General features: G+C 43.0%; 10 protein-coding genes, 4 long non-coding RNA genes and 2 pseudogenes across 36 annotated transcripts in view; 6 read left to right on the top strand and 10 right to left on the bottom strand.

Annotated features, from left to right (window-relative positions):
- The window catches only part of PLEKHH1 (pleckstrin homology, MyTH4 and FERM domain containing H1), a 47,686-nt gene extending 7,755 nt beyond the window's left edge, over positions 1-39,931 (top strand). For both annotated transcript variants that reach the window (XM_027569044.2, XM_027569045.2), the window contains exons 2-29: positions 1-25; positions 12,465-12,527; positions 13,382-13,531; positions 15,777-15,860; positions 17,313-17,394; positions 17,490-18,250; positions 21,423-21,501; positions 22,166-22,257; positions 23,825-23,975; positions 24,173-24,315; positions 25,207-25,317; positions 26,228-26,314; positions 26,653-26,814; positions 27,763-27,843; positions 28,208-28,390; positions 28,844-28,952; positions 29,758-29,870; positions 30,456-30,632; positions 30,943-31,040; positions 31,517-31,694; positions 32,239-32,394; positions 33,478-33,578; positions 34,293-34,434; positions 35,532-35,674; positions 35,805-35,934; positions 37,638-37,724; positions 38,033-38,179; positions 39,148-39,931. The exon at positions 1-25 is cut by the window's left edge and continues 134 nt beyond it. In XM_027569044.2, coding sequence (XP_027424845.2) covers positions 1-25; positions 12,465-12,527; positions 13,382-13,531; positions 15,777-15,860; positions 17,313-17,394; positions 17,490-18,250; positions 21,423-21,501; positions 22,166-22,257; positions 23,825-23,975; positions 24,173-24,315; positions 25,207-25,317; positions 26,228-26,314; positions 26,653-26,814; positions 27,763-27,843; positions 28,208-28,390; positions 28,844-28,952; positions 29,758-29,870; positions 30,456-30,632; positions 30,943-31,040; positions 31,517-31,694; positions 32,239-32,394; positions 33,478-33,578; positions 34,293-34,434; positions 35,532-35,674; positions 35,805-35,934; positions 37,638-37,724; positions 38,033-38,179; positions 39,148-39,309 — 3,997 coding nt within the window. In that variant the 3' untranslated portion in view covers positions 39,310-39,931. The remainder of the gene's footprint in view (positions 26-12,464; positions 12,528-13,381; positions 13,532-15,776; positions 15,861-17,312; positions 17,395-17,489; positions 18,251-21,422; positions 21,502-22,165; positions 22,258-23,824; positions 23,976-24,172; positions 24,316-25,206; positions 25,318-26,227; positions 26,315-26,652; positions 26,815-27,762; positions 27,844-28,207; positions 28,391-28,843; positions 28,953-29,757; positions 29,871-30,455; positions 30,633-30,942; positions 31,041-31,516; positions 31,695-32,238; positions 32,395-33,477; positions 33,579-34,292; positions 34,435-35,531; positions 35,675-35,804; positions 35,935-37,637; positions 37,725-38,032; positions 38,180-39,147) is intronic.
- Positions 39,932-40,400: 469 nt separating this feature from the next.
- On the bottom strand, positions 40,401-48,373 carry PIGH (phosphatidylinositol glycan anchor biosynthesis class H). 3 transcript variants are annotated; one of them, XM_027569062.2, is made up of 4 exons: positions 48,107-48,373; positions 44,058-44,267; positions 43,504-43,587; positions 40,401-41,957 (listed from the first exon to the last, which is right to left on the bottom strand). In XM_027569062.2, the coding sequence occupies exons 1-4, from the start codon at positions 48,284-48,286 to the stop codon at positions 41,865-41,867; spliced, it is 567 nt and encodes a 188-aa protein (XP_027424863.1). In that variant the 5' UTR covers positions 48,287-48,373; the 3' UTR covers positions 40,401-41,864. The 3 variants fall into 3 exon arrangements, with proteins under 3 accessions (XP_027424863.1, XP_027424864.1, XP_027424865.1); XM_027569063.1 differs by having other exon boundaries at positions 43,504-43,584; XM_027569064.1 differs by having other exon boundaries at positions 43,504-43,551.
- Positions 48,374-50,973: 2,600 nt separating this feature from the next.
- Positions 50,974-127,139, bottom strand: VTI1B (vesicle transport through interaction with t-SNAREs 1B). Of its 4 annotated transcripts, none has more exons than XM_027569058.2 (6): positions 125,510-127,134; positions 107,396-107,454; positions 105,528-105,719; positions 102,971-103,144; positions 101,394-101,455; positions 90,668-90,803 (listed from the first exon to the last, which is right to left on the bottom strand). In XM_027569058.2, exons 1-6 carry the CDS (start codon positions 125,622-125,624, stop codon positions 90,707-90,709), a joined length of 699 nt encoding a protein of 232 aa, XP_027424859.1. In that variant the 5' UTR covers positions 125,625-127,134; the 3' UTR covers positions 90,668-90,706. The 4 variants fall into 4 exon arrangements, with proteins under 4 accessions (XP_027424860.1, XP_027424861.1, XP_027424859.1 ...); XM_027569057.2 differs by lacking the exon at positions 90,668-90,803 and adding an exon at positions 99,869-100,186 and having other exon boundaries at positions 125,510-127,103; XM_027569059.2 differs by lacking the exons at positions 90,668-90,803; positions 101,394-101,455 and adding an exon at positions 50,974-51,147 and having other exon boundaries at positions 125,510-127,139.
- LOC113908716 (60S ribosomal protein L6-like) lies at positions 55,345-56,263 on the bottom strand. Its single transcript, XM_035727885.1, has one exon. The coding sequence runs from the start codon at positions 56,247-56,249 to the stop codon at positions 55,383-55,385; it is 867 nt and encodes a 288-aa protein (XP_035583778.1). The 5' UTR covers positions 56,250-56,263; the 3' UTR covers positions 55,345-55,382.
- On the top strand, positions 64,604-99,904 carry ARG2 (arginase 2). 5 transcript variants are annotated; one of them, XM_027569049.2, is made up of 8 exons: positions 64,604-65,172; positions 67,280-67,352; positions 91,693-91,870; positions 94,729-94,888; positions 95,812-95,906; positions 96,083-96,187; positions 97,177-97,313; positions 99,443-99,904. In XM_027569049.2, the coding sequence occupies exons 2-8, from the start codon at positions 67,331-67,333 to the stop codon at positions 99,646-99,648; spliced, it is 903 nt and encodes a 300-aa protein (XP_027424850.1). In that variant the 5' UTR covers positions 64,604-65,172; positions 67,280-67,330; the 3' UTR covers positions 99,649-99,904. The 5 variants fall into 5 exon arrangements, with proteins under 5 accessions (XP_027424850.1, XP_027424851.1, XP_027424849.1 ...); XM_027569050.1 differs by lacking the exon at positions 64,604-65,172 and adding an exon at positions 66,132-66,363 and having other exon boundaries at positions 97,180-97,313; XM_027569048.1 differs by lacking the exon at positions 64,604-65,172 and adding an exon at positions 66,135-66,363.
- Positions 127,140-127,359: 220 nt separating the features above from the next.
- Positions 127,360-144,274, bottom strand: RDH11 (retinol dehydrogenase 11). 3 transcript variants are annotated; one of them, XM_027569054.2, is made up of 7 exons: positions 143,966-144,274; positions 141,347-141,465; positions 140,835-140,990; positions 139,408-139,512; positions 138,655-138,864; positions 135,156-135,345; positions 127,360-129,120 (listed from the first exon to the last, which is right to left on the bottom strand). In XM_027569054.2, the coding sequence occupies exons 1-7, from the start codon at positions 143,968-143,970 to the stop codon at positions 129,018-129,020; spliced, it is 888 nt and encodes a 295-aa protein (XP_027424855.1). In that variant the 5' UTR covers positions 143,971-144,274; the 3' UTR covers positions 127,360-129,017. The 3 variants fall into 3 exon arrangements, with proteins under 3 accessions (XP_027424855.1, XP_027424854.1, XP_027424856.1); XM_027569053.1 differs by lacking the exon at positions 143,966-144,274 and adding an exon at positions 143,528-143,954; XM_027569055.1 differs by lacking the exons at positions 139,408-139,512; positions 143,966-144,274 and adding an exon at positions 143,528-143,954.
- A 21,799-nt stretch (positions 144,275-166,073) lies between these two features.
- On the top strand, positions 166,074-175,272 carry RDH12 (retinol dehydrogenase 12). Its single transcript, XM_027571300.2, has 7 exons — positions 166,074-166,275; positions 167,900-168,018; positions 168,516-168,671; positions 169,326-169,430; positions 170,491-170,700; positions 171,953-172,142; positions 174,399-175,272. Exons 1-7 carry the CDS (start codon positions 166,208-166,210, stop codon positions 174,499-174,501), a joined length of 951 nt encoding a protein of 316 aa, XP_027427101.1. The 5' UTR covers positions 166,074-166,207; the 3' UTR covers positions 174,502-175,272.
- Positions 175,273-185,147: 9,875 nt separating this feature from the next.
- On the bottom strand, positions 185,148-185,875 carry LOC113908632 (annotated as a pseudogene).
- A 6,198-nt stretch (positions 185,876-192,073) lies between these two features.
- On the bottom strand, positions 192,074-254,952 carry ZFYVE26 (zinc finger FYVE-type containing 26). 3 transcript variants are annotated; one of them, XM_027568932.2, is made up of 42 exons: positions 254,865-254,952; positions 254,101-254,377; positions 252,583-252,661; positions 248,173-248,262; positions 246,319-246,841; positions 245,594-245,724; positions 244,828-244,992; positions 244,590-244,678; positions 243,521-243,684; positions 238,915-239,118; positions 237,015-237,626; positions 236,689-236,775; positions 235,290-235,358; positions 234,226-234,377; positions 231,914-232,115; positions 230,671-230,934; positions 228,777-228,896; positions 228,520-228,684; positions 227,779-227,997; positions 226,651-226,753; positions 225,057-225,802; positions 223,215-223,411; positions 222,086-222,190; positions 220,357-220,479; positions 219,791-219,967; positions 218,133-218,379; positions 217,290-217,409; positions 215,133-215,296; positions 213,956-214,092; positions 212,050-212,081; positions 211,275-211,411; positions 209,954-210,174; positions 206,676-206,823; positions 206,206-206,415; positions 205,505-205,723; positions 200,986-201,183; positions 200,084-200,283; positions 198,895-199,036; positions 198,540-198,599; positions 197,144-197,326; positions 196,513-196,557; positions 192,074-194,124 (listed from the first exon to the last, which is right to left on the bottom strand). In XM_027568932.2, the coding sequence occupies exons 2-42, from the start codon at positions 254,292-254,294 to the stop codon at positions 193,921-193,923; spliced, it is 7,647 nt and encodes a 2,548-aa protein (XP_027424733.1). In that variant the 5' UTR covers positions 254,295-254,377; positions 254,865-254,952; the 3' UTR covers positions 192,074-193,920. The 3 variants fall into 3 exon arrangements, with proteins under 3 accessions (XP_027424733.1, XP_027424734.1, XP_027424735.1); XM_027568934.2 differs by lacking the exon at positions 192,074-194,124 and adding an exon at positions 194,145-195,701; XM_027568933.2 differs by lacking the exon at positions 254,865-254,952 and having other exon boundaries at positions 193,921-194,124; positions 217,290-217,391; positions 254,101-254,294.
- Positions 254,953-256,356: 1,404 nt separating this feature from the next.
- RAD51B (RAD51 paralog B) lies at positions 256,357-892,301 on the top strand. Of its 6 annotated transcripts, none has more exons than XR_003515555.2 (13): positions 256,357-256,417; positions 259,642-259,752; positions 261,023-261,136; positions 267,594-267,710; positions 286,414-286,550; positions 297,114-297,233; positions 298,289-298,472; positions 669,478-669,574; positions 772,784-772,887; positions 814,257-814,335; positions 849,977-850,033; positions 891,832-892,030; positions 892,145-892,301. XR_003515555.2 is itself a non-coding variant. In XM_027568936.2 (13 exons), the coding sequence occupies exons 2-12, from the start codon at positions 259,669-259,671 to the stop codon at positions 891,897-891,899; spliced, it is 1,161 nt and encodes a 386-aa protein (XP_027424737.1). In that variant the 5' UTR covers positions 256,357-256,417; positions 259,642-259,668; the 3' UTR covers positions 891,900-891,941; positions 892,145-892,301. The 6 variants fall into 6 exon arrangements, 5 of the variants coding, with proteins under 5 accessions (XP_027424737.1, XP_027424736.1, XP_027424738.1 ...); XM_027568936.2 differs by having other exon boundaries at positions 891,832-891,941; XM_027568935.2 differs by having other exon boundaries at positions 891,832-892,301.
- LOC113908637 lies at positions 262,178-314,215 on the bottom strand. Of its 2 annotated transcripts, none has more exons than XR_004820118.1 (5): positions 314,014-314,215; positions 312,655-312,789; positions 310,513-310,560; positions 262,681-262,982; positions 262,178-262,276 (listed from the first exon to the last, which is right to left on the bottom strand). It is a non-coding gene; the product is annotated as an uncharacterized LOC113908637 (long non-coding RNA). The 2 variants fall into 2 exon arrangements; XR_003515560.1 differs by lacking the exon at positions 312,655-312,789 and adding an exon at positions 268,461-268,626.
- On the top strand, positions 319,398-320,934 carry LOC113908634 (annotated as a pseudogene). The gene has a single exon (XR_003515556.1). The product of XR_003515556.1 is annotated as a heterogeneous nuclear ribonucleoprotein A3-like (transcript).
- On the bottom strand, positions 691,660-699,162 carry LOC113908636. Its single transcript, XR_003515559.2, has 3 exons — positions 699,026-699,162; positions 697,970-698,102; positions 691,660-691,801 (listed from the first exon to the last, which is right to left on the bottom strand). It is a non-coding gene; the product is annotated as an uncharacterized LOC113908636 (long non-coding RNA).
- Positions 892,302-963,437: 71,136 nt separating the features above from the next.
- LOC113908635 lies at positions 963,438-972,347 on the bottom strand. Of its 2 annotated transcripts, XR_003515558.2 has the most exons (4): positions 972,157-972,347; positions 971,607-971,886; positions 969,357-969,442; positions 963,438-966,673 (listed from the first exon to the last, which is right to left on the bottom strand). It is a non-coding gene; the product is annotated as an uncharacterized LOC113908635 (long non-coding RNA). The 2 variants fall into 2 exon arrangements; XR_003515557.2 differs by lacking the exons at positions 971,607-971,886; positions 972,157-972,347 and adding an exon at positions 969,860-970,139.
- A 143,608-nt stretch (positions 972,348-1,115,955) lies between these two features.
- Positions 1,115,956-1,121,719, bottom strand: ZFP36L1 (ZFP36 ring finger protein like 1). The gene is made up of 2 exons (XM_027569831.2): positions 1,121,172-1,121,719; positions 1,115,956-1,118,767 (listed from the first exon to the last, which is right to left on the bottom strand). The coding sequence occupies exons 1-2, from the start codon at positions 1,121,226-1,121,228 to the stop codon at positions 1,117,808-1,117,810; spliced, it is 1,017 nt and encodes a 338-aa protein (XP_027425632.1). The 5' UTR covers positions 1,121,229-1,121,719; the 3' UTR covers positions 1,115,956-1,117,807.
- Positions 1,121,720-1,121,855: 136 nt separating this feature from the next.
- Positions 1,121,856-1,124,034, top strand: LOC118357053. The gene is made up of 2 exons (XR_004820122.1): positions 1,121,856-1,123,387; positions 1,123,839-1,124,034. It is a non-coding gene; the product is annotated as an uncharacterized LOC118357053 (long non-coding RNA).
- Positions 1,124,035-1,153,433: the final 29,399 nt, after the last annotated feature.

Here is a 1,153,433-nt window from a genome sequence, read left to right as displayed (position 1 = left end):
GATCAGGGAGCTGCTGGCTGACAAGGTGAGGCCTGGGGAGCTAACCAACTTCCCTGCAGAGGTCAATGTCAGACAGGGCCAGAGTGAGAGAGGGAAGGTGAACTTTCTGCTGCTGTTTTTTTTTTTGGGGGGGGGTATTAATTTTTAATCCAAGTATATTTGACCTATAACATTATATAATTTAAGGTATACCACACATTAATTTGATGCATTTATATATTATAATATAGTTGCCTTTGTAGTGATAATTAGCACTTCTATCCCATTACGTAGTTGTCATTTTTTTTTTCAAGATTTTATATATTTATTTGACAGATAGAAACATAGCAAGAGAGGGAACACAAGCAGGGGGAGTGGGAGAGGGAGAAGCAGGCTTCCCGCAGAGCAGGGAGCCCGATGCGGGGCTCAATCCCAGGGCCCCGGGACCATGACCCGAGCTGAAGGCAGACGCTTAACGACTGAGCTACCTAGGCGCCCCTCGCAGTTGTCATTTCTTTTTAGTGGTTGGAATAATGAAGTTCCTGTTTCCTAGCAAATTTGATAATTATAATGCAGCGTTATCGTCTATATTCACCATACGGTGTATTAGATCCTTAGGGCTTATTTACTACTCATTGCAGGAAGGTGAACTTTTAATAAGATACTTTCCACACATGCAAAATGAAACCCAGAGTGTTTTTTTTTATTTTTAAGTCCAAAATCAAAGCAGCTTACTAAGCTGTCATCCTGCATTCTTTCCTGCTCCAGAGAAATGATAGAAACCTTCTTGGTCCTCCGTTACCTCTTGGGTCAACTGTAGCTGCAGTGGGGTTTCTATTATTCCCTTAATATTTCTTTTTCAGTGTGGGGAAGGAAGATGTTTTAGGGGAGAAGAGGGGAAATCCCCACCCTGCTGTCACCGTCTATTAAGTATAGGAGCCTATGGAAGGCAACCTGGTTTCCTGATGATAAGGACACAGGTTTTGGAGCCGACTAGCTCTACCACTTACTGGCTGTGTGACCCTGGCGAGTCCCCTCACCTCTAAGGCAGGTGCACAAATGTCTGCCTTTCAGTTATTTTGAGAATTATGTCAGGTCACATATATAAAGGTTCTGGCATGGAATAGGTCTTAAATGGGAATGATTATTATCTTGATAGGCTTGGATGGGCTGGTCTGCGAAACTGACCACCATTTGTAATGTTTCTCTGGGAAGATGCATTCTAAACAGCTGACTTTCAGAAGCATTTTTGAAGCATAACCTATCTGGAGAGTAGAGACCTATACTAAATATATATATATCATTTGAATCAACTCTTTTCTTTCTAGTTTTGTTTACATCATCCATCTGCTTACCCAACCCTTCTTTCATAGGACAAAAGTAAAATACAGTCCACTCCTCTCCAAGTAATGTGAAAGTCTGGTTAGTAAAGCCTGAAGAAATGGCCTGTTTTATTGATAGCCCCACAACCTAGAGTCTAGGAAGACAAGTTATTGGCATTACCTCTGCATTTCTACTGCCGAGTTCAGGCCCTGGACCAGCCTGAACTAGAACTTGTGAACTTTGGGTCTGTTGGCATTGCTGTCTCCTAGTTCAGGCTTTGCAAAACAGAGACCGGCAGGGTTCCTGTGGCTGTGGTTCAGGTACTAAGAGAAAGGGCAGAATTAGGCTACCTCAGGAAAAGGAAAGCAGGCCTTAGATAGTGGTTCTCAAAGGGTGGTCCTGGGGCCACCCATGCCAGAAACCTGGAGTACTTATTAAGCATGTACATTCCTGGGCCCCACCCCAGTCCTCCTGGTCCAAGTCTCTTGGGGGTGCCACTCATAATCTGCATATTTAACAGGCTCCCAGAAATTAGTTTTGTACACTGTAAAGTTTGAGAACCTTGCCTTAGGATATGTTACTGGGGGAGGGGTGGGAGGGAAGGAAGGATAAGTAAGGGTCTTCCAGCATGTTTTAAAAGACATCTCAGAGGAAAGTGACTTCTGTTCCTAGTGATCAGAGACACAAAATAACCTTTAAAAAAAAAGACCTCTATGAAACACCTAGAAATACTGGATTAAATATTTAAAATATCCTTCTCAGTGCAGAGCCATGCACTGAAGAAAATAGGAGGAGTCCTCGGGGTAAAACGAAGAGGAAAAACCTAAGTGGTACTCAACTCAAGCAGCTCAGTGGGACGGGCTGTGTGACTGGCCTCTCTGTAGTGATGAGAGGTTTGAGTTTTAATCTGTGGAGACAGAGATGAGGTCTGGCCCATTGGAAGCTGGAGCTGAAACTGAAACTTTCCTGTAAAGTCAGGACTATCAAAGTACTTTACCGTGAATAAAAAGGTAGACGAGGAAAAGAAAATCATCTACCAACACAGGGAGATGACAGAACAGCTTCTCATGCTTAGCCAAGGCTCTGGGCAGAAAAAACAAAGGAAAGCCAAGAAAAGTACTCCCTAAGAGTCTGATGATGGTATTGGTTTAGCATTAGAATTTATACTATTTGTGTGGTTCGGGAACCCTAAGTTGTGGGCCAGTGATACCTCTCAGAGACCTTGTAGGAATAGACATAGAACCTCTCTGGAGAAATAAGATCTCAACCCAGATCACATGGAATCCTCACATTATCCCATAGTAAACCCATAGTAAAGATGAATATATGATCCAAAATGACTAAATGCTTGAGAGAATGATCTGTCCTGAGTTAGAGTCCACATACACAACTAGATCCCACAAGAACTTCAAATAACTGTTGGCAAGACACCGTAAAATAAATGAGTTCAAAATTATTGAAGAGGTAATGAAGTAATTGAACATGTGAGACAAGAACAAGACACTATTCAAAAAGATCAGGTAGACTGGAAAAAGAACCAAATAGAACTGCTAGAAGCAAAACATGTCTTCATTGAAATTAAATGTTCAACAGATAGATTAAACATCGGATGAGGCACCATCGAGACGAGCTTAATGAGTGGAAAGATGGAAGATGGGCCTGGGGAAACCGTCCCCTTTGCAGCACAGAGAGAGAAAGGCCCAGAGGCTGAGACGTGGACACTAGGATGACAAGATCCTATAAGGTCCGCGAAGTGGAGGACAGGATGAAGGAGAGACATTACTCAGAGAAACGGTTTAAAAATTCCCAAACTTCATGAAAGTTGGGAAGCCTCACATTTGCGAAGCAGAGTGAATCTAGGCAGTATACATTTCTTGAAAAATCTGTGCTGACCGTATGAGCTAGATTATGGTTTGGCTGCCATAAGAAAGAACCCAAACACACAATGGCTTAAAACCGGCAGTTGTTTATTTCCTTCTCACGTAACCTCCCAGACATGAGCGGTGTGTCGTCCTAGCGTGATGGCAGCTGCGTGGTTGAAGAGGGCTCCCGTGATGGCCACATTCACCCTTCCCTTTACCCGTATGACCCGGCGGTTCCATTCATTGCTTCTTCTCATATCCCATTGACCAAAACTTATTCTCGCGGTTGTTCCCAGCTGCAGGGAAGATTGGAAAGTGTGGTCTTTATTCTGGATAACGATGTGCTCGGTTAAAAGTTGGAGGCTTTGATTTGTGTGAGAGAGAAGGAGAGAACAGATACTGGGGAACAAGTAGCAGTCTTAAGCCTGGAATTTAAGTCTAGAATAATGATAATAAATAGAAATAGAGTATGTAACTTTCAGATCAGTAGAGTAGGGAAATGGAATAAAATCTATGAAATCTAGACCAGGAAGAAAAACAAGAATATTAAAAAAAAAAAAAAAAAAGGAGTAAATAGAAGGCACAAAATGCAATGGTAGAAATAAATCCAAATGTATCAGTCACAGGAGACATACATAAAAATGTCTTGTCACATACAAGAATGTAGCATTGCTATATGAAAAATTGGAAATATCCTAAATGTTTATCAACAGGGAAGTGGATAAACATGCTGACTGTATTTGGACAATGGAATACTACATTGCAGGTAAAAATGAATCGGGTGAGCTACATGTATAAATCTCAAACACCATGGGCGCCTGGGTGGCTCAGTTGGTTAAGCGACTGCCTTCGGCTCAGGTCATGATCCTGGAGTCCCGGGGTCGAGTCCCGCGTCAGGCTCCCTGCTCGGCGGGGAGTCTGCTTCTCCCTCTGACCCTCCCCCATCTTGTGTTCTCTCTCTCTTAAAAAAAAAAAATTCAAAAAATCTCAAACACCAGCGCTGAACAAAAAAGATCAGGACGACATATAGAGAACAATATGGTTTATATAAAGTTTAAAACCTACAGGACGGTCCATCTGTCGATTAGGGGTATAAGCAAATGAGGTAAAATGTAAACACAACCAAGTGTGGGGTAGATGCTAGAAGTGAAATTGTGGAGTAGACTGGGGCCTCCGCCTCTTTAGTGGCCCATTTCTTAAAAGATGTCGGAAGCAGAGAGGACAGAAATTAAGATTTGGTAAAGCTCACTGGTGGGTACATGTTTTAAGATATTCTCTATGTGTTTTCTGAAATATTTCATAATAAAAAGTGTCTTAAAGTGCCTTCCTCCCCTATTTCCCAGGGTCCTTAAACACATCAATAAATACACCTCCTCTCTCCACAGCCTCTTGGGTCTAAGTAGGTTGAACTTTTGTAGGATCGGCCCTGTCTTCTCTTCCAGCCTGCCTTTGATTGCCATGTAGCTGGAATGCCCTCCCATAAAAAGGTTGGGTGCTCAGAGTGTGACTTGGGTAATGAAAGGGGAAGCCAAAAAAAAAGGGGGGGAAGCATGTAGACGTAGGGCAGAATAGACTGGGGTGCAGAGGGAAGAGGGGAGAGAATGAAATCTTGACTAGGGATCACAGGCTTGGAAGAATTAAGGAAGCGTACCAGGACATTAGCCCAACATAGACCTCTTGGCAGGAAACTTTAAAAGCCATAAACACCATGTTGCTCAATGTCAGGGCTGCTCCTGTCACCTGCAATCATCCCCAAACCCACAGGACAGGTTCAGCAGTTCACTTAGAGATTTTCCCCAGTACATGAAGGTGAGTTTCAGATCACGGGAAGAGATGACTCAGGTTTCTCAGGAGAGCTCATGCTGGGGCCAAGCCCAGGTCCTGTCTCTGTTGCTGCTCCTAGAGCTTACTAGTTAATCATCACCAGTACCCTCCTACACCGGGTGAGCCAGGTCAGCTGGGTCCCTCTGAGCAGCCCTGTCGCTCGGCCGCTGGCCCGTGCGGATTGCACCATCCAGATGACTGATGGCCACTCACTCACTGCTGGCTGTGTTGCAGGGCCGGCCAAGCCTGGGTGCTTCCCAGGGGAACGGCCCTTCCTGGGATCAGATACTACCCATGGGCTTCGCAGGCTTGGAAACATGCCCTTCCTCCTTCCGCACCCGACAGCCTGCTCCTATCCACCTCCCTCTTGCAGAACTGCCATTCTAGGCACGGAATGATCTGTGCTAAAAAGCAGATTTTTCTAAAAGAAAAGATGTCAAGGTTACCACATAATCCCTTGCCTAAGGGGAGGGAGGGGTGGGGAGAGGAAACAGTATTAGACCTTTTTCTGCTGGTTCACCTCACCAGGCCTGGTGTGCCGTTGCCATGGACACCCAGACTGTGGAGCCAGGTGAATTGTGGGTGCACTTTCTGTCCAGGACAGGAGTTGAGGGAATGGCTGATGCCGTAGAGTTCACATCTTGCTCTGCTTCCTGGGAGCCGTCCCCCCCCCCCAACCCCCACCCCCACCCCCAGCCGGCTCTCTTCTTTGCTGTGCTGAAGAAGTCACAAAGGCTGTTCAGATCAATTCAAAACTTGATACTGTTCTAGGAGGCTCTATAGATGGTATGAAAGTCCCTTGGATTTTTTTTCATTCTTGCTAAACTTGTGCTTCAGTTATCCCATCAGGAAAGTGGGAGTGTAGTAACTGTCCGCAGATGAGCTCTCCACAGTAGGAATGACCATGATGAATACATGGCATCAGTATTAGAACTAATTTTATTTATTTACTCTCTATCTGCTTCCAAAAGGGATTTGAGTGGATTTATTGAAAAGAAGAAGTAATGTAATGAAACATCCCTCATTTTTTAGCTTGAATATTTTTCACCGAAGCAGCTTTTTCCCAAGACCCATTCCAGTAGGACTGTGTGCATTTCCTCTTTTCTGGAAATTTCTTACTAGTTCTACAAAGCAAGATTTTGAAATGCAATAACTCAGTTTTACATTTATATACCAAAAATGTGTAGTTCAAGACTTTTTTTTTTTTTTTGAACACATAAATGGTTCAGTTCAGGCCCCTTAAACAAAAGAACAATGACTGTCGCTCCTCCCCCCTCAGACCATGCAGTGTACAGAGGCGGTGGTTCTCTGTAGGCATCAGCTTCTCAGCATATGGATAGAACACAGAGGCCAGAAAAACATATCCTTACATACCTCAGAATTTACAAAAAGGCCTGGTACTGGGAAAGGAGACTACAAGGGCTGTCAGGACTAGTTGGAAATATGTTGAAGTCTGCATACAGTCATCACAGAATTGGCCTTGGCTGACAGATACAGTTTGCTTTGGGAGCAGATACCTTCTAGAACTTTTATTCACTGTGTATGATCCTCTGTGTGTATGTGTAGAGGGAGGGAGAGGGAGAGGCTTTTTATACTCCTAGCTACCTATTTTTAATAGGGTCCACTGTAGTATTTTTCTGGAACCTTAGTATTGATAGAGCTCTGTAACCCTGTGAAGCCATTCGAGGAGCTCTGTGCTGATACGGGCTTGGCCCCACAATGTATCCCAGAAGCTTTGCTCTGCTTTGCATCCTGTGGCCAGGCTAGTGTTTTTCAGAGAGTGGTCTGTGGGCCTCCCACATCAGGATCACCTGAGATTTTTCTTTCCAAGCACATTCGTGGGTCCGTGCCTCAGGCTTGCTAATTAAAACCCTCTGTGGGCAAGGCCCAGGAATCTGCCTTGAGTAAGCTCCATGTGGGGCCTTACACCCCTGACAGTGAGATCTACAGGCACAAACTCTGTCCATGGCCTTGCCTCAGCCTCATTCAGCTGTCCTTCTAGTGGATATCTTAAGCCCAGTGTGCCCCAGAGGAGCAGGGGAACCCACAGAGAAGACTCGGAGCCCTTTCTCTCCTGCCTTTTCTGTAGTCAGGCACCAGGGCAGCCCCACGGTGCTGTTGTATTTTAAATATTTGGGACTAAACATAGGATTTGAATTTAAACAAAAGATCTAGTAAACAAGGAAAAAGTCAAAAGCCACCGTCTTTAAGAACGGAGTTAGAACCATGTAATAGCTAAAACTGGGGGTTGCTACTCAGACGCTTGCAGGTAACTTACATAAGTGAGACAGGTGGGTTCTGGAAAGGATTCAAGGGAACGTGCTGGAGCTAGGGGAGGAAGCCAGTTATTGCCGTGAGAAAGTGGAACCCTAGCATGTCCAGATCTTCTGAGTTTTCAAGGGAAGCTGGAAACCAGGGATTGTGTGTGGAATCTCAGTTTTTACGTGACACGTGAGAGTTGGATGTGAGAGGCGCAGTGGCTAACAGCGCAGTAGACTCTGGAGCCAGCCCTCCTGAGTGGGAACCCTGGCTCTGCCTCTTAGCCAAGGGGCCTGTTAGCGACGTGACCCAACCCCTGCGCATCAGTTTCCTGACCTACACAGCAGCACTAATAGTAGTACGTGCTCCTTCCCATTGGGATGAAGATTAAATGAGTCGACATGTGTCAAGTGCTTAAGCCAGTGCCAGACACACAGCCAGTGGCCTCGTTTAGTTCTGTCTGTGTCAGCTAAATGCCCCCAACACGGTGGGTCATACAAGACGCTCTGTAGGCGAGAGTTGGCAGCCTCAGGCTTGAAGCCATTCTTGCTCTAGGTGGATCATAAGTGGGACAGCCATATAATTTATCATCTAACCCAGGACACTCCGGAGGGAGAAAAGAAGGCTCAGTTGGTAATTATTGTGGGACAACAGGGGAACACCAGAATGTCCGAGGGAAACTGGTCTCCCTGGTCCTCCGTGTCATCTCTATGAAAACCAACAAGGAACTTACTGTCAGCTTCTCCATAAGAGCCGTGTTGTGTACCTGAGCTCTACGCAAGGCACCTCGTGTGAATCTTCCCGGCAGCCCTAGGCGGTGGAGACCCATTATCTTCTTTTCCTGGTGAGGACACTGAGGCACAGCAGTTAAGGAACCTACCGAAGGCCACACAGTGGCAGAGCCAGTCAGGTTCAAGCCTTAGTGCTTCCCTGTACCAGAGCAGTGGTAGGAATGTGGAGCCCCCTTTTCCAAGGACGGCTGAGCCCCAGCAGTTGCAGCCCTCGGCTCAGGCCACCGCTCCGCTCGTGGGACTGTGCCGGGAGCGCACGGGAGGGCCCACTGCAGCTGCTGCCCTGGGGCTGCCATTTCACAGCATGGTGAGCGTAACAAGGAGCTGTGCACGCGGGGATTAAGCATTAGGTTGGCGCCAAGCACACGTCGTCAGGTCGCTTGTGGCCAGTGCCAGGGCCCCTGATTTATGAGTCTCGTGTGCCGGTCACAGCTGGTGAGAGTGGATCCGCCTCAGAGCCACCTGCCTGAACCCAACACCTCCTTGGCTGGTGCATCACCCCAGGCCCACGTACTAAAAGGACAGCTGAGGACACGGCCCTAGGGAACCCGCTGAGAGGAGAAATAGAACCCAGATGAGGGGTGGCCCCGTATGCAAGTGTAAAGGACAGTCTGCCATCGTGAAAAGTATTGATCCTGACATTAAATGAAGTTCGAAAACTCTAAAAATGACATTCCAGCGCAGACACACCTGGAGTACTCCCAGGGCAGTGGAGAAAATGCACGTTCGTGAAAACAGAGGGGAAGATGGTGTTAAAAATACTCTTTTCAAACAAGGATGGCAGGACGTTGGTAAATGTTGGACAGTAGTGATGGATACGTGGATGGTCATTAGACTCTTCGCAAAAACGTTCCAGATGTTTCAAATGTTTTCAGTGTTCAGAAATTAGTTTTAGAGGAAAAACAAATACTCCAGCATAAAGGTGAATACAAAATGCTTTGAGTTTTGAGTGTCCCTGCCGGGCAGGTAAGAACAGCTAGAGAGTCGGCAGCAATACGGGGACCTAGCGGCTGCCAGCCCAGGCTGGGAGGAGACCCCAGGCTCTGGAAGGTGCCTTCTGTTCCATTTGCTTTAGTGATAGCGTACTTTATTATTTTTTTAAATTAGCATATAATGTATTATTAGTTTCAGAGGTACAGGTCTGTGATTCATCAGTCTTATATCATACCCAGTGCTCATTACAACATATACCCTCCCCGGTGTCCATCACCCAGTTACCCCATCCCTCTACCCCGCTCCCCTCCAGCAACCCTCAGTTTGTTTCCTGAGATTAAGAGTCTCTTATGGTTTGTCTCCCTTTCTGATTTCATCTTGTTTTATTTTTTCCTCTCTTCCCCTATGATCCTCTGCCTTGTTTTTTAAATTCCACATATGACTGAGATCATATGATAATTGTCTTTCTCTGATTGACTTATTTCACGTAGCATAATACCATGTAGTTCCATCCATGTCATTGCAAACGGCAAGATTTCATTTTTTGATGGCTGCAGAATATTCCTGTGTGTGTGTGTGTGTGTGTGTGTGTGTGTGTGTGTGTGTGTGTGTACCACACCTTCTTTATCCATTCATCTGTCAATGACATCTGGGCTCTTTCCATAGTTTGACTATTGTGGACACTGTTGGATAGGGTACTTTAAAGGGATGTCTAGTAGTAAAATCTCAAGGAGAAAAAATGCTCACTGTGTTGTCAATAACAGAGTGATTTCCGGCCCTGAGCAATGTCATTGACTGCTCTTGACCCAAGTAGAAATGCCCAGCTGGGCGGTAAGACTCAAATACAATTCTCTTCTTCACTCTGGTTTCTCCATCCATAAAATAGGAAGACAAGTTTCTCTATCAAAGGAGTTTGAAAATATCAGACAGTTGTTACAGAAGGTTATGAATATGAGTGATCATTTCCTATGGAAATCCCATGTCTTCTGAGCTACAGAGCAGATGTTGGATCTGAATGGCCCAGCTGAAGGATAATCTAGGGAAACCTGTCAGGAATCCAAAGCCTCCCTATTCAATATTTCATTGTATTTTTATTTATTTTATTTTATTTTTTTAAGTAAACTCTATACCCAGCATGGGCCTCAAAACTCATGATCCCACGATCAAGAGTCAGATGCTATCCCGACTGAACCAGCCAGGTCCCCCCATTGTATTCTTTAAAAAATTAAATGCTTCCGGGGCGCCTGGGTGGTGCCGTTGGTTAAGCACACAACTCTTGGTTTCGGCTAAGGTCATGTTGTCAGGGTCGGGAGACGAAGCCCCACGCTGGGCTCTGCGCTGAGCGAGGGGTGTGTTTGAGCTTCTCTCTCTCTCTGCCCTGCTCGTGATCCCTCTCTCTTTCTCTCAAATAAATACATCTTATTAAAAAAATGTAAATGCTCCCAGCAACTGTATTAGAGATGTTTCTAAGGTGGGCCAAAACTTCAACTCTGGCTAGCTTAAGCAAATGGAATTAATTTGGAGGATCCTGGGCCAACTCATGGAACTGGAAGAATGACCTAACAACCATGACTTGGTGAAGTTTATGCATGATCTCCCATGCAGCCCCCTGGTTCTTGTCTCTGGTCTCGATCCCAGATGTCAGATTCCTGGGGACAGAGAACCTGATTGGCCCAGTCAGGTCTGGTGCCTAAGGGGGATGTGTTATATAGTACTAACCTGGCCACTGAGGGCCACCGCTATGTGTCATCCTACACCCCCCCCCCCCAACTAAGTAGAATTCTTGTTGCTCTGGGCAGCTACCCCTATAACCGTAATATCAGCTATGCTATGCTGCCTCTTCCCTGTAGCTGTTTGAAGGTCAGGGGATTCCTGTAACACAGGCTCCAGGATGGTTTGATTTGGGGAAGGCCATCTGGCTTTAACTGATGCCTGTGTCCGGCTGGCACCAAACCACCCTCGGCAGGCTTGGGTCGAGAGGTTCGATCATGATAATGAAACCCGGGAGAGGAAGGAAAGAAGAGCTGCAGGCACCCTTGGCCTGAGCACATGAATGTCCCTCAGCAGTGGTCCTGTACACTGGGAGCCCCACAGGCCTTTCTGTCCCATGGGCTGTAAATCTTGAGTTTTACTTGGGATCCTCAGATCCTTTCGTAGGGAATGTGTGCTGAAAGCATCTGCATCTCCCCAGCCCCAAGAAGAAGGAAAAACGTGGGTGAGGAAAGGCTGCCCCAGGTTCTTGAACATGAACTCTTCCTGGGGAACCCTCCTTTCACAACCCAGCACCGGGCTGGGGCGCTCTTTCTCCTGCATCCTCGAATCAAGAAGGGGAGGCAGAATTGCAGTTGAGCAGATGAGAGATTGGGAAAGAGAAGGGATTCATTGCTCCGTTCCCTGGTAAGTATCAAGCCAGGGTCCAGGCCAAAGAGAGAAGGTTGAGTAGCTGGAGAAAAGGCCAGATCTGCAGGGATGAGGTGGGCGAGGCCAGACTGGAGCTGGGAAGGTGAGACCCGTCCAGCCTCACGGAGGACGAGGCTAGGCTAGTATGCCTCTAGTGTATGTTTAATGCATACATGTTGCCTTGGGGCAAGGCAGGGTGGGGAGGGAAGCAGGTGAGTGCCTGGGCCATAGCACATGGAAGCAGGTGGCTCCTGACAGGAGAGTTGGATGTGTGACTGCTTCCGCAGAGCCTCGGTGTGATGATGTGCACGGGGCCCTGACCAGGGGAGGATGGGAGCTGCAATCCAGCCCGCACTCCTCACCGGGACCTTGTGAAGCTGCAGAAGTGTCGTGTGGGCTCGTGAGCATCCCCTTAGCCTTCAGCTTAGAGCTGGTCCCTGATGAGCCTCTGTGTGTAAGAACATTGGTCCCTTTGCTTGGCCAGTTGGCATAAAATTCCAGAATTGCCGAGCTCCTCAGGCCTGAATGACACATCTCTACTGGTAGCAAGACAGAATTTTTAAAAATGTGTGCTGAACCTCTCTGTTTAAAATTAAAGAAATCAAATAAGGTGATACCTGTTAATGCCATTTAGAGTCAGAGATGTCTGTGATAAGGGATAAATATTTGTCCCCAGCCAGTGAGCTGTCCTTGGGTGTGAAGGAACATTCTCTTACTGCTGACATGGCGGCTCATGTGGGAGTGTGTTTCATGCCAGGCACGTGGCGAGCAGTGGCAGGGCCCTGCCTGTGACCCGGTGCTGAGGAGGCTGAGGGCTGAGGGCAGCATTGACTCATGAAGAACGTCCCTGCTACCTGCCTAGGTACCCCATGCATGGGAGAGAGGACAGCAGCTCTAGGCTCACCTGCCCCCTAAATGGGATGAGGGAGAGTTGCCATGAAAATCTTTGCCCTGACACTCTTGAGCCACTTTGAGTCGAGCAGTTTAGGCTGGCCTGTGTGGAGCGCCTGCACAATTTGCTCACGTTGCCCTGAGGCCATGGTCGTAGTAGGGGCATGCCACCTACATTTGTCCTTTCTCTCTGGTTGAGCAGATGCAGGAGCTGGAGCAGAGGCTGCTGGAGGCAGAGCAGAGGGCCGAGAACGCGGAGACCCAGGTAACCGGGGCAGGGGATGGGCGGCACTGTGCAGCAGAAACAGCTGTTGGCCTTCCCTGATCCTTCCCAGGGACATACACAGACGTACTCATCACCCTCATCAGCTTCTCATGGGGACGTGGAAAACCAGCAGTCACGTGTCAGTTCTTCTGAACAAATTAGTTCAGGTGCACGGAGCTCTCTTTGGGCACAAAGGGGTCTTTGGGGAAGGGTTAGTGCGTGAGCAGGTGGCTGGATTAGTCCAAATAGGCCAAGTTATGCTAAGGTAACAGGTCTCAGCAGCTTATCCCATTCAGTTCTCAGTCGTGGTGCCTCTCCATTGAGGGTTAGCTGGGGATTCTGCTTCCCACAATGGAGCTCTCCATCTTCTGCCTGGACCCTCTGGAACAGGCAGCCTCCTTGGTTGCCATGGCAGGGAGAGAGCTCTTAAATACCTCAGCCCAGAAATGATGAGGCCCTCCACTCGGACCCATTGACTGGAGTGAAGTCCATGGCCATCTAGCTACGAGGGGACGGGGGCAGAGCGAGAAGCATGGGGACATTCAGTGAGCAGCAGATATCTCTGCCACAGCGAGGTTGAAGCAGTTTCCCTCCGGGCTGTTTGTCCTGCCCAGCTTGCCCTGTTGGGGCCCCCAGAGTGAGATGGCCTAGTACCCGACCGTTTCTTCCTTGTCAAGTCCTTAGTTTGCCCAGATGAGGCTTGATAGATGGTCATGGAATTAATTGACTCCACCTGTTCTGGGTGAGGGCTCTGCCTGGGAATCGTGGGCTGGGGCATCAGGAAGGGTCCCAGGGCGGGTTAGTGGCCATTTCACACACACGTGCCAACCCTGTGTGGCGATGGTACTTTTAAGGTGGGTGTGATGGAGGAGAAGGTGAAACTGTCCAATCTGAAGAATGTGGACTCAGCATGCAGCCTGCACCGGAAGTACCGAGAACTGCTGAAAGCCATGCAGGGCAAAGATGAGCTCATCGGCCAGCTGCAGGCACAGCTGGAGAAGCAGGTAAGGGCTGACATGCTCAGCACCATTGCCCCCTGCGACTGAACAGAGCCCCTCTGCTTGAGCCTGCAACTGTTCTTTCACATGGAGATTTAACTGTTAGAAGGTATGTTAGGAGCCAGGCAGGGGATGTAGTGAGAAGAGGACCGGGGAGGCAGACTGATCTGCGTTTGAATCCCCTCCCCCCCACGAGCACCTGCTGTTCTCTGACTGTGGGCAAGTGAGTCACGGATTCTCATTTACACAGCTGTAAGGTAAGGGTCATAATACACCCTGGGGCTGTCCAGAGAGTGAACTCAGGTAGTCTATGTATAGTATCAGACATGAGGTGGTGTTTGGTCAGGAGAGCCTGACCTCCTCCACCCTGGCCTTGGGCCCTGCCAGCGTAGTATTGGAGCGGCACGGAGCTGGACCGTGAGCCTCGGTCAGCTGGTTGGCCAGAGTTTCTCAGTGAACGCGAGTAGGCAGACACGTGGGTGCCCAGGAGAGGCCGTACCCAGCGTTCCAGCTTCGTTAGCCCCTTTGCTCCGTAGAGGGCACCTGAAACATCACTTTGCCAGTTCCCTGTGCCCGGCCTCCTCCCCTTTACAATCCCATTAACTTCACCCCGATGCTGTCCCTTCCCTCTGCCCTCGGCCTCACCTCCCCACTTATCCCCTGGCGCCCGAGCACCATCATTTCCCATAAACCACCTCACAGTGTGGCCAGATGACTTTTCATTTTCTGCACGTGAATTCGCCCTGAGGCGACAGCTGGCCCTAGGAGTATTTCCCCACCATCATGGGCAAACTTGGAATCATCCATCGGCATTCTCTGAACATACCCATCGTGCGATGTGCCTTGGCATGCTCTGGGGCACCCAGCCTGTGTTTCTGAAACATCATGGGAAAATACGATGTCCTCCCGTGATATCTCTCATCAGTTATTCATTGACTTTGGAGATACCTTTACCTCCTTTTTTCAGGGGTTCACGGAAGTGGCCGCATCTGGGGATTCATGGGCAAAATGATTCCTGCTAAAGCTTAGATCAGAAAAAAATCGTTTTCCAATAATAAAAGGTCAGCATGGAAAGAATGCTGTTCTGCAAGTCAGTAGACCTGGCTTTAGTTGCACCTGTGCTCCCCACCCTGACAGAGGCAAGTCACGTCACCCTCTGGGCCTCCGTTTCTGCATCCACAGACAGACGTATCAGACGAGGTCAGGGGTTGGCAGACTTGTTCGGTAAAGGGCCAGAGAGTACATACTTTCGGCTCTGCGGGCCGTGTGGCCTCTGTCGCAACTCTTCAGCTCTGCCGCTGCATCAGGAAAGTAGCCCTAGATGATACATGAGTAAATGCCTGGCTGTGGTCCAGTACAGCTTTATTTATAAAAAGAGGTGGGGTGGGGGAGAGGAACCAGGTAGGAGCCTGGATGGTGGCCAGTTTGCAAACCCCTTCAGCTGGTTGTCCTTAAGGTCCTTCCAGTATTCCCTGTGAACATTTCTTGTGTATCAAAGGACAGCATTCCACTTACATTTTTTTTATTTAGCCTAGCCCTGATTTGTGGACACTTAGGTTATGTCCAGTTGTGCGTTTTTGGCTTAATCAAATAATGTTGCAACTAATGATTCCTAACTAGTGGGTTTGTCAGGTCAGTGGTATATACATCTAAAACGTTGACAGATATTACCAAATTGCTGCCCCAAAAGGCTTTGCCAGTTTCTAGAAGAGGGGTTGTTGTCAACAGCCTTGACAATTTGGGATAATATCAAACTTTTAAATTGTGTTAGTCTGATAGAGGAAACGATGTCTGACTTTTATGCGCATTTTTAAAATTACAATTAGGTTGAACAGCTTTTCATGGGTTTCTTTCCCTTTATTTCTCTTTCTGTTGACTTCCTGTTCATGTTCTTTTTGCATGTATTTATTGGTTTGTTCATTTCAAATTAGCCGTCTTTATGTAAGTCCTCTGTGTTGTAAATCATCCCCCAGTTGGTCTTTTGATTTTAGGAGAACTTTTGTTTGTCATAGAGTAGTATCTAGTGGTGGTATAGATTCATTAGTCTTTTTCTTCATGGCTTGGGGGTATGTATCATGCTGAGGAAGGCTTTTCCCACTTTAAGAATATTTTTTTAAATTCATAAGTGAGTTTCTTTTTTTCCACCCACCCCCCTCCCAGTTGCTTGATATTCCTTCTCAGGGTTTCCCGCCTCCAGTCATTCACTCCACTGGTGACCACTCTGATGAACTAAGCCCTCCCTTTCTTGCAGAAGCAGATGAGAGCTGAAGAAGCAAAAGTTGTCCAGGAAAAAGCTGCAAAGATCAAAGAATGGGTGACCCTGAAGTTAGCGGAGGTGAGTGGAAAACTCATCTCAGGAAGCCTGGAGTGGACATGCGAGGGGGCGACCCTCTGTCCCCCAGCATTTTCCTTCCTCCTGTCTGCGGGGCCTTGACTGACCTTCCTTGTGTTAACCATCTGTCCTTCACTCAGCTTCAACAATGAGCCTCGTCGCTTCACTTTTCCCTTCCTCCTGTCGCCCGAGAGTCCCTGATCAGCTTTGTGTTCGGGGAGGCGCCCCGTCAGTCTCCCCCGAGAGAACACACACCCTGCACCCACCCTCTGCACTCGCCCTTTGTCTTCTGTGTTCTTCTCAACTGGTCTCCGTGGTGGTGGTCAAATACATGTGTTTTTTCCCCATTTTTACTGTACAGTTCAGTGGCATTAAGTACATTCACAATGTCGTGCAGCCACCACCACTGTTTCCAAAACTTTCGTCACCGCAGACAGCAGCTCTGTGCCCAGGACTCACTAAGTCCCCGATCTCCCGTCCCCTGGCCTCCGAGAGCTGCCGTCCTGTTTCCCCGTCTAGTTTTACGGCCTCACTTAGGAAAGCTTGGGGCTAGAAGCTGCCGTGCTATTAGCAACAAGAAACAAAAAGCAACCTCTTTCTAAACAAAAGGGGAGGGAATTGAAGTTTGGAAAAGAACAAACATCAACTTCTTTTCCTCTATCCCGACACAAGTGGTTCACGCCTGCACGGGGTATTGGCTCTTTTTGCCTCCCCGTCTCCTGTCACCTACTAGACTATGAGCTCTTGGGGTGCAGAGCTCATACCTGGTTTGTCTCCATATTTGCTGAAAGGTGCTCAAAAAAGTGGGTTGGATTTCCTTCAGAAGAAAATACTGCAACCATGCACAAGGGTGTCGTAGACAGTGTGTTGAGTTAAAGAAGCCAGACCCAGAAGTACGTACTGTATAATTCCATTGATACCAAAATGGGTACAACTGAGCCACTGTGTGCAGGGATGCATGCCTGGATGATAAAACCCGGAAAGCAAGGAAGTGAGTCTGGTACACTTAGAAGAGTGGTTGCCTTCTGGGGGAGGGAGAAGCATGTGACTGGGAAAGGGCGAGCCCGGGGTTGTCGGCAGTGCCGGCAAATTCCTATTTCTTGACCTGGGTGGTGGTCACATGAGCGTTCACTTCAGAGTCATTTGCCAAGCTCTTCGTTGATGTGGTATGCAGTTTCCTGGGTATGAATTCTAGTTCACAGTTAAAAAAAAATGGTATTTTAGAAAAGAAGGTGCCAGGGCTGCCAAATGGAATTCTATCCCAACCGAAACTGGTTAGCACAAAGGAAAGGGGGTAGGTCAGGGCTCCCTGGGAGGGTCAGCCCTGGATTGCCGGGGCACCAAGTGTTCTTTTTCAAAGATTTGCTCTTTAAAAAGGATTTTAATCTTGTTTTGAATTATATGCCTGAACCTGTCGGCTAAGTATTCTAAATCTTTATTTTCCTTTTTGCCCAGCTTGAGATGGAGAATCAGCACCTGAAGAGCAGTAATCAGCACCTGGTGGAGCAGGTGGGAGCCCTCCAAGATGCTCTAGAAGGTAAGCAGGACAGGCTGTGCGCGCGCGCACGTGTGTCAGGGTGTGCGCTGAATTGAGGGGACTCTCACTATGCCTGTTCTTCCCCCCAACCACAGCTCTTCAGATGGCACCTTCGGGGAAGCTGCTGGTGGCCGCCCAGGAAACCCCAGAGCAAGATTCTGCCCCTTCAGGGCCAGGGGCACAGCCAGTAGGGCAGGACAGTGGTCCCCAGGCCCGGGGTGCCCTGAAGGCCTCTCTGCCTGCACCTTCCCCAGGTGCTCTGCAGAGCAAGGACTCTGGTCCTAAAGCAGGAATTTCCCTGGAGGATTCTAGTTCCATCGTGGTCCATCCTGGGGAAATAGCAGAGGCCAAGACCCTTCCACCTCATCTGGGAAGGGAGGGCTCTCCCCGCCGGCTGTGCATGAAGCCTCGCACCCACAGACATGGTTCGGCTTCCTGGGGGGAGGGCCTGGTCACTGCTCAGGGAGGGACACTCCCTGGGACAAAGAACTCTGCCAGGGAAGGTAGCTCGGGCTGCAGCCTCACACTACCAAAGGTGCGGGTCTCCAGCAACCCCCAGGACAGCATCCAGTTTGTCAAGCGGCACCACAGCCAGCCCCAGGTGGGCCCTGGGCACTTCAACCACGTGGTGAGCATCGAGATTGGGACCCTCTCAGCCCTCCACCCCTTCAGCCTTCCTGAGACCAAGGCCCGAGCCGAGCTCCGGGAGGAAGCAGAGAACGTGGAGATGGAGGAGCCAGCCCCAGCGGGGAAGAAGGAGGAGAGAGAGAGCCCGAAGGCCCCCAGAGCTGAGCTGGAGGAAGTGGATTTGGGCAGCAAACCCCCCACACCCCCCCTGCACCGGTTTCCATCCTGGGTAAGAGGCACTTTGTTTGCTGGGCGAGGGGGCAGGGGGCAGAGCGGCTCAGGGAGCGCAGACTCACGCGGAGCGCGCCAGGAGGCTCTGGGCCGCGTGGCCGACTAGCCGGGACTTGGAGTGATTGCGCGGTGGCTGGCTCTCCTTTCGTGAGCATGCGCCACCTACCAAGCTGGGCGCTTGGTGCACATTTTCTCATCTAATCTTCTGGACTCTGAGGTGGTGCAGTGCGCTGGTATGGAGCCCAGGTCTCCGAATCAAACCACTGGGGTCGAACTGCTAATTGTGTGACCCTGAGCATGTTACTCCACCTGTGAGCCCCGGTTCCCCATCCGTGACGTAGGGATGACAGTATGTGATCGGGTCGTTGCGAGGATGGAGCGAGCGAGCAGGCAGGGAGTGCCTGCAGCCGTGGTTCACAGAATCAGAAAGGGCTGGCTGTCGTTACCTGCAAGCTTTCACATCCTTATTGTAATACTGGATGAAGGATGTGATGGCCGGTGGCACTGCCTCAGAATCAGGGGTCTGGGTGGGGACACCGAGGAAACAAGACCAGCCGTGCGTCAGTCTTTGCAGAGCCCGGTGATGGCTACGCGAGGTCATTCTTTAGTCTCTTCATTCCGCTTTTGTCTTTTTGGCATTTTCTGTGATAATGGGGGGTGGGTGGGCCTGGATAAGGCTGCACAGGTCAGTGTGGAGGCTGAGATGAGATTCGGGGTGTGGAACGTGTAGCTCAGGGCCCAGCATGAGCGCAGGACCCCGCGTCTGTGCGAGCCGAGAGGTGCTGTCCCCACAGACTTGCGTCCTTGCCGGCACTCATGGAGCAGCTCGTGAGGGGCCGGGCTTTCGAGGTGGGCCTCGCTGCCTCCAGACCCAGCTCTAACCTTCTGGCTGCACTGCCTCTTGGGGGACATCAGAGAGCAGATGTCCCTTCTTCCTCGTGCTCAGATCCCCGGATGCTGCTGTGGTGGGAGACGTCTGAGTGTCCGGCTTCTGGCAGCACAGGGAGTGGGGTCCTTGGGGGGCGTACTTCAGGGCGACACTGCCTTTCATTTTCCAGCAGCACCTTGCAGGGGCTCCATTTGCAATGCTGGCGGCCCAGGGAGCCTCAGCGCCGCAAGCGCATGGGCCACGTCCTTAGCAGTGCTTGCTGACCAGCCCTGATGGCCGTAAGGGGGCCCGATGGCTGGAGACACAGCCACGCCTGGGAGCGGGGCCGGGGGGGCAGGGAGGCCTAGCAGGTCTCCCCGGGCCAGTCTTCAGGCCTTATGCTGCTGCCCTGTCCCTGAAGCTCTGGGGTCATGGGAATGCCACATGAGATGCTGCCTTCCAGAGAACAAGGGTGAGGTGGAAGGCAGAGAAGGGCAGAGAAGGAGCAAAGGGGCAGGCGGGGCAGCAGTGGAGAGGATGTCGGCAAGGAGGGAAGGGCCAGGCCAGGCTGGACCACCGTCAGAACCATCCCTCTTCTCTTTCATTGTAACTACAAACGCTCTAGAATCCTAAGGCAGAGGTGGGCAGTGAGGGAGCATTCGGGTGAGGGATGTGACAGGAGGCCTCAGCAGGTGGTACCAGAGACAAGCGCGGCTCACTTCTGCCATTTGGCCAAAGTAGAGCCATCCACCATGATGCCTCCGAGGAGTTCTTGTTTTCTGCCTGTACGTGTTGAGTGTGGGTTGAGGGGAGGGGGAGAGAGACCCAGGGGAAAAGGGAGTGAATAAATACAGAAGATGCTTCGGACGACACTTTCCCTATGTGACATCGGCTGAGCCGTGGGGGTGAAGGTGTGAAGGGTGTTGGGTCTTCCCAGAGGCCCTCCCTGCTCTCATCTGGGGCCCGGGACCCAGCAATCGGCCATACCAGCTAAGGGGGAGTTGTCTCCTCTTCACAATCCTCATTGCAACTTGCTCCTAAAAAAACTCCGATAGGTGTCCACCCTCTCTTCTCAGGTGGGCCCATCTGAGGGGAAATCAAGACTGGGAATGGAGAGAAGTCAGAGGGAATCAGGTATACTGATCTGCCAGTTCAGAGCGTACAGAGCCCTTTTTCCGTTGATCCTCAAAGCAACCTTGTGAGTTGGGCAGTGGATAACTTTTGTGAAACACTCCCACATCTGTTTTACCTAAATCCCTCAGGCTCGCTTGCGTGTCCTCTGTGAAGTTAGAGGCCTGACCGTGGTGAATTCCATGATCGGCACTAGCAGGAGTAATCCCCTCCTGGGACCCCCCTTCCTCGCTGCTCCTCTCTCTCTTACCTCCCAGCATTCTGCTCAGCTCAGGGGAGGTCCCACCCAGCCCTCCTTCCCCCACGTACCCAGAGCTGCTGCTCCCCTCGGGGGGGCACCCCAGTAGCACCCCACAGCCCTTCCAGCCCCCACCCCCCAGCCCCACTGCCTCCCTCAGCCAGCCAGGCCCACCTGCCCTAGTCCTTTTGCGACTCCCCTGTCCCCTGAGGGGGTCTTTTTTCCCCCTTTACCTTGAGTGGAGAAAAGAGATGGGGAAAGTACCTGCGGGGCCTCTGGGTTGTTTGATCAAACCCATTAGAAAAGCTCCCTAGGCCTGTGGGCCTGCTTCAGACCCAGGAATCCCAAGGGGTCAGGGAGGAGTTGAGGATGGGGTTCCATCCATGTGTCTTCTACAGCAGGGTTCAGGGTCCTGGGTGAGCTTAGGCAGGCTTTGCCGGTTGGGCCTAACCATGAATGTCATGTTACTGTAGGTAAAAACTGTGTCCCAGTTTCCAAACAACAGGCTTACAAAAGGGCGTGCCCTTGCCACGGGGCTCCCACTTCCTCATTATCAGCACCCCAGCTTCGAGGGGTGAGAGCCTGAGACCCAGGGCTTCTAAAATGGGTACGATTCAGAGAAACAGGTCACTGACCCCGTCCTCTTGAACTTCCTTGCCCCAAGGGAAGGGTGGAGGCAAGCAAAGGAATGCCTATCTGTTGGATGCTGATTATGTTCCAGGTGTCAGATGTTCACTGACAGGTGAGCATGACCCCCACGTTAGCGCTGAGGAAAAGGAGGCTCAGATGGAACTTGCCTAGGATTACCCTACCAGTAATTGGCCAAGGCTGGATGTGGACCTGCGTCCACAGCCATCCTTTTCCCTCCACACTCAGGAGGGGCTGGGCTAGGCTCTGAGCTGGACTCTGACCCTCTGGGACCTTCCATTCCAGGAGAGCCGGATCTATGCTGTGGCCATGGCTGGCATGAGGCTCTCGGATGCATCTCCCAGAACTAATGCCACCTGCTGCGGTGAGTCCCAAGTGAGCCCCATGTGCCGGACAGGGTGGGCATGCAGGGAGAAGACTCTTAGCAACACCCAGGGCCAGTGTCACCCAGCACCCCGTTCTCTCCCCCAAACAGGTGAGGTTCAGTGAAATCACACAGCCCGGCTACCTAGGAGGGAAAAGGAAGCTGTGCATGTTTAGCTCATCATTTATAGGGTGGGCGTGGCCTTGAAGAGGATTGTAGCCAATTACAGAGCTGGAAGGGACCTTAGAGGCGGGGCCCTCCAGCTCAGCCTCCCACCTGCACTGGCTTCTCTTCTGTAGTGCCCAGTAGGGGTGGGGGGGAGAGCTCCCCAGTGGAGAGCTCCACAGTGCCTTGATTTAGATGAGCTCCCTGAAGGAACCGCTTCCCTACCCTCTGGCTCCTGAGTCAGCTGGCCAGCCACTGAATCCCCCGTGATGTGAGCTCCAGAGTCTCACGGTTCGTAATTCACCTTCACAAGAGTGGGACTGAAGAAGTCCCTGGCCCCCATCCTAAGGACAGCCACCCCACTTGTTGCCTGGAGTGCTCTTTCAGGGAACACTGCGGGGATCTCCTCCTCGGTCTGCCCAGGTGTCTGCCTCCCACAGACCCTTGAGTGAGTTATGGCACCTGAGTTAATCTCATCCCTCTTCCCCACCCCCTCCAGCTTCAAGCCCTGCTGCCCTTGCGTCCCCTGGGCCTTTCTCTGGCCTTGTCTACAAGAATGTCACCGTGCCTGTCTACACAGCCCTGAAGGGGGTAAGAAGCTGCTGTCTGAGGTGGGGGTGTTCCACCCAGGAGGCCCCTTGTCCGTGTAGTGGCTCAAGTGGGGCTCTAGGGTCAGGCTTCTGCACACACAGGACTCCGGGCAGGGAGCTCAGCTACCATTTATATGTAATTTTACTTTTAGTATTTATTAGATTTTTATTATAAAAATTGTATGTTTACAAAAATTTGAATCCATATGATCATGGGCAAAGTGAAAAGTTAAATGTTAGACCTACCCCTGCTTCACCTGTCTTCCCCATCTTTTTATGTGTCTGTCCCAGGAGGACTCCTTCCAGAGTATTTCATACATGTTCAAACACATATTCCCATGTATACTCTCTTAATATCTCTGCGTATTTTTCTTTGGGTATAGTTGGCACACAATATTACATTAGTTTCATATCTCTATTTTTTAACAAAAATCAGCTATAACTGCAACATAACGTTTGCATACATATTTTTGTCTCCTTTTGTTACCGGTTTTTGAGGTCAAAACAGTAATACTTTGTAAAACTTTTTATAGAAGAATCAAAAAGCCAAAAGTGAAATTTTCTTTCACATTGCTTTTCCCTAATTTCTAACCCCAGAGGCAACTATCATTCATGGTTTGGTGTTTATTCTGTGAGGCTCTCTGATGCATTTACCAGTGTACTGACAGGTATTGTCTGTGTCCGTGTCCCTGTCTCTCTCGCACACACACAGACACACACACACACACCCACGCACATGCACACAACGAGGATCATAACATACATGTCCTCTCACCCCTTGCTTGTTTGCACGACCGTGAGTCCGATCTCCCGGCTGCACCTTCGTGCACAGCTCCGCTTCCTCTTATAGGGCCATCCGGTACCCGTTAGTGTGGATGCCCCATAACTACTCTAACCCGCCCTCCACTGGTGGACAGTTTAGGTCCTATCTCTTGTTTTTCTCTACAGTCAGTGTTGTGATGAACATCATTGCGCAAACACATCTCTGTGCACTTAAGTATCATGTATGTGTATTTCCAGAGGACAGAGTTCTAGAGGGGAAATTTATGGGCGAATGATAGGCATATCGTAAATTTTGTTAGGTAGTGCCAAGTTACCTTCTAAAAGCCTTTATCACGCTACAGAGTATCTTTTTCCCCACACTTTCACTAACGTTGAGATAGTCTTTTTAAATATTTGCCAACTGAGATGGCCTGTTTCCTTATCCGCATACTGCGTTTAAAGCGCCGGTCTCGGGCTTGGCCCGCGGGGCATTCTGGCCCCCTAGTGGCAGGAGGAAGGGTCACAGCAGCTGAGTACTCAGCCTGGATGGGGCAGGTCCTTTGGGGACCAGGGAGGATGGCGTGTGCGGGGCAGGAGGCCTAAGGAGAAGCATGGAGGTGAGGACACGAGAGTAAGGTGGAGACGGAACGGTTGTCTGGAGTGTCCCAGGCAGGTGATGGCACCCATGTGCCCCGACAGGCCATGTTGGCCACACCCTGGGCCCCAGGAGCAGGAGTACAAGTGCCCACGGGAAGGGCTGTGTTCTGCAAGGTGAGCTGCAGCGGGGGAGGGCGCCTGTCTTACAGAGAGCCACGCAGATCAGCACCGTGCCTTTTGTGGACGAATCCTCTGGGTCCGATGATGACCGCAGCTCTCAGGCGAGTTTCCGAACTTCAGTCCCCTGCTCTGAGTCCAGGAAGACCAGCGGACTGGGCAGCCCCCGGGCCATCAAGAGAGGTACAGGGGAGGGAGCAGGAGGGTGCAGGGCAGCAAGTGTCCAACCTCCTCCTCCCATGGGCGGGCTTATCCAGGGCCCCCTGCTTGTTCTCTGCCCATGAACCTCAGCTCCAGACTCAGAGGTCCCGGGGTCGGTGAGGAAGGCTCCTGCGGCTCCCGGGCTGGGACCCAGGCCTTGACTCCTCCTCCCTTGGCAGGCGTCTCCATGTCCTCGCTGAGCTCGGAAGGTGACTACGCCATCCCCCCGGACGCCTGCTCGCTGGACAGCGACTACTCCGAGCCAGAGCACAAACTGCAGCGGACCTCCTCCTACTCCACCGAGGGGCCGGGGCTGGGCGGGGTGAGCCAGGAGGGATGCGAGCAGGCCTCCAGCAGAGGCTGCCTGCCTGGAGCCCTCAGCCTGAGACGGGTGGGGGGGGGGGGTCCTGGGGCATGGTGAAGGCAGGGGCAGGGGGGCCGTGACAGGTGTGAGGCGCCAGGGAGTGGGCTGGGGGACGGGCAGGTCCCAAGTCCGGTACACACAGACCCTGTGAGGAAGGAGAGGGCACCCAGTGAGCTCCTCATTGAGCCGGGAGTAGCCAGTGGGCTTTCCCACGGTGGCCCACCGGCCCCATGCGTTCCCATGTGTTCTCACCCTGGAATGCCGAGAGCGGACATTTCTGGGGTTCTTACAGAGCACCACACACCGTGCTCAGTGCTCAGTACTCCTCATGCCTTGTCTCACGCGTCCTCACCATCCTCTCAGGATGAGGACCCCATTTTCTGGATAAGAAGCCCAAGGCTCAGAGCTGTGCTGCAAACCCACATCCCTCATTTCCCAGCCCTCTGCCCCACCCTGGCTGATGTGCCCCTTCTTCCCCAAACCTCCCCCTCCCTTCCTGCTGCCTACCATGGCCTTTTCCTCCCCTTGGCGTGGCTTTGAAGGGAAGCTGACTTTTTCTTCCAAGGCCATTTCAGTCTGGCTCTTTGGGACGCCCTCCCTGACCAGCTTCTCCCTTATGCAGCCCCTGACGGGGCTACCTTGCTTTATGCTAATTGTGTCTGAACCCTTAGCAGGGCATGGTGCCCTGAAAATACATCTAGTAGCTTCTCAAGAATTTGTTTTTAATTGACGACAAAGCAGTAACTCAACGGGGCCATTTTGGCTTGTATGACATCTACAAACCCCAAGTGACTCCCCCTTTCTGTCCACTCCTCTCCCTCCCCCCGCCATACCCTCTCACCCCTGCAGGAGTCATTGGAGAAGTCAGGCTACCTGCTAAAACTGGGGAGCCGGGTGAAGACGTGGAAGAGGCGCTGGTTTGTCCTGAGACAGGGACAGATTATGTACTACAAGTCCCCGGTGAGACCCTCCTCCCCCAGGACAGTAGTCAAAAGGACCCCAGCCCAAACTCAGAACTCTTCAGCAGGGGCTAGAAGAAGGGTCGGTGGGGCCCCCGGCCAGAGGGCAGAGGGCAGAGGTCTGGCAGGTGGGGAGAGGCAGCCTGGCTGGGCACCGGGGGCTTTGAGTCTCACATGGGACCATGAGGCTGGTCACTGGTTCTTGGAGTGAAATCAGGCACAGAGCAGTGAAAGGCAGTTCTAGATGAGTTGGCTTGGTGATTCCTTCTTACTTCAGAAGTTCCTTTCTTTGAATTCCTGGTCCCGTAAAAGAATTGTTCCCAGGTTGCCCTCACATCATCTGGGTTGCTCTAACAGAGAGCCCACCACCTCCTCTACCTCCTTCCTGTACAGTTTGGAATTAGGGAGCCTTGGATGTTGAGATCTAGTTTGGCAGGACCTCCTTGGGGAACCAACATTCATGGTAGAAAGAAAGCAAAAAGGCCATGTGTCTGGATTCCGGGCCCGAATCACTCAATGAGTGGGCATGCTCTGGCTGATAAGTAAGGTGTGTGGGCACACTGGGAAGGGGAATGGTGATGTGTATGCCACTTATTTGCCACACTTGGTGTAAAGGATGGAGTAGAAAGAATTTAAAGGCTTTATAGCTCAGTAATAACATGGTGGCTTCTGATCCAATTTTAAAGGCTCGATCTATACTTTTTGAGGCCTGGGTCAGACGGACCCATGTCTCTAATCGTTGCTCCATTTAGCTAGAACCAGGATCCAGAACAAGTTACCCACCATACCATAGCCCAGGAAAGCTTGGGAATCACCTTCCCCTTTGCCTGTGGCCTGGAGTAAGATCTGAGGGAGAATGATGTGCTCTGGGAAGGCTCCTACCATGTTCCTCCCCATTCCTGTCTTTACAGAGTGATGTCATCCGGAAACCTCAGGGTCAAGTGGAACTGAATTCCCGTTGCCAAATTGTTCGAGGGGAAGGTGCACAGACATTCCAGGTGGGCGGGCTCCTAGCAGCCAGTGGTTTGGACAAAGAGGTGCTGGGTTTGGATAGGACTATGATGGAGCAAAGTTGGGGCAAAATGAGCATGTGTTAGAGACATGTGGACGTGACCCTAATTTGTGAGTACCTGGAGGGAAGAAGAGACTGAATGTGCGAGACAGAGTGAAGGTAGCAGAGACGGGGAGAAGAGAACAAGGGAAAGAAGGGAGGGGGTCCCAGGGTGGGGAGAGGGAAGGCCCGGTGGGTTCAGGGATCTGTGCCAACCTCGGAGCCCGGTCCCTGGCATGCCATCCTGCCGTCTCCCCGCCCCCGCCCCCAATCCCTCCTCCACAGCTTATCTCTGAGAAGAAAACCTATTACCTGACGGCGGACTCACCGGGCCTGCTAGAGGAGTGGATCCGAGTACTGCAGAGCCTGCTGAAGGTCCAGGCTGTGGGGCCTCCAGCCCCGCCGCGGGGTGGCACCAAACCCACTGTGAAGGGCTGGCTGACCAAGGTAGGAGAGGGGCTGGTGAGGAGGAACGCGGGCCTCCCGAGAGGCCGGGGAGCCAGGTGCCCGAGTGCGGCGCTCCTTACAGCCCGTCTGCAGGACTTGGCTCATGGGACTAGCGGGTGGGCCTCAAACACGGTCTGACCACTCAGGGTGTCAGTGAATGAACACAGAGATCAGGGTTGTGAGCACCACAGCTGTTGTCAGGACAGGAGGGAAAGGACCTATTTTGAGGTTATTAGGAGTTATTAGGAGTTGCTGCCCACGCCCACCTGCGCCCACCGTGCCTCAGTATGAATAGTGGGAAGCCGCGAGGTAGGCGAGGTAGGTGTGGCCACTCAAAGATGTCCAATGCCAGGCCATGCCAAACACCTAAAGGTGTTTGAGTTAGGACTCTTCTGGCTATAAGGAGCAGAGAAGTACTTGTTATCCTCAAGAAAATGGAAGTAAACAAGGAAGCACATGAACTAGGCCAGAACGCCATGAGGAAGCAAGGCCACTTGTGTGAGCCAGCTCGGTGCTCTTGGCTCTCTCTCTGCCTCCGTTTTCAGTCTGTGCTCGAGTCAGTCTCCTCCACCTTTTGTGCACCTGCTGTGCCCTCATGATTTACATTTGTCCGGGGGCTTTAGCCCCCCATGCATGGCCCTGCACCCCCTCCTCAGCATCCTTACAGCTATGTCCGTATTCCCTGGGACAGGACATCGATTGGCCTGGTTAATCTTTTAATGGCGTGTGGTGCAAGGATGGATGGGGTGTCACAGGGTACACACCACGGACTCTCCATGTGAAAGGGCCGGTCCTGTTAGTAGGGCATCTGGGTGGCATCTCCACTAAGGACCTGAGTTTGACCAGGGGTTCTGAGACCTGACTTCCTCTGGCTTCTCTTTGGCAGTCCTGGATTTACTTCTGGGATTACCTGGTTCTAATCACTTGGTCTTAATTTCTGTCTTATAGGTAAAACATGGCCATTCCAAGCTGGTCTGGTGTGCTCTTGTTGGGAGAACCTTCTACTACTATCGAAGTCATGAGGACAAGGTACTTCCTGGCTTCCTGACAGCACCCACACTCTACTTTCCCCAGACCACATTCCTGTGGCTCCATGTCCTTGATGGAAGGCCCCGGCTTTTCCACTGACCCCACCTCAGGCAACCACAACTGTACAGAGCTGGCTGGGTCCCTGTAGCCTGAATGGCCAGTGTGCATGGCCCACAGATTCTACCTGTGGGGTCTGTCTGTGCTTCTTCAGGCAAGCCTCAGCCAGGGAGCTGTAGGTAACCCCCTCATTCCATGACCCGACCACATCCATGATTCCCAGCCCAACAGGGCTTGAGGGTTCAGAGAGAGGAGACTGCCCTGCTCCCTGCTGGCTCTCCCATTCACGGAAGGCTCCTGCCCACAGCGACCCCTGGGCCATCTGCCTGTGCGGGATGCGCGCATAGAGGAAGTAGATCGATCCTGTGACTCAGACGAGGACTACGAGGCTGGAGGAAGCCGGCGGTTGCTCTCCTCCCACTGCACCCTGGCGATCCACCCCCCAGAGCACAGCCCCACCTACCTCCTCATTGGCACCAAGCACGAAAAGGTAAGCGAGGGGGCTGGGCCTCCACGGCCGAGCTCGGTCCTGTGATTCCCATCTTCCCTTCCTTCCTTCCCAACCTCCCCAAATTCAAGTTTCTTTCCTTCCTGGACATTTTGGCAACTAGCATTCCCTGATTGGGACTATTCCTTATAGTGAATTCCCTCCCAGGGACCAGTGTCTCTCCACTGGGACCATGAGATAGCGCCTCAAGCTTAGCAACTTGGGTTCATGTTGCGTGATCCCAAGTCTTTCCTCTTAGAGACTGGTGGCCTTGACTTGTGCCAACCAGACTAGCCTAGGCTAGTCTTTCCTCTTAGAGACTGGTGGCCTTGACTTGTGCCAACCAGACTAGCCTAGGCTCACCCTGGGCTTGGCCCCTTCAAGGAAACTTCTCTGGAGCCCTCGTCTCCATTTTTCCCACTCCAGTCTCGGCCGATGGCTTCCATCCCCTTCTAGGACACGTGGCTGTACCACCTCACAGTGGCTGCAGGGGGCAGCAGTGCTCGGGTCGGCACTACCTATGAGCAGCTCATTGGAAAACTCATGGACGGGGAGGGAGACCCAGGTAAGGCAAGGGTGGCCATCCCTGCGTGGGTTGGAGGGTGGTGGCTGGGTAAAAGTTGGTCAAAAACCCAAAGAAAGCATTTCTGTACCCCGAAGCTGTTTTAAAACTGTCTAAGCCATAGAAAGAAGGACATTCCCATCCAAGCTCCAGAGCCCCTGTTTCTGGTGAAGATACTGAGGTGACCAGACTGTATCTGGGGGCATTGATTTGGGAACAGACTTTCCAGTGACCCAGGTCAACGTTTTACTTTGCTCACTGTGGGTTTGCCTGCTGGGCCAAGGGCTGAGGAAAGAAGGTAGCTGGTGCATAGTAAGAGTTTAACTCAAGAATGAAGCCTACATTGGGATTAGACCAACCCAAGCCTGGGGTGTTACGAGGTCTTTGTTTCGCTTCTGATCCTCAGGACCCTGAGGAACTAATGGCACACGCCATACACCCCTTCCCTGCTCCTCCGAGACTTATTGACGTCAGGCTGGTGTGCGCTCTCCATCCAGCCCCGACCCTGCAGGGAGGGGCCGCCCCTGCACACACATGCTTGCACTCAGATACCCACAAGCACACGTACTCACCCCTGTTGCCTCCCTGCGAGCAAAGCAGTAGCCACCTTCCTGTGAGCCTCGCTTGTGAGCCCGCTAGAGGCAGGGGTACAGCTGCGTGCCCCACACTCTGTGGATATAAACCCAGCACGACTCGTGTGTCCGGACAGTCCGTCATTGTTTTCCTCACAGATCCACAGGGGGTGGGGGTGGGAGGCAAGTCCCCTCACCAGTAACTGCTTCCGCTCCCGGTGCTGTGCTTTGGGCAGACTCTCCTCTCTGGAGGCACCCCATGCTGTGTTACAGCAAAGACGGGCTGTACACCTCCCTCACCACCCTGCCCTCGGAGGCCCTGCAGACGGAGGCTCTCAAGCTCTTCAAGGTAAAACGGGAACAGAGCGCAGGCCCACCAACAGGTGCCCCCTCGCAGTGGGCCAGGCTCTCCCCGGAGCAATTTGCCCACCGTGGTGATGCCGGGGTGGAACCCGTGCAGGTAGGGGTAGCTCACAGAGGGATCTGAGTGGAAGGGAAAGAGTCCCCCCACCCCCGGGTCCTCGCCTCAGCCCGTTACGGTGGGGAGGCGTTCACGGCTTCCTGGGGAAGAGCCAGTGAGACTCCCCCTTGAGAAACTCCCCTCCTCCTGGAGTGAACAGCAGGAAAGGCCAGGTTTAGGTTGCTTCTGAACCTGAGAGAGTCTGACCTACTTTGTGTCCATCTGAATATTGTCTTTAAAAAAATGGATGTCTTGCTTATGTAATGGACACATTTAAAGAAGGCAGGATGCTATCCCAAAGTAGCGGGCACAAGACGCCGCGGGCAGTGGCAGTGCTCCCTCTTAGAAGGTGAACCGGAGCCTCCCTGGGGGGATGGCCCTGGGGGGACAGTGGCCCGGTCTGCCCACTGTCAACCAAGGATACTAACCGAGGGGCTGTGGGTCTGCCCGTGCCCACCATCCTTGCCCGGCCAGTCCTGCCAGCTCTTCATCAACGTGCCTGTGGAAGCAGCCTCGGTGGACTACCACGTGTCTCTGGCCCAGACGGCCCTGCAGGTCTGCCTGGTTCACCCCGAGCTGCAGAGCGAGATCTACTGCCAGCTCATGAAGCAGACCAGCTGCCGCCCGCCTCAGAAGTGCTCCCTCATACAGGTGAGTAGCCCCGGGGCAAGCAGCCGACCAGAGCCATGGGCAGGGGCTGCGGGGGTGGGGGGGCAGGAAGGTGGACAGAGGGGGCTGGGCAGGCACCCTCTAAGCATGGTAGCCCGTGGGCTGCCTCCATACGGCTGTGCCTGGTCTGATCGTGTGATGGATGAAGCCTGACCAGGTTGGCCATCCTGGCGGCCACAGAGGGTTGGGGGGGAGCCCTGGTTTGGCGAGTGCTACAGGCTCCGTAGCTCAGGGCTGTGAGGGAGGTGCTGCAGAGCCGGCACCCGCCCCATGCTGCCTGTGCCCCCCGCAGTGCTGGCAGCTCCTGGCTCTGTGCACCCCACTCTTCCTGCCTCAGCACCACTTCCTCTGGTACGTCAAACAGCAGCTCCAGCGCCACGCGGACCCCAGGTGCGTGAGCATCCTTTCCTGCTGCCCGTGCATGGGGAAGCGGGCCCGGGGGGCGGGGGGGGGGACCGGGAGGGACCAGGCCGCCCTGTCCCTGAGGTTGGCACGGCAGTCGCAGAGACTTGCTCGTCGCTGTGTACACGAGTGGGCGCGTGGAGGTCTGGCCGTGCCTGGGCGGCTCTGCACCCTAGTCCGTGTACGCATGCATGCCTTGTGGGTGTCCCCAGATCATTCCTACATTTTCATGGTTTGTGGCCCCGTTCTTCTGGCTTCTGGAGAAAATATCTGTGCGAGCTGCCTGCAACAGATAGACCCATAAAGACAGATGAACACCACAGACCAGAGCATTCGGGGCTTTTCTCACCGCCAGCCCCGCTGCAGATGGGGTCTCGGCTGGGTCAGGGTCAGTGGCCAAGAGGTCAGAGTAGCAGGGATGAGTGGATTCTCTGGGATCTTCTTTCTTCCCCCCGTCTCTTTAGAAATGAAATTGGCCAGTATGCCGCCTACTGCCAACGGGCCGTGGAGCGGACGCTGCAGACTGGGGAGCGGGAGGCCAGACCATCCCGCATGGAAGTGGTGTCCATTCTGCTGCGCAACCCCTTCCACCACTCCTCGCCCTTCAGCATCCCTGTGCATTTCGCCAATGGGACTTACCAGGTGAGGAGGCCGTGCTGGCTTCCCTGTCCTCGGTCCTCTCCTGTCCCTAGCCCAGAGAACACCTTCGGGCCAGGTGGGTGCTAAACCTCCTTAGGCTTGGCAGATTCTCAATAGGCAGAGCAGCAGAAGGGCGGGCCTGGGATTTGGAGGTGGGGGTGGGACTGTGAACTCGGTGTGGAGGGAGAAAGGAGCTTGAATTGCAAAAGTGCTTCACTGTTTGGCACGTGGGAAGGAGATCTTTCAAAGCCGCAGTGTGAACAGGGAAGCTGAGACATTGACCAAGAAAGTGGTGGGACCAAAGGCCTCCAAAAGCGTGGCGGCGAAGGGGCAGCAGAGCTGCTGACTCCAGCTTACAGCGGGCGGGCTTGTCCCTGAAGCATGCACCCTCTGCACGTGACTAGAGAAACCAGCTTCCTTCGGCTTTTGCATTTGCCCTTGCTCCTTGCAGCCAAGCCTTCCCACCTTCCAGACTCACAGCCCTCCACTAGCCCTAATAAGCTCCTCTCCAGAAGTTTTCTCTGGGACTAACCCCTCTCTCGTGTAGGTGGTCGGTTTTGATGGCTCCTCCACAGTTGATGAGTTCCTCCAGCATCTGAACCAAGAGACAGGCATGAGGAAGTCCTCCCACTCTGGCTTTGCCCTCTTCACAGACGATCCTTCCGGGAGAGACCTGGAACACTGCCTGCAGGGGAGCATCAAGGTGATGGCCTCCCCACTGAGTCAACTGAGCCCCTCCTGGGATACCTCCAGGCTTCAGGGTTTGGATGGTGGGGAAAGAGCCGCTCTAGCGGGTGCCTTCCTATTCCACAGACTGTTAGGTTGGGAGCCCAAGGTGCTCCCCTGGCCAGAATCTGTGTCATCCGAAAACCTACCTGTACAGGCAGAGAAAGGTGGTTTTTGCCCTTGTCTCTGGAGAGAATATCCCCATATCCCTCACCCCCGCCCTTGAGGGGCTGTGTGGTATCCAGGGGAAAAGCTGCTTCTCAGCTTGGTGTAGGAAGGACAGGGAGGCTCTTGCCCCTATACACACACAGAGGTAGACGGCCGTCCCCCTGGACTCGCTGATGTGTGCTGTGCACTGCACCTCATTCTTGCCCTGGGTGCCGGGGCCTCTGCCGTGCTTACAGGTTCAACCACATTTTAAGCAGGTAGATCTCTGTGGCGCGTCTACAAGCAAAAGGCCCTTGAAGGGGATTTAAGACCTATCTTGTCTTGTGGTCTGGGATTAGTGCCATGGGGGATGTTAAGTGTTTGTGGGAATGTGTTGTAGTGTTGATGAGTATGAGGGTTTTGGTTCCGTGTCTGTTCTTCTTATGGAAACAGGACAAAGCCTCCTCCAGTCCTTTACTGTTCCTGGAACCACTGTGCGCGTGTCCTCTTTGTAAATGTCTGGGTGTCTGTAAGGCTTGGTTACACAGTAGGCCTCCAGGTGTACTTGTTGAAGAGAATAGTGGTCAGTGGAAGGGAAATGGAGCTGGTAATAGGAGGCCACGGTTTTTGACGGAGGCCTTCCTAGCCGCCGGGGAGGCCCCCTCAGGTGTCAAGGCCAGTGGGGGACAGCATCCCAGGCTTTCTGCTCATGCCATGCCCAGGGCTCTACCGCTCTGTCTGGGGGGTCATTGTAAGACACCTCTGGTCCCAGGCGCATGAGGCCTGCACGGCAGCCTCCTGATGGAGGACAGTCACTCGACTCTGCCCTGCTGCTCTCCCTGGGTCCTGCCCCTGGTGGGACCTGTACCCCTCGTCAGGGCCTTTTCTGACTGTCCTCTCCTGCCTGTTTCAGATCTGTGATGCCATCTCCAAGTGGGAGCAAGCCCTGAAGGAGCTGCACTCTGGCAAGGCCGAGGGTGGCACACGTGTTGTGAAGCTGATGTACAAGAACAGGTCCCGAGCGCCGGCCAAGGGGGAGGGGGAGGGGGGCACTCATCACTCGTACCCTTGGGCCTGTGCCAGACAGACAGCGCGTCCACAGACGGTGCTGTGTTGTGGGCAGTAGGTGGTGGCCCAGTCTGGCTCTGGTGATCCTTGGTGAGACCCTGGGCAGCTCAGGCTCTCGGTCCCTGAACTGCATGTACACACACACACACCCCTGCCAGGAAAACGGACCACCCTTGTGGGGTGGCTGCACAGGTTCCGTTAGAAGAGTGAAATTTTGTATGAGCGCTAGATATTCAAGGCTCAAGAATAAATAGCTCCAGCAAATATAGAAGTAGATACCATGATTTTTTGTCCATTTGGATAAGAAAATCCCATCCCAGGTCTGTCTCCAGGCACATGATTTCCAGTATTCTCTTGGCATCTTGAACTCATCCTGTTCCCTGAGAAGCTGTGGCTCCGGAGCAGACCCCCTCAGCAGACCCAGCAGGGCAGTGGTGCGGTCAGGTGTACCCCGGGCCGTTGTTGCTATGAGCGCTTACGGCCCTGGGTCGGCCCTGGGTCGTGCTTAAATTTTTCTGGAGGCAACAGAAAATAGGCTCACAGATGGTATAAAAAGTGTAGTTTCTTTCTTTGGAAATCAAGATAAACAGTTGCCAAGATGACCTCATCCATTTGGGATCCCAGCTGAGTCTTGGCTGCTTCTCGCCATCTTCCCTGCAGGCTGTACTTTCGGAGTCAGGTCAGAGGGGAGACGGAGCGGGAGCGGCTGCTGCTGGCCTCCCAGACTAGCGGGGAGGTAGTGGCAGGGAGGTTTCCTGTCAACAAGGAGCTGGCTCTTGAGATGGCTGCCCTGATGGCCCAGGTAAGGTTCTGTTCAGGAACTGGGAAGATCAGGGCACCATCTTTGGCCTCACAGGGGGGCACGTAGCACACAGCCTGAAACAGGAGACCGCAGGCCCTGCGGTGCCCGAGGGGAGGGTGGCCTGGCTCTCTCTGGCTGTGGAGGGAAGCTGACTCCTCACCATCACAGCCCTTCACTGCAGGTAGAGATTACATGCAGAACTCTGGACGTGGAATCCAGAGCCCTGCCCTTGAGCACTGGCCACCTTCCCACCGTGAGATCTTGGCGAAGTCACTGCGGTGGTCTCTGCGTTAGTTTCCTTCTCTATATACCAAAAAAAAAATGCCTCCCTGCCCTCCCCCACGGGGTTGTACTATGTACTTTAGTGTGCTACTGAAATGGTGTATATCCCGTAACAGACTTGGACTTCCACTCTCTCCCTATTACCTTTAGGAGGCTTTCTTGCCAGAGGTATCTGGGATGCCCTCGGGGTTCCCATGAGAGAGGAGGGTCTGAATGTACATGCTGGAGAGGAAGGGGAAATAATAGCTGACCTTTATAATAATAAACATTTGCTGAATACTCCATAGAGGGTCCTCTGCTAAGTATTTTATACGTATTATCCCAGTTAGTTCTTATCCCCACATGAGGAAATGGAAGCCCAGAGAATTTAAATAACTTGCTCAGGGTTACAAGGCCAGCAGATGGCAGAGCTGGGATCTGAGCCGGGTGTGTGATTCCAAAGGCCACATTTGGAACACTGCAATACTCTAGGATCTATAGCATCTTCAGTCCTGGATCTCATGTTTGGATTAGAAGCCAGAGATCCATAGTTTTCCCTTGCCTGCCACTAATGAACTGTGTGTTTGGATAAGGCACTTAACCCCCGCTGTAAAAGGAGAGTGGATGTAAATAATAATTGAGGACCATAAGGTGGTTTCTCTAGTGTCTGTGAAACTTGAGATGAAGGGTCTGTTCACAGGAAGTGTTTTCACATCCATCCACACCCCATCAATGAAGTGATGAAGTGATGGTTTATTTCACCTCTCCAGCAGCCCCAGCCCCACCCCACCCACCTCCGGATTCTTGACTGCTTCTTCCATGTGCTTGCAACCCAGGTAGAATATGGGGACTTAGAGAGGCCCAGCCCACTAGGCCCTGGGAGCACACCCCCTGCCAAGGTTCAGCATCACCTCCAGCAGGTCCTGGACAGGTTCTACCCGAGGCGCTACAGACATGGGGCACCCCCTGAACAGCTGAGGTAGGCTGCAAGGTCTTGGAGGGAGTTGCTGTGGGGAGGCAGGGGCTGTAGGGTGGGAGATGGCCTCAGAGCTGCAATGAAAACCTGTTGGCATCTCACTGGCCCATTTCTCTCCATCCATCCAAACCAGGCACCTGGTAGATCTGCTGACCACAAAGTGGGCAGCCCTGCAAGGCTGCTCCCCTCCTGAGTGCATCCGCATCTACCTGACAGTGGCCCGGAAATGGCCTTTCTTTGGTGCTAAGCTCTTTGCTGCTCAGGTAAGTGCTGATGGTTTCCGGGGGAAGGAGTGATTACCACACCCTCAGGAACGTGCCCTAAATTTCTCCTCAAGCTACTACTCTCCACATCTGTTCCTGTTTGAGCCAGTCCAGGCTGCAGGGCCTGCCTGCATGCTAGCAACCACCAGAGGGTGCTATTTCTCCACCCATTTCTGGCCTCCACTTTCCATGGTCCAGAGCAGAGTTATGATCACTGCTTTTGGGCCAGGATGATTTCTGGATGACCTTCATCTTTTTTTTTTTTTTTTTTTTTTAAGGTTTTCAGTTATTTATCTGTCAGAGAGAGAGTGCGTGCACAAGCAGGGGGAGCAGCAGGCAGAGGGAGAAGCAGGCTCCCTACAGAGCAAGGAGCCCGATACAGGACTCAATAGGATCCCTGGGATCATGACCTGACCTGAAGGCAGGCAGAAGCTTAACCGAATGAGCCACCCAGGCGTCCTTTAATCTTTCCTTTTTGACTTCTCAGTGCTACCCCTAAAGAAAAAATATAGGACCAACTAATTTACACACAAGGGTTCAAACTTGACATGACAACCACCTCAAGAATACTTTCATTTTTAAAAAAGTGTAAAAGAACAATATATACCCTAAACAAATCTCTACTGACTTAGCATGGCCACAGGGGCCTCTTAACTACTCAGGCAACAGTTAATTTCACCTGCATGAAGCCCAGGTGGCCAGCAGTAATTTCAGCTGGAACTTTTCTTGGCCAGGTGTCTGGTGTGCATAACTTTATTCATAATCAGAGTATCATGTCCTCAAAGCTGGATCATGATCCTATTCACTGATGGTATAGACAGTGGACATTCACTCATTCATTCAGGAAAGAATTGCCGAGCTACTAGGTCTCAGGCACTGTTTGAGATTGCAAGAGATGAGCTAATCAGATACCATCCTGGCCTTAGTGGAGCTTCCCGTGTAGTAGGGGAGATACATGTTAATCAGATAATCATACCTATTCTTTAAATAACACATGTAAGTTATTTTACAAGCTATCATAAGTGCTTAAGAAAGGAGAAGTATTGGAGTGTTATAAAGGCATATACCAGGGTACCCTGGGACCCTCTCAGTCTGGGAGGTTGGGAAAAGCTTCTGAAAATGAGGACATGTCCATCCCCCTCCCCGGTCTTTTGGGTAGGAGAGCTAGGAAATCTGGATTGCCCTATTGCAGGTGTGGCAGTGAAAATTAGTCATACCAGGAATTGTTTACCAAATAGCCACTTTCCTCACTAGTAGAGCCTAAAGCCCAAAGGATTGCATTCTTGCTTTCCTGTTTCTTTCTCAGCCCGTAGGAAATTGGCTGAACCAAGATGCACTTCAGCGGGGAGAGCCTGTGGGTTTTATGCTGTCCGTTTGTGAGCACTAGAACGCAGCCCGTTCTCTGTGCCTATGACCAAGCAGCTGGGGCTGGCCTTGTTCTGCAGCAGAGCTTCCTAACCAGTGTACTGTGGGTCCCCTCCCCTCTCGAGGTGGTAATTAGGTGGCCAGAGCCCCAAAGCCAGATGTCTTCTGTTTACTTCAGCATGCTGTACAAATACCATCTTTCATGTTTTCCAATACAAGACAAAGGTTGGAAATCACTGCCTAGCAGATTCCTGGATGTGCCTTCTTCCTCCGAAAGCTCTTATGGTGGAACATCCCTAGCTGTGGATATGTCTGATGGGATTTTCCTGTTTCCCCAGCCTGCACAGATATCTTCCAAGGAGAGCACTCTGGTGTGGATTGCTGTGAATGAGGATGGTGTCAGCATCCTGGACCACAACACTATGGTACGAAAGAATAAGGGCTGGCTCTCTGACCCTTCCTTCTCCTGAACAGTGCCTTTTCTTCTCCTCTGTAGACTCAAACGCCTGAGCTAAGTGACCATGGTTTCCCTACCCACCCCACCCAAGCCTTGCTGTCCTCTACTCTAGACACAGCTTATCGACATTTAAGATGTAGATCTCTACATTAGGACCACTTCCAGGTTCTCCCTTTCTGGTTAAGGCTTCCCGTGCCTGGCAGAGACAGTGGGTGCTGGTTCGGCTCAGGAGGCAGCTGGGAAGTCTCCCCAGAACTGACTGGCTTCTTCTTGCAGCAAGTGCACATCACTTACCCCTACTCTTCAGTAATGACCTTTGGCGGCTGCCGGGATGACTTCATGCTTGTGATTAGATCCATTCCAGACCAGAGCTCTGCGAAAGGCCACATTGAGAAGTTGCTCTTCCGGATGGCTGCTCCCAAGGTGGGTCTGACAGCTGCTAAACCATGTTACTTGGATCTCTCTGGTCTGAGGAGGGCTTGAAGTGAAGGGAGGAAGCTGGGTTATGACTGGACTTGAGAAGAGCCCTGCCCCAGGTAAAACTTTGGTCTTGTCTATAATCAGTCCTCCAAAGGGTTCAGGTCAGGTTGTAGCTCAGTAGCCGCTGCCAAGCTGGCGGGTGAGGGGCCGGCTGGGAGGGCACACGCTCTGGTCCAGGTGCTCCCGTGGTGCTATCAGCCCCTGCAGCCCGGGGCCGCACAGGCTGGAGGTGGATGCCCACTTGCTCCCCACTTGCTCCCCACTTGCTCCTCTTGCAGCCGACCCAGGGGCCAGGGCGGCCAGCTTCCTCCTCCGCGCACTCTCTTCTCCTGCCTTCTGCCAGCACCGTCCCCAAGCGGGACAGTTTGCATGTGCTCCCCCTTCCTTAAGGTCTTAAAGTCCATCCCAGAGACCTCTTCTGCTTTAAGGCCCTGTATCCTGGCTCAGTGCAGGAGATGCGAACTAGCAGAAACAACAAAGACTCCAAAACCCAAGTTCTGATTTAGTTCCTGACTCCCTTCTGAGAGTAAGTGGAAACCCTGCTGTTTCAATCCTAAAATTGGGAGTTTCCCCGACCTCCTCCTTTTAATACCACCCCTGCCAAAGGAGAGGATATAGACACTTCCTCCAGGGAGGCCTGCTTCCCTGGCTTGGAGAGGAGCAGAGCAGAATATCGCCTCTCCTATTCTCAGGAGGGTACTCTGTGTCAGTGGCCCTTCGGACCAGCAGGCACCCATTTCCCTGGGCCCCTGAACCTTACAGAAATGATCCCGACATTTTCTCCCAGGTATTTTTACGAGGTAAGAAACCGAAGCCCAGGAAGTTTATGCACCCAGTGTAGCAGCTAGTATGTGAGAAAGCCAGGATTCAAACCAAGGCCAGTTCAATTCCTTTGTTTCTGTTGTCTCAAGATTGCAGAGGTTACGTTCATCATGGCCAGCTACATGAACCACTGCTCTGCAGCTGTGAAGCCCCCCACCAACCCACCTGCTGCCCACCAGCTATGGGAACTGGACGGACAGCAGTTCTTTGCTTCTGTTCCCTGTGCTGCCAGAGGGCCAACGTTGCTGTGAATGTTTCTCCTACCCCTTCCCCGCCCCCGGCTCCGAACCTGGTGCCTCTGGGATCAGAGATCTGTATCCTGGGGTATGATCTACTGTGATGGGCCTGACAGCCCTCCCCCAACCCCACCCTGTTTGCTCTATGAAATGCATTTCAGTGTCCATGAAACTTTTACTCTCTAGGTGCCTTATGTTTCAGGGCCCAACTTTTAAAAATCCAGACCGAGTATAGAAACCACTTTTTTTCACCAGAATACTGAGCTCTGGATGCTGCCCGATTCTAGACACAGACTGGAATGGTCCACTGTTACTGGTTACTGAGGGCATCGGTGCTGTAAATCAAGGCTTTCTGCACTGATACTCTCAGGGAAGGCTAGTATCTTTTATATTGTACATGGTCCTTATGTGGGGATTTATACTTGAAGTTTTCCCAACATCCCTGAACAAGATAGGAATAAAATTTCCAATTCACCTGAACTGTGACAAAAGCCTGGAACTCCCTAAAACTGGACTTCCGTTCCCGGATGGGAAAGGTATTGACAGGGCTGGAGAAAAAGGAGTAAGACTCACCTTTCCCTTCCCCACTGCAAATGAGTAGGCATTTGCAGTGCCCCTCTGGGGCAGCAGCTCCTGTCCTTACAGGACAAGGAAAAGGCACTATCCCTGCTGAGGTTGAAGCTGTTCTCCCTCACACTGGACTGTCAGCCCAACTGGGTACAAGCAAGGGCAGGGGGTAAGTCCAACATGACCTCATTTTAATGACTATAGACAGGGCTCAGTGAAGGCTGTGCTTCCTACTGTAGAATGGGTGGTCGTCACTTGTTTCCTTGTTCTTTGAAAGACCAAGCAAATGCACTCGTTTCTGCTGCTTTGTGAGGCCACGAAAGATGAGTCAGAAACAGAATCCAGTCTTGCTCCTCAAGACTTCTGGCGAACTTCCGCTGGGAATTAGTCCAAAGGCAAAAGGCACATAGGCTAAGAGCATCCTGGTGATACAAATATCCCCCCATCCCCAACTAAGACCTTATGTTGAGTGTGGAGATGATCTTTGTCTCCACCCTCCCCTAACAGAAAAACAGACGAAAGAGTTCATTATACTCTGATTTTCCAGCATTGGAGAAACTGAGTTTTATTTCATAACTCTAAGGCAGTCTGAGCATTTGTCAATAACATGCTGAAAACTGTATGGGTTTAGCAGTAGCATTTAAGAACCAAGCCTTTGACTTCAACAAAGTGTGTGTGTGTTGCACACCGCAAAAACTTCAAGGCTGGAACTAGTTTATCTGAACACCTCAGCTGCTGTAGGCTTCCCCTCTCTCACCCTTTAAACTGACAAGCATGATAAAAAAAAAGCAGCACATGAGAGTGTCTTTTTTAAATGAACTTGACTTTGCAAGGCTGGAAATTTTACAGCCATCTCCCATTTCTGCTGCTGCCTTTCCCCCAGAATTTGGGAACTAGCTGAGACATTTCTACCTCGAACAAGTCAAACATCACATGTACCACAGGCTCCGAATAACCCCTACTGGGCTGGTGTAAAAGGCAGGAATTACAGCTCTAGTTTGTAATACCCTTAGTGTCTCTGAAGCCCATGAGGATAATATTTTCTACCTGGGAGTTAAAAAAAAAAAAATTAGGATCCCAAGGAAAAAGCAAGCAAGGATGGAGCTGTGTTCACACTGAATTTATGGGTCAAGCTATTTGCCCCACCCTATCTCCTTCCCAGCCCTTCAGGAATCCTCCCATAGTTTATTAATTTTACACAGAAGAAACTGCCTTATAATCAAAGGCTTCTACAGTTTGTGTGTTTATCCTTCTTTAACATGTCTGGAAACCAAAGTTGAATTTCTGTCCAGCCTTTCGTGTCGCCCCTCTTGGCAAAAGATGTTTTTGAAACCATAGACAATGCTGAGTTAACAGTAGAGTATTAATGTGCTTGACATCCATGGCTGAAATGCCATGTTCGTGCTGTCAATAAAAAGCAGCTGTCTGTGAACCAGGAAATTACTGTGTATGTTTTGGAAGGAGATCGGTTTATTAAGACAGTCATCATAAATTAACCCTGTACAGAACACAGGAGCTAGGTGGACAGAGACTAGTCTTTTGTAGGACACTTCTTCCTACTCACCAGAACCTGAAGGGCTTGACTTTTATACAGGGGTACTGCATAGTTGGAAATTATGTTTCTTAAGAGATCTGATGTCAGTTTCCCATTGCCTTGCACCACAAATCTCTACAAAGTGTAAACCTGAATGTGCTTAGGAATTTCACAAAGTGCTCTTTGTCAACGTTACTTTTGACATATCGCTTAAGGTCTCCCCTCAATTGATAAAGTAGGCAAAACCTTACAAGGGGATCACTAAAATAGACATAAATACTTTGCTCAACATCACACAATGAGTTAGGTTCCCAGTCACCTGCTCTATGGCTCTGAGATCCACTGCATCCATACTGGTTCCTAGGACTGTGTCCACCTGATGGTTTAGAATACAGAAAATAAACCAGCCACTATGGCTTAGGAGTCATCTCCCATGGAAGACAATACTGGCCTTCTGAAATGCTGGGACTCATGGACTTGCTGATGTGGCTTTCTGGTGTGCCAGGATCTCCTGGCAGCTCCTGTACACTTCAATCAAGCAGTCCAGGCGGGGCTTGGCACTCTGAATTCCAAAGGGAAGAAATGCAGAGTCAAGATGAACATAAGAGAGAGCTCAGCAGTGCTGCATCCATGTGCAACCTCAATCTCTCCCCGCAGCAGGGGGTCTAAATGGCTCAGGTGTGAGCTCAGAGAGGCAGAAGTTCAGGCCACACAGCACCTTACTGGCTAAGAAAGCAAGAGGAATAACACAAGACAGACCCTCTTGGAAATGTCACAAGCTGTGAAATAGTCTGCAAGGACAAGAAGGGCAATTTAATATGTAAATATCGAAAAGTATTTTGTACAATGAAATGTGATACAACCAAAATTAAAAGAAAAGTCACAGAATGGGAAAAATATATGTGGGAAGCATATTTAATAAAAGTTCATTATCCAAAATATGTAAGTTGTTACAAATGCATAAGCAATATCTAGATTCTACTTGACTAACAGAGGAGATGGACAGTTTAAAACAAAGGAAACACAGATAGGTAATTCAAGGAAACATGGAAAATCTCTTTGTTATTTAAGGAGCAATTTAGTAACTTTAAATTCCTTTACCTAGGGGCGCCTGGGTGGCTCAGTTGGTTAAGCAACTGCCTTCGGCTCGGGTCATGATCCTGGAGTCCCGGGATCGAGTCCCGCATCAGGCTCCCTGCTCGGCGGGGAGTCTGCTTCTCCCTCTGACCCCCTTCCCTCTCGTGCTTTCTATCTCTCATTCTCTCTCTCTCTCAAATAAATAAATAAAATCTTTAAAAAAAAAAAAATTCCTTTACCTACATACTAAAGGAAACAACTAAACCTGCTGTTTTAGCCAAGACTGTAGAAAAACAAGTACAAATTCCAAAAAGTATGGTAAAGTTGTCCAATCTCTGGAGCCAAATCTCAAACTGTAAAAATCTATGAAATTGTTCATCAACATTAATAAAATAATTTTGAACGGTAATGCAAAAGAGTTTTAGCTTAGCAGCCTTATTGTGAGAAAAGGAAGGGCAGTAAGGCACAGTTAACTATATAAACACTTTATATACTTATAATCCTGTTTGTGTAAGTATCTTTTGTAAGAGCAAGACAAAAAAGTAACCTGGAGATGATTTCAAAAGCTAGCAGTAGAGTGGCTAAATAAACGATACTCAACACGATAATACAACTATTTAAAAGGATAAGTATAATGGACTCTGTAGATGCATGAAAATATGTATATTAGATTTAAAAAGCAAGGCATAAATTGGGTATAACAGTATGTGTAGATCAATGACATCAATGTAAAATCTTATACTGGCAGACTAACAAAGTAGATGAATGGTGATTTATAAGCAGAAATTGCTATTTTTTTCTCTAAAGTTTGGATAAATTTGTAGTATTTCTGAAAGCCTGTATTTGCTTCAGAAAGAAACTTCTGAAATCACTAATTCTCACTAAAAATAGCTGTCAGGTGTCCTCAAATAATCTTGACAAGAAGAGTTTACATTCCTACTGAACATTAGTAGCAGGAGAAATGCAGAGAACGGGGAAAGGTAACAGATTTTTTTTGGAGAAAAAACTTTAGACAACTGTTCTGTGCTCACCTGGAAGACAGGTACTACTTGGGATATCCCATGTGGTTCCATTGGATCCTTCAATAAAATGCAAAGGTAGTAAATCACCTTCTGCTGTAAGAAAATAAACCAAATAGAGCCCTAAGTGAAACTTTTGTTTTCTTTTTCTTCAAGGGAAGGCTAAAAACTTTTTTATAAATGGTTATCTCTTAGTAGAACACTTGATTGCTTTTGAAGTGAGGGAAAAGTATATTCTCATTCTTTAAATGAAAAACAATGAAACGTCAGCAGCAACAAGAAGATGATTTTGAAGCTGGGCTAAAAAATAAAGTCAAAATGCTAACTTACGATCTATGAAAGCCTGCTAAATCTCTATAAAAATAAAGGAATGTATCTTTCCAATATAAGTTTCACTTTAATGGTTTATGGACATGCCATCCAAAAAGGAAACACTACAATACTGGAACAGAATCTTCAAGTTTAATTCTGTAACATCAAGGTATTAAGACTCAGTTTAGATCCAGGGAAAGGCATGGGCTATCTCCTCCAGAGAAACCTGTAATACTTACTACTTAACTACTTACCATGTAAATAGCCTCATTGATGACCACATCCTTCACCTTGCCCATCTCGATGAAGGTAGTGCTTTCTTTGCCTGAGGCATAGGATGAAGTCATCTGGATGCCAAGGGAGTCAATGATTAACAGAGTCTCCTGATCAATCTTGACAAAATGGAGGTAACCAAGCAGGCCTAAGAGGGTGATGAAGATGGCAGCAGAGAGTATCATGCTGTTCTGAAGAGAGAGCCAGACACAGGCGGTAAGGTCACCAAATGGTCCTCCGCACAGATCTCTGCTATTTAACTGGTCCACTCTAGGCAGCGTGGAAAAAAGCCTGTGTTCTACTGTGAGTTGAAAAGATGGAAGGAACATGCATGGAGGAAGGGGAAATCACTTTTATTTCAACTCTGTAATGCTATGAAAGCATATGATGAAATACAACCAGACAACAAACGGGTAGGTGTGGGAGGAGAACCTCCATCACCAAAATAGTATCTACCATCACACCACTCTCAGAGGTTTTTCTTCCAAAACTGAAACTTAAGGACTCAGATCTTTTCCTCTCATGCTCCATCAGCAGAATATACACTGCAAAATCAGACAGCAAAATAATAAAATGCTTAGCACAGTGTAGCAGATAGTACTCAACAGCTACTCCTCCTTCCTAATAGAACTTGGAATCATGATTGGTTTAGAAATGAACACATAACTCTGGCCAATGGGATGTGAGGGGAAGTCTGCTGAAGGGGCCTCTGAAAAATGGAAGTCATCTTAAAAAGAGATCTAAGGAAGAAAAGGTCCCTTCCTCTTGGGGTTTGATGCCTGGAACTACTATGGAACTACGCTACTCTGCCAGACCATGCAGAATGCCAGGCCGAGGACGAGTACACGAGGTGGAGGTGCAGTAACATGAAAAGAATCAAAAGGCCCTGAAGAGCCTCTTATGCCCTCAAGACCTACCTCCTGACTCCTTTTGTTAAATAATAAAGATCATATCATTTGGAGCTCTTTTAGTTCTTTTGGGTTGTGACTAACTGATGTGTTAAGGCTGAGTAGCTGAAATGACTAACTTACATGTTAAGGGCTCAAAAGGTATTTATTCCTTTGATTCTAAGACACATTTACAATCTTTTAACATTTCTGAAGTTGGATGTGTTTTTCTATGGATGTATTTTCTTTTTATGTGCCATTATTATTTTTTTTTTGCCCCAAAAAGCTATTATTTAGAAGGATAGAAAAAAAATCACTGATGACCTAGAAACAAAACAGATTCAGTAATTTATGAATGTCATTCCTTGATGGCAGGAAGTATCTATTCTTTATTACTGACAAGATGCCCTCTTTGACCTAACTCTAATCACACTCTTCTAAACCATCATCCGTGGTGTCCATCCTTGTTGGGCCTGCATTGCCCAGCAAGCTGTACCAAGAATCTTGCTAAGTCAGTTTAGAGAGAACCCTTGGCATCTGATCACCTTGGCCTGCCTTTATCAAGAATTATGTCAAGTTAGCCAGAATCCCCCTTTACCCCTGATGTTTCCTTTTAGTCATTTTTCATCCACTGACCGCCCCCCCGCACCCCCCCCCCCCGTGCTCTTTGGCTATAAATTCCCACTTGTCCTTGCTGTATTCAGAATTGGGCCCAATTCTGCACTGAGATCACTCTTTTCTCCTACTGCAATAGTTTCTGAATAAAATCTGTTTTTACTGCTTTAACTACTGACCGCCCCTGGTGTTCTTTGAAAATACTTTTCTACTTCGTTCTACCTAACACAACAGTAAGTGTTGGATCAAGAGTCTGTATGGGCCTGTGATCTATTTTTATCTGGTCCACCCTGAGCTAACAATGGTTTTTACACTTAAAAGAGTTGTTTAAAAAAGAAAGAAAAAGGAACAGGACTATGAGACAGAGACCTGTAAAGCCTAAAATATGTACTATTTGGACTTTTAAAGATAAAGTTTGCTGACCTCTGTGCTAGGTAATTACTTGTTGATTAATGAATGGAGAATGGAAAAATCTATGTGCTCAGTCTCTGATGATCCAGAAATATCTACTTTGAGTTAATTAAATGCCTAGTATCTAGTACAGTGTCTGGTTCATAGTCTGAACTGAATAAGCATTATGGAAGAATAAAGAGAAATAAAATTCAGTCCTGGCCCTTACAGATGTGTAAGAGGCAAAATTAATACATACAAAGTATTTTTGGAGAATACTATGAAACTGACTGTAAGTGCCTAAGAAAGGATTAAAAGAGAAAGAGCAAGAAAGAGACATCAAAGCACACAGGATATCCCATGAAGACTTCCAAGGAAGAAGGATTTCACTGGTACAGAAGAGGTGGTGGTTACTGACGGATATACTTAGTTGAGAAAAGGAAGGGGGAAAAGCATTCCAGATTGGAATAAATATGGCAATAACCTGCAATTTTAATAGAACTGTGAATTCAAAAACCAGAAGGAAAGAAGGGATAAAGAACAGTAAAAGTGAGGGGATTTCATTCATATCAGCTTTTTAATAAGGTAATCCCTGCCCAAAACTTCATTACCACCTGCATTCCTCATACTTCATTTTTCTGTCTGAAATTCTAACAATTCAATATTCATTGGGGCTGAAATTAAGCCACATGTTTTTATGAATTCCTTCATTTCTTCTCACTCCTGAGAGTCATTACTCTAACAAAATAGTTTTGAACACAAAGACATGAAACTTTGGTACACAGAGCCCTCACACACGTTGCAGTGGAGTTTAAGGAAGATAAGGTTACTGAGTCGTGGACGCTTGATGGAGGTAAGTGGGACATGCCAGGACGAGACAGTACAAAAAGGAGCTGGCATAAAAACAAACTTCTATTTAAAAATTTTGCCTAAGCAAACCCTCCCCTAAGAGGAGAGAGTATAGTGGAAAAGAAAGGGTTTCAGAGTCAGACAGCCCTGGGTTGGAAGCCCAAGTATGCCGTTTACTAGCTTTGTGACTTTGGGTAAGTTATTACTCTTTCTAAGCCTTAGTTTTCTTCTAAGGTTAAAGTAAGGCACTTGGGGCATTTAATTAGGATCTGTTCCCTCCCCCTCACAGGGCCACATGGCCAGAACGCAGGCTAGTATTAAACTCAACTACATTATAAATTAAATGTTTTTAGGGGGAAGGAGGAGGACTGTCCTGGCAACTTAACCATTTCAACTGACTTTTGAACAAACTTTTAGACAGTTTGGTACAAATTATGGCAGTCTTAATTCTGCATGTATCTACACCAAATTTCCATGCTTTGATGGTAAAAACGCCAATGAATGCATTAAATGAAAAGATCCAAATTATAGAAATAAATAGCCCTAGCTCTGGTCGGATCACTCCTGGAATAATAATATTCAATTTAGAGCACTACATATGAAACTAAACTCATCCTGAAAAGGACAATTAGGATGACTCCTTTTATTTGAGGGCTGTCACAAAGCTACTGCACGTGACCCTCACAATACTGTGACGCTGGCATGGCAGAGAGCACTTCCATCTTAGACGTGTGAAAACCGAGGCTCAGAAAATAGGAATGAGCCTGGAAAGTGAGCACAGAAACAACTTATCTCCAAAACTTCCCAATTCTTTAGAAAGTACTTGAGGTTGGGGAAAGGGGGGGGGGCGATTGCCTTGAAAAACATTAGGAAGAACTATCAAGCTCTTGCTGTGGAGGCAAAGGCCGTTTCTGTAAGACTACAGAAGGTACTGTCAGCAGTGATTCCTCTGAGGAGTGGAAGTGGTGGATGAGGACGATCCACTTACTAGTTCTCTGAACTCTTGGGGCTGAATTACTGTGAGCGTGTACTACGTGGAGCACAGGCAAGTTAAAGCCTTAGGCTGTTGTTACAGGGCTAAATGTACGCTGGGTGGAACCGCAGAGCACCACCCACGAGAGGGATAAAGTACAGGTGTAAAAACTTCACAGCTGTCCAGCGGCGGAACCAGCTAGTTCCCGCCCTCCGACTCAACAACAGGAGGTCCGGGCTCGACCCTCTGACTCCAAAGACCCTTCCAAACCCCAGCCCCCGACTCGGATCGCGGGAAGGGGCCGACTGGCCATTACCTCGCAGAGGGTGAAGAGTCCGTAGGCCGCTAGCCACACGGTGCAGGTGACAGCGGTGAGCGAGCGCAACGAAAGCCGAGGGCAGCTGAGGCAGAACTCCCGGCAGGACGGGGAGTAGTAGCGGCGCTGCAGGGCCAGGCGGCCACCGCAAATATCCGAGAAGCTCCGCTCGTCCTCCATGGCCGGGTCGCCTTCTCCCCGCCGGGCCGCGCCGCTCTAGTCCGCCCGCCAGCGTCCTCTCGCCGGCTCTGGACCCACTTCCGGGGAGCGGCGTCGGCCTCACCTCACCTCGCCCCGCCCCGCCCCACGCTCCGCGCAGCCGCAGTTCCGCGTCGAGAGTTGTGGCTCGGGTCGCCGGGCTTGTTTTCCGCTCCCTGGCTCGTCCGGGTTTCTGCCATCGTCCGACTACTCCAGAGCCTCGCAGGGGGCTAACTCAGCCGGCCGATTAAAACCGCTGTTAACGCGCTTTCGCTCGGCAAACCGGTTTCTATTTCTAAGCCAGAGTACGCCCCGAGGAGACAGTCCACAGGTATACGCTCATTCCATTCATTCATTCATTCATTCATTCATTCATTCCTGGGCCAGGTAGTTCTAGGTGCTGAGGATACAGCGCTGACCAATATTGAAGGTCTCTGCCTTCAAGTAGCGTAGTTCCTAGTAAGAGAACAAATGGAAATAACTTCAGAGAGTGCTGCTGGCAATAATATGACGGGCAGGGATGGCTTGGGGACTTGCAATAGGGCCGTCAGGAAAGTCTCTCAGGACACTGGAGCTGCACGGATGAGGAGCCAGACTGGTCTGGGAGAGCTCTGGAGGAGGAATTTGCCAGGCTGGAGGACCAGGAAAGGCAAAGTCCCTGAGGCTGGAACAAGGTTGACTTACTGGAGGAGTCAAGAGGCTGACACTGCATTTGGAAGTTGGGGAGGTAGGTGCGGGGCTCAGATCCTAGAGGGTCTTGTAGGGCCTGCTAAGAAGTTTGGATCTCATTGGCTGGGAGTTCTCTCTTCCCAACCGCTGCGTGGAGCACTGAGTAGACAGATGAGTCCTGGCTAGGAGGTTAGTAAGAGAGGAAGATGCATAGGGTGTGGATAATAAAATTACTAAACTCATGAGTAATAGCCTGCGGGTTCTGCTTCTTTTTTTTTTTTCCTTTGGATGTGGCTCAAGAGTGGATTGTGGCCTGTTAGAGTTATGGTGCTTCAGCCCTGAGGCAGCATCATGTATTAAAGAATTGATCCCTCTGTCTATAAAGATAAATGGCATAACAGTCTCAGCAGCTTTAAGTCTTTCTGATGAAAGTCAGGTTCCATTTTTCCATCTTCATCCAGGATTTTGTTTCCTTTTTTTCCCCTACAGGATAGTCTTCAAGTATTGCTGTTTTTCCAATTTTATTTCTATACCCTGAATTTTACCAAGCAATACTGTAAATAACACGTGATGTCTTTTAAAATTACAAAAGTGATGTTTGCTTACTGTGGAAAATTTGAAAAATACAGAAAAGAAGAAAAATTTAAGCCACCCATATTTCCACCACTCAGAGAAACACTGTCTATGTTTTGGGGGAACCTCCAGTCCTAGAGTTCTTAACCTGAACTCCATGGATAAAATCAGAAGTTTATCTTTAGTTTCATTAACTTCTAACTGAAATTTAACCTTTTTTTTTTTTTTTTGGTTATGAATGCAGGCAGCAAACCAATTACTTTAGCAATACTTGTCACTCTGATAGAAACCACAAATATTTTCATTTCACAATAACTGTTATGTCAAAATGTCATTTCCATTCATCACTACTTCAAAATTGCAGTAATTATTAGACCTCCCCTTCTATATCTTATTAATCTGTCAATAGAGACACATACAATACATATTAAAAATATTTTGATAACTATTTTAATTCATTTGTTTTTTAAATCCTATGTATTGTATTCATTTTAAAAAACATTATAGTGATAAAGTTTGCCAGACTTACAGAGGGTCTGTGGCACAAAAAAGATTAAGAATCTGTGTGGGTTCAGAAGGTTCACAACTGTAGATCACTGAAAGAAAAAAAGGTACCTAATGTACTTAATTTGAATGATTAGGGATAAATAGTGTGGTAATGTAATTCCAAAATCCTTATAACTTCTTTGCTCTGTCAGATCACAATGTCATCTTAACTCTGTTCTGCATTTGAGACCTCAGGAGAAATTGAAACCTGTGTATTTGCCATTTAGCTAGATGCCATCTGGGACATAAAGTGATAAATTCTCATGACCATGACCGAATAAAAAGAGCAACGAGGGAGGGGCATCTGGCTGGCTCAGTTGGAAGAGTATGTGACTCTTGGGTGCAGAGATTACTAAAAGAAAATAAATAAGCTTTAAAATAAGAGCAAGTAGTGTTGATTTAGCTCTAAATGTTGGATTTCAGGGGCCCCTGGGTGGCTCAGTTGGTTAAGCGACTGGCTTCAGCTCAGGTCATGATCCCAGGGTCCTGGGATCGAGCCCCGCATCAGGCTCCCTGCCTGGCGGGAAGCCTGCTTCTCCCTCTCCCACTCCCCCTGCTTGTGTTCCCTCTCTCGCTGTCTCTCTCTGTCCATTAAATAAATTAAATAAATAAATAAATAAATAAATAAATAAATAAATAAATAAAGTTGGATTTCAAAGTATTAATAAGCCTCAGCAAAGAAGGGCAGCTGATAAAAAGAACTTAGACTTACCAATTAACAAGTTTCTCTAAGAAAGTTTACTATCTTTTTGCAGGGTCACAATACCCTAATGAATTCCATTGTAGAGAAGCAAAGAAAGGAAGCTTGAGAAACATGTGTACTCTGTATTTGTCAAGATACCCTGTTATCTTAAAAACAAAACAAAAACGCAATTTCAGAGGCTGAACACAAGTGTTTATTTATTACCTCTCTGTTCCATGTGGATGCTCGTGGTCAGATAACTTAGAATTTCTGCCAAGAGGTAATTTGGAGACCCAGACTTCTTCCAGATAGTGGCTGCATGATCCCTTGGGACCTCGTCATGCTTCTCTCCATTGGATCCTCTGTATGTGGCCTACAGGTGAAGGGCAAGAATGGAGGATCATGCATGGGAGGATTTTATGGCCAAGCCTTTCACCCTCAACCCACTGGTCAGAATTTATTGACTTGTCTATACCAAACTTCAAAGGAAGCTGGGAAACATGGTTTATCAGTATGCCCAGAGGGGAGAGAGAAATGATTTGGTAAGAACAACTACTAGCCAGTCTTGGCTACACTTTCCAAAGAGTACTGGCTACAAGAAACAGAAAATAGATTTGAGTGAATTGAGCATTATGGTCACAGTACACAGAACTAATCTGACTAACTTTTAGTAAGATGGGTACTTATTTCTACTAGTGAAGTTATTCTTGGAATCTGAGTATCTATGAACCTGAATAGTAAGTAAAAAAAAATCTGATCGAGGTGCCTGGGTGGCTCAGTCGGTTAAGCAGCCGACTCTTGATTTTGACTCCGGTCATGAACTTGGGGTCCTGGGATTGAGCCCTGCATTGGGCTCCACGCTAAGTGGGGAGTCTGCTTGAGATTCTCTCTCCCTCTCCCTCTGCCCTTCCCACTTGTGCTCTCTCTAAAATAAATAAATCTTTTTAAAAAATAAAATAAAATAAAGAAATCTTTAAAAAAAATCTGATCAAACAATTCAGTTAACTTTTTATTTTTATGGCCCATGCTGGGTTCTTAAAACCCTTCTATAGAACCTTCTTTTTTAGTATTTGCTTGCACTTAAGGATTGAGTAGTTGTTCTAAGAATACTGTCTCATACTGTAGTTTTTATTGATTATTTTATGATAAAGCATTAATGATTGCTGCTATTATGTCAACTGAGAGTAGGTCTCCTTCTCCTTAGGACCACTTACCAATTGGGGAGAAAAAGCAAAGGCCCATATAAGTAAAAAATTCCAAATAAATAGGGTTAATAAAAGGATAAGTATTGTCCATTATATCTCAATTTTATAAAAAGCCAATGAAAAGAACTTATAAAACTTGTTGCAGTTTAATAAAGTTGATTGAGAAAATAATTTCCTTTGCATTAAAAAAAAAGATAAGTGTAACACATTTCATCTTTCTAGTTGGGGTATATCACCTTCCTGGTGTGTGGATGTGTTCACCAACCTGGAAGCTCTCCAGACCTCATGCTTTGGGGATTTTCATGGAGGTTTCATCATGTAGGCACAATGGATCATTAACCCCCTTTCCAGCACCTCTCCCCTCTCTGGAAAGTGGGGGATGCGTTTGAAAATCCCAAGCTTCTAATCATGTCTTGGTCTTTCTGGTGAGCAGCCCCCACCCAGGAACCCACCAAGAATCACCTCATTAGAACAAAAGACCCTGCTGTCATCCAGGAAATTCCAAGGGATTTAGGAACTCTGTGTCAAGAACCAGGGTCAAAGACCAAACACTAGAACAAAAGATGCTCCAGTGTTCTTAGGAAATTACAAGGGTTTGAGAAGCCCTGTGCCAGGAACTGGGGGCAGAGACAAATGTACCTATTTTCTATGATCTCACAACAACTTATCACAGTCTACTGATTTCAGTGATTTACTGGTTCAAGTGAAGTGTAGAAACCTTAACCTCTGTTTACCCTCCCCCATTTATAATTGCCTAATATTTCCTCAGATTCATTGAGAACCCCATCAGACAGTGACCTAATTTTCATTTCAACCATGAAACATAATTTAGGAAACTCAAGAGGAGAAAGAAAGTCTATTAGTTTACTCATATTTTCGCTCTTTTCATTGTTTTTTCTTCCTTCTTAATGTTCCAAGATTCCTTCTTTTGTCATTTGTTTTCTGCTCAGAGAACTTCCTTTATCCATTCTTTCAAGATAGGTCTGCTGGTGATTTATTTAGTTTTCTCTTAGTTTTCTCTCATCTGAGATTGTCTTGAGTTCCCCTTCATTTGTGGAGGATATTTTCCCTGGATATAGAATTCTTGGTTGACAGTTTTCTTTCTTTCTTTTTTTTTTTTTTAAGATTTTATTTCTTTGAGAGAGAGAGAGAGAGAAACAGCATGAGAGGGGAGAGGGTCAGAGGGAGAAGCAGGCTCCCCGCTAAGCCGGAAGCCCGATGTGGGACTCGATCCCAGGATTCTGGGATCATGACCTGAGCTGAAGGCAGTTGCTTAACCAACTGAGCCACCCAGGCACCCAGTTGACAGTTTTCTTTCAGCACTTGGAAAATATTGTGCCACTTTCTTCTGGTCTCCATGGTTTCTGATGGTAAATCTCTGTCATTTGAATTATTCTTCTCCTATAAGTAAGGTGTTGTTTCTCCATAAATGCTTTCCAGATTTTTTCTTTGTTTTTATCTTTCAGAAGTTTGACTATGATATATCTTGGCATGAGTTTCTTTGGGTTTATCCTATTTGCATTTGCTCAGCTTCTTGAATCTGTAAGTTTTATGTCTTGCCAAATTTGGGAAATTTTCAGCCATTATTTCTTCAGGTGTTTTATTCAGCTTCACCCTCTCCTTGTGAGACTTAGATGATATGATTGTTAGATTTTTGTTGTTGTTGTTGTTATAGTCTCAGAGTCCCTAAAGTTCAGTTCTTTTTTTTCCTTTCAGTCTGTTTTCTCTCTGTTAGTCAGACTGGGTAATTTCTGTTGTTCTGTCTTCTAGTTCACTGATTATTTCCTGTGTCTTCACCATTCTGTTGTTAGCCCATACCTTGAGTTTTTTATTTTAGTTATATTTCTCAGGTCTAGAATTTCCATTTGGTTCTTCTTGTATTTTATTCCTTACTGAGACTTTCAACTTCATCATTTGTTTGAAGTGTGTTTGTATTTACTTGTTGCTTTAAAATCCTTATTAGAAAATTCTAACATCTATGTCATCTCAGTATTGGCATCTGTTGATTGTCTCTTGTCATTCAAGTTGAGATTTTTCTAGTTTGTGGTATGATGAGTGATTTTCAGTTGAAACCTGGGCATTTTAAATATTATGAGATTTGGGATCTTATTTAATCTTCTAACAGGCTTCCACTGACACTGCTCCAGTGGAGGAAAAGGGACACTAACACATTATTGCTAGGTAGAGGTGGAAGTCCCAAGTTCTCCACTTGGCCTCCAATGACACCTGGTGGGGAGGTGTTCCTTGTAATTTCTGGATGGGTGTGGAAGTCCAAGTTGCCCTTCGTGTACTCCACTGACACCATGGGGTGGCACTGGGGGAAGCTGTTACTACTCAGCCCAGTGGCAGGGGTGGAGCTCCTCTTTACAACCTGGTGAGGTATAAGTCTAGGTTCCCCAGCTGGCAGGAGTAGGGAGGGGGTACTTTTTTTTTTTTTTTTCTGGTAATGCTTGGCTGCAGTAGACTAGATAATGTCTAAAAGTTTTCTGTTTTGCTAGTTTGTGCCTTACTTTGTTCTTTGGCTAGAGAAGGCAGGTTTCTATAGAGCATTTCCTGGTTGCCATTTACTCCAGCACCCAGTCTGGAATATATGAGGCAAAAGAAAACCTGGGGAACACACTTCTGTGTCATAGTGAGACTCTCTAGTCAGTCTGCCTCCTCTCCACCTTTCAGAGTCTTTGTTTCATATAAAATGTCCAAGGATATTATTAATTAATTTATTTATTTAAATATTTTTATTTATTTGATAGAGCACAAGCAGGGCAAACAGGGGAAGGAGAAGCAGGTGCCCTGCTGAGCAGGGAGCCTGATGTGGGGCTCAATCTCAGGACCCTGGGATCATGATCCGAGCTGAAGGCAGCTGCTTAACCAACTGAGCCATCCAGGCACTGTGGATTTTTTTTTTTTTAAGATTTTATTCATTTATTTGAGAGAGAGAGGGAATTGAGAAAGAGAGCATGAAAAGGGGGAGGGGCAGAGGAGAGGCCAACTCCCCGTCAAGCAGGGAGCCCAATGCAGGGCTCAATCCCAGGACCCTGAGATCATGACCTGAACTGAAGGCAGATGCTTAACGGACTGAGCCACTCAAGCACCCCAAAAATGTCCAAGGATTTTAGCTGTTCTCAGTGGGAAAGATAGGGAAGGGTATGCCTACCCCATCTTTTAGAAGTGGAATTTTCCTTATCAGTCCATTTAAAACAATTTTTTATTTAGGTGTTATCATCCGTGCAGTAAAATGCACTCTATGCCTTATGTTTTCATACTCTTAATGGTGTCTTGGTGAAGAGAGGTTTTAATTTTAATGTAGTCTAATTTATCAATCTTTTCTTTTATGGTTAATGTTGTTTTATTTTTATTATTTTTTTAATGGATCAGTTATTTAATTACGTTCTTTGTAAGAAATTTAGAACACCAATCTGTGAGGGTAAACTCCATTTGTGAGAGAAAACACAGAGCGGAGGTAGCCCTGAAGCTGAGGAACGGCTTTGATTTTTGGCAGAATTTGCGAGTCCACAGCTTTCTGATCAACCTTGCGCTGCTCTGTAATCTCGTATTTCTCTTTCTCGGTGTCGAAGATCTCACCCTCCTGGTGTCTGGGCTTACGCAGCTTCTTCTTCTTGAAGTAAGCATCAGTGAGATGTTTGGGGATTTTCACACTGCTGATATCAATTTTGGTAGAAGTAGCAATGACGAATTTCTGGTGTGTTCTACGCAGAGGAACTCGATTGAGGGACAGAGGTCCAGTCACAAGTAGCAAGCCACTGCTCAGTTGCTTCAGGAAAACTACCCTCTTGCCTCTGTGGCGCCCAGTGAGGATGATCAAAATGGTCCCGGGGGTGATACTAGCTCGCAGCTTTCTCATGTGCTGACTGAAAGGTTTTTCGCCATGGCTCAACAGCTTTCGAGGCACATCTTCAGTAGGGTAATACCTAGGCATTTTGCGAAGTTTAACCACTCGGGTACCACCGTTCTTGTCACCACCAACTGGTTTTGTGACAGTAGCAAGAACTTTCTCCTTCTTTTTCTTTTCAACCCTAGACTTAGCTGCCGAATACTTCCTCTTGTACATGGCCTTTCTGGAATACATAGCCGATCGGGAATATCTGCCAATTCCTCTGACAAGTACACGGTTTCGGCTGCAGTGGGGCTTCCCCTTCTTTGGCGTTTTAGCCTTGGGGTTACCCTTCTTAGCCTTGCCACCGGCATCAGCCTTCTTAGCTTCAGGTTTCTTCTCCTTAGTATCCGGCTTCTCAGCTTTTTCGCCCGCCATCTTGCAAGATGGGAAAGAGCTGGTTAATGTTGTTTTAGATCTTGTTCAAGACAGTTTGCCTGCCTCAAGTTATGAAAATATTCTATTCCTTTTTTTTCCTAAAAGCTTTATTGTTTTACCTTTCATATTTAGGCTTATGATCAATTTGGAATTAATTTTTGATAGGAGGTAAGGCTCAAAGTTCTTTTCTTCCCCCAATAGCTTTTTTTTTTAAAGATTTTTAAAAAATTTATTTATTTGAGAGAGAGAGAGCAGAGTGAGCAAGAGAAAACACGAGTTGAGGGGAGGGGCAGAGGGAGAGGGAGAAGCAGTCTCCCTGCTGAGCAGGGAGACCCATGCAGGACTTGATCCCAGGACCCCGGGATCATGACCCAAGCCGAAGGCAGGCACTTAACCGACTGAGCCACCCAAGTGCCCTTCCCCCAATAGCTTTGTTGAAAAGACCATCTTTCCCCACTGACTGCAATGGTGGCTTTGTTGTAAATCAAGTGACTATTTTTGTGTCAGTCAGTCTGTTTGCAGACTCTATTATGGTCTGTTTTTTTGTTTTCCCTGTGTCAACATCAATCTGTCTCAATTACTATAGCTTTGTAGTAGGTTTTGATTTCTCATGATGTTGTCTTTTAACTTCATTCTTTTTCTTCAAGATTGTGATGGCTGTTCTAGGTTCTTTGTATTTTCACCAAAAATTCTGCTTGGGTTGCATTGAATCTGTCAGTCGATTTAGGCAGAATTGATATCTTAACTGTGCTGAGTCTTCCAGCCCATTGACCTGGTATATTTCTCCACTTACTTAGTTCTTATCTAATTTCTCTCAGCAATATTTTGTAGTTGTCTTGCACATCTTCCATTAGATTTATTTCTAGGTGTTTAATGGTTTTTGATACTCTTATAAATAATATATATTTTTAAAATATTATTACTTGTCCATTTTTAATAAGATATGTTTATTATTTTCCCAACATCAAATTGAAATTATATAAAAGAAGATACATCCATAATCCTGCCACCTAAACCAATAAATCTTCATTTCCCAAGCATTTAAGTCCTCTTATTTTAATGTTTTTATTGTTGAAAAGATGACATAATACAGAAATTTTTTGAATGAGAGAAAAATATTACACAATCCTAAAATTTTACAATCCTAAAAACCTTTCAGTGTTACATGTTTCTCTCTCATTCCATCTCTTAGTTATTGTAGTCATAGTGTACACACCATTTTGCAATGTTAAAATATAAACTGAGGCATATTAAAAATCTTAAGTTTGGGGCACCTGGGTGGTTCAGTCAGTTAAGCATCTGACTCTTGATCTCGGCTCAGGCCTTGATCTCAGGGTTATGAGTTCAAGGCCGACACTGGGCATGGAGCCTCCTTTAAAAGAAAAATGTTTTTTTTAGGTTTGAGCAAAAATATGTTTGAATAGGGCAATGCCAAACCAGAAGTAGTTAGGAGCTCTCCGCTTGATGGGAGGGAGGGGAAAGACTTTTATAGAGAAGAGGTGAAAGCAAAGCAAGGAAATTATGTGATTGCCTATAGCTTAAGGTTGCCTTCTTTGGGGAGGCCTTGTTGACTGTTTGTGACTGGTTGTGCTTAGGTGTCAATTTCTTCATCTTGAGGCATTTACAGGCTTTGGTTTCCTTATGTAGGCAGCCAAACTTTTAGAAACACCCTAATGGCCTCTTTGTTTGATTAATTTAACAGTAATTAAAAATTAATGTTTGGCAAACATTTTCCATATTTCTTTTTTTAAAAAGATTTTATTATTTATTTATTTGAGAGAGAGCAAGTGGGAGGAGGAGCAGAGGGAGAGGGACAGGCAGACCCCGCACTGAGTGTGGAGCCCAACACGGGGCTTGATCCCATGACCCTGAGATCATGACCTGAGCTGAAACCAAGAGCTGAGTGCTTTACCTGACTGGGCCATCTCGGTGCCCCAAATGTTTTCCATGTTTCTACAGATTTTTTAAATAAATACCATTTAAAAGAGCTACATAGTATTCCATCTTGTTAATCTACTATTGCTTATTTCGTATCACCCTGTTGTTTTCCTATCTGGTGAAAATAGCTAGTAATTATTTCAAATAAGGAAGAATGACAGTGGAAAAAGACAACTAGGAAAGAAAGGGAAAAAAAATCACATAGAAATAGAAAGAAACCTATTAAAACAGTTATAGCAGAAAGTAGAATTTGTTTTGTTTTAATTTTTTTTCTAAGATTTTATTTATTTATTTGACAGAGAGCACAGATTGGTAGGCAGAGGGAGAAGGAGAAACAGGCTCCCTGCTGAGCAGGGACCCCCCCCCCCCCCGACTCAGAGCTAGATCCCAGGACCTTGGCAGACGCTTTACCAACTGAGCCACCCAGGCACCTCTGTTTTGTTTTGTTTTTCATAGAGTCACATCCCCATCTTGTGGCATTCTAGGATGGTAAAGCTTAATATTTTCAATTTAAGTTGAGGAACACACCTGGTTTTTATGTGGAAGATTTCTCTCCCCTTGTAATATCAAGATACCTTATGGCATTGTTAAAAAAAAAAAAAACACTAAAGGTTTTTTAAGTGGAATAAACCAAACTCATGGGAAAGTTTGGTTAAAACAGTGATCTATCTTGATGGACATAGGTTTGACAAACAGGTTCAATTAGACCATTACACTCTCAGCTCAATTTCATGTGGTCAATAGCAATGACTTCTTTAGGTAATTTTGACCAAGCCACAACTGTGTAGCCTAGGTAATAAGTTACCCTCAGGTGAAGATGTTTCTGAAATTTTAAAAGGAAAGGTGAACAGACCGTGGGTTGAAGAAAGTCTTTCTATTCAAAGTGTAGTAGGTAGACCAGCAGCATTGGCATCACCTAGGAGCTCATTTGAAATGCAGAATCTTGGGTCTCACCCCAGACCTGCAGAGTCAGAATCTGAGTTTTAACACGATCCTCAGGTGATTTGCTTGTACATTAAAACTTGAGAAGCACTGAAAAATATAATACTTAATACTGGATTCTCTACCCTGACTGTGTATTAGAAAAACACCTGAGGAGTTTTTCAAAACTCTGTTACTTGGTAATAATTGAATAAGAATGGGTGGGGGGCAGGAAGGGTATGGACATGAGTGTTTTTTTGGAAGCTGCCTAGGTTATTTTTAACAGCTGCCAGGGTTGAGAACTGTTGGGAGGAAATCTTTTCCTCTACCATCTCAGGTTCACAGGGTTGAATGTGAATTACCAGCAAATTTCCAGAGAATAGATGTATTAACAGGAAAAAAGGGAGCTGTTCAGTAATGAGTTACTAGATAGCCAGAGATAAAGCTATAACCAACACCTAAGAAAAGGGGGATTAGGACTTCATACTTAAAGTGTGAAAAGTTCTGTTGGACTTTTTGAAGCTGATGGGCAGCTGAATTCACACTTTTTATGAAGGTCAGTCTTTCCCAATCAGGAAGCTCCCTCAGTGGGGTGAGGCATGGAAAATCATGGCAGCTGTATTTTCAGAAGGCTCTGCTTAAGTTTCTTGCTTTATTATTTATTTCTTTGGCTGCTCAGATATTTTCTGTTTCAAGTAATTTTCATACTACTTTGGTGGGCTATTAATCCCTTCAGAACTATTACTCCCTTCAGAACTATTACTCCAGTACCATCATTTTCCTCCTGATCCAGGCTTAACATCTCTCCCTTTTCTGGTTCCCTCCCTAATCTATAGCTAAGTACTCTTTACTGCACCTGCACAGTACTCTTTTTTTTTTTTTAAGATTTTATTTATTTATTTATTTGTCAGAGAGAGAGAGCACAAGCAGAGGGAGTGGCAGGCAGAGGGAGAAGCAGGCTCCCCACTGAGCAGGGAGCCCGACGCGGAACTCGATCCCAGGATCCCGGGATCATGACCCGAGCCGAAGGCAGATGCTTAACCGACTGAGCCACCCAGGCGTCCCTACCTGCACAGTATTCTTAACATCTGTCCCTCATCTCCCTGACTGCACTAGTTAACCCAGTTCTCATACATACCCTTTACCACATTACCTTGTTTTATTTTTCGTACATATTAGTACCTATAACTCTCCAGGAGATGTTGGACTCTACTTATCTCTGTATCCCTAGCTCCCAGAACATTGCCTGACAAATGGGCTCTCAAGTATTTATTGATTCTCCCCCTCTACTTCCATCAATCAAATTCATGCCTGTTAGCTGACATCAATATTCTCACCATTCCTCAAACACCCTACAGATTCCTCCTGGAAAATGTTTAAGGCTCAGCTCAAATGCTAATTCCAAAAAATCTTCTGTGTCCCATATAAGAGTGGTAATTCCATCATCCAAACTTTCATAACATAAAGAGATATGAACTTATTTTGAAAGATACTTTCAGGGCACCTGGATGGCTCAGTCGGTTAAGAGTCAGACTTTTGGTTTTGGCTCAGGTCATGATCTCCTGGGTCAAGAGATAGAGCCCTTCATTGAGCCCTGCTCCGTGCTCAGCAGGGAGTCTGCTTGAAGATTCTCTCCCTCTGCCCTTACCCCCATTTGCAAGCACTCTCTCTCAAATAAAGAAACAAATCTTTTTTTTTAAAGAAAAGACACTTTCATATGCCATTTAATATATAATCATTCAATAAAAATTTATTGAACACCGAACCATGAAAGACGATGGACTCTGAAAAACAAACTGAGGGTTCTAGAGGGGAGGAGGGTGGGGGGATGGGTTAGCCTGGTGATGGGTATTAAAAAGGGCACATTCTGCGTGGAGCACTGGGTGTTATGCACAAACAATGAATCATGGAACACTACATCAAAAACAAATGATATGATGTATGGTGATTAACATAACAATAAAAAATTAAAAAAATTTATTGAACACCTCTCATATTAGGCACTGTATTAAATGACAGTAAGGGACCATTCCTGCTCTCAGAGAAGCTGCTCTCGAGGAGAAGGAGACAGTCCTTTAAATAGAAAATTATAATTCAGAGGATTAAGTGAACCATGTGAGGGGCATTTAAAACCCTTGCTCTGTCTCGGGTTTGGGATTCTGCTTTTGGCCACTTACTGTGTGAGCTATGGCAAGTTTGTTAGCCTTCGCAAGCATTGGTTACCATATCTGAAATGGAGATGATAATAGTGCCTATCTCATGTCTTGTGATGGGGATTAAATAACAACTGTGAAGTAGTGAGCACGTAGGTATCTAGCAAATAGTAATCATTCAGTAACCTTTGCAAATTTTATGATTATGTTTAATTCAACTTTGGAGGTCTGGAAAGGCTTCTTCAGAGAAGGGCCTTTGACACCAAAACCTGAAGGATGAGAAGAAATTAAGTGAAGGAAAGGAGGTAGGGAGTGGGGAGGAAGTGAAACTGTGCCCCATAGGGTTAATTAGGTTAAATCTGTCACCAGCAAGACCCCTAGGGGTTGACACCCTTCTTCCTCACGGGAATGCTAACCTTATCTTTTTGAAGCAAATAACAGGAAAAGCTCCACAGGCCTAGAGCAGTTTGAGATTGACCACTGACTCACACCAGAGCAGAGGGACCATGGAGTGTCTGACGGTTACTTCTACCTCATTATACCATTAAAATCTCGGCCCAAGGAGGAGCACAAGCTTCATTAACATAACACAGGATACCTGTGTAGGCATGTCTTCTGAATACGCCCGGCAACCTTATGCCCATCTTTACATGCAATGACAAAGCTCCCCTTTCCGAGTATTCATCCTAATATTCAAAGAAACCCACTCACCCCCAAAGGCTAACTTTGGAAGTTAATCTCCATGATTTCCGTATTTGCTGCAGATAAACTTTCCTTTGTGTGACAACTCCACCTGGTGTAGTCTCTATCTGTAACTCACCAAGGAGAGAACTCAACATTAGTTTGGTTACAAAACATCCCAAATAGAACATTCAGGTACAGAGGGCTCAAGACTTGTTTTCAGTTTGGAACCTGAACAAAGGAAAAAGCATTCAGGTGTCCTTTGCAACCTGGGCCTCCGTTGGTGCCAAAACAGATTTCACACCTAAGTTTCATTTATACGTTGCTGGCAGCCATATTTCTGCTTTCACATCCCTATCACTGATCAAGGCTTGTAATGAGAACCCCTCTCTTTGTGGTGGTGTTGGGGGCGGTGAGGCGTATGTAAGGGGCTCTGGCGGCTGCCTCCGGACCAGGCTGTGGGCTGGGCAGGCAATGAAAGCAGTCACTTATAGTTATACCCCCCTTTATTCCCCTCTATCCGGCCTTTCTCCTGAATCCAGGAGTCCCCACTGCATGGTAAACAGACTCTTTATTTTACCGTCTATAGAACTCATCCTCTGCTTCCTTACCTTAACTGTATCCTAGGGTTATTATGTTAATTATCCCAGACTTGGGATAGAAGAGCAAAGCAAAAAAGAAGGGACCAAATATTCCCAACAACATAATACAGGTTCAGAACAATTTAACCCTCTGCCCTTGTGTAAAAGAATTCTTCCCCTAAAGTTCATGCTCTTCAATGCTACCTCTGTTCCCTGCCTATCAATCTGATTCAATTGACTATACGCCCTTTGCTCTGCACATTGGGGCACGGCTGGGGCTACACAGGCATTCTTGTTCTTCTTCTGATCCACAAGCATGTTTTAACTTTATGGTTTTGGATCTTGCTGTTCCTGTAAACCTAGAAGGCTCTACTCTCAGAACTTGTTATGACAAGCTCCTTCTCATCATTCAGGTGTCTGGCTCAAAGGTTAGTTTGGAGAGGTCTTCCTTGATACCCTTATCAAAAACAGCACCTCGTGTCCCATTTCCCGCCTTTATTTTCTCCATAGTATTTACTACTATCTGAAATTATTTAACTACTTGACTCTTTTCCCCACTAGAATGTAAGCACTGAGAGTGATGAGCTATTATATCTTCATCTCTGTGAACAGCACATAGAACAATGCTTTGTACACACTGAGTGCTCAGTAAGTATTGGCAATAAATGAGTGAACAAATATATATTTTTTAAAGATTTATTTATTTATTTGAGAGAGCGAGAATGAGAGAGAGAGAGTGCATGAGAGGGGGGAGGGTCAGAGGGAGAAGCAGGCTCCTTGCTGAGCAGGGAGCCTGCTGTGGGACTCGATCCCGGGACTCCGGGATCATGACCTGAGCCAAAGGCAGTCGCTTAACCAACTGAGCCACCCAGGCACCCAACAAATAAATTTTTTTAAATGAAAGAGAGGCTCTAAATTTTAGAGTTTAAAGATGTGGTTGGTGAGTTCAGTTCTTTAGGATGTAAAAGTAGAAATTCAGAAAGAAATCTTTGGGGACTTCCATTCCATATCAGAGCCATAGACCAAGGCTTATGAGTAAGGATTTCAAAAAAATCTGGAAGGTCAATTATTTGCCAAGCTCCTGCTATGTACCAAGCACTGTATTCAGGAAGGGATAAAACGATGAGCAGAAAGATTTATGGTCCCAGCCCTTGAGAACTTCCAGTTTAGTCTTTTCTGAGTTCCTTTGGATTTCCAGTAAACAGTGGTATGCTGGAGACTGCTTGAGACATACTGGAGGTATGCTTGCCACCTGCAAAACCTTATCGTTAAATTTTCAAGACTATTTCAAACCAGTTCTTAAAAATCATTATTAAAAATAAAATTATATAAACTTACAAGTAAATTGTATTAAAAACAAAGATAATATACATTCAAAACTTGTCATTGCCTAATTATCTTGTAACTACAGTGCTATTATCTGTGCTCTTGAGGTTATTTTTGTTGATCGTATCTCTATGGTAGAAATACTATATGATGAGCACTTTTCCCCAACTCCACGATCAGTGACATCACAATGGTAGCTTGGGAGTATATACACCATGGAAATTGGCAGACACCATGATCAGGTCTTACCTACTCACCCAGCTCCCTCACCCCACTCCCCACATACACACTGCCAGCAACCTATCAAGGGTAGTGTGTTGGCAGCTACTGAATTAGAGAGGTACAATACCTAGGTCCTCCAATAAAGGAAGAAGAAAAGCAGAACAACTTGTTTTGGATCTGAGGAAGAGTCCTAGACTTATGCAATAACAGAGTACAAGTTGTAAAGTAAATTTCTAAAACAACTTATTGTACTATGACTTTTATAACTTTAGAATATTATCTTTAATAACTTATTTTGAAAACAAATGCCTATTTTGAAAACAAAAGCAGACCACTTGTTTTTCAGGGTTTAAAAATTAATTATAAAATATTTCAGACATATGGAAGCAATAATAATTAGAATTTTAAAGGATAATAGTAATATAACAGTCTACTGCCCCCCCCGACCATAATAATGTGGAACTAGTAATTCACCTCTGACTAAACTATAGGTAACAGAAAACCCCCTGAAATGACATGCAGGATTAATGTCCTCCTCTTTAGAAAGGTCAATCTGGTGACCCACAGTAGCTGCTCAAGAAACAGGTTTTGCGGTAGTCTAGGAGAGCCTGAATCAAAGAAAATACAGTCAAGGACAAAAAAATTGGATGTGGTGATGGACAAGAAAAAGATACCAAGATAATTCCAAGGATCTGAACAAGTGTGTATCAGTATCAGTGACTGAATCCCTGACCACACCCCTACTGCTCCCTACAGCTCCCGACCCTGGAGAGATTGTTAAAATTTAGGTTGCTGGTGCTCCACCCCAAGAGTTCCTGAGTCAGTAAATTTGAGGGTAGAGCCTAATAATTTCCATTTGACAAGTATGCAAAGGCTGGTGCTGCTGGCGAGAGGACCACACTTTTAGAACTACTGCCTTACAGTAACTGCTTATTTTGCTAAAGCTTCAGACATGTCTTTGTTAGACCAGCAGGGGGAGACAGGTGTAAAATTTATCCTCTAAAAATAAACTGCCGTATAATACTAAAGCTCCTTGGAGTTATGATGTTGCCCTGAAGACTTCTGAGCTATTTTGGAGAGCAGCATGTAAGTTGGCATCAGGTGAGATAATTCTCTGTTGTTTACGTAAAAATATATTTTGGTAGGACTAATGTCCAAATTCCTGCAAGCTGGCCCTGGATAAGAACTTGGAATCTGGAGTCACACAACTCTGTCGCTTACAAGCCATATGACTTTGGGAAAGTTATCTTCTCTGATCTTGTTTCCTCCTCTTTAAAATAGTCCCCGATTTATGGAATTGTTAGAGGGCTAAACGTTCTTGGAACTGTAGTTGGCTATTATTTTTAAATCTCTAGTTACTTTCAGCTCTTTAGCCTCCCCAAATTTTAGGAATAGTCCAGATATGTTGCTAAGTTTGGTTTTTATAACCAGTGCTCCCGTTATTCAGGTAGAGAATTGGAAACACCTGGAAGGTGATTGTTTTGAAAAATCCTAACCTCCCCATCCAAAATACCTAGGATAGGTGAGTTTTTATTAACATGCCCGGCCCAGAGAGCTCTATCTATATTTGATCTCCTAGACTTCAAAGCCCGAAGATGGGTAAGTGTTTTTTGGACCCGGAGTTGAGATGGAACAGAGCAGAAGGATGCTGGTTTCATCTTGGCAGAGCACTCAGGCGGGGTCAGACCAGCCCAGACCCCAATACGGGCAGCCAGCCCTTTCCTAGAGTTGACATCTGCCGGGCATGCATATGTGTAAAGAGAGTTGCGATCTGCGAGGTTGCGAGTTGGTTCCCGTGTTCCGCCGAATTCGCTAACTTCGCAGGTACCCGTCGCTTCCCGAGACGGGACACACCTGTCCGTGACCGCGCTCTTATTGGTCCGACACTGACACTAGCCTTGTGGCGTCAGCTGCAGGGGCTCCTCCCCTGAGGGGAGAACCCGGGCTAGGGTGGGGTGACGTCAGCGAAGGCGTGTCCCGGCCAAGAGCAGTGGGCGGGGTCTGCGGGAAGGTGTGTCGGGGGCTGGTTGGGGGCGGGACCGGGTGGCATTGACGTCACAGGGCGGGGCGGTGCAGCTAGCGCCCGGGTAGGTGAAAAGCGGCGCCGGGCGGCTGCGCTCACTTAACGCGGCGAGCCGCATAGAGCAGCTTCTCTCTCAGCTCCCTCCCGCGCTGCCAGTCATGTCCCTAAGAAGCAGCCTCTCGCGTCTCCTCCGGACGCGAGTACAGTCCGTCCTGAATAAGTCCGTTCACTCGGTGGCCGTGATCGGAGCCCCGTTCTCACAGGGACAGGTGAGAACCGGGACTTCGCACCGTGGGGCAGGAACTGGAGAAAGCGGGGGTGGGGTGAGGGACTGGGAGGCGAGGAGAAGATGGGGAGAAACGGAGAGGGGGACGAGGTGGTGGTTTCCCGCGATTGGGCACCGAGAGAGCACGTGGGGTTTCCCCTGGTAGAAGATGGGGAAGGAGAAAAGAGGTGGAGAGCATCCTGCTTGCGCTGCGGGCGGGGGGCCGCGGAGGGCTGGCGGGTCTCTGCGGCCTTCCTCCCGAGGAGCGAGAGAGTGGTGGGTCCCGCTTGGGGTGTTGGGGGAGAGGGGAGGGTCAGGATTTCAGGGAGGGGCTGGAGGGGGAGAAACCGGCCAGAATACCCGGTGGAAAGTCGAGAGAGAAGAGGTTAAAGAGAACGACCGAGGATTTAAGGCTCCAGGGTCTGTTCTCCGAAACCATTGGTTGGCGGGGAAATTGGCGGTGCCTTCTCTAGCGGCGGGAGGACGGGAGGGGCTGTTTTGTTCTCTTCAATGGAAGAAACCTGCAGTCGTGGAGAGCTCACTTCTCAGTGAGCCCAGGCTCAGGCCTCCGCCAGACAGACAGACACACACACACACCCCACCCCACCCCGCCAACCACCAGATCCAGACCTGCTCAGCCCCTTCCTCTGTCCTGGCCTCTGCCTGTTCTTCCCACAGCCAGGGGCTTGCTTGGAGGTTGATTTGATTCCAGTAATTGTTGTTTTTTGGTCCTTCCCTGCAAGTGTTTGAAATGAGCAGACCTCAGGTGAAAATAATAAAAGGAATGGCTGATGGTGTCACAGGTTTTCAGAGGGATCTGTTGGGAACTATAGAATAGCAGATTTCTGTATTTTGTGAAATAAAAGGGTCTTATTTCTAACCCTTTTCCCTCACATCTAACTGTGTAATTTATGTGACAGAAAAGAAAAGGAGTGGAGTATGGTCCTGCTGCCATTAGAGAAGCTGGCTTGATGAAAAGACTCTCCAATTTGGGTAAGTGGCTGGATTTTAGATGTCTGTGATGGCTGGTAACAGACCAGTTCTGTCTCCTCTCCTATCCAGGGACTGCACAGGATCTACTTGTACTTGGGAAGCCTCTCATCCTCCCTTAGATCCCATCTGTGGTTTGAGATCTGGGAGTCTTCAGGCAGAGTCTTGTCGGCAATAAAGAGAGTAACTGTGTGGAAGGCAAGGAAGTGGGGGCGGGGGGGGGCAAGCATAGGGAATACAAGACAGTGGAAAGAATGCTAGCTAGCCCCAGCTCTAACTGCTCAGCCTTTCCCTCTCAAATTCTAGCTCTCTGAACTCAATTAGGAGGTGCTTCTGATTCATCAGTCTAGCCAGTTCCCTCTCTTCATATCCTTTGTTTCCTCCCCAGGATGAATAGCTTTATATTACTGTAGGCAGAGCCTTAGATCAGTGTTTTTCAAACTTCCCTGATTATGAAAATCACTTGAGTTACTTGTTGAAAATATAGGTTCCTAGGCTCCTCCATGGAATAGTCTGATTTATTGGCTCTGGGGTGGGGCCCAGACATGTATGTACATTTTCACAAGTGCCCAGGTAATCTGCAGGAAAACTGCGGTCTTGTAATTAGGATAGTACTCTAAACTTGCAGAACCCGACCCAAAGACAAATGCCATTTATATGGTAATAGAGAACACTTCTTTTGGTAAGAGGGCACCAAATTCCAACTGTTATGATAGGAAGGTTCTTCCTTTCATCTAACCTGAATGTTTCTAGCTGCTGTTTGAGGCCATTTCCTCCATTCATATTAGGACAATTCACAATCTTTTCTGAAGCCGGAAGTGCAAAAGGCATGGCAGCAGCCAGCTGCAGGTGCTGCAGGTATCAGTGGGAAATCTAGGTAAGCTGCAAATCCCCTCCCCACTCTTGCTTTGAAACCTCCTCTGCTGATCATTGAGTCCATTCCAGGGGGTGGATCATTTCCTTCTAAAACACAGGACTAGTGAAGTCACCAAAGCCACCTTGAGTTGAGGTGTACTTCCTGTACCTCTGGCTGCATCTACATATGGTGTCTTTGGCTAAATACTCAAAACTCTTCTCTGTTGAATAATTACAGATCCTTCTTCAGTAGGGTCTCTTATTCCTTTTAATGACTCTCCAGGTTCACCACCACGTTTAGTTTTAATGTGTCATCAGTTACCTAATGGGAAGACGTTTCTATTCCTGCTTATAAATGAGGATACTGTCCCTTTAAATCAGCTGTACACATTCAGCCTTTTTATCTTATTTTATTATTTTTTAAGATTTTATTTATTTGACAGAGAGACACAGCGAGAGAGGGAACACAAGCAGGGGGAGGGGGAGAGGGAGAAGCAGGCTTCCCGGGGAGCAGGGAGCCCGATGCAGGGCTCTAATCCCAGGACGATCCCAGGACCTCAGGATCGTGAGGTGAGCCAAAAGCAGACGCTTAACGACTGAGCCACCCAGGCACCCCACATTCAGCCTTTTTAAAAGGCAGCATTTACACCGAAGAGGACAATCTCTGGGAATCACTATTTTTTTAAACACTGGACAAACCCTTCCAGCCCATCTGATGAACTGGGCCTGGCCTTGAATTGCCTGCTCAGTGCTCAATTCTACCTTAAGAGACTGACAAGAATCAATTTCGGCCTCTTACAGGGGACACATTTATAATATTCAGCTGAGGCTGCTGAATGAGGGGGAGGGGCACATCTGTGGCAGCTTCTCTTATTAGACCTTTCCTGTCCTAGCTCATGGTATTTTTCCACTCCAACCTGGAAAAGCCATTCTCCCTTAAATCCTACATCCTCAAATACCTCCTCTATAAACTCTCAACCTAAAGTGATGGGGAAGCTGCAGTTTTTATTTTGGTCTTCCCTTTTTTTTTCCCCCCAGATATTTTTAGTCTTACAATTTATATCCTTACCCTGTAGCTGACTGGTAAGCCAGTATCACCAGCAGCCCAAAATAGAATCTCATTGCATATTAATAAGAGTGTGGCACTCAGCAGATTTGTGGCATGTGCTTTTGGCTAATCTCCAAAAATAGGTTGGAGAAAAGTACCAAGAGAAGTTTCAATTGCTTTATTGTGAAACAGTACTAAAGTACTAGAACACTTTCAAACAAGTAGCGTGGGTCAAATTTCAAGGCAGGGAAGACGGAAAGGTAACTTTCACAAATCCCTTTGTTCCTTGCCTTCAGCTCTGATCTCACAGGCTGCTGGTGTTGCCATGGCATTGGCCAAACTTCCTGTTTTCTTGAATGAATGGATTTGATGTTAGTGTCTGGGTTTGGTTTTCCCTTTTTTTCTTGGGTTTAGTAAGGACACTCGGTTCCTCTCTCAGGTAACCCCTTATCTGAGCATATGTGGAGAGCCTGGGAGAGACGAAGAGGCAATTGCTCTGGCAAGGCTCAGATTTGGTGCTTCTGCTCCTGACTCTGGTGAGCGCTGAAAGCCACGGTCCTAGGCCCCCTCCTTTTTTTTTTCTTCAGAAGTTGAAGGAGTGTTCTGTGGGGGAGAGCTAGGTGTAAACCTCCGTTTAATAGAGGTGCCAGCCACGGAAACAACTATCTAAACTGCGGCTGGGACCTGCCCAGAGTCCTGGAGTTCGTAGAGCTGCGTGGGAGCTACTCTGGTTCCTCTCAACTAGGCTAGAGACATTTGTTCTTCCCGTTCCATTTGGTGCTCCTTCAGATAGCAGACCAGGAATCTCTTCTGGTTGAGACCCAGAATCTGGTCTGCTTCAGGAAGAACTGATAGAGGACCTGAGGTAGTTTAACAGGAAGAACTGAGATCTGAGAACTCTTTGGTACAGATTGATGTGTGAGTTCAAGGGTGGGTATTTGCTTTCAGTGGTTGGTAGAGGATGTTAGCATTCATTAGTTGTATGATCATGATACTTCAGCCTGGCTTCCACCCTGCTGTTCCACTGCAATGCCCTTGAGCAAGCACACTGATTTGTTGGCCTTTATTTTGCTGAACCTCTCTATTGTACAACTGACCGCTTTATTCTGGAAATCCTGTTAGCAAACACATCCCTCTGAGTCTGTCTCCATTGACTAGTCCTTCCTGGACTCCTTTGTGGGATCTTCCTCTTCTTCCCAACCCTTAAATGTTGACCCCAATGTTTCTCCAACTTTGTTCTAAGGAGCCTCATCTCGCTCTCACAGATGTCTCAAACTCCATTTGTTCAAAAACAAAATTCCTTATCTTCCTCCTCAAATCAGTTTCTCCTGCTCTCCTTCCATGGTCTATTTCATGCTGTCACCCATTATCCAGTTACTCAAGTCAAACTAGAAGACCATCACAATTCTTTGCTCCTTCCCTTTTGTGCCTTACATCTGTTGATCACAAAGTCTTGTTGATTCCACCCCCCCCAGCCCCCCGCCAAATGATTAGAATTTTTCACCATGATGGTGCTGCTGTAGTTCTATCTCCTCACACTTGACTGTAACTTTCCATTGGTATCTTTTGTCCCTTTCTTACCTTCCTTGGTTCACATTCTTCGCTGCCACCAGAGTGAGCTTTCTAAGACCATTTCTCCTTTGCTTAGTCTTTCCATGGCTTTCTTTTACATGCATCCATGCTTCAGTCTTGTATTCATATACCATCTCTGCTAATTTGCCATATTATTCACTTTGTATTTCTTTAAATTGGCTTTAAAGGTTCATACTTTTAAAACGTAGCCTGAACCTATAATAAGCAATGAAATCTCAGGCTTGTTCTAGGTACATTTTTTCTAATACACTTTCATTTAATAGTTTTATTTTTTGATATTTGTCCTTCGACCACTAGGTTGAAGTGTAGAACACATAGCACCATAATTTGACCTTCATCTACCTCTTTAGACTTCTCTCCACCCACATTCTGCCATATTTTCATTGCAGCTAGAGTTGTGGGCACTTGACCTAGGCTCCACCAATAGAAGCATGCATCCTAAACTTTGACTTGAAATTCAAGAAGGGGCAGCAAAGAATTCATTCTGTGATGGGCAGGGTGGTAGCCATACCAGCAGTGGCTTCTGTCCAGCATCATGGGGTCAGCCATGGCAGCTCATACAGTGCCTTTCCCTAGCAGTGGAGGTGATAGCAGCAATAGATCTCTACTGGACCGTCCTGCAGTGTGACTTCTGGAGCCATTATTGCTGGTAATGTGGCCTTTAACCCGGATACTGGCCCTCTTAAAAGATTCTGGGAGTTACCCAAATTGAGTAAATTGCTTTTCTGCTGTAATTAGCTAGAATAGGTTTCTGTTGCTTGCAGTTTAGAGATCCTGATTGATATCTAGTTTATAAATTCTGGTGAGAGAAAAACTGCCATGTGGCTACTCCACGTCCTCTCTCTAGCCCTTTGATAATAAATTCTTATTCTTTTGTTTGCCCTTTTCCCTAGTACTTAACACAGTCTTCTTGTAAGTTAATATAACTCATTAGGTTACAGTTTCTTTGGCCTTTAGTTAATTTAGGACTAGATTTTAGTCTCTTTGGGTTTTAGCAGCTCCCTGTTCTCTTGGTCCTTTGATTTTTGAACCATCACGTCTCTTAATGTGACTTCTGAAAACAGCCTCAAGTTTTAACTAAGGACATTTTTAAGTTTTAGGCATGCCTGACTGTACTAAATAGACCAACTTTAATGTATTACCGTGACTTAAGATCATTTTCAATGTTCTAGATCTTAAGCATGTATCTTAATGGGGTTACAAGACTGTATACATCTGCTAAAATTCATTGAACTTAAAATGTAAGTAATATAAAGTATGCATCAAAACTTTTTAAACATCATTTTCAGGTTTACTTTTCTAGGAGCAGCTTTTAGTCACTAAAAACTATAACAAGTTCTTTCACTAATTTCTATATTGAAAAAATTTGAGTGCTGCTAAGGTTTGGTACTGGGAATATAATAGTGGACAAAAACAAAGACTTGTTATCTTGGAGCTGTCATTCTAATGAAGAGTGGTTGGAAACAGACTTAAGTAAAACATACAGTATGTCAGATGCTAATGAGTACTGTGGAATAAATGAAAGCAAGGGGTGAGGGATAGCAAGTATTGGGGATAGAGTAGGCATTGCATATGTAGTTGGGGAGGCCTCAGCAAGGAGTCTGTGAGCAGACCTTTGGCAGGTGAATAAAGGAACAAGGTGTGTATCTGGGAGCATTTCAGGCAGAAGGAACAGTAAGACCCAGAGACAGAAAGGTGCCTGGAATGTTCAGGGAACAAGATGCTATTACTGAGCTCTAGCCAGTGATTGCTATGTGGGAAGGGGAGGGCCTTCTACTCTTCAGTTTTTCAAGAAAAGCCGGAAATCTGGATTTTTATGGGAGATCTAAGTTGTTTTAATAAAGAAATAGGATATATCCATACAATGGAATATTACTGAACCATAAAGAATGAATTTCTAATTCATGCTACAGCAGGGATGAAACTTGAAAGCATTATACTAAGTGAAAGAAAGACACAAAAGGCTACATATTCTATGATTCCATTTATATGAAATGTCCAGAATAGGCAAATTCGTAGAGTCAGAAAGTGGATTAGTTCAGGGACTGGCGGGGAGAAGGCAATGGGGAGTGGCTGGCAATGGGTGCTGGTTTCTTTTTGGAAGGTGATGAAGCTGTTCTAGAATTAGTAATTATTAGTAATTTGCTTCGTAATATGCCATAGCAAAAGCCTACATCACGGGTGTAGGTAAATCTCTTAAAGGCATTATTGGGATTTGGCAAATTGCAGTATAACCAATCTTTCCTTCTTAAAAAGACAGCAAAGAATTTAACTTAGACCTTTTATTTCAAAGTTGTTTGATCCATTTACCATGTTCTGGACACTGTGCTAGGCTCTTGCTACTATGTCATTCTGTTTGTTAAAAACAAATGATGACACCCATCAGGATGGCCAGTGTGAAAAACAAAAACAAAACAAAACCAACCGCCCCCTGCCCCAGAAAATAACAAGACTTGGTGAGGATGTGGATATATTAGGACCCTTGTGCACTGCTGGTGGGAATGTAAAATGATATAGCTGCTGTCAAAAACAATATGGCAGTTCCTCAAAAAATTAAAAATGGTTAACATATGATCCAGCAATTTCACCTCAGGCATATACCCAAAAGAAAGAATTGAAAGTGGGGTCTAGAAGAGATACTGATATACCCATGAACATGGCATTATACACAATAACCAAATGTGGAAGCAACCCAAGTGCCCACTGATGGATGAATGGATGGATAAAATGTGATACAAACATACAACGGAATATTAGCCTTAAAGAAATTCTGACATATGCTGTAACATGGGTGGAACCTTGAGAACATTATGCTGAGTGAAATAAACCAGTCACAAAAAGACAAATACTGTATAACTCCACTTACGAGGTACCTAGAGTAATCAAAGTCATAGGGACAGAAAGCAGAATGGTGGTTGCCAGGGCTTGGGGGAGGGAAGAATGCAGAAATATTGCTTAATGGGTACAGAATTTCAGTTTTGCAAGATGAAAAGAATTCTGGAGGTGGATGGTGGTTATGGTCATACAATAATGTGAACATACTTAATACCACTTAAAAGTGATTATTTTGAAGATACTTAATGCCACTTAAAAGTGATTATTTTTATGTGTATTTTACCACAATTTAAAGGAGAATGAAAGTAAATTAGAATATACTGTGAAGAACGAGACTGTAGCTTGAGGTTGTAGCTTTTCTTAGGACATAACAATGCCATGTGCTTGAACAATTTTCAACTTTTTAGCACATTGTTTTGCTTTATAAATCTCAGCATGAACAAACTGAAAAAGTATGTCCTGAAGACCGTGAGAAACTTTCCCTAGGCCACACGGTAGGCAGTAGTAAAGAATCTCCTTTCTTGCCCTATACAATCGGATCCCTGGATTGGTGCCGTCAGCTGCCTTCTCAGGTTTTGTGGCAGCCGAAGAAACTCAGAGCGGCGCCATCATAAGTGTATGGTCTCCTACTCCTTAAAGTCCTGTGTGTTCCTAGTGTATTCCCTCTCACATTTCCCACGACGGCTCTTTCAAGTCTTTACCCATAATCCTCACGGCCTTGTCTTTCTGACTCAGGCATGAACTCCCTTAACAGCCCTTTTCCCTGTCATCCCCCCAGTGAGTTGTATCGAACAAGATTCTTTTACACCCTCAGAGGATGAGGGATCCAGTCCTCCCTGTATCAGGTAGATAGAATTGCATGTGATAAAAGCACAAAATAACAGCGGTTTAAGAAAAATAATTTCAAGGGCGCCTGGGTGGCTCAGATCATTCAGCTCAGGTCATGATCCCAAGGTCCTGGGATCGAGCCCCACATCGGGCTCCCTGCTCGGCAGGAAGCCTGCTTCTCCCTCTCCCTCTCTCTTTCCTCTGCTTGTGTGCCTGTGCCCTCCCTTGTTCTCCTTACTCCCCTCTCTCAAATAAGTAAATCTTAAAAAAAAAAAAAAAAAATCATTTTACTCTCCAGTAAATAGGATCTAGAGAGAAGTCCAGAACTGGTTTGGCCACTGTTTTTAAAGTTCAGACCTAGATTCTTATCTTGCTGTTCTACCAGCAAGGCCTCTATCTAATGGTCCCAGTTGGTGTGGCCTTCTATCTGGCAGCGGGGTGCAAGAATGGACAGAGGCAGGTGAAGGGAGAATTTGTGCTTTCCCTTAAGGAAAGTTTCCCAGAAGTTGCAGGGCACTTCTGCTTACCCTGTTGGCCCCAGTGGTCACATGGACACACCCAGTTACAGAGGAAGATGGTGAATTTAGTCGCAATTCTAAGACCTCCTGTTCCCAGCTAGAGGTCCGCTGTCTCTGCAGAAGTGAAGAACAGATCTTGGACAAGTAATGAGTGGTTACAGCACCTCCCTGTGCTCTAGGTCGGTCCTCTCTCTCCTGCCTTCTGAGTGTTCTTGTTCCAGCAATCATCCCTTCCTTGCCCTTGTTTCTCAACTTCTAACCCATCCCTTCAATAACTAGCTGCAGACCTTACCGCCCTGCTATCCTCCCTTGTCTTTAAGTAGCCTTCTAGCTGTTGTCACCTCCCTTCAGAGCCACCATCCTGGCTTCTCCACTGCCCTTGCTTGCTTTCACTTGCTATCATCTGACGTCCTGGGCCATCATTGCAATGAAACTGGTTTTGCTGCGTTCTTGGACCTCCTACTTTCTAACAGGGTAGACACTGCAGCATCTACCTTACTCATCACTGTCTGCCACTCCTTCCTTATTGAAATAGACCCCACGTTCTTCTGGTTTTAGCTCTTCAGATTCCTTTGCTAGATCTTCAGCTACCCGCCCTTTACCTGCTGGTGTTCTCAGGCTTCTGCCCTTGATCTCTTGCTTTAATGTTATGTCAGTTGGCATTTTGTCCCTTCCTCTGGTTTTCCTGTCACCTGTATGCCGATGCCTCCAACGCTTGTTTCCCCTCTTAGCTTCATATCTATAGCCCAGTTGGCTTCTGTGTCTCTTTTTGACTTTATTATGGAAGTGTTCAAACATAACAAAAGTAGATATGGTGACCTAGTGACTTTGTTGTATCTGTCACCCAGTGTCAATCATCAATACATGGCCCTCACCTTACTATATGCCCCCTTTTTCTTTAAGATTTATTTGAGAGAGAGAGAGAGAGCACATGAGCAGGAGGAGGGGCAGAGGGAGAGGAAGAGAAGCAAGCTGCCTGTTGAGTGCAGACCCTGACACACAGCTCCATCTCATGACCCTGAGATCATGACCTGAGCCCAAATCAGGAGTGGGATGCTTCCCGACTGAGCCACCCAGGTGCCCCTACTCCATGCCTTTTGAAGCAAGTCACAGACGTCCTATTGTTTCATCTGCAAATATTTCATTAGATATCTTCAAAATATAAAAATTCTTTAAAATTTGGGGTGCGTCTAACTCTTGGTCTCAGCTCAGGTCTTGATCCTCAGGGTCATGGGTTCGAGCCCCACGTTGGGCATGGAGCCTACTTAAAGCTTAAAGAATTTTTTTTTTTAAACCACAATACCATTATCACACCAAAAGAAGTTAATATCAAAGGCCCAGTGTTGGGGAAATATAATAATTAAAAAAAATAATCTCCTAACCAAGAAAACCTTTCCACAAAGGTAGTAGAGAAAGAAAACAGTTTATTGAATAAGCATCAAATTTCGAAGAGAAAGAAATCTGGCCTGTTTGCATAGCCATGCAGCCCATTATGCGTTTTCAAGATAGTAACTAGTCCACCAGTTAGAAGACTTGAACAGTACCGTTTGTCAGAGCTCATCCTAACTTTGTCATAGAAATGTGAACAGCCACCAGAGGGGAAACAAACTTCAATTCTAAGGCAGAAGGTAGTTTTGTAAATTGGAGCAGGCTGCCCATCCCATGTCCACAGAAGTTAGTCTCTTCATCTCTAGTCCTTGGGAAACATTCCTGGGTTGGGAGACTGGCGAGAGGGTTATTTGTTATATTTACATGCATTTGAAAAGGACAGAGAAGGAAATTCTAAGAAGGGAACAAGAACTCTTTTCCCTTTTAAACAGGGAAAATTCAGTTTATTTTTATTTTGTTTCTGTCTTTAAACCAGTTAATGTTGACATTGTTCGACTGACTTAGTCTTTTTTGCACTTATTTTTTAGTTTGTTTGACTCAGGATCCAAATAAGTTCTATATTGACTGATATCTTACATTCTTGATGGGTTCCTCATTTCGTTTTTGGTTTTTCTTTCTTGCTGTGTATTTGCTGAGGAGACTAGGTCATTTGTACAATCTGTTTGAACTTTGCAGGTTACATCTCTTTGGTGTCCTATGATGTGTTCTTTTTTTTTAAGATTTTTATTTGAGAGAGTGAGAGAGTGCGCACTCTCTCATATGTGGGGGAAGGAGATGGAGAGGAAGAAGCAGACTCCCTGATGAGCTTGGAGCCCCAATTCAAGGCTCGATCCCAGGATCCCCGATCATGACCTGAGCCGAAGGCAGATGCTCAGCTGACTGAGCCACCCAGGCGCCCCTCCACGTATTTTCAACAAGAAAGTCTCTAATACCTCAAGGCCGTCTATCCAGAACTGAACTTCTCATCTTCGTCCCTCCCTTCCCCTGTCTTTCTCAACTCTGGTAGCAGAGCCAGAAAGCTGGCGTGCGGGGGGGCCCATCTCCACACCCACTCTAAGTATTACTGGAATTTGTTGCTTCTCTCCTATGGCCTTATCTTTAGAGTCCCCTTGTGGAGCTGCTCTTCTCTGGGCCCATCCATTTTCCTCAGGCCCCCAGGGCGCTAGATCTGCAGCGCAGATTTGATTTGTCACTTCCTGACATGGAAACCTTAGTAGCTCCCTGCTTAGGATCTGGGCCCACCCCTCTCCCCACTGCCTCTCTCCATTCCCCACCCCCACCCTGGCCCCTGCCCACCCCCACCCCCCACAGTCCTCCCAGGAACTCTGGGGGCCCCTTCTGGTAAGCCTTTCCCCTTTACACTTTTATTGCTGGCTAATACCTTCAAGATTCAGATAATGCCCCCTCTGATAAGTCCTGGCTCTTCCTGGATCTGAGTCAGCACCTTCCTCTGTTCTCACCAAGCTGTGTGCTCACTGAAAGCTGCACCCATACCTCTTTTCTGTATCCCCAGGACTTAAGGGCCAGGCACACAGTCAGCCCACAGTCTGCCTTTGCTGAAGGAAGAGAGGGCCAAGCGTCCTGGCTTTGTCCTGTAACTTCACTCACATCATGACCTGTGTGATTTTCCCAGATCACGATTTCCTTTCTTTCAAAATGATTTCCTCCTCAGAAGCCAGCTGATTTCCAGATTTTTGAGAATGTATGACTCAAAATAACAGTCACATGTCACTGTTTAACTTTTATGAGGTATTAGGCTACCAGCTGATGATTTAAGCTAAATGTAAAAGTAGGTGATAAGAGCCAGTTGTTGCCCCCTTTTTGAGACCTATTTGTTTCTGAATCAGGACCTGAGTTGCTAATGACAACTGCTTCAAGTTAGGCTGGCTTCTAGTTACTTTAGAAAGATGATGCATTATTTCTTTTAATATCCAACATAGCACGGTTCAGAGGCCTGGAACCTAAGGGATTACTGTGGTTGGTTTAAATAATTTAATCTTTGAATAAAGTTTTTTGTCCCTCCCTGTTAATGACCAAACTCTCTTGGTAGTGAGGGTGTATTAATATAACAGGTGTGGTAGTGCTCAGATTGAGAAGAAAGACCAAATCCTCCCAGGTCCCTCCCCCCCGCCACAAGACCAGAGCCACTGAAGAGGGAAAGGAGCAAACTCCTTCCTGTGTGACCCAAGAATTGAGTCACAGAAAGGGTATGGCTTTGTGGTTAGGGCTTCAGAGAACTGGCGTTCCGAGACTAATTGGCTTTGCCTTTGTATTCTTTCATAAATGTGGAAGATTCAAGCTGTGTGTGAGAACTGGAGACTCTAGGAGCAGTGTCAATGAGCAATCAGTGGGCCCGTGTGTATTTGCTACTTCTCACCAAAACCTGATTTTATCAAAATGACATAGTCCTATTACAAACAGGTTTTGGGAAGTCTTGGGTTACGCCATCCGTTTCGAGGAAAAGAAAAAAGGGTAGGGTGGGGCACAAAACCACAAAAGATGCCTCATCCAGTTGAACTAAGATGTAATCGTTAGCATATGGAGGCTTTCCCTTGTTACCTCCTGTAATACTCCTAAGGAGCATGTGAGATAGGTCAAGCTCAGAAACTGAACTTGGTTGGCGATCTTGACTCTGCTAGGAAGTTAGGGGCCAGAGGGCAAGAATTCTTCCTTTTGCGTCTGTTGTGGCACTTGACCTGTGGCTATCTTGTGTGCACTGTTTTCCACCCAGAGTGGTCTGGAATGTGGTGTGTTTGGTTTGAGGTTCCTGGGGAACACTCTCCAGGATGCCAGCCCAGGGTCTGGGGCAGGGAGCTGTACATCAGGACTGTTAGCTGGCAAAGCTGTAGTCACTGGTCTGCTATGTTTCCCTTTAAATCCTTTCTGGAACAAGGTGGAATATGAAGAACTTAAAGATCCCATTTTCTGAAGAGCAGCACTTTATCCCCAGGAGTTGTCACTATCTCTTCCTGTGGTTCTATATCGGAGCAGGTTGAAGTTTTGTCAGCCTGTTAACAATAGCAGATCTCTTTTCCAGAGAAGCTCAATGATCCTGTTTGGAATGGAGGCAATGGTTATGTTGTTGTGACTTGGGAAGCCAGAGGCACCCTCCTGTCTCTCCACCCCTGCCTGCATTGGAACCAGGCTGCTGGGGTGCTGCCAGCTAACGGTCCATTTGAGAAAGCCTGAGCTGGTTCATCATAGTCTAGAGGTGCTTTGAGGGTTGATGCGAGTTTGGTCCAGAGGGCATACCTTACTAAGCTTATCTTCACACAGTGATACTCTCTTCTCCTTAGGAAAGAAGGACCGATGTAGCCGGAGAACCAAGTAGCAAGAAAACTATAAATGGTGTTGCAAGTCATCTCAGTTACATGTCTTGAACTAAATTTTCGAGTTCTATATTTGGACTTTTTTACTCAAGGATCCCATTCCTGCAAAGCATCTATTGACACCATGTTTGTATCATTTGATCTTGAGGTGAGCTCTGGTACATGTTAGATGGACTTGTCTAACATGACTGGCCTGGCAGCCTGGGGTCACCTTCCATCCTCAAGTCGTGGGTGCCATTCTCCCTGCCCTGGTCTTCCTCAGCCATGTTCCTCGCTGCCTCGGAGAACCGGGTGAGGGGGAAGGAGATGTTGAGAGCCCTGGTTGGAGCAGTATTCTCTGAGACCCAGAAGAAGTTAACTAGAACAAATAGGTATTATTTGCGTGATAGGATTTCTTTCCCCAATGTGCTAAACTTATTTTGGAGACTGAGTCTAAGAAGCAAAGGGTGGATTTTTAGAGGCCTCTGGGACACCTGATTCTGGAGGTTGTCCAGTCTCTGGCAGTTTAATGCACTAACTAAAATGCAGGTATCTGCGTTTTCTTAGTGGTAATCAAATGAGTTTACCTTAAGTAATAGCCTCTTCAAAGGTTATTACCCAAATCACATTTTAGAGATAAGAGAGCAATTCTTACTTCAAATGGCCTGAAGTAACTCTGGCCCTCTTTTCCTAACTTAGACCTCTGGTAACATCGCAATTTTGTTTTCAATAAGCTGGTTTTCGAGGTACAGTTTTGAGGTTCTAACGATTAGCAGTTTACATTCCCTTATAATACCAGGAATTCCCTTCGGGGCTAAATCTGTCATGTACAGTATTTGACTCTATAACTTTTATTAAAAGCCATTAGTATCCTCCCAGCACCAAGTGAGATCTGTGTCTTTGTTTTTCTCAAGTTTCACTGACTTGTTATTCCTGACAAGTCATAATAAACATGCCATCCTATTCGGGGACAGTTTGAAAAAACTGCACACTACTCAGTTCCTAGCTTTTCTCAAAATCTGTTATTCTGCCAGTGGGCTCCCTGTGGTGTGGTAGACTCTCCTGTGTGTCAGCCCCCTTTTGAACCCATTTCTCTTGCCTTGCTGGGAGCCTTGGAAGCAGTTAGAGCTTCCTGTAAGTGGAAGTCAGAATAGGAGACAGAATGGGGCCCCTTTAGGGGCCGCTGACTCAGAACACTGTCTCATGTGAGTCTCTAGTGAAAGAGTGATTCAGGCTTGTCCTACATGGTTGGAGCTATTCACTTTGCTGAGTTTCTTCCTCTCCACTGTGTGGATGCTGATAGCAGCTGAGGATGTGAGGATTAGCTGCTCTCTGTAAAGCATCTAGAACGGTGTGGTGGATGGAGACAGTTTTGTTCCTTTCCCTGTCCTGGCTTCCTTCAGGGATTCCCTAGTGATCGGGGGCCCTGAAATAGAAGTGCTGTCCCCAGATACTCCTAAGGTCAGGGAGGGCTGTTTTGACTTCTTCCCCACCAGTGGCCTGCATCATTCTGTTGATGTACTTGTGTCCTCGCTCCACTCTGATGGAGCCTGGAGAGGTTTATCAAGACCAAAGGTAACATTTGGGCTTATCAGTAGTATTCGTGGATTTTTATTACCCGCACTGCAGAGAGAAGCAATGAGGCTGTGTCTGTGTACAAAGCTTTACTTTTTCCCCCACTGCGAGTAAAAAACGAGAGCCCTTTCAGGTTGGTTCCAAATCTGTTTGTCATGAGAGCTTTTTTGAAGCCTTAGGTTTGTTTTGTCCTACAATGCCTTCTTAGAAGAGTGGCAGTGGAACATTGTCTCATCTGATCTAGACTTGCCGATGAATTGAACTGAGGCACAAAAAGTTTGACAAGGGGACAGCTCTCTCAAGCATGACAGGCAGATATTCTTCCCATGTATATTTGCTCTTTTCACTAGGACTCTGAGGTTCTTTAAAAATCAGACCATTTCTTGGGCCTTCTGAGCTGGAAGAATTCGCCACAGCACTCTGATAAATAGCTTCATTATTACTGTTCATACTGTTCTTACAAAAAAATTAACCTCATCAGCCTCCCTACTCCTCAGAAATGCTGCCCTATGGGTTACAATTCCTGTTCTCTTCAGCCTCATTTGCATTATTCCAATATGCAAACTTCTCATTTCTATTAAATTGCTCAACTGTTTCCAAACACGGCTTGTACATTTCTTCTTTCAGAACCTTGTTCACTCTTTAGAAACCAATCCTGGGCTCTTCTCCGCTGGTCTTTTGGTGCTATGATGCTATTGGTATAGCGCATTAGAGGAGAAAGGTCCTAAGAGGCTGTATCAGGATGGCCTACTATATTCACCGATTCAGCTCTGTAATGAGCTAGAATAGTTAAGAATCAGCAACATAGGCTTTGGTATTGAGTTCTTAATCATTTAAAGCTTATGGCAGTAGAAATTAAAAGTAGAGATTGTGGCAGAGATGGTTAGCTGTCTGCCAAAATCCATTCTCTTCTGGACAGAGGTTAGACCTGCATTTGTTGACCAGTGCCATGTGAGCAGGTATGATGTGCCACTTTTAGGCCAGGGCCTTTATGTTATTGATTGATTTATAGGAACTTACAACATTTATTATTAACCTATAACGTATTGTTTCAGGGGTACAGGTCTGTGATTCATCAGTCTTAAACAATTCACAGTGCTCACCATAGCACATACCCTCCCCAGTGTCTATCACCCAGCAACCCCCTCCCTCCCACCCCCGCTCCACTCCAGCAACCCTCAGTGTGTTTCCTGAGATTAAGCGTCTCTTACGGTTTGTCTGCCTCTCTGGTTTCATCTTGTTTCGTTTTTCCCTCCCTTCCCCTATGATCCTCTGTCTTGTTTCTCAAATTCCTCTTATCAGTGAGATCATATAATTGTCTTTCTCTGACTGACTTATTTAGCTTAGTATAATACTCTCTAGTTCCATCCATATCATTGCAAATGGCAAGATTTCATTTTTGATGGCTGCATAATATTCCATTTTATATATACACACCACATCTTTATCCATTCATCTGTTGATGGACATCTGGGCTCTTTCCATAGTTTGGCTATTGTGGACATTGCTGCTATAAACATTGGGGTACACGTGCCCCTTCGGATCCCTACATTTGTATCTTTGGGGTAAATACCCAGTAGTGCAGTTGCTGGGTCATAGGGTAGCTCTATTTTCAACTTTTTGAGGAACCTCCATCCCATTTTCCAGAGTGGCTGCCCCAGCTTGCATTCCCACCAACAGTGTAGGAGGGTTCCCCTTGCTCCGCATCCTCGCCAACATCTGTCGTTTCCTGACTTGTTAATTTTAGCCATTCTGACCGGTGTGAGGTGGTATCTCATTGCGGTTTTGATTTGTATTTCCCTGATGCCAAGTGATGTTGAGCAATTTTTCATGTGTCCGTTGGCCATTTGGAAGTGTCTTCTTTGCAGAAATGTCTGTTCATGTCTTCTGCCCATTTCTCGATTGGATTATTTGTTCTTTGGGTGTTGAATTTGATTAAGTTCTTCACAGATTTTGGATACTAGCCCTTTATCTGATATGTCATCTGCAAATATCTTCTCCCATTCTGTTGGTTCTTTTGCTTTTGTTGACTGTTTCCTTTGCTGTGCAAAAGCTTTTTAACTTGAAGTCCCAATAGTTCATTTTTGCCCTTGCTTCCCTTGCCTTTGGCGGTGTTTCCAGGAAGAAGTTGCTGCGGCTGAGGTCGAAGAGGTTGCTGCCTGTGTTCTCCTTTAGCATTTTGATGGACTCCTGCCTCACATTTAGGTCTTTCATCCATTTTGAGTCTATTTTTTGTGTGTGGTGTAAGGAAATGGTCCAGTTTCATTCTTCTGTATGTGGCTGTCCAATTTTCCCAACACCATTTGTTGAAGAGACTGTCTTTTTTCCATTGGACATTCTTTCCTGCTTTGTTGAAGATTAGTTGACCACAGAGTTGAGGGCCCATTTCTAGGCTCTCTATTCTGTTCCATTGATCTATGTGTCTGTTTTTGTGCCAGTACCATAGTGTCTTGATGATGACAGCTTTGTAATAGAGCTGGAAGTCTGGAATTGTGATGCCACCAGCTTTGCTTTTCTTTTTCAACATTCCTCTGGCTATTCAGGGTCTTTTCTGGTTGCATACAAATTTTAGGATTATTTGTTCCATTTCTTTGAAACAAGTGGATGGTATTTTGATAGGGATTGCATTAAATGTGTAGATTGCTCTAGAGAGCATAGACATTTTCACAATATTTGTTCTTCCAATCTATGAGCATGGAATGTTTTTCCATTTCTTTGTGTCTTCCTCAATTTCTTTCACGAGTATTTTATAGTTTTCTGAGTACAGATTCTTTGCCTCTTTGGTATCTTATGGTTTTGGGTGCAATTGTAAATGGGATCGACTCCTTAATTTCTCTTTCCTCTGTCTTGTTGTTGGTGTATAGAAATGCAACTGATTTCTGTGCATCGATTTTATATCCTGCCACTTTACTGAATTCCTGTATGAGTTCTAGCAGTTTTGGGGTGGAGTCTTTTGGGTTTTCCACATAAAGTATCGTATCATATCATCTGCAAAGAGTGAGAATTTGACTTATTTGCTGATTCGGATGCCTTTTATTTCTTTTTGTTGTCTGATTGCTGAGGCCAGGACTTCTAGTACTATGCTGAATAGCAGTGGTGATAGTAGACATCCTTGCTGTGTTCCTGACCTTAGAGGAAAAGCTCTGTTTTTCCCCATTGAGAATGATACTCGCTGTGGGTTTTTCACAGATGGCTTTTATGCTATTGAGGTATGTACCCTCTATCCCTACACTCTGAAGAGTTTTAATCAAGAAAGGTTGCTGTACTTTGTCAAATGCTTTTTCTGCATCTATTGAGAGTATCATATGGTTCTTGTTCTTTCTTTTATTAATGTATTGTATCACATTGGCGTGCGGATGTTGAACCAACCTTGCAGCTCAGTAATAAATCCCACTTGGTCATGGTGAATAATCCTTTTAATGAACTGTTGGATCCTATTGGCTAGTATTTTGGTGAGAATTTTTGCATCCATGTTCATGAGGGATATTGGTCTGTAGTTCTCCTTTTTGATGGGGTCTTTGTCTGGTTTGGGGATCAAGGTAATGCTGGCCTCATAAAATGAGTTTGAGTCCCACATCCGGCTCCTTGCTCAGCAGGGAGTCTGCTTCTCCCTCTGACCCTCTTCCCTCTCGTGCTCTCATTCTCTCTCTCAAATAAATAAATAAAATCTTTTAAAAAAATGAGTTTGGAAGTTTTCCTTCTATTTCTATTTTTTGGAACAGTTTCAGAAGAATAGATATTAATTCTTCTTTAAATGTTTGGTAGAATTCCCCTGGGAAGCCATCTGGCCCTGGGATCTTGTTTGTTGGGAGATTTTTGATGACTGCTTCAATTTCCTTAGTGGTTATAGGTCTGTTCAGGTTTTCTATTTCTTCTTGGTTCAGTTTTGGTAGTTTATACATCTCTAGGAATGCGTCCACTTCTTCCAGACTGTCTACTTTGCTGGCGTATAGTTGCTCATAATATGTTCTTATAATTGTTTATTTCTTTGGTGTTGGTTGTGATCTCTTTCATTCGTGATTTTGTTTATTTGGGTCCTTTCTCTTTTTGATAAGTCTGGCCAGGGTTTTATCAATCTTATTAATTCTTTCAAAAAACCAGCTCCTAGTTTCGTTGATTTGTTCTGCTGTTCTTTTGGTTTCTATTTCATTGATTTCTGCTCAGATCATTATTGATTCTCTTCTCCTGCCTGGTTTAGGCTTTATTTGCTGTTCTTTCTTCAGCTCCTTTAGGTGTAGGGTTAGATTGTGTATTTGAGACCTTTCTTGTTTCTTGAGAAAGGCTTGTATTGCTATATACTTCCCTCTTAGGACTGCCTTTGCTGCATCAAAGTGTTTTCATTTTCATTTGCTTCCATGAATTTTTAAAATTCTTTAATTTCCTGGTTGACCCATTCATTCTTTAGTAGGATGCTCTTTAGCCTCCATGTATTTGAGTTCTTTCCAACTTTCCTCTTGGGATTGAGTTCTAGTTCCAAAGCACTGTGATCCAAAAATATGCAGGGAATGATCCCAATCTTTTAGTACCGGTTGAGACTGATTTGTGACCTGGGATATGATCTATTCTGGACAATGTTCCATGGGCACTAGAGAAGAAGAATGTGTATTCTGTTGCTTTGGGATGGAATGTTCTGAATTTATCTGTGAGGTCCATCTGGTCCAGTGTGTCATTTAAAGCCTTTATTTCCTTTTGCTTAGATGATCTGTTCATTTCAGTGAGAGAGGTGTTAGTTATAAAGTCCCCCACTATTATTGTATTGTCGATGTGTTTCTTTGATTTTGTTATTAATTGGCTTATATAATTGGCTGCTCCCATGTTAGGGGCATAGATATTTACAAATGTTAGATCTTCTTGTTGGATAGACCCTTTAAGTATGATATAGTGTCCTTCCTCATCTCTTATTATAGTCTTTGGTTTAAAATCTAATTTGTCTGATACAAGGATTGCCACCCCAACTTTCTTTTGGTGTCCATTAGCATGGTAAATGGTTTTCCACCACCTCACTTTAAATCTGGAGGTGTCTTTGGGTCTAAAATGAGTCTCTTGCAGACAGCATATCGATGGGTCTTGCTTTTTTTTATCCAATCTGATACCCTGTGTCTTTTGATTGGGGCATTTAGCCCATTTACATTCAGGGTAACTATTGAAAGATATGAATTCAGTGCCACTGTACTGCCTGTAAGGTGACTGTTACTGTATATTGTCTCTGTTCCTTTCTGGTCTGTTACTTTTAGGCTCTCTCTTTACTTAGAGGACCCCTTTCAATATTTCTTGTAGGGCTGGTTTGGTGTTCACAAATTCTTTTAGTTTTTGTTTGTCCTGGAAGCTTTTTATCTATTTTCAATGAGAGCCTAGCTAGATACAGTATTCTTGGCTGCATATTCTTCTCGTTAAGTGCCCAGAATATATCATGCCAGTGCTTTCTAGGCCAGGGCCTTTAAAAGTAGATGTGCCTTCTCAGGGCTTACTTCCTCTCCTGCTGCTTTGACCCCAGGGAGACCCAACCTTAGCTACACAGATGGCAAAGCCCTAGTGATGGAAGAGCCACAAGCCAGAAGGAGCTTGGTCTCTGAATCACTGCATGAAGGAGAGCCCCATGCTGACCTAGAACAGCCAACCCAGATGTTAAATGAACAAGAAACCAATTTACTGAGTATGAGCCATTGTTTTGGGGAAGGTTAGGTACAGCAGTTAAGCCTACTCCAACAACTGTATTTAAAAAGAATAGTATGAATTGTGTTTATGCACAAAGGTCTGCAAAGCTAGAGTAGTCAAGCCTGGGAAATGGGGTAGGGACTTGCACCATTAGATACTTCCTTATCAATTTCACAAGAATTTTCTACCAGTAAGGAAAGAGAACAACAAAAATAGCAAAACAATGCTGGTACAAACTTTACTTGATGGAGGAGTCATTCCTTGACCCCCTCTCCACCCCGCAATCCTATCTGAATTTCCTTTCAGTCCTTTAACACTCATTGTCCTTAGTTCTTACCTGGCTTTTTTTTTTTTTTTTGAAAATAAAGAGCAGAATTGGAGTCCTATAGAGTGGACAACTCAGGCAGGGTCTCTCAAGATATTAATCCCTTCAGGGGGTCTGGTCCTCAGCTTTGTAGACCCAGGAACAGAAGGGTTTGTTTTGTTTAAATTTTATTACTGAAGTATAGTTGACATACAGTAGTAATTTCAAGTACACAACATAGTGATTCAACAAGTCTATAGATCCACAGTGCACACCATAAGTGGTCGCCACCTGTCACCAAACGTTACTACAGTATTACTATACAGGACTTATAACTGGAAGTTTGCACCTCTTAATCCCCCATCCCTCTACCCTGCCCCCAGCAACAGTATTTGAGTCTATTTCTGTTGTCTTTTAGATTCCACATACAAGTGAAATCATATGGTATCTTTCTGTCTGACTTATTTCATTCAGCATAATGCCCTTTAGGTCTATCCATGTTGTTGCAAATGGCAAGATTTCATTCTTTTTATGGCTGAGTGTGTGTATATATATGTGTGTGTGTGTGTGTGTGTGTGTATAATTTATATAAATAAAATTTATATAAATAAAATCATTTTAATACACACACACACTGCTTCCCTATCTTGGTAATTGTAAAAAATGCTGCAATGAACATAGGAGTGCATACATCTCTTTGAATTAGTTAGGAACAGAAATCTTTAGGTGCAGAGCTTATCAGGCTTTACAACCCAGAGACTTATGCTAACTGTGATGTATATACCAAAATGCCCATTCATAATTATGGTGAGCAACAGTCCTTCCGACATCCACTGGTAGGAAGCCCTCTTACTGGTAGGAGGGCAACAGGGAGACTAAGTGAATAACCAGAGGGAGGCTGTTTGATGAGTAAGGAATGAGAGCAAATGGAGTTGGACAATCTTAGAAGAACTCACTGTCTAGGCTGTGAATTAATCTGGTGATCCACTTCAGAGTTACACATTTAATGACCAAAATCCTTTTGTGAAGTTTAGCTCTCTTCCTTGGAGAGCGTTATCTAAGGCTGCCAAATTCTCTTTAGGTTCTTTTATAGGCTTTCTGCAGCTTTCTTCTGATAAGTAAATAATAGTGAGCTGAGTACTGTATTCTGTCACACTTATCGTATTGGAGTCTACATCCTAGATTCCATTACTGGACTTATGTGTTCCTCCAAGTTATGTCACTTATCCACTGGGTTGATTCCTATGTATTTATTGTCATGTGAAGATTAAATGAGTTAAAGTTGTCTTCAACAATTAATATTAACACTAATTAGGTCATAAACCTCTATTTATACACCTAATATTATAAAACACCAGGCATGCCCTGATGTCTTATACCTAGTAAAAACCTAAATGCTTGATGTGGCTTAAGGGGGTACAGAGATAAACATGGATAGGGAAGTAGAAACTGACAAAATCTGTCCAGCCTAAGACTGCTGCCAATAGCAAGACCCGATATTGACTTAAAATTTAAAGCTTCATTTCTCTTAAATCTAAACTGTCCTCCTGTATTGAGATCTTTTTTTTTTTTTTTTTTTTAAAGATTATTTGACAGAACACAAGTATCGGGAGCAGGAGAGGGAGGACAGGCTCTCTGCTGAGCAGGGAGCCTGATGTGTGGGGCTCGATCCCAGGACCCTGGGATCATGACTTGAGCTGAAGGCAGATACTTAACTGACTGAACCACCCAGGTGCCCCTGTACTGCGATCTTGTAAAGTGCATATCCCTTATGGGTTTTTATCTTTTTAAAGGATTTTTATAGATGTTTTATTTGGTCATTATTTTTTTCTCTTGGATCCCAATGGCTTTGGCCTATTATCATATTCTTCTCCTACCTTCAATACTTTTTCTTTCAGTTTTCCAGATCTCTGAGCATTTTTAGGATATTTTAAAATGCAATGACCAGGACGCCTGGGTGGCTCAGTTGGTTAAGCGTCTGCCTTTAGCGGGGAGCTTGCTTCTCCCTCTGCCTGCCTGCCGTTCCCTCTGCTTGTGTGCTCTCTGACAAATAAAAATCTTTAATAAAATAAAATGCAGTGACCAAAAGATACATAGAGTTCTGCAGCTGTAGCTACATCTTAATTTGGGGAATAAAATAGTTTTCTGTTTTGCTCCTGGCATCCTTTTTAGTAGTGATCCCTTGATCCCTTGGTTGGCCTTATGTTACAAGTCATTGCTCCTCAAATTTTTACATTCTCCATTATTTAGCTTTGAATTGACAAAGGGTTCAAGGTAAAGCTCAAGGGGCACCTGGGTGGCGCAGCTGGTTAAGTTGTCCGACCCATGGTTTCAGCTCAGGTCGGGATCTCATAGTTGTGGGATTGTGCCTTGCGTCCAGCTTCATACTCAGTGCAGAGTGTGCTTGGGATTCTCTGCCTCTCAACACACCCTGTGTGTGCACGTTCTCTCTCTCTCTCAAGTTAAAAATCTTAAAAAAAAAAAAAAAAAAAGTAAAGCTTAAAACTGTACAGTTTAAATTTAAGATGGGTCCATGCCGATCTTAATCCAAATCTTTTTTTTTTTTTTAAGATTTTATTTCAGAGAGAGAACATGCTCGAGCACAAGTGGAAGGGGTAGAAGGAGAGGGAGAAGCAGACCCCCCGCTGAGCAGGGCTCCATCCCAGGACCCTGAGGTCATGACCTGAGCCAAAGGCAGATGCTTAACCGACTGAGCCAGCAGGGAACCCCTGATCTTAATCCAGATCTTTAACACAAATCTCTGCCAGTATTACTATCCTGTGACCACTTCCCTCCCTTACCCTCCAACATACCCGGACTCGTTTGAGAAGCAGGGCCTTAAGCTACAATCTATGGTAACGTTATGTTCTCTGATAGTTCAGATCTGTTCATGAGAGAGCTGGATTACTTAGGCCTAACCCCAAAAATGGCACCAACCAATTTATTGATATGTAGTTACATGGCAAGAATGGTACTTAGGTAAGAAAGTCAATGTACAGTGACTGGTGGCATAGTTCTTTGAAATATGTGAAATCTAAGAGTGAAAATATTATAGCATATTGTCAGAACATATCACTAGTTATTTCAAAAGTTTTTTTTTTTTTTTTAAGAGAAGTCTATGCTTTTATTGACCAAACAGGCTACTTGAGGGGGAGGAGGAGTGGGTGGCCCAGATGGTGGGCCAGCCACATTCATGGGTTTGTTCCGTGGAGGAGGACTCGCTCAGGTAGTGGCTGATCATCTTGGGCCTGTGATCCACCTGGATGAAGGTCTTGCTGTTGCAGAGGCCCACCATGCTGCCCACCATCTCGGGCTGGATGTTGCTGCCCCGCGTGTGTGTATTCACCATCTCTGGCTTCTCTGGGCGGTGCCTCCTGGCTGGCTCTGCAGGTGCTGCGGCCACTACCGCCGCTGTGTCAGCTACTCAGAGGACGTGGCCAGCAGCTGGTCTAGGCGTGTGCTGCAGGTGACCCTGTGGAAGGTTTGCTGCTGCTGTTGCTGCGTTTCTGCCATCTTGTCGGTTTTTTGGAAAAGGTCTGACTTGCTCTTAACAGGGAGAAATCAAGAGGGATTCTTTGGGAAACAAAGTGTAGTCAATATACATTTTGGGGGCAGATGGCCTGAATTTGGGTCCTGCTTCTGCCACTTAGCAGCTATGTGATTTGGGAACTTTCTGTTTCCTTGTCTATAGAATGGTATGTTTTAGTTGCCTAACAGGATTGTTTAAGTAAGAATTTACATCGAGCGGGGCACCTGGGTGGCTCAGTCAGTTGGGCGTCCAACTCTTGGTTACCGATGGGGTCATGATCTCAGCGTTGAGATCAGGCCCCATGTCGGGCTCTGCGCTCAGTGCAGGGTCTGCTTGAGATTCTCTTGTTCTCCCTCACCCCTCCCCCTGTTCTAACATAAAGTCTTAAAAAAAATTTATATCAAGAAATTAAAACACTGCCTGGGACCTTTGTTAAGTAACAAATGTTTGACATTTCTTTTTTAGAATGCTTGAGATCCTCAGACTGGCCTTTTATTAGAAATTTTCATGTTATAAGCTTTATGTATCTTTGCTCTAAATCAACAGTACTGCTTAATTTTCTGTAAATCCTATTGGGTCCTCTTGGTATTTTACTTATACTCTAACTCTGGGATATCTGAGGTCTAATTGCTACCAATTTTGTGACTGTTAGGTTAAATCAGTGGATGTTTCTGGGCTTCACTTTCCAAATCTGTTTGTCTGCAAAATGGTGTTCTTAATGGGATCTACCCCCACAGGACTGCTGGGAGGGCTAAGACCATCCTGCCAGTCACGTGACATTTTGAATTTTACTGTGGCAAAAGGAGTATGACATGCACTTTGTCACAAGTTCTGATTTGTGGCCCAGGCCAGTAAGAGCTGGAATAACATAAACAATTAATCTTGTCATCCCCCATTTGATTCCAGGCTGCCGCCTAAAAGATTTTGGAGATTTGAGTTTTACTCCAGTCCCTAAAGATGATCTGTACAACAACCTGATAGTGAATCCTCGCTCAGTGGGCCTTGCCAACCAGGAACTGGCTGAGGTGGTTAGCAGAGCCGTGTCAAGTGGCTACAGCTGTGTCACAGTGGGAGGTGACCACAGGTAAGCCGGGATGCAGGGTTGGTGGGGGAGCTGAACTGTATGGTGCCTTGGGCTAATCAGTTAGGTTGTCTGTTTCCCCATTAAGAGGACAATACCCTTCAGAATTTTTATGGTATGATGTGCTTAATAGCATTTTAGTATCTAAAATCCTGAGCTGCTAGAGCCACCTGTGGTTTTCACTGTAAAACACATTGTATTGTATGAGGTCAAGTTCAGAGGTAAACTAAGCAAAGTTTTTAAACACAAGTGTGTTCCTGTTTCATTTTGTGCTTATCTCTTGTAAAGTTTCCTTGAGGAAGAACCGTCTTATGACTTTCATTTGGCTATTTGGGAGAATTCGAAGGATCCATCAGTAGTCTGAATTTGTGGGGTTTTTTTGTTGTTGTTGTTAAAGCATTTCTGCTAATGTGTTATAGATTTCCCACTTGCCATGTGACTATGTTCTCTACCTTTACAGTATGGACCCCTAGGTGACTAACAGATCCCTTCTCTTAGTGAGTCAGCATGTACTTTATGAACACTGCTTGGTTCTCAAGCAATGCTAGGGATTGTGGAAATTGTGATTAGGACTAGATGAAATACATGGGATGAAAAAAATATATTGAACTCTACAGAATTTCAGAGAACAAAGATCATTCTGGGCCAAAGAAGTCCTATTCGAGCTAAATAATAAAGGTTTTTTGGTAGAAAGAAAAACACTAAAATACTAGGAGTACTGGGCATTTCATATATATTTTCAATTACCCCACCCCATAATGCTATGAGGCAGATACAGTTTTACCTATTTTACTGCTAGGAACACTGAGGGAAAGAGGTCAGATAATTTACCCAACTTCTAGAACCAGGAAGTAGCAGGGTGGGATTCAAATTCAGTGTGACCTCTGAAGGCAATTAACTTTTCTTTTGAGAGCCAATCTGGTAACTTCCCCTGGTGCACAGAGAACTTTTCTGGTTCCTTAACAGAAGTTGAATCTTTGTTACAATTTTAAGTGTAGGTAGATTTCGTCATTAGGAATAAAATTTTAGGTAGAATAAGAAAGCAGTCCAGGTTCTCTACAGCGATCGAATTAAATCAACCAGAGAAGGTGCGTCTTCCTCTTAGCCCAGTGCTGTCTCTCATTTTTATTGACTTTCTTCTTATTGTCTATTTGGGAACTGCTTATCAATGTTGTTATCATAGTCTTTGGTTTTTCTTTTGTCTATAGCTACCTATTGCAGCAGCCCTGTCACTATTCCCTATTCCCTGTTCAGTGCTAAAACCTAGGCTATCTGAAGATTCTAGAAAGGAAGGGATGAGTATATAAACTGAACAGCTATTGAACATTTTAAAGGAAGGAGGCATCTTTAGGTCACCCTGCTCCTTTTACACAGTATAAATTATTCCCATAGACGTCAGACTAACTCTGACTTAAACAAGACAAGATTATTATCCCTTTCTTCTAAAAAAAGGAAACTGTCTAGCAAAACTAAATGACTTTTCCTAAATTACCTGGCTTTCTGGGAAAAACCCCAGTATTCTGACTTAATCCACTGCTCTTCACACTAGACCATGCTTATCCTTCAAAAAGGCCCTATGTGGAGCATGGAGCTTAAAATGCTATCTCATGTCATACTAAGAAGGATAGCTGGAGTTAGTTCCTAAAGGGTTTAAGTTGCATTTCTTTTTCTTTTTTAAGATTTTTTTTTGACAGACACAGCCAGAAAGGGAACACAAGCAGGGGGCGTGGGAGAGGGAGAAGCAGGCTTCCTCCTGAGCAGGGAGCCTGACGTGGGGCTTGATCCCAGGACCCTGGGATCATAACCTGAGCTGAAGGCAGACTTTTTTTTTTTTAAACTGAGTTTTGTTTTTTTTTTTTTTTAAAGATTTTTATTTATTTGAGAGAGAGAGAATGAGAGAGAGCACTAGAGGGAAGAGGGTCAGAGAGAGAAGCAGACTCCCTGCTGAGCAGGGAGCCCAATGCGGGACTCGAACCTGGGACTCCAGGATCATGACCTGAGCTGAAGACAGTCGCTTAACCAACTGAGCTACCCAAGCGCCCTGAAGGCAGACATTTTAACCAAGTGAGCCACCAGGTGCCCCTTAAGTTACATTTCCCATCTATGTCAAATTCTTCAGTTACTGGGAAGCTGGACAGCTTTCCAAGCATGATTTCATCAGCTATATTCCTTCACCCGAGACAGGACAGTTGGCCAATGTACACAGAGTCCAAGGACAAGGAGAGGCAAACAAAAACAAAAACAAAAACATTGATATTTGAATGCCATGCTAATATATAGAAGGTAACATGCAAATAAACATTCAGTCATTTAAATGAGGTCTTTAATTGTAAAAAGACATTACTTTAATGTCTCTATACTTCCTAAAAGGAAATGTCAAAATTATTACTTTCTAAAAAGCTATAATGCAAATTTTTATCCTTAAAAAGTGACTGATTTTTTGAAAATAATTAGATCTCCCTGGTCTTCCTTACGAAGTATTAAATATTTGTGAGTTGTTACATATAGAACACATCATTTAACTGGATTTCATTGACTGAACAAATACCTGAGGTTCTTTCCTGGGCCGGGGCTAATGGATCAAATTTTAGGGATTTGGGGGCAGCAATGACATCTGTCAAACTAGAAGGGTAACTAGTCAACAAGTTTTGAATCCTTGGATCCTTCCATTTCTCCCTAACTCACTTAAGGTTAGTCTTTGGGTACTACAGGCCGAGGGACTTTTGGTCATCCAAATCCAGCCTTAGTCTGGGGCCCTGACTTTGCCCTGAGGACAAAGTGTGAACTGCACTGACTAAAGATATTTGTTATTGGTGAGGTGTGCCAAGCAGAGGGCCTCAATTATTGTTTGTTCCTTGTAGCCTGGCAATCGGAACCATTAGTGGCCACGCCCGGCACTGCCCAGACCTTTGTGTGATCTGGGTTGATGCCCATGCTGACATCAATACACCCCTCACCACTGCATCTGGAAATCTCCATGGACAGCCAGTTTCATTTCTCCTCAGAGAACTACAGGACAAGGTCAGTGGGCCGAAATGAAAAGGCTGAATGGCTAGCAGGGGTTATGCTGGGGCTCTGAAGAACTAGTTCAGTAAGATTTCTATGAAGGATGGGCTGATGGTGGTGGTAGGAATCTTTACTATTCCTTCATTTGTTCATCAAACATTATGGGCCAAGCAGTCTACTAATGCTAGGGCTCAAAAGAGGACGAGGACATGGTCCTTGCTCTTGGCGGGGGGGGGGGGGGGGTGGGGGGGTGGAGGGAGGGTAGGGTGTGTGTGTCATAACTTGCAAGAAAGGAAAGTGGCAGTGGGTGGTAACTCTAGTGATTGATATACCCACAGCAGGAGGACTTCTTGGTTAGAGGCTCCCAGGCATGCCTCACTCTCAGACCCACTGGTCTAGAGGAAAGCAAAACCATGATTACCTCTAGGTAATTATCTTCCTAGGCTGTTCAGAAGACATGGGAGTCCATGTTAGGCATAGACTAGAATCTGTATATCCTTCCCCTCAGTGAGAGACCAAGTTAAACCAGGATAGTACAAAAGTTATTCATTAGGCAGAATTCGTGTTTTGGCTGTAGACAACTTAAGATGGCAACTGGGTTGTATTTCAAGAACCAATGTGTAAACAATTCAGTAATGTACAAAGGGGTGGAAAAGGGCTAATCAGCAGTATTCCTGTTATTTAGGTAAGTTAATGAGAAACCGTGGCCAGCTTAGGAGAATTTTTTTTTTTTTTTTAATTTTGAGAAATCTGTTCTTCAGCTGCCTTCTGAATCACTTCCACTTTTATAAGTTCTCTTTCCCAGATCAAGTGTGTCTTGTGTTAATTAAGCATATCCTGTAGGTAGGAGAAAGCAGACTGCATAAAATGGGAAGCACATAGTGATTATCTTGGTGAGACCAAGAATCCTTGAATCCTGTCCATTCCTCTTTTGACAGGTACCACAACTCCCAGGATTTTCCTGGATCAAACCTTGTATCTCTTCCCCAAGTATTGTGTATATTGGTCTAAGAGATGTGGACCCTCCTGAACAGTAAGTTGATACACTGGGGTTAAGCATTGGGTCCGTCCCAGCCATTTAGGTTCCTTTTGATAGGTTGTTCCTTGCCTTAATCTCTTGTAGGTCACGAACAGGACAAACCCCCACCCCAACATGCATTTGATTAAAAATGTTTTTAAACTAAGGACTCCTTCCTTTATATCTCACAGTTTTATTTTAAAGAATTATGATATCCAGTATTTTTCCATGAGAGACATAGATCGACTTGGTATTCAGAAGGTCATGGAACAGACATTTGATCTGCTAATTGGCAAGTAAGTAACTTATGATGTCTATTTCCAAAGGGAAAAGTCCCAAAGGGAATAGGGCAGACTCTAAACGATCAGCACACTTTAGCCTACCTCTTGAGAATAGCAGCTTTTCTTTTAAAATAAAAGCAAAATATGTACACGTACAAAAAATTCAAATAATTTGGAAAGGGAGAATATGAAACATAGGTCCTATTCTTCCTCGGGGGTTGGGAGGGGCTTTCCTTGAAGTCACTGCCTGGCTCCTCTGTGTCTCATGAATTTTTCTTTAGCTCCATTTTTACTGCCCATCTTTTGAAGATGGGAAGCATTCATTCAACTATTCCCTTCTTCCTAAGCTCACTGTTGCTTCATCTGAAAGTTTTATATTGAGCAAATCTTGGTAATATAGAAAGATGGCAGATAAATGCCAAAAGCTAGTTTTAAGAGCATGTTCTCAGTGCTGAGTCTTTATTTCCAAGTGATTAATGGCATACTACTAGGTAGCAATTACATTTCTTAAGCTGTAAGAAATTTTAGTTATCTAGCATATATGTGTTGTATGCTAGTTTCTACTTTTGGACACCTGTGCTAAACTGAAGTTAGAATTGGGAGATAAGATTACAGACACCAAATCAATTAAGTTCAGCTGCTATATTACATGGAGAAAATAAGAGCAACTATAACCTAGGTCAGTCTAACTTAAGCTAGACTCTGTCAGAGCCCAGTCTCAAAGGGAAGTGAAGAATTGTTAATGCAAAAGGCTCTAATGCCTAGGTTATGTCAGAAATATAAACTGGAGTTAGTCTAAGGCACAAAGAACAAATGGCAAAATTATGAGGTGGTGTGTAGGAAGCTAATATGGTAATACATAATAACTTCCAGAATAGGAACCCTGAAAGTCTGTATTAGCAAAGTACCAGGACTAACAGCAACAAAATCAAGGAGCTGCAACTGTAGGAAGGATCAATGTCCAAGCACACCCAAATGACTGTTTGTATCATCTTCCCCTCAAGAAGACAAAGGCCAATCCATCTGAGTTTTGATATTGATGCATTTGACCCTACCCTGGCTCCAGCCACCGGAACCCCTGTTGCAGGGGGACTGACCTATCGAGAAGGCATGTATATCACTGAGGAAATACATAATACAGGTAAGAAGGGATCCACCTGTTCACTCGGAGTAAATGTGCCGACACCTCTTGCATGCCCGAAGGTTTTTTCTACTATTCCATGTCATTACCAATACTGTTTTCGTTTAAACTTTAAAAACCACATGGTCAGGCTAATAAAGGATAGTCATTTAGAGGCATGTTTGGACCTGGCTCATATCAAAATATGCTAAGGTAGTATTGAATAAAAATTATCTACTTAAATACTTACTAAGTACAAGAATAACCTGCCAAACCGATGTAGTTCTTTGCATCTGAATTGTCTAAAGGCAGACTCAGATTAAAAGGCAAGGCCAAGTAGCTATAATTTTTAGTATAGCTGACATATTAAGAGTGAGTTCACCTGGAGGTGAGAATGTGGAGTTAAACCTTAAAGATATTTCAAAGTTGGACAGTATCTTGGGTCTTTTCATAAGGGATAAGCCTTATACTAGAGCTTATTTGATAGGAGTTTTAATATGGGGATACTAAAGATGAATGGTTGACAAAAGATTAGTAAAATGAGTGCTAGATTATTAAGAATGGCTACACAGGTTACTGTTCCCACATTCATACTTGTTTGCAGTTTCCATTTCCGTCAGAAAGCTTCTAGTTCCTGAAGGTTATTCTAAATGACCTTTCCTTGCAAAATTTAAACTACTACCGCAGGATACTTCAATACCATTTCATGAAACTGGGGTCTAAACAGCAGAGAGAGCCCACAATGAAAGGTCTAGAGCTACGGGAAACCCTTGAATGGTTGGGATAGATAAGGAAATTGAGAAATGGTCTCTCTGGAGCCTACTGGAACCTTAGGCACTAAAGGAAGGAAAAGAATGCTTAGGTTCATCAGGTCTGACAGTGGTAAGATAGTCTCCTTCTCAGACCCACAATCTTAGATGTTACAGTTGTCTTTTGGTTAGTGGCCAGTGAACCTGTGTGTTCAATCCTCCATTTTGGTTCCCAGTGACCCTACTTCGAGCAAGGGTTAGTAACGTCTAGTAGTTAGATGGGGCAGTGATCACACCTTGTCTCTCCCTCCCCTGCTACATTATTCTAGTCCAAAAGACTATCATGACACTTAACTAGCTATATAAAGCACTTTGCTTAAATTAGAGGGTGGCAATAGTCTGGAAAACATGGGTAATTACATGTTTTTAATAGCTCAAACACTCTTGATTACTTCTGGGATACACCAAAGACTCAGGTTTAGTTAGTGGAAATGAGACAGATCATCAGACACCCAGATGCTTGCACAGTGGAAATGCTGCAGTAACATGCTTGGACTATGCACTGCTAATAAGGGATTGCACACTAAACAGATATAATGGCATTGATACCATGTATTACACTGTAATATCAATAAGCCAGTAGGTATATACACCCATGTTTCCAGGCTTTATGGCTACCCTAAGGATTCTGATACTTGTATTCTCCAATACTAGTTTGTTCAGATGAAGAGGTAGATTAACTTCACCCAGAATAACCAACTAAACTGTTAAATACCTCAGCTTGTGTGTTGGAGGTGGGGAGTAGAAGGCAGGTCTGGATAGGTTCTTCTGGTCTAATCTTCCCTTCTCAAGCCCTTTAGTAGAAGTTCTTAAACCATCAGAGAAGGTAAGTCCAAATTAAAGTATGGCCAACTCTTCCCTCAGCTCAGACCTGCAGGGATAAGACTAAGAGATGCACTAATAACTATACTTAGGGCATGTGGGGTGCCTTAAGAGAGCATAAGAGTTCAAAAATGGGAACAGCTCTTTACACAACTACATACAGACATCTGGAAGGTTCCTAGTAATACTGGACATGGCATACCTTTTCCTGAGCAGGTTAGAAAATCCTTGTCTACCTCTTCCCCACAAGCTCTTTCCTTATCCAGAAAGCCTGACAGTGATGCCTATTAAGTTAGTTGAACAGCAATGATAAATTTTAATCCTACTCCAGTATACAGTATTTGAACTTAAATTCATGCCCAGAAGAGGGTTAGGTGTAAGGGGCTTCTGAACAATGGGTAATTTTTTAATAGTAGAAAATGACTTTTTACCTTGGCTTGTTCTGTCTAGTGGGATGACCCTCACTGAAAGTAGCAGCTAGAGTATCTTCTGAGGTTCTGTCATACTTTGTTCTTTCAGGGCTGTTGTCAGCACTGGATCTTGTTGAAGTCAATCCTCAGCTGGCTGCTTCAGAGGAAGAGGCCAAGGCTACAGCTAGCCTGGCAGTGGATGTGATTGCTTCAAGTTTTGGGCAGACAAGGGAGGGAGGGCACATTGTCTATGACCAACTTCCTACTCCCAATTCACCAGATGAATCAGAAAGGGAAGAACGTGTGAGAATTTAGGAAATTTTGTGTGCTGACACGTTTGTCACGAAGGACATTCCAGAATTATGAGGCATTTGAGACACTAAATGGTCTGGGTCAATATTGCCTTAATGAGAACACTTGCACATTCTCACAATTGTAAAGTTTCCTTTCCCTCTCCATTTTGGTGACCAATAATACTACTGTAAATTTGTGTGTTTTTTGGGAGTTCACAGGGTATTAATGTTGGAATACTATGTAAATTTAAAGAAGTCATAAACAGCATTTATTATTATGTTGGTATATCATACTGGTCTCATTGCTGTTCCTTCACAGTTATGCGGTCTTCTGTCTCCCCTCCCACCTCCCACAGTCTGGCATCCTCGAACCATTACCTCACAGCAGCACTATGCTTCTTCCCCATCTCTAAGACCATTCACAGGGTCAGTTCTGGTCCACAAACCCTTCCCTCTAGGAAGTTCAATGCTTGTGAAAGAATTTGTAGTAAACCAGGCCCCCTAGGATGGCCAGCTCCAGTAAGATGACAATGGAAAGTAGCAGCTTATTGGTTGTCACTCTACAAAGAGAAGCAAAGTAGGGAACAGTCAGAAGTCTGGGTGACCTATTTCTTTCCATTCTTAATACTTAGGAGTTTGACTCTGTGGCCAAGGCTGGATACTGTGAGGCAGATTGAAAATTTTTTTTTTTTTCTAAATCACATAGCCACTCAGCAGTTCTTTAGCTGGTAAGTGACAACTTGAAAGCTTTTTTCAATTGTAACTTAAAGATAACCCCACACTGGCTCTACAGATTACTTAAATATGAAAAATGAGTTTATTTAATATATATTCTTATAGTTTTTCTTAAAGTAGGCTCCACACCCAACATGGAGCCCGAACTCACAACCCCCAAGATCGAGTTGCACGTTCTACCAATGCAGCCAGCCAGGTGTCCTGAAAAATATCATTTTCTGAAATCAGGTTGAATCATATTTCAAAAAAGAAATATACCACTAACTACTTTTCCTCCACCAACCCAAATGGATATCTTTATAAAGGCAGTATAAGAGCTTCAAAAATTTACTCTTTTGTTAACAAAGAATCCAATCTCTGGTTCTCATGTTAACTCTAAATTGAAGGTTTCCTCTTGTTTGACAAGGCATTTACCATTGTTTAGGAAAAATCTCACTCTTACTAGTTCCATTGGTTGGTTATAGTTTTGTTTTGTGCATACTACCCACTTCAGGTTTTTTTTTTTTAAAAGTCAACTTTTTGCTAATAGGACAGAACTCCCTGATAAGCAGTTGACTCCCATGCAGGAAAAGCAGAGCCAAAAGCAAGTACCAAGCCGTAGCAGTAAAAAGTTTTTTTTCTAACCAAGTTTATACAAATATATTTCAAGGACTATGAAGCTCTGTTATTCCCATGTGCTCTGAAAAATCTTAAGCTGGGATTCAAAGTGGACAAATTTCTCACTGCTCCAAGTCAGAGCAGCATATACATTATTTGAGAGAGCACAGCGAGGGGAGGAGCAGAGGGAGAGGGTGAAGCAGGCTCCCCGATCAGCAGGGAGCCTGATCCTGGGACCAAAGGCAGACGCTTACTTAACCAACTGAGCCAGCCAGGCGCCCCAGGGCAGCATATACTTTTAACAAAGGATTTTGTCCTGGGATATTTAACTAGACAAGATAATACTTTATTCTTTCTGCTTTATCAGGACCTTTACAAGTCGCTGTTTAATGTCTTAGTCACAAAATTTCTCTTAACTCCATTTTGAAAACTTACTTTCTGGACATTGAACGCAGAATCTTTCGACTTTTGCTCAAGTTTTCACTTGTGTTTACCAGCTGAGAAGAGAAAACAGCAATTATTCCCCCCTTCTAAAAGTACATAACTGTAGAACTTGGAGGTTTCTAAACTGACAGTGGGCACTAAAGGGGGTGTGCTGAAAACCTCTCTCAAACCATTTTGAATGATGGCCCGAGTATATGCAGAAGAAACTGGAAAGGACAAGATACTTTAGTACTGGATAAGTAGGCTTAGGAATTATTATACCCCAAGGTTACTGTGGGGAACTCCTGGGACCAAAGTAATCCTTCACCTTAGCTACTCAAAACAAAAAAAGGCTTCAGGTGTACCTTGCCAGTAACTGAGGCAACTTCAGATTTGAATTTCATCAGCCAAACTCCAAAGAAGCCTCTTGAGGTTTTGTTTTTGTAGGCTACCACTTTTGGGATCTGGTTCTTTTTTTTTTTTATCCCTCTTACAGACAAATGGAATTCTGAAAGGAATCCTTCTTTTAAAAGTTTTTTTAAAAATTATGTCCTTTTGACTGCCTGTTAATATCTAGATAGCTGGGGGATATTTCAACAGATGCCACCTGCCATCTGTTCCCATACCCCAGTGGCCATAAGTAAGTTGATCTCTCAGCTCATTTCTTGGCTTTTAAATTCAACCAATCTACCTGATGTGTTCAAAAGTCAAAAACCACACAGTCTGTAAGCAAGTTGCCTTCTCTACAGTTTACCTGGAATTCAGTGGTTGTGAATTTTTACTGAGGAGGGAAGGGCATCATTCTGATTTAAGAATGGAGAACTGCAGCTCTTAGGATATGAGAAAATCGTCTCCAATCCCCACACAGAGGAAGTCATCCAAGTCTTGCCGACAGTATCTCTTCTTCAATTTGTATTTGCCTCATAATTTTTTTTTTTTAAGACAACAGGAGGGATGCTTTTTTTTTTTAAAGATTTTAAGAATATAACATTCTATTGGCAAATTGTACTATTTTTAAAATTCCTATGCAGGTGTATGGAAAGGGAGAAATGTGTTTTTCAGAGGCCTTGATATAGTTATTTGGCCTAAGTTATTTCCCATTTTCTTCCCACAGTGATCTAGCTTACCTTGGGTAACAACAGAGTTATACAGTCCAGGACTGAACCTCTAAACTGTCAGCAGTACTATTTTATGACATGTGGAAAACAGCCTTGGATCTAAAGGACAAAAAAACTAGAATGTTTAAGTAGATGGTGCTTTCGTAAGAACAGCATAATATCCTACTAGATGTATGAGAAAAATCTCAGGTTGGTAACCTAGGAATTGAAGGATAGAGTGGCTACAATCTTAGATTTGACAATCTTCCACGAATGCAGAAACTGGTTTCTTTAGTCTTTTTTTTTTTTTTGCCTCCAATGACCTCTAAATCCAAAGGGTAAAATTACTTTCAAGAGAAATCCCTCAGCCAAGGAAAGTGTAAGCATCTAAGAGGTCCTAACCCTGAATTCTGAACTGCCATAGCTTCTGGCAGTGGCAAGGCATCAGGATATAAGGGGCCCACCTACTTTCCCCTATCCGCTCAGACTTACCCTACTCTTAGTACGCTCCAACTGGTCACGTTGTTCCCCCAGCTCTTCTATGATTTCTGAGCCAATCTGGTCAGTCTCTGTGGCAATCCGATGAGAACGCTCAATACTCTGGGTAGCCCGGTTCAGACTGTCCGTGCCTTGCAGAAGCAATGCCCTTTGAGACTGTAGCCGGTTCTGATGGGAACCAGACAGGAAGGAAATGTTAGACATCTTCCATTATAAGTTCATTTGCCAGCACATGACTTATGACCCTTCTGATATAAGAAGGGATATAGCATGTACAGTAATTTTCATTACTTTTAAGACTTTAAAAGATGCTAATCAACCATTAGAGTATTAGAATCCAATACAAGATCACATACCTCTCATGTCACTGCTTGTTACACTTATGTGAAGCAAGAAAAGAATTAAAAACATCAGAGCATTTCCCCTGTGTTCGTGATGAATTTGAACTGATTTCATGTGCTTTCTGGACTAACAACTTCTGAGAAGCATTGGCCCAGATTTGGGGTGCAGGAGCTACCCAAATATACGTACAGCCTGTAACTGTTGACAGGGCAACAAACCAACTAAATTCCATAGCCCAGAAGTAGATTAATTCACTGAAGATTTCCACCTGACTGGTACTGAGGATTGAGGGACCATGAATAAGCTATTCATTTGCAGCACATACAGAAATCACTTAGAAGAGAAGTCTGAAACACTATCACATTTTGGAAGACACTTAAGTGGTTATAGTCTTAGAAACCCAAAAAGAATTTCAACCCAGGTCAAACAAAACTCTGAAGTCGCCACACTGGTGACTGCTCTCAGGGGCCAAGTAAGCTGCCCTAATTTCCCAAGTGCCCTAATTTTCTAAATCCCTGCCAAAGTTTTACTTCGCCTATAATCCCAAGCACAGAAGGCATGATGACAGAAGTAGCCTTTGTCAACCGGAATTAACCACTGACAAATGGGTACAGCTAAGTTCTTCGCTATTCAAAGCACTTACACACACACACACACACACACACACACACACACACACGCAGAAAGGGGTTGGTTCACAAGGCCTATTACTAAACAGGTTACCACTAGCATTAGATACCACCATCAAGAAACGAAAATGTTGACTTTCCAGATAAGTAACAAGTCTTTTCATATATGGCATACAGACCAGTGGATGATGGAACCACTGAATGACAATGAAATAAACCCCAGTTACTTTAGCTTAAAAGAATAAGGCTTTTTTTAAAATAAAAGATGGGGATTTTTTAAAAGATTTTATTTATTTATTAGACAGAGACATAGCGAGAGAGGGAACACAAGCAGGGGGAGTGGGAGAAGGAGAAGCAGGCTGCCTGCTGAGCAGGGAGCCCAATGTGGGGCTCGATCCCAGGATCACAACCTGAGCCAAAGGTAGATGCTTAACGACTGAGCCACCCAGGCGCCCCAAAAGATAGGGATTTTTAACTGATTAGACTGAAGAGCAGGAAAAGACAGTAAGATCATATAAATCAACCCCAGGTTTGGAACAATAATGCCACTGAAGGTGGTATGTATATCTAAATTGTCCTTATAATTTCTGAACCTAGTAATTTTAAAGCAAATTATTGTTTGGCTTTATCTCCCCTTTTTGTTGTTGATTTTTGGTAACAAACGCCCAAAATCACTTTATACCTCTCATCTCACTTTAACAAGCTCCACCTGACTGCCTTTTCCCAGTCTCTCTTCACAGCTGAATTTTGAAAAGTTTATATCATTCTCTCTAGTTTTGACATCAGCAATGTCAGGCCAATATCATCTGAATGTCTTCTGAACCATAATCAGGATGCATCATGAAACAGAACTGTTTAACCCTGCACTATTAGCCTTTCTACATACGTGCAGTCTATACTTGTGGGCCCCCATCCACTTCTCTCCCACACTGCTTGCCGGGCCACTTGCCAGGCCATTTCTACTTTGTACAGTGGAGTATAATCTCAAATGCAACACATTTAATCTTTGTGAACTTGTCCAGCTTCTCTAGACAGTTTGAGAATATAGATTTTCAATTCTGTCAGTCTAATTTTATAAATCAGAATACTGGAGTCTAGAAAGGCAGTCTGGCTGGCCTTCCATTACAACTGAGTAAGGCGTGAGCTCCCTCCTGAAAGCATCTGCCTTCTCTACTATGTCTCCGCTGTTGGACCATCTTGATATAAATGTAAAAAAAAGCTTGGGTTAATTTGTAACAATACTTTGGATAAATTAAAAACCTAACTGAATTTTTTGAGCATAAGTGAAAAACTGGATCAATGGGTCAGAATACAGAGTCGGGATACAGTAAGAACAGGTAACACTTGTATTCCTCCACTAAGTACCAAGCACTGTTTTATAAAAGATACAAAGAAATCTAAATAAGCATGGTTTGGAAAGATCTGCATTAAATACCCACGAGGAGAAGGGGAGCTGGATGCAGGAAACAGGTGGAAAGATCAAGAGTCTACTATGCACTGATAACATCAACTGTACCCTACAACATGGCTAATTTTTGTGTCACAGGTCCTTAAAGGGGAAAAAAACAGCTGAAGCTTACCATATGCTCATTCTCTACAGCATATGAGCCATATTTCATGTCTCCTCGGCCCCCAGGTGTGGCTGTCAAAGGTGTGCTTCTCACTTCCCGATGGAGTTTGGCAAGGTCCTTCCGGTATGTCCGAAGCTTAGACATCATAGGATTACGGAAAGATAGAGGTGCATAACGTAGTTCCTCTTCCATCTCTGCCAGCTAGGAAGGCAGAAAGTAGTGAGTAGCTGGGCTGGGGTTTTTTTCTCTCTCATCTGGGCACATGCTTAGTTTGGACTAATCAAACCGCAGACAACTGCAAGTAAGTACTCAAGCATATGTTCCACGAAGGCAGGGATCACATGTGACATGCTGACCTCGTTTCTCTGAGTGCCCGGCACAGCGCCTAACATACAGAGAACAGGCATTCAAAAAGTATATGATGAGTGAGTGAAAAAACTAACAAGCACCTTATTTCCTATTTAACATTTTTATATACATTATCTTATTTAATCCTCATTTAATCTTTCCTGTCCTCAATAAGGTAGGAGATACTACTTCTATTTCATATATAAGAATTGAAGAAATCTGCTCAAGATTCCACAAATCTTCAAATTCCCTTTTCAGTATACCAAATTTTTTGTTTGTTATGGTTCAAGTGCTATCATGAAGCACTCTGAAGTCTACTATACTAAAAATGATAGGGGTCTGGCATCAAGGTTCTTCCTTCCTCTTCTTTCTGAAAATCAGTCATCTGTCTCCATGTCCTAGATGACCAGGGTTCCAAACCAGATTTCCATTTTATTGGGTAAGTAAAATGTAATACCCAGACATGTTGACAAGACACCATGAATTATTTTTATCCGCCTGGGATGGCCAGAGTTGGATTGGTTAATTTTGCTAATGTCTTTGTAGAGGTCTTTTAAAACAGAAGGGAATGTGGCTACAACCACTTATGAGGTACATTTTTTGTGATTTAGTAAGTTTAAAAGAAGAATAACTGATTTTAATGGCCAGCTTTTTATTTTTGAGAGAGAGAGAATGCAGGGGAAGGGCAGAGGGCGAGAGAGAATCCCAAGCAGGCTCCATGCCCAGCACGAGCCAACTGGGACTCGATCCCATGACCCTGAGATCATGACCTGAGCTGAAATCAAGAGGTGGGGACACCCAACTGACTAAGCCACCCAGGCATCCCAATGGCCAGCTTTTTAAATGAAATTTTATTTATTTTTTTTAAAGATTTTATTTATTTGACAGAGAGAGAGACAGAGAGCACAAGTGGGGGAAGGGGCAGAGGGAGAAGCAGACTCCCTGCTGAGCAGGGAGCCTGGCACAGGGCTCGATTACAGGACCCTGAGATTATGACCTGAGCCAAAGGCTGATACTTAACTGCTTGAGCCACCCAGGTGCCCCAAATTTTATTTTTTTTTTAAGATTTATTTATTCATTTTAGAGAGCATGCGTTGGGGGGGGCAGAGGGAGAAAATCTTCAGACAGACTCCCCCCTGAGTGTGAGCCTGATGCAGCCCAATCTCATGACCCAGGAGATCATGAACCCAGCTAACACCAAGACTTGGATCTTAACCAACTGAGCCACCCAGGTGCCCCTAAATGAAATTTTAAAAGACCACCCAGGTAAAGGTTTGAGAATGCCCTTACTACTCATATCAGGAATGTATTATATCAAAGACTCATTTTAAGACAGTATCCAAGCTTTACCCATTTGTGTTTGTCAAACTCCCTCATCACTCACCCCATCAATTAGCTTATTTCGTAAGAAATAATCGAAATCAAGATCAATAGACAGGAACAGTTAATCTCTGATCAGGTAATAAGCATTACTTCTGGAAAAGACTAACTCCAGGTAGAAGAAGTAAGGATTTGCTCCCTGTTCTCACCGTTTCATTTGCTTCCTGTTGCTTTTCATCAAAATCTCTGATCAGCTTCTTCTTCTCTTCTGGAAAAGATAGACAAGTTTCAAGTGTTCAGTCCTGTTTTCATATATTTGTAGAGGTCATTCCCTCTGCTTAGAATAAACTGCCCAACCTTCCCCTGATGGGGCTAGTAGTACTTAATCATCTCTAAAAAGTCCTTTTTAAATTTTTTTACTTTTTTTTGAGAGAGGGCTAGCATGCATACATGCCAGCTGGTGGGGTTGGGGAGGAGGATGGAGAGAGAGAGAGAGAGAAAGAGAGACTCTTAAGCTGGCTCCACACCCAGCACAAGCACGATGTGGGGTGGGGCTGGGTCTCTCAATCCTGAGGATCATGAGCTAAAATCAAGGAGTCGAATGCTTAACTGACTGAGCCACCCAGGCACCCCTAAAAAGCATTTAGAAATGTACTGGAACTTGTTATCACAAAGATGGGGGAGGGGAGAGGGTGGATATTATGAATGGCATTTAGTGCCCAGGGAACAAAAATACCCATATTTGGGACACTCCCGCATGACGATTATCTGGCCCCAAAGGTCAGTATTATCCTACTAAGAAACACTACAGGTCTAAGTTAATCACTGTCAATTGATTTTCCCCTAGAGGGATCAGGCATGCCTTCATCAACAAGAATGTTTAGCAATACTGATTCTTTGAAATCCCTGTCCCACTTTCACCTCCACTGTAAAACAGTTCTCTATATTAACCCTTATCCACTGCTTTTCTGCAAAACAAATTCAAAACTCACCTACTCTGCTTGCTGGGGAGTGCATGGTATGGTACATATTTCTTGGCCATACCCACTGGTGGTAATATGTAAAATGATGCAAATACCACTGACTCACAGTGAGAAAGTCATTCCCCTTTCAATTCTGTTTCAGTCCTTTGCATCTTGTCATTTTGTCTTTATATGCTTAACCAACTAGTAATGTCTTTAATACCTAAAAATAACTAATTTCTTTAAACAAAAATAGAATAGGCTGCAGCTGCCAGGCAGTAACATTTAACTAAAACAGCATTGTTTTGCCTTCACTGTATTTTTCTGATCATTTAGATAGGTTTGAAGGATTTTCCACTGAAGAGATATACATACATACGTATATTTATATATCATTCCATCCAAAAACAGTACACATTCCTTTCAAGTGCACATGGAATATTCTCCAGGATAGATCACATATTAGGCCACAAAACAAATCTCAATAAATTTAAAAAAATTGAAATTGTATCATGCATCTTTTCCGACACAACGGTACAAAACTAGAAATCAATCACAGAAAAAATTTGGAAAGAACACATATATGGAGGCTAAATAACATGCTACTAAACAATGAAAGGGTCAACCAAGAAATCAAACAGTACATCAAAAAATACATGAAGACAAAAGTGTTGGCAAGGATGTAGAAAAAAGGAACCCTCAAGCATTGTTGGTGGGAATGCAAACTGGTACAGCCACTGTGGAAAACAGTATGGAGGTTCCTCAAAAAGTTAAAAGAACTACCCTACGACCCAGTAAATCAACTAGTATTTGCCCAAAGAAAACAGAAACACTGATTCGAAAAGATATATGCACCCCTATGTTTACTGCAGCATTATTTACACTAGCCAAGAAACATGGAAGCAATCCAAGTGTCCATCCCAGACGAATGGATAAGATATGTCACACACACACACTGGCATATTACTCAGCCATAAAAAAATAATTAAATCTTGCCATTTGCAACATGAATGGATCTAGAGTGAAATAAGTCAGTTGGAGAAAGACTAATACCATATGATTTCACTCATATGTGGAATTTAAGAAACAAAAACAGACAAAAAACAGATGCTTAAATATAAAGAACAAATTGTTCATTTCCAGAGGGGAGGAAGAAGGGGGGCGGATAGGGAAAATAAGCGAAGGGTTAAGATTAAGATTATACTTATCATCATGAGCATTGAGTAATGTATAGAGTTGCTGAATCACTATATTGTACACCTGAAGCTAATATTAACACTGTATGTTGACTATACTGGAATTAAAAAAAAATGCATGGAGACCAATGAAACACAATGGTCCAAAATTGTTGGGATGCAGCAAAAACTGTTCTAAGAGGGAAGTTTATAGCAATACAGGCCTACCTCAAGAAATTAGAAAACTCTCAAAGAAATAACCTAATGTTACACCTAAAGGAGATAGGAAAAGAACAAAGTCCAAAGCCAGTAGAAGGAAGGAAATAATAAAGATTAGCACAGAAACAGAGGTAAGAACAAACCAAAACAAAACCCCCAAAACAAGAGAGTGCCTTATACCTAAAGGAGCTAGGAAAAGAACAAGAAATAAAACCTAAAACCAGCAGAAGGAAGGAAATAATAAAGATTAGAGCAGAAATAAATGATATAGAAACAAAAACCAACAGAACAGAGCAATGAAACCAGGAGCTGGTTCTTTGGGGGGAAAAAAAAAATCAATAAAACTGCTAAACCTCTACCCAGACTTAACAAGAAAAAAAGAGAAAGGACTCAAAATCACCAATGAGAGAGGAGAAATAACCAACACCACACGTATACAATTATGAGAATATTATGAAAAACTATATGCCAAAAAACTGGAAAGCCTAGAAGAAACGGATAAATTCCTAGAAACGTATAAATTACCCAAATAAATAAATAAAATCTTAAAAAGGGGGGGGCGCCTAGGTGGCTCATTTGTTAAGCATCTGCCTTCGGCTCAGGTCATGATCCCAGGGTCCTAGGATTGAGCCCCACATCGGGCTCCCTGCTCAGCAGGAGGCCTGCTTCTCCCTCTTCCACTCCCCCTGCTTGTGTTCCTGCTCTCGCTCTCTGTCAAATAAAATCTTTAAAAAAAAAAAATAGAAACATATAAATTACCAAAACTGAAACAGGAAGAAATAAAAAATTTGAACAGATTGATTACAAGCAGAGAAACTGAATCAGTAATCAACAGACTCCCAACAAACAAAAGTCCAGGACCAGTTAGCTTCACAGGCAAATTCTACCTAACATTTACAGAATAGATAATACCTGTTCTTCTCAAACTATTCCAAAAAAATAGAAAAGGAAAATTTCTAAATCCATTCGAATCCAGCATTACCCTGATATCAAAATCAGATGACACAACAGCAACAAACTACAGGCCAATATTCCTGATGAACATAGATGTAAAAATCTTCAACGAAATACTAGCAAACCAAATCCAACAATACATTAATAAGTCATTCACCACAATCAAGTGGGATTTATTCCAGGGATTCAAGGATGGTTCAATATTTGCAAATGAATCAACGTGATATATCACATCAATAAGAGAAAGGATAAAAAGCCATATGATCACCTTAGTAGATGCAGAAAAAGCATCTGACAAAGTACAACATCTGTTTATGATAAAAACTCTCAACAAAGAAAACAATTAAGTAACAGTAAAAATGGTACTTGGACATGGCAAAAATGAAGGGAGTACTGGTATGATATCACCTGGTAAATATTTGTGTAAGAAGGAATTACTGGTGAGCAAAGGGGGTTAGATTTTGGACCTTTCCTTGGGATAAGCTTGGATAATAATTCTTTTCTTTGGGACCCGATCTCCTTCTTTAGCTGTAAAACAGGAGGCAGGTCATGCCTTCATATGTGACAAGAAAAATTAGCCCTACTTATGAACAGTTTGATTTCTAAAAATGTATGCATCCAAATGAATATTCTCCCTGAAAATCGACATATAATCAATCTACTTATTACCAAAAAGTTACCACTGCTTACGTTGTTTTTTTGAGTTCATCTTTTGGGATTACCTTTACAATCTGGGAATACGGTCATTTTTTTTTTATTTTGGTAAAATTTATATAACATAAAATTTACCATTTTGACCATTTTTAAGTATACAGCTAAGTGGCAGTAAGTACATTCACATTGTTGTGCAACCATCAACACTACCTCACCTCCAGAACCTCTTCACCACCAAAACTGAAACTCCATACCCAATGAACACTAATTCTCCGCTTCCTATTCCCCCAGACTCTGGTGACCACGACTTTACTCTCTGTATCTACGAATTTGATTAGTCTAGGTATCTCCTAGAAGAGGAATCATAAGGTATTTGTCCTTTTGTGTCTGGCTTATTTCATTTAGCATAATGTCCTCAAGTTCATCCATGCCGTGTCATGTGTGTAGACATGGTCTTTTATTTATTTACTTATTTATTAAAGATTTTTATTTATTTGTCAGAGAGGGAGCACAAGCAGGGGGAGCAGCAGAGGGAGAGGGAGAAGCAGGCTCCTCACTGAGCAAGGAGACCGATGTGGGACTCGATCCCAGGACCCTGGGATCATGACCTGAGCCGAAGGCAGACGCTTTAATGACAGAGCCACCCAGGCGTCCCGACATGGTCTTTTAAAGTTATATTATTTTTCATTTATTGTGACTCCTAAATACAAGCTAGCACTTCATCAACTGAAAAAAGGGCAATTTTATTCAATGCCAAAGAAAACAGCTGAGTTGGGCTTATGGAGGGATGGCACGTGGGTATTCAATATGCTGTCCTCAGATTTTCTTGGCTAATTTTCTTTACCCTGGTTTTCATCTTAAGCATTCGAATGCAATCCCATGTAAGATCTAATACCAAGGTAATGCTTTATATGGATTTACATTTTGTTAATCACAACAGCATCTATCATGTCAGTTGTCTGCTGCTTTTTAAGTGATCATGAACCATTATGGATGTGTACATTTTATATTCGCAAATGAAGATCAAGCTCCTCCAGAACAGGGAAATTTACTTTTTCTTTTATAAATCCCACAGCTTCTAGAACTCTAAACCTGGTAGGGTGTTCCTTAGATGTTACTACTGCCTGAAAGAGCAAATGACAATGCACCCTTTACTATAGCTCCTTCATTGTTATGTGACATACCCTTAAAACACACAAGACATTCCAAGTGAACTATTTCTCACTCCACACGGCTCACAAAACCGAGGTTTTGTTGTTGTTTTAAATAGGAGAAAGTTCAGCCATGGCAAATGGTTTGCATCTTGACCATCCATGATGTCACTAAAGCAAGCACAGAAGCAGCTGTCACTATCCCTGAGTAGTGTTTTCAGCCACCAGCAGTGAAATAATATCTGCAATCAAGAATGGCTACTTCCACGGAGAGGTATCCTATTACTCCATAAGCTGTTGCTGAGTGTCACCACTTCTCTGAATAGGCACATCTCCACACTCAAACACACTCACTTTTTTTTTTATTAATTTTATTTTATTATCTTAGTCACCATACATTATATCATTAGCTTTTGATGCAGTGTTCCATGATTCATTGTTTGCATATAACACTCAGTGCTCCATGCAATACATGCCCTCCTTAATACCCGTCACCGGGCTACCCATCGCCCCACCCCCCAAACACACTAACTTCTGATCCAAGAAATATTATACATGTAAGTGCATTCCCTTCCTAGCTCTGATTTTTCTACAACTGTTAGTCATAAAGTTTTCTTCTTTATTCTTCCTTTGTTAAAGATAGGAAAATCTGCATTTTTACGAGGCTAACTCTAGAATGATTCAGAGAATGTGGTTACATAAATAAGAGTAGGGGGCAAAGAGCGGCTTACAGATTCTTGATCCTTTCACTAATTTCTCTCCATGATTCTGTTACTCTCAGTCTTTTTGGAATTGGGATACTCCACTCTCTACCTAATTTCATTAAGGCAGACCTTCTCTTACTGTTCTACAGCTTATATACTTTCAAAAGAAATATGCTCCCTTTGAAAACAATTTTAAGAATTTCACATTATTAGATCCTTTATGGAATCCTAAGGTTAAAAAAAAAGCCTCTGAAATTCTCCCTTCTGATGATGAAGCCAGGGAGGAAGATATTTAAAGGTTCAAAAGAGGTTGAACTCTACCCAACTGAGAGGTATCAGTAGGTGCTTCTTTATACTTTAGTCTCAGAACTGTGAAACCGACAAATGTTAAAGTGGAAATGGATCTCAGAGATCATCTAATCTAAGCTTCTCATTTTACAGTTGAGGAAACTAGAGCCTGGAGAAACTGCCTTTCCCAAGGTCATAGGAGGAGCAAATGTGTGGTGACACTACTTCTAGAATGCAAATCTGACTCCCAATCCAAGGCTTCTGTACATTATAGCACTGAGGGGCATTTTAGTGCTCCCAGGGAACGGCCTTCAGCCACAGGTAAAACCTGTTCAGACCTTTTAATTTTTTAGAGAGTCAGAGTTAACACTACAGTTAACTACAAAATTGCAGGACTGCATACTGAGTAGAATGGGCACCAAAAACAGGAGTGAGCCATTTCAAACACTATCCCCCATCCCACATGCCTTCCCAAACTAGTCACATGGAAGTGACTCACTCTGAGACTGACCAACTGGTAAACTGGGTGGATGGTGGCATCATGAAAGAGTCAGCTCAGATAGCTAGAGAAAGCCTACCTTAATGTTTAACTAAGGTGGCAGTCTCTCTTCTTCATGGGTGGTTTGATTTACCAACCCAAGAACGACTAACCTTGACCCATTAGAGCGGTGGAAATAACTTCAGTTTCACCAGGATCATATGGTTAATTTGCTTTTGGTGCCCCACTGTGGCATCTCTAGGACCTACAACCTCTATTTGTAGAACACAATAGTTTACCCGAACTCATACTATACAGAAGTTTTGTAAAAGCACAGGCATACCCTGGAAATACTGCAGGTTTGGCTCCAGACCACCACAGTGAGTGACACAATAAAGCAAGTCAAATGAATATTTTTGGTTTCTCCATGCATATAAAAGTTAGGTTTACACTATACTGTACTCTATTTAGTGTGCAATAGCATTATGTCTAAAAAAATGTACAAACCTTAATTTAAAAATATTTTACAGCTGAAAAATGCTAATCATCTGAAGTTTCAGTGAGTCATAATCTTTTCATTGGTAGAGGATCTTGTCTTGATGTTGATGGCTGCTGACTGATCAGGGTGTTGGCTGCTGAAGGTTAGGGTGGCTGTGGCAATTTCTTAAAATAAGACAACAATGAAATTTGCTGCACTGATGGACTCTTCCTTTCACAAACAATTTCTCAGTAGCATGTGAAGCTGTTTGATAGCATTTCACCCACAGAATTTCTCTCAAAACTGGAGTCAATCTTCTCATATCCTGCACTGCTTTATCAATTAAGTTTATGTAATATCCCAAATCCTTTGCTGTCATTTCAACAATCTTCCCAGCAACTTCACCAGAAGATTTCATCTCAAGAAACCACTTTCGGGGCACCTGGGTGGCTCAGTCGTTAAGCGTCTGCCTTCGGCTCAGGTCATGATCCCAGGGTCCTGGGATCGAGCCCCACATCGGGCTCCCTGCTCTGTGGGAGGCCTGCTTCTCCTTCTCCCTCTGCTGTTCCCCCTGCTTGTGCGCTCTTGCTGTCTCTGTCAAATGAATAAATAAAATCTTTAAAAAAAAAAAGAAACCACTTTCTTTGCTCATCTATAACCAGCAGCTCCTCATCAGTTAAAATTTTATCACGAGATCGTAGCAATTCAGTCCCATCTTCAGGCTCCACTTCTAATTCCAGTTCTCTTGCTATTTCCATCATATTTGCAGTTACATCCTTCACTGAAGTCTCAACCCCTCAAAGCCATCCATGAGGGTTAAAATCAACTTCTTCAAAACTCCCATGAAAGTTGATATTTTTACCTCTTCCTTTGAATCATGAATGTTCTTAATGGCATCAAGAATGGTGAATCCTTTCCAGAAGGTTTTCAATTTACTATGTTCAGATGTGTCAAAGGAATCATTATCTATGGCAGCTATAGACTTAATGGAATGTATTTATTTTTTTAAAAAAAGATTTATTTATTTATTTTGAGAGTGAGAGAGCATGGGGGAGGGGCAAAGGGAGAACAGGGAATTTTTTTTTAATTTATTTATTTTTATTAAATTCAATTAGCAGGATGCCTGGGTGGCTCAGATGATTAAGCATCTGCCAGTCAGCTCAGGTCATGATCCCAGGGTCCTGGGACTGAGTCCCGCATCAGGCTCCCTGCTCAGCAGGGAGCCTGCTTCTCCCTCTGCCTCTTCCCTCTGCTTGTGCTCTCTCTCTCTCAAATAAATAAAATCTTTAAATTCAATTAACATATAACGTATTATTGGTTTCAGAGGGAGAGGTCAGTGATGCATGTCTTATATAATACCCAGTGCTCATTACATCACGTGCCCTCCTTAATGTCCATCACCCAGTTACCGCATCCCCCCATCCCTCTCCCCTCCAGCAACCCTCAGTTTGTTTCCTATGCTTAAGTGTCTGAGAGACAGTCTGCTGAGCACAGAGACTGATGCAAGGCTCAACTCCACAACCCTGCGATCACAACCTGAGCCAAAACCAAGAGTCAGACACTTAACCGACAGTGCCATCCAGGCACTCCTGTACCTCTTAAATAATAAGACTTGAAAATCAAAGTTACTTCTTGATCCATGGGGCTGCAGAATGGATGTTGTGTTAGCAGGCATGAAAATAACATTATTCTCACCATACTTCTCCATCAGAGAGCTCCTGGGTGACCACATACACTGTCAATAAGCAGTAATATTTGAAGAGTCCATTTTTCTGAGCAGCAGGTCTCAACAGTGGGTTTAAAATATTCAGTAAACCATGCTGCAGACAGATGTGCTGTCACCTAGGCTTTGCTGTCCCATTTATAGAGCACAGGCAGAATAGATTTAGTATAATTCTTAAGGGCCCTAGGATTTCTGGAATGGTCCATGAGCACTGGCTGCAACTTAAAGACACCATCTACATTAGCCCCTAACAAGAGAGTCAGCCTGTGTTTTGAGGCTTTGAAGCCAGGCATTGACTTCTCCTCTCCAGCTATGAAACTCCTAGATGACTCTACCAATAGAAGGCTGTTTTGTCTACACTGAAAATCTGTTGTTTAGTGCAGCCATCTTCATTATCTTAGCTAGATCTTCTGGATAACTTGCTGTAGCTTTTACATCAGTACTTGGGGCTTTAGCATGCACTTTGATGTTATGGAGACGGCTTCTTTCCTTAAACCTCATGAACCAACCCCTGCTAGTTTCAGACTTTTCTTCTGCAGCCTCACCTGTCTCAGCCTTCACAGAATTGAAGAGTTAGGGCCTTGCTCTGGATTAGGCTTTGGCTTAAGATAAGGTTGTGGCTAGTCTGATCTTCTATTCAGACCACTAAAACTTTCTCCATATCAGCAATAAAGCTGTTTTGCTTGCTTATCATTTGTGTGTTCACAGGAGCAGCACTTTTTTTTTCCTTCAAAGCCTTTCCCTTTTCATTCCCAACTTGGTTAACTCTTTGGTCAAGAGGCCTAAGTTTTTGGCCTATCTCAGCTTTCAATATGGCTTCCTCACTAAGCTTGATCATTTTGAGCTTTTGATTTAAAGTGAGATATGTGCAACTCTTCATTTGAACACTAAGAGGCCAATGTAGGGTATCAATTGGCCTAATTTAAGTTTGAAGTATTATGAGAATGTGAGAGACATGAAGTGACCAAATGCTGCTGGAATAATGGTGCTAATAAATTTGCTCAACACAGGGTTGCTATAAAGCTTCAATTTGTAAAAAATGCAATATTTGAGAGGCACAATGAAGTGAAGTACAATAAAACAAGATATGCCTGTATTGGATCCCTGTTTCCTTATCTGTAAGAAATATAACAGTACCGACCTTGTAGGGTTGTTTGAAAGGGTTAAAAGATAACACACATAATAAGCACTTAGTAAATGTTAGGCATATTAAGAGTTTCATAAATAGTAACTATCATTATTTTTTAAAGTAAATCCTCAGATGGGAGAGAACTATGAGCAAAAACAAAATTCACCAAAGAATATGAAGAGTGTTAGAAAAATTAATTCTTCAGTCAATGAGTAATTGGTGTTAACCAACCAGTTGCATATGATTATCCATGGTGATTATTCTGCTGGTTCCCAAAATAATGGGGTCCTGTAGACACATACCAAAATTTGAGTGAATTAAAACTGAAAGCTTTCAATCATTTTACAACACTCATTAACACATTTGGAGCTTCCTTCAGTTGCTATAAAACCAAAACTAGAACATGATGATAGGCATTTATTGTATTATCTGGATAATAATTTACAGCATTCTGAGGTATCTGGAGAGACCGCTTCAGATGCTGCAAACTAAAACCAGAAATTAGCAAAAAAACCCCTAGAAATTACGGCTGTGCTTATTATAATATTAAGTGGATTAATAATCACATATGCTAACAGACTGTCACTGCCATACAAACTTCCTAAAAAAGAGACACATTTTGTCTGTTATCCTATCCTTTGTTTTAATAGGTGTAGATACCCATTTTAAAAGTGATGAAGGGGTGCCTTGGTGGCGCAGTTAGGCAACTGACTCTTAGTTTCAGCTCAGGTCGTGATCTTCAGGGTTGTGGGATTGAGCCATGCCTTGGGCTCTGCGTTCAGCGTGGAGTCTGCTTAAGATTCTCTCTATCCCTCCCCTTGCATGCAAACTCTCTCTAAAATAAATAAATCTTTTTAAAAAATTTAAAAAGTTATAAAAATGTGGAAAACATGGTAGAATAAAAATAAAATTACACTCAGTTTCAACACCCAATCATATATTATTAATAGTTTCTCCCTAACAATTCATGGTATTTATACAAGCATTCAACAAATACTTATGGAACACCTGGTATATACGAGGCACTATTCTAGGTGCTTAGGATACATAATAAACAAAACAGACAAAAGATAGAGCTTGTGATAGATAAGGGAACACTTCCAAACTTTTATGAGGCCAGCATTATGGCAATACCAAAACAAGACAAGGGACACCACAAAAACTAAAGGCCAATATCCCTGATGAACACAGATGCAAAAATCCTCAACAAAATTATCAAACCAAATTCAATAATACATTAAAGGATCATACATCATGATCAAGTGGGATTTACTCCAGGGATGCATGGATGGTTCAGTATACACAAATCAATATGATACACCACATTAACAAAATGAAGGATAAAAATCATATGATCAGCTCAACAGATGCAGAAAAAGCATCTATTTGCTTTTTGAATTTGACAAAATTCAACATCCACTTATTATACAAAATCTCAACAAACTGGATACAGAAGGAACATACATCAACAAAATAAAGGCCATATGTGACAATCCCACAGCTAACTGGTGACTATTATAAAGTGCAAAGGTTTCCCTCTATGATCAAGACAAGGATGCCCACCCACTCTCACCATTTTTATTCAACATAGTGTTGAAGTCCTAGCCAGAGCAATTAGCAAGAAAAAGATATGAAAAGGCATCCAAATTGGAAAGGAAGAAGTAAATTCCATCACTATTTGCAGATGGCATATCATACACAGAAAACCTTAAGACGCCACCAAAAAAATTGTTAGACTTAATAAACAAATTCAGTAAAGCTGCAGATCAATATACATATATTGATTGCATTTTTTTTTAAGATTTTATTTATTTGACAGAGAGAGACATAGCGAGACAGGGAACACAAGCAGGGGGAGTGGGAGAGGGAGAAGCAGGCTTTCTGCTGAGCAGGGAGCATGATGCAGGGCTCGATCCCAGGACCCTGAGATCATGACCTGAGCCGAAGGCAGATATTTAACGAATGAGCCACCCAGGCGCCCCCACTGATTGCATTTCTATACACTAATAATAAACTATCAGAAGGAGAAATTAAGAAAACAATGCCATTTACAATTGCAACAAAAAGAATAAAACACTAGGGAGCCTGGGTGGCTCAATCGATTTAAGGGTCTGCCTTTGGCTCAGGTTATGATCCTCGAGTCCCAGGACTGAGCCCCGCATCAGGCTCCCTGCTTAGTGGGGAGTCTGCCTCTCCCTCTCCCTCTGCCTCTACCCCTGTTTTTGTTCTCTCTCTAGCTCACTCTCTCTCTCAAATAAATAATAAATAAAATCTTAAAAAGAAAAAGAATAAAACACCAAATTTAACCAAGGAAGTTAAAGACATGTACTCTGAAAACGACAAGACACTGATGAAAGAAACTGAAGACACAAATCAGCGTCAATGGATCGGAAAAATTAGTACTGTTAAAAAAAAGGCCCATACTACCCAAAACAATCTACAGACTGCAATCCCTATCAAAATCCCAACAGCATTTCTCACAGAAATAGAACAATCAATCCAAAAATTTGTATGGAACCACAAAAGACCCCAATTGGAACAAAGCTGGAAGTATCATGCTTCCTGATATTACAAAGCTATAGTAATCAGAACAGTATGGTACTGGCATAAAAACAGATGCAAAAATCAATGGAACAGAATACAGAGCCCAGAAAAAAACATACACACATGGTCAATTAACTTACAATAAAGGAGTCAAGAATATACAACGGGGAACTACATTAGGAAAACTCAGTCTTTCCCCTTCCTGTGTCTTTCTCTCCTTTATAGAGAAAAACCCAGTCCTTCCTCCTGTGTGTGTGTTTCTTGTGTTTCTCCTTTACTACTCATACAGAACACTTCACTTCTGGTCACCAAATGTATGGAGGTTTTTCTCCACACCAAACAATTCTCTGCAACACCAACTGGGTGTCCATAGTTCAACTCAATTCGGACACTATCTACATGGAGACAGCATCAGATTCCACAGGTTAAGGGCTCAGTCTCACAAGACTGCCCCCCACCCCAAAGACACACTTTTAATGTCAGTCACAAGTAGTAGGTCCCCAGGTTACCCACAATGCCTGTCCAATTAGGCTACAAATTGACAGTTCTTATGACCCACTCCTCAGGTTCAATTAACTTGTAAGATATGCTCACAGAATTCAGGGAAATGCTTACTTACATTTATTAAGGGTTATGATAAAGAATACAGATGAACAACCAGATAAAGAGATACACAGGGTGAGGTCTGGGAGGGTCCTGAGTGCAGGAGCTTCTGTTCCTGTGGAGTTGGGGTGCATCACCCTCCAGGTATGGATATGTTCACCCCCCTGGAAGCTCCCTGAACCCCATATACTTCTGGGATTTTATGAGGGCTTCCTCGGAAGGCATGATCAATTAGTAGCTCCATTTTCACCTCCTCTTCCCTCCCTGGAGGACAAGGGGTAGGGCTGAAAACCCAAGCTTCTAATCACGGGTTGTTCTGGTGACCAGTCCCCATCTAGGAGGCCATTCAGAGTCATCTCATTAGAACAAAAGATGCTCCTAGTGTTCTTATCACTTAGGAAATTACAAGGATTTTAGGAGCTCTGTGCAAGAACCAGGGACAGAGACCAATACATCTATATATATTTCTGTTACCTCACAGGAAAAGACAATCTCTTCAATAAACAGTTTTGAGAAAACTTTACAGAAAAATGCAAAAGATTAGAAATGGGTCACTATCTTACAACATATACAAAAATTAACTCAAAATGGACCTAAGACTTGACTGTAAGACCTGAAACCATAAAACTCCTAGAAGAAAACACAGAGTTCCTCGACATCAGTCTTGGTGATGATTTTTTAGATTTGACAACCAAAAGGTAACAAAAGCAAAAATAAACAAGTGGGACTACAACCAAACTAAAAAGCTTCTGCACAGCAGAGGAAACCAACAACAAAATAAAAAGGCAATTTACCAAATGGGAGAAAAGATTTGCAAATCATATATTTGATAATGGATTAATATCCAAAATATATAAATAATTCATACAACTCAAGAGAAAAAAACCCCAAACAATCTGATTAAAAAATGGGTGGAAGATCTGTATAAACATTTTTTCCAAAGAAGTCATACAGATGGCCAACAGTACAAAAAAAGGTACTCAACATCACAATCATCAGGGAAATGCAAATCAAATCACAATGAGATACTACCTCATACCTGTTAAGAGGATGGCTATTATTAAAAGACAAGAAATAACAAGTGCTAACAAGGATGTGGAGAAAACATAGAGCTTGGTTTTTGCTCAGTTGCTTTCAAACTTGACATGAATCAGAAATCCCCCGGATGGATGTTAAAACAGTTAATAATTCAGTAAACCTTTGGTGGGACCCAATAATTTGCATTTCTAGAGTTCCTGATGCTAGTGTTTCAGGGATCATACTTTGAAAACCACTGTTCTAGTGAAAGGTAGACAAATAATATACTATAAACATCAGAAATACATAAAGTGTCTAGTATGTTAGAAGATAAGTGCTCTAGGAAAAAAGCAAAAGTAGAGCAACATAATAGCTGCATACAGAGCTGGTATTACGTTTTATTTAAATAAAATATCCAATTTCCCAAACAAGAATAACAGTGGCAAATGGCTCTTGTCAGGCAGTATTCTAAGGGCTTTACCTATATTAACTAATTTAATCCTCACAAAACCCCTATGAAATAAATACTATGATTTACCTTCATTTTGCAGAGAGAACCTAGTTAGGTTGAAGTAAGTTATCCAAGGTCACATAGCTACTAAGAGATGGATCCAGGATTTGAACCCAGGCAGTCTGTTTCTAGAATCCTTGCTGTTAAATATTATATTGCCTCTCAATTCACATAATATCTTCTTCATAAATGGTATTTTTAATGGCAAGAGAAGAAATACTTTGTCAGGCTAGACTGGATATACATTATGCTCTCTATTCTATAAGCACCCTGATGCTTTCATCTACAAACCAAATAAGCCCGTTTCTTTTATATTTCTTATTTAAGTTTATCATCCACTCAAATGACCAAGTGAGAAAATGCAGACACCCTTGAATCTTTTTCTCTTACTCCCCACGTCCAATCAGTCTGGTTAACTTCTGCCTTAGAAATTGGACTTGAGACTCTCTACATTCCCATGTTACCCAGACAATTGCCACAAAGGCTCCTAACATGGTCCACTATATCCAGAGTCTTATGCCTCTCCTTCATCCTCTATTCAGCCACCAGCATTCTCCTTGTAAAATAAAATCTGACCATATTAGTTAGCTGCTTAAAATTCTTTACTGATTCTTCATATCAAGCCCAAATGTCTTTTTTTTTCATAAAGGTACTTTGTTTGTCCAGAACAATGATCACAATTATAATCAGAAAGATACTTGGGTAATTATTTGCTTTTGACCTACAGTAAATATTCAGTGAATATTTGATGAATTAAAGTTAAACAAATATTTGCTTTAAGTTTTCTCTTCTGCACTGTACATTTCATAGGAGCAGACTGTCTGTGTCTTTGACTACTGTATTTCTGCGCCTAGCTCAGGGAACGCTGCATAATAGGTGCTCAATAAATATTTGACAGATAAACAAACTTTTTGTTCTTATATGTCAAGTACTTTGTGAGAAGCCCAAATGTCTTAATGAGATATACAGGTCCCTTCACAATCTGGCTGTGTCTCACTTTGCTCATCTACTATTATCCTCCCACACACACCCTAAGCTCCAGTCATGGTTGTAAGTATTCAACTTTCTATTCTGTTGTTCCTTCTTCCCATTTTCCCTGTCTGGCAAACTCCCACTGAACCCCTTATACTCAGTTCTCCTTTCTGCAAAACATCCCTCCCCTAACACCCAAGTAAGCCTTTTCTTTATGGTCTCAAAACTATCTTAGGACCAATCACAAATTTTGTTGTAAATTTGGTCCCATTTAAGGCAAGAACTCTTGAAACTCCTCAGGGCCCAGGACAGTGACTGATACAGAACATAAGCTAAATGCAAGAGCTGTGTTATGTACATTACTTAGAACCTAATGATTCATGATGGAAATTAAAATTCTGGAAAGTGTATGAAGTAATCTCAGAATTAGAAAAAAAGGATTCAGAGATGCACTGTATGTTCTCTCAGCTAAATTCAATTTATTCAACAAATATTTATTGAACAGTATGAACAAAGTAGTGAGCAGAGATTGAAAGCTGTTGAAATTCTTTTTTTTTTTTTTAAAGATTTATTTATTTATTTGAGAGAGAGAGAGAGCGCCCAAGAGGGGGTAGGGTCAGAGGGAGAAGCAGACTCCCCGCTGAGCAGGGAGCCTGATGCGGGACTCGATCCCGGGACTCCGGGATCATGACCTGAGCTGAAGGCAGTCTCTTAACCAACTGAGCCACCCAGGCGCCCCAGAGCTGTTGAAATCTTATTGTAACCTATGGCTATGTGTACAATGTATTTACTTATGCGTTAAACAACAAAGTCTGTTTCCAGCAACTTGTATTAAGAGTATTTTGCGCTTCGGGCGCCTGGGTGGCTCAGTTGGTTAAGCGACTGCCTTCGGCTCAGGTCATGATCCCGGAGTCCCTGGATCGAGTCCCACATCGGCTCCCTGCTGAGCAGGGAGTCTGCTTCTCCCTCTGACCCTCTTCCCTCTCGTGCTCTCTATCTCTCATTCTCTCTCTCTCAAATAAATAAATAAAATCTTTAAAAAAAAAAAAAAAAAGAGTATTTTGCGCTTGGGTAGATATTCATACCTCATTGCAGCAATGAGAAGGTCAGGTAGGCGATAAAAGTGAATATAACTCAGTTTTCTATTTTTCAAAATGGAATACACTTTTGCACTATTTACTCTTCCAGTAATGAACACTGCAAAATTTAATTCAGCAACGAGCTGAAAAAACAGTCTAATTTTCAACCATGTAAATCAGATCCCACCACTCTCTTGCTCAATACCCTGTTAAGTGGGGCGCCTGGGTGGCTCAGATGGTTAAGTGTCTGCCTTTGGCTCAGGTAGGTCATGATCCGATCCCAGGGTTCTGGGATCGAGCCCCACGTCGGGCTCCCGGATCAGCGGGGAGTCCACTTCTCCCTCTCCCTCTCCTCTCTCCCTGCTCATGCTCTCTCTATCTCTATCAAATGAATAAATTAAAAAAAAATTTAATACCCCATTAAGTGCATCCCATCACATTTAGAAAAAAGTGCGAATCTTTCACTAGGGTCTATTAAGTCCACACGTGAACTAGGGTCTGTAAGTCCACACGTGATCTGGTCCTGCCTACCTCTCTGTAGCCTCATCTGCTACCACTGTCTCCTTTGCTCATTTCACACTGGCCTTCTTGCTCTTTCTAGAACCTACCAAGTTCATACCTGCTTAAGGACCTTTGCAATGCTATTCTGTCCTCCTCAGACTCACTTCTCCCAAATTTTCACATGGTTTACTCTCTTAATTCATCCAAGTCTTTGCTCAAATGCCACCTTCTCAAAGAAGCCTTTCACAGCCACCCTATTTAATATTAGTGTCCTCCCTTGCATTCCTTTGCCCTGCATTACTTTCCTCTTAATATTTATACATCATCAACCCACTACAACAAGGATTTGTAAGTCTCCTCACTGCAATAATTTGCAGTATTACCAGCATTTAGGACAGTGCCTGGAACACAGCAGTCTCTCTCAATATGTTTAACATTCTCTGGCATTCTCATCAGAGTCATTCAACTCACATGACCAGGAAATTCGCGGAGCAAACACTCAAGCTCTGACCCTTAAGTAAAAACAACAAAACAAAGTCTTATCAGCCTTGACATCAAGATCTATTTGTTCTGAGTGGCAAAGAACCTGGCAGGTCTTCCTAGAGATTTAACTGGAAAACTAACTCCTCCAGGCAAAGCTTGCAGCAACCTGAATTTTGAAATCAAGGGACAGGAAACAGTTTAAGCATAAAAAAATTCATAAGGCGACCCCAACTAAACTCACAATCCCGATTTTAAAGACCACCCCCTCCCCAAACCTGGTAATCTACCAACCCCAAAGTTGTTTTTCCTTTGGCTTCTTAGCCTTTTTGATGCTACAGATCCTTTGCCAGTCTGGTAAGAACTATGGACTTATCTTGATAAGGCTTTTAAATGCATAAAGCAAAATATACAGACAGTTATGAAAGAAACCAATTTTACTGAAATATAGGGCCTCCGATTTAAGGTCTCCTATGCTCTTCTTGCCAGGGTGAAAACGAGACAAAATTTTGACGGCTACAGTAGGATCTAGAGGGAGAATCCCTAGGAGACAACACTCAGAGGTTCATCCCAGAGCACCCTCAAGTGGCAGCAGGGAAATCTTGAGCGCCGAGACCCACCCAACCCTAGGGGGCGGGGCTCTTATTCCCTAGGCACGCGCTGGGCCGAGTTCCCCATGGCTCGTCCCGCCCTCGCCTCACCTGTCCCTGCTGTCCCCAGGAGCCGCTCCGGCACCCCTCGCAGGTCTTCATGGAGGCCGCGGAAGATCTCGTGAAGTTTCTCGAAATGCTCTGAGGAGGCGGCAGAGGTGGCCATGGCGCAGGCCGCGCTCCAGCAGCGGCCACCGAGATCTGGGGCACTGGGGCCGCTCCTATCCCGGCGGTCAGCCGCCCAACCCCGCAAACATCACGGCGACCGCCGCCAACACTGCCCGGGACGAGGCGCTTCCGGGGCCGCGGTGGGGTCCTCCCGAGCCAGAATGCCCACCCCCTTCATTCCGTCACTGAGGGAGCGCCGGCCGCGGAAGCCTGACGGAAAGTCGGGTGGGATGCCCTCCCGGGCGATTCCTGAAAGGGTGGCAGCACGCCGGACGAGCGGCAGTCCTGGAGCCCCGGAAATACCCGGTCCAGGGTTGGAGAGAGAGCCACAACGGAAGGGACTGTGAGGACCCGCGGGACTGGCAGCGCACCGACCTGTCCCCAGGGCCCCGCCTCCCGGCGGGGAGAGGGGGAAACGGACACTGCAGTGCATGCCGGGAGCTGTAGTTCGGCGCGGAAGACGCCGGGACTCGGGAGTCATGCGTCGGCGGGGGCGGTGGTTCTGTCAGTGCCACGGCCGCAGTGGGTAGTGCTGACACGCTGTAGTTTGGTGTCAGTAAGCGCGTGGAAGTCATCTTCGATGTCATCGCACTGTTTGACCGCTCTGACTTCCTCAGTTCGTGTCCTGACTAAACGTTAGCTTTCAGCCCTCGAAAGATAGCCGGGCCAGGTTCCAGCTTGCCCTGGAGCAGTAAAGCACTTTTACTGGGGAAGTCAAGTGACCAGGGTCATATGCTTTCAGAAATGGTCCCCAGTGTGACTCCCAAAATACACACTCAGGCTCTAGCGTCTGGGCTCGCCTAGTGCGTTCATTCACTCAGCAGGTCTTTGTTAATGTTACGCGTAGTCATCATGTCGGATATGGGCCTATGTTGGCGAATAAAAGAGCCACTCTGCGCTGGGTTATTTTATAATGTGGTGAGCAAGGCAGACCCAGCATCTTCAGGTCTCTTTCCCGCTGTGTGTAATGTGTTAACAATTACGAAGTCCTTTTCTGCACTACATGGGGTTTCACGGCTCAGCGAATAAAAATTCTTATTTTCAACTTATGATTTTCCTATCGAAGCCCTGAAATACTTGCTTGGCAGCCCAATATATAAAACTGCCCAAACATATTACAAGATACATGATTGTTCGGGGGGAAATGATGTGGTGATTTATATCTCCTGGACCTTTATTTTTATTAGACTGATTCATTGACCACTGATTCAACACACGCCTTGAGCGCCTAATGTTCACTGAGTACAGAGATAGCAAAATCTGAGGTTGTTAGTGGAAGTGTACTGTGATAAGTCCCACAGCATTGTTATAGAAGGGGCAGGTACAAAAAGGAGACAATAGCCTCGGATGGAAAAAAGGGATCTTTGAACAGCATCATAAAAGACAAGTAGAAAAATGGGTGAATCAACAATCACATTTTCACACAACTGAAGTTATAACATCTGACTGAGGCTGTACTGTGGCTAGACTCTGGGACAAATTATCCTTAAAAATGAGAAATGATTGTATAACCATAATAATGAAGTGTTTTCTTCTTATAATTAAACTTTCATTTAATTGTTTTCTTCCGCTGACTCTCTAAACTTTCATTTAATACAGTTTTTATTTTGGTAAATAAAAACATAATAATCAAAAACTTTCTGTTAGTGACAGTTCAACATAAATTAAGTAAAATATTAGCTCAATTATGCTACTTAACTATTATTAAAATTTTCCAATTTTTCCATAAAATGACCATTTCTAAATTAGATACCTTAATAGTCAAAACAAGTGCAACAAAAGAATATGCACTTAAAAAATGAGAAGACTGTGGTCCTATAACTCTTTCCCCCACCAAAGTGAATATGTAATTGTCAGTCCAAGATAATCACAAACTATTAGAATAACATACTCCAAACAAGTGATGGGAACATTACTGATTCCTCCAATTTCCTATGGCAGCATTACCTTTGATAAGAGTTCTCCAAATTAAATGTAGGTTTTTAGCAAATAGACATTTTAATCTTGTCAAGATAATGTAAGGAAATGCCCTGAAGATTATTAAATTGACTATAAATTACCAATATCAGTCCTTAGGATAATTTTGCCTAATAAAGAATTGGGTTTTTTGGGGTCTTTTTCTGCCACATTGATTGGTGCTTGTTAAGACACTGCAGTATCAGTCTTGCTAACTCAGGTGCTCACCCTCAATTCTTCCATAGTTACATATTGCCATTTTTAGCTGTTTTTGTTTTTTTAATCCTTAACTGGCCCTTCACTGTATGCATTATCTTCCAGGATCCTTCTCTTTTTTGGACTTCTTCCCTTCTCCCCATGTGCTTCTTGGTGAGTAGTTATCCACATATACACAATCTGTTTCCCTTTGTAGCTCCACTCAAGATTGGATGACACTCTTTTCTTCATCTTTGAACACTTACCTGCACCAGGGTCCAGTTTAATACTCTTCCTTTGTAGCTATTTTGAATTTTGTAAAAATAATCCCAATTGCATAACTACATAAGAACACACACAAAGATATACTCAGTGACAATCACCAAATAGCCTTTCCCTTCTTCGGATTTTCTAAGAGAAACTAAGGCACAAAAAGGCCTCCATGGGTCTGGGGTCAGTAAACTGAAGTCAGGCAGGTGAGCTATCTTCTCGTACTGCTCCTTTCTTTACCCACTTGCTGGCCTGAGAAAGAGTAGGAAAATGACAGTTTAAACTTGATTTTTATTTCTGCTTTCCTCCAAATTTCTGCCATCCTCCCAACCCCACAAACTTCTTAGAAAAGGAAGCTCTTCTGTGGTCAACATGTAAAAGTGTCTTAAAGTGGCTTTAGGTTGCTGAAGATAAAGCCCATCCCATAATCCAGATTCAGTTAAGAGTTTCCTGAGAGAATCTAGATGTTGGCATATGATGGTTTTCTTAATTCGTGAGGGATGAGCCCTGCTCTTGAGCCAAGCCACCGTTGATTCTGGGAGTTCAGCTGGGGCTGCAGTGTGGTCCTCTTGAAATCAAAGTTGGTTGGTGGTTGGGAGGAACTATATTGTGAACAAAGAGGGTAGAAACTAATCCAAACTGCCATAAATTGACCCTGCCATAGCTAAGATTCTCCTAAGTAGTAGGTTTCAGAAGGTGAATATGAGTTTGCAGGTCATACGAAGATCTTATCCTATGATACCTCTTGTACGTCTGGCAGTAACAAGAGCAAAATCAATCTGGACTAACGCAAGGTGTTTTGATGAATCTGGCAGTTACACTGGGCTTTTATCAGACATCAAGCAGGAAAGGCTGGAGGGTTTGTTTTCTTTGTGCTCAAGGTTTTGGCTGTCATGAAGGAGAATCATTTTGGCAGGGAGTACTGAGTAGCCTGCTGCAGGTTTCTCTTGAGTCCACCTGCTACCACCTGTCAGTCCATAGGGATGCCCAGCAGGTCACAGCTGACGTCCCATAGCCGTCTTGCTATTGTCTCATTCCGAGCCTGGGCAGAGACCCATGCCACCCTGCAGTCGCTAGAAGGGAAAGAGAGAGGCTTAAAACACAGAGGTTTATGAATGGAGTCTATTCTCTGCCTGGAACAAGGAATGTGACAGAAAAACAACCTAGGGATGACATGTCCTCTATGCACTTCATAGGGCCAGTCTTTATCTCTTCATTCTCCAATCCTTACCCCAGAGAAAATGTATTTACCATTTAGATCTCCTCACTAGACTCCCTCTGACCAGAATGTCTGATATATAATACATAGCATTTAGTCTCTATATTCCCCTTTATATGTATATATTTAACTATAATATCAGTGCCCGCCTGACACCTGTGTATGTCCAGCCTGTTCACACAGGACCTTGTACAGTGTCCTGCTGCTGAGATTACATTGGTTACAGATGCTTGGAGTGGTAAAAACAAACAAAACCATCCCCAAAACTTACTATTTCAGGTCTACCTGCAATTATAACTTTTTATTTTTAAATTCTTTTTAAGATTTATTTATTTTTGAGAGAGAAAGAGTGCACACCAGAGGAGAGGCAGAGGGAGAGGGAGAGAGAGAATCGCAAGCAGACTCCCCACTGAGCATGAAGCCTGATGCGGGGCTCAAACTCATGACCCTGAGATCATGACCTGAGCCGAAACCAAGTCGGACACTTAACCAACTGTACCACCCAGGCACCCCCAAGTTATAACTGTTTTTAAATTCAAATAAGAAAGCCAGCCTCATAAACAATCAAGGAAAAAATGATAGCATAAAAGAAATGCAACAATAAGGTACTGTGTGTTTCATATACCTTCTCTTCATTGCTGTAATCCCAATTATTTTAGTCCCCGTTAAATGCAGGAGGGGTATTCAAATGCTGCACTGCCCAGAAAATTTTATCATTTTTGAATTAGCTGCATCTAACACACAGCAGGTATTCAATAAAGGGTTTTTTGAAAAGTGACTGAGTAAACAGATTGCAATTTTTTAAGTCACGTAAGAAGTAATTTAAAAAGTTATACACTATTTCAAGAGAACTGTTTCCAGGACATTCCAAGCAAATTCTGAAGGTGGAAAGGAAAGTTGGCAAGTCTGAAATAAGCACATGAAGCAAACTCCTAACACTACGTCCATAAAGACGCTGCTAATCAAAGAGCGGGTTATGGACTAGCAGGAGCATCATCTGGGAGTTTGTTAGAAATGCCAATTCTGGGATGACTGGGTGGCTCAGTCATTAAGCATCTGCCTTTGGCTCAGTTTATGTTCCCAGGGTCCTGGGACTGAGCCCTGCTTCGGGCTCCCTGCTCAGCGGGAAGCCTGCCTCTCCCTCTCCCACTCCCTCTGCTTGTGTTCCCTCTCTCGCTGCATCTCTCTCTGTCAAATAAATAAACAAAATCTTTAAAGAAAAAAAAAGAAATGCCAATTCTCAGGCCCCATCTGAACCTGCTGAATCAGAATCTCTAGGGTAGAGGTCCAGGAATCTGTCTTCAACCACTTCTTCAGATGGTTCTAAAATGCACCAAAGTTTGAGAAACACCACTTAAAGATATCTTTGCAATTACAAAACAAGTCTGGTAAGTATAGTACTTCTGTTTAAGGGAACTTACCAGCATGACCAGCACAACCTGCCACTGCTGAGTAAAAAGACCATCACTGAGAACCAAAGGCTCCATAAGACTCTGGAAATGAATTGGCCTCTGTAAGCCTCTATAGCCTCTACAGCATTATGCCTTATGTTCTTTGCAAGATTATGATGAATAGTAAATGACACAAGGGACATGAAAGTGCCTTGTGTCATAAGCTATGACATGCTGTAAAATGTATTCAAATACCACAGTAAAAGCTACTTACGTGTGCTTATGGCATCAGCACAGTCATGGTGCTGATAGTTCCAGTAGGATTTTGGGAAGTATCAACCAGTATACATAAAAAGACCAATTTCAAAACTTACTACAAAGCCATAGTAATCAAGACACCGTGCTACTGGCATAAGGATAGACATATAAATGAATAGAACAGAACTAAAAGTGTAGAGGTACCCTTACATTTATGGTCAATTGATTTTTGATAAATCTGTTATGGACTGAATCACATTCCCCAAAGTCCATATGTTGAATCTATAATGTGACTATAGTTGGAGATCAGGCTTTTAAGGAGATAATTAAGGTTAAGTAAGGTCATAAAGGTAGGGCCCTAATTCAATAGGTCTAGTGTCCTTATAAGAAGAGAAGACACCAGGAGTGTGTGCACACATAGAGTAAAAGCCATCTGAGGACACAGCAAGAAGGCAGCTCTCTGTAAGCCAGGATAGAGGCCTCATCAGAAACCAACCCTGCTGGCACCTTGATCTTAACTCCCGTTGTCCAGAACTGTGAGAAAATTCATTTCTGGTATTCTGTTTTGGCAGTCCAGGGATTTTTTTTTTTAAGTAGGCTCCATACCTAGCATGGAGCCCAATGTGGGGCTTGAACTCACAGCCCTGAGATCAAGACCTGAGCCAAGATCAAGAATTGGACACTCAACTGAGCCACCCAGGTGCCCCAGCCCAAGGAATTTTAATATAGCTACCAAGAAAATTCAATGGAAGGAATAATTTTTTCAACAAACAGTTCTGGGACAACTGGATATCCACATGCAAAAATGAAGAGGGACCCCTACCTCATGCCATATATAAATTTTTTTTAAAGATTTTATTTATTTATTCATGAGAGACACAGAGAGAGAGAGAGAGGCAGAGGGAGAAGCAGGCTCCCAAGGAGCAGGGAGCCCGATGCGGGACTCGATCCCAGGACCCTGGGATCATGACCTGAGCCAAAGGCAGACGCCTAACCATCTGAGCCACCCAGGCGCCCCATGCCATATATAAAAATTAATTCAAAATGAATCATAGACCAAAATGTAATGTTCAAATTATAAAATTGTTAGAAGAAAACATAGCAGTAAATCTTTATGACCTTCAGTTAGGCAATGGTTTCTTAGATATGACACCAAAAGCACAAGTGACAAAAGAAAAAATTGGTTAAGTTAGACTTCATCAAAACTTCTCTGCTTCAAAAGACACCATAAAGAAAGTGAAAAGACAAACCAAAGAATGGGAGAAAATATTTGTAAATCACACATCTGATAAGGGACTTGATCCAGACTATCTAAAGAACTGTTACAATTAAACAATAAAAAGGCAATGACCCATTTTAAAAATGGGCAAAGGATTTGAATAGACATTTCTCCAACGAAGATAAACAAATGGACAATAAGCACATGCAAAGATGCTTAACATCATTAGCAAGAAAATGCAAATGAAAACCATAATGAGAAAAAATAGAAAAACGTAAGCAGAAGAATTACTTCATGTTTACCAGGATGGCTAAAATCAAAAGGACAGACAATAAGAAGTGTAAGCAAGGGCATGGAGAGATTGGGACCCTCGTCCACTCCTGGTGGCAACATGAAATGGTGCAGCCACCTGGGAAAACAGTCTGACAGTTCCTCAACAGTTAAACACGAGTGACATATAACCCATATTTCAGTGGGATTCCATTGCTAGGTATATAAACCAAGAGAAATCTCCATATAAAAATCTGTACATGAATATCACAGCATCATATCACCAAAAAGTGATAACCCAAATGCCCATCAACTGATGAATGTATAAATAAAATGTGGTATATCCATAAAATGAAGTATTATTTGGCAATTAAAAGGAATAACATACTGATACACGCTCTGGCATGGATGACAGTGAACACATTATGCTAAGTAAACAAGAAGCCAGTCACAAAAGGCCACATATTACATGATTCCATTGATATGAAATGCCCAGTACAGACAGATCCATAGAGACAAAAAGTAGATTTGTGGTTTCAGTCAGGAATAATAAGCAGCACAAGGTTTCTAATGCTTCAGTCAAGACAGACTTATGCTCATTTCTTGATAGTGGCCAACATAGCTGATGTTGGATCTTCAAAATGCTTAAAATTAAGAATCCATGGCACTGGAAAGGCTCTTCAAAAGTCAATTAAATAATTACTATGTCATGGATTTGAGGCTTTCTTTTTTTAAAATTAATTAATTAATTAATTAATTTATCTATTTGACAGAGAGACACAGTGAGAGAGGGAACACAAGCAGGGGGAGTGGGAGAGGGAGAAGCAGGCTTTCCACAGAACAGGGAGCCCGATGCAGGGCTCAATCCCAGGACCCTGGGACCATGACCCAAGCCGAAGGCAGACGCTTAATGACTGAGCCACCCAGGCACCCCGGGGCTGACTTTCTTTAAACTACTCAGTCAAAACCTTAAAATCTCCAGGGAAGTAGAACCCAGTCACCCATGGAAAATCATTCTACTACATAAAACTATGTAAACTTATCTTCCTGGATTTCAGACCCACATTTCCAACTACCTGCTATACACTTCTACTCACATGGAGTCTTATGGATAACACACTCAACATGGACAGAGCCAGGTTTATTACACAGTGGGCACCTGATCCATTCCACATTTTTTTAAGGGGAGGAAGGGGCGGGGGGGGGAGAGAAAGAGTCTCAAGCAGTGTCCACACCCAGTGTAGAGCCCGATCCAGGGCTTCATCTCACAACCCTGGGATTAAGACTGAGCTGAGATCAAGAGTTGATGCTTAACCGACTGAGTCACCCAGGCGCCTCCATTCTACATTCTTTTGGCAGCAGAACTTGATCCCTTTCTGAGGAATTACCTCTCTCCCACAGTTTGAAGACCCCGTTAATCAAGTGCCTGTCTTCCCCTAACCAATGGAGTGAGGATGAGAGGATGGAAGATCCAGTGCTTCCTTGCTAGAGGGCGAATGGTGAGCGACAAAACAAAGACTAAAGACAGTTGGCGGATACCCATTCCAGCAGCAGTGCCCTGGTCAGCTGACTGGCCACTCTGTCTGTTCTAAGCCTGGCTCTTCAGTCTTCTCTTTGGTTTTGAGAAGAATTCCCCCACATTTTCACAAATTCCCTTCTTGCTTAAGTTAGCATGTGTCTGTTTCCACTGCTTTGGAATCAAAGAACCCTAAGCTCTACACATGATTTTTCCATGTCTGCTGTCTCAGTTAATGTCATTATTAATCTCCTAGTAAGTCAGGCTTGACCCCAGGTCACTAACCCCTCCCAGACCCCTCACTCATGTAGTCATCAAGCTGTAACAATTCTGCCTCTTCAGGGCCTCTCTCACTTAACCCTTCTTTGTATTCCAACTGTCATTACCCTAAATCAGGAACTCATTCTCTCTCGCTTGTGTTATTTACTTGTTCATCAAACCAAGTCATCAGGATGTTTCTCTGAAGCACAGAGCAGATTATTTCTCTCTCTACTGGAACAACTTCTGTGGCTCCTCACAAGCCTGGAGTTGTGGGCCTTTCATGGTCTACCTTTCTTTCCAATTTTAATTTATTTACAGCCCTTCCTCTAAAATTTCAAGTTATTTCCACATAATCTTGAAGGGGGAGGTAAAAACATGCTAACATTTCAATATTATGTGATGTCTGAGATGTGCTTCAGAATAAAAGGAGAGGAAAAAAAATAGGGGAAGGGCTGGTGCATGGGGATGGCTTGATGGTTGTTGAGGCTGTATTATGGGCATATGGGGGTTCAACATGTTATTTTATCTATTACTGTACATATTCAAAGTTCTCTACAATAAACAATTTTAAAAGTCTTCACTTATTCACGAAGGGAGTCAATCGATACTATTTTAGTCCCAAAGACAATAGAGAAATACAGATTCAAATTCTTTTTCATGTAAAAAAAGAAAGAAAGAAAAGAACAGGAGTCCAAAAGGGAACAAAGAAAACTAGACGGACATAACAAAAGGTAGGAAGAAAAGAAACAACCAGAAAGCATAATAAAAGATAGCCATGGAGAAAATCAAACCTCGCAGTACCATGGAAAATGCGAATGAGTCAACCCCCTTATTACAAAGTAAAAACACTAGTCAAAAGACAAAAGCTAGGTCACACAATGTACTTTATAAGAGGAGTATAATATACCAGACAAATCCAGATTATTTCCTTTGAGCCATAAAAACCCCATCTTCAAAACCAGATGCATTCATACCTGAAATGATGCCCACTGAGAATCTCAAGACCTTCGGTGAGGGCACAATACAGGCTGGTCTGCGCTCCCTCCTGAGGGGTCTTGATGAAGAAGGAGAAAAGCCACCACATCCATTTCATGAAGGATGAGTGCCGAACCAGTTCAGAGTTGACTGTGCCCGGGTGGACAGAATATGTCGTTACGCCAGAGCCTAATTGGGGGGTGCCCCATAGGGAAAGGAAGGCAGGACTTAATGTTGCTGGATAGCCAAGGAGAGCAGAGGACATGAATAAACATCCCACCCCAGGAAGACCCCTTCCCACAACACTCCTCACAGTAATTTACACCTCCCCATTTCATAGGTTAGGATTAAAGCTCAAAGAGGTTATTAACTGTTTGGAGGGGCGCCCGGGTGGCTCAGTCGTTGAGCGTCTGCCTTCAGCTCAGGTCATGATCCCAGGGTCCTGGGATCGAGCCCCGCATTGGGCTCCCTGCTCGGCGGGAAGCCTGCTGCTCCCTCTCCCACGCCCCCTGCTTGTGTTCCCTCTCTCGCTGTGTTTCTCTCTGTCAAATAAATAAATAAAATCTTTAAAAAAAAACAAAAACTGGAACAGTGGAGCGAGGACTCAACCTCTCAGCAGCACTTGACTCTAGGGGCCACTCCTTCCTCAAAGCTGCCTTTTTATTGGCTTCCATGACCCCACACTCCTGGTTTTCCAAACCTTTCTTGCTGCTTCCTCTCAGTTTCCTGGACCAGTCCCTCATCTTCTACCCAAACTTCAAATGCTGGCGTTCCCATGGCTTGCCAAACTCCCTCTCTATAACCATATGGCACGCACATTTTTATACACATTGTACTCCTTGGAACTCTTGGCTGACTGAGTGGCTAAGGGCACGGACTCTGTGGTCAGACTGCCCACTTTCAAATCTTAGTTATACCACTCACGAGCTGTGTGAGCCTGGGCAAGCTCCCAATGCTGTGACCCAGTTTCCTCTTTTTTTTTTTAATATTTTTATTTATTTATTTGTCAGAGAGAGAGAGCGAGCACAAGCAGGGGGAGCAGTAGAGGGAGAGGGAGAAGCAGGCTCCTCACTGAGCAGGGAGCCCGATGTGGGACTCGATCCCAGGACCCCGGGATCGTGACCTGAGCCGAAGGCAGACGCTTAATGACTGAGCCACCCAGGTGTCCCTGACCCAGTTTCCTCTTAAAATGGGGATAATCCTAATACCTGCACCTCACAAGGTGGTTCTGAGGATTAAATGAGTTCATATGTACAAGAGCCTCGATAGTCTCTGGTACATGGTAAGTGCTAAATGACACTATATGCTAGGTTAGGTACATGGTAAGTGCTAAATGACACTCTGCATGTGCTAGGTTAGGTCCCCCGTTCTTTACTAGAAACTTGGGGCCAGAGAGGTTTCCAAATTTTTACTGATTTTAGAAAAATAATTATGACACATATATATAAACTGCTTATTACCTAATCTCCCTAGTACAAGGGAGATTTTGTTGCCAAATGAGCTTTGGTGTCAAGGTTCTGAAAAAATTGAATTTTCAGGTCTTTGTAGATTTCATGATTGCAGATAAAGGACAATGGACATATATTATTTCCAACTTGGCATCTACTCTATTTTTTTTTAAGATTTTATTTATTTATTTGAGAGTGAGCTAGAGAGAGAGCGTGTGTGTGCGCTTGCACACAAGGAAGGCGGGGGGAGGGAGAGAGAGAAGACTCCCCGCTGAGCAGGGAGCCCAACATGAGGCTTGATCCCAGGACCCTGGGATCATGACCTGAGCAGAAGGCAGACGCTTAACCGACAGACCCACCCAGGTGTCCCTTGACATCTACTCTAGATGACCCGTAGTAATGCTGACACAGAGGTGCAAAACTAACTTCACACTTCCAAGGCCAAACCTGGATCTTGCAGTATTCCCTAACTCCCAATGAAGCAGGCACACAGAGCAGTACTTGACAATTCCTCACCTTACCATGCATATCTATCAACAAGCCCTGAGGGTTTCTCATCCTAAATATCTCTTAGAAGCGTGCACTACCCTCCATCTCCACCACTCTAGTCCAGACCACCATCATTTCTCACCTACACTACAGAAATCACCTGCTGCACACACTCCTGCCCCCATTTTAAAAAGGCTTTCATTTTAAAGGTTCTCCACTGCTCTTCCACTAAAATCCTTACCATAGCCTTGAAGGGTTTTGCCTCTGTCTACCTCACCGTCTCAGCTCAGACCTCTACTCCTCTTGCTTTCTACATTTTAATCATAGCAGCCTGTCAATTACTCAAACCGAGCCCAGACCTTTGTGCATTCTCTTCCATCTGCCTGGAATGTTCTTCAACATCCTCAGATGCCTCATCCCACCCACTCTGTAACCCATTTAATTTCCACGTACTTTGATGATCCTGTTCCAGTGGTGGGGTTCCTGTGTCTGATTCCTTGAGCCAAAATTCTGCCTGCCTCAACTCCTAAGCAACTCCAGTTGTCCACCCTGGGTTACCCTTCTTTTTATTGAAAATTCAGAGTAGAGAGTGCTAAGGACCTCTGTGTATTTGTGATTGGAGACTCCCCTCTTCGAGCATACATTTCTCACTTATTTAACCTTTTGCTGTTAGGGAGACTCCCCCTCCCCACCACCACCACCTTAGTTCCAGTGTCTGTTTTATCCTAATGGTTGTATCTAGTGCCAGTTCAGGTCCCTCCCCCCACTTTTTAAAAAAGATTTTATTTAGGGGCACCCGGGTGGCTCAGTTGTTAAGCGTCTGCCTTCGGCTCAGGTCATGATCCCAGGGTCCTGGGATCGAGCCTCGCATCGGGCTCCCTGCTCCACAGGAAGCCTGCTTCTCCCTCTCCCGCTCTCCCTGCTTGTGTTCCCTCTCTCGTTGTGTTTCTCTCTGTCAAATAAATTAAAAAATCTTAAAAAAAGAAAAAAAGGATTTTATTTATTTGAGAGTGAGAGAGAGCACATGCACAGAAGGGACAGAGGGAGAGAGATGGAGAGAATCTCAGACAGAATCTCTGTACTGAGCCCACAGCCTGAGCTTGGGCTGGATCTCACAACCCTGAGATCATGACCTGAGCAGAAACCAAGAGCCAGACGCTTAACCCACTGAGCCACCCAGGTGCCCCCAGGTCCTTCCCTTCCATCCAGTCTCACTATGAGTAAAAAACCTTGCTTGTTCATGAGGCCTGATTTAATGAGGATAATAACCTATAAAGTAGTCTTACTTATGAGGAAATAAGTCTGAAAAGTTAAGTAGCTTGCTGCAGGTCACACAGCTAGTAAGCCAAGCCTTATGACTCAAAGTCAGAATAGAATGTCCCCATCTCCTGCCAGCCACATCCAATATTCAACTGTGGGCTATTTACTAAAATAATACCCCGTTATAGTCATGGCAGCAGGTTTGTCCAGGGGATGGGCTCCAGAAAACAGTATGTAATCGTGTGGCTTTTCATTACTTTCCATTGACTCATATCTCTATACTTACTTCTTCTAAGCCTACCTTTGAGCCTCCGAGCCAGTTCCTGGGTGAAGAGAATGTTGGCTAACTTGCTGTGACAGTAGGCCAGACCTGCACTGTAGAATTTCTCGCCCTGTAGGTTATGGAAGTGGATCCTTCCCAGGTGATGTGCTAGAGAAGACACATTCACTACCCTTGATGGGGCTGATTCCTTCAGCTTCTCTAGCAGCAGATGGGTCAGGAGAAAGTGACCTATGAGAAAAACTAGAATTAACAGAGTTCAGGGCCAACGCCAAGATGAAGGGAGTCATGGTGAGCCCTGCAGAGAACTCAGGAACAAGGCTGTTGGCCTCATTAATTCATTACCAACTACAGAACAAGCTCAGGGAGGGTTTGGGGAAATAGGACAGCCATCCTTCCATGAGGGAGGTCTGGATCATGTGACTATGAAGTCTTGTCTCCTTCCAACTTTGATTAATATCACTCTTTAAGAACAGGCAGCCTCTACCTGATGCTGGTCATGAGGATAACCACAAAGAAAGCAACACAGTCCCCAGTCCAATTAGGCTGTTCAAAAATGCCCCAAGGTAAACTGAATCTGGATCACAAATTAAAAAGCAGGTGGAACCTCGAGTGGGCCTAAGTTTATCTCTGAGCTTTCAGGCAGGATCATAGTATCTACTATTCACTTATGGTCTATTAGGGCCCAGAGGCGGCTGGCTCAGCCTGACCCCTAAGTTTTCCAAGGAGAATTTTAGGCTTCCTCTAGTTTGGGGATGAGACCAGATTTCTTACCCAAGTGGTTGACTCCCATGTGCATCTCAAAGCCATCTGCTGTCTTAGAGTAGGGACACATCATCACTCCTGCGTTGTTGATCAGAATGTGAAGATGCTTTTCCTCTGCAGGGTAGAGGAGATGTGGTGTGGAAGCAGCCAGCCACAGCAGTTATATCTGAGAAATCTGCCTTACACCCAGGCTTTGAAAATTGGGATGCAGGACTTTAGTCTTTTCTCCATTTCCCCTTCATATGTATTTTGTATTGTTTTTCAATGTCTAAGACTTTAGTTGAATCCTACATACTTACTACAGAGCAAAATTCCATCTTATACAACCAAATGGCCTTTCCGATCTTTCCAATTAAGGAGCTACTCACTCACTGCTTTGGGGAAAATGTTCTGCTCACCTCTCCCAATAGAAAGACTTCCTGAGCTGAATCAGAAGATTCCAAAGCAAGAGCAAACAGGCTGTTCTGTATGCACCCCTTGCCACTGGAGAATTCCAAAAGGTGCCAAAAGAAATACTGGTTTCACCTCTTTGTTGCATTTGACAACTCTTTCTCGTGGTTTTTTCATGTGATTTGTAATTTCTAACTATGAGCTCATATCTGTAGAAGTTGTTTACCTATGGAGGCCAAGATCCCTATGTTATGAGGGGATATGCCCTCTTGGGTTTGATTTTGATGTGACGCTACAGGGTTTTATGTTAACTTTTCAGCTCAAGATTCTTACACCTTTTGGTGATGTAATAAATTCTCCCCCACAGAGGATGCCAACTTGAGGTTCTAATATCTTGCAGATGACTCTCTAGCCATCTAAAGAGAAGATGAGCTTCTTTGCCATGTCTTGGAGCTGGTGGCCTATGTTTTTTTTTAAGCCCCTGTACCATGGACCAGGTGACTTTTTGTGAGTCCCAACCTTATGTGGAGCCTAAGATACAGCTCCCTGCTCTCAGGGCCTGAGGCCTCATCTTCTGACCCTGTATGAGTATTTAGACTCCAGACCCTAAGGCTCATGTTGAGTTCTGATACTCCCGTGAGGTTTTTGGCTTTAGTTCTTATGCACTGCTATGACTTTTTAAACTCATTTTTTGTTGCTGCTTCTTGAGGATTCCCCTTTGAATGAAAGTTGTTTAATTTATCTAGTATTTCTTTATTTTTTTTTTTAAGATTTTATTTATTTATTCATGAGAGACAGAGAGAGAGAGAGAGGCAGAGGCAGAGGGAGAAGCAGGCTCCCCGAGGAGCAGGGAGCCCAATGCAGGGCTCGATCCCAGGACCCTGGGATCATGATCTGAGCCGAAGGCAGATGCTTAACCGACTGAGCCACCGAGGCGCCCTATCTAGTATTTCTATGTATTAAAGAGGGAGAAGGATTTTTTCCTTTAACTAAGTCTGCCATGTTAATTGCAAGACCAACAACATAATCTCCAGTTCTATACTTACCTGCTAAGAAGTCTTTAGCAAAAGCTCGAATAGATTTCGTATCAGCCAAATCCAGTTTCCGCACTAACACCTGTTGGTTCCCAGTCACAATCTGGATCTCTCTGGCCACCAATTCCCCCTTTTGTACATCCCGGCACGCTAAATATACGCGGGCTCCTATCAACCAATATATAAAAGAGACACCCTGTCAGCTCTGCTTTTGAGTGGACACTACAGACCCATAGACTTATAAATGTTATTTTCTGTTTTTTTTTTTTTTTTTTTTTTTTAAATGGGAATTTTACCCTTACTTCATGACAGGGGTATTTGATGAACAAATCAAAAAAGAAAAATAAATCAATAATATTAAGTGTCCATTATATGTAGAGCATTATACTAGGTTCAGACCAGTGAATCTGTGGGACACTTGGAAAGTTCTTGAATTCCAAGATTGGGAGGAAATAATGAGCATGGTCACCCTTGTGAGGGATAAAATGGCAGGAGTAGGAGGGAATTAGAAGCAGTGAGCTTGCCTCTTTGAGCCAGTTCTTTGGCTGTCTCCTTTCCAATGCCCGTGTTGGCTCCAGTGACCACAGCTACCTTCCCAGGAAGTTGGATGGTTGATGTACACACCCCACTAGACAGCATTTTCCTGTAGAGAGAAGGAGAGCTCATCAGTTCTTCATTTTCCTTGTCTCCGAGGTTCCTGTAACTACCATGTCTTCCGATCCCAAGGCTAAAGTTTGCTTTGTTTCTTTCTAGTCTTTTTATACACTTAAGGAAGATTGAAGAAAACTTCTGCTCCTGCTCAAGGTTTTTTTTTGCTCAAAAATTTTCTGCTCCTGCTCGAGAACAAAAGCGATTCTATTATAAGGGCAAACCTTAGAGCTGCCCCCTGTAGTACAAGAACTGGATAAATATTTGATTATCCAGGCACCTGGCTTCAGTTTGAGCTCTTTGACAGGCTTAGGGAATCATAAGACTCAGCCTAGAAGAAGCAAAAACTGGTCCACTTATGTCAATCTGTCCACAACTGGCACTTTACGGTCTTGATATGCAGCTAATCCAACACAAAAAGTTAAAATTATGGAAGCTTGTTTGCTGGTGTAAAGCAAACAGAAACACGCGCACACAATCAAAAATAAGACAAAGAAAAGATATAAATCAGTATAAAGGGGAGCTGGGTTTCAAGTCCTGGTTTAATTAGTGTCCTTGTTCCTAAGCACTATACTACCCTTCTTTTCCAAAGAAATGAATGCACAAACAGGGATTGTTCTTTTTTCTTCTCTGCAAATTTCAAGACTCAAGTTAAAAGTATCTCTTGACCAGGAGATGCCCTTTTAAAGAGCATTTCAGCCTTTTTCATTGAACCTGGCGTTGCAAGGCACACACTCCTAGCCACTAAAGTTATCTGCTTAGTGCACACAGGCCAATAAGGAAGCAAACCGGTGCTCACCAAAAGATATCTTCCTCCTCAGAGAACAAGCCTCCCTGCTCAGTTTTTCACATCCTTTCAGTTTTAGCTCCAGGAGCAACAACATATCAGGAGTTCTACTGAGTTCTTTCTTCTCCTTACCGACAGGACTGAAAGAGAATCAGCTGAAAAGTCCAGCTCTAGGCTAGCTCCCATGACCCAGCCAGGTAGTTGGGATATGACCCTTGCAGTATAATCTTCCTCGGAAAAACCTCGCGGAGGTGTGAGCACTATTTTCAGTGCAGGCTCAACTTTTCGTTGGAATTCTATTTGGGTAAAAGGATCTTGGGGTGGAAAGAAAAAAAGCGTTCTCATCTGAGTGTGAGCACTAGGTGTTCAGAAGGGAGGAAAAATGAAACTCTAAGAGGAGCACTAGGGTGGATGGTGACCACGCCCCCGCCCCAGCCCCCGGGGAAGGACTCCGTCTCTACAGTCCCTGGTTCACCGTCACTACGGGTGATTTACTCAGAACCAATCAGCAGGCGCCCGTTGTGCAGCTTTCCGCCAATTCTGGGCGGCACTCAGCCAGCCATTGGCTGATCTGTCACCAGGTCAAGAGCCCACTACCCTTCATCCTCTCTGCCTCACCCCCAAACCCTGGGCATGATTCAGGTCCCCAGATACTCCTCCTCTGAAGGCAGGATACGGCTCATGATGAAACCCTTTCATTTCTTTCCTCTACAACATCCGCCCAGAAAAGAAGACGAATCTAATTGCAACAAGAGAGCAAGCAACGGGTCTGCAGATAGCACGATTCCCATCGACGGACAGTTTCAGAGTGCAAAAGGTCGAATCGCTCCATTGTACTTCAAAGGCTGGAAGCAAGAAACTAGACAGGGCTAGTTCAAGGGATGGGAGCTAAGGGGAAAACAGTCTTAAGGTCCATACCCCATTTCAGGGTCTAAAATCTACCAATGCTGGGAACTTAAGTGTCTGAGGCAGCCTTGCACTCGGGGTTCTCTGGAGCAGAAAGCAAGGGCTTCTGAGACGAAAAAAGGGATCGGGAGAAACAGAGTGAGGGGATCCGGACTACAGCCCCTTCCCACCGCCTGGGGTCTCCTGCTCTCGTCCCCCCGCATCCAGGAGAGCTGGACCTCCTCCGACCAACCTAACTCCCGGCCTCGACCTACTTGGAGCCCCCCCCAGGGATCTTCCTTTTCCTTCTTTTGGAAACAGAGCTTCGGTGAGGATTAACGTCCTCCTGAATTCTTCTCAAAGAAGACAATGCATTTGCACAGACCTGATTTGGGGTGCAGCGATGTACAGGAAAAGGGGGAGGAGCAGGAGCAGGAGCAGGAGGATCCCGATCATCTTGTGGGACGGCTGCCGTGGCCGTAGGTAGGAGCTGAGCGAGATGCCCCAGCAGCGTTCGCGGACCGTGCTGCTCCTCCCAGGCACGCCCTAATCTTAGTACGACAGCCCGGGGAGCAAAGCGGTCTGGGAAATGTAGTCCACAGCTTGGGCATGAGGGCGCTGCTTCCCGCGCTGCTCGGACAAGCTGACCTAACGCAACAAATCCCCAGCCATCTAGGCTCTAGGGCTTCTAGGATCGTCCAACTCTCCCACAGCCCGCTGGCCGCCAGGATTGTCGTGAAACCTCCCCAGTCCTCTAGCTCCCGGTGCCTCTAGCTCCCGGAAACAAAACTTCGTTAAGTTTTCCCCATAGTGAAGCAGTTACCGCATTGTTTCTCCTGGAGATCAAAGATTGGCGTCTGGGGAGTGTTCCGAGGCTGATTACACAGGAGGGGAGCGGTTGGAGTCTGACAGTTGGGAAGGAAGAGGGGAGGTGGGAATCCTTCCTCCTTAGGGATTCCTTCATCCAGGGGACTCTAAGCAACCCGTCCCTGAAGACATTCCCAGGAGAATCACTTTATTGTGTCTATTTTGTATTATAATGCTACCATCATTTTCCTGCTGTTTGAGTGTTAACTGATAATAGAACACAGTTTTCCTGGTGGACTTGGATTAGATACATTAACTCCCAGGGTGGCAATGAATTTCTCAGATTAGCACAGTTGGTTTTGCTTACTCATGAAAGTCTGTAATCCTGTCTTGAATTAAGGCCATGAAAATTCTCTGAGAACAAGCAGGTTCCCTGTTCAATTATTTCTTTCAGCTCTGCCATCTGAGGCTTATATCTGGTTTCCAAGAGGTAGAGGTAGGGGATGTTTTAACAAGTCAGTGATTGGATAATTAATTTCCATTTGATTGAAAGACATGTTCCAAGCTCAATTTAAATGAATATATCTTATAGAAATTGAAGAGGTTTCCTTCACACAATATAAATTTCTACTGATTTCATGTTAGATTATCTAATAATCATCAGATTTTGTCATATGTTCATTATTGTGGTACCTATTATATGCATAGGTTTTTACACCTTTATTAAAAGACTTTATGTGTTTTGTTCCTTATTCATTCACTTATTCATTTGATGAATGTTTATGCTATTCCTTGGCACTGTGCTGAGGTGCAGCAGGGAGCCAGGCAGAAATGCCCTCTGCCCTCTCAGAGCTTATGGCCTGTCAGGGAGGAACTTTACGTGATCACCATGAATAAATTGTGATGAGGGTTATGAGGGAAAAGAAAGTTTTGGGAGGTCATAGCATGAAGCTCCTCCTGGTCTGGAGATCAGGAAAATCTTCTTTGAAGAAATACATTTGAGTTGAGGCCTGAGGGAAGGTCAGGAGTTAGTGAGCAAACATACAGGCAAGAGTCCTCCGAGCAGAGGGAAGAGTCCCCTGGAGATCTAGAGTCAGAGAAAGCGGGGGCACTAGAACAATGGAAAACACTGGTCTAGCTGTGGCACAAGGGCAAGAGGGAGTGCTAGAAATGACGATTATAGCCAGTGCCTAAATGGTGCTTATTATGTGCCAGGCCCTGTCCAAGTGCTTTGTATATATTAACTACCTTAATTCCCATAGTAACTCTATGAAGTAGGACTATAATTTTTTTTTTTTTTTTTTACAGACAAGGATACTGAGGCAACAGCAAGTTTAAATAAATTATCCCAGGCCATTGTGGCAGAACTGGGATTCAAACTTAAGAAGGATATATCCAGGCTCTGTGCCCTTGACTAGTAAGCCACGTTGCCCAAAGAGGAGGCTGGAGACCTCCCCACATGTATGTGCTTTTGCACATCCACACAAAATCTGCATGCAATTTCATTCATAGAACCCAAATTAAAAACCATTGGTTAAACCCAATAATGAAAGATGAGTAAGCAAACAAGTGGCTTACAGAGGCTATGACAGAAAGCAGAGAGGAGGGTCTTGGGGATCACTAACATTATGGGATAGGTAGAGGAAGGTGAGCCTGAAAATGGACAATGACAAAGGGACAGAGAGGTTGGTGAGTCGTTAGACTGGGTCCAATGAGACTAGAGAAGCCACACAGTAATTTGAACAGGGAGAGTTTAATATCAAAAATTATGAAACATAATGGGATTGGACTAATGAGGAACTGGCTAGTATAGGGGTTATTAAATTTTTTTTTAAGATTTTATTTATTTGTCAGAGAGAGAGAGAGAGAACACAAGCAGGGGGAGTGGCAGGCAGAGGGAGAAGCAGAGCAGGGAGCCCGATGCGGGGCTCAACCCCAGGACCCTGGGATCATGACCTGAGCAGAAGGCGGGTGCTCAACCGACTGAGCCACCCGGGCGTCCCTAAATGTTTTCTGTACAGAAAAAAAATGTTTTCGGCTTTGGGGGCCATCTGGTCTCTATTGCAGCTGCTGAATTTTGCTGTTGTAGTGTAAAGCAGCCCTAAGCGATATATAGATGACTGAGCATGTTCCAGGAAAACTTATTCACACAAACAGGCGGTAGGCTGGATTTAGCCTGTGGTTTGCCCACCTGTGGGCTAGGAAGAAGTAAAGAGAACACTCAAGAAGATTAAAAGAGCAGATAAAAATATAATATTTTAAAAATGTAATCACACAGATGTAATAGAAATAATACAATATAATATAGAACAGCCACCACTTGGGGCTGAGAGACAGTCCCTGAGGAAGAGACTCCTTCACTCCCAGACCTTGCTGGAGAGGGATAGGTAGAGTGTACCAAGGGCAGAGACGTTGCTGGACGCCCACTGTGTAGGGTGCCAAGGAAAGCTGTCCACAGGGAGGTGTCTGATGGAAGGAACTCTGTTACAAAACCCTGAAGAGGAAGCTGCCGGCCACTGAGTGCCGACAGAGAAAGTGTGCGCACAACGAGAGTTTAGTGCTACAGACACCTGCAGGGCTAGCCCAGCAGAACTAGCAAGCGAACCCATTTCCTCCTGCCACCCAAGTTTAACATCATGCCAGACGGCAAAGAAAAACATATTTCTAGGGTCCATTTCTGCTTTCACAGGGCAGGCAAAAAGGATGAATTGGAGCTGAGAGGCAACAAATTGATAACTGGCACGGAAGGGAATCTGGGGACTGTGGTGTAACAGAATGCATTAACAAGTTATTTCAAGAAGTAGCACTTACAGCGCCAAAAGCCTGATCCAAAGAAGAGCAAATTGATAAGTTGGACTTCATCAAAATTAAGAATTTCTACTCTTTGAAAGATAATGAAAAGAAACGAAATATGGGGAGAAAATATTTGCAAATCACATACCTGATAAAGTATTTGTAGTCAGATTTTTTCTTTAATCCCCAACTCAGGATTAAGAAAATAACTCCATTTTTTAAATTGTCAAGTGATTTGAACAGTGCATCACCAAAGAAGATACACAGATGGCTAATTAGCCACAGAAAAAATGCTCAATATCATTAGTCATTAGGGGTAAGCAGATTAAAACCACAATAAAATGCCACCATGTATCTACTATAATGGCTAAAATAAAAAAGGCTGACCATACCAAGTATTGATGAGAATGTGGAGCAACTGTAATTCTCATACACTGCTTTTGAGAATATAAATGATGAGATGGAGAGAAATTTATCTTAGGAAGAGAGAAAGATGTGATGAGCACAAATTCAAAAAGATTTATGAGGTTAGTAGCAGAATATTGAAAAATCTTCTTTCTGATGGTCCCTATTGTATGTATGTGTGTGTCCACGTGAGAAGGCCAGGATACATGCTGAAACTGAAGGGCAAGAAGTTTAAGAAGAGTAGCAAACATGTGAAATAATCGTTGTGGAGATTAGGTTAGTGGTGATTAGGGAAATAAAAAAAAAAAAAAGGATTGACGGTTTAATTGGAGGCCCCGGGTGATGCTGGTGGCTATGTATTTATAACGGCATCAACATGCAAGGCAATGTGATTTTTCTGTAGCAGCTCTCATCAGCCAGCCACACAAAGCAGACAGATGGATGGGTCATTGAGAGTTGGGGTTTTCTCAGGCTCTCGGCGCGGAAGGACAAGGGGGCCAGGAGGTTGAGGGTATTGGCAAGAGAATGACTAAAGTGATGAGTGTGGCATCTCGGTTGAATCATTTGAGGAAGTGATGGTAGGAGGGGCTGCAGTGCTCTGGAGGTCCTCCTGGGGCTACATAACTATGGTGTGGGTATTCACACCACAGGAGAGCTAGGTAAGGAGGAGGTGCCGTGGGATGGTGGGGGGTCTGAACGTAGGAAGTTAGCGGGGGGGTTCCAGGTGTCGACAGACTGAGGGGCAGGGATGAGGTAGGGGAGGAGGTTCTTGGAGATGACGAGATCAAGGGACTGATGGTCCAGGGAATTGCTGGCTCACTGAAGATAATGACGTCATACCTATAAACATTCGTGTTCTAGTCTGTGTAGATACGTGTTTTCATTTATTTTGGAGATATACCTAGGAATAGAATTGCTAGATAACATGTTAACACTGTGTTTACATGTTTAAGGAACCATGGGACCATTTTCCAAAGATGCTACTTCATTTTACATTCCTACCAACACCATACGGGTTTCCAATTTCTCTACATCCTTGTCAATACTTGTTATTGTCTATTGGTTTTAGTCATCCTGTGGATGTCAGTAGTGTCTCAATGTCATTTTGATTTACCTTTCCCTGATGACTAATGATGCTGAGCTCTTTTAATGTATGTATTGGCCATTTTATTTTTGGAAACATTTTCACAGAGCTATGTCTATTCCGATCCTTTGCCCAGTTTTAATTGTGTTACTTACTGTTTTATTGTTGAGTAAAGTCAGGATTTTGGACCCAGGAAATCTGGCCCTAAATGAGGGCTTAACTCTCATGCTCTCTTGTTTCTTGCTATGCATCATGGTTACAAAGTGGTACAAATTTTGTTTTATTACTATTTATGTAAGAAGTCAAATAAAAAGGCATTAAAAGCTGGAAAACATAGTTTCTCTCAGAAGTGATAACTGTCTTGTTTTGGGAAAATACCTTAATAGCATCTTTAGGAAGGGGAAGGGTGCCTGAAGAGACAGTTTAATAAAGAAATAGCTAAACTGTCTTGTATGAGAAGATACAGGAATTTGGGAGTTCAGGCAAACAGTCAAAAAGGATAGAAGATCAGACTCACCAAAGAGGAGAAGTAAGAAACCACTACGTTTTACGCTTTAAATATCTTGTCATTTGATTTCTTAATTATACCTCAATAAAGCTTAAAAAGAGAGAGTTAAGAAAAATGTCATGAACTAGAATTTACAGGTAAAAGTGACGAGTGAATAAAGTTGTGTCAGGGTGGCCAAAGGACTTTAAGAACAGGAGTGTTTAAAGTTCTGTATTGTCCAACAGACACATAGATCAGTGCAACGGAAGAGAGAGCCCAGAAATGGACCCTCAACTCTATGGTCAACTCATCTAAGACAAAGCAGGAAAGAATGTCCAATGGAAAAAAGACAGTCTCTTCAACAAATGGTGTTGGGAAAATTGGACAGCCACATGCAGAAGAATGAAACTGGACCATTTCCTTACACCACACACAAAAATAGACTCCAAATGGTTGAGAGACCTAAACGTGAGACAGGAGTCCATCAAAATCCCAAAGGAGAACACAGGCAGCAACCTCTTCGATCTCAGCTGCAGCAGCTTCTTCTTGGAAACATCGCCAAAGGCAAGGGAAGCAAGGGCAAAAATGAACTATTGGGACTTCATCAAGGTAAAAAGCTTTTACACAGCAAAGGAAACAGTCAACAAAACCAAGAGACAACTGACAGAATGGGAGAAGATATTTGCAAATGACATATCAGATAAAGGGCTAGTATCCAAAATCTAGAAAGAACTTACCAAACTCAACACCCAAAGAACAAATGATCCAATCAGGAGACATGAACAGATATTCCTCCAAAGAAGACATCCAAATGGCCAACGGACACATGAAAAAGTGCTCAACATCCCTCGGCATCAGGGAAATACAAATCAAAACCGCAATGAGATACCACCTCACACCAGTCAGAATGGCTAAAATTAACAAGTCAGAAAACAACAAATTTTGGCGAGGATGCAGAGCAAGGGGAACCCTCCTACGCTCTTGGTGGGAATGCAAGCTGGGGCAGCCACTCTGGAAAATGGGATGGAGGTTCCTCAAAAAGTTGAAAATAGAGCTACCTTATTGCACTACTGGGTATTTACCCTAAAAATACAAATGTAGGGGTGCCTGGGTGGCTCAGTCGTTAAGCGTCTGCCTTCGGCTCAGGTCATGATCCCAGGGTCCTGGGTTCGAGCCCCATATCGGGCTCTCTGCTCCGCAGGAAGCCTGCTTCTCCCTCTCTCACTCTCCGAGCTTGTGTTCCCTCTCTCGCTGTGTCTCTCTCTGTCAAATAAATAAAATCTTTTTAAAAAAAAAGAAATAAAAAATAAAAATACAAATGTAGTGATCCAAAGGGGTACGTGCACCCCACAATGCCCACAATAGCAAAACTATGGAAAGAGTTGAGATGTCCATTGACAGACGAATCGATAAAGAAGATGTGGTGTATATATACACAGTGTGTGTGTGTGTGTGTGTGTGTGTGTGTGTGTGTGTGTAATGGAATATTATGCAGCCGTCAAAAATTGAAATCTGGTCATTTGCAACGATGTGGACGGAACTGGCGGGTATTTTGCTGAGCAAAGTAAGTCAATCAGAGAAAGACAATTATCATATGATCTCACAGATATTTGGAATGTAAGAAACAAGGCAGAGGATCATAGGGGAAAAGAGGAAAAAATGAAACAAGATGAAACCAGAGAAGGACACAAACCATAAAAGACTCTTAATCATAGGAAACAAACTGAGGGTTGCTGGAGTGGAGGGGGATGCAAGGATGGGGCAGCTGGGTGATGGACACTGGGGAGGCTATGTGTTGTGCTGAGCACTGGGTAGTATGTAAGACTGATGAATCATAGGGGCGCCTGGGTGGCTCAGTCGTTAAGCGTCTGCCTTCAGCTCAGGTCCTGGTCCCAGGGTCCTGGGATCGAGCCCCGCCTCGAGCCCCGCGTCGGGCTCCCTGCTCGGCGGGGAGCATGCTTCTCCCTCTCCCACTCCCCCTGCTTGTGTTCCCTCTCTCGCTGTGTCTCTCTCTGTCAAATAAATAAATAAAATCTTAAAAAAAAAAGACTGATGAATCACAGGTACCTCTGAAACTAATAATACATTATATGTTAATTAATTGAATTTAAATTTAAAAAAAGTTCTGTATTGTCATTTATGCTGCCAAATTGTAAACCCCTTCCTTCTTTCCAAACCGTTTTGGAATGTCTACTGCACACACAGTGGAAGCCCCCAGGAATTCACAGAAACCTTAGGGAGATTCTTGGTCTTCCCAATAGATACAGGAAAGGGGTCTAGATCAACTTTATGTAAAATCAAAACAGTGATTAGGTTACATCTTTATCATTAAAATAAAACATAATGATCAAAGATTGTTAAAATAAATGTGGCAGAATAACTTTCCGAAACCTTCAACTTGTTTGGCTTTTCACTGCTCTGGAAAAGAAATCTCCCTTTGATTTTTAGGGGTGGGTGTAGGAGAGACTGCATCACAGTATGACTGCATTTCATGGTGCTTAGCACTGCCATCATGTGGGTAGGACATGAGTAATAAGGTTTGAAATGTATGTAGCCAGGGGCATCTGGGTGGCTCAGCCTGTTAAGCATCTGACTCTTGATTGAGGCTCACGTCATGATCTCAGGGTCCTGGGATCGAGTCCCACATCAGGTTCTGTGCTTGTTGTGGAGTCTTCTTGAGATTCTCTCTCTCCCTCCCCCTCTGACCCTCCCCCTGCTCCCTCTCTCTCTCTCTCAAATAAATAAATGATAAAATCCTAAAATAAAAAAGAAATGTATGGAGCTAGAAGCTAATCAGTAGAAAATTCTTCCAATCATCAGAAAAGGTAGGGCGCCTGGGTGGCTCAGTCAGTTAAGCATCTGCCTTTGCCTCAGGTCATGATCCCATGATCAAGACCCTGGTCAGGCTCCCTGCTCAGTGCAGAGCCTGCTTCTCCCTCTCCCTCTGTCTGCCGCTCCCCCTGCTTGTGCTCCCTCTCTCTCAAATAAATAAATAAAATCTTAAAAAAAAAAAGGTAAAAGGTTAAGTGCAATATTTCGTTCTCTCATCCATGCCTCGTCAAAATGGAAATTATTCTACAATGCAGCATATGCAATTTTAAAATGTACCATTTCTTCTTTTTTTGATGTGAATACATGAAAAAACGATTGATCAGAATTCCTCTTTCTAGGGCAGCAATGCTACAGACCACAAGTGTATGTGACTGTGTATGAAATCACACAATTTATGCAACTATCAATAATTAAAAGCACATTTGAAGAGAACCTCAATCTGAGCATGAGAAAACATCTGAAAACTCCAATTTAGAGACATTCTACAAAATAACTGACCAGTACTCTTCAAAGGTGTCATTGTACATCACAACTGAATGCAGTGTGGGGTCCTGAATTAGGTCCCAGACCAGAGATAGAATATTAATGAGAAAACTGGTGAAACTAGAATAAGGTCTGCCATTTAGTTAGTGGCATTCTATCAACGTGTTCCTGATTTTGATAATACTAGGGTTATTTAAGATGTTAACACTAGGGGAAGCTAAGTGACAGTTATGCAGGATCTTTCCATACTGTTTTTAAACTTTTCTGTAACATTTATTTTTTTTTTAAGATTTTTATTTATTTATTGAGAGAGAGAGAGAGAGAGAATGGTCGAGAGAGAGCATGAGAGGGAGGAAGGTCAGAGGGAGAAGCAGACTCCCTGCCGAGCAGGGAGCCCGATGTGGGACTCGATCCCGGGACTCCAGGATCATGACCTGAGCCGAAGGCAGTCGCTTAACCAACTGAGCCACCCAGGCACCCTTTCTGTAACATTTAAAAATAAAATGTTTTTAAAAACAAATTTGATAACCCATGATCAAGGAAAGGCTGAATTATCTTTTTATTCTCTCTATAGAAAATGATTTTATAAAATCATCATAGGAAGAGGCCAAAGTATGCAGCCAAAGAATAAGAAAAAGGTAATTAAGTGTGTCAGCTAATTAGTTAATAAAATTATATTGTCATTTTCTGAATTTTGTGGTATTTATGGCAATTGTCAGATTTTTAGAATTTGTAATGTGCTATTCAATTCATTTCTTGCACTGACTTCTCCTGTTTTCACTCTTGTGCTTGATATTTATTCATAATATTATACTCTTTTTCTTTAAAAGAGTCCTCTAAGTAGAATAGACATCTAGATCCACTTCTGATGATGTTTTATTTCATAAGCCAGATGGTGAGTAACTGTGAATATTCTTTATATTATTTTTTTACAGATTTATTTACCCATCCTAAATAGAGAGCACGTGAGCAGGGTTGAGGGGCGGGGAATTCTTTGAGCAGACTCCCTGCTGAGCGTGGAGCCCAACGCAGGCTCCATCGGTCTCACAACCCTGAGATCATGACCTGAGCCAAAACCAAAAGTCGGCTGCTTAACCAACTGAGCCACCCAGGCACCCCCAAAATTTTCCCAAGATTGAACTGCAAAAAAGCCCTTAGCTTCTTTTCTGCTTTACATCCCGTTTCAGTCCCCAGAGCCCAGTTTGTGCTCTCCCTTCCTTCCTTCCTACCCTCCTTCCTTCCTTCCTTCCCTCCTTCCCCCCTTCCTTCCCTCCTTCCATTCTTTTTCTTTCTTTCTTTCTTTCTTTCTTTCTTTCTTTCTTTCTTTCTTTCTTTCTTTCTTTCTTTCTTTCTTTCTTTCTTTCTTTCTTTCTTTCTTTCTTTCTTTCTTTCTTTCTTTCTTTCTCTCTCTCTCTCTCTCTCTTTAAGATTTTATTCATTTGGGCAACCTCTCAGGTCCTCTCCCTCTTCGGGAGTTTTGTACTATCACTGAATAATAAACTTTACCAAAGAAAAGGATTTTTTTTTATTTATTTGACAGAGAGAGACACAGAGAGAGAAGGAACACAAGCAGGGGGAGTGGGAGAGGGAGAAGCAGGCTTCCCGAGGGGCGGGGAGCCCGGTGTGGGGCTCAATCCCAGGACCCTGGGATCATGACCTGAGCCAAAGGCAGAAGCTTTACAACTGAGCCACCCACGCACCCTGATCTTATTTATTTACTTGAGAGAGAGAGCAAGCAAGAGAGAGAGCGCAAGTGGGGGGAGCGACAGAAGCAAACTCCCCGCTGAGCAGGGAGCCCAATCCGGGCTTTGAGTCCAACCTTGGGATCATGACCGGAGCCAAAGGCAGACGCTTAACCGACTGAGCCACCCACGCACCCCAGTTTGTCCTTTTTCTAAGTATCATTTGTAGGAGTGACTCACAATTCACTTCTGTTAGAACCAAAATCTTTACAGTACTCACAAAGCTGCAAAGAATTAAATTAGAATATTCTAGGATTTAATAACCAGAGAGAGATTACTGTAAATTTAGCTGCATGGAGACCTTGGCTCTAGGTTCTGGGAAAACACAAAGACATAGGTTCTGTTTCTGTCTCTGAATGGGGGAAACAAGAATTTACCTAACTCAGCTTCAAGTTAAACTATTACTGCTGCCTTAAGGGAGAGCTTAATACAGTGGGTGGGAGCCAGAGCAGGGAATGATGGACAGGGTGGGTGAAAGCCATAAAGAAGAAATGATATTTGAGTTGGACTTTAAAGAGGATCAAAGATTCCTTCAGCTGAAGAAAATTTCCATGATGTTAGAAAGTTAAAAAAAAAAAAAAGCAAAAGAGTAAATACGGTGATGTATTCCAACTTTGCATTCTGAAATGTTGTTTCTTGATTTTCCATGACAAATGGTGTGTGCATGTTTCCAACATTTTAATGTGAAAAAATGTTGAACATTCATAAAAGTTTAAATAATTTTATAGCAATCATCCATTTATCACCTAGATTCTACTTTATGCTACATTTATCACATATATAAAACAAGCATAATAAAATGTTCTTCTCTCCATCTGCCAGTCCATCTTCTTTCATTCTTACTTCCATGTAAATTGCAGACATCGGGACACTTTCCCTTAAAAAACTTTAGATGCATATCATCAACTAGAGTTCAATATTTGTCTATGGTTTTTTCTTTCCATGTAAAATGTACATACAGTGAAATGCACAAATCTCAAGTGTACATTCCCTGAGTTTTGACAAATGCATAGATTCATGTAACCAAAATTCCTATAAGATAGAGATCATTCATTCCCATCACGCCTGGAAAGTTCCTTCAGGAGAGGTGTTTTTGAAATTTATGTGTGTACAGATCCCAGACACGGTAAACAAATGGAGTGATCAGAGATAGACAGAATTAAGCTGGGAAAAGAAAAAGTTTTTTTTTTTTTTGAAGACTTATTTCATTTATTTGAGAGAGAGGGAACGTGATCACAGAGGGAGAGGGAGAAGCAGACTTGCGCCGAGCAGGGAGCCCGATGCAGGGCTCGATCCCAGGACCCTGGGATCAGGACCTGAACCGAAGGCAGATGCTTAACTGACTGAGCCACCCAGGCGCCCAGAAAAAAATTTCGAAGAGCAAAAGAATTAGGAGATGGGTAGCACCCTTAGGCCCTGAGGAGTTGCTATTGACTGATCAGATTAGCAGGTTAGCTTGGTTAGACTCTAGCTGAGCCAAAGGTATGGGACACTAAGCAAAACATTACTGTGCTCAAATCCTATTCAATATACACATACTGAAGTTGTATCATTCTGTTATCCTGAAGGCCTATCCTGGAGGGCAGTGGTTCTCAAAGGGGTGATATTGCCCCCCGGGGGATAGTTGGCAACATCTGGAGACATTTCAGTTGTCACATGTCACTGGGTAGAGGCCACAGATGCTGCCAAACATCCTCCAATATACAGGACAACCTTAAGAGAAAGAATTATCTGGCCCAGAATGTCAATAGTGCCTGCTGTAGGGAAGGGCATATTAGCAGCAAACTCTTTTTCTTTTCTCTTGTTTTCTTTCCTTTCCTTTTCTCTTTTCTTTTTCCTTTATCTTCTTTTCTTTTTTCTTTCCTTTCTTTCTTTTTTATTTTGAAAGATAGTGTGTTTATTTCAGCTTTTAAAATCAAGAGAAGGCAACAATCATTATTACTGAGTAAAATAAATACAAAAATGTGCTTCCTTTTTGGTGACGTTTGGGGTAGAGACATGGGAAGAGGCAGCAAGCTCCTCATGGCTGGAAATGGAAATATCTTTGTGGTGCTGCATGAGTCCTTTCAGGAAAGTGGGGGATGGTTTGCAGTAGGAAGATTGGATTTGGAATCTTTTACTTGTCTAGCTTCTAGAATCTGTGGCTTTAAGACTAGGCAAGGGGAGGGAAGGAAAGAAAGGTTTACAGTTCTTTCTCTTGCTCTAATGCCCTGGTAGGTAATGGCATTACCTTCTGACCTGTGATTTACCAGTGGCAGGAAGAGGGCCATTCTCAGTGGTGTTGCAACTGATGAGTACTTTTTCATCCCTGATTTTCAGATCTGTTCCCATACTAGTTCTCCTGGTGTTTTCATCTTGTTCTCTCTCTGATTTATATCTATGTTTGTTTCACATTGAATGTCCCCCAAAACAGGCTCTGCTCCATGGGCCTTCGGTGTTGATTACAATGATGAAGTAAGTCCTGGTAATGTGGCAACACATGTTTAAGAATGTCTCCATACTGGTTTGAGAAATAGCTTTGTTTTATTATGTTGCAATGATTAATGAAATTAAACCAGTAAGTTTGTTTCAAAGTGATCTGGATCTCTTTGTTCAAAACTTTAATTTTTTTTAAAGATTTTATCTATTTATTTGAGAGAGAGAATGAGATAGAGAGAGTGAGAGCATGGGGGGGAGGGTCAGAGGGAGAAGCAGACTCTCCACTGAGCGGGGAGCCTGATGCGGGACTCGATTCCGGGACTGCAGGATCATGACCTGAGCCGAAGGCAGTCGCTTAACTGACTGAGCCATAAAAACTTTAATTTTTAAGAAGTCATGGGTTATAGGTTCACAAGGTACAAAAGGATACACAAGGTACATTCAGTGAAAAGCTTCCTCCTCCTGTCCCCCGGTCCTTTTAGAAGCGACTGTCATTAGCCATTTCTTGTCATCTCTTCTGAGATAGTCTATTCAGATACAAACAAATATTGTCCATGTATTTCCTCCATTTTTTAAGAAATGGTGGCATATTATATACACTGTTCTTCTCCCAGCTTTTTCACCTAACATGTCTCAAAGATTGTTCTATTATCAATTGTGTTTTTTAAAAAGTAATTATTCCTTTTTGCAGCTGCATAGTATCCATTGTGTATGTGGCTGTCTGTATTATTGGGGGTAGTTAGGTTTCTTAGCTTTTGCTGTTACACATATTAGTGCAGTGACAGTCGTACAGAGAAGTGGGCGTGGAAGGTCTGGGTCAACAGGTGTGTGCTTTGCTTTATTAGATGGTATCACACTTCTCTCTGGAGAATGTAACAGTCAGCTCTCGCACTAGCAGTCCATCACTATTTCTTCACTATTTTGCCAATGGACTCTGTGATAATCTTTTTGGTCTTTGCCAAACTGTTAAGTGAAAAGGAGCTCCTTGTGTAATTTTAATTTGCATCTCTCTTGTTATGAGTGAGGTTGGACAGCCACTTGTATTTCCTTTTCTTTAAACTGTTATTTCAGGGGCACCTGGGTGACTCAGTTGGTTAAGGGTCTGTCTTTGGCTCAGGTCATGGTCCCAGGGTCCTGGGATCGAGCCCCGCATCAGGCTCCCTGCTCAGCTGGAAGCCGGCTTCTCCCTCTCCCACTCCCCCTGCTTGCGTTCCCTCTTTCGCTGTGTATCTCTGTGTCAAAAAAATAAATAAAATCTTTAAAAAAAACCTGTCATTTCAATTGGGTTGTTTACTCTTTTTCTCAGCAGTGTGTATGAGTTCTTGAAATACTAAATAAATTAGACTCTTGTCCGCAGTACGCGTTGTGATAGCCCACTGCTCCCAGCAGTTTCTCTTTCACGTTGCTTTGTGTATGGTAGTTCTTGTCATGAAGATTTTTCTTTCTTTCTTTCTTTCTTTCTTTCTTTCTTTCTTTTTTTAAGATTTTATTTATTTATTTGACAGAGAGAGACACAGCGAGGGAGGGAACACAAGCAGGGGGAGTGGGAGAGGGAGAAGAAGGCTTCCCGCGGAGCAGGGAGCCTGATGCGGGGCTCGATCCCAGGACCCTGGGACCATGACCTGAGCCGAAGGCAAACGCTTAACGACTGAGCCACCCGGGTGCCCCAAAGATTTATTTCTTTTTTTTGATTTCTGCGTTTCCTATCTTATTAGAAGGGTCTTACCACACCCTTATTTTCAAATTTGTCCAGTGGCTATTGTTAATACTTTAATGGTTTCATTTTTTATATTTTATCTTTGATCTATTTGAAATGTTGATGTAAAGAGTAAGGTAAGGGTCAAGTTTACTTTCTCCTGCTGGTTACTTAGGTAGTTTAATACTTTATTGAAGCAGGGCGCCTGGGTGGCTCAGTTGGTTGGGCGACTGCCTTCGGCTCAGCTCATGATCCTGAAGTCCTGGGATCGAGTCCCATCATCGGGCTTCCTGCTCGGCAGGGAGTCTGCTTCTCCCTCTGACCCTCTTTCCCTCTCATGCTTTCTATCTCTCATTCTCTCTCTCTCTCTCTCAAATAAATAAATAAAATCTTTAAAAAAAATACTTTAGGGGGCAGAGCAAGATGGCGGAGGAGTAGGAGACCTGGATTTCGTCTGGTCTCAGGAATTCAGCTGAATAGGGATCAAACCATTCTGAACACCTACGAACTCAACAGGAGATCGAAGAGGAGAGTAGCAACAACTCTCTGAACAGAAAAGCGACCACTTTCTGGAAGGTAGGATGTGTGGAGAAGTGAATCTGAGGCGATATCGAGAGGATAGACAGCGGGGGAGGGGGCCTCCATCAGCCGCTACTGGCAAGTGATAGAGAGCGGAGCACAAAATCAGAACTTTTAGAAGTAGCTCCGCTGAGGGACATCGCTCCAGTGGCTAAGCGGGAGGGTGGAAGCTTCACTGGACAGTGTGGTCTCAGGACCCTCGGGGTCACAGAAAGACCGGGGGTGCCTGAGTGCAGCAGAGCTCCCAGGTATCGGAGCGGGGAAGCCGGCTGCAGAGACGGAGCCGAGGCGCGGGCTCTCAGCTCGGGGTGGCCATAAACTGTGATACGCGGCCCAGTCGGGCCACTGCTCCTCCAGCAGGGACCCAACAAGCGGCAGAGCTGGGGAGACTCCCCTTCCTCCCCGGGGAGGAGCGGTGCGGGAGCGTACCGCAGGGATCTGCTGGGTTTGGAGACTCCACATGGGTTCAGGTGCCAGAGATAGAAACGATCGGTCACAGGCCGGGTGAGCACGGAGTGCGGCCAGAGACCAGGGACACGGGAGTGACTGACTGCTTTTCTCTGGGGGCACACTGAGGAGCGGAGCCCCGAGTTCTTGCCTCCTCTGGGGTGGAGATTGGGAGGCCGCCATTTTCACTGTCCTCCTCCAAAGCCATATGGAAAGCTTGCAGGGAACAAAAGCTCCTGAGAGCAAACCCGAGCAGCTTGCTTAGCTGGGACTGACAAGGGCGGGGCAATTCCGCCTCCGGCAAAGACATTTGGGAACCACGGCAACAGGCCCCTCCCCCAGAAGATCAGCACGAACAGCCAGCAAGCCAAGACCAAGTTTACCGATCAAGGAGAACGGGAGAACTCCAGGGCTAGGGGAATACTGCACATAGAATTCATGGCTTTTTTTTTTACCATGATTCATTAGTTTTTCAGAGTTAATTTTTTTAACTGTTTTATTTAATTTCTCTTTTTCCCTTTTTCAACCAACATCTTATCAATCCCTTTTTTTTTAAAAAAACATGATTTTTCATTTTTAGAGTCATATTTTATCCCTTCATAGTAGTTAACCTTATTTTTGGCATATATATATAAGTTGTTCTCTCTTTAAAATTTTGAGATACAGTTTCTTCTAACAGATCAAAATATACCCTAAATCACTAGTGTATGGCTTTGTTCTAGTCTCCTGCCTGATCACATTCTCTCCCCCTTTTTTTTAAATCATCTTTCTTTTTTCAAACTTCTTATCGTATCCATTCCTTTTATAAAATCTTTTATAATTTTCATCTTTACAGTCATCTTCCATCCCTTCATTGTATCAACCCTGATTTTGTACATATATAAGTCTTTCTTCCTTTAAAATTTTAGGAGGCACTTTTTTCTAACAGACCAAAATATGCCCAAAATCTAGTCTGTGGCACTGATCTATGCACTAGCCTGATCACATTTGATCATATTCGGTTTTTTTTGTATTGTTCTGTTTTTGTTTTTAATCTTTTTTTTTATTTTTTTTCTTTCTTTCTTTTCTCTTTCTTTTTTCTTTCTTTCCCTTTCTTTTCCCCTGGTTTCAGGTCTTTTCTGATTTGTATAGAGTATATTTGCTGGGGACGTTCTTAACCTGTTGGCATTTTGTTCTCTCATTCATCTATTCTCCTCTGGACAAAATGACAAGACGAAAAAAATCACCTCAGCAAAAAGAACAAGAGATAGTACCGTCAGCCAGGGACCTACTCAATACGGACATTAGTACGATGTCGGACCTAGAGTTCAGAATCATGACTTTAAAGATACTAGCTGGGCTTGAAAAAAGCGTGGAAGTTATTAGAGAAACCCTTTCTGGAGAAATAAAAGAACTAAAATCTAACCAAGTCGAAATCAAAAAGGCTATTAATGAGGTGCAATCAAAAATGGGGGCACTAACTGCTAGGATAAATGAGGCAGAAGAGAGAATCAGCGATATAGAAGACCAAATGATGGAAAATAAAGAGGCTGAGAAAAAGAGAGAGAAACAACTACAGGATCACGAGGGCAGAATTCGAGAGATAAGTGATACGATAAGACTAAACAACATTAGAATAATTGGGATCCCAGAAGAAGAAGAAAGAGAGAGAGGGGCAGAAGGCATATTGGAGCAAATAATAGCAGAGAACTTCCCTAATGTGAGGAAGGAAACAGGCATCAAAATCCAGGAGGCACAGAGAACCCCTCTCAAAATCAATAAAAATAGGTCAACACCCCGACATCTAATAGTAAAACTTACAAGTCTCAGAGAAAAAATCCTGAAAGCAGCTCGGGAGAAGAGATATGTAACCTACAATGGTAGAAACATTAGATTGGCAACAGACCTATCCACAGAGACCTGGCAGGCCAGAAAGGACTGGAATGATATCTTCAGAGCACTAAACGAGAAAAATATGCAGCCAAGAATACTATATCCAGCTAGGCTCTCATTGAAAATTGAAGGAGAGATAAAAAGCTTCCAGGACAAACAAAAACTAAAGGAATTTGCAAACACGAAACCAGCCCTCCAAGAAATATTGAAAGGGGTCCTCTAAGCAAAGAGAGAGACTAAAAGCAGCACAGATCAGAAAGGAACAGAGACAATATACAGTAACAATCACCTTACAGGCAATACAATGGCACTAAATTCATACCTTTCAATAGTTACCCTGAATGTAAATGGGCTAAATGCCCCAATCAAAAGACACAGGCTATCAGAATGGATTAAAAAACAGACCCATCAATATGCTGTCTGCAAGAGACTCATTTTAGACCCAAAGACACCCCCAGATTGAAAGTGAGGGGGTGGAAAACCATTTACCATGCTAATGGACACCAAAAGAAAGCTGGGGTGGCAATCCTTATATCAGACAAATTAGATTTTAAACCAAAGACTGTAATAAGAGATGAGGAAGGACACTATATCCTACTTAAAGGGTCTATCCAACAAGAAGATCTAACAATTGTAAATATCTATGCCCCGAACATGGGAGCAACCAATTATATAAGGCAATTAATAACAAAAGTGAAGAAACACATTGACAGCAATACAATAATAGTGGGGGACTTTAACACCCCCCTGACTGAAATGGACAGATCATCTAAGCAAAAGATCAACAAGGAAATAAAGACTTTAAATGACACACTGGACCAAATGGACTTCACAGACATATTCAGAACATTCCATCCCAAAGCAATGGAATACACATTCTTCTCTAGTGCCCATGGAACATTCTCCAGAATTGATCACATCCTAGGTCACAAATCAGGTCTCAACCGGTACCAAAAGATTGGGATTATTCCATGCATATTTTCAGACCACAATGCTTTGAAATTAGAACTCAGTCACAAGAGGAAAGTCGGAAAGAACTCAAATGCATGGAGGCTAAAGAGCATCCTACTAAGGAATGAATGGGTCAACCAGGAAATTAAAGAAGAATTTAAAAAATTCATGGAAACAAATGAAAATGAAAACAAAACTGTTCAAAATCTTTGGGATACAGCAAAGGCAGTCCTGAGAGGAAAGTATATAGCAATACAAGCCTTTCTCAAGAAACAAGAAAGGTCTCAAATACACAACCTAACCCTACACCTAAAGGAGCTGGAGAAAGAAGAGCAAAGAAAGCCTAAACCCAGCAGGAGAAGAGAAATAATAAAGATCAGAGCAGAAATCAATGAAATAGAAACCAAAAGAACAGTAGAACAGATCAACGAAACTAGGAGCTGGTTCTTTGAAAGAATTAACAAGATTGATAAACCCCTGGCCAGACTGATCAAAAAGAAAAGAGAAATGATCCAAATCAACAAAATCATGAATGAAAGAGGAGAGATCACAACCAACACCAAAGAAATACAAACAATTATAAGAACATATTATGAACAACTCTATGCCAGCAAATTAGATAACCTGGAAGAAATGGGTGCATTCCTAGAGATGTATCAACTACCAAAATTGAACCAGGAAGAAACAGAAAACCTGAACAGACCTATAACCACTAAGGAAATGGAAGCAGTCATCAAAAATCTCCCAGCAAACAAAAGCCCAGGGCCAGATGGCTTCCCAGGGGAATTCTATCAGACATTTCAAGAAGAATTAATACCTATTCTCCTGAAACTGTTCCAAAAAATAGAAATAGAAGGAAAACTTCCAAACTCATTTTATGAGGCCACCATTACCTTGATCCCAAAACCAGACAAAGACCCCATCAAAAAGGAGAACTACAGACCAATATCCTTGATGAACATGGATGCAAAAATTCTCACCAAAATACTAGCCAATAGGATCCAACAGTACATTACAAGGATTATTCGCCATGACCAAGTGGGATTTATCCCTGGGCTGCAAGGCTGGTTCAACATCCGCAAATCAATCAACGTGATACAATACATTAACAAAAGAAAGAACAAGAATCATATGATCCTCTCAATAGATGCAGAAAAAGCATTTGACAAAGTACAGCATCCTTTCTTGATCAAAACTCTTCAGAGTATAGGGATAGAGGGTACATACCTCAATATCATAAAAGCCATCTATGAAAAACCTACAGCGAATATCATTCTCAATGGGGAAAAGCTGAGAGCTTTTCCCCTAAGGTCAGGAACGCGGCAGGGATGTCCACTCTCACCACTGCTATTCAACATAGTATTAGAAGTCCTAGCCACAGCAATCAGACAACAAAAAGAAATCAAAGGCATCCAAATCGGCAAAGAGGAAGTCAAACTCTCACTCTTTGCAGATGATATGATACTGTATGTGGAAAACCCAAAAGACTCCACCCCAAAACTGCTAGCACTCATACAGGAATTCAGTAAAGTAGCAGGATATAAAATCAATGCACAGAAATCAGTGGCATTCCTATACACCAACAACAAGACAGAAGAGAGACAAATCAAGGAGTCGATCCCATTCACAATTGCACCCAAAACCATAAGATACCTAGGAATAAATTTAACCAAAGAGGCAAAGGATCTGTACTCAGAAAACTATAAAATACTCATGAAAGAAATTGAAGAAGACACAAAGAAATGGAAAAACGTTCCATGTTCATGGATTGGAAGAACCAACATTGTGAAGATGTCAATGCTACCTAGAGCAATCTACACATTCAATGCAATCCCCATCAAAATACCATCCACTTTTTTCAAAGAAATGGAACAAATAATCCTAAAATTTATATGGAACCAGAAGAGACCCCAAATAGCCAGAGGAATATTGAAAAAGAAAAGCAAAGCTGGCGGCATCACAATTCCGGACTTCCAGCTCTATTACAAAGCTGTCATCATCAAGACAGTATGGTACTGGCACAAAAACAGACACATAGATCAATGGAACAGAATCGAGAGCCCAGAAATGGACCCTCAACTCTATGGTCAACTCATCTTTGACAAAGCAGGAAAGAATGTCCAATGGAAAAAAGACAGTCTCTTCAACAAATGGTGTTGGGAAAATTGGACAGCCACATGCAGAAAAATGAAACTGGACCATTTCCTTACACCACACACAAAAATAGACTCCAAATGGTTGAAAGACCTAAATGTGAGACAGGAGTCCATCAAGATCCTAAAGGAGAATACAGGCAGCAAACTCTTCGACCTCAGCCGCAGCAACTTCTTCCTAGAAACATCGCCAAAAGCAAGGGAAGCAAGGGCAAAAATGAACTATTGGGATTTCATCAAGATAAAAAGCTTTTGCACGGCAAAAGAAACAGTCCACAAAACCAAAAGACAACCGAGAGAATGGGAGAAAATACTTGCAAATGACATATCAGATAAAGGGCTAGTATCCAAAATCTATAAAGAACTTATCAAACTCAATACCTAAAGAACAAATAATCCAATCAAGAAATGGGCAGAAGACATGAACAGACATTTTTCCAAAGAAGACATCCAAATGGCCAACAGACTCATGAAAAAGTGCTCAACATCGCTCGGCATTAGGGAAATCCAAATCAAAACCTCCATGAGATACCACCTCACACCAGTCAGAATGGCTAAAATTAACAACGACAGATGTTGGCAGGGATGTGGAGAAAGGGGAACCCTCCTACACTGTTGGTGGGAAGGCAAGCTGGTGCAGCCACTCTGGAAAACAGTATGGAGGTTCCTCAAACAGTTGAAAATAGAGCTACCATTCGATCCAGCAATTGCTCTACTGGGTATTTACCACAAAGATACAAATGTAGGGATCCGAAGGGGTACGTGCACCCCAATGTTTATAGCAGCGATGTCCACAATAGCCAAACTGTGGAAAGAGCCAAGATGTCCATCGACAGATGAATGGATAAAGAAGATGTGGTATATATACACAATGGAATATTATGCAGCCATCAAAAGGAATGAGATCTTGCCATTTGCAACGTCGTGGATGGAACTGGAGGGTGTTATGCTGAGTGAAATAAGTCAATCAGAGAAAGACATGTATCATATGACCTCACTGATATGAGGAATTCTTCATCTCAGGAACCAAACTGAGTGTTGCTGAGTGGTGGGGGGTGGGAGGGATGGGGTGGCTGGGTGATAGACACTGGGGAGGGTATGTGCTATGGTGAGCGCTGTGAATTGTGCAAGACTGTGGAATCACAGATCTGTACCTCTGAAACAAATAATGGAGGATATGTTAGGAAAAAAGAAAAAGAAGAAGATACCAGGAGGGGAAGAATGAAGGGGAGTAAGTCAGAGGGGGAGACGAACCAGGAGAGACGATGGACTCTGAAAAACAAACTGAGGGTTCTAGAGGGGAGGGGGGTGGGGGGATGGGTTAGCCTGGTGATGGGTATTAAGGAGGGCACGTTCTGCGTGGAGCACTGGGTGTTATGCACAAACAACGAATCATGGAACACTACATCAAGAACTAATGATGTAATGTATGGTGATTAACATAACAATAAAAAATAAAAAAATAAAAAAATACTTTATTGAAGCATTTTTCCATACCCATTGCACAGTGAGGAAACTGAATAATTTACACAGAGCCATGGAGCTTGTAAGTAGATTGGCTGGGATCTGAACCAGGAACTCCACTCTAGAACCCATGCACTGAAACTCTTTCCTTGGCATGTATACATGTGTGTTAACGTCACTGAAGTATAACATAAAACACAGAAAAGAGCACAAATCAAGTGTACGACGCAATGAATTTTCACACCTCTGTAACCAGTACCCACCTCAAAGAACAGAACACTTATCCCCACAGGAGTTCCCAACATGCCCCCTCCCAGTCTCTACACCTTTCCCACCAAGGGAAACCACCTTCCTGACTTTTCACCATTCCCCTGGGGGGGGGGGGGGGTTCTGCCTTCTCTTTCTTTCTATTTTAATCACACTTGTATTCCAAGAGTCATTGGGTCTGTTGTAAAGTTAAAAATATTGTCTTGCAGGAGTAGGGGTGGGGGATGTGGGGAGAACACGTTCCCCAGATAAGCGAAATAATTGAGGGTGGAGAGTTAGCAAGCATTGCTCTTTTCCCTCATTCCCTTTGCCAGTAAGTGTGACGCTCTGCCCCTTCTACTGTCCTCTTCCCCGAGGACTACAACTCCCAGCAGGCTGTGCTCTGACAGCTCTCGGATTTAAATAGGATTCTGGGCCAAGCTTAGATAGAGTCAGGCGGCTGCCGAGCACCCTGGAGCGGGAGGAGCGTGAGGAGGGAGAGGCAGCGCCAAGCAGCCAGGAGTTGGAGTCAGACCAGGAGCTTGAACCAGACTTGGAGTCCAAGTTGCTTTTGCTAAAGCAGCAACAACTAAAGAAGTTGAAAAGATGCTGGTTATTTTGGGACTGCTCACCTCCCTCCTTTCTTTCCTGTACTTCAGAGCTCCATCCATCAGGTTTGTCTTATTTCAGTAACTCATGGAATATTTTTGTAAAGCCCTGGATTGGGAGACACAGAGCTTGTAAGTCGATGAGTTCTCAGCTGCTGAAAGAAGAGAAAGGGATGGAGGCTGAGGGAGGGAAGGTCAGGGCAGAAAAAGCAGGAAGGAGGTCGTCAGGACTACCCTGGTGGAAAATGGGAAGGAAGCACCTGGGGCTGGGAGAGAAGGGGCTCTTTTGAATGCGGATGCTGTGGACAGCTGACCCTATGAAGTCACTTGACAGACAACTGAGGTGGGAGTGCTTGCTCTTTCACTCCATTCCCTTGGGTTTCTCTGAAGGTCCCTAGGTCCTTTCTCCACTGCCCCTGATCAAGGTAGCCCTGCTGGGTTATTATGGGAGGTCATTGCTGAGGGACTCATTGTTAAATACCAGGCATTTTGCAAAGGAAACAAACTCTTACCTTTGAGACTTCCCTCAACTAATGACTCGGGATGGGTCTTCTGCTGTGGGATGTCTGAAGGTGTCACAGAAATGTGTGTTCTGAGTGAAAAATTTGAAAATTGCTGACAATAAAGTAGATTAAATGGACATATCAGGAACAGAGTGTTGCTCTAGGTCCTGGCATAGAAACCTGGGTTTAAGTTCCAATTTTGCCACCGTTAGCAAGTGACTTGAACTTCTTTGACCCTCAGTCTTCTCCACTATAAAATGGGGCTAATGATGGAGTGGTCAAGAGGATTGAAGTAAGTTACCTACAGAAAGTGCCTAGCCTAATGCCGGGCAGTCAGATGATGCTCAGGAAATATTAGTTCTGCCCTGTTCCCATCCTCTTTTTTGGAACTCGTCAAATCAACTTTATGTGAGAGGATGCTCTCTGCACAGACATCTGAACATTCTTTCTGGGTGCTGTGGCTAGAATGGAATCTCTAGTAGGACAGCAGAAAACCTCTGAAGATGTCGGCTCTCTAAAACTGGAGAGGAAGCCCGAGACTGTATTTGTAGTGCTGTTAATCAATTACTCACTGTTGATGCTTTTTTTTTAAGATTTTATTTATTTATTTGAGAGAGAGAGAATGAGAGATAGAGAGCACGAGAGGGAAGAGGGTCAGAGGGAAGAAGCAGACTCCCTGCCGAGCAGGGAGCCTGATGCGGGACTCGATCCCGGGACTCCAGGATCATGACCTGAGCCAAAGGCAGTCGCTTAACCAACTGAGCCACCCAGGCGCCCTCACTGTTGATGCTTATCGAAGACCTAGGGCTCATGACCACTGATTCCACTAATGCTCATCATCCATATGTTTTGAATGTAGGTTAGAGGAGGAAGCTGACCTCTGGGAACCTCTAGATGAGGGCTGGGCATCTGTGTTATCTAACAAGGGAGGTCTCCATCGGCCCTGGCTCAAGAGCACTTATTCAGCTCGCCCAAATGATCATTTGTAGTTTCTGGACACATGACCTTCCAACCTGAGCTGATGAGCAGGATGCCCAGTGGGAAAAGAGTGTCCCCTGAAGATTAGCTTCTCTGGGTCTCCTGATGACAACTTAAATTTGTCTTTGAGGCTGGATGGATTTTATGTTGCTCTCAGTCTGGAATTGGGAAGGATGGTGCATGAATGCTTTTGTTTCCCTTGCCTGTAGGAAGTTCTTTGCTGGTGGGGTTTGTAGATCAAACGTGCAGCTTCCCGGGAAGGTAGTGGTGATCACCGGCGCCAACACGGGCATCGGCAAGGAGACGGCCAGAGAGCTGGCTCGCAGAGGCAAGTCGTCCCCCTTCCATGTTCATAGGACAGTGTGTCCTGCCTTTCTCATTGGGACTTCTGTCCACATTTCCATCTCTTTCCTCCTGGGCTTGGAGGTTCTGGTCAGGAATTCAAGGAACCTGGAATTCAAGTCCAGCTCTGACACCAACTTACTCTGTACCCTTAAACAAACTACCCCCACTTCTCCTTCCCTAGGGTATAAAGGGAAATAATGATGTCCATGTATAATATTGGTCAAATCAGTTATGCTAAAAGGAGGTACCAAGCAACATTAAATATCAGCGTGTAAAAACCAGGGTTCCCAGGCTTGGGTAAAGCTGACAGCAAAGGGACTGAGCAGTTCTACTTGTGAGAATCCTGAGGCAGCAAACTAGCCACTCACCATATAGGGAATGGCTGGGCTGGGAGAATGCTCTGTCCCCTAGTCACAAGCTTACATCCTCTCTTTCAGCCTCGGGTCTGAACATACTATTCTCTCTTTGTTTTGGCCCCAGGAGCCAGAGTATACATTGCCTGCCGAGACGTCCTGAAGGGGGAGTCTGCAGCCAGTGAAATCCGAGCTGATACAAAGAACTCCCAGGTGCTGGTGCGGAAACTGGACCTATCTGATACCAAATCCATCCGAGGCTTTGCTGAGGGCTTTCTGGCAGGTAAGGCCCCTGCGAGCAGACAGAAAAGCAGGAAGCTGGGTGTGGGAGTGGCTGCTCCACCCTGTGCCACCTGGGACCCTTACGTCAGAGCCACCATGAATCCCCCTGGGCAGGTTCTGCCACTTGAACCATCAGGGCAAGGAACTGGCAGTGGACAAGCTGGGCAGGATCCTTATCATCCTGTTCCTCAGCAATGGGGAAGTCAGGCTCTCCGTCTGGGCTTGCAGCTTGGCCTCAAGGTGTGGCCCTGATGTCACTCTCTTCTCTAATCCTGAGAATCAACCTTCTGTGGCCACAGGCACTAGCTGTTGCCAGAATTCTTCTGTATTTTGGAAAATGACTAGCTTCCACTAAGGCTTATGAAATTAATGAAGGACAGGGACCGTGTCTGTCTTGTTTTATGACTCTATGTCCAGTGCATAGCCTAGTGGGCCTGGCCCAGAGTCAGTACTCAGTATACATTTGCTGAATGAATGAATGAATAAATGAATGGTGTCCAGGAAGATATCAGTAGCTAAATTTAGAAACCCAATGACAGTGTTTATTAAATATCACTGAAATAGATCCGAGGGCAAGGAGAAAATACTCAGAATTGCAACAGGCAGCTAGTAGGCTCTGTGCTAACTACAGGGTCTCCTTGGTTTTGCTCTACAGAGGAAAAGCAGCTCCATATTCTGATCAACAATGCAGGGGTGATGATGTGTCCATATTCTAAGACAGCTGATGGCTTTGAAACCCACTTGGGAGTCAATCACCTAGGTAAGTTTTTTTTTTTTTAAGATTCATTTATTCATTTTAGAGAGAGAGTTAGAAAGAATAAGTTGGGGGGGAGGGTCAGAGAGAGAGGGAGAATCTCCAGCAGACTCCCCACTGAGCACAGAGCCTGACACAGGGCTTGATCTCAGGACCCCAAGATCATGCCCTAAGCCAAAATCATGAGTTGGCTGCTTAACTGAATGAGCCACCCAGGTGCCCAGGTAAGTATTTTCGAGTGACTGAAAAACAAGATAAACCCCATCTTGCTTTCTGTATGGAGATGACCCTATACGAGTGCTGAGAATCTCTAGTGGTATTCCTAGACCCCAGGATTCAAATAGACTGGACATACTGGTTTTTTGCTATTTTTCCACTGGCCAGTACAGAAAAGTGAGATCCTCCTACCTGTACCATAGAGAAACCCCAAAACTTGAGAGATACCAAGAAGAATGTCATTCTCAGTTGGGGCCATGGTAGTGCAAGGCTTGCCAAGCAGAGTCAGGCATGGTGGGTGCAGGAGTCTGTGTTTGGCTGGAGAGGGTCACATCTATAACTGAGGGCCAAGAAGTCAAGGGTCGGACCATGGAGGAGGCAGACCTTGAAGACCTAAGGTATGAATGAGGCTGGGGTTCAGAATTCAAGGTGATGGCTCTAGTGAGGAGATCATGGAACATGTTCTCTGGTCTTAGGCAAATTATTTTCCCTGACTATTCCATCCTTCCTTCTGTACATGAATGTACCTGGACCCTCAGTTGTGTGATCATGGCCAAAGGGAGGGCAGAAGCCAGCAGGTGGCATTTCTTCTGACTGGGACAGGGCAGAGGGACAAATAAATACAGATTAAGTCTGTATTGCCTTACCTGTAGTTTAGCTCTGGGCCTAGCTAGTGTAGGAACACACTAGCTCACATTAAATGATCATTTGCACTGAGTTATCACAGCACCAAAATTTGTTCATACCCAGAAGATAGTGAGCTATTGCTGAAGTCCTATCATCAGCTTCTACCCCCTGAGTCTGGGCTACCACTCCTCTCTTCAGTCTCCCTTGCTGGTTCTCCTCGCAGGTCACTTTCTTCTCACCCACTTGCTCCTGGAGCGGCTGAAGGAGTCCACCCCTTCACGGGTGGTAAACCTGTCATCACTGCTTCACCATGCTGGCAAGATTCGCTTTCATGACCTCCAGGGTGAGAAGCGCTACAACCGAGGTTTGGCTTATTGCCACAGCAAGCTGGCCAATGTGCTTTTTACACGTGAGCTGGCCAAGAGGCTCCAAGGTAAGTCTGGAGAAAGGGCCATGGCTGAGATAGCAAAAGCAAGGTCTTCTGTTTAGATTAGAGATTCACAGAAACTTCTGAAGTCAAGATGTCAAACATGCACCTTTCAGTGGTAGCTTTATAGACTAAGGAGAATGAGGTTATAAACAGACTAAAAACAATTCTTGTCCTCGTGAGGCTTAAACTGGAACAAGGGTTAGGAATCTATAAAATCTGGAGACCATTTGCCACCAGGAATCAGTCAGAGTCTGGGAACAATGGTATTTACTATCAGAATGCAGAAGGTAGATGAGTAGGGTAATTGTTAGAAGAAATAATAATGATAATAATAATTGAGAGTTTTGTATGTGCCATATTATTATACATGTCTAAACTCATTTAATACAACATTCCTATGAGGTAGGTTTCCCCCACTCTACAAATGAAGAGATAGCTATATCTCATCACAGATACATTAAGAAACTTGACCGAGCAAGTTTCCTAGCTGAGCCAGGATTCCAATGCAGATAGTCTAGCTCTGGAGTCTATGCTCTTAACTCTTCATCAGAGTTCAGACCTTGTCCTACAGCCTGTTAGGTATGACTGGGCAATTTACATAGCCTGTCTGTGATGAAAGCTCAGTTTCCACAACTATAAATGGACACCTTCCAAGCCTCTTTGAGAACGAAATGAGATAATGCCCGTGGAGCCCGTAGGACAGCCCCTGGTCATAATAAGTACTAAAGATAGTAGAGGCACCAGGGGTGCCCTGGGGTCATGTTAACATCCATTATCTCCATCAACACCCCTCAGTCTATACCCCATAAAATGCACTTGCCCAACAATTGCAGCTCAAAATGAGGTCCTAGCCTCCTGCCTTCTAACTAGTTGCTTCCCCCAAGCCCCTTCTATAGAAATTTCAAGGATACCACTGTTAATAATTGATACTCCTCCTCCTCCTTCTACTACTAGTACTACTACCTGTGTTTTTTTCTATTATTAATACTTAAGCCACAGAGTAAAGGTGACATTGAAATAGAAGGACCTTCAATCAAGCACTCCTTGTGGTTCACAGAAGGCTGAGAAGGCAATAGATCTTTCTGGGAGAGATCAATTAATTCCTATCAGATTCTACCTGGCTAGGAGAGGCACCTTCTGAACCTGGGGATTTGTTCTCTGAGTCCCTTCCCACTTGTGCATTTTGCCGCAGGAGATGAGCTATTTCTTTGGGCTCAGATGTGCCCCCGAACTAACTGTGCTTCCTTTGCCCTAGGCATGGGGGTCACCACCTACGCTGTGCACCCAGGCGTCGTCAGCTCTGAGATAGTCCGACACTCCTTCCTGCTGTGCCTGCTCTGGAGGATCTTCTCCCCCTTCGTCAAGTCGGCACGGGAAGGGGCGCAGACCAGCCTGCACTGTGCCCTGGCTGAGGGCCTGGAGCCACTGAGTGGCAAGTACTTCAGGTACGTGGAGGTGGTCCTGGTTTTTCTCCATCACCTGGGTATGTGGTGAGGCACAAGGCTCCCTGGGCGCTGCACCCGACCCTAGTGGCCAAGTTTGTGCCTGATCATGGAATCAGGTTTGGGCTGGGCCTGCAAACCAAGTGCTGTTACTTTTCCAAGGGAGCTCGCATCAGAAACTTTTGTTTTATACCTGTGTACCACATTTCCAGGTAAGCTTTGTAGCTTTCTGAGAGCTTCTAGAAAGGACTGTCCCTATTGGTTATGCCTTGGAAAGAACATTAACAGGCCCTCTGGATCCTTTCTCTCCTCCTTGAAGCTTTTGACCGACTTCTTTCATGAATTCTTTAATACCACTTAGCACAAAGCACTGGGGCAAGGTCACCTCTCTCCTTGGGTGAACTCTCTCCCAGTAGTGCCAACACGGGCACCATCTGTTGGAATGCAGAAATAGACATTTCACTGTTGAATCTCGCCACAGACTCAATGGGCAATCAGAGGTTGGGAATAAAAGGAAGTCCAAGATTAAATGTCCTTCCCATTCCATGACTTGATCCACCCCAATCTGCTATTCCATCCCATTTGTTCAAGGCTGTTCATTGGCACACCATTTATTTATTTATTTAAGATTTTTATTTATTTTGGGGCACCTGGGTGGCTCAGTTGGTTAAGCGTCTGCCTTCGGCTCAGGTCATGATCCCAGGGTCCTGGGATCGAGCCCCGCGTTGGGCTCTCTGCTCCATGGGAAGCCTGCTTCTCCCTCTCCCACTCCCCCTGCTTGTGTTCCCTCTCTTGGTGTGTCTCTCTCTCTGTCAAATAAATAAATAAAATCTTAAAAAAAATAAATAAAATACACTTTAAAAAATTTTACTAGAAAATTTAAAATTACACATGTGGGTCACATCATATTTCTCTGAGACAATGCTACCCTGAAATGTAGGTGTTTAACATCACTGCTCTGAGTATGTGATAAAATATTATACAGTCGTGAAAACATTTCCAAATAACATTCAATTAATCAAAAAAATGTCGGTGATATAATATTGTGAGAAAAAAACTGCAATACAGAACTATGTAAGTATTCATTGTAAATACATAGAAGACAGTCTGGAAAGATACACAACAAACTGTAAGTAGTAGTTACTTCCAGGGGGTTTGAGAGTCAGGGGAGTGTGAAGGAGGATTTTAACCTTTTATTCCAGGTATTTCCTTATTAAAATTTTTTTTTTAAAGTCACATATTTCTTATAACTTGATAATTAAAATATACATTTTTAAAAAAGATTTTATTTATTTATTTGTCAGAGAGAGAGCACAAGTGGCAGGCAGAGGGAGAAGCAGGCTCCACTGAACAAGGAGCCCGATGTGGGACTCGCTCCCAGGACCCTGGGATCATGACCTGAACCGAAGGCAGACGCTTAACCGACTGAGCCACCCAGGTGTCCCTAAAATATACATTTTTAACAAGAGAAAGATATCCTCCCTCAATACTAGATACAATACGATTCTAGTTTTGTGTAGAAGGAACAGAGAAAGTCTATATTCATGCACAAAGCAAATAAGAGTATAAGTAAACAGGCTTTTCTTCCTTATCAGCACTTTATTTTCCAAGTGTTGTACAGAACTTTTATAATTAAAAAAAAACTATTTAAAGGAAACACCATGAGCGCTATGTTCTGCCCCCACCTCCTCCTCCATCTCGCCCCTCCCCCATCCTCTGCTCCCCCCAAAACAAAAGAGAACAGGGTGCTTAGGCTGGGGTACATGGGGCACAGGTGGATCTACGGATAGAATTCAAGGGGTCTGTGAAGTTGGATGGGAAGATAATTGTGTCTTCAATTTCACTAACCTCCCCCTGAAATTTGACATTTCCTTTGATGACAAATGTAGACCATAAACTGCAGGAGTCGCAGTGATACCTGTGCCTTTGTCACCAATAAAACTAAATATTTTCGCATCACATGGCAATTGGTGCAGATGTCTCACGGTGTCACTTCTGCTGACCCCTGCTTCAAAGGCTGGTGGCTATCAGATGCAGCGCAAGCTCTTGTTATAGAATACATTAACAAAGAAGCCTCCTTATTACTCTATCATGCACCTGTTTTTTAAAATACTTTAAAACTGCATTTCAATACACTTAGTTCCTTTTCATTCGATGTATCTTACACATTTAGAAATATATTCTAAGAAAGAGGCCATAAACTTTTCCAGACTGTCGTTTTCCACTCCTGGATGTTCATTCTCTTTCTCTGCCCTCCAGTGACTGCAAGAAGGCCTGGGTGTCTCCAAAGGCTCGAGATAACGAAACGGCCGAGCGCTTGTGGAATGTCAGCTGTGAGCTTCTAGGAATCCAGTGGGAGTAGAGCTGGTGGAGGGGCCACAGCTTTATCAGGCCTAGTGCATGCCTTAATGAAAGGGGACCGAGGAGAAGGCCACCTTGGAAGGACCATCCTCCTGGTTGGCTGCTCTTGAGAATCCTGCCCTGCTCCAATTCTCCCCACTCTTCTGGAAACCTTTGCGCACCCATCGCTCTTGTGAGGCTGGTTCATGGTGAACAAGATGTTCACACACCTATGGAGCATTCTTCTCCAAGACTTGCAGAGTCAGCTGCCCTCTCTGGGCAGGAAGACTGGCCAGATGCCAGGCTGGGCACAGGGATGGCAGAAGAGTGTGGGAAATTAGGTCAGTTTCCTCTCCAATACCAGAAATGCCAGCCAGCATGCTCAGTTGATGTGACAGGAGCGTCAGAGTGACATACTGTATTTCCCAGGGCTATAGACCCAAACTCTGGGCTGATCTCCTTCTTTGAGATACTAGTCACAACTCCAGAGGCTACACCAACTCAGGAAAATCTTGGCTTATTCTTGGCCGACTTTGGTTTCTTTCTCTGAGCATCCTGGAGCCACTGCATGAAGCTGGACCTTCCCATGTTCTCTTTCTGGTTCTTTTTAAGAAGTTGAAAAAATTTTTTTCTAGATTTGAGATATAATTGATACAATATTGAGTAAGTTTGGGCCTTCTCATTTTTAATCACATAGATGGTTTCTTTCTACGAAGTTCTCTTTACCTAAAATTTTAGAGGGCGCCTGGGTGGCTCAGTCGTTAAGCGTCTGCCTTCGGCTCAAGTCATGATCCCAGGGTCCTGGGATCGAGCCCCGCATCGGGCTCCCTGCTCGGCAGGAAGCCTGCTTCTCCCTCTCCCACTCCCGCTGCTTGTGTTCCCTCTCTCGCTGTCTCTGTCTCTGTCAAATAAATAAATAAAATCTTAAAAAAAATCATTTAAAATTTTAGAGAAAATAAAGATTGTGCATTCATCTTATTGCCTTATTTATTTTGTCAGGGTAGCCAGGGAGAAATGGAACAAAGTGGGGAAGCCAGCCTTCTAGTTTAATGAGTAGTAGCTCACCTGACCCACCCACCCATAACCTTCTTATAATATTGCATCTGGGTGCAAAATAAGATAGTTCAATTGGATATTTATTCTAGTTTCTTCCAGCTCTCCCATTTTATCATCAAAGATGTCACCAGAGGGACTTAAATCACACAGATGCTGATCTCCGCTATAGATTAAGGCCAGAGGTAATATAGGACTTCATTTAATTTGATACATAGATGCACAAAGACCAGTCCTGATAAATCCTTGACCTAAAATCAAAGCTCTTCTCTCTCCTGGCCTCCCTTGTTCTCCTATGCTGTGTCTCTACCACCTGCTTCTTGCCTCAAGGGCTAAAGTTCACCAAGAAGAGGCAGGTGCAGATGTGCCTGATCTTTCAGCTGACTGACACAAAAAGTCATGTTATTGGTTCTAGTTCTAAAGCATCCAAAGGGCCCCTGGGGACAAAAATGCCCTTTCCTTCCATAGCAAGGAGACTTAAAAAAAAAAAACCCAAACAACCTTTTTATTACATAGATTTTCAAATAGATAAAAGCATAACAAGTAGTATCATGAATCCCCATGTAACTACCCATCATCCAGCTTCAACATGGTTAACGTTTTGTCAACTTCCCCCATGACATTTTTTTCTGGGGGTGAGGTGGGATATTCTCACGCACATTCCAGACATTGTACATTCACCCAAAAATATTTTAATGTGCATATCCAAATAAGAACTTTTGTTTTTGTTTTTTAAAAGATTTTATTTATTTATTTGACAGAGACACAGCAAGAGAGGGAACACAAGTAGGGGGAGTGGGAGAGGGAGAAGCAGGCCTCCCGCTGAGCAGGGAGCCCGATGCGGGGCTCGATCCCAGGACCCTGGGATCATGACCTGAGCCGAAGGCAGATGCTTAGCGACTGAGCCACCCAGGCACCCCAGAGCTTTTGTTTTTTTTTTATACAGCCACAATGCTATTGTCACTCCTGAAAACATTAATAATTCTTGAATAGAAGTTAATTCTTGGGGTTCAATTTTCCCTCGTCTCACAAATGTCTTTTTACTGTTGGTTTGTGCAAATCAGGGAAAGAGAAACGGTCCTGAAAAAAGATGAAACTTTTCTTTCCCAAAGCCCCAGCAAAACTCCTTGTGCATCATTGGCCTGAATGAATACTACAGATGGGCTATGTTAATTGGCTTAAGTCAATCATTATCCACACCTGAGCTGGGGGCCATCCCAACCTACCCAGTGCGGAAGAATAGTAGCTAACATAGAGCACTTACGTTAATTAGGATTAGCTACCCTCACATGAACTCTCTGGGGTAGGTACTATTTTTATCTCCATTTTACTGATGAGGCATGGAGAACTGAAGTAGCTTGCTAAAGTTCATACAGCCGGTTAAGTGGTGGAATGGACCCAGGTAGTCTGACTCTAGAATCTGCTCTCTTAATTGCTGTGCTCTATTGTTTCCCTCGGTGGAGGAAGCAACACATTCCCTAAAGGAAAAATCCAGGAACATGAATGGGCAAAGGGGTGGGTGGGGGGGTAATACTGGGTAATCAACTAATATATGTTCACTACTGGGACCTACAATCTGTGCCTCACAGGCTGTTGGGTCCCATGGAAAGCCTGGCGAAAAATAAAGGGAAAAAAAGAGGAGATGAAAAAACAAAACAAAACAGGCAAGGACCATGCCAAGATGGGAGATAGGGCTGGTGAAGAGCATGCAGGGCATGGATGATCTTGGATGTGTCCTCCGGGCTGGAGGAACAAGCATAAATAAAAAAACCAGGAGTAGGGGCCATGGAAGGCCAAGCATGCAGAGTTGCTCTCTGCCCAGCAGGGAGAACAAGCAGACCATGGGTGTGAGAACGAGGACTCAAACCTGTGTGCTTGTTTAAGGGCTATTAAGCAGTGGCACATTGAGGCAAGAGGGGTGGGCTTGGGTGGGGATGTTTATGCGTGTCAGAGGGGGCTGGCTGTAAGCAGAAGAAACAAAGCCACACGGGCTGCAAGGAGTTGGCTCCAGCTGCCACATCCAGACAACACTGGTATTGGGATCGGTGGTGTACAGCTCTCAAGTAAATCTGCTCCCAAGGCTGGGTTCCTCCACTGTCACACATTCAAATATAGTCATTTTTATGAAATTGGAGTCTTCTATGGAACATCTTTTTCACAGAGAACACAGTGATAACACATTCAAAGATTGTTCCTTAAACTATATAGAATCCTTACATTACGTGTGTTTAGAATCCTTTGGGCTATTACATTTTATAAACAACCATGTTTGCCAGGTTACTTGCTAGCATGATTGGCTTAATGAAGGTCATCCTATTTTGGATTTGCATCAAATATCTGAAATATGAAAAACCTCTTTGTATATTTTTCTAAGATACTCAGGGAACATGGGGTCAATTGCTGGAGGCAAGGGGCTTTTAGCCTCAATCTGGAGTACAGGGGTTGAGAATATTTTGGGAGTAGAGCCTAGACCTCAGGGCCAAGATGGCAGCTTGAATGTAAGATCCTTGGGGTCTAATGCTAGGAGGAATCCAGATGAGCTGGGGACACAGATGAAGGCAATTTGCATGAGAATCTGGCACCCAAGAGGGTAGGACTTTGCTCTCCCAAGTCTAATAGCCTTAGGAACTTTGGGGGCTGAGGGCTAACCTTAAGGTCATGGTGTTTGGTGGAGAAATCCTTCCTCTTGAGTTTTGGAGTGGGGGTGTGACCATCCCGTGCGTTATCGCCTAACCCTGGTCTCTGGAAAACCTAGATATTGCTCCAGTGCAATTTCCCTAATCATAACTTCCATACTATAGATCCCTTCTTTCCTAAAGAATGACTCTACTTGAAATATACTGCCTCTCACTTAGAGTAGCCTGTGAAATGTTATTTGGTCAGGGAATATATATATATATATAAATTTTATTTATACTTTTGAGAGAGAGAGAGCACACGCAAGAGAGCATGGGGGGGTGGGGAAGGACAGAGAGGACAGAGGTAGAAGCAGACTTGATGCCGGGGGTGGGGGGGGTGGGGGAGTTCCATTCGTGACCCAGAGATCACGCCCTGAGCCAAAGGCAGACCGCTTAACCAATTGAGCCACTTAGGCGTCCCTGGATGCATTTGTACCTGACAGTTGTGACACCAAATATATGACAGCTGAGCAGCAAAGAATACTAAAAATGAGAAAAAAAAATTAGGTGTGGGTATTGATTTACAGGCTGATGGTATTTTCATAATATAAAACAACAGTTGTTCCCCTGTGCAGATCCAGACTCTTGTCATTTCCTGTGGCCTTCAGGCACTTCCATGAGACACAGTCTCCCTCACGCCACTCCTGGGGAACCACCATGTGCTTAGGCTTCATCTTGCACCTCTGTAACTTCCTGCTCAACACCAAAAGCATTGTCTAGTCTGCTCAGCCTGGGTGAGGAACAAGTACCAGCCCTGGCCTCTTGTCATGTTTCCAGAAGAGACTTGTCCCAAGTTAACAACCAAGCAAAGGAAAGCCCTTGGCCCAGCACAGGCAACATTAGGAATCTGGTGACCCAGTTACTGTTCAACTTCTGCTTCTCATTAGATTCTCCCATGACCATAGAGGTCATTTTCCTTCCCGACTACTCATGCTCTGGATACGGCTTCTTGCCTGGCAGAGTGCCCCTCAGGATATAGGAGACAAGCTCCTGATGAGAAGGACTCAGGGATCACTGTTGTCCCAGACTTCTCTGCTCCTAAGTGTCTCTCTAGCTGCTGCAGGCCCACTGCCTTCATGATTCCTGGCTTCTGTTATACTCTGGAACCCTTACCTAGCCTAGCCCAGGTGAGGAAAATTTTTCCCTTTGACTCAAGTGAGACTGGCCTAAATTTCTTAAAAATAAAACTTGTCTGGGGGCATCTGGGTAGCTCATTTGGTTGCTCAGTCAAGCATCTGACTCTTGGTTTTAGCTCAGGTCATGATCTTGGGATCCTGAGATCGAGCCCCGTGTTGGGCTTTGTGGTCAGTGTGGAGTATGGTTGTCTCTCTCCCTCTGCTCCTCCCTCTGCTCTCTCTCTCTGGAATAAATAAAATCTTTTAAAAAATTCTAAAAAATAAAAAATAAAACTTGTCTGGGAAACTAAAGGAAAAGGAAACCAAAGATATGTATAAGTCAAGAAGCAAACAGTTCCAGAGCACAGATTGCCTCAGGGAAGACTAGCGGTCACAGATGACCTTGGCTGGTAACTAGCCCTTGTCCAACTCAGCTCTGTATTCAGTGTTGCCATGCCTCCAAACCTTGGAAGACCCACCATGTGTATTTGGTCTCTTTTAGTTACAAGGTAGACACCCATTTTGAGCAAGCTTAAGCCAAATAACAGAATATTTTGCTCATAAATTCAAGGAAAGGTTGGATATGAAAAGTGGGAAAGGGCAGGGATGTAGCTCAGAAATAACTAGAGATCAGGCATCAAGCATCCCCCTGCCCCTCTCTCTACAATATTTCCTTTACTCTGGATGTGGACTTCACTTCAGAGTAAGTGGCAAGAAACTTGACTATGGAAAACCATCGAGCTTCACACCTCCTTCTGTCTACCATTGGAGAGGCACTGCAGAATTTCCTATTTTTAGTATTTAAAGAACCTCAGGGGGCACCTGAGTGGCTCAGTCGGTTAAGCATCTGCCTTCGGCTCAGGTCATGATCTCAGGGTCCTGGGATTGAGCCCTGAGTCAGGCTCCCTGCTCAGTGGTGACTCTGCTTCTCCCTCTGCCTCTGCCCCTCTCCCCTGCTTATGCTCTCTATCTTGCTAATAAATAAATTGATAGATAGATAAATAAATAAATAAAATCTTTTAAAAAAACAGAACCTCAGATTTGGCTGGGGTCAGATGCTCACTCACAGCATTCAGCTGTGGTGCGGGGAAGAGTTGTGCGAGGATGTGACTGCTGTAGAGGTGGCATTTCAAATCAATGAGAAAAACATGGACTATTCAATAATGGTGTTAGACAAATAGCTATCCAAATGAAAAATAAGGTTAGATTCCTGATTTCACACCACTCAAAAAACAAATACTAGATGGATTAAGAAGAAAAAAAAAAAGTAAAAAGAATTAGAAGAAAATGTAGGAGAATATCTTTAAGCCCTTAGAATAGGAAAGGCCTTTTTAAGACATGAAGAGCAAAAAGCATATGGGAATGTTGGGATACATCTAAAAAACACACCAGAAATAAAGTTAAAAGTCAAGTGATATTGGTGAACATACATGTAATTTAGGCCAGGTATCCTGGGAAATGGCACACAGGGAGCTTGCTGGGAGTACTCTTGGGACCAGTAACTATGGGGGAGTGATGGAAGTATGGTTGGGCCGAGGGCAAAGTGGATTAGTGGTGCCGTCAAAACAAAGGCTTCAGTGATCCTCAACTCACAGGGAGCTCTGGAACAGAGTTGTCCTGTATTGAGGAAAGAAGGGTGGCCTTTATAGACCCACGTTGCCCAGTCACTGGATGTGGGCAGCTTCCAGGGAGCCAGGGAGGGGGCATGACCTGGGCAAGGTGGCTCTTTTTGATGAGGGCAAGTTCTAGAGAGATACTGAGCTGAGTGCTATCAGCTCCCAACACTCCCAGCATCTGGGGTATAGGTGTTTCATTTCTGAAGTGGGGAATCTGGTTGGTACACCATGGCATCTGCAGCAGTGATGGATGTATCTCAGACAAAGAAGTAGTAGCCATATTATATAAAAAGCTTTAACTTTTTTTTTTTTTAAGAGGGAGAGAAGGAGGGGAGGGGCAAAGGGAGAGGGAGAGAGAGAATCTTAAGCAGGCTCCATGCTTAGCGTGGAGCCCACACAACCCTAAGATCATGACCTGAGCTGAAATCAAGAGTTGGATGCTGGGGCGCTTGGGTGGCTCAGTCATTAAGCGTTTGCCTTCGGCTCAGGTCATGGTCCCAGGGTCCTGGGATCGAGACCCTCGTTGGGCTCCCTACTCAGTGGGAAATGTGCTTCTCCCTCTCCCTCTGCCTGCTGCTCCCCCTGCTTGTGCTCTCTCTCTGTCAAATAAATAAATAAAATCTTTAAAAAAATGTTGGTAAAAGTCTAGGAAGTAGATATTTTTATATACTGCTGGTATGAGTGGAAGAAATGGTGAAGCCATTTCAATTCCACAATTCTGCTTTTTAATATCTGCAGTAACATTCTTTTTTTAAGATTTATTTATTTATTTGAGAGATCGAGGAGAGAGAGAGAGTACATGAGAGGGGGGAGGGTTAGAGGGAGAAGCAGGCTCCCCGCTGAGCAGGGAGCCCGACGTGGGACTCGATCTCAGGACCCCAGGATCATGACCTGAGCCGAAGGCAGTCGCCTAACCAACTGAGCCACCCAGGCGCCCCAATATCTGCAGTAACATTAACATATATGTGTAAGGAGGCATTTTTCGTACTAGCAAAAAGGTGGAAACAACCTAAATGTCCATTTGGGGAAAACTAATCTTTGATATAATCATACAATGGAGTACTAGTATACTTGCTTTTGGGGTAATTACTCCAAAAATAATTATATTAAAAAGTATATACACACATATATGAAGACACACACACGATTGGATAGATTGATGAAATGCAGAATGATGAATGTGTGTGGGAGATAAGATTTATATTTAAAGATTACACACATATATCATGATACCAAATATTTTCTGTGGGTATATACGTAAGTTTGTGAAAGCACAGAAAAAGGTCTAAAATAATTTACAATGAACACATAAAAGAGGTTGCCCCTGGGAAGGATTGATAGGAAATAAATTTCATTTTTTAAAAAGCACAGTATTTTCACATTTTCCTTGGAAATGAAAATGAATGATTTCCTGATGGTGGGAATGCAAATTAGTGCAGCCACTATGAAAAACAGTATGGAGTTCCTCAAAAAGTTAAAAATAGAACTACCCCCCAAAAAAGAAATGCTATATGATCCAGCAATTCTACTTGAGTATTTACCTGAAGAAAACAAAAGCGCTCAATTGAAAAGATACATGAACCCCTATGTTCACTGCAGCATTATTTACAATAGTCAAGATGTGGAAGCAACCCAAATGTCCATTGATAGATGAATGGATAAAAAAAAATATATATATATATAATCTCACATCTTTATCCATTCATCTATCTATACATACATATGTACATATACATACATTTATACACATATACACACATATAGTATATACATATATATACACACACATATAGTATATACACATATAGTATACATATATATGTATGTATATATCACATCTTCTTTATCCATTCATCTACATATACATATATATGTAGGTATATACACACATGTATACACATATATACACACACAATTAAATATTACTCAGCCATAAAAAAGAATGAAATATTGCCATTTGCGACAACATGGATGGACCTAGAGGGTATTTTGCTAAGTAAAATAAGTCAGAGAAAGATAAACACCATATGATTTCACTTATATGTGGAACCTAAAAACAAAACAAATGAACACACAAAACAGATATAGACCCAGATACAAAGAACTATCTAGTATGTACCAGAGGGGTGGTGAGGGGCAGATGGCTGAGATAGGTGAAGGAGATAAAAAGATACAAACTTCCAGTTATAAAATAAGTAAATAATGGGGATTTAATGCACAGCATAGGGAATATAGTCAATAATATGTAACAACTTTGTATGGTGACAGATGGTAGCTATGCTTATTATGGTGACCATTTCAAATTTTTTTAAGTGGACTCCATGCCCAATGTGGAGCCCAACATGGGGCTGAACTCATGACCCTGAAATTAAGACCTGAGCCGAGAGTCAGATGCTTAACTGAATGAGCCACCCAGGCGCTCCTATGATGACCGCTTCTTAATGTATATAAATGTTGAATCACTATGTTGCACACTTGCAACTAATACAATATTGTATGTCAACTGTACTTCAATATATAAAAATTAGTACTTTCAGTAGACAGCGTGGGCTGCCACTGTCACTGTCTGTGACTGATTAACTCATTATAGCATTGTTCTCAAACCTAGGTGTACTTTAAAACATAAAATGCCAATGATTAGGTCTTACCCCAGAGATTAATATTTAATTGTTGTATTCTTGGGCAAAGATTTTTCAAAGTCCCAGGTAATTCTGATGTGCAAGTAGGGCTGTGAACTGCTAGTCCAAGGTAATCATGGTGATCACACTTCCCTCGCAAGTAATTGGTTTTGGAAAAGGCATGTGCCTCAATCATGGCCGATGGGATGTGGAAGGATCCTTGTTGGTAACTTCTAGGAGAGGTTTCGATGTTGACTAAAAAGTGAGGCACAAGAAATGTTTTGTCTTCTTCTACTGGATGTTGTCATGGCTGAATATGACATTTGAATCTACCACAATTATCTTGAGTCATGGAGCTGAGATGGCCAAAAGAACAAGCTCATATGCTGAGGATGGTAGAGGGGAAGATGGAAGGACCTGGGGTGCTGATGATAAATTAGTGAGTCACTGAGTTAACCAAGACTGGAGCTATCCTCCCTTGAGACTTACTGTTACATGACACAATAAATGGTCTTTATTGTTGAAATCTAGGTCCTGATACAATAGTATTATATTGACATATATTAAGCCAACATATTGAGCCATATATTGAATGCTGATGTTCTACCATTTAAAAAAATTATTTATTTATTTATTTTGGGTGTGGGGAAAAGGACAGAGGGATAGAGAATCTCAAGCAGGCTCCATGCTCAGTGCAGAGCCTGATGTAGGGCTCAATCTCAGGACTCTGAGATCATGACCTGAACCAAAATCAAGAGTTGGACGCTTAACTGATTGAGCCACCCAGGCACCCCATCTGCCATTTTTTTTCTTTACGTACATTCCCCTACCATTACTCCTGATTTAAGGCAGATGTCTTCTTGACCTACTTTCATCCAATTTCCTCATCTGTAATGTGACATTTTGACTCTGCTTTGATTGTATTTTTCTCCACTCCAAGTATCTGTCATCTTCCATTAATTTCAGCCTCTACAGGGATAACTAATCTAACATCCTATTGGCAAAATAATAAATTTATTACATATGATCGGCAAATAGTTGTTGCTGATATATTATTCTCTCGATGTTTGTGCAAAATTTCAAAATAAAAAATAATTTTACACACCGTACAATCACAGGGGTCCCTGAGGGTCTCCACACATTTTTTTGAGCTGGCTGACTTTCAGCTGTGAGACCTCGTTCCCAGCCTTGAAGCTGCAGGGGGTTACGTTTGCCACCCAAGGTGGCTGGAATTTTCCCAGCTATAAGGACAAGGTTCTACTTTAGAGATGAGCGGCCTTCTCTAAAGTGACCGATAAAGCCCCCTGAAAGCAGAAAGGAGAGGAGACAGGCCAGATGGGACTGGGACTGAATCAGAGGGCCTCCGGAGGGAGGACTGCCCTATAACACTGATAGGTAACTTTGAAGTAAGAACTTTCTTCTAGTAGTTTCTAGAACCTGAAGAGGGGGCCTGGCAGAACCCTCGAAAGGATCCTGGAGTACCCAGGATGCCAGGGAGGTACATGCCCTTGGCTAATGAGAAGTCCTGGCCAGTGGTCCCCAGTCCTGGAAGGCACTGGTCAGGTTGTTGGGCAAAGACAGCCCTTGACTAAGACAACCGGGCCCGCACAACCACACTGGAGTTGGTCACGTGGGCTCCATAGTGACCAGCCCAGAACTGTGTGTCCTGGCCCCAGTGTTCGAAAGACACAAAGTGGACGCCCATCTTGATGTTGGAGAACACGTGAGTGACCTGAAAGCAGACATTGTTGTTCCACTGTTGGATGGGAACAGGCATAGCAGAGAATTTATCCAGGACAGTCTGGTTGGCATCTAGAAGTTGGACAAGGAGTCGGTACATACAGCCACTGTCGTGCTGGGCTCCCCTCCAATCAGAGACACAAATCTCAATCTTGCCACTGTCTAGCAGCTCTGGCCACAAACCCTCGTCCTCCAGGTCCAACACCTGCTTTTTGTGACACCAGCCTGGCTGCAAGGGTTGTGGATGAGGTTGCGTCCGATCGGGCGGCACTCGGAGAAGCGACCCAGGAGGGTGGGCCTACCGTCGCCGGCTGGGGGCAGGCAGCTGCGGGCGAGCGGCAGCAGGACGCCATGGTCCCGGGCCAGGATGAGCAGCCACAGGGCCTGGCAGTCCACCAGGGTGTGCCAACCCCGGCACACCCAGCGGCAGCATCCCAGCAGGGTGCCCGGGGGCACGTGGCTCAGCACCACCAGGAGCAGCTCCGGTGGCAGTTGGCTCGGGTCCAGGGCCTCCTCGGGTTCAGGCTCCGGCGCGGAGACCCGGGCGGGCCAGTCCTGGGAGGCCGAGGTGCCCATGGTCCCCGCCGACCCCCCGCCAGCCCGCGCCAGGTTCGGTGGTGAATTGGATCAGAGCCAGGGCCCCTCGCCGGCGGGCTCTCTTCTGTCCCCTTCTGCCTTTCATGAATAAATAAAATCTTAAAAAAAATACAGTATAGCTATGAATATCAACATTTATTTTTTTTTTTTAAAGATTTTATTTATTTGACATAGAGAGAGAGCACAAGCAGGGGGAGTGGCAGGCAGAGGGAGAAGCAGGCTCTCCCCATTGAGCAAGGATCCCATCGTGGGACTTGATCCCAGGACCCTGGGATCATGACCTGAGCCGAAGGCAGATGCTTAACCAACTGAGCCACCCAGATGCCCCGAATATCAACATTTTAAATAAAGATTATTTAAATAAAGCTAAGTTTTTTTTTACCTTTTGAAAATTTATTCTAGGAATTTCTGTAAAAATAAAACTATTCATGATTCTAATATTCAATGTCCATTTAGTTGTCAGTGTAAACAATGGATATTATATTTCATTCACGTTTCCTCTACACCTTCATGTCTATAAATTTAAAGGTAAAATGAATTATTATTTAGCCTCCAGATACAAGTGTTACAAGCACACACATTGGGAAGAGAGACAAGAAAAAATAGACACTCAGCACTACTGAAAATGATACCCATTTTAATGCAAGTATCTGTGATCCTCATGCTGAGAAAGAATGTGCCTAATTGGCCTTTTCTCCTCCCCAGTCGCTTCCTCTGTTCAAACCCTCCCTGCACTCAGGAGCAGCGGCACCATCTACAACACCTTCAAAGTATTTGGAGGCAGTCAAGACTTGTTTTCCTGGGGGCTTTAACAGTGTTAGGCATGAGAGCAGATGTTTAGGGTATTAGGTTGTGTTATGTCAGAACTGAGCACCAGAGCCCCAAGTAACAGAGATGTTCACACATTCTTAAATAAATTTACTACTTTCAAGTGCATTTTTGTGAAATGTAGGGTTTTTTTAAAGTGCATGACTGAGGGAAGGAGCCCTTCTTGCCTGAACATTACTGTTCACACAGTCCAGACATGTGCACTGACGGCCCAGCTCTGGGAATTCCCAAAGAAGAGGTGCCTTTCCTGTGCCAGGGCCCATGTCTACTGTAGAGGTTTAATGTCAGTCTGGCACGAAAGAAAGATTGTTTACTGAACATATGAGAATTCTGCCTCATGATTAGACAGTAAATATCTTGACTCAAATACCATCATGGTACTGTAGGAGGGTGATAACCATGGGTACATATGGGTTGCCCAAAGCACTAGTGTTTCAAAGTGTGCTGTATGTCCACTCAGACTCAGTTCCTTGATCTCCTCATTACTGACCTTCTCCTTCACTCCTCCTTGGTCTCCCATTCCCATGAGAAGGGTCACATCTGGACACCTTGTCATTACATGAACTTGCTGCTCCTCAGATATGTTACCTTCCAACATCCCACTCTAACCATAACTTCCTTCTCCTCCAGCTCCCCTTGCTAATTCTCTTGTCCTATTATCACACCTGTCTAGCAAAAGCCAAGCCTCGAAGAATCCGAATCTCTGATTTCTGGAGAAAATCACACAGCCTGGCAGTCTAGAACCACTATCAACCACTGGTCATCAACATCAGCTGGCTTCAGTGCTGCCTGATCACTTGTTTCCCCACAGTCAGGGATGGATCCAGGGAAGCTTAGGCAATTTGTGGGGCCACATTTAAGAAGAGAATATGGGGTGCCTGGCTGGCTGAGTTGGTTAAGCATCCGACTCTTGATTTTGGCTCAGGTCATGATCTCAGGGTGGTGAAATGGAGCCCTGCACTGGGCTCTATGCTGGGCGTGGAGTCTGCTTAAGATGCTCTCTCTCCCGCTCCCTCTGGCTGCCCCTTGCCCTGCATGCACATGCTCTTTCTCTTCCTTAAAAAAAAAACAAAAACAAAATTACAGATACAAAATTAGGTACAAAAGTGGATGTTGCTTTAGAATGAGAAAAAAAGAAAAAAAATGAGTAATTGGAGCCGTGGGAATTTAAGGTCTTCTGAGAACTCTTTAGGCAATTTACCAGCAATACTTGCATAAAAACGCTAACGGCAACCTGTCTCTCTGTCCCCCACCCCAGAATACAGCTCTCAGGGACCCCTTCACCCACGGAGGCCCAAAAACTTCAAAAGCTTCACAGAACACTGCTTCTCAGCTTACAACACGTGGTTCCCGTCCTCTCCGTCTTCTCAAGTCACTCAACCCGTCAGCAACCTTGAGCTGTTAACAGTGACTTCTCAGACTTCAGAGAACATGGTCCTTTGGCTACCAAATGAGCACACTTATCTGTATCCCCCTCATCTTTTCTTCCTTTCTACCTTCTACAGCAGAAGTATCACTCCATCCATTTTTAAATCTTTATATCATTCATTTTTTAAAAAAGATTTATTTCTTTGAGAGAGAGAGAGAGAGAGAGAGAGAGAGAGAGAGTGAGAGAGGGAACACAAGCAGGGGGAGTGGGAGAGGGAGAAGCAGGCTTCCCGCCAAGCAGGAGCCCAATGTGGGGCTCGATCCCAGGACCCTGGGACCATGACCTGAGCTGAAAGCAGACGCTTAACGACTGAGCCACCCAGGTGCCCCCACCCAGTTCCTTTCTGTTTGGAGGTATGTTTGTTTAGAGTCTGTTCCTCTTTGACTCTTTGGGGGTGGTTTTCAAGAGTAAAAAGAGCCACGTGGAGCTGGAAGTCAACTTATTTCCTTGGCCTCTATGACCTCTAGTCTCCTGGTTTTCTTCCTCCCTCTAGAACCTGCTGCCAGCTTCCTCCTCCTCTGTGTGCCCTTTATATCATAGATTTCTTCAGGCCACCATCAGATTATTCATTTATTAACTGCCACCACCACCCCCACCACTATGTTTTAGCATTACTGCAAACATGGGGAATATGAAGTGGGAAAGACAGCTCTTGCTCCTACCCTGACTACAAGGACACTTGGCAGAAGCGTCCTAATCTGGGCAATGGGGAAGAGGTCAGAGAAGACCTCCTGAACCAAGTGGCATATGGTTAAGCAAGACTTGAAGGATGAGTCACCAGGTGAAGAGGGAAAAGTGGTCTAGGCAGCAGGCTCAGAGGGGGCAAAGAACATGCCACATCTGGGAACTGAAAGAAGGGGGTGGGGTGGGGTGGGAGGTGAGACATGAGAGGTAGGCAGGGATCTAATAAGGTAGGTCCTTGTGAACCCTGTTAAGAATTTGGACTTTATAGGGGCGACTTCGGTGGCACAGTCAGTTAAGTGTCTGCCTTTGGCTCAGGTCATGGTCCCGGGGTCCTGGGATCGAGCCCCACATTGGGCTCCCTGCTTGGCAGGGGGCCTGCTTCTCCCTCTCCCTCTGCCTGCCGCTCCCCCTGCTTGTGCTCTCCATCAAATAAATAAATAAAATCTTAAAAAAAAAGAAGATTTTGGACTTTATTCTAAGGGCTTCAGGAAGCCTCAGTACTGCCCATGTTTGCTAGCATCTCTGCTTCTACTCTTTCCCCTGAACTGTGCTCCCTTCTGCAGCCAAATGATCTTAAAATTTAAGTCACATCATGTTACTCTCTTGCTTAAAACATTCTGGTGTCTTTCTATTGTCTGATGGGTTAAATCCCAAACTCCTTAACAAGCTTACAAGACATCACATGACCTTGTCACAGCACGCTGACCGGGCTCCAGCGTTATTTCTTTGGTTTCTTTCAGTTAGATGCTCTGTTGTCTCTGGACCCCCAGATAAGCTGTTCATTCTGCCGGAAGCACCCCCCCCCTTATATTCTGGGCATTACATCTGCTGGAAAGTCTTCACTGATCTCCCTCGAGCCCATATCCAGTGCTCCTCCCGAGAGCTCTCATTTACACCCTGGACTTCTGCTCAAATAACATTTTACATGTGAGTACAGCAAGTGACTGGACATCTGTGAGGACTCTGTAAGTACCAGGAGCACACAAACTTTGTCTATTTTGATCATCTTTATATCTCTAGCATGCAGCTCACTACGTAACTGTAATCAATATTTATTTGTTGAATAAATAATTGAATGAAAAAAATAAGAGATGCATTCAATGTATTCTATGGTCACTAGCTAAAAAAAAGCTACGGTTCTTTGTAGGTGCAGTCTCATGCAGGTGACATATCAGTTTAACAATTTACTTCTAAAAAGATAGCAGGAGCCAAATTTCCATTGTTTGAGTTCCTGTTTCCTTTAAATTGAGGTTCTTCTGACTGGAAAGGTAGGATAATAATAGCATTTGGCTTCCAACTGGATATATGCTTGATGCATGGTACGCACCGGAAGGTTTGAATGAGGAATGGGAAGAAATAGTCAATACAGAGAAACCTTGATGTTTTTAACCCAGGCAGCATGCCTAACAGTGATAACAAAAGTAATACAAATCACTGAAGGAGGAAGATCAGGTTTGTGGGTGGAACGGGATGTGCTCCATTTTGGACTTGCTAATATTTTTATAATATTAGCCACGTGGTCAGCCATGTGGGTGACTTCCTGGAAACAATCAAAAGGCAGGTCTGATGTGGACAGGAATTAAGAGGGACAGCTTTGGTTTAGAACTCAGTAAACCAAGATTGCTGAAATTATGGGATTGTATGGGAGAGTATAAGGGTCAAGAGAGAATGGATAAAACCTTGAAGAATTTCAGCCTTTAAGTGGGATGAAGAGGAAGTATATAGCCAGAGAAACAAATAATCTGTAGAGGAAATGGGACTTAAAATGAACCTGAAGACAGAGTTTTGACAACAGTAGACTGGAGGGTGGGGTAGAGACTGGGAGGGTGTGAAGGAAGGGTTCCAAGTAGAAATAACAACACGAAGAAACAGGGAGCAGGAAAGCACTCCACTGAATAAAGCCATTCAATAACCAGATGTGGAATGAATTTGCTGTAGAGGAATTGGAAGTTTTAAGGACAGGTCAGTCGACATTATTACTATGGAAGAGATGATGACCAAGAAAGGCCATAACCTTTGGGTTATGGGACTATTCATATTTGGTTGCTTGGGTATGAAGACAGTCTAAAAGCATGTGACCTACTTCGTTGAAGCTCCAGCCAAAGATAACTGGTAACTTTGGAGTGTCTCAGGTTTCTAAACAGAGTCTATAGTCCCCTATCCTAGAGTTAGATTGGGTGTTCTAATTATCTGTGTTGTGATACATCTTTGTGCCATGCCCACACCAGGTGATTTTCAGGTCTACTTTCATCACAATTTCTGAACTTTTTTTTTTTTTTTTTCATGAGAAATTAGAGGAGGTCATGTTTCTGGGGAAAGGAGATAGTGGCAGCACTGCTGCAGTCCATGGCTTAAGTATTATACTGTAAACACATGCTCTAAGAGGGTGGCAAGAAGACAATTTAAGCTAAGTTTCAGTTCTACTTTCCCCAAAGACCCTACACTTGGTTTTGAAGATTTACAATGTGGTTGATATTAAAAAGACATATGGATTTTTAAAAATGATGAGCAGCTTAAAAAAATGTTCAGTACCATTTTTCATGTATCAGACTGGCAAAGAGCTACAAAGTGCAATGGCAAGGATACGGGAAAGTGGATTCTGTCCTACACTGCTGGTGGAAGAGTTCATCGCTGTGACCTCTTTGGAAGGCAACTGGCAATACCTGCCAAATGCACACATCCTTTCATCCTTGTCCAGGGCATTTGGAACCAGATAATTCACTGCAGCACAGTTTGTAGTGGGGAAAGATAGCAATGACCTAAAATATCCGAGAGACTGGTTAAATAATTATGGCATATCTTTCATCATGGAATATTTTAGTCATTGCTGTTTACTTTATACAGTAAGATAGCTCTGGAACTATACACTAGAAACTGGTAACACTGGTGGCCTCTGGGAGAGCACTGGGCTGAGGGGGCAGGGATGGGAGGGACTTTTTTCACTTACTTTCTATACCTGATGAATGTGTGACCTACTGTCACCTACAACCCCAATGGAAGCAAAAAAGTTTTCTGGTGGTAGAGAGTACACTAACAGTTTTGAACACATAGGAAACTTGAGATAAATCCTAACCAAAGAGTCATTAGTTATGATGGGAATCATTTCAAGAAAATTCAAGAACTGAAGACCATCTGAGCTCCCCCACCCGTGGTTTCTGTTTGCACAGAACACAAGGCAAAAAGGAAGGGAAGGGTAAGAGCAAGACATCACAAAAGAAGTCACGAAGCCAAGAAACTGGTGGGACAGACACTTTATTGTGGCTTGCTTGGAGTAAAACATTCAACCCTTCAACATGGACTTTTTTTTCCCTGGAGACCACAGTGTGATGCTCAAAGACCTTTAGCCTCATCTTTGTCAGTCCAGTCAATGGTCACCTATTTTATAGTTCAACTAGTTAGAGGAAAAAGTCAGAAAACTCTGGTCTTAGGATCCCAAACTGAGAGCTGCACAATTTGCAACCCATTCATATAAAGTGCTTATGTTCAGTGCAAAGAGGACAGGCAGACTCAGAAGGGCAAGCAGATGCCAGGGAATGACATTTCCTGGAAGACAGACAATTCTATGACTCAAAGAAGGAAAAACCACTTCACTTGTTAAACTTCTCCCAAAAAGAGATCTAATGTTTTCTTTGCAGTCTTTCTCCTCTCTACAGGACCAAAGCTCTGAATTTGACAGATGCCCATAATAGTTGTTTTTTTTTACTATCAAAAAACCTGGTTCAGAGAGAAATCCGTAGGGTCTAAGCACCAGAGATACCGACTTTGGCTTCCAGTTCCTGTTTGTCTCAGCAGCAAATGTGAGATCCTCAGACTGAGCTCTGGCTGGTGGGAGGCTCAGAGTTGCAGAGCTTTCCTTAGGGCCCTCATTTGCAAAGCCAAGTCATTAAGGATGACAGACCCTTTCTAAATCGCATCTGGTGTGGGAGTATGAAAGGAGTACTCCACCTGGTTTTCCATCAACTGGACGGGGACCTATTCATTGTCCCCTTGTTCTGACTCTTATCCGCAGGCCCAACCCGTGACTCTCTCTGTGAAGACAAAGAAGTGCACTGCCCTCTCAATGACCCTGGGCCTCTGTGTCTTTGTCTTGGGGTCCTGCTGAGACTGTGGAGAAGCAGGAGAGAAGAGGATGCGGTTTCCTAACCATTTTAAAGGGGCACAAACAGGACTGTAACTCAAATAGGCAGTCTAGCCATTTTAGTCCTAGGATCGTGGCTACCATTTCTCTCTTCACTCTCGAATAGGGAGCTGTGTTCTTTGTGGCAGGGATATTCGCAGAAGCCAGCTCTGTGCTTGTTGGCAACCTCCCTGTATTCTTGTTTGGAGAGGCTCACTTTTCTCTCCCTGCGGGATGGATGTGACGGTGCCCTGCCTGCCGGTGTGTGGGGCTCTGACCCCCTCACTGTGTGAATCCAGTTTTCAGACGCCGGCACCTGAGGATCCTTCTGTTCACACTACCTTCCAAAGACTCCTGGTAACTCCTTGTGCTTGTGACAGGACATGCGTGGACCAGTTTTATTCCACAGGTAGCACTTGCCCCAAGGCCAGCTCTGAATTTGGGGAGGGGAAGGAAGAAATAAGAGGCAATCCTTTTGGTGCTGCTCTAGAATTCTCTGTAAAACCTTTCTAGTTATGAGGAGCTACTGAGCATCTCCACACGGAGGGAACTGTGTACAAACAGGATGACCCGGGTTAAGAACCAAAACGCAGGGAAGGTTTTCAGACTGGCAGAAGTCTAAAGTAAAGTGCCTCTTTTTGGTGGGAGTTGGGTGGGGATGTTTTGTTTGTTCAGAAATGCTTAGGCGTAAACATGAGTGCACAGGAGACTGCACGCACACTCACTCACTCTGAGGTAGAAAGAACTGGCCATCTCCAGACAAACATACAGATTCCACAATTTTACAGAAACATGGCACTTGCGTGGCGTGAAAGGTCCTAGCCTTGCCCAAGATGGCAAGTAGGGTCCAATCCAGCTCTTTCCAACCTGGGGCAGAGCCAGGGAAGTCCCACTGCACAGGAGGAAAGAGGGAGAGATCATCTCCATCTCTCCCGTTCCACAGTATTCAGGCCCTGCTGCCCATGGTCACTTCCTGGAGCCTGAGCCGTGGGCACCCCGGGTGTGGCTCGTCAGAAGCCACTGTGTGCAGATGTCTTGCACTACTGCGTCCCCGCTGCTCTTGGCGGCCTGCTGCACCTGCTGGACGAGGACTGTGGCGCGTGAGCGCTCTTGCTTCACGGCAATCAGGTAGGCAGAACGCAGTTTGCAACATGTCAGGTAGGCCTGAACCTGGCAATGGGGCAGAAGAGACAGCCAGAAAGAAACCATCATGGATGATGAAGCAACAAACAGAGCTGTGTTCCAGAGCCCGGCAGACGAAAGATCAACTTCTCACCTACTGTGTTCTTGTTTTTCATTACATTATAGCAACGCTTTAAATATTCTGGACATTAAGCTATTACACTGTGTTATTTTATAATGATCACAAATAATCTAAGAATTTCAAAAACAAGAAAGCCGGCAGGCGGGCGGAGTCTGGCCTCTTGTCTATTGCTTCTGAGGCTCTCCTCACCACCCTGGGTGCTCCAGCTTCCTCCTCGCTTGAGTCAGCACTGTCACTGCCCACAAGTTAGGATTTTAGTTGTTTGGGTGATGATTTGATTGATGTCTGTTTCCTTGACTAGATTTTAAGCTCCATGAGGACAGGAATGGTGTCTGCTTTTTCTACTTCTTGTACTTGTGCCTAGTGCACGCATGGCCTGGCATGCGGTAGGAACTGAATAAATACGCATTAAGTGAATGAATGAATGAACAAATAGATGAAACATCCTATCTCTCCCTTACCATGGGCACACACAGATACCCCTTTCACTGTTTTTCTGTTTTGACCTGCTGAATTTAACATCTTGTAACTGGAAATTCAGGTAGGAACATGCACACACACCATTAGAAAAGGTCTAATTAAGGTCTCATCACACGTTGACTTGACTTCTGCTGTTTGGATCAGAGGCACCTCAGTTTTGGTATGAGGGGTGTCTCTCTTGCATTCTGGAGGCCTCCACCTCATAAAGCCCCAGTGTAGTGGAGACCAGAGAGGTGACCATGCCTTCCCTGGCCCCGACCTCACCAGCACGTCGCTGGTTTGCCAGCGTTCTAGGCCTGCCAACAGCCAGGCCCTCAGGAGCTGTCTCAGAGCTTCCACCAGCAGCTGCCCTTCTGCTGTGACAGTCCCTTCTGGTGGCTGGAAGGGACTCCTCTCTCTTCATGTTTCAACCTTCTGCCTTCTTTTTTGTCTTGGTCGCTGAAGTCTTTCTATCCTAAGCTTAACTACAGATAGTTTGCTAAAGCTAGAAGATGCCGGATATTCTCTAAGCTTACTAAGTGATCAAGGCCTGCTGTCTGGGTATCTACCTGCTGCCCCAGGATGTTTGCTCTCACCCAGGGGTTTAGCTCTACTTAGTACCTATGGTGCGTTAAACATAGTATCACAAGCGGGCAAGCAAGATTCCTACCTAGAGAAGGAGAGCATTTTGCCAGAAAGTCTGAAATAGGAACTGAGTAAGGCTGGTTTTTGGCAAGACCTTGTGGCCTGAGGTCACTTAAGTGCATGAGAACAGCTGTTGAGAGAAAAAGACCTGAAAAAGTAAGAACTGTCAAGATTTTAATGCATGCCTTTCCCAGGGACACAGCCTCTGTCCTATTGAGGGGGAGGCTCACTGAAGGCTTGGAAAAGGACTGCAGTTTGGGACTCAGGGAACCAGGGTGTCGGGCCGGGCTGCTGGATTCTCACTATGATTCTGAAAAATTACTTCTCTACAATTCAGAGTATTAGAATTCCATCCTTTCCATACGAGGTCATCTGGGTGCTGCAAGCATAAATGAAGAAATGCTCAGAACATGTTCTCCCTAATCCCTCAACTGAAGAAGGCCTGGCAAATTCAGTCCAAGGATTAGCAATACCACCATGGGGAGCAGTTCTGCGCTTCTATAAGAAGCCGTGTGCCTGACATTAGTTTTCCTCAGGAGGGACTCAGCTGCAGATCTTCCCACTGCTAGTGGCCAGGGCAGTTTGCCTTGGTTTCCCTATGCTTCTGCTGGCCTGTGGGTCTTCCTCCAGATGGCGGGTGGATGACACAAGTGTGTGGTTAGGCACAAGTAGGAGCAGCTGGGAGTACTTCTATTCTGCCTGGTACTCCTTGCAGAAGCACTGGTTTCCTACTCAACAGGGAAGAGCTCACTGACCGCAGGGAAGTAGCCTGCTTGGAGAATGAGACACGAATGGCTATTTGTTGCTCAAGGGCTGGGTAGGGTTTTTTCCTTCCTGTACCCTTTTCCCTCCAGGATAAAGAAATGCCTACCCACTCTGAGAACCTCATTCAGTCAGTCAACCTGAAGATGGAAGTGAAGGATTTCCTAGGGGGTCTCTGAGAGAAGCTCTGCATGAAAATGGAGATGAAGAAATGGGAAGACAAAGGCTCATGAAGTCAATGTTTGTGTGTGCTCTATCTACCCTCTCCCTCTGCACCCCTGTCTGGGCCCCTGCTCCACCTCTGGATGACAAAGAAGTGGAGATAAAGGTTGAATGGAACTGTTGTGGGGAGCAAGGGATAAAGGTGAAAAGCTTAGCTCCAGGTGCTGCTCATGACACGAGCAGGGTTTGGAGACAGTTCTACTCACCTTGTTGTCATCACTGTGTATCGCCTGGATCAGGCCCTCCAGCTCCTGTGCAGAACAGAAAGAGCGGTCGTAAGAGGAGGAAGAGGAGTCCCCAGCGTGGCAGCTGAGGCCCAATCCAGCCTCAGCCTGCTTGTTCTCTTTTTAAACTCAACTTCGGCTATAAGAGCACCAAAGGAAATCTAATGATTAACACTAGGTTTGGGAATTTGAGGAGAAAGAACAGCTCCTGAGAGGACTGTCCTTGGCCTTCACACATGGATATGGCTCTGTTTACCCCACGAAGAAGCCACAGGGGGACAATTTCATAGGCAACAGGCTCAAAGACCATCTGCAGACCCATCCTGACCTCCTCTACAATCATAGGGAGAAGCTCAAATGGGTCTGTCCACAGGTGCACATGTTAGACAGTGGATATTGAGGGACGCCTTCCAGGGATAGAGGTTATAAGCACGAATCTTCTTTCCAGGGAAGGGTTGATTTGGGTGAGACCATTAGTACAGAGGAATCAAAAAGATAAAGGGATCCTGCGGAATTTCAATACATTATATCGTGGGGAACAGAAAAAGCAAGAGGGGGGATGTGAAGACAATGAAATAGATGGAAGAACCAAGAGGTACAGGAGTGAGCGTACCTGGGGTGGAATTCTCTTGAATGCTTCCAAGCAGTTCAGAAGGATGGTGTCCCCATCACTCTTGGCCGCCATGCCTGACTCACTGACACACTTGAGAAGTTGCTGTATGTCGCTGTATTTCTCCCTCTCCACCAACTGCCGGGCAGCTCTGCAGTAGGTGGCAGCGGCGTCCAGCTGGAAGTCCTAGAAGAGAACACAGAACGAGGGGCTTAGGGGAGCAGGGGACACCGGCAGTAGGAAGGAAGGCAACATTTAAAAAGCCCCCACTCTGCTTGGTATAGATAAGCCATATTGATTGCAGTCACAGTAGAAAATAGTCATATGACACACAAACAAAAACAAGCAGGAAGTTCCTCTTTGGAATGAGGCAGACATTTCAGGAAGCAACCGTAAACAATGTAACCTTGATATCTAACATGATATACCTCACTTAATGCCATGCCACTTTCTGAAAATATTCTAATCAAATTCCCAAGGCCAGTTCGTTCTTCTAATGAGCCACCTTTGTCTTAGGAAAGGGATGTTGGGAATTGGTATTTGCTGCTATGGACACTTGGTGCTCTGCCAAGAGATGCCTTAGTATTTGGAAACAGACCAATTCACCAAAAGACTGCTTTGCTAGAAACTACCAGATAAACACTTTGAGCCTGATCTATGATAATCCTTGACAGAGTCTGAGAGGAAGTGTGGCTCTGGTCCACCAGGAGTATCTGGGTGTGGAGAGCTGTTTCCAACACTGAAATGGGTGGAAAAGAAAGGAATCAGTCTGATCACTCATGAAGCCATTGATCCTCGAGACACACACAATGTGTTCCAGACCCCACTTGCCCAGAGAGTGATGGTCCTTAGGGTATCTCTGTGGAACTGTCTGGAGAGGGCCAGCGCGGGGGGTGGTGGTGGGGGGTAGTCTGGAGAAACTCTGACCCTTGTGGTTTCAGTGCCCTGCTCCAGACTCTGCTCCAGTGCCACAGTCGCACCTGCGTCCTCTGACCACAAGCACAGGAAAGGTACTCCTTGAGCCAACTCCTAGGGATGGATGGAGGGGCAGTCCTTGATGCTGATGGCCCTTCCTGCTGCACAGGACCCCCGCCAGCCCCCTGCCGCTTCCTTCAGCCATGCTCCCCACAGAGGGCAAGGAGAGGCTGTGCAGGGGAACAGCTGTGGGGAACCCGGTTTCAGGTCTTTATTTGATAGCTCTTGATGAATTTGTCATTGGTTACTTGGCTTCTGGCAAAGTGCCCGAGAATCTTGAATCTGACACAGTTCTGTAACAGCCACCTTGACTTCATTTGTGACATATATGTGTATCTGCTTCCCTTGGGATAAAAGTTTTCTGAAGAATAACCTCTCATGAACTGTGGTCAGTTCCATCCATCTTGAGTGATTCAAGTCATACCTGCAGAACACGGAATGCAATTCCAAAACCATCTTCCACATTTTTCCCTCCTAGCATGACCTGCAAAGGAGAGGGAAATGTGCTTAAAGAGGCAATAATTACGGAGTAGCCCCTCTATCAAGAAAGAGGGCCCCCATTTACTCAACAAGTATTTGTTGAGACTCTACTCAGTGCCAGGCACTAGGGATACAAGAGTAATCAAAATGGACTTGATCTCCAGCCTTCTGTGGCTCACATTCTAGTGGGAAGTCAGCCTTCAAACGAACAACTGAACTACTAACTAGACGATAACAATTGTGATAAACTTCTGAAAGATAAGAACAGTCTGTCAGAGGTTTGAAACATTCGAATGTACCTTGCAGGCAACATCCATTTTCATGTGGTTATTTCCAAAGAGAGTTGGCAGAGGCAAAGTGGTGATCTGCGAGGTCCCAGCACTTTCACACCGATGTAAGAACCTGGTCACTTCCATCTGCAGCTGAAGTGTATTCATGTGCCTATGGTGACAGGAGATGCACAGGTGAGCCTCATGAGGGGCTTCAGGAGTGACTTGAGCCGGGGTACTGAGACACCATGAGAAGATGGCATTGGAAAAGGCAAAAGAAATGATATGGAGGAAGAAGAGATCCAAAATACTCTCCGAGCAGTTACAACAAGACAAAAAGGGTGGTCTGGTGCCCTGTACAGAGGTGCCTCTGAGGGGCCAGAGGCTCCGTGGGACTGGAGAATGTCCAGGCCCTGAATCAGGAAGTGTTTATGTAGCACCTACGTGCTGCAGACAACAACTGAGGTCAAAAGGGACACGAACCCTGCCCTCACAGAGTTCACAGGCTAGAAGAGAGATGAATAATGAACGAACACATAAAATATTTAGCAACTGGGCCTACAAAAGCGATAAAGGCGGGGTGTAGCATTTACTTTAGATGCTGTGTTGTAAGCAGAGGGAGTGAATGGATAAGGCAGCCTAAAGACTGAGAGGAGGGAAGGGCTTGGTGTGTGGAGGAGCCCCCAAGAGGCCAGCGTGACTGCTGCTCAGCAAGGGAGAAGGGAGGAGCGTGAGAGGAAGATGGAGACGGGGGCAGGCCAACATCTCGCAGGACCTCTTTTGCCTGCTTTTTGGAAGGGGTCTGATCCTGATACGTCCCCCGCTCTCTTCTCCTACAAGCTCCTCTGTAGGTTCTCCAGGCTTATACTGGCAACTGTCACTCAGGAATGATTCCCTTTATTTATTTTTACAGACTTTACTTATTTATTTGAGAGAGAGACAGAGAGAGAGCGTGCACACACACAGGGAGAGGGAGAAGCAGACTTCCCTCGGAGCATGGAGCCCAATGCGGGGCTCGATCCCAGGACACTGGGATCATGACCTGAGCCAAAGGCAGACGCTTAACGACTGAGCCACCCAGGCGCCCCAGGAATGATTCCCTTTAGATGTGTGGTTCTCTTTCAAGGGTTCAGGAACGGACAAGAATGGCTTCATCACCAAGAGACACCCCATTCCAGCTCTTCGGCCCACTCTAACTGTTCCCCGAGCCTCGGGCTACCTTGACACATCAGCTGCAGTCATCTTCTTTTGGAAGAAGGTGGTTTTCTTCCTTCGGGTGCTTCGGGAGGTATCTTGGAGATAGATCTTCAGGTGGTCCTTGGCCTTAAGCAGCCACGAGAGCTTCTCTCCCAGTTCTGTGTAAGTCTTCGCTTTGTGACTGAAGAACCGGATACAGGTCATGGCGGCCCGGACTTGGTCCTAGAAGAGGAAAATGAACATTCAGGTCAAATGAGATCAGGGATACTGGAGGGTATGGTGTAAGGAGAATTCTGACCTGATTTCCACCCATGAAACCTGGTTGCCAGCATCCACTTCTGTCACCAGCTGCACAACTATTTTGTATCAGTTACTCCTAAGCCCAAGGGATCCTAAAGCAAAAAACTGACTGGCTGAGCTCCCGTGAGGACTTTATTCCACCACAGAAGAGATCTTCAAAAAGGATACTTCTGATTCTCCATTCAGCTTGGCTTCGCTCTCACTTTGGCTTTGAGTGGTTCAATTTTTCTGTGATTTAGTGTTTGCAACCCTCGGACAGATTGGGAGACACTCATTCCCTCTCCTTCATACATCTTCTCTAAAAACACTTCTCCATCATTCCTTATGAATTCTGCATTCATGCCTTACGCTTATCTTAAAATTGCCACAGACCTCTTTTTCACCTTCACGTTCCTTGAATTCTGAAGAATGCTCTTATTGACAAGGTTAAGGTTTGCCTCTTTGGGATGGGGATGGAAATCCTAATGTTATTCAACAATGCTAGAGAGCCACATGGATTTGCTCTAGGGTTGGTCTAAGAGTGAGGCCAGGGACCCAATGACAGTCTTGTTCCCTCATCTTGCACAGTCTCCCCGCATGGCAGGGTGTCATCAACAGAGGTAGAGGGCAGGAAGGGGCTATTACCTTCATAAACTGCTGCAGCTCGTATAGAATGTGGTAATAGTTCTTCTTCTGTAAATGTTGGCAGGCAGCTATCAAGTACTTTCCCCAGCTCTCTAAGGTTGGATCAATGGACTCTAGCAAGTTCTCCAAAGTGTGTAGCTTCCCACTTTTATAGCTTGGCTGGAAAATGCCTTCTATGAAGACTTCTGGAGGACTCTCCTAGAACAGGGCAAGGCAAAAAGTCAAGTCTTGAGCCTGCTTCTGGCACTGTCTGGGACCCACCTAGATTTCCTTCTACTCTCACACCTTAGGCTTCCTTCTATAGTGGTGCTTCTTAGCTTTTTTATGTCACAGACATGGGAGAATCCCACTCTAGTGACTGCTCCACTTCTCTCCTTTGCTGAGTAGAAAGTCTCCTTGAACAAGTCATCTACACTCCCCGTTTCTGATTTTTCTTCTGTGATTGTCTCTTAAACCCATTCTTATCTAGCTTTTGCACCTACCACTCCACCGAAACTGCCCCTTATGTCACCAATGAGCTCTAAATTGTTACATCTAAAAATCTCTCTCTTGTTTTCCACCTGAACTATCAGGAGCTTTTGCTACAGCTGATGGCTTCCTCCTCCTTGAAAAATTTTATTTGTCTTCTAGGACACCACCCTTTGCAGGTTTTCTTTCTACTTCTCCAGCTACTCCTTCTCAATCTTCTTTGCTGATTTCTCCTAATTTCCTCAGGGCTTAGGAGGAACCTGTTCTCTTTTCTTTCTATACTCACTCTTTTGGTGATTTCATATAATCTCATGGCTTTATTTTTTTTTAAGATTTTATTTATTTATTTGACAGAGAGATAGAGAGCACAAGTAGGCAGAGTGGCAGGCAGAGGAAGAGGGAGAAGCAGGCTCCCCACTGAGCAGGGAGTCTGACGCAGAGCTCGATCCCAGGACCCTGGGATCATGACCTCAGCCGAAGGCAGATGCTTAACCGATTGAGCCACCCAGGCGCCCCATAATCTCATGGCTTTAAATCTATTTGCTGATTATGCATAAATCCCTATTTCCACCTTGTTCATTCCTCCTGAATTCCAGAAGTAGATATCCAACTTATATCCAACTGCCTACTCAAAATGTCCTGTTGGGTGTCTCGTACACTTGATACACCTAAAACTATGCTCCTGGTGGTTTCTTCCAAACCTCTTCTTTCTGTAGTCTTTCCTTTCTCAGACGGCAATTTCGTTTTTCTAGGTGTTCAGGTCAAAAATTTAGTCAAATCTGCCGCCCCCTGCATCAGCACCCAATATCAAATTCATTAGCAAATTCTGCTGGTTCTACCATCAACATACACACAGAATCTGTATCTATTTGGCCACTTCTCACCACCTCACTGTCCAGCCCTGGCCAAGTCATTGTTACCACTTGCCTGAATTATTGCAGTAGCTTCCTCGTCTACTACCTTCTGTCCCGCCTCTTTTTTTGGCTAATGCCAACCAATCAAACCTGAGTGATTTTGGTAAAACGTTAAGTCACATCATGTCATTCCTCTGCTCAAAATCTTCCAATGGTTTTCCTCACTCAGCATAAAGTCCAAGCCTTCACAACGTCCACAAGGTCCTATATGACCCCCGTATGATTGGGCCCATTACCTTTCTGACCTTATCTGCTCCTATGCTTTTCCCAGCTCGTTCTGCTCAAGTCACCTTGGCCCTTGCCCTTGCTATGCCCTTCGCCCGGACTGTGCTTCCTCCATAATCTGCCTGGCTCACTCCCCACCTCCTTTAGGCCTTTACTGAGTGTCCCCTTCCCTGGGCATCCGTTCTAAAACTGCCCAATCCATCCCTGCCCTCTCCCTTGCTTTATTTTTCTTATTACTCATCATCTATACTATAGATATTATTTATCCTGTTTATTGTCTGTCTCCCTGCTATAATGTAAGTTTTATGAGAGCAGATATTTTTGTCTATTTTTTTTCACAGTGCCTAGAGCAGTCCTTGGCTTTTTAACAAGTATTTCTTGGATAAACAAGTAAGTGATAGAAATTATGGACCAACTCCTCAGGAAGGTGCACACACATACTAATCCCCTCCCTTCTGAAGCTCATCTGTGGTTCAGAGACGCTGTATCATAAACCCAAACTCCGGGGTGCCTGGGTGGCTCAGTCATTGAGCGTCTGCCCAGGTCATGATCGTACGGTCCTGGGATCGAGCCCCACCTTGGGCTCCCTGCTCAGTGGGAAGCCTGCTTCTCCCTCTCCCACTCCTCCTGCTTGTATTCCCTCTCTCACACTGTCTCTGTCAAGTAAATAAATAAAAATCTTAAAAAAAAAAAAACAAAACCAAAACCCCCTGAATTACATAGTCATAGAAAAAAAAATCACCTGGGCATTTAGACTTTGGACTATGAATAACTAATGGAGGGTAAAGAATGGCCATAAACTTATGTTAGGATAACCATGTTGGCCTTGTAGCACTGGGTACGGGCTGTTTAGAACTGGAGGAGTTCTGAGTTTTCACAACATCCACGGTGGGTGAGGACTCCTTTCCTGATTCTGGCTGTTCCTAACTCAGAAACCCAGACCTAATCTAAAAGTTTCAGGACGGATTTTAAAAGGCAGGGGAATCAGCTCCATAGGAAGGTGAAATTTCTCAGAAGAGCAATACATTAAAAACTTCCATTTCATCTATTTACCTACTCATTCATTCATTCATAACTGGCTCTAGGTCTGGCATCAGAAGACACAGAGAAGTAAAATATAAGCTTTCTTGGTCCAGAAAGGATGATAGTTGTAAACAAACAGTTGCAATGCATAGGATAAATGCAATAACAGAGCTGTATTCTAGATACAGTGGTGTATACAGGAAGAGGTGCCTAATGTTGCTTGTGCGTTCTATGAATGCTCAACAGAGAGGGTTTGAAAGGATAAACAGAGTTTTCCAAGAAAACGAAGAGGGGCAGGGTATTCTAGGTTAGGGGGACAGCACATGCAGGTTCATGGAGGTCAGAAATGGCAACGTACAATCGGAAAATTTAAATAATTTGGTAAGTCTGGAATGTAGGGCATATATAGCCCTTGCAGTGAAAATAAACGGGAGAAATAAGGGGGCCTGACCTTGGTGGGTCCTGTATGCATGCTAAGGAATTTGGACTTCATCTTGTGGCCTCGGGGATCTCCTGAGGGTCTTTTGGAGAGGAGGATAACATGAACTATAAATAACATAAATAACATGTATTATGTTTTAGAAAGCTCACTCTCGGGCAGTGTGACAGGTAAAGGGGTGAAAAGGGCAGGGAATGAAGCTAGCAAAAGAACAGCTTCCAGGCTCTAGCCATTTAGTTGGAATTTTCACAATGTGTTTTTCTGTTGTTCCCCACCTGCTTGAGAATTAAGATATTTCAGTTCAAGGGTTACCATGATTATAGGAGATAAAAAGAAGGCTTCTTTCCTAGCTCTGACAAATGTAAAGCAGGGTAATGCTGTTGTCAGCTTCTACCAAGATAAGTAAGTAAGCTGCTTAACTCTCTGGACTAGTCAACAGTTAGAAGAAACAGAACTGGTTGATTTCCACTCTCAATCTGTGCTTGGGAGAAGCAGCTTTACCCTAAAACTCATTTAGAAACAGAGGAAAAGGAAAAAATTAGCAGTTAAACTCTAAGTAAAATAACTCTTACTTTATTTTTGGAACCCAGTTAGTAGTTACCCTGTAGGGGATGGTTATCATGACTGTGAACAGTTGACTTCACTTGGAGTAATCCTAGAAGATATGTCCATTTGTAAACTTTCATTGGCTGCCATTTTGAATTAGGGCAGCAGATTGAAATTAAAGTATTGAACTCCTTTAATTTCCTATGAAATTTGGTAAAGATCAGCCAATTCCTCAGAAAGTATTCATGGAGAACATTCTGATAAAAAATGAATGCCAAAGGGTCATGGTGAAACAGAATCCTGATTTTGCTTAACAATGGCTCCAAAGAAGTAATGCACTTCAGAGGTGCCTCTGCCCCCTTGGGAGGAGGATAGAGGAGGTCAGAGAGAAAAAAGGAGAGCACACTCTCCTTCCATTAGATATCTGGGGCCCAAATAGAGGATCATGGGTGTTTCCTGGCCCTTGTAACAACTCTAGGTGGATTAGCAGCTAAGTCGCAGTGGGACACAGTCCCAGGGCAGGTGGGGAGGTGTGTAGAAACAGAGAGGTAAAGCAATTTGGTCAAGGTCACACCACTTATACCAACCAACTAATTCCAGAGATCATGCTCTCAACTACGATTTGATTCTGCTTTATGTTTTGGGAGAAGGGATGAAATTTGTCATCACCAATCAGAAGGGCAATCTGGATCCAGGTTAAGACTTATTGCCCATGTATCAAATCATAATTTGGATGGACAGAATTTTCCATTTTGACCTGACTCTGCCAGAGATGATCTCATAGCTCAACACTGTGTTAAGTTTCAGGGGATTTACCAACCCCCCCCGCCCCACCAATGGCCCTTAAAGCTGAGTGGGCCAGCCGAAGGTCCTGCACTTTGAGGGGTAGGTCTGTGTGTCCCACCTTGTTGAGGAGGTGGAGCAAGGCTTCCCGCAGGCAGCTGTGCCTCATGTAGAAGCTGATGATGGCCAGGTTGGTGCTATAGTTATGCAGGTAGAAGAGGCATTCTTGGTAGGAGGTGTTGTTCATGATCTTCCCTTCAGGAATCACCTCCAGGGAGAGGCTCTGGGTCCGAAGGGTAACTTCCAGTTCTTTCAAAGTAGCAAAGTAATCATCATCTTGCTGACAGGAGAGAGCGCAAAAGAAAAACTCAGTAAATTCTCAGCAGCCTCTGAAAATATTGCTTTCAAAGAATATTTAGGGGTGTGGAAGTAGCCTTACAATACAGTTTGAAGGGCAGAAAAACAGGCAGGATACAAAATTCTCCATATTATAATACTGTTTCATTCAAAAACATAACATAGAAAATTCACCAAAATCTGAACACTACTTAAGTCTGGATATGGGATTAAATGTCATTTTTATCATTTTAAAAATACTTTTCCGTCTTTGCTTTTTTTTTTTAAATTGACTTTGTATTACTTATCTAACCATATATGGTTACTGGCTAATTATGTATAATGGAATGAGCGAAATCTAAACCTGGCAGCTCTGAGCCAGGACTGCCACTATACGTTGAGTGGAAGCTGATCCTTTTCCCAGGTCATTACTGCTCCTGGGCCACCTTCCTCCCTGAACTGACCCTCCCCCTGCTATGTTCTTACCAAGGATAGGAGTGGCCTCACTGTGGACTCCAGGTACTCAACCACATCCTGTACCAGTCTTGAGCCATGACTCAGCTGATTGAGGTCAAAAGGAGGCTTCAGACAGCGACTAAACTTCTCCCGTGCAGCAGTGAGGTTCCCAGCTTTGAGGCAGGCCATGCCCCAAGCGTGCCACGCTCCAGTGGGATCGAGGCCAGTCTTTGTGGAGATCTGGAAGAAAAATTGCTCCTTTTAGTGAGAAGTACCTAAATCCAGGCCTGGAAGTCCCAAAGATCTGTTCTTTCCCATTACTGCCAATCATCTTCCTTCCCCATCACCCCACCTACCATTACTGCCAACTGGCAAACTTGTCATGCCCTTGCTACTTTCTCATGGCCAAAGGCAACTGAGAGATGACAACAGCCGTTTGCAAGGGTAGGCAAAGGCAACTCACTACAGGTGGGCACAAGTAAGCTTTGTCTTCGTCTTACCTCAACACCCAGTTGGTAGTACTCAGCTTCCAAAAGCTGGTTCCTTAGCCTGGTTACTGCAGCCGGCTGCAGGATCTGGTCCAGAGGTGGCACGTGGCGATAAGAAGCAGCAACTAAGATATTCAGCACATCCACCTTGCTGATGTAGCTACAGGGAGGGAAGGGGCAAGGCAATGAGGCTCCACAGAATCTTACTAAAAATAGTTGCTGCTTACAAGTTTTCTTTTTCTTTTTTTTTTTAGATTTAATTTAATCAATTTATTTATTTGAAGAGAGAGAGCGAGAGCGGGAGGAAGAGTACAAGCAGGGGGCATGGTAGGCAGAGGCAGGGAGCCCGATGCAGGGCCTGCTTCAAGCCTGAGCCACCCAGGCTTACAAGTTTTCTATTTCAATTCCAATGTGAAATGTGAAAATGAGAGTTGAGGGGTACATAAACACTGTGAGAGAAGGCTCTGGAGTCAGACTCTGAATTCAATTCCATCACTCAGCAGCTCTATCACCCTAGGCAAGTTAGTTAACTTCTCTGCCTCAATTTACTCATCTGTAAAATGGATACAGTAACAGAATTTTAAGGATAAAATGAAACAGCTCAAGTAAAAGGCCTTAGGATTAAGTCTAGAATTTTGAAGGTACTCATTAAATGTTAGATATTAATACTCAAGGTAGGGATGCTCACAATTACTTGCTTTTTGGTTCTTCAGAACCCGGTTTGCTTGGGAGAGAGTACATGGCCTGTACTCCTGGCCAGTAAAGAGTTCACATCACTACCACTGCCTGGAGATGCTGCTGAGCAATCACCTGGATTCTAGTCTCCTGGATTTGACATCGACTCCCTAAGAATAGGTCCTTGCTACAGGCCACTAGCACTGCGACTTTTGATCTCACTCCTGATACCTGGTGATTGCAAAAATCTTATAGCAACAGAGAGCCCAGAGAACTGGGTCGTTCTGTCCAGTGCTGCCTGAAACAGTCCTACACTCAAAGTTCTTGAATGCAATTGTACATATTACACAATATATATTACATAGTAAATATATTATGCAACATATGTTATATTCTAGTCAAAAAAACCTGTGGATTCTGACTTATCTGCTTATTTCCCTGGAAAGGGATTCAGTACATCAGTCATTTTCAACTTAGTGGGAATGGGGTAAGGGAGGGTACACACTGTAAAAGCAAATTTGGTATCACAATGTATTATAAATTTTTAAAATATTTATCTATTTGACAGAGAGAGACAAAGCGAAGAGAGGGAACACAAACAGGGGGAGTGGGAGAAAGAGAAGCAGGCTTCCCACTGAGCAAGGAGACCGATGTGGGGCTCCATCCCAGGACCCTGGGATCATGACCTGAGCTGAAGGCAGGTACTTAACGACTGAGCCACCCAGGCGCCCCTGTATTATACATTTTTAATAGGTAATGTGAGTTCTGTTTTTAAACATTTGTTTATTTATATGTCTACTGGAAGGAAGTAGGAGTTAAAAACAGTGCAAAAATACTCTGCAAATCACAAGAGAGATGAATCCACTACCATTTAACAAATCTGCACAAAATTAAGTAATCCTCTAGAATGGGTGTGTGAATCCAGAATTGGGGAAAAAGAATGTGTAATTCGAAACCATCGCTGTACACTGTCAAGAGAAGTGCACAGCATGTGGAGGGTGAGAATCCTTCCAAAGTAAGCACTTTCTTAATTTCTGTTGTCCACAGCCTAGAGTGAATATTTCGTTCATTTATATTTGATTTTGAAAGAAGTATAGGACTTGATGTTAAATTTGTTTTGTTCCCCAATCTGAATACTTTTTTCTTTTAATAAGATTTTATCTCATTTACATTATTAATATTTGAAATATATTTAGATATATTTTAATTTTTGCCTTAAATTCTACTTTTTACTATATGGAGTGATTTTTGTTCTTTTCCCCTCTTCTCCATTTCTGGTAAATTGGTAGATTTTTGGTTCTCTTCATGGTTATTTTAAAAAATCTTACTTGGGGCGTCAGGTGGCTCAGTCGGATAATCGTCTGCCTTCAGCTCAGGTCATGATCCCAGAGTCCTGGGATGGGGCCCCAGGTTGGGCTCTCTGCTCAGCTGGGATTGCTTCTCCCTCTCCCTCTGTGTGCTCTTAATCTCTCTCTCAATAAATAAAATCTTTAAAAAAAATTTAAAAAGTGAAAAACTTTTTACATATACCCCTTTCTTCATTTATTAACTTGAAAAATGATGTAGAATCTATTGTCTCGTGATAAGAAAGAGTGAAATTAACTTCCTTCCACTTTCTGCCCATCTCCTCCTGCCTTTCTCAATCTTCCGGTTTTGTTAATGAAAATAATAAAACTAGCATTTCTGGAGTATAAAGGCTCAATTCTTAGTCCTTTACAGGGAGACTCTCATTTTATCCTAAGTGCCCTAGAAATATTACTGACATCCCCATTTTACAGAGGAGGAAACTGAGGCCCAGGGCAGTTAACAGACTTGTCCAAGGTTACAGAGCTAGGAAGTACTGTAGAGGAGATTCACTGCACTCGCTCTGCTGTCTTGGGAGTTGCAGGCAAATACACTGAACAAGTGCCCGAGGCACTTACACTTCAAAGAAAATTACACTCTCTGCTCCCAAATCTGGCTAGGACTGAGTGCTGAGAACATACAACATGAGTCACACATCCAGGTGGATAAGCTGCGAACTAAGAGTTTCAATTGTCAAGTTAAAGAATGGAGGCAGAGCAGGTTGTACAGGGCCTGAGGCCTAATCATACCTTTTCCACAGACACTTGTATTTTATGACTCAGATTCCTATCTGTGACACAGGGACAGACCAGTCCCCAGTGTGCTTTATAGATCTGTTACCCAGTACTTCTGAGGCTACACTCTGGATCTGGTCAAGACTGGGTTAGAGGTCCAGCCAAGGCTAAGCACTGGACATTTAGGGAGGACACGTTTTTCTTTAAAAGCAAGAAAGTTCCATAGAGACTAAAGGTGCTCCCCTAAATTGATTTTAATTTCAAATTAACCAAAGTCTTGACTTTCCTTCTGACTGGGCAGAGCTAGAGAACACTCTGCTTTGAGGAGCTACCCAGGGAAAGAGGACACAGGCTGTCAAGAGGAAGACCACTCGTGATCTGGTAGCAGCATTTCACTGTCATCAAACTGAGATACAAAACATTTTCAGTGCATCTTCTGAGAGAGGATGGTGATGTGAGAACTCATCGTGGGGCCAGGAGAAGAAGCCAGACAGAAACAATGACCATGTAAAAGAACCAAGACTCACTCCCATTTACCTGTCACAAAGAGCGAGGTCCTGGCTCCGGCCGGCTTGGACGAACATCATCTTGGCACTGAAGAGCAGCTGCTTCATGATGTCTGTGAGCAGCCCTGCATCCACCTCGGGGTTGGTGAGGCCCTGGGACAGCCTGCAGCAGTGCTCAATCAGCTGGTGGCCACAGGCAATGCTGTCCCGGTGCAGGTTCAGGATGGCAATGCACAGGGAGGCACTGGGGGACTAGACAGGGTGGAAGAAGAGAGAAAAACATAGTGAGCTCAGGGACCAAAGCATTCTTCAAATGTCGTTGGACGGCAGGAATTATTCTTCCCAGCTCACCAGGCTTGAAATATACTGGAGGAGGGAGCCAAACTTCCAGGGCAAAGCAGGAGTGAAACTAAAGATTTCAGATGTTCTAAGTGGCAATGCTAGCTTCTGTCACCATACTTGGAAGAAGGCAGCTGTGTTCATGTGTTACCTACTTCTTGGGAATGTCCACATGTTCCCTCCTTTTTCCCAGTAGTGCAGGTCCTCCTTATTGCTGGTTGGACTGACAGGCCCCTTGCTGGAGAAGTCTCAGCTTCAAGCCTGGACACACTGCTGCTGAATTAATATTCTAAAGAACACTCCAAAATCTTTCATGGTCCTTCATGCCGACCAAGTACACTTTCCCTACCGCAGAATTCAAGGCCTTGTCCATAAATTGCCCATTTCAATCCTACCTTTTACTACCTCTCTATGAACACCCTCTGTTCTTTCAAATTAAACCACTTCCAGGCCCCTAATCATGCCCTGCAATTTTTGACCCTGTGCCTTTGCTCAGATGTTCTAATTCTGCACTTTTCGTCCTTCTCCTACCCTCACTCTCCTTACACCCTCCTCCCCCCAAATTTCTGCTTGTCATACTCCTACCACTCTTCTAAGGATCATCTTAAATGCTACTTCTTCCATGAAGCCTTTCCTTTTTAATTTTCTTTTTATTATTTATTTATTTATTTTAGGGGAGGGGCAGGGAGAAAGGGAGAGAGAGAAATCTTAAGCAGGCTCCATTCGGGGCATAGATCTCACAACCCTGAGATCATGACCTGAGCCCAAACCAAGAGTTGGATGCTTAACTGACTGAGCCACCCAGGCGCCCCATGAAGCCTTTCCTGATCTGTCTCGTACATTTCCCAGATGCTCTTCATTTTCTGCCTCATTTGGTTTACTTGTCTTAGCTCCTACATTATTACACTGTAAGCACGTGAAGGCCAGGCTGTGTTCAGCTATCTCTGCATTTCTTGCCATAACTACACATTGTAAAGAAACTCGAAAGGACCATCAAGTTTTATTGCTATTACCTGCTCATAGTAAAATTCACTCCGCACCAGCTCGTTTTCCTCCTCGTTCAGATCCAAAATCCATTCCACCTCAGCTGCTTTGGGGACTCTCACCACGGCTGAGTATGGAGGACTTTCACTCTTGGAGCTGTCTGGTGCTGAGAAGAGAAGTGTCATTCATGTGTCAGTCACTGACCAGCAGTCCGGTGTAACCCCAGCCAGAAAACTGGCGTGAGCTGCATGCAGATACCAGCCCGTTCTCTCTCCTTGGTCCTTTTTATTTCCTTAAGGAGATCTCATTAGGTACTTCAAACTTTCTTCCCCGCATGAGTGTTACAGTGTCATACAACCCCACCGCTTCACAAGAAACTCTGAAATGTACACCCTTCTCAAATGGAGGGCTGACTCATTGGCTACCCTAAAAACTAACCTCTGTGGAAGGATATGAACCAAACTATTAATAGTGATTGCCCAGGGGGAAGGAGGGAGCATTTGGAGGTAGGATGGCGGTGAAAGGGAATCTAGGAGAAAAAAAAGAAATAACCTACTCAAAGTCAGGGACCAAATTCTTTGGTTGCTGGCCTTCTGAATGCTGGAAGTTAATGGGCCAGTACGGTAGGTTAATAGGACAATAAACTTTAAGGGAAACAGCTTGACAGAAATGCCAAGAATTTTCTTTTCTCCTTGGCCAACAAGTTGGAATGAGTTGCTGTATTAAGGGTATCAGCTGCAGGTGAAACCCTGAAAGAAGAGCCAACTTGAACGTATAAACAAAGAGACTAGGGTTCCGCCTTACCTCCCGGCCGTCCTGGACTCTCCTCTGGCACACTGGAAACAGAGAACGCAAAATGAAATGCCCGAATCCCTTCTCCTCCTCTTTGTTTCGCAGCTGGTATAGAGCACTGCCATTTACACTGGTGCCCAAGTAAGACGTATCAGGGAAACCACCAAACTCTTTTCTGTCCCTCACCTGCCATAGCCAATCACTGACCATTTTCTGTCCGTCTCTTCAATACCTCTTGAAATGTCCCCATCTCTCTCCATCCCTGCCTCAGAGAGGACCTTCATCATTTATTGCTAGAGCCTTTGTAATAGCTTCCCAATTGGTATCCTTGTCTCTATCAACCTACTCCCTCCTTTGTAGCTACAGCAAGCTTTTAAAAATGCAAATCTGGTCATGTTATGCTTCTGCTTAAAATTGTTCCACAGCTTCTCAGGGTAGAAGGATTTCACATTTGCACTTTCAGCAGATAAAGCCCTACGACCTAGCCTCGTTATCTCTTGTGAGCAACTCCTGCCATCCATGACCTGTGCTCAACTCATTGAAGTCCTCCCCACTCTGCCACTGGCCCCTGTCAAAGTCTTATCACCTGCATGAGAAGCCTGCTGGTCAACCCCAGCCCATGCTGCCAAAGAGCAAGCTCCAAGCCTTTGGGCCCAAGTCCTCCTGGCTCAGGTGTCAGGTTTTTAAGTCCAAGGTATGCCAGCTAATACCTCAGCCTATCCACCTACCTATTTACACTTCCTCAAAACACCTACATATTCCCTGCCCCTACTTTTGCAGTTGTCACTCCTACTTCTGGGTATGCCCTGTTTTGGCTTCTTTTCCTAACTTCTCATACTCTAATGCTCAGACAAGTTGCCACACCTCTAAGAAAGCTTCTGACCATCAGGCTAAGCTGTGTGGCTCTACCACTGCACTCATCCAATTAGTCTGTGGTCTGTCAATGGTCTCCCCACTAAAGTGGGGGCTCCTTGAGGGAGAAGTGATTATTTTTGAGTCATAGTTGAGTGAAAGGATCTCCATCAATACTAACTGCTCATTTCCAATCTCAGCAATATGGTACATGGATATTTCTTCTGTCCCCTACCCCAAGGGAGGTAAGTGGTATGTCAGGATCACAGAAACTGCAATATAAGCATGGCATATCTTTCTTCCTAGGAGATCAGTAATCATCATGGTAAATAATGACAAAAAATGTTCATATTAAAACAAACTCAATAATGCTGTTGAGCAGAACATAAAATCAATTTAAATCTGTAAGCAAAACATGAAGAATTCAAAGTAATTTGCTTTTGAGGAGTTGCTTTGGCTCATATTCCCAGATGGCCTAGGAGGCTTAGTCTCACCCTCCTTTGCTGCTATAAGTAGTGAGGAAAAATCGAGCAACACTAGGCCAGCAAACACAGTCTTAATCTGTCTTGCCAGAGGTATAAGCAGTCTCTGAAATTTGTTACTAGGTAAACTGCACAGGAAGGTGTGGGGGCTCTTCTAGTTGTAGATAACAAGCCAGGATGACTAGCTAGATTAGAACTGATGCAAGTGATGCTTGAAGAGTCAGCAGGTGTGAACACAGCCCTCTGAATCCAGCTGAGACCAATGGAAGCAGGAGTGGCTGAACAATTGGGGAGGTTGTTGGCAAACTAAGATTAATGGCCTTGGTCAGGAATCAAGTGTCCTGATTTCAGGGAGAACACTATGTAAGAACCTTGAGCTCTGCTCCTTAGAAGTTTCTCTGACCAAGGTCAAATGTATTGCTGTAGAGTTAATGGCATTTTAGTGTGACTGTTAAGTTCAAACTTGCTGTCACTGTTCCAGATTTGAGATGCTCTCCATAATGAGACTCCAAGACCCCCGATCTCGGGGGAGGATGGGTGTGCAGAGGTCAATGGAAGTAGCGGCCCCGCTATAGGACACTCACTCTTTGTTGTAGTAACTATAGCACTGGTCACACGCACGAGTAGGGCTCTCTCTGCAGCCTTCCACCACCATTTTCTTAGTGGAGCAGGCACTGCACACTAGCCGGCCACAGCGTCGACAATGATGACGCCTGTTGAACTGATAAGTGTCATTGGGAAGAGAAAAAAAAGGGAGCGAGAGAAGGTGAGATTGCAGGAATTGTGAGTCTACCTGTCAACCCACTTATCTTTGGTATTAGTCACCTGTGACTTACTAAGAATACCAGGTGTTTGGGCTTCTATTGAGAAGGAACACCTAGTCCTTGCCTTGAAGGAGCTAACATTTAAAGGTATGTCTCAGATGGTGAGCAAAGGGGCCCAAGTGATGGGCAGTTTTGCAATAGTTCCTAACAACTTCTACCTGTCTGCAGAGGCAATGTGTGAAGACACAGCAAAAACAGTGGGTAAGAAGTGACTTTCTCAGCCAATGCAAATCACACGTTTTCATGGCATTGATGACGATGAGAAAGTGTCCTTTTTTCAAAATGATTTCATTAGTACTGCCTCATTTCACTCTAAGAGGTTAACAGACATATTACACAACCTTCGCAGATGAGGGAGAAAGAGACACAGAGCAATCACATCATCGTTGTTCCCATCAGCCCTGAGCTAATGTGCCAGTCAGTACGGTGCTAAGTGTGGTAACATTTGTCATCATAGCTGGTCCTTATAGCTCCACGTACCACATAACATATCATCCCTAGCTTATAAGTGAGCATCTGAGACTGAAAAAGTCACACTGCTAATAAGAGGAAGAGCTGGGATTAGAACCCAGGTCCTCTGTCTCCAGAGTCAGTACATAAAACCACTACCAGGCCACCTGTCTTACAGCAAAAAGGGAGCTAGAAACAAGATCTCCTGGTGTTGGTCACTCCTGCTATGCCACTCTGCCTCTGTTTAGTCATGAGAATGGCAAAGATTTTAGAATTTAAGGCTACCTGAAGGTGTCTACCATCTGTCTGAATCCAGAAAATACATGTGGTTAGGTCAAAGTTAAACCCAAAGTCTTGGATTTGGTAGTTCTTCTGAAACTATCAATATCCTCTTGGGGACAGGAGGTGACTATAAACACTGGGCTCATGAACTGGTGGTTTCCTTTCACTTCCCCTGCAGACAAAGCTGGAGACCAACGCTGCTTACCATGGTGAAGCGCTCCCTGCAGCAGACCATGCAGATGCTCGCACTCTCATCGGGCACCCACTGATGCCTGCCAGGGGGTGCTGCTGGGGGGACGAACTCTGGTGGGGGCTGACTCTCTGGGAAGCTCCTCTCCCTTGGACTGGGAGAATGTGTAGTGGCGATACCTGGGAGTCGGAGCCAAAGTAAGAGTAAAAGGTGATCAATAGTTCAGCTAATAAACGAAGAAGGAATGAGAAAATCAGAATTTTACCATGTTTCAAACCCTACTGCAATAATATATCCAGCTAATGGTCATTAATGGCTGACTGCATCATAAAAAGAGAGACACCTGGACAGTGTGTCTCCTGATGGAAGCCACACAAACACCTATCAAATATGCTTACCAAAAAATATTAAGCCTGAATCAAATCAAGCTTCTAGAACTACCAACCAGTGTACTGGATATAGAGAGGACTGAGACCCAGACTGCAGGGTGGCCATCAATGAAATCTAGCACGTGGGAAGCTCTACAGGACAAATGAGCTAGTTTCCGCCACAGATAAAAAAGAGGTAGGGGAACCTAATTGATTAAAAGAGACCTGAGAGATATTTTAGCTAAATGCCATGTGTGGACATTATTTAGATTGATTCTAGAAAAAACAATTCTAAAAAAAATTAATGAGACAACTGGGGGAAATGTGAATGCTGACTGGATAGTTGGTAATAATAAGAAATCATTCATTTTTAGGTACGATGATGATGTTATGGTTTTGTTTCACAAATATCCTTACCTTTTAGAGATATATACTGATATATTTATAAATAAAATCATACGAAATCTAGTATTTGCTTCAAAATAACCCGGTAGTGGCACAAGGGTATAATGGAACAAGAATGGCCATCGTAGATGGTAATTATTGTAGTTGGGCCATAGGTATGTCAGACTTCAGTATACTATTCTACTTTTGTATATTGGAAAATGCCCACAATAAAAAGCTAAAAAAAAAAAAAGTAAACCAAAGGTGCTCAGGCTGCCATATGCAGATGCATGAGGCTGTTCGTATACCTATAAGTCTGAGCCCTTCTCTCAAGTCTGCTGGTTACTGTAAAGCATGGCTAATTTTCAAAGTACGGCCATGAAATGCCACCATCTTTGCTTTATGCTATCTAAGGAAATTTCCTGTCACCTATCAGAGAAAGGTTGGCAGGTCACAGAAAAAGAGAACTGAAAAACATACTCTTTGCAGCGCCCATACATCTCCCCCCTGGAATCCCGTGCCCTTGACTGTTGGCAAAACAAACACTTGCTGAAGCTTCCTCTGAGGACTGTAGGCCATTGTGCAAGGGGCCAGGGACTGGGGGAGAAGGGGATTGCGAAAAGGAGTGATCAAGACACGGCTGAGGCCTTCAAGGAGCCTGCACCCTGTGTAGGTAATAGACATCAATAACGAACTTGCGGCAGAGGGCCAGAATGATCATGAGGACTGAATATATTTCATCCTCCCTATTAGCACAGTCTGTATTTGTGCATTTGCCCACCAGCCAAAATTTACTTGTAACCTCAAAATCAGTATTGGCAGTGCCTTTGCAGACATGGGCAGAGTGAATAATTTGAGACACCTGACATGCAGGTTCTCATCTGAGGATGAACAAGGTGATGTTCTGATTTCTTATTTCAGTTCTCATACAGAGGTGATGGGGGATGGAGATGGTAGGGGACAGCGTGGGGTGGTGAAAGAAGCTCTGGCTCTCGGGCAAGCTGGACAGGGTCTCAATCCTAAACTCTCATTAGGCACTCATTAATGGGTTTGCCTCAGGCAAGTCACTTTAACACTTCTAAACCTCTTTTCCTCTTTGGTAAAATAAAATAAAATCTACTAGGATGAACTGTTTTCAATTTCACTTTCAATCTAAGTGACAGACAGACACACACACACATATATTTTCCCTACGAGCAATGGTTCAGTATTTGCTAATTCAGTGTTTGCAGAGATCTTATAGAAATACTACTGCAAATAACGAGAATTGATTGTTAAATTTTCTGGGATATACAAAGCTGGAATGAACCAAAAATAAGAATATTGTAACTGGAAATGAAAAAAGAGGCAAAAGAATCAGAAAGTCAGAATTAGGCAAGTTTGAACTAAACCATGGATAACTCTCAAAACCTGTCCTTACCAGGAACAGCTGCAGCAGCAGCAGAGAACTCTGCCGACGGGGATCTAGACAAGGTCTCGAGGTCTGAAGCTTGACTGATTTCCTGGAGGTGAGTCACAGAATCTGGAGAGAGGGAAAATGCTGACAAAATATCATCCTACCATAAGCATCTTTACTCACTCTGCTAGACATTTAATTTAAAGCCCTGTTGCTTTGCTGACTGTCATCCCATGATTCTGCCAGGTGTAAAAAGCCTGGTGGAGGTACTTCCAAGACAACAGCAAGCATGCTTCTTCAACGCCTCAAAAAGCAAACTATGTTTAGATGTTTAACTATGTTAAATAATGAAGTAGCTGTTAGGACTTTACAAAATAAATTTAAATATGCCCAAAGGGAAGTAGAAGACATTTAAATGAAGGCCCTGGAGGGTAGAGAGTAAGAAAAACAGAAAGCTGTCTGGGAATATCAGCCTGTAATGATTTCATTTTCTTCTTCTGGAAGAGGCTTGGCTCACATAGTAGTGGTATCTGATGTGACCCTGGGAACAATGCATGCCCTCAATATAGAATGATGGTACATAAGAGTCCACTGTGCCAAGGCCAGACAGAGACCACTCCCAGCATGTTTTGTTTCCCAAACCTTTATGTTTGCACGGTGGTAATCTACCATACTGTAATTCTGGTTAGCCTGCCACTCCCTCCAAGGACAAGAGGTCTCCTGTATAGCATAGAGCTATCTATATGGAAGTGCATTCCTTTCACTCTTGATCAACTCAAAATAATAAAAGAAGACAAATTATAACTAAGGATGTGGTACGGTGTTTCCTCCTCCAGGTGGAGCCGCCACTAGGATATTGGCAGTTACCTGATCGTTTCTCCCTCAGAGAGTATGGGAAGTCCAAGGCTTTTGCCGCATATCTGGAGAGCAGTGAGTCAACGTCATCCATGGTGAAGCCAATCTCCTGCCCGGCCAGCAGCTGGTGCAGAGTCTGCACAGCCACGGTGGCCCAATCCACTTTCATGTTCATGAGTAGCTGCTCCAGCATAAGGAGGGGGTTAGAGGACAAGTGGGAGTAGCTGGTCCGGTGTGGCTCAGGTAGGGTCAGCAGAACCTGTTTGTAGGGTAGATCCGCAGAGTAAAGAAAACAATCATTAGAACATTTCAGAAGGAATCCAAGGTTCTTACTGGGAGGGGGAAGGGGAGCAGGGACCAAAGGCACAAGGCCAACTACTAGGGCTGGCTAGTAGTCTTTCTGGAAGCAAGGCTGAACTCCTATTTCAATCTTTCAGGTGGTAATCAAGAAGTACTTCAGGTGAGAGGTTGGCTAACTTCCTCTGTAAGGGGTCAGATAATACATATTTTAGGTTTTATGGGCCATGAAGTCTCTGTGGCAACTATTTAGCTCTGCCAGTGGAGTGTGGAAGCAGCCAAAGGCCGTATGTAAGTAAATGAGTACACGAATTTATGTTCCAAAAGAACCTGACTCACAAAAGCAGGCTGAGGACTGGATTTGGCCCACAGGTGGCACCTCCAGGTATAGCTGATCTCTACCTGATCCTTAAAGCCACCATTCTGTCCATCTGAGGCTTAATTAGAATGAGCAATATAAGGTGATATCAGTAGGCTGCCTACACCTGGCACCTCCAGTGTCCTGGAGGTAAATGATGTCTTTACACTCCTAGAGACTGTTAGCACTAGGCTTGAAATATGTCCACTGGCTCTGCTCATTGCCAATTTTCAAGGATTCCCATTTAGTTACAGTGCATCAAAAAAAAAAAAAAAAGAGTGCATCTTCTTTAGGAACATTTTATGTAGTTGAACTCTTAATAAGTGAGCCAGTGCTCATATTGATGGTTCTCCCAGCACTCGTTCTATTTGTGAGGTGAGTTCCATACTCATGAAGTGGTAGATATGACTGCCACAGAATCATTAGAACCGTGTCAGAGGGTCCCATTTCTCCCCAAACCCCCCTTCTCCAGATTACTTTCTCTAGCTTGTAATTTCTTCCATTAGTGTCTCCAAGGTTACATATCAAAGGTAAGGACCTCAGTACCTAGAGAATTAACTCTTTTTTCTTTAGCATAGACTGGGTTATTAAGCAGTAGTTTGAAATCCTTACCTCAGAATCTCTTTGGAAAATAGCCAGGCCCTGTCCCAAGAGATTCAGTTTTAATTGATCTGGGGTAAGGGTCAACAGTTGTTTTGGTTTTTTTTCCCCCCAAGTCCAGGTGATTCTACTATATGGTCTGCATTGAGAGCACTGATCTAGAAGATACCAGGGAAACCACAGAGAGAACCTAAGAGGGCCATGTAGAATTCACTCTGGAGACAAGGCAGTAAGAGAATGACAACTCCTAAGGGATGAAAGAGTGGGCTGCTGGATAAAGGTTTTATATAGCATAGGCCAAGAATGGCAGAAGTCTTGGAGAAGAGCCACTGAAAGGTTAAGTTCTGAAGCGGGAGCTGGGCCGGCGGTCTCTCCTCCAGGTATGCCCTCCCAACTACCCCTCTTCTTTCCTGACCTTGGATCCCATGTAGAGTGCCTGGATTTCACGGCGTCGGACAGCAGTCAGTTCTCCGTAGAAGTGCGTGGTGAGGTAGTTGGCCAGGAAGTGAGAAGCGGCCAAGCTAGGATGCTGGTTGAGGGATTGCTCTGTGACCTCAAGGCACATTGTGGGATCAGGAATTCTTTGCAGGAGCTGTTGTAAGAGAAGGGTAGAGGAGAAAGGTGAAAGCCCATAAATAACTCAGGCCAGCCTTATTTTATTTGGGAATGGAACATTTAGGTTTATTAGTTTTGGACTAATCCCTTCTCTGTACTTTTTCTTTCACCACCCTTGCAGCTTCACAAATGATGACTTTAACCAGAGTTTAGCAGAATCCTGGACCCTGCTGACCATCAGGCGTTAAAGGCAGGGCTAGGCACCTTCACTGAAGAGGACTACAATCATCTTGAGGCCAAGAAGGACATGAAGCAGATCTGAGATTGCAAATGCTCTGCGTGGTATTTAGCACGAACAAAGCCATCTGATTTGACTAACCTTTTTGTCTTATCCCAAAAGAAAAATGGAAAGAGATAGAGGCTTACTTGCAGAGCCTTTTCATGATCTCCTCTTTCTAGAAGGTGGAGAAGATGCTTCTGATGTAGGCTGATTAAATGCTCTCTTGGAATTGGGTAGAGGCAGCCCCACTCCTCACACAGTCCATATTCCTGGAAGGAAACACACATGGCTTCAATCCCTTTGAATCACTGGCCTTGTCACACATCCAGCTTTTGCCTGATTTTTCTCAGCAGTGTTGAGTCTGCTAAAGCCCCAGGAAAGTTTGGGTAACTGCTGATGGGAACTTTACTCTGGGATTAAAGTGGGCTCATAAACTCAAAGGACTAGAGTGGCAAGGGAGTTATGAAAATATCAAAGTAGCTTGATGATTAATGATATCACTTTCCTCTGAGATTTAGCATAAAAAAGAAACAGATGACGTGAAGTCACTGACACTTCATGTCAGCCCTGGGGAGATATTAAGGAAGTGGGGAAGACTAAGATTGTCCAAAGGAGACAGTGCCGAGTAATGGACAGAACTGTTGAATCAGTATATTGTACGATGAAACTAATATAACACTAATGTCAATTATACTGGAATTAACATAAAGAACAAAACAAAACACAAAGGAGATAGTGCGTACTCAGCTCTGTTGCCATATGAATGTGCAAGCCCAGTGTTGCCAAACTTCAAAAAACCAAAAAAAATTTTTTTAAATTAAAAAATTTCCCTATTTTAAAATGTTGGCAATGAAATTAACATGAAAAAAATCAAAATTCGGCAGACCAATATTGCATGGGCCAAATGTACATGCTAGGCATTGGATTCTGTCCATGTCCCTGTTTGCTACTCCCCACCCCCAATTTGTGAACCTTGGATTAAAGTTTCAGCGAATGGAATTCCCAAGGCTTTGCCCGAATATTTTAATATGGTGCCATCCGGAATGCCTTCCCCACAGCTCTGCCTGGGGCTACCTTGTTCAGGATGCTTCTTTGTTTCTCAGGCTACATCAGGTGCCCTGCCTGTACTCCCACACAATCTGGGTTTACTTCTGTCACTTGATATATCGCAATCATCTAGGGATGTGTGCCATATCACCCCTCTTTCCAAAATGTGAGCCACACAAGGTCAAGGACTAAGCTTAGTTATCTTTGTTTTACCACCATCTACTACAGTGGCAAATAATACATGGTCAATAAAGGTTTCTTCGATGCATGAACATCTGAATGAGCACATCCACATTTTGAACTATGGTATATTGGCTCCTTAAAGAATAAATAAAATTCTATTTAGCACTCAAATGTTCAATAAACATATGAAAAGACATTCAAGGTCATTAGTAATCATGTAAATGTAAATTCAAACAGTAATGAGATACCATCCTACTGGCACAAAGGGAAAAGTTGGACAATATCAAAAGCCGTAACGATATGGAGTAACAGGAACTACAAGTGTACTAATCTTAAGAGCAATTTGCAATGTCTCAGTAATGGTGAGGATGCTCATGCCTGATGATTCAACAATTCCACCAGTAGCTCTACATTCTGTACTCAGTGTAGACGGTGTAGGGTGATAGTACAAACGCATCCATTGTATTATTCTCTACACTTCTCTGTACGTTGGTAAATTTCACACACACAAAAAGAAAAAAGAATGTGATGTAGTTACCAAAAAAATGTGGACACTAATAACGCGGAAAGGGGTCTACACAACCAGGTAAGGAGGTGCAACTCTGAGAAGGGGAGAAAGGGGAATACCACTCAGGAAAATAGTACCTTTGCTTCTAAAATCATGTTCATGACAGTTGATGGGTCCTCAATGCAACAGTTCCTCAGGCTCTGCCAGTCACACCACACTGGGGTAGCCTGCAAACCTAGAATCTAAGGAAAGACAGGAAGAGCTATCAAACCACATTGCAGCTTCCCCCTCCATGAACAAGTCATCGGAGTTTCCAGGGATGGGCCACCCCTAGGTTTCTGTCCCAAAGTCAAGCTGTCAAAACTTGCCAGGAGAGAGGAAGAATTAAAGCAAATGAGGCAAAGACTGGAAAGGTGAGTGAACATATCTAAGAGGCATCCTCAGGGAGCAAAGGTTGAGCAGGGAGGCCAGGACTGGGGCCTTTCACTTATGAGAGCAATTCTCAGAGGCTTCTGTGCTTCATAGCTTGTTCAACCTCCTCGGGTCACTTGTCCCATGCTCCTCCATCTTAAAAACTCTACCCAAGATATTCTTCCAGCTTGAATGCTCCATGGGATTGCCCTTCATGCAAGCATTTTAGCTCTGCATGAAAAGTGCTGAGGAAGAGTGGAAAGCATATCTTTCTCATCTGCTATCTTTACTTGCTCTGCTGGGTCTCTGGACTCTGTTTGGTTCCAAGTACACATGGAAAAATTAGTATAAACTATATACTTGCTATGTAGCCATACCACCTAACTCTGTCTCCCTGGGCCTCTTGATCTTGAATATTAACACACATCCCCAAATAATCTTTCATTTTTAAACTGTCACTTCCACGCAGCCTTTCAAAATGGCTCTTGAAATTTAAAACCATCTTTAAAAAAGACACAATAGAGATTAAGCTCTATAAGAACTCTTGAACAACAAGGAACACATAACAGACACAAAACATGCACAAAACTCAAGTATACATGTGAAAGAGGCTTTGTGGACTGTTATTACTATCCTTGTCTGATGCGTACATACTTAAAATTACCAGAGGAAAGTAACATAGGAAATAGATATAAGGTCTCCCTTTGTTGTTCACCTAAAAACAGAAGCCAGATGCAGAAAAAAAGCCAGGCCCAGATTGTCTGTTTCTTAAAATCCAGCATCAAGTGAGAACAGGCTGGAGTTGGTAATACAGTGGGAAGCCTATTTCCTTTCTCCTGATGCTGGGAGCCATACCTTCTGATACACCTGCAGCTCTGCCAGCTTTCTCTGTAGCTCACGCTTTAGTCCATCTTGGACAGTCGTGTCTGAGATGCAGTATGCCAGGATCTCCAAGCACCACTCCAGGGGCCACCTGTCCACAAACTGTAGGGTTAGCCGACTTCGCAGAGACGCGTCCTTCACAGGGAACAGGAACTGCCAACCTTCTTTGTCTACAAGATGAAAAGATGCCCAGAGGTAGCAAGCTTGGCACTGGAAGAGCTCAAGAGTCCAGGCTACTCCTTAGAAAAGGGCTTTGTCCAATTTCATCAAACAGGAGCTTGGAGGATCCTTAAGATCCATCTGACTTTAATTAATTTTTATACTTGGAACCATTATATGAAAAGGACAAATGCTATATGCCTGTATGTTTCTCTTTTTGCAAACTTAATCACAGTCATGAGACTTTCTGAAAAGAGAGAAAAGGAGAAAGGAGAGGAAGAAAAAGGAAGAAAGGGAGAAGGAAGGAATGGAGAAAGAAGAGCTAGAAAACACATGAAACTCTCCATGTTTTGTACTGCATGGATAGCACTGGGTCAGACTCAGCTTGTAGGTGGAACTTTTAGTTTTCCCTGCAATTTCCACTCTGTGCCATACAGAACTCCTTGAAAGTTATTTCAGGTAAACCAGTTTCACTCCCTCCATGCCCTCTGTCATTATTACTTAGTAGATCTTTCTTTCCTACACCCATTTCACAGATCTGAAAATAGACTCAAAGCAATTAAGATTGCACAGCCAGTCAGTGGATTTCTCCACGTTTTCCAGGAGGGAGTTTCTTCTTTCTGCAGGGCAGCTATGCCCCCCGCCTGAGAAGCCATTTCCTACGGCCTGCCCAACTCTTGGGCCCCCCGCCCTGAGTGGAGTGTTACAGGTCATTGCTCTCAACTCCCCTGAAAGCTCTTTGGGAGCTTTTATTTTTTTTAAGTGCAAAAAGTGGTTTTATTAAAGCACGGGGATAGGACCTGTGGGCAGAAAGAGCTGCCTCATTGGGACCTTTTAAAATAGGGGTAGTCAAACAGGCCTACAGTCTGTTTTTGGGTTTTTTAAAGATTTTATTTTTAAGTAATCTTTACACCCAATATGGGGCTTAAACTCACAACCCCGAGATCAAGAGTCGCATGCTCCACTGAGGGAGCCAACCAGGTGCCCCCAGTCTGTTTTTACATATAAAGTTGTATTAGAATATACCCATCCTCATCTGTTTATGTATCATCTCTGGCTGCTTTCATTCTATAAAGGCAGAGTTGAGTAGTTGCAATGGAGACTGTACGGTCTCCAAAAGTCAACACTTGCCTGAATTCCATCTTGGGCTTCTGGGGGGTTGGGTTCAGATATTTGTAGTTTATAGAATTTTCTAGTGATTCTGATATGCAGTGTTGAGGATACTGGCTATGAGTGCCTGTTCTAAAGTTAGATGGAGGATGCCTGGATGGCTCAGTCAATTAAACATCTGCCTTTGGCTCAGGTCAAGATCCCAGGGTCCTGGGATTGAGTCCTGAATTGGGCTCCCTGCTTAGCTGGGAGTCTGCTTCTCCCTCTCCCTCTGCCCCTCCCCGCTGCTCGTGCTCTCTCTCTCAAATAAATAAAATCTTGAAAAAAAAAAAAAATAAAGTTAGACGGAGTGGGGTTCTAAGCTCTGCTCCACCACTTATCCCGGGCAAGCTTCCTATCCTCTGAGCCACAGTCTCCTTTTAATATGATGAGATTACAATGGCAGCTTTCTCTAGAGTTACTGTGGGGATCAAATGTGATAATACACTCATTGAATGCTCAATGTTATTACCACCAGTGAAGGGCGAGGCATAGCCTTCTGCTTACCACATGCCGTGGCACAGCTCAGGACCGCATCTTTTATGTTGCTCAAGTCATCCATGTCTCGCCCATACACTTCCGTGAGCTGAAGGGCTTGGAGCCAATCTCTGGCCACCAGGGCTTCCTCGAAGGCTTCAGTGAGCACATCTAGGGCACTGGGAGAGTGTAAGCCCAGAAGGACAGTAGAGAGACTGGCCCGGCCACAGAGACTCCTTGCCAGGCTCTGTCCCTGCTCGTTGGACCGTCGTAGCGGCTCCCAGGCAGCCAGGAGGGAGGCCTTGAGCATAGGGAACTGTTCTAGGAGGCGCTCACACTCCTGGGCTACCTGCTCTGCACTCAGAGGCACCTCCCTGCGGCCACGAAGCTCCTTCCATGACAAGCTGGGCTTGGCGAGCTTTAGCCCCTGGGAAGCCCCCAGACAGGCCACTGTGGCCAGCAGCTTTGAGCGGGACTTAAGGAAGGCCAAGGCAGAGGATGTAAGGGCTGGGAGTGATGAATCCCTTGGGGAGGAGTGCGGCCTTCTCTCCAATGTGGAATTCCCAGTTGGCTTTGCGGGGCTCAATGTAGAAAGTGGGAGGTCCTCCAGGCAGTGGGAGGTATGTAGCTGGACCAGGACGCCCAGGTGGGTCAGAAGGGATGACGTTTGCTGGCTTTGCCGGGAAGAGCACAGGGCAAGAGGCTCACAGCAGCAGTTAACGATGACCTTTGGCACACTTAGGCTGAGCCCCTCTCGGGCCAGAAGGGCTGCCAGCCTAGAGGGAGAGAAGCAGAAGATGTGCAAGACCTGAGTACATAGGCATATTACCCAAGCTCGGAATTTCTTTGTTTATACAATCAAATGTAAATGCAGGGTCTTTAATTGTTACTCTTGCTCTCCCTCTTTTCTCCCCACACGAACAGTAGCCTATTAGACACACTGCTCTGCTCTTGCTTTTTCACTTGATAACCTATCTGGGAGATCTGTCCACATCCCTCTGCAGAGACCCCCTCATTCTTATTTACATCTACATAGTATTCCATTATGGGTTGACCCATAATTTTAGTCTTCTATTACTGAAGTAGATTTTTCTTATCTGTTTCTATTACATATAAGGCTGTAACAAAACGACTTTATATATATATAATTTTTCATGGGTCAGTAAAGCCACAGGATAAATTCCCCAATGTGGATTGCTAGGTCAAAGGGTATACAAATTTGTTTTTTTTAAATAAATATGGACAAATGGTCTTCCCACAGGGGCTGTACCAATTTATATCCCACGAGCAATCTATGAGAATGCTTGTTTTCGTATAGCGTAGCCAACTGAGTTATCCAATTTTTGGACTTTTGCGTATTCATAAATGAAGATTCACCCCTTAATTTTATGCTTGTAATATAAATGTTGTGAGAGGTGGCAAAACAGAAAGACATGAGGTGAACTGAAATTGAATTTTAATGTAGCTGTGTAAGAATAAATGCAAATTAAGGGAGAAGTCTGGAAGAAATCCCCACTCTCTGTACTGAATTCAAGCACAACCCCACTGAGCCCTGGCATTCCTTAATGAAACAAAACAGATAGGAAGGCCCATCTGTGCTTGACTCCCGCAGAGTAGCTCCTACCTGTCTGGGGGAACTTGTCGCTCAAGCAGGAGGTGTGACACAAGTTGGGAAGAGCTCTGTTGCAGGAGAACAAATGGATTTCCTACCTTGACCTCCAAGTGATCTGCAAAGATAAAGTGACTTTTGTTTTCACCACTGACTGCAACAGCTCAGACGCCTGTTTCCCAGAATTAATAAAAAAGAGTAATGTCAAGATGAAGACTACATTGAGGGGCACCTGGTGGCTCAGTTGGTTAAGTGTGTGCCTTCGGCTCAGGTCATGATCTCAGGGTCCTGGGATTGAGCCCTGCATCAGGCTCCCTGCTCAGCGGGAAGTCTGCTTCTCCCTCTCCCTCTGAGCCCCCACCCCCCGACTCGTTCTCTCTCTCTCACTCTGCTCTCAAAAAAACAAAAACTAAAACAAACCACACTTAGGAAAAAAAAAAAAAAGACTACATTGAGAGCCCTTCTGTTGATACTTTCTATGTAAAGGGTATTCTCGACATGACCCTGACTGCAAGTTTACACCTTACTATGCTCTAGACTTCCAACCACAGACAGACTTTAGTGGGTAGGTCTAGCCACAAACAGCTCATCCTGCTCTCTTCAACATGACTAAAGTGCACGCAATGCTCGCTCTGTGGAGTCAAGTAAGAACCTGGCCCTCATATCAGAGACTTGATCTTCTCTGGTTCTCAAATCCATGATGGTCTGAGAGGTACTTTTTGTCATTAATGCAATCAAAATTTATCAAGTACTCCCATGTGCTGTACAGCTGTACTAGGCAGTGGGGAGACAAGGATGAAAACACAGAGATGAGTAAGAAAGGATTCTAGAAATCTAGTGTTCTTGGCTATTGCTGTACCCAGAACCTCTCTCTCTCTCTCTCTTTTTTTTTAAAAGAGAATGGGAGCTGGGGCAGAGGGAGAGACTCTCAAGCAGGATCCATGCCCAACGAGAAGCCCGAATCAGGGCTAGATCTCACAACCCTCAATCATGACCTGAGCCTAAACCAAGAACCAGACACCCAACCAACTGAGCCATGCAGGTGCCCCGGTACCCAGAACCTCTTTAATTGTGAACCTTTCCTCTTCCCTGCTCTAAACACTGGACCAGTCATGACTCCATCTCCTCTTTCTTGCTACTCACCAGGCTCAGAGCTCAAGCTCCGAAGGAGAACTGCAGCCATGGTGCTGCAGTAACTGAAAAACGTGCCCATGTAGTCAGTCTGTCTGCTGCCTGCTGGGGTCTGTTTGCCCAAGTTCTTCTGAAGGAGCTGAGTCTGGATGTGCACAGGGTGGGCCTCTGCCTCTGGAGCTTTCTGGGCTGCCTGCTCCACCAGCGAGGAGAGTGGAGTACTCCTGGGCTCTGGAAAGAGTTACGACAGGAGAAGGGATGGAGGCTTTAGTCTGTGCTTCCAGCTTTGGATCAATGGGGCCTCCTTTAGCTTAGGTGCTGCACTTACAAGGTAACTATAAAATCCTACGTTGGTTGCCTGTACAAGTGATTCTCAGGCAGGAAGAGCTTTGAGTCTGGAAATATCAGGGTGGATAGTCCTATTTTTACCCGAGTGTCTATGGGGTGGAATGGCTTTATGAAGAGCACAGTAATCTTTTAGGGAAGGTTGTTCAAAATTTACTAAGTACCTTCTGGGTGTAGCCCTCATTGAGAATCAGAAAGATGTATCAGCTAATGGAGCATTAAGCATCCCTTCACTTGAGTGGTGGGGAAACACGTGGAGTTAGCTGTGAGACATGCCCTGGCTAATGAGGGGGCCACAAGAGTCCAGTTCCAGAGTCCTCAGCCTCTGCTCTCAAGTGCTCCTTCACTCCCTGTTGTTTCCTCTCCCCAGGTCAGCCCTCATTTGCTGCCACGCAGTCGGGCCTGTACCTGGCAGTTGTAGGGCCTCTCTCAGCGACTGGAGGACCTGATCCAGCTGCTGCGAGAGGGTGGCATGGCTGGCCACATAGTCCTCGGTGAGGCTAGGCCAGCACATCTGAAGCAGCTCAGCAATGCTGTACCGCAGAGGGCCCACTCCTTTTTCTTCTACACTCTCTGTGGAAAGCAAATGAGAAAAAGTGAACTCTGATGCTGACCTAATGTTCCAAGTCCAGGAGCAAAGAGAAAAAGGGAGAAAAGCAGCTCACCTGATTTAGTCTGTCCAGCTGATGTAAGGGAATAATTCAGGATCTTACTGATCTGCTGAAGAACAACTGGAAAACCTCGAATGCCATCTGCATTGAGGAGGATGCGGTCTAGCCGTCGACCTGGAAACGGATTGAAGGAAGAGGGAATGCAGAAAAAATCAGGCATGTTCAAAGACTGATACTCAGTCCTGCAATTACTTGTAATATTTTTTCTTCTCCAATGTTAAGGAGGAAACGTAGGTTGTGCCGTTTTGGGTGACAACCAGCTTAACCAGGCTTATTCCATGCCCGAGGTTCCAGAGCTAGCTCCAGCATGATGCCTCCACTGCCAAGAGCAGCAGACCCAGAATCTCTGGCACTCCTAATGGAACTGCTGTCCCAAGCCAATCACTTCTTGTGAATTTGCCCTGGTTGTGTCCTCAGCTGAGAACTTGAGCTGGGATTGTATTTGTTTTCTCTCTTTGCTTAAAGTGACATCTCAACACCCTGACTAGACTATGAACAATTTTATGGACAAAGATTATTCCTTATATCTCTCCTGTACCCCCTATACTTCAGATAATCTGGAAACACAATAGGTACTAAATTCCTAATTGATTGACATGAAGCCATTTCTGCTATTCAGCCATTCAATCTGAATAGTATCTCCTTTCATCTTCAAATATGAGTACTAGACGAGGAAATTGTGTGATAAAAACAACATTGCATATGCCCCAGTATACTTTCTAAGGACCATGTGAACATTAAAGGACATTTTAACCAACAGTTCAGAAGTGATTTGTAGAGGTGTGCAGAAAAGAGGTACCACAGCAGGCCTGTGACTGCTATCCTTAGAAAGGCTTGCTTGCCAGGTTGCCATTGGTTGGCAACTGCAAACCTGACTGGTAAATGGTTTCTGACATTGATACAAAGTGCCGAAAGTGATGAGAGTGGCAGGCTGTGCCTAAACTGTGTACAATGTGGTTTATGCTGAACACCTGCTTCCCTTCTGAGAGTCTAGAATTTTGGTACATGCCGGGCAGAGATGGCCCCCCCCATAAAAGCCTTGGGCACTGAGTCTCTGATGAGCATCCTTGTACACACTTGTCACAACTATTGTTGGAGGAATTAAGCACAACCCTGTGTGACTCCACAGGGAGAAGACTCTTGGAAGCTGTGCCTGGTTTCCTTCAGACTTTTTCCCATGAGCCTTTTCCCTTTGCTGATTTTGTGGCATATCTTTTTGCTGAAATAAATTTTAGCCATGAGTATGACTATATGCTGAGTTCTGTAACTTCTCCTAATGCATCATTGAACCTAGCATAACCTATTCACCATTCCTCTCTCCCATATTGCTGAGAGAGGTGTGCTGTTTCCAATGTTTGGTGTGTGTATCAAGGAGGGGTGGAACAGAACTTTTCATAATTCTTTCTTCACATTCCTCTACCTTCATATACCGGATTCCTCCAAGAATTCCATATACACGTTCTGGGACATTATTAACCTCAAGATACAATCCTCCCTCTAGTGTGATCCATAAAATATTCCCTTATGCCGGGTTAAGACTGTTCCACGTTTTAGGTTAAGTGGGGTTCACTCTGGCAGGCGCATGCAGTCTACAGGCACAATTTCAATTTATACAGTTTTTGAATATGTATTTCTTCCTTGAATTTATCTATAAACCAGAAAAGAATTTCCCTAAATGACTGCAGATTGCCAAGTCTAGTAAGAAGGTAAGAGTCTCAGATTATATTTAAATCACCAGATTGGACAGGAGGAAATTAACTAATACTCCTTTCTCCCTATCCCCTCCTTCCCTAGTAAGCATTTTCTTCTTATTATAACTTATAAAACATCTCAGAAACCCATCCCCTCATTTGAGGATGAAGGAATAAAGCTAAAGAAGCACACTCACCCCGGCTCTCAAGGCTAATGTTCAGACGTCGTTCGGCTGTTTCCAAGAGCTGCTTGCAGGTTTTCCAGAGCTGGCACTGAGAGCAAGCGAGGTCAAATGCAGCCATGGCAGGGGGACTGAGGTCCTCCAGAACCTCTTTCAGGGGAGCAGTGGGCTCCACCAGGGTACTGCTTATCCAAAAGTCCTCCTGGAGCGTGGGGATGGGTTCTCCAGAGGTACTGAGTAGCTTGTCAGTCACATCAGAGATGGAGTAAAATACCATCCCTGGACACCCAGCAGTGGAGTAAAAAGCAAGAGGTTAACATGATTCTCACTACCACTTTTATTTTGAAAAGTAGTTACTTAAAAAAAAAAAATGTTTGAGATCCTTCTGCACCAGATATCTTCTCTACATATTAGCACCATCATTATAGCCTGCTCTATGGACTCAAAACAGTGTTATGGAAAGGCAGACCCAGAGAAACTCAAAATGGTCAAGATGATCAGGGGCTTCTTCCCAATGGGATCTAAAGGTAGGTTGAGAAAGAACGAGGTGTATTTGTATGTGTTAATCAGAAACGATCTCTAAAACATGGTACTAAAAAAAAAAAGGTAGAAAACAGGACTTAATTGTTAAGAACCCATTTATATTACAAACAAAAAAGATGTGCAGATATTCTTTTGAAGAGGTATAGAAAACTTCTGGGAGAATGCAGAAAGAACAATGTGTGATGGTACTCGATATGTGGAGCCTAGACCAGTAAGAGATGTGGAAATGTGGGGCAGGATTCCACTTTCAAAAAATCATGAAAGGATGAGCTTCTGCAGTGCAGCCAACGTTGGGCATTAACACCTGTGAATCCTAAGCCACCAGTGTTATACACAACTTTTTCACTTTACAGAAAAGTGAAGTCATACGCTTTATCCCGGAATAATTACATAGGAAGGAAATAAACTCCCAACCATTTCCCCAAAGCCCAAGCTAGTGGCCATCAAAACACGTGGGGGAAACAGCATTCACACCCTCCAGTTTAAATCCCACAGGACAAGCTGAACGGAGTAGCTCAAGTGGCAGGGATGGGACCACCAGGGCCAGGGAAGTTGGGCACAGCTAGAAACGGACTCTGCATGTGTCAAGACTGCTATTCTTCAAGGCAAGTGTCCTGCTCTGGATTTTTGCTCACCTGCATGAGGAACCTATGATTTGGGTGGCTGTTCCCCCGACCCCCTCCTCCCCCAGCTACCTCCCCACCTATGGTGGCACCTGCTGCTGCAGCATTGCCAATGGCCTGTAGTGTGGAACGGCCACTGCCTGTTCTTCGAATGGTGCTGCCGCTGCCATCGGAGTTCTGGTTTTCAATCTTGTGCTCTACCCGGGACAGCTCCTGGATCACCTCCTGGTAGCGCTCCATGAACATCAGTTCCCCTGAGCTGGGCGAGGACTTCAGGTTGAACATGAACACCACCTGTCACAGGAGGAGGAGGAGTGGGGGTTGTGCTGGGTCCGCTGAGTTAGGGAATCTAGAGACATGAGATCTTGCCTAGCATGTCTCAGGGCCTGAGACATCTGCTTTGGAAGCTTGTGAGATCACCTAATGTTAGAAGAATAGATCAAACATAGAAATAATTCATGAAAGTCAGCAAGAAAGCCACCACGGTCCCAAAAGAAAAGAGGCAAAAGATGTAAATAGTTTCCAAGAAAAAATGCATATGATTAATTACGTATGACTAATATATAGATGAAAAATGTTTTCCCTTACTAGTAATCCAGGGAATTTAAGTAACATTAATACCACTTTGCATCTACCACAATGACAAAGTAAAAATAAACCCTCATGGAGTGGTGGTAGGATGAACTGTCAAAATTCTTTTTGAAAGACAATCTACAAAGCTTTAAAAATGTTTTTATTCTTTGACTTAGTAATTTTTATGAGAAACTCTCTTAAGGAAATAATTCAAAAGACTTAATGCCCAAAGGTGCTAATCTACAAGGTTGAAAAGAATCTTATATTGAGTAGCAGGGGAATGGTCAAATGCACCTACTCGATCAGACTACTGTGAGGTCACTAAAACCAATTACAAAGCAAATGCAAAAAAGGCACTAAATAAGGTTTTAGACTCAAAATAATTTTGGCTATATAGAAGTCATTCATAACTTGGAAAAATATTGGCAAAATATACTTTACCTTTAATATCGGCTGTTCTGGACAACAGGGTTAATACTTAATATTTTTTTTGTATTTTCTTGTAATACTCATGACTTATTCTATAACCAGGTTAAGAAAATAGGGATTTTTACTAAAAAAAGAAAGAAAGAAAAGAAAAAATCTAAAAAAAAGGGGGGTGCCTGGGTGGCTCAGTCGTTAAGCATCTGCCTTCGGCTCAGGTCATGATCTCAGGGTCCTGGGATCGAGCCCCACATCAGGCTCCCTACTCAGCGGGAAGCCTGCCTCTCCCTCTCCCACACCCCCTGCTTGTGTTCCCTCTCTCCCTCTCTCTGTTAAATAAATAAATAAAATCTTAAAAAAAAAAAAAAAAAAAAGAAAGGAAAAGAAGATCAAGGTCCCAGAAAAAGAAGAGGAGGTGAGGATTTTAGGAATAAAGGCTTGGCGTGGGGGGAGGGTGGCCCCAGCTGAATTCCTCTCTGGATTTGGGTGTAAAAAGGTTGGCAAGGGTCCTGTTCTCCCACAGAGGGTCAGAACCATCATTATCATTTAAGTTTGGGATCTAAAATGATCAGAGGAAGTTGAACAAAGATTCTTCCGCCACCTAGATTTCTCCTCAATTTATTCCTGAACAACTGAACTCAAATGAAAAAAAAATTCTGACCTATGTGTTAAGGGATCAGCACAAGTGTGATAAAAATACCAGGAGAGTTTTAAAAACCAGAAGAGTAGGTTTTTATGCCATTAAATTTAAGCAATTTTTAGTAGAGGATTCTTGCATTTCTCACAGCTTGTACATAATCCTTTTAACATTCCCATGAGGTAGGACAAGCAGGTATTATATTTAACTCCAATTTTCAAATGAGGATATGGAATTTCAGAGAGGGTAAGAGTCTTTCTGACTTCTATTTCTTGTGCTTTTTCCTATATAACATGATGAACATTCTAGTTTGGTAGTCCCCTATACTTCTTGTATAACGAATTAGCATTGTAGTTATTATTAAAAATTGTTTGCATCATGATTTTTAACTATATAAAAACACGTATGTGTTCACAGAAGGAGTACAAGGAAAGACACAAAAATATTTCACTGTTTTGCAGTGGTGGCATTGTGGCTAAATACTTTATCTTGTTAAAACACTGTTTCTGTTAAGAAATGATTCAATAGCTTAAATCTCCAGGATGAATCCTGAAATTCACAATGCTGAGGACTGGGCCTTGAACATGGAAATTTCCCTGTTGCTCCTGCTGGATGTGGCCCCTCAGGTGCTCCTGAGGCTCTGGTTGCACATGCACCTAGCTTTACCTGAGGCCCAGTGGGGCCCCGACAGCTACAGGCTGCCTTAGTATTCTTTACTAGGACAAGGCATGGCCTGGTGGCTAACACCTACCACACAGGTGCTCTCCTTACCTGGTGGGCTTCTGCAAAGTTCCCCCGGAGGATGCAGGATGCCAGCAGTGACTCAGGTGAGGAGAACATCATGGGGATGAGTGAACTTTGAGATTGGGGCTGCAACCGGCCATCCAGCTCATTCTTTCCAGATGAAGCATTCAGACTTCCCTCTGTGGGGGCCAAGGAAGCAACAGAAATTGAGGAAAAACTATACTGCTGGCACCTCCCACCAAACTCTTATCTTCAGGGTCCTTCTCTAAAAGTTCTATAAGTGGGGCTTAATTCTTCCTCAATTGAAGGGCAAACTTATGCTACTATCTTTGAATACAAGACTTAAGTGACATTTTTGGGTTATTCACCTGTTTCTTTCTGCTGAAGGGTAACTCCATGATGGTGAGACAACCCTTCCCCCTTTCCCTGCTGAAATCTGTTTGGCCATCTGCAGAACCAACCTTTTTTTTTTTTTTCCAAATTGAGATATAATTGACATATAACATTTAGTATTAGTTTTAGGTGAACAACATAATGATTTATGTATATATAATGAAATGATCATCTCAATAAGTTTAGTTAATATCCATCATTCATCACACCTAGTTACAAACTTTTTTTCTTATGACAGAATTTTTAAGATATACTCTCTTAGCCACTTTCAAATATACAATATTGTACTGTTAACTATAGTCACCATACTGTGTATTATAGCCCCAGGACTTATTTATAACAGGAAGCTTGTATCTCTTAGAACCAAACTTTTTTTTTTCAGCCCTTATTTTATTTTGATCTACCTCAAGATGTCCAGTTATTTAACAGAACTTCAGAGAAATTCTACCAGTATCTCAAATTTACATTGTTTAGAGATACATTTCACTTCTTTCCACACTATACTATTTCTTCTAAAATTATGAAACCTATCATCAGGTTTTAAACATTACCACTGTGCTTTATTCCTTTATGTTTAGAACCAAACTTCTTGAACACAGGCATAAACTATTCAATCCAGGATTTTATACTGTGGTGTAGGGTAACTCTGTATCAGGGCAAAGCTGCTTGTAGTTGACAACTGGTTGGGACCCCCATACCTGAAGTACTCGTGCTCAGCTCACTACTTGTACTTTCCAGGGATGGATTGGAACTTCTGTCCCGGCCATCTAAAGGAATTAGGAAGAAGAGAGAGAATCAACCCTCAACTCCATATGGTGTGGAAAGTAAGAAGTCAGCTTGAAGCCATGGGTATTAAGAGTGAGAGGGTAATGGATAACTATTACTGCTGCTGCTCCTTCTACAGCAAACACGTTTCTATAGACCGAAGGTGAAGGGTGGGTTTAATATGGCCCCCGTGCTCATCTGAGTACTAGCAGTTTCCAACCTGTGGGTCTCAGAGACCCAGGAGCTTTCAAGTTACTTGTAGGGGTCAGCAACCCTTATCTGTTTACTAAGCGTTGTCAATATTCTGAAAAAATAAAATATGAGCAGGAAGTGGTAAGGGTACAAAGAGGGCCACAAAATTTTCTGACATAGAAAAAGGTGTCCTCATACTTGAAAAGGTAGGGAACCAAGTATAAGACCCAGTCTGGAAAGACCATGGTATTTAAAGCCCTGGAGGAAAAGTTTCTCCTCAACACCAGCTTTCTGAAGTGCTAGGGGGTTGAGGGTAGGGGGTATTGGTGGTGCGGGAGAGGGAGGGGGAGAGGGAGGGGGAGAGGGAGGGGGAAAGGGAGGGGAAGAGGGAGGGGAAGAGAGAGAATCTTAAGCAGGCTCCAGGCCCAGCACAGAGTCTGACTTGGGGCTCGATCTCAGGACCCTGAGATCATGACCTGAGCTGAAATCAAAAGTCAAATGCTTAACTGACTGAGCCACCCAGGCATCCCAGGCCACCTCTTTTTAAAGGCAATTTGGTAATACCCATATTTTATATCCACATATCTTTGACCTTGCTATTCTACTGCTAGGGACTTAGTCTATAGCTATATTCACACAGACATGTATGTACGTACGTATGTACGTATACCCAGACATATGTACAAGGTTGTTTACTATAGCATTGTTTATAATAGTAAAAAACATAAGCAATTTAAATGTCCACAAAAGGGTATATATAACAATGGAAATGTTAAGGCGCCTTTAAATTACAAGGGAAAAAAAAGTAAGTTCTCAATATATAGTATGATACATCTGTATATATAAAAGAATATTAAGTGAAAAAAGAAAATCACAGTTCTCAATATATACAGTTCTAAAATATAGTATGACGCATCTGGATATATAAAATGCGACATATGCTTATATTGCATGAAAATTTCTGGAAGGAAACTATTAGCAAGGTTACCTTGGGGGCGTGGGATTAGGATAATCTTAGATCCCTTGTGTTTGTTTGTTCGTTTGGACCATGTGTTTTACTTTAAAGACCACTAGACAAGTGGCAGCATACCACTTGCCTGATGCATCGGAATGAGGACTGGGGAGAACTCTTCAGATTACCTGGCCGGCTCCTTCTTGGCCGACGCCCCCGGCGGAGACTTGGATGCCCTGTCGCAATGGGTCGATACCTTCGGGAAGGCTGCTCCTCTGAAACAGCAAACTATAGGTCATATGGGAGTGTTCAATTTTGATTTGACCCACCTGCTGGGATAACAGGTAGGGGAAGATCTGGACTGGCTCCGAGACAGGTTTCTGACACCGGCTGCTATGGTGATAATGCCCTGAGTTAAGGTGTGACTCCCACATAACTCCTTACTCTCTCCCACATTCCTTGGATTTTTTCCCCTTCCTCACTTTTGGAGCCCACCAGCTCTGTCTCCTCTCACCTGAGCCCTGGTTGCTTGTTACCACCTTGTATCTCCACTGGGCCTCAGAGAGAACCTTGGAAAACCGGTGCAGGCGGCTCTGTAATCCATCTCTGCTTCCCAAGCAGCTCTGGCCTTCTAGCAGCTTTGGCTTCGCAGGGGGATTGTGGCTGCTGAGTTTATCCAGCTGCTCCTGGAGAAGCCTGAGGAAGGCCCCTATTGCAAATTCATCAGCCAGAAACCCACTGATACCACTAGTAAAGTGCTTTAGGTCCAAAAAGCTGTGCCCATGGGGCCCTGGGGAACGGTCTTTTGGCTCTGTCTTCAGACAGCTTGGGATTGTATAAGCAAGGCTCCTGGGGACTCCCTGGCAACCCCATTCTGACTTCCTCTCAGGTTGTGCTATGTGCTGAGGGCTCTCAGATGGTGACCTCAAACCCAACAGGCCCTTCCCCTCAATGTCATCATCCTCAGCATAGTCCTCAGGCAGGTGAGGCTCTGGGTGAAGATCGGCAGAGGTGATGAGGAGCAATGAGAAGATGTTTTCTAGAAGTTCCAGGCATAAAGAGTCAGGAATACTGCACAGATACTGTTGACATCTGGCTAGGTATGTTGAGAAGAGATCTGAAGCACCTAAAGAAGCACGTATAAGAGAAGAGACCAGAGAAAGAGAAGAGAGAACATGTAAACATTAGAAACACTACTTGCCAGACTCAAACATTCTCACAACTTTCACTCATTTATTTTTTAATGACTAAGGGAAGTGGTTATAGGCAGAAGAATAAGAGACTATTTAGCCATGTCTTCATGATTTGCAGAAAGATTCTGCTACCTCAATCAAGAGTATAGCTTACTGAACACTAATTATTTTGTTTCTGCTTTTAAGTATTATTCCTCATCATCATAGGGGAAGAGGAAAAAAAATAAAACAAGATGAAATCAGAGAGGGAGACAAACCACGAGACTCTTAATCATAGGAAACAAACTGAGGGTTGCTGGAGGGGAAGGGGCAGGGGAGAAGGGGTAACTGGGTGATGGACATTAAGGAGGGCACGTGATGTAATGAGCACTGGGTGTTACATAACACTGATGAATCACTCTGAAACCAATACATTATATGTTAATTAAATTTAAAACAAGGAAAAAATTTTTAGAAAAAGTTTAAAAAACAAAACAAAACAAATACTATTCCTCATCTCTGACAAGCACTTCATATTTCAGTTCCTGGAATGAAGGCAGCATGGAGACTCCTTATTCCTCAATTCTATTTTCATTCACTGTTAAACAAATGTGATTATGAGCTACCTAGATCTTTCAGAAATACTCACTGGTCAGAAATGACCATGCACACAGGTGAAAGTCTATTCCAAAGCCACATGGGGGAGATAACTGACCCCTAGTCACAGGAGGCAAGCTAAGGAATTATAAATTATTAAGAAAAAAGAAAGGATAAAACACGAGGTTCTTCCATAATGTAGGCTGTGACCCATGACACTGACTTAAAGAGCTACATTAAAAAAATAAAATAGAACAGAAGAATTGAGAGGGTGCTCTATTTGGAAGCATTAAGTATTGTTTCCTAAAACGTAGTTTATGTATCTCTTATACACACATACACACATATATATCATGCAAATTATATACCTAAGTGCAAACAGGAGTGTGATGTGAAATGATATTTTCACTGTGGGTTGTACTTAAAAAAGAAGCATTTGGAAAACACTGCACTAAGTGATCAAACTCCATTAGAACTTAGGCAATGTCTTCTCCATGTCGTTCTGATTCATGGAGGCTGACAAATGGATGAAATTATTCCTGGGCGTAATAAAACCAAGGCCACCTCCCAATCCCATGAAGAACTCTCTGGGAGAGGCTGTTACCAGCTAATGTCAGGGATGGGGTGGCAGAGAGAAGTCTGTACCTGGGGAGGAGAGAGGATCATTTGCTGGCTCCACAGCCAAGGCCGGGTCCTCTGAGGGACTGTCTCTGCATTCCTGGCACTGGGAGTGCTGGTGCGAGTTCACACAGAGGGCATAGATGGCATACTTCATGGCACAGAAGCTCTGGTAGAGTGTCAGGTTCTGACACTGGCTCAGGTGCTCAGGGACTGTGGCTTCAGCTGAATCTGAATTGTGGAGAAACGGGCAGAACTTCAGAGTCGGGGCTCTCCAGCAGGGGCTGCAAGTACGGCCGAGGCAAAGACACACTGCTCTTCAGGCTCCGATTTCTCACCCTTTCTGCTTGCTGTCAGTTTGACCTGCACCCTGGCTGCACCCCAGCTTCCACTGAGCATCAATGTGCAGCCCCTGTTTCCTTTTCCCACCTGCCTCCATTCTACCTGGCTGTTCACTACGGCCCTCATGGCTATTTGACAAGTCTTTCCCTCATATTTCTTAAAGTACCTGTTTTCCTTTTTTAAAAAAATTAGAATGTCAAGTTAATATTTAGTCTACCTAGTGCCACATTATCCAGGAACTAGGCTTAAAATGCATTTAGACTGAATAATGAGAGAAAAGGCAACAAAAAATTACAAACAAATATTTAATATTTTTAAGAAAGCACTGAAGCAGACATCAAGGGAAAAAACACAAACTTAGTTGAAATTCCTTGTACTTGTTTAATAATTTCTCAGAATTTTTTTTTTTATTGTCAGTCAGGAGAAAGGAGGGCACCATAATTTTTAAAGGGTCTCTAACATTTTAATCTGACCCTAATTCCTTCCATAGCAAAATATAGCCTGCTTAAGCCATCTATATGCTGCCTACAAGAGACTCACTTTGGACCTAAACACACCTACAGATTGAAAAAGAAAAGATGGAAAAACATTTACCTTCCAAATAAAAGTGAAAAGAAAGCTGGGATAGCAATATTTATATCAGATGAAACAGACTATAAAACAAAGACTGTAACAAGAGACAAAGAAGGGCATTACATAATGATATAGGGAACAATCCAACAAGAGAATAATTGTAAATATTTATGCATCTATCATGGGAGTGCCTAAATATATAAAGCAACTATTAATAGACATAAAGGAAGAAATCGACAATAATACAATAACAATAGGGGATTTTAACACCTCACTTACATTAATGGATAGCTCACTAGACACAAAATCAACAAGGAAACAGTGGCTCTGAATGACACATTGGAACAGATGGATCTAACAGATATATTCAGAACATTCAACCCAAAGCAGCAGAATACACTCTTTTCAAGTGCACATGGAAAATTCTCCAGAATAAATCACGTTATGTCACCAAACAATTCTCAATAAATTCAAAAACATTGAAATTGTATCATGCACCTTTTCTGAACAACTGTATGAAACTAGAAATCAATCACAAGGTAAAATCTGGAAAGCACACAAATACATGGAGGCTAAGTAACATGCTACTAAACAATGAATGGGTCAACCAAGAAATCAAAGAGGAAATAAAACATGGAGACAAACGAAAATGAAAACACAATAGTCCAAAATCTTTGGGATGCAGAAAAACCTGTTTTAAGAGAGAAGATTACAGCAAGACAGGCCTACCTCAAGAAACAGGAAAAATCTCAAATAAATAACCTTACACTTATAGGAGTTAGAAAAAGAAAAAAAGAACAAAGCCCAATGCCAGTAGAAGGAAGAAAATAATAAAGATTAAAGCAGAGATAATTGAAATAGCGACTAAAAAAACAATAGAACAGATCAATGAAACCAGGAGCTGGTGCTTTGAAAAGATCAACAAAATTGATAAAATTTTAGCCAGACTCATTAAAAAAAAAAAAGAGAGAGAGAGAGAAAGTATTCAAATAAATAAAACCAGAAATGAAAGAGAAGAAATAACTGACACCACAGAAATACAAAGAATTATGAGAGATTATGAAAAATTATATGCCAACAAATCGGAAAACCTAGAAGAAATGGATAAATTCCTAGAAACATACAATTTTCCAAAACTAAATGAGGAAAAAACAGAAAATTTGAATAGACTCATTACTAGCAATAGAACTGAATCAATAATCATAGAACAAAAGTCCAGGACCAGAGGGCTTCATAGGTGAATTCCACGAACATTTAAAGAAGAGTTAATAATACCTATTCTTCTCAAACTATTCCAAAAAATCGAAAACGAAGAAAAGCTTCCAAGTTCATTCTATGAGGCCAGCATTACTCTTATACCAAAACCAGATAAAGATATCACAAAAAAAGAAAATTATAGGCCAGTATCTCTGCTGAACATAGATGCAAAAATCCTCAAGAAAACAGCAAACTGAGGGGTGCCTGGGTGGCTCAGTTGATTAAGGGTCTGCCTTTGGCTCAGGTCATGATCTCAGGGCTGGGATCAAGCCCCACATCGGGCTCTATGCTCAGCAGGGAGTCCTGCTTCTGCCTCTCACTCTCCCTCTGTGCTCTCTCTCTCTCTCATAAAGAAAATCTTAAAAAAAATAGCAAACCAAATAAAACAATACATTAAAAAAATGTATTCACCATGATCAAGGGGGATTCATTCCAGGGATGCAAGGGTGATTCAATACTCATAAATCAATCAACGTGATACATCACATTAACAAGAGAAAGGATAAAACCATATTATCATCTCAACAGATGTAGAAAAAGCATTTGACAAAGTACAACATCCATTTACGATAAAAACTCAACAAAGTAAGTTTAGAGAGAGCATACCTCAACATAATAAAGTCCACATATGAAAAACCCACAGCTAACATCATACTTAATGGTGAAAAACTGAAAGCTTTTACTCTAAGATCAGGAACAAGACAAGGATGTCTACTCTTATCACTTTTATCCAACATAGTACTGGAAGTCCTAGCCACAGCATTCATACAAGAAAAAAAAATAAAAGGTATCCACGTTGGTAAGGAAAAAGTAAAACTTCCACTATTTGCAGATATGATACTATAAATAGAAAACCATAAAGATTCCACCAAAAACCTACTAGAACTGATAAATGAATTCAATAAAGTTGCATGATACAAAATTAATATCCAGAAATCTGTTGTATTAAAAAAAAGGACAACCTGCTCCAAAAAAAAAAAAGAAGCACTAAATGTAACAAAGCAAAAAAGAAGTAAAGAAATATTACCCATGATCCTACCAGCTAAATACAATCATTGTTACATTCTGGTTTAATGTCTTTGACAATTTGGCATATATATATATATATATATATATATACATATATATATATATGTATTTGAGTGTAATGACATTTTATATACTATTTAATTTTCCTATTTCTTAAGTATTTTTTACGGTATAAGCATTTGATTGTATTTCTTCGTGGACTGAATTTCTGATGGATGCATATAGTTCTACTGAATGAATCCCTTCCCTAGGGATTCCTTTTGGGCACGGCATGCAGTAGTTAGGGATGCTTTGCTACTATTACATTGCAATAAACCCGTTTATGTATAGACTTCGTGATTACTTCTTTTAGAAAGTAACCTCAGCTTTACCAAGGTCAAGGTAATATGAAAAACAAGACGAATATTGTTCTATGCCCCTGGCCTCTGCATGGCATTACTGATCAGGGTCAGGACTTGCAAACACTTGCATGACCTTGAGAGTGAGTGACTCCTTATATTTTGTACCCCAGATGCCTCTCTTGTGTCACCTTAATCCCAGCCCTATTATTGCTCTTCTTCTGTCTTTTCCAAGTTCAAGTTCCATGTGTGTCCTGGTGGGTCACCAGGGATTTGATTTAAACTAATTCTCTGGAAGTCTTTTGTACTTGTATGTAGAAAACAGGGAGTTCTAGTTCCTTTAGGAGATCTGGTAAACAAATTCCCTACTTTTCCAGAAAAAAATATAGAATGAAGTAACACTGGTTTTCCAATTAGTAGTAGGTTCTTTTAATACATAAATCAAAACAGTATCTATGTTGAGAAACATCTATTGCCATATGAAAACATTTGTTTCTCTCTAAGCTAAGTGTCCCTGGCCTGTGTTCTGACTGTACTATGATGTGGTTTTTGAAAGCAAAAAGAGCTTGTTAACAGTGAGCTGAGTTATAAGCAGAGATCCAAGGTTAAAACGAGGCTTTGTTATTGTTTTAGGCAAGTCTTTCTTCAAAACTTGTTTATCTATTTAATAGATTATGAAGGAGAGATGGGAGGGAAAGGAAACACAGAATGTGCTAAGAAGAAACTTATGAAGCATGGAAAGACTCACCAAGAACTTGCATAAACACTGCCCATGACAATGCTGCAAATTCAGAGGGCAGGTCCTAATTCTGCTTCATTGGGATAAAGGTATATGAGTGGTTCCTGAGAAAGTTCCAGGAGGATAAAAGTTCCTATGGGCCTGTTCTCATAGGATTCCCTGTACCTCACCAAGAAAGGAGAGGAGTGTCCCTACAACCCATAATCTGATTGAGGCAAACGGTGATAATCTAGTGGGCACCTGTTGGACCACTCAACTTGACAGATCAAATCTACATAAATCTTGTGCTGAAAGAAACTGGTGCAGGATTGTCCTAAGAGGGAATCTTGCCCAAGTCATTTCCTTGCCAACTCACCATCCTCTTGCTGGGGGTCCTTGGCTGGCGCCTTCTGTAAGAGCTTGAGAACATCTTCCTCCCTTAGGGCTGGAAGGTTGGTAAGGTGATGGAGAGAGTAGAGCATGGAGTGGCTGTCTCCACCATGTAAATGACACAAGAGATCTCTCTTTGGTATGGGGTTGCTGAAAGGCAAAATTGAGAGGTTGGAAGAGAGTCAGTTTATATCTGACTCTGAAAAACCCATCTCAATTCCCTCTTGTTCTTTTCTCTCTGGCCCATGACACTACAGGTTTCACTTCCCTCAACACCAACTTCTAGTTGGTTTGGGATAGAGCAGAGCACTTGTTTACCATTAGGAAAGTACATCCATCAAGTCAGCTCTACTTGTCTAGAAAGGGCCCAGATTAGGCTTCCCAATTTCCATACTCTTCTTGGCTAAGTTCTCTGATTTGAGTAAACAGCAGCCCCGCCCCCCCCACCCCCGCTTCTGCGTACTCTACTCAGGAAGTGCCAGTGAAGTGGGTGAAGAACAAAACACGAACCTGGATCTGCGGAAGACCTAAGGCTAAGTTATTGGGGGAAGCACAGCCTTGTACACAGTGCAATAGGCAGTTGTCGCATAAACCTGTGATCCAGGATAACACATGCCTAAGAATATGGACATTTACTAGCTGTGTCACTTTAGGCATGTGATTTAACTTCTCTGGGCTTAAGTTGTCCCACCTTTACAATGAGGACAATATTGGCATCTATCTCACAGAATTATTGTGAGGCTGAAGTGAAATCATCTACTGAAAGGGCTCAGAGCAATGTCTGGGCATATAGAAAGTGCTCAGGAAATGTGAGCTTTTGTTCCATTTATCACTGTCATCCATAATTATCCTCTAGGTATAACCTTATGGCTATGGCAAAGATGATCATCATTTATGTTCCTTTCCTGGTTTAATAGCTGGAATGATTATTAGGTGCAGGTCAATGCTGTCAACTCAAATATCTATGTGGAAGGTGGCCTGAAATGGTACATGCATGGAGCATGGGGTCAAGTATGCCCAGGGGTGGGAAGGGGGCTGGCTACACAGGCCTGTACCTGCTCTGCTGTACACACCACTCCAGGACCTCGAGGTGAGCCCACAGCCCATCACAGGCATCCCTGAGGAGCTTGTCACAGCCTTGATCCTGTGTTGATATGGGAGAAGAAAGAGATGTAGACTGAGGCACCTGGCGTCAGAGACTGTGACCGACTTCAGGACCCTGCATTCTGCCTCACCTCGAAGCCCCACAGCAACTAACTTCTGGAGCAGCTCACACTGCAAAGTGAGAGTTACCTGGGCCCTGTGGAGTGTCTGGAGCAGCCTCTTGGCTGATGCTAGGCTCTGGCAGTGCGTCCAGCCCAGGAGCACAAGAAGTCGACTGAGAGGCCTGAATTCTCTGTCTAGTAGGCAGCCAAGACTTGGGAAGTCTTCCTCTTTCAGCAGTGCTAGTGCTGTCACCTGTAAGCCAATGGAGGCTGCTGTAGACAGTTATGTGGACCTGCGGCTTGTTAGGGTAGGAGGCTTTTTAGTAAAGCAGGGAGATGTCGGACAATGACAGGAGTGGCCAGTTGAGTGCAAAATGTTCACAGAAACACTAGACTGTAAGCTCTCTGAAGGCAGGGACTGACTTCTGTTGTAACCCCAGCTCCTAGCACAGTACATGGCACACAGGATGAGGTTAATAAATATCTGTTGACTTAAATTAAAGCTCAGTTGTGGTCAGGACGGAGGTTAGAGTCATTAAAGTCCCCTATCAGCTAGGCAACATATTGCTGCCACTGTCTTTTCTTCTGCACACCTTCCAGAAAGCTTATACGTATCTAACATCTTAGTTCCTGCCAAAGGGCATATATAAAATGAGAGCAGTTCTAATTATGAATGATAATGGTTCTCAGGGCCTTTTCTCTCCCCTGGGACTGCGGGATGGACACACAAATGACTCACCACTAATTAGGATGCTTTGTGTTGGATAAATGAGTCAGAGAGAAATGAGAAATGAAAAAGCCTATAGAAAATCCCTGGGTACTTCTGTGATGGAGAATGAATAAGTTTAATTTACCAGGATCTGCTCGAGGAAATGCTTGCTGTTGCTCAGGCAGTAGAAATAGGCTGATTTCCAAGCCTGGGTTGGGTCAGGATTGGAGAACAGGGCTAGCATTGCCTGCTCAGGATCTAGATGTTCAGGGGAGACTAAAAAAATCAAACCAGACAAGGTTATTGGGGAACAGGGAGATCTTCTTTCCTAAGCTAAAGCTTAGGAAAGAAGCTTTAGCTTCTTTCAAAAAACCAACAGAGTTCACTCTTTGTAAAAAGTTAAGCCAGGTTTTCTACACTTGTATCTTTTATTTAACAGAGAGATCGAGAGAGAGCCCAAGTAGGCAGAATGGCAGGCAGAGGGAAAGGGAGAAAGACTTCCTGTGGAGCAGGGAGCCCGATGTGGGGCTTGATCCCAGGACCCTGGGATCATGACCCGAGCCGAAGGCAGACACTTAACTGACTGAGCCACCCAGGCACCCTTCTACACTTGTATCTTAAAGCACTTTTACTTCTCTCAGTAGCTTCTGAAAAGCTCTTTCCAGGTATTACTATTACTTTATTATTTTTTCCATCATCCCATCTTGGACTACAAAATTTGTACTTCTACGAAAGAACACCTTACCATTTTTGCTTAGCCTCTCCACTAGATTTCCTGAGCAACTTGGAAAGCACCAGCCTAGAGGAACTTCAGAGGTTGGACACAGTGGAATTACTAACATGCAAGGAGAAGCAGCAAAGGGAACACACCTTTTCCCAAGGGTATGGCCTTCACTGGCTTTTCTGTGGCCTTCTCTGCATAGGTATGGCCGTACAGGGATACCAGGCTCCGTCCAGCCTTGGGTAGCAGGCAGCTGAGCACCTGCTCCTCCCGCAGGGGACTCCCCTCAGCCCTGCAGGCCTCCAGTAGTTCCTCACATAGGAGACGCAGCTCAACCCCGACTGGCTCTGCAGGGCAACGCAGACTCTGCAGGGCTCCATAGATGGCATCGACTATACCAGCAGGCCCAGTGGTGGGGCCCTGCACAGCTCCAAGTGCCCTTCGAATGAGGTCCACCAGTGCCTTCTGCAGAGACCAGCCACAGAGGCCAGTGGCATCGTCCTTGCTAAGCAGGAGTTCCAGCAGGGCCTGTGCTGGCTGGGGAGCCTGCCTCAGAAGATCCCAGAGCACAGAGACAGCTTCTGAGCTGAGCCGAGGGGTCCAGCTCTCCTGCCTCTGATTTCCATCAAGCACAGGGCTTCCTGTATCTTGTGCTAAGGCTTCGTATAACTCCTAAATAGAGGATGAAGCAGAGGATCCATGGTGAGCACGTCTAGGATGTTATCACTTATATGCTTGATGTTTTCCTCTTTCAGCATAAATATAAGTGTGTATATAAGAGTAGCAATAGTAAACACTTCAGAGTAGTTACTTCATGCTAAGTCCTTTACATAGAAAAATTAACCCTTACAACAACCTTAAGAGGAAGACACTACTATTATCCACATTTTACAAATGAAGAGATGAAGGCAAAGAGAGAACTCAACTGCCCAAGGGCTCCATTCTCAAGCTAGGCCCCCCTCACCGCCTCCAAAATGTGCACTGTGGATCTAAATCAACGCTGCAAATTCAAAGACCAAGCAGGTAACGAGTGGGCATGAGACATGATGCCCACTCCCGTGGCATTTAAATTCAACTTTTAAGAGAATATTACACACCATTTTTTAACCTCTGCTCTAAATCCTAGCCATCCTTTGAGGTAGAGCCCATTCCTCATCCTTGAAAACCTTCCCCAACACCTCCAACCCACATGACTCTCCCTCTTTACTGGATTTTGAAAGTACTCAAAATTAGTACCATCTGGTTTAATCCATAATTGTGGCAAGTGTATATTTGTCTTTTCTCCTTGACTAGATGATAAGCCTTGGAAGGCAAGAAGCTCTATAGCCTATAATTTGTTTGCAGAGTTGGTGTAGAGGGAGAAAAGAGGATGGGGAAGTAGGTGATTTCCCATGCTTTAGCACCATGCCTATGGACAGTGCTCAGGGATGCTTCTTCATTAACTGCCTCTAAGATGGTCATAGGGTCTTGACCTAATACAAGTGAAAAGTCCCTATCTTAAATCCTATTGTTAATGTCTTTAATTAGCTGGTGGCCAGGTCATGAAGAAAATCAGTACCAACCCTCAGAGCATACTTTAGGTACTTAAGTACAGATATAGTTAAGACTTAGTTCAAATCTGCCCCCAAAAGGTTCTTGTGAGGATTATCACATTCAATGCACCTGTTATAAAAGAGGTATTCAACAAATACTATTTTCTTTCTCCCTTTATATTCTCTATGATACAGTGGTGAAAAATTCAAATACTAAGCTTAAATCTAAGTTACATCTTCCTTTTACGTGGAATGAAAAAAACTTTAATCCCCAGTTATACTTAGTATTTCTAGATAATCCAACTCTAAGAATTCTAAAATCAGGTTAAGTTTATTAAAAAGCTGAACTCTCCTCAGAGGAACCTCTACCTAGCTTGGTCTTGTCTGAGAACATAGCTAACCTCATGCGGACAAGCTGAGCTTGTCGAGTGACTGTAACCCTGGGCAGATGGCTCCAAAGCCCTCTCTCACCTTGAGGATGTCCTCTGGAATGTCACGTTGGAGATCTTCTGATAATAACAGAAACTCAAGCTTTCTCCGGAAAACACTTGGGAGTAATTTCTAGAAGAATCGTAAGAAGGAAGGCTAAAGATTAGGCATATGCTTTAGTTAACAAATAATAAAGTATTTCTCTCCAGTTAGTTTTATTTCTGCTGTTTCTAAGATAAAGTACTTTTAACCACTAAATTCCTGGATATGTTTGAGATACTTTTTTTTAAGGATTTATTTATTTATTTGAGAGTGCGTGCGAGGAGGAAGAGCGGCAGAGGGAGAGAATCTTCAGACTCCCCGCTGAGGTCACAATCTAACATGGGGCTCAATCTCAAGACCCATGAGATCATGAACTGAGCTGAAGCCAAGAGTCGGATGCTGAACTGACTGTGCCACCGTGGCACCCCGAGATACTTTTCTTTATAAACAAAAACAGCTAAACTTGGATGCATACATTCACAACTGTATCATAGAGAATATAAAGGGAGAAAGGAAATAGTATACCTATTTCTTTAACAGGTGCACCGAATGTGATAATTCTCACAACAACCTTGTGGGGGCAGATTTGAACTATGTTTTAATTATATCTGTACTTAAGTGCCTAAGGTATGCTCTGAGGGTTGGTACTGATTTTCTTCATGACCGGCTAATTAAAGACATAACTTTTAAATCCCACTCTGATCAGCCTCAAACTCCAAGCTTTGCTCATGTCATGTGACTTTTCTGTCACATGAAGTCTTTTTCCAAGAATCTCCCTTGCAGTGTCCAAACACCCAGTTATGAGTAAGCCTGGGAGGGTATGGCCCACTGATCTTCTTTCGGTCCAAACCCTGGTTTTTGGTATTCATTATAAGTTGGAAAACAAAAGAGGAAGAGATCTAATGGTTATTATGTGCCATATACTGTGTCATATTTTCACACATTTAAAAAAATTTCATTTAATCTCTAAATCAAACAAACCTGTGACTTGAGCATATATTTTACTAACAATGAAATGGTTAGGAAGTATTTTTAAATTATTTCCAACATGAAAAAGAAAAAGTGATCTACCAAATATCTGTTAATGAGACATGCCATCAGAGAAGACTTATGTAAGGAAAGAGAGAGCCCCTGGCTCTTCCTGGACCTGCTTGTTTCACAATAACTTCCCTTCACCTGGTTCTTAAAACTAAAATTATAGTTTCCCCTTCTCCAGACACAAATACAAATAAGAGTAAAATCTAGGACTAATCCTAACAAACACTATTTTTTATTTATTAATTTTTTAATTAATTTTTAAAATTTTATTTATTTTCAGTGCGGGGCTTGAACTCACGACCCTGAGATCAAGACCTGAGCTAAGATCAAGAGTCCAATGCTTACCTGATTGAGGCACCCAGGCACCCCACCACTGCTTTAAATTAAAGACACCTGTAAATCACATCGCTGATTAAAGGTTCCAGGAGTCATATTTTATTGAAAGGTCTCTTATCTCAAGCAAGAAGCACCTACAAGACTGTGTGTGCGCGTGTGTGTGTGTGGGGGGGGGGGGTTAGAAGACAAGATCACACTTTTTCTTTTCATGTGCCATTCACCATATCAGAGGCTAACACGATCTAGTATGTTCTCGGTACAAAATCCTATTTCTTCTTACCACATCCTTCCCTAATGCACCTATGCCATCTGAGTGCTTATATAATGCTAGTGATTAGAAGTCAGTGGAGAAAATTCATGCTGGAAAGCTAAAAGTTAAATGCTTCAACTGAGGACTAAGAGGAAGGAATAAATAAGATGTTCAGACAGCAGGCCCCTGATAAAGAACAAAGTCTGGTTAAGATATTAGGACTTTAATCTAGAATCCTAAAGACTCCTTAGTTTGTAATTATGTTACTGGTGAAATTGCTTTATGCATGTGCAGGGTCATAAATGACTAACATTTCTAAAACAGGGAAGAATTTGTTCCATGTTTCTAAGCACAGATCTTACTATCAAAGCAAAGAATGTTCAACGTAGAAAAATTAGAACACAGAAATAGGCAAGTGAAAACACACACCTAGAACCCCCAAATCTTCCCACTGAAAGACAACTTCTATCAATACTATGGTCTGAGGGCATCCAGATCATTTCTATTCATGCATCCCAAATGCATAGTTCTCTAAAGTGTTTTTTCACGTAGCAGAGTATGAACATCCCTCCATGTCACTGAAAGTTCATTTACCACATAAATTTAATAGTGGCATAGGATTTTACAAATAGATTAGCCAGTCCTGTACTGTGGACATGGGAGTTGTTTCCAGTTTTCCTTTATTAGAAGCAGCATGGCAGTGAACATCTCTGCAGTTAAATCTTTGCACACATGCTTCCACATGTAGAGATAAATCACTGCAAGATAAAAAGGCAGAAGGCAAAAGAAGATGAAGAAAAGGGAAAATGGAATCACTGTTTTCAACTTATAATTAAAAAGGAAGCTTCTGGGGATGCCTGGGTAGCTCAGTTGGTTAGGCGGCTACCTTCGGCCCAGGTCATGATCCCAGGGTCCTGGGATCGAGTCCCACACTGGGCTCCTTGCTCAGTGGGGAGCCTGTTTCTCTCTCTCTCTCTCCCTCTGCTTGTGCTCTGTCAAATAAAATCTTTAAAAGAAAAAAAAAATAAAAAGGAAGCTTTTGGCAGAAGTTGGGAGACTGGAAAAAGAGAGGCAGCTAGCAAGTTCCCTAAAAGATGAAGGCCACTCTGGATTAGCGACTGGCCTTATGGAACTACTCTAAGTCCTTGTAAGAGTTGCAATCTTAGTCCTTTTAAGAATTAAGTCTCTGGGGTCCTTGCTTAAAGTTTAAAACATTCCCACAACTGTTTAAATAACTGAGGCACGGAAGCCTAAAGACCAAATGGTCTTTGATATTGGGAAAAACAAGAACAACTCTTAGTTTGTGCTAAGGAGCCACGGAAGTGAAATCAACCCTGGTCTGGTTGAGCAACTATACAGAATATAAGCAACAAAGCAGCCATGAATGGGGCACCTGGGTGGCTCACTCGATTAAGCATTCAACTCTTGATTTTGGCTCAGGTCACGATCCCAGGGCTTCCATGTGGAGCCTGTTTAGGATTCTCTTTCTCCCTTTCTCTGCCCACCCCCACCACTGTCTCTAAGAAAAAAGAAAAAAAAAAAAAAAGGCAGCCACGAAGTAGGCAAATACCCTTAAGTGAGGGGAAAGTTCATCTGGTTTGACAAATTCCATGTTTGGACTAGAAAAATTTTTAGTCAATAACAGTTTTTCTTTTCCTCTTTGAAGATTTTAATTCAAGTTTTCCCTTTTAGATCTGAAACTAGAGCTAACTCATCATCCTGGGGTTATTTAAAAATTTTGCTTCTCTTTCTTCCCTCTCCTGCTAGCCTTTTTGTCATTTTTTTGGTCTTTTTTTTTAGACACTGCCAAAAACCTGGATATGAGGTACATTTAGATTAGGAATTTCTGTTATTTTTTAACAGCTATGTGAAGTATCAGGCAAAACTGGACCTGGAGGCAAAATTAATTCTGATGACAGAGGGGAGTAAAGAAGAAAATTAGGCTGAATTATAGGCATTTATAGAACAGAATTTATGGTTTCTTTAAGTTCTACCTCAAATAATGTTGAGGTGGAAAAACCAGTAGACGAGGGACTCAAAGTGAGAAGATCTTGGTTCTAGCCTTAGTTCTTCCAACTAACTTTATTGTGTGTCCCTGGGCTAGTCACTTCTCTTCTGGGTCAGAGGTTCCTCACTTATATCTTAAAGTCTGAGGCTTAATACAAAATTGTCTCAGAGAAATTCCTCTAATGGATATCAACTTCTGATATTATCATATACTTCTAAAAAGGCTTTTAATGGCAACCCTTTTTTAAAAAGCACTTTGTTACAAGTTTTCTTCCACTATTAATTTGCTCACTCTGTTTTTGTATTTGATAACTTTTAGTTTAATTCATGTGGATTATTAACCTATTAATCAATGAGGTTTAAATCTATAAGTATTCACTGCACTAGACTAATTAAAATGAGATTTTTGGAAGAACAACCAGGTTTCAGCTCAGCCCATTCTCCATTACTTGAGTATTATGAGATTCATACTTTATTTGCTATTTTGTCATTTTCACTTAGTTTTGCAAAGTTCTGTTCGGCACAAGACTCACAATGGTATTTAACAAAATGATATCACCTTAAATGGTATTACATGCCAATGTATGTTAGTAAATGAATGAATAAATTTAGGTAAGGAGACAGCAATAAAAATTTATGCCATTCTTACTGTCGATACTGAGAAGGGAATATGACAAACCTCATAATAAAGGAAGTAACAGATGAAAAGGAAATCTTTAGCTACTTCCAAGTTCTCAGTCTTGGCCTCAGGAAAAAATCTGAAATATAAATCTGCTTACCTTTTCCTGGGAGAACCATTTTTCCAGTACAAGAAACCAGACCCAGGCTAATCTTTGAGGGTTGATGTCCTGTCCACATCTGAAAAATGTGAAAAGAAAGAATTTCTAAACAAAGAGTTTCTACTGACCTTTACTCTTTTGTGACCCAAGATTTAGATTTCACTGCTCAGTCTGTTTTAAACCTAAACAGGCAAGAAGACATTGTCCTAATGAGAAATTTTCAATTTTATGATAAATCAATAAAACTAGAACCAGAACAGGGCCAGCAGCTTTCATTAAAAAAAAAAAAGGAAAAAAAACTGCACCCCTACCTCCAACTCCCTATCTAGTCTTTATTAGTTTTAAATGAAATAACATTCATAGAAAGCCATAAAAGCAAGGCTCCTAAAGTATATTCTTGAAAATAGAAACTGAATCAAGTAGTCTTAAAGAAAAAAAAGGAATTTCATGAAAATTTATTTTTAACTCTATGCTGAAAACAGGGGTATAAGAATTCATAAGGTTTTCTTTGAAGTTAGTAATTTAGACAGAAACTGGCTAGAACCCAAATGAAATAAAAATAAAGGGAAAAAAGAATCACCTAAGTCTCTACTCTGTATGTGTTCAAACAATACAACAAAGCTGTCAAAGTAAAAAAAAAAAAGTGAAGGAGAGAGTAGACAGCACATTTAATTGTTATACCACTGGTTGTTAATAGCACTGCCAGGAAGAGCTTCATTAGAAATTTAGATAGAGAACAGTGCTTGCCAGGGTACAAAGAGGGGTCAAAATACAAAGAGGTATTCCCAGGGAGTGAGGGAATTCTTTTGTGGTGATGGAAGAGTTCTGTATCTTGATTTTAGTAGTAGTTACATGAATCTGTACCTGGATTAAACTGCAGAGAACTACATATATAAAAACAAATCCACATTTAAAAAATGGTGACAACTTAATAAGGTCTATAGTCTAGTTAACAGAAATGCACCAATGTCAAATTTTCTGATTTTGATATTGTACAGTATGTATATGAGATATCACAATTGGGAGAAGCTGTGGAAAAGATACTCTGTATTTTTTTTTGCATTTTGTGAATGTGAAACTTAACTTATATAACTTTCAACATAATATTTATATAATTATTTCAAAATAAAAACTTTAAGTGAAGTGACTTCCAGTCCTTTGTTAAAGCTGTAATACCTTCAATTACATAAGCAAGAAGAGAGCAGGGTTTGCTTTTCTGGAGGCAAAGGAAATGCTTTTCAATGCAGTTCCACCACCTACTTTAATGATAATAATCAAGAAATGGTGGTTTCAGGCACACTTTGCTGGCCAGGCTTAAATGTAGTTTCAGATGATAACTGAAAGCCAAACCGATTAAATACTAAACATGTATTAGGTAAATTTTCAGAGCATGAGAAATACACTCTGCCTCTGATAATTCTTCAGAGCATAGGTGAGAGAGGCACATTGACCAGAGCCCAAATATTGACCTTGTGTCTCCTGCCCTGTGACTGCCTAGAATAAAGAGAGATCCCTTACCTCAACTGATCTGGACACACCACCAGCGCCTGAAGTATATCTTCCACCTTTTTTGGGATATCCCCTTGTGCCTCGTGTAGCTGAGGTACACATGCCTGAGCCAGCTCCCATTCTCCTCTGCGAAGGCACTCACAGAAAAACCCAAAAAGTTGCTTCTGAGAAGCAGTTTCCTCTTGTCCAAATGGATGATGCATTTTCCCAGCACAGAGTGCAGGGAGATAGAAAGAGATGAATTACGCAGAACACATTGTCAATTTTCTCATTCGTAGAGCACCTCCTAGAAACAATACACACCACAATGAGGAGAAACGGAAGGAACTATAATTAGACAAACTAGTAACTACTAGCCCGTCTGGGAAAAGCGGTACTTACTTCCCTAATTATTGTTCTAAGTTTGATTTGAGGTATTACTCTTTTTGAGAAGTTCCACCTTTCCCCGAGGGGTGGAGCCCATCTCTCTACACGCATCCAATATTTGGTTAATCTTTATGGTCTATTAGCTCGGGGTGCAGACCCATAACTGTACTTTCGTATTCCCCACTTAACTTTACGCCCATTCCGACTCCAAATCCACGGTCGCCTCCTTAAGGATGAGAAATTCAGCAGGAATCTCCCTAGTTTGAGCCCTCTCTTAAAGCAGAGGAGTGAGGTCTGGAGAAGAGTCTGTGTTAGAGCTGAAGGACCGTGGGGATTGGGGCTGAGGGACGCTCCCTACAGGTGTCGTGGAGAGCGCCCCCGCCTTCTTTGGGGCGCCTTACACTCACCCGCTCCAGGTGCCCAAAGCAATAGAGCTTCCAGCGCAGCCATGTTTGAACCGAGTCAGGTGATAGGTCCCATTCGGGAGGTTGCCCGATGGCGGGTGGGGTGGGACGACAGACAGCGGCTACTCCTATTGGTCAGTGGAGGGACGATGCAAATAAGGCGCCATATTTGTTTGGGTCACGTGACGCCACCTCTTCGGACTAGAGAAAGCTAGGACCCCGAGAGAGTAAATCAGCCAACTGGCTAATAAGGACAGTTCCTCTCAGTTTTGACTACTCCTCCGCTCAGCACCTTTTGTTTTGCGTTTGGCGGAGCAGGTGGCAGGAATATCAGTGTCCCTTGATTTTTTTCTTCTTTTACTCCCTAGCATTTGAAGTCAGCTTTTAAATAAGTGCTCGCCAGTAGCAGTGTTTTGCCAGGCCTTGGGAATAACGAGAGCAAGGAAACCTGGATCCTCCTCCATTGTTATTCTATCCACTTGGGCTCTGTTATAATCCCAGAATCCTACGTCCTGAATTCCCATTGATTTATTTGCTTATTTACCCGACAACCGTTAATTGAACGGGGTGCTAAGCCCTACTTTACAGACTGGTTAAGGTACGAACCCTGTCCTCGAGCTCACAGTCCAGTGAGGAGTGCAGGCCAGTAATTAGGATACAGTAGGCTAAGTTATAGGATAGAAAGTGCACAGAGATGAGAGCAAAGAACGAACAAAAGCTTTTTTGCAAATATAATACTGTAATCTGAAACCGAGTCTTAAAGCAACAGTTTACTAAGATTCCTTATCACAGCTGCTTTTACACATAAACTTCTGTTTGCTTTCCTTCATGGTGTCCTTAAACTATAGACTCTAATGTTTCCCCATTACGTGTTTTCGGTTGAGCAATTTCACTCAGCAATTCCCAAACTATTTCATCACCAAAGTGTGGTGAAAAAAGCAAACCCAGGAATTAAGCATCTGCCTTTGGCTTAGGTCATGACCCCAGGGTCCTGGGATGGAGCTCCATTAGGGCTCAGCGGGGAGTTGGCTTCTCCCTTTCCCTCTGCCCCTCCTCCGGCTCCAGTGCGCGCGCGCGCGCTCTCTCTCAAATAAATACGATCTTAAAAAAAAAAAGGAAAAATTAAAAAAGCAAACCAAAATAAACCCAAGCTCTCTTTCAAAACCGCTTCTAGGATAGGTGGATTCTTATTTATTCCCTGAAAACTAACATGTCTCTCTGGTCCATTACACATTTTTTAAAGGTAGTGACAAAAGAAAGAAAAGACACAATTCCAAGCAAGGTTTTTCCTGGCTTCATTTTCTCCTTGCTGCTGTTCCTCTACAAGATTTTGATAATCATTGTATTGAGAAAGTGACTGGAACGCCTCAAGTGATTATAGTGTGAACTACAATTCCCTGCAAGCAGGGGACCCAACCTGGGACTCTTCCTACCTCTGATTGGATATTTCGCCAGAGTGACGACCCAGTCAGCATTTGGGTTGTTGCCTTATGGCGCTTTCCGCGGGGAACTGTGAGGGGTGGGGGAAACTTTGAAAGTTGGATGCTACAGACCCGGTACTGGAAAGTTTCGTGTGGGGGGCGTTTGTGGGGAAACGGGATGCGCTCCTTATTTTCTGCTCCTTTTCTGGGCCCCTCTCTGTGTTATTGATTTCGGGGTAGCGGAGAATCTCTCTTTGGTCCAGTACACGCCCCCTTAGGCCTGTAGGCATCTTAACAGGAACCTCGCCGCGGATCTGGGGGCTTTTGGCCTTCTTTTGTGGGGGATGCTGGGAAGCTGCTCCTTGTTGGAAAAAATTATTTTTAGGGGATTCTAGGGTGACATTTTCGCCTCTTGATACCCACCTCCCCTCTCCCATTTGCGGGCTGTTCGGAGTCTCGGCAGGGGAGCCCGTCATTAAGGGAAGTTTATGGTCTGCTCGCCTTCTGGTGGTGTTGAAGAAGACGTAGTTAAAGCGAGGAATCTGGAGCTCGATCTCTGGATTCGAATGCGGACTCAGCCATTTGCTAGCTGATAGACTTTGCACAAGTTTTTCAATTCAATGCCTCAGTATCCTTAGTCTGAAAAGTGAGGTAAAACATCGGACGGAAGCTCTTGGAACAGTACTTGGCATGTGATAAGGGCTCAATAAATATTAGCTATTATCGTTAACAGTTTTCATTGAACATCTTACATAAGGATTTTTATTTTGTTGAGGAGGGAAGGTTTCAGTCTTCAGGATGGAATAGCTTCCCTCACCCCTGTTTACCTGTGCGGGCATGCCGTACACACACACACACACACACACACACACACACACACACACACACACACACACATACATAAGGATTTTTATTTTGTTGAGGAGGGAAGGTTTCAGTCTTCAGGATGGAATAGCTTCCCTCACCCCTGTTTACCTGTGCGGGCATGCCGTACACACACACACACACACACACACACACACACACACACCGTACACACACACACGCACACACACACACACACACACACACACCAGGAATTTAAGTCTGGTGGAAGAAACGAACACGCAAGCTGTAATAATAACGTTAATAAGATTATCCAACAAATATGTACAAAGTATGATGAGAACATTGGAGAGGAAGAGAGTGAGTTGGGGGCAGGCTTTGTGGAGGAAAATCGAGTCAGGACTGACCGTTGGTTTAACTTACCAATATATTGTGGCTAGAGAGCCGATAAGAGGCGGTGAATGATGTTTTGCTGCCTGAATTGATAATGGTAATGATTGTTAACCTTGAGCTGTGTGTCAGACACCATCCAAATCCTTTAATCTTTCACTACATTCCTACGAGGTAAATATTTGAGTTACCCTTGTTTTTACAGATGAAGAAACAATGACACCAGGAGATGAAGTAGCTGCCAGGGAGGCCAGGATCTGGGCCTTGCAATCAGATGCATGAATGAGAGGGATGTGAGAGACCAGTTGATGAAGGGTCTTTATGCGATCTTAAGAAGTGTTGAATTTATCCCATGGGTAAATTACAATGGTCCCACAGGTAGTTTTGAAGGATGACAGGATTGGAGCGAATTTTTAGGTAGCTGCCTCTGGCAGGATTGTGGCACTGACCTGACTTTTGCAGACCAGTTTGGTGCTTCTTCCCGTCTGCTTCCATAGCACATTTAAATGCCAGTGACAGTACTCATTGCATTGACTGTAATTATTTGTGTATACATCTCTTTTCATCTTTTACTGTGAGTTCCCAAAGGGCAGGGAATATGCTTAAATGATTCTTGTACCCAAGGGCTCAGCAGAGCCTGTGATTAAGAAGTGTCTGTGGAAGGAGCCAAATGGATTTTTTTTTTTTTTGGTAGTGTAGGGAATAACCCCCCCACACCAGGCAGTATGCATAGTGCAGACAGATGATGGGAGTGGCCCTAATAAGGCTGAGATAGCAGAGTTGGTTATTGTTAAAGTCCAGGTAGTTTGGGTTTCCCTTTTTGATTGAATTTATCAGTCTAAATGGTGTTATTGCCCAGAACTAGCTGATCTGTAAAGACAGTAAACTATTTGGGAAACAATTCAATACTGACAAATTCCCACTGAGAAAAAAGAAAGGGATGTATTTTGTGTTTGGGAGGTGTGTGTGTATGTGTGCATGCACACGTGAATGTGAGAGAGAGAGAGAAAGGGAGGGAGAAGAGGGGGAGGGAGGGAGAGAGTTCATTTAATTCAGAGAATTTATATGTTATATAGAAATTTGGGCTGTGGTATTGGAAATAAACTGGTATCTATATTCTCAGTACTATGTATTTTTGTTCCAAAATGTCACTCCTTTTCTGAGAGCTATATTGCTTTATTGCCTGGAACCATGAAGAGTTCCTGTTTCTACTCTATCCAAAGAATATCTTTCCATCTCAGTGAGAACACAACTTCTCCTTTGCATGCATAATGAAAGGAATCACAGTGATTGTGTTCTAGTTCTCTGAAGGCAAATATTTCATGAGCCTCATTTAGCCCTAGTGAGGTTCAACAACAAGAGTGAAATTTAATTGCATGTGAGAATGTGAGAAGCTAATACAATAAAAACAATTTCAGTTTGTAAGTAAGACCTGAAATAATAAAATCTCATTTGATTCAGAGGTTTGCTCTGCCTCATAGAAAAAGGAGAGGTTAAATATGATTATGGACTTGTAGCAGGGTGTTAACAGTTAAGAGGATAAGTCTTAGAGTCAGACTTCCTGAGTTGAAATTCTGGGTCCACCATTAACTTTTTCTGGTGACTATGGAGTAGCTAACATTTCAAGGCTTTAGTGTTCTCATATGTAAAAATTGGATCAATAATCAAACTTCCTTATAGGGCTTTTGAGAAGATTAAATGTGATAATTTATGTAAAGCTTTGGAACAGTGTCTGGTACATAGTAGGTGCACAGTAAATTGTTGTTACAGTGCAATGAAAGTAAAGCCTTTCTAAGGAGTGCTGCTTGGAAATATTCCTTGAGGGTTAATTACGTATCCAAATAAAATTTATAAATGCATTGAAAATCTTAAGATGCTATACAAATGTGAAGTGGTGTTTTTATATTCATGTAAGAAATACCAAAGAATTGTGTGAAATGCACATTCTTACATTGTATTGTTTCTCTGTGTGGATGTTTGGCAGACATTTAGGAGGATCCTGTAGCTGTCCTTTATTTTATCAGTAATATTTTAAATACTGTACATTTTATTTTGTCTCTGGAGAAGCTTGAAGAGTTTTTTATTTTGTAGCGTGTTTTGGATACTGTCTACCATTGCTTATGCCCTTTTCCAATTCTTTTCAGGGTCCTTTTTCTGCTGTATCTGAAGGCATGGGTAGCAAGAAACTCAGACGAGTGGGTTTATCACAAGAGCTGTGTGACCGTCTGAACAGACATCAGATTGTTACCTGTCAGGTAAAATTTAGGTACTTTTTCTCATGGAGAAACTTTAAGTACAAATTAATTTTAAATATACCCTTAATAACTTGAAAATAAGCCTGAAATGTGAAAATTGAACTTTCTAAAAAAAAAAGAAAAAGATAAATTATAGTGCTTCTCCAAAAGCTAATTTAAAATAACAGGCCACTTAGGTTGTATTTCCAAATGTGATTTCATTTATCCAGATTCCAATATGTTTGCATTTTGGGTCAGGGGAGAATGCTTATAGCATAATGTAAAGTATACTCATGCCATTTATTTGGGATTCTAGAGAAGTTTCATCCACTTGAAAGAAATTTTGCAGTTACATGAGAAATAGGACTTAAATGAGGAGATGGTATTCAAAATGGATTATGTCTCTTGCAAGCAAGAGAAATTAATAGAATAATTTTCCTATCAATGAATGAAAGAAGTAGAGCAGATGTTGCATTTTTTTTTTAAGATTTTATTTATTTGAGAGGGAGAGAGAATGAGAGAGAGCACATGAGAGGGGGGAGGGTCAAGGGAGAAGCAGACTCCCTGTCGAGCAGGGAGCCCGATGCGGGAGTCGATCCAGGGACTCCAGGATCATGACCTGAGCCGAAGGCAGTCGCTCAACCAACTGAGCCACCCAGGCGCCCCAGATGTTGCATTTTTAAGCACAATAGTGAAGCAGATCCCTCTTAGGTTAAATAAGGTTTTATGTTAGGATTTAATCCTTAATAAGACAGATTTTCAGCGTATGCTGCAATTTTAAAAAATTGCTTTTTGTGTTAATGGTATTTTGATTCCTCTTACACATCTAATAACCCTCATGTTCATACTTGAAGACACTCTTAAAAGTATGAGACTTAACATTTCATTCCATAGTCACTTTTATTGTCTCAATTACTAAATACTTCCTCTGAATGATCTCATAGCTTAGTAAGAAACCCATTTCAACCTGACACATTCTGGTGTCTGTGCCCAAATTCTGGCCTAGGGCGGTGCTCATATACACCTGGGTTGGAGGCTGCTGCTATGTGATGTTACTTGATATGTCCTCTGATACATGCTAACTAAATTGGAGAATTAGAAGATAAGTTTATGGCATCATATCTTTCAGTTAAGGCATATGTAGGGGGAAATACTATAAGAAACATATAAACCTTTGATCTACAACAAATTATGCTTTATACATGGATACTGTCCATGAAAAGTTTCTTTTTAATTCCAATATCTTTGTTGCACAAATATGTTTAAAATAGTCTTTTTATTGTCTCTTTAGGACTTTTTATGTCTTTCCCCACTGGAGCTTATGAAGATGACTGGCCTTAGTTATGGAGGTGTCCATGAACTTATATGTATGGTCAGCAGGGCCTGTGCCCCACAGATGCAAACGGTATATATATGTATTTTATTATGCTTTGGTTATGATTTTTGCGATCATTCTTTATCTCATTTAAAATCTTTTTTGGGGGGCGCTTGGGTGGCACAGTTGGTTAAGCAACCAACTCTTGGTTTCAGCTTAGATCATGATCTCAGGGTCATGAGACTGAGACCTGTGTTGGGCTCCACTTTCAGTGGGGAGTCTGCTTAAGACTCTCCCTCTGCCTTTCCCCTCGGCATGCATGCATACATGCATGCACATTCTCTCTCAGATAAATAAATCTTTTAAAAAAAAATCTCTTTTGAGATGAGGCAAAAGCAAAAATAGAGATGAACACCTCAAAAATATTGATTCACACCATCGAGTTAGTCCTTTAATGAGAATATATGTGAAAAATTTATGTAGTTCATGGGAGACAGTTCCTAATTATGGGAATGAGGAAGGAACAGGAAGTTTTTTCCTCTGAAGCTAATAGTGATATTTCAAAAGGTCATCTTTGTCTTTTGTTTGTTTGGGTAGAATTTGTGGGTCTCATGGTTAAGTTATAATATACTCCTAATTTTAGAATACCCCTGTCTCTGTAATACTAACTTTTATCATCATCAGTCTACATCATAAAGTACATATATTGTATTTACACTTGCTTTTTGATTGAATAAATAATACTTAAGAACTTTGCTCACTCTTTTTTTTTTTTTAAAGATGTTATTTATTTATTTGAGAGAGAGAGAGTGCGAGCGAGCCTGAGCTGGGGAGAAGGGCAGAGGGAGAGGGAGCAGCAGACTCTTGTTGAGTGCAGAGCCTGAGCAGGGCTTGATCCGAGATCATGACCTGTGCCGAAGGCAGCTGCTTAACCGACTGAGCCACCTAGGCACCCAAAAACTTTGCTCACCCTTGAGAAGAGTTAAAGTCTTTTATAACAAATCCTCATCAAGTTGTAGTATTTTTTTATACTTTCTGTTTCATAACTTTAGCTTTTCAACATGTGGGTTTAGTGCATGGTTTGAAAATATCTTGTTTTCCCAGAATAAGAGTGCCTAAAAGTCTGTTCAGTGCTTTACAAATGTATTTATTTAGGTGGATTATAGATTACTTACCTTACACCTTATACTGAAATTTGGTAACCACTGAGCAATAAAGTGGAGTTCAATTCTATGAAGTGGGAAGGAAGGGATGTTAGTGTCATTTGAAAATTCTGAAATTAATGAATAGATAGTCTTTTCTTTTGTTCAGATTTAGCTTGTGATCTAAGAAAATACCTCATAGGCAAAGTAGCCAGAAGAATACGAATTGGAGCTGGGGATTGGCACTGTCTTAGCTTTGTCATTGACCTTGGTGCTTTGAACAGCTCGCTTTGTTTTATGGGAGAAGGAAGAGAGCTAAAATAGTAAGTGATGATTCTGTGACCAGGTTCAAATTAACTTGTTTCTATTTTGAAGCTTGTAAAGCACCAAGAAAGTGTTTTAGTTTGACGTGTGTCATTCTGTTTGGTCAATATCTATGGCATATTTCTAGTTAGGGGATTAGTTAGGGGAGAGCATGGGCAGGAAATTCACCTTTCATCTCCACTTCTGCTACCACTTCAGCCATGGTTTCAATACCATTCCAAATGCCGTTTCAAGAAGCCATCTTTCTCCTTTGTTGTATGTTCATTTCTGTAGCATTCTGTAGATTTGGGTCTTGCTTCAAACGTTGGCTTAGCATCAGTTCATTTTTCCAGGGAAGATTTTTTTTTTGTTCATTTATATATTCCTTTAACTAGTATTTATTTCGTGCCAACCATGTAGCAGGTACTCTGTCAGGTCCTGGCGATCTTGTAGTGAACATGGTAACATCCTGCCCTCATGCAGCTTACAGTCTAGTGGGAGAAGTCAGACATTACACATATAATTACATAAACGGTTATTTGTAGTAATGATAAGTCCTATCAAGGAAAAGTACAAAAAGCTCTGAAACTTAGTAACAGGGTACATTACTTAGTTCTGGGGTTGGGAAGGGCTCCTCCTGGGAAGTGACACTTTAGCTAAAACCTGAAGGATGAATAGGGGAGAGATAGGCAAAGTCAGGAAGGAGGTGAGCATGGAGGAGTCTGCAGGCAGTGGGACCGGGATGTGCAAAAGCCCTGTGAAGAGAAGGAGAATGGTGTTTCCTGGCAGTAAAACAAGGCTGGTGTGAATGGAACATAGCGGTGAGGAGCAGATTGACCTCAGAGATGAAGTCAGAGAAGCAAGCAGGAGTCAGATCATGGGGCTTACAGACCATGTAAAGGATTTTGAACTTTATTCTGAGAGCAATAAAAAGTCATAAAGGTTATAATCTGTGTTTTTAAAAACTCAGTCTTGCACAGAGACTTTATCAAAAACATGATTGCAGGCACATCTCAGGCTGACTGTGCTGTCCTGATTGTTGCATGCTGCTGTTGGTGAATTTGAAGCAGGTGTCTCCAAGAATGGGCAGGCCCATGAGCAAGCCCTTCTGGCTTACGCACTGGGTGTAAAACAACTAATTGTTGGTGTTAACAAAATAGATTCCACTCAGCCACCCTACAGCCAGAAGAGATAGGAGGAAATTGTTAAGGAAGTCAGCACCTGCATTAAGAAAATTGGCTACAGCCCTGACACAGAATCATTTGTGCCAATTTCTAGTTGGAATGGTGACAACATGCTGGAGCCAAGTGCTAACATGCCTCGGTTCAAGGGATGGAAAGTCACCCGCAAAGGTGGGAATGCTGGTGGAACCACACTGCCTGAAGCTCTGGATGGCATTTCTGCCACCAGCTCATCCAACTGACAGGCCCTTGTGTTTGCCTCTCCAGGATGTCTACAAAATTGGTGGTATTGGTACTGTCCCTGTGGCCTGAGTGGAGACTGGTGTTCTTAAACCTGGCATGGTGGTCACCTTTGCTCTAGTCAATGTTAAAACTGAAGTCTGTTGAAATGCACCGTGAAACTTTGAGTGAAGCTCTTCCTGCAGACAATGTGGGCTTCAGTGTCAAGAATGACGTATCTGGGGGCACCTGGGTGGCCCAGTTGGTTGAGCGTCTGCCTTCAGCTTAGGTCATGATCCCAGGGTTCTGGGATCAAGCCCCATGGCAGGTTCCCTGTTCAGAGGGGAGCCTGTTTCTCTCTCTCCCCCTTGCTTGTGTTCTCTCTCCCTATGTTTGTCTCTCTCAAATAAATAAAAATAATATTAAAAAAGGAATGATGGATCTGCCAAAGATGTTCATCGTGGCAATGTGCCTGGTGACAGCAAAAATGACCCACCCATGGAAGCAGCTGGCTTCACAGCTCAGGTGATTATCCTGAACCATCCAGGCCAAATCAGTGTTGGATATGCACCTGTGCTGGATTGTGACCCAGCTCACATTGCTTGCAGGTTTGCTGAGCTGAAGGAGAAGATAGATCATTATTCTGGAAAAAAGCCGGAAGATGGTCCCAAGTTCTTGAAATCTGGTGATGCTGCCATTGTTGATATGGTTCCTGGCAAGCCTATGCATGTCAAGAGCTTCTCTGACTATCCTCCTGTGGCCCGTTTTACTGTTGGTGACATGAGACAGACAGTTGCTGTGGGCGTCATCAAAGCAGTGGATAAGAAGGCTGCTGGAGCTGGCCAGGTCACCAAGTCTGCCCAGAAAGCTCAGAGGCTAAATGAATATTATCCCCAATACCTGCCACCCCAGTCTTCATCAGTGGTGGAAGAAAGGTCTCAGGACTGTTTGTGTCAAATGGCCAATTAAGTTTAATAGTAAAAGACTGGTTAAAGATAACAATGCATGGCAAAACCTTTGGAAGGAAAGGAGAATGTTTTGTGGACCATTTGTTTTTGTGTGTATGTGTGGCAGTTTCAAGTTATTAATTTTTAAAATCAGTACTTTTTAATGGACACAACTTGACCAAAAATCTGTCACAGAATTTTGAGACCCATTAAAACAAAAGTTTAATGATAAACAACAACAACAACTCAGTCTTGAACATAGATAAGTGATTGAAAAGGAGTAGGAAAATATTTGTGAAGACCAGTTAGGTACCTACTCCTGTATTCCAGACAGAAAGTGATTGTAACTTGCATTATTAGTGTGGTGTCAGTGCAGATGGCATAATGTTAGTTGTTATGAGAGATGTTTAGGAGGGAGAATGAATAGGATTGGTGATTGTTTGCTGGTGGGTGTTGGTGAGATACAGGAAAGTGACGGATGATTCCTTGATTTTTTTGCTTTGGGAAACTGGATAGTCCCACTTCCTGAGATAAGGAATGCTGGAAAGAGGATCAGGCTTGAGGGAGGCAGATCATGAATTTAATTTAGTACTTCCTGAATGTAAGGTGCTTATAAAACATTGAGTGGAGATACTAAGCAGGCAGTTTGATACGTGGATCTGGAATCTGAGGTAGAGGTCTGTCGTAGCAGTATACATTTGGGAGCCATCAGTGTAAATATGTGATAATGAGATAAGTGTATCCAAGACCAAGTTCTGAGCAAAGCCAACAGTTAAGATCAGATTAAATAATGATGCTTCTTTTTTTTTTTTTTTAAAGATTTTATTTATTTCTTTGAGAGAGAGAGAATGAGAGATAGAAAGCATGAGAGGGAAGAGGGTCAGAGGGAGAAGCAGACTCCCTGCTGAGTAGGAAGCCCGATGCGGGACTCGATCCCGGGACTCCAGGATCATGACCTGAGCCGAAGGCAGTCGCTTAACCAACTGAGCCACCCAGGCACCCTAAATAATGATGCTTCTGAGAAGAAGCAGCCACCAATAGGGAAGAAAAACTGGTGGAGTGGCATACCAAAATATTCCTTTTTATTTCATTTATATACATATTATCATTGCTGAAGTCTTTGTTCCTTCATTTCAGTCTTTTTTATGTGTCACTAAATCTATTATTCTAGTGATTAGTGTACTTATAGTTGCTAAGGAAGTACTTCAGTGTTGACAGATTGGGCAGCCTTTACACGTTTGATAAAATGTCCCCAGGCCCACCTATCAGACAACAGCCTGATATATTGCAGACAATATTCAGACATTTCTAAATCAGATGCTACCACATGACTTTTTTCTGTAGCTTTTCTTTTCTTTTTTTAATGTACCTGAGTATAGCCTTAGAAAAATGTGATAATCCATGGTTTAAATGATCTAAGAATTTAATAGGTGAGATTGGACAGAGATGGGCAATTTATGGCTTATAAATATTAATATGCCAGTTTTCCTACATTCTCACAGAAGCAGAAGGGCCTTGGATTTCATACATAGATTTATTAAGTTGTAAACTTTAAGTGGTTAAAAACTGTCTGTTTCTTTTTTTTTTAGAAGGTTTTGAGGAATCTCCTCTCCTGTTTTTTTTTTTTTTTAAGGTTTTATTTATTTATTTGACAGAGAGAGTGAGAGAGCACAAGCAGGGAACCCGATGTAGGACTCGATCCCAGGACCCTGGGATCACTACCCGAGGCGAAGGCAGAAGCTCAACCATCTGAGCCACCCAGGCTCCCCTGTCTCTGTTTCTGTTCCCAGAGTTTATCATAGTATATGTATGGCATGCAGTAGGTACTCAGTATTTGTTGAATGAATGAATGAATGAATAATTACAGTTCTATGGCCTGACCTCAGTTTATTTGGACAATTTAATAAAATAGTAGTAATTTTTAATGTTAAAAATTGCAGAGGTAAGCGTTCTTAAACATTGCTAGGTATGTAATCACATTAATCACATCTTTAAAGGCCCTTTTTCAGAAGAGGGTAACATTCACAGGTTCCAAGGATTTGATGCAGATATCTTTTGGGGGGGCCGTTTATCAGGCTACCGTACCTACCTTCAGGCTATTCTTCACAGACCAACCTTGGTTTGAAAAGATAACTTGAGCATGTCATTCCTTGTTGCTCTCCACATTGACCCCAGACTTCCAACAAGGTTCTTACATGATTTGGCTCCTGCTTATTTCTCCAGCCTCATCACTGGCCCCACTGTGACCACACTCCCTCTTTCAACCCTTCTAAATGAACTCTTCATTTTTTGTAGTTTTTATTCCCATTTTCTCCCTTTCTTTGTACGTTCTGTCTCTTTGGGAGGAACATGCATATTTCCTTTGCTTAACAGCTATTTCACATTTTAGCTCAGACATCCAGCTCCTTCTGAAGTCTTCCTGGATCACAAAATCCATAGATCAGGTACACTGCCTCTGTGAATCCCCTTTCCCTGTCATGGTATCTCTGATAACTGTATTGTAATTGCCTAGTTTCCAGTCCTGATTTCAATTGCAGGGTGACCGTAGGTACTGTGAGGGCAGGGCCTGTCTCTTCTGTCATATCCCCATAGTCTGGCATGGTCTCTGGCATGGACTAAATCTTTGTTTAACAAATAAATGTTTGAGGAAGAGAGAGATGAATTGGGGTTCCAGCTGCTAGAAATTGAGGTTTGGAGTTGTTCTCTTGTTTTGAATAAGCATGGAGATTGAAAAGAATGTCTTTTTCTCGTTCAGGCTTATGGGATGAAGATGCAAATGTCTTCCTCTATCTCACCAGCCTTCTTAGCTACAACCCTTTCTGCATTGGATGAAGCCCTGCACGGTGGTGTGGCTTGTGGATCCCTCACAGAGGTAAAGGAGAAGCTTTCCAAACCTCCCATTTACCTATAACTTTCAGAGCCAGGGGAAAAAGTTTAGTTGAAAAACATGAATTATTTCATGCCTCAAGGGCATGGTTCTCCACTCAGGACCTAGTATAGTCGCTTTGCAAAAATAAAGATATTCAAAACCGTCCTTGCTGACCACCTAAAGTCTGCTTAGGTTGCTGTTTCTTAAAATTAACTTAGAAAATGATGAATATTATGAAATAGTATGAAACAATTTGGGGGAATTAAAAAAGGCACACTACTTAGTGTATTAGGAAGGAAACTTTGAAATTTTATTAACATGTGGGCAAATCATAGTATTAAACTGAAGTGAGTTTAATAACATATAAATGTGTTTTTATTTATATAAAATATAAAAATTTATAAAATTTATAAATATTTATATTTATACCTATAATTTATAAAAATACCTAAAATTTATAAAAAAAATAAAAATTTATAAAAAATTTTTTGTGTTGGGTGTTGGTGAGATACCAACACCCAACACAAATGGGTTTCTGTTGTAGATAAAATTTGGTTCTAGGATATGATAGGTTGTGTTAGTTATGTATATTTGCACAACAAATTACTTCAAAATGAAGTGGCTTAAAAACAACAATTAATACTTGCTATTTCTGTTTCTTTGGGAGCGGCTTAGCTCAGAAATATTGGTGAGGGATGCAATATCTTGAAGGCTTTGTGGGGCTGGAGGGTATTTCCAAGAGGGCTCACTCACATAACTGGGAAGTTCTTGCTGGTTGTTGGTAGGAGGTCACAGTTCCTCTCCAAGTGGGCTCTTCCACAGGCTGCTTGAGTTCCTCATGACATGGTGGCTGACTTCCCCTAGGGTGAGTAATCCAAAAGAAGGCAAGATGGAAGTGGCGATGCCTTTGATGATTTAGCTGTGGAAGTTACATACCGTTAATTTCTGCCACATTCTCTTCTTTAGAAGCGAGTCATTAAGTACAGCTCATGTTCTAGAAAAGGCAAAATTGGGTCTACTTTTTGAAAGAAGTGTCAAGAATTCAAGGACATTTTCTTTCTTTCAGAGAGGGGAAGAGGGGAGGGGCAGAGGGAGAGAGAGAATCTCAAGCAGGCTCCATGTGGGGCTTGATCTCACAGCCCTGAGATCATGCCTGAGCCAAAAATCAAGAGTTGGACACTTAACTGACTGAGCCACCCAGGTGCCCCAAGGACATTTTTTTTAACTGAATAAATTGGACATGTAATATTATGTAAGGTTAAGGTTTTCATTATGTTACTTTAATGCATTGATATATTGTAATATGATTGCTGATATATCAATATTTATCACATTACACAATTATAGTACAATATTATTGTCTATATTCATTAGACTGCATTAGATCGCTATTGCTTATTTACTTTTCATTACAAGTTTGTACTGTTAAACACCATCACTTTTTTTTTTTAAAGATTTATTTATTTTAGAGAGAGAGAGATAGAGGGCACAGGTGAGCGGGGAAGGGGATGAGGGGCAGTGGGAAAGAATCTCCTGCCGAGCATGGAGCCTGGTGCAGGGCTCAATCTCAAGACCCTGAGATCATGACCTGAGCTGAAATCAAGAGTTGGACACAGCAACTGAGCCACCCAGGTGCCCCAAACACCAGCACTCTTATCTCCCCACCCCACCCCCTTTTAACCACCATTTTACTCTTTTTTTTTTTACAGGTTTAACTTTTTTAGATTCCACATATAACTGATATCGTACAGTACATTTTTTTGTCTGACTTATCTTGCTTAGTATAATGTACTCAGGGTCCATTCATGTTGTTGCTAATGAGAGGTTATCTTCCCTCCTCATGGCTGAGTAATATTCCATTGTGTATATATGCCGCATTTTTAAATCCATTCATCTGTGTTGGGCATTTAGGTTGTTTCCATATCTTGGCTATTGAGAATACTACTATGATAAACATTGGAGTGCAGATATCTTGATGAAATTGTTTTTATTTCCTTTGGGTATATATCCAGAAGAGGAATTTCTGAGTTGTATATAGATCTATTTTTAATTTTTTGAGGAACCTCTATATTTTCCATAGTGAGATTGAAGATATTTAAAAACCACCACAGTTCTTTTCCTTGCAAGCTGCATTGGCGTGCTTACTGGTCCAGTGTGACTCATGGACTTAACCAGGATACTCCTGAGGAACTTCTTGCTTGAGAGTTCTAGGAGCATAGATACTTTAAGCAAACTTCTAAGCAAGAGCAGACTCGGACATTCTGATAGTCATAAATTCAGGTGTAGATTTTTTTTCTTGAAGATGGGCATTCTGTTTTAGATACTATACCTTATTTTATGCCCTGTCTTCTAAGAAAGATTTAAAAATGTGTGTGTACTATGCTTGGAGGATGCCTATTAGATAGTTGATAAATGAGCGAGAGACTCTTTAAAGAAAACAAAAAAACCCTGCTGTTGCAGGGTACTGCCACCAGATGGTGCCAGAATCCTATTGTATGTAATCTTTTTGCACTCTAGCTGGACCTCTTCAAATGAGTTTATAACAGCGGTGTTCCATACTTATAAAGTTATTTAAATAGCAAATATTGAACTTAAGATTAACCAACACCTACTTTTTTATTTTCTAAGTTTTAGAATAATTTTTAATACTTTTTCACTTGGCATTTGTCAATTCTTTCTGAATCCAAGTGGTAGTTACAAGCCATATTGGTATTTTGTCATAATCTCTCTTGGCTGACTTGGAGCATGAATACTTTGACTGCTTATTAGTGGCTAGTTCTTTACTTTCTGTTTTAGTTACAGGTAGCCTCTTCAGTTATTTTGGGATTTTTTTCAGCTGAGTATAGGGAGTATTTCTGTTTACCTTTTAATAACAAAATTTTAATGTATATTTTATATATATGTATAAGATTAAATATATCCTGCATGTGTAATTTATGAAGTCTTTTGACCCTATGACTTAGTAAGAACCAGAACAATACCAAAACCATTGAAACTAATGGTCTTCTCCCTGATCCTATCTTTGGCCTTCTATTGAGATGTGTATGTGTATTCCTGAATTTTTACCATTCCTATAATTTTTTTCCGTATAGTTTTCTTTTACCATCTATGTACTTAAATAGGAGCTATAACAACATTTTATTTAGTTTTGCTTAATTTTGAGCTCTATTAAATCATTTCTGTGATTAAATCATATCTCTTCTATGAATTGCTTTTTTTACCTAATAGTGTTTTCTAAGATTTATCCATGTTGTTTCAGGTAGCAGGAGTATAATTCCCTTTTACTGATGTATCATATTCCATTTTGAAAATATGCCACAATTTATTTAGCTTTTTTTCCTGTGAGTGAACTTTTGGGTTGTTTCTAGTTTGCTGCTAATATAAACAAGTCCTATGAAAATTGTTGTACATGTCCCCTGCATCACATGTATAAGTATTTCTCTAGGGCAGGGATTGGCAAAACTACTGCCCAATGATCAAATCTAGCTTGATGTCTGTTTTTGTAAATAAAGTTTTATTATAATACAACTATGCTAATTTGTTTATGTTTTGTTTGCTGATGTTTATATGATAGAAGGCAGAGTCGAGTTAGTTGTGGCAAAGATCTCATGGTCTGTAGAGCCTAAAATATTTACTATCTGGCCCCTGTCTAGGGTATCTACCTTGGAGTGATTTCCTGGTTATAGGATATGTACAGAATGTAACTTTGCAGAATCAGGACAAATTGTTTTCCGGAGTGGTTGTGCCTGTTTAAATTCCTACCAGTGGTGTGCAGGAATTCTTCTTGCTCTATATCTTCATGCCTTGGTATTATCAAATTTCTTAACTTACGCCCATCTTTGGCATCTATGATCTTAGTTTTCATTTTCCTGATTACTAATGAGTTTGAATATCTTTTCATAAATCATTTGGTTATTATTATTTTTTTAAAGATTTTATTTATTTATTTGACAGAGAGATACACAGCGTGAGAGAGAACACAAGCAGGGGGAGTGGGAAAGGGAGAAGGAGGCTTCCCGCGGAGCAGGGAGCCCGATGTGGGGCTCGATCCCAGGACTCTGGGATCATGACCTGAGCCAAAGGCAAACGCTTAACGACTGAGCCACCCAGGCGCCCATCATTTGGTTATTTTAAAAGCAGTTTTATTAAGGTACAATTTAAATGCTATAAAAACTCAACCATTATTAATTGCATAATTCAACATTTGGTAATTTTCTAGTAAGTCATCACCGCAATCTAATTTTAGAACATTTCCATCACCTTAAAAATTTCCCTCATGCATATTTATAGGTAATCCCTGCTTCCATCCTCAGCCTTGGGTACCCACTGATCTATTTTTCTGTCTCTATATATTTGCCTTTTCTAAACATTTCATATAAGTGGAATCATATTAAAATGTAGTCTTTTGTCTTTGGTTTCTTTCACATAGTGTGACGTTTTTAAGGTTCATCCATGTTGTAGTATGTATTAGTAGTTTGTTCCTTTTATTTTATTTTATTTTTTTAAAAGATTTTTAAAATTTATTTATTTGACAGAGAGAGAGAGACAGAGAGAGCAGGAACACAAGTAGGGGGAGTAGGAGAGGGAGAAGCAGGCTTCCTGCTGAGCAGGGAGCCTGATGTGGGACTCGATCCCAGGACCCTGGGATCATGACCTGAGCCAAAGGCAGACGCTTGATGACTGAGCCCCCAGGTGCCCCTAGTTTGTTCCTTTTAATTGTTGATTTGTATTCCATTGTATGGCTGTAGCACATTTTGTTTATCCACTCATCAGTTGATGGACACTTAGATTGTTTCCATTTTTCATCTATTAGGAATGATGCTGCTATGAACATTCACGGATATGTCTTTGTATGGACATAGGTTTTTGTTTCTCTTGGGTAGATTACTAGGAGTGAGTGGCTAGATCATATGATAGCTGTATGTTGAAATTTCTAAGAAACTGCCAGACTGCTTTCCAAAATAGCTGTACCATTTCACATTCTCACTAGCAAAGTGTGATGGTTTGTTTCTCCACATCCTCACTAACATTTAGTATTGTTTATCTCTTTTATTTTAGCTATTCCAGTGGGTGTATAGTGGTATTTCATTGTAGGGGTTTTTTTCCTCCCCCTTGTGCCACTGGGGGGACCACAGGCCACCTCATCCCTACTCTCACAGCCAGGCTTGCTGTGGAATTGCCAGTTTCATTGTAGTTTTAATTGCACTTCCCTAATGACTAATGATACTGAACACCTATTCATGTGCTTACCGGCCATTTATGTATTTTCTTTTTTTTTTTTTTTAAGATTTATTTATTTATTTTAGAGAGAGAGAATGCCTGTGCGTGAGCAGGGGGAGGGGCAGAGGGACAGGGAGATAAAATCCCCAAGCAGACTCCCTGCTGAGAGTGGAACCCCAGGTGGAGCTTCATCCCATGACCCTGACATCGTGATCTGAGCCAAAATCAAGAGTCAGAGCCACCCAGGTGCCCCCATTTGTGTATTTTCTTAAGTGAAATATCTGTTCAGATCTTTTGCCTATTTTTTAATTGGTTGTTTTCTTGTTACTCAGTTGTAAGCCATTCTTTATACATTCTGGATACAAATCCTTTATCAGATATAGGATTTGCAATTGTTTTCTTCCAGTCTGTGGCTTGTCTGTTCATTGGTTTGTTCATGGTAGCTTTTGGAGCTTTTAATTCTGGTGTAGTCCAGTCTATCAGTTTTTTTCTTTTATAGATTGTGCTTTTGGTCATCTCTACAAATTCTTTGTCCAGCCAAAGACACAGTGAGTTTTTGCTATGTTTTCTTCTAAAGTTTTATAGTTTTAGGTTTTACATTTAGTTTATGATCTATTTTGAATTAATTTTTGTGTGATCTATTTTGAGTTAATTGGTAGAATGAACTGTGTAATATCTATTTTTTAATATTTTATAATAGTTTGTACAAATTAGAATTGTTTCTTGAATATTTGATAAAACTTGTCTGAAAAATTGTCTGATCTTGGTATTTTCCTTGTGGGAAGATTAAAAAAACAAATCAATTCCTTTATGATTTATAGGACTATTCAGGTTTTCTATTTCTTCCTGAGTAGTTTTGGTGAATGATATTTTTAGGAATATGCGCATTGTCTTTAATTTTTCAAATTTATTGTCATAAAGTTATTCACTGGACTCTCCTTATCTTTTTTTTTAAGATTTTATTTATTTATTTGAGAGAGAGAGAGAGAGAATGAGAGATAGGGAGCACGAGAGGGAAGAGGGTCAGAGGGAGAAGCAGACCCCCTGCAGAGCAGGGAGCTCAACGTGGGACTCGATTCAGGGACTCCAGGATCATGACCCGAGCCGAAGGCAGTCGCTTAACCAACTGAGCCACCCAGGCGCTCTGGACTCTCCTTATCTTTAAATCTGGTTTTAAAAAAATAAAAAAATCTGGTTTTATATGTGATTTTTAAAATTTTATTTTATTATGTTATGTTAATCACCATACATTACATCATTAGTTTTTGATGTAGTGTTCTGTGATTCATTGTTTGGGTATAACACCCAGTGCTCCATTCAGTACGTGCCCTCTTTACTACCCATCAAGAGGCTAACCCGTCCCCCCTCTCCACCTCCCCCTATATGTGATTTTTATTCCCCTTTTCATTCCTAACATTACTTACTTTGTCTTCCTTTTCCCTTTCTTTTTAAAAAGTCTGGACAGAGTTTTGAATATTATTATAGTCTTTTTTTTTTAAAGATTTTATTTATTTATTTGTCAGAGAAGAGAGAGTGAGTACAAGCAGGGGGAGTGGCAGGCAGAGGGAGAAGTAGGCTCTCTACTGAGCAAGGAGTGTGATGTGGGACTCAGGACCCTGGGATCATGAACCAAGCCGAAGGCAGACACTTAACCAACTGAGCCACCCAGGTGTCCCTATTATAGTCTTTTCAAAGGACTGTGCTTTTTGTTGTTCTTTTTTGGTTGTCTATATCTTTTCTTTGTCTTCTACTTTGATTATTTCTTTTATTTTATTATCTCCTATGTAATTGCATGTTTTCTGCCATTATTCTCCCCCACCCCCAAACTTGTTGTACATTTAATCCATTAACTTTCAGTTTTTCTTTTTTTTTTTAACTCTGAGCTTGTAGGCTATGAATATCGATTGCTTCATTTTTTTATATAAAGCATTTTCATCTTTATTTAGTTCTAATGGTATTTTAAAATTTCCATTATGATTGCTTTTCTAATTCATGAGTTATTTGAAATTTTTGAAAATCTAATTTATTTAATTAAAAAACTTATCTTTTCAAAATTAGATCGTTAACCTAAATTCATTTGGTCAGAGAATTTTATGTGATACCGATTCTCTGAAAATTTCTGAAACTTGTTTTAAGGTTTAATATGTGATCGATTTTTATAAATGCTTCAGGTGCGGTTGAGAAGAATGATTATTCTCTAATATTTGAATGCTCTGCATATGACCATTAAATTAAGCTTGTTATTTGGGTTGTTCAAATCTTCTTCATCTTTACCAAGTTTTTTTTTCTCAGCTCGACCTAATAGTAATTTAGAGAAGGCTGTTAAAATGTTCTTGAATTGGGGCGCCTGGGTGGCTCAGTTGGTTAAGCGACTGCCTTCGGCTCAGGTCATGATCCTGGAGTCCCGGGATCGAGTCCCACATCTGGCTCCCTGCTCAGCAGGGGTTCTGCTTTCTCCCTCTGACTCTCTTCCCTCTCGTTCTCTCTGTCTCTCTCAAATAAATAAATAAAATAAAATCTTTAAAAAAAATAAAATGTTGAATTGACACATTTACTTGTAGTTCTATTATTTTTTACTTAATGTATTTTGAGCCTATTTTATTGTGTTTTAACTTAACATATTTAGAATTGTCATATGTTTCTAGAGAACTGAACCATGTACTATGGTTCTTCTATGTAGCACTTGTCACTGTTAAAGTTGTAGTGTTCGTAGGATTAATTAGTGCATGTCTTCCTCATTGGAGAATAAATTCCAAGTGAGCAGGGATTATGTCTTTTTATTTTTATTGTTAGATTCATAGTATTAGCATATGTAGAAGGTACTTAATAAATATTAGTGGAGAGAATGATTTTGTATTTAAATACTTTATAGTGCTTGTTTACTGTAATGCTTTGTTTATTGCTATCTCTCTCATATTCTCTCCTTGGATCTTGAAATAAGCCAAACTTTAGTAATTTTTAAAGATTGCTATTCTAAGGTATAATATTCATTTTCATTTGTATGCCACTAAAAATTATCAAAATGGTACATTTAAGAAATATGAGTTTTCTACTTAATTGATCTTTTATTAATGAACTTCAGTGATTCTTTCATTTTAGGAGTTTTTTTCTTAAATATCTCTAATATCTGTATATCTGTAGTTGCATATTTATAGATTTGTTATATACTGCTGTTTAACAAATCATTCCAAAGTTTAGTGGCTAAAAACAGCAAGAAAGATTTATTATCTCACAGTTTCTGTGAGTCAGGAATTCAGGATCATCTTAGCTGGTTTTCTGGTTATGGTCTCTCATGAGATTACAGTCAAGGTATTGATGAGGCTGCAGTCATCTGAAAACCTTACTGGAGCTGGCCGGGATGCTTCCAAGATGGCTCACTCATGTGGGTGGGAAGTTGGTCCTGGCTCTTGTTGGCAGGAAGGCTCAGTTACTGGCCACCTGGACCTCTCCACAGGACTGCTTGCCTGTCTTCCTGACATGGCAGTTGACTTTCCCTAGAGTAAATGATCTTAGGGAACAAAGTAGAAATAGCATTGTTTTTTATGGTCTAGCTTTGGAAGTTACGTAGCATTCCTTCTGCTGTATTCTATTACACAGACATACCTGTTACAGTGTGGGAGGGGACTACAGAAGGGTGTGAATACCAGAGTGAGATCACTGGGTCCTTCTTAGAGCCTGGCTGTCACTATAGATGTATGTTTATATATGTATGCATGCATATATGTCTGTGTGTGTATGTGTGTAAGTCTTAAAAAACTTGATATTATTACCTATCCATTCTCGGAGACTGTGGTAGACAGAATTCTAAAATGGCCTCCCAGAGATGCTCTGCCATAACCCCTGGAACCTGTGGATATGATAAAGTATCATTCCCATTATTATGGTATGTTCTATGGCACAATCGACTTTAAGAGAGGGAGATTATCCTGATCTACTTCCAGTGGCCCTTGGAAACTGAGCTTTCTCTGGCTAGAGAAGTAGAAATCAGAAAGACTGTGAGAAGGAATGTAGGTAGGTGGCCTCTAGAAGCAGTGAGCAGTCCTCGGATGACAGCCAGCAAGGACACAGGGAGCTCAGACCCGTGGCTGCGGAGTAGTGGATTTTGCTCAGCCGGCACCTTGATTTTGGCCCTGTGAGACTGAGCAGAGAGCCCTGTCAAGCCCATCCAGACTGACTGCTAGCCTACAGAAGTGTCAGATAAGAAACGGGTGTTGTTTTAGGCTGGTAAGTCTGTGGTAATTTATTACAGAGTGATAGAGAACTAATATGGTATCAATGCAGGTGTCTAATTAATTGCATTGCCTGATCTTTGTTTCTGGTTAAAAGGTCAAACCTGGAGTTCCAGATATCAGATAGAAGTTAGAAGTGGTGAGAGATAGGTAAGGAAACTGGTAGAATAAACTTAGATGAGCCTGGAGACAACGGAGGGAGTAAGAATGAGTCTGAAACATTCTGCTGGCATTTTTATAGCTGCTCTTTCCTGATTCCCCAGTTTTGATTGATGTGAACGTCACTGAATCTGTGTAGATGCAGTTACAGCACCAAGATCAAAAGTGGAACTAGAGAAGCAGTTGTGCCGAAACAGAAGTAGCAGAGGAGAAAATCAAAGAGAAACTGCCTCTGCAGAATCACAGATGAGATTGAACTACAGGACTTTGTCCCATTCCCTGAGAACGTCAAATTCCATACTTGAGGAATATCTAAGCAGATAATTTCTGCATCTGTTATTACTGATGATTGGTAGTAAAGATACGTTTGAAATTTAAAGTTTAAAAGTTTACATTATGTGGAGGTCAAACCACATGGTAGCTTTCTCATAGGGGATCATGTAGATTAAATCAGTGTTTCTCAATCCTGTTTTCATTTTCTCCCCTTAGGAGCTTTTTAGACATTTTTTTTTTCTAATAAAGTCCTCCGCATGAGATTTTAATACCACAGATACACTGTATACCTGTTTATGTATGGTCTGTATATCTGTGTTTTAGATAGAAAAAGAGTAAAACCTCCCCCCTCCCCTATCAAAACCAGGTTTCACCCTTGGGGTCAAGATCACCCTGCTGAGAATGTAAAATAAAGATGCTAATGTGATTCGGTAAAATTAAGGTTGTATTTAAAGGGATTGCCAAAAAAAGTGTTTTCATATTGTAATCCTGAGGTTACTGGACTAGAGTACTGGTCTAAACTCATCTCAACAAAAAAGGATATAAGATCTGCATATCTTTGTTCAAGAGTACCTCTGGAAGAGTAAACCTATGAAGCACTGCCAAATCTTTATAACATCTAAGAGGGATGATTATACCCAGATCCTTGCTCTAAATACTAAGAAAGGATGTAGCACATTTTTATATTATTTGTATTTCCTGACTCATTTCCATGCTTTGTTCATGATTTAAGGCGGCCAGGTGTCCTCCTTGAGTGGATCAGTTTTGCTTTGGAAGTGACTATTCTACTATCCCCAAACGATGGGAGCAGAATGCCAGACTCCTATTTTGGCATCCTAATCTTTCCTCAGAACAGTTAAATATACAGTTCTTTTTCTTTCTTATTGGCAAGGTTAGCTGTGGCCTGCAAGATCACAGGAGCTAATAAGGCAGGGTTGTAAACTTAAATGCCTACAAGGGCCAGGCGTGTGATAGACATGCGTAAACAGTGAAGTACAAGACATAAATGCTTGATTAATCAATTTTGGCTGCTTACACTGCTTAAAACAGCGGCAAACATTTATTTTTCTTGCTCATGGGTGTGCAGGTCGGCCACGATGGGTCTCATCTCCTTCGAAATCTAGTCAGGTTAAGGCGCACTCCATGTGTAACAACAGCAGTAGGAGTACTAGGGAGAAATTTCTAATCGGCTTTCCTTGACCCTATTCCGCTGATGTGGTTTGTTTATCCTGCCCAGTGTTTTGAAAGGCAAGATAACCAGGCCTCTGTCCTAATACAGGAGTTTAGCAGATGTGGTTGATTGGATCATTGTTCCTAATTCTTCACTCACTTCCTGATTTAGAAATAAACATCTCTCTCCGTAAAGATTTCATAGAATCTTTTATATGGCACATGTTCTATGATGGTTAAATGCATGATTATGTCCCTTGATACTGTTTGATGTTTTTTTAACTGTGAAGCTTGGGGTACTTGTCATTTCCATGTCCTCCTGTGTTTTTCTGCTCTGTTCCCCTTCCTTCTCTTTTTTCGTCCCTTCCCATGTACTTGAAAGACAGCAGTTGTTAATATGAAATAAAATCTTCCACATGTTGATGTAACGTAATTTAAGATCCAAGGTTTTTTTCACAAGGCAAAGTGGTACCTGGCCTTTCTGAGATTGTGATTTTGTTTGTTTGTGTTAGGATTTTGAGAATTAGTTATTTTTCAAATGAATTCTGTAGGTCTGAAGGCCTAATCATATTTCTGCATAGTTGTAGAGCAAATGGAGACAAATGATGGGTGAAGAGTGTCATTAAAAAAAAAAAAAATGATACAGGGCGCCTGGGTGGCTCAGTTGGTTAAGCGACTGCCTTCGGCTCAGGTCATGATCCTGGAGTCCTGGGATCGAGTCCTGCATCGGGCTCCCTGCTCAGTGGGGAGTCTGCTTCTCCCTCTGCCTCTCTCCCCTCTCATGTGCTCTCTCTCTCTCTCTCTCAAATAAATAAATAAATAAAATCTTAAAAAAAAATGATACAGAGTTTCCAGAGCTCTTAGATCAGAACCAGGCAGTCCTTACATTTTCTTGGGGGAAGTATTGGTTTGGCAGATGGACCATCCTGTTGCCCCCATCTTGAATGAGAGGAGAGTTAACTTGGTTTTAGGTCCTAACAGGTCCAGGTTTCACATTCATCTCAACCATTAAGTCTCTCTAAAGATTAAAATGACGAGGCTTCATTTTTAATTTAGTACAATTAGACTTTCTTTTCTTGGGAATAATTCTTTCTCCTTTGAACTAATTATTAATATTTGCTTCCTTGTTGATATTTGAGTGATCTTCACCACTGGTTATTTTCTTTCAGTTCTTTTATTTCTCAGGCAGGGTTGAAGCCCAGAATCTAAACTATATAAAGCTGATTATATTTTACTGGTGTCTTCTGTGTGTAGTAAATGTTGTATTCACTCTGAGTTTCCAAGAAGCAACTAACTGAGACTATTCTGGTTTGGCATGTTCTCTCTTTCTAACCACCATTGGAGCTGAACCTGGGAATTGAACACAACTTGAAACTTTGTGGTTTGGCTGGTAGAATTCAGAGCTAAACTATCTGAAGCTAAAAATTATTAATGTTGAAATGTTTTAACCCACTAAGTAAACCTGAAAAAATAATGAAATTTAACTCCAGTCAGCCCATCAGAATTGCATACAGCATAAATTTTTTTGAGTCTAGGAAGAGAGTGAAAAATATATGAAGAGGATCTGAGATTGCTAAAGAATTAGAAATTAGTTATTATAGCTTAAATTAATGTAATTATCCAACTTCGAATGCAAAGTAAAAACAAAACAAACAAACCCAGAAATCTTATAATGTTATTCACGTAATGTTCTACTTTTCCCTGGACTGTACTGAATAGTACATGAAAATAATGAAGTAGAAAAAATGCCAGTTATACTTGTTTAAGTTTTCAGATATTTTACGTGTTTTCTTTAAAGATGGAATAATAAGAGAATATCTTACATTTTCATGGGACTTGATATGTTACTGAATGAATGTTTTCATATGTCATTTCAATTAAAACAGGGGCTTGTTTTACCTTTTCACTAAAAATCACAAAGCATTTAAGGGGTTCAAGCTCATTAAATCTTAGAACATATTTAAAACCTGGCCTGTAGACAGTATGTATAGACAGGCAGTGAAGACTAACCATTTTTCATTTTTTAGATCCACTTCCAACTTTTACTGGCAAAAGTTACCTTTCCTCTGATTTCTGATAGTTAACTTGATCCATGCTGTCTTTGATAATGATAAAAAAGTGTTTGGGGCTCTTTAAAACTAGCAGTTTCTAAAGCAGAAATGTAAGATCGTCCCTTAGGTTGTGGGAAAAAAATTTTGAACTTTTATTGTCATTTCAACCTAAAAAATGAAATAAACCTTAATGAGTATTTAATATATAGATTGACACTGGCATTCTCACTTGGTCTGTACGTCAGACTATCATGTGTCAGGAATAATCCATGAGGAAATGATACAGAAGGGTGACAGAGGCACCTTGCTGTACCTTTATTTTCAGCATCCTGGGATGTGGTTCTACATACCTAGTTAAGTGGATTTTGGATTTAACTAAACCGAATCTCACAAAACAAACAAATGTCAAAAAGATTCCTGCAAAGAAACTGTATATTAGAGTCCATACTGATAATGTGCTAGAAGTGAACCACATGCACAGACAAGTCAGCTGTTGAATCTCCCCTGACTAATGAAGTAAATCAATGACAATCTAATTCTATCTGAGAAGACATCCAAAAAATTTTGAAATTCTAAAGACAATCTGATATATGGAATTATATCCATTATCCTTTATATTGAAACTTTTGCTGTTTTTTGTCCCTTGAAATACTGAGTAATGATAGTAGGAAGCCATCATAATTAAGAAACACACAGGATAGGGGTGCCTGGGTGGCTCAGTCAGCTGAGCATCTGACTCTTAATTTCAGCTCAGGTCATGATCTTGGGGTTGTGGGATCAAGCTCCGTTTCAGGCTATGCGCTCAGCATGGAGTCTGCTTGTCCCTCTCCCTCTGCTCCTGCCCCTACTTGCATGCGTTCTCTCTCTCGCTTGCTCTACCTCTTTTTCTCAAATAAATAAATAAAATCTTAAAAAAAAAAATACATGGGATAGGAAGACAAACTTCCATAAGTTTTTAGTGACATTTAAAGTTATGTAATACAGGGCGCCTGGGTGGCTCAGTTGGTTAAGCGACTGCTTTCGGCTCAGGTCATGATCCTGGAGTCCCAGGATCGAGTCCCGCATCAGGCTCCCTGCTCAGCAGGGAGTCTGCTTCTCCCTCTGACCCTCCCCCCTCTCATGTGCTCTCTCTCTCTCATTCTCGCTCTCTCAAATAAATAAATAAAATCTTTAAAAAAAAATAAAGTTATGTAATACATAATTCAATATCTAGAAAAATATCACTAAATTTAATGATAGATATTTAAAAGCCTCTTTTGAGTTTTCGCAATAGTAAAAGACCAAATGTAATACGTTATTAATAACATTAGGGACACACTTATTCTTCCTGTTGCAGTAAAATGAATGAAATAAAACATAGAAAACAATATGGCAACAACTTAAGTGGATTCTTTTGTGAACAGATACTGTCAGAAGTTATATAGAAATCATTAGAGATGATTTGAAGCATTAAGAATTAAAACAGATTATTCAGTGTGGAAAGATGCTAAATAAAGTACAGAAGTTTCTACCATGACCCAGATTATCATCTTAGCTAGATTTTGTTTCAGTAATGAAATAACAGGAAGAACTAAATTTTTTGTGTGTACCATTAAACTAAAGATGGGTCAGAGAAGATATATTCTCCCTAATAAGTCTCCTGAATATAATACAATGTTTATATAACTTCTTGAATATAAATAATTTCTTGAACATAAAACAATGTTTATGAGGGAATTTCCTGCGGTAATGGTAATGTTCTGACTCATAGGGGTTTAGATCGTGTGTATGTATACATTTGTTGGAACTCATCAGCATTTTACTGTATGTAAAGTTTACCTTAAAAAGAAAAGAACCATACATATTAAACTCATATTAATGATATACATGCTGAATTGTTAAGGGAAAGCATATTGATGTCTCTGGCTTACTTTAAAATGCATTAAGAAAACCCTGAGACTGAGGCTGGCTCAGTGGGTGTAGTGTGCCACTCTTGATCTCAAGGCTGTAAGTTTGAGCCCCATATTGGGTATGGAGATTACGTAAAAATAAAATCTTTAAAAAGCAAAACAAAACAAAACCTGAGCTAGATTGATGAATGGATAGAGGGATGGGTTGTTGGATAGATTAGTCTAGTCTAGTCATAGTAATGGTAAAAATGGTAAGTAAATGGTAGGTATATGGATGGACGTTCTCTGTGAGATTCTTTGAACTTTTCTGTTGCATCATCAGGCAATCTGTAGCAACACAGAAGTTGATGTCAGATGTGTGGAGAGTGCTTCAGGATGGTATCAGTGTTGTTAATTTTTATAAAAACCTGACTAGTGAAGTGTGGAATCTCTGTAGCACTCTGTAATGAGATGGGAACTGACCATGAAAATCATTTGAATCCCAAAGGGCTTCTTTGGTGATCTCACAGCAAAGATTGTAAAAGAGCTGTTGAATTCTACCTATTAAAGATGGGTGAAGCATGTTTTTAAATGAAAAGATATGTCAAACTTGCTGACCTTTGTTATATGACAAGTGGCTATGTAATATGCTTCATAGCAGATTAAAAATTAACCAACCACCCAAATCAGTGGTATACTCTGACAACATCCCTTTAAAGTAAAGGTGATGTTTTAACAATGAGTGAGAAAGTCAGTGCCTTTTTAAAGACAGATTAAAATACAGAGTGTTTTTAAAATCTTTGCTTGGGGGCGCCTGGGTGGCTCAGTTGTTAAGCATCTGCCTTCAGCTCAGGTCATGAACGCGGGGTCCTGGGATCGAGCCCGGCAGCATTGGGCTCCCTGCTCTGCTGGAAGCCTGCTTCTTCCTCTCCCATTCTCCCTGCTTGTGTTCCCTCTCTCGCTGTCTCTCTCTGTCAAATAAATAAATAAATCTTTAAAAAAAAAACATTGCTTGGAAATGTTTCTTTTATAATGTTATTTTTGTTGTCAAAGATGTTGTTTTGTGAAAACTTTGTTTTCTGCACACTTTAAAAACCTTGTAACAATATTTGCTATACAGTTGAAAAATCTTCCAAATAGTTTTTATTTTTAAACCAATTGTTAAAAATTTAAAATGCTATATCTTTTGATTATGTTGTAAGAACAACTGATTGACATGAGGAAAGATGGAAATTTATTAGCCAAAGTTCAACACAAACTTTTGCTAATTGATGAAAGTTATTGAAAAACGAACATAGTAAGTATGAGTGATGTATTTTAAAAATTCAGTTCTTACATTTTTGCAATTATCCCTTTCTCAACTACACAGCCATTGCATGTAAATACATGGAACTTAGGACCTGACATTTCAATCACTGAATGACAAAATACTTAAATAATAATATAATTTCATTTGTTATTATCATTATTATCATTGCTTCACTAAAAGTGTTAAGTTTTTATAAGAATGAAAAGATCTGGAGGCACCTGGGTGGTTCAGATTGTTAAGCGTCTGACTCTTGATTTTGGCTCAGGTCATGATCTCAGGGTGGTGGGATTGAGCCCTGCTTTGGGCTCCCTGCTTGGTGGGGAATCTGCTTGAGATTCTCTCTCTCCCTCCACCCCTCTCCCTTGCCCTGGCTCAGGCTCTCTCTCAAGTAAATAAATTGAAAAAAAAAAAAAAAAGATCTGGGGGCACCTGGGTGGCTGAGCCAGTTAAGCATCTGCCTTTGGCTCGGGTCATGATCTCCGGGGTCTGGGATCAAGTCCCGTGTTGGGCTCCTGGCTCAGCAGGGAGTCTGCTTCTTCTTCTACCTCTGCCTCTCCCCCTGCTCATGCTCTCTCTGTATCTCTCTGTCTCAAATGAATGACTAAAATCTTAAAAAAAAAAATCTGTACAACTAATAAGATATGAGGGGCACCTGGGTGGCTCAGTCAGTTAAGTGTCTGCCTTTCGCTCAGGTCATGATCTCGGGGTCCTGGGATGGAGTCTCACATGGGGCTCCCTCAGCCACTTCCTCCCCCGCTCATGCGTGCTTGTGCATGCACTCTCTGTCTCTCTCTCTCTCAAATAAATACATAAAATCTTTAAAAAAATAAGATACGAAACTTTTTAAATTCTTATTTTTAATTTTTTGATCACTATTTTATATTGCTTTATATTATATAGAATGTATTAGTAAAATATTATGTATATAATAGATATACATACATTGGAAGACCATACTAAATTTTGTTTGTTTTCAGTTGGTCAGACTGTAATCAAAAACCTTTGGAGACCCCTTTTCACTGATTACTCATGATCTGGCAAACTGTTATTAGTAGCTACAATTTATTCTGAAAGTCTAAATCACTGTTTAGAGATTAAAATAAATCAGCACATAGTTTTTAACTTGTGAGCTTTTGTTTTTTTACTGTTGAGCCTTGATAAATGAAGGTTAGCTTTAGACTAAATTTTAAGACTGGTTCTCAAAAGTGTACAGCAGCATAATCATCACCTGGGAATTTATTAGCAATGTAAATTCTCAGGCCACATCCCAGACCTACTGAACCAGAGATGCCGGTTAATAAGCTTGCCAGGCAATCAGCGCTCACTTAAGTTTGAGAACCCCTGGTATAAATGAGGTAGACTCATGGGTCATCCCTTCTTATTTCTCCCTACTTCATGAAGTATCTAAGACAGTTTATTCAAATATTTATAGTCTGTTTCAGTCTTAGCTCAGACTTTTTCATCTCTCCCTGAGATTTTTTTCTCTCCTCCTTCCCTCTTGTTCCTTCCCTTCCTTTGTGAAAAATTGTGTTAAAATTATTAGTGTTATTTTTACAAAAGGGATAGTGTTTTGGTTCTTAAAATTTGGATGCCACAACCAGTGTGACAAATAGCATATGTTTAAAGGGGATATATTTTTTTAACATTTTCAAATTAATTTTTATTAACTACTTCTAGTTGGACTTGAGAATTTCCTATTTTTTTCCATCTCTAGGCTCTTGATTTCAAATTATATAATCTCAGAATAGCTTTCACCAACTAAAATTTCAAAACACACTTCAAAGTATGCATCACGTGGATTCAACAATTGTTGAATTTTGTTACATTTGCTTAATCTTTCTCTGTATACACACACGTGTGTGTGTGCACATGCCTTTTTTTTCTGAAGCATTTGAAAATAAATTTTATACATCAGAACTCTTCACCCCTAAATTCTTTACTATTCACGCTAAAGATCAAAGTAGCTTTTTAGGGGACTAGTACAAAATTGTTCTAAAAGGCCAATTCATAAGAAATGCTAATCCAATTATTAAAGCCTCTTAAGTATTTTCAAGTTCCTTCTATAAATGTCTTAATGAGGAAAAGATACAGAACTCCCAGTTCTGAATGTATAAATGCCCCCTCCAGCCTCTCTCAACCAAAGCTTTTCATTTGAACTACAGAACACAGAGCATGATTTGAGTCACTATTCTCTCATTTTTCCCACAGATGGTATCTAACTAGTATCAACCAGACACATAGGGGAGTTAATTCCTTACAACAGATGTATTAGAATGTTTAAGGAATATTCTAAGGAATGTTAAGGAACATTAAGGAACTCCAGGAACCCAAGTTAGTGGGACTGTGCAAGTGGCAAGTTGTTAAAAGGATTTTGCTTTGAGTAGCTTGTGATGTTTATATAAATACTTTTTTTTTTTTTTTTTTTAGATTACAGGCCCACCAGGTTGTGGAAAAACTCAGTTTTGTATAATGATGAGCATTTTGGCCACGTTACCCACCAACCTGGGAGGATTAGAAGGAGCTGTTGTGTACATCGACACAGAGTCAGCATTTAGTGCTGAAAGGTAGGAGATTTTATTCTTTTCCATTGTAATGTTTAATTTTGTAACTTATTTATAGCATGTAACATTTTCAAACAGGTTAACATTTACCTTTTCTTTATGAGAATGCCGAATGCTAGATGCTGCTTTAATTGAATTTTCCTTTTAAGATTAACACAGGAAACAGTTTTCTTTTTGTCTTTTCTATCGCTTTGTCATTGGTTTAAGTGCGGTTCCTGGATAAGCTGTGTTTTGCAGAAAGTCAGGAAGAAAGAAGTTTAAGAAACAGAGGGAGGGATGTAAGTGGAAATGGGGAAGAGGGAAAATTAATAAAAAAAGACAAAAGGCAAGGTGCTTTGTAACTAATTTCTAGTTGGAAGTAAAATATTAGTGAATGGAAAAGTTGCACATTTCAAAATACATTTTGATTGAGAAGTATTTCACTTTAATCTTTGTAATAGTATGGTATTCAACATAAGAAACGCATTGATAGTAAGTGTATCTATGCTTGGAAAGGAAAGATTTCCTTAGTTTGGCAGGGACCTTTAACATTCTATGAGAGGCATTTGGTTATTTGGGTAATTGTGTACACCTGAAAATAAGTTTGGTTCCCCCCCCCTCTAATTAACCTTCATGAGCAGGAGTCCTTATAGGTCTGGGGACTGATTCAATTCTGTTCTGTCAGTCAAGGAGTAGTATAGGTATAGTCCTTTGAGTCTGTCTTTAACTGTGTCATGAATCACGTGTCTCTCTTTATTTCTAATGATACTAGTTAGATCAAAGTGTATTCCCTGACCAGATAAGTTCCAAATGGATTATTTTGCCTAGAGTTTATTTGCTTTGTTCTGTGTTGCTTATTATCTATTCTAAGTATATGCCACAGATGTGTCAGTTTTGTGAGTTTGTGTTATATCTTTGTGTCTTCAAAGCCAAATCTAGTGACTGACGCATATTAACTGCTCAGAAAATGTTTGATAAATGAACGGACAGGCGTTACTCTCAAACTGTGAAATCCAGATCCCATTTCCTACTAAAAGGAATGAGGGTTCTTGGGGAAATCACTGCTTCTAGCACTGGTGCAGGAAATTTTTAAGTTGAGTCTGAAACATCGTATCAGATGGATGACAAGGAAGCTATCAAAGACTACTTAGGACTCAGGAGTCAACCTGACCAGGCACCCACTGGCCAAAGATGAGACAAATTGACCACCAATAAGATAATAATGACAGTAGATTAAAACCTATGAAATATGTTTAAATTCTTGAGTCTGTAATATAAAGAAATGAAAAGCAGCTAAATCTCCAAATTTTGGAGAAGCAACTCATTATTTTGAAAATGAGTTAAAAAAAGGGAAATCAAACATCTATTCTTTTTCTATATGAACTGTATTGCAGAGTAACAAAGTAACAAATAGGTCTTTTTTTTTTTTTTTTTGACAGAGAGAGAGACACAGCAAGAGGGAACACAGGCAGGGGGAGTGGGAGAGGGAGAAGCAGGCTGCCCGCTGAGCAGGAAGCCCAATGTGGGGTTTGATCCCAGGACCCTGGGATCATGACCTGATCTGAAGGCAGACACTTAACGACTGAGCCACCCAGGCGCCCCAACATATAGGTCTTTTTACAGGAGTATTCCAGCAATAAATGAAGAAGGAATGATAGAATATCACCAAATTACAAACCCCAAGAATCTAATGGATCTTGGCATTGAATATTGTGATATAATAAGAAATCCATATTTTGTCTTAGTCCTGATTCTTGGCCGCAGAGCTTCTATTTTTTTTTTTTAAGATTTTATTTATTTATTTGAGAGAGCGAGAATGAGAGAGAGAGAGAGCACATGAGAGGGGGGAGGGTCAGAGGGAGAAGCAGACTCCCTGCTTAGCAGGGAGTCCGATGTGGGACTCGATCCCGGGACTCCAGGATCATGACCTGAGCCGAAGGCAGTTGCTTAACCAACTGAGCCACCCAGGCGCTCTTGGCCGCAGAGCTTCTAAAACCTTTGGAATTTCCTGAGTTAATAGAGGTGCCAGAACCATCATTTGTTATTCATAATCAACCCCTTTCAACCATACCTGAATTTATGCTATTGAGATGACTCTTGGTGGGCCCCTGGATAGCTTCAGATGTGAGCTGGTTGCCAATCATGTGATTATAAAGTGGGAAAATTCAGCTCCACCCATCCTCCCCAACCTCTGAGGAAGGGAAAGAGTCTGGTAACTGGTTAATTGCCAATGGCCAGTGCTTTAATCAATAATGCCTATGCAATGGGATCTCTACAAAAATCTCTAAATGATAGGGTTTGGAGAGCTTCTGGGTTGGTGAACACCCTCAAGGTGCTGGGAGGGTGATGTGCCATGTAGCCCTCCCCCATCTTTTCCTGAGCTGTATCTTTTATTCTTTGTAATAATTTGGTAATAGTAAGTAAAGTGCCTTCCTGAGTTCTTTGCACTATTCTAGCAAAATTATTGAACTTGAGAAGGGGGGTGTGGGAACTCCTGATTTGTGGTTGCTTACTTCGTCAGAAGTAGTAGTAGTAGTCCCAGAGCTCCAGGACTTGTGATTAGTGTCTCAAGGTGGGCGGGGGGGGGGGGGCAGTCTTGTGGTTCTGAGTGTTTAAACTGTAGAGTCTGAGCTAACTCCTGGTAGTTAAGTGTCTGATGCCCAGTTTGTGTCCATAGGGAATTAAAGAATTGCTTGGTATGGAAAACCCAAATATTTGGTGTCAGAAGTGTTGTGAGTAAAAATAGTTCATAAACACAAAGCCTACTAGCATCACAAAAAGAAAGCTAGTCATTGTGGTACTTCCTAATGGAAGAATAGTCAAGCCTGAATGTGATCAAGCTTTCAGATCCAACTACCAGTTTACAACATATACGGAGAAGAGAGGAACATGTTAAACTACACCAGAGAGATGCAGTCAGCAAAATCCAAACTGGGAAATGACAGAATAAATGATTGTTGGAGTTGGAGTTGGAGGAGGAACCTTTGGATTAAAAGAGATTTGAAAGGTATATTGCTTTCATCACATTGTATACCTTAAACTTAAACAATGTTATATGCCAGTTATATCTCAATAAAGCTGGGGAAAAAAGATGTATTGGTCAGTTCCAATGTGATGAACTTATTTGGATCTTAAACAAATAAATGGTAAAAAAGAACAGAAGCATAAATATATGAGACCACTGGAAATCTGAACACTGAAATATATTTGATGCTAACACTGATAAAGACATTGGTTCACTCAGGTTGTCCAAAAGAAAAGGTACTCTTTAAAATGTCAGTGACTAACCTTCAACTAACAAGCCAAAGACAAGTTGGAAATGAGGTAAAAATTTTAGTCCCTTTATTGGAATTATGTTTCTTCCTTTTCTTTTTTTCTTTTTAGATTTTATTTTTAAGTCATCTCTACACCCACTGTGGGGCTCAAACTCACAACCCCAAGATCAAGAGTTGCTTGCTCTACTGACTGAGGCAGCCAGGTGCCCCTGGAATTATGTTTCATAATTTGCAAGGAGCCTTAATGAAGGTCATTGGAGGATAGGGGTTGAAATTTACATTGTTTTTACTTCTCTAGACTGTTCTCCACAGGCTTGAAGAGTATGGTCATCTGGCTGCCACATAGATTGCATTCTGAGGTGTGGTGATAGGGTCAGGTCAGGACTGGTCAAAAGTACCAGTCCTCCTTCTGGAGTACCTTCTTCTCCTTTTGGAGAGTTTGTCATGGCAGGTCAGAGAATGGGGCTGACTCTGTACTGCCTGGTCCCATTTCATTTGTGTTATTACAGGACTGCTTGACCCCTATTTGGATTTACTGGGGAAGGTTAGTTAATCAGGTAGAAAAGCTTTCTGCTGCAAGTAACTGAATACCCACAGAAGAGTGAGTAGGTGGTTGCGGGCACTGATTCTGCCGCTCAGTGATGACAGGGAGACCTAGGGCTGGTGCATTTTTAGGCATCTTATCCAGTCAGTGAGAAGGGAAAAGGCCAGCTATGTGTTTTGTCAGGAAAATATGTTTTTCCCAGATTAGCTGTCTCTTTCCCTCTGTTGATTTCCTTTTCATCCTCTGGAATTATCCTGCAGATTTCTCGGTGGGCCACCCCTATATGCCAGGGAGGGTGGGGAAAGGAGGGGAAAAAGATTGTTATAATAAGCATGATGAGATTCCTGGGGCTGGTTAACATTGCTGCCTGAGTAAAATTGGGGTTCTCATAGTAAAGAAGAAGTGAGGTAGGTAATTAATAGTGGTATTGGTAGGTAATTAATAGTGTCTGTCCCACTGGGATTGTTTCTGGACTTAGAGAAGAGGTAAAGGCATGAACATGAGACTCAAAGAAGAATATGTTTTAGGTTTCTGTATGCTTCTTTATGTAGCAGTGTCTTCATTTTGTGCTTACAAGCAAGCTATCTGATCAGCACGATAGAGAGCATGAATTGAAGGATTATTCTGAGGAAGGTTAAAGGATTTGTATAAAGGGGCGCCTGAGTGGCTTAGTCAGTTAAGTGTTCAACTCTTGATTTTGGCTCAGGTCATGATCCATGATCTCAGGGTCGTGAGATTGAGCCCTGCATTGAGCTCCATGCTGGGCATGAAGCCTACTTAAGATTCTCTCTCCCTCTAACCCTCCCCGCACCCCATCCTCTCTCTCTTAAAAAAAGAAAAAAAAAACTCAATTTGTATATAGAGAATTTAGGATAAGTGATAAAAAGTGGAAAATAATTTTTATTTTTTTTAAAGATTATTTATTTATTTGACACAGAGCGAGAGATAGCAAGAGCAGGAACACAAGCAGGGGGAGTGGGAGAGGGAGAAGCATGCTTCCCGCTGAGCAGGGAGCCCGATTCGGGGCTTGATCCCAGGACCCTGGGATCATGACCTGAGCTGAAGGCAGACGCTTAACGACTGACCCACCCAGGCGCCCCTTAATTTTTAACTTTAATAATAAATTGCTAGATACCTTTTTATCAAGGAGGGAGAAACAAAGGAGGAGTAAATAAAACTTGCTTAAGTTTAAAATGCATTAAAAAAAAGAAAACCTTGCAGGTGAGGTACTTAACACTTTGGAAAGATTAGTTAGATATATACTTTTAAAGATTATTTATTTTAGAGAGACAAAGAGACAGAGTATGTGCAGGCACAGTGGGGAGGGGGAGAGGGAGAGGGAGAGAGAGTTCCAAGCGGACTGTGCACCAGAACCTATCGTGGTGGGGCTCGATTTTACTGAGATCATGACCTGAGCCAAAAGAAACCAAGAGTTAGTTGGTCACTCAACCAACTGTGCCACCCAGGTGCCCCAATTAGTTATATTTTTTAAAGCAATACACTAGTTCATTTTTACATATCTTTGAGAAGATAATCTAAAGTAGTATATCAAGCATGCTTGTTCACCTTAGACTGAAATTATATCTCCAAACTGATTAATAATTACATAATAGTAGAGTCTGATACTAAACCCTCAGGTATTCAGGGACTGCCTTGGGGAGAGGGGAATGCTAAGCAAGAGTTCTGGGTCTCCCTTTCTGATTGATTCAGAAGAGTCTGTTTTTATTTGTTTAACCTATTGGACTTATGCTTAAGATCTGAAATGGTCTTAAACATTCTATGCTTATATATACCTTGAGAATATGGATAAATAGATTAATCTAGTGACCTGTACAGAAATTTTGGCAACCATGAGAATTCTAGTATATGTGAATTGAGTGAATACTGTATTATCCCTATTGGAGGTAATTAGGAAAACATGGAACCAGAGGTTAAGAATAAAAAAGGAAGGATGGTAAATAGTAATAAAGGTTTTCAAAATACAATTTTGGGAGGAATAAAATGGATAAAGGAAGATAAAACTGGGTCTCAGAACTGCAAGTGGGTATATATGTGAGGCAAACTGAGGGATTGAAACAAGAGATGGGGCCCGGGACTCTGGAAGGTGGGGGCCTGGGGAGGTGGAATATAGGATTGGGAATTTAGGAGGTAGAAGTGGACAATCCTGAGTTGTCATGAAATCAGAAAAGCTCTGAAAACTAGGAAGAAATATGTAGTTCAACAGGGGAGGAAGATGTTAAATAATCATAAACATGTAAAATTGTAGCTATTATAGCTCCATGTATAAAGGAGAGGTGTATGTTGTATTTTTCTGTGTGGAAGCAGTGGCCAAGCATAGATCTGAGGAGCTGCCTGTCACCTTGCTAGGTGCCAGGGACCCCACAGCCAGTGTCCTCCAATTCCTACCCGACTATTTAGAGTGTCACTCAATCAGTGTATCAGGAGGGAGGCATGTAGTCTTAGTGGCTAGCCATGACGTTGGCTCATTAGGAAGGTAATTACCAGTATGGTCTTAGGACCATTTACCTATTTGCTTGTTGGCATGAATCCAGGATCTTTGAACTGGGGGCAAATAATAGTGGAGACAGAGAGACATTTTTTAAGATGGTTTCATGAGTCTGGGTAGGTTTCACCTTAGTCTAATTTTAGCTGCCTTATCACTTGTGAATCTAGGTGAATTAGTGGGGAGGTCTTGAAGAGGTTCTAAGATAGAAAATGAAATTAGTCATAAGTACTTACTATGAAAACAAAACTTTGGAATTTTCTGGAATCTGTAAAGGACTAATAGATTCACATTGTTGTATTTATATCACAGTGCTGAACAAATACATACTGAATTAATGAACAGGAAAATATTGCATATGTACAAGAAGCTTTGAGAAACCATAAACTTCTATTTCAGCACATTTATGATGCTATATTTCAAGTAGAATTTTGGAAAACTTTTTTTTTTAAGCATGTGTTTTGTTTCAAATTGTCATGTGGTCACTAATGTAAAGCATTTAACTTCCCTTTTATACAAAAGCTGTGAAGTAACAGGGGGAACTAATAACAAAAACCTGGAACGAATCCAGTCTTCTCCACTTCAATGAATGGTAATTCCATTCCTCCAGATGCTCATCCAATTAGTCAAGAAATCCTTTCAGCTCCTCTTTTGAACTATACCTTGAGTTCAGTTACTTCTATTTTTATTTTTATTTATTTATTTATTTATTTTTTAAATTATTATGTTATGTTAATCACCATATATTACATCATTAGTTTTTGATGTAGTGTTCCATGATTCATTGTTTGCGTATAACACCCAGTGCTCCACGCAGAACGTGCCCTCTTTAATACCCATCCCCAGGCTAACCCATCCCCCCAACCCCCTCCCCTCTAGAACCCTCAGTTTGTTTTTTAGAGTCCATCATCTCTCATGGTTCCTCTCCCCCTCCGATTTACCCCCCTTCATTCTTCCCCTCCTGCTATCGCCTTCTTCTTTTTTTTTTTTTTAACATATAATGTATTATTTGTTTCAGAGGTACAGGTCTGTGATTCAACAGTCTTACACAGTTCACAGTGCTCACCATAGCACATACCCTCCCCAATGTCTATCACCCAGCCACCCCATCCCTCCCACCCCCCACTACTCCAGCAACCCTCAGTCTGTTTCCTGAGATTAAGAATTCCTCATATCAGTGACTTCTAATCAGCTGAGCTCTTCTCCAGGTCAAGTCACCATCATCTCCTATCTGGACTACGGTACTAGCTGGTCTTGCTTTCACCCGTGCCCCATGTATAGCCTCTTTTCCAAATCTGATAGAGTGGTTCTTAAAAAAAAAAAAAAAGTCAGATCATATCAGTTCTGCTTCCAGATTTCTTATTTTACTAAATAATATCTATCTAAATAAAATACCACAGACCTAAGGATCTTGTGTAATCCTGGCCCCCGGCTAGGACTCTGACCTTATTTCCTTTTCAGTTAATTAATTAACTTTTGAAAAAGATTTTTATTTATTTGAGAGAGAGCGAGAGGAAGCATAAGGAGGGGGGAGGGGCAGATGCAGAGGGGGAAGCAGGCTCCCCGGTTGAGCAGGGAGCCCGATGCAGGACTTGATCCCAGGACACTGGGATCATGACCTCAGCTGCAGGCAGACGCTTAACCAACTGAGCCACCCAGGTGCCCTGACCTTATTTCCTTTTATTCTCCTTGTTTCCTGTGTTCCAGCTACATTAGCCTCCTTGTTTGTTATTCCTCGATCACCCTAGGCACTTGTTATATATAATCCTCTTTTCCTATGCACTCTTCCACTGGATATCAAATTGTTCATTTTCTCATCTCCCTTAAACCATTGTTCAAATTCACCTTATTAAAGAGGCTTTCCCAGACCACTTTACATAAAATAGTACTTGCTTCCATCTTTCACAATCTGTTCCCTCATTCTGGTTTATTTTTCTTTAGAGCACTTATTACCTGATGTATATAATATGTATTTGTCTCTCTCAGTAAACTGTAAGTTCCATGAGGGAAGTTTTTTTTTTGTTTTTGTTGTTGTTGTCCATTGTCCCATCCTTAGCACCTAGAATGGTGCCTGGCATATAGGTCTTAAGTAAATATGCTTTTTAAAAAAAGTATTTATTTATTCGAGAGAGAGAGAGAGTGAGTGAGAGGGAGAGGGAGAGAGAATCTGAAGCAGACTCCACACTGAGCACAGAGCCTGACACGGGGCTTGATCCCACAACCATGAGATTGTGACCTGAGCCAAAACCAAGAATTGGATGCCTAACCAACTGAGCCACCCAAGCGCCCCTCAATAAATATGTTTTGAATGAATGAAACTTAAGTGCATACGTGAAAAGAATACTTTTTATGAAAAAGACATCCGCTAGATGGCATTGCTTTCAAATTTTATGTAATTAATGTCTGGGAGCAAAAAATAGGATCTTTTCTGTTGTTACTCTAGCCAGGAAAGCTCTTTGTGATGAAGATTGTCACAAGAAATTGCTATAATTAATGTGAGGCATATAGATACTACATTTGTATTTGGTTTTTGATTTATATATATTTTTAGATATCTTTTCTAAAATAAAAATACTAGGAGAAACTGATTATAGAAAATTATAGCATACTGGTATGTAAATAATCATTTGATACAGTTATTTCACATGGTAACTGTGGATAAAGTCACTTTGTGTCCATACATTGACCACCTTCCTTCTGAGGGGCCTTAATTGAATGAGAGAGCAGTAATAAGTTCCAGAGCTTTTTACCACTCGAGGCACCAGTTGAAATTCAGCCAAGGGTTGAAGGCAGAAAATTATTATTGTCTGTCATTTGTTGTTGCTGATGAGTTAGCTACTCACTGATTGAGATGAGTATTCAGTACCTAATCAACCAGGCATCCAATTTTGAAAAACTTCATGTTTCTGGCAGATGTTGCCATACCTATCTTATTAAAAATCAGTGGGTCCCAAGTGTCAGAGCTTTTAGCTGACTTCTCTGACCAGCCCCAAACTCGGCAAATAGTTGCCCTAACAAGAAATTTACACATTTTCCTCAAATCCTTAGGTGTGCCTGTCCTGTCTGTGCCAGTTGTTGTCTCATTTTTTCCTGCTTTCATCGCTTACCTCATTTCCTCCTTTATTCCACCCTGTCTCTCTCATGCACTTCCCTGAATGCTCATTTGATCCATTTTGTTCTCAGTCTTTACACATCTTTTAGTAATTTTTCCTTTTCCTGTTCAACCTAATGATGCCTTTTTTTAAATTGTTCAAAATATACTTTAAAAACTATTATTGACCAGTTTTCTCCCTTTCTCTATTTTAGATTTTTCTTTTTCATTCTGATTATAATATATGTGAGGAATTTATTTTATCTCTTTAAAGTTCTAGCCTCTTCTTGGGACTCATTAACTATCTAGAAATGAAAACACTGTTCTTTGTACTTTGGTGTCTTTAAATGGAACATAAAGTGTAGGGTGATTTTTGTGTTTATAGTCCTTCCTGGCAGTCATCCTTGGATGGTTAAGTATCAGGCTGATAAAGTATTATTTTAAATAGGAGACGGTTATACTCAAAGATTTACACTTTTATATTTTTAACCAGAAATATTTGAATTTCCTGGTACTGAGCTCCATGTCTTAAGCGATTAATGATATTTGCATTTGTTTGGCCTTGTCACTCTCGTACACTTGGCCTACCCCATGCATTAGATCTGGCTTTTAGTTCATAATGTAGAAAATCCTTTTTTCTCTACTAAGGGAATATTAGACAATATCCATTTGTTTAGAATATAATTTCCTGTTTACCAAGAAGCTATTAGATATATTTATTTTGTATATATTTTTAATTGAGAAAGCATATTTTTCTGTTCTGAGACATGGAGACTTACTGATATTTGTTAGAATGATAATATATATTTGTTCAAATATATTTCTTTCATTCATGATGATGAAATAATTTTTCTTATTTACTAAACAAATCTTATAGCTGCTAGCCAAACTATCACTTATTAAAAGATATATCTATTCCTATGAAGATAAACTTCAGAGACATTGTTACTTACTTAACCTTAGATGAGATCTGAAAGCCCTTGCTGGTCTCATGCTGTGACTGCTAACCTCTTTTAGTGCTTATAAAGGAAGGCTTGTTTTGCTTATACCTGCTCTATTTTTGTTCTGGTGTTACTTGTGGCTTATGAATTTCCTAAGTAAAATTCAGAAGTTCAGCATTATGGCCTTAAATATCATTACCTATTTTCACTTGTGCTATTTTTCTTCCCTACAGACTGGTTGAGATAGCAGAATCTCGTTTTCCCAGATATTTTAATACTGAAGAAAAATTACTTTTGACAAGCAGTAAGGTTCATCTTTATCGGGAACTCAGCTGTGATGAAGTTCTGCAAAGGTATGCTGCTTTAGATTTTGGTATGTTAGAAATACTTTGAAGATTTATTTTTTGTTTTTTATGTTCTCAGTTGAGTGAAAAAAAAGTCTCTACATATGTGTTAGGGTTATGGGAAGTAATTATTTCAGTGTTCTTTATTTGCTACAGTCTATTGGATGAAGTATTTCTTTAAAAATGAAAACAAATTGAATGAGTGAAATGTTTTAGATTTAATTAATTATTTAAGTGGTATATTAATTATCTATTGTTCCATTGACAGGTTATCCCCCAAATTCAGCAGCGTAAAACAGCAAACATGTATTATCTCACGTAGTAGCAGAGGCTTAGATATCTGGGAGTGGTTTAGCTGTGTTTCTGGCTTGGGGTTTCAGGAGAGGTTGCAGTCAAGCTGTTGGCCAGGGCTGTGGTCATCTCAAGGCTCAAAGAGGACTGGAGAATCTTGGAGAATTCCAAGGTTACTTGTGTAGTTGCTGGAAGGCCGCCCTTCCTTGCTGGCTGTTGGCTAGAGGCCTTTGTTCCTTACCATGTGGGCCTCTCCATAGGGCTGTTAACAACATGGCAACCTGTCTCCCCCAGAGAGAGGGATCTGAGAGAGTGGGCATGTGAGAGAGAGCCCAAGATGGCACCTGTAGTCTTTTATAACTTACCCTTAGAAGTGATATACCATCATTTTGTCATATGCAGTTGGTCATGTAGACCAACCCTGGTAAATGTGGGAGGGGACTGCACAAGGCTGTCTATCAATACAAGGTGGGAGTAAATGGGGGCCATTTTTGAGATGGGCTATGATAAGCAGTTTTATCCTAAAATTAGTAGTATCGTAGGAGAGCCAGAGAATGAAACTAAATGAAAACATGTTGGTGCATTTTCAAAAGAGTGCTATATGTATAGAAGAGCTGGAAATAAGTTATGATTATTGAATACTTGCAGTCATTACTGTAACTTAGGAAAGAACAATTTGTTGTCATTGTTTTTAAGTTGGTTAATCTTTGCAATACCCTGTTTTATATTATATCTTAAATTTATCTACTATTTTGCAAATTCTGCTTTTACAGGATTGAATCTTTGGAAGAAGAAATTATTTCAAAGGGAGTTAAACTTGTAATTATTGACTCTGTTGCTTCTGTGGTAAGAAAGGAGTTTGATACACAACTTCAGGGCAACATGAGAGAAAGAAACAAGTTCTTGGCAAGAGAAGCGGCCTCCTTGAAGTATTTGGCTGAGGAATTTTCAATCCCGGTAAGTTTTTTCTTTTTCTCTCTTTTTTTCTTTTTCTTTGTTTTCTTTTATGTTACGTTCACTGACTTAAAATATCAACTAATATAATTAGAAGAAAATGTAAAACAGATGATGTGTTAAAGGTAGCATGGTCTAATTGCTATAATAAATATCACCATCTTCTTAAGTTTGTTCATCTGTTGAGATTATCTTTTTCACAGTAGGCGTCTGGAGCAGATTTAAATGTTGTTTGTAAAAGTTCCTATGTGGTCAGTCCTTTTCTCAATCTCATTGTTGACTTGTTGACTCTCTGTGTATGTTTTGTATTACTTTTGTCACATCGAGGTAAACATTAACTACTAAAACATGAAATTGCCTAGGTCTATTTCTGTAGTTCCTTTTATGGCAATATTTGTCAGTTTTATAAATATTTTAGATTTAGATATTATGTTATAATGTTCGGTGCTGTCTTGTACTCTGTAGGATTTGGTTTGCTCCAAATGGCCAGAGGTTGACTATCACATTTTAAAGTATTGGGAGTGATAGTGATGAAAGTGTCAGTAAGGAGACCTTGAGAGATTACTGTTGACCCCACTTTCCATAGTGGGGATTGTGATGAGTAAATCTGAAGATGTGGGTATCTTGCAAGGGTTTGCGGTGGTTAAGCTACAAGGTGTAAGTGTGTACTGTTTGCTTTCCCAGTAGCAGTGCATAGGAGAGCTGCTTATTCTGCAGCCCCAGCAACATTTAGTATTGTCAGGCTTTTCAATTTTAGCCAGACATCATCTCAACAGAAAATAAGACAATTCCTTAAACTGAGGTAAGATTTAGTTATGATTTTATAATTTTTAGATTCGTGTTTGGAAAATTAAAAGCTTGGATCTTTGTAATATGTACCAAGATGGTAAACTACCACACAGCCTTTGAGATTTATAAACCCAAGCAAGAAGTCAAAGGAGAAAATGTGACATATAAAAAGGTCTAAATTTCTTAATGGCTTTTTAATTCGTATTTTGGATTACATGATGTAATTCCTGGTGAAGTCAAGGGCTGTAAAGTTTATCCCGGATGATGCTCATCTTTTAAATTTTATTGTAGTTGGTTAAAATGATAAATCCAAATTCATGTTTTCCCTGGCCAAGGGAATTTAAAAATATTTTGTAGGGTTACTTGATTAAATGGAAAAGCTAAGGATGTATACTTATTTTATTAATTCATAGTGGTTGCTTGACTTAATCCTATATAAAATATGAAAATTCACTTTTTAAAAGTTGTATTTATTTGCTTTTAAGTAGTAATTGTAGGCTAATGTTTTCATTTTTTTTCTGAGGTAAGTTATTTTCCTGAGTGAGAAAAGGGCTCTGCTTTTCTTTGTTTTTATTAGTGCCCTCTGAAAGAATAGGTACTTATTATTTCTTATTATTTCCATATCTCTCTGTCTTTGCCTTTGCTTTTCTCTTTAGAGATAAATGCAGAATATAACATGCACTTCTGTAACACAGGATTGTAGTGGTTTTTGTGACAAGTTAGTATTGGTTTTAGAAGGATTTTGGGGCACCTGGGTGGCTCAGTTGGTTGGGCGACTGCCTTTGGCTCAGGTCATGATCCTGGAGTCCCTGGATCGAGTCCCGCATCGGGCTCCCTGCTCAGCGGGGAGTCTCCTTCTCCCTCTGACCCTCCCCCCTCTCATGTGCTCTCTCTCTCATTCTCTCTCTCTCAAATAAATAAAATCTTTAAAAAAAAAAAAAGAAGGATTTTGAAAAATACTTCCTTTAGGAAGTGTGGGAATTTTCCTAGCCTAATTACCTCATTTAAATGAAAAATCATGAACTTTTAGGTTTTTAAGCTGTACTTTGAATAGGTGACTCCACATGGAACTAGCTAGCTGAAAACAATATGTCACTTTCTACTTTATTATCCCTTTCAAAATCACAGACCATATGCCTCTTTATAGTTCCTCAAACCTTCCAACAACCATTCCTGCCTCGAGAAGTGTTTGTTATTCCTCAGTCTGGAATATTTCCCCCTCTGAATATCCATATGATTTCTTCTCTCCTGTCATCTTATTAATGGGGACTTTCCTGACCATGTAAGTATTAACCACACTCCCTGCCTACCCATCTCCCTTATTATGCTTTATGTTTCTTAGTTACAGTTTTCACCTTCTAGCATGTTATATATTTATGTTGATTGTGTATCTCCTCCACCCTGTAGAGTGGTCACGGGGACTGTCTACTTTCTTCACTACTTTATTCTCAGCAGGAGGAACAGTGCTTAACGCACAATTAGTAAATATTTTCAAATGTATGAATTGCAGATATTCCTTTTCTCTTTGGACTTGAGTTAATCTTAAATATTTAATATTTGCTTTTAGCCTTATTTTGATCCTATCTTTAATATTGTTTATTATTTCTAATAGTAATAAAATACAATATTAGATAGCAGAATGTCTTATCATATAGGAGCTATACTCAGATTACCCTGGCATCTTATAGGAAGAAAAAGAATTCTTAAGATTCTTAAGCTTGGAAAAGTCTTTAGAGATCTATATATATCAGATCTGTAGATCTATATAGTATCAGAAAGCCAGGAAGTAGAAAAGATTCTATTTCAGTTTAGTAGAACTATGATAAATGAATGTCTGATGGCCTCTGAGGAGTGGGCAGGAAGCCAAGCATTCCACCCTGCCCTCTGGTGGTGGATCTGAGATGGTGGATAGGGCCAGGACCATGTCTGGTACTTTGACACTCTAGATATCATTTCATTCAAATAAGAGTAAAGAGTAAAATCACCTTAGGTGGTGGGATGAGTACTTTATTGAATTTTAAAATTTCTTTTCAGTGAACATGCAATACTTTTAATAAGTAGGGAAAAGCTAAAAGTATAATCTATACTTAATTTTGATTGTCACATTGTATATATTTGTAAATGTTTGTATGCAAGGATGCCTGCATGCATGCATGAAGATTTCAATCTTCTCTCTCAGTGATTGATAAAATAGACAAAGTGTTAGCAAATTAAATCCAGAGAGTCAGAAGACCTGAATAACATAACCAACTTGAGCTAATTGACATTTACAAAACATTCCACTCACTGCTTACAGAATGTACATTTCATTCAGGTACACATGAGATATTCACGAAGATAGACAGTATTCTGGGCCATAAAATAAAACTAAACAGATTTAAAAGGTTGAAATGGTACAGTGTATGTTTTTTGACCCACAGGAAGAATAAATTAGAAATCATTAATACAAACATATCTGGAAAATCCCCAAATATTTGGTAATTAAGCAAAACACTTCTAAATAACGTATGTGTCAAAGAATAAATCATAAGAGAACTTAGAAAATATTTTCAAGTAAATCAAAATGAAAATACAACATATCAAAATTTGTGAAATGTGGCTAAGTCAGTGCTTACAGGGAAATTTATACAATTAAATGCTTATATGAGAAAGAAAGGTTACAAATCAATATCTAAGCTTGTAAGAAATAGAAAAAGAAGAATAAATTAAACCCAACATAAACAGAAGGAAGGAAATAATAAAGAGCAGAAATCAATATAATTGAAAACAAAACCAATAGAGAAAAAAATCAATGAAATAAAATGCTAGTGTTTTGAGAAGACCAATAAAATTGATAAAACTTTATGCAAATTGACCAAGAGAAAAAGAAAAAACAAATTAGTAATATGAAGAATGAAAGAGGGGAGGGGTGCCTGGGTGGCTCAGTAGTTTAGCGTCTGCCTTTGGCTCAGGTCATGATCCCAGGGTCCTGGGATCGAACCCCGCATCGGGCTCCCTGCTCGGCGGAGAACCTGCTTCTCCCTCTCCCACTCCCCCTGCTTGTGTTCCCTCTCTCACTGTCTCTCTCTCTCTGCCAAATAAATAAAATCTTAAAAAAAAAAAAAGAGGGGATATCCCTATAGATCCTGTAGACATTAAACGATAATAAGAGAATGTTATGAATAGCTTTATTCCATTAAGTTTGATAACTGAGATGAAATGAACAAATGCTTTGAAAGACACAAACTACTTACTGAGAAAGAAATAGATAACTTAAATCGTCCTGTATCTGTTAAAAAATTGAATTTGTAGTTAAAAATCTCACAAAGAAAACTCTAGGTCCAAAAGGTTTTACTGGTAATATCTACCAAACATTTAAAGGAGAAATATCAATTCTATACAAGTCTTCCTAAAAATTTACAAGAAAACTATAGACCAATGTCCATTATAAACATAAACACAGAAATCCTTAACAAAGTATTAGGAAATTAAATCCAGCAATAAATAAGAAGGGACTGAGTGGAGCTTTCAGGAATGCAAGGTAGATTTTGAATGCAACATTATAATATAAAATCTATCACATCAACATATTAAAAAAAAACCATCTCAGTAGATGCAGGAAAGAAAAGCAGTCAACAAAATTCATCAGCTGTTCATGATGAAAACTCTCAACAAAGCAGGAGTAGATGGGAACTTTCTCAGCTTGATAAAGGGCATCTACAAAACCCTTCAGCTAACATCATACCTAACTTATACTTTGTGGTAAAATACAGTCTTTCTGTATCTATCCTAAGATTGGGAGCAAGGATAAGATAGCCCACTATTACTATTTCTAATCAGCAATGTGCTGTAGATCCTAGCTAGCATAATATGGCAAGAAAAATAATTTAAGTATATTCCAGTTAGGAAAGAAGAAATAAGACTGTCTTTGTTCATAGATCATATAATTTTAGTAGAAAACCCAAAGATTCTACACAAAAAAGAAAGCTACTAGATCTAACAAGTGATTTTAGCATGGTTGCAGGATATGGGTTATACAGAAATCACTTGCTTTTCTATATGCTAGTAATGAACAATTGGAAATTGAAATTGAAAACGTGTGCCTTTTATAAGAGCACCAAGAACATGAAATACTTAGTGATAAATAAGACAAAATATATCTAATATTTTTATGCTGAAAACTACAGAACATTGATGAGAGAAATCAAAGAAGACCTAGATAAATGGAAACATATCATGCTTATGAATTGAAGATTCAATATTGTCAAGATGTCATTTCTTTCCAAATGGCTCTTTGTATTTAACACACATCCCAATGAAAATCCCGGTAGGCTTTTTGGTAGAAATCAACAAGGCAGTTGTCAAATTTATGTGGAAAAGCAGAAGACTGAGAATAGCCAAAAGTTTATAAAAAGGGAAATATAGAGGACTTCTACTCTCTGAATTCAAGACTTACTAGAAAGCCACAGTAATTAAAACAGTGTTATATTGGTGATAAGGTAGATTCCCAGGTCAGTGGAACAGAGAGTCCAGAAAATAAATGGATTATGGTCAGTTAATTTTGAACAAAGAAGGTAAGGTAATTTAATGGAAAAGGGATAGTTTTTCAACAAATGGTGCTAGAACAATTGGATATCTATTTGTAAGAAACAAACCTTGACCAATTCTTCACACATTGCACAAACCTGATTCCAAATGGATCATCCACTATAACATAAAACCTAAAACTATAAAACTTCTAGAAGAAAACACAGGAGAAAATCTTTGTCACTTTGAGCAAGGCAGAGATTTCTTAGTGATACAAAAACAGGAACTGTAAAATAAATTAACACTTCTACTCTTTGCAGATACTCTTAAGAAAATGAAGAGACAAGCCACAGAGTGGCAGTTAATATTTATATAACTTATATGTTAAAGTACTGTTTACTAGAAATATAAGAACTATGAAAATTCAGTAACAGTCTAATGTTTTAAATGGGCAAAAGATGTGAATAAACACTTCAAAGAAGATATACAGATGGCAAATAAGCACATAAAAATATGCTCAATCATTAGTTGTTAGGGAAATGCAAATTAAAATCATAACGAAATACTGTTATACACCTATTAGAATTGTTCAGAAACCAAAACCAAAACCCTAACTATGCCAGATGCTGATGAGGGGGTGGAGCAGCTCCAACTCTAATCTGTGCTGATGGAAATGCTGAATGGTGTAGCCACTCTGGAAAACACTTTGGCAGTTTTTTGTACAGTTAAACATTTCAATTATGTGACTCAGCAGTCTCTCCTAGGTATTTTTTTTTTAATGCTCAGAAATTATATTCCTGCAAAAATCTGTATGAAAATGTTTTTAGTACTTTTATTCACTATCACCAAATACCACAAACAACGTGAATATTTATCAGCTGGTGAATGAATAAAGAAATTCGTATTCAAGTAATGGAATATTCCTATAGCAGAATACCACTCAGCAATAAGAAGGAACAAACTACTGATATAAACAACAGGGATGAGTCTCAAAAGCATTGTATTAAATGAAAGAAGCCAGACTCAAATGGCTACATTTTATGATTTGTTTTATGACATTCTGCAAAGGGCAAAGTTATGGAAGTGAGAATCAGGTTTGTGGTTTCAGGGGCTCCGAGTGGGAAGGTGAGGAGATTGACTACGAGTGGGTATGAGGAAACTTTTTGGCATGATGGGAATGGTCAATGTATTGATCGTGGTGTGGCTACGTGAGTGTGTAAGTTCTTTGAAACTCAGAACTGTACACCCAAACAGGGCGTGTTTTTAAAATTATATGTTAATTTTTCCTCAAGAAACAACAAAAAGCAAATGAAGCACTTACACTAGAGGATCTCTTATGATTCAGAACTTTCTTCTTTGATATTAACTTTCTGTTACCTCAAGGAAAAGAATTACCAAGTGTGTTTAACTTAAAAAAAAGATCAGTTAACTTTATTTCAGCAGTTCAAGTTTGGTCTAACAGCCTTCTTTTTAAAAAATTGCTGTTGTCTTCAGAATTTATGGGACAATATCAAGTTGTTGAAGTTTTATTTTATGTTGTATTATACTAGCCTCAAAATCAGTTTTGTAGGTTTTTTCCAGTTGAGTTATAGGAGCAAGTTGCTGAAGACTTATAGGTAAGAACCATAACCCAATCCTTAGCCTCTTGCTAATTCTTCTTTCTGAAACATGTTTCCTTTTTTTTTTTAACTAATACCTTTGTCTATAAAGTTAATTATACTTAGACAGTTTTTGAATACTGCCAGCACATTAATGATTGCTGGAAATATAGTAATCCTTAATGAAAATGCGGAGGCAAATTTCTAAAAAGCTGAAATGTCTCAGTTTGAGTTCAGATAGTTTTAACCTCAAAAGTTAAATCAGTAACTTGTATTTTAAATTCATGCCTTCTTTCTGGAGATAATTTATTGATTTGTAAGGATGTAAGAAGAAACGTCCTCCCTCAGGGTTGAAGAAAAACTGACCTCTCAAGGTCTTCTTTTGTTCTTTTTTCATTAGTGTTGTATAACAAGTTATTATGATTTCAATTGAGATTTAGATCTAGATATTTTATTAGTTCTGTGGAAAGTCACAAAAAGAAGCTCTTTGGAATAGTTTATATAGGATATACACTTCACTAACTTTTTTTTTCTTTAATGGGATGAAGAAGGAGTAGTATATAGCACGTAAAATTCTAAATTTTAGGGACTTTTAGGGCCCCCAAGGGTGTTAAAGTTCTGACATTTGGTGGCCATGGGTGACTCGATCCTCTTCCAAGTTTTAAGATGTTCAGGTAGTAACTTAGGAGAATATCCAGAGCATGTGTAAGCTGCAAACCAAGGCAGGGCCATTTCCCCCTCTGACATTTTGTTATACTAACATCTTTTTAAAGCTTTTTATGATTCATTACACTAAGGACCTTATACCTATACAGCTTTCTTTTTTATGACGTTTGTGAGGTATTTGATCCGTTTCACCATATTTGGGACACTAATAAAGTATATCATTATATTTTAAGCTTCAGTTCATATTCTTGTCTTATTTTTTGTTTGTTTACTTTTTAAGAGAGGGAGAAGGTGGAAGAGGCAGAGGGAGAGGGAGAGAGACAATCCTAAATGCAGGCTCCACACCCAGCACAGAGCCTGACATGGACTCGATCTCACAACCCTGAGATCATGACCTGAGCCAAAATCAAGAGACAGACGCTTAATCGGCTGAGCCACCCAGGTGCCTCTCATGTTTCTGTCTTAAAACAAAATGGTAGCAGATACAAGTTTTCAATAGACACATGGTCTACTTTTACTACTTAATTGAAATGTTTCCATAATTATTTAATTTCTTGGGACTTCATAGACATGATTCCTCTAAAAGTTTAGGTAATAGAGAATAACATTAACGTTCATCCCCTTGATATTACTGGGATGCCTCAATCCTGTGTACAAGTTAGATGTATTTGACTAGATCCATTTATTTAATTGTCTACAGAAGAAGACTATTTGCTCCAATATGGGTAGTCTTGCAGTCTTGAAAAGGGGTAAACTTGTACTGTGCTAAGTGTATTTAAATTAGGAAGCATTTATTTTATGATATGGCAACCTAGGAAACCCAATATTAAAAAAATACATAGTGTCCATAACCATCTAATTTATTGATACTGTTATGAGAGACATAAACAATTGCTCAGAGAATATGCAGTAGAGACAAGTTTGATGGAATCACCAAGTTGGATTTTTGCTGCCAATTACACTTCTGCAAATTCCAACAACCACCACACTGTGGTGCAGTCCTATATTCTAGCTCTTTTCCTCTAACAAGAAACAAATCATTTACACCATTTCAGCAAATTTATTTTCACCAACATCTTAGGTCCTATGGTTCATTTGCATTTCAAGTCTTATCTCTACTTGCCGAAGGGAAAGCATTATCTTCTTCACCGATCTCCAAAGCAGGGTGTTCATATGGTGGACATAAGATGATACATTGAGATATTGGAATAAAACATTGGAAGCAGGGGCACTTGGATGGCTCAGTCGTTAAGCGTCTGCCTTCTACTCAGGTCATGATCCCAGGGTCCTGGGGTCCAGCCCCGTGTCGGGTTGGGCTCCTTGCTCTGCGGGAAGCCTGCTTCTCTCTCTCCCACTCCCCCTGCTTGTGTTCCCTCTCTCACTGTGTCTCTCTCTGTCAAATAAATAAAATCTTAAAAAAAAAAATTGGAAAATCCATATTTACTTTTTACCTCTAAAACTTATATTTTATATATGTTTTTAAATGTATATAAAGCATTAGGAGAGTAGACTTCTATATACCTTAATAAAGACACATTAGGGGTAAATTTTGATTTGGTGCGTGATCAGTAGTGGCAGCCAGTGCTCTGGTTCACAGAATTTCAGGTAAGAAAGTAGAGGAGATACACCCCTTCCCTCCACACACACACAGTTTTTAATGCCTTATTTTTTTAAATGTCTGTGGAGGCTGTCTCTGAAAAATCAAATTGTGCCAAAACTTACCTCAAAGATAGTTTTTATTTGCTGGAGGATTTTGGGTGAGAAGAATTTTTCTCCTCACAAACTTTTACAATATTAGAAGAATTGTAGTTTACAGTAGTTTTTAGCATGGGGTTTGGAGTCAAATGGACCTGGTTAGAGTTTAGACTCCTCCATTTACTACCTGTATAACTGTAACTTTTACGTCTTTCAGTTTCCCAGGGGGACTTGCCCAACTTTAAAACAGTGATATAGTGATAGTCTTCAATAGATCCTTAGAAATTTAGAGGATGGGGCACCTGGCTGGCTCAGTCAGAGGAGCATGAGACTCTTGATCTCAGGGTTGTGAGTTTGAGCCCCATGTTGGGGGTAGAGATTACTTAAATAAACTTTTAAAAAAAAAACTTTGGGGATGATACTTAAAAAAAAAAGTTTCCCCTGATGATAGAAACTGGTTGTTCTTTTGAATTAAATTAAATACTTAGCACAGAGCCTCACATACAGTTTAACAAATGATCAGTTGAAAAATGCTGTAAGCTTATAACTAATATTTAACACTTTCATTTTACAGATGAGAGACTCTTACTTTCTCTCTTCCAGAAACAGTAATACTTTGTTTCCCATTTGCTTGCTCTAGGACTTTCAAATGCCAGTGGGCCCATTCTCATTTTGCCCTGTTAGTTCTTGTGGGCCACTGGTCAGCATATTTTTTCTGTAAAGGGCCAGATAGTAATATTTTATGCTTTGTGGACTGTACTGTCTCTGTGGCAACTATTCGGCTCTGCCATTATAGCTTGGAAGTATCCATAAACCATTTGCAAACAAATGGGTATGGTTGTGTTTCAATAAAACTTTGATTATAAAAACAGATGGAGGGCCAGATTTGACCCATGGGCCATAGTTTGTCAACCCCTGATCTGGATGGACCCTTCTCCCTTCTCCCTAGGCTAAGCACCCAGGGCTGGTGCTACCACAAGTCCAGAAATTTATGGAATTAGGAGGAAGGGAATAGAGTAGTCTACTCATAAAAGCAGTATTTCCTCAAACTAGTTTAAGGCATTGACTCAATTTTAAATGCAAGTAATAGTCTCATGAACTCCCATTATTGGCTTCAGTTTTATTTTAATGTCATAGAAATAGAATTATAAAACAAGCTAATAACTATATCAAATCACACTATGAAACCATAAAAATGGGTTGCATTTACAAACAACACAGTACTATTCAAATTAATTACTCTGATAGATGATAATTTGCTAAATCAAGTTATTGCTTGCAATATAAATAATCTAACTTATGGTACAGGTTCTTTTGGAATATATATATATATATATACACGTATATATAGATTCTAGTGTAGTTCATGTGATGACTCAACTTTCCCACCTCTTTTCTCTATTTGAGCTACTACAGAACTTTCTTCTGTTTGGAAAGGGTGACATCATTTGGCCCTCACCTGGGTGTGAATGCATATACATTTAAAGTCTGCCATTGCTCTTTTCTCATTAGTCCCTGACAATTAAAGTGATACTACTTGGCACCATTTGATTGAAAACAGACACTGACATCATGTGGCAGTTTTCAGTTATAAAATGTCTGTACTAATATTTTCAGGTCATCATTGAAATGAAAACATAAAAGTTAAAAATTCTCAGGATTTACAGACCATTGAACATATTTATAGACTACAGTTTGAGAGATTCAGTTGTATAAATCTTGTAGAATCTTATTTCCTGAAGTTTATTCAGGAGGTGTAAGGGACATTCTGCTATTGGGATGTAAGATGGAGAATCTTTGTCTTTTTAAAGTGTGTCCATGCTAGTATTGGAAAAAAACTGAAGACTCTAAAAGTGTTTGTATACACTGGTTGAAAATAACAGAAGAATTTAAATATTGCTTGTATAAAATAAATTGCAATTATAGTTATTTATGTTGCCTGTTTATCACTGACTTCTAATTACCATAGGCAGAATAGTTATTATACATATTATAAATTATGTATCAGATTAAAATAATAGGATTTCTTGCCAAAAAGGACTTTTAAGGTCACTTAGATCAGCGGTTTCATTTTACAGATGACACTGAGGCTGAGTAGTGACCTGACTTGTTCAAGGATACTTAGCATAGGAGAGGACAGATAGTGAGTAGAATGCAAGATCTTTTTAGATGCTGGTTCTGGGATTTTTTTTCTACTGTAGGATTATGTTTTTTTCCAGAGACCTACAGAATGATGATGAAGTGTAAACCTCTTAAAGACAGGATTGTGTCTTCTATTTCTCTGATTTCCAGGGCCTCATACTGCGGACAAGTAATATTTAGGAAGTAACAGCTAATAAAATTACAATTACTGAATCATATTGTACACCTGAAACTAATACAATGTCAGTTATATCTCAATTTTTTAAAAAAGCGTATATGGGGGGCGCCTGGGTGGCTCAGTTGTTAAGCGTCTGCCTTTGGCTCAGGTCATGACCCCAGGGTCCTGGGATCGAGCCCCGCATCAGGCTCCCTGCTCTGTGGGAGGCCTGCTTCTCCCTCTTCCTCTCCCTCTCCCCCGGCTTGTGTTCCCTCTCTCGCTGTGTCTCTCTCTGTCAAATAAATAAATAAAATCTTAAAAAAAAAAAAGAGCGTATATGGGACCCCGAAATAATAACACAGAGTTGTATATTAACTTCAACATGTGTAAAGAGGAGCTGAAAGTAAAGTTTTCTCTCTCAAGCTGAATAAGGAAAGTAATTGGTTAAATGGTGATAAGTAGTAATAGTTTGGGTTACTAGAACATGTACCTTTGCCGAAGTAAGATGGACCCAATTTTAAGGGTATTGTGAGGGGACCTGAAAAGTTAAAAAAAGTTATAATTAAGGCTTATGAAAATATACTTACTACATATAGATATAGTTTCCATCCATTTGAAAATTTTGCTTTATCTTTTTAAACGTAATTTGAATTTTTTATGTTTACTACTGTTTGCCCTGTTTTTTATATTGGCCTTTATAGTATGCCACATTAGCTTTGTTTTTTTGTTAATTTGCTTTGCTTTCAATCTTAGAGTTTTAGAAACCATTTGAATAAAGGGAAATAAAAATACATTACTTAGATAAAAGGACTTTAACCTTCAAGATGCTTCTTCAAAAATGCTTCAAATTTGTATTTTTGAACAAGCCAACCCAGATGCAAAAAAATGCACGCAATGCTAAGGTCTAAATTTTTACTGTCTCAGAGAATTCAACGAATTAATTTCAGTTGTTGGTATATGAGTAGCATTGAAGTTTTTTGTCTCTTTCCCCTCTATCTTGTTCTACCTTCATTTCTTGATATTGTATAAATATTTTCTAGTATATGGGAACTAGTACCAGTTAATGGTATTTAGAAAAGTGGTATATCAAGAAAAATTTGGGTATACTCTCTAAACAAACTAAGGAGGATAGTCTTATTTTTATTGAAAGTTGTTAAAATCCAAATTATTTTCCTGAGATGTGATTATAAACAGTTTTTCTGTTGTAGTCATCTATGTTCTTGATTATGTGTGTTTTGAGAATATGCATTGCTCTAATTTATTGTATAACAAGGTTTCTTTTGAAATATTAATGTTCATTAAACATTTAAAGCTATTTACAGAAAAATGAATGGAAATATGTATATTTGTTATTTTATATTTTATTTTTTTAAGATTTTATTTATTTCTTTGTGAGAGAGAGCTCACAAGCAGGGGGAAGGGGCAGAGGGAGAGGTAGAAGCAGACTCCCCGCTGAGCAGGGAGCCCGATGTGGGGCTCGATCCCAGGACCTGAGGAAGGCAGATGCTCAACCGACTGAGCCACCCAGGTGCCCCTATTTTCTTATTTTAAAGACATAAGTGTTTAAAACCATTAATAGTGGAAATTACTTGTTTCTGTTTTTAAGTGAGGCATATATAAGGTTAAACTTTTTATTATTATTTCACAAAAGCATAAAAATATATTCTTTTTTTTCTCAGTTTAATGGTAAACTTCATATGGGCCAGGACTTCTTTCCTTTTACCTTTAGCTGTCCCATCATGCAAAGTAGGTTTAATCTTGTAGGATTATACCTTATCTTAGATATTAATAAATATTAAAAACTTAAAAAATATGCTGTATGGAAGTACTGAATCACTAAATCATACACTTGAAACTAACATTACACTATATATTAATATAACTGGAATTTAAATAAAAGCTTAAAAAATTAAAAAATAGGAAACTAAGCCAATACATTTAAAATAATTGAGGTTTATTAGTTACAAAATTGGAATAGTATGTTTATGACTTGTAGGATAGAGGAGTATATGTACCTCTAATTTTGACATTTATTCTTATCATTAACATAAAAATTCAGTATTTGCATTTATGGTGAAAGCCTGATGAAATTACTCTGATTGTAAAATAGGAATCCTAAACTCTAGATGTATATAAAAAAGTTATCAAAACTCTACAGGTATATTTTGCTGTTGTTTAATGTTATTGTATGCTTTCTAGAAATCATGTGATTTTTGGTTTACTTTGATTACTTTCCTATTAACTACTGAAAGCAAACACCATAGGACTTCTAGGAGATGAGAAAAGTCCTTTACAACTTTTTTCTTTTCCATAAGTGCCTTCTGTTTGCTCACTCACATTTGAAATCAGGTTATTCTTAAAGCTACCCTTTATTCATTCAGGTGACTAAAACTCATGCTCTAGACTAAACCTTTATTTATCAGTCAGTGACAATAATTCCAGAAAATTATATTTTCTTTTGTGTAGCTCTTTATAATTTCTAAAAATTTGTTTTTATTGTTGAGAGGAGCCAAAAGCTAGAAATAGCTTGAAGGTTAGTAAGTAGGTAATTGGCCAAATTAGTGGTGGTACATCTAGATAATACAATATCATGTCATTGTTAAAATGAATGAGAGCCCAGAAATGTACTCACAGGTTGTGTTGGAAATGATTAACTCAGCTGGTGTGGGTTGCCCAAACCCAGCATGCTCCTGAGAAAGGCCTGTCTTCAAGATTGGCTCTTGGCTCGCTCCTGGGAGACAGATTCTGAGATCTTGGAATATTCTTTCTAAAAAGAGTGTTTTTGTATGCCTGAGGCCTTGGACTACACAGTACCAGTTGGATCAGACAGTTAATGTAAACAATTTGATTTATGGTGAACACCTATTTTTGCTCTGGAGACTGGAATCTGAAAGCTGTGGTTAGTCATGCAGGTCTTGGATGCCTTGTGACTGACCCCCAGTAAAACCTCTGGGCACCAGGGCTTGGGCAAGCTTTCCTCGTTGACATCACTTGGCATGTGTTGTCATACATCGTGGTTGGGAGAATTAAACACGTCCGTGCAACTCCACTGTGGGATGACACCTGGAAGCTTGTGCCTGGTTTCTACTGGACTTTGCTTGTTCTCCTTTTCTCTTTGCTTATTTCAGTCTGTATTCTTTTGCTATAATTAGCCATCACTGAGTGTAACAGCTTTTCTGAGACCTGTGAGTCCTTTCAGTGAATCATCTCCCAGAAAGTAGTCCTGAGGACCCCTGACACACAGGGCATCAATAGATATGTGCAAGAATATTTATGGAAGCTTTGTTTGTAATTCCTCAAACCTGGCAAAATTAGTGACTAGTATTGCATTACTCTTACTGGTTTTGATAATTGTACTATGGTTGTATAAGATGTTAACATTAGGAGAAGCTGGTTGAAGGGCATAAAGGAACTCTCTTTTTGCAACTTGTTTCGTGGGTCTAAGATTATTTCAAAATAAAAAGTTAAAAAAAAGAGTGGTTTGAGGTGCTTTTATATGCATAAATTGGCTCTGGCAGCTCATAGAGAAATGCCATTGGTTGTATGTAGAGAAAGAAAGTAGTGGCCAGAAGGGGATTTACTTTTGCTAAAGCATTGGATCTCACTGAGTTAGTCGTCTAGTCATATAGATATTACCTCACACTGCTCATCATCTTTCAACAAATCCAGCTGGCTACATTTGCAAAATATATTCAGTACCTGATTACTTCCCGTCACGTTCAGTGTCATCATCTGTGTTCCTGGTGGTTAAGAGTGGCTTTGGAGTTAGATGTTGGTTTGAATCATAGCCTCACTGTTTGCTGGTTTTATGACCCTGAGTAAGTTATTTATCCTAGCTCTAGCTCTTAGTTTCCCATTTGAAAAGCAGGGATAATAATATCTGACTCATGGGGGTGTGAGGATTAAATGAGATAATGTCTGTAATGTTCTTTGCACAACGTTTGACACATTCAGTAAAAGGTAGCCATTAATTATTAATTTGAGTAGTTACCTCATTCCAGATGCTTGGTATATTTTATCTTTCTTCCAAATATTTTTCACAAAGCTGTAAGTTTCTCAGACAGAAACATCATGTGTTAACATTGTACCCTCTTTGAGCTGTTTTTTTGATGGATGCTGTTACTGCTGGACCCTCATACTGCCTGGTTAACTTACTTATTCTTTGGATCTCTGACTCTTCTTTTTCTTTTTAATTCAATCTTCAGCAATTGTGTACAGAACTCTGTGCAAGGCACTATGAGGTCATAAAGATAAAACATTGTCCTTAAGGCTTTTATAAATAAGTAGATTGTGGGAGACAGATAGCTTTCTCGTATAATGGAGAATGAAATAAGTACAAGTATCCTCCACATTTTGAAAGTCTGTATTTTTGCTAACTGAAAGAAATATTTTCAGAGGATTTTCACTTTTATGAAAAAAGATGAAAAGTGAAAATAGCATTCAGCATTTGTTTTACAGTGAACCCTTATAGTGGCTGCGTGCATCCGAGCAGGGAGAGCAGCCCTGCCCAGCTCCTTCTCTCCGAACTACACTCAGCATTTCAGCATCAAGCCCCCAGAGCTTTGAACTGTGTCTGTGGGCATCTGTGCTTTATCTCAATTTATTTTGTGCATCTGTTAGCAAGATGTGTCCTAAGGTATCAGAAAAGCCTAAGAGAGATTATTTTTTGGGTCTGGGAATGCTCAAAACTTTTTCCATATAAATTAATAGTAATTGCTTCTTCACTTTATGCCTTTTTGGGTTATGAAAGGTTTCATAGGAATGCTGTACTTTTGGATAATGGGGGAAACCTGTATCTTGTCCACTGTTCTTTTTCTGCTTCTAGCAGTTATGTAAGTAGCTTTGTAGCCCTTCTCTGTCCTTTACTTTGGACTATAGATTACACAGAGAGAAATAAAGGTAGGTAGCTAGACCTTCATAGGCTCTATTTAAACTCTATCATGTCTAATCTTTTTTTTTTTTAAGATTTTATTTTTAAGTAATCTCTACATCCAATGTAGGGCTCAAACTCACAACTCCAAGATCAAGAGTCACATGCTCTACTGAGTGAGCCAACCAGACACCTCTATGATGTCTAATCTTGATCCTTATTGTATATTTTTATTCAGAAAGAGAGTGCTTTTTGGAGACAGATAGATAGTGATTAAACCGATAAAGCATAAGCATAATTCCAAAGTTATGTTGCTAAGAAAAAGTTAGAAATGAGAGCAAGTTGCAGGTCATAGTCTTTAGTGTTATTTTACATATGTTACACAATGCCTTGATGTGTTTGTAAAATTTTCCAGTTGAGGATCTTAAGGTGGCTGAGTGGAAAACTTTAATTTTCATGTGAGAACAAGGATGTACACAAATGAGGTGATTTGTCAAAGATTCCTTAAGAAATCATTTGCATAACTGAATAATATCACTTGCTACTTCTTTCTGGGATTATTACTGCAATATCTTAATTGGTCTGCTTATCTCTTTTCTGTATAGGTACACACCACTGCTACATAGTTTTCTCAAAGTATATCTCTGATCACATCTTTCTCTGCTCAGAAGCATTGGGGGTTGGAGTTAAAAGGTGACTGTAGACATCGGAGGATGATCGTGTAACTTCTTTGTCCTTGGTCAGTTGATCTTTCAGTATAGGAATCTGGTCATGTGTTCCTGTAAATCTTAAGCATAGCATAGTCATTTTTGTACATACTTCCTTATCTCCTAAAGTGAGATAGATTTTAGGTAAAAGAAAGCAGTTTTTGCAAATCTCAGCCATGAGCAAAATTCCTTCGATGATTACGTGCTTATGTAACAGGGCTAATTAGAAGTTCCTAAGCTATAGGTCACAGCAGCGAGGGAAGTAGATGGAATATGGAGTCACACATGCTAAGTTTCTCCTTGTTACAAGTTTATTAAGTTAGTAAATTAATTCCTCTGATAGTTCATAATTTTAATAGAGTTCGAACTATTAGTTTTAACTTTTAGTTTTAAAACAGAAAACAACTTTACCCCAGTTAGAAGGTTTTCCGTTATTGATTATAAGAATTGAAGTAGGCAGTTAATTAACTTTGTAAGATTTAAAATTTTTTTCTATACATTTAATAGTCTATGTAAATATGTAATAGCTATAGTTGAAAGGTTTTGCCTTCCAATACAAATGAGATAATTTAAAATAGAAGATATGAAAAATTAGATATTTCTCACTTGAACAGTTTGTTCCCTGTGCATTTTTTGCCTTTTGTTTATCCTTAATATTGAAAAAGATATAATCTTATCAATTTCACATTTTCTTATTTGTTTTGATTCTCTTAGTGTTGATTCAGTCTTTGCTGGGAGATTTTTTATTAAAAGTAAAACATTTAAATCAAATGGTAGCTCTTTAATCCTAAGACTATCTTGATAGTCATAGGAGAGAAAAATGTGTAGGGTTAGAAAGAGAGCAAAGGCTCTTGTTCTTACCATTAATAGTTTGAAATTTTTAAAATTTAACTTTAAATTCTAAATTTAAATTTTAAAATTAAATTTTGATCATAAATGTTTGGGTTTTGAAGTCCCTTTTAAAATCAAGGACCTTGGGGTGCCTGGGTGGCTCAATTGTTAAGCGTCTGCCTTTGGCTCGGGTCATGATCCCAGGGTCCTGGGATCGAGCCCCCTATCGGGCTCCCTGCTCTGTGGGAAGCCTGCTTCTCCCTCTCCCACTCCCCCTGCTTGTGTTCCCTTTCTCGCTGTCTCTCTCTCTGTCAAAAAATAAATAAAATCTTTAAAAAAAAAAAAGATCAAGGACCTTATTTAGTGTCTCGGAGTTTGTGTTAATTAGTTTACTAGCAAAAGTAAGTAGTTGTTGAAATTCTAGTTTATGTAAATAATCTACAAGCTTAAACGGCTGTTAATAACTATACTTCATCGAGGATTTACTTTTGTTTCAGGTTTCGTAGTGAGTATATTTCAAACATTTTTCATTTAATACTTTAAGTAACTTTGTGAGATAGGTTATATTATTCCTGTTTTATAGTTGAAGAAATTGAGGTTTATAAGGATTAAATAACTTTCCCAGAATTACACAGCTAGTAAGTGGGAGGGGTGGGGTTTGAACTCAGATCTGATTCCAACACACGTGTTCTTATTCACAATGGAACACTGCTTCTTAAAATAGTCAAAATTATTCTGCTCCCTTGCTTTTTATTGTTATACTAAAAGCTGTTCAGTACTTAGAATTTTCTCTTCCAAGCCTTTTTTCAATAGAAAGTCTCACACTTTGCTTTATGCTTTGACTGCTGTGTGCTTTGACTTGCATACTTGCAAGTATTTGATTGCTTTTTCAGCTTTGATTGCTTTTTTACCTACATATAAATCATACATGTATACTAGGAGTATAATTAATGCCTTTTATCTGCCAGTGAATATGGTAAAGACTTGTTGGGTTTCTGTATTCTCAAGCTGGAATTGCAACCTTGTAGCCTAAGTCCTGGGATAAATATGCTGTTTTAGGAAAATAATTCCTAAATAATTGTATTTTGGACCTCTCTTGGGGGAACATCTGAAGTACAGACAACCTCCTAAGATTCTGCTTTGAGATTTAATGAAAACTCAATACGTGCTGTGACTAGACAGGAGACATTTTAGTTTCATGGCCAGATGTGTCCAGTAAAATTGGCTGTTCATGAATTTAATTAAAAGTTCCTAGGAACTTACAACTTAAGGTAGTTTTTATAAGCATCATGACTCAAAGGACCTTTAGTGTATATGTTTGAGGGAGGGACAGCTCTGACCTGAACTGGAATAAAGCAATGCTTGTAGTTATGAGGACCAAAGTGAAATATTTTCAAGAAATACTAAAAACGTTATAATGTGAAAAGGTTTTTTTAGTGCTCTTAGCTTAAAGTTATTAAAATTGGTTTCATTTCTTAGACTATATTGAATGAATCTCTTTTTTTGTTTTGCTTTGTGATCTTTAGCTTAGTTTACTGGGTTGTCCAATAACATGGGCTAGGGCTGCTCTACAGCCTTGGAAATGACAGTTCTCTGTCCAACTATAGACCTTTCCTCTTACCTCTCTCTTCCAGTCTCTGGAAACCACGCTTTGAAAAGTAAACATTTTATAGAAACAGTATGATGCAGTGAAAGTACCTAGAATTTCAAGTCAGAAAATGTGATTTTCAGAACCAAGTGCATTTCAACTAGCTATGTGATTGTGGATCAGTCAGTTCTCATTTCTGAGCCTTAGTATCCCTTATCTGTAGGAAGGGGATAAAAAAAAAGCTCCTGCTTCATAAGGCTTAATATTATTATTACTAATAATGTTAGTAAATGAATAATAATAAAGATTGCTAGATTACTAACCTTTATAGAGGTTTTTACGGTTCACAAAGCACTTTTGTATGTAGTAATTTTATAGGAATATATATACTTACATATCTATGAAAGGACTGTAAAATCTGAAGCACTATGTGAGTATAAGTCGATATTTTCATAACCAACTGAACCCGAATTAGTGTCTGTGTTCAGCTTCAGTTAGAATGTTGAATCAGGGTTTTTCAAATTTAGATAATGCACTTAACTTCTGCTTAGCTAAAATAGAAATTTTGGAAAGTCTTCTGACTAGTGTTAAGGTTTATTTTAAAATTAAATTGTAATTTCGTCTGGTTTCTATATTATTATTCTTATTACTTAAAGAAGTAGAGGCATTGACTCAGTAAAAATCATGAGTGGTCTGGAGTACTTAGGGGCTAGTGTCATTTTGGGAGTTACAGTGAGGTTCCTGCTATACCAAGAATAAATTATCATTTAGTGATAAATAAATGTGATTATTTAAAAATAAATATTTAACACTTTATGTTTACAAAGTACCCTGCAATTGTTAATTAGCCCACACCAATGTTTATCTCTACATAAAGGGTCGGGCGAGTGCCTTTATTGGCCAGTTTTGGGCAGAATTTCCAGATACCGTTGCGCCGACTCATTTTAACTCTGGAATTGGTTGATACTTGTCTGTATACCAAAAGGGATCTTCAAAGCTTACTCATTTGTTCAGTTGCTCCAGCACTTTCCTAGAGAGATTATTCTGAAGAAAAAAAAACTCTAGGAAAAAATATAAAATTTTTTCTGTGCATTTTGAAATAATGCACAGAACCTCACAGTTTCTAGGACCTAGAAGTTCTTTCTAAAGTGTAACCTAAATATTTCCCTTCAGAAGTTAAATAGGTAATATTTTTAGAGTAACCACCATTGAAAGCATTTTGTAATGAAATAGTCTTTGTTTTCAAGACTCTTATATATCTTATTAGTGGATATAAAACATATAGTTAAGAAAAGATCAACATGATATAAGATAGGAAATAATAAGTTTTAAGTAGCCCATATTGAACTCGAGTTGGAAGAGGCGAGTCCGGTCTCAAAATGGAGGTAAAACCGCCGCCGGGTCGCCCCCAGCCCGACTCTGGCCGTCGCCGCCGCCGCTGCCGCCGGGGGGGAGGAGGGCCATGATCCAAAGGAACCAGAGCAGTTGAGAAAACTGTTTATTGGTGGTTTGAGCTTTGAAACTACAGATGATAGTTTAAGAGAACATTTTGAAAAATGGGGTACACTTACAGATTGTCTGGTGATGAAAGACCCCCAAACAAAACGTTCCAGGGGTTTTGGTTTTGTGACTTACTCTTGTGTTGAAGAGGCGGATGCAGCAATGTGTGCCCGACCACACAAGGTTGATGGGCGTGTAGTGGAACCAAAGAGAACTGTTTCTAGAGAGGATTCTGGAAAGCCTGGTGCCCATCTAACAGTGAAGAAAATTTTTGTTGGTGGTATTAAAGAAGACACAGAAGAATATAATTTGAGAGACTACTTTGAAAAGTATGGCAAGATTGAAACCATAGAAGTTATGGAAGACAGGCAAAGTGGAAAAAAGAGAGGATTTGCTTTTGTAACTTTTGATGATCATGATACAGTTAATAAAATTGTTGTTCAGAAATACCACACTATTAATGGGCATAATTGTGAAGTGAAAAAAGCCCTTTCTAAGCAAGAAATGCAGTCTGCTGGATCACAAAGAGGTCGTGGAGGTGGATCTGGCAACTTCATGGGTCGTGGAGGAAACTTTGGAGGTGGTGGTAACTCTGGCCGTGGTGGAAACTTCGGTGGAAGAGGAGGCTATGGTGGCGGAGGTGGTGGCAGCAGAGGTAGTTATGGAGGAGGTGATGGTGGATATAATGGATTTGGAGGTGATGGTGGCAACTATGGTGGTGGTCCTGGATATAGTAGTAGAGGAGGCTATGGTGGTGGTGGACCAGGGTATGGAAACCAAGGAGGCGGATATGGAGGTGGTGGTGGAGGATACGATGGTTACAATGAAGGAGGAAATTTTGGAGGTAACTATGGTGGTGGTGGGAACTATAATGATTTTGGAAATTATAGTGGACAACAGCAATCAAATTATGGACCCATGAAGGGGGGCAGTTTTGGTGGAAGAAGCTCGGGCAGTCCCTATGGTGGTGGTTATGGATCTGGTGGTGGAAGTGGTGGATATGGTAACAGAAGGTTCTAAAAAAAATTCAGAAGAAAAGGGCTACAGTTCTTAGCAGGAGAGAGCGAGGAGTTGTCAGGAAAGCTGCAGGTTACTTTGAGACAGTCGTCCTAAATGCATTAGAGGAACTGTAAAAATCTGCCACAGAAGGAACGATGATCCATAGTCAGAAAAGTTACTGCAGCTTAAACAGGAAACCCTTCTTGTTCAGGACTGTCATAGCCACAGTTTGCAAAAAGTGCAGCTATTGATTAATGCAATGTAGTGTCAATTAGATGTACATTCCTGAGGTCTTTTATCTGTTGTAGCTTTGTCTTTTTCTTTTTCTTTTCATTACATCAGGTATATTGCCCTGTAAATTGTGGTAGTGGTACCAGGAATAAAAAATTAAGGAATTTTTAACTTTTCAAAAAAAAATAAGTTTTAAGTAAGTGGTTGTGGCAGGTACTGTTTCCATCCTCCACTTTTTACTAGAACCCTGGTTGTGTTTCAGTGGCAGTGTGTCCAACTTAGCTCAAAGTTCTCATGGCAGTCATGTTCCCTGATTTCCCAGGTAATTTGGCAGCAGGAGGTAGCCATGTAACCCAGTTCTGGCCAATGATATCTGTTTTAGTTCTTTATTGCTGCTTAATAAATTATTCCAAAATGTAGTGACTTAAAACAATGATTATCATTTATTGTTTCTCATATGGGTCAGGAATTCAGATGGGGCAGTGGGATGGCTTATTTCTACTCCATTATGTCTGAGGCCTCAGCTAGAAGACTCTAAGACTGGGGGCTGGAATCTTACGAAGACTTGCTCATGTTGTTTGGCATTTAATGCTTGTGTCTGCCAGGGGCCCAGCTGCAACATTTATACTTGGTCTTAACATGTTCACTGGGTTCTGAGAGTTTCCCAAGGGAGAGAGCCCCAGATGGAAGCTGCATTCTTTTTATGACCCTGCCTCAGAAGTCACATAGCATCATTTCTGCTGTATTGTGTTGGTTGACACCATCACAAGTCCCCACCCAGAGGCAAAGGGAGAGAACATGACCTCTCACTTAGAGATCTCTATCACACCATGAAAAGAACATATGGGATGGGATAAATATATTGGTGTGGCCTATTTCGAAAATACAGTTTGCTACAACATTTAAGGGAAGGCTTCTTAGTGGGGAGAAAGAAGCTTCTAGGAAAGCTTTTACTTAACAGATAAAAGGGAAGTGATATTCTGGCATGGTCCTTCAATGCTTATCCCTTTTTGCCTTGAAGGAGCAGCAACTATCTTGTGCCCGTGATGTAATAAACTGAAGTGCTAAGGATGTTGGTGTCATTGGATGTCAGCCCTGGACGCTCTGCTTCCAGACTTTTTCTTCTGTGAGGCAAATAAATACCTTTTAGGTTGGAGGGGAAGTAATAATCAGGTTAAGCAGATTCTTGGAGGCCAGAGATACTTCTTTTTCCTTTTGTAGGAAGTTAGATCCCTAGAACTTATTTATCTTATAACTGAAGACTTGTGCTCTTGACCAACATTTCCCCATTTCCACCATTCCAGCTTCTGCTAACCTCTATTCTACTCTCAGTTTCTATGAATCCAACCTTTTTTTTTTTAATATTCCATGTATAAGTAAGATCATAAAGTATTTGTCTTTCTCTGTCTGACTTATTTCACTTAGCACAATGTCCTCCAGGTTCATCCATGTTGTCACAAATGGCAGAATTTCCTTCTTTCTCATGGCTGAATAATATTCACACACCCCATGTCTTCTTCATCCATTCATCAGTTGGCAAACTCTTAGATTGTTTCTGTATCTTGGCTATTGAGAATAATAATACCATTTAATTTTTTTTTATATTTCACTAGATTTGTGTAGTGCTAGATTTATGCAGTAACTTGGATTAGGTACCAATTAGAAATCAAGTTGAAAAGCATAGACCTAAATCTGAAGATAGCCTTATATAATGAATTATATTATGTATTGTAGATCTGATTTTGAAATAGTTCTTCCTTTATAATGTTAATGCTGAATAAAAGATGAGATCCTTATGAAATAGTGAGCCCAGTCTGTAAAATGATCAAATTTCTTTAGTATTAATCGTTTTTAAAAATGTCTCATCTGTTAGTGAATTATGACTGAGGTTTTTGCCAAGTTTTTCTTAGGAACAACTTTGTGCAAGCATTGAGCCCATACAGTTGACTCCAACCTTTGCTTTCTGTTTACTAGCAAAGAGTACCTCTTGAAAAGAACATTACATTTCCTGAGTCTAGGAGTTCTGTGAAGTAGAGCAGCATTAAGGATCAGACCAGGCAGTCCGCATTTTGGTATTGCTTTCTGCATTTATATGATCCTGATTTTTGTTTAAACTGAACAGATGTTTGGAATTTGTGACATGTGGCTATGTCATTTTTAGACGTTTTCTCTGCAAGTTCTTGCTCTGTATTATTAGAGGGAAGGTTTTTTGTTTGTATGTTTGTTTGTTTAGTTTAGTTTTTTAACAGTTTTATTCAGGTATAATTTTTGTACCATGAAATTGACCTGGGATGAGTTTTGCTTCTCTGAAAAGATTGATAGATTCAAGACCAAAGGCCATATTTTTTCACCCACTCCTTTATTCATTTGTATATCCCACAATATGAATTTATTTCTTACTTTATTATTAGACTACTATATACCCTGTTATTGTTATTATTCTTATTATGCTATAATTTTATATATTTTGAAATAATTAACTTCTTTGTCATTTTATGTTGATAAAGCATTTTGAAATTATTTTTATAGTTATACTCTAATATAAATTCTAATAGATGAAGGAGCTTAGGAAGCCATTCTGCAGAATGCGGTAAAGATTTTATTTTATTTATTTTATTTTTATTTTTTTTAATGGTTTTATTTATTTGACAGAGAGAGACACAGCAAGAGAGGGAACACAAGCAGGGGGAGTGGGAGAGGGAGAAGCAGGCTTCCCGCGGAGCAGGGAGCCCGATGCAGGGCTCGATCCCAGGACCCCGGGATCATGACCTGAGCTGAAGGCAGACGCTTAACGACTGAGCCACCCAGGTGCCCCAGAATGCGGTAAAGATTTTAAAGATGTCCCAATATAACAGGATTTCTAAAAGCAGGAAAAGTTGATGCAGTGGATTTAGAATCAAATGATAGCATTGGTGGGATGAGGGAGGATATTCAACCTTAGAATGAAGCTGACATTTTGGGAAACACACATCTGGTCTAAAAGACAGCAGTTTGCAAGGGCCTTGGGTCAGACAAGCCTTGGGTCCTTGGTGACATTATTGACCAGTTTTATCCTGGGTTTCCAGATGGATTAGTCTATGTATTTCCATATGGTTTAAGTCCTTGGTATTGAAGTTGTGGTCCATGGACTGGGAGCATCAGCATCACCTGTGAGCTTCTTGAAAATGAAGAATTTCAGTCCCTCCCCTAGTATTACTGAATCAGAATCTCCATTTTAATAGGATCCCTAGATGCTTCATATGTGCACAAAAGCTGGAGAAGTGTTGCTTTAAGCCACTTTGAATTGGGTCTTTATTTACTTGTAACTGAAAGCATCCTAATATGACGCTCTAGATTTTGTTTCTCTAAAGAGCTAGAACCTCCTCCCTTCATGCCGTATAAAAATAATGGGGAAGTGCACACCACTTCTGATTGTAATAGAAATAGCATTTATTGGATCATGATATAGAGTTTTAAGAATTCTCATCACACTTTGATATATTTGGGGGAGTAGTTATAGTTAGATGAAACCGAAAGCTGTAGTCCTTACCGCTTGTGGTCAGAAAGACCCTAATGTTATTTTTGGCAAGTCAGGACATATAAGCTTAGCAATGCTGGCTGAAAGTCAGCTTTGAGAGTTGAGTTTCACCTCCCTCAGGATTACCCCTTCTCATTCTCTTCTCAGCTCTGTTTCTGTTTCATTTAAATGACGTTTTGTTCTATACTTCTATTCTGTTAATCTCGGTGAAGTGACTCTAGCAGTTTGCAAACTGCTGTCTTTCAGACCAGATGTGTGTTTCAGTTACATGAATAGAGAAAATAATTTCATTCCTCTGCCTTAAATTGTAAATTATCTGATATATGAGCGTTAAGGATAGCATGAGTAAATTTAATCCACTAGCAGTCTAAGAATTTTATTTGAGATTTTTTTCTACTTTTTATGCAGAATTAGATGCAGCATTCCAAAAAGGCAAAACATATTATAAACTTGGACTTCTTGTTTGTTCATTTTCCTAGAGGCCTTAATGAGCCTGTTGCAGCATAAATTGGATGATCCCATTCACAAATTAGGTTATCATTTCTATAATTAATTGAGAATAAACTTTCTGTGGTGGCCTTTACAGTGAGAATTACCAAAGGTCTGTATTCACTCAGAAAGGTCTTAGCTGTGAAAGGAGTACTTTTAAGGGAACTGCAACTATGCTGATTGATTATATTGTTGTTACTTGTTGAGTTTTACTTTGTGCTAGGCATTATGCTAATTACAGTGAAAATTTATCTCTGACCCTTACAGTTACCCTCAAAAGTAGATCATTTTATCCCTATTTTATTTTTTTATTTTTTTAAAATTTTTATTGTTATGTTAATCACCATATATTACATAATTTGTTTTGGTGTACTGTTCCATGATTCATTGTTTGTTCATAACACCCAGTGCTCCATGCAGAATGTGCCCTCCTCAATACCCATCACCAGGCGAACCCATCCCCCCACCCTCCTCCCCTCTAGAACCCTCAGTTTATTTTTCAGAGTCCATCATCTCTCCTGGTTCGTCTCCCCCTCTGACTTACTCCCCTTCATTCTTCCTCTCCTGCTATCTTCTTCTTTTCCTTTTTTCTTAAAATATGTTGCGTCATTCGCTTCAGAAGTACAGGTCTGTGATTCAACAGTCTTACACAATTCACAGCGCTCACCGTAGCACATATCTTCCCCAATGTCCATCACCCACCCACCCCATCCCTCCCACCCCCAACCACTCCAGCAACCCTCAGTTTGTTCCTGAGATTAAGAATTCCTCATATCAGTGAGGTCATATGATACATGTCTTTCTCTGATTGACTTATTTCACTCAGCATAACACCCTCCAGTTCCATCCATGTCTTTGCAAATGGCAAGATCTCATTCCTTTTGATGGCTGCATAATATGCCATTGTGTATATATACCACATCTTCTTTATCCATTCATCCGTCGATGGACATCTTGGCTCTTTCCACAGTTTGGCTATTGTGGACATTGCTGCTATAAACATTGGGGTGCACGTACCCCTTCGGGTCCCTACATTTGTATCTTTGGGGTAAATACCCAGTAGTGCAATTGCTGGATCGAATGGTAGCTCTAATTTCAACTGTTTGAGGAACCTCCATACTGTTTTCCAGAGGGGTTGCACGAGCTTGCATTCCCACCAACAGTGTAGGAGGGTTCCCCTTTCTCCACATCCCCGCCAACATCTGTCGTTCCCTGACTTGTTAATTTTAGCCATTCTGACGGGCGTGAGGTGGTATCTCATTGAGGTTTTGATTTGGATTTCCCTGATGCCGAGTGATGTTGAGCACTTTTTCATGTGCCTGTTGGCCATTTGGATGTCTTCTTTGGAAAAATGTCTGTTCATGTCTTCTGCCCATTTCTTGATTGGATTATTTGTTCTTTGGGTGTTGAGTTTGATAAGTTCTTTATAGATTTTGGATACTAGCCCTTTATCTGATATGTCATTTGCAAATATTTTCTCCCATTCTGTCGGTTGTCTTTTGGTTTTGTGGACTGTTTCTTTTGCTGTGCAAAAGCTTTTTATCTTGATGAAATCCCAATAGTTCATTTTTGCCCTGGCTTCCTGTGCCTTTGGTGATGTTTCTAGGAAGAAGTTGCTGCGGCTGAGGTCGAAGAGGTTGCTACCTGTGTTCTCCTTTAGAATTTGGATGGACTCCTGTCTCACGTTTAGGTCTTTCAACCATTTGGAGTCTATTTTTGTGTGTGGTGTAAGGAAATGGTCCAGTTTCATTCTTCTGCATGTGGCTGTCCAATTTTCCCAACACCATTTGTTGAAGAGACTGTCTTTTTTCCACTGGATATTCTTTCCTGCTTTGTCAAAGATAAGTTGACCATAGAGTTGAGGGTCCATTTCCGGGCTCTCGATTCTGTTCCATTGATCTATGTGTCTGTTTTTGTGCCAGTACCATACTGTCTTGATGATGACAGCTTTGTAATAGAGCTGGAAGTCCGGAATTGTGATGCCGCCAGCTTTGCTTTTCTTTTTCAATATTCCTCTGGCTATTTGGGGTCTCTTCTGGTTCCATACAAATTTTAGGATTATTTGTTCCATTTCTTTGAAAAAAGTGGATGGTATTTTGATGGGGATTGCATTGAATGTGTAGATTGCTCTAGGTAGCATTGACATCTTCACAATGTTGGTTCTTCCAATCCATGAGCATGGAACGTTTTTCCATTTCTTTGTGTCTTCTTCAATTTCTTTCCTGAGTATTTTATAGTTTTCTGAGTACAGATCCTTTGCCTCTTTGGTTAAATTTATTCCTAGGTATCTTATGGTTTTGGGTGCAATTGTGAATGGGATCAACTCCTTGATTTGTCTCTCTTCTGTCTTGTTGTTGGTGTATAGGAATGCCACTGATTTCTGTGCATTGATTTTATAGCCTGCTACTTGACTGAATTCCTGTATGAGTTCTAGCAGTTTTGGGGTGGAGTCTTTTGGGTTTTCCACATAAAGTATCATATCATCTGCAAAGAGTGAGAGTTTAACTTCCTCTTTGCCGATTTGGATGCCTTTGATTTCTTTTTGTTGTCTGATTGCTGTGGCTAGGACTTCTAATACTATGTTGAATAGCAGTGGTGAGAGTGGACATCCCTGCCGCGTTCCTGACCTTAGGGGAAAAGCTCTCAGCTTTTCCCCATTGAGAATGATATTCGCTGTAGGTTTTTCGTAGATGGCTTTTATGATATTGAGGTATGTACCCTCTATCCCTATACTCTGAAGAGTTTTGATCAAGAAAGGATGCTGTACTTTGTCAAATGCTTTTTCTGCATCTATTGAGAGGATCATATGATTCTTGTTCTTTCTTTTGTTAATGTATTGTATCACGTTGATTGATTTGCGGATGTTGAACCAGCCTTGCAGCCCAGGGATAAATCCCACTTGGTCGTGGTGAATAATCCTTTTAATGTACTGTTGGATCCTATTGGCTAGTATTTTGGTGAGAATTTTTGCATCCATGTTCATCAAGGATATTGGTCTGTAATTCTCCTTTTTGATGGGATCTTTGTCTGGTTTTGGGATCAAGGTAATGGTGGCCTCATAAAATGAATTTGGAAGTTTTCCTTCCATTTCTATTTTTTGGAACAGTTTCAGAAGAATAGGTATTAATTCTTCTTTAAATGTCTGATAGAATTCCCCTGGGAAGCCATCTGGCCCTGGGCTTTTGTTTCTTGGGAGATTTTTGATGACTGCTTCAATTTCCTTAGTGGTTATAGGTCTGTTCAGGTTTTCTATTTCTTCCTGGTTCAGTTTTGGTAGTTGATACATCTCTAGGAATGCACCCATTTCTTCCAGGTTATCTAATTTGCTGGCATAGAGTTGCTCGTAATATGTTCTTATAATTGTTTGTATTTCTTTGGTGTTGGTTGTGATCTCTCCTCTTTCATTCATGATTTTGTTGATTTGGGTCATTTCTCTTTTCTTTTTGATCAGTCTGGCCAGGGGTTTATCAATCTTGTTATCTTGTTAATTCTTTCAAAGAACCAGCTCCTAGTTTCGTTGATCTGTTCTACTGTTCTTTTGGTTTCTATTTCATTGATTTCTGCTCTGATCTTTATTATTTCTCTTCTCCTGCTGGGTTTAGGCTTTATTTGCTGTTCTTTCTCCAGCTCCTTTAGGTGTAGGGTTAGATTGTGTATTTGAGACCTTTCTTGTTTCTTGAGAAAGGCTTGTATTGCTATATACTTTCCTCTCAGGACTGCCTTTGCTGTATCCCAAAGATTTTGGACAGTTGTGTTTTCATTTTCATTGGTTTCCATGAATTTTTAAAATTCTTCTTTAATTTCCTGGTTGACCCATTCATTCTTTAGTAGGATGCTCTTTAGCCTTCATGTATTTGAGTTCTTTCCGACTTTCCTCTTGTGATTGAGTTCTAGTTTCAAAGCATTGTGGTCTGAAAATATGCAGGGAATGATCCCAATCTTTTGGTACCGGTTGAGACCTGATTTGTGACCTAGGATGTGATCAATTCTGGAGAATGTTCCATGGGCACTAGAGAAGAATGTGTATTCCATTGCTTTGGGATGGAATGTTCTGAATATGTCTGTGAAGTCCATTTGGTCCAGTGTGTCATTTAAAGTCTTTATTTCCTTGTTGATCTTTTGCTTAGAGGATCTGTCCATTTCAGTCAGGGGGGTGTTAAAGTCCCCCACTATTATTGTATTGTTGTCAATGTGTTTCTTTGCTTTTGTTATTAATTGCCTTATATAATTGGCTGCTCGCACGTTCGGGGCATAGATATTTACAATTGTTAGATCTTCTTGTTGGATAGACCCTTTAAGTAGGATATAGTGTCCTTCTTCATCTCTTATTACAGTCTTTGTTTTAAAATCTAGTTTGTCTGATATAAGGATTGCCACTCCAGCTTTCTTTTGGTGTCCATTAGCATGGTAAATGGTTTTCCACCCCCTCACTTTCAATCTGGGGGTGTCTTTGGGTCTAAAATGAGTCTCTTGCAGACAGCATATTGATGGGTCTTGTTTTTTAATCCAATCTGATAGCCTGTGTCTTTTGATTGGGGCATTGAGCCCATTTACATTCAGGGTAACTATTGAAAGGTATGAATTTAGTGCCATTGTATTGCCTGTAAGGTGAGTGTTACTGTATGTTGTCTGTGTTCCTTTCTGATCTTTGCTGCTTTTAGGCTCTCTCTTTGCTTAGAGGACCCCCCTCAATATTTCTTGGAGGGCTGGTTTCGTGTTTGCAAATTCCTTTAGTTTTTGTTTGTTCTGGAAGCTTTTTATCTCTCCTTCTATTTTCAATGACAGCCTAGCTGGATATAGTATTCTTGGCTGCATATTTTTCTCGTTTAGTGCTCTGAAGATATCTTGCCAGTCCTTTCTGGCCTGCCAGGTCTCTGTGGATAGGTCTGTTGCCAATCTAATATTTTTACCATTGTAGGTTACATATCTCTTCTCCCGAGCTGCTTTCAGGATTTTCTCTTTGTCTCTGAGACTCGTAAGTTTTACTATTAGATGTCGGGGTGTTGACCTATTTTTATTGATTTTGAGAGGGGTTCTCTGTGCCTCCTGGATTTTGATGCCTGTTTCCTTCCTCACATTAGGGAAGTTCTCTGCTATTATTTGCTCCAATATACCTTCTGCCCCTCTCTCTCTTTCTTCTTCTTCTGGGATCCCAGTTATTCTAATGTTGTTTCGTCTTATCGAATCACTTATCTCTCGAATTCTGCCCTCGTGATCCTGTAGTTGTTTCTCCCTCTTTTTCTCAGCCTCTTTACTTTCCATCATTTGGTCTTCTATATCACTGATTCTCTCTTCTGCCTCATTTATCCTAGCATTTAGTGCCCCCATTTTTGATTGCACCTCATCAATAGCCTTTTTGATTTCGACTTGGTTAGATTTTAGTTCCTTTATTTCTCCAGAAAGGGTTTCTCTAATAACTTCCACGCTTTTTTCAAGCCCAGCTAGTATCTTTAAAGTCATGATTCTGAACTCTAGGTCTGACATCGTACTAATGTCCGTATTGAGTAGGTCCCTGGCTGACGGTACTACCTCTTGTTCTTTTTGCTGAGGTGATTTTTTTCGTCTTGTCATTTTGTCCAGAGGAGAATAGATGAATGAGAGAACAAAATGCTAACAGGTTTACAACGTCCCCAGCAAATATACTGTATACAAATCAGAAAAGACCTGAAAGCAGGGGAAAAGAAAGGGAAAGAAAGAAAAAAGAAAGAGAAAAAAAAAAAAGAAACAAAAAGAAAAAAACAAAAACAGAACAATACAAAAAAAGGCAGAATATGATCAAATATGATCAGGCTAGTGCACAGATCAGTGCCACACACTAGATTTTGGGCGTATTTTGGTCTGTTAGAAAAAAGTGCCTCCTAAAATTTTAAAGGAAGAAAGACATATATGTACAAAATAAGGGTTGATACAATGAAGGGATAGAAGATGACTGTAAAGATGAAAATTATAAAAGATTTTATAAAAGGACTTGATAAGATAAGAAGTTGTTTGAAAAAAGAAAGAAGATTTAAAAAAAAAAAAGAAAAAAGGGAGAGAATGTGATCAGGCAGGAGACTAGAACAGAACCATACACTAGTGATTTAGGGTATATTTTTATCTGTTAGAAGAAACTGTATCTCAAAATTTTAAAGAGAGAACAACTTATATATGTATATGCCAAAAATAAGGGTAACTACTATGAAGGGATAAAATATGACTCTAAAAATGAAAAATAAAAAAAAATTTTTTTTAAAAAGATTGATAAGATGTTGATTGAAAAAGGGAAAAAGAAAAAGAAAAAAAAACAGTTAACAAAAATTAACTTTGATGAACTAATGAATCATGGTAAAAAAAAGCCATGAATTCTATGTGCAGTATTCCCCTAGCGCTGGAGTTCTCCCGTTCTCCTTGATTGGTAAACTTGGTCTTGGCTTGCTGGCTGTTTGTGCTGATCTTCTGGGGGAGGGGCCTGTTGCTGTGGTTTCCAAATGTCTTTGCCGGAGGCTGAATTGCCCCGCCCTTGTCGGTCCCGGCTAAGCAAGCTGCTCGGGTTTGATCTCAGGAGCTTTTGTTCCCTGCAAGCTCTCCGTACAGCCTTGGAGGACCAGGGCAGAAATGGTGGCCTCCCAAATCTCCACCCGGAGGAGCTGAGAACTCGGGGCCCCGCTCCTCAGTGCGCCCCCAGAGAAAAGCAGTCACTCCTTTGTCCCCGGTCTCCGGCCGCACTCCGTGCTCACCCGGCCTGTGACTGAGCGTTTGTATCTCTGGCACCCGACCCCGTGTGGAGTCTCCAAACCCAGCAGATCCCTGCGGTGCGTTCCCGCGCCGCTCCTCCCTGGGAAGGAAGGGGAGTCTCCCCGGATCTGCCGCCTGTTGAGTCCCTGCTGCAGGAGCAGTGGCCCGACTGGGCCGCGGATCACAGTTTATGGCCACCCCGAGCTGAGAGCCCGCGCCTCGGCTCCGTCTCTGCAGTTGGCTTCCCTGCTCCGATACCTGGGAGCTCTGGCGCACTCAGGCTCCCCCGGTCTTTCTGTGACCCCAAGGGTCCTGAGACCCCACTGTCCCGCGAGGGTTCCACCCCCGCTTAGCCACTGGAGCGACGTCCCTCAGCGGAGCCGACTTCTAAAAGGTCCGATTTTGTGCTCCGCGGCTCTAGCACTTGCCAGAAGTGGCCGGCGGAGGCCCCTCCCCCGCCGTCTATCCTCCCGAATATCGCCTCGGATTCACTTCTCCGCACGTCCTACCTTCCAGTAAGTGGTCGCTTCTCTGTTCAGAGAGTTGTTGCTACTCTCCTCTTTGATCTCCTGTTGAGTTCGTAGGTGTTCAGAATGGTTTGTTCCCTATTCAGCTGAATTCCTGAGACCAGACGAAATCTAGGTCTCCTACTCCTCCGCCATCTTGCTCCGCCCCCCATTTTATCCCTATTTTAGACATGATAACATTGAGTCTAGAGAGATTAAGTAGCACTTCTAAGAGCATACAGTTAAGAGTCCAGGACTGGTACTCCCAAGCTCATTCGGGCACTCAAGGAGTGTAATTTCTATTGAGTGGGAAATTGACATATAAACAGCTCACTGAATGTAATGCAGGATGAAGTAAAATTTTAAATGAGGTAAGTTTAAAAATAGAGATAAAAACATTTAGTGAGAGCATAGAAGAAGGGGGAATTAATTCTGTCCGGGAAGATTGGGAACAAATAATTTGCTTTCCCTCTTATTTCTCTTGTTCCTTCATAGGCTCCTTAGGACTTCTACATTCTCTTAATGGTATTACCATTATTTCAGTAATAAAGACTCAAAACCTTTGATGTTTTTAATTTTCTTCATATTTTCACATTTCCTCAATCTGTAAAGACTTTTAGTTTTTAGTAGGGTTTCTTGCTAACTATCTCCTGCTGTTTATTCCCACTCCTATAATCCTAGTTTTAACTATTATATACCATCTAGGCCAGGAATTATCAACCTTTGGTGCCCCTAAAATTCCTGTAATGGTGCTTTGTCAATATATGAAGATATTTGATTCATTAGTTTGGGGTCACAGGTGATTGTGACGCACATCAAAGCTGAGGAACACTTATGTATGAAAGTGGTCCTCAAAATTTGATCTGGAGACTCCTCGGGGGGTGATCTCTGAGACTCTTTCAGGAATGTGCAATGTCATTATTTTCATATTTTTACTAGGTCATTATTTGCCTTTTGTACTGATGGTGAAAACACAATGATGGGTAGACTTGTAGTTGCCGTAGCACAAATTAAAGCAGTGGTTCCAAATTATATTAGTAATCAGTGCATTCTTCACTGCCACACACTTGTGAAAAAAGATCTAGTTTTGCTTAAGAATGAGTGAGTAAAAATTATTAATTTATTAAGTCTTGCCCCTTGAATACATGTTTTATTATTCTAATTGACAATGTGATAAATACTCATAAAGCACTTCTGCACTCTGAAGTTTTATTATTGTCTCAATGAATAGTACTTTTGCAGTTGTTTGAGTTGTGAGCTAAACTAGCTGTTTCCCTCCTGCCCCCCGCCATGGGACACCATTTTTACTTGAAAAAAAAATGACTGGTAGACGAACTGTATAGTTGTTCAGACTTTGATATTTGGCAGAAATTTTCCCAAAAATGAACAAACAGAGTTTTATCATTGCTAATGATAAAATCTAAGCTTTCAAGCAAAAACAAGAATGTGGAAAACTTCACGATACGTAAAGACTTTACTGATGAGATTGATGGTATTTGAAATATGTTAACACTGGGAAGCTCTGCATAACCAACATATTCCATATGACCAATGCATGATATTATAGAATCATGCATGGGTAGAGATCCATTTGAAGTGCAAAGTAAAGAAATGGGTTTTAATATAACAGCACAAAAAGTTCATTGATATAGTTTCAGAGTCCATGTTGTAACAGGTCTTTAAAAAAATGACCATATACTGAGTTTTGGTGTACTGTCAAGGAATGATGTCCATAGTTATCTGAAAAAGCCATTGAAACACTTGATTTTTTTTTCCAACTACATATCTATGTGAGGCCAGATTATCTTCAGATACTTCACCCAAAACTCTACACTGCAATAGATTGCAGAAGTAGATATGAGAATCTAGCTTTCTTCTATTGTGATTTGCAGACATATAAAACAGTGCCACTCTTTTCATCAGTTTTCTTTGGGGAAAATACAGTTATTTTTCATAAAAATGTGTTGTTTAAAATGGCCACAGACACATGAAAAAGTGCTCAACATCACTTGGCATCAGGGAAATCCAAATCAAAACCTCCATGAGATACCACCTCACACCAGTCAGAATGGCTAAAATTAACAAGTCAGGAAATGACAGATGTTGGCGGGAATGCGGAGAAAGGGGAACCCTCCTACACCGTTGGTGGGAATGCAAGCTTGTGCAGCCACTCTGGAAAACAGGATGGAGTTTCCTCAAAAAGTTGAAAATAGATCTACCCTACGACCCAGCAACTGCACTACTGGGTGTTTACCTCAAAGATACAAATGTAGGGATCCGAAGGGGTACGTGCACCCCAATGTTTATAGCAGCAGTGTCCACAATAGCCAAACTATGGAAAGAGCCCAGATGTCTATCAACAGATGAATGGATAAAGAAGATGTGGTATATATACAATGGAGTATTATGCAGCCATCAAAAAGCCAAAATCTTGCCATTTGCAACGATGTGGATGGAACTAGAGGGTATTATGCTGAGCGAAATAAGTAAATCAGAGAAAGACAAGTATCATATGATCTCACTGATATGAGGAATTCTTAATCTCAGAAGACAAACTGAGGGTTGCTGGAGTGGAGCGGGGTGGGAGGGAGGGGGTTGCTGGGTGACAGACATTGGGGAGGATATGTGCTATGGTGAGCACTGTGAATTGTGTAAGACTGATGAATCATAGACCTGTACCCCTGAAACAAATAATACATTGTATGTTAAAAAAAAATAGGAAGGGAAAAATGAAGGGGGGAAATCAGAGGGGGAGACGAACCATGAGAGCCTATGGACTCTGAGAAACAAACTGGGTTCTAGAGGGGAGGGGGGTGGGGGGATGGGTTAGCCCGGTGACGGGTATTAAGGAGGGCACGTATTGAATGGAGCACTGGGTATTATATGCAAACAATGAATCATGGAACAGTACATCAAAAACTAATGATGTAATGTATGGTGACTAACATAATAAAATAAAATTTAAAAAATGTTGTTTAAGTTAACATGCAATGAGCTTATTTATTTTGAAATAAATGAGTAGATAAGTACTTAAGTGCTAACTTAATTTTAATTTCTAATACAGTAAATATCAGTGAATATAGCCCACATAAAAGAAAGCTCTTTGGGAACTTCAGTACTTTTTACGAGTGTGAAGAGGTTTGTAGTGGGTTGAGTGTTCCTCCAAAGGTATGTTCAAGTCCTAATCTCTGGTCCCTGGTCTTGTGACCTTATTTGGAGATAGGATCTTGGCAGATGTAGTCAAGTTAAGAGGAGTCAAACTAGGTTAGGATAGGCCCTATAAGAGAAGGAAGAAGATCTGGATATAGAGACACAGAGAATTAACACATAGGGAAGAAGGCTATGTGAAGACAGGGGCAGAGATTGGAGCGATGCAGCAACAAGCCAAGGAACATCAAGAGAACCCCTTTTAATTATTCTTATATGTCCCGTAGGCTCTTCAAATTCATTATGTCCAAAACTGAACTTCAAAGGGCATGAGTGACTCCTATCGGCCAATGAGAAAATTTGAGTCTCAAAAACAAACAGAAAAAAGCAACTAAGCCCACAATTGATTGAAATGCATTTAATGCATAAGCATCATATATATATATAATTATGATAAAAAGAAAAATACCCAACATCTCACAGGAAACCACTGTGAAGAACCTAGGGCACTAATTCCTTAGTGTGAAAATTGGCAATTTAAAGGAGAGAATTCAGTATTTACTCTGTTTTCTGTATCAACTATGCTGTAGGGAAATCAAGGAACCCTTTACAGAAGAATTCCAGCTAATAAATATGGAAGGAATGATAGAAATAGAAGATTATCATTTTGTAACCCTTATAAAAAATTACATGGATGTGTGTTGAATGGAAGGTTAAATGTGATTATGAGTGTTTTGTTCCTTGACATAAATATGCATGCCCCTTGATCTAAATATGCACCTAAATAGTAGAATGTCCTTCAGTTTGAGTTTTCTTATGCTTATTGTAGGATATGCTTTTTTTGACAGGAATACCACAAAAGTGACATGTGGTCTTTTCAGCAGAGCATAGCAGAAGGTACCTGATTTGTCCCAGTACTGGTGATATTAACTTTAATCACTTTACTTAGGATGTGTCTGCCAAGTTTTTCTACTGTAGAATTATTATTTTCCTCTTTGGAGAATTAGTAACTATCTACTGAAGAGGTACTTTGAGACTTTGTATATAGCCTGTTACTCTTCAAACTTTCACTGTATTTTTCACATTTATTGATGCTTCTTGCCTGAATCAGTTATTACTATGATGTGTCAAATGATGATTTTCTAATACTGTCACTTTATCTGCATTTAATTGACTTTCTAGTATAAGGAATAAATTTCCTTTTTCTCCATTTATTTATGTATTTATTTATTTTTGTAAGTATGAACTCATGGATCTTTTTTTACTCAATGGGCTGTAAACTATTACTATCATTATTTATTTTGATACTGAAATTATCCCAGATTAGGCCAGTAGGAACCCCTTCAAGCTGGCTTCTGTGTTCTTTTGACATATACTCATCATTCTTTGAGCACTTTTTTACTTTCTAAGATAAAACCATGTTTTATGCTCATCTTGTGTTTTCCCAATCCTACCTGTAGAAGTAGTCCTTGTTCTTTCTAATATAGTATTTAGAAACCAAAATCTGAGCATATGGTGTGCTCATCGATTCTCGGTCCTCTTAGCAGACAGAACAGGGGGAAAATATTGTGTGTCTGTGTGTGTATACGTACACATACGTATGTATCTGTTTCCCCATTTATGTCTATATCTTTACCTGTTTCTGTTTCTATCTATATAAAATTATCAATTCATGCTGATACTTCTAATTCTAATCCAGCATCACAGGATTCATTCTCTTCTTACTCCTTCCACGTTTGTAACTCTCTTCTCCAATGTTCATAGTATATGTCCCGTTGTTCATAGTATATTTACTTATTTACTCAATCATAGAATACACAGAAAGTTGTTTTAGAAATGCTGACCTAAACTTCTGGGAGAAAACCTTCTATTTAGAGTTTACAATTCATCTGGAATTCAAAAAAATCTTTAGTCTGATAGAATGTAATTCAAATACTGTGTTCAAAAGTTAGTTTGGTTTCTTCTCTACCCCCCACTCCTACCCCAATGCGACTATGCTATACATTTGGAATATAGTTTTGTTAGTATATAATTTTAGAATTCTTTCCCTACCCTGGTTGGTTTTATTTATGTATTTATTTTTACTCTAGTTCTAAAAGTTAGAAGTATACAAAAAGATGTACTGAAGGAAAAGTCACTCCCTCCCCCCATTCCTCTATCCCATTTCTACCTGCTCATCATTCCATTCTGTTCTACCTACCTCCAGTAGATAACCAACCTCCTACGTTTCTGGTGGTTTTTTTTTTACACAAAAGCATACATATGCAGATATTATTTCCCCTTATTTCTTACACATAAGACAGCATAATATAGATACTCTTTTTTTAAAGTTTTATTGAGATATGATTAACATGCAATAATAGTTACCCTTTTGTAACCACCACCACCGTCTAATTCTAGAACATTTTCATCATCCCAAAAAGAAGCTCCATACCCATTAGCAGTCATTCTCTACTTCCCCCTCCTCCTACTCTCTGGCAATTTATTATCTAACAGCTAACAAATATTATCTGTTAGATAATAAATTTGTGATCTGTCTCAATGAATTTACTTATTCTGGAAATTTTGTATAAATGGAATCAGCATATAACCTTCAAATAACTCTATCAGGCAATAGACATCTTTCTCATTCTTTTTTATAGCTGTGTCAAAAGTCTCTTGTGTTTATTACTTTATTCAACCACTTTCCTCTATGTGGACACTTAGGTTATTTTCTAATATCTGGCAGTTATAAGCAGTGCTGCAACAAATGACCTTGTGCATATATGTATCAGTATTGCTGGAAACATATTGTCATGGTAAATTTCTAGAAGTGGGATTGCTCAGTCAAAAGGTAAACTCACATGTAGTTTTGTTATTACCAAATTTTCCATAAGGGTTGTGCCAATTTGCATTCCCACTAGCAAGGTATAATAGTGCCAACATAATGTGTTGTTATATTTGTTGATTTTGCTGATCTGATGGCTAAGAAATGGTATCTTAGTGCATTTCTCTTATTATGAGTGAGATTAAACATCTTTTGTTATGTGTAAAGGCTATTTTTATATCTTGTGTAAATTGTTAATTTTTTAACATATTTTTCTTTTGGGTTAATGGTTTTCTTTAATTTTTAAGGGTTTAAAAATTCATTAGTAGTATTAGCCCTTTATCTGTGATGTATTTTATACATATTTTCTCTGTTAGTTTTCTTTTGACTTTTGTAATTTTTTTTGCCATACACAAAATTTTTATTAATCAAATATATCTATATTTTCTTCTAAATATATCTGGAATGAGTCATGATTAGAAAGCCTTTCCTCATACTGAGGTTAAAGAGGAAGCCACTCATGTTTTCTTTGAGTATGCACATATAGTTCATCTTTATTGTTTGTGGATTCTGTATTTGTGAGTTTGCCTCCTCACTAAAATTTATTTGTAACTCCCTATTTCATAGGCTTGGTGCTCTCGCAGTCATTTGCAGGTGCATGTAGAGTGGTGAAAAATGTGACTCATCCAGTATTCATGGTCCCCCCTGAGGTTGAACAATGTGATGCTCTGCCTTCTTCGCTCAGCTCTCATATTGTAAGCTAGCGTTGTTTTCATAGTTTTGTGCTTTTTGTTGGTGCCTTTGCTGTTTAAAATGGGCCCTCTGCACTGCTCCCTGGTGTTCCTGAGCACGAGGAGGTTGTGATGGGCCTCACGGAGTGAAGAGATAAGCTCCACTTAGGCATGAGTTACCTAGCGCTGCTGGCAGCGAGTTTGGTGTTACTCAACCACATATATTAAATAGGGTGTCTTTAAACAGAAGTACACATAAAACAGTTACGTATTGGTCGACTAATGAAAACACTATGACCAGGGGCTTGGGGAACCTAATCCTGTGTTCCCCTAGGAGTGAGGATTCATTATTTGCTAATTCAGTGTTTGTGGAGACTTTCGTAGAACATAACTGCTGTGAATAACAAAATCAACTGTACTTTCATGTTTTACATTTTGATCTCTGATCCTTTTGGGATTTATTTGTGTGAATGATTTGATGTATAGATCTAGTTTTATGTTTTTCCAAATGGCTAAAGAGTTGTCCCATCACCATTTATTTACTTATTTTAAAAATCCATCTTTGGGGCACCCGGGTGGCTCAGTCGGTTGGGTGTCTGACTCTTGGTTTCAGCTCAGGTCATGATCTCATGGGTCGTGGGATCGAGCCCCGTGTGGGGCTCTGTGCTAAGCCAGGAGCCTGCTTGCAGATTCTCTCCTGTCCCCCCACTCGCTCTCTCTGTCTCTCTAAGATAAATAAATCTTAAAAAAAAAAACCATCTTTGTTCCAGTGATTTGAGATGCCACCTGTATTTTTACTAAGTTTTATATGCATTCGGGTCCAGCTTTGGACTGTCTTCTACTTAATGGTCTGTCTATTCATGTGCTAATACTATGTCTTAATTATAGAGGTTTTTATACTATGTTCTAATGTTCGGTAGGGTAGTTCCTGCTCATAGCTTTTCTCTTTCACTGTTTTCCTGGCTATTTTTGCATGTTTATTTTTCCATATGAATTTTAGTATCAAGTTGTCCAGTTCTCTTGGCATTTTTATTAGAATTGGATTAAATTTATAAGTTAATTCAAGGTGAACTGGTAATTTTATGATGTTGAAGCATCCTAAGAACACCAGATATCTTTTCATCTGTTCAAGTCCACTTTTATACCTTTCAAGAGTGTCTTAAAGTTTCCCTCATATAAGTTTTGCACATTTCTTGTTAATTTATTCCTAAGAATCCTGTCTTATTTGTTGTTATATTTAGTAGAATTTGCTCTTTCTCTTTATCCTTTGTTTAATATGCTTGTATATGAAGGCTATTGTTTTCTGTATTTTAATTTTATAACTGCTTACGTCATTGAATTCTTTTATTATTTTCAGTTAATTTATATTATTGAGTCTCAAGGGTTTTCGACGTAACCCTATTATATCATCTGAAAATAGAGGTAGTTTTACATCTTTTCCAATTTATAAGTCTCTTGCCTATTTCACTGGCTAATACTTTCAGTTCAGTGTTGACTAGTAGTGGAGATAGTGGGCATCCTTACCTTGCATCTGATTTTAGTGGGTATGTCCCTAGTGCTTCTTTGTTAAGTAAGATGTTGGCTTTAGGACTAAGGTGTATATTATTTTTTATCAAATTAGTGAATGATGCTTTAATTTTGATATAGTAAGACTGCAAGAGTAATTTCTAACTTGGTGCTGACAAGGTCATGGTGTCTAAGTAGAGACAGGAAATGGAGTTGAAAGGGACAGAGGTAGGAAGCAAGTAAGAAAGGAAAAGGCTTTGGAATAATCAGAAAAACTTTTCAATGGGGAAGAGGATGCTGTTCTTAGTGATTCGACATTTCGTTATTCACTTGGTTAATCTAAGACTGAACGTTTGCAGAATAAGCTAGTAGAAATAATTCTAGAAGTATTGTACCAACTCTGCCTCTACTGTCTTCCTGGACTTTGCTAGCAGCCTGAGTGAATAAAATAGGTACATACATTGTTTGAACCCCGAAAATGGATCTTTGTCTCATTTCTGCAGTTTTGGTTTTTCCAGAAATCAAGTATGATTTGTAGTGCTGCCTACAACAATAGTAAATGTTTATTGAATGTCTTATATTAGAATTACTGGTGAATGTCTTATATTAAAATGTGTATATATGTGTACACACACACACACACACACACACACACACACACACACACACACTTTTTCCTCCTTACTAGTCTGGGAGTAGTATAGCTTCAAGTGAGATTTAATCCAGAGAGCTCAAAAGATTTCATCAGGATTCAGTCTTTTTCTTTTGATCTTTCTTTTCCACTTTCGTCAGTATTCCCCTCATTCTCAGGGTCTGCTTTTGGCAAAACAACTTTCAACGTATTTTGTCTCCTCTTTGTAGCTCCTGTGCAAGTTGTTGGGGTTCGTTTTGGTCAGACTTGCCTGGTCATGTGCTCTCTGTGTCTGGGGGTATTTGGTGCCCCTGCTGGACCTGGATGGCACACTTCACCCCTACTGTTAGGAATGCAACCCTTCCCAAACACATGGTCTGAGAAACTGGGGTTTTCCAAAAGAAATGGGGTATATTTATTAGAAGAAGTAGAGATTAAGGAGCCAGTCAGGCAAAAGCTGCAACTGTTTGCTGCAATACCTGGGTAAGGTTTATTGGATAGATTTGAGTTTAATAGTGAAGGAAAGAATTGTGGTACTTTGGAGGAAGAAAATGGCCTGAATGAATTCTTTAAGAATAAACTCCTTACTACTACTTGCTTTTTCCCCTACTTTAGCAATAGCTTACTATTTTTCCCAGAACTGATTCCTCTAGTTTTATTGGCTTCTATCATCCTTGCTGGAGGGAAATGACCTCAGGCAAGCAGTGTGAAGGAAAATAAGCATAAGGGTCCTATTTTCCTGCAGCTTAGGTCCTGCCTACCAGACCTACTGCCAAAGACACATAAAAGGCCTCACCCCAACTTTCCTCTTGACTTTAGGGGGTAAAATGTGTCATTCTTACATAACACATAAAATATTCATCAAATTATATATTTGTACCACAGGAGTTTGATTCTCTGTTAGTATTGTCTAAAGTTACAACATATAAAGTCTCTATCCTTACTTTCTAAGCTTGCCAATGCAAAAAAGTAATATTTCCTTTTGGAGCCTGAAGCTTTTTTCCTCCCTAGCCCTTATTTAAGGAGAATATGTAATTTAGACATTTGAATAGGAATAGAGGAAGTAGCCAAAAACTTTTCAATAGTCCAGTTAAAATGCATAATAGCATGTGTTTAAGTCTTTAGAAGAAGGATTGGAAAATCCTGGAAAAAGTAAATATACTGTGTATCTCAAAGACATGCCTTGCTAAGTAAAAGTGGGAGGAATACATGTCCTACCAGGGGGTCAGAGATTCTTACTTAGAAGTTTCTCTGGCAACCTTGTTCCCATGTAGGTAGTTGAAGGACTCAAAAGAAATTTCCAGTCTTGCTTACTCTGCTGGCCTTTGTGTTGAGTTAAATGCCATCACATTCTGCAGCCTGACACATTTGCATAAACGTTTTCCCTCTGAATTTATACAAAGGAATCTATTTTTCCCTTTGTTAGAAATATAAGAAAAAAACCCTCCAAACTTGGAAGTCTATGGAGGATTTACCTCATTTTAATCACGGACATGTCAAGGGGCAGTCTAATTTAAACATGTAGACTTTGGTAACAGGCCAACATGGGTTCTAACCAGGTTTTTAATGTTTTGGTTGTGTCTCTTAGACAAGTTAATCCCTGTAGGCCTCACTACTCTCATATATAAAAGTTACTCGTTTGTTCATTCAACAGATATTTATTATTAGTCACTTTTCTATGTTTTGGGGAAACATCAGTGAACAAAACAATGATGATCTCTTGCTTTGTTCAGCTTACATTCTAGTGGGGGGAGAAGCAATAACCAGACATTGTATATTAAAAATAGTAATTGCTATAAGAAAAGAACAGGTAGAACAGGGGCAGGGAGAAATGGATTAGGGAAGAGAGCAGGTGCAGAATTAGGGTTGTCAGGGGTTGGCATCATTGAGAAGTGATATTTGAGCGAAGACTAAGGTTTTAAAAGGCTGCCTCTGGTTGCCGTCTTGAGAACAGACTGTAGGGGGCGAAGGATGAAGGCAGAGAAAATTGTTAGGAGGCTTTCATAGTAGCGTAGGTGAGAGGTGACTGGCTTAATCAGTGTAGTAGCGCTGAAGATGATGAGGAATGGTTGAATTCCTTATATGTTTTGGAGGTTCAGCCAACAGGATTTTCTGATGGTTTGAGATATGTTGTTTGTTTGAAACAAAAAGAGGAGCCTAGACTTTTGATCTGAGGAACTGGATATGTGGAATTGTTATTACTGACAAGAGGAAGACTGTGGGTAGAGCATGTTTTAGGGGGAAGATTAAGAGTTCAGTCCCATATATATTGAATTTGAGATGTTTAAATATGGTGAATGTAAATCATTTAGCATAGTACCTGACATAATTATCTCTGTGAGTTAGAGAATATATTGTTACATGAAACGAGAGTAAGGTTGCAAAAAGGATATCCAGAGAATAGGAGCTTATAGGATATAACAGAAGAACTTAAAAAATGATAGATCAGGAGATTGAAGAAATCTCCCAGAAAATAAAAGTCAAAGAGATGCAAAAGAATCAGAGATATGTTAAAAATAATAGCAAATCCATGTAGGAGGTCTAACTTTTTTCTAATAGGACATTCAAAGAAACCAAAGAAAATGGGAGGAAATTATCAATGAAATGATACAAGAACATTTTCTAGAACTGAAGGACATGAATTTGTAGATTGAAAGTGATCAGGACTATGAAGGGGGTAGGAGGAGATACTACCAGGACATTTCAGAGAGTAAAAACAAGTCACAAAGAAAGGAGCAGAGATCAGCCGAGTGTCAATCTTTATGAAACTAACGCTGGAAGCTAGTAAACAGTGGAGTAAAGCCTTCTTCTGAGGGACAGTTATCACAAACATGTATTTCTCTGTCCAGACAATTATGAGGATAGAAGGCAGGTATGCTCACCACCATACCACCAACATACAGTAATTAAGAGGCTAGAGTAAAGATCTCTTCCAACATGCAAGGTCTCAAAAAATTTATCTCCTATACATCCTTTCTTAGAAAGTAATTGAAGGATCAAAAAGAGAGGTAAGACTTGAAAGAGACATGAAAGGAAAAAAAAAAGACATGAAATCCAAGAAAAACAGATATATGCTGGAGAGAGATAAAGGAAATTCCTAGGATGATGGTAAAAGATTGTCCAGGATGACAGCTGACAGCGGGTTTAGAGATGGCCACTACAGATTGGGGCAGAGGGAGGTAAGATCCAGGGAAGATGGCTCTAAGAAACCAATTGACCTGATACATGACATGTTTGACCATTCCGAAAGAGTTTTGTAGTTCTTTCAGAGATTTAGGGAATACTCTTCTTAACTTAAAGGGGCTTACACTGTAGTAGGGAGTACACACAAGTAAACCGGCAATTACAGTATTCTGTGAAGGTTTGTAAAGTTTGTTGCTCTACTCCTAGACCACTCATAGTTAGAATGAAGGCTTAAACATCTAGTATATAGCTCCTTGAGCATATGTAATTGACCCGGCAAACCAACAGCTTGGGGCTGACTGTTGGGTTGGCCAAAGAATAGTCCCTGTGACACTCTAGAAAAGAAAGTTTCCTTTGTTTTTCCTTTTACTTTTGCAGAGGATGGGCAGGGGAAAACCATTATTTATTGTTAGTTGAAAGAATTTAAAGTTCATATATACATTTATCAGCATTTATCTTTTTATTTTTGTATGTATGGCACTATCGTGTTTATAAGAATATCTTGTTTTTAACATGGCTATGTAGTATTGTGAAGAAAAAAACTTTCAGTTATTAATTTTAGGTGTGGGAAGAAACTGATTTTTTTTTATATAATAGTTTCTTTTACCTTCCCAAGATGACTTATATCCCACTGACTTAGGCCAATAAAATGTTATCCCAATGATTTTTTTTTTCTTGTGAAATTCTTTGCTATGCAGTTATTTTGTAGTTGGAGATTGATTAAAAGCAAATTCAAATTTTACTGTTTAAAGAACATGGCCTAATTAATTATAAATCTATTTGATGTAGACTTTGCATTTTTTCTTTTGTATGCTTTGGCTGTAACATAAAATATGACAGTTTTGTGTCACATTAGTATTTCTCTCATATAAATATTTTTATGTGTCATCTACTTTTTCATTTGGTCGATTAATAGATAAGTGAGTACATAAAGGAAATACTGCAAGGGGAGAAAAAGATCATCTAAATGAAGATTATTACTTTAAAGTTTTAATATTGTGTAAGATTTTATGGTAGTTGAGGTCCTATAATATATGGTTGTCTAGCCGTCTGGGTGCATTAGTTAATCCACTCCACAAACATTGTTAGGGTACCTGCCGTATGTTAGGGTCTGTGCTATGTCCTGGAAATACAGGACAAGTTAAGATGTCACTCTTGCCCTCTAATAATTCTTAGTCCCAAAGAAAGGAATTTGACATATAAATAAGCAAATGTAGTAAAGTAGAAGGTTAAAAGTGCTCTAGATGATATTTAGCCACATGAATAAAGAGAAAAGGTTATCTCAAGAGAAGTAGGTATTAAAAAGAACAGACATGGAGATGTAATGCTACTTGTGGAAATAGCAAACATTTCTGTTTGTTTGTAGCGTACAGTAATAAATAGGAAGGACTGGGAAAGTGGGAGAGCCCTCTCATAGAGCAGGCGTACTACACTTAGGAGTTTAATTGGTTCCTCTTAGAACAGGGTTTCTCAAATTTGTGTGATCCTAAGTATCACACAAGTGTTAAGTATCAAACAAACAAAAAAATAAATTCCTAAACTTCACTCTAGACCTGGAAAATCTGAATCCTTAGAGGAGGGCTAGGGATCTGTGTTTTTAACAAGTGTCCTGGTAGTTCTTATTGTAACCAATTTATTGAGTAAGTTCAGTTTATTAGGATATAAGCAAGTATTGTTTCCCAAATTTTCTTTTCTATGTGAGACTTCAAGGGCACATTTCACAGCTTTCGTGTGTGTGTGTGTGTGTTGTGTGTAGGTGTATGTGTATATATATGCATGTATATTTTATTGTTATTAAAATAGTCTAGGTCAGCATAAAACTTTGGGAAGTATAATCTCCCAGTGTAGGCTAGAGCTGTGGCTCAGGCTGCTTGTGGTCTAGCTCAGAGATAGTGTTCATTCTCCCTTCTCAAGATCCACACCCTCTATGTTGGCAACAGAGTATGGGAATAGGGGAATTAGAGGTCTTCAGAGTGGTTGGCAGAGAGTAATGTTCTAAATCTTCTAGTTCTGCCAGATGCTGATGGTCTCCACTAATGTGGTGATCACAGCATAGATGATTATTTCTTTAAGTAGTGGCCAAATTCATCCAGACCCCTTCTGTCAGCGAGAAGGGTGAGAAGGGTAATCATGGCTTCCCCCACTGGTCCCTGTTAGTGGTCCGTTCTTGACAAAGTGGATATACTCGTGGGCACCTTTTCCTTTCTTTCTTTCTTTCTTTCTTTCTTTCTTTCTTTCTTTCTTTCTTTCTTTCTTTCTTTCTTTCTTTCTGTCTTTCTTCTTTCTTTCTTTATTTCTTTCTTTCTTTCTTTCTTTCTTTTCTTTCTTTCTTTCTTTCTTTCTTTCTTTCTTTCCTTCCTTCCTTCCTTCCTTCCTTCCTTCCTTCCTTCCTTCCTTCCTTCCTTCCTTAAGATTTTTTTTTTTTAAAGATTTTATTTATTTTTTGACAGAGAGAGAGACAGCGAGAGAGGGAACACAAGCAGGGGCAGTGGGAGAGGGAGAAGCAAGCTTCCTGCTGAGCAGGGAGCTGGACACGGAGCTCGATCCCAGGACTCCGGGATCATGACCTAAGCCGAAGGCAGACGCTTAACGACTGAACCACCCAGTCACCCCACTTTCTTAAGATTTTATTCATTCATTTTAGAGAGAGAGAGAGAACGCATGAGCAAGAGGGATTCTCAAGCAGATTGAGAGCTGGGAGCCTGATGCAGAGCTCGATCCCATGACCCGAGATCATGACCTGAGCTGAAATCAAGAGTCAGATGCCTAACCAACTGAGTCACCCTTCCGGGCACCTTTTTCCCCATCTTTCTTTTACTTCATGCTTCTGCACTTGGGAACATTGGAATTGGTGAGGCTCTCTTATGTGCCCGCCAGGAGCCCCAGTCCTTTTTTTAACAGGCAAGCTGCATATTCTACTGTCTTCTTTTGGGGTTTTGGCTTTGGGCATGAACTAATCTAGCTAGCCCTCTTTCAGAAACCTCCAGACAGTTAACTACATGTATCTCTATGTGTAGGTGCTTATGGGTCCTGCAGCTCAGCAAGCAGCCAACTTGGGACCGTGCTGACAGTTTCTCCTTCTTGCAGACATCTTCACCTCCCAATCTGAATGACCATTCTCTTGAAGTGCCCATTTATAAATGATACCACTCCCAAGAAGCCAGGCTTCCAGGTTCTCCCTTGCCTTGCCTTAGTTCTATCCTTGGAGGGTTGATTGAATGCACCTGCCAGTTTTGTTACTTCTTAGCAAACCTCACCAGAGCTATCTGGACATAATTTTTGGTGCTTTCTCTCGGATTGGGCATTTACTGCCTCTTGCGCTTATCTGCAGGCCCTTGTCACTGATTTTGGGACAGTAGGACAGTGTCACTTAGTAACATCTTGTAAATTACGATCAGGTAAGTTTAGGAAACATTATCACAGATAGAGGAAAATATAATCAGATTTGTATTTTATAGTGTTTAAAGTGTAATTAAACAAAATATCTCAATGGATTGTACCTTTGCTAATTCTTCCAGAATTGAAATAACAAAATTTGTCTGCCTTAGGGTAAGAAACAAAGTAAATATGACTATGAATCTTTGTAGAGTATCAACATTGGTGATTTCTGACAACTTGGTTGTAGATTTGAAAAGACATGGGTTCAGTGTATATGATGCTGTTAGAAGACCAATCTGGCACAACAGAGGAACTGAAATTCCCCGATGTGTCTTAGTCTTAGTTAACTTTCAGGTTTTCTAGTTTTATTATCTGGTACCTTCTAGAAAAAGGGAGCTTAGACCACTAGGTGGAGCTTTATAATTAGAAAATGCAAGTGCTCTATTGCTTTCGCAGGGATCAATCTAACAAAAACAATGGCTGGTGAGAGCAGCTGGTAGCAGTCCCTAGACATAGGTTTAAAATAAGAGAGAGAGGAAGAAAAGAAGAGATAAAGATAAAAGAGAAGAAGTAGGAGGGCAAGAGAAGAGAAAAGGAGAAAGGACACAGGTATACTGTGAAGGAAGTAGTCAAATGGCATTTGTTGCTAATTCATTTTTTGATAATTCATTTATTTGACATGTATTTAATGAGAGGGAATTAGTCTTAGGGTACCATAGTGAACAAGATGTTCTTCCTACCAGAGAGTTTATAGGTAAAGGGAGTTTAGACTTTTTTTTTTTTTTTTAACTCATGACCCCGAGATCAAAAGTTGCATGTTCTCTACTTAGTGAGCCAGCCAGATCCCCCTATAGGTAAAGGGAGCTTAAAATATCTCAATTTAAAATCTTGACCCCTTCTTTGTAGAGTATATGTTAAACAATATGGAAATGAATATTTTTAATTTTAGTTTTGTTTCTTTCACATCATCAATTTCATTCTCCTATCAGAGTAAACCTTTTCTGGAATTAAAAAGAAGTATCCTTATTAACGTATTTGAAAATCAGCTCCTCAAGGGCTAGTAATTCAGGCATGTACAGCATGCAGTTTGTTACTTGTCTTTTATTAATGGTTGGGGAGGGCAGTCTTTAAACTTGTTGAATGAATGCTAGGATCATATGGGGACCTCAGCAAGCCATCTCCTGATTAGAATTTATAGACTTCCTTCCCTTTGTAGAATTCAGGTTTCTGACTTTGAAGACTTTCCTGACAGCGCCATGCACCCTCCTCCACTGTAGCACACCATTGTCATTGCCTGTTTACAGGGCATTCTGTGTTTCTCCATACTGGTGAATTGTTTTATGGTAGCATTTGTGTCTAATTTAGTTCATTTATGCAATCCCAGTGTTTGACAGGTGTGAGTGCTCAAAAAATTTTGGTGAAAGAAGGAATAAATCTTAGTTGTAGTGTACTTGGTATAAGGTAGATTTATACTGGAATCCTTTCTTAGAGAGTTAGTTTTTGGATATACCATAAAGGCCTTCCTGTAACAATTACTTTGAAGTTTAAGATATAGTGAACTTTCAAAGATAACCAGAAGACATACCAGTCATAAGATAGAGATGGACTTGTAATACCAATTCTGTAAATACAACTCCTAAATTTTAATGTGGATTCTGTTGCTTTGCCTTGGATAAATAACCAAGCTGTAGTTTTCTTATTTCAAAACTAATAGGGACTGATGGCACCTATTATTTTTTTTTTATATATTTGACATTTTTATTTTAGGCTGCAAAGACAAAAACAAGCAAACAAACAATAACAACAAAAAGACTTGAAATAGGCTTGTCAAATGATGTAAATTCATCCTTTCCAGGGAAGGAGAAGGCAGACCCTATCATAAAGAAAAGATGCTTAGTTAATTGAAGTTAAATTTAAAAGTACAGTTAAAATAATGAGGCTTAACTTCTGAAAATAGTTTTTTTATTTTTTATTTTTTTTAAAGATTTTATTTATTTATTTGAGAGAGAGAATGAGAGAGAGAGAGAGCACATGGGAGGGGGGAGGGGCAGAGGGAGAAGCAGACTCCCCGCTGAGCAGGCAGCCTGATGTGGGACTCGATGCTGGGACTCCAGGATCATGACCTGAGCCGAAGGCAGTCGCTTAACCAACTGAGCCACCCAGGCGCCCCTGAAAATAGGTTTTATTCACTTCCCTACAATAACCAATAACCACACTATGAGTTAGGTTTCTTTACTATGGTTTCCTTACTAGGTTTCTAACTACGTTACCTAAAATACAAAAATCCATTAATAATCTAAGTTATCAGTTGTGGTCTTACTGGAAATTCTTAACCATATATTTGTCTCAACAAGTTTTTTTTTTTTTAAACGAGGAATTGTCTTAGTCTAAGTCACTGCATTTCTACAACAAAGTAATGAAAGGCACAGCTAGTGCAAGCAAACGTAAACCCAATTCAACTACCAGGTGAAAAAAATACTTTGGTTCTTCAGGAAGATAATTGGCAAAGCAAAAAAAAAAAAAGTTTAACAGTTCTGTTCACTTTCATAGCTATAATCTAAAATCTTTGTTACATGATAAAAATTACTCCAGAAGAACCAAACCATGTAGTGATGGATGAACATGCGTGAAAGACTTTGTGCAATCAATAGATCTGGCAGAAAAACTAGAGTTAAAATGCTAAGTAGAACAAATTGGTCTTTAAAATTATCAGATCCTTTCCTTTAAAAAAAAATTACTGAGTCTACCAAGAAAATACAAAAACATAGGGCTGTAAGTAAATAATAGTTGTGTTTAGGCTATTAAAGTGCGGGTTATTCTCAAGGCCACATACATCCTGCTTCACTGCTGCTTGCACTCTGCTGGGTTTTGATTCTTCTTTGAGTCATAGTCTGGATCATTTTCCTCATCTCCTTCTTCTTCCCCTTCCTCATCTGCTTCTTCACCTTCTTCATCATAATCATCATCATCATCTTCGATAGCTTCTCCAGTAAAGTATAACACTGATCTTGGGATTATACACTCACGTAAAAAGTGACCAATTTCAAAGTCTACAGCAAGAATAGCTTTAGCATCATCATCCAGATCTCCACTTTCAGGAACTTCCAGAAAGTGGTCGCTTTTCTGCTCATAGAGTTGTTGCTATTCTTTTCTCCGATCTTCTGTTGAGTTTGTAGGTGTTTAGAATGGTTTGATACCTATCTAGCTGAATGCCTGGGACCAGACGAAATTTAGGTTTCCTACTCCTCTGCCATCTTGCTCCTCCAGCATCTATTATTTATTACTTAGGCTCTAGGGCTTGCTGAAGACTTCATTTTATAATGATGAATGTTAAGAACTAAGTCAAGTTTGAGTAGAGGAGGAAAAGGTGGGAAGAGAGGGATTTCACTTCAGGCAAATTCTACACCAGAGGTGAGTGTCAGTAGATCAACATCTACTTATTGAATGCCAGGGAACTTTCATATTCAAGAATACATATTAGAAAATAGATAAATCATTATAGACCTCATAATGCTTGTGATTTTATAAAGAATAAAAAGCCTTCAAATAACAGAAATGCCTTTTTAAACAGTTTTATTGAGATGTAATTCACATACCATACAATTCCCCTTTTAAAGTATATAATTCAGTGGATTTTTTTAAAAAAGCATATTCATAGATTTGTGCAACTCTTACTACTATCTAGTACCAAAACATATTTTCATTTCTCTTGGTTATATACCTAGGAGTAGAACTGCTGATCATATGGTAGCTCTGTGTTTAACATTTTGAGGAGCTGCCAAGCTGTTTTCCGAAGTGGCTTTACCATTTTACAATCCCATCAACAGTGAATGAGAGTTCTGATTTTTCCATGCCCTTGCCAACATTTGTCTTTTTCTTTTCTTTTCTTTTTTTCATTTTAGTTATAACCATCCTAGTAATAGGTATGAAGTGGTATCTCCTTGTGGTTTTGCTTTGCATTTCCCTAATCACTAAAGATGTTGATAATCTTTTCACGTGTCCATTGACCATTTGTATATCTTCTTTGGAGAAATGTCTGTTGAAATCCTTTGCATATTTCTTTTTCTTTTTAAATTGGATTGTTTGCCTTTTCTTAATTTTATTTTTTTATTTTTATTTATTTATATTATATTTAATATAAAAAATTAAATATTTTTATATTTATTTATTTATTTATTTTTAAAGATTTTATTTATTTATTTGACAGAGAGAGACACAGCGAGAGAGGGAACACAAGCTGGGGGAGTGGGAGAAGGAGAAACAGGCTTCCCGCGGAGCAGGGAGCCCAGTGCGGGGCTCAATCCCAGGACCCTGGGATCATGACCTGAGCTGAAGGCAGACACTTAATGACTGAGCTACCCAGGCACCTCGTCTTTTTTCCTTTTTGAAGATTTATTTATTTATCTTAGAGAGCATGCACACACTTGAGTGGGGGAGGGCCAGAGGGAGAGACTTTTAAGCAGACTCTCTTCTGAGCACAGAGCCCTATGTGGGGCTCAGTCCGATAACCCATGTGATCATGACCTGAGCCAAAACCAAGAGTTGGACACTCAACTGACTAAGCCACCCAGGGTCCTCTGTTTGTCTTTTTATTATTGAATTGTTAAGGCTCATTATATATTCTGACTCTAAGTCCCTTATCAGATATTTGATTTTTAAGTATTTTCTCCCATTGTGTCTTTTCACTTTCTTGCTTCTTTGAATCACAAATATATTTATATACATACAAATGTAATATTTATAACATGATGAAATAAGGTGGTTTAGATTTGTTGCATTGTGCGTGCTTCATCATTATATCACGTAGCTTGTCATTTAAGGTAATGAACAAGGACATTGGCAATTGTCTTTTACTAATATTCAAAGCTGTTCCCTCAATCAGTATGGAATGTAATTATAGGAAGCCAAAAAAAGAACAAACTACAAAGAGCAAAGCATAATGTCCCCCAGCATATATCACACCTTCCTCCTACTGTCTTTGTATTATCCTAGTTACAAACCAGTAGAGAAATGCTAGGAGTTGGGATGGTGAGAAAAGAGTAGTTGTTTTCTTCTTTTGTGGCTCAGGCAAGATATATTCTTGAGATATAACCAAAAATAAAGCAAAAAACAATAAAAGACCAACTGGTTCCAGCAGGGATGACAGTAGTTCTACTTTTGTCAAATCACCATCAAAGAAATGCCCTCCTAATTGATTGACATCATAGTGCTGCAAGCTGTTGTTTTTGTTTGACTTTAGGTATAGTGAGAGTAACCATTTCACCCTAAAACTCATATTTAGATGGGCGGGAGAGTGGGAGATAGGTAGAGAAAATGGAGTGTGTCTTTATCACAGTCTGAGTGGAGATGTTGCCCCATTAGTAATTGAGCAGGTAGACTGCTTTGGTGAATGTGGAGTGGCACACTGAGATGGTTGCAGTCACTTGCCCATCTTTTTGATCAGTCTTTCTGAGTAGTCCATTCAAGAGTATTCTTAGTCCCTTTACCACATCTTCAGCTTGCTATCAAAGTGCAGTGGTAACAGTGAAGAAATTTTAACAACTCAGGAAATGACAGATATTGGTGAGGATGAGAAGAAAGGGGAACGCTCCTACACTGTTGGTGGGAATGCAAGCTGGTGCAGCCACTCTGGAAAACAGTATGGAGGTTCCCCAAAAAGTTAAAAATAGAACTACCCTACAACCCAGCAATTGTACTAGTAGGTATTTATCCAAATGATACAAAAATAATGATTTGAAAGGATACGTGCACCCCATTGTTTATAGCAGCAATGTCCACAATAGCCAAACTATGGAAAGAGCCCAGATGTCCAGTGATGGATGAATGGATAAAGAAGATGTGGTGTGTATGTGTGTGTGTGTATATATATATATATACACACACACAGTAGAATATTACTCAGCTATCAAAAAGAATGAAATCTTGCCATTTGCAATGACATGGATGGAACTAGAAGGTATTATGCTAAGTGAAACAAGTTAGAGGAAGACAAATACCACGTGATTTCACTCATGTGGGATTTAAGAAACAAAACTGATGAACATAGAGGAAGGGAAGGAAAAATAAAATAAGACAATAACAAGGAGAGGCAAACCACAAGAGACTCTTGACAATAGGGAAAAAACAGGGTTGCTGGAGGGGAGGTAGGTGAAGAAAGGGGTAACTGAGTGATGGTTATTAAGGAGGGCACTTGATGTAATGAGCACTGGGTGTTATATGCAACTGATGAATCACTAAATTCTACCCCTGAAACTAACAATACACTATATGTTAATTAACTTGAATTGAAACTAAAAAAAAAATAGAGATGCTTTCTACACACACACACACACACACACACAAAAGAAGAGATGGTTATATCTGGCAAATGATAGGCACAGATGAGTGATTTTATTTTTCTTTTTTTGCATTAAGCGTTTGAAATAGAGCACTAAAAGTCTTCTGAGAAGGGTGTTCACCTCTTCAAGGTTTTCCCCTGGAATGGCCTATCAAAATCAATATGGTTTCCTAAGACTTCTCATTATTATATGAAAAGATGTGGGTTTTGTAAAGGAGACTGGTATATGCTGCAGTGCTTTAAAATTTTTTAAATTTTCATTTTTTATAATATATGAACTAATTCCAGACTGCAGATAGCACTTATGTGAACAGTTCCCTAAACTTTGCTACCTAAAGTATAACTATTAAACCTTTAGAGTAACATTACAATTGTCTCTTAAGAAAGATCTTTTAGATTGATGTCTTATGACTGGCTTAAGTCCTTCAGGAACATTCTCTCCTGACTCCTCTCCACACCCAGAAAGATATTTTGGATCTTCTTAATTTTAATCTTAATCTTGTGCTTTGATCAGAATGAAGGGATAAATCAGAGAAATTTTCTAACAGAAGTACACTGGGGGAGGTCGCACAACATAATCTGAATCTGAAGCCACATTAACTGTTGGTTTTGCTCTTCCAGGCTGAAGGACAAATTTGTAATCCTGAGTATATTGCATAATGGTGACATAATTGAGGGTGTAGGCTTATACTTTAGAACACTGCCCCTGAGAGACTTGTGTTCAGTACATAATGTAAAGATATTTTAAGGTGGTTGTGAAACTCTTTGCTGTCAAATAGCAGGAGTATCTCACTCATTTTGTATATAGTTTGCTTTGTAGATGATGCTGTCCTTAAGTAGAAAACAATTGATGCCTCCATGTCTGATTGGTATCTGTGGTTAAGTATAGCTCAAATACTATTGAATTAAACTTTCATGTGATAATGTATTCTTCCAGACTAAGGAGTCAGCACTCTGTGACCCTTGAGGAAAACAGTCTCATTTGACAATTTCTATGTCCTCTAAGATGTGTGTCTAGTGTGTGATGAGGTGATGTAGTGACTGTTAGATTGATTTGTAGTCTAGGGAGATAATTGATAAACTTGGGCCCTAGGACCTGGGGGTAGGAGGTCTGTCATTAAAGAAAGGTAATGATCCAAAGAGCGATATTTGTTGTTGACCAGCTCTAACTGTGAAACATTAAGACATGTAGGCTCTAATTTGAAAGATTAGTTGAAAAATAATTATTTGACATATTCTACACCTATTACTCTGCTAGGTACTGTGAAGTTAGAGTAAATAAGACATAATTTCTGATCTTGAGATACTTAGATGTGGAGGAAGATAGATATACAGGCAGATCCTTTTTTTCATACATTGAGGTAAGGACTTTACTCTTTTTTTTCTCCCCATTATGGAAGCATACACAAGGGTGGCGGATTACCAAATACATTTGAAAACTACATCAGCTGCAGTAAAAACTATTTTTATAAAACTCAAGAATAAAATAGATGCCCAATTCAGAATAGTGATGACCACTGCGAGACAAGCAGGAAGATGGGAATTCAGGAAGGGCCCATGTGTAACTTGATTGGGACTAGGAATATTCTAATTCATAAATTGGATGATGGGTTCATAGGTATATATTTTTTCATTATGCATCATAACACATAGTATATATATTCTTTTATATCTATCAATATCATGTAATTTTTAAAAATTAAGGTGTTTAAACATTTTCAAATCTTAATTTATTAAAAGCTTTTACTTATGATAAGTTGGGGGAGAAAAACCAAACTCACTCAGCCAAACTACTTCTTTGTCTACTATCCATTCATCCATCCATCCATCCATCCATCCATCTATCCATTTTATACTTCAATTTTTGAAACACAGTAAAAGTAATGTAGAAGTCTTTTCACATGACCTGAATGTCCTATTTCCCTGCCCCCTAAAGTTCCATGTACTCTGTCTAGAACCTAGTTTATAGGTCAAAAGGATTTGGTCTGGGCTGGCTAGCCAGACATTTAAGTATTCATTACATGTGTGTGTGTGTGTGTGTGTGTGTGTGTGTGTGTTTAATGTGTTTGTGCATGGCTTAGCTAGGGATTTTGAAATCTTTGTAGGGTTTTCTATTTGCTGGGTGGTTTTAGAATTGAGGGTCATCAGTAGGAAAAAAAACAAAGAAAAATACTATTTCGTCTTTCATCTGTGTCCCATATTATACAAGTGTTCTCTGAAAATAGCGCCAATTTTCTGGGAAAGGTCATGACTAAGACTTTTCTCACCCTTTACCCCTACTCTCCAATTCTTGTTTCCTTCTTATAACGTGGTCATGTGCTCACACAAGTCTGGCTTATGAACCGTGTAGAATATTTGTGCAGTTTTGTTTTTTAAGCCCTACACTGTGCACATGATGCAGTATTTAATTTGGAATGAGCTCTGAGTTTAGTCACACGTGCTTCTTGTGGTGTTTATCTTGGAATCCACAAGTAGGAGGGAAGTATTTTTGCTTTTTATACATCTGGACATTGTTCATGGTCCTCCTGTAACTTGGGAATTCTGTGTGGGGCAAAATCCAAAGAACAGTATTAAAAATAACATAGAGTTATAGTGACATCTGAGTAAGAAACCCTTGAGAATACTCATCTGATCCCAGCAGAGTTTGATTTTGATGGTGAACTTTCTCAGTTGTGTGGTTCACTGTTTGGCCTAAGTAGATTGCTGGAATTATAAGGTTAGCTAACACCTTTGCATGTAGGCTAATGTGCTTCCAGACTTTCTGAAAGTCTACAGCAGATCTGGCTTTCTGGAGGGGAGATTGTATCTTGGGTTTGCATGGGGTAAGACAGGTAAAATCAGTTGTGCTTGTTGTTGCTGTGCCTCTACCAGTCTCTTGCTCCACAAGCAGCTTAAGAGATTTGTGAGGGTCTTTTCCATTGGCTCCCTGACTCTGCCTCATTCCGTTTAACTTAGAACTAAAAGTTTGGTCCTGAGACCACCTCAGGCTCTGTGTCAGGACCAGGGAAGGTGGGGAGAGGGTGTCTAGTAACCTTATCTTTCCCCTAATTACATATGAGAAGTTGTTGTTTTAAACATGATTGGACATGGGCTAGCACAGCACCTTCTTCTTTTGGCTAGCGGTCTGCTAGGCTGGAAAATGTGGGAAGGGATGTATGGAAGCTTTGGTGCTCTTTGAGCAAGTTTGCATATGGACAGTATTGCTTTTTGGCCCCAATCTAGTTTTCTTTCATTCCCATGTCTCATCTTTTATGCAGCTGCAGAGAGCAGGCTGGGAAAGCAGAATGAAAGCTTCAAACAGATTTGCACTTGAATAAAAGAAAGAGTGATTTCTCTTGTTCAGAGTACAGACCAGTTTGAGGAGAAAGCTATTTGCTTTTTCACTTTCTGAGTAAAGACTGTTTGCTTTTTTCCCTTCAAATGTAATAAAGAGGGGAAAGAGCTAATAAAGTGGTTGGAACTTGCTGGGTATAATTCATATAGAATTTTCAAATGTGCTTAATAAGGTTTCTCATACAATTATAAAAGAAGTAAATAATTGGAGAGCAAAGGTCAACATTCTGTTGAGGTTTTAGAATCAGTTGAATATGAGGTGGTTTGAGTACTGGGATAAGACAACTCAAATAGGGGCTGTTTCTCTTTGCTCGTTTATTTGGCCTTTCCTTTGGGAATTTTTTTCTCTTTACTTTCGTAATGCATTTTGCAACTTTCAGTTAAAAAAATGTCCATCAAAGTTTAAACTTTTAGCAAATAAACACATCCTGGTTTTATGATGGGAATCACAACATAGCAAAGAATGGCTTGACTTTAGCTGGAGAGAGGTTAATAGTAGGAACTCCAAGGATTGATACCAAGATCATGCTTGTTTAATGTTTTAATGACTCCAAAAGGAAATGGTGAAATCTGCTGATGACACCAAATTGCTTTTGCTGATCCAAACAGGGATTTCTGGGAAGCTTCTTCAGAGTATTTGGAATAGTAGAAGAATTGGGCAATGTGGTGTCAGACACACCAAACTTGAAGTGAAGATTTACATAAAGTAGCAGGAATAATATCAATATATTGAAGTCACAAAGCCTGCCAAGTCTTCCAAGAGGAAGACTGTAAAATCCCAATAGAGGATTTGGCTTCGATTCCTCTTGTGAAAGGAAGACTTAGGACAAAGGACATTTTGATATATAAAAAATAAAAAACTGTAGCAGTAGTTGTAATTATAAAGTGTAGTGATTTAAAAATATAGTGTCTGAGTTTCTTTTTCTTTTTCAATGCCAGCAGTAGTAAGTGCTGTTTTCCTTAAAATGGTCACGGAAGATTATATACTCATTTTATGCATGCTTCTTTTGGGGGGGATAGCTTCTAATACATTCTTATGACTATTTTCTGTGGTAGCGCATCTTCATTTTGGGGATTATTTTTAAATTTTTGATATAGCCAATTGTCATTTAGAATCCAGTGTGATGAATAAGGTGAGTGATCAGACTCAGTAAATTTTAAATATAAAGTACTAAAACTAATTTACTTCTATTGCTTCTACAGTTTCTGAAGTAAATTACCAATGAGAAATTGCAAAAATATTTTTGTAATAGTAGTATTAGAATAACCTTTTTTTTAATCTTTAGATGAACTGCTTTGTTTTTTCCCCCAGGTTTACTGAGGTATAATTGACAAAGTTATATATATTTAAGATGTGGAATGTAACGATTTGGTATATGTATACATTGTGAAATGATTACCACAATCAAGTTAAGTAACACCCATCATCTCAACATAGTTACTATTTCTGTGTGTGTGTTGCAAATATTCAAGATTTGTTCTCAGTAAATTTCAATTATACAGTACAGTATTGTTAAATATAGTCATCACGCTGTACATTAGATCCCTGAACTTACTTATAACTGAAGGTTTGTACCCTTTGACTAGCATTTCTCCATTTTCCCCACCCCAGCCCCTGCTAACTGCATTCTACTTTCTCTTTCTATGAGTTTGACTTTTTAAGATTCCACATATAAGTGAGATCATACAGTATTTGCATTTCTCTGTCTGGCTTATTTCACTTAATGTATTGTCCTCCTGGGTTACCCATGTTGTTGCAAATGGCAGGATTTCCTTTAGAATAAGTTCTTGGTTGATTGATTTCACAAATGTCATTTAACTTACTATATCACGTATTTTTAACTTACATATCATATGTGTATCATTTATGTATAACTTACGTGTCATTTAGGTGCTTCTTAAAACATCCATTTCTTTACATTATAGATACACCATGTCTATAAATGACCTTCTGTTTGTAACATTTTAGAGCTCTGTGACCCCAGGTGTATTCTTAGGGGGGGGAAGGAGCTTGTGTAGTAACTGGAGATTTTTTTAAATGCCTTTATATTTTCTCAGTAAAGCCTACATGTATGTAATGAAAAAAGACTCTTTGGGTTAATATATAAGATAGCAACTGTCACAGGAGCTATGGGCTGACCATCTCCATCCATCCATCCATCCATTAATTTACTTCAAAAGAACAATGAGTCATAGCTCCTTACCTTAAGATGCTTGGTTTTATTTGCTGGGTGATGTGTACGTGTGAACTAATCAGTTCATTGCACCAGCATTAGTGGAGAAGTGCGATAGGGATGGTACCGAATCCTTGCCTTCTCTTCTCCCCCTCAGTGAGAATCCCTGGAGACACTTTTGAAAACCCCTGGTACAGAGAACATGTTATCTGAAAGGTCAGGAAAGACTGCGTGTGAAGCAGTTAGGGAGGCTTACTTCATTTCTTCTTTACTCTTCTGCGATTATTAAAACAAAATTTAAAATTTCCATTTACCAATCCTTTGCTTCCCTATTTTGAAAGTGAATAGAAACACAAAATCGCCCAAATATTTGAATTTATGACAGAGTTTGCCATTACAGTTCTCTGTATTTAAACCCTTAAAATAAAAGTCAGTAGAACTGATAATTTAAGAGCAGATGGATAGCCCAAGAATAAAATATGTCTTAAAGCTCCATGGTTCTAAATGCAGGGCTCCAGACTGGCATGTCAGAGTCATTGGGGGGAACTTGTTATAAACAGCACTTTCAAATTCTAGCTCAGATATATCAAATCAGAATCTCCAGAATAGGGCCCAGGTATTTTAACAAGTTCTTCTGTGCATAAAATGATACCTCCTAAAAGTAGATATATACGAAAAAAGTCTAAAGTTAGAATGAGGTTAGAATGTATTGAAATAAAGCATGATGTTGCATTTGTCCTATGTAGTTCTCTCTCTCTCTTTTTAAAGATTTTATTTTTATGTAATCTTTACACCCACCATGGGGCTCACACTCCATCCCGAGATCAAAAGGCGCATGCTTTACTGACTGGACCAGCCAGGCACCCCTGTCCTATGCAGTTCTGATAACAGAAGTGTGGTTAATAATTGTTTGAACCCACTGATAGTAATAGAAAGCTTGGTATCATGGTTAAGAGATGGGTTCTGATGCCAGAATGTCTGGGTTCAAATCATACTCTGGTCACTTACTAGCTGTGTTTCCTTGGGCAAAGTGTTTAATAATTTCTCTGTGCCTCGATTTCCTTATCTGTAAAATGGAGGTGATACTAACAGCACTTGCAGTGTGGTTTTGTGAGGATTATATGAGATACATATATATATATATATTTAGGATTATATGAGATATTGAGTAAAAAACCACTTAAAACACTATTTGGCACACAGTAAGCCCTCAATAAAACTTTGCTGTTATTATTACGCGTGTGTTTAATGTATAGAAGTAAGCATTTTGCTCCCTATTGTGATGTTTTTCTTATGAGTTCAGACCTACATAAGAAGAAAATGAAAAGAAAGCAGGAAAAATGATGGCTGAGGCACGACAATGTGTGTGTCTAAGTTACAGTTAAGTATATTGTATATAAATATATAATGGGGAAAAAAAGCACACCCTCTTTTATTTCTTTGGCTATAGGATTTTAAAGTAACAGATTCTAGGGACGCCTGGGTGGCTCACTTGGTTAAGGTCTTTGCATTTGGCTCAGGTCGTGATCCAGGGTCCTGGGATTGAGTCCTGCATCGGGCTCCCTGTTCAGCGGGGAGCCTGCTTCTCCCTCTGCTTGCCACTCCCTCTGCTTGTGCTCTCTCTGACAAATAAATAAATAAAATATTGAAAAGTAACAGATTCTAAATTTACTAGTTTGCATTTCTTCAGCACTCTGAAAAAACCAACAAAAGTGATGTGATCCTAACAGACACAGTAGATGGCGCTTTAGACTTAGTTTTTAAAGAACTGCGTAGCAGTGAGAGAAAGCCAAAGCACATTTTAATGGACTTCTTTTTTTTTTTTTTTTTTACACCACCAAGACAATTTCATCTTAGAGTAGTGCCTTTAAGAAGTAAGGATTTTTTTTTTTTTTGACAGAGCTGGATAATAATTTTAGCAAAAATAAATCTCCCAGTTGCTATTTTGTGCCAGTTTTGTCACTTGGAAAGTATTAGTTGTGTTTTAAGCCACAAATATATAAGGAAGTTATTTCCTTTCAAAACATTGCCTTATTTATGAGAATTTTTTCCTTCTTTGTCCCTGTATTTAATATTTATGCTCCTGGTGTTTTTTTGGCCCTTTATTATTATTATTTATTTTATAAAAATGTAGTTGTAAAATTAATTTGAATCACATCCATTTATAGTGTTGTCATATTAAAAAAATCAGCTATGTTTAGTAGGCCTTAAAATATAGGTGTACATTAAAGGATAATTACAGTACTTTTGTTACTACTATACTGTATATTAATTAAAATTATTTAATCTTAGGAATAACTCTATGAGAATCATTGTTTCCTCTTCTTGATAAATAAACGGTCTCAGAGATGTTTAATACCTTGCCAAGCTCACATACTTAGTGGGTGAACAAGTAATTGCTTCAAGAGTTTCATCAATGCATTAAAGTTGTATTTTTTAAGCACCTGCCATGTGCCAGTCATGCTAAGCACTAGGCATAGTCTAGTGACCAAAACAGACCAGACCTTGCCCTTAGGAATCTTGCAGATTATAAGATACTTGATGGAGTCTCTTTGAAATCTACAGGATTGGAAGTAGGTCATAAAGATGCAGAGATGTATTTCAGCGTCACTGTGATTATTGGGTAGACCAGGGAGCCTTTTCACCAAAGAGAAGGATAGACTCATACCTAACTTGAATGTATTGCTATATTAAAATATTTATTTAGGTATACTCATAGAAGCCAAGGATAAAGCAAGACTTCCCTCTCTAACTCTTAACAGTTAAATCATAAAATCAACAATCAAAAAACAACACGAGCTAAACTGTCTTCCAGATAAGAATCAGGAAGAGTAAGGAAAATACGAGTATATGAATGTAAAAATTTTCCATTGATTAAATGGTATTAAAATATCTAAGCAAGAAAGTGTCAATCAGTAATGGGAGTCTGAGAAAATAATGTAGTTTGCACATAGTAAGACCATGGTAACTTCTAAATGGCTTCACTTGTACCATTTAGTGAAATCTTTTGGTGTATAACCAGGCTAGGGTTATCCCAAATGGCCAAGTACTACCCCTTTCTTCTTGGGACATGTAACACTTTTTTGTTATTTGATTTTTCTTCAAAAAGTTTCACTCTGTTATTTTCCCAAATATGATCCTAAGCCCCAGTGTTATAGAAAGATATGTAATTGATAAGGCAACACAGACCAAGAGTTTTAAATTGAGGTCATTGACGGGGCTTCATTAAGTTCAGAGAACTCCTGAAATGGTGTAAAATTTTATGTGTATGTACTTAGGAGCTTTCCTCTGGGAAGAAAGCCCTTTTAAGATTCTCAAAGAATTCTATGACCCTATAGAATTATAATTAGGACTTTACCTAAAGGGCTCTGCTACTTTCTCTCCAGTTCAGGATCATGAAAAGAGAGATATCTTCCCATATTGGCATCTTAGAGAAGGAGGGGTTCCTCCTTGGTTCCTCTGAGGGACTGCAGTTTGGAGATTCTGAGTGAATTTGGGCCTTGAAAGTGTATTTAACCATGGGGTTTTGGAATTCTCAACTCTCAGTAGGTTATACTGATTTGAATGGAGGGATACATTTTAGGGAACTTGAAAATACTTCTTTTCAGGGCGCCTGGGTGGCTCAGGTGGTTGAGTGACTGCCTTTGGCTCAGGTCATGATCCTGGAGTCCCGGGATCGAGTCCCGCATCGGGCTCCCTCCTCGGCAGGGAGTCTGCTTCTCCCTCTGACCCTTTCCCCTCTCGTGCTCTCTGTCTCTATCTCATTCCCTCTCTCAAATAAATAAATAAAATCTTAAAAAAAAAAAGAAAATACTTCTTTTCAATTCAACCTTTTAGTCAGATGAAGGGTTATTTTGAGAAAATGGAATAGAAAGTCGTTAGATCTTCCTAGTAAGAAACTGAAGAAATTCATTCCTAAATCCTAAATTTTATCACAGGTTAAAAGAGTTCCTTTAGATCAGACAAAAGTCATTGGTATAAGTCATTTGATAATAGAAATTGATTTTATACTTTTGTTTTGTTTTGTTTTGTTTGTTTTGGACACAGGCTTAAGGAGGGAGGAGATGCATATACTTTTATACTTTTCTCTTCTCTATTGCCTGTCTTGTCCTAACCTTTGCATATACTTTGCTGAGAAGCAGGTAGTTATAACTTAAAATCACAGTTATATATTTCTGGTTAAGCTATTACCTATGGTTCTAGGTAAGAATCAAGAAGTAAAATTAGATTCCTTAATTTGATATATTTAAGTCCCTTATTTTGATCTAACATTTTTTAATTAAACAGTGACCTTTTAATATTTCTGTCAAACATAACAGTAGTAACTACTAAATAGGATATGGTGAGGATTAGACTAAATAATAAATACAGTCTTTAGCGTAATATCTGGAATTTAATAAATGCTTAATAAGTATTAGCTATTGCTGTCATTATTATCATCATCATCATTATTAATAACATGTATTATGTATCCCCATGACTGAATGTACAGCATAAGGAACAGATAGTCAAATCACCCAAAGACATAGATGAATGGGAAGGTCAGGTTGATTAGGGTCTTGTTTAGAGGAGCAGATTATTCCATGGGTGAGAAAAGAGTTTTCTTCAAGACATGTTTAGCTTTCATTTGTAGATTAATAGCAATATGGATAGCTCTTTTGAAAAATATAGATGTGTCATCAAATTGATTATAAGCTTCATGAGGGCCAGGAGTGTGTTTATTTACCTTTATCCTTAACTCCCATTTTAGTGTTTGGCCCATGGTTGATGTTCTGTTAAATATATTATTTAAAGATTTTATTTATTTATTTGTCAGAGAGAGAGAGAGAGAGAGAGAGCGCACATGCGCAAAGTAGGGGGAGGGGCAGAGGGAGAAGCAGGCTCCCCGCGGAGCAGGGAGCCCGATGAGGACCCAATCACAGGACCCTGGGATCATGACCCGAGCTGAAGGCAGACGCTTAACTGACTGAGCTACCCAGGCATCCTGTTCTGTTAAATATTTGTCTTCATTTGTCTGTGTTTTCTTTTTTGTTTTTCCTTTGGTTTGCAAAAATAGTTGATGTTTTCATATTAAGAATTTCTTATGACAGACTCACATCAGTATGTGACTCTTTTAGAATTATTGATTAAAATACAGATCTTTTTTGGAACAAGGCTGTTTTGTTTGAAACAAATCACTTGGGAAACGAGACTTGATTCAACTTAAGAACATTCAGGTTTAAGATTTTTTTTGTAGAAAGGCAAATATTTGGTCTTAAAACAAAAACCTTCATCTTCATTTATGTATATATCAGGCAATCACTAATGTTTAACACTTAAATTACCTTGTGTACTGGTGTATTTATGATAGTGGAAAAATCTGCCTAAAAAAGCAATGTCTTCGGTAAGATATTTAAGAAACATTCTTTATTCTCTTATTTTAGAGAACTTTACATAGTCCAGCAAAACATTTACAACTGCAGGAACCATGGTATTTTTCAGAAATGAGTACTGATCATAATGAAGTATGGCCACTATGATAAAGTTCAGTAAATAATTGTCCCATCTGTTAAGGAAAATTCTCCTCTTTTGGAGTTATATTTACATTAAGTACTTAACTGGACATATAGGTTAGTATTCCTATTGCATACCGGAGTCCAGATATACATAATAATTTATTATAGTCTACAGGAACATTGTAGATATGACCCTTTTTGAAAAATGGACTCTCACGAGGCTTGGTTGGTTCTAGAATCATCCTAAATTGAGTTTAGATTAGGGGACATTTTGAACTTCTTTAGTCATAGAAATGTTATCTCCTATTTCCTACAAATAGACAGTGATCTTAGGACATCTTCTGGGACAGAGTGGATATAGTATAGATCTCTTGCACTAGGAATTAGGGTCTGGAGATAGATGCTACTCAACATGTTGTGTTATAGTATTTTTGTTTTCATGGCAAATTTGCTTACAGTATATGTAGTTGGTAGCCTGTGGTTTGGTGCCATTGAAATATAGTGTTACTTATTTGGTCTAGAGTTGGATGAGGTTTGTAATAACAGTGTCATCTGGTTGTCAAAGGGCTTTTGGTCTTCTTTCTTCTCTGGTAGTGTGCCAATAAGTGAAATTTTTATGAACATTTTCAGAAAAATAGAAATGAAAAATTAAATTATTTATTAACTAAAATAAGGCAATTACCTGTAGCCTTTAATGGATACCTGTAGTATCCATTTTTTTTCCCCTAAAGCTTATTGTCCTCTAGATTTAAAAGGCTTGGACAGAGTGAAGTAAGAATGGTTAAAGGTGGGCGCCTGGGTGGCTCAGTTGGTTAAGCGACTGCCTTCGGCTCAGGTCATGATCCTGGAGTCCCAGGATCGAGTCCTGCATCGGGCTCCCTGCTCAGCAGGGAGTCTGCTTCTCCCTCTGACCCTCCCTCCTCTCATGCTCTCTCTCTCTATCTCATTCTCTCTCTCAAATAAATAAATAAAATCTTAAAAAAAAAAAGAATAGTTAAAGTTTTTGAAATCAGAAAGTTGGAACCTGTCTCATCTTGGTCATATGATCACGAGTGTCACAAGAGAATGGCCTTTTTATCAAGGCAAGAGCTCAAGTTTATGTGAATTTAGATATTATATTTTACCGTAGGAGCATTTTTTAAACTTATGTAAATCATAATTGACTTTATTCTTTTCTGTTCTTTTGTGAGGTGATCTCTTGTGGCTGCAAAGTTGTTTACGGCTAGCCCTGAAAAAAACTTATTCTTATAAGGACACCTTCTATAACTTAGTGTTTATTTGCAAAATAAACCACATTCCCCCCCCCCGCCATCTTATTTAAAATGATGAAACCATTTTCTAGCACATGGAAACATTTCTGTACCTCATGTTCTTTTGAGCAAATAACCCCATGTGATTTACAAATGCTGGTAAAAGCAATAGATATTTCCAAATGCTATTAGAATGGTCAAACTAATATACAGGTATTTAAAATTAGTTCTTCGTCGGGATATATGAAGACCAGGACAAATAAAGAAGACCAGTCACTCTTTCCAGTGTTTTGATTCCAGAATTTCTTTAATTTTTTTGGTACTGTAAGTTTTGTTGATACTGTAATACCAGTATCATCACAAAAGATCATCTCCTTGGATAATCAAATGTTGCCCAAACCAAATGTAAAAATTCTTCCTGGCTTTATTCATAAAGAAATGATAACTGGAAGTTAAAAAATGTTGTCCAAACTCTTGAAAGTTTTCAGGAACACTGCATACATTGAGAATTTTGGAAGAGTGCAACTTCAGAGCTCTCTGAGGATTCTAAAAGCAATTTTTTTTTTTTAGCATGGAAATATTTCTGCATCACATGTTCTTTGGCATTTTCAACTGAGTGTCTGTAATTACACTAGTAATTTTGTGTGACTTCATTAATTCAGCACATAATCTAGTCCCATCTACTAAGGTATTGTTTTTGTCTTCAGAGAATTTACTGTTTAGTTAGGTAGAGAGCATAAATATACAAACATCTAGAGAACAAAGCAGAATGAACTGTCTGAGAGGACTCTGTGGACAAGCCCGAACTCATCCTTTTGTCAAAATGAATGCTTCATGAAAGAGGCATGGGAATCAGACATTGTAGTACATGTAGAATTTGGACAGATTAAGATAGGATTGGGGTAAGAGTTAGGCTTTTGGCAAAGACAAAAGTTTGAGCAAAGATGGAGCAGAGGTAGAGATGGGGAGATATTTAGGAATAGGGAGTAGCTGAGGTAGGGTGAAGTATAGCTTTTGTGGAAGGCAGTGGTGGGAGATAAAATGGGAAGTGAAGGCTTTTCAAAGTTACCTGAAGATTTTGAACTTTATTTTCTAGGCAGAGCGGTAGCAGGAGTGGAGCCGATGGCTGTGCTTTAGGGTGACTGACTGGAAGGATACAACAGAGCAGGGAGAAACTGGAACTAAAAAGTGAATTTAGAGGACATTGCAGAGGCCCAGGTGAACTATAACAAGGGCCTGACATAAGGTGTGGCAATGGAAATGGAAAAGAAGGGAGAAACAATTGGTAGGCAGAATCATCAGAAGTGAGCCATGATTGTATGTGGAGAACAAAGGAAAAGAGAGAATTTGAGAAAGATTTTCTTTTGGGTAGCTAGGGCAGTGGTGATGCTAGTAACAGAAACAGGAATATGAGGAGGAGAAGCTGGTTTGGGGAGTTAAAAAGATTAATAAGTACTTGAGATGAATGTGTAGGGGCACAAAAAATGGTAAGGAGGAGAAAGAAACAGAGAAGATTGAAGGTGAAACCTTAAGAAATACATATCTTTTGGGGATTGAATAGAAGAAAAGAAGTTAGTAAGAGTGATCAAAGAAGGGGAAAGAAGTCTCTTAAGAAGCCTCTCTTAATGCTGTGTGACCCTGTGTTACTGAGGCTGCTGCAGTCTCCACTGTATACTTCCCCAGAGACTTTTCACTGTTGCAGTGAATGGCCTTTTTGCCAAAGAACTGTGCCCCCACCTTGAATTTTTAAATAGAACAATGAAGTAAACTGGGTGCCATAGCCCTCTAACTTGAGTTAACTCCCTTGTTCTGTCTATTTGAACATCACAGAAGCTGTCGGGACTGATAATCAACAGAACAGTATGAGGAATCAGGGGCTTACAGTTTGAGTACCAAGGTTATATTATCATTCCTGAGCTCACCTGATAGGTGAGATTCTATGTGCTAATTTTCCACTTGGGACAGACCCACTGAGTCTGTAGTTTCTTTTCCTGTGTCTTATGAGTGAGGGAAATGATTGTAGGCATTTTGTAGGTGTAGATACTGGCTGTTATGTTTGCTCTCTAGACCAGCACGTGACTTGGAAACGAGGTAAAAGAATTTTAGTGAAAGTTTACTCTCTAGTATCATGCTCCACAGTGGAGGAAATAACTGAGGATTAAGAAAAGGCCCTGAGGTTTGGTGGTTTTGAGGTCATAGATGGCTTTTAAGAAGATAGTACAGTGATATGGGTGGGAAAATCCAGAAAGTTAAACAATGAAGTACCTTATAAAAAATGAACTTATTGTTATAAACTACTCTTTCAAGGTTTAGGAGATGTATGGGAATAGAGAGATGAAATGTTAGACATAGAAGGACTAAGGTGAAAGGAAGGCTTGTTCTCTTCTTCATCTTTTTTTTTTTTAAATGGGAAAATGAACATGTTTGTAGGCAGAGGTAAAGGAGTCTTTGGAGAAGGAGAGAGAAGGTCCTGGGAAATAGGGATGGATTACTGACTGATAGATCTTGGAGTCTGGAAAGAAGGAGATCAAGTATATGGGTTGAGGTATTGATATTGGGAGGGAATATTTAGAGATAAGAGGAGAAAGAATACAAAAGATGGGTGAAGGTACAGGGGAGCTTCTTGGTAGAGAGGACAGGTGCAGAGGGAGGGTATACCATATAACCTCAGACATCTCATTAAAAAAATGAGGCCATTTGCTAGGAATGAGGAGAAAGGAGAGGAGAAAAGATGTGGTGTAGTTTAGTAAGAGGTAGTTAAAATGAGATGAGTTGTTGAGTTTCAGTGAGCACATAATTGAGGATAGATAATTTAATTTCTTGCCTGTCTCTAGTAAAATCCGTTTTTTTTTCTTTCTTTCTTTGCTTAAAAGGACAGAAGAAAATTCCATGAAAGTCTGCACTCAGAAATGGGAAGAATTTTGTTGTCAGCTAATTCATACTGATGCACATATCTGGGATCCAGAAATATAAATGATGATGGTCCTGTTACTGTGTATTGCTGGATCACAAAAAAGTAATATACACTTAGGACTTGAAGGTACTTTCAAGTAGTATAAGAAAACAGAATCTCTTCAGGGACTAAGAGTTCATTCTAGGAATATAGCTTGGGATTTTGCCAAGCATATCTTTTCTGTCACTCAGTGGCTGGTTTTGCATGACACAGTGTCTGCCTCCTCTTGTTTCTGATTTCATCTGTTTCATAGGAAAGATATTTTTCTAGGTTTGGAAATACACCAAATCAAGAAACAGGCTAATGTATAAAAGATGTTTGACTCAATCCAGGAAGACGTTTAATTTTCAGGATTTGTTATGATAAAAATGAAACATTACATATAGATATTGCTGATAGTTTAGAAAAGTGAGGCATTAAATTCTGTGTGGCTAACACTAATTGTATTTAATGAACTTGACAAACATCTACAGAACAAAGCAGAATTGAACCATCTGAGAGTACAGTCTACATAAGAGAGAAGGGCCTCTGAGCTAGACATTGTAGTACATGTAGACTTTGGACAGATTATGATGGCATTGGGGTAAAAGTTCAGCTTTTGGGAAAGAAAATAGCCTAAGCAAACGTGGAGCAGAGGTGGGAGATGTACATATTTAGGAAGCTACTTTCCTTAGTTCCTTTTCTGAAAGTAAAGACTTCAAATAGCTGCTTGATACCGTAGAGGACAATCAGTCCAGATAATATAACATCTTTTTTTTGTTCTGTTTTACTTTATGGTATGTTTTACTTTACAGTATGGTAGTTGTCTGTTTTTTAGTTTTACCTGCTACTCTTAAACTGGAAAAAAAAATGAAAGAGACACGAAAGTCTTTAAACTTGAGCAACTGGTATCATCATTCAGTTAAACTGAACATTATTTTTAAATACCTACTATATATAAGAAGATGATGAACAAAGTTAAATTCCTGACCTTAAAAAGTATATACTCTGTTAAGAGAAATTTCACTTTGGAAATTTTAATTATTTGAGCAAACTAACTATAACTAAAAGTTCAATATGTTAAATAATATAAGCAAACCAAGTCATGCATAGTATTTTATATTCCCATTGTGATTCTAGAGCTATGCTGTAATATGTTAGTGATAGCCAGAAGTGGCTATTAAAATGAATGAAAATTAAATACAATTAAAAATTTAGTTACACTAGCTGCATTTCAGGTGCTTAGCAGCCACACCAATGGCTATCGTCCTGGACAGTACAGATATTTGAGTGTTTTCATTACTGCAGAAAGCTCTGTTGGGTGGTGCTGCTCTGGAGGTCAGGTGATTTGCTTGGTCATTTCATTTCATTTCTTTTTTTTTAAGATTTATTTATTTTATTTTAGAGAGAGAGAGCACGTGTGCATGCCGGGGGAGGGGCAGAGGGAGAGAGAGAGAGAAAATCTCAAGCAGACTCCCCGCTGAGCGCAGAGCTTGACTGACCTAAGCTGAAACCAAGAGTTGGATGCTTGACTGCCTGAGCCACTCAGGCTCCCCAGTCATTTCATTTCTTCAACAAACCTTCATTAAATGTCTACCATGTGCCAGGTGTTAACAAAAAAGTCCTAGTTCCTGCCTATATGGATCTTTCAGTCTTGTGGAGGATAGATCTAAGTTAATAGGTGAATAAAATAGGATATGATAAGTGCCACTGTAGGAGGAGAAACTCAGGAGGCTGTGAACATATATGAGGAAAAGTACAGAAGCAAGACTCAAGGTTTACTTCTGGGGAAAGGTGAGTAGGTGTTGGTTTGGTTAAAGTTGGACAGTGTGGGTGAAAGGATGATCCAAGCAGTGTAAAAACACTCGGGTGTAAAAGAACATGACACGTTTCAGGGACTGAAAGTTGTTCACTGTGCTTGGAGCTCAGATAATCTGTAAGGTCTTTTAATTTGGAGTCTTTTGATGTATTTAAAATATTTAAAAAACAGTCTCCCTTCAATTTTGAATCTGAAGGGAAAAAGGTCCCTGGTTCCTCCCACTATTTGGGGAGCTTGTATTTGTAGATCCCACAGTCAGAGGTGGACAAGAAGAGGTGAAAAGAAGGGAAATTGGAGAAAAGGAAAAAAGAAATGAAGATGGCCAGATGAAGTTTCAGAGAAATAAAACAGGTAACATTTGATTGGGAATGACAATACTATTTATATAACACTCAGATTCCTTGTCTCTAGTCAAAATATCACAAAGGTATTTAAAAATTGAATTTCTGCCCTGATTCAATTCATTAGAAATTATAATAATATAATTTTCTGTGCTATGTTTTCATGAGCCTGTGCACTTATAGTATATGCAACCTGGAAGAAATTTAAATGCTATTATTTCATTTTTATAGGGCAACACCAAATAGTCACTGTAGTTTAAAACCTAAGGGTTACATGAGGAATCAGCGAGAGAGTAGGATCGGGACACAAAAGAAATGTATCTTTACTCAGCCCTCACCAATTCCAGAGATTATTTTATGTATTATACAAAACACATTGCACATAATAAATCTCTCACATTTTGTAAATATTTAGCCGTTGTTGATTTATTTCTGCTCTACTGGCAGTCGTCAAGTCTCTGTTCTACATTGTGAAAGTCTGTTTATATGTCTGTGTCAGCATCATCTGCTCTAGCATGGAGGCTTCTGGAAGGCAGGGAGTATATCTGCTTATTGTGCATAATGCTTAGCAAAGAGCTCTGTACATTAAGCTTTATTTTTATTTGATGATGATGATTTTCTTTATGCATTTCTTCCCTTTCCTGTCTTTAGATTGGCCGAATCTTCTGATAACTATTCATCCAGTAGAACACAGAGAGGTGGAATTAACTGAATGCCTAGGCCATGTGGGCAGCGGAATGTCTCACACAGCTATATGAGGTCCTATGCCACCACAAAGAGGTGCCCTCTTCTAAAAAGATGAAAAATACAGAGAAGCCACCCACATTGGTTTTCATGAAGGAAAAATTTGGTGTCTAGTTTTACCACCAAATGCTTGTCAAATAAACTTCATATGAAATCAAGACAGAATACAGTAAACAGGAAATTTGGATAAAAGCTATAGTGAACAAATATTCCCTTTTATTTTTATCCCTATTCTTATTTGGGACAGGCTTCTGGAATAGTGTTGGGGGATTGAATGCAAATTTCAGGAAACAGAGCTGGAGCAAAGTGAATAAGGTCTCAGTACTTTTTGAAGATGCTCCAGCTCTTATTTGAGTAAAAACAAATTTTACTAATAGATTCTCCTTCAAAGAGTCCATCTATTTTAACTTGCATTACTAAATTATAAAACTGGGCATCCAAAGTCATTACATGGCTACAACTATTAAGTTTAGTTTTCTTTGTTAGAATGTTCCAGACACTAAAAAGAAACTTCCTAGACTGATAAGGTAGCTTTTTAATATTTCCTTGAAAACCATTCTTTTCCCCCTTACCTTGCCTTTTTGCCCTTTCTCTAGATTTATCATGACTTTTTCTATTATATTTCAAGGAAGCTTCAGAGGTTACTTGCTACATCTTTTGTTGTAGTCAGTTTTTCAAATTACTTTTGTTACATTAACCTATTATAAATGACATGTTTTTATTACTTGATTTCTAGATTCATTTTTATGTTTTATTCTATAACCTATTGAGGTTTACATGTGTAAAAATAGCAATCAATTGCCAATGTTATCAGTTCTCAAATTTAGAGTATTATTTTTTGACTTTCATGGTGTTTCTGTTGGATTCTCCTTGGTTCCTTTGGTTAGTACTTTTTTTTTTTAATTTATGTTAGCATTGAAAAATAAAGGATAGCCCAGGGATAAATATCCTGATGTACCTCTAAGTGTTATCAGATGGTTAATGATTAGTTTATAAAGTAGTGAAAAATTACCATGCTGTGTCTTCTTTCTAGTGTGTGTATGTGTGTGTATAGACAACTAACTTTTTTTTTAAAGAATTGCCTGTATTTATTTATTTATTTATAGAAGATTTTATTTATTTATTTATTTGCCAGAGAGAGGGAGAGAGCGCAAGCAGGGATAGCGGCAAGCAGAGGGAGAGGGAGAAGCAGACTCCCTACTGAGCAGGGAGCCCGATGCGGGACTTGATCCCAGGACCCCAGGATCATGACCTGAGGCAAAGGCAGACGCTTAACCAACTGAGCCACCCAGGCGTCCCCTTGCCTATTTTTTTTTTTTTAAGATTTTATTTATTTATTAGAGAGAAAGAGAGAGCGAGCACAAGCAGGGGGAGTGGCAGAGGGTGAGGGAGAAGCAGGCTCTGCACTGAGCAGGGAGCCCGATGCAGGGCTCGATCCCAGGACCCTGCGATCATGACCTGAGCCGAAGGCAGACGCTTAACCATGAGCCACCCAGGTGCCCCTAAAGACAACTAACTTTTAAAATCAATTTTATATTTGTCCATTCCTACCAAGAATGGTAAGAATGAAAGGAAGAAATGTGGTCACCTTTGTAAAATCACTTTATAAATTTAAATAAAAATGCAAATATAAAGTTCATGTTCTATAATAGCTGTATAAATACATTACTTGACAGAAATAAATACTGTTCATCTATTGAGTAGATGAAGAATCAAGTTCAGAGAAGTTAAAAGGTTTGTTGAAAGTCATAAAGCTTGGTAGGAGCTGAGACTTTGGGAATAGTTTGATTCCATTTCACTTGATCTTTCTATGACATCATTTCATCTCTTCCAAAAAGAAATTCAGATCTTTTATGATTGTTTTTTATAAATCACATTTGTTTTCTTAACCATCACTGAAGGTTCTTGTGTTTTTCAGCTAAACATTTCAGAAGACCCTATAATTTTTATCTTTTGTTTTTAAAAAATTGCTGGGGTACCTGGGTGGCTCAGTCAAGGGTCAGACTCTTAATTTCGGATCTGGCCATGATTTCAGTGGGGAGTCTACTTGAGATTCTCTCTCTCTCCCACTGCCCCTCCCCCCTCCTGTGTGCATGCGTGCCTCTCTCTCTCAAATAAATAAATAAATAAAATAAAAATTGCTTTTTGTTCCAGAACGCTGCCCCAAGATTTTAGGAATTTGATAGAATCAGAGAGAACATACGTATAGCTATATACCCATGACATATCTAAGAGGAAATAAATTGAACAGAAATACATTTTCAAAAACATCGTGTAGAGTTTAGACATATTAATCAACAATTTGCCAGACTCTGAGAGGAATTTCCTTTTCTAGATATTCATGGAAAAATCATCTGAGGTCTATACTTGCTTAACCTCTGAAACAGAATAAAATCAATCAGAAAGAAAGTAGGAGTGGTTTTCACTCACATCCACTGTGTATCTCTGTGTATGATATAGACTGTATGCTGGTCATCTCCTCACACAGCTTACTTTCCAATTTTCCAAAGACTATAACCACACATAACTTGAGGAAGAATATTATTCTTGGAAAGTTATACATTTTGGATCACTGACATAAAGATGGTTAGTCTTTGGCTGGATACTTCAGTTCTCTTAAAACTTACAGGTATGCTGTCAGAAACAAATATCTTGGAAACAGCATAGTATAGTTGAAGGTTACAATCCTACCAATAACTTCCTTAGACAAATTATTTCACCTCTCCTCTTCTCAATATTTCTTCTAGAAATACAATTTTTTCCCTAAAAATACATATATGATATTTATGTATATGTGTATGTGTTTATCAGTATCAATGTACAAGTAATAGATATGTTCACTGTGAAAAAATTTAGGAAATCTAGATAGGCAAAAAGGAAAAGAAATCACTGACTACAATAGAAAGCTATTAAAATTTTGGTGTATAGTGTTTTGGGCTTTTATAGTACATGCATATTATACACACACACATAGACTCACCCCAAATATGCAGATAGAAATAATAAATACATTTTAAGAAATTCATATTGATGAAAAATGAGGTTGTAGAGCTAAGGAAACAAATTAAGGGCTAGAACAACATCGTTGAAGAACTAAAAAGTGATCAGAACCAGTAGGGACTAGAAGAGATGTGGCTGAAAATTTAATGGTCTGGAGCAAAAGCTTGAAATAATCACAGTAAACACAGGGGTAAAAGATAGTTTAAAGCAAATTGGTTAACAGTGATAGATGAGATACAAAGAAGAGTCAAGAAAAAAGGTTACTGGTGTCTGTGAGGAATAGGACCCCACAAATGGGACTAAAAAGTATTTATAGAGAATTGATAGAGCAAAAGTCACTGAAGTGAAAAATTGAATCTGCAGATCAAAAAGTTACATTGAATACTGAAATTGGTAGAGTATCAACTCATATTCTGATTGTTACTGAAGAAGGACTCCTTCAGTCATTCATGTAGAAGCAAAAGTCATCTAGAAGGGAGAAAATTAGACTGTTCTCAGATTTCTCCACAACAAAGTGCAACACCAGAGGAGCACTATCAACAAAGTTCTGATAAAAATAAGGTGTGACCCGAAATATGACCCAAGAGCATTGTATCTAGCCAAGTTGTTGCTGAGGAATAAAGGCAACAGATATATAAGTCCTCAAATACGGAAGAACCTAGAGAATATAGCATCTGTGAGATCTTTCTGAAAAACCTACTTGTTAGAATTGAGCTAACCAAGAGATGGCTCAAAACAACAACCAGTTGTGAATATTAAATATATTTAGGGGCCCTCGGGTGGCTCAGTCAGGTAACTGCCAGACTCTTGGTCTCAGCTCAGGTCTTGATCTCAGGGTCAAGAGTTCAAGCCCCACATTGGGTTCCATGCTGTGTGTGGAGCCTACTTAAAGGAAAAAAACCCAAAACAACATTTATATATAAATCTAAGACTTAGGAACTATGGAAACTGTGGTAACAGAACAGAATGTAAACATTATATATCATGGCAAAGTAAAACAAAGTTTGGAGGTAGGTGGGAGGGAAATGGAAATTATCAATCTCCTTATCTTTCATAGCAACAATTCTATCAATAATGTCTAAAATTTGAGATAGTTTTAAAGTAATATTAATCTATTGTTTATGGTTTTTAAAATCATTTTTCTTAAACTTAAAAGGATTTTCCACAGTTACTGCTTTCTGAGTGAAGAAGCAGTTATCTAAGGTTTAAAATTTCTTCAGTTTTATTTTAGCTTCTGTTAATTTCAAGTAAAATTAAAATTTTTTTTATTTTTATAAAAGTTAGTATATTCTCCTCCCAGAAATGATAAATTTGTTCCTGTTCATCCATCTATCCATCTGTATATGTGAATAGCTGTCTGGGATGAAATTCACTAAATGTTAATATTGAATCTCAATGTTGAGATTTTGGGTCATTTGCTGCATTTTTCATTGTATATATTGATAGTAAAAATGTTTTAGTGAGCGGTGCCTGGGTGGCGCAGTCAGTTAAGCATCCAACTCTTGGTTTCACCTCAGGTCGTGGTCTCAGGGTTGTGATTTTAGGGTCATAGGGTGGAGCCCCACGTTGGGCTTCAGCACAGAGTCAGCTTGAGATTCTCTCTCCCTCTCCCTCTGTCCCTCCCCCTGTGTACACACGTGCTCTCTCTCTAAAATAAATAAATGTTTAAAAAAATGTTTAAAAAAATGATTATGTATAGGCTTATACTTATATACCTTTTTTTTTAAAATACTCAGTTTAATATCCTCACTTCTTTTTAAATTTATCATGACCTTTTATCTCTTGCCATCATGTTTAATAGCTGCATGGTATTTTATGGATTTGTTACATTTGTTTTTCCAATCCTGATCTCAGTTTTTTCATCTGTAATGACAGAGTTGGATTAGATTAGTAGTTTGCAATCTTTTTTTTTAAACTATAAAATCTTTCCAATAAACAAAACAATATATAACTCTTGGAATATAGTTCCAAAGCTGTATGGGTTAGGTAATTTCTGAGGTTTATTCTGTTTTACCACAAAAACTAGTTTTTTTTCTTAAGAGTGTTTTTTGAGTGACTGCTTTCCATGTGTTAAAAAAATCAGGTAATAGCTATGATCTTAAAAATCAGAATTTTAAAGTAAAAGAGAAGGTCCTTTAAAAACCATCCTATTTCCTTTTTTTTAAGGTTTTATTTATTTATTTGACAGAGAGCACAAGCAGGGGGAGTGGCAGACAGAGGGAAAGGGAGAAGCAGGCTTCCTGCTGAGCAGAGAGCCGAGTGGTGCAGGACTCGATCCCAGAACCCTGGGATCATGACCAGAGCTGAAGGCAGACGCTTAACTGACTGAGCCACCCTAGCACCCCTCCCTAACTTTTTCATATAAGGAAACCAAATTTAAGTTATTTGACTAACATTATCCAGTCAACTAAAATGAATGAGGCTTGAGCCCTGATCTCCTGACTTCCTATCTGTTTCTTCCCCTACAGTACATGTGAATATATATTTTTTAAAATGATGGGCAGGAATTATATAATTTTATCTTAACCTATTTCGCATGTAGACTAACTTGTAAATATCAGGAAATATACCTAATTTATAGTGTATTTATTTTTTTTCTTATGAAAAGAGATCAACAGTGCAGGCATTATTGAACTCTTAAGTTCTAAGAGTTAGAAAGGAAAGTGAGTGGGATTCTGGCAAGGAAGAAAGCATTTACTTGTCAAAGATTTGGAATTTACTGTGGTTACTGAGATTAAAATAAAACTAAAACTTGACTTGGCAGAGGATTAAAAACAAAGCAGCTCCAAAGTGTGTGCACATCATGGAGATGCCATTTTTCCTTCAGGCGTCCAAGGGGGAAGGGAATATTGTTTCTTTGTGTTGCCGAAGCTGATTTATTTAGTTATGATTTCAACATGTCTACAAGGCAAACCCCAGAAAACGTTGCACAACTAAAACCAACCAGAACAAATGGTGCTTTTCTTCCCCCCTACATTCCCCTCTCAAGATTTTTCAAATAAAACACAGCAGTGTTTTTTGTTTTTTGTTTTCAAATTGTTTAAATGGCTCTGATTATGTTTGACTATTGGGAGTGGCAGGTTTTAGAATCTTAAGTGGTAGTACAGGTTCCTCAACAAGAAAGAGAATTAAAGGTGATGTGACTTGATTATTGGAATGTGTAGAATGTAAAGTTGTGAGAGGTGTTCTGGTCTGCCGCAGGCTGCTTTTAGTAATGGGCCTTCTTGTTAAAAGCCCTATTATTATTGGAAATTTATTTTGGAAACTACTAAAGAAGAAATTTGACAGAAAGGTAAAACAAACCTCCTTGTCTCATATTTCCTTTCCACACAGAGACCTTGAAGAGATACCTTAAATATTGTCAAGTCTCAATTATCCTGGAATAGGTTAGCATTATTATCACTGTCCTCACAAACTTGAATTGAACACACATGGCTTTGCACTAGGTGCAGCACAGAGAAAATTAGCAAACAAGATCCTTATCCTTTTGGAGCTTACTGAGAGTGGATATGCTAGCATATAGTTCAACAAATTCCAAACTCAGTTTTCCACACACTCTCTAAACACCGCCTCCCTCCCTCTATTCTCTATCTTCTTTAATGGCCTCCCCATCCTCTCAGCTGGAAACCTCACATTCATCTTGAGTCCTTATGTTTTCTTAGTCTCCACAACCAATCTATCAACAGGTCCTGTCTCTTCTGTCTCCAAAATTGCTTTTGAATATGTTTGTTTCCTTTTCTCTGTTCTCATAGCCATTGCCCTCCATAGGCCCTTTTCACCTTTCATTCCAGTTCTGAGGCGAGCTGCTTATCTGCTTTCAGGCTTTCCTTTTCCAATCCATCCTCCATAGTGCTGTCAAGTTTCTTTAAAGACAGATCTAATCATCTCATTCTCTGACTTAAAAACCCTTGATGGGTCCCTATTACGTTGAAGGGGTAAAGTCTAACCTCCTTAGCTTATCATGCAAGTGTTTCATAGTCTGGCCCCAATCTACTTATTCTCACCTTATTTTCTGCCACTGTTCCCACCCCCACTCTCTGCTGCCAAGCACACACGGACATTTACTCTGTCCCACCGGTTTCCTTCTAGTTCCCTGAGCTTGCTCTCTCCTTGTGCTTTTGATCATACTGTATCTTGTTCCACACTCACAGAATACTCTTCTTTGATAAACTGCCTGTATGGAACAACTGAGGAAACCAAGATTTTACAAAGAATACTTTTGACAAAATAGGACAAAAGAAATGAGCCATGTGCACAGAACCAGGCATTAGGGACAACCATTACAGCAGAGGTCAGATTAGGAGCTGCAGACTGCTTCTAGGTGAGGCCAGCCAGGAGAAAAGGCTTAATTCCAGAAGGTACTGGAGCCAGAACAGTGATGAGCTAGTTTGTAATGGTATTAGAGGAATGCCTCCTTCCTATTACTATAGATAGTCGAGAGCCAGCTCCTATTTTTATAGGTGGAGGATGGACGAAAAGAGCCTTAGTAGATTCCTGGTACAGTTCAAGAATTAAGAGAAAACTCATTATCCTTATCTACCTACTATTCCTGCCTTATTTCATTTTCCAATGGATTAAAGAATGGATAAGAACCTACGAAAAGGGGCGCCTGGGTGGCTCAGTCGGTTAGGCAGCTGCCTTCGGCTCGGGTCATGGTTTCAGGGTCCTGGGATCAAGCCCTGCATTGGGCTCCCTGCTCAGTGGGGAGCCTGCTTCTCCCTCTCCTTCTGCTTCTCCCCCTTCCTGTGCTCTCTCACTCTCTTTCTCTCTTTCTCAGATAAATAAATAAAATCTTTAAAAAAACAACAACCCACTAAGAGCCTTCATACTGATGCATTAAGAGTAAACAGGATGGAGCCAGAGATGGTAGGTTTAAGGAGGAAACTGAATGAAGGAAAACAGCAGCTCTTTACCTAGAGCTCATAAGGAAGTAGAAGCTTTCTCATGTTTGTGCCTAGGCATGCTTTTACCTAACCTCTGCGTATTCCCGATTAACATTTCTCCTTTTGGTACATGTCTGATTCTTTTTTTAAGAAATTATTTTTTATTATGTAAGTAATATATTAACATGTTCAGAACATTCAGAATATCTGTGAAGGATCCTTTGACATTCCCCTCACCACCATCATCCCAATCCCAATCATCTCTCCACTGATATCAGAAAATGACAACTGTTTTCAGTTTTGGGTCTATGCTTCAGATCTTTTTCTATGCATTGACTTAGAGGTACATGTATGGGTAGATAAATAGGTTTATGAAAGATGTATAGTACTGCTTTTTGCTTGTGTGTGTGTGTGTGTGTCTGCTCTCCCCACAAAAGTGGTATCATACTGCCTCTCATTTGGTAAACTTGCTTTTTAGATTCTACAGTATATCTTGGAGATCTTTCCTATTAGTACGGATGATTTATCACATTTTTTTTCAACTTCTACCACATAGTATCATCTCTAGGGCCAGCTTGTCCTTTTGCTCTTCTCTTGGTAATCTTATCTGGGCAATTAGAAGGTAATAGAGAAAAAAGTACAACAAGCAAGTATTGATCTTGCTGCCATATAAATAAGGAGGAAGCTTGCAATTGCTGGCTGGGGGAGGAATGTTTTCCTTAAAAATTAGACTGTCTTAGAAGCACTGTTGGACCCAGTTCAAAGGACATCACTGACATTAACACCCTCCCCCCTCCCTTTCCCTTACCCTACCCTCCAGTTGACTGGTATTGCTGGAAATTAAATGTAACCAGGGCTCTTTGTGGTATGTATACATCTGGTTTTCTCTTTTCCATATGCTTAAGTCTTCCATCCTCAATTACTTCTGTTTAGCACTTAATTTAAATTCCCAAATTAATTCAAGAAGCAAATTTATAATCTGCAAAATGAGGGCGTTAGATGATCTTTTAGGGATTTTATAGCTCTAGGATTCTTTTAAGTTATAGACAATTTATTTTAGAGCATACATTCTGATAAACTGAAACTTTTCTGTGCTTGATTTAGGCTGTGGTTAATTATGAATATAGATAATATAATAAAATTGAAATAGATAAAACTTGTGCTACTTATTTGTTACTCTTCCTTGAATTTTCCTTTAATGTTCAACGTAAGCCAGTCAAAGGACTTCAGAACTGTCAAGTATTATTATTACCACCAAAATGTAGGACTGAGTCAAAGTGAAGGGGAGGTTCTGAGAAAGTACTTGTGAGATGTTTGCACTTACTATACATTTTTGAGTGTTTAAAGATTTAAGAGGTCCCATTATATACCAGGAGCAAAGGGTTAAGAGTCAGGAATTGGGGAATCAGTCCCAGCCCATCACTGACTCACTTTGTGATGGCAGGTCACTCCTTGCTCTTAAATTTCCCCATCTGTAGCATGTAGTAGATTATTTCTGACTCTTAACTTACAAAGGGATGTTTTCTGAAATAATAAAGATAACCACTGCTGGTTATTTTGTGCTGCTTGGTAGAGATTCTATATAAATTAATGGAAGCAGTAGGGTGGTTTTTGCACTACTTAAGAAAGTTCTTGAAGGTGAGAAAAGTACTTGGAATAGGTCATCTAAAGTTTTTGTCTATCATTTCTCTTAGGCCAACAAAGCATGCTCTGTGTTAGGTAGAACAAAGCTGAAAACAAATAGAAAAGGAAAGGTTTGTGACATTGTAGGAGTAAATCCATGATGTTTTTACATAGCTCTTTCCAACTCTAATGTTCCTAGTCATTTACTGCTTTTTACCAAAGTGAGTGACCTACCTTTTAGTTTTTGTTTTTCTTTTTTTGCGGGGAGAGGGAGAAGGATATTTGCATTTTTATGTTGTTCAAATAGTCTCCATGAGTTCTGTCATTTAGATAATCTTGGAATAGAAAGTCATATGTAAAATTTGCCATTTTACTTGAATTCTGACTCTTTCTGCGGAGCTATTGTGTCAGGTTCTCTTTCTGAATTCCACTTTTCACCTTGTGATTGATTGCTTTTTGTTACAAAAACAGGTAAGAGACTCTTAACTTTCTTGAAAAATACCTGTTATTTTTTTTGGTTGATGCAAAACACCAGTAAACTCTCTTTAAAGAAAAAAAAAAAACAATTGTAAATGAAAGGAATATTTGAAGAAGAGTTTAAAGAAATGCATTTCTTTCTCATTTGTACTTCTTTCCAAAATGATGTCACCCCAGGGGGATGTGAGAATTCTTTCAAAGCTTAATGTCCAACCGGTGAACAAAACTGACACTTGATCGCATGAAGTCCAGCAGTGTTTGCTGTGTGTTTTCTGCATCTGGAGACTATTCTGTTATGATGTGAAAAATTAAGATTACAATTTTTAAAGTATATATTTCACAATCAAAGTATTTATAAACACATATGAAACTTGTATAACCTATGCTGAAATGGAATGGTTATGTTTATACCTCAGTAGGTAAACTACTCTGGAATGCTTCAGACCAGTCTCAGCTGAAGCAAGACATTGTGAACTGATGTTGTAAAAATGGATGTTTCCTTATTCAGCAGTTTCATATGAATTTTGAAAGATGGCTGGTGTTTGGTTAGTTCCAAATTTAAGTTTGTTTACTTCTTATGCCACCAGAACATGTTTTCTTTCTATCCGTAGATTTAGTAGAGTTGGTGTCCGAGTATAGCTTTGCAGGTAAGACAAGGTAACTTTTTGATTCCTCTCAAAGTTTACAATCCAAACCAGTCAAGTAACCAAGCATAGCAATTAGAGAGGATACCATTGACATGCTTTGCATCTCTGTTGTTTCTCCTTTCTTTGCCTGCAAACATAAACTGAACTGTAGCTTTGTACTCTAAAAACTGCTTTGGGGTGCCTGGGTGGCTCAGTTGGTTAAGTGCCCGACTCTTGGTTTCAGTCCAGATCATGATCTTGGGGTCCTGAGATAGAGCCCCTGGTCTGTGCTAAGCCTGGAACCTGCTTAAGATTTTCTCTCCCTCTGCCCCTACCCCTCCCTCCAAAAAACAAAACAAAACAAAAAAACCCCCCTAAAACTTGTTATTAAAATAAAGGCAGTTTGATAGCATAGAAAATTTGGAAAATGGGGGGAGGGGAATGAACTGTAATAGACAGGATTTGAGCTGGGTCTTGAAGAATACATGGTTCTTAATATATTCCAGACTGCCTCCTGGACAGTTTATATTCTGTGTGACTAGCATGTTATACATACATATAGCTAGGTAATTCAAGGTTTATTTAATTCAGTGGAGGCAAACATTTCAAAGTTGTAGAGATGACTTTTCATTGTGAATGAGTTTAATATAGAAGATAGCCTTGCCACATTAGTGCATTCTTCTCCCTTTAAGACTGGAACCACGTTTTTTTTGGGGGGGGGTGGGCATAAACATAATGATTAGGCTCTCAAGATAGTTTGAGTGCCTTATGCATGTTCTAGCTTGCAGTAATCTTAGTCATCTTGTATTCAGCATCTGGTCTGTACATGAGACCCCTGTAATCAGCCAGTAGTACTTCTTGGCCTTGTCTTTCACGATTTATAGTATACCTCAGGTGGTGTCAGATAGCAGGCAGAAGACTGAATAACTAGCTCTCGTAATTTAAAAAAGTTATTTCCCTGATACCAATATTACTAAAATATGATTTAAAAAATCATTTTCTCTTACTATTTGACATGATTAATAACTTTATTATCTGAACAACCTAAGAAGTTTAAGCTTCTTGTGTGTGGTTTTGGAGTCTTAGGTAAGCTGGAAGTACCTAGGCTTTAGAGGGGATGGGTTTGTGGTGTGTTCTGGAGTGTTTTGCAAGGAAGAGTTATTTAAGCCAGCTGCCTTTCATGTTTGTATTTGCCAGAGCCAAAAACGAAAGGGGCAAGAATGTCTCGGTAAAAATACGTTCTCTTTCCAGGGCAAAATGACTTTTTAATACATGCAAGAATTCAGATTACTTTATAGGTAATCAATATAAAAAATTGTTTTCTGATGGGTTGTCAAGTTGATACACACTCCTATTGCTATGTTCTGCTTAAACTGTAATTATCAGAGAAATCTTGTTGAGCAGAATTTTCTGAAATGAAGCCTTTTAGTTACGTCAGCTCCTTTGGCTTTATGTGGAACTGTTGTCATGGCATGAACTGAGAGATGATTACTCAACCTATTCATTTGGAAAATTCTTCACCTCAAATTTTGCTTCAAATCCATGGCTTCTAATGGAAAGGGCACAGTGAGAGGTAACACTAGGTTTCTAAACGTAACTCTTTTCCTTAAAAATCTCTCAGTAATCAAATTGCCCTGTATGAGTAGATCCCAACAAGGGTTTGGGATTGGTTAGTTTTAGGACATCTTACTTAAACATTCTTCTAGGGACAGGTCTATGCTGGCTAGACCTATAAATATCAAAATTATCAACACAGTGATGACAGTGTAATTAGCCACATCTATCAGCAGTGTATAATCAACCATATCTAAGGCTGCTGAAAGGTCCACTGTGGTAAAAATTCTGGCTCTACTTTTGACTTTCATTAGTGACCCTAAGGATTTTGGACTGAACTCTGTAAATGGCCTTGAATCTAACCTGGATTCTGTTGTAGACTTCTAGGTTAGGAAACTAGATCAAAACAAAACTCACTTTATAGCTAGGATAAATTATGATAGAGTGAGAAATTGGCAGTAAGAAGTTTTAGTGAATAGGACCCTCAAAGGAAGCTTTATTAAATAAGTGATTGTTGCACTTGGACCTTAAAAAAATTGTTTTAGGGGTGCCTGTGTTGCTCAGTTGTTAAGCGTCTGCCTTAGGCTCAGGTCATGGTCCCAGCATCCTGGGATCGAGCCCCGCATCGGGCTCCCTGCTCGGCGGGAAGTCTGCTTCTCCTCTCCAGCTCCCCCTGCTTATATTCCCTCTCTCACTGTGTCTCTCTCTGTCAAATAAATAAATAAACTCTTTAAAAAAAACTTGTTTTAACTGTTGAAGTAAATTTTATGTAAATTGTTCATGCTAAATATTTTCATTATATATTCCTATTCCTTTGTACTTCCCATTTGATGAAGTTTTCAAACTGTGGTTTGCTGGAGGGGCAAAAAAAAAAAACCCAAAACAACCCCAAACCACATAGGACAAACTGAATTACAAACCTGGTGTGGTCCTTTAACTCAATTACATCTAATTTGTGTTATTTTAGTCATCCTGGGTGGCAGCTGTTATGCGTGAATGCCCATTAACATTTTCAGTGCAAGATTTGTCTGGATTATTACTCAAGATTGATAGTAGCCTATTTCTATTTTAAGGAGTGAAGTTAATCTATTTTTTTGGTATATCAGGACCACTTTAAAAATTAAAAATGTGATTGGTTTGTTTTTTCAATAGACCTTTAAAAAGTTAAGCATCTGATTTTTTTTAAATGTTAATTTTTATATAACTTCACCTTATTTTCTTATTTCTTATGCTTCTAATTAAATTTCTTCTAAAAATAGCCTCTTAATGACTTCATTACTTAATTCATTCAGACAATTTTCAATTTGAGGGGAAGAGAATACAGAATTTTAGATTCTGATATACCCAAATAAATATTTTGACATTCTAAACCAAAATTTGGAATGATCTGAAAAGAAAGACATGAAAGAATATGGATTCAGGATTGTTCGGTTCAGTATAATTGAGATGGAAGTTTCAGTTAGAATTGAGTTAGAACCGAGTCTGATATGCAGTTGAATTTACAGACATGAAGACCTTGAAACTCAAGAGACTCATGCAAAAGGTGATGCAGGAACTTATATGAATGGTGTCTAACAATTGATGATAACTTGTCCACTCATCTTTCTGTGAAACATACTCAGTTTAATTCACTGAATATCAATAAGTTGGATAGGAAAAAGACACTCAAATGTCTTTTTAACATCAGCAGTGAAATCTGCAGAATCAGTAGAAAAATGCAGAAGAGAACATACATGATAGAAGGACCTCAGCTAGTTTTCTAAGGTGGACAAATGGGACAATGTTAAGTAGGGAATTATGGTGAAGAGATACTATCCAACAGCGACAGAAGTGGAAGAAAAATCTTAACTCCTCAAAAGTGATCTATGATCTAGGAATATGTTTGGAAAGACTTTTTTTTATTACATTTAGTAATTTCTTTTCTTAAAATTTTGAAAATATTTAATTTATGTGAGAAAGAGCAAGCACGAGTGGGGGGAGAGGCAGAGAGAAAGGAATAAGTAGACTCCCTGCTGAGCAGGGAGCCCAACGTGGGCTTGATCCCAGCACCCTGAGATCATGACCTGAGCTGAAGGCTGATACTTAACCGACTGAGCCACCCAGGTGCCCTAACATTTAGTAATTTTCAATTAACAACTGAAAATCTGCAATGGATTAGCTATTGTTCTAGGTACTGAGACTTCAAAGATGAATAAGCTACAGGTCCCTGCTTGGAGGAACTTACAGATAGTAGGGATGGCAAACGTGTAAATAATTTATAACACCATGTGGTAGGTGATGTGACAGATTTGAATAAATTAAAAGTTTCTTACTTTGTTATGGGAGGGGTGCCCATTAAAAATGAACATTTTAAATAATATTTTACTTATTTGTCAGAGAGAGAGAGAGAGATCACAAGCAGGGGGAGCGGCAGGCAGAGAAAGAAGCAGGTTTCTTGCTGAAAAGGAGCCTGCTAATGTGGGACTCGACCCCAGGACCTTGAGATCATGACCTGAGCTGAAGGCAGACACTTAACCAACTGAGCCATCCAGGCATCCCAACAATGGACATTTGTTATCACACAGTTTCTATGGGCCAATAATACCACATGCACATGATAAGCATTCAGGCATTCAATAAATATTGTTGAATCTTCATAAATGGATGCTGTTATGCTAGTTGAGGTTCTCATCACTGCACACCTAAATGACTCCATAACTTCTGTGCTGGCTTCCAGTCTTTACCTTCATGCTGCTGTTAAACTGCCTTTTCTAAAGAAATTCAACCACTTCTGATCTTTAAGATCTTTAAGGCCTAATCTTTAAGTTTGTGTTAGTCTTCTTGGCATGCAAAGCGTTCCATATACCGGCCTCAACCTATTTATTCAGCCGTTTCTTAACAAATACCTACTTTAATTAAACTAGTTATTTATACTCCATACCCAACCCCCACCCTATCCCTAATACTATGTTCAGTTTTACTCTTTTTTTTTTTTTGTCTTCACCTCTGATTATCTCCCTCATCTGTCTTGCTTATTCTCCTTGGTTTTTCATATCTTACTGATTCTTTATTAACTCAGATCTCATTATGTACCTTCCTTCCACCTTTTTCATCAAGTACTTTAGACTTCTTTGGTGCACTCCAGGTTTTAATCTTTGAATTCCTGTTATATTAATGGTCAATACCAAACAGTATATTTATCTTTATTTGGTTGAGTTAATTTCCCTTCCCGACTAGAATTCCAGTTCTGTAAGAGCAAAATCCTTTCACTTCTTGCATCTCTATTGTATTGTTCTCTCTTAAGTACATGTTGGTTGATTGACTAACAATTAGAAAACTTGACTTAGCTGTAAAGAAAAAAAAAAACAACAACACCTCTTCATGATGTTGCTGACTGAATTTGAACTCCCAGAGCTAGAAATGAGGGTGAGCTGGGACTTGAGGACAGTTTGGAACTATTTCATCATTTTCCTGAAGAAGTGTTGCTGTATGAAGTAATTAATTTAAAAAAAAAATGTTCCCTGTGGCCAACTATCAAAACTGGCTTTTAGCCTTGAACTATCAAAGCAAACACTTTAGAGTTGCCTGGAGCAGAACAGGTATTAAGTAGCAAGCAATTCAAGGTCTCTGATCTCTGGCCTGCTTCAGCTATGGGTCTGGCCAAGCCCTTTGGCATAGATAAGTAGAACAAGGAATTTACTTTTATCTGGTCTCTCTCTTTCTCTCCCGTTTCATGGGTTTGATTCCCAAACAAAGGGCAATCATTGAAATTTTGTGTCAGCCCTTCTCATTCACCTAGAAAAGTTTAAGTCAGGTAATAATATTAATCAAAATATAAGTACACATAATAGACTGAAAATAATGTTGGGGCTAATCATGTTCTATAACATTCTTGGTATAATTTTGTATCAGCCTTGGAGAATGAGGTCTGACCTTTAGTGGGAAGTAAAGCCTCAGTTCTTTGGGTAACTTTAAATCTATGCTTTTGCCAAGATAGAATTCTGTTTACATTGTTAGTTTCTACCAATATTCCTTTGTATCCTTTTTTTTTTTTTTCTTCCTCTTTCTCTATCTTTCTGTTCCTCTTCATTATTTTCCGTCTAAAGCTATAGGTAAGGTTTGGTCATGGGTAGAATGGAAGAGGAGAAATTTTCATTACAGCAGTCTCATATTCTCTTTAGGTTTGTATTTTAGGCTTATTTATAATGCCAAGTCTGTGATTTAGGCTATTATTTGCATATTTTTTGTTTACCTGTGGCTAAATTACTGGTATTTATACAAAGAAGTTTTTTTCCTTTTGTTTTTTATTCATGTAGTTGTTTCAGCCAAGATTCCTGTCTTTAGCACTGGAATATTTGAATTAGAGAAATTAAGGAAGTTGAAAGGTTAACGCTCTTGATTCTTGCCTTTTATCCTCATAGCTAATGACTTTTGGATATGTTTCCTAGAGAAGATAAAGGATACCTCAATGCCTACATCCTGCCTCTGCGTTGCTTCCTCCAGCCCTCCTGCACCCATCAGGGCCTCCTTACGAAAGCCAGTCGAGTGATACTAGCTCTATCACACCTTTTAGTTTTCTTCTTGACACATCCCATACTTCTCCACAATTCCCTATCCACGGGGCAAACTCCACTGTGTTTAAAGGTAAAAGAGGCAGAGAAGTGGGAGGGGAGAGAGTGAGGAAGGGGCAGAGACAGGCATGAAACCAAATCAGGAAGAGTTTCAGTGTAGTCCTCCAAGAACTCAACCAACCGCCTTTTCTAACCAATCTCTGCCCTATTCTGCCATGTTCCTGCTGCTACCACTTTAATATTTCTAAACAAGTTTAAAATAAAAATCAAACAAATTCGTTTGAATTTCAATCCTCAATACTCAAATACAAGTGCTTTTCTGAAAATCTCCAAAGATGTTCTTAAGACCAAATGTCATAGTTTTTGCTTAGTCTCCATCTTTCTTGATAACTGCTGCATTTTATACAAAAATATTGAACATTCCCTTCTTGAAGAAAGGAAAGGACTTACTGGATGCAACTTTTGCCACATGAAACCTTGTCTAATCAGCGTCATTTGAAAGTGCACATTTCATTTGATGGCATTTGCAAATTATCCCCCTCCCCTGCCCGCTAGAACTTGCAATAGGAAAGTGCTTCCATATGCTAAAAGCTAGTCTACTCATGTTGCTGAAAGAGAAAAAAAAGAAAAACGTACTTTCCTGACTTGGTGTCATATAAACATGAAGCTACGATGTGGGCAGGTTTGGCAATTGTGGCCCCTCAGTGTTCACTGTAAACAGCTCTGCAGCTCTGAGCCTCACTGTTGTTCGAGATGAGAGTAGAGCTGTTTTTGCCCCACCAAAGTAAGTTGTTAAAAATGCAATTGTTATTTGTATATGGTTCCAAATATTTAAATGCAGTAAAAATATAATATTAAACTCTGATATGTAACAGGTTTGAACATTTTAAATAACTGAGTACTTTCGCTTTCAGATTGTTTTGTGTATCTCAAGGCAGTTATTCCAATAGCCACTGCTCTGGCTGGGCCCCGATACCTCATGCCTGGATTCTAGCCAGTCTTCTTCCTGATCTCCCTAGCATTAGTCATTCTCCTTTTTAACCTGTCCTACCTAGTGCTAGAGGATAATCTTTCTTAAATAACATTATGCCTTTTCCTATCAACTCTTCTCATTTATCCTAATCTCACCAATATTTCTCTCAAAACCTGATTTATAATTTCCTTGAAGGGGTCTTCATGATAATCCCACCCGGCCCTGTTTTTCCACAGCACTTTTCAACCAAGCTCCTCCTCTGTTATATTTATGTTGATTTATTGAAGATTTTTTTTACTGTTCTATGTGTGTTCTTTCCTTTCCAGGTGGATATCCGTGTGATAGAAATTCTGTCTTCTATTTCTTTTAACTGGAGTCCAATACATTTCTGAGCAAATAATGGATATTAAATATATATTCTGTTATTAGATTAAAAATTGTGGCTTTGTTTAAATTACATAAGTTATTAAATGAAAGAGCTGAGTGATGGTGCCTGCACAATGCTTAATATATACTGGAGACTATATAATAAATCCTACTGAAGTCTATACTTTGTCTTCTTTAAAGATTTATTGCTTGGCTTTTAGAATTGATGGTTTTATCTTTTAAATAGAGAAAAAGTTCTGGGGTTCATGTGTTTGTAAATAGAAATTCCATTTTCTCATTTTTATCACTGGCATCATGCACCAAAAAAATATTTTAAAGAACATCTTTGAAAAAGAAGATAAAGTTAGAGGACCAACACTACCTGACTTTAAGACTTATAAACCTAGAACAATCAAGACAGTGTGGTATTGGCATAAAGATAGAGAAAAAGATCAATTAAAAGGAGTGGAGAGTCCAGAAACAAATCCATACATAACTGAGCAACTGAGTTTCGACAAAAGTGTAAAGGCAATTCACTGGAGAAGGCCAATCTTGTTAAAAGATGATGCTAAAGCAATTGGATATTTGTATTTTAAAATATTATTCATATCAAGCCATATAAAAAATTAACTCAAAAATGGATCAGAGACTTAGCTATAAAACCTAAAATCTAAAACTCCTATAGGAAAGCATAGAGAGAAAAATATTTGTTCCCTTGGATTAGGCAAATGTTTCTTACACATAATTCCAAAAGCGTGATTTGTAAAAGAACAAATTGATAAATTGGATTCTTCAAAGTTAGAAATTTCTACTTTTAAAGAGTAATGAAGGGGTGCCTGGCTGGCTCAGTCAGAAGAGCATGCGACTCTTAATCTCAGGGTCATGGGTTTGAGCCCCACATTGGGTATAGAAATTACTTAAATAAATAAAACTCTAAAAGGTAATGAAAAGACAAGCCACAGACTATGAGTTAATATTTGCAAGACATATATATGATAAAGGACTTAGAATATATAAAGAATTCTCAAAACTCAATAATAAGAAAATAACCCACAAAAAAAATAGACAAAAAAATTTGAACAGATATTTTACCTAAGAAGATATACGGATGACAAATAAGCACATGAAAAGAAGCTCAACATCAGTAATTATTAGAGAAACACTAATTAAAACGAGATACCATACTTACTGGTATGGCTAAAATTAAAAAGAGTGGCCAAAAAAAAAAAAAAAAAAAAAAAGATTGACCATACCAAGTGTTGGCAAGGATGTGGAGGATCTAGAATTCTCATGTTTTGCTGGTGGGAACATAAAACAGTACAACCACTTTGAAAGACAGTTTGGCAGTTATTTTTCTTTTTTTCAGCTTTTTTGAGATATAGTTGACATACAATGTTGTGTAAATGTAAGGTATACAAAGTATTGATTTGATACATTTATATATTGCAAAACCATAGCATTAACTAACACGTACATCACATAACATAGTTACTATTTCTTTTTTGTGGTGAGAACATTTAAGATCTACTCTCTTAGCAAGTTTTAAGTATATAATACAGTATTATTAGCTGTTACCACCAAGCTATATATTAAATCCTGGAACTTGTTAACCTTTAACCTGAAGTTTGTACCTTTTGACTAATATCTCCCCATTTCCCCCACCCTCTGTCCCTGGTAACTACCACTCTACTCTCTGGCGGTTTCTTATGTATGTATATATGTACATATTTGAGAGAGAGAGAGAGAGAGAGTATGAGTGGGGCTAGGGGCAGAGGGAGAGGGAGAAGAAAAGCAGACTTCCCATCGAGGAGGAAGCCCTATGCGGGGCTTTGGTCCCAGGACCCTGAGATCATGACCTGAGTCAAAGGCAGATGCTTAACTGATTGAGCCACCCAGGGACCCCTCTGACAGTTTCTTTAACGTTAAACATAAACCTACCATATGGTCCAGCCACTCTACTTAGCTTTTTACCTAAGAGAATTAAAAGCATATTTTCATACAAGACTTGTACATGAATATCACAGCAGTCTTATTGTAGTAGTTTCAAACTGGAATTCATCCAAATGTCCTATCAACAAGTGAATGGATAAACAGACTGTAGTGTATCCATACAAGGGAATACACAACAATGAAAGATATTAATTATTGGCACATGCGACCTGGATAGCTCTTAAAATAATTATGCTGAACGAAAGAAGCCAGACAAAAAATAGTACATACTATATGATTTCATTTGTGTAAAGTTCTAGAAAATAGAAACTTCTCTAAAGTGATAGCAGATCAGTAGTTGTCTAGGGATGAGGGATAGGCGAGGAGGAAGAGAGTACACAGAGATGCAAAGAAACTATTGGGAGTGATTGATATTTTCACTCTCTTAATTGTGATGGTTTTGCAGGTGTATATGTAATTCAAAGCTTATCAAATTGTACTTTTAAAATATTTGCAGCTTTTCATAGCTCAATAAATTTGTATCAACTAAAAAAAGGAAAAAATTTGGTAAAGAGGTGTTAGGGGTACAATTCAGCAAAAACAGTATCATTTCATATATACATTAGCATGTTATAAATGTAATATAAACATAATGTATATATTTATAAACACAAATATAACAACATATATATTATTGAAGAGACCCGCATGTTACCTATCATCTTTGGTTTTATAGCGTTGCTAAAATGTTAATCAAAGGAGAAAACCATTTTATTTATTACTATTTGTTTATTTAGTTTTAAAGACCCAATCCATTCATTTTGGAGAGAGGAGAGAGTACGTGTGCATGTGAAAGTGGGGGGAAGGGCAGAGGGAGAGGGTGACAGAAAATCCCAAGCAGACTCCCAGCTGATTGTGGAGCCCCACGTCAGGCTCAGTCCCACGACCCTGACATCACGACCCCAGCCAAAATCAAAAGGGCACCCAACTGACTGAGCCACCCAAATGGCCCGAGAAGACCATTTTATGAGGGAAATTATTACACGTTGACCACCTAGCACTCACCTGTCACTCTGCATAGAGGACCCGTATACAGCTACAGTGATGACAGTAAAAAATGGAACGAGCTTAATTTCTTAATTGTACAAGACTATCTCAAATCTTTATCTAAATATTAATATTTTCCTTCTTTCACTTTCCTGATAAAGCCTGTATTTTTCTGTTTCTTCTCGTGTGTTCTCTTAAACCAAGTGATTACTAAAATAAGGATGAATCCATTGAAACTATAGTACTATTACATGGTATTGGTTAGGCAACTAATTTACAGAATAATTTGGGGAAGGAAACTGTTGTGTTTTATGACAAGTTAGAAATGAGAACCAACCAATATAGTGGTTAAAATAAGAGTCTAAATCAAGTAGAATGTTCGGATTATCTTTGTATTTCATATATTGGGCTTAGTTTATCTATTATGAAAGTAAGCTCAGATCTCACTGGTCTGTTTATTTATTTTTTTTAAAGGAATTCTGTGTAGGCCACCATATGTCAACATCACTGTGAGTTAAAGAAAATAATGAGTTTATGCTAAGGTTCAGTGACACCACTTGGACAGTTCTGCATTAACATGTAACAATGTACGAAATGTATACAAATTTGTTAGTATTTTCATACTGCAAACTAACACCTAAATTATAAAGTAGCTGGCAGTAGAGATGATTTTTACTTTCTATATATAATGTTTAAGAGATACTTAAACTCGATTTTAAAGCTCTGTAATGATTTCAGATGAGCGTGCAGAGTTATTAGTCCTTGCTTTCTTAAAAAAGTTCTCAATTATAGTAATAAGCATATCCTATCAGCTATTTAATTTTTTTTTTTTTGGGAGGAAAAAGTGTGACCAGCTGGCAATTTGGATTTGAAATAACAATGACAAAACAAGTGGTCTGTGCTGAAAATTGTTTGGTACATCTCTTGATGGAAAATCACCTTGGTGGATGGAAAACAACCCAGGTCTATAGTGATACACAGATCACCCTTGAACAGTGTGGGGTTTAGGGGCACTGACCGCCCCCATAGTCAAAAATCTGCACATTACTTTTGAATCCCCCAAAACTTAACTACTAATAGCTTACTGTTGACCAGAAGCCTTACAGAGAACATAAAGTCAATTAACACATATTTTATGTATTATATATATTATGTACTGTATTCTTACAATAAAGTAAGGTAAAGAAAATGTTATTAAGAAAATCATAAGGAAGAGAAAATACATTTACAGTGCTGTACTGTATTTATTGGAAAAAGTCTACACGTAAGGGGACCCATGCAGTTCAAACCCGTATTGTAAAAGGTCAGCAATAATTTAGGCAAGTAAAAAAATTAGGCAGAATGAAGTTCTCATTAAAGATTTAGTTTGGTTCTTAGAAGTTATGGCAATTCCTGGTGAGTAATCTAGTAATAACTTAACATATCTTCCTGAACTAATTTTGCAAGACATTGCCAGGTATTAATTGTTGTAAACAATTAATTGTTGGTTTCAAGACACCTTCTTACTCTAAACTTTCAAGTTTCTCATTACCTGTATATGTCATTTCTCCTTTAACAGTCCATCACCAGTCTGTCTTTTTTTTTTTTAAGATTTTTTTATTTATTTGAGAGAGAGAGAGCGAGAGAGAACGAGAGGGGGGGAGGGTCCGAGGGAGAAGCAGACTCCTTGCTGAGCAGGAAGCCCGATGCGGGACTCGATCCCGGGACTCCGGGATCATGACCTGAGCTGAAGGCAGTCACTCAACCAACTGAGCCATCCAGGCGCCCAACCAGTCTGTCTTTTAACCCTTTGTGTCACTACTCCTCTGTATGAATTGCCAAAACTTCTAGGGTTTATTTTTACTTCTTTGTCTTTTGTGTGTCTTTGTTCAGTCTGGCCCCTCTGCCCTTCTCTCCTCCCTATTTACTTATCTAAGCCCTACAATACTTAAGATGCCACTTTAGACCTTTTGTGACAGTCTACCTATACATATTGTATATGCCTCATTTGTGCTTTGAGTTGTCTGTGCCAGTGGTCACCAGGGTAGGAGTAACGGGGCAGGATGGCAAGGGCGCTCCACAGAGAAACTCTTAGAACTTTACACAAAACAAAATAAAAATTAGGATGAGATAAAAATATTTGCAAAGTTTTATAATGTACAAAATCAATTAGTATCCAAACAGAAGACATAAAATAATTGAGGGGGGTATATGCCCAAAATGTTTTCCTGTTGAGGCAACTAAAAAGTTAGGAGACCACCGATCAGTGCTATTAATCATTTTTCCCAAATCGTCAGGTCTGTTTCTTCATTTGTAAAGTTAGGTCTAGGATTGAATTAGATAACATCTAAAGTCTTTTTGTAGCTTAAATATTCATTGAATTAAAAAATTATTTATTTTTAAAGATTTATTTATTTATTTGTCAGAGAGAGAATGAGAGAGAGAGCACAAGCAGGGGGGAGCGGCAGGCAGAGGGACAAGTAGACTCCCTGCTGAGCAAGGAGCCCGACGTCGGACTCGATCCCAGGACCCTGGAATCATGACCTGAGCCGAAGGCAGACACTTAACCAACTGAGCCACGCAGGCGCCCCTAAAAAATTTGTTTTGAAAAAATTTCAAGCGTACAGAAAAGTTGCCAAGTGTGGTATAATGAACTCCCATATTCCATCCACTTAGTTTTATCCACTGTTAACATTGTGCCACATTTGCTCTTTCTCTTATAAATACACATATACATACATATCATTATAATTTTATTCGGAACCATTTGCTAGTAAATTATTGAGGTTGTGACCATTCACCCTAAATATGTTAGTGTGTGTCTATTAAGAACAAAGATACTCTTCTACATAACTATAAGTATATTCATCAAACTCAATAGTATATTATTATCTAATATAGGGTCCACATTAAAATTTTGCTGATTTTCCAGTATAAATTTTATAGCTATTTTTTCCCTAATCTGAGGATTAGGGGATGAGAAGTTTTTTGTCATGTCTCTTTAGTTGTCTTTACTAGAGCAATTTTTTTAGCTATTTTCTTTCATGGCATTGACATTTTTTAAGAGTACAGGTCCTTAATTTTGTAGAAAGTCTCATTTGGGTTTGCATAACTGTTTCTACTATACCTTGATTTTTTTCTTTGTTGTAGTTTAATTCTCTCTCTGTGCATACACATGTGCTGTGTGCTCATTTGTGAGTCCTTTTTCCCAAATTACATTGTAAATTCCTTGGAGACAGAGATGATTCATCCTCTTAATGTTTGTTCTTCACACTTCCAAGCGTGTATAATACTTGGCCTATAATAAAAATTAAATATATTCATAAGTCAAAAGTTCTTACATATTCTATAGATTAAAAGGATGCTTTAAAACATACAGAGAAGGATATATCAGATTAATGAACTCCCAGCAATTAAGGAGGTCAAAGAATGCCATGGTAACAATGGAAGTATTATTTTATTTTATTGAATCTTGGAGGAAATTGGTTACTACAGAGGGTAATATAATATGGGGCATGCACAGAACACTGTGAATCCTGTACTAATTGACATGTGTTATTTCTTTTCATCATTCCTCTGAGGAAACCCTTTGCAATAATGTTTGACCTCTTTTCCATATACAGAGTTCCAAAATAGCATTTGCATCTGACTGGTATTTCAGTAGGCAATGAAATTAACACGAAAGATCTTGGACTTTTAAAAATATGTTTCTCAAGATCAGAAATATCTAAGGTTGTCAAGAAAAAATCTTTTATTATCCTTAACTATCCTCTCATTATCAATTAAACAGACTTATAAGAAAGTGGCTCATCTTGGGGCGCCTGGGTGGCTCAGTTGGTTAAGCGACTGCCTTCAGCTCAGGTCATGATCCTGGAGTCCTGGGATTGAGTCCCACATGGGGCTCCCTGCTCAGCAGGGAGTCTGCTTCTCCCTCTGACCCTCTTCCCTCTCGTGCTCTCTATCTCTCATTTTCTCTCTCTCAAATAAATAAATAAAATCTTAAAAAAAAAAGAAAGTGGCTCATCCTATGTTTTAAGGGCAAGCATAATTTAAAAGTTTTCCATTTTGAAGCCAGCATCTGAAAAGATGCATTATAGCCTTTTAGAGGTTCTGATTTCCCCAAAACCCATCACTTCTCTATAAAGGTCCATAATAAGCTTGAATTTGTTATTTAGGATTATTTAGGATTTTCAAATCAGTAGGCTTTAAGGAACTCCCAGAACATTATTTTCTCTAGTTTTGATGAAGAACATGTAATATCCTTAGTATTGAGTTTCTTAACTCTTGTCTGGGTAATTACTAGCTCAGTTGATTCTTTATCTCTGAAGGCTTATTCTAACTCTGCATTTATCTGAACTTACTGAATCACTCCTCGTTACTCAGCACATACTTCAGTAGAGATATTCTTAGAGGAGTAACGGCTGACATTCTCCATATTGTGGTTTGTCTCTGTGTATGTGCCTGTGGATAACTTGGCAATTGCTTTCCCAGCGAAGTAACAGTCAGTGTGGTTCAGCCAAAGTTTAGAGGAGTGAAATAACTGAAATGGGAGTTTTTTGTATCATGCCAATGATACTATCCTCGGTTCTTTTTTACTGAATCACTCAGGTAGTAGGTAGTGTTTCATTGCCTTGGAAGGTATTGAACACAAAATAATACAAAGCAAACAAACAAAGAAAACCCAACAACCACCAACAAACAGGAAACATCAGGTAATTCAGATGATCTACTTTCTTGCCACAGTATGAAGCCAAGAACTTGTCCTTGTAACTCAAAAATGTATGCTTAGATCAGAATCTGATTTAGAGGATGAAAAACGACATCTCAACTATTTTTTCCAGGATCAGGTTTAATAGAAAACTGATCATGCACTAATCTTTTCACAGACATGACTTGGGAATATTTCATGTTCACTCTATTTTTTAAAAAAATAGAGTTTTTTTTGAGGCATATTTCTACTACAGCAGGAAGAGATACTGTGATTCACTGAATTGTGTGAATTAAAGGATTGATCAAGGAACTAGCCATTGAAAATGATGGCCACTGCCATATTAGAAGTGCTTTGATCTTCTATTTTGACATTGAATTTATCTTTATATGTGATACTATTTGATTATTACACACTTAGACTATTATAATGTGGTTTGTAAAATGTACAATAACCTCACCCATTTTTCTGTAGTTATGTTTGCTTTGAAATGTTTTAGTTTCACTTAAATGAAAACTATTAGATTTAATATGTAAAATATTTGGCTGTCAGGCAAAGTATGATTCTTATAAAAAAATAAGGATTATCAGTGTGCTCTGTTGGACCCAGTGTCCAACAGTGTCCAGGTAACAAAATTATGTGTGATTATTATTTCTAGATCTGTCCACTAACTGGCTGCTTGACTTTAGGCAAATCACTTTAGGACCTTTGAAAAATGAAAGCCTTACACTAGATGATATCCTGGGTTTCAACTCTGAAATTCTATGATTCTACTTTGCTATGGTGTCTATGATAGATGTAATGCAGAATACAATAGAAATTCCTGACACATTTTCTAAAAGAAAGATGTTTTTAAAATAGTGCATGAATTAATGAGTTTTGACCTTGCATTTTGATATGGAAATGAGATACTTAAAACAACAACAACAATGACAACTATGTGACTTTTAATTCTTGCTAGGGTAGAGTGTAGTGGGTTGAGGGGCAATCCCACAATAAGGCCACAGCTGTAGAGAGAACTTTCATTTGGAATTTCCTGTATTATGCCATTACCTTAGCCTTGAGGATATAATGTCTTTTTTTGAAATTGCCTGCTTTGCTTGCATTTACATGCCTACCCCTGAGTTTTTCCCAGTGTAGGCTGTTATATGCCTCACCTATGAAACATCCTTAAGTTTGAACCTGATTCTAATTTTCCAGAGGAAATTACAAAATGATTCTTTCTTTTCAAATGGTAGCCAGATATAGTGATTAGACTTTTAACACCATTTAGTTAATTTTGTCACTGTTCCTAATAGGACAATCAGGCAAAAAACAAAAGCAAAAATAAACAAAATCTTTCAAGTCCAGTGGCTATTTAGAGGATATCATTAGGGAGCATGACATTTCAAATCCGATTTTGGCTTCTCTTTGTCATATGACCAGTTCTTTACTTGCTAAGAAGATGTCTTCTATGGTCAGAAACCTGTTGCTAATGATAGCCAGGACCCTCTAGAAACATGCATAGTAATAGGTCCATAGTAGAAATTCAGTAAATATTTAAGTGAATTGCAATTTCAGAAACATTTCCCAAACATAAACCTGAAAGATTTAAGAGACTGAATTAATACTTGAAGTTATGAAACTTCCTAACAAATGCTAGAATTATCTTTGTAGGAAAAATGAATTGTATTTTTTTCATTTTTAATTGACGATGAAATTCTCCACTTTAAATTCTGATTTGTCACACACAATTACTGGGCATGATTACTGTTTAAGAACTAAGCATTGCTACTTTGAGGTTTTTTTTTTTTTTTTTTTTTAAGATTTTATTTATTTAGGGCGCCTGGGTGGCTCAGATGGTTAAGCGTCTGCCTTCAGCTCAGGTCATGATCCCAGGCTCCTGGGATCTAGTCCTGCATCAGGCTCCCTGCTCCTTGGGAGCCTGCTTCTCCCTCTGCCTCTCTCTCTCTTTCATGAATAAATAAATAAAATCTTTAAAAAAAAAGATTTTATTTATTTATTTGACAGAGAGAGACAGTGAGAGAGGGAAAACAAGTAGGGGGAGTGGGAGAGGGAGAAGCAGGCTTCCTGCGGAGCAGGGAGCCCAATGCAGGGCTCGATCCCAGGACCCTGAGATCATGACCTGAGAAGGCAGACGCTTAACGACCGAGCTACCCAGGTGCCCCGATACTTTGAGTTTTTTAACTGAAGAATGATATAGTATGTTTTACCAATAAGTACTTTGGGATATTCTTAAGCCTATAAATGTGTATAATTTGTAATAGTAGGTGATAGAGTGAAAAGCAACCAGAAAGGTATGATCATATAGCTGCATCTCAGGCTACTCTCTTCTTAGCTCACAGACTATGGCTGTGTTAAAATTTTAGCATTTGTTTCCTTTTAGAGAGGGTGGGAAGTGAAGCCTTGATATAAACCATTCAAGGTAGTTAACTCTAGGCCATATACTAATGGAGAAGAAAAGTAGTACAGATAAGTCAAAAATAGTAGATAATGGTTGCTTCTCTTTATTGGTATAAAGAACATGGGAAAGGCCATTGGGAACAGGAGCCGGGTGGACACTTAAATCTGGAAAACCCATTGTTGATGTCTTTTTTCCCCTGTGCTTCTGTCTGCAGCTTGGTCAGGATTTCTGGAGATGGAGCTTTGGGGGGCGGGGAGGGGGAGGGGGTAGGAGAGGGAACAAATCACTGAGCCTAAGGCAATATCATCTGTAGGTTCTCTCTCTTTCTTGTTCCCTACAGCTGGTGAATCTGGAGGGAATCCTCAGTAAAATTCCAGGTTAGATGATTTAGCAGATGGTTGTTCAGTACTCAGAGGGAAAAATGTTGATCTCTAGGAGCCAGCCTGAGTTTATGAAAAAATGTTATGGTAGATTAATCTAATTTCATTCTTCTTTGGAGGGGCTATTAGACTATTAATCACAAGATACAAGTGTCTGAATTTTTTGCAGCTTTATTTAAAAAGATTTTATTTATTTGAGAGAGAGAGAGAGAGAGAGAGAGAGACAGCACGCACGGGGGGGGGGGGAGGATGGGGGAGGGACAGAGGGAGAGGTAGAAGGAGGCTCCCCACTGAGCAGGGAGCCTGACCCAGTGCTCTGAGATCCCAGGACCCCAGTATCATCACCTGAGCTGAAGACAGACACACACCCCTGCAGCTTTTTGACATGGCCCATCTTGTTATCATTGTGGACAGGATGGATGGCAGTGATATGATATGATATGATAACACAATCATGTTGATATGCACCTGGTTGAACAACCATCTGAGAGAGTGTTATTTAATGGAAAAAGTGTTAATCTAAAAGGAAGACTCTAGGATACTGTAGGAATCTGTCTTCAGCTTCATGTTATATAATATATAAACAAAGGGTTAAAGGAAAATATAGTTGGCACACTGATCAAATTTGTAGGGAAAGGATGACTAAAATTATTAGGTGATAGAGATAGGAGTCAAAAAAGGTCCAGACATACTGGGATGATGGATTTGGTCATGAAGATAAAATTTTCTGGGGCGCCTGGGTGGCTTAGTCAGTTAAGTATCTGACTCTTGATTTCGGCTCAGGTTATGGTCTCAGGGTCCTGGGATCGAGCCCTGTGTTGGGCTCCATGCTCAGCAGGGAGTCTGCTTGAGGATTTTCTCTCTCCCCCCTTCTGCTACCCCCCACCCTGCTCTCTCTCTCTTTAAAATAAATAAATAAAATTTTTAAAAGATTTTATTTATTTATTTGAGAGAGAGAGAATGAGAGAGAGCACAAGAGGGAAGAGGGTCAGAGGGAGAAGCAGACTCCCCGCTGAGCAGGGAGCCCGATGTGGAACTCGATCCCGGGACTCCAGGATCATGACCTGAGCCAAAGGCAGTTGCTTAACCAACTGAGCCACCCAGGCGCCCCAGTGAATAAATCTTTTAAAAAAAAGAAGATAAAATTTACTGAGAACAAGTTTCTAATGTAATATACAACATTATGTATTACAGAATGGGGGAGAAGTGGCTTAGATGTAGGGGTAGAAAAAAAAAACATCTTCAAGTTAAAAACTCAATATGAACAACTTTATGTTCCTTTTGAAAAAACACAGTATGATCTTAGGGCACATTAATAGAATAGTATAGAGCGGCGCCTGGGTGGCTCAGTCGTTAAGCGTCTGCCTTCGGCTCAGGTCCTGGTCCCAGGGTCCTGGGATCGAGCCCCGCATCAGGCTCCCAGCTTGGCGGGAAGCCTGCTTCTCCCTCTCCCACTCCACCTGCTTGTGTTACCTCTCTCGCTGTGTCTTTCTGTCAAATAAATAAAATCTTTAAAAAAAAAAATAGTCAAGAATAGGTTTGGGGATAGTCCTGCTTTATTCTATGTGCATCAGACTATTCCTTAATAGATTATTACACTTGAAGAGTAACAAGCTTCAAGCACATCCAGAAGAAAATGGCTAAAATGATAAGGGGATTTTTCATATAAGCAAACTAAAGAAAGACAGAATCTTAGTCTGTAGGGGGTCATAAAGCCATCTCCTAATATTTGTTGGGCAATCCCTTAGAAGAGTGGTTAGAATGAGACTCAGGCTCCAGAATGCAAGATGACAACCCATGGTTAGCTGTTATGTAGAGATAGATTTTTGGCTCCACGTAAAGAAGAGTTCTCTCTTCCTTAGAGGTGCCAGAAACGTGGAATGGATTGCATTAGGAATTAAGTGAATTTTCCAGGGTGCTGCCAAATTACCTTTTGGGCCTGTGGCAATAGAAGAAATTTATTCATCAGATAGAGACTAAAACTAGTTGATTTTTAAGATGCAGTCTGACTTTTTTTGGTGGTGTGTTCCGTTTGTTTACAACCAATCTTACTCCGTGTCATTTGGCTAAGAAGCAGAGAATGTCTTTGACCGTAAATTGAGAAGCAGGAGTCATCTGTTTATGTTATTATCAAAACATGCCTGTTGCTTGTGCAAGGAACTTTATTCTTGTCTACTCACTCCTAAGACATCTTCCTGAAATTAGAAGGACTTAACATAGGAATTTATAAGGGAAAATAGTATTGCTTCCAGGAAACAATTTTTGTTTATAATTTGACACATTTTGGTTAGCACCAAAACCAAGATGATCATGTGGCAACTATGAAAAGATAGTGCTATGAAATCAAATCATACAGCCACATCAGAATAACCAAGTTCACTGGTTTTGTTCTTTCACTCATTTCATTTATAAATATTTTTTACTAACCTCGTAAGAGCTGGGCATTGTTAGGTGTTGGGAATTTGATATATACTATAATTTCTCTGATGAAAAATCTGTTAATAGACTTTGTGTCTTACAACTTGCTAAGAAACACTTTTGTTAAAATAATAAACAGGTATCACATTTTTTTTTACTTTTTTTTGTGATGTAAACCATAAAGAAAAGTATAAAAGAACTGCTAGAAAAATCCCGTTTAACTGTATGTTAACTATTATGTATAGTCATACAAAATCACACTTTTGTATACATCATTGGTATTAACATTGCTTTGAAACTGAATTCTGAGATAGAACTTGGTTTTTCAGAGTTTTCTTTTATAGTGTCAGAGTTTTGTGTATTTTTTTTCTTTTTCTTTTTTGGACTATTAATTTCCATGTTGTTCTTTGAAAGGAAAAATAAAATATTATGTAAAGGGTTTTTAAAATACATGCTGACCACTGTTTTTTGAGGAAAAATGCCTTTCTTGCTCTCTTGGCTAAATGTTTTTAGCCAGTTTTAATTTCAGTGTGTAGTACTGCTAAGTAGACAAGAATGATCTTGAAAAAAGAAAGCTTTTGAAATATGAAGCCAACAAAGGCATCACCTGAAGGATAAGTTAATAGTTGAATATATTCACTGGTTACGCTGCCAAGTTTTATCTTTAATTTATTTTAATTTAAGAAGGTAACTCTCTGTCTTTCATCTTAAAAGTATACCTATTAACATTAGCTTATAAATCATTATCACACCCAGGTAGAGGAGAGCAGTAGTATCTAGTTTTACAATTAGAAATGTAAAGTGAGAAGCCAGTGTTTCTCTGTGTGACTATAGTAAACAAGATTTAAGGCAGGGAGGGGTCCCCTCTGGTTGATCTTCAAGTCATCTATACATGTCTAAGACTGTTGCTTCTGCCAGATTGTCTTTCTCTGAAGTTTTCAAGGATTCTTTAGCAAAATGTTAGTTCTTGCCCATTAGTCTTTCTATCCCCAGCTTACAATCTTCTCTGACATTTCCCATAATCATCTCAAGACTGTAGGCAAATGGGAGAGATAGTTGTATGTTCATGTTCATAGCAGCATTATCCACAATAGCCAAAGGTGAATCAACCCAAATGGCCTTCAGTGGATGAATGGACAAACAAAATGTCGTGTATACATACAGTGGAATATTATTCAGTCTTAAAAAGGAAGAAAATTTTGACATATGCTACCACATGTGTGAGCCTTGAGGACATTATGTTGAGTGAAATAATTAAGTCACAAAAAGACAGTTAGTGGGGCGCCTGGGTGGCTCAGTTGTTAAGTGTCTGCCTTCGGTTCAGGTCATGATCTCAGGGTCCTGGGATCAAGCCCCGCATCGGGCTCCCTGCTCGGCGGGAAGCCTGCTTCTCCCTCTCCCACTCCCCCTGCCTATGGTCCCTCTCTCGCTGTGTCTCTCTCTGTCAAATAAATAAAAAATCTTAAAAAAAAAAACAACTTTAAAAAAGACAAATAGTATATGATTCGACTTATATGAAGGATCTAGAGTAGTCAAATTCATAGAGACAGAAAGTAGAATGGTAGTTGGTAGGGGAGGGGGAAGGTGGAAATTTAAAGTTGTTTAATGGGTGTAGAGTTTCAGTTTTGCAAGATGAAAAAGTTCTGGAGATTGATTCCACAACAATGTGAATATACCTAACCTGCTTATAAATGATGAAGATGGTAAATTTCATGTAGTGTGTATTTTACCACAATTAAAAAAAGAACTTTCAAAAATACTTCAAAAGGTTAAATAAAAACATTCCTTTACATTAAAAAATTTAAGATTGCAGAGAAATGAAAAATAACAAAAACAAAAACAAAAAAATAGTCCTCTATCAAAACTGACTGGTTATCAGATTAAAGGTTTTTGGCTTTGACTTTCAGGATTTGGGCTGTAGGACAAACTCAGTAAAGGATATAGCTTAGTCATTTACTCTGCATGTTCAAAACTGAACTTGGGATCTTTTCCTTACAAATTTGTTTTTGCTTCCTCTGTTCCAAGTTAGACATATGCATCTCAACCCATGTGTCTTTTTTCCCTTTATTCTCCAGGTACTAGTGATGGCCAAGTCTCACTTCTAATATATTTTTCACCTTTCTCTTATCTGCTTTCTCTGCATCAGTGGTACAATTTATTCATTCAAGTAACACTTGTTAGCAGCTACAAGGTGCCAGACTTGGTTCTGGTTGATTGGGCTATAGCAATGAACAAAAAAAGGTCCCTGCCCCCATGGAACTTGCAGGAAAGACAAATAATAAGGAATATATCTGTGTCAAATAAATTATGTATTATTTTAGAAGGTGTTAATGCCATGAAAAAAGAAAAAGGATAGGAAAGGGGGTTTGGGAGTGTGTGTAGTGGGAGAGAGTTGCTTTAAAAAATGGTGGTGTGTATAGACTTCATTGAGAAGATGAAATTTGAGCAAAAAACCTGAAGGAGGTAAGGGAATGAGCCATGATTATATCTGGGGAAAAGCCTTACAGATGGGGGAAGAGTCAGCACAAAGGCTGTAAGATGAGAGCATGCCTGGTGAGTTCCTGGAAGACCAAGGAAGACAGTATATCTGGAGTAGAGAGAGCAAAGGGAAGAGTCATGGGAAATGAGATCATAGAGGTAATAGTGGTCAGCTCATATAGGGTCTTTGTGGGGCATTTGGATAATGGATGTGCTGAGCAGTGGAGAAATACCTGATTTGTATTATAGATGAGTCATTTTGGCTGCTGGGTTGAGAGTAGATTGTATGAGCAAGAGGTTGAAGCAGAGAGACCAGATAGAAGGTTGTTGGAATATTTCAATCAAGAAATGAAGGTATCCTCGATGGAGTGGTTGGTGGTAGTGGTTGCTAGCAGTGGTGAGATTAGGTTAGATTCAGTATATTTTGAAGATAGAGTCAATAGGAGTTTCTAATAGATTAGACATCAGGTATAAGAGAGTTAGTCTAAGTTTTTTTGTCCCAAGTTAACTGCATTTCCCATCAACTGAGATGGGAAGGCTGAGGGTGGAACAAGTGTAGAGGGAAGTTGTTGAATTTTTGGACTCATTAACTTGAGGAGTCTATTTCATATCCAAATGGAGGTACGGAATAGACAGATATATGAATTCAGAATTCCAGTGGAAATAAATTTGGGAGTCATGTGCGAATATATGGTATTTAAAGCCAAAGACTAGATGAAATCTAGAATGAATAGGTAGAGAAAAGGGACAAGAACTGAGCTCAGGGCTCTTCAACACAAAGATATCTAGGTTGGGTCAAGGTGGGGGAAGAAAAGAAATTGATCAAGGAGACTGAGAAGAAGCAACTGGTGAGATAAGGAAGAAATCAAGTGTGGTGCCCTGGAAAGCAAATGAAGCACGTGTATCAATTGCAGAGAGAGTGATTCATCATTGCCTTAATTTAGATCTTCATAGTCATTTATTTTTTTTTTAAGATTTTATTTATTTATTTGACAGAGAGAGACACAGCGAGAGAGGGAACACAAGCAGGGGGAGTGGGAGAAGGAGAAGCAGGCTTCCCGCCAAGCAGGGAGCCTAATGCGGGGCTCAATCCCAGGACCCTGGGATCATGACCTGAGCCGAAGGCAGACGCTTAATGAGTGAGCCACCCGGATGCCCCTAGATCTTCATAGTCATTTAGGTTATACTGTATACTCTCTCTTACCCTTCCATATACCCTATCCTTCTCTGCTTTGTCTTTTATTAAAGTGTTCTTTAAAACAAATGAACAAAACCACAAAGACACATAAACACAAAAGAAAATGTTACTCTGTAATTAAAATTTTATCAGGTACTCCCAGTTGTCTATGAAATCTGCACTCCTTTTCGTGATACAGATTTTTATGACCTGCCATCTCTGTTTCTCTAGTCTCATCTCTCTTCCCTTTCTGACTCTTACACTATCTCCTGCCTCTTCTCTCTTTCTGAATACATTGTGTTTTCCTACCCTCATTCCGAAATTCACTTATCAAAAGCCTATATATCTTTCAAATCTTAACTCAAGCATTACCTTTGGGTGAAGTGTTTTCTGTAGCACTCACTTCCAAGCAGAGTTGACCACCTCTTTCCTCGCCCCAACTTTCATCAGTAACATACTATTCTTAAGACCCTTAATAACATATTATTGCTCTTATTTATTTTCTGTCTCCCTCATAAGCTTTGTGTGTACAAAAATTATTCCTAATTTATCTCTCTATCCCCAGACTCTAGCATACATAATGTGTAACGCATACTGTTACCAAACAAATGCTTGTTAAAGGGTGATTTTTTTGGCTTTAAATAGTTTGAAGGAATTAAGTAAATGAGGAGGAAAGTCTTCTGTATTCTTATTTTAATAATAAATTTAAAATTTAAATTTATTTTATAAATTTATTGAATTAAAACTTATTTTATAAATAATATTTAAAATAATGTTAAACTTAAATAAACAATTTATAATTATTTAAATTTATTAACAAATATTAAGTATTAAAACTAAATATTAATATTGACTGCCACATATTTACCATTTCTGGTATTCTTCATTATTTGCCTAGATCCAGGTTTTCATCTGGCAATGTTTAACTTCATCCTGAAGAATGTTCTTTAACATTCCTTATATTGCAAACATGCTACAATAAATTCTGGGTTTTTGTTTTCCTGAAACACTTTGTAATTTTACTTTTATTTTTAAAGGACATTTTTGCTAGATATAGAATTCTAGGTTGAAAATGATTTGTGTTTTTTCCTTTTAACACTTTAAACCCAGTTGATATTGTTCCACAGATAGTGAGCCTGGTTTTGTCTTTTTTCTCTCTCTCCCTCAGTTTGGATAATTTCTATTGTTGTGCTTCAAGTTCAGTGATCTTTTCTTGTGTCTAATCTGTGATGAATTCCATGAGTGCATTTTTCACTTCATATATTGTATTTTTCATTTCTAGAAGCTCTGGGTCTTTGTTTTTTTAATCTTTTATTTCTCTCCTTATTTTTGTGTTTTCCTTTACATCCATGAGCATAAATTTAGTTCTTTTATAGTCTTTATCTGCTATTTCCAGATCTTTGTCATTTACATGTCTGTTTTATTTTCTAATGTTTCTCCTATATATGGGTCTCATTTTCTTGATTCTTTGCATGTCTGACAATTTTGGATTGGATGCTGGATATTGTGAATGTTCTGTTGTTGAGTGCAGAATTTTATTGTCTTTCTGTAAAGACTGTTAGGCTTAGTTATAATGAGTAGTAAGTTAATTGTGGATCTGTTCAGTTCTTTTGAAGTTTCTTTTAGTGTGTCTAGAGTTGTCTTTCCTCTAGGGCAGTGGTCCTCAAAGTATGGTACCTGGACCAACAGCATCATTATTACCTAGGAACTTGTTACAAATGTAAATTCTAGAGTTTTGCCCCAGATCACTGAATCAAAAACTGGGGGAAATGCTTAGCAGTCTGTGTTTTAACAAACCCTCCAGGTTATTCTGGTGCACTCTAACTCTTAAGAATCACTACTCTAGAGCTAGTTTAGGTTTGCTACTAGTGTGTGGCGCCCTTCTGGAGTCTCTTTTAAATGCTCCAGATATTTATCCAGGTCTCTACTTTAGCTGGTAAAATATCACATAGCACTGTATGAGTTCTGAATATTATTCCGATTACCACTCACGATACTTTGCTTGGCTTTGTGGCATTTGCTCTGTACTTGTGCAGCTTAATTTTCACCCATAGTCTCAAGAGGATCTCTGTGACTTCTTGAACTCTTGTCTGCATAGCTCTCTTCTTTTTAGTACTCTCTTCCTCAGATTCCATCCCTTTCCTCCTCTTTAGTGTCTGAGCTCTGTCACCCCATTTCAACAAGATATCTATACTCTGCTTGGGTTAGCATTCCCTGTGTTGCATTCCAGAAAGTACTTCCATACAGACATTTTTGGGCCATTTTGGGGACTTATCTTGTTCATTTCCTTGCAGTTAGGGATCACAGTCCTCCACTGACTTTTGTCCAATGTATGACAGTAATTCTTTTATGTATTTTGGTTAGTTTCTCACTGTTTATAGCAGGAAGACAGTCCCAGTTACTCTGTTGTGGCTGGAAGCCAGGTACTTATTTTTTATGGTCCTGAGGTCACATGAAAGCTAATTCTATGAGGCAAATGAACATTGTATTAATTTCTTCACATTATTTCTGGCACTACTAGAGTGCTATATGTTCTGCATATTAGACACTGTGCTAGGATGGGAGGATTCAAACCTAAATAGGATAGGGTCTTTGCCTTCAAAGATCTCATAACCTATGAGAGAAGGCTGACTGTCAGCTTATAATAAAGGCTCTAATAGAGCAACATGAAATTATATGAAGATCATGGGCTTTGAAATAAGATAGGCTTCATTTGAATCTCAACTCTATGACTTATTACTGTGCTGTGTAACCTCTCATAGCTTTAGTTTCTCATTCTGCAGAATGGAGAAAATACTTGTAGCACTGTTGAGAAAATGGAAATGAAATTCTTTTATAGAATACTTGGCATGTAGTAGAGGCTCATTAAGTGTTTGTTTCTTTCTCCTTAGAATTAATGTGGGACAGAGGAGCAGTTAATTATTATTGCAGAATTCTCCTGGGAGGAAATGACATTTAAATTGTGTCTTGAAGGCAGAATAGGATTTTGATACCTATTAGATGAGTTCCAAGGACATTCTACTTTAAAGGACCTGAATGAGCAAGGGCTCAAAGGTGTAAAAGGTGGGGAAGTCTGAAAATAATGCTTATGGAAGTTAGCATGAGTCCAGAGCCTTAAGAAAAGCAGTGTGGGTCTTAAAGAATCCAAGTAGTAGGAAAGTAAAAATAAAGAAAAAAAAGAACAAACAGAAAATGTAACCCATAGTAAAAGTATACTTCCTTAGGCCATTCCTATTTACTGCTGTGACTAATAAATCTGGGAAGGTCTGTGGAAAATTCCTGTGGGTTGATATTTTCCTAACCGCTATTCAAAACTACTTTAAGTTGATATTCTAAGCTTATCATTTCATTAATATTAAACTCTAGAGCATGTTCCCAAGTTTCCAAGAGTTTGCTGAATTGTTTTTCTCTGTTATCTGTTTCCTTGGGTTACTTCCATTTTTATCTTTCTTGTCCAGTGAAACTTGATTCCCTAGGTTTTCTAAGTGATTGATAATGTGAAAGTACTGGAAAGACATTTCGTAGACTCTGGTATGTCTTTCTGTGTTCACATTTAGTAGGATTACTGTCAAGGATTTAGTAAAATATATAAATAATATATTCTACATTTCTTTTGGTGGGGGATTCTAAACTTAAGTATTTTATTTAATTGAGGTTAAGATTGGTTGTATGAGATTTTGATTTTTTTTTGTTTTGTTTTAAATTATTATTTTTTACACTGCTTATTAAGAATCAGATGGCTTCCTGGGTTAGGTTTGCTTCATTTCTCCAGTGGGTAACTTCTATCTGGGCTTTAGGTGTTTATTCAGTTGTTTTCTTTGGTTTCTGAAGCTTTGGAATATTTTAGAAAAAATAAGGCTTATGGAGAGAGCTGTTATCCCTGAAAATGGTAAGACCAGAAATAGACAAAAACAAAACTCAAATATCACCCTTGAAATCTGGATTTCAAGTTTTAAGAAGTCCTTTGCCTCTCTCTGATACCAATCATTTATAAGTGTCCCTCTCTTTCTCTGTGATATGTTCTCACAAAAAAGGTCCTCTTGTGTTTGTATGAGAATTACATTGATTTCATAAGTTAAATTGAGGAGAATTTACATATTTCCAATATTGAGTTTTCTCATTCATGAAAATGGTTTATTTCTCTATTTATTTAGGCCTTCTTCAATAATTATAGAGTTTTATCTCCGAAGATCTTATATATCATTTATTAGATTTATTAATGGATTTTTAATATTCTTTAAATATGGGAGTTATTTTTTGTTACACAGATTGGTTGTTGCCTCAGAAAATTGATTTTATATATAGATTTTGAGGCCAGCAAATTTGCTTTACTTGTTTCTTTTTTTTTTAAGATTTTATTTATTTATTTGACAGAGAGAGACACGGCGAAGAGGGAATACAAGCAGTGGGAGTGGGAGAGGGAGAAGCAGGCTTCCCGCAGAGCAGGGAGCCCAATGCAGGGCTGGATCCCAGAACCCTGGGATCATGACCTGAGCCGAAGGCAGACACTCAACGACTGAGCCACCCAGGCGCCCCTGCTTTACTTGTTTCTTAAAATGGTTTATACATTTCTTAGATTTTCCAGGGAAAGGATCAGATCATATGCCGTGGCAATTTTTCTTTTCCTTTCAAATCTCATACTACTTTATTCCTGAAAATAAGTGGTGATAGTGGGACCTTGCTGTTCCTGACTTAAAGAGACTCCTAACATTATTTTTCATGTTAGAAGTTTCTCTTTGTTGCTGGATTGGTGGGCATTTTTTAAAGTAGTGAATCAATATAGAATTTTAAATTTTTTTTATACCTACTGAGATAAATCATGTGAATTTTCTTTTTTTATCCTGTTAATGTAATAAAATATGTTAATGGATTTTCTAGTGTTAAACAATTCTTGTATTCCCAGACAAACTCTATTTAGTTACTTGAAAATAATATATTGCTAGATTTTTTTTTTGTTAATATTTTTGTTTAGGAATGCCCTGTGACTTTTCTTTTAGTATTATAGATTTTTGATCATAGAATAAGCTTGGAGGCTTTTCCTTATTTTCTAATATCTGGAAAAATTTGTGTAACATAGGATTTATTCCTGAAGGTATGGTAAAACTTGTTTTATATCCTTTGTACCTGGTGAAGTTTTTAGGTGGGGGGTTTTTTTGGTTTATTTTTTATTTTTTTATTTTTAGATTTTATTTATTTGAGAGAAAGAGTGTGGGAGAAAGCACAAGCAGGGGGAGTGGGAGGGGTGGTGGAGGGAGGAGAGGCAGACTCCCTGCTGAGTAGGGAGCCCAGTGCAGTCCCATCCCAGGACCCTGGGATCAGGACCTGAGCTGAGGGCAGATGTTTAACTGACTGAGCCACCCAGGTACCCCTGTTTGTTTTTGTAGATTAAAAAATCTTAAGTATAACATACATACGGAAAAGTGTACCAATCATAGATGTACAGTTCCATGAATTTTCACAAACTGAACAAATCCATGTAAGCATAATCCAGATCAAGAAACTAAACATTACTAGGACCCCAGAAGTCTCTATTGCATGCCCTTTCAGCCACTGCCTCTCCCCAGGGGAGACCACTACTCCAATTTCTAAACTGTAGATTGGGTTTTGTTTGTTTGTTTGGTTGATTTTGAATTATATATAAGTGCCATTATATATAAGTACAGGATGAATTCTTTCGCATATGGCTTCTTTTACTCAACAGTGTATTTGTGAGATTCATCTTATTGTTTTGTGTAATTATAGTTCATTCATTTTATTTGCTGTGTAGTATTCTATTGCCTGAATAATCATACAGTAGAATACACTACATTTATTTACTCGTTAAACTATTAATGGATTTGGGGGTACTTTCCAATTTCTGGCTAATATGAATAGGGTTGTTATGAACATTCTTATATATATTTTTTGGTGAATGTATTTACATGCCCCTTTAACCTACATGTTAAATTATACAGTCATTGGCTTTGCCTTTGTTCAGCTTTAGTGGTTTAATATTTGCCAATTAAGTTGTTTAACTAATTTACATTTTTACCAGCTGTGTTTTGAGTTCTGATTATTCCATATTCTTATTGGGGCTTGGCATTAATTTATTTTACCCATTCTAGTTGGTATGTTGACTATCACAGTATGCTGTTAATTTGCCTTTCCTTGATGATTAGGTACATTAAGCACCTTTTTCATATGCTTATTGGCCATTCATATAGTCTTTTTGGTAAAGTGCCTATTCAAGTTTTTGTCTATTTGGATTGTCTCCTTTTTTCTTATTGACTTATAGAAGTTCTTTATATATTACAGATATGCATCCTTTGTTGGATATATGTACTGCAAATAGTTTCTTTTATGGGTAGTTTTAAAATTAGTTTTTAAATGTTCTAATAGTTATTCAAGTTTTCTGTTTCCTTTTGAGATTATTTTAATAATTTTTTCTGTCAGGTTGTTGATTTATCTGTTTTTAAATCTATTGATATAAAGTTGTTTCAATTATTCTGGAAAATTATTTGTCACTATCTCTTTAAATATTGTATATACAAGCATATATGAGTATGTGTGAGCATTTTTAATATAGCTGGTAGCATGCTTTATATACTGTCTTGAACCTTGTTTTCTTCACTTAACAATATTTCTAGGAAATCCTTGCTTGTCAATATATATAGAGGTTCTGGTTTTTATTTATTTATTTATTTAAAATATTTTATTTATTTCGACACAGAGAGACACAGCGAGAGAAGGAACACAAGCAGGGGAAGCGGGAGAGGGAGAAGCAGGCTTCCCGCCGAGCAGGGAGCCCGATGCAGGACACCTGGGTGGCTCAGTTGGTTAAGCGACTGCCTTCAGCTCAGGTCATGATCCTAGAGTCCTGGGATCGAGTCCTGCATTGGGCTCCCTGCTCAGCAGAGAGTCTGCTTCTCCCTCTGACCCTCCCCCCTCTCATGTTCTCTCTATCTCATTCTGTCTCTCAAATAAATAAATAAAATCTTTAAAAAAATAGCTTTATAGTATATAGTAGTGTTATGTAATAATTTATTTACACAGTACCCTATTAATGGGCATTTAAGTAATTTTCAGTCTTTTGCTATAACAAGCACAGCTACAATGATGATAAATTCATAAAGTGGAATTTCTGGTCTCATAAATCCCTGGGCTGGTACAGTATTAACTTTTATGTTTATTGTTCTGTTTTTAATTTTTAAAATCTTTTAAAAAATGAGATATAATTGTATACAATAAAATTCACCATTATAAGGGGTTCAATTCAGTGTTTTTCCAGTATATTCAGAGTTGTGCAGCCATTACCACTATCTAATTCCAGAACATTTTCATCATCCCTAAACAAAACACCGTACCTTTTAGCAGTTTCCTGCCTTCCCCTGGCCCCTAGCAACCACGAATCTACTTTCTGTCTCTATATTTGCCTACTCTGGACATTTCATGTAAATGAAATCACACAAAATGTGGTCTTTTGTGATTGGTGTCTTTTACTTAGTATAATGTTTTTAAAGGTTCATCCATATTATAGCATGTATTTGTGCTTAATACCTTTTATGGCCATATATTCCATTGTGTGGGTATACCCTATTTAGTTGATGGATATTTGGCTTGTTTCTACTTATTGGCTGTATGAATAATGCTCCTATGAATATTTGTGCACAGATTTTTGTGTGGACATATGCTTTCAATTCTCTCCAGTCTGTACCCAGGAGTGGAATTTCAAGGTTATATAGTAATTCTATGTTTAACTATTTGAGGAACTATCAAACTGTTGTCAGCTGTACCATTTTACATTCCGACCAGCAATATTCAAGGGTTCCAATTTCTCCACAGCTTTGTTAACACTTGTTATTTTCTTTTCTCTTTTTTAAAATTTTATGGCTGCTGTCTGAAATTACTGTGAAAATGTATCTTGTGGTTTTGATTTTTCTAGTGACTAGTGATATTGACCATCTTTTCATGTGCTTATTAACTATTTTTATATCTTCTTTAGTGAAAGGTCTATTCAGATCCTTTGCCCATTTTTTAAAATTATGTAATTTATCTTTTTATTGTTGAGCTGGTTACTAGACCCCTAGCAGATACATGATTGGATTATTTTCTTCCATTTTGTGGATTGTCTTTTCATTTTCTTGATAGTGTCTTTTGAAGCAAAATTTTTAAAAAATTTTAATGAATTCTAATTTATTTATTTTTCCTTTTATTGTTTGTGCTTCTGGTATCATATTTAAGAGTTATTGCCAAAATCTGAGGTCCCAAAGATTTACTCTGTAGTTGTAGCTTTTACCTTTAGGTCTTTGGCCCATTTTGAGGTAATTTTTGCAAATTGTGTCAGGTAAGGGTTGAATTTCATTCTTTTGCATGTGGATATCCAGTTGTCTCAGAATTATTTGTTGAAAAGACCATTTTTCCCCATCAAATGATCTTGGCACCCTTGTTGAAAATCATTTTGACCATAGATGTATGGGTTTATTTCTGGACTCATAAATCTATTCCATCGTTCTGTTTACCTGTCCTATGTCAGTACGCTGTCTTGATAATTGTGACTTTTTAATAAGTTTTGAAATAGGGAAGTGAGTCCTCTACTTTTGTTCTTTTTCAAGATTGTTTTGACTATTCTGATTCTTTTGCATTTTCATGTGATTTTTAGGATTAGCTTGTCCATTTCTGTAAAAAAAGGCAACTGGGATTCTGAGAAGAATCTGTATTGAATCTTAGATCAAATGGGGAATATGGTCATTTAAACAATATTAAGTATTCAAATCTGTGAACATGGGCTCTCTTTCCTTTTTTTTCTTAAGATCTTTTAAAAATTCTTTTTTCTTTTTCTTTTTTTGAAAGAGGGTGAGAGAGAGAGCATGAGGAGGGGAAAGTCTGAGGAAGAAAAAGACTCCCCGCTGAGCAGGGAGCCCGATGCGGGATTTGATCCCGGGACTCCAGGATCATGACCTGAGCCGAAGGCAGTCACTTAACCAACTGAGCCACCCAGGTGCCCTAAAAATTCTTTTAATAATGGCTCTTGCCACTTTTATTAAACATTGTGCTGGAGATTCTAGCCAGAGCAATTAGGTAAGAAAAAGAAACAAAAGGCAGTCAGTTTGGAAAAGAAGAAGTAAAACTATCTCTATTTGCAGATTACATGATCTTTTATATATAGAAACCCCAAAAGAATTTTCAAAAAGAAAAAAAAGAACAATTAAATAGATGAGTTCTGCAAAGTTGCAAGATTCAAGATCAATAAACCAAATTAGTTGTATTTTTATATACCAGCAATGAAAATGTGAAAATGAAATCAAGCGGGATGCCTGGGTTGCTCAGTCAATTAAGTGTCTGGCTTTGGCTCAGGTCATGATCCCAGGGTTCTGGGATCGAGTCCCACATCGAGCTCCTTGCTCAGCAGGGAGCCTGCTTCTCCCTCTGCCCGCCACTCCCCCTGCTTGTGCTCTCTCTCTCTCTGACAAATAAATAAATAAATAAAATCTTTTAAAAAAATGGTCAAAAAAAAAGAAAATGAAATTAAGAAAATAATTCCATTTACAATAGAAGAAAACAATAAAATACTTAGGAATAAATTTAGCCAAGGAAGTGTAATATTGTTCTCTTCTGACTTTCATTTTTCACCCCTGGCACTTAGGGATTTTCCTTTATTAATTTGAAGCTTATCTGTGTTTATAAAACAAAAATCTACATATATATTATCTAACATTTCTATATGTTTAGAGAGAAGAGAGAGTAACCATATATGTGTGTATGGTTGGAGAGTTGTAGGTTATATCATTTCTCCATATTACTGGAAATTCACTAGTAGATTTTCTAGGTATAAGTAGTTTTTTGGTAGCTTCAACCCAATTATAAGAGAAAGGTATAAATGCAATGGAACAAATTAATAACAAAGTGCTGGTAAATATGATTACATGAAAAATTGATACATCTTTACATTAGAAGAACTTTAAAGGCCAGCATTAAGAGGTAGAAATATTCCTAAATGTATGTTGGTAAAGGGCAAATATCTTTCTATATGAAGTATTCTTTTAAATCAGTGAGAAGGGGAAAATGGTAACCTGTAATAGAAAAATGGCCAAGGGCACCTGGGTGGCTCAGTTGGTCAAGCAACTGCCTTCGGCTTAGGTCATGATCCTGGAGTCCCGGGATCGCGTCCCGCATTGGGCTCCCTGCTCAGCAGGGAGTCTGCTTCTCCCTCTGACCTTCTTCCCTCTCATGCTCTCTCTCTACCATTCTCTCTCTCTCTCTCTCAATAAATAAATAAAAATCTTAAAAAAAAGAAAAATGGCCAAATATATTAAAATAAGAATTCATAGAGGAAGCACAAGTGGCTAATAGAGAAAAGAAAAATATTTAGCTTCATTAATGAAATAAATGCAAATTAAAATAGTGACATGTTATTTTGCCTTGCATATTTTAGAAAAATATGATGCCTTTTATGGGTGAGTACGGAGTGAAACTCTCAGATAACTAAATAGTGGAAATGTAAAATGGCATTACATTTGATAGCACTTATAAAATTTGATATATTTATATAATTTAAACCAGTAGTTTTACTTCTTGGAATTTATTCTGAAAAAATAATTGTCTTTAACATGGATTAAGTATGATTATGTTCATCTCAGCATGTTTAATGGCATAAATTTGGAATCAACAGTACAGAGATGGTTAATTGCACAGAGTAGAATATTTTACCATTTTTAAAATTCATATTTCAAAATATGGACAAGTTCTTCATGTAATATTAATGTTAAGTGAAAAATTGCAAGATACAAAGCTATATAAAAAGTATGATAACAGTTGTATAAAAAACAACCATCATTCACACAACAACCATCAAACATGCACACACATATACATATAGAAAAAGAAATACCTCGGGCGCCTGGGTGGCTCAGTTGGTTAAGCGACTGCCTTTGGCTCAGGTCATGATCCTGGAGTCCCGGGATCGAGTCCCGCATCGGGCTCCCTGCTCAGCAGGGAGTCTGCTTCTCCCGCTGACCCTCTTCTCTCTCGTGCTATCTCTCACTCTCTCTCTCTCAAATAAATAAATAAAATCTTTAAAAAAAAAAAAAGAAAAAGAAATACCTCATCATATTGACAGTGACTGTCTTTGGGTGATAAAATTAAAGTTGATATTTTCTCCTTTATATAGTTCTGAATTTTCTAGATTTTCACAAATAAATATGAGTTGCTTTTTTTATTAGGAAAAAAGTACAGTATTTATGAATAAGATGTTTCCACACAGATTAGGTTATTATGGCATGGTGAGAATTTTTTCCATATGGCCCTGGGATTTTCTTCCTTTAGTTTATGAGTGCTGACAGTTGTGAACTAGTTTGCTAAGTGATAGGAAGCAGCTTTGAAGCTTGAGGTATTTTAAATCCTAAGGATTTACAGTGAAGAGAATGCTTTGGCAAATAATGTCAATAAGTCCTGATATGTATTGCTAAGTTGTCACCAGTTGGGTTAACATCTGTGTAATGATAACTTTGTTATTCCTCCCCCTTTTATTAGTCTCCCATCCCACCCTTCACCAAGCCCATATAAGTAGTTCAGTGTTGCAGTAATAACCACTAGGGCCATTTGAGTAGCTCTCTCACACCAACCCCCTTCCAAAACGTATCACTTTTTCCTTTAAATATTATATTTTATTTCTTGTTTTGAATTTTTTTAAGATTTAATTTTTTATTTGAGAGAGAGAGCACCAGGGGGGAGGAGACAGAGAAGCAGGCTCCTTGCTGAGTAGGGAGTCCAATGCGGGGCTTGATCCCAGGACCCTGGGACCACAACCTGAGCCGAAGGCAGATGCTTAACTGACTGAGCCACCCAGGAGCCCCTCTTGTTTTGAATTTTTAAGTGGGATTTCCTTAATAAGCAGAACCATCTTCCTGGTCTTAGTATCATGGTCTCTTTAATTATAATGGAGTTTTTATGTTGTATCTAGAGTGGAAATCTGAGTTAATTCAACCTCATTTTGCATCTCCTGTGTGCCATTGCACTGATAGTAGGGACATAACAAAGAATAGATTGTGATCCTTGCCATTCTCTGGTTCCCAGTGGAGATTTTATTTTGTAGTATGAGTTGGGGGGGTGGGGCACGGAGGGGAAGGGCAAAGAGAATGGCATAGTAAGTAATTAAAAGAATGAACTACTCTACAATTTACTTGTTTTTTAACTTCTCAGTATTCTGATCTGTGAAGTAGAAATAATAGTACTTTCTTCCGTCGCTATTTCCTTGTATTTTTCCCTTTTCTTCGTTGGACTTTTTACTTCTGAGACTTCATGGTTTTGTTCATTTATTCACAATAATGTAAAATCCTGGAGGACAATCACTTGTCTAGTTTACTCATACATGTCTAGCATCTAGCATAATGTCTGCTACATAATCGTTCCCAATGTGTTCCTTCTCCTGGGAGCAGTCTTCGCACATACCTGTACATAACTCATCCTCATGCTTTATTTAGTTCACTGTTTAATTTTCATCTCAATAGAGAGGCCTTGTTGGACAACCTCTTCTATAAAATAGCATCCTCCATTTTTCTCTATTTTATCCTGCTTTATTTTTCTCCATAACACGTAACAGTACTGATATATTATGTATCTGTTTTCTTGCTTACTGCCTGTCTTTTTTCACTAGAATGTAAGACCTGTCATTGCCAGGAGTTTGTTCTTTAATCCTCAGTTTCCCACTAGGCACATCAGGCTCTCAGATGTTTGTTGAATGAATAAATGAATGAAACTGTTGAATATATGGATGAATAGGTAAAGGAATATTACTTTTTAGGTTGCTGTGAAAATGAAATCAACAAAATTAAGTGGTGGTGTACTTCCACAATGATTGATACAAGTAGACACTTAATAAATGTTAGCCATAATATGATATTGCTCAGAATTTTTAATCTTACAACAAATTTGCAAAATTGGTATTTTTACTATTATTTTGTAAATGACAAAATTGAGGCTGAAGAGTTGTTCAAGGTTTAGTAAGTTCTGGCTAGTAAGGACAATTTCTAGGATTCAAACTTTAATCTGCCTTGTTTCTTAACTATAGCTCTTTTCGCTCTACTGTGTTGCTTTAAAAAAAAAATCAAAGGAGGCTCATGGGCAGGGTGACATTTGAATTGACCTTGAAAGATAATTGTGAGTTCGCTTGGCACACAATTTGGGGAAGGATATTTGAAGCTGGTGGGGTGGGGGGGAGGGCATTTGAAGCAGAGGGAACACTATGACCAATGAATGAGCATGGTTGTGCAGGGGCACTTGTGGGAGCTAGCTCCCAACTCTGAAGAGTATCAGCAGCATTTTTATAACTGGGGTGGTATGGACAATCTAGCTGCCAACCTTGTGAGTAGCTTTTATAAGTCTTAATGAGTCTGTCTCTGGTATACATGGAATAGCCCTGAGCTGTCCAAAACAGTAGCCAGTAGATACCTGTGGCCATTTAGATTAAGATTAAAGTAAAAATTAGTTCTTTAAATGCATTAGCTGCATTATAGGTGCTCAAGAGCCAGAAGTGGTCAGTGGCTACCATATTGGACAGCACTGACCTGGAACATAATCATCATTGCAGTAAATTCTGTTGGACAGCATTGTTGTAGACAGTTAACACATGACTAGATAGAGGACTCTAGCAAAACATTTCCATAGAAGGGGAGAATAGTGCATAAAAAAGTTTAAAATTTCCCAAACTACAAAGGCTTTTAAAAACGGAGGAGCAGTTATTGGAAATTCTAATCTAATTATGTTTTTTAAAAAGATCAGTTAGGCTTTTGTTTTTCTTTTTTTTTTTTAAAGATTTATTTATTTGACAGAGCGAGAATGAGAGAGAGAGAGAGAGAGAGTACATGAGCGGGGGAGGGTTAGAGGGAGAAGCAGGCTCTTCGCTGAGCAGGGAGCCCGTTGCGGGACTCGATCCCGGGACTCCAGGATCATGACCTGAGCCGAAGGCAGTCGCTTAACCAACTGAGCCACCCAGGTGCCCCTGTTTTTCTTTATAGATGAAAACTTCAGTTTATTTGGCTTGGGTAGGGGTACAAAGCCAAAAGCTTCAGGAGTCTTGGGAAATTACTCCAAGGATATAGATTAAAAACTACCCCCATTAGCCTGGGATGCCAAAACGAATGGACTCAGAAACTTGATATGGCCAATCCTTGACCTAGACCCTGAACTATGTAGACTGGTTACTCATTACGTGAAGAACTGACTTTAGCTGATAGAGATCTGTACTCATCTTCATATTTGCAGTTTATATCCTGACTTCTCACTTTATAAAAATTTTACATAAATCCTCAGAATGTCTCCACAAGGTTGGCTTTATTACTTCAGATACAGAAATAAGAGTATAGCCTGACTTGCCGAATATCACACAACTAGGACATAGCAGAGCCAGTGTTCAGTCTCAGATTTTCTGACTCATATAAGTCAAGTGCTCCTCAAATCACCTTACAGTAAGAGTATGTCTCTTTAAAAAGGAATGTAAAATGAGAAGAGCTCAGATGAAAGGTAGGATGAGAAGCTTAGAGAAATGACCTTTTTGGGAGCAACAGGTTGATCCTCAGACTCACTAGAAGTCACCAAAGTCCTTTCCTCTCCCTTAGAGTCATAAGAGAGCGGTAGCATGTTGAAAGCAGTGGGCTAACACTTTGTTAATTAACTTGATTGGCTTTACTTAGGACCTGTTCTTAGACTTTCTTGTAGAAAGAGATCTAAGGGAGATGGATTAACATACATTTTGAAGAAAGAATACACATTATTTGACAGGAATACCATTATTCTAAAAGTCACTCAGGCTTAAAACATTGGTCCTCCCAGGGATGCCTGGGTGGCTCAGTCAATTAAGTGTCTGCCTTTGGCTCAGGTCATGATCCCAGGGTCCTGGGATCGAGTCCCGCATCAGGCTCCTTGCTCAGCAGGGAGCCTGCTTCTCTACCTGCTTGCTGCTCCCCCTGCTTGTGCTCTCTCTGTCTGTCTCTCACTCTTTCTCTGACAAATGAATAAAATCTTAAAAAAAGAAAAACAAAAAAACCCAAAAAACATTGGTCTTCCCAGTTTTACTCAAGATTGATTGTGTCATCCCCTGGATTACGGTAACATGTTTTTTTCACCTATATTATAATATGCATTATGATCAAACTTCATTATTTTTGAGGATATTGTTTGTCTGCCTTACTAGATTTTTAAAAAAGATTTTATTTATTTATATGACAGAGAGAGAGAGAGTACAAGCGGGGGGAGTGGCAGGCAGAGGCAGAGGCAGAGGGAGAAGCAGGCTCCCTGCTGAGCAGGGAGCCCGATGCGGGGCTTGATTCCAGGACCCTGGGATCATGACCTGAGCCAAAGGCAGACGCTTAACCAACTGAGCCACTCAGGTGCCTGTGCCTTACTAGATTTTAAGCATCTTGCGAGCTGATCTATTTTCATATTTTTGAGTGCCTTGTACAAAGTAGGGTTTCCACAAATGTTTGCTGAACTGAAACTAATCATCTTTGACCATTTGGTCTAATTCTTATACTCAATAAATTACTACTTTGTGACTATTTATTTTCAGGCTCCTTCAATCTGTTGATTTACTTTTATGCATATTCTATTTCCCCTCCTACCACTCTAGTTCAGGCACTGGCCACCTATTTGTGGACAATTAAATAGTTTCTTAATTTTGTTTTGTTTTTCCTTCAGTCCTCTAATCCAACCTGCATAAGATGTCTGATTATTCTCTTCAAGTATTCCTATTACCATTTCACTCTTTTTCAGTGGCTTGCCATGATCCACTGAATTAAGGGCAAATCCTTTAAATTAAATGGTATTCAAAGCTCTTTGTATCTAAACTAGAGCATACCTTTCCACAGCACTAAGGAGAATTTTCAGGAAGTGAGTAGTTCATAAGAATTGCTTATTGATGTGTTTAGCTGGCTATGAGAGTCGAAAAATTTTAAAGACATACAGTAACATAAGAAATCACTTGAAAACAATACAAATATATAATCAACTGCTTGACTATGTGATTGATTAGTTCATAAATGCTTTAGAAGTTCAGAGAAGAAAAAAATAATTGAAACATTGGGTCATTAGATATATAGCTTCATTGGAGAAGCTGATAGTTGTTTGGTGTTCTGTATCATTTATTCATTTTATTTTTTTCAGCCCAAATCTTTCCCTGTGTTTCTACTACAAATATATAAGTTTTAGAGTAATAGGCTCTATTTTGTCAGTATAAATATATTTCCGATGTCAGAAGAATTCAGATGCTTATAAATAGATACTCTTGCTTAAATGTCATTATTTTAAATGTTATTGGATCCCTTCCCAGTACTTAGAAAATATGTATACCTGAGTTGTTCCTTCTGATCAACTTTTACTGTGGGCACTTAGGTCAAAGTCATGCTGGAATAATTTGAGCAAAGGAGAATCTGGCAGATACTATGGCATTTGAGTATCATAAAATTTAGGTTTCATAAGGGGTATGGCATTGTTTAAGCTCAACTTATAATAGAGTTTGTCAATTATATAGTAATATGGGTTCAAAAGTGCTATTTTTATGGTGATAGATTCTTCTATTTGGTTAGCTGCTCTATTCTGTACTTATCACAAAATTCTTTGTCTTTTGGAAGATCTTTTAGATGAAAGAAATGTGAAGATTCATACATAATAGTACAAATTTCAGATGCCTTGTAATAGTACTTCTGATTTTTCAGGGGTTTTAAAATAATGGAGCATGTAAATTGGCCATCTGTGCCTTTTTAGTGATTGGATTGGTTATTTTTCTTGATGACTATTTTAATTAATCAGTTGAGCAAGGCAATTCACTTCTATTAACATGACATGGCCAACACCTTAGCTACTAGTAATCAATTCATATCTATTCTTAGTCTGTAAAGAGGACTGTCTGTAAACGTACTTATTATTTTTTACTTTCTTAAACTTTATTTACTTCTGCATTTCTAAGCAAAATGAGTAACATTTTTCATACTTAGGAGTTCATTTCCTCACTCCAGTACTCCAAATTTCCAAATTCCAATTTCTAAGGGCCTTCTGATTTACAGGCTCTCAAAAAATATTTCCTCTTCCAATTGAATGTAAGTAATTAGCTTCTTCCTAATTTGGAACTTCAATTTGAAAACTTGTATGATTGATTTGGCATTAGATTGGGCATCATGCTTTAAATGAGTTCATGTAATTTCAGTTTTAGATGATCACAGAAGTGCTTGCCAAGCAGCATCTTTGTAGCTTTGAGGAAACTGGAAAACAACTTTTCTACTAAGATTGGGATTCTCCTTGAGAGTCGATTTAACTACAGTTAGGTACTGGCTGTACCAATTCCAATTTAAACAACTGGACTCCAAAAACAGGTTTGGATTAAGAAGTTTATTTATATGTTCAGGAATACAGAGGTACAGCCTGTTAACAGCTGTAAATTTGGTTGATTAAGCAGTGTGTAGACAAATTTACTAGAGGAAACTGTTCCCTAAAAATTCCAGTTCACTTACATATGAAGGTAGTTTGGCTATTTCTTACCAGTTTCCATCATTTCCTGCCAAGAATAATAAACATTTTCTTGCAAAGGAGCAATACTAAAGGTTAGAAGTGTTCAATGTTTTATCACTCACACTGGGCTGTCATGAATCTTGATAAACAAACATAGAGATATCTATGTAGATGCCTAGAGAAGCAGTTAGACCCTATAATTTCTTTCAGACAGTCTTCCAGACCTTTTCAAAGTAGGTGAATGTCAATTATGAATAGACATTTATTGTAATGGAAATTATGGATGTTTGGATCTACATTTTCACTTACCAACAGTTCAGGGAGGCTTGTGGTTTTAGTGGGTAATAATAGGCTGAAGCCAGAAACGATGCTTTCTTAATTTAGTATAACTGTAGATGCTATTACAAGCATTATAATAAAATTATTAAGCTTGTAGTATTCAGCATTTCCCTATAGTGGTCTGTTGGGCAGACTATGACCCAGGGTCCAGCCCACAACATGTTTTTGTAGTGCCTACAAGCTAAGAATGGTCTTGCATTTTTAAAGGGTTGTAACAAGCAAGCAAACAAACAAATGGAAAACAGAGAAGAATGTGCAACAAAGACTATTATATAACCTTCAAAGACTAAAATGTTTGCTATCTGGCCCTTTAAGAAAATGTTTGCCAACCCCTCGTCTATATTAGGAATAGTTATGATGACAACCCATTACAAGAATCCCCAAAGTGCCATCTGAATCAACAAAGCAAGATAAAAATATGTTTTTCATAGTTTTAGTCCTAAGATATTTTATTTCTGATTTGTGTGTGATATATAAAATAGAGATAACACCAGTATCCTTATAGGCCTGTTAGGAGGCTTAAATCAATGCTCTTGGCAGTGCCTTATGCATGGAGGCATTAGCTATTAGCTCTTGTTATTGTTATAATATGTTGTTTGCCTGACATTCATTTCTACTTTGTTTTATGAGTTTCGATGTCTGTTTTATCTGTGCCCTATTTGCATTATATTTAATTTTGTAAGCCCGTTTAAAATCTTTTTTGATTTTAGTTGAAATACAAATCTTAAGTGTGGCAGTTGTATTGTTCCTGTTCCCAACGTTGTGTAACAAATTACCCCAAATTTATTGACATAGAACAATCCGTTATTATGCTCACAGATTCTGTGGATCAGGAATCTGGACAGGGTACAGCAGGGATGGCTTCTTTTTGTTCCACAATGTCTTAAGCTGGAAAACTCAAAGGCTGGGAACTAGAATCATTTGAAGCCTCGCTCATTCATATGTCTGGCAGTTGTTGCTGGCTGTTGGCTAGGAAGATTCCAGTTCCTCTCCACATGTATCTCTCCTTTTGACCTCTCCAAATGACCTATTTTGGGCTTCCTTAAGTGGGCTTTCTGGGTTTCCCAGAGCATGCATTCCAAAAAGAGAGAGCCAAGCAGAAGCTGTATCCTTTCTATGAGATAGCATTGGAAATCACAGAACATCATTTCTATCCTGCTCTGTTGGTCAGAACAGTCACAGGTCCATCCAAGTTCAAGGGGAGAAAAATAGACCCCACTTTTTGATGGAGAATGGCAAGGTCCTCATTCTTGAAAGACATATTTATTGAACATTTGTTATGATGGGAATATAAAGATAAAGCTCTGCTCTGGAAGGTAGAGTAGTGTAGTGGGGCAGAGGTATAAACAGTAATAGTCATTGCAACATAGGATGGGGGAGTGATATGTTATAAAGCAGATGTAAAAGTGCTATGAAAAGAAGGGGATAGAGGTTTTGGTAGCCTTAACCATTTCGCTTTTCTCTGACATTATTTATTCATCTAAAAATGCGGTATCTTTAGTAGACCTTTTAAAATTTTTCAGCAGGACATAATTTCTCCTTGCTTTGCATCCCTGTATCATTTTATCTTCCGGTATTTATCATTTTTTATCTTGTTAAATCATTATTGTGTGGATCTTATCTTCTTTACTTGAAGACAAACATTTCTGGATCACTGACAGCCACTCAACATAGTACTCTTCAGAAATACTTTATAAACATTTACTGAGTGGTTCAAGTAGGAAAACATTAACATACTCAGATGTGTCTCCTTTTTGAGGGCTCTTTAAAGGCTTAGGTAGAAAAATAGGCAGTTTCAGGGTGAAATAAACAAAATACATGGATAGCTCACCATCTGAATAATCAGATTAATTCTCTGGATTCTTTAGGGGAGTAAAAGGCCCTCATTTGCGGCATTTTCCAATTCCCATGACATGAATACTCCTACTGTGGCAAAATTCATGCTACCAACTATGCGATCACTGAATGTGGCAGTGGGAAGAGATGCGCAGTGGGACAGCATTATATGGTAGTATTCTCACCATATAGATACAGTAGATATAAATAACTCCTAGCAAAGCTAATAGTAAACTGTAGTAACAGAATTAATAAATGGTGAGTTTTGAGTATCTGTTATCTTTGTTTTAATAAAATCTATTTAATTGTACATTTGCGAAATTTAATTTTTAATGCTATGTATAATTTAACAACTGGCTTAGAAAATTTCTGAAAATGTAACAAGCAGCACTCATGAACCAGTACGAGCTGACTCTACCATTTCTCTTTACTCAAGACCTGGGTATTAGTGATTGTATGACTCTGACTAGTAATTTCACTGCTGGATTCTGTGCTAAGGAAATTATCTGTGAATTGGAAAAAGCAGAACTATGTTCAGCATGACATCATTATTAACATAACAAAAAGCAACCTGATTATTTAAAGTGAATTATAGTTAAATAAACTCATTGGAATGTTTCCTGGAATTAAAAGTGACTTCTCTGAAGGTTTTATAACAACATGGGAAAATACCATATGTTTAAGTGAAACAAAAAAGCAAGCAAGAAAGAATGCCGACTATTTAATTTACATTGAATGATCAAAATTTTTAAGAAATATAAAAATATGCTAAGAAGAAGGAAATGTTAGTGTTTGGAGATTGTAAGGATACACTGTGTTCTTTACCGTTGTCTTCATTTTCCAAATCTCCAGTCAGGAGTATATTTTATATTTATAATGAAAATATATCAGTTTTGTCACAAAACTAAATTCTAATTAATAGATCCAATTTTTTGTTGAATTAAAAGGCATTATCCAGGGGTGCCTGGGTGGCTCAGTCGTTAAGCGTCTGCCTTTGGCTCAGGTCATGATCCCAGGGTCCTGGGATTGAGCCCCGCATTGGGCTCCCTGCTTGGTGGGAAGTCTGCTTCTCCCTCTCCCTCTCCCCCTGCTTGTGTTCCCTCTCTCGCTGTGTCTTTCTCTCTCAAAAAAAGAAATAAAATCTTAAAATAAATAAATAAATAAAAGGCATTATCCAAATAGATCTTTCCTGTTAGAAGTTTTATTTTCTCCTCACACCATTAGAACATAGAAATTGAAGTTGCTTCTTATAGATCAATACTGTATTTGTTTTTTTCTCCTAGATTTTATGTGCAGACTATCATAGATTTCCATGGAAGATTTTGAATTTTTATCAAAGTATCCCACATTAAAATTTTCTTTTAACCCCAGAATTATCTATTTAAAAACCACTTGGTAGTTAATGTAGCTAGCTAGCCATCACTGTAAGAAAAGTGAAGATCTGTTGTTCCAAAATTGAGGCTAGGTCCTGTGTATCCTACATTCCTGTCTAACGTATGAATTGTTAACATTTTATTTGATAATTTATAGCTCTTCTTACTTTAATAAAGGAATTTCTCAGACATTTGAAAATTACAGGTTTCCCCCACTATCCAAAAGTAGAGCATTCCTATGAAAACTTTTGTAGGCAGAAAAGGCATAAAGTGAAGAAGCAATAACCATTAATTTGTATGGAACAAATTTTGAGGATTCCCAGATCCCCCAAATAAACCTCTCATAGGCTTTTCTGATACCTTAGGACACATCTTGCTAACGGATACACAAAATAAATTGAGATAAAGCACAGATGTTCAACAGACACAACTCAGACTCTGGTGGCTTGATGCTGAGATGCTGCCGAGTGTGGTTCCTGGAAAGGAGCCAGGCAGGGCTGCTCTCGCTATTTGGGGGACGGCCTGCCTTTAAAAGGTCTTGCTGCAAAACAAATGCTAAATGCCATTTTTTGCTTTTTGTCTTTTTTTCTTAAAAGTGAAAATCATCTTCAGGGTTTTTTCGGTTAGGTACTAATGGAAGTCTTTTGCAAAACTGAAATGTTGTAATAATGTGAACTTTTTGAAAAGCGGGAGATACCTGTATCTTCAAAAACGACAATATAATTTCATGACCTTCTTGAAAATAGTTTTAACTACTTTTCCTGTCCCTTTTTAGTAATAACTGGTTAATTTTAGTAGACAGTTTAGAAAAGCTGAGTTTTTTTTGTAATTTTTTCTTGTGAAGATTAAGATGTGATGAAACAAATCACCTTGTAGAAGGAAAGTGACTTTTTAAAGGTACTAATTTAAATGTCAAAGCAAGTTCTATTAAGGTTTTACCTTTATTCCAAGGTTGAAATGTCTCTTATCACTTTATTTAGTTGGTTTGGATGGGCTTCAATAAGGATTTAGTTTAATAATAATTATATGGGGGAAAAATGAAGCATTTCATGATCTGTTAAACTCCGTGATCTCTCCCTCCTAGGAACTCCTAGTATTTCTTATTATTTTTGTGTTTTTGTCATTACTATTATTAGCCTTTTGAATTATTCAGCTTTTTATTTGTCTGGATTGCCTCTCTAAAATACCATAAACGCCTTGAGGCAGAAACTTGTGTGTGCCATGGGGTATAATGGTTGGTGAACTTTAGAGTAAGTAAGCCTGGGTTCAAAGTCTGACTTTTCCACTTACCAGCTAGGGGAACTTGGGTAATTGTTCTTCAGGCCTCAGGCCTCCTATTTCTGAAATGAATATAATGATATCTAACTTTCAGGGTTACTGAAAAGTTTAGAGATAAAATATGTAATGTTCTTGGCATATAGTAAGCATTCAATAAGTGATTAGTTATTAGGTCTTCAGTAATGATTGAGTGAATAACTCTATATTAGTTGCTTGGGCTGCTGTAATTAAATACCAAGGAACTGGGTGCTTAAACAACAGAAATTTATCTTCTCAGTTTTAGAGGCTTTGAAGTCCAAGATTAAGTGCCAGTCAACTCAGTTCCTTTTCCTGGCTTGCATATGTCTACCTTTTCATTGTGTCCTCACAGGGTTGAGGGGAGAGAAAGAGAAGAAGCACAAGTTCTTTGGTGTTTCTTCTCATTTAAGCACTTGTTTCATCATGAGGGCCCCACCCTCATGACTTCACTAAATCTCATTACCTCTCAAAAGCCCCGTCTCCATCACATTGAGGTTTAGGGCTTCAACATATAAGTTTTGAAGGAACACGTTTAAGTCCCTCCATAGCCGACTGCTTCAGAGAAGTTTTGATTATTGAAACAGCGATTAAACATATACAAAAAAATTAATCATAGTCAAAGCAGTTTAGAGAAATTGACCACCAGATTGTAAAGGAGCCTTGTAAGAAAACTGAAAAGGAACAAATAAAGAGATGGAAGCAAAATCTACAAAGTGTTATTTCTTTTTTTTTTTTTTTAAGATTTTATTTATTTATTTGAGAGAGACAGAAAGAGAGCATGAGAGGGAAGAGGGTCAGAGGGAGAAGCAGACTCCCTGCCGAGCAGGGAGCCCGATGCGGGACTCGATCCCGGGACTCCAGGATCATGACCTGAGCCGAAGGCAGTCGCTTAACAACTGAGCCACCCAGGCGCCCAACAAAGTGTTATTTCAATGAAAAGAGTTTCAGAAAGTTGGCCTGGTTGACAGTGGCAGATTCTGTATAGAATTCAAGTAGGAAGAAGGTTAAGAATTGGTCATGTGTGTATTTGGTCAACTTTATTATTTACCAGTATTATGTTTTTATGATCATGATTGATAAAGGTATAGGACTGAATGTAAGATATGTTAGAAGGAAAGCAATTTAGAAGGTAATTGTTTCAGTTAAGATTAGGTTGACAGCATATAATGAAAAGAGAGATGTCTTCTTGCTTCCTCATTCTTAGTGTTGCCTCACGGTCCAAGATAGCTGCTAGAGCTTGAGCTGTTCAATCAGTACTACAGCCAGGGAGGAGAGAAGAAGAAGAATGTGCTCCTTTTGGGAAACTGCACATAGCACTTCCTCTTTGGCCAAAATTTAGTCATGTGGCCACAACTAACTACAAGAGGGACAACTGGGAATAATTCTTTTGGTTGGGCACCAATATACCCAGCTCAGAACTGGGGTTCTTATTACTAGGAAGAAGGGGAAAATGGGCAATGGGGGACAATTAGCTGTCTATGGTGCTGTAATCATTTTTATTTTTGAGTACTGCAGTATTTATTAGGCAATTGGTAATTGGCTTTTATTTCCATTCTAAAAAATACATAGAAAATTTGAGTTGCTTTAGATCACTCATAGAATATATTTTAGTAAGTAGTTCATATCTAAAGAAAGTGATGAGCCTGACCCCTAATCTTGTTTTTCTTTTCTTTTGAACTATCAATGTCTTTCTTAAAAATCACTTAAATTTACTTTAAAAAATTCACCAGAAATGCAGTTCTTTTAGGAAAAAATCAGAAAATAGGGAAGACTAAAAGGTAGAAAAGAAAAACCACCTATAATTGCAGTATCCACCATTAACATTTTTGATATACATTTGTTCAGACTTCTTCTATGTTCCTATGTAAACATTCATTGTTTTTGTGTAATGGGTACAGAGTTTAAGTTTGAGAAGATGAAAAATTTCTGGAGAGAGATGGTGGTGATAGTTGTACAACAGTGTGAATGCATTTAATGCCACTGAACTGTAAACTTGAAAATGGTTAAAATGGTTAATTTTGTTATGTATATTTTGGCTAAAATGGTAAATTTTGTTATGTTTGTTTTATTACAATAAAAAACATTTATGATTTGTAAAAATGAGATCACACGCAACATCTTAAATTATAACCTGCTTTTAATACTTAACAATGAAAAGAGAACACCTTTCCACATAAAGAAATATATTTTTGCAATGTGACTTTTGTGGCTGAATATTTACTGTATCCTTTGGATGTACCACTTTTTATTGAGGGCAGTGTTAAAGCAAATAAAGAGGAATGTTAGCTCTTTCCTTTTTAAGTGGATTCACAGAGTGCTTTGTGATGCATGGCAGAGGACTTGGGGAAATAACCAGATGGTGGAAACTGAAAACCCCTCTGGGTCCTTAAACTGTGTCTGCCTTGTTCAAATGACTCTCCTTACTGTTCTGATGTCAACATGGCAGCTTTTTCTTTTTTCCCAAAGCATAATTTTTTTTTTAATTTGTCTAAAAGGATGTTTATTCCAGACTAGTGGTTCTCTTGGATTTCTTCCTTTACTATGTTAATGTCATATTAGAGGAATCAGGGCAAAAGAGAATTGTGGATGGAGAGCATCATACCCTGAGAAATGGTTCCTTCACACAAGGATCAGATGCCAATGATGGCAGGCATGTCTGAAATTTCAGCATTGGCAAGCCACTCTTAGGAAGGTCTCTTGACTCGAGGTCCAGCTCTCCCCTGAGGTGCTGCAGCTCTTCTGAGAGGTTGCTTAAATTTTCCCACACCTTCATTGTTGCAGGGCCATTGTCCTTTTAAGTCCCCCCTACAACTTGTAGGCCATCATTTATTTCTTCACCTGCTGTAAAATACTCTGCTTTGTTGAGGATGCTTTTGCTACTTAGCACAGAAAAGAAATAACAGTTGGTTTAGCTGTCATTGTCCCCCCCTCCACTTCATTTTTTGTCTTGTATGTATATGTACCACCATGTCTGTTATTATTCTTCTTCTAATACCCGTTTCTCTCCATTTCTTTAAAAACTACGTCTTTAATACCTTTTTCTTCCATGCCACTTTTCTACCCACTTTTTACCACTTTTCTAAAATTCAGATGTTTTGCTCTCTGGCCATAATTTTTTTTTGTTTCCAGCTTATCACCAAAACTTCAGCCTCATGGGGACTTGGGATTATGTGGGACAGGTAACTCACTATCCTTTCTCTTCAGTTTAGGTTCCATGGACCTTAAATCTAACTTTTCTCTGGTCACCTTACTAAACTCCTGTGCCCCGTTATCTGTTATATCTGCCTGGTAAATTCCCAAACGTGGGTGACTCTGGAGCTTTTTCTGCAATTTCTCCTGAGCTGCTGAGTTTATTTAGAGAAAAATATAAAGTGAGGCAGATTAATGTCACTGTAAATACATGGGCACCCACCTCATTTGTCCTTTCAGCATTACCCAGCGATCTTATTTTATTCCCTAAATAACTCTCTCCATTTGCCAGGACAACATGCTTCGCCTGGGGCTTCTCCTTCCAGTCTCAGCTTGTGTCCACTGCCTCACACAGACCTTCCCCTGAGCACCTCGTGTAAACAGCTCTCCCTAAACACTCCCAGTCCCATTATCCTGCTTCACTTCCCCCATTACAGGATTGCAGTGTGAAATTACCGTATTTATTTACTTGTTTCTTTGATGTGTTCCCCTCCAAGACCGTAACGGTCACGTTAACAGGGAACTTTCTTTCTTTTTCTTACTACTGTAACTCCGGTGCCTAGAATAGTACCCAATACAGGGTGGGCACTCAAAACATTTTATTCAGTGAATGAATGACAATTTCTATTATTTTCTACTCTTCTCAAGCATCTTACTAATTCTGTTTTGATACTCAGCAAATGACTACTTCCAAGTCTGGAAAACTCCTTTCTCATCTGCTACCTAAGGGATAAACCTTCTCATGTGGTTTTTTTCCTCTGTCCATTCTGTTAGGAAAAAAGGTCCCAGAAGGATTCATCATCCTTCTTTGTCGAATTCCTGCTTAGACTTCTGGTCTCAACCTAAACTTTACTTCCGCAAACGGGCCTTCCTACAGGCTTGGTGTCTCTGTGGTCTGTCCCGTTTTACCCTGTCATCACAGGATGTTGGTTCCATGTTATAGTTCCTTGTCTCTTCTCAAGATCCCTGAAGGCAGGAGCCATGCCTTTTGGTTCATCAGAGTATTCCCTAGTATAGTGCCTGGCCTATAGTAGACACTCAGTAAAATTTTGTTAAGTGTTGTTAATTAACAACAGGAGGAGAAAAACCATCCTATATCACAACATTTGTTAGGGTTTAGAGCTACATATGGTGTTCTTGTATTTAGCTTTGAATATTTCTTTAAACATAAGTAACTATAGAAATAGTAAAACTGCTTTTCAACACATGCTCTTATTTTTCTATCCTCACACATTTCCTTATTTTAAAATCTTTTAATGTTTGTTTTCATTCTGTGCTACAAACACCACATTTTCCCCCCCATTTGGATGCTTTTGAGTGTAAAATGCCACTTAACATCAGCACTTCTGCCAACTTTCATTCGGTCCTCCAGCTTTATTTGGATGACATTTCCATGGATAATTTTGTGAAGTTTTTCAACTAGAAGTTGTGTTTAAATCATGCAGTCTTCACTGTGGTGTATTCTAAAAGATAATAAAGCCCAGTGAGTTGTCTTGTTCTCCAGGACAAATAGAAAGCACCAAGAGGGCAGAGGGCTGTGACTTTGACTTTTTTGGCCCCTTCAGACCCCTCCCACAGGCAGCTGCACACAGGGAGACTCTTCAGGGGGAACCTGTTGATGGATTAATGATCCTCTCCTTTTCAGTCACCACTGGGCTGAAGTAGGCACTGGAGCTGAATCATCCTTGGCAGGGAAAAATGAATCCTCTGGAAAGCATTCATATTCTGGCTGAATATAACCTGCTAGCTAAGAAGCATTTTTATCAAGTTTATTTATGAAAACTTCATTATAGAAGGTAGTTGATAATGATTGTGTTTGATTGCATTATTCCTAAGAAAGAAATCTTTTTTTTTTTTTTTAATCTGAGGTACAAATGGATGAGTATACATTAGTTTTCCTTGCCTTACTGATATGATCACTGTTTTGACTTTTTGAGAATGTAGTTTGGGGGAGCTTTTGTTCATTTTTTTAGTGCGTCTTGCTTTGGTCAAAAACATAATTAGAAATATTTTACAGGAAAATATTCCTAATCTTGCAATTACTGAGCCTTTTATTATCACTGGAAGATAGAATTTTCAGGACTCTTTTCTGACCTGGAACAGATTAAGCTTTTTAAAGATTATTTGCCTGCTTAAGTCTGTAACAAGAATGTTAGGAAGATAGTTTATCTATATAATTCCATTTGATACAAAATTATCGTCAACTAGAGTTAATTAAATAATGGATGTCCCTTCTGCACATTTTCCGGGAGACTCAAATACCACTTTTAGTAAAAAAGATAAATCTGTTGTTTTAAAGTCCCCCAGAGGAAAGGCTATGCTAGACAGTTACAAAAAAAGTCCTTTGGGGAGAAAGAGTAAGCTGTATAATTTTTTTTCAACATTTTTCTCCAGCAATTTACCCAGAGAACCTGGGGGGCTTATATGAAAAGCTTGGTATTCCTGATGTTGCAAATGAGGTAAATTTACCATCATGCACTTTGGATTTCAAGCAGAAGCAAGAAGAGGATGTGACTGAAAGGGATTTGGGCTTCCAAGGTTAAATACCCTGTCTAAATCTGTGTTAGGGACAGGTTTGCTTCCTAGTTGCAATAAGATCTCTGATTCTTTTGGATTCTGATAATTTAATTTACCTATTTCCTCTTATATAAATTAAACTGCTTAGGAGTTTATATTCATGGATTTCATCCTTTTATCTCTTACTTCCAGGGTCTGACTTATTTTTTCTTTATCTTTAAAAAAGTAACTTAAGGTATTTGTCTATTAGGAAGGTTGGCAGGATGTCAGTTTTAAAGTGTTCAAAATGAGCTCTTTTTGTTTTATACACACACAGTACCTACTCTGTGAAAACATGAACTAATACAAAGAAAATTAATATACATCTCTAAGAAGTGAAGAATTACTTTCTCACAGACTAAGAGATTCTGTGTTATATTCTTGGGTGGGATATGTAAATAAGAAATTATAACATTAATCTTCCCTTGTTGAGAACTAATATGCAAAGAAAGCTTACCTCCTTCCTATTTTAGAACTTCAAAACTTCAGAAGGTGGATTCCAGTTGCCATTTAAAAAATTATTTCTATGGGAAAAATATTTCTAGAATTAGATAGGGAACAACTATCAGAGCAGCTTCCTTATCCCCCCACTTCCTTTTGCTTGACTGTGTTAGGAATGGTCGGGGAAGCAGGACACTGAGAGGGCCTTGTCTTCCTCTGGCAGAAGCAGAAAATACTGTACCCTGAGGAGAAGCCCCATGGCATAGTGGAAGGAACACAGACATTTGAAGCAAGATGGACTTGGGCTCAAATCCCTGTCCCGCAATTTACTTGTTTAGTCTTCAGGAAACTACCTTTTCTTATGCTTAAATGAATTTGAAAGTGAGAGTTAGAAAAAAAATGTGGTATTTTATGTTCATGCTCTCATCCATCTGGTAGAGCTGTGCCTACCATTACAGAGCATATAAAGGTGGTCACAATCTTCAAAGGTCTCTTACTATTATTGCCTTCTTGTTATTACCTTGATAACAATGTATTAATGACATAGACCAAGATAACAACAGCACATTCAGTTATCTCTGTAAAACAGACAAAATATCAGGATGAGTTTGGAGCATCTGGGTGGCTCAGTTGGTTAAACGTCCAGGCGTTGGTGTTGGCTCAGGTCATGATCTCAGGGTTGTGAGATCAAGCCCCATGTCCGGCTCCCAGCTCAGCTCAGAGTCTGCTTGTTCTTCTTCCTCTGCTCCTTCCCCTGCTCTTTCTCTCTCTCTCTCATAAATAAAAATAAAATCCTAAAAGAAAAAGAATTAAAGCTAAAAATTACAAGTGACCTACCATTCTTTCCTAGAAGATGATAATGATTAAAGGTTAGTTATATGGTAGATTTCAGACCCTAAGGATTAAGATTGTAGTCAATGGAACAAACAGACTGTGTCAAGATGTAGAAATTTTGCTAAGATTGTTTACATACTCTGTTACAATTTTCTCCTTTTTTACTCTGTGTGATTTCATGTCACATTATTAATCTCTAAATGCTGCTCTGTTGTCATACAGTATGTTAGTAAGTATCTGGTATTTGAAATGTGTGGCTATTGTGAGTCAGAATTTTAGGGAAAAAAGAAGTAAACTGTTGCCATCATTATATGTACAATAGTTGAAAATATATAAATTATATGCATTGCAGACAGGAGAGCCTTCAGAGAGTAGATTCAATTGAAACCATGGTGCCCCAGTCCTTAAAAACGTAGATGCAAATTCTGGCATATATCTAGAAACTAAGGTTCAATTAAGTGCAATTGTTTCATCTTACAAAATAATTTTCCCACCAAGAAATCTTGGCGGCCATGTTGATGACTTCTCATGAGAGAAACAGATGGGACTATAAAGAGGCCTGAGATCTATTTTTTTTTCAAACTAACTTTCTAATTCCTCAGTTTTTTAATGTCAGGAGAAACCAGGCCTAGAAATCAAGAACCCTAAATTTTCCTCGGGTTTTCCAATCATGAGTCTGTTTACTCTAGTTGTCTCTTACCTGTCCTTATGTTATAATTTGTAGTGATGGCATAAGTGGATACAATAGAAGTAGAAATTGGATTTGATCTAGATGACAGTTTATGGGCTTAGTTTCAAAGACCATTTTTACCTGGAAAATAAATAAGGAGGGTTAACAGGCATTTTCCAGTGATTGGTGGTTTATCTGTTCCTTGTGTTCCACCTTGACCTAGTGTTGATCTCTCAGGAACCTCTAAAACCTCTCTTGCCTCTGTCAGAATTCATTTTTCCCCCCTGAAGAGATCAAAACTTTTATGGGCATTATTTATTATAGTCCCACAATATTCTAGGAAACTAAGAAGGGGTTACGTGGCTCAATCTTTATTTTTAAAGCCAAGTGAGGAACAGATAAATCTCTTCACTAACATTACAAAATGAAGCCATGGTAGAGGCAGAAATAGTCTCCTTAGTCAGAAACATCTAATTCTGGCTCTTCTGACTAAGATGCCATAGATTGTTTGGCTTTTCTCTAAACAGGCCTGTGACACTTAGAGTGTGTGGAAAGTATGTGCTTCTGTCAAAGTTTTGCTGTTTAGTTATTCCTTGCCTGTTAAAGTAATGACTTGAGAACTGAAGAAAATAGAAAGAACATCTGAGCCTTATTTCAGCCTCTGCACTTTGTACATGTGCGCTTCAGACAGAGAATACTTTTATTTCCTTGGGAGTACTTCTCTGTTGTTACACTCCACTTAGGAAGGGTTTTTTGTTGTTGTTGTTTGTTTGTTTGTTTTTTCAGGGCACTGCTGATATTGAAAATTTTGGGGGGAAAATTTTTTTTTTTCATTAAAGCTCTGTATGTGAAAATTGGACTTTTGGAGTACTGCATATTCCAATATTAGACCACATTGAAGGAGGATTTTGGGGACATAATTTCAAAATTCTCCATTTTAAAATTACATTTAGTGCCCTTTTTTTCCTTTTTTCTTTTTTTACCTGAAAATCATTGCAGAAATGGCTTATGTTTTAAAATTGCCTAATTCAGCAATTTACATTGCTATTCATTAAAGTTCTTAAGAAAATGAAATTGTTTGCTTTATAATAAATATTTTGTTAAAATAACTTTTCATCTCTATTTTCTTTACAATATTTATCACTCACTGGTTATTTAATTTATGGTTTTAATGGTTTTACTCCTGTTTTTTTTGAGTATCCATAATGTTTATTTGGAATTTTTAACACAAGATAGGAGTTGTTTTCTTCTTTCCTTTTTTTTAAGGGCTGCTTCTCAAATTAACCTGCATGCCCAAACCTGTGTTATCATTCAGAAGAAACAGTGGAATCTATTGCATGCAATCTTTTTGTGAAGCCAGTTTAGCACCACTGTCCTCCTGATCTCTTAAACGTTGCAATTTTTGTAAACTCTTCCATGTGCTTCCAGCATCTCCAGTTTGTGAACGAATCCCACTCTATCCCTGTTGTATACGTCCACATGTTTGTTTTGCAGTGTAATAACACTTGACCGTTATAAATTTTTCCATATGCTCCATCTTGTAGAGATAAACAATGTGTGTGCTGTACATTTCCCTCAGCTTTGAAGACTTACTTTTGAAAGAAACCATTCCATAGGATATTATAGTCGGTTTTAGAAAGTCATTCACACAAGCCTGTCCTCCGTAAAAGGGAAGGGAGCTGAATTTTCACCGTTTTAACATTAGCTGGTTAATCAAACTTATCCAAGGGACTGAGAACACCTTAACTGCTTTTGGTTTTTCGAAGACTTACCAGGGCAGTGTAGACCTGTTTTTGAAAGTCTTCAAGAGAGCTAGTTAACATCATAAATGACCATTTCGTGGAATAAGTTCTCTCATTCCCTGAGCAGTGTATTTTGGCTAGAGGGATTAGTGAAATAGCTTTGGATTTCCTTATAATTTCCTCTTTTATCTTTTACAAATTAGAAAGTTGGTATTGGCATGTAATGATGGTATGTAAAGTATTTATATTTGGTGGTTGTCTATAGAAAGAATATTACAGAATATTATAAGCAGTTATCTCTTTTATTTTTGGTTCCCTTAGGAAGTCAGGTCTTTCTGACCAGTTTTATTTGTGAAAATTAATGCAGATATCTTTATTCTTACCTTGATGTCCTTTTTTACCCAAACAAATACCTATTGCCTACATTTCTTTCTCCCAAGATGCAAAGGTGCTTTTGTCAGTTGCTTTCCTTAAGGCTTTGTGGCCTATTTCTATTGTTTCTATTTTCTATTGTTAACTACAAACTTGGCTGTATAAAAAATCTGATTGTAATATCCGTCAGTTTATTTTTATTGCTATTGTTTCTAATACACAAGGTTTACCATATTTCTCTAAGAGATTTTTAACTTGGAAGATTCAAAATTAATGTGTAAATCTGGTGGGATTAGCAACAATGTGTAGGATGTGGTTCTTGGCGAGTGGTGTGCTAGAGCCAGCCCCTACAAACTCCCAAGAGCCAGTTATTAAGTTTTTAGAAATTGTGTCAGTTGGTTATCATTACCAGTTAAATTATATAAACTTACAATTAAAAAAATTATATTGAAAAAATGCTCAAAACTCATTACTTCATAATTCTTTTTACACATTTTATTATCTATGCTCTTGAAACCAGCAAGTCTATTGCATCTGTATTGAAAATACTATGTAATGGTGTATACTACGGCACATCTCTTCCAACTCCATGTTCACTGAGGTCATGTTGGCAACTTGAAATCAGCCACAGGAGAAGTATTAACCCTGTGAAATTGGCAAGCCCAAATCAGGACTTGATTTATTGTTTTGTTAATTGTCTAGACTTAAGAAAGTGATGGAGAAAATGTTAATAATGCAAATTAAACTTAAAGTATGTCATGTCTACAGCCAGCATATTATACATAGCACAAAAAACTTGAGAAAATGTTCTTCCAGTATTTGAAACTATTATCCAATTCAGCAAAGAAGTGGTTCACATCATGGACAAATGAATGAGTGAAGTTCTGACATATGTCTTTATTCACTTTCTTTTTGCTCATTAGGTTGAATAGAACCATCGACCAGTTATAGCAGAATTGTAAGAATGATAAATTGCTCCAAGTATACCAGAAATCAGATGCTAAATACATCAGGAATCCTTTTATAGTTCTCTTTTGAAAACCATGCTACTCACAAACATGCTGTCTCTTTTCCAACTCATATGTGACTTCAGACTTCCTGTCCTAGCTCTAAATGTTGTTGTTAAAGGGTATGACAAATTCGTTTGTAAAGTGTTCAGTCATCCACATCCATCTCTTTGACCACAAATTACCTTAGAATGGTGTTACAAAATGTTTGTGGGAAAAGAGGAAACATAATACTGGATTTATGAAATCATAGCTTTCCTTCCTTGGAGGCATGGTTCTATTATTTAGCCCACTTTTGGGAGGTAGTTTAGATTGGTTAATTTACGTATCAAAGGGGGAAATGGCTTTATTCCATGGAATTGTTTTCCTTAGCCTTATGGATAGTTTGATGATTTATGATAGCATAGGTATGCAATATATACAAGCAATCAGAATATCACTTGGTTAAAGTGTGGTTTCCAAGCCTTGAGTGACCAGAAGGTTTTGAAATACATTCAGGACTCTTGTCACACACCTGTTCTGTATAATGGGATGATTGGGTCAAGCCCCTCCCTTCAGAAACTTAGTAACTGTGTTAATTGATGTTTCCCAAACTTTAATTAGTTGAATATCTCCCCCATCATTTTTTTTCATATCCATGTACCTCTTGTACCTTTATTTACTTAGTAATTTTTTAGAACTTTTTCCTTTAAACTTAGCTTTTTCTTAAGTGATAATACCCATGAAATCTTGAGTTTAAGGTAACAGTAATTTTTTTCTAATACCTATGAAAATATTGCCTACAAGTTACAACTTTTAAGTTTGTCCTTGTAACACCAATGGTACCACACTTTGGAAAATACTCTTAGTGGTGGTAATAAGGAGGCATTAGGCTAAATAGTTTTATTTATTCCTTGTGTCCTTTATGAGGTAGGTATTATTATCTCCATTTAATAAATGAGGAAACTGATAAATTAGAGAAGTAACTTCTCCAGGGTCATGGGGCAAGCCAGAATTTACCTGACCAAGATCCATACTAACCTTTGCTAGTCACAGCATGGTTTGTGGACCTGCAATGTTAGAATTATCTGGGATCCTGTTGGAAATGCAAAAACTCTGGCCCCACTTTAGAACTAATTAGTCAAACTATACATTTTAACAAGTTCCAGGTGATTCTTATGCACATTAAGGTTTGAGAAGCCTTGACTTGGACTCCAGAGTATTCTGCCTCTCAGAAGATGGATGACTTGGTCATTGATTTGGCTGGTCTCCTTTTCTCTCTGCATGTCCTGTTGCTTTGAGCTACAGATCTTTTTTTTTTTTTTTAAAGATTTTATTTGTTTGAGACAGAGAATGAGAGAGAGAGAGAGAGCATGAGAGGGGGGAGGGTCAGAGGGAGAAGCAGACTCCCTGCTGAGCAGGGAGCCCGATGCAGGACTCGATCCTGGGACTCCAGGATCATGACCTGAGCTGAAGGCAGTTGCTTAACCAACTGAGCCACCCAGGTGCCCGAGCTACAGGTCTTTTTAAGAAAGTTGGTATTGATAGGAAGGCAGGAGAGAGTATTCTCCATCATTTTGATTATTTTCTCTCCTAAAGTCATCTTTTGTCCACTTACCTTCTTTCCTTAATTGGAGTAGTAAGACTAGGCTGAAAGGTCAACATTTTCACTCTTTTCTTTTTTCCTTTCCCAGCAGCCACAGACCTTGCCCTTTAGAATGATCTGGTGTCCCTTTTCCTGCCTACCCTAAACCTCCCTAGGTCCTGAGAATCATCTGAACCGTCTGCAGAGCTCCAGCTAACTTTCAATTATTTTTGGATGGTTTTAATAGTATGTATACCGTCCTGACTCTTGGCTTCTTTACTTCTCTCTCCAGCCCTGTGCCACTAAGGTATTTTACTGCTTGCTTTTCTTTTCACTAAGGTGTGCCTACCTCTGCATCTGTGAGACCTCCGTTTCCATCCCACCATGCATTTCTTACTGTTGCTCTCACATTTCTAAGTTTGATCGAAGCAGCAGCTTCAGGAGATGTCATAAAGACAATTTTCTGGAAATGGTAAAAGTGTTGGGAATTTGACGGTTGGATCTGGGAATATCAGAATGGCTGTGACGAGTACAGCTGGCCATAAATTTTGAAGTATTCCAATGCGTCATCATCATTTCATCAGCGTATTGTCTTTGTGGTTTCTTCATAGAATTTCCCTGTGAATACCGTGCCTGGAGAGTCTGCAGGGTTTCTAGACACCACACCCAGTTTGTATAGTTACAGGCCCTCTTTCTGGTATTTATGTAGTTGTTTATTCAATCTCCAAGATGACTAGTTATTTGTGTTGAGTAGAAGTTGGGCCTACTCATGACACTGGAGCTTGCCTTCTTGCTCACTGATGGCCAGATATACAGGTCATCATAGTATTTCATTTTCTTGACTTTGAATGGTGTTAAAGGGGAGTTGACTCATTTGAAGTGTAAGAGGTACTGAAAGAAAACAATACTATTCATTACATTTTGTAAAGTGAAAACCAAAGAAGAATACTTGTTTCTTACCATAGTAATTTCAGGCTCTGAAAGAAAGATTTGTTTAGAGTCTTTCAGCCAACTGCAGACACACCTGCCCCAACCCAGATTTTTTTAATGGTCTCCAGCTTTGCAATCATTTAGAATTGAGGTTTTTCCCCCCCCTTCTTTCTGCCACATTTTTTTGTACACACCCATCTTCCCTCCCCTTTGCCATACTTTTGTTTCCTTGAGAAAAGCAGAGTCCCTCTTAGAGTGTAGAATAAACATTTCTTTGTGAAGTGTGACTTATTTATGCTTCAGGGGTTGTCAGTGTATACACAATAGAGAAGGTGATGGAGGCCCCTAGGCATGCCAAGTCAGCACTCTGTGCATGTTAAGGCCAAAGAGCACAGTAAGTAGGCTGAAAAAATTTTAACAAGTCAGAACATTTTACAATTTCCATATTTATCAAACATGTCAGGGGATGGGATCACAAAGCCTTCCAAGGATTAACTGCCTCTAGGACTTGAACTGTTTTATTAAGATGGAGGAAGCCAAGTTCTCAACACCCCATGATTTGCTGTAATAACCGCAAGAGTTAGAATGTAGGTGATCCTTGCTGAATGAAAGGTAATCCTAAGGCTAAAATGCTCCTTGAATGGGAAAAAAAAAAAAAAAAAGAAGTCTCTCAACAGATGAACTGTGTGAGAATCTATCTGACAGAGCTTTGGAGTTTTAAGTTTATTTACTTAGAGCTTCAGTCTTAACTAATTCTTTGGTTGGTGGTTCTTGACCTTTGACGCTGAAGGGCTTAAACTATGAAGTCTAAGTAGAAGATGTTCAGAAACATACATTCTCAAAGAGCAGTGGCCATTGGCTTTTGGGGGCTTGGAAAGGCATCCTGGAGTTATTATTTGTTTTCAAATGTTTGGGGTTTGGCAGATCCTAAGATGCATTTTGCCAAGCACTTTCCTTTGAATTTTAGTTCAGGAATATTTTAGATGGAATTTAATTGCTTTATTGATGATTCATTTGCATTATACTGATCAGAATGCTGTTTTGGAAAAGATACTTGATGACTGAGAAATATTAGGAACTTTACAAATAGGTTTTTAGTACCAACTTTTTCTTAGATGGGGATAAAAATAGAATTCAAGCCCCAAATATTTTCAGTCAGATTTGGAACTTGGAATTTTTAAGAAGTAGTTTCTAATTTTGTCCGTATCACTTTTTCCACAAAAGCAAACCAGACCCAACTTCTCTGGCTTGATCTGCAAATCTTTAGAAAAGTTTCAGAGCTGATCTGCAACCTTGGGCTAACACTTAATTTGGAAAATTAACATTAGAAAAAAGGTTTTCAACAAGTAAGTAGCGAGAACAACCCTCTTCTGGAGAATAATTGGAATACACACACACACACACACACACACACACACACACACACACACACACACACACACACACACACACACACACACACACCCCCTCTTCTGGAGAAATAATTGGAATGGCAAAACCCCTGAGAATAATTGGAATACACACACACACACACACACACACCCCTCTTCTGGAGAATAATTGGAATACACACACACACACACACACACACACACACACACACACACCCCTCTTCTGGAGAATAATTGGAATACACACACACACACACACACACACACACACACCCCTCTTCTGGAGAATAATTGGAATACACACACACACACACACACACACACACACACACACACCCCTCTTCTGGAGAATAATTGGAATACACACACACACACACACACACACACACACACACACACACCCCTCTTCTGGAGAATAATTGGAATACACACACACACACACACACACACACACACACACACACACACACACCCCTCTTCTGGAGAATAATTGGAATACACACACACACACACACACACACACACACACACACACACACACCCCTCTTCTGGAGAATAATTGGAATACACACACACACACACACACACACACACACACCCCTCTTCTGGAGAATAATTGGAATACACACACACACACACACACACACACACACACACACACACACACACCCCTCTTCTGGAGAATAATTGGAATACACACACACACACACACACACACACACACACACACACACACACACACACACACACACACACACACACACACCCCTCTTCTGGAGAAATAATTGGAATGGCAAAACCCCTGAGAGGACTTATGTTAAATAAGGTGCCATGAGGTAGCTTTTCCATTACAGTTCGTAGAAAAGGTTTTAAAAGAAGGAAGCATGCTGAGACTTTATAAATGAGGACTACACCATAAACTTTTTACAGAACAGGGGAAGGATATGGCTAAATATGGCACTGAACTTCTTATTGCCCATCAGGTTGCATAATAGCATGAAGATAAAAGCAAGTTTCTTCTTGTCTACTGTCAAATTCTTATCTTTTGTAACTGGCCCAGAGAAAGCAATGCCAGAAACTTGAATGACTACTCACTGTCTCCTTGAGAAAACAATAGTGCAGTTAAGCATCCCACGGGAGAAGGAAGAAGTATTTTAAACAAATTGACATGGATGTCTTCATGTTCAAATTATTTTGAAACCAACTGGTAGGAAGTACTGGAAAATTCTAGTTTTGAATTCTGCAAATCAGTATAAGGAGAAGGACAGAATGATGTAGACTAATGTGTTTCAAATGGTGGGGTGCAGGAGGTTATAAGCATATCACTGGGCTAGTGTTGATGGTTCCCCACCCCCCCTTAATACATGTGTTCTTTAAACTATTTAAAATGCCAAAGAAGCAAAAAGAGCTGTTCTGAGTCCTTGACTTTATCCTGGCACTGGTTTAGCTGCTGAGAGTATTAGGTGACCCTTAGAGATCCACACTGGTATAGGTCGAAACTGTTTCATTTGGGCTAATTTTCCATGTATTTCTTAAAGTAATTCTAAATGTTCCTTTCAGAATAAGAAAAAAGTCGTGTTTTTCTTTTTAAAACTTGGTCCTGGTTATCTTAAAACAGACAACTTGGTAAACACAATCTTTTTTTTTTTCTTTCTCTTTCTCTATACTTCTTTTTTTTTTGTCCGTGCTTCCCTTTCTTACTGGTAATAATCCAAATAGTGAGTGCTTATCAATGACCGGTGGGAACATTGTGACATTTTACTTTTTGCCCAACTGTAGTGTGTTCCAGCAGGCATGATTTGTTTGAAGTTGACAGGAAAAGATGGATCCCATGAATCTGATGGTCTTACTTTTTAGAAAATTAAGATGGTTTGTTGCACTTTTGAGGGCATACCTTGGATAATAGTGAATATAGGTAAACACTTTGAGGGAAGCTCTTGTTTCATATTTTTTATCTCCCACAGTGCTTTTACATAGCAGAGGCCGAATAAAAATTGTTACTGATTCTAATTCAGTTAATTTTTGAATATGAGGGAAGATATTTAATTCTGTATCTTAATATGTAATCTAGGAATGGTGAACAATATTTTCTGCCCCAAATCCAATTGTCTTATAGGAAACAAAAACAAATGGGGATCATATAATAAAAAGTAATTTAGGGCGCCTGGGTGGCTCAGTTGGTTAAGCGACTGCCTTCGGCTCAGGTCATGATCCTGGAGTCCCGGAATCGAGTCCCACATCGGGCTCCCTGCTCAGCAGGGAGTCTGCTTCTCCCTCTGACCCTCTTCCCTCTCATGCTCTCTGTCTCTCATTCTCTCTCTCTCAAATAAATAAATAAAATCTTAAAAAAAAAAGTAATTTAGTTTTTATACAGTTTTTTTTTTGGAAAAAAAATTCTACATTTGAAATTAACATCAAGGAGCAAAGCATTCTCATGATAAGTATGTGAAACAATAATGTAAAAATACCTTAGCTCTGTATTTATTACTGTCCTATGGTAGGTATTAGTGGCAGGGGGACAAGCCAGGTGTAATATGGGATAGGAGAAGAGAGAGCGCCTTAGTTAGCTCAGCCTGCTATAACAAAATACCATAGACTGGGTGGCTTAAACAACAGATATGATTTCTCATATTTCTGGAGGCTGGGACATCTAAGATCCAGGTACCTGCAGATTCAGTTTTTGGTGAGGGCTCTCTCCTTTCTTGTAGACACATTGTTCTTGCTCTGTACTCACATTCACTGCCTTGGTGTGTGTGTGCATGTATGGAGAAAGTAAGATCTCTGTGTTCCTTTTGTTAATAAAGGTACTAATCCCATCATGAGGGTCCCACCTTCATGACCTAATCCATAACTAATTACCTCCCAAAGGCCCCACCTCCATATACCATCACATTGGGGGTTAGGGCTATAATATGTGAATTTGGGGGGAATACATTCAGCTCATAATAGCAAGATAGGCAAGCCCTTATGGATGAGGATTTAAACTGCTTAAAAAGAAAAGCCTTATAGATTCAAGGGCTTAAAATTATTAGATGTTAGAAATATAAATATTTTAATTCTTTCTTCAAGGCTGGACACAGAAGCTATCTTCAATTCTTGTTAGTTTTTTCCTCTTCAGATTTAACAGCAACACCAGCAGAAGCCCTGGCTTTCTCCTGTGGAAATTGCAGAATACCATATCTCATTGTAGAGAAAAAGGTTCTGTGGAATAGCTTGTTCATCTTGTAGCCTTTTGGAACATTGTTTCTAAAAAACGTTAAGAGTCATCTACACACTTCGTAGTTTTCAGTATTAAATGGGGTCAATCATTGATATTTCTCTACAAATCAGATAGAATTATGCTATGGTCCAGTTTAAGCTCATTGGATGAAAGATCTTCCATTCTAGTATAGGGTTTATAATATGTGTCATTTAAAAAAAGTTAAAATAGGATAATAGGATTCTGGAAGTTTTTTAAATTATAACATTTCCATTTTTTCTACTATATTAAGAGGTCACATAACATCATATGCTCACTACAGGAGACTTTTATTATAATATGTCATATATCTACATAAGTAGGATTTCCACTTACAAGTAAGCTTCTGTAGAGTCAATTTTTGTTTGCTTTTTGCACACTAAAAACTGTTTTTAAAGATTATTTGAAACAAACAATGAATCATGGAACACTGCACCAAAAACTAATGATGTAATATATGGTGATTAACATAACAATAAAAAATTAAAAAAAAATTAAAAAAAAAAAAAAGATTATTTGAGAAAGAGAGATAGCGTGAGTGTTGGGGGAGGCAGAGGGAAAAAATCCTTCAAGCAGACTCCATGCTGAGCACGGAGCCCGACATGGGGCTCCATCCCATGACCCATGAGATCACAACCTGAGCCTAAACCAAGAGTCAGACGTTTAACCAACTGAGCCACCCAGGTTCCCCTATACATTTAAAATTTTTATTATTTTATTTTGTTAAGATTTTATTTATGTGAGAGAGAGAGAATGAGAGAGAGAGCATGAGAGGGGGGAGGGTCAGAGGGAGAAGAAGACTCCCTGCTGAGCAGGGAGCCCGATGTGAGACTCGATCCTGGGACTCCAGGATCATGACCTGAGCCAAAGGCAATCGCTTAACCAACTGAGCCACCCAGGCACCCTAAAATTTTTATTCTTTAAGACCAGAGAGTAAAAGAAAGAATAGCAGGTAGACAACTTTCAAAGAAGTAGAGGGAACAAGTAGAAGGACAATAAAGTTTATGAGGTGTGGTCTTGTCATTAAAGGAGTCAAGATGTTCAACAGAGAGAGAAGAAAAAATTCTTTCCGTCTTTATTTACCAGGGGCAGTAAGTCCCTCTCCCAGCCCCTCTTTTGTGCAAAACCCTGTTACTATTAGATATTTTCACATTATGATTATAAAAGAAATGTGTGCCTGTTGTGAGAAACTTGAAAAGAATGAGGAAAAGCGAAGAGAAGTCACCCAGAGACGACTCTTTTCTTTTTTTTCATGGTTGTGCAACTTATTAATATAACATTCATTTTTCTCAGATTTATTGAGATATGTATAACAATGTACAATGTATAACATTGTGTTAGTTTAAGGTATACAGTGTGGTTGTTTGATTTATGTATACCTTCTGAAATAATTACCACAGTAAAGTTAGTTAACACATCCATCACTTCACATAGTTATAGTTTTGTGTGTGTGTGTGTATATGGGTGGTGAGAACTTGTAAGATCTAGTCTCTTAGCAACTTTCAAATATACAGTGCAATATTAACTATAGTCATTATGCTATACATTAGATCCCCAGAACTTTTTTATCCTAAAACTGTAAGTTGATACCCTTTAACTACCTTTACCCCACCCCCCGAAGCCCCAGGTAGCCAGCCACCAATCAGCTGTTTCTGTGAGTTCAGCTCTTTATAGATTCCACATAAAAATGAGCTCACACAATATTTGTTTTTCTCTGTGTGACTTATTTGACTTAGCATAATACCCTCAGGGTCCATCCATGTTGTCACACGTGTCAGGATTTCCTTCCTTTTTATGACTGAATAATATTCCTACAGATGGATGGATGGATAGATAGATAGATAGATATCTCAATATTACATTTTCTTCATTCATTAATCCATTGATGAATGCTTAGGTCTTGGCTATTGTGAATAATGCTGCAGTGAACATATGGGTGCAGTTCTCTGTTGGAGATTTTATTTCCCTTGGATGTATATCCAGAGGAGGACTTGCTGGATTATATGGTAGTTCTATTTTGATTTTCTTTTTTTGAGGAAACTCCATACTGTTTTCCATAGTGACTGTATCAATTTACAATCCCACAACAATGCACAAGGATTCCTCCCCCACCCACATCCTTACCAGCCCTTGTTATCTTGTCTTTTTGATAATAGCCATTGTAACAGGTGTGAGGTGATATCTCATTGTCATTTTAATTTGCATTTCCAGCTGATCAGTGATGTTGAGCACCTTTTCATGTACCTGTCGACCATTTGAATATCTTCTTTGGAAAAATGTCTATGCAGGTCATTTTTTAATAGGATTATTTGGGTTTTTTGCTATTGATTGTAGAAATTCTTTATATAGTTTGGATATTAACCCCTTATCAGTATGTGATTTGCAAATATTTTCTCCCATTTGGTAGGTTGCCTTTTCATTTTGTTGATCATTTTTTTTTGCTGAAGAAACTTTTAACTTTTTAGGATATTTCTGATGTTTTTTTTTTCATGTAATTTAATATAATTGAAATCATGCTGTATGAACACTGTCTTGGCCTGCTATTGTTTGTGTTGATCATTATTTTGTATTCTCATTCTGAGTAATTACAATGTGCCAGGCACTATGTTAAGCATTTTACAAATATTATCTCCTCTTATTGACCACCATGAGGATAGATATTGTTGTACTTTGAGCTTGTGATTCAGGGAATGTCAAATAAATGAGTCTGCTTCTTTAAGTGGGCTCCACTGTATAGAGGAAATGCAGACAACAGGAAAGAAAGCTAGACATTTTTCATGTTGTGCTTTTTTTCTCTTTCTCTTTCAGTCTTTCTCATTTTCTCTTTCTCTTTCTCTCTTCTTTCTCTTTTTCTTTTATTTCTTTTTCTTTTGCTTTCTTTTTCTCTCTCTCGCTCTTTCTCTCGTTCACTTTTTCTCTTGCTTGCTCTCCCACTCACTGGCTCTTTGAGGTTTTATTTTAGAGGGAAGGAAAAGGAACCTGTCCTCTTTAAAGAATGAAAAATTTTTAATCGGAACCTTATCTGCAGCATTTAGTATGTCAACAAGTTCTAAATGGTAAAGAAGTCTTATCAGAAGAAAGGCTGCTTTGAAAATGATATGGACATATTTGTTGGGCGTTCACTCCTCCAACACCTAGATAAAATATACAAGGGAGTAACTGAATTTTACAATATTTAGATAGCTACATAGTGAGTAATTAAAACATTCTTTACTCATTTACTAGGAGGTTAAAATCAGCCTAGGTAGAGCTTATATGATAGAACTGGATCAAGGATCAGCAATTTGGACATTTTGTTAGCTGTTAGAAATGCTACTTGGAGGCCTGGGCCAGGCCAGCACTTCTTGTAAGGTGCCAGGACTCATCGGAACCCACAGAGATGGCATTCATGCTTGCCCCGGAAAACCTATCCAACTCAGTGTCCCTGCTCCTCTGCTAACACCCGAGGCCTCTCCATTTTCCCTTCACAAAGTCATTCCTTGCCCTTTCCTTCACTTTCTAGATTACAAACAACTCCAGATTTCCCAGGTGCTGATGATCTGTGCCTCCTAGAGCTCAAGGTCTCCTTGGAATGATAATATTAAGACTTTGAGATTTTATAGCAGGAGTTTTCTGATAGTCCTTCAAAGTGTCTCTTGGATTTGCCCCTGTGTATCAATCACCACAGCCAAGATAGGAATCCAGGTCTTCGTTGCTCCCAACAGCCTCCTACCTTGCCCTTTTTCTTCTTCCCTCACTGCTCACCCTCTGACATACCACCTCCAGATTTATCTTTCTAGAACATTCCTCTCCTGTCATTCCTCTGCTCAAGAATGCCTTGAGCATCAAACCTATATTTCTCAGCTTGTCCTTTGAGGCGCTCTCTGACCTGGCCACCCCCACCTACATTCTTTTATTTCCTGCTTCCCACATGAAGCTACCTTTGCATTGGTATGCATTTCATCCTGTATACCTTTGATCTTATTTTTTCACAGAACTAGAAAATCCTTACTTCAATGTTTAATGTATTCAAATCCTCAAGTTCTATTTCTTCCATTAAGTGTTTCCTAATTCAGTCCACCTAGGTCTTTCCTTTCTCTCTACTCCTCTTATACACCATATTAGATAGATGAAATTATGTCAATATGGAAGTTATTTTTCCCCAACTAGAGTATAAACTTTTTCATCAATGAAACCATGATAAAGATTGAGTGAATGTTGTCTCCTTCTTTTTCTTCATTATCATCATAAAGCAGGTGCCCTTCAGAAGCTTATTTCTTTTTCTTTTTCCTTCTCCAGCTTTGTCCCCATTACCTCTCCTTGATAGTTAAAATCACTGGACTATTATCTTTACTTCCTTCCATCAAATTCCTCCTTTTGCTTTTGAAAGCCTTATCATGCTCAAGTGTGTGCCATATTTTGATACACATATTGAAAAGAACTTATTTTTTAATATTATGTAATATATTTTCATAAAAAACATTTTTGAACCCTACATAAAAATATAAAGAAATAAAAAGTACCTGAAATCCTATCACCATAAGAAGTTATGAACATTTTGGTGCCTATCTTTTGAGGCATCTCTATTCATAAACACACTGACGTCTGTCATACTGCTTTTCATGAATATCTTTTTAAAATGTTTAATTTTTTGTAGAAGAAAGTTTACCTTCCTCTTTTTCCTCCCTCTTTCTCACCATCTCTGTAGACACTCATGTGAACAAGCTGTGTGTCTAAGATTTACCAAGCTCATTTAGTCATATACAAATATATATGACATATTTGTATGTGTTGCCAAAATGGGATCATATTATATACAGTTATTTGAATCTTTTCCCCTTAACTGTACATTAAGGAGTTCCTTCCAAGAGAATTAATTGCTTTACATTTAACTCTGGAAGAAATATTAACAAGTGATTTGAATTAATAAGGGGATAAAATCTGATTAGATGGCCAGATACTAAATATATATATCTCAATAGCTTTTCTCTGTACCATTAAGTAACTAGAATAAAAAAAAAAAGTGTTCCATTTACAGCAGTGTCAACAGTTTTTAAAATCTTTAAGGATAAGTTAAAAGCAAAAGCTACCAGATTGCTAGAATCCTGATTTTCTTAAAAACTGGATAAAATAATGTTCAAGTTTATATAGAAAAACTAGTGTTTGAAAATAACCAATGTTTATTAAAAAGATGAACTACCTTTTAAATTTTAAATAAAAATATATATCGAACGTGTTTTCTATGCTTCTGAGTTCTAGAACATGATTTTAATGGCTGTATAGTCTTATCTGGCCTATTATTTGAAATGTAGGTTGTTCCATTTTTCCAATATTTTCTTTGCTGTTACAAATATGCTGTAGGAAACGTCCTTATGGATAAATTCTTATGTACAACCTTGGTTGTTTCTATAAAATAAAAAACCTAGAAGTGAAATAGCTAGATGAATTTTCACATTTTTAAGGCCTTTGTCACAAGACAAAGATTGTGCTCTTAACAATGGACTTTGCTAATCTAATTCCCAGGGGAATCTTTGTTTACTAAAAAGACTGAACATTTTTTTTCACATTTATTTGACATTTCTATTTGAAATATATATTTTTCTTTTTCAGTAACTCAGTTTTTAGGAACATGATGGGGTTAACTCACTAACTTTCAAAATTAAGAAAACTCTTGAGGTTTAAGACCTTTTGAATGGTGAATTGTAATGGTACACAAACAGGTAGGCAAATTACAATAACCTAACTACGGACTCCAAACTTTGTTGAACATGACAGAAAGATCGGGTTTCTCTGCATTTCACTCTGCTTTAGCCTCTAGGGCAATTAGGACATTAACTATCATGTTGAGGAAATAATTTAAAAGAAGCACTGTGACATCTAGGGAATTCTATACCAGAAATGTCTTAATTTTCTTCTTAAGTCCAGCTTGGGTAACATCATCAATATTTATTTCTTCAGCTGCTGCTATTAATTAATTAACAATAACAGTGATAATTAACATTTAATGTATTCAACATATACTATATGCCAAGCACTGTGCATTATATCCGAGAAGGAATTTAAGTAGTTTTTTTTTTTTTTTACTGATAAACTTACCCTTAGGTGCAATGAACTAACTTGCCATTGAACGAGAGGACAGACTCCTGCAGTTGGCTTCATTGCCACTAACTTTAAACACTCCTTCCATTCAGCCTTTTCTTTCCTTATTCCTAACTCCTGCTTCATAATCTCTAGTCATTTCTAGATCCCTTTTCTCTTTAACTATTTTGGTGTCTTCCTTTCATCTGTCTCACTTCCCTGTCTCACTTCATGTGTCCCTGTCATATGGACACCAAAATGTGCCTTTTTCTACCCTTTTTGTTTTGTCTTATCACCTGCTAGTTTTACAGGTAGCCGTATTTATATTTAACCTACATAGGCTTGATCTTCATCCATAGAAAAAGGGAGTATCCCCTGCCTATTCAGTTGGAAAGAATGTTTATTTACCTTGATGTTTAATTGAGCTGTGGACTCTGCCATTTAAATACTGATTCATTCTCCAATAGAACAGTCCTTTCAGAATTGGGAAGCTGGAGGACTACTTTTACTTTAGAACTTAAGAGTATAGTTTTAGGGGGAAAAAAAGGCTGTTTACCCCTGAATAGTTCTGAAAGGTTGTGTTGGGCTCTTGAAATTTATTTTGGAACTTTAGAAGTATGGAACTATGTATTGGGAACGTCTAGGCCAGTCTTTGACATGAATAAGCTGTCTACCTGTCTTCGCTTTATTCTTTGGAATGAAAGAATGTATGAATCAAGCAGAACCTGTCTTTTGAGGTATCTCTTATACGCATTACTGACGTCTATGGTTTTGGGTCACCAGAATAGTAGCATAGGACCTAGCATGTAATAAGTGCTCAATAAATATAAATTGCCTGGGTAAATAATGGAATAAATGAATTATAGAGAATAAGAAGATAAAATGGTTTTTCTAGAAGTGATTGCTCCCCTCCAGCTAAAGATTATTTAACTGATGGCTGTACCATCAGTAATCCTTATTTATTGAAGTCAGATGCTCTGGTCAAGAAGAAAGAACCTTTTGGATATTTCATAAAACACCTTTTATTTCTAGTTTTCCTATGAGTACCTGGATGTGTTATCTTGGATAACTCTAATTAGGGTCCTTAGATCTCTTAGGTTACTTTAAATGCTTAGTCTCCTTCAAAAGTTCACTATTTCTGACAAATACCCTAATATATTTTCTTGGTAAGTGTTGATCTCATTTTACTCTGACATCAGGCTTATGTATGTGTGCGGTGGGTAATATTAGCATTTAGGCTGATAGATTGTTCACAAATACACATATCAAAGTGGGAAAAATGTTTTTTTTTTTTTTTTATAGAGCAGAAACTATGGTTCCCCCTTTCAGTAGTCTGCTCTTCTGGGTATCTGATGTATTTGCAATCATGGGGAAAGGAGGTGGAAATTTGATTCCTAATGAGGTTCCAAGCTCTTTCCTTCTTTCTAACTTGAATTTAGTTTTATAACTTAATAGTGAGGTTTCATCTGTTGAGCAAATATTAATTGAATACCAGCTCTCTACCAGGTTTCTAGGCACTGAGGTTGCAGCAGTGAACAGGGCTAGCTTTTAAACCTTTTATTTTGACATATTACAGTAAAGTTGGAAAAATATTATGAAGAGTTCTAGTATAATATCCTTCACTTAAATTCTCCAAATGTTAATTTTTACCACAGTTGCTTTACACACATACACATGCACGTATGCACACACTTTTTTCTCCTGAACCATTTGGAACTGGAGACATGATGTCTTTTTATCCATAAATGCTTCCATATATGTTTCATAAAAACAAGGACAATCTCTTATTAGCCATGATACGGTTATTAAAATCAAGAAATTAACATTGATGTAATACTATTATCTAATCTATAGATCTTATTTAGATTCTTCTAGTTGTTTCAATACCAGCCTTTATAGCAAATTTAAATCCCTATTATACGTTGCATTCAGTTGCCATGCCTCTTACACTCCTTTACTCTGGAAAGGTTTACTGGTCATTCTTTGTCTTTTACAACGTTGACGTATTTGATGAGTACAGGCCTGTTTTATAAAAAGAGCTCCGTTTTGGGTTTGTCTAATGATTCCTTATGATTAGATTCAAGTTAGACATTTGAGCAGTAATACCACAAAAGTGATATTTTGTCTTTATTCCTATGAGAAACTATGCATTCCTACTGATATCTTCAATTCCAATTCAGCGCAATATGGTTCATTCTATCATGCTTCCTTTCCATATTTTTCGCTCCTATCTTTGACAGTGAGAAGCCAGCTCCATTATACTCAATATACTTACTTATTTACTCAATCCTAGGATACAAAGAAAGCAGTTTGAGAATTGTTAGCCCATACATGTGTAAAAAGAAACCCTACAAAGTAGCATTCAGTATTTGTTTAGAGTGTTATTTTGCTTTTAGCCTAATAAACATGGTTGTATTTATGATACTGCAAATACTGTGTTTATAAGTTACTTGGGCTGGTTTCCATTCTCTGTCCTCTTGTACTCCTTCAGCAAATGTAGTTGTGTTACTCATTTGAAATATGAGTTTGGTTCATTTGTTTCTGTTTACATTTCATTTTAGAGTTTTCTTCCATTCTTATTGAGTGTGTATGTGTGTGTGTAAAACATGCAAAATTTCCAAAACTCAGAGCTGTATGAAAAAGTATACTCAGAGAAGAATCACCTCCCTTTCTTTCTATGTCATTCCTATCTCCCTTTTTCACTCACCTCCTATAAATAATAATCTCTCTCATTTCTTATTCATTCTTCCTGTGTTTCTTTTTGCAGATATGTATGTATTTCTTATTTGAACAGACACATTTATTTTTTTTATTTCTTCTTCTTTCTTACACAAATGTAGTGTACTATAAATACTCTTCTGTACTTTTTGCTTAATAATATATCCCTAAATCATTCCATATCATTTCATAAGATTTTCCTCACTCTTTTTTTCATCTGCATAGTACTCAGTTGTATTAATATATCATAAGATGACATTTTGAACCAATCTTTAATTGTAATGAGCATACTTTTTGCTCTTTAAGTTATAATCAGTTTGGAGAGCTAGTTGCATCTTGGTGGTAATAGTGTATTGTAATAATCTCCCCAAACTCCACAGTTCAGTAATAACTAACAAGTGAAAAGTACGTATTTACAAATATAATGATTTTGGGTCTTAGTTTCCATATTTATAAAAACAAAGGCGTTAGTCTAGATGATGTCTAACATCCTTTACATCTTGAATATTAAAAAAAGAAAAGAAAAACCTGTGATTTGTTCAGTACAGCTAATTTGAAGACATGAGTATATTTTTAAACTCTTTTTAAAAAAATTAAGATCTCATTTATATAGAATATTATTTTAGTTTTAGGTGTATAGCATAATGATTTGACACACATATAGGTTGCAAAATGATTACCACAATAAATTTAGTTAACATCCATCACCACACAGAGTTACAATTTTTTTCTTGTGGTGAGAGCTTTTTATTTTTTGAGGTATAATTGACATATATTAATTTCAGATGTACTATATAATGATTCAATATTTGTATATTTGTAAAATGATCACCATAAGTCTAGTTAACATCCATCACTAAACATATTTATACATTTTTGTGTGTGTGTGATGAGACCTTTTAAGATTTATTCTCTTAGGGGCACCTGAGGGCTCAGTTGGTTAAGCATCTGCCTTTGGCTCAGGTCATGATCTCAGTGTCCTGGGATCAAGCCCCGTGTCAGGCTCCCTGCTCATCAGGGAGCCTGCTTCTCCCTCTCCCCCTGCTCCTGCTCTCTCTCTCATGCATATACACTCTCTCTCTAATAAATAAAAAAATTATTCTCTTAGCAACTTTCAAAGATATAATACAATATTGTTAACTGTAGTCACATGCTGTATACATATACATATATACACACATATACAACTATAACCATGCTGTAGGTTATATCCTCAGGACTGAATTATCTTATAATAAAAGTTTGTAATTTTTGACCCCCTTCACCCATTTTGCCCAACCTCTTCTGGGAATCACCAGTCTGTTCTCTGTATTTATGAGCACTGTTGTTTTTGGTTTTGTTTAAATTTTAGATTTCACATAAAAGTGCTATTGTGCAGTATTTGTTTTACTCTGCCTTACTCACTTAGCATAATCCTTCAAGTTTCATCCATGTTGTTGCAAATGGCAGGATTTTCTCTTTTAATGGCTGAATAATACTCCATTACATATATATTCCAATATATATTATAATGTGTATGGGTATTTATATATATGTATAAAATCACATTTTCCTTATCTGTTCATCCATTGATGGACACTTAGATTATTTCCATGTCCTGGCTATTGTAAATAATGCTGTGGTGAACATTGGGGTGCCAGTGTCTCTTTGAGATAGTGATTTCATTTCCTTTGGATTAAACCCCAGAAGTGTGATTGCTGGATCATGTGGTAGTTCTATTTTGACTTTTTTTGAGGAACTCCTATACTGTTTTCCATAGTGGCTGTATCAATTTATAATTCCACCAACAGTGCACAAGGGTTTCCTTTTCCCCTCACATCCTCCCCAGCACTTGTTCTCTCTTGTCTTTTTAATAATAGCCATTGTAACAGGTGTGAAGTGATATCTCATTGTCATTTTAATTTGCATTTCCCTGACAATTAGTGATGTTGAGCACCTTTTCATGTACCAGTTGACCATTTGTATGTCTTCCTTGGGAAAATGTCTATCAGACCCTCTGACCACTTTTTAATTGTTTTTTTTCTTTGCTCTTGAGTTGTAGGAGTTCTTTATATATTTTGGATATTAACCCCTTCTCAGCTATGTGGTTTGCAAATATATTCTCCCATTTGGTAGGTTGCCTTTTCATTTTGTTGATAGTTTCTCTTGCTGTACCGAAACTTTTTAGTTTGGTATAATCCCACTAATTTTTCCTTTTATTGCCTTTGCTTTTCAGGTCAATCCAAAAAATCATTGCCAAGACTGATGTTAAAGAGCTTATCCCCTATGTTTTCTCCCAGGATTTTTATGGTTTTAGGTCATATGTTCAAGTCTTTTTTTAGTTAATTTCTGTGTATATAGTATAAGAAAGTGGGCCAGTTTCTTTTTTTCTTTTTTGCATGTGGCTATCTAGTTTTCCCAGTGCCATTTATTGAGGAGACTGTCCTTTTTTCATTGTATATTCTTGGCTCCTTTGTCTAAATTAATTGACCATATATGTATGGGTTTATTTCTGGGCTCTCTATTCTTTTCTTTTGATCTATGTGTCTGTTTTTATGCCAATACCATACTGTTTTGATTACTATAGCTTTGTAAGATAGTTTGAAATCAGGGAGTGTGACACTGCCAGTTTTGTTCTTCTTTCTCAAGATTGCTTTGGTTATTCAGGGTCTTCTGTGTTTTTTTATTTTATTTTATTTTATTTTATTTTATTTTATTTTATTTTATTTGTGTTCATAAAAACAATTTTTATGATTGTTCTATTCCTGTGAAAAATGCCTTTGGAATTTTGATGGGGATTATGTTGAATCTGTAGCTTGTTTTGGGTAGTATAGAAATATAAAGAATATGAATTATTCCAACCCATGAGCATGGAATATTTTTACATTTATTTGTGTCTTCTTCAAATTCTTTCATCAATGTCTTATAGTTTCAGCATATAGGTATTTTATCTATTTGATGCAATTGTAGATGAGATTGTTTCTTAATTTCTCTTTCTGATAGTTCATTATTGTTATATAGAAATACAACAGATTTTTGTATATTGACTTTGTACCCTGCAACTTTACTGAATTCATTTATTAATTCTAATAGTTTTATTTTGGTGGAGTCTTTAATGTTTTCTGTATATATCAGGTCAGACAGTTTTTATTCCTTTCTAATTTGGATGCTTTTTATTTCGTTTTCTTGCCTAATTGCTTTGGCTAGGACTTTCAGTACTATATTGAATGAAACTGGTAAAGATGAGCATCTTTGTCTTGTTCCTCATCTTAGAGGAAAAGCTTTCAGTTTTTTACCATTGAGTATGATATTAGCTGTGGGCTTGTCCTACATGGCCTTTATTATGTAGAGGTACATTCCCTCGATATCCATCTTGTTGAGAGTTTTTATCATGAATGGATGTTGAGTTTTGTCAAATGCTTTTTCTACATCCTATGATTGAGATGGGAATCATATGATTTTTATCCTTCATTTTGTTAATGTGGTGTATCGCATTGATTGATATGCAGATGTTGAATCATCCTTGCATTCCTGGAGTAAATCCCACTTAATTACGGTATATGGTCCTTTTTATGTATTGTTTAATTTGGTTTTGTAATATTTTGTTGAGGATTTTTGCATCCAGTTCATTAGGGATATTGGCCTGCAATGTTATTTTCTTGTAGTGTCCTTCTCTTGTTTAGGTATCAGGGTAGGCCTAGTCTCATGATTTTGGAAGTGATCTTCCTCACCCCCTTAATAAATCCCTTGGGGGAATGAATGGTTATTGATTTACTAACATATTTTTATATGAAATGAGTATCCAAGAACTCTGAACTCTTGAACATTTTAACATTATAAAAGCTTTTCCTTTATTCCACTTTCTTTTCTCCTTTCATTTCTCTATTTTTCTCTTCAGAGTTTACATTTTCCCTCTTCAGTGAAATTTCCCTTTGTCTATAGTATTGCAAGTAAACTGTTATTTTGCTGTAGTTTGATATGACAGCAGCAGAAGCATCTGAGATTCCTTCAAACTTCATTCTAACTTTGGCTCCAATTTTTTCAGTTTTGAGCGCATACATTTTTTGAAATAGATATTGTATTTCTTTTTTTTCTTATAAAACTCAACACCCAAAAACCAAATAATCCAATTAAAAATGGGCAGAAGATATGAATAGATATTTTTTCCAAAGAGGACATACAGATGGCCAATAGAAACGTGAAAACGTACTCAACATCACTGATCATCAGGGAGATACGAATCAAAACTACAATGAGATTTCACTTCACACCTGTTGGAGTGCCTAAAATCAACAACATAAGAATCAACAGGTGTTGGTGAGGATGTGCAGAAAGGGGAACCCTTTTGCACTGTTGGTGGGAATACAAACTGGTATAGCCAACAGTATGGAGGTTGCTCAAAAAGTTAAAAATAGAACTACTATATCATCCAGCAATTACACTAGTAGGCATTTACCCAATGAATACTAAAATACTAGTTCAAAGGGATACATGCACCCTGATGTTTATAGCAGCATTATCTGCAATAACCAGCTTATGGAAACAGCCTAAGTGTGTATCAACTGATGAATGGATAAAGAAGATGTGAGATATATGTGTGTACACACACACACACACACACACACACACACACACACACACACACAATGGAGTATTAGGCATTCATAAAAAAGAATGAAATCTTGCCATATGCAATGATGTGGATGGAGCTAGAGAGTATTATGCTAAGTGAAATAAGTCAGAGAAAGACAAATACCATACGATTTTACTCATATGTGGAATTTAAGAAACAAAACAAATGAGCAAAGGGGAAAAAAAAGAGAGAGAGAGGCAAACCAGGAAACACTCTTAACTATAGAGAACAAACTGTTGGTTACCAGAAGGGAGAGGGGTAGGGGAATGGGCACGGGGGTGGAGGGATGGGGATTAAGGAGTGCACTTGCGGGGATGAGCACCAGGTGATGTGTGGAAGTGTTGAATCACTATCTTGTACACCTGTAACAATATTACACTGTATGTTAACTAACTGGAATTTAAATAAAAACTTAAAAAAAATGAAGTAGATATTGTATTTCAATTGGATATTTCCCAAGTAATATTTACAGCACTTTAAAAAAAGCAAGGAGAAAGTATCAGTAAGTATTGATGTGAATCTCAATAGAGAAGAACTTCCTAAGCCTAAGGGCAATGGAAAAAAAAAAAAGATTAATAGACTTATGTGTTAGAATGTTAATATATACAATATATTTAAATACAAAAATAAAATCAGATTTAAAAGGCACACACAAATTTTAGTTCTTTGGTTTTGTTTTGTTTAAAGATAATGCCTGATGCTGGGTATGATATGGTCACATTCATAAATCTCTGAGAGTATAAAATATTATAACTTTCCTGGAATATAACTTGGTGTCATAATATCAGGAGTATTGAAATTACCCACAGCCTTTTTTTTGACCTCAGGAATCTGTTAACAGAAAATCTATCTTAAAGAAATAATCATACATGTATATAAATATTTATATGCAAAGATATTTATAATAAAAAATAGCCAACAATCCAAATATTCCTCAGTGATTAAATATGTAATTGTATATTTATGTAATATAGTATTATGAAGTCATTAAAATGTTTACAAAAACTTTTTTTTTTAAAGATTTTATTTATTTATTTGACAGAGAGAGAGAGAGTAGGCACAAGCAGAGGGAGTGGCAGGCAGGGGGAGAAGCAGGCTCCCCGCTAAGCAAGGAGCCCGATGTAGGGCTCGATCCGAGGACCCCAGGATCATGACCTGAGCCAAAGGCAGACACTTCACCGACTGAGCCACCCAGGCACCCCTACCAAAACTTTTAATAGAGTTTTAAAATACTTATGTTACAGTGGTAATTCAGACAGGAAAGTAACCTGCATAAAATACGAGCGCATGTATTTGACAGAGAACAGAGAAGACTTGAAACACATACACCAATTGTGAGTGATTTTTCTTATATACTTTATGTATTTAAAAGTTTTTTTTCTTTAGGGATCATACACAGTTTTTATGATAAAGAAAAGCTAGAAACAAAGAAGCAAAACAAAACAAAACCAACAACAACAACAAAAAACACCAAAAAACCTCCATAGACTCCCAAATACAGAGAACAAACTGGTGGGTACCAGATGGGAGGCAGGCAGGGGATGGGTGAAATAGATGAAGGGGATTGAGAGGTATACATTTCCAGTTATAAAATAAGTAAATCATGGAGGTGAAATGTACAGCATAGGGAATATAGTCAATAATGCTCTAATAACATATGGTGACAGATGGGGACTACACTTATGCAGAGCACTGAGTAGTGTATAGAATTGTTGAATCAGTGTGTTGTAAACCTGAAACTAATATAACACTGTATATTATACTTAAAAAAAAAGAAAAAGAAAAGCTAATGGATGTTATTTTGTAAACTGTTTCTTCCTGGGGCGCCTGGGTGGCTCAGTTGTTAAGCGTCTGCCTTCGGCTCAGGTCATGATCCCAGGGTCCTGGGATCGAGCCCCACATCAGGCTCCCTGCTCCATGGGAAGCCTGCTTCTCCCTCTCCCACTCCCCCTGCTTGTGTTCTCTCTCTCTCTGTCAAATAAATAAAAAATCTTAAAAAAAAAAAAAGAGTGTTTCTTCCTTTGGACCTGGTCACATCAATCTATTGACTTGCTGTATATTCTAAAAATATAATAAAAAATACAGAAAGATTATTCACTAAGTAATTTATTGTCATATACATAATAGTGAAATTTTGAAAACAACGTAATATGAGAATTAAGAATGATGGTTCAGGGCACCTGGGTGGCTCAGTTGGTTGGGCAACTGCCTTCCGCTTAGGTTGCGATCCTGGAGTCCCGGGATCGAGTCCCACATCAGGCTCCCTGCTTGGCGGGGAGTCTGCTTCTCCCTCTGACCCTCCCCCCTCTCATGCTCTATCTCATTCTCGCTCTCAAATAAATAAATAAAAATCTTGAAAAAAAAAAGAATGATGGTTCAGTTATAGGAAAGAATTTCATGTTTGCAAAGAATTTGTAATGGTGTGATGAAGCATCATAATTAAGGGAAAAATTTATAAAATTGTACATACAATTGGGATCTCAAACTGTTAATGATGCATTGAAAAACATATGTAAGGAAATACAGAAAAATGTTAGTCTTCCTGCTGGATAGATAATATAAATAATTTTAAAACTTTTTGCTTTTCTTGCTTTTCCATTTTTCTGGAAGATATGTATATATATATAGTGTTTTAGTTAAGGGAAAAGCATTGAAAAACAGACTTATAATAGAGACCACATTTGATGTGAAACATGACATGAATAATTTCAGATGATTAATTCTTCAAGCAATGTATTATATGTTCCTAAAAAGAAACAAGACAGGAAAAAATGGAAAAATATTAGACTGTTGTGTAAAGGTGATTAAATATATTTTGTTTACTCATATGGCAAAGCATACTCATTCACCAAACTTTGAGAATTCCTTCTAGGTTAAGAACAAACTACTACATACTCAGGGTATATCTACACAAAGAAGGCATGATCCTTGACCCCAGAGATCTTAGGATCTAGTAGGGAAGACAAAAGATGTTCACAAAGAATTAAAGCTAACACATTTAAGTTGAGCTAAAGCATGAGAAAGTATTCTGGAAATCCAAAGGAAAAATTCACTCTGGGAGGATCAGAAGATTCTGTGGAAAGAGTGACATTCAGATGGGCTCTTAGAGAATGGGTCTGATTAGTAGTTAGAAATTAAAGGGAATGAGTTCCAGGCAGAGCAAAGACGCAAAGAAACAAAGATTAGAAAACATGGGAGCGGTTTCTAGATCAGTGAAAACTCTTTTTTAAATAACAACTCTTTATAACACTTTAAATTTATAATCTAGTGGTTTCAGTATTATTTACAGAGTTGCACAACCATCACCAATCCAATTTTGGAAATTTTATTTTATTTCTGAGATGGGGAGAGAGAGAGAGAAAGAGAGAGAGAGAGAGAAGGGGTAGAGGGAGAGAGAGAAAGAATCTTAAGCACGATCCACGCCCAGTGTGGAGCCCAATGCCGGGCTTGATCTCACAACCCAGAGATCATGACCTGAGCTGAAATCAGGAGTTGGACACTTAACCAACTGAGCCACCCAGATGCACCTAATTTTGGAACATTTTATAACATTTTCATCACCCTAAAAAGAAACTCTACACCCATTAGTAGTCACTCCCCATTTCTCCTACTCTTCAGACCCTGGCAACCACTAGTCTATTTTCTGTCTGTATGGATTTGCTTATTCTGGACATTTAATATAAGTGGAATCATACAATATGTGACCTTTTGTGACTAACCTTTTTCACTTAGCATGAGGTTCATCCATGTTTTAGTATGTATCAGTACTTTATTTTTTTTTATTGCCAAATATACTGTATGGATATACCACATTTTATTTATTCATTCATCAATTGATAAGGCATTTGGGTTGTTTCCATTTTTTAGCTATTGTGAACAGTGGTGCTATGAATATGTGTAACTTTTTGTATGGACATGTTTTCATTTCTCTTGGGTTTATATCTAAGTGGGAATAGGTGGATCATCTAGTAAGTTCTTGATTGTTGCAAGCCTTTGTTTAATTTGTAAAGTTCTGGGAAAGTTGATTTTGACATTTGCCAGCATTCTTGTTGCTTTTATGAATGGGCAACAAAATTTTTTCTAAGATCTTTTTAAAGATCATTGCACTGCCGTTCTGAAATTGCTTCTCCTGAATACTCTGTTTCCATGCCATGAGATGACTTGGTACCAGATTGCTAGTGTGCCTTTAAAAAAAAATGCTTCTGAGCAAGGGTACCACCTGCTATGCCTTGATTAGAGCTGTCTATGCCTTAGAAACTGAAGCAGGGCATACAGATGCCTCAGTGTATTTAGGCATATCTTCTACAGACCGATGAAAATAATTTTGTGGGGAAAGCATGGCAGCATGACACAGTGGGTGGACCTGTGGATATGGAAGGAAATGTTGAAGGGAATATCAAACTTTGCTATTGCTTGTTTGGAATTGGGCTGCTATCAGTTCCCTTGTCTCTAACTGGGATAGTATTACTTGTCCATAAGAGAAGTGTTTTCTGGGCATAAAGGCACTTTTTCCATGCCTTTCCTTCCCAGACTGGGGAGATGAATGCAGAATTCCTTTAGTGGTGACATCTCAGTAGCCAGGGACAGAAATCAAGTATCTTATCTTGATAAGTATTTTATCAAGTGTCTTACCAGGTATGGGTAAGAATTGAATGAACTGGAGAAGTTTAAACTGGAGGAGAGTGAATATAAGAGGATAATAGGGCATCTCTCTTCAAAAAGCTAAAAGATTGGCACATAGAAAGCAGAATAAATTTATTTAAATTTCTGTTGAAGACAGTATTAGCACCACCAGATCAAAATTATAGGAAGGTGGATTTTTAGCTCTTTCTAGAAAGGGACCTGGTAATTAGAGCTGGCTTCTTTTGTTTAAAAGTAGTTAGCATGAGCTACTTCTTAGGGGGTTGTCAAAGGAATTCCTGATTGAGAGAAAGTTTGAACTAACTTATCTAAGGACCTTGCTTATTTAAAGACTACATCTAATATTTTTCATGTGTTCTAATACCTATGAAGAGAAGTGACTTGCCCTAGATTCTTGCTTCAAGAACTTTAGTTCATTTCTATTACTTACTACTCAAAAGTGAAATTTTTCTTTAAGACTCTAAGGGACCTTAGGCGCCTGGGTGGCTCAGTTGGTTAAGTGTCTGCCTTCGGCTCAGGGCATGATCCCAGTGTCCTGGGATCGAGTCACACATCGGGCTCCCTGCTTGGCGGGGAGTCTGCTTCTCCCTCTGCTTCTGCCCTCCCCCCTGCTCATGCTCTTTCACGCTCTCCCTCTCTCAAATAAGTAAATAAAATCTTGGAAAAAAAATATAAGGGACCTCTCAGGATTGAAGGAATAGTTGTGCAGCTAGCCTCAGAAAAAAAGAACAAAGTTGTGAGAAACTCAGGTGAACCTTTGTTTTAATACTCTGCCCCACTGACTTGTTTAGTTTCCAAATACCAATTTATGTGCCTCTAATTTCAAATTTTCATTTGAAAATGAGATGCTCTCAATGCCTTTGTTTGAATCATGAGTTACCCTTGATCCAATCAGCTAAAGACAAGGAGAAAGGGTCATATAATAGAAACTAGATTAAAATGGCAGCAGGCCCAGGCTTTTTCCTCTGTACTATGGTCAATAGCTCTAAGAGGGGAGATGGAGTAAGTCATGGGCTAGACACTTCCCAAAATATTTATTTCATTTTCAAAAATGTCAGTGGTAGAAGTAAAGCCAGGATTTGGGCTGTTTGAGTCTGCTTTGGACAACTAGTATTTATTATGTAACTATCATGTGCAAGGTGCCATGCTAGATGATGGGCAGAATGTAGAATACAAGACATAGTCCCTGGCCTCAGGGTACTTACAATCACTGTCCACTAGGCTGTTCATTATTTAATAGGTTATCTTGCTTAGGTTTCACTTTGGGAGATCTAACCTACTGATTATGTAGAGGCTCCATATAAACTTGAGAATGTTTCAAGTTGTATATTAAAGACATTTGCTTTTTTTAAATGTCCACACAGTACTATTTGTATAGACTAATGCTAAAAGACCATCTTAATCTCAAATTGCAGAAACGAAACACCCAATCTTTCCTCCCCAAACAAAAATATGACTTATATGTCTTATAATTGCTGGGAACATATCACATTAAAATGTGTGTTTATTTTTATATGTACATAAGGTGGAAGATAAATAATGTTTTAAGTGTCTGTGAGCTACCCAGTATACTAGGTATTGTCAGATATATAAAATACACATGATGTACAGATATTATATAAAGTATTATACATATTCTAGTCCTTCGTTATTCAAATGATATATATATTTTAATTGAATGGCTAAGAATATTTTATTATAAATATATATTATAAACACAGGATGTCTGCATTTAAGGGGCATTTAGGTTTTCAGTGTTCGAAGGGTGTCATTTCTGGCTTATATTAAGCTCTTATTCTTTCTACCAAAGGAACAGTTTATCAACAGAACATGATAAAGTAAAAATAAAAAACCTGTAGTCTTTTTTTCTTCTTAAATAAAGATGAACAAGATTGTCTAAGTGGGATGTCATATTTAAAACCTTATAAAGATAATTAGTAGCTAACTTAGCAAATTGTTTGGATGTTTTTTAAGAGACCACCTTTAGCTGTGATACAGAGATATTTGATTTCCACTTGAGTAGATCATTGGTATGTTTAACTAAAACTTTGGTCTATTTAAAATCCTGGATTTATTTTATTTTATTTTTTTAAAGATTTTATTTATTTGAGAGAGAGAGAATGAGAGACAGAGCACATGAGAGGGAGGAGGGTCAGAAGGAGAAGCAGACTCCCTGCTGAGCAGGGAGCCCAATGCGGGACTCGATCCCGGGACTCCAGGATCATGACCTGAGCCGAAGGCAGTCGCTTAACCAACTGAGCCACCCAGGCGCCCCTAAAATCCTGGATTTATTTTAAATGGCTATCCAAATTTTCTTTCTGGAAAGGAGTTAACATACTATACTTTCTTGCTTTTGGAATCTTTATGGTCTTAGGACCTAACCAACTTTGCCATGGGTATTTCTCAGAGCCTATTTTTTCCAAAATTATAATTTTCTTTTTTAGAGTCCAGTATGCATTTTAATTCAGTTGTTTTCCATTGTTCACATATTAACTTTCCACTCTGTCAGTGTGATTTCAGGAAAGGAGCACTTGGGATGCATGTTCAATCAGAACTTGTGCAGGCAAATTATTACTCACCCTACTTTTAAAGTTTCATGTGGTCTTCACAATTATGCTTAAATTGTAGTCACATTCTGCTTAGAAACTTATGGTTCCATTGACTTTCATAATATTTGTGGCCTTTTAAAAAAATGTTCATCAAGGGGCACCTGGGTGGCTCAGTTGGTTAAGCATCTGTCTTCGGCTCAGGTCATGATCCCAGGGTCCTGGGATCGAGCCCTGCATCGGGCTCCCTGCTCAGCGGGAAGCCTGCTTCTCCCTCTCCCACTCCCACTGCTTGTGTTCCCTCTCTCGCTGTCTCTCTCTCTGTCAAATAAATAAATAAAATCTTTTTAAAAAAGTGTACATCAATCCCACAGAGCTCTTAAGCTCTACTTGAGAGCAGTATTTAGCATTTACTTCTGCCTAAACTCTGATATGTTTGAGCAAGCAGAGGATACCATAGTATGTAGTTTTCCCTTCATTATTAGTTGTAACGTGTATCACTAGCAGTATAAGCTAATATTTTAGAATTAGAATGAGCCTGCCTATCTCAATGAAATCTAAATATTGTAGTTGATTTTTCATTGCTGTTGCACCCAATGTCATGTGAACTAAAAAACATTAAAAGATAAAAGACAAAAATTTTTTAAAGTGTATTTTTTCTCACTCTATAGGATATTGGACTTCATCTATGCCACCTATCTTAAGACAAATTTTATTCATTCCTATCTGTTTCCAAAAAGATTTCCAGTATGTTCCCTCCCTCACTCCTCCCCCCCGCCCCCAACACACACACACACACATATCTCTTGGAAATCAAAGGCCGTGTCTTTTTCCCCTTTCTCCCCCATCTTTCACACCTGCCTAAAATTATATTCTGTATGCATGAAAATGATAATTATATAGTATGGTGGTTACTAGGTAGTTCACAGATTTCCTGAAGAACAGGTAGGAAGAACAAATGAGGTCCTTTTGTGATAAGGAAAGATTAGAACAGTAAATTATGACATCAAGAGACTAGCCTTAGTGTTCTTACTCAATCATTACTTTTGTAAACCTGTAAACTTCCCCCCACATTGTTACTTTTCTGTTTCATGCCTTAATTTTCCTATTTGCAAAGTGAGAATAGAAACAGTTGCTTCCCATTTACTTTATAGAGAATTTATGAATGGACTAGTGTTTCCTTCTCCAGATGTATTAACTTAATCTTATTTGTATATTTTCTGTCCATACTTCTGATTCCCTAATGTCCGATTGTATATATATTCCATTCTTTTATTTACATTCTTTTCCTTTTCTGGGAATTTTCAAAATCAAAGGATGTTAATCACATTCCATAATGCACTTGAGTACTCAAGATACTTTTCAGATATGAGCAGATGTTTGAATATCTGCATTTGTTTTGAGTGTCCATCAAAACCTAGGCCCCAGACCATTGAAGGGGATACCAAAAGGAGTGTCCCCAGTTGGAAGTGCAGATAGCTCAAGGTCAGTGTTTCAGCCTTTTTTTGAAAATCTCTCTCTGGTCTACTCAGATACCTTCTTTTCTTTTAACCTAAGTGATCATTTATGAGATAATGCCATCACTGAGGGTTGAATTTGGTGGTCGCTTTAAGAGCATTAAAAAATCAAGTTTCTCAGCTGAAGAACAGATGTTTTACCACAAGGCTTAACATATATATATTATATATACACATATGATATATATATTATATATACATATATAGTATATATATTATATATATATACACATACATACACACACACACGTATGTGTGTGTGTGTAGTCGGTCTGATATTGATTGAGAAAAGAAAAATAGTTTAGTAGTCAATATCTGGTGTCACCATTAATTACAGATAAACTATTAACATTTAAATGTCAACTTAAGAGGAAAAAAGAGGACATTGAAATGTAGACACAAACTGTTCATTGATAGAATTTTGCTGAAGGTCAGAGCCAAAGTAATGCCTAACCATTTATAAGGCTGTGCAGAAAACCTGGCCCTGATATGATTTATGAAGTCCAGTGAGAACAAGTACTTAGTTGAAGCCCAAAGGTCTTTAGCACTAACATGACCTTAAAAAATTACCTTGTCCTGGTAGCTTTTAAAGTCAGGAGTTACCAAAGTCTCTATTACTTTAATATGGCTCTTACAGAACTTAAAAATTTTTGTCCTATAATGAGATACCTAAAAGATGTAATTGTTAAAGAAAAAAGTAAAAAATAAAAAAAATAAAGGATGTAATTGTTTAGTGCTGTTTGAGTACTAAAGAGAGTGTTCCAAAGATCATAGGGTTTGAGTTGGCATAACTGATACTGAGGGTGTTTTAATTTAATTTTTTCTCTTCTGTCAGAAGGTGGCCAAAGAGTCAAATGCTTCTTGAGCCTACTCCTAGAATGTGTGGTTAGAGCTGTGGTCCTAGCTTGGAAGAGCAATTCTCAAATTTCTTTTAGCTGTGGCCTTGGGACATGTGTCCAGGTCACACAGTCACATCATTAAATGATACAAGGTGTTATTTAGAAAGAGAGGAGCTAGGGCAGAATCTTATTTTCTGGCATTTAAAGATGGAACCACCTATGTCAAAACTTCTGTATTTATATGTATTTCCTACTGATAAATAAATTAGACAAAAACATCTAATTTTCCCCCTTATTCATAATTAAGGAAAGTAAGTTTTTATCAGGAGTCATTAATTAAACCTTAATGCTGCCTCTTTCATTTCAAGTCCTATAATGATTTGAAGAGAAAGTTATTGAGAAAAAAGTTGCCATAGAGTGGTTTTTCTTTTAGATTTATTTTTATTTTATTTTATTATGTTATGTTAATCACAATACATCATTAGTTTTTTTTTTTAAAGATTTTATTTATTTATTTGGCAGAGAGATACAGAGAGAGAGCAAGTAGGCAGATAGGCAGGGAGAGGGAGAAGCAGGCCCCCTGCCGAGCAGGGAGCCTGATGCGGGACTCGATCCCAGGACCCTGGGATTATGACCTGAGCCGAAGGCAGCCACTTAACCGACTGAGCCACCCAGGCGCCCCACATCATTAGTTTTTGATGTAGTGTACCATGAGTCATTGTTTGTGTATAATACCCAGTGCTCCATTCAGTACGTGCCCTCTTTAATACTCATCACCAGGCTAACCCATCCCCCCACCTGCCTCCCCTCTAGAGCTCTCAGTTTGTTTCTCAGAGTCCATAGTCTCTCATGGTTCATCTCCCCCTCTGATTTCCCCCCCTTCATTTTTTTTTTTTGACATATAATGTATTATTTGTTTCAGAGGTACAGGTCTGTGATTCAACAGTCTTACACAATTCACAGCTCTCACCATAGCACATACCCTCCCCAATGTCTATCACCCAGCCACCCCATCCCTCCCACCCCCCATCACTCCAGCAACCCTCATTTTGTTTCCTGAGACTAAGAATTCCTCATATCAGTGAGATCATATGATACATGTCTTTCTCTGATTGACTTATTTGGCTCAGCATAATACCCTCCAGTTCCATCCACGTCGTTGCAAATGGCAAGATTTCATTCCATTTGATGGCTGCATAAGATTCCATTGTGTGTGTGTGTGTGTGTATACACACACACACACACACACACACACATACACACCACATCTTCTTCATCCATCTTCATCCGTTCATCTGTCGATGGATATCTTGACTCTTTCCATGGTTTAGCTGTTGCGGACGTTGCTGCTATAAACATCGGGATGCACATACCCCTTCGGATCCCTACATTTGTATCTTTGGGGTACATACCCAGTAGTGCAATTGCTGGGTCATAGGGTAGCTCTGTTTTCAACTTTTTGAAGAATCTCCATACTGTTTTCCAGAGTGGCTGCACCAGCTTGCATTCCCACCAGCAGTGTAGGAGGGTTCCCCTTTCTCTGCATCTCCGCCAACATCTGTCGTTTCCTGACTTTTAATTTCAGCCATTCTGACTGGTGTGAGGTGGTATCTCATTGAGGTTCTGATTTAGATTTCCCTGATGCCGAGTGATGTTGAGCACTTTTTCATGTATCTGTTGGCCATTTGGATGTCTTCTTTGGAAAAATGTCTGTTCATGTCTTCTGCCCATTTCTTGATTGGATCATTTGTTCTTTGGGCGTTGAGTTTGATAAGTTCTTTATAGATTTTGGATACTAGCCCTTTATCTGATATGTCATTTGCAAATACCTTCTCCCATTTTGTGGGTTGCCTTTTAGTTTTGTTGACTGTTTCTTTTGCTGTGCAAAAAAGCTTCTTATCTTAATGAAGTCCCAATAGTTCATTTTGGCCCTTGCTTCCCTTGCCTTTGGCCATGTGTCTAGGAAGAAGTTGCTGCAGCTGAGGTCAAAGAGATTGCTGCCTATGTTCTCCTTTAGGATGTTGATGGACTCCTGTCTCACATTTAGGTCTCTCAACCATTTTGAGTCTATTTTTGTGTGTGGTGTAAGGAAATGGTCCAGTTTCATTCTTCTGCATGTGGCCGTCCAATTTTCCCAAAACAATTTGTTGAAGAGACTTTTTTCCATTGGACATTCTTTCCTGCTTTGTCAAAGACTAGTTGACCATAGAGTTGAGGATCCATTTCTGGGCTCTCTATTCTGTTCCATTGATCTATGTGTCTGTTTTTGTGCCAGTACCATACTGTCTTGATGATGACAGCTTTGTAATAGGGCTTGAAGTCCAGAATTGTGATGCCACCAGCTTTGCTTTTCTTTTTCAATATTTCTCTGGCTATTTGGGGTCTTTTCTGGTTCCATACAAATTTTTAAGATTATTTGTTCCATTTCTTTGAAAAAAGGGGATGGTATTTTGATAGGGATTGCATTAAATGTGTAGATTGCTCTAGGTAGCACTGATATCTTCACAATATTTGTTCTTCCAATCCATGAGCATGGAACGTTTTTCCATTTCTTGGTGTCTTCCTCAGTTTCTTTCATGAGTATTTTATAGTTTTCTGAGTACAGATCCTTTGCCTCTTTGGTTGGATTTATTCCTAGGTATCTTATGGTTTTGGGTGCAATTGTAAATGGGATCGACTCCTTAATTTCTCTCTCTTCTGTCTTGTTGTTGGTGTATAGGAATGCCACTGATTTCTGTGCATTGATTTTATATCCTGCCACTTTACTCAATTCCTGTATAAGTTCTAGCAGTTTTGTGGTTGAGTCTTTTGGGTTTTCCACGTGAAGTATCATATCATCTGCAAAGAGTGAGAGTTTGACTTCTTCTTTGCCGATTCGGATGCCTTTGATTTCTTTTTGTTGTCTGATTGCTGTGGCTAGGACTTCTAATACTATGTTGAATAGCAGTGGTGATAGTGGACATCCCTTCCATGTTCCTGACCTTAGGGGGAAAGCTCACAGTTTTTTCCCATTGAGAATGATATTTGCTCTAGGGTTTTCATAGATGGCTTTTATGATATTGAGGTATGTACCCTCTATCCCTATACTCTGAAGAGTTTTGATCAAGAAAGGATGCTGTACTTTGTCAAATGCTTTTTCTGCATCTATTGAGAAGATCATATGGTTCTTGTTCTTTCTTTTATTAATGTATTGTATCACGTTGATTGATTTGTGGATGTTGAACCAACCTTGCAGCCCAGGGATAAATCCCACTTGGTCGTGATGAATAATCCTTTTAATGTACTGTTGGATCCTATTAGCTAGTATTTTGGTGAGAATTTTTGCATTTGTGTTCATCAAGGATATTGGTCTGTAATTCTCCTTTTTGATGGGGTCTTTGTCTGGTTTGGGGATCAAGGTAATGGTGGCCTCATAAAACAAGTTTGGAAGTTTCCCTTCCATTTCTATTTTTTGGAACAGTTTCAGAAGAATGGGTATTAATTCTTCTTTAAATGTTTGGTAGAACTCCCCTGGGAAGCCCTCTGGCCCTGGGCTTTTGTTTGTTGGGAGATTTTTGATGACTGCTTCAATTTCCTTAGTGGTTATAGGTCTGTTCAGGTTTTCTATTTCTTCCTGGTTCAGTTTTGGTAGTTGATACCATTTCTTCCAGATTATCTAATTTGCTGGCATATAGTTGCTCATAATATGTTCTTATAATTGTTTGTATTTTTTTGGTGTTGGTTGTGATCTCTCCTCTTCCATTCATGATTTTATTTATTTGGGTCATTTCTCTTTTCTTTTTGATAAGTCTGGCCAGGGGTTTATCAATCTTGTTAATTCTTTCAAGGAACCAGCTCCTCATTTCGTTGATCTGTTCTGCTGTTCTTTTGGTTTCTATTTCATTGATTTCTGCTCTGATCTTTATTATTTCTCTTCTCCTGCTGGGTTTAGGCTTTATTTGCTGTTCTTTCTCCAGCTCCTTTAGGTGTAGGGTTAGGTTGTGTATTTGAGACCTTTCTTGTTTCTTGAGAAAGGCTTGTATTGCTATATACTTTCCACTTAGCTCTGCCTTTGCTGCATCCCAAAGATTTTGAACAGTTGTGTTTTCATTTTCATTTGTTTCTATGAATTTTTAAAATTCTTCTTTAATTTCCTGGTTGACCCATTCATTCTTTAGTAGAATGAATATTCTACTCCATGTATTTGAGTTCTTTCCAACTTTCCTCTTGTGATTGAGTTCTAGTTTCAAAGCATTGTGGTCTGAAAATATGCAGGGAATGATCCCAGTCTTTTGGTACCAGTTGAGACCTGATTTGTGACCTAGGATGTGATCTATTCTGGAGAATGTCCCATGGGCACTAGAGAAGAATGTGTATTCCGTTGCTTTGGGATGGAATGTTCTGAATATATCTGTGAATTCCATTTGGTCCCGTGTGTCATTTAAAGTCTTTATTTCCTTGTTGATCTTTTGCTTGGATGATCTGTCCATTTCAGTGAGGGGGGTGTTAAAGTCCCCCACTATTATTGTATTGTTGTCAATGTGTTTCTTTGCTTTTGTTATTAATTGCCTTATATAATTGGCTGCTCCCATGGTAGGGGCGTAGATATTTACAACTGTTAGATCTTCTTGTTGGATAGACCCTTTAAGTTGGATACAGTGTCCTTCCTCATCTCTTATTATAGTCTTTGGTTTAAAAATCTAATTTGGCTGATATAAGGATTGCCACCCCAGCTTTCTTTTGATGTCCATTAGTATGGTAAATTGTTTTCCACCTCCTCACTTTCAATCTGGGGGTGTCTTTGGGTCTAAAATGAGTCTCTTGCAGACAGCATATCGATGGGTCTTGTTTTTTTTAATCCAATCTGATACCCTGTGTCTTTTGATTGGGGCATTTAGCCCATTTACATTCAGGGTAACTACTGAAAGATATGAATTCAGTGCCATTGTATTGCCTGTAAGGTGAGTGTTACTGTATATTGTCTGTGTTCCTTTCTGGTCTATGTTACTTTTAGGCTCTCTCTTTATACTTAGAGGATCCCTTTCAATATTTCTTCTAGGGCTGGTTTCGTGTTTGTAAATTCCTTTAGTTTTTGTTTGTCCTGGAAGGTTTTTATCTCTCCTTCTATTTTCAGTGACAGCCTAGCTGGATATAGTATTCTTGGATGCATATTTTTGGAGGTGCTTCTGAGATACCCAAGAGGATGAGCTAGACAATAAATTTGGGAATTGCAGGGATTATATCTGTTTTGTTCCTTGTTATATCCTGTTCTTCAGATGGTGTCTACATTTCTAGGGATAGAGACCGGTTTAGGCTGGATGTATAGATTTGGTATTCTTCAGGAAATAGTTGGCTTGACTGAAACCAAGGAAGCAGGTGAAATTGTCTAGGAAGAATCCCTATAGGGAGAAGAGGGCCTAGCATAGCAACATACTGGGAAGTATATTCAGGGAACTGAAGAGGAGGGACTGCAGAAGTTTGAGGAAAATCAGGAGTGTATGTTATACGGAAACCAAGGGAAGAGAGAATTTTTATTTATTTTATTAATTATTTATTTTTAAAGATTTTATTTATTTATTTGACACAGAGAGAGAGAGAGACAGTGAGAGAGGGAACACAAGCAGGGGGAGTGGGAGAGGGAGAAGCAGGCTTCCCACGAAGCAGGGAGCCTGATGTGGGGCTCAATACCGATCATGTCCTGAGCCGAAGGCAGCTGCTTAATGACTGAGCCACCCAGGCGCCTGAGAAGAGAGAATTTTAAAGGAAGGGAGTATTTAATGGTTTTGAATTCAACTAAAATGTCAAGTAAGAGAAAGACTGGTAAGATGACTTTGGATTTTGCAACTAGAAAGCATTGTTGACTTTTTGAGAACCTTTTTTGGTAGACTGTTGGTTGCAGGAGTTCAATAAATTTGGTTAAGGACTAAGTGGGAGGTGAGTGGATGGAACAAGTGCAGGTCATGCTTTGATATATTTTGCTATAAGGAAGAGAATAGACTGAAGATAGTATGTGAAGGAGGTATGGGCTGGGAGAGGGCATGAGGGCTTGAGCATAAATGCAGATAAGAAGGAGACAATGGAGACATAAAGGTTGGTATAGGAGAGGAGAACCTGGGGATAGGAGCACCTTGAGATGGGTTGAGTCTAGAGCACAGGGAGAAGGACTGATCTTAGATAGGAGTATCCTTCAAACTGGAGGGATATTTTTAATGATAGAGAAGGTCCATATTCTGCTGCGATTAGTTTCCAGTCTTCCAGGGAATTCTACTGGGGCTTCCTGAAGATTCAGAGTGACAGAGACACTAAGAGACCTCTGGCAAAATCCGTACCATTTTGAATTCCTAAAGGGCCATTGATCCCTAGAGGCTGCAGTGCATTCATTTGATGACTCTCTTTATTGTGGGTAGCAGACATATACTAAAATAGGACTCTGAAACTATGGGTTAGGTTAGGGTTTGGCATCCAATTCTAGTCTAAATAATCAGAGTATCAGGGTGTTCTGGACCCTCTGGAAACTTACACAGGTGTTGAAGTACAACCTGGAGGTCACCTATAGTTAATCTACTTTAATTAGCAACTATGCCATTCTCATTATGACTCTTCATTATTACTGATCTATATGATGATTGTTGGTTATAGAAAACTCAGTGTTATCATAGTATTAAGCTTAAATTTTACTGTTCAAATGTTAAAGGATTGATTATAGTTCACTTTCTTCTGTGGCTTAATAGAGTATAGTCTTTGGAGCCAGAAAAAAAGTAGATTCAAATCCTGGCTCCATCACTGACTAAGTTTATGTGGCCTTGAGCACGTCATTTAGTGTTTAATATCCTCATGCGAATACCTGGTAATATCTAACTTGCATCATGGTTACAAAGATTAGAGGTCATGCATATATGCCAGCACATTATTGGTATTAATAAATAGGAGCTGATTTTTATTTATATAAATAAATAATTTATTATTTCCTATTATAAGACCCTTAACACGCATACTCTGAATTAATTTTAGAATACCTAATCAAAATTGAGGATTTTTTTTCCTCCATGTTGATGGATCTCATTCTTTGATGAGAGATTAATGGTGATGTCCACAGTGTAAGTTTTGGTAGTCACAGAAGTCTTGTGATAATTCTGGGTCAGCTAAAAACATCTTCTGTTGGCCTACATGTCATCATAGTAAATAACAAGAAAAGAGGTAAAATTCTAGATTTTTCAGGTATAAGGAAGCAAATCAAATTTTACTAGATCCCTGTTATTTTCCATTAATGTAATTTAGTTAGAAGATGTTACTTTTTTACAGATTTAGCTTCTCTCCAATCTTTTTTTTTTTTTTCCTTCTGTTTAATAACTTCTTTTCCCCCGTCTTCCTTTTCTGCAGATTATTGGGAACTTTCTCCTGTTGCAGCATTTGGTGCTTTCAGTCATGCCAGGAAATCTTTTTGTGTACCAGCAATGCTGTAGATGTGTGCTTGTTGAGGGAGGGGAGAGTCGGGGCAGAGGAGGAAGGGAGAGGTGGTGTCTAGGATAATTGTGCTGGTGTTTTTCCCTCTTTGAGAGAAGCTTCAGTATGTGTTTGGCTCTGGCTTAGGTACTCTGTGGGCCTAACTGGAGGAGGAGGCTGGGGAGGGGGAGAAGGCAATTAAGATTTTATTTATTTATTTGACAGAGAGAGACACAGTGGGAGATGGAACATAAGCAGGGGGAGCAGGAGAGGGAGAAGCAGGCTCCCTGCTGAGCAGGGAGCCCTATGTGGGGCTCGATCCCAGGACCCTGGGATCATGACCTGAGCGGAAGGCAGACGCTTAACGACTGAGCCACCCAGGCACCCCTGGAGAAGGCAATTAAAACCTCGAACAGTGTAAAGGCCCTTCTTAATTAAGTGGTAAGGATGGAAAAAATAAAATACCTCAAGCTTTATTTCTGTTTTCCTTTTAAAAGTCTGCTGAGGAATCAGAGGTCATGTCCCTTAGAAAAGATAAGGTTGTTTAAAATAACAACTACAGAGAAAGAAAAGTTTTTATGAACCTTTCAGATAAAGTCATCTTTGTTTGTATATGTGCTGCTGAAGCGAGCACAAGTCATCTTTGTTTGATTCCCTGAGCCCCTTTACCTATGTATTCCTCCCCACCTGCACCATCATTTCAACGCTGAAGCACCCAGTTCCCTGGAGTATTAATGGAGACAGTTCAAGTATCTGCTCCGTTTCCTTTGTTCTATTTGCTTTTGGTCCTTGCTGGGAAACGCTGAAAACTGAACCAGCTACTGAACACAAAGGCGGATGGTGTTGTCCCTCCTGGTAACGCACCGTGGGATTTGTTCCCACCTCTTGTTCATGACTCATTAGTCCCTAAGTGCAGAAAAGGTTGCTCTTGGAATAAAAGGAATGGACCCAGCGCGGAGTCCTTTTTCGCCTTTCCCTGTGTTTTATTTGGGTGCACTCGCAGTTCTTCATCTTCATTAGCGAGCTGGCAGGGGGCTGGCACAGTGCGGAGAGTAGATTTTGCTGGTTCCCTGGGGGTGTATCGGAGATCTCAGAACTCAATACCCTACCGTAAAAATGATCCTGGGCTTCAGATGACTTTTGGATGGAACAAAGCCATCCGTCCCAATCTGCTTGGGCCTCTCGGATTGCCATCCTTGCCGAGAACCGGTCTCACTCCCAGCTCTTTTCCCTCCTCTGAATGTAGTGCTTTCGGTAGCTTCTGCGTCAGGTCAGTGTTCCTGTGTGTGTGAAAAAGCAAGCTCTGGGCAAGGACCGTTGTATTTAAAGCACACTTCAGGGTGGTGGTTTCTCATGAGAGGTGTCAGCAGTTACTTGTGGGCTTTTATGCCCCAGGTGATATCATTTCAGATTTGCATCTAATATTTGGGAAAGCACATGAAAAGTAGAGATACTATCAAAAACTGAGTTGCATATTTATATTTCAAGTTGTTTTTCCTAATTTTCCCGAGTGACCAAATTATTGTTTTATTTAAAGCCCAGGCACCCGGGGACTCTCTCTGTGCATGAACTAATTCAGTAATTGAGTGTGACACAAACATGAGCAGTGTCCATCAAACCTTTCTTTATTTTTTATTTAGTTCTTTTTTTTTTTTTTAATTTGACAGATAGAGAGAGAGAGAGAGAGAGAGAGCACGCAAGCAGGGGGAACAGCAGAGGGAGAGGGAGAAGCAGGCTCCCTAATGAGCAGGGAGCCCGATGTGGGACTCGATCCCAGGACCTGGGATCATGACCTGAGCTGAAGGCAGACGCTTAACCGACTGGGCCACCCAGGCGCCCCCATCACATCTTTCTTTAAAGCACTCGGAGTACTGATAGCATTGTGCTTTGTGAAACTTACCGCGTTTATAATCCATAGTTCTTGAGAACTGGGACTATACTTATTTTAAGGCAGCACAGGAAAATAAGAATAGGACACTTTTGTCATTAAATGATCAGTATAACCTTAGAAAACTCAACTCTTGTCCTTTGATTTGCCATCATATTGTAGTTAAAGTAACAGAGAAAGGTTTGCAGTTTTAATAAATTGTCCTAAATTTTTAAAGGTCTCCAAGTACATTGCTATTGTATTTAAATAATACTCAGACTGTATGAGATATTTAGGACCTTTGTAGAGAGTATTCATTTATTTAGGCAAGATTCCTTTGGTTCTATAGGAAAATAACATGCTGTTTGCAAATGTGAGATGTTATTTTTGTTTTGTGCTTCAAGTTTGCAGTCATGCTCTCATTTTTTTTTTACAGAAAATTTATGATAGAATCTTTGCTTTAAGAAGGTTATAGAGATAATAGATATATATTTTCATAGTCTGGGTCTACACAATTTTATATTGCATAAAACAAGGAGTGTTTGGCTTACCTCTTCCTGCTACCACAGACAATGGTATGAGGAACATCTTTGTACTCTTGAGGTATGTGCTCGGGATTAGGATTGCAGGATCATCAAGAACACATATTCTGGGGGAGCCTGGGTGTCTCATTCGGTTAATCATCTGATTCTTGATTTCGGCTCAGGTCATGATCTCGGGGTCCTGGGATCAAGTCCCACATTGGGCTCTGCACTCAGCTTGGAGTCTGTTTTGGATTCTCTCTTTCCCTTTCTCTTTGTCCCTCCCCCTCGTTTGTGCTCTCTCTCTCTCTCTAAAATAAATAAAAATTTTTAAAAGAACATGGCTGTACTGTGTCCCACCAATAGTAGATGAATGCTCCTGCTTCCCCATATCCTTGCTGATGTTTGTATAGACTTTTCATTTTTCTAAACTGATGGGTATAAAGAGATATTTCATTTTAATTTGCATTTCTTTGATTATTAGTGAGGTTTAGTCTCTATATACTAGTTATTTGGCTTTGTCCTATTGTGACTTAAGACTTTGTGTTGATGTAGACCTTAATTTTGAATTCATCAAATATATCTCTTCTCCTTCTTCCTTTTTTTTTTTTTTTTTTTAACCTTAAAGTTATGCTTTTAGATTCCGGGGTTACTCTCTGATCTGATATATTTTTCTTTTAGCCACCTTTTTCTTTTTTTAAGATTTTGTTTATTTGAGAGAGAGAGAGAGCATGAATAGGGGAAGGGGCAGAAGGAGAGACTATCCAAGCAGACTCCCCCTGAACGCGGAGGCCGACACAGGGCTCAATCTCACAACCCATGAGATCAACCCATGAGCCAAAATCAAGAGTCCGACGCTTAACCGACTGAGCCACCCAGGCGCCCCACTGTTAGCCACCTTTACATTTAAGTTTCAGTTCATCTAGATGTCACGTTTGGATATATTAGCATTGTTTGAGGTAACAGATTCATTGTAATACAATGCAACAGTCTCGTATGGACTAAAAGGCCATGCTGCATCGTGGGTGTAGTTTGAAAAGAGGATTTAATGAGAAAGGAGAGAAGGCTATGCATAGTACATTGCCACTGATGAAAAATTTGAAGCATATGCATACACAAAATAACACTTCATATTTTTCAGATAAACAATCCATATCCAAAGATAGATGCCAGACAATTAAGTGATAGTTTAGAAGTAGGAGAGAAGGGGGATTGGAGATAAAGGGGGAAAACCATTAAAATAAATAAACCAAGAGAGGGGCCTTCCACAGACTGATAGTCATAGTATACTCTGGGCTGAGAAGTATGATTAACTCAGTAGTCCAGGGATAGGTGAATATAATTTAGGAGAGGTGACGGGAAAATAGGTTAGTCAAAAAATGGTTAATTGAAGGAAAACAAATAAAATATTTTAAGTGTTATGATTCATAAGCAAGATGCCTGTAAGGAAGAAAAATGCCCCTAAATAACTACATCTGGTTGTGCCTTTTTGGTTTTTAAAGCTTTTATGGGAGAAACAGGAACTTCTCTTTTTTTTCCTTAGGTGAAGATATCTATAATAAGGAAAGCAGATGTTTCTTTTCAAGTGCATGTGTACACCTGCCACAGGACAAAATGAGTAGCTACTATTGAGAACAAGCTCTGGTTGTCTTTTATGTTGCTTGTTAAATTAAAACTCTTTCCCTGGCAAGTACAGGTTTATAATTAAGTCATTTATCATGTGTGCTCTGGGCTGCATGTTAAATTTGATGATATACAGAAGTGATATGTGGGTGGTTACTTATAAATTAGATGGATGAGTTATTTTATTGGCCTTTGTCATTTGATGTGTAGGTTCTTATTCATAAAAAACATTGAACATTGACTAATTGTATGCAACTGAAGGGAGCAAAGAAGATCGTGGTCTAGATCTGTGTTCTCAACTTAATTTCAACCAACACTCTTGGGGAATATGATAAACTCCCATTAGTAGAAATGGCACTCTCTTGGCACCAAACTCAATTAGTTACAGTATAAAGGAGTCTTCCTCTGCCAGATACAGATTCCATATTTCCTTCCCCTCACTATTACATATACTGTTTTTTGCTATAGTTAGTTCTGTTGGTATTCTGCCCCAAACCCCCTCATTTATCTTATGTCCACATATTCAACACTATACTAACACTTTATATTTATAATCTGATTTATTCCTCATTACAACCTGCATATTATAGATAAAGGAAACAGACTCCAAAAGGTTTAATGATTATCCTAGGACTGTACAGCTATAAGTAACAGAACTAGGTTTTGAAGCCAAACATAACTCCAAAGCTCATTTTTTTTTTCCCTTCCTGACTACACTGTATTTTTCATGGGCTATCTTCAACAAAATCCATATTTGTATAGAAAGTGACATCTTCATTAGACTCCTTAATTTTTTAAGAGGACTTTAAGCCTACCCTCTGTTCTTGCAGAGGGTAGCTATTGCTAAAGGATGTGGTCCTTTTAAGTTGCACCACAAAAAAAAAAAAAAAATCTGTGTTCAGGTTCCTTTTAGAGATTAGAATTTTTAAATTTTTTTTTTTAGATTTTATTTTTATTTCTTTGAGATGGAGAGAGAGAGTAAGCACAAGCAGGGGCACTAGGGAGCCTGATGTGGGGCTCCATCCAGGGACCCTGGGATCATGACCTGAGCCAAAGACAGAAGCTTAATGGACTGAGCCACCCAGGTGCCCTGAGATTAGAATTTTAAATTCTCTGTTGTCCAATTGCTTAAAAACCTACTTCTGAGAAATGATATTTATAGAATAGTGGTGTTAAGTCACTGGCCTTCAATGATGGATGTTATAGCAAATAATTGGATGAAGTTCACTATTCTATGAGTATTTAATGAGAAGGCCACTTATTATACTACATGGCATCATCTTTGAGAGGACCTAGAGATCTCAAAGTTTGGAAGCACTGACTCATTTTCTAAAAAAATCTTGTGGCTATGATGAATCTTATACTTGTTCATACTGTCTTCTTTACATTAGTTATTAGGAAGGTTAGAGCCAAATTTGCAGACCATCTCTAATGGCCATGGAGGAATAAGCAATATATATTTGTGCACTGATCTTATTCCTAGCATTATTTTCCAGTTTATGTTCCTCTTTGATCTCATGTTTCTTAATCTTTAAAATTTAAATCTTTAAAATCTTTGCTTTGAATGTATTTTCACAAACTGCAACATATCCCTTTGCTGGTGATGAATATAAATGTACAAATAATGCGTTTAAGATCAACTGAAGCTTTCCTGACCTGATAGTTAACTCGCCTTCCTGCTAGGAGTGTCATATATACATGTTCATTTTCCTCATTTGTTTTCCTCCTTTCTTTCATCTCCTTCTAATTTTCCATCGTTTATTATGGATTTCTCTCTTGATCAACATATTAGTAGAATGTCAGTGGTGCTTTTCATTGTTGAGTATGAACATAGAGTTATTTTTCTGAAAAATTAGTCTTTTAATGTGTATTTCTCCACGTTCAATTTTTAGTAAAGGCATACATTTAATTTTTATGAAAACATAAAGACATTTAACTCATTTGATTGCTTTCATAAGGATAAGAGTAGGGAAATTTGGAATCTCAGTGGGCGGTGCCATTATAGAAGTTTTTGAGAGTTTACATAAAAGAGAATGCTTTTTTCAGCTTGATCTCATGAAGGTAATGAATACCCTATTGCCTCATGGCCATCTCTAATTCAATGTTCAACTAGTACTTCAAATCGTCTGAAACATCCCATATAATTTTCCCCCCAAATAAAGTTACCTCCACACTTTCCCCACCCCATTTCCCACTTCATTTCTTATTTTGATGAATGGCACTGCTCTGCCCCCTAGTCACCTGAACCACACACATGGCTGTCATATTAGACGTCCCTATCAGTCACCCCGTTCTTTATATTTTACCTACTCCACGGCTTTGAAGCTAGCCTTTTTCCATCCCCATTGCTCTTTCCTGGTCCGAGAGCCTAGCCTTGCCTAAGCAGGCACTCAAATTCTTGAAGAAATGAACAAATGAATGTTGGGATGGATTGTCTTAGTTTCATTGCTTCTCTCTGGACTTCCTGCCTCACTTCTGGCTGCTCCTAATGTTGTCAGAGTGATAGTCCTAAGATGTCAGTCAGATCCTGTCACTCCTCTGCTTAGAACCTTCAATGGCTCCTTCTAGCTTTCAGGCTTAAGTTTAGTTTTGGCTCTTCATGTTAAGTCCCCTGCATCGTGCTGGTCTTACCTCCTGCCATTTCTCTCTCCTGACCATGTAGTTTCATCTTGTGGCTACGTGCTTCATTTCCTCCCACATGTTGTTCATTTTGCAGAACCTAACTGAAGTGTCACTGGGAGAACTTGACTACTGCTACCGGTCTGAGTTAGATGCCTTTTTTCCTTGCTCACATATCCCTTTATGCAAAGTGTCATGACATGTCCCCTATTAAACTGTTATCGGGACTTTCTTACATAGGGGCCTGATCTTAACACAAGTTCTTTACTCCCAGACAGTGTCCAACATTTAGTGAATAGCCAGTAATTATTGGCGGGCTGACTGAACATGGAATAGAATAAGTCTGTAGGTTGTGATCCAGTCTGATTGTTTATTCATTCAGTAACTATTGAGTCCTTACTGTGTGCCAGGTACTGTTTGAGAGGCTGGGGATCCTACAATGAACAAAAACAGTACCTACCAGACAATTAAAAAGCAAGCACATAGATACATAGTGTTAGATAGTAAGTGTTGTAAGGAAAATGAAGAGGAATAAGGAGGTCCTAGAGCATATGGTCAAGCAAGGCATGTTGAAAGAGGAAACCTTTGAGCAGAGACCTGAATGAAGTGAGAGAAGAGCCATGTAGCCATGGTGGTGGTGTTGGGGGAGGGTGGGTGGTTCTGGGCAGAGAGGATAACATTCCTGGACATCTGTTATGTACCAGGCCCAGTTCTAGGGGCCTTGGAGATGGCAATGAAAAGACTGTTAAACATCAGCATTGTTTATTGTTTACTAACAATAACTGAAAAATCCCAACATGGGAAAGTCCCTTTGTCCTCCCCAACTGCTTGTCACTTCCTACTCTTTTTTCTGGGAGGCGAATCCATAGATTTTTATTGTTTAGAGGCTCCTAACACAGTAGGATGCTGATTTAGGGGACAGATCTCCAATCTCTCCATATTTAATCACGGTGGTCAAGGATGTGTGAAAGCGTCTTAGGTTTTTATGTCTTTGAGTTGACCGAAGTTGTGGATGTATATAAAATTCCCTTACTGTAACTGGAGATAGATACTACCGTTTTCTTTTCCCAGACCCCCAATCTAGTCCACAACCCTGGATAAACTTGCTTAGACCCTTTTCCCTAAGTAAGACAAGAAATTATAATTTTGACCGCTATTCTTGCTCTGTCACCTGCTTAGTGCATAAATTAAGTCTGCTCTGTGGCAGTTTCCCATGTGTAAGCAGGGCACCCTTCCAGTTAAGTTGTAAAAATCTATGTTTAAATAAGCCCCATGCCCTTGAAGAATAGGAGCCACAGAAATGTCAAGTCCAAAGAGAAAAAAAAGAAAGAACATTCCTAAGAAAACTGTGTCAGTTTGCAAATTCGTTTTCCTCTGGTGGCAGCTGACAGGTGGAGTGACAATCCAACCAAATAACAGTAGGGCCATTGTGATAGGAGGGAACTTAATATTGTTATTGTTCCGCTTAGATGAAATTTGTGTGAGACTATGCCAGCTCTTGTATTGAGAAAACCCAATCGGGCGGAAGAGTTTTTGGTTTCTGCCTTTAGAGCTGCCCAACTACTCAGGGAAACCGATTAAATCTGGAAGGTGGCAGCTCACTCGACAGGCTTCTCCAGGCACCTTTGAGGAGAATCAAAGATAAATAAATACCACGTTTTATGAGAGGAGTATGGGGTGAGAGGGAGTGCCTGGACAGGAGTTAAAATTTCACAGGGTGGGGGAAGTTCTTGCTGACTTTCTTCCTGATTAGGCTCTTGTCTCATGACCTCGTTCATGCTTGGATTAGACCTGGCCCTTGTAAACATGTTGTAGTTTGATAGGAAAGGAAGGAGATAGAAGTGTTTTGCAACGACCTCAACCGTAGAGGGAAAATGATCAAATACAAATTTCTTTCTTGGGAAAAAATGGCTTGTCAAACTATTTTACAAATCATATTGGATGCTTATTTGCCTATGGAACATGTGAAACTCTGGCCTGTTGTACAAAGCTTAATTTTGAAAGTCTGTAGTTTCTTCAGGAAAGGTTTATGGCTCCTGTTCTAAGGTTGGTAAACTACTGCAGTACTTAGCGCCTCTATTTACTGAGTGTGGACACTGGTCTCCCATACTTCCATTGTGCCTTACTTATTTTTTCTAATATTTATGAATAATTTTAATGTGAGCATGACCTACCTCAAAGGGGCTATGGATATTTAATTAGCTAAAAATAATTCATTATTTTTCATAAACTTCTAGAGCTTTAGAGATCATTTGGCCCACCCCTGCCACTTTGCAAAGAGTAAACTGAAGCCCCGAAAGGATCAGTGGCTTGCTTAGGGGCATTCAGCTAGCAAAGAGATGTGCAGGGACTCCCCTCAGATCCTGACCCCCAGCACTCTTTTTTCCTATGTTGATGCATATCTTTTGAGCTGCTTAGGGTTCAGTGTTACAAGCAGTGCAGAGAACTATAGCATCTTATTTTATTGACTTACAAAGAATAATTCATAACCTAATTAAATGAATTCCTTGTATAATTCAGAACCTCATATGAATCAGCATGATAGTTTCAATCTCTATTTCCAGCAAACTTTTTAGGAGAGCATCTAGGAAGTATATGACCACCTTGTGCTGTAATCTCTTGTGTTTTTCTTCCTGCTGTGGAGAATATGGTGATTAAAAAAATAAAAGTAGCCTCAAGTTAGGCAACCAGGAGGTGAAGAACAAAAGCAAAGGTATTTGGTTGTCAGATTCCAATCACTGAGATTCTAAACTAGGACTACTATTATAATGTTTTATGTCTGCATCCCCAACGTATAGTAATTCTTCGTTTTATTTTCTCCAGGGTGCATAGTTAATTTAAAATGTTAGTACCAGTTGAGGAAGGGAAGCTTTTCTAGATTTCCTTAGAGGATAGACTGAAGAAGGAAGGGTCCTTGCCCCAACTAGGATAAAGGAGAAGAAAATTACTGACTTGTGACAAACAACTTCAGACAGGGAGCAAACAAATTTTTAAAAAATCAATTAAATAAAGGCATTAGTATCAAAAAACTCCTCAAAAGAAGAGGCTTTGTGGTTGAAAAACGCAATTAATTAAACTGTAAAAATATAGGGAATTTTGCAAGTTCAGTATATTTTGTACCCCATCAGAAGGAATAATTGGCATTTGTTGGTACTGGTGTTCAGTACTAGTTGTCAGTGCTAGTGGTCGGTACTAGTTGTCGCTTGTCTGGCCCATCCTCTTTTTGTCTTTGTTTTAGGGACTAGAACTCACCTAGTCCCAGTTTTCAGAAGGGCTGAGGTAACCTCCTTCCGTGTGACAATAGGACTGTTTATGTTGGAGACAAATCCCAGAAACTCAAGGTAACAGCATACACAGAGTGAGAGAGTGTATCTGGGAGATTTTTATTTGGCATTTTTACTGCTAACAATCTACAGAAGTTTTAGTATTTAGTGCCAGGTCAGGCTTAAGGGGCAGTTTCTATTTCTGTGTGATTCTGAAGGGTTTAAAAAGTCAACGAAAAGATTTAGAGGATGGAGATTTTGGCTTCTATAGAAGCTTGCAAAGACATGAGGGAAGGCAAACTACTGCTTCTAGGCTTTTTGTTTTTTGTTTTTTAATTAAAAGAAGTAGAAAAGCACAGTAAGTTCTGTGCTTCATTGAGCAAAACCTTTGTTTGTCCAAAGTCTCTGAAACCCATGCCTCTCCCCAAACCAGTACTAAATACTTTTGTGACCAATCAGAAAAGCAGGTAAACTGAGAAACAAAGCAGTTAGAAGATAGGCCTGTGGTCACATGGTGTGACCAAGACAGAATTATCTAATCTACCCACTTCATTGCATATTCAACCGGCAGTCATTCAGTAAAGTACTTTTCATCACTGCAGGAGTCTTGCTCTAAACACGGTGACTTTTGGAACAAGGTTATCTTTAGACTCTGTTGACATCTTGTCTCTGCTCACATACCAATTGGGTGAATATTGGCCCATGTGATTTTTCTAAGTGGATTACAAGGAATCCACCATATATCTCATTCACTTCTGATGAAACCAAGAACTTGCCCTCTTGAGCTTCCTAAAGAGATAGCTTTATTGCTTTATTACTCAGGGCACAGGTTGGGGCTTGTCAGTCCTCTGTTGAACACCTCTTTGGTGTTCAACTGAGAAAGCCAAATCCGTCATTTTACTATGCTTGCATGGGAATTAGCTAAATTCATAAGGTTTGCACTTTATTTTTACTTGTTGACTTAAGATTACAGATGTGAATAGGGCTGTTGCGTCTGCCCAGGAGGCAGAACTGTTGTTTTGGATGAAACTAAGTTAAATACCCCCCCCCCCCGCCCCCGCCGCCGGCATAGTGAGAGAGACTAACAATGTGTAACTTCTTCACTTTAAACTAAACTTCAGGATTTTTTTTTTTTAGTCAAGGGATGTTCTAAGGTCTATTAGGGGATAGTAGTATCTTTAAAATTACACAATGAACAAAATACCAGAACTTACAAGTGGTCAGTTAGGAATAGCTCTGGTTTAAACTAACTTTGGACAAGTTACTTTTAATTAACGGAGTTTCAGTTTCTTGAACTATAAAACAAGGAGATTGGCAAATGCTTCCCAGGGTTGCTTCAAGCACCTTAATTCTCTAATTACTGTATTATAGTCATACACTGATAATAAAATATTTAGATACATGCATAATTTTATTTTGTATTAAAGGAGATGATTTGTAGTTGTCAATAGTAGAATCGAAATTTCTTTTGGGTATGTATGATTGAGTATACTTGCCTATGCATGGAAAATTTCAGGTTGTTGATAAGGAACAGTTAATAGTGGTTTCTTTAGGGGGGTGGGACAATGGGTCTGTGGAGAGGGAGAATTTTACATTGATTTAACTTTTACTTGCTAATTTTTTTTTACTAAGTCCATGCATTGTTTTAAAATGAAAAAAAAATTGGCTTTTTTATTAATTTTAAAAGGACAAAAGGAAGACTTTGAGATCATTACAGAATGCATACCAGGATAACAGTATTTCGAATTTAATTTCAGATTCCAAATATTTTATGTAGCCTTAACATATTGTTTGAAATTATAAGTAGATTTCTTGCTCTTACGATAGTAAGAAAGGTCTTTTGAATCCTGTCTATCAATGACGGCAGCTACTTTTGTTTGATGAAATAAGCAGCTTTTTTTTTAAAGATTTTTATTTATTTATTTGAGAGAGAGAATGAGATAGAGAGAGAGCATGAGAGGAGGGGAGGGTCAGAGGGAGAAGCAGACTCCCTGCTGAGCAGGGAGCCCAATGTGGGGCTCGATCCCGAGACTCTAGGATCATGACCTGAGCCAAAGGCAGTCGCCCGACCAACTGAGCCACTAGGTGCCCAATAAGCAGCTTTTTTAAAAGCATGGGAGCAAGGGTTAGCAATGTTAATGATAGGATGGGGTGCCTGGGTGGCTCGGATGGTTAAGTGTCTGCCTTTAGCTCAGGTCATTATCCCAGGGTCCTGGGATCGAGCCCCACGTCCAGCTCCTGACTCAGCGGGGAGCCTGCTTCTCTCTCTGCCTCTCCCCCTGCTCATGCTCTCTCTCTCTCTGTATCTCTGTGTCTCGTATGAATAAATAAAATCTTTTTCAAAAAATCTTAATGATAGGATTATATAGTTTTTATTTATTTGACACTCTAAAAGATCTTATTATTTTTTTAGCCTATCAGTGACAGTTTGTAGAATCATCTTACTTTGATTTGCAGCTATGGGAATGAAACAGAAATGGAAAAAATTGGTTTTCAAACCAATTAATTAGTAATAATGAGCACCAAGGTCAGAGTGTAGAGTCTTTCTTAATGCCATGTCAAAGTGCAAAACAGTGGCTCCCTCTTCTTAGAAGATAGAACTACAGTAAATGAAAAAGCACAATCTATTGAAACATCAGAAGGCATTTTTAGAAGCTGCACATGGCAGCTGGACTTGAATTTTGGTTTAAGCATCAGTTTTTATCCTTTTGTCCAATTTTTACAGATGTTCCTATGTTGTTTTGAAAAACTCTAAAGGACCCCTAAACTAGCAGTTTCTAGCCTGGCATATTTGTAGGATTCTTTGTCTTATCATCTTTTCTACTTTTCTTTCATTCTTTTTGAAACAATGAACTTTACAGAAAATAAGGACCTAAGGAACATTCCATTTTATTTTTGAAAAATCAGAGTGTGTTCTTAGCTCTGTTAATGTATTTTTATTATTATAACCAGTATAATATAGGCATGGTAGGTTTTTTTTATTTTCAGCTATTCGGGCATATTTCCCCCTATCTGGCACAGTGTTTTCCAGCCTTTTCCATATTCAAAAATAGGAAGGAAGCAAAAAAGTTAATTTAAAGGTGATCTGCCACATTGGCATTGTTAAAGTTTTCCTTTGTTATTATCAGATTTGCATTACCTCTGGCTAAATGTATTTGTTCTTCCACTTTCTTAGGGTTGTGGTACTGGTATAATTTGGCTTACTTACTTCATTGGAGCATTAGGGTATTTATCCTAATGTTGATAATATCAATAATGATAATAACTATTGCTGTCATTTATTAAGTTCTTATTTTTGCTAGATGCCACGTCAGACTTTTTGTTAATTCGTTTAGCAAATATTTGAGTACTTTCTATGCCCCAGACATTGATCTAGGGTCTAAAGATACATGGTGAGTGAGTAAGACAAAGCCCTTAAGAAGTTTATTTTTGGTATATTGCTTCTTTTTTTTAAAAAGATTTTATTTATTTATTCATGAGAGACAGAGGAGGAGAGAGAGAGAGAGAAGCAGAGGGAGAAGCAGGCTCCCCGCCTAGCAGGGAGCCCGATGCGGGACTCGATCCCAGGACGCTGGGATCATGACCTGAGCCGAAGGCAGATGCTTAACCATCTGAGCCACCTAGGTGCCCCTGGTATATTGCTTCTAATCTATATAAAATGTACACGATAGATATTGTCTTAATTTTATAAATGGGAAAACTGAGGCAGGAGGTTAACAAATCTTCCAGCATTCTTTAGCCTATAAGTGATGAAGGTTTAGTTTGAACCTATCTTGATTCCAGTCTGCATTCTGCTCCCTTCTACTGCCTTATGATAGATCCATACTTCTTCCTTCCTCATTAAAGATGTTTTTACACACCCAGGATTGGTCTGAACATGCTTGACTATGGATAGAATTATTTTTTAAGAGTCCCATGCTCTACCGACTGAGCTAGCCGGGCGCCTAGAATTATTTTTTACCTTGATGCTTCAAGAAGGTTAGAAGAGACACTAAAACCTAATACTTTGAGCATCAAAAAGAATACAGTATTTAGGAATAGTTTAACCAAAAAAAAGGTAGGATTTGTACACTGAAAACTACAAAACATTGTTGAAAGAAATTAAAGAAGCCTGAATAAATGGAAAGATATCTCATGTGTATGGATCAGAAGACTCAATATTGTTAAGATGGAAATATTCCCCAAATTGATCTACAGTTTCAACACAATCTCTGTCAAAATCCCAGCTGACCCTGAAGTTCACTGGGACCCAGACAGCCAAAAAAACCTTAAAAAAGAACAACAAAGTTGGAGGACTCAGACTTTCTAATTTCAAAACTTACTACAAAGCTACAGTAATCCAGCTAGTGTGGTGCTGGTGTAGGATAGAAGTATATAGATCAGTGAATTAAAATTGAGAATACAGAAGTAAACTCTTTCATTTATGGTCAATTGAGTTTTGACAAGCATTCAAAGACAGTTCAATGGAGGAAAAATTAGTCTCTTCAACAAATAGCTCTGGGGCAACTGGACAGCCACATGCAAAAGAATAAAATTAAATCCCTATTTCATACCATATATCAAGTGGATCAGACACCTAGATGTAAGTTATAAATCTCTACGAGTTAGAAGAAAACATAGGTGTAAATCTTCATAACCTTGGATTAGGCACTGGTTTCCTAGGTATGACACCAAAAGCACCAGAAACCAAAGTAAAAATAAACAGCTTCATCGAAATAAAAAACTTTTTGTGCTTCAGAGTATACCATAGAGAAAGTAAAATGATGACCCACAGAATGGAAGAATATAATTGCAAATCTTATATCTGATAAAGGTCTAGTTTCCAGAAAGCATAAAGAACACTTAAAACAAAACGATAAAAAGATAAATAATCCAACTAAAAACAGATGACAAATTTGAATAGATGTTTTTCCAAAGAAGATATACTGATGATCAGTAAGCACATGAAAAGATACTCAACAGCCATTTGTGAAACACACATCAAAACAAGGATGAGATACCACTCCATACCACTAGGATGGCTAAAAAAAAAAGACAGACAATAACAAGTGTTGATGAGGCATAGGGGCATTGAAACCCTCATGCCTTGTTAGTGGGAATGTAAAATATTGTAACCACTCTGGAAAACAGTTTGGCATTCCTCAAAAAGTTAAATGTAGAGTTACTGTATGACCCAGCAGTTCTGCACCTAGGTGTATGCCCACAATAATAGAAAACATGTTTACATAAAAACTTGCACATGAATGGTCATAGCAGCCTTATTCATAATAACCAAAAAATGGAAACAGCCCAAATATCTTATTAACTGATGTTGTTTATCAGCTGATGAATGAGTAAGTAAATGAGGTACATCCATACAAGGGAATAGTATTTGGCAATGAGTAAGAATAAGGTACTGATAGATGCAGTAACATAGAGGAACATTATGTTAAGTGAAAGAAGCACACGAGCTACAGATTGTATGATTCCATTTGTGTGTAATGTCCAGAATAGATAAATCTATAGAGACAAAAAATAGATTAGTGGTTGTCAGGGTCTGGAGCAAAAGAATGGGGAGTGACTACTAATGAGTACAAAGTTTCTTCTGGGGGTAATAAAAATCTTCTGGATTTAGGTACTGATGATGGTTATACAACTCCGTGAGTGTGCTTGATAATACTGAATTATTTACTTTAAAGGGGTAAGTTTTATGGTGAGTTATATCTCAATAAAACTGTTACATGTATTTAAAAATCTATTGCTTTGGTTTTGGATTATCTGTGTTTGGGTTATTTCAATTTGAATACAATGTAATCTAGACTTTACCCATGAGGACCTTTAATCTTTATTTTTATCTATCTATCTACTGCCTTAGTTTCCCTCAGCTAGTCTTAGTACATACAGGCAAAAATTGATAGAGTAATATGATGTCATTTTTGTTTATACTTCCTTCTTTGTCTTTAAAAAAAACAAACTTTAATGTTATATTAATTTTCAAACCAAGACTGGCATATTGTTGCAATTACATCATTTGGAAATGTGTTTATTTTCAAGAGTACGGATTTGATTTAGAAACTGCTTTTCCTGCATTCTTTGTTATTCATGGCACTTGATGGCACACACTTAAAATGCTCCCTGGCCAGAGCACAAGAATCTTGGGGGGGTCAGTGTAGAAATGATTCATGGTTTGATAAAATGCAGGCAGGTTGAATATGACTTTTATAATGTGTCTGTGAGCCCAGCTTATGGTATGAATTCGTACATATCCTCTTTCTTTGTAAACATGGAATTGAAGTAGGTTTTATTTCTGGAATGTTTTGGCATGGTGCTAGGGAGAAGTGTGAGTGTCCTACCCAAAGCATTATATAATAGGAAGCACAGTTTTCTGAGAGAAATAATGGGCTTGGGAGAATGAGAAGGTAAACGCTTTGCTGGGGGACAGTTCTTTTCCACTGATATTCCCAATGCATTTCCCCAGGGAGTGCCTGGGGATCCTCTGCTATAGTTGCTAGACAATATTCCCTCTTATTCAGGGTGATTGGATAAAGAAACCAGTTATTTGGGGCCTGGAATATAGACAGCAAGGAGCCATGGTTCTGAATGTGGTGTCTGGCTCCGGCGTACTTGCTAGTGATGGCAATATGGGCTGGACAGAAAAGAGTGGATGGCGGTACTTGATAACACAAGGCAGTGGCATCACCAATGTCATTGCTGGTCTTCTCTTTTAAAACAGATTATGTTTTAGTCTCTTGTCAAATTGAATGTTAAGTATCCCTGTAGCCATTGCCTGCCAAGTATTGGCATACATGGAGAGAATTCTGTACCATGGCTTCAGTTTCAGCCACATTTGAACTGTTAATTTTAATCAACTCTTTCATGCATTGGTCTTATTCACCAGCAACTTTCCCTTTGCCTCTTAGTCTTTGTGCCCAATGCAAGTGATAGCAAGCTCTAAATTTAGCTCCTTTGAATCCCTGCCTAACCTTATAGTTGTTGCTTTCAACAGCTCCCTGGGGAGATGGCATATTTTTAAAAAAAATTTATTTTCCGTTCTTCAAAGCAGTTTTGAATCTAGATGAAATCGGTGATCTATTTTACTTAAACTAGAGTAGATTATTCAGCTTTTAAAGGTAGCAGGAGTGGGTACATTGAATAATGCCCAATTGTTCACTTGAATTTCTAAAACAAAGAAATAGTTTTATGCTAGAAAAACATTTGAATTATCATGGTATCTTGGAGTTAAATGAAATCTTGAGGTATCATCCACCCTCTTCTTCTAACAGAATGCCTTACTAAAATCATCCTCAGAAAATAAGAGTTTAAGTAATTTTAAAAACTTCTTAAAGAGATAACTCATTTACCAGTTTTCACTATTAGGGAAATTATGCTGTAAATTTTTAAAATTATTTCCTTTAGCAAGGTTAATACAGTTTTCTCATTTATTTTTACCTATTATTAGGTAGATGTTATATTCGCTCTCAATTTGAGGCCAGTCATTCTTCTCTACACTAAATATTTCTCCCCCAAATACAGAAAAATCTCTTGGACAAGTGACTTCATATTCACCCTTGAGTTCAACTTGTGCTTGAACTGAATGTACAGAGAAGTCTGGTTTTATTACCTGGAGAGATGCTGAGACTGAAGTATCATTAATAGATTTCCAAATTCTGCTGAAGTTCATAACAAGACATTTGCTGTTTCCAAGGACTGTCACATTCAGGAACCACTGAGAAACTGGGAAAGTTAAATTTAGCATGTCTTCTGTGACAGGTGGAAGTTTCAGATAGGGGCAAAACTGTACAAGGGACAACGGGCCGGTTCTTTGAAGTACCCTGTGGCATTCAAGATCCTGGTGGGTTAGAAACTCAGAATGGTTACAAGGAGCATGATTGGGGTGAAAAGTAGAGGATGATGAGATTCTTAACTGGGCCAGAAGAAATCAGAATGTGTTCACACTATTCCATAATCCCTTCTTCTTACCATTATTACTCAGGTAAAAGGACAAAACTGAATTTCCTTCCTTTCTCATGCCTGTCTCAAGTTTGTTTCCTACACTGGATGGATGGGAAGTAGCGGGGTTGGGGGGAGCAAAGTGGTGTTACTTGTTTTAGTTCTTTTTTTAGGTCTTTGGGTGCCAAAGTCTTATTGATGGTCAGTTTAGGTTTTCACGAGCAAAAGCTGGAATAATGATTATTCCCACTTATTGAAAACAAGAATTGTACTAAGTGCTTTATATTTTATTTAATCTATACAACACTATAATAGCATTTTTCTATAAATTAATACACGTAAACACTTAGAATACTGCCCAAAAGGTAGTAAGAGCTCAATAAATGTTGTGGTTAACCTGTTTTGGAGACAAGAGAACCATGTCTTAGAATAGCATTGGTAGAATTTGAATCCATGGGCATGAAACTCTAAAGTCTGTGCTCTAAACTGTTGTGCACTATTGTGTTTCTCTATTTTAGGGACTCAGCTTTTTAAACAAAAATCTTCCCTGTAAAAGTACTCTAGGATCATACTTGTTTTTTAATTCTATATTCTGACTCGTTCCAATTTGTGAGTCCTATATCCTCCCCCCCCACCTTGCACTGATCCCTAGGGAAGTTCATTCTTCAAATTATCAAGGTCTGTACCAAATTTATTTAGTGAGAATGTAGAATTTTTCTTACAAGATTTTAAAAGGACAAGTAAGATAATTACACGAAAGGATCTGTTTAGGCTCTTTTTGCATGGTAGGGGGTGGACCAAATAACCTTTGGATCACTTCCACTTGTATAATTCACCATTTCGGCAGGACAGCAACATTTCAGGCCAAAGTTCAACTTTTTTTTTATTATTATTATTAAATTCTTTTATCGTCGCCAGGAAACTAGAGAAAATGAATTCTTCACAGTGTGCTTGTGCATGCAACTTGAAACGGTTTGCACACTAAATGAAATTAAATGAAAGACAGCTGTTTGGGAAAGAGCTGTCAGAAACTGATTGGGTTCTGTTAGAGGAGAATAGGGGCTAGGAATAAGTTTTCAGAAACAGGATATCGGTGGTTTAAAAAGCAAGCAAATTTACATACACAAAAGCTCTCATGTGGTTGTGCTGTTGCGTGTCTTTTTAGTTCATCCATCTTAAATTGTCGTTTGCTCTTGGTGTGTAGGTGTCTGCTTTCAAGGCTTCTTTTCCCATATAAAATGTGCAGCAGTTCATTCTTTTCTGAGAAGTAAATACAGCACAACCCCACTACAATGCCATTCTAAGTACTTTGGTTTTGGTTAAACTACAAATCCAGTCATGTTCACCAAACCACTTCCTTTACCCCAGTATACCTCTCCGTTCCTGCCAAAAAACAAAAGGGGAAGGACCACCTTGGGCAGGTTGCCAGAGGTGCCACTGGGGTCTTCTGAAATGGCTGCTAGCAAGAAGGGAGCAGTTACATCCCACAACAGACTGAAAGCAGATGGTCACCTGTGGTGATGAGTATTAATGACCTTATTAAGCCTCTGCTTTGTGACTGTATCGTGTACCTCCCAGGCCCTCAAGTTATGTTGCCTGTGTGATCCTCCTCCCTCCCCCCAAGACCCCATTGCTCTTTGTTTGGGCATATGTTTTTATAGGTCACCCCCAAGCCCTGCCACCGCTGAACAGCTAGCTTCACTGTGCTATCTTCAGCCTTCCTGCCAGCGCATAGTAGGATCACTGCTGGGCTCCAGTGGCAGATACAGCACTGCATGTGGGACTGCCTTTTAAGGAATTGTTTTCTAAGCCTGTGGGGGTTTTATTCTTGAAGTGTAACCTATCCACAGCATATCCTCATACAGGAGATTCAGTTAGCATTCAGAGTTAGGAATCCTCAGATAATGTTGTACTCATAAAGTCTTAGTCTCCAAAGCCTCTCCTTCCATTACATTTTTATGGTGTCAACCCCACTTAACAGTGGTCTTCCATAATTCATTAAGGCCCAATCTCAACTGCCTTCCTCAGAGTATCTTCTCAGTACCTTCTTCCTTTTTTCTGTTGCAGAATACAAGTCCACATCCTCTCCCTTGGCTGAGATTAAGGAATCACATGATTCAGTGTGCCCAGCTGTAGCCTGCCCTCCCTGTCTACCGATCTTAATCACAGGGTAGATCCGGTCACCACTCCTGGAGGATCCGTTCCCATGTCTGCAAGAGCCTAGCACATGGCACCATCTCCAGTCTCTCCAGCCATGCACATGGACACATTTTCAACCTGAATCACAGGAATGTCCTGAGGATCCCATAGTTCCCCATTTATAAAGCCACATTTGGGAATAGTAATGAAAGGTTAAAGTGCCAATGCTCCCGTAAGGTAGACCCAGCATTTTCTCTGACCAGGAGAAAAGTGCTAGCAAAATAAGTGTGTCTTGATTATTTTCCCAACTTCTCTAATATAATTTACAAATAATTTACATAAATGAGTTTCTGGCCTTCCAGTGATTATGTTACAACTCCTAAACTCAGTACAACTTCAACAAACTAAATGAGGCAGGCACCAGGTCAGAGGCACCCAGCAAGGTTCCCCATCTTTAAAAATATATTTACTGAAGCTCATGTCACTGTTGAAAATAAGCCTGAACCTACTGGAGACTTTTGTTGGGGTAATATTTGCTTCCTAGTCCTCAAAGAAGCGCTTCTGGTTAACTCTGAATGCTTTCTGCCTTTTCCTCCTGGTTGTGTTCCAGAGTAGATACCAATAGTATTCCTCTTTATAATCAGGAAGTTGTTGAGGAAGATTCCGTGAGAGTCATGGCCAGAAGGGGCAGAGTCTATGGAGATTAGGAATATTCTACCTCTTATTTTCTCTGCATCACATAAAGAATTAAATCATCAGGCTATCCCATTGTCACCTAGCTAGATTTAACTATTGTATAACTTATCTTACCAGCTTCCTTTCTCATTCATTCAGAACACATTTGTTGAGTACCAAGCACTGTGCTTGGGCTGATATTAGAAAAATTGGTAGTCTATGTTCCCTGCTCTTGAGGACTTATGGTCTGGTGAGCTGTGCTGAGGAAAAGTGTTTTTCTGAGTGTCGTTAGGATGATTACTCTGCTAATGGCATTTATGTCAATAATAGGCCTTAATAATATATTTCTCCCCTTCTTCATTTGGCCAATGTAATATTTATCTTCTCCACAAAATATGATCAGCCCTTTTGTCTACCTGCTCTCAGATGAGATAACAAGATGTACGTTGGGGTACATGATGACACAACCACAAATATAATTCTTTCTTTAGATAGTCTTTCTCAATTCTTGGCAAATTTTAATTTTTAACATTGTGAGTCTTAGCTAGCGTAATTCAGATTTAATTGTCATGTATATGATCAAGCTGGGGTGATTGTTTTTAGTGTAGCCATAGGAAATCAAAGCCGACAGCTGGGCTGCAGCTGTGTCCCAGCTGGTTCTGTTGAGCTGTATTCGGAGGGAAAAGTGGTGGCAGCTCCCCAGGCTCCCTCACTCCAGGAGATGGTCTTCTTTGGTCATCCAAGGCAATACCTGCCAGATGCTTTTGAAGCCAGTTCAATTAACACTCAGGAAGTGAGACTTCAGTGAAAAGGCATTAAGAATATAGCTCATGTTTAGTGGGCATGTCATCACTGTTTTCTTCTTTACAAATTCAATAAACTCACTACACAGAAAGAATATTTACCTTATATAATTAGGCAGTATTTCCCCTAAATTACAAAGACATGCTTTTAAATTTGGTTGTCTTAAAGTTCTCTGAACTCTCATATGATTTTTGATCTATGGTATCTAATTTTTGCCTGAAAATATTTTATAGATTCTATTGGGTAGGATAGCATACTTATGTTTAAAATATAGTCAGTTGGTTTACTGATTTTTTTATTAATTTCACTAGAATTTTCATTAGCTATGTTTTTTTTAAAAAGTTTTTATTTTATTTATTTTAGAGAGAGCACACGTGTGCAAGAGCAGGGGGGAGGGGCAGAAGAAGAGGGAGACAGAATCCCAAGCACACCCTGCCCTGAGCCCAGAGCCCAATGTGGGGCTTGATCCCACCACCCTGAGATCATGATCTGAGCCGAAACCAAGAGTTGGTCACTCAATGGACTGTGCCATCCAGGCGCCCCTGCATTAGTTACTTTTAACTTTCTTGGAGGAAGTCTGTTATTTCTAACTTAGATTAATCAATATCATCCCTATTGTAAAAGACACTACAGTGAAAGCTGGAATAAAATTTTTGCAATGCATAACAAATGAGGGGTTAATATCCATTATATGTTAAGAATTGTACAAATCAATTAAAGAAAATCCATGAGAAAAATAGGTAAGAGTTTTGAACAAGTAGTTCATAGATGAAGAACTACAATTTGGCAGTGATAACCTTGATACTATTTAAAGAAATGCAAATTTTAGCACATTCTATAGGAAGGCTTTTCCTAATGCATTAAGCGGTCAGTAGGAAGGTGTGATTGATACTCAGTGAGACTGGTACAAATAAGGAAAGGTTCCTTCAGCTGGGCATTGTTGCGGGTCCTCTCGGGAATGAATTGTCTCCATACATACGAGAAACTTCTTGTTGAAGGCTTTCTCACATACAACACATTCATATGGATCTCTGCAGCATGGATTTTGCCATTAGATCTGATTCCTGTGAGAACGCTTTACTGCTTTCAAACAACAATAGCTTTTTCTCTCATGTATGAATACTCTGGTGCACATGAGGCCTGATATCTGGCTGTCAGGGTGACTGGATGGAGCCCTTAGCACAGTCACTACATTGAGAGACTTTAAGTAGGAGCATTCGGAGGTTTCTGCACATTTGACCTGTTAGTGAAGGCCTTCCCATAATTAGTTCACATAGAGGTTTTTCTGCTGTATAAATTAACTGATGCACTTGAAGATGTGATTTCCCTAGCAAAAGATTTCCCACAGATACTATTTCCATGAGGTTTCTCTGCAGTATGAATCTTCTGATGAGTAATCAACTCTGACTTCTGTCTGAAGACTTGCCAACATTCAGTACAGACAGTTTCTCTCCAGTATGAATTTTCTGGTATGCAAGCAGTCTTAATCTTTTTGTGAGTTTTTCCACATTCAGTGCATGTATAGTTTTTCTCTTGTGTGAACTCGCTGATGCCCTAGGACTTGTGGCACTTATGGTTGTTTTATTATTTTATCCTACATACTTGTGATCATTATTAGTGACAGCTGTCCAGTCCTGAGTCATAGCAAACCCCTCAGCCTCAGTGAACAATATGCTTTGTACTATATCAAATTTTTTGTTTTATATCTGAATCTATTAAAGTGGAGTTGGACTATTTTCTGTTAACAATAGAAATTGTTCCAAGTTACAATATTAGAAAACAAACCATCTGTTTCACACTGACCATTTATATAGACTGCATACTGACTTACCATAACATTCATCCTTCCTTTATGCAATCTGAGTGTAATACAATCAAATGACAGTTTTCTTATTTACCATCCTAGTGTGATAGTCATTCTTTCAATGGAAGCTTTTGAAGGCTCTAAATAGCATTTTGCCATTAAATTTGTACAGTAATATAGGATGGTTTCTGTGTTATATTTTATAATATATCGATATATAAAAATTGTTACATCAGAATATTTCTTTTCTTAATTTTGTTACTCTCATTGTGATGAGGTTTAAAAAAATTTTTTGAGCATAGTTGATGCACAATGTTATATTAATTTCAGGTGTACAACATAGTGATTCACCACAAGTGTAGCTACCATCTTTCATTTTGTGATGAATTTTTTATTATCCAAATATGGGCTAAATATTTATCAACCTGTGTTTCTTTGTCATGGGTTTAATGTACAAGTAAAAATATTGGTATTTCCCAAAGTCTTCCATAATATCATTTTCACTGGGCATCAGCTGATTTGTCAGAGTTTATTATTTACATGTCATTTTTTGTAAGTACTATTTATTGCGTGCTTACTGTGTATAACAGATACTGTGCAGAATATTTCATGTACTGTCTCATTTAATTATCTTAGTAATTTTTAGTATGACACTGTGTTTTCAAGTTGGTGATAGTTTCAGATGGGCTAAGATAGAGCATGAGTAACAGTAGTATAAAGTGATTCATTGATAAAATGTGTAAAGCTAGAGCAACAGGCTAAATTACTCAAATGTTGTTCAGGTATAAAATTTTCTTTTAGCCCACATAGGATTATGCCCTTCGAATAGTGAGAAAATAAGCAGAGAATTTGAGAGTCATTAGATTTATATTGTGAACTTTTAATTTTTACTATCTAACTCTGTAAGTTGTTATATTTCTGTTACAATCCCCAACTGGAAATGTTGAAGGAATGTGCCTAACTATTACGAGGGGGCATTTTGTACATTCACAGGCCGAGAGCATCTGTGAATAGTGCTTGGTTTTTAGTTAGTAGTGTTTGTTCATGGTTCTACGTCCTATTGAATTGGGACTTTGCTTATATAAAGAAATATCTATAAAGCCACAGGCAAGTAAAGTTGGAGTTTCTTCCTTGGGGAAATCTGAAGTGTAGAGTTATAAGCAAATATTAAGGTTCAAAGTGGGTAATAGAATGAGCACAGTCAAGGAATTAGTAATTATGTAACACTTCATGTTTGCAAAATGTTTTACAGCCATATTCATTAATTTACATAAGTCCCCTGGAAGGTAACAGTGTTATTACATGTGTTTTATAAGCAAGAGGGGCAAAATGTGGGCAAATTAAGTGGCAAGAAGAGTGACAAAAATTAGGACATTGATTCTAAGGTGTGGGCTTATGTCCTATACCACATTGCTTCATCAGGGAAATAAATAAAATGCTTCTCTTTTGTCACAGACATGGGCATAGTGCCTATTTGGATAAATGTTTATGAATATTTATATAATTTTATATATTTTCTTTTTTGGGGGGTTATTTGGCTCAAAGGCCTTCTAACAAAAATTCTAATGAATGAATATCGGAGCTTGTTAGCTCATGCATAAGGTCCTGTGTTATAAATTCTCCATAAAAGCCTGCAGATGTCATGACCAACAGATTGGTGAATTTGTTCAGTTGATGCTCAGTGTTGATCTAGAGAGAATACATTGTGAGACCAACAGAGGTATGACCCGGCAGAGCTGACCTTGTTGACCACACATTGCCTATGTCTGCTCTCTCTCTGTCACTCTGCTTCTCTTGTTCTTTCCTTTCTCCCCCTCCCCCTACCAAAGAATAGCAAATTTCTGCTAAAGAGTAATAAATTTGCTCACAAGCTCAAAAAGGTAAAACAAGATTGCCCATAACAGAAGAGTAGTCTAAAAACTGACTTGGGTCCCTACATTAGAAAGCAGAAGGAGACATGATAAATTATTGCATTCAATTAACTTTTCTTTTACTTACTGAATGCACAGAAACTGCTTTAACACCCTGAGGTGTGACCAGAAGGTAATGAAGAGTGATTTTTTTGAAAATAAATATACCATAAGGTACACTGTTTAAATGACCGCTATTCTTCAATGTAGCCATTCATTACACAAATCCAACAATGCTGTCATTGCAAAAAATATTTTTAGAACTCGTCCTTTTGAATTGCCTTTAGAAGCCATTTATGAACTGTAAAGGAAAGCAGTCTCATATTTACTTAAAGGCATACCATGTTTTTTTAATCAGCCCTTCCCCATGCAAAGAAACTTACTACCCAGATAGATTACTGACCTTTTCACCAGCCTTTGTACTGCACTAACTTTTCTTTTCTCTTCTGTTGTCAGTTCTGTACTTTAAAAAAAATAAAGATTTGCCATCAACAAAGGTATTTATAGTTTTAACTTTTTTATTTTGAAATAATTTAGACTTAAAGGGGTGCCTGGGTGGCTCAGTCATTAAGCATCTGCCTTTGGCTCAAGTCATGATCCCAGGGTCCTGAGATCGAGCCCCGCATCGGGCTCTCTGCTCGGCGGAGAGCCTGCTTCTCCCTCTCCCACTCCTCCTGCTTGTGTTCCCTTTCTCACTGTGTCTCTTTCTGTTAGATAAATAAAATCTTAAAAAAAAAATTATTTAGACTGAAAAAAGTTATAAAAATAGTACAGAGAGTTCCTGTATGTCCTTCACCCAGCTTCCCTTAATGTGAACATCTAACTTAAGCACAGTACAGTTATCAGAATCTGGAAATTAACATCAATAAACTACTATTTGTTAATCTACAGACATTATTTAAATTTCTCCAGTTTTCCCCATAATACTCATTTTCTGCTTCAAGATCCAATCCAGGGATCCCACACTACTTCATTTTGTTGTCATGTGTCTGTCCTTGGTCTCTCCTGATCTGTGACAGTTCCATGAGGACATGCAAAGGAAAGTACCACCTCTCTCCAACCCTTGCAAAAAAAAAAAAAAAAAAAGAACCATAGACTCTGAATGTGATTCCAAAAATATCTCTGTCACTGTCTTGCACATTCTTTTTTTCCCCTAGTTTTATTGTCTAATATAGTGGGATAGTTGACAGAATACCAGTTTGTTCAAATTACTTGTCTGTGCATTTGAGTTTTGAATTATAATTAACATACAGTGTTATATCAGTTTCAGGTATACAACATAATGATTCAACAGTTCTGTACATTACCCAGTGCTCACCCAGATGTGTAGTCACCACCTATGACCATATAACAGTATTAAAATATTATTGACTATATTCCCTATGCTGTACTTTATATCTCCATGACTTATCTATTTGATAACTGGAAGTTTGTACCTCTTAATTTCTTTTATTTTGCCCATGCCACACTCCCCCCTCCACTCTGGCAACCACAAGTTCTCTGTATTTAAGAGTCTGTTTGTTTGTTTGTTCATTTGTTTTATTGTTGTTTTTTTTTAGATTCCACATTTAAGTGAAATCATAAGGTATTTGTCTTTTTCTGATTTATTTTGCTTAGCATTTTACCCTTTAGTTTTACCCATGTTGTTACAAATGACAAGATCTCATTCTTTTTTATGGCTGAGTAATATTGCATTGTATATATACACCACATCTTCTTTATCCATTCATCTATTGATTGACGCTTAGGCCACTTCTATATCTTGGCTATTGTAAAGCATGCTGCAATAATCACAGAGGTGTGTATATCTTTTTGAATTAGTGTTTTTGTTTTCTTTGGGTAAATATCCAGTAGTGGAATTACTGGATCATATGGTATTTCTATTTTCAATTTTTTGAGGAACTTCCACACTGTTTTCCATAGTAGATGCATCTGCATTCTTGCCAAATTTGTTATTGTCTTTTTGATTCTAGCTATCCTATATCTTGTTCATTCTTTCTTTCATTTATTTGACTAGTTGTGAACCTACCATGTGCCAAATTTGTGCTGATTGCTGCAATAAAAAGAATGAGATGTGCTTGGGCATAAAGGAGCTCATAGTGCATAAAAGCAACAAAACTCTCCATCACCCTGGTGCAGGTGTGTATTGAGCTCTGGGAGTTTTGTCCCGGTGCTCAGGGTCTCTTGTATCCTTATCTTCCCTCCATTTTTTTCTGCCATCACCTTAGTTCAAACTCTCATTACCTCATGCCTTATCAATGAGTCATCTCCTAACTGGTCTTTCTAGTTCTCTCTTCCCCCTTCCAACTCACCTAAAATACCTCCATACATGTAATATCTCTCTATTCAATAACTCTTAGGAGCTCTCCCCAAATTAAATTTTTAATAATTTCCCAAGTTATAACTTGGCAGACCTGATGGTTCTGTTAATCACTGGGACTATTCTAATAGCTTCTTCTTTTTTTAAAATTTTTTATTGTTATGTTAATCTCTAATAGCTTCTTAATTGGATGCTCCATATCTGCTCTTGTACCCTCATGTCCTAGACAGAGTGATCTTTTATAAAATGCAAATCTGGTTATTTCATGCTTCTGCTTGACCCTTTCAGCAGCTTCCCATTGTCCTTATGATAGCATCTGAAATCTTCAGCAAGGCCTATTAGGCCTTTTATGATTTGGCCATAATATTATTTCCTCATAGGGTTTTTGGAATTACATGAGTCAAAACTCATAAAGTGCTTAGAAAACTGCCTGGAGTGTAGTAAGCAGTCAATAAAAATACATATTCTTATTTTATCAAGAGTTTTAATCAAGAATTTGGTGAATTTTATAAAATACCTTTTATCATATATAGAGGTGACAATATAATTTATCTCTTTTGATGTTCTAATATGGTAAATTATATTAACAGATTTCTTAATATTGAACTATCCTTATATTCCTATATGAACCCCATTTGGTCATGCTGAATATTCTTTCAAGGTGCTGCAAGATGGATTCTGTTTGCTAGCATTTTATTTAAAATTTTGTATCTATAATGAGTCAGATTTTAATATTCATATTTTTGTGCTAGTTCCTCATTCTCTGGTTCTTCTATTAGATATCTTATTTTCCTTTTTAGAAAATTTTTTGCTACTGTAAGTAGTTATTTGTGCAATTATTTGTTTGATGTCTTTTTCCTGCTAGAATGTAAATACTGTGAAGTCAAGAACCAAGTCTGTTTTGTTCATCACCATATTTCCTAGCCCCCAACACAATTCTGAGAGCACAGTAGGTAGTCACCACATATATATTCATTGAATAAATGAATAAATTAGTATGATAAAAGGGAATGAACACATTTTTTGTTCAGTGCTTCAGTTGACTTGAGCTCCTTCTAGTGCAATAAGGGACTGTGCCAAAACTGTTCAAGTGCTTTAAAGGTAACCAATTCCAAGCAGGGGAAATTTTAAAACAAATAGTGGCTCTTTTTCCTGTTTCCTCTGGTCTCACAAATACTTGAAATTTAATAAAGATGTAGATTAATTTTATAGAAGTTATTGCATTGTTCCTTACTTACAGCACTTCCAATTAGGCTATTTTTCTTATTTAAATAAGAAATGGTGCATTTACAAAGAAATGGGGCAGAGGGCTGAAAACTGTAGTCCTTTGTCATTTGTTCTCAAGACTCTGACCATCTAGAAATTATTGACTTTTTGTTTTTCCCAACACTTAACTGTTTAAAGGAAATTTTGACTGTTAGAGGTAACCTACCCCTGGCAAAGTTCATACGAAAAAGGGAGAACCTGATTGGCCCACATCAACGTTTAGGTTGGTCAGAGGGCATTGACTAACATATAAATTGTGGATTCTTAGGTCAATATAGTACCTTTCATTCACTTGGCAGGGACATGGGGGTAGGATCATATGGTATAAACCGTGGCTGCTACCCCTCAACAGGGTAAAATAATATCCCTTAGAGGAATGTGGGTAGGCAAGTGCCATAATACACATCTGCTACAACCTCTTACTACCTTGAAACATTAGAAAAGTTTCATATGCTCTGGCTTTCGGTTTCTTCACTTTTAAAATAAAGCTAATAAAGAATGCTTGCAAAGTTAGTGTAATGATTAGAGATAATATACGTAAAATGCCTGGTACACAGTAGTACTCAATAAGTTATAGTTAGTGTTATTCGTATATGAGGTAATAATATATGTGTTCTAATCTTGAACACACAAAAGAAAAAATGCTCTAACTTCCAAGGAGTTAAGATACAATGTCAAAACTCAGAAACCTTAACTTTCTTATAACCCGTTCTTTCCATTTTAAAGAAATGGTTGTAGAGAATTTTACATCTAGCAATATGATAGAAGATGAGTACATTACACCTAAAAATTCTGGTTAAAATGTGAAATCTGTCTTTTTAAAGCATGGTTCATCTGGAGATAAGAAAAGTTAGTGTTGGCCAGAAATAACTGAAAAAAGAACATTTCTCAGAAGAAAAAAATTGGGGAGGATTTTCCCCTGAGAGCAGCTGCTAGTCCTTGGTGAACTAGAGTCTGGGTTCTGATGGGCACATGACACACTGAGAGTTGAGGGGATAGGAGACAAAGCTGGGGTCTGAGCAGGATAAGAGGGTAAACGGGAGCTTCTTGCTTATAGCTGAGACTCCAAAGGACAATAACCTCAGTGGGCAAACTAGGAAAAGTTGCCTCTGAGGTAGGAGACCTGCTCTTCTCAGCTATGGCTCTGGATGGATGGGGGGGGCGGGTGAAAGGGTGTATGGGGCGGGGTGGGAATCTCCCATTGATTCATTCATTCCGTTCAACAAATATTTATTAAGTGCCTATTCTGTACTAGGCACCATCTGGACACTGGTCATTGTGAGAATTCTATACAAAACTTGTCCAATGTGGGTTTAGGGCTAGAATTTAAACCATTTATATGGCCTAAAAACCTGCCGATTAATTTGATGTGAAGAAGTATTGGTTTGGTAATGTCCCTGGATTGGTAGTGTTCACAGGCATTTGTGATGTGAATGCTTACTACATTGTAGGCACTGTTCTAAGCACTTTATGAGTTCTAAGTCATATAATTCTTCCAAAAACCTTATGAAGTAATAATATTGTCTTCAAAAGCAAGTAGGTTAAGTAACTTATTTACTCAAGACCACACAGTTTATATGTAGAATTTAGTTCCAGTTTGTGCTTTTAACTACTACACTATATTGTCTGTTGTGTAAGGATACTTTTCTCATACATATATATGTGTGTATATATCTTATTTGAGAGGCTAAATTCTTGCTTAATAGGAACACTAAATGCATTTCCATAAGGTCATTGAGATAACTAGCAGAGAACTCAGAGATCACACAACTGTGGTCTCTGTTCTGAGGCCTTGTAAGAGTGTTTCCTAAGGTAAAACAGTGAACTAGCTCCTGATGTCACTTAGTTTGCAAATAGTTTTGCTCATTTTGAATAATCAATAGACCTCACAGTTAATAATAATAAAGACAGGCTTTCTTACTCTCATTTTAATGATGAGATAAAGGTACAGTCGAAAGAGATTATGTAACTTTCGCAAGCTCTCATGACAAACAGATGACAGAACTAAATTTTCCCACATAATGTCATTTTGGATGAGAAGTATATCCTTCTTTAAAAGATTACGTCAGTGAGTGGTAAGCTTTACGGAGCACTCAAGCCTGCAGTAAGTTTACTGAGCCCTGTACTAGGCGTATAGCAAAGAGGTCTGAAAACTGGGTAGGGCGCTCACATTAGTTTCTACAGCATTCAAGGTAAAATTAATTTAGAGTCAGGCAAGTGGAATTACAGAATTGAAGAGGGCAAGAAACGAATGGTCTGTGTTCACTTCTTTTTTTATCCTCTCATTTTCTTACGTTGATGTTCTTCTCAGATGCCAGAGACCGGTCATGGCTGCCAGATGACTGGGCTCTGCTGGCTCATCATGAGGCTGTGGCAGTGCTTGTTTCCATGAGAGCTGGAAGAAACGATGCAATGGAAAAAGCACACACAGTCGTTTGTCAGTAGCTGGCTGTGTCACTCTCAGTGTCCTGTGTTCCTCTAAATGGGAATGGAGTCTGATAGCTCTTGGAACTGGGGCTTCATGAACGCAAATTACAGGACATGCAGGCTGAGCTTCCATGTGAGCAGTGGCAGAGCACTTTGGTTAACGTGTCACACACCCAGGTTTGTGGGGATAATCGGTACAGTTTGGCTTTGGTCAGTTTGGTTGCCAAGAGGTTTGGATATGCCTGGGGAAAGTAAAAAATGCCTCATTTCTGGGGATATTGGAACCATTTAGATACTTAAGAGATTTTTATATATTTATTTATTTTTATATTTATTCATTTATTTACTTATTCAAGAGTTTTTATTTTTAAAAGGTAAACCCGTTTTTTCTGGGGGTGCCCTGGGTAGCTCAGTCAGTTAAGCATCTTTCCTTCAGCCCAGGTCACGGTCCCAGGTCCTGGGATCGAGCCCTGTATCAGGCGCCCTGCTCGGTGGGGAGCCTGCTTTCTTTCCTCTCCCTCTCCTCCTGCTTGTGTTCCCTCTCTCACTGTGTCAAATAAATAAATAAAATTTAAAACAAAAAAAATAGTAAACCCCTTTTGGATGACGGATGAGACAGTTGATCTTAAATATCATGTAATCTGCCGTGAAATTTGATGGTAGTCTCTGTTCATAGAACTGTAGTTCCATCAAAGCCCATTCTTCGGTGTCATTTAGAAGTGTAGTAAATATAATAAGCCACCATGATACATAGGATCACATAAAAGAATTTATAAAACAGTTACTGAAATGATACCTGTGAAGTCAAAGCAGGATGTCCCCACAGCAGGTCTTCGCAATGACTATCAGTATTTATGTTGACGGGCACTCTCATTCAACTGGTGTTGCACTGTGCCTTCTCAGGTGCTGGATCTGACATGAGTAAACTTGGCTGCTTAACTGTAATGAAATGGAGATTGAATTATATACATCTATGTCTTTGAGCTGTGCAGTTTTTTTGGGCTGATGATAATTTTTTTTTTCTGTAGTAGCTGAAAATGATCATTCTTTTTATCAGTTTTTAATATTCTTACTTAGCCTTTAGTAAGTGTGGCCTAATTTCTTGATCACTTTCATTCCCTCCATTCTATTGTTGTGCATATTATTTTTCTGGGGCAGCCATTAACTCTTTGTGTGCCAGAAAACAACTCCACTCGGCAGTTGCAAAATTACTTTCCTTCTTTATGGATTATTCTGTATTCGAGTCTTCCAGTGCTAAATCCCTGTCGGCAAAGATCAGAAGCAGCCATCAGAAGCATTCCACCCTTTTGAACAGCTCTATCAAACCTCTGCCTATGTCCCCTGCCCCCACCCCCGCCATCCCCCCCGAGATGGGTTTTCATGTGACTCTCTGGTCAGTATGAGATTGCTGCTGGTCTGAAGAAGAGGCTGTACAAGGACTCCTGACAGTAAAGGTGCCTTCACTTCCTTTGTGCCTAAACTGCAGCAGCTGTTCCAGACCCACGAGTGAACAGCTTGTTTTCCAATCAAATGGATTCTTTTGCAATTCGACCTTTTTTGGAAATTAGGTACACTTTTCCAACATATATGTTTTGAGGCCCTTAGGTATTTGAACATTTCCTAGTCTACTTTCCCAGACATAAAAGATACCATGTGTGAAATATGTGAATGAGAATGTCAAGGTGTTTGGGTGGATTCTTTCTGCAGAAAATATACTTGCTTCTTGCAGTTTTTCTGTCAAGACTTTTAAAGGTACGAGAAAGTCTAAAAGCACCTCTTCAGAACTGAAATCATTTATGTCTTATGGCATAAATAGAACTTCCAGAGTATAAGCCAACGCGCCACCTCAATACCACCTCTTTTGTGAAGCCTTCTTCAATGCCTTGTGCAAAGTAAGTCCTTCCCTGCTCTGCTTTTCCCAAAGTACTTTCCACTTCCAAAAAGCACTTATCTCACATCTCAGTCTGCCTCTGAAATTTTTTTTCACTTCTCTCCCCATCTACCACTGAAATCAGGGTAGAAATTTTGTCTTATTCATTTTTGTATTCCCCCAACAGCTATACCCAGTCCCTTGAATGTAGCCATAGATCAAGCACACACCTCAACCCACCTGATTTCTACCACTAAGAAGGTCTGTGCACTCCCTCATCTCTGCTAGATTATGTGCCCTTGAAGCACGATTTACACACTATTCCAATGACTTGTTTATATAGTTGTTTCTTCTATTAGACTGCAAATTCCATGGAGACACACCTATGCCCTCCATCTGTATTTCCCCAGGGCCTAGCATAATGCTAGAACACAGAGAGTACTAATTACATTTCTACTAAATGAATGTTGGACTTACTCAGTGAACAGTGGCCTTGAGTTATAGAAACAGGAAAAAAAAAAGGCCCATTTTCTAAGGTTAGCTGCACTGCATAATAATAATAGGCATAAATGACAACTGCACATTACAAGGCATATACATGTGTTAGTGATTTTTATCCCTGGAAAACCATAAGTACCAAGAATATTCTGCTTATGGTCATATCATCATGACAGGAAGAATATGTTGCTTTCAACTATTTATTTTTTTTAAAGATTTTTTATTTATTTGAGAGAGAGAGAATGAGAGACAGAGAGCACGAGAGGGAAGAGGGTCAGAGGGAGAAGTAGACTCCCTGCTGAGCAGGAAGCCCGATGTGGGACTCGATCCCGGGACTCCAGGATCATGACCTGAGCCGAAGGCAGTCGCTTAACCAACTGAGCCACCCAGGCGCCCTCAACTATTACTTTAAAACATAGAGATAGTAATCTATCATCTGTTAGAAGGTTAAATAGAATTGATTGTTGTCCTTTTCTCTGATCTCTAATCAGATTCAGGTTTGACTTTTTGAGTTTTCATTTTATCTATTGCTACAATTACCTGTTAATTAGTCTGGCTATCCCAGAGATATAAGCTCCCTGAGTTCCAAGAGGTATGCCTCTTATCCCCAGGTTCCTAGCATAGAGCCTAGAGAGTATGGTAGATGATCAATAAATATCTATTGAATTGAATGTAAGAATGAATGTATGACCCAATTAGAAAAACCTATACAAATTCTTTATCTTAACTTCAAAGTGAAAGTTCTTTTTACTGCTGATAGAATCACTGGGACCAAATGACTACTAAGAGAAATGTTGAAACCTTGCAAAGATGGTAGTATTTGCAAGTTAGAATATGGGTCTGGTGTTGGTTATTCCCAGATTCTTCCTTTAGAATGTTAAACTTAATTCCTTTAGGAGCTTAATCCTATTTGTTTCTCTTTCTCTGTCTCTGTCTTAGATTCTTACTCAGAGAAATAAACTTTTAGAAAAGGTAATGTGAGGAAAAATCAAGAGTAAAGTTTTTCATCAATCAAATTTTCTGTAATTTTCAGATTGACTCTGACAGAAGTACAAGTTTCATTAATAAAGAGCTTATAGATCCTGCTCTATAACTCTATTCTCACATGAATTGAACTTGATATTAAATAGTCAGCTCTTGGGGCACCTGGGTGGCTCAGTCGTTAAGCATCTGCCTTTGGCTCAGGTCATGATCCCAGTGTCCTGGGATCGAGTCCCACATCGGGCTTCCTGCTCAGCAGGGGGCTTGCTTCTCCCTCTCCCTCTCCCCCTGCTTGTGTTCCCTCTCTCACTGTGTCTCTCTCCATCAAATAAATAAATAAAATCTTAAAAAAAAATAAATATACAGCTCTTATGGGGCACCTAGGTAGCTCAGTCGGTTAAGTGTTCAACTCTTGGTTTCAGCTCAGTTCATGATCTCAGGGTTGTGAGATGGAGCCCTGCATCGGGCTCTGCACTCAGTGCAGAGTCTGTTTGGGATTCTCTCTCTCCTCTCCCTGTTCAAACACTCTCTGTCTCTCTCAAATAAATAAATAAAATCTTAAGAAAATATATTATTAAGTATACAGCTCTTTGTAAGTTATTCCCTTATTCTTAAAGTGGCATTAGAAAATTTTAATTTAAACTCTCAACTTAGTTTTGGTAACCTTCTAATTTTGAAAGTTAATATGTCATTGAAATTAATTTTTCTTTAATCCCAAGGATAACTTCCTAGAGATTGAAAGGTAGCTAGTCTTTTCCACTTCTTATGAGATAATATATAAACTAAGCCACTTACAATATCATCTACTACTTTATATCTTTCTTTTATCATCCAGGGCACTAGTCTTGCTTCTAGAGGAATGCACTATGAATGTAATAGCCCCACAATGATTTAGCTGCTGGAGACCTTAGAGATCATCTGTCCGTTTTGAGCTCTTCATTTTATAGATGAGGAAAAAGGCTTTGAGATTTTAACTGACTTGTGTAAGATTACATAGCTAGTCCATGGTAGAGCCTAAACTGGAACCTCAAGTCTTTTCACAGCTTGTCCAAATCTCTTTCTACTATGCCTTATGGATTTTCTTTATCTAGTGAGGCAAGATGCTCACTTCCAGGCTGCAAGTGACAATCAGAGTTGTATGAATTGAGTGTTTTGGGTGGCAACACACAGACAACATGTAAAGGCTTAAATACATTATTCTTTACCTAGAGAGTAAGCCATTAGGTACAGTGTAGACACCATAGGGAAACAACAGTGAGAAGCCTCATTAAATGAGGGAGATGAGGTTTTTCCTTAGTGTTAAACTAGGAATCAATAAGTATTGGATCACAGTGGAGATTTACACAATTGTCTTAGAATATGTTGCCAAAGCCAAAAAGATGACTGGAGAACTCAAGAGCATACATTCACATCCCAGAGAAAGAGTGTATCAATCAGAAAATATGTTGGTCAGCTGTTGAAACATAGACAAGGTCGAATCACAAGGTAAAGGTTACCTGTGCCTACATGAGCATCCTGTACTTCAGTGATTCTCAAACTTCAGTGCACTTCGGAGGTAGCTGGAGGGCTTACTAAAATATAGATTGCTAGGCCCTACCCTCCCAATTCTTAGGGCCCAAGAATTTACATTTCTAACAGGTTCCTGGATAATACTGATGCTGGTTGGGGAACTACATTTGGAGACTCACTGGTCTATAGGTATATTCGTTTTCTATTACTGTGTAACAAATTAATGAAGCGTAACAAATTTGGCAGCTTAAAACAATACCTATCTATTAGCTCACAGTTCTGTAGGCCAGAAATCCAGGACAGCCTGGCTGAGTTCTCTGTTTAAGCTGAAATCAAGTTGTTGGCTGGCAACATTCTCATCGGAAGCTCAGGGTCTTTTTTCAAGCTCATTCTGGTTATTGGCAGAACTCATTCCCTCACAGCTATAGGACTGAAGTTATGTTTTTTTGCTGTCAGTGCTAGCAAGAGTTGGGGACTGCTCTCGGCTCCTGGAGGTCACTCTTAGGTCCATAGAGGCTGCCTTGAAGGGAGAAAATATGCTAGTCTGTCTGACTCAGGTGTTCCTGGCCTATGCAGTAATTGAATTTCTCTGAGGAGATTAATAGATCAGTATTCTGATTATATACCTCAGGCCCTGTGAACTTGTTTAATGTGGATCTCCTCTTATTATATGGTCCCAGTCTTGCTGTGTTTAATAGATTGGGTTTTGAGACTGATTAGATGTGATTCAGATTGTGGGTGAAGAAAAACTCACCAAAATGAAAACCACTGTTGGGGACAGACTGGGCAGCCAGCCTGCCCTCCTAGGCATCATCATCCCCCTCTATTTCTTTACAGCGGTTCTTGTTCCTCAAACTTCTCATTACAGAGCATACCCTAGATTGAAACCATGATTAGAATTAAAATGGAAAAGTTCTTAGAAATTCAAACAAAATGTCCAGTGATTTTTCTTTAGCCAGTCTCTCCAAATGCTCTTTGTGTGGGAATTGATTCTCTTACTAAAGCCTTGAGATGAAGTTTCTGACCTGAAGTGGGATCTTGAAAATAAAATTAGAAAGGGTTTAACAGTAGCAGCTTCACTTCTTTTCCCAAGGGAATTCCTGCAACCGTCAGGGAGGAGTGCATTGCAGTTGCAAATGGTTGAGAGTTAACAAATAAGGCTTTGTGATCTACTGGTTTTCAGTACCTGGTCTGTATGCCTGATTGTGTATGCCTGTGTTATACTTCTATTTGCCTACTTTTGTTTCTTCATCCCTTAAGAAAAGTCTAGCTTTATTTGTTTGAGTATCAATGGCCTGGAGGTCCTTTTATACAAACTTAATTAGCTGATTCCTTTATATAACTCAAATATGCAAATATAGAATTCTTAAATTCCTTTAGTAAAGATTGATAATCAGGATTATTCTTAGTTCATTCCTTTGTCAGATCAGGATAGTCTCACACTGTCAGAGAATAAAACTCAGTCTCTATTTGTGTTCATTCCTGAAGTCGGTGATAGCCATATCAGAACATTGGTTATGTAGTAAACCTTTGTAGACTGAACTGAAACGAACAGCATAAATCCAACACACTGAAATGTGACTTAGATTTTAAAAAGTCCACTATATATTTTAGGGTAGGAAATACTTAATTTTATAGAAGTTAACATGAAGAAGACTTAGAATTATAGTTGCCTATAAACTAAAAATCCACCCTCAGTTTTATCCACTGTGTCATGGCCGTTGTAGCTGCATTAACATAAGCACATGTCCAGATCAAAGATGGACATATTATTCTTATTTCTATTCTGGGCAGACCTCCTTTTGTTTGACTGTTCAGAAAGATTTTGATAAATGAATTTACTTAGGAGGGATCAGTCAGATTAGAGATTGGAAGTCAAGTCACATGAATTAGTACAGTTCAACAAATTGGAATTACTTATTCTAAAAAAGAACTTTTGGGGTATGTTTAAGTTAGGACCCTTTGATCGCATAAACTAGTTAACTTAAACAATAACATACCTGAATGGAAGAGTATCAAGCGGCTTACAGAGTCAAAGAGGAGCATGAAGAATCAAGCTTAGAAAGGATAGGGGTCAGAGCAACTTAGAAGGTCTCTGCAGCCCTGGTAGTCATATTCTTCATAGCTTCACTGCCAGAGTGATCATGCTCCAGTAACTGTCAGCATTTTTGTCAAGATTCAAGACTAGGGAGTCTAGCTTGGGCCATATGCTCACTCTGGCTAAAGGAAGGCACAACACTTGACTCATAGTCCCACTGGGCTACATTCAGTAGGGTAGAGGTGATTTTCCCCAAAGAACTGGGGTGCTGTTATTAAAATAGTAGGGAAATGTATGGTATACAGTCAAAAAGTAGTGGATATTTGCAACAGGTTATGTAATCATGAACTTTGCATATTTGGAAAAGAGGTGAGACTTAATACAGATGTATGGCAATGGGTGGGATGTCCAGGGAGCTTACTGTGTTTCAACTTGAGGAAGAACATTCTAACAATGAGAGCTGTGAACAGGCTGCATTGTGAGGTTATGGACCTCCCATTTTTATTAGGATTCTTTTGGTTGCATGTGGCAGAAATTTGACTTGTACTAGCTTGGTAAAAGGAGAAAATTATTAGAAAAATACTAGGAATATTTCATGTGAACAAAGAAAGAATGGACCAGCCAAACTGTGGGAAGGGCAGACATCCTGCTGGGCCTTGGAAACAACTAGAACCAGAGACCTAAATGCAGCTGGCCTTATTTCTCTTTCTATCTCCTCTTCTGTATATTGGCTTTATTTCCTTTCTCTGCAGACTCTTTCATATACATCATATGAAACATGGCTGCTAAGAGGGCTGCATTTCATATCTCACAGCACTGCAGAGAAACTATCACATTTAGTGAGAAAAATCTTGGGGAAAAAGGCTCTGGTCCAGTTGGGTCAGGTGTCCAACTCTGGACAAATCAACCCCTACTGAGGGTCAGGACACTGTGTGATTCAGGTGCCTTCTCTGACCTGAACTACGGTATGGGGAAAAGTTAGCCCTTGGTAGAACTACAGTTGAGAAAAGCAGTTCACAGAAGAAAGAGGGATGCTTTTGTCAGAAGGGAATGTGGTGGGTGGGTAAAACAATTAATGTCTATTACTTTGTCACTGTATCTGTTCAAACAAAGATTGGATCAAACAAAGTTATAGAAAGGATTTTTATGTTGGTGGGAATTTGAACAGGAAGACGCCTAAGTTCTTCTTAACTTGGAGATGCAAATATCCTACCTGCTTTATAGGTAAGGCAGGCACATATTGATTTTAGGTTATATCTGAAATTTTCTTTTTCCTGTGTATTTCAACTCAAGGATTACTCTTTTGGAAGCCAAGGAGCATTTGCCCAGATATATTTTTGAGTTTGAGAATGGAGGAAAGTATTTTATTATTTAGTAATGAGAGTTCAGTGTGGGAGAAATCATTTATACTTACAAAAAAATGGAACCTAGGGACTTAAAATCACATAGATTACCTTCAGAAGGATAGAACACTCTTAAATCTGAATGATTTATTGTAAGAGGATTTTAAAAAAACTTTTATTTTGAAATAATTACAGATTCACAGGAAGTTGCAAAGAAACGTCCAGGGAGCATTATTCAAATTGTTCAGCATAATTTCCTTATAGTTCATCCAAGTTGTTGTGTGGATATATAATTCATTCCTTTTTATTGCTGAATATTATTCTGTGGTATGGAGGTACCACACCCTTGTAAAGGTATCTGGATAGTTTCCAGTTTGGGGCTATTATGAATAAAGCTGCTATGAACATTCCTGTACAAGTCTCTAAATGAAAATAAGTTTTCATTTCTCTGGGATATGTGCCTAAGAGTGCAATTCTGGCTTGTGTGATAAATTGAATTTTGCTTTTAAAAGGTACCGTCAAACTATTTTCAGAGTTGACTATTCCATTTTACATTCCCACAGCAACATACGAGTGATCTAATTTTTGTATCCTCTTCAGCATTTGGTGTTATCACTAATTTTTATTTTAGCCCTTTTAATAGTTATGTAGTGATATTTCATTGTCATTTAAAATTTTTTTTTAAGATTTTATTTATTTATTTGAGAGAGACAGAGAGCATGAGAGGGAGGAGGTCAGAGGGAGAAGCAGACTCCCCGCTGAGCAGGGAGCCTGATGCGGGACTCGATCCCAGGACTCCAGGACCATGACCTGAGCCGAAGGCAGTCGCCCAACCAACTGAGCCACCCAGGCGCCCCCATTGTCATTTTAATTTACATTTTTCTAATGGCTAATGATACCGAACATCTTTTCATGTGCTTACTTGCCATCTGTGTGTCTTCTTTGGTGAAATGTTCATGCATATCTTTGTGTTCATTTTCTAATTGGATTGTTTTTTAAATATTGAGTTTTGAGAGTTCTCTTCAAAGCCTGTACAGGAGTCCTTTATTGGATATGTGGTTTACAAATATTTTCTCCCAGAGTGTGAATTGGTTTTTAAAATCCCCTTAACATGGTTTTTTGCAGAGCACAAGTTTTAAATTTTGATGAAGATGGCTCTCTTATTGTATATTTGTGATTGATCTAAAGAATTTTAAATTGCCAAATTACCTACTCCACCTTCTTCTTTCTCAGCTCAGACATGGTTAAATTTAAGATGAATAAAATCATTCAGTATACCGTGTTCAAGTATAGTGGAACTCCTGTGTGTTTGGCTCTGTTCTAGTACCAAGTTTTCTCTTTAGTGGTGTTTTAATTAATGAAGAAAAATTCAGCTCTTTTAAGGAGGTAGCTTCACTCTCAGATTCAACAAGATTTCACTGACTTTTGCAAATAAAGACACCTCACATTACTAATATTTTCCTCTCTACACGATCCTGAACATACCAGAAAGTGCAGCAACATACCATGTTGCTTTGTTTGTACACATTTAGCCTTTGTCCGTTAGTTCATTCCATGAATACTGCACACCTACCGGTGTGTCAGGATAATGCTAAGTTCAGGGTTCTAAGGGGACAGGATAGGCAGAAGTGCTGCCCTCATGGAGTCTCTATTTTTGTTCTTATTTCTTATCATTATAGATTTGTGCTGCCTGTGAATATTTCACTGATTCAATTAAATATCCTTATTTCCCATCTCTTGTTAAAGAATCTTCCTCATTCGTCCAAAATGTGGGGCGTCCAAATCTCAGTGAATGGTTTCAATGCTTTGGGAGTGGCTGCATTCCATTAAGATGAAAACCAAGCCAAACAAGTAATACTTACAAGCATGCACATGAGAATATGTTATGAGGAGAAAAATCCTCACATTTAGCTACTTTCTTGCCAATTGGGGAAATTTTTGGCAGAGCCTTAAGTTACCTTAAGAATGATTGAGGATTCTGAGTATGAGATCTCAAAGGCTTCCATTCACCTTATTCTATAAAATGAAGCCCAACCATTTGAATGAACTAGTTAATCAAGTACCGTTTGCATAGTCCATGTTTTTAAAAATCCCGGTCTTATATTATTATAAAAACTGATTCCCTGTTGGTTTTATGGTATAAATGAGACACTTTTCCTACCTGTAAACTGGCTGACCTATTTGTAGTCTGGCTTAAATGTAGTTTGCCAAACATACAGAAAATTCTAAAAGAGATCTAAACTGTGTTACTTAGAAATCAAAGTTAGTTAAGAAACATCCTGAGTTGAAAATTTAATTTTGAGTTAAATTCTTTGTTGTCTAATAGCCTTTTGTTGTTGTTGTTGTTGTGAGCAAGTTCACATGTGACAGTTTGCAGATCAGCCAGATTCCTAAAGGTTTATAATATTACAACAGACATATACAATTTCCTCTGTACTGGGCATGTCTTATATTCTTCACAAATATTAGCTAATTAAATTATCATAATAAACCTCTAAAATAGATAACCTCTACATTGTATAGATGTAGAAGTGAGGCACAGAATGGCTATTATGCCCCAAGTCCCAAAGTTCGTTGGTAGGCAGCAGAGCCAGGCAGGATTCAGTCATTCCATCTGGCTCTAGGGGCTCTGCTCTTAACCATTACACAATGGCCCCATATTGTGGTTAATCAGGTGTTTTTCCATATCACACTATAAAGACATTAAAGTGAGATTTTCCCATATTTGAGAAAGCAGCATGGAAAAGGAAGCAATACATAGAAGTTTTTGGTAGGAAGAAAACTGGACCAAGAGTCAGAAGATTTGAGTTCTGGAATTGCCAGTCCAAGCTGGGTAACTTTGGGGAGGTAACTAACCATATTTCCTATTGCTACTATAGGAAATTACCACAAATTTAGTGGTAAAAAAACATCAACTTATTCTCTTACATTTTTGGAGGTGAGAAGTTTAGAGTCAAGGTATTGGTAGGGCTGCCTTCCTTCTGGAAGCTTCAGGGGAGAATCCATTTGTTTGCCTTTTCCGCCTTCTGGAAGTCACCTTCATTCATTGGCTTGTGGCCCCTTCAAGCACCTTCAAAGTACATCACTCCAATCTCTGGTTCCATTGTTACATACCTTTTTCTTTTCTTTTACCCTCTTGTTTCTCTCTTACAAAGTCCCTTATAACTACAGTGGTCTCATTGGATAATCCCAGATAATCTTCCCATCTCAAAATCCTTAATTTAAACACATATGCAAAATCCCTTTTGCCATGTAAGATAACATATTCACAGGTCCTGAGGATTGGGACTTGGGCATCTTTGGAGGGCCATTGTTCCAGCTAGCACAGTTACTTTATTTCTGTGGATCTCAGTTTCTTCAGCTGTAAATGAAAGTGCTGAACTAGGCGATCTTTGAGGGTCCTCCCAATTCTGAGAACTCTGAAATTTCTAATCCTACCCTAGAATTCTTATTGCTATCCATCAAAAATAGAGCTTTCACTGTTGAAATTTTGTTTGCAAATGTAAAATATTTTTCATATTGCATTTTAAACTTAAAATTTTCAGTTGAAAAAGTGATAGGGTAAATAGTTTCTTTCTCCCTCTGTTATTTTTAAGATGCTCAGATCTGTGAGAGGCAATATTATTTATTTACATTGTTGTAGCCAAACTTTGAGACCTACATCATGGTGGAAAGTCCTTGCAGATTTTTAGCAGTACATTGTGGCTTTTTTATTAAAAAGTAATTTTTTATTAAAGAGTAATACAAAAATATAAATAAAGCTCTGGATATAAGTTACACAAACTTCAAGAACGCCAAATGATTTAAACACTAAAGACATTTGTCATCTGGTTATCTCACATAATGAGGATACAGAGTTGGTAACAATTTAATAGCATAGTGATTTCATTTAGAAGTGCTATTCCTGAGCCACCTAGGTGGCTCAGTTGGTTAAGCCTCTGCCTTTGGCTCAGGTCATGATCCTGGAGTCCTGATTGGAGTCCTGGGGTGGAGCCTGGTGTTGGGCTCCGTGCTCAGCAGGGAGCCTGCTTCTCCCTCTCCCTCTGCCCTCCTAAGCCGCCCCACCTCCCACTTGTACTTCCTCTTCTCTGGCAGTCTTTGTCTCTGTCTCTCTGTCTCTCTCTCTCTCTCAAATAAATAAAAAAATCTTTAAAAAAAAAAGAATTCCTGTACTCTGCCATCTTTAGTGGGGGGCTTTGTTCTTAGACTGGCTCCCTTCAGGTTCACGAGAGGACTCACTTTCTAAACCAATATTATGCAAAGATAGAAGAAAGACTGTCTCTTGTGAGGCTTTTTTTTTTTTTTTTTTTGGCATAAGGAAACCTTTCCCAAGCCACTTGACAGATTTCCTCATGTTTATTGACCAGATTTCTGTCACGTGCCCATTTAAAAATCAATTGCAGGCAAAGTGAATGGGATTATCACATTTGACTAGATCCCATATTGTCCAATAGAACTTTCTTTAGTGACAGAAATGTACTGTGTCTGTGTTTCCAATGCAGTAGCTGCTATCTGCGTGTGGCAATTATTAAGCACTTGAAACGTGGCTAGTGCAACTGAGGAGCTGAGTTTTTGGAATTAATTTAAATTTATTTTATTTATTTATTTTTATTTTTTTAAAGATTTTATTTATTTATTTGAGAGAGAGAGAATGAGAGATAGAGAGCACGAGAGGAAGAGGGTCAGAGGAGAGAACAGACTCTCTGCTGAGCAGGGAGCACGATGTGGGACTCGATCCGGGACTCCAGGATCATGACCTGAGCCGAAGGCAGTCGCTTAACCAACTGAGCACCAGGCACCCTAATTTAAATTTAAATAATCACATATGACTAGGGCATACCATATTTGGCCACATAGAACCAGATCAGTCATTTGGACAGAATGGATCCTAGATAGTTGACCAACTACCATGTTTATTACATCTTTAATGGAACATCTTTTATAAAACAGTGAACAGGTGGTAGTATATTTATTTGTCTTTAGAACTTCACTCTACTGACCCACTCGGGAGGTTCTTTTGGAGGCAAACAAACCAAATACAAAACAGTACACATGCTTACAAGGACAAACAGTGGCAGAATATCCTGGTTGAAGGGGTAAGGTGGGAAATCAGGGTGTGTCGGCATGTGCCAGCGTATGGTATGGTTCAACTTATAATGGAGGTTTGATTGGCATATAATTGGCTAGGAACTCTGATGGTGAGAAACAGGCTACTCTTCTCGATTAGGAAGCTGGTTTGTTTTGCAAAGTCATAAATAGGAAATAGCAACTCTTATTATAGAATATATGCCAAAGCCTGCTGTCTTAGAGGTTGTATAGCTAGGAAAATGCATAGATGGCATCTGGGAGGATCCATCCATTTAATAAATATTTATAAATCACTTGCTCTTTGCCAGGTACTGTTCTAGGTACTGAAAAGATAGTAAACGAGACTAAGTAGTTCCTGCCCTCATGGAACTTCATTGGTACAAAGAAATAAATAATAAGTTCCAAATTGGGATAAGTGTTGAGAAGAAAATAAAGCAGAGAATAGGAGAGAGTGAATGAAGTAAGTTTTAACAAATGCCTAGATCTGTGACTTTTTGTCAAAACCTCAGGGTTTTAAAGTTTTTTCCCTCTGGGAAAAGGACATTTGGTTTATAGGCTTATTTAGTTTCACAGCAAAAAAGTAAATAAATAAATAAATAGATAAATAAATAAATAAATAAATAAATAAATAAATAAAACAGTTCTGTTTGGATTAGCTAATTGCCAAAAGAAAGAAAAATTAAATCAGTTCCTGAGAAGGCAGTATATTCCTCTGCTGTTTGAAAATTAAATTTTGCCTGAGATTTTATGGTGAGCTTTGCATGCCCCTATAATAGGGTGAAGTTTATTTTTAGCTTGATCATGTTCCTCTCTATTCTTTGCCTTATCTGGAGAACTTTGGCTATCTTAAGTAAACTTCTGGGCTCCAGCTTTCCCAATCACAAAATGGAATTATTAATAATAATAATTGCCAATCATATGGGTTCTGGAAAGATTGGCCATTATCAAAACAATTATAAAATGTTTTATATAAAGTTGTAGGCCAAAGGAAACAGTAAGCATTTCTTGTTAAAATTGAGCAAGTGATTTAATCTCTCTGGGTCTTAGTTTTTCCAGTGTTAAAACAAAATATTTGTAGTGTTGTCAGGAATGTTAGGGAACAGATCCTCTCAGTGCTGGTTGAAATAGAAATTGGTACAACCTTCTGGAGCCAGTTGGCAGAATAGTTAGTTACAGGTTCTTTAAAATGCACATACTGTTTGGCCCAAGGAACAAAATTGAACAGGTGTTCAAAGGTTGTATGTTTAAGGATGTTTACCATACTGATGTTTATAATGGCTAAAGATATTAAGCAAATACTGAACAATAGGAAGTTTAGTGCATTCCATGCGGAATTCTGTGCAGCTACTAAAGATGATGGTAGTGTTAATAGATAGTAATAGAGTTGGAAAAGAAATTCACAATATCCTATATTTGTGGTGATATGTGCCTCTTCACTTTGGGCTACTGCAATCAAGGGCTGTAATTATGGTCACTTTTTAATTTTAAATCTAGCAGTAATGGCAGATAATTATTGAGCATGACACACTATGCTAATAAACTTTGTTCAAATATTATCTCGTTCAAGTTTCATATTAACCTAAGTAAGAATAATTTGGGACCTCCTTTTGCAGATGAGGAAACCAAGGCTCAGAGGAATAAAGCAACTTGTCCAAATCCTTAAATTCAGGGATGGCAGAGTCAGAATTTGTACCCAGCCATTTGACTTCAAAGCCCCCAGTCTGAAACCATGGGTTAGACCACCTCTGTAAACTATCTACATGGGATAACCATCCCAGCTCGTGAAAACTCCTTCACATCCTTTCCTGTCACTGTACTCTTATTTGAGAGTCCTTTGGCCTGGGCATGTGGCAGAGGAAGGGGTGATTCACCCTTTAGTACAGAAGTCCACAAACTCCAGAGCATGGGCCAAAGCCAGCCTGCTGCCCGCTTTTGTAAAATCAAGTGTTGTTGTAACGTAGCCCTGCTTAATCATTCAGGTTTGTCTATGGCTGCTTTGACACTGAAAGGCAGAAATGAGTAGTTTAAGTAGAGACCCTATGGTTTGCAAAGGCTAAAATTTTATTATCTTGTCCTTCACCTAAAAAGTTTGCCTTAATACATTAGAAATCTGGAGGGATGTGTGCCCCTATACAATGACCACTTTCCTTTCTTAAAGAGAGTAATTTTTAACCAGTTTTAGGGTTACTATCCTGCAGTAGTCCAGGCCACAGGCATACAGGCAGTTGCTGAAGGGTTTTCCAAGGGGGTGAACAAGAGCAGTCTATTTCGGGACTACTGAAGGCCCTCTGTGCATGGCTGCCTGGCATTCTCTGGGCCTTCAGTGCCTTGAAACTCTGCCTTTGCTGTTCCTCTGAGATGGAATGTGTATTCACAAATGAGGCACTCCATTAGTCATGGTGCATTTCCCGGGCCCTGGAGACATGGGCATGACATCACCAAGGGCCAATGAGAAAGGATCCTCTGTAGCAGGAGCCCCAAACCTCTATAGAGGACTGTAGGCTGTGTGTTCTGTTCCTAGCCCTCGGGGTGTGATTTGAGACTGCCTTCCTCATCCAGCCTTATTCTGGGCACAAAAGTCTAGCTTCCAGACCCAAGAGGCCAGGATAAGCTTGAAAATCTGCAGAGCTGGGCAGATTCCCATTTAGTATTTTTTCCAGGGCTCAGGTTTTTATTCCCACAGAGTTTTCCACTCCTAATGACGTTGTTACTTCATGTGGTGAAGGGTGGGTGGTGAAAGATGAAGTCTGCATTAGATAAAAAGACACTTGGCAGTTAAAATTTCTGGATAAGTATAGGTTGGTAGCATAACAAAATGAGAAGCATATTTTGCTGTTTGTTACATTGCTTTTGTGTGTAGTTTAACATAATAAAACAACATCTTTTAACAGCAAAAGCTCTAGCAAAATCAGTGTGGCTTAGAATAGGGGCAATACCAAAAGGAACTTTACCGAAGGGATTAGTAACTCATTAAATCTTTTATCTTCAAGAAGAAAAGATTTTTTTCCCCAATTCTTTTTTCTTAGGACTTAAGCATCTTGGATAAAAACACTCCCTGCCCCTGCTTCCTAGTTTATATATTTATTTATTTATGAAAATGACTGGTGGAATTTAGTCTCAGATAATTTTGTTTATTCGATGTACCAGAATTTTTACTGAGATCTTGTTTTATTAATTGATAGTAGCTCAATCTTTTGCAATTAAGCCATAATTATAAAATTTCCCCTTTAAAAAGTATTCAGGGAAACTGAGGCTTGGGATTTAATGCGAGATTATACTGGACAGACTTTCATAGTTTAATTCAGGAACTGAACTCAACAGTTGTGTTTTCCAGTCTTCACAGGCAATCTATGGTTGAATGAGAATGATTCCTTTAGTATTTTTTCCTGTTTGAATCCTTTTTGATGAAGTCTAAGAGAAATTGGGAAACATAGCCATTTTTGTTGTATGTGTGGCTGCCACAAACCACAGACGATATCACTCCTATGACTTAAAAAAAAAATTCCTTGTAGTTTCTTCCAGATGAAGATGATTATTATTTTCTGTAATTATAGAGGCTTTTTTATTTTAAAAATCACTGGAAAGCACATGAATTTATTCCTGTTTCCCAAATTAAAGGAATTTCCTCTAGAACTGTGTCATCTACCATAAAAGAGGATACTTTATAGCACTTCAGAGATCCTCAAAGTTCTCTATGCAATTCAAAAAAATTAAAATTTCAAAACATCTCTTGGAGATATTAAAACAATTTTTTTTTTTTAGCTTTTATAGATGAAGGAACTAAGGTACAAAAAGATGAATGCTTTTGCCTTATGTCATTCCTAGAAGCAGGTATTGAATGCATAAATCATTCTTATCAAAATCCTTAGGAGAGCATTCCTCTGTACCTTTACATAAAATTGTTCTTGTTTTCCTTTGACAGCTTCACACTTTGCCTCATTAACAACAGTGTTTGTTTTTCCAATCCTGTGACTGGGACAGGAGAGCAGGTTCATGGAGCCTGGGCAGAACTGGAAAGGGGTCAGTTACCTAAGGGGTGAAGGTGTGGGGTAGGGCTCGGTGAGCTCTTCCTGTCTCACTCTTGAAAGAGGACTTAATTCTCCTTAATGTCATTTCCCAATTTCTACCATCCTGAACTAGTTATTTTCCACCTCTCAGAGGGTTGTCATGAATACTGATGAGTTTTAATGTTGATAAAATGCTGGTAACCTTTTGGAATAAAGGTCTTTTTTTAATGCAAAAATTCAGGGTTTTTTTCACTTACTCTTACTTTGGTGGGAACTGATGTCAGAACTTAAAGGCAAGCAAGGACTTTTGTTTTCTACCTCTTAGCTGAACAAAAATGCATTCAATGTGGCATTATCATTAGGCAAGACTTGCTTTTTTACATTTCACACAAGAATACAATGTTATCCCTTTTTGAACAAAATGCCCAGATTACTAAGGAAACCATCTTTGGAGGAAGTGTTTTATAAGCATATTTTATTTAAATAAATCCTCCAGTATGAAATGGGAGAATTCACTGCCCTTACCTAGAAGAATGCTGTGTAAGTGGTTATCTGTGCAGCTCGCCAACATTTCCTCATTGGAAACATCAATATTTCCACATCACAGTTTGGAAAGTCTTAAAAAAATAAATGTGAAAAAAAATTAGAATAAAAGAAAAGTCTTATGTAAGCACACAATTCATATCGGTTCCACTACCACTGACAAACTTCTTGAGTGGGCAGTAGGCACCCTTGGATTAGGTTAGCCAGATCCCTGTTTTGGTGAGAGACGGACTTCGGAGTGAGTCTGCTGCTGGCTCGAGAGTATACATCTGGTATGAAATGTTGACAGCCAGGTGATCCTTAAAGCAGCTACATAGTAACATCTCAGGGCTTCTGTTCCTGCTGATTGGGGAACAGCAGATGCCTCCCTCAAAACCCTCTTCCAGTGCGTGGCATGCCATGCTGATCATCCTGCTAAGCTCTAAACTTTTCTTGCCGAAGAAAACTCTTGAAAGGCTAGTCCAGAATATGACAGCAAGAGGTCATGACAGATAGTCAGATTGGTTTATGAAATGTTAAGGATGAGTCATGTCACTCCTAAGTGTTTGGCATCAATTTATTACACAAACCCAAACACTGAGGAAAGAAAAGCCTTTAGTCTCATTAAGGAACCCAGACAAAAATCCCACTTAATCCATCGTGCTTTTCCTTTTCCTCTAACTCAGCTGGTGTGCAGGTGTAGGGCAGCTTGGCAGAAGCTTTGAACATTTGGAAAAAGGAGCATTACTGAAAGTCACTGACACACACTTCCCTTGGAATGCTGCTGATGTCATGGAAAACGGGGACTTTAGCAATAACCCCTAACAACAGAGCTACAGTAAACAGTAAATGTTTACCTCCACCAAGGCATTGGTTTTTAAAGAGTTTTAACAGGCCAGGGCTTGCCAGCCACAACTCATAAAAATGTTCTTATAATTTTACCCTACTCTCTAAAAGCGCCGGATGACCGCTGAGGTTTCTCTGCCACTTGGGGATGCAGAGCCAAAATCGTGTCAGTTTCAAGGTTCACTAATCAAAATTTACAGCACTTCTTTTCCAGTCCTCTTAACCACCCCCCCCCCCCCCCCCCCCCCCCCCCCCCCCCCCCCCCCCCCCCCCCCCCCCCCCCCCCCCCCCCCCCCCCCCCCCCCCCCCGCCATGCTCACGGAGTTAGGCCTGGTTGATTTAATACTTTTTCAAAGAAGTCTCTTGTCTTACCGAGTTGCCTCAATTTCTGGTTAGGGGGTGAATCTATGCACTAGGTTTTGCCTAGGGTTTTATTAGCCTCATGGTTAACCCAGTCTGGTTAATTTGTAGCCCTCAATCTATAGGTTCTATTCCAGCCAATTTGAAGCAGTTGGGCAAGAGTCACATCCTATAGTTCAAACTCTGAACTAGGCGCACAGCAAAAAAACTAACAGCACATATTCTGCCATAGAGAACTGTCAAGAATGGTTTCCGTCAATAGTTTCAGAAAGCAAAAGAAGACACAGAACCAAGAGATCGTGAGGAATTTTCTCCCTTGACTGGCTGTCTTTTTGGAGAAGAGGCAGGTGGAATATTACCATGTATCAAACCCAGTATGGCTTCTTTTAGACCTGACCACACAGTGGAAAGAAGCAGAATGCTAGCATTGCTTTTGCAAAGCATTGTCAAGGTGAACATAGAATTTATCATCCAAACTAGAATGCTTTTCAGAGTGAAGGAGTTCTACTAATGATGACTCTGGGTCAATAGGATGAAACCAGGACTGCCCCAGGCAAAGGGGGCATATGGGTCCCTTCATCATTGTGCCAACCCCCACTCAGCCCAAGCCTTTTGAGGAGGCAGTCTTGACAGTGCCAGAGAGAGCAAACCCATCGTACAACTTGGATTGTCTCACTTACAGGAAAACAAGTCCAGTCTTAGAATTAGTAGGCTAAGAAATGAACTCTGTTATGATGAGATGTCCCTAAGTTAAAACCTTAAGTAAAGTAAGCTTGAATTCACACTCTTAATTTACCCAGTTTTGAACATTACTTTTATTGCTATTGACCATGGTTCTTAGAATGAAATCTGAGATCCCTGGGAGTCCCAGGAGATTTTTCAAGGGGTCTGTGGGGTCTGAGAAGTTTCATCATAATATTAAGACATTCTATTTGCCTTTTTCATTCTCATTTTCTTACAAGTATACAGTGGAGCTTTCTAGGGGACCTGTGAAGTATGATATTATAACACCTTGAATGAAGAACTATACACCAGAATCTAGCTGTCATCTATTAAGCCAAACATTAAGGAGATTTGTAAGAATACCATTCTTCTCACCAAATTATTCTGTTTTAGAAAACAGTTATTTTTCATAAAAATGTTATTTATGTTAAGATGTTATAGGTTTATTAGTTGTTTTTTTTTTTTAAGATTTTATTTATTTATTTGACAGACAGACAGCGGGAGAGGGAACACAAGCAGGGGTAGTGGGAGAGGGAGAAGCAGGCTTCCCGCTGAGCAGAGAGCCCGATGAGGGGCTTGATCCCAGGACCCTGGGATTATGACCTGAGCCAAAGGCAGATGCTTAACAACTGAGCCACCCAGGTGCCCCCTTAGTGTTGTTTTTAAATGAATTAACAAATAAGTGCTTTAAAAATTCATCAGTTTTCATTTCTAATATGGTACACATATCCCTCATAAATAATAACTCTGAGTCCTTAGTAGTGTAAATGGGTCCCCAAACCAAAAGATTTGAGAACTGCTGCCCTTGACCTTTCTCATTCCCTGGAAGGAACATGCAAGTAAAGTGAGATGATAAATTCCCTGATGGGAGAGACCAGTTTTTCATTGTTGCACCTATTACAGCACCTAGCAAAAAGCCTTGCATACAGTTAGTCCTCTATATGGGGAGACAAAGCCCCTCTGACAACTCTGAAAGTTACCATGTTCTCTTATGTTTGGGTGTTACCTTAACATTATTGTTTGTTTTGTTTTAAGTCTTTGTCTTTTGCTATATAATGTGTTCGAGTACTCTTTATTAAATCTTATTTTGACACAACAATGATATCATTTTTCCTTAAGAATCACCCAGCATCTTGTTTCTCTAGCCGTGCAGCTTTTAGATCTTATTCATCAGTGTGTTGAACTATTTCTTTTTCTTCTTATAAAAAGATTTTATTTATTTATTTGACAGAGAGAGCACAAGCAGGGGGAGCAGCAGGTAGAGGGAGAGGGAGAGGCAGGCTTCCTGTGGAGGCTCAGTCTCAAGACCTTGGGATCATGATCTGAGTCAAAGGCAGACGCTTAACCAACTGAGCCACACAGGCGCCCCTAATTATTTCTTTTTCAAAGATGTAGCTGCCATCCCCACATTTTCTGATATTCTTTTTTAACTATTGTGGCTTACTGTATCAAAGCAGCTGAATTTGACACAAGTTCAGTGTTGTTTCCTTTAAGAATTAGCTCATCTCTCTGGACTTGAGATACCCTGCAGGTGTTTTTCTTTCCAAGGAGGCAGGGTTCTATACTGCTGTGACCGGTTCCTCCGTAGGGCTCCTTGGGGCCCCTACATAGTACCTGTGAGTCTCTTCAGAGTCTTGTTGCCATTTTCTGGAATGTCCACAGTCTGATTGTTGAGAATGGTTTCCATTCTTGCAGTAGATGTGGCAAAGAGAAGTGATGTTTTTTAAAAATGTCATACAAAATGGTTTCTGTAGTACTGAAAAATTATTTTAGTCAGAAGCCACAATTTGATAAAACTAGATCAATTGCTTAGTTATGACCTTACATGTAAACCAATGTATATCCACTTTCCCCTCTACACTTACAAACTCCACACTTATAAGTCCTTAAAATCACCTATTTCTTGAAGGGGATTAAGAGTACACTTATCAAGATGAGCATTGAGTAATGTACAGAATTGTTGAATTACTACATAATATACCTGAAACTAATATAACACTGTTAACTATACTGGAATTAAAAAATTTCACCTGTTGCTGAGAATGTGATTTTTCTCAATATCAGAAATTATTTCCATTGGCAAAAGGGAAAAATTGTGAAATAATTTTTGTATACAAGTTCAGTTCTTTCATAAATAACATTTCATTATTTTTTATAGTTTTTCTTTCAAGTGAAAATATTATCTTTTGATCTTATAATTTGTTCTTGAGCTAGAAATACTACTTTTTAAAATACCTGCTTAAGTCTGCCTTGGCTCAGGTCATGATCCGGAGTCCCGGGATCTAGCCCTGTGTCAGGCTCCCTGCTCAATGGGGAGTCTGCTTCTCCCTCTCCCTCCCCCCTTCCTCCCTTGTGCTCTCTCTCTCTCTCTCTCTCAAATAAATCAATAAAATCTTAAAATAAAATAAAATACCTGCTTAATTTATCTCCAAGACCTGAAATTAATCTGCTTCCTTATAAATCAACATGGCAGGCTACACTGAGGCCACAATTTATTTGGGTAGCAGCATTATCTTCATGATTTAATAATAGTGGTGGTTATACATGACACATGAAAGTCAACATCTAAGTTGATGAAGCCCATTTTTAGTGACATGCATTCTGCTCGGTTGTAGGTAGCATCTTCTCAGAGTGCTATTAGTTACATAAATATCCAACTTTCTTTTTCTTGAGACCTAACATTTTGGATAATTACTTACCAAACCTATGTGTGAATTTTTGATCAGAAAGCAGAGGGCGGAAGGCGAGAGGGAGGGAAAAAGCATCACAATTCTTAATAAGTCCTCATTAAAGAAGGGATCGTTGTGGGGAGATTAGCATGTTCTCTGAGATGAATCCTAAAGGAACACTGCTTTCTGTGAACAGGGCACTGGCTGGATGGGAATGGGAGAGCTGGATGCTTGTCCCCACTTGGCTACTCTCTAAATATCAGTGTGATTTCAGCAGATCACTTTACTTCACTTAGCTGCCATTAGTTTCCCCATCTGTAAAACGAGGCTGGATTAGATGGCCTCCACGGTCCCTTTCAGATCATCTAATTCTATGGTTTGTTTTGTACTCTGTCAGAATTTCATGTTCCTGAAGTCCCTAGTTGACAAATACAGTGTGGGAGGAAATGACACAGTCTTGAATAACCAAAATGGATTTTGTCCACACTTATGTGCTAAACCCCAAAGAAGAAGAACATACAAACGAGCCAGGGGCCAAACGTGAAAATGGTGACAGTAAGGAAAACACTGAAGCAGACAGCCGAAAGCTTCATTTCCTGGCCTGCCTGCCATGAGAAAGGCTGGGCCTGCCAAATCCTTCAGGCAATCAAGGCCAGAACTTTGGCTAGCTTGTATTCTGAGCTCCCCCTCATACCACACACACAAACCGCACAGGAAAATGGTCTCTCTCTCTTCATATTTGTGCCTTTTGGCTATACTTCTGTGTATGCCAAGTCCTCGCCTAATCCCCTTCCTTCCAGCTGTCACTATATTCCGCCTGTTGCTGTCTGGGGCTTTGAGAAGCAGCTGCTGTCTTCAGTGGAGGCGCAGGGACGGCGGCCTTGGTGGTGGGGTGTTAGGGTGTGTAGACTCAGTCGGAACCAAGTCACTTTTACCTGGTTTACAGGCAGTTGGAACAGTGCTTTCACTCTCCTTCCTTGGCAAATGTCAGAACTGATGGCTTTAATTTTTCCCCCTCCCTTCCTCTTTGGGGAGGTTTATCCCCCTTCTACATTCCTCAGCCTTTTTGTCTGCGAACATCCTGTGGAAGATTTGGCTTGTCTTAGGTTCCTTTGCCAAGCTGCTCATTGTCCTTTATTTATTTTTTTCTTTTTTTCCACATAAAACATATTTATCTATTGAGAGAGCTGAAGATGGATAACCAGAGCCTCTGTACTCTCTCACAAGCCTAGACATTTGACCCTTTCTCGTCTCTGACACTATATCCCGAACCGTTAGGTCTCCCAAGGCCCAGAGAGCTCTTGGCCGTCCGCTGTCTGTCAGGCCCCAGCTGCTAGAGAGCTAGCTCTAGTGTCCTTTCACCTCTGGCTTGTGCTACTTTCCCACGGAGCTTGTCTGCATACATCTCATATTGTCTCTTAGTGATGGCAGCTGAGCAAAGAGGCATTTGGTTCTCAGCATTTTAGAAAGCCAGGGAAGAATCAGGAAATCTTACTGAAGAATCTTGGCTGAATATAAGGAGAAACCATGTATTATGAAGGTTTTGAATTGTTCCACTGTGCACAGACTGACTTTGCTGGCCTGAATGTTAGAAGCAAAACAAAACAATAATCCCTTTTGTAGTACAGCATTTCTCTTTTGTTCATTAATAGAGCTCTTTTAGACACATGGAGTTGTTCTTCTCTGCCCCTCTTTCTAGAAACTCCATCAACTCTCTTGCGCTATGCCTGGCTGCACCAGTTCATACCTTTTTTTGTATAAGAGGAACCCCACATAGTCTTCAGAACCTTGTGAAAAAAACCAAAACTCAAAGTGTGTCTGTATGTGGGTTTGTCTGATGGTTTCTCATGTCTGTCTGTATTTTGTATTTTATTTCATATAATTTAAATATTAACTGATGTTAAATTCAAACAGTGAGTCTGATCAAATTTTTTGGTGATAGGATCTTGTTTAACTTTATACATACTATAGAAAGTCTTTTTATTCATATTGGGAATACAATACTACTACACTTTCCTTTCATTTCTGCCTGTCTGTATTCCTTAGTCCTGGACTTCTTTGGCTATATTGTTCCTAATACCCAAGTAACCCCCTGTCACTCAGCCTTTCCCCCCAGTCCATGTTTTTTGCATTGTGGCTGGAAGGTCCCTAGATGTTAACTTTCCAAACTCTTCACTTTATAGATGACAAAAAGAAAGTCTGCAAAAGGGACATGATTAGGCCAAGGTCACATACCTGCTACAGCCTGGGCTCATAAGTGTTTTTCTGCTATACTACCCCAGGCTGCACATGTCAGGAATTTTCCAAAGCACTAGACTAGTAATAAGTACCTCAACAGCAAGTGAGTGCATCCTACTGGAAAGGGCACAGGTTTTGGAGCCACATTTGGGTTTGAATATCTTGTTCTACCCCTACTGGCAGGGTAAATTGGGCCACTAACTAAAACTTTTGGGGACTCTTTATTCTTCTTCAATATGGGAATAATAACAATAATACCTTAGGTCTATTGTGAGTACTGAATTGTATAAACTGTATAAAGTGCCTGTTGTACATAGTTCAATAAATTATTATTGTTACAAAAATCCTATCATAGGGAAATGTTATATGCACAAATAATAATTTAAAATAGGTATTTTATAAATGGCTGTTCTGATCCTTTCTTATTCAGTAGTATTCTCCTAAACTCAGCATTGAAGTATGAATGAAGTGAGTTGTCTGGAAATGAATTCCTGCAAGTTATTTATACCATGACTGTGATTCATGCATTTCCCTTTTCTTTATGGCTTTCATCTGTACTTAGCTGCAGTGTATCTTGTCCACAAATTTTTGTACAAGTTGAACTCACCCAAAGAAGACATCTGGAGTATACTTGGTTTTACCCCCTGCTTTTCTTATTAGCTAAACACTAGGGTATAAATCTAAAATATAATCTATATAGAATGTTACATTCATATTTTTGAGGAGTTTGAGATCTTTAGTGTTATGCTGAAACTCATTGAACTGTGTAGTGAATGACTTCAGTCTAAAATTATAGGTACCTGTTTGGAGTATAGGTAAAAGTTGTCTTATGGGGGTGCCTGGGTGGCTCACTTGGTTAAGTGTCTGACTCTTGGTCTCAGCTCAAGTCTTGATTTCAGGGTTGTGAGTTCAAGCCCCATGTTGGGCTCCACGCTGGGTGTGGCGCCTACTTTAAAAAAATAAATAAACAAAATAAGTTATCTTATGCTCAACACCAAGGGGGTCAAGGATTGTTCTGTTACAAGGAAGCAGAACTACCTTGTCCAAACCCAGTAGTGTGGAGAGAAGAAATGAGTTAGAAAACAAAAGCTAAATTTGAATTAGCAAAGTCCAGAAGCAGCAAAAGAAAGTCTGGAAGCTTCAGAATTAGTGATTCAAGGGAATTTCAGTTGAGGGCCTCTCGGATTGCATAGATGTTGTTGGTTGATTGGAATTCACTTAAGCTTGAAGTGGATGGAAGGACGTTGAGAAACTAGACAGAAAGAATTTTACTTCTCTAATAAAGAGAGGACTCAGGAGAAGGAGCTTTGGCTTAGATTTCACACAGACATCAAGAGAACCAGAAAGAGACACTTTGTGCTTTGCACATGGTGGGGTCCTCCTTATGGAACTCTTGATTGCCAAGGGACTTTCAAGCTCATATAATTTGGTCCATAGCTATGATTAGACACGTAAAAGGTGTAAACACTCTTAGGGTTTTCTTGATTACTTTTTCAGTAAGATGAAAGGGAAAAAGAATGTAGCAGTGATTAAGAATTAAATGGTTGTTCCTGGGTGCCTGGGTGGCTCAGTTGGTTAAGTGATTGCCTTCGGCTCAGGTCATGATCCTGGAGTCCCTGGATCAAGTCCCGCATCGGGCTCCCTGCTTGGCAGGGAGTCTGCTTCTCCCTCTGATCCTCCCCCCCTCATGTGCTTTCTCTCTCTCACAAAGAAATAAATAAAATCTTTAAAAAAAGAATTAAATGGTTGTTCCTTGTGCCTGTTTGTACCTATTGTCCTGTATTAGATTAAAAGCCTTGGGCCAGTAGTTTCTTATAGATAAAAAGTATGCATGATTTTGGAAGGATATTGGACAATCAAGTATGGCCAGGAAGTAGAAGGTGCTATTTTGCTATATTTTGGGTTCATCCAGATGGGATCAAACCAGAGGAATTTGGCAAGCCCTGGGGCTCACCACTTAACCGCACTGAAATAGTTGTGGTAGCAAAAGAATTTCTCCAGGAGTCTTACTCCACTTGAGGCATAACAGCCAGAGATTCCTGGCCCTTAAAGGAAGAGTGCCAAAGTTGATAAATTTTAGAACAATCAACTGAAGTCTATAAATTCAGGAGACATAGTTCAATTAGATGATACTGGGACTATGTATTCCCATAGTTTTCATACAGAAAAAAATACTGTGAGTAAATGTGTCTTCAAAATAAGTTCTTCCCTAATCTCATGTCCTCCCATTGAGGTTTAATATACTACTGTTTAATAAATGAGAAGACTATAAAAGAATTTTACTTTAAGAACTTGTGTTTGGCCTCTTTCATGTTCTTGAAATTGTGACATATTAACCTTGCCATTTTTTAAAGCTTTCTGGCAAGGGCTCTCCATGACCTAAAATTTGCCTTCCTGTTTAATCATTTTCTGAGCCTTTTAATACTCTATTGAAGTAAACTACATCTGCCACTACACTTTGTCATCCTCAGTAGTACTTATTCCTTGTATTCTGACATCTATCCCTATATTATCCAACTGTATCCCTTTCAAGTGCTCAGTCTACTGACTTATATACATTAGGTTTTTATTAAATATTTTCTGTTTAATGGGAATGAAGAAGTAGTTCTTTATATTTTAAACAACTGACTATGGTGGAGAGAGACTTACAACCCAGCAGGAAGGAAAAATTGGGAGCTTTAAAAAAATTTTTAATAGCTTTATTGAGTCATAATTGACATCCAATAAACAGCACATCTTTAGCACAATTTGATAAGTTTTAACATATGTATACACCCAGGAAATCATCACCACAATCAAGATAATGAACATATCCATTATCCCCAAAAATTTCCACATGACTGTTAATCCATCTCTCCCAGCCCTCTCCATTTTAACCTCCTTGTGCAAACCACTGATCTATTTTGTCACTAAAGATTTGTTTGCATTTTCTAGAGTCTTATATAAATGAAATCATATGGTATAAACTCTTTTTGGGTCTGGCTTTTTCACTTAGCTTAATTATTTTGAGATTCATCCATGGTGTTATACTTCATTCCTTTTTATTGTTAAATAGTATTCCATTGTATGCATATACCACAATTTGATTATCTGTTCACCTATTGATAGACATTTTGGGTTCTTTCCAGTTTATGGTTATAACAGATAAAGCCACTATGAACCCCCTTTGACTCTAAGTCATTGAATATAGGTATGCTTTCTTTTCTCATGAGTAGAGTGGCTAGAACATAGGATAGTGTACGTTTAGCTTTGTAAGACTGCCCGAATGTCTTCCAAAGTGACTGTACAATTTTGCATTCCCACAATGAACTAGAGTTCTTGTTGCTTCACCAGTGTTTGATAATTTCAAGTGCTTTGAATTTCAGCTGTAGGTGTATAGTGGTATCTCATTGTTTTAATTTGCAGTTCCCTAATGACATGAGGTTAAACATCTTTTCATATATTTATTTGTCTTCTGTATATCTGCTTTGGTGAGGTTTCTTTTCAGATCTTTCACCTATTTTTAAATCAGATTGTTTTCTTACTGTTGAGTTTTAGAGTCCCTTGACTATTTTGGATACAAGTCCCTTATCAAATATGTGTTTTGCAAATATTGTCTCCCAGTCTGTGGAGTGTCTTTTCATTCTTTTAGTAAGTGTCTTTTGCAAAGTAGAAGTTGTTAACTTTTTTTTTTTAGATTTTTTATTTATTTGAGAGAATAAGAGAGAGAGAGCAAGCGAGCACATGAGCTGTGGAGAGGGGCAGAGGCAGAAGCAGGCTCCCCGCTGAGCAGGGAGCCCAATGTGGGGCCCACTCCCAGGACCCTGGGATCATGACCTGAGCTGAAGGCAGATGTGTAACCGACTAAGCCACTCAGGCACCACAGAAGTTTTTAACTTTAATGAAGTTCAAGTTAACAATGTTTTCTTTCACGGATAGTGCTTTTGGTGTTACTTCAAAAAACTCATTGCCAGGCCAAGTCACTTAGATCTTCTCCTATGTTATATTCTAGAAGTTTTATAGTTTTGTGTGTGTGTGTGTGTGTGTGTGTGTGTGTGTGTGGGTGGGTGTTTTAAAGATTTATTTATTTATTTTAGAGAGTGAGAGAGGAAGAGAGAGGGAGAGAGAAAGCGCAAGCCAGGTAAGGGCAGAAGGAGAGGGACAGAGAGAATCCTCAATCAGACTCCCTGCTAAGCATGGAGCCTGATGCGGGGCTCAATCCCAGGACCCTGAAATCATGACCTGTGCTGAAGGCAGCTGCTTAACAGACTGAGCCATCCAGGCACCTCAGTTTTGTGTTTTATATTTAGTTCTATCATTCACCTGGAGTTACTATTATAAAGGGTGTAAAGTCAGTGTCTGGACTCATTTTTTTTCATGTGAATGTCTAGTTGTTCCAGCATCATTTCTTGGAAAGACTATTGGAATTGCTTTTGCTTCTTTTTCAAAATTCAGTTACCTATATTTATGTGAGTCTATTTCTGGGCTCTCTGTTCTGTTCCATTGATCAAGTTATCTATTCTGTCATTGATACCACACTGTCAGATTACTATTATTTTATACTGTTTTGAAGTCCGATAGTTTCAGTCCTCCAACTTTGTTTTTCATATTCAATGTTGTGTTGGCTATTATGGGTCTTTTGCCTTTTGATATAAACTTTAGAATCAGTTTGCCCATATTCATAAAGTAACTTACTGAGATTTTGATGAGGATTGCATTGGATCTATAGATTGAGTTGTGAAGAACCAACCAAGAACCAACATATTGACAATAGTGAGTCTTCCTATCTGTGAACATGGAATATCTCTCCATTTATTCAGATCTCTTTTGATTTTTTTCATCAGAGTTTTATAGTTTCCTCATACAGATCTTGTATATGCTTTGTTAAGTTTATTACCTAAGTGTTTCTCTCTCTCTCTTTTAAATGCTAGTGTAAAATGTTGTGTTTTAAATTTCAAATTCCAATCGTTCATCACTGATATGTAAGAAAACAATTGACTTTTGTACATTAACCTTGTGTCCTGTCTTCTTTTGGATAAACTATTTTTTTTACAATTTCATTTTACCTTCTTTATAGCCTCAGTAGCTATAACTCTCTGTTTAGTTATTGTTGTAGTTTCTTTAGGATTTATAGTATACATCTTTAACTTAACCACAGTCTATCTTTGTGATTTTATGCCACTTAACATGTAGTATAAGAAACTTACAGTGGCCTTGCAGTTGTCACACATTTTACTTACATATAATTTACACATAAGTTATAAATCCTACAATACAGTTTTGTTTAAACAATTATCTGTAAAATATATTTAAATAATAAAAATATCTTATATATTTACTAGTAACTATCATTTCCATTATTGTTTATTCCTTTCGGTAGATCCCAATTTCCACCTGGTGTTATTTTCCTTTCACCTGAAGGTTTTATTATATCATTTGTTGTGGTTTACATCAGCTGGTGATGAATTATTTCAGCTTTTGCATGTCTGAAGAGGTCTTTATTTTATCTTTGTTTTTGAAAGATAGTTTTGCTGGCAATAGAATTCTAGGTTGGCTGTTTTTTCTTTCAATTTTTTAAAGTTGTTACACTAAATTTCACTCTCATAGTTTAAGCTAGAAACTGCACTCATCTTTATCTTTTGTTTCTCTGTACATAACATGTTTTTTTCTCATGTTCCTTTTAAGTTTTTCTCTTTTCATTGGTTTTGAGCAGTTTAATTATCATGTACCTCCATGTAATTTTTTTCATGTTTTTTATGCTTGGGGTTTGTTGAAGTTTTATGATATGTGGGTTTATAGTTTTCATCAAATTTGGAAAAATCCTGCCCATGATTTTTTTCAAATATTTTTTTCTTCTCTCTTTACCTCTTCTTCTTTGGGGACTTCTGTTACACATACACTAAGCCACTTGAAGTTGTCCAGCAGCTCACTGATGCTCTTTTCATTTTTGTTAATTTTTTTTTCTCTCTGTGTTTCATTTTGGATAGTTTCTATTGTTATTCCTTCAAATTCACTAATTGTTATTGTCTATATCTATTGTTACTGGTTTCTATTGTGTCTTCTAGTTCTTCAATGTATAGTCTACCATTAGTCCCATCCAGTGTATTTGTTATTTCATACATTGTATTTTTTATCTCTAGAAATTTGTTTTTTTCAGTATCTCTACTTAATTTTTAAAACATATGGAATATAGGTATAATAATTATTTTAATGTCCTTATCTGCTCATTCTAGCATCTATGTCAGTTCTGAGTCCATTTCTATGGACTTTTCTCCTCATTATGGGTCTTACTTTCCTGCTTCTTTGTATGTCTGGTTATCTTTGATTGGATGCCAGACATTGTGAATTTTACCTTCTTGGGTACTATATATTTTTGTCTTCCTACAAATCTTGAGCTTTCTTTTGAGATGCAGTTAAATCATTTGGAAATAGTTTGATCCTTTTGGATCTTGCTTTTAAGACTTATTTTGGCAAGACTAGAATCATTTAATCTTTTTTTTTAAAGATTTTATTTATTTATTTGAGAGAGAGAATGAGAGATAGAGAGCATGAGAGGGAAGAGGGTCAGACGGAGAAGCAGACACCCTGCTGAGCAGGGAGCCCGATGTGGGACTCGATCCCGGGACTCCAGGATCATGACCTGAGCCGAAGGCAGTCGCTTAAACCGACTGAACCACCCAGGCGCCCTAGAACCATTTAATTTAAAGCTAACTATTCTCCACTATTAAGGCAAGACCCTTCTGAGTACTGTTCCCAGTGCTCTATGAATTATAAAGTTTTCTAATCTGGTTCATGGGAATAGCCCTGTCTGAGTGCCAGGTACTCTTCTCTGTACTTCTTTCAGATCACTCTCTCTAGCCTCAAGTAGTTTCCTCACATGTCTGCACTAATCAGCACTCTGCTGAAGATTTGAGGGGACTCTCCACAGATCTCTCTTGTGAACTCTAGTACCTTGTTCTTTCCAGATCCTCAGCTCCATCTCCTCAATTCAGGGAGTCTGGACTCTACCTGGGTTTCCTCTCCCTGCACCATGGCCTGGAAATTCTTTCAAGGCAGTAAGTTGGGGCAGTCATAAAGCTCTCCTTATTTGTTTTCCATTTCTAAGGGATCACCGTCCTTCAGTGCTTGATGTTTAGTGTCTTTTTTTTTTTTTTAAAGATTTTATTAATTTATCTGACAGAGAGAGACACAGCGAGAGAGGGAACACAAGCAGGGGGAGCGGGAGAGGGAGAAGCAGGCTTCCCCGCGGAGCAGGGAGCCCGATGCGGGACTCGATCCCAGGACCCCGGGACCATGACCTGAGCCGAAGGCAGACGCTTAACGACTGAGCCACCCAGGCGCCCCAATGTTTAGTGTCTTGAAGAAAGTTTGTTTCATATGATTTGTCTTTTAAAAAAACTTCTGGTTATTTTAGGTGATAGGGTAAATCTGGTCCCTCTTACTCCATCTTGGTCAGAAGCAAAAGAGCTTCTTTTAAGTTTTCAAAGTGGTTTTAGAAATGACCAGTCACAAAACAGGGAGTCTCTAAGTGAAATACCCATGATGATTGAGAGTTTGGAAAAAGAATTCATCTCAGAATTACTATTAGCTATTCTTCCTTCTACTCAGATCCTTCACAAATATCTGCCTAATGAAATTCCTTGTATATACTTTCCACCATATCAATGGGTAGGTTATTGAATTTTGGGGGGAAAGACACACAGAAGCCACTAGAATTATGTTTCATAGAATCCATTCTGTAAAAAGGAAATGATGCAAAGGGAACCAAGTTGGTATCACAGTACAGTATTATTTTAATTTTTTTATATCAGTAAATAGCTGTGAGATTTTTGTTTTTGCTTGTTTTTCTCCCTTCCTTCCTTCCTTCCTTCCTTCCTTCTTTCTTTTTTTGCCTTACTGGGAAGCTGCAGTGATCTTTGGCAAGAAAAGTGGCAGGAAAAAAAAATCAAAAAGCTAAAGAAATGTAGATTATGTCCTTCCAGTTCCTATAGCCCCTATAATGTCAGCCAAGTCAATAAATGTTTGCAAAAATCCAACTGGAATGTGATAAGGTAGTTACTGCAACTGTTTTCTCTTTTTATAGATAGTTTGAACAGTAGAAAAGTTCATGGATTAACAGCAGTGGTTAGAATGCAACTGTGAATCTAGGGTGAGTTTCAGATTGACTAGGTCCTCAGAGCAGATAGAGACCCTTCTAAGTTGGACTAGAAAGACACAAAGACTTGGAGTTCATTGGCCCAGTATATGTGGCTAATTAGCACTTAGAGTTTCTTCAATTGGGCCTAGTGAAATAAGAGGTAGATAATATCTTGTAAGGTCTTTTTTTGTCCCCCCCACCCCACTCTTGTACTTCTTGGAAGAGGGGTTTGGACTATTGAATTGGAATGGAACAATTAAAACAGACTTTAAAATGAAGCCCTGACATCCTGGCTGCTTGCCTGCTCTGTTGGGACGGCTCTGGCTCCAGGGAGAGAGAATGCTTTTTTGTTTATTTGTTTGTTTCCAGACAATTTCCTGCATCATCACATTTTTTTGTGAGCCAAGTGTTTGAGGTTGGTGATGTTGACAGAGCCCTTGGAGAATGGAGGGAGTTCATCTCCACAGAGAAAAGCTTTTGTATTTCAAGTTGTAAAATTCCAGAATATTTTCCTATTACATTGCTATTCTTAGTCTTTTTTTTTTTTTATGCTCTTTTGTGGAGGAAGACTGGTCTCCCCTTTAACTAATTATCAGCTTTTAGGTGGATCCCTCTTTTAAGTCAAGAAAGCACTTTAGAAAAATGATTTCTCTTGGCATTTTGAAACTTGCAATAACTTATCTTGCTCTGCTCAGGTCTTAGTTTGGTAAGTTGTACATGTAGTATACCCAGAAGGCTTAGGTATTTTTTTAATTATTATTATTTGTTCTATGTTTACTCATATTTAATTTCATTATAATAAGGTCAGTGCATACCAAGTGACATTTATTCAGGAAGTATTTGGGAAAATATAAAATATATTTGAGCTATAATGAGTTATGATGATTTACATTAATTAACAAATTTCCTTTTATTAGTACTTTACCCAAGGCTGTTTTTGACAGTTGAAAACAGAAACTTTGATACTTTTTTTTTTTTCTGGTGAGATTTTGAACTCTTTTACATAAAGTATAAACTCTTGTTCAGAATTGAGTCCTCAACCTGGTTACATGCATCTCTGATTGAAAGAAGGTATTGCAGGGTGCCTGGGTGGCTGAGTCAGTTAAGCATCTGCCTTCTGCACAGGTCATGATCTCAGGGTCCTGGGATCGAGTCCCCACATTGGGCTCTTTGCTCAGCAGGGAGTCTGCTTCTCCTTCTCCCTCTGATCCTCCCCACAATTTGTGCTCTCTCTCGCTCTCTCTCTCTCAAATAAATAAATAAAATTTTAACAAAAAATGGAAGAAGGTATTGCAGTTTATAAAGGACTTGTGGTAGGTGGAGGTGGTGGTGTTGAGAAGGTGGGGATTGGGGGAGATGTGCGAGGTACCCAAATATTTATCTAGCTTCTATTATGTGCCAGGTGCTAGGCCAGACATCTATATGTTTTCCTTTTATAAACTGCTGTTTCTGAATCTCAGAAAGTGACCCTATGATTAGGTGGGATTTAAAGAAGGACTAGAAAATCTTATTATTTTTTTAACCTTACCTATAAAAGAGTGTGATTAAAAGCTCATTTAATATGAGTGCTTCTTTTTCTTTCTCCACTTTGAACTTTTTCTATAAGCTAATCAATAGATGATTAACACTTTTAAGCACATTATATGAAAAGGGTGACATTATGAAAAATGGGGACACTAAATAGAGTAATAGAATAAAAGGTAAGGAATTAGTAGTCTAAGAATTTTAGAACTAAAAATAATGTTAGAAACCACTTTGGACCATGTATTTCATGTGGCAGTTGAGAAGCATATCAGCCTTCCCCATAGAGCCAGTTAGTGCAGATAAAAGAAGAGAACCTAGGCTGCATAACTGCCAGCTCACTATCCTTTCTCCTGTATCCTAATTCTGTTTTCTGCCTTATTTTAGAAGCAAAAATCCACATGATCTCTACATCCTGAATACAATCAATAATACTCGCAATAACAAATTATTATGTTTATAAAAATATAATTTAAACCTGTTGGCTGGTTGTTGGTTTCTGTTTGGCTTGTCAAAAAGCCTTAGGGAGCCAGGTGTTAGATAGGTCATGGCCTCTAATATTATTTTCAAAATTGGAGAAAAGTAATTGGAGAAGAATCCCCTTATGTAAGCTTTTAAGCTGTTCATTTGAATGTTTAAGTAGTTGTCATCTCTGCTGTGGTGGTCCTAGAAGACATTGCTCAGGTCACAGCTTACTATTTTTGAGACCATAGACAGAGAAAGAGGCTTTGCCCTGATGTATCCCATGAAATGAATAATAGGCAACATTTAGGGAAGCCTTGTTCATGCAGACTGTTCTCACCACACTTTTTCCATGACTTTTTTTTTTTCCTTCCCCCACACCATCCTAACTTGCCTTGACTAAATGCAATGAACAGGAACCGTTGTATGAATCGGAAGGAAAGTGTCTTAAATATATGAAGTTATAATGCCTTGGTAAGTGCTATAAAAATATTCTGCAACTGAGTTAGAAATTGCATCATCCATGCCTGTGGCACTATGAACTGGGCCCAAACGTTGTAATTCTCCAGTGTAATGCTGAAATAATTTTTGCATCTGCCAAGTAAATAGTTTAAATTTCAAAGCTATGAAATGGCAAGCTATAATTGTTCAATTCCAGTGAACCACAGGTGTATTTAATTTCCTTCCTTTACTTCTCACTGTCTTTTTTTAGGTAGGCTGAACCAACTAAATTAAGATTGTGCTCTTGTATGAATCTACAAGGTGAGCTTTATAGTCAGTCAATATATTCAAAGGCCTGCATATCATATAGCACTGCTCTTTTAAAAAGTACAAACTCCTTAATAGAATACAAGTCCATTTTATTTAGGGGAAATAACCATTTTCACCGACGTCTGTTGATAGAAGTGGCATATTGTGATGACAGAACATGGGGAATCACAAAATGTGGACTTATTTTTGCACCTACTAATGATTTTTCATTTGATCTGACTTGAATCATTTCCTTTTTCTTTAATTTTTGTATCTGCTAAAGGTGAATAATAATACTTCCATTTGCCACATAGGGGTGCTGGGAGAATGAAAGATAAATTCTCCAAAGTCAGTTTAAAAGAAAGACTTTTTTAAACACAAGTTGATTCCATTTGCTATCATGTTTCTTATGTTCAAATACCACTGTAAGTATTAGAAGAGGCTTGAAAGGTTTGGCTATTTTTCATAACTTTATTCGTAGGTGAGGAGGTTAGTTATAGTTGCCTGTGTTTTACAAACAGGGAAGTTGAAGCCCCAAAAGATTTGTTTATTTTTGGGCTTAAAGTGAAAAGCTCTTTATGAGAATTGGGGGAAATTAGTGGGCCTATAGATGCAGTAAGATTGGCCATGAGTTGATGATATTGAAGGAGTTAATGAATTATGGGGGATCATTATATTATCCTGTATACCTTGTGTATGTTTGAAAGTTTACATAATAAAAAGTATAAAAAATAATAGCACCTGTTTTTATTTATGAAGGCCTTTAAAAAGCTGTTGAGTCCTTTATCTCTCAGGCATGGAGAATACTTTATTAGGGTTCAGCAAAAAACATGGGAAAAACCTTATATGCTTGAACCTATGAGCAGAGACATTTTAGTTTTTCATATTCAACTTTTATATTCTATTTCCAGTGCTTTCTAAACCACTTGTGGCTTTAAGAACTTTTAATTTAATATGCTATTTTAAAAGAGTTAAGAGATTACTTTTTATTCCTATGCCTGTTCTAGACACTTGTCACTTTCTCTTTGTCATCACTGATTTTAGATGTTCATTTTCCTATTTCTGGAAATTGTTAGGAATTATGAGCAGTCACTTATTAACTTGATTACTTTATGCTTCAGTGGGCTTGTCAGTGGGTGGCCTGTGAATTATTTCAGCTTCTAGAGACCCAGCTCAACCATGCTACCCTATACTCATGACAGAAAACTGCTGACCCCCCCATTGTAGATCTTACAATCAAATAGCATTTGAAACATGTGAAAGAACGCATATTGAACAAACAAACAAAATCACCCTCAACCTGGGTTCTTCCACCAGTAAGACTTGAATGGTTAAAGCTTGTCATTCCATAAGCTCCTAGATAACACAAATGCTGAATTGGAGGTACAACATATTCTGTGTCATTTGTTTTTAGGCATCAAAGGAAATCAAATTTAGAATATAATCATAGAACTTTAGAGTTAAGATCTTAATCTTTCTGGTATAGTCCTGGTATAGTCCTTTCAGTTTATGTTTGAAAGAACTAAAGATTAGAAAAGGTCAAATAATTTGCACAGTTGCATACCTTAGTATTGGCAGAACTGGAACTTGAACTTGAGTCCCTTAGCTTTCAATTCAGAGTTCTTAGTTAGGTTGCCTCTCATGTGGTCCTTGATGTTATTTGTGAACACTAGAAATGTCTTTGCTTCTTCTTCTTCTTCTTTTTTTAAAGATTTTATTTATTTATTTGAGAGAGAGAGAGAGAGAGAGAGCATGAGGGGGAACAGCAGAGGGAGAGGGAGAAGCAGACTTCTCGCTGAGCAGGGAGCCTGATGTGGGGCTCGATCCCAGGACCCTGGGATCATGACCTGAGCCAAAGGCAGATGCTTAACCAACTGAGCCACCCAGGCACCCCTGCCTTTGCTTCTTACAGCTTAGAAATTTTACTCTATTTTGCAATGCCACTGAGCCATATTGAAGCCTGATGCAAAATGAAAATTCAGTGATATGATCCTGTCTTTGTTTAAAATTCTGGTATTTTCTTCATTATGAATTTTTGGCATTAATTTTGATTTCTAAAAAATTGCATTAAAATACTATTTTATCTTGATTGCTGGGTTTTTGGCAGCCTCTAAGATTTTACATCTGAGGTTGGTGCCTTCCTTGCTTCACCCTAGCCCTGGCCCTGCTATTTTTATTTAACCCCTAACTCTAAGTCCCTTCTTTCAGCCTTCTGGCAGTAAAAAAATAAATAAATAAAATTAAAAAAAAATCAAGCCATGGAAACTTTATACTCAAAGCAAGCCCTTTCTGTTAGCCACCTAAAAGTGATGGTAACAAAGAAAAACCAGAATCTGCATGTCCTATTCATTGACTTGCTTGTAGGTAACTCAATGCATAGTAATTTTTGGCTCTGTGAATTTAAGCACACTTAGAATTGTCTACCAGTTTATTGAGAAGAGCTCAAAGCTAAGTCATGGGTTCTGTTTTCTGATCCTTCACTGTATTGTGAGCTCTTACGTAATTGTGTTTGTTTTTATTTCTATAAATCAGGGAAGGAAGCTCTTTATAAGCCTGTTGTGTTCATTATTTTCCTGTCAACAGCTGTTTAAGATAGGTAACTTTATTAGATAGGATTCTTTTGGTTCCAGATGATAAAAGAGAATTCACATTGACTTAAGTTAAAATAAAAGGAATTATGTTAGCCGACAACTGAAAATCTAATGGGTAGATCTGACTTCACATATTAAAACATTTCATTAGGGCTTGGTCTCTACATCATTTGAATCTGTTTTCTGCAGTTGGCTTTTCCCACACAGAAGCCTCAGGCTTATACTCTACTAGCTTAGTAACTTCAGAAAGGGAATAAATTTTTCTTGATTGCTCCAGCAAAGGCCTCAGAACTAGTTATAATCTGCCCAGCATGGGTCACATGCTCATCCATGCACCATTAATAAGGCCTGGGGGATGTAGTTATTTCATTGACTGAGTGTGGTTCAGTGCTCAGTCCCAGAGCAGTGGCTAGACCGAGGGTGGGAAAGCCCTTTCCCCTAAAGGAAGGGGGACTTCTTAACTGCTTCCCCTCCAGAAGGGACGCTGAATGGCAAAGACAAATGTCTATTGGGATGTCATTCTCATTTCATTAATGAGAAAGTCGAGGCTTAGTTAACTTAATTTCTGCAAGGCTACACAGCTAATGAGGGATTAAGTCCGAATTTTGGCCCAAATCTGCCTAACTCTAGTTTCTATCCTCTTTTTTCCACACCTTGTTGTCTCCCTGGAATACCATGCTCCTTCTCCTTAGTGTAAGGAGTACTGTGACGGTTTGGCACAGTACTGTGCCAAATGTGCCAACTGTGACGGTTGCCATTTCTCTTTAGTACTTTGCCAACAAGGTGATTTTGCCTCCAGAGGAAATTTGACAAAGTCTGGAGACATTGTTGGTTGTCAGAATAGTGCAGGGTGGTTGGAGGGGTGCTATGAGGAGAGACCATCCTGCAGTCACAGGACCGCCAGAGCTTCCCAGCCCAAAATGGCAACAGAGCTGAAGTTGAGAACAGAACCCTGCTTTACAGGTTCCATTTCCAGGCTATTACTGTTAACATAAATCTTGAAAGAAAGATGTAATAAAGAGCAAGACTGAAATAATTCAGATACCTAAGTATAATTAAGTAACTTCTCAATTAAGGGAAACTTTTATTATCATAGCAGCCAGTTTTAGAATACTGCATTCTCTTATTTAATGGGTAAATTGAAATAGCACATATGTTCCTTTAAAAAAAATTGTTTTATGCAGGCTTTAGCTAACTTCCCAGGCATAATTTTTTCATTCCAAAGCCATATAAATTTTCCTCAAAATGTAGATCTAGGGATATTTTAAATCAAACACTGAATGCTTTTAAAACAAATATATAAGTTTATCTTGGAAGCCTTTTAAACATTTCAAATAGAAGATTCTATACCAGGGGAAATATTTTTACAACTCTCAGCCAAAGCATTTTTTAAAATTCTGATGATTAATAAGAGATTTAATGATTAAATAAGAGATGTAATTTAGTAAGAGATTTAATTTCTTTCTATGAGCATGTGCTATATAAAAGAATAATGAAGGCAGAGGAGTGCACTGACTGTGTTATAGCTGCTAGTTTTGGGATTTGACATTTCAGAGAAATCAACCTTCTTCTTTAATGACATTAAAATAGATTGAACTGTCCACTTCCTTGAGACTGCAAGTGAGTTCTGACTTATGCAAATCTGAATCATCCTAAGAAAGCTGTGTCTGTGGTTACCTGCAAGTAGTGTTCCAGGGAAATAATCAAATGATTAGGGGGATACTACAGATCACATTCACATAAGAAATCTCTCATAATCCATCAAATCAAATTTATTATTGGAGTTGGAAGATTTGGGGCTTAGCATTTTCTAATTTTGCCAATTTTACACAAATAAATCTTCAGTATTATGTTCCAGATGCCTCATGACTACATACATGGAAACCATTCCTCTCTCTGGCTCTTTTCAACCTCATTAGACCCAACTGAGATCAATATTTTCTCTTATTTCAACCAGATAATTCCTATTTGCTTTGATATCTCACATGGAAAACCCTCCTCACATCTCTCTTGATCACTTGAGATTCCTCCCGCTCATGCCTGTCATCCCCACTGGCTTGGCTTCAGCCCTTCACCTGACCGTTCTGTCTAATCCAGGAAATGCTCATTGGTTTTCTATTTCTTCTGTGTTTCTTGCCCCTCTTGGGGACTCTCTTCCCTCCCCTGTACTATCTTTTTTTTCTCACATAGTACTCCTACTTCCTTCTGTTTCCCAAACTTTGTTTACTGGCTCCATATCCTGAGACTTCTCTGTTTCTTTGTTCATGACCTCATCTACGAAGGTGTCTGATGTCTACCCACCAAGCATATTTTAGTAAGGTATGTGTGTACAGGTAGGCCATCTGTTCATTGTTAATAGAATACAATTTGCGTTTTCCTTGGAAATAAGGGAACTTCTGATTTTCAAACCACCCAAGGTCTTAATCACTAAAATGCAAATTCTTTTGTCACATTACAATAGGCAATAATATTTGTCTGTAATTTGTCTTGATAAATGGTGCTGGGTAAAATGTTATAATTTATTATTATATAGGCCTACTGTTTTTCTTGAGAAGAAATGTTCTTGGAGATTTGGAATTTCTTATCTTTCTGTTTATGAGCATTTTCCTGGTGCTTTTGGAAGTTTACTCCTCCCCACAGCTTTGTTATGTAAGTTGGTAGTCCCAGTTTTATAGAGCACAGAGATGAGAAGTCACTTGACTAAACAAGTCATTTGACCTGTTTAGAATTTCACAGCAAGCTTAATTGCAGAGCCCTTGAGTTCCTGTCTCTTAGGTCCTGTGACATAAATATAAAATGATTTATTTTGCATTGCTTATTTATATGAACGCCTTGGAGCATTTCCTTTCCTTTAATAAAATCATGAAAACTATTACCTAGTAAAGGAATTGTGAGGATAGAAAGGAAATGAACTAGGCACAATGTACCTGAATTTGATCACCACCTTCTCAACTGACTGGTAATGGGGGATGTTGGTTCCTAAGCTCTCCTTTTGAATTGTGAAAACTGCACTCATTTTATTCTGTGTTGGTGATGTTCCTTGAAGTTCTTTGAGGAAAAAAACAAAGTGCAAAATGTTATTATTGATTAACTAAAATGACCCTTGTTTGTTTCCAAAGCTTCTAGTGGTTGCTGGGGCAGGTGATCCCACTGGGAAGCCTTGTGGAGTATGCTAGGAACCATGTCTCAGTAAATTTTTTTTTTTTTTTTTTTTTTGGCTTTCTAGTGGGGAAACAGCTTGTGGAACTGCTTTTGGTGCTGCCATGAGTGTGTTTGGGAAGAAAGAGTACATTCCAATGGAATGTTAGGGGGATGTTAGCTGTTCAGGAAAAATAACCCTTACCAAAGTTAATGGCTCCCACTAGCATTTTCAGTAACATGTACCAGATGTGAGTAGTTAATTATTCTCAGATCTGATAAGTACCTGCCAGCCAAGGCTAATTTTATTTTCAGTAAACAGTGGCCAAAGGTCCTAGCTGTTCATTTGATAGGATAGGGCCTGTTTGCACTTATCTATTAATAAAAGCACAACACTCCTTTAGTTTTCCTTTCCCAGGGCCAGATAAAACATTTCAGACACTCAACGTATTTGTCTTCGTAAATCAGACAAAGTAAACAAATCTGGTAGATTAACTTGGTAAACAGAGTGGTTAAGTGTTACCTTTCGAGTTTAGCTCAACGCCATATAAATAGCATTAATCGCATGGTATTTTCAATAACCTTTATGGAGCAAGACAGAGGTTGTTTTTTTTTTTTCTCCCCCTTTCAACCACTAGAAATACTGTGTTTCTTAAGTACTTTCAGATGTCCATCTGTAGGGAGATTTGAAAATCGCTCTAAAATGAAATTTCTCTTGTCCCATTAATAACACATTGGGAACTTTGCACCAGTTAACATTGCATATAAACCTGGAAACTTCTGTGGTTCGTCTCAGAAGGAAAGTAAGATTGCACAGTGGCATGCAAGCTTTGCCAGACAGAGATAACAATCATCTAGAGATTATTGATTTGGATGGAGCAGTGAGAAAGTGGTCAGCTTTTATGGAGGAGAGAGGGGATAGGTGGAAATTCAGACTTTATTCATACAGATTTTTTCTCTTGGGCAAAAAGCCCTATTAGGGTCGAAGGTACTATTTATTTTGTGATGTAGATTCTTGACTTGTGAGAAGTGGCATGAAACTGATCAGTTATTTCACACTAGCCAACAAAACAGTATTATATCAAAGTAACTTCCATTTACACCAAGCCTCCACTCGGTTTGAACTGGTGAGCTGGTGGTATAGGTTTCCAAGTCTCATGCCAGCTCTCTGTATCATCTTGTCTACCTCATTAAACTTTCTTTTTTAGTAATGATTAAAACAACTCTCTTTACCAAGATAATTTTTTGCACTGGCTTTATACTTGAGGTTGCAAGTACTTTATAAAATTCTTTTTAGTTTTCCATACTCTGTAATAATCCATTTAATTTGGTGAACATGGTACATAAAAAAATAGCTGAAAGGCCTTAGAGAAAATTCCCCACTCATACCTCTATCCCCACTCTTCCAATGATCTCTGCGTTAGTATCTTACTCTATATAAGAGGATGGCCTGATATGGGGCCATGAATATAATACCAGGTACCTAGTAGTACCACCCTAAAAGTGATTGATGATGGTGACAGTGTAGAGTGAAAGCCAGAAGTTTGGAAATCTGTATTCAGTTTCCAGCTTCACTTTAATGACCTGCTGGCTGGGGAACCGGAGGCACATTATTTCTACTGCTTATGTTTTAGTTTCTCTAGCTATGCCATGAAGATACAGGTCTTAGTTCATTTGCTTGCCTGGCAGGCATGTTGTTAAAACTAAGAAGAGAAAGTATAAAGTTCTTATAGTCTAAGAGGATAAAAGGTGCTATAACCATTGGGTAGAAAATATTTATATAGTTCAGAAGAGTAAGCCTTTGGAGTAAACCTTTTCTGTGTTATGTTTACTAGTCTTGCATGTAAGAATCAGTTGCCATATTTCATGGTTTTTTTTCCTCTTTTAATTAGACCCAGAGTATAGTAAAATCCATGGCATGACTTTCAGAAGGAGTTGTTTTGTACCAACACTTCAGTTAAATACTGTTTTTTTAACTAAACCAAGTCACATCTTGAAAGTGTCCTTGATTTTAAATGATCTGAGACTATTTGTCTGCTGACATAGGCTAAGTAAAGTAGCAGCAAAGAAAGTGTTTAGGAAAGTGTTGCTGAATTCATAATTCTAGTTAGTCCCAATCTGTTAATGATTCTCAGATCTATATTTCTACCTTAGATATTTTTCCTGAATAAGAAAAAGTTCTAGACCCATAAATTTCAACTAAGTAGACAACCTTTCTACCTGGATGGCCTCTGATAAATTTCTGGCTCAAAATGTACAAAACTTAAGTTAATATAATATTCCTGAATTTCCTCTCTCTGTGAATGAAAACACCCATCTCTCAAGTCAAAGAAGTCTCACCCCTTCCCCTCAAAGTCTATGGATTTGACTACCAAGATTTTATGCCCCTTCTTTCCCTCCCCCTGTTACTACCTTAATTGAATTCTTGCTCTCTGTCACTGGGGGGCTGCAGTTGCCTGCCTGCATGGACTTACCAGATTGTGGTCTATCCTCCATACCATTTCCAGATTAACCTTACCCAAATGCATATCATAAAGTGTTACTTTCTCACCAGAAAAAAAACTGTTAACGGCCTCTTGTGTCCTACAGGACAAGATTTAAACTCCTTATATTGATTATTGAGATCTTAGTAATCTTTACCTTGTTTCTGGCTTTGGATCCTCTTGTGACCTATGCCCCAGCCACATTGAAAGTTTATGGATTCCTAGATATCCATGTTGTTGAACACTCTACACTCTCTCCATCCACTTCTTTGACTGGAAAACACCTATTTATTTTTAAATCCCAATTCAAGCATGATGTTGCTTGTGGCTCAAATGGGATTGATTATTCCCTCCTGGTATCCCATCATACCCTGTGTATACTTCTTACATAGTTCCTGTGGAACCCATGACACTTACTTTGTCCTTCTCTTCCTAGTTGACTACTTGAGGGATTATATCTTGTTCATCTTTGTACTTCCATGTCCGACTCAGTGGTTGTCACAGAGGTAGGACTTGACTGATAGATTGGATGGATGGGTGAAGTAAAGTCCTATGATTGTATCTACCTGCTCAAATTCCACTCCCTTTTCAGTATTGAATGGAAATGGCCTTAAAAAGTACCCAGACTAAGATTTGATGGATGTACTCAGTCTTTACTTACTATTGGTATGATTGAAGGGCCAACAAGAATGTCCCTTTAGCCCTTCCACCTGCCCAAAGGTTTCACAGATAGTCTGAAATTTCACCATGAAGCTCATTTGTTAAGGTTCTGATATTCCACTTGCACCCCTTGCCCTCTTAGAACTTTGTAGTTACAAAGTCCTTCCATAAACATTATCTTAATTTAATTTTGAAAACAACCTTATGAGAGATATTTTTATCATATATGTTTTAGAGATAAAGAAATGTAACTTCAAAACAATTCACTGAGCTAAGGTCATTTCATTGACATGGTAGAGCTAGGGCTTGCACCTAGGTTCACTGATGCCAGCATCCTCTTTTCTTTAGGCCCTTACCTTAGAAGGAGACACAAATGTATTAGCAGTTAAATACCTTAGTGTATATTAGTCAAACAGATCACTTTCTTCATGCCAGCTCACCAAGAGAATTCTGAGGAAATGAGAGTTTTAATTTCTATTGAAAAAGAGAAATAGTATAGAGAAAGAAGATAGAGGATCATTTTTGGGGCTGGGGCAAGCCCAGGGAAGTTAGACTTTGGTTAGATGTGACAGTGGGCCTAGGATGGACACTATCCTTTTTTTTTTTTTAAGATTTATTTATTTATTTGAGAGAGAGAGAAAGAGAGAGAACGGGGGGGAGGAGCAGAGGGAAAAAAAGTCTCAAGCAGACTCCACCCTGAGTGCAGAGCCCATTGTGGGTCTGGATCTCACCATCCTCAGATCACCACCTGAGCTGAACCCAAGAGTCGGATGCTTAACCCAACTGGCACCCCTAGGATGGACACTATCTTAATATAAATATACAAAATTTGTATTTCTTCATTCACCACTTCTTTGCTAAAGCTACATTTTAACTTAACTTTAATAAAAGATGCATAGAAAGTTTCTATCATCATTATATTGATAATCATCTAGATTGTATCGAAGTACAAGATGCTGAATATTGAAAATCATATACTTAATATCACCAAAAATGTTCTTTAAAATCTTTAAATATAATTGTTTCATGGGAAACACAAGCTAGTTTTATGAAACAGCACTGGTGGGATTAAGATTTGCTCTTTGTCTTTCATGTGGGAGGCTTTCTTCAAAAGTCTGCTGATCCTCGGTAATCCATACGTATTGAAGAGCAAGAGGTACATGCACGTGCAGACACACACACACACACACACACACACACACACACACACACACACACACACACACACACACACTGGTAATTCTAGGTATATGGGCAGTTATGTTGATTGGTGTCTTCATTAGAAGGTTGTGGGCACAGATCCCAGTATTTTCTGGGTGTAGCTCCAAATCCCTGCAACTGTATGTCTTTTCTCTATAGCTCATCTTTTTGTGTAGAGAGGGTGAAACAGATGGTTGTCCGAGTTTAGGGAGCTGAGAGAAGGAAAGAGGCTATAAGTAGGGATCTTGTCTCTCCCTGCACAGACTTCTGTCAATCTCCCAGTTCATTTTGGTTCTGTTTAGTACTCCCCCAGCCCCACTTTCTGTCTTTGAGTCCAGAATCCCTTCAGATCCATTTCTCCAGGGAATAAACCTCGGAAGTATGTACAGCATGTCACATCCAAACTAAAAGTGTGGGTAGGATTTGAACACAGGGGAGTGAGGAAAACTTTCCACATAAGGAATAATAGAAGCAAAGCCATGAAGTTTCAGGAAAACCAGAGTGAATGGGAAATAACCACTAAGTCACCTTCCCTAGAGGGAAGCATCCATGAAGAGCTGTGTTAGAAGCAAAATAAAGGTGGGAACAGAGACTGAAGCTTCAAAGACAAGACTAAGAAACTTGGATTTTCTTCTGGGGGTGCCAACGAGCCAGCTTTTGTATACTGGTTCATTAAACTATTAAGACAGCTTCTGAGTGCCTGGTAAACTAGCAGGGGTTTAAAAATGAATTAAATTGGGATGCTGCTTTGTGACTTTGACACAATTCACTATGTTTTAGTTGAGGTCTCAACATGGGAAACATTTCATATGCATAATGTTGGAGCTCACAGATCCTAAGAAGGTGGTCATGCTTGGGAGGCTTGATGTTCTTTTTTTGTGATCTGCACCTCTGTGATAGTGAAACCGTTTTGTTAGAATGGGAGAGCTTGCAAACGTCTCCTGCCATCTAGATGTTATCAGTTACAGCACTCCTTGGGCTGGGCCACATGGTCATGGAACCAGAGACCCTCCGATGAGAAGAGGCTTGAAAGGACATTATTACTTTGTAAATGCAGTTATATTAAAGGTAATAGAAATGGACTTCTAGGATTTTTATGTCATCTAATCAGGAGCAAAATGAGAGACAACATGTTTGTCTGTTGCCTAGCACCGTGCTCATTCTGCAAAGGCCTTTTATGCTTTTGATGATAATGGTAGTGATAATTTAGAAGCAGTTTTTACCCACATATGTGAACTATGGTAAGACAGTTTTCTTCCTCATCAACCTAGGAAGAACATTACTTTTTATAGACCTCAGATCAAGTTCTCTCCTTCAGTCTGTTTGCCCAAGCCTTAAAAATATGGCACGATTACACAAGCACTCTGGAATTTAGATTAAGCAGCATTCAATTTGAAAATCTAATCACATCATCTAAATATCATTAAGTTATAATAGGCTGATTGATAGGGACCAAAGCTGATTTTGCCTGGTGCTGCATGCCTTTCACTCAGCCAGTCTTTTCAAACTAAGATGTTGATAAAGGCATCTATAAATCTTAATAGTTGGAGACAGTTTAAAAGCATAGTTCACTGGGTAAGGTCACACCCATTTAAGTGACCTATTTTGTATACTTTTCAAAAATAGGTTAATTAACTTAATAGAAATAATAGGACTCTCGTATTGATGTGCAATTACTACTAAAACAAGTTTTTTTTCTTTCCAAGTGAACATGATGTTCATGAAATTGAGGGCATAATAGCCGTGACAAGAACCAGGCTTAGCAAGGCAGGTCATGTTCAACGAGTACATTTCAGACTTGTCCTTTAAAACCTGCTTTTATTCCAGTGCTAGGACCTGGGCATACCTCCACTAAAGCATTTCACTCCTGGCACTCTCTTATTTCAGTTTTCGGGGGGGGGGGGGGGGTGTTGGGGCAGGATTATTCTAGCTGTTGTTGTTTTCCTAATCACTATAACAGCCGTTTATGTAGATCCTGTTCCCTGAAGACTTCAGCTTGCATAGGAACCTTAATGAATTTTAGTCTCTGTTTGTTTCAAACTGAGGCTGTTTTCTTCATTTTTCTAACAGATGATTCATCTGGTACCCTGGGAGAAGCACGGTTTCAAAGGAGGCTGCAATGTAGGAGGGCAAGGGAGTGCCCAGGCAAGAGTCCAATATGGGACAAGTTCCATTATCCTAAAGTAGCCTAGTTTCATTCTTTTTGTTTGTTTTTTGTTTTTTTGTTTTTGTTTTTGTTTAGTGCCTGATTCAAATTTTCTGTTCCCAAAGCATTTTATCCTAGTCTTAGGGCTCTTGCTGATGGTTATTCAATTCTATTATTGGACACTAACTTTGCGTAATTTGGTTTTTCCATTTATCTGTTCCTTACAATATACCTCATTGATATTTTATATCTAAGTTGAGTACCTGGGTATTATATTATTCTTTAGAACATTTAAATATAGTTTAAATAGTAAGTTACATTTTAAAAAGTTAATTCCCTCCCTCAGTGGGATATCTTGTATCACAAACAACTCTCTCTGTAGGTGTTGGCTGAGTCCTTGTGGCTCGAATTGTCCTGTGGCCCAGGTGGTCTGAGAGGCAGTTAGTGATATGCTTTCATGGGAGGGCTGGTTGTTCTTGCAAGTTAGTCATGACGCATGCATTGAACTGAGAGGCTCATTTTGACCTGGAGGTCCTAGATGGACTCCTAGTTTGCCTTATAGCAGTGCCATTTCCCCACTTTCTTATACACTCTGACGTCACTGCCTTTTTAAAATGGATACAAGTCTTGTTTGCATGTATGCATGCATGCACACAGAAAATAACAGATAATACTATTCTGTGGGCTCTTAGCTGTGGTCGAAAGAAGCTTATAACCATCTCCCAGCCTTTGGTTCTTCATTAGGAAAATGCCTTTCCTCCAGAAGGTTAATGATGTGAAGTTCAGTTTTCTGACTTCTTGGTGAGAGCATAGGCATATGAGAGAACTCTTAGGTTTTATGTTGAGCAATGGAATGGTTTACTCTTAAGTGCAGGATGGAACCCACCCCACTTGAATATGCTAGATTCCTCTAATTCCTAGGTTAATGTTGGTGGTTTCCCCTCCCAAGCATTTTCTCTAGAGTTAAGCAGCATCTCTTTCTTGAAAGCAAAGCCCTCATTTCCTATTTCATATCCTCTAATTTGCCTAGTACAGGGTCCAGTTCAGAGCAAGCATTCATTAAAAACATTTTAGTTAATTAACTACAAAATGTCTGGCTTGGGTTTAGGAGAAAATGAGAGATTGGGCGGGGAAGCACTGGCACACAAGAGAATGAAATTCAAAAGGGTATCTTTTTTTGTTACTTTTTTTCTTAAATAATAAAAGTATTATACATACCTTGTGGAAAATTTGGGGAGCACGGGGTGATGTTTTGAAAATCACCCAACTGCTCCTGGGTGTATGCCTATTTTCAGTTATCTGTACAAGAATGTTCATAGCATCATTATTCATAATATCCAAAAGTAGAAACAATATTCATCAATGGATGCATGAATAAACAAAATGTGGCAAGTCTGTACAATGGAATATTATTCAACAATAAAAAGAAATGAAATACTGATACATATTACAATGTGGATGGATCTTGAAAACATGCTAAGTGAAAGAAGCCATTCACAAAAGAGTGCACATTACATGATTTCATTCATATAAAATGTCCAGAGCAGAGCAATCTATAGAGACAGAAATTAGATTAGTGGTTGCTTAAGAGTGGGGATAGGGGACTTGTGGATAATAAATAGCTACAGGGTATAGAATTCTTTTGGAAGTGATAGGAATGTTCTAAAATTGACTGTGGTAATGGTTGTACAACTTGGTGGGTAGATTAAAAACCATTGACATTTTTTAATGGGTGAATTTGTATGGTATGTGAATTATATCTCAGGAAAGCTGTTCTACAAAAAGTTAATCACCTAAAACTCAATTCTGAAATGTCTACTACTTAATAACATTTTGTTATATTTCCTATATTTCTTCTAGTCTTATTTTATATAAATTTAAAATGTTCACATAATTTAGCTCATATTTTATGTATGGTTTTTACATAGTGTTTTTCACTTACCATTTTATCATGAACATTTCCCCGTCCTATTAAAAACATTTTTGTAGACACAGTTCTAAAGGCAGCATAATATTTATCCATGATTGTAACATATCCTTCTAGTATTGGACATATAGGTTGTGTCTATTTTTCACAATTGTGAAAAGCAAGCTGCATTTTGGAAAGGCCATGAGACCTTTTATTGTCATTTCTGAGCATAAAAGTTTTATGTGAAAGAAAAAAAAATGTGCAGAGAGTAATGCTTTGGGTTTGAGACCAAAGTTTCCAAAAATAAAAGCTTTTGTGTCTTGGTTTTAGCCTTTCGGTTGAGCAAAGTAAATTTTCAACAGGAGTCACTAAAAGGGCAAGACCCACCTGCCCAGGGAGAGTTTCTAGGTCAACATCCAGATTAGCTTGGCCTCCACACCCCAGCTAGTGGAGCAGTCTCTTACTCTTCTGTGTGAACAGGTGGACAGATTCTCAGCCTGACTGAGTTCCTGTATTTATATAAGATGTTCTCTTTTTCTTGAAGAATCATTTCTGGAGTAAAGGATTAAACCCTACAGTCTTTTCACTAGAAATATTTATTATTTTTTAAAGAAAAAAAATTAAATGCAGAGTTTTAGGCAGTGGTTACCTTTCATCTTATTCATCATATTTCATATTCTTATGTGGGGCTGATGAAAATATTTGAAACTTTCACACCTCTGTATCATAGCCCCATTTCAATTTGCATATCCGGCAGCCAATTTTAATATACTTCTTTCCATTACAGTCTGTTTGGTCTTCAATTAAACAGCAACTTCCCCCAATTTCACTTTATACCTTCCCTTCTCCCCTTATATTGTTTAATTCTCATTTAGAAGGGGTAAAGAAATGCTTTATCAGTTGTGGAGAGGAGATGTGAATACTGTATGTTTGTTTTTCCTGTCCTTATATTTTTTAACCTCTTACATGTACACTTATTGACTTGACCTCTGATCATATGCAAAGTACAAACATATTACTTAAGGAAAGGAGAGCCAGGCACTAATGGGCTTGTCCTTTCATTAACCAGGGCCCAATTCCTATTTTCTGTTTTCTAACTTGGAGGAAAAAGAAGTTTAACTAGATTAAGAGACTTTTCTAAGTCACATAGCAAGAAGCGAAGCACAGGATTCAGAACCCTTGCCAGGCTCTTCCACAAGAATTCATAAGCTTTGGGGGGCTCATTTTTTACAATATGTAAGTGGTTGCCTGGGGTAAGAAAATAATTAAATCTCCGTGTATCCAGGTTGAACTGGTATCTTCCAAATTTCAAGTGAAGAAAGACCCTTAAAAAGGAAGAACTTAAGAGAATTAAAGTGATGTGACCTGAACCATGGTTCCTTTCCCATTCAATTATTTCCTTTTAACCACTGATGGCTTTTTGTGCTTGGCTGGGTATGCTAGTCAAGCTTCTGTTATGAAAGAGAAACAAGACACTTAATCCTGTGAATCATTAACCTGCATTGGCCTCCCTTCCCAGTAGCTTGCCCTTCCTGTATTGTAGTCTGTTTACTCATTTCTGAGCCAAATCTCTAAGGTTTCTTATTATTGAGTGTAGGGACACCTGGATCACAGGGAGTTGGGCCTTTGTTTTACTCTGAAGATGATGTGACTGATTATACAGCTCCAGGCATTTGCATTTTTCAAAGGCATTTTTAAGTTTATTGCTTGTGAAAACCTAGTTAGTAAAATATCATTTTTTTTTTTTTTAAATGGATGAGGCTGTTGGACTTAGGGGAGTTTGGACTTGCCAAAAGTTCCATAAGTCAGTGGCAGAATTCAAATGGGTGTACAACTCTTAGATACTTAGCTCAATGTCTCACTCATTTTTGTTTCTTATTTAAAAAAGCCAGGTAGGGCTGGCTTGAGTCATTTGTAGTTAATAAATTTTTGTGTTTGATCTGTTGCCACTGTAGCCTAAGTCAAATTTATCAGAATAATATTCTCTGCAAAGAGCTGGGGAAACCTGACCTCAGAAACAAGACTTTATTCTCCAGCACAGCAGTCAGCAGGTGTAGGGAGATCTAACTGGGGGATCACCTTTGGGCTGCAGATTTTTCCTATATGGACAGGAAGTCCTAATCACAATCTCAGAGGTGACAAGAATAGAGTGATTACTCACTGATTTAGATTCCAGTGTCTGGATACCTTCTGAGAAATAAGAATCATATAGAATAGGAGTGATTTTGTGTAAAGGTCTAGGACTTGGTTCCAGGGCATAGACTATCTGTTTCTCAGTAGTGGGAACTTAGAAGAGAAATGACTTTTGCATTGTCATATTGAAGAGCAGAGGCAGAGTATGGGCTAGGATCCATGTTTCTCGGCTTCTTTCCTTGGGCTATAACCACTAGACTGTAGAGATAAATATTTACTCAAGGAAGAATGCTTAGCATTGAAAGAGTGAAGTTTTAAGATGGGTAAGTTACACAAAATACTCCTACATAGGTCATTAAATTGACATCTGTGGCCACACATTGGTCCACGAAGGGGAAAGTTCTAGCCACTGAAACCTCAACCACTAGAAACTTTCTCTTTAGGGCATCTTTGTAATTATGGCACTGACTAGCCCAAGTCTTAGATTATTTCATCATGATGTTTCCAGTGTAACATTGACTATATAAGTGATTAGCAGCTGCCTATCAATCCTGCTCCCTCCCCCTTATCCTTCTAATGACCCTTACACATGGTGCTATCAATTCTTACTCTGCACTTAATACTAGTTTTTACTCTGCATGTTTAGACTCTAATGGAAGCACGGGTAAGTTCTACCTACTGATAGATTTTAGAGTCCAGGATAGTTAAGTTACATCCTTTGACTAAGACAAGGATGTAACCTTGATAGGCCTCAGTGACCCCAGGCCAAGACAAGAGCAGCCTAGACTTTGTGTTTTGAGCTCTTTAATGAAAGTTATTTAAAAATAAAGCATATAAGCATAGGACAGGGTACACTGAAAATACAAAACAGTGCTGGAGTAAAGCCAAGAGTGTGGGGTGAGATCCTCCCCAGTGGAGCCAGGACCAGTGGCATTGGGTTGAACTAAAATGCTCCTCTCCCCGATACACATAACCAACTTGCTCATCCCCTTCAAGTCTTTGCTTAAATGTCATCTTCTCAATGGGACCTACAGGTCTCTTCTGACCCAATTATTTAAACTTGCAGTGATTTGAATGAGTTCATTCAAACCTCACTGTTGATTAGTCCTGTGTAACGCAAGAAAATGTAACGCAATAGATGATGAGCACAGTGGTGTGATCCACATCTTAGTTTTTATTTTAATGCTCCTTGCAAATAATGGTATTCAGTTAGGACAAATATTAATAATATTTGCCCATGAGAAAGGAACAGAATGTTCTCCTTTTTCTTACTATCCTTTGAATCCTGGTGATCAGGATTTCCCTGAAAGATTAAAAATTAAAGTGATACTGGTAAAGTGAAATACGTAATCTTTGTTTATACCAATATAGCACATTTTGTCATTCCATTTGTTTCTTCCCTAAGGTTTTTTTCTTATTCTTTTATTTTTTTTTCCTTTTCTCAGTGGAAGTTTGCAACTTGAAACTCCTTTTTCTATCTTTTTGATGTCAGTGATGAGGGAAAGAATTTAGGGTGCATTTGCTGAACTTAAAGATAGTTGGTGTGTTTATATTGGAAATAAAGCATACCAAAGAGGCACAGTATCTGAGTTTCATCAGTCATGCAGGATAATTTAAGTATTACATGCGTCAGACTGATTATTTCCACTTTATTCATTGTAGGCATGGCTTATAAAGACGTGGTAGGTGCACTTGTCCATGGCTCTCCCATCTGTGTTTGGGATGAGCTCATCATACCTCACAAACATAGGATGGGAGGTAGTCTTTATGTGGAGATTGTCTTTATGATGGGAGATAGTCTTTATATGGAAAATAACTAAGAAACACCTATTTGGGGTTGTATAGGATGAGCTATTACTGACTCAGTTTACGATTCTTTTCTGTCTAAATCAGTGCTGGGACATGATACTAACTGCAGTGCCACACCAGAAGGACCAGGGTTCTTTTATGGTTCCCAAACCAAATTCAAGTTTTGGAATTATGGCCTCTGTTTAAATTCCAAGTGGCTGAGATAAATTATCAGTTAACATTTACACACTGGATTGTTATCTTCTAGTAAATTCAGAGTGTCCGTAGAAAATGTGTGGATCAGTCTGACCTGGGGTTCAAATCTTTCTACTACCTCTTATTGTATGAATTTTGTTGAGTGAACCTCTCTGACTTCCACTTTTTCATTTGTAAACTCTGGTAGTTCCAAGACAATGGCTTCATATTTTTTAACTACATATTCAGTTTTTAAAGTAGTGGCAAAGAATTGGCAGTATCTGTCATCCAAGTGTTTCCTGTCTCCCTCTTGTATCATGGTAACTGGGAGAGCAACCTGCCTACTGCAATCATTAGAACATCTCCAGATGTGTGTTCTAATAGACTGGTTTCTCTTGCTGAGCCTGGACTCCATGTGGGGGATGTGTTCTATTAGATGGGCTCTCCGAGTGTGTGCTGATTTGCCAATCATCTAATCCTTAAAACATCTTTAGGAGATGAGGAAGAGGCAGGTTTTCTCTGTTAGGTATGCATCTTGGGAAACGTACCATCTCACACCCATCTATACCTATCTACTTTTCTGGGCCTTTGCATGGATGAATGGCAAGTGAGGCACAAGAGGTTAAGTAACTTGATTGGGACCCACAACAGTAAATAGTGGAACTGGGATTCAGTGCCAGCTCCAGATAATTCCAAAGCCTGTGTTCTTAATATGCTGTTCTCAAAGAGTTAGCTCTCAAATCTTTCATCATGTCTACAAATAAGATAATAAAATCTAGTACTGCAATAGTGACTCAGGAAATTCAGATTTCACTTCTGAGCTTCACCACTGACTTCACCTCGGGCAGCTCAATCATGCTTGGATGATTTCTCCACGAAGGAAATGAGGATCATGATATCTATCGCTCAGGGGTAGAATAAGCATTAAAAAGTAAAATAGCATAGTAAAGCCCTTTGGTCTCCAGAGAGGAGGAACATTGCATGAATTTCTAGTTTTAATATTTCATATTGAAGACTTATGAGCATGTTCATTTTAAATGCAAAAAGGTAAACTTTGGACCGTGAATATCCTGATTCTGGGAATGAAATGGTAACCAATCTTAAATAGTTATAGCAGTGCCAAAAGGGTAGAATAGTGGAACAATATCACCTAAGTAACTCCCAGAGAGGGTTTCTGTTTCTGGATTGTTTCAATTAGCAGCAAGAGTATGTATTTCTTGGGCCTAGGGCATATTAATCAACTGCACTATGCCAAGATTGAGTTCTGTTTTTTACTAGAGATCTGTTCTAAATCACTTTGTTCATAATATTGTCATCAAGTGTGCCATCCACAAATGAGGCACATCACAAAATGAGCAAAGGAGCTTTTTGCCCAGAGTATAATTCCTAGAATAAGCCAAGAAAGATAATATTGAGGATTAAGACTTGTTTCTGTGAAAGGTTTTTCTGCCAGACTCCAGAATACTACCGATTGTGTACATTGCCACATCTACTCCCAGCATGCAGTTCTGTACACAAACAGACACAGTGATGTTTCTCCTGGGAACTTTTAGAAGTGCCACCTTTTCCTGGGTGCCAGAAAGACTGTCAGCCTACCAGCAGCTGCCCCTGCATGTGTGTGGGCCCAGGCCCATAAAAGCACCTGGGGGGTTTGTTGTTTTTGTTTTTGTTTTAGAATGATCTTTGTTGCTGGCCAGTGCCAGAGGGATCTAATTACACATGCTTTACTGATTTCCATCTACCAAAGTCCATTTTTCAAGTTTAACTAGGTTTTCTCAATGGACTTTTCTTTAAAAACAAACACTTAATCATGTATGGTTATCTTTTCTCTCACTAGGATAGAACTGTTCCATTCATAATGGGAAAATATATAGAAATTTTTTTCATTTTGGCATTATTGAAGCTTCTCCAAGCAATGCTAAATTGACGAGAGAGAGAGAGAGAGAGAGAGAGAGAGAGAGGAGAAAGGGGGGTAAGGAAGAGGAGGGAGTGGGAAGGGGAGAAGGAGGAAGAGAAAGACATGAAGAAATGGATATAAAAAGCAATTAAGTTTAAAAAAAAAAAGTCTGCTGAAGCTCTGGCAACATATATAAATAAATTGGTTTTAAGAAAGCTTTCCAAGGGTTAAAAGAATTTAACTCTCCAGCCAAAAGGCTCAAACATCCTGACCTTTGACTTACCTTTTAACTCTGTCTTGTCTATTTATCATTGAGCCACTGTTGAGATGAACAGATGACCAGGTGCTGAGCACACTTTAAAGAAAGTCACCTTGCTGGAAAATATTTTTCTACCCGGGTATTTTTAACAGCTCAGTGTACATGACCTTGGCATTACTGGGGAGGAGGCAGCTCATCCAAGCAGGTAGAATACCAGGTCATCTCAGCAGTGCTTTCATTCTCAAGGTTCTTTTTCTAACATGGAGCTGGGGAGCATGCTGCCTTCTTTATTTTGCAATCATCAGGGTCTTCTTCCTTTCTCAACCTCCTTCCCTGCCCTGAGGCTGTTTTGACACCAGTGAGGAGTATCAGCTGAGAACCATATCTCTTTGCAGAACAAAGACCTGGAATGAATTCATTGATAAGTAGCTTTTTAAACCTTTGGACCCATTTTTCAAAATTCTATATGAAATTTTTCCTGGTGACCCAATTAGTTGACATTTTTTTCTGAAGCCATAGGAGAAAGGCTGTTACTGTTCTATATGCCTTATCATTTTAGTTGTATACCAGTTTCCATTTTGCAGTGTGCTGAGCTGAGCAAATTTTCTTTTCTCTGTCACTGTCCCCTGCCTCTGCCTTCTGGTCTTATGAATGAAGAAATGGGGTTAACTCTTTGACTGTAACCACACATGAGGAGTTGGCAGTCGAGAGTGGATTAAGAGATCCATCATCTAAGTAGTTGGGCCTGTTCAATCCCATTCCTTTCCAAATCCTTCAAGTTAAATTTTGAAGGTCAGGTCTTTTGATTTTATCTTATTCCTTTAAGTCAACAAAGGAGTTTTAGGCTGCATCTGGAGTGTTGTAATTTCTTTCTAGTTCTGGCCCATCTCTAGTGTATTGGCAGAAGGTACAGTCAAGAGAGGAGGGAGTTCTCAGTAAAGCACCACAGAAATCCACCCCCACCCCCAATTAGCACATCCATTTCATTGCCCCTGTTTTGTATGGCTGGCAACTGAGGACATTTAGGTTGTCAAAAAAAAAAAAAAAATCATTTTGCCCCACTTTTTTAGACAGACTCTAGACAGGATTCTTTGAGGTCAGAACTAGAGCAAAGTGTTTGGTTGTGTTGAAGAAGGTGAAATAAGAAACACTCTGAAGGAGATGTAGAGATAAAAGTGTTGCTGTGGTCTGAATCACAGAGAATGCCAAAGGCTTGGTTATAGACGTGGGAGTGTGGGAGTTATGTTTCTATATTGGCACTTTGACACAGGCAGGTGAGATCAATGCTACCTTTCTGCAAAGTACTCTAAAACCCCTTCTTCCTTCATTAATATTTTTCCTTTGAAGATAAAGGAGCTGCTGCTAGTAGGTGTTAGCATTCCTTCTACAGTTAAATTACTGTTTAGTGGTATGTGATTTCCTTGTTACACTAGAATGTGGTAGATATTCTTCATATATAAGCCCTGGATTTTGGGCTTTGTTTTTAGGATGAGGCTCTGTTATCTTTTCTTTTTTCTTTTTTGGCAAGAATCTGTTTGGGGATAAGACATATTTCATGCAGCAAATTAAAAATAAATATTTAATTTTTTTTCCTTTACCTAAAAAGTTCAAAGCACTTATGGCCATTATTGCCCTCTGGTTAATCCTCTGAGACAAATGTATTTATTGCTGACCTACAGATAAGAAATCAAAGTACAGGTTATTAAAGGCATAGTATCACATGATTTATACTTACTGGTTTCTCAGTAAATGTTTGGAACCTATTGAACCAGTAAGTTTCTTTCTGATAGTAGTCTAGAGCAATGCTTTACAATCTTTCTTATGTCATAGTACACATAGAAGTTGATACTATTTATATGGCACATGGAATATTTCTTTTCAAGGAATATCTCTAGTAATAATGTCATTCAGAAAGATGTACATCTTGAAAAATGTTATGCTACATTATTATTGTATCTGTTGGGAATAATGCTGCCACAGAGCTCATGTGTTAGACTACTAGTCAGTCTGTGCTAGTAAACAGACAAATACATCCTTCACACTGTAGGAGTATCATGCCTAACATGATGCTGGAGATACAAATGGCTTGGGAGCCACAAACACCAGGATTTCAGCCAGTTCATGTCTTAAAGCATTTCAAGACAACTGGTTCTTACACTAATGGTAGAAGGTACACATGTGTGTGTGTGTCGAGGGTGGGGTGTGGGTGTGCTTCTTATTCTACCCTTTCTTCCTACCTGGCACTCTGTGACTAGAGTTTGATCTCTGGCAACAATTTCTCAGTCCTGAGGAACATCTGTAGGCCAGAGCATTGCCTGACTCAAGTAGTTATCCCAATAGTCAAGCAGAGAAGTTTCAGCACCTATCACTTTAAAATACCCCAACTTCAGGTAGATTCGGAGCCATAGCCTACATTTTTAAAGCATTTAGTTTGATGGAGTATAGCATGTTTGGAGAGCTCCATCTCATTCATCTTTATTTTGCCCTTCTGTAATATTTTGCCCAAAGTTGTTTATCCTATAGCATGAGGGAGTTGTACTGTGTGAGAGGGCCAGCTAGAGGAATGATCTTTTTAAAGAAAGTACTCGACCTTGAATTGAAGGTATCAGCATGATTGGCATCATGCTGTTGAGTGCTTTGCAATATTTCAGACACTATTCTAAGATCATATATTTAATCCTTACAACAACTGTATGTATGAGGTAGCTACCATCATTATCCCCGTTTTACGAAGAAGGAAACAGAGGTAAAGGAAGCTCAGTAACCTTTCCAAGATCTTATGCATAATAAATCGCAGAGTCAGAGTGCAAAACCAGAGTGTCTGGCTCCACAGCCTGTGGCCTTGCTGTACTTCTTCCCTAAGTAAGTGGGGGTGGGGAGAGGCACCTTAGGGAGCAAATGCACGGAATACAGTTGTCATAGTGGTCAGGTGGGCCCTATTCTGAGTTGTACCTGAAGAGGTACAGAAAAGAGATGGGGTGAAGACAAAGGGTTTTTCCACGTGGGAGCAGCCATACTGGCTGTCATGGCAAGGTTGGAGCCTGCCTGGTGACTACAGCAAAACTTCCTCTCTGTACAGCTGGGGGCACTAGAATGGGGAACTGGAAAGACAAGCTGGCCTCACCTACTTGAGGCGGGTGAAGAAAGGGAAACAAACCGTAGAGGCATTGGTGTTTTATATTTAGATGAATACATAGCATAATGCGAAAACCTACTCATGAGTTACATCAACATTTGGATGCTCTTTGAAAGAGCTATGAGAGTGATTTGAGGGTGGGTTTTTGTCTTGACCCTGTGCCACAGCAAACAAAATGAAACTCTCCTTGAGCTAAAGGTAATCAAGATGAAAGTGTGTTTACATAGATGAGCAGTGGGATTTATCCAGTGACTCTGGAAGGTAATCCCAGGGTTCAACACTCCATGAATACCATGCCGTGTTCCTAAGCTGGTAAATTACTGTGAGCTTTTATGAGAATGGATTGTGGGAAGCATCTAGATGAAATTCAGCCTGTTTCACCTTGAGTCCAGGGCCCACTAATGCACTCCAGGTGTGCAGGCTGCCCAGGCTTTCTGCCTTGGAAGCCTCAAAAAAGAACTTTCATCCCAAAAGGGAAGCTTTGAAGAATACCAAGGGTCTTTCTGTCTTTCCTTGTTTTTTGTATTCTTTCTGCCCACATTTGGTAATTGGAGATATTTGTGGTGTTAAAGCCAGACTTGTTCCTTCTCAGCCTGCCCCTCCAACAGTGAAATTTTAAGCCTGTGGCTTCGATTGTGCACAGCAGTGATTTCTCCGCAGTGTCCCTCAGATGTAAAAGGAGAACGGCTGAAATCCTAGAAAGGGGCATATAGGAAATCACCAAACGACAATTTTCCACGTCTATAGATCCTTTCATCTGAAGGCAAAAGAAGCTAGAGAGGGTGCCCTCCAAAAAAGATTGGGGGGGCACAATTTAAAACTCTCTGGTTATAGGCTAAGGAACTAAAGATCAAAGTGCTGTGTCCTCAGAATTACACAGTGAGTCACTGGAAAAACTCTGAGTAAAAGTCAGGCATCCTGTTCTCCAATCTTACATGGCTAATAAGTACAATTGGCTTTAAGCAGTACATTTATTTATTTTTTTTAATTTAGATCCAATACCATCCTAAAGAATATAATTATGTGTGTGCATTATAGATTAAGATTTTCAAGCCCTAGAGCATTATGAGGTATTTTGCCATGATGATATAGTGGGTGAAGCAAAAAGGTACTTGAGAAGCCCTCATGTCTATTGTGTGGTCCCTATGCTTCCAAGGGATATCGGCCTCCCTCACAAACCACTGCCATTATTCAGGCCATCTTGTGGCTTCCATTTAAAAGTTCTGCTTTAAGAGAGATTTTTCCAAAACTAAATTAACAGCTATGAGGTGTATGGGGTAAGTCTGTGATTTACTTTTTTCCGATTTTGACTGCTGTAAGCATTTCAGTCTGTTGCCCACTAGTTCAGATCAGCATGTTGGTTTTAACTTTAGCTCCAATATAATGATTTAACATAATATAGACAGATGTGTTTGCAGAGTTGAGGGCAGCAGAATTTGCTTGAACAGGAAATATGTAAGTTCTGTAAATGTTTTAATATCCCCTTCAATTTGGATTCTTTTTCATATGTCCTCTTGATATATACCAGTTTCTGATTATGGGTGACCTCACTTGAAGGTCAGGTGACCTGAAATGCAGCCAGTTAAAAAGTGGGTGTGCGTGTACGCAGGTGTGTGTGTGTGTGTGCGCGCGCGTGTGCATGCGTGTGTGCACGTGCACATGGTGTTCATATAGTGAAAGAGAGGCAGAGATGTTAATCTTCTCATCACCTGCCAGAAGCTGGAACAAACATCCACTGCAGAGATGAGTTCTAAGGCACCTTCTCAAAGCATGTTCTAAGAAGTCACCTCCCAGGAAAAATTTTGAGACATTTGTCTCTTTGTTTCTTAGAGAATTAAGAGGCATTGACTCTGTGACTGTACCTAGAGAGGTGAGACATAAGACAGTCACCTTTGGGGCCAGCCAAGAAATGTGTTAGGGTCAAGGAAACTTTTGCAAATCTTTTGAAACGTGTGCAAATATCAAGATAACAAGGCTATAGTGAAAAGAATGTGAGCTTTGCAGGAAGACAAACTAGGGCTTAATGTTCACCCCACCACTTTCTAGATGTGTAAACTTAGATTGATTACTTAATTGCTATGACCCTCAGTTTTCTCTTTTGAAAAATGAGGATAGTAATAACTATCACACGGATTTGTTGTGAGGATTAACTAAGAATATATATGTGAAAGTTTCTAAGATACAGACTTTGAATAAATACTAGTTTTACTTTCCCTCTGTCTTAACCACCTTCTCATTGTATCCTCACATGGCTAAGAGCAGAGAAAGGAGAAAGCTCTTTTGTGTCTCATAAGGGCACTAGTTGAATTATGAGGGCTCCATCCTCATGACCCACCTTGCAAAGGCCCCGTCTTGGAATACCATTATGTTGGGGATTAGGGTTTCAACATATTAATTTGGGGGGTGACACAAACATTTAATTCATATGCTCCTCCCTCCCTCCCTTTTGCATTTCTGATTTGGAAAATCTATATGCTCTAATCTGTTTTGTGGTTTTCTTTCTGTAAAACACTATCAAAGTCTTCTCAAAACTTGAGTGGACATTTGGATTTTGTTGAATCTTTTCATGATTTGCCTACAACACATGTATGATTCCATCTGTCATTTGATTTTCTTAGCTTATGTGAGATTCAGAGTAGGAGTTCATTGACAAAAAGTAAATCAGCATGCTGAATTCGCCTATCAAAGACTGGTCAGCAGGTATGGCCCTAGACTGAAGAAGACAGGCAATCCATGACTAAGTCTGAGTCTGGCCTTGCCCACATGGCCTGGCTTATGCATCACCTGCCAGGGAGACTGTAACACTAGTTGTTGTAATACATAAACCCCCAAATCTCAATGACATAATAAATACACATTTTTATCTTTCTCACATCAAGTTTAACTAGATGTTCTTGATGGATGGGAGGCTCTTCTTCAAGCAATGGATTGCTTGATGGATTGTTTTCCATCGTGTGGTTCCTTCTATCCTGTGGCTCTACCATATTCAACAGATGACTTCCAAAGTCACCCTGTAAGAAGAAGGCATGAAGGATTATAAATGAAGAGATTTTTAGGGGCCAAGCCTGGAAGTATTCTCAGATCATTTTCACCGATATTCTGTTGGCTAGAACTTACATGGCCATACTGAACTGCAAGGACAACTAGGAAATGTGATGTAGTTGTGTGTGCAAGAAGAAGAAGAAAGAGTTTTTGTGATCAACCAGCAATCTCTGACAGATGTATTTGTTGGTTCAGCCTCTTCCTCCCAGACTTACATTTCTTTTCTTTCCTTGATTGACCCTTATTCCAATGTATGACATATTGATTCTAGATTGGCTAACTCTTTTTTTTTATGAGATTTTGATTTATTTAACTTGCCCACATCTGATATCCTTTTGACTGAGATTCTTGACCCTGTCTTCTGGCCATTTTTCATTCAGGAAGATTAGAATTACTACAGAGTTAAAGAGCATTTTAGAGATCACTGAATTGTTTCTTACTAGAGGTACTAATGTCTAAAGACCATTGGTAAGTTTACTTAATACATAGAAACAGAACATGAATATATCAAAATCTGTGTTTCTAAGCTTTCTTCTTTATAATGGTTGGACATTTTGAAAGAGGAACAGGTTAGTAAGAAGGAAGGAACTTCCTGGTATGGTGGATAGTGTTCATGGGTGTTAGCCCTGGCTTTGACTCTCATTAGCCATGTGAAAATTTTCTCATCTTCTAATGGGCTTAATGGAATACAGAGAAATGTTGTGAAACCTATACAATCAAATAGTAATAACGTTATGTCTGGTGGTAAGATTATGAATGATTTTTGGTTTGGTTTGGTTCTTTTTTTTTTTTTTTTTTACTGTTTTTATTTTTTGCCCTCAAAATTTTATGCACTGGGAATGTGTTCCTTTTGTATTTACTTCCCCTCCCAAGCACAGTATCTTTTCAGATGTAAAACTCATGAAGAACAAAAAGGATGGAGATAATTTCTAGCCCCAATTGCCTTACAGAGTTATAACATGAAACAATGTGTAAGAGTGCACTTTGAAAAATGAAAAATAACTACATAAGGTAATGCTGGCAAGTTATTGCCAGCAGGTTAGATTTAGTCTAAAAATTCAGGGTTTCTGTGTAGGAATGCATGCAGAAATCTTGAATCTCGTGAATTCACCATTTGGGTTTGTTGCTTCTCCAAGAAGAGGAAATTCCACAGGCCCCAAATGCATATTTGTTCTCACAAAGACAAAAACTGAAGATTATTTGTGGCTGGTATAGACTGACCATAAATTAATCAGCATTCAAATCATCATTTTAAAGTCCACAGGGAAAAAAATATCTTAGCAAGGAATTATACCATGTTCTTGAGTAAATTAGGGAGAGAAAGTAGGAGGCAGATAGATGAGGATTGCCTGCTAATCTTAAAACTCTCCTGTTGGTATGTCATGTTGACCACACAGTAATGTGATGAACCTGCTTGTTAGTGGTGAATCTCACATGGAAGCTCTTAGTTCACTTATCTGGCTTCCCGCAACCTTTGTGATTATAGGCCACCATCGAAAGGTTTTATTTAAATTAAATTGATCTTTCATGTGTTTTCTGTCTGTAAAAGTAATACATACTTATAAAATTCAGATCTTTAAGAAATATATTATGGAGGGTGCCTGGGTAGCTCAGTTGGTTAAGCGACTACCTTCGGCTCAGGTCATGATCGTGGAGCCCCAGGATCGAGTCCCGCATCAGACTCCCTGCTCGACAGAGAGTCTGCTTCTCCCTCTGATCCTCCCCGCCTCATGCTCTCTCTCTCTCATTCTCTCTCTCTCAAATAAATAAATAAAATCTTTAAAAAATATATATATATTATGGAGAAAGTCTCCCATAATCTTAAACTTAACTGCTGATAGTAGGTTTTTGATATTTCTTCAAACTTTTTCAATGCATATATGAGTATATTTACTATTCATTTTCTTAACAAGAAATGCATTTCTCTGTTATATGCTGGTTCGCACAATTTTCTTATATTACATCTTAGACAAATTTTATAGGAGGATTTTTTATACCAGTTTCCTTTTCTCATATTCCTTCAGAACCCCTTAGACCCTGATTTGGATGGTAAATACAGAGTTACAAGGAAGAGAGCTGAAGGGTGGTTTTTTGTTGTTATTTTTCTTTTATGCAAGAGCTTTTAGGTTTGGCCATGACTCTACTTTCATACTGGCCAACCTATTACTTGTGGTTATTGTATTTCTAGTGTGAATCTGGAATTACTGATTTCAGGAGAGCAATTTTCCCACCCTGGCATTCTTTCCAGCAACGAGTTTGTGAAAACCAGTTGAATTTAGAGGTGATGTTGATCTGCTCTGGAAAGAGTTATCCACTTAGAAACAAATCTGATCTAGTCACTCTCCTATTTAAAAACCTTTCTTGACTTCTCTGTAGGGTAGAATTCATTAGCTGGGTATGTCAGTTTTTTTTGGTCTCCCTCTCTAGTCTCAACTCCCAGCATCCCATCCCACATGGATGTGCTTCTGCTACATTGTATTTCTTGCTGTTTTTCACCTTTGTGTGTTTTTTTTTTAAGATTTTATTTATTTATTCATGAGAGACAGAGAGAGAGAGAGAGGCAGAGGGAGAAGCAGGCTCCCCACTGAGCAGGGAGCCTGATGCGGGACCCAATCCCAGGACTCTGGGATCACGACCTGAGCTGAAGGCAGACGCTCAACCATCTGAGCCACCCAGGCGCCCACCTTTGTGTTTTTGCGTTGACTTACCCTCTGCTAAGATGCTCTTTGTTAAGTGAAGCTCGCATGTTCATTAGCTCCTTGGTCAGGCTTTGCTAGACTCCCTGGACTCTTTTTTCCTCTTCTCTACTTCTATTATGGTGGTTCTGATGCTAGAGTATTACTTACCTTAATGTGTCTTCACCGGTTTAATTTTTTTTATTGTGGCATAATTTACAGACAATAAAGTACACAAATCTTAAATATACAGTTGATGAATTTGTCATGTCTGAATTTGTACCTGGACTGTGAGCCTTCAGAGTTTAGGAACCATATTTTATTCATTCTTATAGCTCCAGAGATACTTAGTAGTGCTTAAATGAATGAGGGACCACTCATTTCCTCAATCCATCTAGTGTTGATTTCTTTATGGGAAAGGGACATTAAAGGGTATTTTTTGTAGGACTGTTACACCAAGTAATATTTGTTCACTTCCTTGCTATTAGCCTCAAAAGAGATATAACCTAAATTACTATTGATTTCCTCAGTGGCAATTATGGATCCATGAATAAAAACAAATTTCATCCATTTTTCTACCCATTTGATAAAATTTTATTAGAAACGATAAATCTTTAAAAAAAAGAAACTATAAATCTTAAGACCTGAGGTTTAAGAAAAGAGATATAGTTAAGATCAAACTGCCTTTTTCTTACAATTTATTCCTAGTAGAAAAAAAGCAACAAATCCTTCCCTTAAATTCCTAAATCTATGTTTAAATTACATAAGAAGTGGAATGACATTTAATTTCAAAATTACTTCTCCCATTAAGAGTTGCTGACAAATTAAAGGAAATGGTATTTATGCATTTTTTAAGCTAGATATCAGAAAACTTAGAGTAATTTGATTTAACAAAAGGGTTTAGTAGTCTTCCTTGAAAGATGATTCTGAAATCAAGCCCTTTAATTTACATTAGGATCTCAAAGGAAATAAATAAACTTCTCTGTTTAAAATGAGGCTGGTCTAGTTACCTTCTCTGTGCTAGAAAATCCGGGCTGAAATATCATTACTTTGCACTAATTCAGATTTTAAACTCTCCTTTTTGAAAGGTATATATAGAAATAGGTAAATAATAGCACCCAGTGGACATGCTTTTTCTACTATTCTTAGTGACCTAGATGGCTTTATCCCTTCTTAGCTGGTCTTAGAACTGCCTTTCTTCCATTAATTAATTAATCAGCTCATTTATTCACATAATCAGTCATTGTTGATGCCTTTTATTCTATACTCTGGGGGTACCAAGATAACAAGTTCAGATTAAAATTTTATCTCAGCTTTCTGCTCTTAAAAAATTATTTTTACTCCCTGTGGTTAATTGGCTCCAGTTAATGAATGTCCATTTAGGATCTGTTCTGTGCTCACTACTGTTCAAGATCGTAATCAAAATCTCTAGAAGCTAGCAATTTATCCCATGGAGTTAAATAATGACTAATGAATTTTCAGTTCTTCATGTGGTTAATGTTATATACATTTCGTTAGTAATAATGAATTAGGAGATCCAAGCAAACTCCTCTTTCCTGGGAAACATGTATCTTCCTAGTTCCCAATAATTGTCTAACTACTTTTAGTTAATGCTATATCACTGCAGGGCTTTTAAAGAAACAATATCCTTTTTCAAAGGGCTATTGTAAATTCAAAAAGAATGTGCTTATGTTAAATGTTATTGTTCATTTTTAGAGGAATTGAGTGGTTTGTTGGCAGAGTTTGGGAGTAGAAATGAGATTGCTTAAATCTTACATTGTGTTAAGATGTGAACTAGTGATAAACAGACATATTAATCATATATGCCTTGGTCATTATTTTATAGAGACCATAGATCTACTTTTATAGAAATGTGAGTTTCTGTTTAACAGTTTAAAACCATAAGATGATCAGGCCACTTAAAGACAACCCAATAAAAGGTATTGGAGTTTCTATGATAAGAAACTAAGTACTAAGTGATATGATTACTTACCAGTTGAAATGAGAAAAGTCAGGTTCTTCCTTTAGTTTTCATCTATTATAGTCATGGGGAAAATAGTTCTTAGAATTAGGTCCTGAACCCATCTAATTAAGACTGGAGGGACACTGGCAGCTTCTCAGAGCATAGTTAATGGAGCAAAGAGATAATGGAAGATCCTTTCTCCCTTGTCTTCTGTGGTCTCTCTTTTGAGAGCCCATATCTTCCTCAGGAATAAACTCTTATACTCAGAGAAAACTCAGATTGCTTTGGTCTTAGCCTGTAAATCAAGAGATAAAGCCTTTTCCTGCTCTCCTTAAGAAAGTTCTGCCCTCAGTAGAGGGCAGAGAAAGAGTGTATGTCATTAATCACTCAAGAATTGTTTACCACGTTAATCTAAAGGGCACTTGCCCATGGCAGGCAGTAAAGTTACCTTAGTTGTTTAAGAATAACCTGAGTGGTTTACTCAGACGGTTTGCAAACGTTTGGACATTATTCAAGGGCTGTCCTAGACTGACCAATTAGCTTTATTTTTCACTGCTCTTGTCAGATTTACCTTTACACCATCCAATCATATTGAGAGGAGCAGGGGTTCCCAAAATTGCAACATTACTGGCTTTCCAGCCGTGTGACATAGCTTTTCAGACACCGAGTTAAATTTCAACCCAGACATTTCTTTTCAATTCAGGTCACCTACAGGCCAGACAAAACCAAGGTCATGTGTTGAACCAACGTAAGGAGTTTTGTTAGTTGCAGTAACTATAATGTTATTCACTGTTTGAAATACTATACCGTGGTTAATCATAAGTTGCAGCTGTTGTGTCCTTTTATTTATGAGCCCTTAATTAAGAGGACACAGCAAGGGCCACTGTTTGAAAGGAGCCTTTCATGAAGTCTTCCTTTTGGATGCTCTCCCCCTTTCATTGTGAGAAGAAGAGGACTCCGTGTTGACTTGCACAAGTTACTGAATATTATATATTGGTCTCTCTGAAAACAGACTTTTCTATTCCAAATTGAAATGATCAAACTGTAATCTTTAAGTTTCAGCTAATGACAATAGAAACAGTAGGCCTCTCCAGACAATTTCTTTCATTTGGCCCCAAACTGGATTAGTTCTTAAATGTCAGCCACCAAATGTTATATATTGTCTTTCTGAAAACAGATTCTGCTATCCAGAATTCAGAGTGTCTGTTTTTAACCATATGTTCCCACTGATGTTAATGTAAACAGACAAGATCTCAACAGACAGCTCTTTTTCCTGTCCCCCAACCTGATGGATGCAACCTTAAATGTCAGTGTCTCCTTTTTTTTTTTTTTTTTTTTTTACCGTTATACCCTTACCTTATTTTGTGAGAATTCATCTGGTGAGTTACCCTTGTTGAAAGAGGGGGTCGGATCCAGGAATTTGGATAAGATCACTTTATGAATGAATTTTGGAATCGATTGCTTATACAAATGGATTTTTTTAAATCTAAGAATATAGTAGCGCGTTATGTTTTCAGGTTTGTTGATTTGTCAGCTTTATCCTACATTGGATTTGTAACACTGAAGCTGGTACAGATGCTTTTCTTTGAGGCACTCAAAATGTTTCCAGACTTTAAAATCACCTCTACTTTTTGCTGATAGCTGTTTGTGGATTTCACTCATGTGAACTTTTACTCTTCACTTGATGATCACTTCCAAGTCCTGTGCTCTAGCCAGGTAGGTTTTATGTGGTTCCCTGAATACAGCCTGCATTTATATACCTCCGTGCCTTGACTTATGCTCTTACTCCATTTCTCTCTCATCTCCTGCATACTTGACATCTCTCAAGGCAAGGCTGTAATGCTCCTTCCATCACTGAATTCTGCCCACTGCTTTCCAGCTGGACTTAAGTACTGCTCTTTGCAGCACTCTCTTTGACCTATTACTGGAACACTTAGCTCACTCTACCTTGTGTTTTAACTGATTTCAGTACACGTTTTCCTCTTTTGTGAGAGGCAAACTTTGAGAACCAGGACCCTGTCTTTAAGCAGCATCCAAATGATTGGCTCAGTGCAAAGTTGTGTGCATCTGTTGGTTTCTCAGAAAAATATGGAAACAGTGATATTTAGATTTCTCAGAATTGCTATGAGGAGGAGCTCAGAGACTGATAGTAAAACACATGGTCAAACTCAAAATTTTCTTTAAAATAGTCAATACTGTCCTGAAAATGAATACCTCAAGTTTTCAGTGACAGATGTGTGACATAACACATAATTAGCACTTTTCTGAAACCTAAAACTCAAGAGAGACAGTTGGCCAGAATAAAAGGTACTATCTGCCTCCAGTCTTTTTTCACCAAGTCAGGCAAGAGTGCTGGGAATGAGCTCTTCTGACTGAACATATTTGTTTAGACCTCTTTCAAGGTTCTTAACCTTGGCTTCCTTTCTGCTTGTACCTATCCGTTCACTGTTCTTTTTGTGCGGGATGGCATGTTTGCTGTAAGAGATCATAGAGATCATACTCCTCACACCAGCAGTAGTCTGTCTGGCGTGATCACACGCACTGGGTAATTTACTACCAGGAACCTTGGGGGAAACAGTGTGGGGCGTGACAACAAACAAACAAGCTAAGAGGGCTCTCTGCGACCAAAGGAACAGAGTTACTGGATTTGTTTAAAGAATTAAGCTTATGAGCTACACTTTCCCCTTTGCAGCACAGATAAAAATCTTTGCTTGAGGAACATTTCAACATCACAGCTGCAAGTATAATTTACAATGGAAAATGTTTTTCATTTTGGAAGGAGGCAATTGCTATTTTGTAATGGAAGACTGGGTCGGCTGGAGATAAAACTTGCATGCAAGACCAACACAGCTTGATGAAGGGAGCAAAGTTGAGTTCAACAGCCTCTAACTCAGCAGACCTCCATTTTACTCTTAATGGTAGTCCAGTCAAGGAAGATTAAGTGCCTAGTGTGTTCAGGACTGCTAAGCATCATGGACAGTACAGTAAGAGTAGAAGACACAGGGAGGGAGTGGAAATTTAATAGACGGCTCATAGGTACCAGGATCAACAAAGAATGGTGTTAGGCAGAGTGTCACCAAAGTGCCACAGGGCTGACTATAAACCAGAAGGCAAGGAATGGATTACTGTGGATTCTGCTGCTAGGTGGCTTTAGATTTCTTGGACATTCTCCATGACTCATTTATTTTCTTTTAAACTGTGGATTATACCTGCCCTCTACCAAGTACATGCTAATAATCTGAGTAATGTTTAGACTGTGAATTTATAACTTTTGAATCTCTTGCAAATCTATAAACACAGAGTGCGAATGAGATGTGACAACATGGTAGAAGAGGACTTTTGAAGATTTATTAGCACTCTGCAATAAAGGAGTGAGAGTGCTTTTATAGTATGATTGTAATTAGAGATATTTTTCCTTTGGTTTTATAAAATAAGACTTTTAATTAATAAGTGGAGATTTATAATAAAAATCTGTCCCAAGTTGATTTGCTCTTCCTTGACTTTAAAGATATAGGACTTTTTTTTTTTTTTTTTTGGTTAGGACATTTCATTTTCTTGTTAAGACTGACTACCCTTTCACTATTTTTTTATTTTTAAGAGAGAGAGCGAGAGAGAGCGGGGGGTGGGGGGAGCAGAGGGAGGGGGAGAGAGAAACGTAAGCAGACTCTGCACTGAGCATGGCACCAACGCGGGGCTCTATCTCATGACCCTGAGATCATGACCTGAGCCAAAACCAAGCATCAGGCACTCAACCGACTGCACCACCCAGGTGCCCCTGCTTTATCATTTTTATTTTACTCCATTCATTAACCCATTCAGCACATAATTACTGAGCATGTTCCACACGGCAGTGCCTGTGATGGGACCTAGAAATATAAGGTTGAAGAAGACGTGGGCCCTATGTGAAAAGCACATGAGAAGACTGCAGAAACCAAGGAGGGAAAATCAGTTTTTACTGTTTTAAATAGGATAGAATTTTTATAGTTAAATATGAAGAAAATTATAACTTTAGCTAGGTTTACTGTGCCGTCATCATTTACTCCTTTGTTCACTCACCCATTCACTCAATTTTCTAGTTAATGGGCGCCAGAAACCTGAGTCATCCTCAAGATACAAATATTCAAGTCCTTTCGAACGTCTGTCTCCAGGTATATGTTGGATATTTTCCATCTTGAGTATTCCATTCACCTCTTACCTGGTTTCCCACTTTTCACTCTTGATTCCCTCTAATTGGTGGCTTTCAAACTTTTTTGACTATGACTCACATATTCATGATACTCCCAGTACACATACATATATATGTGTGTGCTGTGTATCTTTAAGTAAATCTGAAACAAAAGATTCATAAAGTAATACTTGCCTTTACTTTGTAGGACGCAGTTTGATGTTTTTAGCAACTATTTTTTTTCATCCTGGGCATGGATCAACTAAATTCATCTTGTGACCCACTAATGCATTGAAATGCACTGTCCTAATCCTTTTCTTTGTTTCTTTCTTTGTTTCTTTGTTTCCTTCCTTCCATTTATTCATTCATTCTAATGTCGTTAACATACAGTGTTATATTAGTTACACGTTTACAGTATAGTGATTCCACAATTCTATATCTTACTAAGTGCTCATCATGATGAGGGTACTTTTAATCCCCTTCACCTATTTCCTCCACCCGCCCCCACTTCCCCTCTGGCAACCACTAGTTTGTTCTCTATAGCTGAGAGTCTATGTTTTTTTTGTTTGTTTGCCTCTTTGTTTGTTTCTTTGTTTTATTTCCTAAATTCCAGATATGAGTTTAATCATTTGATCATATGGTATTTGTCTTTCTCAGACTGACTTATTTCACTTAGCATTATACCCTCTGGATACATCCAAAGTTGTTGCAAATGGCAAGGTTTCATTATTTTTTATGGCCAAGTAATATTCCATTATATAAATATATATACACACATATATATAACATCTTCTTTATCCATTCATCTATTGATACACACTTGAGTTGCTTCCATATCTTGGCTATTGTAAATAATGCTGCAATAAACATAGGGGTGTATGTATCTTTTTGAATTAGTGTTTTTGTATTCTTTGGGTAAATATTCAGTAATGGAATTACTGGATCATATGGCCATTCTATTTTTAATTTTTTGAGGAACCTCCATACTGTTTTCCGCAGTGGCTGTGACAGTATGCATTCCTACCAACAGTGCACAAGGGTTCCTTTTTCTCCACATCCCTACCAGCACTGGTTGGTTGTTACATTCTTTTTCAGTGCAGCGGTCAGGGGGATGGTTTCTATCACTTCCATGCTTAAAATCTTTCTTTGGCTTCCTGTTGCATTTAGGATTAAATCTGGAAATGATAGTTTGGCCTGTGAGGTCCTGCATGGTCCTACCTCTGCTTCCTGTTCACTCTTCCACCTCTCAGCACCTTTAGACAGGTTCTTTCTCCTCCATGGAATAGTCTTCCTTCCTCCAGCCTTCACCTGGCCAACTCCCATTCTCCTTCTTGACTCTGTAAAGATCACTCCCTTAACAAAGTTAGATTTTCTTTATAACACCTCATTCTTCTCTTTACTTTTTATTTTCTTTGTATTTATTATAATTTTAGAATTGTGTGTTTCTTTATTTTATTTTATTTATTTATTAGAGAGAGAGAGAGAGAGCACAAGCAAAGGGAGCAGGAGTGGGAGAGGGAGAAGCAGACTCCCCGCTAAGCAGAGAGCCTGTGGGGCTCAATCCCAGGATCACTCCCCTGGGATCACGACCCGAGCTGAAGGCAGGCACTTAACCGACTGAGCCACCCAGGAGCCCCGTGTGTTTCTTTTTCTTTTTTTTTTTTTTTTAAGATTTATTTATTTATTTGACAGAGAGAGACACAGCGAGAGAGGGAACACAAACAGGGGGAGTGGGAGCGGGAGAAGCAGGCTTCCCGCAGAGCGGGGAGCCCGATAGGGGGCTCGATCCCAGGACCCTGGGATCATGACCTGAGCCGAAGGCAGATGCTTAACGACTGAGCCACCCAGGCGCCCCACCCATGTATTTCTTTTTATGACTTTTTGTTGAATATGGATGGTGCCCACTAGATTACAAGTTCCTTGATAGCTAAGACCAGGGCTGTTTTGTTTTTTCTGTATTCCCAGAACCTAGCACAGTCCTAGCACAGTTAACAAATCTTTGTGAGCACCTACTTTGTGTCAAGCTCTGTGCTTGGTCCTGGGAGTACAAAGGTAAATAAGACATAGACCCTGCTCTCAACGTGTTCAGCTTTTTTGGCATTTAGAGCTTCTGAAGGTAAGATATCTAAAAGGCAAAACAGATTAATAAACATAGTAGAAAGGGTGTTAGAATGCTGGCATTCCTACAAACAATGCTTTCTTTAGTTTAAGACCCTAACAGGAGGAAGGATTTCCTTGTTTCCTCTTAATACAAACGGAAATACCACCATAGTGGTATTGTTGAATGACTGAGTAAATTTCCCACTGATGTAGAGAAGGATTTAAGCAAATGGTAGTTGCCTTTTATTTTTTAATGTTATTTCTGTCTCATCATAGTTCTCAGGTTCTGAATCTAATGAGCCATTGAGCCCAGTCTTCCACTTAATACTAGAATATTCATAACATCCCTGGCAGGTTTAGGCTTTGAACATTTCCAATGCTGGAGAATTAACTATTATACATAACAGCCTATTCCATTTTGGGACAATTTGAATGGTTAGAAATGGTTTTGTTAATTTGGGTTATTTTTCTGCCTGTTTGTCTGCCCTTTGGAGATATGGAGTTAAGTTTGCTCTGTCTCCCACACAATGACTCCTCAGCTCTTTGCGGATGGTTAACCCACCCAAGAAGTTCTTTTTTCACAGTTGAAGCAATCCTAGTTTCTCCAGTTATTCCTCATGTGACATGATTTCCACCCCCTTTTTCTTCCTGTGACACTCTTGACATGCTCCAGTTTTTCTCTGTATTCTTTAAAACTTGGCACCCAGAATGGAGGCAGCACTCCAGCCGTGTCTAGACCAGCGTGGAGCATAGGGGGCCATTTTTCCCCTTATTCTTAACACCATACTTCTGCTAATCTGGCCTTAAATTAATTGCATTGGATTTTTTAGCAGCCAAGTCACACTGTTGGCTCATACACTGTTCACAGTCAACTAAAACCCTAGATCTTTTTCACATGAACTCTTGTACAGCCTGGTCACCCTCCTATCCCGAACTTTCTTATATCCATGTAATAGGTTTTTACATTTATTCCCATTCCGTCTCCTCTTGTTAACTTCAGACTGACATTGGTGGAATCTACAGGCTTGGCAAAAGAAAAAAACTCAAACTCCAGTGAATACTACAAACAGTTATTTGCTTTAAGTTCAGGAAATGAAAAGTTATGCTGGTTTTAAGTTTCTTAAGTTGCCTCCCGCCTCCCTCCTCCACTTCATCCCCCAGCTCCCTTCAGTGTTTTGGTCTGAGGCCCAGTGGAGGGTGTCTGCAGCTAGACCATCTTTAGGGAGAGCCCAGCTCTCATCCTCCACATGTGCCATTCAATAATAGCTGGGGTCTGTCTGGCTAAGCCAAGGGAACATCTAGCTTCACTGAGAAAACCTTTGCTGCCTGGTGATACGGAACATGCCACCTCCCTGTGCTGCGGCATTGTGGGGCCGATTTTCCCAATGTCTCCCAGAGGAAACAGAAATCAAGCCTCTCCCTCCACCCCCCCCCATCCCTATTCTCTTTTGTCCCCACAATCCAGCTCTGGAAAATATCTGAAGGCCACAGAAGTGGGAGTACCCTTTGATGTTTATATTGGCTGGCTCCTTTTCCTTTTTACTTCTTTTTTTAATAATCAGAGTAGTAGAAAATGTGGAGAATTAACCGCATGACAGCAGCAGAGGAATTCATTAGAGAAACTGAGATGAATTCTGCTCAGATTTCAGGCTCTCAAGCAGGAGTCACAAAGGAGTAATCGTCCTCTAGTTGTTTTTAATCATTTCTTTTGTGGCACCTTCCTTGTCCCTGAAACCAATCTCAGTGTCCGGCATGAGGGAGCCTGAGAACATAGGCCATCCTCGTGGAGGCTTTGATTTGGGGATTACTATAGCAGTATTAGCTGCCCCTTCCAAACTCCCTTTGACAAGATGGAACTTGTCCGTCTTGGAGAGGGCAATGCACAGTGCTGTGTCATGACTTTTTAAAAAAGTGTTTCCCATTAAAATTGTAAAAAAAAAAAAAAATGTGCATAAAACTCTACTACAGAAAATTCCCAAATAGACCAGAAAATGCTGAGGAACAAAATTTTGCAAATGTGTTTTCTAACTTAATCCTCAGGGACCCTTCCTTGCATGAACCTCAAAGGTAGCTTCAGTGATGGCTTTGCCCATGACTTAGTTAATTCATGCTTAAAATTTTACTTAAAGGAACTCAGTAAAATAAAACAGTGATTTTCTCTATAAATGTATGAAGACAGCAGCTGGAAGCCCCGGAGGCTATGGTAGTATTAAGATTTCACTCCCAGAGTCCAAAGCAGTGCTGACTGCTTTGCTGAAATATTGGAGCCCCATTGCTATTCTGATTCCTCAGGAATCTGTTTTTAAAATGCAATCATATTAGGAGGGTTTTTTTTTTTAAGATTTTATTTATTTATTTGACAGAGAGAGACACAGTGAGAGAGGGAAAACAAGCAGGGGGAGTGGGAGAGGGAGAAGCAGGCTTCCCGTGGAGCAGGGAGCCCGATGCGGGGCTCGATCCCAGGACTCCGGGATCACGACCTGAGCCGAAGGCAGACGTCCAATGACTGAGCCACCCAGGCACCCCATTAGTAGGTTTTGTATTAAAAAATCTTCTCCAGTACTTTCATATGCTTTAGAAGTTTCTATTCAGATATCATTTATTGAGCTTATAAGTATAAATCATTTGTGTCTATTTATTCAAGCAGTTCTGTGAAACCCCTTCTCGGTTAGATGTTTCAGCATTGCTCTAGGAAACATATCTACCTGAAAATAATGAAAAGGTCACTTCTTGAATCTTAGTGATATTTTTGGAAAGAGAATTCATTGACCTGAAGTATTCGTGCATATAATTAATTTTTAAAACCATCTGGTTTTAAAGTTAAGCTAACCCAGTCAAAATGTGCTTTCATCAGACATATAGGGCCTAAGAGGCAAGTCGAATATCACAAAATTTTCCCAGGGAACATGCTTGTTGTGGCTTCTCTTGGGCACAGGCTCTAAAACCTACTCCGAGACTCAGAACCAGACTGTTAGTAAGTCACCTTTCCATGTCATGTTATTCCTACCTGCCAAATGGAAGAGACATAGGTTCTTGTCACCTGCTTGTCAATGTGAGAAAATATTTCAATCTCTTGTTCAGTAGTAAACAGGAAGGAGGGATAACTGTAGCCTGTAGATGTAATGAGGAAGGCTCTGTGGAAGAAGGGAGAGTTGCATGAGGCCCGGAAGAATACAGAGGATGTTAATCATTCAAAGACCATTTTTTGAGGACTTGTGATACAAAGACATTTAAGATATGTTGCCTGATTCTGATTTGGATTGACATAGAGGGGACGTAAAGGCAACGTGAGAAAGGGAATAAAAGCATAGGAGTGAAAAAGTCATACTATGTTTTGTATACATTAAATAGTAGAAGATTAATTCATAGAAGATGTGATTCAGTTTAAGTTTTCTAAAAACAGATTTCCTAAGGAAATCCTTAAGAGATGAATAAAAATATGTTTGTACAGATATTTTTGAATGAAAACTTGGGGGGGAAATAACCCAAACTCAGGGAACAGATTAAGTTAGATTACATGTATACAAAGGAATGCTCCATAGCTATTAAAAATCATGTTGTATAAAACTTTTTATTCAAATGGGAAAATACGATATGGGGAGGAGTGCAAAATGTCGTTCATAAAATAGAATGTATAGTATGATCCCAATTTTGTAAAATATATGTATTATGAGGAAAAAAATCGGGGAGGACAAACGACAAGCCGTTGGCAGTGGTTATGTATATGTTTCAAGACTATGAGTTATTTTAGTTTTCTTCTTTGATCTTTTTGATATTTTTTTATCTTCTTTGATATTTTCAACTTTCTTATTCTGATCTTCTTTGATATTTTCAACTTTCTTCTGCCGTGAAAATGTGCTATTTTGCAATTAAGTTTTTTTTACACGAGGATAAGAAGTTAGGCACTTATTTGTTGATCAAGCTATTCATTTATTTTAGGCAATACAGAGTCCAGTGTGAAAATCTGAGTAAATAAGTGACAGAATGAAAATAATACTGTTGTGAGATAAATGTGTAGAGGAGTGTAAGATGTTTTAGAGTAGAGAGAGCCTCATGTTGGAGTGATGAATCTGCAGATTGTAGCAGTACTTTATTGTAAAATGATGGACATTTGACCGACCTAAAAATTTTTTTAAAAAATTTATTTAAATTAAATTAATTAACATATAGTGTATTATTAGTTTCAGAGGTAGAGTTCAGTGATTCTTCAGCCTTATCTAACACCCAGTGCTCGTGACATCACGTGCCCTCCTTAATGTCCATCACCCAGTTACCCCATCCCCCCATCCCCTGCCCTCCAGCAACCCTCAGTTTGTTTCCTATGATTAAGAGTTTTTTATGGTTTGTCTCCCTCTCTGATTTTGTTTTATTTTTTTCTCTCTTTCCCTGTGATCCTCTGTTTTGTTTCTTAAATTCCACATATAAGTGAAATCATATGATAATTGTCTTTCTCTGACTGACTTATTTTGCTTAGCATAATACTCTCTAGTTCCATCCATGTCGTTGCAAATGGCAAGATTTCATTTTTTTGATGGCTGAATAATATTCCATTGTATATATATATACCACATCTTCTTTATCCATTCATCTATCGATGGACATCTGGGCTCTTTCCATAGTTTGGCTATTGTGGACATTGCTGCTGTAAACATTGGAGTGCAGGTGTCCCTTTGGATCACTACATTTATTTTTGGGGGGTAATACCTAGTAGTGCAATTGTCTGGTCAAACTCTATTTCAACTTTTTGAGGAACCTCTGTACTATTTTCCAGAGTGGCTATACTGGCTTGCATTCTCACGAACAGTGTAAGAGGGTTCCCCTTTCTCTGCAACCTCGCCAACATCTGTTGTTTCCTGATTTGTTAATGTTAGCTGTCCTGACTGTTGACTAACGCTTAATATGGGCTCAGGTCATGATCTCAGGGTTATGAGATCAGGCTCTGTGCTGGGTGTGGAGCCTGCTTAAGATTCTCTTTCTCCCTCTCCCTCTACCCCTCCCACCCCCCCCATGCACATGCTCTCTCTCAAAATAAATAAATAAATAGACAAACAAATAAAATAAAATGATAGATGTTTGAAATAGTGTGGTGGTTGTAGGAATTCAAAAGAAAGGCTAGATGTAAAACATTACAAAGGGTGAATAAGCAATATATGGTGGAATGTCTCTGCGAGGTGAGAGAAGGAAGAGTCCCAAGGACAATTACAATATTTCAAACTTTCCTGGGAGAATATAAAATTAATGGAGGTAGAGATAGCTTGCTTGGAAGCCAAGATAAATCATTTCAATCCAGGTTTGTTTGTTTACTGTTTTTTTTTTAACTTTTTATTTGGAAGTATAGAAAAGTTGTAAGAATAAAAATAGCACCCTCAAAAGGTACAGCTTAAGGAATATGGTCAGTGATAGTGCAACAATGATATCATGGGACAGATGGTAGCTACCCTTGGCAGTGAACATAAAGTATAAACCTGCCAAGTCACTAAGCTGTACACCTGAAACTAATGTAACATTGTGTATCAACTATACCCAAATAAAAAAAACAGTGAAAGCAAACAAAAAAATGAAGAAAAAGTACGCTAAAATATCTTTACCAAGAGTCATCTCTTGCTAATATTTTACCTTTTCTTTCTTTTTTTCTTTCTTTCTTTCTTTCTTTCTTTCTTTCTTTCTTTCTTTCTTTCTTTCTTTCTTTCTTTCTTTCTTTCTTTCTTTCTTTCTTTCTTTCTTTCCTTCCTTCCTTCCTTCCTTCCTTCCTTCCTTCCTTCCTTCCTTCCTTCCTTCTTTCTTTCTTTCCTTTCTTTCTTTCTTTCTTTCTTTCTTTCTTTCTTTCTTTCTTTCTTTCTTTCTTTCTTTCTTTCTTTCCTTCCTTCCTTCCTTCCTTCCTTCCTTCCTTCCTTCCTTCCTTATTATTTTTTTTTTTTTTTTACTTTTTAGAGCAAGAGAGCATGTGCTCATGAACACAGGGGGAGGGGCAGAGGATGAGAAGGGGAGAGAGAGAGAGAGAGAGATTTATATCTTTTTTTTAGAGAGAGAGAGTGAGCAGAGTGTGGGGAGGGGCAGAAGGAGAAGCAGACTCTCTGCTGAGCAGGGAGCCTGATGCGGGACTTGATCCCAGGACCCTGGGACCATGACCTGAGCTGAAGGCAGACGCTTAACAGACTGAGTCACCCAGGCGCCCGAGAGAGAGACCCTTAAGCAGACTTCACACCTAGCACAGAGCCTGATGTGGGCTCTATCTCACGACCCTGAGGTCATGACCCAAGCTGAAATCAAGAGTCGAGGCTTAACCGACTGAGTCACCCAGGCACACCTTACATTTGCTTTATAATTTACTCTGTCTATCTACCTACCTACCTACCTACCCACCACTATGTATGTATCATCTAAATAACTACATATGTATATACATATACATAATATTTTTCTGATTTTGGGGGGATAAATTATATTCATCTTGAGTCTTTACCCCCAGAATACTTGTGTGTATTTCTAAGAAACAGGATATTCTCTTATATAACCATTAGAGAATTATCAACTTCAGTAAATTTGATTAAATACTTTCACCTAATCTATGATTCATATTCCAGTTTTGTCAATTGACCTAGTGATGCAATAGTGTCCTTTATGGCATTTTTCCCCCACCTCTAGCACAAGAGCCAGTCCAGATTTAGGTATTGCAATTAGTTGTTATGTCTCTTTAGTCTCTTTTAATCTGGAGTGTATTCATAGCCTTTATTATTTATGACTTGGACATTTTTGAAGAATACAGCTTCCTCCCTTATATGCTTTTTTAAAAAAATTTGTCTCCTGTTTCCTTATAATTAGATTCAGGTGATACCTTGCCAGCCAGAAGGTGTTTTGTCCTTCTCAGGTTATCATATCTGGAGGTATAATGTAATGTCCATCTGCCCCTCATTGTGATGTAAATTTCAATCACTAGGTCAAGGTATTATCTAATTTTTCCTCCATATAGTTACTGTTTTTCCCTTGCGGACACTAAGCAGTCAGTGAGAAGTAAATTTCTTGCTTTTCATCATCCACTCACATTTAGTATTCATTAATAGTTCTTATATAGTCCAAGCTCTATAAGAGAGCTACAAAGTCATGATTCTCCAGCTCTAACGTTCCCTTCACATTTACCAGTCATCACTAGACATTTTCCTGTAAGCAAGAGGGTTCTCTCTTTTTCTCATTCATCCATCCATCTATCCATCCATCCCTTACCAGTTTGAACTCATGAATTCCTCTTCTTTTTAGTACTGTACTGAATTATTTTGATGCTCCAATTGTCCCAGATTTAGCCACTGTGTTCTTGTGTCATATCCCTACCATATTTTTCCTTTGTTTTTAAAGGAATTCCCAGGCTCATCTTGTACCTATCCTTGCCCAGCCCTTAAGTCACCCATTTTTCTAAGAATCCCCAGTTCTTTTTCAGTGGAAATGGTAGTAGGGACCAGGTTCTGGGAGTAGGTGTGCTCTGTGTTTCTTGGCCCTTTCAGCTGACAGAGCTGGGAAATATATAAATAAATAAATGTATATACATATGTGTGTGTGTATATATGTATATATATATATGTGAAATCACTCACAATTTCTAAAATACGTGTGGGTATATCTTAGAAATTGTGAAATCACTCTGATACCTCCAGTTTCAGTCCATCCCCACAGGGTTCTTTCTTGCTCAACTCAGTTTTATATAGCTTCCAAGTCTGAAATAATGAGAAGGTGAAATGGTAAAGATGTCCAGCATGCAGCAGGGGAGATAGAAAATTGAAACACACATAAGAGGGTTAGATTTAGTAATTAAGGTTAGGGTGTCATCTACCCAGGGTCAGGGGTGAACACAATTAGAGTTTGCCAAATCCAAAGGCGAGACTGTATGCGGAACATGCTAAAAGAGAAAGGAGATAGGGTGGTCACTGAATTTTGAGATCCGTGAAGATGTTGTGGTAGTACACAGAGGAAGACAAATAAGAATAGCCCAGAAAGGAGATGGGAATGAGAGCAAGTCCTGTGTAGTCATGAAGGTCAAGACTAGAAAGGTTTTCAGCAAATCCTGCTGGGTGGTCAGGGAAAACAAGACCAAGACTAGACCTTTGGATTTGACCTTTGGTTACCAAATATTTTTAAAAATGGATTTCGGAGCTCATTTGAGATTTTTCTGAGAGTACAACTTTAAATTAGCAACGCAGCTCACATTAATTAATATTTGACACTTACAGGGACGCTTGGGTGGCTCAGTCGGTTAAGCGTCTGCCTTTGGCTCAGGTCACGATTCCAGGGTCCTGGGATCGAGTCCCGCATCGGGCTCCTTGCTTGGCAGGGATCCTGCTTCTCCCTCTGCCTGCTGTTCCCCCTGCCTGTGCTCTCTCTCTTTCTGACGAATAAATAAATAAAATCTTAAAAAAATTTTTGACACTTATATTTAGTTTTTTTAACCTTTTAGATATGTTCACCAAATATAATTTTGTTTCTTATTACATGCTAAGCAAGTTATGCTCTGTGTATAAAGTGCCCAAATCTAAAAGGCATTGTAGACAGGCTATTTTTAGGGAACTCATGTTTTTCTTTAAAAGCTCGGTTAGCATTTGGAATCGATATACAGTATAATATTTAAAAGAAAAACAACATATTTCCTCATCCCCCAAGAGGTTTCTTAAAATAGCATGTAATCTTACCTACAGTGGGAAAAGTTTCAAATTTTATAAATTAGATTGAATCTAACTCAGATTACCTGACCAGGAGAGCCCCCAAGAAAAACAAGGTGTGGTAAAGGTTATAGTAATGGTAATTAAGGAATTTGTGTTGTGCATGCTGGGCCTCCCTCAGTAAAAGCAGTGACCCAGCCTGTGGCTACTGGCATCATTTCTAACTGCTGAGACATGCTGTCTTTTTAGAGAGAAGTCCAAACCAAATCTTTGCCTGCTTTGAAAGCCAAAATATTCTTCCCATTCCTTTCGGCCACAGAAAGGGCTGAGCTTTTGCTAATAGGATCCATGTTTTTGTGACCTGTGGATGCATCAACCTGTTTCCTATGCAGCGTGTAAGCAACAAGGAGTTGAAGTTTAGTTGCTTTTCTTCCCAGAGTCATGGAGTATTAGAAGTGCTAGAAGCTAGAAAGGATCTTTGAAATGAACCACTTTCAGCTTCTCACAATCCAGATGAAAACATCAAGACTCAGGTGAAATGATGTGTCCATGTCCCCACAGCTGGAAAATCGTAGAGCTTGAACTCAGGCCAGCCGACCCTGCACCTAGGTCTGTAGCTGTGTCATACACGGTAGCATCTCTTTTCAGCAGCAAAACCTCTTTGGGGCGATACATTATACTCTAGACGTTGTGTACCAAATCTGTGCCAACACAGAGTTGTACCTTGTTAAGCAGCAGTTGGGTCGCCAGCACCCGCAAGCGAACCCAGGGGGTAAGCTGAACGTGAAATATTTTCAGAGTTGAATGGGATCTGTGGAGATCTGTGATAGGCTCGTCCTGAGGTGAAGCTCTGTTGTGTGGAGAGGTTGAAGACATGTTATAGGTTGTAGGCTTTAGGGAAGCGCTCTCCTTTTTCATGACAGGTGATCCAGTCTGGAGACTGATGGGATCAGGAGGACTTGCTCATCCTTCCCACTGCAAGACTTCAAGACATTAGGTTCAAAATCGTATTTCTCTCTCTTTTCTGCCAACAGAGAATACTTCTACTCTAGTACGCTAGTGTCTACCACTTTGGGGCATATGGGAGGCTGTGTCCATTTCATCTGCTTTCAGTCAGCAAATATTTACAGAACGTTGTGTGAGCCAGACACCCTAACTAGGAATAACAAGGGCGTTTGAGAACTGCTGTCCTCCTTCTTAAGTTTGGGGCAGGAACAGTGTGCATGGTAACCCTTGCTGACCATCCCTGCTGCGGCCTTTGGTGGGTGACCTTTCTGGCTCCCAGAACCTTGTGTTTTCTCAGCTTCACTGATTCTTCCCCCGGAGAAGTCATCCCTCCCACTAAGATTCCCTTCAAAAAGATGAGGTTTTCCAAAAGAATTCTCAAATTTTCTTCGTTGTCTTTTTTACTTCAATTGTCTTCAACATTTGAAAGAGCTGAAGTGAGGACAAGGAGAAAGGATATTTAGGCCTGAAAAATGGAAAAGTCCCCTTTAAATCTATTTTTAAAAAGGTGATTTTTTAAAATATTCTATACCCTCAGGGATCTACTGCCCTTTGGATACACATGCCTTAGCTACCATCATGTTAGAAGACGCTGTGTTTAGGCTTCAAAGAAAGGAATTACACTGAGAACTGTTAGTGATAATTCTTTTACTGTAACCTTGGATTTCTTCCTCTTGCTAATCTTTTTAAATGTGTCTTGCAGGAAGCTGCTTGCCAGGCTATGATATACCTCCAGGGAATGCAGCACATGATCTTTTTCCTTATTTGGCATTGAAATGTCATCAGGCTGTGTGAATCTGAGTGAAACACACTCTAGGAATATCTTTAGAATAGTTCTATAGTTGGAAAATTTGAGACCAGATATCAGCGGAACCAGGTTTTATATGCCAATGCCTGAAGCAGGTAAAGGCAGGCAGTATTTCTGTTCCCATATTCAAATATACCAGGGCTAAATATGTAGGACTACCTTAAAAATGCTCTTGTCCACATGTGTTTTATTTTAAAGATGTTAGGGCTGATAAAGCTGTGTTGTGTACGTGTGCAGAAATCCCTGCAGAAACTGGGCCTGTTTGGACGACGAGGCTTCAGGTGACTTAAGGGTGGTAGAGTGATCATTGTGTGTGTCTGGGCCGCCTGCTGGGAAGTCTGTGTGGGATCTAGTCACAGCCCCCACTGCTGTAGTATCATGGAAAAAAGTCCTTGAACGTAAAGCGGTTTCCTTACCTGTAACAAATGGACAAAAATGTCAGCCTCACAGAGTTTGTGTGAGGGTCAGATGAGAAACTATTTGGGAAAGTGCTTCGTAGTTTCTGTAGCACTCTTCGAGAGCAGGGCAGACATGCTTGCGATCATTATCACGATGACTCGCCGTGAGTTATTCCCCAGATATTCAGGATAAGGTCGTCAGAAGAGTCGGTAGGTCACTTTACCAAACAGAATTCTGTATGTACTGCAGAAACTCCCTGTCTGAGTCACGGAGTAAAGTGAGGGGTCATGAGAAGTGTGCTCCATTTAAGATGTTCGGTTCATTTTCACATTCCATTCTTGACCAGCAACCCGGTTTCACTTCATTTCCTGTCACTTTCACTTTCAAGTTCTCCAGCTTCGGTTCAGTGTCAGAGACATTCCCACACTTAAAAATTTGCATTGTCTTCCTTGATCTTTTCTCTGAGAAGTCTCTTTATCTGACTAATGCACTGTGGTCAGAATGAGAGCGTGGCTCATGGTGCATTTCCTAGGTAGGAATGTCGAAAATCAACAAGTGGCCTAGCCCAGAACGTTCTCTAGGAACCTTCCCCCTGCCCTCCCCACCCATGGCCTACTGGCTCTGATTTGTTTGTGTATAGGGCTACTTCCACTTCTAGGTCGAGGGCCTGGCTGCCTATGCACAGGGCCCCCCCTCTCCCTGTACTGTGGTTTGGTTCCCTTATTCGTGTCTGACTGCTTCCTTCTGTAAGTGAGACTTGTAACATGGCAGCGAACCCTTCCATAGCTGACTCTTAAGGAGCCAAGCTCTTCTGGCTTAGTCTCAGGAATCATAGTCTAGAAAAGTTGCATAGCATATATTGTTCTGTCATCTTTCAGCATCCTTCTCATAAACCCTAGGAAATATTTAGCCCAGAAGAAAAGCCAAGCAAGTAGGGTTATGATGCATTTACTATCTAAAGGCCTCTAAATGTCTAAGGGTGAGATATGTTCTTTGGGGGTCCGAGGGATAGAACTGAGGCCATGGGTAAAAGCTGCGCAGAGACAAATTTTGACTTGGTAATACAAAGAGGATTCTAACAGAGCTGTTCAAAGGTAGAATGAACTGCCTCAAGAGTCTGAGTTTCCATTACTGGAGGTGTTTAAAAGTAGACTGGACAACCAGTGAAGGTGTATTGTAGAGAGGATTTATATTATTGGACTAGGTAACTTTTATTTTATATTTTTAAACTGTATTAGAATTTTTAACCATGAAAGCAACACATGCATTTTATAACAAAATAATACAGAACTGTTTATAAAGAGTAAGTTAATCCCTTTTTTCCTTCTCTCTGATCACATTACCCACCCTCTAGTCCCTTTCCCCCATTGAAGCCAGTGTTTGGAGAAGAGAGAAGAACGTTCACAGAAACATACCTAATCCTATTTTTGTACTACGTTCACCAAACTGAATATGGTAGATATGTTTTTAAGAGGTAGAAAAAAATAGAAAAGATAGTAGGAGAACTCCTAGTTGTCTTGAGTGAGTCAAAGGCCTTAGGCCAGAGCTAATTATAGTACAGAGCATAGACTAAGATATGGGGTTACTCAAGAACTTGGTTGGGAAATAAATTAATATATATATAGCCACGAGATAATGAATCAGAGCAGAGTTGTGGACAGTCACCTAAAGACAGTGATTGTCTCTAAGGCAAAAACTGGCATAAATGTAAGTGAAACACAGATGTGTCAGAATGGGAGCTGGTCAACATCACAAGCACCCAAAAGTACACACTATTTGTGCCTCATGCCCCCAGTACCTGTCCTTAGGAATGGGATTGTCAGTGGCCTTCAAAGTTTCGCTTCCACTTGCAAGTCCTCCTTTGTGGGCAATTCAATTTAATATTTCAGTCCTATAGCAAACTTCTTATTCTGATACCTTGTGATTAGAATTTGCCTCTGTAGGTAGAACTGTCTAAAGGGGAAAATGTTCTGGTCAGACGATTATGACTGTTATGGTCTGTGTGATAGATACATTATTATTGTAAATCAATAAATTGGCATTCTGGGTTGCCGCCCCGATTTATTATGAACTTTGTTAGGGTGAGGCACCGTGACTAATTCTAGTCAACTCAGGGATACTGACAGCATCAAGGTTTTGGGTCTGTGAGGCTGGAACTGGAACCCAGCTGCATAGTTCTTATAGGCATTATGTGGCATTTAGTACAAAAGGGAAGTAAGATAGCACTTAGATAGAAATTTGGGTTCCAGAAATTGATTGACATGGGTTTGAATGCTAGGTCTGTCATTTACAAACTGTATGACCTAAGCCTGTTTCTTTCTTTGCAAAAAGGAGAGAAGATGATCATAACACCAATCTAAACGGGTTGTTTTGGGGATTAAATTAGATAATCCATGTAAAATGCTTGACTCAGAGCCTTACACATAGCGGCTGTCATCATCACCACCACCACCACCACCACCACCACCACCACCAAGGCAAATGACACCTTGTGATGATTCTTGAGAGCCAATATGAGCTCACAAAAAGCAAAACATTCTTATTTCTAACATCCTTTTATTCTTCCACCTAATCTGATTATAGGAATGTCATAGAGTGGATTTTTCTTTCTGGGAGGAATTTGGCAGTGATTTTTATTATATTCTTGTTGTCTAGTCGGGATTAATTAAGTAGACTCATAGCTGGTTCAACAAATGTAACCAAGTAGTTTTGAGCTGATTGATGGATTGATGTCCATGTGGAAGGACTCAGGAATCTGTTTGCTGATGCTGTTCTGTCCAATTTACTCATTTAAAAATTTTGATGAAAGTGTAAAAGATGTGGTTGTGTAACGTATGGTTCACTCAAAGTTGGAAAAGATAGCTAACATATCCAATAAGAGAGATAAGATTTTAAAAAGATCTGTGTTGGTTGATGGGATGGGTTTGCTAATAACAATCACACATAATTCTTACTGAGGACTTACTATGTGCCAGGTAGAATGCCAGATGTGTTACGTATTATATTCCCTTGCGTATCCTCACATGACCCTCTGAGGTCTATACTATTAATATTCTATTTGATAGTAGATATATAGAGGCATAGAGATGTGAAGTTATTTACTCAAGTCCCGCAGTCAATAAGAAGCACAGCTGGAACAGAAACCAGTTGTTTAACATCAAAATTCATGTTCTTAACCACTACACTATGCTACCAGTCAGTGAGTCAAAATTTTACAGAGGTCAATGTGGAGTCCTACACTTAGGTTAACAAAATATTACATTAAGTCCAAAAAAAGGAGGGTGGGAGTTTGGTTTGATAACAAGTAATGCGGAAAAGTTTTAGGGTTGTTTATTGATGGGAAATACAATGAGTCAATATTGTCATGTACTTGCTTGAAGAAAAAAAAAATGACTTCTGTACTCTTGAGTGAGAGAGAAGGAGCTTAGTTCATGTCTGCACAGAAGTTCTTCCCGGAATCCTTGGAGAGGGCTGCAAAAGAGTTCAGAATGTTCTGTAGCAGGAGGCCCCTCATGGAAGCCTTAGGGCAGGGGAATTGTGTTAGCCCTGGTACTTGTCAACTGTTAACTCCAGTGGGGGCCACCAAGCCAGTGGGGCACTCTTGTCTCTGAAATGTCCTACCTCTGTAGGGAATTGTGTGAAAAAGACACTCCTGGCATTGAGGGCTCTGGCGGGGGTTCCAGATGACTTATACGGGCCCCCCCTCCCTAAGATTCTGTGAGATCAGTGAAGATTTGCATTGGTGAACAACAACTCTTGAATTAAGCAAGGCAATGATTTAGGGGCTGAGTTTGTTTGAGCAATGAGAGAGGGTCAATGTTCTGAGAGTTACGGCTGGTCATGTTCTGGAGGTGGCTTTGCTCCAACTGTTTGTTCACCAGTGTTTTGAGTTAAAGGGAATGACAGTCTACAAATTTACGCACATGGCACTTCACAGAATAGAAGAAGCCAACTTCTGGCCTCTGATATCCACATGCAACAAATATAGCTTGTGTCCTTCCCCCAGGACTCAATTTGTAAGCCTCTTTATTGCATTGTGCTGTAGTAAACAATTTCCCAGTTTTGTGGGCAATCTGTGAAACCATCTTTCCCTTTATTTCAACTTTGTTGTTGTTGTTTTACGTTTATATTGTGAATTAAATGGACCCTTAGGGGTTCCAATTACATTATGGAAAAAAGAACTTGGAGTTCTGAGAACCTGAAGAACATTTTGTTTTCCTCAGCTGGATATTTAGGACCTTTAGGACTTGGTTATCATTTTCCCAAAATTTCAAGAGTAATCATTCCTGTCACTTGGCAGCAATAGTGTATTCAGTTCTGTCCTGACTTATCATCATAATAACTCCTTATTCCTAAACGGTCTTTTATATTTTACAAAATGCTGTTTTACACAAGATGGTCATCTCAAATAATCCTGTTTGGAAGGTAGAACAGAGGAGATGAGACAGGTATTATTGTCCCATTTCAGAGACAGAGAATGTGAAAGTCAGACAGTGGTGGTGGTAACAATATAACAGATGTTTTTTAAACACCAACTCTGTGCCAACTCTCTGCAGTAGTTTATTTAATCCTTGTAAAAATAGTTCTCTGAGTTAGGTATTAATTTTTCCATTTGGGGCTGGGGAAGCTGTGGCTCAAGAGCCTAACTTCTCCAAGGTCACACAGTAGTAAGTAGAAGAACTGGAATCAAACTCAGAGCTTTTGGATTTTGAAACCCATGTTCTCAATCAATAGATTATTACTACCAGAGAGGCTATGAACCTGCCAGGGCCATCTGGGTGCCCAGTGACCTAGGCAGGGGCAGAATCTATGTCTTTAGACTGTGTAGCACATTTTCTACTATGCGCTACAGCTGCTTCACTGGTTTTCATTAACAATTGATTCTGAATACATAAAGAGGAAACAAATGAAAACTGAGCCAGACTGTACCCTTATAACATAGAGGAACTCACTCAGAATCATAAGGAATCTCAGGCTATTATGAGAGTTTTAAGTGCCTAATGTTCTCGTCATTTTCTGTTTATTCTTCACCACCACTACCATCAGTGAATACAGGTGGTTTTTGTCTGAGAGTGATCACATGTGGGCCTGTGCCAGGTACACCTGTTTTACTGTGTTTGGCATTTATAGAGGCAGTATGTTTCTTAGTCAGTTTTGGGGAAATAAGTTCTGATATTAACTGTAGCAGAAAAGCAAACAGGAGAGGCAACGAGGTTCAGCAGAGAGAGCTCAGACCAGCCTTGGGCATTAGTCCAAGCAGAGTCAAAAATCCCAGCTCAGACTCTTACTAAAGGAGGCACCTTAAATATGTTACTGACTCTCACTAAAAATCTATTTCTGCATTTTAAAATGGAGATAACATTTGACTCATGGTTTTGTTATATGAAAAAGGGTAATTTAATGTTTATTGGTTTTTAGCCATTCTAACAGGTGTGTAAGATATCTCATTGTGGTTTTGATTGCATTTCCCTGATGTTTAGTGAAAAGATGTTGAGCATCTTTTCATATGTCTGTGGGCCATCTGTATATCTTCTTTGGAAAAATGTCTATTCAGGTCCTCTGCCTATTTTTTAATCAGATTGGGTGTTTTTTCGGTATTGGGTTGTATACATTCTTTATATATTTTGGATCTTAATCCTTTATTGGATATATCATTTGCAAATATCTTCTCCCATTCAACAGATTGTCTTTTTGTTTTGTTGTTGGTTTCCTTTGCTGTGCAAAAGCATTTTATTTTTATGTAATCCCAATAGTTTATGTTTGCTTTTGTTTCCCTTACCTTAGGAGACATGTCTAGAAAAATGTTGCTATGGCTAATGTCAGAGAAATTACTGCCTGTGCTCTCTTCTAGGATTTTTGTGGTTTCAGGTCTCACATTTAGGTCTTTAATCCATTTTGAGTTTATTTTTGTGTATGGTATTAACAGGTAGTCTGGTTTCATCCTTTTACATATAGCTACTCAGTTTTTCCAGCACCATTTATTGAAGAGACTATCTTCCCCGTTGTATAATTTTGCCGCCTTTGCCATAGACTAATTGGCCATATAATCATGGGTTTATTTCAGGGCTCTCTATCCTGTTCTATTGATCTATGTGTCTATTTCTGTGCTAGTGCCATACTGTTTTGATTACTACAGCTTTGTAGTATATCTTGAAATCTGGAACTGTGATACCTCCAGCTTTGTTCTTCTTTCTCAAGATCGCTTTGGCTATTCAGGGTCTTTTGTGGTTCCATACAAATTTTAGTATTATTTGTTCTAGTTTTTATGAAAAATGCTGTTGGTATTTTGATAGGGATTGCATTCAATCTGTTGATTGCTTTGGGTACACCTGAAACTAATGTAACATTGCGTGTCAACTATACTCAAATAAAAAAATACATTTATTGGGCCTATACTATATGCTGAGTGCTTTGCTTGCATTTCCATAATTGATTACAGCATTAATCCTCATGAAACCCTTAGGAGATAGGTATTATTAGGTATTATCCCACTTCTAGCCACTTGACAGATAAGGAAACTGAATCTCAAGATTTTATAACTTTCCCAATGTAAACTCCACTTTAGTATCTTGTAAATGTTTAAGAGGGCATCAAATCAAACATACCTATTTCAGTTTCCCAGAAGCCATGAAATATCCCTAACTTTCCCTAACAGTTTTCCGAGACAAGGCTGTCAAAGTCTTAAAGAGTCCCATCTAAGTTCCATTATTCCAGCTGTTCCTTCACCTTTTTACTTGTCATAAAATTAAATCTAGAATTACATAGAAATATTTTTTAATGTATATGACATTCCTCTGTTGTGTGGATTTGTATATTACCTCCTCCATCATCAGGGATCAAGAGAAGGATACAATCCCACTCCCCTGGGCTTCCTCCCTTCCATCAAGAGGGGTCAAAGGGAACCAGATGGTCATCCCTCTCTGACCTCACTCTCAGCGTCATCCCCAATATCTGCCCCTGGTAATGCAGCTCTGATCTCATTATGCTTGACCACTGTTTAGATGTCACCACAAGAAGCCCAACTTGTAGGAAACCCTTTACCTCCCAAACTCTTAATTTTTCTCTTCTACTCCTTTTCCACTCCTCCCCAAGTTCTGTGTCCCCTAGAATTCAGAATCCAGCATCAGCAAAATCTCCTATGTTCCCAACCTCTTCTCGGAACATTCCTTTCACCTTCTAACCCTAACAGAAATATGTCTCCCTTCAGAGTATGTTGTCCTCTTAGTGGTGGCCATTTTGTTTCCTACTGTCTCCTGCCACCAGGCCTGGGTGCCAGGTGGGTATCATCCTTTTCCTCATTGTTGCTTTCAGATCATTCTTCATCCCTCCTTCCCAAACACTGCCCCCACCCCCAGCTTTGAATCTCATGTTATCAGTAATATAGAGATGTCAGAGAGCTTAATTCTGCACAATGTAAAGATGTGTCATTTGTGGTTGATTAATATGGAGGCTGTGGCTCTTTTACAAAGGAACCTTTGTAAAGATCCCTTGATCAAGAGCGTAACTGCTGTTTCACTCAGTCAGTGTTCTATGAGGAGGATGTACAGGACAGGGGAAGTGGGTTCTTCCATCAGGCTGACTGGCAGTTGGGACCTTAACCCCATCAGAGTGCAAGGGCTGCTGTATTACTGGGTGGACAACCTGTATGAAGCATGCTCCTGGGATCCGTTCCGAACGTGGAAAATACACAATCCCTGCCCTCAAGTGATAGTCACAAGATATTTCACTCGGGCGCCTGGGTGGCTCAGTCGTTAAGCATCTGCCTTCAGCTCAGGTCATGATCCCAGGGTCCTGGGATTGAGTCCCACATCGGGCTCCCTGCTCGGCGGGAAGCCTGCTTCTCCCTCTCCCACTCCCCCTGCTTGTGTTCCTGCTCTCGCTATCGCTCTCTCTGTCGAATAAATAAATAAAATCTTAAAAAAAAAAAAGATATTTTACTTGATGGGACTGTGTGGCTATGGGCCAAGCTAAATATGATATCAACCTCATTTTTCTAGTCTGTGGAGGAGTGGGACCTATGCAATGTGGTGCAGAGAGCTGGATGATCTTTTTCTACAACAATGGAAGTCATGGAAGACTCTGGGTCTGGAGTAGGAAGTGTTTGTCTACTTGATTTTGAAAGGACAACTTTGTATACATTTGCAAGGCCTTCTTGTTTAAGGTTAGTCTCAAGCAAGTAAGAGGGCCTTGTTGGATTTCTCCATAATTCTCAGTAGTTCCCAGAGGTCAGAACTGTTCCTTATCTAGAAGTAGCAGGTCTTTAGATTATAGACCTACTGGGGATATAACTTTAATGTTGTACAGTTAAACTAACTTCACACTGTTTACAAGACATGTCATACAACACCAAAAACAAGAAATTAGAGTATGTGGAAACTATGCTACTAAAATTAAGCAGCATAAGGAAAATTAATATAAGCCTATAAGTCACAGCTTGACTTCTGTTTCAGGAGCTGACCTAGGGGCAGTGGAGCCAAAAACAATTTTAAGACCTGTTCTGTTCTGACTTGTAAAGGTTATTTGATGTTATTCCTCCACCGCCATCTCACTTCCAAGTTAGTATGAGGGGTTAGGAAAAAGGTTGTAATTTTGCCGGATTCATTTCTGGTCTGACTTTGATTCTGGCTTCCTTAGGGTGAGATGTCTACTTTTTGTTAAGTATTATTGCAGCTGACAGTACACTTCATGGCCGTTTATATGGCTGCTGGGAATATCTGTGATACTCTGAGGATGGGCACGCTACAAATACATGCTTACGAGAAAGCATGCCAGTTTGTAAGTGATGACTGCATTTTGCCATTCCCGGAATGTGGGTGCTGTGACACGGCACTGACATTGACTTACAACTATTTAATCAAGAGATAGAAATTTCAAATGTATAATTATGACATCAGTATGTTGGTCTTAGAGATGAAAAATACATAAGGACTGTGAAAAATTACTGTACTCGGATCGGAAAATTCATACTTCTCTATTGAAAAAGCAGGCACTAACATAGATGACAGCGTAATCTAAAAGTTCAAAGTCGTGGAATTCTCAGTATGAAGATAACGGTGTGTTAGACAGCAGGGTGCATGGATATTATCCGTATTCCCACTTGGCACCGCTAGACATGGTGGATGACACAGTCAAACTCGAGGTCGCTGTGGACGGCAGCAGGGAGCAGTCGCGCTTCCATGAAGCACGACGTCTGGTGACAGAGCGAGGGGAAAATTCCTGCCTTCTGGCAGGCTGGGTAGGTGGATGCAAGGCTGACAGCAGAGGTACTTTCAGAATTAGAGAAAAATGACAAAATTCTTAAAACGTTGATAAGGAGAAAGGGAACTTCTGAGCAGCTAAAATGCCCGGCATGGGAGTGTTGTTGTGACCGAGCACCTGAATCTTGTGTATCAAATCTTCTAAGTTCATTTGGAAACAGGAGACTTTGATAATTTTTTTTCTCCCATGGGGATGCTTTATGAAAGAAAACAACAGGAAATTGGAATTATTCTGAAGAAATTTACTCTAACATAAACCCAGTTGGACTTCATCTAGTCCATAGGATATCTTTCCTTTATCCCACTCAATTACCTTACTGTAGAAAAGGCGTCCTCTGGAGTAGTGTGATGACACATTCACAAATGGGGCTTTGAAAACGTTCTCAAAAGTCCTGATGCCTCTGCCCTTATTTTATAGATCTTCAGAGGTAGTGGAGAGCCCACAGCCTCCTTTAGTAACCTTGCCCTTTGTTAAATTCTAACTATAAAGATACGCTTTTTTTGTGTCTATCCTAAGTCCCTTGTATTATCTTTTGAGCCGCCTTCTTTCTGCTCTATCTTCACAAGAGATGGAAAGCAGCTGGTGACTATTCTTTGCTTAAGAATCCCTATATACTTGAAGAAGCTGATTAAATCAACCCCCCCTCTTACTTTGGGTTTTTAGATAGAATCATTCCCATCTCTTTAGTATTCCATTTGTCTTATTTTCTAAGTCTAATCAGCTTTGACCCTCTCCTAGAAACCATCTGGATCCCAGAACTTGATGCTGTAGTCCATAGGGTCTAACCAATTACTTAATAAAAAGAAGATTGTTTTGTGATTCCTAAGTACTTTTTCTTAGTACTGAATCTCATAGTCTTGCTTGATTTTTTAACGTGTAATTTTTAATTAAGCTGTGAGTCACCTACCCATTTAAAGTGCACAGTTTAGTGGTTTTTAAATATATTCACTAGGTATATAACCATTCTACTATCTAATTCTAGAACAATTTCATTGCCTCAGAAAGGAAACCCAGTGCCTGTTAGCAGTAACTCTCCATTCCCCCCTCCCCGCAATTGCTGGCAACCACTAATCTATTTTCTGTGTCTATAGATTTGCAAATTCTGGACATGTCATATAAATGGAATCAGGCAGTTTATGTTGCCTTTTGTGCCTGGCTTCTTTCCTTTAAATGTTTTCAAGGTTCAAGGGGTGCGTGGGTGGCTCAGTCGTTAAGCATCTGCCTTCAGCTCAGGTCATGATCCCAGGGTCCTGGGATCGAGTCCCGCGTTGGGCTCTCTGCTCAGCGGAGAGTCTGCTTCTTCCTCTGACCCTCCCCCCTCTCATGCTCTCTCTCTCTGAAATAAGTAAAATCTGAAACCTTCTTTTTAAAAATAAATAAATAAATAAATGTTTTCAAGTTTCGTTCAGGTTGTAACACAAGACTTCATTCCTTTTTATGGCTGAAAATATTCCATTGTATGGACACACCGTATTTTATTTATTCTTGCTTGCTTGTTAAACTCAGTATATTAAGGCCAAATAATCCATTCTGTTCTTCCTTCAGGGACATTCTGTCAAATTTATGTTTGTGAATCTCATTTAGCTTTTTGATTTTTTATTCTTTAATTTAATAAGGTCCCTTTGAGTCCCCAGTTTTACTGCCCAAGGCAGTATTAGTTACACATGGAAGAAAAGGTCCAAGGCCAACCTTGCAAACCTGCCTTGAACATTACCTCTTCCATTTTTTAAATAGGTATGTTTCATTATGTAAGGAATATAACAACCCCCTTTCATTCATTAGGTTTTCATGCCTCCAAAGTTTGGACACTTGCTAAATAGTCTTAAAGAGGAGTACTTCTCAAAGCATGCTAATTGGTTTTCGAAAGTAGTCCCAAGAGTCAGTGGAGGTGGACCAGGGTGCTTGATGGCAGATCCTCAGTTACTACAAAACCCCCCTTCTGTCACTGATGGTGATCTTTTGTTCCCTCTTCATGAGGAGCAGACACACAGCGATGGCACATGGACCTTTAAAAGAGCATGATTTGCTCCTGTGATCACGAGACAAATTTGGGTCTGTGTCTTGGCTATGCCTTTGCCAATCAGGTTGTAGCCTGATTGTTTCATCTATGAAATGGAGGAGTAATCCCAACCTTGTAGCGTTGTCATGGTGTTTAAATGAAATAACTTCTGTAAAGTACTCACAAATAATGCCTGGCATATGTTACATGCTCACTAAGTGATAGTTCTTATTCTCATGTAGAGTCTTGAGAATTAAAAAGAGAAATAAGTATTACAGTGGCCCCTGACCTCAAGGAGTTTAGTATTCTAATGGCAGAGACAAAACAACTGATAATCCTAAATTTAAGAACAAAATAAAAAACGTAGGACAACGTACCGAGGAGGCATAGAAAGTATAAAATAACATTTTCTATGTCATTTTAGTAAATTTGGGGCATAAGTTTAGGGGAAGTACCAATGATATCAGGAAAGAAATGTTTGTTTTACTCAAATACCCATAAGGAGTAGTCATTTCTGTGAGGGCTGGAACTCCATTCTTCGCACCTCTCTATGCCTGGAAGTACCTCATAAAATGACTACACAGAGTGGTTTCCCAAGAGGTGTTTGCTGAATTGCTGCCTATTACAGCATTCTAGATACCTTGGTTCTCTTCTCACTGTCCATCCTCTCTGGGTGGTCTCTTATTTATGTCTGTGGAATCCACCCTCACTCTGAGCAGCCTCACGTCTCTGCCTCGGGCCCAGACTTCTCTCCTAAGCTCCAGGCCCATGTGTCCAAGTGTTTGCCGCAAGTGTCCTACTAACTCCAGGTTGTGTTGTACCTGCAGCTCCGGTGTTCAAGTCTGAACTGTTAGTCTTTCTTTCCAAAATGATTATCTCTCACATTTTTCCCGTCTTGGTTAGTGGGAAAAATCATTATCTACAGAGTTGCCTACATCACAGTTTGGGGCCAGAGGAATTCCCCCTTTCCCTTCCTACCCATACCAGATCAACGATGTTTATATTCCTTTTTCTCCTTCTGGTTCTGGATCACCTCCAAGATAGGGTTCCTTGCTCATTACTTATTATCCCTGCCCAGCCAAGGCCTGATCCGAGATACTCATGTTTTTAATAAATGTCTAGTGAATAGGTATTTTTTCCTATAGCTTTTCATTTTTCATTGAAAGGACACACACTCATGAATGTGTGTGTGTGTCTGTAAGCACATATATGTAGTGTTCATGCAAGTCCTCCAAGTTCACCAACTCTTGCCCAGTCCTTTAACTCATTGTTACGGGGATGTGGGTTGAGAATTCTGCCATGATACCTCAAAATACCTTCTGGACAGTTGAGCCACATACTCCATGCTGCCAAACCATTCTCAGACATTGCTCAACCATTTTCCTTCTCCTTTGTTAACAAATTTTCAAAAACTTAAAAAAACTAAAAAAATAATAATAATGAAGGAAAGAGAGAAAAGAAAATCCTACCCTAAGAAATTATCCTGGCCTCGATGAGAATATAGTTTGGATTCCCAGTTGACCGTTTTCCATTCTGTCACTAGGATGTATTTGGAGAACAACAATAAATAACCCCCAAGTCCTGCTATTGTTTCTTTATGGTTTATGTTTCATGCTCTGCTGCTTGGCTGGCAGGGAGGGAGGCTTAGCTGACAAACCCAATTTCTGTAGCTGCGCTGATACCATACATGACTCAAAGCCACAGTGAAAAATCACAATTCAGCCTCGGCCACATGTTTTTTGTTGTTCTTTTTGCTGAGAAACACACATGCACAGGCAAAGCAGTCTCATGTTTGCCAAGTGGGACCAAACAGTCCTTGTGTGGAATTAAGAAAAATTGTGAAACCATAGCGGGTGAAATTATTTAAGCCATAAAAAGCAAATGACTTTGTTTCCCTGGATTGCTCGGCCTTTTAAGTGCCTCCTTTTGTGCAGTCTCCATCCCGCATGAAGCCTGTTATGTTAATTAGTTGTTTTCTCATCCTAAGATTGTACTGAAATGGCGTGACTCTGTTAACGGTACTTAGATGACTTCTCAAGGACAGCTTTTAGTTGGAAAAACTATTGTAAAAATAGCATCTCTCCAGAATCCAATTTTGTTCTTTCCCAATCACTTCCTAGGCCAATGTCACGTTAGCTGTATAATTGATGCTGTCCTGCCTTTCTTGGCTCGTTGTTACTTCTGCCTGGTTTATGTTCCTTCAGTTTGGGTGTCAGCCAGAAATCCCACTCATTCCTCAATGTCCAACTTAAATGTCACCTCCTCTGAAAAGCTTTTCAGGTTCATACTGTGCTTTGCTCATATTCTATCCTGCCTTCAAGTACCTAGTGTGTACATAGTAGTTGTCTGATAAGTCTTCATTAAGTTCACGTTAATATGTGGCTCAGGAGATGGCTAACTTTATACTACCATGATCTTGTTTTTTATGGAAATGACAAAAACATTTTTAAAAAGTTATTTTTTTTAAAAGCCTCAACAGCATATATAGAAAACACAGGAAAAAGATATGACCCTTTTCCCTCTCATGCTCTCTTATTCTCTCTCTCAAATAAATAAATAAAATCTTAAAAAAAAGATATGTTTATTATAGAAAAAGATTTAAACACACTGTTGTGCGATTTAGAAAAACATTTTTTCTAAAGTATTGTAAATTTAGAAGGATTGTACAAATAAACAGGAAACACTATAGGGATGATACATGATAAGTAAACTGCTTTGGCAACTCATTGCTTCTTAGATACCACTGCATTATGTGTACAAATGCAGGAACAGTGATAAACAAAACCCAAACCTACTTATATTCATATTTAATACACATTTTAGGATTCCTGTTCAGCTAATATACTTTCTTACTTATATTTTACCTGGGTTCTTATTAAAGTTAGTTCTCCCTGATTGCTTGGAGGAGAAGTAGTTAAAAATAGGCTAGGAGTTAGGAGACTGCCAGTTCACATTTACGTTTGCTGCAGAGAAGCTGCAAATCATCTACTTTCAGCCCAAATAGGGTGGCCTATAGTTTTACAAACCAAAGCATGGTCATGGAATGCTAATTGCGGGAACTATCCCGTAGGAACCATGACACAATCAGTTCGCTGGTCAACATTCAGAACCATAGTTGGAAATCATCCCCAGTTCTGTGAATTGTAATCAACAGGGAGGGGTTGAGTCCAGAGGTGGCTGAGAGTTTAGCCACAAAGGTGATTAAAGCATTGGGAATGAAGAACTAGGAAGGAATTTAAAGAAACTGGGATTAGTCAGTTTGGAAAGAAAGAAGGATAAAGGGGAATTTAATAGCCATCTTTGCCTATGAAAAGACTCAGCACAACACAGTGTTTTCCATCTCACCTGAGGACAACGCAAGAGGCTTAAACTATAGCAGGAAGGATTTGGGACATAAGGAAGTATCTAGTAACAAGCAAAACTGGAGGAGACTACTGAGAAATATGGAAATATGGAATTTCCATCTCTGAGGATTAAAAATTATATATTCTATTCTCTTTGGGTGTTTTGAGATGAGTCTTGCTTAATGACAATAGCATGGATTTGAGGGCCTCCTGGAATCCCATCAATCATGGGGTGTTTTTATTTTTAAAAAGCTCCTTTGTGGGTAGTAGGAGAGAAGCAAGTAGACCAATCAAGTCAGGAAGCAGTGTGATGTAGAAGAAAGAGTACCAGGCCGAGAGTTGAGGGAGTTTGATTATCGTCTTGGGTGTACGGTAATTAATTGGGTGATCTTGTACTTATCACTTAACTCCGCTGTGCCTTACAGTTTTCTCATCTGTAAAATGAAGGGGCCCGGCTAAATGACTTAGAATGGAGTTTAAAAAATGGGAAACATCATATTTAGTAAACATAGGTTAAAAGCCTTCTCTGGGCCAGCCATTGAGCAAAACCCCTTCACAAATTATCTCACTTATAGATCATCTGTCCAACCCATTCTATAGATGAGCCAACAGAGGGCCAGAAACACTAAATGACTTGCCAGTGTATATGGCTGCAGTCAGAGCTGGGTAGACCCCAAATCTCCTGACTGCCAGGTCAGTACTCTTTCACTGAGCTAGGCTTTTGATAATTATGCTCTGATACAGTGTTTGAGAATCATTTCTACACTTTTTTTAAACCTTCACTTCTCTTTTCTTCCTTACAGAAATGTTTATTGTGCCCTATTAATATGGTGGGCATTGTGCTAAGTGCTTGTCATAAAAATGGAACTTTGATGGAGACTTCAAGGATATTTAATTCAAAGAAAAAGTGTTTCAGATAGTAAAAGGCATTTGGATTTTTCCAGGCACATAGATACCTTTAATGGTATAATTGTCTGTGGTCAGAGGCAGACTAACAAGAAGTAGAGGTACATACCTTCTATGGCTTCATAAATTTCTGCTGCCTTTCTTCAAAGAGTCCCTTCCCCTTTTCCCCTCTTCTCCCAGACCCTCTGATATGGACCTCAACATGGCGGAGAGATAGGTGGAACTTTCCTAACTCCCAGGACCAGGTTCTGGAGCCCCAGGACTGCACCCCTCCCCTGCACTGGGGCCCAAGGCTATCGTCAATCATTTAATTTGAAGGTTCCCTGGGTTTAAATCCCTACTCTGCCACTCAGCAACTGTTGATCTCAGATAAGCTACTTAAGACATATGTGAAATGGGGGTAATAATACTGATATCTACGTCAGAGGGTATTGTAAGGATTAAATGAAACAATACCAGTGAGACTATGATTATTACTAAGAAAGCAATAAGTATTAGAACTCAATAAGTTTTAGCAGTTTTGATTTCCCAGACAGCAACACTACTCTCACCTCCTCGGGCAATGGTCCCTTCAGCTAGTCCTAAGGAGGCCAGACCCCTCCCAGGTCCTTTCCCTTAACCTGTGCTTTCTTCCTAAAGATTAGTCTACTAGGGTATATGTCTGTTTGGGGACAGTGTACAGATTGGTTTTGTGTTCAGGTTCTATAGTCTGACCAACCTAAATTCATATCTCTACTAATGTTTAATTGGAGAAAACTTTAAGTATGGTGGACACACCTGTGTAAAGGTTTTGTAACATATCAGCTGGGAATTCATGTATTTAGTTTTGTTCCTATAGAATTGTTCTACAGGTTGTATTATTATGCCATTAATTATTATTGGTGACAGTAATGGTAGATTCTATGTATTAAGGGCCTACTCTGTGCCAGAACTGAGCTAAATGATTTGCATGTATTATATCTAATTTTTACAATAATCATGTAAAGTAAGTGGTCTCACCCCCATTTTAGGGATGAAAAAATGGAGACCAAGGGAAGGGAAATAACTTGTCCAAAGTCATGAGCTAGTTAATGGCAGAGCCAAAATCTAAGCCCAGGTCTCTCTAGCTCAAAAGCCCAATGCCCATGATCTTTTTTTCCATAGCTCCTTTTTTGCCATCCTGGCTAAGACTAGAGGTCTTACCTCTGGGCCAGGAATAGGTTAGGTCATAGTGGCTTTGTGGCCTTACTGGGAATGGTTTCTAGGCCTTACTTATAAGCTTAGTGAAAATGTTTCCTATTGTTGGCCAAAAATTCACACACTATTTTAACTGATATTGAACCATTATTGTAAGTAGGAATATACAACCTTACTTCATTTTTGTCTCAATTCTCTTGCCTTTACCACAGTGTGAAATGTGTTAAAACACTGAGAGGTGGGAGTATCTGGGTGACTCAGTCGGTTGAGCGTCTGCCCGCAGCTTGGATCGTGGTCTCAGGGTCCTGGGATTGAGCTCCATGTAGGGCTCCCTGGTCAGTGGGGAGCCTGCGCCTCCCTCTCCCTCTGCCTCCAACCACCCCCCCACCACGCTCACTCTCTCTAGTGCTCTCTGTCTCTCTCTCAAATAAATAAATAAAATCTAAAAAACCCCCCCACACACACACACAAAAACAAAACAAAACAAAAAACACTGAGAGGTGTTATTTTTAGAACCAACTTTGATTTTTTTTTTAAAGGAACTTATTTCTATTTATCACTTTGTGTCTACCTATAACAGCTCCTGGCATATCAGAATTTTATAGTATCATATACAGTATCATAACATAAATTTGTATAGAATGGAGTGAATGAATGAGATTTTAGTAGCTTTGTTTTGAAAGAACTTGATATAGTAAAGCAAATTCTGAAGGCAGGTTAGATCATCTGTGCTCTAGATTTAGCCTGGCTGCTGTGTGGCTTATGTCAAGTAACTACTTCTTGAATGGCCCTCACATGGAGTTTGACTTTGCAAAATGATGGAATTTAATCTAAATGATTGCTAGTTCCTTTCCAGGTCTCAGCTTTTGTAGCTTTCTTTAGGCTATGTATGTAGAAATAAAGTATGATTATCTCAGTGACTCATCTGTAACCCTAGAAGTTTGCAGATTTGGGAAGAAAACCCAATGTTCTCTGAAAATACTACAGAAGTTCTTAACTTATAAACAAATAGGTTCCAAAAGTCTGCTTGTTTCTAAGCCCCAAAAGAACTATTCGTGCAACAGCTAATATCTTTTGCTGATGGGCTAAATTGACGGAGACATAGCTTTATACTTTTGAAAATTCACAAATTGAAAATGCACTTGTAAACAAACATCTATGGACAGCTGAGAATTAATTATTCTTTCTTACATCGAGTTGTTACATTTAAATCTTTTTATATTGACTTATAGTTATCATGCTGGCCAAGCTAACATGTTTTAATGGACAGGAGCTGGAGAACCTGGTCACTGTTGGCCTAATTATATACTTGGCTTACCTTTGAATTCTTGGCGGTTAGGAGTTCTTAAAAAACTATCTGGGAGGGACCTTTGTGAATAAGATGAGCAACACATTGCATTTTAGAATAGTATATGGTAAGAACCAAGGTGATGAAATAATGTTTGAGACTTCTGGATAATTCCCAGTATAGATAAGAATGTGGCATTATATAAGATGCCCCCCTGGCTTACTCATCTTCACAGTGACAGGAATTGTCATTTTCAAGATCTCATATGCTGCAGGATGAGAAAGAAATGGCTCCATGGAGTAGATATCTACAGTAAAATCTGGGTTAATCTCACAACCAGTTTCAGAGTAGAGCACTCTCTGGGATGTTGGGAATAACTAGGTCACAGTCTCCAGTTCTGGGCTTGGCTACATTCCTGTAAGGCCCTAGGCATATGCTGAACAGTGTTTCCTCTTTGGCTGGTCAGTCACTCTGTCTCCAGACAGAGAGGCTGCCCCTGAAAACTGTAACCCACAGGGCAAGTGTCCCAGCTCCAGTGTGGGAGACAAGACTTCAGTCCGGGGCCAGGATCAGAGCTGTGTTGCAGATAGTTGTATCTGTGCATCCCAACCAGCTCTTTAGATTGCCTCACCTCTAGATTAATGGTTTAGGATTTGACAGAATGGTTGTGACCACTTTCCGGGGCCATCGGAGGACAGCCTACATCCTCATCTCACGCTAAAATTTCAACTTTGACTAGGTTGAAATAACTCCTTTCATTTCTAGCACATCACTGCATTCTACCCCTGCTCTTCAGAAAAAGTTAAACATTTTCAACCGGGTATCCAGGGCTGAGAAGGCATGGAGAATGAGCCTGTAGCCAGTTGAGAGGTTTACAAGTTCATCAAATTTAGGACCATCTTACACAGTGACTTTTTGATTCAACAGAATGTGGATTGTATTAACAGATTACAAGCAACAGAAACTAACTCTGGCTAACTTAAAAGAAAAAAAAAAAAGCAATATTTGAATGGTTGTGGAGTAGGTCATAGAATTGAAGGAAAAGTAAAGCAGGCAGATTTCCAGACCAGGACAGCTCTAGGAATACAAGAAACAGAAATGGATAGACAGTCACATCATAGTACCACTTCTGTGATGAATCCACTCCAGACATTTTCTGATCTTTATTATTCAGCTAATCAAATTCCCAAGAGAGTGTCTGATTGGCTGGCTTGGGTTATAAGCCTACCCCTTGGCTTTGATGAGAGTGACTGACTTCAAACGAATCAGCAAGACAGATATTTCAGCTTCTATAGGCTGAGGGATTTATAACAAGAAGCCATATTATGAGTAGTAGATTATAATAACAAAGGGGATTTTAAAATGAGGATGACACATTGATTTGGAATGTTTTCTCATCTGTATTTACTTATTCCTAAATATATTCCTTCATGCTTTCTTTCTTAAGTGGAGGACCAGCTGCTGCCACCTTTTTCTTCTCTCTTTGCTTCTGTTCTTGATTTCTTTCTTTTCCTGAAGCACTCTACTCTAATCTACTCTTGTGTTTTCTCTCTAAAGCTTCTTTTCTCTAACCCTATTTCATCTCTCCCTTTCTTATCCTTATTTAGTCTTATAGTCCATACCTTCTATTCCTTTTCCTGAAATTCCCTTTCTTTCTCCTCTTCCAAATCAGCATTCTAGTGCCTCACTCCCAAGCTTTTTTCTCTTCACCATTAATCCCCAATGTGTTTTTACTGACCTGTGGCCCAAATGGCACAATCCCCAAGGGCCCTCTCTCCATGCAAGTGCTGTGCAAAGCAGCAGTTATCATTGCTCAACAAGTGCCTTGTGATCCATGAATCAATGGATAAGAACCCTGCCAGTGAAAGTTTATATAGATATGTTTGTATGTATATAGAGATGTTGACAGTGTCTAGGCAACTAGTTTGTTCAATGGAGAGATGCTTGGATTTTTTTCTTTTTTTTCTGGTAAGGAAGGGTTAAGTTGAAAGCTTTGCCCAAATTTATTTCTTTTATTTTTTTATTTATTTTTTAAATTTTTTTAAAGATTTTTATTTATTTATTTGACAGAGACAGACACAGTGAGAGACACAAGCAGGGGGAGCAGCAGATGGAGAGGGAGAAGCAGGCTCCCCACAGAGCAGGGAGCTCGATGCGGGGCTCGATCCCAGGACCCTGGGACCATGACCTCAGCCGAAGGCAGACGCTTAATGACTGAGCCACCCAGGTGCCCCCCAAATTTATTTCTTCATTAAGTTAATGGATAGGTCCTAAGAAGTTACATAAGGAAAATAGATTATATTAAAGAGAGAAACAGGGACAATTTAAGACAGTTGTTTTAAGCATTGGCATATCCTGCTGACACACTATTGATAGCAGACACAAAGAATGTATTATGGATGCAGGGATAGAACAGAAAGCAGAACCAGGAAAGAGATGGCAATAAGTGGTAATAAAATCCAAGTGATTCATATGTTTAAATGAAAGAAAGGAGAAAGAGGGCAGTATACATATGTGAAAGAGCAAGAAGATGGAAATCAAGATACAGTGGTGGAAACAGATCAGAAATTTTGGAAGCTGTCCTTGCATTAATAAAATATCACCATCACGTGTTAAACAACAAACAGCGAATATGCAATTGTACTGCTCAGATGCAGTGTCTGTAGTATTTTAGAAAAATAAAAGCCAGACAATATTAGCGTAGTATCTTTAAAAAATTTAATTTCAAAAATCAAATCCTTGATAAAAGGAATTTTGGAAGAATTCAAATAGATGAAATGAGGAACAGTGGTAAGTGATACAGCTCTTGAGTAGGAAGAGCGATTTAAATGGTACTACCAGTTTAACAATTGTCAAAAAAGAGAAGCAAATGGTCCTGTATACCTTGAGTTGTCAAGGGATCAACCTGGCCTAAAAAAGAGCAGACCCACCTGCTGTTTGCCAAGTCCTTTGCTAGGTGCTTTACGTATACTTCTGATTTAAACTTCACTATACATAAAAGTGAAACTAAGGGCCCAGAATGATATCCATTGGGAGGAAAAAGCAGAGGGAATTTTCTGAGCCAGTTCCAAAGTCATAACACTAAGGGGGAATAACTTCAGTTTTGTCAAGTCAGAGTGAAAAGCCAAAGGCAGCAGACATAGGATATTGTTAGAGGTAAATCACCCAGCTCAGATTGTTTTTTCTTTACTGCAAGGTCAGAGGACTACAGCACGCCGGCCAAATGTTTTCAACCATGGAAATCCCCTAACTTTCCAATGGCTGCAATCCCATAGCTCCGAAATTTTACTCACAGGATGGCTGTCTTCCAGCTTTCAAATCTCTCCAAGTTGATCAATCATTTTCTTCTTCTGACTCATTCAGGTCTCTAGAACATAGCTGTAGGTACTGGATAGGCTGTTTAGATCAAGGAGGTCAGATAAATTGGCTTGTTGGTCTATAGAAAAACCTAGAAGATATTGCCAAAACATTTAAGCACACTGTCCTCAGATGCTAGTATATGGGCTATGGCTGAAGGCCATTGACTCATTCATATGTTTGAAGTAGAATAGTTTCATGTGCATTAGGAAACCTAGGTATGTGTGAGTATTTTAGTTCCTTAATGTAAGGTTTAGTATTATAGGCCACTTAGCCAGTAAAATTCCATTATGACAGCTTATATTTATATCTCTTTAGATGGACTATGGGTCAGATCATAGCCCCCTAATAATAATAACAGCAAACACACATATACTGCTTATTATTTGTCAGGCACTATACTAATTGTTTTCCCTAAGAGACTCTTATTTGCAGGACTAAAAGGTTAGTTCTGGTTATCTAAGCCAAGGCCATATATATCGATTACATTATTTCATCTGGCCAATATTCCTCATCATGAAATTTTAGAAGAACTATTTATTTTTAGATTCATGATGATATTTTTAAATTATACTGGAAAGTCTGCTTCTCTTGCTTTTGTAATGTTTTAATATCCTGGTTTATTCATTCAATTCAAGACATTTATTAAGCACCCAAGTGTACTGGTCATGGAGACATCACCCCAACGTGAAGTTACATGTTGTGTTAGTGCTTTGAGATTGATATGAGCAAAATACTTTGAGAAAGCACAGGGGAAGCAGCACATATTTCTGCAAAGGAAACACTTGAGTTGGAACTTCAAGAATATATAGAAAGTGTCCAGACTGATGAAGAGGGGGAGGAGCATCCTCAATAGAGGGAACAGCATGTGTAAATACAAAGAGTTATGAAAGAGCATAGCATGTTCAGGGTAGAATAAGACATTTTAAAAAATGGGGCTGTGGCAAAAAATGAGACAAAATAGAGTAAGTTGGGGTAAGCTTGTGATGGACCTTGTATAGCACACTAAGACATTAACCTGTAAGCTCATGGAAGTTTTAAAAAAGAGTAACTCCATTTGATTATGTTTTCAAGGAAGAAAATTCTGATAATAGTATAGAATGGGAGAAGAGGGTAAACAAGGGACTGGTTAGAAAGCTGTTGCATAGTCTAGAAGTGGCCGGGGGGCTGGGGGCAATAATGTAAGGGGACAGATTTGAGACGCGTCTCAGAAGTCAAACGGGCAGACTGTAATGACTGGTTAGGTACAGGGCTCGAGGTTTAGACGACCCAGCGTAGAGACTTGGGTCTCTTGATGGATCACGATGCTTTCAGTAAGAAATTTAGAGGAAAGGCAGCCTTGTGGAGTTGACTTGACATGTTGAGTTGAAATTAAGGTGCTAATGAGGTGAGACATTGGGTTAAAGAAGTCCAGGGGGTGGTCAGAGCATAGGTCAAGAAAGAGATCAGCTGAGCGGTACCTGAAGTACTTGAAGCTCATTAGATCCATGAAGCAGAAGAGAAGGGGGGCCAGTAGAGAGTATGTTCTCTTCAGACTATAGATCAGGAATCTATTCATGCTATGTCAAGAGTTTTAGGGATCACTAATTGGCTGTTTCACAACCGTGTTTGTTGTTTCTATGCAAGACATACTTTGGATTCTGTTATTTTTCTACACATGACTAATATATTTCTTAATGAGGTTGGAAGCCTCAGTCAAAGGCTAGCAGGACACTGACCCTCTGTAGGCCGTTGTCTGTGTGTGCTGTTTTGGGGAGGAGTTGGAGAATTGTTCTCAGAGACACAGAAACACATGTTCCCACTCAGCTTTCCCCGGCTGACCTGGATTCCAAACGACTGCCGGCCCTATAGAGATTTGCAGGCATCCACACAAAAGGAGTGTCATTTGTATGCAGCCCCTTAACTAATTTTAACAGTCTGTTCCGGAGTCTCTGTGAAAGCACACAAATTGCTTCTCCAGTGCTTGTTCTTTTTCAAGGACACCTGTATGACCCTTCATCAAATCAGCTGACCCCTCCCCCCTTTATTCACCTGCTATTTCAATTATGTGAGCAGTGATGTATCTGCCACAAAAACTCCCTGTCCTGGGAAATTTCTTCAGGAGAGAATTATTGAAAAAAGTATTTCTGCTTTTGAGCCAACTCGGATTTAAATCTCTTCCAGCTTACAGAGCACCTGGATTCAAGTGTCTGTTCCCCCCTGACTTGGGAAGAATGGGCTACATCTTGAACCGAAGCTCATAAGCACATTTAGAAACTCTTGAGTCTATTTCTTCCTGCTGTTCACTGCAGCAACGAAAAATAAACGAATTCAGATAGTCCAGAGCCAGTCTTAAGTATCACAAGATGGGGCCCAGCAGTGTGCTGGAATTTAGGAGCCTGGCTTGTAATGCCATTTTTATAACTGTCTTATGCAGGCTGCTGGAGCCCCCTCCCTCACAAATGCCATACTTCCCATTTGTGATGATAATTGACTTAACCATGACTTTTTCTGTTTCACATTGCTCCTAACTTCTAGTGCCTTACACCTAAGAGGCCTCTGATAAATATTTGTCACCTGGTTGGATTTTCCAAGTTGTTAGTACATGAAGGCCTCTGAGCTCCTTGAATGCAATAAACTTTGCTAACAGTGAAGGAAAGGTGCATGTATTGATTCAAGGTCACAAGCTGGCGATCATGGGATCCACTGGCCCACAGACATATTTTACTTTGATGTCTCAATGATGTCTTTAAGAAAATATGAATTTAGCATCAGTATTAAAAAATTGAGACTTATATAAAAATCCAGTTTTTTGACTTCTGCTAAAAATTGGAAGATCTACAACACTGGGCTGCATTCTTGTAGGTTGACAACTGATAGACCTGCATAACTCTTCCCCCTTTAGAGTGGGCATGCCTCCCCCATTTGCCAAAGTCCCCACTGCTTCCTACTTTTCTTATACTTGACCCACCTCACTCATATGTTTCATGCCTTGCCTGTGTAGGCTTTTCTTTGTAGGCTCTACTTGCAAAATTATTTAGAACCCTTAAAAGTTATATGATGTTTTAAAATGTATCGAGTCTTTATTGAGATATAATTGAGATAATAATTCACATACTAGAAAAGTCACACAGGTGAAGTGGAAAATTCAGTATTTTTTTTGGTTTATTTGGAGTTCTGCAACTATTACCACTATTGAATTAAAACAAATTTCCACCCCCAGAAGAAATCCTGTACCCATTAGCTGTTACTTCCTATTCCTCCACCCCCACCCTCTGCCCCACCGCTAGGCAACCACTAATCTACTTCCTATCTCCATGGAGTTGGGTTGTTTCTACTTTTTAGCTATTACAAATAATGCTTCTATGAACATTTGTATACAAATTTTTGCAAAGACATATGTTTTCATTTCCTTCGGGAGTATACCTAGGAGTGGCAGTGTTGGGTCTTTTTTGGCCAGGGGGGGTGGTCTTATGTTAACTCTATGTTTTAGCATTTTGAGGAACTGCCAAATTGCTTTCCAGAGTGGCTATACCATTTTACATTTCTACCATCAGTGTGTGAGTCTTCCAGTTTATCCACATCCTCAACAGCACTTTTTATTGTCTGTCTTGCAGCCATGCTAGCTGTTGTGAATGGGTATTTCCGTGTGGATTTGATTTAAATGTGTGTATGATATATATATATGTATACACACACACAGACATTTTTTTTTTTACACAATGGAATTCCTTACTTTTTATAAGGAAATATTGCTGATAGATTATGCTAACCCTCACCCATCACTGGAACCCTCAGCTTGGTCTCAACTCTTACGGCCAGACCACATCAAGTACTGCTATATTACCGCGGGTTGTGGTCTGCAGAGCCCTCATGAATGGGATTAGTGTCCTTATAGAGGAGGCCCCCGGGAGCTCTGTTGCTCTTTCTGCCATGTGAGGGTACAATGAGAAGCAGGGAGTCTGCTGCCTGGAAAAGAACCAGAACCCAACCCTGCTAGTGCCATGCTCTTGGACTTCCCAGCCTCCAGAACTGTCAGAAATAATTTCTGTTGTTCATGAACCACCCAGTTAACTGTAGTTTATTAGAACAGCCCCAGCAGACCAAGACACTGAACTTCTGTGGAAAGGGGCAGTTGTCCCGCTCCAGACTCAGATTCTACTTCTGCCCAAGAAGCTGCACTTCTCCATCGTCCTCTTTTTCCCCCTCTTTCTCTCATTGAGCCCTAGGACCCCACTCTAGTACCCAACTTTGATATATTTTCTTCATCTCACTACTCTCTTCTTTTGTCCACTGCTCTCTCTCTTCTTTCACTCTCTCTCACTTCCATCTACCCATTCCGGCAGCCCCGCCCAGGGGTACTGATCCAGTCCTGAGACTCTGGAGTCTTCTTTGTAATCATTTCCAGCCAGAAGAACCACACGAAGCTGCTTTGTTCAGCAGAGTCTGTTATAATCATCAGATGTTTCAACAATCTCCTTTCAAATATTCTGTTCCATTTTCCCCTTAACTATACTTTACTGACAAGGTTTGTAGTTGAGCAAATTTGGCTTCCCTGAGTATAATTCAATATCTTAACAGAAAAATGGAAGATCTCAGGTTGGATGTGTAAAAGCTGCCTTAGCCACATTGTTCTGGCCCACTACATCTCTTATTTTTACCAGGCCAGAGTCTGACCATGAGAGCGTCCACATAGGCATCTGGAGCAGAGAGACCTTTTTTGCTAAGTGTGACACTGAAATTGTGCAGGAACCCCCAGCCCCTCTCTATCAGCAGCAGTGGTTTTTATAGGGCACCCCTTATTACCCTGGGTGTTATATCTGCAATCATAAAGACCGCCTTGGATCTTGCGTTTCCTTCACCTCAGAACAGGCCACATTGTATGTAGTTAGAGCCACAGCCCATGCCTGTTGTAGCCTTAATGAGTAGGATGACTTAAAACAGCACCTTTCACCCCAGGATCTGGAAGCCTTTAACGGCCTCAACTCTACGCTTCTTACACAACCCCTTAAGGATGGATGGACGATAAACAGGAACTTCTGGTGACTGTCTCTTCGGGGAGAATTCACAGAAAGAGAAGATGGTATGCACTAGCAGCAGAGACCACGAGCGCTCCACACTCCTCTGAGTGTCCAGTCTGCTGCTTTGACGGTATATGCATAATCAATACTTTCTTACCTAATATCTCTTTAGAAGTGCTTTACTCATCAACTGCTAGGAGGTAAAATGTTAATAAAGGATGATATTTCTCTGAAGAAGTTAGAGGTTTCAACTGGCACAGGAACTGGCTCTTTATGGTGAGTCACTATGAGAATAAAGATAAAGTGTCCAGAGTACAAAAGGCCTTTTGTTTTTACGTAGTCTAATATTTGCTCACATCCCTGCCTTCATTTACTTCTCAAGAAAACAGGTTCTGTTCTCATACCCATCCCAACTTACTCATAAATGATGCCAGAACTCAAGGACTTTAACACATGAAAATTTGCCTAGATGTTTTTCTCTCTGTAGATGTATAGAACTGTTTGTTGTTGTTGTTGTTGTTTTTCCAGCTGAACCTATCAGAGAACGAAAGGTTATCTGTCTTAGCTTTGTGTTAGCTAGTATGCGAAGAAGCCGAGAAGGAAAAGCAAAGGACCTAGCATTTGCTTCACCTCAGGCACTGTGTGGGTCACTTTACATAGATTATCTCATTAAACTAACATAAAACCCAATTCTTATGTGTCTGCTGCAAAGCAATTCCAGTGAGCTTGCCATCTTTGCATGTTTTTGACTTGTTCTGTTGGCCAGTAGCTGTATGTTATCACAACTTTACACTCCAAGCTCCCCAGGGCCTGTTCTATGACATCTTCTTGTCTTTCCCTTTCAATGGGGCTCTGATACATTGACAAACCCAAATGGTACGTTCTTCCTTCTTGTAAGCTGCTAGTTAGCATTGGGACCCAGCATTGAATAACTTTCTTTTTCTCTCTCCATTTCTTTCTCTCTCTTTGTATTCTTCCTTTGTTATGAGAAAAATATATTAATGCTCTTTTAAAATTGTCAATCATAATGTCATGAAAAAATACTTGGTTTCATCATTTTGGCTAAGTCTGATAAATACAGGTTCCATTTAGATTTAAGTTCTTTGGGGTCTCAGATTTTATTTATTATTTATTTATTTGAGAGAGAGAGAGAGAGAGAGAGGAAGAGAAGAAGAAGAAAAGGAGGAACAGAGGGAGAGGGACAAGCAGACTCCATGCTGAGCGCAGAGCCCAATGCGGGGCTCAATTCCATGACCCTGAGATCATGACCTGAGCTGAAACCGAGAGTTGGATGCTCAACTGATTGAGCCTCCCAGTCACCCCAGATTTTATTTTTTAAAAACTTGTTTCTGCCCACCTTCTGTCCACCTCACCCCAGGCAGCTCAGCCCATGTCTATTTCCCCACCAGTCAAAAGACCATCACATGGTTCCCCTGCCCCATCATGTCTCTCTCTTCATGAATTCTGGAGTCAGAATTCATACTCCATCCCCATCACTTCTGAGCTGTGCGACCTTGGGCACACACTGACTCATTTTCCCTATTGAAGGACACTTGCTGGGTTATTATCAGGATTGAATGACCTGTAGTGTCCACCCCATCTCCAGATCGCCCATGCTTGGGTCAATGCTCTACACAGCTAGCAGATCAGTTTGTCTCAGCCTGGCCACACCTTGCCTCTGAAGCTCCTCTGGTCCCCACCTCCTGTGCTTTGGCTCTGAGGTCCATCTAGGCTAGTCCTCACTGCCCTTTCCAGACCCATCTCTCCCTGCTCCCCAGCATAAACTCCCATCCTCTGGCCAGCCTGGACTAGTCATCATTCCCTAAAGATGCATTTGCCTTCTACACATTACACTTGGCTTAGTCCATCCTGTTTGCCCTGGGTGAGTTTCTTTTCTCATCTTTGCTTGTCAAAAATTCATCACTGTTCAAGGTACCCTCCCTAGCCACCCTAGCTAGGGAGCAGAGGTGACCTGCAGTCTCTGAACTGGATAGTCTGCTGGATGGTACAGCAGATTGCCCAGAAAATGAAAATAATAGCAGATCCCGTTTCCCCTTCTAGGTTGTAAGCCCCAAGACGGTAGGAAGTCTACTTTTTCATACATGTCAGTGCTTAATAAATATTGAACAAATAAATAATAAAGCTCTCTTTGTCACCATTTTGTCTTCTCAGTTTGAATTTGATCGTTTCCTCTAATGTCCACACAGAGGAAGATAGAGTATATGTGCAATCAGGATTCTGCCTTACTTCATCAACACATACTTTTTGAGTCCCTGCTAAATGTTAGAAACTATGCTAATTGCTGAAGTTAAAATTAAGAATTATAGCTACAATTTACTGATCCCTTCCTCAGTGTTTGACACCATGCTAAGTAAGTACTTGTCACAATTTTTTACTTAATACTAATGACAACCTTATGAGGAAGATGTTATTATCAGTGTATTATCATGTGAACTATAGGCCAGAGAAGTTACTAACTTGTTCAGGTTCACCCAGCTCTGGTCTTTGGTAGAGCCAAGATTTGAACCCAGGTTGTCTACCCCCAAACCTGTGGTCTTAACCAGATAAATAAGATATAGTTCCGTCGAGTTACTAAGTGTCCAGTAGCAAAGATATGTGGGCTGGTCCACACCTTCTTCTCTGACTTCATCTCCTAACACTTCACTTTAACCACCTGGCCTTCCCACTGTCCCTTCAGCCTGCCAGACTTGTTCCTGCGTCAGGACTCTTGCACCTGCAGCAGTCCATTCCTGCCTGGAATGCTCTTAAACCTGATCTTCACAGCTGCATGTCTCATCATCTTGGCTAGAAAGTCATCTTCTAGAGACTTCCCTGGACTTACCAGCTAACGTAGCACTCCTCTTTCTCACCTCCTCCATACACTCTGTACCCTGATTACCCTGTTTTATTTTCTTCTGGCCATTTATCACTGTGTGAATTGATTATATATATATATATTATATATAATATATATATAAAATATATATATTTAAAATATATATATTTAAAATATATATTAGTTATATATATAGTCTATATATATATAGAAATAGTATATATATAAAGACAGTATATATATATGTACTGTCTGTTCCTTGCTGGAATCAAAGGCCAGCAGCAACAGGGATTTACTCAGCACTGCATCCCCAGGATCCATAATAGGTGTTTAATAAGTATTTGTTGTATGTTGATGGGGTACCCAATAGGCTCAGTCATTTAAGTGTCTGACTCTTGGTCTCAGCTCAGGTCTTGATCTCAGGGTCATGAGTTCAAGCCCCGTGTTGGGCTCCACACTGGACATGGAACCTACTTAAAAAATACATACATACATACATATGTACATACATAAATATTTGTTATATGTTGAGTGAATGAATCAAGTTTGGAGCAGTTAACTGCTTCAGGTTGGGTTCTGCAAAAGCAGATACTGGGTAGACTTTGGATACAAGATGTTGCAGGGATCAATGCTTGTGAAAGGAAGGGGAAGGAGCAGGATTGAGCAGAGGGAGGAACTGAGCTGTGATACAGACCCAACAGAGCTTCAGCCAATCATGCAACAAGTTCTGGAGTACATGAAACTTTAAGAAGTACCCCCACTAGACTAATAAAGAACTATCATTATGGTTTAAAATCAGGTTCACTCTAGAACGTTCTGCGGCCTTTATACCCACCCCCTCCCCCACTGTGCCTCTTAGTTAAGGGATGTGATCTACTCCTACAAGGGCATGACCTCGGGCAAGGAGGCCTTTTAAAACTGAGGCTGACCCTAAAGGAGCTCATGTTGGAGGCCATCTGCTGACCATAGACCCCATGGCTATACAACAAGTCCTTCCTTGAAGGAGCCTTTGGACAGTGAACTTTAATATCAACCATCTGATGATACCATAAGTAGTGTGTACCTTATGCATTATTATCACTGTTATTTTTTTTTTTTAAGATTTTATTTATTGCATGAGCAGGGGGAGAGGCAGAGGGAGAGGGAGAAGCAGGCTCCCCGCTAAGCCAGGAGCCCAATGTAGGGCTTGATCCCAGGACCCTGGGATCATGACCTGAGCCAAAGGCAGATGCTTAACCATCTGAGCCACCCAGGTGCCCCTATTATCACTGTTATTAATTTGAGACATGATCATCAGAATTAATTTATATCTAAAAGCTGGGACTTTATATGAGAGATTTTAAAGCAAATTGGTCCTGGTTACTTTTAAATCATGCATTGCCTTGATTCACATATGATAATCGATGACATTTCTTTCCCCTTTTTTGTAGCCACAATATTTGGTATTATAATTTTTGAAAATGCACCCAAAACTTGCCTAGAATTATCATGCCTGCTTTCTAGTTAGTGACATATCTTCAAGATGATTACATTTTTTAGGCTTTGCAAGTTCTGGTAAACTGAAGTTTCTTTTTTTTCTTCTATTAAGTATTGTTCAAATTTTTTCCTAGGGTAAATTTTCTTATACAAATCTATAAGCAAAAAGCAACTTTCTGCATGATTTCATATTTTTAATAGTTTCTCTTTTTGATTAGGTCACCGGCATGTGAGAATTAATGAGTAACATAATGATGAAGTTGTCATGCTTGGTGTTATTTGTATTTTCTAAGGTCTAGAGCTTGCTGATTTTTTTGATTCGGTCTTTTCCTTCCTTGGGTAATTAAGTTTCCCTTTGTTCACTTATTTATAGCTCTGCTGTGGGCATGGTTTGGAGCTTTGGTTTTTGTTGCTTCAATTACTTTATAGTAATTGACATACTATACACATTCCAGGTCCCATGTTCCATTTACATATGGACATACACTACTTGATGACTCAAATAGACTATAATGAATCTCCTTTATTCTGGGATATCTTTGGGATTCTGGCTCACTGTGTTGGTCTGTTCTCCTTAAACATGGGACCGACAGCATTGAGTATTGGAAACAACTGACCTTTTATTTCTGCTGGCATTTCATCACCATGGGTGCATCCCAATCTAATTATGTGTTGATTTGTAATCAACAGAAGCTTCCTCTCATTTAATTTTCTGCTGACTTTATTTTCTCCCTGTTTGGAAACCTCCAGGATTATTATATCAATTGCAATTTCTTAAACAGGTTTCCTTCGTGTTGGCCTGCTTCCAGCATATTATTTATCTGTTCATTTACTCTGTCAACCCATGTTATTTGTTTAAAAGAGTCAAAAACAAAACAAAAATGCTGATATGTTGGCAGGCTCTGTGCTGTCATCTAAAATGTTATGGAAATAACTATGTTGTTACTGCTCGCTATGAATTATCTCAGTGGCCCACAAATCTCTGGTATATAAGATGTACTTGACATTAAGAAAAAAAAAAGTCTTAACCAGAACCCTCACTGAAGTCTGATTTGGCTACAGTAAGAATTCATCAAAAACATAGAAGCTGCATTTCCTAGGAAATTGAGGCTTTTTCCTGTATTTGGGAGTGGTAAAGGATACGCCCAAGAACTTGGAACAGATTCAGCATTGGCAGACAAACAAAAGATCTGTAGGGTAGGACTTCCTTTTTATTCCCTGAGCTCTCTCTCCCATTGTCTCAGGGAAGATGGGGCAAATACCCAGACAGAAGCTGCTTCAGTTTTGTGTTTTATTGATAGGCTGCTTGTGTTCAGTGATTTCTCTGGCCCATAGTGTCTGCTGGACAGTTGGAGGCTTTTTGAAGCCATTGTATTGTTGGAGAATAATTAGGGTGAATGAAGCAGGGGGTAGGGGTTAACAACAATTCTTTGTTGCAAGCAATTGCTAGTCTTGGCATCAGTATTGGTAACAAGGCCAATCTACTGGAAGGAATCGAAACAAAAGATGGAAAGGTTGCGGTTGGTTTGTCTAATCCATCCAGCAAATCCACCCATGCATGGCCATTGTGCCCTGTGAGCTCTCTGGAAATGCCTTTGGTCACACTGCATTCCAAGCCAATGGGTGGGTGATCTCTGGGCAGTCTTGTACATGAATTTCCTAGAATGCTTCCCATAGCAAAAAGAAAAAGGGGGGAATGCACAGGTGTTGCCTTGGCAATTAATCAGCATACTTCATAAAGGAAATAATCTAACATTTGGATAGTTGAATGAGGGAGGTATGAGAGGCTTATCATCTTTCTTTTTAAAGGAGTTGTTGGAGAATATCCTAACACAAAAGAGCTGAGATGTGTTGATTGACACCAAGGTGAAAACACCTAGGCACAACTGCAGGCCATGACCCCAGTGTCTCCTCCATCCTCTCTAGGCCTCAGGCTTTGTCCTGCTCCGAGGGGCCTTAATTCCACTCGTACTGTGATCTAGAGGAGTCCCAGGCAGGGTGAGGTCCAGCAAACTGGGGTGGCTATGAATTTAATACTTCAGAGGAAGTGGTTCTTTCTGGAAGGCTTTGTAAACTAGATGCCTACTTCTCCTCCCCCATTTGGGGAACTGGACCTTCTGCTATGTTTGAGTCAAGTAGACTTCCAGCCATGGCTGATCAGATTTGTAATATATCAATGGCACGTGGCAGTGGTGCCTTACATGGGGACCCAGTTGTCTACTTGGAGCCCACCATTCAGATTTTATAGCACTGGTGGGATTTGCTAGTGTGTGATGCTGCTTACGTCCGTCTCCCAAATCACCTTTCTAACAGGGGTTCCCAAGCACGGAGAGGCCTGCCTCAAATAGTTGTTTTAAATTGTGCAACAAAAGTTATCCTGTATATCTTTTCCTGTCACTTATCAAAAAGGACCGAAACACAGGTGGTTTGGGAGTGGAGGCAGGCTTGTTGCCAAGGAGATTTCTGACCTTAGACACATATCCCCAAAAGGTGAATTCCTGCTTTCACATATTGAAGAGGGCTCTAATCCCATAGTCTGATTTAAACCAATGATGACTTAAATTTGTAATTTCAAACCAGGAACGTTCAATATCTCTACTAAACCCTGAGCCATGAGGCAGAGGTGGTATTCACCTATGTTATTTTGAGAGTCTATCTGACTCTGTGGGGTCTGTGTGTTTAAGTGAGGAGGGCTGGTTGTCAGGGAATGGGGGAAGGTGGTGTGGGGAGTAAGGGAGGGGGGACAGCAGCGTGCTTATTTTCAGTTTGTCAGCTGTCCTGGAAAACTGCCAAAATGAATGAGCTACAACAAGCCTTCAGGGTTTTTGTAAGCCAAGGGGAGGCAAAGCCCCTCCTTTTAAAAGGCGCTGTGGAATTTAGACTTAAAGTTTCATGTGTATTTAGTTTGGGGCAAATGTGAAATCCCAGAACTTTCCTCAGAAAAATGTTAGCTCCCAGGAATGCAGAGTGGGCCTAATTGTGTGGACAGAAGTGTGTCTTGAGGGAGAGAAAGAGTCCAACACCACCTTTCCATTCAGCCTCCTGGCTCTGTTTGGCCAACGGAGAAAGATTGATGAGAACCCTGATTAAGTTTGTTTCCATGGCCTCCAGCAGATTATTGGCAAGGCCTGAAAAAATTCTTTTGATATGGGTGGTGGGAGTTCCAGTAGATGGGGGAAGGGAAAGGACTAAATCTTCCTGGCCCAAATGTGCCACGACGACGTACACAAACATAGCAGCTGGGGGTGGGACTGAGCAAAGCTGCGCATTTTTTACTTGACTAGGCACTGGCATCACCCTAAGGGAGAGGGAATCTGGGACATTTAAAATAAGGTGGCTTCCATATGGCAAGAAGAGCTTGTAAACCCAGTGTGGTTATGATTTCTCAAAAAGAAATCAATGGCTAGCTTTTTCTAGGCATGAGTGGTATCCTTTACTGACAATCATGTTCCGAGTTTGATCCCTCTGCAATGTGACTTTGGTCTGATGTTCACATCATGAAAACTCGAGGCTGTTTGTGCTGTACTCCCAAGTCATGTTGACAATTGTAGGGAGGGAGGAAATCTGGATAAATAGAACTCTTTTCTTGGCATTGTTAAAAATATTACTAAAAAGAGCAAAAAGTGTTTTCAGAGCTAAATGGAGGCAAAATCTTCCTTTGGAATTTTGAAAGCCTAGGTAGGTGGCTGGGTAAGCACTTTCTTGCAGCCTGTTGATTTTAGCCCACGGTGGTTTCTGAGCAGCTCGAAGAGATTCTGGTAGAGGACACACAAACACCCCTTCTGCAGCGGCCATCCCTCCTGAGGTTATCCCTCCTGTCCGGTGACTGGAAATTTGTATAACTTTTAGTACTTTTCTCAAAAAATACAGCAAACCTCGTCTACTCTGAACTTTGAATTTCACTATCAAAAGCGGAAGAACAACTTTTCATTCTAGAACTGGAAGAAGCGTTTTTTTAATTCTACCCCTTACTTTTTGCACATTTGGAAACTGAAATTGAGAGCAGTTAAGTGACTTGCCTGCAGTTGCCCGACTTGGTTAATGCAGGAACAGAAACGAAAAACTAGAGTTCCTGATGTTTGGTTGATCATCACAGTGCAGGCTATGCCCACCAGAGGGAAAGTTCAGTTCAGGATGTCACTTTAAAAACTTGGACGACTATATCAATCTTACTAGAAACAGCTAATCAAGATAACCTTATCATTCTCAAGGGAACATAATTTTAAGGAGAAACATTTGGAGTAACCGGATTTTAAACTATAATGCTCATTCTTCATTAGTCTGGTAGGGGGATATTTTCATATGTTGCATGAATATTTGAACATTTCTTACTTAATATTTCTTTTAGCCATAAAAGCACCTTATTTGAGGGTAAACACTAGCACTCTAGGACAAGTTGGTTACACAAGCCCTTTGCACAGGGGGCTACATATGTGTCCGTGGCAGCCATAAACCAGAGAAAGAATAATAAATGGTCTTCATACTGCTTTATAGTTGACAGAATGCCCTCACTTACATTACCTAATGGACCCTCTAGGACAGTTTTGTGAAAGTAGGAAGAAGAGACGGAAGTACAGTTGTTTTCTAGTAAAGCCGATCACAGCTCAGCAATCCTGAGTGGCTCACCCAGCCCAGCTAGGAAGCTACGGAATTGGGACTCAAACCCAAGACTTTCTTTCAAAGTCACAGCCTATTTCATGACCTCCCCATGTGTTAGCTATAGAAGTGATAATGCCTTAAATAGAAATCCCTGTTTTCTGTTTTTTCTTCTCTTCTCCAGGGCAGAAAGTGCAGGGGCTATGCTGTCCCTGCCCAGTCCTAGGTGGTTTTGCTTCGTGGTTTGTATTATTGTATTTGTGGTATAGCCTTACATGGAGGTATTGCCCTTACCTTACATTCCTCCTTACATGGAGGCATAGGATTTTAAAAAATCTTTAAAATGGGTTTTCAAGGTTATACTCCTTTCTCCTTCACATCCGAAACTGCAGACCTAATGCTCTCTGGCTTTCCTTTCAAATGAGAAAAGGACTGTTGTAAATGTTGGTGATGCTGCCCCAGGCTGCTAGCATAAGTGAAGGGTGTTCTTTTTTAGAAAGGAAAAAAAAACCAAAAACCGCAATTAGCCATGTTCTCCATTCTCTTTCCTCTTTTAACGCAAGTGGTCATTTGTTTGTTTTCATGTACAACACTAGGTGGCAGAATGACTACACCACAAAGTAGGGTCTCCTTTGTTTCTTGCTACTCCCAGTGGAGGGACCCGAGCAGTGAGGCAGAAGCCCTCTGTGTCTCCATGACATCGGACCAGACAACCTGGCCAATATTTTCTTGACAGGGAACTGGCTGCAGTGGTTCTAAAACATATGCCTCCAAGATACTGTCTTTAAGGTTTCCCTCTTTCTTTCTCTCCCCCCACCCCTGCCCAGCTCCCCAGCATTTTAATTTTTCTGCCCCATTGCCTTCCCGTAGCAGAGGGCAGACAGGGCCTGCAGGCAGCTTCTTTGAAATGGCAGATTGGGGTGGATGCCCCCAGTGGCACTGGCACTCTTGCCCTGAGTGCCTGCGGCTCGTCGAGGGTCGGCGGGGGTGAGGGGGTGAGAGGCACCTGAGCCCTTGCCCTGAGTTGTGCCTGTGGCTCTGGCAGCAGCGGCTGAGCTGGGTCAGCCGGAAGATGCTGCCCTCACCCATTCAGGTATACAAAACAGGTTTTTGTTTCTCAAGAGCAGCCGGACGGTGGTTCAATTCGTTAGCTTTGTTAGAAATATTGCTGCATGGTGTGGGGAACATTGCCTCCAGTTTTTTCTTCCCCTGATGATTTGCTGGTGTCTCCGCACCCTCCAAGTGTCTGTCCCCCCCCGGGCGCCCCTTGTGCCACAGGAAGCCCGAGGCTCAGGAAAACGGCAGCACCAGGTGTGTCCTTCCATGCTATGAAGAGTGGGAACTTGGGGTCCAGAAATACTTCTTGGAGTTTTTGCTGAAAAGGGAAAGAGTAACATTAAAACAAAACTACATACATACGACTAGGGATAACACTCTAAGTAGACTCGACCTAAAGGAACTCCAGTGAAACCAAGTCCGAATGTCTAAAATGGATCAAAAAAAAAAAAAAGATTTTATTTTAATTACGGAAGCATTCTCTGCTTTACAGCTGGAACCACAATCGGATTTCATTAAATAGCAAGTTCCTGATGTGAATTGTAAACGATTCCATTTACAAACATGGGGGGAAAAAAGTATTTAAAGCTTGACTTTTCAGGAGCCCGCATGTTGCATAAAACAAAGAATAACTGGACTGTAGTTTTATACACAGACTTATACCACACCCTACGCTACTTTCCACCTGGGAATCTCAGGGTATTTTTAATTTGTAGCCGGGGCTGCTGGTATGATCCTACTTTTGCAGAGAAGGCACTGATGACCTGAGGGCCTATAGAAGTGACCCAGGTGAGTGGCAGTAATCAGGATAAGCCCGTAGGTTAGGGAGAGGGGGGTTTTATTTATTTATTTATTGTTTGTTTGTTTGTTTGTTTGTTTGCCTGCCAGAGCTGCTTCTCTTTCAAAACCCTGTGACTTTTGAGAATACCTGAAACAACATATATAAATCAGACCAAGGATATCTATCGCAGGCCACCACCATAGTGATGCTTTGAAGCTAGAAGAGGATTGTGAGACTTTCTTGTTTGTTAAGAATGAAATGTCATAAAAATTCCAAAGCAGGGTTCGAATTTCCAGGGGGAGGGGGCCTCTTTATTGTTTCCTCTAATAGCTGCTTTGGTGCTTTAGTGAATCAATGTGTTGCACAAAATAACCCTAGATGCAGTCTCTGAACGATAGCCTGGCTTTGCTCCCACTTTTGTGTTTAGCATCCATTCTGAATTATTTATGATATTTTTGCTGTTGTTTGTTTGTCCCTCCCCCCACGCTACCCCAGCATTTGTTCTGTCTTTATTTTCACACCCTCCAGTTAATTGATATCTTCTGCTCTTAGGACCGCAGCAAATGTGCCTGTGCATTTTCATGTGGATCTTCACTATGCAGACCATGCTTTTAAGTTTCTGGAATAGAACAATGGTAAAAATGAGTCATGGCTTGCTTCTATATTTGTTTCTGAGTCAAGAAGCTTAATTTTCTCATTAGAATGTTCAAGGTATAGAGCTGTGTAGTTTACTTTTAAGGGAAATAACCCAAATTTAAACAATTTCTTTAATTAGATGTTTTCATATATTGGCAGAATTCTTTGGATTTGTATTTCTAAAGTGAACAACACAGCGGTAGTGGTTTTATTATGTTTATCCATGGGGGGGGGGTAACCACATCCAAAATAGGCCAGATTCTCTGGGAACAGGCTTTTTAGGTGTTACCCAGCCCTGCTCATAGCCTCAGGACAACCAGCATTAATTCAGGGAGGGCATATACCTACATCCACATGACATCTCAAAACCAGAGACCTGGGGGGCTGGGGTCTAGCCTAAGAAAATAGGAGAGTAGAATTGAGGAATAGAGTGGGGGGGCATGCATAGGAGAGGAGAGAATATTGGCCAAACAGGATGGCAGACGAGAGCCGGGGGCTGAGCCCCAGTGCAGTGGCACGGTTGTGAGCAAAGGGTGACCAGAAGTTCCGGCACCTGCGCCCTCGTGGACACAAGCTGTAGATACCAGTTTACCATGGTTTTCAGCATTAAAGAGCCAGTGAATGTTCTTGAGTCTCCATTTATTGAGCTCTCCAGTGCAGCCTCATAACTTATATTAATTGGGAGGAAAATGCTTCCAGAGAAGAGAGAGATACTGGACAAAACAACTTCGTCTTTGACCAGTTGTCAGGGCCCTGCTGTTTGGAGTCATTGACAAGTCCTTGGCTCTTGTATGACAGACCCAGAGAAAAAGAAGCGATTCATCTTCTTCTGTTGCACCTTTCAAGGAGGAATTTTTTTTTTTCTTTAAGACAGATTTTGTTTATGGACTTAACAGCACTGGCAGTGGCCAGTGGGCTCAGACTCTTTGTATAATTTACTATTGTGCTCCTCCCCACTAAGTTTGTGCACCTCGAGGAGCTCCATCCCATTAAAATTCCTTCTTAAAAGCATGAGGTGAAAGAGCCAAGCGTGTGTTGTGTTTTTAGAGGGGAGTGTAGCGACAGAAGGGAAGAGTCTTTTTCGCTTTTAAATGCTGGTAAATAGCTTAAAACCTGTTGAAACTTTTGAAGGAATGTGGAGGAGTTGTCACTTGACTCTAATGTTTAGGCGAACAGAATAAAGGAAATAATTTTAAGAAAAGAGACTTTTCCATGATGGGCTTCTGTTCTCTGAAGTGCCCTGCACACACCACCACTGTCCTCGGTGTACACACGCTACCTGACATTGCCTCCAGGTCTGCTGGGCCCCGCACCTTTGCTTGTTGCCCTGATGATTTTTTTCAGACTTTAGTGCTGTACTTTTCCAGCTCAACCCTTGTGAAAGTGTGAAATACTGTTGTTTTCGATAACGAGAAGGTATAGTATTGTTTAAAGATGTTATGCTAACACATTTATGTAGAAATTCTCCATTTTCCGATGTTAGGGGAAAAACACCAGTGTCTGTTAGGACTGAACACGGTTCTTACTCAGCCATGCACAGAAAGATTGACCCGCCTGCCATTTGGAGAAGGCTTTGTAGTAACCTGTAAGGCGCAGGAAGGAACTGATTTTTATTGAGAATTTAAAAGGAGTGTCTTTCACAGCCAATAGCCTTTCTTTTTTGAGTCCCTTATTTCTAAAGGGTCTTTTGCAACTTCTACAAAAGAGAAAGAGCTCAAATTCCTCTTTTAATCCTACAGCCTGAAAGAATTGAGTATACCTATAGGCAGGCAGCTAAAACTTGAAAACAGCAAAATACAATGTAAAACACACACACACACACACACACACACACACAATTTCAGCTGTGGACGTTTTGGGCTTTAGAGCATGATTAGGTTCTGGTTTTCCTGGAAATAGTCTGTGTAAGTCTTGAGAAATTATGTGAATGGAGAAATAGGAGCCATCTAACTAGTGCAGATCTAGCTTGGATATGTATTTTTGAATTTACATGTGAATGTGAACATGGTCCTATCTTAGATTCTGGAAATTCAGTACACTCCCCCAGGCCTTAATCTATTTTCCTACTTCTCCTTCACCACCCTTCCTTCCAGGCATGTGTGTGTGTGCGTGCGTGCACACAGACATATTTTTGCCAAATAATGGAGAAATAGACACAGTATTTTTAATGGGGTCATGCTTAAATAAACTGTTTTGCAAGTTGTTTCTTTTTATGTAAAAACATTGCAGAAAGAAATATGCTGTATTATTTTTTAACAGCTGCCTATTCATATTGAATACATGCATACATATTATGTGCATTTTTAACCTATTTGTTATTGATGGGCAGTTAGATGGCTCCTAATTTTTCATTATTTCAAGCAATGTTGTGTGTTATGTACTTTTTTTTAAAATCAAAAAGGAATGTTCCTCATTATAAATTTGGCCAAATTCTCCACTCACAAAGGCAGAAAAATATGAAGAAGAAAATAAAAATCACTTACTCATAATCCTCTAACTAGGATTTTACATTTTTGTGTATTTTCTTCCATGCCTTTTTCAATGTAATTGTGCAAGTATTTACAAAACTGACACACTGTATATAGTTTTGGTCCAATATTTTTCTATTTAACATTTTACTTTAGCTATTTTCTTGCATCCTTAAATCTTTTTTGAACAGATTTTCTACATGTTGTATTTTGTCTGTTGTGAGTTGTCTGTTTATGTCCTTTATTCATTTTTCTACTGGAATGTTAATGTGTGTCTTTATATTGATTTGTAAGAACTCTTTATATAATAAGGCTATTAACCTTTTGTCTTTCATATTTGTTTCAATTATTTTCCTTAGTTTTTCGTTTGTCTTTTAATTTTGTTATAGAACCATAACAGATAACCATAACAGATTATACAAGTCTTAAATTTTTATATAATCAAATATGTTAGTATTTTCCTTTATAGCTTCTTTTTTTTTTAGGCTTAAAAGGACCTTAAAAGAGGCTGTAATAATAATAATGATACATACATACAATAATAAAAATAAAACATTTTTTAGCACTTAGCTACCATGGCAACTGTTTTATGTATGTAAATTTATATATTTTTACTCTTTATAACAAACCTATGAGGTAGGCAATGTTATCTCTGTTTCACTGATGAGGAAATTAAGGCAGAGAGAGTCATATAAATAGAAGTGGTGTAAACCCAGGCAGTCTGGTCTATGAGCCCACATTCTTCCCCACTTCATTATATTGCCATATGTTTTACTGGTATATTTGTTAAGCCTGAAGTACTGTACTAAATCCTACTGTGTCTCAACAATCACTAAAATCAAAGAAGAAAAATACCCATGTTTTTTTCTAGTGTTTTGAGTAGTCTTAATTGTATTTCATCCTCATTTTTCTGGCTCTCACCTTGATGTGTGTGGTATGAGGTGGGGCTCAGATTTAATTTTTTCAATTAGTCAATGTCACCAATATGTTAGCACTTTTTTTTTAAGACTTTGGAAAGGACTTGCCTTTTCCAAGAAGCCTTTATAATTAGTGCCACTTCATGTTTGTTGTTTCTTCAGTTACATTTCTTCAGAGTTCTTGGTTTTCTCAACCACCTTGGTCTGCATAATTTTGTGGAATCTGATGCTATCCCCAGATTAAAACAGTCTTAAACAAGAAAAACTAACTCTTCCAGTTGTTTTTATTCTTTATATAAGAATAGAATAAGCGTTTCTTATCCTAGGGTCAATGGACCTGCTCTTCCCCACTTCTGAATTCAGGGTATCCATGAACTTGGATAAGAAAAGAATTACATCTCCATTTTCACTAACCTTTATAACTGAAATTGACCATTTCCTTCAGTTTTGAATGTAGGCAACAAACCATGGTAGGATTAGCAGTACCCATGATTTTAAACTACAGATATTTAATATTACACTGTAGTTCTTTCAGATACCTTGAAATATTTTTATATTCATCACTACTTTAACATCATATATTCATATTAGACCCACTACTGAATTTTGCTATGTAATAGATTCAGAAGCATATTTACTAATATTTTACATATTTAAAAATTATTTTAGAAACTGGGTTTCTATAATATTGGCTTTCTTTGTAATCCTATGTATTTTATGCACTTAGAAACACTTTTTTGGGAAGGAGTCCGTAAGCTTCATCAAACCACACCAAGGGGGTCCATGGCATAAACATTATGAAGAACCTCTATCTTTATTTGAATGCAAGGTGTACTGTTGGGCGTTATCAATACTCATTAGGTACTGAGCGATCAAGGGGTGATTTGGGAAGGGCTGAAAAACAGTCCAGCATATCCCTCTCTCTTGCCTTGATCCTTTCACTTCTGGAAAAGTTCTCATTATCATCCTAACTGGAACTGCTTCTTCTCTTCTGTCTCCTTCCCTTTTTTATAGTCCCCCCTTTTCACTGAGTACCTCTCTTTCTTCACACACTCTCTCTTCCTTCTTCACTGTGCTCTTTCTCCTTTTCTTTCTCTTACTTTTCTTCTCTCGCTCTCCACTCTGAAAACATTAATGTTTCAAGGAATATGTGTTTCAATTATTTTCAAAAAAATGTTTCCTCTTTTGGATCTAAGAATGAATTTAGGAACAGGGGTAAACAAAAGGGTTGATAGAAAGGGTTAATAATATCAACCAGAAGTGGAGAATCAGATCTGCCAAAGGTGTAAGTATGAGGCAATTACCTGGAGTTAATTAAGAATTGACCTTAGAGGGTACCTACCTTGTTGCTTGTCTGGCCCCAGGAAAGAGCATGTATACCTCTCTAAGGGGCTTGTCTGGCCCCATAGTTTCAAGGCCTGCTTTCATACCTGACTTGTTCAGCTCCTTTTATAACCTGCTTGCCTCATAAGACAATCATTCACTCTTATTTTTCACAGTACCCACAGGGAAGGACCTAAAAGAGTGAGACAATTAGACTGTATTGTTGAGTTGGTCATTTCTTTGGGATGAGTTCAAAAGTACACATATTTATGGGCAGAAGTTATCACACAGTTTTTTCACCTAAAGTAGAACTTCTGATGCCTGAATAAGTTAGGATTTAGTTTCTGAAGTGCCCGTGCCGTGGTCTCACCTATCCACTGACATGTAATAGCAGTTCATCTTAGTCATTGGTCATTGATACCTATTGATACAATCTGTATGGCTATACAATTTGTCCTCTTTTTCTTAAAGTAAGTTCTATGTCTGGAATAATGCCATTTTTCTACACTAAAAACATTAGCTCGTCTTACAGCTAACATAAGCTAAAAATTAGAGGTGCCTGGGGGAGGGAAATGAGGCAGGTGGATTGTTTACATGAGTGCTATAGTTTCACTTTTTATGCCCCAGTCACCTTGAAAGAATTAATGCCCTGTAAGTTTGCCAATCAGATTGCTCTAGTCATCTCTAAACATTCCATTTAGTTTATTAGAATAATAAATACTGTGCAAAGAAAGTTCATCTGGATCCAGGACATTATACTGTGGTCAACCAAAAAAAAAAAATATATGCTGCACCTTACCTCTGACTAGATTTGGTCAGGTGACACACTGAATTTGACAAATGGCTATAGATTTGCCCTATTTTGGCATTGAATTTGTGGGCTGGTCCCTGGACTTATAGCCCTTATAACTGAAGTTACACCATCTTTGTAACCTGTCCTGGCCAATGTCGGTGCCATTTCCCTGGCCATTTCTGTCACACCCCTCAACATCTGATGTCTGCCAAGTGTTCTCTGTGGAGAGGAGTAAGAGGTCTCTCTTCATTCTGCCAGAAAGATTTCGGTATCTGAAGTCACCTTTTTGACTTATCAAATAGGCCATTAAATGTTTCATCTGATTTGAAGACTGTGACTCTGGATTACTTTCAGTTGGGAAGGTCTCGGTGTTTGTGTCTGGCTCTCAGTCCCTCCCATGGTATGTCCCTTCTCCTCCTAGTCAAGCTTGTTGGAGCTCTTCCCCAGCAATACCTCTTCCGCTCTCAGGGAAATAGCTCTGGAAAGCACACTGCTCAGTCATTATACTTTGGTTATAATGACTTGGTTTTCCTCCCAAGCTCTTTTCCTTCTCTGTACTGTCCCTTTTCTCTGTGGTCAGTTCATCATCCTACTGTATTTCCAAGGCCTGGGTCAAATCTCATCTCCTTCATGAGGCTTTCCTATTGTCTTAATCCTTCACCAATCTCTCTTGCCACTAGACTTCTACAGGTCTGACAGTTTGTACAAAAAGATAAACTTTGGCACAAGAAGCAGCCTGATAGAGTCCCATAAGTACTAAAGTTATCAATGTAAAATCTGGTTTTATTCACCTAAGATATATTAAAGAGATTATAAGTAATTGATATTTCTAAGAACAAAGTTCATATGTAACATTTTATTGCTAGGGATATAGGATCTAGAGAAAAGGTAATAAAATCTGAAACTGAAAAAAAATTACAAAATGATCAATGCACCAATCAAACTAATTGCAGCATTAATTACAAAGGGAAAAATGTCCTCAGTGTCTAACAATGGAAAAAATGACTAGTTCAACTATAATATACATATAATATATGTATATATATAATATCTAATATAATATACTTAATACACCGTGCCTTTACTGATAACAATTTTAAATGAAATGATTTTTAAAGATTATGCATTGATAAGAATTTTTGTAGAATGGTAAGCAATAAAAGCAGAATACAAAATTATACAAATGTGTATATGTGAATCAAGATGAGAAGGGAACATGGATAAATGAAAACATATATTTGTTAAGGTTATGGGTTTGGTAACTTTTTTGGAAAGATTCCCATTGTAGATATTATAAAATCCTAAATTTTATGTATATAGGTATATTAAGGTTTTAACGTGTTCTCTGTGATGATTTTTGGCCTCCTAACTTAATTGTAAGCACTGTAGAAGTAGAGTCTGTGTCTTTTATTTCTTCTATTCCCCATGTATTTAAAAGAGTAAATTGCTGCAACTGCTATGGAAAACAGCATGGAGGTTCCTCAGAAAATTAAAAATAGAACCACTGCATGATCCAGCAGATCCACTTCTGGATATTTATCCAAAGGAAATGAAATCACAGTCTCAAAGAGACACCTGCACCCCCATGTTCATTGCAGCATTATTTACAATAGGCAAGACATGGAAACGACTCAAGTCTCCACCAATGGATAAACAGATGAAGAAGATGTGATATATATTTATGTGATGGAATGTTATTGATCCGTAAAAAAGAATGAAATCTTGCTATTCGCAACAACATGGGTGGACACTGAGGGCATTATGCTAAGTGAAATAAACCAGACAAAGACAAATACCATATGATCTCTCTTATCTGTGGAATTAAACAACAACAACAATAAACACAACAAACTCATAGATCCAGAGAACAAGTTTGGTGGTTGCCAGAGGTGGGGGGCGGGGGGGGGGGGAGGTGGGTAGGGAAGAGAAATGGGTGATGGGGTCAAAAAGTGAAAAAGAAAGAAGAAAAACTCCTTTTAAAATAGTAATAAGGGGCGGCTGGGTGGCTCACTCTGTTGGGCATCTGCCTTTAGCTCAAGTCTTGATCCCAGGGTCCTGGGATGGAGCCCCACATCAGGCTCTCTGCTCAGTGGGGAGTCTGCTTCTGCCTCTCCCTCTGTAGCTTCCCCTGCTTGTGTTCTTTCTCTCTCTGTCAAATAAATGAATAAAATCTTTAAAATAAAATAAAATTAAATTAAATTAAAAAGTAATAAATAGTAAAACAGAACAGATATCTCTCCAAAGAATTATTTAGTAATCAAGAATTACCAACAAATGTACTGCAGTTTAACTTGAATTTTTCAGTGTTGGAAATCACATTTAGAGGAAGCATGAGGATTTCAGGATGTTGTGGAGATACAGCACCTTCAGCATGTTGGTCTTTCCTCACTCTGTCTTTCTTCCATCTGGCCTATCTACTCTCTTTCTCGTTTGAAAACACTGAACAAAATGCAAAGAAAAAGAGGATGATTTAAAAACTCAGACCACAAATAGAATGCTTAAAAGGCCTTTGCTGGGGGTGCCTGGGTGGCTCAGTTTGTTAAGCAACTGCCTTCGGCTCAGGTCATGATCCTGGAGTTGCAGGATCAAGTCCCGCATCTTCTCCCTCTGACCCTCCCTCTCATGTGCTCTCTCTCTCTCTCTCTCTCAAATAAGTAAATAAAATCTTTAAAAAAAAAAAAGGCCTTTGCTGGGTTCATCACATATGATTTAGCAAGAAGGCACTGGCCTTTTTTTAGGGACTGAAGAATTGGACAAGGTCAAGAATGCAATGGCAGTTGTAATCTGACAATATGGCTATAAATGGCCCTGTTTTCATATGATTCCAAGTACGATGGAGTGCAGACTCGAGGATGAGCACAGGTCTGTGGGAGATACATGCACAGGACACCAGTGTATCTTTTACATTAGCGCTCAGGTCGATTCAAAGAAACTGGCAACACATTTTGTAAAATTAAATTCTCTTAGACATCCCAGAAAATTTTGGTAAGCAGCCAGTGATTGCATTTATTTTAGTCTTTTTTTTAAATTTCTAGTTAGATATTTTCCAGTGGATATTTGTACCAAAAATTTCTGAAAAATAAATGATATAGCTCAAAATTGGTACTATTATTTCTGTGCCATCTGGAGAAGAAATTGCCTTCTGGGATCTATGGCTTTCTTGACTTCCATATTTTTGTTTGTTTGTTTGTTTGTCTTTAATTTGGAAGTTTATGTAATTATCACCAAAAAAGCTGGATTTGGAGAATCATTTGATGTGTAGTTTTCTGTCTCACACAGATGGGTTATATGACATCTTGATCAAGGAAATGATTGTGGGGAATGAAAAGGAGACTGGATGCTGAGTCAAGATTGGGTCCAATGCTGATGTGTCCCCTTCGTGTCCTTTATCACAGCTCTGTGAGCTCCACACTTCTCATGTGTAAACATAAGGATAAAAGTAGAATTTCTACCTTACATGGTTATTATAAAAATTATATAATCCTTGTAGAGGTAACAAGGATGATGTCTGACACGTTGCAAGATACTAAGGGAAATATTTGTTTGCTCCCCCATTCATCATGGTTTGTTACTATCATGCTACTGTATCCTTGATTCTCTAGCTAGCTATTTCAGTGCGCTCCATAGTTCAGATTATAGGGATACATAAATTTATTATTGGATCCATCAGCCTTCTGTATATTACCTTCTGAGTAGATTATTCATTATAGTAATAAGTGAGCACTCTCTGGGCCTCTTTTGGTACTTCTGTTAGCCTTATGTATTTATGTTTGTTCGTCTTATGCCTCCCACAGTCAACTTGTTGATGCTGAGCCCACTGACTCGTTCTCATCTCAATGTCCTCTGTAGCACTCTGTGTAGTGTCTGGTCTGCAATGTACTTAGGAAGTTCTCTTGAATTGATTTCAACAGGTACCATAAAAGAAGGTGAGTATATCCTTTTAGTGAAGTAAGAAAGCGTCCTGGGTCTAATGGTTACATCATAACCATGCTTGCTTTCCCCATAATATCCTAGATTAGAACCCTGTGTTCTTGCTGAGTCTGGCTGGGCCAGTTAGAAGGAGCCTAGGTTTTCATTATGGCCTGGGAACTTGGTTCTTTTGGAGATCTCAGACAGTGATGTGCCCAGTATTCCTGATGGGTGATAGTTCTGCATCTCTGACATCTCTCCCCTTTTTTTAGTAGTCAGAGAGGGAAAATGGTATATAGAGAAGCCTCAGACCAATCAATTCTATGATAATTCTTGGCCCTCTATAATTTTAGGCTTGCAAGTTGACCTCTTAAAGCTTCATTTTCCTTCTTGACCTCTCCCTAGTGCTTAAGGTAGCAGGCACCAGTTAGGCATGGTGCCTTGGCCCTGATGCTGTGGCTCAAGCAAGAGGGCTAAGGCTATATGGCCCACAGCTTTATGGCTATTTAGCTTGAGAATTATCTATTCTCTCATTGGATATTATTGGGCACCTACTCTGAGCCAGGCACAAACCAGACATTGAGGAGAGAGTGGTGAACAAGACAGAGATCCTGTCCTCAAGGAGCTTACATTCTAGTGGAGGGATTCAGACAATAAGCAAAAAACCAAATATTTGAAGTATTTTTAAATAGTGATAAATGTGACAAGGGAAATAAAACCAAGGCAGGTGATAACAGGGAGATGGGTGGGCAGTGGTGGAGAAACTGCCTGCTGTAAAATGGGTAGTTAGAGAAGGCCTCTCTGAGCAGATAATTTGAGCTGAGTGAAACCTAAATGATGAGAAGGATCCAGTCATGAGGAGAACTGAGGAAAACAGTCAAGATAAGATGGAAATAGCTGATGCAAAGGCCCTGGGGTAGGAGCAAGCTTGGAGAATTCTCCAACAAAAAGGCAGCCAATGTGACTGAGACATTGTTTGTGTGTATGTATGTGGGGAGGGTAGAAATGGGGAGGAGAGGAAGACCACAGGGATAGTGATAGAAGCTGGTTTTCTCACATTTATGAGAATATTCAACTGCTAACGTAAATAATCACTGATACCATATTTCAAGATATACTTGGAGAATGTGTTCTTAAAGAACTATCAGCACATTCGCAAAAATTATTAATCTTCCGTTAATCCTTAAGCAGCTAACATAAGCTTTGTTTTTACCCCAGACTTCAGCTAGGATGCACCTTTCTAATTCAATTCTGCATGGTTCCTTAGAGTTGATATCCTCTTAAGGCAGGAGCATCCTTCAGAGACCTTAGGCCAATCAGTTGGGCGGACTCTCTCGCGTCTCAGATGTCGAAGTGTCGAAGCTAAAGGAAGCCTGAAACTGGGCATCTTTCACAGCCTAGTGTAGAAGTGATTGCCTGCAGTTCTTGCTGGCTTTCTCTTTCAGAAATCTTCTTTTGTTCCTGCCACAAGGCAAAAACAGGAAAAGAGGTCTGTGTGAAAGAATGCTCTCCCTTTTCCTTTTGTGGTGATTGTGTATCTTAAGAGAAGGCCTCAAAGGTTCCCGGAGCTGTGTGTCTTTTCATGTAAATGGAACCCTTAAGCCTATTTAGATGTGTGTGGAGAGCCCGTGGTGGTTGGGGAAAGGCGCGGAGGAGTAGCATCAGCACCCCACTGAATTTATTCAAGTTCAGCTATGTACTTTCTTGTTTATAATTAAAAATGCTGCAGAATTGTATTTTGCACTTGTAATTTTAGTTATATGCTATGCATATTACTGTGTACACATATTACTGTGCAGCTTGTAACTACAGAGTCATACATTTTTTACTGGGAAGCTTAAGGGATTTTCCAGGGTAATTTTGACTACGTAAATTTTGCCTTATGCGCCAACTTTAGAATGCAATCCTGATGTAAAATGTGACCCTCTATATTAAATTTTTTTTAAATCACTTATGATCCTAGAGCACAGGAGTAGGCATCACTGAGAGCCAAACTCACTCTCACCCCCAGCGCCTGTAACAGGTATAGGGTTGGTATTGGGCTTTACGCTTGGAAAAAAGATGAGGCTGAAGGTAACTTGTGAGATTCGACAGAAAAGAGAGGAACAAGGGAATCCATGGCCAGGGATTCTGAAGTCAGGCAGGAAAGGGGCCTGATAGTTTCTGGGTGAGAAGGCTTCCTCTAGTGAGTGCAGGGCTACAGCCATCCTAGCCAAGGGGAGTAGCCCCTGCTCTTTTCCTTGGAGTCCTTCACCTTGTAATAAGCTTACTTGTGCATTGTTCCATGCTAATGCTGCTGCGTGTGTGGGGGTGTGTGTTTGTGACATTTGTAACCAGAGTAGGAGGGAAAAGCAGCAGGCTGGAAAAAAGAGCCAGGGAGGCATGAGGATTTATGAGCAGCAGTTCTAGAAGCAAGTTCTGCCTTTTATTCTGTGGCTGTGGCCATATTAGATGGGGCAGAGGTGGCTGGGGTGGGACTTGAGACACTGTGGAGTGGAGCAGAGTAAAGGTCAAACTTGTATGCACCTGGTAGCCCCCCTCCGGGGCTGCCTTGGAGCACCACTCCCCCTACCCCTTTCCCACCCCAGCCCCACCCCCAACGCAGAGTCCGATGCAGAAAGCTTTTAGATCTGGTAAGGGAGAAATGGGAACAACCCAACCCAGCAAACCACTTAGGCTTTTTACTAAGTGTAGTTGAAATTTATATCCACCTGCCCTCTCACCCAACTCCTTTAGGAGGTCAATGGAATTCTGAGTCTCCTCTGCCAAGGTGGAATCCTCCCCAGTTAGTTAGTCTTTCATTTTTCAAGCTCCTGTCTGAGCTTCGGTTTTCTCCCATCAGCATTGAGAAGATGGTACGTACCTCACTGGTGTGTTGTGAGGGTTGAAGGTACCAGGCACTTTCCCCAATGTTTGCCGATTGCTTATAAAACAAACTGCCCACCCAGGAGTTTGAACACAAAATTCTAATGCATAGCACGACATTTTAGTCCAGATTCGTTGTTGCAAGTGATAAAAACCCAAACCTAACCAACTTCTACAAAAAGCAGAATTTCTGGTTTCACAGAAGCCAGGGAAGACCTAAGAAGGGAAAAGGAGCAAGGATACAAATAGACGCATAGAAGGGTTGGGATGGAATGGGGACTCACAGGGCAGACAGTCCCAGCGCTGTTAACGACATATTTTCAGCCAAATTTAAGTAAGGTTTTTGAACTTTGATCGTATTTTATATTAACATTCATTATGAATCCTTAATGCTAATTGTACATTGTAGATTTATTTAATATCGGTTACGTATAAAGACTAGTATATTTCACAGTGCTCTTTTTTTCTCCTGACACTAGTTCTTATTCGAACACACGAAACTACATTTTACTGTAAGCAAAACAGAATGTGTCAGGCTTTCAATTCGGAAACCTGAGTCAAATCTGCAAAGTCCTGTGGAGGAGGAAAGTTGTAAGGCCTACATTCTTTCATAACAGGTCTAGCCCTTCCCCTCATCTGACATTTTCTTGTGGAAAACATCTGGTTTAAATGAGCACTAATGGCAGCCTTGATCATCAGAAGGCAGAACGCAAAAATCATAAACAACATATAGTAGGGAAAAGGGTTGCCAAAAAGCAATGTGCAAAGGGAAGTTAGCAGCAAATTTACTTCATATGTAAATTTCACCTTCTGGGTGCTTATCTTCTAATGACTTATACTTCTCTTCTGGGAACAGCCAAGGCCTCCAAAACACAGGGGTGGGTGCTTGTCACATTTTGCCAAACCATACCCTCTACTTCATGACCTCTCTTGCCACTTCATCAGAATTCACTAAAAACAATGGGTAGAGCTTAGGATATGTAGCTTGGAGAGGGGTGGGATTGTGTCTCTCTAGGACTATGGCTTCTAAATTAGTAGGACTATTTTGATACCCTGTCTTCTGGTAATCAGGGGTAGGGTTGTCATATTGGTCAACATGCCTAGTCCGTTTGGGACCATCATCAGGGATGTCTGCATGCCTTAAAAGTTCTTAGTTTTCTAGGAATTCTGTGACTGGGAATGACTTACAGGCACGGATGGAACCAGGTTTCTGTCATATTATCTGAGTTTTATAAGCTTAGTGGTGGAATTTACGAGAGTGGAAAAGAAGAGAAAGTTTTCTGAACAGGTAGTATTTTGGATGGCCAAGGATTTGTGAGAAGATTTTTAGATGAGCCAATAAGTGATACTGTGGGGATCAGAGAACTTACCAATTTGTGGGAAATGCCAGAGATACAGGAGGCATCTTATAGGATATTTACCTTTTTAGAGGCTAGAAAAGAGAAGAAAGGAAGAGTGGATTCAAGTTGGTTTTTGGAACTTTCATGGAGCCTTGACATAGTTAGGAGGCAAGAGGTTGAGGCTGGGAATTAGTTCAATCAGAAAAGAGTTTAGTAGAATCTAGTTTGGGGGGATTACAGAGTAGTGAATAAGATGCCAGAAGCTTTCAGGATCCAAGGAAAATGGATGGCAGGAAGTGAAAGAGAGGAGTTGGCATTGTGTTTTAACCTCCTTTACCACCTCTCATCTGCCTTGTCTGGATATTACTAATCTCAAATTGAAGGTATGTGTATGGAGGCTGCATAGTATAGGGGGAAAACATGGAATATAGTGTCTAAAGACCTTTATCTCTCTGAACTGTACCTCTGCATTAGCATATAATGCTTATCACAAAGTTTGGTGGGAAATAAAGGAGATAATCTAGGTCAGGTGGAATACTGGCCAAGTGACCAGATGTCTTGGAATGAGTGGGATAGTCTTGGATTTCATCATCCTATCCTGTATCTAGTTCACTTAACTGATAGGACTTCCTATTACCCTGATGTCTGGAGGGCCATCCCTTATGATCTAGAGATCTGTGATAATTTTCATCAGTGTTTAAAATAGAATTCTTAAATTAGATTTGCAGATAGGATTATAATAGAATTTTTATGTCTTTGGGTCAGTGATTAGGCCTTAGTAAAGCTTGGTCTCTTAAAATTTATCACTTTATTTATGGCTAAGAACAGATAATTTTTAGGTTCCATAGTGAGTTTTCAGCAGTAATTGCCTTGGGATCTGCTATGTATCAGGTGCTGTGCCAGTGGCACTAAGGTGAATGACACATGGACCTTGTTTTTTGTTTTGTTTTGTTTTTAGAAATATTTTATTTATTTATTTACTTACTTACTTACTTATGCATGTGTGTATGTGTGTATGTATGTATGTATGTATGTATGTAAGTTCTACACCCAACATGGGGCTTGGAGTCACAACCCCAAGATCAGGAGTCACATGCTCCATCCACTGAGCCAGCCACACATCCCACATGGGCCTTGTTTATAAGGTGCTTCCAAACCAGTGGGACATACTGGTATGAAAATAATTAACTGTGCTATATAAGATGGTAAATGCTATTTTACTGGTATGAATCAAGTAGCATAGAGGAAGAAAACCGTTTGCTCTGGAGGATCACACAAGATCTCATTGAGGAGGGAGTGAATTGCTAGTGTTTTGAGGGATGAATATTATGCTCAAGAAAATATGAATTTTATTTTATTTATTTTTTAAAGATTTTATTTATTTATTTATTTATTTATTTATTTGAGAGAGAGAGAGCATGTGCGCAAGAGCAGCGTGAGGGGCAGAGGGAGAAGTAGACTCCCTGCTGAGCAGGGAGCCCAATGTGGGTCTTGATCCTGGGATTCAGGGATCATGACCGGAGCAGAAGACAGGCGCTGAACTGACTGAGCCACCCAGGCGCCCTGGGAAAATATGAATTTTACATATAGTTGGATATGCACAGTTAGTAAGATATAGGGCCAACCAGATTGGACTTCAGTAGGTGGTAGAGAGATGATCTCATCATGTTTGTTCTTTCTTTCTTTCCCTACTTGTGAGGAAGTCCTTGTCTAGCAAAGTGATCAATGTTTGCACTCCTGAAAATAGGCTTTAGATACTTCCTTCTCTGGAAGGAGGATAGCGTTTTAATCTATGTGGAGTTATTGGAGGCAGTGTGGTATGAATGAGTAGAGGACAGGCTATAAGACAAAATTCTTACTCTACCACCTAAAAGCTGAGTGTCTTTTGACAAGTTGCATATATTCATGGTGACTTTGATACCTCTATGAAATAGAATTAATAATAGTACCAACTTCCCAAGATTGTTGCCTCAAGTGCAGTAATAAACGTGAAAGCACTGTGTAAAGGGTTGTGAAAAGATGTAAATGTTATTTTTATCAAAAACATCAGCAAGCCATTTTTTAAGTAGTTCTATGTAATATGCAGAGCCACAGAGATATAGGTCCCATCTTCTAGGAAAACAGAACCAGGATTCTGTATCAGCTCCAAAGTGGGAGAACAGAGCCTTGAGTCCTCACTAGGGTCACTTACCCTGAAAAGTAGACTTGGGGGTGTACCTCATTGCCTCCATGGGCCTGGTGTGCTCTTCTGCTGGGTAAAAGAAAATTTGAAAAGGGGGGAGAATATTGTCCTTTCAGGAAGGACATGACAGTTTTTGCTCTTTAGAAATGTTTGTTCTTTTGGTTTTGAGCTCTGAATATGAACAATCCAGCTGATTCTGATCCCCAGAGTAACCCTAATAATAGAAACACTGTGACAACCACAAATATAAAAACATATCTCAATTTAGGCAACCAAGATAAGACAAATACATGTGGTATTATATGAAAAAAAGTTTAAGGTCATTGCATTTAATATCAAAGAGATGACGACAAAGGACATATTTACCACAAGAAGATTTCAAATGAAATGATGAATCTTCTGGACAAAGCAGTAGAAGGAGTCATGATAATCAATCATTTCTCTTGTTTATGTGAAGCAAAATTGGGAGGTTACATTAACATCACATTTTTAAATTTTTAATTTACATGAATTATATAGTTTGATGAGTTTTGGCAAATAGGTGTACTTAATAACCATATTTCTATTACCCCCAAAATTTCCTGAATGCTCCCTTGCAATCAGTCCCTCCCTTCCCCCAGCCCCGGGCGAACACTGATTTGCTTTCTGATTTGCTGTGGTTTTGCTGAAGTTTAAATTTGATTTACTGATTAACAGAAATAGTGATAGTTGGACATCATCGAATTTTAGAATTAGAATCCTACCTCTTTTAGAAAGTGCAATTCCAGTAACTTCTCTGAGCCTCGGTTTTAACATATGAATGAGGACAATAATGACTTTTCTATACACCTCAGAAGGTTGCCATAAAAATCCAAAGAGATGTGGCACCTGGGTGGCTCAGTCGTTAAGCGTCTGCCTTCTGCTCAGGTCCTGATCCCAGAGTCCTGGGATCGAGTCCTGGGATCGAGCCCTGCATCGAGTCCCACATCGAGTCCTGCATCGAGCCCCCTGCTTCGGGAGAAGCCTGCTTCTCCCTCTCCCACTCCCCCGGCTTGTGTTCCTTCTCTCGCAGTGCCTCTCTCTGTCAAATAAATAATAAAATCTTAAAAAAAAATCCAAAGAAATAATAGATGGAAATTAGGTGTTTAGGATTTGATGGGTCATTTAGCAAATATTAATGTTAATCAAAAGGAAGGCACTCGTAGATCTGAGCCATTTCACAGTTTTGCACCAGAGCTTCCTTGGTGCCTGGAGAGCCCCTGGAGAGTCCTCCTGCGGTTGTAAAGGAAATTCTGTTTGAAATGGTTGGCTCATGGGCCCACAAGTGAGCCCCATGTCTCTCCAGCTGATAGTTCCAAGTTAACATCAGATTAATCCTATGTATCAATTTGGGTATGAATATAATATAAAAATGTTCAGAGTGGCTACTGTTTTCACAGCCCTTCATCGTAAGATGCCACACAGGTGATTCCACGCTCAAGCTCCTACCGCCCTGATTCCGAACCACTTCAGTCCTGCAGTTCCCATTTTATACAGATAAAAACCGAACTTTTCAGATGTCACGTAATATGCCAGAGGCTTCCATGTGGTATATCAGCGACTGTTATAAATCACTGTTGTCTTAAACAAGCGAACTAAATGCCATGTTTATTGAAAGTGGTTTAAGTGGTGGGCAAAGGACTAACCTATAAAACAAATCCTCTGTTGGAGCCAACATTTCTCTCTGGGAAGCAAGAAGAGAATTGCATTCCCTGCTAGTCAGATAAACCAGGCCAATTTTATCTTTCCTCAGATACTCTGTAGACACATCTGACATATTCAGGTTGTTCTTATTTTTCCTGGTTGAGCTGTTAGAATGCATATATTTGCACATGCACATGTGTGTGTACACACACGCACACACACACACACAGAGACCCCAAGCTGCCATCCGTCTCTGTGTACCCATACATGTCATGTGTAGATTGTGCATTTTCAAAAGAGACAAGTGACCACCAGCTGGTTATTCTCACTTCCTCCCATGTACATTTTGTAGCTTCCCCATAGGGAAGTGAAACTGATGGTGGGTTGGAAGAGATTGAATTTGCTGAAGTGGATTCAGCCAAGTGGCTGTTTATGGATGACCTTTGTCTTCTTGGGGGTAATAGCAGGCAGAATGTCTGATCACATCCCATTACAATTCGAATCATGAACCCTGGGCTTTGTGAGTCCGTTCGCCTGAGACAGTGATGAACCCGGAATCCAAAGACCTGGGTTTGAGATTTACCTCTAAATATCTACACATATGTGAACATAGCTCTGACTACCACTATGGAGAATTTCCCCCTCCTCTCCTAGCTTCCCTATGAGACTCTCAAATCCTCAAAGCCCACTGCATCTGTAATTTACACAATATTCGCTTTGTCATCTTTTTCTGTTCCTACACTGCATTTGGTAGAGATGTAATAAGTACTTGCTGACGGACTCAGCGGGACCACATCCTGCCTCTGGTGAACTGGAATTCCATTTGAAAGTGTTTCCAGCAAGAAATACTTTTCTTCAGTGCCGGCACCACTGTTAAGATTCAGCTGGTGTGTTGTGATCAGATACCTTCTTCCTTCCGGTCTCACCCTCTGGTCACCCCAAAAATGGGGCTGTGAACACACTCCCCAGCTCCAGTCTAGGCCCTTAGTTGGTCGTCTTCTACTGCGCTGTGTTTCTGGGGCCTTGTGTTTCAGTGTCTACCCTGCTCCCAACTCTTAGCATCCAAAGAAGTAGAGCCTCAGTGGACATTCCCTCCTTCTCTCCCTTCCTTCCTCTCTCTTTCTTTTTCCCTCTCTTCCTTCCTTCCTGTTTCTTTCTCTGTCTCTCCCTCTCTCTCTCCTCCTCCCTCTGTCTTATTCTCCCCCTCTTTCTTCATCTCCTTTTTTTTGCCAAGAGGGATTGACCTCTCATGAATATTTTAAGTGGGTTTCACAGAACACAAAATCTGTACCTTCACAAGGGGGATTAAATGTTGGTGTTTTAATTCCTCCGAATAAGCAGATTTTAAGACAAACCAGATCGCATCAGTCTCCTACTTGAAGCCTGCCAGAGGCCTCCCATCATGCTTAGAGCCAAACCTGAAGTCTTTGTGCGGGGCCGCCCAGTCGCTGCCTGACTCAGCCTGGCCCACCTCCCTGACCCCTCTCCTCACTCACTAACCTCCAGCCAGGCTGGTCTCCTTTGGGTCCTTAGAGCACCCCAAGCTTGTTTCTGCTTCAGAAACTTAATGCTCAACCCTTCTGCCTCAGTCTGTGCCCTGAACTCCATGGCACCCCAGAGCTGTCGCTCAGATCTCAGCCCAGATGTCCTCTCTCAGATAAGACTTCCCGGACCATACTATCAGTAGCCCCACACACGATATTTTATTTCTTCATGTCACTCACCATATCTGAAATGGACCGGCCCATCTCCTGGCCTCCTTATATATTGTTGGACTCTGACTAGTGTGTACACTCACTTCTTAGGGCACCCAGTGTTATTACTCACTTCTTAGGGCACCCAGTGTTATTACTCACTTCTTAGGGCACCCAGGTGTTACTAGTCCTGTTCTTTGTTATTCTGGAACTTAGAACAGTGCCTGTCACCCAGTGGCTGCTCGATAAACATATAACTTGTAGACTCGGTGAGGGATGGAATCTTTCATGATTTACCTCTTTCAGTTTTTCCTTCTCTCTCTCTCTCCCCGTTTCTCTCTTGTTTATTGTGCAGAACCTGCATCAGGAAAAGCAGGGTGATCTAATGCTGGATGACAGGCCTTGCGCCAGAGCCCTGGGCGTCCGTCCCCGTTCACTTGATCTGAAGCTTCTGGCCTTGCACAATTGGAAACAGCTAGTATAAAACCACTCTCTTTCTATTGGTCAATAAGTAAATCAAAACTACAAAGAAATTCCAAACAATCTTTAATACTTTATTAACATTAACTCTGATAATACCTTTCAACCTTAATTTCCGTTACTGAACTACTTCTTTAGTTCCTTTATTTGTGAGATGCCCTGCGATCTAGCCCAATATGAGAGATGCCCTGTAAGATACATAGATTGCTGAATCTTCAGATATGGCCAGAGAAATGTGCCTGTGAAGAGGAAGAGGGAGATGGTTCACCCAGAGACCATTTATAGAGGAGGCCAAGTACAAAAGTTGAGTGGACCTAGCTTTAGCTCTTTCTTATCAGAAAGTCTGGAATAGAAGGATGAGTTCTCAGGATTTTCCTAAGAGAGGAATTCTATTTTTATTTGGATTTTGAGAGATTATCTCTGTAACTTCTCACAGTCACAGGCTGAACTCCTGGATGACCCTTGCAGTGTAATGAGCTCTTACAGGGGGATAGCCTGGGCCTTGTGTACTCATGGAGAGTGTAACATAGCTCGCCTTGTTGGTTTTTCTGGTGATAGCACGTTTGGGTTACAGGGGTTCAGCCAGTCTCTGTCACACAGAGCCGTTTTATGGGAATAGTTGTATAATGTTAACATCTGTAGACCGAGAGCTGGACTGCTGGGAAAGACCATGTACCTTGGGAGCTAATTCTTGGTAAGTAAAATATGTCACACTTTTCTCATCCTTGCCTGGGCACAGCCACCCAACCTTACCGTTTCCATCTATGAGGGTAGATGAGCCATGTACATATTTTCTTATCACCTTGCAGTATGCAGTTTGGGCAAGTTGAGGGGCCAAGCAAAGGCCCTTGGCTTTTTAACTTTTCTGCTTCCTTGGTATTTCCACGTGAGCTAGGATATGAGGGAGTTGGAGGATTTTCTCTTTAAAGATCTCTTGGGAGGAGATGTAGACTGATAGCCACGTGCCTCATCTTCAAGTCTGTGTTCGTATTTCAGCTTCATATTCGTGCCTCAGCCTTAGGTCTGTGTTCATATTTCAGCTTCAAGTCTGTGTTCATATTTCTCCTTTCCATGAGGCCCCTCTTGCCCTCTCTGTTTAAAATTGCAACCTGTTCTCACACATTATACCAAATTCCTTTACTCAAATTTGTTTCCCCTAGAAATAGTCACTTTTTGACACACTACGTAGCTTAGCACTTCTTGTGTTCATTGTCTGCCTCCCACTGGTAGAATACAGACTCCACAGGGCAAGGATTTCTTGCCCTTTTGTGCACATTGTCTGCCTTAGTGCCTAGAACAGTGCCTGGTGCATAGTTAAGCCCTTGGTAAATATGCCTTGAGTGAATGAGCCAATGGCCCAGTGAAGGGAGAGCTAATATAGTGTAGAGATAAAGAGCTTGGGCTCTGGAGTCACATGATCCTGGATTTGAATCCCAGCTTTGCCATTTAGCAGCTGTGTGTCTTTAGAAAGTGATTTAACCTCTCTGAGCCTCAGTTTTCTCATTTGTAAAATAGGGATTATAGCACTGGCCTTGATGGTGTGTTGTAAAGATCAGAAGAGATAGTATAGCATGGTGGCTAACAGGCAAGGCTTTGCATTCCAGTAGATCTGGGATCTGGGCTTTAGTTTCAAGTTCTGGCTCTCCCATGACCTTTTGCAGTGTTTATAAACTCTGTAAGCTCACTTTCTTTACCTGTAAAATGGATCTAATACTATGGCCTGACGAATAGGACAGAGGGCGGGATTAAAGAGGTAATCTACGTGCAGAGTTTACCAGACCGACCAGCTCATAGTAAGGGATCCATGAACTTGAGCTCTTTTGAGAACAGTGATGGTGTTTGAAGTTAGCCTCATTGCTCATACAGAGTAACTGTTCAATAAATGGTAGGTTTGAGAAAAGAACAATACTAGGACTCTGGGAACCTCCTAAATTAATGTCACTGTTTTCCTCCAATTCTGTCATCTCCAGGGAAAGTAAAGCAAATAGCTGCTATCTCTGTGAGCTTTTTGTTTCAAATTGAAGATGGAACGGTGAACAACTTTTATGTGCCATACTCCTTTCTTTGTTCTTTAATGAGACAGTTCCATTATGATTTCAGGGGTTATTTTTGAATTTTGGAGGACTGAGTTGCCACAAGGGCTCCGCCCTACCAGGTGATCACTGGGAGGACTTTGTATAACTTGGGTGTTGGTTAGATTGTTCAGAGGCAATGATACTGGTTTTGGGAGATGGTGATATCTCAAGGGTTCTATTGGCTTCCACTGCCTTCTGTAAGAAGAGATGCCTCTTACCAGCTCTGCTCATTTGCTGTGTGAGTCTTGGCAAGACACTTTACCTCAACCAGACCCTCTCACTGTACGGCCCATGAGTCCATGTTCTGTCTTGCTGTGTAACCCTGGCCAAATTAGACAACTTCACTGTACCTTATTCTCCACCTTTGTAAATAGGTAGGTAGGTAGATAGACAGACAGATGGACGGACAGAAATAAAAAATGGGATGGTCCTACACCGTAGGGTTTTGTGAGGATTGAATGAGCTATTACATGTAAAGAGTACTTTAAAAGTACTCAATAATATTTATTATTATGTTGTTTACTAAAAAATTGAAATAATCTGGTACTGTGATATTTTAAATTTATGAACACTTTCTGTATTTTGAAAGCCCGGGAACTTCAGCTTCTGCCCATTGTGTCCTGTGGGGTCCTGAAAGCACGTGGTGAAGAATATCTTTGCTTAGAAAAGAGCCACAGGTGTCCACTGTGCCTTCCGAGAAGGCAATGTAATTGCCTCTCAGTTATTCAGCATAATGTAGGGAAATGATAGGCATGACGGGGTTGTTATGAGGGTGCTCAGGGCAATGTGGGGGAGACCCTGCGGTCAGGGCAGCCCTCGGAGAGGAAGCTGCTAGCCCAGTCAGGAAGGTGTCACAAGAAGGATTTTACCCGATGACCTGGCCTCAGCCCAAATTCTGACCCAGAGCTCATCACACTCAGGTGGACCTGGCCCTGTTGTCCCAAAGTTCTCAGGCCAGACTGAGCTATAAAAGCAGAATGCCAGATTGTTAATTTTACCATGAAAAAGAGCTGTTCTGTGCACTGGACAGGCACCCTGGTCCAACTAGCGCATTTCCCCTTCAAAGCAAGTTAAATGCGAAATCAAGTTGTTGGAAGGTGACTTGTTTCAGTGTGGAGTTGACAATAAGGGAGCCACATGATTGAGATGTTTCTGGTGGGTGGCCAGTAGCCTGCTGCAGCTGTCGCCACAGCCCAGATCTGCCGCTGGCTGATCCAGGCTCTCACCTGAGCCACGCAGGACCCCTAGCAGCCCTAGCTGGGCTTTGACTCTGTACTGCCCTCATTTCCTCTCTGACTACCCTTTCTATTCATTTTTTGGCTGACTAACTTCCTCCTCACACACTTCTGGTGCATTTGCTTTAATTTAAATTTTATTTTTCATCAAAGTAAAACATGGGTATTGTTTTATAAATCTAACAATCATATAATACTTAAACCAAAAAAACAACATTTCCCGGCCCGAAGGCCGCTTCTTCCCTTTGATTCTTAGTCTCTGGAAGGAGCCACTTTCAAACAATTGAGTTGTTGATTCTGCTAGTTTGTCTCCCTATTTCTAAATGATATGCCTGAATTGCTATTTCTTGATGTTTCCATTGAAGATGATTCTATGAAAGATGACCACTGAGTCACCATTCTCTCTGTCAGTTTTGCTCTTTGCTTCTTTCCAGTGTGGTCTCATCTTAACACTTAGTTAAAACTGTATTTAGCACTTATGTTATTGTGCCATTGTAAGTACTCACAGGGAGCTCCTAAATGTACTATGATTATATTTCCTTCCTTTCTTCCTCCTTCCTTCTTTTCTCTCTCTTCCTTCCTTCCTTCCTTCCTTCTTTCTCTCTCTCTCTTTCCTTCGTTCCTCCCTCCCTCTCTCCCTCCTTTTCTTCCTTACTTGTATTTTTAAATTTCTCTTTGGAACATATTTCTCCACCTGTTCTCCATCTTTAAATTCATAAGGGCATTTGAAACCATAACTGCCATACCTTCACCACACCTAGCAGAAGTAACAAGTCATTGATATCATCCAATACCCCGGCCTATATTCAAATTCTCCTGTTTGTCTCGAAGATGTCCTTTTATAGTTGGTTAATTTGAATAAGGACCTAAATAAGGTCCACGAATTGTGTTTGGTTGTTTATTCCCTTTCTTTTATTCTGTAAAACCACACGCCCCACCCCTCTTTTATTTGACATTGATTTGTTGGAGAAATTGGATGTAGAATGCCTGACATTTTAGATTTGGTGGATGGTTTCCTCACAGTGTCGTTTAACTTGTTCTTCTATATCCTATTAGATTAGGACTTAGGTTTTTTTTTTTTAAGATTTTATTTATTTGACAGAGAGAGAGAGAGAGAGAGCACAAGCAGGGGAGCGGCAGGCAGAGGGAAAGGGAGAAGCAGGCTCCCCGAGGAGCAGGGAGCCCGATGTGAGGCTCGATCCCAGGACACTGGGATCATGATCTGAGCCGAAGGCCATCGCTTAATGGACTGAGCCACCCAGGCGCCCCAGGACTTAGATTTTTTTAAGTAAAAATATTCTATAGTTGGTGCTATTTACTTCCTATTTTATCATGCCATAAAACAATAATGTCTTGTTGTGCCACCTTTAACGGTGATTAAATTGATCAGAGGGTTCAGATGATGGCAGCTGATCATTCCATTGCCAGGTTCCCTATCAACTTTTCCCCTAATCCAGTGATGATCATTACCTAGATGCACCATTTTATGGGGCACATATCCTGATCCTCTTGTTGTGTCATTCAGTTCTGGACCAGTAAGGGCTGGTTACCTAGTATGACTCCAGTGCAACTCCGGGTCCTGCCAGATAGCTGACTGAATTCACCTGGAAGTAATATGCTCCTATGTTGTATTGATTAATGTTTTTATTTGAACCTCTAGTTGAGCTTCGCTGTTGGCTTGGAAAACATAAACAGAAAAGTGGAAAGCTTTCTTGTCAGTCGTGTTGAAAAGTAACTGGGAGGAAAAAAAATAGATTTTTAAGAAGACTCTGCTTCAGTTTCTATCGCCTCCTTTCTCTAGGGCAGGGAAGCTCTGCAGTCTGTTGGAATCTCTTCTGCTTGTTGAGGGGATTGGAGGGAAGCTACCAGAACGGACACAGGACACACAGTCGTTTGAGGACTTTTTGGTTGCTGTTGTGTTTTAGTTTTTACTCCTCTAGTTACTAAGAAGTCTTGCATAAAGATTTTTCTAAACCCTATTGCATATGATTAGGGCTTTTCCTTTCCTCTATAATGAGGACTGGTACCCTTGATGTGTTTTAGCAGAATTTAGCTTCTACATACAATTTGAAATACACACACACATGCACGCAACACTTGTGATTTTCTCAATTGGCATATTATTAGTATTGTTATTTTACTGTTAAGAACCTGCCCTGTAAGAGTCAACTTCAGTGGCAGGACGAAACTCTGAAGGTACCTTGTGTCTCCTTCCTGCAAGGTTGGTTCCTCTAGTGTCTCTTGGCTAGGGGGCCTTTTTCCATGCTTTTCAAAGACCTCTTTGGAGTAAAATGAATTCCTGGTATAAATGCCTGGTGTATTACTCATACAGATTGGTTACCTTTTTAGTGCCTGCCAGTATTCCAGAATTTAGGGTCCTCCTCTAAAATACTCTGTAGTTCAGGGGCGCCTGGGTGGCTCAGTCAGTTAAGCATCTGCCTTTGGCTCAGGTCATGATCCCAGGGTCCTGGGATTGAGCCCCGCATCAGGCTCCCTGCTCAGCAGGGAGTCTGCTTCTCCTTCTCCCACTCCCCCTGCTTATGTTCCCTCTCTCGCTGTCAAATAAATAACATCTTTAAAAAAAAAATTTTAAATACTCTGTAGTTCAAATTCTTATAATATTGGGGCCTCTTCTGTCATTTGTAAAAACTTTCCACATAACTCTCAATGACAAAATTGCACCCTTCTTTCAAGGCCCAGATCAAATGACACTTTCCCTGAGTCCCCCAGTGAGAAGCCATCTTTTCCAATCTTCTAGACTCTCTCTTCACCCTCCTTATGACAAGGATTATTTGCTCCCTTTCATTATAGTTTGTATAGTAATACTCATACTACTTCTCCCTTTTAACAGAAAAATAGCAGTCTTATATTTGCTTTGTTTTGACCCCCGTTAGTATTTAATAAATATTTTATCAACATTTTGAATTGTAATAATAAAATGACTTGAGTGATTTTATTTTGTCAGATATTCAGCTTATATTTCAGCTATGCTTTAAATATCTATAGGGGACTCTGTCAGTCAGATGTAGAGCCAGATTTTCTATCTCAGAAGAGGGAGGAAAAGAATGTGTAGAGGAATTAACATGGAATTTGGAGTCGGAAGACTAGATTCAATACCCACCTCAATCACTTCAGAGTCACTGCTTTAGAGCAAGTATGTCACTGGGCGCCCTCCCTAGTAGCATAAAGATCTGTAGCAAAAGTCACTTAAGACAATTTAAGATTTAGCTCATTAGAAAGAGAGAAGGGGAGAAAAGACTGTGTGGACTTATGAGTAGTAGTGAATGGTACAGGGATGGAATCTTGGGCTTTCAAAGCCCTTCTAGGTGGTGCTGGCTGGGGAAGGGACGTCTGAGAGGGGTTCCACTCTACTGTGTTGGGAAGGTTGAGTGTTCAAAGCCCATGGGGTTTACAGCAGAAAGAAGATGGTGGAGTTGGGAAGGGAAACCATAAATATACACTTTACTCTTTAACTCCTTGCAATCTTGCCCCAAACCTACCTAGTCCCAGATGCAGCTTTCTTTCACTTCTTGCTTCCACTGTCCTCTCTTAGGAACTCCTTTGCTGAATTAATGAATGGGGCCACTTCTAAGAAATCATAATCAGCACTTAAATGAGCCTACATGAGTAACACAGGACCACCTTCAAAGAGAGCATAAAGGTTCTGACACTATAGAGAGTCACCTCTGTAGAGAGAGGAAATAAAACCAAGATCCCATTGCATTGGGCATCACAACTTCACAAGCAGTTCCTCCTTGTTTCAGAAAGACATTGAGACCCAGCTTTCTCATGAAAGTTATTCCTTTACCATCAATCTGCCTCTCTCTGGGAGGTGCACTCCCCTTCAGGATCAAGGAGTATAAAGAGCATGGGATCTGGAATCAGTAGACCCAGGTTTGAGTCCATTTATATGCTGTGAACTTTAGGCTACTCACTTTTCCTCTCTGATGTGGAGAGAGATGTAATACCTACCTTATCACTAGACGATAAGGAGGTTCAGAATGAGATTCTGTATTTGTTTATGCCTTGTGTATATAGCCCCTTCATTTTTTCTAAAGCAACATAAAGAATTCTTCCCTATTACCAAGTTATTTCAAAAGGCACATCTTGCCATGGGTGAGAATCAGAGCCATGTCATGGTCTAATAGCTCTTCTGTTTACTAGCGTGAGCAATTCCCTCCACCCCCTGGTACCTTGCTTTCCTCTCTTGTGAAATGCTGAAGAATATCAGTTGTCCAGACAAGGACGTTATTTGAAGTAGAAAATGTGCAAGGTAGACATAGGACTGGTGAGTTTCCATTCTGCTATTTCCAATTCTACCTATTTCATTTCTTCTAGCAGGATTTAAAATCCACAGTAGTTTTCCTGGTGCCATGATTAAACATGGTGAGTCTGGCTGAAAGAAGTGATTTTGGAGTCACATAGATGTGGCTACTTGCTGCGAGCTATGCAAGTTACCAAATAACATTTATCCTGAGAGCAGAACAATGTCACCTACCGCATAGGATTGCAATGAGGCAAGTTACGTAAATAAGGCATTGAACGTACTGTTTGGCACCCAGTGGGTACTCAATGAGTGTTAGTTTTTTTCCTCTAGACTATATATTGCTCTTCAGTTTTAACCCTCATCAAATCACCTTTATTATACATTCCAAATAAGGCACGGTACTAAGGAGGTGCTTTAATAACAGGGTGCTAAGGGATCGTCAGGTTGGGATGAAGAATGGAGAGAGCCAGTTATGTTTGCCTTGTAATAAACAGTAGTGGTATCTCATCTCCTTGCTCTGGTCCTGAGCCTGCTGAGTCACTGTTCCAGCCTCTTGGCCCCATGATCTCTGGCTGTGTCTACGGAACACAGCAAAGGCCACAAGAAACCAGCACTAATAAATGGCAGATCATTTTGAGGGATTTTTGTTTGCGTTCCTGTGCTTGTTCTCCTGGCGAGATAGGAAACCTTTAATAAGACTTTTCCTAAATGATGCTGCATGTGAAATGTGGATTTTCCCCCCTCTGTTCTCCTAACAAATGACCATTTCATGAGGTTTCTTTTCATTTTTTTCCTTCTTCTTTCCTGCTTCTCAGTACATTCCACAAAGAGCTTATTCCTCTGCTGGTTACTGATTGATGGTTCTACTCTGTGTGCCCTTTAATTTTGCAATAAACCAACAAGGAGTTGAGACCACAAACTTAAAGAGAATTGACTTATTTATTTGACTGGATTCACTGGAGTAACAGGCAGACTTAGTCGTTTCAGTGCAGTCCTGGGGAGGGCAGGAGGAGTCCGTGAGCCCAAATGCTGCCTTGTAAATAACCAGACGGAGAAGAGCTTCCTTGTCCTCCCATTCGCAAGCAGCTAGCTATTCATTTTCAGCAGTGATCCCTTTCCAGGCCTCGATCTGAGCAGGAAACCTTCCACAAGACTTGCCCACAGCTCCAGGATTCTGAATTCAGTGGGACTTCAGATATGTGGAAATGGAAAGACACCATCCACAGGTCCCATGTTTCTTGTTTTCAAAGGGCTCATCATGCCCCTTAAATGATTGCCAGCATGACCACAAACCTGCCTGGGTTACCAGTCCCCCCAGGCCCGGCCTCTCGGCTGGATGATGTCAAGGACCAAGAACAAACCCCTGCCCCTACCCGCTCCATCCCGGCTGTGTCTTCACCATAGATAGACCAGGGCCTCCACCAGAAGCACCAGCAGCAATACACTTCAGGAATCAATTACCAAACATATGAAGAATCGACTGATTTTTTTTTTCTTATTTAGCACCACCATCGTATGGTGTAACCAGTCAGAAAATGAATGCAAAGATCATTTCAAGTCGGAAAACAAGAACAAGCTTTTTGAATGGCTCACGTGGATCCTAAGTGAACTGAAGACAGTCCTTTTAGGGTATTTAAACACATAGAAACTCCTATCGTTTATATTTAAGGAGGGCAGTGTATCCAGGGCTGTCCTCTGCGAGTTGAAGAAGAGCTGCAAAGATAAAGGCCCACGTGGGCTTGCGGTCCCAGCTGCGAACTCCTCCCCCGGATCCCAGGGCCGTTTGTGGCTCTACCACGTTTAATCAGCTAACTGCCTGTCCTCATTCCGCTCTCCTGCGGCAACCTTTCTTCTGAAACTCTTGTCATCACATGTTAGCAGAAGTGAAAATATTAGCAGAGAGTTTAGCGGCCAAGACAGAAATAGAATCCAGGAGTCTGTGTCTTTTCTTTTGCCATACCTGCTGGAGCATGGTTCCTCCCTGCACTGAAGACTCAGTGTTTCCAGCTCCACCAGACAGCATTCTAACAGTCCACTGGTTTCTTCTTGCTACTGAAAGTTTGTCTTATTCTTAAACAGTTTTCCTTTCCATGTGATTTTGCATTAAATCACATGGCACTTGGTCCGTCCGATCTCAGCAAATGCCAGGTTCTGAGGAAATTAATCCACAAATATCCATGAGGCTGTGAGGGTTTGTGTCACGGAGTTTTTATGTGGTAGAGCCAGCACACGCTGGAGGTGCAGACTGACCTGGTTTGAATCTGGCTCTGCCACGCACTAGCTATTCCGTCCCCAAAAATGGCTCAACTCCTCTGAGCCTCAGTTTCCTCATCTTCAAAACTAGGATAATAACATTTGCCTCCCTGAGGTTTGAGGATAAAATGAACTAATGTATGTAAAGCACTTGGTACAGGCTTGGATCCACAGGAAGTAGACAGTCTCCTCCCTTCTCCCTCCTTTAGAGTGGGTACAGGGAGGCAGAGACCCATGAAGTCTCAGAACATTGACCCTGTAGGTAGAGAGGGAAGAATCACCTACATGACACTGAGAAAAAAATCCTGGTACTAAATTACTTGGGACCGACTGTCAAGGGGGAGCATTAGGAACTGGGAGACGAGTCAGCTGCAGCGGGCATGGTGAGGGAAGACTTCATGGAAGAGGTGCGATTTGAACTGGTCCTGAAAGAGGGAAGCTGGAAGCAGAATAAAGGAGGACATTTCAGCCTTGGCATGGGGCACTTAACGTGGGGATGAGAGCCAAAGTGAGCGAACCATGAGAAACACAGAGAAGAATAAGAGTGTCACAAGCTTCAGTGTTCCCACTGGAAAAAAAATGGAAGTGGGTAGAATAGTAGGTAAAAAGCTGATAGTTGGTTAGGCACCTGCTGGGTATTAGCCACTGTCTTAAGTGCTTTCGGTGCCAACTCATTTATCCTCACAACAGGTACAGTCGTTCTCTCATTATGCAGTTGAAGAAAAGTGAGGCACAGAAAGATTAAGTCATCTACCTGAAATTCTACAGCTGGGTGGTGGTGGAGCTGAGACGGAAGCCCAGGAGGTCTGACTCCAGAGCCCACCTTCCTAATACACAAGAGCTGTTTCCCTCATGAGGCAGTGAGGATGAGCTAAGACCACTCTGTGAGCATCCTCTGAAAAGTATTAAGTGTGCCATGCACACATAAAGTGCTGTCATTATTCTTGTTAATGACGTTAGACGAGAGGTGAACAAGATAGGCAAATGAAAATGAGGGTGGAAAAATGACAGGATAGCACTCTCGTGCAGTTACACTTAGCAGCTCATGTCCCTCACCATCCCCTCTAGCAACCCAGAGGCCTGACACAACCTCACACTTCCTCGTGGGACAGTGCTCCAGGTGGCCATTCCCAAGGCACGAGAGTAGATACTGGAGACTAAAAACCTATTTATCATCTGGCATTGGGGCTCGTGCCTTGAATGTGATCTGCCCTTGGCGAGGACATCATTTTATGGGCCTGTAGCACATGATGGGGATTGGCTTGTTAGTGACCACGAACAAAGATCTCCACTCCAAGGGCAGTGCCATGGAAGGAGGCCCATCCTCACTTCCATGTAAATATTTAGCAATTTTAATGTATTTGTTCTGGGCCTATTCTTCTTCTGTCTCTCTTATGTTGACTCTGTTTAATTGTAGGTTATCGTTGTTTGTGGATGTTGATGTCATTTATTTAAGTATGGATATAGACAGATAGCTTCTGCTCCCAATTCCCCCCACCCTTCTTTAAAAAACAAACAGCAACACTTTACACAATATCCCTTCTTTGAGGATATCAAATAAATAGTTTTTGTTCAAAGGCTTCTCCCACGAGGCTGCTGTTTTGGAAATTTGTTCCTAGGCAGATGTTTTGACCTCCTTTTGAACAGGTTGTGGATCTTTGCTCTCATTTTATGCTACAGATTGACTGTGGAGATAGAATTGGATGCATGCACCCAGTTTCTGAGTTCAGAGAGCCCTTGGAATGCAATTTGCTTGAGTGGCATAGAGATACAGAAGTCAGATTAGTGTTGGCTTGTCCTCCACTGGAGGTTTTTCAGAGGCGGGGCGAGATCAGAGGCCCCTCTGGGCTTCAGCTCCTCCCCACTCTAAGCCACTATAAGTGTGGCTGAGGCTGGAGAATAGCAAAGTCGGTGTTTATCAGGCTGGACTCCCCCAAGAGCCATATTTTCAGACCCCTGGGGAGCAAGTGACTCAACAGAACTATTTTCTTGGTCTCAGATGAGTCTAAGGAGGGGAAATCAGTCAATAGTAGCTGCCTGTGATGGACTGATCACAAAGCTGTGTCTTTCTAACCCTCCTTGCAAATCAAAAGGAGGGGAATCCCCAGAACCCAGGCGTACACGTGAATAGAAAGCACCATCAAGTAACAAAAACACCTAAAAAGGTCAGCAGAAACTCAAGGGGCTGTTGGAAATTCACCTCCCCTGCCTTTCTTTGGGGCTCAGTGGGCAGTAAGGGAGTGGGCGAGGACAACCAAACAAACCAAAAGCGAGTCGACTGCAAGAAACGTACAGTGCAGTGAAGGCTGGTAGGAAGGTTTCTTCCACATCTGGGAACCTCAGAGTCATCCAGCAATTGGCCTTGTTTGCTTCCAAGCCCCAGCTGGCCAGAGACCTGTTTGATCCCATGCTAAGGGCAAAATTGCACACGGCTGGGGAATGCACCATTTGAAGCTGCTGTGAACGCACTGTCGCAGGTCACCAGTGGTGCGTGTTATTTCCTGCAACAAGCCAAAGATCGCTGACAGGATGTCACCCAGGTTGGGCTGCAGGTGGAAACAGCACTCCAGGCTGCTGCTTGTGGCCTCGCTACAACTGTCACCCCATTTGAGACCCGGAACCAGAGTGTGTTAACCTCAGCCCCATTGGAGCAGTGGAACAGCGGGCTGACAGTGGGACCGAGCTTTCACGCCTACGCAGTAGCTGCCACCACAGGCTCCCCACCGCATCCCCTTGCATGTGCACCCCTGGAGAAGGAGGCCAAAGAGAAAGCCACCCTGCCGTGCTGCCATTTTCTTGTGTCTTTATTTTGACCAAATGGCAGGCAGGGTTTTATTTCTGTTCGTTTCCTCTGAACTCAGAGGTCTAGACAATGGCTAACACGAGACAGAAGCAGTAGTTTTACCAGTCTCTGTGTGATTGAGTGTGTGTTTGTGCAAAGCTGTGGAGATTCATTTCTCTCCCCCAACCTCCGTGGCCTCGTATTGAGCCAGTATCTTCGTTAGGGACTCTCCTACTTTAGGGACTCTCCTCCGAGGCAGTGTTTCTTGAGCATTGCCTGTGAATTTCCACAGTGAAACCTACAAAAGAGATTTTTTTCCTCCAGGTTCGTAAAGATAGATGAATTTTTATCAAGATTTGAAAGTATTCTCACCGTAAATACCAAATTATTTGCAATTGTGTCTTTCATTTTTTTTTTCTTTCTCTCTTCCTCAGCCACTGCCATTTGGTTCTGTGTAAAATGGATTTCTTGAGGGTGGAGATGATGAGAATCAATGATAAGGTGGAATTTTAAGTGTAATATTCATCCCGATACGAACTGAAATGTATAACATTTTTCATAGCAGCCTGCTACATTTGCAGCCAGAATATATTCATTTTCTTTATGTCTTTTATGGACTCAACACTTTTTTTTTTTTTTGACTCAACACTTTTTAGGTTCAGAGAAGTTAGGAGCATTTTCCAGAATTGCACAGCAGGCTAGTGACAGAGCCAGAAATACGAGGCAGGATGCCTGACTCCCACAACAGTGTTTTCTTCAGGCCAAATTGAAGTTTGGTCCTTTTACCACAAATATTTTGAAAGGAAAATCCCCCACAGCCTTTCAGATTTTCCCAGAAAACAATTGTCATACAGACCTTCAAGCAGGCTGGAATACTAAAACCTTATCAGTTCTTGATTTAAAAAAAACTGACAGTTGATATTCTCTGGGCTGAAGCTAAAGAAAAATGATTATTTTTTTTCATAATGGAATGATTTATAATTTTCCAGACCTTGGCAAAATTAAGCCAGTGAATAGTAAAACCAGAACTGTGACGCTCAAACTCCAGAATATTTGGTTTGACTTTTCCTCACAACAAATACTGGATATCTCTTTTCAAAGCTAGAAGTGACAGGAGGGTTTGGGATGGGGAGAGGCGGGGGAGAGTCATGTGTCTATGAGTGTGGGCCTCCAGGCCTCTCTTGGAGGAACTCCCTCTGTTCCTGCACTGCACCCAGAGCTGCTCCATCCCTCATGCCCTCCCCCACTTTCTTGCGGGGGGGGGGGGGGGGGGGGGGGGGGGGAGGGGGGGGCGGTGTGCAAGGGGGGCCCATTCCCAGCTCCTGTACAGCAGAATGGGTTGGGGCAGACACCGTCATGGTTGGGAATCAAGAGGAGAGTATGGTGAAAACCACTCCAGGGCCTTTCTCTCAAGCCTTGGTGATGAAAGGACTCAGTGAACCTTAACAATTTCTCACAGGAAAATTCCGGCCTCTGTCTTCTTAAAAGCAGGACATTCAGCAACCCTTAACAGAGCCAGGATTAAAACCCAGAATTTCTGACTTATCCAAGGCCTATGTTTAGATAAAAAGGCTCGATCACTGTCCTATCTGGCAATTAGGATCATTTTAGATACCAAAAATGACAGTTTAAAAAAGTGTACCGTGGGCAGATAGACCATTTTTAATACAAAAAGAAGAAAAAATGAACTATGACTTCAGAACCTATGAAAAGCAGAGCCCTGTCATTTTGAGAGTGCTAGATTTGGTGGCGGGCAGGCAGTTTGTGAGCATTCAGCCCCCAGCCTCTCTCTCCGTCGCTTGGATGATGCCCTTTCTCTGGCTGGCCAGGTTATCTGGTGCACTGCCTGTTTACTTGAGTAACCAGGAGTATTAGGACCATTGCTGCACCTAGCGCTACAGGCCCAATTAAAGTGACTTTGAAACTTGTCTGACTCTCTGTGTTAGCTTGTAGCAGGTTTCTGACAGGGAGGAGGCGGGAGGAGGAAGTGGGTGTTTTTATGGGCATAGAAGTGCCCCCCGCAGGCGCCTCACGATTCCTATAGCCCAGCCTCCCCCTTAAACTCTTGCACATAGGCATGAGTTCCATGAAGAGCTTTAGATTCCAGGCCTCCTGTGGGCCTCGGAAATGACATGCCACATGCATCTGGGGCACTAAAAACCACCAAAATGATAGGGAGAGTTTGACTCAGATTGCCTCAAATGGCCTGGCTCTTTTGTAGAAGCTGCAGCTACTTACCTACTTGACTATGGTTATTTCGTAGCATCAGAGTCCAAAAGGACTCTTGTCACAAGATCAGGCTTGTTACAATGTAGCACTCTGATAATCTTCTAATTTCTGGACATTAAAAATAATGAACAAAGAAATCTATAGATCAAATTCTCTAGACCAGGACATGCAGGCCTGGAGAAGTCATCCGTCCTAGGGTCTGGGCTAAGAGCTGCTCTCTCCTCTCCTCTGCCCACTGCTGCCTTGGGAGGAAGAGTGGGCGGGGAAGCCAGCACGTCTCTTCTTATCTGAGCTGCTGACCTCAGGCAGGTGACTCTGGTTCACCTGGTGGAAAGTGGGGCTTACAAATTTTACCTGTCACTTGCCCCCACAGAAAGTTGAATGAGGGCATGTGCCATATATTTAGGTCCTTAAAAAAATCTGACTTGTAAATATTGAGTTATTGTTTTGCTGACCATGAATATTTCTTCTGCTGACCAAAGAGGGCCAGATATTCCATTCCAACCTCTTGTATCCCTGGCTTACCATAAAGTCCTTCTCTGTCACCTTCCAAGAGTCAAGTAAAAGGAGCTTCTTCTGCCAAAGGCTGTGCCTTTAGATCTGACAGTTCTCCACCCTGATTTCTTCAGGGCTGTCCCATTTTCTCTTCTGTCTCCCATTTTCCAGTACTCACCATGAGCTGGAATATACTAAGTGGCTACTCCTGTTGGCCCCAGCAGAAATACTTCTAATACTTCACTGTAGGGTGGATCCGACTAGACATACAGTGGCCCCTAAGGTGGAATGTATTCTGGACCAGGAAGTGTGAGTAGGATGTGGGGGCATGGGTACAGCATAGTTGGGTCAACTGAAGGCAAATGGTCTGCACTGGACACAGAGACTCATGGAAAAGCAGGCTCAATTGCCCAGTGGACTCTAGCTCCCCAACCCCCTGACCCTTGGGGCTGATGGTTCTGATCAGTTTATTTTGCTCCTACCTTCTTGTTTGCATTTATTTGCTCTTAAGCTATTTTTTTTGATACTTAATGGAAATGAGTCATATTTCTGTTTGTGTGTTAGTTGGCTTTTTCATCCACAAGACCCTGTCTTCTGACCAAAATGACATTCCTTCCCATCCATCTGCCTTTTTGTTCACCTGGTCTTTAACTGGTTCCTGTCTTTCCACCTTTTTTTCTCTAAGTCCTGTTCTTTGTGAAAGCAGGACTTACTGGGTTGTTTATGAATATGTACCCTGAAGTTTCTTCTTCTTCTTCTTCTTCTTCTTCTTTTTTAGATTTTATTTATTTATTTGGCAGAGAGATAGAGAGAGAGAGAACAAGTATGCAGAGAGGCAGGCAGAGGGAGAGAGAGAAGCAGGCTCCCCGCCGAGCAGGGAGCCCGATGCGGGGCTCGATCCCAGGACCCTGGGATTATGACCTGAGCCGAAGGCAGCCACTTAACCGACTGAGCCACCCAGGTGCCCCAAGTTTCTTCTTTTTTAAAGAGCTTTATGGTGCCCTTAAAGTGAGCATAGATGCTGTACACAGAAGGGTTGAGTAGGATGCACTTAGAGAAAGCCAGATAATGCAAGAGAAAACTGGAACCCAGGGACATGGTCTTTGGAGGGAGAAGTCTCACCCCAGTGTTGCCATGGGAGAGGAGCACTAAAAATGAGACTTAAGGTCTATGTGGTATGAGAAGACTTGACTTACCATTTGCAAGTCAAGTGTACCCGAAGCATCCTGTAACCCAGAGGGCAGTACGGAGAAGCCCTGGGAGTAAGTGGTCTCTTGATATACAGAGTTGAGTGGAGATAATTGTTACTTTGTCTGACTTACAAAGCCTCATCTTCCCAGTAGATGGATGGTATTCTCTTTCCTGAAGAATAAACTTTAAGCTAGACTCCGTCTCCTCCTGGCTTCAGATGTAATCATGACCACTAAAACAAACAAACAAACAAAAAACCAACCTATCTTCCCCTTAGTCCAAGAGTCCCATTCTGGCCTTTGGATTTGTAGTTGATGGGGGTGGTGGGGTGGAGGGTGTGTTTTCCATGAGCCATACTTTCAGAGAAATGGCAAAAATAGTTGATGTCCTTTCATTTAAATTGTCATTGTTTTTGGAACGTATCAACAATTGTTCTTTGTCAGCAGTGGGCTATATGTTATACAAAAGGGAATCAGGTATGTTTTCTATCTAAAAAGGAAGGTACCAGTCCGCAAAGGATAACTAAAGACAATGATGAGTGGTAACATTTTAGCATTAACCACTGGTCAGGCACTAATGCTAAGGATCTTATATGCATTATCCAGTTTCATGAAACCCTGTGAGTTCAGTATTATCATACCAGAGAGGTATGAGACTTCCCCAATGTCATACAGCTAGTAAGTGGTGGAGCCCAGGACCTTAACTCCAGTCTGTCTGACTCCCAAACACTTACCCTAACTACTGTGCAAACTGCTCTCCCACAAATGTGGCACCAAGCGTCAGAAGCCCCAGTCTTTCCATTGGAGCAAAATGGCAAGGACGCCCTTCTGAAGTGTCAATCAGAACAACTTTCCAAAACCAGGCAGTGTTAAGACTTTGTTTATAATGTGTAATAGTATTCTATAGGTTACTTTAAGGGTGTAGTTTTCGGGTCTCCAGAGGACAATACATTTATGAGCTTCTGCCCAAGCCGTGGTTATTTGTCAGCGATGCTATTTGAAAATGTTTCCATTCTATCATTTTGCTGAACACGGGTTTAGAAAACCACAACAATTTAGTAAGGTGGTGTGATTAGCAAAGCCCTGAGTTTGGTTGCTATGTGTCCTTCAGAGATTTGGCTTTTGGGTGCAAAATACAAAAGGAGAGGATTATTAGCAAAACCACTCCTGCCCCTGGAGAGTGAAATGTCTTCTCCACCTTGTCTCCCGTTGGAAGTGGAGATGGTGCTGAGTACCTTCTGAGGGACATCTGGAGTTTGGTTTGAGGTTCTGCAGGACATAACTCTATTAGTTCTGTATAATAAAACCATCATCTCAAGACAAGTTTCCATGAAGGACCAGTGAAATAATAGTAAAAGTGAGGGGAAAAAGTGCTCTGAATATTTTAGTAAATGGTTCATCTCTTAACTTACAAGTTTCTAGAGAAGAAATACAGAGCCTTCACCTCTTTATTTCTCCCTGTGTATATGGTGACAGGCCTTGCATGGTGGGTATTCAATACATTTTTTTTTTGTATTATCATTACCATATCATTAGAGTTCTTTCATTTTTACCAAGCCATCGTTTAGAAGAATTCTCTAAAAAAGTAGAGCTTTCCTATTTTGATCTCTCAGAAGCTTCACATTTTTAAAAACTGGGACAGACAGATATATTATTTTGTTCATTGGTAAATAAAGCACATAGTATTTTCGGAGTAATACCAGTACCTTATTGACCTGCCTGTAAATGATTGCTATCTTTTTCTTATTGAGGTTTTTGCACAAATTCCTAGCCATTGGATAAAACTTAAGAAGGACTAAGATTGGTAGAAATGATCAGATCCTGAAGTATATCCTAATGTAGGAAATTGTGGTTTAGTTTTCTATTAGATTCAGTTGTCTGAAGCACATGGTATTGTTATATATTATATATATACTTAACCTATGTAGCATCGTTCTGAAGAAAATAACACCAATAACAATGGCTTATGTTTATTGACTGTCTACTGTGTGCCAGACATTACGTTAGATACCTCCCACTGATTATCTCACTTAATTCTCGTAACACTTCTGTAAGATGGGTACCTATTTTACCTATGAACAAATGAAGCTACTTAACTTAAAAGTTTAAGTAACTTTCCCAGGGTGCGCAGTGTCAGGGTTAGAATTTGAACTCAGTTTAATTAAACTGCAAAGCCCATGCCCTAAATTATAAAGAGAGAAATGAACATAATTTTTATCCATACTCCTACAAATGAGCATTTGTTCTTGAGAGAGCAGGCTATTATTCGACTACGTAAAGCCGTTGTAATTGCAGATGCATGGCATGCGATTCTTACCAGTCCAGATGAAAAGTAGCAATGCAGAAGAATGAGGAGAAGATGAGCAGATACTCAGCAGAGGGCTGCAGGATCTGACCATCACTTCAGAGTAGCTGGAGACTCATATGCCTAGCTCACACACACAGACCTTGCAAAGGTTGGCTTTGCTAATAGAGTACTTCATTTCTTTGCCTGACCTTGCCATTGTGCTCCACTCTCAGCCCTCAATTAAGCTGCCATTGGTAGAGGATTTATAATGTGTCCCTGGTTCATTCAAGAGACAGTGACAGAGGTGTGGCTGAAAAGCCGGACAATGAAGAACAGAGTTTCCACTTCTGTTCAAATTCGGGTGGCAACAAAACCATAGCTGACCCTCGGGACAGACCAAGACAGTCCAACTAGATGCTTATTCCAGATACTAAGTGCCTAGTACCATTTTCAGAAGGGACATTTCCTCTGAGTGACCAAGATTTGCTCACAGTTTTTCCGCATAATGGGAACACCCAAACCTTGGGAAACGATTGTGGTGTTAGTCAATGTAATGTTCCAGGAGAGAATCTGTATTTTATTCTTCCTTCAGGTTTCTAAACAATATAGTAAATTTCATAAACGAAGATTTTTAAGGAAAAGAATAGTTTCTTGACTGAAGTGAATGTCACGGTGTGGCAGTGGATCATATGAATTTTAAGTGTTATGAACCGTATTTTGTATAGGTAGCATTATATTAATTTGTGTTTTAAATGCATAGTGAGACTGGAATGTTTTTGTTGGCGTTCAATGAATCTAAGAGAACAGTGTTGTTCCTTTACAGATGAATCTTATTACAGTTTCACAAATTTGGAAGTATAACTCTGACTTTGAGTTAATATGGAAGAAGCCACAGGCATCCCAGTTTTAGATTACTGCTTTTATTCAGCACTAGCAATATCTTGGGTTGTGGATATAATCCTAAAAATTGAAGTTTGATCAAATGTGTTCATATGCATCTTAATTCTCTGGTTAGCCTTCTGTTATTTAGCTAATATGACAATACCCCTCAGTCCCAATTTACTCAGCATTTAGAAGGAACTGATTGGTGGTTTAAGCTCTAAAAGAAGCCTGTTTCCCCTTTTCTGTGTTTTGAATGACCTGTAGGTTTCACCAGATATTCTGGCCTGCAGATAAAACTGATGAAAGTCAGAACTGGGGTTTTCCTACCGGCGCTTATCAGTCCTCCCCTGAACCACAGTCTGTTCTTTTGAGAGCTCTAATAATTAATTTGGTCTCTTTCTTCTCCCTTCCCCCACCTTCTCCCTGTCTGTTCACAGGTTATCTTGACGAATCAAATTACAACGCATCTAAGCAGAGCCCTAGCTTCTCAGGCAGACCTGGTGTCTCCAGCTGATGATTTGTCCCTGTCTGAAGGTAAGGGATCTGTCCGAGAGGGGCCGAAACTTGACACTGACATATAGCCCCACCGCCTCTCCTCTCTGCCTCTCTGCCCCCTGTTGCGCTGGGCGGCTGGGCTGAGAGGCCCTGGCCAGTGAACCCAGCCAGATCCTGGCGATTTAGGCTTAGCCAACTTCCCCAGCATCTGATCCCTTGTATTTGGAGAGGCTCTTGCCCTGTCGCTATAGGCCAGCTTCCTTTTTCATCCAAGTGAGTCACCTTCACGAACATCCAATCACCTCCACCTTGAAGTCTGTCACACCTCCATAGATTGATTTTGGGTCCTTAGTATAAGGCCAATTGCAAAGTGACTTGATTTTTGAGACTGATGCTCACAGGTTGGCTTTACTGGTGGTCCCATAGCAATTCAGCCTTTTGTTTGTTGTGCTGGGTGCTTTGGGACTGGCTAAAAGTGTGCACCAGTGTCGTGGGCTGGAGATGTGGCATTCCCAGCCAGCTTTACAAAAGGGTTAAGAGAAACTCTCCATGTTGGTAAATCTGCAAAATTTTCTCCACCCTCCTATGCTAGCAAAGGTCAGGCTAGCTATGGTTTACGTAGCTAGGGGAATTACGCCACTGAGCCAGTGGGTGGTTTCTAGCTTTATTCAAAGTTCTTATATGACATTTCTGAGTTCTGCTAGTTGTGGGCTGGATAAATGGCATAGCTGTGACAGACCCCGCTGCTCTTCCATTTTCTGAGAAGCGTTCATGAGGGAGCAGATGGGATTTGTAGGACTCAAAAGGCTCCTGACTGCCAGGTGGTCTAACGTGGATTGGCCACAGTTTACGGACTCAAAAATTGGAAGGATCACAGCCCTCCCTCTTGGTGGTGTTTTTCAGTGTGAAAAACTACTTATTTATAAAAATTGTAAAATGCTCTGTGTCCCCTATTTCCACATTCAGTGGTATGTCATCCCTCCCCCTCATCACCTGGACTGAAAACCCAAGTCATTTACTATTCCTCCCTCCCTGCACTCCTCTCATCCAGTCCTCTTGGTTCTTCTTTCCAAATATATTCTTCCTCTGCCCCCTCTTCTTTGTAATTAAAAAAAATGTCTATGGACATTACACATTTTTTTTTTAAATGTGGGCTCCACGCCCACTGTGGGGCTTGAACTCATGACTCTGAGATCAAGAGTGGCATGCTCTACCGACTGAGCCAGCCAGGTGCCTCTTCTTTGTGATTTGTGTTGTAATCAGCTGACTTATTAAACTCACAGTTGGATTATTTTTATAAATTCCAAAATGGTCTTCCCAACTCCAGCCTCTCTACCATTTCCATTCTGTCACTACCAAATGAAACTCTCTGAATCTGGCTTCCTTGTACTGTGCTACTATCCTACTCTGAAGTCTGGGAACTGTATCAGCCCATTTTCTGAGAATGGGCCAAGATCAATAAGCTGCTTTTAAAATATTCAGGAATTTGTGGTTTGTCTGCCTGAAATCAGCCAGGGTGGAAGTATTTACACCATGGGAATCAGCACATGCTAAAAATCAGGATTGTGTGTGTGTGTGTGTGTGTGTGTGTGTGTGTGTGCTTTTCTCTTCTATTTGTGTGGATCAGTTTCCAAAACACGACTAGAGACAGTGCTTCCTCACTCCTCACTGTCTGCCCTGTCCTTCCCATTCCCCTTGGTTCTTGCCAGGGCCTTGCGGGAAGCCCCCACACCGAGCACGCCTGCCACCCCCCACGCCTGCCCCACGCTGCTGCAGAGACAGCCCGTCCTATCTAGAAGAGCATTGCCCTTTTTTACCTCCACCGCTTCCTTTCTTCCCAAATCCTCCGACTCAGTCAAGGTTTATTTAAAGACCACCTCTTCCCACAAAACCTCCTTGTTTGTTCCAGTCTGCACTAGTCTCGCTCCCTCCTCCTCTGTGGCCCTTCTACCCGCTCTGCTTTATAAAGAAAAGGTCCAGGAAACTTAATTTAACTTTTCATGGTTTCCTGACTAGATTGGCAGATTTTTTTAAGGGCACAGGCTATCTTGTATTCTTTTCGTATCCTGAGTGACTAGCAAAGTTCTAGGCACATAGTAGGCAGTAAATAAATGCTAAATGGATACCATAGTAAATACTTTGTAAACAGTAACCATGAGATTCACATAAAGCATCTCATTAAAAATTGTTGTAATTATTACACACACACACATTTATTCAGCTTTGAGGAGAAAAAAAATATCTTGTTTCCTTATTAAAAAAACCAATAAGTAATAGCACTTTGCTTTATCTTAAGCAAAGAAGAGGAGCAGAACAGATACAGAGGAAATTGTTTTTGGGACTCCAGTATAACTGCTTCCACAAAATGGTAAAGTTGTATTCATGACAAGGGGAGACTTACCAGCTCATCCTTAGACAACTTTTTAAAATTATGAAATCCTAGGGAGACTGCAAACAGTTGGTTTTTCTAGATCTTTCCTTTGCATAGCTGAGCAGGTAAAGAGGCTATAGAAATATTTTTCCTGAAGTCTGTAATGAAGTTCCTTACCAGTGAACTAAAATGGACAATTTTCTTAATGCATTTATACCCATTCAAATACATTGCAACGGTTGTTAATGCCACTATGGTTAATATGTATAAATTACTTTGTTGTTTCCAGGATCCATTGTATCAACTTTGCTATTGTGTTATTAGCCCTGGGACCTTGGGCAGGTCTTTTGATGATTTTGGACCTCAAGATTGGAAATATAAGATTGCTGAAGTCTTTTCTAGCTCTCCCATTGTGAGATCATGATGTGGGTCTGAAAATCAGGAGCATTCACTAGTTGATGGGGCTTTAAAATTCTGATTTATGGAGTGGGAAGAATGGCCTTGTATTAAGCAAGATAGAAAGGATCTTCAGGAATCTTAGCATTGATACTTCGGCATACCTATAAGAACCTCCTCGCCCCACATTGCTATCTCCTCACTCTGTAAACGGTTCTGGTCTTGTCTGTCTGTCTCTTGCTCTCTCTACCTCTTTCCCACACGGACGTGGACACAAGATGCGTGTGCAAACCAGTGAGAGTGAGAAACACACTGATGGGGTGAGCTCCAGGTCCACCCTGTTGTGTAGTAGATTTCAGCTGCAGAGCAGAGGGCACAGCTTAAACAGTGCTCCCTTGAAAACAGCTGTGGGGTGAGAACAAGCGGCCAAGAGCAGCCAGCAATAAAATGATCTGAGTTGACCTAAGGGAAATACCCAGCAGGGGCCAATTCAGGGAAATGAAGTCCCTTCTGCTCTGATGCAGAGCAGGGAATACAAGTGACCTGGCCCAAGGAGAGATCTCTTCCACCCCAGCGGATCCTGTACTATTAATATCTGCCAGCTGCAGGCCCAGAGCATCCCCCCTGCTGAGATCAAAAGAGCCCCTATCTTAGCTGGAACAAGGTCATCTTCACAGAGCTGTGCAAGCGAGCCCTGGCTGGCTGCAGGGACCTCTATGGGGGAGGAGAAGTCAGGAGATGGGGAGGTGCTCTCTCACGCTCCTTTAATCTCGGCTGACCAGCTGTTGCCCTCCCAGTGTTTGTAAAGTTGCGAGTTCTTTGTTTTTGTGTTGCTAGTTTTTTTTTTTTTTTTTCTTTCCTCCTTATTAAGTTTATGGCTGGGTTGTTGCTTGGATGATGTAGACCATGTTCACTGCCTGGGTCCCTGGTATGATTCCCTTCATTGGAGTTCCATTCCACTGTTGGATTATGCAGCTCCCAGGTAGGAGAGCCAGAGAAGAGAAAAGTGGACCCCAGAGGTCAAGGACTTTCTCCACATTGTTCCTGCCCCATAGTTTTGTGCCTTGTGAGGGAATCAGAGGGCAAATTGAATTTTCCCTAGGTTGTTGAAATAACTTCTCGTAGGCGCAGTGTGCTTGTCAGTTTTCAGCCTGCCTCTCAGAAACATTATTTCATTCAGTGGAGAGAATGGAATCTTCAAGACTTGTGCAAGTTGACCAAAATTCACTGCCCTGTGAACGTAAGGGCAGAAATCCAGATTTCTGGTTTTAGAATCTACATTGTTCTTGACCAGGCACTGTGAATCAAAGTATTTTCTTCTTTATTTTTTTTGTTTTGTTGACAGAAACTCAGGCAACTAGATTATTACAAAGTTGAGTGACTGGTTATCGACTACAGTTACTGTGACTGTTCTGAGGCCAAGGGCATGTTTCTTAGATGCCCTTGCCAGTTCTTCCTGGTGGTCATCGAAAATACTAAGGATGACTAGATCTCAGTCCTAGGGAATATCTTTTTTCCCTGTAATGATCAGTAGAGAAAGGATCTAACAGTCCAGCTGGCCTAAGACTCCATACCCTGTTCTGAAGTCACCTGGGATTTGGGCAGAAGGGCCGGCTGGGCTCCTGTCCACACAAGCACAGTTGGTAGGTGAGATTGACGTATGGTGACAGTGGGCCCTGTGCAAGATTGAAGCCCTGCTCAACCTACACCACGGGCTTTCTCTCCTCTGATGATTTAATGGGATAGCAGTCACTTCAGTGTGGCGACATGGCCCATTTCAGGAGCCCCAGATGGCTTCATGGAAAGGAAGACATTATGAGGCTGCCATCCTGGCATTTCCAGCATCTGGCATGTTAGTATCCTTTTATCTGCATTAACAGTTTTTGATAGATAATAGCACTCAAAAAGTAAAAATTAAAAGTGCATGGATGGGTAAAGGAAAGAACACAAGAGAAAAAGCAGTACTTACTAGACCCAGGAGTGCTTTCTAGTTTTAGTAGTGGAAGCCTTTCTATTCCATTTGAATTGATGGCTGATTTCATGTGCAAGAGAAAGTATTTTGGGATTCATACTCCTTAACAAACCATCCCTGCAAAAAGCTGGAGTCCATTTGAAAGATTATATGCAAGTGCATGGCTTGTGTCTCTTTTAAAATAAATTCAACAAGCAAGAGCAGCTCAGAATGGTTGGGGCAAATCAGGGACTCACGGTTGTGAAAGAAGCAGACTTCAAAGCGTGGTATGAATTTTCAAGTTTTATTTCCACTCTTGCTTTCCAGCTGGATCTGCTCTGGATTTACTGCAGGATGTTTGAAAATGTGGCTCCCTGCTAATCTCAGACAGTTGCTATGATCAATGGTTTCTTTCATTTCCGATAAAAAACACTGGTGTTTCTGCTTAAATTGTGTGTACTTTCAGCTTTATTATTATAGTTGTAATTTATTGTCCAGAATTACCCAAATTTGTAATCCATTAACCACAGGCTTTGGGGTGGGTTGGTCAAGTTAGCAGAGTTCTCTCCACACTTTAGCTCTGAGGCCCTCCACAGCCCCATCCCAAACTAGAAATGTGTGTTGGTTTGGGTAGGACCATGTACAAATGAGTATGGGTGGGGCAGTTTTAAAAATCCACCTCTTAGGGGTATGGTGCTGGTTGGCTATAATTACTGCTTTGAAACCATAAAGTGTCACCACGTGACAATGAGGTTAATGTTAACAACTGTGATCAGCATTGTTGACCTTAACATTTCTATAGTATTTTAAAATGTCCTAAAATGATGAATCACTTAAACCACCTTAAACAACTGAAGCATGAAGAAGAGTAGGGAATTGCTCAAAGGCCACACAATAAGTGAGAAGTGGTGGTGCCGGGAACGGAAGTTAGAGCCCCTCCTGTGAATTCCTAGATTTGGCCACGGCTGCCTCTTAGGAGTTTTGGATAAAAATGTTTAAGTGTCCTGGTGACCTTTCGATTTCTGATTCCCAAGTCACAGACATATACCAACACACCACCTCACATGCTTCCCTTCACAAGGGACACACACCTACCCATGCTCCACCCTCCCTAGTATTCAAGAATCCGTGGCACTTAGCTGGGTGAATATTACTTCCAGCAACTGTTCAGATGCCATGAAAGGCCTGATTTATAGAAAAAGATTAAAAGCACCCAAACCCTGTGTTGTTTAGCTAAAGAAAGACTACTTATTATTATGTGAGGTAGGGGCAGCTAGAGTTGAGAGAGGGTGGGCAGAGCCTACAAAGGTCTGACAAGCTGTAAATCTCAAAAGGGAGAGGAACTTTTTGAAGATGTCCAGCAGGGAGACCAGGGGGTAATAGGATCAAGGCAGAAGGACTAACAGGAGAAAGGGAATATTGAAGTCAGCCACCAAGAAGTATTTCTTGGTCAGTAGCTCTGTTGTGCTTGCAATAGTTTGCCAAAGAGAGACACATTTGAAGCATGAGGTGCATTACGATCAAATGAGATGAGAGAGAGCTTTCTTGGGGGGCAGTCTTTGAGGTGGTTCATGGGAGGGCTGGGCTAGATGTTTTGAAAGTATTTTCCTCTTACCCTTAGACTTCTTCACTACTTAGGATTTACTGGCTAATTTCCCAGATCGGCACATGTTCCTGTTAACATCTCCGTGTCATGAAGGCAGAAGAGACGAGAGCACCAAAGCCAGTTTTGTCAATTGTTTCGACTACAGAGATGACGGGGCCAAAAGCCCAAGAATGGGATGCCAAGAGGGGGTGTGATCCCAGAGGGCTTCAAGTTGGAAGGATTTTCTGAGACAAGATCCGTGTTTACCATCATCAAAAAGAATTCAATACCAAATATGAGAGGCCTCTAGGTCAGAGATCATAAAGAAGGGATGAATGGCTGGTTTCTAGGAGTGGTGCCCAGAGAATAACTTGGTTTGCATTGTAATGTGGCATGAAAAACTTTCAGAATGCATTTGTGATGTTTACTAGGATTTGGGGGGCGGATTATAATAAGGTCTGGCAAGGTGGTCTAGCCCGAGGACAGTCCCGCTGAGCTCTGACCTAGGCTCAGATCTCTCTAAGGGCTTTGCTTTTCCTCATTTTTCTGATAAGCCACTAAATAAATTCTAGTTGGATTAAGCTGCATTTCATTCAGTCATACTGACATTTCCTATGCAATAGCTGCATTCCTGCATATATTAGCATAATTTTAGAGCTATGGCCCCTCCAAAAAAAACCTTTTGGCTAGATGAAGAGACTTTCAAGTGCCTTCCAGCTGATGATTTTATGAGTTGTGGAGCCCCTACTATATGCACTATGGTAATGTTATAGGAAATCCAGAAATGAGCAAGATATGGTCCTTGCCCACAAGCTATTTACAGTGTAGATTGAGAATAGTTCTAAAGGGGAACATTATTAGGTAGAATGTGGGTGGTGCTTTCAGACAAGATGGTATGCACCAAAGCCTCCAGCATTTAGGAAGAGGAGCCTATCTCTTTCAGCAGAGGGGAGTCTGAAGGGTCCAGGGAGGAAGATGTAAGAGACAGCCTTTGAGGGATAAATAGGATTTCAGTAGGCAAAGAAGAGTAGAGATCAGGAAATGCTATGAACTAAGGCACTACGTTCAAAGTGGGCCATGTCCTGCCCTTATCTTCTGTCCTTCTCCCCCTAACTGTTCTAGCCTCATAGCCCACTCTGCCGTTTCTCAAATTCACCAAAGTGTTTCTGCCTCTGGGCTTTTGCATTTATTCCCACTGACTGGAGCACTTGTCCAGATCTCTCCTTGGCCTCCTCCCTCACTACATTCAGTCTTGCTCAAGTGTCATCTTCTCAGAGATGTCTCACTTCACCTCTCTGTCTGAGATGGGGCCCCTATCCCCCATCCGATCCTCTTCTATCCCCCAAGACTGCTTTATTTTTCATCATTGCCCTTATCACTGCCTGCCCTCATATTATAAATTTGTCTATGGGTTCACTGTCTGCCTCCTTTGCTTTCGTATAATCTCCTCAAGGGCAGGGACTTTGTCTTGATCACTCCTGTATTCTGTAGTTCCTGGAGAGTACTCAATAAAGATGGGATCTGTGTTGTAGGGAAAGGCAGGATATGCTGGGAAGAGGGCAAAGAAGGCTCATTTGCCTGGGGTGGTCACTTACAATAAATCTAGAAATAGATTGGGGCCAGACTTTGAATGCCAGACTGAATTTAGATTTTATGCTAACATGATCATAACTGTACGCTCTCAAGACTATCTAGATGAGATGTGTAGGATGGTTTAGGGATAGGGAGATTGGAAGTAGGGAAGCAATGAACTCATCAAATATTTAGGGAAATGGGGGGCACTCATGTACTAGGAACTGTACTTAGTGCTAAGAATATAGAGATTGAAGAATGACATTCTAGTATCATTATCAAAGATGTGTTGGGAAGAGCACGGTCATTTGAAGAACTACAATAATTCCTTATGGCTGGGAGTGCCGGGGGGATGTATGAGAAATGCAAGGGATGAGACTTGAGAAGTAGGCAGTGTGGATCATGGACATCTGGCATGCCACATTAGAGAGTTTATGATTTTTCCTGAAGCTCCTGTGAGAAGAATGTGAGGATAATCCATTGGCAACACGTCATTTCCTTGATCAACATGATTGATGAGGCTTATTTGACTGGCTAGGAATGTTTCTCTTTCCTCCCTTACAGTTCCGTGTGTATCCCTTCCAAAGCCACATGCTCAATCAAAGAAGATGGATGACCTCCCCAGATAGAAGAGGGCTGTTCTTTAGTCAAGGCTGTGGAGTGGTTGTGTTTCCACACCAGAACCTTTATTCCAGTGGTTCTCAAACTTCAGCATGCATCAGAATCACTGGGTTGGGAGGGGGGCGGGTATTAATGTACACATTGCTGGGCTCCCACTCCCAGAATTTCATTCAGTCATGGGAGGGGCCAGATAATTTGCATTTCTGACATTCTCAGGAGTTGTTGATCCTGCTGGTCTAGGGACCACACTTTGAGAACCACTCTTTATTCAGTGAATCTCTTATCTGTGTTAGACACCAAGAATAGTAGGATGAATGCATCTCCATCTGACCTCTCAAGGAGACTATCTTAAGAGAGGAGATAGACATGTTAGGACTCACGGTAGCCATATGCCTTTAATGGGTCACCAGGCTTTGTTTCAGGTCTGTGATAGTGTAGTTACTAGACTATTCGGGGCCCTTTTGGTAGCAAGAAATGGAAAGTCACTCAAGTTTGTTTACAAAAAGTTAGGACTATTAATAACAGTAACTAACAGTATGGACCACATATTGTGTATCTGGCATTGTACATCCATTGTTGCATTTAACCGTTACAACAGCCCTCTGAGGTGGATGGCTTAGAAAGCAATGCAGTTACTGACAGAGCCAGGATTCTAACCCAGAAGTCTGGCTCCAGAACTTACATTTTTCCCCACTAGGTTCTTCTGTAAGGATACCTGGCTATGTGCAAATAGGATCTAAAATATGGCCTGATTACATAGGAATTGGAAACAGGCCATTCTCTTCATTTTTCTCATCCCTTCCTCAGCTTTCCATGGCACTGGCCCTTGATCTTAGGATCTGATTAGTCCAATTTACCTTTTTACACCTGGTAATTCTGTGGATGGGTGGTCCTTTGTCCCCATCACCCATGGCCGAGAAGTCATATAAACAAGGCCAGTACACCTATCTTTTCAGTGAGGTACATGGATAAGGGGCAGTTTTTCCTTACAACAGGTTATGTGTGAAAGACAGATTCCCCTACCCCAACATAACATCGAGTTAAAGAACTTGTCCAACTAAACAGATATCATTGTAAGTTTACTTACAAACCCAGAGGTGTGTATATCCCTGTCAATCCATCAGTCACATCCATTTTCAGAATCCTCTCCTTCTTGATTAACTTTTTCGTATTACTTACCTATTGCTTGTCCATGCCTTTGAGCGAATACACTGCTTAAAAAAAATAATAACATTTGAAAATATTTTTTTTCCTGTCCCAGATAACCATCTGATTCCTCTTTAATTTTCTTTATATCTACGGTCAACCTTAGAGTTTTTCTTCAGGGATGAGAGAAGTCTCTTCTATTTATCTGGAATCTACTACCTATTTTAAATAATTATTATCTGATGAGACATGAGGTCTAAGGTTACCTGTGTATAAATCACCTCCTATTCAGGGACATGTGACCAGCACAATAGCACAGACTGTATCCTGTGGTCTGCCATCATTTACCACTGCTTAAAACAAGATAAGCCAGAGAAGCCAAGATGGCAGCTGGGTAACAGAAAAATGTGCAGTGGAAAACTCCATATCTATAAGTTCCATCCTTTCCACAATTTATGATATGCTGGGACAAAATTACTCCCTACGCTCAGGAGAGGGTCTGAGTTTTATGGTTAAATCCAAGTGTGTGTGTGTGTGTGTGTGTGTGTGTGTGTGTGTGTGTGTGTTGGGGAGGGGTTTCTGTGTTTTAATAAAAGATAGTGAGGTCTTTTTAGGTTCTGATGTTGATTTTCGTAACCATGCTTCTAAACTAAGAAGCCCATACAAGCAGCTAAGAGAGTAGAACTTCCAGCCACAGAGGATGGATGATACCCCAGCAGACTGAGGAATAAGGAGACAAACTTCATTTTGTTTTTAAATACAATATATAGATAAATGAGGCTAGAAGCAAAATAACTTGTTTCTAAGTTAAGTCACAAAGAGAACATGCCCTCAAGATAGCTGTAGACCAGAGATAGAATAAGTCATTGAAATCTTCAAAGGTAGAGCCCAGGAAAGAAATGTCAATGAATAAGTGGCTACCAGAGTTTAGGGGGTAGATCCAAGGCCCAACCAGAAATCCTGGCTCCTTCGGGGACCACATTGGAACCAAGGAAAATAGCTTGTACTTTGACATGATGATACAAAGTTCAGGTAAATTAGCAAAAAAAAAAAAAAAAAAAAAAAAAAAAAAAAATCTTGTGGTCATTAGAAGGTCAACTCCTTGAGGATAGGAATCTTTGTCTCTTTTGTTCACTATCGGATCATCAGAACCTACAATAGTGCCTGGTGTAGTAGTTACTCAATAAATATTTGGTGACTGAATGAGGCACCTATAGCTGCAAAGTGAAGGCAATCACTTTGAATTATTTAAAGCTTTAGATGTGTATTTACCTTAAGGAAGCATGAAACCACTACTGTGATTTTTCTCACCAGACATAATCATATATGCTTTAAAATGATAATATATATAATATAAATGATAATAAACATTAGATAAATGATAAATAACATTAGGCAGTGCAGGGAAAGTGTCAGAAGGGAAAGCACAGGAGCCTAGTAACTCTGCCTTTGAAGGGGAGATCTCCCCCATTGACACCAGCGTGGTAACTAAAGCCATTGAGTCTGATATACAATAGGGGCCTACTATCTACTAGGTTCTGTGCTCAGCAGATGCTAAGAGTACAGAGGCAGAAGCTACAGTCCCTGCTCTTTATGCAGCTCACAGTCAGGTGGGAGGAAGTGCAATGGATGAGCAAGCAAAGTGTGCTACAATGGCTCTGGATGGAGGGTGTTGCTGGGAAGCTCACAGGAGTCCTGGTTTGGGGATGGGAGTTCTCTAGGAAGGCTTTCCCGTGAGGAGACCCTTGAGCTGTATCTTGAAGGATCAGTAGCAGTTCCCAAGAGGAGAAAGAGGACGGGAAGGTGCTCCTGGCCTCGAGAAAAGCACATGTAATGGGCTAGAGTGTGCCACGCTCTGGGGCACCACAGGACAGTTGAGGGAGGGGTACTATGGCTGGCATGGAAGAGGTCTGTCTGTCGAGATAGGCAGGGGCCAGGTTGTGAAAGGCGCTCCTCGTTATGCTCAGTCACTTTGAATTCTTTCCTGAGGATGTGGGGGAGCCACTGAAACAGGCAAGAAATGGGATGATTTTGTGGTTCAAAGAGATTTCTCAGGGAGTGATGTACAGGTTAGAGGGAATGGGGATGAAACTAGAGAACTTGGATTTTGATCTCTTTGAGGGTATCACCTTTGGGTGGGAATGGCTTTAAATTTCTCAAGGTAATGGGAACTTTATAATAAGCTTTAACCATTCTGAAGTCTGGGTGGCCAGGTCTGGCTTTGGTTTCCCACCTCTTCAACCTGGGAGAGATTTCTTGGGTGCATTTGGGCACCTAAATAGTGTCAGGTGAGCCTTCCCTTTATCAAGGCACCTTATAGTTAGACATGGCCTATCTGTACTTCTTAGCTAGGTGGTGAGAGAAAATAGCAAATGATTTAAATGGCCCTATGGAAATTAATATCTGTTTTGCATTCCTTTTGCTAGTGAGAATGAGTGTCCAGTATGTGTCAGACATTGTACCGAGCATGAAAATTCTCAACAGCTTTGTGGGGTTCAATTATTATCTCCACTTCAGAAACAGAGAAACTGAAGCATGGAACATTTACATAAGCTGCTGATGGTCAGCTAACCAGTGACTAGCTGGGATTCAAACCCAGACAGTCTGGCTCCAGAGTCTGTGCTCTCGACCAGTACGTTATACTCAGTTCTACAAGATGATCATACAACTACCTCATTGAGCTTAGGATCACATATTTCGGCCTGCCATTGCCAGAGTTGAGAGGGTCCCAGGCTAGGTGATATGATAATTGTGGCCATTTCTTTGTAGGCACCCTGAAGTCTCTTTACAGAGAGACATTAGAGAAGAGGTGTTTTTAAACAGTAGACAAGGCACTGCTTTTGGAATGAGGAGACCTGTGTTCAAGGGCCAGCTCTGCCACAAACCATCTGTGTTACTTTGAGCAAGTCACTTCACTTCTCCGGGCCTCGGTTCCCTCAGCCACATATGCACGGTGTTGCATTAGGTGATGTCTTGTGAAGTTTGCTTCTTCAAAGGCCAGACTTATATTTTCTTTTTCAAGTTTCAGACAAGCTTCTCTGTTTCTCCTTTAAAGATGAACAAAGCAAACCCCAGGCTGGACCAAACCCCCTATGAGCATTTTGGCACATCCCTTTGTCACTGTTATTATTACACTGGTTATGTAGAGCAGTCTTCACATTTTTTTGAATCTACAACCCAGTTGTCTTGGAGCACACTGCCCAAAATATATAAAACTGCTGTCTGTAAAATATAGAGCTACTATGCTATTAGGTTATATAAAACACACCAGAAATAGAGGTTTTAAAAAAAGGAAATAGATGCTAATACTTTCTTCCCACATCCCAGTGAGTCATCATATGTATGCCTGCCACTGATGTCATGGGGACAGTTCAAATTTCTCCCTTCCTTGTTCTCATTGCAAAGCTCTTTACTGTCCCCAAAAGAATGAGACTGAGCCCAAAACTTGAGCATTGGCTCCATTCTTTCGATTGTTCATTCATTCATGTATGAAGCATCCATCATGTAAAAAGCTTGCTGGGTGTTCTGGGGTAACAAGAACAATATCAGGCTTGGCCTCTGCCCTCTAGAACATAAAGGCTAATTCTGATTTTTGTCAGCCTTATCTTGGAATCCTAGAATTCCTGCATGCTGTAATGAAGCCAAACCTTACATCTAAACGGGTTGTATGTGTTGCACTACAATGGACAGGACGGGAAAAGATAAGAAAAGAGGGAAAGGCCAGAATATGAGGTCCACACACACGAGACAGTGAAAGTCACACTGAGCACAGCACTCAGTGAGTTGCCAGGATGAGGGCGGCAGATTCTCAATGTCCGGGGCAATCATGGAAAGGAGAGACTATCACGATCTTTTGGTGGCGTGGGCCACCATCTTAGGATATTAGGACACAGTGAAGATGGACTCCCTGACCAGTCTGTCCTGAATCACAATGTATGTAGGGTCCTGTATATCAGCCAACGGACAACCTCCATCACTCATGAAGGTGCAGGCTGTAAATCAGCCACATGCTTCACTGAGAACTCGCCAGGCTGGCCAAGGTAGCTCTGTGTAGCTTAGCACCTGTGGTGGGTGACTGTTTTTCTTGGCCAGCTATTTCACAAGCACCAGATCGGATAAACTGCGCTTGGTTCCTATGCTCACTGCAGACACAAACAATTAAGCACATCCTGCTGGAATAGTCATGTTAGGGAACCTGGCTTTCCTGTGCTGATCATCTGTTTTTCCTGCCCCTCAGGGTCAGAGTTTGGAGAAGCCATTGAGGCAACCTTGAGAAAGCTGTTAACCCTTAAAAGGCGTTTAGCTGTTCACTAAATATATTCAAAAATGGTTTGCAGCCAAAGCCTTACCATGTATGGCAGTTTTCAATAATTATCAAAATCATGATTTCATTCATTTTACCCTCTATTCAGGGATGGCTTAGAGAAGTCGGAGATTGCAACTGATGGATCCTTTTCTGGTTTGATAAACAAGTTGCTCTCTCAGGTTGAGGTAGTCACCTGGTACTTCTTCGTTTATTCATCTGTGAAGTGGGGTAGAGTTGCCCAGGCCTCGGTGAAATTCACAAATGAAACCTCATTTAGTTGGGTTTCAAATTTTGTGAGAAATCACTTTCCTTCACGAGAATGCACAGATCAGCTGAGACTAGCATGACTGATTCTAGAAGAAACCCAAGCTGAACAGCTCTCTGAAGGAGTCATCTGAAATGGGTACGCATGACCCAGCCTGGCCTTTGTCCAACTAGCATCAGGCACCACAGCGGGCATGGAGGAACTATGATCTTGATATTTTGCCCTACGGATAAACATTCTTGCAATTCTAAGCGTAGGTGGAATTTGTGATAAGCGTGTATTGGGGAAATCTTTGAAAACATGTAAGTTAGTAATGCTATCTCTTTGGGAAGATGTATGACCTTAGAGACTGAAATGAGATTCCAGGGCAAGGGCCTGGTGGAGAAAGAGCTAGGGGTGTATGTTGATCACTGGAGGACAGCTTACGGAGCGCCAGGCGATGGATTGCGCCATCAGGAAAGGAATCTAGAAAGGTGAGGAGACTCGTGAGAAAGAAGGTGACTTCTGTTGACAGGTCACTGTTGTTCAGACTCAGTGAGGATGAGAAAGGAAAGCCAAAAACCTACATGACAGCTTTGTTTTGGATTGGACAAAAATATTGATTTTTTTTTTTTTTTTCTATCTGGAATTTGACAGGGTCAGTTCACGTCTGGGTTTTCAGCACTTAATACAGGGCCCTTTTGTCTAGGGAGGCGGCTGGACTGGTTTTTCCTCCAGGCAGGTGCACAGAGGGCGTTTATTGTAGCCCGAAACACAAACACTGAGCCCCTAGGCCCCGATCCACACACTCTCCAGCGTGGCTCAAGGAAATAAAGTGAACAATGTCTCTTGCAACAGACGAGCACTGTAAATGCCACTCCTGAATGAAATATTTCTTAAAACTTTGTATCCGTAACTCGATCATCTCTTAAAACTTAATTATATGTCGGGGAAAAGGAAGCCATTGGCTCCTCCAGCTGTCCAGGTTGAACAGGGTGCACAATGGAGCATATCCGATTTGCGGCCTCACTTAGGTAATCAGATTAATATCTCCTGAATTGAATTTACCCTTTTGATACGGAGTCTTTCAGCTGCCTTGTTTCACATCTAGAATTCTGACAAAGCTGTGCAGCCTTTGAGTAATTTCCCTGAAATCTATATGCGGGAAGCCTGTTCTCTTTCGAGCACTTTTTGGGACTTGTACCAATTAAATCTGTTTCTGGCACACTTTTAATGGCATACTTTCCCCTGAGTCAACAACTGCTCCAAAATCTGAGGTCATTTGTTTAATTTAAAAGCAAAGGTTATGAAACAACCATTTCAGGCTTCACCAGCCAAGGCCCTGTGGCTTTGAAAAGGGCGATGAGACAGGGGCAAGGCTAGTAAACTGGATTTCTTAAACACAAAATAAATTAATTACTGTGTTTCTGTTAAATCAGTATCAAACCAGGTCTGTCCACACCCTCTCTGCCAACCTCGCTGTCCCTTTCTCTACAAACACACCCCCTCCTCCTGGGGCTTTCATGCTCAGGATTGAAGTTCACCCTCTTGCTGTTGTTCTTGCAAAATAAACATCTGGACTGGATTTTTGTCAGCTGGAGTTGAGAGAGAACTGTAAATGATGCAGGGATTTTTTTTTTCATCCTTATTAAATGTATTTATAGCCAGTCTGAAGCCAGGAAACATGTTTTTAAATGGCTAGAGCCCTTGATTGGAGGTTCTCAAGGAACATACAGTCGATGGTGTTTTTCCCCTTGCCTTGTTCTAAATAATATAAAGATAGAATTACATAATTCCCCATTTGGGTGGTTGTTGGTTTTTGTTTTTTTGTTTTTTGTTTTGTTTTGTTTTGTTTTTCCCTGAAGGACCCTTCATTGGGACATTTCGTACGTCAGAATTCTTCCATTGTATTAGCTTATCCAATGCGCCTTTCTTTCCATCAGTGAGAGAAAAGGGAATGTAACTGGCAGGGTATTTCTGAATAATTACAGTAATGGAGAATGAGTTTCTGGTTGTTTGAGACATGAACCAATGGCATGGGTATTTTCTTTTGCCAAAAGAACACAACTGGCCTCCTGTTCCTACCTTTTCCATGTAACAACCTCTAAAATCTGAAAGCTGCAAATCTTAAAGAATCCCATTCATTTTCTCATTATTTAAGATAATAAAAGGCTCCACAAGAGGCTTAGGAAAATAATTTATAAAATACTTTGCTGTGCCCTTAGACCTTATTAAATCACAATGCCTTGGGGTTTATATAATTATTTAAGAAACAAAAACCTTCCAGAGGAGGTTGAGTCACATGATGGGTTTTTTTTTTTTTTTTGAGATTCCTTTCACTTCTGTGATTTGAGATGATTCTTTGATTTTCTTTCACTGTCACTTAAAAAAGAAGAAGAAGAAGAAGAAGGCTGTTTGGGAATGAGGTTTATTACCCACAGGCATTTTCTTCTCCAGAGAAGAGACTGTTCTGCTTCCTGCCACCCAAGCCAGTCATTCCTCAGCCGGAACAATAGCGTTTAATGTTCTCCATCTTGCTAAGCATTAGTCTCTGTTGTTATGAAAGTGAATTGAAACCAAATGCACTTTCTATTGGAAAAGTGGCCATTGATCTCAGCTCATGGACAATACTGAGCGAGAGGATGCTCATAAAACAGAGGGGACATCCTTGCTGTCCTATGGAGCACCAGCGATTTCACTGCCGGGCCTCTGAACAGACCTCCAATGCAGCTCTATATTATTTTGTTCCTGCCACTTGAAGATCGGTGTTCCATATTTAGTTCTTAGAAATGTTCACAGATCCTTTAGAGAATTATCTTGCTAATGGACTGGGAAAGCTATTCTTACAGTGAGACCCTTCATTAACTAAGAGGGCATACAAGATAGCTCATGTGCTCCACCAAGAAAGGCAGCTCTGTTTCATCTCTCTGATGGGGAGCGTTTGAGACAGAGCAGCCTCATCGCATGTGGATTTCTGCTGCCCACTTTCCAGTTATTGAAGTAGAAGCCGACTCAGTACCACTGGTCCTGGCTGTGAAAAGAGCACAGAGAGCTCATCACTCATCCACAGCCTCATGATTCAGAGGGCCGTGCATCAGAAAATGGCAGGCCCCAGGGTAAAGAGCATTTATTTTCAGATTGGGAGAAAGGAGAATCACAGAGAGGTAGAGAGATGTAAAAGGCAGAGATGAATCCAGCCGGACATGAAACAACACTGCATCTTCCAAGAGCAGAGAGCCAAACAGTTCCTGCTAGATTTAGCTTTCGTTATATCTGGAGATGAAAATCAGAGGGTGGACGAAGGTGCTGGAGACTAGTTATTGCAGGCCGAGCCATGCGAGGGGCGTGGAGCTCTCTGTCTGGGCTTAGAAACTTCCACAGTATTTTCCTAACAACAACAACAATAATAATGATTGTAATCACTTTTATTAAATCTTCCCAAAGAAGCATCTTTCAGTGCAATATCACTTGTTGTAAAGCATTGCAACTTATAGGAGAGTCAGGATCTCTGCCTGAGAGTTTGTGAGGGAACGGACGGACACAGAGCCTCTGGTGTTGGACACTAACTGGTTCCTCTAGCCAAAAGAAGTGAATACTCATGGGAAATGGTTATTCTAGCTGTGATGCTTTGGGAAATTCAACAGAATGTGGTGACATTATATAAGGAATATCCTTAGACACACCAAGACATTGTATGTAAATCAACTTGACTGTCTATCAGGGGAAACATAATTTGATTAATATGATTTTTTTTGTAATTTTATTTTATTCTTTATTTTGTGTTAGTTTGATAACATTGTCAGGTGTGGACATCTTTCATTTAGATTCCTGTTTTCTATAATTCAAGGCTTTAAAAATGAATTAGTTTTGAATCAGCTGGTTGCCCCGTAGAGGCTCCTGGGGAGACTTGTAAACCTCATGAAGTTGCCCGTGTCTGTCCTATATAAATCTCTTCTTCCTCTGGCAGAAGTTGGGCACAAGTAAGATCAGACATCCTGTTCACTCTAGGATGGAAAGGATCCCATCAAAACTCTGTGGGCGGTTTGCCCCTCAGGCACCCAAGCCTGATTTCCTCTTATCACCCAATGAATTTTTAAATGTTCTACATTTTCATCCTTCATGCTTGTGCTTTTTAGGAAGCACGAAGCCTGTGAATCACATGAAACATCTGAACACAACATATTGGACAACTCCACACTATTGTCAGGACTCCTACAGGTCTGAGTGCCTGAGGTAGGACCAGTCAGGCTGAAGGTGAGGAGGAAGAGGGCAGTCTTTTTAAAAAGCAGATGGCCTTTCTTTTTAAGGAAAGCTAGTTTGTCTAAAACAAAAGAAATTCTACAGAGTGGGGAGCAGCCTTGCTTATTCAAACCAGGTTCTGGCCTTTCCTTTTGCTTTTTCCCTCTTAACTCCTCTGTGAGCCATTTTACTTCCTCTCTCACAGAGTTTTTCAAGACATTACAGTCATGGCACAGCCTCTTCTGTGGAGAAAGTTTGGGCCACATTGTTCCCCTGGCTGGGAGCTCCTGTCTATCATCAGTGTATTGGAGATGTACCCCTTTAGAGTGGCCTTTCTTCCATTCCCTCATACCCCCTCATCTCCCATTTGCCCAGCCCTGTACATCTCATCTTTGTATGCATGAAACTTATTCCCTCCAGAAAGTTTCTGTGTGTGGAGGAATGCAGACTAGGGTGTTGGTTCCATGTCCACTTTGTTAACTGCAGCCCAAATGTAATCTAGTAGAAAAGATCAGACCAACAAAATCAATTTTAGCAGACTACCCCTAGGCAGCTTTGTCTGAAGAGGAAATAATTATTTTTTTAAAAAATGAGACTTAAGCCATTTGGGGAAGCAGGCAATGACTATTTTAAAGGCTCGAAGTTCTAACATATGTCTATGACTTTTTTCCCTCATCTCTTGCAAATAGATAATAGTTGACGTCAAGAGAAAATTCAGGGGAAAAAAGCCTTTTTTTTATTCCCAGGAAATCTGGCCACTGTGTTCTGCAGCCAGTGATAAATGACAATGCCACCAACAGTGACCTAGGACATCCTGAATTCTTGCTCTTATGAAGAGCTTGCATTCTCTTTTCAAAGGGTATCCTGTTCCTATTGCAATCCTCATGCTATCTCAGCTCAAGATCATCTTTCCCCCCTCTGTTATCATACTTAAAATAGCATCAGTGCTGTTTAGAAGACTCTACACATAGATATTGATGTCATGGTGGGGTGTGTTGTGGGGGGCAGCACAAGGGCTGGATGAAAAAAAGAAGTAAGTGGATATTGGCCCCAAACATATTATAATTCAGCAAAGTGACCCATTGAAACTCAGCTCTGTGATTTCAACTCATGTTGTATAAACAATATTATTTTGTCCATTTGTGGGGTTGACTGAGTGCTGTTCATCCACAAAGGCCCCAGTCCATATAGAATAGCAATGCCATGAAGGAGAAATGTGTTTTAAGAAAACAAATGCTGGCAAAAGGCATTACACCCATGGGTAAGTTAGACACAGAGTAGCTGCTTCTGATGAGGAAGACTGAGTCACTTGGTCGGTACTGGCACTACCCAGACAAGCAGGAAGAGCAAAATTGGGTTCCCTGGAGCCTCTAGGTTGCTTTGTAGCCAAGGTAGAACCAATCCACCATTCTGCTTTCCTATTGTCTTCCAGTTGAAAACATGTCATAAACTTAAGTCTAAGGGAAGAAGACTCTTGCTTTGCCTTTGTCCCATCCAGCGATCAAGGCAAAGTTGATAGGAAAGTCAAGTTTTCAGAGACCATGCAGACCCTTCGGTCTTAAACCTGCTGTCATCTGACAGTGGCTGGATCAACAGGTATACCTATCTTTCCCCTTGAACTAAGGCAGTTGGATGTTCAGGAAAAAAAGAAAAAGCCCAACTCTAGAAACCACTTAAATAGTTCTCAAAGCCCAATTAAACTAGAATGTCTGGTTAGCAGTTCCTTCCACAGCATAGGATTTTGCCAGCAGTGTCATGAAGCTGTTACGTTTCTCTTTTTCACTGTCTTACTCTGTTTGATTTGCTTGGCAATGTCCTTTCTATCTGAAGAATTAGTGGAAGATAAAATAGTGCTAAGAGCAATTTGGATAGTACTGAAAATATTAGGAAAGAAATGGAGGGAGGGGCCATTATTAACAAAATAGCCTAGTTATAAGTATTAAGCTTGGAAGAGAAAAATTAAGTCATTGGGGTTATCTATGCAAAATTCCTTTGTTTTACTAACCATAGAGAAAGCCCTTGATTGGGGTGTCTTGAGAAGTCAGAACCTGACATGGTTCCAAGCTCAGTGGTCGCTGCTTTCTTTGACACTGAGTGCCAACTGCCAAATGGCTAGAACTGTTTCAAGGGAAAGGCTAGAACTGTTTCAAAGGAAGGGGAATGATAGGAGTTTTGAGATCTTTGCTGGTTTCTTATTCAAAACATGACTTCAGTTCCAAGCAGCCGATTACAATTGTGATTGCTTATACCTGGTGAATTCTAATCTTCTGTATGGGAACCACACTGCATATGGATGGGGGCCTTCCCATCTGCCTCCTTTGTGAATCTCTTCTTCTTTCAGCGCCTCCAAACTTGGGCCCCAGAGAGGGGTACGGCAGCTGAATGTCATGCTCTTGGGCCTTGGTCCAGACATGCATCTTTCTGGAAGGATGACTGGATCCCATTCTTAAGTCTGAAGTTCCTCTTGATTAGCGGCCCCTTTTGTTTGTTGTTTTTAACGGCATCTCTGTCTTTCATGGGTAGCTTACAGGGATGTGTTTGAGAGCTCCTTCCAGCTGGGAAGTTGCCCAACTCCCACCAGCTGAGTTGGGGGATGGCTTCCCTTTAGTTCCGCTGCTGCTGTGGGCTACAAGCACTGTGCTTCCAGCCCTGGCCACAGTGGCCCTTGTCTGCTGTGCAAATTTGGCTCTGTTCTCAGAGTTTTTATTCTCCAGCCATCTGGGCATTTTGAGCACCCCTCTTATCTTAGTACCTTGGCACTCAGGACCACATGTCATCCTATCATAGAGATGGGAACAAAGGAATCCTTCACTTTGGGCCTGCAATTCCCCTGGAACCATCATAGGTTGAGTGACAGTCGATAAGATTGTGGGGTGGGGATAGGTGTGGAGTGCTATCAATGGTTTTGCTGATAGAAGGCATACGGAATGGTGTGACAATAGGTAGGCGTGTTCAGGACCAGGATCCCTAGCTACTGGTTTCCTCCTTTTTCTGTTGGCTATTTTGAAGTCAGGGAGCAAGGAGCATAAAGACCCCTGTGGCCTCTGATGGTTGTAGCGTCTCCAGGCTTGGCGGCCCAAGCTTAGGGGCTAGCAAGTGCTGTGTGCCAGAGGAGTGAATCACCAGCTTCTAAAATTCCCCCTCCACCTCCTCAACTGCTGATTTGGGTTTGATCTCTTCAGAAATCAGTGTCTAGAAAGCTTAGTCCAAGAGTGCTGACAGCAAGTTCCCTATAATCATTCTGCCTGGAGAAAAAGAAGCATTTGCTCAAAGGACAATTCGCTACCCCGTTTACTGCCCCTCAGCTGTGGGGCTTTCCTTTCCTATCCCTACCCGCAGCCCTCTGACCCCTGTGTACTTATTCAGGTCGCTCGCCCTGTGCAGATCTCTCTTGGAGGTGGTCATTGAGGCACTGGCCAGCCAAAGAAAATGCAGCCAAATGGTGTTAAGTCACTTCCATTTAGACCTTAGTAGTTGGGTGGGGCTGCAGCTTCTTGAAAGGCAGACCTAAAATACTTGCCTCTTTTCAGAGAATTTGATTTCATATTTGGCTGTTGACCACATGGTTACTGGCATTCATTCATATATTGGAAGCCCAAAGCTTCCACATGCTTGATTCTACAGAGCAGTGTAATATTAACAAGACATGTCTTGATTATGGAGCCAAAAATGTGATGCAACCTTATTGCACACCGGAGTGGGTGGGTATATTTATTTATGTTTTAATGGTTGAGGCAGTAGAGACACAGGCACGGTTGGAAATTCATTCAGGATCAGCCAGTGAGTCCAAGTTTTGATCCTTTGGTCTTCATGACAGGCAGTGATGGTCACTTTCCTGTAGAGCATACAACCATTGTAACTGGAACCATGGGTTCTAAATATGACTCCCTCTCCCCACCTACTAACACCACCATCCAGCTGCTGGAACCCACTCAGTTTTCTGTAGAACACCAGCTAATGACACTTTGTGTGGGTTCCCCCAGAAGGCCTTTCCATCTTTGTCTCATTTTATTTATTTTTTTTTCATCTTTGTCTCATTTTAGGTGTGCATTTCAACCAAGAAGATAACTCTTCATATGCAAAATGAACTCTCTCTGGTTTTCACAGTTTCTTTCCATGAATCACCCACTGTCAGCCCCCAGTCCTCTGTCTGGCAAACTTAGAAGAGATGATGGAGTAACAGACTGATTGTTGCTCCCATTGCACATGAATGATGCACTGACCTTTTATATAATCGGTAAATGAGTGCAGAAGAGTGCATATTCTCTGGCACGAGCTGGCTCTACCACATGGTTTAAAGTAAATAGCCATTTTATTTCACATTAGGAGGAGAAACTTGGAGTAGCTTGGCAGCAGATCTGTGGTCGGGCAATTAATCTAAAAACTATAGCTTTCTTCTACATAGGAGATTACATACCCATCTTTGGTCAGATCAAAGTGAGCCTCTTGGACTATCTGATCTTTGCAAAAAGCCCCATGTTGGGCCAGCACATCAGTCTTAGCATGGATTGCTCCTTGTGTTTAAAAAAAAAAAAGACCATTTTAGTGTGTTTAAATAATTTGGTCTGCCAGCTTTTGTAGTTCTTTAGACCCAGAGTAAAACTTTAGTTTTATTTATGCTGACTTTATATCAATTTTCTACTGCTAAAACAAGTCACTAGAGTTTGAAGAAAAGTGAATATTTACTGGGACTTCTCTGAATGAGAACAGAGTATTGCTCGGCATTTTCTTTAGGACATTAACAAATAGAGTTTATATAATCTCTCATTCACTTTCTTCATATCTCATTGAGATAGTTTAGATACTGGTGCCAAAAACGAAAAGAACCAAAGTATTAAGTTCAATGTGAATGGATTATAAGGAAGAATGCAGACATCTGTGTGATCTGAATTACCAAGGTGCTGCTTACAGCTTGTATATTTTGTGACTTCTGCATTTCACCTATCCATGGGGGTCTGAGCAGTGTATGACTTGGGCCAGGGTGCAACAGGCCCATGGTCAGGTTGAACTGGACAAATTACCATATGTCATATGTACCAAACTGGCCCTAATTATGTACCAGTCAAGGAAGTGTTTTTTTTTTCTTTTAAAGATTTTATTTATTTGAGAGAGAGAGAGAATGAGAGACAGAGAGCACGAGAGGGAAGAGGGTCAGAGGGAGAAGCAGACTCCCTGCTGAGCAGGGAGCCCGATGTGGGACTCGATCCTGGGACTCCAGGATCATGACCTGAGCCAAAGTCAGTTGCTTAACCAACTGAGCCACGCAGGTGCCCCAAGGAAGTGTTTTTTAAATCATGGGGAGCCACTAGTGAAAATCCATTGGTGCTTTGATGGTGGCCTTTGTAGATACTTTTATAATTTGAAACCATTTCTATGGCAGGCCCAGGGAGAGGTCTTTCTTCAGCCAACATGCAACATTAGGCAGAAGAAAGGAGGCCTTTCTGGCTGATTTGACCAGTGGGTGGGCCCTCTTCCACATGTTTCTAATTAGGGATGCAAAAGAGAGTAGATATTCCATGGTGACTCTCCTTTCCTTCTCGCTATGAGATAGAACAACAGTGCCTTTGTGGTGACCTCTGCAGAGCTGTTTACATTTGGTGACCTGACCGAGCACTTCTGCCAGCGTGGATGCACCTCCTGGCTAACAAGGAACAGCCACGCTATCTGTTAGGATGCTAGACCCTGGAGGGCAAAATGAAAAATAAGATGTTGTCCTTCTTGTTGAATAGTCTAAGTTAATTTTTTTACAGATTTATTAAGGTATAATTTACATAATATAAATCCACTCATTGTAAGTATATAATTCAATGATTTTTAGTAAATGTAGAGAATTATATCACCATCACCACAATCCAATTTTACAACTTTCATTGGAGTTATCTTGAAAATGCCAAATAATCATAATTGGAATTCAGGTCATGTTGAAGTGCAAAATAAATTTTTGAGGCTATCTTGGGCTAGGGAAGAAGGCCACCCAACAAGTCACTGGAGACAACTAAGTCTCGAGTTTCTCAAAGTACGTGAAGCCTTGAGATTAGCATTTGTATTTCAGAAGACTTTTCCATATTTTTGCTCATCAAATGGTATGACCTACTTGAAAGAACTGAGAAACTGTTTTCTATAGAACCTACCTCACATATCAATATCAATGAGTGTTTCTTGATTATAAAGAGAAGGTGCAGAAGATGAGAATGTGTGGATTCTTCCCTCAAAAAACCCATAACCCACTTTAACATCTCATCAAAGATTTATTTACGTGCCCTCTCATTTTCAGATATTATGTTAGGCACTGCAGACACACAGATGAGTGAAACAAGGTCCCTTACCTTGAAAGTTTAGAGTCTAGTGGCTCATAGGTAATATGATAGTTTCAACATGATGTTGTAAGTTCTGTGATAGAGACAAGTGCTGCATTGTATCAGAAAGGTCATCAAAGCAAAGATTAGGACTAGAGAGGATGTTACTAAGAAATAAAAGACATGGTTAATAATTGCATCAATCCTGCTGACATACAGTGAGCACCTGTCCTTTGCTCCATTTGAACGAGGCTCTGTGAGATCTGGTCCCTGATTGGTGGGGGAAACAAGTCTACTGCTACTTCCAATTATACGTGATAACTGCGTATGGGTGGAAAAAGCAAAATGCACCAGGAATTTAGAGGCAAAAGAGAAACCATCTCAAGAAGTCTTTTTAGAAGAAGTAGCCCACAAGTTACTTCAAAAGCTCAAAAACTCAAAAGTTGAAATTTGACAAAAAGGTAGGATTTCAGCAGGCATGGGCAAGCTTTGGGAAGTGGTTCAGAAGAAAGATGTGAGCAAAGGCTCAGGGGTGGGAGAGCTATGTTCTGAAAATAGTGAGTCATCCAAGATGGGTTGATGCATGTGTCATACAATATACACTATTTCTGATATCTGGGTTAGAAACAGGGAAATCAAGTAAATCACATGCTCTCACTTCCCTTGGCTGTATCAAGGAAGGCTTCCTAGAGAGGCAGTTCATTCCACTCTGTCCCTTATGTAGCTTTATGCCAAGATGATATGATGATTAGTTTCCTTCTTCAGTTTCTTCTTTTATGATTCACCATTAAGCCACCACCTACTGGGTGGTACCATCAAAGCACTAGTGGATTTTCACTAGTGGTTCCCCATGATTTAAAAAGCACTTCTTTGACCAGGACATTTTGGGGCCAGGTTGGTGAGCTGGAACCAGTTCCATTTGTTTGTCCAGTTCAACCTGGCCATAGGCCTGTTGTACTCTGGCCCAGAAGTTTAATGTAATACTTACAAGATGACTAAAAAAACAGCTCCTTGAAACTTTGGCTGCTAACTTTTGAAGGGGTAATTGCTGTACCTGAGTAGACTTAGGAAGTGAATTAGAGGTTTGGGAAGAGAAAGAAGAGTGGTATCATTTGCTTAAAATTCCCAGGACTCCGTGAGGTAAACCTACCTCTAAATTTAGATTGCCAAGGACCTTGAACCTGGGGTTGCTTGGGGATATTTTGGAAAGTAAGGAATATTGTTGGCATTCACTCAGGAAGGAAAGAACTCAGCTGGTTTTGATATAACCAAGGAAGAGGGAGTTTTGCATTTGTTTGTTTGCATGGGCGGTCCACCTACTGTGTGGCCGTCTTCACAACATGGCCGACCTCTCTCCCTGAGGTCAGTGTGAATAGCCAGGCTGTAGCTGTAGCTAGAAACAATGACCAGCACTGCTGGGCCTTGCCCTTTAGGCCCCAAAGGTTAATTTCATAGTCTTTTGTGGCATTGAGCCTGCCAAGGAAAATGGTGCTTCATTTGGGGAAATATAATTTGTGTGTGTATTATTTTTTTCATGAAGAATAAAGAGGAGAGATTTTTGGAAGAATTTAGCTTATTGGCCTTGCTAGACAAGCTAAAGCAGCAAGAGGTCAGTGCTCTTACAAGCATCACGTCTCAAACGTCTGTCTACTAATTATTACTTACATGTCATCTGAGGGGAAGTCCCCTCCCATTGTTATTTTTTTGCTTTAGACTGAGATATTTAAAAAAAAAATCCCTGATTGGAGAAATGATATTATTATTTTTTTAAAGTCTGTAAATTTAGTACTGTATTTGCTTAGAAGTAAAAGCCCTAGAAACTGTGGGACTTTTTTTTTTTTTTCTCTTTTGGTATTTTCCAATGCATTACTAATTATGGAGGGGAGGTGACTTTGCTTTGCTGCTCTCTGGGTTAGAAAGTGTAGCTTCTTGGCTGCTGATGAGGGTTGCCAGATAAAATGCAGGATGCTCAGTAAATTTGCATTTTGAATAAACAAATAATTTTTTAGTATGAGTTCATTGTGCATATTGTACTGGGACACATTTATACTAAAAAAGATTCATTCTTTATCAGAAATTTAAATTTAATTGGGCATCTTGTAGTTTTAGTTGCTAAATCTGGTGACCCTAACTTACTTCTATAATAAAAAAGGCTGCCCAAGAAGCCTGGGAGTTTTTATGATTACTGAAGGTCACTATCAGTTTTGAACCCAGGCAGAACAATCTAGGAGATAAAACTGAAAATAGAATCAGATTAGTCATACAAAGGTGAAGGGGGTCCTTTCCCATTTCTTTATCTTTGTGTAGCTAACCCTGAGGATCCCTTTCTATTGAGAGTGACCCTCCTAGCTCTAGTGTAGCTCAAAGTCATATTTTGTAAAACACTTGGATGACTTCTTTGTTCTGGCTCTAATTCAGATGATTAGGTCAGAACTGGGGCTCCGTTTTAAATCCAAAGTACTTGGCCTCCATAGGGTAGCTTTGGACCTTCTTGAATTCTTGCTTCTATAAAGTTCCTATCTAGCCTAATGATGTGGGCTCAGCCTAGGCATGTGTCTGAGAAGAATAGCCATCATGTATTGATTGCCTAAATGCACCACTGCCCTACCTTCATTACCTACATGAGTTCATGTTGCCCAACAACCCTATGAGACATGCATGTTATCTTTATTTTATCAATGAAGAAATGAAGGCCCAAAGAGATTGGGTAGCATGCTGTAGTTCACAGAGCCATGGAAAGGCAGGCTTGGGATTAGCATTCAGTTCCCTCTGACTCCAAAACCCCTTTGCTTAATCTCTGTGTTACCACCCATGGTACCCTTAGATTCCCCACTCTTCTACTCCCTCCTGAGCCCCCAGTTTGACTTGATATTGGAGTCGTCCCTTTCTCTCCTTGTTCCTTACTAGCTGGAATTGATAGAGCACTTTCCCATCTGAAATTGGCCCTAAGTAATCTTTGTTCATGTGTGTCGTGCAGCAATTGCAATAGACACAGAAATTTGGACATGGGAAGATGTTAACTTTGGATGTTTCCTATTTTATATGAAAATGATTAAACCAATGGGGGGGAAAAAAGCCCAGGAACTTTATTACCACATTTTAAAATGTGTCATCATTTTAATATCTTTAAAGAGCCTGAAGAGACTTTTAAGCATTAGACTGTAAATAGCTAACAGCTCCAAGATGGGCTTACATAGGAATCACATGATTGCTCCAAAATGGCCATTTGTCTACATTCCGCAGGGCTACTGTAGTGCTCAGCCAACTGTTGTGACAAAGACAGAGACCCCTCTTCCCCACTGGTTCCTCCCTCTTGGCTTTCCTCTTGGTAAAGAAGTGGCAAAGATCCACAGCCCCTCACCATTTTCTTTTTGAATCAACACTTGCTCCTCCTGGTTCACTCGTTATACAAAATGATTTATCAGCATTTTGAGCTTGTCAAGTAAAGCTTTACTTGTTCCAGCTGGGAAATTTCATGAAGTTAGCCATTCCATTCCCATCATGTGCTGTGGCCACAGTTGTTAAGTGTAAAATATCTCTATGGGTGTGGTCTACCAAACATCCTAATGGCATTTCTCAAACTGTGTGTGATGGACCCAAGGGTTTGGAAGAATGTCTTTCCTAGGATCAAGCTGGAATATTGCCTCTAGTGCGAAGTTATCCCAGCCTCTCTCCTCTGACTTCCAACACGCCTCTCATCTTCCTACCCATCGTGCACAGGCCTCCTTTCCGCTCCTCGGCTCTCTCTTCAGCTGGCTCCATGTCCCCATCACACTCCATTTCTCCTACTTCCTGCTTCACCACACTCCTCAAAGTTTCTAAATTCAAGTCATTCTGATTCTAAAAGGGAATTTAAAACAAAAAAATGGTAAACTAGGAAAACAGCAGAGGTGGGGGCATACCGTTAGACTCTTCCTCGGGCCTCCATGTCTGAGAAAAATAATCTTGTTCTCTTCTCCAAGAGGAGGGCAGCTCCAGCCGCTCCCCACTCCTCACATTTCTCTGCCCTTTTGGAACCCCTCTCCCCACTGCCAGTCTAACTTCATCAACTCATACACTTGGTAAACTTGTACATTTTTTATCTCCCTCCTTTTGGGTGATGGAATGCTGTTGCCAACAAGGCTTTCAGGAACAATTCAGTAAGTGATAGTCTTAGAAGATTTTAGAAGAAGCTCTGGAAAGACATTATTGATTAGTCCCTGCCCTTGGTATTTCATTGCCTCTGAGAGGCTCAGAAAACAGAAGCATTTGGTCCATAATCTGCTCTTCCATGGGAGCAAGAGAGACAGCTAGACTCTGAGCAAGTCATTTAAACCCTGTATTTTTGTTTTCCCATTTGTAAATAGGGCAAAGAAAAAAAAATCATCCTGACTTTGTAGCATTTGTTGTGAGAATTCAGTGAGTTAATATTTATAGATCACTTAGAACAGTGCTTAGCATATAGTAAGCATGATATAAATAAATAAATATAATGAAGCAAAAAAAAAAAAATCGTAATGTCCTTCTTTTGATCCATGTCTGAATAACTATATTCAGCTTCTGTCTGATACCTTAAAGGTCCAAAATAAATCCAAGTGGCAGTTTGCAAGGACTGCACGATAACACATTCCATAATTTCACTCAAGGACTTTGACAATCTGGTCTTATTATACCTCTTCTCACCTGTATTTTAGCCAGACTGATTATTTCCCATTCTAACTCATTCAGATTCCCTTCCCCTTCCCCTTCCCTCCCCTGTATCCACTTGCCCTTGCTGCCCTTACCTCATACTGGCTGTCAGCCTGTGTGGCCAAGGTGTTACTGGACATCGATTTAAGGCAAAGCCTTTTTCCTCTTCTAGATTGTAAGCTTCTGTGGGGGGAATGAGGGCCACATTTCTGATGGTTGTGTATCCTTCTTCATGCCCTGTGCATAAATGGTACTCTACCAATGTGTTTTGATCGGCTCATTTGAGCTTTTGCAGATTAGGAAATTGTTGGCCTAGAGCCAAGTGGCACTTCGTAAAATCTTCCCTCTAGGCCTCATCGATGTATTCTGTTGAAAGCTCAGTGTCTCCCTGCTTTGTGATAGATTGATGGGAGCCCCCAGTACAGGCCAGGGCAGATGAAGGCACTGTGAAGTTCTGGGGGGGAGGGTGTGTGCAGGGGCAGAGGGGGCTTGGTCCTGTGCTGGGACTCCAACTCGGGCTGAAAGGAGGTGTGCCTGTAAGCGGAAGGCCGTAGGCATTGGCTTTGCACGATTACCAGGAACATTTTTAATTAGCACCTTGGGAAAAAGGGTTAAAAAGGGACAGTTAAAATATACTTTTTTATCATACAAAGTGCTGCCTCTGAAAATGTTCTAGCTTTGCAGGCCTAGTGGGTAAAGGACTAAACACAGAGCTGGAAAAAAGCACAGCTCACTGCTGAAAGGAGTGCGGGGTGAAGGAAGATGGAGAACTTGGCAGACCCCTCAGTGGCGCACTCTCTAAAATGGGGCAGCGGTGTGCTGCCATTCATACCCTGGGCAAGTTTTGGTAGGTGGATAAATAAAATTACATGGGAAAAACTGTTTTCCAAAGTAAATTCTCATATGTTAGAGATACAATTGGCAAAGACAGCAGAAGAATTAAAAAAAAATACTATGTGTTTTTTCCCCACTTGTGGGTAGTGTTTGATGTTTGGAGATGTATGGTTTTAGTAGCCTTGACCAGTAGATGTGGCAACTGTGAGGATTTCAAAAGGGGAAGCAAGAATACAGAGAGGAAGACCATCTATTGTTTCTCGGGGCTCGTCTTCCCAGCAGCACTCTGCCCAGAAGCTGTCCCTCCTCCAAGGAGAGCCCAGGGACAAGACAAATGGGCCTTCCTCACCCAAAGACAGGAATACCCAGGGAGACCATGGGCTCTGGGAGCGGGAACAGACGGGAGGGCGAAATGTTCGTGGACACTGTCACTTGCTAAGGGGCCGGCCAGCCAGTCAGCCTGTGGCAGCTGAGCTTTGCTGCCTGTGCAGCCGAGGGCAGGGTCCCTTAGAGGCCCAAAGATGTGGGCATTCGTTTCTTCATGTCTCCATTCTGCAGCAAACCTTTACTGAGTGCTTATTATGTGCCAGGTCCTGGGCTGAGCCCGGACTTGTGACCTCACTGGGCCTTGAGTCCGAGGCCTTGACCGTGAAGGGTGGCGTTCCTTAGAGAACTGGGAGACCTGCCAGAGAGGAGGCACAGTGCAAACAAAAAAGCCCTGGAGAAACCGAGCCCCACAGCAGAGGAAGTGATGTACCAATGCTCTGCCTCCAGAGAGCGGAAGCGGGAGCAAGGACAGTCTTCTGAGAGTCCGAGCTTGACCTTGGACCGTGACATTCAGATTCTAAGAGAACATGCAGGAGTTCAGAGACCCTGCTGACTGGGACGTGCCGTTGGGAGTCCTCAGAAGCTACCAAGCCAGGGGCGCCTGGTGGCTCAGTCATTAAGCTTCTGCCTTCGGCTCAGGTCATGATCCCAGGGTCCTGGGATTGAGCCCCGCATCGGGCTCCCTGCTCCGCAGGAAGCCTGCTTCTCCCGCTCCCTCTGCCGGCCGCTCCCCCTGCTTATGCTCTCTCTCTCTGTCATATAAATAAATAAAATCTTTTAAAAAAGAAGCTGCAAAGCCAGCCGGGAGCGGCAGGAAAAGCAGCTGAGAGAAGGGGCTAGCACAGGCACCTGCAGTCACCAGCAGCCATGAGAGTTTACTAACCTCCTAGAGGGCCATAAATAAAACCACACCCATAGTCGTACACACCATCACTCATTTTATCAGTGCCCAACCTATCAGCAAATTATATGTAGTTTACTTACAGTGCTATTTGAGTGGATCTCAAATAATCTCTTGTTTTCCACACCCATAGTCGTACACACCATCACTCATTTTATCAGTGGCCAACCTATCAGCAAATTATATGTAGTTTACTTACGGTGCTATTTTAGTGGATCTCAAATAATCTCTTGTTTTATGTTCTTTTTTTTTTTAAGCTTGTATTTATTTTTGAGAGAGAGAGAGCACGAGCATGGGAGAGGGAGAGGGACAAGCAGACTCCGCACTGAGTGCGGAGCCCAACACGGGGCTCGATCTCACAACGCTGAGATCATGACCTGAGCCGAGATCAAGAGTTGGATGCTTAACCTACTGAGCCACCCAGGCGCCCTTGTTTTATGTTCTAAAATCTACTCAGACAGTGTTAGGATGGACCATCTGAGCCCAGGTGAATTGAACAAACTATCTGCTCCCAATCTGCATATGTGGAGGGAATACTCTTGATGAAATTTCCAGGCCTCGTTTTCTAGACTCTTTGTTCATCCACTGTCACCGTGGGTATCACAAAGTCTTTATAGTAAATTGCAAAGCAGTTTGTCTTTCCCGATATATTATGTACTTCTTCAGGGTAGGTACCCTATCCCGGTCATCTCCAGCGCCTGGCACAGGGCCTGGCACACGGTGAGCCCCAGAATCAGAACTGTCCATTTTGGAACTGCGGCTCTCCTACATTCCCGAGCTGACGCCGGGCTCACTTCTGCACTTCCCTGCTTTCAAGTGGCATCTTCTAATGATAGAAAAGACTCTTCATACTTTTTCCCCTTGTATATCATATAAATAATATACTTTAGATACAAACTTTTGTGTTTCATGGTATATGAACGTACTTTTTCCTCCCAGAGTGTGACTGTCTTTTTTATCAGTTACTTTGCATTTTAATTCCTACCAATAATTTTTTCAGGTTGTCAAATTTCCTTTTCCCTTGAAGTTTATGTCACCTTTCAGGCTACTTTAGACCCATCCACTCAGTGCTTTACCTCACTCGCGCATATGCCTCACCCCAGTTATTCCTCACCTGTGCCATACCATGTTATTAATGCAAATGAGGCATTAAACCCGTCCCCTCTCCCAGCATTTCTGCCTTCATCAGGTGAAACTGGTTCACACATCTCTGCCTTTCCCGTAGCAGCTAGCACAGTGCCTTACACTCCAGTAGATGCTCAACGAACTTGTGCGCATAACGTCCCATTAGTGAGGTGAAATAGTTACTAGCTTATTAGGGAGCAATAGCAGATGTGAGCAGATGCTCAAGCATTTTGTGGGACTACCTGGATTCTTTTTTTTTTTAGATTTTGTCTATTTACTTGAGAGAGAGAGAGAGAGTAAGCAAGAAAGCCTGGGGGGCGGGGGGGAGCGGCAGAGGGGGAGAGAGAGGGAGAAGCAGACTCCCTGCTGAGCAGGGAGCCCGATGCAGGGAGAAATCCCAGGACCCCAGGATCATGACCTGAGCCTAAAGGCAGATGCTTAACCTACTGAGCCACCCAGGGCTACCTGGATTCTAATCCTGGGCTCCTCGTGAAGGACTTTTATGACTTTGAACCATCCACTAAACCTCCCTGTGTCTCAACTTCTTCTTCTTTACAATGAGGATAGTAGTAGTACCTACATAATAAAGATGCTGGGAGGCTAACCGAGTTGAGATAGGTGCAACACTTAGCACAGCACCTGGGCCCATAGGCACAGCTCTCATCACCATCACCACCACTAACCATAGGTATTCAGTATCAGAAGCTGGAGTCTGCATAGAGGAAGTAAGTTCCTCTGGGCTATAGTCTTGTGAATGCGCCTTCTCAGATTCCTCATGGAGTACCTTGTGCCCTGCCCGTTTTCTACACGGGGAATACATCTGCTTCAGGACTGTGCAGAGCATCTTAACTAAGAGGTTTGTTTTGTCTTGTCTCCTTTTACTTTTTGTCCTTGACCTCTATTTATCTGTTGGTGTGTCAGATTCTCAAAGGGGGACGTCCATGACCCCAAATTGGCTAAGCACCACTGAGGGAGCCATTGATCATATTTCTGTGAAGAAGAGAGGAACTGTGCACACGGTAGAAATGTACACCCAGGACACACAAGTGGGGCTCTCCACAGCCCTTACCATCCTACTGCCCCTTAGAAAGTAACGCTGACACATCTCAGTGTTTTCATGGGCCCCTACTAAGTGCCAGGCACTGAGCTAGGTCAGGGACCAGAACCATGTCTGAGATACGGTTCCTGCTGTGGTGGTGCTCAGGGGTTAGAGCAATTCCTTTTCATCTTTTATGAAACACTAGCTGAATAATTTTATTACCCATTAATAAGTAAGACTTATCTCCCCAATTGTACTTACTGCGTGTTAGTACTGTCCTGGACACTCTCACAAACAGTGCTGTTTGCCCCACCACTACCTAATAGAAGGAAAGGGTGCCAGGTTATAAGGATGAGGTCGGGATTTTTGAAGACCGTGGGGAGGAAGCAGCAGGTTCGTGTCAGTGTGATGAAAGCCAAGCAGTTCTTGTTCCAGTCCACTCTGTATCTGTGTCTAGATCATTAGTAGAGGACTGAGGGCGGTTTTCGTCATAAACCTCCTTATGCCTAGGCTTGGCCTGCATTCAACTCTAATAAAAATAACAATAAATGTTAGGACTAGAAATAAAAGGAGGCACGGGTTATTTACTAGAACTTTTTCTACAACTTTTTCTTCAATTGAGTACATTACATATTGTATCAGCCAGGATCCCATCAGGATAAGATGGCACTTTTATTAGGATCATTCAGAAAACCTGTATAATAAGAGGAGTCCCTGTAATGGAGTGGACCGGGGTGCAGGGAGACCACAGAGCTTGTGCAGTATTTGGGTGCTAATCATCATTGGCTCCATCATTGGCTCCATCCTCTTGCCCTTAGACTGAAAAGGCAAGAGGATGGGCTGGATTTTTGAAACAGGAGACAGGGAGGACTGATGGGCAGGATCTGAGACCTTCCATCAAGAGGCGTGGACGACCCACAGCCCAAGGCCATTGTACCCCCTTCAGTCCCCTGCTGGCGCCCCCCAGTGGCCAAACCCAGGGAAGAGTCCTGTTGATGTGGTCCACCCAGGTCAGGTTCCAAAGCAGATAGCCCGGTGGAGAAGCATGGAGAGTAAATCTGGACTGACCCACAGGAATATACCTGGAAAACATGTTTTCATGCTTGATTTTAGAGGTGGGGATGTGTATTTCAATTTTATGGGCTTTGGCAAGCTAAATTTTTAATAGGTTATAAAGTATTTCTACCATAGTTACTACATCATCATTCTGATGAGCTCAGTTATTTTTCTCAGTGTCTTATTAGTTTAGCCCATCTGGGGGTTGGGGAGAATTGTGTATAAGTTAGCTTGTTTTCTTCCAGAGTACACAGAGAATAAAAATGCTATTCTTCAGAGATTCTTCTTTTTACAAAGAGAGTTGCTTCATTTTCCCTCCTCTTTTCCTCTACACTGCTTTCTCCTACTGTGCTTAGGCCAAGAGTATATTACATTTGGAGACTTCTAGCATGGTGCTTCCCAAACCTTTCTCAGCCAGAAACTCCTTTGGGAACCCAACTAAACTTCCTGGTTCCCTTTTGCTTTTAATACCAAAGCCTGTGTTACCCAACAAGGCTATTTTTATTACTTACAAATATTTTTTGTAATTAACTTAAGACTCAACAAGGAACCAAAGGTAAACAGACTGTAATTATTTCAAGTTCTAACCACTATGAGTAGATGGTAATCTTTAAAAAGGTATTATTGAACACAGTATAAGGTAGTCAAATTAAATATCGACTCATAATTGCAAAGGAGTATCTGTGACTACAAAAAGGCCAAATAAACTGGAATTTAAAAGTTAATCACTGTGCCATAGGACACATGATTATGGTCCATTTCAGCACAGTGTCTGGAAGTCACAGTGTAGACTCTTAGAGTTATTCACCGATGTTCATTCGTCTTACATTGACAGTCCAGCATAAAACCCCTTAAATCACTTTCACAAGGTAGGTGATTTCCTAGAACAGCTATCCTACCTCTGCTCAGTGCCCCAAAGAAGTGCCCCACTTCTCTATGGAACCCTTTGGTCCCTCCTACTTTTCGTACACCTCCTATACCTTTATCCAGCTGTATTATCTGTGGTCATCCTATTTTACTGAGCTGACCTAAAGCCACCAAAGTTCTGATCAGAACTTCACTGAATTGGGGATCAAAGAAATACTAAGGGAATTCTCATTACAGGCTTTAAGTATATGCTTTTTCTTAGATCCATGGGAGAGATTTCTCTAATTCTTGGGTTGCACTTTCTGAAATTATACAGAAAGAACTGTACCTTCTCAGCCCTTTTCCCTTCACCCTGTACCCCAATCCCAACCCAGAAAGCATTTTCTTCTGTGCATTGCGAGGCAATGCTACTGTTGTCCTTAAGTGTCTGAGGTCTTGTGCTGGTGATCGGCTAGGCCCCTAGCCAGTGGATTCATTCGTTCAGCCTTTGCTGACCCCATACTGTGTGTCAGAGGCCAGGCCACTGTGGACTCCCTGAAAGGCATGAGGAGACACTGAAGGCCTAGCAGTAGACGAGTGCTGTGCTCTCCCCTGACAAGCTTTCCTTCCTCTTTCTTTTGGAAACAACACCTCAATTTTCCCATCCGGATCTTCATCTGTGTGGTTGATATGAGGCTGATGCCACCCTCCAGCTCTAGAAGTTGACTCTGAACCTGGATCAGACCAAGCAGAGTTTCAGTGATTGGTTTAGGAATAAATATGTGAGTCAAGCTAAGGAGATGAGAATCCACCACAAGAGTTTGGCTGGAACTACCAGGAAAGAGGGGCCCCTTCTCTCTGCTAGGGTCCCTAAACTTGTAGAATGTAAGCCTGTAGCCAGCACATAGGGGGAGCCTGCTTAAGGTCATCCACACTCTGGGGGCGCCGGGGTGGCTCAGTCGTTGGGCATCTGCCTTCGGCTCAGGTCATGATCCCAGGGTCCTGGGATCGAGCCCCGCATCGGGCTCCTGCTCCGCGGGAAGCCTGTTTCTCCCTCTCCCACTCCCCCTGCTTGTGTTCCCTCTCTCGCTGTATCTCTCTCTCTCTCTCTCTGTCAAATAAATAAATAAGTAAATCTTTAACAAAACAAAACAAAAAAAGATCATCCACACTCTGAAAGCAGAGCTGAACTGTGGAGGAAGAGATTCCATCATCACTTGAGCACTTGGGTCCACCCACCTTGGAAATGTGACCCATTAATAGGCCCTACCTTTTGTTTTGCCCATTATGACAACTTGAGTTGGTACTCTGTCACTTAAAACCTGGGCTCTTGAGTAAAATATCCACACATCTGAGAATTCAACCCTTTCTGGAACCTGCAAGCCCCATAGAGGCCACAAGCTACTAAAAAGATAGTATGGTCAGCTTGAGCTACAAGTCCCAGAGAACTACAGAGTATTTTTACTTGTCTTTGGTTCTAGAAAGCAGGATGACACACATATGGAATTTGGGAATTCCAGGAGGAGACTTGGGACTGATAACAAGGTGTATCACCAGCTGCATGTGACATCTATGATTAAATGTTAAAGCCCCATGAGGTCTGGGTTTTACCTTAGGGGGGAAAAAGCATTCTAAATGATTTAGGAGTTTTCACATTTAAACAAGTTAATGTTAAAAATATTTTTTGATAACATAGTTAAAGAGGTCAGAGAATCAATTGTGTGTGTGTGTGTGTGTGTGTGTGTGTGTGTGTGTGTGTGTTTCAAGCACATTTTAAAATCTAACATGATGGTAGATGGACTATGTTAACAGGAGCCTGGCATGAAAAACTGGGTTACCATATTCATTCAGCATTAATGAAATATTATTAGCAAAGCTCTCATTCAGCCAGTATGCCCAGCTTGGGCTTATGCATTTTGAGAGGATGTGGAAAGCAATTGAAATGATTAAAAGCATGGAAAATCAGATCTCTGAAGAATGATGAAAGTGGGCTATTTAACCTAAAGAAAAGAAGATTGAAGGGAGAAAATAAATGGTACTTAAGTATAGGAAGAGTTCTTATAAAGAAAAAGGTGGCAGATGCTGTCCTCCTCTACTGAGTATATTAAGAAAAAATGGCCTTAGACATTTCATTTGTACAGAAGAAGGATTTTTTTCAACCACATAGGATTCTTATACTGGGTGAAGGTTGGACTAAATGACCTTTAGGATTCCTCTTCACTAAGATTCTGATTCCTACATTGTAGATTTGCTTTTCAAAAGAATTTTGAAACCACTGCTGCATATCTTAAACTGCAAGATGAACAAACACTGGCTGGTTTGGTTTAGGTGTAGTTCTGTCCAGAAGTTACTTCCAACACCCATAACGTGCCTGTAAGGAAGCAAATACTGTGTATGGACAAACAGTATCAGAAAAACAAAAAACGTACTGGTGAAGGAAGGATAAAACCTAGGATTTCTATTTTCTACTCCTTCATTTGCCACTGTGGGACAGAACAACATAATTTGTTTCTGCACTAACTATATAAATGAGACAAATAATGTGATAGTTTAGCATGGGTGTCAGTAGTTTGGGAGGGCTAGAATTAAGTGTATGGGTTCCACTGAGTCAGGAGCATTTAATGTTGACACTGGGGAAATATGTGGCTTATTGCCTACTACAACTTGACCAGACTCATTTGAGATCCAGAGACTTCAAACCAAGACTCAGGAAAATGGATTTCATCTAGGGAAACAATTCTAGATTTATACATGGAAAAGCTATTCTAAAGGACAATAGTTTTGGCATTATTACTGCTTTGATGGATCGAGACCTATTTAAAAGTTAAGGTTAAAAAAAAAAATTCAAGACCACAGGTTGCTCCACTTTCTTCTCTACTACTTGGGCCATTATCTCAAGTTCTACCAACTGATGACACAGGATGCTTTGTACCAGCACGAGCTCCTCTAGCTGTAGTTTTCATGCGCCCACACATCTACTAATTAGCTCCACGACTGGGTTCTGCAATTTCCCTGGCCACATTGCTTAGACGCTGCTGTTTCCATATATTATACACCAGCAGTCATTTCCTTCGTGGAGCCCACATGGTCACTTAAAAGTAATTCATCCAGGAAGTTTTCCAAACTTTAAGTGAATCTGCTAATAAGCTGGGGTTGGCTGACTTCTCAATCACTTATTCTAAATAAATTCAAGTGATAATTTCTAGATCTGTAGTTTTAAGTTACAGGGGAGTAACTGAAAAGAGAGAAGAATAGCAGGTCAGCAAACCAGTCGTCAAACGTATTGGGGGAAGAGTTTGCTGAACAAGGTGGTTTTGATACAAAGGGACCTGGCAATACCCCACCCCAACTCATGTCCCCGTTGAATTAAGCAAGAAAAATCAACTGAGAAACACAAGCAAACAAGCCAACAAACCAAACGCCTCTAAACGACAAGAATCTAACCTCCAAAAAGAGTGCATGTTATATGTTTACTTTTTAAAAACTGATTTAGAAACAAGAAGCTAGTTTCTATGTTTATTTCCACACTTGCCCCCTGACCTCTATCTAGTTGAAAGATTCAGGGTATCAGATTCTCTCCCATAATTTCCTTTCAACAGAGCTTACTGTATTACCTGCCCATCCCCCAAACATAAATGGCTAGAACAGCTGCTCTTTCACTCCTGGTGTACACCCACACGGACACAAAGGAGATACACACACACATATATATAATATACATCTCTGCATATATAAACACACACTTTGGTCATTTATTTTTTTAGCAGAATAAAGGTCATTAATCAAAATATAATTCATTTTAACAGTCAGAGCTTGACACGAGATCATTATTTCAAGAAAACCCAGAGAGACTAAGCTCCCTTTCATAGTATTGTTTTCTTTCTAAACCTCTGTAGGGTGCATGGCTCTTCTCCACTGAGAAAGTTAGGGACAGTGCCATGGAGCAGCCTCGTGGCCTACATGTTAAAAGACCCAAGTTCTTTTGGGGAAAAAGTTCATGCCACATACTCGCTCACCTCACAGAAAGAGAAGATTTTACATCTGCTGTATTCTCACCTCTGTGCTGTCTGTAATTAGCTCCAGGGCAAAGAAAACAAAAATGATGTCCCCCCATTTCTCAGAAGAAAACACTCAGGTACAGAGAAATACAGCTAAATACCTCCCTCCTAGTCCACTGCAGTTCGTTTCATCTGCTCTACATTTTTAATTCATCTCATCTATGTGGAACCTTTCTTTAAAAGCTCAAGAGATCTCCATCCCATGAGAGAGAATGGCAAGGCTGGCATATATTTCTCCCTTCTAATGAGTAGGGCATAGAGGTAGAGCATTGCAGAGTGACCAGAGCAATGGCTGGGCAAATGAAAAAGACCCCAAGAGCCTTGTCCACAACCTGCCCACCCAGTGAGTAACCAGTTAGTTAGCTGTTTTCCTGACTAGAATGACCTCACTCTTTCTGCTGTTGAATGTTGGTTCTGTTACAAGCCTGCCAGCCAATCAGGTAGCCCCTTGACCCAACGGGGGCCAACCAGGGGCTCCCAAGCTAGTCTCTCTCTCACCCACTAGTCTTAGGAAATTAGGCATGTTCATATTCTATGAATAAAAAGAAAATGATGACCCAATAGAAAATTGGGCAAAGGCTATAAACTGGTAGATTTTAGAAGAAGAAACTTGAGTCTTCAACTTTACGAGTCATTAAGGAAATAATAATACAAAATGAGATAGCACTCTTACCCATCAATTTGGCCAAAAGAAACAAACACCCTACCAAAACCAAAACCAAAATCAGAACCAAATGAAAACTCCTAAATGTCGATGAGCATGTGAGGAAACAAGAACTTATATTGCTAATGAAAGAGTAAACTGGTACAGTCACTTCGAATAATCTGGTAGCATCTAGTTAGACAGGAAAATGCACACACACTGCAATCCTATAAATACAGTTCTAGATGTGTGCCTGAGTTACCCTGTGCTCCACAAATAAGATTATGTACCCAAACCACCATATTTGTATTCATAAAAAAAAGAGACTAGAAGGATGAATACCGAATTCTTAATAATGGTTGTCACCAGGAGAAGGAAATGCAATGGCAGTACTTTGACTTGATATATTTTTTAATGTACAAGACAAAGGATTTTTTAAAGACCGAAGAAAATGTAGAAACAGTGTTTGTTACTGTTTTCTCTGTGTATTCTGTATTTAAAATGTTTTCAGAATTAAAAAAGATCGTCCATGCATCTGTGCAGTCAGCATGCTTTAGTCCTGCCGCCATTTTGTGACTTGCATCTTTCCAGGCCCCCAGGCACAGGGGCTTTCCTTTCTGCCACCTACAGGTTTCACCAAGACTAATTTACCTGCCCGCAGCTGCTGATAAACTCAGGGAGGGCGGTGCCGGTAAGACCCGACAATGAGGGGAATTGTAGAGAGGCCTGGAATCTTTCCCTTGTTTTCTCCTAGCATTTCAGAGAGTTGGAAAATTGCCTCAGGGATCATCTGATGTGATTATTTATTTATTTATTTATTATTTAAATGAGGAAACTGTGGTCTGGAGAGGCTTGTTCAAATTCTGCTAACTAGAGTAGGTACCAGAATCTGTGACTCTTGATTTTCCAGTAACAAAATCACTGACGTGTGGGAATGAATGGAAATTCTGCTGAGCCTTCACTGTGGACCACCAGGCCCCCCGCCACAGGTTTGTCTTGTGGAAATAGCCCTGAGGCCAGCCATGCTTGAGGAGATGAGGAGCAAAGTGAGAAGTCCGTGTGGTCACTGCATTCAGGGAAGTAGTGTAACAGAGATGTGAAGAGGTTTGTCAGAAGTCACGCTTTCCTGGGCGTGTATCCTGGCTCTTCCACTTTCACTTCTTTCACCCTAGTGGCTATTTAACCTCTCTGTGCCGGTGTAAAAGTGGAAATAATAAGATCACCTGTTTCAGTGGCCGTAATGAGAGCAAAAGAGTTAAAAGATGTACTGTGTAAGAACGGTGTGTGGTATAGGTTCTCAACAAATGCTGGCTCTTATTATTACATCATTCATAGAACAAACTATTGAGGAAACGGGATCTTTAATTATGGTTCTCCCATCTTTTGCCATAAACCACATACCTATCTCTCAAAGCTGTCATTAGTATCTTCCTTCATATTTGACTTGGGGGGAGTTTCAGTTTTGCAGTTAAAAGAAAGCAGGATTTTAAAAAGTAAGATATCTATTTGTCCAGAACAATGTTGTAAATGTGGGATGCTGGTTATATTGTCTTTTCATTATCTTTCATCCAACACTTATTTTTTCCCTTTTGGTACATGTGGGGCTACTCATGGGACCACTGAGCAATGACACTGACCATAGCAGAAGGCTCTCCCTGCTGGGGTTCTTACTTTCTAATACCACATTGTTACATGATGCTCTCCAATCAATTACCAGCAAGTTCTTGAAATTTTTCAAGAAGGAAATACCCTAAACTCCTGTAGTCAGTTTTACAAAAAGGCCTTGAACCTTAACATAAGATGATGACAAAGTTCCACTTGCTGCCAAATTTGTACCTATTGAATGGAGGAGATTTGTAACTGATAAATTAGATTCTCTTTTCCTGTATGAGTTTATTGAAACTTCTGCTACTGTATATTAATCCTGATGTGACTTCCAGACATCAACCCATTCACTGGTAGAGAATTCATTCCCAGGCTTTGCAAGAGAGGTAACTATATCTTTTTTTGTTACCAGTGCCTCCTTCCCCAATAATGCAGTTGTAAAAGATGGATTTCTACAGAGTAGGATATTACAAATTTCCTTTTCATGGTTGTGGAAAAGATTTTTTTACAAATATTACAGTAAACTTTCTCATCTACCCTAGAAAAGATCCACTCTCTAAACCTGAGATAAATTCCTTTGTCAAAGTAATAAGAGGGTGATTTCACTTGCAGTCTTACTTACTAATTAATTCCATAATTTGGGTGTTAATCTTGCTGTCAGACGAATATAATCAACTTTTGGACTCAATTTCTTCCTGTTCAGGGAAGAATTTCTATAGCAAATTCCCACTTAATTGCCTCTTGTACACACCCACATCTTCTTTTCATTTGTGCCTAGCCTAGCTCATTGCAACCTATAATTGTCCAGCTCAGTGAGGTTTGTTTTGTTTTTTGGGTTTTTTTTAAAGATTTTATTTATTTATTTGAGAGAGAGAGAGAGAGAGAGAGAAACAGCATGAGAGGGGAGAGGGTCAGAGGGAGAAGCAGGCTCTCCGCCAAGCCGGGAACCCGATGTGGGACTCGATCCCAGGATTCCGGGATCATGACCTGAACCGAAAGCAGTCGCTTAACCAACTGAGCCACCCCAGGCGCCCTGTTTTTTTGTTTTTTGTTTTTTGTTTTAAGATTTGATGCTTCCAGGTACCAAAATGATTTAGATTTAAAGTTGCAGGGGATAGTTTGTTGATATGTAAATCAAACCTGCAATACTTTGAAGCCTTTTTCATGACAGATGACTGAAATTGACCACAGTTTGCTCAGCATGGAAGTAAATGATAAGATTAGTCATTTACAGTATTCGGCTTTGTGGAAGTGGTGCGCACTCTTCCATCCTATGGTTATTTTTTCCCTTTTGCCATTGTTATCTTGGTCCAAAAATGTCCTTTTCCCTTTGATGCCTAGCTTTTGGCCGCTATTCCATGGTTGTCATTCCATGAGATCTCAGGTCGAGTTTTTTAAGAATTTAACCTGTCCAGGCTCTGTCCCAGACCTGCTGAGTCAGAATCCCTGGAGGCAGGACATGGGTATTTGTGCTTTTGAAAACCTTTTTGGGAGGCATTCTGATGCTCAACCACAATTGAGAACCACCATCTTATTGCCTAGGTTAGAAATCTTTTGTTTGTGAATAATTGAAACCCACTCAAATTGTCATAACAAAAAAGAGAAATTTACCAGAAGAAAGCAGGAGAATTTTGTAAAACCAAGAGCATCAGATCCATCTGAGCTTCATAAGAGACCCAAGCCTGGAAGTGGAGCAGGACCCAGGCAGCTAGTCCTCACTCCCCAACATATATCCCTCTGTCTGCCTAGCTTCCTTCAGAACCTTGTGGACTTAAAGCTCTACTTCTCTCCATATATCGGCTTCCTTCTTTTTCTCTTTCTCTACTGACTACTTTCACTGCTTAGTGAGCACTCAGCCAAACATGGTACCTTCTCAGTACCCAAGTTTATGGATCCTCAGTTCAGTGGACCAGTCCAGGCTGACTAGCATCTCTCAATCTAAATTTCTGCAAGAAGATCTGATTGGCCTAGCATATGTGATGTGCCTGCCCTTACACCAATCAGATAGCATTCTTCAAACATGGCTGCCAAGGGCCCCCATGTGTGAGTGAGTTCAGACTGAAGGCTGTTAAGATGTCTCAAAGTATTTCTCTATATTTTCTATATTCTTATTCTCCATCCGACCCTGGCATCTATGCCAAATAACTTTATTTCTGATTTCAGCCTCATTGCCAAAATTTTCACATTTAAGGAAAGTGAGAAGCAACAATTTCCATATCTTAGGATGATTTAACCTTACAGATGCCACTAAGCCAAACACTGAATATACTGTCCTCTGTGTTTAGTTCTCCCTCTTATAAATACGCATCAGTTTGAATGTTGAGAAAATTAGAGCCTTGGCAAATCTGCTTCTCCCAAGTAGTAAAAGTTGAAAAGTAGTTGAGTAAGATAGTGGTATAATCGCATAGTCATATTCTATGATGCATATAATTTTTTAAAAGATATTTGCAAATGATATATCTTTTTTTTAAAGATTCTATTTATTTATTGGACAGCGAGAGAGGAAACACAAGCAGGGGGAGTGGGAGAGGGAGAAGCAGACGTATAATTTTAATCACCAAAATAAAGAATGTTTAAAGGAATTGAGGTGGTTTATCACAGACAATGCTGAGATATGACTTTATAATGATCTTTTATAGGAAAGTCTTCTGCCTTATCTTTGTCTACAAAAGGGTTAACAAAAAGAGGAAATGCTTTAGGAGGAATATAGCAGTGATTGGCACAAGGCTAGTATTTGATAGTATTTTACCAATAGTGTTTACTTAGAAGTATTTATTAGAAATAACTTCCAGATGTTTTGAAACATTGGAATGAGTTACCAAGGAAAGTAGAAAACCTTTCATTCTTTCCTCTCTTTATCATCTTGCCACCATTTTACATTATCTGGGATGGCCAAAAACATCCATGATACTTGACTCTCTCAGAGATCAGAATTTGGTAGAAAATAAAATACAAAAGCGATAGGTAACACCACCACCTTTGGTGTTCAGAGATAGCTACGTGTTCTAACTTGTCCCATTTCATTTTTATAGGGCAAGAAGAGGAAAATAGGGTTCACTGTCTTTATTTTACTGCTGTGTAAACTGAGAGTCAGTCATTCCTGCTATTTAAAATTCTAATTTTGCTGGTATTTTCACCTTCAGAGAAGGTGAAAAGCAACAATTTCCACTTATGGATGATGTCTTAACCTTGCAGATGCCCCTAAGATGGATTGGGCAGAGAGAATATTAAGATAAAGCACACTGTTAATGACAAAGTTAGAATTGAAAATGAATTTTGTCTCTTTAAAAGGGCAACAAGAACCAAGGTGACTATATTTCAGTAAACTGTAATAAAAAAAGGTATGATGGATTAAAATAAATCATAGAAACATGTATTAGTAAAGGTTGAGCTATAAGTATGATATAATTGGAAAAATAAAAATTAGAAGTGATAGTTGATAAATGATACCATATTAGAGTAGCTTCATCATAAAATGGCACTATCATTTATAGAATTAATTGTCAATTCCTAGGACGTATCTTAAAGCACTAAAGCAGTAAGCGTCTTCATAAAGTTTTGTGGAAGTCTCAACTTGAATATTTTAGGTCAAAGATACAATAGAAGCAATCTGTAAGTAATCCAAGTAATTTGTAAGCTTATGATAAGTATTGTATTATCTAGGGTCTTCGGTGCAGGTAACCAGTCCAATGGAATTTCTTGGTTAAGGTAATTGAGAAGTCTAGGGGGTGGATCTAACTGGGTTTCCAACAGTGTATCATTGTTTCTAGCGCTGTTTCTATCTCTCTGCTCTGGCTTCCTCCTGTTAGTTTTAACCTTAGCAGGTTCTGCCACATGGTGACAAAGTGGCTTCCCTAGTCCTCATCACTTAGGATCTCAAAAGGCATGGGGTCCTTTTTCTTTCTGCCTTTAAGTCAGTACCCCCAAAGAATCCATCTGACCCACTGGATTACTTGCATACCCCTGTGGCAGAAAGACAGGGGCCCCAAAGGCGGGGCTGGGGCAGTTCTCCAAAGGAAAGGAAGCCTTTTGTTACCAGAAAAGGGGGATGGGGTGTTGAGTAGGCAGAAAGAATAGCTGTCCACCCATACATTACACAATTGCATGTCAGACACTTTCATATCCTTGGCAAAAAAAAAAAAAAAGGAAAAGAAAAGAAAAGCCTTCAGTAATGAAAATGAAATGACAGCTTCAAATATTATATGTAGTGAAAGAAAAAAATTCAAGGTGCTTTTTAATATTCTCTCATCCCTGGAGTTGTAACTAATTGTTACTTCCTCCTTGCTTCCAAATATTTTGCTTGCTTGCCTCTCTACTCTGTCCCTTGGTTATCTTCCTTCTACAGATCTAGCTTCCTGAAATAGGGTGTGAACATTTGAAGACAGAACTTTGTCTTTCTTTATCTTCAGTGCCTCATCTGGTGCCTGGGACACAGAAGCCACTTGATGCTTACTGAAACATGCACTGCTTACGTTAGGAAAAGAATAATTTTTAAAAGTTTACTAGACAAGGGCTTTAGGGAAAGGCCTTACTCTCCATGAGGAAGGGTTTTCCCTGCTATTCCCTAAGCAGCTCTTGGCTTCTCTGCTTCTTCATCACTCCTCAAGGGAAGTGGAATGGTTCATTTGACTGGTGAGTCTGGAATAAGGAAGGAACTTTAAGGAACTTTAAGGAAGGTATGGTGCTCCACCAACCACAGAGGCATTGGGGCCACTCCCTAATTTATCTGGGGGGAGCCTACTGTTGCTGTGCTCCCAAGCCGTATCTTCTACTTCCTCTGTTTCTTTCGATGGGTTCAGAATTCAGGTGGGAAAGATGTATAACTTAATGGTCCCCTCAATCCTCACAAAAAATGTTTGGAAAGATCCTGTATTTGTCTTATATATGTGTAGAGAATGGATCTAAAAACTAAATATCTTGGCTTTTTATGTGTTATTTATTTATATCCTATCTTTTTCCAAAACAGATTTAAGATGGCTTCATCTTCAACATGGTAATCTAATCCATGACATTAAAAAGCCACAAGGACAGAAAAAGAATTTTCCGAGACACCCTGAAGCACAGCTTCATTTGATATGGTTTCCTAGCTTAGATTATAACCAGAAAGTCACTGATTCCTTTTGTTGTTTTTCAGCAAATAAAAGATCTTATTCCTCCTCCTCTACTCCTCTCACGATGAATAGCTTCACCAGTTATCCCGTCCCCAAACCCCAATCCTAGGAATCAACATAGATTTCCTTTCCTCTCCACTGCCCCTTCCCCCCAACATCTATTCCATTATCAAAATTTCTCTCCTCAGTACCTCTCATATCCAGCCATACATCCAGTGTCTAAGTTCACACCTTGAATTTTCTCTCACCTGGACTGGTCCAGCAGCCCCCCACTCTGTAGTTCTTATTCCCTCTTCTGTACCATGGCCAAAGTGTTCTTTCCAATGCAACAGCGTGATTGTGTTACTGTTGTATTTGAAATCCCTCAGGGTCTTTTTACTGCCTCTAGGATTAAGTCCAAACTCCTTAGCATACATACAGGGACCTCAAGGGTCTGGCAGCTGCTGAGTTCTCCAGCCATATCTCCTTGAATGTTTTCTCTCTCAGCCTCATTTCTCCATCACCCCCCTCCTCCCCCAAACACATACACTAGAGCCATTGTGAAGTACTCAGAGTACCTCTTAGGGGCTAGGCTGTTTCACAATTTGGGGTTGCATTGCTGCTCTTCTGCCTATAATTTGTGCCTTCTAGCCTCCCCCAAAACTGACTCAGCTGTCAAGACTCAACCAGAGTGCCCCTCCTCTCTGAACCCTTTTTTGACAACTCACCTTTAGGAAGAAGCAAGCAGTCTCTTCTTTGTGTGCACTTCTGTGCCTTGTTCTCAACACGTTTCTTTCTTTCTTTCTTTTCTTTTCTTTCTTTCTTTCTTTCTTTCTTTCTTTCTTTCTTTCTTTCTTTCTTTCTTTCTTTCTTTCTTTCTTTCTTTCTCTCTCTCTCTCTCTCTCTCTCTCTCTCTCTCCCTCCCTCCCTCCCTCCCTCCCTCCTTTCCTTTCCTTCCTCCCTCCCTCCCTCCCTCCCTCCCTTCCTTCCTTCCTTCCTTCCTTCTTTTTTTTATGAATTGTTTTCAACACTGTTTGCCTCCAGTAGACGGAAAGGTCCTGGGCACCAAGTCCAAGTCCTGCTCCTTCCGTTGTCTCTGACACATAACATGGTACCTGACACTCAAGGACCATCCCAGAGATGTTTGTTGACTAAATGTGTGTTTATACATGTGAATGAACAGAAGCGTAGGCATTTTTGTTAGCAGTATTCCTCTACTTCCTACAACTTTGAGGATGTAGAATTAGCTACTCCCACAGAATGGGCAAGGGGCTCAGTGTTGCAAAGATTTGGCCTTAAGAAGCAGGCTTGTGAACAGGAGCAGGCTCTACTTTACAGTAATTTCCACTACTGAAACTAGCAGCCTCTGTTCCTTGCAGGGTTGAGAGGACTGTTGGTCACTCTGGGCCTCTATCTTATAAACACGCACACGGAAGGATTGCATGGGAGCCCAAGTAGAGGATATCTGTATGGATTGAGAGGGGACTTTGAAGCTTTAGAGAGCCTCTTCTTTCTGGAGTAGTTTACTCATCTCCCCAGGGCAGAGATGAAATAAACAAACTTGCTCAGTATCCTACCCAGGCTGCAAAAACCAACAGGGCAAGAGAGAAGTTAAGAAGCAAAGACTGCTGGCAGAGTCAGCCAGTATTTACTAGGTGGCCCTTGCGTGGCCCTTGCGTGGCCCGTGCTGTGGAAGGGCATTGACAAGTTAAGCGAGAAGGACAGTCCAAGAGTTTACAGTCTGAAGTGATTAACGTCACTAAAACGAGTAGACCTTATGTGTTGGGTTCTGATGATAAATGTAGACTACTTTTATTTTTTGATTATATAAAAATGCTCATGGTCTAAATCAGAGAGTGCAGGTTGGTTCCCACTGGGTCAGAGTCATACGACATTTTCAAATTCAGGAAATTTTTAATAAAAATTCAGATTTCTTGCTTGTGGTTTCTGCCCAGCTCTTAAATCTATTTGACTTTGTGATCTCAGGCCTAAATGATTCACACATGACTTAGTGGTTGCGGGAAGACTGTACAAAGGCTTTCAACTTTGGATAAGTGGATTCTCATATAAACACAGGGAGTATTTAACTCACTTGCGAGTTCCTAGGCATAATGCATAGGTTTATTTAAAAACAAACCAAAAAAAATGAAGATTCACATTGCCTTTGTTTCATAGTTTAGATCCGGGACCCACGAACATTTTCTGTAAAGGGCCAGATCATAAATATTTTCAGTTTTGCATCGCAGGTCATATGGTGTTTGTTGTGGCTACTCTGCCCCTGTAGTGTGAAAGCCGCCGTAGACAGTACATGAACAAAGGAGTGTGGCTGTGTTCCAATAAAACTTTATGAACACTGAAATTTGAATTTCATATAATTTTCATGTCACAAATTTTTTTTTGCCTTTTCTCCTTGTTATTTAAAAATGCAAAAACTTCTTACCTCATGGGCCATTCAAAGAACAGGAGGCTGACTTCATCTAGCCTGTAGGTCAAATGGACATTAGATGATTGTCATTGTCAAGTCTTGGTCTTAGGCTTTTTAGACCTGACTAGCCCCAAAGGAACAAGCTAGGGTGTTCTGCCCTTTGTGTAGTGCAAGGGAATTCTCCTTTCCTCACTTTTTCATATTCAGAGGGGGCTGGATCGATGTCCTGCTTGAACATGGAAGTGCCAAGTTGCTCACCTTGCGTTTGTTTCCCAAAGCCTCAGAGGCCAGTCTACATTTCAGACAGCCCAGGTGATGAGTGAGCCTTGTGTTTTCCATGAGGAACTCTATCCCTGAGCATCTGTATCTCAGCCATACTTGTGCAGGGAAAAGGCTAAAATCTATTAATATCCTAGCTAGAAAGAAAACTATAAAATTACACATATATGCAAGCTTGTGTGTATTCTGCAGTTCAAAGTGTAGTCAGCAAAAAAAGCACGCATGCTATTGCACTGGGAGGAAATCGGTGTCTTTGAAATCAAATACCCTCCCATTGGCATATCCAGGCTTGAAACCCTGCTGCAGCTTTTAGCTTCCACCACATGTTTACATTGGAAATCTCTCTGTGCACATATAGAGTTTGTTCTCTTATGAAATCATGTCTCTAGGGAAGGATAATTTAAAGCCATTTCCGTTTGTTATGTCTGAGCTGAACTAGACTATTAGGGCTTGTTAACGCTGGATAAACTTGAGCCCTGTAACTGCCTTCATCTGCAGATTATAGAATCTGTCCAACAAATTGCATTCTGATGTTTTCAGATGAAGGCTAAGCAAGCAAGGGCCTTTTAATTTATATTCTATCACCATGGTTGTCTTAGGAATCACAGTTTTGACTTTCATGCCTACTTGGTAGAGCATAGATTATATAACTCTTGAATGGGCCAAATCCAGAAGTAATTGAGACACTAAACGACATCTGCATGCTGCTATAGCAGAGCAAGCAATGGCTGGCCATCAGAAAACTGCTGGCTAAGCACCTTTCTTCAGAGTATCTCCCTTCCCCCAGTTTCAGCATAAATCAGGGTTAGGTCCACTGAAATAGCGTGTGTGGTCCGCATTTAGAAATTTCATTTGAAAATTATATTGTGGCAACCATGAGACAGATGGATAAAGTAAAACAAGTTTTCTTTAGGCTCATGTTAAGTAAATAGAATTAAGTGAAGATAGACAGTTTCCCTGATGGAGTGAAGGGGAGGTGATGGTTGCCCCAGGGTAGCTAACTCCCTCCACCTCCATTCATCAAACCCACTAAACACACATACACTAATGCTGACATTTAAGTATTTGGCTTATTATGATCCTCCATTTTAGATAGTGGGATATTAGACAATAGAAATCACATCTGTTTGGCTTCTTTTTAAAAAAAAATCTAGCAGAGGGGCTCCTGGGTGGCTCAGTCAGTCAAACGTCCAACTCTTGATCTCAGCTCAGGTCTTGATCTCAGGGTCGTGAGTTCAAGACCCGTGCTGGATATGAAGCCTAGTTAAAAATAAATAAATAAATAAATAAATAAATTTTTTTCCCCTAACTCTAGCAGAACTGCCAGCATAGCTTCCATGAAGTCTTGAGTAGGATGGTACTGGGCAATAGTGTGACTATACACTATGGCATCTCCTAACTCTAGAATAAAGAAATCTTCTCGTTGTGGCTCCAACCATATTAATGGTGCCTTAGCTGAATTCAGTTCTTTTCAGTAAGGATGTTGAAGGCACTGTCCTAAGTTCAGAGGCTGATTGCGGTAGGGTAGGGTGGGGGTGGAAGAGAGAGACAAATGAAACGTGGACCCTCTCAAAAGGTGACAGTGTATATGAATCACCCTAATCAAGTCCAGATTCAAAGAATGCCAGAAATGAAGGGCAGATACAGAATGGAGACATTGAAACTGGGCTTTGGGTGGGAATGAGGGATTTGCCTAGCAGGAGGAAGAATCTGTTAGACTGACAGAACAGCATAAACAAAATTCCAAAAGTAGGAAAGTCCAGAATGTATAGAGGGAGCATGGGAATACCTCCCCCTGCCTTCTTCCTTCCCTCTTTTCTTTATTCAATAATTATTTAATGAACGCCTGTGGTAAACCACACAGACATGGCCACTGTCCACACAAAGCTTACAGTCTAAAGGAGGAGACAGCCATGAATCAAAGAAGCCCAAAGTAAATGACAGATTACAGCTGTGATCCTTACCTCAAAGGTGAGTATGCATTGGCTAACAGAGAGCATTACAGGAGAATTTTACATACTTCCCAGGACTTTGCTGGGGAGATGTCCTGTGGCTAGAGGGGTGAGTAGGTGTGGGTTAGGGGACAGCATTGCGTGAAAACAGGTCAGAGTGCACACTGCCCATATGAGACACTCTGAAAGTGAGGATGTGTGCCGTCTTAGGTGCAGCTGTCTGGAGAGTTAGGAAGTACACCAGGATAGGGAATTGGTCGTTATTCTATGAGTAAAGGGAAACCATTGACTTGTTTCAAGCAAATAGTGGGTTGAAGTGTAAGATTTGCTTTTTGGAAAGGTCGCTCTGGCTGCAGGATAAAGAATTAGAGGCATGGGGGCCGGGGAGGGGCGGCATGCAGGAAGTCCCAGTGGGAGGCAGATGAGTTGTTTGCACTGGGGTAATGGTGGCGGCGAGGAAGTGAAGGGAATGAATTCAAGGGCTGAATATGAGCTTGGCCTTGGAGTTTGTTGAGTTTGAGGTGCCTTTAAGACACTGAGAAGATATACCAGGAAGATATAGGGGTCTGGGCTGGAGGTACACATTTCAGAGTCATCTCCCCATGGATGGTAATCAAACCCTGAGTGTAGATGAATAAATGTTAGTTGAATGAATGAGTGATAGAATGAGTCAGGGGTTGAGATTGGGTGAGGAGAGAACATAGAATAAGAAGAGGGCCTAAACAGCTATGTGATGCTGTATTTCTGTAACTATTCATTATCACTTGGGAGGATGCCAAAGCAAATTATTTGCCCTGTGGCCATTCCTCATGCCTCATATGGACACGTTCTGAAAGCTAACAGGTACCTGGGAAATGACCAGGCCACTCCCTTGCCCACATGGAGATACCTCTCCTAAAACCTTCCAGCGAAGATGGTTGTTTGGAGTGTAGAACACTCCTTTCCAAAGAAGCACCTAGGTTCCTAGGCTGATGCCACCAGAGACTCCAACTGATCCTAACTGACCAGGGCCCTTTCTAAGGGGCATTAAGTTCAAAAGGACATTGGATTACCAGAACAGCTTTCCCTCACTGCTGCCTTGGGCATGGGCCTGGGGACTCCTCTCCACTCTCTTCCCAACCCCCTCACCAGGCACTGAGAGACAGGACTGCCTACCTTGTTGTGATTGGGAGGGGCTTACTGGTTTCGGGGGGGGGGTCTTCAGGGGTTTCTGGGACCCCTAGCAGTGCAAGCTCTCTGAGGCTCTTCTAGGTCTGCACCTGAACCCATTCACTCCTTTTTATCCTTTCTGAGGACCCCAAGGATTGGCCTGCCTGTGACCTTTGCTTTTACTGTCAGCAGGTAGGAATCTGATGGTGCTATTTCTTTCCCCATGCTTAGCCTACAAAGTATTGTCATAAAACTTTTCTCATCTTTCTAGTTCCCAAAGCAAGCACACAACTCTGGATGTTTCTAAGGTTTTTAATTACAAGCAATGTCAGAAAGTGGGTTGAAAACAAAACAACTCCATCTGGCCTCTTCCCTAACCTCTCCTTATTTTGTGTTGTTTTCCTGAGACCTAGGATGAACATATATCCCAATTTCTGAGGCCTGTTCTGGTTTATGCCTAACGTAATTGCCAGTAGCACCTCCTTTACCTTTAAAAAATATAGGAGATAAATTATGGTCACCCTATTTAAGCCCTTAGAGAGAGATAAAGTGATTAATTGATGGTAGTGGTAGGTTCACAAAAGATTGAGATCACCATAGTCTAGTGAGATTATATGAACCTGAGTAGCTTCCTTGGCACTTGGGCAAGATGAGATCAAAGACGAGGGTTGAGAAAGGTGGGTTTCCAGGCAGCCATGGGGTCAACAGCAGAGAGGATAAAAATTTGGAAGCAGAGGTGGAGCCAGGTTATAACAGAACACAGAGCGGGGTGTTGAGGGGCATGGCCTTGGCCACTGTTGTCTGGTTGTTGGAGCGGGAGGAACAGAGCACAGAACTGTCAACATTTCACTTAAAATTTTTCTGAAATGCTGCCACCTTGGGGGAATGGTTCAGGAAGACTTTCCCTGTATCCACATAGCTATGTTTCTAATAATAGGTTTCTGGGAAACTCAGGGCACCCAACTCGTGTAACCATGTGGGGTAACCCAAGCCCACAGGTTTCTAAGGGATGTACTTCAATCACATGTACACAATATAAGAACCACCTGTGAAGTTAAACAAAAAACAAGTATGTGATCCTTTCTCATCACCACTTCCATGACACAAAAAACTGTTTACAAGTGTTGACTATAATGGTAATGTTTTCTTGACAAAGAGATGACTTGGAAAGTAGTGAAGAACTTAGAAAAAGGAGCCATAGTCACTACTGTTTGTGGTACAATAGATGTAGTGTGCGTATTATAAGAACTTTTGCATATTCTAATAATGATTTTAACTGGGCTCTTGGAAGTTTAAAAGCCCCCAAACCTTCTGCTGTCTGGTGGGGAAGGTAAGTCAGGCCAACCCTTGGGAACTTGCAGGCTAGCCTCTGGAATCACCTATGATTTGTGTGAGAAAAAGACAACTCAATGGTGAACTCAAGACTGAATTTTGAATTCAGAGTCCCATTTCAGGTTCTGAGGTCTGAAATGCCTTTGTGTAAGCCTTTTGGTCTCAGAGTGACTCAGTTTCCCTTTCTGTAAAAGGAGAAGATAATCCCAGTACGAGAGTAGTATCTGAGTACCTTTCAGTATTTAGGAAAAATTCCAGTGAAGGCTGTGAACTCTCTGGCTGCAGAGGGGACTGTGATGTACAGGAAAGAGGACTCTGTCTCATCACTGGAGGGGTGCAGCCTGCCGCCGAGGGGACCCCGCTCAGGAATAGTAGAGCCTGCCTTCCTGTTTTGGTGATCTTCATTCAAATATGTTTTTACATCCCACTTCTTCTTTTGCCTGGTGTTTGGACAGTTTTTGTTTTGTTTTGTTTTGTTTTGTTGTTTAACTCTTTGTATTGTGTAAAGAAAACATTAATACCAATCTTACTGAGTAATATCCCCAGAGTCAGCTGAATGTTCATATAAAGAATGACATTGTTAGAGTGGCTACATATGACAGTCCATTAAATAGCTCTGCATTTCCCAATTGTTGGTTACTGAGGGTTTTTTCTATTTTTTACTATCATAAAAAAAATTGTAATGACTATCCTTTTACATACAGATTTCCAAACTTGTCTATCTCCTTAAGATACATTCCTGAAATGATATTGATGGGCATATTTCTATTTTTATATGTACTGCCAGCTACCTGTCAGGAAGGTATCAATTTGCATACCTACACTGGGGGTTACATTTGTTTTCAATCTTTGTGAACCTCATATGAAAATGATATCTTATAGTTGATTACATTTGCTTTCCTTTGAGTGCTAGAGAGATTGAGCATCTTTTGTATGTTTATTCCTGTTTGTATTTTTCCTATTGTGACTTACTTGCTTAGTGCCATCTGAAAACTCTGGGAGTGGTCTGGTCTGGTTGGTCCATGGAATGCAGGGCCCAGACTACAAATTATTTGTCAGGTAGATTGCAAGATATGAAAGCCTATAGTAAAGAAAAAAATTGAAAGCCATTAGAAAGATATTTTAAGAATATTCTATGACTTACTATACCATGACATTTGAGTATCCTTAACAAAAGAAGACATTCACAATGCTAATTGGAGACGCCAATTCTAGAATTCTAGAGAAGGTGTTCCTGGGCTGTGCCCCTCTGCTGCGGTCCTAGCAAGCAGTGACTGAATTCTTGGAAACCTCTGCAGGGGAGCTGCCAGTCAGGAGTACCCCACCTGCTGGAAGCTGCCATCAGCCAGCTTCTCTGAGTTTTATGATGCATCTGAAATGGAAGTTTTACTGAATCCTCTCTCCAACTCACAAAAAACCATGGGGGTAGAGAGGAAAAAGAGAAGTCACCAACAGGAATAAGCAGACCTGTCTGAGGGTGGGGAATTGGCTACTCCATGGGGCAGCGGGAGAGTAAACTACAAAAGACATAAAGCACACCTCTCTTTAATCCCTTCCATCTGCCCAGAGCCCCCAGAAAGCTCATAAAGTCTCCCTTTCTGGGTGATTGGATTCCTTTTAGCTCGCGGGAAGGCAGCATGTTTTGTTGTTTTGGGGGAGGGTTCAGTGGGGGGGGTTGTGGATAACAATCACTGGGGAGAATGAAGACGAAACTCCCTCTGTCCTTGCTTCTGGGTGTTGAGTAGTGAACACCAACAGCTGCTGCCTGGAAGCACAGGGGAACTGGGCAGGAGCCTCACAGCAGAGCCTTACAGCAGGGCCTGGCAATGACCTCCTGCAGAAGCCATGCAGATCTGCGTGGTTTTTCACCTTTTGAGGGCTCCTCTTGGCTAACTTAAGGGAATCATTTTGAATGCTGCTGGCAAAAATTTTGCTGAAAGTTGTGGGTGGTGGGTGGTGTGTTTTTTATTTCTCTAAAAAGAGTGGTTGTTCATCTCTGCCAGTATTTAGAAGCTGGAACTGTCTGTTCTTTTTGTTTGAAATAGAGACAGTAGGGACGGGTCCTTGCAGAGACTGGAAGAAGGAGAAAGAAAAAAAAAAACCCCACAGTTTGCCTTTGGCCTGGGTACTTTTTACTTGTTTACTTTTGACCTTTCTCTGTGTTTGCAGGCTGCTGGGGAACGCTGGGCAGCCTGGGCTGGGCTCTTTGGTCTTGAACAATAAACAAACAATCACCCCCCCCCAAATTCTTCAGCAGTTAAAAGAAGAATCTCCTAAAATTCATCTCATCTTCCTCGTTCTTGACTTCCTGGTGAAGGTAGAGGAGAAAATGCTCTTACTCATTCCTTTCCATCCAGTGGCCCAGCCGCCTTTCGGGGGCCTTGTCTCCTTCTCCCCGCCCCGCCAAACACACTCAAACTCAGCTGCTTCCCCGGCCCCCAGCTCAGGGGCCTGCCTGTTGGGCTTCTCTACTTTGCAGGTGCCACTCCCTCTCCTGGAATGCTTTCTTTCCACCCTTCCCTGCCGAAGTCCTCTGGCCATATAAGGCTGCCCTAAATGCGCTGAGCCTTCCCTTCCAAGGCTGACATCCCTGAGAGCAGGGAGCAACCTTGGGTGTGTAACACAATGCCTGTGGGGCAGTGAGAGCAGGGACCTTAGTATCCGCAGCGGCAGTATTAACAGTAATAATGGTAATATGCTCTATTGGGCACATGCCATGTGCTAGACTCTGTCCCATGTGTTTCTCTCATGTATTATCCCTAATCCTCCCAGTTACCCTACATCATAGGTGGTATCATGTTCAGCTCGAAGATGAGGAAATTGAGGCTTAGGAGTTAAGAAACTTAGCCAGCGTCATAGAGCTAGCAAATGACCGGACCAAAGTTGGAATGCAGATCTTACTCATTTCCACTCTGTTTCCTGGTCTCTCCTTAGATGCTCAGGAAATATCTGTTGATTGAATGAATGGCCCTGAAATTGTTTTCTGAGCCTGGGGAAGTCTTTCTGATGGCTTTTATGTTTGGTCCTTTAACTGGGTTCCCTAGACCCTTAGTCGCTCTCCTTCTATACCTGATATCATCCTGTCTCCTGGTTTCCCTCTAGGAACCATACCTTCTCATCATGTTATAGCTCCAGGGCTGGGGATAGAGGAAAGGGTAGCCTCCTTTTCTCACGTGTCTACTTTCCTCGAACTAGCCCTTATTTCCCTGATCTTTTTTCAGTCACCCTAAATAAATTAGGGTAAATTAAATGAAGTCGCTGTTTTTATAGATCCAGAACAGTTGAAGATCAGCCATATCATATGGGTCAAGCTAATACAGGGCCTCTGTCAGAGCCCTTAAGGCAATGCCTGCGAACTTCCCTCACGGAATAAGAATTAAAGACATATAATACATATAAATGACCTCTAGTGCCTGGTATGTAGTGAGTTCCCGAAAAATGTAAATGTTAGCTCTCGACATGTTTACTAATCCTTGAATGGGGTACTAAAATTCCTAAAAGGGGGTTAGACTAGGGAAATACATTAAGATTAATAATTGCTACAACAACTAATATTTAATAACTATATGCCAAGCACTGTTATAGGAATTTTTCATGTGTTGACTCATATTCTTAATATGTTTTTTTTGGGGGGGAGGAGCAGAGAGAGAGAGAGAATCTTTTTTTTTAAATTAACATATAATGTATTATTTGTTTCAGGGGTACAGGTCTGTGATTCATCAGTCTTACACAATTCACAGCGCTCACCATAGCACATCCTCTCCCCAGTGTCCATCACCCAGCCACCCCATCCCTCCCTACCCCTCCACTCCAGCAACCCTCAGTTTGTTTCCTGAGATTAAGAGTATCTTATGGTTTGTCTCCCTCTCTGGTTTTGTTTTGTTTCATCTGGGGGAGAGAGAATCTTAAGCATGCTCCACGCCCAGCATGGAGCCCAACGCCAGTCTGTATCTCACAACTCTGAGATCACAACCTGAGCCAAAATCAAGAGTGGGACACTTAACTGACTGAGCCACCCAGGCACCCCTTGACCATATTCTTATAACTATAATTCTCACAACAGTCTGGTGATGTGGGTACCATCACCAGCCTCATTTCCCAGGTAGGGTGGTGGAGACAACAGAGAGGTTAATTTGGGGAGCTTGGGTGCCAGCTTCTGGTCCTGGAGCTCTTTCATAATCATCCCACTCTGAAAAATAGTAAGCCTAGGGCCTAATGGAAACCTAATAGAAAAGTACTATACCAAATCCTTCTCATTCTTATCTGTCATTTGTATTTTCAAGGGACTGAGTGTATCTGTGAAAGGCCTCTGGTGCTCTTTCACGTCCCCAGGCACCTCCAGGAGGAGGAAGGGCAACCCAGAGACGTCCACATTCTTGGGAAACAACTCAAAATGGGCAGGATCTCTGTGCACCAAACCCAGCTTCGCCAAACCAGTATTTCCCAGGTGCCAGGCTGCTGCAAAAACCTGTATTACCACAGTTGAGGCTGTTTTGTGAGGAAAGGTTTTTGGTACAAAATTGTTTTTCATATTCAGCTACCCCTACTGGTCTCATTACCCTTGAGACTGAAAAACACCATGCCTCCCTCTTTATAGAGGCCAAAACAAAGCCTAGAGATAAACTTAGTATTTGCAGCCCTTTTTTAAAAATAGGTACTATGCACTGAGCAAATATTTGGTGAATGAACATAGGTGATTAAACAGTCAGTAAAAAGAAATGTATACAGCCACACATTCCATATTTGCTTAGGAAATGCACACATCTATAAAAGGAATTTCATACATAAACTTTACAATATAGTTATGTGTGTATATGTGTTACTCTATCATATTTTATTTTAATTCCTTCTATTTATCCATTCTCTACATGCTCCCCAGTGTGGAGATGGACCACCTTCAGGGGCGCAGGCTCTGACTCAGGCCTCCCCACTCCTGCATGCTGTGCTCTGCTCCCCTGCTCCTGCTCTTGTCCTCCTGCAGTTTTGCTTGGCACCCTGGGGTTCACAGAGCTCTGTGGTTCAGGTGGGAGGGCTAGCAGCAGAGGACCAGAGCAGGTGTCATCTCTGAATGGTAAACGTGATGCTCTATCTCAGTGTTTCCAGTAGCCTTGTAACCTACCAGGGAGCCCCAAAACGGAGACTGGTGGCAGCGGCGGTGTGTATTGTCTCTGTGTGATGTCTCTGTGTGTGATGTCTCAGTGTGTGCTGAAGGTAGAGGTGCCATCTTACAAAGACTCCGAGCCTGCCCTTCACTGTCATGCTTCTGCGTGCCCACACGTAAGACGGAAATCGCTTGAGCTGACGGAGCTCATGAAAGAAGAGGTAAAATCGATGATGTGTTAGGGTGAGCTCTGCTGGGAAAAGCCCACGCAGGCGGGCTGCGGGCTTGTTTGCACGCACGCACGCACGCCCGCGCCCTGAGTGAGAGCAGGGATGCGCGGGCTTCTGTCTCCAGTGCCCAAGCACAGTCTGTGGTAGAGGAAAGGTCTGCTCAGTACTTATTCCAGCTCCACCATCCCGCGCTCCTGACTCCTTCTCCTCCCCCTGCCTCCGGCTGCCCCTTCTCTGGACCGCTCCCCCTTCCTTTGTCCCTTGCCCCCTCCCCGGCTAGCCCACTCCCCCGCCTGGCTCTCCCCTGTCCCCTCCCTCTGCCACCACTCGCCCCGCATGGGCCTCCGGAGGGCCCCGTCTTGACTCAAGACACCCATTAAACAAAGTGAGACACTAGCAGTCACTGGGCACTTTGTGAGGAGGGCCAATTAGAGGCCAGATTGATCAGGATGAGCAGCAGGACATCCAGAAAGACGCTTTGCTTCTGGGGAATGGGAGCTTAATCCCGTTACTGGCTGGCTGGAGACTCCTGGGGCCCGCGTGCCTCCTTCCTGCTGTGCCTGGGGGGATACCATTGGAGGGCGGCGGCGCCCCCGCCCCAGAGGGCTCCGCTTGCCAGCAGCCCCCCTCCCTCCCCCGGCCCCCTCGCTCGCTTCTCTTTTCTTTTGCAGTGACACACACTGCAGTGTCTCTGAGGTCATTTGTTTCCCACAGCCTCACAGGGCACTGTGGCAACAAGGGGGACAATGATCTCTCCCAGGAATGATGGGAGGCCTTGTTTGGCCTTAAATAAGCCCCTTCAAGGGAGCAGTAAGGTCTGTTGTGTGTGTGGTTTGTTTGTGCAGAAAATCCTTTTGCACGTAGTTTCAGTGTGAAGTACTCAGGCAGCTCCAGTTGAAGACATAAAGAATCTTATGTGTGCGGGGGAGGGTTTAATTTTATTTTTATTGCTGTTTTGAGACCAGGATCGTGTTTTCCCTTCTGCCAGTTACCCTTTTCCCACTCATGCTCCCTAGACCCCGGCGTTCTTTGGATAGTTTTAGGCAGGAATTGGCAGGTGTTGGAGCAGAGGGATGCCTGTGTCTGCATGTTGGCATCTGACTTCCCTCAGCTGTGGGGAGGCCGCTCTGGGGTGAGTGCACCAGGGATTTAGTAACCCGGCACTTTTCTCATCCTATCCTGGGCCCGAAGAAAGTGCTTGGGACTGGATACCCAGGGCTGGAATTCACAGCCAAGTGAAAGTGAGGTGGGAGGAAAGAGTACTTTGTGGGTTGCCTCAGAACAGACCGGCGGCTTTAATGCCAGAGCTTCAGGGGACTACGAAGAAAGGCAAAGGCCTGCATATGAAATATGGACTATTGGAGTCAGGTTCTGTGTCCAGTTTAGCTGTTTAATGAGGAAAGATGTGAGATGATGTCTACCCACACCTTGATCGCACTGTTCATGCTGTCTCAGACAATGTACATATTTCATCTGGAGGAACTGAGGTTAGGTGGCAGAATAAGCCTTTCCCAAACCACATGATGAATTTCAAGGCTTGAGATTAAAACCCGGGGCCTTTCGTTGACCAGATTGTTAACTAATAAGTATGATCTATGAATTCTTTCCTCTCGTTCCCAAAACAGGATACTCTCTCATCTGCGCAGTACATATCAGAAACTGTATGACTGCCTAATTTCTATTTTTAAGCTATCTTTTCTTCCTTTGCTTTTTATCAGTCATATCTCCAACTGTTTATAAAATTGTGTCACCTCTTTGACATATCAGATGCAAAAACTATTGGCTTTATGATTGGGCCACTGCAAGAATATAATATTTTTTCCCTTCCCTTTTCATTTCCTGACTTTTTTCCAGTGATAATTTTAATACATTTGTGAAATACTCAGGCAGGAAGGAGAGTTTTCCAGATGTTTCTGTTGATTGCTGTATTGCAAACACAGAACAGTTCAAAGACTGGTATCACTGGTAAATTGAAGAAACATATTTTTTTGATAACTAGTTATCCCTGAATTTAATAAACATTCCTAAGATGAACTTTTTTCTTAACAACCTTAGTGTCATTTGAATTGTTCACAAATTCTAAAGTGGGAGTCCTGGAAATTTTGGTACATAGATTGACATCTTGCCTTATTTCTCTGGACCGTCTGCTAAATGCTTATTCTCAATTGTTCATTAGCTTCAAACAACAAACAGACCACAGTCCATTCCAACAGATAGCCTGTGTTTCTGACAGTGAGAGGACATTGGCCAGACCATCTTCTCTCTGGCCATGTTGGAAGTCTTCCAGTCTTAGCTAAAGTAGACTGACTCATGTTTTAATATTTATTATAAAGGAAACAACAAATATAAACAAATAAAAATCACTAATACAGGTCTGTGGCAGATGATGAACAGTTAAAGAAAACTGCTGATCTACAGTCATGAACGGGCCACCTTTGGAAATGTTTGACTCTAAGGAAATGCAGATTGTGCCTGGTGGAGGTGCCTTCCCTCAGGGCTCATCCAAACATATCCCTAGAGGTTCCTTGCCTACTGGCAAATTCCACTGCCTCTTCCAGATGCATGGAAGATGAGTTTGATTAAGTTCAAAATAGTAACCAAAAATGTTGAATAGCAAGAAACTGCCTGTGGTAGCTTTGGGAGCTGGTAAGTAAATAACATGCTGTTGTCCCACACCCTAGTTGAATGCTCTCAAGAGGTTCTTATGTTGCTCGCATTAGTGGGCATGTAAATGAAACCCCTGTTGGCCTTGGCAGATATTGGCCTCTTCTGTGACCTTGTTTGACTGAAACAAAAAGTCATTGGTGGAACAAAATTTCAGAGCTCTGAACTTGGTTGAAAGAAAAGGGCAATTCTCTGAATTGGGTAATTGGATCACTCTCCCAAGTGCCCTAAGGCTTATATCAAACATATAAGAAGGGGATTAATAACTTCAGTGTATAAATGAGCTTCAGGCGGCTTCCAACTGTAACATTTCACTCTCAGGAGTTTTAGGACATAAAAATAGATTTTTCCAGAGCATTTTGAAGTGCTCTTTATAAAATGCAGGAAGGGATTGCAGACTGCTGTGGAATCCTTTTAATTGTGTCTGGTCCAGGGTGATGAGCAACCTAAAAGCCTTTACAAAATGGCTACTTAATAAAACCGTTCATGAGATGTATTGTTGGAACTAAAAGATGATGCCAATAATATTTTTCAAATTGTGCTTGATACTCATTTCCTTGGTAATGGTTTTATTATCTAGACTAAATTAAATGGTATCTATGAAACAGAAAGCTCACCACCTTCCGATTTTTCATAGCTGATTTGGAGGGCTCCAAGACTCACCACAGACCTATAGCCTTATGCGTGAGTTGTAAGGGGCCATTTGAAAAGCTGAGAACTTTTAAGAATTAGTTTATTCATTAATTTGCTTACTTGAGATTTATTTAATACCTACTATATACTAGACTTGAAAATAAAAATTAAAAAAAAAACATAAAGTAGTGTAAGATCCATGAACAGATATTTAAAATTTAGGCTTATAAGGATTGAAGGAATGCATGAGAAGGGAGCCATTACTTCTTAGGAATGGGGAAGTCCAGAGAAGGCTAATGGAGGTGATAAGAGGTGAATCCATGAGGCAGAAAAATGGAGAAGAATATTTTAGGCAGAGGACTCAGGACTGAAAAAGGTTACTCAGAAAGGCTGTTTGTGATCAGTATGACCCAGATAAAAGATGCAGGCCAAAATGGTCATCTTCTCTTGGAGGAGAGGGATCAAGAGGTGTTTCTGTTGGGTCCTGAAGAAATTATATTTTTAGTGATGGAGGCAACTGCTGGGGTCACAACTTGAGTAGAAAAGGAGAAACAAAGGAAAACTTCTGAAAAATACATTGTTTTGAAATGATCTTTAAGAGTATGAACATTCTGAGACCTCTGGCAACCACATAGAAAAGAAGAGCTCATGGGGGAGCATTCTAGAATTGATTCTTATCTTAATGTCTATTGATCTATCTGGATGCCAAAAAGAGTTTGCAGAATTCTACTATTTATCTATCACTGATTCAATTTAAAGGTAGTGTTTTCTCACTAAGAAATATTACTAAAGCCGGGTAGAGTTGCTTCTAAGAACTAGAACACCAGATAGCTAATCAGAAAAGGAGTTATCTTTAATCATAACCCAAGTATTTATTTTCATTTTTCTCCTGCAATTTTTACAGAAACCGGTAAAGCAGCTATTTTACCTGCATAGTCACAAGTGAGTAAACAGCCTCAGAGAAGTTAAGTAAATTCCTCAGAATCCCAGGACAGCCAGTATGAGACAAAGCCCATGTCCTCCCTCTTAGGCATACTCTTTCCCACCAGAGCTAAATCTTCAGGCTTGTGTCCACCTACAAGAGTAAGGGCAGACATTTGAATTCTCTCATATTTGTTTTGGTTTTGTCACTGATCATGTTTTTCTTCCTATAGAGATGTGTTTCCTCCTCCTCCTCTTCCTCCTTCTTTCTATAATACCTGGATGCTTCTAGCTAGGAGCGGCAAATAGGTTCCATCTTCCATTCTACTCCAAATGGTCAATAGTGGTGGCTTGGGCTGCTGTATTGTAACTGTCTAGCAGCAGCTCCCCTGGGCTCCATGTGGGGGTGGGGGGGTAATATGTGTGCTGCATATCTGTTATCAAGGCTGCTGCTTTAGGGTCTTTACTTCACCCCCAAAGTGGTGAATGAGATAAATCACTTAAAGTCCTAAGACAAGAAAGCCATGCCTATTTCCCAAAGTAGGGAACATCCTGCTGCTACATAAAGAAAGGAAAAAGAGCAGTGACTTTATAAGAGAGATGTGCAGTCTAAGAATTAGAAGGGAAAGTCTGAAGGAGGCTAAATGAAATAGATTGAAAACACTGAAGGGTGACTGCAAAATCATGTAGGGATTTTGTGGCTCATTTTCAGGGTGGCTGTGGAATCTGTTCTTTTCTTTTTTTAGTTTTATTGTATTTTTTTCCCTCTGTGTGCAACAAAATGGTGACCACAAAAAGCAACAGCCTCCTGCATCCCTTGACTGTATAGTTTAGCCAGTACCCAGCTCTCCTCCCTGCAGTCAGCTGTGGCTTATCCTGAGGAGGCTAGTGATTCATCCCTCTTGGGACCTGAGACATGACTCCATATTGGTATCACCCACTGGGCTCATTGCTTGAATCCCCAGATTGTTCGTGTGTTTGTTGACTTTTCGTCTAAAAATAAAAGTCACTTAAGGCAAATAGCTTAGTGCCAATGGTTTTGGCTATTTGTGAAAGTTAGAAACTCATTTAGGAAACCACCATCAGGATTTTCTTGGCATTGTATCAGGTTTGGCATGTTGTGCTTCAGCATACCAGCTCTTGCACAGATTGAGGCCACTGAGTTGAATTATGGAAAACCTCCCTAAGAAAATTAGAATTCAGGAAGTAGTATTGGTGATCCACAACATATTGCTATATTTTCTAAGGTTCTCTTCTGGTCATACCATTGTTCTTTCTTGGGTAAAATGTGAAACTAGTGTGTTACTCTTTTGCTGGGAAAAATGTGTTAGCTGCTTGGCTTTGGAATTTTGGGGCAACTCAGTCAATGACTTTCCTCTTTTGTAAACTCCTATTCTTTAAAATGGGTGCCACATCCTTCATTTTTCCTCCCGAGTCATTATACATTATTTCTGGCTGCTAGATTCCATTCCAGAGCCTGTTTCATCCAAGTAATGGATGGAATAATTGTAATGACTAGCTTAGTGCAAGTTGCAAAATTGGAGACCTAGTCATCTCTCCGGGTCATACAGAAGTCACTTCTGGACAAAAACTGCTGTATACAATGTATATTTTTAAAAATGATCTTTCTTCTACTTGTGCTGCAAAAACAAACTTTGAGGGGATGCTTCTCCCACAGGATATGGAAATGGCCTTGGGCCACGTCCAGGGTTACTGACACAGCTGCTGTTTCCTGCAAGGGACATCCCACATCCAGAAGGGGAAAAAGACAAAGTTAAATATATAGCAAGAGGGTAATGACTGAACCTATTAATGAAAATGAAAGAATTTGCCTGTTACACAATCTGTTTATAATAATATACAGCTATTGGCAGGAATTACAGTTTATGTTTAGAAGACATATTTAAACTCTCTTCCAGAGGGCAACCAATCCAATATAACCTGGCAACAACATCATCTACTTACGGTGCCTAATAATTTTAAAGTTCCTTTGTATATCTAGTTTTATATTCACAATGACCTGAGGAAGCTGGTGAGTTGGATGGAGAGGTAAGCATGGACTAGGGAATGTAAAGCAAGGGAAGGAGTTTAGACTTTATTCTAAGCATGATGTAAAGTTTTAAGCTAGGGATGGACATGACATGATACACATTTTAGAAAGATCGTTCAGCTTGCTGTGTGGAATATAGACTATAAAGGGGCCAGAGTGGAAGCTAGGTGCTAGTCAGGAAACACAACATTAATGCGTGTTAAATTAAAACCACCTTGGACTGGGTGGTTGTGGTGGAGGGGGTGAGAAGTGGTTAGATTCACAATAAATTCTGAAGAAACTACTTATAAGAACTGCAGATAGATTGAAGACAAAGTATGAATATTAAAGAAAAACAAGATTGTCTCTAGGTTTGTCTCAAGAATTGTCCTAGATGACTCTGGGAATTTTTTTTTTCTACGAAGTTCCACGGAGTTATTTATTTAAGCCAAAAAAATCTAACCATGTTGAGGAGAAGAGCAGATTGGATGGAAGAGAGTAGGGAGGGATTTCTGTCCTAGAAAAGTTGAGTTTGAAATGTCTGTTAAAGGGGCACCTGGGTGGCTCAGCTGGTTAAGCGGCTGCCTTCGGCTCAGGTCATGATCCCAGGGTCCTGGGATCGAGCCCCGCATTGGGCTCCCTGCTCCGCGGGGAGCCTGCTTCTCCCTCTCCCTCTGCCTGCCTCTCTGCCTACTTGTTCTCTCTCTCTCTCTGTCAAATAAATAAATAAAATCTTAAAAAAAAAAAAAAGAAATGTCTGTTAAACAGGCAAGTGGAGATGTCAGATAGACAGCTGACTATATGAGTCTGGAGGCCAGGGGAGTGGGCTGAACTGAAGATAGGAAAGGGGCTAAGGACTGATCTTGGGGGTACAGCAACACTTAGGAGCCAAGAGGAGGGGAGATCTTTAAGGAGACTGGGAGCGAAGGGATGGTGAGGTGGGAGGAAATCCATGAGCATGTGATTTTTCTGGAAGCCAAATGAAGAAAGTCGTTCAAGAAGAAAGGAGCCAGACCTAATGCTGCTGAGAGATGAAGTTAGGTGAGGACTGAGAGTTGACCCTTGGATTTGGCAGGATACAGTCAATGGTAACCTTGAAAGAGTGTTTCTCAGGGAAGTGTTGGGGATATAAGCCTGCTAGAGTAGGTTGAAGAAAGAATCAGAGGTGAGGAAGTAAAAACAGAGGGCAAGGACAACTTTTTAAATGTGTTTTGCTATGACTAGAAACAAGGAAATGGAGAGGTAGCTGGAGAAGTCAAAGGTGTTTTTATTTTGTATTTTTGTAGTGATGAACATAATTAGTAGAAAGGGAAAATGTGATAATGTTGGAGAGAAAATAGGATACCACTAGTGCAAGGACCTGGAGGATGTAGGAAGGGATGGGGTACAAATCCATGCTGATTAGGTTAAAACAGGTTGAAGCAGGACTGCTTATCCATTGGAACAGAAAAGAAGGAAGACTACATGAGTATAACTGCAAGCAGGCTACTGGATTTGGTGATGTGAGGATGACGTCGTTTTCTTCTGATGGCTTCACTTTGCTCAGTGAAATAAGACATGAGATGGTCAGCAGAAAGTGAAGAAAGGAAAGGGAAAATTAGAGACTGGAGAAGATTTGATAGAATAGTCAGACAGTCTTTATACTTTGCCACCACTGCCTTTGATTCCTTCATGGTTTCATGAGAAAATAGATGCTAAGTCTAGACTTGGTAATTTACTCAGCAGAGAGAAAGAGAGAGTCCAGAAAAAAGATGGGACTCCTTAAGTAGTGCCGCAGCTCACAAAGGAGTTAAAAGAGCCAATTCTGGTGCTTCCCTTAGCAAAATCTAAGCTCTATTGGAGCAGGGAGAGAGTCTGTTTTTAATTACTATTATGTCCCTAGTGTCTGGTATAGGGTCTGACTGTGGCATATAGTAGGGGCACAAGAAAAATTTTGCATGGCTAATGATTGAACATGCTATAAGCTGCAATTAAAATGCATCCAACCTTGTGTTGTGCTTCCTAGGGTCTTCTAATGGATGTTGGCCTGATACAGTGGAAGATTCTGAAAATGAATCCGTGAATGCATGTATGTTTCTTATTGTAGAACCCTTGCTCTTCTCACCACTGTGCAATCTCAGTGATGGAATTGCTTTTCTATTGTTGGGAAAACCAAGGCACAAAAGTTACCTTGGCAAAGACTTTTGCAAGTCAGTGGACAATTTGTGACATAACCGAAATCTTGAGATTCTCACCTTTATAGCCCTGACCATTTAACAACCCTGCAGTCCCGGTGGGGTTATAGCTTTCTATAAATTTGGTACTTAATCATTTAAGGAGATGGCAATTTATCTTAAATACGTACCTTATTATGGATGTGACACACTTAGTGCAGATGGTCTCAGAAGTTTTTCCTGGCTTCCCCTACCCTAACAGTATCTAGTAGGTTAATGTCAATGTTAGCTTTACTGTTTTAGGTAACTTTGGTATGCTTCTCATTAGCTGGAACCGTAAAGAGCTCAGTTTTACCTGCGCTAAGGGATCGCTAAATTCCTATTGGCATCTGAATGTGCAGTCCCCTGTCGAAAGTGAGGTCATGTTTCTCCTGGATTGTGCCTGTATCTGATGAGCCTGGGCTGGCGTGACTCCGAGACAATGAAATCATCACAGCCATTAGCTCACCCGGGCCCTATTAAGATGTGGCCTGGCTTTCCACCCATTTCTCTGGCCTGGAAAAACTGACACAGTCATGGTTTGTAAAGGTTAGTGGAGAAGGAGCTGCTTCCACAACCAAAACGGCACCACCCTATGTAGACCTGGAACTGCTCTGCAGCTTGATCTTGGGAAACGGCATTCAGGAACCAGGGTGCAGGAGTTTCCCTTAATCTCCATGTGCGTGATGGTAAAGTTCAATTTGCCTAACATGCTCTTTCTCCCATCCCAGCTTCTGTGGCTTATGGGTCACTCTGGAGCAGTGGCTTCCAAACTCTTCACTGTTTATTCTATTTCTCTTTACAGACCCTGCGTTTTGAACGTATGGGCCTAGTAGACAAACTGTGATGGTTAAATAGTGATTCTGTTTCTTCATTGACACCCGGTGCTGGATCTTCTGCCTCTGATCTCCACCCATGGTGTTTTCTCAGGGATGCCTTCCCCTACCAGGTGCACCTCACAGAGTACCCTTGAGCTCATCCACAGAGTTCTTTGCACAATTACAACTAATGATTTGTGTAACTGCTTATCTAGACTGTGAGCTCTCTGAAGACAGGGACCACACTTGTCTTGTTCGGACCATGTCTTTTACACAGCTATTTTCCCAGTGCCCAAGTCTTTGCTTGACATGCAGTGGGTACTTGAGAAACCTTTGTTGAATAAATTAATGAATTAGCTGATTTGATTCCAGTGAAAAATAAAAGGAATTTCCCCCTTGTATTGGCGTGAGAAGCCTTATCCTATGTAAATTTGACAGGATTTTTGAACTGTTGACAAGAGCTTGAATGAAAATCACCAAGTTTAGAATGAAGGTTAACTCTTGTTGGGAGAAAAGATAATGCCAGTGGGGAGGGATTACACAGAGGCTTTCGGAATATTGGTAATGTTCTGTTTCTTAAGCTAGAATTCAGGGGCCCCAGACCTACTCCTGAACTAGAGGGACATGCCGAATACACCACCTGCTATTTATTCCATGTATAGCCAAGGCAGAAGCCAAAGGGCCAGCTAAGGATTTTATAAAAGTGATAGTGGTATTAAAGTGGCCTTATTATGTTATAGCTCTTATGACTGTTTGCCTAAATGCCTTGACAAATACCTGTTTTTCCCTGTTCATGTCTTTGAAGATATGCAAAGCCACTGCAAACAAGCTGTGCTCTTTGTCCTGTTGTACCTACTACTTCTTGAACACATCTCACTTTCTTAAACCACCTGGTGAAACTAACCCAAATTAAAAACAAAAACAAGCAATCACTCAGCAATGGCTAGTTGAACACCTACTGTGTGCCTTGTGTTATAAGCTATAATTAGAAGGTTGAGTCGTGTCCCGAGCTTCCTGGGGACTTCTAGTGGATATCATCATGTAGGAAGGAGAAATTTATCAGAGAATGGTCTGATGTCCCGGCAAAGTTTTAGTCTTTCCTCATGATCTGATACCCTCCTGTGTGGGGCACCATCTTTGGAAGTATTAGAGATATCTTGGAAAAGTCACAGCACCTGCCAGCACACTTGGGCAGGGACCCAAGTGGGATGGCTTGTACTGCATTGCTCCCTGGCATTCAGAGACCACTTGATACCAGAAGCTTGCTAAGCGCAACCCCAGGGGAATGTCAAGGGAGCGGGCCCAGTCAGCCCTCTCATCAGATTGCAATGAAAAGTTGCTTGATAAATCAGTAAAGCTGAAGATATTCTTGGCAGTTTAAATAGGCAGAAGGAAGACCATGCTTTCTGTAGTTTCAATGAGTTCATTATCCAAAGGCCAGAAGTGACCAAAATCGCTGATTGCCTAATTAGATATAACTCAAGGGCCATAAAGCTTCATAAGAGTCATTATGTGGGAATATTAATAAAGCACTTGAGTTCAGCTCCAATTAAGAGGGAGAAAGCATCCAGGGAAATTGCAGGGTAAAGCCTGAGAAGGTAGATAGTATGGATATTACTGGTCCAAAATGGAAGGGTTTAATATATTACTGAGCTCCTAAAACAAGATTCCTAGAAAACGGATTCCCCAAGTCTTTCCCAGCTTTCAGATAGGATGTAAAACTAGAGGCTTTAATCTTTACTTGTGGTTGTCTAAAAATCTACCCTATTTTTCTTAGGAAGGGAAGCAGTTGCCTTAACACCTTGGCCAGATTCCCAACATGTACAGGGTGGCCCATTTAAAACAGGCCCGTGGATGCTTCAGAATGAGGAAAGGAGTTTGTTGTAAAGCATCATGTGGATGTGGGTGTTTAATGAACATGAGCTGATTAAATTGGCCACCCTGAATTATAACCTCATGCCTTCTGCAGTTCCTCTCCAGTTTTTAGCTTGAGATGGTATTCTTCCTACTTTTCTGCCCAAACTTGTTAGGCAGAAATTCTACCACTATTAAAACTGCTCGTGCTTTCCACCCAGAGTTTCTTTGTTTCAATGGTGAGCAAAAGAATCTGGCCTTGGAAATACCTCTCAACAAATTCGCTCTCTGAGCCGCAGTGATGTCCTGCATCGGCCACACCCACATCACCTCCCCTTCAAACCTTCTTGCCTCCATCTGCTTCCCTGTCACTGGCTAACACAATACCAGTATCTGTCTGGAGCAGATAGCGTGAGCTCTGCCGCAAACAGAGGAGGCCTTGTCTAAAGATGGAGAGTGCCCTGCTGTAGAAATAGGCGACCTGGGCTTATGGTTCACTTTTGCTAATAGCCATGTGTGTGGCTTAGGAGAGTCACTTTGTCTTCACAGGCCCCGAGTTCCTTCACCCATTAAAAAGAAAGGGTGAGACAAAAGTCAGTATTTCTCAAACTGGGGGCTGTGGGTGTTTGGGGGCTGCATATTCCATGGGATTTTACATTATTTATGTGTTTACTTGAGAGATATCATAAAGACAATACTTAGCAATTAAAAGACATTTTTAAAAAGTAAATCTTAAGTTTCTTAAGTTGATTCCTGAAACCTGGTCTGAGGTTACCTAGGCGCTAAGTTCTCCTGGAGGTTTTTAAATGTGTTTTAGATGTCTTAAATAATTTTTTTCCCTTCCAAAGGAGTCCATATATCACTCCAATTTGAGAAGCACTGGACTGTTCCCATAGGCTCACAAACTGGATATAGAGGTGGGACAAAATATTAGCTTTAACTCTCTTACCCTCATCCTACCTGACCTAATTAGTTGGGGACCACCTCAATATGTTGAAGTCTGTTAGCACATGAGCTTCTTTTTGTTTCCATAACTGAAATATTCCCTGTTTTCAATCACTGTGTGTTAATTTACACAGAGCATGTTTCTGCCAATAGCTATTTCTCGTTCCCTTTAAGACTAGGATGATTTAATTTACTGGTGATTGATCTCATAGAGCCCACCTCCCTCTAGAAGAGCTTCTGGTTGGTTGAAGCAAAGAATTGAGCTACTCTTGTCAGTGACCTCAAGACTGAGCAATCATGACAGTAGTTTATGTCTGCATTCCACTCTTAACAGACATTCTCTTTTTTGATTCTCACTGTAGTCTTGTGGGATCGATGAAGCTGGTAGCTTGATGCCCATTTCACAGATGAGGATGCTCAGACTCAGAGAGGTGTCTTATGGGAACTCAGTTTATGTGTTCTTTCCAACAGTGCATCTTCATCCAATACCAGCAACAAAGATATATTGGGTAGCTATTTGCCATATTGTGTTGTTCCACTGTTATTTGTTCTAGGAAATCCTAAGTGGAGCTTCTCACTCAAGGATAGACTGACGTTGCCGGGCTTACTCAGCCTGACAGAAGTCACATGCCATTATTTACCAAAGACCCATAGCCGGTCTCACCCAGCCCAGTTCCTTGTACATGGAAATTACTCAGTAAATATTTATTGGATGATGAGTGGCTGAATGAATACAGCTAAAAAAAATCATTCTATCATCCTTCTGATAAAAATTTATACATCGGAGATAATTTTTGCTGCACAGATTTTTGTCAACATTTTTTCAAGTTGGAAGTCAAGAAGATTTGCTCCACAACTGCTAAGGACTTTAAAGGGAAAAGAACAGGGAACTACTGAGAGAGAGGTGCGCTGGGACACCCGTAGAGAAAATCCCCTTTCTGGTTTTATCTACCTTCTTGTCTCTGATCCATTTCCTAGGCCTCAGAGTAGATATGGGAGATAATGTCACTTGGTCTGCCTGGAGTTAACTGAAATACTCACCCCACCATAGGGAGAGGAGAGAAATGCTGGAGGTATGTGAAGTGTAAGTGGAAAGGCAAATAAATGGAAGCAAGTTGGAAGGTTAGAATGGAGAGCAGAAGAGTTGGTGGGAAGACAATTTTTGTGGTGAGGATCAGTCTGAATGGGAAGGGAAGAGATGTTTCGTCTGCTTCTCCTGCAGTGTGGTTTGGCTCCTTTCCCTTTACGTCCCAAGAGAACTATTAGTGACCAGGGACATCACATTTTAATCAAGGCAGCTCTTGCTGGACTGGTTGGTGAGCTAGGCTCCCATGGGTGTGGTGAAGTTGTAGCAATGAAGAGACAGGCTGCTACTCACAAAGGGATCCACTCACCCTCTTCCGCTGTTGGTCGCTTCTGTGGTATCTATAAACATACAGTGTGTGCTCACGTACTCATAAATGCTAGTTATTGTCATCTGATTGCATTGTCTATGAAAGTGGATTGCCTGGAAAAAGTCATCCCACTTCATTTGTATATACTCATTGTCCCTGGAACCACTTCCTGAAATTCCAGGCTTTTATTTTACTGTCATTCCCTTAAATTGCCTCTTTCGCAAAGCCCCAGGGTTCTGGAGACGTTCTTGTGCCTAAAGTGGGCTTCTAAGCAGCTCCTGGAAACCATGTAGCATTGTGTGGCTCCACTCGGCCAGTGAGGAGGCTACTTTCCCTCCCAATTATTCCTCTCTGACAGGGGTTTTTGGTCATCTCGAAAAGCTAAGAATGTGAGGGGGCCAAAGTGAAATTGCAGAGCATATTCACTCAGCCAAACTGAAACACACATGATTAACTGACCACACACATGGTCTCAGAATGACATCTCACTTGGGGAGTAAAAGCCAAGGATTGTGGTTAGTGCCCCCACAGGCCCCAGATGGTTGGAGTTAATATACACCTGTGCTTTCTGCCAGGTAGTTTTCATCAGTTTCCTCAGGATGTCAGTGTGTGTGTGTATAATTAAGAGTATTTAATCATATTATAATTCCCCACAGAGAGATGGAGCAGGGGATGGAGCAGGGATCATTGGCTTTTACGGTCTCAGTGAGAGTCATCAGTTGAAAAAGCAACAGAGAAAAGCTGAGTCTCTGGGCTCTGTCTGTGCCATAACTCAGTCAGGAGTCAGCCTGGCACCGCCCCCTCCAGTGTCACTTTAGTGAAAACCTTATCCCAGATCTGTAGCCGCAGTCTCAAGGTTCTCGGCGTTAGGTTAGAATACTTGAATTGCAGGAAGAAAACCGTTCTAATTCTACTTCCATCAAGGCTGTACTTTATGTAAACCCACAGAAGGCAACCTTCCGTTTGAAAGAGTCGTGGCTCAAGGCTCGTAAAAATAAATGAGGTGGGCACTTCAGTCACTTTATTTTCTTTTTTAAGATTTTATTTATTTATTTGAGAGAGAGAGAATGAGAAATAGAGAGCACGAGAGGGAAGACGGTCAGAGGGAGAAGCAGACTCCCGCTGAGCAGGGAACCCGATGTGGGTCTCGATCCCGGGACTCCAGGATCATGACCTGAGCCGAAGGCAGTTGCTTAACCAACTGAGCCACCCAGGCGCCGCACTTCAGTCACTTTAAGTTCCATTTGATCAGTAGGGGGAATTTAATTGGCATGTGTTGATAGGCTTCTAAATTAAAAGTGCGGAATCTAAACCATGAAATCATTGTCTTGTTTATTCTGAATTCCTCACTTTTTCCAATTTCCCTATATATTCTCTTTTCTTCATCCTGTCAATTGCCAAATTTAGCTGCTGGAATTGATCTCTTATTTTGGTTGAAGGAACCAAGTCGCACTGACAAGAAGTGGCTTTTCAGAATCACACAGCTAGTTAGCAAGTTAGGATCTGGGTCACCAGAATTCCAGTCTTTCCACTTTACCAGGTAAGTCATCTTGGGGAAATATATTTTTACCTGTTTCTTGGAAGAATTTCACTAATGTGAGGTTCATTTAAAGCAATACTGATTTCTTTCCCAATACCCCTAAATTGATCTGATACATTTCTGTTTAAAAGCCATACAGTAGAAGTTTCCTATAATTAGGTTCTAAAACCATTTCTTCATTCATTCATTGAAAGAATAGCTGTTGCAGAGGGCGCCATGTCAGGCACCTGCTAATTCTAGATGAAAACACAGAATCTCCCCACAAAGATACAGAACTTAATACTCTTTAAGTTCTACTCAGTATAATTGATTTGCTCACCAAATGCTAATGAAATTAAGATTTCGAGGTTGTAATCCCTTATCTGGCTTTAACTTGGACCAGCCATCTCACTGATTAGGCCAGCACAAATATATCCTAGTTACTCTGAAAACCACTAGGTTTCCTCAAAAAATTAAAAATAGAAATACCATACAATCCAGCAATTCCACTTCTGGGCATTTACCCAAAGAAAATGAAAACACTAACTCAAAAAGATACATGCATCCCTATGTTTATTGCAGCATTATTTACAATAGCCAAGACATGGAAGACACCTAAGTATCCATTGATAGATGAATGGATAAAGAAGATGTGGTATATACTTAAAATGGAATATTACTCAGCCATAAAAAGGAATGAGATCTTACCATCTGTGACAACATGGACCTAAAGGGTACTATGCTAAGGGAAATAAGTCAGACAGTACCATATGATTTCACTTATATGTGAAATCTTGTTAAACAAACAAACAAAAACCAAAAAACAAATGATCAAAAAAAGCAGAGATAGACTTACAAATACAGAGAACAAACTGATAGTTGCCAGAGGAGAGGGGGTTGGCAGGATAGGCAAAATGGGTGAAGAAGAGTGGGAGGCACAGGCTTCTAGTTATGGAATGAATAGGCCATGGGGGTGAAAGCTATAGCATAGGGAATATGGTATTATCAATAGTATTACAATGGCACAGTATGGTGACAGATGGTAGCCACACTTGTAGTGAGCAGAACATAATATGTAGGGTTGGTGTAAAGCCGTTGAATGCCTATGTTGTACACCTGAAGCTCATGTAGCATTGTGTGTCAACCATACTTTAATTAAAACACACACACACACACACACACACACACACACAGACTTCAAACACGTGTTCTACTGATGGTGTGTTGATAGCTTCCTGGGAGATGAAGGTGGCATGGTTAAAGCCAAAAGGACTCCTGGGGATAAGTGGAAAAAAAAAAAAAACACCTCACTAGCACAGTGTCACATGGCTCTTTTTGGCCCAGCTGGGCCCAGCTCTGTTGGCCTTTAGATCACACCATATACTTTCTGATACCAGATGGCCTTGTTTACAGTTATTATACTCTTTTAATTTACTCTGATTTCTCTTCTTAGATAAGAAACCACAACTGGAGAAAATCAATTAATTTTTAATCTGCTCCTAAGTTTCCCTTCCCTGGAAGCAACCAGTGCCTCTTGTCATTCGCTACTAATTCCCCTTCAGCATTTTAATCTCTCTGGATACTTGTGAGTTGGAGTCTTATTAAACAAGATAAAAATATATATTATAAGCTAATTATTTAACTTTTCAAGGTATCAACCATAAAATTATAACAGCTCTCATTCAAGCTTTTTCAGAATTTTTAGCCTAACCACGTATACTGGTATACCAGTTGTTGACAATCCAGGGTGATATTGCCCCCCAGGGGACATTTGGCAACATCTGAAGTCATTTTGGCTGTCACAACTGGAAAGGAATCCTACTGGAGTCTACCCGAGGATACTGCATAACATCCTACAATGCACAAGACAATGCCCACAATCAAGACTTACCTGGCCCAAAATGTCAACAGTGCTGAGGCTGAGAAAACCCTGTAGTGTATGATACAGACATACACAGAGTAAATGTAACTGAACTAGCTGCTGGTCGTTTATCGGTTTCACTTCGTCAGGATATCCTCCACAACCACAATGAAGTTCTGCTTCCAAGGAGGTTGTATTTGGTTTCCTCAGAGTGTTACTCCCTGCACCCACTGTTCAAGGTCTCCACCAGCATATTTTGCTGCCCCTCATTATCAGGCATATGATGAGGGGTAGAATATAAATATTTCCCCAGACATCATTTGGTCTAAAGTTGACCCTACCAGGTGGTAAGCTGCAGCTTCTCACAACCGATTACTTGTATTCTATGTAAGTCCCAAGGCCCGTTCTAAGAAGACAGAGGTGAGCAGGTAGCCCCGGAGAGGTTCACTGGATGGGAAGTTTGGCGTTGTGAGTAGGAGTACTTTCTGCTTACAAGCTTCTTTCTCAATACCCCTATTTAGGTATATGGCCTATTGAATAATTCAGTGACCACTTAAATTTCTTCTCATGCGTCAGCTTTTCACTTTGCAAAAGAAAAACCCACTTGATTTTCTTTTTTTTAAGTTTCTTACCTTATTGAATGGAGGAACTAAGAGTAGGGCGGAAAAATTTTTACCAAAATGCATAAATCAGGGACTTTTAAAATTAGTTTTCTTCCTGAAAGTCTTTTGTTGTTTACATGGTAGAATTTTATTATTGAAGAGATTAATATAAAAATGAACCAGTTCTCAAAAGTATGAGGCAGGATTGCCCAATATGGCTCTGTCCTGGCTGGTCTTGGTACCAAGTGAGTCTCTAAGCAGCTGGAACACTAATGACACCTGGAAACGCTAACCACTGGGAAAGAAGTTGTGGGCGGACCTTAAAGGAGGAGAAGGGTGATAAATAACTTGGAAAGCAGTTGTTTGCCTCCCAACATAGCCAGGTTGGCGTGTCTGGTCTAAGCGTGCACTAACATCATTTATCACATGTGGTAAATGCCTATGAAGGAAACCATTCCCCAGTTTATTGATCTGATCTGACTAAAGGAAAGTTGTGTTGGGGTCAGATTAAAGTTCCCTTTTCTTGTTTTCATCCTCAAGTTGCAAATTATATCCCTTTCTAGCATTCTGATATGCAACTGGTTACCTTTTAAGCAATTATTATGAAGAATTACATCACAAGTACAAAATAAGAAGAATTCAATAAAAATAACTGCATTTCCTCTAGTACCTCTCCAAAGCTGTCTGAAAGAGCTCCTCCCTCACCACTACACCCCAATTGTGGGTGACAGTTGTGTGTAGAAAGTAGTGTGACAACCCCTCTTCACGTGGGCTGATTTCTCTGTCACTGTGGCCTTCCGGGATGGATGGAGGGGACAGAGGAGAAGCTTGTGGGAGTGCACTGCAAACAAGAGATGGGCGACTTAAGTTACTACAATTGCCATCTGTCTCTGTTTTGCTAACTCATTAGCTCGGACACCACATTGTGTTAATCCTCACTTCCCCTGGCTAGGAGCTGGCTCCAGATCTCCAGGGAAGAGTGGGACTGCTCGGCCTGACTCTCCCGTCAGCTGTGCCACTCTGCGTCGGGCAGCCTGCCAGGTCTGCCACCCCTCACTGCTGCATCACATTGAGCTGAAGCTTCCCAGCCCCTACAACAGAAATGTAAGCCTCCAGACTTAGCTCACTCTTCCAAAGACTCTTCTAGTCAATGTGATAGGTTTGGGCCTTTCTACCCTAACACCCCCTCCCTCCTAGCACCCCCTCAAGGCAACTGGCAACTTCAGGCTGACATCTTGGAAGTTGGATGGCACTGTACCACCAACCAAATGCTCTTCTGTGCTTTCTGTGTCTCGCAGAAGAGCCCATTGGGCAGCTAAGAAAGCAAGGCCTAAGTTGTCCCCTAGACTATATCCAAAAGGACATGTCTCTTCTCTGGTCCTAGTCTAGCGTTAAGAGCATTCAACGATAACACTTATCGCCCTGTTTGAGAATAGTTCATAAATGTCATTGTCTCTGCTGGTGCACTGGCTAAGATATAGAAATCATTTCTGCTGACTTATTTTGACCTCTCTGGCCCATGGTTTTCTCATCTGTGAAAGGGTATTTTCTGAGAAGGACCAGATATTTTGTGAAATCTTTTCTAGCTATAAAAAGGAAGTATGCTGTACTTATTAATAGCAAAATTTGCTAATATTTACATATATGCCAGACACGACTCTAGGCATTTCACATACATGAAATGATTTGAGTTCCCATGCGGTAGGTACTATTACTAGCTCTGATTTATAGACGAGGAAACTGAGGCACGGAGAGGTTAAGCAGTGTGTCCCAAGGTAAAGAGCCGGTAAGTTACAAAACCAGAATTGAAATCCAGAGGTTAGCTTCAGAGTCTATGCCTTTAGCCACTTCCTGTGGTCACTTAAGGTGGCCCCTTAAACACTCCACCTGCTCTATTCCCTCAGCACGATTTCCAAAGTTTACAGGTTCTTTAGATGTGATCTCATCAACATTTAGGCCAACTTCTCCTTGGGAAGTTACTGTTGCCCCCTTTGTACAAATAGAAATTTTGAGATAAAAGCAGGAACTTACATAAGGCCACACACCAGCTATTGGCAGAACCCGGGAATCCTGCTTTCCTGCTGGGGGCTCCATCTGTTCAGTGTCTCTCCCACTCATAATTATGATGAGCAGAAAATTCAAATATTAGAGGTTAAGTATTCTTTGACCTGCTTAACCCTTGTCACCAGAGCAATCAGGAACAGCTCCATAGACATTTGGGTTAAGTTCCCAACTCAAAAGTTGAGTGATCTATGCAAGATATATAAGGCATTTACAAGCCTATGACTCATACTAACGTAGCAATAACACACGGTTTTCCATTTCTCTCCTGGCTGTAAGACACCCACTAAATATCTTGCACCTCTCTGGATAGCAGGAGTCGCAGCGAATTCTGCAAATTTCCTCCCACATTCAGTCCATGTGGGGCTTGTCTAGGGATTTTAACAGCTGGAGATGATGAAGAGCTTGCTTTTTTTGGTCCTTTCTGACTATCTTTGCCCTGATGCTGCCTAGTACCCAAATGACCCTTCCTATTTCCTCCCGTCTCCCTGGATTGTCTGTCTCCAGAGGGGTTTCTCATGGAGCAGTGGGAAGGGGATTGTTTCTGCCTCTCATTTACTGCTGCCTTTCCAGCTCAGGAAGACTGCTTGCAATGATATCCGGGGAACAGGGAAAGCATATGCAACTTGGGCCCCCCGAAAACTGGTTTGTGACACTTGAAAAACCCGAATCGAGATGAACCCGTGTGTCCATTCACCTCTCCCTTGCACGTCTGGACCTAACAGAGCAGAATGAAAAGCAATACTGAGATGCCAAACTTATTGATGGCGTTTCAGTAACAAAACCGTCTGGGCCATGGTAGCAACAAGTTTGCTTGCTGCTTTTTTCCTCAGCACAGTTAAACCATGGGCCTATTCCCCTCAAACTCCAGTTCCATGTTTAACTGAAGACGCATGGAAATAAATGCATGTTGGCAGGAAGACAAGCCCTGAGATGAAGCAGGAGGTAGGCTGGCTGATAGAAAGGCTGTCATTTTCATTTCTGCTACATGGCAGCAGCCTCGGATGGATAGCATCCAGGTAACCTGTAGTGCCTGCACCTTATTAAACTCCTGTTGGATTCAGAATTTACAGCCAAAATGCACCTGGAATATTTCAAGTTGGAACTAGACTTTGGTTCATTTGTTCTCAAAAGTGATGTACAAATTGATTGTGCAACCTCCAGCAAGTGACAGAAAAGCCTTCAGAGTAGAATTTCTGTTAATAACTTTATTTCTTGATTTACAAATTCCACAATGTTGATTTAGTATCAACTACTGGACAGGCATTGTGCCTCTAAAGCAGGATGCCCCTATAGGGCATGTTTTCTCTCTATTTACCCTTTTAGGTAGAACTCTCTTTATTGCATGTGACAGAAACCATCCTCAAAGTAGTGTAAGCAAAAGTGGAAATTATCACAAGCATACTGGCATATCTGCAGGAGCTAAGGATATGGATGTAGCTGACTTCAGGAACAGGTGAGACTGGTGTTAAATACCATCAAGTTAGTCTCTCGCTTGCTCGTTCTCTCTCTCAAGCTCTCTTACGTGCACATACACACACCCCATTCATCTGTTCTGAAAGATTTGTCACTAGATGGATGTCCTAGACCTGCCCGGTTGATGCAATAGCCACTAGATACATGTGGCTGTTAAACACTTGAAATGTGCTGTGAGGGGTGACTGGATGGCATAGTCAGTTAGCCATTGGACTCTTGATTTCAGCCAGGTGGTGCTCTCGGGTTTGTGAGATCGAGCCCCGTGTCAGGTTCCATGCTGGGTGTGGAGCCTACTTAAGATTCTCTCTCTCCCTCTCCCTCTGCCCCCCCAAAAAAACAGTATCAGGAAAAATAATGCAAAATATCTCAATTTTCATATTGATTACATGTCGAATGATAATGTTTTGGATATGTTGCACTGAATGCAATATATAATTAACATGTATTTCACCTTTTTATTTTGTTTCATGTGGCTACTAGAAAATTTGAAATTACATTTGTGGGCTGTATTATATTTCTATTGGATCGTGCTGTTCTAAATGGCTTTACCAAATATCTAGAGCAACACAAATCTCTCCATGCCTTAGCCCGAGTTAGCTTGCTTGAGGATCACTGAAAGGACAATCAGACACGTATGGGTATCCCCCACTTTTCAAAAGCTCGTTTTATGCCACTTTGCTTTTATGAAAGAGCTATATCAATACCTGTTCTCATTAATGAGAGAAATCCGAAGGATTTTTGTTTTTACGAAAACAGCCAAAATAGCATTCATGCAGTGTGGGTTCTGCAGTGAGAAGCAGGGTACACCTGAGCAACGATGTGGCCCTGCCCGGCTCCTTCCCCAGGAACCACACTCCACAGCATCTCAGCCTCAAGCCCCCAGAGCTTTGAACTGTGTCTGTGAGCATCTTGCTTTCTCTCAATTTCTTTTTTGCATCCATTAGCAAAATGTGTCCCAAGGTATCAGAAAAGCCTGCGAGAGGTTATTTTTTTGAGTCTGGGAATGCTCAGAACTTTTTCCATATAAATTCATGGGGTTTGCTTCTTTACTTTATGCCATTTCAGTTTACAAAAGGTTTCAGGGGCACAGTCTACTTTCAGATACGGGGGAAACCTGTACACCAATCAAATATGTGTCATCTTACTCTGTCCTTTTTCCTTCCCTTTACCATTCGTGGTGACTCCTACTTGAGCTGTAACAGTTTATTCTTATTGAAAGTGGATTTATATACTCACCTGAAAGGTACTTTTTGAGCCCCTCTTCTATGCTAGGTCTTGATTAGGCACTGGGGGAGAAAAGTTCTCAGCCTTCCCTGAGTATCTCTTCTAGCGGGTTTAGCCATTTTTTGTTTGCTTTTGTGACTGTAAGCTCAGTGCAGGAAGTGCACTTCTCCATGTGGCTGCATCTGATGCAACCTGATCAACCCTTAGAGTGAGCCTGAGTGAGACGAGAACTTGGATTTCCAGAGTCACCATCAATTCAGTGTTGTCAAGGGAGATGTGAAGGATGCTGACAGTAATGAATCAGGATTTTTCCATGACGTAAATCTATGTTTCTTGTCCTGCTTTTGAGGAGCCAGGTTCCAGAGCCCCTTTCTCAGGGATGGAGCTATGGAGATATGGTCATGTCTTCTTCGTCATTACCACCACAAAGAGGAGACAGTTGTGCAATTGGAAGTGCAATTTGAGATATTTCTCTCCACCCAAAAGACAGTTGTTTCTCTTGACTTCCTGGCAGTATGTGTATGGAAGCCTCCGGATTCAGGTTTTCTTTTGTTTTGTTCCAATTTAAGTAGCTTTTAAAATTAAGTATAACATAGCAAAAAACAGATACATCACAAGTGTGCAATGCCATGAACTTTCTCAGTGAACACGCATGTATAACCAGCACCCAGATTAAGAAACAAAACATTAATGGCACCCCAGGAACTCCCTCGTCCTGTCACTACCTGTATCTACCCAACCCAAAGGTAACCACCATCTGGATTTCTACAACCACAGATTAGCTTTGCCTGTTTTGGGACTTTATATAAATGGAATCATATAGTACATTTTCCTTGGTACTGTTTCTTTTTTTTCTGTCTCTTTTGTTCAACATTATTTTTATAAAATTTATCCATGTTGTTGCATGTAATATATAGATATATATATATAGAGAGAAAATATAGATAGCCAAAAAATAAAAATTACAATCCTACTATTGTAAAATAATGTAAAATATCAGTGTTTATAATTCTAGGCACTTCTCTATGCAATACAAATACTTTTGGAAATTTTTTTCAAAAATTAGACCATAGTACACATAATACTTTGTGATTTGCTCTTTTGTTTAATATATCAGATCTGCCAAAGTATCTTAAATATTGGTCTCTCTTAAGGAAGCTGCATTCTGAATTGAGCTGAAAGATAACTTAAAAAGTGGAACTTGGGGCACCTGTCTAGTTCAGTTGGTAGAGCGTGCAACTTGATCTTGGGGTTGTAAGTTCAAGTCCCACATTCGGTATAGAGATTACTTAAAAATAAAATCTTTAAAAATAAAATAAAAAAACATTTTCTAAAAAAGTGGAAACATTTATTTTAAAATCAGGAATAAACAGTATCTAGAGTAGTGATGTTGATAGATCTAGATATGGTCCATCTTGGCCAGGTTTCCAGGAGACTTCTGAATAAAGTGGCAAGCAAATGGACCACTGAGTTGCCAGGTTGACCACTGAGATACTCAAGACTGAGTCGGGCCTCTTGTTTCTCAATGAATCTTCTGAATTTCTCTCTACTGTTTTAAACCTAGGTATTCTGATAATATGTAACACATTAGGAATGTGGGTAGTTTTCTGAGTGGCTTGTGGAGTCTCTGTTCAAGTCCTAGCTTATTCTTTAACTTGAGATAAGTCTGTAATATGTTCCTTATTTCTTAAATGGAGAGTCTCATCAGCACATCTGTTTGGGATCATAAGAAATAATACTTATATAACATTTTGGAGTCCTTGAATGAAAAGTTCTGTCAAGTTGCTGACTGTTCTTAAAATTTCCTCAACTAACATTGTGGAAATCCATTGTCATGGATATAGTTGCTGAGTGGGGTCATAACTAGACTGCAAATCTGAGTAGTGGAAACATGTAAACCTTGAGGTTCCAGTCATTTATTTAAAAAGCTACCCATTTATTTCCTAGATGTTAACACTAAGAGCTTAGCCTGTTGTAGTTTTGGTTTCCACACTAAATCTTCCCACTTGGGTCTTTATCCTTACCCATTTTGGATTGTATCTATTGGCATATGCCAGTGGGTTTTCCTGAGTGAGGTCAGCTGGAACACTAGTATTCTGATGTTAACTTTCCCCTGCAGAAGTGAAGAGAAGTAAATATCCCTGTTAGCCAGTACAAATTCTTGACCTGACACTCTTCAGACACTGTCAGGGACCCCTTGGGACCAGCACTGAGCGAAGCTTAAAAGAGAAAATGTACTATGGCGGGGAAAATGCTGGAGCCAATCTATGCAGAGATATAATAGTAGTAGGGCGTCTTGGAGATAAGAGGGGCATTAGAGGCCTCTAGTCCTACTCCCTCATTTTTCAGACGGGGAAACTGAGGCTTAAGGAGGTCACAGAATGGACTTAGAAGCTTGATGTTCCATCACCTAGCCAGATGTCTGTACTCTTAAGGAGGCATAGGGAAAGACAGTGTCTGAGGAGAGATTAGGGTGATCTAGACTGCATTAAACTAGTGCAATCTCTGGTAACACCTAAAGCCTTACTCTTCTCCAGGTCACCCCACAGAAGAGAGTATTGATTCATCTTTCCTCTTTCCTCATCTTGAGATTGTGATGGTGAGAGGAATTTGGCATTTTACCTGATGCGCATTGGAAACTTGGCTTTCTGCTGGAGAATTCAAAAGTTTAGTTCAGGAGATATTCAGAAGATGCCTTTCTCCAGAATCAGGTGGTGGAGGTCAACTGCTATTAAATTTATGAGGTTTTCTTCCTTCCTTCTTTCCTTTCCCTCCTTCTCTTTCCTTCCTTCCTTCCCTACTTCCTTCTTTTTCTGTGGTATTCTTTTTTAAACTTGTTTCTGATCCAACCTCTTAATCCTCACTTTTCAAGTTCAGTTACATTTCTGTTTTCATAGATGTATCAGTTGTTGAGTCTTTAGTATGCAGAGTTGCTGAGCTTGCCCTTCTGAAATTCTTCCGGGGTCAACTGGCCTTATTAGTCTGGGTCCAGGCAATGAGAATATTTCCAACTCCTTGGAGACTGTCTTGGCCTTGAGCAGAAGTGGGGTCTCTGAATCATTACCTAAGAGAGCTTTGTGGATTGTCACAGTTGGCAGCCTCAGGACTTGAGCTAATCCTGGAAATTCCTTAATTTCCCAGAAAGAAGTTTCCACAAGGTCAGGCTGAGGTCCTCAGAGAGAGCAGATGGAATAAAGCTTGCAACTGGACCTGGAGCTGGACCTGGAGATAAATAAAATCATACCCATTTTTTTTTGGATCATCAAGCCTTTGCTTCTCAGGGGCTATCTGTTCTCTACTTCTTTTTCCCTGTATGTGGGGGGAGGAGAATGCACTGCAATCACTGAAAGAAAGGCAAGAAAATGTGTTGACTCAGTTCCCATGGTGAAAGCAAGGAAGGCCAGGCCAATAGAAACAACTGAGATATTACAAAAATGTGTTTTTTTCTGGCAGCTGTGCAGTCAGTCCTTTATATCCAGTCACTATAATCGGCTCATCACCCAAACTCTTTCCAGGGTCATTATTCTGGTTGTGGGGGCCTGCTTCTCCTGCAAACAAATGTTAGTTTTACTAAATGTCCTCTCTCTCCAACTTTCTTTGTGGCAAGTGAAGAGTATCAAAGCATCATTTAGGGAAAGAAAGTATAAAAGATCAGAGAGATAAAATCCTGCAGATCTTCTAAAGGCTCTGGCATATTTGGCTCAAGCAACACAAATTATGAACTAATGAAGCCACCTGTAAAATCCAGTTTTAATTACCTTGAAGGCACATTGGTGTTTTTCATTAAAATGAAATTGTATTTAAATGGAAAACTACCAAGACAGGGTACATTGGGTCATTGTTCACCGGGGCTTGGGCATTGTCAAGTGAGTCGTGTACTTAGAAAAAGCAAAGCAAACCTTGTTTTTGTGGGGCCTTCTTAGCTTTGGAGGACTTGTCATAGGTTCCCTGGAATGTAGGGAGTGCTCCTAGGTAGGACGTAGGCACAACTCAAAACGTATGCCAGTTCTTCTTTTTATGACCCTTCTAGTCTTCCGTCATCCTGCTCCCTGCCTTTCTCCGTCTCTCTTTAGCCCTTGGCCTTGATACCCCAGGAATACCTCTTTCATTTCCCCCCTTGCATTGACTGATTTGATCCCCACTATCATTTGTGTGAACAATGGATGACAGAGAGCACTCTTTAAAGAGACAAGGATGCTATTTCAGGCTTACAAGACAAATGAAGCTCGGACATCACAAGGGGCTGGTGAAAACTCGAACCCCTCTTTTGAAACTTGCACTTCACTAGTTATCTGAGAGCTGAAAGGGACCTTCAAGATCCTCTAATCAAAGCCCCTCCTTTTCCTAAGGAGGACACTGAGACTCAGAGGTGAAGTGACTTGCCCGAACTAGTGAAGACCATTCAAGCGGGGCTTCGCCATCTCAACTCCTGCCCTTTCCCCTCCAGCCAGTGCTGCAAGTTCTGCAACCCTGTTGATTCCAACACAGCCCCCAGCTAGAGAATCCTGCCTTGTCAGCAGAATGTCTCTGCAAGCTGACATAGGACATGTACACATTCGGAGTCAGGAGGACGGCCGAGTTTCCCCTTCCGGTTCTGCCTCTGCTTTGTTGGCTTAAACGAGTCACTTCTTCCTTTGTCTATTTCCCCGATTGGTAAAGAGAAGATAATGAACCTTTCCACCTATCAGGCTTACTTGAGTGTTATAAAGAATAATGAGGTGATATTTGTAAAGTGCTTTGAGCCGCTGGGAAAGAGGAGGGGTGAGTTCAGGAGAAAGCATTATTAGCTGCAAGCACTTATCAGTTGAGCTGTTTAACAATAGTGGAGAGTAAGAATACTCAGAAATGAATTCCAGGGACTAGCCCTGCTTTGAATTTAGGGGGAGGATTAGCGGGCACCTAATAGGTATTCCACTTCTCCAATTTCTTTAGTGTGCCGTCCGACTAGGAAAGGTAATGACATTCTTCTGTGTCGGATTCAGCCTGGAGTTTCAATTGGGATGTCAAAGTGTACTTGTCTTCTATTCTCATACGGAGGCTGTGTTATATTGTCATTGTTAAAGCCCTGGGCATCTTCTATCCCCTGGGGTAATTTCACTGAGAAGCTATACAAAGTAATTTCTATGCAGTGGCTGGACTGCTGTTTATAAGGTTGATTAGTGGAGCTTCTAAATCTAAAAGTGCCTGGGGAGCAATTTGGATGAAGCAGAGAAATAAAAGGCAAGGTCTTCATCATGGTTGATCTTTTTTGACTACCCCACTCTTTGGGGATTTTCTCAGGAACTCAGATGTATGTACGGTGCAAAACACAGGGCCTGGTGGCCATCGTGGCATCCTCTTGCATGTGAAAACAGAGCTGTAGCCCAAGTGAAAGTGATTTTGCCAGGTCACTAAATATATTTAGAGCCACCTTTTAACGTCCCCTTCCCCACCAAGGGCTCGACAAGCGAGCGATTTATGGGGGCCTGAGACATGTGGGAATGTTTCCAAATAGTTATTCTGATGAAGGATCTGTTGCTGCACACTCATACCCCACTGTTTGAAGACCTCCGCCCTGAGTTCAGGTCTCTCTCACTTTCTGGGTCAGGGAAGACGAGAAAAGAAAATCAAAACCGGAGAAACGTTCTGAGCTCGTGCAGCTAGCTCTCTGTGGGCCAGCTGGACAATGAGCCAAGAAGAGTGTGGCTCCTTCCTTAGTGGGCAGGAGTGGGGCTAAATTTTATCATCGTCCTCTGGAGGGTGTAGGGAGAGGTCAAGAGGTCATTTGGAACAATAATTTTCCCCATCAAAGTTATATTGAGGAACTTGCACCAATTGTGTCTTTGTCCCCTGAAGTCTGTGGACTGCTCTGTAATGGCCGCTTCCTCAAACCCTTGCCCCCTCCCCCTGCCACACATACCCATTCTCCAGACCTCCATCTGCAGGGGCTGCCTGTCGGGCTTTCCCCTCCCGGGAGGCGAGAGATGCCTGCACTAATGTCACTCTGTGGCGACCTGTGGGTTTCCAGTAACATCCTCCAGTGTGGTGCAACCACAGGCAACGGGCCTGCAAGCAGAGCCCCCAGATGCCTGTCCCACGCACACACGTGAACGCACATGAACACACCCTGGACGTGGGAGCCCCCTCTGCCCCTCCTGTGTCACGCCCACCCCACTGTGTCCTCCGAAGCTCCACTGTGAATCCTGCACCTCTTTGGGGGCCGACTCAGAACTCTAAACCGACGCCTGGATTCCTTCCTTCCTGGGTCAGCCACCAACTCACTTTGGTGTTTCCTCTCCAAATCCCTTCTCTGCCCTGAGACTCCATGAAATAATATGGGATTTACTTGGCAGGATTCTCTGACCTCCTTCAAAGACCCAAGTTTCTTGTTTATTGTAGTTTGAATGTCTCAATCCTCCAAAAGCATTTGGAATATTTTCTTCATTTCCCTCTCTCAAGGTATCTATTTTGTCCCAGACATGCCTCCCCCAGTGTGTTTTCAGGGAAGGACGCTGAGACTTTGGGCCCCAGCTGCTGCCCTTTCCTTCACCTCTGCCAGGGCACAGACCGGCGCTGGGCTGACCTTCCCGGGGCCGGCCAGAAGAGAAGGCGGTGGAAGCCCGCACGCCCCCCCACTGTCCCTCCCTCTGTGGCCACAGCTGCTTGCCCTCCCCACCCCCCTCTCTTGCTCTTTTTCTCAGTGAGCCTCAGCGCCAGTGCCCCAGTGAGCCGCTGGGAACAGAGGTCTGTCCCCTGCACCGGCCTCGGCTCCCCACACTAGAACATTCAGGCGTCAATGGGAAACAGCAAGATCTGTCAGCATTGCGCCTTTCTTCTGGGCTTTGAGGGCCACATTCTCCACGGCCATCTGTTCCCTTTCACCTCTCTGGACAATGTTGCTTTTTAAAGCCAGCGATTCTTCCTCCTTTATCCCCTCCTCTCCCGCCTCCCCTTCTTCTGCGCTCCCACCCTTTCCCCCTCATCTCTGTCTTTCCCAACCCTATGAAATTAGCCTCTCTTAAGAGAAAACTTGCCCTTCTTCCACACAAAGCTGTTTTGCAACCACCGTGGGTTTTTTTATTTTTCATTTTTAAATTTTTTTGAAGTGACACGTTGCTACTCTTAAAGTTTGTGATTGTCTTGGGGGTATTCTTTTGATAAGGATGGGAGGGAGGAGGATAGAAAAATTTTTCAGTCATGCAAAAAGAAAATACAGAATAATAATGAGTTTTAGGTTCCTGCTGGCAGGCACTTGCCTCTTAAAAGAAGGAACCCTCCCTTTCCTTCCCTAGATGATCAGTTTAAGGAAATTTTTGTACCCTAAAGGTCTTTCCGCCAAGTATTTTATTATAATTTTGTTGTTGCTACTATGTTGTTGCTGTTGTGCTGTTTTTAATTTAGAGCTAGGGCTGCTGGGAAGTGGGTACATGATCCCTTTGGTCTTGCCCAGAGCTATACGCAGTTACAGAAGTGCCTGATCAGGTGGGGAGGCCATGATATCTTCCAAGTGAAGCAACAGATCCTGAGGTCCAAGGAGTGTCCAGGAAGGGGTGTTTGTACCAGTACTGACCCTGTAACTTGGTGTGTGACCTTAGGCATGTCACTTTCCCTTAAAACAATGATGATAAAATCTTTTACTAAAAAAATGTGTAATATGTGACTTTTCTATGTGTACCATGACTCTGTTTCATAAACAAGATGAGTCTATGATAATGTCATGAAAACTTTATGGGCCATCCTTGGCTAAGGATGCTATAATAATCTACTGCTGGGGTCAGACTCAACTGCTGGTGTGGGAAGTCAGCGAGAACAAGGACTCCCAGCCCTGGCTGCTTGCCGGAGTCATGGGCAAGGCTGAAACACAGGCTCGGGGGTCTGACTGTCAGTGTTTGAATCCTCTGTCCACCACTTACTAGCTACACAAATGTGGGTAAAGTTTTGTCATCTCTAAAATAAGGGCAATAATAATATCCAACTTCATGTTGTTATTGGAATGACTAAAAGATTTGTATCACGTAAGGCACTTGGAACTGCTTCTGGCCCATTATAGATGCATGTGAATGTTAACCGTGATTATTGACCCCCTTCCTATCCCACGACCATATTACAGATGAGAAAAATGGGCTAACTGGCTTCCTGTGGGGCTTTTCTGACTCTATCACATTTACCTTCTGCTGCTTTATTTTTCATTGTAGAGTTAACATTGATAAAAGAAGTAATGTAATTATCAATGGGATTGCAGTGATGATTAACATAGCAATTCCACTTAGAAATGTCATAAAATAGAAACATCCTAAGGTATAAAAAAAGATATGTAATCATGTCCTTTTGGCAAAGAAGGTAAACCAGATGTGGAGATTATATTCATGGAAGGAAAGCCAATCACGATTTTGGCAACTAAGGTTATTTTACATAATTTCAGTTGGAAATCTACAGAACCTGGAGATTTATTTTTCTTTGGTATCAGTTTCTAGAAACCTATCATATGACTAAGAGTTTTCCAACAATAGGGAAAGAACATTATTAAAATATGCTTTCCTAGACAGGCACAGATGACTCTGAATTAGAAACTGAATATTGCAACTTAATGAGGAAAGGAACGTGAGTGGAGTATCTAGAAAATGGGGTGAGTTTTCTCTCCCAGAGAGAGAGATGAATGGTCATTCTTTAAATATTTTCTAAATGGCTGAAAGAAATAATGAAAGAAGTGACGAGTCAGGCTGCTGGGTTCAAAGCCTTGCTCTGCCATTTGCGGGTGACCTTGGGCAATAACTTACTCTCTCTGTAGAAAATTGGTATGACAATGGCATCTCCCTCATAGAGCTAATGTGTGTAAGGTATTGAGCCTAGGGTCTGGAACATACTAATTATTCCAAAACGTTACCTCATAATTCTTTACTGTAGTGTCTTGTAACAAGTGACGTCAGAGCTATGGGACAAGTTATACCAAGTGGGTGGTCTTGGTCACTTTGTTGAATCTGGTCATTTTCAGTAAACCCATAGTTCTGTCCTCTTTCTAGATAAACAGTGGACTTCAAGGAAGAAGGAAATTGCTTTGCTCAAGAACTCATATTTCACAGATGTGTACTGACCGCCTGCTGTCACCAAAACCAGTTCCCCCCAATTAAAATAGTCCTGTGAGCATCAGCACATTTTGTTCATCAGTTCCCCTTCCTGCCATGAGGCTCCTGCCTAAAAAGACTTGACTGTACCGCCCAGGATTGAGGCAGTCTCGTGAGGGAATACTGGAGGGAGTTAAAGGAAGGTCGTCTCCGTTGCCCAAGGTCCCCCACACCCAGGCAATCCGCACATGGCAGGGACCCTGCAACTTGTGATCCAGAGGCCACTGTGAATTCCAGTCACGAATGGAGTTTTCCCTCTCTTCTGTGGCCCCAATCTGTTGGGAGGCTTATGTCGGCATGACAACCATGGGGGGGGGTATCCAGTTGCACACCCCGAAAAGGGTGAAGTACAGCAGCTTCTCCTCACCTTGATGCAGAAAGCCCAGCTCCAGATGTCAAGGAAACACAAGCTGAACTGCAGGAATCTGGCAGCCCAGCTGAACTCACCAGTGTGGGAAAAGACATCCCAAGTACCTTTGGGTTCTTGTCTAAAACTCAGGGTGCTGAGATCCCGGGGATCGCCTCACCGAACTAGTCACCGTTCTGTTTCTTAGCCCCCATCCCCCTTCTTACAGCCTTCAGGGGCAACAAACATGTGTGATATGCCAGCATTCCATTCTCTCCCGTGCATGAAAATATCCTGATTCCTATCATGATCAGGCTGCTTCCCAAAGGGGTGCTTGAGACGGGGCGGGAAGAAAGCCTAACGATAAATCTTTGCACTCCGGGCAAGGTGATAATTAAAAGCATTCTCTACAGCCATGTGCTCTCTAAGGCCGAAAGGGAGGCAGCTCATCAGCAGAAAGTGCTAGCATGCCTGGGCCTGGGCCCCAGCTCGGCCTCACACTAAGTGGGTTTCGGTAAAGTCGCTTCTTAGTCTATGAAATGGGAATAGTGAGTACACGGATGCGGTGGGGTCGAGGGAAGCAGGCAATGAGTGCAGTTTAAGTTGAATTGGTCGGATGTACTTGTGTGCTCTGGAGTGTTCAGAGCACCTCAGGGCCCCTAGCTCCTGTCCCACCTGATTCTCTTACTCCCTCGCTTGCGCTCTGTTCCTGTTCTCACTGAAGAAACAAGGGGAAGCTCGAGCTCTGAAAGCTGAGCTGTGTTTGGTGTCTGGAAGAAATGCAGGTCAAGGAGCCTGACTGACAAGCGACCTTAATGAGGGTCTCTGCCTGCGGGGGACCTAGGCCTCATCACTAGCCCTGTCCTGTCTCATGCCGCAGGCCGCCAGCTGCCCCTCCTCTACTTTCTGACTTAGGGTTTTGGGTTGCTCCTCTGACAGCAGCTCCAAGCAGATGAGTTGTGGCATTTCTAAACAGTTTACATCTCTTCGCTGTTCCCCTTGGGAAGTAGGGTGGGGGCTAAAGTCAGCAGATAGGAGTCTTAAAAACTGGGCCAAAGGGCATTCACCAGCCTCATGTCTTCCACTGATGAAAAGAATGCAGAGCTACATGACAAGATATGAGGTGGAGATTTTTGTAAATGCAAGTGCATCCGTCACAGTACATGGACTGTCCATGGGGTCTGAGAAGTCTATAATTGCAAGCAAAATAGCAAATGCCTGGTATGTGATTTTTTTCAAACTTTAATATATATAGGGATCATCTGGGAGAGCCTTTTGAAAATGTAGACTCCTGGGCATCACCCCTCAGAGATGCTGATTCATTAGGTTTGGGATAGGGACAAGGATTCTACATTTTAAGAAGGTGTGTACCTGGTTTAGATGATTCTGATGCATAAACATGCAAATGAAACAATGCCCTAGTAATTTCTCCATAGATCCAGTCCTGTGTCCTGATTTTCTATCAGTGACCCAAGTCAGCTCCTAGAGTAGGCCAACCTACATTTTCACAGTTGTTTATTTTTGTTTGTTTTTTTAAGTAGAAGAGTTCAAATCTACAGAAAATTTCCAGGGAAAGTACAGTGAACTCCCACACATGCTTCACCTAAACTTCTAACATTTTGCCACATTATTAAAATCTCCCTCATATTATTATTATTAACTTATTTTTATAATATGAATTTATTATTGTTATCTTTATGAAACCATTTGAGAATAAGCCGAAGATATCATGACCTTTCATCTCCAAATACTTCAGCATTTATCTCAGAAAAACAAGAACTTCTCTTACATAATAACCATGATACAATGATCTCACCCAGGAAATTAGCACTGATATAATACTATTATCTAATATGCCAAAGTCAAACTTTGTCAGGTGTCCCAATTATGTCCTTTATGGCAACTTTTTTTTTTTTCCTGATCCAAGATCCAGTCCAGGATTAGACATTCTATTTAGTTGAAATGTCTTTGTGTTAATGCTTTTTTTTTCTTGAAGAACATATTTCCTGATAGACAACAGCATTTTCCCCCGCCTCTGTCCTTATTACCTGCAAAGAGCCAGGGATGCAGTCCAGCCTGAGCAACAGCAGACTGAACCTGGGCCCAGTTCTGCTTCAGCTGAGGCCTTGGGAAAGGACCCTCTCTCCTGGTCCTGGGTTTGCGTAGTGAGCTGGTTCCCCATCACTATTAGTGTGTCCCTTTGCTCTTCAGTCAGGTAGGCTATCATTGTCCAGATGAGTTCCCTGGATATGTAAAGCTACCAAGCATTACTTCACTCTAGTTCAAATCTCCCCAGGAAGAGTAACTGAGAAAGGATATGCCTCCATTTTGTCCTTCCTAGCTTTCTCCAGAGGCAGCTGGCTGAATGCATACCTCTGAGGGGGATTTTTTTTCCCCCCAGCAGCCAAGACTATAGATAATCTGAAATCAGATTAAGTGACAAATGTATTTCTTCTGCTTCGGCCAGGAAAAAAAAAAAGTCACCTGAAAAAAATATCAGACAGTCAAAAAATGAGATGACCACATATAATACCAGGACTTCGTAGAATCCAGCTCTGGTATCCTCCTGTTGCCTTAGATTCTACAATTACAGTAGAAAAGCAAAGCTCATACCAAGATGGCTGATTGGTATGATTTGAGGAATTCACTTATTCACGCTGCTATGGAAGAAAACCCATTTCACATAAGCATCTTCCTGGTTGATGTTGAATTAAGCCTAAATTCAGAAAGAAAATGCCTCAGAATGAAATGAAAAGAAAATGAAATGTTTTTGTTTTCATTGTTTTATTTGCTAGTATTTACTTAAGAATAGTATGTGTTTCCTCTAATGAGTGAGTTTATTTTTAATTAAAGAGTTCTTTTCAAAGGGTCAGGAGACCTGACTACAGGTCACCAGTCAGGCTTCCCCACCCCCATCCCCAAGTAGAAGGTAGCTGGAGAAAGCTATATTGAAGAAAGGTTTTAGGGGCAAGGCCTCTTGGGGAATGTTGGAAGCAGAGCCGGGTGGGAGGAGCTTAATTCTTTCTATTCAGATGCCCGAGTTCTGTGCTTCCCATGCCTGTTATTGTTTTCATTGCTATCCTTGAGGACATTCATGATTGTCACTGCACACATAGCAGAGCGGTTCTGTGCAGTGTCCCCTATAGAACTCTTGGTTGGTAAATTAGATGCGTTGTAGACTAGGGTGAGTGAGCACCCTCATCCTGTTCTAGGAATTTCCCACATGCATCCTAGTTTGCCCAGAAGGGTCCTGATTCATCTCTGTTATCCCAATATCGTCATTAAAATGTCCCCATTTCATTGTCAGAAGTGTCGTGTTTGGCTGATGACTTACATAACCATACTAAGACTCTGGAAAACTTAACGTGTGTTCTCCCCACAGAAAGCCAATGGAGTTGTCTGAATGGTTTGTGCCAGCACCTACCAGTCTTCATCCTAGTGATTAGCTAACTCTGTTTCTTCCTTCCGCTGTGGAGGATTAACCCATCCCTAACTGTTGCCATTCCAAAGGCTCTGATTGCCCCACCTTTTCTTGTCTTCTTCACATTTCTAACCTTTCCCACTAACAAGTTTTATTGGAACCTGGATCCTAGGTGTGTTGTGCAAGTAAAGACTCTGGACTGCATTCAAATCTTTTCACCTCTAGCCCAGAGACATTAGAGATGAAATGTTCTGCTTTACCAAAGTGAAGCAGCCTTATCCTTTACCAGGCCAAATGCTTCCTCAGGGCACAGATGATACTGAGGCAGTTAGTGTGCGGTTTTATGCCTCGGATCCTTTATTTGTAAATCTGAAAGAAGACTAATAACTTCAAAGTATTTTGAGAATCTCAAAGCTCTGAAGATTATAAATAACAAAAGATATTTTTTTCTCATCTAAAATGGCAGTACAGATACTGCGGTTACTTACTTAATAGATAGCGTGTGTTTCCTGGGCCATTTGCCGCTGATGGGTTTTTTCCAGTGCTCTATTTATAGAGCTAGGTCAGAAATATCACTTCCGTTGGAACTTGACCTACAGACCATTGTCAATTTTAAAGGCCTGGGGAAGTAGAGTGCACACTGAATACAGCTGGTTCACAGGTTCAGTTAATGAACCACAAACCCCCAAGGAAATTAATTTTGCTGGAGGATAGATGTGTGAGCCTGTCCAAATCTCTTTTTATGTGATACCTTTGCACTGTGGCCTCATGGAGCTTGTAGGTCATCTTCAATCCTTATTCTAGAAAGAGCCTATCCTAGGTAGTCTTCTTCCCTTTTATACCCCATTCATCCTCTTCGACATTGCTTGCTGAAATTCTGGCTTCCTTGTCAAATAAAACAAGACAACAAGACCTGATGATCCACTAACAGAGGTAGTTTAGGCTACTCTGAGTAACTTAGGAAAAAGCAGATCTAAATATTTCCCTACTTCATCTTTCGACTAGGGCTAACCAAGATTCTCAGTCATTCCCCAGTTCAAATGAATGATCCAACAAAAAGTATATGCTGAAGCTCAGCCACTTCCATGGGCCTGGTTTTAAACAGGAGAAACTGAATTTAGTGGATGGTAATCCCCTTCTGATCCCTACTCTCTCACTCAGACTCCCACCTTTAAGTTTTATTGTTACGAGGTCATGTTTGCTGGGACTTGGCCACTGGCCATCACATGTTTACCCATCATAAGGTTTTAGTAGGTAGGAGAGACTTAGAAAATCCCTAGTCTGGAGGGAAATCTACTCTTAGGAAAAGGACCACATGTCTGCACTCTCTTTAGGCTTAAATGTGTGTCAGGTAGGGTACAGCCATTCAAAGATAGCACACAGAGTAGAACATTCTCAAACTTCTGGGAAAAGTGAAGTCCAGAATGAAGAGCTAATTTCTTGTCATCAAAATGCCATAGATTCAAAGTTCTTAGTAGAGACAAGAACTTCTGAGATCATTTTCAACAACCCATTGTCATGGATGAGGAAACTGAGGCTCAGAGAGGCAAAGTAACTGGTCATTAGCAAGGTCTGCCCTGATGTTCTTTGTTACCCTCCTTTTGCACCCGGCCTCGTTAAAACCCACAGCTAAGTCCGAAATAGAACTCCAGGGTCCTGCCGTGTAGCCAGTGGCTGACCATATGCTGTCATGCATTATACAGAACATGCTTTAGAATGTGAGGACAAAGATAAGGAAGAGACTGTTCCTTCCAATGGTAACATGCCATCTCCTTCCTGACCTTATTGCAGTCCCGAAAAGATTTATACGTTATTTTCTTTCTTCCTCCTTCCCTCCCTCCCTCCCTCCCTCCCTCCTTTTCTTCCTCCCTCCCTCCCTCCTTCCTTCCTTCCTTCTTCCTTCCTTCCTTTCTCCCCTCCCTCCATCTCTCTCTCTCTTTCCTTCTTTCTTTCCTCTTTCAAGCTCAATAAGGTGCCTTTCATCTAAAGGGACAGGAGGGACCAATGTCCAGGATATCCAGCCCTCCTGGGCTGGGAGTTTTTCCTCCCCGAACCCCTGACCTGGGAGTCAGTGCTTTGTTTATACTTGCATTATTTTTAACATGGAAAAGTCTATTCTTTTAAAGTTGATCCTTTTGCTACAGGGCAGACACTTCTTTGTTATGTACTGGAGATTCAGTTTGACCTCCCAGAAATGCTTAGCACAGGAGTCATAAATTGACATGTTTTCAGAGAAGGAGCTTCCTCACTGAAGGCCCCCCAACAGACCTCTTCTAGATACTGGCACAAGTTGGTACCAGAAGCCCATTACCTTTTTGGAAATCAAGGCTACATAGCAACCTGATTATCCTCCTCCAGTCTGATTACACAAGGACTACACCCTGTGTGCGGAACAGGGAGAGAGCCTCTTGCCTTGTGAGAAATGTATCTTCATAACCAACTCCCACTCCACAGGCATGGGGAATTGGATCCAAAAGATAGTAGTCATGAAACATACTGCAGAATCCAAGTCCTGTTGTTTTAACCACTTCATGACTGAGCTTTACTAGCTTGCCTCATTATTAATAGAATAAAAAATGTAGAAGATGATAATTCAACTTTCTTCCTCTATGGAATTTCATCTTCAGTGTTTAGTCAGCATTGTTCCAGTCATTTATACATATCAAATATCTCCATCTGAGAGTCACCATGAACCTTTGGTTGCCTGGAGGCAGGAATTATTATTCACATTTTACAGATGGGTAAGCAGTCACAGAAAGAAAACATGCTCTGACTTACCTAAAAGAGTCTGAGAGAGTGGAGAACGGATGTCCCCACAGTCTGTTTTAAAGAGACCTGACTTCAGTGTAAACAAATTTGGTTTTCTCCGTGTAGCTTATTCAGATACTTCCACAAGCTCAATCCTGTGATGATGAAAAATCCCCAATAATGAAAATATTTTCAAAACCTAGTTCACTTATTTGATTTTTCTATTTGTATTGAAATGAACCAAACTCCAGTACAATGAGGTCATTCTGCCTTGGCAGGTCTAAATATCAGAGTCATCAAAAAGGAGAAAGGGAGAGAGTGCCCTAACTTTTAGAACTTCCGCTTAAAATGAGCATCGAGAAGATCCACTTACCTCTTTCCTGACCAATTAGGTCATTGGGCAGGAAATCACCTTTTCTGAAAGGCCAGCAAAGCAGATTCCTTTTACCTTTAATTTCCCATAAACAGCATTAATGATTATTTATGCCAGAAATATTTGAAAGTCAAAAGACATGAGGCCATTGGATTTTCTAGTTGAAAATCAAGTTACAGGGGCGCCCGGGGGCACCTGGGTGGCTCAGTGGGTTAAGTATCTGCCTTTGGCTCAGGTCATGATTTCAGGGTGGGCTTCTAGCTCAGCAGGGAGTCTGCTTCTCCCTCTCCCTCTGCCCCCCACCCACACACTTGTGCACACGTGCTCTCTCTCTCTCTCAAGTAAATAAATAAGATCTTAAAAAGAAGAAAAGTTATAAATTTGTAGTAACTGACAGTTTCCCCACCTTCCTTTCTCCCACTTCTCTCTCAAGTAATCCCACCACCTATAGCCACTCTTCAGGTTCCTATGAAGTGAAATAACTTTTCCATTCTGACCAGATTTTTAGGCCTTCAACCAGAGAGGGTCAGTTTTGGGCCACCTGATTTACATGAATCAGCTGCTGGGTCAGTTGCGTGAGGTTAAATAACTTCCAAGCCAGGGCATGCATTGTCTTTCTGGAAACCCCTTGCCCTGAGTTATCACTGTATATCAGAACGTTCGGAGGAAGCTGGTTGTGGGGCCAGAGTGACACACAGATTCAGATGAGTGATGAGATGCTCGCAATCGCCTCCATCAGTGTCCTTTCAGAGGTGGGCCTTCAGGCTCTTCAGGTCCTTCAGGCCCTTCCTGAGGCCCCCCTGGGCTGACACAGTTGTGGGCTGTTTGACATAAGGAGCCTGGAGAAGGCCGACTGGAGTAGTGGTGAAGACAGTTGCCCGGTTTGAGTCCCGGCCCTGTCATTAACCAACCATGTGACCTTGGGAGAGTGACTTAATCTCTCACAGCCTTAGTTTGTCAATAGGGATGATGATATTCCCCACCTCCGAGGGTGGCTGTGAGGATCAAAAAAAGATGTAACTAAGATATGAAGCTCAAACAAGACGTAAGCCCTCTATATAAAGGGGTCACCTAGTGCCTCACTTGTAGTACTTTAAAAATATTGTCTTTTCTTATCATTAGCTTTCAAGGTCCTCTGTTAACTGCTCTTGTGGTGGCGTAATGTTTATAAGCACTCCTGAAAATAGATCTCCTCAAGCCACTCACTCAGGGTTTCCATTAGAAACTTTTCCGTAGTTATTTGCACTCATGCCTTTTGTCAGGACCTGAGCTTGCCTGTCCAGAAAGCAGCCAGATATATGGGGTACTTTGTTATACTGTTTTCGTTGGTTTAGGGACGTGGCAGTCTTTAAATAGTCACCCCTGGCCCCATATGGCTCTGACTCCTGAAAACATCTTCCAGACCTGGGAAATGCCTATAATTTTATTATCAAAATATATATATATATTTTTTTTACTGCTTAACTAACTCCTGATTAGTCACACATAACTTTTTCATGGCAAACTTGAAAGCTCAGCCTTACTTCATCCTATCACTTAGCAGGCATCTTGTTAGAAGCAACAAGCTTCTAATAAGTTTGTTTGAAAAATGTGAAAATGCTATTAATTAAGACTGTAAATCTGTTGCTAGAACAAATATATATAACATGGTTCAAAGTTAAGTAGGAATAACTTATTAACTATTTAATCAGGATTTATTAAGTATCTTCTGTGTGGCAGTGACACAGAACGATTGAGTTAAGTGATTTAGGCAGACTAGCATAAATCAGACATGGATTTGGCCCTCTTAAAATATGTATTAGGGTTGATAAGAAAAGCACACACAAGGAATATACAACAGGAGAGAAAATGGTGAAACATGAGAAAGGGAAATAAAGTATTATGGGAATTTAGAGGAGGAAGACTGTATGCCTGTGATGACCAAGAAAGTGGAGTGCAGGAAGTGGTACCGAAGACAACGTGTGGACCTAGAGGCATTTCAGGTGTGGAAGGGACATGGGGAAGAAGTGATTACATTGGAGCAAAGTCTCTATGAGGTGGAATGGAGGGAGCTGTGTGGAAAGGCAGGTTGGGCACAGACTAGAAGAGCTTTGAATGCCAATCTGAGCAATTTAGAGCTCTTTGGACACACTTCGGAGCCATTAAAAGTTTTCGAGCACGCTTGATCAGAAGTGGCAGGGAGTGTGCCTAGGTGTGTGCCTGGGGAGGTTAATCAGGCAGAAGAAGAGAGAATGGGCTTTAGTGAGGAGGAACTGACAGCAACATGGACATCAGGTAGAAAGCTCTAGCAGCCATCCCCAGGTGAAAGCTAATGGGGGTCTGATCTAAGGTTGGGGTAGGAGGAAAGGAGGGTAAAGAATGGATATGGGTGAGATTTTACAGTTCAATCAATAGAACGTCTCAATTTCTTGGAACTGAGAAGCATGAGAGAAGGAGAAATTTAAAAATGGAACGAACCAGATTAACTAGAAGTCCAAAGAAAGGAACAAAGAAAGAAGAGTGAGTTATATGGGAAGACATAAGCTTGATTTGAAGATACTCAGTTTACGGTGCTGAAATTCATTAGGTCAGGCTTGTAGTTCTTGTTGTTAGTAATGGAGAACAGGTGCTAAGGCTGGTCATAGGTTGACACAAAGGCTTCAAAATCATCCACGTGGGGGTGTCGTCCTTGTCAACAGTGAGGCCATGCCATATGGAGCAGAGGTTGCAAGCTTGGTGGGAATAAGTGATATATGGCTCCTAAGTATGTTCATTTGTGTGTTTTCAAAAATTGTTAAATTAAGCCAACGTGTTAAAACCAGGAGATTGGGGCGCCTGGGTGGCTCAGTTGGTTAAGCGACTGCCTTCGGCTCAGGTCATGTTCCCGGAGTCCCGGGATCGAGTCCCACATCGGGCTCCCTGCTCAGTAAGGGAGCCTGCTTCTCCCTCTGACCCTCCCCCCTCTCATGTACTCTCTCTCTCTCTCATTCTCTCTCTCTCAAATAAATAAATAAATCTTTAAAAAAAAAATAAAAATAAAACCAGGAGATTGTACTTAAAACATCGACTTCTGGCTTCTCTTTTAAAAGTCAAAAGATGTGGCTGACTATGAACTCTTATTGTCACATGACAGCAATAGCTGGAGCAGCCAGGGTCTGCCCTCTTGCAATCATGGCTGGATCCTCTCATTCACCACAGTCGCCACTACTCCCCGTCATCTCCTAATACTTCGTACTAAACACAAAGCAGAGTAATGGTGGCCTAGGGCTGGGGGGCAGGAAAGAGGGGCTTGAGGCTTATATGGCTAAGGGGCATGGGGTTTCTTTTTGAGGTGATGATTGTGGTGATGCTTGAACAACTCTGAATATAGTAAAAACCATTGAACTGTACACTTTGGGTGGATTGTATGATGTGTGAATTATCTCAAAAAAGCTGTTTTATAAAAATGCAATAAAGAAAAAGATAGAAAAGAAAAATCAGTTGCCATTGCCTTTCCAGGGTTGGTTTTCTTATAACAGAAAATATTTCTTTATTAATATGTCTCTATCAAAAAGGGGAAAATGGAAGATAAGAGGGTTGTATATTTTAAGAAGAATGGAAGAAAGTGTATCTCTTTGCAGTAATAAAGGATTCCTGCATTTTAAGATGCAAACACCTGGCCTCTTTACTAATGCACATTATCTTCCTAGCCACTGAAGGCACTTGGGTGGTAGGAGAAAAATCAGTCACAGTCAGCCCCCTGAGGTCCACCCACAACTAGGAAGAGAGGGAGAAGAAAAGCAGAGAAGGAAAAGAATACTCATTGGGATCCAGAAGAAGCAGAAGAAGCAGTATATTGGATGCCAAAAGAGGGGGAAGCTTTATCAGCTGCTGACAAGAGGCCAAGGAGGATGGGGACAGGGAAGTCAGGAGGTTACAGGAGACCATCCAGCGAGAAAGCTTAGAGCAGTGGGGCCAGAGAGAGACTCGGGAGCAGATGATGAAGTGCCCCAGGTGCATTGTTCAGGAGTTCGTATTTCTCCTCAGCATGGAGGGCTGCTGGAGGAGTTTGAGTAAGGGAATGATGTGATTAGATGAGCACGGTCTCGATAATTTGTTCTCAAATTAATTTGTGTGTGTTTTGAATGATGTGCATGATGCACTAAATTTTATTCCTTCCTATGCTAAACTCTTCTTCATTTGGAAATCCCCAGGCATGTTGTGGTCCCAGTTGTTGATTTCCATCTAATTCATTCCTGTACCTGCTTGAACCAGAGAAAATGTATGGTTGGTGTTGTCTAACCCAGGGGCATTCAACCTCAGCACTCTCGTTTTTGGGGCTGGGTAATTCTTTGTTATGGGGGCCTGTCCTGTGCGTTACAGGGTGTTTAGCAGCATCACCAGCCTCTAACCTCTAAATGCCAGTGGCACTCCCACTTAGACATTGCCAAAGAAATCACCTCCAGCCTAGACGCACTGACCCACATTCATCTGCTGTAATATTTGGGCCCAGGAGTGTAAGGCCATGCAAAGTTGGTAGATCACCCTGAAAGATGACAGGTCCAGAAAAGAAAGAAAAGGAAAAAAGACCAATACTCCAGACTGAGGGGTGAAAATCTGATGATGCAGTAAGCAGACAATGAATGAGGAGCTCAAGGCCTCATGTTGTTTTAGCTAATTCGGTGGACTTCAGCCTCTCTGTACTTAGTCTCCTCATTGCAAAGAGATGGCATCTTGAGGATACAAGGCATAATGAATGTCCCATTGTGCTCCCTAGGGCTAGGATTCCTCTCACGTCCCCGAGCCAAAGTGCGCAGAGGAATTCAGAGGAGACCTCAAGGTGTCCCAGATATGAGGTGGGGGGGTGTGGGCAGGCTTCTAAGTGGTGGGACTTGTAAGCCTGCCTCTAAGGAGGAGGAAGAGGAGGAACGCAGGAATAGTTTCCTCCTGGTGATGTCAATAGGGATCAGTGGAGCTCTGGAGATGTAAGGTAGTAGCTGAAGCACAACTTGGAGTAGACTGGAAACTCAGATGAATCCTTCATATCCTCCCCCTTATGGAAAGTCTTAGAAGGTGAAGGAATGTTTCTCTGGGGATAAGACTGTCTAATACAGATTAGATATGAAATGGTTAGATCTTCCGGATTCCTTTTCTGGGTTTGTGTTTGCATGTGTGCAGGGGTTGGAAGGGCAAAAGAATTTTATATGCATATGCCACCATTTCCATATTGATTAGGAAAACTGAGTTAAGACTCTTATCAAGTTAAACAAGTCTTACAGCTCTGTTAAACTAAGACTGTTTCATACCTGGCTCTTATTCTATGCGGTAGCATTATGCCTTTCTGCCATGGATATTGAGTGGCTCAGTTTATTATTAGCAATGGCTCCAAGCTGCCTAGCATGCAACCTCTTATTGATATATAACTCTGTTATCTTTTAGCCCAGTGGTGGTGCTTTCACTGAGGCTGAAGGAAACTCTTCAGTTTATAAAATAAAATTTATTTTATTTCTTCAGTTTATAAAATAAAAACCCTGCTGGTTTTTATTTTTAGTCTCATGTTCCTTAACCCCTCTCCTTTTCTAATTTGGCAACTTTTGTGGTAGTGAACTGAGTCCCCCAGGAGTCTCTAAGCAATGAGCAACAACTGGACTGTTGTTTATGTGAAACACCATTACAAGAAATGGGCACTCATAATCATGGTTTTGCCCTGTTTCATTTCAGGTACTTCTGGCTCCAGCTGTGTGACAGCTGCCCTGGGAACCACCTGGAGTCACAGTGTGAACACCCGACTGACTCTCCAGTGCCTTGGTTCAGAGAGAAGACAGGTGAGTGCTTTGACAGTGTTTTCGAACTGTCCAGTTTAGAGAACAAGATGTTCTTAGCAATCTGAGTGTTCATCTTCTGAAAGCATCAGCCACATTGTCTATCCTAGGCCAACACTGTCAGGGGGCAGCTAAAGAAACCAGCATCCCTACCCGCCCCAACAACAATTGTAATGAAGTGGGAAATCAGTCGCTCACAGGAAAAAACGTGTAAGATTAGAGCCCATAGAGTTAGCATGCCTCCTGATATTTGCCAATGGCTTGGAAGTGACCAAGGTCCACCCTCTAAGGATCTCAAACTCTCCATCTCTAAAGGGTGAATGATCATTTCACTTAGCTGGTATTTGTTGAGGACTAGATAATTTGTGTACAAATTAAATAGTGATGGTGCTTTTTCTTGAGGTTAGTATGCTTTGAAAACCATAGGCCAGACAGATCCTGCCATGTGATTAAACTGTTCCCCAGACCCTGGGTACTTGTGCATTAACCACTAAGCCAGTAGGTTCAAGTACCAAAAGGTGCTAGAGAGACCCCCCCCCCAAAAGGATGATAGCTCTCCCAGAACTCCCTACTGATGGTTTCTATCCTGGCCTCAAATGAGAACTCCCCCACCCCTTCCATCCAGAAAGTTTAAGTTTCTATACCCTTTCTTTCACTCTAAAGAAAGGGACACCACAGTCTGACCCCTTTGGTAAAATGTTTCATAATTAGGGAATTATTTTTCCTGATGCGTAACCTCAACTTTATTCTGTTGTGTGGACCAGGTTCCATCATGACCTCTCCCACAAGCAGGAGGAGGAAGAAGATAGGGTGATTGTTCTGATTTGTTGGATGGGGCAGAATTCAGAATCCAGATTTGCCCATCTTGCTAAATATATTACAGTCCAAGTTATTCACTAAAGAGGCATGAAATATCATGCTGGTGGTCCTTTCTGGGGGAGGTGGCAAGGAGTTGTTGCCCTTTACCTGCATTAGGTAAGTTGGCTGTCTTTCAAGGAGTCAGGAATCATCAGAAACAGACATGAGCCTTTGCCTGTTCCAGACATAACTTTCCGAGTGCCCTTGGTTACAGACCAGAGGATTCTTCCCGGTTTGCTTGGGACTGTGTAAATAACATTCCATCTTGATGATTGAGTCAGCCATGTTCTGAGAAGATGGAGCTGCTTGTTTTCGTTTAGGTGAACATTCTTAAGTTTTCAGGCCCTGGTGTGCTCATTACCTCAGTGATACCTTTTCCCCAATGATTCAGGTATACTGGGTTCTGAATCCATACTTCTCTTTTCAGTGGAACATAGCCAGAGATATTCCTGTAGAACCTAATGACCTTTAATTTGTATCCTAGGTTATAAATTATGTTAAATAAACCCAGTTTACAGCTGTCAGGCACTACTACCTAAACTCTTCTTTAAAGAAGCAAAATTCCTTGTGAATCAGTGTTGATCCATTCATTTTCATGGATCTTTAACCCCATTCCTTAAAAATGTGTAGTTTATCTCTGTTTTAGGTTTTAGATAGCACATACTGATTTTGTGATGTAGTCTGTTACAAATGGTAGCATGGACTCCAGACTCCCAGATCCTTGTTTAACCAATTCTAGCTAGCATTTATTAGTATACAAAGAAGTTAGAGCCATATTTTTCTTTTTCTTTTGTTTTAATAAGCCAGTCATTTCCATTTTTTCGATGTCAGTAGGAAGTAGTTGATAGGACAAATGCTATTATTTTATGTCTCTTTGGTAACTGCAGGATTTTGGAGGCTCTTGGTTTTGGCTCATAAGGTCAAACACAGGCCACGAGTCACAAGAAGAACGAAGAGCACAGCATGGATAGATCAGTGACAGTTTATCAACTCATATCCTATCAAATGAGTCAGTGGTGTTATCTTAATCTACAAATGACAACATGTTAACTATCATTGCTAATCAATCAAGAGCAGAGTTAAATGCTTTTGAATCATGTTTTCAAACACTACTTAGTAAAATATGTAAATAAAATAGTAAAGTATAATAAAATGCTATAGCAAAGTAAAATATGACCAGTGTTAAAATGGCCAACCCAGGTAAAAGAACGTACACTTAATTAATCTATAGAAATGTGCATGCCTTTTGGGACCAGTCCTTCAATTTGTGGCCTAATAACTAGGATAAAATTTGATGTAGAAAACATGTCTCCATCTGATGAACTTACCTCGCTTTAGCAGAAGATGTGCATCGTGATTCACTGAGCCTTTCCTGTGGTCTTAACTTCATGACAAAGTAGAGAAGCCATATGAAGATAAACCTTTTCTGGGATATGTGCACAAAACAGTACTTTAAGCTAGTTTTTAAGGTAGTTGTTCCAAGCAATACTTCCTTATAACACTACTTGGTAAGAGAACATGCCTAGATCATTCCAGCATCAGCAGATCTCTGGAACACGAACCACCAGGAGAACATACCAGGTATAGCTCTCCCCACCCCCACCAAAGCACAGAGGCCACCAAGGGATCAAGGACATGGAATGAGGATTATGTTTTATCCCGTTTCTATGACATTGAGCTCTATGCCAGGGCTCTTGAATGTGAGGCTTAGTCTGAGATCACAGGGCTGGAAGGAGGTCAGGTCAAGCTGAGCAGCTCTGCGAGCCGATTAAACCAAGAGCTGAATTGTATAGTCCAAGGGAAGGAGTCCTCCCTGGCTGATTATTTTCTTCACACCCTGGAAACTTTGTAAAATTATATAACCGAGAAAGAAATCTCCTTATCAGGGCACAAGCCAAGTTAATTCTGTTGTTTATTCTGCTTCAGTGTTTGCAAAAACCCTCTTAAGAAGCTGGGAAACATTTTCTTTTGGACTAATTTAGTTTTTTTTCCATTTGACTTTTATTTACTCTTTTTCTAGTCTGCTTCTACCCTGCCCCACCCTTTTTGCAACATTTTTATTCTTACCAAAGGCATGTTCTTAAAGTGGAATTAAAATGGCCTCTACTAGGGTTTTTTTTTTTCTCTTTTAGTATTTTGGATTTTTTTCTTTTAATAATCAAAAATACATTTTCTGTCCACCATGTGCATGGCTTGGGGATGCAAAGAAGTAGAAGACACAGTTCCTGCCTTCGAGGTTCTTCTAGTCTAGCGTGAGAGATGGTCCATGTGTGTATACACTCATAAATCATCAAAATGAAGTGCAGGAGTCAAAGAACAAACCAATAGTGAAGCGCTGTCATAAGGCAGTGTTTGATTTGTTACCTAATAAGTGGTTGAGACGGTACCTGCTTTGAAACCAGACAAGGTAAACTCACCGGAGCCACATTAGTCTTTTTAAAAGACGGGAGGTGAGTTATCGCTTTAAATCAGTGTTTCTCAAGCCTGGCTGCATTTTAGACTCATCACAGGAGCATTTACAAAATACCAACACCAGAGCCCCACCCCAACCGATTAAATCAGAATCTGCGTCGGTGGGCCGGGCACTGGTGTTTATTTGTAAAGGGTCCCCCAAGTGATTCTACTGTGCAGCCAAGACTGAAAACTCCTGCCCTAAATAGATAAATGGATATTCCTGAGGGAGAAAGTAAAGGGAAAGCTCAGGGTAAGGAGGAACAGGAAAAGAAGACAAACGGGAGGGCAGGTTCCATGTTCAGAAGACATGGGTCGGTTTTGGCCTTGTCATGAGAGCAGAGGGTTTGTGCCCTCAGTCATTTGACAAGGCTTGATTTGCTCACCTCTTCTCTGCTAGTCACCATGTAAGATGCCAGTGATTCAAACTATGGGTAAGTTGATGCCCTGAAGATGTTCACAGTCACCTGGGGAAAGAGGTGAATGTGTAAATGGTACAGGCTGCATGCGCATGATGGGTCTAGTGAGCGTGGAGGAGAGGGTGGGCCCCTCCGCAAAGGAAGGCTCTGAGGTGTTTGGTGAGGCAGCAACACACACAACGGACTGTCTGAGGCCTTCCTTCAGAAGGCGCTGGTGGTGACCAGGCGTGCCGTCATGGGGGGCTGGAAAAGCAGGAGCGAGGGCTGTTATATTTGAAAGAATGATGAAAAAACTTGGTGAAATATTCATACTATTTTTCATCAAGTCGTCGTGAAATCCGTTCCTACAAACCACATATGGGATTATATAAATTTTTTAGTATCCTGGAAGGAGTCATGAAGGAAATTAATCCCAACTAAGCTTCACACCCCTTTGATGAAATAAATATTATGACTCTCTCATTTCAACAAACTGGGAAGAGACAACTTTTTCATATAGTAGGTTTATTTAAACAGACTTTATAATAATATTTTCATCTTCTATTTAGAAGTCACCCGGAAGTTAAAGAACACTTGAGGGAAGAGCCTAAAGTACCCAGTAAATTGTTGACAAGACCCATAATGTTTCTCAAACTCCTGGTCCTTACTGGAATCCTTAGGTTTTTCTCAAGGTCCCAGGTTGTTTTGCATCTGGGAAGTATTTAGTGTCTCCTTTCTGGTGATATAATTCTTCTCTCAGTATCCATATTGTCTTTTAAAAGACTCAAAACACCATCACTGTGGAGACTTCCTGACATCAAGCTTTCATCAGCCCCGTTTCCCTCAGTTTTGCCCACAGATGCACCTAGTACTTGTCTCTGTTCTTGCACGAGTGAAATCAGGATTGTGAGCCCCTTGAAGGCTGTGACTGAATCTTATTTGTATACCCTCAGAAGCAGAACAATGCTTGACACACATTCAATACATATATTTTGAAAGAGAGAGAGAGAAACTCCTCGTATCCATATGTGAACCCAGTCTTGAGGAAGAAGGCCATCCTGCTTATTTGGAATTACTCTTCCCCATAGGAATTTAGTTACACAGCTTAATAGTTCCTTTAAAGTATTAGTAATTGTCAGTTAAAAAGATTGGCATCAGACCTTGACAATTACAAGCAGATCCTCATAAAGAAATGCTGCATCAGTACTGAGTATAGGAATATCTTTTTGCAGAACTGGCCTGCTGGGGGCTATGGGAGAGTGAGAGTCAGGCTTCCCTTGAAATCCTAGTTGGAATTCCTCTGTGTAAGCATACCAGAGCCCTAAACACTGACCCAGGCAGAGTGACGGAAAGGGGTCCTGCAGCTGCTTGCAGGGAACAGGCAGCTTGTGGACTTTGGCTGAGGGGAAGGATAAGAAATCTTTGTTGCCATCTTCCAACCAGTCATGAGTTCTGCTGTCTGTGCTTGGATAGGCTTAATGGAAGACTGACTAACTAAAGGAAAGATGAGAAATATTTTCTCCCAGATAAGCTGAAGGGTAGGTTTGGGGCAAGAATGTCAGGCATAGAACCATATTCACCCAAAGAAAGACATTGAAGAGGATGTTTTACCTCATGGAAGTCATAGTTTTATATCTCGCTATTCGCAGATTCCTCCAGAGAGGAATTCATGCTTAGTTCCCCTCACTCATAAATGAACCCCTCTCCCTTTGTAAAATGGTTCCAGGTCATTGTGTTTATTCTGTTTCTTTCTACCTCAGCCCGTCTGCTGTTTTTAGGCAAGGAGACTGGTGTGTATGTGTGTGTATCCAGCCAGAGGAGAAGTTTGGCTGCAGGGTGAGAGAAATTTCTTTTTAAGCATAAATGTCTGCAGAAATAGCAAAGGGAACATAGAATCCCAGCCAAGTACATTGCCTTGGGTATAAATGTTCCATCCCTTTTCAGAACTGCTCAAGTGTGAAATCTAACCCCCTGCCCACACTCTTCCATCAGAAGTGCTCTAACAGGTATTGAGCAGATTGGGAAAATGTATAAAAGAGGAATCCAGAATGGTGACTTTTAAAAGGATTTTTTTTTTTCAGGTCAGCAGACAAATGTATTAAAATCTGAGGAAATCCTACCTGAAGTTGTGCAGTAACAGCAAATGAATACATTGAGCTAAGACTCAGAGCTTAAAGACAGGCTCCATTGGAGAAAGGACAACATAGACACCCAATTGGACACTCCCTGTTTCTGTCTCCACATTTGAGATAGGAATAGCAATGCCTTCCCTACCACCTACCGAAAAAAAACCCCAAACTCCACTGGACTCTCTCTGAAAAAAGTCAATGTACTCAAAAAAAAAAAAAAAAAAAAAAAAAAAATCACTACTTCTAAATGGGCTCAAGTAGAGAAAACTTTCCCTTGAAGGGGTTCCATTGGAAATTGCCAGTTAAAAATCCATTAGTACAGTTGCCCTCATGCTTCTGATGGGGGTCTGCTTTTCAGATGCCTTGGCCATGATAGACAATGTACCTTAGCTGAGGGGAAGAGTCAGTCTTCCCTAGGAGATTTTGAGCCACAGGAAGTCAAGAAAAGTTCAAATCAAAATCAAAACAAAATAAGGGTGGGGGGGCCATCACAGGGTTTAAATGTCATTAAAAAGTAGAGTTGTAAAATTAAGCTTTAGCACCATTTCAAAAAGGAAAAGATACTTTAACACCAAAAAATAGAGAAGACATTATCTGTGAATAAAGAATACTACTATAAATCAAATATATTTGTTTTTATGGAAGACTTAGTACATGTCCTTATTTCTGTCTTTGAGGATCATGATCTCTGACCATGAGAGGCTGAGTGACCAGTCCATTCACACAGTGTTCGGGTGACTTCCCCTTTATTGAGCCACTCACCTTCCCAGTATTTTATCACCTCTGTCATTCTCCTCCAGCTCTAACTAGTTTTATTTTTATATACTGTCTGGTACCAAATCCCCTATGCAGTGACCCTCCCAGCTCTAACTTGCTAAGTAAACCAGGGCAAATATATGAATGAGAGATTTCCGGAGAAATCTCAGCTGTTGCAGGAAGTGGAAGAGACACAGGGCTTTGGAACCAAACTGAAGACCTTATTGTCAGCTAGGGAAGAGAAGTGTTTTCAGTTGGGAAACAACATAGGAAACAGCTATGAGATCTCTTGGACAAGGCAATGACCTGAGAGTCAAGGACACTGAAATGTATTTGGCTCATTTGAGAGTGAAGGCTGGACAGGATGTTGTATTTTGGCTTTGGTTAGCTATGACTGAGAAGAAAATGGGGCAGCATCTTTGGTTAGGAAAAGCAAGAGCTACATAAACTATGAACTGATTTACAAATGAACCAGTGCTTTCACTGGAGCCCTTAAAGGCCTTTAGGATATGACAGTGTCCCATCTGAGATGCCTCCTAGAGATGATCTTATCCAGGGATTCTCAACTACAGTGAGCTTAAAAATCACAGGTGTTTGTTAATGCTGATTCCTAGGCCCGCCCCAGTGACCATTCCTTGAGGGCAAGCACTTCCAGTGATTCTCAGCAGGGTGATCCTCAGAACCACACTGTATTCTAGCCACTTAATTTTATAGACAGAGGTAAGCAATTGAGGTTCAGTGACCTATTCAGGGTCACACAACCAATAAGTAGCAGAAATGGAAGTGGAATTAAATTCTGCTAATTTCTAATCTGTTGCTGTTTTCACTCTACTATGCTGACTTTTAATAGGAAAACTCTGGGCTAAAAAGTGCCCTAGCCCAATCAATTTTCTGGATTTGCAGGCAAAATGATATTTATATCCTCTATGACTTTCAGTGGCTTATAAAAAGTTTCTACAGAACTCTGCAAAAATATATATATATTTTTAAAAGCACCATCCCACCCCACACTGCAATGAATCACCAGATGAAAGTCAGCATTTTAGGGGCACCTGGGTGGTGCAGACAGTTAAGTGACTGACTCTTGGTTTCGGCTCAAGTCTCTATCTCAGAGTCATGAGATCAAGCCTCACATGGGGCTCCACACTCTGTGGGGAATCTGCTTGAGATTCTCTTTCTCCCTCTGCCCCTCCCATTCATGCTCTCTCTCTCTTAAGTAAATAGATAAATCTAAGGAAGGAAGGAAGGAAGGAAGGAAGGAAGGAAGGAAGGAAGGAAGGAAGGAAGGTAGGAAGAAGGAGTCAGCATTTTAAATTCTTGGTGAATACATGACTTTTTATAAGTTGAACTTCACGATGAGCATGGACTTCCAGATGAATGACTCTTTATAGACAACATCTAGCAAACAAGGCTGTCTTCTCTGCCCCTCTTCCACAAATGGTCACGTGTGTTCATGGAGAGTCACCCTTCATCTTGAGCTTCCTACTGCCTAGCTTCAAGGGCTAAAGGTATGTGATGGTTTGGGAATCTTGGAGTTTTCTGGTCTTTTGTTTGCTTGGTCTTCTCAGAATGGGAGAAGCTTTGTGATTATCATATTTTTGAGTCTTTGCGTCTTCATTTGAGAAAGAGAGTGGAACGGGGGAAGGAGGCAGCCCGCGTGGAGACCCATTTCTGCCATCTCAGGATCCCACAGTTTGGGAGTGAAGAGCATCCTTGTTGGCTTCTGGTGCTCCAGGCAACACCAGTTGAAAGTCCTCTTTATTGTCTCAGGAGGCTAGGGGGTTAGTCTTTATTGAGTACTTATGGTTGCAGGCATCACGTTTGATCCTTTCACATGCATTATTTCCATTGACCCCACAACAAGCCTTCAACAGAGATCTTATCATCTCCTTTTTACAAATAGAGAAACTATTCAGTAGTAGATCAAGATTTGAGACCAAGTTTGTTTAACTTCCAAGCCTAAATCTTCTTGCTATATACCATGTCCTCTGAGATATAGGCACTTTTTTTTTTTTTTTTTTTTTTTACTTTAGGAATCAAATGAGGTGCTGGAAAATGAGGCCTTGCCTTAGTGATGATTCTTTTGGCTCGCAATGAATGGTCCTTATTATCTTTCTCTCCGATTTCCCCCCAAGGATGGCTGGACCTAGAATGTCATTTAGCTTACCTCCAAAGCTTACTGAATTACTTATTAGAAGAGCACCTCACACTCTGGGGCCAGGGACATTAGGAAGGAGATGATGAGCTGCTTCTTGCTTTTTCTCCTCTTGTTCTTGCCGTTATTTGGCTGAGAAATGTGACTGTGATTCAGAAATGCTCCTTGCCCTGTCTGTGTGTATGATTTGAATAGCACAGCTTGTCACACATGTGGCTGAAGCAGATCCAGCTTGGAGAATTTGTCATCTGGTTGCTGTTGCCAGGGGAGTATGCCTGCCCAAGGAGTGCCCTGCCTGGGCCTGTGGTCTCTGTTTCTCCCCAGGGTCCACTGTGGCTGAGAGGGTCACAACATGGTACAATGCTGGTTTGTATTTCAACCTGATTGGGGCAGTGGGTGCAGACCCTTCTAAAATCTTCATGGCTTATGAAATTGGTGTGGGGGATGGGAAGTAGACTGAGGATTTACATGATGGAGGTGTAGGGAAAAACAAATCAAATATGTCTCTAGGATTTGGTTTGAATTTAGGTAAGTCTGATGAGTTACCATAACATTTTATGATATGCTAAACATTATCTAATGCATGATTGATTGTCAACTGTAATATAAGTCATTGAGCTTTTCTAATTTCTGCTGCTCTAAATAATTTGGAATTTTCAGTTACCGTAGAGTTGACATATGCCCTCTTTCCTTCCCTCAACCTCCTTCTTACCCTGTTGCCCCTCTCTGCACACTTTCTCCCTGCCCGCCCCCCCCAAACCTTCCCTGGATTTTTAAATCAATGGCTCCTGGCAACTGCCTCAGAGTTCAAATGTTTGAAGCAGAGAGTTTCCACAGAGAGCATCTTTCTGAAAGTTTCCCTTCTTGGTTTGGCAGACCTTAAGAATTCTGGCATCTAAGACAAAGAGCATGTGTGCTTGAGTCTTGGACCCTTGTTTTATTGTTACCAAAGGGACTATGATTTTGAGAACACCTTTAGAGAGCCAAGCTACAGTGGCTATACCCCACTGCCTACTTTCTGAATCCTCGACTCAGAATTGGCAATGAGAGTTGGAGCTGGAATTATGATCCATGACTCTAAGTAACGAAATTCTCAGAATGTCAAAACTTTGGAACGAAGTTCATTGTTATAAACCTTAAAAAGTTAGAACGGAGGCACCTGGTATATCTGGGAGGGATTGAGAACAAATCACCCAAAGCCTTTCCAGCCCTGGCTTTCGGACTTCTTTGCTCTGTCTACCCAACCTTTATTGAGCGTTTCCTCTGTGCCAATTATTCTGCTAAGTACTCTGTGGGCATTCTCTTGTTCAAACCTCACAACTACCCTATAAGATAGATATTACTGGGTATACTTCCTAGATGAGTACATTAAAGTTTATAAAACTTTTTGCTCTGAGTCCCATGGCTTCTAAGGATCCCTCATCCCCCATACACATACATAAAATCCCTCCCCTACATTCCTGAGTTCTTAACCATTATCCTCTACTGACTCCCATGTTAAAGTAAGATTATTCATGCCTACTGCTTGGAATTACTTGCAGGAAATTTCTCCATTCAACCACTGTGGTGTGGCCACTCTCAATGGTTGTACTAGGTAGAATGCTCCCCTCAAAGACTGGAATGAATCATTACTTTGAGAGAGCTTTTTCTATCTCTGTTAAATAATCATCAGTTATTTCCTATAACAATGTGGTTCTGTGTGGCAACAGAACACTCTTGAGGAAGAATGAGCTCCATGGGACATCTCCCCATTCTGTCAGGGAAGTCCTGGCCCTTCCTCTCTCAACTTCCAAGTTCTGGCCTTTCCAGCCAGCATCATTTCCATGTTCTGGGTTTGGCTTCAATGTCTGATATTTACAATGTCAAAGCAGAAAGAGAAAGTCTCTGTGGAGTCTTGCCCACAGTGGGGACAGACCTGTACCTCCTACCTGTTCCTGGTCTCCTCAAGTGAGAACCTGCAGGACCCAGGAGCTACAGTGGTGCACCCTGTGGAGATAACCTCTTCCCTCATGGATGATAGAGAATGACATGTAAATGATATTTATCCCTTTATTCTGTCCTTGCAAAGTCACTTTCCCACATAGTAATCAATTTCATGGTTTACCTTTAAATTTTTTCTGAGTAGTCTGTTATTCTTTGAAAGTATTATCCCAGCAGCCTAATGGAGATTCAGTGAATGTCTACTGGAATGGGAAAACTCTGGCATTTTATGTTCTCTTACAGGTCCCTCCTTAGAGTACAGAGGTTCAGTAGATCCAGTGCAGTTTCTAACCTTTCAATAACCTCCCTTATACCTAGCTGCTCTGTCTTATTTGTAGCTATTTATACAGTATTCTCTCCAGACATACTCTCCTATACTGCCCAGGCACAGGAATGTTAGGCTCTTCTTTGTGACCGATCTCTGTTTTCTACCTGTGACTCCATGCTGGCACTAGCCTTACCTTTTTATGCCTCCCACTTCCCTTTTCTCATTTAGACCTTGCTCCAAGATCCCTGTGATTTGCTCTGCTAAGAGTCTGTTAGCATTTCTTCCCATTGACTTGAGAAGGCCAGTCTGTCTCAGAACCAGCCTATAATCTCAGTTTAAATTAAACAGCAGGCATTTCTACCAAGGACTTCATTTGTCTCTAGGACCCCAGTGATACGGGGTCTCATTACATGTTGTGTAATGTTGTCCAAAGGCTAAATATTTTCAAAGAAAACCCACTGAAACAAGTTGGTTAAGTGACTGCCACAGCATCTGTGAAGTCTTTTTTTCATCTCTGAAAAATCTAATATTTTTCCTCAGTTAAGAAATAGTATATGTTATAACTTAAAATCTTTAGCAATAAATCTTCTAAAGACTGTAATTGTAATAATAGTCCTTTGCATGTTCTCTAACCATAGACATGGATCCTCTTATAATTGTTGTATTTTTATCTAGACTACACCATTAAGTTTTCTTTGTATTGGACACTCCCTTTTCCTTCCATCCCTTCCTCCTCTTTTTCTACCTTCAGATCTTTTCTGGGTAGATATGTGTGCCAAATTTGGGGAATATGAAGTCAAATAAAGCCCAATTTCCTGCCCTGAAGAACTGTAGGGGAGGGAGAATACCTAATTGAGAGTGACTGCCATGTAACTACTTACAAGTAGGTATTGAAGGAACTATGACAGAGTACAGTGTGAGCATCAGTATTAGGATGCTCATAACTCTCATCAGGGAAGATCTGATCAGGGAAGGATTCAGAGGAGGTTATAATGTTTGAAAGAAGACTTGAACGGTATATCAGAATTTGCCAGGTAGATGGGGAAGGAGGCTGAGGAAGCAATAAATATGAACAAAGGCTCTGGGGTGGGAACTGCAAAGAAGTAGCACTTCTTTAGTGCTACAGGGAGGGTATGTGCATGTCTGCACAATGGGTGGGGCAGGGGAAATAGAATCTGTATATAAAGGCAAAGCAAAGAAAAGTAGGGCAAATCAGACTTGACCCTGACAGCTCTCAGAAGCCCCGTTAAGAGCTCTCAGCTGGGCTATGACATCAGATCTGTACTTACAAGGTTCTCTCAGGCAGAAGTTTGCCATATGGGTTTGAAATAGGATGGAAAGAAATGAGGACCTGAACCAAAGCGGTGGCCATTGAGATGGAGAAGGAAGAGATGTGAGATGGTCAGGAGGTATGATCAACAGCTACACAGAGAGAGAATCTGGAAGGAGGGGCCGTTGCTGATGGAAGTGAGTAGATGAGGTCATCACCCACTGAATGGGCTAGTACAGGAGGAGGAGCAGGCCTGGGAGGGAGAGAAGAGGTAGCCCTGCTTTATGTGACAGTGTGGCTGCTCCCATTCTTCCGCTCAGACCTCAATGACTGTTCTCAGTGATTAGCTTGGAGATCAGAAGGGATTTCTTATCATTGTGCAGAATCTTGAGTCAAAATTTTCTTTTCCCTTACATACCCCGCACCATTGCTTCCAGCGGCCCAGCATTCTCTTCTCCACCCTCGGCACTGTTTCCTTCTTTTAGAACCCTGACTTCTATAAAAAGACAGTAGGCATCAGAATGTATGAAAAATGAAGTTTGGAAATACCTGCAGGGCAAAGGGAAAGGTGCAAACTATGCGTGCAAGCCTCTGAGCTCAGAGAGGAGAGGGCCCTATAGATAACTGTGTCTTCCTCTCCAGTGAATTCTGGCATATTTAAAGTCCAGGGATACGGAATCGCTAACTAATTTGGAGAACTACCAGTTTAGGCTTCAAGGTTTTCTCAAAGATCCCCATTTACAAATTGGAAATTAGGAATCCAGGCCTTACTGGGTCATGCCAGTCGATTGCTTCTTTGCTCAGATCCCCTCCCTGCCTTTCCCCTGCTCTGCTTGGTACCACATGGAACTGATCCTACAATCTGCATTTCCCAGGCTCCCTTTCCATGATTCTGCTTAATTTGGGGTCCTGAAGGGAGGGTGGAGGGCAGAAGTATGGGAGAAGTCATGTATTTCTGCCTCGCTCTCTCTGCTTCCAGTGGCGTCTCAGGTGGTGGTAACACTAGTCCTCCTCCATGACCTTTGTGTGGTCCCAGCTCCACAAAGAGCTGGGGTTGGGCAGCTCCATTCTCTGGGTTCTGGTAACAGCACCTCTTCCCTTGCTCCTCCAGCCCTAAGAATGGTGGTGGCTTCCTACCACCGCTAGTCTCTGGATTGCCTCACTGCCCCTGTTTTCCTTTCAGCTCTTCCAACACATTTGTAACTAGTTCCCAACATTAAATTCTCTCTCTTAAACTATGTGGGATGAGTCCTGTTTTCCTGATGGACCTTGACTGACGTGCTCTACATAAGCTCTCTGACTGGCACATGGTTAATATAAGACCCCAGATACTTTCCATTGCCCCAGTTCCGTCAAAGAGCTCCTCTGCCTGCCGTGATTCTCCAGCCCTAAGAGTCAGATTCTTAGGCTGAGCTGTCTTGGAGGGCAAACATTTTGTTCAGTGCTTCCTGAATGGCATAAGAAAAGGAGCTCTGTTGGCCCACTCTCCTTCCTGTGGGATTTTCCAAAACTTTCCAGTTGTATCTAAGCTCAGGAAACATTTTAATGGCTGGAAATATATGTTGGGGGGTTTGAGGGTTTGAAACCAACAGAACCTCCTCTATAAGAGGTGTGTTGAAATGTTCCAGGGTCTGTATATACACATCAAGACCCTGGTCCTCCCTTGTTGAAAGCATGGCAGACTCCCATCCTTTAATGGCTTCATATCATGGAAGAGAAGTTGGCAACTTCTGAATGCAATGATGACATGGAGCAGAGTAGCTCCAAAGGCCAGAATTCTCTGCAGGAGGGAAAGGATGGTTAAGTGGTTAGTGTTTGGATTCTAATTCAGATTCCACTTCAGATTCTATAAAGAGAATTCCATAATCCCCTTCTTTGGCCAATAATCATTGTTAAGATCGATCTAAGGCCACTATTACCGATTTAATGAATGGGAGCATTCTGAGATTCTTGTGAGGATAAGCATCATCCAACTGCAGAGTCCATTACTGGTTTCCTCAACCAGGCCATGGCTTTCACTTTGCTATATTGCCCACATTTCATAGCAACTTTCAGAAGGGTCTCTTGGGGGATGAGACTATTATTGTCTTAAAGCATTCATCAGAGAAAAGTAGAAGTGAAGGAGCTAGAGTTGTGTACCTTCTCGGATCCTTTAGCATTGGACCAAAAGGTAAAAAGTAGCCATCATTGCTAGTCTGTGGGGGCAAAACCCCAGAATTGCTAAGAGACTCTTATATCACTACATCACTGCACGGAACAGCTGAAACTCCATCCTTTGAAGAATGACTCTGAATCTAGTCACATATTGATTTATTTGGGCTGTGTTAGGAAGTTTCCCCAATTTTTTTTAGTACAGTTAGGATACTTGGGTGGTTGTTTGATGATGCACAGAACTTTATAGGCCTCGGGGTCAGGTATATGTTTTATATTAGAAGGAGAAGGAATTTAATGAAAAGGAAGCAGGTGGTGTGCACCAATGCAAATAGTTCTGGTGTTCCTGAAATATCCAGCATTGTATGGCTTTGTTACTCTTCCTCCTAAGTTTCTTCCATTAGCCTACAAGGAAGCTGGTGGAATGAATTATAGCCCCAGGAGTAATATGAGAGGATTTTTCCATTTGAATGCCTCAAAAAGCTAGGATGATTTTTTTTATTATGTCAGAGATTAAAAGTAATGCATGGATTCTGACATATAACATACATAAGCCCACAGTCTTCACCTCTGGGTGCACAGAAAGAAGAGAGTCTACATTGTGAAAAAGATAATGATATTTTAGAATTAAATTCTAGCTTTGTCTCTAATTAGATATGTGATCTTGGGCACACAACTGAGTTGTAGGCTCCTCTTCTGTGAAACAGTGATCCAGAAGAAGAAGCAATGTCATGCTATATCTCATTTATTATTTTGTTCAATGTTCGTGGAAGGGCTTGCCACATCATTTGTTTGTGCTAAACCATAGGATACCACCCTAGTACTCAGCTCAACTCTTTATTTGGCCAATGACTTCCTCTTGTAATGCTTCTTGACCAAAGGTCAGAGGAAAACCTCTTGGAATTCACCTGCAGAGCTTGTTAAAAATTCAGATTCCTGGGTCTTCCCAGGCTAAATCAGTAGTGCCAGGGGTGGGCGTAGAGACCTGCATTTTTATACACTCCCCAGGTGATTCTTAGGCACACTAGAGTCTGAGCTCCATTGCCAACCAACAGCATGGGTGTACTCTCTGATGGGAGGTCATGTAACTCCCGTTGCCCTCTGCATCCAGTTTGCTGTGTGGGTCTTAGCTCTGGGCCTCTACTGGCTGATTTGGCCACACCTTGTCATCTCTCTAGGACTGTTTTCTTATTTATAAAATGTGGGGGCTAGAATTCTTGGGTTCTAACAATCCATGAAAATTGTTCTGCAGTTACCTGTAAAAGTCACTGCACCTACCCTAACAAATGGTGTTTCTTGAGAGCCTGCTTTATGCTGGGCATTGTTTGACTTCTACATGTGCTTCATTTATTCTTTATAGTAACCTATGATATCTATGGTCATTCGTGCTTGACACTTAAAGAACTGAGGCTTGGAAAAGTGAAGTCACTTGTCCGAGACTACTTAGTTAATAAATGGAGCTGCAGTGCCGTGGGATTAAGCCGGGGTCATAAACACTCGAAGAATCGCCCAGGTTCCTTTGCCCCCAAAGCTTCTAAAGGCCCGGGGCTTGTCCAGCATGCAGCTCATTCACCCTATGTTCTACTCTCCCAGCAGAGGAGCCTGGTTTTGGTTTCCTTAGATGTTTACTTGGCCTCTTGCTTAAGCATTTGCCTTTCCTACTCAATAACAGTGAAAGGACCAAAAAAAAAAAAAAAAAAAAAATCCCAGGGCTGGAAACATTTTGTTTCCTACAAAAAGAATATTTTGCAGCCAGCTCTGTGGTTGAAAGTATTTTTCCTGTGGTCTGGGGATGGGTTGGATCCCATCTCTTCTTGGCCAGTGTCTGAGAACTTAGCCTGTGGCTTCCCATCAAGTCAGTGCATAGTATGCTGCATTTTTTAAATGAGTGTCTAGTGATGTTGAGTGTGTGCACAAGTGGACTGATAGTCTGGGTGTATAAGAATGTGTACATCTACCTCTGGCATTCTCAGAGCAGAGAACCTGGGAGTGGTTTTCCACATGCTGTACATATCAACATAGCTTTTAAGTCTTCATCACTCACGCAACAACCAAACAAATTCAGATGCTGACAAAATGAGAGGAGAGTGGTATGTGAGCCTTGTGTGGATTTGCGAGTAATCATAAAGCCAAGGAATCTGAGATTTTGACCTGTCACATTTCTTTCCATCTTCAAATGTTCAAAACCAAGATGTAGGATTGGTTTGATTAGATGGTGGGGTGGTCTGGGGGTAATGTAGGAAATGGGAATTCTCAGGTCAGCCTCCAGCCTGGCCACTTGGAGAGTATAAGACACTGACCTTTGCCCAGCCTTGCATAAGTCTCTTCTTAAAGATTGCATTTTCCTGTCTAAAAACATAAACTTGTTTAAAACAAAACAAAACAGCTGTGTGCTTCAAATAGTAAAAGCTCTGCTAGTAAAAGATGAATTTTGACCAAACAGAATTCACAGATAAGTATTGCTAGGACTAGGTACCGTTTCTTTACTCATAATTTAGTATTTACTCATAATTGAGATGTTTCTAGTAAGACTTTGCAGTGTATGGTAATGCCTAGAACTTTCTAGCTTGACTTCCTTTGTTTGTGCTGTACCTGCCTGGAATGTCTTTCACTTGAAGAAATCCTACTTTTTCTTTGTGGCCTGGCCTGGATAATATCTTTTTTTTTTTTTTTTAAACATCCTTCTCAACCACCGTGAAGAAGTGGCTCTCTGGGTTTCCTTTGCACATGGTTGGAAGTGCAGTTACCTGCTACCATTTCCCTGCCACGTTAGGTGTTCAGCTAAATTAGAAGGCAGGGTTGACTCACTCCTAAATGTCCCAGCAGAGAACACATGCCCCACATGTATTTGTTGACTTAAAGGAAATAAACGTCTCCAAGACAAGCTACTATTTGTAACTTCAGAATTCTCTGGTGTAAGTCCTCTATGTAGGTTTCCATGTGGGGACATTTTTGGAACTCAAAGCATCATGGCATCCAGGGAGAAAAGTTGTAGTCACTGGATTTGGGGGCACCATTTGAAGAAACAAGCACATCCCAAGTGTAGAAGGACTTACGAATTTTTTTTGTTTGTACTTTTTGGTAGGGGGAGATGTTAGGGAAGATTTGAAAAGCTATTGGAATAGAAATTAAACCATCAAGAGTGCTTCATCTTAAAGGGGCCGGGATTGAGACAGGGTAGACCCCAGCCCATTCTGAACATCGGTAGCATTGGCTGCAGGGCTGTACCTACCCTGGAATCTGGCAACTGGCCCATCCAAGTCAGCCTGTGGGAAAGAATCACCACAAGGAGAGCAGAGTTCACCAGTGGGGAGAAGCAGGCATTTGCTCCATTTCGTCACACAGGGCAGTGGAGCTATTCTCACGGTAGGGTTTGGGGTGGGGTTGGAGTAGTGGTGGTGAATTTAGTAAACCAGTTTTCCGATGACGAGGATGTTTCTGTTTTTACCCCTTAACAATGAGACAACAACCCAAATAACAGATCCCTCAGTGCGTTGAATGCCAAGGCTAAATGAACTGGTGGAACTTTGTGGCTTTGGCTCTTGGCTTTGCAGGCGTATCCATGCACTGGGGCCATGGCTTGGCAGGAGACAAAGCGGCTGTGTGGGTCCTCAGGGAGCTCTCTGGCTCTGTGGTTTTCTTTGATATGCAACTGAACTTTGGCAAATTTTTCTTCTCAAGTCTGTGTTTATGAGGTCCAGAGGTAGGCAGAGACCCTCATTATGGAGCCCAAAGCCAACAGCAAACTAGAACTCAGGATGTCCTCCCATATTCACACTCTGCTGGTAGGCTAAAGAGCTGGCCCACAGGCTTACAACAAAGGGACACGTTAGGGAAAGAGACCGCTGGCTTCTCTTCCTAGCCTCACAGGGCTCTGGGCTTCACATGGCTCTGAGCACATCTACCAAGTGCTTAACCATCTACCATTGCGCATGTAATTATCCATTTAATTATCACACCTTTGTAGGGTAGCTACTAATATCCCCATTTCACAGGTGAGGGAACTAAGGCACAAAGAGGTTAAGTCATTGTTAATTGTTGTTGTTCTTAATTATTGTTCACTAAGTTAAGGTACAACTCTGCAGATATATCTTAAAATCAATTGGCTTGCCTGAAACACTGCCTCCTCAGTCTGTACCAGTGGGCCACAGATTAAAAAATTACTGGATTTAGTATACTTAGCATTCTTAAGTGTGAACTCACCTTAAATGTAACTAGGCATTGGGCATTTTCAAGTTATATTATTCTTATATTGGAAAATCTATAATTAGGACTTTTCCAAAGTCATAAACAGGTATATAGAAAGTGATCAATTTGGTGAACAAGTGGGATCGCCCATCCTACTAAATCTGCACAGGAGATGGAAAGCAATGTGGTGTTGGGCTGAAAAGAATATAAGAAGTGGGAGGCAGGGATTCCACCAAGATCAAACCAACGGACTCCAGAAGGCCTGAAGATGAGGCTGAGCACCATGGCTTGCATCTTGGCTGTAGCTATTCACCCTCTTTCCTACCCATTTCTGTAGGAAAGAGCCTTTGTGCTTTCCACAGCCGCCCCAGGGAATGCTGATGATAACATTAACAGCTGCTGTCTTTGTGACCAGCACATGAAAAGAGCTACACAAACATTTTCTTTACAATATACGATGAGGTGGGTTTTTACAACATGATTACCCTGATCTTGCAGATAGGGAAATAGGCTCAGGGAAGTTAAAAAATGCTTTATTTTTTTTCAGATTGTTTATTTATTTGACACAGAGAGAGAGAGAGAGAGAGAGCACAAGCAGGGGGAGTGGCAGGCAGAAGGAGAGGGAGGAGCAGGCTCCCTGCTCAGCAGGGAGCCGATGTGGGGCTCGATCCCAGGACCCTGGGATCATGACTTGAGCCAAAGGCAGCTGCTTAACCTGAGCCACCCAGGCACCCCTAAAAAATGTTTAACAACACTCAGTAAATGGTAGAAAAAGGAGCCAAGCTCAGGTCTAACTCTAAAGTGACTTTTAGCCACTAGATTGTTTTGCTTCATAAAGGGCATGGTGCACATCTGGTATTTTTGCTCTCCCTTGATCTCTTACCCCTTCTTTTAAATTCTGTACCCTGATTTTCTTATAAGGAAATGCCCCTCTTCAAGTTTCAGCCTGGATTATCGAGATAGGCCTGATTGTACCCACTGTCTAGAGGTCTGACCAAAGGAAGAATCACATACCATTTCTATAGAGATTGGTTTGCAATAATCAGTTAACCCAAGCTAAGCCGATTAGAGTAAACCCAGGACTTTGCTGGAACAATTGGAGTTGCTAAATTGGTAGAATGTAAGCCCGGCACTCCTGGTGGCCATCTTGGACACCGTGCAGAAGGAACCCACTTAAGAATGGCAATGAAGTCAACCCAGAGGGAAACAAAACCAAGAGATTGAGAGAATGTTCCATGGGGAAGAAGGAGAAGTTCTGAGGTCATCATTTAAAGCCCTGAGTCCACCTGTGCCTCAGGTCAGTTACCCCTGAACATTCCAATTACATAAGCGGGTAACTTTCCTTTTTCGTTTAGTCTCAGTTGCATTTCTGTGACTTACAACAGAAAGGGTACTGAATAATATACACACTGGATGCTCATAGTTATGTACAAATGTGAGGGCAGAAAAATTCTACTAATGAGAAACTTTATTAAATTGGTGTTTATGTCCTCCCGTTAAGTAGAGGCCAGTTATGATTACTCAGGTTCATCTTCCTCCTTTCTAGATGATTCCATTCTTTGCTTTTTCGCTTCCTCCTTTTATGTTTGCTCTTTCCTTCCTTGGTTTTCTTTTGTCCTTTTCATTATTCACCTCCACTAAAAGCATGAAACTTTTATTAAACAGCTTTCCTTGTTTATAAGCCTCTTTGAAAAGGTTCAGATGAAGAGTAAGTTAAAAATAATGACTTAAAAGCAATTAAAAAATCATTTCGGGGTTTTAGTTAGCCGTGGCTTCTTTGCCACATATTAAGCTTTATGGAAGTCCTTGATGTCATTTCTTCCATGGCAAAAATACAACTTTTTCTGGTTTAGTCTCACTTAATCATTAATGATGGGCTGTAAAATATTCTTTCCAGTTCAAAAGTGGCATCAAATAAGTAACTGAGATGACATTAGTAATAATTTGGGAAATGTGGTCATTTAGCAAGCTGGCATTTACTGAACATGTACCATGTACTGGACTAGGCTCTGGAAAAAGCCAAGGCGAATAAAACATAGTTTCAAAATCTAGCTGGATCGGCAAGCCTAGGAATCACTGACCACAGTGTAGTGTGATGAGCAGGAAGATAGTAAAAACATTTCACAACTAGTTCTGCACAGGAAGGGACCGGGCAGAATGGATGCCAAGCTTTGGGAAAAGTGAGTTCTGGAGCCACCCCCTCATACTGTGCCTTAGTTTCTGGGTCATGTAGGGGAGGGTACTGGGCCGGTGAAGCAATGGGGTCCTTGAGGACTGTAGGAACAGCAACTGTCTGCCAGGTGGCATGGCATTATTTCAGTATTTTGACAGCTGGAATGGGCTGAGTAAGCCTGGTGGTCATTTGATAATCAAGGCCTCGTAATGGAAGCGAAGAGAGGGGTGACTTTACATAGAGGAGGTGACTTTTAAGCGGGGCTCTAACATAGTTCATTCAGAGGAGAGAGAACAGCCCCTGTAAAGTAAAGGTATGCCTGAAGTGTTTAATGGGCAGAATCAGGTTGAGTGATCAGGAGGGAGAGGGGAGAGGAGAGACTGGAGCAATGAGTTGGCTCAGGTTGGGAAGGACCCACAAAAGAGTTTGAAAAGAAAAGTAGAGACTAGGGAGCCAAGCATGGCTTTCAAGAGGCTAAGATTGTGGTGGTCTGGGGGTAAGGACTGTTGGGTTGTATGCAGGGGTCTTGCTTGTCTGACAGAGAGAGAAAACTCACCTTAAGATTATGTAGCTATATGAGCCATATACTCTACCAGGATACCTCTAATCTGGAAAAGCAAGAAGAACAGGCATTTAAGCCCCAAAGCCTTGGACCGTTGTTTGTCCTGAAGCAAGGAGCTGGGAAGCGGGTATTTTTCAGCGCGTGTCATTGTCCGGATTCCTGAGGCCTTCTGGGTTACTTCAAAGCTGGCCGTTTAGCTTCTTACGACCAGGGACCTCATATCCATCTTTGTTTTCCCTAATGTCTAGCTGAGTACCTGGGACATAGGAGATTCTCAGTAAATATTTGTTGAATTAGTATAACATTAAATAAGTCATTCAGCGCCAAGTAACCATTGCTTATACTTACTGTAAATATAATGGCCTTATATAATTACAAAGTGTGTCTGCCCTTTTTAGGTCCTGTATTTTCGTTGTGGTATGATCTGCTTTCAGTGGCATTCAGCTAGAGCCTCTGCCTGCTCAACAGAAAACTTCTGGCAACAATGAATTGCATATCCTGGGTAGTTTGCAGGCTGAGTATGGCAGAGCACTCACCCTCTCTTTAACTTGACTTTACCTGCCTATACAAGAGACAGGATGCTTCTGTTTATTTATTCAGAGATGGGAAACATAAAAGTAATGCATACTTGTGGAGAAATAATCAAGCAATATAGAGTAATACAGAGTAGGAGGGAAAATCCTCTAGAGGTATATAATCTTCTAGACTTTTTCTATGTGTATGTGAAAATAGGTGTGTGCTCATAATATCTAATGTTCTATAACTTGCTTTCCAGATCTTCCTTACATCATAGATAATCTTGCCGTGTAAATATAGTTACTAATCCTTTTTCATCTCAGCATAGTATTCTATGGTGTAGATGTAACAGAAAGTGGTCAAGAGGATGATGACATTAAAATGAATGAAATATTGTGTTTCTTAAACTCAAAATATGTTAGGTGTTTTTGTTTTTAATTATTTAAAGAAACAAATAACTTTGATCCAAGCTAGAGAAGTAGCAATCAATAGTTTCACTTCAGAAATAGCTGATTTAAGTCTATTATTATTGTAGGCATGCTTTGCTTCGTTGTTAACCTTGTCTAACCCCTTCTAACTGGGACCCCCAAAGAGCATAGGAAACATTATACAAATAATCCATAAAAGTTGTTCTGCACTAGGCTGGACTTAATGGATCTTTAAATATAGTTGTTTTTAAATGTCTTTTAATAAGGCCCGCCTTAATTGGTGCTCTCTCTTGATCCTGATTTTAAAGGGGAATATGGCTCAGAATGTCTCACCCAATAACCCAAGCTCAGAACAATGAGATTCCTTTAGGCCCATCCCCCCGTCCATCCCCAAGATCACACTCCCTCATCATGTGACTTCTGAGTCTGAGATTCTATAGCTGGGTGCCACAGAACTGAGGTCTCCCTGCTCGGCTCTTGAGTTGCTGAACCTGGCTTTTGTTTCTGTTTTTTGCTTCCATTCTCTTTTGTCACCTTTCTTTCTCTTTGGTATCTCAGTTTTTACAGAGTCATGGCTGGCTCCCCTAGGGATGAACCTGCAGTGTCATTAGGGTGGTTACCTCTAATTCGTTCCTCCTTGTTGGGTTAGAACCCTGCCTGAGCACTAAGAAAATTCTTCAGTGTGTGGGCTCTTGTCTCTGTGAAAAAAGCTTTTGTCCTGTAGTCATTAGGCAGAGCTCTAGTTTACTTCTAAAACATGATTAAATCCTTGGGAAGGAGGGGGAAAAGTGGAGGGTTGTTATTTAAGATGGGTACCCTGAGGGAACAAAGGAGAGGCTTTTCGCATTGTTGTGCGTCCTAATTGGGCCAAGCCAAGGTTGCTGTGTGTCATTCCAGAAAACAGTTCCCTGCCTGGTGGGAGGACAGGACAGAGGGGTGACAGATTGAAGCTGACATTGGAAGGCGTGGGACCAGAGTTCAGGACTTTTTAAGGTCACATCTTCTGGACTTGCCTCCTCTCCAACCTCTAAAGGGCCCCAGGGGAGAGAAGAGAGCTTGGACCACTACACTCTGCTCTGTAGTTTCTGACATAAAGAGTTTCCCTCACCCAGAATTGCTGGGAAGGGGCTGGTTTGCTTTATTCCACATAACTCTATATTGCGTGAATTATTTATAGTGAACATGTGTTATTTATATAATCAGGAGAACATAAAACTATATTCATAGTGCAGGGAGGGGTAAAGAAAGAGAAAGCCAATTTTTTAGTGGGACTGGCAAATGGTCCCATAGCACAGTCAGGTCAACATTAAGAATAAAAAGTGCTAGTGGGATTATGATACTTTAAAAGGCCCCTGAAAATTCTGAGCAGGGCTAATCCTTAGCATGGTAACAAAAAGGGAAGACTTTAACATCCCCCCCCCCACCTCCTTCCTTTGGGGGCTCAGTGCCAGGCTGTGCTGCACCCCGCAAAGTGCCCTGTCTAGACTTCTCATCCCAGGGAACATCTTATGTTGGTCAGTTTTCTGACCTCTTTCATGGTCAATATTCATCTGTATTCGAGCTTCAGGGTCCAGCCTTTCAGGTGAGATTACCTACTGACTCATTCTGGAGAATGTGCTCTGCCTGATGGTACATTTTGTGTTAACCAGGGAGGCTGTCTGAAGACACAGATTTGGTCCAAATATACGGTTCTGTTGAGAATTTCAGACCCTAACAAGTCAATGAGAGGGGGAAGATTGTGACTAGGGACCCTCTGTCACCCCTCAAATCAGACCCCATAAGTGGCTGCCTGATGGGCTCTCTTGTTCTTGGACTTCTATAAATAAAAGTTCTAGGCATGGGAAGCCAGACACTCCCCTATATTGATCAGTAGACTTGTTTGACCTGTACCTCAGTTTCCTCATTGGTTAAATGGGGATAATAATAGGATTTACCTCATAAGGTTGATATGAGGATTACATGTCTTAGCCACAGTGCCCGGCACATAGCAAGAGCTTAATTAATAAATGTTAGCTCCTGTCACTATTATTACCCCAAGTCCACCAAGAGTCCTGATGGTTGAAGTAAGCTCCAAATGGAAACCGGGTGGGTTCCCAAAGAAATAGGACAGCTTTTTAACTCCAGGTTTGTATCAAGCTCTTCTTACCAAGTTCTTTCTAAAGTGCTTTTCCTGCAGATCCCCATTTCTTGAATTATTTCAGTCTATGAGCTTGTTTCTGTGGACTCAAGATACCTTAATTCTTCAACAATACTTGAAAAATGAGTTACTGTATATTTATATATAGTGTAAAATTTAGAAAATATTATTTACAGTCACAGTAAATAATACTAAAAATACAGTGATTAACTGACAGGTCCCCAGTTATGTGCTGACAACACCAGAGACAGTTACTGTATAAAGTTCCAGCTCTCCGCCATCTTACTAAGCTTGTTGCAAAGACTAGTTCAAACTAGATTTAGCTGAAGCCCTAAAGGAAAGGACGGGAATGATATTCTGCTGTCTCTGTTACACTCTCAAACTCATTGGCAATCCTGTCTTGTTTCCTCCTTGTCCTCTGCCCTTTTTTTTCACTGGGGGAGGGCTTTAGGGAAATAGTAAGAATGCTGCATTAACAGAGGGAATTAATTTGACTGTGCTCTGAAGCAAGAGTGTGTTTATTTCCCACTAGCAATAGTTTCTCCACCCATCAGAACAGAGCCAGGGATGTGGTACATTACACAAACCAGTCCCACTTGACCAGCTGTTTTTGGATATGTCAAGCCCAGAGTTCAGCCTCTTTACATAGAAACATGTTGCCTTCCTCGAATCAATTCCTGCGAGACCAAAGAAAATCCCGTGTGGCCCAAGCATGATGTAACAGGGATGTGTGCTTCAGAATTCAAGACACACCCTCGGAGTTCCTGGCATCCTTTTACCATAATAATCACACAGCCACAGCCTTACTTCTGTGACCTTTGCAGGCCCGAGCTGCCTTACCTTGGCTGTCTTTCTGAGCAGGCCTGGACAAGAAGATCCAGCTCTGCTTCCTACAGGCCTGTGGACAGTGCTGGGAAGCCAGGCCTGACTTGCTGCACGTTCAGAGAGCTTAGTGTTTATAGCTGGACAGACCTCCTGTGCATCTTTTTTTTTTCCTGGTCATTTTTATACTCCCGATTTAGGGTAGAGAAAGGGAATAGGTCTTTGTCCCTTGAAATTGCGTGTAATAGTATTTGGTTGCTTTAGTTGGAGCTAGATTAAAATTTCCAAATTTAGATAATAATGAAACCAGCTCATACTTATTTTTTATTTTTTTTAAGTTAAAAACAGTGTTTAAATATGATATTTGATGGCCATTATCTTACTAGGGGTCCAACCAGTTCTTACTTCTTCCTTTAGCCGCACCCAATGGTAATAGTAACAATTTCAGTAATGGCTAGAAATCTCATTTGAAGCCTCAGTGTACAGTGCTACAGCCTGTGTGTGAAATGATACTTTAGCCTTACACACACAAACACACTTGTGTGGACGGCAAAGACAGGTAGATCATTGAGCTGACTGTCCTTCAAGACAGGGGAAGTCACTAATTTTCCTGTGTTTTTTTACCCCCTTCCCCACCGTGGTGGAAGAAAACTAACATTTCTTAGGTACTTATAAAGTACCACATTTTTCATTCATTTCCTTCATCTCGTTAATCTCTGCAATAAGCCCGTAAGTGTGTTTTTATTGTGCTCATTTTAGAGATGAGGGAAGTGAGGCTTGGAGAAGTTGGGGTGCCCAAAATCATACAGCTGACATGTGAAGCCATGATTGACTAAATTCAAAGCATTTTACATTTTGTAATGATGATCATACTTGGCCCCAAGCCGTATTTTTTAGCCTCCTGGGAGAATGATTTGAAGATAGTTAAAAATTAAAGGCTTTTTTTTTAAAGATTTTATTTATTTATTTGACAAAGAGAGAGAGAGAGCACAAACAGTGGGAGCAGCAGAGGGAGAGGGAGAAGCAGGCTCTCCGCCGAGCAGGGAGCCCGATGTGGGACTCAATCCCAGGACCCTGGGACTATAACCTGAGCCAAAGGCAGATGTTTAACGACTGAGCCACCCAGGCACCCCAAGGATAGTTAAAAACTATATTGAGCACCCTTGAGGTGAGCTTTTTGGTGCATATAGTACTTATACGTATGGTGTGTGTTTGTGTGTGTGTGTGTGTGTGTGTGTGTAACTGACCCTCAAATCTAATATTATGATGATGCCACCAATCACTACCTGACTGGAAATAGAACTAAAGCTTGCAAAGACAGCCTCCTCTTTAATGTGGAGGTTTAACCACTTATGTTTATCTCTACTCTCTCTCATGATCTATCTGAAATTATTTCAGTTTAATAATAATAAAAAAATATTAACCCAAAAGGGCAAAGACATTGAGAATCATTTTGAGACATCGACAGATTTCAACAAAGTATTGGAAGACAGGAAGTGACAGAAGATTGACAGGGCATAACAGAGGAAACTGCAAACCAAAATGCCTTCAATGTAGTGTAACAGTAGAACACAAGAGGTTTTCTCAGGACTTGGAAGCACCAGATATCACAGAAGGTAGAAAAGATGACAACAGATTGGTTGAAAATTGTATATGAGATAGTTGAACCCCCCCCCCCCCTTGTCACCCTGGACAGCCAGGTGATAAATCTCTCCAACCCAGGTCGGGGGCCAAAATTTATCTTTGGAGAAAATGAATTTGAGAAATTTCAGGCTTGGGACTCCAGACAAAGCCGAGGATATGGGGAGGCATGTGGCTAAATGGGATTATACCTGCCAAATGGTGAATCTTTCTCTGTCCTGCTTCTAGAATGTGGGAACTAGACAAGAGATTGGAGAACTCTTTTCTTTATATACCAGTCCATCTCTGAGAAGGCATCTCTGTGTATTGACATTGATCTCTCTAAACCACCAGTTTACAAATGTTGTCCATATACATAGTATTTCTAATAATATTTTTAGAATAAAATATATTTTATATAATTTAAATATGACTGAACAAGCAAGGATCATTTGGAAATGCTCCTCCATCAAAAAGAGAATAAAACAGAAAAAAAAGAAAAAATTCCATGAGGAATTAGAGCTAATGCAAAAATTCAGAAGAAAAAAAAAGCAAACTACGTAATTAATCTCCGAGAATTAAAGAATTAACAAGAATAGGATGTGCTGAATTAGAAATAGAGGACAAGAAAGAGCTCCTGGAAATTAAAAATATGGTAGCCAACATAAGTTCAGTTAAAGGGTAGAAGATAATACCAAATGATATTATTTGCTATTTCAAAGTATGTATAAGCATTAAGTTCATTAAAAACAAAACAGGGGCACTTGGGTGGCTCAATCAGTTAAGCGTCTGACTCTAGATTTTGGCTCAGGTCATGATCTCAGGGTCCTGGGATCTGCCCTGCATCAGGCTCAGTCCCCAGGGGGGAGTCTGCTTGAGGATTCCCTCTCTCCCTCGCCCTCTGCCCCTCCCCCCCACTCACACACTCTCTCTCAGATAAATAAATAAATCTTTAAAAAAACCTAATCACCTAAAACTGTGAAAATATTTAAAACAGAAAAAGAATAGGGGGAGATAACATATGAATATTGAATCAGGATGTCTAAAATTTTGCCTTGAGAGAATCAGTATCCAAAATGACAGAGTATGGCACTCAAAATGTCTGCACTTCCACAAAGCAAGAAGAACATTGACAAAAACTGTCAAAATCAACTTTTTCAGAACTCTGGAAATTAACTATAGCTTGCAACAATTTGAGGCGTGTTTATTCAAGAAAAGCAGAAGAATCCTGGTAAGAACAGCAACCTTTGTGGCATTTTAACTTTCCTTCATCCCATCCTCCTCCCCCCCCAGCTCGGCAGTGATCTTGAAAGCCCACCATCTTCCAACTACAATAACTTTGTAAGCCAGCAGCCTAACAGCCACTGGAAGAGGCAGAACAGGTTTCCAGCTCCCCAAAAGCCCCATCTGAGAGAATTGTCACTATTTGACCTGTCTGACAGCTCACTGAAAGGTCCATTCTCAGGGCTTGTCCTTTTTGACCTGCCTCAGAGCTCGGTCTGTGTGAACAGCCCTACCCACAGGGAATTTGTTGAAGATAATCAGTGACAGTTACTTGCCATCATGACTGTCTAAGGTCCCATTACCAGGTAGAGGCTGACCAAAAAAAAAAAAAAAAAGAAGAGAAAGAAAGAATTGGGATATGAGATGTCCACAGGGAGCTTTGTAAATGTCCTACATATACCGGGAACCTGGAAGGCTACACAAATGCACAGGGCTTTGCTCATGCCCAGGAAGGACCAAAGAAGACCTTATGCTCTTACTTCTGGCTGACCTTAAGGCTCTGTGCAAGCAAGAAGTAAAGGTTAAGACAGAGTTTTAAACTGCTTGCTGGAGTGTTGAAGGCATGTGTCAACACACAGAGAGACCCTTGGCCAAGGTGGGGAGACTTACTGGTTCAAGGCATTTAGGGAATCTTTTTGATCATTAGCTATTCAATTATTAGTCACTAAGTGATTTCATGTACAAAGGATCCTCAGTAAAATTAGTTGGGTGATTTCTCATCAGAAACCAGAGGCCAGAAGGCAGTGGAATGACATATTCAAATTGCTGAAAGAAAGACTGTCTACCAAGTACTGTATATCTAGCAAAACTATCCTTCAAAAATGAGGATAAAGTAAAAAAAAAAAAATGAGGATAAAGTAAGACACTCTCAGAAATATAAAATCTGAGAATTTGTCACTAGTATACCTGACCTACAAGAAGTACTTAAAGGAGTTCTTCAGGCTGAAATGAAGACACTAGAGGGTAAGTCAGATCCGCATGAAAAAACAAAGAGCATCAGTAAAGGTAAATACATAGGTAAATATAAGAGACAGTATGAATGTATTTTTTGGTAGTTCTTTTCTTTCCCTATCTGATTTGAAAGACAACTGCATAAAGCAATAAATATAAAACTATGTTGATAACATGAATAAAGATGTAATTTGTATAACAATAGTACAAAAAAAAAGGAGGATAATGGAGCTATATTGGTGCCAAATGTTTGTAAATAATTGAAATTAAAGTGTTATCAGTCTGAACTAAATTGTTTAAAGTTAAAATTTTAATAGCAATTCCCAGAGCAACCTATAAGAAAATAACTCAAAAATGTATAGTAAAAGGAATTAGAGAATTAAAATATACTAGAAAAATATCTAACACAAAGAAGTCAGTAATGGAAAAATAGAGGAGCAAAATCCGTAAGGCACACAGAAGAACAAATAGCAAAATGGCAGACATATCCTACCTTATCAATAATTATATTAAAAGTAAATGAACTAAATAGTCCAATCCAAAGCAGAGATTGGCAGAATATTCCAATCAAAAGCAGAGATTGATAAATATATATATACATATATATGTGTGTGTATAAGTATATGATCCAACAAAATCCTGTCTACGAGAGACACGCTTTAGAGTCAAAGACACAAATTGGTTGAAAGGATGGACAAATACATACCATGCAAATGGTGATATTGTGATTTAGATGACGCAAATATATTTCTCATATATATTTGGTCTTCTTCCACAGTTCCTTGCTCACAGATCCCAAAACTTTTGGCATTTCCTGAGCAATAAGAGAAATGTAGCATCTTTTGTTATAATACTTAGTCGTTTGTCTCCAGTTCCTGAAAATGCTTCAGAGCCATAAAGGTGAAATAGGTGTCTTGTTATTCATGACAAGCCCTTTCCACCACAAATGGGTTTATGTTAATGAAGGTGACTTTTGCAAAGCACCTAAGGATGCAGTCTGGTTGCCAGGAAAACCAACCATGAATAGGGGGTTTGAACTTACAATTTCACACCCTGATTTCCAGGGAGGAGAAATGGGCTAGAGGTTGAATCAATCACCGGTGGGCAATAAGTAATCATGCCTACATAATGATGCTTCTACAAAATCCAGAAGGAGGTGGTTTAGACAGCTTCCACATTGGGATCCAGAATACTTTCACATGCCACCATGCCACGCCCCAAGTTCCACGAAGACAGAAGGTCCTTTGTTCAGGACCTTACCTATACATTTCTTCATCTGGATGTTAATTAGTATCCTTTAATATACTTTATAATCAGTAATTAGTAAGTAAATGGGTTTTTCTGATTTCTGTGAGTCATTCTAGCAAATTAATTGAACCCAAGGGGGAGGTCATGGGAACCTCTGACTTATAGCCAGTCAGTCAGAAGTATGGATAATAACCCGGACTTGTGATTGGCATCCAGAGTTGGAGGGGTCATTGGAACCTCTGAAATGTGGCCAGTTTGTCAGAAGCACAGGTAACATGAGCTTGTGACTGGCATCTGAAGTGGAAGGCGGTCTTGTGGGACTAAGTCCTTTACGTGTGGAATCTGATTCTGTCTCCAGGTAGATAGTGTCAGCATTGAGTTGAATTCTTGGGTACCCTGCTGGTGTCTGAGAATACCTTCTTGATGTGGGGAAGCCTCAACATACACATAAATTGAAATTGGCTTCAGGAACCCTTTTACAAACAGTAACCCCAAAAGAGAGCTAGTTACCAACATCAGGCAAAATAGACTTTGAGACAAAAATTATTACTGGAGGTACTAGAGGGGTGCCTCGGTGGCTCAGTCAGTTAAGCATCTGCCTACAGTTCATGTTGTGGTCTCAGGGTCCTGGGATCGAGCCCCACATCTGGGCTCCCTGCTAAGTGGGGAGTCTGCTTCTCCTTCTCCCTCTGCCACTCTCTCTGCTCATGCTCTCTCTCTCTCAAATAAATAAAATCTTTTAAAAAAATTATTACTGGAAGCAAAAAGGACTCTCTTTTTTAAAATATTTTATTTATTTATTTAGGGAGTGCAAGTGGGGAGGGGCTGACGGAGAGAGAGAATCTCCAGCAGACTCCACACTGAGAGTGGAGCCTGACACAGAGCTAAACCCCATGACCCTGAGATCGTGACCTGAGCCAAAATCAAGAGTCAGACGCTTAACCAAATGTGCCACCCAGGTGCCCCCCAAAAGGACATTTTAAAAGAATAAAAAAGTGAATCCATCAGGAAGACATAACAATAATAAACATATATGCATCTAACAACTGAACCCCAAAATACATGAAGTAAAAACTGACAGAATTGAAGGGCAGTAATAGACAATTCAACAATAGTACTTGGAGATTTAATACCCACTTTCAATAATAGATACAACAACTAGACAGAAGGTCGACAAGGAAATAGAAGACCTGAGCAACACTATAAACCAACTAGACCTAATAGGCATTTGTGGAACATTCTACTCAATGATAGCAGATACACATTCTTCTCAAGTGTACATGGAACATTCTCGACAGACCATATATTACACCACAACCTGAGCCTGAAGGAAACCATGTAAATGTGTCTAGTCACAGTGGAATAAAATTAGTAATAATAATAGAAGAAAATGTGGGGAATTTTCAAATGTGTGCAAGTTAAGCACACACTCACACACACTCCTAAATAAGCAATAAGTCAAAGAAAGCATAACAAGGGAAATTAGAAAATACTTTGAGAAAGTGAGAACAAAAATACAACACACCAAAACTTATGTGATGCAGCTAAATCAGTGCTTGAAGGGAAATTTATAGCTTAACTGTCTACATTAAAAAAGAATTTTATTGCATATAAGTGATACCTCAATAAAATTGATATTTAATATAGAAAGAATGACCCATATTCTTTGACTGTATACATTTGTAAGCTATCTATATATGTGTAGTCACTAAATTCTCTCTGATGTTAGTATAATTTGGGAAAAATCACTAACCCTTTCAAATCTCATGTAAAATTCACTGGGAAAAAAAACGAACATGGTTTTTAAGATATATGAACAAATATTAAGCATATAGTTAACTATATGCATGCCAAAGTATTTAGGGGAAAGTGCACTGATGTTTGCAATTGACTTTGAAAAGCAACAACAACAAAAATATAACATGGGCTGATGGATGGATGGATAGATAAGTGATAAAAACAAGTATAATAAAATGTTAGTGGTAGAATCTACTTGATAGGTTTATGGGTACCTACTATAAAATTCTTTGAACTTTGCTGTATGTTTGAGAATTTTCATAATAAAATGTTGGGAAAAAAGTAATAAACTCAAAATGCCACTCTGACCCTGAAGAATTACTATCATCATTTACTAAGTTAATATCCTATTGGTCTGAGGAAATTAATGTTTTCTTTAGGGAGCTAGCACTTTTAGTTTATATACTTTGGGAACCAGATGTATTATAGATAAACATTTTTAAATAATCACCAGAGAGATGTTATAAAAGAGTATGGTGATACTCTATTGGGGAATAAGATCTTGTAGCCTCAGGACCAAACTTTCTAGGAGAATCTTCTGAGTCTAGAATTATATTTCATTAGCAATTCAGATCAACTTAATTTCTGCCCCTAATTTCTGTGGGGAAAGTTGTGAAACAGGTCACATGTAGATAAATTAGTAAGTTCATGCCTGCTCAAATATGGTTCATTTTTCCACCTTGTCATTTTCCAGTACTGTATTGCTTCTGCAGATCTTATTCCCCTATTTTGAGAAGGCAGTTTAGATGCCATTAAACTCATTCTCTACTCTCCCCTCATAATCTTGCAAAGCTGTTGGTACCGACACTTAAGCGTTCCGTGGAGAGTGATTTTCCAAGTGATGAAGCAGATTCTAATCAGTATATGATCCAGATGTGGACTGGGAGCTGGACCTCTGCCACCTTTCCCTCCAGCTCTCTTAACACAATGACTAGGGAATTCCTTTGAGGATCTCTGGGTATACTTCAAGTCCTCCTGGCCCTGTGGCCTCCTTCCAGCCACAGAAATCTTCCTGTCTGGAGCATTTCCGGCCCTTCTGTCCCTAGGCTTGGAGTGTTCAGCTCAACCTGAGGAAGAGACAGAAGACTTGAGGTTATCAAAAGCCTGTTGAATTATCTGATGCAAGACTGACTGGCTTGTTTGCCTCCCTGGCTGTCTTCCTGGGCTTCAAAGCAGCTGAGAAAACAACCTTTTTCTAAGCCTTGGACAAGGAGGAAAATCCCTGGCATGAAGGATTTCTGTTGCAGACACTTGGCACAGCTAGAGGAAAGGTTTGTTTAGCTTAGCAATGGGTTTTATTAGCCCAGGCATCCAGTTGAAGTGAGATAATAGGGTCCCTGTTGAAGGACATTTCAGAGTCAGTAGGTTTCCTTCCTTGCTTCTCAGAAGGACCCTTGCATGCTGACGAAAGTATCAGATGCATTCAGCAAGGACATCGCTGCTGAATTCATCAACAACCACATAATCTTGCTGATCACAGAGGAGGCTGAAGCAGGGTTAAATAAGTACCAAAATAGGAAATTGCAGATGGTTGTAAATTCGTATTTCTCAGCTATCCCAATTGCTTCTCACCCCAGTTGTCTTGGCTCAACATATTACATTGTCTTTGGGCTCTAAATTTTGTAGCAGAGGGCAGGAATAAGAAAGAAAGCCAGGCCTACCACCTGCCCCTACCGGAAGAATTTCTTCTGCTTATTCTTTTCCTCTGCCAGCTGGTTTTACTCTGCCTTTCACCCCCAACCAATGTGAGATTTGGGGTAGCGGGTGGGAAGGGGAAGGAAATAGAAGAGAGGAAGGATTCATTAGCAGCGTTCAAGGAAGCCTGCCTGGCACAAGAATTAGAGAAGAGAAAGAGGAAGAATTGGTTCCAGATTACCCTCAGCACATGGCTGCTTATTCATGTCTACTTTCCTGAGCCATAAAGGCAAAACTCACTTTTTCCTAAAGTTGGGGCTGTATTACAGGAACTCAGGTAAACTGCCAGGACCAGAACTCTATAAAAGCAGCCTCCAGGATAGTCTATACCCAAGGTTCCTGACATCTTTGTGCCGTCTGCTCCACATTGGCCTTCCTGACCACCCATGAAGGAGAAGGCCTGGTCTGGGTTGCTCCAGATGAGGGGACAGTCACACCTACACTTTGGAAGGACATAGGCACTATCCCTAGAAGGTGTCACCATACTGGAGGAGGCCTGAGGTTTCTATGGTCAGCACTTTCTGTTCTATGGCTCCTTTTCCACTTTGAGCCTCTTAGAAGTGGGATCAGGCCAGGAAAAACATGTGATGCTATAGGAAGCTGAAACCAAAGACTTGACTTTGGACCTGCCCAAGCTGGGAATCTTGGCAGTGATTGACTGGGCAGGCTGCCCTTTTATATGGCATCTTCTAAGTCTCCTAACTCTGGGAAGAGGTGCCAACTAAGTCCTCAAAGTGGGTATGAGTCAGGGCTTCTGAGGGTCACCAGTTTGTGCATTTATTCACTCCTCCATTGTTGGGTTTTATAATTGAGCTTCTATTATATATTTGGCACCGTACTGGAGGTTGGTGGGCCTAGGAGAAGCAGCAATGGTGTTGACCGTCTCTACCTTCAAATGCATGGCAGTGAGCCCAGGTAACATTAACTGTGGAACCATGGAGAAAGCAGTAAGCGCGATTAGAGAGGTATAGATGAAGTGTGATGGGATTAGCGACAGATTACGTCAGGCTGGAGAAATTGGCCTAAGCTTTCCGGGAGGGGTGGCATTTGTATGGGGTTCAAGGAATAGGTAAGACTGGACATTCAGAGAAGGGCAGGAGCAAGGCTGCCAGTGTGGACACTTGTGAACATCCCAGGCGACCTGCATGGGTGCCCTGTCCAGTTCCCTTCTTCGTTTTGAATTGTGCAATATCCATGCTGCAGGAAAAAATGCCTTTATTTGCTGTTATATATTCTGCCTCGTTTGATGTATTACCCCTGAGAGAGAAGTAGATTGATCTGTGCATGACAAATTGGGGCCTACCATCTTGGTGGTTAAAAGTGTGGACTATAGAACCAGCTGGCTTGGGCTGGAATCCTGACTTCAGCGCTTATAAGTTGCCTGCCTCAGAGGGTTGTTGTTTTCTTCATCATCATCGTCATCATCACCCTCACCATGATCACCGTCATCATTACTGTGGGAACCCCGGAAGGCTCCCTCACCCACCCCAGTCCTGTAGGATTTTCCACTGTTTTAGAGCCATTACTCTCCTTCAGGAGTCTTATATTAAAATGCAAACACCGGAAAGGGTAACACTGGAAGGTTTAAATCAGCTGTCACCTTAGAGCTAAAGAGAATCAGTTGACAATTTATTTGCTCAGAGCCAAACAGGCACCTGAAGGGACATAACAGAAGGAGAACAGGGTCTGTAAGGGGAGGCTAGTGAGCTCCAAGGGCTGACTTCCCTTTCCACGTCTTATTTAGAATACCTAGGCCTCTGTGTTTTCACATGTAAATTGGGAGAGACCTTCACACATACAGCACAGGGATAAAGTAAAGAACAGTGAGGAAAATACCCATCAATCATTTTAGGAGCCCACTTTGTACAAAGCACTGGATTGGGCCCTATAAAAGGAATGGGTGTGGGATCAAAGAACATGCCCCTGATCTTGGCAATCCCATCGAGAATTCAGAACATATACCTAAGAAGTAAATTGAGGTAGAAATAGATAGCAATCCTTTAGAAAATGCAAATTCACACAGTGCAAATTGAATCTGCTTGGCCCAACAATAAATGTTTACTGATGAATGGATTGAATGAATAAATGAGTGCTCGGGAAGGAGGAACTCACGGTAGAATGTCAATGTGAAAAAAGCCCAAAGGCCTAAAGGCTTCCCTGTATTGTCTGTGTTCTGCCACCAGAATGTCAGCTCCATGAAAGCAAAGGCCGTGTATGTCTCACCCCCTGCTATATCCCCTGCATCTAGAACTGTGCCTAGCACAAAGGAAAGTGCCCAGTAAATATTTGTGGGTTGAATAAGTACATGGATAGATGGGTGGGTGGCATGAGTAGTGGAAATTATGTCCAGATAGTAGTGGGATTTGGGACCCAGCACACCTATACCTTAAATATTCCTCCAAAGACTTTTAAAATATTGATGACCACTTTCCTTGCAAGAATAGGCAAAGAAAGGAGAAAATATATTCATTAGAGTATAAAGATGAACTAGTCTGATCTGAAGGAAACATTCAAGAAAAAACAACCTGGCTATTTGCAGGGGGGATAACAGCTCACAATATCACACACCTGCCTTGTGGGGCCTTGGGCTTTCTGAGCCACCGTGTCTGCACTCATTCTTGCCCAACTACATATTTCTGTGAACCCTCAGAGGATTCTAAAACCAACTTCACACATTGCACACAGGGTTGAGTATGATAAAAATTTTTCACTAGGGCCCTGGAGTTTTATTAAGCCCAGTCAGACCCTCCCTGTAGGTCATTATTGAAGAAGGTGGGATGATACTTGACAACAGCACAAGTCAGACAATGAGTAGAGCACCCCAAATTTATGGGATGACTGAACATCTAAAACAGAACAGCCCAAATAATCTACTAGGGAAGGTTGTTTGCTTTAGAAAAGGATAATTTGTAGTTTGAAAGGCAGAAAGGCACAAGGGCATGGGGTATCCATTCAAGTGTTCAAAAGGGAAGACTCTGTATGTATCACAAAGATACATGGCAAACATCACCTTTTCTCTGAAATGTGTTGGGCTAGAAAATGAATTTACACTTCCCCTCTCTACTGTGTGACACTGCGGAACCTTCCTGTCAGAATACTCATATAAAAAAAAAAAAAAAGAAAGAAAGAAAACCCATATTAAAAGCCATATGCACCTTCACCCCAGACCTCTTAACATCATGTTTGCGTTGAAGTGTTTGTGGTCATGGGTTGCTTTGCGTGTTTAACCACTTGATGGTTCTCCTCCAGTTGTTCTCTTATTTGTCGGTTTCCCCTTTGGAATTTAGGCTCCGATCCAAACATGCTGCACCCAGTATGGTTTGCTGAATGAGAAGAAAAGGACCATCACTTGTCTTGTTCCAGATACTGCGTCTCCACTGAAACAACCTGAGACCACACTAGATTTTTGTGAACCACATCCCACAACCAACTCACAGCGAACAGTAGTTAACTAGCGCTCCTAATCCATTTTCTGAATGTTTAATCTCATGTCCCCCATTCTGTAACCAGTAGTTGGTCCTCTGTCCTCAAGGATAAGGCCTTACACGTTTCAATAAAATTTCATTCTAAAATAGTTGTAGGATTTGTCCCAACCTTCTAACTAAACTGAGATTTGTTTTGGTATTATGATGATCTAATCCAATATAAAACCTTTTTTTAAGATTTAATTTATTTACTTGAGAAAGAGAGAGCTCGTGCTAGCATGAGCGGGGGAAGTGGGTGGTGGGGAGAGACAGAGGGAGAAGCCAACTCCCTGCTGAGCAGGCATCCCAACACGGGGCTCTATCCCAGACCCTGGGATCAGGACCAGAGCCGAAGGCAGATGTTTAACTGACTGGGCCACCCAACACCTCTAAATTTTTTGTTTTCTGTTACCATATTCAGCATCCCGTTAATGGGTTTAATTACATGATCCACAAGTCCAAATGTCACCTTTTTTAGTAAGGTCTTCTTTTAGTACTGTATTTAAAATTGACCCTTTTCTCTGATCTAATATACTTCCTATAGTCTTTCTCTGCCTTTTTTCCCTCCACAGCATGCATAATCATCTAATATACCATATATTCTACCTATTTGTTTTGTTTATTATCTTTTTCTTCCTTTAGAGTATAAGCTCCATTAGGGTGGCAATTTTTGTTAGTTCCGTTCTCTGGTGGATACCGTATTTGTTGTACGGATATGGTTGATTGTATCATTGTCCTTATCCAGGTCAGTAAGAATGTTGAACATTGACAGGACCAAGGCTAGAATCCAGTACATTCTACTAGAGGTTGCTATTGATCTTCTTGTCACGTCCAGATCCACTTAATGGTATTAGCATCCAGCCCAACATGTCTTCCCTTTATCCAGAAGGATATTGAGAATTTGTTACATTTTTTGCTGAAAAATCAGATATTTCATGTTGGTGGTGGCTCTCTCATCTATTAATCTGGAAATTCTTTCCAAAAAAAGGAAGTGGGATTCATTTGACATAACTGATCACTTCCTCTTTCTAACTGCATACAAACCATCCTTTTGATAACCCATTTTAAACCCTACACAGGAAGAACAGGACATTAATCAATGACCTTCCCAAACCTGTGATTCTCTGGAAGGGAGGTCCTTCCAGGTGTGAGGTCCCTCCAGGTGAGGCCCTCCTGGCTTTATTCACAGTGAGCATTGTGTTTGCTGGGAGTGGAAGCATTCAAATGATGGAGGCAGCCCCACTGAGCTAGAGGCTTAGGCTTAGATTCCATTTGTTGTATTACACTGGAATATCACATCCTTTGTTTTCCTGAGTCTCAGATTTTGCAGTCTATCAAGTAAAAATGGTAATATAATTTTCAAAAATATAGTGTGATACTTTATTGATTATTATTTATTTATATCCTTTTGGTTTCATGTCCAATTGCTTCATGCAGACAATAAAGATCTGAAGTTTGGGATATGTTTAGTTTATTTCTATTGCTCTTTGATCTAAAGGATTTATATTTCTTTCCTCCATTTCCTTTTTTCCCATTCTTTCTGACACAGCTGTGGTTGAGGCCCTTGTCATCTCATCCCTGAATTATCACAGTAGCATTCTAATGGGCTCCAGGACTCCTGTCTCTTGCTTCTTCATCTTAGATTCTTCAGTCAGGCTAATTTCCTGGAAGCCAGCTGCTCAAAATGTGGTCTGTGGAGCACAGCATCAGCATCTCCTCAGAGCTTGCTAGAAATGCGGATTCTCAGGCCCCACTCAAAAATCTACTGAATGAGAAACTGCATGTCAGCAGGATCTGTAGGTGATTCATACTCACACTGAAGTTTGGGAAGCACTATCCTCTCTTCTGTTATGCCATTCTCCTACCGAGGGGTATCCATAGACTTCACATTGAACCATCCCTAAACTATCTCTGTCAGAAAGGTTCCGTCTAATTTTCAGGGGAGATGTTTTTGACATGAAGATGCAAATGCCCACCTATACCATCTACTCATTGGTTCTGAGGATGATGAGCAAGTTTATCTAGATAACTTTGGAGCAGGAGTAAAAATTATTGAGAGTTACCTTGAGTTGAATCCTTCCAGTAAAAGTAAAGTATTTTTGTTTTTGATGAGTGAAAATCAAGGGAAGTACTTGGGAAGCATATGTGATGAGTTGTTTGGAAATGTTTTTGTGAGTTTGACCCCGTGACAGGAATTTTATATATTTAATTTAATCCTCACAATAATCCCATTTAGGTGGGTGTTGTTATCCCCATTTTACATGTGAGGAAATGGAGAATCCAAAAGGTTAGGTTGTGCAGAGCCACAGTATTGGTTAGAATTCGGGCTATATACACCATAGTAACAAAAACAGTGGGAACTCAGTGGTTCAGGAAAGTGGCTCTATCTTGAGATGGGCAGATAACCCCAGGTGGGAAGCACGGACGCTTTATGAGGTTACCCCACTTCCTTCTCCCATGTTGCTTCATCATCTCCCAGGATGTCCACCTCCATGGGGTTGAAGCTGGTCCCTGCCCTTGGGAAGATGGAAAGGGAAAGTGGGGAGCACATAATTATTTAATGAAAACATAAGTTTTCAAAATATTGGAAGTGCTACCTGTCACTTGTACTCACGGTCTGTCAGTCAAAGCTTGGTCACATGGCCACACCCAGTTGCAAAAGAAGCAAAGAAATGTTGAAACCTGGAGAGTTATTAACTAAAAAGAAGAAGGGAAATTGGCTATGAGGGGAAAATTGCAGGCCTTGCCATAGGCACCAAGCTGATTAGTGGAAGAGCTGAGATTCAAACTCTATGACTACAACCTGTGATCTTTCCACCACATTATACCACCATTTCTCATAGCTGACAGTCAGTAAATGTTTGTTGAACTGAGATAAATTGAGATATTACACATAAGCCTTTTGGTTATTTGAAAGTACTTCTTCCTTCTCTCTTGCCTCCCTGATTACCTAAGTAGCTCTGTGCTAAACTGTCACTATGTTTGACAATGTTACTTTTTAAAGCAGGAAACTGATTTTCATCTTCCTTCAAGAGATTTGTATAAAATAATAAAATAATTCGCCAGTCCTTAGAGCTACTGTGGAACCATATGAAGTATGGTAATCGTTGTTAATGGTAATCATTTTTTTAATGATCAAATGGCTATCCATTTTAAAGGAGGTATTTTGTTAGGAGAATGCCACTGCTCAAAATAGTTTTGATATTGTGTGTTGGCTGGTGTATCAGTCAGCTCTTGCCTCAGTGATGCTTCAGGACAACCATACCCAAATCTCAGAGGTGTGCAGTAATAAGCATTTAACCAATGGGTACCTGGGTCTCCTGGGGGTCAGCTCTTTAGACTGGGGCTGGCTGGCCAGCACTGCTCCAGGTGTCTCTCATCCTCCTTCTGAGAGAGCAGGTTAGCGTGGATATGTTTTTCTCTGGCAGTTAGCGGAAACATATGAGCAAGTGAAGATATGAGAGGCTTCTCGAAGCCTTGGCAGAGAACCTATTAGGAAAGCAAGTTATATGGCCAAAACCATGGTCCAGGACCATAAGAAACACCTACACCTTAAGTAAGAGGAAATGTGGACACATGGCAAATGGTATGAATAGCCTTGGTGAAGAGTTGGGGCCAACAAAGCAAATTATCATGGCTTTGCTTTTACTGAGTTATTTTGAATATTTATAATGAGGGTAAATCTTTATCTTTTGAGGGTAGCTTTGAATTTCCTTTTAGCAAAATAGCTAAATTTCTAAGTAAGTTTAAAGAATCAGTTTAGGATTATCTTTGGGCAGAAAGGTAGCTGTTTAAGCATGTGACATAAAATAATGAAACATTTCTAGAAGAACCAGCTCAGGAATATGGCATTCAGTGGCAGAATAGTTGGGATAAATGTATAGCTTTCCAAAATGACCAGCTGATTGAAGGAATAACACTCATTTGGTTCTAAAATAATTTTTCTAAAATAAACTTTATAGCTTGTAGTCACATGTCCCCACTTTGTCTCAAAATGGGAAGGGGAATGAATAGAGGGTCATCTCTGACATGCCCTTTGACCAGCCCTGGCAAAATATGCTTTGTGTGCAGATTCTCATCGCCAAGTCCCCTCTGGCTCCCTTCACCTCATTTGCCTACACCATCAAGAAGGAAGGCCTGGTTCTTCAAGGTAAGATCCTCGGATTAAGCCATTTCTTTAAGCTGATTATGCTCAGTGCTGCCTATGGCTGGTGATAATTACTGCTGCGCTCCTGGTAGAAGCTACTTCGGGACAGAATCAAAGGCCAAGATGAATTTGCCAATGATATTTATCCTAATGAGATAAAAGAGATTGGCAGTTGTGGCAAGAACTTAACAGAAGGTGGAGGTAGGGCTGGGGGAGAACTGCTAAATTTCCTAACAGAGTACAACAAAGACTGAGGGTTAAAGCACAGATCTGGGAACCGCCAACCCCCAGACCTCTTTGCAGATCCTATGGAGTGAGGAAGCAGGCGGTAGGCCTCTGACACCAGTGTGGAGGACCTGAAAAACCATCTGGTCTGGCCGCCTGTGGGGCACTTTGTCATGGCTCCATGAGCACTACTTCCTCGGCCTCTTTCTGGTTACTCCATGTCTGGTCCCTTTACCCAAGTCCCAGCTGGGGACCAGGCCTTGCTGACCTGCTCTGGTGACAGGGGCCTGGGACTCAGGAGTGAGAGTTCTGACTCACCATCGAGTGCCCCCAGGCTACAACCTGGAACTCACTGATCTAGAGGCGTGGTTCCCAATGCTGGATCTTCTGGTGATTGCAGAAAATAATGAACATGAGAGGTAAATTCAAACACCACTGAACTTAGCTCACAGAGCCAGATGTCCAAAGCTGCTTTGTAGGTTGAGAACGGTCCCCACAGAGGTGCTCAGATGCACATCTGTCCCCCACTGTCAGGCAGGAGGCCCTCCCCACAGAATGCACGGGTGAACATCTGGTCTGAAGCCCAGGGGAGCATATTGGCATTGCTGTCGATGGGAGGAATATCTGCCCTTTAGGATTTTGTAAGTTGAGTGCTTTTCCCAGGTTTATGAAACAGGGCGAGTCCTTACAATGTTCCCATGGAGACACACTGCATTGCAGAGATCTAGCAGGAATTCTGTGGGGCAGGCTGGAGGGTTCATGCTTTGGACCGAGGAACAAGCTGCAGCCTTCCCTTTCCTTCCCCTTCTAAAACGTCCGCTTCTTAATGGACCCGGAAAGCAGCGTGTTTGTTTGGTGCAGCTGAGCCCCACAGCGGGGACTCAGGTCCAGGGAAATTTGGGGTAAGAACTACTGACCTTTGGCTCTTAGCCTTTGACTTATGCTATCCAAGTTCCTTGGTAAATATTTTTTTTACAATTGCAAATATTGTTTTCTGACAAAGAAGCAGAGATTTTAAGACCAGATTAAGCAAAGCAAACAGCAGGCCCCTTTGTTACATACTCTCTAAGGGTGTATAACTAATAAGCAATCAGAAAGCTGAACTTTTATTTACCCAGGACACCGTGTGGCTTTTGGCTCTTCATTTTTAGAGGCTTTCTGAAAAGATTAGAAATCAACTAAGTATCAAATGTAGATGAAGATTTTAAGAAATTCTATGGAAGACTACAAGGCAATTTCAGGAAGCAAAGAGGCAGTTCTGCCCAGATGGCTTGTATTGAGAGCCTTGATACAGTGCCTCTCTCTTGATCACGGGCCTTTTGGTAAATAGCATTTCTAAGCCTGACCTAATCTTTTAGGATACTTTTAGGATAATATTTGTGGGAACAAGATTCACAGAGTTGCCTCTCTGGCACTCATTGCTACGATCATGATTTTGACAGGAAATAGGAATTGTGGACAGAGAGTAGAGGCTAGAAATGAAATGAATTGGTAGAGGTTAAATATCTGCAAAGATTATTAGAAAAAGCCAGGAAACAAAGGAGAAGGTGGATTACGAAAGGAGGCTGACCTATAGCTGTGTGTCCAGGAAAGAAAAAAATTCAGGAAAGTGTCCCATGATGCAGGAACCCCGACCAGTGAATAAAAATGTCTGGGAGGCCGCAGTGCCTCACCTGGTTGCTTTTGAAGCTTTTTCTCGACCCCACTCCCCCAGCTACACCTCCCTCTGTAAGGTTTTCTGAGGCAGCAGAACCCTTCTGCCCCTAGCAGACACACCACTGAATACAAACCTCTGGGTACTCCCTCCCCAATAGCTGTGTGCTCCCAAGAATTTGGGAAAACAAAAAGGAGCTCTGAACCTGAGAAAGATGGTGATCCCTCCTCTAGTGGAGAGACCCCGTGGATTTCTGTTCCAGCTCTGGTGTGATCTTGAGAAAAATCTCTGTCACCCTAGTTTTGTCAGCTTGAAAATGACAATGTTGACCTTGATTCAGCGCTTTGCAAACTGTGTTGCAACCCACTGGTGGGTCATGAAATGAAATTAATGAGTCACAACGAGAATTTTTAAAAATGAAATAGAGGAGAATAGAAAATATCAGATTACTTCACACGTATTGCACTGTTTCATGAAATATTTCTTGTGTGACTGTGTGTGTGTGCATTATGAATTTGTGTATATACAGTGCAAAATGTTTTTCTTACTTGGACTGTAATCATTGGCCTGGGTGACCTCTAAAGGCCTTAACCCTTCACCTTATCTGATTCTCCTAGGAGATGGCGTACTTGTCATCACTTAGCTCACTCAGCAGAGTTGTACCTTGAGATCTCCACACACCAGAACAGAAAACGTACTTTTTGCCCCTCCTCTTACCAGATGACTGAGCTAAAAAAACAAAACAAAACAAAACCCACCTACACAATTCCCCAGGTTTAAGGCAAAGAAACCTTTGATTCCTGGGTGGTAACCTTGGAAAGGTACCAACAGCCAAGGCCAAGAAGCTTTCCTTGTGTGAGGAGTTGCTCTGGCATGATAGCCCCAAGTTGGCATGGAGGTTGGTGGGTTCCTAGTATTGAGGAATTGGGGGGGGGGGTGGGAAATGCAATCCATGTCTGAGGGGCAGGGAGACAGAGGGGGAAGGGCTGGAAGAGGGAGGGCAGCTACCGGCTACAAAAGAAACTGCCAGCCCAGCCCCTTGGGACTGGACATTCGGGATTTGTAATGGAGCCAGCCTGGAGTGGTAAGAAGAAACAATTCCTATAGGCTACCCTTTTTTCAGGGGGTTAGTGAATGTGGGAATGATCCCTCAGTGCCTTTTATCCCCTTAGCACGTCCAAGACTCCTACCAGCCTGCTCACCAGGAGGTTTTATAATACCTGAAGTGCTCCTGTGTGCATAAGCAGAGGGTGGAAATAAAAGGTGAGGCCGAAATTCGATTTCCCGGCTCCACAGGCCATTCCCCTCACCAGTTCTCAAGGATTAGGATGCTAAGAAGAGCCAGCAACTGGGGGCCTTATACCCTTCCTGCCCCTTTGTTCCCTGGGCTGGGAGGAACAATACGTCCACAGGCCAGAGAGACTGAGGGGCCTGGTTAGAGATTTCTCAGGCTGCTTTTTGAAATACTTGAAGGAGCCAGTCTGTGCTATTGTTGTCGTAAAATAGAAAGCGGAACTATTCTCCTTTTGCAAAAAAAAAAAGAGAGAAAGAGAGAGAGAGAGAAAGAAAAGAAAGAAAGAAAAAGAAAGAAAGAAAGAAAGAAAGAAAGAAAGAAAGAAAGAAAGAAAGAAAGAAAGAAAGAAAAGAAAGAAAGAAAGAAAGAAAGAAAGAAAGAAAGAAAGAAAGAAAGAAAGAGAAAGAAAAAGAAAAAGAAAGAAAGAAAGGAAGGAAGGAAGAAAGGGAAAGAGAAAAAGAAAAGAAAAACTAAAAAGAAAACCCACCCTCCTGGCATTTTCAAGAAGCCGCCTGCTCAGGCCATTCCCATGGTAATGCTCTGCTGTTTGCGTTTTCTTTGTCTGTCCTGCATTTGTCGAGATCGTGGCCTCATGGTTGGGCTCAACACCCTGGAAATACTTGGCCCCAAAGGAGTGGAAGCTCACAGCCACCAGCTTCCTGATGGTTCAGGCTCTGAGACAGGCCAGGTCACAGCAGAGGGATAGACAGCCCTTTTGTGCAACTGAGGTGGGAAAGGTGGAGGGTATGGGGGTGGCTCCCATGAAGCCTTTTCTCCTGTGCCCACTGGGTAGAAAAGCTGAGAGTTTTGGCTGGCTCAGATTGAGGCTAAGGGACGCGGGAACCTAGGGGAGAGGAAAAAGCAGGGGCTGGCTTTGGGACTCGGCCTTAATTATGGGCCCACAAAAACCGCATGGCCGCAGAAGGGAAGGGAGCATTTACAGGGAACTCCAGCTTGACCCATGTTCTCCTCTGGTCGTGTTCTTTGTTTCCCCAACAAGCCCCAAATGTTGTGCCCTGCAGAACACAGCTGGGACCTCTGGACCTCTGGGTCAGGCCAGAAATAAAGATTAAGGTTCTGTAATTGAAAACAGCCAGGCTGTGTTGCTGATGCTGCAGGAGGCCCCGGAAAACCCCAAGGCCAGGCTCTCCCAGAGCCGGCCTGGCCTCCATCCTGGCCTCATGGCCGTGGAGGCCTGTCGACTTGGTAAGGAAGCGGGGCTGGCCAGGGAGTGAAGAGGCCAAGTCAGCAGGGGCTCCTCCTTATTCACTCTTCCTTTGCCCTACTCTCTCCATTTCCTCAGGAATCCAGGGAGCATTTAAAAAACAAAAGCCAGGTTGTTAAGGACATAAGATAATGGCTTAGTTTCTTGGTAGGACAGAATTGTGGTTTTTATGTTGTTTTTAAAAAATTAAAATTAGGTAGGACAGGTTGAATTTGGATTCTGATACTGTCCTCTGTTAGTTTAAGTCTGAATGAGCAGCATAAACCTTGGGATGGGGCTGGGGAACCTCAGGGGGAGCCCAGGGCACCCTGAGATGGGTCCAGAGAAGACTCTGCAACTGAAGCTAGTTTCCTGTTTTTCCAGCCACCTAATACAGGGACTCAGAAGAAACCAGAAAACAAGGAAACAATGATTTTTCTTAAGAGCTGGAAAGCTATGCACCTCATCTTTCTTGTAAAATCAAGAATGGTTGTTTGATCTCCTTTTGAAGCTTATTGGGAGAGGCATTAATCTCCTCTATTTGTTCCCTTGTCACAGAGTTGGGTTAGATTCTTCCACCCCATTTTCTTAGTCACTGAGCCAACTGGATGATTTATTGAAAAATTCTTTTCCCCCAAATACCACCATCTACGTTCATCAGATTTCAGTTGGAATTAGTAACCCATATAAATGTTTTCTGCCTGGTAGACTCAAAGTGACCCAGAAGATTCTCAATCCATTTCCATCCACGTATGGAGGTCTCCTTCATAAATACAACCCACACACCTGGCAGAGCCTGGCATTCTTGTGGGAGCCTGGGCAGAGAGCCCTGGGATTCAGTGGAGCAGAGAGAGTGAACTCCACTCCCAGAGGTCACAGACAAGAGGGCAGAGCAGGTCTGTCACATTGTCTCTTGGCTGCCAGGTGCCCCTGCAGCCTCAGAAAGCTGGGGCAGGCCAAGGCCTTGACCTCTGTGGCCCCTGCTTGCCTGTCAGGGAGGAGCTTCCCTGGGGAAAATGAGGAAGGATGCCCCTCTGCCAGTTCTCTCCTCTTTTTTGACATTTACTTCACATTCCCTGCCTCCATGACATCTCCTCACACCAACCCTCTGCTTTGTTTACTTCTTTTACTCTGGCTATTAGTTTCAAAGAGAGATTTTGTTTTTAGTGTGCAAAAAAAAATTAAAAAGAAAACTTTTTAAAATACAGAACGGGACAGAAAATAATAAAACCCATGACTTGAACACCCAGAATTAGCAAATGTTCAAATTTTGTCACATTTGGGGCACCTGGGTGGCTCAGTTGGTTAAGCGACTGCCTTCGGCTCAGGTCATGATCCTGGAGTCCCGGGATCGAGTCCCGCATCGGGCTCCCTGCTCGGCGGGGAGTCCGCTTCTCCCTCTGACCCTCCCCCCTCTCATGTGCTCTCTCTCTCTCATTCTCTCTCTCTCAAATAAATAAATAAAATCTTTAAAAAAAATTTTGTCACATTTGCTTCAGGTCTTTTTTTATTATAGGTATAAAACTTGACAAAATAAAAAACTCCTTCGTACCCGTCCCAGTCCGTCCCTTTCCTACCTCGCACTCCTCCACACAAGTAGAAATTCTCCAGGGTTTGATATACACCCTTCTCCTCATGCTGAAGAACTTTTCTACATGTATGTGAATCCACACATAATATTATGATTTGTTTTGAGTGCTTTCCAAGTTTGCATAAATGGTTTATTATACACATCATTCCACAACTCGCTTTTGTCACTTCATGTTGTGTTTTTACAATTTGTCCACACCGATCCACACAGACGACATTCTTTCACTTTAATGAGGTATCCGTAGTCATTGTATGAATACACCATGTTGTCCATTCCCCTGTTGGTGGAGACTTCAGTCATTTGTTAACTCAGTGAATTTCTGTCGCACGTGCTGCTTGGTATGCTGGTAGGAGGGTTTCTGTAGGTATATAGAGAAAGTGGAGTGACTGGTCAGAGGGTATGCACATCTTAATCTTTACTATATATTCCCAAGTTGCTTTCCAAGGACGTTTACCAGTTTGAACCTCCTCTGGAGATAGTGGACCAATTTCTACACAGCTATGTGTAATTTATAAGTTTGTTGTCATGTTTCCAGGGGCAGTCTTCTTTGTATTCCTTATGGATGCCTCTTTTACCTCTGCCATTGGGGTATAATCTTTCCATAGTCTCTAGAGGGATCTTCTGCACAACACATGTGCTTTATGCATATACTTAGATGATTAGTTGACAAAAATTACTTTAATTCCTCCCAAAGTTAGCTATATACACTTCCAAGAATGAGAGGTTTTAGTTTTGTCCATCACCCTTATTTTCAGGTCAGCAGACTGAGTTCCAGAAAGGCAAAGTGGTGTTCACTGCGTCAAAATTATGTCTGTAGCCCTTTTCAGGTACCCAAGGCTCCTAAGATTTTATTAAATCAGAAATGGGTTTGGATCCTCTCCTCTTCCATCACGGAAGCCCCTCTGGTAACTTATCTCTCAGGCTTCATGAGCCTCTGTTGGGATATACCAGTTCTGTCCTGAATCTTGAATCTTGAAATCCTAAGCTGAGATTGGATCGGTCACATTAATGTAATCAATCCCTCAAGAAAGTTCTTGAGTTGGGTTGTAAGTTTGGCTGGGTGGAATCACAATCTAAATTAACAGTGACACACAAAGTAGAGGTTTCCTGCTTTCTCACATAGCACTGCAGAGGAATACAGTCCAGAGCTAGTATAACAGCTCATCCCATGTATTTGTCCAAGGACCCAGGCTCTTAGCTTGTTGCCCCATCACACCTAGGCTGTTGCCCTTGTTGTCATGGTCCACAGTGGCTCAGCATCATGACCTCCATCCAGAATTTGTAGCAGAATTTCTATGGGGTAGAGAATGATGGTGGGAGGAAAGGGCATCCTCCTTCTTTTAAGATATTAACCAGAAGTTACACACATTATTTCTACTTTTATCATATTGGCCAATTTGTAGATGTATGGGAAGAAGGACTGGAAAATGCAGTTGTTTATCTGGGTGTCCATGTTCCCAGCTAAGTTTTGGGAGTTTTACCATGGGAGAGAAGGAGAGATGAATATTCAGTGACACATCCCTTTCAGAGGAGCACAATTGCAGAGATTAGACCCCAGGGTGCAGTAGTATAGACCGTAGTGTTGGGCTCATAGCATGATGAAATGCAACATAAGTATTGTATTGTAAATATTGTATGTTAAAAATGCTATCAGTACCCTTTTTGGTAGAGTCTAGAGCAGAGAAGTAGGGTATCACAATCAGTAATGCCATCAAGGATCAGGACCAAAAATCTTGGTCCCCCACCATAACAGAATCTCTGTCAAGCCGAAACTTTAGTATGTGTTCTGCTATTATACACTATGCAAGAAAGATACTTGAACAAGAGCTACTTGTGCTTATAGCACAAAGCAGCGTATGACTTTTGGTCCAAAGTCATAGACTAAACACATTTTTCCCCCAAAATGTTTTTTTCCTGTCTCCACATTTTTTTAAACATGGAACAAAATGTCAGTTGGAATAAGGTTATAGAAAAAAAACTTTATTCCAAGGCCTGGACTATAGTTAGATTGGATCCACACTCTTTTAGAACCTGGAAGCCATTTGGCTATCTTTGCAGAGCTAACAATTTGCATTTGTGAAAATGCCCAGGTAATAATACTAAAAGATGTTAAATCAATTCAGGTTGTTGATTTTCTTTGAAAACTTCTTCCAAAAGGACTTGGTGTTCTTTCTGGAATATGACTTAAGCTCCATTTCAGTGAGTTCAGTTCAGCAGGTATTTGTTGAGGTATGTACTGTTTGTAAACCATGGTGCTCGGGGGATATAAGCCTGGAAAAAAAAAATGGTCCCTCTCTTTTAGTAGCTCAAAATCTAGTTAGCTCAAAAACAAAGTAAGTTTGATCGGAGGCAAACTGTGACACCTATTATTGAGGTTCAAATAATGTGATACGGATAAAGGAAATAGAATCATTTCAAATGGATGACTAAGGAAGGTTCCTGAGAGTGTGCGTGGGGGAGGGGGGCTTGAATTGGACATCAGCCCCTGATTGTCTCTTGATAGAGGCCAGTTTCTTTCCCTGTTTGAGGATAGATTTGGGAACCCTGGGGAATACTGATTAGTGCCATGTGACTAATGTTGAATCATGCTGACTAATGTGTTCTAATGGATTGATTCAATAATAAAGGGGATGTTGAGAGCCAAGAGTTTAGATCCTGAATTTCACCATGTGATGAAATGTAAATCCCTTAGCCTCAGTACTTCATTTTTTGGTCAATTAAAATGTGCTCATGATGAGAATCTAACAAGTCACCTTGACTAGAAAGTGTTTTCCAAACCTCAGGGATAACAGAAATGCTTAACAACAACTCCCAGGACAGGCTTGTTCAACCGTGGGTTATTCATCGTACATAGAGAATCGGAACATCCATCACATGCTGCTCCCCAGCCATGCGAAACTTCTCCTTCCTCACACATGCCACAAGAGCTGACAAACAGTATTCTGCCCTCACACAAACTGACAAATAGAGGAGCTTTTGAAAAATCTTCCTATCTACCTACTGGGGCGGCTGTGTTTTTCTCCAACAAATGTTGCCACAGAACTAAGAGATTGCATTGCATACACAGCTTTTTCTCTCTTTTGACATCTCCCCAGCTAGACTGCTTGAGAACCTGGCCTTCCGTGTCCAGATGTTTACTGAATTCTGAAGGCCCCCCAAAGGGCCCAAGTTCTTTTGTTGCCCTCCAAATCACTTCCCACAGAGACTGACCGATGTCCTAAAGGAGCCCTTCAATAGAGAGGATAAATGGAGGCAGATGAAGACATGACCCCCTGAGGCTCACCCACGTCCACGCTAACAAAGGGTCTGAGGCACAACCTTGTAAGGAGCATTTTGGTCAGCAGCGTCCCTTCGAGAGGCCACGTCTCCCCCACAGGGCTGCTTTCAATGGCTCCCATCACAGTGGAAGTACTGGGCATTTGTTAAGGGCTGAGGTTTGCTAGGTGCAGCACAAAACATCTAAATCATGGTCCCCTGTCTTTGTGAGGGCTTCCTGGCTACAGATGGCAGCTGGCTTTCTCGGGGGAAACGTGGAGCTAGTGGAGGAAGCCAGAGAGGGGCTCCCACTTCTCTGGGTGACCTCTTCCCACCCAGCCCAGAAAGGGCTTTTGTCTCTAGCTATCGGCGGTCAAGCCGATACCCTACAATACCCTACACCTATGCTGTATTTCTGGGTATCTCTGGTTTGTGAGGCTGCTGGCTCCCTAGGTAATAGAAAGGTATGTATGTGTGCAAGGGGACTACAGCTGGAGGAGTTTTATTTAGACTGTTAGTGAGAAGTTAGTGCATTTCATGATCACACTTTTTTTTTTTCAAACTTATTTTCTCTCCCTCTTTTTTTTTTTTTTTTCCTCTCCTTTAGGCCAACAGCGGCCATAGGGACACTATGACCGTTGTCTAGAGCTGCTGGGGGCACGATTTGTGAAATGAAACAGGATGGTGCTGCTTGGAAGAAGGAAACGGAAGCCAACATAATGGGGATTAATTAGTTGATTGATGTTGAGATGGTAACAGATTTGCCCCCATACCATTGAGCCAGCCATCTCAGACCTAGCAGGGAAGGTGAAGATGAAGAAGCCTTTGTTCAGGTCTGTAGATGCGTGGGGCTGAAGGCTTTGCCGCCATGGGATGTCAACAGCCATAATAATAATAATTTGCACTTATATAGCACCTTTCAACCAGGCACCTCAAAGCGGTTTAGCCACGTTAATTAATTAAAGCCCACAATCCCCCTGGGGAGAGGAGGAGGAGGACTAACAGGATTTGTAATTACAGGAGGGAACATTTCCGAATAAAGTATTGTCCACCATATAAAAAGAGTGGGTGTAAAGGAATTGGGGTCTCCACAGAGTAACTGATTTCAGAAATTAAATCATGGAAAGATGGGGAGGCTGGGGGGCGGGCATGGGTGTGGGGGTCTGCTCCTGTGTCAGAGGGAGGTCGATGGGCTCGGAATTTGCTGGCAGGTTCGGATCCAGCTGAGAAGCGGAACACGTATGGTATTAGTGGCATTTGGAAGGTCCTTAGTAGCACCGCTATTGTGGTGTAAATTCAAGTCTCACTAGTATATTGTGTATAGTCCTGCAGAACAAAGAGTGAGATTCGTGCAGTATTTAATAAAGGATGGAATGATTTCTTTAGATTTAAAGCCCAAAGCTGGGCCAGTCAATTAGCAAATAAACCAATTGGTGACCCATAGGGTAATTTAGTCGTTTCCAGCAGAACACCCAGCCTACGCACTCCTGCTGCCATGAAGTTTCCAACCAAAGCCTTAAGACTGGGTTCAGAGCAAGGCCTGGGGGCTTTAGCTCCTTCAAAGACAGGCATCAAATCTTCCCGGACTTTGGCATGGGGACCTGTTCCCCGTCCCCATCCAGAGGTTTTTAAATGCTTTGGAGGCTACAGTCAGCTCTTATCCTATCTCATGTTTCCTGTGCCCAGCAGTGCCCCGCAGAATGCTGTGCACAAAATAGGTATGGATCAGTGAAGAGTGAGTGAATGCCTAAGTCTCTGAACAACTCAGTATTTGTTGAGCACTTACCAAATGCTGTGGTGCAGCTCACAAAAACAGGATATATGCGTCCCATCCTCGAGAACTGTACCGTGAGGAATGGAAAAGACTCATATACTACTAACTATAATATAAAACAGAATAAAATAAAATGATATGATAGATGTACATCCAAGCCACATGCTGCAAGGACAAGAGCAGGAACATTTTATCCAGCGGGAGTGAATCAGGGAAGGTATTCCTGGAGAGCAAACAATGTGCTGGGCATTAGAAGGCAGGAAGCGTTTTGGTAGACCTGGAAGAGGTCGGGGAGGCAGACTTTCCGGACTGTGGTCATTTGTCTCCCTCAGAGTGAGATGCATTTTGGGAACTTGTGGTCTTCAATAGAACATTTGTGAAAACCAAGCTGAGTTTTTGCGGCTGAATAAAGGTACATTTCCTATGAGTTCTTACTACATGAATTGACTAATTTCAAACATCAAGGGACTATTTGAGAAGTTGAGAAAGATGTTTTATTCTCTGTGTCTCTTAATTTGGTCTCTCTCCACTTTCACTGCCCACCAAGAGAGAAAAGCTAAACAGTTCACACATTAAAACAGGGCAATCAGCAGTGTCTGAGAAAGGTACAAGGAAGACCTCTCCCAATCCCAAATGGCAAGGATTAGACGCCTTCCTCGGTGAGCCTATTTTTTTGACCCCAGGAAACCTTGAGACGGTGCTCTACACCCAGCGACTGGCAAATCGATCCCGGCACTCTCCCGCTCCAAGTTCCAACAGGGCTTTTCACCACACACCACGCTGCCAGGACAGGACCTACGTGCTGCTTTTGCATCTTGCCAGTATTTATTAAGTGTTGCTGCATGTCTGACACACACTACATATGCGTAAGCTTACCTAATCCTAACAGTCTCACAGTAGGACTTCACAGCATTCCGCCTTCTCGGATGAGCGAGGCAAAAGTTCAGTCTCTTGCTAGAAAGTGATGGAAGGGGGACTTACTTGGCCCCACTCGGTCTTGCTTCTTCCTCTCTCACCCCTCACCCACGTCGTATTTCTGTTCACATCTGTTACAACTTCTCCTCGTCATCCTCGTTTCACTGAAGTACTCAGCACAATACCATGCACATAATAGGACCGTCATGAATGTTTTCCAAAGAATCACCAGCAGCGATACTAGTGGTTTGATCTTGCACTGGGAGGAGTGGCTGCAGAAAGCCTGGGCAGCGGTGCTGAGGGTTTGGTAGAGACTCCATCACTACCTCCTTCTCTTTCTATCATGATTAAAGATTAGGAGACGGGCTCCGGAAAGTTGCCCCAGGAAATGTTCACAAGAAAGAAGACACAGGTGGTATTCATGAGCTGAGAAGCTGCCAAAGTGGTACCTCCCATGAGAGGCTAGGGAGGTATCTTGTATTGACCTTGGATGCAACTCACTGATTTTTTTTTTCCTATGTGTGTGTGTACATATACATTTTTATATCAGAGTCCAACTTTGTTTCCATAACCGTGCTAACCTCCAAGCAGCAATCCTAGTGAGGATTCCGAAGTGGCCCCTATCAGCCCACAGAGTAAACATTTCTGGAACCCAGAAGTGCTGAATTCTATGCATTGGGTCTTGTATGTTGTGAGCAAGGTTACTGCTCAGGGACAGGACTTAAAAGATTATCTGGCAAATTCAGGAGTGCCAAATGAGAACTCTGGAGCTGAGGAATGAGGATTAGGTAAGGGGGAAGCGAGGAATGGAATGAAGGCAAGAGGAAGTACAAAAATATCAGATTCTGACCTTAAAAGTGTGGTCTTAGAGCCACTTGGGAGTGTCATTTTTTTCTGAGCTTTGGTTTCAGTATTGTCACCATCACTTTTTGTCCTGTGGCTGTGAAAGGGCTTTCTTTATTCTACTGCAGAATTCAACAGAGACCTCTTTTGCTCAAATGGAAGGAGGGAGCCCATCGCAGTCCTTAAAAGAGTATTCTAGGCATGAGAGAAAGCACACTGCCTACCTCTCTGAATTTCAGTGAGCACAGTGTTCAGATGGAGCACAAGTTCTCCAGAACTCCAAAAGATCTGGGAAGAGAGTTGACCAATCAGTAGTGGGCATAAGCCAGGGCAGGCTTGGTTTTGCTGCCTAAACAAACCCCCAAAATCTTAGTGACTTAAAGTCTGCCTGTCTGAGAGAATCTCCCGGGATGTTGTCCTCTATGTGATGACTCAGGACTCCATTTTAGTGTCCACAGGTACTTCCACATTTCCACAGGAGGGGAAGAGAGAGAAGCGCTGTGCACTGGCAATCATATGCTTCCCCCCAGAATTGACACACATCACTTCTGCTCTCATGGCCAAGCAGTCATGCATCCACACCCAGCTCCAAGGAGGTGGGAAACAGAAACCTCCCTGATTTTGGAAGGGAAGGAGAACTAGATATTAGTGAACACTTGCAATGTCTGCCACATAATGCTGTAGCCAGTGAGCTGGCACTTATCTCCTTCTTTCATACTCATGCCTTGCACATACCTTTCCCACGGATCACCCAGTGTATATTGAAGACTTACGGGCTAGTATTGGGGAAAGAAGACCAAATACTTTTATAGCCCATTTTAGTCTATAGGCAACCATTTTGAAAGAGAAGAGTAGCCACGGAAAACCAGTTAACTCTGGATACTTTTCCCTTGGAGCTATCAGACACTAATAACTCTAGGAAAGGATAAGGGGTTAAAGGGAGCCATGGCCTGATTTCAACAATACATTATGAATAATACTAATTTTGAGTTGCCCATAACTATCATGCTTTGTATGAAAGGGCTTCTGGAAACGTGCCCTTTCTCCGCCATTCCTCCCCTTATTACCAGACATGATTCAAATTCCCTCTAAGCCCTGTGACTTTTCCAGAAAGCAGCTCTCCCAGCAGAGAGAGAGAGAAAGAAAGAGAGAGAGGAGGGGGGAAAAAAACTTTCCCTTATTATTCTTCCAATAATGAATTCCTGCTCTGAGTGGGCTGTTTCCATGTGTTTTCAGTCAAGTGCTGATGGCAGCCTTGCCGGGGGACATTTCCAACAGGCTGTGGACATAATAGATGAGGTCTCATATTGACAAGAGCTGCTCTCAGTTTTCCTTCCAGTTTAGCCCTCCTAAGCCCTGAAACTGGAGATGAGAAATGATTCACGAGATCCCACTGGTGAACCAACATGGCTGCCACACCTCTTTGCTCCTTTTAACTAGGTAAAAAGTCATGGTTTTAAAGCCTCCCTCCAAGAGATTTGTAGACCTGGATCTTAGTAACTTAAAAAGGACTTAGCTTTCTCAGACCAGCCCACTTTTTGTAGATGCCAAGACCTCCTTTCTTCAGGATTCAAACATTGTCTTGGCCTACCCTGACATCATAAGAACAAAGAGAGAAATTAGGACACACTATTTCCTGCCTAAAACCTGATCTCAAGTACACAAGATGCTTCCAAGTAAGCAGTGGCAGTAGCCGGGTTTGCTAAGGAAACCAGCCTACTCATTCTCCCCAAAGCAAAAGTCTTCAGGTAATTCCTTGTCAGCTTACCTACACGGAACTAATACACATTATTACTTATAGTTGGGCTCTCTTCATTGAGAAGAGTCTTAGTTACTTCGGGTAAAAAGGAACAGGTATTTTTAAGGATGTAAGTGGCCTGGAATTGGAAAGCCTTTAGGAGCAGAGGCAGCCCCAGGGGGTTTATTACCCCAGAGTCTCTGAGTCTCTGCTTCCCTCTGCATTTCTGCCTGAGGTACTCATGTCCCAGCAGACATGTCCTATAGACTGCAGTTTCTGCTTACTCAAAACTTCAGCTTGCATGCATGTGGCTCATCCTCAGCTCTTGAGCTCCTCCTTATATACCTCAGCCTTTCAACTTCAGTTCCCATTGGCTTTTTTCCTTGGTATTCTTAGTTAAAATTCCTAAGAGACAATCTCATTGGCTCAGGCCTGTCTTATTGTTCTGTCTCAGATAACATCACTGGTCACTAGCCAGCCAGTCAGCTGTGGGCTGAGGGATGAGCCGCAAGCCTGGGGCAAAGTAGCTTCTTTTAGAGGGTCTGTGAGGGAATGAGGAGGGGCTGGGCCCTGGTGGGCTCTTTGAACCCTTGGTGGGATTGCTGCAAAGATGCTCATTCTCTCTTGCTTCTTCCTCCCCCCATCTCATCACCGTCGGCCTGATCTCCAGCCACAGCTCGGGCTCCTATTACTGCTCATACACCAACCCCTGATCCAGCATCCTGCTTCTCACCCTGTTGAAGTGCATAATCAGAGAGGTATAGGACTAGTGAGTGGGAAGGAAGAGCTCTTAAAATTTATTTGATAATATATGGAAAATTAGGGAAGATGTGGAAGGAGGAATGGAAATAAAACCCTTTCTTAGCTGAAGAAAATCCCATTCCCACCATGGGACCCAAGTACCTTTCCTCTTTCTTCTAATCTTTGGAGCAATTTTCCTTTCCGCAAAATCAAACATCAGCAGAAGCATAAGAAACTTCCATCAAGGGACCCAGAGGGAGCAGAGCAGGAAGATAGTCTGGCTCTGCTAATCCCCCAGAGATTTTTCTGACCCTTGCAAGGATCCCTAGTTCCCATCTCAGACTCTTGCGTTTCCCCAGGCCCCCACCCTCAGGCTTCATGGGGCCCTGGTCCTACAGTCTTGAATATCAAGTCTGAAGCAATCTACTTTCCAAAATATGGTTTAGAACACAAGTGAAGGAGGCTGTGTAGATAAGGTCTTTGCCGATCGTGTTCTCCCAGCATACCCAAAGCTCTTCATTGGCAGTTTTCACAAATCTCCCTGGTATTTTTAGAGGACTGGTCGTGTGTGGTGTTGCCCTGTTTCATCTGAGTCAGAGAAATTATGCTTTTGTCTGAATTCACACTTCAAGGAGAGGACTGGGGGAGGATTGAATTATGATACTGGGCTTTGCCTTTTAGTCATTAGAGACCATTGCCTTTATACCTCGTCAGCTGGTTAAAAGGCCAACCCCCAACACCTACATTCAAATGTCAGCATCTCTGTATTCTTTTCAGTCGACGTGAGGCTAGAAGTGAATTAGAGGCAAGTCTAAACAACCCTGGATTTCCCTGCCCTTTCCTGAGCTCTGGGTATGTCAGTGTTGATTAAATCATTCGTCAAACCTTGTTCAAACTTTTATCTACTGACTAAAATTGCAGTTTCCCTAGGAGCCTATGATGGCGGGGGAGGTAGTTCTGATGGCGTTTCTAAAACTGCTGCTGTGGGATTCTAGAGCCAGTTCTTCTGGATGACTTCCAGATTTCTGCTCATTCCATTTAGGATCTGAGGTTGAAATCTATTGCCGTTGTCTGTCCCCTGGGATGTGAAAACCCATCTGGGGTTTGTCTCTCCCTCCAACACCACCGTCCAACTCCACAGTCATTACCACTCTAACAGCTTGAAAGCTGATGCAGAGATGGAGCAGAAGCCAGTTTGGCTTTCTCCCAGTCCTCTAGGCCCTTCTGGGGTTAATCAGCAACCACCTATCTTTATGTTAATAGTATAAGCCTATCTAACCAGAACACCTGGAGGAAACCCATAGGAAGCCTTAGAATGAAGCCAATTCTACAGTGATTTTTCTGACCATCACTGTTTAAGCTGGACTCAGACTGTCCAGGAAAAAAACCAGCTTGCTAAAACCAGCCAACTAGCTGGACGAACCTGTGGCTGTCAATGTTCCTTAAGCCACTTTAGGTTTTACTAATACTTTGCATGTCCACATCTCAGCTCCAGAGTCTCCTTATGCTGTGCACTCAGGCAGCATCTCCCTATTTCAGGTACATGGGGCTTAGTGAAATGTCCTGAATGCATCTCACTGATGAAATTCTTTGGTGGCATCTTCCCACACTATCCCCACCCTCCCAGCCCATTCCAATGGTTGTGTTTACATCCCTGGGGAAATAGCAGACCTTCTTAACTGGGATTGCTGTGACTTCTCTTAGTAACTAGCCCAAATGGCTTTGGGTGTCAGGTGATTAGTCTGCGCAGGGGAACAGGGCTGAGGGCTGAGGAGGTGGAAGGGTAGGCGGGGGGCACATGAAAAATAGTTTCCTGCTGTGTTCGTCTGCTAAGGCTGCCGTCGCAGAATAGCTTAAAGAACAAAAATTTATTTTCTCACAGTTCTGGAGACTGGAAGTCTCAGAACAAGGTGTCAGTTTGGTTTCTTCTGAGGCCTCTCTCCTCGATTTGCAGATGGGCCCCTTCTCACTGTGTCCTCACGTGGTCCTTCATATGTGTGCACTCCGAGTGTCTCTTCCTCTTCTTATGACACCAGTCTTCTTGGATTAGGATCCTGTTCTTACGATCTCATTTAACCCTAATTGCCTCTCTTTAAAGGCCTGCCTCTAAGCACAGTCAATATTGGGGGTTAGGACTTCAACATACGAATTTGGTGGTGGTAGCTGGGGCGGGGCACAGTTCAGGCCATAACAGCTGCCATAACTTTTCTTCAACAGATAATCGCCCATCCTCTGATGCTGCCCTTCTGAGTCGGAGAAGAGTAGACACTGGTCAAGAAATGGCAGATGGGACTCTGTACAGTCAGTTTGAGAATGGCTAAGCTAGGTAGGGAGGGTGGCTGAGATGGGCAGAGCAAAAAGATGGACATTTGGATACGTGAAGAGATGGTTGGATGGATAGACAGATGGATGAATATATGACTTAGGTAGTGTGTCGATGCCATCAGGGCTGACATTACATTCTACTTCTTTGGGGGTATAAATTTTTACAGTGCAGGGGTTGCAACCTCAAATGCTCACGTTAGGTAACAGAGCTGCAAAAAGAGGCCAGGTGCAATAATAGGGAGTAGTGGGGAATGTGACAAATTGGCAAGAGTGTGCCCTGCCTACGGGGCCATGTATACTCAGTTCCGGCCAATTACTACTTTGTGGGATGCTAGCCTAATGTTGCCAGTATGTCTAATTTTTCAAGAGAACAAGAAATCTGGATTTTCCAATGAAAGCTTTCTTTAAATAAATTTTTAAATTATGGCAATTAATTCAAAAATTGTAAAATAGTGGATGGGCCAAGTCAGCACATTTACAGTCTGAGGGAACCCTGGAGGCTGCCAGATTTCCTCTCTTGGACTACTGGAAAGACATCTGTAATGTCATCACATGAGGATGTAGGTGTTTAAGAGCTCCAGCCCATGAGTACCCTGCCTGGGTTCATATTCCAGCCCACTACTTACTAGCTTTGCAATCTTGAGCAAGTTACACATGTAACTCAGGGTTGTTGTAATGATAAAATTAGTTAATACATGTAGGTGCCTACAATAATACCTGCTGCCTAGTAAGAAAGCGGTAACAGAGCCAACATTGTTAGGTGGTGTCACCAAATCTTTTGGTTTCCTCATCTGGGAAATGGGGACAACACTGCCTCACCTATCCCCCAAAGGAAAAGAAGAATAGGTATGAAAGGGCTTACAACTGTGAGCACACTGCTCAGAAGTACACCATGCACTTCTTTTGTTAACTGTACCTGTAAGTGAGGTTCAGCCTTGCCCAATGCTGGGCTGGGAATCCCTATGAAGAGGAGAATAGCGTTAACTAGACCCAGTCCTTTTCTCTTCCAAGGGTTTTTTTGGCTGTTTTGCTATTCGTAGCATTTAGTGAGTTTTTCTTTTATTATTATAAAAAGTTGAAACATACAGAAAAGTAGAGAAAATAGCATACTGAACACCCAAGTACCCTTATCTAGATTTAGTAATTGTTACCATTGGCCATATTCGTTTCATCCTGGTGAGTGTCCCTTTCAGGGGTGGAATGCAGCAGTATGGAAATGGGGATGGATTGAGGCATCATGGTACCGAATGGGAGAGATGGGGGAGCGAGTGGGCTTCACCTACCTCAAGGATGCCTTATTCTTGCAAGAAAGCAAGACCCCGTCAGATGTAGATGGTTCCCTTTTGGATGGGACCCTGAAAAGGGACTTTTGTGCAGGATCCTTTGCTGTAGAGCATACATTGTTACCACCTTGAAGTGATATAAACTGGGACACGAATTCCTTTATTATTTATAAGGCTTTCACTTATTGTTATTGCTAAGGTTTTAATTTTCTGCAAACAAGAAAACAAGAACGTGTTCGTGTATTGCTCACGAAATTGAAAATTAAAAATTTTTAGAGACTTTCCATGTGGAAATGTCTCTGTCCTAAAGAATTCAGGAGTTGAAACTGTGGTAGATCTGAGAGAAGCCCAGTAAAATCTCAGTGATAAAAAGAAATGTTGATTGCTAAAAATGAAAGCTTTTAGGAGCAGAAACACTCAGATTCAAAGAAAGTATATGCCAATTATAAAGGGTCCTTTCTGTTAAAGCGTTTAAAAGAGTCTCTAAGACATATTGCCCCATTTCTCAGCATTAGCTTTTACTGCATTTGAATGCAAAGGCTTCCCCCTGTGGAAAGGATGTCTTACAAATGTGAAAGCAACTAAACTTCACTTTAAAATTCTATTATTCAGACCCTTCATTAATTTAAGCTGACATTCCTTCTCAATCGGGGCCAATCATCAAAGCTTTATTGTATTGAGAACCTTGAATTCAGCAACAAAGAGTGTGGGTTTGGAAGGACACGCAGGGAGGGGGAGGGCGGAGAGCTCCCAAGGCCCAAAGAAGGGAGGGGAGGGGAGGAAGGCAGCTGAAGGGAGGGTGACCAGGAAAGACTGGAGTCCTGAGAGGCAGAGGGAGGGCAGAGGAGTTAGCAAAGCTGTGATGCACTGGGGGCCGGGTGGGGGGATGTAGACAGTGGACAGAAGGGGAGAGGGGCTTGGAGAGTCTATGCTGGAAAGCTGCCCCTTGAGCCTCTGCTCAACAACCTGCGACTTTGCCCTCACAAAGTTTTCTCCAGAGTAAGGGTAAAAAAGGGAAACAGGGAATAGAGGAAGAGAAAGCCTTTCATTTTCTTCCTTTATCCATGTGCTTCTTGAATCTTCTGCCATGGTACCCTGGCCAGCAACAGGGTGCCTGGCAGGAAGTCCACCCCACCCCGCGGGCCTGGGGTCATGGTCATGTCTGGCCCAGACCTCCAGCAGGGCTTTCTTTTCCTTTCTGGCATGATTTACTGTGGGATACATGAGGTGCAGTGTACTAGGTGGAATGTATTCGGCTCATTGTTAAGGCATAAGGCAGGGAAGGAGCTTTTGAAATGTGCAGACATCACAAACTTTTCTTGAACATCTGATTTATAACTAGAGTAAAATAAGATTTGTAAAGGTGAACTTTAAAGCCTAAGGGACAGCTGAGTGTTTTAATGTGTGACTTTAATAAATAAAATACTAATTTTGAAAAACCATGTAGACCCTGGTGGTGGTCTTTTGTCTGCACTGAAACAGTTCTCAAGGACACAAGAGACTCCGGTGGACAGTGGGGTGACTGCTAGCCCCTCGTGTCTGGCAACCCATCCAAGACCAAGTCATGGGAGGTGTAGGTCTTCAATCCCCAGCCCGCCACGTTCCAGCTTTGTGCCCTCAGAGGACCCCTGTGACCTCCCTGAGTCACAATTTCCCAATGTGTAAAGTGGGCATAGAGATAATCTGCCCAGTCTTCGCTCCAAGGGGCCATGGGGATGACCATGTAGATGAATGGGTAGTTTTCCAGCCTTCACCGGTGGCCTGAACCTGGGTTAATGCCATGACCCATTATGCAGTTATAAGACTTAAATTAGATCATGCTATTCCTCTGCTCAAAACTCTGAAGTGGCTCCCTTTTCACTCAGACTGAAAGCAAAGTCTCTCCACTGTCCCTTGGAGCCCAACGTGCCCACCAGCACCTGCCGTCCCATCTCTTGTGGCCCCCCCCCCTTGCTTACCTGCCGTGGCCACCCCGTTCTCTGGGCTATTCCTCTTGTCACCAGGCACTCTTCCCCTCACAGACTTTGTACTTTGAACTCTTTGTGGGAATCCTGTTCCCTGGCCAGTCCCATAGCTGAGGCCCTCACCTCCTTTCCCAGATAGCGGCATGACTCCCTTACCTCTAACTTTCTGCCAAAATGTCACCTCTCCATGAGACCTACCTTGTTTAAATTGCAGCCCACTCTCCTTACCCCCATCCTGTTCTACTTTTCCTCTCCCAAAGCACTCATCACCATGCAACATAATAAACAACTGCTTATGTTTTACCAGTCACTGTGTGTCTTCCCTGCTACAATATAAGTTCTGGAGGCCAGGCATCTCTGACTTGCTCACTGAATGCCCTAAGCACCAGAGCAGTGTCACGCACATCAAGGACCCTCAGTAAATAGGTTGGATCTTTCTTAGGGGTCCAGGATATAAAACCAACCAAAGAAGGACTGCCCTAGTTGAAGGGAATATGAGTTCAAAATCTCTCCCACCAAGCCTGCAGGCTCTCCATGGAATACCTCGCTCCAAGGAAAAATTAGAAAACTGCCGACATTTGTTCTGATATGTAAAGCCAGTTTTGAAGCTACAAAGTGCTTGTAATGTCAGGCCCAAGGGCCCGGCAAAACGGTTTGTACACAGCAGGTGCCCAGTTGGTAGAGTGGAAGGGGTCTGCGGGGGAGGGGGCAAAGACCCCAAGACTGGATCCTTGCGGTCTTTCAGGTTTCCGCTCCACCATCACCACTCAGCAAAGCCTTGCCTGTCCACCCTCTCTTCATTCCACACAGCATGACTGTAATAATTTTAGGCCGGAAAACATTGATAAAGACTTTGTTGAGCAGCTACTGTATGCTAGGCAGTGTCTGCACCCAGTTCACTACATACGTGATCTCATGAATCTGTCAGCCCTTTCACCACGGGCTCTCCAGGACCTGACACCAGGCCTGGCGCATATAAGGTGCTCAATAAATGCTCACTTGTTTCCCTAACAACCCTGCGGCAGGTATACCATTAACCCCATCTTACAAGTGGGGGCCCAAAGTTCAGGTTAGCTAGCTTGTTTACTGTCATATAACTCGTGAGTGGAGGAGCAAGGATTTCAACTCTACTCCGACAAGCTCCAGTCACTCTGGTTCTGAGAGAGAATTTGGTTTAGACCAGACCCCTGGGCTTCCCTCAAGCAGATCTATCTCCTGGCCGCACCAGGAGAAGAGAGAAGGGGTATTTCTTTTCTTCCTGGCTTTCTCTTCTCCACCTGGGCTCACCTTTTCCCTTCCTTCAGTTACCACCTGGAGGGGTCTCCTGCCACCTTTTTGATGAATGAGTCTGCCTTTCCTACCCTCCCTGGCTGAGTAATCCCAGAGTTAGCAGCAGTTCATCTTGAATCACAAATCAAGTTCTGAAAGACATTGCAATTTTGTGCTCAAGCTCTCTCTAGAATCAAATTCTTTGGGAAGGTCATTTGCTGATGAGCAGAATGATGGATTCATCAAGTCTCTCCTTTTAGGAAATATCTGGATGTATCCGTTGATTTCCCCCTGCCCCCTCCCAAACGTGCCCTAGTTAGTTCATTTAATGTAGCTAGAATTCTCAAGAACCCCCACGCAGTTTTCACTCTGGCCACTTTAACTAAGGAAAAGCTCCGATCATGTTGTCTCTTTCCATAAACAGAAATCATTTATAACTGGCATGTCCACTGTGCCTTCCATATACCCACCCCTAGCTGTGATTTTCTTTCTTAGCCCTTCTTGGCAAATGCCAGCTATTTATACCACACAGGGACAAAGCAACTAAGTATATGCCCAGATCTATTTTATCTGAGAGGCAGCCTCTGAATCCCCAGTTCCTAGAACATTAGCCCCTCCATAAATCTGATGCATCTCCATAAATCCAATGTTTTATGCCAGATTAAAATGTCTCTTGGAAACTTTTGAGTTTATTTCAGAATTGCCTTTAGAGACAATGATGAACTATAGATGTCATGCAGGTTTTCATTTTCCCAGTGCCTTTTATTTCATCGAGAACCAACAGTGACTTTTAGAATCCGCTACTCCCTCTCAGATACTCTTTGTAGGGTTTACGTTCAAAGACTCTCGGTTGGAGAAGCTCAGGGTTGAGTGTCAGAAATGACCAATTCCACCAGTATTGCTCTATTAGTAAAAGGCTGCCATAGTTCTCCTGTTGTGTGGGACTGCCCCGTGTCCTGGAGGACATTTGTCCTTCCTGCCTCATCCACAGAATGTGAGGTGGGTCCCCCAGTGCCTAGAAGAACCAGAAGTGCCTACAGCAATATTCCAAGTCCCCCTGATTGAAAGTACCAGTGACCATATCTCTGAGAGATGGTGAACTGGGGGCAGGTATCATTAAGTTCCACCGTTGGTGAGAGGGTGAGCCTATCCCCAGGGGCTTCTCCCCTTCCAGTGTAAATGGCTTCCTACTCTTGTTGCCTTCAGTGACCTTTGTTTGCTTTCAAATCTGGTCTTGATAAATATTATTTTATTTATTTTTTAAAGATTTTATTTATTTATTTATTTATTTATTTATTTATTTATTTATTTGACAGAGAGAGTGAGCACAAGCAGGGGGATTGGGAAAGGGAGAAGCAGTCTCCCCACCGAGCAGGGAGCCTGTTGTGGGGCTCGATCCCAGGACCCTGAGCCGAAGGCAGAAGCTTAACCAACTGAGCCACCAGGCGCCCAATAAATATTATTTTAAACTCTGATCTCTCCCATATAAAATTGCGCAGTAGGAGAGAGAGGAGAAACTATCCTCCTAAGAAGGGTTCTGTTCTCCAGAATGACTCTGGACTCTTTGTCAAGTTAATGATGGAGACAGTTCACTATCACTAGATATAAGTTCCCAAGCCCAGCAATTAGAGTCTGGGATAAAAGAGACAGAAATCAGGACAGAAACACATGGAATCACCAGGACCCAAACACTGGGCTGGGACCGATGTGTCTTCCCCCCAACTGCACCTCACATCACTCCTGACTTGTCTGTAGACCCCTGAGTTCCACTTCTCTCCTGCCCCACGATTTCTAGAAATACTAACAGCTTCTGTAAGGTGAATGGCCAGAGTCAGCATCTTCTGGTAGGTAGGGATCCTGTACCTCCACAGACCCTGTAAGAGTGCGACTATCCATAAGGAACCATCCTCCGGAGAGGCTGTCAGATGGATCCGTGCATCTGCTCTTCTTGTCCTGCTTCTTGCTTCTCTGTCTCGGGCATGGTTAACCACACATGCCAACGACCCAGCTCCCGGGCCGTCCGGTCCAGCCCTGCCTCCCGCCAGGCCGGCCGTCTTGCTTGGGGCAGTGTTCTGTGCGGCTTCAGCACATCCTGTTTGTTCAGTCCCCTTTGTCTCCCACTGGAGCAACAGGGAGAAAGGATTCCTCTGAGCCCCTTGGATCTGGGCTTTGAAATCAGATCCTGGCACACCTGATTACACTCAATAGCTGGAAATGGTAAGGATGTCCGATGGGCAGAGGGCTCTTGTTTTAAGCTCTGCACACCAGGAAGGCAGGGGCTGGGTCTCCTCCTCGGGACCGCACTGGAGGGGGCAGGATGCTCTGGCAGGAAAAGCAAACAGTGTAGCTGAAGGGAAATTCACTTGAAAAAGAACTTGGGGCAGTGTCCATCAAGGGCCGTATAAGCTGTCCCAGAGGACACAAGATGGGGCTTAGACTCGTTCCGCTCTCCTTGCACTTCCCTAGATGGGAAACATTCAGTTCCAGTAACCGCACACCCCAGGGCTGGGAGGGTCAAGCTCTCAGTCCTGCTTTTTCTGTAGAGGTGTTGCCTCGGAGACCTTGGCAAAGGGAATAACAAAATAGCAGCTTACATGCCCCCGCAGTGGGAAGCTCAGAAGCTCCCAGGCTTGCAAGGGGCTCCTCAGCCTCCGCGTACCCCCGGCTTTCCCGCAGAGATTGAAAAGTCGTTGAGGCCATTTCACACGTACAAAAAGGCATAGAGCTTCCCTGCACCAACACCCAGCTTAAGAAATGAAAGGTCACCAAGGCAGTTAAAGCCTCCGGGGTCCTCCCCGAACCCCCATCCTCTTTCCCACCTCTCCAGCGACAACCTCTCAGTCACTCCGGTCCTTCCCTACACGTTCCAGAGATGCGTGCGGCCCTCTTCATGGGAATCACATGCCATCTTCCCCAGATCTGCCAAGGCGGCTGCCGTGCTTACTTGCCTGTGATGCGGGTCCCCTGTCTCTGGGCTCAGATGTCACCAACCCCAGGGGGAGGGGCTCTCCCTATCACCTCGGGTACCGATCCTGGGTGCCCCACGGCCCACTGAGCAGGCGCACTATGACCATGATGCCCACAGCATGTGCACCCCACTTCCCCACGGGGCTGCAAATGCCGTCAGGACAGGTGCTGGGCCCCTCTGACTACTCCAGCCAGTGGCCTGGCCCATTGCCTGCTGGCTCACGGCGGGCCCCGTGGAGTGAGTGATGGAGCGAGTGCCCGGATGAATGACAGCTCAGTTATCAGACTTCCAACATTCTATCCAACTTAACATGGGGCAGTCCCCATGGCCCCAGTTCCTTTGATAGGTGTTTTTCACCTCGAAGTTCCAAATCTTCTCTGTTCTGGAAGCACAAAACGAAAAGGTCTCTTCCTATTCCTCAAATGAAGTTGGAACAAGTGCAATGGGAGCATGAACTTTCTTCCCCCTTAACTTCAACAAACAATAGTTTCAAAGAGAACCCCGGGTGGGCTTCATGCTGGCCTTGAACCTCTTTTTGTAGGTATCTTGTCACTTGTGTCCTTCATCTTCTCCTAGCCTGCAGAAATTCTTAAGGACGGGGAAAAGTACAAGCCTATTAATCTTGCCTAGAAAATCCCCTTTACCGCCACAGAAACAAAATATTGGGAAACAACAGTCTGGCTATTAAGGTGTTCTCACCCACACCCATTGTTCTCCGCTCAAACATTTGGTTGCTGCTGTGTAGACTCAGCTTTAGTCATGGAATTTTAGAGGATGTGCCTCAGAAGTGGGATCAAGAGCAAGCTTGACAGTAATCTGCACTCTAAGCCGATTTGGTGCTCCGGCGCTGAGAGCGGGCCCACAGGTGTGCCCAGGAAGGAAGGACATGTGAAGGGAGCGTGAGACCCGGGGCCTGTGTGCATGGAGCACAAAGATCAGATTTTCTTTTACTCGTTTTTTTTTTTGTTTTTGCTTTTGTTTTACATTTGAAATTTTTATCAAGGTGAAATTCACCTAACACAAAACATGTTAAAGTAAACAATTTAGAGGCAAGAAGTACATTCACAATGCTATGCAACTAACACCAATATCTAACATTTTTATCACCCCAAAAGGAAACCCCACACACATTAGTCAGTGCTCCCAAATTCCCCCCTCCTCTCAGCTCCTAGAAACTACCAATCTGTACTCTTGTCGCTATGGATTTACATATTCCGGATATTTCAGGTAAATAAAAACATGCAGTATGTGACCTTTTGTGTCTGGCTTCTTTCACTAGCATATTTCTGAGGTCCGTCCATCTTGCAGCATAGTTCAAGACTTCATTCCTTTCCTGGCTGAGTAATATTCCATTGTACGAATATACTGAATTTTGCTTATCCATTCATCCACCAGTGGGTATTTGAGCTGTTGGCACCTTTTGGCTATTGTAAATAGTGCCGCTATGAACTTGCATGCACATGTATCTATTTGAGTAACTGTTTTCAAATCTTTGGGGTACTTATGCAAGAGTAGAATTGCTGGGTCATACAGTAAATCTATGTTTAACTTTTTGAGGAGCTTCCATACTGTCTTCCTCAACGGCTGAACTATTTTACAGTCCACCAGCAATGTAAAAGCACGGGTCAGATTTTATCCTGATGGGAGTCACAGCTACCTCGTTATCAACACTGTAGGGTCATAATGACTTTCCACCTTTAGCTAGATTCCAGTAAACGTGTGGGATTCTGTTAGTATGTGGTCCAACGTTTAGAACTTCCATATTTGTGAAAGCTGAACTCTACCCATGCCACCCATTACCATCTGTGAGCCAGAAAGAGGAGGAACACCTTTAAAGAGAAAGCAACAAAAGCAAAGTTATATAGTAACCGTGGAGGAGAAAGGCCAGGCCAGCAGCAGAGCCCCACTGAACTGGACTGGTCAGAAGGAAGAGGCATAGAGCTGGTTTCTTTCTTGAAACCACTTGGAAGGAGTCAAGGCCTATGTTAAATCTATATACAAGTATCATTTGATTGGATGAATAAAAAATACTGCTGTACGATAATCTTTCTTCTCTCACAGTCTGGTTAGCTGAAGCATCAGCAATTTGGAAGGAAGGCCTTCCTAAGAGAGAGGCTGGCAAGCCCAGGGAAAATGTCCTTTCTGTTAAACATGGATCTTTATGGCCGAACATGGGCGAAAGGAGGAAATAGAGCAGGGGGCAGCTCTCAGAGCATGGCCCTGATAAAGGAGTGTCCTTGTAAGAGACACGCAAAGGAGAGACACAGGAAATAGAGGAGGCCATTTGAGCACAGAGACGGAGACTGGAGTTGTGCAGCCCCAAGCCAAAAGAGGAGGCTTTTACGAAAGGTAGGGTCTCCTGGGCGTTTTCCGTGAGTATAAGTCCTCAGGAGGATGGCAAGGAGAAGAAGGGGAAGGGTGTGAGCCCTGGGAGAATTAATGCTTCCAGTGGGCTTGGCAGGAAGGAGACTCCATACACCATTTGGAAGTAGGTCTTCACAGCTCCCTCATAAGGCTTCAGGGGCGAAATGAGCTCTGAAACCCCAGTGTATCTGGCTAAGAATAAAAAGCCCTGGGACACAGTTCTGATTTGAGCGCTGCCCTTGAACACAGGGACATCTCAATTTTTCACAGGGCAGGAGGAACTTGTCTTCACCACCCTCCAGGAAACAAAGAACGAAGAGCCAGATTACCTTTTGAAGATGGACCACGCCCCTTTCTTGGGACCAGGTGGAGAACCAGTGATGTCAACGTGGAAATGAATGCTCCTCCTCACCAGCCATAAATGAGAGCTTTCGTCTTGACTCTTTAGTCATAATCCAATGGGACATTTTGCAGGGTGGATGGATGTGGTAGGCTAAATGGCAGCCCCCAGAAGATATGTCCACATTCCAACCCCTGGAACCTATGAATGTGACTTTCTTTGGAATAGGGCCTTTGCAGATGTAATTAAGTTAAAGATCTTGAGGCAAGATCATCCTGATTACCCAGGTGGCTTCTAAATCCAATGACAAGTGTCCTTGTAAGAGACACGCAAAGGAGAGACACAGGAAATAGAGGAGGCCATTTGAGCACAGAGACGGAGACTGGAGTTGTGCAGCCCCAAGCCAAGGAATGGCTGGAGCCACCAGAAGCTGGAAGAAGCAGGGACATGTTCTCCTGGATAGCCTTCAGGGAGAGCATGGCCCTTCCGACACTTGATTTTGGACTTCTGGCTTCCACAGCGGTGGTGGAATAAATTTCCATTGTTTTCAGATACCGGGTTTGTGATCATTTGTTGCAGCCACCTTAGGAAACTAATACAATGGGGTTGCACAGAGAGATGATGTGACAGGAGAGAGAGAGAGAACCTAGAAAACCAAGTCCAGTGCCTGGATTTGCTGCTGGAGTCCGAGGTGAACTTTATCAACTCTGTGCTGCAGGTCTGTTTCTTCCTGAGATCCTCGTGTAGTCACCTCTCAAGGCTGAGAGCAGGGCCCACAGCTCACTCGAGGATGCTACTCAGGATCTGAGGAGGTCAGGTCAGACCGTTTGAAATGGTGGTAATAACAGCGACCATGTTCTGCAGAACGTTTAACACATGCTATGTAATTTACATACATTATCTCATTTGATCCTCAAAACAATTCTACGAGGTTAGTATTCTCATCTCCGTCTTACAGATGAGTAAACGGAGGCTCTGAGAGGTCATGTAGCCTGTTCAACGTCACCCAGGGAATGATGGTGGTGCCAGACCTGTGCCAAATCCACAGCATTACGGAAGATTCAAGCCTTACAAAAGACAGTTGTTCAGGCATCCTACAGCATCCCTCAGTGCCCAGCTGGCTGATGAGAAAGGTTTGTTTATTTTCTAAATATTAGCACCACTGACACTACAGTTGGGTGAGCATCTGGTTAGACCCTGCTAATAGCAGATGGACAGCAAAACATCCACATTCCAGGAAAATCTAGTCCCAACTGATACTGATCGAGATCCTCTCAGCCCCCAGGCTCCGAGCCTTTCTCCCCCCTCGGTCACGCCGGAGGTGGGGAGATGAAACCCCGAAACAAGTGGCCTCAACCGTGTGAGACGCTGGACAGTCCACAAACAGAACCACCCAGCATAACTCTCTGCCCCGCCAGGAGAAGAGAGAGGAAGCTGGCTGGAGAGCAAGGCTCTGCTCAAGCCCCATCCTGGGCAGACGCACACTATTTGGGGCCCTCTCTTCTGCAGGATGGACTCAGGCGGGCCCGACACCTGGAGTCCCTGTGCCTTTCCCAGAGTCACGGAGTCTGGGAGAGATCTGGACTGATCTCCCTCTGGCTGCCACGTCGGTGGGGTGGTGGGGGCGGGGGTGTGCATCGCAGCAGCTTCTTCCCTGTCCTTCTAGCATCTGAGTTGGAGGGAGTGCAGGAGCAGGGAGGCAACCCGAGGGCCTGCCAGATTTCCTCCTACGCAGGCCTCGGTGCAAGATAAAGTCAGGCGAGGCTGTGCCACAGGACAACAGCGTAATAAATCCCCTCCGGCCTCCTCCCGGGCTCATTGTTCTAGGGCAGCAGTTGTTTTGAGTACGATCAAAAGGAAGGAAGAGCACTGTGCTATCAGGCTGGGGAAGAAGGATGCTCTCCTGACCGCTCCTGTTGCCCTTGGCCACCCTCATTTTAAATATGAGGAAACCGAAGGGCAGTGTGCAGCCTAACCCCATCCGCAGAGAGGCTCAGCGCACCGCTCCGAGGCCCCCTGGACCTCTGGGGAGGTGGCGATCCTGCCCAGACTCGCTGACAGCCACCTGGGTCACCCTGGCCTTGTCCTTTCGCCCTGGGCCGGGGGCTGGGAGGCCCAGGCTCAGGGTCAGCAGCTGAGTGGGGAGGGCGTTGGAAGCGGGCCCTGGAGTGGCTGCTCCGCTGTTGTTTACCACTTGGGCTGAGAACTGAGGCCAGAAGGCCACAGCCATTGGAAATAATCAGCCCTAAAAGGAACTTCCCGAATTTGGCTGGCCTGGTGCCTGAGGCTCAAGACAGCGAATAGCTCAGGTGGGTTCTTGGGAAGCTGGTGTCTGCAGGCCTCGAGGCCCCTCCAACACAGAGCCAGGTCCAGACATGGGCACAGGTGGTGCACACCTCAGCCCCCACAGCTGGATTCCTGCGGGGAGCTGGAGCAGAAAGCATCGGCTTCCTTGAGGCAGGAAGAGCAGAGCTGAGGGTTTCTCCTGAAGGCTGCAGGCTTGGAGAGTCCTCTGCCTCTCTCCGATGGCTGCCCTGCCCAATGCCCAGAGTCTGATTCACCAGGTGCCCAGCTGCGGTGGCCTGGTCACCTTTGTCTGGGCTGGAGGCCACGTCTGGGCTGGAGGCCACGTCTGGGCCCTCAAAGGCGCCTCAATGGGGGAGGATGTCAATGTGCTTCCTCAACCAGAAAGGTGGTTTGAGTTCGGCCAAAGCAGCCCAAGCAAACAAGCAGAAGCCTGTCAATGGAAGGATGGGGGCTGCTGGGAGATCACACGACAACAAAATGAGAACCATTATCAGTCTCGTCCCAGCCTGAACGAGGGAGAGCCTTTGAAGACACAGACAGGCTGAACAGAACTTTCCACCTGAGAGGCGCTGAAGATGGGAGGTCAGGCTGCACACAGCCCCCACAAGAACTGATCAAAGCCTGCTGCAGAGGGAGGGGCCCGCAGCTGCAGCCCTGTTCCCCCCACGGGGCCGCCCAGAGCTTTCTGAAGGCAAGCAGGTTGCCCTTGCAGGGGCCTGTGGGAAAACCCAGCACAGAGGCACAGTGTGGCTAGCCGCCCCCAGCGCGGCTGGCCCAGGGGAAAATAACTCCCTCAGTGGTCCTGAAAAGAAGAGGGAGGGAATCAAAGCACACGGCAAATGCTAGGACCACCCACCTGATGAGTGCCTACCTTTCGGAAAACAATAGCTCCTGGCTTCCCTGGCGCACTTCTGAAAGAACAAACAGACTGAACAGGCCGCCTCCAAGCGCCATGCTCCCGGGGATCTGTGGGATGCCTGGCCCCTCGGCAGCTGAATTCAATGTGTGTTGGCCTCCCGGTGCCTGTTCGGGGCTTCCTTGCATCCACTCTCCTCCCTGGCAACCCGAGAAACAGCAAGAAGCCTCACTCAGGGCGCAACAGAGTCCCATGTGGGTGCCTTTAGGGCACTTCTCTCAGACTGGACAGCGGTATCTGGCAGGGAACATTCTAGGGTCATCCTCTACGCTGCAACCAGGTGGCGAGGGAACGTGGGAAAAGGCTCCGTCTTGAGCGCCGTGCTGGTGCTGCCCGGACTGGACATCCTCAGCCCGCCCTGCTGGCCTCGTGCCCCTTCCCTCCTGCCTGCAGCTCACCTTCCCAGGAGCCCGTGCATTTGGGTGCAACAAAAGCAAAGCCATTTCCACTGTGCTCTCCTTCTCAAAGGGATGGGAAATTTCTTTTCTTCTCCTTCCTGGGAATGGGTTTGAAGGGAGGGTGGAGGGGGATATTAATGTGGAGGCCTGGGAGGTATTTGGGTAGAGGGGGAATGTGTAGAGGAAATGGGTTGCCCAGCAGCGCTGGGGGAAACTGAGCCGAGAACGTTCCAGAACTGCTGGTTTAACCAGTTGGCATTCTCTCCAAAATGGAGGAACAGAGACTAGACAGAGGGCCTCAGGGTAGACCAGACAGAAATGAAGGTAGAGTCATTTCCTCTCCAGCTTCTCCAGAGGCCAGATCCTAAAGAGGGGGTGGGCAGCTGGGAATTACTGACCTGCCACCCACTGCTCCTGGTGAGATTTATATCTTTTTATTACTTTGCCTGGAGAGATGGACGGGATTATCTCCATTTTACAGGTGATGAAACAGAGATTCCAAGAAGTGACCAAGGCTCTCCGAGGACCACATGGAGCTGCCAGGCTGGAGCTCAATCCTCAGGAGGCCTGGCTCCGAAGTTCATAACCTTCCCCCCTCTTCCCAGGCCTGCCCTGCCTCTCGGGGCTAGGAATATGTTAGTAGATGCTTCGTAAATATTTGTTAAATTGAACTGAACTGAGCAGCTGAACGCACGCAGGCCTCTTTCACCCTAAGAGGAATCCTTTGAGGGTCCGGGTTATGGAAAGAAATTTTCTGAGGCACCAAATAAAATCCTTCTCTGAGGTGCAAGGAGGCCCTTTTTGAAATTAATACCTAATAAAGTTTACACAGACCCCCAAAAGGAAAAACAGAAGGGAACTGGAACAATAAAAAAGCAGAGTAGGTAGATAATAAAACTTCAGAGTGTTGTCTTTCATCCAGGAAGCACAAAGCATTCACAGGCTCTAATTACATCTTCATCCCCAAGGCCCTTTCTGAAGTTGGTAAGCGCATGCTAACAGGACCCCTCATTTTAGGCATGGATGGGTTTGGGGACCAGAAGCTTTTGCAATTCTCCCCAAGGTGAAGGGAACATGACCTCATTCCCCAAATCTGTGTTGGATGCTACCCCCAGTTGCGTTTTCCGGCTCGGCAAATAATACCAAGTTTTCTGAGAGGTTCAGGGGGTGGGGGTGGAAGTGAGAAGGTTTAGGAATGAGGGGGGCAAAGCTGAGGAATTAGATCTCATTTTGGCCTGCACGCAGTGTAAATTCCCCTGTTTACCCATATGCACGTTCTTTAATTTAGGTTGCGTGTTCATCGTGTACGTCAGTGGGCGCTAACATGCCAGACAGTTAGCTCCTCTGATGATGGAGACAGGAAGATGGTGTCTGGGCTGACACCCACCCGGGAAGCTCTGGGGGGAAATTGCTCCTGGTGGATACAGTGGGTGTTGAGGCTCAGACAACTGGAGGTGGGTAAGGGGACTGAATTGCAAAGGAGTAATCCTTTTTTTTTTTTTTTTTTGCTGGTTCATGTCCGATCATGTCATTTTTTGGCTTTAATAATATAATAATAATAATAATAATTGCATATGGCTTTCTAATGGTTCTCCACTGCCGAATAGCAATAGCGTTAGGCACAGATTGCTTCACTAGACCCTGAAGCCCTTTCGTGGTATGACTCCATCTGGGACTCCAGTCTTATTTCTTGTTCTTCTTCTCACATCTGTGCAGTGATTCCCAATTTGTGAGCTGCAGACCTGTGGTAAGGGGTGTAGAGTTTTAGCAAGGGGTCTGTAACTCTGTACACCACACCAAATATGGGCTACAGCCCTAATCAATAGTATGTAAAAGGCTATCTGAAAGGGTTGTCAAATTCCTAACAGCTCTTTGTCATTGTGTGTGTTCTTGGGTACTAAAGTTCAACATCTATCACAAGAAAGGGTGTGCGTTATGGTAATGGTTTTTAAACTGGGTTCCATGGAACCCCCCAGAGAGTACCTGAAGTAGAGCTGGGGCAAGGATCAGGATGGAGCCAGAGCAGATGGGACCACCCTCCACCCCCGCTACCATCATGCACACACACACATACACACACACACACACAAACACACACACCTAACTCATCCCCTCCCCCTGCAACCACAGCATCTCTGCTTTTATCACTTTTGCACACCGGGCTTTTTAGTAAGATTTTATTTGAAAAACAGACTCTGCTGGGGAAGGGAGTAGGGTGGAGTTTACAGGCAGTGGCCAAGGACAAAGTACACAGACTTCTAGACAGCCCCTCGCCACTGTTCAGTGGAGCAGTGAGAAATCGGTCGCAGCCCCGTGTGTGCCTACCATGAGTAAAGGATGGTGTGTAAATGATGCAAGGGAAGGCGTTCCCCTGTCCAGACCCACGGAGGCAGCACCCGAGCTGGTTAGTTTCTTAGATGCATGAAGTCCATCTGGCTCTTGGACATATAAAATGAAGTTGTACAGTAGCCGGTGCTATTGTTGATGCAGACAGTGTCCCCTTTGCCCATGCAGTGCCGTCCTGCTGTCCGGGGGCGGGGGGGGGGGGGGGGACGGGAGTCCTCCATATACCAGTTCTTCTTGTGCGCCAAAGTTCCCACAGAGGTAGTGGTCACTCGGGGCCTATTTTCATCTCCTTGAATTTCTACCCAGATTAGTCTTTGCTCATGTGGCTGATGCCTCCCACCCAGACCTTGCCCTTAGGTAGCCTGGGGGGGCCAACAATACTGGGAGCAAAAGGAGGTGGCAAAGCAGGACCTTGCGGGAGGACTTGCGGAAGATCTTTAGCTGAGCCTCCATCCTCCCAGCCTGGGTTCAGACAGAACAGCAAATAAAGAAATGCCCCAAACAATCCAGAACAGTGCTCATTAGCGTGTGAGGCGAAGGCAGGAGACCCAAAGGGATGCCTTTGTCCCTGCTTTTCCCTCTGCCATCCACACATACCTTTAAAAGCCACCTTCCCAACACTCTGACTCGGGGCAAATGCTAAAGAGGGGATGGCAGAACTCTCTTTGACATGAACGCCCCGTTAGAGGCAAATGAGAAACAACAGAAGCAGACCCAGGCCTGTCACAGCTGTGTCTGAACCAGTTGGAGTGTGGCCCCGCGTGCGTGCGCGTCCACGTGTGTGTGTGCGCGCGCGCGCGCGTGCGCATGCGCGTGTTCACCCTTCAGGCTATAACTATGGCTCTGGGTTCCTGTGTTCTGGGCATAGGCTGAGAGGGCCAAAAGCTGTGGGTGTATCAGAGGGCTTCCGGGAGCGCCCACACACCTGGGTGCTCGAATTTACAGATGGAGGTAGTGGGGACCCAGGGGGGAGTTTTGAGAATGGGAGTGTGTCTGTGTAGGAGCACAGACCTCTGTTCATTTCAGGGGAAATTTTGTGTTCGGGTAGGTGCACACGTATGGTGTGTGTGTGTGTGCATTCAAGGGTGCAAAGGGGAAGCTGAAAGAAAGTTTCAAAGGTCTATGAAAATCCTCAGAAGAATATCTTGGCAACTCCCCATGCCACAGGTTGGTACACATTCAATGCTTGTGAAGTTCGTTTCCTGTACTAGTTACCAGCCCTTGTTTATACAGGACACAAAATATGATTTAGAGCAAAACCTCCAGGTATCAGAGGGAGTGGAGGGACAGGGTATTTTGAGAGGGTACAGAAGCAGAGTGCAAGGGAGTCACTGTGCTGTGTCTTTTAAGGGGCCAGTGAAATCAATTTCCAGTATTAATCCATAATTCCCACCCTCGTATGTTTGGGAGAGAAAGAAGGTAGAGATCTGATTTTAAAATTCTGACCTTCGTCGCTCCGAAGCTGTGTTAGCGCCCGATCCGCTCCTCCAATAGCTGCTGGACCTTCGTGCATGTGTACGTATTTTTTAAACTTGTCTGGCTTGTTCTACTCGGAGCTTTCATTTGTGAGCCCGGCCCCGGGAAGTGTTTATGAGCTTTTTCACTCTGCTTTCTTCTGACTTGCTTTTGTGTGGTGGCACGGAAGGGGAGAGCTTGACTTAAGTGCTCTGTGCTTAGTATGAGGGCCCCAGGTCATACAGGGTCCTCGGACCGGCAGCACCAGTGAAGTTGGGGAGTTCGACCCAGCACCACCATGGCATGCACATGAGCACACGTTGCTGAACACTTCAGTATGGGGGGGAAACCGCACTCTGTAAACAAACTCTTTGGCATGCGAACTCCTCAGAGTCTATCCATCCATGCGACACCCAGATCATAATAAATGCTCAGCGACTGCTAATTAACCTTGGTGCATTCTATTCCAATCAAGGGACAGGAAGCCATTACCAGAGTCAACGGAGCCACCATTGTTCTTCGGCAGAGCACGGTACGTACGTGGATCAGGTGCCCTGAACACACACGGGTTCCTGATGCACCTGTGTGAGAGTCATGAGCCTCTGTTCTTCCTGTAGTCTAGACTCAAGGAAGGAGTAGAACAATCTCCTGGCTACTGGGTTCCATGAAGCAGAGAGCACAAAGCTATCAGGAAACCAAGTCTAGACCAAACAGCTCTGAAGATCACACCCACAACCTTTGGTGTTGGTGGAAGGAATGAGTACCAATCAGGGAGTGTGTTAGGAGGCTCACTGGGAGGTAGAAGCGAGAATAGCCATACCTTGTCCTCTAACCGGCCAAGGTCTAAGACCTGCTTAAGGCTCTCTCTGAGCCCAGCGTTTCTACGGCGGTGGGACCCAAAGATGCCAATGGGGTCACTTCCCAGGCTTTGCCCTGGTCCGATGCAGGACTTCAGTTGTTTATGGTGATAGGAGTTTGCTTTATATTCCATCCCCGCTCAGTTGGCATCCCTCCATCACCCTCAAGCAATTCATAAAATCCCATCACTAGGAGACCTCTGAACAATGGCAGGACTGGAAAGATTGGGACCTATGACTCCTCAGTGAATTCTGAAACTCCTTTGAAGCAATGCCTAAAGTTCAGGGAGAAGCTTGCCGAGGAAAAAAGACCTTGAGGCAGCAGTGGAGTTGGAGACAATGAGGTACAGATCATCATTCTTCATAGGACCGCTCAGCTCCTGTTTGTTGGGGAGCCTTACATAGAGTTAATTCTATGCAAGCCAGTGTAGTACTCTGTTGATCTGTGACTCTGGGCAAGGCCCAACAGAGCCATCTTCCAGAGTGCTCTGGACAACTATGATCGCAGCCTGGGACATGTCCTTCCTTGGCTGAAAGGGTCTCTACCTGGAGCCAGGCCTAGCCCTGGAGGAAATGGGCTCCCCTGTGGGAAGAGACTTGCACTTGCCCCTCCTGCTCCAAGGCAGCAGCTTCCTGGGCGCCATCCCTCTGCCTGCCAAGACCGAGGCCCTGGGAGGATGCTGATTTTTCAGGCTTCCCTGCCTGGCCCCACAATAACCCCAGCAATTACTTTGCCCCCAGCAGCCTTGGAAGGGGGCCTGATTGCATGTCCAGCCAGTAGCTTTGGCATCAGAGGTTCTTCACTCAGGTTTCCTTACAGAGGGGTTTGCCTTTAGGGAAGGGTGGGGTTCCCCTCCTCTGTCCTCCCCAGGAACCCCATGTACCCCTCCATCACTGTGCCTGTCATGGAATCATAATCTGCCCCTTCTTGTGTCTTCCCCTGCTTGCCTAGAAGTCTCCGAAGGCCAGGGGCCACCTTATAGGCACCCTGGAGGGTGTGGGGCAGCCTTGGGTCCTGACTGGGTGAAGGTCATCTAGGTCACCCTCAACATTCACTAGCCACTGGGCCTTGGATAAAGGTGCTTTTCGAGGGGTCTGGCCTGATTCTCATCCCCATCCACTGATACTCAGTGCTACACACCTTTACCTAAAAAATGGAGGGATATTTCCCTGAGCCTCTCACTGGATTATTTGTAGACCCATACATGAAAAAACTTCATAAAATGGCCAGTACAACACATATAAGGAGTAGTGTTGTGTTAAAGTCCCCCAGCTCCCTTCATTACCATCATCTGGTGGACAGAGGCCTGGTTCTTCCTACCTGTGCTGTTTCCCACGTGACCTTTAGCGAGTTGCTTTATCTCAGTGACTCTGGCCCTTCATCTGTGAAGTGTAGGGTTGTCGGGTGAGTACTTTAAGCCCTTAACCGAGTGGCACGGCTGTTGGCGTTGTCCATTGGTTAAATGACATGAAGATACTTCCTGAAGAGTGATGTTTAGAAGGAAGTAGATCTTGCTGTGATGCGGGAACTGAGTGGATCCTACGTCTGTCCTTTGTTGTCACGTAAGTGCAACAGCTCTCCGGTACTTCTCCCGCTGAGGGGTCAGCAAACCGTTACCAACAAAGGGCACGTAGTAAATATTTTCAGCTCTGTGGGCCATTGGGACTCGCCACACTACTAAAGCAGCCATAGATGATCCATAAACAAATGGGCGTGGCTGTGTTGCAACAAAACTTTTCTTTCTGCAATCAGGCTGTGTGCCAGATTTGGCCCACGGGCCATGGTTTGCAGAGCCCCGTTCTAGCTCGGGATGGGTGCTCAGGAAAAACTTGGGAAGTGGATGTGTTGAAGATAGGTGAGTACAGACCTCTCGGCAACTCCAGATCCTTGATTTCAATTCTATTCACAGAGGCTCAGGTTCTGTGTTCCTACCATGGGGTCACCTCAGCAAGACCCTCACCTCCACCTCACCCCCTCCTCCGGCTTTGAGAGATCGCAGGCTCATTCAAACCCACCCACTTGATGGAGAGCAGAGTTTTTGTGACTTCCAGGATCTGTCCCCTTCCCCCCACCCTACCCAGGACCTTTCCCTCCATCCCGTTTGTGGGACACACAATTTGTAATCTCCTTAAAACCAAAGAAGTGAGGTCTCTGATTCATGTAGATTAAAATCAGCTGCAACCTATTAATGGCCCAGAGCCCAAGACAGATTTTAGGAAACAAAAACACTGGACCAAATTAGACTGAACTGGCCTCTGTCTCCAGGGGAGGGAGGTGAGTTAGGAGGCTGGGGGTGAGGGGAGTGGCCATGTGGTTTTAATTAATTTGGATTCTCTTCCTGAAGCTAATTCACCCAACACGAAGCATGTGTAGCGTCATGGAAGCAACCAGCCTTGGAGCTAGGCTCTCCCTGGTGAAAGCCCCGGGTCCTGTTGGGGGGGCTGGCGCTGGTTGTGTGTCTGTAATTAACAGGTTTCAAAGTGGTTATTTTGGAAAAGAGAATTTCAGTGGCGCGTTAAAATCCTTTCATCAACCATCAGCCGGCGTCCCAAGGCCTTCAGCAAGGCTCTGGCCACTTAGGGCTTCAGAGAACATGGAATTCCCAGGGTCTTATTTGAGAATGGGGAGGCTTTTGCCATGGGTTTTATTAGGCTGATGGTTGCCATGATTTTCATTATGTTGTTTGGTTACTGGGATCATAAAAATGTTTCTCTCTTCTTAGGGTACCTAAAAACATTAAAAAGAAAAGAAAAAGAGGAGCCCCTGCCTCGATGGAAGTTACATATCGTGCAAACTGTGACTCCCTCATAGGGAAGGGGCTGGCGCTGCCTCTGGGCCGGGGCGGGCGGCGGGGGGGGGGGGGCGGATGGGGGGGCTGGGGGCAGGGTGGCTCATGAGGCTGGAAGAGACAGGGTGACCCGCCAACACTCTGTTCTGACCTCACATCTGAGGAAACTGAGGCCTAGGGAGATTTCCCTGGCAGAAGCCATCCCGTCTCTTCTCTCAGACTCTTGACCAGGAGTGTTCTTCATCCTCCTGGTGCATTGAGCCAGTGAACAGAGTCGGAAAGGTAGAGAAGGAGTCTGAATTCTACTGGACTGGGGCTTTAGGACGCTTCTAAGAGTAGAGGGAAATGGCACGGTCACATGTAGCTTAAAATAAAATGCTACAGTGGACAGGGGAGCCCCCCAAGCCAGCACTGGGAGTCCTGGAGGTGCCAATGGGGCGCGCTCTCCTCAGACACTAGACCGGCTTCACCGAGGCCCTCAGAGAAGAGTCACTGGAGCCTATCTTGGCACCCAGAGCCCCAAGCTGAGGAAAGGAGGGAAATAGGTACTAAATCCCACAAGCCACAGAGATGATTTCTTACCGCTCTGAATATAAAACCTCTGAAATCTGGTCAAGCTCCCAGATCACCATATGGAGTGACAGGAACTCTGAGTCTGTGTTATCTGCTAAATGGAACACCAGCCTGGCTTTATTTCCTATTTTGATGATGGCTACCTTCCAGAACCTTCTTTCATGAAGGACATAAAAAATATTTTGGGAGAGTTGCTATTTAATAACCTCTGGTGCTTAAAAACAATGGACGGTCTCCAGAGCAGCAGGCCTTGCTTTCAGTAGGACACCAGCTAGGTAGACCTGATCCATAATAAAGCTCTAACACAATTTTTCAGAGGATTAGAGAGTGTCAGAACTGGGAGGGAAATTCAGGTCCCACTCATCCAGGCCAGTGTTACAGATAGGGGAACTGAGGCCTTAGAGCTGGAGTAGAGGGTCCAGCCCATGGTTCCCAGTGATCCGAGTTTGCTCAACTATACCATTCTTCACTTTGCCTTGACATTTTCATCCACTCATTCAGTACTCACTGATTACCTCCTGTGTGTCAGACACTTCTAGACACTGCTAATTTTGTTTCTTTGAAGTTTTGAGATGAAATGAAACAGATATAATTCTGTGGAATACGTGAAAGAAGGAAAGGAAAATTTCCCCCAAAATCCAGGTCTTAGGAAAACTTTGTGAGCCTAGACATTCTAGAGAAACACCTGCTGTTCTGGGTGTACCTCTCAGATGGCCGAATGACATCATTGTGGCATAAGGATGGGACTTACCTGGCGGTGTCTGCTTACAATCCCCACCTCACTCCCAGCAGCCACCTGGGTGGCCTGGTCCACATGACTCTGGGACTGAAAATTGTCAAGGGTTCTCTGGATCCAAGGTTGAGTGAGCGCTGGCGGGAACCCAGGCCTGTTGAAGGCACGCGGATGTACGGGGCTCTCAACCTGTTTCCCATCATTCTCCTCCCACAGTTCACTTGTCAGTCCTTTGCTCTTGTTTACCTCTGTATGAATAATTCCTCAATTATAAATAGAGAACTTGGCACTGAGTTTTGGATTATCTGTGATCTTTAACTTTCCCAGGGCAAAATAAATTAAACCCACAAATCTCTTTGTTTCTCATGGTTCAGTATCCAAGCCATGGAAGCACTGATCTGTGTAGAGTGAGCCAAGCCTGAGCCTCCCCACCCTTCCCCACCCCCTTGCACTCAGAGTAAGAAGTCAGGCATGCCTGCATTCATTCATTGATTCATTCAACAAATATTCAGTAAGCACCTATGTGCCAGACTCTATTCTAGACACTGAAGATATGGAGTAAAAAAAGACAATGTCCTTCCTTACCCTGTTTGCATCTTAGTGGGGGGGGCAGACAATAGGCAAACCAACCAACCAGCACCGACAACAAATACACATGTGTATATGTAGATATCCACGTGTATCAACTAGTGATAGGTGCCTGGGGAAAAAAAGTACAGCCGCGTAGAGAGGGGGGTGAGGGGTGCACTACTTTACACACAGTGGTCAGGAAGACCTATCTGAAGAGGTGACATTTGGGCAGAGTTTGAATGAAGAGAGAGTGAGCCACACGCAAGCCTGAGAAAGAGCATTCCAGGCCTGGGACATGGACAAGTGTGACAAGTGTGGGAGAACAGCTAGAAGATCAGGGACTGGAGCAGAGTGAATGGTAGGCATGATCTGGGACAGAGGTCAGAGAAGTGGGTGGGGGCCGGCTCAGGGAAGGAAGACTTTGGCGTTTGTTCTGAGCATCATGGGGTGTCTCTGGAGGCTTTGGAGCAGGGGAGTGATGCGGCAGGGATGCACACTGGAAGGCTGGAGAGAAGCTGATGACAGCATGACGGGCCAGCTTGGGTTAAACGTTTGCGCTCAGACACGTGGCAGATGGTAGCTCTACCTCATGGGTGGTGCCTCAAGTGGAAACCTTTGAGGGCTACATGTTTCGGCAGGGTGGGGCTGGGCCTGGGAGCTCACTACCTCTGTACCAATTAGTCTTAAGCCCAAAAAAAGGAAATGCTGATGTTCAAATAGCAGGGTTGGGACCCATGAGTCATAGAACCCTCAATCAACCGGGCCACTATTGGTGAGCTCTGGGAAGTGGCTGGTGCAGGGTCTTGAGCTTCTAGCTGGGGTGTTTGGCCACTTGTTGGCACCTCTGTGGGGGCCTCTAGACACACTCAGAAAAAATCAGACTCAAGTCCAGACCTGGCCTTTAGGGGGTCTGGCTGTATTTTTGGCTGACTGTATACTGTCTCATCAGTTTCCTTCCCAGGGGCTCTCATTTTGCAAAATGCAGACTACCTCACGGGGGAGGGGAGAAGGGAAAGGCACGGGCTCTGGGTTCAGTCAGCCTAGGATGCAACCTTTGCCTTTCCACTTAAGTTTTTGAAGCTTTTTTTTTTTTTAAAGATTTTATTTATTTGAGAGAGAGAAAGAGAGAGTGAGCATGGGAATGGGGGGAGAGGCAGAGGGAGAAACAGACTGCCTGCTGAGCAGGGAGCCCTATGTGAGGCTCAATCCCAGGACCCTGGGATTATGACCTGAGCCGAAGGCAGACACTTAGCTGACTGAGCCACCCAGGTGCCCCCTTTTTGAAAGCTTTTTTTAAAAAGCTACCGAACCTCAAAGAACTACATTGTCCAATGCAGTAGCCACCAGCCATGTGTGGCTATTTAAATTTAAATCAATTAAACTGAAATAAAATAAAAATATTCAGTTCCTTAGTCTCACTTGGCACACTTCAAGTGCTCAATAGCCACATGGGGCCGGTGACTCTCATGGGATTGGACAGTACAGATATAGAGCATTTCCAACATGGCAGGAAGTTCCATTGGACAGTTTCACTTCTTTAGAAAGGAAGTAACCCACGAGAAATGAAAAAGTTAACATGCACAGAGCACAAGGTAGTTTGCCAATCTCACCAAATGTGCTCAGCAAATGATAGTCATTATGATTTATCACATGAATCTCAGCTCTGGTTAGCTGTGGGGCCACTCGACTTCTCCAAGCCTCAGTCTTCTGTTTTGTAAAATGGGAATAAAAAGTAATGTTGAGTGAATTCCTCAGAGTATAACTTGATGCTTATTTTTCTCACTGCTCCCTGGACCTATGAGAACCTCCTCACCAACCCTCAGCTGATGTATCTAGACCTAAGTTTGGGATTTTCTAGTCCTGGCATACTTAGCAGGAGGCATGACTAGTATTGTGGCTCAGTAATAGATTCTGGAGATTTTAGCCAACTTGAAGGGTTTGAACGTGGTTCATGGTATGAAGTTCTAATGAAACAAGTGGGCAGGTCTGATCAAGAAAAACAGTCATTTTAACTCAAGTCAGATATTTACCTAGCTCTGATGTTCTGAAAACAGTCATGTCTTAGGTCCCCCAGGCCAGGCACTGCCTCTTTGCTTAAATGTTCCTTCTGTGGATGCAGCTCCCAGGGAAGGTTCTCAAGCAGTCCTTCTGGTATGTTGGCCTCCAATCAGTCTTCCTTTTTCCACTTCGGGGTTTTGTTGTTGTTTAACATTTATTAACTACAGGCATTTAGTGGGTGGAAGTTGGGATTTGCCTGGGGCTGGAAGGAAGTCATTTGCCAGGCCAGGATAAGGTGTGGTTTAAGAGTTGAAGCTGGAATCCCCTTCACCTGCTTAATGCATTTCAAGGGAGATTTGTTTTCAACTCCCAAATTACCTGCTAGGATTTCTTGACCTGAGATCCTATCTCCCCTGGCTGTTTTCTGTCATTTCCGATAAGAAAGAAAAAGAAAAAAAAAAAAAAAAAAAAACAGACTAAGAGGCTCAAGAACATTCTGGCACTCTTTAAATAAAATTGCACACAGTGCTTGATTCTCTTTACTGTCTTCTACAACACAGGTAGTAGAAGGTCTGTACAAGGCATCGGAACCTCTGCTCCTAAGGAGGCTTGCCCGACACCCCCGGGGGAGTGAATGCAATGGGAGTTTACAGAAAACTCTGGGAATACTGGACGAGGGCAGGGACCCTGTTCTGTTTAGCTCACAGCTCTCTCCACTGCCTTTAGGCCCTTGGCTCAGAGCTGCTCGTCTTTGCCCACTAGTGACCTGAGTTTGCCTGCTGGTGACCCCCTCTTGGAAGCGTGGACTGTTCAGGGAGCCTGATCAGAGAATGAATAGAACTGAAGCGGGTCCCAAGCATTACCAAGCAAAAGACTCAACAAACCAGGGTTACGGGGGGGTGTTAAACTCATGAGGGAGTTCCCAATAAATTGCAGTTCAGAAGAAACAAAGCCAGAAGGCAGTGTCCCCGAGCTCATGGAGCAAGAAGCTGCCTATGTGCTGGTGTAACTATAAGCAGCAAGACAAAAAAACAAGAAGAAAAAGAAGGAGGAAAGAAAGGAGGAGGAGAGGCGAAGACCCTTTTAAGATATGGATCAATTCCTTTAGGATAGCAGCTCTCAAATGTTTTGGTCTTAAGGACTCCATTATACTCTAGATTTGTTGAAGACCCCCAAAAAGCCTTTGTTTCTGTGGGTAGTATCGATTGATGAATCCTGGGGTATCTGCACTGATCCATATCTCCTAGCGTTCGTACCCTGTGTACTCTCCTCCCACGGTGAATCAGGTCTGGTCTAGGTGACCGGTAGAGAATGGCGGAAGACAGGGGGTGTGACTTCAGAGGCTAGATCATAAGAGGGACTCGACGTTTCTGCCTGGTCTCTTCTGTTGTTCACCCTGGGGAAAGCCGACCACCATGTTTTGAGTAACTGGGAGAGACCTACACGAGGAGGAACCAAGGCCCCCTCTCAATAGCCAGCAACAACTGGCCAGGCTTGGGAGTGAGCTGCTTTGAGAGCAGATCCTCCAGCCCCAGTCAAGCCTTCAGATGACTATAACGTCATGAGAAACCCCAAGCCACTTCTGAATTCCTAATCCACAGCAACCACGAGGGTAACAAATGATGATAGTTGTTTTAAGCCACTTGGTTTTGGAGTATCTTGCTACGCAGTAACAGATAATTAAATCCTCTACCCTATTAAAAATTTAAAAAGAAGAATATTTAATATTGTTAATCCATCTAATTATTCATTTATAGGAATAGTCATATCTATTACTTCATTAAATTTCATACTTTTTTTGTTTGTAAAAAGTTAAAAATAACTTAAGCTTCTTGTAAAAATAACTATGCTTTCCACAACAAAACAGAACAAAATTTAGTGAGAAGAATGACAGTGTTTTACATTTTTGCAAATCTCTTTAATGTCTAGCTTAATAGAAGACAGCTGGATTCTCATATCTACTTCTGCATTCAATCAGCTGTAATAATGTTGTTTTGATTGAAGTATATGAAGGAAACCCAGCCTCACATAGATATGTAGCTGGAAAAGGGAGGGCTATTTTAACAGCCTTTTCAGATAACTGTGGCTACAGGTACCCCCACTTTTCCGAAAGTCTGTTTTACAACATTTTGCTTCTTTGAAAGACCCACATTAGTGCCTATTTTCATTAGCCAAAAGAAACCCTGAGAGGATTTTCGCTTTTATGAAAAAAGGCAAAAAGTGAAAATACTGTTCATTCAGCATTTGTTTTGCAGGGAGCCCTTATGGAGGCAGCACTCACCCCAACCAGCGAGAGTGGCACCGCCCTGCTCCTTCCCCAGGAGCTATACTCAGCATCTGAGCATCCAGCTTTGCTTTGAACTGCGTCTCTGAGGTGCATCCGTTAGCAAGATGTGTCCTAAGGTATGAGAAAAGCCTAAGAGAAGTATTTTGGAGTCTGAGAACCCTCAAACAATTTTTCCATGGAAATTAAAGGTGATTGCCTCTTTACACCTTTTCAGCTTACAAAAGATTTCATAGGAACACTCTACTTTTGGATAGTGGGGTTGGCCTCCATTCTTCTTTGACACTCTCCCAAAACTCAACAAATGATAGTTCATTAAATGTTAGTTGCAATGTAGCATCTGAACTGATATCCATGAACTTTTCATGCTCAGTTACATTAAAATCCATTTGGTCTGCCTTGTGCTTTGCATGGCTCTTATGCCCGTGTGTGGTTGTATAATGCTATGCATGGGTCACTTGGAAAATATTGCTTTACTAAGTTATGCAGATCTTCTGAATTGGATATATTTCATGATGAAAACTAAAAATTCACATTTGATAATAACAGCACTGGTCTCCTCAGAAACTTCCTTAAGTACTGGGAAGGTGTTAAGCTCACTATGGCAGATCCAAGTTTTCAGAAATTCTGATTTTTGCTCAAAAGCTTTTATTTTGGCAACAAATACTATCAGTTATCTTTCTTGAAGTGACAAGCTCTGTTTGTTCATTTGGGAGAAAGTGTCTGTCCAAGAACCAAGTCTGAATATCCAAAGTTATTTGGTCCTTTTGCGCAAACACAGTGTTTCATGGAAGGGCTAGTTCAGCACATAACTTCCTCCTCTCACGAATGCCTTTCTTCCAAACCACCTTTGTGCTTCAGGATGCTTACTTTCCAGTTCGCCACACAGTATAGTAAAAAGACGTGCACTTGGGGCAAGATCTCATAGCATTAATAATTTTGACTGCTTCATCTAAGACATTCTTAGGTCAAAACCGGTTTCCTTTTTTTTTTTTTTTTGTCCTGTGACATTTTGGCAGTGAAGAATATCATGACCACCAGTACAATGTCTGAGGCCAGCATCTTACCCAAATGTCAACACAGTAAAGAAGGCAAATGACAACCTGGTATTATAATGAAAATGATTTTGACCTTGCAGACACCCTCATAGGATCTCAGGGACCCCAGGGTTCCATAGATCTTATTTTGAGAACCACTGCTTTAGAGAAAAAGGTGCCATTCTATCACTGGCAGCATTTATGGGTGAACGTACTACATGCTGAGACATACATGTACCCGGGTCTTTTTGTCCGATTGTAGTGGCCATCTTTTGTTGCACAAGCTAGAAAATATATCATTAGGCATCAGCTTATTCTTGTGGATGGACTTGATGTGAGACAAGTTCTTTAAGGGAAGTTAGAGTGTTTTCACGCTTCTGTTTGCCCCACTGATAAAAGGTGTGTGCGTGGCAGGAGGAAGCTAGGCACTGAGAGATTTCTCAGACTGTCTATGTTGAATAATTAAGGTAAACGAGGAGGCTGACACCTGCACCCTTTCCTTTGTAACCTTTTCTTCTCTCCTTTTCATCCAATACACAGTGAAAGCTCAGTGGACTGAGGAAGACATCCTGTTCAGGGGAGCAGGGTCCTTCAAGCTCAAGCTTAACGTGGGCAGAGGTCTTACTTGCATCCACAAGATAAGCAGCAGGCCCAAAAGGTGGCATATATTCCAACGGTCACGGCGTCCGTGAGGATTCTGTCACTGTGGAAGAGCTAAAAACACAGCCTCTCCTGGAGCCCTCAGCATTTCTATGAAGCTGACAGAAAACACAGGGAGAGACGTGGTTCTTTTTCACTCTCATTCAGTTTCCCTCACACATTTTTTTTGCTGCAGAAATGCAGAGTAGGTTGGAACCCCACACCTGACTGGGCTCAGCTCTTCAGTGAGTGATTGTGTAGCTGTTCTGTCTGTGATCACAGGCCCCGTCTGCAAGTGGGAAACAACAAGCAGTTGTGTCCGGATCCCTGGGAACCGGAGACCTTTCCACATCTGTTGGCCTGGTCGGGGGCGGGAGGAAATCACCAGAACCTTCCAACACGGGGCCAGAGCAGGGAGACAAAGGGGAAGCCTTAAGCCACGGGCGACCCCAGGTCATATGACCACCCCGTGGTCCTCCCCCGTCCCCTTTCATCCCCTCAGGTCCCCAACACTCAGCCTTTTCATCATTCTCCAGGTCAGCAGGATCAGGTTCATGGGAGTTGACCAGAAAGCTTATCAAATGAAGGCAGAAGCAGGTGTTTGCAAAGCTCCTCCCTGTTGAAAGCTGGGTCGAACAAGGTTGACAGTGTGGCTGAGGCCAACATCCCGCGCTAATTGCGTTTTCTTTCCTGGAACTCTTTCTCTCTTTCCTCTCTTTCTGGTTTGGAACCCCTAGAGGTCTCTGGGAACCAGTCACCAAAACAAACCCTTCAAAGAGCTAAGGACTGAGGGGAAAAAATACTCAGGGATGTGACATCATGGGCTGAACAGTGGCCCTTCTATGCCAAAGCCCAGGAAACACCGTTTGGAGGCGTCCAGAGGCTTCTACCCAGTGGTATGCTGGAACCAGTTCCTCTGAGTCGTGAGGACTGATTGCACGCTCCTTTTCCTGACTTCAAAATCACGATGTCATGTTGGTCGCTCGAACTGACCATGGCGGGAATATTTATACCCCAGAAATCGGCAAACTGCAAACCAGGCTTTGTCCACTCCCAACCTAGTTGTTACACATTTACCAGCCGCTGCCTCCACTATAGAGATGGCCATTCGAAGTCTGATTCTCAGATCAGTTATATTTGCATTTCCTAGGGAAAAGAGAAGATGAGGCTGCTAGTGTTGCTGTTTAAAATGTGGATTTCTTGGCCAACCTGAACTAACTGGATCAGATTCTTTGGAGGGGGAGCCTGAGGAAATGCCTTTTTAGCACGTTGCGAAGGTTATTAATAAATTCAGTGAAGTTTAAGACTTCGGGCTTAAGGAGTGGGAGAGAAGAGTGGGTGTACATCTGGCTCTTGGCATCTGGAAGCAACAGTTGGCTTCAGTCCCAGTTGGCCTGAGAATGGACAGCTGTTTTCCCTCGAGATATAAACTTCATGACAGGAAAAGGAGGTGGGAACTCTGGGGTTCTAGCCCCCTCCCCCCAACAGACAATTGGTTCTGCCTTGGATCTTAGGATGTCTCTACTTTCTAACCCTGAGACTCGGACCCAAGATGACATGGACAAATGCCCAGACATATGCACCATCCTTTGTATTGTTGAGAGGGCTGGTGGAGCCCAGGGAGGGCCCCCGGTCAGTTTTTCATGTTAGATTGCTCAAGACAGCATTTTTCTTTCAGAGTTGTACAGGCATTAGCAGAAGCTTTCACAACCAAATGTGATTTGTGAAGCAAGGACCCTGTTTACTTTAGCCTACTGAGCCTGGATGAGAAGCTCCCTTAAGGCAGAAAGAAAAAGAAAAGAAAAGATAAAAAGAGAAATCTTTCTTTCCTCAGCTGTGAAACAGAAAGTTTGTAGATGACCCAACCCTACTTTTGATTTGTTTTGCATCTACCCAAGTGAGTGGTTCCCACTGATTTTTCCTGAAAAATTTCATCACAGTCCTGGGAGGTAGGTATTGACGAGAAATCCAACGGCCAGGCCAGGTAACACAAAAACAGAGCAGGTAAGTGCCAGACCCCAATTCTTATGACCAAAAACAAAAAGAAAAACAAAACCACTAATGTGCTTTCCTCCCAAACACAATGCAATATTTTCTCCGCATGTGGTTGGAGCCCAGAGAAGTCCTTAATAGGCAACTGGGGATGGTAACATTGAACATCTGGGCTCAAAGTGTTGTGAATTCCTAAACCATCAGAGCTCCTTATGCACTGATGCAAATTCACAAAAGCCACATGTAAAACTTTCAAGATTATAAACTATTGAATTACAAACTATTAGATTATTGGCAATTAGATTATCCACTGGAATGAATAGTTGAGAGCCGGTCATGTTTATGAATATAATTTAGGCATTCCCCATATAGGACATATAGGCTTGCAGCGGTTCATCAAGTCCTATATGTTTGCTCTAACTGTTCAGGGCTTTTATTAAACATGAAACTGCATCAAATGGGCAGGGGAAGTGGCCAAATGGCCCACTTTGGGAAAACAAGATGTGATCGCAAGTATTTTTTGCCAGGTTTCATAGCCCTTTTTTGTACCTAGAAACTCTCTTCCTGACCCAGGGACCCATGTCCACTTTGAAATCATTCATTCATTCAGCAAATGTACAGTGAGGACTTAGTCTATGTCAGACACTGGGCTGGTGTCGGGGAGAACAGGAGGCAGATTGACCTCATCTTGTCCTCATGAAGCTTACGGTCTACTGGGAGACAGATATTATACAAATAAAGACAAAAATAAATATGTGATTATACATTGTCTTGTGTGCTGTGAAAGATATGCACATGGTACAAAGAGGAAGGGCAACAGTTTTGAAAGATCATCTGCAATGAGAACATTTACATAAGACCTTGGGGGTTTTCTGTTTTTATCATTTTCAGTGGTATAAGGGATTGTTGAGAATTTGGGACACTTGAAAGGGAGATGTCAAGTAGGCAGCTAAATATCCAAATCAAGAGAGAAGTTGGTTTGGGAGTGAGCAACACAGAGGCAGATTCAAGCCCTCCTGAGATAATAATTTATGGTTGATGTTCGAAAGGAGAAGCAAGGTCTGAGCCCGGTGCCCTGGGCTGCCGTGTGTGACCTCTCTCTGGCAGGGAAGGAGGTGCTCCCAGAGAGGAGACAGTCCTGGAAGCCATTGGAAGTGGCTGTTTTCGGAGTGTCCATATTCGAGTAGCAGTTCAGGGCCCTCAGCACACATCTGACCCCCAGCTCCTCTTGTCCCATGAGCTGGGCAGGCTGTCTGTCTGTGGGCCAGTGAGTGACTTGAACTGGAGCTCTCAGAATTCGGACTGGCCTTGTCCCAGACGCTATTACTATCTCTTCCTTCCTCAGTCCCAAGCTCCTTAACTCCCAAGCTGCTGAGTGTGTAGGGATTAGAAAGAAAGCAAATAAACCAGTTTACACTGATGTGTGAATGCTGTTTAACCAACTAGTTCTCACTGAGATATATTGTTGAAAAAGGGCAGAGCTAAACCTCTCATCTGTGGAATTTCAGGCCACCTAGTATGTTTAAGATGATGCCCTTGGGAGGGAAGACACTTGGAGGCTGTCAGGCTGCTTCTCTTCCCCTTTCCTTCTGCTGTACTGCAGCTGCTTTTCTTCCACTACTTCTGATCTCTAGAGTCTTGAAAACCTCCACCATTCTCAGAGTGGTCCCTTTGGCCCTCATGGCCATATTGCCCCTGACAATTATTAACAATAGCTATTATGGGGCACTCGCCATGTGCAGATGCTAGGCCAAGCATTTGACACAGGCTGACCTCACTGAGATGTCAGAGCAACTCTATGAGGTTGAGCCAGTCACCATTCTCGTTCTGGAGGTAAGGCCATGAAGGATTAGTGATGTGAATCAGGTGCCTATGGACACACCGCTAGAAGACTTAGATTTGAAACAGCGTCTTGCTCCCCAGTCCACACTCAGGTGGTGTGGGTGGGATAGAAGCCAGAGACTGCCCGTGTTTGTTTGCTGTCCTGAGAATCCAGAAGTGAATCCCCAATCTGGTTCTCTGAGGTGGCTCTTACAATGCTTGACTCAGTTTGCCCCATTCTGAGGTTTCACAGGTGGACAGCCCAGGCCAAGCCCACAGTTGCTGATTACAAGCAAGATGGGAGTCATGTGGGGTGTCAGCTTTTGTCTCTTGAAAGAGAGGACCAAAAAAAAAAAAAAAAAAAAAAACCAAAATCCAAAAAAACAAAACGCCTCCTCATCCTAGAAAAGATGAGGTTGAAGACACAATCTTTTCAGGCTAAACCTCTTCGGCAGCGCTTAAAGTAACCACAGAAGAATATGGATGCTTTCCTCACTGTTTCTGAGGTGTCCGAATTTTTCTTTCTCTGGAACAGAGCCTTTGGAAGGTTCCATAATCCTCCCTGTCCTGGCTCAGAGGCCCAGCTACACTTTATAAAACAACCAGAGCCATCCGATTTGAAGCATGTACCGGCTCGTGTGTACAAGACAGTAATTACCTCCAATTCCAGTTAGGAAAGCTGAAACCTGCCTTTTTCGTGCCTCAAACAATTATGGAAACGCCTTTTGAAGCTCTGGGTAGAATAGAAAAGCAAAACAAACCAGAGCCAATTAGAGCCTGGGATTTGAGCATGGCTTAGTTTTGTGCAGCGGGACTCAGGAGGAACTGTGGGAGAGGGTCAGGGGTCACTCCAAACCTCCAGCTGCTGACCAATTCTGCCTGTGCCAAAAGAACCATGATTTTGTATTTAAAATCAAGGCCTCTCTCCTGGCCCCGGGAGCAGCCTCTGCATCAGCTGTGAAGAAGACTCCCTGATTAGATAAGGGCTGGAATGCATTTGATGTTGAGCAAAAACAGCTCTCTGACAGCTTTCCTTACATGCCATTAGAATGTTTTTCCCTCAGCCGAAACTTGGTGAGATAAACTGAATCCCCGGGGACTCTTGTTTTGGGGTGCATATTTGAGGAATTTATGGGGCCTGTGTGCTATTTGGAGTTAAAGTTCTCTGGCCCCGAAAGTCCTCTGGGCTTAGTGGTGGAATCTGGCCATTTGGAGTCAGGCTGGGCAGCAAAAAACAGAATACAGGGCAAGAGGTCAAAGGTCAGTTAGCAGCCCTGGGGTGGGGTGGAAGCCTTAGGGCTTGTGCTTCTTTACAGGGCAGTTCTGTGACACTCAGCACTGTGCCCCAAGGTGCAGAGATGGAAGTGGAGCCGGGGTATGGAGGTTGAAGCCACACTAGAATTGCCTTGGCCAAGAACTAACTCTTCATGACAGTGACTGTCCAGGTGGCCTTTTGAATTAATAGGACTGGATTGACTATTAGGGCAACATGACACTGTCCGAGGAGGCTCCCTTTTGAGTTTGGATTAGGGTAAAATGTGGCATCAAAGGGGCCCAAGAGAAACCACTCTGCTAGATTCATGCCCCTACCCCAAGCTGAGAAAAGGAGCTTTCTCTTGGCCATGGCCTAAGTACTCAGCTCTCTATCTGCCTGTCTCCACTGCCTTGACAGTGGATTTTTTTTTTAATTTTATTTACTTTTGAGAGAGAGTGAGAATTACAGAGAGAGAGAATGAGGGGGGGAGGGTCAGAGGGAGAAGCAGACTCCCCACTGAGCGGGGAGCCCGATGCGGGACTCGATCCCGGGACTCCAGGATCATGACTTGAGCCGAAGGCAGTCGCTTAACCAACTGAGCCACCCAGGCGCCCCTGGACAGTGGATCTTGATGTCTTGCCTTAACTATAAGCAACAGCCTTTGTGGGAATAGTATGCCTATAGAGCAAAGCAAAAACGGCACTTTGATTAGGAATGTGTCTGTTGCCCTCAAGACGGGGTGAATATCAATGTCTGGAGACAACAAAATGGCTGGTTCTGTGACCGTAAGAGAAAAGGTTCATGTGTTATTAGCTCTTTTAATAATTGTAAGAGCCAAGATATATCACAGCTTTACCAAGTACCGTGCACTGTTATAAGGCTTTGCATGGTTCACTCATTTACTCCTGACTCCAGCTCTGTCGGGTAGGTACCATTATTATCCTCATGTTGCATATGAGGAAAGTTGAGAGAGGGAGAGGTGACATGACCTGCCCAAGAACATACACAGAATCAGCACTGCTCATAATGGACCAACAGAGAAAGCTCCCATCATGATCCCAGAGTGGCTTAGAAGCACTGAGAAGTTTGAAACATATATAACAAGATGCTTAAAATGTAAAAATCCAACCTTTTCAGTCTGGATAGACTAAAAGTGAATGGATAGAGATAGTGTATGGATACTCTGAGTGGATAAGCCACTAGACTGTTGGAATTAGAAACACTTCTGAAAGAGGTATTTCAAGACCAAGAAATATAAGCACATTACAAGTACTACACTTAAGTTCCCTAGTAGATAGATAGGCTAAGTATGTCCACAGGCTCAAGCTGGTTTTACATAAAGTGTGCCTAGTGGATCTAGAACACATGATTTAAAAATGTTCTGGAGACATGCTTTTGAGATTTTAAGGCTGCATTAACTGTGGGAGAATGCTCATGCTCTCCTATAAACTGTCCCTTGCGGTCATTATGAAGGAGGATTCCCAGCTGCCTGTGTCATTGATCTGACCCCAAGGGATGGGTTCTTTATCTAGGTTCTGATGGGGAGCAAAAGCATTGAAACTCAAGACTTTTTGTGTTTTGGGTCTTCTCAAGAAGGTGGGCGCATCCGTAGCTTTTTGAACACCGTATATGGATTGCCCAACCTTCTCTCTGAAGCAGGTCCCCAGTGATTCTTCTCTAGCATGCAGCACAAACTGCCAGTTCCGAAGTAGGCTCTCAGCTGGGCTACGAACATCCATGATAGGGATGCTCAGCTTTTCCATTTGGGGCCTGTGATCGGCAGAATAATGGCTTCCCAAAGATGTCCATGTCCTAATCTCTGGAACCTGTGAATGTGCTATATTTCATGAAAAGGGAGCAGTAAGGTAATAGATGGAATTAAGGTTGCTAATCAGTTGACTTGAAAAGAGGAATATTATCCTGGATTGCATAAGTAAGCCCAATGCAGTCACAGGGTCTTTGGATGTGGCAGAGGGAGGCATAGAGTCAGCACCAGAGTGATGCAATGTGACCCATTGCTGGCTTTGAAGATGGATGGGGGCCAGGAGCCAAGAAATGTGGGCAGCCTCCAGAAACTGGAAAAGCAAGAAAGTGTACTTTCCCCCTAGAGACTCTGGAAAGGAACACAACACTTTCAACACCTTGATTTTAGCACAGTGAGACTTTTGACCTCCCAAACTAGAAGATAATACACTTGGATTGCTTTAAGCCACTGTACTTATGGTAATTTGTTACAGCAGCAATAGAAAACAAATCCAGGGCCTGGTAGACAGCTGCAAGGCAAAAGACAAAAACATCCCCACATCCCATGATCTGGGGATTGGAAATCACAATGGTCACCTTAGCTTTTTCCCGATGACCATCTGAAAACCCTCACTGCCCTCCCGGCCAAGCACCATCTACATGTGCACACTCCAGCCATCAGAGTTCTCCCTGGATGGGGCCTCTTCTCAGCTAGGGATGTTCCACTTCTGGGCACTGTTGCCAGGGCCTCTCTCCATTGTGGTCCAGACATCCTATGGCTTTACACTGAGCTGCTCTTCACACCCATCAAAAAGGCCAAATACTTCTGGCCAGCACAAAGTTTGGGGGATTTTTCTCCTCTTCCAGATAGCTAGCCACAACATCTATGATCTCTGAATATGGAATTAGCATGACAGAACCATGTGCAGGGGGACAACCTGAGCCACCCTTGGATTTAAGAAGCTATTGGAAAGTTTGTGATTTATCCCAATCTTCTGCCATTTCTCTCACATGAACACCCAAGCCAAACTCTTGAGCTGGGTTAAGAAGCTAATGTTGCTGGGGTTCAGGTTCGGTCTCTTCCTAGTTGTGTGACACCAGGCAAGTTACTTAAATTCGTTGTGTTTCAGTTTTCTTATCTGTAAACTGGGGGAAATACACAAGTTAATAAACACAAAGGACTTCAAGAACTGCTTGGCATGTGTTCAGTGCTATGTAAGTGTTAGTTGCTAGTATTGCTATCGTTCTGATGTTGTTATAATTACATTGGTCCTAATTCTCAGGGGCAAGTCACTTGGCACATCAGGAAAATCAGCTTCTTCATGGCTTGCCATGTGTTATACTTCCGGCAACTGACAGGAACTACCACCACACAGTGTTGAAGCTCAGGTGTGTGACGTCCTCTTTTAAAGCTTCTTTCCCCCCAGACACCTTCTTCGGGAAACAAGCCCTGCTGTGCCAGGGTCAGATGAGTGATTGTAGGGAAAGACCAAGCCCTGTGCTTAGAGCCGTGCAAATGTAGTGGAGAGAGGGCATAGCAGTTGCTGACTCATGCCCACTGGCAGCCTAAGCTGCACCCAGAGTGTTCAGAGCTCTGTTCTCAGCTCAGCTTACTGTGTGGCCAACCGGGAGCCCTGACATTTAGGCCTCTTGGTTCTTCGAGACTTAGCTCATAGGTCCCCAGAAGTAGAGAGGGGGGAAGATTGGCCAGTTTTCAGGCAGGAAGCACCCCGACAGCCCAGGACACTGCTTGTGTTGGCCAGAGGCCACTCACAATAGGCTGCCTTTCTGGGTGTGGCAGCCAGCCTACCGTGGCAACCACGTGGCCCGGTCTGTGCTGAGGAGCAGACTCTTCCTGGCTACTTGGGGGCTGCTGCGGGACACTTCGATCTGTGACTTGCTCATGAAAGAAGTTTCTGGGCAGATACAGGGGCTCAGGAGAGAAGAAAGTCATATCTGCACAAAGCTTCAATTACAAACCGTAGTAATAACAATGACAAACAAAAATTCTCCATGCTCTTTAGTATCATTGGGACTGAAAAAAACAGAACCGAGATTCTCAACTTTCTCTTAACTTTATTTCTGTAAAAGAGGTTTGAATTAGAAAATTTTATCAAAGCCAAAACCATCACAACAGCTGCCTGGACTAACCTGGGAACCTAAGCAATTTAGCTTCTTGACTTCTAGCATGTAGGGAAAGGGGAGGAAAGAGGAGAGAGAATAGGGAAAGAATGAGCTCCTTCTGCTTTTTGTGTTGGCCATGTGGGCCCCACGAGTCAGCCAAGATGATGTCAGATCCAGACACCCCCACTCCCAGGAGTCCCAGGTGAGCCACAGGTGCCAGGAAGAGGCCTGTGTCTCGGGGAAGCAGCACCTGGTAGTAGAAGGAGACTAAGCTGCACAGTCAGATACGCCTGAGTCTGTGTTTTTGCTCTCCTTTCACTGCATGATGTAGACAAGTTACATAACCTCTCTGCAAATCAGAAAAACTGCCCTGTACCTGTTGGTATTAGAAGGACTGGAAAATACAATACAGGGGTCTGGAGCACATTAGACATTCAATAGGCAAGCAGTAGCTATTTTTATTATTAAATATAACGACAACTTGGACCAAAGGCCACCTAATTTATAGAGTCATCTAACTAGAAGAAAACTGTAAGAAGTCAGATAATATAAGTACACATAGAAAAAAGTTTGGAAGGAAATTCATTAAAGTTTTAATAATGAGTGTTTCTAAGGGATGGGATTATGAAGATACTTTTGTTTCTTTATACTCTTGTATTTTTCAAATCTTTGATAATAAATATGTATTTTTATTATCTGAAATTTAAAAAATATTATTGTTTAAAAGGTCATCAATCTCGGTTTCCTGGCTCCAGTCAGATTTGCACTAAGCCATCCAAAGCTAAAGTCATCCAATCTGTTGCTAAAACCATGGGGATAGACTCTACCATCCCCTGTAAAGAATACTTTCTTCTCCACATCATGCAGCCCCAATGGAGCTTAACCCCCAAATGGTTTCTACCCCACCATAACCTTGCTAAACTACTTAAGAGAAAAACTTTAGCCACTGAGAATTATGTCACCCATCACATTTCCTCTTTTTTGCCTTTAGCTGCCAAGAAGCCTTGAACAAATTTAATGCTCAATTACAGTAACGGTTAGCTCAGGTTTTTGGCATAATTATTTTCTCTTCCTCCTCTATGGTTTAAATTTCTCTTTCTCTTATTCATCCAACTTATTGTACACATTTCTTTTCTTGTAACTATCTTAAGAATACTTTGAAAGTTGGATATAAATCATAAAGTACAAAAAAATAAATGAAATTTTACCTATTCTCTTGTAATAACCCATGATCAGCCTGTTAAAATTCATATTTCTAAACATCTTGACCAGTAAGTTCCAGGAAGGAGGTATGAAGAGAATGAAGGAGAAAGTCTCTGAGCAAGGTCCCATATTTAGTGAGAAAAAAATTCTGGCTTCAAATATGGATTTGCTTGAAACAAAATATTTACCTTTTAAAATGATTATTTAATAATCATTCTAATATGTGCTGTGAGCACCTACTGGGTGCCAGACACTGTTTTAAACTTTATCCCATCAATCTTGTGGTGAAGGTTTTATCATTTCTAATTGACCGATGAGAAAACTGAGGCTCAAACAAGTTAGATAAATTTCCCCCAACCTCCCAGCTAGTAAGTGATGAGTCTGTGGTTGACACCCTGGTCTGTTCACTCTAAATAAGTCCCAACCCTTCTGCTTCAGGAAATGCAGTTGATGTTCTTTTTCTAGGTGGATTAATGTGGAGACGGTGAACAGGGCTGAAACCACAGTTGGCTGAGTTCCAAATCCAGGAGCTGGACAAGAGGGCCCCATGGAGTAACAGGGACTAAATTGCTCCAAACATGGTAGATGACTGGAGTTAGGCTCACTGCTAGAAATGAAACACTGAGGTGGAACTTTCTCACCAGGGAAAGGAGGCTGAAAAAAGATGCTGATGACACTACCTGGGACTGCTTCTATGAAACTGTAGGCCTTTGGAGGCAGGAGAAAGTAGTCAGTCCAGCAACAGAGACCAGGATGCTTCAACTACTAGGGGAATCATCACTACTATCATGGTTATGCAAGACCTCTAACTATCCCTTGGTTCTGAACTAGAAACCTCTGTAAAATCTCTAGGATAGAATAGGTAAAGAGAAAGAAAGAAGACCGCCCTCCTCCCAACACACACACTCCAACTAGCATCCAAACAAAGATATCCAACACTAAGAGAAACCATCAACAAAATTAACATTTGTTAGATGAATTTCATCCAAAAGAAATTAAGAGAATAATCTGGCAAAGACTTTAAATTCAGTGTGTTTAAATAAAGAGGAATAACACCTATTCTTAAAAGGGAATAGTGAAACAAAGCAGGAATAAGTGAAATAAGAATTGGTAAATATGAAAAAGAACCAATTAAAAAGGTAAAATCTGTAGATAAGATAAACTTTAGACAAGACACTGATGAACAGGGAATCAGGGAATGGGAATGTAGTCAGAAAGAAGTCACTCAAAATGCAGCCCAGAGTCAAAGTTAAGAGCATGGAAGGTAGATTGAAAAGCTCCAATTTATGTCTAGTAGCAGTTCTGGAAGAAAAACATTGAGATATTGAAGAAACCACATTTGAAAAGCTATTAACTGAAAAAGCACTTTGAATACTGAGCAGGATAAATAAAAGTAAATCCACATTTAAATATTTTATAGTGAAACTATAGACCCTCAAGGATAAAAAAAAAAAAAGGCAATATTGACAGTTACCAGAAAAGCAAGAGAGGTTACTTATATAGGAATAATAATGGCATTGATAATAGACATGTCAATAGCAACAAGAGATTCCAGAAGACAATGGAGTGGTATCTTCAAAGATCTGAGGGGAAAAATCTGTTAATCTGAAGTTTTATATCTAGCTAAACTAGCATTTAAAAGAGAGTTAAAAATAAAGGAATTTTTAGAAATAAAAAGGAATGAAGTTTGTCAGTCTTGGATCATCACTGTAAGTACCCTTAAAGGATATATTATAATAAGAAAAAGACTAAGTCTGGAGTAAAGTCTCTGAATCACAAAACTACAGTGGGCACAGAAGTAAACTGATTAAAATGCACTTCAACTGACTGTAAAAATAAGTAAATCTGGGATTTAAAATAAAGGTTAAATCAAAATATTAATCGAGACAATCTGATGGGAGAGGGAGAGTTAATTTGAGTGTTAAAATGTGCTAAGACTCCTTCCCGGTCAAGAGGATAAGATACGAAAAATCTTTATACCTTGAAACATTTACAATTATAATTGTAATCATGAGCTGAGAAGAACTTCAATCTGTAGCTTCCAAACCAACAAAGAGAAAAATACAGAACACAGAACACCTTATCAATTTAATAGTAGGCAAGAAAGAAGGAAAAAATGAAGAAACAAAGAAGGAAGATAAATAGAAAACTCTAAGTAAAATGGAAGAAGTAAGTCAAATATAATAACCACAATAGGTATAAGTGGACCAAATATACCTACTAAAAGCCAGAGATTATCAGATTAGAATTTTTTTAAGTATCCAGCTATAGGCTGTTTTTGAAACACATACCTAGGCCAACCTACAAAGAACCTTAAAAATAAAGAGATGTAAGCCATACCAGGAAACACCCAAAGAAAGGTGGTGTCAGAGTATAAATAGCAGACAAATAGAATTTAGAGCAATTTATATTAATAGGGATAAAGAGAATCACATAATGATAGAAGGAACTCTCCATCAAGAAGACATAACAATCATGAATCTGTATGCCTCTAAAAACATAATCTTGAAACCTCAAAATATATAAAATAAAAACTGAGGGAATTACAAATGTACAATCATGGTAGGAGATTGAAACTCATTTTTTCAAAGACACTTCTTAAGAACTTAAAAGATATAACCACAAACTGCTATACACTTTACTCAAAATCCAACAATTAAGGACACATATTCTTCCCTAAGAACACATTGAACATTTACATAAATTGACATAACAGGCCACAAAAGAGGTCTCAACAAATTTTTAAGAATTGGTGTTATACATACATGTTCTCTGACCACAGTGAAATTAAATAAAAACTAATCTCATAAGTAACTCATCTTAAAAAAGAAAAAATGTAAGCTTGAAGATAAAGCCAAAGTACTTAAGAGAGAAACCCACAATCTTGCAATTCATTAATAAAAAAAAAAGTAAATATAAGAAGTTAAATGTTTTAATCTAGAAGCAAGGAAAACAACAGATTACTCCCAAAGAGCAGATAACAAAATAATAAAGATCAGAACTTAATGGAAAAGAAAAAACAACAACAAAAAATGGAATCAACAAATCCAAAAGTTATTATTGAAATGACTGGTAAAACACATAAAGCTCTAAAGACTGCTCAAGAGGGCGCCTGGGTGGCTCAGATGGTTAAGCATCTGCCTTCCGCTCAGGTCATGATCCCAGGGTCCTGGGATCGAGTCCCGCATCGGGCTCCCTGCTCCTTAGGAGCCTGCTTCTCCCTCTGCCTCTCTCTCTCTCTCTCTCTCTCTGTCTCTCATGAATAAATAAATAAAAAGTTTAAAAAAAAAAAAGACTGCTCAAGAAACAAAAAAAAAAACAATAAATAATATTAAGAATAAAAAAGAGACCATGACTCATAACTACAGATAAGGCTGAGATTAAAAAAATCATAATAAAATAGGATGAGCAACTTTATGAACAATTCTATGAACAACTTAATGCCAATGGATGAAATTGATAATTTTTAGAAAAATTAATTTTCAAAATTGAATCAAGGATAATGAATTAGAAACTTTAAATCAACCAATAACCCCTGAAGGAACTGAATCACTATTCAAAATCATCCATTCAAAAGACGTTGAACCTAGGTGGTTTTGCAGGAATGTTTTACCAACCCATCAAGAACAGCTAAACTCTATGTTATATGAGCTGTCTTAGAGTATAGAAAAAGGACAATTTCCCAATTAATGAGGCTGGTATAAACTTGATATGAAACCCAAGACTATACAATTGTAGACTGGTTGTTACAAACATAAATGAAAGATTCCTAAATAAAATATTACCAGAGATGATGTTGATAAGATGTGTGCATGTATTTTTAAAAAATCTTCTAGTGGAATTTATCTAAGAAATGCAAAGATGACCCAACACCAGAAGCTGCTAACGTAAGAGGCCACTTGTAACAGAGTAAAAGAGACAAGGTTTAGGATCATCTTATAGATGCAGAAAAGTCATTTGATGGAATCCAAAGTTTCTCCATTACAAAAACTCAGCAAACTAAGACTAGGAGGGAACTTCTTAATTGTTAAAGAGTATATAACAAATACCTTTGTAAACATCACTCAGTGGTAAAACCTTAGCTGTATTCTTGTTAAAATCAGGGGGGAAAAAGATGATGATACCTGTTATCAGCCCTATCAGTGCAATGAGGAAAGAAAGTGAAATCAGATATAAGAATTGGAAAGAGAAAAGACAAGTGATCTTCCTTTGAAGATAATAAGATTGTTTACACAGAAAATCCACACTATAGGAAAAGTATTATAAATAAAAAGGGAGTTAGGCAGTTTGCTGACGATAACATCAATATTGTAATTGCCAAAGGCTGGGGGTTTGTGGGAAGAAGGATGAATAGGCAGAGCACAGAGCATATCCATATAATGGGTATGTGTCATTATACATTTGTCCAAACCCATAGAATGCACAACACTAAGAGCAAACTGCAGTGCGTACTATGGACTTTGATAATGTGTCAATGTGGGTTCATCAATTATAACAATGAATCATTCTGGTGGGGGCTGTTGATAATGGGAGAGCCTGTGGGGGGGCAGGGGACTGTCTCTGTACCTTCTGATCAATTCTGCTGTGAACCTAAAACTGCTCTAAAAAATAAGGTCTTTTTTAAAAATAGTCAACGGCATTCCCTATACTCTACATAAAACTAATTTGAAGGGAGACAGAATAGGATGGTAGCTGGAGGAGAACGTGGTATGAAGGGAAGGTTCTTAAAGATGAGAGATAGATACTGGGCATTCTGTTGCTGATCCTGATAGAATAATTCACTAGAGTAGAAGAGGCTGATTGTGCAGAAGGGAGATGGGGCTGACATCAGTAACAAAGTCCTTGAGACATCAGAGAAGATGGGACACAAAACACTAGAGGGGTTTGGCTTTACTAGGAAGAGGGACACAGATACTACGCCAGTACTTTAGCAGATGCCTTGATGGGGAAATGAGGGTTTCAGTCTGATCATTTCTGTTTCTTAATGAGACATGGGTTCAGATCATCAGCTGAGAGTGGGTGATGATTAGAGGTTTGAGGGGGAGAAGAGACACAAATAGTGATCTTGCAAAAATCAGAATGAACTTGCTAGAGAAATAAGGCAGGATTTCTGGGCAATATTGAGTACTCATTTGAGAACCACAGTAGTCCTGGACTTAAAGTGGGATCAGTCAACTCAGGGTGATGAGGGATCAGTCAACTCAGGGTGTCATTTTCCCCATTCATCTTAAACTGCCTCAGAGCCACTGCAGCCTAAGCCAATAGTTGGGTTTAACCAGCGTGGGGGTGTTCTAGGCAAGTTTGGTAGATAGAACAAAACAACAAAACAAAACAAAAATACAAATAAATAAACAGGTGAGCTTACATGATTGGTTGAGGAACACTAGAGAAAGCTGGCTGGAAAGATGAAACTGGTGGTTGGTTCATATGACAATTAAAATCTAGACTTGAAAGGGGTGCTGACGAGGTCTAGGCTATGGCCATTTAAAAGTAGCTGAGGAAGGTGGAAGAACAGTCCATGGAAGTAAGGAGGTCAAGGAACTCAGAGACGAGGCATGTTCGTCACCAAGAATGATGACAGAAATAGGGGTGAATGGGAGGAGGGTGAGCTGGGTTCTCCTGTATTGGATAAATAAATGAGTAATGGAGACATGGTTGATGACAGCAACAAAATGGAGAAAGGTTTCATGGTCTGAAGAAATGAGCATCCAAAGAGCTGTGGTTTTCATAGGATAAGTTGGAGAAAAGGCATGGAAGGAGTCGAAAGCAAGGAAGACAACTTTCGTATTGTCAGTCTCTGGGACATATGGACAATGAGAGAAAAAGCAGACCCCACTTTTGAGTGCGATGGGGAAAACCATATATACTTGGGCCAACCAGGTTTCAGTGGTGGCCCCAAGATGAACAGAATGTTTAAAGAAGAGGATAGGGACTTAAAGGAGTTCCAGAAAGTTTGGGGGAGAAGGTGGATATTGAGTCAGATAATAATAATTGGGTCAGATATTAATAACAGTACCAACATTTTTTATTGTCTCTTCCCCTCTCCTATCCCCACTAGCATATCAAATTTGTGAGGGTAGGGATCTTTGTCTATTTTGTTGAGCGATGTATCTCAAAGACTAGAAGAGTGCCTGGAGGTCCTAGATGCTCAGTAAATATTTGTTGGATAAATAATGGTAGCTACTATTTACTGAACACTAACGTGCCAGGGTATAGCTAAGTGTTTTATATGTATTATCATTATCACCCCATTTTATAGATAGGAACATTGAGGCACAGAGAAGCTAAATAGCTCCCCTTAATTTGTGGAGCTAGCAAGTGGTAAAGCTGAAGTCCAAACACACTCTAGTTGGACTTTGGCTCTGGGGCCCCTATATCCTGAACCTCCAAATTACCCCACCTCCCTATGGTTGGGGACATACAGGGCAATATCGATCTAAGAGCCCAGATGATGGTAAATGACCAAAGAGCAATGAGGTTAAAAATTAAACAATAAATATTACTACTGATTGCAAAAGCTAGTCTCAAAGCTGGAGTAGGGCATTTGCTGCCCCGAATGTTCTACACTCTTGTTCATCTCTCGCTATGGACCAGCCACTTTCTGCTGTAAGTTTGCAGTTCTTTCCGCTATATCTTGACCCGCCACGTATCTCCCTTCCTTGCTTATTTTTAGTTTCACCTGGCAAACCCTCAGCTTTTTCCACTAACTTTTTTCAAGGACAGTCAGGCACATTGGAACCTAGGCTCTGAGCATGTGATATTGACACATCAATCTTACTGCAGGCCTGAGGATCACCAGGCTGACTCACTGTCATACTGATTCCAACTGTATACTCATTCTGGAAGCACCCTTTGAAGTGCTGAGATTCTGCTGGCCATTTTATGAACAGCTCACGCTAGGAAGTAAAAAACTAAATGAACCTTCCAACATTTCCGGAAAACCAAGAAAGAAAATGGGTAAGTGTAACTGGGTAGAGGAAATTTGTTTGTGTGTTAGGCCTCTGCCTCATGTCCTGCAGTGAGACATATGCTCCCTGGAAGACTGGAGAACCAGCCTCAGAAATGGGCAAGAGGCAATTAAGCTCCAGAAGCCAGGAAGTAAGAACCTCAATAAGGGTCCCAAAAGTCTGGTCAGGATACCCGACCTGGATGCGATGACCCTCCTAATGTTTCCATTTTCTTTGTCCCTCTGTTCAAAACTCACATGCCACGGGGGAGCATCTGACTAGCCTAACTTGGGTCCCAAACCTCCTATCCAGTTCTATCCACAGACTCATCCTAAGCGGAAGAGATTATCTCCCAAAACGAAAACAGGGTGGTGTTAAGAAGAGGAAATAAGTGCTAGGCATTCTAACACAACAAATGCTCACAATTCCCAGCTCCTCCATGGATATTTAAGATATCACAAAACCTTAGCTCCTCTCTGGCTGCACTTTTTGGGGTCAGTCCTAACCTGGTCTGAAGAGAAAGATCTCTTTTAGTACCAAACCAGCCATGCTTTGACATGATTATCGATATCAAACAATATTTCTTGGGAAGGAACTCTTCAATTTACTGTCACATGAATGTTTCCAGGTATACCAAGTTACCTGTTGCACAATTTGTCTCCCTCTGTGAAGTTATTTTTTCTTGGCTTTAAAAATAAAATTCTTAACTTGTTATTGATTTAGATCGTTATGGAGATTTTTCATACTTTTTCCCTCTTTTCCCTTTGCCACTTTTCCCACTGGTTTTCTTTCATTAAAAACTAGGACCCGACATTTCTAGAATGGCTATCACAATAACAGCACATGTGATCCCTAAAGAGAGATCCTGCTCTAATGTGGGTTAAAAGGGGTTGCTCTGTTTTTGGAAAGGAATCATGAATCACTACAAATCTATTTTGTTTTTGTTTTGTTTTGTTTACCTCTGCAACATCCTTTAAGATCAGTGTGATAGGAGACCCATTCTGAGGGACTGTTGGAAAAGAGAAAAGACTCTTGATCAAAAGTATTATCGTTTCAATTCTTGTAGACTTAGCCCATATCTTGGGATAAAGTAGATTTTTAATGAGATCGTTTGAGTGAGAGCTTCAGATATATGTTCTCTTTGAAAAAAATTTGTGTCTGTGGCAGTTATTATTTCCTTAATCTTTTCAAAAATTTCTCTATTTAGTTACTACCTTTAAAGTTTTTTAATAAATAATCTCATTTTATTTCTCAAGTGAGTTGGTTACAAGAGGTATTTTGTCCCCATTTGATTCATGTAGAAACTGTTTCATCAAAAGATTGTGATCTACCCAAGGTCACATAGCTAGTTAGTCCTAAAATCCGGCCCCAAATCATAATGTCTTCACTTCTGGGCATATGATTAATGAAGTCAGGGATCTAAACTTGACGCCAGTACTTTACTTGGGGCCTTAGACGCTGCTCTTTAAAGGGCCTCACTCTGGCCCTTGTCTTATCTCATGGGCCAAAGTGGTGTGACCACTCAGAGGCGACCACATCCTGGACCACAGCTTGGATCCCAGAACCTGGAGTTCACTGTCAAACGTCTCCAATCTTGTTTGAGTCTGCCTTCCCAAGGCCAGACTGCACCCTTGATGGGGGCACCACTAAGGCAGAATGGCCGCCAAGGGGCAGCCATTTGAGGTGAAGGGGGGGTAGCTGGAGCTCGGACTTGCGGGTTGGCGTGTCCACATGAGTGTACAAGACCCCTGGTAATGCAGAATGGAGTGGAGGCTGGGAAAGGAAGGACTGGGGGCCAGGAGCCACCTCTCCCCACTGCTGCCTCCCTTCTGGGAGGGACTCCGTGGTGTCCCAGAATTCTGAATTCACACCTGGCTACCAGGTCGTTAGAAGAGCATATTTTTTCTCACTGTAGGCAGACAGAACACATTTTGTTTAACAGTCAGTGAGCTTGATTTATACCTTTTCAATATTTAGACATATGAGACATGGCCTCCATTTCTCCTCTTGCCCCAGGCCCTGCAAATGTGAGTGGTGGGCTTGCCGTATGCCAACATACTTAGTTTGGCTAGCAGGCTGGGTTGTTTGGTTTTTTTGTTTTTTTTGTTTGTTTGTTTGTTTGTTTGTTTTTAACATCTTGAATTAGTTTCCAACATTAACAACTGGGAGATTTCATATAAGAATAGAGATGTTTGGTTTCTCTTTTGAACAAAACACAGACAATCGTGTCATTCCAGGCCTGCCTACCTATATGGCAGGAAGGAGCTGGGGCCGTGTAACAATGGTGTGCTCTAGATGAGGCAGGCTTTCCCGCTTGCCCCAGACCCCACCTGCCTCCCTTCAGTCATCCTGGTGACCTCTCTGGCCCCTGGGGGCATTTGAGTTTGTCACCTCTGATTTAAGTCCTTCATCAGATATGTCTTTTCTATATAAAGCCGCCATGCTGACCCACTGAACACATTTTTTGTCTCTTCTCTCCAACTTCCCTCAGAAAAAACTGGGTTGGTTTTATTTTTTTCATTAGCTAGGTGTAATCCCCGATATTTCCATACGGATAAATGCATATAATTTTGGCATCCTATTCCTTAACTTCTGAATCTTAGAGAGTCATTGAAACAACAGCTAGGAATGTCAAGAGAGCAATCTCTCGGCAGGGATCCCTCCCCTTTCATGGCGCCCTCCTAACTGGAAACCAAACGGAATGGATTTTCTCACTTTGACCCTGGCGAGGGAGGGAGATTTGGTGGTAACTGACAAAGAGCTTTTGTTCAGGTTTGCATCGGATAGATCAGCTCGCCCCACGGTGTGGCCCTTTACTTTTTCCAGGCTCATCTTCCCTTTCTGCCGCCGAGGAGCCTGTGCCCTTTCTCTCCCAGGCACACGGGCCACTGGCCTCCCAGCCTTTAGGTCTCCGGTGCCCAGCCTCTCCTCCACCCCGCCTCTCGGTCTGGAAAACAGCTTTGCAAGTTAACCTCCAGGGGCATTCCCTCGTTTTCCAGCGGGGTCCCCAGCCCCACGGGCGCCCAAATAGGCTCTTTACACTCCATAGATGGGAGAGAAAAATCTGCTTGTTCTGTTGCAACTGTCAAGCAAAAGACGTGCTGAGCTCAGATAGAAATAGCAGCAGGGTCAGGGCAGGGCAAGGCCCCAGCATTTCATTAGCTCAGCCCGCTCGGGGTGATTAAATGCACACAGTGGCCCATGAATGGGGCCATGGAGGGCAACCACACAGCGCAGCACAGAAAAATCATTCTTTGGCTGCTGTCGGCTGGCTGAATGGGACTTAATTATTGGGATAATGAGAACTGATTTTTGTTGTTTTAATTTTGGGGAAGGGGTGAGAAAAGAAGGGACTTTTTCCCTCATCTGGGTGAAAGGATGCTAAACTGTGGCCTCCAGCGGGGCCCCACATCCTCTAGGCTGCTGTCAGCTAAGCCCTCCTGTGTCTGCTATTTTTTACGGACACAATAAGAAAGGGTGTGAGGCTTGTGTTCTGTGGCGGTGTTTCCTTTAGTCCCCGTAATCCTGGCAGGCTGTGTCCTCCGAAGAGCATGTCTGTGTTGGCATCCATCCCCAGCAGCTGTGGTGAACTAACAAGGACAGAGAAAATCCACTGGACAGAGCTGTCTGTTCTCGGCCCCTTCCAAGTGCTTCCAGGTCATGAGTGAATCCCATCTTGTTCCTTCCTTTGTTTTGTTTTAAATACAAGATCTAGTGAATTAAAACAATCTGCTCAGGTCAAACATGGGCAAAGAATTCTGAGTTCCTAGCGTTCGTTTTGAGGCTTGAGACCTAGGTGTTGTGGAAACACAAAATGGCACATCCCACCCACCCCGAGAAAGTCATCTGGGGAGACCCAAAACGATTGGAGAAACACACAGAGGGGCCCTAATTGAATTTGAAGCTGGCTACCAGGAGAAGAAAGAGAGGGTGGGTTTTGGAGCACCCTCCAAATGAAGCTGATGGAGGCTTGCAAGGGCTCCAAATTTGAGTAGAATTTCAACCAGAAGCAAAGGGTGGAATTGGACGGTGTTTTTGAGCGAAGGAAACAGATGTTGCTGGAATGAAGAAGCCACGTGAAGAGTAGGACCAGATGATGTGAAGTTTTGAAAGCTGGAGTGTGCTCTTTTTTGTCCTTGCTAAGTCCACCTTTGTCCATAAAAAGTGGTTGCTGTTGCTTTCACTTTGTTTTTATTTTTATCCCTGCCCCCCACCCCAGCGCTTTAAAGAGAAAGCAAGGAAGAGGGCATGCCCTCCTTCATGGAGCACAGGGAAGGAAACTCCCTTTGATGTTTCGGGGCTTTGGGTTTAGGTTCAAGACCTGTGCTGGTTTCTTCTCAAGGACTGCCCTGGCTGTATCGTCTGTTTAGCATCTTCTGTTCTTGAAGACTTTGAAAGGATGTAATTTAAGTTCTTCAAATCTGGCAACTAGATTCCTTGTAGCAAGGAAGAGATGGCTAAGGAGAACTGGCTGGAATAGGTTAATGGCCTACCTGGCCCCTGTCCCAGGAGAAATGCCATAGTCTTTCCCAGAAGCCACATCCTCTATGCACAGTCTTGATTGAATGTATCTGCCCGTCAGAATCAATTCATCATGCCTGTCAGCACCGGGAATGGCCTCTCTGGCTGAAACAGTGGCTACAGCCCTCAGGATCGAAGAATCCTTTGCCTTGGAAACCCATGTAGGTCAGAGGGCAAAGTTGAGTCTGGGTGGCATGCCGTATTCTTAGGGTATGTTTTCCCATCTCTGGAACCTACTCTTGGGCTTTTATGTCACCCAGCTCACTTAGCTCGTCACAGAGCTATTTGTCAGCACCAACCTTTGCGGCCTTGCTTGGGCCTAACGCCGTTTATTTTGGAAAGAAGAGAGTTGGCAGAGTGGAATTTGAAATAACAGCTCTTAGTATTTACACCTTTTGTTTGAGACCGTCAAGCACCCTTTTTTATTGAACCCTCTAAAATTAAACAATTTTTGAACATATACTCCCATTATATATATATTTATTTTTACATTATACATGTGTATTTCTTTACTAACATACTATGTATGTACATTAGGAAACATACACAAGATTACATTTTTTAGAAAGCTGAAGTAAAGTGGACATAAGCAATAGCTTAAAATATCTTGCTAATCATGATGGCTTCATCATACTGTCACTACCTGCTATCACAAAACTCAATAAAGGTGTCAGGCAGAGTTCATCATAAGGGAGAGAGGGTGCAAATCCATACGTCTGAGAGTTCTCTTAGAATTTCCTAATTGTGGTTGGTTCTCCTTCTTGTTCCATCTGAAAATTTGATACTTCTTTTCAGCTAGAATATGACTGAGGAGAACTCATTCTAAGAGAAGTGTAAATGCTAGTCTACGCAGGAATATTTTTAGTCCCCTCGCCCATTTGGTATATGTGAGGTTGAGCTAGATAATATCCATAATGCAATGAACCAAAAACACGTAAACTGTAGTGACTTAGCTTTTGTTCAAAGCCCAGAGAAGGGTGAGGACTGAGGACACCACTAGTGAGCCCTCTGCACCGTGCAGTGCCGAATCTTGCCACAGGACGCTTTATCTCAGGAACCATCCATGACCCGTGGCCGCAGCCATGACTGGAATGCCAATGTGTATGTCAAACATTATGAAGCCAAATTTCTTAGTTCTTAGATAAAAATGAAGTTAAAATTCTAATAATTTCTGCCTGAATCCTCTTGGATCATCTTGTGGAACTCTGGGGTGTCCATCCCATTTGGAAACCAAAGGTCTACAGGATTAATTTCAAACACGTTAACACTGATGTAAAGGCCTTCTCTGTCTAACCCCAGTCCATCTTGCCAGCCTCATCTCCCATTGTTCTCTGTCATGTACCATTGAGACTTCTCACTGCTTCTTAAATATGAAATACCTTTTAATAACTCTATTCCTTTGTACTTCCTATTGGACCAAACTGGAATGCCTTTCCCCTGTTCTCCACTTGGCTAACTTCCTCAACTTTGAGGACCCAAGTTAAGTCTTTAAAAGACCTGATTCCCTTAGACCAGAGGTCAGCAAACTTTTTCTGTAAAGGGCCAGATAGTAAATATTTCAAGTTGTGCAGGCCGTACTGTTTCTGTCACAACTCCTCAATTCTGCTATTGTATCACCAAAGCAGCCATGGATAATATGTATGGAAACAAATGAGCGTGACTGCGTTCCGACCAAACTGTCTTTATAAAAATAGGTGGTGGGCCAGATTTGGCCCTAGGGCTATAGTTTGCCAACCCCTGCCCTAGACAGTTTGTTGCCCTTCTAGCTTTGTCTCCATGACTGTCTGTTCTAAAAGCACATCTTCCTCGAAGGACTAAATCCCTTGAAGTCAAAGACTTATTCCTATTCCTTAGAAGCTAGAAGTCTGGGACCTAGAAGCCATTCAGTAAAGGCATATTATTGATTATCAAGCATTATCCAGATATTCTTGGTGGGAAAATGGAGGGAAATTCTTCCACTGGGTACAAGATTGAATGGTTTACTTCTAAGACTTAAGTAAAAGATTGTACAAAATCCTAATTAATGAGAGTAAAAGAATTGGCTTGAGTTAAAACTAGGCTTTCTATCAGGGCAGTCAGTGTCCTGCTCACCTGATCATCCACATTCATGTTCTCATCACATTGCTTTTGTCCACGGCTTCAACAGCATCTGGAGAATCACTTCATTTTCAACCACACAGCCACTCCACTGCTAAGGTCAAAATCCCTATGTTTATATGTTGCTTTACTGTTTGCAAAAAAAGTAGCACAATTCCCAGTTTGTAGATGAGGCAACTGAGGCATGTTAAGTACCTTTCCCAAAGAATGATAGAGCTGGGACTTTGACCCTGGTGTTCTGATTCCAACTTAGGCTCTTTCACTAGACCACGGAAGCTCTCAAGCAGTGAGAACAAAAGGACACAGTGCAAAATTAGTTCAAAGAAGAAACTGATCCCATGTGAGATTCCAAAGAGAACTTGAGACAACATATGTGAGAATTTCAAGGGTAGGTTGTCGAGTTGGCCCAATAGAAAGATAAACTCCTTGCCAACTTTGCACAAGATACATAAATCTCACGATCAATTTACCTAACTTTCCCTTCCCTTGGAAACACAAAAATTAAGACTAGAAATTGGCTTGAATGAAGAGATTTGCACCAAGCCTGCAACCCTGCTACTCTTGTCAAATGTCTCGTGAACCCCAGTGTTGAAGACCTTACCATTTTGTTTGACTGTGAAGGCAGCCTATGCATACTTGCCACCAGTGAAAGGTTAATACTGACTCAGAAGCAGGAGGACCACTGACTGAATCACCACCACTTACTATAGTCTTCGGCTCTGTATTCCTTGGAAACCTCTTGCCTCAGTTTGGGCTTGACCCAACCCACTCAGAAGGAGAGAGAGCAGTTTTATAGCCCTTCATGGAGTGACTCCAAGCCAATTGTGTCTATTTCCAAATGATCTGACGCAGCAAGAGAATCATATTTCCTTTGGAGGCTTGGCTGAGGACAGTTGGGTTGGTGACATCGAGCCAGAGTGAATAAAATAAGGCTGTCAAGAAAAATCTGAAATGGTCTCCGAGGAGATAGGGCTAATGAAATGCTCAGGTCAGGAGCAGGGTGCTTTCTGGAAAGATTCAAAAAAGAAAGGAGGACAAGGTGACCATGTGTGAAATTCAAACGAATCAACGGTGATTTGAGGATGCCAGGTAGATTGGCACCTACCCAGTACCTTTCTGAGAGCGGGCACTAAGCCTAAAATAATTCACAAAATCTACCTCTCATTTTTATTCTTACCTTTAATCAGATTTTTATTGAAAATTTTTATGGTTGGTTCCCTGTCCATTTTCCCCCCACCCTGACAAATGTATTTGCCAAAGACCAACAGATCCCTGTGTTCAATTATTCTGGCCTCAGAGAATAATGATTAAGGAGTTCCAAGAATGGGATGTGGGAATAGCAGAGAAGTTAGGTTTCACTTAAGGTCCTTGGAAAGAAGCAAGTACCCTGGGTTGCTCAGATGGAAATGGAGCTGGTTCTTCATAGATCCTGTGAAAAGATAAGCTGAGCCCTAGAACCAACTCCCAACCCAGGGGAATTTCTGTTCTCATGGATACAGACAGATCTTTGAGTCCAAGGGTACGTATTTGCTTCATTGTTCCCTGCTTTGGTTGTGCAAAAATATTTTCAAAGTAAAGGCATAGTGACAAAGTTGGGCTCTTTGAGGCTGTTCCTTGAGTGAGAGGAGGTGTGTGCCTCTGGCTGTCCACTTGGCAATGAGGTCTTCACACTGCTTCTTTCCACCCAACTATTCTGGCCACTGGAGTTGTTTTAGCAGAAAGTAGTCTAAAAAGAACACCAATCACTTCCGTTTGCTTCATGCTCTTCCCATCAACTCAACTGGCATGTTTCAGGCACCCGCTGTGTGCCAGGCATTTTCTTCAGAATGGAACAAGACTGCCCTTGCCCTAGCAGTCTACCAGGGGAGACAGTCAAGTGTTCTAAGTAGCTGGGGCAGAAATAGTGTGAGAAACACTATGGAGACTCAGGGGAAGGAGCTGTTGTAAAGCAGCTTCACCAGAAAGCAGACGTGAAAAAGGGAAGAGGGCCTGACTAGATAGGGGACTCTGTCCATCACTCATTCTTCCACATACTGATTACCCAAACATTTATTACTTGCTTGTTATTTGCCAGGAAACACGGGTCTGGGAATTCGAAGATGAATAGGACATGGAGCGTAGGGTTAGAGGGGAGGGGGCAGGGAAGAGGGAGTGGAAAAGGAGCTGAAAAACAGATCGGGCCAGGTAGGCAAGGGCCTTGCATGCCAAGCTGAGTCTGAACCTTGTTCTGTGCATAATGAGGAGCCTTTGAAGGTCTTTATGTGGGTGGTGGCACAGATTTCCACCCCACCCCATTATTTCCGACCTCAGCCCCTGATCCGTTTCTCTCCTAGCACTTACTACAACTTGGAAGTATTTTATTCACTTGGCTGGTCTGTGCTTGGTTCCTGTCCAACTCCCCAATGGCGATGTGAGCCCCATGAGGACAAGGACCCTACCTGGTCCTACTCACTGTTGTATGCCCAGTTCTGGGCACAAAGTGGGCCCTCAGCAATATTTACCAAATCAGATCTGTGCTCAGAGAATTGTCTCCTGTTTGTAGAGTAGAGGGGATCTGAGGGGTGAGGGTGGGTAATCCCACAAGAAGGACTATAGTAGTAGAGAGATGCTGGGAGCCTAATCTGGGGCAATGGTGGCAGAGATGGAGGGGGACAGACTTAAAGGACTCATTGGAGTTAACGCTGACAGGCCTTGATGAGGGAGAAGGAAGGGTCAGAGGGTGACTCTAAGGTTTCCATTGGGATGTCTGAGTGGCTGGTGATACCATTGAGAGAGAAAGGACAGGGGAGGAACCCAAGGAGGGACTTGTCATGGGAAGCAGGAGAGCATAGATAATGAGATCAGTTTTGGACATGTGTGATTTGAGACATCTGTAGAATGCCTGACTGGAGATGTTCAGCAGACAGTCAGAAATATATGTGGACAATCCAGGAGATGGCTGAGGCTGAGGTCACAGGTTTTCGGTGATAAATGAAGCCAGCAGAGAGCAAGGTTGCTCAAGGAGAATAGAGTTCGAAGAGACAACAAGCCCAAGCCTGGAGGAAACACAATTTAATGAGAGAGTAGGAAAGAGGAGCAATGGAAAGACAGGGGAGGTCCAAGAAGTAGGAGGAGGAGAGATGGGGACCCAGAACATGGCCCGTCCCCCCGAGCCTTGGTCTCTACCAGAGCTGCCTAGCTCAGGCTCTTGGGCCTTCTCTACGAACGAAGTCATTTAGTCCATGTGGGTGGACCACAGCTTCCCCGGAAAAGGTTGCCTGGGAAGAGGACTTACAGACATGGGTGTCCCACTGTAAGCAAGACCCCAGTGATCCTGTCTTCGGGACCTCAACAGTTTCCTCTTGAGCAGGGAGACGCTTTGTAAAGTCGGCATCATGTCCTCACATCCTGTCTGTCTGTCTGTCTCTCTGTCTCCCACCTCCCTTTGGGCTTGGTGCTGGGTGAATCCTGTCAGTCCCCCTGCCAGGGACTGCCCGCTCTCCCGTGTGGGGCGCACACGCTGGGCCCCCGCCCAGCCCAGCCCTGCCACACATACTTCTACTCGGCTTGTGCGTCACCGCTATTCATCTTGTTTAGTGCTCGGCTTGGCTACAGATGCTGTAAATACGGTAATTTTAGACTCCCTGATTGAAAAGGGTTGCAGGGAGGGGAGGAGAGCAGTTTGGTTTACTCTTTGGGAGCTAGTTCCGAGCTGGCTCTGCCACCCTCTGTGTGCCCCTCTTCACCAAGCTGTGGCCCCAGCAGCCCCCCCGCCCTTTTTGTGTTCAGGCCTGACTTCTCTGAGCCTGGGGAGGAGTGAGAAGGACAGATCAAATGTGTCTGGGCCCTTGGTCTGGAGAATTGCAGGTTAGCACGGAGAGCACCGAGGCTGAGGGGCCAGAATGCATCCAGTGCCACATGGGGTGGGGGTCCTGACCCGGGCGAGACAATGCCGAGGGCAGGCTGCCCTGGGATTAGACCCCCACTCAGGGCCGTGTTCGGGGCACACTGGGGATGAAGTGGGGGCTACTGGAGGCCCCTGACCCCTCCTGAGCTCTCTCCCTTTTCTGTTCTTTCCCTCCTGACCTCCCCCTGTGGGGGGCTGTCACTCCCAAGGGCCTTAGGCAGCGCTCCCAGGGTTGTCAGCTAATCCCCCTCCCACCCCTTTGGTACTTAGAGCCGTAATTTGCATTTGATTACGGGACCCCAGAACAGGGTCGGAGATTCAAATCCCCCAGGGAGAGACTTCAAGGCCTTTTCAGGCAAGGGGAATCAGAGTAGGAGCTGAGACTTTTGAGGCCAGGGCCCCGTCAGGTCCTTCAAAATCCACCAGATAGACTTCCAGCTGTCTGTCCCACCTCCTCAGCAGGACAATCCTAATTCCAAGGCTCTGAGTCGGACCTGGAAAGGTCTCATTTTTGAGTCTCTGTCTATAAGTCATAGAATGCTTGAGCCCAGGAGCCTGCTCAGATTTCTTTGAGTCTAACCTGATGAGAAGTGACTTGCGCCAAATCACAGAGCCAGGTAACCACAGGATTGTTAGCCCACATCTGGTGCTTAGTCCCTGCCCTGGACACATTTTAAGGAAGCCTCTAGAAGAAAGAAAAAAGGTCTGATAGGTGTTTCTTTGTTACTGATTCCTGGGGGAAGCCACGGCAGGATCTTAGCGCTAGTATATGACGGCTGTTCTCCCGTGATAGGAAACTTGCCCTAAGAAAACCCTGGTCTGCTCTGACTCTTGTAACAGTTCCTTACTGCTGCGAGCCATTTGTGCTGAAGATGCCTTGCGGTGAAGCTGCACTAATCTGGACTAATTCAGATTAGAGTCTAGAGAAGATCAGGCATCAAACATCCCCAGCAAAATGGTCTTGTTGCTCTCCATCCTATAGTCCTATAGAATAAATCAGAATCACAGCTAACACAGTGTTCCCTAGAAGAGGTGTGGCCTGGTCTACTTTGAGAAAAAGATGGGCCTCCTGTGTAAACAGCATTTTGCCTGTTGACATGCAAATAGATCGGAGTACTTGGAAACAGTTTGTTCTAGTGGATTTACAATTTCCCCCTAAAAAAGGCGGGGGGGGGGGGGGTTCCGTAGAATTCACTAAGCACACTCTTTCTTCATACGCGGTATGGGATTTTATATCAGCCAGCCCCGATGGGCCAGAAGTCTGGAAGTTCAAGCCATCCATCCTCCCAGTGATCTGTGTTCTGGGGCGGGGGAGGCCGGTAGGTACAGGCCTTCTGGAGAGATTTGAAAATAACAGCACATGAGTGAGAGAGGGGCGTTGCTTCCAGTTTTTTTCAAAAATAGTTAAGGAGAAGGTATTTATAACCATGAGGCCTGGTCCATGGAAAACAGGGACATGCTAGTGGAGGGAGAGGAAGGAGGGTGTGGAGATGGTACAAGGCAGGAGTTTAAAGTTGTTTCCCTCTATACAGTTCCCATTGTCCCCTAGGCAATCAGTTCGGACAGCATTCCCCACCCCACCCCCAAACTGGGTCTGTACAAAGACCTGGTAATGAAAACCCTCCACGGGGCTCCCCACCACCTCCCCCATCCCCTGGCCTCACGCATGGGCCTCCCCACAAGTCTGCTGCCTCGTCTTCACGTCCACTCCGTCCTGTGTGCCACCCCAGAGTACTGCTCCTGCAGGTCACTTCCTTGCTTCCACTCCTCTGCACACGAATTGAATACTCTACCATGCTCTGGCCTGGCAGTCAGCACCCACATGCCCTGGCTCCAGGGGAACTTTCCAGACTTATGCTTTATCCCTCCTGTGTATGAGGCCAAAGGAGCATATCTGCCACCCCATGGAGTGCCCAGAGAATGGCCAGCATGTAGGAAGCATTCCGTTCTTACTATGATTTTATAATCAGTCCTTGGCTTAGGCCACTCCTTCCTTCCCTCTCTCCCTGGCTAGACTCCCTCGCCCCGACCCCCCACCACCTTCATGAGAGGTACCAGCCTCTGATCTCCTAAAACTGTCTGATGGCGGTCACATCCTATATCTGACCGGCTTACAATATTTATGTCCCGGGCTCATCTCTTTTCCCAGAATAAAAACACCTCTAGGTCAGGGCTTTCTCTCACACTTAGGTATAAGCCCTCAGCACCTAGCACAGTGGACTGTTCACAGAAAGTTCTGATTCTAGACTGCGATCCTACTGCATGAAGCATTTCCCATGTGCACCCACTGGGGACTTCCCCTGCCTGGATTTACCTTTGTAACGAACCAGTGAGTGTTCCCATTGGTTCCGTTTTAGGGAGGAGGAAAGTGAGGGTCAGAGGATGTTCACTTGCTTGCAATTGTAGGTAGAGAATGACAGAGCTGGGATTTGAACCCAGCTTGTTCCACCCTAGAACTTGAACTCGAACTCCTATGGGCTCCATCATACTCCTCTCATGGAGACAGGGACTGTGTCTTTCCCTAAGACAGGGTTGCTGATTGGCAACCTGAGGGCCAAATCTGGCCTACAAATGTGTTTTGTTTGGCCCAGGCAGTGTTTTTAAAAAATCGGGAAATTTTACATCATCATCTACACTTCTGGCTCCACTGGCAAACTGGGGAGATCCGGTGACCCTGAATCCAGCACAAGGCTGAGAAGCAGCCGTGCCCTCCTTTCTCTCTGGCTCTTCCAGACATTGTCTGCCTCCACTGTCCCATTCACGGCTTCTCCCCCAGGGTGTGGCCTGAGAGGGACCTCAATTCTTGGTTACATAGGACTGTCCCAGATAGTACAGAATGTTTAGCAACCCTGGCCCTCACCCACTAAGTCAGTAGCACTCTCCTTCAATCATTTGGACAATCAAAATCACCCCCCAAACATTTCCAAAGCCCCTGGTAAGAAACGCTGGCAGGTAACCCCTTGTACCACCATGGCGGGCACACAGTAGGGCCTCAGGTAAAAAGGTTAAACAGGCTTAGAACGAAGTATCTGCCCTAAACGCTTCCCCATAGTAAAGGTTCTCATGTAAACAGAGGCAGAAAAATGAAGTAACCATAGTACTTAAAAAATAAATTATCTGAAGCAAATTTAGCACATTCCTCTAAACACCTGTCCCACGATGGAAAAAAAAAATTAGTAATAACATGTTCCCATTGAGGCATTTCCATTCTGCATGCCTCAGCTCCCGCGGTAATGTTAATTGGTTATGGTTTTCTTCTAGGCCTTCGTTGTCATGAGAGTTACTGTCCAGCTGTCAACCAGACCCCACCAGGGAAAGGCTGCTTTTAAAGGGACAAGAAGAACTGAAGCACATGCAGCTTTTACAGAGAAGTGTTAATCATATTTTTGCTGTTTGTTCTAATTATAAAAAATACTGCCTGCTTACAGGAGTCATTTCAGAATATAGCAAAATACTAAAAGTAAAAATCCCTCATAATTTCATCGCTTGAAGATAATCATTGTTTATATTTTTGTATATTTCCTTCCAGTCTTCTCCCCCACCCCATACGCAATGTTTGTGTTTGTTGTTGCAGACTTTATTTGGCTTTTGGCAAGATTGGGACATACTGTTGATAAAGTTTTCCTGGCCGTCTCATGGCTCCGCCCATCATCAGTTTAATCAATCCCCTTTGGTTGGACATAGAGTCGCTTCTCAGTTTTTAAAATAAACAATACAGCAATCAGCTTCCTTATTCCTAAGTTCTTTGGGGTCACTCTGATTATTTCTATAGAAAGTGTGCTATCGGCCATGGGCACAGGAAGAGATCATCCCCTCCGCAGCGAGATGGTGTTGGCTCTGGATCTAGAGAACAGGGTGGAGTAAAGGGGAGACTGAGGTCTGGTAAGGAATGTCCAGGCAGGGAGGAGCCCGTGTGGTTGAACTTGTACCTCCTAGTGCGGCTGCAGCCCAGCCATGTGCCCAGAGTGAGGGGACGGGCTGAGGGGCTGGGGACTAGGCTGCCGAGGTCTCACCACAGGAAGCAAACAAGGACTTAAGGATGAAAATTGTTTGGCACCACTGAGAGCCCAGTTGTGGTCACCCCGTGGGATTTAGTGATAGAAACCATTGGCACAGACTCCCAAGTCTCTCCACAAAGCTGGGAGACAGAAGCCAAGGTGGGGTGAGGGTAAGGGTGGGGATAGAATTGACTCAGGTTTGGGAAATGGTCTGACAGATCCAGCCAAAGTTCAGAGGGGCTGGTGAGAGCCTCGTGAAATCCTTTTCCACCCCAAATAGGAAGATTACTGTAACACCTAAGTAAAAATAGTTTTGCAACCTAGCGAAGAGAGCTAAGAGGTTCTCCTTGCCTATGAAAATGGATTTACAGACCCAACCTGAGTTGGATGTAGACCTTGAGTTGCTCTTACGGTATAATAATAACAACAACGAACAATTTCTATAACGTGTCACCGTTTACAAAGTGCTTTATGCAATGTATTAGCCTAATCTCTCGGGATAGGTGTTATTAAACGTTATTCCCCATTTTGCAGAAGAGAAAACTGAGGCCCAGATAGCATGATTTGTCTCAGTGCAAACAGCAGTGGAACTGGGCTCCAGACCAGCATGAAGGACAGAGTTGGAATAATGAATACATTCTTTTGTGACCAAGTCCTCTGTCCTTGCAAGATGACTTTTGTTGGAAAACAAATATATCCTCTGCCTGCGACCTTGACCTCCTTAGCAAGATGAATTAACCTGCTGAGCTACCAGGAAGAGCCAGTTCTTTCCACGTTTAGAGAGTGGGCTTAGTGTTTTACCTACCAGACTAGTCTTGCTGTGCCTGGAACAGACCATGCACATTCCTGCTGCAGGACCATTCCCTATGCAGGTGGTTCCTATACCTAGAATCTTCTCCTCCAGATGTGGCCACGGCTCATGCCCTACCCTCTTCGAGTCTTTGCTTAAATGTCACCTTCTCAGTGGGGCCTTCCTGGACCACCTTGTTTTAAATTGCACCCCTCCGACCACCCTCACCTACTGCCGGCACTTCCTTGTCTTCCTTCCCTGCTTTATTTTTCTCTACAGCACTGATCACTTTCTAATAGGCTATGCATTCTATTCATTTTCTTGTTTCTCTGCTAGAATGTGTGATGAAGACAGGATTTCTAGCTGTTTGGTTCCCTGCTTTTTCCCCATGCCTTAAACAAGCCTGGAACATACTAGGCGCTCAAAAAGTGATTGTTGAATGAGTAGCAGTAGAGGTATTAGAATACATAAAAAATCCTTAAGAACATTAGCACAGTGACTAGCTCATGATAGGGAATCATTACATGTTTGTTCCCTTTCTCTCTTTCCCTTCTCCTGTGCTAAGTGTTTTATCTGCTCTGCACGGTCATCTTTTACAATTGCAGTATTTCTGGAAGGGATAACACATTAAGCCTTGACATCAATCCATTAAACAGATATTGCAGGGAAAACCCACATCAAGGGAAGTGGGTGAGTCACACCCTGGACCAGCCAGGGTCTCCTGGTCCATCTGGTGGGAGGGGGACTCAGGGTCTCCTCGGGCATGTTCCACACCATCCATGACTCCAGCCAGGTGTGAATCAGTGCAGGACAGATGGGAGACAGGCAGGGGGCACCTTGGTGGAGGGAGGCTTCCTCCCGCTCACCTGTTGGAATTGGCACCTTTGTGGGCAGCTGGGCAGGTGAATCTTGGGACATCTGTTCTTTGACCTGTATATGGAAGGAAAAGGTTTTCCTCGCCCCTCTTGGGGTCCCTGGCTGGATCTGAAAATTAAACTGACAAAGACAGTGTAGCAGGAGAAAAAGCATCCATTTTGGGTAGTGTAAGTCGTATGTGACACGGGAGCCTCCACAAGGAAATGGAGGCCTGAAGAAACAGCTGGATCTGAGTATTGTGATGCTAGGATTGCCAAGGGGTGGGCAGTCGTGGAGGAATGGGATAGGTTAAGGAACAGGGGGCAAGTGCAGTAAACTGGGGGGAAGCTTAGCAAAGCCTGTCTGAGAGGGTTCCTCTCCTTGTCCCTTTTCCTGTAGGGATAAGAGATGCCTGCGGGTATGGGAAGGGCACCCTCACATGAGGGATTTATGCCCTGTTTCAGGGGAGCAGGGTTGGTGAGCAGCAGGGTGGGGAGGGAGAGGGCCAGAGTGACACGCCTGCTTCTGCCATCTTCTCCTACTCCTTCAGCTGAAAATACCGACTATGCCAAGGTGCCGTGTTTTGGGGTAGCCTGTTCTGAACCCCATCACCTGCCATGGGGTTGCAGAGGGTCCCTCCTCCTCAGTTGGAGCACCGCTGAGTTACTCACTTATATAATCCGCCCTTCATCCCCACATTCGTTTATTCAGTAGATATGTTCCGAATGTTCACCAAATATTCAGCACCGTGCTAGGGCTTAGAGAAGCTGAATAAACAGAACAGACTCAGGCTTATGGCTCCCAGTCTGTAAAGGGGACAGACCTCAAATTTGAAAGTCTGTCCAGACCCAGGGCCACCTTTTGGTCTGACTTTCCTATCTCCCTTTGGGGTCTTTTCTCCCCAGAGCCTTGCTCAGTTCAGGCCCAGGAACCAGTGGCCTCCTCCCAGCTCTCCTTGCAGAGCAGGCCCGCATTCCCCGCCCCCCCACCCCCCGCCAAGATTGTTCCAGAAGCCGGAGCCAGATGGAGGATTGTGGCCCCAGGCTAGCCGGAGGGCTAAGTCATGGGGAGAAAAGTGGGCACAGCAGAAGACGCCTCTGATTCCCTAAGGAGAGGCTCACCTGTCCCGAATGGCAGGTGCCAGGGTTGAAGGGGGAACAGAGCAGGTAAGAAGAGGAGGAGCCCACAGCAGCGGGGGGGCCCACAGGGTGGAGGGGGGGCAGGCAGAGGGGAGGTGGCCAGAAAGAGAACGAGAGTAAAGGAGAGATTGAGGGGTAATCTGAGTGTGGGAAACCAGGGAGGAAATGTCTGGGGAGGGTATGGTGTGAATGCACGGTGGGAACCCCCTGCATGGCTTCCGGAGAAAATCCGCGGTGAGGATCACCTTAGGCCCAACGTGTTAGGAGTTGCCGTGTTTCTCGGACTGCGAGTCCAAATGGAAGCTGTGTTGCAGGGACAGCCAGCCCTTTGTGCAGGTCACAAGCACAATTCCAGTCCCCCCTCTCTCCAAGTCCTCAATCCTCAGCCGGGCTCTCGAGGCCTCTTGGAGAAGTGCCTCCACTTACCTTGCCAGCCTCGTTCCCTGCCACCCCACCTGAACTTTTCCACATACCATGGGATGCCACTGTTCCCTGGGTTAGCCATATGCTTTTCTGCCTCTCTCACCCCCCGTTCCAGGCTGTTCTCAGGAGTTGCCAGCCTCTTCAGCAGTCTCATCCCTTCTTCCTATGTTCCCAAACCTTGCAAGTCTTCACACCTCCGCCCAGAGCTTTCTTCACCTCTTCCAAGAAGTCTTTGCTGGCTACCGGGGAGCATCCTCTGCTCCTCCCCACACACCCTCAACCTCTCCTTGGACATTCTCCATAAACTCCCTTGTAGGCGGTCATTATCTGCTTGGACACGATTTAGCTGTTGTACCATCTAGATTGCAAATTCCTTGACCCAAATTCCCAGCGCAAGTTCAGGAAAGTTTGCCGATGGAAAGTGCTGGTAGTGAAGGCAATCGACATCCCAAATGTGCCTGCCCCCTTGGGTCTAGTCCCTGGAAACAACTCCAGTGCCTTGAAGAATGAATATTACTGCCAGAGGGGCTGCCCTCCAAAAAGTCCCATAGCTCTTGTTATATGCAAAGTGGAAAAGGTAAGGGACTGTTCTCGGCATTTCCTGCCTTTCAATTGAGTGAGGACAGACAGATGATTTATTGGGCATTTCCTAGCCTCTCCTTCACCATAGGAAACCAGCCTGAAAAAAAAGGTGCAAATTTTAAAAAGATGTGTAGCTGTTTTGAGGGGGCATGGGAAGAATTCCTGTGTAACATTAAAGTGAAAAAAGAGAACCTCTCACAGCAGGAACTCTGATCCAGAGGCAGACTACCCATAAATTCCCAGCACCCTTTGAGGGCTCAAAGCCACTGGTGCTGGTGCGGGAGAGTGAGGCTGTGAAGTATCGTCCTCTCTCCCCAGTTCCAGATGATCCAGCTTGGGCTGAGGGTGGTAGAGGGGTGGCCTGAGCCATCAGCCATCACCACAGAGGAGCAGGGGGTGTGGGGGCCTTCATAACCTTTCAAGTGTTGGCTTCAGTTGGAAACACTTAAATATCTCCACCCCACCCCTTCCCCAGGAGAGAGCGAGCCAGGGAAAGCAGCCAAGAACAGGGGGCTCAGCAGATGCAAAGGCCTGGTCAGTTCTTCCCTACCACTCTGCAGCCGGAGTCCTGTTAGTTTCCTGGGATGCTCTAACAAGGTGCCACACACGGGTGCTTAACTGGGTGGCTTAAAACGGCAGCCGTGTATTCTTTCACAGTTCGGGAGGCTGGAAGTTTGAATCGCGGTGTCAGCAGGGCCCCACCACCAGAAAGCTCTAGGGGAATCTCCTTCCTTGCCTCTTCCAGCTTCTGGTGGTTGCCGGCAGCCATGTGGATCCTTGGCTTGTAGATGCATCACGCCCATCTCTGCCTCCATTTTCCCGTGGCCGCTTTCCCTGTGGGTCTGTGTCATCTCCCTGTGGATGTCTAAGTCTGTGTCTCTTCTGAGACGCCTGGGTGGCTCAGTCGTTAAGCATCCGCCTTCGGCTTAGGTCATGATCCCAGGGTCCTGGGATCGAGCCCCGCATCGGGCTCCCTGCTCCACAGGAAGCCTGCTTCTTCCTCTCCCACTCCCCCTGCTTGGGTTCCCTCTCTCGCTGTCTCTCTGTCAGATAAATAAAGAAAATCTTTAAAAAAAAAATTTAAGTCTGTGTCTCTTCTTCTAAGGACACCAGTCATCTTGGAACAAGGGCCCACCCTACCCTGGCATGACCTCCTCTTAACTTCCAGCTTAGGTAACATCTGCAAAGACCCTATTTCCAAATAAGGTCATATTCACAGATAAGGATGTCAATATATTTTCTTGGGATGCAATTCAACCCACAATAGGAGTCAAATGTTTATTGTCCATGGCCTCACTGGGAAGCCTTAGGTTACTCAACTAGTGACTGTGTGTTTGTGTGTGTGTGTGTGTATCTGTGATTAGTATTTATATAATGTCATATATATATATATACCCACACAAATACCTGTACACACATATGTGTGTATATATGTATATATAAATACCTACAATATGCATTTACCTATATATAACTATGATGTAATAGGTTATTTGTAATATGTATACAAATACCCCTGATTTGTATTTATATTGTATCATTTATGATATCATAATATATATGATACTATATAAATACATACGACGCTGCATATGACACTATATAAATACAAATGGCAGGTATATGTGATTCGTATATGTGACGTATGGCATAATACAAATATATATGACACTAACAAATACATATTTGACACTATATAAATACCAATCATAGGAGCAGTTCTGAGTAATGCCCTAATTCTATTAATCTAGAGACCACAGAGCTGCTCTTAATCTGTTTCCTGTGTTTTTCGCACTAACGAGATGATGGGAAAGGTCTGTCTTGGCTGGGGGTGGACTCTGACGAGGACAGGAGCATGCGGGATAGACAGAAGCGTGTGTGGCCGCCTGGGGGGGTGGGGGGGGCCGGGCCACAGGGCAGCAGCTCTGCTGGCCGAGCGACATTCTCCCCTACTTTGTTTCAGAGGAGAAGACCCAGACCTGGACACATGACGTGGCTCGTCCAGGTCCACGGGGGCACAAACAGGTCAACACATAGAAGTCGGGCCTGCACACACCCAGGGGCTCCCCAACTCACTCCACTTCCTTCTCTATCTTCTCTGTGCCCCACTTTCCCAACTAATAGATTTTTCACTTGAGTTACTTCCACCGAGCATGCCCAGATGTTATAGGTGGTCACAAAAATAGCACTGTTTTCCCTGCAAATGAACTGGGAAATTATCTTCATGGAGGTCTTACTACACGCCAAGTTTGAAATCCTTTGTGTTCAGTTGTTCTGGGGTTGTTGGTGAGGTGGCAGTGGGGGGCGGGGCAGGGAACCCCTTTCCTTTTTCAATATGTTGAAGGATTTTTAAAAGAACTTTTTTTTTTTTTGTATAACTCCAAACTGTCTTGACTAAAAGCTCCATCTCGTTTGCTGGACACAGTGGCCTACCTGGGATGCCTTTAATGAGCCAGGGGCTCAGGGTCTCTCAGGAGCTCCCTCTCTCCCATGCCTCTGTGAAAGTGGCCTTCAGAGGCCTTGAAATGCTCTTACCCTCACACACTCCTCTGCCCCAGGTGGCCCACCTGGGGCTTCACCCTGCTTTCTCCTCTTTGCAAGGCTGCCTGACTTCCCTTCTGAAAGCCCTAGGGTCTGATTCACTCCATCCGGCTTGCTGGGATCCTCCAGCAGGAGATGGGCCAGATTCAGGAATGCCTTTTTTAAATGGGGTTTTGGAGGCATTCTGCTTGGAACCTTCGCTGGAGACTTTTTGCCAGGGCCTCTGCCATCTAGGACTAAATAGACCGGCAGAGATGGCGCACAGCCTCCTACACCTTCCTCTGCCACTCCCCAATCCCTTTCACCCCGGCCTCCCCATTTGAGAACACCCAGGCCTGTACCCGAACACACTCTGAGCTCTTCGCACAGTGCCCACCCGAGAGACCCGGGGGGACAAGAGGCAGAGTGCAGCGTGACACCGCCCGGTTTTTGCTGGGCCACATCTGCCTTATGTTCAACACAGCCTAGTTCAGAGAGAGCCTCTCTGGTGGGCCTCAAACTTCAGGGGCATCGGAATCCCTTGGGGAGCTTGTTAAGAATGCAGATTTCCAGTCCTAATGCTGAAGATCTTACTGAGCCAGAGAATGTGCATTCTTGAAGCACCCAGAAGACTGGTGCTGGTGGCCTAGGGGCCACCCTGGGAGCAACGTGGCTTAGTGCTTGGCCAGGCACGCTCACAGGGGCCTCAGCTCAGCAAAGCATGCCCAGGGCACTTAGCGGAGGTGACTAGGCCACGGTAAAGACAGAAGAGCAAGAGCACGACTGAGGCGCCGGTGTAAACTGGAGAGGTGCGGACTTGCACCCGGGAGCTGGGTGGAGGCAGGGCGGTTCCCAGTGTGACGGCTCAGCGACCAGCGCTGTGGGCTTCCACATGGAAACACTGCTGGCCCCGTGACTGAAGAGCCGTTTCAATCTTCTGCCACCAGGGATGGTGCTGGTAGAGCCTTCTCCTGGATCGGCCGGGGGTCATCAAGCCAGACAGAGGAGCTGCTCCCGAACGCCCTAATTCTGAGGAGGAAGCTCCTTCAGCTCACCTCAGGGGGTTCGTGGGGAGTAGCTGAGGTCACGTGCGCCGAGCGCTCGGCAGTCCTGGGAGCGAGCGGCCAGGGCTGGAGAAGGCGAGCGGGCGTCTGTTCTCGCGGCTGCCGGGAGCAGCCACCTCTTGTCGAATTAGACCGCATGAATTATTTGGATAGCCCCTGAGGGTCCTTGTCTCTGTGTTCCCGACAAGCTTTGGGGTCTCCCTCTTGCTCCCACTGCAAGCCCTTGCTGTCCTGCAAGCGCTCTTCTGGACTAGGCAGCAGCAGCACCCCCTTCCTCTCCAAGCCGCCCCGCCTTGCGGGGCATCGGCAGCCCCTTCCAGTCATACTGAAGGGACCGCTCCACAGGTGGGGGCCAGACCTTTGCAGCCAAAAACTCCGGTTTTGAATTCCAAACCTCTGCCTGACGAAGGCTGTGTGATCTACAATGTGAGACAGGGAGTTCAAGGTTGGAATCAAAGGGTCCTGAGCAGATGGAGAAAGGAAATGCACATATGCAGTAGCCCAGAGAGCACCCAGTGAATCCCCCTGTGCCTTTGCCCTGTCGCCTGTGGGGGCTTTTGTGCTGGGCTCAGCACAAAACCGAGTGCTCTCTGCCTCGGTTTCCCCCTGCAGGATGGAGCCAGCACCCACAGGTGTGTTGTGGTGCGAGGTAAACTAACTCTTTTTATAGGCTGTGCAATATTCGGAGCAACGTTAGTGTTGGCTCTCTGTTCTAATGACTCGCGGTGAGGACCTAAGCAATAAGTGTCGCTATAGCTTTATGAATAAAAGACCCTAATTCAGCAGAATAACTAACTCATCGTTCCCCACAAACTAGTCATTCCCTTGCACCCTCATCAACAGTGCATATCTAAAAGGTATCCTACAAACCCAGTGTGGTTTTGTGCTCCTCTGGTGTATGGCGCAGATAAGACCAGCATTCCTAGTCCAGAGAAGGGAAAAAGGACAGAGCAACACCTCTGCAAGACAGAGACTCAAAAACCTTCGGGCATTTTCTAGATGGAGAATGTTGCCTACACATGCAAACACTGGCCATGGATCTCCACAAAGAAAGACCCTATTCCTGTTGCTCCACGGAAGGACCCGGGTCCTGCCAAGGTTCACTGTGGGGCACGGTGAGGGGGCCGGGAGGGCGACCTCCCTCACCCTGGTGGCCCCAGGCCAGTGGGAAGGCAGAGGCTGGGAGCAGAGCCACAGTGTGCCTTGTTGACTCTGTCGAGTTCAGAGAGGGCTTTCCATTTGACTTGGCAAAGGAGAAAAGTTCTTTATTTCCCCCAGCCACGGGCGTATGGGCCCCAAGGCTGCGGGAGCAGGTTTCCCCTCCCTTCTCTGACTCCCATACAGTGACTTGCAGAGGTCAGTGAAAAGCCCCATCCAGAACGGGCCGGGCTGGGTTTGCAATGCGCCCCTTTCATGCCCAGAGCATGCTCCTTCTTCCCTTCCAGCTCAGCCAGGCGAGCCTTCCCGGTGATACTCCCAAGCTGGCTGGCTGGCTTTCTTTCTTTCTTTCCCCTAAGTCCAGAGCCCAGTTATTTACCCAAAGAAAACAGGGAAGTGACAAGGTAACAGAGTACACATGTTGTGAAAATATGCAGGCTGAGGCTGAAGGAAAGAAAACATTCTTCCCTAAGTAGCTGCCTTGTTAATTCATTTTCTTCTCCAGATTAGAACCAGCCATTTCTTGTGCTCCTGCAAAGCGCCTTCTGTGGTTTCCTGACAGCTGCCTGCAAGGGGTGAGATTTGGCTTGAAAAATGGGCCATCGGTCATGCTTCAGGGGGAGGGCAGAAACCCAAATTCCCAGATTGCTCAAGTTCACTGTTCCCCTTCTAGATGGGAACGAAAGAGAGAGAGGTGGTAGGGAGAGGACTGTATAAACGCTGAGGCGCCACCTGACTTTCCATAAGAAATGACAGCTCCGTAATGAACAGTCCTTGGGACGTGCTCTCTTACCTCCTCTGAAATTAGTTTCCGATGCCTGGCAAGGCTGCGCGCTGTAGCCTTGAGCAACAACCGCAGGCCGATTCTCGGCAATTAAAAATATTATTGACCCGACAGTTCTTGGGTACCCCCCCACATACACACCCTTTTCATTATGTGCCAAAGATCACTTTCCCAAACCTGTTTCAGAACAGCTACCTGCGTTCGAGAAACAGGCTCCAGCCCTGCATACCCAGTGTGGACTGGGAAGGGGCCGGGGCTATTAATAGCATTTGCTCTGCCTGGTATTGGGGGCAAAAAAAAGGGGGGTGATCTACGTCTTTTGGGGAAGGTGGGCCATAATCAGTTTGGGGCTCCATTTTTCTCCACTGGGTCCTTGAAACCTCAGGGCCAGCAGAGAATGGTGGGGAAAGCCTGCAGAGAGGCTTGCTGTAGCCAGCATCCTTCTGGTACAAATCTTCATGCTTCTCATTTTTTCCCTCCTTAAAGTACCGGTCTCCTTTTCAGCCTGTGGGTGTTGGCCCATGGCTTGTCCAGGCTGCTCCTTTGAGGAGAGGTCACACTGCAGAGGCCCAGACCGCCCCTGTTAGCACTGCTGGGGCACTTTCGATAACAGGAGGCCTCTGGAGCTTGGCGATCTCTCCCAGTGTGGGACAGGCCTGTGAGAAAGAATGTGCCCGGGTCCTCTTTCCCAGAGAGGAGGCCGGTCCAGGCCTGAGCAGAGGAGCTTTGGTTGGAGGAGCCTTTCCCCCTCTTACTTCCAGCCACAGAGTTCATCAGCTTCCCACCACCAGCACCCAGTAGCCTTAACCTCAGGGTGGGTGGAAATCCGACTGTCTCCCCACATGGCTTGCCTCCACCGCTTCCCAAGAGCTCAGGAGACAGCTGAACCTCAGGCTTGGAATGGTCTTGACTATCAAATTGGGTTGAAGGGGAAGTGGAAAACTTTAAGACTGAGGTGGATTGTGGGACTTAGGATAAGGTTTGGCCTCCAGGTGGTTGTCTCCTGTGGACAGAACTGGGAAGCAGAAGGCACTTGCAATTAGAGCCCGTGGTCTAGCTAGAAGGGAGTCACAGGGCACCCGTGTTTAAGGTAGGGGCTAGGAAAGCCCAGCCGTGCCCCCCAGTGAGTGTCCTAAACATGGGCCACCGGGTTCCCCCTGGGTGGACACAGCCTCTCCCCACACTGGGCCAGGCTCCAGCCCCTGGCCGTAGGTGAAAGACTATTTCCGATGATTGTTTTTAGATAGTCTACCTCCAGCGCATGAAAACACAATAGTGACAGGAAAAATCTACTCCCCCTCTCAACACATGCAACACAAAGGTGGTCCCATCCTTCACTATGGGAGGGTCAGAGGACCGTTTTCTCATTCCAGTCCTTGATGTGGGTCCAAGGGAAGCAGTGCCTTTGAACTCCACAGCATCCACAGTGAGGACCAGCTGAGAAGCTGTGGACAGGGAGCCAGACAGGACATGCTGCTTTATCAGGGGCCGATTCCAGTCCCTCCTGTGAGAACCAGGCTTCCTCCCGCAGAAGGTGATTTAGAGCCATTTGTTCACGCATTCAAGAGACCAGGGAGGGCTCAGGGTAGTTGAGAACTGACACTGTCAGAGCCAGGCCCTTCTGTTTTGGAGTTTTTGCAGCACCCCTTGAGAGCAAATCTCACTGTGTTCTAGTCCTAGGTAAGTCTCCCCCTTGAACTAGCCCCTTCGCCTTCTCACTTCTCCATTTCAGCCATCTTGAAATGCCTTCAAGCCTCAAATAACGACACAGAGGAATGACTGCCAAGCCCTTGGTGATGAAGAGCTGGGAGGGAATGGATTCTGTTGCCATTCGGTTTTAAGAACCAGTCTCTGGGCTCCTATGATTGTTGCTGGAAGGTTTTATCTCTGGGTTCTGGGTAAGACTCGGCCTCAGATTCATCCCCCTCTTCAGGCCTCTACCTTCCATTAGCAGAATCTGAGATTTGAAGCATTAGAGGCTTTGCCTGGTCATCTCAACACAGGAGGCTCTGACAGATGACCATCACGGGGTTTGAATTCTTCCAGGATGGGATACACACTACTTTGGGAAGACATCTGAGCCATTGTTGGAAAGTTTTCATCCTCAGGAAGTTCTTTCTTATATTGAGATAGAATCCACCACTTTGTGGCTTTGATCCATTGACCCAGTTTTATAATAATTCTCCAGAGCTGACCAGCAGTTTCACCAGGTTCCGATATCCAGACATATAAAGAAGGCTGACCTCTTTCCCCGCTACCTGCCCCTGCTTCTCTCTACATCTCATGCCTGATCATTAATATCTTGACTACATACTGGACAGACTGACTCTTGTTTTTTCCCTAGTGCTTTTTCATCATGGGCTTAACATCTTCATATCAGTAATATCTTTTAAGATATTGCTAAAAAGATGCTTTTCTAGGAGAATGTGCTCAAAAGAAGCAACTGCTCCCCTGCATGCCTCCATCGGTTATCCCCATGCAGCTGAGGAGTATAATGTAGATCTCTTCTTTCTCAGGGTGTTTGCTACTCCCGTCCTTCCCTAGTACCACTGTGGCCACAAGCCACTCTTGCTGAGGGAAGCTATATCTACTTGCATCCCTTGGGTATGCTGGCTGGAAAATTTGAGGACTGCTATTCTAGAACAAAGTAAGCTTGCTGCCTCTTCCTGGTGCCAACCCCCCACATTGCCCTGGGTTTTGTCAACCTTACCTCCCGGCTGCTCCAGGCTGCACGTTTCCAGGACTCCCCCTTCCCTCCAACTGATGAGAAACTAATTTACATTGCTTCTTACTAGAATGTTTAGCCCTGGAAAGGCAGGCGATTTTGTCTCTTTTCTTTGCTGCTCTGTCCTTAGACTCGATAACTCTTTGTTGAATGACTGTCTGGTTTCCAAGATACAGAAAACCACATTTTCATCTCTTACACTCTGTACTAAAAATCCAGAGAATAAAAAAGAAAGTGAACAATAAACAAGAAGTCCCATTGCCCACAGAACTGTCTTATTTATCATCCTTATTAGATATTAGGAAAACAACATCAAAGCCAAATTTCAAACAGTAGCAAAGTAAGTAAGCAGCAAAGCCAGGCCAGCCCCTCAAGCTTGAGAACTCCTTGTCTCACATGCTGTCATGCAGACTCCACTCATCATGTGACCTTGATCCACATACTCATGGAACACTGTAGGATCTTGCCCATGGCTGCCAAATCAACCACACTCTTCCACAGCTCTGTCCATAAACAGTCATGAGATCATAGCATACACCTACTGAGCTTGGAGAAACTCATGGTGCCTTGATAACTAGGAGAATGCTCTAGTCTCTCTTCACTCTAAACACTCTTCGAACTCCACTTCTACATCTACTATTTTCATTGTATTGCTTCTCAGCCCTAAAACCTATAAGGCTCCCAATGTTCTCCAAAATCAAGTCCCAACTTCTCTACTTGGCTTTCAAGATTCTTCATTGTCTGCCCCACCTTACTTCTCCAATCTAATTTCTCATTACTCTTCAATCCATACTCTTTCCCACCACCTGTGGTCAGGCCACATCGTTTATTACCTTCCTCTGTGCTTTGCTTGCTTCTTTTTCAATATACCTGTTCTTATTAATATCCCAAATAGACTCATTCTTTTTAAATTATTGAATAGACTTTATTTTTTAGAGAAGTTTTATGTTCACATCAAAATTGACAGAAAGTAAAGAGATTTCCTATACACCCCCATCCCTACACATGCATAATCTCCTCCACTATCTACATCCCCTGCCAAGTGGTGCATTTCTTACAGTCAATGAACCTACAGTGGCACATCATTATCACCCAAAGTCCGCAGTTCATATTAGGGTTCAGTCTTGGTGTTGTACATTCTATGAGTTTGGACAGATGTTTGGTGACATGTATCTACCATTATAATATCATAAAGAATAGTTTCAACGCCCTAAAAATACACTGGGCTCTGCATGCTTTCTTTTTACCATTCTATTTTCTACCACATTCATCATGGATAGTGCAATTTCTTCACAAAGCCTTTCCCAATGACTATAGTCCACACTGATCTCTCCTTTTCCAGGCCTCCTGCTGCACCCATAGGCAGGGCCACTCTTCACTATGTCTTTTTTCTTTTTAAGATTTTATTTATTTATTCATGAGAGACAGAGGGAGAGAGAGAGAGAGAGAGAAGCAGAGGGAGAAGCACACTCCCAAGGAGCAGGGAGCCCGATGCGGGACTGGATCCCAGGACCCTGGGATCATGACCTGAGCTGAAGGCAGACGCTTAACCATCTGAGCCACCCAGGCGCCCTTGACTATGTCTTTATTGCATCTTTCCATATTAGCTCTGTCTCTGTAACTAGACAGTAAGTTGCTACTTAGACTCCCCCCATTAGCCTGGCCTATGGCAGGAGTTCCATAAGCAAAGCCACCATATTGTATAGACTTAGGGGCCCCATTCACACTATATTCTATGTGAATGGGGTCCCTGGAGTTATGCAATGCAAGAGCCCTGTTCGCAAGTCCTTGGTGATTGGATAAAACCCAATCTAGGACCTGAAAAAGAAACAGTGATCTTTATCACAGTTTAGTTCAGTTCTTTAGGTGATTATTGAGTAGTTACCATGCACTAACCACCAATACTGAAACAAACAAAAAAAAAAACAGTGATCCTGCGCTCAAAAGAATGATAGTTTTATGACAGAAAAGTAAGTAAATAAACCACAATGTGAACACTGCTAAGATATGAATATATATAAAGAACATAGTACTTGACACGTAGTTTGAAGACTCCACAGGAATTTGCCAGGTAGGTGAATGCAAGAAGGGCACTCGGCATGAAGGGACAGTATTGGAAAAATGCAAGTACAAGGCATATTTAGAGACTTGCAAGTGGTACAGCGCATTTCTTGATGATAAACTCAAAAGCCCAGTGGTTAGATGACTGCCTGTGGCCCCCAAGTAAACCCATAGAGATCATTAGCACAACACGGCTGCATGCCCACTCTCAGTTACTGCTTCTGGAATCAGGAATAAAAGAACAAAGCCCTATCCTGCTTGGCCATCTCTTGCTCTTCTGAGGACTGGATGGCATAAGCCCAAGAGGCCCAGTGTATTTTTTCACTTACACTAGCTTGTGTTGCTTTGTGCACAATAGGGTATGCCATTCAAGCCGTGGAGCTGGATCCCCCAGAGCTCTCACTGGCCAGCCTCAGGAATGGGCGGCAGTTCGCGGGCTTTCTTTGAAAGCTTGCACTGTTTAGACCTACCTCATAAATTATTTCTTCTTCTTTCTTCTTTCTTCTTTCTTCTTTCTCCTCCTGCTTCTGCCTCTTCTTTCTCTGCCTCTTCTTTCTCCTCTTCTGCTATTTTGCATATGAGAAGTCTGGTGAATCAGCTAAAAGCCAGTGTGGGTAAAAATAGAGCCATGCCCACCCCGTATATGGCTTCTCTCCCCAACCCTGTTACCAGGTGGTTGCCGTTAGCTGCCATGTTGGAGCTTGGACATGACTGGGCTTCCACAATGTATGGCCCAGTCCCGGAGTGAAAAGGGTGTTGAGGTCTGGCTGGATGAAAGGGCTGAGGCCCTGTGTCGTGATTCTGGGCACCTCTAATTTCCCCTTTCTCTGTTTCTGCTCTGCGTCATCAGCAGGAGTTTGTTTAAGGCTTCTCGAGCTTGTCTTTGTTTCACCTGGGAAAGTCCCTGCAGGGAGAGCTAAGATCTCCCCAAGGAATGGGCTGGAGCCCTGACCTCTGTCACCTGAATTGTTTGGACGGAGAAGCCCCCATAGGGGTTAGGAGGATGATCAATTGGCAACTTAAGGAGTAAAGACCTCTCTCTCCCCCTCTCCTCCCTCTGCTTATTGTGCTTGGAAGGGCAGTGAGGTCAGTGGCAGCAAACTGAGGGGCCGACGCGCTGTGCCTTGAAAGGGGCTCGTTTTGTGTTTCAGTAATGAGCACTCTCTTTCTCCCCTTGGATGCACTCAGATTTCACGAGTTACAGGGAACCTGTCAACTGCTGTTTTCATTGTATGGGGTTCACAGGGAACTTGGGTACAGGGCAAGCCTGTTTCAAAGAAAGCAAGGAAAGAAAGTCCTGAATAGATGCAATGTGCTGTCATATGCAGATCGCAGCTCCAGTTGCTAGGGGACACCCCTGCCCGCCCAGAGGGCAAGACGCTGAACGTCCTGTATTGACGTGGCTGCCTCCTTGGAGATGGAAATGCCACTATAGAAAGGGCACAGCCAGCAGCCGATACTGCGACACTGCTGTGGGCTCTCAGGTTTGCCACAGAGCCTGGCCCGGCGGCAGCCTGAATCCCAGCAGCCTCTGCGCCCCACGGGCTGTTCGCTCACCGAGAGCTGAGGCAACAGGGCAGGGAAGCCTGGAAAAGTGAAGAGGGGCAGGTAGACAGGAGCTCTCTTTTAAAGGTCCCAGACCTCTGTGCACAGAAGGCCACCAGGGGCCACCGTCAGGAACTGGAGCCTGATGTTAAAGACAGGTTTTCACCTTCTTTGTTTGTGATGCCCTCTGAGAACACTTGGCAATAACATTCCTTTCCTGATGGGTTCATTTTGTAGCTGACAGACGTTGTTTTTTTCCCGTTTACCTAAAGTGGCCCAGAGTAACAGGATAGGCTGTGCCAGCAAGCGGGAAAAGCAAGCCCGCCCTGGTGGCCCCTGGGTCCCCAAACCCAGGTCCCTCCGCCTAATGGCTCCTTGTTTTGCATCCATTCTCCCAACTGGTGGAAACAGGGAGTAGCCAGAGGGCTGTCCTGCCTGGAGCAGAGTCCAGGGCAGGAACTGTGAGGGAGCTAGAGACCAGGAGAGGGCCCAGAATCAAGCCTCTCTTCATGGGGCCCTGTGACTGTAGATAAGAAGATCTGGGACCAGGGGCACCTCGGTGGCACAGTCGGTTAAGTGTCCAAGTCTTGTTTTCAGCTCAGGTTGTGATCTCTGGGTCGTGAGATCAAGCCCTGAGTTGGGCTCTGCGCTCAGCGTGGAGTCTGCTTGAGACTCTCTCCCTCTCCCTGCCCCTCCCTGCCCCCACCTTGTGCCCGTGCTCTCGCTCTCTCTCTCTCTCTCAAATAAATAATAAACCTTAAAAATAATAATAAGAAGAAGATCTGGGATCAAACAAGGGCCAGAGGCATCTGCAAGAATTCATGGTAGGACCTAAAGGAATCCAGGGCAGGGTACTGAGAGAAATATGCTTCCAACAACTGTTTACCAAACACCCTACTTTGAAGGGGGAAAAGCATGGCCCTGTCATCAGGGAGTCTGAGTCTGGGAGTCTTAGCTGTGGCTAAGCAGGGAGGTGAGCCAGTGCCCTTAGCAACTCTTGTGACCTTTTGACTCTTGTTTTCATCCGCATGCCCACTTGTACTATAGCTAAGCAGCTAAGCTTCTCCCCATGAGGGTTGCCAGGATCAATACTTAAGAGCCCTGCCCTCAAAGAGGCTTCAGACCTAGTGAGAGGGTAACTTTTGTATACACGGAACTACCATTTAAGACACCGTGGCCAGCGCCCTGAGGGGAGAAGCACTGTGGGCAGTCAGAGGCCTTGGGCTGGACGCCTGGAGAGTCACCCACACAAAATCTCTCACTACTTCATGCTTGTGTTCACTTTCCAGTTTGCAAAGCACTCACATGTATGTTGTTTCTTCTCAGCTTCACACCAACCACTGAAGGTGCTTGAAAGCACCTAAGCCTGAAAGCTCTGTGCAAATATAAGACATAAGAACCCTCTCTGGAGGAGCCTTGGGGGCACCTGGGTGGCTCAGTCGGTTAAGCGTCTACCTTCGGCTCAGGTCATGATCCCGGAGTCCTGGGATCGAGCCCCAGGTCCTGCTTCCCCACCTGCTTCTCCCTCTGCCCCTCCCACCACTCTTGCTCTCTTTCTCACTCAGTCTCTCAAACAAATAAATAAATTTTTTTTTAATTTAAAAAATTAAGAAAAAAGGAGGAGTCTTGAACACTGGCAGAGGTGAGAGGCAGGGATGGTCAAGGAACGGTAAGTGACAAGACAGGCAACATCAGGCACTCAGGCTAGCGAGCCAGGCTGAGGGCCCCATGTGCTGCAGCACTGGGCGGACTGAGTGGGACAGAGAGTTTGGGTGGTCACCATGCTCCCTTCCTATGGCTGCTGGAACACATTGCCATAGACTTAGTGGCTTAAACAACACAAATCCATTCTCTTACAGTGCCCGAGGTCAGGAGTCTGACATGGTGTCACTGGGCTGAGATCGGGGCATTGGCAGGACGGCGTTCCTCTCTGGAGGCTCCAGCGGAGAACCCGCTTCCCTTGCTTTTTCCTGCTTCTGGAGGCCACCCACATTCTTTGGCTCATGGCCGCTCCTTCCATCTGTGAAGCCAGCAGCGGTGGGTTGAGTTCTTCACACATCTCATCACCCTGATTTCCTCTTCTGCCTCCCTCTATTTTTAAGGACCCTTGTGATTACATTGGGCCCTTGCAGATAATCCAGGACAATATGACTATTTTAAAGCCAGCCAATGAGCAACCTCAATTCCTCTTTGCCTTGTAAGGTAACATAGCATGGTTTGCAGGAATTAGGACATGGGCATCCTTAAGAGGCCATTGTTCTGCCTACCAGGTTTAGTTAGTAGGTTCGTTGTTGGTCAGATCATTGTTTTTTTGGTTGGTTATTGGCTCACTGTTTTTGAAAGACACCCCAGCTCAGGTCCTCACTCAAGAGTCAGATAATCAAGACTATTAGAAGAAGAGAAAAATGAGTGAACAGTCTCTAATGGGAAGAAGGGGCTTTGTAAGCCTGAAAGCCTGTCAGCTGGAGGCAGACACAGGAAGTGAACATTGATTTTATCTCACTGCCTACCAGAATAAACCTATAAAGCACAATCCCAAGAACTAGAAAACATGCCATCCTGGAGTAGTTTGTTAGCCCACATACCCTCTCAGACCCCGGTTCATAGCTGGTTCATACTCCATACAGAAACTTGGCCTCAAGACCTTGGTTTTTGTCCCATGTCCTGTGTCTAAGCTTAGAAGCAGGGATGTTTGTAATACATTTTTAAATGTCTGGTCAACCTTTTGAGATATTATCTCTAACTCAAATACACTAGTGGGTTCTGCTAAGTGTCTAGTAGACCCCCTGGAGTCTCTCAACCCTACAGTGGGTTTAATTCCCTCTCTCACACATCAGCCCCAACCCTGCCTCATGGACCCTGCCCAACTATCTCCCCGCTTTGCATCTTGTAAGTAGGACTGTCAGCAGCTGCCTTGCTTTCTACCTTGTCAGAAGCTAAAGCTTGCTCTTCGTGAAGTCCATCAGGACTCTCGAAATAAAATGTAGGCATTGGTCACTTGCTCTTGAGCTCTCCCTGCAGCTGGGCAGTTCTTCAGTTGGACTTCTTGGAGAGCCCCTTCTTTATGCTCTGACTGGGACCTACCTCCTTGTTTCCTGGTTTCTTGGTGTGGTGCCAAGGTCCAGTTAACCATCCAGATAACTCCTGGGGTACCCCCCACTGCCCACCTGCACACTATCACCTGGCCTCTGGAGCTGGGCTGTCCACCCACTCTTGATCACTGCTTCTCCTGACCCAGTGAGTCCTGGTTTCCATGACTGACCTTCCTGTTGGTGACTTCAATCTTAATACCCCTTTGCCCCCGTAGAACTTGCCTTCCTATGTCCCTACTGCCTGTGTTCCGCCAACAGCGTCAGCAGCAGCATAATAATGCCTAACGTTTGAGCTCCTACTGCATGTCAGGCACCGCGTATGCATTACTTCATTTCACCCTTACAACAACTGTAGGAAGGACCCTATGAAGAATGAGTACTCGTCCATTCTACAGGTGACGAGACAGAAGCACAGAGAGATTAAATAATTCACTCAAGGTGCTATAGGTCATATGTGGAGTCAGGATTCAAACCTAGCTGTGGGGCACCAGCAGCTAGAGTAATCTGAGTATATCAGCTCATGTCCCCCCCTCTGCTCAGAATCCTCCAGTGGCTCCCATCTTATTTAGTAAAAGCCAAAGGCTCACAGTGGCCTAGAGGCCCACATGACGTAGCCCTGCCCCTTCTCAGCCCTCACCTTCTCTGTCTCCCCATCCTTCTCTCCTCCTCTCCAGCCACACTGGACTCCTTGATATTCCTCAAGGAAGCCAGATTCCTGCCTCCCTCAGTGCCCGTGTACTTGCTAGTCCTTCTCTCTGATTGCCCTCCTCCAACCCTGTATCTTGGTTTGTTCCCTTCTCAAGGAGGTCTTTACTGACATTCTACATAAAGAAACAACCTTTGCTGGCACTCATACCTAAAGCCTCGCTATCCCCCTTACCTGACTGACTTTTCTCCATAAAATTATCATCAAATAACACATGAGATATGTTTCTGTTTTTATTATGTCATTCCCCCTGGGAACAAAGCTGCAGCATGTACTTGTTGAATGAATATATGAATCCCCCAAACTCCCTTCAGAAACCTGATGGGTTTTTTAAAAAAGATTTTATTCACTTATTTGACGGAAGAGAGAGAGAGAGCACAAGCAGGGGAAGCAGCAGAGGGAAAGGGAGAAGCAAGCTTTCTGCTGAGCAGGGAGCCCTGATGTGGGACTCGATTCCAGGACCCTGAGATCATGACCTGAGCCGAAGGCAGACACCTAACCAACTGAGCCACCCAAGTGCCCCAGAAACCTGATGTTCTAAGGAGCCTCCAGACACTGTCCAGATCCCAGGTCCCAACCTGTGCCTGTTTCTGGGCCATCAGGTGGAAGACCTTGCATTCAGCTCACAGAGGAAGACTGAGCTTCCCTCTGGTGCCCGGTTCCTTCCACGTATCCTGGCAAACAAGAACATGCAGCACGTATTTCTGGGCTAAGATCAATCTTCCATTCTCACTGACTGCTCTGTCTATCTATCTATGCTCCCTTACCTGTTGAAAGGAATCCAAAGCTTTTCCCTCTACCCTCACCCTGACTCTAGCAAGCCAGGGATGGCAAGCAGCTACATCTTCACTAACAACACCACTGGCCACGTGGGTTGAATGCTAAGCCCTCAAAATCACACCTCCCCACTGGACACTATTTAAAATAATAGACCTGAGAACACATTGTTGATTTCTCCTAAAAGATGGCTCCTGTCCTCCCATCCAGTACTTCAGCATCCTGTGGAGGTAGCACTCTGAGGACTTCCAGAGTGAGACCAGAGCACCCAGACCCCCACGTTGAGTCCACCAGGCCTGTGAGTTGAGTTGAGTCCACCACGGTCAGTGGACCTTGCGCTGGTGAAACAGAAATGTGTTACTGAAACAGCCCTGTGGTTTGAGATCCCCAGAGTACCAGGTTCTGGGCATGTTTCTCCTATTACCGTTCGCCAACAGACAATAGTTTGTTTTTATTTTTCATGGCTAGTGGCAAGGTGGAACCTGTGGTGACCTCATTAGTCAATTCCAGAGGTCCTCAAAGAGGGATGAAAGCCTGCCAATTTAGCCAGGGCCTTTTGTCTCAAGCTGCTGAGTGTGGGGAGGACTGGGGAAATAGGCCAAGGGGCTAAAGGGGCAGGAGGGTGAAGGAAGTCTTCTCATCCAAACCCACTCTGAGGTTAGAGAAAAGGAATATGTGTCTTTGACTGGTTTTCTAATTGCCTTAATAAGTCTTTAACTAGGGGCACCTGGGTGGCTCAGTTGGTTAAGTGTCTAACTCTTGATTTCAGCTCAGGTCTCAATCTCGGGGTCATGAGTACAAACCCCACGTTGGGCTCCATACTGGGCATGGAGCCTACTTAAAAAAAAAAAGCTTTAACTAAAAAGGCCTTAGCCTCCAAGAAGCTTCTCATGAATGACCGTTTCCTTAATGGAAGACCACGGGAATGGGCTTAGATAACATGTGATAGCATCTGCTTTGTGCCAGGCATTGGGGCACACCCTTTCGATGCCTCTCCTTACTGCTTAGCCAGGGGTATTCTGTCAAAATTACTGAATGAGGAATTCTATGAGGATGTGTTTTTTTATCTCCAATTGGAAAATGAAGGAATTGAGACTCTGAGAAGTCACTTGACTTGCCCAAGTTTATATAGCTTCTAAAGAGTGGGGCCAGAATCTGAACTTGGGTCTGACTCCAAAACTTACACAACAAGTCCCCTCTGATGTCTCTCTGGAGGTTCCAGGACTGCATTTTTCCCCTAGACTGAGAACCTACAAAGATTTGGGGTCTAGCTGATTTGGAGTAAAATGAGTTCAGTGGGTGCTTCTTTGGGTTTGGAACCCCATTTGGTAAGTTGAAATTGACCACTGAATCTCAAAACCTTGCCTACTAGATTCCAGAACACATTGATGTCTCTTTTCCTATGACCTCCCCTACCACACACACATACCTTTGTTGAGCTGGGATCGTCCCAAAAGGGAAGGCTAGGCAACTGCCAGGGCCCTCTGCCCTGCTCATGCTAGAAACCAGCAGCCATCCCTGTAACCGGGCTGTTTGCCCACCAGGCAGCCAATTTCATCCTTTGTGGATCTCCAGGCTTTGGAGAATGAGATATCAAGACCTTTGCAGGAAAGTTGAGGATGCGTGAAACTTAAAACCATTGTTCTAAAGCAAGTCTCTTGGCATCAATTCCATGGTGCCTGGTGATGAGGAATGAGTCTTACTTTCTAGATAGAGACACTAAAGAAGTGAGCATGACTAGTGCTGAGAGATGCAGGGAAACATTCTCAGAGAAGGATTGGGCCTCATTTTTTTAGCGCTCCTGGGTAGGAGGCATCCCTGCCTCTTCACAATTAGATCAGTATTACTCCTCTGAACTCTATTGTTGGATTGGCTGTGCTGGAGGCGAGATTGGGACCTTGATTTGGGACATGGGCATGATGTAAGGCCAGTAAGGGTCAGAGGTGGGCGTGGGCTGGGTGAGCCAACTCTTAACTCAGAATCCATGCTCCTTGCTAAGCTCACCACTGCCTTGGTACAACAGATCTTGGTGTGTGTCTATTTCAAAGCAAGAGAAAGCATTTAATTTTCTTTTATTTAGGAAAAAGTTCTGGATAAAGGAGGAGTAAAACAGGGCCATTCTGTTTGTGGTTTGCTGAGATTCACTGGAAAGCAAGCTTAAGAGGCCAGCGCCTATGTCAGAACACAAGAGACCAATGCCCTCTCCAAGACTTGCATAAACAGAAGGAGCTTTAAAGCTGACAGGGAGTTCTGGAGAGGGAAGCAGATTTTCCAGTTTGGTTCCAAGTCTTCTCAGGCCTTGACCTTTGGCCTAAAAGCCAGAGAGCCAACCTGATCTCCACGATGACTGTAACTCAAGAGGAGACACCATGGGGCAAGGAGAGAGGGGGCAATGCCAGGTTTGCATGGTCTAGGCTCATGGGAACACAAGGAACTAGCCCCTCCACAGGATAACTAGAGCAAAGCCACTGGGTCTTTCTTATCCTATGGCCTTGTCCATGATCTTAATCATTGTATTTATATATTTTTTTTATTTTTCAAGGTTTTATTTAAATTCCAGTTAGTTAACATACAGTGTAATGTTAGTTTCAGGTGTAGAATTTAGTGACTCGTCACTTATACACAATACCCGGTGCTCATTACAGCAAGTGCCCTCCTTAATCCCCATCACCCGTGATTTTAATCATTTTAAAAATGAAGGCCCAGCCTCAAAAAGGAATAACCAAGGACAAATCCTCACTCCTTTCATCTAGAGGCTTCCACAGTGAAATGTAGAAGTATTATTCTAAAGATTTTACTCATTGTTCCTCTGATTTTTACTTCAAAAGAATAAAAAAATCCAGTCCTGGGCTGGTCATTGCTATAGGGTTCTACATCCCAGACCATAAGCCAAGGTTCCTACCTTTTACCCTTCACACCTTCCTCACACCTCACCCAGATCCCACTCCGCAGCCTCTGCCTTCCCAGACCTGGTCTTAGCCTTCGACCGGCCCGCCATTCGACCTGCGGTGATTCTTTCCCTGCTCTGAGCCTCAGTTTCCTCTCAAAATGAAAGGGTGAGGCTGGTCCCGGGATGCACTTCCAGTCCTCCCCCCAAAAAGAATGTGTCGGACAGTACCTCCCTAGTGTCTTGCAGCTGAGGTCAGCCTATTTGCTAATACGATGACCAACTCAGTCCATCTGCCCCACCTTCCCAGGGCTGAGCTTTGGACTCTGTTGCTTTGCCTTCCTCCCTTTCTTGTCACACTTGGAGACAATAAAGTGTTCTTCCAAGGTGTGTTTCTCTCAGTAAGGGAGCTGCTCCCCACTGCATAAAAATAAATGTCCTCCTTGCATGGGAAGTAAAACTTCAGTATAGCTATTTCTAAAAACTGGATTCACGTCTTAGAGGGTCGGTGTGCTGTCTCTGCTTTTTCTGAAACATATCCTCCAATCTCTGTCTGAATAGGCCTGGATATAGACACAGTGTCTTAAAACACAAGTGATCGTTAAAATACCAACAGCTACCATTTATGGATCATTGGGCATTTGCAGGCACCATGCTCAACTCCTTATTGATAGCATGGCTTCACAGCTTGCCCGAGTTGAGCCTACGTCAGCCAGACTGCAGAGCCCACTCTCTGAGGCACTGCACTGAAAGGTTCTTCTCTGCCTTCTCCCATTTCATCTACCTAGACGCTTCCCTATAGCACCCACCTGCCCAAGCATAGCCAGCTTCTTGGAACCCACTTCATGAGACATTTTCTGGCCCACACCTTTGGTTCACAGAGCCCCAGCGCACGACCGTCTCCAACCAAGATCTTCTATCTATGTAGCCCGGCTTCCGTGCTCTCAGAGGGGCTCCCACTGTGCATGCCTTTAGTCTTGTGGCCCGCTTCACTAGGTGGAAATTTGGCTGTAGGGGCACCAAGTTCTGCCTGTCTCCCTGAATACTCCTTCCAGCTCCAAAAGAACAGGTCTGCAATTCACCTTACAGCCATCACTCACTCCCAAGTCTATTCTTGAGTTAGAAAACCTGCACCCAAAAAGAACCAGCCCTTGCTGTGGGTGACCCAACTGGCCACTTGAACGCTGAGCATAGCTCTTCAGTATTGCTGGTGAATGGCAGAGAAGGACCTCAGGGCTCCACCCTCAGACCCCTTCTCCTCTCCATCTTCATTCGCTCTTCATGATTTCATGCTGTCTCATAGCTTGATATGACATCTATCTGCTGGCAGCTTCCAAATTCAATCTCTGGCCTGGACCTCTCTCCTAAATTCCAGAACTGCAGAGCTAAGTGCCCACTTGACACCTCCACTGGGATATCTACTGGGCATGTTCAGATCAACGGATCCAGAATCAAACTCCTGATTCGCCTCTCCCAACATGCACCTCTCTCAGCCTCCCACTATCTGTAAAGTGTAATTCCATCCTTCCTGCTTTTCAGGCCAAAAGTCTCAAAGTCATCCTTGCCTTCTCTGGGGATTTCACACCCCACATCTAACCCATTAGCAAATCCTGTTGGCAATTTCTTCTAAACAAATCCAGAATCCAACAACTTCTTACCACCTCGATTGCTGCTTCATTGGTCAAAGTTACCATCATCTCTTGCCTAGATTATTGTAACTCAGAGGGAATGTTGGGTTTGCCTGCTGCCTTGTAGGACTTGAAGCTGGCTCATTTCCATCAGGCAAACTCCTGAAAACTCTGACCTTCCTGATTCTGTGATGTGTGTTTGGCATCAAACCCGTTGCTGCCCATACGGCAGAATGTGGCTATAGCTCTCATAGAACTCATTGTTAATCATGGTGATAGCAAAGAAAGCAAAAATGAATAAAGTAATTTCTCTCCATAGATAGTGTGACATGGCAGCCTTCACAGAGATTTTCAGAATCTACCAGCTCACCTCTTGCAAGATGTGCTACACAATTGTTAAAAATAAACAAACAAAGCTTCATATCTCAGTCCCAGGTCCTTAATGTCTTTTGATAATCTTTCCTCAAAAAAAAAAAATATATATATATATATATATATTAAATCATAGGGAAAAGGCCTTGAAGTGACTCCAAGACCAAGCTGGGAGGAGTAGGCCACAGAATGACGAGGACCAAAACTCACAAAGGTGTTCAGGGAAAGTGGTCTGGATTTATACATCGGGTCCCAACCCATGTGCCTTCCAACACATGGCAGATCCGGGAGTGACAAGAGAAAGGAGGACAGGAGAGTGCACTTGAGGGATATCTAATAGCTTTTTGTTCTGCCCTACCTAGGTTTTAGAAGTAGTGAGGTATTCGGCTATCTGGGTTGTATACAGGCTTGGTTTCCCTCCAGCAAGACCACCACCAATTTCCCTTTACCCGCATGGCCTTACTCAACCTTGAGAATTCAAGGGTCTAGAAGCAACTCACTTCAGAGCCTCCCATGTGAGGAACTAGCCCCTGGCTTTCTGTTTCAAGACCTTTGTCCAGCTGCTTCCAAATCACCAAGCTCCCCCAGTGCCCCTCTGTGGTTACCACCCACGGAGATGTAGGCAGAGGGGGCTGGGGGAGGGACCTCTTCACTTGGCACTTGAGCTTCTCAGACAATGAACCAAGGCAGCTCAGAGATTTCTTTTATTCCTGGAGTACAAGGACTTAAGTAGGTCCACTAGATCAAAGGCATAGCACTGCCTGGCCTTCTGACAGAGTCTTGGGAGCCAGGCTGTAGCTTTGTGTATGAGGGTAGCATTGCCAGATTTTCCAAATAGAGAACACCATTTAAGTTTGAATTTCAGATAAACAGTGAATATATATATATATATATATATATATATATATATATATATACACACATATATATATGTGTATGTATGTATGTATGTATATGTATAAGTATGGCCCATAAAATATTTGGGACACACTTACACTGAGAAATTGTTCCTTGTTTATCTGAAATCCCAATTGAATTGGGTTTCCTGTATTTTATCTGGCATTCTATTTGCATTATTTCTAAACACACCAGTAACTCCCAAATCAGCCTAGATAGAACTGAGCTTGCTGTGTGGGGCACAACTTCTGACCCCAACTTCTGTTCCCCACAGGTATCCTTTCTGATCGGGCTGGCCAACCCCACTGCCAAAGCACCCAGGAAAGAAAATGCAAGGGAGCAAATGCTCATGGCTGCTAAAGGTGGCATAGGCTCCCTACAGTCAAGAGCACAGAGATCTGCAAAGGGCCTTTTCGAGACCATCTTACCAGGAAGAGGAGGTGTCAGAGAACTGGGAGTGGGTGGCAACAGGGACTAGAGACTGGGAAGAGGGAAACAGCCCAGCAGGACAAGCATGGAGCTTTGAAGGGGGCTTTTGAAAGGTGGATCTCAGGAGGCACAGATCTCCTGCAGAGCAGTCACTTGAGCTACCCCTCCCGAGACCTCTGCTGGCTGCCACTATCCCAGGACAGAACGGGGCCCGGTCTCCAGGATCCTCCCATTTCATTTCCCCTTTTGATTTATCCCCTCTTCTTCCTTAGTCTCAGTCTTCTGGAAAATGGTGGACATGGACACCTTATGGGCAGTTCTGGACATGGTGGAAGCCACATCGGGGAGGCCCTGCTACTTGGCACCACATCCTCACGTCCTACTCACAGACCAGCTATGGTCTGGCTAGAGTGTAGTGATCTACACTACACTGGTCTCATAGGGTTCCAACCCCATCTCTGCCTTGTTCTAGCTGTGTGACCTTGAAATACTTAGCACTCTGCTCCTCAATTTCCTCATCTACAAATGGGAATTCTTATCAGGATGAAATGCGTAAATATGTGGAAAGCACTTAGAACAGTGACCAGCATAGAGAAGACACTGTTACAGATGTGAGTGGTTTTCTGCCCCTGCAGCTCCACTGAACAGCTCCCTCAACCACTCCAGTGACTTGGTTCTTAGTTTTCATCCTCTTGAGCCTTCTGCTGTCCCTGACACACACCTTCCACCATCTTCTCTTACAGCGTCCATGAGACCTTGTCTTCTCTCATGGTTTCCAGGATCCTGCGCTCTTCCATGTTTCTTCCCTCCCTCTTTAACATCTCTGCTTCCTTCTCATGGTCATTTGCCTCTCTCGGTCCCTTCCAACCAGGCCCATTTCCTTAAGGTTCTTTCCAGGCATGGCTCTGTTCTCGTCTCTGTATCATCTCCCTTGGAGATCTCAGGTCACAGGTGAGAATGCCAAGAGGATCTAGCCTTGGAGATGCTCAGATTGTTTCTACAAGTGACACAAGCAACTATGTCTCCATGGTCATCTCTGGAAAAGGGCAGCTGGGGCTCAGAAGCTTTTACTTTTCACTTCTACCCTTCTGGAAGATGTGTGATCTTTCCCATGAGCATGAATTACCTCTATAATAGTAAGTGCAATGACATTGTGGTTTTGAGGAGAAGGGATGGGTGACTTCTGACCAGGCCCTTCTTAGCAGTCTGCCTTTAGAAGATGGGGCGGGGAAGACTTTCAGAGTTTAAGAGTCTGAGCAGAGGCACGGAATTAAGACCTAGAAGTGACTGAAAAGCTTTGGCACCTGTAAAGAAATATTAGGCCTCACTGGTGGAGGCAGAGGACACCGTGGGTGGGAGCAGGTATTTTGGCAAGCCAAGGAGATCTTGCAGGTTCCCTCAAAATCACACAGGGGCCCACTGTGCCTTCCTGTGAAGTGGGCCCTACCCACCCACACAGGATCCCTAGCCTCATGGGGTGATCAAGGCCAGAGAAACACATTTGGGAGAGTGTAGGGCCCTCTGCAGGCCTGGACTCTCGGCCGCTGTGCTGCTGGAACTGACTGCTGGGTGGGGGTGATTTGCCAAGGACTTGGGTCCATTGGGTTTGCCCATCAGGGTGGCCTAGGGCACCTGTAGGCCTGTCAGAAGGGCATGAGCTCTTCAGAGATCAGGTGACCATTAGTGTCATGTAAGTCAGAGGACAGGCCATAAAATGGGTTAGGAAATGTAGACCCCCCCCTGACTTTGGGGGTCCAGGTAAGAGTACAATGGAGGCCAGCTTCTATATGTCTAAATATTTGAAAGTTGCAAATTAAGCTAACCAACTATTAAATAGAATATGTTGCCTTCTCTTAAGTTGACAAATATACCTTCATAGTATCCTGAAGGTGAAATTTGAATTTAGAATTGGTGGAGTCCTTGGAGTTTCACACTGGAACGTAGTGGCCTAAGGAGTGCCAGCCCTGGGCTGGCTTCATACTCTGGCTCCATCTGGCACTAGGGAGCACCTTGAGCACACATGTGTGACACCCAGCCCATATATCCCAGCTCCACAACCACACACCCCTGAAAAGCCACCCCTTGGTCATCCCCCTGAGGTCCACAGGTATGCACACCAGTGGCAGTCCACTCTGGCTGGCAGAACAGATTTAGGTTCGAGTCCTGCCCTGGCATTGGGGTTCAGCTCGGGGAACGAGGGAGGGGATGCCAGGATGCCAGTACCTGAAGCAAGGTCCAGCAGCAGGACATGTGTGGCTCTTGGGGAAAGGTCACTGTGGACAGCCCATGGCTACTGGGCCGTGGCTGGAGAAGGGCTGGAGCCGCCCCCTGATGCGTGGGCCACTCTCATCACTAGGCTGAGGCCAGTGAAAACTAGGAGGAGCACCAGAGGTTTCCTAGAAGAGTCCTCAGGATGCCCAGCGCCTCCCTGTCCCAGGCTGGGCCTCTGCCCAACACCTCGTGCCTCCGGGTCATTCAGGTATCATGGTTTCACACTCCTGACACAGTAGGGAGCTTGTTTCCCTCCTCTCACACTCCCTGACTCTAATCCCCACCAGCCTGTGCCACTTGGCTGGCCTCCTTGGCAGAAAGGTGACAAAAGGACTCTCTCTGAGGAATCAAATCCCTCAGCCGGACCCTGAAGCCTCTTTGAGGCCATAGGAGCCAGTGGCCTCGGTCCTGACCTCCACTTACCAACCTGGTTTCCTCTCACCTCTCCCTGCTGCATGTTGGTGGGAGTCACTCAAAGCAGGTCCACTGATCTCCGGAGAAGCGGGAGAGCTCGGTCTCTCCTACACTCACGCTCCTCCCCCGTGGCCTGGGCCAGCCCTCTCTATTGACCCTTACCTTCCAGTGTTTCCCAACACCTACCTTGACTCCATCTACCTCACCTCCTCCCCCTGGGGCTTCTCCCCTGCTCCCAATATTTGCTCATCTACCCCCGGCTCAACTTGCTCCTTATTTCTGTCCAAATCCCTTTCATTCTTCAAGAGACGCTTGAGGCTCCACCCCCATGAAAGGTTCCCAATACCTTCCATTAATCCTTCCCCAGCTTTCTCACCCATATTTTCTTTTATCACCCGGACCCCACACTTGGTCAAATGAATTATGTTCATGGTAGTCCTTTATACCATATGACATTGTTATTCTTTCCTTGTTATATAAAAATCACAGGCCTGGAAGAGGTCTTAAAGATCACCCAGTCCAACCCTCGTTGTCTTAAAGGTAAACCCAAGAGAGAGAAAAGTTTTATAACATAGCCAGGCTGAACCTGCTGGAATTACATTCAGCCCTCTTGACCCAATCTAGGACTTGCCCACAAATCCCCGCTGCCTCCCCACACAGAAGTTTCTGTCACTCGAAGGAGGGGGCAGTCATGAAAGACAATCACATGATATACTCATCGAATGGCAAGTGGTGCCTCCCTGGTGACCAGCAGGACAGAGTCCAGAGCTGCAGCCCACTGCTGTATACCTTATGTTTTTCAAGTTCTTTGCTATCCACTTTAATAACTACCTGGAAAGGAGTGATTATCAGAGGTCACCCAGATTTCCTCAGGCCAGCCCCAATTCCCTTTTCTCCAGGAAGAACAAGCCCAATTCCTGCTCCACCATGACAGGGCCAGCCAATCCCCATAATCCCTTGCATTTTCATTTTGGAAGCCCAGATTCCCCTCTTAGTAAGTGTCCCTTCTGACTTTCCCAGGGCCTGACGAGAAGCTGGTGGGCCACAGCAGGAAGGGGCTGAGTAAAGAAGTAACTGAGTGGAGGGTCTAGGTTGGATCCCCTTTAACAGAGGGTGGGAGCAAGCAAAAAACAGACTGGGGACAGAAGAGCAGAAAGAGGCCCAAGGACACTAGGGGCTAAGGACAGGGCTACCTGCCCAAAATAAGGCCCCTAAACTCCAAGTAAATTCCCTGATTCAAAAATCAGCCAGAATAGGGCAGAGCAAACATTTTTCTTTTCTTCCTCCTTCTCTGGTTGCCCTGCTTGCTGCAAGGAAGAAAACTAGAATAATGAGCCACATTGGAGACTGTCACCTGAGCAGCTCCGGAAGGACATGGGCAGACGCCTGGCTGGGCGGCTGACTTTCTCTGTTTCTGGTTGAGATTTTATAAATATTCGGGGAGTTTGATCTGAGGCTGGTGGTGGGGAAGCGAGGGGAGCGGCAGAGGGGCTAGATAACTCAGCCCATGGGGGTTCTTGGACCTCTCCCAGGCCTGCTTTTCATTAGCGTCACCAGGGCAACTGCTCATCCGCTGCAGACCCCATCACGACCTGCAAGGCATCCGCAGCATGTTAGGCTTTTCCTTTAATGGTGAATCTGCTGCAATCAGTCCTCCTCCAAACGCCCACCCCTCAACCCCATCACCTCCTAGCCTGGGGAAGAGGAGATCATTAAGGGGGAGAAACGTTACAATCCCAACTCTCTAAGGCTGGTGAGGAGGGACAGAGCCACCATAGTCCCATTCCGAGGGATGCCATTTGCCCAGGACCGTTGGAATTTGGGTGGTAACAAGCCCCTGGTAACTAGACTGTAACAACATCCCATTCTAGCCCCTCCTCTGTTTCCCTGGCTGACCCAACCTTTCCCCTCCACACACACCTTTATTCTTGACCGAGGCAAACATTTGCACAGTTCCCAAGGAAAGACCTCACCAGTCGTCACGCTGATAGGTTCCAGATGCCCACTGGTGCACAAGCCCATATGGGTCTTTGGTTTTCACCCAGGTGTCCAGTGGATCCTAAAAGGGTGGTGTCAGGGGAAATGGAAGCTGGCCGGAGGAGACGGGGAGACCAATGTCTATGAGGCAGTGAGAGTGGGCACGCCAACCAGAAGAGGTGAGGGTTTTCCCTTGGAGAAAGGAAAGCCCGAGTGCGTGATTGTGCCACCAAGGAGGGCATATGCACCCAGAGCCTGTAACCATCCCTCGACCCCGCACCCCCCACCCCCCCACACCCCCGCACTGCAGACACTCCCCTTTCTCAGACTCCATGGAACTTCAGAGATCTGTTTAAGAACTAGCTCCCTCTGGCTGTGAGCTCCCTGGGGCCCCAGCCAGGGAATCCCGGCCTCTGGGCGTGCAGCGTCAACCCAGCACCTGCGCTAGGAGGCTCTCGGTGGGGTCCGCTGAAAGACAGGAAAGAAGGAGCGTTGTCAGGGGGCTGGCTGCAGGGGCTGGGTTTTCTGGGTTGTCTTTCTAGCCTTACCATCATCTCTTGCCTAGATTATTGTAACTCAGAGGGAATGTTGGGTCCTGAGCAAACTTGAGCCAGAGCCCCTTCCCAGCCCCTCCTTTCTGTGGAATGCAGGTCACACCAGCCTTCCTGAAAGATCTTTACTCAGAGCTCTCGAGCCAGCCCTGAGGGCTGCAACTTAGAAGACACAGAAGACCCCTCCCCCGGCTACCAATGGAGCAGAACCAGGACCCCATGTCGACTGGGCTCAAAAAAAAAAAAAAAAAAAAAAAAAAAAGGCAGCTTCTGCCTTCTTGCTGTTTTGTGCCTTTTCCCACCAAGATTGGCCCTGGAGGAGCAAACCCGAGTTCCTCTGCTGGTTTGAACAGGAAATTCCTGTCAGCTTGTGGGAGAGGCCAACTGGGGGAAATTTCATCACATAGATTCCCCCCGAGATACAGAATCATATCAAAGTCTTATCCCAGCCCGGGGGCGGGAGCTGGGGTTGGGGGAGGGCAACCCCAACATCCGCTTCTGGGCCTCATGGACCCAGCACAGGCAGCCAGCCTCTCTCACCTAAAGCCGGGTGGGGTTTTTCTACTCAGCCTGGTGATGGGGGGCGGGGGGGGGGGGATTTGCCGAACAGTAGCTAGGTGCATCACTGTAGCTGACTGGGTTGCACAGGTGGTTTTCGGTCTGCTCTGGTGGCAAAGGTACTGGAGAGCCAGAGAAGTGTCAGCCCCGATGGCACAGAGAGCGTGGGTTGAGAAAGCCCGTGGGGTGTTGACCCTCACTTCTCAAAGTCTGGTCCTGGGCCTCGCACGTGGCCATCACCTTGCAGAGGCAGGTCTGAGACCTCTCCTTAATCAGGAAATACGTTTTAACCTGACAGCCAGGTATTTGGAGGCATGTTGGAGTTTGCAACACACGGGGGCACAGAAGGGAACATACAGGTGCTTCCATCTCTGACTGCATGATTTTAATTCCAGTTCTGTCACTCAGTAACAGTGTGATGTTAGGCACAGAAACACCCTCTCTGAGCTCCGGCTTCCTCACCTGTAAAGCGGAGGTGATGTTACCTATATCATAAAGGGTTGACATGAGGCAGGGGCCTGGCACCAGGAGGCTCCAACCTAGTAAATGTAAGCAGCACAGAGTTGATTGCTCAGGGAACGTTACTATCATTTGCTTTCACAAATCAGCTACGCAAGAGATGGGGCTTCCGCTGGCCCTCTTGCTATTTCACTTTTGTATTTTCTGAAAGGATTCATAGACCCCTGACCTGAACCCCCAAGCCGAGAGTTGTAGCCTCAGATGGAGGTGGGTGAAGGAGCTGACTGAACAGACAGACAGGGCCAGGTTGAGAGGGACTTCTGGGAAGAGGAGACACACACAGCATCTGACTTTGGGAACGGAGCTTTATAAATGGCACTTGACTGTTTCCCACAAGCTAGTAGTATAGAGTCTGGATTTCATTTCTCTTACCATCTCTGCGTTTCTTTGGGAAACGATAGTGTTCAGTCCTTGTGGGGGAGGAGCACTGACCGTCTTGCTTTGTTCTGTGTTGACCTGTTCTTCGGCCACAGCTCCCTCTTCTTGCCCAGGCTGAGGTAGCTGAGCACCGGGACACATAAGCCACAGGGGCCTGCTGGGGCTGTGAGGCCATGACCGCTGGGCTCATTTTGCAGAGCTGCTTTCCCAGCAGCACTTGGCTGACGCTGCTTTTCAAATTCGTTCTGGGGGACAGAGAGAGGGACAGCTCCTGGGTGTGCCTTGAAATGTGCCGGCTGGTTACCTGGCCAGCTGGGCGGCTCGTCTAACCTGGCTAAGCCTCAGTTTCCTCCTGGGATGGCAATTCTGAAGATGCCATGCAAGTCTCTGCCCATGCTGGGGACTCAGGAACCACAGGGAGCTGAAGTGATTAAATGAGGTGATACCTATAAGGAGTAGGGCCCAGAGAGTGCTGTGTGGTCACTACACATTAGCTGTGGTTCCTGTAGTTGTTAAAAGAGGTGAGCCTCTGGCAGTGGGCCGAGGCTGAAAATCACCAACAAGAAAGGGGCCTCCCCATTTGCAAACAGCAAGCAGAGCCTCCCTGCTCCTGTGCAGGTCAGCAACTGACCCTCTCCTCCCCCACCTTCATTTTTTCTTTCTTTAGCTGCAGGGGTTGTCACACGTGGCTCCCCAGGCTACCCCGGTGAATTTAAAGCTTGAAATAAATACAAGCTCAAAACTGCTCCTGACCTGGGGACGCCTCTCCCTCCCCTCCCTCTCTCTTCCTCTCCTGCTGGAAGCCAGGCCCAGGCAGAGCCCTGGAGAAGGTATCTCCTCTGCACGTACGCGGGTCCCAGGGGCCCTGCCTGGGGCGGACGAGGATCGTCCTGAACCAGCACAGACTCTCCCCTTCCTGGGTTTGTTAGAAGCCTGACCAGGCCCGAGTCTTATGACTTCAACAGATGTTTCTGCTTAAGCAGCCCTGGCATCTTTATGGCCTGTTTTTTCCATTCTTGCTTCTCTTCCTCTGTCCCAGCAGCCCTGAACACAATTTGGACTTCATTTTCTTTCTAATGGTTACAGGGATAGAAAGGACTTTTATTTATTTTTTTCTTTTTCATTTTTTCACCCTTTTTCCTTAGCTCTTCAAATCACTCTCTCTCTCTCTCTCTCTCTCTCTCTCTCTCTCACACACACACACACACACACACACACTCTAGATGCGTTCAGATCTGTGTTCGCAATGTGTATTTGCTAATCGTACTGACATTTATTTCATTAAGACTTAGTCCCATTTTAAAGCCTCCTTCCCTGCCTCCACCCTCACCTCACATTCGTCCCCTGCCTGTCCCCACACAGGTCACCCCAGGATAACCCGATTAGTGTGTCCTCCCAGATGCTCAGGCTGGCCCCAGTCTCTGGCTCGCTACCTGAGGAGCCCCGTTGTGCGTCGGGCCCCATGTGTCGGGGAAGGTTTGGGCTGGGTGATGGAGGGAGCGCCGAGGTTCCAATGGCTGTGTATTGCTCCAAACTCCCCCAGCCAGCCAGGCCACCAAGGCTCAGGTGGGGCCAAGCTGACAGTTGCTACAAAATGAAACCAGTCTTCAGCGAGGAGGTCACAAGCTCGAAACCAGTCCGGCTGCTCCTCACATCAACACCTATAATGCCACCCAGCTTGCCTGCATAGCAGGGTATTCACGTTCGCCTGCCCTGCAGGGTTTGGGGTCACCTGTCTCAGAGTCTGGTTCCCACAGCAAAGAAAGCCTGGAGACCTCGGGTCTTCATCCGAGGGCCTGTCCATGTCAAAGGCACCTGGGATTGGGTCCCCTTATTGCTGCCCAAATGCACCTGGATTTCTCCTCAGGTGGCCCCACTGGGGGTAAAGACAGACCTACCTGGAGTCCTCAATGTTAGCACCACCTGCTGCCTTACCTGCCATTAGCCCATTGCCTTTGAGGGGCCGTCCAATCTTAATTTCTCCATGTCTCTGCAACATTTCTACCGAAGAGTTTAACAAAGCATTCACCTCTCAGGGCATGGTCATAACTGAGCTAACCACCAACTCCTGCAGACTACTGTAAGCCATTCTGATACTGACCATGGGGGAAGGTGGGGTCTTCAGAATATCCCGTCTCCAACATCCTCACCACAGAGGCGCCTTTCCAGAGGGACGGGAGGGGGATGTCTGAGCTAAACCTCAGCATGTCCTTACTAGATGACAGCCCCCACTTGAGAAGGGCCAGGCAGTCGCTGTCTCCACCTCGCCTGATCATGGTCGTGTCACCATATACATCTCACCCGTGACCCTTCTCCCTCCTTCCTATTAAAACAAGTTAAAACCCTGGTTCTTCTTTGTGTTGAGAAGCTGAGTCATGGCACCCTCCCTGCAGTGGGTTAGGGGAGGCTGCCGCAGGGTAATGAGCTTGGGCTCCAATAGCAGGGTGACATGTGTGAGGGCAGTGGGGAATGGAAGTCAGAAGAAGACCTGGAAGTAGGAGTGGGACAATGGCTGTCTTACACGCCAAAGTCTGCTGGGGAAGCTGTGTATTCTGAACGGGTGCCATGCTCCTCCGGCTGAGTCTCGAGCATGCCCCTTTCTGTTTGCTTTACTTATCTCACAACCACTAGTAAAGAGGAAGAAGGGAGCTGTCTCTTTGGCTTTTCCATCCATAATCCCTCCAGAATACCCCTGTGAGATGGACACGTCCCTAGAAATAACTACATGGTGTTAATATAACTAGAGCTCCCTCTGATCATTAAAATCAAATCCACACAGGGACGCCTGGGTGGCTCAGTCAGTTAAGCTTCTGACTTCAGCTCAGGTCATGATCTCATGGTCCTGGGATCGAGCCGCATGGAAGGCTCTCTGCGCAGCGGGGAGTTGCTTTTCCCTCTGCCTTTCCCCACCCTTGCGCATGCGCTCTCTCTCTCTCTCTCAAATAAATAAATAAAATCTTAAAAAAAATCAGATCAACACGTGAGCCCCATGTGTTGCTCTGACAGTCTTCTTCCCTGGGTGTTTGTTCCTTGAGGTACCAGGTCCTCGTGTGTGTGTGTGTGTGTGTGTGTGTGTGTGTGTGTGTGTGTGTGTATGTGGTGCATGTTCAAGAAAAGGGAGAGAGAAGTGGAGAGGTGTTTCTTGAATATCAAAAGGAGGAATCTACTCAACCAAGAGGTGAAAGACTTGTACTCTGAAAACTATAAACCACTGATGAAAGAAATTGAAGACAATACAAACAAATGGAAAGATACTCTGTGCTCATGGATCAAAAGAACAAACACTGTTGAAGTATCTATACCACCCAAAGCAATACACAGATTTAATACACTCCCTATCAAAATACCAAGAGCATTTTTCACAGAACTGGAACAGACAATCCTAAAACTTATATGGAACCACAAAATACCCCAAATAACCAAAGCAATCTAGAAAAAGAAGAAAAAAACTGGAGGTATCACAATCCCAGATTTTAAGATATATTTACGAAGCTGTAGTAATCAAAGCAGTATGGCACTGGCACAGAAATAGACACATAGACCAATGGAAAGAATAGAGAGCCCAGAAATAAACCCATGATTATATGGCCAATTAATCTTCCACAAAGCAGGCAAGAATATGCAGTGGGGAAAAGTCTGTCTCTTCAACAAGCAGTATTGGGAAAACTGGACCACTACATGCAATAGAATGAAACTGGACCACTTTCTTACACCACACACAAAAATATATTCAAAACATATTTCAAAATTCATTAAAGACCTAAATGTGAGACCTGAAACCAACCAACCAACCAAACAAACAAACAAAACTCCTAGAAGAGAGCACAGGCAGTAATGTCTCTGACTTTGACAGTAGCAAATTCTTTCTGAATACATCTCCTGAGACAAGGGGGAAAAAAGCAAAAATAAACTACTGGGACTACATCAAAATAAAAAGCTTCTACACAGTGAAAGAAATAATCAACAAAATTAAACGGCAACCTACTGAATGGGAGAAGATATTTGCAAATGTCATACCTGATAAAGGGTTAATGTCCAAAACATATAAAGAACTTAAACAACTCAACACCAAAAAAAACCCAAATAATCCAATTAAAAATGAGCAGAAGACATGAACAGACATTTTTCTATAGAAGACATCCAGATGGCCAACAGACACATGAAAAGATGCTCAACATCACTTATCATCAGGGAAATGCAAATCAAAACTACAGTGCAAGATCACCTCACACCTGTCAGAATGGCTAAAATCAAAAACACAAGAAACAACAAGTGTTGGCAAGGATGTGGGGAAAAAGGAACCCTCAAGCACTGTTGGTGGGAATGCAAACTGGTGCAGCTACTGTGAAAAACAGTATGGAAGATCCTCAAAAAATTAAAAACAGAATTATAATATGATCCTATAATTCCACTACTGGGTATTTACCCAAAGAATATGAAAACATTAATTTGAAAAGATACATGCACCTCTATGTTTATTGCAGCATTATTTATAATAGCCAAACTGCAGAAGCAGCCCAAGTGCCCATCGACAGATGAATGGATAACAAAGATGTGGTATATATGCACAATGGAATATTACTCTGCCATAAAAAAGAATGAGATCTTGCCATTTGCAGCAACATGGGTGGAGCTAGAGGGTATAATGCTAAGTGAAATAAGTCAGTCAAAAACAAATACCATATGATTTCACTCATATGTGGAACTTAAGAAACAAAACATATGAACAAAGAAAAAAAGAGACAAAAAACAGACTCTTAACTTCAGAGAACAAACTGGTGGTTACCAGAGGGCAGGTGGGTAGGAGGATGGATAAGATGGGTGAAGGGAATTAAGACTACACTTATCTTGATCAGCACCGAGTGATGTGTAGAATTGTGGAATCATTATATTTTTTTAAAAAAAAGGGAGAAATCTGTCATAAGAAGAAGACTGAGTGACCCCAAATGCTTTAAACATATGCATCTCAGTTGTAAAATAATCACGACAGTAGAGTTAATCATTTTTTGGCTATCATTTAGTGATATCTTTCTCTATGTCAGGCACTTTGCATATATTATCTCATTTAATTCTCAAAAACCCCTGTGAGGTACAAGTATTGTTATGCAATTTTTAAATGGGAAAACAAGCATTGAAAAGTTTAGGTCAAATGCCAAAAGTTATAAATCTGAGAAGCGGCAGATACAGGATTTGAATCCTGGCTTCTGACCCAGAGTCCAGAGGCTTCACCAGAAGGGCCTTCCACCTGTATATACAACAGTAACTTGCCGCACACTTGCAGCACACTTGCCATGTGCCAGGCACTGTTCTAAGAGCTTTACATAGATTCACTTAATTCATTCTCACAAAACTCTATTTATGATGTTCTCACTGAACAGATGAGGAAACTGAGGCGCAGAGCATTTGACATTGATTTCCCTCAGCAAATGTAAATGAAACACCTCTTATGTGTTAGGCACTGTGCTAGGAGCTCTGTGTGGGACCCAGAGTTGAGAAAGACATCAATCTTATTGTCTGGGATCTGTCAGAAAGGTCCATGGCAATGACCATCGGCATGGGCTTAGGGTAGGATTCCAGAACTTGAAATGAGGGCTGGTCAGAATAGGGTATCCTAAGGTATCCTAGAGAGATAAGCATACCAGGAAGTCTCTAAAGCAAGAGTCCAAGCACAGGAGCAAGACAGAATCCTGTCAGACTGAGGCCCAAGGTCAGATCTGGGACAGCAGCAGGACGGATAGAAACAGAGCTATTTTATTTCCATCTGCAATATGGCCTTATGGGCAGGACTCCAAAGCCAAGCTGCCAGATTCAAATCCTCACTCTGCCACTATTTTATCTGTGTGACTTTGGGAAAATTAATGAACCTTTCTGGGCTCAGTATCCTCATCTGGAAAATGAGGATAACAGTGCCCATTCCACAGAATTGTTTTGACATGCCCTTAGAGTTGGGCTTCCCCATGGTGGGCTCTCTGGATTGGCTCTCAAGCTCTCATCAACCTATGATCACATGGGATCCTTGAGGCTGAGGTGGGCAGAGGCTGCCGGTAGGGGCCAAGTTGTCCCACTGGTAGGGAGAAGAAAACTGTAGAAGGAACCAGTGAGGGCTTATCCCTGTAGGCTTCAAGGAGAGGGAGAGATGAAATCTGATGGGACAGAGAGGGAATTCAAGGGAATTCCTTGGTATAAAAGGTTGGCAAATGAGCATGGGGCTGTTTCTTCTTAATTAATGGAGGCCAAGATGCAGGTGCCTGGCACCATGGCTGGTTGGAGGTGGAGAATTCTCTGGGCTGACATTTATATTGCACCATGGTGTCCAGTCATGGGCATGAAGAGAGGCTCCTGCTGACTCTGCCCAGCTCCTCAATCACCCAGGGCAGGAATACTGATCTATTCCCAGCATCCCATCTATAAACTTCCCCCACATCAGTCTCCAGCCTGGAAGAAAGACAGGGTGGCTGAGGGAGGTGGTAGGAGGCAGCCATGTCCTGTTGCAGTAAATCTTTCCTAGAAGCTCGGCCTGCTTTTCTAGAAGAGGAGATGACTGAGCTCATCAGCCAGAGCTGGAGCAGCCCAGAAAGGAATGGCTCACTGGGATGCTGTTTGTGGCCATGGGACTGTCAGACCGGGCAGGGGTGTCTGGTGACATATCAGAGCAGCTGAGAAGGGAGGTAAAACAAACATGTTCGCCTAATGCGAATCTTGTGATCGCCCAGCTCCCTACCCCCACTCTCTTTTGAGAGCTCACTCCAGGACTTTTTATAGACATTGAAGATCACAATTTCCTCTCCCAGAAACCCCATTAGACTGTGAGTGAGTGAGTGAGAGCACATATGCCGCCATTCCATCCCTGCAAATTTTTAATTTCTCACACTTTGCATATCTCAGCCATCGTGTGTGTTCCTATGCCATCCCCCTTGAACTCCTTCTCTCCCTCTACCAGCCTCTTCTGGAAGCCTCAGGCCTCAGAGATGGCAAGAGGGTCTAGACTTTGCCTCAAAATGAGAATTTCTTCCTTAGCGATCTCATCCTTCAATGACTGTTGAAGGTGTATGCGAGGCCACTGGGATGAGAAGGGGCGATGGCACGGGAAGTGGCTCTGCTGATCTGCCCCACCCAGACCAAGCTCCCAGGCATGAAGCACCTGCCCCTTCACCTGGCAGCCTGTTTCCTCTGGGCCTTCCTTCTAGGCTAAAGTGCCAGCAATATAGAAACGGGAGGCATGTAAGGCACACCTTCAGGTGGCAGCTTGAGTTTCTCGAACCAGGAACCAGTGGCCTAGATTCTGCCCCAAATTCTCAGCTGGGAGTTTGCTCAGTGGCCAAGTCTTCTTGACCCTTTGGCTTGCTGGGAGCCTTGGTCCTTTCTGCTATTCTCCTCTGGACTATCTACTCCAACCAAGCAGAACAGTGACCCCGGAAGTACTAGATGCAGAGTATGACTCAGAATGGCTTGTGATTCACCCCAGAATGCATGCTTCCAGGTGCCTCTACTGACTTACCTTGCTCATTACAAGCTTCTGCTGCCATTACAATAAACTCGCCTTCCCTGTCAAAAGACGACCGGAGTCAAAGGGGAACCAAACAAGGGAATGTGTTTTGTCTGAAATAGTGCACATATGAATAAATGAGTTAAACACAACTGTCTTTTTACATCGGTGGGTGTTTCTGTGGAATTAAGAAAACCTGCAAGGCTAAATTTATTTGAGTAAATCAAATTTGTCCTTGTGTTCTGAGAAAAGGTTATGAAATCACCTGTGATATAGTTTCTCTGGCCCACAAAATGACCAATGGCTTTTGAGGAAGGACTATGTGACTGATGACCAGGACAATGGAACAGCCTGAGTTAGTGTCCCAGCATGTACATTATGTTACTTAAAATAACACAAAATAGACACAACCTAGGGGCACCTGGGTGGCTCAGTTGCTTAAGTGACGGCCTTTGGCTCAGGTCATGATCCTGGAGTCCCGGGATCGAGTCCTGCATCAGGCTCCCTGCTCAGCAGGGAGTCCACTTCTCCCTCTGACCCTCCCCCCTCTCATGCTCTCTCTCTCTCTCATTCTCTCTCTCAAATAAATAAATAAGATCTTTTTTAAAAAAAGAGACACAACCTAAATGTCACCCGTAGGGTATTAGTTACACAAACATCTGTATAATGGAATAGTGGGCCGTTATTAGAAGAAGGCTTAATCTCATGGGAAAATATTCACAACATATCATTAAAAGGAAAAAGCAAATTATAAAACAGTATGGACAGAACATAGCAGTCTTGTAAGAATAAAGTATTGTGTATATTTTTTAAAGGGAAGAATATGTATAAAAATGTTAATTGTGCTATCTCGGGGTAATAAGATTTGGCTTGACTTTTTTTATTTTGGTCTCTATTTTTTGTTTGTTTGGGGGAGAGGGAAGGGCCAAGAGAGAATCTCAAGCAGGCTCCATGCCCAGCAAGGAGCCCAACTCAGAGCTTGAGCTTATGACCCTGAGATCATGACCTGAGCTGACATCAAGAGTTGGATGCCCAGCCAACTGAGCCACCCAGGCGACCCAGTCTCTATTTTTTCAAATTTTATTCCATGAACATATATTATTCCAAAACCTGGGAGGGGGGCGGATTATTGAAAAAAAAAAAAAAATTGTCTTAAAGGCCAGAAAATGGGTTTCCTATTTCTTATCCCACGTCTCTTCTCCATTTTATTTTGGAAATTCAAATTTCTCAGCCCTTCCTACAACAGATACTTAAGAAGCAAGAGGCACAGAGTTGTTGATGTCCTAAGCAACATCACCAAGGTGAATTACTCACTGACAGTAACGGCTTTGGAAAGGTTTCCTTCCCACCTGACCCTGGGAATTAATGGTACCAAAAACAATTTTTCTTCTAAGCAGAAACAAACTTCTCCACGGGATCTTACATGAGTAGATAGGGGCTCACAGAGGACAATTACAAACCTCAACAGCTGCTCCGTGGGTTTTCAAACATGAGGGTGAATCAACCCTTCTCCTGAGTCTTTTTACCACACCCTATCCCTCCAAGTTGTGAAAATCTGCTGCTGCAGCTAGAAGGGGAGGGCTTGGGAGAACCGTGGAAGGACAAGGAAGGGAACTGAAAAGAACACAGCTAAGGGACTGACGCAGCTGGGTTTTGCTCGCCTGGTTCACGGAAGAGCATCCCGCATAGAGGGGGGCCTGAGAGTGGACAAAGGGAGCAACAACTGATTTCATAGAAGGAAACCACTGTAAAATCTGCTGCTGAGTAGAGACAGGCCATTGTACACACCATTTCTGTCACAGATTTCTAAAAACCCATCTAGTTTTACCTCTTCCTTATCACCACTTCCTTCCGAAGCAGAATGGTCAAGATCATCCCCTTCCCCTCACTGGAAATGGCAGTGGTAGATCTTGGCGACACACCTAGAAGGTAGCAGGGAGCATCACTGTTCTCGTGGTCTGCTATTCCAGCTGGTCATCCCTGCCATCCCCGAGGGGACTGCATTACCTAATTCTCATGCATGGTCGGATGGTGGCTTTTCTCCGTCAGCCTGTCCTTGGAAAACTCATTCCTCTCTTGTCCTGGAAAATTCCTCTGGTGCCTGTCATTGCACATATCAGGAGACAAAGGTTTCCATTTTCACAGAAGTAATTAACCATCTCATGTCTGAGACCAAGCCTGTTCCTGGAATTTTTTTACTCATCCTTTTAAAGCCCAGGAGATGAGGTCTGAAGCAGGGCCCTGCAGTATCCCAAAGCAAAGAATCAGAGGCTGGGCCAGGCTGTGCACTGAGTCTGGGGTCCATCTCCAGCAGCTATGATCACCCCAGCCCTACCACTGATTTCATTTTGTGCCCTCTACTCTTGATTGCCTGTGGGGGAATAAAGAGTGGGCAAGAAAGGGCCAGCTGAGGAGCACTTACCCTGTAGAATAAGTCTCCCACCATCCTGGCCCTTGATAAGACTCTTCAAGAGAGAAAGAGGTGGGGGGAGTGAGAGAGGGAGAAAGAAAGAAAAGAAAGAAGGAAAGAAAGAAAGAAAAGAAAGAAAGAAAGAAAGAAAGAAAGAAAGAAAGAAAGAAAGAAAGAAAGAAAGAAAGAAAGAAAGAAAGAAAAAGAAGGAAGGAAGGAAGGAAGGAAGGAAGGAAGGAAGGAAGGAAGGAAGAAGAAGAAGAAAGAAGAAAGAAAGAAAGAAAGAAAGAAAGAAAGAAAGAAAGAAAGAAAGAAAGAAAGAAAGAAAGAAAGAAAAGAAAGAAAGAGAAAGAAAGAAAGAAAAGAAAGAAAAGAAAGAAAGAAAGAAAGAAAGAAAGAAAGAAAGAAAGAAAGAAAGAAAGAAAGAAAGAAAGAAAGAAAGAAAGAAAGAAAGAAGAAGAAAGAGGGAATAGTCTGACCCTGCTGGAAAGAAGTCTACCCTTCTCTATCCTTGGCAGAGGACAAGCGGGGGAGATGTTCACTTTTCAGACGACGGACACAGAAATAAAGAATTGTATTTCAGGGGATGAAAACTCAACAGATTAAACTAAAAAGCCTCACTGCTTCAGTTCTGAGGATTGGCTATAGCAGAGAAGTCAGCTTGGAAAAATAGACTAGGGTTCTCTTGGCCCTAGAACCCCATAGGGTTCAATCTGATTTTAATCTAAATTCTCAATGAAAGTATATTCGGGGTGAGAAATCTACTTATGCACAGTGATGCTTTTAGTAGGAAATCCTTAGGCCCTAACATTTTATTATCAAAGATGATGAAGGTGAAGCTTTCTGTTGATATCATTGTCAGACCATGCAAAACACACCAACTCAAACCTCATTCATTCATTCACGTGTCCATTTAACAAACATTTATTGAACACCTTGTATGTACATGAACCAAATACTCTGCATTACCAACCATCCCCTCCAGGAGTTCACAGCCCAGGAGAAGGGCACTCAGGGAAAGTGAGAAATTATAATAGATTATGGTTAAAGCCTAAAGCAAGGTAAGAAGAACGAGCCACGGGTACACAAAGAAGAGTGTTGTTAATTCTACCCACAGCTTCTAGAAGCTCTTCACAGTAAAGAAGACTTGTAGGTTGAGGTGAATAATGAGTAGGAGTTTTCCAGGCAATTAGACTGATGTTCTCACTGGGGACATGAGCGCACTGCACTATGCATCTGAGCTCCAGAATGTCAGGACACGGTGGGTGACAGCCTCCTGTAGGACATGTATCCCATCACCCCTCGGGAGCCATCGCTGTACGCTAGCAATGAACCTGGGGGCTAGTGGCCCTACACAGAACTTAATGGTTGATGCAGCCAGAAGACATCTCAGACCTGAGTCCTGAGCATGTTCATCCAGAGCTGGCTCCTTCCTTAGGAAATTGAGGGTCCAGCTCTACTCAAGCATGTAGGCAAAAATGCCTGGACAAAGACTGGAGAGGGTTTGCACGGTGTGGGTCCCAACCTGCCATGGGTTTCAGTCCTTCGATGATGCCCCTTTCTCCCTCTCCCTGCCATATCTGCCCCACTCCTCCCGGAACCTCGTGGTTCAAGACTTAGCTCAAATGTCATCTTCTCTAAAAAGACTTTCCCAATATTTCTGGATAGAAATGTCATCCCCTTTCTTACCCCACCTTGGCACATGTTGCATCTCACCTGTATCAGAAGTCACTGTATTCATTTACTTATATGTCTAACTACCTGAGGGCAGGAAGTGGGTCTTTCTCATCTCTGTAACCCCAATACCCAAGTGCCTGGTGAACTTTTATTGAATAGATGTGGACTGCACTTGTATGTCATCCAACAGAGCAGAAGATATTCTACTGCAGAGTCCTTCCTGATAGAATCATCACGTGTCTAATTACACTGTTTCACATATAAATAATGTGTGAAGGGAGGCAAGTCCAGAATTTACTTGAATCCAGGACTGTAAACCTCAACCAGGACTGTGCAGAGACCAAAATTCCTCGGAGCCCCCAGGGCCACCCCAAATCTGACACAAGTCTAAACAAGCCAGAGCCTTGCTGAACAGTTCCCCAGTGCTGGGCTCTCGTGTGTTCTGGAAGGTTCTTCGGAACTGTGCCTCCAAAGGGTTGTGGCAGGGAGAAGCCCCAAAGGCCTAGTGCAGTGTCAGGTTCCCCCTTTTCTGTCAGCAGGCATGGAAGAGCCTTTAAGAAAATGGAGTATTATTATTTGTTTGTTTTTACAATGACTCATCTGTCGTAACTGGGTTAAAGTCCACTTAGAGAAAAGGAGAACAAAAGACCTCCTGTTAGTGCTGGAAGTTTGCCTCTTAAGATATCACTGAGAGGAACTGGGAAGAAAAAAAAAAAAAAAACCAGCAGGGCAGAGGAAGCTGCAGGCCTTCAGGAACACAGCGGCACTTTGGGAAGGCAAACACGGTGGCTTTCATCTCCAGAGCCCTATCTGAGCTGGCCGCTCCCTTTGCTGCTCCTTTGTGACCCACTGCAGTGCAAGCCATCAGACACAGGCCAGTGCCCTGTTCTCACACTCTTTGCACCCAGGGAGGCTGCCAGGAGCCAGGGCAGCATGGGCAAATCTCTATATTCAACCAACTCCAGGCTCAGGAGGAGGAGGACCGTGCTAACAACACAGAAAACTCACTAAGTGCCAGATGCCATCCTAACGTTACAGATCACAACTCATTTCAGAAATATCCAGGAGGCTACCATGCTACCCCCCCAGCTGCTGCAGAAGGGAGATGCCACAAGGCAGAAATCTGGCCCCACCCTCTTTGGGAAAGCCACTGACTCCGTGTAGGTGTAGGAACTGTGGGGCTGGTGGGCTCCCAAATGGGGTGGGACCAGGTTTCCAGGAGGCATTTTCCAGAGTGCAAACTCAGACCGTCTGACCCCAAGACCCGAGGACTTAGCCCTTACACTCTTCAAATAAAAATATAAATAAGCTAGAGAAAGACGAGACTCTGCCGTTCTCTTCCCACAATCTTCCAACCCATCAGCCCCACCTGCGGTCCACTTGCATCCATGTCCTTCACCCAGCAGTTCTTTGAAAATATTCTCACCTTTGGCCATCCAGACATGAGGTGGGTTTGCACCACAACTGCCCATTCTGGCCCTGGTCCTCTTCCCCTTCATTGTAAAAGGCTGGGATTTCTCTGCTCCAAGGCTATGAAAGAGGGATGGGGACCTGAAGGAAAAGATAAAAATCCCCGGAAAATCCCAGGTCCCTCCCCCCATTAGAAGCACTTCTTATCACTCTCTTCCTTCCCAGGGGGCTGCTGGTCCCCCAGAGATAAGGTCTCGGCTGTGTGTCCCAGACCTCTGCCCTGCAGGGTAATAGGACCTTCTGGGACTTCCAATTCAAATAGTCATCCCTAATCATTCCATTTCCTGAACAAGACTTATTTTTGGTAATTTATGATCAAACACCAAGAATCCTTCAACAGAAACCCCGAAAGGAAAGTGTTATTGTGCTAATCTACCCGCTCTTTGCTCACGGATATCCATGTTCCACCAAATGCAGCAGACGGGTGTGGGAAACAACTTGCTTACGGTGACAGAGGTGCCGTAATTAGGCTGCCCCAGCACAGGGCTGGTCCTCTGGTTTTCTCTACGCTGCTCTGTGACTTTGAGGGGATTATTTGCACTAACAAGCAAGGCTTCCCCCAAACAATGGGTTGAGGGGAAGACTCAAAAGAAGCCGACCCAGTGCTCCCTGGGATGCTTCTCCCTTTGGCTGGCCTCGCGAGGATCAGGCCCCTGGTGGAATCACTGGAGATTTAAGGCTTAATTAAACCCTGGCTTTGGGCCAACATGCCGGTGGCCCCTTGATTTTCCCAGGTCCACCCAAGTGGCATAAACAGCGGACTAGGAATGTGAACGGCTTAGCTGATCCCATAAGAGCCAGTGTTCATTAGCTAGGAGTCTTAGTATTGCCAGCTCACAGAGTTCAGCAGGTGTCGGCAGGCCCAATCCTGGAAGGACAGCATGACTTTAGGTTAATTGTCCCTATATCTGCCACAGGTGGGGGGCTTTGCAGACCAACTTCACCATTAGGATCTTGGGGATGCCCTTCACTTCTTGGCCCGATAAAGCCCAAGCTCACCACCAGAGGCGACTAAATCATCTTAGTGGGCTGTCCCTGATTACCATTGGCATTTAGAGATCATTTGGCTTCTGAGCAAATGGTTGGATCTTGCACAGCACAAAGCATAAAGACTAGGGGCATTTCCCTACTAGAAGGCACTGGAGAATTTCCCATGTGAGAGTACCCATGAAACACAAACAGAACAACTGCATGCTTTCTTGAGTTTGGCAATTTTGTTGTTGCTGAGACTCAGCATTTGTTTGTGACCCTTAAGGACTCAGCAGACAGAGTAAGCTGCTTAGGCCCCCATATGGCCCAGGACTAAGCAAACACTAGCTTCATTCCCAGAACCCCACAGCTGGCAGCCCCAGGACCCTCCGGGATTATCCTGAGGCTACCCTCTAAAGCATGAACCCTGTAGTTGGTCTGTCTCAGAGCCAAGTCTTCCCAGTAACATGGGGGTCCTGGCAAGATGTGGGTGACCTAGGAATGGCCTAGAAGCAGAAGGGGAGAGCCAGGTATGACACCTCCCACCCTGACTAGTTGCATGAACTTGGTTCTCATCTCCGCCACAATATCCATGCCCATAAACATAAAGATGATACCCACCACCAACTTTTCCCTAAAGGAGGCTGCAAGAGTGAATTAATTAATGCTTATTGAGCACCTGGAGTTCTTTGGAGAGAGGCCTTTATAAATATAAGGCATGACTAAAGGATATCAGTTTGCTAACTCTCAGAGGAAGTACTTAATGGGATCAGGGCTAAATATCTTAATGACTGAGTTTCATTCTTAATTCAAATATGCCCTGGGCTCCCATCACTCAACTCTGCTGTCCACTCGTGTTATTATCCTGTTTTCTTTTTTCCTTTCCATATAGCACAGTACAACAGCTGCTCCCCTCCTACCACGCTTACCCACTGCCTCCTTCCTTCACACCAGCTTTTGTCACCTCCACTGAGGTTACCAAGACCACCTAATTGTTAAGCTCAATGGCTTTTCCCATTCCTCATTCTCCTTGTCCTTTCTGGAGCATGACACTGGCCATTACCTGCTCCTCACCCTTGAAAGTCTTATTCTGTGACTTCCTCAAGCCCAACAGGTCCAAACTGAAGTCACCATTGTCCTCAAATCAATTCCCTGCCCTGACCTCGAGACCTCGCTCTCCATGGACAACCCCCAGTGCAGGCCCTTAACTGTCCCAGCCTGCTCGGTCCTGGCAAAAACCCATCCCTAGGCAGCGAAACCTCTAGATTTGAGGGAGGTGTGACACATGTATGTCCCTGAACTGTCTCCCAGATCTCTCCGTACCACTTTGGCCTCTGGCTGTCCTTTTCCCAAACCCATCTGAGTCTCCTGCCCCTTTCCTGTGGGCTGTTCCAGCTCCAGACACCACAGGACCTGTTTTCCCACTTGCCCCCCCACTTCCTGCCTGCTTCCCAGACCAGTGTGGACTGTTGCCCCCAGCAAGCTGTCTGAACTGACTGAAAATATAGCAACCAAGTCCTCTTCTGGGGACGCCATGACAGACTCGTCCCTGCCTACAGCCCCCAGCGGACCCAAACAAATAGACACACATGAACACTCACATAGACACGCACACACATTGATGTATACAGATGTGCAAAGAGTTGTAGCTACATGCACAGGCACGCCCAGACAGACACACACACACACACACACACACACACACACACACAGATTTTAAGAAACTGGTTCATGCAATTGGCTGGCAAGTCTGAAATTGTAGCTTGAGTCCAAAGGCAGTCTGGAAGCAAAATTCCCTTTTCCTCAGGGGACTCCAGTCTTTTCTCTCAAGACCTTCAACGGATTGGATGTGGGCCACCCACATCACAGCAGGTCATCCGCTCTACGCAACATCTACTGATTTAAGAGTTACTCTTATCTGAAAAAAAACCTTCAGAGCAACATCTAGCTTGTTGTTTTCACCAAGTATCTGGGGACCATGGCCTACGGAGTGGAAACATAATGTTAACCACCACCCCACCAGCCGGCAAGCCTGTGCCCACGTAATTCTCCTAAAATGCTGCCCTCATCACAATGGTTCCCCGCTCCAAAACTTGAACATCTTTCCCCCTGACTCAGACTTGGCATGAGGTAAATACCTGTTGGGTAAATGAGTAATGAATAGCCTTTGTGCAGGGCACTACACAGCTCACTGCAGAGGGCCCAACAGTGAGCTCCACCAGGAACTGAGGACACAAATGTCAAAAACCACTCTTCACATTGCTTGTCCTCTCCCTCTGCTTTCTCGGGGCCAGGGGCCATGCCACGGGTATCTCTAATCCCCCCACAGTACGTAATGGAGTACTTTATACAAAGCAGGCCCTCACTTACTCGTGGATTCATTCATTTGATCCTTTTTACTGATCCCTATATCAAATTTACCTGAAATAGGACACATTTTAGAGCCTCATTTATGAAAGCATGAATTGTAGCGCCCCAGTCTGTTTCTACCTTTCTTCGAAAGGGGCAGATGTCAAGAGATATTTTCATACTCAGGAAGGGTATATACACCACAGACCACTGACAGTAGTCTCTAGGGGTGGGATTGCGGGTGGCTTCTATTTGATTTTTTTATACTTTTCTGTGTCTTCCAAATTGTCCCCTGTGACCATGTGTTACTTTTATGACCATAAAAAAACAGTACATGTTTTTTTTCTTTCATCTTCTCATTTATGAGTATGAGGAGATTCAGGGTTCCACTCTCCGCACTTTCTTGGGGCCCTTGGCATACCTCTTGGCTTTCCTTTGAAAAGAAGGCGTTCTGGGACATCCTTGTAAAAATCTGTGAGGTCATAAAAGGTAAAGTTAACTGCAAACGGTTGTTCTGTTTTAATTATGTTCAAGTGTCGGGTAACATGGAACTTTTAATAAAAGCATTCAGGGAGTTAATGATGACGGCTCTTGTTAAACTGGTGGGAAGCCCGAGCCGGGAAGCTGGGTACACGGCGTCTTGCCTTGGGCCACTTCTCCAGTACACCACCCCCCCCCCCCCGCCACCCTCCCGCCCCGGTCCCGTGGCCGCTTCTGGGCCGCCTGTCCGAGTGCCGTCAGGCTGCATCTGAGCCAGATGCCCAACACCCCAGTCATGGTGGAAGTGACTGTTCCTTGAACTTTGCTTCAGACCCGCCTGCCGGGGTGTCTGGAGGAAAGGGTTCACCTCTGGCCCCGATGAAACGGAGCTTCAGAAAAACCACAGCGGAGGCCACAGCGACCTCGGGCCCTGAACACTGGAATTCTTAGACTGCCAGAATCACCAACTGCTGAGTGCCACGGGACTCCCAGAGCTGGGAAGAGGGAGCCAAAAAGCCAGAGGAGGAGCGCAGACACCTTGTGGCTGGAGAGTGGGTCTCCAGAGCCACCTAGGCATGTGGCAGGTGGGCCGGCGAGGGGCTGGAGCCCTGGGGACCCAGGCAGGTGAACCAGAACAGGGAGGCCGGGCCCACTCCAAGGCTAAAATTCCAAGAAACTCACCCTGCACCAGGCCAGATCTGTGAAATTGCCCTCATTCTGGAAAGGATCCTATGCACATTTCTGGGGTTTCCAGTGTGATATTTGATAAGTGCAAACAGGCTGAAAATATTCTCGAGATGCTGCGGTTTTGTACCAATAGTGGCAGCTGCTGAGGCCCAGCTCACCGCCTCCAGTGTCCCAGTGTCCCGCCGGTGGTTGCAATGGCCAGGCAAGGCCCAGCCTTTGTCCCCGACCACCATGGCCCTCCAGTAAGGCATGCTTCACCCTTTGTGCCTGCGGAGGAAAGCAGGGGTCCAACTCCATGTCCCCTGCAGACAGAGAGATAGCGGTGGCCCCCCAAAATGCCCCAGTGGCAGCCCAGTGGCTCCCAGCCAGGCCACCCTCCTTTCTCCCTTTCCAGCCACCAAATGTCAGAGCTGGAAGAAAACTTAGTGTTCATTGACCCAACCTCCTCACCAAGGGGCAGTAGACCCCTCAGCGGCAAGCTCCCTGGGGGCAGGGCAGGGCTGGCTCTGGTCTTTGTATCTTTGTGTTCCCAGAGCCTGACGCATAGCAGGGCCCCCCAAGTAGGAGGTGAATGAGCGAGTGAACGCATGAATGAACTGATTCCTTTGTTCTTGTCTTACCTTCACAGACTCACACTTTGGACAGGTCACACTTTACTCTGCCCTCAGCTTCTCAGTAGAATGAGCCCACTGCTGTCCCCCCCCCCCAGCTCCCAGAATCCTCGGCCCCAAGCCCGCCGCAGTCCTGGCATGAGTGTCTCAGGAGGAGCGTCTACAGCAAGGACTACTAACGTCAGTCTCTGTGTGAGTTTCCTAGGGCTGCTGTAACAGAGGACAACAAACTTGGTAAAGCTGGACTTATAACAGACATTCCCCCTGGAACATCCGTTCCGGGCCACTCTCCGGCTTCTGATGGTTGTCTGCTCTCCTTGGCGTTCCCTGACGGGCAGGTGCGCTATCAGCCCAGTCCCTGCCTCCCTCTTCATGCGGTGTTCTTCCTCTGTGTCTCTCCTCTTCTTGTAAGGAACTGTATCCCAGGGTCCCAGGACCCACCTTTTCCACTGCACTGACGTACGCCAACTGCCAGTTTGCTGTGTGACCTTGGATAGGTGTCTTTACCTCTCAGCATCAGTCTTCCTACTTAAACTTTGCAAGGAATTAAGGGCTTACCCTATCCCAGTATGACCTCATCTTAACGAATCACATCGGCAGTGACCCTACTTTAATAAAAAAATAAGGACACACTCTGGGAGTCCAGGAAGGACATGAATTTTAGGGGGATACTATCCAACCCAGAACAGCCGTCCTGCCCCCACCCTGACAAACTTCTGTCTTATTCCCCACCTCCATCTAAACTCACTGCCCTTTCCTTTAGTTGGGGGTGCAGGCTTCTGGAATGTGGTCTCATCCGCTCACCAGTCTGAGCAGCAGTAAAGAGGTAGAGGGTAGGGAGCTGTCTGTCTGTCACTGCTTCCCTCCATGGACATGGACACTCTGGGGCTCCCTGAACTGCCAGGTCTGAACTATAAGTCGCTTTACCCAGCCCACGCTGCATACTAGGATCACCCGGGCAGCTCTTCAAACACATGGAGCACTAACCACTCTCCCAGGTTGCTGCTTCACTTGGTCAGGGTAGGACATGACGTGGGTATTTTCAGAAGCTCATCAGGTGATTCTAATGTGAAGCCCAGGATAAGAACAGCTGTGTCAGATGCTGTGAAAACAGCTGTCTCCTTAGGAAGGGGATACAGCCCCCCCATACACACATACACATACACACATTCACCAGGAATATGAGTTTCTGCAATTCACTGCCTAGTGGGCCCTGAATACCCTTTAGAAAACTCCCCACCTAGTTCACAGTCTACACGAGAGAACAAATACGTCCTGGGAGGACCTGAAGCAGACAGCAGCAAGTACAGAATGTCCTTAAGTTTCCGGTGTTACTTTGAAGGTGTGAATTTCACATTCCCTTCTATAGTATAGCCATCTTGTTTTACAATTAAAAAAAAAAAAGATTTTTTTTTCCCCTCCAGAAATATTCAAGTATAGAAATGAGGCTCCAGAAAGATGTACCACGTTTAAAGTGTGGCTCTGTATATTCTTTTGACTCACCGTTCAGTTCCCCTGAGGTTGATAAGGCCAGGCACAGAGTGTTAGAGGGGGCAGCCAATCTGCTTAAACTCTGAGCGAGTTGCATCTTATGGAGGAAAGCCTGTGCCCAGAGAGATTAAGTAACTCACCCAGGGTCACACAGTTCATCATTAGCTGACCGTATCTCAAGACCCAACTTTTCCACTGCACTGACCCAGGTCAACTGCTGATTTGCTGTGTGAACTTGGATCGGTATCTTTACCTCTCTGTGTCAGTTTTCCTGCCTGTAAAATGCTGCTGATATCTGTTCCACCTCAGTGGATCTGTGTAGCAGCACTTCAAAATTCTATGTAAAGGCAAGGTCCTGTAACTGTGGTATTTGCAGCCTGACACGTCTAGGTAAGGCACGGTGATTCCTGCCCGAGTGACCCCTCCAGGGTCATACTGCAGGCACTGTCTGAGGGGAGACGAGTGTGGTGAGCTCTGCCCCTTGGAGCCAGCGGACAGGTCCAAGTGAACTCCCTAATGTTCCAGTCCGGGGAAGGCTGAGGCCTTGGGAGCTCACGCCTGTCACTTCGGTTTGTGCTCTACTGCTCTAAGCTTTTATCTACCCGGCCCCAGCCCCAGTCTCAGGCTGAGAAGCCATTTCCCCCCAAACCACCTTCTCTTCCCAATCCTAAGAGTGTCATTTCAAAAGGGTAAGTCATGGGAAAATGAGTGGCAAACAGCAGCAGGGCCAGCATCTTCTTTCTCTTTTCACCAGGCCGCAGAGATCTCTCCCCGCCACCCGCCCCTTCCAGAGGAAGTGGGCGGCCACCAGCCCACTCCAGACCCCTCGCTGGCTGTCCCAGACCCAAGTGAGGCTCCTTGGCCCACGTCCGCCCTTTTCTGTTTACACTGGGAGATGAGCTTCTGCTGAGCTTAAGTGCAGTTCTGGCCCTTTTGTTTGTTTTTAAGTCAAGTTACAACTTTGCTCCTAGATTTATTGCAAATTCCATTTATCTTCTTCTGTCTGGGGTCTCTGCACAAATCCTTCAGAGCTTCCCTCCTCCTCTCTGGACAAATCACCAGGGGCCGGGGCAGGGACAGGGAACACAAGGGTGGGTGGATAGAATGGCATCCTCGGAGGAGGCAAACGCCAGGAAGGGCCAGAGGCTGCCCCCCACCCCCCCGCCCCGCACTCCCCCCCCGCACTCCCCCCCCACCCCCCCACCCCCCCCCCCCCCCCCGCCGCCATGGTACAGGGGACAGAGCGGGTCTGGCAACGCAGGAGCGGCCATAGATCACCCAGGGAGGACAAGGCCAAAGGAAGGCCAGCCACCCCACCTCTGGCCCCCTTCTTGCAAAGTCCTCCAGAGGGAAGAAGAGTCAGGCTGAAAGGCAAAGAAACCCCAGGTTTTAGCAGAGGGAATAAAGAAAGGAAGTTCTGATTTAGAGGGAAGGAGCCCACACAGTTTCCGGCAGGCGTTGGTCTGAGTCCCAAGGGGCCTAAAAAGTATACCACGAGGGGCTGTCTGACAAGAGCTGTGGGTCCGAGGGTTTGGCCCATGGAGGCCCGCCCCAGGCCTGGGGAGACCTACTGGGCACCAGCATCGCGTCTGAGAGCTCCTGTCCCTCCTCTTTCCTCCCCCTACGCCACAGTTCCCATAAACTGCTGATGACCAGCAAATAGCTACACACGGAAGCTCACCAGGGGGAGAAAGAGAATCAAACTGAGCTGAACAAACTGAGAGTAGGGTGTCCAGCCGCACAGCTGGCTTGTCGTCCCAGGGCAGGAAGTGCCCATGGCCTGTCCTGCGTCCCCAGCAGAGCTCCCCCACTCAGGGCTGTGCCCGGAGCACTCACTGGCTGCCAGACGGGTCCGGCAGTGTGGGAGAGGTGAGGAGTGGTCCCAGGGGCTGGGAAAGCAGAACTGCTGGAATCTCAGGGCCAAATGGCTTGACCTCAGAGTGGTGTTCGAACCTTCCCGGCCCGGGGTAGCAGCTGCAGGTTGCTGGGGCGACCACAGTGTGTCCTCGAGCAGGTGCCTATGAGTCCTCCCGGAGGGAGTTAACTTTTTCACATCCTCCCTCCGCATCAGGGTCCAGAGGCATGAGACTCAGCCCAGGGTCGCACTCAAGGAGCCTCAGGAAGTGGGGGTTGAGTAAGCGCGAGCAAGGCAGGCCCCCTCTGCCTTTGGGACCATTCTGGCTTCCAAACAGGCACCATGGCTAACAAGTGGAAGGACTTTCCACGGCAATTTCACAGGCCAGGCTTGGATTCCACCCTCCTGGAGCTGCTGGGCCCTGGTTCTTCCTGTCACTCATCACTCTGCCATGAGACCAGCCTCCCTCTCCTCGTGCCTCGGCCCCTTGCCTGCACGGCCTCCTCTCTCCAGCCTCCAGCTTTCTGTGTCTCGGCTACCGGGCCCCCCGAGCCACCTCTAGTGCTCACCTCCCAGACCTCACCACCAACAGCTCTGGAACGTCGGCTTCCCTCTCACCTCTTCCTTTCTCCTGCTTTCTCTTCCACCCTCTCTTGTGCCCGGCCCCCACCCCATGTCCCTTTGGGAGCCTCCTTTTCCTCCAAGTGCTCATCTGCACCCTCGGACTGAGGAACCCCACTGGGTCCACCACCCGTTCACTCTGTGGCCACACTAGCTGCACAACTTACCCGAGGCCCCACTCTCCTGTCTGGCCGGCAACTCAGCCGGACCACTGTCCCTGAGGCTTCGGTCCTCCCGGGACCCCCCTCCCAGACCCCACCTCCACCTTCTGCCTGCAGAATCCCTCACTGCTCACCAGACCGAGAAGGTCCAGGCGTCTCCGGAGGGGCTTCCTCGTGCCTCTTTCCCCCCCACCTCACGTTTCCTTCACATCACACTTCTGTGCAGCTGACACCCCGTCCCCCTCTGCAAAACAAACTTACTTAGCTGGCCCAAGGGGGGGCATCATCGGCTCCTGTCCCTTCCGTGCCACGGCATCCTCTGCTCTCATTCCTAGATCGGAAGCTGCATTTAGTGGGATTCTCTATGATGCAAGTGCACATTCACATTTGAGAAGCACGTGGCCAAAAAGTGGCCATGTCTTCCTTACCCTCAAATGGCCTCCCTTGGCCCCACTCTCTCTCAGCTCACCATCGTTTTACGCTCGTTCCATTTATTACAGACTTCTTTATAGGGTCCCTTACACCTCCTGCTTCGATTTCCTCTCCTCAGGTTTTGGCAGCTGCCTGCTCCTTGGGGAGCATTTTCCCAGGCCTTCTTCCCAACCGTGGCTGGGAGCCACCTCCAGCAACCTCCTCCTCGCCTGGCTCGGCCCCCACTGACTCAGATTCCCTCTCCTGGCTCTCCTGGCAGCCTCCTGCCCGGCTTCCATTTTCCTCTCCACGCAGGTGCTCTTTCCCTGCCCCTCTGCCCGGCCTCTCCTCCCCGCACACCCGGTCCGTCCCACCTACATCCACATCTTCAACCCTTACTGCCGCGAGCCCAAATAGCCCCTGAAACATCCTGATGGCCTTCTAGATACACACCTGGTGTAGACATCCCAAAGGCTCTCCCATTACACTGATCACCTCCTCTCTCCCCACATCTCTCTTCCTGAACTTGCCCATCTCAGTTCATGAATCTCCACCCCTGCCATTGCCCAGCCTCAAAACCCTCAGAATTGTCTTCATCTCCTTCTTCCTCTCCTTGCATATCTGATCAGCCTCCAGAAGCCTGCAGAATCTCCGTTTGCACTATTTTGTATACCCCTCCCCATCCTGATGTTGCTATCTAAATGCAAACCCTTGTCATCTGTCCCCTGGACCTTTCCCCTCACCCCTTCTGTGTCCATCTGCTCTTGGACACCGAGCCCATCAGAGTGGCCAGTCTCCCTCTCAGAAGCCCACGTGGCCTTGGCGCTGCTCCTGGCTCCGCAGCCAGGGAGACCCCCTCCCGTCCTTCCAGCCAGGTCCTTGTCACTGCCATCATCACTGGCAGATACCGACTGAGGACCTGCCGTGTGATATGTTCCTGTGCCTGGATCAGAGTCCCCTACCTTCCCCTCCCAGAACTTGCTATCTTGCCCTCACCCAGTTCTCTGGTTCCTCTTTTTGTTTACTTGTCTTATCAGCCAGAGACAGCTCCTCTTCTTTGCTCCCATCCCCACCTGTCAGCACCTCGTCCAACCATACTCACGGCCTAGTCCATAGCCCACCTCTCCAAGAAACCCGTAAGATTCCAAAGGTAGAATCCATCTCTCTCCTTCCCCATTCACCCTTAGAGTCGTGTTTGATTCCTATTACAACTGCATCCCAGTGTGTGCGTGTGCGCGTGTGTGTGTGCGTGTGCGCACGCGTGTGTGTGTGTGTGTCATGCGTCCCTGGTTGTGTGGTCCTACAGGCCAAAGAACAGCTCTTACGCAACCCAAAACTACACATGTGAATTGGGTCCTTTCCCTTCATCTCACAGATGATAAAACTGTGATCTGAGTGGCCCCACGTCTTTGATGCCAGTTGTCGACAGCATCACATCCCAGCCCTGGCCACCTGGTTCCTGGTGCAGTTCTAGGGAGACAAAGTGCCCATCGTCTGATGGCACGTGCCCTCCACAGATGTGCTCAATTGTCCTTCAACTCTTCTCTTCCTCCCAGACACTGGGTGGAATGGAGTCAGAACAGAGAGACCTTGGATGAGGAGCCAGGGGTCACCCAGCCCGTTTTTCCACCACCACTCCCAGGCCTACACTGAATAGCCAGCAGTGAGTTGACCCTCTAGGGAAATTTCTTGCTCGCCTTTTTTAGCAAAGGATGCCATCATCCCCAACATCTCCAGGGAAAAATCTCTTTGTTCTACTCTAAATCTCCCACCCCTCCAACCCTCAACACCCTCGATAAATCTTTCCTCCAGCTAGGTCTTCTGCAGGGATGGGAAGAACATTTCCTGTGCTCCCCACAGCACCGTTTTCATTGCAGGAAGATTTCTGGAACTTGTTAAGGCTTGTAGCTCCTATAAGGAAATGCACCGTATAAAAAAAAAAACAAATCAGTGTGTTTTTCTAAAAGTCCAATAGGACACCACCCCTCTCTCTGTATGACTATCCACACTGGGCAGTCACATAGGTATTTTGTGGGAATTTGGAGAAAGCCAAGCTTTTTCATTCAGCAAAGGTTTATGTAGGTCTTTGGGCTGGGGCACCCACAGCACAGAATGCACTCAGCCCCTACCACCAGATTCTGCCTGGGGCATCCCAGCGCCTGTTAGATTCATTTCCAGCACTCCTTGCTTCCAGTCTAACTGTGGCCTTACCTCAAATCCAATGAAGGATTCTGTTTTTCAGCTTCAGAAGGAATTGGTTCATTTACCTTCACAAAAGCCAGTGGAAGGATCATGCCTGAGACTCAAATCCTTTTGGTAAATTTCAAAGAACTGGCTGAGTAAACACCAATCGCCCCACCAACCCGGCATGGAGTAGATGGTGCCGTCGCTGCTGGGAGCAGCAAGGGACATTTCGAGAGTCCTCTACACCACATTCCATACAACCTGGAGCAGAAAAATAGTTCTTTCTCGGGAGAAGCTTATGTTCTCTTTCAAGGCTAAGCAGGAGCAAGCTGACCCAGGAAAGGGCTCTCAGACTCGAATGCTTTTGCTTTGCGTGGGAGTACAGCGGTCTCACTGGGGCCCAGGAGACAGACTGACGAGGCGAGAATTCCTGTGTTTGGGATTGGGTTTGAAAAGTCTCCAGTTTGTCACACCCAGCTCGCAGAAGAGCAGAAAGAATTTCCAGCTGTTGTAGGGATGAGAGAGCCCCTCACCCCATCCTGATTCTGACCAGGGCTGTTTCTGTGCTCTGGACTCTGTTGTCACTCCTCCTGGGCTGGTCACCCCATCAAACACCCGGTCTCATGGGCCAGCTCTGGAATCAGATGACCCTTTGCCATCGAGAAATACAGGTGGCAGAAGGTGACGTAGTATATGATTCTGCTTATCCGAGGCACCTGGAGTGGTCAAAATCATAGACGCAGAAAGTAGAGTAGAGAGTAACACATGGCTGCCAGGGACGGAGGGTAGGGGGGAAGAACGGAGAGTTCATGTTTAACAGATAAGGAGTTTCAGTTTGGGAAGATGAAAAAGTTCTGGGGACAAGTGGCGAACACTGTCACAGAATTCTACACTTAAAACTGGTTAAGATGGTACATTTATGTTATGCATATTTTACCATAATAAAAAAGGGAGGAAAAAAGAAATACAAGTGGGGACTCAGCCTAGATCACAACCCTGCTGGGAGAAGACAGCCAGGTGACTCAGTTCTCAGCCCTAAAGAGAGGTCTGTGTGCGTGTGTGCGTGTGTGCGTGTGCGCGCGCTGTGTGTGTGTATGTGTGCGTGTGTGCGCTGTGTGTGTATGTGTGTGCGCTGTTGTGTGTGCGTGTGTGCGCGCGCTGTGTGTGCGTGTGTGTGCTGTGTGTGTATGTGCGTGTGTGCGCTGTGTGAGCTGTGTATGTGTGCGTGTGTGTGCTGTGTGTGTGTGCGCTGTGTGTATGTGTGCGCTGTGTGTGTGCACGCGTGTGTGCGCTGTGTGTGCGCGCGCATGTGTATGTGTGCGTGTGTGCACTGTGTGTGCGCGTGTGTGTGCTTTGTGTGTGTGCGCGCGCGCTGTGTGTGTATGTGTGCGCTGTGTGTGTGCATATGTGTGTGTGCGCTGTATGTGTGTGTGTGTGTGTGTGTGCGTGCTCACACGCGCACAGGCACCCAAGCATGCTGGGGGTGTCTGTGACCCTGCAGGAGTGAAAATGGGTCCATAAATGGCATGGTGAAGGAGGTGGGCATACTGGAGCAAGCCATTTAATCTCTGGGTGCTCCCCATGACGGATTTGGGAGTCATTCTGTATAATGCAGACCAATGGAAGATTCGCAGTGGAAGCTGTTGTTTAAATGCCAAAGAGCCTGTGTAATATCCTTGGAGGGCTGAACGGGAGGCCTTTTCTCCATGACCTGTTCACAAACGCATTTGGCTTGTTCTAAAAAAGACTAGATTTTTGGAGTTGGAGAAATTGGGGCTAGGGTTCAGGGCCTGCCGTTATGTGGCCAGTTATAATGTACATTTAAATTTAATGCCTAACATCCAAAGAGTGGTGAATCTGAAATGCTTTCTGTAAACTGTAAGTACCTCACTCTCATCTTTTATCATGAGCCTGGCTATGGGAACAAGATAACAATGGATTTTAAAGAATTCATATGGCACGAAAGTTAGCATAGATCCTAAAATAACAAATTCAACCTGCATGACCTGTTATAGGATTCTTTAGGCTTTGGAGGCAGCCCAGTAGCAATCACAGCTGCGAATAAAATCACAAGTCCTAGGAGCCAGACTTTCTGAGAAAATAAATTCTGTAGCCTTTGGCAGGAGGGGTTGGCCCAAGTTAAAACAGATATTCCTGTAAGAGTGGCACATTAAGCCTTTATCGGTTATCAGTACTGAGGCATAAAGTCATTTCTATCAGATCCTTATTTTTTTTAAGATTTATTTATTTATTTATTTGAGAGAGAGAGGGCAGGGAGGGACAGAGGGAGAGGGAGAGAGGGAATCCCAAGCAGAGACCCCACTGAGCATGAAGCCCGACATAGGGCTCCAGCTCACAACCCTGAGATCATGATCTGAGCCAAAACCAAGAGTTGGATGCTTAGCCGACTGAGCCAACCAGGTGCCCCAGATCCTTTTTTTTTTTTTTTTAACACACATACCATAAAATTCACGTTTAAAGCGCCTAATTCAGTGGTTTGGTTGTTTTTTTTGTTTTCTGGGTTTTTTTTTTTAAAGTATATTCACAAGGTCATCAATTACTATCTAATTCAGAATATTTTCATCACCCCAGAAAGAAATCCCCTTAGCAGTCACTACTTGTTCCTCCCTCCTCCCAGCCCCACGCAACCCCTAATCTATTGTCTCTCTCCATGGATTTGCATATTTTGGACATTTCATATAAATGGAATTATACAATATGTGACCTTTGTGTCTAGCTTCTTTGACTTAGCATAATGTTTCCAAGATTCATCCATGTTGTAGCATGAATCAGAATTTCTTATTTTTTATGATTTAATATTCCATTGCACAGATAAACCACAGTTTGTTTATCCATTCATTGGTTGTACATTTTGATTGTTTCTACTTTTTGGCTAATGTGAATAATGCTGATATGAATGTTCATACATAAGTGTAGTGAACATGTACTTTCAGTTCTCTTGGATACATACCCAGGAGTGGAATTGCTGGGTCATATGGTAACTCTGTGTTTAACTTTTTGAGGAACTGTCAAATTGTTTTCCAAAGCAGCTGTACCATTTTACTTTCCCACCAGTAATATAGGAGTGTCCCAATCTCTTCACATTCTTGCAACACTTGTTATTGTCTCTTTTTTATTACAGCCACACTAGTAGGTGTGACGTGGTATCTCATTGTGATTTTGATTTGCATTTTCTTAATGACTAAAAATACTTGTGCATCTCTTCACGTGCATATGGCCATTTGTATATCTTCTTTGGAGATATGTCTATTCAAATCCTTTGCCTATTTTTAAAATTTAGAATGTTTGTCTTTTTATTGTTGCATTGTAAGTTTTTTGTATATTCTGGATACAAATCTCTTATCATATATGTGATTTGTAAATATTCTTCCCATTCCATGGGTTGTCTTTTCACTTTCTTGATAGCATCTTTTTGCACAAATGTTTTTCATTTTATGAAGTCCAGTTTACTTTTTCTTTTGTTGCTCATGTTTTTCATGTCATAGCCGAGAAACCATTGCCTAATCCAAGGTCACAAAGATTCATGTTATTCTTTCTTCTAAGAATTTTATGTATTTAGTTCTTTGATCCTTTTGAGTTAATTTTTGTATATGGTGTGAAGTAGGAATCCATTTGTCTCAGCACTGTAAGTTGAAAAGGCTATTCTATTCCTATTGAACTGTCTTGATAACTATGTCAAAAAATGGATCTTTTTTTCTAATATAAGCATTTAAAGTTTTAAAATTCCATCCAAATGTTAAGTGAAAAGAACCAGGCACAAAAGACCACATAATATAAGATTCACTTATACAAAATGTCCAGAATAGGCAAATCCATAGAAATGGAATGTTGTTGATTAATGATTTCCAGGGGAGGGAGAGGAGGGAGTTAGGACTGACTGCTAATGGGTATGGGGTTTCTTTTTGGAGTGATAGGAATATTCTGAAATAAGATAGTGATGATTGTTAATGTATTACATAGTGAATATAGTAAAAAAAAAATACTGAACTGCATACTTTAAAATGATGAATTTTATGTTATCTGAATTGCATCTCAATTTTAAAATGTTAAGCTGGCTGCATGCTTAAGAAGAAAAGTCAACAACTGTTACCTTATTGCAATTGCAATTTAACAGTAGTTTCTGAGGGACCAGAAAAAGATAATCCAAATTATGGTAATGGTTGCATGACCCTGTAAATTTACTTAAAATCATTGAATTGTACACTTAAAACAGGTGAATTTTATAATATGGAAATTACACTTCAATAAATACATTTTTAATAAGACTTTTTAAAAAACTTCATTCAGTGGGCGCCTGGGTGGCTCAGATGGTTAAGCGTCTGCCTTCGGCTCAGGTCATGATCCCAGGGTCCTGGGATCAAGTCCCACATTGGGCTCCCTGCTCCTTGGGAGGCTGCCTCTCCCTCTGCTTCTCTCTCTCTCTCTCTCTCTCCCCCTCTGAGTCTCATGAACAAATAAATAAAATCTTTAAAAAAAAAAAACTTCATTCAAACTCTGCTTTAGCTGAATCACATAAATTTTGATATGTTGTGCTTTTGTTTTTATTAAATTTAAAATCATTTTACATTATCTTTGCATGTCTTCTTTGACCCATAGGCTATTTAAAATGTGATATTTAACTTCTAAATATGTGGGCATTTTCCAAACATCTTCCTGGCTTGGCTTTCATTCTAGTTTCATTATTTTATAATAAAGTTTTACATTTTAAATATTATTTTAGGTGTGTGTGTGTGTGTGTGTGTGTGTGTGTGTGTGTCCCAAATTGTAGTCTATCTTGATCAATATTCCATGGGACTTGAAAAGAAATATGTATTCTGCTGTTGTTGAGTGGAGCAGAGTGTTCTAAAAACGTCCATTCAGGATGGTGAATGGTAGTGTTCAAGTCTTCTATTTTTTCTGCCTATTTGTTCCATCAGTTTCTGAAAGAGAAGTGATGAAATATCAAAGTATAACTGTGGACTTGTCTATTTCTCCTGTCAATTTGGTCAGTTCTTGTGGATGAACACACATTTAGGATTGTTATGTCTTCTTATTTTTTTTATTTATTTTTTTATTATGTTATGTCTTCTTAAAAAAAACTTTTCTCTTTATCATTATGAAATTATCTATCTTTATCTCTGACAGTATTCCTTGTTCTCAAGTCTTCTTTCTCTATTGATAGAGTCTATCCTTCTGATGATAAGGGTTGCATGGTGTATCTTTTTTCATTCCTTTTCTTTTAAACTAGTTATGCTTTCACATTCAAAATAAAAACATTTAAAATGTTTTTATCCAGTTTAATAATCTCTGCCTTTTAATTTGGGCCATTTACATTTAATTACAAGTCCTTACAATGTACTTACAATCTGTTTGGTGTAGGTTTAGCATCTTACTATTTGTTCCATCTGTTCTTTGTTCTCTTTCTCATCTTTCACTGCCTTCTTGCAGATTGAGGGCTCTTTAGGATTTCATTTTATCTATATCTATATTGACTTATCAACCCTACTCTCACATCCTATATGTTATTGTTGTTAGACATTTTATTTCTACATTCGTGATAAATTCCATAGTACTTTGTTATCGTTTTGCTCTAATATTTTAAATTTTTTAAATGGAAAACAAATGTTTTATATTTACCCTCTTGTTTACCATTTCTGGCATTCTTCATTCTTTTATGTAGCTCCAAGTATTATTTTCCTTCTGCCTAAAGAACTTCCTTTAACATTTCTCTAAGATTTTATGTATCTCAAAAACTATTTTACCTTCATTTTTTTAAAGGATATTTTTGCTGGATATAGAATTCCAGGTTGATCAGTTTTTCTTTCAGCACATTAAAGATATCATTCCATTGTCTCCCGGCTTGCATAGTTTGGATCAGAAGTCTGCAGTTATCTTTGTGCCTCCATAAAATATATCTACGTCAGGCTGCTTTAAAGATTTTCTCTTTATCACTAATTTTTAGCAATTTGATTTTCTTTGTTGGCTTTCTTTGTTTATCCTGCTTGTCTTTCATTGTGATTCTTGGGTCTCTAAGTGCTTATAGTACTTACCAAATTTGAAAGACTTTTGGCCATCATTTTACCAAAAATTTGTTCTCTCCCTTTTCTCCATTGAATTACTTGTGGGTAGACCACATGACATTGACCCACAGGTTACTGAGACTCTTGTCACTTTCTTCCGTTTTGTTTTGTCTTGCCTTTTTCCTCTCTGTGCTTCATTCTGGATAGTTTCTACTGCTATGTTTTCAACTCATTTATTTTTCTTCTGTAGGTGCAGTTTGCTTTGAATTCCATCCATTGACTTTTCATTTCAGATATTGTATTTTTTTTTCATTGCCAGAAGTTCCATTGGTTCTCTCTCTTTCTCTCTCTCTCTCTCTCTACATATATATATCTTTCATTCTTTCCTCATTCTATTCATGATTTTCTTTAAATCCTTAAGCATATTTTACACATTTATTATAGCTGCCTGCTCATTCTATCAATCCTGTCATTTTAAAGTCTGTTTCTATTAACTGATTTTTTTTTCTTAGTTATGGGTCATATTTTCCTCCTACCTGATGAGTCTAGTGATTTTTGATTGGATGTTGGATATTTTAAGTTATATTATTGATTGTCTTGTTTTGTTATCTTTCTTTAAAAAATGTTAAGTTCTATCTGGAAAGCGGTTAGGTTACTTATGGATAAGCTCAATCCTTTAGAGGCATGTTTTAAGTTTTTTAGGGTGGGTCTAAAGTTTCTCTAGGAACAGTTTAAACTAGTTGGCATGACCCTTACAGGGTCTCTACTAAATGCCCTGAGTGATCCCACTGGTTGATATTTGAACATTTATCAGTCCCATGTGAACTCTAAATTATTCAGCTGATAGTTCCTGATCATTCTTTTCCCAGACTTATGGAGTTTCACTCTGTGTACATCTTCATATTAAGCAAATACTCAAAAGGACCCTTATGCAGATTTCTAAGGCTTTTTCCACATAGGTCTCCGCTTTTCTAGAACTTTGCCCCACAACTTCCATCCGAAGTTTCATTGACCTTCAGGTTCTGTCTCTTAACTCAGTAAGACCACCAGACAGCTTGGGATTCCTCCTCCTGCTCTATACCAGAATGTGTCTCCAATCAGAAACTGAGGTAATCACTGGACTCATCTCATTTATTTCCTTTATCTCAGGGATCACTGTCTTGTACTGCCTGTTGTGCAGTATGGAAAGCCATCAACGTATCTATTTTGTTTATTTTACTAGTTGTTTATGGTGGGAAAGTAAATCTGGATTCTGTTGCTCTGTCATGGCCAGAAGCAGAAGTCTTAAGACCTGGTTCTGATAAAGAAATAATGGTGAGGGAAGGCATGCCCAAAAGTTAGACACTAATGACTTACTGGGGATCCCAGGGTATACAGAGGCAGCAGAAAGACCCTAGGCCCTACAGGTCATGCAGGAACAAGTGGGAAAATGGAGAAAGGAAAAAAATGCAAAGGCTATAAAAACAAATCTCATTTGTGTTCCCGGGTGGCTGGATAGCTTCCATCTGCTTCTCCAGATCTACTCTCCACCCTTCACCCTGCCCTGTACCTTGGAGGATTAACCTGTCTATACTGCATCAGCAGGGCTCCTTTGACTCTGGTTTCTAGCTGTGCTCAGGCAAAGAGAGGTACAAGCAAGAAACTGGAAGGCAGGAAGATCATTTATTCCCTTACTTTCTTCTCTGCCAAATCACTGCGAATTTGGCAGAGGTCATAGGTCACAGGTCCTGTCAGGATCTCTCTCTAGGTTCTGGTAACTCTTCCTTTCTCATGACCCTTCAGACTTAGGGATGGTAATGCCTTCTCAATGTTATTAAACCTTGAGTATCACACCATTTTTGTTAGTTCCCTTAAACCCTAATCAAAGCTTGCTAAATAATCCTTTCATTAAATTCTTCTCTGTCTTTTTCCCAACAGGACCCTGATACTATAGAATTATTGATGCTGTCCCTAAATGAACAATGCACTGCCCACTAATTGTATGACCTTAGGCAGACCACTTTCTGACTCTCTCTTTAGTTTGCCCTTGGCCTACCCTTGACTATTTGGGGCCTCACAAATCAGAAACTCAATTTCAGCGGACTACCTCACAGTAACAGCCCTAGGGCAATTAGTGCCCCCTCCCCACACCTTACCTTTTCTTTATTGTCTCTTACTCCCACACTGGAATTCCTGGTTTAGCTGCTCTACTTCATAGGATAATTCAAGTCCCTCCCTCCAGATTTTAGCAACAGATACAACTTGCTGAGGGCTGAGAAAGCAGCAGACCAAATGAAAACCACTTACAGGTTGATGGCCATCATTTTGGGATCAAGGTCAAGTTCATACAAGCTACTCAGCATTTGGCCCTGGCCAGTAGGGTTCAACACACAAGGAAAATACCTTTTCCTCTTAATACATGCACCTTGGAGAAGGTATTTTTATTTTTTAACTAGAAAGACAGATAAATAGCATGAATAAAGAAAAATGTTTTTAAAATCAGGAATTTAAATAATAAAGAGGGAAAAGCCATTAGTTTTAAAAGGTTAGTTTTATATAAAGGTAATCCTGAGGTCAAGAAAGCAAGTTAGACAGGGCTGGGCATTACAGCCTCCCCCAGGCTGAAGCATATTTAGAAATAGAAGCCAAAGGAATGGTGGAAGGAATCCACAAGCAACAAGAACCAAAAAGTTAGTGGCTGTCTACCCTGATAGACATTAGGCCACAGTGAAGACCATAAAAGTGAACACATTACCTTTGGGTCCAGCATCTCCATCTCCCTGTCCTGAGAGAGGGAAGATGAAATGGTCTTCCACCCTTCTGTGAAAACCCATTAAAACTACTTGCTTTCCCAGGGAGGTTATTTCTGCATAGTGCACCTTTTGTGTCTTCCCCTTGATCAAAGGAACACTTAAGTCCCCTTAGAGGCTTCTAACATGACAAGCCTATTCACTCTTCCAGGACTGATGTTTTTCCTGGAGTTTCACTTGACCCTTGCCCTAAATATAATGTACCTTTCTTCTGCCCACGTTGGAGCTCAATGCCAAAGCCTCCCGGGCCACTACTCCTGGGTTAGCCCTTCTCTTTCCCGCCCTCTCTAGGGCTACTTCCAAGATTTCAGGTAAGGTTTACACCTTTCTGGGAACCAGACCTCCTCATTCTTCAACTCTCACAGAGGCTTGAACATGACACTGCATCTTCTTTAGAGAAAAGGCCAGTGTTTTCCTATTATTTTGTTGATATGGAAGGCAACCCAGACTTACCTGAGAATGCACCTAGGCAGGTTGTTGGACTGGATCTACCCAGGAGCTCAGGGATTCCCAAGTGAGTCATCAGGCCCCTACAGTAGCAGGGCCCAAAGAATGGCAACCTTACCCTACAGCCTCTACTTGATGCCCCTTCTGACCTGCTCCCACCATCATTAGTTGTTAAAACCTGACTGACAGTATCCCTCTGTGTAGTCTGACTTCCGATAAGGAACTTCTGTGAAAGAAGCTTGGCTCACCTCTGTGCCAGCCACCCACACTATTGGGTTGGGCTTGGAGGGTGTAACCCTTTGACTCCTAACCCTTGACCCTGACCCTAATTCCCACTGGGGCCTTCCCCGGGAATAGGTCTATACTTAACATTTTTTACTGAAGGGAGAAAAGAGACAATCTACTCAATGATTTGCTATTGTTAGAGTAATTAATACTCCAAATCCCTGAGTAGGAATGACTGACAGTTTTGAGGCTCTTTAACTCTTCCTATCCTCAAACTAATCTGAAGCTTATTTTCCCTGCTTCCTCTAATTATGTTTCAGGCCCTTGCCATCTATCCAAGCCAAATTCACTTGACCTTGGAAGGGATTTAGTTAAAGGAGACACAATGCCTTGCATTTGGCCAGTGGCAGCTCTGGAGTTCTGGTAAAGGAGGATCTAGAGATGGAAAACTGGGTAATACAAAAGCTAGGGGATTTTTCTTCAGGCTATTTGTATAGTAAATACTATTTTTCTCTTAGGTCATATGTTTATTGAAGACAGCAATGGGGCAGAGAGAAGCCCCACCACCACCACCACCGCTTGGCACCAATATCATAGTTGATAGTCCCTGTCTAAAATGGTTCACCCCAGGGGCGCCTGGGTGGCTCAGTCGTTGGGCGTCTGCCTTCGGCTCAGGTCGTGATCCCAGGGTCCTGGGATCGAGCCCCGCATCGGGCCCCCTGCTCAGCGGGGAGTCTGCTTCTCTCTCTCTCGCACTCCCCCTGCTTGTGTTCCCTCTCTCGCTGTGTCTCTCTCTGTCAAATAAATAAAATCTTTTAAAAATAAATAAATAAATAAATAAATAAATAAAAATAAAATGGTTCACCCCACAACTGGATCCTCTCACTTTTCCCTCTACCTCTTCCCCTTTCACCCCTTCAATCGCTGGCAAATCCTATCCTGCTGGTCTTTGTCCTATCCATCTACCCATCCATCCATCAATCCACCCGTCCACCCCTCCATGGTGGCAGCCCCTTCCCCATGGGAAACAAAATCCCCGTTCAGAGAGAAGCCCTATTTTTTTCATCCAGGCCTGTGGGGTCACCCCACATTGGCTTCAGATCCCAAGTGATGCCAGAGGCTGCCGTTAGGGTTACTGCAATTCCCCACAGACACCTTTCTCCTCTTCGCATTCCCTCCCCGTCTCTTTTTCTTCTACTCTTAAAATTCCTTTTCTGTTTTTTTTTTTTTCCTTTTTTCCTCTCCTTTTTCTTCCTCCACTCCCCACGCTTTAAGCATACCTGAGGCAGCCACCATGGATATTTAGTAGCAACTGAGGGGCAACTGAGCCCAATCTTAGGAGAGCTGATAACTCCCCACTCACAGGTCCCCCTTCACCCTGCCACTCCCAGTGTGTCTGGGCAGAGCCAGCCTGACCTTTTCCTCCCCCGCCACCAGGGTGTGGATTTTCAGGCCTTGATGGGGAGCCCAGGGCACCCAGCCTGCATGCAAGGGCCCTGGGCTGGTTATAGCCCATCTAACAGGAGAGAAAAATAAGCTCCCAACATGGAGTAAACTGCCTTGCCTCCTGTTGCTATTGACAACAGAACAACAAAGCCAGGATTTAATGGCCAGGCAAGACTAAAACAGTGCTGTCAGCAACCGGGGCCCAACTAATCTCCTCCCAGCGGTGACCTCCGTTCTGTGCACAGTGACAGTGAATGTAACCAGACACGGAGTTCTCAGGTGTAGGAGGCAGGCCAACAGCCACAGCACCACTCCCCTCTCTCCTCTTGCCTCTGGCAGACGCATTGGAGGTCAATCTCCCCCAACTGAAGCACATGTGCTAGGAGTGGAGGATGGTCGGCATCAGGCCCACCGGGGGCTCCTCTTCAAAGCTGCATTCCCAGTTCACATCTTTGTTTCTTTCCCAAAGAAGGGATTAGGTCTGGAGCTTGGGCACCTGGAATGCTCCTGCAAGCATGCCTCTCACCTGGCCCGCACCCCCACACTCTGGTTACCTGTTTATTGTCCAGGCCTCTAGAGCCCCATCTGTCCTAGAACTGCTGACTTTAAGCTGGACGGTCCTTGGCAATCATTTGGTCCTGACCCTCTCAGGAGCAGAGGAATCCCTGCTTGGGATTCAACCCTCCACATGAGCCGGATGCCCTAAACACAGGAGTATCACAGGAGGAGAAGCCACTCTGATCTAGTATACAAGGTGGGTTACAAATGGATTCATTCAATCCATATTTTGGGGGGCCACATGGCACCAGAATTTAGTGCCAACCAGACATGGCCCCTTTGCTCCTGAAGCTGTCTAGTAGTGAAAATAGAAATGGATCAAGTAATTAAAGTACAGTGCTGTTTACCAAAAGGGAATATACACAGGGGTCCCAAGCCTTGGGAGGGTGTAGTCAGGGAAGCGTTCCCAAGGAAATGGCACTTAAACAGAAAGCAAAAGAGTATTTTTCTCGTTTGCCTCTTCACGCAGAGCCTAGTACAGAGCTGGCACATGGGAGTATGCAGTAAATGTTTATTGAACGAATAAACCAGGAAATGAACAAATATCTCCACATGTCCTGAGAGCCCTTGGTTACTAACAGGATTTGGTGCTGGGTCTAGTAATGCATCCATTTACCAAAAAAATCTAACTAAACTTTAAAGTCGTGAGTCCTCATGAATCTATTCATGATATGGATGGGTTGCGTGCTGTTCACTCCGTTTTAGAGGTGAGTTTGCTGGGTCACAACTAGGGAAGATGATACCCCTGAGATCCCACAGGGGGTCTTCTGGACCCACCCCCTTCCCCCACAGATCACACCATGGAGAACTCCATAAATGACCTCATTAAAGCAGGGAAGGTCAGCCTCTTGACAGGTGATTGGATTTAGATATGAAAGCAGAGATGGGTTAAACTCCTGTGCCCAGATGTCCTAACCACAGACCAAAGCTCAAAAGAAGACAAGGGGAGACTAGTGCCACGAGCCTACCCTCTCTTTCTCAGAAGACTGTAAAGCGTTCTTGGAAATGACCATAAAGCATCCAAATGAGCAAATCCGAGGCCGTTTTGCTGTCAGGTTTCCCAGCAGGATTGTGGGCAGACTGACCAGCTGTTCCATCCCCCAGAACTGTCTTAACTTCAAAGACTGGGTTCTCTGTCCCTGAAAAAGTGCCCCTACTACACATACCCTGAAAGTCTCCCCGACCTCCAAACATACCCACGTCAGGTGTTGCTCTTGGGCCTCGGGAAACCTGTCTCTAACATACAGCAATGAGTACCCCCTCCCCATCCCCCTCCAGCAGACACATCTCCAAGAAAAGAAACTGGAGCTAGTGACCCTGCTGATGTAGGTAGAGGCAGGGTCACCATGTGGAGCCATGCAGGCTGTTCACGGCACAAGACGGTAAGTGGGGACTGAAATCCAGCCCTCGCTCTGCTGGCCACACTGTCCCCCCCCCCCCCCCCCGGCATGGCTGCCTCCACACAGAGGAACGGGTGCCTTTTTCTTGTCTGCACAGAGATGCATGTGAGCTAGCAGTGACCCTGGGTGGAGAGCCCAAAGAATTACATCTGGGGAGGAAAATAAGCCAATCCTTCCCTTGCCACCACCTAAATAGTCCAGCCAGGTGTTCCTCAAGGGGCCAGATATGCTACTTGGACAGACTTCTTAGAAGGTAATAGAATATGATGGATAAACCAGTAGGCCCAATAAGGCTTTATGTTTTATTTTTCTATGTCCTGAGTTCAGATGACAGTGAAAATTGAACTATTGAGATGTACTAAGGAAGGATCAAATGCCTTATTTCTGTTAAACTACTTTAAGGAGAGTGAAGATTTACAGGAAGTATATCCCCTCTGTGTGGGAAACACCAGGGGTTTAGAATCTTTCCCAGACACTGGGCTCTAGCTTCACTTACTTGGAGCCTGTTGGTTAAGAAGTACAGCCTGAGAGATGAGGTAAAGTGGGCATTTTCTCAGAAAAACGACCCTCCCCATGGAGGGCCCAGCTTCTCACCAGAGAACATACTCCCTGCTCAGAATGATTAGCTGACAATGTCGTCTGAATGGTGGCATAACACAGGTGTGCTGCTTGGGAAAAGGACTGCGATTCGAGCAAATGCTTGGTTGCTACAGGAGAATGGGCCGTGGTCCCTCACTGCTTTCTTTACCTCACAGGGACGTGTCACAAAGGTAACTCCTACCTGTGGGCAGAGGCAGCTGCCCTGTCTCAGAAATGCTTTCCCAGCATGGTATCCTGTGGTATCTGCCCATCTGCCCAGTCTTCCTGGAGGCTAGAAAACAAGCTATGAGCATGGAGCTAAGTGCTTGTTTTGCCAACAGGGTCTCATCAAATCCCCATACAACCCTGAGATGAAGCACTTATTTTTACTGATGGGGAAGGGGTTCAGAGAGATTAAGCAACTTGCCCAAGATCACACAGCCAGTAAGTTCTGGTGAAGCCAGGACTTGAACCCAGATCATGTGGCTTTTGTGCCCACACCTATTACCACCTCCACAGCGCGGGGATTTCCGGGTCTTTAAATGAAGTCAGAAGGCTAAGCTGTAATAAGGAGGAAAGACACAGCTCCCCTGATTTTCATTGCCAGCCAAGTTCTACCGACACAGGTGACGTGATCTGAGATACAACTCCCCCAGAAGATGTTTACCTGGAAGCAGGGACTGCCTCCTACTGTGTGCCCCGTGCCTGGAGCCACGCTTGGCTACAGGTGATTGTTTATTGAAGGGACAAAGAAACTTCTCCTGAGCTGACCCTGTCCTGCCTTTGCTCCTCCCTCTCTCACAAGCTCTGAATGTGCCCTGGGTTTAGCGGGGCCCCTGAGCAGACACCAGGTTCTACACAAGCTGACCTGCATCTCCGCCACTGACCTTGGCCGGCATGGCTTAAACACACACATCCAGTCATGGACAGCCAGGGGAGGCCTTGAACATGTGGAAGTGTCCTTCACATGATGGGCTCTCAGCTGTTCCTGGGGAGCGCCACTAATGAGTCCTGCCTGGGGGCTTGCACTCTCGTGGGGTCTCCTTCCCCCCGCACAGTTACAAACCCCCTCTGGTTCCCAGAGCCGTCACGCGTGTCCTCTCTCTGGTTCCAAAGCCTCCAGAGGGACAAATCCAATCAGGAGATTTGTAACTGCCCCCCTTGGCCCTGATCTCCTTCCCTTGAGTGGCCAGAGCATTGGTGGGGTTCAGACTCCCCCATGATGTGGCTAGCCCCTAGGTGGGCCCAGGCAGCAGAGACATAAGATATCAGGTATTAAATGTCAAAGATCAGAAGCCAAGTCACTTAAAGCACCTTGAAATCCTGTTCCCAGCAGTTATTCTCCATGTGTATCCACTAGAGCAGCCTGACGAATCTGTCAGTACCAGGGAGGGTAAGAATCAAATCAGACAGGGCCCTACCCTCAGGGTGTCCCCCATCCCACGGAGGAGCTGAGTACACGCACAACAATCAGCAGCAGGACAAGGTCTGTGGGCTGTGGGCCGGGCACAGCTCAGAAAGAACAGCTGGTGTTGGGGGTACCAAGGGGGAGAGAAAGAGAAATAGAGCCCCTCAAAGTCATTACGTTGTCAGGAGCTCCTCCCCTCTCCTTTCACTCCCCACCCAGCATTGCGTTCCTGTTCAATTACCTATTGCTACATAACAGAACGCCCTAAAACGTAGGACCTTGAAACAACTCTGCTCTCTTGTACCTGTGCTGACCGGGCTCAGCTAGCTGGTTCTCACTCAGGATCTGTAACGCAGTTACACTCACACGGTCGCTAGGGCTGGAGTGCCCCCAAAGTTCTACTGAGCTGCACAGCCAAGTGGATGCCCTTCATTCACAAGGCTGGCAGTGATGTGAATCTTGGCGGAGAGCTCAGCTGGGGTTCTTGATGAGAGCACCTATTTCCAGCCTCTTTGTGTGGCTTGGCCTTCTTACTGGATGGTAGCTGGTTTTTAGAGCAAGTGTCCCAGGACTAAAGCTTCTAAAAGACCCAGACAGATATCACAAAGCTTCTGATAACCAAGCCTTGGAAGTTCCAGAATGTAACCTACTGTATTCTGTTGGTCAAGCCAGGCTCTATGGCTATCCCAGTTTGGAGAGGTGAGAAGCAGCGCATAAACATCAGGAGGGAAAGACTGGGGCTACCGATTTGGAGACTGTCTACCACAACTTCCTTTATCGAGCTTGGAGAGGGAGAGGAAATGAGCTATGGACTGGGGGAGCCAAAAGGAAAACTACCTTGTCCCTCTGTCTAGAAGAAGGTACTTTTTTTTTAAATTTAAATTCAACGAGCCAACATATAGTACGTCATTAGTTTCAGATTAGAAGTACTTCTTTCTCCAAGTCCTTCCTCACATTATTCTCTTAACTCCCATCCCAAGGTACATTCTTAGACTACGTCCTATGCCCAGAATTCTGGGCCAGAATGTGGAAGAGAGTGGAAAAAAACCACATACATCATCCTCATTTGAGAATGAATTTGTTACATGGCAGTTGCCAAAAAATGGCTTATCTGCCCAGTGTGGACTTCAAGGGACACGCTCTGGTGCCTATGACACCCCAGCAGTGGTTGCCCTGGAGACCCGGAAGTCAAGGATGGTGAGGGAGCTTCTTTGCCAAGATGACCTCACATGGAAATCTCTGCTTTCTTGTGACCACCTGGTCATGAAGCTGTGAGGGAAAGAGAAAGAGCCATAAATTCCTCAGATGTGTGGACACGGGCAGAGCAGAGTAAGCTAATGCAAAGTCCTAACACACACATCATGAGATGTCCTTCCCCTCCCCCTGACTTGCTTTGTTGGGGGCTGTCCCTCTAACCTTGGGCCCAGGAGCTTTGTTTGGAAGGCTGTAGAATCACCTGGAGGTTTGAGACTGCCCTTCCCATTCATGTGGATAATGCAAGCATAATAACTCACTTCTAAATCTGCAGTTAACTTCCCCAGCCTCTGTCTCTCCTCATTACCTACCAGGGGAAGGTGATCATTGCTAGTATAAAGCAGGATGGAGTACTCTGCACATCCCATCCCCAAGTCACTCCTAGTCTATACTACCGGAGAGACCTCTTCAATCTCCTCCCCAACACAACAAAATGTGCTTAATAACTCTTTCCTTCCTTCCCCTCCCTCCCTCCCTCCCTTCCTTTCTTCCTTCCTTCCTTCCCCCTCCCTCCTTCCCCCTGTCTTTCTATAAGAAACTCTAGTGCATAGATGAGATTAATTATATTCCTTAGTTCGTGACCCAATCTCATCTTTGTGCCGTGCACACTCTACCTCTATTTAGTTGTTTTTAAAAAATAAACACCGTCCAGCCCACCACCCCAAACAAAAGTCAGAACCTTGACAATAACCAACACATCTTCCAAATCCCAAGTGACTGTAAACAGGAAAACGAAGCAGCCAATCACCCAGCGTACACAAGACAGAAGAAGCTAGTCCTTTAAAAATGTTTCACTGGCGTCCGAAGAAGGCGTCTTCTCGAAATGCCTCGATTTTTACACTGCCCAAGTGTCCCATTAAATCCCACTCATTTAAAATCTGGGTTCCCAACTGGTATATCATTTTATTTTAATGATCTGTGCTTCCTATAGAAACATGGAAAATGACTATTTCTTTTTTCAATTAAACGTGTAACGGGCAGCAGATGAAAAGGCAGCGTCTCCGTCTGCCTGCCCCCCGGGGAGCGGCCCGCAAGGGGTTAACACAGGCCCGGGCGGACCCTGGTGGAAAACTCTGGGTAACCTGAGCACGGCTGAGCCCGCCGCGCGCCTGCGCCGAGCACCCCTCTCGCTGCCCGCTCCCCGCTCCCGGCTGTCTCTGTGCACAAAGGCCTGCTTTGTTTCCTCGGCTCTGTTTTAAATATCTGACGACTGTTGCCCCCCCCCCCCCATCCCTGCGCCAAATCCCCGGGCCTGGCTGCAGGCACGGCACAAGGGCGCATTGTGGGGCCGAGCGAGGGGCGAAGGGGGTTGGGGGCGGCCGGCCCGTTGGGGACGCTCTTGTTTCGCCAAGTTGACTCAGCCATTTCGGTCGCCGGGGCTGCGTCTTGGGGGTGGGTGCAGAGGCTTTGGGGGGTCCCCAACAGTAAGAATCAGAAAATGGGGACCCTGAGGGTGAACAGAAGCATTTCCAAAGCGCGCAGGGAAGGAGGTCCTGAAGGTCAGCCGAGCACCAGTCCCTGGGCCGTCAGGGGGGTGCGAACCCGCGAAGTCAGACCCTTGGTTTCAGTCCGTCGCTGAGCATTTAGAAAGTGCCTATCACTCACTTTGAAAAGTGTGACACTTGGGCGGGCACAAACCTACCCGAACGGGGGTGGGGGGTGGGGGGGGTGAGGTGTGGAATCCTTAGCGCAGGTTTGGGGCGCCAAGGGGCGCTGCAGAAAGGACGTCACCCCGGGCTTTCTGCACCCACAGCTTTCTGGCCCTCTTGCTGCCAGGTTTTAGGAATGGGCCCTCGGGGAAATCACACCTTCCCCGGTTTGGCCCCTCCCTCTCAAGGGTAGGTAGGTGAGGACTGCGGATGAGGTTCAAACAAAAGTAGGCTTTCAGCTCGCTGGAGAGCTGGCTCTGCCCCTGCGCCCTCCCTCCCCTTGTCCTGCTGGCATTCCCTGCACGCTCCCAGGTAGTTTTCCTTCCCAGCTCAGGTGTTTGTTTACCTGCACTGCGGAGGAGGAGGCCTTGCACGGGGAAGGTTTGCAACAGAAAAATCACAAACCCCACCTCTCCGTCCCATTTTCTTTAAAGGTAGGGGGACACTGCCTTTCCGACTAGGCCTCGCCAACTTCAAGCAAAACACAAAATGTGGGCCTTAGCAACTCTGGGAAGTGTTTGGTCCTCAGTTTAATCAAAAGGAGGTTTTCTTCTTTTCGCTTGTGACCAAAGCCCCCATACCCCTCAGAATCTCGAAGGGAAACCTTCCACCCAGGGCAGGTGAAGGAGGAGGAACTGGCTTGGGAGGATTTGATTCAGAAGCAAAGGACTTTGTAATTTTGTTGTGTTCCAGGCCTGATTGGGAGCCCCAGAATCCTCCCTCGTGCTTTGTTATAAATCTGAGGGTTGACTTACATTGCCTTGGTCACATTTCTAGTTGCAAAGACCATAAATATTTCCCGAGATGTATTTTTTTAAATCACACTTTGATTCACATTGTTGTCTCAACTCACCAATACCGTGAGTATTCGAGCTGAGAGCTCATACAGATCAACCTTCTTATTTTGCAAATGAGGAAACCTTCCCAGAACCACTCAGAAAGACAGGGCTGAGGGGGGCCTGGAGGCCAGGTCTCCTATGTCCACGATTGGGTTCTTTACCTTCTAACGTGCTAGTTAGGCATGGAATAAAGACCAGGTTTTCACTTACCACTTCCTCACAAATCCTTCCCACATAAAGGATTCTGATTCAAGAGCCAGGCGCTTTGAGGAAAGGTTCTTGGTATTCACACAGCTCTGTGGAGAGATGAAAAGTCTCTTCTCAGTGTATCCCTCAGAACTGCTGAGTGTGCTAGGACCACACTCCACACTCGCTACAAGCTTAGAGACCTAAGTCACGTTCAGCTGCCAGCGTTGCTAAGTGGCAGAGAAATCCTGGCTGCCTGTTTCCAGGCACCCTTCCGTCTTCTTAGGAATTTCTTCAAGCTAACACTAAGTGTCCTTTCGCCACTCTGTTGGCCGATAAGCCTCCTATCTCTGGAGATGATAACAGCCCCCAAGCCCCCCCCCCCCTCCCCACCGCCTGCCGATCAGCCTGCAGCTGAGTTGTTTGGGAAAGTGTTACCTAGAATTGACTTCTCTCTGCGATGAGTGTGCAGAATAGGAAAATGGGATGGTGGTCCCTACAACCCCTCTTCCCTCACGCACACACACCTGCAGACTCAGAGATGTTGGAAGGTGTACCGGAGCATGTCTGTGATACAATACAACCTGCTTGGAGAAGAGCCATCACCAACAGTCCCATTGCGTGGCAGTGCCTGTACATCTGGGCAGGAGGGGTAGCAGGATTTATACCCACTGAGCGCCAGAGGATGGGATCACTGTAGACGACCTTCTGCTTGTACCTTTCACTCTGGCCACCCTTCTTTTTCATACATTCTGCATTGACCTATATACACCACCCTGATTCCTTGCGGGCGCCAGCCAACCACTGATTTCAAGCTCTCCTGCATTGGCAGATGAACTCACATTTCAAGCCATCACGTGGGAATGCTGCCTGGCGGCCAAGCTTTTGGTTTCAGCAGCATCACCTTTTGACTGTTCAGCAGTGTTTGTGCGAGTATTTGAATATGTTCCTGCATTTTGACCTTGTTATTTTATAAGAACAAGTGGAAAATGGAAAAATGAAGTGCTGATGCTGGTGATAAGAAAGGCAGGTCTCCAAACTTAATATAATTGAGACAAAGATGGAAATCATTAGGCGCGCCACAGGAATACGTGGCCTCCATCAAACGCTCCCTGGATTTCAGCCAATCGCCTGTGTGTTCAATTGTGAAGGAGAAGAATAAATTAGAGAGCATATAGGACATTCCGGACCTAACATGGTCAAAGATTGGATTGAAAGGTGAGGTGTGATTGGGGATTTCCCATGTTCCCCCAGTTCTAAAGCTGCATTGATTTAATGACAGTGTTTCAGAGCAAGGGTGAGGGTGATGCTGTGAGACTGGAAATCAAGAAAATACAGTGATAATATTGTTCGGCCCCCTGGGAACGGAACCCTCCCTTATAGCTTTCAGGTGCTCGCTTTGCCTCTTGCACGTCAGACCGGCGAATTTTCAGGAAAGCCTTAGGTATGAACGGAGAGTGTATCCTATAGGCACATTCTCTGTGGGGGTCACCCCGGCACCAAAGCCAGGGATGAGGCCTTTAATCAATGTGCCAAAAGGGATGGAACTTAACTCAACAGAGGCCCTTGTGTCAGGAAGTTTTCACAGCCCGCCTGTGCCTGGCTGACAGAAAACCGTGAGAGTCGAAGCAAAGAATGCAGGGCTGGCCTTACTCTTCTTTGGGCACCCGCTCCCCTCATAAGCCATTGTCCCAGCTGTCTCTAGGGGTGGGGGAGGGGGCCATGCTTTCCCTCTGGGCTCTGCCTGGATTAGCTGTCCTTCCTCTCCGGCTGCCCGGCCAACTCCTGGCTCGTTCCTGAGGATTCGGCTCCTCCGGCGTCTGCGAACCCAGGCTCCCGCTTCTGCCCTGCCACCGAGCCCTCTCTGCCCACCCTCCACACCGTGGAACCACAGCTGGCCTGCCTGCAGGCACCTGGCGGCCCTCAGGAAGCGTCTGCTAAATGAGCAGGGGACACGGGGCGCGGGAGACCCTCCGGAAGAACTCTGTAACACAGAGCTTGTGGGCGTGACCTAGCACGGCCATTTTGAACTTCTTAGGCACTAAAAAAAAACCCCTTCTTTATTCTCCAGAAGCCAAGCCATTTGTCTCTAGATTCTTCTTGGTCAGCTCCCAAGGTGCTCTCATCTGGAGGCCTTCTTGCCCACACCAGTGTCTTCAGTCCCGGGCCTGCAGCGCCACCCTGCTCACCTTCTGGACGGTTCTCTGCAAATACTTTTGCTAAGTAAATCCACTGACTTTTCCTTCAACCATGGGATTCTTGCTGAATTCTTACCGCTTTCCTCAGGCAAAAACAACCCAGAGTGCTGTCTGATCCAAAGCATTTCCAGGGAGGGCAGCCAAGTGAGTGCAAGAACCTCTCGGCCGTCTGGGACTGTGATGTGATGTCTGAACAGCCTCTTTAGAAACACTCCAGCCTTTTCCAGGGATGCCATCCAGGCGGGGACACTCCACGTCAGCTCCTCGCAGTTGTCTGGGGGTCCTGGGGGTAGATGCGGGAGCGCTGGATCGGGGGATTTAGCCTGACTGGGCCTCAGCTGGCATGACTGGGTCAGCTGTGAACGAGAAGGGGGGTCCAAGCTCCAGTTTGTACCCTTCCACCCACTGACTTTTTCTGCACCTAACACCCTCCCTGCCCTGCTGCCCTTGGCTGTGACAATGGGAAGCCATGGTCTGAACAGCCCGAGGGGGCTCGGCTCAGAGAAGCCCACCACTGGCCCGCCTCCCACCCCACCCAGCACGACACCCCACGGGCCCCTTTCTGAGGGTGCCGCCACCATCGCTGGCTGGCCAGACTGCTCTCAACACTAGTCCGTTCCACTTACTCTCTAGGTCCTTGGGAGCTTGAGCTCTCTGGGGGCAGTGCCCAGAGTCCACTTGATAGAAAGCTGATTCTTTTCCTGTGGGACAAACAGCTCTGATCAGAACACGTCTGTCAGGGGAGGACTTGGCAGAGCTACAATGCCAGGCTCGGATGCGTCTTTTCTGTGTGATTTCCCAAAATTCAGGCAGGAAAACATGCCTTCCCCCTGAGCAGCCGGCTGCCCCACCGGCATTTGCATCCCCCAACGAGATATAAAAGGAGCCAGTCGCCGGCCCCCAGCGAGGACAAGGCTGTGATTCAAGGAGGCCCCAGTGACATCCCCAGCGTGAGAGTGCAGCTGGGGCGCTTTATGAACAGTGCTGAGTCCCAGGGGGAAGTTGGCCCTGTCCTCTAACCCACAAACGTCTATTGTTCGCTTCTTGTTTTGCTCCAAATGTTTAGATGTGCTCAGAGCACAGAAAAGCCCCCAAACCAGCCATCGGCCAGGGCCAGCCTGAAGCCAGGAAGACTATGCCTGGAGCTCTGTGGGACCCCTGCCGTCTCCGTTATTCCCACCACTCCCTGAGGAGGTGACAGGGTGACCTCTTCCTGGCCAGGTCTATTTGGACAACAGTGGGCTTGGCTCTCCCCCGCCCCCCGCCCCCGCCCCCGCAAGCAAGGTGTGACCGCCCAGACTCATTTGGTTGGCACCCAGACACCACTGGCCTTGCTCATTACCTTGGGGCTGTCCAAAATCCAAGCAGGAGATTCTCTCCTAAATTCTCCTCACTGTCAGGGTCTAATGGGAATAACTGAGTGCTGGGCCACTGTCTATGTCAAGAACTTGGGCCCTAAGGTTCAGCCTCTTGGGTTTGACTCCGGGCTCCAGCTCTTAATAGCTGTGCAACCTTGGGCAAGTGACTCAGCCTCTCTGAGCCTCAGTTTCCCTCTCAGTAAAATGACACCTACCTTGTCAAGCCATTGTGAATTTAACCAGGTAATCGAGGTAGACACTGGCACAACATGAGCCCTCAGTAAATACCGGTTATGTCTTATATTATTCTTATTCACTAGTGACCTCTATCATACCGTCCTGAAGCCACCCTCTCTGCCATGAGCACCCACTTTTGCGCCTAAACCGAATACCTTTGACAGCCTCCAGTTGTGGCTCTGAGAACAGCTGTGCAAGACAGGCAGTGCCAGAGGAATGAAGGATGAAGTGCCTCGTGACATAGGGGAGGAGAGAACGTGCCCAAAAGCCCGTCGCCTCCCCCTCCCCCTCCCCTCAGCCCCAGATCCCTCTGGCCAGGGCTCATGTTACCCACCCTCCCCCACAGCTGGCGATTCTCTGCCCCACCATGTGGCCCTGAGTCCCAGCCACCCCCAGCCCTGCGCAGGGAGCCCCTCTCCCCTGTGCACCCACCTTGACCAGCCCACCAATGGCCAGCATGGGCGGCAGGGGGCTAAGGGGACAGAGGTAGGATCTCCGGAAATTTTGCTCAACGAGGGGGGTGAGGGATCCAGATCCCGGAAACGCCAGCCTCTGAAGGCCTGAGTGCTAAATGCGGTTTAGAAAGGCTTTGCTGTGAAGGGGGCACACAGAGTGCAGAGGGGCAGAGAAGCCAGGAAAGGCAAGAAAGGGTCCTGAGTTCCAGCCCTCCTCCTCCTCCTCCAGACAGTCCATAGCCCTCTTTGGAGCTTTGGGACTTCTTCCTCCTCAAAAACCAGCGCCGAGATGACCACCCTCCCCCTTTGGATTCATTAATCTTTTCAAGAATAAGGCCCTGGGAACCTCCTGACAGGGCCATATGGTTTCCTTATCTTCCTAATCTCCCAGCACTCACCTTCCATTTGGAATGTTTATCCCAAGATAATGATCAGATTCCACTTAGGGTGATTGAACGGGGGCCTCCTCCGAGTTGTTCCCCTCTCCCCATTTCAAATGAACGAACGACCCAATCCAATAATAAATGAGCCACGCCAGGTTCAGAGAATGGATAGGGTGCTTCCCCCCGCTCCCAGCCTCCTCTCCCTACAGATAGCCCCCTCTCTCACCTGAGTAGCCCCACTGTCACGTGCTTTAGCTAGCGGAGTTCTGTGTACAGTTGCTGTTGACCAAAGTATAACTGCCATAAATAGTGTTCTAGAAGGCGAAGATCTGATCCAAGACGTGCACTTTTGATACAAAGGTCATGCAGGCCACAAAGACAAGCCAATCTGCAATTTTACATTTGTAATAGCCACATTAAAAAAGGTTGAAAATGGGGGCACCTAGCTGGCTCCGTCAGTGGAGCAAACGACTCTTGATCTTGGGGTTGGAAGTTTGGGTGTAGAAAAGACTTAAAAATAAAATCCTTTAAAAAAAGGTAAAAATAAACAGGTGAAATTAATGTTAAAAATACATTTATAAGTATTATTACTTATACAATATTTATCTAATATAATGATACCTTTAATTGAGCCCAAAAATACCATTTCAACATGTAATCAATATAAAAATGATCTGTGAGGTATTTCTTTTTTTTTTTTTTAAAGATTTTATTTATTCATGAGAGAGAGAGAGGCAGAGGGAGAAGCAGGCTCCCAAGGAGCAGGGAGCCCGACGCGGGACTCCATCCCAGGACCCTGGGATCATGACCTAAGCCGAAGGCAGACGCTTAACCATCTGAGCCACCCAGGCGCCCCAATCTGTGAGGTATTTCATGTTTACTTTTTTGTACTTAGTCTTCAAAATCTGGTGGGTGTATTATGCTTGTAACATGCATCGATTCAGACTGGCCACATCCCAGTTGCGTGTAGCCTGCTGAGGCAGGTGGCTGATGTATTGCTGGGGGATCCAGCTAGACTGTGCTAAGACACCTGGGCCAAGGACAATTGTTACGGGCTGCATGACGATCACTAGTGAGCTGGCTGCCCGAGAGCCTCTGTGAAAAGATGAGCAATCCATAACTTTGCTCCCAAATCTAAACGGAAAGCCAGACCTCATCTTCCTACCCCTCCTAGCCTTCCCCCTCCCAGGAAAGAAAACACACAGAGATGACAATTTTGTTAAAAACTGGTGGTAATTGCAGGGCGCCTGAGTGGCTCAGTCATTAAGAGTCTGCCTTCGGCTCAGGTCATGATCCCAGGGTCCTGGGATCGAGCCCCGCATCGGGCTCCCTGCTCGGCGGGAAGCCTGCTTCTCCCTCCCCCACTCCCTCTGCTTGTGTGCCCTCTCTCGCCGACTCTCTGTCAAATAAATAAATAAAAAATCTTTAAAAAAACAACTGGTAGTAATTGTGATTGATGCAAATTTAATGTTAGTCATTTCACTTGTTAATAAAATTGTTCATTGACGCTTTTCCTGTAGGCTGTTCAAAGCTGAAGATGGTGCCACTGGGCATCAAGCAGCCATGCGGTAGGCTCTGCTGCGCTTTGAAGAGGGGAAGGCCTGGCTGGAGTAGACAGAGCCAGATCACCAATGCCAGTGGATGCTCGCTGATTCCAGGAAAGGGGACACACAATTCAGACATTGATGGGACAGCCGGGCAGAGCTCCCACTAACCATTCAGACACCATATTTAGATGACCATTTTGTGTCCTGGACAGGGCAAGAGGCCTGGGCCTGTGTTTGGTGATTCGTGTGTGCGTGCTTGGTTCCTTCTGCCCAGGGAGTCTTCCATGAGTCAATAATGCAGCAGGTCTCCTGCTGCAGCAGAGTTATGCCCAGTGCCTCCCCGGCTCTCAAGGTCAAGGTCAGCATGATCCAAACAAAGAGAAGGATGGGAAGGGAGGCCTCTGGCAAAGCAGGAGGATGTTAGAGAGGCCAGTCCTGAGCCCCACATGGAAGAAAGGTGGGGAGCACGTTCCAGGCCTCCTGGGGAAGGCCCTCCGAACCACCCTGTGTCAGGGCTGCTCTCTGACCCTCTCTGCTTATGTTTCCTTCCTAGTACTTACAGTCCTTGACTATTTTTCTTTGCCGACTGCTGCCCTCAGCTTTGTTTCTTGCTTCACTCCAGTGCCTAGAAGAGTGCCTGTCACTCTCCGTAAACATTTGCCGACTGAATACACAGTGCAAGGAGCTCCAAGACACCCGCCCAGGCCCAAAAGAACTGTGAGCTCAGGAATAGCAAGAGGAGGGAAAGGAGTCTGTAGGAAAGGCAGAGAGAGGGAATGGGCGTGGGGGCTGAGGGGGAAACGAAGACGCAGAGAGAGGTGGTGGTCTGTGTGTGCGATTCGCCCAGTAATGGGAGACAGAGAAAACGTTGGAAAAGTGGAGGAATGTGATTGCAGCACAAAGTCAGCAAGATTAGTTTGTCAGCAACATTTGGATCCCATTGGTGATGAGAGACATGTGGGCCCGGCAAGGAGACAATTGTGGTAGTCAAGACAGGATGTGAATAAGACATAAAGAAGTGTTTCATCAGTGGGGATGGAAAAGAACCAGGGCTGCGGTAGCCAAGTCAAGGAGAAGGAAGGGTCGGCCCCAGTGTTCCTGTGCGCTGCCTCGGTACGCTCCACACGCGTGTGCACACTCACACACATGCACAGGCAGCCCACGAGGAGTGTTCACGCGCAGGCGCCCCTCCTGCATTCCAGCTAACTGCAAGCCCCACTCTCTGCTTCAGTCTCTGGTCTTTGTCGTCTGTTTGCTTCTTCCCATGGCCGCCAAGGCAGCAGCCTTGTGGGCAAGGAGAAGGGCAGGACCGAGAAACTCTGGAGGAGGCAGTGTTTTCTCCATCAACGAGGTCTGCTTCTGGCTAATTTGGGAGGGAAGAGGGCTTGAAGAAGGTCGCAAGATCCCCAGTTCAGCAAGGAGAGAAAAGCCCCAGCAAAGGAATGCCTGGAAGAGTAGAGAAATCTTCCTTTGAAATGACCAGGAAGGGCAACTGTTCACGGACATCTACCACACGTTCACACATGTGTGGGCCACATGAAGGGTCTGAAATCAAGACTGGGACCCGGAGGAGGCGAACGGCTTCTCGTTAGGAGTGGGTGGGGACGCGCTCGGGGATCCAGCTGAAACAGGACTTTATTTTTAAAGAGCCTTAAGATTGATGTCTCTGCTAGCCTAAATATAACTGAGCAGACAACTTCTTCCCAGCCGGGCCAGGCCTCCGAGCGAGCTCCAAGACCCTGTGTTCAAAAAGAAAAAAAGAGAGAGAGCGCGTGAGGGGGAATCCACAGATGCAAAAGGTCACACAGCCAGCCCTGCGAGTGTGTAGGGAGGAGGAAGACGGATGAGCTGCAATCCCCCGGCCTCACCCTGAAGGAAGAAAGATGGAGGCTTGTGGGAGGAGGGGAGGGGGCTCTGGCTGGCCCAGAGGTGACAGTGGGGACCCGGGCTTGTGCTCAGGGAGCCGACAGTCCAGTGGGAGGGAGCACACATGCCTGCAATGCACGGCAGCGACTGAGGGCCCTGGGTGACACACAGGCAGAGGGCGGTGGGCGTTCCCCAGTCCCTACGACTGGACGGCCCAAAAAAGTCCATCTTGGAGAAGGAAGAATTCTAAATGGGGGCTTTTGACAAAGAGAGAAAACATAAGCGTGGGCAGGATACATTCGGGCAGCTCTGGGCATTCCGATTTCACATGAATATGAGAACGTGAGAGAGAGCTGGTGGCTTGAGGTCTCCATGCCTCTTCCAGAAGCTTGTCCTTGCATTTGTAGATGAGGGGAAGTCGCTGAAGATTTGGGGGCGAGGTAGGGACATGACCCAGATGGATTGAAGGAAGATTAGGTTAGCAATGGGATATAGGGTAGAGTGGAATGGGGAGGCTCCTGGGGTGGGGAGAGTCCAGGAACATGAAGGTCAGTTAGGGATCTTAGTGGAGACGTGCTAGCTTCTGCAACAGCCTCCCCAGCCTGAGATACACACTGGAAGTTCATTTCTTGCTCATATAACGCCAACTTGTAGGGCTCTGCTCCTACGGTAATTCAAGGATCCTGACTGAGGGAAGCTCTGGGGTTCACCCTTCAGTAGACATCCATCTGGCACAGGAGAATGTGGAGGATCTCATAGGTGGTTTTTATGAGCCAGACATTCCATTGGCCAGACCTCAGCCACTTGGCCCCACCCACACACAGGGGCCCTGGGTGTGTAGTCCTGGCTGACCATGCGTCTCTGGGGGGCATGACAATCTGGTGGTCATCTCTGCCACAGGACAGGAACGGGGACCGAGATCTGAAGGAGGGTGTTGGCAACAGAAATGCAAACGGGAAGCAGGGAGAGTGTCCACACTTAGGACTTAGGAGGAGGAGCCAAAGAAGGAAAGCAAAAGGAGGCAGCATGGGGAAGAGAGAGAAGTGGCTACTACCGCAGAGACTTCAAGGAGGGGGACTGAAAAAGAGCCCTTCAATTTGAGTCCCGCAAGGCCTAGGGAGAGGTGGGGTTGAGCCAGCCTTCGAGGCTTTGGACGCAGCCAACAATGATTCCCTAGCACTTTCCATAAGCACATCCCATGACCCCCTGGTGGGGCTTTATCTTCACTTAACAACTCTCCGTGGTGCAGCAGCAGAATATGGGTTAGGAGTCAGAAGATCTGGGTTGAATCCAGACATAGCCACCTTAACCTTGAGCAAATGTGACCTCTCTGAGCTTCAATTTCCCCCATCTATGAAATGGGCATACTGGTACCTACTTTCCAAGTTTATTGTAAGGATTAGCAGTAACCTGCTTTGTAAAGATTTTCACTTGGTGTCAATACTCAGTTATTCGCGCAGCAAACATTCATTGTGCACCTACTGAGGGCCAGGCACCTTATTGGGCGTTGAACACCCAAAGGACCCAAACAAAATTCCCTCCCCAAGAAGCTTAAACTCTAATAGGATAGACAAACACACCAGCAGATCCTAAACTGCAGTGTGGTAAATGCAGGGATCGAGATAGTCCTAGGAGCAAAGGAGCAGAGAGGAACAACAACACCACGTGTGTGTTGGAGCAGGTGCTGGGACGTAGGTGAGTTTAGTGTCTCTGACCATAAAATTGAAGCAGAACAGGTGGCGATACGATGGAAGTGTCAGCAGGACCCTGAGCACGAGGACTAGCCAGTGTGATAACAGACTACGGAGAGCTTTAAGCAGGAGACAGATAATGGTCTTCTGTGTGTGCTGCTGAGCTCATCCCTGGTGGCTACTTGGAGGGGAGGCTTCAGGAGAGGAGGCTAGAGGCAAGGAAGCCCAAGACACTGTTCAGATACAAGATGATAAAGGTCTGCAGAGGACAGTGGTAGTAATAATGACAACATCTGTTATCATGCAGGGGCCCAACGTGCCAGCCAAGTGCTAAGGGCTTTGTAGACGTTGTCTTTAATTTTTAGTTCATTAATAAATGAGGAAACTGAGACTGAGAGGTGAGTAAACAACCAAAGGTCACACACCTAGTAAGAGCAGAGCCAGGATTTTAGCACAAAGCCAGAGGCCCTAACCATTTCAACCAATTCAGAAATATCGAGGAGACGATGATTCCTGCCTCCCTCCCCTGGGAAGGGCGGTGCCTCCTCCGGCCACTGAGGCCAGAGCAGTGCAAGTCTGGGGGGAAGACAAGGAGTTCTGTTTCTGTTTGGGAAATGGTGGGTCTGAAGCCCTCAGAAGGGCACCCGATAGAAGCATCCAGCAGAAGTCAGCTGGATATATGTGGCGGCCATGGCTATGAATGATGGCCACCTTCATTGTCAACTCTGCTTTGGGTGCTACAGAGAGAAGGGGAGCCCAGAGGAGGATGGCAGCTGCAAAGGAATAAAGATTAAACCAGATCCCTGTAAAATAAGCAAGTAGTTTAGTCGAGCCATTCTATTTCCTCATTTGAAAAGGGAAGTGGAGAAATGGTTGCAGGTGGATGGTAGAATCACTCTCCTTCCCTGCCCTTCACAGGCCCACCTCCGAGATACCACCGGTTCGGTTCCAGACCAACTGCAGTATAGCAAGTCAAATGTTTTGGTTCCCAGAGCACATAGAAGTTTACACTATCCTGTAGTCTATTAGATGTGCAATAGTATCATGTCTTAAAAAATGTATATGCCTTAATTAAAAAATACTTTGTGGCTAAAAAATGTTAACCATCATGGGGGCCTCCAGTGAATCCTAATCGTTTTGCCAGTGGAAGATCTCGCCTGGATGTCAACGGCTGCTGACTGTTGGGGTGGCTGTGGCAGTTTCTTAAAATAAGATAACGATGGAGTTCACCACATCAGTTGACTCTTTGTCTCATGAACGATTTCTCCGTAGCATGCAATGCTGTTTGATGGCACTTTACTTCTTCCAAAATTGGAGTCGATCCTCTCAAACCCTGCGGCTGCTTTACCAACTACATTTGTGTCACATTCTAAATCCTCTGTGGTCAGTTCAACAGTCTTGACAGTACCGTCACCAGGAGTCGATCCCACCACGTCAAGAAGCCCCTTTCTTCGCTCATCTGTAGGAAACCACTCCCCAACTGTTCAAGTGTGATCACGAGATCGCAGCAATTCAGTCCCGTGTTCAGGCTCCACTTCTCATTCTAGCTCTCTGGCTATTTCCACCACATCTGCAGTTACTTCCTCCACTGTAGTCTTGAAACTTCAGTCTGTAAAAAAACATAGTCTCTGCAAAGCACGATAAAGTGAAGTGCAATAAAACGAGGTCTGCCTGTATCACTTCCTTTTATCCTACCCCTCTGCGGAAGGGGCCGACGTGTTCAGAACACATAACTCACAGAAAATACCATTAACGCTAAACACATGCCAGGAAAGAAACCAGACCAGTCCTGTGTCTTCCCCTTTCTGGAAGGTCTGGAAGGGTCACCTACCTCTCCTTGAAGGCTGTGCCTCAAACACAACAGCATCGGGTCGCAGCCACCCCACTCCCTGCAGAGACACAGATTCCCAGGGGAGAGGAACTGAGATGGCAAGGGGGCAGGGCCTCTCTGCATGAGAGAAGGTGCTGGAATCAGTAAGCCACCAACTCTCAGCTTCCATTTTGGACTTGGCCTTTCCCAGGGTGGGTCCCCAGCCTTTCCCCAGGGCTGCCTACTCTTTGTTATGGGGGTGCTCTGCCACCTGTCTGCCTCCATCTGTTCCCTCCTCCTCTGTTCCATGGCTCCCCTTCTCCCTTCCTCTTCCTGGCCCTTGCTTTAGGCTTGCCCTGGGCATCGTGGCATCCTCATTCATGCAACAAGCATTTATCTGTTCATCGAAAGTCATGCAGTGAGCACCTACTGGATGCTCAGAAATGATGGGTGCCCCTACGGTCTTTGCGGGGGTGGGGGAGAGGATTGTGCAGGGCCAGGTGTCTGCCCCCCTCCTGGTGCCAGGCCATGGCCCAGGACCCTTGCTGTAGGGCCTGTTCCTGGTCATGTGGCTATAGGACCTACCTCTTTCTGCCACTTCTGTGCCCCCCAGCCCATGAACCGCCCCCCAAAATCCTTCTCTGTGAAACCACCTAAGGGCCATCTGCAGCATACCTCTGAAGTGTGGAGGCCCTCCTGGGGCCCTGCCTGGAAACAGGTTTCCCTACTACCTTCTGAAGCCCACCCTAAGAGTTGTCCTCCTTCCTGAATCACACCCTGAAGAGGAGGGAGAGGTTGAAGTGTTGCCTCCAGGGCATTTCCCAGCTCCCCTCAGGGATCGGTCCTTCAGACCCTCCTAGGTGTGTCATCAAGCTCGGCAGTGTAGGTTTTGATCAGACCCTGAGTCTGTTTTGTTTTATTTTATTTTTCTTAATTGGTTTTGCCAACCACCCCCTCCCCCAAAAAAAGGTTTTATGTGCTCAGGCTGGGGAATTAGGCAAAACAGAACTGTACAGAGAAGAGAATAAAAATAACCCATCATGGCAGTGCTTAGGGAGGGCCACTGTTGACATTTTGTCTTCCTCTCCTGAGCGTATTGTTTTATGTACTCGAGCTCATAGCTTTGGCCTCACTTGTTTTGTTTTGAAATGTTTTTTTGTGGTAAAATACGTTCACAGTTACCATCTAAACCATTTTTAAGTGTGCAGTTGGGTGGCATTAAGTGCATTCACAGAGTCGTGCGACCATCGCCGCCGCCGTCCATCTCCAGAACTCTTTGTCACCTGGCAAAACTGAAACTCTGTCCCCGTTAAACACGAACTCCCCATGCTCCACTCCCCGGCCACTGCCAGCCTCCCTTCTACTGTCTGCCTCTAGGAATCTGACTCCTCGCAATACCTCCTGAACGTGGAATCATACAGTACTTGTGTTTTTGTGACTGCCTTATGTCACTCAGCATCATGTCCTCAAGGGTCATCTGTGTTGTAGCCTGTGGCAGCATTGCCTTCCTTTTTAAGCCCGAATAATATTCCACTGTAGGCAGATGCCACATTTTGTTTATCCATTCACCCGTCAATAGGCACTTGGGCTACCTTCATGTTTTAGCTGTTGTGAATAATGCTGCTATACACATGGCTCCTTGAGACCCTGCTTGCACTTCTTTTGGAGGATATACCCAGAAATGAAGTTGCTGGATCACACGGTAATTCTATTTTTAATTTTTTATGGAGCTGCTATACTGTCTTCTACATCTGCCGTACTGATTGGCATTCCCACCATCCACGCCCAGGTTCTAATTTCTTCTCCACTTCCTTCCCAATGCTTGTTCTTTTGGGGGGTTTTTTGATAGTAACATCCTAATGGGTGTGGGGCGCCTGCTTGTTTTTTAAGTTTACCTTCTATTGTAAGCATTGGCATTAACAACTTCAGACATAGACCCCTCTCTCATTCTCCTATTGCTGGAAATTCAGGATTTTTTCTTTCAGTATTTTTGCTGTTACAAATAAAATTGCAACGAAGATTTGTGCATTAATCTTTGCTGCACTCTAGATTATTTTCCATAAGCAAGGATCGACAGGTAAAGTACAGGATGCCCGGTTAAATTTGAATTTCAGATAAACAATGGATAATTTTATGGTATACTTTGCCCAAAATACTGCCAGGAGCAAACTTAAAAAGTATTCGTTATATGCCTGAAATTCAAATTTAACTGGGTGTCCTGTATATTTTTATTTGCTAAATCTAGCAAACTTACCATAGGTAGAATTCCCAGGAGTGGAATTAATGGATCAAAGTTGATGAGCATTTCAAGGTTCTGGGTGCCTATGGCCAAAGGTCTTTTCACAAAAACACTGCCAGCTTCCTCTCCCCGAAGAGTGAACAAAAATGCCCGTTTCCTTACAAAAGTGGCAGCTTCGAGTTATTTCAACAATGTGGATGGACCTAGAGGGTATTAGCTCAGCAAGGTAAGTCCAGTCAGAGAAAGACAAATATCATGATTTCACTCATATGTGGAATTTAAGAAACCAAACAGGGGAAGGGAAGGAAAAATAAAATAAGATAAAAACGGAGAGGAAGGCAAACCATAAGAGGACTCGTAACTATAGAGAACAAACTGAGGGCTGCTGGAGGGGAGGTGGGTGGGGGATGGGCTAGATGGGGGGATGGGCACTAAGGAGGGCACGTGATGGGATGAGCACTGGGGGTTATATCACGAAATTCTACTCCTGAAACCAATACTACACTATCTGTTAACTAACTTGAATTTAAATAAAATAATAAATAATAAAATAGTGTATTTTTTAAAAGAAAAGAAAAAAGAAATAAAACTTTGCTTCTCTGATAGATAGAAAATGATCACTCAAAACATTTTGATCATCAATGAAACTGACCTTATCATTTCCAAAGCCTGTTCTTTAACACTTCCCTTTATGTTAACTACGTGCTCCTGACTTGGCTTTTACTTTTATTTTTCTTATCAAACTGCATGGACTCTTCCAAGATAATAATAACCTTATGTGTTTCCCATTTTGCTGCAAATATTTCTCCCAGTTTGTTGTTTGCTTTTTTATTTAAGTTTCTATTATTTTCCAAAGTAAAGGCATGTAAACATTACATGTAATCAAATTTCCAGTTCTTTCATGAGTCTTTCTTGCCCTGGCCTACAGTCCCTCCTCATCTAGAGATTAGATTTATCTATTCACTTGTATTTCCTTCTAGATTATCTGTATGGGTTCTTTTTATTGTTTTTTGCATTTAACTCTCCAAACCAACTTGGAGTTTATTTGGAAACAATGTGCAGTGAGCTTCTAAATCCATTTTTTCTCTCAAATCTTTCGTTTCAGCTCTATTTGCTGAATAAAGTCCTTTCCCTTCTCAATGATTTGTGGTGCCTCTTCGTTTACACAAAGCAAAATCCATTTTCTCTTAAAAGTGAATGTATTTAGGGGTGCCTGGGTGGCTCAGTCGTTAAGAGTCTGCCTTCGGCTCAGGTCATGATCCCAGGGTCCTGGGATCGAGCCCCGCATTGGGCTCCCTGCTCCGCGGGAAACCTGCTTCTCCCTCTTCCACTCCCCCAGCTTGTGTTCCCTCTCTCACTTTGTCTCTCTCTCTCTGTCAAATAAATAAATAAAATCTTTTTAAAAAATTTTTTTAAAGTGACCTTATTTATGTCATTTAATCATTCATGGCATTCAACAAATACTTACTGAGCATCTTCTGTAGGTCAGATGTATTTTGAAGATTTCTTCCAACATTAAAAGTCTAAATATAAAGAAACTTCTACCTATGTATTCTCAGATCATTGGAGGATGGTGACATAATTTGCTTTTCTTATTGGTATTTACTCATGTATCTTACAGTACTCTATTTTACTGTGGCTTAATTTTATTTCTCTCTTTTCCAAGAGTTTTACCTCCTATTGCCATATTGTGTGTTACTGCATGGGAAGAAACCTCAAAATTATTATTACGGAATAAAACTACATAGTAAAAGTAATAGCTAGCGTCCTTATTTTAATCTTTGCATTTAACAAGAGGGCATCTAATGTTGTGCCATTAAGAATAGCTTTGGCTTTTTATTTAAGATTAAAAAAAGTATTTTCATGTTAACAAAGTAATTGTCTCTCTTATTTTCCTAAGACGTTTTTAAAAAAGAAAAAAGGAAAAGTTAAGAGTGATTAATTAATTTTTATTAAAAGTATTTTGTAGAGGTGCCTGGCAATCTTGATCTCAGGGTTGTAGGTTTGAACCCCACATTGGGTGTGGCGATTACTTAAAAAATAAACAAAATCTTTAGGAAAAAATGAATATTGTATCATTTTTTTCCTTGTGAGTTTTCAATTGTGAAGTACAAGTACTCCTTGCCCAGTGGGATTGCATAAAGCAGAATTAGGGTGAATTTACACAATCCCCCTCATGTTATATCATATAGGGGTTTTGTAAACTTGAACTGTGTGTTAAGGTCGACTGCACATGCTAATCCAAAAAAAAAAAAATTGTAGACCCGCAAATGCATATGTGTATGTGTTGTGTTTTACAATGTATGTATTATAGTAAAAATTTTTTAAAGAGACATTCTAATCTTTTTCATCTTATTTAATCTTATTTACCCCAATAAGTCAGCTTGCACATATCCTACTTCAGAGACCAGTCATATAAAAGATGAGTATCAGTAGGATATTTGTGGGTTCATTCTACCCCAGACGTGTACAAGGTTCTGTGGAACATCTGTATGTTCATTTCGATTGGTCACCAAGGATTACAAATAATGTATTCGAATTTGAATATGCATACTTCAAAATGCCCTCTGAAGCTTGAAGAAGAATTTTTAAACTATTGAGATCAAGCTCAAAAATGGCAAAAACACACATGTGCAGCACGCACGTACACAATGAGAGCAAAGCAAGTTACTCAACTTTGCCTGACCTTGGCCAAGTTATGTAGCCTCTTTGGGACTCAGTTTCCTCATTACTAAAATGACAGGGTTGGTCTAGAAGACCACCAAGTCCCTTCCCGCCCCGACATCTTGTAACAGTGATAACCCTGGGGCCCGGGGGTATCGGGTGAGGGAGAAGCAGATCTGTGAGTCCGCGCGCAGGACAGCTCTGCCATTAGGAAATCAAGCAGAGTGCAGTCCTAGGGCAGATGGCCGGGAGCACAATGTGCACTAAAATCAATTCTGGCCATCCCCAGGGCAACTGTGGCACCAGTCAAAGCAGTGCAACATGAAGGATTTGGAAATCTTTAGGAGGGATGAGAGAAAAACAACCTAAGGATTAAAGCCTTGGAAAATGGGTCCTCTGGGGAAAAGTCAGACGTGGAATTCCTCAGCCGTTGAGAAGCACGTACTAAGATGGGTCTAGCCTCAAGCTCCTGACGTGCAAGCGAGTGTTTTAAAGAGATTGCAGGAGTCTTAGACGAAGCTCTTTTTGTTGCAGAGAGACCATAGGTCCTAGAAATCCTCAGGCAGAAATAAGCGTAACCAGACTCGTGAGAACAACCAGGCTGTGAGGCACTCACACACCTCTCACTTGGCCCAGTCTTTCCATTTTCCATCTTAGATTTCCCTGAGAGGATTTCCTTACCCCAGCTCATCTTTGGGAGCCAGGCCACCCCAATCACTGGTCATCATTGGTGAGTCACGGGTAAGTGGACACGCGTGGGTCAGGTGCCTACGCCTGGTCCAGTCACGTGATGGGGGAGAGGTATGCGGCATGTCCTCCAGAACATGGCTGTTTTGAACAGATTGCCTCAGATCTGCATGTGGGAGACTGGCCATGAGAACATCTTCCAGCAAAAAAAACCAATTGTCTTTTAATCTGATACTGATATGAGAGCAGAATAAGTCTGACCCTGAGCTCTTATGCAGAGGCAGGAATAGCACTTCTCAGGACACTGATGAAAGAATGTGAGACTCGTTGACAGGGGCTGTCTTGAGGCGGTGGCCTGGCTGCAGGGCCTCTGAGAGGTCACCTCTTGGCCTGTTGGTCTATGAGAATAGAAAGTCACTTCCCTGCGGGAGCCTAATATCTCTGAGGAACGTCCAGTCTTTGCTGATGGGAAATCAGCTATTTGAGGATTTTACAGAGCACCAAATCTAATTAACCACAGAAAGAGTTTCACTGCCTAACCAGAAGATGCCAAAAACAACCCAAGGACCTTTTGGCCCTCCCAGGCTGGCTTGGCCTCTTTTCAGCCATTTTGAATATCCAGTTTCTTCTTGCTTCCCTGAACCAATACACAATCCAATATCTTTGAGTCACTATACTCCTGTTGTTGTTTTTTTTTTTAAGATTTTATTTATTTATTTATTTGAGAGAGAGTGAGTGCATGTGAGCGGAGGGGGGCCTCTAGAGAGAGAGAAGGGGAGAATCTCGAGCAGACTCAAACCCCATCTCACAACCCTGAGATCATGACTTGAGCCAAAATCAAGAGTCGGACACTTAATCAACTGAGCCACCCAGGCGCCCTTATCCTCCCGTTCTTTAATGTGGCTCTTCTGCTCAGCATCCTGCTCAGAAATCCCCATCATCTTCCAAGACATAGAAAATGAGACATTAATGAGCAAATGACCAGGGTCATTTTTTACGGTCTCTTTCTTGCACTGGGTTTAATCACTCTATCAACCTCAATATAGGTAGGCAAAAAACCCACTTACTTCAAATGCAAGGGCCTTGGGAATATAGACTGCAAGCAGGGTAAGACTTCGTCTACCCAAAAACACAACTGCCCAAACACCTCACTTTCTAAAATCAGCCCAGAACCTGGAGAGAAGCCAAGTGACGTCTTAGCAGCCAAAATTATCTTCATGGGCTCATATTGGTTTATTTAAAGTAGCATATAATTCAAAGCAACTGTCCCCAGAGAACTAGATGAACTATTACCCTCTATGAAAGACTGGATAAATCCAAGTGGAAGAGAAAAGACTAAGTTCCTCACTTAATAATCTACTTACTTTTTCTCTGCACAGATTTTAACGAGTTGCAGATCTGATTTCTCAACCCAGAGTGGACTAAAAGAAGCTGGGTCATGAGGTCCCTAAAGGTAAATGGCATGTTCCCTGATAAAAAGTAGACCGAGAAACCCCAAAAGCACAGCAAAATGAACCCACTTGGACTAGAAACAAATGACCATACATATCTCAAGGTTTTGGGCACTGCTAGAATAATAGCACAGTGATGAAAGTTGATCGAACCGACCTTAGGCAGAACAAAAATGTTAAATTAAAATCAGTAGATTCTATCTTTAAAACTGGGAAGCATGTAACTTTGTTTAAAGAAAGATTTCCATCCAAAATGATTGAATTTTTAAATGTGATATTTCAAAAGGCAAACCTATAGCTTGCTGGCGAGCTCCACCCTCCACAACGACAGTTTTCTCTTTGGTTAACGGAGGTTCATGATAGCTCCGCTGGAAGCCTCTAGACTTTCCCGAAAGGACACTGGGGCACCTAGTTCAGCCCAGGAAATGCTGTTACTTTGACTTAGATGCTATTTGGAATAAACCAACAGGGGCTTAAGGAGGTTTTACTGTATTTGGTTTGCAGGCTTTGCTTGGCACCATCTCTTTAAAAGGCTGCCTGCCTTTGAACTAAGCCTCTATTTATAATCCGGCTGGAGAAAGGCCTCAGCAATATATACAAATTCCTAGGATTTACAGAGTGCTGCTCCACGTATTCCTGAGCCCCCTTGCAGAGCCCGGGCCGCGGTCCTTCCTTCTCCAGAAAGCACCCTGCATTGCTATCATCACGGACACGTCTTGGTGCTGTGGCAGCCAGGCCACCTGGTATGCCCAGGAATGTACCCGAATTCTCGGCTGGGGACAGGGGCATGAGCTGGACAAGGCTCGGTAAAACACCATCGCTCACTGTTGTTGGGCCTACGCTGTTTGGACGCCCTTTCCTAAGGGCCAAGGGCTGAGGCTCTCCCTATCAAGCCATCATTTTCTTATAACTCATTCCCTCCCCAAAATGACGCCAACTGCACATTTTCCTTTTCTGCCCCTCACACAAATTATTGCAAGTCATGGCAGTCTAAATATAGCTCCGGTCTGTTTTCCAGATGCAGAGGCCTCGACATTTTCCTGATGTCCTCTCCAGCTGCGTCTTTGCTCTTGCTTTCCTTTCTCCTGCTTTCTCACCTTTTTTTTTTTTTTTCCTCCCGAGATTCCTGCCTCTGCCTCCCAGGCTCCTCTTGTCTTTCCCGCCTTCCCAGTTCAAAGGAAAATTCTAGAAGGAAGCCCCGAAGCCTGGACAGCCCTCTCCCCGGCTCTCCATTAGTACTAGTGGTGGAGTAGGGATAGCATCTTGGAAGAGGCAAGAAACAGAGTCCCTCTAGGGCCCCCAACAATGAGCCTGCCGTGAGTTCTCACCATCCCTTCACTTGTCCGAAGCCGCTGAATCTCCATCCCACTCCTCCCCTCCCCCCATTGGCTTCTTTTCCTCGTGTCGTGGGTGCCAAAGAGTAGCCGGTCACTCTCTCCATTTAGCAACCTCCTGTGTTATTGGAAAATACCTACTCCCTCAGCATCACTTCTTTGAGGTTAAATAGTATCAATTTCTTCTGCCTTTCTTCATCAAGCCTAGGTGTCCAAACTTTCATCCTTGTCATGGATTCTTTCTGTACCGTCTCCAAGTTGGCCATAACCCACGTAGGATGTGGAGCTGGGCCTTGAGTCCTCTGCCTTAATAAGGTTTGACTCCTGCCAGGTGAGCAGACTGAGGAATTCACCTGACACTTCTCCATCACAGGACCCCAGCTCATGAAAAACGAAGCACTACAGTGAAGACATGCATCCTTGCCTCACTTGAGATCCACTCCAGTGGTGTAGCATCAGCCCTTTTCTGCACTGGAAACAGATTTTGGTTCAAGTACATATTTTATCCCATCCTTTTCCATATGCTCACTCACTGTTTAGTCAACTTTCTTGAATTCTAAGTCAGTGATTTCAAAGTGAGCCACACGCTACAGGTAGAGAGTGTATGCAAAAATCGGTCAGTCTGTTTTGCTTGTTTATTCTCAAAACAGTTATTGGACACCTCTTTAGGACCGAGCACTGGAAACAAAAAGATACAAATAAGAAGTCACCTCAAGAGACACGCATTCTAGTGCACAATGTCTCAACCTGTTAACATCTGGGGGAGGAAAGACTTTTGTGGGGGCTGTCCTGTGCATTGCAGGATGTTTAGCCGCAAACCCTGGCCTCTAGCCATTAGAGACCAATAGCACTCCTCCCCAACGTTGTGAGAACCAAATATGTCTCCAGACATGACCAAATGTCCCCTGGAGGCAACATCACCCCAGCGTTGAGAACCATTAGTCTAATGGGTTAGACAAATATTTAAATGATGGTTATAGTTCAAAGAAGGCCTGTAATAGAGGTGTGAATGAGAGTTGTGCTTGGAGTTAGGAGGCATCTGAGCTGTGATCTGAAGGATAGACACAAGTTTTCCGGATAGATGTTAGAGAAAGAATATTGTAGGCAGATGGAGCAGCATGTGCAAAGACACAGGGGCACCACCGAACAGTTCAATGTACCTGACATGGCGGTGCCTGGGGGGCAAAACCGAAGATGAGGACAAATTGGGGCTGGCCTCTGTTGGGGTTAAGGCCGTGGTGATTGAGAAAGGAAGAAGAGCGGGATTTGAGAACCTCTTCTGAGACAGAACGTGCAGGGCTCAGACACAGTGGCTAAGGAGCAAAGAGAGGGAAGAGAGTAGGAGGTGACCCTGATGCTTCGGAGTGGACGGAACCCTTCGATAGCAGTCGTGGAGTTGAGGCCTTTTTCTGTCCTGGAAACACTCCCAACACACTTGCATTGTGCCTGCCTCTCATGGGAAGATGGCGCTTTTGGGGGGTACATTTACACTGGGGAGTGTGGACATGTGGACATTAATCCTTCTTCCTGTCCTGCCTTTACACCAGGCTTGTGGGAGGTGTCTGGAGACAAGAACCCAACCATTAAGAATTGGGTCAAGGAACTGAGCATCTAATTTTGTCACCACCAGGCTGGCAGTGAGGTGGCTCTGAGCCTCAGTTTGTCCGTTTGTGACCGGAGAACACCCCCACCTCTCCAGGATGTGGTGAGTATGAACAGAGCAGTTTCTGTGGGTGGTTCAGACCCCCGTAGGTACTTGGCACTTAATACCTGCAGTTGGCAGGACCATGAGTGGTTGTAATCAGGCCTGATGGAGAGAGGCCCCCTGACTCCACCGCGGACTTGAGCGGCTGCCAACGCTGTGACCGGGTTTTGAGACTTGCCTGCAAATTCTTTCTTTCAGGGTATCTGGTTCCTGCAAATACGCTTCCCCAAACCTTCTCAGGCTCCAAGAAGCCCCTTTGGCTGTGCACCCCACTGTCCCCCATGGTCCCCCAGCTCAGCGGGAGACCTTGAGAACAATCCTGCTTGGTTTTGTGCAAACCCTCCCCTCAGTTCCCCACCCTGCCTTTCCGATTACATTAGAGTGAAAGGAAAGAGCAGGAGGCTGAGTTAGAGGCAGCTTAGACAGAGGCTAGCCCAGCTGGCTGGTTCACGATGGTCTCTGGCCTGTTATGTAACCCCTCTCCCCAGCCTTTCTCTGGGGGCCAAGGTGGGCTGGATGTAAATGGTGTGTGGGTGGGTGTGGGTGTGTGCGCGTGTGTGCGTGCGTGCGTGCGTGTGTGTGTGTGTGTGTGTGTGTGTGTGTGAGTTCACTGCCCCTCGCTCCCAGGAGTCCCGGCGCTGATGGTGATCTCCCTCCACGCAGGAACAAGGGGCTGCATTGTTAGCCTGCCTGTCTCCTGGTTCTGATTCACCCGGGCCACTGCAGGCTGAGCAGGTTCGCAGCTGCTCAGGGATATACTTTCCAGCACATTTAGGGACTTGGAACAGCCCCAGGTTTCAGGAACACATGGTGAGGGGGGAGGAAGGGGGCTCAAATAGACTCAGAACGGGAGGAGAGCGAGCTACTTCTTTCTTTCTTCAAGACGAATCTCCATTTTCATCATCTGATAGCAGGAACAGCATCTGAGGACGCGGATGAATTGCAAACCTGTGCAGGTCGGGGGAGAGGGCAAGCGAGTGGGGGGGAGATGGGCAGATTTATTTTCATCCTGGCTGAGGCCTTCTGTGCAGCCCCATCCCCTCTGACACGCCACTCCTGCTCGGTTACACAGTCTCCGCCCATCCCAGGGGCCTGGCAGGGAGCGAGCAGGCACAGGAAGCCAGCCCTGGGGGGAGCCTCAGGCTTCCAACAGCCAGGGCCAAGGGGCAGGAGAGGAACCAGAGGCTGTCCCTAAGATCTGGGGGTCTGGGAGAGCACCAAGTGTTCCAAAAGGCCTGGCTTCACAAATTCCCAATGTCTCCATCCCGGTGCCTTGTTAAGGAGGTAATAGAGAGGACTTCCCCGGGCTCTGGCTTCCACTCTTTGCCTACCTCCCAGCAAACGTGAGCCAGATGACACTGCCGTCCCACTCATTCACCTGCATTCAGCCCCAGCCGTTTGTCCGTCCATCTAATGTGTGTTCAGGGCCTTCTGAGTGTCCAGCACAGTCCAGGTGCTGGCTCCCAACACGGACCAGAACAAGGGCCCTGCCTTCTGGGAGTCCCCAGCTAATAGAGAAGCCAAACGGATTGACCCGCCTTTATAGCACAAGTGAAAGGGCTCAGCAAATCCAGATCTGAACCCCCTCGTTCCTCAGACAGACCCAGGGACCAGCTCACCTGGCTCCAGGCAGCCTCCTCCTCCACCGCCATCTAACTGGGTAACCTGGGGCAAGTTTCTCTGAGTGCCTCAGGCATCTCATTCTGCCAAAAGGGAGGGTGGAAGGGGCCCTGCCTACCTCCCAGGGCAGCTGGGCCCTCCAGTGAGGCGGTACACAAAACCCTTCAGCAGGGTATAGAAGCTTTGCCTGATTCTAACATTCTCGATCCGCTCTTTTCCCTGTAGGGTAACTGAGGATTTGGTCCATCACACACAAGCCAGTATGGGAACAGGGAGGCCCGCGTGGGATGCTGGAGGTCATCACCCTTCCCAGGCCGGACCTCTCGGGGCGGCGCTGCACAGGGCTGGCCTCTGTGCGGGGCTCAGAGCAGCTCCCAGACTCCCAGACAGAGCCCTTTCTCCTGCGCTTGCACAAAGCTCACTCACAGGGTCCCATTCAGAGGGCTGGGTGATTGAAAAGGCGACTGCAGGCCGGCAGTGTGACCTTTGGGCCTGCCTCAGGGGTGTGAAGGAGTCAGGCCCTGTGGCCCCCCAGCCCGGAGGGGACCAGCCAGGCCCTGGTTCTGCATAGGCACAGCAAGGTCGGTTCAGAGTGGCGAGAGGATGGGGCGGAGTTCCTGGCCCTTGAACCCATGGAGCCCCTCTGCTCTGTAGTGCTCCCATCCATCCCCAGAGGGCATGAATAATTACCTTCTCCTTGCAGGCAGACTGGATAGGGGAAGGGGGCATAGGTGTCAGGAGACTAGATGAATTTGTAACTGAATAAAGAGTTTAAAACGGCATGGCTGAAGTCAGTTCAGTCTAGCTGCCATGCTAAGGGAACTTGCTTCAAAGATGGAAGTTTCGTATCTGCACTGTCCCCGTGACAGCCACTAGCCACGCGTGGCTAGTGAGCACTGAAGTGTAGCTGGTGTGACTGAGAAACTGGACTTTTCATTTCAGCGCATTCATGAAAGCACCTGGGGATGCTAAGTGCGGCTCCCGATACTGCCTATAGCAGACTGCCGGTCGACCAGAGAGGGGCAGAGACCCCGGCTCACACGGGGGCTGTGACTTACACTTACCGCTGTGTGGCTTGACTTCTCAGTATTCATTTTCCCCATTTTTTTAAAGATTTTATTTGTTTATTTTAGAAAGAGAGAGAGAGCGTGGTGCACAAGAGCAAGGGGGAAGGGCAGAGGGAGAAGGGGGGAGAGAGAGAACCCCAAGCAGACTCCTGCTGACCATGGAGCTGGATGCGGGCTCGATCTCACCACCTGGGATATGATCCTGAGCCAAAATCATGAGTCGGACGCTTAACCGACAGAGCCACCCCCAGGGCCCTCCAGTTTCCCCATTTTTAAATACATGGCTGAATAACATTGCTAAGTGAGCCCCATGGGAGCCAGGCTTCTGTGTACCCAGGCAGCAAGTGCTAGGCATCCAGGTCATATAAGCAGACATGAGCTAGTGGCCAAGGTGCATCCCTTCACCTCCCCCCACAGACACCAATCTGGGGGCTTCATGTTTCTGACTTTGAAGGAGGAGACAGACCTAGCCTTTCCCTTCCTCGGTGTGCCCTTCTCCACTGAGGGAGGCCTGTGCCCAGGAAAAGGTTATGTCTCCATGGAAGTTAGAGACAGGGCAGGTCTGGGAGCCTCTGGACAGGTCTCCAGGCCTGGGCCTTCTGCTCTGTGTCCACCAGCTTCATCCTCCATGAACAAACGTCCCTGGATTCCATTGGGGAGCCTTGTAGACCCAGGCTGGACGATGCTGTGGCCAGGAAAAAGTTTCCTGCCCTTGTCCTCAAACGCTGGCACTTTCTTCCTAAGCCAGGCCGCTGTGTCAAATTTTCTTCCTCCTATACCTGAGTCAAAACTTACCTGCCCTGTGTCCCATCCTGGTAAGAACCTGCTCATTATCTTCCCAAATGACAGCTGCCTTGCCATGCCGATGTCCTCCAAAGCTCCGGCCCTTGCCCTTCCCAAGAAGCCGGTGCCCACTGCAGGACTCCAGGAGGAGCCACGTGGGAAAGAGGGGAGGGCAGGCGAGATGGGGTGGGAAGAGCTCCCCAAACAGCTCTCTGGGGGCTGCCACATCCTCTGCCTTTTGCTGTGGGATCTCCCGATCCATCCTGGAAACCCTGCGGCCACCATGCCGTGACGGTGAGGGCTACCAGGACAGAGACTCTGGGGCCCCAGCCAGCTCTGACAGGCCTGTCCTCAGGCTGCACACTCCAGGGGTTCGTCAACATGACAAAGGCCACTGACCTCCCCCCACTAGTGACAATGACTAGGCAGGAAAGCTGATGGAGAAACTGAGAATCAGAGAAGTTGCTAACTTATCCAGAACCATGCAACTCCTTTGAGGTGAGAGAGAGGACAGGAGGCTCAGGCCATCACTCCCTGCAAACCTGCACAGCCACTCAGGAGAGAAGAGCAAGGAGGGTGGGGTGGTCTCTCCTCCATAGCGTGCATGCCAAGGCACCCGCAACGAGGAGCCTGCTGTGGGCGGAGGCCGGTGGCTGTGCGGCCTGGAGTACGGGCAGAGAGGGCCGAGCCAGCTGCAGAAGCTGAAACGTGACCATCTTCTTCCCCTCCACCTTCCGTGGAGCCTTTTCCTCCGGACCAGCCTGTTCCGCTGGAAAAACAATCTCCCCTGCCTGGGGACTTGGGGCCGGCTGGGCCACCTTCTGGGCTGTCTTCATTCAGATCCCATTTCTCTCCTCTCTCCGGGAGGTGGGGGAGGGAGTCATGCCGGGGGAAAGGCGAGGGTGAGGCTGAAGTCTTCATCTGTCCCCTTTAAGCCAAGCAAAGAAAAATAGCCCTTTGCCAGGATCTTTCATCTCAGTCATTTACTCTCACAGATGTTTTCTGCAATATAAACAAGAAGCAAAGAATGTTGGGGAGGAGAAGAGGGTGAGAGGCAGGCAGGAGGAGAAGGAAGAGTAAATGGCCAGCTTTGAAAATCTGGGCCTGCAGAAGGCAGGAAACAGGACCTCAGCAGGGTCCCCTCCTGCCCCGAAAGCGTGGGCAACCTCAGGTCACTGCACTGGGCCAAGCAGAGGGTCACTTCCAGGGGTGTCTTTGAAAGGAGGTTCTAGAGAGTGGGGCCCAGCCTTTGAGTGGGTGGTCTCCCCAACCAGCCTTCCTCTGCCTGGGAACTGACACATGGACAGCAGCTGCTGGGGCCCTCTGGGCTCAACCTGGAGCCGTGCCTTGCTGGGGCACACACCTGCCCACCTAGCACTCCCCAAAAGCTCTGCGGGGTCCTGGGCCAGCAGAGCTGGCAGCAAGAGCAATGGGGGGGTGTCGGCAACCCCAAGGAGATTAGGGTTTGGTTGCACCGGGGGAGAAAGAATCTTGACCTGGATTGGGTTGGAGGAGCACATCCTACAGTGGGTCAGGAAATAAACCCAGGAAGTCAGATGTTGCTAAGCTCAAAATTTCAGAGGATTCCTATCAATGTCAGTAGCTCTCAAACTAAACTCAGATGCCGATGGGGACCGGCAGTAAGCCAGAGGAGTGAAGCTGGGTGGGGACTGCCATGACCCAGAGAAGGCCCATCCAAAGGGGACAGCCACAAGTCAGTCTCAGCTAATATTTATGAGAACCTAAAAACTCAGAGTTCTGTGTAAAATCTCCAGGGTTTGGGTTTTTTGTCTTTTTTTTTTAATATTTGCAATAATTTAAAAACAAACAAACATGTCCGCTTCATAAGGAGTGCCTGTAGGCAGGTTTTAGTTTGTGAATCATGGGTTTGAGACCTTTGTGAAATATTGGTGGGATGAGTGAATGCTAACTTACTGTTTACTCCTCCTGCTCTCGACCTAACAAAGGGATCTGTGAGAATAAGGTTGAAAAAGAATCAAACAGCAAGATTTATTGGGAGCCCATGTGTCTTCATGGAGCTAAAGTTATTATGGGTTCAGAAAATCAGAACACCTGGTCCCAACCCTTGAGGGTCACACTGCGGCTGGGGAGACAGAGTGACCGACCAGCCCTTGACAGTGCCTGGTTACAGGGCAGAAAATGTTTGGGGATGGGGAGAAACCAGACAATGCTTTCCAGAGGAGGCAGTGTTTGGGCTGAACCTTGAAAAATGGGTGGAACCCCGACTTGTTCAGGCTGAGGGAGACTCCTGACCCTGAAAGGCCCCACCCAGGACACTAAGAACACTACCATCAGGACCCAAGACTACAGGACCAGGCAGCCCCTACTTGCTAAGAAAGGGTGCCCACCCTAAATGGCCACCAACCTCCCCACTCCACCTGTCCCCCCCACCACTGCCACCAAATTGTGGGTGGGATCTCCAAGGACAAGTTGGGGGGTGGGGAAGCATGAATGGAGTGCAGCTGGTGGAGGAAGGACTGCTGTGGGGGAGCTAGCCATGGGCAGGCCTGACACTCAGCAACCTTCAGAAGAACGGAAGGGGACAGATCTCACACAAGTGCCCACGAACATTTCTGGGTGCCCACGATTTCCTGCCAATATCCACAGCTTTGAGCTACTTGTAAGGGAGAGAACGAAAGGAAACCAGTTCTGGTTGACCCCAGGCTCCTCACGCATTAGTCCCCAGTCCCTCACCACACCCAGAGAGCAGCAATCTCTCCCATCCCGTCTGTGCAGTGCGGCAAGCTCCCCAGCGCAGGAATGTCATCTGTTCATTGCTCCCCACTCAGGGCCAGCACGTAGGAGCTCAGTGATGCTGCACGCCAGGGGACTTGTCCAAGGTCTCATAGCCAGAAGTGGCCAAACCCAGGTCTGCCTGACACCAAAGCCCAGGGTTTCTCCATTACGCGGGGGAAACCTACCTTCACAAATGTTCTCAAATAGTCACGGGGTATGCTTATCATCAGTCACCACAGCTGATGGATGGTCAACGTGAAGGAAGTGCAGTGTGCAAACATGACTCATGTGGCCAGGCATTCAGAGTCAACGAGCTCCTTTGAAACAATATGACCGTCCTTTTCATTTAGTGCCTGGGGGTGCTCTCCCTTAGCCCTTGGCTGGAACACCTCTAGGGAGAGCAGACTCACGACCTCACACCCCACTCTGACTGCCAGCAACTGGAGCTTCAATCTGCTTCCTTTAGCCTTCACCCACTGGCCTTAGTGTTTGCTTTCTGCGTGACACGGACACAGCTCTTCGGCATGACCACCTCAAAGATCTCTCTCTTGTTAGCCCTTCCTCTTATTTGTCTCCTCTTCTTTTCTGCCACATGGTCCCCCTGTGACATGCTGTCAGGGCCCCTTGCCCATCCCCATGCTTCTCCCCAAATGCAGCAGTCTCTTTGTGCTTCTCCTTTAAAAGTGACACCTGCTGAGGCATTCCAGGATGGTAAAGAGTCCAGCAAAAGAAATACCTCCTTAATCCTCAAAGCCCTTCGTCAGTTAATGTCACCTAAGATCACACCAGTTTTCTTGGTAATTGTGCATGTTGACTCCTCTCAAGTTTACCATCAACACAAATCCCCAAGTTTTTCTCATCTCCCCCATTCTAGATGTGCATAGTTCCTTTTGTTTTTTCCCCAAGATTCCAGAGGTACATTTAGCCCTATTATATCTCATCTGTTACATGTCACCAGAATTAATCCAAACTGTTGTCATCTTTGGGGATTCTAATTCTGTTACCCATGGTATGAGCTACTCCTTCCAGCTGCAAGTGGGTGAGCTTGCCCTCTGAAAGCTCTTCCTAGTCTCTAGTGAGACCACTGAAGTGTAAGGGCTGGAGGGCGGGGGGGTGCTCTGGGATGTGGGATGAAACCCCATCCAGGCTGATTTTGTCTGCTTATCACTCGCTCAGCACATCCCCAGCCACTGTGTTTATGCTGTCTTCCAGCCCTCACTGTCCTCAAGAGTGCCATAAGCTTCCTGTTCTGCTGCCCTACTGCAATGCCATGAGCAAACTTAGGAATCCCATGCCCCCCACAGAGAAAGTACAACTGGTAGACCAGCTCTTTTCTTGGTGAATCCATCCTGATTCTTAATGGTCAACATTTTCTTCCTTAAGTCTTCAGAAGGTTTCCCTTTGCCTCTACATGAAAGAGATGATCCCTGAACCCCAAAGCAGAAGTTGCCATCAGAGAGCCCAACTTGTTAACTCATTATGCTGCACATGTCCATTTACTCCTCCAGGACCCCTCTCCATCCTTCTCCCCCTGCTCTGTGCCCCAGGAGGCTGACCTTGAGGACCACCACTATGACAAATTGCAAGCACTTAAGAAAGGAGAGATATTACGGATTACTATTAAGAGAAAATCTCACCATTGAGAGTGTTGCTTTGGTGCTAGGATGATCTAGCAATGTGCTGCAAGGTTTTACTCTTTATGGCTACCAGGGAATTTGAACCTCAGGTAATCTGCCCACATACTACAGGAGAAAGAAAATATAAGTACTGTTGTTATGTTAGTAGCTAGAGAAACTCCCAGTTCTATTACTTATTTTCAAGAGAAATTTTAAGCAAAGAATCATCTATGAGGCTTTTTACATTCTATCTAATACCCCTTTCCTATCCCTTTTTGGCATGACCTTAAAATTCCCCAACCATAAAGTATGATTCCTACGTGTTTAAGCTAAAGTAATATGGTGCCCTTCAGCCTGCCCTTACAGAGCTTCTTCCCACCCCATCCTTCCCTCAAATGATGTTCTTACCAAAATAAGACTCAGAAGAGAGTCTCTTAACTCTGTCCAAAAGCTAAACCCAAAAGAGGTCAAAGGTTCTCTGGTCAGTCACATTTCACCCTACCATTTTTAGCTGGTAAAGGGCAAAACAATGTTCCCCCAAGATCTGGGATCTGCAAAAGTTGGAGATTCTGCCAAGATGGAGGGACACAGTTCTCTCCATTAGGAGAGAACAATTCCCTCCTTTATTGCCCCAAGATATCTCTTCGTTGCCACTGAATCTTCCATCTACTGTGTCTTCCTTATGTTTGATCACATTGAGTTTGTCTGCTTTTTGCCATTCCAACCCAATCTTTACGACTGAACCATTCCTACTGAACTATCAACATACCCACTCATCCTGTGGGCCATCTCCTGCCATGTTACCCTCTATGTCAGAAGCTTTGAGGTTTTCTGGATGTCTATCCTAATGGAAATGCCTGACTAAGTGTCCTGGATTCTCAGCCTAGACATGTTTCTTTTTCCTGCCAATGCCCCTCACTCCTGATTTCTCTTTCCTGAGAGGCCCAAGCCATGATGATCCTTCTGTACTTTCATCCCCTATCTCCCCATAATCACACAGATGCTCCAAGGGCAAGCATCTTTCTGCCCAGAGATATCTGTCCTTCCACATACACCCATGTGACCTTCTGCTCTCTGACCTCTGTTGCTGGAATCCCTTGAATTTGAACACCAGAGATGTTTCCATGACTTCTAAGGCTTATATTGGCAAGGCAGCAGAAGGGAGTGAGGGACCAAGCTCAGAGTTTCTGCCTGACCCTAGATCGCTGCTGAGGGCAATGCCATGGGAAGGTGACCTCCCCACAGGCCTGAGGCCTGTCCCAATGGGATGACACCATTAGACACTCAAGGTCAGCTCTTCTGTTGCTCCACTCCTCAAGCAGGATCCTGGGCAGATGGAAACTGAGTTTTAAGTTAAGGGATGTGGCTAGAGCTTCATTCAGTGATTTATGGTCTAGGCCAGGGTTTCCAAAACTGCAAAAGAGCTATTCCTGGCCAAGTTCCTTATTAGTCATATGTGTGAAATGGAAACATTGCTTTGTCAGAAATACAGTCCCCCTACCTCCTCCCCAACTGTGTCTGTACCAGGTTCTGGAAATAGAGCTGGGTGTCGGGAAAGGGACTTAAGGAAGAACACCTCACTGCTGGAACTTACATCACCCTGACAGTCACAATTGTACCAGCACATATGGAAAGGGATCCGGGGGACGTCAAAAAAAAGGGGTGAACCAACTTCACATCGAAGCTGCCCCCAGAACCGCTTTTCTATAAATAAATAGATTATGAATATTTAAGCTTTCTCATTTGTCCTTTTAACTATCCAGCATTCGTCCACTCTCTTCTGGTACCCATGCTCCATTTCCTTCCTGGGGAATCCTACACTGCCCTCTCTTCTCCCTCAGTGAGATTCCAGCTCAGCCAATACCACCGCCAGCTCCGGAGGAAGCACATGGCCCGGGTCTCAGCCAATCATTGCAGCCCGTTTCCCCAATCACTGGGGCACAGTGATTGGTGTAGGAAGAGGCATCTGATCAATCAGAGCAAATAAAATACCTTGAGGTTTTTCCTAGGGCTTCTGGGGGAAAAACTCCCTCTTTTCCCTTGAACCTCAAATTTGAGAGGTTCGAGGCCTGGAACTGTTCCTCTGAGTCTTCAGCCAGCATAGCAGAGAGCTGAACTGAGTACTGAAGAGTAATGAAGTCCTAAGAGCATATTATTTTAGCCCTGAATCCAGTTGTGTGTGATGCTGACCCTGATTCTGGACCTTTCAGCTACACGGACCATTAGATTTCTCTGTGGCTAAAACACTTTGAGACAAATTTTCTGTCTGGCAACCAAAGAGCCCTAGTTGACCGTTGTTGTTTCAAGGCACATGCATAGTTGAAAGGAACGAAGGGCCAGCCATAGGCATGGAATTTGCAAGCACAGGCTGTGGGTCAGGTGCACAGACAGAGGCTTCTAACGTGAGGAGAGGAGCACCAGGATGTGCCCAGAAAGGAAGAGGTTGAGCCCCAGACAGGAAGTTCCCCCGGCAAACACCACCTCTTTAGAACTGAAATTACTAACACACCAAACCATTTCCATCAAGTTTAGCCTTTGTTACATCCCACGTTGTACATTTAATGTAATCGGAAATGTTACTGCTATAGTGAAACCTCATATTTATACATCATGACTTGTAGTTCCCTATAGTTTACTCCCTTTCCCTACGAATTAATACCAACGTCTATTAATCATGAAATGACTTCTAATTTAATCTGCTTTCCCCCTAGTTGTACAGTTAGAGTCCTCCAGAAAATATATATAATGAGACAGAGATTGAGAGAGATTTAAAGGAATTGGCTCATGGGTTCTTGCAGGGCAGCAAGCAGACTGGATTCGGGTCACAGATGATGTTTCAGTGTTGAGTCCAAAAGCTGGAAACTCAAGGCAGATTTTCTATGCTGCCGGTCTGGAGGCAGAATTTCTTCTTTGGGAATTCTCAGCCTTCTCTCTTCAGTCCTTCAACTGATTGAAGGAGGCCCGCCGACATTGTGGAAGATCATTTGCTTTACTTAAAATCAAGTAATTGTAAAAGTTAATCACATCTAAAAAATACCTTCACAGAAACATCGAGCTAGTGTTTGACCAGATAACTGGCACCATAGCCTAGCTAAGGTGACACGTAAAATTAACCATCGCACCCAGTGTGAAACACTATTCCCACCTTCTTGTCCACATATTAGTGAGGGTTCAGCTTTAGAGTCTCAAGACACTACAAAGAGCATCCCTTTGACAAAACTCTACCAGCTCGCATTACAGAAGAAAATCCATGATAATCATTTAATTCCATCTGGAGGAAATGCTTTATTAATTCTGTTGATGTTAAAATATGTGAATCAGCTCTTATTTATTAAATCTCCGTTGGTTGACTTTTCACTATTTGCAGAATTCCCCTCCCAGCACCGTCCCAGAAAAGCCCCTGAGCCCTGTCCCAAGGTCCCCAGTGGCTGAAGACATATCCCTGGTGTCTTAGCTGAAGGCAGACCTGCCGCAGAAGGGAGTATTCACCCCCCAGTGCTGCCTGTGGGAGAGCCTTATCAGAAGCACACATGAAGACATTTCAACTGGTCGGTCTGCTAGGAAACCTGACTTGCGGCCCGAATAAGGACAAGTTATTACAGATCCCTGTGCTGTCAACCAAAGGGCCTCACCCCGCCTTCTGATGGTCTGGAAGACATCTACACCCACTAATAACCCAGGTACTTAATTTTATTCACTCCAGTTACCTACTATAGGCTTCGTCTTGGCCTCCAGCCTGGGGCTTAGGCTCCAAGATGCCTCCCTGAGGCAGCCACACTGCTATGGGCATCTAGTCCAAGAGGAAATGGTGGGTGGGCAATAGGCAGGCCCCGTCAGTTCATAGTACTGCTCTGCCGGCAGCCTCGAGAGGTTTCTCTGACGGTGTTCTTTAGGCTTCAGTGCCCTTATGGCTGATGATGGCAGGTCAAAGCCTCTGATGATGCCTGCTCACCCCAAATCCCACGTTTCCCAGCCTCCCTTGCATGTGACTGGCTTTTGGCCAAAGGGATGTGGACAAAAGTGATGATGTCAGGCACTTAGAGGGCTGGCCCTTAAAGGCATCTCAGCAACCATCATCCCGTCTCCCCCGACTACGGCGATCTTGACAGCACAGTCCCAGGTGACATAACCAATGAGTCGTGGGGTTCTTTGTTACGTCAGCATGGCGTTCCCATTCTGACCAACGTAGCGCATTAAAAGGCGCATTCCTCCAACCCATAGCCCTCCTCAGCCCGAAGAGCCAGCTCCCAGATGGGGGCAGTTCCTCCCCGGGCCTGCCGAGGACCAGTGACATGGCTCCTGGCCTGGGAGGAAACGGCGGACGGTGACAGGTTGGGAGCAGCATCCTTGTATCTACAGCTGCCCAGGATTCACTCTGTGCTCACATCCCTACGGAGAGGCTAAAACTGGTGAAGTAACTGGACCGAGGTGCATTTTCCTGAAAAGACATTCATAGCTTTGAGCTCATTTAGAAGGAAAGAGAGGATTTCAGGCCCGAAACAGTGTGGCATCCCTTCCATTTTAGTTGAAAATATCCTTGCAGGGGTCCAAAAACAGAGCCTGATCTGTTGAGAATTCATGCAACTTAAAGTTCCTTCATTACAGAAAGCCCACCAGGACTGCCATGCGGTGTGACCCATGAATGTGGGTGGGACTGCTTGGTATTTTCATACTGTTGGAAACAGTGGCCTTGTTGATCTCAGAGAGTCCCAGATTAAGCTGATTTCGCTATTTTTAATCTCTCCGGAAATAAGCAAAGAAGAGAAGCCTAATTGCAAACAGACTGAACTTTACATAGGAAATATGTAGGTCCCCCGAGGCACCTAGAAAGTGTCTGAAACCCTAACAGCCTACCCACCTCCCCCACCCCCACTCCCTTCTCCAGAGCACGTAAGCCTGCACCCAGGGAGGCCTGGGGCAGCGGGAGAGATTGGAGTCCAGAATTTAGCCTTGACCTTGGACTGGCCAAACCAGCCCATCCAGCCCCTTGGGCCCAGCAGCAGGGGCTTTGCATGAGAAACAGGAAGATATCTTGCCCACAGCTTGAACCATGGCTTTGGGAAGGCTCTTTGTTCTCTCTTCCCCACTATTTTGGGTTTTCTGGTCCTTCTCTATACTGTGCTTGTCAAATTCCAGGAATGGGGATGATTTCAAACACCACCATCAAGCCTGAGAGGTGCGCGCGCGCACGCACACGCACGCGCACACACACACATACACACACACACACACACTGCAGTCCCATTTGCCACCCATCGCTGGGATTTGTACCAAGTGTGGCATAGTAAGAGCTTTATAGCAGTTCACAGGGCCCCAGCCTTCCCTACGAACTCCAGTATGAAAGTCCCAGCCAGAACCCTGGGTTTTGCTGGCAGCTGTGCTCCTGAGTCGCGGTGGGAGACAAGACAAGGTCCTGGAGCCTGCTGTGCCTCAGTTTCCCTGTCTGTCAGTTTGGACAACCATGACCACAGCTAATTCTGAATTGTCTGCCTGCTGGTGGGACCAGGCACTGGAGGGGGCTCAGATTTATGGCACGGAAGTCCCAGAATGAGTCAAAGAAGAGAAAGACCAAAATAGATCAGGAGCCGCAGGCCCAGAAAGGCAGCCAGAGAAGATTAGACACGCTGCCTAGAGAACCAACCGATGACTTTATTGAGGGCTCTTGCTCATAAACAGCCAGTGTGTTATTTTAACTTCCACCGACCAGGCCGACCCTTGCCTGTGATGGGAAGCTGGGGATTGGAGCGGTCCATGGGCCCTGCTGTTGCCGTGGCCGCTCCAGGAGCTGGGGCTCTTCCAAAGGAAATCAGCATGGGGCTCTCGGGCTTGGCGGAATGGATGGACAGATGGACAGTCTTTGAGTGAGAAAGTCATGGTTCTGAGGCAGGGAGGCGTGGCAAGTGTGCCCCCTCCCCTGCTGCAGCTCTGCTCATGGTCGTGAGGCTTTGTTTGTGGGGCATTTCTGCTGAGAAGCACTTCTTCCTTTACTTTTGCTTCTTAGTCTCATGAATCCATGTAGAAGGCAATAGGCCAGGAGCACAGACGTGGAAAGGGTCCAAGAACCACTTTACCATGGCTCCCATCCCTGGGAGTGGCCCATCCCCAGCAGTCCCCAGCAACGGCTTTCCCTCTCCCGTCCTGAGCCCTCACATCTTCTGTCTCATTACACATTCCACCTTGCCTTCCTAGCTCCTTTTACTCTTCCCCTTCACGCGCAGAGCTGCTCCGACAGGTCTGTTCCACACTCATCTCCTGCTGGAGTGCTCCAGGCCACAGTGGCCCCTGAGTCACATCTGACAGCAGCGTCGTCCAAGGCCAGCGCTTGTCTGTTTGCAGATAGGGGTTCACAAATATCTCATTTCAACCCTGAAGGCCCTTTCCTCCCTCTCACCACCCATCCATTTCCCGCTCTTCTCTGCCGGAAATGCTCCCAGCCAAGGCAAGCCAAGCCAAGCAGGTGTCTGTGGGCTCACAGACCCTCTGAGGATGAGGGTCTCTTCAGTGGCTACCGGACTGCTCTCTGATGCCAGCCAGCAGCTCCTGGCGTCTGCCACCAGCCCTCCCAAGATGGTAGCCTGTGGAGACACAGCCCAAACCCCTGATCCAGCCTCTTCCCAGTCTAGCTCTGTTGGCAGGATGAAGCTCCCTGCAGAGGAAAAGCTGCCTGGACTGTCCATGAGGCACCCAGGATAACAAGGCAAACCACCTGTCCCGGGTTGGTCCAGGCTTGGGGGCTTATTAGTGGGTCAGTACGAGGGAGGAGACAAGAGGAAGAGGTCTGGAGCAAATGTCAGATTTTTGGACAGGTCGTTGCCGGCAACATGTCTTTATCTGGAAGAGAGCGCACAAGAACTTAGAGTGAAAAAGAAGTGCTGCAAGCCCTCCATGATGGAGCGCCATGCTACCGCTCTTCCGGTGCGCTCTCCCACGCCTTCCCCGGACGAACCCCGCCTCTGCCAGACCTGCCGACCCACCCCGTACCCTGCTCCTCCCAGTCCCTTTGCTTACAGTATCTATCTAGATGTTGCCCATCTTCAGAGATCCAGCTCCAGCCCTGCCCTCCGCTCTCCTCCCGACCCTCGGCCACACTTCTGAGAAGCCTGGAGCCCCCATGGCCTCTCCTTCTCCACTCGTGGCTCTTTTTGTCTACTGCACACACAAATAAAGTCTACCTCTTTGCTGAAGACTATCACATATGTTCTCCATTTCAGATGTATTGACCTCTGTCTCCCTGGGTCTGTGTGTCCCCCAACCTTATCCCAGAATGTATGCCCCAAGGATGCCTCCCCAGTGCTCTGAGCACTGTAGGGCCTTAGGCAATACTTACAGATGTGATTGGTTATCCAAAAAGACAGTTAAGTGATCAGAAAGAGGTATAATTTGGAAGAACTATAGAAATGTTCCATGAGCTGTGAGTGTGGGCCCAGGTGGTCCCGTCTTGGGGGCAGTGGTGTAACAAGTTTCCCTTTCTAAGCAGTCCCCGGTGGTCCCAGAGTCCCACAGAGGCCCATGGAAGGTGGCGGCTGGGTGAACAGTGTCCTGCAATCAAACAAGACCATAAATGCAAAGCCAGAGAGCTAAACAATGTTAGCTTTACAACCCCAGGTGAGGAGAATGGTATTTACAGACTTGGTGACATGTTTGAAAGAGTGAGTTTCAGAAGCTGATATTTTAAGCTGGACATCCTGAGACCATGATGTTCTGTTTTTATTCTCCTCCCCATCCTTCCCTCCCGTAGCCCCTGGAACTTTCCATGCAATTTGGACAAGAGCATGAAACCTCTATTGTTTCTCAATCCTTATTAGTGCTAGGGAAGGATTTAAAAACTGCTTTGTGGAAGGTTGATTGGTGAAGAGTGGAAAACATTCTGAGGCCTCAAAAGTACATTTGCCATTACACCAAGCTTCCATCAGAGAATTTCAAAATTCTAGGCAGAGAGGAAGTTCCCTCAGAGAATTCCAAGGGCAACGGGACTGGAAGGAGATACACTAAGTCCTTGTTTGCAGATGGACCAGTCTGGGCCCAGAGGTTCCTGACAGTCTAGATCCACCTATTTCAGACTTTTCTTTCCCTGGAGCACTCCCTAAACAGAGGGTGGAAACCTAAAACTTTGCTATTTATACACCCCAGAATACAAATGGAGAAATCGGTGTTTTCTCTCCCAGCAATCTAGAAAGTACTAGCCAAAGGACAAATTGCAAACAGCTACACAAGCATCAGGGAAGTCCCGCAGGTCATAAGGGATGGAAAATAACCATGAGACCTTCATGTTGCTCTCCCCAGGGGCCTGGACAGCCACCATGCAGTCCACCATCCCCCTTCGGACGTCTTTCACCTTTCACTTTTTTGGACGGTGAACAGTGTTTCTGATTAATCTCCCATCCATCCCCTCTAGACAGGCAACACCTACAAAACAGAGTTCCTCGTGCATGGAAATTAAGTCCAGAACATTCTCTTACCGTGTGGGATTTTTGCTGTTTGTAAACAAACCTAGATGTTAATCCGCAGTCCACCTAACCATGCTGACCAATTCTATGAACAAGTCATGTCTGGCCAAATGGAAACATCAAATCCTGTGGTAACGGCTACTGAACAGGAAAAAAGTTGTGCCTGTTTTCATGCTGAGAAAAGCAGATAACCTTACCAGCACACGCAAAAATAATAATCTGAAAGTATTGACAATTTTTGTTTTCACTAAAGTATGAAACACATACACACACAGCTTTTTTTTTCCTTCAGATTACAAAAGTAATCAATGCTCCATGAAAAAAAAAAAAACAAAAAAAAAAAACCACACACAAAACTTGGGGAACACAGAAAAATACAACCGGAAAACTGTTGAAAGTTTTTGTTGAATTTCCTTCCAGTATTTCTCTATGAATAGTCACCTATATACCAATAGAAAGTATATATTATATTGCGTATTATATATTATGTAATATTTAATTATGTAAATGAAGAGGTATATAGAATTTTTACATATAAAACATTTGTTCACATATATTCTTATATATTTATTTATGAAATATATATATTTTTGTGTTTCATATAAAATTTCACATCAAATGTCAGAAATCACCCATTTTGTCTTTTAATTTTTAATGTAAGGTAACTTATTAATTGTAGGAACTATGCTTGAGCCAAAAGAAAGAAGTGAAAATCATGTCTATTGCCACCATGCAGGAAAGACTGACCATATGGCCTTCCCATTTATTTTAAATATGTACACGTAAGCATAAAATGATATGTCAAATTATACAGAAATAGCATCATGATACGGTGTCTTTCCTCCATATGCTGGGATAATACCAGCGAACATCTTAAACCACTGTATTTTCCTCTCCTTTGTGAATCATCTCTCACAATGGCTTCTTCTTGCCGAGGGGACACCACCTGAGACTATGGGCTGCTGCTCAGCCTGGAAGGTCCACGTTGACTTTTTTTGAGTTGCTAGAGGCTTTCTGGAAAGAGGGTTCCTCAATTCTAAAATCTTCCTTTTACATAACAAGAACAAAGTCAGGAAATAATGGGATTTACTGTATGTCATGGTGCAGAAAAGACAGCAGGTAGCCCGAGGAAGTTTCCTCCAGGTGGGAAGGGATGTAGAAAGCTCTTCCAGTCCAGGAAGAAAAACAGAGGAGAGAGAGGAAGAAAAGCAGCAGTTAAACAAGGCAGGCCTTTCCTGTCCCCTTCCTTAAGATCGTATCTTCAGGATTGGGTATTATTAACATCTAGAGGGAGTTTGAGGGGGATCTAAAAACATCTGCGTTGGGGCCCTGCTTTTCCGAGATATAGTTTGAGGAGATCTCAAGTCTTCAGGGTTTATCTGGCACAAACCTAACATGGTGCCATGGGATGGGTTAGAAATGATGGGGGGCGGGGTGCATGGTTGTGCCTGCGTGGTGCAGTCAGTTAAGCTTCCGACTCTTGGTTTCAGCTCAGGTTGTGATCTCAGGGTCATAGGATGGAGCCCCACATTGGGCTCTGTGCTCAGTGTGGAGTCTGCTTGGAGATTCTCTCTTCCTCTCCCTCTGCCCCTCCCTACCAAATAAATAATCTAATCAAGAAAGGGAGGAAGGGAGGAAGAGAGAAAGAAAAAAGAAAGAAAGAAAGGAAGAAAGGAAGAAAGAAAGAAAGAAGAAAGGAAGGAAGGAAGGAAGGAAGGAAGAAAGGAAGAAAGGAAGAAAGAAAGAAAAAGAAAGAAAGAAAGAGAGAAAGAAGGAAGGAAGGAAGGAAGGAAGGAAGGAAGGAAGAAAGAAAGAAAGAAAGAAAGAAAGAAAGAAAGAAAGAAAGAAAGAAAGAAAGAAAAGAAAGAAAGAAGAAAAAGAAAGAAAGAAAGAAAGAAAGAAAGAAGAAAGAAAGAAAGAAAGAAAGAAAGAAAGAAAGAAAGAAAGAAAGAAAGAAGAAAGAAAGAAAGAAAGAAAGAAAGAAAGAAGAAAGAAAGAAAGAAGAAAGAAAGGAAGGAAGGACGGAAGGAACGAAGGAAGGCAGGAAGGAAGGAAGGAAGGAAGGAAGAAAGAAAGAAGAAAGAAAGAGAGAGAGAAAAGAAAGAAAGAAAGAGAAAGAACAGAGGGAAGTGGCACAGAGTCTAGGCCAATGAGCCTGAGACAGCACCCCTATTCTCCCCGCTTGCTCGGGTGTCTAGGGAATTCCTGCTTCCCTGATGGGGCAGCTCAGTAACAGGAGTGCTAAGAAAAGGCCTAGGGCTGGGACCCAGAAGCCACAGTTGCTCCACTAACTGGTTAGCACACTAATTTTCACATGCCATTCCCTGAGTTCCCACCCCATGCAAGGAACACAAAGATGAGGTCTCACTCACCAAAAACCTAGGTGCTAGGGCACCCCAGATGTGAGAACAATTCCACAGACACTCTTCTACTGCCTCGGGCTAGCAGGCCTCTGAGAGGTTAGCCTAGGCATTATTCCCTCAGCCTGTTTTCTAGGCCTTTCTCATCTCCCTGGCCCGCCCTTAAACCTAGTTGCATTTTCTTCTCAATCCTCTCTCCCATCCTGCTTTATGCAACCATTCTTCTACCCACTGCTTCCACAAGTCTTGGGGTGTTCACGGTAGTAGCAAGCCAAGGGTAAATAGGGCCAGGCCCTCAGGCTATGATGAGCAAGTTGGGAAAATGGGACCAGAATGATAACTGGGGTGGAAAATGGGTAACAGTAATTGTTATTATTGTGTATCACTTATATAATTAGCCTTACTATGTGCCAGGCACTTGACATGTACGGTATGAAGTCATACATTTGTGTTAACTCCTGCATTAACTCATAACTCAAATGGATGAGCTCATGCTACAGCTGTAACAGCCTATGAGGTAAATGCACCCACGAGTGTTCCCTGTAGAGATGAGAAGACCAGCAAGGAAAGGTTAAAGCGATTTGCCCGGGTCACACAGCTAGTAAGTAGAGGCCAGAGTCCCCTCTCGGCAGGCTGGCTCTACACCCTCATCATAGGTAACAGTCAGGGACACCAAAGGCTCTGAACTTGAACCTGGGAAGCGGCGCCTCTGGCATGGGAACCCAGGCTGGCCCATAGAGGTCCCAGAGAATCTAAAACTTCCATAATAGCTTTTGGAAGATTTCCCAGCAGGCAGGAGGTTTAGAGTATCTATGGCTCCTACTTGGTAGCACCAGAAACTGAGACCCCGGGAGATTAGGGAAGGGTGGTGTGCCCACAGCTGCAGAGGTAGGGCAGGAGAGAGGAATGTGCACCTGCGCTGCACACTATCAGGGGTAGAACCAGCGTCCAGGCAAGTACACACGTCCACACCTGCACGGGCGCTTCTAGGACGAGGTGGGCGCAGGGGGGCCCTTGCTGAGGAATGCAGAGAGGGAGGCCTCCTTTGTCTCACTCCAATGGCTTTCCAGCAAAGAGCCCAGAGTGCTTTGCAGGCATCCATTTATGCCCTTAGTGCCTGAGCTGCACTGACTGACGGACAAGCCCCTCCGCCCAGCACCCAGGGACTGTCTCCACTCGCAGGCAGGCCAGCAGGAGGTCAGAACCAACTGGGACAGTTCTGCTCTCTTCACAGTGCCACACTAGCCAGGTGGGCTTGCTGGAGTGAGTGGTCTAAGGAGCACCCAGAACCAAAGGCCCCAGGGGTTCATAACAGATAGGCCTGGGAGATGGACTGTGTACTTTCAGCGATTCACCTCATTCAACCCTGACGGTGAGGACCAGGTGGAGGAGCCAGGCGTGGTCCTCCATGTGTCCCAGATGAGGAAACTGAGGCTCAAGGTCAAAGCTAGAAAATGACATTTCGGGAACCTCGAACTACATCTCCTGGCCCTTATTCCAGTTCTATCTTCCCGGATACCATACGGTCTCAAGCACCCGTGGCATTTAAAATACCAAGCCCAAGAGGGACTTTCGAGCCAAAATCAGGCTGGCCCAGGGAGCCCATTTGGTGACAGTCTGTTCGCCTAGTGATGGGTGTATCCGGGCCTGCCCAGACGCTGCATAGACTTAGAGCTTGCCCTGCTTCCCCCGGCCCAGTCCTCTTCACATGAACTTGACCCCTTCATACATGTCACTTCCTGTCCTTGATGTGTCTTCTCCTGCCCTTTCACCATGCCCCCTGCCCTCAATGCCACCTGAATACCCACCTTTCAGAATGAAACCATGACCGACTTGTACGAGGAAAATGAGGCCACCCTCCCCATTTGCCCTATTTCTCCTCCCTACTGCTCTAAACCCCACTGTCCTCAACTCTGTGCCTTGCATGAATCCCTGTGTCCTTTATTCATGGGCATGGCGTCAGCCTTGGTATCCTTCCCCTTACACACTCTCCCATGGGCCGAGGTACATTTATGCTTATTTTGCCCAAGGACAGAAAGCTGTGTTAGACGCCGTAAGTAGGTGAAGTCACCAGAATCATGCCAGCAGCCTCTGGGTCAGGCTAGGCTGTGATGGTGGCAACTCCCAAGCCTCAGCCAGGTCCCCCTTGGTCCGTGTTGTTGTTCCAAAGCCCCTTTGCAGCACCCCATGCCAGACTGGTTGGGCTTTGGCTGTGTCTGCAGAAGCCGAGGCTTTGAGCATGTCTGGCTTCTCCCAGCTGCCCAGCCGTGCTCGTCTACCTTGCACAAATCCCCTCTGCCACCTCCTTCGCGATGTGAGGGATATCGCTCCCTTTCTCCATGCCTGGCTCTGTGCTAAGCACGCACCATGTTTCATTTCATTAATCCATGTCATAACCTTATGGATATTTTTATCCACATTTTACAGATAAGAAAAATGAGACTCAGAGAGAGAAAATAACTTGCCCAAGATTACATAGCTAATAAGTGATAGGGGCCAGATTTTAACCAACACGGTCTTAACCACAGAGCTTCATTGCCTCGTTCAGTCCCTGTGGGACAGTCAGCGGAGCATCCTCAAGGTCCCCCGTCTCTTCCTGGGGTTCTGCCTCAGATCTCTGACAACACCTTCCACCACCACGGTTTACACTGTGATGCCTTGAGCCATATCTGAGTCCACTGAACTCCATCAAAGAATGGACTATTGTTTGAAATAGAAAAAACTGGGGCATGGGGTGATGACCCATTTTACTCTTTTCTTTGGGTAACTATTTAAGTGAGAGTTTTCCATGTTCCCTGTCCCTGTTCTAGGTCCCAAATGAAATCAACAAAAGCCCTGCCCTCATGGAGTGTACGGTTTTATAAGTTACATAGCATGGCATAGAGAGACAGGTGCTAAGAAGAAAGATAAATCTGGGCAGAAGGGGCAGGAGTCCTGGTGGGTGTGCGGGCTGCCTCTCTAGCCAGATGAGGAATGGCCTGAGGCCTCTGCCTCCTGTGGCGTTGGTCTTGCCCCAAGGCGAAGTAAGGTGGTGAGGCTGTGAGTGTTTCAGGTGACAGAGGGCTAAGAGGCCGGGCCTCCTCACTTCTGCCTGGGTCCAGGAAGGGGCAGGTCATCTGGTGCTCTAGGTCCTGGTGTACAGAAAGGCCTTGCTGAACGTGACAGCGTCTGTGGATTCTCTCCCATGACCAGTGCGTGAAGGAGCCCTTTATGAAATCTGGACTCTGGGCTAGCTCTCTCCAGGCCCACCCCCTCTCCTTCCAGCCTCGGCCCCCTCCTCCTCTAATTAGTTTCTGCCGAAACTGTGCAGAATAATTTTACCGAAACCTAAAGATTATAATTAGAAAAATAAATGTTAGCTAAATGAGTCATATACTGCATTTCACAATCAAATATAAATAATTTTAAAACATCGTGGTAGGAGGGAGAAGGAAATGAACATTTATTGACGGTGTCCTAAGTCCCAGTTCCTTTATACCTTTTATCTCATTTAAACCAACCCTCACTGCATACTTGTGACAACTAGGCATTGTTGTCCCCATTTTGTAAGTTGAAAAAAAAAAAAGATTTTAAAAGGTAAAGTAGGGGCGCCTGGGTGGCTCAGTCGTTAAGCGTCTGCCTTCGGCTCAGGTCATGATGCCAGGGTCCAGGGATCAAGCCCCACATTGGGCTCCCTGCTCTGCGGAGAGCCTGCTTCTCCCTCTCCCACTCCCCCTGCTTGTGTTCCCTCTCTCGCTGTGTCTCTCTCTGTCAAATAAATAAATAAAATCTTTAAAAATAAATAAATAAATAAATAAATAAATAAATAAATAAAAGGCAAAGTAACTTTACCAAAGTTACATAAATAACAAGGTTGGATTTTTAACCCAGATGTGTCTGACCCCAGAGTCTGTGCTATTTCTGTTTCTTCATCAAGCACCAGCTTAGCCATTTATGTGGAGAGAGTAATCTTGGGTGAACTCCGTAGCCACCCATTGCCTCGGTTTCCCATCTGTAAAACGGGTATGGGGCTGATAGCCAACTTACCCATCTACCTCATGGTTCTGTCCCGGTGGTCACATGAGCTCATGGACAAAAAAGGCCTTGAGAACTTTAAAGCACTGTGAATATACAGCGTTAACCCTCACCTTGAATGTAGAAGTCATTATGGCTTTTCTACTATCTAACCTTGTCAGTATCCAGTGGTACGTTTCAACTTAGACGGTCTAGTACATTTCCCACATTCTTGTTGCAATGGGCTCATCTCTGGCTGCTGGCTCTACACTGGATCGTCTTTGTTGGTGTCTTCCCAGGACTAAGTCCTTCCTCTTCCACAGCTGTCCCTCAGCCATGCTCCTTACTGCTGAGGTGCAGGTGTTCCACAGTGGTCTTCCCTCTGGGACCCCAAGACAGCAGTCGGCAGACACACCTCTCCAGGAGCGGATGGTGATGTCTAACAATCGGCTTTCCAAGTGTACCACTCACATGACTGTTGGTTGATAATTTCATTTACAGTGATAAGTAAGACAACAGTGACACAACCAAGACATATCTCACTCATTTGTCAATGACAGGAGCAACCACTGGATTGGATCATTATTTTTGGATACTGGAAGAATATTATTAGCTCGATTCCTTGTGTTATTCACGTCACTGCTACAGACCTGACACGCTTTTATACTTAATCTACCTTGTTAGTATTTTTGCGATCACTTTCTTAAGTCTAGGCAACCAACAAAACCATAAATCAAGCCCCGATTTGTAGAGTTTGCCAATTTCTGTGGCATGAATATTCTCACCATGGCTGGTTTCGAACCACCCAATGTGAGATTACTGAATGTGGAGTTGGGAAGAGATGCACAGCAGCATAGACTACATGGTATCCCCACCATATGGATGTAAGAGACATGTAACTCACAAACATAGAGAATAGTAAATTGAAGCCAAGTAATTAGGATATGATCTGTTTTTAGTATTTATTATTGTTTTTAATACAATGTATTCAATTGTAGGTTTATATAGTTTCATTTTCACAATGGCTGTGTTTAACAACCGGCTCACAGAATTCCTGAAAATTTAACAATCGGCCAATGCAAGGTGGCTCCAGCACACTGCTGTCCCTTCCCCTCTTCCTATGAGCCCCCACAGGCCTCATGCCATGGGATAGCCACACCGTTTGTTGAGTAACTCCAGCTCGTCCAGGTCCACCTAAATCAAGAGAATATTATTCAACATTCAGCTTCTCCAAATAGGCTGTGTCGACGGCTTCAGTCCAGTGGAGTGACTTAATGATCTGTTTCCTTCAATAAACTGTGATTTCTGAATTTAATTCAGATACCTGAGTGTCGCTGTAAGCTGAGAGTGAGGTCCAAAGGCATCCATGATGTAATATACTAGGTTTATACTTGGCAAGCAAACGACTTTGTGAGAAATGGATTTTCTTAGGCCGATTTTAGGAAGTTTGGGGTGTTTTTTTAAGAGTTAAGCCAAGGCAAAAAATAACCCTTGCAACATATCACTTCACAGCTGGTCAGCCTGGGAGAAACTATACTGGGATATCCAAGCTAGGGTGCCTCTTTAAACTCCAGGCAAACTGGAATCAGGATGTGGGGTTTCTATTCCTGTCTGTGTCAAGGACTTGGTATATTATCCCTGGCCAGTTGGTTCCCTGGCTGGTGCCTCAGTTTACCCTGTGGTGCAATCAAGTCAACTGCCTTCACCAAGGACATCAGACTTGAGCTCTGGAGAGTAAGAAAGATGGTTGCTAGGGTTTGCTGGAGGGTTCGGGGTATCTCCTGGAGGTGTCCTTAATCAGTGTAAACTCTAGGAAAAGCTAAATTTTAGGTGACCTCTTATAGGAAATGACAAATGAGCAAGGTTTCCCAGAAAGCAGCGGGAAGAGGACTAGAAGGAGGGGGCCTCCAAGCAACATCGGGGAAAATGTTGGGCTGAAGGCTAGAGTAAATTGCAGTCAGTGTTCACGTCTCTGGAGCAGCAAGTGGGCAAAGGATGCGCTAGTCACAGAAAAGGTAGGTGAGATGGGTTAGTGGTGCCTTTGTCTGGGTTTGATGAGAGTTTCCTAAGTAGGCAAGGAACGTGATCAAAGTTAGGATTCTGAGACCCACGTGGAAGAGCACTAGGGACTTGGCAAACTTGGAGGCAATACCAGTTTCAGAAACACCCCCGTAGATCGTGTCCCGGGCAGCTGTATAAATAGCCTCTGTACCGTTCATCGTGAGTTCTTGTGGAATGAGCCTCTCTCCCCTGCTTAAAGTTTGAGCAGCCCTTTGGATGAAGAGGCATCACTGAATTCTTCTTTACAGTTCCTGTGCCTTGGACTTCCGTCATCTCACTTTTCCTGCCAGCCACCTAGGGGGAAGGGACACTATCCTAATTTTCACATGAGAGCAACTGAGACCTACAAATGTTAAACGACCTACTCCAGATCCCAACATGAGGCTCAAACTCATCATGTGGCCACAAATTGTGTACCTCATCTACACAAATCTGTCTCTATCAAACCTGACTAGCTAGTTCGTTTTTCCTATCCACAGGCCAGACACTTTCTGAAATAAAAAGCTGTTTGATCTCGAGAAAAACTAAAAGGCCAGTTCCAGTTGTCAAACACCACAAGCTGGAGAGAGTCTCTTCCAAAAGCTCTATGGGAAGCCCAAAGATTCTCAATTCCAAAGCCAGGCAAAATTTGGATTTCCTCTATAAAGAGACAGTCCCTCCCTGTTTAAAACATACCCTTCCTCATTAGGCTAGTTCTATGTTTTGTAATAACTTTTGCTTACACCACAAAATTGTCATAGATTATGGAAACACACAGGCCTTGGAAAAAAGGTCCCGGGGCCCCTGGAAGTCATTATTCCTTCCTTTAGCAATTGCTGAGTTAAGCACCAAAAATATGGTTCCCATCTTGCTCCCCCCACCCCCCGCCGAACATACACACACACTCACATACACGATCTGCTGGACATATGTTGAGAAGAAAGCAGGGATGTGGGGGTGGGAGAAGAAGATTCACATGCAGTGAGTCAAGAGCTTAAGCATTTAAAAAGAAAAAGTGGGAGAGGGTGGGGAGTTTGCAGCCCTAGAAATGGAATAGTCAAAGGATTTATTGCTTTTGAGTATCTCACAAGGCATTTTTTATATAAAAATCTGTAGCTTATGGCTTTTGGGGGGGTATAGGGCAGTAAACAAGAGCTCTGAAAGGGGAAGGAAGCCAGGAGAAAGCCAGCTCCATTAGTCACGCAGCTGCATATCCTGTCACAAAGGACCCCAGTTGAGTAATCGCCCAAAATATGCCTGTTATTTTTTTTTTCTGTCAGAAAAAAATGGGGCTTGCCAAAATGTACTGTAAAAAAGAAAAAATCTGGTCTGTCAGCCCCAGGGGGGGAAAGGAAAGGAAAGAAGAAACAGGCAGAACTTCTTAGCACTCCCTGACCCTCTCCCAACTTATCCTTAAAAGAAAACGCCTTCAGACTCCTCACAGCAATGGAGCTCATCTTGAGAAAAGCTGGCTCTGCAAGGTGTCCCAGGTGTCAGGATCCCTGCGGGCCGTGGTGCCGAGAGGTGGCGGGGGGAGCGGGGGCACAGCAGTGGGAGAGGGTGGTGGGATGACAGGGCACATGAACAGAGAGGGGGACCAGAACGTTGACCCAGTCCTTTGATGGACTTTAAGTGGGTGAGCTAATTGTCCCATAGGAAGCCTGTGGCAGGCACACCAGTTCTGCGAGGTGGCATTGAGCCCGGCCAGCGACTGAGCATTCTGATGGCCTCAGCAAAACCACCATCATCTCAGGCCTCAGGCTGTTTAGGCCACAGACTGAACAACAAGAGTTTGCGTGGAAGGACATCTGACTCTGGGGAAGTCTGAAGAACAGGAGCTAGGGAAGCTGCCTACAGTCTCAGGTGTGGTCCTGGTTGGCTTTCCGAAAGCGACGCACAGCAAACAAAGGTGTTCTAAAGCCTGGTTCAGCTCCTGCCTCTGGCCCATGCTCTCAGTCCTGGGACACAAAGGATGGTCAATCCAAGCACAGAGCACTCTTGGAAAGACAATTTTCCTCCTGCTCACATTCTGCTCCAGTCAGAGTTGTCCATGGGGAAGGAAACTTCTCCTTAAGAAACAGAACAGAGCCCTAAGGGAAGGAACAAGGCCAATGCACCATCCCTTCTGTTCTGGGCTCTCTGGAGCCTTTCCTAGAGGAGAGGGCCCAGCCCTGCCTCAGCTCCAAGGGCCAGGCTGCAAGAAGACCCTCTCCAGGAGCACCGCCAGGGATCAGCGTCCTAACATTCGGCTATTTGGCAACTCCGGCCCAAGGACCAAGCCAATCCCCCTGCCGATTGCCGCAGGAAGGGCCTTCAAGGCCCCTGAGCCCTGCCCATCCTGTCGGAGGCACAGTCTCAAAGCCAGTCCTGAGCTTCAGGTCTCCACCCTGTTCCACTGCTTCCCCCGGGAGAGCTACTTGACACCTAAAGCCATCCCCAGGATGCTTATAAAGAGACAGGCATGGCTTCCTGCAGAGAACTAGCCTGTGGGTCGGAAGAGGAGATTCTCCTCCTGGTTTCCTTGCTGATCTGCTGTGGAATATCGGACAGCCCGAGTAAACTCTCTCCTCTCTGTAAGATTTATCAGCTATGAATCAGAGCCTCTATATGCCTGCAATGTGCAAGGTCCTGGGACTTCAGTGGTGAATAACACAGATATAATCCTTTTCTTCATGTGAGACCCGGCAACCTTTCCCATACCTTCTGCAGCACATGACTGTGATTCCTGAAACCAGCTCCTCGGGTGGGTGGTCTGGGGGCGGGGGGTGGGGGGTGGGGGTGGGGGGGGAGGGTGTGATAGGAATAAATACAACAACAAATAAACACACACACTGTGATTTTAAGGAGGGAAACAAAAACAACCAAATACGAATACTAGCATTTCCAAAATGCTTACAGGTAGAGGACAGCCCTTGAGCCACCTGAATATAATGAAACTTCTACCAGAGCATCTGGAATTCACTCTGTTCCACATTCCAGCTTACTGGGAAAAGTAAAGGACGGAGACCAGCTTATCATGCACAAACCCCATGAATGTCAGGGTGCATCGTCTAGTTCAAATGAAACCCCAGGTACTGGACTGACCCGTGGGGACTCTCCTTCCTCATCTCCACTCTAGTTGAAGGACCTATGAGGGTTGTTGTCTTCCTCAGGGGTCAGCCTCTTCTTGAGGCCAGGTCCTTCACATAAACCATCAGTTGAAATCAGAAATGTCAGCATCAACCCAAACCCGTTGACTAATGTTCTGAGGCTGACAGGCCTGGCACAGGAACACAGGGGTGATGTTATTAGCCCCCGAATTGCAGGTGAATGAGGTCTCTGGAAGTGCCTACCCCCACACGGATTTCCCTTTGTGGTAGCAGTGACATCTGAGCCGCTGAGCGTGGGACTGCCATTTAGCTTCGCCCCCTCCCCTTCCTGTGCCCCAGAAGGGGGTTGGGAGCAGGTCCTCACAACAGAGAAGGCCCCACTTCCTCCGAGTTCCTGACAACATTTCTCAGCCACATCAGGCCTTGCGAGCCTGCAGTCAACAGGCACCCAGGTGATGGTGTCTTTCTCAGCCCCTATTCTTCCCTCATTAGCCCTTTGATGTCTCTAAGCTGACAAGGTCAGCATCTTCCAGGCGGTGGAGAACACGCCGGCCAAGTACCCCTTCCAAGCAGCTCATTAAGGGGCCGTGTGGTCTCTGGTCAAAGGAGAGTCTAAGGGGCTTACTGAAAGGAGTCACTCATTCTGCCCCTGTCCTTTGGGGGGGCTCCACCCTGTCAGCAAAAGGCCTTCAACAGAGGGTGCAGAGGGGGAGAGCCGAGAGAGAGAGAAAAGCTCTAGTACCCCACAAACTGCATCTCAAATAAGGTGAGAGATGGGTGGGCTCCTTCCATCCATTATACTGGTGAGATGAAAGGGAGTTTCATGAGGCCCTCAAAGTCCACCCACGAGCCTGTTACTTGGTGCCCTTGGCCCGGACACTGGGTGGGGGTTGGGGGGGGGAAGTAACCAGAGCCTCTGAGTGTGTGAAGAGTCAGTGGCCTGACAAAGCACTTACTGACCAAGAAAAAATTAACTTCAGGTGCAGCAGGAAAGGTCTGGTGTACCAAGAATGTCTGGGGTTTTGAGACACTGGAAAAGATTGCCTAATAATGTAATGGGCTCCCTTCCCTGGAAATATCTGAAAATAGGATAAGTACTCTCCCATCCTGGATGGGTCAGCAATGCCTTGAAGTAAGGGGATGGTAACGTGGACCCATGGAGAGAGCTTGCAAAGAACTTTGAGTCTATGACATCGTACGATTTTTTCATGGTGGTGAAATATGCATAACATGACATTTGCCATCCTCCATGTTTAAGTGTGCGGGTCAGCGGCATAAGGAACATTCTGAGCATCCATCAGCACCGTCCAACTGTGGAACTTTTCATCTCAAACTGAAGCTCTGTGCTCATTAAACATTAACCCCCCCCCCCATTCTCTCTCTCCCCAGCCTCCGGCAGCCGCCATACCACTCTGTCTCTGTGAATTTGCCTAGGCTATGTACCTCGTATTAGTGGAATCAGCCAATATTTGTCTTTTTTGTGAGACTGGCTTATTTCACGCAGCATAATACCTTCAAGGTTCATCCGTGTTGTAGCATGTGTCCTAATTTCATTCCTTTTAGGGCTCCTGTTATATATACATCCATCCACAAGGGATATATTCTAAGACCACCAATGGATGTCTGAAACCACAGATAGTACTGAGCCCTATATATAGTATGTTTTTCCCTGTACATACATACCTATGATAAAGTTTAATTTATAAATTAAGGATAGTAAAAGATTAATAACAACTAAAATTAAAATAGAACAATTATAACAATATACTGTAATAAAATTTCTGTGACTATGGTCCCTCTCTCAGATCTTACTCTACTATACCCACCCTTCTTGTGATGATGTGAGGTGATAAAATGCCTATGTGATGAGAGGAAGTGAGGGGAATGACGTGGGCACCGTGAGGTAGTGTTAAGCTACTATTGACCCTCTGAAGATACATCAGGAGGATCATGCGTTTCCAGACAATGGACCACAGATAACCGAAACGGGGGAAAACAAAACAGCAGATAAGGGAGACTACTGTACCACATTTTATCTATTCACCTGTCACGGACATTTGGGTTGTTTCTACTTTCTGGCTATTGTGAATAATGCTACTCTGAACATGGACGTACAAATATCCGCTCAAGTCCCTGCTTTCAATTCTTTGTGGTATATACCCAGGAGAGGAATTGCACAAGGAAAAATTTGTAAAAGACAAAAGCAGAGGTGCCTAGGTGGCTCAGTCGGTTAAGAGTCTGCCTTCAGCTCCGGTCATGATCCCCGGGTTCTGGGATCGAGCCCCACGTTGGGCTCCCTGCTCAGTGGAGAGCCTGCTTCTCCCTCTGCCTCTGCCGCTCCCCAACCCCACCCCGCTTGTGCTCTATCTCACATAAATAAATAAAATCTTAAAAAAAAAAAAGGCCTCAAGAGAGATGTCAGTGTGCTCATATTGCAATCCTGTATGGAGAACAAACACTTTAGAAAATTAAGCTACGATAAAGCTCAGTAAGAATGCTAAGGAAGCATGGAAGGGGAAGTCAGCAGGCTCTTGGATCAGTCAGGGAAGGCTTCACAGAGGAGAGGAAATTTGAGCTGGATTCTAATAGATGACTAGGAGCTTGCCTGATAGAAAGAAAATGGAGAAGGGCAGGAAAAAAAAATCTCTTTTTTTAAAAAGAGTAGACAAATGCTAAATGAGCATGTCCTTTGATCCAGCCATTGCACTTATAGGAATTTCCCTGCACATATCCTCATATATGTCCACCCAAGGTAGATGTCCAAAGATCCTCACTACAACAGTGTTTGTAAGATTCTAAACTGGAAGCAGCCTCTGAGCACATTACTTGGAGACTGGTACAGCCATACCACGAATTAATATGCAACCATTAAAAAGAATGAAAGGTGTCTCCATGTGCTGATATGGCAAGAATTCTAGACTTATTTTTAATTTAAAAAAGAAAGATGTCAGTATATACCCAAATTCTTCCCTGGAAGGATACACAAACTGTTAAGAATTATTAGCTTTGGGAGGAACAACTGTGGTTTGAGGGAGAAAAACTTAAGTTTCATGTGATATCTTCTGTGCTTTTTTTTTTTTTAGTCATGTGCATGTATTGCATTAAAAGAAATGTTAACAGGACTCCCAGGGTGATAGGATTACGGGGCATTTTTCTTCTTTTTTTTTTAAGATTTTATTTATTTATTTGACAGAGAGATAGAGAGCACAAGTAGGAAGAGCGGCAGGTAGAGGCAGAGGGAGAAGCGGCTCCCCACTGAGCAGGGAGCCCGATGCGGGGCTCCATCCCAGGACCCTGGGACCATGACCTGAGCCGAAGGCAGACGCTTAACCGACCGATAACCGACCGAGCCACCCAGGCGCCCCGGGGCATTTTTCTTCTTTATGCTTTCCTTATTTAAAATATTTTAAATAGGAAAGCAGCTATTTTTCTGGAATGGTTCCGTCTCAAAGGCTCCTGGAGGCAAGAGGACAGAGTAGATGCTTAAAGGGCCAGGCTTCTTAAGGAGTTTGTCTTAGAAGTTTGCCAGGATTCCTTTCAAGACAAAATGGTGTTCTCACATTCTGGAGAGAGAAACTGAGGAGCAGTGGTAAGAGAAACAGATCACAAGTCCAGGCAAGGAAAGCATGGAGCCAGGGCAGGTCCCCGAGCTCCTGCCACGACATCTCGGGGCCGTAGGGGGTCTCCAGCTCCTCTGCGGGGTCTGCACCCCTCCAGGTACCCAGGGCTCCGGGACAGAGACCCAGCCACACAGGGTTAACGCTGGTGCTGTGCTTCACTGCGCCCAGTGGAGGTGGAGAAGGAGAGCAGGGGAGGAGCGCAGAGGGGCCCAGCCCGGGCCCCGGCTCCAGGCAGCATTAATAAAATGCAGGTGTTTTTACAGTTGCATTACAGAGCAGGGAAGAGTCTCAACGGCAGCAAGCGTATAGAAATATAGAAACAAGAGCCGAGTGTGGTGGAGAAAAATGTGCCTGTGAATAATGAGAAAGCATTTTGGAAAGGAGGCTGGCTTTGGGGTTAGGAGGAATGCGGCAGTTTCTGGCACCGGCCTACCCAATAGCTGCGTGTGTGTGTGCGCGCGCGCGCGCGTGCACGCGCACACACAGGCTCCTGTATCCCGCACACACAAAGCCAGGCACACTCATCCGCCCACCATCACCACTGCCACCACGGCTCTTTTTCCCAGCAACACCTCAGACAGTACAAATTTGGCCTTTGACCAGGGATTGGTTCTGACATTTCCCCCAGCCACTGTGGTCTGCCTTTTCTCGCCTGCCTTCCTTTCTCTGAACCCACATACGTCCCCTTTTTCCGTCATCTGTCCTTTTGTCTGTGGGGCCTTCAGTGGACTGCAGCTCCAGGTGGCCTGCCCGAATTTCTTAATCCTCCTGGGCTCTGCTTCCACGCAGGCATTCTGTGAGCCTGGCTCCCCACCCCCCTTTCCCAAGCCCCTCCTGCCCTGCAGTTGGGGAGGAGGCGAGAACAAAATGGTGCCTCTGCCCTGGGCTTCTAGAGGACCGTGGGGCTAGCTTATATATCCCAGCTCCTGCTGCTTCGACCCTGCTGAAATGCTCCAGTCATTTAATTTAATTGAATCTGGAGACTGAAGGTGATTAGTGCAGAGAGAGGCGTGACAAAGCCGTACAGGGAAGCCTCCGTCCTCTTGGCCATCCCCAAGGGCAGGACAGGAACTTGGAGGTGGGCAGAAGCTCTGTGGGAGCTGCGCCTGGTCCTCTGCCCCTCCTCCCTCCCATTTCTCAGGGGTAAGGAGTGGCAGACAGGAAAATCCCTGCTTTGCTCGTGCCTTCCAGGGACTTTCAGCTTGCCCTGAGTTAAAAGAGCTTTAAGTGAGTCATTTCTGTGATTTATTTAGTTGACTCCATGTCTGAGACCTAGGGTAGGTCTGCAATTGTAAGCATGTTGTTTTAATACAGGGAAAGGCTTGGGGAGAGCCTGGCAGCCCCATGAGGCCCTGCGTGGCCCAAGGTGGGCTGGTGCCTAAGGGGAAGGTGAAACTCCTCCAACTGGACACGGGTTCTAGATTCCCGTGATGAGGGAGGGATTGGGGAGATGTGTTGAGGGCTCAGAAAAGGCCTCTGTCACTGGCTGCTAAGCTCACCCTGAGCATCTCTGCAGGCAACCGCCCCCCGCCAGCGCCCAGCCCACTGAGGCAGGACCTGTGTGGGGCGACGGCCAGTCCAGCTGCATGATGAATGCGTTCCCCAGAATTCAGCACCCCAAGGTCAGAGGGGGGAAGGGGCTGACAAGAGCCTGTCAGCTGTTGTCTGCCCTGGCCTGTCTGAAATGGGAGGACCGAGCTCTAAAGGATCAGGTTTTTAATTTCTCAGCTCCCATCCTCCACCACCCACCTACCTCCCTGCACAAAACAACACACAACAGAAAACAGAGCAGGCAGAGCAGGGGTGGGAGGACAGCAACCGAACTGTCTCCCGCACATCCCCAGCCACAGCCCATGGCACTGCTGGTGGTCCTTTGGAGGAGGCAGCACTGCCCATCAGCCATGGGTACTATGCTTCAGAAGCTCCAGGGAATCCCACTATAGAGTTACCCGGCTGCTTGTCCCAGCTTCACATCGGAGCCTTCTGCCTGACCCATCCAAGACACGGACCTGTCACCTGTGGGTATAGCAGTGGGAACCATCCTGGAATCCGGGACACAGGGTCACCTCAGCGGCACCAGGTGGCCTCAGGGCCTTGTGTGCCCACACTCAGCTTTTCCTCCCTTCTGGAGTGGGATGGTGGAAGCCGCCTGTCCCCAGAGGCCCACCCCTGCCCGAAAATTGCGCGGAGCCTTCAGCCCGCCCTGTGACATGGAGTGCCGTGAGGAGCAGATGTTTCTAATGAAGGGCCCAGACCAGGGCCCCAGAGGCAACCACAGGCAAGCCGTCCTGCCTAGCTCCCATGGAGGGGCTGCAACCCCCAGGTCTCGGAGAGAGGAGCTGCCTAGGGAGTGAGACACACACTCTGGAATTCTCAGCTTCTTTCAGGAAATTGCCAGGTTGGCCTTTGGCTTTCTCGTCTGCGGCGCCCCAACTCCGTTTCCACAGCAACCGCCTCCCCATCCTCGGGAGCCTCTCCCGGGCCGCCCGCCCCTCCACTCCACCGCCCCCCAACCCCCTGCGTCTCATCTGTCTGGGTGGGAACCGGGATTAGAGTTGCTCGGGGACAGGGATGCTTTTCCCAGGGCCGCTGTGCCTTCGTGATCTCTTAGCGGCCGCTCGGCCCCTGCCCCGGGCCTTTCAAGTGCCCCAGACTTAATGAGTGGCCCTGGGTTTCCTCCTCTTCCCTTATTCGGCCTCCAATAAAGCCGGACAGAGAATTAACCCAGGTTTTAAGTGCCCCGTTTCCAAGTTGCATATCAAAGGGGGCTTCCCCAAGCTGCTTCTGCATTTCAAAGGGGCTGATTTATCGCTTTCACTTAAACCGGCACATTTTGGGGGAAGAGTTTTGCCCAGAGGTCAAACTCTGGAAAAACAAATGGATCCCGGCTCGTCCCCTCCTGGGGTGCCGGGCTATTAGTGTCCAAACTGCCAGGGGTGGGGTGGGGGGGCCCGTGGGGAAACAGGCTCAGGTGTGTGGGGCCAGGGTCCCTCAGGGACCTAGCCTGGGCCCCAGATCCCTCGGGCTCCCCGAAGGCTGTGTTGTGAGGAAGATGGGGAATGTCCGGAACCATTCCCAGCCCGGGCCTCGTCCTAAAGTCCATTTCCTGCTTCTCGGCCTGTGCGTCCAGCAATCTCTGCCCCAGTTAGCACTTCCAAGCTACTGTGCCCTCCACCAAGATCCTGGCCCCTGTGCTTCCTTGATTCATTTCCTTTTTCCAGCTCTCCCTGAGGATCCTTGCAAGGACTGAAGATTCAGCTGCGGCAGGGCTGGGCCACCGAGCCACCCACACTCCTGTTCCCTTCTTCCCTCCGGGTGAAACCTCGCCCACACCTTCCCTTCCCACTGCCAGCCCCATACATTCACTCCCTCGGTCCCCACCCCTGCCGAGCCCCCTGAGACCCCCCCACCCCGGCCAACCTCAACTAAATCAATTGTCCTTGTGATTCCTTCCCCCCCCCACCGCCCCAAAAAGGAATCCTCCCTAAACCTGGGAGCCTCACCTTCCTGTCTGTTCTTGCTGCAGCCCCTGCGTGTACTCTCTCATCTCACTGCACAGGGTAAGGTCCTTCCTCTGATTTAACCCATACCAGATCCCCAGGCTTTCTCGGGCAATGAGTCCCCAGCACATGTGCAAGTCCTGCGCTGGACTGACCAGAAAAGCCACAAGCAAGCTGTTAGCGAGAAAGAAATCCCTCGAGGAGCTGGGCAGGTGGTACAGCCTCTTGAGGAATTTCTTTGCACTGAGGGCAGGGGGGCGGAGAAGCAGCGCCTGAAGCCGACCTCTGGAGCGGACTCCCCAACTAAGGTGCTCAGAGGCCAGTTTCCCCATGAAGGAGGCATCTCTGTTTCCTTTTCTCAAGCTGCCGCCAGCTCATGCCTTCATTTCTTCGCTCACGTGACCGTTTATTGAGTGCCAACTACTGCAGGGTGCAGCGGGAGCTCCCGAGGGGGTCACTCTGGCAGGGGAATTAGACAGGGGGGCCAGCGATTAATTACAGTGCAACAAGGTCAACCATCCCTCAAGGAGACTGGCAACTCTCCCTGAGACGGTCTAACCCTCTCTGTTGGGACCCAGGGAAGACTCCAGGCAGGGAGATCTGATTGGGGTTTGAAAGATGAGTAGCTTCTCAGAGAAACAGCGTGTCTTAGGCCGAGGGAAGAGCAGGCGTAAAGGCCCAGAAGCCGCCAAGCCTACCACGGGTGCCTACATTCGGTGGATGAGTGTAGCCAGCACATGAGAATGTGGAGGGAAGGGGTCGGGGACCTGGGAGGCCAGGGGGCGAGGTGCTCAGACCGTGCCTTTGTTTACCCCACTCGCCAGAAACACTGAGTCAGACAGGCTTTTCTCCCAGAGGCCTTGCTCAGAAAATACCCATCACTCCAACCCCCTTGGATTAGATGAGCAGCATCAGTGCGAGCCATGCGTGGAACAGTCTCTCCCAAGAAGGGGTGAGGGAGATGGGTAAAGTCTGGGGCAAAGCGCACAGGGCCTGGCAATGTGTGCAGACAGGGGTGGGCAGGAGCAGGAACAGCATGAGTGACCGTGCTATCTACGCCCACGCCGCCACAGAGCAGCCTTTGGAATCTTCTAGGAGGAACTCCCAGGAAGGACGGGGTTAGACTAGGGTCTCTGAGCCCCTTCCAGTGCTCACATCTGGTGATGCCAGGGCTGGTGCCCCAAAGCAAGGGAGCCTACCCTTGTCAGTGCTTCAGCTTCCTGTTGTGGAGGGGGAACACCTGCCAACTCCGGGCCTAGCCTGCCAAGCAAACCCTTAGCAGCACAACCCCCATTTCTGCAGCCCATGTCATCTAAAAGGAGTCCAGGCCATCTGTGGAGCAAATTGTCCTGGGCATGGGGCTTCTGAGGTCACAGAGGAGATGGGTGACAAAACAAAGACCCAGGAGTTCAATAACCTGTCATTTGCACATTTTGCATGAAAACAATAGGCTTTGTGCACTTGATATGTTCCCCGAATCTGGCTGGGGGCTAAAATGGTGCAATTCAAGTAATAATTTTAGATGTCCCAGGAGGGGGTCCATCTTTGTACAGTGTTTTTCACGAGATATAGATTATTTGGATAATTGCCATGTATCTTGGGTTTGCTTGAAGCGGGGCACCATTCCTAACCATATCGGGAGCCCTGACTCTGTGTGGCCTGGCACCTCCCACTTGGACCTGCACAGTTTGTGAAATTGTCAAATGTCCTTCTTAGCCTCCCCCCCCCCGCCAGCTCCAGGGGCATGACTGCCCATGGTGACTGCCCCAGAGTCACCCTCCCAGTATCTTCCTCCACACCCTCTTTTGGGCCCCTTTTCCTTCATGAGCTTTTGCTTACTCTGTCCAAAGTTCAGGATGCACTGATGGTGCAGAGGGAGGAGGGAGGGAAGGGGGAGGGAGAGAAAAGAGAGTCTCATCTTTCTCGAGGATCGGATTTTGTCTCTTTTCCCTCTGAGCTTTCTTGACTTCAAAGAAAATATGGCACTCCCCTCTCTCTGTGGTCTCAGTATCACCCTCACCTGGACCAAGCTCCCTCTTCCTGCTTTGTCCCACAGCCCTTCTGTAAAGCCTGTAACATCACCTCCTCCTCGAAGCATTTGTCTCTCACTGGCCTCGGCCCCCATTAAGGTCACAGCTCTCCACAGCCTACCAGAGCCCACATCTCTGATTCAGTGACTGAGGCAGGTAGGTGTTGAGGGGAGTCTGGGTCAGGTCCACTGGAAGCCAAAGGAAAGAACAGTGGTCTGATTCAAGGCCTCCAGAAATGAGTCACCCACAGCCCATCCACCAGCCCTGTTACACAATATCACACCCACATCATTCATGAATGATCGTCTTTGGTTTACTAGACAGCAGAGGCCAACTGGGACTCTGACTTACTGGTCTGCTGTGGACTCAACATCAAGTATATGCCTTCCCTCTGTCCAAAATATGGAGAGCGAGAGCATCGAGTCAGGGAGGCTCATCCTCGGAGCACCTTCCAGAAGCCTCTGGTCCCCCTGAGCAGGCGGTCCTGTGTTTCACACCTTGGAAAATATCCCCTGTGAGTGGGAAGGGTCCTGCAGGAAAGGTGGGGGCCGGCTGGCCAGTGCTTGCTGCATCCCTGCCCAGCCCCCTTTGCCTAATCTTGGGCTGGCATCTCCAGCTACAGCCTGCATCCCATGGAATAGACCAGCGTGCTCTTTGTTTTTCACTCCTTTGATGGCAGATCAACCTGAAGACCTGCCAGGTTGGAGCTGGAATTGGATGGTGCCTTTCCTCCACGCGGGGCAGAGGGTGGGATGATGCTATGGTCATAAACATGACTTTGGAGATCCAGAGGCCCAGACTCAGCTCCAACCCTGCCCTGTGCCAGCTCAGCAAGCGACTTCACCTCTCTGAGCCTCACTCAGTGTCCTCACTTAGAAAATGGGAATAATAGTAATGACAAGGATTTAGGACTGTTGAGTTTTGAATGACCCTGCCTGCATAAATGCCTGCCCGGCCCTCAGTGACTGCCTCTTAAAGGGCCCTGCCTTTGTTGCTGTTGCTGTTGATACCACCATCTCCCCAGGCCAAAGTTGTTCTTACTATAAAAAGACCAGTCTAATTTCCTTCTGCATCCTCCATAGCAGGCACACAGTAAGGCATAGTAAATTGTGGTTATATTAAACTTCAGAAAGTGAGAAGCCCCAGAGAGAGGGAGCAGCGTGTGCAAAGGCCCTGTGGTGGGAAAGTGAATGTCCCATTTGAAGAAAATGCTGCAGAAACAAGTACAAGCCAAGCGGGTACCCCAACCAATCCTCCCAACCCATAATTTGCATCACAAGATCACTGAAGCCTGGGGCCCTGATGCCTACTCAGACCTTCTGCTCTTCTCTGGCAAGGAAATTTCCAACAGGACAGAAATGCCTAAGGTGATCTGAACCCTGAAGGACCCAGAGGAGTGGAAATACATGGGGCGAAAGGATGCTGAAGTCTTTTGTGTTTAGATGCCAGAAAGAAATCATCCCCCCAACCTGTCTGGGCAGCCCGTAATAATTAGGAAGTGGAGGAGGAAGGTGCTGGGGAAGGAAGCCCCCGCAGGGGCTGTGGTCGCCAGGTGGGGAAAGAGGATTTTGCATACTAAGCCAAAGCAATGAGGGGGTCTACCTTCCATGCAGCTCCTAATCCCCGGCCCCCCGATACACTCCCTATGTATGGGTACAGCCCAGTGCCCCCAACCAAACTGAAGGCTTACCTCCCACCCCACCCCCACCCTTCAACCTCATGGAAACTGTTTCCCTTCCCATCCTTCCATCCCCCTCTCTCATTCTGCCAGAGACTCCCTCAACTTAACTTACTCGCTCTCCCAGGGGCATTTGCATTTAACAAAACCAGGGAGCACAACTGCCCAGAGGAGGGGCTCATTAATGGTTCCCCTTCTGGCCCTCTGACATCACAAAGAGCAAAGCTTCCATTGGTGGGTGGGTGAGGTCCGAGGGGGCAAAATGGCCCTCAGGAACTAGACCAGAGAGGAGTCTCCCCAACTCCCAGGCCTAGAGCCTAGTTATAAAATGAGGTTCTATAACCTAGCGTAGTACACTGTGTTTTTTTAAGTCAAGTTTAAGATATCATTTCCATATGGTAAAATTCAATCCCTTCTATGGATTTTGACAAATGCATGCAGTCATGTAACCATCATGATTAAGATACAGAAGAGTTCCATCACACCCTAAGTTCTCCAGTGTTCCTACTCCACCCCTGCCCCGGCCCTAGCCCTGAAAACTACTAATTTTTTTGTTCCTGTAGTTTTGCCTTTTCCAATATGTTGAATACAAGCATACCTCCTTTATTGCCCTTCACTATTGCACTTCTCAGATATTGTGGTTTTTGTTTTTTTGTTTTTGTTTTTGTTTTTCACAAATTGAAGGTTTGTGGCAACCATGCACGGGGGAAGTCTATCGGCCCCGCTTTCCCGACATTATGTCTGGGTCACATTTTGGTGACTTCACAATATTTCAAACTTTTTCATTATTGTTGTATTTGGTATGGTGATCCGTGATCAGTGATTACAACTCACTGAAAGCTCACATGATGGTTCGCATTTTTAATGAAGGGATATATTGTTTTTGTAGACGGAATGCTATCGCACACTTGATAGCCTACAGTAAGTATAGTGTAAACTTCGTATGCACTGGGAAACCAAAAAGTTCATTTGACTCTCTTTATTGCGATATTCACGTCATTGCAGGGGTCTGGGACCGAACGCAAGATATCTCCGAGGTGTGCCTGTTAATGGAATCCCGCAGCACAAAGCCACCTACCAGAGTCCAGCTCCTTTCACTTAGCCTGGTGCACTTGAGATTCGCCCGTGTTATGACCTGTGTCAGCAGTTTGTTTTCATCTCTGAGCGGTGTCCCACTCAATGGATGGCATAACAGTGTGTCTATCCATTCAGCAACGGAAGGACTTTGCTATTGTACTGGTTGTACCCTGTTTCTGGCCATTATGAAAAATGCCATTATAAATATTTGCATACACGTTTTTGTGGACGTAAGTTTTCATCTCTCTCGGTAAGTATCTAACGGTGGGATTGCGGGGTCATAGGGTAAGTGGATGCTGAACTGTATGCTACACTGCTAGACCGTCTTCCACAGGGGCTGCGCCATCTTGCATTCCCAACAAATCAGCAACAAATCAGAGTTTCGGTTGTTCCACATCCTCCCCAGTACTTGGTATGGTCAGCTTTTGGGTTTTAACTTTTTTTTTTGTATCTTAGCTATCCTTAAAGGGATATAGTGGATTCTCATTATGATTTTAATTTCGTGATTAATGATGTTAAAAATCTTTTCATGTGTTTATTTACCATCCGTATCTCTTCTGCGGTGAAGTGTGTGTTCAAATATTTTGCCCATTTTATTTATTTTTTTTAAGATTTTATTTATTTATATGACAGAGAGAGACACAGCGAGAGAGGGAACACAAGCAGGGGGGGCAGGAGAGGGAGAAACAGGCTTCCCGCCGAACAGGGAGCCCGATGCGGGGCTCGATCCCCATGACCTGAGCCAAAGGCAGACGCTTAACTACTGAGCCACCCAGGCACCTCTATTTTGCCCATTTTAAAAACCAAATTGTTTGTTTTCTTATTATTGAGTTTGGGAAATTTTTAAATATATTCTAAATACAAGTCTTCTCAGTCAGATACAGATTTTGCAAACATTTTTTCCCAGTCTGTGGTTTTTCTTTTCATTTTCTTAAGTGTCTTTTGAAAAACTGGAAGTTTTTAATTTTGTTCGGTCCACTTTGTCCATTTTTCTTCCATGGATCATGCGTCTGTCGTCATAATAAGAAACTTCGCCTAAAAATAAAAAGTTGCTTTAAATAAAACAAAAAAAGAAAGAAAGAAAGAAAAAGAAACTTCACCTAACCCAAGTCACAGAGATTTTTCTCTTGCGTTTTCTTCTTTCATACTTTTAGGTTTTTTTCTTTCATACTTTCTCTTATGTTTTTGTCTTTGATATTTTTTGAGTTAGAAGCCAAAGCTTTTTTTTTTTCCATTATGGATGTCCAAATTTTCCAGCACCATTTTTGTTTAAAAAGACTATCCTTTCCCCATGGAATTCCCTTTGCATTTTTCAAAATGCAGCTGAGTGTGCATGGGGCGGGGGGTATCTCCCACACTGTCTACCGTGCCCACTATCATCAATGTCTGGCCTTCCATTCCTTCTACTGCCTCCATTACCATAGCTTCATCGTAACTCTTGAAAGCAGAGAGCACGAGTCCACCTCTTGCGCTGTCTTCCCCCAAGTCCCTTCTCTCTGCGGGGGTCTTTCAGACCAGGAGGCAGAGGCTGACAAAGCTCTGGGGCCCTGACGTGGCCTCTCAGGCCCTGTGATGCCATCCCCGCCAGGTCCTCTCCCGTTCCGCTACCTCTAGAAATGCTGTGGTGCTTCTATGCTCTGCTTTCACCAGCATGGCAGGCCTCCAAGCCTTTGCCCACACTGTCAACTCTGCCCACCCTCCCCCCCAGCACGGACCCCTTTTCTTCCTCCTGGTTAAGTGGGATCATCCTTCAAGGCTCAGCCAAGCTCATTCACCTGCAGGATACCTACTCTGACTTCCCAGGCTGGCTAAGTACCAATTCTCTGCTTCCGCGCTCTCCACCCGCACACTTCCCTCTATCCGAGCATCTACCACATTGAATCAAAAGACGCACGAAAATACTCTTCTGCTACCGCCAACCCCCCAGGGCACATGATGTGTCTGCTCTAGCTACTCCTCCCAGTGCCCAGCCCAGGGACTGGCACAAAGTTGGTGCCAACCCACGGCTCTTGAATGAACAGAATTGACGGCAGAATTTCCCCAGGGCCCCATAACAGGGGCAGCGGGAAGAGGCCATGCTCATGGCCCAGCCTGGAGAACTGACAAGCTCTCTAGCTATTTTCTCCTCCTCTTTTCTGGCATTCTCAATCAGAGACCTCAAGAGCCTCGGATATATTGAAGGATGCTCGGGAAATTCTGGCTCCTGAGAGACAAGGAACTTTTCCTAAAGAATAAGGATCTTATGAGGGACCTCGAGGAGAACAAATGTGGCCTCCTCCAAAGGCTCCCGCACAAGCAATGCAGCCTAGTGGCCAGAGTATGGGCCAGAGCTAGCTGCCCAGGGCTGAAGTCAGAGTACCTGACCCACCGCTGCAAGTGACTTCCCTTCTCTAGGCCTCATCTGGAAAATGGGAGTAATCCAAGTACCTCTTCTTTGGGTTGCTATAGGGATTACATGAGTCAATACATGTATAAATATATACATGCACATACTTAAATATACACTTACTATAAACAAATAGAACATAAAACCCAATCAACTTGAGTTGTTCTCATTCCTTGGGGGTTGAGATACCGTTGATGTCCACTGCTATCAGGAAAATACGTGAGCACAGCTTCTCCCCCTACTCAGGCAGGGGCTAAGGCCTTCAACTCCCCATTGCAAGACTGCTGCACCCAGGAGCCATGTACTGGGGAACAACCAGCAACAGGAACAGGCGACGCCTGTCTCAGTGTCCCTGTGGGCCCCTCAGGCACCCAGGGAATCCTGCCTGCTGAGGCCAGGGCTGGGTATTCATACCTAGATGCCCCAGAGTCCTCAGACAGTAATGTGCCAGTGACATTGCAAGACTGGAGCTATGGGACCCTTTGCCCTGCAGAGAAGAAGCCCACTTGCAAAAGGACCCTGGGAAGCAGAGCCCTGCTTGCCCATGAGGGTGGGTCCCCTGAGAAAGGGGTCAAGAGAGTACCCAGAGCACCACTGATTTTACTCCAGGGAAGAGCAAGAAAATTCTCTGAACAGGAGAGGTACTGAGGTGCAGAGGGAGAGCAGGGGAAGGGCAGGGAGGCAGAAGGGGGTTTAAGCCCTAGAGCCCTTTCCCTTTGTGAGCCACGTAACTTCCCTAACCTCAGGCTCCTCATCCCACCTTGGAGGAGAGTGCCACCCCTCCGCCGGGGACACCTGCTGCTGTTCCCCTGGCAAAGGGGAGAGCAGGGGAGGCCCCTGGGGCATCCAGCCTTTTCTGTCCAGGTCCCAGGCCACTGTTCTGGCTGTGGGCTTGGCCCAGGGTAGGAGCCCCAGTCAATACAAAGGGCCCTCTAGGGAACAAAGAACCAGGAGGAGGAAAACAACCTCTAGGGCTTGGAGAGGCTGCCTATGCCCCGCCCCCCCAGCCCCTCACTCCCGGGCCACTGGAGCTGGGCCTGGCTCACAGCCCTGGAGGGAAGGAACCCGCTCCTTCTTGCCCCATCGCTCCTGGCTGGGCTTCCTGGTACCTTGGGCCCTCTCCTCGCAGCACCTCCCAGCGCCAGCAGAACTGAGGAGGGCAGCGGGGGGTCAGGAGGCTGCTGGGCTGGGTGCCTCTCCATGCAGGGCAGGGAGGGGTGGGTGGACAGCCCTTGGCCAAAGCCTCGGGGAGGAGGGCAGAGCATTCTTTTGAGTCCATTCAGCCACTTAGCTATTTCCTGCCCTGCTCCAGCACCCGGCATGCTCCACCTGCTCTTACTTAACCATTTCCTGTTTACTGCCTGCCTCCTGCAGCCTCTAAGCTCCAGCAGCACTCAGCAGCCCAGCAAGAGCTCCCCGGATGGATGCCTGGACAGAACAGGGCCAGACCATGCTCTCTGGGAGGGGCACCCGGTCCTTCCTTCCAGGCACCTGACCGACCCCAGCGCTAGGGAGCACGGGCCCTGGAGGAGGAAGAGGACCTTCCGGGGCCCAGGCTGACTCATGGCAGCATGAGTCACCCCTCCCAGGAATCAGTCGCATCCTCTGGTAGCCTCCTCTTTCCTAGCGGCCCAAAACCTCTCTCCTGGTCTCCCCTACTCATACCCATACAGTTCTGGAAGACATGAGAGCCCCTGTGGTCTTTTTCACTTAGAAAGTTCCTCTATGATGCTGAATTCTTACAAGAGAAATCTTTGGGGGTGTTCCAGTTACCGATTTGGGGGCCAAGGACTTGGTCCCAATCTCAGCACTACCCCTTTTACCTACAAGACTTGGGTAAGTTACATAACTACCCCGGACCTCAGCTGGGGTTTTTTTTCCAAGGAGTAACAGTAGCTGTTTCATAGCTTGTTGTGACAATGATACCATGTGGTATGTGTGAAAGTTCCAGGTACAAAATAAGCAATCAATTGCATGGTGGTGAATAATGTTATCCTATAGGGGATGAAAGAAAATAAAATGTTCCTTCATGTATAGTGTTTTTGGAAAAATGGGAGGAAAGCCCTTGCTTCCTGGCCCTTCTGAAACTATGGGCTGATAGAAATGCACCCCCCTCCCCGGGCCTGAATTGTGGAGGTGGGGATGCGCGGAGGACCGTGAGGAGCACGGCGAGGGCAGGGAGACGCTGGTGGCTCCCTGTGGGGACCTGCAGGGGCGGGTTGGCCTGCATAGGCCGCACGTGCGCCCTAAGAACAAGTCATCCCCCAGACAAATGAAAACCTGCTCAAGCCTACCTCTCAAACATGAGGCCCCTATCCCAGCCAGCCCCAGCCTCTTTTCTCTAAAGGAGGGTTTTTCAACTTTGGCGCTGTGGACAACTGTGGGTCAAATAATACTTTGTCGTGGGGGCTGTCCTGTGCATTTGCGGGATGTTTAGCAGCATCCCCAGCCTCCACATCCTGAATGCCAGCAGCTCTCCCCTCCCCCTGCCAGTTGTGACAACCAAAAACACCTCCAGACATTGCCAAATGCCCCAGGCAGGTGAGGGTGAAGAGAGGAAATCACCCTGCCTCGTTGAGAACCACTGCTGTAAAGAAAGGCTATGGACAGTAGAAGGGGGCCCCTTGGTCTCCCCCAGGCCCATTCCCCATCTCCCTACATTCTCCTGGGCCTTTCTCTCCCCGCTCACCCCACCCCCCAGGCCTAGCTGGGCTAGCTGCCCCAACATTCACTGGGAGAAGCCATGCCAGTTCCCCAGCAAACGAGCCACCCAGAGTCGGCCTCCATGCGCAGGCAGCCCGCTGCATCTCGGGAAGGCAGGCTGGCCAGCTGGTGGCAATTAGCAGAGGGCTGACTCAGCAGGAAAGGCCAGGGAGCGGTCAGTGGAGGAGTCTGGGGGATAAAGGAGGAACCCAGTGCCTCCGAGATGAGCCAGAAAAGGCGGGTGTGAGGCTGAAACAAGCCACAGGTAGTGTGCATGGGCACTGACCCGGGTACTTCCTGCTTGGTCAGCAGCCCACCTCTGGGGAGGCCACTGGAAGCCGAAAGGGAAGCCAAAGCCCTGGTTGTAGGCATTGTCTCCCAGAGACCTCCAGGTCCAGCCAGGCTAGACCCCAAACATTCAGTGGGCACAGGCTGGGTCAGGGAGCAATTGTGGAGACGTGCACAGGGCCGGGAGCTGGGAACACAAAGCTTCCAGAGCAAGAGGTTTTGTAAGCACTCTCTCCAGCAAAGGGACAGAAGAGAGCCCTAAGAAGAAGGCGCCAAAGGGGAAAACAGGCAGGCTTCATGGGAGAGATGACTTTGGGGCAAGTTTTGTCCCCTAAGGAGTTCTCCAGACAGAGAAGTTGTTGGAAGAAGGACATTCAGAGAAAGGGTACACAGTCCATGCACAGGCCAGGGCTGCTGAAAGAACGGGGAAAGGCTGCCGGTCTGTGGGGCTGGGGTAGGACCCCTAATGCACATCGCGGTTTAGCTCTTGGGCAATAAAGTATGAGGGTAAAGTGAGCCTGTGAGTCTTTCCCATGGCAAAGTGGCTGGCACGGTGAGGATGAACGGGCAGTTTGCACATTGCCTCCCCCCACCCCATTCTCACCATTGAAGTTCAGGTCACCTTGATGCCAAGGTCAAGCCATCCAGGCGTGAGCAAGCTATAGCCATTGTTCCTGCAAGAGACGTGAGCCCAGGTACACCTTGGCCTTGGTCAGTCCCCCAGGGAAGACACTGAGACAGACACACACCCACTCTGCCCGTGGGAGGAAGAGGTAGCAGTCACTTGGCCTAAGACCTGCGGGCAGCAGGCAGGAAATGGTGTGTTTGAGTTAGGGTTTGAACACCTTGCATTCACAGAGTACTGATCTCATGCTGGGGGGGGGGGGGTTATGTTCTCCCTCCTCACTGGGGTCACACCTGTCCTCCAGGCCATTCTGGAAAGTCACCCTTGCTGTAAGCCCAGCCCTCAATCACCCCAGGGTAGGGAGAAGATCAGATAGAGCCAGGTACCCAGGTCCCTGCCCCTGCTGGAGGAGCCTCCTCCCTCTTGCCCTGCCCCTGTGGATCTGTCCCGTCCCACCCAGTCCCAGGAAAGGGCTGGAACAGTTGCCATCTCCAACATGTCTGGGCCTCTCCTTTCTTGCCCAGGTAGCTCTTCTGGGAAAACCTAGAACAGCTGAGTGGGCTTTTCAGGATTGGCTTGGCGCCAGGGCCAAAGCAAGGGATGAGCTGGTCACGCAGCAGCAATCTCACGTGCTGCTGAAGTACTTTTCTTTAGAGGATCTCAAAACATTTTACAAGAAATAGGGGTTGTCTCAGCTGCAGGAGGACCCACAGAAGAAGGGTCAGCTTTGGCAATGGAATGGATCTTTAAGAGACGGGCTCCAAGGGAAGCAAAACAATAGAATGCAAGGCTGAAATTGCATCCCTAATAAATATTATCTGAGGTTAAAACAGGAGTTCATTTTCTGTGGAAACCTATATAAACCAAATAAGCAACAGTGGTGTGTGTGTGTGTGTGTTGCAGAGAGGTAGCTTCCCACCTCTCTACCCTTCTGGATCTTTCCCTCCTATCCTTAGGAACCAGCTCTTCCAGGAAGCCTTCCCATCACAAAGCTCCTTCCACTGAGTCTGTTGCCCAGAAGATCGCATTACTTCCTTGGATTTACATCCAGAACTCTCCTTTCTCCAAAGGCCCCATTATCTGTACTTTTCGCTCTGTCTTTATTAACACACTGCCTGGGTTGTGAGCTATTTCCCCCAAGAAATTGGGTTGCCAGATTGAGCAAGTAGAAATACAAGACTCCCAGTGAAATTTGAATTTTAAATAAACAACAAAATTCACTAGGATAAGTATACCCCCTATAATATTTGGAACATACTTATACTAAAAATTTATTTGTTGTTTATCTGAAATCCAAATTTAACTGGGCATCCTATATTTTCTTGAGCAACCCAACAAAACAAACACAAGCTCTTGTCAGGTGCTTTGTATCTCCCTCGGGCTATGACACTCAGAGGAGTTCCTCAGGACCTGAGGAATCAATCCAGATTGATTCCTTTTTTATTGAATAGAGAATCCCTAGCTTTCATCTGCTGTTGGTCCCAAGACCCAGAGTCCATTTGGCCCAGTCTAAAAAACTGTAACTGTAACAAGCTCATGGCTAGCCACCTATGAGAATACCTCTTCCTTCACTTCCTCATTTTCTCTTTAAAATAATTTGTCCTCAAGACTACACTGGCAGCAGACAGATTTCGGGTAATAAAACGGAGTGTTTCTCTCTAACCAAAGGAGGCAGAAGCTCTGGAGCTGACCTACCTGGTATCAAAGTTCAGGTCAACTGCACAGTGGCTGTGAGGCCTCAAGCAACAAGTTAGCATCACTGAATCTCAATGTAGTGAAGATTAAGTGAGACTGTGCTTGCAAGTTGGCAAGTCACCAACTCTCATATGGAAAGCACCAATAGATGTGAGCTGATGTTGTCAGGGATTATCTAAGACTCTCTGTGGCCGTTGGCAACAGCACAGTCTCCTTTTGAGGGCTCTTTCAATAGCTGCTAAGCTGTCAGGGTGAAACCCAAAATGGTGGTCATGTGCAAATCTGCGTAAGCAACAAAGCTACAGCAGAGTCACAGAGGAAGGTCACCCAGGGGAGAAGGGATATTTCTGGGGGGATGTCCCCCCTTAGGTGAGGGGCGTAAGACATATGGTGGCTCCCTCTAAGAATGCAATCTGTCCCCACTTCTCCAATTGCATTGCAAACCATTACCTTCCTTTATGAAACTCCATAGAATGGGTCTTAACATTTCTAACAATGGTAAGGGCTGCTTTCTCCCTGTAATGAAACAGTCAACAGTCTCCAGCCCCCACTGGATGTGGAAAGAGGAAGAGCTACCATTGGCCTCCTCAGGACTCTCAGGGTGAGAAACAAGACCTCTTAGGAGACACCTCCCACACCCAGATCCTTACTCAGCCTGCTGACCCAACCTTAGCCTCCTAGACCTTCATCCGCTCCTAAACCTCAGCATAGCCCAGAGTCCCTTGGGCTTTTTGAGAGGACTCTAGGTCAATTCAACAAAAGTTGAATCCCTCAAAGCATCAATTTGCTGAATGACAACTCTGAATTCACTAAATTCACTAATTTCACAAAAACTTCTTGAATATTCTCAATGAATATTTTTTTCTTAACAGCAATTTTAAGGAATATTCCATTTTTCAAAAACTCAGAGACCTAGAATGATTTAATTTTCATATAAATATATCTTTCTTATGAAATATTTTCTTTTAAGTATGTTATTTAATGAAAATATTTTGCAAGAAATATATTCATGAGGAATATATTGAATCGAATAAGAACATATTCTTAACGCATAGTTACCGACATATTCAGGCAGAATGCAATCAGATGTTCATAGAGAATATATTCATTGAATGTATTTTGGAAGATTACTGTTTAAAACAAGTTTAAAATAAGTTTGCTAAGTTGAAAAATTTGGTCTGCTTCTCAGGAAAGAAAATCAATTTCTCCCTCTTGTCATTTCTTTTCAATTTGATTCTGAGAGCTTCTAGAACAGTGGTTCTCAAACATCAATGGGTATTAGAATCATTTCACAGCCTGGCTGAACTTCTCATTCTTGGAGTACTGTTGCAGGGGATTCTGGTCCCAGGTGAGGCAGGGCCCGATCAACGTGTTGAAAATAATGTCAAGGTCGCCCCACGCCTCACTTTGAGAATCAATTTTAGGGTGATAGGGAAAATGGCTAATCATGAAGGGTTACTATGATATTTTAAAGTAGCATTATTTTTCTTCTTTTCGAGTGCATTTAAATTACATTTAACACAAACACTAATTTTGTAAAATAATAAAATCCCCAGCATTCCACCAATGTAATACAATTATCTCTTTTGCAAACAGCCTTCAATATCAATGCGTACCTTACAGATTGCCAAAACATACCTGCTTGTTTATATTCTACCTTTTCCATTTACTGCCAAATAAGAAATATTTTCCAACATTCTGCAAAGGCATTCTTAATACCACTTCTAATGGTTGTATCTTGTACCATGTACAGATTTGCTACCATCTCCTCAACTGGCTTTCTAACATTTCATATCTCCTATGTGCTAAGTCGTTTCCCATTTTTAACAGCAGCAAGGATTGTGGAACATGCAGTTTTTTGCTTCTGTTGAAGAATTTCCTTAGAACTCATTCCCAGAACTGGAATCAGTGGTGTGGTGGGCCTCGACAATGAGAACAGAGTAGAACAAGGTCCAAAGACCATTCCTGGGATGACGTGAAACATGAATACTGTAATCCCCCACTTATTCACTCTCTTGGAGCCCTAAGAATAAAAGTCAGAGTTAGTTTTACGGGTCAATTTAAGATCAGGTCATTGAAGAAGTTGGACAAGTAGGGATTCCGAGCTTCTTACTGAATCATGGTCTTCTGTATCGGGAAGGCCTGGGACACTGTAAGTATTTAATGTCTTCCAGTATTTGATGCATAATAAAGATACAGCACTTAGCTCATTAACAGCCTGGCATAATTGAATTGCATCATTAACACTCCTTGCCACATCACCCAACATGTCTAGGGAATATCCAGAGGCGTCCCACTGAGTCCCAGGACCTTGGGAAAGGTGGAACCACCTCCCCCAGTTCCCATGCTGCCCTCTCTCCAGCTGCTCTGCCAGTAGAAGTAGGAAGGGAGATCTGGATGTAATGAAGACCATTAGCCAGTCTCACTTCCTCTTTAGAGCTGATGTTGTAACAGTGTGCTGAGGAACCAAGGAAAACTCTGGTTGCTCTCCAGATGTGTAACATAAGGAGGTTATTCTGATTTCACTTCCATGGAAACATGAGTTGCTCAACAAATAGTTGTTGATTGAGTAAAAGAATTGATGGCTTTTGCCTAGCCTGATAAACCCTTGGGCTCCCTGTTCCCCGGGCTGCCTTTCCTTGATGTGCTCTGTAGGAGGCGCTCTCACTGCAGCCTTCCCTGCGGTGAACACCTGGGATGCAGGCGGCTGTGTCTTCCTCCCTGGCATTGCTGACCTTGGCTTTATGTATCTCCTGGATCTGACCTCTTGGAAGCTGTCAACAATGCTCACCCTCAGCAGGTTTTCTGAGCCTGACAAAAGGCAGACGGATGGGCGCACCAAAGCATAAACTGTGTGCACTACATTTACTAGCTGGTTGACCACTCCAGCAGCTCCTGAGTCCCACTTTCCTGAGGCATCACGGGAGCATCCTTTGCCTGGATGCTGGAGCCCGGGGTCTCCCTCCTTGGCTTCTTCTCTGCCTCTCTCCAGGCTGCTGGAGTTTTCCTCTCTGACTGCCCAAGTCGCATCTCCCTGCAGGTCTTCACCTCCTCCTCTGAGACCCAGCTACCCACCCTGGAAAGCCAGCTTGTACACTCAGAACCAAGGTCGTTCTTCCTTTCCCTCTCCTCTTCCTCCTCCCAGGCCTAGGATATCCTGGAGCCTCATGCAGGACACCCACAGCCCCCACTCTTGTTTTACCACAATCAGGAATCAGTTAAAGGCAGAGCTTTGGTCCCACCAACAGTGGGGGAGCCACCTGCCTTCCCCTTTCTGCTTCCCTCTCCTGGGATTCTGAATCCATGGTACACAGTGAAGAGGAGTGCTTCCTGCCCCGGCCCAGCTGTCAGATGAGCTGGAGAGGGCAGCCTCCATCCAGTTGGCCCAGGTTGAGGTGCAGACAGTCATACACCTCCTAGTTCCCACGCTCAGGCAGCAGGCCTCAAGCAGAACTGGTTTCATAATCTCACCTCTGCCAGTGCTTTTTGCTAATGATCTACCATTTGGTTCCCACATCACAATCATAGTATTTATCTATGCAAAACAGCACCTCATTAGAAAAAAGAAAGAAACACACCACCATTGGCCCAACCCCTCATTAGAGTATAATGCACAGGCTCTGGGCACACCCAGGGTGGAACCAGCACCAGACTGGCTGCGTTTGGGGCTTCGAGGCCTCCTTGGTGCTCCTCATACCGGCTCTGTCTCCACCCTCACCTCGTTCCCCGAGTTTGTTGTGCAGCTCCTCAGATCTGTGCAGTAGGAGATGACAGAGGAACCTTTTGGGACCAAGAGATGGGTCCACTGGGGGCTCCTCTCTTCCAAGGGCCTTCTCCCCTGCAATGTTAGCTCTACTTAAACCCCTTCTTATTGTCGTCAGCTCAGTTTGTACAGTGATTTTGCTGACTACTGACCTATGTTTACCTTTGTTTCTCATTAGAATGAAAGCTCCAGGAGAACAGGAACATGTCTATTTTTTAGGGCCTAACCCAGTGCTTGGCACATATAGGTCCCCATTAACTATTTGCGGAATGCCTGATGTAATTTTTGACTTCATAATAATGAATTCCATGATTGTTTCTCTGCCAAAGTGCTTTCCTCTAGTCTCACTGGAAGTACACCCCTTTCTGGTTCCTTAAACAATCCTTTCAGTCCTTAATGCCCCAGGTATTAGAAATAGTAGTTTAAATTCCTCCATTTTCAACAATAATCTAATGCTCTGGAGATTGTCTTGAGTGATCTGAGTTTAGTGTGCAATATTTAAGATATACAGTAAGGAAATCAAGAAAAATATCCATGCACTCACCAACCAAAAAACAAAAAACAAAAAAAAACCCAAACCCGAAAGCCTTACTATTACAACTGAAGCCCCCGAACAATCTTTACGCCACTCACCCCTCCCCCTTCTTCCCCATCTGAGGAATCTATATCCCAAATTTGGTGACCATAGGAATTTTTTACAGTCAACAAAAATTATGTTTACCATCAGATAAATGACTAACACTATTTTCCTTCTGAGGCCATTTTTCCTGCCTTTTGGGTTTAGGTGTGAATGTGGACAGGACAGAACACAGTATGACCTGCAAGCTGGGGTCAGACTTGTGTTCTCAGCCTCACTCCACTCATGTGCCACACCTCCTCTGAGCCCCAGTGTCCCTGTCTGCAAGATGGCGGTTATAATACCACTTCTCAGAGCGTGCGGCTGGACGAGATAGATGTAGAATGCTTGCAGCATCAGGAAGAGAGGCGCTAGATAACCCCACGGGGGCAGGTAGTACACGCAGCGGGTACCCAAAGCAGATTTCTCATGACCAAGAAGAACGTGCTGAGCGCTCTAACACAGCTCCATGGGAAGGCCTCCCATCAGTGCTTGTAGAATCTTAGAGCTGTGTCACTAGACAGCATCACCTTTGGGCCACAGGGGACTCATCTTATAATAGAATCAGTGATCTCTCACCTCACTGCGCCTGGACCTTTCCTCTCTCCCTTCCTGCCTTCCTGTGAACCAGGGCCGTGGGGCCTCCGCAGCAAGCCCCTGTGGGATGGCAGGGATCAGGCCAGCTGTACTGGGGGGAAATGGGGAGGCAGGGAGAGAGGTCCATCTGCAACAGTCCTCGGCAGTAACGTCCCAGCGGCAGCAGTGACTGTGAGGTCCATGTGAATGTACCAAGAAACCAGGCCATGGGGATCTACAAAGTTTAAGCCTCCCTGCTCCCAGGACCCTGAGAGAGAGAGAGAGAAGATCAAAAAAAACCCAAAAAACACTAAGGTGACATCAAAATCCAAGCATAAAAAGTAGATCGTTCCCGCCCACAGCCATCTACCCACATTTGTACCAGAAGGCTTCAAGTGTGGGGACCCTGTAGGGTGAAGCAGAGTGTAATTTGTCTGGCTGGCCCACAAGACTCCAGAAGGCAAACGATGGGAGAGGCAGGATAGTGAGCGGACAGAGGCCGCAGACAGCTTTGTCCAAGATGGCGGCCGCTGACTGAAGCACAGGAGGCCCCCGAGGTGTGTGACCGTGTGGTGGAAGAAAGTGGCAAGCTTGGTAGGTAAAACAGTTTACTAACACAGATGTTATCTCTGGTGGAGAAGAAGTTACTGTCATCGGAAAATATTCCCACATGTGCTAAGTGCACTCGGCACTCAAGCGAGAAAGGTGATTCAGAAGAGCTGGTGCTGCAGACAAGAGCAAGTATGGCAGCAGCTTCTGGCTCCCTTCCTTGGACGCTCCAGGATTCGCTGCGAGTTCCAGGCATCCATCCTGTGGCTAGTACCCAAGACAGCTCTCAAGGCAGACAGGGCTCCAAGAGAAATCCCAAAGAGGCGCTCTGCTGGGAGAAACTCCAACGTGGATGTCAGGAGCGGCAGATGAGAACAGGGCGGGTTGGGATTGTAAAGCCAGGCCACTGCTGGGAGCCCTCCCAGTGGCAGAGCGGGGAGGGCCGCTGGTGGTGGCTGGGAGCTGAGCTCCAGACCTAGCTCAGCCACTTCCCATCTGTGGGACCGTGGGCAAGTCATTTCTTCTCTCTGGACCTCAGTTTCCTCATATGTACCACAAAGGGATTGGGCTAGGTTGCCTCTAGGGTCCCACTGCATTAACATCCTAAGGACAGTATCAAGGGACAAGGAAGAGCCGGACACTGGGATATCCCTAAATGGAACACTCAGAGCCACCTGAACAGAATACAGTGCAGAATTAGAACCCTCATTGTACCAACAAGCGGGAAGACTGTCCTACCACCATCAGCCCCGCCTGCCACAGCCGCACACAGCATCCTGACCTCATGGCCCTGATGGTCAGAGTGTGAGCCAATGGGCTACAAGTTGGGCAACCCAATTCTGGATCCAGTGCCTCTGCCGGCTGTGTGACTTCAGGCAAGGCACTTATCTTTTCGCCATGCATGTTTCATCTCTAATAATCTCCGCCCCTCCTGCCACCTGAGGAAGCTGTGAGAATTCACTGAGTAATGCCCGGAAAACACTTAGCTTGCAAGGGGAGAAGAGTCCCACATAAGTAGGAGATGGTGCTGATTGTTGTGACAGCTGCTGAGCTCCCTGACCTTGTCCTCAGCCCTTTGTGTGCTGCTGACGGAAACTAACCTGTTGTGAGTCACCGTGGTCTTGTTCTCAAGGTTGGTTCACAGAATTCCCCTTGAGCATCACGTTCATGTCTAGCCCCATGGCCAAGTGACAAGACATCGGAGAACAAGCCTGAGAAAACATGATGCCACAATTTCCCTGACACACCTGATTCCACTTTGCCTTTTACCCACTGGACTAAATGCTTCATAAGGGCAGGGATATCTGGGCCACCATGTTGCCGAAGTGCAGGGGGCATCATTTGCTAGCTTTTAGTTGGCACTCGATAAAACTTTGTTGAGCAGGGGTGCTGGCTGGCTCAGTTGGTAGAGCGTGTCTCTTGATTTCAGGGTTATGAGCTGGAGCCTCATGTTGGGTGTGGAGCCTACTTAAAAAAATTTTTTTTAAACACTAAAATTTTTTTTAAACACTTTTTTTTAAAAGATTTTATTTATTTATTTGTCAGAGAGAGAGCAAGTGAGCACAAGCAGGGGGACCGGCAGGCAGAGGGAGAAGCAGGCTTCCTGCTGAGCAGGGAGCCCGATGCGGGACTCCACCCCAAGACCCTGGGATCATGACCTGAGCTGAAGGCAGACGCTTAACCGACTGATCCACGCAGGCGTCCCCCCAAAAATTTTTAATAAATAGATAAATAAGCTTTTGTTGAATGAATGAATGGATGGATGGATGGTACAAACTTCCTTTTAGTGAAAGGATGTATATTAATATTTTTAAATAGCCACCCTGTGCCAGGAGCATTTTATATTTTTATTTCACTTATTCCTCTCGGCAACCCTATGGAATCAAAATGATTCTCCCATTTCATGGTTGGGCTAACTGAGGCTCACGTATTATGTAGTTTGCCAAGGTCTCACACCATGTTAAGTGGTAGATGTAGAATATGAAGCCCCAGGACTATCTAGCTGGGTTCCAGCCACAGTTCCTTGAATATGGGTATGGGAAGTAGGCAATCTCCTTGAGCCAAGATAAACTGAGACACCTTCTTCAACAGGTATTTCAACTGGACCAACCAAGCAAACAAGTACAAATGGCCCAGACAGGCTTGGGCTGCCTTAAATCCTATAGGACTTGGCTTGGTCTGTCATGGACCAGTAGGGTAATAGCGTGGGCACAATGTTGCCTGTGATCATTAACAAGGCTCTAAGGCAGGCCCCAAGGTTGCCTGCTGCTCGTTGAAAAAAAGCCCAAGTTTTAGGAGGTTGTCAAAACTTTCGGGGGAGCCAATGGAACTTGAGCTATCCCTCCTCCCCTTTTTTCTGCCTATTTTTACCCCTACCTTCCCATCACATCCCTACACCCCAAATTGCTGCTACAAGGTATCCCCCCAAATACACAGGCACACAGTGTCTATTCTCCTTTACCAGTAAAACTCCTTGGCTCCTAGAAGACCGGTGACACTGAGGAGTGAGAACATGGCCACTATGAATTCTATCAAGAGCACCGGGTGTTGCTTTGTCTCAACATCACTAAAACTCAAGAGTACAGGAAGTAACCTTTATTCTCTACTCCCCACTGGGACATTTTCCTAGGGTGTATGGTACTGGCATACCTCCCCAGCCCTGTGGATTGACCAGACTCAGCCCCTCCATTCCTGAACTTTGTTAACCTTCATTGGTCCTTTGATATAGGAACAATAATCTCTGGTCTGATAGCAGAAGGAACTTGGGCTTTTTTAAAAAAAACCTACAATGGGCTGTTTGAGTGAGCAGTCTTTAAAAAAAGCTCATGAGAAGTACATATTTACTCAGGCCTGTGGCACTTGTAAAGGAATTATTGGCAGTTGAGAGGCACTTCCAGCTGAATGTCTCTCCCCAAATATCTCCCCAAATATGGTGACTCCCCCTCACCTGGGGCCCCATAATTGCCAGGTGCCCTGTCAGTCGGCCAATTGCTCAAGGCTTCCCTAACTGTAGGGTGCTGGGACTGGGTGAGTTCATTGAATTCTTCTTGTTCTTCCCAGAGATCCACCTTAGTCATCTCTTCCAACTCCCAAAAGATGGGGTTTTGTTTTGTTTTTTAAAGTAGTCAGCATTGAGCCCAACACGGGGCTTGAACTCACAACCCTGAGATCAAGACATGTGCTGAGATCAAGACTCAAATGCTAAACCAACTGAGCCTCCCAGGCTCAGTGAGAATCCCAGGGCTCCAGGTGGACACTTCTTCGGCGGTGTCTTTAATAGGAAAACTTCCCCAGAGTTTTGCTCACGAAAACAAGACCTCCAGGACAACTTAACCAATCAGGGGCCAGAGGACCAAGACTTGTTTTTAACCTCGTGAAGCTACATCTCAGCTCTGTCGATTCCTACTGTATTCGTTTGCTAGGGCTGCCATAAAATCTCATAGAATTAAATATATTTACATATTTACTCAGGCCTGTGGCACTTGTAAAGAAATTATTGGCAGTGGACAATGATCTGAGTGGCTTAAAAAATGGAAATTTATTTTCTCACAGTTCTGGGGACCAGAAGTCCAAGATCAAGGTCTTGGTAGGTTTCATCTCTTCTGAGCGCTGTCTCTTTGGCTTGCAAATGGCTGTCTTGTCAGTATGTCCTCACAAGCCCTTTTCTCTGCACATGTCTCCCACCCCCACCCCCTGGGTCTGTGTGTCCAATTTCCTTTTCTTATAAACACACCAGTCAGATTGGATTAGGGCCCTCCCTAATGGCCTCATTTTAACTTAATTACCTCTTTAAAGGCCCTGTCTCCAAACATAGTCACTTTCTGAGGTACGGAGAGATTAGGACTTCAACATACAAATTTTGGCTATAACTCAGCTCCATAATACCTGCCTTAGCTGAATCATGTTCCCATTCTGTGCCTTCATTTTCCTCACCTAGAACCCATTTCCAGGCCAGTGGGCTTTCTGAGGAAGACAGTGTGGTTGTCTGCCTTCAAGAAGATGTGTGTCATGAATGTCAGAGTGGAAAGGAGTAAAGAGGCCCCTGTGAGCTGCTGTCCTTGAAAGGCCAGCAGCATCTGCAGAAGAACGCCACCCAGCCAGGGACCACTCTCTTTGGAATTTCTCCTTACTTTGAAAGGTATTGTTTGTAGATTTTGATTTAGACACTTCCAGGTGAACTCAGGCCTCTGTCAGTTAAATAAAGGAGACAATTTTCTGTCTCCATAAAATATCTGATGCTATTTAAAAAAAAAAAAAATTCCAAGGCCTCAGGGATAAAGAATTGAGCTAATCATGCTATTCTACTCAAGGCATCACCATGCCCACTGCATTGCCCTCACCCCAAAGGTCACTACACAAATGTGTTTCTAGATGGTCTTTGTTATGTGTATATCCTTACAAAATATATGGTATTATTTTGTGGGGAGTTGTGTTTTTAATTTATGAACAGTATGCGCTAAAGAGCATTTGGTTGCCTGCTTTTTTTTTTTCCCCAGCTCTAGGAAAACTGTCGTATTATGGAATGTGCCTGTAGTTCCCTGCTTCTAAGAGCTGGGAATATTCCATAGTATTTGCCTGCCACAGTTAACTTACCCATTCCCTTGGAGATGGATCATTAACCTGCCACAAACAAGGCTGAAGTGAATATTCTGATGCCCCGTGCCAAGAAATGCTCTGAGTGAGAATCCCAGTAGGGGGTTCTCAGCTCCAGGTGGACGTATCCTCACTACACTGAGCCCTTCCAGATTGCTCTCTGAGATGACTGGACCAAACAGAGCTATTTAATTAGGGGCTTAGTACAGTGCTACTAATTTTATCGACTATTAACAAAAGAATCCTACACTTGTACCTCAGGGTTTAACTCAGCTCTACCACAGGCTGGCTGTGGGATCTAGTACAAGCCACGTCACGTGCCTAGGTCTCAGGGTCCTCTTCTGCCACATGACTATTCCAGACAAAATCAGCTCCCAGGCCAACGCTAGCCCTTGGAGGAAGGCACCTGAGGGGCAGAAGAGGGGGAAAAGAAACAGCCGTGGACCCCAACTCCTGGCTTTGGAAACCTTAGCAAGTTCCTGAAGAAGAGAGTTTCCTCATCTTTCATGTGGAAATGCCTGTGTAATAGGACTCCTGTGACAACTAAATGAAATGCTCTACACAAAGTACTTGGCACTTTGGGAAGATGTTCAAGCAAATGAGATTTCTTCTCTCTTTCCTTAACTCACATTTCTTTCCCTGTTGTTTTCAGCTGAAGAATCCATCTTTACTCTTCTCTCTCTCTTTCAAATGTAAATACACACAAAGGGCACTAATCTTTTTTTTTTAATTTTATTGAAATGTAATACACATACCATAAAATTCACCCTTTTTTAAAAAGATTTATTTATTCATTTGAGAGAGAGTGCACGAGTGGGGGGAGGGGCAGAACGAGAAGGAGAGAGAGAGAGAATCTCCAGCAGGATCCCCACTGAGCACAGAGCCTGATGCAGTCTCGATCTCACAACCCCTAGATCACTACCCACTAGAGGTGAAACCAAGAGTCAGACGCTCAACCGACTGAGCCACCCTTCTAAAGTGTACGGCTCAACGGTTTCTACCATATTCACAGAATTGTGCGAACCATCACCACTGTTTAAGAACATTTTCATCCCCCCAGAAAGAAACCCTGTACGCATTAGTAGTCCCTCCTCCTTGCATCCGCTCCCAGCCGCTGGCAACCATTAATCTACTTCCGGTCTACCATCCCAGACATCTCATGTGAATGGAATCATTCAACATATGGCCTTTTGTGACCAGCCTCTTTCACTTCGCATGTTTCCAGGATTCATCCATGTTGGAGCAGGTATCAATACTTCATTCCTCTTTACTGCTAAAGAACATTTCACTGGGTAGATACAGCACATTTTGTTTATCTATTCATCAGTTGATGGACACCTGAGTGCTTACCACTTTCGAGTGAGTGTGAGTAAAGCTGCAATGAACATTCACATCCAGATATTTGTGCGGACGGATGTTTTCAATTCTCTCGAATATATTCCTAGGAGTGGAATTGCTGGCCACGGGGTAGTTCTGTGTTGAACTTTATGAGGAGCTGCCAAACTGTTTTCTAAAAAACCACTTCACAATCCCACCAGCCATCTACAAGGGCTCCAATTCCTGCTCATCCTCACTAACAAAACCCTTCTTATTGTCTTTTTTGTTTTCCTAATGGTTGTGTATGAAGTGGTATCTCACTGTGATTTGAACTGCACTAATCTTAAATTATCAGCTTGATGGATTTTTGCAAATGCATACACCTATGATGAAATCACCACCCAGACTGAGATACAGAACATCTCCTTCATCCCAACTTCCCTTTCCTACCCCCTACCACAGTCATCATAGTTTTGCATCATCATAGATGCCTTTTCTTGTTCTTGAACTTTCTTTAAATGAAATACTCTTTGGGGTCTGGTTTCTTTCATTCAAAAAATGTTGTGGTGTCAGTCATTTCAGTTTTTTTTTTTTTTTATTTCCGTGTTGGATTCCATTGCAACCTATTTATCCATTCTCCTATTGGTGGACATTTGTGGTGGGTCCCCATTTGGGGGTGCTATGAATAAAACTGCAAAAGCAGTTCTTGTACACATTTCTTTTGGAAAACATATGAACTCCTTTCTCTTAGGTATATCCCTAGGAATGGGATTGCTGGATCATGGGCATTCTAGCTTTTCCAGATGTTGCCAAGCTGTTTCCCAAAGGGGTTGTACCAATTTACACTCCCACCAGCAGTGCGTGAGTTTGCAAGTTGCTCTACATCCTCCCCAGCACTTGAATATCTCATTCTTTTTAAGTTTTAGCCATTCTGATAGATGTGTAATGGTATCTCAGTGTCTCTTTGATTCATATTCCTCCGGTGACTAATTGAACACCTTTGAACATCTTTGTTCATGGCCTTTAGTTTGAAATTTAGCTAAAGGGATCTGATAGCTAATGCTTACCTCTCCTTGCTGATTGCTGGAAGAGCTGAGCATTGGGTCCCCCAGGGGATTACATCAAGGGTGAGGTCTTCATATCTCAGATCATTGACACACTCTACTAATGGAAGTGAACACTGATATAAAGTCAGTTAGTATGCATTTATTCATTTTCAAATTATCAGCTTTTACTTTCAACTCCTAGAACTCTCCTTGCAATGTACCTTTAACCCAAACGAGAGAGAAAGGGTGTTCTCAAAGTAACTGTAAGAAAGAAAAAAAAAATCACCCAGTCAATCTTTGCTTCAAGGCAAAGATTTTGTTTAAACAAAAGAACATTCCACTTAAAAGTTAAAGTCAAAGTTATAATCTAGTACATAATGGGTGTTTAGGTTAGTGTTTCTCTTTGTTTGTTTTGTTTTTTTTTTAAGAGAAGGTTTTTATTTTTTATGATAGCTCAGTGGAGGGAGCATTTGAAAGACAGTCAGCTTTCAAGGAAAGTTCACTCTGTCCTCAAGCTAGGTAAGAGCTTCCGAGGATTCCTGAAGATATCCATATTATACAGCGTCCATGAGAAGGCTATGGAATTGACAGGGGGTTGGAAGAATGCTAGAGGAACTGCTGAGGTAGTAGGTTTAAGGAGCAGTCAGGCTCCAGACCACTTCAGCTGTGTCCACCATCCAAGACTGAGGTAAGATATCCTTTGGGTGGAGGAATTTCTGGGTAGGAGGCAAGCTAGGGAGTTCCCAACTTCTCTACTCCAGGCCCCATGTAACCAGCACCTTCCCGCCCAGCAGTAAACTCCCATCTCTGTCCAACAAAGAGCACTGATGTGTTTATGTCCTGTCAAGCCATGGAGCAAAGGGGTAAGCCCCATGTTAGAACAAAGAGAGCAGAAATCATCCTACAACCTTTATCAAATACTAAAAAAAATTTGAATGTGGAAAATTTTTTCTTAATAGGGAAATGGAAAATTACAGATATAGAATCATATAATCTTAGAGCTGGAAGGAACGTTGGAGGTCATCAGTTTCTGAACCTCATGTACTTCTGGAATTTACATTACAACATCCCTGCTGTCCTCTGCATGCAGGGTCTTGAGACTGGACCCTTTCTCTGCACCTTCAAGAAAGCTTTCCATTCATTGCTGGATGACTGTTAGACAATTGCTCTTATATCGAACCAAAATACTCCTTCTGGAAACTTCCACCCTTCCACCCTTAAATAAGTCTATTTCCTCCTCTCCATGGCAGCCCTTTGAGTATTTTAAAGCTATAAGTCTGATCCCCTTTGAGAGTACCCACCCCCCCCCCCCCCCGCCCCTGCTAAGCATCCTCAGTTCCTCCAAGTAATGCATTCTAATGGACAGGCATCACATTTGCTGGAGTGGGGCTTTCCTAACATTTCTTTCTCTCATCTTGAAGACCAGATCCATGTTAGGAATTGGGGCAAGGAACCCACTCTCTCGGGGATTCATCCGAAGGTACAGGGAGGACTCTGAGAGTTGTGAGACCTACACTATGGTATAGTAGATTTCCATTTAAAAAAAAAAAAGTTTTTAGCAAGTTGGGCTATTTTTAGGAAATAAGCGCGACACTGTTGACCCCATTCTGGAACAAACCCAAGCCTTTTTCCCAAGAGAGGGGTGGGTTCGTGCTAGTCTAGTCTCATACTCAAACTCACTATCCTCCGGACATCAAAGAGGATACCAGAGGAGCTCTTTCAGGAAACTACTGGAGCTGGAATTTCCTTAGGCCTTTGTTTCATCCACCTGAGCAAAGTGACCCAGACCAGTGCAGGTGAGGAAAAGGATGTGGATACTTTGGAGCAAGAGCTGGACACAAACAATATTCCATGTTCAACTGGTAGCTTCACCATCCCATCCCCCACAGCAAGGATCTCAGCTGGTGGTATATTTGTGAGCGTGTGCCCAAGTGTGCTATAGACACCTACACGCTCACAAGTGCACACACACACATCCTCAAGGCCTTTCCTATCAGCACGTGCCTCCCTCGATTCAACTGCCCATCAGGGACAGGAGATAAAAACCAGGTCAGAGCAGAAGAATCCTGGCCTCTCCTTGGAGGCTGAAGGATTTTATGGTACACGCAATTTTGCCAGTCAGCAAAACAAGACAAAGGTCTTATTTGGTTTATCAAACCCAGGTTACACCCATTGTTCAGTGGGCCAAGCAGCGTTAATCAGTACCCAGACCTTTGAATAGAATCTTTTATCAAATAAATCTGTGTAGATATTCTTGCTACATAACGATAAAAGTGCTATTCTGGGGAGGAAGCAAAATCATGAAGATTTTAGGCAATCATCTCTCCTTGCCTGTATAAAATGGGAAGTAATGCCTGCCATGGAGATATAAAGGCGGGGAAACCCATAACTTAATGATAAAATCCATTACCAAAATAGTGCCAAATGGGGCTTTCTGGAAAGAAAGCATTGTGATTGAAAGTCTTAGGAGAATCCTGTCTCCTGAGCTCCTTTTTTGCATGCCCGTACAAACACACAAGGGGAAAACTGCATGGTTTTGAAACCAAAGTATCCCATACAAAAACAATCATATGTCAAAATTCGAGAATGCAAAAGAATTCTAATTACAACACCAAGAGGAAGAATTATGAAATACCAATAATGGTTGATAAATGCTCAACCTATTCAGGGAAACACATAAACAAATCTTTGGCCAGAATCATGGACATTAACAGGTCACCATCAAGGTGACAAAGGCTCGGAACACACCTCTGACACAGGGGAAGGTAATTAGAGAACCGGGTGTCTCCCCTTTGATAAATGCTGCTCTCTGAGAAGCCCAGCTTGACAGGGAGCTGGAAATAATCAACCAGTGTTTTGGAAAGGGCTCTCCTAGATCCTCTTGGGTTCTCATGCAGCCCATTCTACCGGCCTCCCATCTTCCCTCCTGGTTGTCAAAACAAGTCCGTGGGAGAGGCATTCTCAGGAATGTATGATGCTTTGTTTAATATGGAAAATGAGCCTCCCGAGGCCTGGGAAGAAATGGAAGAAGCAGATTTTCTCTGAAACCTTCACAACACAATCTCCAAGGAAAGGGGCAGTTTAACAGGGTATTCAGAAAGGTTGTCAAGAGTTGGTGCTCCTTCAGAAAGTAAGTGCCTCTGAGTTTAATTGTAGGCATCCAAAGGGTTAACTACTTAACTCGGTGGACTGTGATTCCATCTGAGCTCCTCCCTCTCATTCTCTTCTTCTAAGGATCTTATTAAGATGCGAACTGTTTACCCACAGCTTAGAGAAGGAGGATGGGAGGAAAATACTCTCCTTTTCTGATGCATAGTTACTACCCTCCGTAGGGGTGATGGAATTTTTAAAAAGGATTGGCATACAGTGAAACACTATTGCACTTAACCAGGCTCTTCATTCTGAATCTCAGCCTCCAGATTTACTGCTGTAGGTTCTTACTCTCTGAATCTCCATTTCCTCACCTATAAAATGGGGTTAGAACTGACCTCCGAATGATTACAAGGATTAAATTAGTGAAATGAATGAAAATGTCATCTCAGTACCCGGTGCATGGCATCCAAGAAACGGTAGCTATTATTATAATTGACTTTTCATTGCTGACTCATTCCTAAGCCCTATAAATTTTGTGCAGAAGAATCAATCATGAAGGGGTTCCTGGGTGGCTCAGTCGTTAAGCGTCTGCCTTCGGCTCAGGTCACGATCCCAGGGTCCTGGGATGGAGCCCCGCATCGGGCTCTCTGCTCAGCGGGAAGCCTGCTTCTCCCTCTCCCACTCGCCCTGCTTGTGTTCCTGCTCTCGCTATCTCTCTCTGTGATATAAATAAATAAAATCTTTAAAAAAAAAGAATCAATAATGAAAATCAATTATTGTGTAGGTAGGCAGTGTAAGCCTTCAAAGTATAGAGAAATAATTTAGTAATGAAGTGCTGAAATCCATGTGATTTTTACCCCTGAGATTCCTTTTTTTTTTTTGGATCCATGTCTATTTTACTGGAGATTTACCCCTGAGATTCTGAATAGACACGCTCCTACAAGATCCAACTAGTATATTTCTACTACGATCCAATGGAAGGGGGCCTGGGTTTTCAGCCAGGCAGACATGAGTTGCAGTTCCAGCAACACTACCATTTCATCATGGGATCATGGAATAGTTACTCAGAAAATAATATGGAAAGTTGGTAAAGCATTTACATGTTTTGACAATTTTATAATGCCATGTTTTCTTTTTATAGTCGATGGTATTTTAATAGCAAGACTTTGCATTTTTTAAAAAAATGAAAATTCAAGCACAATTTCAAATTTTGGTGGTTTTTTTTTTATTTTTTTAAAGATTGTTTTTTTTTAAGTTATCTCTACACCCAACATGGGGCTCGAACTCAAACCCCAAGATCAAGAGTCGCATGCTCCACTGATTGAGCCAGCCAGGCGCCCAGTTTTATTTTTAAATTAGAGAACTATAAGGGCACCTGGTTGGTTCAATCAGTAGAGCACGTGATTCTTGATCTCGGGTTTGTGAGTTCAAGCCCATGTTGGGTGTAGAGATTACTTAAAAATAAAATCTTATTTATGTATTTATTTATTCAAGTATTTGAGAGAGAGAGGGAGCATGCAAGCCGGGGGTGGGGAGGGGCAGAGGGAGAGGGAGAGAGAGAATCTCAAGCAGACTCCCTGATGAGTGCAGAGCCCAACACGGGGCTCGATTCCACAACCCTGAGATCATGACTTGAGCTGAAACCAAGAGTCGGCACTCAACCGACTGAGCCACCCAGGCACCTCAAAAATAAAATCTTAAAAAAAAAATTAGAGAATTATATTGCATGGTTTAGAAAGCAGACGAGAGAGAAGAAGAATCATAATTTAAGCTTCCGAACACAGTCACCGTCTCCCCTGTGGAGTTTCTTGTGTTGAAAGCACTATCAGGACCACAGTATCGTCTTTCTTACCTCTATTTCCTTCTCCACTCTTGCCGTTGTTTTACTAGGTTGTTATCAGACTCACACACACACACACACACCCCCCACACACAATACACACACACATATAACACATACAACACACACAGTAGAAAAAGCCAAAATATATAGACTTCAAAGATTCTATCGATTGGACGTGCACTGCCTTATATCCCCTATCAACCTTCTATGGGCTCAAGAAACATTTGGCTCTTGGCTAATGTCGGCATTATCAGGAAGGAAACTGGGAAAACCTCAGAGAATCTTGACTCTCAGCCTGCTGATACTTAATCCCCTTGGGTCTGCATATCTGGATTCGTGGTACAATTAAATGTTATCCATTCTGAAGTCTCTACCAAAGACCCAAGGAAAGGTGATCCCCCCAAATGGGAGGAATATATAAGTTGGTCATGGGAAAACGTCTGATGTGCCTAGCACTTTCCTGCTTGGAAAGCCAAATGTGAAAGTGGACCCCCACAGATTAAAAGAAAATAAACTCCACAGAAATACACCATTTTTCTGAAATATCAGGGAAGGGGACAGTTAGTGAAGAGAGGTGAAGACCACTCATGAAACTGCTTCACACAGAAGAAAACAAACCTGGAAACTCTTTTTCCTGAGATATGCTACATGCTGACAGGTAATAAAAATCTAAATCAATAAATCCAAAGAGGTTCAGGTGTAGAAGGTGGAGGGGGGTGGTGTCGTGAGATAAAATACAAGCCACCTAAGTTAAATTTTAATTTCAGATAAACCACAGATACATTTTTACACTAAAAAAAAGTATCAATGTATCTGTGGTTTATCTGAAATTACAGCTTAACTGGGTGTCCTGTATTTTGATATGCTAAATCCAGCAGTCCTATTTGAGACGGGGAAGCTAGGCAGAAGGAAAAAGAGACAGAGACTGTGGGCAATAAAATTAAGTAAATTGCTAGCAAAATGTGAAAGATAAAAAAAAAAAAGGTTTGGGTCTCATTTATGAATAACAGGGTCATCAATGTTTACCAAAAGAATGTGAAGGGTTTCCTAATCAAGCCTCTAAAATTTAGACTTATTTCCTGTCACGGAGGGCAAGTGGGTCTCCCCCGTCAGTGTCTCCCGGGTGCCTCTCAGCACCAAACCCCAGGCCTTGCAGAGGGAGGTGGAGGTCAGCATTAGAACGCTGGTGTTCATGTTCCTCTCTGTCCAGTCCCTACCTTCTCAGAAGTCAAACCCTAATTCTGAGAGAGCCTGTACAACCCAGTCCTGCCCTCGATTCACAGGGTCCTACTAAGCGCTGGGCACGAGGTACACATGAGCAGGACCAGGACCCAGGGAAAGCACTCAATATATGTAAGTGTTGAATGAGTACCTGAACCAACCCTTTCTCTTCAGAGGCCTGTATTCCCCTCCCCACCCTACCCCCATTCTTTTATCATCTCTGTTTTCCTCGTAAAAACTCCTTAGCTTCCCTCCACCTTGGGCTCTAATAAAACCTGCACCTTGACCCAGATGAATGAATAAATGTTGGGCCATGTGGACGGGATGAAATTTTGTTTATGGGCCCGCCTGAAACCGCGTGCTCTTCAGAGGCAACGACCACATCCCGCTTGTCTTTAAGAGCTTCTGATCTCCCTTGACATATTACGGTCACTTTGGTCACTTGGGGAGGGGGGCGTTTCCCCCATGGTAGTCGTGTGTGAGAAATCATCTTTAAAAAGGAATCCTGTGCAGATGGGTAAGTAGGGACTATGCCCAGCATACAGCCTGACTCGGGCCCATGTTAAGTTTAGGTTCTGTGCAGGAAGGAGCTAGCCCATGAAATCAGATAGGGGGAGGAAGTTTGTCCCTGGGAGGGGCCCCTCACCATGGAGTCATGGAGACAGGAACGCTCACGTGGCTGGGGGTCTGCGCGAATGTGAGCCCCCCACCCCCACCCCGAGCCTTGGCCACGTCCTCTACCTTCTTCACTCCCGTGCCACCGTGAGCCTGGCCAAAGCTTGCTGAATGACCGTGTCCATTTAAAGAAGCAAGGTGCCCCCGCATTGTCTGTGATTCAGGAGTTCCTACTGTTTTCGTTTTCCCGTTGTAAACGTATTGGCTTATTGAATGAGACACATCAGCGCATTGATGTGGGAAGACTTCCACTGACAGCCACAACTACAGACACAGGACAGCGAGGTCACAAAATCCTTTCACTCCCAGGGACTTTTTAAAAAATCTAATTCGTTCTCTGCTCCCCTCGATGACTTGTCTGTGACAGGTACTTAGCAGATATTAGCTGAATGACTGCATGAATAAATGAATGAGCGAATGGCGGACGTTGAAATCTTCTTAGACACATGAAGAATGGAACTTGAGACCGGGCCACATGCCACTGCGGGAAAAGCCCCAGAGCGGTCACAGCTTTACCACATACTGGTCTTGTGATTAGGTCAAGTCACTTAAACTCCATGACCTTCAGCTTCTGGGGCTATAAACAGAAATAATCTCCCGCTTTAATAAGTGGTTTTGAGAATCAAGTGAGATTTCATATCTGAAAGTGGCTGTTATGTGGATCTAAGATCATCAGATAGGATTCAAAACCCAGTTCTCTCTCCCTTTAGCTATGGGATCTTTCTCAAGTGAATTAACCTACGCAGGCCTCAGTCTTCTCATCTACAAAATGGGAATAATAATCACACCAACTTCACTGAATTGTCATTAAACTTAAATGAGATTGTATGTACTTGAACGACTGGCTACACAGATGTGGTTAAGCCCATGCTAGTCTCTCTTCTTTGGGTTCCCATTCTCTGTATACTTTCTAAATGGGTTATTATTCTGCATTGCTCAGACTTATTCTCTGCCAATCCACCAGCTGGTAAGTAAATTTATTAGGTGATAAGTGATTCCTTTTTATTATTATTATTATTTTGATGATGATGATTAAAGCAGGTGGCCGTCTGATTGGCCACAGGTCATGCAAGCAAAGCAGCCGCAGTGGTATCTCAGGATTGTTTCCTTATCGAGAACCTGCCACCCAGGTGTTTCCTCATCTTAGGACCCACCCTCTAGGTTTCCTCAAATTGTGTCTTTCAGAGAAGAACCCACCCACTGGAGTTCAGATTCGAAGGAACTGACCCTGGTGTGCGTGAGGAAGTACTTCACTGATGATGGCACTGGCCACTCTTTCAGGGAAACTCGGTCACCTCTCCCCTGACCCCTCCTCACCCCCAAATCCTCAGGCAAAAGCAGAAGAATTAAGCAAGATTTCCACTAGAAGCCACCATTAACCTAGTTTTCATTGTCTCTAAGACCTGCCTGGCTACACCAGATAGGAATCTGGGTGGGTTTTTTGTTTTGTTTTGTTTCTCATTTTTTAAAAGAAAATCACTTGAAGACTCCTGAACAAAGTGCTGATTTACACTAGTCATCTCTCTTCTTAAGCCACCATATCAACTTACTGATTCTCTTGTTCTGTTTGGTAGATGCCCCCCCTTTGAAAGACATCGCAAAAGGTGCTTTATCTGCCAATGCCAGGTTTCAAGCCCTCACCATAGAAAACCCCAGAGAAGGTTACACCAAGAGTCCCATACACCTCTGTGCTAGTGACTACACGCTGGGACCTCTAATCCCAAAACCCTGGGTCAAGGTCTCCTGTCCCTTATCACTTGTTTGCACTGAGGCTAAACACATCTGTTTGGTATGTGAATAGATTTTTTAACTCCTTTCACAAAGTCTAGTGCTTGAGACAAAATCAGCCCAGGCTCTGCACTTTGTCATTACTTCAGCAACTCTCTTGCTTGATATTAAAAATAGCTTTGTCTGGTCCATCAAGATCAGACCCAGGAGACAGGCGCCTGCTATTCTAATCTCGGCTTCACAGATAGCTCTCTATGGGCTCAAGCATCTATCAACACTTCCAGGGGTCTCCAGTCATAAAACAGGGCCAGACCTTGGTACCTCTAAAGGTAGGCTCTACTTGACTCTCCTGAGCCATCCAGGAAGTCAACGTGAGACCAGACCGACACAGTCTTGTTCCCACCACGGACCACCAACTGTGGCTTGAAACTGGGAAGCAGTTAAGAGCATCCCCCACACTTCGGGTATCCTGAATTTCCCAGGCCAGCACCTACAAAAGCTTCCCTCAAACAACGCTGGTAAACAGGCTGCCCATCCCCCCCTTCCCCTCACCTCCCCCCATGCCGCCCCCCCCAACCCCTACCCCCAAGCCCATCGTGTACTCTGTGAAAGACCATAGACCCTGCCGTTGCCAAGGGAACCAAGCCTTTTATTCCAACCCAGTGACTGGCTGGTTGAGGCTGAGGAGTGGGGTAACAACTGGTGCCCAGGCCTTTGGAAGCCCCCAGTGGACCTCCCTTTTTCTCAAAGGGGGAGGGGTGGACTGCGCCCCCAGTGCCTTTTCACCCAACCCCAGCTGGGTGGGACAGAGCCCTTGGGCTCTCAGGAGCTTCCTGGCTGCGAGCTCGGGGAGATCAGTGCTCCCCAGGCCCTCCTCTGGCCCTGGCCCTTTCCAGAGGACAATAGCCTCCATGCAAGGGAAAATTCCATCGCCCAGGGTTCAAGTCTCCAAGGAGTTGCTGGGGCCTCTGTTTAGCCTGGAGTGGGCTCTGAGGAGCCGCTGCAGCTGCCTGGCTTGTTTTCCCCCTTGCTGTGTTTTATTTTTAACCCCTGAGCTGCCAAGGATTGTTTTTCCCCAGTCAGTGCCTGGGAACTGAGAGAGGAAAGAAATAAGGCTTTGTTCCCTTTGGGGAACTAATTGGGAGAGACAGGCGTTATGGCCAGCTCAGCCCCATTAGGGTGTGAGGCTCCCACCCCTGCACACACATGGTCCCCCCCAGCCCATGCCCAGGAGGCTGGGAGAGGGGGTGCCTCGACCAAGGCCCAGGGGCTAGGGCAGAAGCAAGCACAATTTCAAGGCCACGGAAGCAGCCAAGAATTCAGAAGACATTCAGGACTAGAGGGATGTTGGGAACTGGAAATGTCTACTCTTTCCCATTTTGAACCCCCAAACCAACTCCTGATTTTCTCTCCCTGCTGCCTCTCCCCAGATCCGCATAAGGAACTCGGGGAAGGAAAGTGAGGGACCTCAGAGAAAGTGAAAAAAAGGAAAATCAGGACATGATGCTTTTAAACACTGGGTCAATAAATGGGAAACACCTAGCAGTCCCACTTTGAAGTTTACCAAAAATTCTTTTTACTCAGGAATTTAGTGTCATGGCAAATCAGTTCAAAAATCAATGAAAATTTGGCCCATTGTCATTTTGTTTTAATATGGAATGGGTCCCAAGTAGGGATCCATAAAAGAATTTTAGGCTTATTTTGATCCCTTTTAGAAACAGCACATTTTTTTTTTCCTTTTTCTTGGGGCTGGGGTCATAATTATTTGTACTTATTGAATACCAGCTTTGTGCCACATGGGGGCAGGGGGTCCCAGGTCCACTGAGATACAATTGACATCAGAGCAAATTACTAAGAACTCATCAACCCCCTCCACTTACAGCAAGCCAACTAAGATGCATCCAGGTACATTCGAATAGGAATAGCTCATTTTAGCCACCGGAAGTAGCTGAGAAAAGAAAAGGCTCTGATTACACAGCAGAACGCAAGCCAGGCCTAAGTGTTGGCTAGACGCAGTGGGGGGTCTGCGAAGAGTGTCTCTGTACCTGGGCACACCTGCTTCACTCCCCGAGGAGGACAGAGTCAAAAGGTTCATGCTGACGTTGGAGGAATGCAGATTGGTGCCTAATGCATAGACACATGCAATAGAAATAACAATTTTATTAAAACTTCGGCCTTGTTACCTTCACACATGCAGCCACGGCGCTGGCTTCCCCTATTAAATCCTGCTGACTCAGGGTCCCACACTGTCGATGACCTAGCCTTCCTCCAGTGCAGCAAGACTACATTTTCAGGAAGCTGTTCGGCAGAATGAAGCAACTCGCTGCTCAGGAAAAGAGTCTCATGCCTGATAGAGGTGGGGTTTAACCATCCCCCAGGAATTTCCCAGCATACAGACAAAGGCCTTGGGAGTGAGAGCAGCCGATGCAGGGGTGAGTCAAGCTGAGACCCTGCGCCCCTAAGCCTGGCCAAGACTCCCCGCACATCCTCCCACACTCCCTGTGTGCGTCAGGTCCCAGTACATGGAGCCCCAGATCCTGCACCTCAGTCTGTATTCTCCATAACAAGATCTGTGGCCATACCGGGATGGTGCCGGGGCCCACCACACCACTCACTCAATGTCTTTGAGGAGCGGATGCTGCTTACAGGCCTGAACCAGGCCGTCTCAGACCTGGGCTCCCTGCCACACAGCCTGTCTGGATAGCTCCCCCCCGCCGCAGCCCCAACGGTATTGACTGTGCATTTGGACCATCCATATTTTTCTTTTTTTTTTTTTTCAGCTCTTCTTAAGACAAACTACTGGCCATTGAGGGACTAACCAAGGATAAGACCTCAGTGCGGCCATTTTCACAACAAAGCCCACGGTTGGTGCCAAATCCTTGAATTGAATAGAAAGGAAATCTAACCAACCCATCAGAATAATAACTAACATTTACAGCGGGTGGCACACCAAGACTGTCCTGGATGCCTTCTGTTTTAATGTATTTTCATCTCATGATAACCCTATATTATTGTTTTTCTAGTGTATGGCTGAGGAAAGCAAAGCGAGGTCGCAAAGCAGGTGATCCCAAGTACAGCCACTACTGCCTCCTCAAGGAATCCCCATCAGGAAGCCTGAACTGTGTGCCCAGGGTCCCTCCTGGCAAGCCTGTGTCCCCCTACTGCAGCATCACCTGGCTTCTATACAGGAGGGAAGATGCAGGGGGCCCTTCCAGAAGCTTAAGGAGATGGGTGTGTGGTTTAACTGGGCAAATGTGGCTGGAGGGCCAGGAGACGCGGGGTCCTATCCTCCTCGGCCTTTATCCATAGGAGCACCCCAACTGTTCTGGCTCCTAAGCTGCACGCCCCTCCTTGGTCAGCCACGAGGCCTCCCGGCCCTCCCAGGCTCCCACCCGTCCTCAGACACTATGAAGAACGGGGACAGTCAGCACGTGTCAGCAATGAGGACGGCCCCAGACAGCGCCAACCTGACAAATAACCACTCGCCTCACACGTGAGCCTTATGGTGCACTTTTCAGTGTTTTGGGAACTATGTGTTCTTTTGAAATGTGTCTGCTTGGGCCATGAGTAAGTAATGGGGGAGAGGGGACGGGTGCCTTTTTCCAGTTAATGAAGAGCGTTTCATGGAAGAAGAAGATTTTCTTAGTCACATTTCCTGTTTCACAGTGACCTTTTAAAAGGAAACCCACAAATAAAGCCGTGCCAAGGCCTGCTTACAAGATCTACCCACAGGTATAATAGAGATGATCGAAATAAAGACCACAGTGGGCCAAGCTTACCCTGAATCAGTGGAAATAATAAGACACTAAGGAGACCTGATGGACTGAGGTCGAGGGGATGGTGGTGCTCTGTAAACTGCAAAAAACAACATCTAAGACACTTGCCTGAGTTTTCGACAGGGACCCAAGCAAGAAGGCAGGGAAGCCACACGGCGGTCTTTTCACTGGTCTCTATGTACTTAGGGCTTAGCTTCTTGTTATGTAACAGAGGCTCAAGAAATTAAGAGATGCTCAGAGTGATTTCAAAAGAAGCGTAATGACTGGGTTGTAAAATTAGTTATGGGGATCGAGATTATTTAGCCTGGCAAGGAAAGAACCAAGAGATCACTGGAGAAGGGTAAAGTTGGCCAGCCCTGGTCGTTCGACACACAATGGCAGAGGTGCATTTCTACAGCTGCTGAGCGCAGGTGGACGGGCCCAGACGGGAGAGTCCACGTGGAATGTTCAAGAACGTCCTGGAGATGACTGGAGTGTGGGGCAGGTTACCTTGGCCAGGGACAGCCTCACCTTCTCCAGGAGAGTCGGACAATCAGATTTCAGAGCCTGAATCCTGAAGGAATGAAGGGGACCAACTACCATCAACGTTTACATATAGTCAAGGACACTTCCACAGAGATTTTAGGCTTGGAAAGCTTTGTTTGTTCTGCTTTAAAGCAGGAGGTCTGGAATTAGGCTCAGATAAAAAATCAGGCAAAGGAAGCAGTGAGAACATTAGCAAAAATGGAGCGGAGAGGAGGGGGAGGAGATGGTAGCCAATGACCCGGAGAGCACCTAAGAGTTAGGGGGTTTGGGTTGGTCGGGGTTTTTGTCAACAGTGAAAAAGGACATTTTATTTTATTTTTCGGATAGGTAATATAATCACATAGTCAGAAATAAAAACATAGAGGGGCGCCGGGGTGTCTCAGTGGGTTAAGCGTCTGACTCTTGATTTCGGCTCAGGTCATGATCTCAGGGTCGTGAGATGGAGCCTCACGTCCGGCTCCGCACTGGGTGTGGTGCCTGCTTAAGATTCTCTCTCTCCCTCTCCCTCCGCCCTTCCTCCCCTCCTCTCTCTCCCTCTCAAAAAAAAAAAAAAAAAAAAAAGAAAGAAAAAAAGAAGTAAAAGCATAGAAGGTGATAGGTCATGCCTCACTCCTATCTGTCCCTCATCCGTCCAGTTCTTATGCCCACATCCCTATCTTTATTCATTTCTTACATATTTTGCTTGTGTAGTTACAAGCAAATATGATTACAGATAATTGCCCTTTACATTCTTTTTTTTTTTTTTTTTTTTTGCACTCAGGTAGCATAACAGCACATATATATGGTATTGTGCCCCAGGCTTTTTCACCCAACAAAGTATTCCAGAATTCTTACCCTATCAGTAGGTAGGGAGGTTTCTGATGCTTTCTGCACAGGGAGAGAGAGCAAGAGCCCCGAGGTGTTTCTGACTGGAATACCTCAGAGTTTCTTCCCAGCCAGCTTCCATGTCTCTCTCCCATCCAACTCCATACCTAGAATTTTCACCCAAACCCAGAGTTATTTTGAAATCCTCTGCCCGTCTCTCAAGTCTTCCTCAACCCTTCTGTCCACCCCAGGAGATTTTGCGCTCAGCTACCATATCCAGCAAGGTCCCTGTAAAACTTAAGACAGTCTGTTTGACAGAGAAGATAATGATGTTGTGAAGAGAGAACTGTCAGGCCTCCATGTCCCAGAGAGCCCCCGGACCTTTGCCACTAGGATGGCGCCCTCCGCTGCCAGACGCAACTTCAGGTGGCCCCTCACTGCGGGGCTCTGCGCCCCAAAAGCCGATGCCCAGGGCCACACTCATCGTGAGGAAACCCCCCAGGCTGCCCCTCCACCTCAGTGTTTCCTCAGTGCCCACCTCAGTCCTGTCAGACCCGGTTACCCTCTTTCCATGCCTGACATCCCAGACGGAGAGCCTCACTTCCTGCCCTCCTCCAACCCCGGCCAGCCTGGAAGCTGAGCCCCGAGGATGCGGTCTTGGGGATCCAGAGGCACTCTCTGCCCAGTCCCAGTCAGGTGAGGCCTGAGAGCTGGTCAGATGGTGTCCACAGAGCCTGTGCCCCTCAGCAGGGCATGAGTGGGAAGTAGGGAAGGCAAGGTAGAACTCTGCTGGGCCATCATGCCACAGCTCACGTCTCCCATGTGGTTACTCCCGGGGCCCATACCCGTCAGGACCACGCCTCAACGGCTCCATGTTCCCAGGGGGTCTCCACTTGCTGGTCCATGACTTTGAAAGGTGGCCTTTCAAAGGTGGCAACGGGTCCTGAGTTTAGGGTCCGGCAGACGTGGGTTTGTGTCCCAGCTCTGCCTCTAACAATGTGACCTGCCCATTAACCTCTCAGAGTTTGAGCTTCCTTATCTACAAAATGGGAATAATACCTGTTTCAAAGGATCACGAGGAGAATTAAACTAAAGCGGTTCTGTGAAAAGTCAGTCTGGCATAATCACCTGCTCAGACAGTGGTCACCCTCATCTCTCTTCTGCCTGCCCTGCAGAGCCCAGGCCCTGACACTGGTGACGGGTGAGCCCCGGGTCATGGGCACAGGCTGGGTTTGAAGAGCCTTGCACAGGTGGCAGCTGCAGGTGCAGGAGAGCATCAGGTGGCCAGGTAAGTTGGCAATCTCAGGATGGGCCTCTCCATCCTAAATTTCAAGGGACAGAAAAGGCCCTTCTGCTCCTTGCTTGGTGTCTCCAAAAGCATCTTCGCCGCCCAAACCCATGAGGCCCAGAAGGCAATCTAGAGGGGGCCTCGCCTTCCAGACACAGTCACTGCCTGCTCAGCAACCTCATTTTTTCTACAGCCCTGACATGCAGGCCTGGAGCAGGATCAAGCCTGGCTACGACATGGCCTCTTAATAAGCTCTGACAGGGCGCTAGAGGCTACGCTCCACTTGCACCCATGTTATCCCTCCTCTGTCGAGACACCCACAGGTCGCATGCTGGTGGGGTCCTCACCCTTCCCAGGCCCTGCACCCAGACCAGACCCTGCCTATGTGCCACAGTGTTCATATCCCAGAACTCTTAGACACAGTGGCCCCAGGAACTCATCCCCATCCCGGGTCCTCCCTACCCCAGCCTTTTCAGCAGCATCATGAAGTGAGATGGGGACCCACAGCAATCTAATGCATGAGTGCTGCCGGGGTTTGCCAAGGGAAAGGGTCAGGAGGACCCCCAGCCTAGCCGTACCCCCCAGGGGTCACTCCAACGTGCTGTGTGTCCAGTCTGTAAGTGGACTGGATGGTAGGGGGGCCCCAAAAGAATCTGAACAGAATACATTCCTGGGAAGCCCAGCCATTTTTGTCCTTGGGTTCCTGCTTTGTATACTTAGAAGTTATCTTAGCTTAACAAATTCTGTACCATTTTAGGATCTGCAAGGAGGATTGGCAATGCAGGATGCTAACTGGACAGATCCATTAGACTTCTGAGTTCCGCAGGGTAAGGTATGGGGTAAACCTACCCTGGGGTCCAGCACCTTTTACAACTTTCCTGCCATGGCCCTTGAGACCTTCTCTGACACGACCCTCCCCGCTTACCAGTGTCATCTTGAAACACTCCCCCCTGTGCTCCACCCACAGGACCCCCCCCCCCCTCAGTTACTCTAAGTGTTCCCTCTTACCCTGGATCGTCAACCCTCCCTTCACCTGGCTAACCCCTGATCCACCCTCTATGTATACATTTGGATTTTAAAACGTAAGTGCAGGGTTTGGGTTCATTTTAGCCAGTTGAGATCTTTCAGGATGCTGACCCCAGCCCCCAGTGTCCTGCCTGCGTATCTCAATGTGCAATGCCCACAATTTTCAAATGATCCTTTTGTGGTTTTTACCACTGCTGCTGTCATGGCTCCCTGTAAGTCACCGTTAAAGAGATTGGTTAGGAAGGGGTCCTGCAGCCCACTACCAGAGACTTCCCTCCTAGAAGCTGACAATAATCCGCTCACCTTCATGCTAATGGCAGAAGAACATGGTGGTTTTCCAGTTTGCTATGGAGCAAACCACCTCAAACTTGGTGATATAAAACGCCAACCATTTTATTATGCTCACAGATCCTGTGAGTCAGGAATTTGGACAGAACATATCAGAGACGGCTTTTCTCGGCTCCATGTCTAGGGCTCCAGCTGGGAAAAGTCAACTACAGGGGGAGGGAGGGTGACCTGAACAGTTGGGGGCTAGAGTTATCTAAAGGCTTCTTTGGGAGGGTAGGGGCATAAGAGAAATAGGTGAAGGGGATCAAAAGGTACAAACTTCCAGTTATAAAATAAGTAGGTCACACAGAAGGAAGTACAGCATAGAGAATATAGTCAATAATATTGTAATAACTTTGTATGGCAGCTACACTTATCATCGTAAGCATTTCATAATGTATATAATTGTCAGATCATTATGTTGTACACCTGAAAGTAAAATATCATATGTCAACTATACTTAAATTAAAAATTGTTCATGTTTCTAATAAATTAAAGTAAACAAAATATCAGTAAAAAATCAAAGCGATTTATACACCAAGGAAGGAAGGCAGGTTTCTTTGTTCACACGTCTTGTACCAGTGTTGGGATGACCCACAGGCTGGACTCAGCTACAGCTGCTCCACGTAGACCTACATGTGGCTTCTCCATGTGGCTTGGGTGTCTCATAGCACAGCAGCTGATCTCCAAGAGCAAGTATTCTAAGAGAAGCAGGCAGAAGCTGTGGGACCTTTATGAACCACGCCTTGGAAGTCACAGAGTATCACTTTTTCCATACTCTACTGATCAAAGCCCTCACAAGACTATCAGATTCAAGGGGAGGAGCACAGATCCCGCCTCTGGATGGAAGTAACGTCAAAGAACTTGAGCAGAGACACCGCAGCATTGGAAACCTACACCCAGCTACAGAAGTACTTAGAGCCCGTACTCCCTCACCAAGCCAGGGCCCACATTCTAGCCAGCAGGCTACTCAATGGTGATAAGTAATCGAGGAGAAGCAATATTCCAAAACCTCTGACATTCCTGCCGAGAGGAACATAGGCCAGGCTACCACGATAAGAACCCTATAATAGAGGAGAGATTCAAGGTGGATACTGAGTCTCCTGGAAAAGGCAGAATCCCAGTTATCACAACTGGGACGTGCACAGAGTCAGACCAGCAGCATGTGACATGATGCTATCACATGGGTCCAGCTGAGCACCTTCAGTTCCTCTCCTGAGAGTGCATGAGAGTTTATGGCATGCCTGTGCTGAAACTTAAAAATATTTCTAGAGCCCATTCCTGATCTGAAAATTCAGACATTGTATCAAAAAAGGGAAGGGGACCAAGGTTCGTTCCTGGTGAACCCATGCAAGCTTCTAGTGATCACCATGCCTTTCCAGATTTTTTTTTTTTTTAACTAATCTCTACACCCAGTGTGGGGCTCAAACTCAACCCCAAGATCAAGAGTCACGATCTTCACTGACTGAGCCAGTCAGCCTCCTTCACCATGCACACAGACCATCTTTAATCATCTCAGCTAAGAGCAGTGCAGATCCCACCAGACCGGGAAGGGGAGTGGGATCAAGACGGAAACTGGAGAAAGCAAACGGAGGAGGTCTTTAGAGTGATTCCCAAGTCCCTCTAGAGACACTAGGGCAAAAGTGAATCCCAGGGCCCAGGGTTTCAGAGGGTCCCAACCTGTCAGCAGCCTGGCTATCAGCTCTTCATCAATGTCCTGCTTCAAGGCAGGCCCCATTTCTTCAGAAAGTAAAACATGTTCACTGATGTGGGGCAGCTTGTAGGCCTCCTTGCCGCACAGGCTGCAGAATCCGGGACTGTGCGGAGGAGTAGCAGAGATGGGTCTGGGAGACAGCGAGGAAAGTGAAATTGACTTTTTGGAGGGTGGCATACAGTTCTTCTGTGGAAGCTTGTGTGCAAGTAGCCCAGGGCACTAACACTCACCACGGGTCATCAACTTCTAGGGGTCTGGCTCACATAATCCCAGAAGGCCAGAGCTGGGTGATGCTGGCTCTGAGATCCTGTTGTCCAACCCTCCCACTTGAGAGATGAGGAAACTGTGACACAGTCCATTTGCGTTCACTCCCTTGCATTCCTCAGTCTTCCTTGCAGGGAGGTAGGGATTGTGTGATGAATTAGAGCCAGTAGACTACATGTGACAGGTGTCACTTCTGGACCCATAACAGTCAAGAGATGATGTGTCTCCTCCATCCCTCCCTCTCCCTGCCATTGTGAACTTATAGCTTACAGGCTCTGAAAACATGGCGACAAGATGGAAGAGGTTCTATCCATGCTCATCAAAGCAAGAAATAAAGTTTGATTGTGCTAAGCCATTGAAATGTGGATGTTTCTTTGTCACTGCAGCATGGTCTGGCTTAGCCCGATTAGTATGGAAATGGAGGCCTAGAGAAAGGAAGTATGGATTGAGTAACTCTGAATGATGCCTATCAGATCCCTCCGCCATCAGGAAAGGAGAATCTATGCAGGTAAGATGGAAGGATTTTCTGCTCTGGGGGGATGACCCAGCAGCATTAATCTCTCGCCTTCGTGTAATGCCTTATAATTTACAAAGCACGTTCATGGACCCCATCTCGCTTAATCCTCCCAGCAACCTTGGCAGGACCATCCTAGCCCTACCTTATTAGGACTTTAAGAGACATGTCCAAAGTCATACAGTGAAGAAACCGTTGAGCCATTTTTTCAAATAAATGACAGTTTGGGCATGCCTGGGTGGCTCAGTCAGTTAAGCATCGTTCTCTTAGTTTCAGCTCAGGTCAGGATCTCAGGGTTGTGAGATGGAGCCCTGCCTCAGGCTCTGCGCTCAGCACAGAGTCCGCTTGGGATTCTTTCCCCTCCTCCTCCTCCCTCCTCGTCTGCTCCTCCCACCCCCTCCCTGCTCCTGCACTCGTGCTCCCTCTCTCTCAAATAAATAAATAAATAAAATCTTAAAAAAAAAAAAAAAAAAAGAATGGATGACAGTTTTTAGAATACTGGCATCTTTTTTTATTTTTTATTTTATTTATTTATTTTTTTTATTTTAAGTAGGCTCCATGCCCAATCTGGGGCTCAAACTCACAACTCTGAGATCAAGAGTTGCATGCTCCACCAACTGAGCCAGCCAGGCACCTCTGGAATACTGGCATCTTTAAAAAAAAATTATAACTCTCTCTTCCCACCCCTCTCCAAGGAAATACTGGTTAGGTTTATATAGGTTTATTTCTTTTCATAGGTCTATCTTTGCAGTAAGTTTATTTCAATATTTAAATTTTGACTTAAGAAGGTTCCAGTAGCCCTGGAGATAACTAAAGGCATCCCAAGGAGTCACGGAGCCAGGGCTGGGAAACTCCACCCTCAGGGGTCCCTGGCTGAGAGAGTCCCCTTGGCCAGTCCCTGAGGAAGCACAGCAACCACAGTCTTTGTTAGGACAGCAAATGAAGAAGTTGGATAGGTCTAGATTAAAGAAAGATTTCTTCAAAAAATCCAAATCAGATCCAGGTTCCTCTTCTTCACACCACTGAGAGTGGGTAAAGGGGATCTTCTAGGGTTGCTTCCTCTTTCAACAGAAAGTGGAATGGCTGCAGGCCTAAGGATGGCCCCTTATGTCTGGGAGTAGGTGACAAGTTAAAGCCAAGGTTGGGGACCCAGGCTTTCTGGGGCCCTGTGCTCTCCAAACTGCAGCCTCAACCACAGGGAGCCCAGACTCCCCTAAGAGGTCCAACCACTCTACAGCCCCCAACCCTGGCTATCTACCTGGGCCTACCTGATCTGAATGTCACTTCAGACCCTCACCCGTACTCCCCTCCTTATCAACACCCAGACGGACATCCAATCCTGGGGTCCCCTTTCCCCTCCAGCTTTTTCCTCCTTGGGCCTCCATAATCTGGTCCATCTTCACCTTGATTCTGAAACTCTTCCCACCAAGGCCATACCGAGATGCTACTGGAAACTAAGAACCTTAGCTTCCAACCAGGCCCCATCACTTACAAATTTGTGACCTTGAGCAAGCTATTTACTTTCTCTGGTTTCAGTTTTCTCATCTGCAAAATGGCAATAATAATAGGACCTGTCTCGTAGGGCTGCTGTAAGGATGAAGTGAGGTAATGTGGGGAAAGCATTCGGCAAAATGCCTGGGTCACATGGTCTGACATGTGATGAATATAGGTGAGCAATCCTTCATCCAAACTCTTGGTCCAAAGATCATTTTTCTTTTTTTTTTAATTGAGATATAATTGACATATGACATTGTATTTGTTTTAGGTATACAATTTAATCATTTGCTAGATGTATATATTATAAAATGATGGCTACAGTAAGTTCAGTTAACATCCATCTCCACACATAATTACAATTGTTTTTCTCGTGATGAAAGCTTTTAAGATCTGTTCTCTTGGCAACGTATAGTATAGTATCATTAAGGATCGTTGCCTTGCTGTACCTTATATTCCCAGGATTTGTTTATCTTGTAACTGGAAGTTTGTGTCTTTTAGCCACCTTCCCCCATTCTGCCTACCCCTGAACCCCTACTTCTGGCAACCACCAGTCCGCTCTTGGCATCTATGAGTCTGGTTTGTTTTTTGGTGTTTTGTTTTTTTAGATTCCACAAGTAAGATCATACGTATTTGTCTTTCCTTGTCTCACTAATTTCAATTTTTTTTTTCTTATTTTAGGAAGTCATGGGGCATAACCATCTCTAACATACTGCCCTCTCTGGGCCCTGGAGCAGGGCCCACTGTCAGACACATTCAGGATTCTGTAGTGCACACACCAGCATTCATTTGGAGGGGCTTAAGTAAGAACAGTAAAGAACCTTTCCAGTTCACGTCAAGTTTGCTGCCAGATAAGATTTGGTCCAAAATAATAACAACAACAAAAAAAACAAAATAAAACTTTTGGAGGGGGAAGGGAGGGTGCCTGAGTGGCTCAGTCTGTTGAGCGTCTGCCTTTGGCTCAGGTCATGATTCAGTCAGTGGTCCTGGGATGGAGCCCTGTTCAGCAGGGAGTCTGCTTCTCCCTCTCCCTTTGCCCCTCCCCCCAACCCGAGCTCACGTGCATGCCTTCTCTCTCAAATAAATAAATAAAATCTTTAAAAAAAAAAAAACAAGAACTTTTTTTTGAGATCTTTGAATCTCAGCCTTGCAGTTTAGGGATTGTGACTTTGTACTAATATTGTTTATATTTACACATTTGGGTTTTTCTGTCATAATGTAATATGTGCTGGATGACTCCTTCCCAGGAAGCCCTGGCTCCAGCAGTCTTCCACTATCTCACCCCCACCCTGAGTTTCTCCCTCTGTATCTCATAGCCCACGGGGTTGGTGCTGTCCAGTCCGAGATCCTTTGAGATTGATATCTGTTGCATAGTCCCACATAACTAAGTCATCTTTGAGGGCAGGAATAGTGTGTCTACTTATCTGATCTTCTTAATAATGAGTCCAGAGTTGAGTATACAGCTGGTGCTTAATACATGTGCCTGCATGAACTCTGCTGACTACTCTGATTCTCCTTCTGGTCTTGTCTCGGCACTAGAAGAGAGGACGTGGTGTAAGGATATCAAGATCTGCTCAAATCCCCACTTCAAGTCTTTGGGGTACATACCCAGGAGTGGAATTGCTGGATCATATGGTAACTTTATGTTTAATCTTTTGGAGGAACCACCGCTCTGTTTTCCACAGTGGCTTCAAGACATTTTAGTTATTATTTCTTCATGCATGCATTCATCAGACAAATAAGGAATGGGTGTCATCTAGGTGCGGGCACTGTGCTAGGTTCTGGGGATACACAGGGAGGCCACAGTCTGGAAGCACATAGTAGGCCCTCAGGAACTGGCGACAGTTATAAATGCACATGTTGCTGCCCAGCCTATATCCACATTTAACTCACCTCACCTGATAACTACTCCTTGTCCTCTCTGCGGCTCTCTACCAATTGGACGATCCTTCCCCAGCATTGGTGCCTCTTGCCCATTATCTCTGAAACATAGTTCGAAGCTCCTTCTCAGACTCCCCCTGCTTCAGCCTCTCTACCTGCATCAAGACCTCTTTGAATCAAATCACTTTCCCTGAAGCTCTCAGAAGCTCTCAGCTATTATTAAATTCCAACTTGCTAATTGTAGATTTCCAACCTCTCTTTACCGTCTGGCCCCCTAAGCACCCCCCAAGCATCCTCACACACCCCTCACTGGCCCTCCACGCCTCCATCCTGGGGTCTCCCCAGCTGGCCTGGAGTCCCTGTGGGGCCCAGCCTGCCTTCAAATTATAGTAAACGTTGGATTTTCCATCCAGAAATGAGAAACCCAAGTCACGAGCTTTTGTGCTGTCTTTCCAGATGGATTCCACCCTGGAGCTACAGGTACTTCTTAGTTTACCAAATCAATGTGGGTTTAACCAATTTCTGTACATGAATCCTCCCTCACCACCCATTTCCATTATAAGCTGGAGGACTGATTTGAGAGAAAATGAGTTCATGATCACTCTAGTGTACACCTGAAACTGATAGAACACTGGATGTTAACTGGAATTAAAATTAAAACTTAAAACAAAAAAAGAAAATGAGCTAACGGAAGGCGTCCCAACGTTCTGCTGGGGCAATCATGGGACCTTATCTCAGTGACCTGGAGGGCCCCTTTCGGGCCCGGTTCCGCGCGGGGGGGGGGGGCTTCAGGAGGAGTCAAGCTCAGCCTCCCAGAGGCGGAGCACCAGCCCCTGCCCAGAGGTGAAGCAGGTCCTTCCTCCTTTTCTCCTACTGTGCTGTTGGAGAGACTTTCCAAAGGGGCTGTGCTCTCTGCTTTCAGCCCTTTGAAAGTCAACTTGCCTCTGGATGGTTAATGGATATATTTCCTTCTGATGTCTCCTGCTCACATCAAATCACACGGTTTCCTAAATCCCGGTTTTCTCAAACTGAAACAATGGGGAACTTCTGTTTTCCCTTCTACTCCCCACCCCCCACTCGGTTCCCACAGCTTCCTTGTAGGCCCCTCGCCCCGTTACTGGCTGGGAATTCTTGCTCAGCCAGCCGGAAACATTAGCATACCTAAAACCCACATTTACATTTTATTACTTTGTAGGAAGACGACTTACAATACAACCTACAATAAATTGGGGAAAAGAGAAATTGACACACCTTCTCCCGGGCAGAGAGCGGGGGCTATCTACCTATGTATTATTTTTGAGACTCTTTTTTTTTTTTTTTTTTTAAACATGAGAAAGTGGTTAATGAAGTAAGCAGGCCTGTGGTGTGCCGGGTGTCTTACAGCGCCGTGTTTCTGCCTCATTTACCAAATTCTTTTTTTTTTTTTAACCAGAGGAATTTTTCCCTAATGGGGAATCCCCTGATTTTGCATTCAAAGCTCCCCCAATGTAGTTCCTCCCCTCATTTTGTCTTGTGTATTTCTCTGTCAGACTCAGCCAGGCTGAGAAGGTATATGCTGGGGTGCTGGGATGGAACCTGCAGTGCGTCCTGCGGGCTAGGCATTTCTTAAGTTCAGACCCTGAAGAAGAGTTCATCACCCCAGGGCACCAATTGGCCAATTTTATGCATTAGAAACTCCACAGTAAAACTTGCTGGAATTGGGTTCACGGCTATCTTGTTGGTTCACAGCTATCTTGTTGGTCCAATAAGCTGATGCTATGTGTCCCCCAAGTCTGTCATGTGACAGCAGGGATTTCCAGGGCCCCTGAAAAGCAAGGGCCACACGAGTCTTCGAGGAAACTCCCCTTAGTTGGTGCAACTAACACTCTCCTACTCACTCAGCTCACAGCTCCAGAAGGATACAGCCTAGGCTGACCCGCACCCCCACCGTCAGCTCTTCTCCCCTCTGCCTGCACCATCACCAAAATACTGGTGACATCCAGGGACAGAACCATGCTGCTCCGAGGGCAGCTGCTGTAGACTCTCAGGAAGGCTGCAGGCGGCAGTGGCTGTCAGCCCACCTGAAGAGACCCCTGCGGAGCAGCCCCGGGCCAAGGCCAGCCCTGCGCTCCACCCGGACTCCATTCCCTTGAGTTCCCCAGGGGCGGCACTGTGTACTGGGTGCGCTAGCTCTGCCCCATGCACATGCGTGTTACACTACCTCCATCTTAGAAAAAGAAAAAAGATCCTTTGGGACTAGGTCACTCTTGGAGCACCACCATATTTGTCATCTTCCTTCTAGAGTAAAATTCCTCAAAATAATTATTGATTTTCATGGTCACTACCTCCTCTCCTCCCCTTTTTTCTTGAAACTTTACCGTTGGGCTTTGCTCCCACCATTCTCCCCTTGCCAAGGGTTACAACGGTACCTACCAGTTACTTCTCAGTTCCCATCCCCCCACCAGTCAGCAGTATTTGGCCAGGTAAAAGCTCCCTCCTTACAGAAATACTTCCTTCCATGCCCGCCACCTGCCTGCCTCTGATTCCAACTTCCTAACTACTGTTTTCAGTCCACTGGGCTAGGTCTTCCTTAACTCCGCGCTCCATCTAAGTCTTTTTTTTTCCTCTAGGGCTGTGGTTACAACCCAGCAAGGCCCCATCCCATCCCTGTTTTGAGAACCATCCATGTGCTGATGAGCATCCACCCTGGCTCTGATCTTTCCTAGGTGGGTGACCTTGGACAAGTCATTTAACCTCTCTGTGCCTGAGGCCCTTTATCTGTAAAATGAGGATAATAATAGCACCCATTCATAGGATTGTTAGGAGGATTAAGTAAGTATTTATAAAGCACTAAAACAAGCTTGGGGGGCTTATATAAATGCTCTGTCCACCCCTTTGCCTGGACAAATTCAGCTCACCCTTTAGGTCTCAGTGTAAATGTTATTTCTAGATTTCTGGGCACTTTCTTCTCCTTGTCACACGTATAAAAGTGTGATCCATGCATTTCCTCTGTATCTGTTGACTTTAACTATCTCACTGCTGCCCAGTTAGCGTCTGGAAAGCAAGGAGAGTGTCTTCCTTTGTTACTGCTTTATCCCCAGCACCCAGAGTGATGGAAGGGGGCAGGAGAGGCTTCAATGAACAGTCACTAGACAAAGGAATAAATGACAGAACACATGAATGAATGGGTTCTAAGTGGCCACTGTGGTCCCTTGGGGCTTAGTGAAGGGGTGAGCCTCTCCTAAGAAAGCGGCTACGGAAGGGTCTTGATCAGGACACACTGAAAGGCCTGGGATATGGAGGAGGCTGCAAATTCACCTCACCAAGACCCCTACAGAGTCCTCTCTGCCCCTCTGTGCCCAGCTCCTGGGCCCTGGATGACACAGCTTTATCCCACAGCTGGGGTGCTTCTGAGGCACCTGACATTCCAGCTAACTGGTAAGGCATGGGAGCTGAGGTTCTCTGTATACTTGGACCTAAAACTCGACAACGGGCTGACATTCCTGACGTGGACTCACTCCAGCCAGCCTGATGCCAAGGACACGGTGAGCGAAATGCGGTCCGGTGGACCTGCCATTAAGTCCTGGCTCTGCCTCTGATCACCTATGTGACTCTGGGAAGAAATGTCTGGAACTCTGGCTCTTCTGTTAGAAAATAACAATACTCCTAGTGCTGTTGGGAAGATAACATGAAGCACCATGCTTAGCACATTGTGGAAATGCACAGTCTGACTTCCCTCTCTCCAACATGAAAGATAAGTCTTCCATAGGTCATGAAAATGCAGAAATTAAGAAGCTCTAGGAAGGAGGAAAGCTTTTGCTCCATGAATCACACACATTTCACCTTGGATAGAGAGAAGACAAGCATGATTCGATTCGATTCAACTCAACTCAATGAAAAACTATGTATGAGGACCCTGTGGTGGGCACGGTGTAGGCTACAGCCTCAAGGAAAGGTAGCAAAATGCCAATTTCACACCTCTCCCTTTTTGTTTTTCTAGAACTTTGTGTCTAAAGCAATAAAGGACTTCTTAAAGTCTTTAAAGTCCCGCCCCGTCAATCCCATGATTCAGACGGAACAAGCTTCTAATGAGGGGAGGAAATTAATATCGCTTGAGTACCGACACTGTCAGGTGCCTTCACATGCTTTTTAGTGAAATCCCCACCACCTCCCTGTGATGTAGTGATTCTGAACACATCACTGAAATGAAGCCCCATCTCAAGAATCCCAGCAGGCAGGGCCTCCATGAAAGACTGGAAAATCCCAGAGCCTCAGAGCACGCTTAATCTGCCATGACTTGGGGGGTGGGAGAAAATGCCAGAGGAATCGATTCAGACTGATTCTTAAGCCCTAAACATATGGCACCATCTGCGGTGGGATTCGAGATAAAAACACTATGAAAAATTTGCCTCCATTCAGAAATAAAAATCGCTTCTTTCTATGTGTTTCCAAACGCAATATTCTGCATAACTTTATCAGAGCTGCATTTTTTTTTTCTCATTGCTTTGGGGCCGCAGGCTCACTGGTACCCTAAGAGGCACTCGGCCTGCCTCCTGGGTTGGGCAGAAGCCAGTGTCTGCTGTGTCCTCACAAGATCAGGGGTGAATGAGCTTAGGCAAGGCCAGCCTTCCCTGCTGATAAGGAGTTGATTGACTAAGCGTTTCATAGGGGCACCCCTTATAAGCACTATTTAGGGAAGCAGAAAAACCAATCAGATGAGATAGACAGATAGCTAGAGAACTGTTTCAAGGTCAGTGGGTCCAGTTAGATGCTCAAACTCACCTTCATTTCTTTTCTCCTCTCTCACGTGAAAAGAAAGACAAGACATGAGCTTCTCTGCAGGTCTGTGCAAAAACTGGGTTCAGGTAGAAAATCCCCTCGGATAAGCTCCCAGTGCTCAGACGGCTCCTTGAGAAATAAATTGTTGACAAATCCCAGTGGTCTTGGACCCAGCTGCTTCTCTCCAGTAGGCCTTGTGATCATGATTTTGAGTACCTCTGGGAAGATACTGAAAGAACACAGTCTCAAAAAAATAGGCATCCTTGACATTCTAGAGAATGCACAGCAAAAAAAGGACATAACGTCCATTGTTGGCAAGAATATGGTGAAATACCGTTTCTCAGAAACTGTGGGAGAAAGTGTAAATTGATACAATCGTTTTTTTTTTTTTTGTAGAGCAATTTACAAAACTTATGGATGTTTTAAATGTGTAAATATCCCCTTTGAGTCAGTTACTTCACGTCTAGAATTTCATCCTACAGAGGTCCATTCACACAAGTGCTCACAGATACTCACCGTAGTCCTTTTTACCATGTTTTTTAAAACTGGAAATAACTTAAATGTCCATTAATGAAGGAATATATCCATTTTATGGTATACTATGCAGCACTAAGTTTCAAGATCCATCTCCATGAGAAGACATGGAAAAGAAGGCCACAGTTACTCATTAAGTTGGAAACACAAGTTTTCGAACAGTATGAACCAAATTACCACTTTTTTAAAAGTATGTATATACATATTTGTATAAGAATAGGAAACACAGGAAGATAGTAAGTCATGGGGGCAGGGGCCGAGGGGGTGTCTCCGGATGGTAGGAAGGAGGTAGAATGGTAGGGAATGGGGAGCTTTTATTTGTTTTTCTATATCCAATTTATAAATGTTCATGTAAGGAACATATGTGACCTTCATAATAAGGTGGTTTTATTTATTTATTTTTTTTAACAATGTCCAGAGGCCTTTGACTAGGGCCCTTTTGATGGTGCTTTATCAACAAATGTATGGCACGGTCAGAGTCAAGGCTGCCTCCCCTTCTTGAACGCTGTTTCTGAGCACGAGTGAACCCAAAGCCTTCAGACACAGGCTCGTGCCCACCGGCTGCCGGTGAGACAGGATGGTCTCTGCACTGCCTGCCTACGGGGGACAGAACGTGCTTTGCAGTGTATACAGCCCCTTCCTTACCTTATCTCCAACAGCCTGGGAGATCGGACAGGACAGGAATTTTTATTCCCGTTTCTACAGGGGAGGCTCGGAGAGGCTCCTGCACCAATCCCCCTGCGTCACATGCCTGGAAAGTCCAACAACCGGACGGGGAGAGAAGCAGGTTAAGCTGCGGCACATACCTATCACCAGCACCAGACATGTGGCAAGCCCGGGCCCGAGCAGGCTCTCTCTGGCCGGAGCTCAGTAAAAAAACAGTTCACATTGCCTCAAACTTTCCATTTTCAAGCTATCAGATGCATTCCAACAGTTCAATCTGACTTGTCGGGGACCCATTTGGGCTCTTGAAATGAGGTCTGCCTTCTACCATCTGTTAGCTCTGTAAAGCTTTCCTCTGGGCTGAACCGTGTGTCTCCCCAGCCTCAAATTCATATATTGAAGTTCTGACAAGCAGGCCCCCCAACCTCAAAATGTGACCATATTTGGAGATAGGGACTTTAAAGAGGTAATTCAATTAAAATGAGGTCATGAGAGTAGATTCTAATCCAATATGACTGGTGTCCTTCTAAGAAGAGGGAATTTGAACACAAACATGAACAGAAGAAAGATGACGTGGAGACTGGGGTTGGGCGGGATGACCCAGCCATCTATAGGCCCAGGAGAAAGGCGCAGAACAGAGCCTTCCCTGGGGCCCTCAGAAGGAAGCAACCCTGCTGACCCTCAATCTTGGACTTCTAACCTCCAGGACCAAGACAAGAAATTTCTACGTTTTAAGCCGCCTGGTCTGTGACACTTCCTTACGGTAGCACTAGCACACTGACGCATGCACCTCTCAGAAAACAGCTGTGCTTTCTCTATCTCCACCTCCCCGAGAGAGGACGTCACCATCCTGCACAAATTGTAATCTCATCGAAAATTTTCTCAAGACACCTTCATTGAAATGGTCCAGCTCCCCAAAATAACCCGCTGTACCATCCCTTGCTAAGAATTCTTTAGATGGAAGCTCTTTTTTTTTTTTTTTAAGATTTTATTTATTCATTCGAGACACGGAGATACAGAGAGAGAGAGAGAGAGAGCATGAGCAGGGGGAGAGGCAGAGGGAGAGGGAGAAGCAAGGCCCCACTGAGCCAGGAGCTGGATGTGGGGCTCGATCCCAGGACCCTGGGATCATGACCTGAGCTGAAGGCAGACATTTAACCAACTGAGCCACCCAGGCGCCCCTAGATGGAAGCTCTTTTTTTTTTTATTTTTTTTGTTTTTATTGTTATGTTAATAACATACATTACATCATTAGTTTTTGATGTAGTGTTCCATGATTCATTGTTTGTGCATAACACCCAGTGCTCCACGCAGAACGTGCCCTCTTTAATACCCATCACCAGGCTAACCCATCCCCCCACCCCCCTCCCCTCTAGAACCCTCAGTTTGTTTTTCAGAGTCTAGATGGAAGCTCTTAACCATGACTGGGGGGTGAGGGGAACAAATGTGTGCTGGATAACTCTAGAAGTTTATTAACTGTCTGTAGCTGAAGCCTGGCGGTGAGCACTTCCAAGAAGGGTCTGGGCCGCTCAGAGGATGAAGAACCCAGCATTGCTTTGCTTCAGGGTCCTTGGTCTATTTACAGACAAAATGAAACCCCGCAGAGTATGAATCCCCCAAAATGGGGAGCCTCTTAATTTGTTGCAAAAAGAACAACTTCTGTTTTAAACATATAGGTTTATGGGGTTTGTGACAAAAATAATACTGTTTTAGAAATTTTGGAAAATATAAAAAACAAAAAGAGAAGAACATCGCCATAGCCCTACCACCCTGAGACTGCCTCTGTTTACATTTTTATACATTTTTGCTTTGTTTTACATAGCTTTATTTCATAATTGAATGCAGAGTTATATATACAATCTTACATACTTTTTTATTTTAAAGCATTCCTCCATGTTATTACAATCTCTCTATAAACATCATTTTAAATAACTGCAAAATATCCCATTACGTTGATCAGTTTTCTCAAATGTGAACTGCAGAACATCTGCATCAGAATTATATGGGGTATGTTAAAAATGCAGATTTCTGGATCTTATCCCAGACCCATTAAATCAATCTCTAGGGGTGGAGGCTGGGAATCCTCATCCTAATAGGTTTCTCAAGCAACTCATAAAGCTACACAAATTTGAAAACCACTGGAACTGGTATAACCATAGTTTTATATCACCTACCCCAAATGCTGGACATTTTGGCTATTTGCAGTTTTTCCTTTTATAAATAACTACATGAAGAACATCTTTATGCATAAAACATTTTGTAAGTTTCATAGCATTTCCTGAAGATGGTTTCCCAGAGGTGATATTATTTTGAAAGACGTGAACATTTTAAAGGTTCTCAATAGACACACAACACGCCTATACACACATTTAACCACACAGTCTGCTCAGGTTTCAGGGAGAAATAGTTGCTAATTACTTATCTATATTTGTGGTTTATACTAGCTTTTATTTTCCAGCATTCTTTTCCATAGTGTTCTATCTTTACTACTGAAAATATTGAGTTAGGCACACCAAACAAAGTAGGCAAAAACCAAGGAGACGGTCAATAAAATATCCTTCATTGATGCATACAAGACTCTGGCCTGGCCCCATGGCAAACCAGCATGGCAGATATCCACAGTACTCTGAGGATTCCAGACAGAACCCAAAATGGACACTGCAGCACCCCAACACACCCTTGTCTCCCATGCCACAAGAACAGCGCTCTGCTGGATTCAAGGCAATGCCCAGCCCTGGAAGGCAGATGCACAGGGAGGGTGGGTGTAGATAGAGGCCGGGTCCACCCTCCCTGATGAGGAATCACCTTGCAAAGGACAAAGGACACAGCAGCTGGTAAGATTTGGGGATCCCGATGAGGAAAATTGGTTCACAGAGTCATGGTGGGCTCAGGGTAAGGTAGCTTGCAAGCTGCCAAGGGGTCAGAAAGAGCCATGCAATGAAATGTCAAAAGCATGGAAAACATACTGTTTTTAGACTGTGTGTTGAAACGGCTTGGGGGAGAGGAAATAATATAAATATACGGGCAACCTAAAGCAGCCCACTCTGCCACTGGATCAAGGCAATGAGAACCCATTCATTTGTTTAACTAGCCTTTATGTAGCATATTACCATGTGCTAGGTAGGCATTGGTCTAAAAGCTTTACAAATGTTAACTTATTCAGTCCCCACAATCAAGTCTATAAAATACCATCATGCCCATTCCACAGATGAAAGAAACTGAGACACAGAGAGGTTAAGTAATTTTCCCAAAGTCACACAGCTAGTAAGTAATGGAGCCAGGATTTAAATCCAAGTAGTCTCGGGCGCCTGAGTGGCTCAGTTGGTTAAGCGACTGCCTTCGGCTCAGGTCACGATCCTGGAGTCCTGGGATCGAGTCCCGCATCAGACTCCCTGCTCAGCAGGGAGTCTGCTTCTCCCTCGGACCCTCCCCCCTCTCATGCTCTCTCTCTATCTCATTCTCTCTCTCAAATAAAAGAATAAATAAATAAATAAATAAATAAATCCAAGCAGTCTGGTTCCAGAGCCCTTGCTTTCAGCCGCTACTCCATTCTGCCTTGGGAAACAGGACTAAGATGCTTGGGAACCCAGCATACAGAAAGAAGTAGTGAAGTAGATAAGCCAAAGCCAGAGTCAACTAAAGTGGCATTCAGAGCAGAGATGCCGTCTGCCGACCCTCACATGCCAACACATTTTAGAAAACTCAGGTTGTTCATTACCAACAAGCCTTTCCGCACCGTCTTCTCCTACCCCCACCGGCCCCACACCTTTGGTCACCCCACCTGCTGGCCCAGACAGAGGTGCCTTGCCTGGAGCGCCCTCTCCCTGGTACAAAACTTCCCTGAGGGACTGCCTCTGTGCTTTATATGAAGGACTGCAAAATCCATCATCGGAACCCCTCGGTCCTTGCCTCCAAGGCCTTCCACCACTGCAACTAATTATTTCTACTGTAAAGTCGCATGTGGAAACAATCTACAGGGTTTCCCATCAAACCTGGCTGGCTGGCAGCTCACACGCCCAGGCTGGAGCAGGCCTGCCTCCCCTTTTAAACAAACACATTAAGTTAATAACCACACCGACCACGTTTGACAGCCACGTTTACTAATTAATTCTCATTTGTTCCTTCTGTTAGGAAGGGGGTAGGACTTGCCCAGTTTTCAGAATTGAGCCTCCAAACCAATTTCTCTTAAGGTGGCACCACAAAGTTACTGGAGACTTTGACTGAGAACCTTCCTCCCTGTTGTTCAGCCTTGCCCTCTGAACTGGTGGCCCTACGTACTTTTAACCTAAGCTCCTCAGAGGCCGTGTTTGAGATGGAGAAGATCCTAGAATCTCCTCCTGCTCACTCCAGGTGGTGCCCAGCCCTGCCCCTTGACATGAGCGGAAGCTGCCGCTCACAACCCCTCCTTCCATTCACCAGGCAGGACCAATGGAAATGGTGATCTCATTTCCATCCTCACCAGCATTCCTAAGGAGGCTTGATTATGATCCCTGTCACAGATGAGCAACCCTGACTGAGAGGTCAAATGACATGCTCAAGGTCACCCAGCTCAGAAGCAGCAAGACCTATTTGCCTCATCCTTTGCCCAGGGATGACTGGGTAAGAAATTTGTTCCAGTTGATGTAACAAGCAGCTTCCGGGAGAACAGAAGTCCCCGTGCCCGGTCTTAGGCTCTGACCACAGAACCTGCCCTGTCTCCCCATACTTGCCTCCAAAGACCTTTGGGCTCTGAGCATTTTAGGGATGAACTGTTTGTAGGCTCTGAGGGAAGGACAGCGGATGCCTGTGAGAACCTGCTCCTATTCTACATCCTCTGTCCCTTTAATCCAAATAACTTTATCCAAAGAATGCCATTGTCTGGGCCAGAACGCTCCCCCCATAGACTAGTGTCTTTGGGTCTCCACTGGACTTTTACCCCAAGTTCACGGCATTGAAAGGTTAGGAAAGATCACCTGCCCATTCCTCTTGCCCTCCACTCTGTCTTCTCTCCCTTCTCCAACAGTTACTGAGCATTTTCAATGTGCTAAAGCTTCCACCAGGACCACTGACATTCTCGATCGTGTTTAATTCTTGCAACAATCCTATAAGGCATGTATATTATTAGTATAGTGCTGGTTTTACAGATGTGAAACCTGAGGCAGAGAACTTTTTTGTGTGACAAAGGTCACGTGGCTGGGGTGCAGCCCCCAGGGATCTGCCTTCAGACTCCGGGGTTCGGACACCTGTCTCCAGCTAATAGAAGACACCTCACACAGGCCCCCACCTCTTACCCTTTCATCACAGAGGGTGCTGACCACTCAGGGCCAATGGCCCTGCAGTCCCATTTTTCAGCTGCTCATGGCCTGCAAGGCTGGTTGTAGACATGTGTCATTTTCCAAGAAGACTCAGGGGGTCCCGTGCAGAAACCAACACGCTCACTCTCTCCCGGCTGCCAGGCAAGGGGAATCAGCTGACTCCAAGGGCTGAGTTGTACTAAGGAAAAAAGAGGAAGTGCACTTGGCTTCCTGCTCTGTCTGAGCCTGGCTCCACGTCCCACCTGGGACCAGCATGGTGGCCAGGACCCAATAGGTAATAACACATCAGGCTCTTCTTGAACCTCAAACCTCCATATTTTCCTAGGGCCTCACTAAGGACCCACAGCTCTGTGACCAAGAGGACCTCTTGTACCCTCATAATACCCTCATGAGCCAGAGGGAGAGGGGTGGCCAAAGGGACTCTTCTCCTAGAAAAGATGAAGCCATTGCATCACAGAGGGGAGACTGAGTTTGCCGGGAGGGGGTAGCCAGAACTGAAACTCAGGTCCCATTAGCTGCGAAGAGGCTAGAGCCACAAGACCCCTCGGCTCTGCACCCTGGTCCGAGAGAAAAAGGAATCTAGGTCTCTCTGGACTAGAGGTGGCTCCAGGGCACTTGTTTAAAGAAGGGCAGTGGTCATCATGGGAAAGAGCCCCGAGAGCTGGAGTGAACAGTGATCTGTAGGCCCGCCTGCCTCCCCCTTCCCCCTCCTCTCCCCCTCCCCCTCCCCCTGAACCTCCCTGCCTCAAGATAACAGCGGTGGCCTCCTATGGACTCCGCCTTTCCTCCATGCTGGGATCCAAACACCAGATAGCGAAGATACTGTTTGCTTAGAGAGCTTGGTTTTAACCCTGTGCTAGCCTGGCCCTGGCCGTGCTGGCCTCCACAGTAAGCTCCAGCTGAGGGATTTCTCTCCTCCTTGCCTGCCTCAGAATGATCGGCTCAGCCGAGAGCAGGTCAGACAGGCCTGCAGAGGAAAAGAGGCCTGTCGGCCTGTCTCCCTGGAGCTGGCTCCAGCCTCCTTACAGAATTTCCCCAGCCTGTATCTGGGCCTTAGAGCCTCCTTTAAGGTAGCCCAGCAGGATGAGCAAGGCCTGAGGGGGTTAGCCAAGTATTCTGAGTCCCTCTTCACAGCCCCAGCTCCTAACTCTGACCTTCCAGGCCCTCTCCCCCGACTCCTTTCCCTCCACTGGCTTCTATGACCCCCTGCCCACCCACTCGGTCCCGTCATTCAGGCCCATCCAGGCAAGCCCCTAGGCCTCACTTTCCTCCCAGGCTTCCCAGCCCACCGCTGGTGAATGGCTTCCATAGAGAACACTAGAACTGGAAGGACCCCAAAGAGCCACCATCAGTCTTTCCTATATGAGGAAACCATGACCCAGAGAAGCTAAGTGACAGGTCCAGGGCCACCTTTTGGTAATGGCAGAGCCAGACTGGTTTCCAGGAATTCAAGAAATGTGCCACCAACCTGCACACAGAAAATCAAATTAAGGTAATTGGGATGGCAGGTGGGGGTGAGGGGCGAGCAAGGTTTATCCATTCACAGATGAGGACACTGAGGCCCAGAGCGGAAAATGGGGCTTCCCAAGGCCCCACATTCACACTGTTTGTTAGTGTCATGTCTTAGAGACAGACTAAATGGATAAGAGGCTCCTAATCCTATTGCTGACTGCTGATGTCCAGACAGCGTGGTTTTGTAACCTCAATTAGTCACCTATTAACAAGCAACTCTGAAATCCTTCTGCAGGGCTGGCTGCCACAAATCCCTCCAGCTGGGCAGTACTGTATATCTCTCTGTCCCCAGAGAGCTTTTCCCATGGGGACTCAGTTCCCAAGTCCGAAGAGAAGCTGATGAATCTGAACAGGAATAAGAGCCAGACAGTACCATCATCTTTTAAAAATTTTAAGGACAAAAGTGCTAAATTATTTGAGTGGCCAATCACTAGTTGCCTGGAGAACTCCTCCTCATTGTCCAGTTGTGGGTACCATGGCACTGGAAGGCCTGGGTTGACATCCCAGCTCAGGAACTGTGTACACTTGGTCAAGTTTCTCAGCCCCCTTGAGCCTCAGTTTTCTAATCTGTCAAAGAGGATTATTACCTCCCTTCCCACCTCTTCGCGAGACTGAAATTAGAAAATGGATGTAAAAGAATGCTGTGATGGGTGCCTGGGTGGCTCAGTTGGTTAAGCAACTGCCTTCGGCTCAGGTCATGATCCCGGAGTCCCGGGATCGAGTCCCACATCGGGCTCCCTGCTCAGCGGGGAGTCTGCTTCTCCCTCTGACCCTCTTCCCTCTCATGCTCTCTGTCTCTCATTCTCTCTCTCAAATAAATAAATAAATAAAATCTTAAAAAAAAAAGAACAAATTCAAGTTCAAACTAAATTTAAAAAAAAAAAGAATGCTGTGATTTCTAAAATGTTGTACAAACAAAAAATTATTCATTTTTTGAGAGGGGAGCAGGGGCAGAGGGAGAGGGAGAGAGAAAATCGTAAGCAGGCTCCACGCCCAGCACAGAGCCCGACACGGGGCTCGATCTCACAACCCTGAGATCATGACCAGAGCCAAAATCAAGAGTTGGACACTTAACCAGCCGAGCCACCCGGGCTCCCCATAAAATTATTCATTATTAACATAATATTCTCCTGGTGTCTGAGAAAGGCCCTTTGTGGGGGGAAGAAGAGGGGGATTTAGGTGACTCAGCCAGGTTGCTCCCATCAGCCTAGTTGAATGAGCCGCAAAACCCTAGTCTTCGAAGCTTCTTTATCATTGTGCCTGGCTTGTTCCATCAGCTCTTTCGGAACACTGTGATCCCCAGCTCACCCACCAGCACTTGCCACCGTTCTTCCTCCCAACAGCTGTCAGGCCACACTGACCACAGAGGACAGAGCCCCCAAGGGCTCCCAGGAAAGTGTTTCCGCCTTACCTTCTCCCACTCCCAGGTCGCCTCCCCTGGGCCAGCTGAGGAAGCTGGCATGGCCCGGCCCTTCCGTGAAGAGAGACAACTAGAGGCTGGCTGACCCCCTTGACTTCTTTAAAGCAAAGTAGAGTTTCTAGTCCTCTCAGGTAGGTTGGGGGCTTCCTATGGGAAGGCCAGCCTGGGGGCAGCCTGGGGGCAACAACCCCTAGGTGCCTCCCATTTTCTGAACCCCACACTACATCAGAGGAAGGGGCAGGAACTACCATTTATTAGTCCTCTGTTATGTGTTGGACATTTTGCCCATGTTAGTGCTACTTCCCATAACCCAGAGAGGATATTATCATCTCCGTCGAACAGATGAGGAGAAACAGGTTCCAAGATGCTATCCACAATCACACAAGGTGGAAGGAGTGTAAAGCCAGCATTCTTATATCTCGGCATGGATATGGGGGTGGATTGCATACACCACGGTCATTTCCTAAGTCCATATATAGCTAGTTTACTAGAGTAGATGAAAAGAAAAGAAAGCCTAAATAAAGTTCTATGGACTTCTGGATTTTTTCGTATTATTATCTTATGATAAATACTGGAAGTGAATATAAAAATAGTTGCTGTTAGCATAGATAGCTTTAATTTTGTTGTGTTACCATCTCAGTAAAAATCTCCAGAAAGATTCCCTCCTAACAATTTCCTGTTTCAAAGTAAGCAGCTGATGTATATAAACAGTAGGAACTAATATTCAGTGACTTACTGTGCTCAAAACCTTATACAGGAATCTCTCCTTTAATCCAACAGCCTATGCAGTAGGTCCTATTGTTACCTGCTTTACAGATCAGGAAACTGAGGTGTAAAAGTGATTTCCTCCAGGTCACTGAGGTGGTTAGAAAATTTGAAGCCCCATGGTCTGAAGTTGGAGCCTGTACCCTGACCCATTAAACAATGTTACCGGCCCTGGGCCTCCCTGGACTGAGAATAGAGCTCGAGCCAATGAAGGTACCTAGTGTATGCTAGTTCCAGAGAGTCAACAAGCACCCAATAACCATTGAGGGGAAGGGAAGGAAGGAAGGGATGAGTACAGGGCAAATGGATGAGTTGCTGACGGGTCTTGGGGGTGACTCACACACATATGAGCTTTGAGCCTCATATTTCAGCTCAAGTAGCAAGGTATTCTGGATCCTTCTAACTGCTGCCCAATGAGGACAAGATGGAGATGGTGGGCAGGTTCAAAGGAATTGGGTCCTACCTGGGTGAGCTGCTTCAGAGATGCTGACCACTCAGGACAACATTGCCAGTCTGGTGTCATGTCACACCACCCAGGGCGGGGCGGAGGGACCAGAAAGATGCCTACCACAAATGAGGCTGAGACCAAGAGGAACCCACGGGAGGCAGCCCCAAACCCACAAGCGTTTAGGGAGCACTGATGCTGGAAGGCAACCAGCTGAGGCTGGCGAGGGCTCAGCCCCAGGAGTTACCAGCTAAGAGTATCTCAGAAATGACTGTGGTTCTCATTTCTCTGTAGAGGAAGGTCTCCTGGAGGCTTTCCACCTCCCACCCCAACCAGTCTGCCATTGCTCCCATTCTGTTCCTCCCTCCAGGTCCCCCTTCTTCCCTCTCCCTGCCCACCATGACCCAGCCTTGCCTACCTCCACAGCCTCATCTCTCACTACTGCTTCCTTCTCACTCTGGGTCTCACGAAACACCACTACTTCCTCCCCTCACCCCACCGAATACCCCACTTTCTTTCTCTTCCCCAGTGCTTCCAACTGCAGTGTTTCCTCTGCCTCGATGCTCTTTCCCTGTATCTCTCTCAGTTGTCGAGACAATCCTACTCACCTTCAGAAAGTCTCTCCCAACCATCAGGAAGGTTAGGTGTCTTCTAGGTGCTTCCATAGCACATCCTGCCTTAGCCCATGCTTCACAGAATCACTTAACTGCTTTGAATCTCCATGAGGGCATGGACTGGGTCTATTCTTTTCATTACTCTGTGCCTATTCCCTAGCACATAGCAACTGCTCTTTGATGGTTTTCAGCTCCTCGTATAATAGCACAGTTCAGACTCCATTTCTTCAGGATGGCTGAGGAATGCAGTACAGAAAAAACAAGACAGGGAATATTTGGATTAGCTCAAGCAGGTTACCACAAGGCTTCCTGGGGCTGGAGATCTTTACCCAGGTGCTCAGACACCCAGGAGGCCAGGTGAAAGGCAGAGTCACCAAGCCCACTGCTTTTGGGGTGAAAGGCCCTACTCCAAGTGTGGAGAGCCTCAGATTTCAGCTCAAGCCATTGCCTAGCTGGCTTCTTACAGGAAGTCTGGGGTAGGGCTGGGAGGTAAAAGAAGATCCATATGCCACCCAGACCTCAGGCAGCTGAAAGCAAGTCTCAGTCCAGGAACCCCGCACTGCCTTCCACCCACAAAGCTCTTTCACCCCACCCCCAGGGACCAGCAAGAACCCAAGCTTAGGTAAACAAGGCCACAGGAAAGCAAGCATCCTTATCTGTTATCAGTTTTCTTTCTCCAGCTCAGCAACTTGGCTGGAACAGCAACCAGGAGGTGGGAGCTAGCCAGACTCCTCCCCTTCTCTCCCTTATCACCAGCTTCTCCTCCCCCAGGACTCGAGCTCCCTGGGGTCAGTGCTCTCACCAGCTGGAGAAGAGAGGCAGGTCCTATCATAACAACCCAAGTCAAGGCCGAGTCTCTGTCTGCACTGGGGATGCTCCCTCCTCCCTTCTTCCTTCCCCCAGGTCCCCTCAGGATGGGGTCACAGATGTGTTTATCTTGTTGGAGGAGATGGGGAGCGGGGGCGGGCAGCAGTCTGGAAGTCAGCTGAAGGATAGGACGTGGAGTGTCCATGGGGTCTGAAGCCCTGCCTTTGATACCTAGGACAAGATGGTTGCATTTTGGTCCTCATGATGTTCAAATGTCCAGTTGGGACCAGATGGAGGAGAGGTCATTAGGTGTAAGGTCTCTTCCTGCTCTAGAATTCTGTGACAACCAGCCAGAAGGCTGCGGTGGGAAGGTTGTTGGCCGGGGTGAGTCGACTGTCTCCCCGTCTCGTCTTCGGACTTCTAATTACATAAGCCTGGTACTGACCCAGAAAGAAGGGGTGGCTGCTAATACTCTCCAGACTGTCACATCATACCAGAGGCATTCCGGCCTGAAAAAAAATCTGTGATTCTGAGGCATCAGGTTCCATGAAATGAAAATATCTGAGCCACAAACCTAAGAAAATAGATTTCTGTACTTCTCAGACCAACTGAACTGTGAGAGGGGTGAGCTCCTCCTCCTCAGCCAGCCACATGCCTTTCCCTTCCCCCCATGGCAGTCTGGGGAGGGGGGGTCCCTGGAGCAAGTGAAATGGGGAGAGTGGGTGCATGCCCCAAAGGCAAGGCAGATGGGGATACCGAGGGAGGGGAGCACCTGGGAGTTACAACAGCATAGCAAGAGCCAAAACCTGGCCAGATCAGGGTGTTTGGGGATGGACCTGCCTCCCTGGACAAAAATAAACCGAAGCCCTAAACACCCTCAACCAGACATCAGGATGTTTCAAAACTACAATTTCGTGGCACTTCATTTTATGGAGATGAGAGTGATAAACGAATGCCTCTAACATGGTCCTGAAAAGGCCCCCCGCTCCCCTCCGGGGGAAAGCAAAGCTTGAGAAGCCAGCTTCGTGGCTAGATTAGAGGTAGGCGAACTCCCACCCACCAGCCAATTCTGGCTCACTGCCTGGCTTTGCAAATAAAGTTTTCTTGGAACAGAGCCACCCTTGATCATTGACATAAACAGTCGATGGCTGCTTTGCCCCACAAGAGACTTGCGTAGTTGTGACAAAGACCGTGTGATGGCGTGCAAAGCCTGAAATATTTAATGTCCGCCCTTTCCAGAAAAAGTTTGCTGAATCTTGGGCTGGACACACTGCATCGCAAAGCAGAAGGTGAAGCCCCAACTCATCTGGATCCATCAGAGAGACACAGGTTCTCTAAGTGTGTTTATCTCCACACCCAAAGAAGTCAGCACATGGGACACGGATACTCCTTGGCTGAGGCAGGGAGGGTCATATTGCGTCTTGAACCCATTTATAATTCATTCGGCAATAAAGATATGTTGAGGGGCGTGTTCTTAGCCTTTGGGATATACCAGTGAATGAAATACACTTGTCCCTCCTGGAGCTTCTACTCCTGCAATGGGTCTATAACTCCATCCTAAGACAATTGTCCACAACTAAATTCTGAGGTCTCTACATCTCACAAGAATTAGTGAGGTGGACCCCAAGTATGGCCTAAAGCAGAAACTGACTTTTAGGACTTTTGGGGGGGTAAATTTATTATTGTTCATTAGAGGAGAACGATCCTTTGCTCTCCCAGGAGAGTTTAGGCTAGGCTATATGACTTGCATTGGCCAATGAAATGTGAGCAGAAGTGACAGGGGTCACTTCCAGACAGAAGTTTTGAGGATCAGTAAGTGATTCATCATGTCTCTTTTCCCTCTGCTATGAAACCGTCAGAATCCCAGATCAAAAAGTCCCAACGTTTGTCCATCAGCCCAGGAGTGAAAACCACTGAGCAGACCTAAGCCAACACACAGCAGACACATGGTACAAGTGAAAAATAACCTTTGTTATCATGAGCCACAAAGATTTTGTGGTTATTACCACAGCATAACCGCACATACCCTGACTTTGTTTCTGCATACCAGTTGTGTTCCAGCCGAGTTGACTATATGTTTTTCTTCTAGTTCCCCACTGACTCTCACTGGGGAAACGATCACCTGATTCCAGTGGATGACATCAGATTCTCCAGACTGCTGTACCTTCTACCACTCTTCCCGTACGACGCAGCCCTCCACATGAGACTTCTCACTATGCGTGGGGCGCCTGGGTGGCTCAGTCAGTGAAGCGCCCAACTCTTGATTTTGGCTCAGGTCATGATCTCAGGGTCATGAGATCGAGCCCCCCATCGAGCCCCATGTTGGGCTCCGTGTCAGGCTCCATGCTGAGCATGGAGGCTGCTTAAGATTCTCTGTCTCCCTCCCCCTCTGCCGCTCCTACCCATTCACACATTCTAAATGAATGAATGAATGAATGAATGAATGAATGAATGAATACTTATTATGCTTGACTGTCACATTCACAGCATCCTATACTTCTTTTTGTGACTCCTAAGGGACAACGTCTTGGGGATCTGGGTTGCAATAAGACATTTTTTTAAATAGGTGGGACCATCTAACTCACACTTTTATGTCCTAGCCTGAAAATTCTAGGTGAGGCCACTGGTCCTGTGTCCTAATCTGCCACTCTTGTTAGTTCAGAATCATATATATCAAATTTATTTGTGCTTTCCATGTAGCCAGACCAGATCTGCACATCTGGGCCCAGCCGACTTTCCCCTTCTTCATCCTACACTCGACGAAGTTCACAGTGTCTCGTGTTGGCCCCTTTGTCCCATCTCTCCGAGAGAGAGCAGTTTTCCCCTGTGGTCCTCCGTTCCTGTTCTTTGATATATGCCCCTGTGTCTTGTCAAAAACACGTGTCTTCTGGGCTTCTGTATACCTTTCCTCTGACTCTGTTACATCCCTCACCAGCCCAGGGCGGGCCTGCAGATGCTGGGTGAAGTTTCTGAAGCTAGAATCCCTAAGTTGGAAAGATTCATGTGCTGGTGGAGGAATATCGGGGCACTTACCAAGGCCAGGATTGGGGCTGCCCCATGTGCCTTTGTCAGGAAGGAGGCTGAGATCTGAGTCAGTGTGGGAAACGGCCATGGGTGGGGCTCTATGTTCTATCCTGATCTTTGGGGCCGACAGGCCCACAGAGCCACTGGCAGAGCAAGATGGAGAGGCCAGGGGTGTGCCCAGGAGGTAGAACAGGTGAGGAAAGAAACAGATTATTGTGATGCCAATAAGGTACTAGAAGCTCCTAGCCCAGAGCTCCTCCCTTCTGGGAGACATAGAAAGAGTGGTTCCGCCTCCCTGGCCTTCCTGGGAACCCAGGTGAGCCAGGTGTGGGAGCACACCTCTGGGAAGGAGGAGGGGCAGGATTAAGGGAGAGGAGGCAGGGCTGCTCCAAGGTGCACCCTTCCAGAGCCTGTCCCTGCTCTCACCCTGCTCCAGATCTGCGCCAGGCGGCACATCCCAGTACGAGTGCTCTGTCCCGGGAAGAGGGAGGAGAAATGGAAGGGCCAGGGTTAAGGCCCTCCCGGAATAGATGGGGTAGAGGCACCTGAAATTCTCCTCCCTCTCCCTGTTCCTGAGCTAACAGGTGCAAAAGCCCTCCATAAACTGTGAAACCCCACACTTGTGTGTGAAGCATTGCTATGGCCACCATTGTTATTCATTCTCCCCTTCACCCCAGGGGTCAGCCCAGGTCAGTCAACCCCAGGCCTCCATCCCGCCTTAAGGACACAGGGCGCGGCCACACCCCCAGGCTTGCCGGAAGCCCTGCCGTCTGGGGCATTCTGAGTTCTTGTCTCCCTGTAAAACTCCTGGCCTGGAGGCTCTTCCGTTGGCTCTGCCCACCCAAGGCCCCATTTATCCTGAAACCACATGTCATTTGCACTTCTCCTGCACCCCTTCCCGTCCAGCTGGAGGTCAGCGGTCACCAGGTCTGAACCCCACGCTGACACAAAGAGAGGTGCCATGTGGGGGGGTTCCAGGGATGGTTCTCAACAAAGCTCTGAAGGCCGTCGAGTGTCTTTCTTGTACTTAGGCCCCAGCCCTTTCTCCCCAGGTTACTACCTTCTCTGGCTGTCCCCAGCACTGAGCCCCACTGCCCTGCCCCACTGTGGAGCCCACTTTCCTTAGGCAGCACCCCAAACTCCAGCCCTTCCTTGGCTCCCTCAAAACCTACCAATGCAGTGAGCCATCCTCCGAAGCTCTGCTCCCCTCTTAGGGGCAGCCACCTAACTACCACAGGGCCTCAGTGGATGCTTGAGAAGTATCCAGCGCCATGCTAAGTGATGTGTGGCTATCACGTGGGACGTAATCCTCACCTTCAAGGGAGTTAAAGAAATAAACACATACCTGGAGAAAGATAGTCGTTCAAGGCCTTAGCGGCCATGGGTGGGGCTCTATGTTCTATCCATGGAGGTCTATGTAGGTCTGTGCAGCTCAGACGTGGGGCCCAGTCCTTCATGGGAGATGAATTTCACCTGGGCAGAGAGGGAGGGTAGGCCTTGCTGCTCTAACACATTCCAGAGAGATGAAACTCTATCCTGTTTGTGAAAGACCTCCAGGGTGAAGTTTTCACGGCAGCCCAATAATCAGCAGGCCGTTTCCCCTTGGCCTCTACGAGATATGGCTGTCTACTGCAGCCTGAGCTCCCTGCTTGGCTCCAGGAGATGGACAACAGCTGCTCACCAGCCCCAGGGCCATCACCCTTAGTGGCCAAGAAGACAGGTGGTCGAGGAGCGCCGATGTTGCTGAGCTGAAGAAACCAGCCCAGATGGGCCTTTCAGGAAAAGGCTGAGTGAACAGTCATCTGATATCTGCCTCTGGATTCTGTGACTGACAGACACTTAATTAATCACTATACCAACAAGGGGGTGGGAGGTGTTTGGGGTTCTGCTGGAGACAAGAGAATCCCAAGTGTTCTGGGTTAGTGAGGATGGTTAGGAATGAAAACATGGCCGGGTCGTGGGAGGAGGTGGCTCCGCGGTCCCGGAGCCATTGAATTTAAGCCTCCACACTGAGCAAGCTGCAAAATGAGCGTGGTTCTGTCGTGACCGAGGGCGTGGATCCACCTAGCGCCACTGATGGCCAGGCTCATTCAAGCAAAGGAGCAGGGAGGGTGCCCCCCAGGGCAGGGGGGGGCTGCTGGCTGCTCACCACCCCAGGCCCCAGGACTGGGCTTCCTAAGAGAAACACAGAAAGAGCCAAGTGGGAAAGGATGTCATCTTCCTGTCCTTCCCCCCGTGTTTACTGAGCACTTACTTCCTGCTCCTCATCGTGCAGAGACCTCATCTGACCCTCCCCTAACTCACACGTCAGACGTGTAACCCCCACTGCAGACGTGAGCAAGCCTCAGGAGGCTGGTGCTTTTCCCGGAGTCACACACAGCAAGAAGTGGCCCTGAGGCCCCCACACGGACCTCCTGCTCCATCACACCCACATGACCTCACCTAATGCCCACAAGCTCTCTGCGAGGACATTCACTCTTAGGATCTGCGTTGATGAGGCTCTTGAGGCTCCAAGAGGTCAAGCGCCTTCCCCAAGGTTATACAAGGAGTAATAGGGCAAAGTCTGGATCGAAAACACCTGGCTTTCCAGCTTCCGAGCCCACTCTTGGTTTCTTTTTGATTTTTGGGTTGTTTTTTTTTTTAAGATTTTATTTATTTAATTGAGAGAGAGTGACATGGCGAAAGAAAGCAGGAGCAGGATGTGGGGGAGAGGGAGAAGCAGGCTCCCTGCCGAGCAGGGAGCCTGATGCGGAGCTTGATCCCAGGACCCTGAAGGCAGACGCTGAACCCACTGAGCCACCCAGGTGCCCCCAGAGCCCACTCTTGTAATCACCAGTCCTTACTGCCTCCCTTCCCATCCCCCACATGAGGAGCAGAGAAACAGCCTATTTCTTCCAAAAAGAGTCACCTTCTCTGAGGGTAATGTGATCTGTAACATGAAAATGCACTTGGGGGAAACACACCCCTATAGGTGCCACGGGACAGTGCTCCCGCCGACACAGGTGTGAGTTCGGCAAGCCCGGAGACAGGACGGCCCCTCACCCCACACAATTAAATGGACTGGGCTTTTCATCTGTTCCCCTAATTTTATTTTATTTTATTTTTTAAACCAACACATCTTTTTTTTTAAGATTTTATTTTTTTTATTTATTTGAGAGAGAGAGAATGAGAGATAGAGAGCACAAGAAGGAAGAGGGTCACAGGGAGAAGCAGACTCCCCGCCGAGCAGGGAGCCCGATGTGGGACTCGATCCCGGGACCCCAGGATCATGACCTGAGCCGAAGGCAGTCGCTTAACCAACTGAGCCACCCAGGCGCCCTGTTGCCCTAATTTTAAAAACAGATCCCTTTTTAATGTCATGTGGGCATGGAGCATGGAGTGGGCTATCACCACACTGTCTCCTTTATTGCTTCTTATGGGTTCATTGTTACCGGGTGGGGAGAAAGCAGCCTCTTGGTAAAGCATAAGGGCACACGTACCAAGAGGCTGTGCCCCCCGACACCACCATGCTGTCACAGCAGACAATGTGCTGTAAGAGAGACTCACCTCACCTGAAGGGAGGGCAGGGGAGTCACAGGAACACACCCGGGCCTCCAAGGAAGCAAGGTGGCCATGCCTGCCGGGGCCTTGCAGGAGCCCCGCCTGGGAAGTTTGGGGAGGGCCTCATCTTCCGACTTGCCTCCATACTCTTTCTGGAACTGTCTCTTCAACCCAGGAAGGTCTGCCTGACTCAGCCGGGACTAAGTTGTACAAGAGGAAGCCAAAGAGGGAGAAATAGATCAGTGACAAAGGGCCAGCTCCGATCGCAATCCCCCCAGCCCACAAGGGGCTTAAGAACTGGCTTTGTTTCCTGAGCTTCCACACTCCTTCTCCCTGCACGGCACCAGCAATCCTGCGGGACGTGAATGGGGACACGCTAGCAAGGCAGGCCCCCAGCTTGGCTTCGAGGTCCCATAGAGACAGGTCCTATGGTGCTTCAGCCCTGGGCCCAAGCAGTGGAGGCAGAGCGAGGCGGCACTGGGGGAAGGACCACTGGGGCAGAGGAAAGCAAGCTCTGGCCAGGCCCATCCTCTGTCCTGCACCTTGTTAAACAAGATGGAGAACTCAGGCCTCCCCGGAAGCCCCTCACCAGCAGGTCTCCACTGCAAGTCTGAGCAAGGGTCCTCCCTGTTGCCTGTCCCTCTCAGGTGGCCAAGCGCCACATTTCCCACTCTGTGATTCCTTGCCCCTTGGTCTCTCAGGCTTTTCTCATTTATTTAATTTTCCCAAGTAATCTCTACACCCAACGTGGGGCTCGAACTCATGACTCCAATCTCAAGCATCGCATGCTCCTCTGACGGAGCCAGCCGGGTGACCCAGTCTCTAAGGCTTTCATCACCTGTGCTGTCATTTAATTTTCTGTGCGTGTCAGTGTCGTATCTGAGAGGGAAGGGCTGGGCTATGTGCATAGCTGCATCCCCCATAATCCCCACGGGCACATAGTAGGTCTCAGCAATAACTCAGGGAGCGTCTGTCTGGACGGGGCCTAATGTTCCCTGCTCTTCCCCCACCCCGCCACCACGGCACCTTCTCTCTCGGTTTGTTTCTCTGCCTCTGCAGGGCCCTGCACTTGCGTCCGCCCCTGTGGGGCCCTCCCTTGCCTAGCGCACCGCCCAGCACACAACTGCTGTGAGTGTTCATTCACTTCCCATGTATTCCATTCCTTCCACCATTTATGTCTTAGGTGTTTTGTACACATTTCTTTGACTTTTAAACCACAACTCTGTAAGACGCCATAAGTTGGGTATTCTCCCATTTTGCAGAAGGAAAAACTGAAGTTCAGAGAAGTTAGCCGAGGACACCCAGCTCATCAGAGGCAGAGGCGAGATTCAAACCCAGGCTTGCCTGGTACACAGAGCCAAGGTCCTTCACTGGGGCCCATTGCCTCCTCAGCCTCGGCCGTCAGCCCCTTTGGGCCCTGTGGGCTATGGACGCACGTCACCCTAGTGGGGGGAGCCTATTTCTCCTGGGGCCCAGGGAGAGATCTCAGGGAGCTCAAGCCTGGAGCTTCCCACCACTGGCGCTGGGAGTATGGGAAGCGGGTGTTTTTCTTCCTTGTGGCCGATGTAGCTGATTCCTACAATGTATCCGCCCTGGAGAATGACCGGAAGAAGTGGCATCCGGGCCAGCTCAGGGAGGAGCCGGCCTCTTCCCGCCCTCGAGAGAAGGGATGTTTTGCTCCAGAGCAGCAGCTGCAGCTGCCTCGGAGGTGCCCTCAGACAGGGAGGACAGGAGGGTTTGGGTGCAGGGGCAGGATTCTGCCCCTTGCCTGCTTGGGGGTCCGGCCAGCTTTGGGACCCACCATCTGAAAAGTTGAAGGGCCTTTATGCTTTCTGACACTTGACCTGGAGGCTCCCAGGGAAAATGACACTGGGGCCCAAGACATCTCCTGGATGGGGGGCTGCAGGAGCTGATCAGTAACATTCACTGAGCATCTCCTAGGTCCCAGGGATTGTCCAAGAGGGACTCCTGCCTTTGCCACATACCAGCTGTGTGACCTTGGGGAAGGGACTCCATTGTGCCGAGGCTATTTCCCCATCTAAAAATGGGAGAAAAACAATCCTTATCTCAGTGGGTTGCTGGAACGCTACTAAGAAAATATAAGCAAGGGGCTTAGAACAATGCTTGGCACATAATGAGTGGTCAGCCAGCGTTCCAGAGCTCTGTGTTCAACAGCATGGGACAGATACTGCAGACACCGCCATCAGTGACAATGTGCTCGTCTGTCCATTGCTCCCAGTCTGCAGATGAGGAAATGGACACCAATCGCCGGAGCAAAGCTGGGACTCGGATGTGAGGGCCTCGTTCCCTGCCCTTCCACTTCCCGGAGGGCTCCTCACTGCGTGGCTCTCACAGAACAGCCCAAGTCACACAGCTGCTACGTGGTGGAGCCAGGACTCCCTCCCGACCCTAGGGAACCAGAACCAGAAAGTGACGAGTCGGGGGGACTTATTACATTAGCTTCTGATTGAGTTTATTTAATTACTTATGGTTGTCTCGTTTGCTATTTAATAAGGGCCGTGTTTAACGGCTGACTCACAGAATTCCTGGAAATTTAGCCATCGGCCCTCTTGAACCAATATTATAGGTGACCGATTACGTCTCAGGGTGGTGGGAAGAGTAAAGGAGGTAAGGTCAACGTCAGGCAACCGTGTGCTGGAACCAGCTGTGGGATCCCCGGGCAAGTTTCTTAACCACCGTGGGCTTCAGATTTTCCCCATCCGTAAAGTGAGGCTGTTGTGACAAAACACATGAGAAAATGGATTCGAAGAATCAGTCAGGGCAGGACCCAGGAAAAGGGAGGAGCCCACGGTGCAAAATTCAACAAGGCGCTCTCCCTCTCTCTCTCCCTCTCTCTCTCTCTCTCTCGGTCATGCTAGTGCAAGGTTGGCACCAGCTGTGCCCTTAAGTTTTACATCCTAGGTGCCTTGCTTGCCTCACCCTTGTCCCAGCCCTCCTCCTGGCACATAGTAAGTACTTGCTGTTACTACTACAAAAGCTTCAAAATGGGTGTAACCTAACAGGATAGACTACAAGAGTTATCGGACAACACATGAGGAACACAAGAACTCAGTACATTGTCCTGGGGCCTATGGTAGACACCCAACAAGCCTTTCAGATAATGAGGGTTGTATTTCAGCAAATAACCCCCATGGCCTGCTGAGGAGACTGAGCTGTCTCTAGAAGGTTCAGGGCTATCTCTGGAAACAGCTGCTGCAAGCAAGAATCTCTTTGCATTAATTTGAAAGATTAAAAAAACACTCGTCTTCAAAGCATACTTTCTCCTGCATAGGTAGATATATGTTGTACTATGATTCTCCCCCCAAAACTTTTCCAGTAAAGTTGACAGCAGTGGAAGATGGGCCTGTTGACCATGGTTTCCCAAGCTCTTTGACACCCCGTTGCGCACCAACCACCCAGAGGCAGTGATGGGGCAAGGGAAGGGTACTGAGACACTGGCCGTACCCATCAGGAGAAGGAAAGGCGGTGTGGGCAGGAGGCAATGAGAAACATGTGTTTGCAGAGCCTATAGGGAAGGGGAACAGAGGTCTGTATTAGGGTCTCCAGAGAAACAGAATCAATAGGATATACGGAGATATACAGAAAGAGATTTATTATCAGGGATTGGCTCACAGGATTATGGAGGCTGAGAAGTCCTACCATCTGTCACCGGCAAGCCTAAGGCCAGGAGAGCCAGTGGTGTGGTTCCAAACCTGAAGGCCTGAACCAGGGGAGACGATGGTGTAACTTCTGGTCCCAGTCTGAGACCAAAGGCCCGAGAACTGGGGGGCTAATGGCGTAAATCCCAGCCCTAGTCTGAAGGTCTGAGAGCAGAAGCACCAATGTCTAAGGGCAGGAGAAGATAAATAGTCCAACTCAAACAAAGAGCAAATTCTCCCTTCCTCTGTCTTTTTGTTTTATTCAGGCCCTCACTGAATATTATGCACTGGTGAGGGCACTCTTCTTTCCTGGGTCTACCAATTCAAATGCTAATCACTTCTAGAAACACCCTCACAGACACACCCAGAAATCATGTTTTCTCAGCTATGTGAGCATCTCTTAGCCCGGTCAAGTTGACACATAACATTAATCATCACAGAGGTGATGCCATACAAAAGGTGGCTGGAACATTCCTAAAGTGTATAACATCTTGAAGGAAGACTACTAACAAATCTGTACTCTAAATCATTTCTCTTCATGCAGTATTTGAGCAAATTTGAGATTAATAGTGAGGTATTAAGATAGGAGCATTGTATTTGGAATTAAATAACTTGATTTCCACTTCTCACTACGTCCGTAAACTTGGGCAAACCATTTGATCTCTAGAAGCCTCAGTTTCTGTAAAAAATCCCTGTAAAACAGGGACTGAGGTGAAAAACAGGAAGAAGGAGAGCACTTCAAGGCAAAGAGTTTCTCCATAAATGTTCACAATGGCCATGGGCCGCGGGCGCCTGGGTGGCTCAGTTGGTTAAGCGACTGCCTTCGGCTCAGGTCATGATCCTGGAGTCCTGGGATCGAGTCCCGCATCGGGCTCCCTGCTCGGCAGGGAGTCTGCTTCTCCCTCTGACCCTCTTCCCTCTCGTGCTCTCTATCTCATTCTCTCTCTCTTAAATAAATAAATAAAGTCTTTACAAAAAAAAAAAACACAATGGCTATGGGCCGGTTGACTGAGTATCCCCAGTCAGTGGCACCAAGGGCCAAGAAGAAGGTCCCTTTGGCTTCCAGAATGCACAGTGAGAACTGCAGGTGAGGGCCACTCATAAAGATTCATCCTGACCCATGAGTATTTGAACTGTGCATGCTCAGGTCACACCCAGCTAGTCCCGTGTGGAGAAGCAGAACAGTTCTGCTTCCTAGGGTTTAAGGAGGGGCTTCCAATACAACCACTGCAGATCGGATGTCTTAATATCAACAGTGTTCCACACCCTTCAGCAAACCCCCACCACCAGTGAACGCGGATGGGCCAGAGACTCTCAGCCTTCCTTCACATGGAAGTCTAGCTCTCCAGGCAGGATCTCCTCCCTCTGAAGGCCTGGGGTCTCTCTCCTCCCTGCCCACTCTGGTTCTGTAGACCCAGCCCTCGGGACAACACCTGAATTTGCTCTCTTCTGAGCCTGATGGTGCTGCAGGAACACAACGGGGTTCTGCATGGCAGCTCAGGTAAACTCAGGAAGAGCAGTGTGGTGGAAGAGAAAAATCCAAGGGCCTGTGGGAGGCACTTTGTGCGATGGTGGGGAGGTGGGTAGCCCAAAGATGGCGGTATGACCCCAGGCAGCCCAAGAAATATTACTGCTAGGCACCTGTCCTCCCCACCCCACCCCGCCACATCTTGACAAGAACTATCCACTCAAGATAAACAGCAGGGCCGTATTGTACACTGTTTGGATGCTCTTTAACTTGCCTTTTGTAACTGTATTTCTTTTGCATTTTACGTAGGGAGGTGAATTACTACCTCCTGGTTATGCCACCTACATTTGAGATAGTTGCCAAATTTCCCCAAGCTCAAAAATAAACTTCTCTTAAGGGTTGAGAAACCAAGAGAAGCAGTAATATCCTACGGGATCCACTCACCAATGTTTTTTTATAAAAAATTTTTTATTTTCTAGAAAAAAAAATTTTGCTTATTAGCCAAGCAAGTACCAGGCCTTAAAAAATACATGTTCTTTGCTCAACTTCACTGCTGCAACGTGTCCCCATCCAACTCTGGATGCTCTTCAGAGAAAAATAAATGAATTTCCTATGCTGTCCTTTTACTCGGGGATGCACGGCTATGCCTCACATCACCCCCTTAGCCCCCTCTGGCCTTCCAAAAGTCTCAGACGTTTATGTCTGGCTCCAGGGCTCCAAACCGGAAGCACACAACCTCCCTCTGGCTCATATCTGCACCTCACTCTCAGAGGGCTAGCTGTCAGTTTTTCAACTGGCTTCTAAAAGGGGCAAACCTTTTATCTTCTGGAATTTTTTTTTTAAACGAACAAACTATCACATGCTTTCAAAAACAGCTGGTTTTCTTTTTCAGTTCCCAACGGGGCTTCATCAGGCAAAATGGTGACGTAGAACCCGTTTCTCCTTTCCTTCAAACCACCCCCAACACACTGCTCTTTCTGTATTTTTCCCTCTCCACCCTCACCATATAAGTTGGAGTTTCTTATCTGCAAGCAACAGAAATAGGGTCTGGCTGATTCCAGCAAAATAGAAATTCACTAAAAGGATACTTCATTCTTCACAAAATCTGTGGAAGAGCTAGAGAACCAAGTTTGAGACTCAGCAGCCAGAATCCATCCCCCTAACACACACCCCGGGGCCTTGTCTAGTGAGGACACAGCTGCCACGGGCACAGGACCCCACTCCTAGCCCCACAGCTGGAACTGGCCCCCGAAACTCACACCACCTCCAGGGAGACTTTACTGATCCCCGCGTCTTCGCATCACTAGCTCCTATTCTGAGTACGGGGGCAAGCAGGTTGGATGGGCAAAGCTCAGGGCCTGGCTGTAAAGGGAGGCCGGGAGGGGGAAGGCAGGGCACTTCCATCTTCTGAAGGGGCGGGCTCTGCGGCCACCCAATAGGAGCAGGAAGACAGGCGTTCCCTGAACACGAGGAAAGGTTCAGACCGTGAACGCCATTTACGGATTCCGGCGCCACTCAGCTCATGGCTGCTTTCCCCACCCACACAGAACCTCTGCCTCCTAGGTAGAGGCTTAATGTGCTATCCCTCAGAAAGAATTGCTTTCTTAAAGACGACCAAAGAAAGGACAATGTTTAACAGAAAGCATCAGTGGAAGAGATATTATAGGACAGAGACGTTCCCACACTTGACCCAGACAGCTTCTGACTCCTACTATGTCTAAAAGAGTAGAACGAACACTGGTTTTGATTGTCCACCAGACCACAAGATGCCTAAAGGCATGGGACATGTGACAGATCATTTGTAAAAATGGCTACAAATGTTCCTATCCTCCTAAATGTGACCTTGCAGCTCCTCCCACCGAGAGGCAGAGTCTTTTTCCCAACCCCTTGAATCTGGGCAAGCCTGATGACTTGCTCTGGCCCACAGAATGCGGTGGAAGTGAGGCTGTGTCAGTTCCAAGCCTAGGCTTCCAGAGCCCTCACCTGCCTACGCTCACTCTCTTGGAGAGCTGCCACAGCCAAGAGAGCAAGCCGAGAGAGCAAGCTGCAGCTAGCCTGCCGCGGGATGAGAGACGGTCCTAGACCGGCCAGCCCCCATCCCACCTTCCAGCTGGTCACTGACACACAAGTGAGCACAGCTGAGGCCAGAATGACCCCACTAAGCCCAGCCCAAATTACCCACCCGCCCCCCAACTGTGAGTTAAATAAACGATTGCTATTTTAAGCCACTAAATTCGGGGGAGGTCTGTTATCTAGCAAAAGCTAATTGATACGGGACAGGTGTAGAACCTCTGCAAAGCAGCCCGTGCTCCAGACACGATGCTCCACCTACATGGACAGAAGGGGAGTGGCAGGGGGGTTGGTGCTCACCCACATCCCCTCACCCTCCCCATTTCAGCGCATCCCTGTCCAACTGCCGACTATAGCGCCTGAATCTCTGCCTGGGGGCTCTCTTTAGCCACTAGAGCCCCCCCTGCCCCCCCCCCCCACAGCAGGCCAGAAGGGCCAAGTGACCCTCAACCCGTGACTGAGAGATTGGTGTATGAATACCCAGCTTCCTTCCCCCTTGGGTATGCTTCTCTGAGGCATGTGTCCTTTCTGGTTCCTGGATCGTCCCAGCAAGATCATGGTCCAGCCAACCCATTGATAACTAAGTTGAAAACAAACCCTTTACTGGCTGCCTTGCCTTCTCTGACTCACTTCCCCACTCTCCTATTGGGGCTTCCTGGGATCACCTCTCAAATTAACTAGCAGCACTCAGATCCTTATCTTGGGGTTTACTTCTAAGCCACTGAGACCAGTGGGCACTGAGCTGGGGCTTCCCCACAGAATCACTGCTGCCCTCAGCCTCTGACCTCGGCTTCCACTGCTTCCCCCACTCCAGTCAGGGAGCCAGCTGCATAGACACTGCCTCGCACCCACCCCCAGCGCCCCTGCGCGCAAACACCCCAGGACAGCCCCTCATAGGGCCCTAGTGGCTTGAAGAACCATCTCCTTCACCATCTGGCTTTGTCAACAGTTGCTGCTCTGTCCTTCACTCTTCCAGCCACCAACTGTCTCATCTCGTGGTCTGGAGGGTGAAGGTGGGTGGAGAAGGAAAGACTTAGAGACGAGGAAGAGCCAGTCTTGGAACAGAAAGGTGTGGAGCCGGCGGGGCTATCCCGCCTGTCTATCTTACCCTGCCCAAGCTGAGCCCCCAGCAGGAGGTCGTACTCAGAGGAAGAGGTTCCGCAAACAGCCCCAGCCCCCGGGGACTCAGGAGCCATCTGCCCAGCGCACACATTCAAAGATACTTAGCGAGAGCCTCTCAGCTGCCAAGACCGCTCCGGGTGCTGAGATACAGCGCATGCGTGTACGCGCGCACGCCCTATGTATCTATCACCCCAGGGGGTGTCTGTCTTCGAGGCCCACAGCACCAAGGAAGCAGAAGCAGGAATGGGTTCTGGGGTCACGCAGACCCGTATCCAATTTCTGTCTCTTGGGCGTGTTGCTGAACCTCTCTGTTTCCCCACTCTGAGACGGGGCTAGAGGCAGTACCTATATCGCAGGGCTGCTGGGAAGGTTAAGTGAGGTAACCCCGACACCTATAAGCCCTTAATAGACCTCAGCTATTAGGACTGTTGTTAAGGCGGTACCTCTCTGTTATACAGTCGGCCGTGTTTGCCGCGAACTCCGCCGGCACAGGGTCCAGCAGGAATGTATTGGAGTGAGGCCGGTGGGCTGGATTCCTCCAACAGCGCTGCCCTTGGTTTGCACGTTCTTCTTTTGTATGAAGAACGGGGATTTTTCCTCTTGCCCCTCCCCCCCCCTTTTTTAAACACACAGCCCTCTTGGGCTTTTATTTTTCTTACTCTTAGTAGGGATGGGAGTACAGAGAAATATTTCTCTACCATTGGAGAAAGAGGTGTAGGAGGTCCTGGGGACTTGGGGGGAGTGGTGGGGACCCGGGCAAGCCAGACACCACAAGCCCTGTCTTAAAAGACACTGCTTAGATCCACGTGACTGACACCTCAATCGATGCCGAAGGGGAATATGAATGAGTCTTCCATGGCCAGATATACCAAGGTTTCAAGAAATGCCAGAAAATTGGGTTATTATTTTTTAAATCTCTTGATTTTTAAATGTTGGCTCGAAATATTTAGAAATATTGTATAAGGCACAGTACATTTTCATGGGCCCAAAGGCTGACCCAAACCGTGAACAGTGACCTTGAGACCTCTTCATCCTTTTACCATGTCTAGGTCTCCGCAGCGTGAGCTTTCATGATACAGGGCCACGGTGCTACACCGCTCCACGGGGCGCCACTCACATTCAGTTCCTTGAGATGGATGGCTTGGAGCAGTTGTAGGGTCCCTCCCTTGCCCCCAGAGCCAGGCCAGTGTGGAGCTACAAGCTAGTCTCTCTCCAGACAGACACTGGTTCTTGCTAGCCTCTCCCTCCTCTGACTCGTTGGCACTAAATGTACCACTCAATTCACAGAGTATCACAAGGCGAGCTATCCCCTCATTATCTCAAGCTAGTCTTTTGTTGTACCAGCATAGAATGCCATCAGAGCACAAAATCCAGTCTCATTAATGTATGCCTTACCTCCGCAACTGAAATGCAAACTCTTTATGAACAAGGATCACATTTTCTGTCCTTTCGAACCATTAGAGCACCTTTTACACTGTATTAGTACCCAATGCCTATCTATATGTTGACGGATTCGGCACAGAGGTAATTCTTAATTTGTAGCATGTGGGTTAACACTTCAAGATACAGAAGAAATCTCTTCCAGAAACACAAAGAAAGAGCACTATGTAGGGAAGAAAGAGGAATATGCAGAGGCCACTCCCAAATTTACCTACCACCAAAAAATTAGCCATCTCTGGCCTTGCTCATCTGTACAAGCCAGCAGCCAGAAACGGCCGCAGGGGGCTGCTTTCATGGTGTCATGAAGAGTAGCTTATTTTGGGGGCACCTGGGTGGCTCTGTCAGTTAAGCATCTATCTTCGGCTCAGGGCATGATCTCCGGGTCCTGCGATGGAGCTCCACATGGGGCTTCCTGCTCAGCGGGGAGCCTGCTACTCCCTCTCCTGCTCCCCCTGCTTGTGCTCTCTTTCACTATCTCTCTCTCTCTCAAATAAATAAGATTTTTTTAAAAGGTAGCTTATTGGGGCGCCTGGTGGCTCAGTTGTTAAGCGTCTGCCTTCGGCTCAGGTCATGATCCCAGGGTCCTGGGATCGAGCCCCGCATCGGGCTCCCTGCTCCGCGGGAAGCCTGCTTCTCCCTCTCCCACTTCCCCTGCTTGTGTTCCCTCTCACACTGTATCTCTCTCCGTCAAATAAATAATAAAATCTTTTAAAAAAATAAAATAAAATAAAAAGTTAGCTTATTTTTAATTTTCTCACAAGTAAAATGGAATCATCCAAGTTTACTCGCCATCTCCTAGAAAGGCCGAAGAGAAGGAAGACTGTACAAACCTCTTTATAAAATATATTTCAAATCAGAGACTATTAGGTGTGTTGAAGCTGAGCGCATTGTTAGGTGGCTAAAGTATATCAGGCAAAAACATCCTCAGTTGTTAATTTGTGACTGGGTTAAACTATCTATATTTAACCTGGGGATTATTTAATTAAATAGTTACCTTGGGGACTACCTGCAGTCCTTGTAGTTTGTTATGTGGAATAAAATAATCCATTTGCACTTGTGTTTACCCTTCACTTCCCAAGGCTACTTAGTTGGGGGTTTTTTTTCCCTGTTTTAATAGCCCTAGAACCCCTAATAAAAGGGAGTTGAACAAACAGTTTGAAAACAGAGGAGTACAAACACAGAATCACAAGGTGGTCCAGCTGGAAAGAGCCTTGGGACAACTGAATCCAGCCCTCTCTTTTTACAGATGAAGTAACCAAGACCCCAAAAGTTTGGTTGACAACCCCAAGGATATGGCCAGCGAGAGAGTCTCTGCCCGCCCGATCCCCAGTGCTCGCTCTACTCTCCCTCAGCTCCTTCCAGATCTGTAACCACACTCCTGAGGGGCCTAATCTGGGAGGATGAGGGGCTCGGAGGCCCAGAAGCTATAAAGCCTATACCAATAGCAAAACTGTATCCATTCAGTATGTGCTGAGCATCTGCTAAGGGCCAGGAGACGGAACACTGGGGACAGTGTTCTACTGTCCAGGTGCCTACTTCTCCAGAATGACCTTGGAGTTTGGCAAGATGATGACCCAGGGGAAAAAAAAAATGAGTGTGACACTTTCAGAGAGTGATAAGTACTAAAATAGTGAACCAGGATGGTATAACAGGGTAAGGAGGAGGGGGCTGCTTTGGACAGGGTGTCAGGGAATCACACTGCCATCTCCCTGACTTGTGGGCAGGAGAGCACGGTGGGAGCCTGGGAAGGAGGTTGGTAAGCCCCTAGCGTCGGTTTGAACATTACCAATGACGGGAAATTCCCTACCTCCAAAGGCCAGCTCGGCTTGTGAAAAAGCTCTTTCCTGAAATGAGCTGAAATCTACCTCCCTGGGAGGAGTAACTCCTTCTCCGAGTGTCACAGAAACCCGTCAGCTAATGATGTTAAGCAGCATGTTCAAATGCAAAGCACAATCCTAAAATAAGTCAGTTGTTTCAATGTTTTGATTTTAAATGGTGTGTTTGGGAAAGTACAACATACCAAGGAGATGACTTACATGTTCTCATTCAACCTCCAGTTCGTAAAAGTGCTTCAACCACCACTTCAAAGGAGGTTTCAGACAATCAACTTCTCGAGTTCCAGACCCATCCGCGTGAGTCACCTGACATCATTCACACGACACAGCAACTCCCTTCTGTCTCAAACTCTAGCTGGGGCTTTCGAGCATCCACCCTGCTGGCTCCGTTGCCCCATCATTTGGCATGGCAAAGGAAGTTTGGCTCTGTGCGCTTTGCTTTCTAAGATATTCATGGAATCACAAACCTAAGAACTCATCTGGTCCAACCCCCTTATTTCAAAGACAAGGAAATGAAAGGCTGGAAATAAGATGTGGTCACTCAGGTTCATCAGCAAATGATGGTCAGGGTGGGACTTGTCCTCTCCGGCCTCCTAACCAGGCGAGGCAAATTTGGGCAGTGGTACTAATATAGAATCCCAGGTTCACTTTCACTGTGGCGTGGACTTCCAATCCTCCGGTGATTTTTAACGTACGTTTAAGAAGAGAAAGCCCAGCTCCCTACCACCCCTGCATGTGGACCTGCAGTCCAGGAATCGTCATGAACATCTGACTACGCACTGAAGGGGCCGGGGCCCCTATTCGGCTTTGATGTGAATTGTTCGGTTTGCGGGGGCCATCCACCATGCAGGAAGACTCAGCTCTAGCTTCAAACCAAACCCAAAGCTGCAGGATAGAAGGAAAGAAGCAGAGGCAAGGACAACACAGAAACCAAAAATATTTTGGCTTTTACTTGAGCCCAGACCAACTGCCTGGCTTCCCACAATGCCTCAGGGCACTCTAGGCTGGGCAGTAAAATGGTCAGGAACACTGGAAGAAAAGGCCTGAGGAAACAGGCCTTTCGGAGCCAATCAATGAAGCACCCCGAGCCTTGCCCTCCTGCCCCCAGCTTGAGGCAACTGGGGGAGGACTTGAGGAGGGGGGTGCAGGAGCTGATAGGCAGTGCTTCCTTCCTTTGCCCTCACCAGCTTCAGGGACTGGCTGGAGCGCAAGAACCTACCGCTTTCCTCCCTCTGACCCCTGCATTAGCAGGAATAAATGACTTTCTTGGGTGGATGGGGAATGCTGGCATGCCACTAAATAATTACAGGCAGCATCTCTCAGAAAAGGAAGCACCAAAAGAAGGAACACAACTCCGACAACCGTCCAGTGCCTTCCAGGGGAGGCCCCCAAGGTCCCACGTTCAGGTGGACAGTAAGGCTGGTTAGAACGCCATCACCTTAGCCCTTAGGAGGCTCCTGCAGGAGCCAGGATTTCTCCGTCACTCATTAGGCAGGACGACACCTCTCTGAGTGGTAAAATATCATTCCCCATCCCTAGTCAGACAGTAGCAGTGGCGACATGAAGACTCGGTTTGCAAGGCAGCTGCTGCACCTGAGGGTGATCCCAGTGCACTCCCCACCTCTATATTGTACCTCAGTTTCCCCATTTATAAAAGAGGCAGAAAATCAGCCTCCCCTCTGCTCACCACCCCAACCCCCTGCGCTGTGGAGAGAGTAACCAGATGGGATGGGCAACATCCCAAGAAAGGACAGGCTGAGGGGAGACATATTCTCCTCCATGCCTGTGGGGCCCCAGGGGAGAGTGACTATTAGAACCCAGATCTGCTGGGTGACCTCTAACATCTAACATCTAACGTCTGCCTCCCCATTGGAGTGTGGGGGCTGAGAGCTTGTATGGTGGGGTCAGGCAGACCGGGGTCGCAGCTCAGTCAGGTACAACTATGTGACTGGGAATACTGACTTCTTCCTGAGCCCGGCTTTCCCCATCCGGAAAATGGGTCTAATAATAGTACTTGTTTATAGGTACTGTCAAGTGAGACTGTGTGATGGAGGGCTGCAGCCAGCACCTGGCATGCATAGTAAGTCTCCGCAAATACTGAGCGGTGTTCTTATGTTTATTGTGTACATTTTGAAGAATCACCTACAGCAGACACACCACAGTGAATTCAAGGCAGGACCTCCGGAAGGTGGGCCACATCAGCAAAGCGCACCAGGTTATGACACAAAAACATCTGTGGAGGAGGGGCTCTGTCCCTCCAGAGGGCCACAAGCTACTCCCACACTCTCAATGCCACCTTTGTCCGGGGGCTCGCTTCCCCAAAACTCCTTCCTCTCCACCCCATCTGGTCCTCCGCACAGTCCCATAAAGTAGACAGGGTGCGTTTCCTGTACCCATGCTTAGACAAGGAAAATGAGTCCCAGAGAGGTTAAGTGACTTGCCTAAGGTTATATCACTTGTAAGTGCCTGGGTTCTAATAGTCACTCTCCCCTGGATCCACAGGCATGGAGAAGAATATGTCTCCCCTCAGCCTGTCCCTTCTTGGGATGTTGCCCATCCCATCTGGTTACCCGCTCCACAGCCCAGGGGGTCGGGGTGGTGAGCAGAGGGGAGGCTGATTTTCTGCCTCTTTTATAAATGGGGAAACTGAAGTACAATATAGAGGGTTCCCCATCCAGGCCTGCTGGACAGGGTAAGATGAGGGGGAGGCCAGTGAGGTGCCAAGAGGGCCAAGTTTAAGGAGGAACTCACTTGGACCATCCTGAGTGAACATCTGACATTCTGTCCAGCTGCCTGAGCCCATCAAGCCTTGGGCCCTTCCCAGAGCACTGTCTCCACCTGCCCCCGGAGCTTCAGGTGGACAGATCTATTGGCTGAGCTGGGTATCTCCCTCAGGCAGGATCCAAGAACATTTTCCCAAAGCCTTAATACTGGAACCAAGTCCCAAACGAGTGGAATGGAACAGAGGTCAAAAGTGGTGCCCTGACGGCCATGTGAGGCTTCCATGCACCCTTGAGCCTGAGGGCCAGGGAAGACAGGCTGGGCCAGGCAGGCCCCTCGGAGGCCTTACAGCCCCCATCAGCCTTAGAGAGAGATGGGCCTGGACAGGCAGGCCACGTGGGTGAATGTCAGGATAGGGATGCTGGCCTGCCCAGCCACGCTCTCCTCTCTCCAGCCCCTCAGACAGAGCTCAGCCAGGCTCCAACTTGGCCTCTCCCTTCCTCACACGAAGTGTGGGAGGTACCAACTAGCCACAGGAGATTAATTTTGAATCTGCAAAGTGAAAAACTCTTTCCTAAATGCGGATGACTGTATTTACTAATTAAATTTTTTAATTTACTAATTAGCTTGCTTGCGTCTGGATTACTGTGTATTGAGCTTTTCTCAGGAAGCGACACCTGTGCACTGAGGGGCATCCGGGGTAGCGGGCAGCTGTGTGGGCTTAAAAGCCAATGTGCCCGAATTCAAATCCCACTTCACTTAGGCAAGTTTTTCAGCTGCTCTGAACCCATTCCCTCCTTCTATAACAAGGGAAGGGGAACAGGACTGATATCCTCAGGTCGTGGCTATTATAAAAATCAGCCACGGTGTCCTGAGTGCCTATAACAGGCCAGGTATTCATTTTATTTTGTTTTCTTCTTTTTCTTTTTTTGATGATTTTCACTTTTCCTGAATCCGTAGGAATACTTATAACAATGCTATAAGTGTTTACATTTATGTGTAACTTACACACAGTGAAGTGTGTAATTCTTCAGCATGTAGCTCCGTGAGCTTTGGTGTGTATGAACTCTATCTTCTAGTGGAATTTCTGTCATTGTAGATCACTTTTGCCTGCTTATGAACTTCATATAAATGGGCTTATACGACATGCACTCTTTTGGACTGGTTGGTTTCTTTCCCTTAACTTTATGGGGTTTTTACATTTTTTTTAATAAAAGATTTTTTTATTTATTTTTGAGAGAGAGAGAGCAAGCAGAGGGGAGGAGCAGAGGAAGAGGGACAAACAGATTAAGACATAGGGCTTGATTCCACGACCTTGAGATCATGACCTGAGCCAAAATCCAAAGTTGGCTGCTTAACCGACTGAGCCACCCAGGCGCCCTGCTCCCTTAACTTTATGTTTTGGTCATTCATCCATGTCGCTGTGTTTATCAGTCATTTGTTTTTTATACAGCTGTATGATATTCCATTGTGTGACTACATGGCAGCTTACCCATCGAACTAGATGTAACTACCATTGTCTTGTCGTTCTCATACCATCTTGCAAATGAGGAAGCTGGGGCTCTAAGCTGCTTGCGAAGTTTTCAGCCAGACGTCACAGAGTGAGGTTGACCCTGAGCAGGGATTTGAACCCATGGCCCTCTGACGCCAAAACCAGCTCCTCACCTGGGGCAGCAAAGCCTCCCATCCCCCTGGAGCAGTGGGGTGGGCAGAAATGAACTCCATCCCATGTGGTCATGACCTCCTTCTCTCTGAGGTACGAGTGGGAGTCAGGGGGCAGCTACCTGACCGGCCCCGGGGGGTGAGAAAATTGCCTCAGATTTGGCCATTGCCAATATTTATTGTCACTGTACCTCAAGCTGATGGCGCAGGTATGGTTGTCACTCCTGGCTCTGTACCTTGAGACCCGGCCTTCGCCAACATGTCAAAATCACTGCAAACAGCCTAAACATGGTGGGAGCATCCTCACCCCCTGCCCAGCAGCTGGCTCTCACGGGCAGGAGGAAGGAACCTGGCCCGCCATGTGGACAGCCCCTGCCCTGGCTCCTCGGAGACTAGTTTCCCACAACAGTAACTCAGATGTAACCCTTTGTGACTCCTGCAAAAGCACTGTAGGCCCTTAGGCCAGAAGGTTTCCTGTAATCCAAGGTTTACCCACCAAAACGTGGGTCACTATAGGGACTCCTAGTGCTGGCTTGAAGGCCAAGGTTTTGTTCTGCTTTGCAACTCTCGGGATCCCTGCTTGCGCCCAGCAGACCAGAAACCGGCCTGAGAAGGGCCATCCGCAAGGCAGCAGGGGGAGGTGAGGAGCCTGGGTAGTCTCCCCAGCTCCCCCCGCCCCGCCCCGCCCCATCTAAATTCAGGCACTGTTTGAGGCAGTCCAGCCAGATGTGATTAAATGGTTGGCTACGTGCAGGGGAGTGAGATCCCAGGGGAAGAAGGGCACAGGGCCAACTCCCCAGGTGGCCCTGGGGCACCCTTTGCTCTGTTGATCATTAACAGAAGCCACCCCATGGCAGGCAGAGAAGGGGAAAGTCCAAGGGGGTAGCCTGCCCCTCCTCCCAGGCACTGTCCTCCAAACAGGCCAACCCCAGGCCGCGTGGGACATGAGATCATGACACTGAAGGGGTGTGTGCAGAGTCATCTAATCCAACTGGCTGCTTCTTGCGCCCCTACAAAGTCTCCAGGGGCCAAGGGAGACGGGAACTGACACTGGTCGATTTGCAGTTACTATGTGCCAGGGACTGCGCCAAATGTACTCAGCCACCAGCCGGTCACATGGTGGTGAAACGCAATCAGGAAGCTGGCCTGCCTGGGTTCAAATCCCAACGCCGCAAGCTATGTGACCAATTAGTGAACTCCTCTGCACCCCAATTCCTCCATATGGAAATGAAAGAAGTGCCTCCTCCATGGGGTCACGTGAGCATTTAACAAGCTCACGCACACGAAGTTCTGACTACCTGCCACTTATGAAGAGCTGCCATTGCTAACCGTTCACTTGATCGTCAGTCACCTCTTGAGATATAGATGAGAAATCCAAGGTTGAGTCACCTGCCCAAGGCACAGCTGACACAAAGGGAGCTGGGATCTGAACCCAGGACAGAGTGCTCCATCTCCCTTCTTCCTCCATGCCGTGGAAGCTTCCTCCAGCCATGACTCTCTCCGTCCCTTTCGCAACCAGGGCTTCACGATCCAATGAGCTGCAAAACCTATGTCATGTCTGCTCCCTGCTCTCTCGAAGGTCCTCCTTTCCCCAGAGTGCCAATGAGGTACAGGAGGACCCCAACATTCCTCCTGAAATGAGGCTTCCTGGCCCAGAGAAGTAAGTCATTGCTCAGTGGCCAAAATAGCTCATTTCTCTTTGCTGCTCCAAGGGAAGAAGACCTGTAGCCAAGGGTCAGACGCGGGTTACCAAGTCAACAGCCATGGAGGCCCTGCCCTCATGTGGGCCCCCAAACCAGAGATGCCCCAAGGTTGGGGACAGGAAGTGGGGAAGTAGTCCTTGTGCTCAAGGACCTCGCTGACAAAGGCAGACTGGCCTTTCCTGCTCCACTTCCCTTGGTGTAGACCTTACCTCCAGCCATCCCTACATGGCTCCTGACCTCACTGCTGTAGAGGAGCTCAGGGATGGAGGTCTCCTGTGAGCTCTGGGCTCACACCTTCCTGGACCCTCAGCAGCCTAGAGCACAGGCCCCTCCATCTTCTAACATCCCGGAAGAAAGGGCCCAAAATGTTTCTGATAGTTCCTTTCCCACATAGCTTTGAACCTATCTCCCCTTCTACCTTCAAGACCTAGATGGCAGAAAATCCAACTTTGTGGTAATAACTGAGCATGGGCCTGAGCAGCTGCAATCCCAGCCTGTGTGCTGCCAATGGAGACACTTAGGTGGGGTAAAGTGTCAAGGCTTGGGGACAGGGAGCTTCCCAAGGCCATGGGAGCCTCCCCTTGCCTGTACAGGCAAACCCCACCCTCCAGGAGTCAATGCTTCTACCTTTGGTATCACTCAAGGGACCAACTCCTGTTGAAGCAATTCCAGGGAGGCCCATAGGTATGCTTAGCTCCTGGGAACCCAAACAGTGTCACCATGAGCTGAAGAACTAGAAAGATGTCTGCCATATGCTCATCTATGCCTACAGGGAATGAGCTCAAGGTAAACAATTAAATGTCTTTCTTGCCTTTAGTCAGTGAGGAAGATCACATGCCCCAACCACCACCATCACCACCCACCACACACACACACACACACACACACACACACACACACACACACACACACGCCTCATTCCCTCCTTCAGGGACAACGAGCCTAGGTTCACTCCAGCCCCAAGGATGGGTGCTTTTCCCCTGCCTCCACCAGCAGCCCCTGCCCTAGGAAAGGTAGTTATCCCTTTTTCTCCCTCGTGCATCTGCCTCCGCCTGCCCCCCCTCCCAGCTCTGGGCAGGAACCTGCTGGCCGGGGAAGTAAGAGTTGACAGGGTAGATAAAGTAGGTCTTCTCAAGCCTCAAGGACAGCCCAGCCAATGTCTGCTGCAGACCAAACTGCCTTTGGGAGAGGCCAGGTGGAATCAAGGTGGAAATTCAACTTACTTCCTCCCACCCCCACAATTTACCAAGTGCAAGGGACCGAAGGCAGCCTCCAAAAGCAATATCCAACCCTGCCTCCCCAAAGAACTGCTCTCAAGAACCAGACTCAGGGTTTTCAGTAGGATCCAGCCCAGTGGTCATCTGGCCTTGGCTGCAGTGCTTCTAGCCAAGAGGACCCCACTCTCCCCAAGATGACAACCCACCTATTCTGCATGGCATCAGGAGCATAATGAGACTAAGGTGGTGGGAACTCCTGAGGACTTCCTGTTATGACTGACCGGTTTAATGGCCACTTCCCCCTAACAGCCCTCCAGATACAGAAGTGCATGTCAGCTCCAGGGGGAACCACCCCCATCCCCAGGGCTCTGGTTTGGGACCCTGACCATCTTAGATGCTCCTCTCCAAGCCGCCAATGCTTCATCATGCCCACTCAAACCCGAACTGGCTGGAGTACCATGTGCTAGGCTCCCCCTCCACCATTTTGGTCCACTGTCAAGAACCAACACACTGGGAAGATAACAGAGAAATGCGGGCTCCTTTGCAATAAATTTCCATCCCATCCCCTCTACACTGAGACTTCCGGCACCAACAGAGGGAGGAGGAAAAAAAACCACCAGTGCCCCTCCTCCTCCCCAGCACCTGCGTCCTATACAAAGGACAAACCTACAGGCAAAGTAAAACCACAAACCAAGTAAAACCAGCTTCACCATCCGTGTTTCTTGAAAAAAAACGGGGTTTATTGATTTTTAAACTGCAAATAGTCGTTACAAAAAGTTTTTTTTCTTTTAAATAAATTCACACAAAGAAAGAGAAATAGAAAGCGACGGTAGTGACCAGCAAGAGGAATAATAATTACATTCATCTTAATGTGTGTGCCAGTTCTGTTTGCATTAACATTAGAAAACTCCAAAACCTGGAATCCAGAACCTCAAATCTGCAATCGGAATGTCTTGAGATGGGCACGTGGAAGTCAAAGGGTTTCTTTTTTTTTTTTTCCCTTTTAGAAGCCATACATAAAAGTTGTTTTCCTTCTGTACTGTCACAGAACTTTGACATACATTCTCAGTCCTAGCTGTGAAAAGGCCTAAAGAAGAAGAAACTCAATTTGCAGTCCAACACAAAGGGGGGAAATTTCTAAAATAAATAATCCAACAGTTTTTTGCATTTTTTTAAATTAATTTTTCATTTTTTTAAAATAAAATAACCAAAAAAAGTGTAAAGTTACAAAAAATGTCGTTGAAGAATAATATATTAAAACTGTGGAAAAAAAAAGGAAAAGACACGTCACAAAATTTTAAGATTAATATGAAGATCATAATTTAACATAAAAGAATATATTCTATGGATTTGTCATCCCGATAAATATGAACAAAATTAACAAAAAAAAGCATAGTTTTGGCAATAAATACGTTTTGATAAGTTAAATAAGCTTTTTTATATTGATGTGCAGTGACAAGCAAAATTTTTGCTCTCCAATTTCTGAAAGTTATATGAAGTTTAAAACCCAGGGAAAAAAGCATGGCGTGAGTGCTCTAAGGATAGACCTACGGTATTCTAGAGCAAAAACCATTAAAGCTACTTCTACAGGAAATCGTTTTACACAGATATTGTATGTGGAATGAATACCATTAACTGCTCACCCCTTACATGTTTTTTTAGCTTTTCTCTCATTTTTTTGTTATTTTTTTGTTTAAAGATGTCACATATGAACTGGGGAACTTTAGCACCAAAATCAAGTCTCTCATAGTCCATCTAGCTTCCCCATCCTCCCCACTTAAAAAAAAAAAAGAAGAAAAGGAAAAAAATTAAATCACAAAGTCCCACTTATGTCACAATCTTCATCCACTTTTTCAGTCTTCCTTCCTGTAGACCTACACGAACCCAGGCAAGATTAGTCAACAGAGGTTCAGGTCGGGAAGAAAAAGGTTTTGAATGTCAAGATAGGTTTCCCCAAAAACCCGAGTCTGGCAACAACTCTCCCAAGAGGGGTGTGGGGGTCGTGGGGAGAGGGAGGAGGAAGTGTGTGGGAGGCTGAAATACGGGAAGGTGCAGTTGGGTCGCCAGTGGAGGGAGCTGCTGGTTCTGGGTCCCCTCCCCCTCCCCATGGGCAGAGGCTCCGGGAGGCCCACGGGTGCCCTCTGGCGCTGAAGAGGTAATGTAGTCACAGTGACAAAGTTAGATTACAAGGCACTAAATTGCTTCTGTAAACTGTTACTGCTTTTTCTTTTGTGATTTGGCACTTAAGGCTTAAGCCGGGGGCGGGCGGGGGAAGGGGGGAAGGCATCTACTGACAAATATGGGACTTGTCTGTTATGCGTGGTAAGTGGGCTATAAAATCGAGGAGGGGGGGTTTCAAGCCAGAGGAAGCTATTGACAAATTGACTTGTCCTTATGTTGGGGGGGGGGCGGTTAGGAGGGGGGAGAGGGAGGGGGCATTCCAAGGTTCTGGGGGAAAGGGGTTGAGCTTAACCTTGTTAATGCAGGGGTTGTCGGGAATCATATGGGTAGGGAGGTGAGGGTAAGGATGGGAGGGGTGGAGTAGGCAGGGGGTCCCTCCCTACCCTGGTTTAGTCATCTGAGATGGAAAGTCTGCTGAAAATGGGCAGGCGTCTTGAGTTGTCCAAGGTGGGGGAATCAGAGCCACTGTGGCTACTGCTGGAGCTGCTCAGATAGCCCTCCTGGTCCGAGAGCGAATCCTGAGGGCTGGGGGGAGAGTCAAACATGTGAGGGGACTCGGACATGGGCCGGAAGAGGAAGGTGGTTGGGGAGCCACCCCCAGGCAGCCCCATGCTAGGGGCAAAGAGGCTCGCCAGCTCCTGGCTGGAGAAGGCGAAGGGGTTATTGGTGCCATCTGGCAGGGTGGGTGAGCCCAGGAGGTCATCAGCGCTCAGGATGGGGGGTGGGGTGATGGATGTGGGGCTGTCCAGCAGCCCCGTGGCAGCGGCGGTGGCGGCGGCACTGGGAAACCCCGCAAAGCTAAAGCTATGCTGGAGGCGGGGACGGTCAGCGGAGAGGTCCCGGGCCCCGGCCAGGGCACGGCGCTCCTCGGCGTTGTGGATGAAGTGGCAGCGGGGCCCATATGGGCAAAAGCCGATGGTGTGGAAGGTGCGGCACAGCTCCGTCTTGTACTTGGGGTGACGGGTCAGACTTCGGAGCTCGTGGATGCCATGCGCGAACTGGCACTTGTCCCCGTACTTACAGGCGCCGTTCTCCTCGAAAGGCCGGCACAGCTCCGTCTTGTAGCGGCTGGAGTTGACCTGGCCACTCCCCGGCTGCTTCTGGGTGGGCAGCAGCCGCTCGCCCCCTTCTGAGAAAGAGCGGTCTCGGAAACGGCTGTCGCGGGAGCTCAGAGCTGGGGCCGGCTCGCCCTTGAGGCTGCTGAGGAGCTGGTTCTGGTGGAACTTGGAGCTGGGCAGGGTGACTGAGTGCCTCCGGGGGAAGCCCCCACCGGCAGGGGTGCCCACCGCCTTCCTGTCCAGCAGGCAGCCCCCTGCACTGGGAGTACTGTAGTTGAGCATCTTGTTACCCTGGAGGGAAGGGAGGGAAGAGAGCGTGGTTAGTGACAAAGGCCATCCACCAGGGCCAAGAAAGGGACCGCTAAGGGCAGCCCCTCCACAAGCAAAAATGCCCCTTGTGTCTCTAAGGAACCATCTCTAACTCTGTCCTGGCAAGCCCCTCCCACTCCTCCCCCTACGACCAGTCACCTAGCTTTACTTTGGCCCCCTACAGAAGAAACCACAAAATCCCCACTGGTATGAAACTGTTATACATGCAACCTACTCCCTGCACACCCCTGGACTGTGCCCCCACATCCTGTCCCCAAAGGTACCTCGTTCATCCACAAAATCTAACTTCTTTACCTCCCAAATAGATTCCTCAGCTCAAAATATCTCACACAACTCAAGACTTCTTCTCCAGATTCCTCTTCCGCCTAACAAAACCAGGTAAACCTCAGGAGACTATGAGTACCTCCCTTTTAATCAGTCCCGCCTTCATTAACCACACACACACACACACACACACACACACACACACAACCTGCCCTAAGACTCTCCACTTCCTCCTTCAGAGGTGTTCCCTTCCTTTGGCAACAGGTTTCCAGACTGCCTTTATCTTGCTGAGGGGTGGGGGAGAGGAAGGGGGCAGGAGAAATCCTAGGTCAGGGGTGGGGGTCAGGGCCAGGAGAAGGAAGGATGGGATTCCTAAAAACAAAATGCATCGCCCCATGCTTGGGGAAGGGGTGCCTTCTACAATCTCCCCACCATTCTCAGCCTACCCCACCCCCTCCACTGGGAAGATGCCTTTGCTGTTAGTCTTCTGGCTGCAAGGGCAGGCTTGGATAAGAGTGCCAGTGTTTAATCTTTAACGCAAAGCTGCAGGTGGGAAGGAAAAGGAAGGCACCAAATCCCCCCACCCGCCTCCTAGTCAATAGTGGATTTGGGGGGAGGGAAGCAGAGCCACCACAAACAGGTTTCTGTTCCAATGGGCCCCTGGTCACCTGCCCAATCTGTACCCAAGGTTTGGAAAGGGTGCAAGCCAGGGACCTGGGAGTTGGCTCTCAGCCCATGTGGGTGTCATTGTGCAAATTCTAAAGTTGGTCCCTTAGGATCAGCTGCAGGGGATCGGGAATCTGTAACAGCAACCACCCCACGGAGCGGATTACAGGAACCAAGTTGAGAGCCGGTTCCCAACAATAAGGTTCATTTAAAAAGTCCTGTGGGGGAGGGGGTGTGTGTGCAGAGGGCGAGAAAAAGAGAAATAGATCAAAGAGCGAGAAAGCCAGGAAGAGAAGGAAAAGTGCAGGAGAGCTCAGGGAGCCGCCAGGGCAACAGGAGTCTGGGAAGGCGCAAGGAGGGAAGGAAGCTGAAATTCAAACTTTTTTTGATGTTGCTCTTCAGCTCCTCGGCCTCCCTGCACCCCAGCCCTGCAGCCCTGGGGCCCTGGAAGCTGGGCCGACTGGAGAAGCAAGCTGAGAAAAGAAAGCGACATGACCCAACGTGTTTAAAAGAAGGCAAACACTTTAGCAATTAAAAGTAGCCTAGCAGCTCCCCGCTTTCAAACTGGGGAGAGGGAGCGAAAATAATTTAACATCCATTGGCTTTTGCTATGTACACCTAAACCACACTCCTGGAACATTCGGTATTTAAAACCTGCTTTTTTTCCACACCGGCTGGCAAGCTACACCACTTAAGGAGGCCCCATTAAATCCTTCCTCGCAGAGCCCCTTGAGCTCAGGCCGGCATTTTGTTGTCGAGTCCCCCCACCCCCTCGGAAAACAGGTAAAGGGGTCAACCCTAGTCCCATTTTCACCCCAAAGTTTGCAGCACTGTAGGCTATCACAGAAGGAAGCCCCACTGCAAACCCTTTTGCAACATCCTTTTGAATCACAACTCTTGGCCTTTTTCTCGCAGATTCCCAGCCCTTCCACATCAGAGGAAGAAATCTCCCAGCAAAGCGTCCTCCCGAGACTCAACTTCCCCAAGGGGAGCCCCTGCTGATCCCACAGGCTGGCGGTGTGGCTGGAGAGACTCGAACCCCTCCCGGCGGCGGAAGACCCGGAGCGCGCACCGGGCAGCCCTAGCAGATCAGCGAAACCGGGCTCAAGCAGCACATTAGGGACGACAGAACCACCACAAAACTGCCCCAGTCCGCCAATGCCCCGTGTCCCCAGGGCAGCCCCGCCACTAAAACTTCGCCCCCCAAAACTCTGGTCTCCAAATGCCTATGCAGTCGCCGCTAGGACCTGTTGAAACTCAGGGCGGAGAGCGCCAAATTCCTTTAAACTGGGGGGGAAATGAGGCAGAAAAAAGACCCATCTCGCCTAGCCTCCTCTCCTCCCTGCTTCCCAAGACCTGAACTTTTGGGGGTTCTTTCTTTAGGCAAAAAAGGAAAAAGAAAACTTGGAGAAGCAAACCCTCCGCCCCACTTTACCTTGCATAAAACTTCGCTCAAGTCGAAGATGGTGGCAGACACGAGGGTGGTGGTCATCCTGGGCGCTCGCACGGGGCAGGGATGGGGATCTGGTGTGTCGCGAAGGTCTCGGTGCGGGGAAGGCGCAGCCTCCGGCTCTCCGGTCTGGAGTCCCACACGCCTGCTCCCGGCGCCCCTCGCCTTTCTGACTCTCCTCGACCTCGGCGCGCGAAGCCCAATTTATAAAGTTCAGATTTGGTGGGCTGGGGGAGGAGGAGCTTTAAACTTATTTAAATGAGGAAGAGGAGGGAAAAAAAGTTGATTGACACTGAAGTTGAATCAGCCATGCGGTCAAACTCCGGGGGGAAAAAAAAAAGAAACTTTCAAAAGGAAGAGGGGGGAGGGGAAACGAGGAAAGAAGCCGAAGAAGAAGAAAAAAAAAAAAAAAAAACCCAACTGGGAGCCGCGCACAACTTTTTTTTCTTAAAGAGGAAAAGTTTCGAGTCCGCTCGCTCGGCTACCCGGCGCTTGGGGCGCCCCTCTCTGGGGCCGAGCGGCGCGAGGGGGAGGGGCGCGCCCCCCCTTTGTCAGGCTGCGAGCGCGGCTCTGTGACATCACTCATTCCACCCTCTTCGGGGTTCTTGTTGTTGTGTTGTTGTTTTTTTGTCGGGCAGGAAGGCCGGCTCGACTTTCTCTTTTTGCAAGCGGGAGCAGAAGCCGGTCCTTAGCGCCCGGGCTGCGGTTTCCATCTTGAGCAGATCTCCCCCTGAAACTTCTCCAAGTGCCCCCCACAACTTACTCTTTTCCCGAGTTCTCGTCCTCATTCGGCTGCCTTCCGCAACCGGGCAGGGCCAAGAGATCGGGAATTTGGGACGGACAAAGCATTCAGGTCTAGGGGTTTCGGGTTTTTGTTTTGTTTTTTTCAGCAGGACGTGGCGGAGGTAGAGTGGTGGGGGAAACTAGGGAGACTTTTTCTCCGGGGATGACCCGGCCCGGCGGGGCGAGCGCAGCACGATTTCGCGCGCCGCACGCGTCTACACTCTCCTGCGCTTTGCAGCCGGACGGCGGGGGCCGCGGGGGGGGGGGCGCGCGCGCGCGGAAAAGACCACCGCCCGGGCCGATTACTTGTTTAACAGGCCTGGGAGTGGGATTTATTTCATGCGTCCAACCTTACAGTTTTTCATAAAGAAAACCCGAACCCTTATGAATGCCCTTTCCAGTCTGCCCCCCCCCGCCCAATTAAAAAAAAAATCATTAACGCACAACTTTCCACGCGCGCTCTGAACTAGGGGGCACACACACACCCCTAGACTCTTGAACAATGAAAAAAAGTTACTTTGGCAAGAATGAAGGTAAAGAAATGGGGGAGGCGACACTTTTAACTTTTTGTTGCTTCTCCCCCGCCCCCACGGGAACGGAACATATGGCTTGTCACGCTGTGCTGTTTTGGCGGGATGGGGGGAGGAGGGTATGGGACCCTCGAAACCGAAAGCCCCCCCCAATAGATTACTTCTTTTAAGACTGTTATATATTTACTGTTAGGTTCGGATGCCTCTCCATCCACCCGAATAAAAAGTTGTTAATGTGTCGCCCACGGTCCCCCGGGTGCTGGAGCGAAGACCCAGGCGGAAATCGCGGGGCTGTGTTTCTTTCCTATTTCCCCGCGTGCCTGGCCGCCTCCTCGGCCCTCGCACGTTTCTTCCCAGCACTCGAGGCCGCCGGGTCTGTTATGAAACCCCGAGCGCTGAGTGGCTAAGAGCGGGTTCCATTGCGATGTAATTAGGTCACCCCATTATGAGCACGTTTCTTTGGAAAGGACAGGGCGGGCGGAGCAGAGCGCTCCAGTCGCGCTCTCACCACCACCACCCACCCACCCACCCACACACACACGCATTTTTATTACATTTCTGATGTGTTCGTCAACCTCCGAGCAGACCCAGGGAAACCTTCCAAATCACAACGAAAGGAACCGGTTGTTTTTCATCTTTGCGAAACACACAACTTTTGCTGCAGCCATGAATCTACGTGATCTCAGCCCGATCTGCTTTTATTTGGCCCCTCAGACTTAAAATGATGGCCCCCGTTTTTAACCCGGCTGCTGCCCCTTGCCTTTCCTTCTGCTGCCGTCCAGCCTCCTGTTGCTCCCCCCCCCATCCCATTTTTCAGCTTTTCATGAAATCTGGCAAGCGCCATAAAGGGAAATAACTTCCATCCACCTTAATTTAAATCATACAAGTGTAGGTTTCTTTCTTAAAGGGGTGTTTGCTCGCTCCTTTCCCCAGCTCCAAGAAGGGGGGGGGGGGGCTCGTGCAGTTTCTTGGTGATGAGGTAATGAGTTCCAGATTTCAGGACAGAGCAGGCTGCGCGTTAAAACCACAAGATTAGTCTGCGTCCTGATGTGAAGCTATTTCGTCTTTTTATCTCCCTCCCCCTCCACCACCAAAAAAGGCCCATTGGTCTTTAACTCTGGATGGTTCGCGAAGCTCTGCTGGGGAGACGGAGGAGGGGTGGAGAAGCGAGGGAGAAGGGGGCCCCCGAGCGGGTGGGGCCGCCTTCCCGGCCCCAGGCCCGGCCCGCACCCGCTGTCCCCCCGCGGCTGCAGGACCGGCCAGAAGTACCGTCACGCGGCCCCGGCGCCGCAGGCTAGCTAAAAATGCTTTTTTTTCTTTTTCCCCCCCCCCCCAAAAGAACGCCGATTCCTCGAATTTCCTCCGCTTTTCCAACTCCCGGCCGCTGCTCCCCTCCCCCCGCTCCCGGGGCGAGGGCTCCGCGGGGCGGCGGCCTGGCCCGCTCGCTCCGGAGTTGTTTACCGGCCCCGCCGACCCACCGAGTTTGTTCCAGCTCCCAGAGCCTGTCTCTATAATTAAACTCTTTTTTAATTGTCGGGTTGAAACGTCATTTCGGGGACTTTCCAAGGGTGAGGGAGCTGGGGGGAGGGAGCGAGCCTCCTTAACCCTTCGCTGACCCGGCGGGCCGGGGAGCCGCGTCCAGCCGGGCCGAGGAGGGCTGGGAGTCCGGGGGCCCGAGCCGGCGCGCCTCGACCGGACGTGCTCTGCAGGTGCCCGATGGCGGCGGGGATGGCCTCGAGCCCCGGCCGCGGCAGGAAGCCGGGCAAAAGCCGTGCGCCGCCCTCCCCGCCTCCTTCGCCAGGCAGTCGGCGCTCGGGTTCCTAACTCGCGCCGGGTCGGGAGAAGCCGCCCCTTCACCTGCACTGCCGCTTCCGACCGGGAGGCGATCGGCCGGGTCCCCAGTCTAAGGCCCGACTTCGGGCCCTCCCTGCTCCCTTGGAGCCGATACCCTCTCGAGGAGGGGCTAACCAGGTATTTTTGGCTTGGGGGTGTTAGGTTTTGTTCAAGGAAGAAAGTGAAAGTCCTCGGAATTAGGGGAGCGCGACAGACATATTCATGGGCCAGTCTGGACCGTGGGCGCACCTCGCAGCAGGTGAGAGAGTGGGGTGCCGAGCCCCTAGTCGGCCCGGCCTTGATCACCGTCACCAGCACGCTCCAAGGCACCCCTCCCTGGGATCCCCTCCTGGCCCTGGTTGCAGTACAGGACCTGCCATTCCAGAGCCCTTTGGCTTCAGGTCATTTGCATAAACCCCCAAATTCTTTGGATTGGGTCTCGCCCTGCCCCCCCCACCCCCCAAATTCTTCTACCTGAGACCCTGGGACAGCTGCAAGGTCTCTGGATTAGAGGAGAGGGAGGTAGGGACAAGTGCGGCCTGAGAGTTAGCCTGGTTTAGAGTTCACCTGTAGTGCGGGTGGAATGCATATTCCTCTCCTTGGACCCAGGCCCAGTGAATCAGATGCTTTGAGGTGGGATCAGGAATCTGCATTTTTAGTAATTTCCTGCTAGTGACTCAGATGTTAGGGGTTTGGGAATCATTGGTCCAAGACTTTGAAGTTGGGCCATCTGGATCCAAATCTTGGCTCTGCCATTTTCTAGCTGTGTGACTTTTCAAGACCCTGACCAAAGCCTCTGTTTTCTCATCTCTAGAATATGGATAATAGTCCTGCCTAAAACTGGCCGATAAAGTGCTTAGTTTCAAGCCCAGCAGAACCCTTTTATCTGCCTAGCCATTGTATGTAAACTAAACCATTCTTGGGGGCCTTATTACACCACAAAACACCTTTGGGGGAGTATTCACTTTGCAAAAGGATTCTTCAGTATAAACATCCATGAAGTGGTCAGCTAACACCTTTGACCACTGCTTCACCTCCTCCTTTCTTGCCTGGGCCTGCCTAGGGACACAAGAAAGCTGCTGAGTTTTGAGCCACCTAAACTTTGATGGGAAGCCCAATTCTGCCAGCGAGTCACCAGTTGCACAACCTCGAGCAGGTCCCTTAGCCTCTGGGATGGTGGGGAGGGTTAAACTCTTCCAGCCAGTGCTTAGCTCAGACAGCCCCTTGCCCTCCAGTCACTCCCAAACTGCTATAGCAGCTGCTGGTGGTTGCTGCACACCCCTCCCTGGGGCTTTGCTCAAGAGGTTCTTCTGTGGGGATTTCAGGCAGCTCCCTGAGCAGGCAAACCGCCTCTCTCCCAGCCGTGCCACTGCAGCCTACAGCACTCCAGCCTTCTGCTGCATTTTATGGGAATTACCTGTTTATTCCCACTGGACTAGGAACTCCTTGAGGATGAGGGCAGCTCTATTACCTGGGCCTCAGGAGTAGGTCCTGAGTAGGTATGCAATACATAATACATTTTTTCAGTCATTACTGAACCTTGCCATTGCAACCACTTGGACATGTTGGTTACCCTACATTTGGCATTGGGAATAAAAGGACCACAGAGGTTCCAGCAGTGGCAGAAAGGGAGGGCTTGGGCTCTGCCACAAGGGGAGATGGCAGTCTTAGCCCTGGGAGGCTCAGAAGGCCAGAGCTGGTCATTCAGGGAGGCTGGGTTTCCGCAGCTCACCCAGGGCATGTTCTGTGCAGCTGTTAAGAGGTGACAGAGTCTAATGGAATGAGCACTGGTCTAGGAGTCAGGACTCTGGATTCTAGAGCTCCTTTGCTTCTAGTTCAGTAGGTCATTCTCTACTCTGGGCTTCCCTGTTCTGCTCTGTAGATGGAGAGCGTTGGGCTGGACAGGTGGTGCTCAACCATCACCCTGAGCAGAATTATCTGGGGAGGTTTTAAAACTATACAGATGCCCTGTCCCACCCCATCCCACCCCACCTCCAAAAATTCCACTTCAGTTGGTCTGGGGTGAGGCCCAGCATCTGTATCTTCAAAGCTCCCAGATGATTCTATTATGAAGCCAGAAACACTGGATTTGTTATTTTAGAGCAGTAGTTCTCAACAGGCGGGATTTCACCCCCCAGTAAACGTTTTCGCTGTGTCTAGATACACTTTTGGTTGTCACTATTGGGGGAAGGAAGGTCAATGCTATTGGCATCTAGAAAGTAGAGTTCAGATACCCTGCTAAACATCCACACAGCAGCCCCCACAACAAAATGTATCTGGCCCAAAATGTGAATAGTACCCAAACTGGGAAACCCAGTTTTTGAGGTTCTTTCCAACTCCATGATTCCTGCTGTACTTAGTTAGGCTCTATCCCCATCTCCTACCTCAAACCCCTCTCTTAGGGCAGCCCAGTGATATTTTTCAAAACCTAGATCTGATCTTATGTTACACTTGCCTAAAAACCTTGGCTGCCCATAAAACCAAAGCCTCAGTCCAGCAGGAATCTGACTCCTTATGTTCCAGCCTGGGCTTTCATCCCCCTCCCTCCCCTTCACCACCTCTCCAACCCCCAGGGCATTCCCTGTGCTCTGGTCGTTTCAGATGAAAATGAACATTACTTCCTTCTGCCCCAGGGCCTTGGCACTTGCTATTTCTTCTATCTGAATTGACCTTCCTTTGGCCCAAGTAAGTTGTAATCATCCTTTAGAATCCAGCTCAAGCATCACTTCCTCAACCATTCTTGGAGTCGGCTCCCCTCAACAAGGCAAGGAATCTATCTTCTCTCTCATGTCCTCATGCCATGTTCATTTCCTCCAGAGTAGTTATTTCAGTTTATGAGTATATATTCATTCCTGTAACATTTTTTTTACATTTTTTTTAAGATTTTATTTATTTATTTGACAGAGAAAGACACAGCGAGAGAGGGAACACAAGCAGGGGGAGCGGGAGAGGGAGAAGCAGGCTTCCCGCCGAGCAGGGAGCCCGACATGGGGCTCGATCCCAGGACCCTAGGATCACGACCTGAGCCGAAGACAGACACTTCACGACTGAGCCACCCAGGCGCCCCCCATTTTTTTTTTTTTACTTTTTAATTTAATACAGAAAAAATTGACCTATATTTGGTGTACAGACTTTTAACATCAATAGATTGATGTAACCACCACATGATCAGGAAACATAACAGCTCATTACTCCCAAAACATCTCTCATGCTACCCCCTTGTAGTCAGGCCCTTCCCCATCCTTTAGTCTGCTACCACTGATCTGTTCCCTATACTGTCATTTCATCTTTTCCACAACGCCATATAAGTAAAATCGCATAGTATGTATGATTTCACACGACATAATGCCTTCCAGATTTATCCATGTTGTCGCATGTATCAGTAGTTCATTCCAACTTATTGAAGACTACTGTTTCACTGTACGGGTACACCATTGTTTATCCATTCATCTATTGAAGGACATTGGATTATTTTCAGTTTGGGGCCATTATGAATAGAGCTGCAGTAAACGTTTGTGTGCAGATTTTTGTGTGAACATGTGTGAACTGTGCCTGTTCCTCCAGGGTAAGTAAGTAGGAGTAGGACTGCTGGGCCAAATGGTAAGTGTATGTGGAAGTTTATAAGCAATTGCCAAACTGTTTCCCAGAGTAGATATACCATCATGCATCTCCAACAGTAATGTATGAGAGTTTCTGATTGCTCTACATCACTTAACCTCACGAACACTTAAAATTGTCAGTATTTTTTATTTTAGTCCTTCCAATAGGTGCGTAGTGGTATTAATTTGCCTTTCATTCATGACTAATGATGTACACATCTTTCATGTGCTTATTTGCCATCAGTGTGTCCCTCTTGGTAAAGTATCTGTTCAAGTCTTTTGCCCATTTTTTAACTGGGTCATTTGTTTTCTTACTGTTGAGTTTTGAGAGTTCTTTATATATTCTGGCTCCAGTTGCTTTGTGGGATATGTAATTTGCAAATATTTTCTTCAGTCTGCACCTTATCTTTTCATTCTCTGAGCAAAATATCTTTTGGAGAGCAGAAGTTTTTCATTTTGATGTTTAGTTTTTCAGTTTTATCTTTTGTGGATGATGCTTTTAGTGGCCCATCCAAGACTCTTTGCCTGACCCTATGTCATTAAGATTCTCTCTTCTTCTAAAGTTTAATAATTTTATGTTTTACACTTAGATCTATGATCTATTTGGAATTAGTTTTTATATATGATGGGAAATTTAGATTGAGGTTTGCTTTTTTGCCTATGCATGTCCCGTCCCAGCACTGTTTATAAAGACTATCATTTCTCCATTGAATTGTTTGTGCCTGTCCAAAAATCAGTTTGCCATTGTTATATGGGTCTCTTGATTCTGTTCCTTTGATGTGTGTGTTCACTCCTTTGCCAATGTTACACTGTCTTGATTATTGTAGCTTTATGGTAAGTCCTAAAATCAGGTGGTGTAATTCCTCCAACTTTATTCTTATTTTGCCAAAACTGTTTTACCTATTCTAGTTACTTTGCCTTTTCATATAAATTTCAGAATCAGGGGCACCTGGGTGGCTCAGTCGGTTAAGTGTCTGCCTTCAGCTCAGGTCATGATCCCAGGATTCGGGGATCAAGCCCCGCATTGGGCTCCCCACTCAGCAGGGAGTCTGCTTCTCCCTCTCCCTCTCCCGGCCGCTCTGCCTACTTGTGCTCTCTCTCTCTGTGTCAAATAAATAAATAAAATCTTTAAAAAAAAAATCAGAATCAGCTTGTCTATCTGTATCTACAAAAAAATATCATACTGGGAATTTTATTAGAATTGCATTACATCTACAGATCAATCCAGGAAAAATGACATCTTTGCTGTGTGGAGTCTTCTTTTTTTTTTTTTTTTTTAAAGATTTTATTTATTTATTTAGAGAGCGAGAATGAGAGAGAGAGAGAGAGAGCACATGAGAGGGGGGAGGGTCAGAGGGAGAAGCAGACTCCCCGCTGAGCAGGGAGCCCGATGCGGGACTCAACCCCGGGACTCCAGGATCATGACCCGAGCCGAAGGCAGTTGCCCAACCAACTGAGCCACCCAGGCGCCCTGTGTGGAGTCTTCTAATCCACATACATGGTATGTCTATTTATTGAGGTCTTTGATTCCTTTAATTGGTGTTCTGTAGTTTTTAGCATATAAATCCTATAAATGTTTTGTTAGATTTATACCTACTATTTCCCCATTTGGAGGAACTATTATAATATTTCTCTTAATTTCAGTTTCTAACTTTTTATTACTAGCTTATAGGAATACAGTTTTCTGTGTACTGGCCTTATATCCTTTGATCTTACAAAAGTCACTTCAGTTATAAACTTTTTTTTGTAGATTCCTTCGGTTTTGTTTTTTGTGTGTTTTGTTGTTGTTGTTGGGTTTTTTTGTTTTTCTGTTTTTTTTTTTGAGAGAGACAGAGAGACCAAGAGCATGCACGTGAGCAGGGGCTGGGGCAGAGGGGGAGGGAGAGAGAGCATCTCAAGCGGGCTCCACACCTAGCGCAGAGCTCAATCTCATGATTGATCGGAAATCAAGAGTCGGACACCCAACCGACTGAGCCACCCAGGCACCCCTGTGTGTTTGTTTGTTTTTTAACATAGACAATTATGTTATTCACAAAAGGGAAGAGCTTAATTTCTTCCTTTCCAATCTCACGCATTTCTTTTTCTTGCCTTATTGCCCCATCTAGGACTTATGGTATATAATATTGGATAGGCATAGTGAGAGTGGACACCCTCACCTGATCCCAATCTTAGGGGAAAGCATTCAGCCTTTTCCTATTAAGGACAACATTAGTTGCAAGGGTTTTCTTTATAGTCATTTACCTTTTGACATCTCCCTTCCCATGAGGACGTATGCTCTGTCTGCTCTCAACTCAACCCGCGGTGCCTGGAACAGAACCTAGCACACGGTGGGCTCTCAGTCAGTGGTTCTCTACTTTAGGGACTTAGCCAGCCATAACCGCTGCCCTCATGACGGACAGCGGAGGGGCCTGCCTGAACATTCAGACATTGTGAAGAATAATCTTACAATAAATACCCTGGTGGATCCAAGGAGGCATTAGCCCCATCGCGTTGACTACTTGAAGCTGGAGCCCATCTGCAGATCAGCTTTCTAGCAAGCCATACTGTGTGGAAGGCGTAGTTGTCAACGAGGAGTAGGTGACTGCAGGACCATGATTGTCTCAGATTGAGAGCATTCCATTCCCAAAGAGAATTTAAACAAAAAGCTCTCGGCTCTGAAAAACAGGGGCTTTCAGGGGAAAGAGTCACAGTACTCTGAAATCTTAGGCCCTCAGATGGGTGGGGTTGTTTCGCTAAATTTATTTCAGCCGCTTATAGAAACACAAGGGAGGGGGGAGGTGGCTGCTTGCACACCAGCCCTGGCTCTGGAGTATTAATATCTGCCGGGTCAGGCTTTTATTTGGGTTTTGTTTCACCTTTGGGGGGCGGGGAAGCAGGCAGGCAGGCAGGCAGCAAGCAGGAATATCTCGCAGCTGCACAGCTTCTGAGCTGTGCCTTCCCAGCAGGCCAAACCCAGCCCCCTCCCACCGCACCTTAGGGGGGCTCTCTACCCACTGAACACCAAGCTATCTCATCCAGGCACCTCTGACCTCTGCTCTTCTCCCATTCCCAGAAGGGGTCTGAGCCCTCCAAGAGAGTGAGAGATCCAACCTGGTTGTTTGCTTTCTGGCACAAAGTGTGGGTACCTTTCTCCCTGGCCCCATCAGCACCCCCTGCCCAATCCCACACACCCCCATCCTCAGTGGCTCTACTGTTTGAATTTGGGGAGTTCTTGGATATGAAATCCGGGCCTTTTTAATCCTGTCTTCCTTCTCCTCAGCCTCCCCCAAGCACCAAACACACATTTTTCTCTGCCTGATACCTGAACGGTCTCTCGTGTCACACACACCGCCATACGTAGAAAAGGGGGTTAAATGAAACCACTATGTTGCTTCCTAAAAACCTGTTCTTGTGCTGAATTTGGCATGCTTTATGGAACACAGGTTAATCACCTCCCACAAATGTGGGAGAAACTGAGGCACAGGAAGGGGAGGTGAGCTCTGTGTCCACCGACTGGCTCTCAGAGGTACCCACTGAACCCGAAAGGACCAGAGAAAGATGGGGCCCTGTGTCGCGGAACTTGCTGCTACGCAGCCTGCTCTCTGAGGACAGAAAGAGAAGACACACACAAGGAAGCTAAAAAATCTGCTGGGCTTATGACTCAAATAATTACATGAGACTATGGAGAAGTACCACACACAGTCTCGTTCCTTGGCAAACTCCTGTTCCCGGGTCACCAGGGAGGACGCGGAAAGGAGCATCGTCCTCTCCGCTCCCCAGGCCCCAGGTAGAAGGACTGAACAGGGACTGGTGGGAGGGAAGGTGGCCTGGGGCAGGAGGCCCCGAGAGGCCTGACGTGAAGATTCTCTAGGGGATTCTTGCTCCTAACTGGGGTGGTTGCTTCAGAGAGAATAAAGGCCACAGACATACTTATAAGCTGTAACGTGCTCACAAGTAAACTAAGTTTCTCTTTTGTCCTAGCCCCAGCCAGTTTGCTTTGGAATTATCCTCCAGACCTCTCCCCCAGTGCCCAGCCCAGAAAGGGACCAACCCCCCCCAGGGGAGCTGTTCCTTTGAGAAGCAGGACCCACCTCCCCAGCCAGAGCAGGGATCAGACAACTCTTGGAGGCTCATCACAAAGGCAGCCAGAGAGAGGATGGATTTCTGCCACAGCCCTGTGACTTCTTCCGAGCTGAATTTCTCCTGCCAACTGCACCCTCCACCCTGCGGGGGCCACGGGCCCCCCAAACCCAGGCCTGCCCTCATCTGACCAAAGGCAACCAGATCTGCTGCAGCTGTTCAGGGAGAGAACAAGCTCTCCCAGAGACGGTGGAAGTGGCTAGAGAAAGATTCCTGCCAGCCTGGGGGTGTAAATATTTATACAACATGGTATGTGGGAAGAGGGAAGGCAGAGGGAGGTGGCAGGAACGAGGTGCACTGAGGCCGCAGGGTGTAAGGAGCCTGCTCTTCGGGCTCAGGTGGGAAGGGCGAGAGGCTGCTAGGATCCTACCCCCACCCCGAATTCCTACATCAAAGAGGCCTGTCTTTGCCCCCAGCCTTCCGGCCAGAGTTGAGAGGAGAACTTAGAAGAAAGTTCACCATCCTTCCCCTAAGTCCCCTAAACGTTCCTCCGGATTAGGCTAGGCCTCTCTGCAGGGAAGGAGGCTCTGCCTTCAACTGGAGACATGGCAGCTCCGCAGGGCCCACGAGTGAGGACTTGTGGGTTCCTGGGGCTTCTGGTTCTAGAGTCTGAAAGGATGCTGGACCCCAAGAGTTGGACTTTAGGGCTGAAGGCTTAGAAAACAGAAGCAAAATATAAGATGAGCAAAGATCTTTCTCCAGCTTCTATATAATCAAGGCCATTTTTCTGAAGTAGCAGGAACGTTGGACATCGATGAAGATGATGAGGAACGGAGGGGACCTGGCAGGCGAGCAAGGCATGGAGAAGGCGAGGGAGCCCTTGGTGGCACTTGCGGGGCAGCACGCGGCCACCATCACCACAGGGCCCAGGAGAAGACGGAGCAGCCCGATGGACACCCAGCTGGTGCTCTTGGGCCCTGGCACCCCGGGATGCAGCGCAGCCCCGGGTGCGCATCGACCCAGCCGCTCCTCATCTAGGCCCACCCAGAGCTCAGCCAGGCCCCAGTGGCACCGACGTCCCAGGGTGGGAGGCAGGCGTGGGTCGGGGGGTGGGGAGGGTGGGGGACAGCCAGATGGACTCCAGTCGATCTGCCTCAGACAGCTGGGGAGCAGAGCCAGGACGCGCCTCTCCCCCCGCCCCCGTCACTCCACACAGGAGGGGCGCGGCTGCGACTTCTAGGGTTTCTCTGCCACTGCACCCTTCGAGAAGTGCCACCTGCTTCTATCAGTATGGGGCTGACCCTCAGGGCCTCCCACAGGTGGGCTCTGTGTTGCTCCTCAGTGGCCAACCACCTTTAAGACACCTTGAAATGATCAGCCACCACTTGCATTCTCCTTGTGCCCTAACAACACCCGCTGGCTGGGCTGGGGGCGTTGGGAGGGAAGGGCCTTCTGCCGGGAAAACGCCTCAGGTCTTCAGCCAGAGAGCGACTCTCAGAGGACACCCAGACTCCCCCAGGAGGCAGCCCCCTAAGGCTGCAAGTCCTCCCACCCACAACCCAGAGCTTTGTGAGGAATACATTCCCAGGGCACGCACCTCCCCTGAGCGCCGGCCTTTACGGTGGAAGCTGGTGAATCCCCCACCTGTGCACTCAGAGAAGGAAGGATTCCACCGCCTCCCTGAGCGGTGGGGCCCAGGCCCACACACCGTGGAGGAAACACCATCTGCCCCGGCCCTCAGCCCTGGCCTGGCAGCTGATGTGAGCCCTTGAGCTGGGGGAAGAGGAGCCCTGTCCCCCAGCCGCCGCCCCCCCTCCCCCCAGGAGGGGACTCCTCTTCCAGAGACACCACTGCAGGAAAATCTTCAGATGCTCAGGTCCTCTTCCGCCACCACGGCTCTGTCTGCCGGCTGTGGCCTCCTTCTTGCCAGCTCTGCTGAAACAGATGAGCAAGACTAAAAGCCTGTGTGGCCCAAGGAAAGCTTGAGGGGAGGGAACTGACGCTGAAGGAAAAGGAGAGGAAGAACTACAAGAAACAGGAGAGGAGGGGAATTCAGGAAACGGACAAAATAAACCATCCGGGAATCCAGATGTAAAACAAGGAAGGCCAAAAGAAAAATTATGCTAAGAAGGCAGAGTCGGGTGGGGAAGGGAATTGAGAATGAAAAAGAAGATGAGGGCAGTTATAAATATTCCGGAAAGAGAAGAATGTGAAAGCAAACAACACCAGAAAAAAAAAAATAGATAACCCAGGAGTGAGAGAGGCAGCAATGAGTTTAAAACTGCTTTGACCTTCAACCAACCACACTCAGTAATGTTCTGAGTCTTGGTGCATTTTGTGGATTTCAGACTCTTCTAACACTGAGCAGAGGACAGTCCTAGAAAAGCAAGCTTTCCTGCATGCCCTTGTTTTTCCTACAATTCCGCAGCTCAGCGCCACCGTTGGTCTTTTTCACGGGGAGAGCTCATCTTCCCGGGCAAGGCCAAAAACCATTCCAGTTCGCCCCAGAGTCTGGTGGCTTCCATCATGGTGCCCTCTGGAGGGCCCACGGGGAGATCGGAGCAAGAACAGCTCTGTGACGGGGAAGCACTGGGGAGTGATGCAGCTGTACCATCCACTTTTCATCTTCTAGGGCGGGCTTTTCCCAGCCACCTTGCTGGGGACCAAGGCTAACCCAGCCCTCAGACACAGCAGGGGTGCCTGGAAGACGGCATACCCAACTCTGTGCAGAGCCAGAGGGGTCCCAGCAAATGCAACTTTTGGAAACAACTTAGATGATTTAAATTTGTTTCCAGGCATTCCCAACTGGGACCTAAAGATAGCTACAGTTTTCTCATTGCTGCAAACAGCTTAGTTTCTTGAAGTTCACCGTCAATGCCTCCTATCCATAAACCCCATGAACACTTGCAGAAGACCCTGGGTCCTCTCCCTTTGTCAGCTGGGCCTTTCAGCCTTCTGTTGCCCCTCTTTTCCTCTGTGAGTCAGCCAGTGTCTCTCGTCTGTGTCTGCCCAGGTCGTTCATTTCCCTTACTTAATCACACCCACTTCTGCCCACTCGACCGTTTCTCTAGGGCAGCAGGCCTGGGGGAGACAGCTGAACCAGACCAAGGCAAAATCAAGAAGCAAAGGAAGTAAAAATGTGAGTTTGGTTTAGCGCCCCGCGTTGGCATGTCCAGGTCGTCTGCAGCGGGTGAGGAGGCCTGCCGGTGGACAGGGCTCTGAGCCTCCCCAGGCCACCTAAAACTGCTCCCCCAAAGTTCAGCCAAGGGGAAGGCACACAAGCTGAGCTCTGATTGGCTGGGACAAAGGAAACAGTGCCCACATCGGCCCTTGTCCCCAAGAATTCTTAAATACTTGACCCCGGTTCTCTACATTCCAAAAGTCACATTTTTCTTCTATCAAAAATGGAAAGATGTGGCCAAACGTACAGCAGGGATCACGTCTAGGTGGTAGCCTTGGATACTCAACCCGGTTTCTACTCCTCCCTCCTCACCTTCCAACCTGCCATAGTCGTATAATCTATGACTCAAACTATTATTTAACCGTGAAAAAAGACAAACCAGGAAATTAGAGGCTGAATGACCTAAAATTTATTCCATTCAACTGAGCTAATCTCCTAATAAGGGTGTGTATAATAATAAGTCATGCTATATCTGTTCCGGAAGATGTGAACATCGCAGGGAAAAGTGCACGGTGATTGAAGATCCCAACCTGTTGAGATTTGTCCTCAAAAGGCTAAGTGCCTGGTCCTGGGCCACGCTGCCGAGCAGTTTGCCAAACGAGACTTAACATTTGGGAACCAATGGAGAGTAGCCCATGTTCAAGGCTGACCGCAGTCAAATCCCAGCACTGCCACCGCCCAGGCAAGCAAGGGACTTACCTGCCTCCTCTAGCCTCCTCCGCTATGAAATGGCCGTGAGAGCAACCCCCATCTCCTGGGCCTGCGGCCGCGAGGACAGATGAGCAAGGCGCTTGGCACATGTGAGCAGCCCTCCCTCCCTAAAAGCACCCCCAGTCAACTGTTGCTGTGTGTTCAGCAGCGAATTGGCAAGACCAAGAAGGAGGCTGGAGGCCCCACAAAGTGGGGTTCCACGGAGTCACTGGAACACAGTCAAGTATCCCGAGCAAGAGAGAGGAGAGGGTCCCAGAGGAGGCCCAGGCAGCTGGCGGGTGGAGCACTGCGCGGAGAGCCAAGGACAGCCACTCACAGCGTGGGCGGGAGGACGCAGGGGGCTGCGCTCCAGTCCTCCCGCATTAGCTCAACTCGGCTGCATCCCCACCCTTGCATGTGTTCATCCTTCCGTGAACCCCAGCACGTAGTTACCTAGCACCCCCTATGTGCGCAGCACCGGCCAGGCCAAGGGCGGTAGGGGGAGCAAGCTTACGCAGCCTCAGAGACTTAATAACCGGGCATTTCTGTCCAAATTCAGAGATCTGTCCTTTTAGGAGCTAGACTGTAAGGATATGACCAAATGCTGAGAAATTCTTATTTCAGGGCCAATTTTCCTTCTTAAAGTAGAAAGGCAAAGAGTTCAAAAATGTTCTGGAAATGTGAACACTCACAGAATCTTGTTAACATTTAAGGGGTATTGTTAGTTTTTAGGTGACATAAAGACCGTGTGGCTAAGTTTAACGAGCCCCCCCCTTTTTTTAGAGATACATACTGAAATACTGGCAGATGAAATGTTATGCCCTGATATACAGGATTTACTTCAGTATTATATGGGAGGTGGGGAGGCAGATGGTGGTGTCACTGGACAAGCTTGGCCGGCAGTTGGTGATGTTGGTGATGGGTATACACGGCGATTCATCACACTCCTCTGTCTCCTCCAGTATATGTTTGAAATTTTCCATAATAAAATGCCTTAAGTTCATAAAGGCTGAAACGTTTTTAACTCAGGGATTCTTGTCTTATTGGTTCTTGCAACATGATATTTACTTCCTGAGGACATGTGCTCTTGGACAGGAGAGGAGGCTGTGGGACACCTGCCAGGAGTGGGGAGAGCCGGAGAAGAGGCAGGAAGACCACCACCCAGGAGGTAGGAAAGTGCCCCAAGCCCTCCTTCCCCCACACACATGAGAACCAAGAAGTGCTGGCCCATCCCTCAGGGTCTCCCAGGCTGGGAAGAAACCGTCAAAGAGACTGGTGTTCATTTGGCACGGCTTTTAAACTCAGTGAAAATTATCCTTCGGTTGGTTTCAATGTATTTGAAAGCACGATGAATTATTTTTTCCAGCATAGAGCGATTCTAGCAGAGTGGGCAACCTCTCTAACCTCAAATGGAAAATGGGGAGAATCACACGTGCCCCATTTCCTAGGGTGTGAGGCTAAATGAGACTAATGTACGTGAAGCGTCTTAGCACTAGTCAGCGCTGATAAAGGATGGGTCTGAGTTGAGGGGTTGTTGGCAAATGTCAGCCTTTAGCTTCTCGGGACCATAGTGGAGGCTTCCCCACCTTAGGTGTTCTGTTTGAACAGCCAGGGCCTCACTTAAACTTCGCAATTAGATCAAAGTCAAGGTACACATACTCTGAGACCTCTTTGGGCTGGGAATCCTACTGGGTGTCACAGAAGCCACTGCTGTCCTCTCCCTCTCAAGAAGGGCCACCCTGCTCTGGGAAGAACAGGCCACTTGGGTTGGAGCCCCCCACTTTCTCTCTAGTGGAAGAATGAGTTGAAAAATGAAGAATAGGGCGCTCTCCCCCTCGGGCCGTGGCTTTGAGTAGCAAACTGCATCCTAAGAAGGAAGACTATCAGCAGATCATCTCACTCCCAACGCAGGGGCAAGGAGTTCAGGGTACACAGATGGACAGCAGGCCCTGCGCTCAGCAGCACACCCGTACAGGGGGCTTCTCCAGCCTTCCCCGGCTGAGTTACAGGCAAGCGGTCGTGAAGGCCTCCAGACCCCAGGGGGCAGCAGAACACACCCTCCCAGGTCAGAGGGATGAGGTGCCAAATGGCTGGGCAAGGTGAGCGGACCACCAACAGCCCTTCCAAGAACAAATCTAAGTAGCCATGGCGTCCAGAGGCCAGGATCCCAGGAGAGGCAGGTGCCCACAGAGCCAGTTCATGAGTCTTTGCCACTTGTCCCCAGGCAACTGGTAAGTGGCTTCCTAGAGACAAGCGCCAGCCAGGAGAAGGTGTTCATGACTTTAGGTGAGGGCTACAGGACCAGAAGGGACAGGGGACAGAGCAGAGGGTAGTCCTGTGGCTCAGAAAGCAGCCACCCCAAGTCTTTAGATTCTTGCTCTATGGCGTCTTGCCAAGTGATGAAAGTGTTTGTCCCATCCCAACCTGCTCCACGCCCTAGCCTCTCCCCTTCAGGCCACTGTCCACCCGACTGGCTCCATGTCCTTTGCACTTCTTCCCTAGGAAGAAACAGAATGGAGGGAGGCCTCCCTACACAAAATTTGAACACTCTCGGAAGGTCCCTGGGCTTTGGGAACTTTGAGATGCATTCGCGGGATTATTCTAAACTCTCTGCAAGCGCCCTGGCTCCGGAGAAGAGAACAATCTCTGTTGGGAGACCTCGAGGGCGAGGGCTAAGAGCTTCGGAGCCACAGTGCCTGAGTTCGAATCCCAGCTCTGCTAGTTACCAGCCCTGTAACAATGGACATGATGCTTAGCCTTCAGGGCCTCAGTCTATAACAAGCGGGCCTACAGGGCAGAGCTGGGGCTTACAACAATGGCTAGACAGAAACCGCCCTCAGTAAATATTAGCAAGGGCTCCTCCTCAGCCCGGTGGGGGTGCACTACTAACAACCCCACGTTTCCTGGAAGAAATAACTGTGCTGCAAGGTGGGAAGGCATTTGAAGGAAGCCTAAAGTCTTCATAGAAAGCAGCTCGGGGACGTGCACAGAGTACTGTTCTCAACGCAAATCAGAAGACCCAAGCATCTGTGCTTCCTTCCATCAGAATGCACCCCCCGAGACCACCAGGCTCTGGAGGCTGCAAAGAGCAGAGGCCCTGAGGCTGGAGTAGAAATGATACCTAGTGGTGCCCTGGAAGGGTGGAGAAGGAAAGGAAAACTGCCCGGGTGCAGCTGCAGACAAGCAGAAAACATCACTCAACTCTAAGCGGGGCTTGTTAAACTTATCAGCCAGAGCCTGAGAGGCAGGCTAGCTGCCCCGTGGGGGACAGGCCCACGTGGGCAGGCCTGGGGAGAGCCGGCCTTGCAGAGGCCAGGCCTGTGCCAGAGGGTTGGGCTTTCCCTGGGATGGGAAGGAGAGAGTTAAACTGACTCTGGGCTTCAGGAGGGAGGCTCTGCAGCTATAAACAGTGAGCCAAGGGAGGGAGGGAGCTGACACAGGATGTGGCCAGGGCGCGAGCTGTCTGATTATTAACTTCACTTTTATTTGGAGGGGGATTCGATTCTCTGTTTTACTTCCCATCAAGGAAGTGAAAGCCCAGGTCTCAGAGGGGCCTGGTTTCAAATTGTTTTGTCACAGCTCATTCATTTTTCCTCTTAAATAAATAAACAAAACCACCTCTTTGTTTTCCCCTTAATGAGCGTTCAGCAAATCATCTATGGGTGAGGCATGAAAGGGGTTTTCTGGAGTCCTTCACGAAGCACTTTGGCTTATTCTTTTAAAAGGAAAAAGGATTCTTCCTTTAGCTTCAGCCTCCTCCAAGGCTCTCCAGGCACTTTCTTTTCTGCCTCCTCGGGAGATCTCAGCCTGAAATCATGACCTCAAGCCCAGCATAGACCTTCCTTGGCTGGCCCCTGGGGCCTGACCTGAACACTGGCATCCCTTGTCACAGGCTCCCACCCCAAGGCCACACAGAGGGAGCAACATCCCAGGACTCAGTGGTTAGTCTTCTTGGTCAAGCTCCGACCGGTGGTGTTTGTTCTCCTATGGCACCCTGACATTTCCACTAAAAATAACTTAAAGCAATTAAAAACACAAAAGGATTCCCTTACAGGGCTTAAGAAAACACCATTATATGTTGTTCCTTTGCCCAAGGTTCAAAATATTTGGGAACTTTGTTTCCAACACCAAAACCCATTCAATAATCTCATGATTCTCTTGCAACAACCCTTTCCTGAATGACCTACATGTGTGAGGCACCACGGGGGACACAAAGACCACCATCTCATGGTCCCTCCCCTCACAGCTCCCACAAGTCAGTCGAGGAAGATGCAGGGAGGAAAACAGGAGAGTCCTGTTAGCAAAGACTAATGGTACCATAGGTGGGCAGAGGAGCGGAGAGACTGGCAATAAAGGGAGGGAAACTGAGGAAGGCTTCCTGCTGGAGCTGATATTTAAGCTGGGCCCTGAAGGACTGGCAATATTAAGAATATTCTAGAAGCTGAAAAGTACCAGGTAACAGACAGTATGGATGTGTGACCAGGTCAGATAGACGACAACAGGCGTGGTGTGGCCTGTCGGGCCTGTGGCTCAAGTGGCATTCAGAGTGGCACTGAAAGTCCTCGTGGTGCCACTCAGGCTCAGCCCCTGGCTACCAGTCCTGGACACTTGGCTTCGACACCGGTGTGACCTGGGAAGGAGTGGCACTTCATGCTGTGAGCAACAAGATACCACACTTGGATACACACTCGTCTCAGATCCTGACTCCGGACCAACACCTGATGCCCCGGAGGAGCCACTTTACCGCCGCTGGCTTTTATGCTCTTTGAAAGTGGGGCAAGAAGAAAGAGGGTGCCCTGCAACACATCCAGTTCACTTACAAAAGCTCAGGCTTTCGTTAGGGCTCATAGGATGGGACTTCCAAACACCCGTGGGGAAAGCTGCCTCGGTCTCGGGTTTTCCTGAAGTTCTTAGCAATCCCTCCCCCTTCCCGGCACGCGGGCCCCCGGGCCCCAGCCGCCGCCACTGCTGCCGCCGCTGCCGCAGCCGCCGGCCACGAGGGGGTTAAGCGGCCGCCAAGATGGCCGACTTGTTTTGCACTTCGGAGGGGTCACGCGGGAGGCTGCCCTTTGCCTTGGGGAGGCTGTCAAGGTCCCGCCGCCCTCTCTGGCGCTGTGCCCCGGGCGGCCTGACGGTATCTCCTCCCCTGCGCGTCCTGCAGTCCCGCCGAACTTTCCAGGTCCAAGGCGAGCCAGACTGGCCACCAAGCCGGCCTTGGACGGCGAGGCAGGGAGGGCCATCGGGGAGACGGGGGTCGGGGGCCGCGCGCGGCTGCGCCCTCCGCTCGGAAGGACGCCGGGGTTTGGGCGAGGCGGGCCAAGGCCGCCGGCTGCACCGGCTACCCCCCCCATCTCCGCCGCATTTCACCCCCGCTCCGGGCTGAAGCCACCCCAGCTGGTCCCGGGCTGGCCTCCGAGGGCTGCTCCCGCTCCCGGCGGCGGCCTTCGCAGGGGCGCCATGAACGTGGTCGCACTGCCCTCCAGTGGCCAGCCCGCCAAACAGCGTGCGGGGCCGGCGTCCACCCGCTCGTCCGCCTTCTCAGAGAAGGGCTGCCCCTCGGCTGCCTTTGAACTCGTGGCTTTGCTCACCCCCGGTTCCTCACAGTCGGCCCAAGCTTGCCACAGGGCACACCGATGGAAGAGAAGGGCATTTGCTTCCTCCAGTGGTTGTCAAACTTCACCATGCTCCAGGATGCCCTGGACCGTTGGTTCAAGCCCACGTGGCTGGGCCCCACACTCAAGGGCAGAGAGTTTGCATTTCTAACAAGTTTCCAGGGGCTGCTGCTGGTGGTGGTCCTGGGACCAATTTACAGAACAACGGGCTCAGTTTGCTCATCCCGTCCTGGGGATTCTGGCGTCACTCATTGAATATATAATACACCTGCTGGGCACTAAGGACAAGAAGCCACCGCGACCATGACCAAGTGCCCACCCTTGTGGGGCTTACCGTAACAGAGGAGATAGACTCGTTTTTAACAAATAATCTCATAAATAAATATAAGATTCCATTTGAAAAGTTTTCAAATTCCTGTGAAGGGAAAGAATAAGATGCTCAAAGAACAGGAATCTATATGGGAAACTCCTTTCAATTTGGGATGGGCTGTTGGAGAAGTTGTCTCTGAGGAAACCCTTAAGCTGAGGCCAGAAGGAGGAGGGGAGGAGGGGTGGGGCAGCAGATAGAGCAGGGAGAAGCTGTAGAGGCCAGGGGAGGTGCAGAAGCTGGAGGGGCAGAGCTGGGGGGCAGGCAGAGGGTCACAGCCCCCTAGGTCTGTGCAACTGGTACCCACAGACCTGCCTCTTCAGAAGGGTCAACGCTCAGAGGAGAGGAGGAGAGAAGGTGGGTACTGAGTGTTTAGCCACCCCCTTAGCACCCAAGAATGGTGTCCCACCTGCGGGAACCTCAGCTAAGTGCGCGTGGCCCCCTGACTTGTTGCTGCCTGAACCAGATTTGTTTAGGCCCCTTCCCAAGGCCTAAAGGAGAGCCACGTTTGATGGATCACCCGGTTCACCCAGCAATGGGGAGAAGACGTGGTGTGCCATCTACCCCTCTGTACATTCTGCATTTCATCTCCCCACTGCGGGTCCAGGACACAGCCATTGCTCCAATGAGCATTTTTAAGTACCCACTGTGGGTCTGGACTAAAGTCCTTCCGTGATGCACCAGGCGTGCGGTAAGAGGGAGGCCTGCTGCTCCAAGCACCTTGTGGGGGCGGCAGGTAGAGTACCATCCCTCACCCCCAGTCTCGGGTCCCTAGCCTACAGCATGAGTCCCCATCCCGCGTGTCCCTTGGGCAGCTCCTTGCGGGTAGGCCAGGCTGGGTCCCACAGAATGGAAGCCAGGCATTCTTTTTTTTTCTTTTAATTTTTTTATTGTTATGTTAATCACCATACATTACATCATTAGTTTTTGATGTAGTGTTCCATGATTCATTGTTTGTGCATAACACCCAGTGCTCCACGCAGAACGTGCCCTCTTTAATACCCATCACCAGGCTAACCCATCCCCCCACCCGCCTCCCCCCTAGAACCCTCAGTTTGTTTTTCCAAGTCCATCGTCTCTCATGGTTCGTCTCCCCCTCCGACTTACTCCCCTTCATTCTTCCCCTCCTGCTATCTTCTTTTTCTTTTTTCTTAACATATATTGCATTATTTGTTTCAGAGGCACAGATCTGTGATTCAACAGTCTTGCACAATTCACAGCGCTCACCATAGCACATACCCTCCCCAATGTCTGTCACCCAGCCACCCCATCCCTCCCACCCCCCCACCACTCCAGCAACCCTCAGTTTGTTTCCTGAGATTAAGGATTCCTCATATCAGTGAGGTCATATGATACCTGTCTTTCTCTGATTGACTTATTTCACTCAGCATAACACCCTCCAGTTCCATCCACGTCGTTGCAAATGGCAAGATCTCATTCCTTTTGATGGCTGCATAATATTCCATGGTGTATATATACCACATCTTCTTTATCCATTCATCTGTCGATGGACATCTTGGCTCTTTCCACAGTTTGGAAGCCAGGCATTCTGTTGTGAGGATGCTTGTTACTTGGTGTCAATGGGTTAAAGGGAGCAGGAGGGGTAAGCTGCGGCCCTTTTCCACTGCTCTTTACTCCTCCTGCTGTGAGGAGGAGGCATCTTCCCATTAGGCCTGTCCCCTTGCACAGTCACTGCCCTCCCCTGTTTCCTCATCTGAAAAGTGGGGGGTGGGGAAGAGTTGTATGAGGTGACCCCCAAGGTGTCTTGGTGCCAGCCCATGCTTTTGGAGGGATAGATGAGTAGAAGCCCCTGCTCAGTGACCCTACAACGATGCAAAGGAAGGCCTTTGGGGTCATAGCCTCGAGGGGATAGAGGAAAGAGCACCTGAAAAGCCACGAGCGCTTTAGCATCAAACCAATCTCTTCAAGTACTAGCTTTGCTCCCGACTCACTGTGTGATCTCCAGCCAGAGGCTTAACCTCTCTGGGCCTCGGCTTCCTCTTCTGGGAAATGAAGATCATACAGTACCTGCCTCATAGGATCGTTCTGAAGATGAATAGTACTAGCTACCATTAACCGCGTGTTTATTCCACGCGAAGCACTGTTCCAATAAGGGCTTCTCGTCAGTTCCATGAAGTCCTGCATGAAGCAACGGCTGCGGTGGCACGAGGAAGAAGGTTTGATAATGGGCATCCCACTGTTCTCATGTCGCCATGGCCTCCCGTGTTTGGTACACGAGGCTACATTCAATAGACGGAAGGGGCTCAGCAAGCCCTTGGAACATGGTAAGCACTCAGTAAATGGTGGCCTTCGTTATCAGCCAAAGGAAGGGGACCCTTGTGAAGAGGTCCTGCGGCAAACAGATGAACATGGAGGGGTGAGTGGCCCACGCAGTGGTGCGCCCACTGCTCCCTGGGAGAGCCAGCCCCAGCTCTCGCCAGCCAATGCCCGGGCTGGGACGTCAGCTCTTACTCACTCTTCCCAGAGAGCAGCTAATTAGCCTCCCCACAGCCAGGAGCTCCCCAGATGAAAGGTGCTTAATACAAACACAAGGCGTGACCCCCCATATTTATAACCAAGGTTCCCTTGGGTGAGGAAGGCCTGGGGGTGGAGAGACAGGCCAGGTCAGGGCCTCGCCTTCTTTATGACAGAGATTCTCAGGGAAGGTAGCTGGGCTGAGGCGGTTGTGAGCCTGAGAAAAAGGCTCGGGGCGGTGAGTGTGGGGCCGCCCGGGTCCTGCAGTGGGAGGGGCCAGTTGGCGGAGGGGACAGGGTGCCCCGGGCCCTAGGCGGCCTTCTAGAGCAGGAGCTCTGAGGGCAGGACGCAGCCTGGACTCTGATGCCAGGCTGCTGGGTGGAAATCCCAGCTCCGTGGTGGCCGTCCTTGTCCCAGAGCCTCAGCTTCCTCATCTGCAAGGTGGGCATACTGACAGCCCGGGCCTCACAGCTATTCGCTGGCAGCACTTACTACGGGCAGCCACCGTGTAAAGGAGGATTCATGTATCTGTTCAGTCAACAGCCATTTGTCAAGCACCTACTATGTGCCAGGCAATGGATGCTGGAAATAGTGATGGACAAAACAGATCAAGCATCTCCTCCTGTGGAACTTGCATTTTTTATTTAAAGATTTATTTTTTTCAGAAAGAGAGAGAGAGAGAGAACATGAACAGGGGAGAGGGAGAAGCAGACTCCCTGCTGAGCAGGACCGGGATCATGACCTGAGCCGAAGGCAGATGCTTAACCGACTGAGTCACCCAGGCGCCCGGGAACTTGCGTTCTATGTGGAAGACGCATAATAAACACAAGAACCAAGAGGTTCCTAATACCTTGCCCAGCAATGGTGTGCACTGTGAAGAAGATGGGAGTTGGGCCACCGGGATGTGACCTGTCAAATGCAGTGGTCACATACATTTTCCAAGGCAGGCCGAGGCAGACATGAGCAGATTAAGAAATGGGCCAGGGTTGCAGGGCCAGCCCAAAGCTGCCCAGTAAACTGGTGGCTGGAGCCTGGGTCCACAGCAGAGGAGCCTTGCCCACAGCTGGCGGAGCAGCCAGTGAAGTCCCCTTTTACCCAGGTGGAGGGGATCTGCCAGCCTACGCCCCCTGCCCTCCCCCCCACCTCGGCCTCTGTGTCGGACCCCAGAGTCTAGGGCAGAGCGGGGAAGAGAACGGGCCGGCTGCCGAGGTGATGCGGCTTCTGTGCCTCCAGCCAGGGCCTCACAGGCACCGTCTCTGGGACGCTCCCAACCCCCTAGTGAGGTCAGTAGCAAAGCCATCACCATCGCTGTTATTGAGGTGACATTTACATGACAGAAAAGGAACCTTTTTAAAGTGAACAATTCAGGGGCACTTTGCACGTGCACAGCATGGTGCAACCCCCAATCCCCCCCCACCGTGCCGAAATCTAACCAGTTGTGAATCATTTTCACCCCAAAAGGATGAATCCTTTTGCAGTCGCTCCCCATTTCCCCCTCTCCACCAGCCCCTGGAAGCCACCAATCTGCTTTCTGTCTCTCTGGACTTGCCTATTCTGGTACTTCATGTAGCCAGACCTTTGGTGTCTGGCTTCTTTCATTTAGTACATTTTCAAGGTCCCTCCACATCTTAGCCCGGCTTGGCATTCCATTTCTTTTTATGGCGGAATAATGCTCCGTTGTATGGAAACACCTCCATTTCACAGGAGGAAGCAGACTGAGGGCAAACAAGCAACACCCGGAGGTCACAACCAGTGTGTGGCCAAGCAGGATTTGATCGCACTGAGCCCCACGGTGGAAACGTGGCAGTGAGCACGCCTGCTCCCCGGAGGACCCCATCCCAGCCCTGCAGTTCTAGCGGAGGGCTGCCACTGCGGGCAGATGCCGGCTCCCCTGCTCACCGGCGTGGGCAAGGCGGCCTCCCAGTCAGCCTGCTCCGGCCCGGCCAGAGGCGGCGGCTGAAGAGGCCTCATCCTCAGGGGAAATTCCAGCTCCCGGCCAGCCTCCTCGGGTTCAAGCCCTCCCTCTCGACTAGGTATGAGGCTGGGTGGTGCCTCAGCCCTGGGGTTAGCCTGCTGGGCAGGCCAGGTCCTGACCATTGTCCCCAGCCGGCTCCCCAGGCAGAGCTGCAGGCCCATCCAGCGAGCGGATGCCTCAGTGGACAAGTGTTTACTAAGCACCCATTCTATGCCAGGTGCCCTGCGGCCCCCGCCTTTAAAGCAGTCCTTTTCTGAAGAGGGTGCCAACCCCCAAGGAGGAGGTGGGTGTTAGGCCCCAGGAACAGGGCATAGGAAACCCCTGACCTCACTCAAGAAGGTTGCACACACGCGGGGCCTCCCAGCTCAGTGCAGGCAGAGGGCACGGGGCAGGCTGTGCACAGGACTCTGGAACGCCCGCCCGGGGTGCCCACCTTGGCTCACTCAGGGCCCAAGCAAGACATGGTATTCACTGTCGCTTTGCCCTCTTCTGACCTCATGCCTGCCTAGTGGCCATTCATTTCATTCATTCAGTCAGAGCCAGTCACACGACTAGGCAACAAGGAGACACAGGTTTAAAGGGAAAAAAAGTCCCTGTCCTTTAGAAGCTTAAAACTGAGTGAACTCCGGGCGCCTGGCTGGCTCAGTCGGTGATGGGTCCGACTCTTGACTTCGGCTCAGGTCACGATCTGGGGGTCGTGGGATCAAGCCCCATGTGGGGCTCTGTGCTCAGCAAGAAGTCTGCTTGAGATTCTCTCTCCCTCTCCCTCTGCCCCTCCCCCCATTCATGCTCTAAATAAATAAAGTCTTAAGAAAAACCTGAGTGAATTAATCAAACTAATATTGACCACATGGCCAGGGGTGAGGAGTCCAGAGGTGGGGCCCCAACCCCACAGGCAGCTGCAGCTGAAGTGTGGGTGTGCATCTGGTTGTGTGGGTCCCACAGCTGAGCCCATCTTTAGACTATAATCCCCCAAGGCAGGTTCATTCAGTAGATCAGTCTGAAAACACGGGCCGGAGGGCTTGGGGCTCCTTCACCACCACCCCCGCCGGTACCCCCATCCAGAATACAGAAGGCTTCTCCCAACAAGGAAAGGTTCCCCTGGAGGTGCCCATGAGGACTGACTGAGGGAGGGTAGGATCCCTCCAAGCCCTCACAGGACCCCACCTCAGGCTCCAGGAGGCAGCGTTAAGGGTGCTGGGCAGAGTCACAGGGCCAGGGGCCACCCAGGCCGGTACACTGCCACTGCCCACAGCCGCGTCCCCTGATGACACAGCACTTCCTAGATGCCAGGCTCATTCCCTGCTCAGCACATCACAGGCACTTCTTTGTCTTCCCCCCCCCCGCACCCCCCCCAGAGAGGGAGGTGGGGGAGGGGCAGAGGGAGAGCGAGAATCTTAAGCAGGTTCCACACCCAGTGAGGAGCCCGCCTCAGGGCTTGATCTCATGACCCTAAGACCATGACCTGAGCTGAAATCAAGAGTCAGACACTGCACCGACTGAGCCACCCAGGCGCCCCTCACAGGCATTTCTTAAACGACTGAGATTTTACCAGTGAGTTAATGTCATGGGGCTAGGAGAGGATCTGCATTCCTGTCTGACCCACTCCAAAGTCCACAACCCACAGTTCTGCACGTTTCCCCCAGCCGAGGCTAGCACACCACACTCCCCCATGTACTGTGCAGCCTCCTGGCCAGACTGTCTAAGGGAGGGGGCGGGGGCGGGGAGGTGGGGAAGCAATCCCGCAGACAGAGCACCACTTCAACCACGCTCCCATCCCCATCCCTCTCCCCTCTTCCGCCCCAGCTGACCCTTCCAGCTCAGCCAGTTTTTCTGCAGCCAGGAAGCATCTTCTGCCCCCAAGGAGCCCCCAGAGCAGCTGAAGGGAACAGTCCACACCAGGCCTGAGGAAGGGAACCGGGTGGGAGCTAATTGGGTCCTGGCCAGGTATGGGCCTCAGACGGGGGGGGGAAATGACCCTTCAAGGGGTCAGATGCTGGACGCCTGTCCCCACCTCCCTCACCCCCCACAGCTGTCATGGAGAACTTATTTGCAAAAAGGGAAGGAGCAAGCTGGATCCTCCAGGTGTCTTGGCTGACCTGATGCAACCCCAGAGTGCCCCATGGGCAAGAAGGCAGAGGGAAAGGTGCGTGGGAAGGCTGTGATTATCGCCTTCCATTTCAAGGCTGGGTGTGGGGGCCACCTGCCCAAGGAACACAGCCTCGCTGAGAGGCAGGGATGAGACAGGGTAGCCATGGGGAAATAGGCCAAGTGTGGTCCCCATGGCCAGGACATGGCCACTGAGAGGCCCAGTAACCACAGCTCTGTTTCCTGGCCTCCCGTTAAAGCACTTTGATTAATCCTGCAGCCAATCTTTATACCCACCCTGGGAGGAGGAAGGTGCATGGGGTCTCTATTTTATAGATGAGGAGACTGGCACTCAGGAATTTGAGAATGTGCCCATAGTCACGTGGCCAGGAAACCCTACAATCAGGATTCTCATCTGGTCCCTATGACCCCAAAGGCTCTGCCCTTCACCACTTAGCACTTCCTCGGGGGCTGCTCCCAGCCCAGGAGCGGCACCTGAGGTATTCAGACATTCACTGGATGAGGAAGGGAGTGCACAAGCAAGTAGACAAGTGGACAGGCATGGGGATGAGGGAGGGGAGGAGCGGGTCCACATGCCCCACAGCCCCCAGGGGGTGAGCAAGTGGGCAGGTGGCTGAGTGAGTGAAGGGACCAATGGAGGGGTGAGGAGACCAGTGCACAAGTGGATGAGTAAACTAGTAAACCAGTAGTTGGGTGGTTAATGGCTCAGCTGGAGGGAAGAGCAGGTGCTGCTATGTCACATGGCCTCTGGGAGAGAAGAAGGAATGTGGCTTCTGAGAGACTGGGTGGCCCATTACGTGCTGGCTCACCATGAATTCCCCCCAGGTCTCCTTCCCTAGACAGCACGTCTCCAGAACAAGGGAGACATGTGCCTGCCAGACACATGCACACTCGATGACCAAGTTACAGGCCGGCCTGGTCAATCATCGACGGGCCATTGAGAACTTGATTGCCTAAGAGGACCCTGGGCCAGGAGGTATCGACCTGCCCATCCCTGCTGGGAGGAAAAGAAGAGCAAGAGATCCATTGGCCCTGCCTGAGGTGGAGGCGGGCGTGGGTGACCAAGAGGCCTCACTGCTGTCCTGTACAGGCAGGTAGGCCCGGCCGGGACAGCACCCCTGTGCACGGGCCACTGGGCCCTGGGGTCAGTGCCCCGGCCTGCTTGCCTAAGGGGGTGGGTTTGAGCTGGCGTGGAAGTGGCTTACCAAGGGCTCACCTGGGGTAAGAGCCCACCTGGGCTCTGGACTGGGGGTGGGGCAGGCTAGATGGTGCCAGGAGCAAGGATAATCTGTCAGAAAGGGGGCGAGGATGAGGCTGTTGCTCTAATGTGGGGCTGTGTATCTGAAAGCTGGAGGGAGGGGCGCCTAGGAGTCTAGGAGCTCACCCCCCAACACCTTCCATGAAGCACAAAGGGAAAGTAAATGGACCAAGTTAAGGGCTATTCTCTGCGTTAAAGGGCACACAGAGGGACTCCCCACCCCCACCCCCAGCCAACTCTCTGGGGGAGACTGAAGTAAGCAAGCAGCAGGTGGGAGCCCAAGAAGCTCTGGAGAACAAGTGCCAAATACTCCTCAACTTTGAGACAGAGGAAGCCAAAAGGAGACCCAGAGTAATGCCTGGTCAGGCACAGCCCTGCCTAGCCATGAGTTGTTACCCATACCTTCAGTGGGGCGTATGTGGGGGTGTGTGACATGCGGTCTAGGGAGGTAACAGGGGGTGTGAAGGGTGGGGGAGGGTGCACAGAAAGCTGCTCAGCAGCTTGGCTCCCTCCCCTCTGCCCTCGGGCCCTGCATGAACCCCTGTCCCAAGGAAACCTTTAAGGGGACAGAGACCAACACTGCCCTCCCCGGCCTTCCTGTGCAGGGTCCCTTGGACTACTTAGCCCCCTGTCCCCAAACGGGGACCTTCTGGAGACTACACTCCATCCTCAAAAATGCCACAGAGAACAGTCTGGAAGGGAGCAGGGTGGCAGTGGGAAAAAGTTTGGGGCTGGGGACCTCCCAGTCTCAGCACCGGCCCAGAGGAGGCGGCGAGCGCCCTCTGGTGGCTCCTCTGTGGCACTGGCACATAGAGCCGCACTCCCGGACAGGACTCCGGGGAGCGCAGCCTCAAGGCAACTTCCTACAGGCTCCAGGAGCATCTTCTAAGCAACCAGCAACCGCCTAAAACCAAAACAGAAGGTGAGACAACTTACATCAAAGGGTCATTGTGAGGACTGCACAAGCATCTGCAGCCCTCTTAGCATACCATTCTGCAAATAATCATAACACCACGAGTAAGAGCTGTTTTAATTCTCACAGTGACCGGGCTGAGGTAGGTGTTATTTCCAGTTCCAGATGAAATGAGGACTTGCACAAGAGCGCACAGATAATATCTAGCGGAATGTGGATTTGAGCCCACACGTGATACCATTTTAGGTGCTCCACTATAACCACTCAGATCTTAACCAGAGAGGCCGTTTCCAGCCAAGGGGTAGCTTTTTCTCTTCTGCTCCCAAGAGAGACTGACTGCACTGTTGGGGAAAAGGCAGAGAAATGGTCCTTCCTCCTGTCCTGGTTAAAGGGTCAATGATAAACTTTTGCTTACCTTGTTATACTTTGCAAAGGACTTTCACCTGTGTTCTCTCATTCCCAATTCACACCAGCCCTGCGAAGGAGGGCCTGTGGCCCCATACACGGAGCAACCCCAAAGCAGTCCACTCCGCTTCCAGCCTCACACCCACACAAGCCCCGCCTGGGGCCAAACCCAATAGCTGAGATTCCTGTAAAAATCCACTCACAGAAAATATTTGCAAAACATATCTGACAAAAGGACTAGTATCCAGGATATAGAAATAACTACTATAACTCGGTCATGAAAAGACAAATAACCCCAATTTTAAATAGGCAAAAGATTTAAACAAAAGATTTCAAAAGAAGATATGTGAATGGCCAATAAGCATATAAAAGAAGTTAGTCATCATTATTAGTCATTATTAGTCATCATTAGGAAGCACAAAATAAAACCACAGTGACATACCCTTCCACATTCATCAAAATGGTGAAAATTGAAAAACGTGGGGGCGCCTGGGTGGCTCAGCGGGTTAAGCATCTGCCTTCCGCTCAGGTCATGATCTCGAGGTCAGCAGGGAGCTTGCTTCTCCCTCTCCCTCTGGCCCTCCCCAGTATTCGTGCTCCCTCTCACACTCTCTCTCTTAAATAAATAAATAAAATCTTAAAAAAAGAAAAGAAAAGAAAAGCCTGACAAAACCAAATGCTAGCGAGAATGTTGACTGGCACATTCATACATTGTTGGTAAAAGTATAAAATGGTACAATCACTCTGGAAAAGGTCTAGAGGTTTCTTTTAAAACTAAACATTCACCTCCTCTATAACCTAGCAATTCCACCTCATAGGTATTTACCCAAGAGAAATGAAGACACACGTTCACGAAAAGACTTGTACAGGAATGTTCCTGGCAGCCCTACGCCTTAAGAACCCCAAATCAGAAACAACCTAGTGGGTAAATAGTGGCATGCTGAGACAACACAACCCCACCAGGAAAAGGGACGTATCACAGATACACACGATACCACGGATGTATCAGAAACATTATGCCGAGTGAAAGAAGCGTTGCCAAGAAAACCTACCATGTGGTTCTACTTATACGGGGTTCTGAAACTGGCAAAATAACCTCTGGTGGGAAAGAAATCAGAACGCCAGGGGCTGGGGCAGGGATTGACTGGGAAGAGGTGCGGGGCAACTTGCTGGGAACATTTTATATCTTGATTGGAGCCTGGTGTCATCGGCAGATGCGTCTGTGACAGTTAATATGTCCATTTCATGGTATGTATGTTTTACCTCAAAGGGGGGGGACTATAAACAAATACGGAGTCCTAATTAACAAGGTGCATGTGGAAGTGTTCAGGGGGAAGTGTACTGATTGGTCCCAACCTGTCTCTCCCGTCTTCTCTCTGTTTGCCACACCAAACTGGTTTCACCCATGGGTCCTGGCTCAGAGGATGCTTCGCAGATGCCAACACGCAAACAAACCATCTGCGTGGCCTGATAAACAGAACATTCCGTGTCAGAGGCCTGGGCGGGGGCCCAAGAGTGTGCATTTCTAACGAGCTCCAGGTGCTGCTACGGCCGGTCCTCGGGCCACACTGTGAGGAGCGAGGACTCAGACTGTTCCCTTCTGATAAAAGTAATTCACATATCGGGACCCACAAAACGGAGGCCGCCCCCGTGGCCCGGCCCACGGTCACCGGTCTAAACCTACATCCGGGCCGCACTGAACAGGAAGTGCGTCACTGTCAGGAAACCTAACACACCAATCACAACCCTCCAGCTTACCTCACCCTGGAAAATAGGACCCGCCTATTTTTAAGGGAATCCCGGGCCCCCTAGCCAATCACGCCGTGTTTCCACGAAAAACTCTTGCCCCAAATCCCTCAGAAAGCCGGCTCCACGTCTGTGGGGTTCTGTACTCCTCCATCCATGGACTGTTTTCCCCGCAAATAAAAGACACCAAACATATTACTAAATTGTTTACGTTTGTCATTTGACACTTCACCTCATGGCCTTCGCTCCCACTGTTCCCTCACTGTCCAGCTTGCTCCGCCTGCCCCACCTCATGACTTGTCCTCTCCGTGCCCATCCGGAGCCTACCTTTTCCCATCCTTCCTCTTCCAGCAGATGACAACTCATAATGATGATGATGATAAATGATAGCAGCAACAACCATTTGAAAACTTATTAGGGGCCAGGGACGGTGCTACATGCTTTACAAACATTATTTTGTGTTTAACCCTTTTAACAGCCCTGTGATGTTGATCCTAACGGAGGTATAGAGAGGCTAAGTATTTGCCCAGGGTCACACAGTCTTGGCCATCTGGATGCTTCCTTTGGCTCTAATTACTGACAGCCTTGGTGACAAGTGCCCCCACCCCACCCACAGTTCCGAGTTCTCCACTCTCCCCCAATGATCGGTTGGTTGTAGCTGGCTCTCCTCCTGCTGTGCGGGCCTTTCTAGGCCGTTCTCTCTGGTTCAGAT

The sequence above is a fragment of the Zalophus californianus genome, chromosome 6 (assembly GCF_009762305.2).
Source record: "Zalophus californianus isolate mZalCal1 chromosome 6, mZalCal1.pri.v2, whole genome shotgun sequence".
Taxonomy (NCBI): domain Eukaryota; kingdom Metazoa; phylum Chordata; class Mammalia; order Carnivora; family Otariidae; genus Zalophus; species Zalophus californianus.
The sequence above is the reverse complement of the archived record's forward strand: the minus strand, read 5'-3'. Positions and strand labels throughout refer to the sequence as shown.

Bases quoted from the DNA above. Each gene is read 5' to 3' on its own strand.
- ZFP36L1 (XM_027569831.2), bottom strand. From the start codon at position 1,121,228: ATGACCACCACCCTCGTGTCTGCCACCATCTTCGACTTGAGCGAAGTT. The intron at 1,118,768-1,121,171 runs GTAAAGTGGGGC...CCTTCCCTCCAG, and splicing joins TGAGCGAAGTTTTATGCAAG to GGTAACAAGATGCTCAACTA.
- RDH12 (XM_027571300.2), top strand. From the start codon at position 166,208: ATGCTGGTTATTTTGGGACTGCTCACCTCCCTCCTTTCTTTCCTGTAC. The intron at 166,276-167,899 runs GTTTGTCTTATT...CCTTGCCTGTAG, and splicing joins TTCAGAGCTCCATCCATCAG to GAAGTTCTTTGCTGGTGGGG. The intron at 172,143-174,398 runs GTACGTGGAGGT...TCTGCCCTCCAG, and splicing joins CTGAGTGGCAAGTACTTCAG to TGACTGCAAGAAGGCCTGGG.
- ARG2 (XM_027569046.1), top strand. From the start codon at position 66,444: ATGGGGAGAAACGGAGAGGGGGACGAGGTGGTGGTTTCCCGCGATTGG. The intron at 91,871-94,728 runs GTAAGCCGGGAT...TGTTCCTTGTAG, and splicing joins ACAGTGGGAGGTGACCACAG to CCTGGCAATCGGAACCATTA. The intron at 94,889-95,811 runs GTCAGTGGGCCG...CTCTTTTGACAG, and splicing joins TCAGAGAACTACAGGACAAG to GTACCACAACTCCCAGGATT.
- RDH11 (XM_027569053.1), bottom strand. From the start codon at position 143,598: ATGATCGGGATCCTCCTGCTCCTGCTCCTGCTCCTCCCCCTTTTCCTG. The intron at 135,346-138,654 runs GTAGGCTTAGAA...CCCCCCAATTAG, and splicing joins ACTGGCTCGGAGGCTCAAAG to GCTCTGGCGTAACGACATAT. The intron at 129,121-135,155 runs GTATGAATGCAT...TTTCCCTTCTAG, and splicing joins CTCAGTGGGCATCATTTCAG to CGACTGCAGGGTGGCATGGG.
- PIGH (XM_027569062.2), bottom strand. From the start codon at position 48,286: ATGGAGGACGAGCGGAGCTTCTCGGATATTTGCGGTGGCCGCCTGGCC. The intron at 43,588-44,057 runs GTAAGTAGTTAA...ATTTTCTTACAG, and splicing joins TCAATGAGGCTATTTACATG to CAGAAGGTGATTTACTACCT. The intron at 41,958-43,503 runs GTGAGCACAGAA...TTTGGAATTCAG, and splicing joins AAGTAGTACCTGTCTTCCAG to AGTGCCAAGCCCCGCCTGGA.
- VTI1B (XM_027569059.2), bottom strand. From the start codon at position 125,624: ATGGCCACCTCTGCCGCCTCCTCAGAGCATTTCGAGAAACTTCACGAG. The intron at 107,455-125,509 runs GTGAGGCGAGGG...TATCTTTTCCAG, and splicing joins CCTGGGGACAGCAGGGACAG to AAGAGAAGAAGAAGCTGATC. The intron at 105,720-107,395 runs GTGAGAACAGGG...CTGCCTTCCTAG, and splicing joins AACAGGAAGCAAATGAAACG to CTGGCAGAGATGGAAGAGGA.
- RAD51B (XM_027568936.2), top strand. From the start codon at position 259,669: ATGGGTAGCAAGAAACTCAGACGAGTGGGTTTATCACAAGAGCTGTGT. The intron at 669,575-772,783 runs GTAAGGGATCTG...GTTTCATTTCAG, and splicing joins TGATTTGTCCCTGTCTGAAG to GTACTTCTGGCTCCAGCTGT. The intron at 814,336-849,976 runs GTAAGATCCTCG...ATTCCAATCAAG, and splicing joins GGAAGGCCTGGTTCTTCAAG to GGACAGGAAGCCATTACCAG.
- ZFYVE26 (XM_027568932.2), bottom strand. From the start codon at position 254,294: ATGCATCATCCATTTGGACAAGAGGAAACTGCTTCTCAGAAGCAACTT. The intron at 217,410-218,132 runs GTAACTGCCAAT...ATATTTTGTCAG, and splicing joins TCTGAGGGAGAAACGATCAG to CATTTTCCCTCTCTCCAGAT. The intron at 200,284-200,985 runs GTAATAGCCCCT...TTCCTCTTCTAG, and splicing joins AGCTGCAGCAGTTTATGAAG to GACCAAGTCCGGGCCGCCAT.
- LOC113908716 (XM_035727885.1), bottom strand. From the start codon at position 56,249: ATGGCGGGCGAAAAAGCTGAGAAGCCGGATACTAAGGAGAAGAAACCT.